This window comes from Ambystoma mexicanum, chromosome 9 (genome assembly GCF_040938575.1).
Source record: "Ambystoma mexicanum isolate Mex_15411 chromosome 9, UKY_AmexF1_1, whole genome shotgun sequence".
Classification (NCBI taxonomy): domain Eukaryota; kingdom Metazoa; phylum Chordata; class Amphibia; order Caudata; family Ambystomatidae; genus Ambystoma; species Ambystoma mexicanum.
In genome coordinates, this window is record NC_090931.1 from 695549678 (window position 1) to 696703110 (window position 1153433).

General features: G+C 45.0%; 1 protein-coding gene across 5 annotated transcripts; it reads right to left on the reverse strand.

The window, feature by feature from the left end:
* Positions 1-198406: 198406 nt before the first annotated feature.
* Positions 198407-941246, reverse strand: ADAM23 (ADAM metallopeptidase domain 23). 5 transcript variants are annotated; one of them, XM_069615576.1, is made up of 26 exons: positions 940468-941246; positions 883993-884219; positions 723885-723961; positions 553030-553093; positions 517264-517346; positions 510105-510168; positions 506630-506702; positions 454042-454124; positions 443992-444054; positions 423960-424031; positions 369508-369674; positions 358246-358330; positions 352223-352313; positions 351099-351147; positions 332691-332790; positions 326058-326129; positions 320942-321028; positions 319304-319384; positions 317784-317834; positions 315984-316047; positions 286205-286310; positions 279143-279262; positions 265465-265633; positions 265045-265156; positions 249199-249289; positions 207131-207312 (listed from the first exon to the last, which is right to left on the reverse strand). In XM_069615576.1, the coding sequence occupies exons 1-26, from the start codon at positions 940598-940600 to the stop codon at positions 207267-207269; spliced, it is 2430 nt and encodes an 809-aa protein (XP_069471677.1). In that variant the 5' UTR covers positions 940601-941246; the 3' UTR covers positions 207131-207266. The 5 variants fall into 5 exon arrangements, with proteins under 5 accessions (XP_069471675.1, XP_069471677.1, XP_069471676.1 ...); XM_069615575.1 differs by lacking the exon at positions 249199-249289 and adding an exon at positions 243542-243632 and having other exon boundaries at positions 940468-941066; XM_069615577.1 differs by lacking the exon at positions 249199-249289 and adding an exon at positions 250103-250137 and having other exon boundaries at positions 207261-207312; positions 940468-941245.
* Between the last annotated feature and the right edge of the window lie 212187 nt (positions 941247-1153433).

Sequence of the window (1153433 nt, forward strand, 5' to 3'; positions counted from 1 at the left end):
AGAAGAGATTAAAAGAATATGAGCAGAAAAGGAAAAGGAGGGAGTGACAAGAGCAGATATATCTGGAGGAGCAAAAGAAAAAAGAATGGTCAGAAGAACGATAGAAGAAAGAGACAGACAGGAAAGAGAGAGGAGGAAGAAACACAAAGATTAAGGGACAAAAGATTACACAGGCGAAGGGCAGAAAATGAAAGAAGGGAAGGAGTAAGGAGAGGAGAAGAATGAAGACAAGAGGAACAAAGAATTAGAAGGGACGTGAGAAAGCGAAGAGAAGTAGATGAAGAAATAGAACGGAAAAGGAGACAACAAGGTCTCGATGTCAGTCTCATCCGTAAAGAAAACAATAGACCGAGCACAGAAATATGATGGGACAGAGTGGAATAGATTCTTCCAATAAAGGAAGTAACACCACCAATATTTAGAATAGCATTGGAAAAAGAAAGATTTGATGCATAAAGTATTGGAGAAGGTCTGATAAGATCTGTCAACAGTTAAGGCGAGATAACGAGTATGGAACTCGAGGGAATAGTGATCAATCCCCAGTATTTCAATCACAAAGTGAGGAATAAGACCTGTTCAGTAACAAACGTCCTGCATTGTCTTTAAGTATACTGAATCTGGATAAGGGTGAAGGGGATGATAGTCACACTAGTTGGGGACAAGACATGTCAGATGAAGACAGAGAGTCTGGTTTTGGAGCAGAAGGAGGGAATGTGTGTGTCCCTGAAGGAAGCCTGCAAATGGATAAAGAAGTATGGTGGTCGGATCTGGAACAACCTAAAGATAGAACACCAGATCCTATAGCGTATCCTGAGTGTCCCCGAGGACGATCACATAGTGAGAAGGGAGAGTCATCACCATATGTGAGCAGCTTAAGGTTGTTACCCACAAGGACACAGACAGGGATGATTATCAGACATAACCGATGAAGATATGTTCAGCGAGGACCGATCAGATGACGAAGTGTTCTTCTTCATGAGCATTACATACTGGATAAGGATAGAGAAAAGGGAAGTCACACAGCGAATGGCAATAGTGCAGCAATGTCCAGCATTTTTTCAGGAAGATTTGGAAAATTACCAAGTGCCTTTTGAACCACAGGCCATTATGACATAGGTTTATTGAAGGGGATAGGAGAGGTTAAAATAAAGCTTAAGCCATGAGCTATTTTACCTTGAGCAAAACAGTACCGCATGTCTTGAGAAGCTGATGAGGGTATATTCCATACTATTGCAGCACTAACGAATCAGGGAATTCTGGTACCATCAGAATCATTGTGTAATACTGCAGTGTATCCGATAAAAAAATCTAAAGGAGGGTCATGGAGATTTATACAAGATATGTGACCGATTAACGAGATTGTAGATGCAGAGTTTCCTCTAGTTCCTACTCCGGCTGTTAGATATATTTTTTGAAGGAGTTAAACCTAATTCTGTGGAGCTTATCATGGTGGTAAATAGTGGTATTTATTATAGCATAGCACCTCTTGTGATAATCCCCTTTTATAATGTTGGCACTCTCCTCAGAATATATTGTAGAAAATGTCCTCTTTACCCCCGGTCTTTTACAATACTAGATACTGGAGTTATTACACTTAGTTTTGGCGGTAAATATACCCTTCAGCAACTTATCTATGATGCCGAAATATGCCCTGATGGCTGATCTGTACAGATGTAAACATGAACATTGAAATACTATACACTCGCTCACTTTCTAACTATAGAGTTCACAATAGATCATTCCCATGGAAGCATTTATTATTGTGCACTTGTCTGTGTGTGCAGATTAAACAGAATGACCAAATGCCACAGAAATCATCAAAACACAAAGTAATTTTTATAATGTGTCTTTATCGTGACAGATATACTTACCAATTACACATGGCAACAGGTATGCATGGAACAGATTTGTTAGTGCAAATGTGGAGAAAAGAAAACGATTGCAAAAGGCACATTTCAAAAATAGAATGAACTGTAACCAGCCCAGGCAACCCGACCTTGAAGTAAAGGACTTGGCAGGAGTTCTCCCTCGATCTGCGGCATTATTGTGCCTTTCAAATTGAGGGATGTGTTATTGGAATGGGGAGACTCTCCCCTTTCCAGCGACACCTTTATTGAAGCATTGCTGGGTGCGGATTGGCCGCAGATCACTCGATCCATACCCAGCAATGCCACTAGACCACCAGGGATCTGTTTGTGAAGTGGGGGGGGGGGCTGTTCTCTATGACAGTGGCCCATTACCGCCATGGCCTACAAAGCATGGGGCAGCACATTTTGCCGCCCTGGTGGTGAATGGGCACAGTAATGTGCCCATCTGCCCCTAGGCAAGGGGCAAAAAAAAGAAATTACAAAAAATAAAGACATTCATTCCGGCCCAGGCGCAAAGGCACCGGTGCCGGTAATCCCTTTGCGCCATATTCCGAGGTCCCCCAGCGGGACCGTTGGTCGGACCAAACGTACCTTACGGTTCCTGTTAGGGGACCTGGGCGCAAATAACGGCCTTGGCATGTGCCGGGCCGTTATTTGCGCCCTTCCCATTCTCATTTAGATCTATGGGGGCTCAAATGGGAATGAGGATTGCCATTTTCAATGGGGACTTACCGGTCCCGCAAAGGTTGGAATAGACCGGTAAGTCCCCATTGAACCAGGGCGGACTCGGTACTGTTATTGGAGGCAGTCATGGCGCTAATAGCGCCATGACTACTTCCAATCTCGGAATGAGGCCCATTCAGTTTTGGGTGGGGGTTGGAGGGCCACTAGACCACCAGGAATTTTATACAATGAAATGTGAGTGGCACCTCATGTAGCCCTCCCTATGGGGGCAGATTTCTGCCCCTAGGAAAGGGTACATGGGATGCCCCCCATCCATTTGGGGTGGGGGAGAGGCACCAGGAATATTTGCACAGGCCCCCCCAAGCCTGGGGCAGTAAGTTTTGCCCCCATCTGGGAGACGGGTGCCCAAGGCCAGGGACATCACCCCCAACCATCCTGAAGGTCTGGCTGGGATGCATTACAGAATTTACCTCCGGGAAGGGAGGGGGACCCTGCTGAGGCTCCCTGGGATTGCTTCTGAACTTGGTGATGGTCAACCCACAAGGGAGATGGGTGCCCAAAGCCAGGTACATGATCCCCAACCATCCTGGTATTCTGGCTGGCCTGCGTTACAGTTTCTCCCCCCGAGAAAGGACGGGGAATGTCCTGGGCCTCCCGGGAACCACCGCTGGGCTTGGGGGCATTCAACCCAAATGGGAGTCAACCGCCCAAGGCCAGGGATATGACCCCCTACCATCATAGAGCTTTGGCTGGGATGCATTACAGAATGTACCTCCGGGAAGGGAGGGGGACCCTGCCGGGGATCCCTGGGATTGCTGCTGAACTTGTGGATGGTCAACCCACATGGGAGATGGGTGCCCAAGGCCAGGTACATGATCCCCAACCATCCTGGTATTCTGGCTGGTCTGTGTTACAGCTTCTCCCCTCTGGGAAAGGACTGTGACCCTGCTGAGGCTCACTGGGACTGCCGCTGCACTTGGGGATGGTCAATCCACATGGGAGACTGCTGCCCAAGGCCAGGGACATTACTCCTGACAAATCCCGGGGCTCTGGCTGGGCTACATTACAGAATTTCCCCCTGGGCAGGGAAGAGGACCCTGCAAGGGGCTCCCTGGTGCTGCTGCTGTGCTTGGAGACCATACACTCACATGGGAAATGGATGCCCACGGCCGGGGACATCACCTCCAACTGTCCTGGTGTTCTTGCTGGCCTGTGTTACAACATTTCCCAACCAGGGTGTCCCAGCAGTGTGCCAATACCTCCCCGAAGGGAAAAGCTGTAACGCAGCCCAGCCAGAACTCCAGGACGTTTGGAGGTGTTGTCCCTGGCCTTGGACACCCATTTGCCATGTGGGTGTACTGTCCCCAAGCACAGCAACAGCTCCAGGGTGCCCTGGCAGGGTCCCATTCTCTCCCTGAAGGGAAATTCTGCAAAGCAGCACAACCAGCGCTCAGGATGTTGTTTGACCTTCCCCAAGCCCAGCAGCGGTTCTAGGGAGTCCCGGCAGGGTCCCCAACCTTTTACAGAGGGAGAAGCTGTAACGCAGGCCAGCTAGAGCTCCAGGATAGTCGGGGGTAGTGTCCCTGGCCTTTTTGGGCTGTCTCCCATATGGGGCGACCATCCCCAAGTACAGGGGCTGTCCCAGGGAGCCCAGGCAGGGGCCTCATCCCATCCATGAGGGAAATTCTGTAACACAGCCGAGCCAGAGCTCCAGGATTTGTCAGGGGTGATGTCCCCGGCCTTTGGTGGCTGTCTCCCATGTGGGTCGACTGTCCCAAAGTGCAGTGGCAGTACCAGCAGGTCCCCATTCTTCCCCGGAGGGGAAAGGCTGTAACGCAGCCCAGCCAGAGCTCCAGGCTGAGCTTGGGGATGGTCGACCCATATGGGCGACAGGTGCCCAAGGCCAGGGACATCACCCCCAACCATCCTGGAGGTCTGGCTGGAATGCGCTACAGAATTTACCTCTGGGAAGGGAGGGGGACCCTGCCGGGGCTCCTTGGGACTGCCGCTGTACTTGTGGATGGTCAACCCACATGAGAGACGGGTGTCCAAGGCCAGGTACATGATCCCCAACCATTCTGGTAAGGATGGAGAATGTCCGGGCCTCCCGGTAACCACTGCTGGGCTTGGTGACGTTCAACCCAAATGGGAGTCAGCCGCTCTAGGCCAGGGTTATGACCCCCTACCACACTGGAGCTCTGGCTGGGTTTAATTACAGCTTCTTACCTCTGGGAAAGGACGGTGACCCTGCTGAGACTCCCTGGGACTGCCACTGAAAACAAAAATCACTGCAGACATCTATGCAGCCAAATTAAGCCTCCTAGAAACTACATTGAAAGAGTTTAAAGACAATGGGCCTCATTCCGAGGTTGGAGGTAAGGTACAAACCATGCCGGTAATGATTTACCGGCATGGATTTCCGGTCCATGCCATTCCGACCCTTCAGACCGTAAATTACGGCACCGTAAACAAAAATGCCGTAATTTACGGTTTTGGGTCGCGCGCGCACACCACCATGGCGTAATCAACGGCATGGCGTAAACCGGAGCTGATCGCAAGTAAGGAGCACACGTAAATAACGGTCTCCTTAAGGCCATAAAGTACCTTACCGGCATGGAGTACATACAGGCATCTCAGAGAAGGAGTTAAGAACACTGAGCAGTGGTTTCCACGGCCACAGGTGCACACAATCAGCACAGGTGTAGCCAATGGAGTCTGGCACAGCCCAAAATGAGCATACCCACACACCACACCCTCTCCCACACCAAGATGATACCAATAGTAGTGGCACAACTGGAGCTGGAGGCCTTGCTTGCAAGGCAGTAACAACAACAACCACAGCCCCAACCACAGAGGACACACAGGAGGCGACGGAGGGTGAGACAGGCCCAGCATGCACCACCAGTGCATCCACCGTTACCACGCCGGCAGCCCCCAATCCCTCGCATCTGAGCCACCTCCTTCAACCTAACACCACATCAGATCCACACCCTGTACCGGCTTGACCATGACACCATCACCACCATAGTGGACCTGATACATGACGACATAGTGAGTTTCATAGAATAAAGCTCTGCCATCCCCCCTCCACCGAAGGTAGTGACTGTGCTCCACTTCCTTGCCACAGGCACCTACCGGCACACAGTGGGGCACATGCATGGTATATCACAACCCTTATTTACCCGGATACTGAACCAAGTGCTGGATGCCCTCCTCAAGCACACAAGGGACTACATATACCTACCACGGACTCCCCAGGATGCAAATGTTGCCTTCCATGCACTGTGAGACATCAAATGACACCTGCGCAATGATCAATGTCCACTCCGTTTTACATCATGAACAACCAGTGTATTGAATAATTGTCATGAAACGTGTACAACAAAACCTCCACCACCCTCCCCCTCCCCCCAACTCCCAAACACACCCTCACTTCCCTCCCCCTCACCCACAACAACCCCAGAATAGTGCCATAAGGCCAACATAGGCCACATGTGTGTGCCAGCATGTTCAAGGCGTGCCCCCAGAGCCAGGGGGATCCATGTTGGGCCGGCGCAATGTACGCAATGAGCGTCGGAGCGGGCTGGTCTGGGTGGAGGAGCACTGTGACGGTGTGTCCTCCCGCTGGGGCTGTCGTGTGGGAGGTGCAGCCTCCAGGGCATCCGTGATGCGTCCCAGGACCGCACACAACCTATTGCTGCTGTCAGTGACCGCCTGACGCATCTGCCTTAGCTCATCCACCCACTCCACCCTGCCCTGGCGGGTGTCCTCCATGAACACATTGATGAGGTCCGTCAGCTGATGTGCACGTGGTTCATCAATGTATGTAGGTACATTCCTGGCGGGTCTTGGGCCTACCTGCCCTGGCATGGCCTCAACTGGTGGAATTTGTCCAGGATCTGCCGGAGCACTACGGCCAGGTGTTTCCTGCTCCACAGAGTCACTGCTTGATGGCAGGGGGACATTGGTGGGCTCTGGGGTGTGGACTGTGGGGTAAAAGTCCTCCTCAGTGGCACCACAGATCGATAAGGGGCTGTCCACATTCTCCTGGGTGGCCGTAGCTGCCAACTCCCCAGCAATGCTTGATTCTGCCGACCTTGGGGTGTCTAATGTGGCAGGTGCCGAGGCAGGGAGGGATTGTGGTGGTGCATCCTCCACTGGCGTTTGTGGTGCCTGGGTGGTTTTCTTATTCCGTGCTGGAATGCTCCGGGACCGGCCTCTGCACGTGGAGGTGGATGGACGGGTCGTCTGGGTATCCCCGCTGTCATGATCGGTGCCTGTGGGGGTAGAGGAGAGGGACAACATGAGTGATTGTATGATGCGCTAATTGCATAGATCGCTGCATTCACATTTCTGTAATTTGGGGTTTGTGGCCCTCTGGGCGTTGCAACAGTACTAGTACATATGAATGTGAATTGAATGTACGCATGTGTACGCATGTGTCGGAGTGACTCATCCTGCCATAGTAATGTGCAGTCTGGCTCACACACTGCCGAACCTGATGCACAATGTGCATGATGGAATGTGCAAGTTACTGCACTATGGCTGATGTGTGTTATGTACTTGCACTTGGCCCTTGATTGCGTTGCAGTTGACTCTGCATTAGTTGGATGGGGGGGTGGCTACATGACAAGGTGCCTTTTATGGCCCTTGGGGGAGTCTACATCATGCAATTGCCATTGGCAGTGTTGACTTTGGACACTCACCTCCATCGGCAGACAACGTTGCCCCGCAGTCCATTTCACCAATGCCCTCTATGCATTCCGTGCCAATCATTGCGGCGCATGTCTCCTCCCATGGCTCTAGTCGCACAGGGGAACTTGGGCCCCCTCCAGTCTGCATGGCCTGACTCCTGTTGGCAGTGAGGAGTCCCCGCACCCGCAAGTCATCCCACCGCTTGCGGCAGTCCTTGGGGTGCGAGGGGTGGAGCCTACAGCGCTCACCCTTTGGGCGGTTTCTGCCCAGATGTTCTTTTTGCGGATAGTGGACTCCCTCCGCATGTCAGGGCTGAACACCACGTCAGCGTGTTCTGCCAGGTAGTCCACCATGACCTGGAGCTCATCAGGGCAGAATCGCTTCTTGCGGAGCCGGTCCGCAGACTTCTTAGGTGCTTTAGGCATAGTTCCTGGGTTCCTGATGCTTTCCCCAACTTCGGATTGCTCCCAAGGGTGCTGCCTGATGAGGATGGCAATGGATTGTGTTTTTAAAGATGGCCGCCGCGCTCCTTCCCGTTCCTGTGCGATGACGTAATTTCCGGTTCCGTTGTTTTGCGGTGACCGTAATTTACGTGATCCGTAAATTACGGTCCCCGTTATTTACTTTCGCTGCTGCTTCCATGGCGGTGTTGTAATGTACGTGTCGCAGCAGGCTGGTAGGGGTTTTTCGGGGGGTTTTGCGGCATGCCGCTAGGTACTTTTCCGGCATGGCGAAAAGCGCGTGTCCGCGAGGTCGGAATGGGACGCAATTAGCGGTCTGTCACCTTGCCGGAGTCGTACTTTCCGCCATGCCGGAAACGACCGGTACTTACCTCCAACCTCGGAATGAGGCCCAATGGCCCTCATTCCGAGTTAGGACTACACCATGGAGTAAATAGCTCCATGGTTGGCAACCATGGAGCTATTTACTCCATGGAATACCGGCATGGTGAATGGAGTAATTTACGGTCCATTCCAAGGTTGGATGGACCGGTAATTCCCCATTCACCATAGCCCTTCCCCATTTCTGCCCCCATAGGGCTCAATGGGAATGGGGAAGGAGGTAATTACGGCACCGTAAATTACGGTGCCGTAATTTACTCAAGGTCACTTTGCGGGTCCCGTAATTTACTCCTGCTAAAAGCAGGAGGCACAGAGGGACCTGCAAAGGGAACTCGGAATACGGAGGTAAGGGATTACTGCCATCCGTGCCCTTCCAGGCGCCGGTAATCCCTTACCTCCAACCTCGGAATGACCCCCAATAACTTGAATAGAAAGATCATTAAGCTGAAGAAAGACCTCTCAGCCTTCATCCATGTGAAAATCTACCCCTATGCAGGAGAGGAGTACTTTACAAAAGTAGCGAAACAAGCTCGACGCGACGCTGCCCAACTACGCTTCCAAAACCTCCAATGAGCCAGTTCCAATAGATCTTGGAATAGTTCTAGCAGCAACTCGAGCAACATCTCAAGCAACAACAAATGGCAGAACAGATGAGTACAGTTCAGCAGCACCAACAAGGGTACCCCTCCTGCAGTTCATTTTTTTAGGACAGCGCGGGAGAGGACATAATCGAGCCTGGTGGCAGAACCACCCACAATCAACGGTGGTCACACGCAGCCGGGGTCAAGGAGCAATACCATCGCTCCTCCCTCATTGATTGTTAACCAATCAGCACATACCCTAACCAGACCTGAACAAGAGATCTTGCAGAAAGGCCTATCCTTTATTCCTACAGCTCGATACGACCCGTTCCAAACCCGGGTCGAATGTACACAACTCATGCACAAGATAAGACTGAAGCAGTATTTTGCCAACCACACCTATGAAGATAAAGATGTGACTGGCCTACGACCCCCGTCACAGTTCTTTCCACCGCATTGTGCCAACACTGCGGAATCAGTCACCTTCGAGCAAGCCCTGCTCAAGAAGATCTCGGAATTTGAATCTAGTATTCCATTCATCAATGACAACTGCACTAAACCCCAACTACTAGCTTTGACAGACCTAGCCAACAACTCAGACATTATGATCAAACCAGCAGACAAAGGAGGTGTCATTGTCATCATGGATACCACCAATTACATTACAATGGTTAACACCCTCCTTAGCGACACCGATAGCTACCGCATTTTACCCAGAGATCCCACACCCTCTCTACAGGCTCTTATGGCACCAATCATTTACATGGCAGAGGCAGAGGGACATATCAGCGCCCGTGAGGCTGCTTTTCTGTCCCCACCCCACCTCCGGATTCCGGTCATGTTTGTACTACCCAAGATCCATAAAGGGATTGTTCCCCCACCAGGGCGACCTATTGTTTCTGGTATCAGTTCAGTCTTGGAACCCCTCTCACAATATGTAGATTTTTTCATCAAGGACCAAGTCCCCAAGATGGCCAGTTACGTCAAAGACTCTACCAACATGCTGACCCTTCTAGACACACTTACATTTAATCTGGAAACAGAATGGCTAGTAACCATTGACATAGAGTCACTCTACACCCGGATACCTCAACAGGAGACACTGCAAATGCTCAGTGGACTATTACACTCAGGTATGGAGCTCTATGGAGTTCCACCCAGTTTCAGCTCATCACTAGCGGAAATAGCATTGACCAGGAACTATTTTCTGTTCGAAGACACTTTCTATCAACAGATTTCAGGAACCGCGATGGGGGCCACCTTCGCTCCCAGACTCGCAAACCTATACGTGGACCTTTTTGAACGCCAACATATCTACCCTGAGACCAATCCTTACCTTGCCCAATTAACCGTGTGGCGGCAGTACATTGACGACATTTTTGTGATTTTTAAAGACTCTGAACAAGATGTAGAGTCTTTCCATACCTGGCTGAACTCTCTTAACCCCCACCTGAAGTTCACTATGGATAGAGATAGACACAACACCCATTGTCTTGACCTGGCCATTTCAGCCGACAACAGGAATCTCTCCTTGTGTGTTTACAAAAAAACCACAGACAGAAATTCATTGCTTTGCTATTCCAGATATCACGCCAAAGCACTCAGAGACAACCTTCCTTTTGGGCAATTTCTTCGCTACAGGAGGCTGTGCACACAGACCTCGGTCTACGCCTCACAATCTAAACAACTCCAATCACAATTGGCTGCAAGAGGTTACCCTAGGAGAATTATTAAGGACACCTACAAAAGAGCCAGGAACATACCACGGTCAAGCACCCTACAGCAACATGTTAAACCCATAGACTCCACAGGCTTCACAGCTGTCTTCAGCTATTCCCCCCTCCTAAACAAAATCAAATGGGAAGTGAAGAGACTATGGCCCATCCTGAACACGGGCACCACCAACATTCCCGTCCCGCGTTTCGCCCTCAAGAGACGATGTAACGTGAGAGAAAAGGTTGTTAAGACCCTGATACTCAGCACACTCAGGGCTGTGCCGAGCCAGGGTACACTATGGAACATCCCACCCATTATGGGCCATGCATCCTGCGGTAGTTGCTCCATGTGTGCCCAGACTTCCAGGACCACAGAGATAGAGATTGGATGGAAAACACCATGGAGACAGAACGCCTTCACCAACTGTAACACGAAGCGCGTGATCTATATGATCACTTGCCCGTGTAACCTCAGGTACATTGGCATGACCACAAGGCCTGCCCGAACACGCATGATCGAACATAGATCATGCATAAGAACGAACAGGCTGAGTGCGCCCTTAGTGTCTCACTTCTCAGCTGAAGGACACACTGTGGACCAATTCAAGTGGACCATCCTTGAGAAAATCGCACCACCCCGCAGAGGGGGGAACTACCATAACATGCTGTTCAGGAAAGAGCAGATGTGGATTCTTAGGTTAAAAACCTTCTCTGAAGGCCTTAACGAACAAATCCAGTGGCACGAACTAGCAGTGTTGACCTAGTCCGCATCCACTGGCACTATGAGTGTTCATCATGTAGCATTATCTAAGTGCTGGCCCCTCCACCCAGTTGCCCATTGTCCAACATTCTGTCACCCTACGGACTATCCCTCCGCTTAGGGCTTAGCACTTAACTGAACCCACTTCCTTTTCTGGTTCAAACCTGTGTCAAAATCTGGGTGCCCCAGTTGCCCGCTAGGACCCGCATCAACCATTGCTTGCCTTATTGGCGTTTGCCCCCTTACTCCTATCAGGGTTACTTAGTGTAGGACCAACAAGCCCTGTAGAGCTCTCAGTTCATTTTCAATAGGAGATTGGGCCCCCTTTTCAGAAGAAGCTCGCTTACTACTCCTTGGACAGCATCACTCACACGCCAGGCCCCTTTGGACTTGGGCTGGCGTGAGCGTGCCTCTTCCTTGTGTCTAGAAGCGATTGGGCCTCTATTCCCCAACTCATGAGGCATTACCTAGGCGCTCGCCGCGTCATTCTGACGCTAGCACGAGTGCGCTCATCCCCTTTTTTTAGGGGCGATTGGGCTTATCCCGTTACACATGCGAGTCCGGAGCTGTACACATCGTTACAGCACTCGGCGCGCACAGGGGCCAGCAGCTACAATCAACAGGTATGGTCTCCCCTCCAGTTTGGTCCACATTTCTTGGACCTTGAGATAGTCTCTGGCTATTAGCACCGATTGTTCATTCACTGGTTGCCTTTCTCCAACACAAACATTATGCTAATCAGCCAATCTGTGTTATTTACAGCTTGCCTATACGCGTGCATTGGTTGCTGCAGGTGCATTTGTTTTAAGTGATCTCTGACAATGGACTGCCTCCTTGCTCCCCATTTGGATGCCATTTAAGAGTTTCTACCACCCCTCCACCTGCACAGTGGGTATCTTCTGTCCCCCACATATAGGCACCTGCAGGATTGTACCTACTCTCCCCTATCACACTGGCTGCACATTTTTAGCTTTGGGGGCCTGTTGACCTTTCCACCCCGTAATTCCAGTCACTGGACCCTCACTCCCTTCACACTCCGGCTGTATTTAACCTGAAGCCTCACCCCCCCCCCCCCCTTATATGGCGGCGAGACACCTCACAGGTGCCCAGGCACCCCCACCACTCCTGAACTAACTGACCAATTAGTTTGGTTTTTCCACATGCTCACTCTAATGCATGAAGACCTCCACTCCCACGCTAGCAGTCATTTACTGTTGCCAGTGGTCCCCTTTAATTCCCCTTTTTCCCTTGTTTTTCCCTTCCATCCTTTTGTCTCCCCGCAGGAGACATCAGTACTCCCTCATGGTTCCTCCAGTACAGCACTCCTGAACTCCGACAATTCAGCTTGCACCTCGAATTACGGGCCTGATGAAGATGGCTCCACTCACCAACGCCATTGAAACCGGTCGACCCCTTTCGGTCATGAGGGCACTCATGACCAACTTTTGATCTCTCTCACATCAACGAAGAGACTTTGTTTTCTGAAGTTTTTGCTTTTGCACACTCATTACCATCGAGGGAGCTGGTTTTATAAGAGCCAACTTTTAGCCCTTCAGCCTTTTGGCTGTCTTTTTTACTGCATTACCCGCCAGTGGGTTCTCCAGCTGTACTGTTTGGCACTCCAACCACAGTGACCTACGGGCTATATTAAATGTGAACACTTTGGATGGAATACAATCAGTTAACCTGCCCCTCAGGTTGTACCCATGTTTAAGACCCAGCAGTCACATAATCTAATCCACAGTTCTGTTGAACACTGCTATACCATTCTGGAGAACACCATTTTAGATGTGTGACAATTGGATCACTTTGTTTGTCTACAGACACTGCCACTAGTATAGAAGGTTAGGGTCAGTCCTCTCCTCTATTACTTTTAGATAGGCGATACACTACGTGCCATCCAGGGACAGGCTCCCCCGCAAGGGACAGGGTGTTCTTCTCTAGGGTGAGATACGCTGAGCTGGGTGGCTCTTTTTTGTGTTAGAGCTTGAGCACTCCTTTGACTCTATTTTTGCATTTTTGACATTTTCTTTGAATGACTACCTTCCTAAAAAAAAGTTGTTTTTGTGCTACTGCATGCTTCCTTGTTAACGGTTAAAAGGACGCCAATGGCTAGTCCGTGCCCTTTAGCTTTTTTAAGCTTTCCCTGTTTGTTTCAAGACAATCCATATGGGAGACAGCCTCTCAAGGCCAGGGACATTACCCCCGACAAATCCTGGAGCTCTAGCTCAATTGCATTTCAGAATTCCCCTTGGAGAAAGGTTGGGGACACTGCCGGGGCTCTCTGAAACCGCTGCTAGGCTTGGGGATAGTCAAACCACATGGAAGACAGCTGCCCAAGGCCAGGGACATCACCCCCGAAGATCCTGGAGCGCTGGCTGGGCTGCGTTGCAGAATTTTCCTCAGGGTAGGGAAGGGGACCCTGCCAGGGCTTCCTGGGGCTGGTGCTGTGCTTGTGGACGGTACACTCACTTGGGAAATGGATGCCCAAGGCCAGGGACATCACCTCCATCCGTCCTAGAGTTCTGGCTGGGCTGCATTGCAGCTTTTCCCTTCAGGGAGGTATTGGCACACTGCCAGGTCTCCCTGGTGGGGAAAAGTTGTAACGCAGGCCAGCCAGAACACCGGGACGGTTGGAGGTGATGTCCCCGACCTTGGACCTCCATTTACCATGTGGGTGTACTGTCTCCAAGCACAGCAGCAACTGCAGGGAGCCCCAGTAGGGTCCCCTTCCCTCCCCCAAGGGAAATTCTGTAACACAGCCCAGCCAGTGCTTCAGGATGGTCGGGGGTGATGTCCCTGGCCTTGGGTGGCTGTCTCCCATGTGGTTTGACCGTTACGAAGCCCAGCGTTGGTTCCAGGGAGGCCCAGGACATTCCCCGTCCTTTCCCAGAGGAAGAAGCTGTAACGTAGGCCAGCCAGAGCTCCAGGAAAGTCGAGGGTAATGTCCCTGGCCTTGGGCGGCTGTCTCCCATGTGAGTTGACCATCCCCAAGTGCAGCGGCAGTCCCAGGGAGCCCCGGCAGGGTCCCCCTCCCTTCCTGTGGGTGAATTCTGTAACGTATCCCAGCCAGACCACCAGGATGGTCAGGGGTGTTGTCCCTGGCCTTGGACACCCGTATCCGATGTGGATCGACAATCCCCAAGCCTAGTAGCGATTCTAGGGAGCCCCGGAGGGAGAAGCTGTAACGCAGCCTGCCAGATCTCCAGGCTGGGAATGGGGATGGTCGACCCATATGGGTGACGGGTGGCCAAGGCCTTGGACATGACCCCGATCATTCTTGAGCTTTTGCTGGGTTGTGTTACACCTTCTCCCTCTGGGAAAGGACACGGAGACCGCTGAGGTGCCCTGAAACCGCTGTTGGAATCGTGGACTGTAAACCCACATGAGGGACAGCCACCCAAGGAATAGACATCACCCCCGACCATTCTGGAGCTCTGGCTAGGCAGCATTACAGAATTTCCGTCGGGGAACGGATGGGGACCCTCCTTTTGACTTGTGGACAGTTGACACTTTTTCTTTTCTGCCTAGGTAGGTGCATCCACACACGTGAGGTACAGTTTTCATCCGGACACCTGTGGGAATCTGGGAAGGTAGGACATGAGTTGTTGGCGGTGTGTTTCAGTAGTTTTCAGGTGGGAAATGTGTGAAAATTGTGTTTTTTTCCCTAAATTTGGGAATTTACTGGGGCTTGTGGGTAATAAATTCTGGGGCAATTTGCGCAGGTCAGACCTCTGTGGATGTCCACGGGTGTCTATTTTTCTGAAAAGCATGGGGTTCCCTGTTTTCCTTGCTGGCTGCGACACCCCAGGCCCAAATCTGTAGGTTGACTCCCCAAACCCTTTAGTGGATAGCAGTGGTTTAGCCGTTTCCCTTTGCGCCCAGGTAGGTGCACCCACACATGTGAGGTACCTTTTTCGTCGGAAAACCGGTGGGAACGCGTGAAGGTAGGACATGTGTTGTTGGCGGCATGTTTCGGTGGGTTGCCAGAGGGAAATGTCTGAAAATTGTTGTTTTTTTCGCTGAATTTCAAATTTTGACAGGGATTGTGGGCAATACATTCTTGGGTGATTCATGCAAGTCAGACCTCTGCTGATTCCCACGGGTGTCTTCCGTTCGGAGATGCATGGGGTTCCCTGTTGTCTTTGGTGGCTTCGACACCCTAGTCCCAAATCTGTAGGTTGTCCACAAGAGCAAAATCCCTCAAAATCTGCTCTGCCGAAAGACATGGGGTTAGCAGTGGTTTAGACTTTTCCTTTTGCACCCAGGTAGGTGAACCCACACATGTGAGGGACCGTTTCTGTTGGGACAGCACTGGGAACATGGGAAGGTAGGACATGTGTTGTTGGCAGTGTGTTTTGGTGGGTTGGCAGAGGGAAATGTATGAAAATCTATTTTTTTACCACCAAATTTCGGACTTTGCCTGGGATTGTAGGTAATAAATTCTGGGGTGATTCATGCAAGTCAGACCTGTGTGGATTCCCAGGGGTGTCTTACTCTTGGAAATGCATGGGGTTCCCTGTTGTCCTTGGTGGCTTCGACACCCTAGGCCCAAATCTGTAGGTTGTCCACAAGAGCTAAATCCTTCAAAATGTGCTCTGCCGCAAGACTTGGGGTTACCCATGGGTTTACCTTTTCCCTCTGCGCTCAGGTAGGTGCACCCACACATGTGAGGTACTGTTTCCGTCAGGACACCTGTGGGAACATAGGAAGGTAGGACATTGTGATGCTCGAGCTAAAACATGGCGCTGGTGCGCAGTGCATTCTGGGGGCACTCAGAGCCATAATGGATATTTATCCATGCCCCAGTGGAAAGCTGCACTTGCTTTGCAAAACAACATGTTTTCAACATTATTCGCTGCTGGGCCTGGAATGCAGGCCTTCTCAGCCAAGGACACGGCGCTGGGAAAGCTAAGATCCGCAGGTGCCGGCTGGTACCTGATAACAAAGTTTGTTGTGGTTTGCTATGCCCGCGCCAAGGTTTCGAGATGAGTTATAGAACTGTTTTCCAAAGCGTTTTTTAAGAGAGGGAAGCGCTTTGCTCCTTGAGGTTACTGTCGGTTGACCCAGCTGACAACCAACGGTCACTCATCAATGCGCAAGCGCCATTGCCAGAAGGTTCGAGAAATTGCCACCCCTTTTTGAGGAGTGCATATATGCGGAACCCCTCAACGGTCGGACGGGATAAGCACAAAGACCTCAGTCGGAGGGGGAATGCCTTGTTCCGACATACCTGTGGGCTGTTTTGCTCTTGGCCTGGCTGTTACTGGGGTCTTCCAGCCACTTCTGGCGAGATGAGGGATTCAGTTACGCCCATGGTGATGTATTCCTGCTAACCTGCTATCTTTTCTGTGATTTATCTGTGATTTATTCCTGTGTTATCACTTACTGCTAATGTATGTCTAATTATGAATAAATAGCCGTAAAAGTGCTACTTACTCTCTAAGTCTGCGTGTGGTTGTTAGTCATTGCGTCGTCTACCTGCGTTCAAAGTATTGGCTCTGCAACTGCACTGGTGATAAATGACTGTCCGTGCACTCTTGGCGAGCAATACAGACATGTTTTGTTGGCAGCGTGTTTCGGTGTGTTGGCAGAGGAAATGTTTAAAAATAGTTTTTTTTCCGTCAAATTTCGGACTTTGCCAGGGATTGTGGGTAATACATTTTGGGGCGATTCACGCAAGTCAGACCTCTCTGGATTCCCAAGGGCAACCTCTTTTCGGAAATGCATGGGATTCCCTGTTTACCTTGGTGGCTTTGACACCCTAGGCCCAAATATGTAGGTTGTCCACAAGAGCAAAGTGCTACAAAATCTACTCTGCCGAAAGACTTGCTGTTACCAGGGGTTTAGCCTTTTTCCTTTGCGCCCAGGTAGGTGCACCCACCTATGTGAGGTACCATTTTCGTCAGGACTCCTGTGGGAACGGGGAAAGGTTAGACATGTTTTTTTGGAGGTACGTTTCAGTGAGTTAGCAGAGGAAATGTCTGAAGATTGTGTTTTTTTTTGCCAAATTTCGGACTTTGTCAGGGATTGTGGGTAATGCATTCTGGGGCAATTCACACAAGTCAGACCTCTGTGGATTACCAAGTGTGTCCACTTTTTTTCAGAAATGCATGGGGTTCCATGTTTACCTTGGTGGCTGCGATACCTTAGGCTCAAATATTTAGGTTGTCCTCAAGAGAAAAATGATACAAAATCTGCTCTGCCGAAAGACTTGGCATTACCAGTTATTTAGCCTTTTCCCTTTGCACCCAGGTAGGTGCCACCACACATGTGAGGTACCATTTTCGTCGAGACACCGGTGGGAACGCGGGAAGGTAGGAAATGTGTTGTTGGCGGCGTGTTTCCGTGGGTTGGCAGATGGACATTTTAGAAAATTGTGTTTTTTTCGCCAAATTTCGGACTTTGCCACAGATTGTTGGTAATAAAGTCAGGGCGATTTGCACAAGTCAGAACTCTGTGGATTCCCACGGGTGTCTTCTTTTTGGAAATGCATGGGGTTCTCTTTTTTCTTTGGTGGCTGTGACACCCCAGGCCCAAATCTGTAGGTTGTCCACAAGAGCAAAATCAGCTCTGCCGAAAGAGTTGGGGTTACCAGTGGTTTAGCCTTTTCCATTTGCGCCCAGGTACATGCACCCACACATGTGAGATACCGTTTATGCCGGGACACCTGTGGGAATGTGGGAAGGTAGAACATTGTTTGTTGGCAGCGTGTTTGGTGGGTTGACAGTGGGAAATGTCTGAAAATTTTGTTTTTTTGGCCAAATTTTGAAATTTGCTGGGGATTGTGGGTAATACATTCTGGGGCGATTCAAGCAAGTCAGACCTCTGTGGATTCCCACGGATGTCTTCTTTTTGGAAATGAATGGGGTTCCCTGTTTTCCTTTGTGGTTGCAACATTCCAGTCCCAAACCTGCTGGTTGTCCACAAGACCAAATTCTCTCAAAATCTGATCTGCCAAAACACTTGGGGTTACCAGTGGTTTAGCCTTTTCCGTTTGTGCCCAGGTAGGTGCATCCACACATGTGAGGTACCGTTGTCGTCGGGACAACTGTGGGAACGTGGAAAAGCAGGACATTTGTTGTGTTCACTTGGTTTTCATAACATTTTCGTACATTTGCAGCTGCACTTTGTCACACAACCCTTTAATTTCCCAAATGTGACCTAAATTTAGTCGCTGCTTCATAGCACTATACACTCTTGTAACCTGCACAAGTCACCTACCCTTCAAAAGGTCTGCCTCTGCTCTTTCAAAAAATGTATGCTTGCCCTTCTTCACCAAATTTGTTTTCCTTATTTACACATGCTAAGTACATCTGTTTAGGCCATAAGCATAAAGGTCCTTGATACCATGGCTCAGTTTTTGACTTGTGGTATTGCTTGTTTTGTGAAACATTACGAATAATGTGTGATTTCCTATTTGGAAGAGTCGGGGGCATGTAGCAAAGCATTGCTTTTCTCAAAATTCACAGGAGCCATTGCCTTACCGGGCCAACCATGCCCACTACATACATTTTCTCTGTCTTTTTTCCCATTTTTCTCCAAACTATGGAATTTCCCCCTACATAGTGGTTTCCTGACTTGAGCAAATCACCCCTTCCTAAACTTGGAATTTTGTCTACTTCTCAGAAATGTATGCCTTTCTGTCTTCCCAATCAGCTTTCCTACCCTCCCTCTTCCATTCCGTCCACGCATGGCCTATTGGAAAAAAGTCCAAAATCACCTACCTCTCACAAAATGGCTTGCAATCATATCAAATATGTTTTTTGGTTTCCACGCAACCTGTTCTTGAAAGCCTGGAAAACTGTGAATTCTGCACAGCAAAGCATTTGTTCCTAGCTCTTACAAGTAAAAAACCACAGGCTTCTTTGTACATGCTTTTTATTGGCATTTTCTGAAGAAAAAAACAAATGTTCTCCCTTTTTGGTTATTTAATCTCACCCCATACAGCAAACTAGGATTCCTTGGTGACATTATGACCGCCTACATGTGTGAAGAAAAAGGGACAAATTTGGCCAAGATATCTCATGTAACAAAAAAGGAACAAGGGATTGAATGGCGACATACTGAAATCACCAAAAAAGACCTTGGCACTGGGGGAGGGGGAAACCCTTGGCCGTTAAGGGGGTTAAATGTATGTGTTGCTTCCAACTGAATTTACCATACCTGAAAATAAATATTATATACATTAAACTCCAGGCATCAGAATATTTTACACATAGCCCTTGCCTTGAACAAACAATTATTGTTCCCACTGGTAGAGACAACAGCAATATTTTAACTTCAATAAATAGTATATATTTTTAGAATTTTTATTTTTTATTCTTATTTTTTATCAGATCTCATAATTTTTTATCAGTGGTCTGATTTCAATTTCTTCTGATATGTATATATATATTTTTAATTATTAAGACCACCCTTTTTTTCTTTTTTTATTAGAGATCTTCATCTTTTTTTTTTTTCTGATCACCATCTTTGAATATATAGATTTTTTATTTTGGTTTTATTTACTGGTGATCCAATCATACATTATTTTTTTTTACCACAATCAAATCACTAACTTTTCCAGAAAATATTGACACATCTGTGTCATTTAATTGCATGTAAAATCAATAAAAATGAAAATAAACAACAAAATAAACTGCATGTGTCCTGTAGTAAGATGGTTCATGGTACTCTGCATCAGGTATGTCCTGTCCATTAACCGTTGTACTACAACCGCACATATGATATAACATGATATGGCATTTATAACGCGCCTATACACAAGTATATACACATAACGTTGTCGTTGGCAGAACTCCTCCAGTCCGGCACTCCATGGGACCTCCTCCAAAAGCGTCATCTCCATGGTGTTTCAAGCTCCTTATCTTCACCCTCTTTCTTCAGTCCAGGGATTTCCAGTGGCCTCCAATCCACTGCCATCGTCCAGGGGTCCAGTGCTCCCAGGATCCCACGCTGACAGGGTAATTAATACATTTTCTAGAGTAAAAAGAAAAAGACACATTAAGTACCAAGCACAATACATTTTTTATTCCCTCTTTCGCTGGAACATCTGAAATTAAATTGTATTGTAATTTAGCGCAACTATAGGCACCCGTCCGCCATGCTGGAACACCTGAGAATAAATGTATTATTATCGAAATCAGAGACATAACATGTCATGCAATCAAAACAATTTCAAAAATATACACCCCCTTCATTATACCTTTATACCAGAACCCTTAGCACTTCCCGTGTACCAGTACTATTTACATTTACCCACTGTCTATGGCAATCTTTCATTTTGCACTCATTATTATCATTTATTTTATTTTTTTAACTAGCCTCAACATGTTTAAGCCTCTTTACCTCATGTTTCAGGTGGAAAGGTTTTATTTGATTAACATGGACAAACTGCTCCACTGACAACTCACCCTCCTTTTTAGCTATCTCATATACTACGGGCAAGATCTTGTCTGTCATTTTATATGGCCCGTGCCACGCTGCAAGACATTTAGTGTTTTTATGTCTTCCCTTTTCAAAGTAAAATTTATACACCTGATCACCTACCTCATACTTTTTTGTAAATGTCTTCCTATCATAATATGTTTTTGCCGAATCAGCGGTCTTTTCCAAGTTCTGCTGCACAAATGCAAACACATGTTGTAAGTGCTTCCTCAACTCTTCCACAGATTTGTGAATTGTGGAAGCATTTACAAGGACCTGCTCATGTGTCTTGTAAAGTAAATGCTGTGGCAACACCATTTTTCTTCCTGTTAATATTTCATGAGGGCTGAAATTTGTTGATTTAGCAGGAGTCGACCTAATGGCCATTAATACCAATGGATGTCGAAGGTCCCAAATAGAACAAGCCTCAGCCACAACTTTCTTTAACATATCCACTATTGACCTGTTACACCGTTCTACTCCCCCTGAAGAGGAAGGCCGGTGCGAAATGTGTAGTTTTCTCTTCACACCCAAAATCTGCATATCTTTTTCATCAATGCACTAGTGAAATGTCTTCTCCGGTCCGACTCTATACTTTGGGGTAGACCAAATCTTGAAAAAATATGATTTACAAGTAATGTGGCTGCCGTTTGTGCAATGCAATTTGGGGCTGGAATGCACTCCACACATTTTGACATTAAACAAACTACCGTTGACATATACCGATATCCCCTTGCTTATCTTTTTACAGGCCTGATATAGTCGATTTGCTAATCAGACCATGGGACGGTCAAACCACTTTTCATTAATGGTGTTCTATGAATAGGTGAAGCAGGCTGAAATTGTGCATATACTAGACACCCTCTGGTGTATAGTTCAACATCTTGGGACATGTGTGGCCAATAAACATAATTTTTTAAAATGTCCAAAGTTTTCTGTGAACCCCTGTGTCCTGCAGGTATAGCATCATGGGAATAATGTAAGATCAATCCCCAAAATGAAAAGGGCACTACCCATTGTATTTGACCTGTCACAGATTCTCTAATCATCAGTCCATCTTCTAACCTAATTCTCTTTTTGTTTTTTAGCAACACCCTCAACTCCTCTCTCCCTTTACAATCTTCTTCAGTCAAAGGATGTTGCTTTGCATCTAAAAGATGATTATAGAATATGCCTAAAATCAGATCCTCCTTTTGTGCTTTGACCATGTCCTGGTCTGGAGTATCAAAACTCCATTCCACCACAGGCTGCTCAACTACTTTTGGAGATTTGGAGTGTGTTATCGCATCTACCTGTATTTCACCAAGCAGGTGTTCAATAGGAAACAACGTTCCCATCACAGCTCCAATTTTGGCTAACTGATCTGCTTTGTCATTCCCCTCTTTGTTCTCACCCAGCACCTTCAAATTGCCACAGATATTTCTCCAATGTATTACCAAATAATTTTCTGACACAAGTTTGTCTATGGCTTGAATCATCTTGCCATGTTTGACTGTTTTTTTGTTATAGGTGAGCACACCTTTTACCTTCCCGCCAGGTAAATATTCTACAAAACTATTTCGTGCATAATCAGAATCAGTTACTAACACTATCTCTTTAAGTTTGTTTTCTATTGCATTAGCGACTGCTTTGTAAATAGTGGCCAATTCTACTACCTGACTACTTCTGGGCCCAATCCTCAGGCTTACTCTTGGAATGTTGTCACATTTAAACCAGACATTTCCTCTTCCTGCCACAAGCTCTTTTTCTGTGTTATTTTCCACATGGTATGTGCAACCATCTACATATACAGTTAGTAAATCCCTACATACTTCCTCATTGAACACCTGGTGTGGGGATTGTTCAAACTCATTCAAAATTGATTCTATTTCTGTGCCCTCAGATACACATTTTGCTGCACAATCATGCAAATCTGCTAGCCCTTCAGGAACTGGGTTCTTCTTATTTTGTCCATATCTTACTTTCAAAGGAAATCCATGAAGTGCCAATATGCAGGACGTAATTCTGGACTGGGTCAAATTCCCTGATGTAATTCTCTTACTTTGCAGAAACTGCAGATGCTGATTATTTGTTTCAATAATTACCCTTTCCCCTTGAATTATAGGACGGAAATGTTGTAACGGCCAAACAGTGGTCAGGAGCACATTTTCACATTCACTGAACTTAGTTTCAACCTGTGACAAGGCCTTGCTAGCATATGCAATATTTGTGTTATTTACATCATGCTTTTGATATAATACTGCTGACATGCATTGATCAGTGAATCCTATCTCTGCAAAGCAATCATGGTTCTTTATGGAATATGCCAGACATGGCACCTTCCTGAGACATTCATTCAGCCTGACAACTCCCTCACATTGTTCCTTTCCCCATTTCCAGGGTACACCCTGCTTTAGCAATCTCATTAAAGGTTGTTTAATATTTGCATAATTCTCAATACATTTCCTGTTATAACCTGTCATCCCTAATAAACTTTGTAATCCTTTTAGATTGGTAGGATCTTTTAGTTTACGTATCGCCCCCACTTTCTCCTTTTGCAGGTTTAACCCATTTTCGGTCACCTCATGACCTAAGAATTTCACTTTCTTTTTACATCATTGTGCTTTCTGTAAAGATACCTTTACCACAACGTTTTGTAACTGGCCAAGTACATGTCTGATCTCATTGAAATGAGTTTTCAGATTCTCATTTTTAATTAGCACATCATCCACGTAAACTATTGTCCCTCTTTTGGCTGCATCTGGGAGCACCTTGCTCAGGAATATACCAAATTCACTCCCACTATTGACATATCCAAAAGGTGTCCGGGACCATGCATATTGTGATTTGTCAAAAGAAAATGCAAATACATTTTGGATATCTTCAGCTAATGCTACACACCAGTATCCAGCTGTAAGATCTAATGTAGGTGGGTTCATTCTTGCTCACTCTCATTAAATTGTTTCTCTCTGTAAGCCAATTGAGTAGCCATATTGCTGTCTTTAGCTTGCAATTCCGTGTCTAGCTCCCTCTGTTTTAATTCCACATTTAACTGCTCCATCTGATCACATTCATTGTCCAAACGGCTTTGTAAATTCCTAATAACTTTACTGTCATCCCTTGCGTCTTTATGGACTTGTTTAGCAGCAACCACTTTTTTTGCACATAGTCTGATAATGCAGTTTTTCTCCCCCTTGCGTTCTGATGCTCAGAATAGCCTAAAGACGCACACCTGCACAATGCTTCCTTCATAAAAAATGTTTTCAAATGCCTTCCGTTCCCGAAATTCTGTCTTTCCATATTGTCACATTTGAGGACCAAACTGCATGGGCATAAAGCTTTTCCTCGAGATAATTTGACAATTAAGAAAACTCAGCCTGGATCTAGGACATGGCGGCACTATTATGTGAGTGAAATGAGAACACAGTACTGCACTACCTCACAGCACTAAATCATCTAATGAGTGTACAATATGCAAGGCCACACCCAGTAATTGTGTTACCCAATGGCCAACACACCAAATATGTTGGATATATTTTGGGGTTATATCTATTACCTCGTGGTATTTTTTTATTATGGTGGCATTTGGTGGTATTTTATATAGTCCTTGGCAATATATTGTAGTAATATGTTGGGGAATTTTTATAGTGGTGAGACTGATTTCAGCATACTGCCTAATAATGATTTATCCCAGGGTCACTGACAGCAAACAAAATACTGGACTTAATACACTCTGGATGGACGGCCCATGTCCTCCTGTGGTACCTTATGTACAATACCACACTATGCCCTTTTGACTGAGTTTCAACAATTGTAAAGCATGCAAATAAAATACTACACATACATTTAAATGCTCTAGATAAACAGCTCATGGTGGCTACTTTACTTTGAGATATTCCTTACCACACCTCTGTCTCCTTATGCATGTCAAATTAAAGGGACTGAATGTGGAATAAATATCATGAGACTAGATTACCTTTTGACTTTCTTTTTTATCGTGAAATAGAAATATGCACATTACACAGAGTGACACTTATGCTCACATTGTAGTACACAGTGCAAGTACATTTCCTCTTGCAATAGCTTTCAGCGCTTTATCTGTGCAAAGCCCTGCCAACTGCCTTTGGCCTCGTGAGACTTGGCAAGAAAAATACACTTTAAAAAAACAAAGTAAGACTTTGAGAAATATAAACACAGTATTACATGCATGTTAAAAATAGAATCCCCAATACAGCACCTAAAATGAAGTGAACTACTGAACCTAAGCTACCTCGTATCATTCACATCAAAAGCCCCTCACTTAACCTCATATTTACCTAGATTTGTTGGCAGTATTCCTGACTCATTTTGGCATGGAAATCATCCCCAGTCTTTCTGCCTGCCTCGCACAGGGTCAACCCAGATAAGGACAGCTTCAGCATAAAACAGCTTGCCAGCACTGAACCCTGTCTGACCAGCCAGCCCTCTGCTCTTTCGTCTGCCAGCGCTCGAAGAGGAAATGCCCATTACTCTGTCTCAAAAACCCTTTTTATCAAACCCTTTTGTCAAACTAGAAAGACACCACCCCTTGACCAGACCATTTCAACGAAATGGCAAGTGATTTCATTGCTGACGAGAAAAAAGATGCATCTCTCTTGCGCTTCCTGCTCTAATACAATGATATATTATCAGTAGAAAGAAACTTCAATTATTTCTTTTAGTTTATCACCCAGCACAGATTCAGCCTGCACATTTAAATTCTCATTTTCAAAGCATCATGCATTTTTCTCAATCTGCACTCAGACTAATTTGCACTAAATGTTATTAAGGGATTCAGTTACATGTTAACTGGAGTTGGGTTAATTAGTATGTTAGATTATGTTAGTATTAGCTCAGTTCATTAAAACATCATCATGGATCAAAATGCAATTTCAAGCTAGTGCTCTGTGCATTAGCATCTATTTAATTCTGCCTGCAACTCACACTCTTGAGTCCGGTAATGAGTTTCACACCCTGGGCACCAGTTGCAGTTCAAACCCACTCTAAAATGTGCATGCTGAAATGATGAGTCTAACTGTTAAAATGTAGAGTCATAATGTTGGAATTAGAACCATTCTCCTACAATATTCTTTAACGGGAGCTCTCAAGCCGCATGTGACAGCCACACAAGGATTTGCAATTTTTAGAATTGCTCACGTCCATTAATAAGTCTCATGTTGTTTGCCTGTGCGCCCTTTTGCTTCTTGCCAGCCTTGCTTTATGTGAGCTATAGGCTCCACATTTCTCACCCAACCTACAAGCTTTTCCAAAGCTAGTTTCCTAAGGTGGTAATCCTCGTGAAACCAGGTTGTCGAGACCATTTATCCCTGTTTGTTTGGTTTCCCTTTGTTCACCCTTAACCCAATCTGTGGCAATTCCGCTAAATATTTATGCTCTAAAATAGCACTTGATTCGTCTTCTTTATCCTAGCTCAGAAGAGACTCTAAAAATGGTAGCATCATAAAATATATCAATGGGATGAGCACTTCTGCATCATAGCGAAATGACACGATCCAAGGGGTCATACCGCGCCTTTCCTCTTTGTCCTCTATCTCTCACCATTGACTGAGATCAAACGTGCCTTTGGATTCAGTAACTACATCTATGTCAATGACAACAAAATACTATTTCACAGCCCTCCGACCTCATTAGGTGAAGTCCTGTATGGGTGCAAAGTGTCTGAAACAGAACCCTTCCAAAACCTAAGTCATGCTCCTCTGGGAAGGATCTGCATCTCTTGAGTGAATGAGACTGGCCTTTGTCACCAGGCACATGTTGCACCCTTGACAAGCCAGCTGAAACTCTTGGATTCATAATAAAACACGCTCTCTCACAAACACATGTCCCAAGCAAGCACTATAATCAGTTCCCTCTTTTTCAAATTCTGGTTAAAGCATCCCACATTGCACACAAGCGATACCCGGACAGTGTCCCAAATTCCTCATCACCATACTCGCCTCCCAATGCCCATGCAAGTATAGTCTCTCTTCTATTCTCATGCTCACCTGTGTGCCAAAGATTAGGAAGAATGATGGAAGAGGCAGAGCATTTCCTATCATAGCGCTTAGCTTGGGAGCTCTGTCCTGGCAGTAAAGCATCATGGATCCAACCTCAAGTATTATAGAATATTCACTAGTGGTAGGGAGGGGGAAAGTCTGGTAGATAGTTGGGCCATGTGCAAGGAGAGATAAGATGATCAGGAAGTCATGAGAAGGTAAGGCAGGAACTATGTGTGCAAATGAATCGAATTTATCATGGGACTAAACTGTATTCAATGGGTCTCAGCGCTAAAGGAGAGATAGCTGGAGAAAGGTGCCCGCTGTGCCAGGGCGTACCTCTGGAATTTATTCACCTCATGGTGAGCCCAGGCATGTTGAAACCATATGCAAGAAAACACAGATGTCAAAGCCCTTCTCCGTACATCCATACACCCTCAACAGCATTTGGGAGGAGTTGTAAGTCAGAAATCCGCATTTGCCAACTTTGCCAAAGCTCCCTGCAAAGCAAGCCAGGCAACCTCGATTTGTTTCATATCCTCATTTATGTCATGGTTACCACAAGGTTGTTCGTTATATACCTGAGACAAACCCTAGGATTGCGCTTCTGGACAGAGTTCTTAAGGCCCCTAAGCCTGCCTTTGGCTCAGCAGTGGTAATACTTTGAGCCATCAGCAGTGTCATTGGGAGCCTTGCCATCTTAAATCAATACCAATAAAACACAGGCGGCAAGGCCCTTCCACCTACTTCCTCACGGGCCAACAACATATTTAACATATGTAAAAGAGCATTGGGAGAATTGCTCTGGTTACAAGCTTTCTATGCCATAAGTCTTCTAGCCAATGCCAGGGTCTCTACAGCATTTCATGTTTACTAATGAGCTTCCCTGACATGACCATAGGATGAATGCCATGAATTAAATCTTTCATACTACTATATGTGTTGTTTGATTAAAGTCCCCCATGCTCCAATGCCTAGTCAACCAGTAGTGGTATTCCTGTATCGCCAATGGCTCAACAGCTCATATGGCTTAGCTGGTACTGTGGAATGCCAGTCTGGGATGAATTCCCTGTTCCAAAAATGAAAAATACTTTAGATCATGAAAGCCAACTTGAACCTGCTTTGAGGTAACCAGTAAACACACAGCTAGCCAGATCAGTAGGCTGTTCTAGGGTGCCCCCTTTTTGCTAATTCCCATTCTTGTTGAAGGGTGATATCAAATTGTTTTGAAATTTAATAGCAGCTGTTTTTTTCTATATATAATCTGTTGAGGGTTTTCCATGGATATTCCATTCCTCTTTCTAAGGGAGATTTCCCATCCAATGTGATCCAAGGCTTTTTCAGCATCTAAACTTACCAGCACCTGGTGGCTCCATTTGTTTAGCACCAAATGTGTTGTGTCTAGTCCCAGTCTGATGTTTTGCGAGCCCTGGGGATGTCTTATGAAGCCACTTTGGTGATTAACTGTTATCGGTCTCATCAAATGCTTCAGTCCGTCTTCACAGTTTTCAGTTAAACATTTGGTGTTATTAGAAAATCAAAAATATAGATGTTAATTATGGATATGAGTCTGTCATTTGCTCACTCCTGGTAATCTCTTTTTGACTTTGGGACAGGGACAATTAAAAAGGAATACATACAGGGAGGAAATACATTGGATTGCAGAACTTTGTTAAAAGCCTGAAGCCGTTGATGTCCTATGATTGGTGTAAGGCATTTGTGGCAGTTTGATTTTAGCTGCTCAGGACCAGGTGATTTGACTAGCTTGTAATTTCCTGCAGAGTGAAATTTACATTAAACGATTCTTTACTAGACTCTTCTAGTCATGGACATTCAAGCTTTTTCAAGATATCTTGAATTTCTGAGATCTTTTCCTGTGGCTAATCATAGAGATTCTCATTAAAGTTGTGCAAAACCTCCATGAACTGAGATTTGTGGAGCAGGGTTTTACCACCCCAGTCTTTTATTGCATGGATTGCATTGGAGGCCAAACCACCGTAGTGTGTCACTTATGTTGCTTTCCTGGTTCTGAGAATTTAGCTCTTTCTAGTATAGTTGTTGATTTTATACTTTGCCCATTGAACTTTGTGGCACAGAGAATATGTGTCACCATTGGTGAGGGCGCCCAATTTCACATTTTTTAGCTCACCTTTTATTTCGTTAAGAATATCTCTATATCCTTGTTTGGTCTGTGAACTTTCTGCCATGAAAAGGCCTCAAAGTTAGGTCTTGAGGCTTTCCCACATCAGGGAAATTGGGGTGATTGTGGCCAAGTTTACTTCTAGGAATGTATTCATTTCTTTTCTGATTTTCTTCTCTGATGTTCTTAAGAGCAAAGGGTGGAGGCACCAGGAGAGGCTGTGGTCAGCATGAGGGAATAGTGTGAGGAACAGAAGCACCTGAGCGTCGCCTGTGAGAGTTATGGAGTCTAGGGAGCAGTTGATTATTGCATGGTTCACTTATTTGCTTCCTAACAAAAGGTTCAAAGTGGGAACAGGTCTTGTGGGTTGGGAAGAAAAAGAACAGTCTCTAATAGTGGGGGTCTTAAGGTGTCATGAGTCACTCATGCCAAGTGAGCCCTTGAATTGGTGCAGGGTTTTCTGCTTGGGAAGGTCCATGGGGGAGGACGCATGAGTCCAGTCAAGAAGGTGTTCAGGACTTTGGTTGAAGTTGCTGCCAATAACCAGATTGCCTGAGCCATCGGAGCAGATGGCTAATTGGATTTTTGCCAGAGTTTCCTCAGGGACCAAACTTGGAAGGTAAATGTAAGCCACTGTTAAAACTGAGGGAGCTACTTCGATTTTGACAATCTGCCATCTACCATTTAAATGTTCCCCTCTAAAGTTTTCAGTGCAGCCTTCAGACTTTCTTTATCAGGATGCTGACTGCTTTTGATTTGGAGTTGAAGTAGCTGTACTGTGCACAATCGATGCACCCTCTCCTTAGTTTGGGCACCTCACTTCCAGTCTGGTGGGTCTCTCATAGCAATGTGGTATTAGCGATTTGACTTTTCAAGAAAGTGAGGATCTTTTTAGCATTTATTTAGTTTGTTAGGTCTATGGACAATGTAAGTAACATACTTGTCGCTCTCCATTATTTTGTTCTGTTGGCAGTGTAGAGGTTTATTTTCTGTGTGATTATCAGGACGTGTTCCCAAAGTTGGGTGGGACATGAAGTAATGGGTTGGTTGGGAGGGTTGACCGGTAAAACATATTGGAAGTCACACTGTTCGGTGAGCTCAAGAGAAACCCCTTTGTGGTGTAATACGTATGAGCAATTCATTATTTGATCAGGTAAGAGTCCATCTGTAAGCATCGATTTTACCACTAAGGGACTCATTTAGAGATTAGCAGAAAATAATCCAGTAAAATTTGGAGATTACCATTCTGCGGTAATCTGCGTGGTAGTAAAATGAGACACATCAGCCAATTCAGGCCTTACCTCACCGCCATGCAAGAAGTGATGGTAAATTTTGCACGCGATGGCACGAAGACACTGCATGCCGTAATTATCAGCAATCGGAAAGCTTAGTACCAGAAATGCATCATCGTCTCCGAAAGGCATAGGAAAGCACTGCAGCTACCAGCCACTTCGAATCAGGACAACCATAGGCAATCCCCAAAAAATAAGGACTCTTTAGATGCTGCGGGTTGGAGGAATGCTGAGGAAGCCAATATTCAGCCCACAGGAGCTGACAGACCTGGCAGAGGAGTTGGCCAAGGAAGCACTCAGGGAGATAGGCATCCTCATGGCCAAAGCTACACCCAGCAAGCATGCCGAGCTATGGAACAGTGTCTGGGACCATGTGAGAGCTGTGTCCACGTACTACCGGAGTACAAATTACTCCCACAAGTGCTTGGTTGAGCAGGTAACACAAGTGCAAGACATTCTGGCAGAGCATCGCAAAGAATGCATGGCCTTGGTTAGTGGCTTTATACTTTAGTGGTAAAAGAAAGGGTGAGGTGGAGATGCGCTAGACACTACAGCAATAAGGCACACAAATAATACAGTTGATGTTTTAATTGTAGCAGGAGCAGCCGACACGTGTTTCGACATACAGGTCGTTCTCAAGGCGTATGCAAAACAAATATGTTGATAAGTCGTGGAGGGGTAATCCCACAAAAAGCAAAGCGATGTGAGAATCACTCTGGCATCGCATGCAGATAACAGTCCCTGCCGTAATGGCCGTGGCAAATATATTACTCGTACAATCGAGCGGTCAAATAGCAAGGATATCCCCGAAAGCAATACTTTAGTGGTACATGCATCCCTGGGAGCTGAAGGTTGCTTCGGTCGTGGACACCACAGGAGTGACCGGCTCAGGGGATGCAGAAGTCCGAGCCGGTTCCCATAAAGTGCCTGGTGTGTACTAATGAGGGCCGGCCTTAGCGGCAGCTGCGCCCTGGGTGAATTGGCCCCTCTCACCCTTCCCACGTGCCCCTCGTCAACAGGGAGAGCGGGGACAGTAGAGGGGGAGCAGGAGCACCACATTTTTTTTAAACTCCCTGATTTGGCGCCTTAGCAGGGGGTTAATCACTGGAATAGGGCACTCATGCTAATGCTAATGCACGAGCGTGGTATTCCAAGGCAAACCACTTCGCTCCTGCGTCGGATCGGGGAGGTAATCATGTGAATAGGGTGTTGATGCAAAGCATCAGCACCCTATTGTTATAAAATGCGCCCCGCCGCCACGGGCCAATTTAATAACAAAAGAGCCCCTGCCATGCCTTCTCCCACTATGCCAGCTCGGGTGAAGCCCTTGAAAGACTCCCCGAGCTGGCATGGCAGGGAGCTAATGGCGCCCTGGGGGGCATGGCGCCCCAGGCAGTCACCCAGCCCACCCTGCCCTAAGGCCGGCCCTTTTACTAATCCATCCATGCCACGGGTCCCTTAAGGTGGCAACACGTGAGTATTCACATGTGCCTGTTTCCTAGTAATTAGTTCATGTAACTAACACTGTAGTCCAAACAACAATGCCACCCTAAACCAGTAAATGGCAACCTCCTATGTGTGTCATGTCTGCGTATTACCCTGAGAGGGGAAAGCACTCTACAATCCACTTGAAAAGTCACTGAACATGGGCACACAAGGAATCAAATGCGTCACAAAGAACATACATGTACGAACGAGGAAAAAAAGAAAAGGAAACAGCTGTAATGGATGGCCAGACTCCATTAGGCAGCCCAGACATGCAGGATAGTGAGGTTACACGGCTGGTCACTGTCACACATGAATCTAGGGAATGTCTGCTTTGTCTCATCAATGTATTATAATGTGGTATTGTACAATTTTACCTAACCCCAAAAGTTCGACTCCCAAAAGTTCGACCCCCAGTTTCCCACATATACATATATGGGGGGGGGGGTAAAGTATATAAAAAAGGGGGGACTGTAGGGGGTCTCCCCCCACATATATATTTGCGGGTAAAAAAAAAAATCGAACTTTTGGGAAGTCGAACCTTTGGGTTCGGTAAAATGAACCCTGTCATTTATGTCATGCTATGTTAAACTACTTGGTATGCGCCCCTTCCACCAACAAGCCATCTTGCCGCTAGGGGAAAAAGAACCTAAGTGGAGACAGAGTGCCACCAGACCTAAAGGAAACATCAGCTTGACCTAGAAACAGGTGCGTTTTTAACGAGCGTCGCTAAAGTAAGTGATTTTCAGTAGCCCGAAGAGAGCGAGGAAGTTGTTTCCATGGAACCACTGCCGCCACAGAGAAAGCCCAGCCTCCAGTCCAAGATCGAATAAAACCGGGAACCTGACCAAGAAGAGCAGGGCAGAAGTCGAGGGTACACGTGGGATTTTCCAGAGGGTGGACCAGGGGTGTTGCTAGGTCTGGAAAAGACCCGGGGCTAAGCTGATGTCGGAACTATCGGTACTGGGGGCTAGCTAGTCTTTTGGCTGTAGCTCCTGAGATTCTATCCAGGGCTACAACCAAAAGATCAGGGGCTATAGCCCCCTTATACCCCCCTAGCAACGCCCCTGGGGTGGACTCAGTCCCCCCAGCTAAAATGAGAAACATTGAAAGTCTTTCTTGAATTTATGATTTAAAGGTGACCTCGAAACGCAGTTGTCAGGTTTGCAGGCTGGGCACTCCACCACTGCACTATGTAACCTGATGAAAGACAACAACCAACTAAAGGTGAAATTTCCCATTTTGGGACTGCAAGTTTCAGGGAAAATATTTGTTTTGGTCCTTGGGGTTTAAAACAGGCGCACCTTTTAACGTTTTCAAACACACTACTAGAAGAAAATATCCTCTCTTGGTTTTGTGTGTGTGTTGATCTTATGAAAGGCAAATGCCATTCGTCCTGTGCAATTTGGGTGGTTATGCAAATCCAATTTAATCATATGTTCATATTTCAACTTGATATGCTACATTCTGGCGACGTCATATCCCTTTGCGTTGGTTGATGAGTCGCCCCACTTTTTTTTTTTTAGGACTTGACCACTGAAGAAGAACATCTTGAGAGGGAAGCGCTCAACGAGGGGCATATGGAGAACATGTCAATTGAAGGTATTCAGTGCCATTACCATAGAAGGCGCAGTGTCCAATACACAGAGATTTCAAATGGATGCGGCTTTGTACAGTGAAGGGAGTGTCAGATAGGAGAGGACTGCCTAGCAACTCCCACAGCAGAATTCAGCAGGATTTGCAGGCGCTGAATTAGATATGCTGGCTGCCCTAAGAAAAGAGAGTTGCCTAAGACCATTGTACCTAAGACCAAAGAAGCTGCTACCGGAGCGTGCATACGAGCCCGCAAACAGGGAAGAACCTTCAGGAGAACCTTTAACTCGCAGTGGCCGGATTAGTAGATTGGTAGATAGCACTGACTTGGGCTTCTGCAGATAGTGACCCAAAGACGACTCCCCCAGAGATGACGAGGGAACATCTATCCCTCAAGAACAGCAACTGCAAGGCCCTCTAAAATGTGTCTTTTGAGATTTGTGTTACGTTCTTGTGGTTATTCTTGCTGTTCGACCAGCGCTTCCTCCAGTGTGCGGATGCTCAGAATGTGGGGTGTTGGATTAGAAGGTTCGGGGAAGAGTGCGTGAGTGTGAGAGACGGTTGGAAGTGTTGGGTGTTGGATTAGAAGGTTCGGGGAAGAGTGCGTGAGTGTGAGAGACGGTTGGAAGTGTTGGGTGTTGGATTCGAAGGTTCGGGGAAGAGTGCGTGAGTGTGAGAGACGGTTGGAAGTGGTGGGTGTTGGATTAGAAGGTTCGGGGAAGAGTGCGTGAGTGTGAGAGACGGTTGGAAGTGGTGGGTGTTGGATTAGAAGCTTCGTGGAAGAGTGCGTGAGTGTGAGAGACGGTTTGAAGTGGACGGTGGATGCGGAGGGAGCGCTGGGTCGTCTGTCAATAAAGACTTCCTACTTACCGTCAAGTCTTAGTTTGTTACTGATTGTTTACTACAATTTGCCTTCTCTCATTTAGTTTACCCCGATCCTCAGGGATTCTGCGTCCATCTCTGTGCCGCCTTTCCCTGGTGCATCTTGTTAACTACTGGTTTCTTTCCCATATCCTCTATCTACCATGACATCAGCCTGAGTCCTCCATCAAACGCTGCTCCTACAGTGCGTATGGGTCTATGTGATAGGTCAACTGGAATCATTTTGAAGGTGACGACGTAGGAAAAAATGGAGGAGGCACCCCGATAACCCGGCCAGGGTCCTCCTCCCCCCCCCACCTGGGTAAGGGGGAGGGTCGTGGCAAAGCGCCAAGGCGCTAGGAAAGCCCGCGAAGGGCAACAAAGGATGAGGGCGTGGCTTTTTATGTCAAAAAGAAGACATGTCTCATTCTGCACATTACTGGGTTGGGAGAGGAAAGGGGAAAAGAAGAATGAGCATGTATAACGTATTATGATACAAGGATGGACAAATGCCCAGGTTATGGCCTTTACACATTTCTAAGCCCCATGCGTTGTCTATCTGATGCATACATCATACAGTGTGCACTCGATTGCTCTAGCCTATGACTACCCGCGTCAAACAGACTGTATAGACGTCTAGGGAATGTGTGAACTGAACTGCTTTTTTTGTAAACATGTTTCATGGCAAAATAACCACACGATTAAAGTCTTTTACATCCGGTCCTACGTGATAAATACAATGGCATTCCTTTGGAAGCATTTCCCATGCAATCAGAAGAATGCCCGCAGACGTCCTCGTCATCATTCCAGGTGCTCTATGTCAAGGACGACTTTCTGTGGCTACCACTTCATGAATTCCATTCTTCCGCAGTGCACTGCGCTGCGCAGCCACGCTGCAAATGGCACTGCGCACTGACCTGAGTTATGCAGAGTGATGCTCTGCTGCCGATGCCAGAACTGTTTTTGTGTGAATCACTCGCTTTTAATGACCACTCGGTTTTTGGCCTGAAGCATGCATTAAGTAGTCTCGAACAATTTAATGTAATCTTCTCTCTCTTTGCTTAATAAGGGCAGCTCAAGTGACATAGCTGGGCTGTATTGTTCGCCCCCTCCTGTCCCTTGGTGCTCCCATACCCCTCTCGCCACGCTTACCACACCGCAGAGGAGGTTTGGAACTGCTCTTCTGCTCCTTCCTATCAAAGCCATACCACAATCTGCAGCTCGTGTGCATTCAGTTTAAAATAGAAGCCCCGTGTGCAGTAGGAGGAGAAAGCATCAGGCAACGCATTTGATGTTTTGAAATGCACTGCATGCGTACAGCGTTGCTTCAGAGTGCCAATGCCCAACGGACTGGCACACTAGAGAGGGCAGAACGCTCCACTGTGCCCAATTTCTAATTCCAACATTGGCAGCCAAATGCTATAATACACTTGCTCTCCCTCAAAGGTCCTCATTATGCGTATGATCTAATGCTAAAATGATGAGTTGAGATTGCATGGAGTATTTACCATTTAGTATTTATTTATTTATGTATTTATTTATTTTTATTTATTTATTTATTTGTATTTGTAAATCGCGCAAACAGCCCGCAGACATCGAGGCGCTGAATCAGAGCTTAAGGAGGCTTACTTAAGGGTTACAAAGAAGCCACCCCAGAAAGAACTTATTTACATTTAAGTAGTTACATGTTACAGTACATTGCAGGTTCTAACACATCAAACAGAAAGGTTGGTCTTGATGGCTTTATGGAAGACAGTGTGGGATTTAATGGCTCTGAGGTGGGGGCAACTGATGGGAAGCTGGAGCCGCCCGCACAAACTTTGTGAGTCCTGGGGACAGACAGGAGGTTTGAGTACTGTGATCTGGATGGTTTGTGAGTGGAGGGTTTGGTAATCCTACGTGTTAAGTGTTGCATTTTATGTTGTTATAAAGCTTCAGTACAGCGCCACCCACCAGTGTAGTGCTCTTAAAGCGCTAGCACCTAGTCCATGAATATGGTGTATTGTGCCCCATCCTAGGGTAACAAGACCGTTGTGATGTCAGGAAGAATAAGGGATAAGAGGGGAAAATGTAGGAGTGAGAGCAGGAATTGGATAAGGATACAAACAGCTAACACATTGCAGGGCTACCAGCTACTCAACAGGCCCCCCTGAAAGCGTCCCACCAGGCAGCGGCTCGGCGCATCACCAGCTCTAGGAAATGTGACCACAACAACCCCACTTTGTGCGAATTCCTGTGGCTGCCCATCACACACCCCCTACTAGGGTCTGCTTAAGGAATCTCCTCCATCACCACCAACGTAACTACCGCTTATACGGCGGCCCACATGACAGCCAAAATAAAAAGATATGACACCCAACAATAGCCTTGTGGTAAGACCATCACCAGACTGGAAACTAGACTTGCTGAGAAGCGGAAAACTAGGAAATCACCCTTTCCATGCATCTCTCCGTTCCTCTGGTACTCTATCCCGATGGCAATGCGCCATATCTACCCACATATTTGGTTAACAAAATGTCTCATTGTCAGCCAACTTGCGTTGTTTGCTTGGCCGATAAATACCTCTTGATTTTTCCATCCAACCCGTTGTGTATCTGTTTTGACCCTTGGCTATGGAATTCCCTCAGCGCGATCTGAATGTCACCTGACCTAGTAGGATCGTTGTCTGTCTTCCCTCTGTCCCCCCTCCCTTGCCTCGTCGCGCCTTGAAACACTTGTGTATAGGCACGTTATAAATGCCATATCATATCATATCATATTGCTGCAGAAGATGACCTCTCATCTGGCCTTGAGGAAGGCCCTGAACACCTTTCTTTTCCAGCAACAGGGGTAGTCTATTCTTGTGACGTGTTAACTTTGATCAGAGGCTGAACATTGTACAACCTGTGCCTGGATGAGATTTAGTCCGTTAAGTGCGCAAATATATCAAGTCAAATAAAGCCATCAGGACTATTCCAAATCTCCTTCAGTTTAGGAAAGAACTGAGTGCCTGGCTGTTTCAACAACACCTCGGTATAACCTAGACTCCACCTATCTCGCACACATCCCCATCCTTACATTGTACTATGATAATTATTGCAAAACAAAAGAGGTGATGGCTGCAAGGTTTAGAATTAATCTTAACCTCGGGCATTGCTATGGGCAACCCCCCACACCATCATTTTTTGCCTGCCAAGCCACTACAAAAGGTGAAAGACCATTTGCAAAGCAGGTTTGGTCCCACCCATGCGATAATTATTACCAATGTTTACTTGATGACCTGTTAAATTCTCACTACCAATGTTTTGCTCTTTTATCTTCCGAGCTAGGTTTATACAAAATCAAATCTAACTATAACAATAATAATAATATGATGGGATGGAGGTAGAGGGAATACGATTGTATACGCAGGTGTTTGTGTAGTGGTAGGCAGAGGATAAGACAGTGCTGATCTAGAAAGAGGGAACAATAGAAAATATGTGGTAGCATAGGTGCACAATGGTCCGGACATGTGCCAAGGAGGCCCTTGAAACATGGAGGCTAGAATAGTTAGGTAGTATTTATTAGGCATTCAATGCAAATCCTAAGTATATAGTCTGGGAATGCCAAGCCAACTGCCACGCGTGATAGAGCCGAGAATTGGATAATTATAATTATTATAATAATAATTGGTTATTTATAATGCACTTAATGCTAGAGGTTTCAAAGCATAGACCCGGGGACCGAACCTGTGTTGCTCTGCGTCGTCTTGCCCCTGAGCTATCCTTCCAAGATGTTGAACTAGATGATCTCCAAACAACCCTTTAAGATGAGTAGCAGCACACCCAAGATAGATGGGGATGCAGATTCATACATCAAATAACTAAGACAACTCAATAGTTTGGCGAAGTGAGTCCGTTTAATGACAAGTTCATAAAATGGGGAGTACAACAAACATCAGCAATCACTCAATCTTCTAGCTCTCTTTACTTTTAGAAAAAACACAATATTTATAGCAAAAATGTGTCATTGCTGATTGGTTATAGGAAGGTAACTTAACATAAGTACTATATCTGTACATGGTAACGGGGGGAGGGTATTGGATAATCAATATCAGGTGGGGCAACTAAGCCCTCCCTTCAAAATGGCCAATATGAACGTCACTAAAAGTACAATGTCCCATTGGCTCTACTCACTATAGGATCCTAGATTTCATGGTCCACTATAATTGGGTTGACATCAACCCCACTCATACCTACGTCTAGCAGCACGCAGAAAGAACATCCAGGTGCAGAGAAGCTCATCTGCACCCCAGCTTCCCACCAATTATGCTACAATCAATCATCATCTCAGTAGTCATGTGTCAATTACTTTGTATTTTGACCTTGAGTCTGCTCGGTGCTCTGAGAACTTTTAAGGAGTATAGGCATGGCGGGGATCCATGCGTAGGTGTGAGAGTATCACCCTCCCAGCCTGCCTTTGTCACGTGACTGGACACTGTGAAATCGGCTTTTCTCCGTGTCTTTTCATATATTTGATTTAATTCTAACAGTTATCTGACGTCTGTGGCTTTTCTTAACCTTTATGAACAGGATCCTCTGTTCTCTTCTCTCCTTAATTGTCTTCAATGTTGGCTTATTCCAGCCAGATAAGACCTTGGCTTCTTGCATGGTCATCCTTAGCCGAGTTTTGCTCTGTCTTGATTCTCGATTTTCTTGCTGCGACACACTCCATTTGAGGCCTTTTGTAACCTTTGTTCAATTCTGCTCATATGCGTAGTGGACTTGCATTCATACATAAAGTGCTTCTTGAGGTATATACTGGTAAACATTGGCACTTGCCGCAATCTATCGACTATTTAGCATAAGCAAGCTTCACGATTTCTTTGCCTCTTTTGGTTACTTGCATCTGTACACGTTTAAACTAACTAAATATCTTCATCATGTATGTGTCATAAGTGTGCTCATCTTGACATCAACTTTTCCGCCTTGGGCTCAAGATGTCACTTATCTATGTTATCTTCTCTATATTTCGTCTCTTGTCAGTATTCTCAGGTCATTATATCTTCTATATGTGCGCCAGTCCGATTTATTAGTTTAGGAAAGTCTAACTACTCTGTGCACCAGTACATAGGAGAATTCACCGAACTACCTTGGTCCAGTCACCCTTTTAGAATTGTGCCCACTAAATACACACCATCGGTCTCTGGTAGAATTGTTGTGACATTTACCAAGAACCTGTGGGTTTTTAAGAAAATCTGCCCTCCATAGGAACTGAATAAAAGAGGAACTAACGCTCTACTTGGAAGGCAGTCTTTATACTGCATAAAAGCAACAGAAAATAACCAGATACCATATAGGAGCTGCAAATGAGTAAATCCTCTAAGATGCCTACGGCGGACGAGTGATCCTGAAAAATGGAATTTCAAGATGGCAGCTATTCAAAAAAACATGACCATGCACGTAATGAAGTCATAGCGCTGCGCGGGGCTCATGTCACAGTGTGTGTCCATGTTATGGATGTCGCAAAACGAAGAAATTGTAAAAAAGCCACCTCTGAAAGATGCAAATCTAGCCACATTAAGATAAACGCTGTGCCAGGCTTTCAAACAAATAAAGTGTGTAAGAAATGAAAGAAATGACCGGCAAGGTGTGCTGATATATCTCCCTGGAGTCATTCAGATCTCTACTCCCTGTGGTGAGTCTTGGGGATTGTAATCATCGTTGCTCCCATCTACTTAGTCGTCATTTGCCAGATTTTCTTCCCTTGCAGTGTCTGGCTGCAGCATGCTTTTGTGTGGTCTTCTGGCCGGTTTGGCAACTGTTTAAAATGGGAGACATGCCTGGTGACTGACGCCGAACCTTTTTTCACCATGACCATGCATTCCTTTCTGGCGACTAACTTCATTGGAGATGGGTCAAATGGTAATGCACATTTTCTCTGTGTTCTACCATTCTTCACAATCACTACATCCCCTGCCTCCAGTGAGGGCACCACAGCCCCTCTCCATTTTCTCTCATCTTCATTCATCCATCGGCGGCTCCTGGCCAGGTATGCTTCATTGTCTAAGTGCACCAGTTGCCATTGCAGGACTGTCGGAATCAGTGTGTTTGGCGGTCTCCCCATCAAAACTGTTGCTGGAGTAACTCCTGTCGAGGCATGGGGCGATGACCAATACTTCCTCAAGAACTGGTAGATAGCTCTTTCGTTATCATTTTGCACCTCTCGGGCAATCTGCAGAGTCTTGTTCAGGGTCCTTATGAACCTCTCTGCGTCTCCGTTGGCTTGGGGTCAGCAGGGAGTAATTGTCCTGCATTGGACACCAATACACTCTAGGTACACTATTATATCAGACCCTTGAAACAGGGGCCTATTGTCTGGCTTTAGGACAGCTGGAACACCATGCTTTGCAAAAATCTTCTCCAGCCTTGGGATGACAGCCAACACTGCTGTTGACTCGACAATTTTCACCTCTGGGTAGTGAGAGTATTTGTCTATGACAATCGGGCTGTATCTTCCATCTGGGAGGGACACAAAGTCATCACTCAGCTGTTTCCCACAGGCTCATCCCTGGGCATAGACTGTATGGTGGCTGGTAGTTCAGCTGTGCCAGAAGACTAGCATGGGATGCATCTGGATACAAAAGTCTCCACAGCTGGTTTCAAACCCGGGAATCATACCTTCTCCCTCAGGTGAGATATTGTCTTCACACTACTTAATGCCTGGCGTGTGCCAGTCATACCACATTGTCTGTCAGTTTCGGCCAGGTTCACCAACCTCAAGCATCGGAACAGCAACCCCTCTGGAGAGAGACACAGTTTCTCACACCTCCTAAATAGACCCAGTAGCCTCTGATGGGCCGATGCCATCCTGTAACACTGCTCAGGTAAATATTTCTTCCAGCACCCAAACTTGAGAGCCTCCTTGATTGCGCCAAAGCATTCATCACAGGCATGTAATTCAATGCCACCGGGAGCACTTGTTCCTCCAGGCGGTCAACCAGTTTGGGCTCTCTCAAGGTGGCAGCTCTTAGGTGTCAAGACAGAAAGTCGGCTAGATTGCCTGTTCCCGGTCGATGCTCGATCACACAGTTGTATTCTTGTAGTTGGAGGTTCCATTTTTCAATCCGTGGAGGTGGGTGGGAGGAAGCGCCTGAGAAAATTGGGATCAGTGGCTTGCGGTATGTCAGCAACTTGAAGGACCATCCATGCAGGTAAAGATGGATGTGATGACATCACCAAAACATGGCAATCGGCTCTTTTTCAATTTCAGAGTATTAGGAGTCAGGTGGAGTCAGCGCCCTGCCGGTGTATGTAAGCGGCAGAACCTCCCCTTTTGGTGTATATTGAGTCAGCATGGCCCTGAGACTGTGGGTGCTTTATCCACTACCAGCTTGTTGGCAGAGCAGGGTGAAAGTAGAGCTTTGTAGCATTGTCCGCCAATGCGTCTTTAATCCCCTCGATTGCCACCTGATGTTCTCCACCTCATGCCTAGGGCTTCAAAGCTTTTGTCAAACGTCGTAATTGTTCAGATAAAGAAGCCAAATGAGGAATGAATCGACCGCAATAGTTTACCAGCCCTGGAAAGCCCTTCTCTGACAACTAGTCTTCAGGGGCTGTCATTGCTTTAATGTCCTTCACTTTATGCGGATCATCTTTCTGGAATACAAAATCCCAAAAATTCAAACGGTTCTTAATGAATTCACACTTTTTCCTATTCAGAGTGAGGCCATTTCTCTGATTCTCAGCAGGACTGCCCACAAACATGATACAAAATTCACTGAAAGTGGGTGTTTGTTTATTTATAATGCGCGCCTCACCCCTAGGTATCTAGGTGCAGTACAAGATAATGCAAATTCTTAGTTACAGGCAGAGATAATTTTAAACAATAAAAATAACTTAATTACAAATGCAGAGTAATCTACACAGTACAATATATAACAAGATGTCAAAAATGTTCACAACGGAGAGGCAAAGGAATTGAGGAATAGCATAGATAATTGCAAGCGGAGCATGAGAGGAAGAATATCTTATATATAAATAAAAATGTAAATGTTTGTTTGTTCAAAACCTTAAATCTCTGAAAGTTCTTCACTGATTGCTTTGAAATTTGGACACAACATTGCATTTGAATAGGCGCGTGTTTTTATATGCCTATTATACATAGATGTCACACCTGGGACAGGTAAAAACATGCTTTTTCTGAAAAACAGCGCCATCTGTTGGACGTAAAAGCAACACACGCTATAGTAAACATTTTACTGCAAACCAGCGCCATCTGTTGGACGTAAAAGCAACACACGCTGGCTCAAATATGTGCCGAGGAAGCAGCAGAGCGACGTGCAGCCAAACTTTACGATGCACGGTTGCGAGCACAGCGATCGCGTTCTGCAGCTTCAGATCTGCTTCAAACGCGACAGGCTGAGAGGTGCTGAGCAGATCAGCGTCAAACACGACTCCGTGCTCAGCAATCACGCGATTACAATCGCCTTGCATTCCGGTACAATCCAGCTGATGATTATAGTTTGAGCCGGCATGTTCTCATCAGCACCATGACTGAAGTGTGTCCTTATTGGAAGGCTCTGAAATTTGATGGAGGAACGAAAGGAATGTGTTGCGCCGCCGGGAAAATTAAACTGACTCAACCTAGAGATCCGCCAGAGCCATTAAAAACTACCCACACGCATTGTGAAATTAAACATATTACAACTGTGCGCTTTCTCTTTTCTTTCTTTTCCATTTGACCAGACTGAGCCACAGCTAGTTACATATATACAAAGTAAGACTGGTGCATTAGTGAGGGTCATTGTTGATGATGAGCCAGTTCTTCATGTTGTGTCTGAAGCTGGAGAGGGATTGGCTGGTTCTGAAGTTTGCGGGGAGAGAATTCCAAAGTTGGGCAGCCAGGACCGGGAAGCTATTGCCTCCTGCCTTTTGGAGTTTGTACCTGGGCACTTGTAGGAGTCCCAAACTGGATGATCTGGTGAGTCTGGTGTATTGTTTTGGAGCGAACTTGTCAGAAATATATTGGGGGGCTATCTTATTGAGGCATTTGTGGGTAAGAGATGCGGTTTTAAGTTGGATTCTTTCTTTAATAGAGAGCCAGTTGTGGTCTCTTCTTATGGAGGAAATATGTTGATTATGAGGAATGCTCAAGGCTGCCCTGACAGCATTGCTTTGCCGAATCTGCAGTTTTTTCATGATGTACTTGTTAGCCCCAAGATATAGGGCCTGATTCATGGAAGTTTTTAATAATGGCACAAACCCATAGGAAAACGTTCCATGAATCAGGCCCTTAGTCCGTTACAATAGTCAATTTTTGAAAGTATTAGGACTCTGGACAGAGTGATACAGCTTTTGGTGGAGAGGTAAGGTTTACATGCTCGGATGCGCTTGCAGGTGTAGGCACTTGCCGAAGCAGTGGCGCTGACCTGTTTTCTCAAATTTAAGGAAGAGTCTAGGTAAAAACCTAACGTTTTTACTTCACTGGCGACTTTTATAATGTTGCCATCGATATTAAACGATCGATATTGTTCGGCTAATTTGGTGATATTGGTGGGGGTGGCTAGGAGGATGAGTTCTGTTTTTTCATCATTCAGGCAGTGACCGTGTGTGGCCATCCATGCCTGAATGATGAGGTAGATTATGATAATCAAGGCTAAATCCATGGCATAGTCACCTGTCAGGGGAATGAGGATCTGGGTGTCATCTGCATAGATCGTGTAGGTGACACCCATGTCGTTCAGGTCATCAAACAGTGGTTTGGTAAAGGTGTTGTATATGGTTGGAGAGACACATGTACCTTGTGGGACTCCAAATGTAATAGCGATCGGTTCTGCAGCCGCAGATGCTGAGAACACTCTTATCGACCTGTTGCTTAGAAATAATGTGATCCAAGCTGTAGCTTCCGGTGATAAGTGTGATGTGGTAGAGAGGGGATTGCAAAGGATCATGTGGTCGACCAGGTCGAAGGCGGGCGATAGGTCTAGAAGGAGTAGAAGGGCTGAGTGTTCTTTTTCTTTGAAGTAATCTATTTGTGTTTTAAGGTCATTCAAGACTATTTCAGTGCCATGTTGTGGCCTGAAACCTGATTGTCAGAGACCTAGTAGTTTGTTTGACTCAAGGAAGTTTTTAATTTGATTATAGGCAGCTTTGTCTATATTCTTCAGCCGGAATGGGACAGTGGTGCTGGGTCTTAAGTTAGTGGGTATATTAGGGCCGAGAGTCGGTTTTATTAGCAAGGGCAACACCCAAGAATTCTTCAGGTTAGTTGGCACAGTGCAGGTGTGGAAGGGGGCATTGATGAGTGACATGATGAAAGGAGCGAGGATGTTCGCTGATTCCTTAATGACAGCAGCAGGGCATGCGTCTCCCTGGCAGTTGGATGGTTTGATGGACGCTATGATTTTTAACACCTCTTGGGGTGATAATGGTGTGAACTTGAAGCGTTGAATGGCGGCGGGGATCTTCGAGCGAGTTTTGTTGGAGTTGTTTTGCGGTGGTAGGGAGAGTTTTCTGTCAGAGATTTTCTTTTGGAGTAAAGTCATTTTGTTGGCCAATGCACCCTGAATTTTGGTGCACCAAGATTGGTCCTTGATGCAGAGGTCCGTTTGGGGGGTGGGTGATTCAAGTTCTCTAAGTATGATAAAGAGTTCAAGTGTGCTTGAACTGGGTTGAACCAGGTGTTCACGTGGGTTGTTGGTTTACTTTTGCACATTTTTAGGGGTGCAATAGAGTCTATGGCCGAATTTCTGGTATGATTGTACAGTCCTACTAGTTCCTCTGGGTTAGAGGTTAATGATGGTGCCTGTAGGGGTTCAAGAAAGGACATGAGGTTGTCAACAGTAATGTTTTTCTTGTTTCTGGTTAGAATAGGAGGAGCTATAGCTTTGGTAGTCACTGGCGGGATACAATTTAGGAGGTTGGAGGTGAGTAAACTATGGTCTGTCCAGGGTCATGGTTTGATGGCTGTTATGTTAGTTGGGCAATTGAGGTCTGCTAGCTAGTCCAGAGTTCGTCCTATGTCGTGTGTGGGTTGGTGAACTCTTTGGGTGAGGCCTCGTTCTGACAAGGAGTTGGCTAGGAGTAAGGCTGAGTGATCAGCAGGATCATTGAATCCCAAGTTGAAGTCACCAATGAGTATGATTTGGGATGAGGGTTTAGTACTGGTTGTGATGATGTTGTTGATATCATCTTCAAATCTCTCTAATGGACCTGGAGGTCGATAAATGAGTTTGGATGATCAGGGAGATACTCATGGTGTGGTGTGAAAATCAGGATATCATTGCTTACATTGACCACCCTCGGGACACCAGAAATAACTCCTCTGATGGTGCTTTGGAAGTCTTCAGCGGCCGACGAAACTCAGAAACTGAGTTGCTTGTACTTGTCTAGGCCTACATGCGACGAGAAGGTGGTAATGTAGGGTGACTCCTCGTGGAGCAGGGGCTTATAGTATCCTGTTTGCAGGTCAAGCTTAGAAAAGTATTGTGAACCTTGCATGTCGGCCTGCAGATCATCCTTGGTCACGGCGGGGTATCTCCCCCTCTTCACGGCTTTATTGGGAAGGTGAATGTTTATGCTGATACAGACTTCGTGTGGGCTTTTAGGCTTCCGAGCCACGACGATGCAAGACACTCATGGTGTGGGCCCAACTCCCTTCCTGATGTTACCTGCCTCTTCCAGGTTGCGCAGTTCTTTTTCTACCATTTGCCTTAGGTGTAAGGGTACAGAGCTGTGTTTGAGCACCCCTGGTTGGACAGTAGGATCGACGTGGAGGCGTATCTTATGGTATGATATGATATTGTCTTTATATTGCGCCCATACATAAGTGTTATGTGCTCAAAGGCAGCCTATCTCTTCGAATATGTTGGCGAACTCTGCCAGTAGGCCCTCAATGTCTTCAACGTGCACAGCAAATGCAAATTTGATGAGATTGAGTTCTTCGGTGGTGTCACAGCATAACAGAGTGGTAGTGCCCATGTCGGTGATGTAGACTTTTCCTTGAGTCATAGCGTCCACATGCTGTAACCTCATCTTTGCAACTCCCTGTAGTGGTATTGGCATGTCATTTCCATATGTGAAAATGTGTACTCTGTGAGGTTCAAGGGATGTTATGAATCTTGTAAAGCACAAACCTTCACCCCAAAGGGCATAATGGTGCTGAGGCAAGACAAAGAAGAAAAAAGAAAAAAAAAGCTACATTCAAGGTTAAGATGCGAACAAGATGGTTTTGATGGCATGCTTAAAGGACAAATGATCCTTAATGTAGTGCAACGGAAGCAGAAGCGAATTCCACAGGAGGCTCGCTGTGGCAGAAAAGGAGCATCACCCATATAGGAGCGCTTAACATGTGGCACAGCAATACATGCCGTGTTAGCAGATCAAAAAGGACGTGAGGGAACGTATCAGGTGAATTTTTCCTGTAAGTATTCCAGACCAATTTTATAGAAGGCCCAGTGCACAATGCATAGTGCCTTAAATTTGACCCGACTGGCCACTGGGAGCCAATGCAGAGATTGGAGAATAGCTGAGCCAGAAGCAAAGCGAGAGGCCCCAGTCGTTAGGCGAGCTGCAGAATTTTGGAGGAGCTGCAGACAGTGAACGAGATAACCAGGCTGAGCTAAATGAAGAGAGTTACAGTAGTCAAGAGAAACCCTTGATTAAAGAAGAAACCACCAGAGGAGGAAGTGCAGAGGGAAGAAAAGGGAGCACTTTCCGCAGGGTTTAGAGTTTCAAATGGATAGTTTGACAGACTGTGCTCACTTGAGGCAACATAAAGATGGAGGCTGAGAGCTTGACCCCAAGGATTTTCACCACCGCAGAAGGCTGTGGTAAGGGGCCAAGCTCAAGCGGCCAGAATGCAGAGGACCATGGTGAGACATCAGGAGGGGCCCCATTGATAAGAACCTCAGTCTTATCGGCATTCAGCCACAGGCAATTTTGGCCCATCCAGGCAGAGATCGCAGAAAAGCAAAGACAACAGTGTACGGCTGTAGATGGAAGAGCCAAGATGAATCACATGAGAATCTGGGTGTCGTCAGTGTAGGAATAAAACTGAAAACCAAAGGAGTGAATCAGAGTGCTTAGGGGCTGGATAGAAACATTGCAGAGAAGAGGGGATGGGTGATGTTTCATGCCTCTGAACTGATCTGCGCTCATGACATGGATCGAAGCCCCTGTGCCGTTGATGGTAGTCATAAGCTCCCCTTCGATCAAAATCCTGCAGTATGGCTGTCGTCTCTTGGTTTGTTTGCACCCAAACACCACAATGATGAAGACTTCATGATCGTCATCCTAGTCTTCTGGGTCGGGGTTGTCTTCTGGGTCTACTTGCCACACGTGCTGCAAGCATTGAGTCTGGTTTATGGATGGCATACTGAATGCACCTGCTTTGTATAGTTTGGCAAAATGTGCAATGTACCCACAATGGCTACACTCCACACCCCAGGCTGGGCACCCACTGTGACATGGCAATATACTTCCGCAATAGTCGCAAGACCTTGAGGTGGGAACAGTTGACTGTCGCTATCTCTCCCTTGGCCATGAGTCTGCGGTCGGCTGGTCATGGCTGAACTTCCTGGAGAAGTGTTTCGTGACAGCTTGCACCTCCTGGAAGTCAAGGGTCTGGAACGCTGCTTGCATCTTCCCAGCTCTTACTTCCGTCACTTCATGTGAGCGGCCCAACTCAAGGATGTGCTGCAGGGGAATCCTGGGTTCCCTCAGGATATGGCCCCAAAGTTTGATTGAGTGGAAACCTTGATTTATTGATGTGTGTCCTCACCTCATTGGTCTCATCTACCAGAGCACACGTGGATGCCATCTGTCGTAGTCATGCATGGAAGGCCTCAATCGGCTCCAGCGTCGCTTGCCGCACTTGTCGTAGCTGGAAATTCTCAAAATCTGAATTTGCTCGAGGTTTGAAATAACCCGCCGGAGCTCTCTTAGACCTGCCATAGGAATTGTCATTCATGGGAAGAATTTAGAAATATGTATGTACGCCTGAGCCTGCGTAGAAGAGTAGTGCAGAATTTTTCCATTTGTCATTGTCACCATCGTTACTCGTGTAATAGAGTTCCAATCTTTCGGTCCAGGTGGTCCATTTGGGGCCAAGCATGGACTGTGTCCCGTGAGCATCAAATTCATCAATAGGTAGTGATGTGCCACTATGTTTGTTGACCGCACGTGGCCTTGGGTGGCCAAGCGAGGGATGGTCTCATCATCTGATTCAGCCATCTTTGTTACCAGTTGTGGGGTCCACTCAGAGCAGGTTTGCTATAAAGGGAGGTAGAGTTCTGTGGACCCTGTGGTAACTTGTCTGCTGTGAATGGCCCCTCAGTAGGGGCCGTGGCTCTGCCCCCAGCACCAATGCACATACAGAGAGAAGACACACGCACACTGCCTGTGCGCTCCGGCCTGGCGTCACCACGTGAATTAGTATGCGTGCTAGTTGTTGCGCGGCTCTCGTTCTACTCACAGAGCTGCACTTACATCTGAAATGCTAACATGTGCTCTTACAGAAGGGTGCCCACCCATTTCTAGCCCCCCCTCAGTGAGCCCTTTCTCAACCTGCAGTCAAGCCCTGCAAGGTTGCAGGAAACCGCTACCGAATGGCGTCACTGTGCACCCCCACAAGCCCATCAGAGGAGGTGCTTCCATGGGTGCTGCCACAATACTGAAAATGACCACAGTCAGACCGAGATTGGGCAGCTCATGAATAAGAAGACAAAATGACAGACTGGGTGCTGTTTGTGCTCCTCCCTGACAATTAAGGTTGTGTTGGGGAAAGAGTTTTGCCCAGCACCTGGCTGTAATGTATGGAAGAAAGCTTTGGAAAGTTTTCTGGCAAGGAGTAAGACACTCCATTTAGTGATGACTGTGATGAGGAAGAGGAATGCAGGGCTAATGACTTCCAGGTTTCAACCTTGTTAAGGTGGTCCCAATCGATAATAGATAATCAATAACAAGACTAAATCAAGAAAATGGAGTAACTACAAGTGCACTAGAAGACTCTGTTTTACTCAAACATGATCGGCCGGGAAAACACATAAAAGCTTTCTCCATTGTTATAATACAAAACACAAGCTTTTAATTGAAAAACACATCATTAATGGCGTCATGGTTAATTATAAGAAAACACTTTTATTGACTCATCCTATTGGTAAGTAAAATATAACCCCTATATGTTCTATAGGCGAAGGTTACTAATATTGTATATTCTTTAACTGATAACTCTGCCTAAATTCATCCTACTAAACCATGTTACATTTCTTATTATTATTTCAATGGTTGGTACTATACTACGGTAGCAAACCTAGTGGACAGAATTGTAATTGGTTGAACATTTGCTCATTCAACCATGGTCACTTTAATATGATGCCAAGATGTGTAGTGAGGAAGCAGAGATGAACAGGTTGCTATAATCCAATTTGAAGAAGTTACTCCCTTCTCGCTCCCATGACCTTAAATCCCAAGACCTTATCTGTCGATTTGTTTATGGCCTTGGCGTGTCGTCCCTGTGGCTGGATGTACGAAGGGAGTAGCAGGTGCGCTATCTCATTCAGCCTGGAATAAATTACCACTGTTCCGATCAGGTGGTAAAGGACCACTGTCCAGAACTCATTTTCATCTTATTTATTGAGTTTCCCTATTGTTCTAACCCATGTGTGCCACGTTGTGTGTTTATTCATTAGGAGGCCACTTGGAACGGTAGCTATTTGCACCTGGAGATCAAGGCTATCTGTACTTTCTCATTGCTACCAATAGAAACTAATTAACTTCATGGTTGCATGCTTTGTGCTTCTGGAGAATGTTATCTAGTGTGCTTTCGATTCACTGTCGGGCCCCTTCCCTTACTGGCCTTGATGCCTGAGCATCTGTCTGAACATCGTGGGGCTTGGGATTGGCGCATAGCAGTTTTGATGATAGGATTCAGTATTTCAGAATAAAGGCCTTTCAAATTTCTGTTTAAATATGGCGATACATCATGTCTCGTGCATTGCATGTCTCCATACATTGTTCCCTGCCCATGTATTCTGCAACCTACCCCTAACTATGCCTATATCTATTCTACTTGTGTAACCCTAGCTATCTATTCTACAACCTTTCCCTAAACTTGTGAGGGCACTCTACTTCTCACCTTACTTGTGTGGCACAACCTATTTTACTCTTTATGGCTGTTGCATTATCAGTAATGTTTAAACTGCCTGTTTACAGTTTACTTGTGAGCTTGTACCTTGATTCGCCTCTATGAACATCTGGGGGCGGTACCAAACTTTGTGTTGATTTTATCTGCATCATGACACTCTCTGCTCTGGTCAATTTATTGACCGCATATCCTTTTGCTGTCCTCTTCTCAGGTCTACTTTTAGGGACCTACACCTTAGAGACCTCCCTCAAGCTACCTCCCTGTTCCACATGCTCCTCTCGACCACATGTAAAAAAACAGCATTCTCCATCTCCTTCACAGTCCACCCAATGCTGTGTATAATTGTGAGAATCTAACAGGGGTTCAAATTGTGTACCAGGTGGTTCAAATGTCCTTTCTATGACATGCATACATGGCTGCGTGTCTGTTTGAGTGTGAACATGCGTCACATTATCTCTGCCCAGCACTATCGTCAGCATGTGTTTCTCCACTATTTTCTTTCCTGGTCATTTACATTATTTCAGTATAATTTGCAGGACACAGAGACCAGTCAGTACTAGTACAATCACTGTGACCGATCAACCTGACTGCTGTGGCCAACCAGCCCATCAGCTTGCTATCCAGAAGATCAACCATTTGAAGCCATACAAAGGGCAACCATCGCATTTACCAAGCAAACTTGGCTATTCATATTTCCTTGATAAAGATTCCTGTGGCGTCAAAACATGTGTCGGCACCCTGAACACCAATGAAATCAGCTATTGGAACCAGCCACAAACAAGAGTATTCTTTCCTTTTTTGATATCTGACAAAGAACCAAAAGGTTTATTCATAACAACGATACGAAGTGCCGGTTTCAATTGATTCGCACCACCTTCCTATCTAGTACTAGTACTTCTATTGATATTTTAAATGTATCACCCAGCCAGACCGACACCCATGAGAATGAGTAATCAAATCATACCTCGTCTTCTGTTGTATCAGTCTACTGCACCATTTTGGTATACAAGTCATGCAGGGACGTTATTGCTTCTCTCAAATTCCCATTCTGCTCGTCATTGCTGGTGTGAACATACAGCAACTTGAGACGATCTTTGCACAAACTCCCCACTCCATGGCAGTGAGGAGGCCAAGGACATACCTGTTTTGGAGAGTCATCAGTCTGATATCTTGCAACTCCTCCTTAATTGCGCTATTGCCCTTTGTAGTGACATTGATTGTTTGCAGTAACTCCCATCTGGTTATATTCAACCACTTTGCATTTACTTCTGCTTGTAAGCCAGGGGCAAGGAGGGAATTAAAACGTATGGATGCCTTACTGAACATCCTATGTTCAGATGGTATGCCATCCATTGAAGCTGCACTTCTCTGTGAACAGTAATTCCCTCTTTTTGTGTCCGTAACATTAGGGATTGTTTATTCCTTTGTTTATTATCTGTCAAGGGGTATTCATCTATCTGCACCATGAAACTCTGGGGCACTACCAGTGCCAGTGCATGCAACACTGCCAGTGAGCATATACCACCCCAATTTGGTGGGAGCTGCATATAAGCCTTTGTACCACAGGCCCAATAGTGGTCCATCAATACAGCTGTGCCCCTTTTCATACCTGGCAAATCCATAATGTGACCACATCCTTTATTCTCTACTACCTTCGTAATACCATTCTTTCTGAAGCACAAGGAAGCATTTACCATCTTTATTATGTCTTTTGGCCCTCTTTCGTCCTCTATCCAAGTCAGCAAATTAACAGTTATTGTCCATTCCTCAAGATATATATTTATCCAAACTCCCTCCCATACCTTTATCATGGCTTCTACTCTACATCCCATAATTTCTTCTACCCATCTTTCAGGACTATACACTTCCCATATTATGTGCAACTGTGGTCTATCCCAACTGCCTTGAATTTGTCCTCTTGTTTTGCACATTGAAAGATGAGTTAGGCAGTGGGCTGTCCTTACTGCTATCTCCTTGGTCCTGAACACTGCAGAGGTACACAAAGCATGCAGAATTAAAGAGCAAACGCAGTAGGCTACAAAATAGGCACAGTGGGCTGCACAATAGGCACAGTGGGCTGCAAAATAGAGACAGCGGGCTACAAAATAGGCACAGCGGGCTACAAAATAGGCACAGTGGGCTGCAAAATAGGCACAGTGGGCTACAAAATAGGCACAAGGCACAGTGGGCTGCAAAATAGGCACAGTGGGCCGCGGAATAGACATAGTGGCTACAACAGGCTAGTTCAGTATAGACATCATGGGCTGGAATTGTCAGGCACAGTGGGCAGATTAATTGAGGATACAGTGGGCTAACACCGTGGTGACCTGAGGGTTTGGTACAATTTATGGCATGAAATGCGCAGGAAGCAACACGTGGAATACATGCATAAAGTCATATGGATAGAGCAGTGAACCATAATCATACATTTAAATAGAGTTGATGAAGATACTGTGATTTGGTGGGGGGTATCGGCGTAGTAATGTATATTACTTACAGTGTTTCTAAACTTGCAAGTAGGCGTGGATGCAGCCGATGGTCATGGAGGCAGATCGATAGTTTTTGCACGGTATGAAAAATGAATGAGCTGCTCACCGCGGCAAGCAGGGGCAAACAGGGCCTTAGAAGGCCTTTGAATAGGCCGGCTCTTCTGCCTGCCGGCGGATGTCACTAGAATTTCAAACGACGGTTGCTTAGCAACCAGTAGGATGCCCAGCCTGTTGTTTGGAAATGGGATGTCCGTGCAGATACAGGCTCGGGGCCCGGGCTGCATAGTGTGAAATGGGCAAGGTAAAGTGGTGATTTTCACCAAATGAGGGGCATGAACATCACAGACAGTGATGTCTGAAGGCAGGGGACATCCATAGTGATCGATGCTGGGGGAATGCTCGGTGGCACTCAGCGTTGCTGGAGGTGGCGAAGCACTGACCCTCCGGTGCAGTGGTGGGTGGGGTCTCCTGCCCTCGCCACCTGGATCCTGAATCTGCTGAAACGTTGCTGGTCAGCTCTCACTCTCGCCTTCGTCTGTGGTCTTGTTACCTGTTCTTCTTCTTCTGGTCTCTCTTCCTCTGACAGTGGGGCCATGCCTCTAAATAGTTTTACATCACCTATATGCACCCATGCTATTTTCCCTCGCACTTTTACTGATGAAGGGTTTGCATACTGGACAGAATATGGGCCCTCAAATCTTGGTTTATGCCACTTTCAGAGAAAGTTCTGCACATAAAAGAAATCCCTGGGGAAAAGCTGTAGGGTGGTATTACAGCATTCACATCTACAATGTCCTCTCTGTTGGAGGTGTTTGCTTCTTGGCCCCCTACCATACATGGATCTGTCGAGAAATGAATTTCAAACATTTAGTCATGGCAGTTAGATAATCATGCATCTCATTTCCCAAAACTGTTTTAGAACTCTCTGCGTCCAATTGAGCATGTGTGGGAGGAGCAATGGGGTTGTGAATCCTTTCTGCTAGGGTCTTGCAATTTTGCAATGTGTTCCTTCAAAAGGCCATAGATATGCTCCACGATGCCATTGGCCTGGGGGTGATAGGCAGAACAAAGCCTGTGATTAATGCCAAGCAAGGATGTTATTTCAGAAAATAGTAGCACTTCGCATACTCCCCATGGGGGAAACACCTCACACACAAGGAACTTAGCAGCCGACTTGACGTCTGCATGGGTACATGGTCCTTCTTCTATCCAGCATGAAAAGGGGCATGCCACCACAATCCTGTATCCACATCTATTACAAGTTTGGAGCATATAAGCATAGTCTATATGGAAATGTGAAAATGGGACTGTAGGGCTTGGTATTGCTCATCTCACTGTTCTGAAAGTATGTCCAGCGGTATATTTTTGGCATGCTGAGCAATTGATGATAACATTCACAATGTTTTCATGCAAGTTAGGAACAAACAATTCTTCAGAAAGGGTTGCTGCAAAATATTCCCTTGTGGTGTGTGCTGGATAGTTTAATTGCTCTAATGCTACTGTAAGTAACTCAAGAGGCATTACAGTCTTTCCTGTACTGTCTTGCCGCCACACCAGGTCAGTGGGGGACAATGAACACTGTCTCTTTGCCCACATGTTTAGTTTGTCTGGTGATGCCCATCCCTGTAGCTCTATTAATTGTGTCAACGGTAACACATTATAGCTCTCTCTTATCATCATGCTGTGCTCCGTTGTATGTTTAGTATATGTTATTTCTAGAATTTGTAAAACATATGCTGCCCTTTTTGCTTCTGCCTCTGCTGCTCTGTTGTCATGGGAAATCAAATTTATGCCATTTGTATGGGCTGCGCATTTCACCACGGCAGCCACTGTTGGATATGCCACCACCTCAACCAATCTCGCCAAGAATGCGGCATGCTATACTGGAATGCAATCTGCTCACTGAAAACCCATCCTTTTCCAGTGTGACAGTCCTGAATGTACTGTAGATCTCACATAGGCCAAATCTGGATATATATCATCATTACCTGGTCCTCGTGTTGTTTGAATGCAACCATTCTTGCCACTAACTCTGCCGCCTAATTTGAGAAATGTCCTGGTAACCTTGCACTTTGCACTACCTCAAAATCATCACCTTTCCTTTTTACCACCACTGCAGCCAAATGCCTCATTCCTGTGCTCTGATCTATCATTGATGACCTGCCAATGAAGACCACCTCTCTCCCCTCTAGTGCAATCTACTTTATCTGCGGGATGTCATCATATATGTCAAGGTATGTAGTAGAATCATGAACCCAATATCCTTCCTCCACTGGTTCTTCAATAAACATTGCAGGGTTCACTGTTTGGTGAGCATGGATTTTGACTTCTCAAGAATGGCAAAAATAGCATGTTCCACGTACATTGTAATGGAACATCCAATTGTGGTTGTGGAGCACTTTTCTATTGCAAATGCTCATTGAGAAATGTCCTGGTAACCTTGCACTTTGCACTACCTCAAAATCATCACCTTTCCTTTTTACCACCACTGCAGCAGAATGCCTCATTCCTGTGCTCTGATCTATCATTGATGACCTGTCAATGAAGACCACCTCTCTCCCCTCTAGTGCAATCTACTTAATCTGCGGGATGTCATCATATATGTCAAGGTATGTGGTAGAATCATGAACCCAATATCCTTCCTCCACTGGTTCAGCAATAAACATTGCAGGGTTCACTGTTTGGTGAGCATGGATTTTGGCTTCTCAAGAATGGCAAAAATAGCATGTTCCACGTACATTGTAATGGAACATCCAATTGTGGTTGTGGAGCACTTTTCTATTGCAAATGCGGCTGCAGCTAGCGCTTAATCACATGGCCGTCCTCTCATCACCAGATCCAGAATCCAAATGTAATATGCTAATGGTTTGCATCCCATTGTAGTCTTTTGTGTGAGGACAGCCGCCATCATGTAACCATTTGAATGCAAGAACAAGTAAACATCTTCTTTGTAATCTGGCATTCCCAAAACAGGAGCGGTACTTATTGCTTTTTTCAGTTTGTCAAATGCATCTATTCTCTCACCTGTCCACAATATGGTACTGTTTTCTTTCTGTTCTTCTTTTAGTCCTTCCACCAGAGGCCGAACCTATGTGCTGTAGTCAAAGACCCAAACATGGCAGTAATTGCATAGCCCCAAAAACTGTTGCAATTCTTACGCTGTCTCTGGTCGAGGCATATTACGCATTGCTTCTTCTCTTTCAGGAGTCACCTTTTTACCCTCATTTGTTATTACCTGGCCCAAATAAAGTACTTCCTCCTGACAATACTGCAATTTCTCCTTGCCCACTTTTATCCCTTTACGGCCAGCAGGGTCAATAACGTCACTGAGTCTGTCCTGCACTTGTCTTCTGTAGAGCTACACACTAACAGGTCATCTACATATTGAAAAATTGTCCTGGGGGTCTGCAAGTTAACTAAGTCCATTTGCAGCACCCTATGTAACACACTAGTGGATTCACAGATCCCCTGTGGGAGTCTTGTGTGTTGTAATCTGTTCGATCTATAGGTAAACACTGTCAAATACTGTGAGTCTTTGTGTAAGGGGATGGAAAAGAAATTATTCTTCAAATCAAGCACTGTAAAATGTGTGGCAGTGGGTGGTATCTTACACAAAATGGTAGCCAGATTGGCCACAGCTGGAAATTCTGCCTCCACAATGTTTTTTAAAGGGTGCAGATCCTGTATAAATATCCAAGACCCCATTTCAATTTTTTAACAGGGTACACAGATGTGTTAAATGGGAATTCAGACAGCACTATCAACCCCTGTTTCAACGGGACGGCAATGGTTTCATAAATGCCTTTGTCTGCCTGTCTAGACAAAGGGTATTGTTTTATTCAGGGCAAAATCGCTCCTTTCTTCAATTTTATTTTCACTGCTCCAATCCCTTTCAACACTCCTACATCATAGAAGTTGTTAGTCCATAATTCATTAGGTACTTTGGCCAAGTCTTCTTGTAGAAAGGATGGTACCTTTTTAACCAATTTTATTATCTGGGGCGTTTCCATGCATTGTACCTGCAACTGGCATGCAATGCAGGTGTAGAAAATAACATCATCATCTGCGTCATTGTTTTCAAATAAGTCATCATCTGTCACGTCACTTAGTCGCTGTGCTGAGTCAAGTGCTATCACTGTGTGCCAACTAACGCCTACATCATCCATCCCATGTAGCACTAGTATGTGCTCGCTGTCAGGGGTAAGACTGGCCTTGGGCCCAGTACTGTTGGGACTGTGGGGCCTGGGACCATGAAGAAACCCGGATCCAAAGGGTTTCCGTACTTTAAAGGGCTGTTGTGCCCTTTCTGCAGACAGATCCAGCGTTCTGCCCGCCGGAACTACAATTCCCAGCAGGCTTCGCGGGCCCGCGAGCCAATGGGAAGCCGCGCTGGGTGTGGCACGCGACGAATGCGCATGCGCAAGCCCCGAGGCACGGGGCATGTGCTCGAGACGCCGAGGAGAGAGGACGTGAGCCCAGCAGCTCCCCGGAATCCATACGCGAGGGGCCAAGAGCCACAGGAACCACGATCCGGCCCCTTGCATACACAAGATAAGTGCCGCTCACCCCAGGGAGAGTCGGGGATCCTAGGGGAAGCGCAGGGGGCATATCCCGACCCCTTCCAGAGCCCCTGCGGATCACGCAAAAGCTAAGTGGGCAGATTCACGGGAAGTCGTGTTTGTTAATGTGCATGGGTTCGAGTGCATCCATCTCTTGGGAAAAGCGCCGGAAGGGCGCGTGAGATTGAAGCACTAGCTTGGGGAACCCGGTCTGAGGAAAGACCGCGTTCTGACACCCGGTCTGAGGGAAGACCGTGTTTTTGGGCAAAAGATGAGCCACGTGCGGCAGCGCACCCTAAAATTCCTGGATTGTTTATTCTAAGAGCTGAACGCGTGTTGAGAGAGAGTGCATGAAAGTGTGAGATCAGCAGAACGTTTGACAACGCTAATGCTTGTCCTTTGTTTTCTTTTAGTTTGAACCCGATGCGAACCTGAATCTTGGACTGCAAGGACGTGGCACAGGACTTGACAGTCTTGCAGGACTGGACGTTAAGGACTAAAGCAAAGCTAAGTGTGCTGTACATGAGACTGTGTTCATGAAACTGTAATGGGCTAATGTCAACAATTGTTTGTTGCTACCTTGGTATGTTGTTGTAAGGCTCGAAAGAGCACCTTTCTGGTTGGTTCAAGGGGTCAGGTGAGGGTAGCGGCACCTTTACATGTAGAGGTGTTACGGCAGCTCCATCAGCCAGTTTGAGGAAAGTGTGCAGGCATCGTTTACCCTAAAATCCCCAGTCCTATCCATGACTTCTTCCCAACCCTCTATCCGGTAATCCTAAAATCCCTTTACCTATCCAACCATTGAGACCCTAACCCTCCTTCCCCGCTCTGGTTGAGGAGGCCTGTGTTAAGCTCTGTCTTGCAGGCACTGAAACCATTGAGGGGGTGGTTGGTACTGCGTCGCTCCTGCGCCTAGGACCTGAGCATCTCTGACACTCTCGCACCACTGCTGCTTCTAGCTGTATCATAATAACTTCTCCTTCTGCTACATCCGCCCTTAATAGAAACTCTGCAGGCAAGCACAACAATTTGTCTTTTATCCATGGGGCCATCCTATCAACACCTGTACTGTGTAAAAGAATACTTATGCGGTCAGTGGCGCTCCTCTCAGTTCCCTTTGGCCATAAAATGCCTGTATGAATTCCTTTGCATTTACATAATGAATACTTGGTGTCAAACATATTATTCCTACTCCACTGAAAGAAATCGTTATATTCAGTTTGCTCATTAATTCCCTCCCCAATATATTTACTGGTGTCATTCAGAAATATAACAACTGTGCAGCCAAGGCGTGCTGACCTACTGTTACGGGCACTTTTCTGTAAAGGTAACCATTGTCATAACCCCAGAGAATCCTTGCATCTCCATCACATTTTCTGACAGTGGAAACCTCCCTTCTTTGACACAAGATCTCGTTTCCCCAGTGTCTACTAAAAACCAAATTTTACTGTTTCATATATTCACCCCCACCCTGGGTTCCTCATCCGGTTCGGGGGTTAGTGATAGAAGTGGAGACATCAAGCCACTCTATGGGCTGTCCTATTGTGCATACATGCTCATCCCTGTCCCTGTAAAATGATTCCCTCCCACAACAGTTACTCTCCCTACTCTGGACACCTGCGTTTGCGGCAATATGTTCCTGTCCCACTGTCCAAACTGCTGTGTTTGCATTTGTGATGCGTTTGATGGCTGTTGTTGTGTTTGTGGTTGCTGTATCTAGGATATCGATACTTATGGCTATTGCTGTGATATCCGCTGTTGTAGCTGTGGTATGTATTGTTTTACTTGTTGTGCCTGTCGCTACTCATTTCCATTTGAAAATTATTGTTGTAGTGTGTAATCGAATGTGCTGTGTTCTTGCTGCAATTGTGGTGTGTCAGAAGCGCTGTATGCTGGGGGGGTATATAGGCCCCCTTCTTGGGCCAAACTGCTGCCATCCCTGCTGCACCGCCCCTCTGCTCCTGCATGTCCATGAATAATGCCCCATTCTTCCACATGTCTAACATTTCCCCCCAAATCCTCTGAGACCCCCAAATCTTGGTCTCATGCCATTAGATCCTCCTCCAAATCCAGTTCCAAGCCCATAACCTCCTCCTGTTTGCGCATACCACCTCCCCCAGGGGTAATAATTACTTTCCCCTCTACCTGCAAAATATCCGCTGGTACCTGGCTTAGACCCTTCTGTCCATGCTGCTCTCCCCGAACATTCGTAATCATTGCCGCCTCTACTGATTTCTTTGACAATTTCTTTGTACACATTTTGCTTTCTCCCTCTATCTCTCTTCAGTTTTATTCCTTTACTTCTCCTGTTTCCTTCAACAAAAACAAACTGGGCCTCATTCCGACCCAGGCGGTAAGGGGTTTACGGCAGCGTAAACAGCGCCGACCCTTACCGCCTGATTCCGAGGTCCCTTAGCGCCATGGAGGATTTAACACCTGCTTTTAGCAGGTGTTAAAATCCATGGCGCTAAGGGACCTTGTTGTTAATTACGCCACCGTAATTTACGGTGGCGTAATTAACGCCTTCCCCACTCCCATTATGCCCTATGGGGCAAAAATGGGAATGGGGAAGGGTAAATGGGGATTGGGGACTTACCGCCCCGCCAACCTCGGAATGGGACGGTAAGTCCGCCAACCACCATGGCGTAAACGTAGTTTACGCCATGGTGGTAAAGGTACGACCCAGGCGGTAACTTACCACCTGGGTCGGAATGAGGCCCACTATATTCAATCATATTTTGGGCCATGGTTTTACCTCAATCTCCACTATTTTCTTTAGTTGTTTTCGCACGTCTTCAGGGAGACCCTGACATAAGATGTGATAAAACACGGGTACATTTTTGTCCTAGTTGGCTATCATCTCCAGTCACCACTTCTCCTTTATCTTCTCTATATATGCGAATGGGTCCTCATTTATCCCCATTTTGCGTGTCATGATCGTGCTCATGTCTGTTTTGTTTGGGGATTGTACCCTCAATACCCTCCAAACCTCTGCTTGGCAATTGTAAAAGGGTGACCCATCATGTGTGGGGTTTTGCAATGTAACCCCAGGGTAGCCAGCCCTTTTCCATATGTCTTCTGATTGTTCCCTAGTATAGAAGCAAATAAACTCTTCATATCCCCTATTGCCAATGTCATCCCTGACGTTTGCTTTTCCAACTCATTAATCCACCTCCATGCTTCTGCTGTGAGTGATGGTAATTTAGTCATTAGGTTATCTTTGTCTGTCTGTGGCTATGGAAAATACTGAGCAAGCCCCCTCCATTTCTGGAGAAAGGGAAATTACATCATCCCCGCCTTACGTACGAGTGCAACCACACTCTTCTTTCCTTTTACTGTTATTGTTATGCGATTTGTTTGACAGCCTGGCAAGTTCCTTAATCTGTTTGCATATGATGTTTTCCTTCCTGAATTTACTGGGAGAAGCTCCAGGAGCAATTGACCTCCGTTATGTTGTAACCCACTATACCCCATATCTATAAGTGGATAATCATCAGGTTTTCCGGGCACACATACTTGAGGAGCTTGCGTCACCTATTCATCTCCCTCTTCTTCCTCTTCCAAATTTTCATGCTCTCCATTACTTTCTTCTTACTGCCGACACTTCCAAGACCTTTTCTTGTATACACTCAACCATCTATTTCCCCTATTATGTCTCTGTTAACACTGTCATAAACATCCCTTGTGCTTGTGTTCTCTTCTCTTTCCCAGTGCTCTGTCACCTTTCTCCTAATGCTAGCATTAATCTCCCTCCTGCCTGTACTCATCTCTCCTATTCTCTTGCTTGTCTCCTATTTCCATTCCCTTTACAGTGTCACTTTCAGTGTTTGCCCCATCTATTTTAAATGCTATTTGTCCTCCCATCCATTTGTCTGGTGTAATTACTTGCTCTTGCCCTCCTTTTCTCATACCTTGCACCCTTTTCAGTTCTTCTTTTGCTTCTGTCAACTGCGTTTCTACACTGTGCAGCGGATAACTTTCTGCTTGTAATGCTAACACGCTTCTTGTATCCCCCTTCATGTCTTGTATGCTAACATAATCTTGTTCCTCTGGGGGCGGAAATGTGGGATTTGTATAGCCTATGGCTGCTTGCAATAGGTATAACTGTGGCACAGTCAAAAACAAAATGCCTTGTTCATTAAAGGTAGGCACTGTTGGTTTTACACACCCGTTGTCGTGTGGGTTACCTGTATAATCGTTTTTTAACCTGTTCCTCTTCCTCAAACATTTTCCATAGCTTAATAATGCTTACTCTGTTTCGCAATCCTTCCCCTTGTATCTGACATGTATGTATAGTGTGCATGTGTTGCAGCAAGCTTTTCAAATGTGTCCCTTCTTGAGGCCAAAGCTGATACATTTTGCCAGCCATCTCTTTGACTCATTGCATATGGTATTTGACAATCTTCTCCTTATATTGGGGAAGCGACTTACAAGGTGAGCAATGGGGGTGTCTGCCATTATAACAATATAGACAAATCAATTTACCATAAAAAAATCGACAATTACGACAAGACACGGTCACACCTCTTTCTCTTTTGACATCCCTCTTCAGTTCTTTACAATGTCAACACAATGATGTGTCCCCTCTGAACCACGTCACAATACAACAATATCTTCTTATGCCACACCTTCAATGCACAATCTCAATCTACTCCAGGCATATCTTCAAACAAACCTAACTGCTACACTACCAACACAACAAAAACACCTCTACCATCCTATTACATACAAAAGCAATACTGGCAGATAATCAACATAAACCAAAAACCCTATTCAACACAGCTGTCTTCCCATTATATGGGGTATCTCCTCTTTATCTCTTTTTTCACTGTCCCCCAAAGAAGATTGGGCTTTATGACTTACCTCACAATCTGTTGGAAATATCTTCTCTTTCTATCTCCAATATTCTTTTTTCAACTTAAAACAACATCAACTCAACCACCCCCCCACAGGTATTTCTGTGCACAGGTATACTCACAATCCTAGCATCCCTGAGGTCAATTGGCATTGAGTTCCCTCTAACTGCCTGTTCTGCCCTCTGCACCCGGCTTGCCACCTGAGAGACCAGGGAGGGCTTTGCAGGAAAACGGGCTCCTGCCGACCTCCTTGTAGGTGTGCACTTGGACCGCTCCCTGCAGGCGGACCCTGCTGTCCAAGGGAAATGCAGCAAGGAGTCCTCGACCTTCCACCACACAATGGGAATCTCAGCAGGGCCCTCCAAGTGTTAAGGTGGTCCCAATCAATAATCAATAACAAGATAAACTCAATAAAATGGAGTTACTACAAGTGCACAAGAACACCCAGCTTTATTCAAACATGAATGGCCGGTAAAACACATAAAAGCATTCTCAATCAATATAAAACAAAACACAAGCTTTTAAATGATAAGCACATCATAAATGGCATCATGGTGAGTGATAAAAAAATACTTTTATTGAATTATCCTATTGGTTAGTAAAATATAATGCCTATATGTTCTATAGGCAAAGGCTACTACTCAAAGGATATTCTTTAACTGAAAACTCCTCCTACGTTTGTCCTACTAAACAATGTTACATTTCATACTATTGTTTCATTGGTTGGCTCGATACTACAGTAGCCAACCTAGCAGACAGAATTCTAATTGGTTGGTAGATGGCTTATCCAACCTTGGTTACTTTATTATGATGTCAAGTTGTGTGGTGAGGAAGGAAAGATGAAAAATATGCTATAATCCAATTTGAAGAAGTTACTCCTTTCTCGCACCCAAGCCTGAGACCTTATCTGTCAATTTGTTTGTGGCATTGGCGTGTCGTCCCTGTGTCGGGGTTCACCAAAGGAGTAGCAGGTACGCTATCTCATTGAGCCTGGAATAAATGATCACGGTTGCAATCACGTGGTAGAGGCCTACTGTCCAGAACTCATTTTCATCTTATTTACTACTATTCTAACAGGTGTGTGACCCGCTAGGTGTTTTTTCATTAGGAAGCATGCTTCGAACGGTATCTAGTTGCATCTGGAAATCAAGGCAATTTGTACTTTCCCATTGCTACCAATAGAAACAAATTAACTTTATGGTTGTATGCTGAATGCTTATGGAGAATGTTCAGTCTTTAGCTGGTCTCGTCCAATCCCATGGCCTCCGTTGCTACTCCTATGCTGATGACATGCAGATTATTGTAGAGCTTAATCTGTTGCAACCTAACACTGTGTCTCAGTTTAGGGGTTGCCTGGAGGCTGTGGGTCAGTGGATGAGCCACAACTGGCTAAAGTTGAATGGGGACAAGGCAGAAGTCCTGGGGGTTGGGCCTCCTTCTGCCACTTCTTTATGGACGTCTTCATTTTGGCCTTCTGTTTTAGGACTTCTTCCATCTCCTGTGTTTGTAGTCAAGGATCTTGATGTAAAATTCTCTTAGGCTTTATCTATGGAGGCCCAAGTCAGTGTGACGTGTCAGTCAGGGCCCTTTCAATTGAAGATCCTTCAGATGGTCCTGACGTTTCTTCCCTCTTCACTTCATGCCGCGGTGGTGGCTTTGTTGGTGCTGAGTCATATTGACTATTGTACTTCCCTGTACTTAGCCCAGTCTTAGCACCTTATTCGCTGTCTTCAACTCCTGCAAAATCTGGGGGCTACAGTAGCCACTGGTACCCCATATGGAGCCCATATTTCACCTGTTTTGCATGACCTACGCTGGCTTCTGGTGGTAAAGCGGGTTGAATTTAAAGCTCTGTGTTCACCAGGCTTTTTAGGTAAAAGGTGCAGAATATTTGCAAGCAAGTTCTGTTTCTACATTCCTGCTCTGCCCCTTCGATTTCTGGATGACAGTTTCATCCAGGTACCTCGGTATCGGCTGTGGTGGGCCTTTTCAGTTGCAGCTGCAAAGCTGTGGAATACTTTGCCATTATCTTTGAGGGCTACTGAGAATCACTTGACATTTAGACGTCTAGTGGAAGTTTTTTTATTATAGCTAAGTTAGGTTGTCTTCAGCTCCTGTTAGTTTTCTTAGCTCCAAGATGCCATTGGTGAACGGACGCTTTACAAATCTGTTAACATAACATAACATGCTATCAAGTGTGGTTTGAATTCCCTGTCTTTGTCTCCTTCATTAGTGTCCTCGATGGCAGAGTATCTGTCTGAACATTGTGGGGCATTGGGTTGTGTGAAAAGAAGTTTTGATGTCAGGATTCAGTATTTCAGAATGAAGGCCTTTCAAAGTTCTGCCTTAAAATGGCGCTACTCTGGTTTAATCTCAGCCATGCCGCCATACATTGTTTTCTGCCCATGTATTCTGCAACCTACCCTACCTATGTCCATCTCTATGCTACTTGTGTAAGCCTATCTATGCATTCTGCAACCTTTTCCTAAACTTATGAGTGCACTCTACTTCTCACGCTACTTGTGTGGCGGGACCTATTTTACTCTTTATGGCAGTTGCATTAACAGTAATGTTTAAACTGGCTGTTTACAGTTTACTTGTCAGCTTGCACCTTGGTTCAACTCTGTGAACATCGGGGGGGGGGGCGGGACTAAACCTTGTGCTGATTATATCTGCATCATCACAATTTCACACCTTTTCCTTGCATGACAAAACCCCAGAAGACATGCACTGTATGGAATTACCTAATCCCTGTGCAGAGTATGCCACTGCTAACAACTATTAGAAGTGGTCTGCTCTCAGTGCATAGTGACAATAATGAGTTCTGGGTGAGGAACTTTCTAATTGATAGTATCTAACTGATCAGGGCATCATTATTTGAGCCTCGCATATTTCTCTCAATCCAATCACATTGCTCGTATCTTCAGTACTTGGAGTAAGCTGTGAACTTTAGAAGGATGAAAGGACTGGCCTTGAGAAGCCTGACTTGCCATAGAGAGTTCACAGACTGATGACTGATTCGAGCCCCTTCTTGCAGCAATGTTAACATTTCCAATAATACGATTGTGTAGGGTTTCGAAAGAAAAAAAGAGGCAGTAAGCTAACACAGGATTGAAAGATAACACAAGATTCGGAGGCCGGTTAAAAAGTCCTTGCCTATGCTGGAAAATTGGAACTTTTGGGAACCTGAAAATGTGGCGAAGATAGAAGACTTTAGGGGTGCCCGTTCCCCCGTATCACCCTGATTGTTCTGGTGTGGTGCCATGCAACTGCAAGGCAAGCACGCATTTTTACACGCTGCAAACCTAAAATATGCCACGTCCTCCCCCCTAACTCAAGCCCATCATAGGCTTTTCCACATTAATTTCGTGCTGATCCTGGAAGAGGCACGTTAAGCTAAGGTGGTGGAATGAAGGTACCATTGGCAAAGCAGCTTTCCTTAATTGCTGACCTCTTCTTGCCCCCTGTCAAAAACCCTCTGCTCTCCCTATCCCTTGTAAGAATTCACTTCTTGGTCCCTTCAGTCGCCTCACACTCTCCTCCCAAGTCACCAGCTCCCTTCCTGCCTTCCTGCTGTGCTGCAAGGAGGCTCAGGCCCAGAGGAAGATAGGACACCATCACTGCATTTATAAGGAAGGGAAATAAAAATAAAGGTTGTGTGTACGTGTGCATACTTTTTATGAATGCAATGAATCTACCTGTGTATGAAAGAGGCTTTGAAAAAGTGCGTCTCCATTTGTGAGTGTACATGGGGGGTGTTTGGTGGAGCATGAGGTCACATGTTTGCATACATTTTTTTGGGTGTCCAGTCATAATGTGGAAACAATAATGTCGAATTACAAAAATGTCGAATCCAAAAAGTCAAAAACAAAAATGTCGAATTTTTTAATTTATATTTTTTTTTTGGGCTCCGAAGGTAAAAAAAAAGGGGTAAAAAAAAAAGGGGGGTGGGGGGGTTTGGGGTGGGGGGAGGGAACCCCGGGAACCCCCCCAGAGGGAACCCCCCCATTTCGAAAAACAAGCAACCAAAAAAAAAAATGTTGACATTTTTGTTTTCGACTTTTTGTTTTCGACTTTTTGACTTTCGACATTATTGGATTCAACTTTTTGACTATAAACCATTTTTTTGTACAGTGACATGCTGGCTTATATTGGGCAGAGGCAGCATGAGGAAGTTTACATAGTGAAATGCTGGCCAAATTTCACACAGGTATTGTGAACATGTTTTCATGAGAAATGTTGACATTAATTGGGCATAGCGAACTTGACAGTGGCCCTCATTACGAGGTTGGAGGTAACCATGGCGCAATTAGCGGCATGGTTGCCTTCTTACCGCATACCGGGCCCGGGTTCCTCAAATGAGGACTTACCGGGCCATCCCAACCTTGGAGGACCTTGTAATTCCTCGTCTGAGGAACCCGGGCCCGGTCCATCCCCATTCCCATTCGAGCCCCCATAGGGCTCAATGGGAATGGGGAAGGAGCTAACAACGGGCCCGTTAATAACGGGCCCGTTGTTAGCTCCTTGGTCTCCTCGCGGGACCTGGTAAGGACGCCTGGTTTTACCAGGTACCCTTTGCGGGTCCCGCGAGGAGACCTCATAATAGGGTGGAATGGGTTTACCGGCACCGGCACCATTCCGCCAACCTCGTAATGAGGGCCAGTGTGAAAATGCTCTTACATTGGCATGCTTGTATTGGGATGAACGTCCAACATCCCAAATGTGAGAGGAAATATAAACTGAGAACAACCATAAAACACAAGTCCTCCATCTCCCTACACACACACACACACACACACACACACACACACACACACACACACACACACACACACACACACACACACACACACACACACACACACACACACACACACACACACACACACACACACACACACACACACACACACACACACACACACACACTCTCTCTCTCTCTCTCTCTCTCAAATTTAGGTAAAGGGTTAATGGTCACCGGTAATGGTACCGGTGACCGTTAACCCTTACCGCCTGATTAGCAGGCGTTAAAAACCAACCCACAAAGGGACCAGGGTGCTAATTAGGGTACCGCAATTGGCGGTACCGTAATTAGAACCTTCCCCATTGCCATTATGCCCTATGGGGCAAAAATGCGAATGGGGAAGGGCAAGGGGGGAAGGGGGAATTACCGCCCCGCCAACCTTGGAATAGGGCGGTAATTCCCCTTTCCTCCAAGGCGGTGCCGGTATTTTACCGGCATCGACCAAGGTGCTAATAGCACCTTGGTCCACCGCCTACCGTGTAATGAGGCCCTTAGACTTTAGGTCACATAGAAAGATGGCAATGACACGTAATACATAGTCAGATATTAGGCGTAACCAGACATGCACACACAAGTAAGCAAGACCAAAGACACAAGGAGTGCTTCAAGTAGTCATATAAGCATTCAGTAGAAACACTGAAAGGTAGTAAAATGTTGTAAAATGTAAGACACAATATACATATATTTAGCATCTCTTAGGTGTGTGACACACAGAGTAGTCCTCAGAATAAAGACAGTTGTATGAACCATTTTGATGCACTAGGCTTTGGAAATCCAAAATGCATTTGGTTTCAGCCCACACAAAAGAGACATAAAGACAGGGTCAGTGGCCTTGATGCAGGGTGTAAAGGTGATCTGCGATTGGTCAGAAGTATGAGGTGGAGTTCTTTCCTAGGCACAGAGTAAGAAAAGATGATCTAATCAGATGTTTCAGCTATAAGCCAACCCGTGAGGGGAAGCTGTGAAAAGCTGCCTAGGGATTGCTTACGAATAGGAAGCTGTAGCAAGGTCCCACACATCTAACACATTAAATATCAAATCAAAGAAATTCCTGCCCATGTTCTTAGAGACTAACAAATGCAAGGTCACAGTTTAGACCGAATGAGGCAGTATGCAGAGGTGTTTATGAGAAGAAGTCACTGAGACGGAAGGCACACATTGCACCCTGCAGGAAAATATTCCCTAAGTAGTCAAGCAAAAGCATTAGGTGACATACGCACCTCTTACCAAGAACATACAGAGGTAGTTAATTAAGATTGTTGAAACCAAGAGATATATTAATTAATGAAGAAACATAACATGTAGAGTCTTCTGGCACATTTTAAATTAAACCTGTAATGAGATATAAAGACACATAAACACAAATTTATCGAATATACAATTCAGTCGTGCACATGGTCTCAGGGTAAGAGTTCAAAAAGTACGCCCCATGTAGTCATGAGAATGGAAATAGAAGGGAATCATGTTTCCAACCATAAGTCGCGACACTAACTACAGGTTGAGCCGTCACAAGGGGAAGAACAGTAAGTTGGTGCCAATCCTTTAGCTCTCATGAGAAAGCATGCAATGTATTATTTTTTGTTGCCACACTGTTCACACCTCACAATTCTATTGGTCACCAATGACTGAAGCGGTCCATCCCAGGATAACCAAAGGGGCAACACCAATCAGAAGTCAAGTTGTATATGAAACATTTTAACATGTCAAATGTCCAATTAAATTAGTGTGAAACTAGATGGTCCACCATGAGATCATTACCAGGAGGTAGTCATTAGAAAGGTCATGAGGGAGAGGATAGGCCAATAGGGCTAGGTATTGCATAGAATCACCTATGGAGCAACCAAGACTGTCCAGAATATGAATATGAATGTATTCTCAAACAATGTTTAAAATGTCACTCCATTTCTCATTGTGAATACAGCCAATGTGTGATCTTACTTCGAAAGATTCAGGGATTATTCCCAGCTGCGGTTGCATGTAATACACTTTTTGTTTTTCTTGCTCCCGTGCATTTTTTATTGGCTCATTGAATTACTTTTATTATATTGGTTCTTGGGCCTTATCCAACACTTATGCTTACCCTATATATCACCTTATGTTAAGCTCAGACTGCATGAAAATATATTCCTGTGGCAGTACTGGCATATATCGGGCACAGGGACCACACAAATGGCATCTGCAGGGCAATGCTTGTTGATATTATTGTTGACATTAGCAGCTGAGCAAGTATTTTACAGGGCAATGCTGGCAATCTATTGTGGAGACCGGTCTCATGTTTTTTCTCAGGACACATCCAGGGTGAAAATGGGTTAAAAATCCTTCTGTGTACTGTTGATGACCAGGCAGCCGATGACATTTTTTACGTGTCCTACTACAGAACAGATTGAAAATTGTATTGGCTGTTTTCCCACTTTTTAAAATATGTGCTGTATAAAGCATCATTTCAACACATTATTTAAATACATTAATTAATTTGAGACCCTTCCCGATCCTACCTAAATTATGGTTGTTTGCTGCACTCATGCAGATTTGGGGCAAATATTGATGTCCTTCTGCTCGTCCTTTTCTTTCTAACCACTCTACAAAAACTCTAATCTTCACTCTCGTGCTCAGCAAACTTGACTACTACTCGAGACTCCTGCTTGGCCTTCCTCTCTACACTTTCCTCCCCTAGGACAAAGTCCTCAACTTTGATACCTGCGCTCTCTACAACCTACAAAGATCTTCCCCCACTTTTACCTGCTGACAGCATGCTGATTGGCTCTCCATGCACAACCACTCAGTTTTCAAGTTCTGTCTCCTAGCCTACAAAGCTATCAATGGTTGTGCTCCTCAGTACCTGTCTGATTGTATCTCAGTTTACTCACCATCGTGTTCCCTCCGATACTCCTCTGCACTCAACTTCACTGTCCCATACCCTCACTGTGGCTCCTCTCTGTTCCACTATTTCTCCCTACTCGCCCCCCTTTACTGTAACTCACTGCCCATAACAATCAAAACCAGCCCAATTGTAGATCTCTTCAAAGCTCGGATTAAACTTCCCTTACCAAAAGCTGTCTCTTCCTCTGACCTACTGTCTTCAGAACAGGTGCACCGTGCAGTAGAAAGCACCACATGAATGTCTCAATGCACAGGTGTGATGAGCTCTTTATTTATGCCAGGTGAACACTCCAATTAGGGGTACTCCCAAGCGACGTCTCCCAGAAAAACATCGAGTTCTCTCATTTGCTTTTCAAGCTCTTGTTTTTCGAAAGAGACACCACAGCAACTTGAATTGTGTAACGAAAATCAAGAACAGCAGTGTCAAAACCTTACCCTCTGTAGTGTCAAGAGGAAAGGTGAGAGGGCAAATGATGCTGTGTCTGATAACGAGCTTTCGGTTGATGTCACTCATTGGCCAAATGTCTCAGAGAAAGCAAATGTAGCGACTGCGGCAGAATGACTCATACACCTCGCTCAGGCATTCGAGGAAATGGCCGTTTAATTGTCTACAGTACACGAGCAAATAATGAACAAGAAAGCAGATGTTTAGTATCTGCCATGAAAGGCTGCGGCGGCGCCCCGTCATCAGCGAGGCCACCCCTTCATCCGCACAATGACTGCGCGGCGAACACGCAAACTGCTTTCACAAATGCTCTGTACCTTCATTAAAATTAATTGTAAACGCTCTTTTAATCTCTTAAAAAAATAACATTTCTTCTGAATGGGAAACTCAGAAATGCGGTGACTTGCCTTCAGGGGGAAAAGCCTTATAATTGCCACTCAGTCTCACAGTCCTGAGATGAGACGCTTGCGTTTTCCTTAAAGAGGACGAAGCAGTTCAGTCGCTTGCTGTCCAGCTCTCAATGTCGTCACTATATCTTTAATAGACGAGAGAAAGTATGACTCAAAAAGGACAACACGTGTTACAAATACAATTCTGTGTATTCTGACGTGTTCAAATCCACTACATTTTCCGTTAAACAACGATATTATGATATCTACAGCTCAGACTCAACAGAAACACTTGTTGTCACACAGAAGTACAATCTTTAACTTGTCCTTTTATTGGGTAATTGCCCAACTGATACAATTTGCTACACTTTCAAATCAAGCATTTGCAAATCCAATAGTGTGGGCTTTTGATAAGGTCAGGGGTGGGTAATTTGTGGCTTTTTAGATGTGTTGGCCTACCTCTCCCAGGATCCCTCACCATTGACTATACTGCCTAAGGCTGGTGATATGGGCCAGAGGTCTGCAACCTTTGGCCCCCTAGATGTTTTGGACTACAATTCCCATCAATGCTAGCTAGCACAGTCAATAGGGAGCGATCATTGCAGTCCCAATCTAAAATGTCGGAGAGCCACATTTGTAGACCCCTGGTATAGGCATTGTATCAGTGTTATGAGACATTCACAGTTTCCCAGTTGTGGGCATCATGTGCTCATATGCTACCATCATTTTCTATGGTATCCAGGTTCCAGACACTGTTATCCTTTCAACCGGGAGGATGGCTCAAGCGCAACATGCTCGTCTCAGGAAGAGGATGATGCAGTGTACTCAGCACTTCAGCCCCTGGTACCAAGTTGATAAATTGTATACCACACTGTGGGTATTAATCATAGTTACAATAAGATTGGTTACCATGTGCTCTGGAACTGAATGCCCGGTGATAGCGGCCCTATAGAAAACCCCAAAATTATTATCATTTATCAGTTCAATGAAAATCCAGGTACCCACATCAGTGACAAGGTTTGCCATTGGAAGGTCATTTGATCACATCATCACCGGGGATTGGCATCAAATGTACAGGCTCCAACATCATTGAGCAGGTAATACAAGGCTTCGGTGGGGAAGTGAAAAAGATCCTTTCACAGCACCAACCCACCTCTGTCATTTTTGACTGTAAGGGAACACCCTGCTCTCTCCCTGCTTCCGGGAGCAGAGACTCCACAGCATTCATTCCTGTGATTCTCATTTTAAAATGCAGTACTTTGCATGCATAATTCTGTCTGCGGCTGTCCACGGCATGGAATGTTTGGAATGCAGCACTTAGTTCAATCGATTTCCTTTATTATTGTATTGCTTTATATTTTATTGCTTATAGCGCAAAACTCAAGAGCAGCAGAGCGCTTTACAGCAGGATTGTGGCAGAATTGGGCTTGGCATTTTATACAGTACCGCAGTACTGTTGGTGAAGGCAGAACATTTTTTTTTATACTTGTCCGGTAGGTATTGTTGAAAGAGCCACATTATTGGTGTTTGTGGAACTGGAGGATGATAGGGACATTTCGAGCCTCTACCGGGAGTGAGTTCTAGATGGTCGGGGCATGGCAGGAGAAGGACTGCAGGCTAGATTTGACTCCAACTTTTTGATGGTTTTGCTATGTGATTTGCAAGAGCCTCCAGAGGTGTTGGAGTATACCTGGCAAGTATGTTGATGTTCCGTTTGAGACGGCTTTGTAGGTGATTCATGATGTTTTGAATATGATTGTGGTGGAGAGGCGGAGCCAGTGAAGCGTACGCACTGTTGGAGAGATATGGTTGAATTTGCAGGCACCTGTAATGAGTCGGGGCTGCAGCATGGTGGGCCGCTTTGAGGGGGCCAGGTGTGTGGCTGGAATAAAGAGGGCATTTCCCCCATCAAAGTGTGAGATAATGGGGTGTTAACCCGCCATACGGAATTTGTTCGGGGGGATTTTGCAGAGTGCCTGGATCGGTAGCCATGCAGTGTGTGCCTATGGGCTTTTAGAAGGAAAGGCTACTGTCAACATTGAAGAATAGGGATTTGGCTGAGTTTAACAGCTGAGGGGTGAATCCTTTCAGGCACATGTAATCCAGCCATCATTGTACGAGTTGTTGTTTGGTGGGGGACCGATGAGGACAAATTCGATCTTCATCATGTTCAGTTTAAGGTAAGCATGTGACATCCAAGTTTGTTTAGTACCCTGGCATTTGCGGAGGTAGCGTACTGATGGATGGCTATGTTGGGGGCATTTATGAGAGAGTCTAAGGGTTCCATCTATATATTGGAGATGATTGGGGAGAGAATGGAACCTTGTGGACCCCACACAGGACTGGAGTCAGTTGGATCTGAATAAGCCCATCTGAACAACATGGTGCTTACCGGATAAGTAGGATGCAAACCCTTTTAGGACAGTTCCAGAGAAGCCCATCCTGTCGGCGAGGTGGGAGATGAGAATGTGGTGATCATCTGTGTCGAAGGCAGCTGAGAGAACTAGGAGCACTAGGAGACACGAGTCCCCAGTGTTGGTGATTCCAAGAGCATCGACCACCACATAGATGGTTATAGTATCAGCGCAGGGATGTCATTTGGGGGTTGCCAGGGATAGCAGTTGCTACCCCTGGCTCCCCCTCTGCTATCCCTAGACCTGTCCTTGCTAGACCCCTGGGCCACTGGACAAAGAGGCAGTGCCAAGAGCAAATATCTGTGCTGCACCTGAAAAAGGTTGTTGTAAATGCAGCTAAATGTTTCTTCACCTGGAATCTAGATCTTGTTAGCTGGAGAAAAAACAGGGATACAGGAAAAACCATGAATCCACCATCAGTAACAGGTTGACAGTCCATTAGTGAAGAATGCCTGAATGGTTTGGTTCAGAGGTGTTCTATCTGTGCAGCTCATGCCCAGTAATGTAGCAACATGAAGGGTAGGGGGCTAGGTCTAGCTAGGTGGGAATGGGTAAGAGCAGCCTGCAGTACTCAGTGACAGCACAGCATGAACACAATTCTCATCAGTGTTTCTCGTGTGCTTTGCACATCCAGTAAGCCACTGGGCCTGTGATGAGAGGGTTGTGTCCCAGTGGCTTCTGCCACCAGTCCTGTCTGGGCACTGTGTTAGCTAACCCAGATCACACGCACACTGTAGATCGACTCAAGGTTAAATAATTAATGTACATGAAGTTGAAATAAACCATCTGTTGCTTACTCAAGCAAAAAAACAAGATGTATTTGGAAGGATAGATCGGGGGCAATGCACATGCTTTGGAAACAAGAGGATGCAGTTCAACATGGGTTCAGTTCCTGTTCCAGTGCTTAGAAGCTGGAGGAGGCTGGCATTCAGCAAGATATAAAGGACCAAAGAAAATAATAACATTTGCCTTTTCTAGGTGTGATGTAATGGGGTTGCTACTGCTGTTTATAAAATAAAATAAATCCTGCAATTACTGTGACCTGCAGCACAACCTTCCCCTCTTTCTCCCATCTAATAAAAATAATATGTGTGTTACTTACCAAATAAGCAAAGCAGAAAGGTGATGGCTGGAAGGTTTCAAATCATTCATAACCACTGGCAAAGCTCTGGGAAACCCCCCAGATCATTGTTTTCTGGTTGGATTTCCATTGGTCAGTTGCTGTTTCCAGTCTGTGTCCAGACACTTGGCAGGCACTGGATGTCTGAGCTTTGGGGTTTAGGCCTCTTCGAGATGCACTGTCTGTTTACAGTTTTCCCCGGGTGATGTACAATAGTCCAGTTTGTTGTGTTGGACGCCTGCTTACATTCACAGTCATCTGGTAATATGGGCCTATATACACTGATATTAATGCTAAATATGGTGATCTATTCTTGTATGAATTGTGTATATTACAGTGATAGCGTAACCATATTTTTCTTAGTACACTAAGGAACAATACTATGTGATGCCAATTCCTGTTTTGTTAAGTGGTGAAAGTTTGTGTGCCATCACTTCCCGTGTTGTCACTTGGAGGGGGTGGGGTCAAATGACATCACATCCTGTGATGTCATCAGGTGCCAATGTTCATGTCATCTCACTTCTGTTCACCCAGGCATTTTGGTGAAATGACATCCCTGTATCAGTGCTGCATTTGGGGCAGAAGCCAGACTGGTAAACAAGGAGGAGGTAAAGCTGGTTGATTTTGGCACATAGTTGTGTTGCAACTACTTCCTCAATAAGCTTCCTGATGAACGCGAGGGTTGTGATGGGTCTATACTAGGCTAGGTCCTCTGGGTTAAGCAAGGTTTTTGAGAAGGGTTCCAGTGAGATTTGTCTTCAAAATGTTTCTCGTTCACAGACACCGATCCTAGTGTCAGATGGAACACACCAGTGCACTAAATCCACAAAACCCCAGCCAAACCACACACAAACATACTGAAACACACACCAACACAACTCTTTCATGCATGCAACAAACAACCATGACACTGGCCTCCACTTATCGATATGACAAACCAGTGCCCTCGATTATACTTCCACCCTAACCGCACATGATTTACACACCCAACATAAACACTAGTACACAACTGAGGCACTGAGTCTTACCCTTACGGTTACAACAAGCCAGACCACACAACCAACTTGGATGCAAGACAACATACACAGACGCCATTTTCTCCTGGTTGTGAATCCTATCATTCTATCCTCACTAACACATCCCACCCTCTTTTCTTACAGAGTCATGTGAGCAACTGGAGACCAACCCTGTGTTGTAGGGATGCGCGGTATAAATCAACATAACATGTCTGGGACTGCAACTTCACTGAGGGGGACATTCACAATACAGAGGAGCGCGTCACGTGCTGGGGCACCGATTTGTTTAATGAGGGAGGATGTCTTCCATGTAAGTAGTGGGTTTGATTGAAGCAAGTGTGTCCGAGAGATCATTAGGAGAGAGAAGGGTGAAGCCTGTCCGGTGAGTAGTGCCATGGGTGGGGGGGGGGGTGGGTAGATAGCAGGGCTCCATCTGGCTTTCCAGGCATCAATGTCATGTTCAAGACATCAGCTAACAGTGGCTGTGACACAAATCAGCTCAAATGAACCGAACAAGAAGTAACTAAATTAAAGTAAAATGTGACATTCTAGTTCCATTTTTAAATTTGACATTTGCACGATGGGTGGAAATACTGGTTATTGCTGAATAACAGTGCTAGGACGTGCCACATCTCCCCTCAACTTTAGCCTTACGCATCAATGCTGTGAGCGCAGAACAGTGACTGTGTTACTAAGCACTGAAACAGCCTCTCAGCCAGTACTCCCCATGCACCTTTCTCTTCTAAATTCTGAAATGCTCCATGTCCAGGCCATCCTCCAGGCCCCCTTGAGAACACCAAATACAACATTCCCAGTTATATGCACAGTCACCCTTCTCTTCCCCGAAGCGCAGTTACATGGGTTTCGACTCTCTTCTTGGGCACCTGTCTTTGCTCACGCCAACTGGATGGAATGAATCTCCTGACCCATTGTCTGATCGCACATTGTGCTCTGCCTAGCTGCCACTCGAGACTCACACCACATCGGGCACCAGTGACCACCTCGCTCTCCTCATCTGCCACAAGTCCCACCGCCTCACACCATCGACAAGGCGTGGGGGAGAATAATGCTATTACACCCTAATGAGGCAATCTGGACCTGCAGTAAGGCTCGCTGCTGAAATTAGCTGCAGTGTCTTGTCTTGTCGCAGCACCATTCCGAGGCTTCAAGCACTCTGCCTCATACTGCAGCAAGTTTCCTGAACTCTGTGCCTTTGAAGACTCAGTGTAAGTATTCGAAAGTATCATACTTCATGAGTATCATACTAAGTGTGCATTGTCTGCTCAGCAAGAACACACATTTAAATTACTATCACAAACATGTTTGATAAATTGTTTCATACTTATGTTCCCAAAATACACTTTGTTTTTATGCAAAGCAGGCACTGGCCTATATTAAGGGCACCCACATTATTTCACACCTAGCTCCGCCTCTCAGTCCCGCCCACACCACTGACTATACTCCCCAACACCTTATACCCCACCCCATCCCCTGGCAGTCGATTTCCAGCATTGGCCCTTGCAAAGGGAGGTTGTTTTAAAATGGGCAGCGTCGCAGTGATGCCTTCCCACGCAGGGTTCGGCCACCATTTGGGTGACTGTCGCCATTAGCACCCCCAAATTCAAAACGCGGGTGCTAAAGCCTTTTTACAACGAAGGAAAAATGTAAAAATAAATGTCCCTGCTGCATCGGCATTGGAGCGAGTCGTGACTGCTCTCCATATGCAGTATTAACAGAACAAAAAACGGACTATAGCCAAGAACGGAGGTATTGACGTTTTCATTTTCAAAGGGTAAAAAGGCTTAAGCACCCGTGTTTTGAAATGTCAGGCGCTGATAGAGGGGCAGGGGTGCCTGGTGCTGTGGTGGCTCCAGGATGGCGTGCGCAACTCACAAGCTCACTTGTCAGTGTGGTGTGTGACCCTCCCACGAGTGTTGCCCCTTTAAGGGGATGTATCCCTCCCCTTGTGTATTGCCCAAGCTAATAAAAGGAGCCTTTGCAGACAAGTCCGAACTAGGGTGGCCAACTGGCCCGGATTCCGCGGGATTGTCCCGCAATTGGAGGCTCTGTCCCGCCGTTTGTAGAGTGGCTGTGCGGGACGCAGGTTGTCCCGACTTTCGTCAGGACAACCTGCCTCCAGCACAGCCACTCTGCAAACTGAAGTGGCCATGTACACAGCACGGCGGCGCGGCCGCCTGCTGCTTTCTTTCTACGGGCGGCTCTGCAGCCCTGCAGCCCTGGCTCATTTTGAGCCTGCAGGTCGAGCTGTAACGCTCTGAAACCTGGCTTAATTGAAATGCTAATGCTTTGTTCTGGGGTCGTGATGGTCATGTTTGCAGTTAAAAAACGTGACCATCACCTCCCAAGGACAAACCATTTGCATTTCAATTAAGCCAGGAATTAAGAGCTATTAAAAAAATGTACATTAAAAAAGGGGTGGGCCAAATGTAAATTACGTGACGTCATCACCGCCTTGTGGGCAAGCATCCCGCGAAAGACTATCAAAGAGTTGGCCACCCTAGTTCGAACGGCTGCAAACTCCAGAAGAGGAACTCCTGAGTCAGTGTCTCATTTATGTAGGCCTGCAGGCCTACACGTGGAGGCACAGGCCTGCATGCCCTGATGCCGTGGTACCCTTGTGCCAGCACGGTGGCAGAGGCCTGCATGGTCAGGGGCATGGCTAGCTGTGCCCCCAGCCCCGATGGTCCTGATGCCATATAGCACAAGGGGACCTGCCGGATGTCGAGGGCAGGCCACCCACAACATTGGTGACGAGGATGGCTGGGGGATTCTTCCTGGCCGCGACCCTCTGATAAGGGTGCTCGTGTGGCCAGGGGAGGGTCGGCCCGCAGCCCCTCAGAAATCTGATGCTGGGTAGAGTGTGGCATCAAGCAGCCGCAGCCGCAAGAATAAATGGGGCGGCTGCAGCCCTAACAACAGAGGCACCTGCCGCCTGAAAAAAATGAAGCGGCTGCAGTTGCAGCAAGAAAGAGGGGACCACGATCTTGCTGGCAGACCGGCCCTGGTCGCGGCCCTCTGTGAAGAGGGTGCTCGTGCAGCCAGGAAGAGGTCAGCCAGCAGCAAAGCCCCTGTGGTGTTCGCAGGGCCCCGCTGCAAGCGGGATGAGCCTGGGCCGCCCGGCAGTGAAGATGCGGACAACTATGTGAGCCGGGCTAAGGTAGGAGTGGCCTCTTGAGCTGCCGAGCACCATGAACCCAGGCCACTGTGGCAGTGAGGCAACATGCTCTGTTTTGGGAGTTTTCACAGGCGATTTAGAGAAAGGAAGTGCTCCATGCAATTCAATCAACGGTGGATGGGTAACCCCACTGACAACTGTGCCATCCTGCGGTCCAACTGAAGTGCTACTTTACATGGACCATGTTCCTGGGCAGATATGCGGTGCTGTGTTTATGCCCCTGACTTTGGAGCGAATGGTGAGAAAGGAATTGCTTCATGTAGGCGCATGTGAAATACGAGAAGACATCATCTGCCTGCGCTGTGTGGCAACACAGGACAGCGCAGCCCTGCACAGTGCCGCGCTGGCAAAATCTTCTACAGTGTTCCTGGTGGCCGCAGGCGGTATGTGTGCTGGCTTTTCATTAACAAGTGAGGAGTGCGAAGGTGCATTTGGGGGTTCGGGACGGCCTCCATGTTTCTATGCTAGGTGAAATGTTTAAGGTTCGATTAAAAAACATACTTACATCTTTCATGTAGTGTAGTGTGCAGCGTGCCCCTGCAAAAGCACAGTCAGCATACACGTTGCGCGAGCATGGGGGTCCAAGCTGGCCTGTGAGTCTGTGGCGAAGTCTTTTCTTTATTGAGGAGCTGGGAGGGCTCAGCATGGCTTGCATGGGGGCCCCACATTTTGTGGGTCGCCGTTGATGTAGAGAACACTTTCCCCTCTTCAATCATCTTAAAATAAAAAATAAAGAAATAAAATACTTGCTTTGTTTTCACTCCTTCTTCACCGCTCCACCAGTTTACTTTTATGCCACCCATGAAATTGAAATGAGACACGGATTTTAGCTCCTTTTTATTTTTTTCCTGACAGCCATCTTTGATTCAAAGGCACCCATGAGCATCTTTCCATCAAAGTAAAACCTTTTAAAAAAGCGTTATCACCATGAGCCAGGTGCTAATGGCAATACATAACTAACTCCCTTTGCTCGGCTGTTACCTTAGCCCATCCAGATGTTTTCATCCTCAAATTTTAAGAAATAACCACAAAATGCCTGCATAGATTCCAGGAAGCATTTCTCCTTGCCATGTGTGTTCAGTACATTGACTACTTTAGAGCAAAAACAGTAATTAGTCACATTCTGTGTTTGACGTTTTCTTTTTGAAATTGATTAGGTCATGTGACAGTGTTTTCGTAGATCATTAGCTTGATGCTATACTGCCAATAATCTGTGAGCAATTAACATAACGATGAAAACAAGTAGTGTAACCCATCACGGGCATTTGTGACAATGCACCTGGGAATACAGTGGAGCGGCCATTGGCTTTCTTTGCTCTTGTGGGTTCTTTCTAGGAAGGACATTGGTTTGACACTCTCTGGCTACCATGCAAGCGTGTTTCTCACAGAATCCCATTAGGAAAATAGGAGTTGATAAGAATGACTATGGGTTGCGTCAAGTCTCCACTTCTAACCATCAAGGTACCAAATAAAAATATCATGGAAATTTTAATTAAATGTAATTATGGAGGATGCTGGCATATCCGAAGAAGAGCTACTTTGTCGTCCCCAACATGCTAAAAAGAAGCTAGCTGCATTGGACTGGATAACAACTTACAATAATCGCCTAGCACTCAAATCTACTTTGCCTACCACCAGAGGTTTGGTGAAATTACACCTGCAACCAAAATATCTTACGAACTGTCCATCTCGCCACCACAGGTCACAGTTCCTAAGACTCAGATTGAATGCCTTAAACACCAACGAAATGCTTTGGTTACGTAAGAACAAAGAGACAACAACCAACACCTGTCGATTCTGCAAATCAAACTAAGTCGAGTCCCTAAAAAGATCTGGTGACCGCATGCCCAACGTTGACTAACCTGCGTGAATTACATTTAAATGAATTTAAACCTCAACTTTATGTGCCTGATGACTGGTGGAAGCATGTTGTAGCAAGCCACAACATAAAGCTCTCCTGTGGTCTAATTAACTTTCTTGACACATCTTTACAGCTAGTTTCAATCTGAGCTACAAATACTATCCTATGAACCTGCTGAGGCTGTCTTTTTCCTTTGTCTGTTTTTCTCTTACAATCTGCTTTTGATCTTATTTCGTTTTCTTTCTTTCTTTCTTTCTTTCTTTTGTTCTTTCTTTCTTTCTTTCCTTCTTTCTTTCTTTCTTTCTTTCTTTCTTTCTTTCTTTCTTTCACCTCTTTTGATAACATCGATCTTGGTTTACAATTTATTGGAATGGAGTGGAGAGTTCATTTTCTTGAAACTAATGTAACAAAAGTTCGATAGAATATATTGAACTGAAGTTTTACAATAAAATAAAAAAAATGAAAAATAAAAAAAATATGAAGTTATGAATTGTACATGATGACATTAGGGAATGGATGATGCCAGTGAGAGAATGAGAGAGACAAATGCTTAATTCCAGAGGGAGGAGCAGATTATGGAATGGGACATTGCTATTGCCAGCTGACTACCCATTGCATACCAAGTTCACAAGGTTCAAGGTTGATAACCAGTACAGGAGTGTATGTTTATTGCAACTAGGCCATGTGTAGTGATTACCCGATAGTTTGGGGAGGCAGTGCAAGCCTCAGGTTTGCCAGCTCCCTGTGGGAGATTTTTCGGTGCACCCCTCCGGCCTTTATGAAGCCGCAGGGGGCTCAGTTGTATTGTTCGGCTGATACTTGTTCTTGATAGTATCAACCGAACAACAGAACTGAGCCCGCTGCTGTTCATGCAAAGTGTGTTTAAGGGCGTGGCTTGATTCTTTAATAGGCGCTGGGCCAGACCGATATTTAAGTTTACATGACACTGAGCCGGATGCTCCAGCTCAGTGTCATGTAAACTGGAGGCAAGGCGCCCTTTATTTGCTGCGCCGGGGCGGGCGGCCCTTGTGCTGCCGCACCTCCTGAGCTCACCATGAGCCATTGCTGTGTGGAGGATGTTTAATTGTGCTACTTTGTTGTTCTACTTTGCTGCATGTGCTGTATTTACAACACATGCAGCAAAGTAGAACAACAAAGTACCAATTCCACAAAAGGTGTTGTGTGATCTAAGCAAGGCTTGCTCAATGTGTTCAATGTTAGAACCTGCATAGAGGTCACTTCCCTAAGTATTATACAGCAATTCTGCATAAGGACAACATAATAATGCTCACTGAAGTTTCAAGAGTATACATTCTGTGGCGAAAATAGGTGATTTCTTGAAATGAATAAAATACTAACAACCCACCCCACTCAAACACATGTTCATTCTGTTCTCTCATGAACAGCTTCAATTCAAATCTAATGCATAATGCAGCGCTCCCATACTCCACTCCAACCAACAATTCTAATCCAACTGCTCATACTTCCACATGCCCGCAAGACCATATTATTTATTTATTTTTTACATATGTATAGCACACAAACAGCCCTTGAGCATCGTGGCACTGTTACTTGTGGGGAACTTGGTTACAGGGAAAGTACAAGTGAGTTATGCATTTACATGTTGTGTATGAATACATTTGAGCACAAGTTATAAGTACATTTTGCGGGTTAAACAGGCGGGTTAAACAGGCGATACAGTAAGGAGTCACATAAGGTGACTGTGGTGTTCATCAAGTGAAGAGAGTGGTTTTCATGGCCTTACAGAAGGCCATGAGTGATGCTTCAGATCCACGAGTTGTAGGAAGGGCATTCCAGTGTAAGGAGGCAAGGTAGGGGCAAGGTATTCACTGCTATCTGTGTCCAATGTATGTCAGCCTTGCCCTGTGAAAATATGCTGATGCTGCTGTAACCAATATATGCCAGCATGCCACTGTAAAACACATTTGCGCTGATTGTGCAACTCCTTCTCCCCACAAACACACAAACACACAACAAAGCACCGTCCACAGTTATGAAACATGCAATATCACATATACTGAAACCTGTTTTGAGTTTCATCTGAAGACACAGTTTAATATTCTGTGCCGTGAAATGCAAACTAATAGGCACAGCAAGAAAAAAACATAATGATCCAAGAGGCACTACAAGGGACCAACGGACACTGCAGCAGCAGCCACGCCATGCTGCAACTAATCACACACTCGAAGTTGGAAGAAGGAAAACTGATACATGTATCCATCAAGCCTCTGTGGTGATTTTGGCCAATCATGCGAGGAAAGATATATATTATCTGCAGGGCGGAGCTTTGACGCTGAGTGTGTTGAACTTGGTCCATCCTGCAATATAGGATGATGGTATGAGTGGGTGGGGATTGGGGGGTCAGTGGGGCTGAGGTGATGTTGGAGCTTTTTTTGTTTTTTTTTAAATTTGTTTTAGTTGTATTACAACTATTCAAATTTCATTAACATATAAATAACATTAATATACAAAACACAATAATTGTGCAATACCCGTTATCACATAATTAATAACAATTCATTTTATACAACTAAACACACTAATTCATACTATTTACAAAATTCCACTTAAATGCTACTTGACTCGACTTTTCCTCTTACAACCCACCAGTTACCTGATAGCCTTATAGATAATACATTACCCGTTTCACCCCTCTAACCCAGGGAGCACAATCTGAAAGAATTGCACTATGGCAATCTGGATTTTCGGGCGGGTACTAGAAAACAGCTCATGCCACCTTTCATCACTCTCCATCGGTCTTTGTACTACCTGCGTATGTGCAAACATCTGGTTCGTACATCACAAAGTGCTATACATTCCACGAGCAGATGTTGCAGAGTCTCTCTTTGTTCTTTCACAGAACAATATCTACAGTAATTTTGTGCTTGTTCCAACATTTTCCTTTTACAAAGGACATCCCTTGTATACCATAGATTTAACCGAAATCTTAAGTATCCCATTCTTACTTTAGGAGAGGGACTTTTTAACAAGTAGTCTGACATCAATCCACATCTTTTTATACCAAATAAGAGGATGTCAAAGTCCTTATATTGGGAACACCTTGTCATATTTGCTACCCAATCAGCCAGATGTACTTTTCCCTTTGCTCTAACAGGCTTTGATAATAATAACTCTACCGTGGTATCAGCCTGGGCTAATTCATTAAATACATGCTTCCTCCACTTTGCAGCGAAGGGATTTACAGATTTCAGCAGATAATGCACAATCACTTTCAAAATATGATTACTTCCGTTTTCTAGAAGGCATTTGCGTAACAAGGCACACTGTTTCCAGGATACTTGAGCATACATAGATGTCAATCCCAGCTCATAACGCAAAATAGCTATCGGTACAGAATTAGGCAGGCATAGAATCTGTTTCCAATAACTTTACTCTAGTTGATCCCAGTAACACTTTTCTCTTGGCAAAAACCCTTCGATGCCGTACAGCAATATTGGGAGAACCTTCATTTTATATAATAAAACAACATGCTTCATGGAGAACTTCCCATACTTCCCCATCAACAATCAGGATTGCGAAACAAGCTGTTGCATCTTATGCTTTCTTACGAGGTCTTCCATTTGTTTGCATATTACATTGTTGATAAACACCCCAAGATATTTATACTGGGTTGTAGTCTGTACGCTTTCATTTTGAATTCTCCACGAGAAGATGTTACTCCTAGTGATTTGCTGTTTTCCACACTTGAAGATTTGGGTCTTTGCGATGTTAATTTCCAACCGATTAGCTTGTACATAGAGGCCCAACTTGGTCAGCATATTTTGAAGGCCTTGTGGTGTTTGTGACAGTAATACAAGATCATCGGCATATAGCAAATAGGCAATATTTTGGCCTCCTAGTTTTGGTGGGTCACCAGTACAATTACTGAATTCGAGCCCTAGATCTAAAATGAAAAAATTGAATGGAAAGGCTGCGAGGGAACACCCTTGCTTTAAACCTCACTCTGTTTTAATTACAGGAGTGAATTTGCTGTCAAGAAAAATCCTAACTCTCACTGACGTATTTGAGTGAAGTAAAATTATCAATGAGAGTAGGGAGTCTGGGCAATCATGTTTCTTCAATTTTTCATACAGCAAATTTCTATCCACTGAATCAAATGCGGCTCGGAAATCTATAAACCCCAGATATAGTATTTATTTGTTGGGCTTGAATCATATTTATCGAGATAATATTTGGGATCGTACCTAGCCCAGCGATAAAACCTGCTTGAAAAAGGTCAATCAGCCCTTTTTCTTTCACCCAAGTCTGTAGCTGCTTAAGAATGATCTTAGCAAATAGTTTCCCTGGAATGTCTAAAAGGGAGATGGGTCTATAGCTCGAAGGTGACGCTTTCTCTCCCTTTTTAAATATCGGGACTATGATAGCTTGAGTCCAAGACTCGGGCAAGGACTGAGTCACATTCACTGTGGAGAAGATCTTAAACAGAATTGACGTCCAAATATCTTGATTCTCTTTTAGATGGAAGTTGGACAACCCATCAGCACCACTAGCTTTAGAGTTACTTGCAGATTTAATGAGGTTTCAAATTTCCGACCATTCAAATTCTAAACGGAAAGGAGGAAGTGATATCATGATCTCTATTGATATCTCTCCCTTTACCGGAGCATACAACATGCTAAAATGATCAACCCATAGTTCTGACGAAACCGCTGTCGATTGTCTAACTAGCTGTGGGGAAGAGATGGATTTATTTATCATATCCCACATCCTCCTGATATTCTTGCTGGCTAGCGTTTTTAACATACTAGATCCGTCCTCTTGTAACCTGGAAGCTTGGTGCGACTTTAGCCAATTTCTGTAGCACATTTTAAGAGTTTTCGTTAATTGCTGACATTGAGGGGAGAGCGCATTTCTCAAATGCCTAAGATCAGCTCTGAGTTGTGCTTTACGAACCTTGATTTCAGGGTCAAAGTAGTGTAGATGGACGCGCTTCGGGGCTACTTTAGCTCTATGCTGTTTTATAGCTTGAATAGTGTCGGTGTACACATATTTCGACTTCCCTGACCATGAGTTAGGCTGCTCAAACATATATTTCAACTTGCTGTCTAATTGCACCAACTCTGAATCTGACCATCAAAGGCGATTCCCCCTCATATTCACCACACTAGTACCCTGCAATAGATCTATTTTTGGTGATTCCGCTCTAATCATCCTCCATTCAGTAGTCAACATATTATGGTCACTTACATTTGTTCTTAATACAGAGAACCCTGTCATTAAAGGCAATAGTTCTCTGCTTACATATATGTAATCGATAATCGACTTACTGTCGCCCTTATGCCATGTCTCAACTGGTGGTAAATCTGGGGCTAACGCCCCATTAAGCATAAACAACCCCCTCGCTTTAACTAGGGTATCCCATCTCCAATATCTCATTTGATTTTTACTCTCAGGGTGGTCCATACATCTCAAATTTAGATCACCTGCCAATATTAAAGTACTAACGCTAGGGTCAGCTGCAACTAGATCTAACAAGGCATTTAGGTCAAGAAAAAATGTGTCATCAGACATGGCAATAGGGTTCCAGTAAATGTTTAGCACAGCCACCTCGGTTTTCTCAAATTCCACTTTTGCTAAAAGCATGTATTTATTCGGGTTGGCCCAAAATCGCGAGGTTTGACCTCTACCCATTTTTACTGCTATTAGTAGACCAGAACTCGGCCATCCACTAGATGAATTAATGGCAGCATTTGTATGAATTACATGATTTTCCCAAAGTGGTGTTTCCGAAAGCCACGTCTCCTGTAGAAGTACTATGTCCCAATTATTTAGATTACTTTGATCATTATTAATCAAATGTTTAAACCCGCGTGTGTTCCAACTCACAAGGGATATTTTTCCTTCTATTCTTTGTTAATTCTGCGTACAATGGTTATTACATACGCATTTAGTATTATTAGGGATATTTTTAGTACCAATCATAGTCTGAACAGGAGGTTGGCTTTCAAATCTTACACTTCGGTTTTTCATGGGTATGTCAGGTTTCTCCGATGTTTCCAACATTAAACTGAACCCCAATTTGGCAAGCTCTTCTTTATTCTGCCAAATTAAATTGTGGACAACTCTAGAGTTAATCCAAAGCCTTACCGAGTTCAGAGACCCTTCTTTTACAAACTCCACCAATGCAAAATCCGAAGACACAATATCCTCCAATTGTGGAATCTCTGAAAATATAGCCCCCACAGCTGTCCTATTTAGGTCATATTGTATGGACGGAGGGGGCTTGCAAGCTAAGACCAAGGAATACGGCGCAGGAAGTTTCCTAGTCGCCCTTTTTACCATCTTCTCAGTCCCATTGGGCAGGCTTGTATTGGGAGTTGATTGCTTTGATGGCAGGTTCATAGCTATCGCCTTACCTGCGGCATTTTCAATCAAAGCAATAATGGAGTTTGAGAAATTTTTCTGAGACCCTTCACAGATATCAGGTGGATTAGGGCCAGGTATGTTCAAGGCCTTAGGCAAAGCAACAGGAGGTAAGCCCAGCCATTGTTTCTTTCTTTCTACCCCAGCAGAACTGCTCGGTAACTCCCTGCTTCCACAACTTCTTTCCGGAGTAGCTTCCCCACCTAGCACCTTTTTTTTATTAACAATGGAGCATTCTGATTGAACAGGGTCAGCCACCTTTTCAGTGCTATCAGATGCAACCGGAGGGATCGCTACAGGGTTATAAGTCTCAGACATGTAAGCATCAACGGCTTTCCTTATTTCAGCTCTTTGAGCTAATAGTTGAGCATCATTTTTCACCTTACCCTGAGTGAGTGAGGGCTTATATGTTTCTTTGAAGCTTTGTTGCTCTTGACCAGGTTCATTCTCTCGCTCGACGTTCTCAACGTCCAGTATTTCTACCAGCTCATCTAATGGTGAATAGTCCATTGCCTGAACTGGGATAAACTTTAGAGTATCTAGTCTTTTGGACTGCGCAATGTAATGTCCGATCTTATTTATCTACTTTTTCCATGAAGAGTATGTTTATGGTGTTGCCTGCGATTGAGGAGTTTTTGTTTCTCATAAGAGTGTTGATGCATTGATTAATAGCCTTAAATTGGGCTACTCTTTTTTTAATGCAATGGCAACAGTAGTTGAGGAGAAACTGGCTTCAGCTGCAGTGATGGCTTTCCTGTATGCTGATTGACGGATGTTCAGTGCCCTGCGATTTGTTTGTTGTATGTTGTGATTTCTGCCAGATCGCTCCCGGGCTGGCAGAAGGTGCATTTGCTGTTGGTTAATTCTTGGCAGGATTAAGGTAGCCCTTGAGTGCCTTGGATGCATTTAAAAGTAATCAGTAGAGGTCGAGGTTAGTTGCTAGGGTTGTAAGGATATCTTATAATGCATATAGAGGGGCCTTCTTAAAGGAACACTTGGACTATTTCAGCAAACTGCGGAGGTTTTGTGTTGTGCAGCTGGTTAGAAATTGTAGCATGATGTGTATATAGTCCTGGGCCACAGGACAGATGCAGTGAATGTTTGGAGAAGCAGGGAGTATCATGTCAACAGTACTGTATTGGTTGTGAGTGAGTTAGTCTATGTGCTATTTTATGCTGATGGTATCCAGGTCAAAGAGTGCTTCCTTTGTTTTCTTGATGACTTAGATACCTTCTGAGAAAGATATTATTAAAGCGGTCGATGTTCGTTGTCATGACGAGTTCTATGATTTCATAAACAAAGGCCATGTTGATCTGGGGCGATCAATAGGTGGGGTGGACAGTGGCTGTCTTTAAGCACATAACCGGGGCACTCCATGGGGGTGAATGTAGAGAGGACTTGATGTTTCCAGATCCATGAGATTTTGTGGATGACTGCGAAAACACCTCCATTTTTGGTCGATGGGCTGCATGCTTCACCAGTGGTGAAGAGAACATCAGTGATGTGTGTCATGGTGGAGTTGAATCAAGAGTCTCTTATGAAGCATATATTGAGGTGGTGCATAGTGGGGACGTCTGAGATGTCTGCAGCATGGACTGCCACAGACAGTGCATTGATGAGGGTGAGCATGTGCACAAGGGGACATGATTGGTGGAATTTTGATGAGAATGTGTGGGTTGGATGTCTGGGTGTGCTCTCAGAGTGATGAGTGTTTTGGAGAGCGGATGAGTGTGGGGTGTGTGAGAGGTGTGTGTTAGGCAAAGCTTGTATGCAGTACCCTCTGGGACACTACAAACAACTCTGACTACAGGTATAGGAAACCCAACCTTTGGTATAAGCCTGTACTACACAGTTTTGGTAGCGTGTTGAGCAGCCAGGCTTATCTCAGGAGGGGTCAATGTGAGCTGTAGGGGAGTTACACAGAGGTTCACAGTGACAAGTATTCAAATAAACACTTACACTCAAGGTTTCTTGAATAAACAATTATTAAGTTATTTATCAGTCAGTTAGAATAAGCCTTCTTTAGAAGGGAGCAATATAATAGTAACACACAAATACACTTCGATACTGTTCACTGCCAGTTTCTAAAGCAGTAAAGACCCTTTTGGGATGGCCCACAGACACAACCTACACCCTCGGGTGACTTCAACAGCTAGGGTGCTTGGGACATTAATATCTTACTGTTTGTATTTAGAATACTGTTATAAGTTGGTAAAAGGAAAAGATTATTAGAACAAGAGACCACAAATATTCTTAAGCAGGCAAATACCTTTGGATCCCCACAGCAGAGTCATTCAGTATAACAGGCTAGGCCAAAGTCAATGGGCAAAGGTCTTATATAGGATGAAGCACTTCTGGCAGGTAAGTAGAAAAGTCGTTGCACAGTGTTTTGGAAGTCTTTGGAGAAAAGAATAATCAAATGTAGAGCCCAAGCCCTTAGACTTGTGAGGGGTAGAAGATGAAAGCAACTCTACATCAAGAGGTAAGTTCTCTCAGACTTTTTACAGTACCTTTGAATTGAAGAAAAAGTACAGCAGATGACTTCTGTTCCTGTGCATCTCTGCAGATCTCACTGTTCCTGGGTCTCAGTCGTGGTGACGAGAGGGAGGACTTCTGGGGACTCCTGCACTGCAATGGGACGATCACCGCTCGCAACCGGCAATCTGGCTGTTCAGTGTTTCAGCTCCTCGCGTCTACCGCCAATAGCAATACCACGGTTCCAGGCTATCAAGATGGACTTTCGTTGCTTCTGGGGTCCCCACACTCTGTTGAGGGGGCTCAGTCAGTCCTGCTTCCTGGCAGTCCAAAGGATCTTCCTAAAGCCCTAGGCCAGCTTAAAAGCAACACACACAATCTGGTGTTCCTCTCCCTGGCTATACGGTTTCCAGGAGCAACTCTGTGGGACTTCAACCAGCTCTGAGAAGGATGTCTATATGGCTTACTTTGGAGTTGATTCATCCAACCAACTCAAGGGGAGAAGTCAGCCTTGCAGGGGATTCTCTGTCTATACGAATTTGGGGTTTCAGCACAGCAGCAGGGCTTCCCTGGGCAAACCAATGGTCCAGGAGTTGCAGCAGGCGTCCTCTTCAAGTTCTTCTTCAGTTCCTTCATTCAGTGGTCGACTCTGCCTTAGAAGCCAAAAGCCTCAACTTTTATGCAGGTTTCTCCCATTCATTCCAGCCTGGCTGTTAGTCACCCAGCAGGGTGGCTGTCCTTGCTGGACAGTCAGCCAGCCAATCACCTAGGAGCTCATTTGGGTCATCTAGGAGACTAAGCACAGGGAGATTCGGGCACCTCCCTCAATTCCTGCCTACCCCAGACACCATGGAGCCAGAGGCGGCTTCACTCGTGAAGCCAGCCAAAGGTAAAGTGAACAATGGGACCAAACCTGGTTTGGCACGCAGAGTAAATCTCAAGAAGGACATTTACACAAAGAAATGGCGAAAAAAGAAGACCGGGGCCATTTTGACAAAAATGGCACCCTTGGGTGCTTTACTGCAGCTGCGAACGCAGCCTGCGGTAAATGCACACCACAGTAGTTAAAACAAAACCACTGCCACCAGCCATTCAGTGAGAAAAGGGTAACAGAAAATTGTTACAAGAGAAGCTAGACAAAGGGGATACTAGGTAACCCCTCCAGCCCCTATTGAAAGATAGTGTGTGCTGGGTCTAGAAAGTTACACATGTAAGCAAAGCCAATTTCACTTTACTGCTCTGGGAAACAGTAGTTTATCCCTGAGAAGGTATTTAAACCTTTGGTAAATCTGAAAGACTTCCCTTTGCCACTGCACTGAAGGTCTTGTGTGACAACATGTAAAAGATGATGCCTATGGAGTTTGTCAGACTCCATAACCAAAAGAAGCACAAAGCTCAGAAATCACATTAAAATACATGAGAGAGTGGAAAACAGAGTCTCACTCTATACAGGTCAAAAACATCGAGTCCTCAAAATCCAGCAAAGTTGCTGGGGGTCTCTAAGGGGGAGGGAATTAGCACATTTCCGAGAATTCTCCCTAACAGCGTGGGAGGTACTGTGCATATGATCTTACATAAACTAATCAACAGTTTGAGATAAAGTGGGGCCTGGATGTTGGCGTATGAATTAAGGATTGAGGAGTGTAGAAATGACCGAAAACAAAAGTGAGTGGCAATGGGAAACCTTATATAGCAGATTTCAGCGATTTGGCCATATCTAAGGGTAAGTTGGGCAAGCAGTACATCAAAATATCTTTATTAAAGAGATGTGCAATGATTGATATGCTATTAGCGAAATAGATGCAAAGGTCTGACATTGTGCTCATTAGGCACAACCTATCAAGTAGTACACAAATGCTTGCAGAATCACTGAGTTTCTAGGTCAATTGGGCTACAGGGTTGGTACACAGGAAATGACTGAGGTGATGCCACACTGTCATCATCCCTGCCAGCCTTCATAAACAGAGGTTCAGCCATCTTGCAATGCTCTCCTGGTGGTGATTCTGCCATGAAGCACATCACTTCCTTGCTTACTGCTAGATCATTGACAACCGTGGACCGCTATTCCATACTGAATGAATCTTAGCAAGTGCCTAATTGAAATTGGTTGCTGTATTCAACTAACTAATCTAACCCAAACCATATAGAACACACAGGCTTCATGCACGGATAGGCAATGGATTCAGGAAGCAGATGTGCTGTAATTGAGCCTGATTTCCGCACATCTGGAATCTAGGAAAACCAAAAGTCCATTCCCGAAGCACCAGGCAACTCTGCACCCAGAGTGAACAGATGTTACCAGCACAGAGACGAACACCTGCACTCTGCTCCATTGCTGCTGGAGCATTTTCATTTTGCATTTGACAACATTCAAGTGTGAATAAGGTTTAATGGCTGCAGGCACAGCAGCGAGTGGATAATGAAAAGCAACTATCGCCCTTTTTTGTGGTGTAAATGTGTCAAACTCCCCCCCCCCCCACAAAAAAAACAAATGCGAAAATGCTGAGGCCAAAAACGGCAAATGTTTCAAATCGAAAAAATATAGGATTTTTGCATCATTTTTAAATAGATGGGTGGGGGGTTGGGTAAAGGTACACAAAAGGCGGGGAATGTGCGGGAGGGTTGCTGGGGTCTCCCTCCTCATAAACAAAAACATTCAAAAAAAGAGAGAAACAAATGTGGCAATTCGATTTTTAAAAAAGAATTGTGTTTTCAGCTACTACGTTTTTAATTCGGTATTTCAACATAGAACCGTAATTGTTGGGTGATTACAAATAGGAGCAGTGCAAAAGGTGTAAAACAACTACAACAATTACATAACTGAAGTATGCATTTTCTTTCAGTGTGTTTAAGTCTTGGTAGTACGGTGTTAAACCTTGAGGAAATTGTTTTGTGCGCATTACTTTACAAGCTTACAATTATTGACTGCTATTCCATGGAAGTAGAAATCCTCGTTTTGCTCAACACGTCACTATAACAATTTAAATATGTTATGGTTCGTTAAACACATATGTCTGCACATTTCAAGTCATCTCTATAAAATGTAGTATTGGTTTAGCTGTGTGTTTGCGTTTATTTTTTACAAGCCTATTAATTGCCCAGAGAATGGGAGAGAAACACTAGAGACAAGGAAAGAGAAGTCAAAGGAGGGAGATGAGAGTGGAACAATGGAGCACAGGGAATACCTCAATTGTAAGGAGCACCAGAAAATAGGAGAATTCGGGGAGAAGAAATAGCCGGGGAAAGAGAGGAAGATGAGCAAAAGGGAGCACTGGATAAATGTCTTAGAGTAGGGTCTCAATCTAGGAGTAGGCGAAGCCTCGAGAGGGCCAGACATAGGCTAGTAAAAGAGGCTGACCACAAGCGACACTCAGCAGCATTGGGCCAGTTCTGTCACTAGGGCCCCGTGGGGATGGCAGATCTGGATGTCCGTGGCAAGAGCCATTAGTCTGTCCAAGAAGGGGTGGTGCCAGAAAACCCCTTCTCATCAATAGTGTTAGGCATTCAGGATGACACCCAATGACCAACACAAGAAGCAACTGTGTGACATCCTGGATGATAAGACATCTAACTCAGAAGCACACACTATCCAAGAAAGAAATGCCGGACACTTAAACACCAGGACTGTGAGTGACTTTTTTAACAGCCGCAAGCCAAGGTTGTGACTAAATGCCACGTGCAAGGGTATACACTTTCCACATATGCTCTGTTGATAAAACGATGTAACTAGCCAAACCAGAGCTGGGTTGAAGCTCTGTGACTAACATAATCACTGCCATTCGAATAATGGATAACTGTACACCTCTGTTGTGAACTGTCTACTCTACAGGCACACCAGCAGGTGAAAAGTGACATGTCTTTGTGCTGTGTTACAATTGTGTATAGTCATGTAAAACAAAATTCATGTAATTGCTATGGGTCCGCAATTTTGATTAACTTACATTGGTATACTGTTTTTGCTTGATAGCCTAGCTAGATGCAGTGTCTTAGCAGCTCTCAAAGTGGAGGCTACTCACCTGAACCCCCAAGGACGCTTGCCTCTAAAGGAAGGGGTCACAGTACACACAGAAACAAAGTTAGGACCCATTTTGCATGTTGCTTTTCTTGGAAATGTATACATGAATAATTGTAAACCCACCATAGTATCATTGTGATAATAGCACACTTTTTCCCTGTTAAAACGTAGCTCCCACTACCCTTTTATTATAATTTGTAATCGTTTTTTGCATCATTTTCTTTGGTTTATCTATGTGTAGCTTTTCTTTGATTTCTATGTATATTATGATTTGGGCATGGCAATCTTTCCAATTTTTTTAAATTTCTTTAATTTTTTAAATTTTATTAAGCATTTAATATAAACAAATACAAACTTTTTGCTTTTCCTTTTCCTTTCCCCTCCTCCATGTGCGAAGCATTAAGTTCTTTTTTGATTTTTTTGTTGCTTCCTAAGTGTCGGCCCCATGCCACTTTTGCCACTCCAATGTACCGATTGTTCTAACTATCAGGCACTGGGTATGCTTGGCTATGAGAAGTTATGGTGTTCTTTTCGTCACATTCTTTTTTCATTTTGTTCTATTTATCAACCACGCCTGCAATTTTTTTAGCATCATTTCGAGAAAAATCCCTAGGGCTCTGATCGTTCTTTGATTTAGGTCATCATATAATGCTTTCCACCAAAGGTCCGAATCCAGGCCACATGTGGGAGTTCGAATTTTTTGCAGGATATTTTCGCTTTCCAATTCCAGTTTCTTGCAGAACATTAACTTAAAGATTCTTCTCTTTGGTGACATAGGCGGCACATGTTGTTGGTTGTCAAACCATATTTCAGCAGATTTTGCTTAGTTCTCAAGATGTTAAGTTTGAAGCGTAAGATTAGGTCCCTGTGTTTAGGATTAGAACTTTTTCTTAGATATGTTGGCAAAATCTTGGGTCTGTTGTTTAATGTGGTTGACAATGTATGAAACTTTGATGCTGCACGAGCTGCTTCTGATTGTGTCCAGTCCGCTGAGATAAGCAACTTTTTTAATTCGAGTTGGATCATTTCGTAGTGTGTCTGTGCTTGCACTTAGTTGGTCCAGGATATCAGTGCATTTCTTTCTCCACATTGTTAGTGGCCAAAAAGGTAGTTTTTAATTTTCTGCTTTCAAGATCTCGTATTGTGGAGGACAGGCACAAAGCTCCACTTTTCTGAAGATGGATAATGCTTTCGAGATGATGTGTACATGTAGAGAATGTAAACCTGGTTCATGTTGCACAATTCCAATGGGCACAGTACTTGGTAGTCTTAAAATTCTTCACCAGAATCTTCCGTCAAGTTTATCCCATGTCTTCCATGGGATTCTTAAACCGGTATTGCCGGCGTACGTTATTGACGGTACAACCTTCAGGTTATAAAAATCCACATGTGGTTGAATTGAGAATTTTCCATATCTTTTTTAAGGATTAGGGCTTGTGCTGTTAGTTGATCCATTGTAAAATGTAAATGTTGGATCCAAGGTTTATCTCCCCAATCATCGCTGATGATACTTCCTAGATATTTTGTGCTTTTACTTATTGCAATTGGTTGGTTTCCAAGACACCATTTGAACGTTTTTTTATTTTTGTCTTTGTCTTCTTAATTATTCGAATTTCTGATTTTGTCGCATTTATTTTTTGTTTGTTCTCACTCACAAAGTCTTGAAGTGCGTCAAGCTTTCGCTGTAAACCAACTGCAGTTGTACCCAGCAGAATAAGGTAATCTGCATATAGTAGATGTCCTATGGAATTCCCCCCTAAGAGAGGAGTGCACGATATCGGTGTTCCATTCTGTCTTTAATATCCAAGATGAAAAAGTTGTATAGGATTGATGCCAAAGGACACCCTTGTTTTAGTACTCTTTTGATGTTAATGGCCTAGCTTAAAGTTCTTTTTTGATCTAGGCGCACTTGTAGAGTCGTGTCTGCATGCAAACTAATGATGGCTACCAAAAGATCTTGTGGGTAGCCTTTGTGTTTCAGTTTTTCCCATAGTATTTGACGATCAAGTCTATCGAACGCTGTGGCCATATCAATGCATGCTAGAAAAAGCCTTTGGTTTTCATTTATGGTTTTCATCTTTAATACATTGAGTAGTAGCAGATTTAATCCGCAATCTACCTTTTCAACAAATCCAGATTGCCTGCATTCAAGGTTTACACTTGATGTTATCCATTCCTTTAGGCGCTTTAAAAGAATGCCTGCATACAATTTTCCCAAAACATCAAATAATGAAATTGGTCGATAGTTTTTCCGGTCACGCTCTATCACCTTTCTTGAAAATGGGTATCACCACTGCTTTCTTCCAGGAATTTGGTATTTGCTTGTTTATGTTGATTCTAGTAAACAGGACGTAGCACATCTCGGCCCATAGTCTGGAGTTTGTTTTAATATATAATTCGTCAGACCATCTGGTCCTGGGGCACGAGATGTACTAATTAAGGTCAATATTTTCGTTTTTATCAAAATCTATTGACCATGGTTTGTCACTTTGCTGTTGCTTCAGGAGAATTTTGGTGATGTTATTTGGACTATAGATGTTTTCAAAGTGCTTGACCCATTCAGATTCGTGAATTGGATTTAGTAAGACCGGATTTCGAAGATTTTGTTCTTTGTTTATAAAGGTCCAAAAGAAGTTGGCATTCTTGTTTTCCATTGCCATTAACATCTGTTCGGAATCCTTTTGATATAGTGATGCTTGTGAGATTTAAACTATTGTCAATATGTTGTCTTCAGCTTTTTTCTTTTATGACTCGAAGCGTTGTTAATTTGCTTTTTCTTTTAAAGATCTTAGATATTTTGCTAGTTTCTTTTTCCGTTTATAAAGTTCAGGATTGAATTGATGTAGCCTTGTGACTTTGGAATTTTGATTTTGGATCTTTTTTTCGCAAAAGAGCGTCAAACAAGCTTCATATTCAACGTTATTGTTTTGTTCTTCTTGCTAGTTCTTAATCGCTGTTGGCAATTGCAGAACGGTTTTTGAGGATAGCCGCAGTTGATTTAATCCATTGTTTGCATTCACATTATGCAGCCAAATGTTTGTATCCTTTTTACCAGCTTCTTGCCAGATTTCTTCAAGGCAAGTTAGTATTAGTGGTTTATGATCACTTTTTGTAGTTTCCAGAATCCTTAGAGATATAATTTTTGCATAGGTTGTAGAATCGACGAAAAAGTAATCTAATGTAGCTTTGTTGTTGTAGGATGACCAGGTGGTCACTCCTTGTAGGTCACCCTCTACATTGCCATTTGCCATGTATACATTTCTTATGTGCATTGCGTTTAGCCATTTCTTCGTTCAAGACTCTTTTTGGTTATTTTGATGTAATTGTCCTTTCAAGCTTGCCATTTTATGACAATCTATATTCGAGTCACCACAAATGAAGAGAGTGGGATTTACAAATTCTACTCTTATGTCATCACTGTGTTCGGCGACCAAGGTAAAAAAAGATGCTCCATCTTTTGCTTTGCTATTCCAATAGAGGTCTATTTAGGTATTTGTTGATCATACTGCAATTTTGTTATTTGTATGAGAGGAGATGGATATGACACTCTCACCAATTTTCCATGCAGGCTGTTTTTAACGATGGTAAGTAGTCCTGCCGATGGTCTCCCTGTTTTTCCTTTAGAGGCTTTGCTCAAGTAACAAGTATGGCTGTCTAGAGTGGGATTTTCTTGCGGCCAACATTCTTGAAAACAAATAAAATATGCTATTAACAACTCTTGATTTAGATTTTCAAACAGATGTTTGAAGTCTTGGGAATTCCATGAGGTTATCCGAAATGTTTTTGATGCATTCTGTCATTCGATCTATTTTTGATTGGAAGATGTTAAAGTGGCAGCAAGCCAATCCCAAGACTTCTGTTTATCAGCTCTCATTTCCAAGGGAATATCATTTAATCCATCTTCTGCTGCGTTAACATCTGACTTGCCTTTTATCCTAATGTGCAAAGCATTCGGACCACACAGAACAGTTGGAGAAAATCTAATTGGTTTAGCCCCGGCTTTATCTTCCAAATGTTCTTTGGATAATTATCTTTTGTTCAAATGGAATTTTTTTTCCGAATCTGATTTTTTCAGGAATTCATCATCAACGTTGGAGATGGATCTTAAGTCAAAACCTAGAGTTCGCAAATCGTCTGTTGCTGTTAAAAGTAGATTTGAGATCGATTTGGTTGCAAGATGTAAGCAGATACAATCTGTTTCTGCTTCATGTGGGAAAGACACAATTTTAATGTCTTTTGGTTCCACAACTCGAAGTTGTGGAATAGTATGCAGTAGTCTCATAAGGTTCAACCTGTTCATTATTAGTCCATCTTTGGCGTTTAAGACTTGCTCTAGTGATAATTTGTGCATCTTGGTCACATCATTTTCAACTGCTCGAGCTGAGTGTTTGTGTTTCCAGTTTGGTTGATTTTGTGCCCCCGATACAGAACTCCGCATCTCTGGGCGTTTTGCCTTACTCAATCGTTCTTGGTTTGAATAATCGAACATTGAGTCAAGTATTTTACGTTGTTTACTTGTTTTTCTATCTTTTGCCTCACGGAGCGCTCGTTTTTGTTGAAGAGTTACAAAGTGGAATGTATCTACCCCTGGAATCTGTACTATTCGAATTTCCTCTTTGCTTTTCTGGCTTTCTATTTCAATATAGCTTTCGTCTTCATATACAGATAATGTTGACGGCCGCTCTTGTTCTCCTTCTGGGAAATCTTCTTTGTGGTCCTCAAGATGAATCACTTTTCGTATGAAGTGTCTGTGGGTTTCGGGTTGTTTTGCTTGTAATTCTATATTTACGTTCTTTTCTGCCTGTTTCATTTGGTGTTGCGTCGGGCCAGGTTCTCCAATTGGTTTTAGGTTTCAAATGAAATTCTGAGTGCCAGAATTTGTTGTTGATTTCGGTTTTGGTAAATTTTTTGTTTTTTTTAATTGAGCATCTAGATCTTTTTTTCTGGCCCCTAGCTCTTTTTCAATGGATCGATTTTGAAATTCTGGTTAAAAAATAGAGAAAATGCCTTTATTTTGTCTTGTAGATTGATGCTGGTCCTGTTCGACATTTGGTGGTGCCGCACAAGCTTCCATGGGAGCATTTGCCTTTGAGAAGATCTCTTTATTTTGTCTTATATGTTGTTGCTGGCACTGTTCAACATTTGATGGTACTGCGCAAGCTTCCATGAGGGCATTTGACTTTGAGATTTTATGAACAGGATTTGATGCCTGTTTTTGTTGAGTGGATGCATCGGGTTGCAAAAAAACTCTTATATCTGATGTTTGTGGAGCTCTAGGGATGACAAGATTTTCCACCGTTGATCTATCCTTTTGTAGATCATGGAAGTCATGATTTAACTCTGTGTTTGTCCATGTGTCCTCTATGGTTGGGACAACTCTGGTTGTTTGTGTTTTGAGAAGGTTTACTGCATCACTGAAGCAACTCAAGAAAGATCTCTTGTCGCCTTGAGCATCTTGCATCAAATCGATGAGTGTTTTAAAAATTTCATTTTCGGATTCCTTCTCTCTGGTTCTCCTTTCCTTTGTTGCCTCTATGTAGTCCTCAATGAATATTAATTTCGATTGCATTAAGGCCAGGTGGTCTGGTCTTTATAATTCTTGTGCAAAGCTTCATATAATTCGAGGAAAGGGGCCAGTGTTATAGTTGTCATTGAGCTGATGGTGGCTTATAGATTTGCACTTTGCTCTGACTCTGCCTGAACATATTCAGCCAATAAGATGTTTTGCACACGCCCACCACATTTTGAGGCTTTGTATTTCTTATTAAAATGTTTGGATCTTTGCTGGCTTTGTTTGATGGGCACTTCTTCACTTAGGGTTTCAGAGTCTTCAGTTGCAGATGAATTACTGTAGAATAAACCAAGTTGGATGGTACATTCTTCATTTTGTGTTGCCAAGCCTGTTTGGCCTGTTTGCAGTTGCTGTCTAATCCCATAAGACTGTGTTTCATAACAATGCCTTTCAGTGTGTGTTATAGATTTAGCTTTTTTCTCCAGAGCCATTTGTAATGTGATTTGCTCATTTCTACTTCTGTTATCACCCGTTTCACTCTCCTTGAGTGCGGGGTAGAGGTACTGGCTGGCATATGAGTCCTTATTGGGGATTCCTCTTCTGCAGAAATTAAGTCATGAGGCAACTATCTCGGATGCTGCTGTGATTGATTTTCCTCAAAATCTGATTTTTTTGCCAGATTCCTATGGGCTTGTGTTTGATTGTGTATCTCCATGTTTGAGAGGAGTTTATCATGCTCAAGACTCAGGCCTTCTTTTTTATTTCTCACTGGCTCTGTCAAGTTTGAAGCTATAATTGCATCCCATCGTCCTGAGGCCAACAATAAATTGTTGTCCCGTATTTCTTGCCAAGCAATCTTCTTTTCTTGCATGTTTACAGGATTTTCCTGCTCTTTTCCTATTTTTTTTTCGGTTCACTTATGATTGATTCTTTTACTTTAAAGTGCCATCTTATTGATTTTGTTTCTGATAGCGATTTAGCTCGATTTGTTGGTCTCAGTATATGTATATGTTTCCTTTGAGTCTCCAGTACATTGTTTGAGGCTTTATCCTGTAGGAAAGGTTGTGTCCATTGGTGAAATTGACGGATTTGTAATGGCAGCCATTTTTAACATCTGCATATGTGGCGCTTTTGCCTCTTGAATTTTTGCATTGGAGTTTGTCGCAGAATTTGTAGTTTCCTCATTTAATTTATTTGAGGGATTTGGGATGTTTAGAAAAGTTTGATTCAACTGCTGTATTACAGATTTTTCTAAAAAATCACCCTCGACATCAACATACAAGGGTGAATCATACTGGTTTCGCACGTGTCTTGTTGAAAGTTTTCATTTGGTTTTGTGTGATTTGAAACTTTGAAAGTTCCCTCTTCAAACGGGGCACAAAACACTTCTCCAGCATGTGCCTCGTTGCATTCCGTCAGATTTCCATCGCTCACTGCCCCCCCCTCACGGCAACCCAGCACGCCGTCCATCGATCGCTGGGATGCCGCGCACATATGTGAGCTCCTTGGCGAGCGGTGGCCCCAAGGCCTGCGAAGATCACGGAGACCCGAAGACTGCACACCATCCGCACCACCCTCTTGCAAGTCAGGTAAGGAAAAGTTTGTGTGTAAAGGGGGTGAGAGATTCAGTGAGGCATTCAATGAGGGGTTCAGACAGGGGTTCAGGTTTGACATACCTTGTTCAGTATTCAGTGCGGCATCGCTTCGGATTCCTTGTGCTGAGTTCCTCATTGCAGAGCAAGTATCTGCGAGTTCATGCGCATTCGAAACAGAAATAAAGGTAGAAACATGCATACTTGACACGTTGTTGCATCCAACTCCACAATGTCAGATAGAGGGCATTTCTCAGGTGCTCTGGTGTCATCTAGCTCATCAGGGTCGGTGCTGGGTTGCTTCATCCGGCTTTGTGTTCTCGGCGCCAGATTATTGGTAATTATCTCTCTGACACCCTTCGACATCCCCTTGGCAAACACTCTGCCAACACTCCGCGGACGCTCCGCGTTGGAGTGTAGGCTTTATGGGGAAAAAAAAAAACTGGAAAAAAATACTCAGAACAGGAGCGTGGTGAACAGCCTCTCCTCGCTGTATCAAGTCAGCCAACACTCTGCCAACACTCCGCGGACACTCCGCGTTGGAGTGTAGGCTTTATAGGGAAAAAATAAAACAGGGAAAAATACTCAGAACATGAGCGTGGTGAACAGCCTCTCCTCACTGTATCAAGTCAGCCAACACTCTGCCAACACTCCGCGGATGCTCCGCGTTGGAGTGTATGCTTTATGGGGAAAAAAATAAAGCTGGAAAAAATACTCAGAACAGGAGCATGGTGAACAGCCTCTCGTCACTGTATCACGTCAGCCAACACTCCGTATGTATATTACATTTGAATTAACATGTATTGCACATTACTGACAAACTGTCAGTATTATATCTTGAACTAACAAATCACAATCAGGAAGGGAATTCAAACTAATCACTAATATCAATGTAAAGCATTTAGAGCCCCGAAGAAGAGCTGTGCACGAAACACATGTAGGCTCACTTGAAATGAATCAAAGTGTTGCATGTCTTTAACAAAGGGGCCCAGGTAGTAGGGATTACATTCTTGTCCCCAAAGGGGTCCTAGAAATAAAGACACAGACACCAGGGTTAACAAAGGTATTTAAAATAGTGTGTGTGTGTGTGTGTGTGTGTGCGTGTGTGTGTGTGTGTGTGTGTGTGTGTGTGTGTGTGTGTGTGTGGTTTAAGTGTTTATATGTTGGATTAAACCACCCCTCCCACCACAAGTCTGGATGGAATGTTAAGAAACAAAGAAAAGAACAGAAAAGAAGAATGAAATAGAACTCCCCTGCCTAAGAATGGCTGGACAGGGGAGAAAAGAACTCCCAACATGATTTTTGAAAAGAGAGACAGTTAAGAGGGCAGTTGAAAAAAAGAGAAAGGAGGAAGAAATAAGAGCAAATAGAAGAAGGGAGAACAGAATGAAAATAAATCCCTGAAGGGGCTGCTGCCTTGAGTGGTCCCCCAGGACTCAAAGACATTTAGAGCACCAGGGGACCTGTGTGGCAGGAGCAGCCCAGGCTCCCACAGGTGCCGGCCCTCCTGGCAGCCAGACCGTACAGCCCCAGGAGTAATCAGCTTGTGTGGGGCTACCCTGGCTGACAAAAAGAACAGCCCAGTCAGGACCTTGTTAGGGAGGCGGCCAGAACCAGACTGCCTGGCCTGTCCAGTCGTCCCACCTAGTGGCCAGTGAGGTGGGCCCTTCTGAAAGTCCTCCCAGGCCATGCAAGCTAAGTGGTGGCCTTGGTTGTGAAGAGCAGTGAGTACCGCAAAAAGTCCCTGGTTGTCTGATTGGCCAGCCCAAGTGAAGAGCGCAAGGCGTGAAGTCCTGGGTTGCTCAGTTGGACAGCCCGGGTGAAGAAAGTTTCTAGGCATGTCGCAACGCAGTAGCCAGGGTGAAGCCCAGCAGCCTGCCCTCGTTGTCTCCATGATCCATAGCAGAGAGGGCGGGCCAAGAGGAGTACTGGTCCATGGGCACAGTGGTGACAACAGCAGTGAAAACATTGCTATGGGGACACTGCCAAACTCTAAAATTCCAGAGGAGTGCAGCGGTGAGAGTAGCGGCATTCCCAAACCAAAGGGATGCTGCCTGAAGTTAAGATGGTGGCCGCGGGTCTCAGCAGTGACGCGGGTGGACTATGCCAATAGGGCCGCCCAAAAGATTAAAAAGGGCAGCAGGAGCAGCGGTGAGAGCGGCTGGGCCCACCTGACTATGGAGCCCACCCTGAAGATGCACAGGAGCCACACAGTCACATCATTGATGGGCGTTGCCCATAGGCATTTTTCATAGTGCAGGCCAAGTGCAGTGAGATGGGTTGCCCCACATGCACGGGGCAACCCAGAAGCATGAATATGTGGTGCTAGGACCCCATACACCATCAAAGTAATTGAGACAGATAGGGTTACCAGAGACAACCCTAAGGGTACTGGAAAAGGGGCTGACTGACTGCAGCAGTTGCCCCGATCTAACAATATAATAAAAGGCCAGATGTATGTTTGCCCCTGTATGTTTGTCCAATGCAGTAGCTATGCCTGTTGTCACCACTAGCGGGAGCTGTTGCCTTAGGAAATATAGTGGTTTTACTGTGTTACTGTAAACCTGCACTTTGCCTGTGTACAAAGGCTTCTACACTAGTTGTGATGTAATGTATGATATGTGTTTTTCATATATTGTATGTGTCGTTAGTGTTTATGTGTAGTCAGGCATCTATATAATGAAGTGTGTTATGAATGTTAAGTAATGTAGTGAAAATATTTATATATTATTTTTAAGTGAAACTATAAAGTAGGGAGAGTGTAGAATTGTGGAAAGTATTAGGGGGAAAGTTATGTAGATTAAAAGTCAAGTAGGTGTAGGATGTTATTGCTACAGAAAAAGGGAGTAGAGGTGAGGTCTCCAGGTGTGAGGTAGTGGGCGGACATGGAGAGGACTCCATGTCCGCCCACTACCACAGGAGTCTGAAGCTGCTTAGGGAGATAGGACCATCCATAGAGACCATCCTCTGGCCTCACACTCCATGGGGGTGTATCTGAAGTTAGGGAAGGGATCTGTTGCATCACACTGACCCTAAGCACCCCCAGGATCCCTCCAAGGACGAGTGGGCTGATGTAACAGATCTCCATTTAGTTTGTACTCATGTCAGGGGAATATTAAGAAGGGATATCAGGGATTTAATCTTTTTTAAGCAAATACATGTTTTTATACATAAGGTTGGGTCCCCGTTTGGATCCCTAAAAAACCCACTCTGGTGTCTGTGTTCAGTCAATAAGGTAAGAGCTCAGGGTGTAGCCCATCTCCTGTTAACAGCAATTTCATTTTACAGGTGCAGCACCCCTCGCTATCCGGCTGGGATGGGGTGGTGGTTCCCATGGGGACTGTCCCTGCTCTGGGAAGTGAAGAGTACACCCTTGCACTGACCGGGGCTGTAAAAGAGGGATTACACTATGTCCACAGGTTTTTAAGGAATATATTTCGACTGATGCTGTCAAAATCAGCATATCCAGAAGGATAATTGCTCTTGGTGGGTATCTGTATTGTTTGTAAGTGTGTCTCATATGAATGTGGGAGTTGATTATGTTCCTCTGATTGGGATGAATCTGTATTGTGATTTGTGAATGTTTTTGGTCTCCATGTGATCCTGAATTTGTTGGTAAATTAATTCCTCAAGGATTTATGCTGTGAAGGAATTGTTGGAAACGGGGTGGTAGCTCGCAGTTGTAGGCTTGCCGCATGGTACCTTACTCTATTGGCAAGTGATTTTAAGAGTCGGAAAGCAAATGTTGAGTTGTGGCTTTGTAGATATTCAGAGGACACAGATCTTTGGATGTTCCTGTTGGGTTGCTAGCTGTAATGGAGTAGGTAGTCTAAGAACTCTCACAGAGTCAAGTTCAGAAAAAGAAAATCACTTTACCCTTCTTATTTGCAGCATGGTAAAGAAAGGTGTAGCTACAACCCCTTGGATGGACATATACACTGGCACATCCTCACCTAAGCTATCCACTGATTTACACCCACAGAACATTTTACGCATATCCACGTATATCCAGATCTTCACATGCATCACCCTTGCAGCCTTCCACTCACCAGCACCAGTCTTGACATCACTCAAGCATTTAGTAGTGCATACATCAATAGGAGACACACCACAAAGCAGCTCTCGCTTAACAGAATACAAATGAATAAAGTATAAAAAAAATGCAAACGTAAGTAAACTTAAGTAAAGGAGCAAAGGAAGAGCAAACACAGAAAACAGACACACACCCATGAAACATGACATAACACAGCTCCAACAACCGAGAGATGACACATATCCAGACGGCATTAGCATAATTGTTCGTTTTATTTTGATCGAATGATACATTTGACCGAATTTGGTCAGTACCATTCGATGGGAAAAAAAAGAACAATTAGACTAATACATACCGAACATGTGGAGCGGGGTTTGAGGGGGTATCCCCTGCCCCCCATGTTCGGCATGTATTAGCCTTGAAGGGTTGCAGGGGTTTCCCCTGCTTCCTCAATATTATAGGCGGGGGACAGAAAAAAAAGAAGAAAAAGGGACCCTGCGGCATCGGATCCTACCCGCGTTAGAGGGACGGATCCAACACTGCAGGGCTGAAGTGGACCAGGTGATGGGAATCAGTAAGTGGGGAAGGGGGATGTGAGGTGGGGGTTGGTGTGAGTGCGTTTCATCCACTGATAACTGATCGCATACAGGCTGTTTTTTTTTCGAACAGTTTGGTGCAATCAGTTCTCAGACGGTCAAACACACCCAAACCATCCAGACATCCCCCACAAGTGGTATACCTAAAACCACTACCACCAGGGGAAAAATGACTACCATACCCTGTATGTGTAATTCAAAGACAAATTGCTAACATCAGACAGTCCACACAGGTCTTTCAGTACCTATGCATACCTACTAAAAAACACACAAAACACAACACATGCATTCAGGACTGGTGACCTTTACTTGGCCACACCCAGCCTAAAGGATACCCATCAGGAACCTTCCAACTAGTAAGAAGTGTGCATACCTACCTACTAAACAGAACTCAGAATGTTTGCATGCCTGAAAAACCCATGATCCATACCCAAGCAGCTATCAAGACAGAACAAAGGCATTTTCCCACAAGGTGGCAGAATTCTGTTATCAGCCCTCTGCCACCTTGTGGGAAAATGTCAGTGATCACATGGTACACCACAAGCTGCAAAGATCACACTGGCCTAAAAAAAGAATAACCACCTTTGCCCACCCCAAGAATTTGCTAGAGAGTCGAGTCCAAAAACAGCTAACTATCATGACAAATAAGCATGAAAGTAGGAGGAGAAACCAGCCCAACATAACATGAAAGCACAACATATAGGAAGAAGACGACAGAAAATCAAAACAGCCAATGGTGCGGTGCTCAGATATAAACCAATCGCCTGCTGAAAAATGCTTAGCTGCTAACCTCCAGCAAATGCATTTGAAGAAGGACAGAAATCTCTGCCAAATATCCAGCTGGCTGTTTCTTCTATTTTGTGATTGGGCCTGATTTGTCCAGGTGGTCTTGAGTCTGTTCGTTTTTGTTTAAATGGGTGTAGCGTGAGACACAGAGTCGTGATCTGGTTGCTGTGGTATTAATGGCTGATGGGTAAAAGAAATCTTTGATGATTTGGACCATTCCATTCTGGGTGCCTCATGCAGATTCCCCACTGTGTGTCCAATTGCATTTCTTTGCTTTCACCATCTTTGCCGTGTATATTCCGTACCACTTCTTCTCAAAGTCACTCTTCTTCCAGATGTGCTCTATCCTTGTGGTCTCATTCCTGGTGTAGTTACATTTTGCACTATATCATCTGACGGCCTGCCTTGTTTTTAATTGATTGGAGGGATTCCTTTGGGCCAGCATGCAGAGGGTTTGTGAGATCCATTCATTGAATCATTACAGTGCATTGTCAGGTGTCCTGTGAGGTTTGGGAGGTGGTGTGAAATTTAGATGTTTTAGGTTTTGCAAGGAGCTCATCCTGCTTCATGTCCTTCCATGGGCTAATGGTAGCCAATTGGGCCTTGGAGCCTTTAGGCAGATGTGTGGCTGGAGTGAGAATGGTGAACAGAATGGCAAAGAGGTCACTTTAGGGCAGGGGAGAGGGATGTGCCACTGTGGGAAGTGCACAAGGGCTGGCCTTTTTTAGAACCCTTGCAACCGAATATGCTCTCAGCAAGGCATGCAGACAAGGGAGTGTTCCCAATACCATCTTTAAGGACTAAAGTCACAAAAGGACCCTCATCCCCAGGACCCAAGAGGCACATTGTATCTTTAAATAGCCCTTCCACTCATCCAAACCAACAATCAACAAGATCACATTGAGATCGCAGGTCCCTCAGGGCTCCTGTCTGTCGCCGCTGCTCTTCAACCTTTACATCCGGCCCCTTCTCAATCTTTTGAACAAACTAGGAGTGCAATATACGAATTACGCTGATGACACTCAGGTTGTTATTCAGTTGAGTGGCTCATACAGCAGCGATTCGGAAACCATTAACCGAATATATAAGGCCATACAAGATTGGATGGCTTGTAATTCTCTTGCTCTTAATGATAAAAAGACTGAACTCCTTATTGTGGCATCTAAAAACATCCAGGCAAAACTTGATCCTAAATGCGCCTCTTTCCATATTGCCAATAACACCATCATAGTTCAAAAGAAAGTCAAAACCTTAGAAGTAGTACTTGATGAAGAACTCTCCATGAAATCCCATATTTCTTGCATTAAATCTAGTTGTGGTGCTATAAACAAGAGAATTAGATATATTCGACCATTCATATAGGAAGAGAACTGTGCTCTATTGTCCACTGCATTGATAAATTCAAGATTGGACTATTGTAACAGCCTCCTGGCGGGCACCACAGCCTCTAACATCCAATCCTTACAAGTGGCACAGAACAATGCGGTGCGTAATATTTTCAATCAGTCACGTCGCACACACATCTCTACTTTTAGGAAAAAACTCCACTGGCTACCCGTCAAACACTGCATAACGCATAAGATGCTTACTACGACCCATAAATGCCTCAGTCTCAGTGGCCGAAACCTATCTGTCATCCCGTATAGGCATCAAACCTAACGTGAGGAACCTTGGCTCTTCTTCTGCGGTCACTCTCAATTATCCTAAATTTAGGACAGCCAAATTTGGAGGTATTACATTGGATGCTCAGGGTCACCTTTTATGGAACACACTTCCAGCTGGTATACGGCAGATCCAGAGCTATACAGGGTTCAAACGTGCCGTAAAGACTCACTTATTTAACCTGGAATAATCTCCTGACTTGCTTCTCCATCTGCCTCTTATGCTTGTTTGTCTTTGTCTTGTTCTTGTTCTTTGTGCGCCCTGAGGCCCACGGGCATGTTGGCGCGTTACAAAAATTAAAATAAATAAATAAATAAACATGATCCAGATTGAGGACACCACCAAACCTAGTAGCTAGTAGCGAATATGAACCAGTCCCAGAGACCAACCACCATGTCCATTGTGAAATGGTTTTGGTTTGATATTTTATTCTCAATATTCCTGCCCATCCCAAATTACTATGTCCTATTCTTTCATTCACAAATTGCTTTGCCCATGTTAAATTGTCTTATTTTGCCTGCCTAGGATTATGAGATGAGCAGTCCACCCTAGGGTTCTCCAGCACACTCCCATCAATGTTTTGAGCACAGTCACAGCATAATATATTGAAGGCACCACACGATTCAGCCAACCCAACTCTGCCAACACTCAATAAGATCAACGGGGATCTTAGGCAAACATGATCCTGAATGATGACGCCACCAGAACTATCAACCAGCAGCAACCAATCTTGTAGAAAATCAACCACCTGACAAAAGTAACCAAGCCCCAGACTGTAGGTATGCACCAAGCTGGGGCACCATAAAAAGTACCAACCGATAGAATGCAGTCATTTATTCACAATGAGATATCATTGCATGCCAACACTGAAAAACATGGCACACAAGGAAAACACAAGAGCATCCTACCATTCCAATATGACTCAAAAAGGTACTGCTTACATTAAGATGCAATGGCCCAACTGAGAGCTGCTGCATCACTTAGCAGCTGGTTGCGTTGGATTAGGATCTACATTGTTATACTCTTTATCCACACTATAATGCAGCACAAAAGGTCGAGGAAACATCAAGATAACAAGTAGAAGGGATAGAAAGCAGCACCGAAAAGCAACATCTAACAACAGTCTCCCCAACTTACACAGCTGAGCAAGCTTCTGCAAGATGGCTGTCACCATAACAGAGCTGCCACTTTTGCATCAGGCAGCAGCGGATGACACAAAGGCCCCTCTAGAAACTGCTGAAAGAGTTCTGGCAGATAGCTAACTCTACCTAGACCTCACTAGTAAAGTACAAGCTTAACCCCTTGCCAGCGACTAAACAGTGAATCAAGCTAATTGCAGGCAACCTCCAAGGAGTAGTACACGTTGTGCACTTATAAACCTTCCCTAACCTAGCATGAACTTGCACACCCAGATGCATGCCCCAAAATAAGGCCTTCATGTACACTGCAAAGCCCTTCCTAGCTCCCCTTTACTGCCTGACCCAGTTTACACGGGCGGCACACAGCTCTACTATTAGGTAGGTGGCTGTTTGAGGGACTCTGAAATTATTTCGGTGGCCTTACTTGACTTGATCCCAGACAGACTTCCAATTCAGCATTGATTGGCGTCATTTTGTTTGCGGCCAATGAACACATGATTGCAAAAGGAATAGTAACCTTTCTTCACTAGTCCTTACAGGTGCAGGGTGTAAGAAACATTGACAGAACAGTGGGAAAGAGTGCATTACCACTGACCGTTCTGTGCCTTGTTCATGCCTTCGAGCATGCGCCTGTGCACCAGTCTCTCATGTTAATGAAGGCGTCGAGAGAACATTCTATTCCATTTTATCACAGTCATCATTTCTTTTATATATAGATGGCAAATGTATTTATAAACATACTTCATTTGTTAAAATGGATGAATTAAATATTGAGGTATTTGTATACACCGGGCACGCCTGCCATATTGAAGACATTGGAAATCCTGTTAAAGTCTCCTGATTGTATTCCATTTATTTCTGGTATATTTTCACCAGTATTTATCCCCATGCATTTGTAATGGCCATTGCATCTCTTTTAATACACTTTCTTTTGTTCAGTGACAACATTAACTTGCTAGTAGTAGTTTTCATTCAAAATAAATAAAGGATGCCTTTAATGGACCGAGCAAAGCACTGGCAACCTCCACATCAAGACATGGTCCATCTTCAACTTCTGATCATTGCAGGGCTATCTGCCTAAAAGCCACACGGGAACCGCACAGGCGCCATTTTTCAGAAGGTCATGGCATGCTGTTTACACCTTTACTACAAAATTGTACTTTGTGTGCAAAGATATATTGGGCATGCATGACGACGGGATCCAACAGACCAAACACATCTGTATTGTGGTCCCCGAAGAAGGACATTTGTCCAACATGCACTGGACCCTTGCACTTGGCCTCTGTCTCCGGAATAAAATATTTGCATTTATGAGAAATTCATGGACAATGAACATTATCTTTTCATTTGGATCTTTTCGAATATTTGGCTTTCACTAATGTGAGACATTGAACTATAAGGAGTAGGTTCAGAATTCAGTGCAATTGCACATGAGGTCCTGCCACTCTACTTGGTCACTAAACCAAGACACTTTGGGGGTCATGTCAAGTTTCGCAGAGCGGTAAAAGTGGCAGTAAAAATGCTGGTAAATCCGTCACCAGTACTTTTACTGCTCCGCAAGACTACAGGTTTGCTGGTGGTGATCACATGAATTACCACCAGCCAATAGCTGGTGGTGGTCACGTGATTTACCTCCAGCCAAGAGTTGTAGGTAAATCAGGCTGCTATTGGTAAAGAAACTGCTGGAATTACCGGCACCGGTAATACCGGTGCCCATAATGCAGGTAATTCCTCCCATGGAGTCTGTCAGCATGAGGAGCAAAGCATGAGACCTACTTTCCTGTTTTTTCCGTTTTCACAGATAAATACAGGATAAAAACAAATTGACCAGAACCTTATTTACGTTTGTCTAATATTTTCACGCTTTGCAAATCAGGGGATGTTTGCCAAAGAGCATGGGTTTACAATAGCTAACGTGCCTGATTTTGGTTGTTGTACTTGCTGTCTTGTTGCCACCAGAACAACAGCCCCTGATTTCACTCTGAGTGTAACAATGACTGCTATTGATGTTGCAGATCCCTAAATAGGGAGCGTCACACCTGCTGATGCTGGATTGGCCAGTACCTGACAACTCAGGCAGTGGCCATTGCTGCAGGATGTATTATGCTAGCCTGCTTGTGCCTGGAGGACTTCTTGGAACCATTGGTTAGTTCAGCAGTGAACATCAAAATTGTTCCCATCGCTACCTGCAGTGGGATGTTAATCTTTATATCCAACCGCTTTTGAGTATAATTCATGCTTTTGACTTTTTGTCTTACTCCTATGCTAACGATACTCACATTATTGTGCGGTTGGATCTAACCCAATCTGAGACGGTGGATCGAGTGAAGAAGTGTCTATAGGCCATTGGTGACTGGATGGCCTCCAATTGGCTCAAGTTGAATGGAGAACAAAACTGAGTTGTTGGTGGTGGGCACGGCGCTGCCTACTCTGTTTTGAACCCCTGATTTTTGGCCTGAGAGTCTTGGCCCTTTTCCCCAGCCGGTCTCTTCTGTGAAATATCTGCGTATAAAAATCTTAGCCTCTCTGTCTATGGCCGACCAAGTTTCGTGGGTCTGCCAAAAAACTCATTTCAAACTTTGGGTTCTTCGCAAAGTTCTTCCTTTCATTCCTCAAAAATGTCATGCATCAGTGGTTTCTTCCTTGGTTATTACCAATATTGATTACTGCAATGTCTTGTAGCTTGCTCTTCCACGGTATCTGCATCACTGTCTACAGTTATTGCAGAACGCGGCAGCTAGAGCTGTTCTTCATCCTCGTTTTGGCTCCCGGATGACTCAGTTTTTGGTCAAATTCACTGGCATTCCATGGAGCAGCGTATTCAATTTAAATCGCTTCGCTTGGTGCACAAAGCTGTCCACAAATCAGGAGCTGAGTTTCTTCAGGCAATATTCAGCATCTATAAACCTGCCAGGCCACTTCGTTCGCAAGCATTGATAACTATTCAGCCCCCGAGGGTCAGGCTCGTTCGAGTGGGTGGCCGTGCTTTTTCAGTGGCAACAGCAAAGGTGTGGAATCTTCTCCCGCTTTCTTTACGCAAAATTGAGTCCAACTTGCCATTTCGTCAGGCACTGAAGACTTTCCTCTTTTAGGCTTACTGTTTCTCTGGTCGACCTCACTTCTTAGACTAGCGGCAAGATGCCTTCGGGCCTGTGGTGCGCTGGACAAATGCTATGAAGATAAGATAAGATGGGAGCAGTGTTGAGGTCCCCTGCCTGACTGTATGGACCATCAAGGGGGTGACTCAAGGGGCGGGGCCTCCCAGAGCTAGTGCAATGCCTAGCTACTGCATGTTCCAGGGTTGTTTAACTCCAGGCCTCGAGGGCCAGGATCCTGGCGGGTTTTCAGGATATCCCTCATTAATATTCATGAGGAAAAATGTGCATACATTTAGAATCATGCCTGGAGTTGGACATTCCTGCTTGGAATGTGATGATGACAGATATCTGCTGGTGCCAGAAGACACGTCTTTTTCATTGACTTGTTATACAGACCCCATCCATTTTGGGAAATGCTGTGAAAATTGCAGCATACCACTTAGAACTTCTTCACTCAAATTTTGTATTTAGCAACTCTAAAGGAGTGTTGGCTTTTTCAGATGTTATGACAATGCTTTTGAGTAAATCTTAGTGAATTGTAGGCGCTCAGTAGCAGTTTCTAGATGTGGCAGTGAGCTCCAGATTATCGGGCTCATTACGAGTTTGGCGGTAAGTGGTAAAGTTTTGGTAACTCTGTTACCGCCAACTTTACCACTACGCCAAATTACAAGTTTGGGTGTGGAGTGGAAGATTTGCCTCCAGGAAAAATCCACCAATTTACCACCGAAAAAACATGAGAATCGGTGGAATTACAGCGGCAGAAATTCTGCCGTGGTAATTCCGCCAAATAAGCCCCATTGAGTACAATGTACTCAAATTTAATGGGAATTACACCACCACTTGTAATCTGGCCCACATTTTGCTGGACCAAGTGGTGGTAACAGTAATTCATTTGGGTGGTATTCTAGCGGATTTACCGCCAGGATGCCGTCCAACTCGTGATGAGGCGCAATGTCCTAGGGAAATATTCGTTATTAAATGCTATGATCTCTTTAAATCACTTAGGTTTGTTCACTCTAATTGTTTAGAAAATGTTATTTTGTGAGTCTGGTCCCTAGCCACTTGGTGCATCTACAGGTGCGCTTGACAAAATACCTTTTGCACATGACGATCCACAAGGTGGTTTTACTCAAGAGCAAACGCATGTGGTCCAATGAGTAGTTACTATTCCAATGTACATTTTAGTCAATATGTGAGAAAGGCACTTGTGCTTAAAGGGCACAATACGGCCAATTAGCTGTGATCCACTGTTGTCATCGACAGATCTGCCTTGCTATCATTTTAATGAGGAGGCTGATTTCTTTGTCACTGAGTCACACTTATACCCCATCAATGAGTTGTCAGCTCGATGAAAATCCACCACCAAAGGCTGTCGACTAAAGAGCGGCTTGCTGCTCCATTCCGCCTGCTTTCCTGAAGGGCTATCCAATTGCTCACAAGATGGAGGTACACAAAAGTGCACGGCAGCCATGTCCGCATCTTGTGGGTGTTACAATTAAAATAGCGGACCACGTTTTGTGGGTGTCACAATTAAAATAACGTACGTGAGAATACACAGGTCTGTCAACCTGCCATTCGTGCATGTAGCCATGAACCACAAACTGGTAACTATTTTAAGTCCTCAATGGACTTAGAGAGCACTTGATCCTGCTTGGACATTGAAGCTTTGTTTTCATATGACAAGGGCTAATTTCCTCGATAAACTATTGCTGGCCTAGTTTCGTTTCAGTGTGTGCATAGGACGCATGACGAAGAGTAATATTGTTTGCCTTGAGCTTCTTTCATGTTGGATAACAGGAAGAAAGACTCAACTTCGTTCGTCAGCTTGAGGAGAATCAACATAGTAAACAGAACCATCCACTGCTAAATACCTGAAAAAAGCACCCTAAAAGGCAAGAAAACTGCAGCTAAACCTACTGTACCCGTGGGAAGCACCTCCCTCGGATTTTGCAGCAGCTAGCATAGAGTGTACTGTGAAAAGAGCGTTCCAGAAACACCTTTATACGAAAAAAATATATTGGGCTGAAGGCAACGGATCAAATCAATTATTGAAAGAAAACGAATTAGGAATGGCAATGGAGTACAAGGGCGAACGCACGCAAAATAATGGTTGGGCACATCTCCTGTCACAATAAAGGAAACAATCCATGACTTAACAGCAGTCTTCATTACTCCAAGTCCTGCTCTTCGTTGTCGAAGTATTTACTTATTTGGATCACATTTGGATTACTTAACAAAGAGTAGCATCCACCAACATCCCGAATATCTAACAGCCGCAACTTACCTGCACTATATGTAAATTGTTGTACTATGTAAATCTTTTGTACATTTATGTACTTGCAAATGTAAATGCATATCTTTTGCCTGTAACCGTGTCCTTAAGCGCCCTTCTATCCACGGGTCCGGAGCGCTCTACAAATAAACTAAACAAACAAAAACAAACAAACATGCTCCATGAGATGAACCCTTTTTGTATTTGTTAATTACCCCTGCCGCTACCCTATTTCTGGGGGTACAACACTTCTCTCATCCCCACATGCATTAGTTCCTTTATACTTCCAACTAAGATGCTGAGACCCAGTCCATCCCATATGGTAGGGAGAGGGGGTCGTAAGTACTCTGATGAGGAAGAGCAGGACTAGGAGCAATGATGATTACCAGGAAGTAATTAGGTCATTACCTCCATGTCACTCTTCCTTGTCCAGCACTTACTTCTGATGCATTCTAAAGTCCCCTTGGAATGGGGTGAGAAATCAGATCCCAACAAGCCGGATGCTGTGCGCCCACCCCATCACCATTTTATTAAACACATAGCCAAAAGTCTGCTTACAAAACCTCAGCACTTAGCAAGACCCTGCCAAATGAGCTTGCTTCTGTGCGCTAATTTAGATAATAATGTCTTTTGAAGGTATTGGGATCTGACAAGGTAGTAGCCCTACAAATGTCTTGCAAATCCACACCCTGACCTTCAGCCCAGGATTTCCGACATTCCTCTTGTGGGAGGACCCTGGAGACATTACAGAAGGGCCATGTCTGACCCCTCATAAGTCAACATGATCAGTTCCATTATCCAGTGACTGATAGTAGGCACAGAAAACGTCCTACCCTCAAAGCTGACGAATGAACTGTCAGCTCTGTTCACAGATGCGCTTTTGCCCAGATACTTGAGAATGACCCGCCTCACATCTGGAGCACACCACTGTATTTCCGCTGGAGACACAGGCTTCTGGAAGAAGGATGAAAGAAGAATCTCTTGAGCCATATGGAATTTGAGATCACCGCTGGCCAGAAGGCTGGATCACATCGCACATACAGTGCAACCGCCTGTATCTCTAAGAGAAGAGGCTTGCACAGAAGGGCCCCACTCTCTCCCACCCTCCTTGCCGAAATGATGGCCAATAGGAATACAGACTTAAGCGTCAGAAACTTCAGGTGAATAACCTGCATGGGCTCAAAGACTGCCTCCCTCAAAGCATTTAAGACCAACGGCAAGTTCCATTGTGGAAGACCTGACACTTGGCTTAGTTTGGAACTATCAAACTCCTTCACACATTTATTGACTAGATTTTCATCCTTGGCTGCACACCCCCAAACCTTTTGCACCCCCTTGATGGCTGTCCATTGTGCTCTTAAGGTTGAAACGTTCACGCCCATATCAAACCCCTCACTAAAAAACGGATGTGCTAGCAACCTAATTTTCATGCACTCTTTTAAGAAATACCCCGAGTGCCTGTCATACACATTTAAGGTTGCTGATCTCTTTGCACACTGGACCGTATGTGTGAAGAACGGGGTCAGACATAACCTCTGCAAGCCTTCCCTTTCAGCTTCTGTGTCCCCCAGCGCTGAACTTTGGACATCATGTCCCCTAGGTCCAGGATCAATGGACAAGGGTATGACAGGAGCTGAAACACTGGAGCAACCATCCGCTCCACTACCAAGATATCTTTGGGCAAGAGGGCAGCAAGAGAATCACCTCTACTGCTGAATCCCAGATATTCACCACACATTTTTGAATTAATGGGCGAGGCAAGAATGCATAAAACAGACCATCTAGCCATGAAATACTCATGACCGCTATCCCCCATGCCCCGTGAGATGGTTACCTGGAACAGAACCTCTTCACATTCTCATCGAGAAGAGATGCAAACAACTCCAGAAGCAGAGTCTAAAACTGAAGACAAATCCAGTGAAACATCTCCTGTTGCAGTTCCCACGCTGACAGCAGGAAAACCCTGCTCAACTAGTCCGCTAACTAATTCTTCTGCCCCTCGATATGGACTGCTTTTATCGCCAACAAGTCCATCTCTGCCTCTTCCCGCAGTGAATTTGCCAATCTTTCCGTACCTTTTGACTTGGTCTCCACTTGTCTGTTTGATAAATTGTATGGTCGAAGTATTGTCTGTCCTGAGATCTACAGCCTTCCACTAGAGAACTGACCTAAACACCTGCAGGGATCTGCCTGCCGCTGTCGATTCCCTCCAATTGGAGGAGTGGACAGCCCCCCAAACACCCCACTTCTCCTGATGTCAGAGGTCACATACTATAGCCCCTCACCCTATCTTGATGGTGTCTCCGGTAACTGTGATCATACAAGGCTGACACAGAGGAAGCCTCTTCAAGAGATGGCCAGCTGTAGCCACCAATGGAGCATACTCTTGAGTACCTCAGGGACCAGGATCAATTTCTCAAAGTCCTGTGACTCCACAACCCAGTGCCTGTATAGATTTGAGAGTATAGGTCTCATGTGCAGCCAGGCCCACTGATCCAAGAATACACAGGCTGCCATGTGACCTGGGATCTGTGAAAAGAACCTCGCCATTGCCCTCTGCAGGCTCAGCATGGAACGAATCAGACTCTCTAGTCTGACTGCTCTTTCTTCTAGCAACAGAAGCATACACGTGGCCATGCATTACATGGCACCAATAAACAGACAAGGATTCTGATTGGATTTTGCCATGTCCAGGATTAACTGCACACCTGCCAATGTCCTGCAAGTGACAGCCTGCAACAGTTCCTCCTAAAAGTATGCCCTGATAAGCCAGTCGTCTAGATAGAAGTAAGTCTGTATCCTGTATTAATGATATCAGGTAATAATATCCCCATATATATGGTCGCCGTAAATAATATCGCCGGGAAAATGTTGGGTGACCATATATATGGGGACAGGGGCAAAAAAAACTAATGTAGCTCGTTCACCACTGGACCCGGAACTTTTGTGAATATTGTTGGGGCGCCTTGCGACCAAATGGGAGAGCCTGGAAATAATTTTGACTGTCCAGCAAACACCCCAGAAACCATTGATGAGCCTTCCAGATCAGCACATGATAATAGGCTTCCTGCACATCCAGGGAAACTAAGAAACCCCCTTTCCAGATCAATGGAATGACCTTTTACAAACTCTTCATTTTGAATGTCTGAATGAACAGCTGCAGATTCAGTCCTTTTAGGTCCAGGATTAGTCTAATTTCCCTGATGGTCTTGGCACAAGAAATATGGTGCAATAAAAACCTACATCTTCTAGTAAATTTGGAACCCTATGGATCACCCGCTTGTCAAGCAGTTTCTGGATGCTGTCCATCATTGACATTCTTTGGTACCTGCCCCTGGGCGGTGGGGTGAAGATTGATTCTGACCATATAGGAGGGGATGAAAATTCCACTCTGTATCCCCTCTTCACTGCACATTTCAACCAAGCGTCTGAGGAAATGGCCTCCCGAGCAGTCAACAAGTGGAGTCTTGCACCAAAACGGCAAGAGCATGTTAGTGGCGAGTCAAATGCCAATGGTTGAGGCCACTAGTTTCAGTGTGAGCAGGACAGTGCTGGAGCAGACCCGCTGGATCACTTAGTCATATTTGTTGAAAAGCCATGTTTTTAAAAGTCTCTTGAATGATGAATAGGAAGGATCATTCCTAATGGCCAGTGAAAGTGAGTTCCGATGGGATGGGCGCTGTGACACTGAAACTTGTGCCACCCGCTCTGACAGGTTTGGATCATGGAGTGTAGAGTGAGATGCCACTAGAGGATTGCAGGAGAAGCTTCTGTTGTATCCTTGTGATGGTGGTGTTCAAATAGAGGGGGGGGGCGTCTTTTTAGATACACTAGTGAGTGATTAATAGGGTCTTGAAGTCAATCCGGGATTTGATGGGCAGCCAGTGGGAGTCACGGCAAGCTGCTGTGATGTGGTTGATGCGGCAAAGTCCAAAGGCTGCGTGCAATGCTTTATTCTGGAGGAGCTGAAGCTTGACGATAAAATCTAGGAACGCAGGGCCTCTGAGAGTCTTTCCATTCCCCCAAAACATCTTCCTTTTCCTCCGGTTAAAGCGGAAGGCTAGCCTTTAACCTTTGTTTAAATTGGAGATGAGGGGCTCTACCCAGCTGTTCTTCTTATGCTGCGAGCTCCTGCACCTGTAATCCCCATGTACTCTGGCCCCTGCAAAAGTACTATTGCCATCAACCCTTTATCCAGATACTTTCCTTTAGGATTCTCCTCGTCTGGATCTGTGACCTCAAAAAAGGATGAGGAAGAAGTCAAAGAAGAAGTGTATTGTTATTATTGTGATTAGTGTATTCATTGAGCATGGACCTAGCTTCGGGAATCAAAGGAACGGTTTACAAATCATAGCGAGGTGGACACAGCAAGGGAAGCAGAGATACAAGAGAGCGGGGAAGGGGAGGGTGGGCAGAGTACATTGATGGGGGAGAATAATCTCTTTAGACTTCCTCCTCATTTTACCTTCTTCTTTCAGGGCTTTTCCGAAAATCTACAAAACTCACTTTTCAGAATATCCTTTTGAGATCATTTTCTTTTAATGTTGTCTTCTACTATCAGGACAAGATGAACTGGAGGAGGAAGCATCCAACTCTGCATGCGTACGCTCCTCTTTCCTTTTTGCACTCATCTTGGATTCTCATGGCATGGAAAGCCAGATTTCAGTCAGCCCTTTCAATCATTGAAGACTACTTGAATGACACGTTGGGATTGCAAAAATGTGTCTGCACCTGGTGCATGTATCCTTGCAACGAGAATGCCCAAGTCATACTGTTGCCATTCCATGAGCCCAATGCAAGATGGCCGCCATGCACCCGATTTCAACAGGTTTGCTGAGTGCAGTTATTCTGTGCCTTGGAATAGAAACAGTTTGCAACCCTTCACCAGCAGCGGCCTGCACCCCTTTCAGGGCCTCCTCTCTAGCCAGTATATTCTGACTAGCAGGAGCCCCCTGGAGCATTACCTTTCGCCATTTGTAATCTTGCCCAGCAGCATATCTAGACTGCTAATTGCCTCTGAACTGTGGCCCCTCGCCCAGCAGGAAACCCGAGTGCTGCTTGACCGGAACCTCCGACGTGCCTGCTCAGCACCCAACCCTCATTCAGGGAGCCCAGAACGGTGCCCCTCTAAGCCTAGCCGAGAGAGGATTGAATAGTCTCACAGCGTCTCACCACAGTCCCTGCCTTTAGGTAGACATTTAAAAATACAAATGCATGCTGGCATGAGAGGAGTGTTACACTCAATGTAAATGGCCTGCTGCCAAATGAGCCTTTAATCGTGCTGAGGTTATTATATTGAGTACCATTATATTTGGTAGTATTTTAATAGAACTCAAAAGCTGGGGAAATAGGGTACAAAGTGATACGTATAAAAATGTAACGTAATTCCAACTATTGTAGCCGGATATGGAATACCCAGGCCACAGTGACATCAAAACATGCACTATTTTATCATGCACAAAATTACAGGCCACAAACACATAAAACAGTCAGGGTGACTCTAGGTAAGGTCTGGGGCCCCAATCTGCCTATTCTATATTGGCAAAACCTATTCTGCAACTTGTAAGGCAAGTCCCCAATTGATAATAAAATTCAATCCAATGAGCAAAAAAATAATGCACAAGATGTGAGAATACCAGAAATTTATTATAACACACACAGCCTAGGCTGGGAATTACCAAAAATACATTCAACTGTATAATGAGAAATGTCTGGTTATATAGCAAATTACAAAAGAGAAATAACAACAAATGGTACCGATAATTCACATTATTACGGCTTGTGACTGGACATTGAAATCTACATTATAGATGAATCCATCCACTTCCTAACTCTATTGGCCTATTCTAATCTCGTGACCGGATTAAGATGTCACTTTATTAAATAATGAATGTTGAGGTCATCTCTTTTCTCATGGTGCTGATTGGATGGTAGTCTTTTAATGTTGCATGGACTGAACTGGACATTTGATTCGCTATTTCAGAAGTAGTATGCATGGAGTGAGTGACTTAGTACATTTCAACCAATCCCTATGTGAGATGTGACAGTGTGACAATGAAATTATAACTTTTTAATCCTCCGGTTCAACTTTGCAACTCGTCTTTGGAAACATTACTTGTTTCTCCTTCCTTTCTTTCCTTTGAATTGCCTCTGATCTTATGACCTGGGGCTTAGTTGCGTGCAGACTTCATTCTCCCACAATGTCATGAATATAATATACATATATATACATATATATATATATATAGTTATGTAAATTGTTATATTATGAAATGTGCTTTTTGCTAATATTGTTTATGTGCTGTGAAAGTTGTTCATTAATGTCCATAAAACTCACTGATTCACAATTATTTCTATTCTTTGCGCAATGGTGTTTTGCACAGCTCTATCCTGAACAATTAATAATTGGTGTTCTTTCAGTGGAACTTTTCCAACAGAGGGCAGTGTTGTGCCTTGATCCTTTTGTCTCAACAGGCCTACTCTTCACTGCTCATTGTTCAGCTCTTACCAACCTGTGACCTTCATTATGATATGTTTTGATGTACTGCCTAGGAACATACATTGTTATATGTCTTTTGAACTTGGGCTTGGGAACTCAGCTAAATTGATGTGTTTTGTACAGTGTTTGTCCTTCAGCTCTGGGGTCTGATATTTTCTTTGTTACTTTGTTATGATCTCACTACCGTAACTAAGGCCTGGGAAGGAATTCCCTGCTTGCCTTGACAAATCACTATGCAGCATTTAGTCTTGCTGTGTGAAGTTTCAACTTGGTCTGTGTGCGCCTTTCTGCAAGGCCCTGGCTGATGTTTTCTGCTGAGGGGGTAATTGTAATTGTTTATTTGTGCAGCGCTTATACAAAAGTGAACTGTTCAAAGTGCTTCAAGGTGTGAAGAGAGCAAGGGAATTCAGTAGTCATTCTTAGGCCTTGAGGTTTCCATATCATCTAACAATAGTGTACTAGGCCTGATGGCATTTCTCGTACTGCAAGTGCATGAAATGTTTCAGGCGCAACCAATCTAGGGAGGGGAGACAAAGTGGGGGGGCACAGAACTTACTAGGCCTAGTAAATTCAGGTCATGCAAGTGCACAGACAGAAGTGTGAGGGAGGGGACAAGGGCGCCCGGTCCAGCATGGCCGTGGGTTAAGTGCAGAGAGGTTACTCCTCTTATAGAACGTATGCCGAAAGTGCAGTAGTGCTGAACATAGTGCAGAGGCACAGAGGCAAGTGCAAAGACTGGCGGGGGAGCCTGGGACATGTGAGGCTTGGGAGGTGAACCATGCGACCAGTCAGCAAAAGCTGGACAGAGTTAGGAAAGAGAAGGAGGAGTGAGGCAGGAGAGAAAAAGAGAGGAGGGGAGAGGGATAGAGAAAGAGGAAGAGAAGATGAAGGTATAGAGGAGTTTCTGGAACACAAGGAGCTCTGGCTCAAGGGTGAGGATTTTTCATGCTCTAAGATGACTAACTGGGTCTTGAGGCCTAAGTATTTTATTTATTCAATTAGTGCAAAGGATTGCTATCATTCACTATCATTATGAGTGCCCCTCAATGTTTTCCCTGATTAATGTTAGATGCTGCTGTATCTATTAAGGACACATGGCTATGTTTAACTAAAAGGTGTGTACATTATGGCTTGCTGAAGCATGGCTACTGGCATCTCGTTTGGCCTACATTTCATGCTCTCTTTGTGCTTTGTGCTTTCTTAGAATGACTTTCGAAAGCTTATATTTCTGTGCACGGTTGGGGCATTGGATGTATTGTCCAACTTTACTGTACTCCCCAACATTCCACCCTTTTATCCCATGAGAGACAAATCCCTCCATATATTCTCTTTCATAGTTGTACTCTTTTTGTTGCCAGTCATATATACTTATTTATTTGATTTGTTTTGGTATATTAAAACAACCTTGCATTACATTAAATTACCCAATTGCCAAGTAATATGATTTACACATAGAAACAGCTAAAAACTAAAAACAAGACATCCATATCAACACATTATTTAACTTCCCAGGGAATAATTGAACTTTATAAAATCCTTTAAAACACATTCCATACATGTTTTTAAAAACTTAGAAAAGTCAGGTCTAGAGGTACAGATCTGCTATGCATAATTTTTAACCAAAAAAGCTCCAGCAAGACCCAATTCACACAAGGCACATGCTTACTGAGGTATTCTATTCTCTTTGTTCTTATAGCTGGACAGTATAAGACCAAGTGCTGTAACGTTTAGTTCTCTCTCAAAATTCTACAAAACTGACAATGGGATAAGACACCAGAACCCCCTCCTCTAAAGACTAATATTTCACAAGTATGCAGAACATTTAGTCGGAAACACAAGTAATTATTTCTCAAAGTCTTATGTGGAAAACAAATCACATATGGTCCAGCCGTACCAACTCATTTTTGGCTTGACAAGTCGAAACATTGACACTGATTCCATCGTATCAGCCCAATCCCTGCCTTGCACAATATTTTTCACTTTTTGGGGATTAGTAATTAGAGTATCCAAAGCAATACCCAATTTGTCTAATAACGCCAAACAATCTTGGTGAAAGATGTAAACAAATCTCTCAAATATTCTCCCTTCCCTAACTGCTTTACTTATTTGATAATACAGGCTATGTTCCGGACTCACGTATAGTTTTCTACAAAGCGACAGCTTTCCCGATTGGACCGTACTCTGAATGGACCGAAGACCGAAATCATAGCATATAACTCTAAATGACACACATTTGGGTATCCAGTACAATGTTGCTCTCCACATCGTAGCTTCATATGCATTCAATTCCCATACCCATAACGGGAACAATAAAATACCATAACACACACAGGGAATAACTTTAGCTATACAGAATTTTAACATTGGAAGCATGGACATTTTCCCATATTTGATATCCATTTTCTTCATTTGAGCACCAAGCTTTAAATTATTTTCTTTGAGGAAGTTCCTATAGAAAGTCTTACTGCCTCATCACGAGTTTGGCGGTAACCTTTAAATGCTGGGTAATGCTATAACTGCTGCTTTTAAGGGTCCACCAAATCATGGGTCTGGCAGGATTTACCCCCAGCTCTGAGCTGGGTGCAAATCCGCTTCGATTTTGCTGATTTACGGTGCTATTACTGCCACCCTAATACCGCCGGTGGTGGTAGCACTGAGAATTCCCCATTGGGCCCAATGGGGAATGGGAAATTCCTGAATGGGCACAATGGGGAATGGAGACTTACCATTCTGCAAAACCTGTGATCCGGTGCTAATAGCGCCGGGAGGTTTGGTGGTAATGCTAATAGCCCCGGTGGTAATACCACCAGGGATACCACCCAACTCGTGATGAGGCCCTTAGTCTGAAACACAGTGATCAGGAAGTCTAAGTATGTCATCTCCCTTTTCTCTTGAATTTTTTTATGATTCATAAACCATGAGAATTTAGGTAATTTGTTTAGTTTGTTCAACGTCACAATCAGAGACTTTTGCGGGTTAATACACATATTGTTTGACTGAATATATAGGCTAAAGGCTTCAATTCGTTCGTTTTTTTCAGCCAATAGGGGTATGGTCAAACAATATGAAGTCGTCCGCGTATGCCGCCCACACAATTTTCAAGCTCCCTATTTTAGGGGGAACAAGCAATCCTTTCTCAAGGGATGGGCCCACATTCGCCACATAAAGATTAAATAAGCAGGGTGCTAAAATACAGCCTTGTCTAATGCCATTAAAGGTAGCAATAGGGCTGGATAAAGTAAATTCCTGATTTAGTCTTACTTGAATAGAAGACTCATCATGGAGGTAAATCAAAATGCTTAGTAGGCCCTCCGAAATACCTATCTTGCCAAGTTTATGCCAGAGCTTCCTGTGGTCCACCAAGTCAAACGCTAGTGAGAGATCCACAGAGGCAATATAAACTGGAGGGGAATTAACACTCCAGATACGTTGCTGCATGGAGCATAGCAATAGACCACCACAATCAGTCCCAATATTGTTTCTAAAACCAATTTGAAATGGGTGAAAAATCTTCTCCCATGTACTACATGATCGAACACTAAAGCTGAAAAAATGTTTGAGCCAGCGTCCATCAGTGCGATGGGACGATAATTTGCAGTGGCTAACTTGTCTCCTTATTTGTGGATAGGTAAACGTGTGAGATCTTCCAGGTGTGAGGAGTAGTGCTGGAAGTTAAAATATCCTTCAATAATACTGATAGTATCCTAGCCCACAACTCACTACTCTTTTTAAACATCAAGTTTGTAAGTTGGTTGGGTCCACCCGCCCTCGAAGAGCTTGCTTTCCTGATAGCTCTCTCAATGTCTTCTACACTAAAATACAAATTCCATGTTTTATCTTTGAGTGTCAATAAGTCCTCTACTGAATCTGTGTCAGGCCTATAAAGATCAGGGAAGTAACCCCTGCAGGTTGTTTCCGATATAGGGTTGGTTTGTACAACCCTTTGTTCTGATTCCCTAATGTTCATTAGAATCCAAAAATGTCCGGAGTTGGACTCCCTAAGCGCGGTCATCATGGCCTCCCCATGCCTTTGATACATTAGACAGGGATGGAATTTCAGCCAACTAGATTGAGTTTGCTTACTTTTTTTAATTGCGTCTCTTTTTCACAACCGTATCAGTATTTAATCTGCTGTCTGGATCATTTCTTCCTCTTCTGCACTTGTGGATCAAATTTATGTAGGTGAACTCTCTTATTAAAAGAACTTCTAACTCTGATCTTCAGGTTTTGGATCACTCCTTGGAGATGGGGATAGAAAGTACTAGGGGATTATCTGCATAGTTTGCTCCATATTGGGGATTCCTCAAATTCTCTCAATACAGCCATATTAAGTTTAAACATATTGCCTGGGTGTTAACCATCAGCGGGCCACTCACATGCTGAACTTCCTGGGTTTTTGAAATTCCACCCAAGGTCATCGTAATCATGGCATGGTCACGGAAAATGTTTGGGAGAACTTTAATGTAAGAGACCAAGTCCCAGGTACATTTGGAAGCGAAGCAAAGATATAATCTTTAGTCGATGAAACCCCTCTCCCAAACCAGACTCAAAGATCAACGGTCCTGAATATCATTTAACAGGGTTAGGTCCCAGCCTTCAAGATTTTGACGCCACAAATGACCATGTATACTTTTCCTCCTGCTCACCTTTACATTGTCTTTTTAGCCTGCTTCTTTATAAGTAGGCTTTCTAGGGCCGGACAGACTTTCTGAATGATAGAATTCCGGCTCGTTCCAGCTAATGTCGTTTCAGTCCGTGTTAAAGTAACCGGCCACAATGACATGGCTCCCTCGCCTCCTCACTTACCAATCTTCTATGGTACAATTAAGTTTAGAACGAGTGTGGGCCAGATTGTCAAGGGGCTTCCAAAATAGATTTATTAATAAAAGTGGTTCTTTGTAATTCCAACAATTCTACTTCAACAATCAGAATACCCTTGCTAACATTACGCTGGTCAATGAGTTTCAAAGCCTCTCCATGCAAATCCAGATAAGCAGCCCTCCCGCTGAGCAGCCCCTGGGTCCCTGTATTGCAAGTTCTTCAGTTAATATAAATTCATCAAGTAAGGCATGAGCAACTAACCAAGTTCACTGAAGAAATATGATGGGAAAGGAACAAAGATATTTACAGAGATCCGGTTCAGATGACAAGTAGGAAGAACCTCTCACGTTCCATGAGATAAATATAAGATCAATCTCCTTGCTAAAGAGATTCCTTTAGTTCCTTCAACTGTGAGGTGAATTGTTTTAGAGACGGAGCCAAGCCACTCAAGTTTGTTATCTCATCACAGTTCAAAGGCTCTTTAATATGAATGGCCAACTCAAGATTAGAATCCCTTTTGGAGGTACGTAGCTCTTTCTCTTCAACTGTTAAGAGGCTATGTCTTGAGGAACATATGAAAACCCATTTCCTGGAATTTCTGACAATCTTTGAGGAGAATGTCGTATACAATATGCAAGGGAATAACTACCCCACATAGTCATATCTATGGGGGTGAATGAAGTCTACGATTATATTTTGCATTTTTAAAGCGCTCACACAGCCCTCGGGCATCGAGGCGCTGTTACAGGAATTGTTTGTTTTTTAGTTGTGTAATTGTTTTTTTTAGCGTATTTATAATGCGCTTAAACCCCCAGAGATTTCTAAGCCCGGACCCGGGGATCGAACCATTGTTGCTTCGTGTCGTCTTGCTTCCTAGTCGTGCACGTTTCCGCTGAGCTATCCTCCCGGGACTTCACATCGCTATAAGTAATCAGTCTTAGGGTAGGAATTTAATGAACAATGCCAGAACTAGCTGTCTATTTAGAGAATGTGGGCCCCTGTAATTGAAGAATTAAACTAGCTTCCTCAGGGAACACTGGGTCTCTAAATCGAACTTCATTGACCAAATTATTCTCCCAATTAGAAGCTTCCTTGGAGGGAACTGGTAGGCAGGCTCTAGAGGTTATAGGTGGCAAATCCATATTAATCATGAGATTAGTCTATGACACAAGTGCCCGTTGTTCACCCCTCAAAGATAGTTCTCTCTCAGGCACCCTCCCGAATCTATGTGCCAAGATATTTTTTACAATTTTGGTAATATCCTCTTCAGTGAGGGGCGGGGAGCCCTTCCCCTATCCTCTGCATGATGTGATTGGGAATACAAGTGCATACAATTGGTCTGATCCCTCTGATCTTTCTTGATCATGAGGCCTTCACCCTCTCTCTCACTGTTTTGGATCTCCTCTTTTGGTGAAGTGAGCTCTGAGGGCAGGCCCTCCCTTCCCATGGGATTTTCTTCCAAGTTAACCTCTACCTCCTCAATCTCACACTGATTTTCCTTTGTCACTGTTTCCCTTCTGGAGGCTAGCTGTTTAAATGTTTTAAATATACCAAACACTTCCTCTCCCTTCATTGTTGCATAACATGAGGCACCTTTCTTACCTCTGTTTTTGGGAGCTTTATGTTTCATAGCCTCAGTGAGACTTAATTTCTCAATCCCCGGTCCATCCACACCGATAACTTCTCCATCAGGATGCCCTCCCTCCAGTTCTTTCCCACCTTCCTTTGAGGCCAGTGCACGATTTTTTCTTACCAATTTCCCTATGTCATGTAGGTACCTATTAACCTCCTCAAAAGAATCATCAAACAATTCATCCTGGTCTAGTTCACAAGCTTTTTCCTGAAGAAGCGATCTTAAGAATTTCCTAGAAGATGTATTAGTTTCCCCACAGATGTTAGAATTTTTGTTTTTTGTATTTTATTTTATTGGATTTCTTTCCTTTTTTTGGTTTTATGGAGGGTTCAATCACCCGTTCCTTAAGCAGACAAGAACGCCTTTCTTGGAGTCAAGCACTCTAGCCCACTCCACCCTATTAGAAACCGGGTCCTTGTCACCCAATACTGTAACACCAAGGCCTTTATCATTGGAACTTTCCTGGCAGTCCCCCGCAGATACACCAACGGGTGCGTCCAGGCTCACTACGCCTCTCCCAGCCTGTTAAGGGCCAGCATCTGGGTTCCCTTTAGAACACCCATGCATATACTTCTCCCAAGAGGCTTGGGGAGCACACATTTCTTTTATGTATTTTGTGTGTAGTCTTACTTCCCCTCCCACCATTTCATAAAACTCCAGCTTTGTATGGTCCACCTCAGAGACCCCAGTGTCTTCCTCTCTAGAAGTTTTTCACATCTACACCAACAACAATGATGTATCTTCCTCCAAATCTCCTGTCATTACATGTTCTGAGAGATCCAAAAGCGAGATTTGTCCAGTCGAGAAGATAGGGGGGGGGTGCAGGAAGAAGGTATTCAAACCTCAAGCTCACACCAGTTCTCCTTCTAGGATGTCATTACCTAAAATCTGATTTTCAATTTCCACTGGCAAGGAACTGTAAGAAACCCGAGGGTATTCTCTCAAAAAGACCTGGAGAATCCCTTATTGAGGTGGCCTGGGGAGGGCTGGAGCTCTCAGATCTCAACCCTGGGGGTGGACAAATGAGGGAGGATCACCTGGGTAGGAAAGCGCTGGGTTATGCTCAGGGGAATGCCCCAGGTGAGACGCAGTACTATGCTGATGAAGAAGGAGAGACAAACGAGATATCTGAGGCTTTTATAGGCTACAATACATCTGCCTCACCTCCTCCCATTAAATATTTCCTATTTCGATTCAATTACCCCTCCGTACAGAACCCAACCCCTAAGATTTCAAACCTGTATGCTCCCGGCCCTTCTTTTCTGCACCCTTCCAATCATCATTGTTTTCTACACTCCGAACAGGATCAAGTAAAATACTACAGTTCTCACAATCCCACTTGTTTATTTCATGATCCCAACTATTCCTGTTTACCACACAAACCCTACCAATCCTGTCCCTCTGATTTTCACTTTCGAAACTCAAAGTTGAAAGCGACCAACATTTACAATTCCCACCATCCCCTACGTTCTGTTCACAGTTCCGGTCATTCTCGTCCATTTCACAAACCACACCGATTTTGTTCTTCTCAATCTACCAACCGACCCCCTTCTTATAAAAGCACTTCTTCCCCCAACAAGACATCCTCCCCTGCATGCCCATGGTGTGGGAACGATAAAGCGGATATGATCCACATGTTTTGGACTTGCACTAGGGCGATGACACTATGGTCCAAAGCCAAACAGACTTGCATGGATGCCGGAATGACGAGGTACGAATGGACTCCCGGCGAGTGCCTTCTGGGAAAGTACCCCAGACCTAGCAGGTTCAAGCACGCGGTCAGGTTAATGGACATCTCATGCATCCTGGCTAAGGGAACAATTGCGATGGCTTGGAAGACGCCGTCAGGCCCCAGGCACGAACGATGGCTCAAAGAACTCGAGAGATGGACGGTAGCCGAAACCAGGGCCTGGCAAGAAGGAATCACGTCAAGGGGCGAAACTGAGAGCGGCACCTTAGAATCATGGAAGGCCCTCCTCAGAGACATACGCTTCAGTGCCGACCACAAGCCCCCCTGAAATCTCGTAGCATCACACTGGCACTAATCCCCTGCTCCCAGCCCGAAAGGACAGCCCCTGTATGCAACCCCTCCTGCTTCCTGAAACTCTGGGTTGCTGGCCTTGACCCATCCATCCACTGAAAAGTTCGCTACAACATGAAGACTGTTGTTGTTTTGTTTGTTCCTTCCCACTTCCCTGTTCCCCCTTCACCATTCCCTCCCTTGTTTGAATCACTGCTTAATTTATCGTTGTATTGCACCTTCTTTTTTTTCTTTTCAACAAAAACCAATAAAATACGTTTTTAAATAAAAAAAATAAAAGCACCTCTTCCCCATCATGTACCATAGGATACTTTGACACTTCAACCCTTTTCCTTTCAAACACAAACACATTTGCACCATACAATAGACAACAGACTAATGCTAAACCTGTGTACCTGACATGTCCCAACCCGAGGATCAGGCAAAGTCAGACAATTGACTCAAATCACACACACCTGACGGCCCTTAGGGATAAAAGGTGGAGCAAGAGAGCGCAGTACGAGCAAGGCGAGCATAGCAGATAGTACGACAAGACGGCGACCACGCGGCAGTTCAAGAGAAGGAGAAAGGTGTCAGAAATCGAGAGGGTGGCGAGGAAAGAAGTGACCTTGCTCTTTTTGTCGCAGACCCGCGGAACCTTCATGCAAGAGAGCCTGAAACCACGAACAATAGCACAAGTCAACGGTACACAGGGCAAGCCTATGCTGTTAAGCGGTAACGAGGGAAGCTCCCGCACCCATGGTAGCAGCCTTGACTCCAGAGAAGCCAAAAGCCAAGCGGTTCATCACAGCCAGTGAGTCAAGGGGAGAACCGATAACAACCAGGCTGTGTTGAAGGAGAACGAACTTTGAATGAACTGTAAAAAGTCTGAAGGGGAGACCAGCTGCAGAGGGAAACTTGTACCATGTGGAGGCTAACTCAAGAGACTCTGGCTGAGCCCCATATGAGAGAAACTACAGATACCAGAAGGCCGTAAGAGGGCCTGTGAAATAGGTCAAATTGGTCATATAGTGGGTCAAGCAAAATCCCCATACAATCAAAAGACTTTATGATATGATAGATTATTTATAACGTGCTCAATACCCAGAGGTTTCTAAGCACAGACCCGGGAAATCGAACCTGTGTTGCTCCGTGTTGTCTTGCTTCCAAGGTGAGCATGTTGCCTCTGAGCTATCCTCCCGAGACTTTGATCTACAAACTCTGTGAAAGAAAGGGAAGTGAATCCCAACGATATTGAACAATTGTAAATGTGTTGTAAAGAGGGGTCAAAGCCTGTCCGAGGGAGATCCAGGGGTGTAGCCATCACCCAAGAAAAAGACATTGAGAAATTGAGGGAGGAGAAATCCTGCAAAAGGCAAAATGGGTCAGGGCCCGACTGAGGAAGAAGCAGGGGTGAAGCCATCAAACAAAGTTGATTGATAAAGGATCTGTGATATAATTTGAAATACAATATATAAAGGGTCAGCGCCCAGAAGAGGTGGCCCCAGGGGTGAATCATTATCACCCTAACAAACTTTTATTTGGTTAAAGAACATTTGTTTTTGTTAATTGAACACATCAGGCCCCAGAGGCAAGAGACTTTCTAAGGAAACGAGACTTGGCCATCGACGGCCCTGAGACCTGCCATCAGAACTGTCATATCATGCTGGAGAGGCCCAAGATCGTACTGTGCTCCAAGTGTTGTGCTGGAGAGGCCCGAGACTGTACTGTGGTCCAAGCTCCCATCTTACCCTGTGTCCAAATTGTGGGGAAGGGAGACCCAGGCTACCACATCCTGACATATTATTTGAAAACACTTCTTTCTTTTCTTGAGAACTATCCGCACACCACTTTTTGTTTTAGTTGTGAGGTTTGGGGCTCAAATGGGAATGGGGAAGGGCCCTGGGGAATGGAGAATTACCGCCCCCGCCTACCTTGGAATGGGGCGGTAATAGCTCCATTCACCAGGGCGGAGTCGGGAAGTTTTGGAGGCAGCCATGGCGCTAATAGCACCATGGTTACCTCAAACCTCGTAATGACCCCCTATGTCTGATTTCTAGCAACCGAGTGACCTCCCCAAATTCAGTTTGCACCACGCTTCCCAAAGTTGCAGCAAATTGCTTTTCGATGGGCTGTCGTTTGCACAGCATAATTTACTCTCCTCTGTCTTAATTCTCTGATTGGTTGATGCCAGACTGATAATCTCTTCCTTTATGAATGCCTAAAGCACATCCCAGAACACGTAGTAATTAATGCCATTAGAATTAATATCAATACATTGTGCAAGCCCTTTTATAATTTTGTCACAAAAAGCCCTATCCATGACCGAAATGGCGATCTCCCCAATCCTTGCATCCAGGGCTGAATCCAGAGGGTTCTGAGACAGCAAAAAGTAGTCACTACATGAATGAGTGCTGCGCGGATTACAACGGAAAGGTGAACTACTAGCAAACAGGTTTAAAAACACGTGACCGATCAACAAGGTTCAATGCTATAAAATCGCTGGATTAACATCCCGGAGTGAAAATGAAGAGGTAATAATGAAGAGGTAAAATTACTAATTTCACATCAACAGTAATGTACGCAGTCAAAATAAAAAAAATTGAAATGAAGAAACAAAAAATAGCTACATATATTATTTTACATGTTTTCCTAAAGAAAACAAATTCAATGTAAATATATGCATGAGTTTTAAAAATGTGCTTTTGATTTCTTATTCATTTAGCAGTATCAGGGGAGTTACCTATATCAGCAGCAGCCAAGCCCATCACTCCTTTATTTGCATGTACCTTTTCACAGTCTTGAAGGTATACATTAAAAATAGGGGGAACCAGCCCAAAAGACCAAGCATCATTTTAACAATCCTCTGCTCTTCTCGCCTGCTCCGACCCATATTGATCTGAGAAATAACTATTTTCTTTTTTTCGTTTGGATCTTTTTTTTTATTTAATTAAATAATAATGCAGGGATGTTTTTGCTTTCTTCATTTTGACCCCTGTAATTTTCAGTAAAAGTTGCTTTTTATCTCTTCATTTTTCCAGGGTATTTTCACATTGCATTATTATCAATGTTCAGTGAGTTTTTAAAAGCCATTATATCAGTGCTTGCCTTCCCAATCACAAACAGATATGCAACCTGACTTATCAAGCGAAGGAATCGGATCCTGAACTATATTCATTTATGTAAGTACCAAACATACTCAGGAAGTCACCTCCACCAACATTTGGCCAATAGACATTCCCCAAAATGATGGTGTTACCCACAATACACCTTTCCACCAAGGTGAAGCATGCTTCAGTGTCCGCGATAGCACAACACACAGTATTCCTAGGTCTCCTATGAAACAGGCCAGCTAATAATCTAGATTAAAATGAGCTTGTGATCACGAAATTGCATTTCCTACTGAGAACGTATTCCCTATCTTTGTATCCTAAGTGTATTTCCTACAGGAAAAGCACATGCCCTCCCAACTTCATGATACAAGTTCACACTCCATCTGAGTCTTCATTCCCTTCATCTACCACAAAACCACATGTTTCACCTCACCCATCTTCCCAGAAATAAAACGTAAACTAAGGGTCTTCCAGTATCCGATTCTGACAAAGTGGATAATTACACAGAATGGCCCATCATGCGGTCTCACGTAGGTGACCGGACACCTTGGAGACAACTTGCAGATCTATTCACTAATAGAAGTGGACCAAAGAAGTAGTGGAACTGTGACGCTGGCGGGTGACAGAGTAAGAGGGAAAGGAGCAACGTTGCAGCCATGCTGGTTGACAGCCAATTGAATTGAAATAGATTTCAGTTTAGCTTTAACTGATATCCGGTGGAACATTGGAGAAGTGTGTTTTAACTTCATAAAGAACTGTTCCGGAATTGTGAAAATAGTTGCAAATAGTAGTGGAGCTGTTAACACTAAAAAATAAAAGTAGTGGAACACCGCTGCTGACCGTTCCTGCACGCTTCGACCACTGGTTTTAATTCCACTCATCTGGGACTCTGCTCACACCAAACGATAGGGAAGCCACACTTAGAAGGCACTAAAAAGACACCATTCAGTCCATAAAAAGCACAACAGACAAGTAAAAAATGCCTGCTCTATATCCACGGATCGTTGCATTTACATTATAGAAAAACTAACAATGACGACTGAGCCGCATAAGTAATGAGGCAACTGTGACATTGGCCCCCAGCTTACTAAGAAGCAGGACCAGGCTTGACAGCAGAAAGTCCCAAGAGTCTATGTCAGCAGGGCTAGTCCTTTCCAACTTTGAGTGCAAGCACAAGGTACACATCCTTGACCGGGAAGACAAAACATCAAACATAACACAGTCGCTCCAAATGTTCTATATTGTTCTGCGGAAGAGGCCATGAACCTATGTTCAAGGACAATTTACTGCAGCTCTAAGTATCCACAAGCACTCTGCACAGAGTGTCAACAACGCTCAACATTGAGAGATGGTTGAGCGCTACCTCCACAGGGATTACCTCCTTCTGGATAGGCGTCTTCTGGCTCTCATCAACTTCCTTCATTCTCCTGCCATTCCTCCTTCTGTCATCCCACTGGCCCCTTCGCCACCACCGATGGGTGTGCCATCTCTCTGTACCCCTCCTCGGAAACTTCAAAGTGGGCAACCTGCCTCACTTAGCCACTCTCAATGCTCGTTCTGCCATTAAATACTCTTCTGACATCTGTCTCCTTCTTGAAGACTTTGAACTTGACCTTCTTGCCCTCATTGAGATGTGGTTCAATACCAGCTCTGTCACTGCTCTCGACACTCTTCTTCCTGATGGCTACAAGATCCTCTCCCAGCCTAGGCCCAACTGGAGTGGACATGATCTTCCATGTCTGGGTCCCTGCCACCATCATACCCACTCAACCCTATTCCTCCTTTAGAATGCCTTGTCTGCAGGCTTGGTATTTTGCCTACCCTCTCGCTTACTCTTGCCACCTTCTATAGGACCTCTGGCCCGGTCTCCCTCTTCCTTTCTGAGTGGTACAACCTCACATCTTCTCTCCAGACCTCTACCTCCAAGTTTCCCCTCCTCAGAGACTTTAACATTCATCTTGACTCCTCTGATGTGGTACTGTACTCTTCTGTAACCTCTGTGACTCTCTTTCCCTCACCATTCCTCCCTCGGGTCTGACCAACTCATCCGGACACACCTTGGATGAACTCATCTCATGAGACATCCCTATCTCCAACCCTCTTATGACACCTCTCTCCTGGTCTGACCATGCTCTCCTCTCCTCTCACCTGGAGGTCTTGGGCTCCCTGGCTAAGCCTCTGCCAGCACTGCCAGTCTCCTCCGTCATTCGACCGATGAAGCGAGTGTCAGTTGCAGTTTTGCTGCCGCCTTCATCCCCCTTCCACTGCTGCTATTGAGTCTTCCACTGACACAGCCCTCGCTAACCTTCACCTCTCCGTTTCCAACACCCTTGACACCCTTGCCTCTGTCATGAGGATTTGTATGAAGCCTGCTTCCAAACGCACCATCTGTTTTGATAGCTTCTCTGAAACGCAGAGGTGTGTAACGGAAGTCGCAGGCTTCAAACACATCCACTGACAAACTGGCCTGTCTCCTGCTCCAAAGGTAATACTGTTTCAAAGCTTGCATTGCTGGGGCTTCCAACAATACTGCTGAACCTTTCAAAATCTGTAAGGAACTTGCCAATCCTTGGCATTTTAAACCTCTCCTTGTCTATCCCAGGCCCTCTGTACTTCACTGGCCTCCCATTTCACAACCAAACCCCAGGACATCGTGTCATCACTCTCCTCTACCCCCATCTTTACTCTCCCTCCTGCTCTCAGACCTCCCTTGACTCCCATCTCTCCCTCCTCTATGCTTTCCCATTGCCCCCCATAGCACCAGATAAAGTTTCTAATGCTGTTCGCTCTATGAAAGTTTCCTCCAAACAGGTGCTCCCCTGCTCCCCCAGAACTATCAAAGAGAGCATTTCCTCTCTCGCTCCTGCCTTGGCCAATTTCTGTAACTATTTCTTTGCCACTGGCTTCTTCCTACTATTCCTCAAACACTCCCTTGTGCAACCTCTCCTAAAAAAGCTGCCTGCCGTCCGCTTCTGCCTAGCTAACTACCACCCTATCGCCACTACCCCCTTCCTGGGCAAACCTTTGGAGGAGTTGGTCATGTCCCAACTGTCCCACCACACTGAATCTGTTGGATGTCTCCTTGACCACCAGTCTGGCCTCAGATCAACCAGAGGCAGGGAAACTGCTCTCCTGAACACCTGTGAAGACCTGCTCTCAAACCTTCACTCCCATTCCCCTTCTGTTCTCATCCTCCTTGATTCGTCCTCCACCTTCAACATGGTCAATCATGCCACCTCATAAAAGGGCTCACCGATACACTTGGTATTACTGACCTGACACTGAAATGGTTGACCTCCTTCCTAAATAATTTAACCTCCCCTTTCCTCTCTTCTATCTCACTCTCTAACAGCGGCATCCCTCAGGGCTCTAGCCTATCACTGTGGCTCTTCAACTTCTACAATGCCCCTCTCACTGACTTGATTTCTGCTTTCACTCCTCATTTCCAGTGTAATGCTGATGGCACTCAGCTCTCCTTCAAGCTTATCTCCACTACCTCCCCCTCCTCCTCTCTCATTCCTGACTGTCTGACTGCTATTCAGGCATGGTGCACGGTTAATGATCGCTGTCTTAATGCAAGTAAGACTGAGATCCTTCTTATTGTGACCCCTGCTCCCTACTTCCCTCCCACTCTCTGCCCCCCCTCCTTTGGCCCCTCTCACCATCTTGTGAGGCTAAAAAACTTGGTGTCATCTTTGATTCCTCTCTCTCCTTCTCCACCCACATTACAGACTTTGCCAAGAAGACTCGTTTGTATTTGTATATATATTGTATTGGTTTGGTATGTGTTGGTTTACTTGAGTTTTATTGTGATTTCTCGCTACGGTGAATGTTACAAAGGCCTTGTAATAAATGTGTATATATTTTTAATATAACATCTGCTTGGAGTAATTTGTAAGTGTCCTTGCTTTGTGTGCTCATTGCGGGCTTTCAGTCACCCGCACCTCTCTTGAGACCTAGTCTTGACCGTCGCGATCGCTACGCTGATTGGTCTGGCTTGTCCAGAGGTTACCCTGTTCCAAGAAACTAGGCTGGCCTTCTGAACCTCTGCCCCTCCAGGACAGAGTTCAGAAATCCGTCTTAACAAATTGGTGTACAGCGGTGGGATACGACTGAAGGTATCCAGTGTTGCGCACGAGTGAAGGCATTTCAAGTTATTCCTACCAGGACACGTAGTGAATTGTTGTAGTATAGCTTTTAAAAGGCCATAGTCCTATCGTACAGTATGTAAACAAATACCTTGTTAACTTTAAATGCTTCTAAATCCGAAACATTGAAAAAGATGTGTGCGGAGAGAGGTGTCTCCTCTCAAGGCACCAAATTGGATATGATCCAAAGAATCGTGGCGTGGCAAGAAGCGCAGCTTGACGCTATAACTTCTGATGACAGTGCGGAAGGAGGTGGGGCTGCTCTCACTGGTAGAACCGACGGTTCTGCCGCTGCACTGGTCCACCGCGACCACGAGGACAGGGAGGATGAGATGTCCAATGTTTCCTCTGCCAGTGTCGATGGGGAGGCCATGCTTGAATTCAAGAAGCAAGAACTGCTGTTTAGGCAGAACGAGCTTGAGTTCAATATGGCCAAACTACAGGACGAGCTTGAGTTCACTAGGGTCAAGATAAAAATCGAACAGGCAGAAAAACAGAAAGACAGGGATCGCCAGTTGGAACTGGCCAAGCATCAGGTTGCAAATGGATCAAAGGGTCCTGGACATGGGTCTGGAGCCTCCTCTCATCCGCGATTTCCGAAAGATCTGCTCAGTGTATATGAGGAAAAGAATGACATTATGGACTGGCTGAATACGTTTGAGTATGCATGCGAAGTTCAACAAGTTGACAATGCTGATAAAATTGCCTGGTTACTCAGCAGACTGCCCCATTCTGGCTGTAGTGCCATTATGGAAATGTCAAAGGCTGAGCGAGCGGATTTCGCAACGTTAAAGCAAACTCTCATTTTAAAGTTTGGAAAGACTCCTGCCCAATATTTAAAATGATTCCGAGAGTATAAGAAAAAAGAAGGTGGTACTTGGGTATCTTATGTAACCGAATCCTTAAAAAACTTGACTGGCTGGGTCGAAGGTTATAAGGTTTCTACCTTTGAAGACATGATAAGTCTTGTCATGCTGGAACATATTTTTGCATCTTCTTCCCCGGAGCTTAAGCAGCATTTGGTTGATTCGAAGGAGATAGATCCTAAGAAGCTTGCCATTGCAGCAGACTTATGGGTGTCACATCGAGTGTCCCATAAGGACAAACTCATCCTGGTAAGCAGGAGGAAGGGAAAAAGTCCAAAAATAAGGAGGGTGGAGAATCTGATAAATCTTCTTCTCAAAAGGGCCAAAAAAAGAAAAATAAGGGTAAGACACAAGAGAACTCACAGGGTAGTGGAGGTCAGCCTCCGAAACAGAACTCTGGTTACAATAAGCCTTCCTATGTAAACAGATCCAATGGATCTTGTTTTTCTTGTGGAGCAACTGACCATGTGAAGGGGGATCCCCAGTGTAAGGTTAAACCTTTGGGGGTCCACTCCACTAATCTGGTCTTCTCCTCCTGCGAGGAAGAAGAGATTACAGGAGCATCCTTCTCCTCAGACTCCTTCCCCAGCGGGATAGAAGCTGAGGTAGTTTTAGTTTCCCTGGGTTCCTGGGAGCCTAAAGTCGCAGAGGCTTATGCTAGGATTCCAGATAATACCAAGCCCTACTTTAAAGACAGTGTTCAATGGAGTGGATACTCCAGCTCTTAGGGATAGTGGGTGCAGTCGAACTGTAGTGGATTCTACCTTGGTAGACTCAGAGGAAGTTGCCAGAGCTACTCTGATGCCCACTGAGTTGGCTGACGGCCCACCTCGCATGTTTCCAGTAATACCTGTAAATCTTACTTTAAATGGTACAGCAGTCAGGATTCCAGTGAGCATTCAGAGAAACGTCCCAGGAAAGGTCTTGTTAGGCAATGATCTCAGAGCTTAAGGGCTCGTAGGAGACACTGCCGACAGACCCTGCACACGGTCTCAAAAATGGGCAGCATTGGCCAAGACCAATACGCCGCCCCAGCCGAAGGGGAAACCCAAGGCGAAAGGAGTTAGTAAGTCAAGACGAGGGAAAGAGAGCATTCCCCCAAGCTCGCCTATCGCTACGGTGGAGGAAGTTGGTCAATCGCCCGTGCCTGACGAGGAGGTGGCGATGCCTGAAGTATTTGACCCCAACGACCATCATGAACTAAAAGACTTGTTAGTAGAAGGTGGTCCTGACAGGGAAGAATTCAGTAAAGGCCAACGTGAATGCCCATCTCTGGAAGGCCTAAGGAGACAGGCCTGCTCCCAGCTTGAGGGAGAACCTCCTGGGACGCATCGGATTTATTGGGAAGGTGGACTCCTGTATAGTGAGCCCACAGAGTCTACAGAAGGAGACCATAGGAGGTTGGCGGTTCCCCTTGCTGTAAGACCCTTCCTCCTGCAGTTGGCGCATGAAGTGCCCCTTGCTGGTGACCTTGGTATTAAGAGGACCAAGCAAAGGTTATCCATGCACTTCTACTGGCCCAAGATGGGGTGCAAGTAGAACGTCACTCCAGGAGTTGTGCCTCCTGCCAGTTATCTGGTAAGAGTGGCTCAACAATCCAAGCTCCATTGGTACCACTCCCAGTTGTGGGAATACCATTCGAAAGTGTAGGGATCGACATCGTTGGTCCCCTTGACCCGCAGACATCCTCAGGCAATAGGTTTATCTTGGTGCTAGTCGACTATGCTACCAGATATCCTGAGGCCATCCCATTGAAAACTGTAACTGCCAAGTCAGTTGCAAAAGCGTTACTTGGCATCTTTACTAGGGTTGCCTTCCCTAAAGAGGTTGGGTCTGACAGAGGCAGCAACTTTATGTCAAAGTATATGCAGGCTATGTGGAAAGAATGTTGGGTCACCTACAAGTTCTCTTCTGCATACCACCCCCAGACCAATGGTCTTGTGGAACGTTTCAACAGAACGTTAAAAAGCATGATTGGGGCTCTGGAAGAACCTCAGAGAAAAAAATGGGATCTTCTTTTACCATGCTTACTGTTTGCCTACCGAGAGGTACCACAGGAGGGTGTTGGCTTCAGCCCCTTTGAACTTCTGTTCGGTCATCCTGTACGGGGACCCTTAGCCATCGTCAAGGAGGGATGGGAGATGCCCACTCCCCCTGTTACTACCAACATAGTAGATTATGTGCTGGGGCTCAGAAAACGGATGGTACTTCTGATGGGCTTGGCTAGTGATAAATTGAAGGCAGGACAAGCGCTGGTGAAACAATGGTACGACCAGAAAGCTTCCCTCATCAACTTTACACCTGGTCAGCAAGTCCTGATCATGAATCCCATAAGGCCTCGAGCTTTACAGGACAAATGGTCAGGCCCTTACACAGTGGTGGAGCCCCTGGGTGAGGTTAACTATTTAGTGGACCTTGGAAGGCCTGGACAGGCTCCAAAAATGTTCCACGTAAATAGGCTGAAGGCTTTCATCCCAAGAGTCGAAATCGCAGCACTGCTAGTGGCTTCAGATGTTGAGGAAGAGGAGTCTGAACCTCTCCCCGACCTGTTCCAAAGCGGTCCTTCAGATAGCTCCTTTGAGGGTGTCCGAGTGGCCCCTCACCTGACTTCTAATCAGCAGGCTGAGGTGAAAAGTTTGCTTCAGCAGTTTTCCCCCCTGTTTTCACAGTCGCCTGGTTTGACACCTTGGTGCAAACATAACATAGACACAGGAGACAGTGTACCTACCAAAGGTAGGGGATACAGGATTTCAGACAAAGTACGGTCTTATATTAAGACCGAGGTCAACAAGATGTTAGACCTTGGGATGATTGAACTGACGGTTCTGCCGCTGCACTGGTCCACCGCGACCACGAGGACAGGGAGGATGAGATGTCCAATGTTTCCTCTGCCAGTGTCGATGGGGAGGCCATGCTTGAATTCAAGAAGCAAGAACTGCTGTTTAGGCAGAACGAGCTTGAGTGCAATATGGCCAAACTACAGGACGAGCTTGAGTTCAATAGGGTCAAGATAAAAATCGAACAGGCAGAAAAACAGAAAGACAGGGATCACCAGTTGGAACTGGCCAAGCATCAGGTTGCAAATGGATCAAAGGGTCCTGGACATGGGTCTGGGGCCTCCTCTCATCCACGATTTCCGAAAGATCTGCTCAGTGTATATGAGGAAAAGAATGACATTATGGACTGGCTGAATACGTTTGAGTATGCATGCGAAGTTCAACAAGTTGACAATGCTGATATAATTGCCTGGTTACTCAGCAGACTGCCCCATTCTGGCTGTAGTGCCATTATGGAAATGTCGAAGGCTGAGCGAGCGGATTTCGCAACGTTAAAGCAAACTCTGATTTTAAAGTTTGGAAAGACTCCTGCCCAATATTTAAAACGATTCCGAGACTATAAGAAAAAAGAAGGTGGTACTTGGGTATCTTATGTAACCGAATCCTTAAAAACTTGACTGGCTGGGTCGAAGGTTATAAGGTTTCTACCTTTGAAGACATGATAAGTCTTGTCATGCTGGAACATATTTTTGCATCTTCTTCCCCGGAGCTTAAGGAGCATTTGGCTGATTCGAAGGAGATAGATCCTAAGAAGCTTGCCATTGCAGCAGACTTATGGGTGTCACATCGAGTGTCCCATAAGGACAAACTCATCCTGGTAAGCAGGAGGAAGGGAAAAAGTCCAAAGATAAGGAGGGTGGAGAATCTGATAAATCTTCTTCTCAAAAGGGCCACAAAAAGAAAAATAAGGGTAAGACACAAGAGAACTCACAGGGTAGTGGAGGTCAGCCTCCGAAACAGAACTCTGGTTACAATAAGCCTCCCTATGTAAACAGATCCAATGGATCTTGTTTTGCTTGTGGAGCAACTGACCACGTGAAGGGGGATCCCCAGTGTAAGGTTACACCTTTGGGGGTCAACTCCGCTAATCTGGTCTTCTCCTCCTGCGAGGAAGAAGAGATTACAGGAGCATCCTTCTCCTCAGACTCCTTCCCCAGCGGGATAGAAGCTGAGGTAGTTTTAGTTTCCCTGGGTTCCTGGGAACCTAAAGTCGCAGAGGCTTATGCTAGGATTCCAGATAATACCGTATCATCTTCAAAACAATGTGCATAACGCACAGGGCAATCAGCGGACAAGGAGCTGAATTCCTACAAAAAAAAATAACAATCTACAAGCCAACGAGACCACTCAGGTCAACCAACGAAATCCGACTGGAACAAAAACCTTACATCAAGAAGAAACTCGGAGGCACCGCTTTATACCACTTAGCCGCGAAAACCTGGAACAACATCCCAAAATTAATAAGGAACACCAAAGACCACCTTAAATTCAGAAAATTACTAAAAACCTACCTCTTCAACACCGGAGACTAAAACCGAAACAACAATAAGACAAACGAATCATCAAAAAAGGACAGTGACAAACCGCTAGAACCGACAGAAGTACCCTGGGCACCAGCAGGGCTGACGCTGGACACAGGGGTCCACCCGCGAGACCCAGAGAAACGGATACAACTACTCCAGCCAACCCTTACCATCCCCCACCGCCCTTACAGCCACAACTAGGTCCCACGAGGCTGTGGAACAGACAAGATACCACCAATCACCACACAACCGGGTGTATGGACACTAGCAGCGGCGCTAGTCATGTGGAGGGGGGGAAGAGCATGCAAGGTTTATTAAGGGAGCGGGCGGAGGGGACAGCTAGATCCTCAAACGGCCTCGAATGGAAAATCGGGCACGTACCTCCTGAGGCTCAGGGTGTACAAGCATCCCGTCGGGTAAGATTACACGAGCCCAACCGGTTCAGTCCAGGATAGAGATGACTAACGAATACCATTAACAATTTCCTTCTCTGCATACACCTCTCAAACTCCAAACCAAACACAACCACAAGCCTCTAGCGCAGCAAACCGCACGAACTTCACTACACTGCAACAACAAAACAAAAAAACACATAGACTCGCACACCAGCACACGACGACTACCGGCCGCATACACCCCAGGCCCAGCCGACGGAACCACCGGGCTGAGGCTGCCAACAGCACATCACTGCAATCTTGCACTTTTCCAGCCTCCACCCACTAACCCACCATCCCCCCCCTCTTTCAGAGCCGCCAGAGCGCCAGGGGACCACTCCGGTGGTGATAGTGCGCGGTACAAATGACCTTTAACATTAACATAACATTAACACTACTTTAAAGACAGTGTGCTGATCAATGGAGTGGATACTCCAGCTCTTAGGGATAGTGGGTGCAGTCGAACTGTAGTGGATTCTACCTTGGTAGACTCAGAGGAAGTTGCCAGAGCTAATCTGATGCCCACTAAGTTGGCTGACGGCCCACCTCGCATGTTTCCAGTAATACCTGTAAATCTTACTTTAAATGGTACAGCAGTCAGGATTCCAGTGAGCATTCAGAGAAACGTCCCAGGAAAGGTCTTGTTAGGCAATGATCTCAGAGCTTAAGGGCTCGTAGGAGACACTGCCGACAGACCCTGCACACGGTCTCAAACATGGGCAGCATTGGCCAAGACCAATACGCCGTCCCAGCCGAAGGGGAAACCCAAGGCGAAAGGAGTTAGTAAGTCAAGACGAGGGAAAGAGAGCATTCCCCCAAGCTCGCCTATCGCTACGGTGGAGGAAGTTGGTCAATCGCCTGTGCCTGACGAGGAGGTGGCGATGCCTGAAGTATTTGACCCCAACGACCATCATGAACTAAAAGACTTGTTAGTAGAAGGTGGTCCTGACAGGGAAGAATTCAGTAAGGGCCAACGTGAATGCCCATCTCTGGAAGGCCTAAGGAGACAGGCCTGCTCCCAGCTTGAGGGTGAACCTCCTGGGACGCATCGGATTTATTGGGAAGGTGGACTCCTGTATAGTGAGCCCACAGAGTCTACAGAAGGAGACCATAGGAGGTTGGCGGTTCCCCTTGCTGTAAGACCCTTCCTCCTGCAGTTGGCGCATGAAGTGCCCCTTGCTGGTGACCTTGGTATTAAGAGGACCAAGCAAAGGTTATCCATGCACTTCTACTGGCCCAAGATGGGGGTGCAAGTAGAACGTCACTCCAGGAGTTGTGCCTCCTGCCAGTTATCTGGTAAGAGTGGCTCAACAATCCAAGCTCCATTGTTCCACTCCCAGTTGTGGGAATACCATTCGAAAGTGTAGGGATCGACATCGTTGGTCCCCTTGACCCGCAGACATCCTCAGGCAATAGGTTTATCTTGGTGCTAGTCGACTATGCAACCAGATATCCTGAGGCCATCCCATTGAAAACTGTAACTGCCAAGTCAGTTGCAAAAGCGTTACTTGGCATCTTTACTAGGGTTGCCTTCCCTAAAGAGGTTGTGTCTGACAGAGGCAGCAACTTTATGTCAAAGTATATGCAGGCTATGTGGAAAGAATGTGGGGTCACCTACAAGTTCTCTTCTGCATACCACCCCCAGACCAATGGTCTTGTGGAACGTTTCAACAGAACGTTAAAAAGCATGAGTGGGGCTCTGGAGGAACCTCAGAGAAGAAAATGGGATCTTCTTTTACCATGCTTACTGTTTGCCTACCGAGAGGTACCACAGGAGGGTGTTGGCTTCAGCCCCTTTGAACTTCTGTTCGGTCATCCTGTACGGGGACCCTTAGCCATCGTCAAGGAGGGATGGGAGATGCCCACTCCCCCTGTTACTACCAACATAGTGGATTATGTGCTGGGGCTCAGAAAACAGATGGTACTTCTGATGGGCTTGGCTAGTGATAAATTGAAGGCAGGACAAGCGCTGGTGAAACATTGGTACGACCAGAAAGCTTCCCTCATCAACTTTACACCTGGTCAGCAAGTCCTGATCATGAATCCCATAAGGCCTCGAGCTTTACAGGAAAAATGGTCAGGCCCTTACACAGTGGTGGAGCCCCTGGGTGAGGTTAACTATTTAGTGGACCTTGGAAGGCCTGGACAGGCTCCAAAAGTGTTCCACGTAAATAGGCTGAAGGCTTTCGTCCCAAGAGTCGAAATCGCAGCACTGCTACTGGCTTCAGATGTTGAGGAAGAGGAGTCTGAACCTCTCCCCGACCTGTTCCAAAGCGGTCCTTCAGATAGCTCCTTTGAGGGTGTCCGAGTGGCCCCTCACCTGACTTCTAATCAGCAGGCTGAGGTGGAAAGTTTGCTTCAGCAGTTTTCCCCCCTGTTTTCACAGTCGCCTGGTTTGACACCTTGGTGCAAACATAACATAGACACAGGAGACAGTGTACCTACCAAAAGTAGGAGATACAGGATGTCAGACAAAGTACGGTCTTATATTAAGACCGAGGTCAACAAGATGTTAGACCTTGGGGTGATTGAACCCTCTAGTAGTCCTTGGTCCAGCCCTGTGGTTTTGGTTCCAAAGGCAGGCACTTTTGAATTGAGGTCCTGCATGGATTACAAGGCTCTGAATGCTGTCACCAAGACAGATGCACACCCCTTGCCTCGAACAGATGAGCTGGTGGATACTTTGGGTGCCTCCAAGTACCTCAGCACATTTGACCTCACTGCTGGCTATTGGCAAATAGCTTTAGCAGAACATGCCAAGGAGAAGACAGCGTTTTCTACTCCAGACGGCCTTTACCAATTCAGGGTAATGCCGTTCGGGTTGAAAAATGCACCTGCCACTTTTTAGAGGCTTGTGAATCATGTGTTGAATGGGTTGGACGAATTCTGTCTTGCATATCTGGATGATAAAGCAGTTTTCAGTGCCACCTGGGAAGACCATGTGAAACACCTCGGGATTGTGCTCCAGGGTCTTCAGAAAGCACACTTGACCATAAAGGCTAGTAAATGCCAGATTGGACAAGGCTCAGTGGTTTACCTTGGACATGAAGTAGGTGGAGGGAGGATACAGCCTCTTCCCAGCAAAGTACAAGCAGTACAAGACTGGCCTACCCCCACTACACAGACCCAAGTGAGAGCCTTCTTAGGACTCACGGGGTATTACCGCAACTTTGTGGCAGACTATGGCACCATAGCTGCCCCTCTGACTGCCCTCACTACTCCGAAGAAACCCAAGAAGGTAACTTGGACCGACGAGTGTGAGAAGGCCTTCAATGGCTTAAAAGAATCCTTGTGCCAGGCCCCTGATTATCAAAGACCTTTTATTGTGCAGACGGATGCCTCTGACACTGGGATAGGAGCCGTACTATCGCAAGTAGATGAGAAGGGTAAGGAACACCGTATTGGTTTTATTAGTTGCCAACTTAAGGACAGAGAGCTCAGATGGTCCACAGTGGAGAAAGAATGTTTCTCTGTTGTGTGGGCCCTACGGAAGCTGAGGCCCTACCTCTATGGGACCCACTTCACTGTGCAAACTGACCATAAGCCCTTAAAGTGGCTAATGAACATGAAGGGAGAGAATCTAAAGTTGCTTAGGTGGTCCATAAGTCTAAAAGGCTTCGACTTCACTATTGAGCATAGGCCAGGTGTCCAACATAGCAATGCTGATGGGTTGTCCAGAATGTTTAACCGACCTGAACAAGAGACTCATCCAGGGATGGATTAGTTCCCCCTGTCCATAGTCTGGGAGGGGCGAGTGTTAGGAAAGATTTCTTAATTGTGGGTAATTTTCCTTCCATGTGGCAACCCCTAAACTTTTTGCTGTTGTTTTCACCAGGATCTAGACTTTGCCAGAGAAGTGCAGCCTTCTGCCGCACTCCTCTGGGCTTTCGCTCCATTCTTACGGGGAAACTGACATGCCCTTAAGACAGTCAGTACCGGGAAATGTTGTTTTCCAAAGTTTCTTTATCATGTTGCAGCTTTCGCGCAACATGGCACAAGAGGGCACTGTAAGCTAAGTTACTGCTCTCTTGGGTCTCTAGTCTTCTACGGGCCCTAGATACTCTCTTTGGATTGAAAACGAACGGTGCAAGTGAATCACGGACGGGACAGGTGGCAGCGATCGTTTCTTTGTGTTTTTGAGCCCCTTTTGGCGTTTAAGCGTGTTTCTCGCGCTTAGCCCAAAATGGTGGCTTGGCTCCCAAAATGGCCAGACCACAAGGCTCGTTGTCCTGTCCGCTGACCGTCTTGCCCCCTTCACCTTCCCCAGGTCGAGCCGACCCGGGGCCTTCCTTATTTGGGCATGTACTTTCCCACGAAACACAAATGCTTTCGCAGGCTTCTACAGGTTTTGTGTGTGCTCCAGGATGTGGGCTGGGATGTCTGGTCCCAATACACATCCTGGGTGCCAGAGAGTCTAGTGTGTCATGAATGCCTGGGACCTCAGCGGTCCGTGATAGGTCCACGTATGGTGTGAGTGTTTTGTGAGCAGATCTCCCATTGGGTCCCCTCTGTTTTGGCGCAAAGGGAACTGTGGATAAGAGGGGGCTGGAAACACCACTACCATGTCCATCTCCTGAGTTCACACGAACAAAGGAATACAGGAGCCAAGTATCCTGCAACCATGAGGCTGAACCGAGGAATCGCTGGTGACCCCCTGAAGGACTGCTCCTCTGCACTGCTGTCACTTCGTGAAACCCTTTCTACCTCTGATCGAACGAGAAGGCATGTACTGGTACTTCGACCCCTTTGAATAGTGGGAACAACTATTCTCGGCATCTTCACCATCTCCTGCACGTAAGCCTTCAGAAGTGTCTCTGGGCCATCCAGCAGACTGACCAGCCTACCCAGGAGTCTTGCTCTGTAACCGCCGTCAGGTTGTGTTGTATTACGAGTCCTTGTCACTCTCACACGATTCGTACACTTGACATTCCCAGGTCTGAAGTGAGTAGTGTACATTTGGCTGAAATACACACGGCCGCTCCGTTGCCCTGCTGTGGTAACAAACTGTGCGGGTTCACTGCGTTTGGGACATCCTCAACTCAACTTCTGTTGCTGCAGAATCTACATGACGCTGAGATGTCCCCTGCTTGTATCTGAACCTGCCAGCACTGAATCTGACGCGGAGAAGCCTGGGTCTGCTTGCATCGGGGACCGGTGAGAAGCATCGCTAGGAACTGGTCGCCCTCCTGCAGGAGCCCATAGCTTTTCCCCGCTGTGTCTAACAGCACTCCTTTCCGTACTCACACTCTGCTTCTGCCCACAGTGGAGGCTGCGCTTGAGTCGCAGAACTCTGTTCATCTTCATTTGTTCACTGAACTAAACTGCCTGATTCCATCAAAGAGACTCTCGTTTTTGCCCGTTGTCACCAGCGCGTGCAGGTACTTTTGAGCACAAGGCTCCACTCTTCGTAGGGCTTGTACTTCCTTTTAGTTAGGTGCCTCTGACGGCCGGCTGGGTCTAATTATTATGCACACTGCCTGTTTTCCTCCCCATCTAGGTAGTCTACAAATTTTGTGCGTCTAACTCATTAGACTCGTTTGTATTTGTATTTATATTGTATTGGTTTGGTATGTGTTGGTTTACTTGAGTTTTATTGTGATTTCTCACTACGGTCAATGATACAAAGGCCTTGTAATAAATGTGTATATATTTTTAATATAACACCTGCTTGGAGTAATTTGTAAGTGTCCTTGCTTTGTGTGCTCATTGCAGGCTTTCAGTCACCCTCACCCCTCTTGAGACCTAGTCTTGACCGCCGTGATCGCTACCCTGATTGGTCTGGCTTGTCCAGAGGTTACCCTGTTCCAAGAAACTAGGCTGGCCTTCTGAACCTCGGCCCCTCCAGGACAGAGTTCAGAAATCTGTCTTAACAGACGGCACCTATGTTTGCATATACTTGCAGCAGAAACATAAGAGACAAATTGGTAAAAAACGATGTAAGGAAATCCAGTGAAAGACCTGGAAGACGGGGCACATATCCATGCTGAACTGCACCAACTGCAACATGGTACAAAAGGTGAAGTTATATTTCACTGTGACACCAGCAAAAAAACATGTTTTTAAAGAAATATGCAACATGCAATACCACCAATGTGATTTACAGCATCAAATGCCCATGCAGCAAATACTACATTGGGAAAACCAAAAGACAAGCAAAAACATGTTGGAATGAACTTCGTTCCAACATCCAGACCAGGAATATCTAATCTCCAGTGGCACAACACTTCAAAGAGGCTCATCACCACATCTCACAGATGAAATTCCAAATATTAGACAGCATAGAAAAGAGACATGAGACCAACATGGACATAACTGAACTTCTCAAGCAAAGAGAAACCTACTGGATAGAGAAACTGAACTCTTTATACCCATGGGGTATGAATGAAGAATGCAACTATGCATGCTTTTTATGAACTCAACTTGGTTTATAAAGCATTTCTACAACAGAGTGCACATTGGTTAACAATAGGGAAAATAACTCATCAGAATATGGAACCAGAAGTTTGACATCAGTAGAACTTAGTTTATACCATGCAACTAACTCTGAAGACTACAAGGATATTGCACTCTTCCCCCAAGAAGTACATTGGTAGAAGTGATATTTATGTTTTCTCTCCGCATCTTACGCTTTTTTCCTTTTGATTTCTCCAAATCTCTCTCTCTGCATCAATCAAACTAAACACAACACCACATCAATGGACTACAATTGATCTCAAAATCAATACTAGCTCTAATTAGGCATCTACCCATTGCAATGCAATACTTTCTTATTTCACATAGCAGGTGTAGTGGCCTACACAAACTTCTCATTGTAACATGAAATTCAACCAATTCAAAATGGCTGCCGGCACGCGATGCCATTAGCATGTTGATGACATTATCAGATCATGCATGGCGGCGACATTTTGGCTCATAAAAACTACCAGGACACACAGTCACTTCTCTGCAAATCTGGTGTCCTGCTGGCCAATGATATGAAAAATGAGGTAAGCCTTCATCCTCCTAACGATTAATACTGCAAATATTTGACTTTCGGACTCCTGAACACACTCACTATCAGACAATAAGGTATGATATTTGCTTTATATTTTACTATAATACTGTAACCACATTGTAAGAACTCTGGAGTTTCAAAGGAATTGGATCATTAGCAATTTACTAATGTATTGCAGAAATATTGATGGCACCTGATTGAAGGAAACTCAAACGTTGGCTAGTAAGAAGTGAAGATATCAGAAGCCTGGTAAATGTGAATAGAGAATTTGAATCTACCTCAACATGCAATGTAGTTGAAATTACCACAGCTCTAAAACAGGATTTTTTTGTGTATGCTTATTCCTATCTATCAAATGTCACTGAAGATGGTCATTAATGACCGAAATGCATTGAACGCAATTTGCAAAAGGCCTATTCCTTAACCCTTTTCTTACTTGGAATAAAGAACATTTTTTGTGAATATTTCTAAACTTTTTGATGGACTATTACTTTACTATATTCATAGAGACCACCATAACAGAAAGCGAAGAACTAACCAAGTGGATTTCCACACAGGTCCTTCCAGCGGTCTGGGACATCAAACCCGGACAAATACTTGGAAAATGTAACTCATCATCCCATTGTGAAAACGGGGTGGCATCTGGCGAAAGGACCAAATAACTAAAAAGAATACAAGAACCACCAGAAAGAAATCGAAACAAAGCTGTGCCCACTCAACCCACCAATTCATCGACATATAAAGATATGCTCCCATTAATGAAACCAGTGTTTGAATGTGAGACGTACATTAATAAGTTTCCATGACCGATTTGGAGGAATTCTTTTTTAAGATTACGATTATGGGGCCGATTCATGGAGCAAATGTGCGCTGAAAATCTCAGCGCAAGCTGGCGCAAGCGTGAAAAATCAAGTGCAAGCGCACGGGTGCGATTCAAGGAAGGGCCTGCGCGTGTTTTCCCCTGGATGTGCGCCAAATCTGTGCGTGGCGCACACAGGCGCACATGTCATTGCAACATCTCGAACGCCATGCGCAACACGCACAGGGAAAGCGCACAACGTTGGCGCACACACCAAAAAGGGGGCGGGACATGGGGCGTAACACAGAGAATGGGGAACAACACGTGAAAAAGAAGGCGTAACTGGGGAAGTACTGCAGGGAAATAGACGGAACGCCCACACGCACGCGAACAACACGAATTCATGGAATCGAATACAGGAAACACGTGCACACTAAAATATGTGCACAGGCGTCAACACATCCGCCACAGGAAGGCAGGCGTAAGCGTCCCCGCGCACCGTATAAAAGTGCGCGCAAACAACAAACACGTATATACAGCTCCGATGAATGCCCCATTTGTCGCAGCACTGATCGTGGGACACCGCAGGAGGAGGAGAATAGCCAGGGCCTGCATTTTCTCCCCCCCGACTAGCCTTTTTGGGATGCCTGACGACCAGGTCTATGGCAGGTATAGATTTCCACCTCATATCATCCTAGACCTGGTCAGGGAGTGGGAAGATGACCTTACATCCCCCACCCTGTGCTCCCAAGCATTGAGCCCCTTGGAGAAGGTGCTCAATGTCCTGCATTTTTTGGCCACTGGGTCATTTCAGCGGACTATTGCCATAGTGGGGGGGTCTCACAGGCCAGGCAGTCACGCTGCCTACACCAGGTGTTGGCAATCATGACTGCGCGCCCCACAGTCCGCAGGCACATATATATGCCCAGAACACCCGCAGTAAGGCAGGCCGTGGTCCAGGACTTTTACAGGGTAGCACACTTCCCCAAAGTGCTTGGTGCCATAGATTGCATCCATGTGGCCCTACGTCCACCTAGAGCCACCAAACACATCTATCGAAATCGCAAGCACTGGCATTCCATCAATTTGCAGGTTGTATGCGATGCAAAGGGAATCATCACCTCTGTCTGTGCAAACTACCCTGGTTCCACCCATGACAGTTTCATATACAGAATGTCCGCCCTGAGCTGGGCCCTGGAAGCTGGGCAGCATTGCGAGACATGGCTCCTAGGTGAGTACAAATGCCCGTGCACATGCATGCATGTCACACACAGACAAATACAGAAACCCTAATAATCACAACCATTATCACTTCCCCAGGGGACAGTGCCTACCCTCTGAGCAACCACATGATGACGCCAATCCAGAACCCACCACACCACCCCAGGTAAGATACAATGCTGCCCATATTGCAACCAAGGGCATAGTGGAGCACACATTTGGAGTGCTCAAGTCACGCTTCCGCTCCCTTGACCGCTCTGGCGGGCAGCTACTGTATGCATCCCCAGCAATGTGCAGGATCATTTTGGCAGCATGTGTCCTGCACAATGTTGCAACACAGAAGGGTGTACCGGTGGACATGGTGGTGGCCCCACATCCCCAACCACAAGCACAGGCGCTGCCCATGGGAGGGAATAGGGCACGTGGCGAGGCAGCCCGCACCCAGTTTGTGGCCACATTTTTCACCTAAACTCCCACCCCTGCGGAGTCGACACAGGCCTGGCACATACCAGGTGACAATCGATGAGGACAAAGAGACAGTCAACTGTCACAACCTTACCACCCTGAGAATGTTGCCATGGAACTGCTACATTGTGTGCATCCCTAGCTACTTAAACCTAACCAATCCTGTGTGACCAAAAGGAACACATGCAAGGTGTGTCTCACCTCCCCTCCCCCGCAAAACAGTCCATGACAATCCCTGATATGTCACCAAAACCCTCCCAACCCCCATCACCCTTGTCTGCCACACCATGACATGGCAAGCAATAGCAAAAGCCCAACACATGACCAATAAGATACGATGTGACATGTGATAAATGGAAAGTGGCTCCAGACAATGACGCCTGACATGGAATCAGATGAAATGACTGACCAACAACCTCCCACACATACCAAGTCATACACAAATGCATTCCACCAGTCGTAGCATGAACATAACTCTGAATGCGTGTTCACATGCACATTGGGCAAGGCAAAATTCCTACTCCTGAGCCCGTGTGCTGTGTGTGTCTCCTGCAACACACTGCTCAGCACACAGCACAGTAAGCAGCCATTGTGTTGGAGATACACCTTGAGCATCACATGAAAAGGACTAATCAAATAAATAACCGATTGAGGCATGTACAGGATCCCCAAATGGTCATAGATCATGTGCTGCAGGGACACAGCGGGACCCAGAAGGCAATCTGTGTGCACCTGTGGCCATGGAAGGGTGGTTGTACATGTGGTGGAACATTGTGCAACTGTGTGTCAGTAGGGACATGCACTCAATACATGCATGTGAAATCAAGTGACCCTCAGTGTCCTGTACACATCACATGTAAACATTGCCCATGTGTACACCCCAGCATGTCAAACCACACCAATCCCCTCACACCTGAAAAGTAAAGGCAACACAGGAACAGGCATTGACCAGCAGAACACATCATGTACATAGTGCCCCACAATTACAATGTCAGAGTGCCCAAAACACTGTAGCCGAAGCCAACTGTCCAACAACAAAAGGCCCTCCCTCATTCACACATCACCATGACCTTCTGAACAACTGTGTCTGGGGTATGTAGACTTCTTCCTTCAAGTATACCTGGCCACAGGATCACCCTACACCTTGGTCTCCATGTTCCACTTTGCGTGTAAATAGGGTCCAGCCCCCTCAGAGGCCACCTTGACTGGCAAAAATACCAAATCGCAGAGAACTCCAAGGAGCCAAACCCACAAACCAGGGAAAAAGCCTGTAGGCACCAAAAAACCCTGGAAGAGTCTCCAGTAGATGACTTGAAGTAGCAGAAAATGTCCAAACACAATGACAGGGGTTGTGCTACCTTGGTTGTTCAACCAAGGTAGCACAGTTCAACAATGATACAACAGGATGGGTACCATGTTCGGTACATAATATACAATGATGATGCACCAACTGATGGGTAGTGTCACAGCTCCGGTGTCCAGGCGCAGGAGTGGCACGAACCAACCACCTCCTCCGTGGTCTGGGCACCTGCAAGGTCAAACTTAAACAGGCCTCTGAGACCCCGGTGGGGAGGAGGGTCAGGGATATGTTGTTTGGATAGGCATTGGTATTCAGGATAACCGGAAAGAGGGGCAGGAGAGGGGAGTTGGATTGTCAAGGGAAAGTAGGGAAAATACAAAAAACAACTATTCACAATAACATATACTCAATCAGACAAAACATGTTCATCATGCACATTGTACCAAATGAGTCAAATGCAACCCAAAGAGAGACTTATCTCTGGGGTGAGTGCTGGCCTCCTGCCTGCGCACTCTCAGGTCCGGTAACAGGAGCAGTTCAATGCTGCAAAGAGAGTGTTAGTTACTGATCTGTGTGTGTCTACAACACACACACACAACACCATAAAAGCCCCAAAGTAAGTGACTCCTCCACAAACAAACACTCTTGTCTGCTGCTTTGTACCCATACGTTAGCTTGCCCCCCGTGATGGTTCATACACTGTTAAGGCAGTAAGGCAGGCGCACGTGGGTGCATGTCAAATGTAAGACCAATGCGTCAAGAATCACACATCATACAATGGTCCCTGGGTGAGCAGCTAGACGCGTATAGCGAGGTGTGACTTCAATACAAGTTGTGTTCTGGCATCCGCAGATTAAAATAGGTAGTGCACGTGTCAATTTGAACATGTAAATGATATGCGCTACACACGAGTCTGTGCCTCGCTGGGTGTCCCTGTGTGCTGCTTCAGTTTCTGGCTAGGAACGCTACTGTGCTAATAACTCTGCTTCTATGGAGTAGGGTGGATCGGAGGATATGTGCGACAGCCCCTGCGTGTGCCCCAGACAACTTGGAAAGCAACTTGCCATTTGTCCCCAACGCATCTTAGCTGTACTGTGGGCTTCAACAACAATATCTGCCCAAGCTCAGTGGCGCTACTTAGCATGCATGTGCAAGTGGCCTGGTGGAAGGTTGGCTGTGGTGTGGCCCGCTTGTGCTGCTCACCTTGCCTGGATCTCCTGGATACACGTCTGCTTCTGTTGGATATCTGAGCACAAGCCCTGTGGCACTGCTTGCGCAAACATGCGCATATCTGCCCCAACGAACGTGGCCAGCTGTCTGTCGTACAATGGCCCATGTTTTCTGGCAAAGGTGGTCTGGAGGCTCATTCTTCTGCAGAAAGGGCACAAAACATATAATTAATGCAGGAAAGTTCCCTGTTTGTGTCTCTTCATGCTGGTTGTGACTGGGCCATGTCAGAGACCTATATCTGAATCCCTCCCACCATCAGTGTGAATTTGACAGGCAAAGGGTGCCGGCCACTGTCTACAGCATGAAGTGCATCAAGCACATGTATAGGAAAGAAAATAAACATACAACACAATGTATATCAATTAATGGACACATCAATCATGAACCCACATAAATCTAATGCAGACATGCCGTGGATAAAACCCCCACAATTCCCACTAGGGGTGTTAACACAAGTAGTACAGCAGCAGACAGGCCACAGATATGACAGTCCAAAGCCCTTGTGTAAATGACTGCAACACCGAACCATCCTTGCGAGCCCATGTATAAGGGACGCAGGAGTGGCCTATGTGAGTCAGGACCCCAAGCTGCAAACACATACACATACACGAGACAAGCTTGAAGGGCCCAGCTGGAACAGACAGTGGATGCTTTCAAAAGCCACAAAGCACCACACCATCACATGAATGCACAATAGACAAGCAATTTTAAACTATATTAACTAAATAAACTAACTATGAAAAACCTACATTACCTAATTAAACTAACTATCAAAAACAATGTCAACTAACTAAACTAAAATGAAAAATCAAAAATGGCCACATACGACCCGGGGGGGGGGGCACTCAGGAGGGGGGAGGTACAGGGTGCAGCTCAACTCCCACATGCGATGAGGTTGAGACAAACAAAACCATCCATGGGCTCAACGCCTGCACAGCCCGACCTGTGTGGGAGATATCTTGTCATCCGCAAGTCTGCCGGACGGGTGAGCCTGGTTCTGTCCGGCGATGACACGTAGGTCAGCATGCAGAACCTCTCGTGATACGCGTGCTTCCTCTTGCAAGGTAGCACGTGTAACATGGAGTTCTTCCTGCGTGGCCTGGCTGGACAACTGATGCACCTCCCGGCAAGCACGTAGCTCAGCCGAGATGGTACGCTCAAGCTGCGCAAACCTCTCCTCTGACCACTCCCTCAGGGACATCAAGAGCACACCCAGAGTGGATCTGAGGGAATCATACTCAACCCTCAGGGCCTCCATGTGTGCCTCTGCGTGAGCAGCAATTGCTTGACGCAAAGACAACATTTCAGCCTGGCGTGCCCTGTCTGAGGCCGCCATGTCCAGCCTGAGCGAGCGGACCGTGGACTGTGCCGCCCACTGCTGGGGAAGCACCTGCCTAGCAGGGGTAAGCACGGATTGGGCCATACGCTCCATGCTCACAGCGATGTTTTCAATTGCTGCCCCCTGGCGTTCTGAATTGGCAGTCATGTCTTGCTCCCACTCAGTATAACTTGGTGGCACGCGGCCACCACGTTGCTGGGCTTGACACCTGTGGGGCTCAAGGCGCTGATGTCCTTGTTGGGTTGGCACCACCCGCGGCTGCAGGACTACATTCCCCGTCGACGTAATGCCCCAGGCCGATCAGCAACTGGTGTGGAGGGTGACCCTGCGTCCCGATCCACCACAGGCGGAGGTCCCTCCACCATCTGGCACCTCAGTGCAGGTGTCGCGGACAGAGGAACATCTGCATCAGAATCACTCACCCCAGACGAATGGACCTGATGCACATCCAACTCGACATTGTCGTCAGAGTGATCGTCTAGGCTTGACTCATTGCCAGCCACAGACAAGATGGTCTGTAACACATGTGGGTTCTCGTGGTCTACCACCCCACGACCCCCACTTGTGCCGGGTTGCTGGTGTAATAGCAAACCTGTGTCTGGTATGACAACACCATCCTCTGGCTCCATTGCGTCATCATCTGGAAAGTGGAGATAAATTTACATTAGTACACATGTCAGAAGCACATAACACACACACACATAGACATCAGACAGACGGCCAACACATGATTCACACATGTCACATACAAATGTCAACCTGGCATGCATGCAAGGTCACTTTTACACAGCATCAGGGACTAGGCATGTAGAACGGTGTAACACGGCTCAAAAGTGGGTTGATGCAGTGCAGGACATGTGTACATTATCCACTATCTACATGAACAAGTACATCATGATGTGTATCAATTAACTTTAAGGCAGTGCAAGGGCAAGTCCAGGCATCACGTGCAATGTGCATGCAATGTGTTTCATGGCTACAAGCAAACCCCCCCAAGTGAAAATTTAGGGATGCATGGCAGCGAAAGGGCAACCAGAGACCTTTGTATTGGCAGACAGTGGTGGCTAGCATCAATTGCATCATCTGAGTCAACTGACAACACAGAAGATGATGATGGGACGGAAAGCAGGACATATGATGACCCCCTCAGTAGTACAGCCATGTGTGCAGAAGCCGCTACACCAGTTGAGCAGAGTCAGTGGGCCTGAAACGGAGGCAGGCCTGTGCCCTGCACAGACTGTGAAACCCTAAACATGTGTGTGATGCAGGACTGAGCCAGAGTGGGCAAAGAAATGTAGGTCATACTGGACACATACTACAATGATTATCCAGTCAAGGACACACATGGGCATGCATGGAATACACATGGAGCATGAATGGGAACTCATGTCCCTGCGGAGCATCTGCCATCTGCACAGTCCAAGTGAGACAACCTGCATGAAGTGCAGAGGAAACATGCACGTCAGTCATGCAATGACATAGTCCCAGTGCTGAGAGGAAACACACCCCAGGCTACATGCAGAAGGGCCAATGAGCTGGAACATGGACTGTAGGGGCAGATGGGTGACTAGCATGTGATTAGGGTGCAAGTGTGGTGGTGAGGACAGTCCCCATCTGCTCTACATTTCCACTATCCTGCACAGCAGGCACGTATCATAGAAGCATTGCATTACTTGGACATGAGAACCATGTACACATGACATGCAGTGGCAGTCAAGCACAACACATCACACAAGCAAAACACACATGTCGTCGACCATTAGGCAACAACACTCACTGGACAGGGCATCAAAGTCCGGCATCTCTCCCACTCCTTCGACCATTCCTGTTGGTATGAACTCCGCAAAGAGTGCCTGGTGCGGAATGAGGTCTTCCTCTTCAGGTGGTGGCCCACCGCCAGTCACCAGAGTCATGTTGTAATTAGAGGCACGCTTTGCCTTAATGCTGCGTTTGAGGTCATTCCAACGCTTTTTACACTCTTGCGCTGTGCACACCTCATGGCCAAATGCACTCACATCATCTGCAACTTGCTTCCAGTGGGTATTACGATGGGCAGCCGTAGTTTGACAATTCGGCACCAATAGGATGTCACTGTTGTGTTCCCGCACGTAGTCCACGAGGAAGTCCAGTTCCTGATTGCAGAAAGGCTTCTTCCTCGATGTGCCGGAGGCTGTAGCTGTGTCTGGGGTCCCAGCCTCTACTGCTGGTGCAACCTTCCTCCTCTTGGATGCTCGTCCGGACCCTGGCTGGCAAATGCCGCCCTGATCAGTATGGGCAGTGGCGCTGGTGGAATGAGCCGAGGAAGAGGCAGGTGGAACATGGAGTGAAGCCCTGACTTGCATCAGTGGCTGCTGGGTGCCCTGGAATGGACCCTGCACAGCAACATCCGCTGCGCCAGGATCATTGGCTGGGACTGTCCTGGTTGTTAGACTCACAACCGGGGTGGTGTTGGCTGCATCTTCCCCTGCACTTGCCAACACCCGGCTGGTCGGGGCAGCAGATGACATTACTGCCCCAGGGACATGTGCCTCGGTCAGGGCAGCCCTGCGTGCACCTATGGTGTGCCTCCTGACCACCTGGAAATCTTCCATGGACTCTTCAAGTGCCAACGCAGCCTGCGCTGGCAGACCCTGAGCCTGGGTGGTGGTGTCCACAGCTGCACCTGCAGCTACCACTACCCTTGGGCCCGTGGCAGCCGATGAGACGGACTGCCGAGTCACATGGGCACCAGGGCCAGATGCAAGAACTGCATCTCCTTGAGCTGCAGGGGGTGGTGGCATGACTGCAACGACATGTGGCACAACATCGTGCCGAGCTGGCGCACCCCTGCCTCTTCCCCCTCTGCAGCCACCCTGGACACCCTCAAGTCCCCCTACTCCCTGGTCACCCCGGCCATGTCCCTGAGCACGCCCGCCACGTGGAGTACGCTCAGCTGAGGTGCCCCTCACCTTACGTGGCTTCCCAGCCATGGCACAGATGGAGTAGTGCCGGCACAGATGGAGTAGTGCCAATGGGAGGTGTACACAACAATTGTCCTGGGCAATTGGGGTGAAGGGGGTGGGATACAAGATGTTAACAGCACCCCTGCACCTGCAAGGCTGTATGTGACCCCAGTGATGAAGTGACGGGTCACGCAACGCTCAGGCAGCCCAAAACTGCTGTAAAACCGTGCACGCAACCCCCAGTAGCCAACGTGTGTGGAATTAACCTCCCGCAGTACGTGGTGGCACCCAGGGACACGAAAAAAACGTACACGTGGGACATGCAGGCTACTATGACCTCAAAAACGGGTATGCGATACACAGGGCACCCGCAGTGGGAAAAATAGCGTGTGCGACTCACCGTCAGACTAGCGTGATAATGAAAAACACACGTAGCCAATACCCCCGCCAAAAGAAGAGATACGTCCTTCATCCGCAGTGAAGTTGTGATGGCGCGTGAAACAACACGAAGTAGCAACACACACATAGGTCTCCACGAAAGGCATGTACAGCGAACTGCCGGGACCCGCTCAACTTTAACCTGTGCTAATGGACACGCCCGCGCGGACGTGTATTTTTTTCACATGCTGATTCACTACGCACCCGTCACGAGGGGAACTCCCGCGCACGTAACGTCCCAGACGCGCTTACGCGCTAAGGGCCTTTCCTCTAATTACACGCTGACGTGCAGTTTTTTCACGTGCCAAATCACTCCGTATCAAGCTGGCCACGCGACAACGCTCGGAAGACAACGCTCCTGCCCAGAAGGCCATTTTCCTGCGCTCCAGAGCCCCAAGCAGCCTCCCACGAGCCATCTGCTGCTGTCTGCCTGCCTGCTGCCACCGTGCCTGCCATTTGGTGCCTGCACATCTGCCATCTGCAGGGGTCCAGTTGCAGTGACCACCCCTGCTGGAACAGAAGACTCCCGACTGGTGTTCCATCACTCCAAAGCCCAGCCCCAGGACCCAGTTGCCCACCCACACCTGCCTCGGGGGGTTGCCATGTCCAACACAACACCTTCCGGCACCAGTGGCAACCCCCAGCCAGAGAGGCAGAGGGCTGCCAGCTTTACTTCCAAAGAAGTTGGCCTCCTGGTGGAGCAAGTCCTGGGGCAGTATGATGCCCTCTTCACACCATCACGCGCCGACAAGGAAGGACGGAGGAGGATCTGGACGGACATAGTGGGTGCCATAAATGCGGAGGGGGTGGCACCCTGTGACATGAAACAGAAGCGCTGGGAGGACTACAAGTCCAGGACCCTCAAGAAGGTCCGGCGCCTCTTAGAGGCAGAGGATGCATGGGGCGCCGGGGCCAGTTTACCAACCAGCAGAAGAGGGTTCTGGAGCGCATTTGCCCAGTGCTTCGCCACCAGATCCTCAGGATGCAGGCCCGTCTGGAGTCGAGCGGTAAGTGGCCATGCATTGCTGTGTGAAACATGGCATGTTGCAGTGTGCTGGTAGTCAGCTACTTGCCTTTATGTGTGACATTGGCCATTTATGAATGTGTGTGTGCAGGGACATCATCGTGCTGCATGTGAGACCAGTCATGTCTGAACCACATGGATGGTGCATGTGTTACAATGCAACATGCGGGGCAACATGCGGAATGCACACATGAATGCATGCCTGTCTCTGTTGTTGGACATGGATGGGGTGTGAGAGATGGGTGCTGCTGTCAAGGACATGTATGGTGTACATGTCTATTTGTCTGAGCAGCGTGTGTGTGACTTGTAAACGCCTTGGATGCATGACACATGTCTGTGACAATGTTCTGATTCACTGATGCAGCCTAGTCATCCTTGTCTCCACTGTGTCTGGGGTGTACGAGGCCAGATGGATGAAACTACGGTGATGTGTGTGCATGTGATCAGTATGACCCATGATGTATGTGATTTCAAACCACCATCGTATGTTTCAACAGTTCCTTGGACGTGTATGCAAATGTTCTTTGCATGCGCCATGCCTGTTTCTGCATGTGTGTTCTCTGCACTGACCCATTTGTTGTGGAGGTACATGATGGAAGTGACGTTTGACACTGCCACTCATGTGCTATTGCTTCCTGTCTAGGGGACTATTGTACAGTACCCTGATGCTTGTGTTCTATGTCTCCCTCTACACAGCGGCGAGTGAAGAAGAGGGCGGAGACGGCGCTGTGGAGCAAAGCAGCGGGGATGCCTCCACCGGCTGCCGACGCAAGGACCAGTCACCCTCCCAGGAATTACCATCATCCGGGAGCGAGGGGAATGGTGCCACGTCTGCCACTACGGCTGCAGCGGAAGGGGTGGGTGAGCCCCCACAGGGGCTTGCAACGGCAGAAGACGGTGTGGAGCCATCCAGGTTGGTGGTTTGCACAGAGGAGGAGGAGGCCGCTATTGAACCGCACATGGGTCCTGGGGTGGGGGTGGTCCCACTGGTGCAAGTGGTGCAGTCCAGGGGCAGGGGCAGGAGGCAGCAGAGGTCACCGTGGATGGGCCTGTGCATGTCACTGTCCCTGACACTGTGACTGCACTATCATGCACCAGCAGGAATGCCCCATCCCAGGCCTGTCCGCAGGTAGGGGGGAGGTCCACGTCATTTGACACTCCTCTACCTGCGGACGAGGGGACCCATGAACGTATGGAGACCGTCCTGATTGGTGTCGCGTTGGGCAGACGTGACATTCGTGATGACACGCATGCTTCCTGGGGGGAGCACGCCCGTCATCACGATGAGCTGTGTGCCAACGTGGCCCAGTTGGGAGGGGCCTTGGTCGGGGGGTTCGTACATGTGTCGGGCACTCTGGAGGCCCTCTCCTCCTCTGTGGAGACTATGCGCCAGAGGGGTGCGTGGGGAGTTTTACACGCAAATTCGCTAGCGCAAGAGGGGTCTGTGTATTCTGGGGGTGCGCGGGGAGTTTTACATGAAAATTCGCTAGTGCGAGAGGTATACGTTTATTCTGAGGGGTGCGCGGGGAGTTTTACACACGAAGTAGCTAGCGCGAGAGGGGTACATGTATTCTGAGGGGTGCGTGGGGAGTTTTCCCCGCGAATTCACTAGCGCGAGAGGGGTACGTGTATTCTGGGGGTGCGCAGGGAGTTTTACACGCGAATTCGCTAGCGCAAGAGGGGTACGTATATTCTGAGGGGTGCGCAGGGAGTTTTACATGCGTTTTCGTGGTTGGGGGGCTGTATATGGTCCACTGGCCTGTGCACCATGTACGGGATTTGTGCGCTGTTCATGGCGCACGGGGCGGGGTTGGGGGTGTAACTGGCGCTGCTGCAGGGTCGCTGCGCCACTCTGCACCACGGCTGGTTCTGGATGTTGAAATCCATGAATACGCTGTGTGCTGAAATGGGTTTTGGCGCCCGCGGCTGGCGCAGACTGTCGCACGCGCACACTGTTCGCCAGCCGCGTGCGCCACTTGTGCGCCGAAATCTATGAATTGCCCCCTAAATATTTTAGCCACCAAAGAGGCTAGATCGGGAGTGGTGTGATCATCAAGAATATGTACATTTTGTAAGACAGAGTGGTCTCTAGAGACTCTAAAACATCTTTTAACGGCCTGTTCTACAAGCTTTTTAACTAGGTAGAAATATTTTGATACATTCTTATCTGGTTTAAGGGTTTATAGTGCTGATGAGTTTTGGAGTGAGGTTTTAGCAGTTAAACATGTTTCCTTGATCTTGGCAGCAATTAAATGTAAAGAGGACATTCTTAAATAAGATTTGGTTTCTTTGTTATAAGTCTGTATGTGAAATTTTGTTATCGTTATAAATTGTATACATTGTGTATGTTTTTATAAGGTGTATGGTTTCTCGAAAAACCATGGACAAAATAAAAATAAAAAAAGTAAACTTTTACAATGCAGAAAAAGGGTCCAAATTATGGTAATTCATGATGATGTTAGTTTGTCGAGTGATTAACCTTTCGAGAATAGGGAGGATTATGGAATACTGATTGGGGGGATGTTAGCCTGGAGATAGGGCTCACACAGTGACCAGGACCCCTTCAATGAGGAAGAGGATGCCACCTTTAACGGCAGCGCACTTTGTAGTCTGACCTCAGGAGAGATGATGGCGAAGGAGTGAATGTCCCCGAGAGGGAAACAAAGATGGGTGGCTTATGGAAAACTAGCACTATATACTACTTCAAGCTATGATTAGAGAATTGGTAATTGGGTGGTAGATCACCCTGAAAGTGATCATAATCCTTTGGTTGTGCTGCTTGACCTTGGAATAAACTCAAACCCCAAAGGCACTCTGGGAAAAACAGCTCATACCCCGAGACCAGTAGTGAGGAATAGGCAAGCGTTAAAATTGTCAGCAATCTGCATCAATCCCAAATGGTCTCTGTTCAATAGCCTAAACCATTCAAAAGGTGAGACCTTGTTGCAGTTAAGGGATCCTAGTGAAATTTATCACAGTAATGAAACTTTTTTTGAACAGCTGACTTTTCAATAAGTCAGCTCACTGGATTTTTACTTAATTAATAATAATTTTCACCTAATGTGAACTCGCAAGGTGCCTGGACAGTGGGGTAAGGTAAGGATTACCCTGCTGCCCAGTCACCTTGCGAGTTTACAACAGTTTTAAAACAATTATAAAGTTGAGGTGTCTAAATTAAAATAAAAACAAGGGGAATCAAAAAGAAATATTTTTACAAGACTTGAGGCCCGAAACCTTTTGACCATTGGCTTTATTTTTTTATTTATTTGTATTTGTATAGTGCACTAACAGCCCTAAGGCGCTGTTTCAGGAAGGTTGCTTATGGTTACATTAGTTACATTGATATTCTTTGCTCAGGGTTACAACGAGCGTGTAGCATGGATGTGACAGGAGTACATTATCAACGATTTATAAGTTATATTGGTAGAAACAATAGCGTCATGGTACAGACCGTAGGAACCAACTGTATAGGCTAGCTATACAAACAGTAAAGTGTTTAGCGATTTCCTGAAGGCTAAGTGCAAGTTCAAGTTTCTGAGATGGGATGGGATGGGAGAGAGTTCCAGTGGGTAGCTGCCACGACTGGAAAGCTGGAGCCCACTACATGAGTCGTTAGGGTTGTGGGAATGGTGAGGCTATTGGAGTAAGCTGTCCTAGCGGGCCTGACTACACTGGGCTTAGAGAACCTCTGAGATAAGTATCGAGGGGCAGTGCTATGGACACACTTGTGCATGATGGAATTACGGATAAGTGACCTTGGGTCCTGAAGAAAATGCTGAAAGTAACCAAAATACCACTGAAACAGGTCGACCTTCCTTATGGGATGCTTATGTATTCACTGAGTGCTGTACAATTTGTTTTGATTTTTACATATTGAGCAGATGAGAAGGGAATATTAAATACTTGGGAAATGGCTCCCCTCTCTGCTCAAGTATTCGGGCACTATGCACTGAATTTTTGGTAAAACGTTCTTTCATTGTCAGGCATTGCAAAGCCTGCAGTTTAAACGTGTTTCGCAGTTCATCACATTTTTTTGGGGGGGTGGGAAAGGGCAGATAAGTGGTTTGGGGGGTTGGGTATAGGTAAAAATAGGTGCAGGATGCGGGGATTGGTGGGGGGGACCCCTAGGGGACCCCCCCAAAAAAACAACAATTTTATGAACTGTCAAACACGTTGAAATTGCAGGCTTTGAAATGCCTGACGATTAAATGACATAAACCGAATTTTTAACCAATGACAGGTACAAAAACATGTCTATTTTGAGTCAGAGTCAGTTTTTCTCTTTCCTATCGTTCACCCCAGATAGGCAGTTCACCAATGTACCATAGAGCTAAAAGAAACACCCAGGACTAGTTCGTACTGGTTGGAAGGATAGAATAGTGTGTAGAAAAATAGAAAAACATGTTAACATGAGCCATCTCGGATGATCTAGAGAAAAGAGAAATGGCACATAAAATTCAATGTCTAGTTTATGTGATAACACCTCTATGTTCGACAGTGGTCCATTTGGCCACCACTGGGACCTCTGTGACTCGCCAATTAATTGTCAAATCTCTTTTAGCTATCTATTGTCATAACCCTTTCCCAATAAGCTCGGATTTTCATGCAGCCCCACAGTAGGTGGAAGAATGTTTACACTTCGATGTTGCATTTCTAACAAATATCATCCTCTGCCCTACCCATTTTGTGAAGTCCTACCCTCGAGTAGTATACTGTTAGAAACCTGAAGGTGTCTCCCTGTCTAGTCCCCAGGAATCTGTCATCCAAGTGTCCAGGACACAGCCATCGCTTTTGGATCCTGTTCCTGGGGGTGCACCAGTGCGGGAGGATCACCTGAATGTGGGGTCCTTGGTGAGTGGGAGTAGGACACCAGTGGGTGAGATGCGGTATGCCCCTTCTTTCAACAACTTTTCCCCATCCAACTACGTAGGACATTCAATACCACTGCCCCCGCCCCTTTTCCGACACAAACCTTTTCGTACGAAACACCAGAGAACGGACGAACCCCACAGCCGTTTACCAGACATGTCCCAATACAAGGTTCAGGCAAAGTCAGGCATTTGATAAGAACCACATATACCTGACAGCCCTTTCCCTTCCCCACAGGGATAAAAGGTGGAGCGAGAGAGCACAGTGCGACCATGGCACACAGCACGACGGCCCAGCTAACCGGACACAGCGGTTCAAGAGAAGGAGAAAGGTGGTGGGAATCGAGAGGGTGGCGAGGAGAGAAGCAACCTTGCCCCTTTCGTCCCAAACCCACGGAACCTTTATGTAAGAGAACTTAAGACCACGAACAATAGCACAAGTGTCTTGCAGCAGATGTCAATGGTACATGGGACAACCCGACGCTGATAAGCAGGAAGGAGGAAGATTCCTGCTACCGTGGAACGGCTTTGACACCAGATAGAAGGAAAGCCCATTGGTTCATTACAGCCGGTGAGTCAGAGGGAGAAACGATAAGAACCAGGTTGTGTTGAATGAGAGTCACAAAGTGGCAAGTCGAAAGCAAAGCAAAGTGTAAAATTGTAAAAGGGGAGACCAGCTCCAGAGGGGACTGGCACCATGTGGGTGCTAGCTCAAGAAACTCTGGTCAACCAAATATTGAGTGAAACTACAGGTACCAAAAGGCCGTAGGAAGGCCGCCACGATAGGTCAAAGTAGTCATACAGGAGGTCGAGCAAAATCCCTGTACAATCGAAAGTCTATGATCTATAAATTGCTGAAAAGCAAGGGAAGCAAATTCCACAAGTATTGAACAGTGTATAAGAGAATTGAGAAAGAAAAGAGGGGGACCCAGAGGTGAAACCATCACCCAAAAGTATTCTATGGGGTCAGTGCCCAGAAGAGGAGGACATAGGGGTGGAACCATCAACCCAAACGTATTCTAAGGGGTCAGCATCCAGAAGAGGGGGAACCCGGGGTGAAGCCATACCCAAGGTGTTCGTAGAGCAGAACTTTGTGTTTGTTGGAAATATAGGGACCTTGAGGGCAAGAGACTTTTTATTGGAAAGAGACTTTTGGCCTATCGGAGAACCCGATAGCTGGAGCAGAATTGCTGGCTCGTGCTGAGGAAAGCTCGAGTGTGTGCTGTGCTCAAGAGACCTACCTTGTCCCACGCTGAACACATGGGGAAGGGGAACACCTGGCAATCACATCCTGACTTATGATTTGAGAACACTTCTTTCTTTATTGAAAACCCTATCCCACACTCTTTTGTATTTAGCGTAAGGAACTGGTAACAGGTTTTGTCACTGTAAGCCTTTTATTTTGTCACGACGCCACAAGGACTGCCTTGTTTTTCATTTGATTGTAGACGCTTGCTCCCATCTTAGATTTAGGTTTAGGTTAGGCGTTTTTCCACCCTGTATTTACTGTTCAATAAACACCCTTGAACTGTGATCACTTGTGTCTGTCTTTACTGTTGTCACCATGAGTTCCTTACAATACTCTGCATAGGATTTTGAGACGCACCAGCCTCAATCTCATGAACATGTTGGCGTCTCTCACAGTTATTTTTGCTTCTACCCATTCTTCCTCTTCTAGCATCCCCCGATCCTGTTTACATTTTGATTATTATGTATCCAATGTAGGAGACATAAAGCTATGCATTATGTGATAGAGTATTGTTATTGCTTTCAAGCGCTATATGTTTCGGAATATCAATCTCTCCCAAATTGGGTCTGGATGGCATGTTTTATGCCTGTGCATAGGAATCCCTCTGTCACCCCAAAGTGTTAACGCATTTCAGGAAATGTTGCTTATCCCTCCCCTTGCAGGTTGTCCTCCATTTTAACAATCCCTCTGCTTACCCATCTCTGCTGTTTCCCCGGTTTATACACTTCTGGGGTGTTTGGGTTCTCCCCCAATGGTGCTGATTTAGTAATTGTCCCTTTCCACCCTGTGGTATTCTTGACTTCTTTCCTAATCTTTATGATCCTCTGCCCCGCAGGAAGTAGTTCTTTCCCACCTGGCCTCTGATTCAGTATCTGTAAGGGCATGCCTCTCCCATTAGGGTTACCTCCAGCTTTGTTTGGGCTTCATTTTCCTCGCCAAACTCCCATTCTTTTGCCACGACCGATTGCAATGTCCAGTAGTATTTCTGCACATCTGGTATCCCCTTCCCAAACCGACTTTGTCAAGGTTCTTGGCCCTATCTTTGTATTGCTGTACCCCATAAAATACCTCAGAATATTGAGTTAATCCTGGTAAATATGGATTAGTTGGCGATAGTTGTATACTATTGTGTTCATCTTCTGTGACTTGAGATCCATTTACTGATCATGCAGTTAAATATTGGAGTGTGCTGATATTTCTTTAACATATTTCTAAATCCTCAACATATAAATGCAGGTGTGCTTACCTGGCTCTTAGTCATGTTAGCTGGCTGTTGGAACAGTAATGCCTTCTACGGTATAACCCCATTGCTCTTTAGTACATATGCATCCCAAATGAGTTAGCTTATCCAAAGGTGTATATCACGTGATGTGTGTCAACCAGCGAGCTGAAGCTTTAGGGTTACCCGTGTTTGTGATAGGCAAGGACCCCAAAAGGGAGAATATTATGATCGCAGTTTTATCCCTAATTCTCCCATCCCCTTTTTTTTGTTTAGCTTGGCGCATTTTATGAGCTGCTTTCTATCAGTAGAAACAAGCAAATCTCTTGTTCTAATTTTTGTGAAATCGCTGTGAGGACAAAGTAACACTTTGAAACAATGTCTGTCTAGCCACCATCTTTGTATCTGGCGGCAGATCCTCAATGGATCCTCAATGGATCCTTAATGGAGAATAAAGCAGTTGTGTGGGTTTTCTTTCATCGCATAAACTGGTTGAGTAGTTAAATGCCATGATGACCATAATATGTGTTGCTAGCAAACTGTGCGACGGTCTGGAATTAATGTCCAAGCACTGTCCAAATTTAGACAGATAGCTATTAACCAAAGGGATATGTTCTGGAAACTCAAGTAACTTGAAGGTGAAATATTGCTGCATAGTTGAATTCTACCTAGTTTATTTGGATACTAAGTTAACATGGAAGTCTATGGGCTTCATTACATGTGAGCTAGTCTGGAAATAAGGTGCCAGTCACATTTCACAGACCAGCTCACCCCGTGTCTGCCAGTAGGGGCTGTGAAAAACCAGAAGGCTTGACCTGCCGGTAGTTCAGGCCCCTACTGGCAGATAATTCATGGAAGCAGTGTCACCATTAACAACGGTGCCGGTGCTTCAGTGTTCCCATTCCCAGGGAGTACTCCATGGGAATGGGAACTTACCGTTCCCCCACCACCCATAAAATCCCGGTGTTACCGGGATATCGTGCGGCATATATGGCAAGCCAAGGTTGCCAGTAGGCCGCCGGTACTACCGGCAACCTCGCAATGAGGGCCATGTGTGATTTGGAGTGCAGCAAGTATCCTTATTGTTTGGGATACTGTACACAGGTTTTTCTGTTGGTGGCCACTACTAATTCTTCATTTCCCAAGCAACATATGTAGCAATATCAGGTAGTGGAATTGAAATTAGAGGGATAATGGATATAAATACCTTAATCCAGTGTGTGCCCACCCTACGAAGGGAACCAATCTCAATTTTTCTTGGGATGTGTCCCATTCCAATCAGTAAATGGGATGTGTAAATAAACTTCATATGGGCATATATATGCAACTTACACTGCTTAAGGGGTTATGGTTTTGCTTTGTGTCTTCTGCAATTGATGGAAGAAATAGTGATAGCCTTGCTTTGGTATGGTGATGTCATGGCTTGTCAGAAATACATTCTGACCCCCAAAACTGATACCCAACCTCACCCCCTGGATGAGTGAACTCGCCACTGACAGTGAAGTCCCTAGGCTTCACCATCTATCCCTGCCTATACAGTCAAAAATACATGCAACCTACAACATACACCTTCTGTGCAAAAAAACACACCCTGGCGTGAGGCTATTATCCTACCTACCTACAAGAAAGGTGACAAGAAACATCCTGGGAACTACAGGCCTATTTCTTTATTAGACGCTGTGGGCAAAGTTTAGGCAAGTTATTGCTGACGCGTCTCCATCATTGGGTAACAGAAGGAGGCCTCCTAAATCATCTACAGACTGGGTTCCGGCCAGGTGTAAGTACTGTGTGCAACAGTGCTGGTGCATCCGTCAAAGTCTGCGGTGGTGGGTGCTGTTCCACCCGCCAGGTCAGACCTTGCGGCCGGGATAGGCATCCCGCCCGCAAACTTGTACTCTGCCGGTCCGGAAACAACAGTGCTGGTAACTCACTGGTACCATTGTTACCGAGACCGGCAGGGTTATAATGAGGCCCAATGCCTTTCTTGGTATTACCATTGTATGGCCTGGACTTTATACTCGTGGGGGATCAAGTGAAATTTCAGACAGGCTAGGGTCAATAGACTTCACAACACAGTTGTTGTTTGTGGCATTAGCGACAGAGCCCCCGTTCCCACCAAATTGGGGGGGGGGGTTCCTGGGCTCAACAGCAGTATCAATAGCATCTATAGCCTCAATATCTCCCAGCAGGTCCTTTATCTCTGTAATCCGTACAATGACGATGTCGATCGGTTTAAACAGTTTAAAAGTTGTTTGTTGCCCTCCGCCAGGGAACACGGATTTACTGCTTTCCTCTTCACCATGTTTAGATAGCCAGTTAAAGTTTTCCACTTCCAACTGTCCAATTGACTTGTGTGACTTGTGTGACTATCAAAAAGAAAATTAAATTTGGAAACAAAGATGGAACAATAAAATATGAAAATATTAAAACAGAGTGAAGCCTATCCACTCTGCAGGTTACTCACTGGATTCATCCACTCAGGCCGCTGCCTGCTAGGCTCACAAAGTTCAAGGACATGAAGCGCTAAAACGCTGTTGGTCACTACGGGCACGTTGGGCGATTATCACATGTCAAAGAATTTCACCTTGCACCAAATCCTAGCTCGGACCGCTGTATTTAACGTTCCTTGAGATCCTGCGAATACACATTTTTAGGGGCCACTGGACACTTTCAGCCCAGCAAACAGCACCAGACAGCGGCGTCCTTCACCAGCGGGCTTATGCGACAAGGGTGACTCGCACAGGGTTTTATACCCCTCCTCTTCCTCTTCCCTGCTCCGGGAGGAGGCGTGGTTTAACAGCCTGGAGATTAGCGAGCCCAGGTGCACCAACAGCACCAGACAGCAGCGCCCTTCACCGGCGGGTTTACGCCGCAAGGACGGCCTACAGAGGTTGTGTACCCCTCCTCTTCCTCTTTGTTTGCTCCATGAGGGGGCATGGCTCAACAGCAGCAGCAGACAGTGGCGCCCTTCACCGGTGGGCAGAGAGAAATGTTGCAGACCCTTGGTCTAGACAGTAATGGGCATCATGTTTACAAGCACATGGGGATAGTTTGGTAAATGCCCATAGTACCCATCTGTTTATTTAGGGTGTGCTGTGAGACCGGAGGGTTTTATAGATCTCTGCAATTTGTGCTAAACCCACTGATGTCAAACTCATCTAATCTGAAAAATGTCAGATGGCTGCAATCTTACCATTTTCCGCCTAGCCTGCCCAGTTTTTGCCTGCTAGAATGCCATACACTATTCATAGTCTCTAGCTCTGTCTTTGCTCCTAAATAATGAATATATTATAGAAACACTTAGATAACTAGATGTCATACGTTCTACCAGTCTGCCCATACCTACTGCACCACATCCATTTTCAGATCTCTCTTACATTTAGTATTCAATAACACATTAACATTGGTATATCAATGGCAGGCAAGGGTTATTTGGCCCACCTGGTCTTGCCATTTAGCCTTCTTGCTGCAATGCCAATCTTCTTTTTCACCAGCTCTGACACTGTGAGCTTGCTGATTCATGACACTTTTTAACTTTTCTTCCTCACTCAGAACAGGCATGTGGGGCAGGCAGAAGCATGTGGTGACACAGCCCTTTACATACCTAGAACCTTTGTTATGTTAATAATGTGTGTTTTGTTGTACCCTGTAATGCAGCTGACCTTTTAATCTTACAAACACACACTCACCTCAATGCATTATTTCAGATGACCCAATCTGTCTTGTTGCACATTGTACATCCTTGGTACAAATAGCTTTGCGACATTAAACACATTAAACACCATTGCTGATCAACTAGGTATGCTTGCAAATGAAATATATTTTGATTACAAACTATGCTAATCAATTTTTGAAAAGTGATTTATGCCTCGCATTCCACGGAAAAGTGCATTCAAGGTATTCTGCCTCATGTACACACTCATGCACTTCAGAAGCCCATCCGACCTCCACAACAAACACCAGACAAGACATCCAAATTTCCTACACATTCCACACTGCAAGTTAACCTGGGCGCAAAGACAGGCTGTCACCCAATGGGCACCCGGACCCTGGAATGTCATTCCACTCAATATATGTGGTGCCCCTTCCATCACCGCCTTTCATTAAAATGTACGTATTTTCCACTTCAGCCCTTGAAGGCCCACATGCCTCCTCCCCCGCTATCATACAAGCCTCACAATGTGCACTTGCCACGAGCTAGTGATGATTGACTCTTGCAGAGTAAGAAATGGGTATTGCATGCATGTGGATAACGGGGGGGGGGCTCAGTGACGTGTCATGCCTAGTTAGTTTGCAATTGGACATTTTTGCCCCTACATTATCTATACTGATTTACCTGTCTTGAAAACATTGTAACTTCTTTTTCACCTCCCCCTTTTGAGCTTTGTTAAGTACTCTGAGATCCCCTGGGTAGGTCCAGTGCTAAGCACATAGGACTTTCAAATAAATGAAACGAGTATAAGCATTTCAAATACAGAGGGCCTCATTACAACAGTGGCAGTAAGGCAACAATGGTGCCGGTAGTGCTACAGGCGCCGTTGTTGCCATGCCACCACATTAGATGTTCTGCTCGCGGGGGCCGCTCTGCACGCCTGGTGAGACCAGGCATGCAGAGTGGCACCCGCGAGCAGAACGGGATGGCAGCAGCGGTACTGTTATGAACGGTACCGCTGCTACCATCCTCCCCATTGAGCCCTATGTGGGATCAAATGGGAATGGGGACGTACCAGCTCCGTGTCCCGCGCAAGGGGAATTACCGGTCCCGCAAAGGTCGGAATGGTCCAGTAATTCCCCTTTCGCGGGACCCGGTGCCGGACCCAAGTTTGGGGGTAGCCATGCCCTTATTAAGGGCATGGTTACCTCCAAACTTGTAATGAGGCCCAGAGTCTCTACCCCGAAGTGGAGTTTGTGTGTGACTGGGTGTGCCGCTATGACTGGATAGAGTTGTCTTACATGGAGCGAAAGACCTTACTGGAACAGCTCGAGTATTTTCTCAGGTGTCAACTGCGTCTTTGTTTGTGTTCAACACTGCAATTATCTACCTGCCCCTTAAGGCAGGAATCGCCACTGTCTCTATTAGGGAGAATTCTCCAGAATGGCCTATTTCCCTTACCTGTTGAGTCCCTCAGCAGCTTTGCTGGATTTCTAGGATTTTTCTTTTCACCATGTACGAGTGTGAGCCTTTTTTCCCACTCTTACATGTGTTTTTGCTGTGTATTGTACATTTTGTGCTCATGGAATATGGAGTCTCACCTACTCCATAGGTATCATCTTTTTACTGCGTGTCACACAGCACCGTTAGGGCAGTGACACAGTGTTGTCTTTTTAGACTTCCCACTGTTAAACTCCATTTTCTGGGACTGACTACTGTCTCCCAGAACATGTAAAGTTGCCATTGACTTTACTAGTCTTTTAAAATGTACAAACCCAGTACAAACTATCTTCCATAGAGTACTGGAAGGGTTAATAGTTATCCCTTTTTGCCTATTTCTCATGGGACATTATTTCGTTCCCCTTTCTCTAAGATTTGGCTGGTGGCAGTGGTATCTACCATTTTTATTCTACCGTGAGCTATGAAAATAGACTCAGTTCTGTTAGAGGCTATGGTGGTAGCCTCAAACTCTAATCCGCTGGACCCCTTTTAATTTGATTTGGTTCTGGTCGGGTTTATTCACCATTTCTTTTTGTAAATGTCTTTCTTGTGTTTTACTCTGCGTGCCAAACCAGGTTTGGTTCCTTTGTTCACAGAAGCCCTCCTTAGGTGCCTGAGTGGCTGGGTGGACAGGATGTGAGAGAGGCGTTTGAGGCCCCCTGCACAGGGTCTCTTTGGAGACCCAAGTCGCACTCTAGTTTGATTGACTAGGTGATTGTCCTGCCAGGACAGCCACCCTGCTCTGTGATTGACAGCCAGGCTGTGTGAATGGGAGAAAACTGCTTAAAAGCAGGTCTATGGAATTTGGAAAGAAGAGTCGCCACTGGAACAAGAGAATCAACGAGGAGCTGAAGGAAGACGACTGCTGCAACTACTGGACATCCCGGTGAAGCCCTGCTGCAGGTCTGAATCGCCCGAAACTCCGACGACAGAAAAGATCTGCAAGAAATCTTCTTCCCTTGAGCTTGATGGGACCAACCAGCTCACAAAACACCAAACACAAGCCTTCCTCTTCTGGTCGAATTTGCTTGCCTTGCTGCAGTGAACCGGATAGCCAGGAGGAACGGAACCTGTTTCGATTTTAAGGAGCGCACCTTTTATTCAACGCTTTGCTCTGCTGCCTGCTTCTTCCCTGAGCAGTGCAGGACCCTCCAGTCTTCCTCCTTGTCACCATGACAGTCACTTCAGGAACCGTGAGCCTGCAGGAACTGCCAGGAACAACCGCCTCAGCTACAGCATTCTTCTTCATTTAAGGTGCTGTTCAAATCCAGTCGTTCGTTCCGTCTGACCACGGTGAAAGTGTTTGAAATCTTTTGCCTCTCCGAAGGCTTGCCCTTCCCTTCTCTTTTGAATAACATTTCCACTACTCTGAACTGTGTGATCCTCTGCAAAGACTCTCAACCATTAACATTGGCCCAGGCCTATTGACTTGAATCCTAGTTGTAGTAAGCCTTTTGTAGATTGCCCTGCCTATCACTTGTTGGTGTTGTTGATTTTGCATAACCCTGTCTTCTCCTCCCTTTTGAATTGCTGGAGTGGCATTTTGCTCACACTTCATTTTGAGCCTAACTTGTCCAGAATTGATTGGGGGTTATTGTAGTGTATTAAGCTTGTGATTTTCTGCTGCTTTATATCAGTGAACTGTTTTATAACCAATGGTGTAAATAAATGTATATTCTTTAACTCAGAAACCTTGAATCAGTGTTTGTTTGAACCATAGTAATTGCTGTCCTTTGTGTAACTTCTGATACTGCTCACTTTACTCTTGAGATAAGTCTGGCTGCTCAGCCATCGCTACCACTTTACTGTGTAGTACGGGCTTGTACCAAAGGTGAATTTGTACTTACACTTGTAATCTTAATTGTGTGTGGTGTTCCCAAAGGGTATTGAATATGATTTTGCCTAACAGGCTCAATCTGCAGAAAGCCATCCATAATCTTCAGTAGCATATCTAGGAAGGTTCTTAGTGCCATGTTGCGCAGCTATGTGTCGGAAATTTAGTGGCTTGGTGAGGCAACTGTAAGGGTTCGGTTTGGAAGTTGTCCATGGTGTAATTGGTACAATCAAGCCATTAAGCAGCACTTCAGCATTTTGAGCATAGCCACTGTGTTAAAATGTAGCTGTGTTTTGAGTATAGCCACTGTGTTAAAAATTAGCTCTGTTTTAGTATAGCTATTGTTTGAAATTTAGCTGCACTTTAAATTTGGCCACTGTGTTCAATTTAGCTGTATTTTGGAACCATCCAGGACATATGGGTACGTATCACACTCGCTGCTTATGGAAGACAGCCAAAGGCACGGCCCGCTTGCATCTGCTATCATACGCTACTTTAAGACACATCCCACAACACCGCTGTCATAAGAATGCAGCTATCCCCTACGCCAAATTCAATCTAGCTGGACACATAATGAGCCTTCTGCTCTCGCATACTCTCCAGAGTACCTCTCAGCACCCACCCACATGCCGGCTCGACATGGGTAGCTAACAGGGACTTGGCCACCCCTACCTACCTTTGTATTGGCTAAAATGCACACATGCAGTCTAAACTCCTCTAACAAATTTCCTATACCTTGGACTTCGGTTCCCGAGGCCATTCACCTGCAGCGCTTTCCATACCAATGGGAAAAGACTCTATACATATGAAAAATTACATTACAATAGATATGTGCCTTTTATAAGACTGAATACAGAAATGTCTCATATCATTAGTGCAATACAATTAATATCATTAATTAATATCATTAAGTGAATGTAGGACCCGAAGTGAAGTAACAGGAACTGGGGAGGGGCAGAGAATAGCAGTTACGTAGATACATTCACTGGTGGCGTTGCCTTATTCAAAGTGCATTATAATTATCCTTTCATTGCACCCATAATAAATACATATACAAATATATCTAAACATGTTGATGAGGAGGAAAAGGGGTACAGCAAGACAAGAAATTCATTTGAAATCCGAAGAGCAAACAAATAACCATTGGAAGGCCCTTTTCAGCAGACAGTACTACGAGAAGAAGTAGTTACAACATGAAACTGGTTGGGAGAAGAGTCCCGGGTCTAACACTAGCATGGGTAGTTTGAAAAAGAACTGCAATAAATTCCTAGAACAACCTCCAAGCAAATATGGTGGAGCCAATGAAATAATGAAGGACTACAGAAGATACAGGGCCAATCAACATTGACTAAACAAGGGTGAAGCAGGAGCTCATATAGGGGGTCTGAAAGCCAAAAGATGGCCGGCGAAATGCCCTGAACTACTTTCCATGTCCTTAGGTTAACTCTATCAAGAATGTAGAATACTTTGTGGCAAGCATCCACACCACCGTATGGAGCTTATTAACTTGAATGAGACGTTCGGAATTAGTTATCTGCATAGGCAGCAGCAGAAGATGTGAGGGGAGCTGTTTTTCAGCGCACTCCTTACAGAATATGATTGTGCTGCTGCCCTGCTGGGAGGACTTAAATGTTGAGTGATTGGAAGAAGTACAGGCATGTGAATCGCATCGAAGAACCGCATGTCTTGCTCCTTCAGGTCCTACCCCATGCAGATATTATGAGGAGCGGCTCATCACGCAGCAATCTCTGACCACCACTTGGCCGTGGGCCTCACATGCTCCTCCTTGAGCACTTGTTCTTTTGTGATCAGACTTTCAATTGTTGAAAACATTCCAAGTGTTCTTTCCGAATATTTGCCAGAGCTGTGAATGCTGCTGCCAGTCTCAGTGATCTGTGAAGGTTGACTTTGCTGATGATCTGATTCTTGCCCAAGGAGGGGCACATAGTCATTGTAAATACATAGGTCCTCATTACGAGTCTGGCAGTAACCTGCCGGTGCTTTCAGTGGGTTGCAGCTGGACTTGTAACATTTTACCGGCACCTTGCTTCTCTGTGCCAGACAGGGAAGCTAGGTGCTGGAAAATGTTAGTCCCCATTACTGGGGAGTCACATAGGACTCCACAGGGATGGGTTCACGGAAGCACCAGAACCCTTAATAACGGTGCCGGTGCTTCCGTGATTAGTCTGCCTACGGGGATGGCTGCGCCCGGCAGGGTCAGACCATATCTGGTGCAGCAGCCCGGCGGGCAGGCTCAGAGTGTGATGGTTCAGAAACAAGGGTGCCAGTAAGCTTACTGGCACCCTTGTTTCCGGACCGCCACACTCATAATGAGACCCATAGACATGGGTGACAGCGATTCTATGGAATCGCTCATGGATTCTCTCCAAACATGGAACAGGAATGAAGGTGTGGGGGTTGATTGGTAAACCTGTTTGTACCTTCATTCAAAGGAACATTTGAATTTATCCATTTTAGGAAATAATCTCAGGAAGACTGGGCAAGAGTCTTGCTCAATTCTAGCCTGTTTGCCATTGCTTCCCCATACATATGCATATATTCCCAGGAATGGGACTAGAATCACTACATGAGTGCAATGAATCCCTTATCTGCGAGGGGCTAATGAACAGCAGGGTCCCTAGAAAATCCTTATTGGTTGTTGTAAGCAACTGAGGTATTCCCATCAGATCACCCCCTGCATGAGAGTGGGGCCATATGATTCAGAAGAGCGGGGTTGACCACATAACAGGAAACTGGAAAGTTTTGCATCATGAAGAATGACGTGCTGGCATCGGGAACTGGAATCAGCATTAACATGTAACCTGAAGTCTTCTGCAGTAGGTGCCAGACTCTCTGAAACGCAGACCAGTCTCAAGTGTACTCATCCCTAGGAAGTTGAGAAACTCAACAATTGTCAGAACTTACTTGAGTAATGTGCCCTTTACAGTGACCCTTAAACCAATCAAAGCGCTGGAGCAGACCTGTGTTCCTCACGGCTGCCATTTATGCTAAGGGCGATCCATCCTATCAACAGCATCTCTGTCAGCCTTTACTCCATGCCCATTGAGGAATGGTGGAAAGCGGTGAAAGTGGTTGGTTTGAAGTTACGGTGCTGTGGAAGCAGAAGCAGAGGAGGCAAATATGTGCTGTGGTAGTGCAACAGCGCGGCTTGTAGTTCCTGCGCCCAGTGTTTGCCATTGTGTGTGCTATTCCTGGACCACAGTTGATCAGTGGTTCTTGAGGGAAGTGGAAGCTCAGAAAAGTGGGCTAGGTTGTAACTGAAGTGTACAAGCATCCAAAGCATTTGCAGTGTGAGGCCAGCAAGGAGCACCCACTTTCTACTGCAGGCATTGCCGCCATTTCTCAGTAGAAGAGGTGCATTTACCCTGTGGATGATGGAGAAACCAGCAAGGATCTTACGGTAGATCTTGTTGCGTTATATTAGGTGGTCACACTAAACTCAGGGAGTTCCCCCCTCCCCCAAGCGAGGTGGTGTGCACCCAAAGCGCTTATACAGATTCAACTTTAGTGAGGCCTCCAACCCGTCTCGCACCACCCCAACAAACACCCTCTGTAGCCCCAATGAGCTGGGAACCAGGCCGGTGTACAGTAAGAATATATCTTTTCATTTAAGATTTGACAAAGAAGACTAGCAACCAACATCAACCACCAATGATGTGGCACTACACAATATCACAACTCCAAATTACTTTCCGTTATTATAACAACACAGGTAACATTTTGAAATATGCAGTCACAATTTATATCGGATTTAAATGCAAATCAACCAATAGAAAACATTCACAATACAATGGAAAAAGCGTTTTGGGTTTATTTTGAGAAAGGCAAAGTTTGAGAAAGAAACTCAATGGGAAAATCGTTTTTGGCCTTATATTTAGAAAGGCAACGTTTGGAGAAGGAACTCAAATGGGGAAATAGTTTTTAGGTTTTTATTTGACAGACAAGGTAGAGAAATGGAACTCAATGGGAAATCGTTTATCGGCTTTTATTTGAAAGGGAAGGTTGGGAAAAGGAATTCAAATGAGGAAATCGTATTTCAACACACATTCAAAGGACGTGCAGTGCTTTGGGGATTCTGGTTTGGGATGCTCGGGAATAAATAGGGATTTTTTTTTGCAACACACATACACATGAGATGTAATGCTCGGTAATTCTGAAATGGCCCTCCTCGACTTAAAAAATCAAATGGACATCAAAGACGCCAGCAAACCAGCGCTCCTTTTGCTCCTTGATCTGTCGGCCGCGTTTGACCTCGTGGACCACAATACTCTCTGCCACCACCTCTCCATGGCAGCCAACTTCTCCCCTAATGCATGTGCATGGATCACCTCGTTTCTACAGGATAGGGCCATGAAAGTCTTCTCCGACTCAGCATGCTCCTGCCTTAGTCACATCAAATGTGGGGTGCCTCAGGGCTCCTGCATTGCGCCCACCCTCTATAACCTATTTACTAGGTCCCTCTTCAACCTTCTCAGCGCCCTGGGTATCTCATATACCAACTACGCTGATGACAACCAGGTGCTTATCCCCCTCACAGGTGACTATGAGGCATATAGGATTACCCTTAACTCCATCTACTGCACCATCCAAGCCTGGATGGCTGAAAATTGGCTGTGCCTAAACAGTGACAAAACCGAGCTTCTGCTCATTGGGTCACCAACCATCCTGGGCAACCTCGACAAGAACTATCGCTCCTTCACCATCGACAATATACCCATCGCTGTGTCCCATACAGTTAAAATTCTGGGAGTCTACCTAGACTCTAATCTCACCATGAATAGACAGGTTAACGCCATTGCCTCCTCTTTGGCATACTACTTAAAACTGCTTAACGCAGTAAGACCCTTCTTAACCACACAGAACTGCCTTACCATTGCTAGAGCCACTATCGGCTCAAGACTGGACTACTGTAATGCTCTCCTCTTAAACACGTCCAACAAAAACATTACAAACTTCGAACTTGTCCAGAACAATGCCCTTAGGGCTGCCACTGGGTTCCCTAAAAAGGACAACATATCGGACCTAAGGAGACAGGTTCACTGGCTTCCCGTTAAACAGAGAATCATCACTCATAAATGCCTCCATGATCTGGCACCCTCTACCTCACCCAGCGCATCGCCTTGCCCACCTCTACAAGGCCTTCTAGGCTAGCCTACACCAAAATGCTCACCAAGCCCAAAACCTGGAGAGTGCGTGCAGGGGGCTCCAGCTTCCCGGCTATCGATGCCACCCACTGGAACGCACTACCCTCACACATTAGGGTAATCGACTCCCACCTGGCCTTCCGCAAAGCCTTCAAAACCAGCCTATTTGTATGAAATGTCAGTCCTTGTTTTTACTTTGTACATTCTTAAACCACCTCATATGCCCAGCTGTACTTGTATTCTGTAACCTAGAACCTATGTTATAACCAAGTAACCGCATGTCCTAAATGTACTCATGTCTGCTTACACTTTCATGAAAACAACACTTAAATGTCTTTGGGCTGTAGTGAGCTTTACAAATGTTAAAAATAAAAAATAAAATACATTCTGGTTTGGAATGCAAGGGAATAAATGAAAAATGTCGTTTTACCCCCTGCCCATTCACATGAAAGACTACCTCCAGCAATAAAGTGAAAAACCCGGTTCTGGTGCAAAATTGACCTCTTATATGGCTAATGACACACCTACATTATCATAATTGCCACGGTAAGGATTAACTAGCACTCTCCCTTCACCTCCCACCAAGACGCCCACTGGCTGGTGATAGGACCAGAAGTTGGGAGGTATGGGTTATGGAAGCCAAAGGAGGAGGAAAAATACATCATCCAAAAATGACAGGTGGGTTTTGCCTTTTTGGGTTCTGAAAATCTAACAACGTGGCAGCTACGCAAATTTTTTAGATAACTTCATAAATCCATATATTTTCTCATTCTACATTTTATGGCAAGTCAGAATATACTATTTTTATTTCGGGTGACCATTTTTTGCACTTAGTGGCTGCACCTTAATAGTTACAACTCCGACACTACATACTTCCAACATTAATTTCACCGTCTATCACTCTATCAATATTTCCAGTTCCTCAGATGTATGAAAATGCCAATCATAATTTTGATCATAACTTAAGCTGTGTAGATCACAAAAGGTTTGTACATGGTCCCGATAGGTACTTTTTACCCTTTAATATGAATCTGGGTTGTGCTCACAGGGACACACAATGCTCTTTTTATTTAGGAGAATGTGTTTAATGTTAAACATATAGTAATACATTATATGAGAGGTAGTTTATTTCTGGGCCACACCTTTCCTCCCTCTAAGTTTCAATTTCTCCTCAAACATGTGACCAGGCCATCTGCTTGGACCAATATTTATTCTACCCTCTTCTCCTGAGCTTCAAAGGGTCTTTGCTTGGGGCTAATGCACACTTTATGATGGACGTGACCTTTAAGGTCATTTCTGTTGGTCATGTTATCTGTATAACCGTAGTTCCAATCTTTCGCTCTGTATTTTTAACATTTGGACTGAAAACCAGACCTATTTCCTTGGTTGGCCCAGCCCCTAAGGTCTTGGGGTCAAGTTGCAGTTCACAATTCTGAAAGAATAGTATTTTAAATGGACAATGTGGGGACACATGCCCTTTTGTATTGCATCTGGGCCTGCTGGCAAGAAATAAACTATTTCTTTACATCATGTTTTAACAGAAATATGTTTCTTCTGGATATTATTCACAGAGATAGGCCATAGTTACACAAGAAACCAGTGTTCACTTTTACACAAAACAAAATAGGCCTTTCCCTATAAATGTTATCATGTTATGTGCTGAAATTAAGTCTCTTTATAGCTGAAAACATAGTCTGTCATTGGACTTTATTTCTTAAATGTAAGGCAACATTTACTCCTTTTTAGCTTCCAAATGCCCAGTGTTTAAAATATATCTTTTCTTCCATTGTGCACTGTTGCAGTTTTGAATCTGTCAAAGTGGCCATTTTCACTTTTTACATGAAGTCAGCATCTGCAATGCCACATGTCTTTTTGAAATCCATTGGACAATGTTAGTAATATTTCAACTCTGAGTTACACTTTTCTTCAGAGGAGTGCCTGTACATTCTAACAAAATGGAGGGAGTCCCATTCTCGCTCATTCACTAGGCCTTATGTCAAAATCAATGTTTTGTACTGGCTTTTATATTTCAATGGAACTCCACACGTAACCAGCCTCACTCTCACAATGGGGTCTAGCATGGCCTCTCCATCTCTGTTGCTCTGGGGTGGTCTTTTTACCCACAAGTCACCCCTCTGGGTCTATGACTCGGTTGACCTGCAGAAAAGAGCAAGGGAGAGTGGGGATTTTGTTTTCTTTTTGATTTGGCTCATTCCATGAATTTCCTCTTTGGAGCATGTCCGCTCTTTTCCTGTGGTGAGGGAGTGGCACTCTGGTCTGCACTCCACTCTTTTCATATTTTGAGGTTTGGCCCTGGAACTCCTCCCTTTCTAGGCACTTCTATCTCCAAGCTGTGAAGGTAAGGAGTTATTGAACCTGCCAAGTATAAAAGAGAGATTAAGTATTTTATACAGAAGATCCCCTGTAAATAGGCATAGAAATTGACAACAAACAACAGTTTATACATTGCAACCAAACGTTAACATTGATTTCACTTGACATACACACTTTGACCACATTATCTGTCTCTAAATTTGGTACATTCCTTAGAAGTATGAAATGTTTTACTCCCTGTAAATGTGTGATATTCTCCATCTGGGTTTTACTTATTTTCTTTCATTCTTCAGATTGTTCCTGGGCTCTACCCTCACGGGGTTCTTCAATCGGTCGTAGCACCTGTCTGGGTGCTCATCAACTGACTGATTGATTTTTCTCTTCCATTTGTTCTCCTTTAGGGATGCAGATGTTATAGGTTACAGATGAGATTTTATCGACAATTTCAAAGGTGCTTGACCAGGAGGGGAGGAGATTCTGTTCCTTGGTCTGATTCCTTTGGAAATTGTACAGGTAGATTCTGTCTCCTACTTCCTACTCCTTCTTGGTAGTTTTTAAGTCATAGTAGGCTTTCATTCCTTCTGCCGACTTTTCGAAATTGCGCTGACCATAAGCAAAAGCATGCTTAAGGTGTTTCTGTAAATTCTCAATGTACTCATGGGTAGTGGACGCGTTGAACAGGGTCTGCTCTTGAGTTCTGTAGAGCAGATGCTGAGGTAGCACCATTTTTGGTCCAGTCCTGAGCTCAAATGGAGACATTTTGGTTGCAGAAGATGGCATGGACCTAATGGCCATTAGGACAAGCGCTAACCAGATGTCTCAACTAGGTGCAGAGTCTGCCACAAAATTCTTCAAGATGCCCACAATTGTTTTATTGTATCTCTCAACTCCTCTACTTGAGGCGCAGCGGTAGGCAATGTGGAGTTTTTTCTTTACCCCTAGAATCTCCCACATCTTGGTCATCACCTTGCTGGTAAAATTACTTCCTCTGTCTGACTCAATTCTTTGGGGAAGGCCAAAATGAGAGAAGATGTGATTGATCATTAGTGCGCCAGCTGTCTCTGCCTTACAATTCGGGCCCAGAAGATATTCTACCCACTTGGTAAAGAAGCATGTTACCGTCAGCATGTACTTGTTTCCTCTAGAGGAGCAAATCACTGGCCCGATGAAATCCATTTGCAAATCCGACCAAGGCAGTGTCATTCCCTTTTTCTTTAAGGGAACTCTGTGTGTGAGAGAACTTGGCTGGCTGAAACTGAACACACACAAGACACTCCTATAAGTAGATGTCGAGGTCCTGGCCCATACGTGGCCAATATGCGACCTCGTGCAAGATTTCTAATGTGGTAGGAAACCCCCTATGACCGGCAATGGCTGTGTCATGGGCGTGACTTAACATCAGGCTTCGGAATGAGGTAGGTACCACCCGTTGGTCACATACGGATATGGATCTCCATACCAATAAACCGAACATTCAGAACATTTTGGAAAACTTCATCAAAACTCGGAGAGCCTCCTTCCCGTTACAATCGGATTCTGTCAGAGGAAAATTCACGGGGTCTTCAATATGTTGATACAATTTCCCAATAATGGGGTGCACTTTTTGCGCAGTAATCAAACCTGCATCTGGGGTGTCTTTACCCCACTCGGCAGTTGAGAGTTCATTATTAAGAGAGAGTAGTACAAAGCAAAGCACACACCCTAGTACAAGCACCGGTAAACAGAGTGCAAGGAGAAAACGACAAGTGCCTGAAAGAATGATATGCGAGCACCAAGTTACTCACTTAGGTAGACAATAATGCTAGACCAATGCCCATAATACCACTGAAGAAACCTGCATTATGCTACCAGAATGACGGTGCAGTAAAGGTTGGAGATAACACAGAGTGTAGGCACACAGAAAAGTATCCAGCAATGACGGTTGGTTGCGCTGTATTAATGGATCACTATTGGGCGTGCAGATCCAAGGCATACGAGAAGCTGCACCCAACTGGGGAGGAGTTGGCTCATTGGTGCATATCAAAATGCCAGCACTAGTAGTGCCACAAAAAGATGTGAAGATAGACGACTTCCTTAAAATGGACACTAACAAGAGAAAGAAGAGATGAATAGAAGTGGAAGGAAAGGGAAGAAAGAAATGGTCAGTAGAAGTGAGTAGAGGGAAAAGAGACAACTATTTCTCATCAGAATCAGAAGAATCACTAGACGATGTACCATCTGAGTATCGGTTGTTGGGACTAATGTGGGACTAGGTGTGGTCAAGATCTGCATTACACAATGTTGCAAGACCACTGAGAAGACAATAGGGATGAAGGTGCCGGTGGATGTGAACATGGAAGAATAAAAAGACAAGGTAGGAGAAGAAAGAACCTGAGAGCAAGGATAAAGGAGTTACCACTGTTCCTGACTGAGATGATAACATTCGACAATCCATTCAACAACAACAGATACTGGGGGAAATGGGTATCGTGCCACTCGGAAGGAGACTGTAACTATATGACCTGGAGTTGCGATGACCATGCAAATCACTATGGATATCTTGGAGGAGTAACAACGATATGGCTACCAAAAGCAAGAGTGACGAAGTATGGAGGTTTGGTTGACATGTTGACCAGAAGGGCAACTGAAGAGAGGGTACCTGAAATGCCCCTCCTCGCCCCCATGAGCATGATGGCCCAAAGAGTCAAGAACTCACAAAGTCACTTACTTTACAACAGGCCCCAGGAGGACCAGTGACTGACACATATGCAGAAATATATTATCTCATACAGCCATTCTAATCTTATCCATTGAATGTCTTTATGGATACAGGTGCTTCAAAATTGGTTATGGACCCAAATGCCTTGATGGACGACGTTGACTAATGCCAAGAAACCACTGTGCTGATGTTGTTAGTGACACCATGACATAGCTACATTAGTCATGAAGTACACTCATAACCATGCACAATGTTACACAAACACACACTTGTATACACCAAGAACATGCTTACACAGTTCTGTAGATAGAGGACAGATACATATACTGTCAAAGCTTTTATTCTTTTTCTTATTAGCGAAGTGCAGAAACGCTGAACGCAATGCAATGAAAAGATGCAGAGCAAGCTTGCAGATGCTTATGGCAACTAGCCCTATGGAACTACAAAATCACGTAAGGAGCATGGCCTGACCAAATACGACTAAACTACAGGAAACAAAGCACAATATAGTTGTGCAGAAATCGTAGTATACATATAACGAGGATCACATAAGGCCACAAGCCGCAGGATGAGAAACGACGGAAAGCAGAACCAGGCTGCACAGGACAGCAGGCAAAGGTTCACGGCCAGGGTCAGAGACAAGCAGCACCTTCCAAACCTAAAACGACATGGGGCCATCTGCAGAAAAACAGAATAAATCCTCAAATCGCAGACCAGAAGAGCTCAATTTTGTGGTCCTCAACCACGTGATGCAGCTGAGCTGGACAATGGTTATTCACCCGCAGTGGGAAGACGAACATTTCTCAAGGCCACAGATATGAAGAGAGACATGACCAAGTTAACAACGTTGGAACATGGAGAGGACTCTCACATGCAAAAGTGGTACTACTAACAGATACATTGGGAACACATAGTCATTCTAATCACCTTGAAGAGGTGCACAGAGTGCTGAGAACAGAGCTGTGTCCCAGACCTGGGGAGACAAGCTCCAACCAATCAAGGAACAGAAATCCATGGGTGGATGGCAAAGGGCAAAGGCCAGTTGTAATCCTGCGACCCTGTAACAATGTTATAGATAGTTTCTTGGGGAAGAGGCAGGCCAGCTACCTGACATGAGAGGGTCAATTAACTAAGATCCATAGGGGTAATCAATACTATATACCACTCCGATCAACCAACTAGAAAGTTGGATAGATTTGTCGGGGAAGGCCCCTGTTGTGATGACACTCTGCAACAAAAAGGCTTGACACAGCTCTGGCAGCGGTGACTCTTGAGATTTTTGAATGCCCTGTATGATCCCTGTTGGTTTTTGTAATAAATGACAGTCTAACTTGCCCTTGGCTGAGTCCTCCATTTGTTCTGGGGGGAGGGTTGTTGGACCCCTGAAAGCTGAATGTATGAGCTCGTAGTAACCCCCAGACCTCTGGCACACCAGACCTCATCAACACTGGACAGCTCCAGGTGGCCATGAACCAGACAGTAAGAGTGAACACTGAGTTGTCCAACCTAGCGAGACCTCTGTCTGATCTGGTATGAGGGATCCACATACCAATCAAGTTACTGACAACAAAGACACTGCCATTCTCTGGGACCCTGAAGATGAAGACAGTAAATTGGAACTACTGGGTCCCCATACACAGTCTGGAGGTGAAAAGATTCCCACAGGACAGAACCAAACACAACTATGCTCTCCAGTAATTGATCCTGCTGTGCTGTGTAACCCCACTTCGGAAATACGTCAAAAATGACTAGAGCAAGCTGATACATGTCCAAGATTTCCAAGCCCTCGGGCAGTGGCCACCAGCCTCCACCAAGATACAGGCTAGAAAAGTTATTCAAGGCTCAGGAGGACCCAGCATCAAAAGAGGAACCCCACTATTGGCCACAATCCTTGACAAGTTTGATTCTGGGCAGATAGTCCTCAAATATTTGCAGGTCAGAGGTCCAATACCACCTGTATTGCTCCTGCAAAAGTATGTAGAAGGGGAGGTCCTCAAGGCATTCTTCCAGAATTTTGAGAGGGTAGCTGAGGCTGTCGAATGGGAGCGTACAAGCTGGCCCCATTACATTGCCCCTCTCCACAGGGTGAACTCCAAGTGATATATCAAGTCCTCATTGTCAATGGATGGACTGACTATAACATCTTCAAATATTGTATTCCAGAGAGAATGGCATGATAGTCTAAGTACCATCATCAACATCTACTCGAGGTCCATATGCGACTTTAAAGGAGGTCCCAGTAAATGTTCCAGATTAGATTCATAGTCGAGAAGAGAATGGAGCAGAGGATGGCATAAGAAATTAATAACAAACTGGTCCTGAAAGAATTCCTGTTCCTCACTGCCAACCTCGCTGAAGAGACAGGAGAAACAGCTCCATAAGCCAACTCTGGAGTTGGACACACAAACAGCGAACATGGTGCAGCAAACACAACAGTGGAGACCCACCACACTAGATTCACTGTCCACAGGCTAGAATCAGTACCCATAAGACCTGGTTGAGGACCAAAACCACAGCTGGAGATCAGGCCAATGAACATTGCCCCACTAACCATTCCAAACAGTGACAGAAAAATCAGTGATATCCTGGAAATAACCTCTGTGAGGGTGCAGAGGAAGTCGTGAGCCAGCGCAGAACCCTGGAATGTGACTATGAATGCACCTGAATGTACTCCAATCGGGTGTCATGTCTTTTGGCAATTAGGACACATGGCTCGTGATTATCCACTCTAGCACTGTTAATCATTCACGCTTTCACAAAGCATTTAGTAGAGTTTTCAAAACCTGAAAGTGCGGGCTCTTAAAATGTGCAATCAAGTTCCTGAAAGTTCTAATGCTCGAGATAGTGGGTAATAATTCTGTTAAATGTTTCTTGTCAGGAACTGCATAGAAGAAGAAATCCAATCCCATATTTCAATATCGTCTGGCTTTTATATGCTTCTTTTTTGCTTGCCTACTTTTGGTCACTCTTCCTTTACTTTTGTCCTTCTTTAATTGGTATCTTTTTAATTATTCAAGTCCATATGGGTCAGAAGCATGTTAATCCTCCACTGTCCAGTGTTGCTTCATGGTCAGACACGATAGAAAGCACAGTTATTCGGTGCTGCTTCACAAGTACGCACATATCCAAATTACCTTGCCCCATTCACATTAAGGAGCACATTGGCAGTATTCGAGAGACTGGTTGTAAGTCTAAAGCACAAAGTGAGGCATTGTTTGTTCACCTTCCACCAAAGATCTGCCAACTGCTTATTGGCCTCTCGCTCTTCGCATTGGTATTTCTTTCGTTGATTGGTCAGACCCTTCTGCCAGAAGTGCAATATATAGGGCAATAATGATAGAGGAGGAAGTCCCTTCGCAGGGTGCCTTTGTGTTTTCATTGTCTGGCGAGCAGGAGTTTGTAGGGGTAATGCACTGATAAACAAAAAGGGGACATTCTGTGACATCGACACATGCCTACATATTGTTCTCATTGAGGCAAAGCACCAGTATTAACATGCATTTTTTTTGGTTTTCGCACATTTTGGTGGCATAGTCATCAAAATATCACCAACATCATTGCTACAGACAAGAACGGGATGCCAAGAAGCAGTCGTTGTAGTTGGCATGACAACTGGAAATGCTGGGGCATACAATTTCCAACGCATTAAGTGTTAATTCCTGTTTTACTATGTGGATGTAATCCAATAGTGGCTTGTTTAACGTATTTTCTCCCAACCAGGAGTACTGTCACATGTCTGTGTGATTTTCAACGCATGAGTCGTGACAGAGTGATCTCGTTTAAAGACGGAGACTAAGGCAGGCTTCCCTTTTCGCTGCCTTTGTGTGTTGCGCTTGGGCAAGGTACCAGCATTCACGAGAGTAAAGCACCAGTCACAAGAATGACCGTGGAGCAGGTCGCGGGCCCAGAACAGAGCAGCGACATCTGCTATGGGGAAGGTGTTTGCGGGGGAAGGTGGGGCCTCTTTTCTTTGTATCTTTGCCTTATTTGCTGCCATGGCCCTGTTTGAGCACTGGTGGGGCTGGCAGTGAATTTGTATTGTTAAGGCGCGTGGCATGTGTTATAGGGGTTTCGAGTTCCCTCTCTCCGCCTGCAAGACACGTGGATCCTGCACATGTGGCGGGGGTATTGCTGTCCAGGTCAGCGTGTCAGGCACGGGTCGCCCTCAGGTGTTTTCTTCTCTGTTGTAAATGTGCTGTGTCCCATCGTTTGAAGTCTGGTACATCTTACACAAACACTTTGCTTTATTTTCCTCCAACTCAAGCAACTTTTGCTTGAAAACCTACAGTTGCCACAAAAAGAATATTACCATAGTTCAGGAGAGACAGTATTTTCATTTGGTAATTTCTGTTCAGTATTCACGCTTGCCAAATATCGCATCAAATTGGTTTTGGTTTCCAGTGTTTAGGGAATGACAATGGCTATACGATTGCAAACGTTTGAGCTAAAAGGTGCAGTATATTTTATTCTATGGTCTTCGTGTTCCATAGTCGGTCGACAGCTCAGGAGGAACCTGGCCTGTTTTTCAGGCTCCTCTGAAACGTCAATCCATGGCATGATTGTGAATAGCTGTACGCACAAGTGAGAATGTAACAACGCTAATAATGGTAGCCTTTTGTGTGAGTCTGTGGTCTGGGTTAGTGAGCGCTTTTTTGTTCGTCTGGAAAAACGATAAAGAGATCAGGAATTTCGAAAATCCGACGTAACCTAATAACAATGACAAAACCAGGGGTGGACTGGCCTATAGGGAACTCTGGAGATTTCCCGGTGGGCCTCTGCACCCTGGGCCTCTTTTCTGTGGTACTTCCAAGTGTTCTCATAGGAAAAGCATTGGGCTTGCTGAAAATGTGTCATATGGGGCCACTTTGAACTTTATTTCCAGGGACTCTTTTGGTCCCCAGTAATTATTTCCAGGGCCTCTTTTAGTTCCCAGTCCACCCCTGGACAAAACGCACGCTCCACACGTTGCACGCCTTTTCGTCATTGGTTATTTCGGGGCATTCTTTCTTGAGTTCTCGGCTGCGTTTCCCGCAGCCTTCTTGCGGGAAGCGGCAACGCCTGGCAGGATGACCTCACAATAGCCGCCTGGAAAAATGGGCTAAACTGTTAGCCTGCTTTGATTTAGCAAGAAAGTGTACATCGAAAACTAGACAGTTTTATCCATGGTCATGTTTTATTTAAGCAGCCAACAACAGGATTACATGAGGAGCAACGGCTTTAACCCACAGCACGCTTCTGTATGAGCAGCATATTACTGCACTGGCCTGGTCTAAACATTAAAGTGTTACTGTGCCCACGCCATTTAAGAAAACCTGGTAGACACACATCATCAGGGTAGGATTGGCCCCTCGGCCTTTCGGCCCGGCCGAAATCGGCCCTGGGGTCTGGGGGCCGGTTTCTGGTCACACCTGGGCCAGTTTGAAGAAAAAAAAAAGGAAAAAAATATGTTTTGTTTTCCTTTATTTTTTTATTTTTTATTTTTTTCAAAAAGCCTTTTATCCTTCTTAGGTCAATAAATGAGTACCAACACAGGTTGGGTGATATTGTATGCATATTTGTTCTATAAAAAAGAGCTTAAGCGTAAGTGCCATACAATAACATATTATCATTTGGCCTTGGACATCTGCTTGGATTCACAGTAATTTGACAATATGGATCTATGCACACAGTTATTAATGATACATATGATGATCCATTCTTTTATGAAATGTATATCACGGTGTCCGGACATTTCATCGAAAACAATTGGTCGACAGGACATTTGGTCGACGTAATTTCGTCGAAAACCAAATGGTCGAATTTTTTTTAAATTTATATATATATGTTTTTAAGGTTGTAGTTTAGGGAAAAAAAGTTTTTTTAGAAAAAAAGGTGTTGGAGGGGGACCCCCCCCCAAAAAAAGGGGTAAAAAAAAAAAAAAAAAAAATTCGACCATTTGTCGACCATTTGTCCAGTCGACCAATTTTTTTCGATCAAATGTCTGGTAACCGTATATCACATTAGTGAAATCATAACCATAGTTTTCATAGTGTACTTAGGAACAATGCCATTTGATGCCACTTCCTGTTTTTTCAAGTGGTGAAAGGTCGTGTTTCATCGCTTCCCGGGATGTCACTTTGGGCTGGGGTCAAATGATATCACTTCCGATATTGTCATCAGAGGTCAAGGGTCGTGAGGCGTGGGATGGATGACTTTTTAGAGGTGAATGGTGGGCCACTGTTTTTTGGGTGACCGGGCCTATTTCTTGTCCGAGCCCGACCCTGCGCATCATTTGCTTTCAGGTCCTACTGCCCCCCGCCTCCCAACCCCCTGCAGCTTCTAGCCATTTTTTCCTCGCAACAGAATAGCTGCAATGTTTATTTTTTATTGCCCCAACCTAGAGACTCATTGAGATTAATCTGAAGTACTCATCCGTGTCCAATTTTGACATTTAGTGCTTAGAAGACCAGGTCACTCATGATATACTCAAGAACTGAATGAAGGTGCTGCATGAGTAACAATTTGGTTTCAGAAGACGGGGTACGCAAACACGCAAATTCTTTGTTTAATGTGCCCAGCATCCCCATTTCGGTGAAGCCTAATTGCTGCAATGTGCACTTTTGCACTGACATTTTTTTTTAGGGCCGGATGGGAGGCGCTGGGGAGGTGGGATCTCCTTTTGGCCTGATGAGCACCACTCCAGCACTATTAGATTTTGTGTTATCAGCATCCCTTGCCGACCGAGCAAGAGCAGACACGTATGTAAATGCGCACCCGTGCTTTTTAAACTATTTGGTGTACACAACAATATTAAAAACAAAAATCCATATTCATTATCCCATGCTCATGTACAGTGTCAAAATGAAGGGCACTCTCTTAGATGTTGCTGCTCCAAAGGCTTCTATTGCTGCTACCCAAGCTGCTCCTCAGTAATGAGGCCCAACAAGGCCGAAACTTCTTTGAGGTTGCTTGTGCTCTTGTGCAGAACGGATGTGACCAAACAGTTCAGACTGGCTGATCCTTTTCGGTGGTGACCAATTCTGATTTGCATATGGTCTTTCCCCTTCTGTAATGGCTTGGCAGGAAAAGAATGATGGTCTGGAGGGCTGCCCAGAGCAATGCCAGAGGTTAAGATTAATTCTAAACCTTCTAGCTATCACCTCTTTTGTTTTGTTCTATTTCTGCATCATCTATTTTTCCAACAATTGTGCTCTCTGTGCACATTGGCGGTCTCTCTCAGCATTGTCGCTCTCTCTGTATGCTGTCGCTCTCTCTGCACGCTGTTGCTCTCTCTCCCCGTGTGCGCTGTCGCTTCTCTCTCTCTTTCATCACATGCTGTCACTCTCTCTCTCTGTGCATACTGTCACTCTCCCTCTCACTCTCACTCTCTCTCTCCACGCATGCTGTAACTCTCTTTTTCTCTCTCTGCACGCACTGTCGCTCTCTCCTTGTGCATGCTGTCGTTTTCAGAAACTTGGAAAATTCGGATTTCTGACATACAACCAGTCACAAATGTTCTTCGGCATAGTTTCAACATTCCTAGGCTCACCATGAGGTGAGTACATTCCAGACACACCCCCTGGCACAGCAAACACCTATCTCCAGTTATCTCTTCTTTTGGTGCTACGACTCATGGAATAGAGTTGAGTCCCACGATACATTCAGTCCAATTGAACACATAGCTTCTCCACCTTTTCCTTCTCATGTTTTTCTGAGCATCCTATCTATCCTCGACCCTCATTCCAACTATCTACCCAACTTTTCTCCTCCCTACCAATACTGTATGTTCTATCATAAGCTGCCTTTGCCTCTCTGAAAGGCAAATTGCTTCAACACCATAACCTACATTAGGAGGCGCTGTAGAAATGCAAGATAAAGTAATATAACATCAAGAGAGTACTATACTCGAGGAGGAAGGTTGTCATTTTATTTATTTATTTTATTTATAGCATTTGTGTAATTCCCAAATCCAGGCGTATAACAGCATTTGTTATAGACAGTAAACATATATGCTGTGGAATATTGGACCAGCAACCGTTGGTTCCAACTGGTATCAATTGTATTTAACAAAGAGCCATGTTTTGACTTGTTTTTTATAAATTTGTTTTAAGAATTTTCATTTCTAATGGAGGGAGGTAGCGAATTCCAGAGGATGGGGACGGTGACCACAAAGTGGCCCTTCCCGCCCTTTTACTCTTGTATCAGGGAGTGACAAGAGAGAGGCTAACATTGGATCTTAGTGTGCGTCTAGGTATATTCCGATCGATACAGTCATTGAGCTATGGCAGAGCTTCTTCGTGTATGCATTTGTGAGTCCGGGGAAGTGTTTTGAAGTCAATCCATGCTTTAATGGGCAGTCAGTGACTATTGCGTCTGGTGGCAGAGATATGATCACTGCATTTCAGCCCAAGAGTGACACGTAAGGCTTTGTTCTCTAGAAGTTGAAATTTGATTATGTTAGTAGCTGTTGTGCCCAGGAACAGAGCATTACAATAGTCCAGTTTGGAGAGGATGTGTGCACGGGCGAGTGCCAGGCAGTTGTTAGGAGATAAGAGGTCATCAAGAGAGAACTGAAATGGCGGGGGGTTATGGTCAAGAGAGAACTGTATTGGAGGAGGAGAGGTACCATCTGGAGAGGAAGACAGTGGAGGAGGATAGTTAACATCCGGGAGAGAGAATTTGGGGGATGGAAGGAGAGAGAGATATTGGAGGAAGATGTTGATCATTGAGAGGATAGTACTGGGGAGGGTGGGAGGAGTGAGAAGTAAAGCTGTGTTGCTTGAGATGGGGGAGAAGAACAGGTACCCTAACTAGACAATAAGGCCAGAGAGGTGTCAGCAAACCAGGTCAGTCCAGTGCACAGTATAGGCGGGAGGAGGAACGGGACAGTGCAACCTCACTGAGGGGCATTAAGGCTCTGACAGGTGAAACAAGCAAAGGAGAGACCCGGGGATCTAGACCCTAAAGAAGGGATGTGGTCAGGTGGTAGAGGCCTACCTAAGTTCGCCCTTTTACTCCTTGGGAAACTGATCCATCATAGAGAAGATCCACCTCTGCCATAAACTGCTGGAGGAAAAGCTGAGACATTGTCAAATCTGTGTCAATTGCACCTCACAGAACATTTGCTAGGGACTATACAGAAGTGAGTCTGGGAACCCCCGAAAACCTGCAATCAAAAGACAAAGACCCGGGGTAACTAAGCATACATTGGAAGGAGACAAGCCCAAAGACTTTGTAAGATACTCTTTTTTTCTATCGCAAATTCCCATTGATGAGTTCAACACCTGTTTTGGTTTTTTAAATTAAATTGTCTGTTGCAAACTACATCCTATTGTGACAGACTCTTGGTGCTTCCCCCCTCAGGTCTCTGTGTCACCGCTTGTTGCTAATATTACTTACTAAGACAGAGCATGAAAACTTTGGATTCACTGTGCAGAAATTGTTTACCTCATATTTCATCTTGTCCTGCTTTTCATTCAACTGCACCTTATTAGCCTGAGTTGTATATTATTTTTCGTTTTCTTGCGTTATCTTTCCAGCTTCGCTAGTCCATCACCTGTTTACTCTTCTTTGGGGAACAACGGGAGATCATTTTCAGTCGGATGTAGGTTTTTAGCGCATGCCATAATGTGTCAATTTTACCAACTGATGGCTTCTTCAGCACCAGGAACTCAATTATCTTCTTCCAAACGTTCTCTACAAAAGTCTTATCGCTTAAGTGTAAGCCATTCATTCTCCAGAGGCCAGCACCCCTTGTTAAGCTTTGCAAATTCATGGCAAGCTGTATCGGCATCTGATCAGACAAGTGGCTGCTTCCAATCTTGCAAGAGGTGACACTCTTGATTATTCCCTTGAACACAGGAAATAGTATATTTGCAAAATAACTGTGGTTGATCCCTGACTAATAAGTGTAGCCTTTTTTCTGTGGCGTTCACCACTCTATATATATCTACCAATCCCATGTCACTCATGAATTTCTCTGGCATTTGTCAGTCTCTCTTCTCGTTAGTTCTGCCAATGTCCAGGACTGCATCTGGTGTGAGACTGAATTCTTCTTCTGCTACCACTCTTCTGTCTCTGTAGCGAGTGATCAGGATTTCATGTGGCATCTTTCATGAGTCCATAATTGGCAAGTAGACATTGACCAACACTAATTTGATGGACCTTTACTTGCCAAAAGGGATGATCATGTCTTTCATTTTCTTTTCTATTAGCAGATTACTTTTTCTTCTATTTGGATACTCAGTCCTCTGGAAAAGGAGCATAGCAGTCGCGAGACTCATTTCCAACACATTTGCAAGCCTCCTCACTCATACAGAGTTTCGTGTAACAGCACCATATTATTCCTGTTCTCCCTAAAAAAAATATAAATACATTTCTTTTGCTTGACTTATTGTTCAGGCATTTACATTCTAAGTGATGCACAGCCATGGTTCCAGCCTCTAATTTCTTAAGTTTCAGTTTGTGTCACGTGATTTGCAAGCCAGGTAGCTCCTTCGGCTTTGTTAGATAGTTTAGGGTGGTAGGTTTGTATCCTTGGCTGGAGACAGCAAGAAGGTGTAAGACGAGGAAGTATGAATGTTTTTAAAGCAGGATTGTGGAGTGAAGGGTCGTACCTCAATGGTAATGTCAGTCCAGAATGTATCTCTTTCTAAAACCCTAATCAGCATCCATTTTGTATAATGTACAATTGAGCTATCTATATGATTATTATGTAGCTGTACCTTGTCAGCCCCCTGATGTAAGGTGCGTATGGACTTATGCATATAGAGCCCTGCTGGGACTAGGTTAAAGTGAAAATGCATATAGAGCCCTGCTGGGTCTCGGTTAAAGTGAAGGCTGCGCTGCACACGTTCTAGCCTCCCAGAAATCATGCTAGCAATCTAGCGATGCACGAGAGAACCAAAAAGCAAGAACAACCCATGATTGTGAAATGCCAGAGTGGGGTAGCTATTAATATTTGTCAAAAGGTTTGACTGCGGTTATAACTAAACTATCTGAGGGTCTGTTGGAGGTGCAAGGGTGAAAGAATAGACCAGGGAAAGTGCGTTGAAGTGGGCATAGGAAAGCCTCCTAATTGAAGGATGCAGGGTTTAGCCTGACAGCAATCTCTTCTTGGGATTATCCTCCATTATCACTTGAATGGCTCCGTGAAGTGATCTGGCAATCCTCACTCCTTTTTTCAAAATATATTCAGTCCTAGTGGAGATCTAAGGGTACTCTATATGTTTTGATCCTGGGGCGAATGAAAGTTTGACTGATGGCTTTGCTCCTCTCTGCTTCTCCTTTCTCATAACCTTACAAAAAGAAGGCTTCATGTCCCTCCATTTTGAATCTTCCGCTCTTTGACGCTTCCTGTAGGACTATGGGCCTCATTACACGGATGGCGGTAATGGTTAACGGTCACCGTTAATGGTAACGGTGACCGTTAACCATTACCACCTTACTACGAGGTCCCTTAGCGGGTTGGTGCTTTAACGCCTGCTTTTTGCAGGCATTAAAAACCAACCTGCTAAGGGACCTTGGTGCTAATTACGGCACCGCAAAATTGCGGTGCCGTAATTAGCACCTTCCCCATTCCCATTATGCCCTATGGGGCAAAAATGGGAATGGGGAAGGGCAGTGGTGGAAGGGGGAATTACCGCCCCGCCAACCTTGGAATGGGGCGGTAATTCCCCCTTCCACCAAGGCGGTGCCGGTATTTTACCGCATGGACCAAGGTGCTAATAGCACCTTGGTCCATGTGCTAATACCGCCATCCGGGTAATGAGGCCCTATGTCTTTTGTCATCAAATCAACGTTTGACTGATGGCTGGCAGCTCACACTCATAGTATACTACTATCCCCTTTATTTTGTCCACCCTCACATTAAGAACCTTCATTTCCTTCCTAAGGTAAGCCATAGGGGCTCTCTTCTCAGCTCTATCCTTATCCTGTGCTGCAACCTCAGCACAGTCCATTTGCTAGCTCTGGCAAAGCCTCCATATCAGCGGCAGATACCCTGCTGTTGTTGCTAGGCTTCCAATTTTTTTTATTGGATCTGGGGACCTGCTGACCTATGTCTTCCTTTGGAGTTAGGCATTGTCTCTGCAACTGTACAAAGTAAAATGCGGGTGGTTCAGAGCTCTATGAAGTCCCCCAGAGGGTAACCCAAGCCCTATGTTAGGGAACTCAGCTCCTATACCGCCATATTCCACACAGCCAGGTAGATTTTCAATTCACATTTAATCTGCATTGAATACGTCTTGCAAAGAAAACCTCACTATAGGTTAGTTTCAGTGATCTACCCGGTACACAGTCAATTTGCCGAAAGCATTTCAGAATGGTACACTTCACCGAAAACCATTATACCGAAAAACACTGGAAATATTTAAAATATATATCTAAATCTATATCTATATCTATATATATATATACATATACATATATATATATATATATATATATATATGGTAGTGGGGTAAGAAGTTAAATTAGGTCAGAATGGCGCTGGGGTAGCATTATAAGGATACAAAATCGGGGTCTTGGGGGGTGACACCCCCAAATTAAAAACAAATACATTTGGTGGTTTTTGGTATTTTGGTCATGATTAAATTTACCACTCTGAATTATTTTCCATCTGTAAAATCACATATAACCGATCTAACCATGATAATGGATTGCATAAAAAGAGACCTGCTATTGAGGATCACTTTTGAAAGATCTTCTCAACTATAGTTCTTTCACAGTTAGATACTGCAATAAGGGGTAATGTTCTACTGCTTTCCCTGTTAGTCATGGGATACTCAGCTGTGCATTTGCACCAGCAATTTTTTATCTTTACATTAATTCCATAGGCTCAGTTTTAAATCAAGCCACTATAGACTTTCCACGAATAGACAGGCATCATCTTGCCATTTTACCTTAACCAGGCAGGTCAGCCTTGATGACAAGAACCCCCAGAGCCTTACAAGATCTTTCAGTGAATATCGAAAATTGTAGATAATCATTCTGGGGAAGAAAAACAGTGACTAATCTTTTTTTTTACTTGGAAAAGCTGGAATAGGAACATGTTTACACCTACATGAGGGTTTCAGGTTTCAGATTCTCTTAAGTGCAAACTGAACATTCAAAACTACGATTTCTAATGATTTAGGCATCTAGGGCTGTTCTAAATATGCTAGCCACTTTGGCAATCATTCTTTAGATCCCATAACCAAACTTTATAAAGCTTGAGCTAAATCTATAGTGTGACATATTGTGATATATGGAACAGCAGTTTGACAGCTCTCCTTTACAAATTGTGCATAACAAATGAAAATCTTCTCTGGGCAGCTGAACTCTTCTCAGTTCTTGAGGTGGCAGGTTTCGATTATTTAGAAGACACTATTTGAATACAACCCATTATCAATAGACAAGACAAACTTTATGGCCACTTCTACAGTCTTTACATCTTTGACAATGTAGAGCAGCTCTGCTTCACCTTCTGCTTGTCCCAGATGGGGCAGTATCCTATGGCCAAGGCCTGGTTGATTAGCACATTTCAGTCTCATCTTGAGCTGCAGCCAACGGAGAGAATGATGGACGTCTTTCTAAAAATAGTTTTAAGGATTACTATCGTATTGCTTTTTCGAATGTGGTTTGTGTGAATACCTTTTCATCGGTGTAACCCAGTTGGGAGTACTAGTTAAAGTTATGTAATATTTACAGTCTTTGTTTACTTGCTCCCAGTAATGCCCTCTATGTGAGAACAGTGCTGTTTTGGTTTTACAAAGATCGGTGTGCTTTTCTTGATCGCCTTGGGAAGCTTTTTATTGCTGTATCCAAACAATGTACAATGCAGTATGATTTGTCTTAACATTTTGCCCCTATCTGATGATCGTGCATTGATGCTTCTCTAATGTCCTACTTAATCAGTATGTTCATTAATCTGCTTACAGTCAAAGTAGCACATTATTTTACTAGGATTAGCTTAATAAATGATGAATTGTTTGTATATTGGTTTTATATGGACTCTACTGTCATAGGTTTCCATATTCAGAAAAAAAAGTTGGTTTCAAAGATGAATTGATTGATTGAATTACAACTTTCCATCATGACTTTAACAGGAAACATCGGTAGTGGTCCAATTTCTCACTGTTAGTTTGTCCAAGGCCAGGCGCAAAGATCTTCTAGTGAAATATAAAACAGATTGCTACATGGGTAAGGCCACTTTAAATCACATTACATAATGCTGGGGATTGAGAAATATCAGAACCCTTTCTTTTTGCAAACAACAAATGTTTGAAGGGACAGTCTCAGATTAATTAATCTCACAGGTAGGGCTCCTATTAAGTCACCATGACTAATTTTCCTATTATGCAATTGGCCTGTCAGCATCAATGAGTTTAATTAATGTTATTTATAGAACAGGCAATATTAGAGTCTAGACTCTAGAGCAATAATGAAATTGGACTGATGCTAATGTTGTCATCTGTGTTTACAAGCAATTATACTGTGGCATTGTTGCTTAAAATTGATGTGTGCTATGATTTGTTAAACCAGTAATCTCCTTTGTGTAATGTTTTTTGCTTCAAACAATAACATCTTAAATAAGTAAGCCTAAATGAAATGCACAGAGAGAATAGTCATGTTTCTTTTTTTATTTAAAGTCCATTTAACAGACATGAAACATCATCCGGGTAAGGAAATAGACCCATTTACAATCTAGTGGGTTAAAGGTGCTCTTTTATCTAAAACCCTGAAAGGGTCTACCTGGGGAGCCACTCTACTCTGTCGAGAAATCGTCTCCATTGCCTGCATGACAACATCAACATAATCCGGATTTGGAGTCCTTTTATTTGATAATGTCCGAGAGACAGAGGAACACTAAGGGCCTCATTACGAGTCCGGCGGTAACCGAGGCGGTAAAACCGCCTGGTTGCCACCGGACTCGTATTACCATTCCGCCTCCGTGATTCCCGGAGTTACCAGGGCATTACAACCCCGGTTTTCCAGGAATCACGGAGGCGGAATGGTGTTAATCCCCATTCCCATTGAGTCCTATGGGACTATGGGTCTCAATGGGAATGGGGATCATGGAAACACCGGCAGCATCTCGTAATGCTGCCGGTGTTTCCTCGTCCGCCTGCAGGCCGGGCGGTGTTAAACCCGCCACGTCAAACCTGGTGGGAACATCACCTCCTGCCTGCAGGAGTCGGGATCAGGCGGTCCGGAAATAACGGTGGCGGCGGGTTTACTGCATCGTTATTTCCGGACCGCCTGATTTGTAATGAGGCCCTAAGTTTCCAGAGTAGAGTGCTCCACTAGGTAAGTGGTTTAGGTGCAGTTCAACTGGCATTAGCAGCCACAAAAGGCGTACACTGCCTATTCTTAAATGGACGAATAGAGACACAGAAAATGCCAGCCTTCGAGCTAAATAGGCTCTACTTGCAAGATGAGTGATGATGTGAGCACAGTCATTTCATAACATAAAATTATAAACTACGAAGCAAGATCATCCGATTTAAAACATAAGCACATTCTCATATCTTTGAGGGTTCCTAAGCCCCCACCCCTGAACCTGTTAATCTAAAGCAGTGGTCTGCAACCTACTGGTGTCCAGATGCTATGGACTATTGAGCCTACAATCACTCACTAATCACAATGCTGGCTAGGGCTGATGGGAATTGTAGTCCAAAACAACTGGAGAGCCAAAGGTTGCAGACCCCTGATCAAAAGAGATGCGGGGTAAAGACTGTCAACATTCCCATTCACCGGCAGGCACTGGGATTCCAAATTGAATGGCAACACCAAACAAAACAAAAAAGATCAGAAACATCCAATAACGCTTAAAAAAATAATTACAAAGTATTGCAAAAGGGAAGATTAACAGTGGAAGCAACAATAATTATCAAACATGAGAGCCTTTAATTAAAAATAAATTCAAGTATCATTTTGTAAAGTTCCTCAGACATTTGTCTTTGAATTTTAACGTTGTGCAATACCCATCTTTGCATAGTAAAGAAAACATTTTAAAACTCCAGGTCTATGTTATAGTATTTCTTTTGTTTCTTAACATGCACGTGTTGGTGTATGCATTATATATAGATGTATATTTTGATATATACATATATATTCACACACACACACACACATTATATATATATATATATACGCATATAGTTGTTCATTATTTTCTAATAGAGTGCTCAGACAAAAGAATGACCTACATTTTGTGGGACACATGCAGCATAACAGTATGGCCCATATACTGACTTTACATTTTCCTGTCAAAGATTATCATACAATGCAGCAAAAGTATAGCGGCCGAGAGGGCATTGCAGTTAGTTAATGCTGAGCAATAATTCAGATAATCCCTTTTCATAGCCAGAAAGAAATTGAGCGAGTATACATGTGTTACGGGCTTGGCCAAACCGATTCCGGGTTGGAGTTCCACTATAGCGTGAGCTTTTGAAACTGTAACCAAGATCACGACAGCGCATTATTATGAGACTACGCAAGTCACGGCGTACGGCAGCCATTTTCTTGCAAGCAATGCATACAGCGTGATTACAAAGGCCTCGCCCTGAAGCAGAGCGCAGACTTATTCTGTAAAGCTGAGAATCCCAATCGGAGTGTGGGTGTAAAAAAAGTTTACACCGACACATGCAATTCTATGTACATAACATACTGTAAAGGGACCACTGTGGTCTGGTTGCTAACATTGTATCGCACGCGTACAATGGCGTTGTATGAAATGCAGCAAAGTGTATTTTACACAGGTAGTAATGACACAGCGAAAATCAATTGCAGACAAGCATTTGTCATGATCACATTGTTACTGTGCTCCAGTGCAAACCAAAATGTTCATAGAGTAGCTTAAAACGTAACTGAGAGAGAGTGTGAAGTATGCGATTACATTGGTTAATTTCCAAATGGCAATGCAATGCGAAACAAAACTTCATATTAGGGTATTGCTGCTTCAAATCTGAGATTGGAAGAACCCATCCTGTGGAATTTTACTTTATATAATTTGGAGCAGGTCAGTATTGTATTTTGTTTTTTTATTTACATTCCCTAGGGAAGAGAGGACTGTTTTTGAAAGCTACTACTCTTGAAATGTGGCACTGCATGTAATGAGACTTGGCCAGAAATACAGGATGGAAGCTGGTGAAAAAAACACAAATACAAGACCACACAAATAAAGCAATGTGACAAATGATGTACAAAACTAAACAGAAGACAAGGGAAGCAATGTACTCGAAGAGACATTTCCATCCAACCGAGCATTCAAATGTATAAAAGCATCTCACAAAAAAAAACGTTTATTTTCAACCCTCTTGCTGCTTTTAATTGGCTTATTCAAACTTCAAGTTGCCACGGACTTCCCTATTGCATACCTACTCCAATAATGCCATACAGATGTAGCACACATATATGTACTTGGAAATGACCCTATACTTTATTAGGTCATTGACAGAAGACTGGATTTAAACATGTTCATGTATTTCAGAGGTTTAGGGAATCCACATTAGACCACCTGGTCATTTCGCATCACTGAACTGTAAGAGCCATCCTTGTGCTGGGCGCATGGGACATGCCGAGCGGCATTTTTAAATCAAGATGTCAAAAATGCAGATCCACCCTAATTTAATTGGAAACATAAAGGGCCTGATTCACGGAAGCTTTTTATATTTCTGCAATACCATTGGAAAACGCTCTGTGAATCAGTCACACTGGTGTATTTGGCTCCCTATAGTGCCCTACAAGTGTCATATTGTCCCTAAGAAATGAAACAGTTATCAAAATTAAAATGAACATATGGCAGTAAACTGAATTGAGGATCTTGAGCCAGCAACATGCAGGACTCCATACCACCAAGCGGATCTCTTTGGAACCACATTTCTGCCTGCCGATAAGACACCATCAGGTCGGAAGGCGTGAGAATTTGCAGAATTCCATTCCTGAGAACCGAAAGTTAAATATACAGGTCTTGGGAAGCACCATCTAAAATGACTGTAGAATATGAAAAAGTGGTGATCAGCAATATGTTTGGAAGAGAGTAGAACTATAGGTCGCTGTTGAATGACAAGCCCAGTGAGAGTAGATGGTGAGCTAAGAAACTGTAACCTGGTTATATTCTGTGACTGGGAAAGATGGATCCAAGAAGGACAGTTCCTTTTGGTACTGAGGTCTGCAGGAACTGTTCAACCTTTATGCAGCACAGTATCTGAGAATGATTAGGGTGCTTCCTTCTTAAGAATTAGTATTTCCTGAACTGTAAGTACTCGTTGGGTAGCCTAAAAAAATAATCCAGAATCTCCCTTTGAATATATAGGGCTTGAACATCTTTAATATTTTTCTTGTTGTTTATCTTATTTTGGTCATTGTTAATTCTGTTAATAAATTCAAATTAAGGATCTTACATTATCCTTCTAGAAAGGCGCTACAACCATGGTTCCCTAGGGAGAGAGATACTGATTAGGGACATTGGAGTTCTTTCTGTGATGTGTTTTCTTGTGTCAAGATGAGTGAAAGCAAAAAGATGTGTTCCTTTTTTTGAGGAACATAGGCTTAAACTGAGAAAAGGGGTGTGCACATACTTGAAGGGATCCTCTGATGTGGGGGTCCATTAAGTATCATACAGACATTTTCAGCAGCCTTTCCTTGTATAATGTATGTTTTTTTAAAGTATACCTTACTACACCTTCAACTATGCCAGGTGTCACTTAGTGGGATGCCCCCCAAGATGAAGTGGAGACCACCTGCTGACATGCCAATTCACTTAATTTGAACTTTTTAATGCAAGTGATGCACATCTTTGTCCAACGTTGTGTACCAGAGTAGAAGGGTATTTCCAATTTCTCTTCACTGAATAGTATTTTTAAAGCAGTATGTCTGCAAATATTCTTTTACATTTTTACTAATTCTGGGCCCAAATAGTCAACATGCTAGTGGGTCCATGTCGTTTTTTAATTTAGTTAAATTGCATTTGAAAGTTTTTTTTCCTCAATAGTTACACTTGTTAGTATTCTTTTAGACAACTATGTGGTAAATCTTCTGCTGAGAATGAACACAAGCTCAAATATCTGGTATTGATTGCTGAATGAACTGTAAGTCACTCTGGAGGATCTTAATCAGGTTTTAGCTCTCTGTGCCGTACCAGAAGAAAACATTTGCAAATCAGTCTGAACTGTCTCAAAAGGGGAGTTCGCTGTCACACTCCCAGATTCCTCTCACCGCTGAGTGCTGCACCTATTTTGCCTTCATCTCACGTGTTTCCCTCCCGCAGTGCTTCTCTTCACCCACAATGAATATGCATATAGTTTTTACCCTTCCCCCTTTTTTTTGCTACTCTTCGGTCTCAGCACAAACCCAATGCTCGTGTCTTTCTAACCACTTCTCTTAACCCAAAACTTGTGTACGCTTCCCGCCCGCCTGTGGGGCAGCATGCAACCTCATGATGCCCCTCCTTTTCTCATCAGGCTAAGTTCCAACTAAGATAAAGATATAGGTATATAGACTTTTTTTTCGGTTTGTCTGTTTTATGGATTCAGCCTGTTCCGAATAATCTTATTAACACCAACACACATAAGGATATAGAGGGGACTCATTGCCTCTGGGAGATGATTTGTGTGCCAAAAGATGCAAACATGTGTCTCCTATGCCGAAGAATATTGTCAACGGATACTGTGTAAAATGAACTCATGGTTTTTTCTCTGAAGTAATGCTTTTCTATTTAAAATGTTTTTGTGCACAAACTCATTCCTAAAGATAATACTTAGGCAAACATGTATAAAGTGAGTACTAAGCAAAAGAAACAGAAGTTTTTATATCCCTTTGACCAACAAATGGACTGAGTGAATGATTGGACTGCTCTGGTTTTATTTGTCAGTTGTGGCCATTACCAGGATTATAGGTTTATACTGTGATAAAAACAACATTTACAAATGTTCATATCAGGGATTGGTGTATAATAGTGTGGACGTCTAACATCCAATTTGAGAGTCAGTCCTTCACAGTGCACAACAGGCTTGTTTTGGCCCCAGATTTTCCCAGTGACACACATAAATCGCTTGATCTTTGATCAAGTTTTGATAGACAAACAGGACATCTGATGTATAAATATGTTTACCCAAGGTAGCATATGATACTTTGCATACATTTAGCACTATCATTATATTTTATTTAGATTCTGCAAAAGGTGAGATCGGAGGCAATCATTGCTTCTTGTGTAAAAATAAGGGATGTCTCATGATTGATCAACCCGTTCAGTGTATGTTGTTGTTATTTGGAAGACGTCTAATCTCTCGACCTTGAATTCTTTTGCAAGGTCGTGAATTACAGGAGATGCTGGAGGAGAAACACTGAACCCTTAGCCAGGGGTGTTGCTAGGTCTAGAAAAGACCCGGGCTACGCTAATGTCAGGACTGTCGGGACTCAGGTCTAGCTAGCCTTTTGGTAGTAGCTCCTGAGATTCTATCCGGGGCTACAACCAAAAGACCAGGGCCTATGGCTCCCTTATCCCTCTCCCCCCTAGCAACGCCTCTGCCCTTAGCAATATTGACTCACATTCAGAGTTTGGGGTCCAAAACAGAACCTGAGAAAGGAGCACACCAGCAATACTGTTCGTCCCAGCAAGAAGGCAGTGAGTGTCCAACCAAAACACCTTCCCAGAGACGGACCGGCCATTGCTTTTGCTCCCGCCAAAACCAAACATGTTGAAAAGAAAAACTAATTTGATAATGCCAGCTGTGTTTGTCTTACCCATATTCCATACCTGCTGATAAAGCACACCAAGGGTTAAACCGTAAAATTAATACTTGGCTTGTTTGCAGAAATCCCTGTTCAATTTCTTACGTTTGGCTGCCAACCAACAGATGGCCCAGAATGCAAGGACTTTGCGTGTCCCAATGCAAACTAGGCCATACATTTATACATCCTTCATGAAAATGGGACCAGGTTTTGGGACATATGTATGCCCTGAGCGCAATCAATGAGTTACAATTGAAACAAATAAGTACATTCTGTGCTTGATTGTTTCAGCCGGTGTAGCTAGCAATGCATTATGGGCTCTGATCCTTTGAATTTCTCTATGGGCCAGGGTTATCTTTGGGACTCAAGTGGAGATACAGTAAATATAGAGTGTTATCAAAGCTATAAATATTTTTAATGTTTTCTGTTGAAGAATAATTGGATCACTAGCATTGAGACCCAAGTGAAGCTTGACCTAAATGTACAACCTCACATAAGACTTCCATTTGTCATGGGGGCAAAATGGTGATCGCATCTGAATGTCACATAACGGCATGTGGAAAAACTCCATTGGGGAAAGTATAAGTCAGTAGTATGAGTTGAGCTCCAACTGATGACAAGATGTTTGCACTGTGTCGAGATGAGTAACTATGCAATATACAAATACCTAGTGTGGCTCAACCAATTCCCCAAACAATTATGAAAATATGTGAGTCACTAAGGGTCTGATTTAAAAAGCCTTTTTCCGTGGGGATTTTCCCGTTCAAAAGTGCTTTTGTAAATCAAACACTAAGCAGGAAAATGGATTAAAAAAAGCATCTGCCCATTTCAAGCTTTCAGCATTTCTCTACAGAAAGTTTAAGGCTTACTTAAGCTTGTTTCTCATACATTTAAGAGACTCGGGAGGCAGGCAATGGGTAAATAACGCATAGGATATGTAGAAGAGAGTTATGCACATAGAATATAGCTAGGAAAAAGAAGGTGTGGAGTGCAAACAAGAAAGAATGAAGACAATACACAATGGATTAAAATGCAATAAATAAAGGTCACAAAAATGAGCACTACAGGGAAAATAACGCAAACAGATAAAAAAAATAGATAAAGAAATAGTGACTAATATTGACAGAAAGAAAGCTAGCTTGAAAGGATGAAAGGAAGAAAGAAAGAAAGACAGGAAGAAAGAAAGAAAGAAAGAAAGAAACAAAGAAAGAGAGAAAGGAAGAGAGAAAGAAAGAAAGAGAGAGAGAGAAACAGAGAAAGCGAGAAGGAGAGAGCGAGAGAGAGAGAAAGAGAGAAAGAGCGAAAGAGAGAAAGAAAGAAAGAGCAGCAAAAGTAAACAATGAAGAATGAAACAATGAAAGAAGAAAAGGTTAGAAGTGTGCAAGAAAAATGAGCAAGTGTATTTCCTTTTGTGTAATAAAATAAGGAAAAACGATTTTCAGAAAATTAACAAGCAACATATTAGAGCTTGGCACTTTAGTGATAATTTGCAGGTGTGTCTCAGTTCGTACATTATATACAGAGAGTCAGCATTAGCAGAGAACTAATTCAAAACATACCTATAATTACATACATATGCATTTACATTAATATGTATATATGTATATTTACATATATATATATATAATATTTATAAATGGGAAGGGGATTTTCTTTTGGTTTCAAGCATACACTTTGCAGCTCACACTTGCGTTGTGCCAGAACTCCCTGTAGACGCATGCTATACAGTCTCTGTGTGCAAGCCCAGAGCACCAGCTATACAACATGCGAGAAAATCAGTGGAGGCGGAGCCCCGATGACCAAATCGAAGTGCCGCGTGCATAACGTACAGTGCACATGGAATGTCTCAGCATGATATCCTTCCACCGGTAACAGTGATGTGTCAGAGTCTGAAGCTTGCGTGAGGACCACCCCATCGAACCTGTATTTCGCCAACACCACCCTCTTACTGAGACCCATAACAGCTGCAATGCAATAAGACGCTTTGTGCCTGAAGGTTCTCCGGGATAGGCAATGCAATTCTATTGGATGCTGGATCCTTGGTGGACTGGCTCACCCCCATAGGAGGTGGAAGAAGGGACAACGCCATATTGGAAGTAGAGTGCTTGTCACATCTGGGCAAAGTTTCTAGCTACCCGGCAGTATAAAACACTGTTGCAGCACCAACACAGTAGCCCAAGTTAAATCTTCTTCTTCATCTCGTGTGACTTTGTTGAGTGTTCTCAGGCTGTCATTGTGAGCTTTTTCATTATAATTTCTGCCATGCTGCTTAAACTCATGGGTTTATTTTCAAAAGTTGTTTTTCATGCCATTGATTTTTCTCAGTGAGAAAAAGTTGCCATGCGAATCCGTCTTGGAAGGTGTTGAGCCCCAAATGTATGGAAAAAACAGCTCCTGTTGTTTTAATGTTTATTTTAGTTGAATGGTTTATTGCGCGTGATTGCTTTTCTCCCTAGTTTAAAAATAAGTGTTTTAGGCTGAAACTGTACTATGCGTAACATTTGCATTATTTCAATATTTTGTTATTTTCATGAAGGTAGAGGGTGAGCACATATGAACCTATCTCCAAAAAGGACAGTGTTCTCTCGCCCTCCAGCCAACCTTGACACCCCAAGTAAAGGTCCATGGTCACCAGCACAGGTGTTGTTAATCTCAGCAGAGCCAGTGGTTCTTGTGCAGACTGCAGCGTCGAAGGCCTCCGACCTGGAATCCACAAAGGATAAGGACCACGTTGTTCCTGATCTGATGGCATCAAATTCCTGACTGGCTTGGGTCGTATCTTCTCTTTTTGACATTTCTTCCAGTGCGCGTCAAAAGCAGATCAAAAGAAGACAAAAACACAAAACATTAGTCATGCAATAATGGCATATATGTTGTGCCTAGCCCATAGTTAAGTAATCAGCTCACCTTGAGGCAGACTCTTACCACCCATTTTGGGAGGTCAAGAAAACTACAGCACTCATTTGATGTGGAATAGATTTGGGCATGAGATGGATTACAGTGTTGAGGTCTTTCATCACTGGGTCAAATACAGATGTAAAAATGTACTATGACGGAAACACGTACAAATCAATGTCAATGTGTATCCTAGAGTATATCATGGGTGTCCGGGACTACAAACTGATCAGTGAGGAACATTTAGGTGCACAGTGGCAACTTCTCAGTATGCTCCATTCCTACTCAGGAGGACACTGAGCAGAAGAGCAGCCGACATATTATGCAAAGGCACCAGCTGTATGCAACTTCTGCGACATTTAATGACCTTTAAATGGTCACAGGGACTTCTTTTTGCTCGTTTTGTTCTCCTATTGGGTCGCTCTAATCTCAACGATTGGCTCTTAAGATGAAACCCCTATTAGAAGATTGAATAAATATTTAAAGGTCAGAGACTTGCGAATACTGGCCTTGGGTTTCATTACCTGAAGGTAAAAAAAAAAACTGGACAAATGTGAAAAGGGTAAAACTATCAGACCATTCAGATTATCAGCAAAGGCCCTTAGGGTGTGAGGCCCAAGGATCAGAGTGTTTGTATAATTCGATTGTCAATGGACAAGATGCATATCTTTGGAAAATCATGATTGGTATTAGTTGTTTAAGGAAAACACTTGGTGGTAGAATGTCTGCCTCAGTTGCGCGCCCTTACCATACTATGGAACAGGGCACACCTCATTCTTAATAACTCTGTGATACACAGCATATACTGAGACAGTAACCTCCAAGAGGACTGGACAGAAATGTACTCTTCACACAATCAGTGGCGTTTAACAATGCTTACATGTAGCTTTAACAAAATGTATGTTTGTACTGGTCCAATAGGACAAATCAACTCTAGTCTACAATATGGAAGTCGAAATGGTGTAACACTGTCCAGTCGCCTTGCATGTTGTGAGCCTATACCAATATATAGCAAGACAGTACAAGGCAACAACAAGAGTTAAGTGCAACCTCCCCGAAATCTGGCCTTATGTGGGGCATCAAGCAAGGGGCTCATGCAGTTAATTGTAACACTGGGCATGTGCACCACTACTGCCACCAGGTTGGCATGCAAAAAAAAACACATAACAAGAATTTGAAAGTTCCCTGAAATATGCATTTAGTGAACAATAACCCTGTATGTGCTCCCCTCTTAAGACCGCGAAGGCCTTAGCCCGGTCTAATATATCATTCATGAGAACATGGCAATTGGCTGGAGTGACACAAGCTGACCAAGTAGCCACGTGCAAAATGACTTCACAGAATCACCTGGGAACATCTCTGATCCTGAGACAGTGCTACCATTGCCGTGGCCTCCTCGTGCCCTATCAGGATTTTGCCACGCGCACACCACCACTAATTAGAAAGCTGTGCGGATTGGAATCCACGGGTGTCATTTAGCTCAGCACCTGTTGCCTGACCTCAAGCTCCAGCAGACCACACCTCATTGATTAAGCCTACTACTGTATTGCGAATCCTAGGACTCCACTTGCAAAACCCTAGAATTCGAGCTTGGTATATCGAGATTGCCCCCAAAACGGAGGGGGGCGCCAGGGTAAGTGAAAATCATTATGGGGACACAGAGGTGGGCAATGGGGGTATAGGTTAAACAGGCGTATGGATGACCCCAAAACAACCACAAAAAGCGAGAAAATCACGATTCAGCAGGCCGGGAATTTGTGGGCAAATGAAACAACACAGATCGAATATTTGAGAACCCTGGATAGCAATATGCAAAAGTGTCAGTGTTTACTTATAGTCCATACAAGAACAAGACTGGACAGGTGTCTGGCTTTTTGATGAATGTAGTCTATGCTCCAAAAGTGCAGAACGAAGAAAACAGAGCGAGGCATCCCTCCAGGTCCTTGCAGAATACATGTGTTTTGTGCTGGAGGTGTGTCTCGCGCACACACCACAAAGCAAACTATTAATATTGGGGAAAATTCCTCTCTTACGTTGTATGATGCTATTATGTTTTAATACTGACTTGAAATGTGATGGATGGCTCCTGTTTTTATTGCAAAAAAAGGTTTGTAATAAATCAAATGTTGCAAAATAAAAAAATAAATAAAAACAAAAAAAATATTTTTGGGTAGGGGTGTGGGCACAATTCATATTTATTGACTTTCTGCGAAATGGTAAAATCCTGAATTTATTTTCAAAGTACACATCCGGTGAAATCGCTTGATATAAAACCGTTAACAACCAATTAATAGGATGTGTGTCAGTAAAGCACGAGATTTCACTGAGTTTGCAGATAAAAACAAAAGATTTTTTAGAAACAAATAAGATTTTTTACTTAAGGCCTGATTCATAGAAGTGTTTTATAATGGCACAATCCCATAGGAAACCGCTTTGTGAATCAGGCCCTTAGTTTGATGAGAGGAAATCCTGCAAAAATGTAACCTGCTGGATAATTTATCAACACAATAAAGTAAAAACTCCAGCGTTGAGACGGTCAGTTAACCTTTTATAAGGTGCTTAACACCGGAGACCAGTCTCTGAGTGCTGAACTGGGTTTTGAACCTGTGTTGCTCTGCATTTTCAAGACAAATACATGGCCTCTGAGCTATCCTCCCGGATAAATTGCAGCAGCCTAAAATAAATATTTTCACATAGGTTTGTGACGTGTTATGCAAGGCAAGTGGACTTCATTCTTCACGCTTGCCAACAGGACCGCATGGCCTCAATCACGACCGCTCTTCCCAATATTCCCAATATTATATCTTGAGATGATGGACAGCTTTAAGCCAATTGAATGATGCAATGTAACAGATATAAAACTGGATTTTTTCCCCAGATGGGAAGGCTATGGAAAGAATTATGGATGCCACCCAAGATTAAATAGTAGCCAATGACTATCTCCAAGTAGAAACAGCAAACTTTTTTTTTAATGAAAGTCAAATGTCATCTAACCAGCTGCTACTTTCCAAACATGTCATGTCAGACCGGCCCATCATACCTCCAAGAGAAGATTACACCCTACCACCCATCACGCACCCTGTGGTCAAGCACTGCCCTCTTACTAGTGATTCCAGCCTCCAATTCAGCCAGGATTGGACAGTCCGCCTACTCAACCTTGGCTCCAACTCTGTGGAACTCACACCCTCAGCACATTCGACACAACCATGACTACATGGCCTTCCGCAAAGCTCTACACCTAATAACCTGGCTCTTTCCGTGAACCTTGATTAGGACCATCTAAGGCCGTTGAAACCCACCACCACTATGGACCATGACTTCAATGACATCACATTGGAAAGTAATTGTAGCCTGCGGACAAATGTTTTGGAGATACCGAGCGAAGAGTCCACAGAAAGCAACCAATAAGCCACCAAGACAGAATTAGGAAATGGATACCACAGATGGCAACCTTAGCATCCTGCAGGCTCTAGGATATGTAACTGCTGACTCTCTGCTTCCCGAGTCTCCTACACAGCCTAGCAGCCTCTCGCGCCATCAAGTTGATAATACCCTTTAGCTCCATATCTTGCCCCAACAACATACCTAAGATACAATCCCACCTATGTGCCAAAACGCCCAGACTCTTCTGTCCAGCCTGTCCTTTAGTGTCACTGCCTCGATGTTACAAGGTTTGTGCGAGATACCTCCTGTAATACAACCAAATATCCTGCCTAGACCTACCCTGCAACCCACCATAAACCACAACCAGAGACTGGGAAAATGGGCTTGGTGTGACTACAATGGTGCGAAATACCTCCTGTCCTATTACCAAATATCCTGCTTAATCCTACCCTGCAACGCACATAAACCACAATCAGTGACTCAGAAAACAGGCTCCTGAGATGCATCGTGCTGAGCCTAAGAATAATGACCCTCTGACCGAGTAAACATATCTTTCTCCGCTCCAAGCTGTGAATCTACCTCAGAGTGCAGCTACCGCAAAACACAAAGATGTCCACTACGAGCTCATACAGATCCAGAATATAATCCTGGAACAGTGGGCTCATAAGAATAAACCATCCACTCCAGACACTCACCTCTCCTTCCACTATGCTTACTCTCTACTTTACACCAACACACAATAGAGTGCAGCTACACCCCTCGGCCTAGCTGCTCACATAGGAACAATACTCCATGAACACAGCAACATCCTGCTAGAACTCAGCTATACCCCACAAATAAATCGGCCTAGCTGCACACATGAACATCCTACACATGCCTAATGCCACCAGAATAGAGTCTCAGAGACCAACCACCTGACTGCACACATTCAACTGATCTCTCACTACCACTGCAACTAGTGTTAGGATGCAGCTACCATCAGGCAAATCACATTAGCTGCACAAATATTGAGCGCAACCAAGCACCCTATACTACCCTACTCTCTCGACTGGCCTGGACTACGGTCCCCAAAAGCGTTCAACGCACAACCCACAAGCTTTGAGATCATACCAATGATATATAGGGCGCTATATAAAAGCTAAATAACAATAACAACATGATGAAGGATCTGCGCATAGTGCAATAGCATAATAAAGGTTGAAGGAAATAGTCAGCCCAGCATAATAATCCTAAAACGATAGAGAGATGATAAAACAGGTGACCCTCTACGAGCGGTCATGCTCAAATCAAATTCCTAGCAAACATCTGCATCTGTCTCCTGGGGCCGCCGCACCTCCTCCAACATTCCCTTGGACTATGGTGTCCCCCAAGGCTCTGTACTCGGCCCTTTTCTTTTCTCACTGTATAAATCCCTTCTTGCCCCCGTTATCTCTTCTTTCGGCATCTCTCACCATTTCTACGCAGATGTCACCCAACTTTTACTGTCCTTCTCTTCCTTCACTCCCAACCTCCATCTTACTATATCTTCCTGCCCTATGGCTATCAAAAATTGGATGTCATCCCTCTTTCTCTCCCTCAACACCGACAAGACTGAAGTCCTTTTCTTTCCTTCTAACACACTTTCCTTCACCCCCCCTTTCATCCACTTTCCTCCTTCCAATCTCCCCATCTCTACTCATGCTCGCAATTTAGGTCCCCACTTTGACTCCTCCCTCTCCTTTTCCCACCATATTTCTCTCACCTCTCGAGCCTGTCGTCACCATCTCTTCAATATTTGCAAGATCCGCTCCTCCCTCACCTTCCTTGCCTCTAAACTCTTAATCTCCTCCCTCATCTTCTCCAGTATCTTCTAGTGCTCTTCTCTCCTTTTTGGACTCCCTGCCTCTCGCCTAGCCCCCTCAAATCCCTCTACCACTCCTCAATCCGTACTCTTTGTCTCCTTGGTCCTTGCGATTCCATTTCCTCCTCACTCTCTCACCTTGGCTGGCTTCCCTTTCACTCCCAACTTAAATTCCAATTCCCCCGTCTGGTTTTCAAATCTCTCCATGACCTTGCTCCCCCCTATCTCTCTTCTCTCCTTTTACTTTAAACTCCCTCCCGTTCTCTCCACTCTGCTGATCTCTTCTTACTCACCGTCCCCCCGTCCCCATGCGCCTCTTCACGCTTCCGTTCCTTCCAGCTCCTGGACCCCCTACATTGGAACTCTTTACCTCTCTCAATCCGCTCAATCCCCACCTACATTTCCTTCCGCACTTTCTTGAAATCTCTTCTTCTCCACTCCCCCCTGACCTCCTTCCCTACCATCACTCCTCCCCCACTTCCCTATTCTCCCTCCTATCTCTTCCTGCCCCCTTCCCTTTTTCCCTCCTCCTACCCCCTTGGAAATTTGAATCTGAAAATTGTTATTTCATCTTCACTTGATTACCTCCTCTCTCCCTTCCTCCTCACCCTTCCCCTCACCCTCTGCCATCTAGGTAAATTGTTCTACATATTGTTTCATTCGTTTGTTTCATGACTGTAAATATGCTTCTTTCATTATTCTTGTATCTTGTTGTTATATTGTAAAGCGCTTTGGATTAAAGCGCGATATAAACCTAATAAACATAAACGTAAACATTATTGGTCATCTTTACGATAGGTCAAAGTAAACCAAATTAGCACCCTTCCTCTAAGGATCACCTTTCTGCACAGCTAATCAGGATCAAGGATTCAGAGCAAATTCAGGGACTGTCAGACGGTATATGTTCAGACTCCCCTTTCCAGCCCGTCAACCCCATAGTGAGAACCCCAGCTGCCTTCACACTGGCTCCCAATACCCACCCCCACCTAACCATCCTGAGTCATCTTATACTCTGTGTGCTGGTCTGGCAGCTCCCCTGCTGCCGTTCACCTTTCGGAGGACTAGTACATCGGCCTTCCATTGCTCCTTGTGGGTAATGACCCTGCTTTTGCAGTCACTCACTCTGCTCAGCCGACGCAGTGTCACCCTGTGAGGTCAGGTTATCATAGCTGCTGCATGCCGTGGGAACGTTACAGTTATCCTTTTGGGCTACCATTCCCAGGTATTGGGTGCACCAGATCACCCTCCTGAACACAGTTGCTTTGCTTGGGATGTTTAGTCGGGTTTTCCATGCACCCTAAGCAGTTGATAAGGCACATGGGAGGCATTTTGTACTTCCTCTAAACCAATCAGAATGTTTGTAACGCAGTCAATGTTCAAGCAATATTGCTCTGAGCCATGGGGAATGTGAGATATTATGATCCTGCAAGCCCTAGGGTAATAAGGAGAGTGTTGGGTTCAAAATATCCCGTATTACCCAGTGGATCAGAGGCAATAATTCTATCAACACCCAGCGATGACAGCTGACGCTTTGGGCACAATGGAAATAAAAATAAACAAGACCATTTTATGTGGATTAGGGCAGAAAGCAGTTTTCAATTTCATCAGATGGAGAAGCTGGGTTCAGGAGCATCAGGGATCATGGGAGAAGTTAGCACCCAGGATCAAGGCAAGAACCTGAGTGGGGGTGCTAACCTGCTTTGAATACTGGGGCGGCTGAAGAAAGCATGCTACAAATGGCGAGACACTGGTCGTAGGAGAGAGAGAGGCAGAGGCGTTGCTAGGGGGGAGTCAGGGGGCTATAGCCCCAGGTCCTTTGGTTCTAGCCCCATATAGAAGCTCAGGGTCTACAATCAAAGGGCTAGCTAGCCCCGACACCGGCACCTCTCCTCTCCTTCTCTCTCAGTGTACTGCGGCTCATGCTGTGTCTCCATGGCAATGCAGCACCCAAAACTCAATAGAACCCTGCATTCTCCATCCCCTCAAATGGGTGCTAATGCCTTAGCAACTTCGCATGGAAATATTCCCAGTCAATAGGGACGTCAGCAATTTGTCCTTAATGCATTCGCTTCACTCAGGAAGTTAAGTCAAGCATTCCCGGACCCCTAATGACCTCCCCGTGCATGCGCTAAGCTTAAATTATTGAACTCATTCTGAAACTGAATACCCTGTGCTTTTTTTTTATATTACCGCCAAGGGTTGACAGCCTTGGACTGAAGACCTCAGGAGTGTTTATTATCCTTGGGAATAAGGCCTTTCTCCAACCTAGTACCCTGTTCTTCACATCAGACAATAACCCGTTGGCATGCCTCACGCAGGGATAATAATCAATCCCTCAGACTGAAATTTCTACCGATAGGCGGGTCAGACACATTGCTGGTATCATCTTTAAATAGAATTTCAAGTGAAACCTAATGTTGCCCTCACAATTGCGATGGCCGAAATGACCGACTTTTTTTTTTAAACGCCCCTTAACACCACATATATATGCGGGGGGGGAATTGTATATTATATAATTATGGGGTGCTGGCGGGGGTCCCCCCCTGCATAACTATGTGGTGTAAAGGGGGTTTAATTAAAAATAAATCATGTGGTCGCAGTGATCACATAGATCCAATTTTAGCTATTACAAGATGTCACTGCTCTTATATGAGCCCAGGAATGAAGTTGATCAATTGTTAGCTATTTAGGTTAACATAGCCATGAAGATTGTCTGGCCGTGCTGAATCAGCCTTTCAGCCTTCTGAGGTTCATAGATTGGGAACCATTAAAATGGGTATTTATGACACCTTCTATCACAGTGCTTAGAAGTGGGAGGAATCTGATTTTTTATGTTTATGTTTATTCACTTGTAGAACACTCACTGCATAACTTAATTTGTTCTTTGGTGCTTTTTTTTAGATTCCAGCGGTGGACCCACTTATGTGTCTTGTTGGAACAGATGGGTGTCCTGAGTTTTGTCCTGAAAGACCTCAGGTTGGGGGCGAGTCCTATTTCTTCTTGAAGATTATGCCAGAGAGAGGGAGTGATTGCAATAAACTGACCATCTCCTCAGGTCCTGCGTGCCACTACTGTGAATATCAGGCAGTTGCCCTTTGCGCTGAGTAGGGCTCTGCACGGCAAGTATCGAGAGCTCTTTTCTTGTTGGTTGGATGTTGCAGGGCCTTCCAAGCATTCACTTAAAATCTGAAATCCAATGTATGCTTCTGGGGTGGTTGGTTGCTGGGTGGCATTTCCTTAAGATGAAGATGAGCACACCTGCTGCATGCTGTAATTTGTGTAGCCTGTTAATATGATAGGTGTGCTGCCTGCAATGATGGATATCTACTTTTGGACAATTCGCCAGTGTGAATAGCAAGAGTTCTGTACTCCAGCTGCAAGAGTGAGGAGAAACTGTGGACTAAGGAGGTCCTTAACTACTGCTCACTCCTAATGCATTTAAAGCAGATGCATAGTGATCGATGTGCCCGATCGCTGCATTAGTGCCACATGATGCCTCTACTTGGCGGTGGTAGAGAAGCAGCGATGCAGTGCGTGAAACTGTGTGGGTGGAGTATTTTTTAGGGATTAGAGAAAAGTCAGAAGGGCTGAAGTCCAAAGAAGGGGACTTCTGAGCCAATGCCCATAGTAACATGAGAGTTAAATTCAGTCCTGCACTCCCTAAAGAAAAACTCACCTGCTAGTTACCCTGAAGGCAGGTGGCAACACGATAATGTCCTACTTATTCACACCACTTTACCCCCATCATTCATAATCCAGTGGTGATTCCGGCAGACTAAGTGGTGGTGACGGTAAATGATTTTATTAGAAATTGTACAGAATTACTGCAATATTACCACCAAACTAATAATGAGGCTCAAAGTGATGTTCAATTGCTCTGAGAGATAGCAAAAGAATACTTGACAGAATGGCTGCCATCATGCAAATATATGGCCCACACAGCTCCCTTCTCCTGAAAGCGTTGAATGGCTGAGAGCATGGGCGTAATATTAGGGGGGGGACAAGGGTGTTTGTCCCCCTCAACTTTAGTGACACACCATTGTGTCCCCATTCATTTGGCAGGGGCACCTTTCCTTTAGATGTCATGTCCCCCCAAACATTTTCAGCAAAGTTTCTCCACTGGCTGAGAGCAACTCTAATGAGATACACGTGTCCACATAGGAAGCTTTCATGAGGGGTTATCACTTGGACAAACAGGACCAGATTTATAGAGTTCTCTCAGTTTACCTGAAGGAAGGATTTCACGTATATGCAGCTAGTTAAAGGCATCACAGTGAAATGTGGCCACACACCTCAATGTAGCATGTGTGCCTCCGATGTCTGTGCCCTTTGTAGGTGCTAAATATTATTTTTGGGCATTTTGAGGTGCAGGCGTCAGCAAGAGTCAGCTGTTGCTTGAATAGTGGCATCAGTGAAAGTCCACTTTATGCACGAGGACAGATAAAAAGTACCCTTTTTACATACATGTGCGCACTCACTAACTCTTCTGGTTATGGCATTAGATATGATTTTAGATTCTCCCCTGAATCTGCTTCTCTAGCAGCTCAATCAACCAGCAGCACCAAGGCTGGCCCTATTTCTTTTGTCGAAAATCGCAGTCAGTTGTATCCCTTCTCCCTTCATTTGAAAATCAGCTCAGATAGATTCTCTGCTCTCATCCCATCATCCTGATGACATGTTGCTTAAGACTTTTCTGATTACTTAAATCTTCAAAATTGAAAGGCAAAACATGGTGGATGAGGGCAGTGCTTTTATAGGTAGTACCACATGAATATCAATTGTTGCCCTAGGGGACGTGATCCCCCCTGCGTTGAATTTGTCCTCGTGTCTTGACCCAATACATCCAGCTATTCATTTAGAACGAGTTTTTGTGCTGACCACAATCATGGGTTCCTAAAATGTCAATGTGAAACCATTAACCCCAGAAATCCTGGGGAATCATTAAGAATACATCTGGGTCTGCCTTGGATGTTTCACTGGAGATGCTATTAGTGGTATTGATGATAGGTGTGCTGCCTGCAAACCCAGTGCTGCCTCTCGAACTCTGCCCCACCCTACCTCTCTCAGAGAATCACCAAACACACGTCTTCCAGATCTGCCAGAGCAATCTATAGCCACCTTATGACCAGCCCACGATTCATGAGCACGAAAGCTGGGGGATCAAGCTTCCCTACCAATGCAGCCTGTCTCTGGGAGGTCTTGCCGCCAGACTTGCAGTCAGAAACATCATGCTGGCCATTCAGAAACAACTCAACACTGTTTCACTGAAACCATTCCTGTTTCCTATGTATCCAATGCTTTCCCTCACACCTGCGTGCCCCCTGCTCTCCTTATCCCTCCAGCCCTTTCCGTCACTAGAGCGGGTATTGCTCACTTTACAAATGCAAAAATAAATAAATAAATTGTCTTGAAGCTCTGTGCAAATAAAGTGAGTCATCAAGCATTGTACAGGGGACTCTATAAGCTGATGGGCATTACTCATTCAAAGACATGCCTACAACATTTCTAGTATAGTGAATGTGCCTTATGTAGTATTCTATGAATGGTTTTATTGCCTATCCTAGAACTCCCACTACACTCCTAATATCATCCGCTGGATTTAGCTCATGGTTAAGTGCTGACACTTGACACGTGAGCCAGGCTGTCTAGATTTGAAAAATATTGCAATCTCGGCTCTCTCATGCAGACTGATAAACTTGTCACTGACTCAGAATCACAGCCTCGTTGGGGCGTAGACAGGGTAGGGCCTGAGTGGGCAAGACCCACACAAAATCTGTAAATGCTCACTCAGCTGCGCTGTGTGGGTATTAACAGATGTTAATGTTACTGCGGTGGGGCCAACTACATTAGCTTCCGGCCCCACTTGTTAGACTATCCTTGCTATGCCATATCTCAACATGTTAATGTCATAAGCCATTCAGGAATTTTGCACTATCCCAATTGCTTTCTGGAGACTGCCATTGTGTGTAATTTGTCAAATATTTTAGCACAATATTTGAAAACAAGTTCTAAAAAAATATGTTTCGATCGGAAAGCATTTTGGTTCAGAAAATATCTTTATTTCACTGCATAAAACGTCTGGCACTTCAGGCCAGAGGCAACTCAGATACTGGCAATGCGGATGAGAGCATTAGGGAGCTCCTTCAAAAAAGGATGCTCTTCCTGTTACATACTTCTGGAACACGGGTGGACAAATGCACCCGATTGTAAATGTTGATCCTGAACCTACACCAAAGAAGCCCTTCTGTCCAAGCAAAGCTCTCTTTACTTGTTGTCCCTTACAAAACATGATTATGCCTAGCACCTAGCATCATACACCAGGACCTCGCCACCAAGAGGGGTGCGGGACCCACTGTTCAATGCTGTTTTTTTACGGTTGTGTAATGGCAACCTCAGATCTTTTAGGTGCACAAACAATACTAACCCACAGACGCGTGCATTTATTTAATAATAAATACAGAGGAATACATTACACCGAAATGCCAACAATACAACAACCAAATGTTGATACAATACACCTAAGAACATGTCCAGATAAACATCCTGCCAATATCGTAATATTAGGAAGAGTCTGCCCACGGTTAAATCAATCTACAGAAATGTCACACTTCAAGAAATATTGATTCTTGTTTCCTATCCAGGTGATAAAACGTAGGTCACTGATAAACCCGTAGCCATTGATGAACCCGTAAGAGTACTTATGGACAAGGTAGGCTATCAGAAATGTTTGTCCGAAAATATGAAATCTTGGTGCTTAATTGCATTCCATGTGAAGAATACATGTGTAGAGGAGCAGGTGGATGTTAGCCATTTTCCTAACTACTGCCCCTTCACCACCGTCATATTGGAACAGTAGGAGAAGAGTTCTATAGGAGGCTCCATGTGTTGTCCCTATACCACATTGAGAGTACAAGAGACAATATGCACTCAGACAACTGTATCAAATGTATCCTTGCACTGAAAGAATGGAAGGATGTCAGCACGCACCATTGGACATAATGGAGTGCTGAGTGAAATCTGATGAGGGCAGAGTGATGTCATGAAGTAGATGTGCAAATATGAAAATACTTAAGCGTGACAATGTAACTGAAAGCAATAAGAGAAACATGTACAAAATAAAAGAGTAATCATGTATGCAAAAGAAGATAAAGTAACTTGCTGATCAATAAGTGTAAATATGCAGTAACACAAGATAGATGAGACATAGATGCTTGCTATAGAGGAATATATAATGTGGCTAGAATGGCCATAATTGGAAGATGTACACTGGCTCATGTTAAGAGTCAATCAAGCTACCTCAGGTACAGATCAAGCCTGCAGAGTCAGGAGACACTGGAAAATAGCTTTGTGTGCAAAATGAAGAGGAGTCTGTGTTGACCTGGGATCAAGGATGTTATTATTAAGGAATAGCTACGAGGCACAAAGGGAGGCAGACGGATAAACCATGTGCAGGAGACATATTTCTTTTAGATTAAAGGAGAAGAAAACATCTGCAAGAGCCAAGTATTGGACAATTAAAAGTGCATAAAGTCTATGCACGATAGAGTGAGGAAGCATCTAGAGGCGAAGAGGAGCAATGACACCCAGCATAATTAATTCAAATAGCAGTAAATAAGAGTTGGCAATAACACATTTGTGGTCAATTCACATGTGATTCAGAAGTTGAAAACAAGGGCTATTCATTGAGCTCTGGATGAGATAGTGATGTGCTTACACTCCCTTGATTGTCCCAGAATAGAGTGCAGGCTACAAGGTCAACTACAGACGGGAAACGTTTGCTCATGGTCGGACTGATGAGAGATGATGGACTAATAGGTGAAGTGGGGAGTAATCTGACATGACTCAAGCACCTGGGTTTCTTTTCAGTTACGTGCTGCTTATTAGCCAAAAGTCCAAGGCTGGGTGAGAATACCAACCAATCAGTGGGTCTATAGGGTAAGCTGCTATGCAATGTTGCATAGACCAATCCACTGCCATTGTGTCCACTATAATCAGCATTCATATATTTAAAGGCAGTTTGAGGCGTGCCCTACAGGTAAGGGACAGCCAATGGTGTACTACCCCTATGTATTCTATACGTAGATATGTTCCCCTAAACAATGCCTCCAATCAAAAGGTTTTACAGTTTGCCACATAGGATGACATCATAGATGATGCATATTGGGTTATAAACCCTCTGTGTAATCAAGTTTGTGTGTGAGTGTGCAAGCATCAGTCTGATGTCTGCCAATTTGCCCTGCATTAATAAATTGAGAATTACGTAGTACCTTGCTATATGCTTTGAGTCCAGTTATTTGGTCTGCGATTTTTATTGGTAATTACATCTAGCACAGGAGACGCTTCAAGGTGCCAGAGCACACGTTCAAAATGAGCATAAAGTACATATAGGCCTATCTCATCCAAATACTGTTGTACTCCTGAAAAGGATCAAAAGACGAGATTGAAGCTTTGTGGATTTATTTGTGAAATCTTTCCAGTGTTGGGTGAAAATAACAAACAGAATCAGAGGTAACTCAACAAAAGTATGTGGTTCTGATAAGTGTTTGAGGCCAACTAACAAGCCCAACTCAACTAGAAGTTGCAAGGACTTTCCTTCAGTTGTGGATTGTCTCAGGGTGCCATTCCCATACAGCTGCTAACGCTCTGGGCTTGCACCTTTGTTAACAATTTTGGTTTTCAAGACTTCCCAGATTCTTTGTCTCGGTTGCCCTTAGTTACAGGGATAAAGGGGTTCTGCACAATTCTCTTCTCTCCCTATGTGTTCGCTAGTCCCTCTAGTTTCTCAGTGGCTGGGCCTACCTCTTTCTTGAGGTCTTGGAGACACTCATGTTATCCGACAGCTGTGCCCTGGTCAGAGGTCATGCCTACTTTCAGATTTCTTGACACGATGCAGATGATGTTGAAAAGATGAGAAGGTGGCCAACTATACTGTTCAAATCTCTCAAATGTGACAACCAAGCTCATAGGCCCAACCCCCTAATCCTTTTCCCATCTTCAGCAAACTCCTGCTTACGAGTCTCCTTCCTTGTCCTTGCCAACAAATTCTATGTTGATCTTTCAATTAATTCTCCCTCCTTCTCCACCTTATGTCAACTGCTCCACACGAGTTTTCCCTTTTTTCCTTCTAAACCCCTGTGGGGATCTGACACCTATCAAGAACCATCTTTGCTGATGTGGGTGCCTCCCATTTTAGTTCCTCTTATCTCCCCTCCTGGTGGTCAAGTCACTCCTCCTTGTATTCACCTCTGGTTGCCTTGTGATGTTCAATTTTGATCTTGCACTGAATTTCAATTTTTGCTACATCCTCGTAGCTACCTTCTGCCACCTCTTGATAATCAATTCCTGTCATCTATTGATGTTTGTAACTCCCCAACCTCCTCCTCTTCACCTTGTGCCTCCTCCTGATATTCACCTATATTCCCCTGATAATCAAATGCTGTCACCTAGTTGTGTTTGCAATTCCACTCCTCTTTGTGTTTTTATTCTACTCCTCCAGAAATTCATCCCTGTTCACCTCTTGACAATCGACTGCTGGTATACAACACTCTTCATCTATCTCCTAGGCCACCACTCTCAAACCACTTGCCTCCGAATTTAATTTGGCTTGCTCCTTCCGCCAACCTCCAGGGCCACTCATTAATTCTTTGGTCCTAGTTTTATCCTAGGCAGTTGGGGTCCTCCTCCTTGGGTTGTGTTTGGGTTATTAGTACATGGCGAGAGACAATCAGATTGTTAGACGCAATCTGATTGGCTCTCTCATGGTCCATACCCCACGCAGAATTCCTCAAATCTTCATCCCCGGTGGGGAGGGGGCTTTTGCAGCCCTTTAGCCAATGAGGAGGCTTGAAATGGGACAATCCCCACTACGAGCGTCCACACGGCTGGAGACTGCCATCCTCCCCGCCGGGGTAGGTGTTTTCTTTCTCCCTCCCCCATTCCTTGCAAACAATCCCCCACAACCTCCCAACCCCACTTACCGTCTTTTTTCCCTTTTTTTTGCTCCCAATGGCCTGTTTTCCCGTCCCTGGCGTGCATTTTTTTTTTTACATTTTTTAATTTTTTTTTTCTGTTTTGAAACGCTGCAGCGTTTTGGAAAAGAAAAAGAATGCTAGTAGTACCCCGGTCTTGCGGGCCGGGGTACTCATAGCAATAAGCCCCTTACCATGGTCAGGTAATGTCCCGGGGCCCTGTAAGGGGCATTACCTGACTCTTTAATGCCCCCGCGGCTCGGGGCTTATTGCTTAAGACTAGGCTTCTGATCCTCCTCCTTGCACCATCTGACTAAAAATGAGCTCAAAGCACTTACCTCCCAATGAAACCTGCCTTACTCAGTCACTGATCATATATAGCTATTTAAATTCTCCCTCTTGGTTGGCCTTTTTGTGACGGTCTGCACCTGTGGATGTGAATTGGTTAGGGGCTTTGACTGGATCTTTCTTATTGCTTCACCTGTATGTTATGTAAGTGTCAAAGCCTGGACCACCATTTTGGAAATCAGTCTCCCTGTCTGTGAAGTTGATGCAGGCTCATACGCTCTACAGTGTTCAGTGGGACTTTGCACTGCCGGTGAGCAAACTAAACGGCTTTTTGAACAGGATGCCGGTTCCCCATGGGAGCTCTCTATGTTCGTAGTGTTGTAATGCTTCGAAATGAAGGTGGCACCTGTCTATGATAGGTGTGCACGGCACTGGCCAGTCACGTATCCACTGTGCCTGTGATGTCTGTGTGACAAGCACATCACATTTCAGTTTCCCTGCGAGCTTGCTTTACGAGTAGCACACAGCATTTCAGTTTCCCTGCATGGTCCGCGTGAGCTTGCTTTACGAGTAGCACACAGCATTTCAGTTTCCCTGCATGGTCCGCGTGGGATTGCTTTACGAGTAGCACACAGCATTTCGGTTTCCCTGCATGGTCCGCGTGGGATTGCTTTACGAGTAGCACACAGCATTTCGGTTTCCCTGCATGGTCCGCGTGGGATTGCTTTACGAGTAGCACACACCATTTCGGTTTCCCTGCATGGTCCGCATGGGATTGCTTTACGAGTAGCACACACCATTTCGGTTTCCCAGCATGGTCCGCGTGAGCTTGCTTTACGAGTAGCACACAGCATTTCGGTTTCCCTGCATGGTCCGCGTGGGCTTGCTTTACGATTAGCACACAGCATTTCAGTTTCCCTGCATGGTCCGCGTGGGCTTGCTTTACGAGTAGCACACAGCATTTCAGTTTCCCTGCATGGTCCGCGTGGGATTGCTTTACGAGTAGCACACAGCATTTCAGTTTCCCTGCATGGGCCGCATGGGCTTGCTTTACGAGTAGCACACAGCATTTCAGTTTCCCTGCATGGTCCGCGTGGGATTGCTTTACGAGTAGCACACAGCATTTCAGTTTCCCTGCATGGTCCGCGTGGGATTGCTTTACGATTAGCACAAAGCATTTCAGTTTGGTGCTGATGATTCAGCAGCTCTGCACTCTCAAATTCGGAGAGATCTCATTATTTGGTTGGAGGTCCTCTTTCACTTCCAAAGATCCCCTCCCATAAAGGCACAATCTCAATTATTTTTTTAGCTTCCTGAAGAGAGGTGACACTTTTTGTTGTATAGAGTGAGACTTTAAATGACAGATTTCAATTGGTTTCACTTCCCCAAAGGTAACACCAAGTGATGTTCCTCTGCCATGGCACAGGGACCAATCTAGACCCATCCTGGGCCCATTATCCAGTAACTCGGGGAGGCATTCGGCCCATTTCGTCACCCTGCTAGGTGTCTGCAGACTTTGCCACAGTGCTAATATTCGCTTACAATGAGCTTCCCTCTCACCTGATGCCACAAAAAGTGCCTCGTTAATCCGATGTTCATTTACATTTTTTCAGAAAATGGCAGTGCTCTCATTCTACACTAAGCAAGTAAGAAGAATGCATGTGTAATTGAACAAGGGCGCCCCGCGACTTATTGGAGAGATGTTTCTGGGCTACCAAGGTTACAATTCATAAATGGAGCAGTGCCGTGTTCAATGTATGGATAGTTGAATATAGATTGCACCCCATTGCCAGTTATCACGATGGCTAGTTATCACACCATTGCCAGTGTCCAGCAAACTAGCGTAGCCCATTATTTCAAGTTTGCAGTATGCCCAGTTAATCACATAACTCCATGACCAATAGGAGGATAAGGGCCAGTTTCTATAACGTACAGTTAACACGGCATGGTCAGTTTCCAATATACCCACTTTGCCAACCATTGACAATTTATATTAGGCCAACTTTACATATAGTACAACATGCTTGTTCACCTGTAAAGCACCCCCGTCAGGTTTCACCTTCTGTTCCTGGTGCCAGATGGAATGGAGGCCAGTGCCCCTCATTGTGGTCTAGAGCTTTGCTGGGGACCGAGGCTTCAGCCAGTGGTAGAGACCGCCGTAAAGACACTACCCATCTGGCAATTTCTGCTAGTGACTTTCAGGCTGTGAAAACGTCTTGATGACACTGGTACAGTACTTGTTATTTTACTGGGCCAAGGCCCGAATTTGCACCAGTCTTAGTAATACCAGCGACCTGATCTTTTCAGTGTGAAGCGACAGTGAAATATGGATGTTTTGTAGTGGTGCAATCTCAGGATTTGCATCTGCACAATTACCATATACAGTATACATAATGTTTTTGCAAAGGAACTAACAGCAACGCAAATCTGGTCCTTTTGTTGGTTCTAACACCCACACAGTGCCTGTATTTGCGCCAGTGCTTAGACAGAATAAGTGGTAATGGAACCCGTTTTGCTAATTGCAGCCCCAGCAAGATGACCAATTATGACTGATCTTAGTACTGCTGCAATGACAACATTTGCACCAGTGTTAACACTGGAACGACCACCAGCACACGTGTGGTCATTGTGCCAGCCCCACAACTTGTGCAAATCCTGTCATTGCGGGAGCGCATAGACCGGCGTGCATTGCGGCTGCGCTGCCTTTAAAACAAGCAGTGCATGCCTCTGATAAATGCAGTTCCAGATGCAAACTTCTGATAATGCAATGAACATACAGTTTTCACAATCCTACTATGTTTAGACATGACATCATATCATCATAGTATTATATCATGGCATAGCACCATGACATGAAATGATATGACATTGTGACATGGCATGATGCCATGTCCTAGCATCATGACACATTTTATTTATTTATTTAATTATTTACATTGCGGTGCTATTTACATTGTGGTTTTACATGGCATAACTTGACATGCCAAAATGACTTAACAACATGACGACATGAAAACATGAAATGACATTACATGAGGTCATGATAACCTTTTCATGACATGACAGAATGACAGAACATCCTGAAATGATAAAAAAAGTATGTGATTTGACAGCATGACAAAATGCCAATGACATAATGACAGGACAGTGTGACAGGGCATCATGATTTAATAATGTGGCATGCCATTACATGGCATCATTGCATGGCATCAAAGCATGACATAATGACATGGCGCGAAGACATTATATGACATGACCTGACATCATAATGTGACATTGAGATACCCAGTAAACACGCAGTTTGGCAAACACAGTAAACTCTAATGTAAGGAATCCCAATTAAAATTCCGGTATAACCCCAGTCTGCACAATCTTAGTATACTCACAGTTTGCCATTCCCAATTTTGACAATTGTGGCTGACGTGCTCTAGTTGCCTACTACGGGCTGAGAAAGCCATGGTGTGGGTGGAGAGTGATACTTGACACACTCTCCACTTGACAATATTCTGGAACCCCTGGATGCTGTGAGTGTGGGTAGAGACTTTGTGCTCCTCCTACTTGTAACGACCACGGCTTGTTCCTTGACTAGGGGCAAGATTATTTACAGGTCATCCCTCTTCAGTTGAACATCAGACTCTTGATTGGACTTTGATTACATTTTTTGGAGCCGCTAGCCAGGACGGATCTTTGGCACTGACAGTCCTCACAGTTCATAGTGGGGCTGCCCTTTTTGACTGGGTGGCGGTGGCTTGTATTGTGATTTTTGTGGTACCGTTGAGATCATCGTCTTTTTGGAGGGGCCAGTGGCGCTTACATTCTGGCAAATACACTGTTCATTCCCTTGTATAATATACTGATATTAATGTAAAAAAGGGAAGGGCTACGAAGGAAGAAGAAATTGGTTAAATTGCTACCGCCTTGTGCATATTCTTTGCACAGCCCTGGGGATTGCCCCAGGCCTAACAGCAAAAGAAACCAGGTCATTTCCAAATCACGCCCTACGCAGGGGTTGACTGAACTAATCATAGATAGGATGAATATTAACAGCAATGAACAAATATCGTGTGAAGAAAGAGGTGATGGTCCCCTGAACTCACTAAAAAGCTAGAAAACCTGCAGTGTGCTAGGTTAACACAATCAGTGGATGGGCTGCCACGGGAGCAAGAGAAGATAACACATTTCTTTGCAACCAAGTGAGTTCACATAATTTGATGGCTAACATTGACAACAATACCTCTCTATGAAACATGTGTTTGAACTTAAGACGAGCATCCTTATCGGGAAATGTGCCCAACATTGAAATCCCGGCATTACTGCCTCCCACTCATTTGTTGATAACACCTGATCTCGAAAGAATAGTGAACATACACTTACCCACAGTGGTTAATACGATTTTGGATACTTCAAAAAGTATGATACAAGAAGATGATAATTTTAATGATTCTACTTTTATGCCAAACTTGAACACAATTGTTGTTACGATGGACGCCATTCTTGGCTTACGCGTCACATTGGCAAATGAATAAAGAGCAATAAAGAGGATCTTAGCCAGGGTAGTGGATGTGATTTTGACGAATAGTGTAGTGGACAGGGGATAGAAGCGAGAAATATTAGAGGTGGATTTTTAAGAAGAGGGGGGATGAAGAATCATCACGTGAGTCAAGTATGATAAACACCCTTCTTTCAATCTCTGACCACTCAATGTCATCTGTGGATATGAATCAAAAGAGGATCGCGCAGGACCAGCCAGTTATACAATCTCCGTCTGCCTGTAGCTCGTCACCCAATAATAATTTGCAAACAACACGGAAACGCAGGAAGAGAAATCAAACTAAACAACATTCTAAACATTAAAAACAAGTATCTGCGGAAGCAACAAATAATGCTTCAGCATTAGCAGCTATCCCAAAAGTAAACACAAATGTGACATCAATGAAGATCAAGAGAGCCAATTCAAGGAATATCGTTGTTGAAAATAAACAGCTAAAGCAACAATCCAGTACTTAAGATAAATGGCTACAATTTCCTGAAGAGAGTGTGACACCTAGGTCAGCAATTAAATATACCCACACAACGAGATAAAGCTCAAGTCATCAGGGTGCAACAGATACAATCTGATATGGGTACACAATGTAGCGTGCCTATGGCCAGTGAACTCTCTCAGATGACAACTGAGACTGTTGCCTCAAGGATACTGTCTAGGCCTATCTCTGATAATGGGATGATCCATGTATCTTCTTTTAATGAAAAAAAAATAGCCGAGGACCAACTAGGCGTAACACAAGTCTTGCAGGAAGATGGCCAATTTGCAGTCTCCCACCGCTATAATCAGCAGCATGACAAATCAGCATACTATCCGCAATGCATTTGCATTGAAGAAATTTTGCCTTCCAGCCATAGCCCATTTCTAAATCGATGAAACTGGATGACACTGTTGAAACAAGTTGAGGTGTTGTCTGTCTTGACGTCGCAAGATATTGAAAGGGTAGAACTATCCGGCTATCATAGCTAATTTAATTACGTGGTGGTAAAGTTTGTCAGCTGCATGGTGGTCGAAAGACTCATGCAATTTGTTAATGAATTGTATGCCATGGGTTACTGTATGCAACTACACTATGGCACACTGAGGAGGAACGCTTTAAGAGCTCTGTATATTCAATGGAGTGAAAATCAGTCACGAAACCTGCTTGATCAAAAAAGAGGTTGGGATACTGTACAGCAAACTTTACCCAATAAGGCTTGGGCTTCTTTGACTGAAGAGCAATGGTTTTGACCATCAGCCAGCTCTGAATTAGGACTCCACCTATCATAGAAAAGAAGGGGATTTAGATTGTCCACTACACAACCATTAGGCTAGTCTGCTTTTGCCACGACTGACATATTCATGTTACAAGAAACTTGTTTGACGTCGACCTACTCAATGGATGGTATTCTTTCAACCAGCAATTAAGAGCTCGGAAAGGGACACTTAGGGGTGGTTTATGCAGAGGCCTTAGACAAGGTTATCAGACAGTTAGGTATAATACTAGAACATCTTGTGATAATTGCTTAGCAGTTGAAACTAAGAACGTTTTTGATTGGAATGGAAGCACTTTAATATTCAATGTATATGATCCCCCTAATGGAACACATGTTGTCTCACTGCTGAAATGGGTGACAGAGTTGTTGTCACCATGGAAGTTAAAGAACCCCAAGGGGAGTATAATAATAGCTGGTGACTTCAATGCACAATGTAGTAATTTGCTATGTGATGACATAACAGATGACCAATGGAGTTTGCTTTCGGAGCATTCCAACCCATTGATACACACTGGTCGGAGGTTATCGGAAGTACTACTGGAATTCAACCTAGTACCATTGTTGCCTAGCAGGAATGAAAGCTTATTGGAGGTGATTATGTGGACTAATGGGCGCAGGATATGCCTTACGGACACTGTGCATTCTAAAGCATTAAAATATGAAATTGTATTTACCCTAGTTAGTGACCATGCTATGATGAAAGTTACCTTTCATTTGTATGCACAGAAGACCGGGAAGGCAGAACTAGGCAAGGTATCAGTTAACACCCAGGGAAATAGAGTTCTGTGGGCTGACGCTAATTTAAAAAGGGCCAATGAGCACATTGTGCAAACAGCTTGTTTCCCTGGATGAAATATTAAACCGCTGTAGAGGTGATTTCGTGGAATTATGCGCAATAATTAAGCCTTGCCTGTAAATGGCGGCCAAGATGACTGTGCAAGGCAAGGACAACCCTTGAATTTTTGATTATCGATTCATAATGAAAAACACTTGTTACATAAGATTGTGAGGCCTATTAAGAGAAATAAGAGCCTGAATTTCCAAGAACAAAAAATTAGGATTGGGGTTATATCTTCCAAACACAAGAATTGGCTGTGTGGCCATATAGCCAGTTTTGAATCAGCAAATTGGAAAATTATCTACGGACTGATTTGTACAAATGATTCTCATAGATTCTTATATCGCACTTACTTGGCCGCAGTGGCCCCTAAGGAAATATGCGTTATAGCTGAAGAATCCTGGAAGGCACATGTAAATGGACTCAATTGGGACCAAAACATGGCGAAATGTAAACCTTCCTATGTTTATTTGGGTGGCCCAGTCCTGAATAAAGAAATAAGTGACATTCTTGACATTCTGGCAATACTAAAAGAATCCAGGGCCCCAGGGCAAGATGAGTTAGCCAATGTTATACTGAACGTCCAGCCCTCAATTTTGGGCTAGGATACTGCATGAAACGTACATTTAAATATGCACAACAGGAGTGCTCCCTTGCTGTTGGTTAATTCAGTAATGATTCCGATACACACGTGTGGCTCTCACAGACCCTAACAACTACAGATCACTAGGCATGCTAGATACTAGCAGCAAAGCTTTTGCAATTATTCTGTTGTAATTACTGAACAAATGGTTTAGCGATAAACACCTGATAAAACCCCCAACAATTGGATTTAGGAACGGCTATTCCACCATACAGGCTATGTGGGCCCTATGCCATCTGGCTGCTGACGTATTGAGTGGGACTGATGGCGACCTTTACATGTGCTTTGTCGATTATTCCACAGCATTTGATTGTGTTGACTGTCATATCTCGTGGTCTAAGCTAGAAAGATGGGGTATTGACAAAAATCTGCTATATTTTGTCAGGGCACAGATACAGATACAATTGTTACATTCCGCCTTTCATAAAACAGAGATATCTCCTCCCCCATGCCTACTAATAAGGGTCTAAAACAGGGGTGCGTTCTTGCACCCCTGTTGTTTAACCTCCATGTGGCTGACATGGGGGAGAAACTAAGCATGACACTGACCTTTCTGCCACGTATTTGAGGGGTGGCGCTACCGTGGATTTCTTATGCAGATGACACGGTTTTACTTGATCGCACCCCTTTTGGCCTACTAAGAGCCATTAACAATCTGGTCCAGTTTGCAGATGAGAATAGATTGAAGATCAATCTTGCAAAGACCAAGGTTATGCACATATGAGTAAAGGTCGATACGCTACTAGGTTTAGCTGGTAAATTAATTATACAAAATTGGAGCAGGTTAAAACCTATGTCTACCTGGGGCTACCATGTTATAGTGCTCCTCCATCCTCACAATACTATATCTATGTCAAAGCTAAAGCTATGTGACAATGGCTGGTATTGAGGGGATTCATCAAGAGGGTTGGAGGAGAGTCAGTAGCGGGACATTTGGAAGTTTATACTAAAGCAATTGTTACCATGTATACTATATGGTTTAGAAGCTGTCCCTGAACATCACGTGGGTTGTTTAAACAAATTAGAAGGAAAAATACTTAGGTCACTGCTGAGCTGACCATTCCTGTGGCTGCTTTGAGAATTGAATTAGGCCCAACCTCCATATATACTATTAGGAAACTAGCCTGTAGTAAGTTACTATTACTAGTAAATTACTATTACATATAAATTAAGCTAGTATCACTATGGCGATCCTTGATATATTTACTATGTCCAAAGGACATGTAAATGAACGAATGGGTAATAAAGCACATCTTGAATTGGCGGATTCTGTGCAAGACCATGTGGAGAATATTGGTATGCCCATGATAGAGGCAGCACATATTGGTTTTTACCAGCATAAAGTAAAGATTAGGTTACAGGAAGGGGATCGAGTGAGCTCTATTGGCATCCTAGAGAACAAACAGTGTTATGAGGAGTATGGTAAACAAAGCATTTGGCAATATCAGCATACCCCAGTTTTGCAAAGCCACCATTCACCCAGATTGTATGTCCACGATGAAAGCCCCGGTAGACTCTGGTTTGTGCAATCTCATAGTATTCGCTGGTTGTGCAATTCCCGTGTATTCAAAGACTTTCAGTCCAGTTTGCAAAAACCAAGCATACCCTCAATGTATTGCAACACCTCCAGCATGTTCTGAGAAATTCCCAGCAGATATCCAGTCTGGACAATTGTAGAAAACAATCCAAGCATACACTCAGTTTGGAAAATCCCAATATACTCACACTTTGACAACCCCAGTGTGTACTCAGTTTTCATGATGGCAACTTATTCCCAGTTTTACAATCCCAATATGTTTCCATTTAATTAAGGATCCACAAATAAACAATTCCAGTGTACTCCCATTTTGCAATTACAAAATGTCAGTATGCTCTCTATATACCATTAGACCATTCCAGTTTGTTTCCAGTTAGCAAAATCTATTACATTCCTAGTTATTAAAACCTGGTATAATATTCCCAAATTAGCAGATGCCAGTTTAATCCAATTTTGACAATCTAATTTTCTCCCCAATTTGCACAACTGCACTGACCACCACGTTTGAAAAAACTAGGATACCTCACTGACAAATCTAAGATCATCGGCAACTATCACAGAGAGCAATTTGTCATTGGAAAAACATTGCTTGTGTAATTCTAACAGAAATGACAAAAAACTTGCCTACGTTCCAATACAATGGCAGACAGTGTGCTGAATCACAGGGTCATCACACTGCTTGGAAAAACCATTTCACCTGGAATGTGAAAGTGGATAATCCATTTGAGCCAAGTCACACATGCCAAAATGGTAGTTATTGCTTGAAGTTCACCTCCCGCTCGGAGCCACATCAGCAAGGCACTGTGGGCATGCAAATTAGCCCACAATGCAAACTTTTTGCTGCGGGCAGGGAACTGTCTTAGTCTTACAGGCCAGTGTTACTTTATACATAGTAGGTGAAGGTTTTTTTCCAGTCCTTTCGAAACCCACCATAACTTTATTGGTGATTTGCAAACATGCCATGTCTGTTTTGGGCTGATGAGGCTATGCATAAAGTAGCACGGCCCTATAAGACAAAGGACATTTCTTACATGGAGCAAAAGGCTTGCATTTGGGCTAATTTGCATACCCACAATGCTTTGCTGGTTTGGCTCTGAACTAGTGGTGAACTTCCAGTGATGGTTACTAGGCGGCATTGTAGCATATGTGACTTGGCTCAAATCGATTAACCGACTTTCACATTTCACTACCATAACTTCATTGGGGTGGAGGTATGCATGGCTTAAGGAGGAGGTATGAGGGCCAATAAAAGATACACAATTGAAAAATAGAACAACCAAAATATGTTGCACAAAATTTCCACAGACAAAAATATTTCCACAGAAACACATGCCTGGTGCTGCTGGTCATACTCTTATTCAGAGGAGAATTACCTGGTTTTACAGTGATGGTCTGGGTTTGGAAGGGTTAGACTGACAGGCATTTGGTCATACTTCCAGTGGTATAGGATGGAGATAAAAAAGTGATTGCAGATTAGATTCTGAAGTGAGTGTATCTTACTCCCTGGTCATTTAAATTGAGAGTAAATGATTTGTAGTGAGACCATCGCTTGGTAATCCATACTTCATTGCACCTATAAATTCATGCAAATTACAAGATGCATTTTATCTTAAAGTTCTTCTTAAGATCAGGTTGTAATATAAGTAGAACATCTTCCGGTGCCGCTGCTGTTACCACAGATCCAAGGAGGTTGAAGGAGCTGTGTATGTGGATTTTGTGGGGCTGCCTCCGAAGTGCAAATTTTGCTTCCATTTTTGCTGGGAAGTTTCAGGGAGTAAAAAAGACCAGGACACCTCTTATCTATTAGGTAGCACCATTCAAAGAACATATTATGTGGACCTGTTCTTTTGAAGTAGAGGGGTTTTCACATTTTTGGCACATTGGTTCTTGGTAGAGACAACAGGTGTCGTCTTTGGAAATGTATCCTAATTATATTTACTTTGTCCTAGTATTTTCCCAAAACTTGTTTCTCTTAGAGACTAGAAAACAAAGAGACAGCAACAATTACCCAGCATGCAGCTACATTGCAATTCATTGTACTATTTCTTGAGTTGACCGCCCAATAATGTTGCATCTTGTGAAGGAACGACCCAAGCAGTTCTGTACTGATTATAACCATACAGATCACATCAACATGTCCAAGCAGACACAGTTAATTGTCTTAAGCTGCAGACAGATCACTTTGGTGAAACACTGGGTGCTCTATAGGGCATAGAATGTTTTGTGATTTTATCTCGAGAGCCTGTGAAATCACTAGGACGCCCAACCTTCATACACAACCACTTCAGCTTGCCAGCCTCATCTTTTGAATGCAACGACAATCTACCCTATCTGCCAGCCTACATGCGTGTTGCAGTTAAGATGGAGCTGCCGCTGAGTTTACTATGCATATTATGATGCATCCAAGTGCTTTCTCGTAAAAATCACTATTCAAAAGAACAAAATTGTCCTCCAAAAAGCTTTAAGACTTTCCTGGCAAGATCCTTTCTTGCTTTCAAAGCAACCTGCAAGACGGATTGCCGATGATCAGTAACCTGCGATACCGATTGCTGATGATCATCAGTTTTGGAAACGAGAGTTGGTGCTCCTACTCTCTCCACCAGACCAAAAAGATGGAGATTCCTTGCTATCATAGTGGTTATTTCAGTGAAAATCAGAAAGTCAAAGATACTTATGTGCAACAAAGAATAATTGTCCAGATACTGGGTACACAACCCATGTTGTTTAATATTACAGCTATGTGCCACTGTCTCACGTTTCATACGTAGGCATTTTGACACAAAGCTCTATAAGGAGCACTCTGAACATCATTGACACATTTCAAGTATGCGTATGTTTGTGCAAAATATTTGGCGGCAAAATGCAGATGGAGAAATCACAGATGCCGGACCAAACCACAGTGCCCATGGCACGTGTTTCTTGCCGATGGCACGTGTTTATCCTCTTGCCTTGCTTCCTTGTAGACATCCATCATCACGCATGACTGCTCAAGGCCCTGTTTCACAAGAAGCTTTGAGGAACCCAGTTGTTAGCCTTGCACGATCAACAAACACATTCTCAGGCAGAGTGTCAGGATCACCGAGTGCTCATCCTTTTTCAGCATACAAGTGAAAGCACCTTCTCGAGTTCCTCACCCAAAAGAAACATGCACGTCAAGCTGTGAACTAGGCCGGGCCTTTGTTTTTGAGGTTCTGCTACAGAACGAGTGTCCCCGCATCCGATTCAGTATTTGCCGAACGGTTTGACACATATGTCCATTCTAATCCGAAGATTTAATCGATTCGTGAAACATAAATTTGCTTGCCAGAATGCCACCAAAGTGCAAAGTCCTTATCGTAACCATGTAGGTGTGTAAAATGAGAAAAGGAGGGGATCACACTGAATTATTTCAATTTCTGCTTGAACTCTAGATTATGTTCTGATTTTCCAAGAAGAACCCCCAAATAGTCTTCAACAATCAATCTAAAGTATGACCAAAAGTTTATCATCAAAATCAGCACCAGTGCATTACACTATTGAGTTACAATGTGGAAAGTGCCATTTTATTCTGCAGTGTCTGCGGTTCCTATGGTTGCCTTTTGGGCATAAACTGGCCTGAGAGGCAGCATTTAAAATGTTAAGACTTTTAATAAAGATACTTCCTCAACTGTGTCAACGTTGTGTAAAAGCAGTGGACAATGATCAGGTTATATGTATTATTAAGTGTGTATGTGTTTCATGCTGTGAGCAAGTTGGATGTCAATGCTTAATGCAAATTAAAGGTGCCTCTTCTTTATTGGCAATGTGAAGTAAGTGCTGACAATGATAGATTACAACTCTATGGGTAAATGCTCTCTGTATATGATGTCTGATACCCAGATTATATGTCTGATATCCCTTCGACAGTTCATAATTGGTAAAGTGTTTATTCACAAACAAGGCCCATACTGCTGTGTTAAAACGCATCGGGGCAAATTCACAAAGAAGTCACTATAATTATCTCCGATAGACTCCTGTCTGAAACCTGGACAGGGCTATTTGAGTCGCAAAGAAGCTACTATGTGTAACCCTTACTTACTCCTGTCTTGATAGGTCTACCTCAGGAGTAGGTTGGAGTTACTCTTAGTAACTTCTTTGTGATTCACACAGCCCCCTCCAGGTTTAAGTCAAGGGTATGTCATATTTGTGAATGAAGCCATAGTGTATAACATGCTTTTGACTATTTCTTTGTGCATCGACAACTCCTACAGTGAAAGAGCCATTGTGTTATGCATGTTCACATGTTTTGGCAAATCATGCATTCTTCTAACCAATTGCTTCTCCAAAGAACTTTATCATTAGGACTTTCCAGACTATTTCTCACGTGTTATGTTGATTAGAAAACACAAGGTTGTTGGTGTTGGTGCCTGGTCTCCCTGGATTTTGAATAAAGCATCTGTCTTCCCCATGATCTCCTATACCGAAAAAGTTCACAGTACCGTATCACTTCTGTCCTCTGCCCCAGGTACACACAATTGTTCCCACCAGCTATTCATCCCAGTTCTATAAGGGAAAGATTTGGGCAAAGCTCTTACGAAATATTTTAAATATCATCTCTCAACCTCTCTTCTTTCATACCACCAGACTTCTCTTCTTCATTCTCATCTTCAGTTTCCTTTCTTGGCTTTTATTCTGACCCAATGTATTCACTTTATTCTTAAAAAGATTCCAAGTTCTTCAGAACATGGATGTGTCATATGGTCTGCTCACATTTCACATACGGGTTATAAAAAAATGCCTTTTCTTTGTAAACCCTTCACATAGTATTTCCATCCATCTACTGCCTTGCTCTTATGATCACTGCCGTTGCCCTGCAACTATCTGCTATGTGTATTTGCAATGTACACTTGCCACCTTTGAAGTCTTTTCGTCCTTTCTCCAACTCATTCACGTAGCTATCGCTAAGCTCTACTTTCTACTGCCTCATCCCTCCTTGACGCAACATGTCCTGTTTCACCGGATATTTTCTATTTGTGCACCAAATGGCTCATAGGATTATTAAGATTGCCCCATCTAGGACTAAATATGGGCATGTCAATGTTCTCAAGTACGTTCAGCAGTAGCTCATCTAGGAAACAACTGAAAAACCACTAGGTATTTGTAGCCATTCTGAAACGTTATATTATAGGGTGGTGAGAGCCGTCCTGTAGTTAAGGTGAATTGGATTCTCATGGGAACCCCTTAAAATTCTGCTGTTAATACATTTTGATTGGAGTGACGGATTTGACTGAAATTTCAAAAGTGATTAGAGACTTGTGGGCACCCCCAGACTGCAAAGATTTGTAAAGACACAGTAAAAAATAAAAAAGATATTAAGAAGAGGAAGTTGCACCATACTTCCCATTCATTTTTCCATAGACAAACAAGGTACATTTTTGCCAAAGCGCACAGCCCAAACTGTGGGACAGATTTGGACCGGGTCCAAAACAACTTGGGCAGGAAGCATTGACTCGCGATCCATGTGTAGTTTGGGGTTATGCTGTGCAGTGGTTATTTAAATATTTGACAGAGAATGAGGTCCCCCCTTCTCAAAAATAGGCAGCCATAGCTCAGGGATTTACCCCAAACTGGGTGTTTTTAGAAATGAAACAGCCGCCATCTTGGGTGTGAGAGATATTCGAGGTTATAGCCGAGGATATGGGAAAATAAGACACAGGAAAAAAAGCTATTTGTGGGACAAATAACATGCAAATGCCATCATGCTAAAAGTGGGTGGCTAGATGGTACCAAATGAAATTTGGGAGTTGGAGGGGTCTAGGGACTGAGGTTGCAGCACAAAGCTTTCTGTAAGTCTCGGCTATAGTCGCAAATAGCTGACATCTCAATGCAAACTTTGTCACAGAAAAAGCCTGTGTTGTGGGCGAAAAGGGAGAGTGCAGGGGAGGTGAGGAAGCCCTCTAGGGGCCCGGGGAGCTTGCACAGATGAGGGGGGGCACTTGGTGAGGGCCCGAAAGCATTTTTTTGCCATTTTTCTGATAGTCACATCTATAAAGCAGTAAGGATAGCCAAGGGTATCTGTAGTTCAGTACCCGCAGTTACATTATTTTTCTCTTTTTTGGGATATTTTGAATATTTTTACCACTATAGTGATTTTTGGGGGTGAAAAATAACACGATTGCCATTCAGGTCTCACATCCATGCAGTAATCGGGACAAATCTTGCTTAGCTTCAAAGTGAGGAAGGAGCCACCCTCTTCAGGACATGTCACCCAATCATTACCCTCAAATTACAGACCATTTAGAGAAACAGGCTGACCCTTTCCTTATTTTGAAGCTAAGCAGGGTCAGTCCCGGTTACTGCATGGATAGGCTACCAAATGGGAATCTAAATTATAATTGTTTTTATAACTTGCTACTGTCAGTCTTTGAAGGTTTTGCACTCAGGGGCAATTGTTTGCCTTTTGCTGAATTGCATTCTGGTATTTGTAGTCAATAGATATTTTTACAGAAACAGTGGGTTTCCCATCCCTGCAGAAACTGGGACAAACCCTGCTTACCTTCACAGCAAAGAAGGAGTCAGCCCCATAAGGCCATGCTGCCTAATAAATGAGCCCACTTTACAAAACCACTTAGAGAAACATGGCCTAAAGGGGCTTGATGCTTCCTTGCTTTGAAACTAAGCAGGGTCGGTCACAGGAGGTGCTACTGTCAGTCATTGAAAGTTTTGCATTCAGAGACAATTTTCTTGCCTTTTCCTGAATTGCAGTTTGGTATTTGTAGTCTCACAGTCAAGATGGGGGAAATAATGCCACATCTTACACTTTTTGCCTAATATAGTTCTATGAGGATTTATTTATTTGAGTGACACTATGGTATGTGTACTTTTAAAGTTAGCTTTCTAAAGCACAGTATTGTTGAAAGCCAGCCATGGGGGTGAGGAGGGGAAATGATGCAAGGGCAAATAAGCCATGAGTATTTCCCACAATGTGGCAAGATAGTTTGCAATCCTGGACCCTGGTGCAGTTATATTTCCCTGATTGTGAGTGTTTTTCAGGGCACCAGTAAAGGATGCATGTGGGTGGACAGCGTCAGGGTGGATGCAACCCCTTGGGTTGTTTCGAGGTTGGCAAGCTTGATGAAGTATTTGGATACCAGGATTTTACTGAGGCTGTCATGTTCCCAGTGCAGACGCTTACCCACAAGACAAAGCACTTGTTTCATATTGGGATTTTGTTTTCCATGGAATATTTCACTACAAATTGCTGGGTTTAAACAGTGAGCAACTTTAATTCGTTGCCAGCATATTTATTGGAAGATTTCCTCTCTCAGGTTATTTTTCTGGTGTTCATTACTATTTTAAAAAATGTAATGCTATTTTGTCTCCCTGTCAAGATGGCGGGTATATTGCTACAATCATACACCTTTCGCCTAACAAAGTTCTATAAGGATTTATATATTTGAGTGACACTATGGTGTGTGTCATTTTCAAGTTATCTTTATAAAGCAGAGTATTGTTGAAAGCCAGATATGGGGGTGAGGAGGGGAAATGATAAGAGGGCAAATAAGCCATGAGTATTTGTCCACGATGTGGCAAGAGAGTTTGCAATCCTGGTCACTGGTACAGTTATTTTCCCCTAATTGTGACTGCTTTTTACAACACAAGTAAAGGACACATATGGGTTGACAGCATAAATTTTCTTCAGAGGGTGGACACAACCCCTTGGTTTCTTTCGGGGTTGGTAAACTTGCTCAAGTATTTGGCTACCAGAATTTTACTTAGGTTGTCCTGCTCCCAGTGCAAACGCTTTCTCACAAGACCACAAGCACATGTTTCGTGTTGGGATTTCATTTTCATGGGAATATTTCATGACAGACCGCTGGGTTTAAAAGGTGTGCATCTTTTATACTTTGCCAGCATATATATTGAAACATTTCCTCTCTCAGGTTATTTGTCTGGTGTTCCTTACCTTTTTTAAAAGGACAATGCTTTTTTGCCTTCCACACTTTTGTGCAGGTAGTTGGTCTATTGAACTACATTAGTATATTTCATTTTATGATATATGTCCGCTTACTGTGCATATCTTCATGGATGTCAGCTTTCGATTTTTGCTATGAGGCAAAAGTACCTGGGCATATGTTAATCTTGCAGCTAGTCATTTTATTTTTCCTTTTACATGCTGCTTAAATTTGGTTAGTTGGGGTTGTGCGATTTATCACAACAGTCACCAAGAGACCGGCCATAAAACAAGTGGCGTGTAGCACACTGCCTAAACAAAGTGTGTGATCCTTGACAAATCATTTAATCTGTTTGTGCATTGCCTAAAAACATTGTGAGTTCTCAAAGCCTGCAATATGTCATACTTAACAATACCACTGTCAAAACAGGACAGAATCAGTTTGTGATTGATGAACGTCTTTCAGCAATGGGAAGCAAGTGTTTTAAAATATGGAGTGGTCGTGTCCACCGGCCATGGCCAGAGGCCATGGCTAGTGGTCTGGAAGCGTTTTCAAATGGACAGTGGGCCTGGTCAGAGGTCGTTAAGGTGAGAACTTAATGCAACAAAACCCCTGAAATTCTGCTAAAGCCACCTTAGCTTTGCACCTCCTGTTTTGCAGCCTATGACCACATCACAAATCACATCACTGATGACAACACTAATTACATTGTATATAACTGATTACATCAATAATGGAATCAGACATAACATAATTTATAAGTTAGCGAATTAGAACTTTGATTACAATAATAACAATTTTCTACTGTGGACTTGGCCATGACAAAGGCTGGGATCCTTGGCCAGCACCAAAGGCCATAGCTAGTGGTCGGTTGGTGTTCATAAGCGGCAATGTGCATGGTTAAAAGCCATGCCTAGTAGCCCATCACCGTTTTAAAATATAAAGTGGCCAAATTTGCAAGCTGTAGTCATTGGCCATGGCTAAAGGCCATAGCTAGTGCTGAATAATATGTTAGAATATACAGTCTGCACAGCTGAAGACTGTGGCCACTGGCTAGTATTGTGTTGAAGACCATGGCTAGTGGCTGGATCGTCTATATAATATATAGTGGGCACAGCCAAAGACCACAGCTAGTGGCTGGTTAGTGTTGTATAAAACAGGGGGCACGGCCAAAGGCCATCGTTTATTGCATTGTATTATTTTAAAATATACAGTGGACATGGCCAAAAGATGCACACACTGCTCATGGTCAAAGGCCATGGCTAGTGAGGCCCATTTATATAGTAGAATATATAGTGGGCACAGACAAAGATTGTGGCGACTGTCCAGTATTGTGCTAAAGCCCATGGCTAGTGTCTGATCAGTGTATATAACATACAGTGGACACGGTTGAAGCTGTATCCACTGGTAAAGGCCACATTCTATGGTTGGACGCCTGTTAGTGATTTAAAATATTCAGTGCAAATGGGTGAAACTTGTGACCACTGTCCATAACTGAAGGACAGGACTAGTAGCCATTCATGTGTTAAAATATATTTGGTCATGCACACTGACCATGGCTCAAGGGCATGCTTGATGCCACTTACTGCTGTAATGTAATTAGTGATGTCATCAGTGATGTCATCTGTGATGTCATCATTATGGTCATAGGCTGTGCAACAGGGGGCGCGAAGATAAGGCGGCTTTAGCTGAATTTCAGGGGTTTTGTTGTCACAACTGTTGTTGTCCTTAAATACATCCAATATGTGGGTGGGCATGATGTGGATACATGACAGTAAACTCAGATTCACAGCGTTCCCAAGGCATAAACCTATCAACTTATTGTGATTAACTAAATAGCTTCTGTTCCAGACGTGGACCCCTTGCTCGTTGTGCCTTATAGATGCTCAGCTTCACCTCACTGAGGAGGCCCAACAAGGCCAAAGCACATGCCTGGCGTTGCTGATGGCACTCTTGTTCAGAGGAGATTTGCCTAGCATTTCAGTGATGGATTGCCCCAGTGGGTGGGATCAGACTAATATGCAAACGTATGTCTCCTCTGTGAAGGGTCATTGAGCTAAAACGTTTTTGTAGACCCTCCTGAGTAGAAGCAATTCCATAGAACTGGTTATTTAAACCATGTTCGTTCTCAGCAGATGGGCTCACACACTCTTGTTTAATTTGTCAAACTTCGGGTATCACCCTAAGCAACCAAAGGTAATCCAGACGTGCCCACTGTGCCATATAGAGGCATAGCTTCACCTCACTGAGGAAGCCCAACAAGGCTGAAACACGTGTCTGGGGTTGCTGATGGAACTCTTGTTCAGAGGAGAATTGTCTAGTATTTCGGTGACGGACTGCCCCGGTGGGGGGGGACTAGACTGATATGCAAATGGATATTTCTCCCCTGTGATGTGTCAGTGAGCTAAAACATGGTTATATACCCTCCTGAGTGGAAGACATTCCAAAGAATAGGCTATTTGAATCATGTTCGTTCTCAGTAGAGGGGATCCCACGCCCTTGTTGAAAAAGAAAAAAAGGTTTGCAGCATCAGAGGAAATAATCATTTGGAACTTCCACCCTGGTGGGTGTTACTGCTTGATTAATAGTACATGGAAAGCAGTGCTTGCACTTTCTATTTTATTTTTTCCCACATCTGCCAGCAATACAAATTTAAATTAGAACTCGCACCTTCTTCAATGGTTGTGTTATCATTGAAATTCGTACACCCTTAGTAAGGCACATGTACATATATTGCTATGGTTTTCTATTTTAAAATTGATTCGCCAAATTTGAATATCAATCTGATTCTTCAAATATGTCTTTGATAACTTCACAGAAAGCCTGTCTTTGTCCAAAGCAGTTTGCTTTCTTAAAAGCTTTACATTTCTGTACAGATTTAGCAAACCACTTTTTTGTTGAAGGTGTATTATTTTTTGTGACCCTCCTTGTGGTTTATTTAGTGGCAAAAAGAACAGTGCTGGAATGACAGCGCTGGAAAAATACTGCATCCATGTATCTCTGCTTATGCTACATAATAAGGAATTGTAGTTGCAGGTAACCCCAACGCCTGGTGAATGAGCTCTATACTGGCCATGAACAGCTCTTGGGCGCAAGAGTGTTGCTCGTCCTAAGCGGGTGTTCCAATCCACGACCAATCTATAGAACCTGCCAAAATGTCGGATAGTGGTCTTTAAGATTCCACGCTCAGCCCATTCGCAAGCTGACTAACACGCGGGTTCCCATAGCTAGTAACCAGATTCTAGACGGCCGGCCGTGTGGGCCATATCTGGGCTGGGTGCTGAGAGTCAAAAGGTGATTACGCTCGGTATGGAAAAGCAGAGCCATATAGTCCAAAGCAACACATGCCTTTGTATCAAGGTCAACAAAGAATGTGCATAGCCAATATTCCACCGCATAGAGCTTTAGCACGTGGAAGGGTTCAAAGCAATAGCGCTCACTAATGGCTAAGCTGCTCAGATTCTGAGATGTAAAACCTGTGTGAAGCCACTCAGCATAGACTATGCACAGGTTTGCAATGAGTGCATGGTTCTTTTACATGGTTATAGATTGTAACATATTTTCTTTCCATATGTCTTAATTTTGCATTTGTTTTTTTTCCACAGACTCTAGTCAACCTGTGGAGAGATGGGGTTTTGACACCGGAAATGAACAATGCTTTGTGTGCAGTTTTAAACATTAGAAACCCTGTCTTCAGAACAAGTGACTTTGCACCCAGGTGACATCTGTTGTTTTTTAAACCTCCCACTCCCCCCTTGTGTCCAGCGCCCCCATTCTTCAATGCATGCATAAACATTTATCATCTGCATATTTCATTAAATTTGACATAAGGTCTTGTAGCAGGAACTCAAAACGTGTGTGATGTAAGCAGTAAAGAGAAACGCCATAGCCACGGAAGATAAGACATGCGTCATTTCTTACTTAAAGCCCCATCCTGTACCCCCAAGCACAATAGCGGCTACCAGGATGGCTCCAGCGATGGAGCCTATTATAAGGTTGGTGGCACTAGGACCTGTGACAAAGGATCATGGGAAGAAATACGTCAGAACCATCCACTGCATTCACAAGGGAAACGTAGATAAGCGATTTCAGGACAACTCAAAATCCCCCCTCCCTCCACGATTGATGTGCCAAACATTTCTAGGAAGTTCACTTTTTGAAATTGGTCAGATTTATGTCGGCCTCTGAATGAGACAAACAACATATGGCTTGTTAACATTTGATACAGTTTTCTTCACCCTTCATAGAGACTTAAAACAGTACCATTGACTTCAATGTCGAAGTTTACTCATTGACATAGGAAACACTGTTAAACAATTCATTGGTTCAGGAATCAACATTATTTCCAACATTCAAATGCTTCGGGAGGACGAAATGCAGACATATTTGGTTAAAAAAAAGCCTCTTTAATGGGAAGTTACTCAAAATATTCAGGTGCACTTTCCCTGAAAAGTCTTTCCTTCCAAGGGCGGATCTTGTCCCAAATTGTTTCAAATCTTTGTATAATCTGTTCTGTTGGGCAAAGTCCATGTGTGGGCAGGGCGAGTGTCAGGTGGTGGGCGATGGAAGTTTAGAGAAATCATTGAACAGGAAGTAGGAGGAGGTGCTCGTCTGGCCACTGACAAGTGACATCTATCAAGTCATTTCTTCATCACGCTCAAGTGGCCAATCAAGAAGCACAGAGAACAGGGCAGGTGTTAAAGAATGTTGCGGAAAGTAAGTTAAGCATCTAAACTACTGGCCTCCAAGTCTGGTCCATTGAAACCCCATCAACACCAGGTTTTTAGGATAAATGTGCACTATGCAAAATGAATTCAATTTCCCTAGATATTTTCTTTATCTGGACAGTACAGATAAAACATGGACAATAGATATAGTGTAGTTGTAGTGAAAACCCATCATGGAACCAGAATGGAGGTAACAAGGACAGCTCCTACAGGGATCTTGCGATGGTCCTTCAGAAAACAAATAGGAAGTCTCTTCTGGATTCCGCTCCTTCTTCCTTCTTGCCCCAGTAGACTGGAACTCTAGTACTACATTCAAATCTGCACCTCATTAACCATGAAGGCGCTCTCTGTGCCTAGCCGCACATTACTCCTCCTCCCCTACCTTTCTGCCCTCTGCCACACTGCCCATGCTAACCTGTTCATTAGCTTGTTCTGTGCTATGGGTTTCGCCTAGCCCTGCTCTCTGTAACATTCCCCTGCCGTCATCCACTGGCCGGAAATCAGCTTGCTCCTTTTATTGTGTGGTACCTGACTCAGGATTGCCCTGCTGAATGGTAATTCCTTTTGAACAAGTTTCTGGTTGAAACACCTGCATCCTCAAATAATTAAATGTGCCTTGTCAGCAAGAGAGTTACGTCACAAAGCCAAAGCAAATATTGCCATAAACAAAGGTTCCTTTGAAACTACATTCTGTTTTCTCACTAGAGTCGAGCCCATTCTATGCATGTGGCCTGATTCTTATGTGAATAAGAAACATGAGTTCTATGCACTCGAGCAAGCTGCAATAGTGTATCACCAGGCTTGTCTGTTGAGCATATTAAACACAACCCACAGGAAAGAGAACTCCCTCTTTCCGCGTGTGTTACCTGCATGCTAGGGCAGAACCAAGATCGTTGCCACCCTCATATTTCACCACGTAGGACCTTTGCTTGGACACCTTCCAAGCTTTAGCAGGTGTAAGTGGATCTAGGTCACCTGGCCTAAGCCCCGCTCACCTGGTGCCTTCCTGCTTGCTGCTCTTTTCCCTACTCCTCCAGCCTCTTTTCCTTTGCAGCTGTGGAGCAGGTGTAAGTGTGTTACTACTGACTTCTGCAATTGTATTAGCTCTCCCCTCTTGCTTCTCAACTCTTTTTGACTGCTTACTCTCTGTTCTCTCCTCCCCTTCCCTCTCCCTTTTCCTATCTCCTCCCCTCCTCCCCTTACTTTCTTCTATGCACTCACTCTATCAGAATTGTCCCTGGACCTAGTATGATAGCAACCTTGTCTGTCACCCCCCCATCCCCTTACTGCTCCCCCCCACTCCAGCACTATCTGAAACGCTGTCAGGCCTAGTACGATAGTCGCTTGTTTTGTTCCTCCCCTCCCTTTCTGAACCCCTCTCCCTCACCTTTTGTTTTTCTCCGGATGTTGTCAGGCCTAGTATGGTAGTCGCCTGTCTGTTTCCATTTCCTTCCCACTCTCCCCCTCCCTTCCTTATCTATGTCTTAGCTATTGTCAGGCCGAGTACAATAGTTAATTTCACATCCTTACTGTTCATGGCCTGTAAGAATGTTGTTGTATTTTCCCTTGTTCCTTCCCTTGCCTTGAAGCGCTTTGAAACACATTGTGTATAGGTGCTATATAAATAAACTATCATATCATATCATAACTGTGCTGCCACACTTGGGAAAGAAATGGAGCTGGCTGTCCGCACCCTTGCCACGGAACATAGCACAGCCAAACGAGCTACACAGAATGTTCCTGGCTTGGTGTATTCTCCTGTGGCTGATGTCAGGAGTGGGGAAGGGGAAGATGCAGTTCCCCCCTAGACCCCATGGCATGGCTGTAGGTAGCAAAAAATGTAATGGCTAGGATTGCACATGCCAGACTGCAGTCTCGGTCAACGAGCAGGTGCGTGGTTCTGATAGGCAACATGTCTGCCAAGCACCCAAGCAGGATTGAGAACGGATGAAGATAGCAACCCTGGCTCCAGATAGCACTGGATGGAAGAAAGACAGTACTATCACTCCCAAAACCAGGCAGCGGCTGAGGGCCTAATGCAACGGAGCGGAATAATCACATACGGCTTCAGCTGGGGGAGGGAAACATGGACTAGCATGAGCTAAGGTGGCTTCAGGATGGATGGGAACCCTCAGCCTGCAGAGCATGGGTTCCTAACCAGTCATAATGAGTGCCATGCTTAGGAATCTAAAGTTTCTGGGAAAAGTGCATGAATACAAAAGGAGAACATAGAGATGCCCATTACTTGGGCATTGCACATCCCATTCTGTTTAATGTCAAAGGAGCCTCATTCCCTTCCTCAGACAAGGCCGATCCAATCTGATAGTAGGAAGGAGATAGAGGAACCCACTCAATGACAAACAATAGACCATTCGGAGTGGACCCTACAAGACAGGAGGTGCCACATGCCTGAGGTCTGGAGCTCCACGGCAGGATGCTACATGTCTGAGGTCTGGATGGCTTTTCAGCCTTCACCAACTGACCAAAGAACCCTCCCACCCAGCGAAGGACAATGGAGCCAATGAATGATTGTTCCAACATCCAGCCTCTGCTGATTGTCACTGTTCCAGGGGGCCGTCACCAGCTACCAGGTGGACCCCCAAGACTTGTATTGTTTGTTTTACGATCTGAGTTGGGAAGGAACACAAAATGTAGTTGGAACCCTTGAAGAAGCATTAGCCATTGGGACAGGCCACATGCCTTGAATTTAGAGAAGTTTGAACGTCTGTGCCATGGCAGAATTTTGTTTTGTGCCACAGCCACTTTTAAAATCAAGGCTGTTTGGTTGTGGCGGACCGTCATGTTTGTCCTTCGCATCTAGGGAGCTAATGGGAACAGAGGCCAATATAAGCATTCTTGTTAAATCAATAGTTTGGCTTCCTGCAGCATTTATTCTGAAGAAAAGACTTTCAAAGAAGGAAAGAACCGCACAGCAACTTTATTCTCCAATGTGTATCCTTAACTTGACTGAGATGTTGGCCTTTCTGTAACAGCTAATGGCAGCGTGTGTTGCCACGGCAGCCATTACTTCTTCTAAGCCATAACCTCTTCAGCTTTCCTTTCAGGCTTGACGGGCGATATGTTTTTCTATGTCAATGGTGCATGCCATCTGAGGGTGACTTGAGAGACTCCACAAACATCATTAATTGGCTGGAATCTTATTAACAGAAACCCTACGAGGGGCACCAACTGCATTATTGTAGAGTCTCGACACTGCAACCTCGTCTTCGGTTGGACGCTCGTGTCAAGTTCATCACAAGAACAACTCACTGCACTATGCCATCAATATTTGCCGTCGAGGTCAAAAACATCCGGGCAGGTAGTGCACTGTCAACAATGGCAACCGGTCCATAAAACGTGAGTTTTTAGGGGAGCCTGCTCACCTCCACTCTTGAGACACTAGCTTTGGCTCTGTGCGCATATGTGACAACCCCGCCTAACAATTTCTTTATTTTAAGGTATTGTGAACACATTTGCCAGGCTTCCACTTCTTTGTAGGTAATCCTCTTTCAGTGTGCTTGTTTTGTCCTCCTATCTCAGGCCCATCTGCAAGAGCTGGTATGGGATATGAACCCATTCCACTGAGAACACTTTTCACTTTCCATACACTACTGATGAACTGTAGTGACCTAATCTTCTTTGGGGGGTCACCTAGCCCCCACACCAGGGGCTTCTAAGGTGGAATCTTCCTTTAAAGGGAAAACAGTTGAACGTTAGAAAAACTACCCAGAATGCATATTCACACTTTTAATTATGACATTCAAAACAGAATCCAATTGTAATACTAATGAAGTGCAAAAGAAATGGCCTTCGTACACAAGCTTTTTAATTTTTGGAGCGGAGGAAATCTTCACCAGGGAAAATTAGGAAAAGCGGGATTGGTGGATGAAATAAGAAAAGGCCGAGGTATTTCATAACAGAGAGCACATTTTCAAAGTGTTCTTCCGTCCTTTACACTTGTGTTTTATTCTGCCCTTTATTGAAGTTTCAAGAAAATACGCTTTGTTTGTAATCATGTGGCTCCTGATATGATCCGTAGAGGTGCATGGAGGGATCTATCTGGCTTGCATGTGGGAGTGATATAAGCTCTGCAGCCTGCTTCCATTGCTTGGTCTGTTGTCGCAGAGTCCGGGCTGCGATCAATATAGCAATGGGGATGAACCAACACACACTCCATGCAGTTCTAAGGGGGAATTTAAAGCACTTGAGCATTTATATACAAACTCACCATTGCAATTAATTCGAAAAATGAAGTGACAACAAGTGAAGGGAATAACGTTTAATGTGGACATTAATTTGGTCTAACACTGGAGATTGTATTAGGTCTATTCTGCTCACTTTGGATGGAAGAACACTAGTAGACCTGATAAATGATGCATCGCAAGAGTGAAGACCGATTGGTTACCGCAATGCCCTCTCTGTGATTTACCCTATGTCGGATAGGTTATGTTCACTGTAACCAAACTCTGTGCCATAAAGCAGTGGGCACATTTTATTTGGTTGCCATTTTTGAACTGGACAAGTTGAGAGAAATGTAATGAAACAGCATGTATTCTATTAGTTGTAAAGGTGGAGAAAAATAGATATTCAGGAAGGGTGTTTTGTTTTATGCCCCACATTGTCCCAGACAGGAGAGGGTTCAACACTGCATGAGCAAAAACCACATGACATGGACACGTTCAAATCACATGACAAAATACAGTCACCACATGACACAAAGCCAATGGGACAGTACAGAGAGAAAGAGAGAGAGGGTGGGAGAGAGAGAAAGAGGACTCGGGTGCATACAGATACCTCACATACTAGGGCACCGGATAGCAAAGCTCTGGAACTGAGAAAGAAATTGCTTACTCTATGCCCCACCCTGTGCCTCCAAAAATCACCCCCAGTGCCAGAATGGTCCCTGCCACTGCACCTATGAGCCGGTTAGTGGCCATGCTCACTGTGTGGAGGGAAAGGGGAAATCGTTTTTTAGAGAGAACGATCACATGCTGAAGAATACAGTAGCTCTTCGAAGGGAAAATGCTCATACACCTTTTTTCATGAACGTACAATCGTTAACCTACCAATGATCCCGTTGGAAACAGCTTTAAAAAAAAAGTGTTTTTTTTTTTTTAGAAAAAGCCTGTCAAACAAACACGATGATTGACTTTAAATTGCCCTCATGTTATAAGGCTCTTCACACAAAAAAGAAGAGATAACATTAGGTCCCTTCACTATGTGGTTGTTCAACATTAAATCCATTTTCTCTCTTATTCTTATTTTTGATGCAAGTCTTAGTGTAGACAACGCGGTTGCATTCCATATCATGATATGACCCACTTTTTACAATGATGTGAGTAACCACACTCCAAATGGTATATGTTTATCTTTCATAAAATGTATTTTCGATATAGACACATCTTTGTTTTGAGTTGTAAATCTAATCACAAGAATATCAAATCAGTGAAACACTGTAGAGTTCAATGACACGCTAATTTGCTAGTAACCCTTTGTAACAGAAAAAGCGTATACTTTCTACTCTCATTAGAAAAAAAGAGGACAATGTTGAACATACCACTGGCTAGTTCCTGAATCTGTGTACCCAGCTATCATACTAGGCTCTCACTCAAATAGGCAGGATAGGGCTACTGGCGGAGTCTTGAATTGGGTTAGACTTTTCTTGTTTAACGAGAAGAAACATTACGCCTTGCACACCAACACATATAGATGTTTATCACAAATGGAATGTCCTCGTTCCATGCGGCATACCTACACATTGTTAATAGATGCTTATAGAATGGGCACCCACTGAAAAAAGCCATTGGTTAGGAGAGACATGAAAAAGATTAACCGTCAACAAACTCGGCAGTAAAACACAGGTACAAAGATAGACAGGTTATAGATTATTACAAAGCAACCAAATCCTTAACAATCATTTTTTAAACGTGAGTAGAAAAGTACTTTCTTAAAAAGGAGAGTTAGACATCAAACAAAATGGATAGTGTATCGAAGACCTGAATACGCAAGGAGTTGGAGGCATATTAGAACGGTTAGTGCTTGCGGTGGGTTTTTAGATGTTGCTGGGTTGAATGCTGTGGTTGGAGTGTGTGGAGTGTGAGGTGGGTTTTATGATGCTGCTAGGATGGAAGTTGCAGTTTGAGTTGGGGTGGTATTTACGATGCTTCTGGGTTCAGTGCTGTGGTTGGAGCACGGGGTAGCATTTAAGGAGCTACGGGGTTGGCTGTGGTGATTGGAGCATTGGATGGAATTTAAGATGCTTCTGGTTTGGAGATGTTGGTTGGAGCTTGGACTGAGATTTAAGATGCTGCTGAATTGGTTGCTGTGGTTGGGTCTTGGGATGGCATTTGAGATGCCGCTGGATTGAATGCTGTGGTTGGAGCGTGGGGTGGGTTTTAAGATGCTGCGCTGTGGTTGGAGTTGAGGCGTATTTCAAATGCTGCTAGGTCAGTTGCGGTTATTGAAGCATTGAGTGGAATGTAAAATGCTTCTGGGGTGGAGGCTGTGGTTGGAGCTTGGAGTGAGATTTTAGACGCTTCTGGATTGGTTGCTGTGGTTGGGATTTGGGATGGGATTTAAGATGCTGCTGGGTTGGATGTTGTGATTGGAGCTTAGGGTGCTATTTAAGATGCTTCTAGGCTGGATGCAGTGGCTGGAGCTTGGGGTAGTATTCATCATGCTGCTGGGTTTGAGTTGTGTTTGCAGCTTAATATGCGATATAAGATACTTCTGGGTCAGTTCCTGTGAGTGGAGCATGTGGTGAGACTTAAGATTTTTCTGGGTTCAATGCAGTTTTTGGAGTGTGGGTTGGGTTTTAAGATGCTTTTGGGTGGGTTGTTGTGGTTGGGGATTGGGCTAGGAATTAAGATGCTTGTGAGTCGGTTGCTCTGATAGGAGCATGGGGTGGGATTTCTTATGCTGCTGGGTTGGAGGCTGTGTTGCCTGGTTGGAAGCAGTGGCTGGAGTTGGGGTGGTATTGAAGATGCTACTGGGTTGGATGCTTTGGTTGCGGTGGTATTTAAGATGCTACTGGTGTGGTTGGAGTTTGGTGTAGCATTTAAAATCATGCTGGGTTGGATGCTGTTACTAGAATGCAGGTAAGTCGTAAGAATTTGAAAGACTGGGTGTTGTAATGGGGCATGTGGTGGGGTTTAAGATGCTGCTGGGTTCAATGCTGTGGTTGGAGTGTGGGTGGTTTTTAAGATGCGTTGGTTGTGGTGGTTGAGGATTGGACTAGGATTTAATATGCTTATGGGTCAGTTGCTGTGATTGGAGCATGGGGGGATTTAATATACTGCTGGGCTGGAGGCGGTTGTTTGACATCTGTTTGGGATTTGAGATGGTGCTGTGTTGGATGTTGTGGTTGGAGCCTCGCATAGTATTTGAGATGCTACTGGTTTGGATCATGTGATCGTGGTGGTATTTAAGATGTTACTGGCTTGGGTGTTATGGATGGAATATGGTGTAGTATTTAAGACAATGCTGTGTTGGTTTCTATGGTTGGAGCATGGACTGGATTATAAACTCTGATTGGGACATGAGCTGAGATTTCAGATGTTGCTAAGTTGGAGACTGTGGTTGGAGCTCGAGGCGAGATTCAAGATGCTGCTCGGTTGCTTGCTGTGGTTTGGGCTTGACCTGGGACTTAAGATTCTGCTGAGTTACCTACTGTGATTGGGGCATGGGATGGAATTTAATAAATATGCTTGTGATTTAGAGACTGTACTTGGAGCTGTTGTTACATTTAAGATACTGCTAGCTTGGATAGTGTGGTTGGAGCTTCTTTAAGATACTATGTGAATACTTGGAAATGTCCATTTAGAATATTTGTCTCATTCTATACATGGTTCTGGTATCATGTCTACCATGATGTTTTGGTAGAGTGCTCAGTTAATGCAATAAGGGCTGCAGTTGGGTGTTGCCAGTTCCCCGTGGTACCGGTGGGTTCAGAAAAAGTAGCATCATTTACTAAGAGAGTCAGGGTATCTGTCAGCTGGAGTTTTCTGCAGATGTGGTCATTAGGCATCCTCTGGCCCACTCAGTGTGTCCCACGCTCCTCTTCCTTTTCTGTAACTAAGTACCTCATGTCTTCTATGTATTCAAAATCTTGTCTGCGTACACTTTCATGTAATAGCGCCTCGATGCCTTTGGGCTGCAGTGCGCTCTACAAATGTAAAAAAATAAAATAAAAAATAAATTCCTGCAGCTTTTCCTGTGTGCTTCCACTGGTAGTCCCTACATTCAGTATTCATTGTCCCCAGATGGCTTAGCTGACTTTCAGTAACTATCCCTGTGCTGCCTCAGTAACTACATTCCAACTTGAATGACTTATTTATGAAAAACTCAGTCATCTCTGTTGTGCCATACATGATTTAGATGGTATGTTTGACTCCAACTTCCAAAGTCACATGCTATAACAGGGTCTGCAACGTGGGGATCTCCAGATGTTTTGGACAATGACTCCCATCATCACTTAGAATTGATTATGCAGGCTCGGGCGGATGCTCGTTATAGTTCAAAACATCTGGAGAGTGAAACGTTACAGACCCCATTACTATAACCATTCTTGATCTACATGGTTAGAGAGTGCAAGTTCTACTGGCTTTTACAGACACCAGTTATAATACTAAGAGGATAGAATACTACAGATGTTGTTCTTTTCTCTATTTCTAGGTCCCATCAACCTCTGCTATCTTTGCCATTGTCACTTTGTGTATACAATAAGATAGCTGCGCCAGTTGAGTGCTCATGGCTGAGGTATATTTATGATCTTAAGGTTCCAGTCTCAAATCCAAGAAAGGATGACTCAGTCTTGCATTCTTTCGAGGTCAGAAAATAATCACTAAATTGATTAGGTAAGAACGCATTTATGTAAAAATATTCTACGTAAAGCACATTGGTGAAAGTGCTATATAAATTGCAATTTGTGATGGAAAATGAGTTGGCAAAGGGCTGTCCCATGACTTTGATCGCTTAGATGCTCATGTGCGCAACAGACCTTCAGTGCTGGATGGCAAACGGTGTCCAGTTAAAGTTTCGAAAACAAAAGGATCGAATGCAAAAGGTGGGAGTGCATTCGACTGAAAACCAAAGGATCGAAAACAAATGTAAATGTATTTTTTTTTTGTTGCTCTAGTTTAGTTTTTAAAATTACACAAAAAAAATGTCAATCCTTTTTTTTCGGTCAAATTGACTCGACCCTTTTGTCATTCGATCCTTTTGATTCGGTACTATGACCTATAACCATGGCAAACAGATTGACACCCGTGGCCAGTGCTGCTCACTTCCTAATAGGAGAAGAGAGCTTGCAGAGAGATCATGGAGCATGGGAGTAGCAGTCTGAAGCTTGTTTTCGGGGGTCCACTACCTGTAGACTGAGGAGGGCAGCTGGGCCCCCAGTGACCACATGCATGTGAGGTACCTCACAGACACAGTAGCAATCTGTTAGGAGATAAGGGAAGAAGGACAAGGCAGCAGTGAGGATGAAATGATTGCATGAAAGCTAAAAGAGGGGGCGGGGAAAGGATGTACCGGACAAGCAGCAGGAAGGGAATGGAGCAGACCGAGGCTGAAGAAGGAGCCTTATTCCACAAGCCATAAGTGTGAGCATGAGTACCTCTTGTATTTTCAAGATGATGTATAGCATCAGTTGTGCCTATTACGGCCCTTAGGCCTTAGCCTTCTGGTGCCGTCACTATTCTAATTTCAATAAGTGCAAATTCCTCCAGATTTCCAACGTTTCTAGATTTGTATGAGTAGAAGTGGGGCATTACATATAGTTTGTGCCCCATGTACTTGATTGCTCCACCACCGGATCCCAGAAGGGTCAGTGGTAATGTAGGTATTACTGCCGCCAATGTTACTTTCTGGCAGTATCCTGCTTGCACCGTCTTTCAGTAAACCCCTGGTGGGATACTATTTATTTTGCGTTCAAGCCTGCTGCTGCTGGTCGTTTCAAGATGTACATGGCCAATATGATCCCATTACATTATTCAAGACTATTGAAACCAATCCCACATTTGTGGGCATAAAGGGCCAGTAAAGTCCACCCCACCCCCAGGCTGAGCTCTGCTTCGACCTTGGCAAGGTTTCTGCACCATTATGGCCATGTACACCCAGGACAAGAGGCTGATAGTTATTTTCAACCCCAGGCTTCCTTCAGGGTGAAAATAGTGTAAATATATTTTTGGGAGATGGGAGATGACGGATTGGACAAGCCCAATCTCCTTTAAAAAAACAAAGATGGCAACCACCATAGTAAATAGAAAAATTAGCAACTCCCTTTTCTATTTCTATTGCCAGACTGGCACAGAGGGGAAGGGATTGCAGGAGGTGGTGAAGGAAGCCCTGGGTCAGCAGGTAGGCCCATGGGAAAGGGAGGATGAAAGGGTGCAAGTTATTGCGATGCCCAGTGGAATGAAGAAGAGGACTGGGGGAGGTGACAGGAATTGGCCGAAAGGTCTGAGGGCCAAAGAGAGAAATGGAGGCAATCAGAGAGGGGTCACAGTTGGCTTTTAGAAAGCAAGCGGACACTGGCAGTGTCCTCCCATGTTTCTACCCACCTGATTCCTTAAACACATTTCCCTATGTGGGAATTGCTATTCTCCATGTATTTGTTCTTCACCATGAAGAGCACATTCAAGGACACATAGATGTGACCATTGGCCAGCCCGGAGATCATGCCCAGCCACTCACTCAATATGAAATCCACAGCCAAGTCAGCATAGTTTCTCAATTGCAGTCTATAGACCCTGAACCCCAAGGCACAAAAGGATGCACACAGAGAAGTGACGTGCTGTGCATCGGGTGCAGGGCCTGCAGGACACGACTGGGATCCGGAGCCCGCATCAGGTGAGTGGTGGGAAGGATTGGGTGACAGAGAGAGATCGCAGAACAAAGGGAGGATGCAGGAGGGACCCCAAAAAAAGGGAAAGGGAGTTTAAAAGCAGCCACATTTACAGATGGAGTCTTCTCAGTCAGGAATCTGCAAGGACAGCCCTTTGTAACTGGCACTCAGACATATATCCATGGGTACCATCTAAAGAAAGTGCAGAACCATTTACCACCGCCACTTACTCTACCAGAGGAGGGGTATCAGAAACAAGAGTACTGAGAAATATTGAACATATAGTGCCTCTGGCCAAAAACAATGAAGACATTGGTATTGGGATGATACTTGATAGTCATGTTGAGGTGTCAAACCCTCATTATATTTTTGTAACTTGTTGCTGATTTGCAACACACCCATATGTCGTTAGATACAAACATAACATTGCCCCCTTGAAAGAGTTTATGAAGTGGAGGGGAAATGTCAAACCTACATATTAACAAATTCAATTAAATGAAAACCCCAAAGTAACTCAACATTCAATATTTAACATTGAAAACTTTCTAGCAAAATGGTCTAACATGCCACAGTGAAAACACGTAGATGATAATTAGACACTTCAAAAGGGAGGGTTGAGGAGAATCAAAAAACTGCGCCCACACAAGAGTGGTTTTATGGGGGAAGAAATGCACAGTTAAAAAATTGAAAGATACAAATTCAATTCAACTCAGATATTTTGAACAAGGTGTCAATATGGCTTTCTCCTCTGCTGTGGGGGGGTGGCCATGGCTGGTAATGACTTGCCAGCCCGACCCAAGGTAGGCATGAGCGTAGCGAGTGCCTCAGTGAGGGCTGAGACCCGTTACCACCCATGGCTACCCACCACAGTAGGGATGAAATCCATTTGCACTCAGAGGTTTAAACCGGGGTGCAACGTCAATTTCCAGTGGAAGAAAAAAAGAAGAGAAACCAAGATGGCCACCATCATAGGGCAAAGGGACTAAGTCCCTTTTCCATTCCTATGGCGTCCAGAGCGTGAGGTGTGTGGGCCCAGAGTATAAATCTCCAGTCCTGCAGGTAAGTGGGGAGGGAGGCAGGGGGTGGGGAAGAGCTTTGGTATGGTTTGTGTCAACAGGGAGAGAAATATTGTTAAAAAGCAATTATGCTCAAAGTGAAAGATGAGAAACTATATCCGAGTGCTGATAAAACGACCAAGGAGTATTCTGAAGTCATAACATACACTGTATGACGTTGGGGGGTTGGCTTGGTGCTGAGCATAATGGCTAGCTAACTGTTTTGCTGCTTCTCCAACATTAATAAATAACGTTACCAGAGAAGATGTTAGTTAATCAACACCAGTGGCTGATCAGGTTGCATGCCATCTACTGTGGAGTGGAGTCTCGAACCGAATGTTGCCACAAAGCATGCCAGCTGAGCGGGATGGCGTAGTGCATCACAGAGGTTAATGTTATGGAGGTTGTTTTTCTTCTCAGCATGGTGAAAAACCAATATATCTCCCATACGAAGTGAAGAGGTACTTTTGTCTGTTATAATGATCAGTAGTTGTTGGTGAATTTTTAATGTCACCCTATATCTATGAGGTAGTGACTGACTGGACATTTTTAAATGATTTTTTAATCTTTTTTCCTTTTTATACATGGTGAATGAGAAAGCAGTGAAATTATATATACACGGGTTTTAGGAAAGTTAATCTGTGTCTCTGTTAGAGTGAAATAGAGGCATTTTTGAACTTGCTTCTCAAAAAAGCTCATCAAAAGGTCTTGTAAATAAGGAAGTTTGTCCCTCTGTACCTTTTAATCTCAAAAGACCAAAAAGTTACTCCCCTCCTCATTTTCAAGTTTTAATGGAAGCTAACATGGAAGCCATTTTATTGGAAATGTGAGCCCTTAACCCTTTCATTGAAGTTACAAATCATAAAATTCAGCATCCGGATGACAGATGGTCTAAATTTGAAGCCAGGTAGGGGAGGTGGAAAGAAGGATTGGAGAATCAGAAGATGTAACAAAATGAGGATTTAGAAAATAGAAAACATAGAAATAACCTGCTTATATTTTGTCTTCCAGAGGGAGCTGAAGGAGAAGATGCAGTACTCTTTTTGAAAAAAAAACATTCTAATCATCTCAAAATCCCCTCTTCTATTACTCTAAATATACAAAAAGCACATAGGATTGGTTTTAAAAATCAAGATCCTCATAACTAATCCACCCTCCTTTACTCCCGGAATACATACAACTACATGCAAATACAAATGATCATTAAGAATGCAAAGGAAATAAATCAACTAATATGGAATAATCTCAGAAATGTAATTTTCCAAGATGTATCTAACATGACTGCGCAGCAAAGGTAAGAACTATTATCAAATCAACCTGCTCTCAAGCAATTGAATGCTAGATTTGGATCGGTATATCATTTTACATTCACAGTAACTATCAAAGGCAAGACCTCTGTATTTGATAATCCAACAGATCTCACACATTTTATCAGACTCAAAAATAGAAGAAATGGATACTTCAAACTCATGATCAGCAACCATCCACCTAATGAACTAAATTGCAGTTTTACTGCTTATATAGAAATGAAGGTATATTTTGCCACGACTTATCCATCAAGAGAAAAATTAGTGGCCATGAGAAATGAGTGTCTGCTTTCCTGCTCCTTTTTTTCTGTTGGCCTCTGTTTTTTAAAATTTTGCCTGCATACTTGTTTATAGGTATTTTTTTTAGATGTTATAATTTTGGTTTATTCTCTTCCACTGGCTGTTTCTTCTCTTAATCTACAGGGCCAGCGGTAGAAGAATATTAATACTTTGGGGTTGAGTATTGCAGTTTTTCTCCTTTTTCTCCCTGATTTTCCCTGATTTGTCATGTCCTTTTTTGTTTAATTGTATATACACTTTTACAATGGTACAGGCTCTAAATGTATTTGAAGTGAATTCTTCATGAGAGATGTTTCATTACGATTTGCATTATTGGATCTATATCTAATGATACAACTAAACTCATACATTGCTGGGACAATGACATTTAAATGCATTAGTTTGAAAGTTAAAGGCGTCAATAATCCAGCTAGGAAGCAAACAGTTCTTGCACATCTGAATAGATTCAAACTACATTTGTCTTTACAGGAATTTGTCTTTACAGGAATCCATGATGTTGAGAACATTTTGGGTGGGGGAAGTAATTGTTAGTCAGGCTGAGGGGAAATGGAATGCTGTTGCAATATTGATTAAAAAAGGAATACATAACAAAATGCAATATAAAGAATCTGATATTAAAGGAAGATGGGCCTAAGTTAAATTACAAATGAAATCTCAGATTATTTCCATTGTTAATTTATATGGTCCCACAAATCCAGACCCTATATTTTGGACTAATATAAATAAAATTGTTATGCAGTCTAATTTGCTTAATTGTATGGTCTGTGGAGATTTTAAGAATATGATTTATCCGTTTTACGATTGACTATCGAAATGTCAATTTAAAAACAGAAAAACACATAAGCAGTTTCTACTTCAGAAGTTGGTTTGGTAGATTCTTGGAGACTAGCACATCAACAGATTTTGATTTCACATTTCATTCCATTCCTCATGATACACCTTCTCGTGTTCGCTAGATATGCCTCTCGAAATCCTTATCAAGTACGGCGGTAGACTCTAGGATTGAAAGTTCTGTAATATCAGAGCATGCTCCAGTGATCACAAATCTTGATTTGACTAGTGTTGAAAAAGGTTCCAACAGATGGAGATTAAATAATTCCTTATTGGAAGAACATAATTTTGAAAAGTCATATCTCAAATGTTATCAATTTCTCTTTGAAAACAATAAAGATACCAACACATTATGAAATAATAAAATAATATATATAAAGTCATTTTAAGGGGTCATATTATTTTGTTTGTGGGCAAGAAGAGAGAGACAAATGAAAAATAAAACATAGGGCCTGATTCACAGATGCATTTTATAATGGCGCAATCTCATAGGAAAATGCTCTGTGAATCAGGGCCTTAGTCTTTCTAACAAATTGAATACACTTCAAAAGAGATACAATTCCAATTACAATGATGGCTTGCTTAGGGACATTTTATCCTCAGACTTTACCATTAATAAAAAATCATCAGATCAAGCTTGTGCGGTTTTACGTAAACATAAATAAAAAATATATCAAACTTCTAATAAGTTGTAGTTGTTGCAAACATGCAAGCAATGTGCAAGTCAATTTCATTTGTGACTCTAAAAGGAACATTTTTAAGATGACATACCACAGTGTGAAAGTTCAGATCAGCAAGCATATTTTCTGTAAGATTGCAGCAGAATTCCATTTTGGCCGCAAAAAGACCTAGGGTCTAGGGTTTTATGCCATAATTGTGGCTGTCAGGTGAGTCGGTTTTATAATAATACTTGTTTTTGTTCTTTGGGGCATTAAGACTCTATAGGATATAATCGACTAGTAATCGACTAAGGGATTAGGTATCATAGAGACCAATTACATAATGATAAATTAACTCTCATGCAGGGATATCAATGTGTGCTGCTTTTGCAGATTGCTCACAGGTAAAGTGGCTCAATTAGTGATTTACTACCCACCCTTAAAGCTTTAAGAACTCTGTAGGATGCTTTACTAGTTATGGATTAACCTGAATGGCTGAACATGCATTTTACAAATTCTAATCCTGGCAGGGCTCTTTTAGACCTTTTTCCTTCCAAGGTCAATAAATTGAGTACCATTAAATAAACCTATTATTACAGCGCTCAGAAGGCCAAAGAATGTTGCATGAAATACTATAATACAATATATTATAATTATATTAATATTATCATTTTTGTTATTACAAGTATGAAGAGCATAGATATAGGAACAGGGAATGATTGGGGAACTAGGCATTCATGTAAAATGTCTTAGTCACAAATAGGTTATACACACAGACACACACACACACACACACACACACGGCTCTCATGGATATGGGAGACTGACAGATCTTGGGTATATTTAGAAAATGAAAAACTTGTGCACAATCCATTATTAGCTAAACAATCTAGGAGTAAAGTAACTACATATAGATTTGATGAGATGGGTCTGAACAGGAGAAAGGAACTAGAGAAAAACGTAAGAGATATTAACAAAATCAAATCTGCTAATGTCCATCAAGAGGGAAAGGAAATGACTTTACGTCAGAAAATTAATAATTGATTAAAAGGTTATTGTTCTACTTTACCAAGGGCAAGGCAAGAGAAGGGATTATTGAAATAGGATGGTTCTCGGTTGTTTGCAAAATGGTCTCTGGGCTACTTCTTGTCGGAGTGCCAAGGGGAGTCCATTCCAGGCTGTAGCAGCAAAGAATGGAAAAGATCTTACATTACCACAAACGCGTTTGGGCTTGGGACACACCAGTAACCAGTGGTTACTAGATCTAAGTGTTCTCTGGGGATGGTAGTTCTTTAACTTCTCTTTCAGGTTGGAGGGGGCTTTGCCATAGACACACTTATGTGCCAAGGTGAGAGTCTCAAAGTGTACTCTTAAGCTTACCAGGAGCCAATTGAACTTTTTCCTGTGTTCAGAGATCTGTTCCCCATGGCCTATGTTTTTCATGATGCAGACACACTTGTTCTGGATTTTCTGGAGCTAGGTAATATTACTTTTAGTTGCACCTTCTTAGAGAGCATTGCCATAATCAAGTCGTGAGAGGATAGTTGCTCTGGCTAAGACTTCAGTTTTATTTTCTGAAATTAAAGGCTTAACTTGTCTGAGCAGGTTCAGATGATAATATGTGGTTTTCCCTTAATTGTTTACTAGTGAGTTGGAGCTCAATGAAGAATCCAGGTAAGTGCCCAGAGTTTTAACTTTGCTCAGCCATCGATCTTGAAGTTGGCATAGCAAGGATCTAGTTTGGATCTAACTTGTTTTGGGCCAAAAGGTAGGAGCTCGGTATTGGGGTTGTTAAAACACACCACATGGATAGTCATCCACTGCTTTATCTCATGAAATATGTTATCGAGTTTGGAGGAATCAGTCATAGTTGCTGTTCGGGGTAAGGAAAAGTTGAGTTTCATTAGCGTAATTAGAGAATAGAATGTTAACCTCCTCCAATTTATCACACGGTGGCTTGATATGTACTTTAAAGACGGCTGGAGACAGACAAGCTCCCTGGGGAACTCCATAACAGATGGCAACAGGGTCTGTGCAATGGCCGTCCCAGTACACTGCAAAGGCCATACCAGATAAGAAACAATGCAACAATGATAAGGCTTGACAGGAGCATCAGCCGGTCCTTTGAAGTGTGGTAAGAAGGATGTCATGATCTAATAAATCAAACACTGTGCATAAACCCAACAGCATCAGGATACCACACTGATTTTTTGTCAACAATATCAAGCATGTTATTTTGACAATCCAACAGAGCACTCTTGGTGCTGTGGTGGATCCTAAAGCCGGATTGTCTAGGATGAAGAATGGAATGTTGCTCCAAAAAGTCTCGAAACTGCCTGATGGCAATTTTGTAAACTATCCTCAGCAGAAGAAAATAGTTGGTGATGGGTCTGAGGTTGGAGGGATCTTCTAGACTGATCCCAGTGTTCTTGGCCAGTGGTGTAACAGTCATTTTTTAATGCAATCAGGAACAATATTATGCCCGAAGGAAGAGTGAAAGGTGAAGGGCGACGGGTCGTTTATGATCCAAGATAATCTTAGAAGATATGACATCCCCAGGGCAGGAGGTCGGCTGCATGTTTACAATTGCCTCTGTAAGTTCAAGATTGGTGATGGCTTTAAAGGAACAGGCTAGATGTTCTGCTGCCTGGTCCAGTTAATCTAGCGTGGTGGAGGGCTGAACTGCGCCAACTCTGAATATTTTGGGGTCAATTCCAGCATAAGATTTAATTTTCTCCCATGCAATTATGATTTTATTAGAAAAAGAACATTGTACATTGGAGCTATCTTCTTAGTAGGCAAGAGGGTCTGAAGCTGATGTTTAGGCTTTTCTAGCATTTTCAGAATTTTTTAATTTTGTTTAGGGCAACCCTTGTCATTTACTATTTGTTCGTCTAGGACATTTTTCTTAGCGCCAAAGACAGCTATTTTATAGGATTTTGTCAGGAGCTTTCAAATTGCTTTTTGGTGATCTGATTTGGTTTTTGACCATACATGTTCAGCTTGTCTTTTCTTCTTTTTATGATCTTTGAGTGCAAGATAAGTTCCTTCTCTCACTGTGATTATTTTAATATGTGCAATCCTGTCAAGCATGCGAGTCATATGCAGTTTATATCAGGATTTTACCAAAAACACACTTACAAAATATGGTTACAACTGGAAAATATGGGATTCCCCATTATCAATCTCCAATAAAGTGATGGATTTGGCCTTTAAACTGAGATTGAGGCCCTCGAAAGACACACTGTTTATGGACCTCTTTTACAAGGCAAAACAAATCTATCTCAAATGAAGAACTAGCGCTACGGAAGATTCTCCATATCCCCCTTTGTTGATTTCTATAAGGGCTAAGTAATTCCCTATAATGCATGGATTAGAAATGAATTATCGTATTGGTGGTATAGACGTTAACAAAATCGAAGGACACATATGGCGACAAAAATAAAATGTGCCTAACTGAATTGGGACTGCAATCGTTGAGAGTTTGGCATCAGTGGAACATTCTTCAATTATAATCCAAAATTCCTGGTGCACCCGGAGAATTGTCTTTTTGTAGCATTTCAAACTCTAATAAAAATGGAAAATAGAGGTCTATTAGCTGCCTTCACATGAAACTGTGATAATATCCTTAATAAAATAAGTTGAAATGCTTATTGGAAATCCTAATGAGGTAAAGAAACTCCTTTTTAGAAATGATTGGTGACACTTGAGAATTACTGAGCTATGCATTTTATACAAATTTTCTTTGGGATACCAGAGGTCTTGACACAATCCCTAAATACTTAATTATGCTTTGCAATGCCTATTGGCACAGACAATTTCTTCATTTTGGATGGATAGCTTACCTAAAAGAGCTAAAAGAGAAACAGTTAGCATAAGGAATAAAGAAAATTGTGGTTTTGAGCCTGCAAATGTTATGGTGGGCCTTGTGAACCAGAATCGCTGCAACATCTGGTCACTAAATTTCCTTCTTTAAAAAAGCTAAGAACTATAATTTTCGCAAGGTTTGTTTATGATGCTGGTTGGTTTAATACCAAGAGCTGGTAATGAAACATCACTGCCAGTTGCACTTAACAGATCCCTACATATGATTCATTTAATTAAATTGAAATAAACAAGGCATCATGCATAAATATTAAAATTAAATCAGTTTTATTTTTGTACTTTGTAGATGAATTTTTAATCTGTAGAAAGTTATTCTTTTTTAACATTTCAGAAATGTGAGTGATATATTTATAATTTTTAAACTAAAATGGATGTTTATTTTATTACATTTTGTCTTTTGTATTGTTGATTGTGTGAAAAGTTGTTTGTAAACTCTATCACACTTAAATAAAAAATAAAAGAAATCCATTATTTAAAGCAATCACTACAATCAAGATGGTGGATATGTGTCATTAAATCATATGCCTGCTGTCGAGACATTGCTAACAAGTCCATGCAATAATTTGAAATCAGATGCTTCTTTAAACATTAATGATTGTAAAAAGTGGTGCCAGGCGTGCAGATGCAATTCTGAGCGGGAGGGGTAGAGAGTTCCAGAGTCGAGGAGTGATGCTTAAGAAGGTCTGCTGTCTATTTTTCATGGCTGGACTGTGGGGTCTTGAGTCTCACCAGGGGCCAAATCCAAAGCACAGCAATCATCCACCTGTGCCAACATCAAAAGGGGCAGTTTGGATCTGATGAGGGTGGCAAATCAGCGAGAAAGGCAGACATCTTGTTGAAAGGGATGCAGAAAAGATCAGAAGCTAGCAAGGAAAGGCTCTGACTAATGTCTAGCAAAAGTGGAAATATTTAAATGATTCATGCCTTGAAAAGCAACCTGAACTGAACATAACCCTACAAAAAAGGAAGTAAAAGAGACAGACGATTTGTTCAAATGATGCAGGAAAGACCAGAGGCTAGCAAGAAAAGTCCCTGACTAAAGCCTAGCAAAAAGTGGGAATATAAGCCGCAGGCAGCCATCTTTCATTTGTCCTATTTGCAAATGGCTTTTGTCCACAGTTTTGTCAATCAGGCGGACTGTTCAAATTTTTCTGTGAATGCATTCGCAAATAGTAAACATCTTTGTGAATTGGGCCCACTATTTCCAGTCTTGCGACTACCGCCACTTACGATACAGTGTTTACAGGTGGAGGCATCGCTATCCAGTTGTGTAGTTCGTTTTTTGGATTTGAGAGGCTGTGCAATTTTGTTTTTATTTTTAAACAAGAGGCTCCACTTAACACAGATGCCAGAGGAAAGTAAGCATCAGTATGTGTTTAGTGTTGAAAGTACAAATGACTTCAGGCCACAGGTGCCCCCAACTGGTCTCTAGAGGAGATATTGTGACAGACCATGCTTTATGTGGAAGGTACTGTTCTATCAGGTCTCAACTGTAGTCACTTCTTTATCACAGTTAAGGATACAAGACCAACACGTTTTGTATGCACAAAGTTACATTAAGTCCTGAGCTTCTCAGGCGTATTCGGGACAGTATTTTGAGAACAGGTGACGCAGCCCCTCTTTTTTTTCTTTACATTTTTCAAGTATAAATGTAGAACTAAAACTTGACAATAAACCATGCTAATAAAACAAATGTTCTGTGATTTGAGTTGCTAGGACTTTTTTCTATTTCCCTGGTTCACCATACTACTCTTTTATGGCAGATTAAAACTAAGTAAGCACAAGCAATATAGTATAAATGAAAGCACACAAACCCTTGGGTCCGTCCTCTTTCTTGTTGTTGCTTTCCTTCTTAGGGTCATAAATACTGCAGTCGGTCCCTGCCCAGGTGGAACTGCAAATGCATGTGGCTTCATTGCTGCATACCTTGGGACAGGGAATACATTATGAGAAGAGAAAGCTAACCGTAGAAGTATACCTGCAAGTAATGTCAGAGCAAAACCATGTCAATTAACACAAGAAACTGAAACAAACAGTATCACAGTAGTGAGTGACGCCTGACCATTTAGTCACTCATTGAGGATGTTGAGGGGGTGATCTATCGGTTTTTCCCCTGAGACTTCATTTACAGTATTGTCTGGTTGCGCTCTCAAAGAATGGGAAAAGGTACACACAACTGGCGAACAAGAATGTCACATGACATAATTCTGGATTGTGGATGAGTGAAAACGTACCCCATGGCCAGAGCAGACTTTTCCGTTTGAGCCCATGGGACAGCTGCTTATGTTCAAGGACTGAATCGGTAGGCACTTCCTGTCCAAGCACATCATGGACGGACCACAGGGCGTCCCATCCTCAACGTATCCTAAATCGGTCTCATCGTCCAAAAGTATGTGAGCCCCACTGAAAGGAATGAGAAATAGTAGAATTGATTTGCAAGCAAGCATTATGTATATCATTATTTGATTTGATTTTGAGGTATTTGTGTCCGGGCTAACGACTCATGGGGTAGCTAAGTGCTTGGGACTTTTCGGTTGGAACCATAAAAGTAAGAATCTGCAAGGCTATAAGGAGAAAAGTATGTTTAGGTCCTTTACAAATGTTTAGAAATTCCCACATTGCAGAATGTTCCAACGCTTCAGATTTTTTTTTAAAATGTCATTGTTGCAAGATTACATATAAACCATAATTCATGTACATAAAAATAAAGCAAATATTAACATATCACTTACTATAAACAATTTTACAACTGACATTTGAGAACAGGGGACATTTCAGTCCCTCAATTAAAAATGTCCTGGCAGTGGGGAGAGAGTGGGCATACCATGTAGCAATGGAAAATTTCTTTAGGGTGGTAAAAGAAAAACAAATCTATTTGGACGCGTGGTAAGAGAACTGTGCCTGGGAATGTGGATGCTAAATTGGGAAGTTATGTACATTTTATAAACATATGATCCAGCAAAGGTCGGTAAAAACAATCACTTTTGGGCCCACTGACAACGGTTCGGTCCATGAGTCTTTGCACATATGGCACATGACCTGGATTTCAAGTAATGCCCTACATCCTCTAATTTCAAATTTCAGGCAAAATGGGGTTTTCAGGCTTTTTAAAACTCACCACAATAGTGATGGTGTTTATTAAACCAAACCAAATGTGCCAACCACGAGGACATCACACTATACGACACTGATGAGCTTTAATAAAGTTGAAACTTGTGTGTGGGTGTCTGTATCCTTAAGAGCGACCTCACTTGAGTTGGGGTAGCTACGCTTCAAATTGCCATGCAGTATAGGACAAAGAACATTTTCTAGATCAAAACGTATGCTTTTGAGCTAATTTGCATATCCACACTGCATATACACAATGCATTGCTTAGTGTCTCTGACAAGGAGGTGAACCTCCAGGGTGCGTAACCGCATGGCGCTGTGACATGTGTGGCTTAGATGAAATAGCATCTTATACTTTCACGTTTCAAGTAGTGTGATTTTTTAAATGTTTTTTGCAAAGACACTACAACATTGATGGTGTTTACTATGCACATCCCAATTCCAATCAGGAGGATGTCAGACTGTACCATGGTGATGATCCCTAATGAAGGTGTATGTGGTGGTACCTTTGAGAGATATCTGGTAAAACTCCATATGAAATAGTGCTACCTACGAGACTCAGACAATATTCCAGAGCAAAAAGCTTGACTTTTCTATGCTAATATGCACACCCACAATGCATTGATCATTGATGTTGAACCTGAGGTGAAGCTCTGGAATGGTCACTGGGTGAAGCAGTGGAAGTGTGATACTAAGATGAAATGGACGGGGCGTGGGTCCCCAGTCACAGTGGCATTTTGGGTAATGAGTTGGTGGATCTGGCGGCGGGTGAAGGTATGAGGAGGGGAACTGTTGATGTGAGGTTGCCTTTGAGTGTGGATGAGGTGAAGGCTGTGGTGGTGAGACGGGTCATGGATGAGTGGCAGGAGAGGTGGGTGAGTGGGGTGAAGGGCAGGTGGATGTTTGGTGTCCGAGGGTTAAGTGCCAGTGAAGGTGGATGCAGGAAGTCTGGAATGGAGGAGGGGGGAGGAGGTGATGCTGAATCGGTTGAGGATAGGGCATGTGGGGCTGAATGACTGTCTGTATCGAGTGGGGAAGCGTGAGTCGAGGGACTGTGCAGTGTGTGGGGTGCCTGAGACTGTGGGACATTTTTTGCTTAGGTGGGGGAGACATGTTGTGGAGAGAGAATTGATGAGGGTTCGGTTGTCTGCGCTGGGTGTGGCTGAAATGAGTGGGAAGGCTTTGCTGGGAGGTGACGGGGTGAGAGGCAGGAGGAGGAACAGTGTGATGTTGGATTTTGTGAGGCAGACGGGGCGGTGGGAGGAGTTGTGAGTTTATGTGAGTCAAGTATTGATTGGTGGGTCTGGTGCACATCATCCTTTAGGATGGGGAAGCGCCTGCGTGGGTCCGCCCACGAACCCGATAATTAAGAAGAAGAAGAAGACGTTAGGTCAACTTTACTGTGGCACAGTTATTTAGATGTAGAAGCTCACAAAAACAGCAACTACATTCTCAAGCAGAGAGTTTGTAGGGATGATACTACAGTTTCCATAGATACCACTGACATATTAAATCTGTCAGAAACAAACTGTATTCCACACTGATGATCCCTGAAGACGGTGAAACACGTGTGTGGATGTCTACATCCTTGAGTGCTTTCTTGGGCTGATATAGCTAGCTATAAAACAATGATGCCCTATAGGACAAAGACACATTTCTTGAGCAAAAAGTATGTTTTTGAGTTAATGTGCATACCCACAATGCACTGTTCGTTGACTCTGTAATGGATGTGAATTTACAAGGATGTCTACTGGGTGGCCCTGTGTCCTTTGTGGATTAGCTCAAATGGCTGATTCTGCTCACACATTTAAAACAGAAGGTTTTTCATGTTTTTCTTAATCCACCATAACATTGATGTTGTTTGCTACAATACCTGCAATAATGCACCAAGTTGATGGATGAAACAAAGAAGGCTATGTTTATTGATATAACTCATAGGTTGTGCACGTTGTCAAACTTGATGGAAAGTGCATCTAAAAACACTAATGAAGTTGTAAAAGCAAAGCGAAATATCGAGGCTGAATACCCCAAAAGGAAATACACCAAACACGGGCTTATAAAGATTCACAGATCTTTATTCTATAACTGTACAGTTTTACAGAGAAACAAAGTATCAGATGGCTATCTGGCCCTCAGTACATCACAGCGATTACCATCCCTTTCGGTGTGAGAAGTGAGAGGTACTGGATGTCTAAATATTCACATCTTTTATACAGTTTCCAATCGTAATGTCCAGCCCCTCTGCAGGTTAATAATTCTTGGTCTAGAGTTCACTTCTAATTTAGTCCAACTATATGCATGCAGATTATTTCCAGTTTGTACAACAATAAGTCACAATGGCAACAGCGTATCTTTGAATTTAACATTAAGCCTTAGTACATGTCTTATACAATGTAGTTCAACACGTTTTCACGGTTAGTATTTAAACAACATTGTATTTGATGTGTGTCCGCGGATCGGACTTGTTGGCGCGGGTAATCCTTGATCTACAGGTCAAACGTAGGGCAAGGTCTCATTACACGACCCAAACATTTAGCCAACGGGCAGTTTAGACATTAACTTAAGTGCAAAGGTCAGGAAGGTTAAGTTACAAGCGAGAAACACTGTACACCATTTTAGAACACAGAGTTACTTTTGAAATGGGAATCAAAATGGCGGATGGACCTAAAATGGCAGCTAAGTCGATCTAAGGTCAAAACTTTGTGACGCGGATGACTTTGCAGAGCGACTGGGTTTAGGCCAATATATACAATAAAGGAGGCACAATATGATATCCCGTTTAACAAAGTGAAGAAGAAGAAGGGTGCTAGGCTATATTAACCTGATGATTCCTAATGAGGTTGAAGTATGTACATCATTGTGTGTGTCCTTGAGGGCTGTTTGTCTTGGATTGATAAAGCTATGTGAAAATATGACCATGCTGTCAGACAAATGCAGTGTTCAGGAATTAAATGCATGTGTTTGAGCTAGTTTGTAATAAACACAGTGTATTGCTTAGTGACTTTTATAGGTGAACTTCCAGGGATGGCTATCGGGCGATGCTGTGGCATGGGGGGATGAGTTGAAATGTCTTATTCTGCAGTACTTATTGCCAGGCGCCTTTTTGCGAACATTTGTATTCGTATTTCCCCATTACAATAAATACAAATTGACATGAATGAATGTATTTTATTTAAATGATCGCCAAACATTACATTTTGAAAATCCACCTTCATCATAAAAAAGGTTCCCCAGTGCAGAATATTTTTCCTTAGGGGAACATTTAAAATAAGGATCCATTATCGTCCCATCCACGCTCAGCTATTACAAGTATGTTCCCCTTAACTTCAGTGGCTTTTGCACAAAAGTGCTTTGTGTGGCCTGGCACATCTGTATATTCAGATCTCCGCTTTATGAAATTGGATATTGAAATTCTGCCCATGGGATTGCACACATTTCCTCTGTATAAATGCGCATCTAGAGCAAGACACAAAGACAAGGAGATCTCTTATTTACCCCTCACCTAGAAATTGCAATAAACATTAATCTTAGGGGCATTCCAATTCATCATCCTGTTCCCTAACTAGAGCACATTAAAACAAGCCGCAGTTTTGAGATTACCCAGTTCAGGAGACCGTACATCTTTTAAAAAGAACTGTGCTCAAGCGCTTTTTTGATCTGTGCATATAATGCCAATGAACTGAGAACACATACCCTTTCTATATACTGTGACCACCAGCAATTTTCTATTTTGAGTTCACTCTTAAATGTAACCCATAAAAGGTTGTCTTTTGTGGTTGTGAGAGTGGCGGCTAGCTTTCCCACCGCTGCATACCTGTTACCCCACTCGAGACGCCTTGCGATTGACGTCTCAGCAAGGATATCATGAATATTTTCCGCCCTGGGTAACATGCCAGAAGAGGCCTTCATTCTGTGGACTTCAAAGCTCTCAGTAAATATCTGGCCACTAGAGTTCAAACAGAATCTCACATGGGATGCAACTTTAGCTCGCAAAGTTTTTGCAATTTTAGTGTCGTGAAAATCCAGCAAAAACAGGGCAAACATCAGCAGGACCAGCGAACAACCTTGCATGATACTACTCATACCAAAAAAGGAGGATTTTCATTGATTACCACATCCCAACACTGCCATGTTCTACTGTAGTGTAGACTGGGTGGATTTATTTATAAATGCCTGCAGGTGGTCCCGAGGCATTTAACGCTGATCATAGCAGAGGCCTGTCTACCAAATAAAAGCCTGACTCAAATCGAGGATGGCCACATAGAAGTGCCCCGCCCCCCCACATGCTTATTAACCAAAGCAGACAAAGTCATGCAATGGTGAATTTTAGAAATCCCAGACAGAAGCCTGTGTGAAATGATGTTTTGTTGGCATCCGCCCAGCTTTGTGCCCTCATTGCCAGCAGTTTGATTATCCATTGCACCTTGATTAACACAGGGCGTAGCAATATGTCCCCGAAATGGCAAAACATAACAATTTGATCACAGGTCTCTAGTAGCCAGGTCTGCAGGTCCTGACAAATGGGGAAGAACAGTGATTAAATCCCCTCCTAAAAGAAAGAATGGCTGGATCCAGAAGATCACAGTAGTGGTTGCCGTGCCTCCCAAATTCCATTCAGGCTAAACAGCTTGGATGGGTGGGGATTGAACACATCTAAACGCATTGTGAATTGACTGATGTCTTAGACTCAGCCTAGATGGGCTTTAGACATGGAAGAAATACTGACTGAGCTACTACCACCATCCTCAATGCACCTTGAAGGAAGCTCGATGGTGGGGGCCCAGGTGCTTTGGTCCTATTAGATCTATCCGTTGCCTTTGGCATCATGAACCATCTGACTCTCCTGCCCAGCTGTCATCGATGGGATCCCAAAGAAAAGTAGTGGACTGGATCAGATATTTTCTCACTAACCGGATTCAAGAATTGGAGTTTGGTCGTCTTATTTCATCCCCTAAAGCTCGTACCTGGGGTATCCCCTAGTGCTCACCTTGTATTTATTAATCTGTGTATGTGTCCTTAGAGGCCTGTCAAGGTGTGCCTGCTGTTTTAAACTAATGGTGATAATACACAGATTAGGTTGCTCATTACATTTATAAAAAATGGTATGAATGCTCACTTTGGATTCAATTTTTTTTTTGTCTTCAGAACTGACTGTATATTTTCAAATCATTAATGAATATAATAAAGGAAGTACATCACCAGTTATCTAAATATCTTTACCACTTAACAATGTAACACCCATTAATGATATGTCTCATTACCAAAACTTATTTTTTTAAATTACAGTAAATAAAACATATTTACATTAAAAAGGGAGAGTATTTGTAACAAATAAGTAATTATTTGGTAAAATATGCAGAGAACATATGGGTGTTTATAATCCAGAGTTTGCAATAGTGACTCTGTAGTTTTGGACTCCCCATTAGTAGAGCACGTTTTCAGATGTGCATATGCTTGTCATCAATGGATGGACCTTCACAAAACTTTGCAAAATTCAGTCAACTCTACATTTTTCAGGAAACTTCTTTGACAGTCCATACAGGGGTGCAAAGTTTTATGCATTTTTATGCAATTTCTCATAGGCCATTATTTGATCACAACTACAGCTAAAACACTAGACGGACAAGTGGCAGACCTGTGCAATTAACGTGCGCCTGCTCTGACTGGCAATCCTTTGCGGATGTGATGAAAATTCACCACCCTTTTAAAAAAAAGGTATTAGAGATATCTTGGCACTGGGACCCAATTTGCATGCAGAGACTCCTGTTTGAACAATTTGTATTTACAGACCTGGGTCGGGTCCAAACATATTAGGAAGGGTAACCTTATTGGCTAGTTGAAAAAAAGCCAATCTGAATGCTTCGCTCCTGGAAATATTTTCCAAACAACTGCTATATGGCTTGTAGACATTTTGTGAGGTCTTTTGGTCCCAGAGCTGCAAACCTTTTAAAAAGGTGTACAGCAGTCTCCTTTTACACCCCCAACCCTAACAAAGATTGATGGGGGCCACAGTGGAGTGCAATATGCTCCAAAATGGCAAGAAACAACATTATTTGGGTGCCCCTAGTAGACAGGTCACGGGTTCATGAGAAGGACCTTTAGGTTTGAGACTGGCACTCAGGCTCAAACAGGATTTAAATCTGGTTGGAGGTCTTGGTAATGGCTGGACACCATTCCCCAAACAAATGTGCCACTGAGCATGTCCTGTGTCCACCTCAGGTGGCCTATCAGCTATGCAGGGCTACTATAGACCTGCCATGGCCACTGGGAGGCCTGGTGAACAGGGGAAAGAGATGTCCTCCGGAAAGTGAATACTGGGGATACCTGCAGGAAATGCAAAGTGGGCACTTTGTGTGGCATATCCGGATCATCGTGCAAGTGGTACCCTGAGTACCCACCATGGTCCCTGAGGAGGCCCGGGACATGCCATCTCGTCCTACCACAGGCAAAGAGGCTACTGAGAATGGCCGCAGGCTATGTCATGTTCCCATGGTGGCAGACTTGTGGGCTCCCAGGATATGGCTGCAGGTAAAGTGGCTTTTAGCCATGGCCACGGGCATGCCAATTGGCCACTTTGGGTGTCTTGGACTGCTTGATGTTTGGTCTAAGGTCATGCCAAGGACAAAGTGGACACTGGGCATGGCTCCAGGCTTTGCTTAATGACAAGAGCAGTTGGCTTGTGGGTGGCTCTGAACTGACCAAAAACCATGTCCCAGGAAAAGTCCATTGTTAATATCATTAAAAACCCTAATCCATCAGTTAACAAACTTGGTTAAAGGGATATTATGGTTAAGATTGCCTGAAAAGTAAACCAGTGACATTCTGCGAAGAAACGTAGTCACAAAGATGATATGGTTAGAGAGCAAAACAAGGAAACCCTTTCAATTTGGAAGTTATTGTTACCAGAGCAACCATAAATCGGTGAGTACCATGCACCAATCACAATGGCACATAAGTCAACACAAATGACATGCACCTACCAATAGTTCCCACAGGACGTAACGAACAAAAAATGCTAACCAGCAGTACCCCAAACTTGTTACGGTAATTATTTTGTTTTCATTTTCGGGTCAACACAAAACAAAGCCCAAATGAACTGTAGAGATTACTTTTAAGGTCCGATTGTCCATGCCAAGTGTATGGTGGTGGCTGTGTTATGGTTCCTTTAGGACACCGCTCGACAACATATGGTTGTTTTAGGAAGCAATGCTGGCAAATAAATGTATACAAAACCTGACATACATGGAACCCTAGGGTGATGCATACATTTTGCAAAAACAGGAGATGAACTCTGGGAAAGTTACCATTTTAGTTACGACATCCCAAGTCACAAATCGATCACACCAAAGGTTAATGTTAAAGGGTACTTGTACTGCCCAGTGGCACCACCAGAGTGGTGCCTTGGTGCTCTGGCGGATCTGAAAGGGAGGTTGTGAGGAAACACAAAGGGGGGTCTCTCATAGGGTTAGTAGGGTATAGCAGGAATAAGTAAAGTGAGAGTTGTGATGTCCTGTTGACAGCTTCAGTTCGGTTTGCACTGTTTGCTGAGCTTAGGTGTGATTTTCGGGTTGATGCAATTCCCATGTTCTGTTGTCCAAGGTTATGTGCTGTTTGTATGTTGTTGTACTGCGGTGAAGTGCGTGCGGATTGCTGTGCGGAGATGTGGTTGCGTGAGATTCTGTAGAAGTGTGTGCAGAAAATTGAGTTTTTAGGTTGGGTTAGCAAGTGCTTTTCTTACCTGTTTGCTTTGGGCTTCTGTGCTCGACAGCTTTGACCATCCTCTGTGTTGACTATTGTGTGGCAGCCTAATCGGCAGGCACTTCGTGGGTTGTTGGTTTTCCTATGCAGAATTCTGGTGGTATCTGGACATGAGTGGTAGGGGCGGGCTCTGCCCGTCCTTGGATAGAGATGATAAAGTTAGGGGATTATGGGTCCCCTCTGGGCCCTCTTGTGGGGGATCCCTATCTACCATGGTTTCCCTCTGTGGAATTGTAGCGGTGTGTGGACATGAGTGGTAGAGTGCACCAAAATTTACCCATTTACTAAACCTGGAAAAGTATTACAACTTTTGCCTTGGTATACCAAAATCCAAGCCACACTAGAACAAACTAAAATGCACGTCTGACACATGTTTCTTGTTTCTCTGCAGTACTCCTGAAATGCACAGAAGCAGAGGATACCATATACATTATAAAAAACACGAGAGGAACAATGAGAATGTTCCCTTTTTAGGTACAAAGCATCCCAATTGAGACACAGCAAACACACCAGAGAGATCCTACTTTGCCTGCTCACATCTGTACTTAGGCAAAGTCTATACACATTGGGTTAGTGAAATACTAATGCCGAAAATTAAAGTGATTTAACATTCCACCAAAAGTGTTAACAAGTTGGCTCTTACTAACACACTCAAGCACCCACACACGCATACAGATACTAACAAATGCACGCACAAAAACGCACTTTCAATCACAGTTTCACACTAATAACTCTCAAGTATACCAAGACATTATGGTAATTGGTTATTAGCGCTCAATTAGACATTGTAGAAAGCGGTAATGTAATCAAGGGTTGAAAGTGACCATTGGCCAATCAAGTTAGTAATGGCTAATCCTTCGCAAACATTTGCAACAGGCATGATCAGTTAACCTTAGTACCAATTTGTATCACTAGGCATTTAGGAACTTCTATAAAATGGGATATTATTGCTACGGGGACACATTTAACAGAATATAAAGCAAAGTTCTACCAATCATGGAGACTATGTTTTCAGATCCAGTCTGTGACCCAGGTGACAGCCTTCAGACACAAGCCGAAATAGTAATTCAAGTTACACCATATGTTAGCAAACCATATCGTTAGTTTGACATACGGGCCACGAAGAAGACTGTCTGCTTCGACAATGATAGCAGGACAGCCAAACAGGCTTGATATAATTGCCTAAAAAATCTTTAACGACCCCTGTCTGTGATCTTTTAATTCTAATGTCCAATTACAAGTCTATTATTGCAACAGACAAAAAAGCATAGTGCAGACAAATGGGATGAGCTAACTAACACTAACATTACTGTGAAATTCTGGAAAATGGCAACCATAGGTTTTACAGAAGACCGGAAGATACAACATGCTCATACTCCAGAACAAGTTTGGTATGGTCACTTTAGGGAGAAATATAAGGAAACCAGGACCTTTGAGCTAGATCTAAACCCCATAAATGCTTATACAGTTAATACCAACAAGTTCCTTATAATCACCATTGATGAGATTAAGTCTGTTTTGATTGGGCAGACTAGCAATAAGGCACCTGGCCTAGATCAAATGCCAGTCAGCCTATTTACATCTGAACCAATGATCTGGGGATCTTTTCTCCTTAGATTACTTAATGACATCATCACAACAGGTAGAACTCCTGACTCATGGAGGAAGGCGGAAATAATTCCTGTTTAAAAAAAGGGGGGGTGAAATGATCCTGGAAGCCTTTGTCCAATCTCCTTGTTAAATTCTGTGGGGAAGATCTTTGCTCAAATGCTCCTTGTCCATCTGAACAACTGGATAGATAGAAAAAACCAAATCAGCCACCTTCAAGCAGGTATTCAAAATGGTGTTAGTACTGTTGATCAGGTATTTAGATTAGACCTGTTAGCCCAACTAGTTGTCCATCTGAGGAAGATGTATCTTTATGTGGCCTTTGCAGACATCCAGAGAGTGTTTGACGATGTCCCTCGCTTCAAGTTATGGGAAGCGGTTGATCAAGCTTGGCATCCCATATCCCTTACTACATGCCACTATATCACTTTATTCCAGCAATGAGGCTGTAGTTAGATGGGGCCTAGTGGGGGGCATCCACATAAGAGTTTAAAGTGGAAAAAGGCATAAAACAGGGGTGTGTCCTAGCACTGACGTTCTTTAACATCTATATTATGGTGCTATTTGGGCGCTTTTAAGCGAGGTGACAGATGCTCCCACTCTAGGCAGGGATAACAATCGAGTTTTATTTTTCACTGATGACGCAGTATTGATTTCTTTTATCCCGGTTGGGCTCACAATACAAATGGAAATCTTTGCCTCATTTTGCACCACCACTGGTTTGATTGTCAATATAAGCAAAACCAAAACAATGGTCTTCAAGCAAGATCTGACTAAACGTCCGAATTTGAAACTAAACATTGGGAGAAGCCAAATTGGCAGAGTCTGTTCTTTTGACTTTCTAGGTATCAGACTTGCAAGAACAAGTGGACAAGTCTAATGTTATCTTGAGCAGGTATAGTGCTGCCACAGCAACATTTCTGAGAGATTGTGGTGGTTGTAGGCATTAAACCGGCTCTCAACATCTATAAACTCCAAGCACGCCAAGCTGCACTGTTTGGAGCTGAGATCTGTGGCAATTACCCTGTTACAAAATTAAAGGTTCCTGGCAAACGACTTTATCCAAAATATTCTGGGATTGCCTAAAAGTACACCCACAATATAACCTCATGAAGAGCTGGGCCTGAATTATATTGGTTGCAAAGTCGCAAACTAATTTTGTACTGGGTCCGTCTATGGAATTCATCTGTCCTTCAGAAATATAGAGATGCCCTTTACGATGTCCTGAGTCAAGTAGGTGGTCGTAGCTTACCATGGTGAAGCCATTTTAAATTACTATTGTCTAATTTAGGCATTGAAAATTACTGGACCTCCCGGGATTCTATAAACAATGGGCCTCATTACAAGTATGGCGGTAAGGCAACAACGGCGCTGGTATCGCTACCGGCACTGTTGATACCGTTGAAACTGCCGTACTACGAGCTCTGACCTGGTGGCCGTACCGGCACCCGCGAGCAGAACATGATGGTAGCACCGGTACCGTTATTAACGGTTCCGGTGCTACCACCCTCCCCATTCCCATTGAGCCCTATGGGGGCTCAAATAGGAATGGGGATGTACCGGGCCCGGCACCCACAAAAGGGAAATTACTGGGTCCGGCTGGGCCGGAAAAGCCCGGTAATTGCCCATTCGACCCGCATGCGAGTTTGGAGGTAGCTTTTCCGGTAAAACCGGCAAGGCTACCTCCAACCTCGTAATGAGGCCCAATCAGTCTAAAGTGCTAATTTTATCTGAAATTCGTAATAGAGCATTTGGGGATATTATTGTCAAGAGTATTAATTATTCGATTGCTAGCTCCTATTGGAACTACAAGCTATCAATGCTTTATGAAGCATACTTGGAATACGTTTAACCAAAAGCTGTGCATGCTCTTTTTAGAACTAAGATCGGGCATTTTTCCTCTGACCACCCGCACCATCAGATTCATGGCACCAGTGAAACTGAAATCCAGTGCGTATTGCTCTGACCTAACTACAAAAGGCTGCAAATACAATATTTAAAACCTGGGCTAAAGGCAGCCAGTATTTGCAATGTTAGTGTAGCAGTAGCTGTGCACAAAAGAAGGGATAACGTAGCATTTGTGCACGGCACGCAGTGGCAACATATGTATTTCGGGCATGGATCCTAAGAAATGAATCTAATAAATAGCCCTTCTAAAGAATTTTCTTTTTTGAATACATATCTTAACCGAATTTTTAACTGATTTTCTAAACGATTTTTTGCAAGTTACAATGCTTTTTCTGATTAATGTAGAAATAGTTATGGCATCATTTTCTATGATGAAATGTCTATTCCTATTTTGTTGTTTTAATATTTCTGACTGATAATGTCTTATTTGTTTTAACATGTTTTTGCAATTGTGTATTCGATTGAACCCATTGTAAGACTTGTATTGTTTGCTTACTTTATTGCCGAATAAAGTACAAAGAAGAATCAAGTATTGTGCCAAATCAAGACTGATATGTGGACTGTGATTTTAGGGAAATATTGGACACTGTAAACACTGAGAACAGACGCCATTTTCTGGCCTGAGTGATCTACTTCGTGCCATGTTGCAGCATACTGTGCCTTGTGTGTACCTTGCATATGAACTACACAGACTAGAGTCAAGGGTTGCTAACCATGTTTGCTGTATTTGAATGGTGCAAATAGTGAACCCATGCACAGAGCAATGCAAGAATTAGGATTACAAAATCATAGTTCCATACACATTCTTACAACTAAAACCGTCAATGGCATGCCGCATTTTTTACAAGGGTACACCAATATTTATGAAATAAGGCTCAATCATTTTCAATACAGGAATTTCAACAGGAGACGTGTATGAGGAACTTTGTGACACTCAATAAATGAACAGCATCACCAAATCTTCAAAGGATACTCAATATTTTCGTCCCTAACATTTGAGGAGTTAGACAGGCGTGATAAAATACTCAATTACTCAATACCCGGTGGATAATCATGTTGTTTATTAACAATGAATGATAGCATTACCACACCACAATACTAAGTTAATGTTTACACATTGTGTATATTGCCAAAGTGTATATATATATATATATATATATATATATATATATATATATATATATATATATATATTTATTTTTTTTACATGGTAGGCCCGTCTAAAAATACAAATGATCTTGATTACATTTGTTGGATTAAGAGAAATTTAATAATCAGAAGTTTATTGTAGTCACATATCTCTGCACTGGGCAAACAGCCCATTGCGTTATGTTTTAATGCAGGGGTCCGCGACCTTTGGCTCTCCAGATGTTTTTCACTATAGCTCCCATCTGCGCTAGACAGCATAGGCAGCAGTGAGGAAACATGGAGGTTGTAGTGCTAAACATCTGGAGAGCCAAAGGTTGGAGACCCATTCAATTTGCAGCTATAAAACAGATATTAAAATGTGCAAACAGAATGGTACTTTACCTGCAATCCACTACCCGTCCCTGGTGCTTGAACGATGTGGGTATTATGTCTCCCAGAATTTGTCCAATCCTTGGAATTCTGGTGACATTTGTACAGAGCAGAAAGCCGCAAAATACATCGCTGTGGGGCGAAAAAAGTCTGAATTAAGATACAGGATCACTTGCTTAACCAATTAAAACGTTTCCAACATGATACACAGGATGCAGAAATGGCTGTATCTAACAAACTTAACCCAGGTCACGAAAACACTTTAAAAGAAAACAGTTGCACCCAGTAACTAGAGCTTATTTCGGATAGCGTGAAGGCTTTAAAGCAGGGTTGTCCAACTCCAGGCCTGATGGGTTTTCAGGATATCTCTCATTAATATTCTTGAGAAAAAAAATGTGCAAAAATGCATTTAGAATCAATGTACGCAAATTTATCTCATGACAATTAATGAGGGGTATCCTGAAAACCCAACCTGTTTCCAGCCTTCGAGGCCTAGATTTGGGCAACCCTGCTTTAGGAAAACAACTGTAAAATGAAAGAAACGATCCTTGTATCCCTTTGATCAATCAATCCATTGATCATTCATAAAAACCTTGGAGAGGGTTTTCCTTTACAGAGTAAGCACTAGCTTGCCGATAATTGTCCATCACCACCGTGCAGCAGTCCTGCTAGTAAGTTGCTCTCAGTTCAAGGTAAAGGGTCTTTTGACAGAAGTTATTTTATCATCTTCCTTTATATGAGCTACGTGTGCTGTGGCAAATGCCCTTTAGTCAATCAATACAGTGCAGCCTTCTATGGATTTAGACTACTTTTGCTGTCACATACCATAAATATTTAGTAATTTATCTGGCATACTTAGGGCACAGGTTCTGACTTTAGAACCTGGGTAAATGGTAAACTGAATTTCTAAGGGATCTGGGTGATCTGGGATCCTCTTTTTAGCTAATCCCACAAACAAAATTCGCACACGAAAGACATAACGATGGATCCAAACATTTTGAACAAAGGTACAGAACTTACATTTTTCATCTGTACAAAAACAGTTAACTAGTACGCTCGGTGTGTCCTGCCCTTCTATGTAGCTGCAGGCTTGTGAGCCTGCCTCCCCTTTCCACCACTGGATGCTCCTCACTACTTCCAGTTTTTGACTCCTTGCTTTGGGGGCGTCTCAGCCTCGGGTAAACCAGCAAAGTGCAAACTGCTAGAACCAACAACCATCCTTTCCTCCAGCCTCTTTGCCTCTTAGCCTTTGATCTAACACTTTGCTGTGTCCTGCTTCTTGCTTGTGAGCACTAATTATGGCTTTGCTCAGCCTCACACTCACCATGCTCTTCTCTTACTATCTCTTCCTTTCATTTCTAGTTCTCTCTTCATTCTCCTCTGCTCAAAACCATTTCAACTATCTTCCTATCCCTATTATCTTTGCCTCAACGCCACCCCTCGTCTCGCTCATCTGCTCTCTCTAATCAAAAAACCTCCATCCCTAACTTTCATCACACTTCCTCTTCTTGCATCTACTCCCAGTGCCTCTCTACTTAGCAGACTCCACATCAGCATGCGTCTACATCTCACTCTCTTCATATTGCTCTTTGGAATGCACAATCTGGCTTTAACAAGACTTCCTGTACCTCTGATTTCTTTCTTTCCTATTCTCCCTATCTTGACCTTATTACTCTTACAGGAACCTGGATTTCTCCCTCATACTCTGCAAACCTTGTTGCCCTTGATGACCCTGCCTAGACCTTCACCTACTCTTGGCACCCAACTGTTAGGGGTTGTGGTGTAAGACTGTTTGCATCTTCCAAACTTCCTATCTCTCCTGCTCCCCTTTCTCCCGTTAGTTCACCCAATTTCAAATACATTGTCTCCACAATCACTGCTCCCAATGGCGTTCATATTATATCACTATATCGGCCCCCTTGTCCCACCGGTCAATATATTGACCAACTCTCCCAATTAATTGACTCCCTTCCGCCCCATCATGACCTCATTGTCAGTGGTGACATTAACCTCACCTTTCCCTCTCCACTCCTCTATCCACTGACTTCAGCCCCTACTCCTTAATCGCTCACTCTCCTCTGTCCACTTTCTGCTTGCCCATTCAAATAATAACTCCCTGGACTTAACTTTAATGCTGCTCTTAATGCTCCCTTATCCTCTCTCTTCCCTCTTAATACATTTACTCCTAATCCCTCCCTTCCACAGCCTTGAATTACACCTCCCATCGAGCACCCTGAAAACAATAATGGTAATAACTTGGCAAAGAACTAGACTATCTCGCTCTCATTTTGTGCCTATCCTCACAATCCAGGCACCTTCCAAAATCTCTCAAATAGATTCTCTCAACTCCTAAAACCTCCTCCATCTCCTCTACTCTCTCTGCTAACCATCTAGCGACTTTGCTTCAAAAAATGTGCAACATTCAAAATACCCTTACAAATTACCTTCTGTCCCCCACCTGCTCACCTTTCTCCACCACCTCAACCCTCCTCTCCTGTGACAATGCCTCATAACGACTGTGGCGGTCCAGTAACAACGGTGCCGTTAAGCCTACCGTCACCGTTGTTACCGAACCGACACAGTACGACTCTGCGGGCGGGTGCAGAACGGCACCTGCCTGCAGAGTTTCATGGAAGCACCAGCACTGTTATTAACAGTGCCGGTGCTTCTGTGGTCCCCATTCCCATTGAGTCCTGCAGGACTCAATGGGAATGGGAATTTAGAATTTACTGGCGCTTGACTTCCCAGAAATATTGCAAATCCGGTGGCAACCCGCCAGTAGCACCGGCAGGGTTACTGCTGTACTTGTAATGAGACACAATGTCTTTCTACTAACCCTGATGAGATTTTTGACCTTCTCCTTAGCGCTAATCCTTCGTGTGCCCTCATTGACCATCATTGACCCTCTATTCCCACACATAGTGAAACTCAAAGCTCCCAGTAATGCTCCCTATCTTACTTCCCTCTTCAACTCCTCTGTAGACAGTACCACTTTTCCATCATCCTACAAGTTGGCTACTGTAATCCCTCGCCTTACAAATCCTGGCCAAGATCATAACTGCCATGCCAAATTCCATTCTGTCTCTCTTCTAACTCACTATTCCAAAGTTGCTAGAGCATGTCGTTTTTAACTGACTCACTGAGTTCCTTGACACACACAACCTTTGTAATCCTCTTAAATCTGGCTTTAAACCTCTACATTCTATTGAGCCAACCCTCCTCAATGTCAGCAACTACACCTCTTCTGCTCATCATGCTAACTGTTCATCTATTCTTATTCTTCTCAATCTCTTTTCTGCCGTTGATACCGTCAACCGTCATTCTGACCTTCCTTAAACACTGTCGCTCCTAGGCACCAGGGACAAGTCCCTCGGCTGGTTTGCATCAAATTCCACCCTCAGACACTTCAAAGTGTCTTGGAATAGCCTTATCTCCTCACTAAGCCGCCTACTGTTGGAGTTTCCCAAGAGTAGGTCCTGCGTCCACTTCTCTGCACTCAATAAACCTCTGCTCTTGGCACCTTGATTGCCTCCTATGACTTCTTCTATCAACTCTTTGCTGATGACACTAAGATCATCTTCTCCTTTGCTCCTTATCTGATGAATTATGGTCAGAAATGTCTAACTATCTTTCTGCCATCAAATAATGGATAGTATCTCACTCGCTAATGTTCAGCTCCACTAAGACAGATGTTTTTCACTTCCCATTCAAACAGTATATAACTTCTTATCCCCTCCTCCATTCCTCTCTCCTGACTACATTCGCTACTCTGATTCTGCTTGCCACCTTGGTGTCATCTTGGACCTATCTCACAACTTCTTGCTCTTCAACTCCAAATCTGCCACTGCGGCCAGACTTAATCTCCACAATATCAGAAAAATAAAGTATCTTTTTCCCTTCAAAACTGCTAAGCACCTACTCTCCTTATTAGTACTCTCTAGATCTCACTGCTGTGCCAGGTCTGCTCTATGGCCTTCACAACTGTGCTTTTTCATCTCTTGACAAAGTCCTCAACTTTGCTCTCCTTACACTCCTCAACCTTCCCTGCTTCACCTCCACCTCCACAGCCCATTATAAATTAAGCTGGTTATCGAGGAGACATAGGACAACGTATAAACTCATTCCCATCCTCTTCAAAACTATACATGGACTTGCCCCACCCTACCTATCGGCCCATCTCACTGCCTATTCTCCCTCTCGCTCCTTCCGATCATTTTCTGCTCACCTCCTATCAATCTCTGTCGCCTCTTGCACTCCCTCTCCTTTATGCTCTTTTCATCTACTCGCTTCCTTAGTCTGAATGCTCTTACTCTCCCTCTCTGCAATACTCCCACTCTATCTCTATTTGAAGCCAACCTTCTAGATCTCCTTTTTTAAGAACCAATTGTATAGCATTGTACACCCACTACACCTTCCTGTCCACCCCTCCTCACTACGGCAACTCCACTGCGATTATCCCTCATCCCTTCATCCTAAAACTTAGCACTTCCTCCACTATCCTGTTGTCATATCATGCTCTACTGTCCTTGTCCCTCGTTCATGTTTCGACCTCCTCTGCATGGTCTTAAACCCACATCTTCTCATCCATTGTTAAGGACACTATTCCTCCACTCTGTAAATCAAAGTTAAAACATGTTGTAAGCATTTGTGTGCCAAACATGCATTGTCTTAACTGTAATTGTCCTTAAATAAATACATACATAAAAATACAAAAATAAATACTCATGCAGAAAAATATGAATTCTTTGTTCAAGATTGACAAAGAGGGGGTTGTTTTTCCTAATATACTTCTCGGTTAATTCTGACCAACTATAAGTTATCCTTTGTCTTTAAATAAAATTGCATTTCCCATCAAATGCATGTCTTGAATTATATATATCTATAGGATTATGCTGCACATTGGAGCCATGATACCTGATCTCAAATCCCTTTTTCCCCTTGACCTAAATGTGTGATCCTGGCCTAATGCATTTACCTCCAAGTAGACAATTAATTTCAAGTGCCAAAATTGGGATCTCCTAGAAGTGATTCGATCAGTTTCATTTCAAACACATTGAAACAATGACTAAAACACATCAATGCCATATAGAAGACCTAATATTCTGCCTTCTCCAATCCACGTCACTTGCCCACCGTACACACACCACTCAGCCGGTGCCCTTCATTATATCGCTCCTATTGAGCCCTTTGTCTTAAAGATTCGACTGCTAGAGAAGTGGAGTGGGCGGCAGGATAGGCACAGTGAAAATGCCCTTTGAGCATATACAAGAGACAGATGCCATTACATGGGGTAGCCAAGAAGCAGGAGGAATCTGGCAAAGATATCATAGGACGTTAGTATAGGTGTTAGCGAGTTCCTGCAATTTCGCTGAATTTGTTTCTGTCCTCCTGCCTCTCCTCTTGAATTGTACACCTGCTCTCCTCCTCACTGTCACTTAGTTGTTCCCATCCACGTGACCATGCTGCAGACTAAATCAGGTTGGCAGATTTTTGAAGAGGAAGCAAAAATAGGCTCATGCAGTAGGAACTGTGAAGTTCGATGGCAGAGTGGGCATTTAAAGGTAAGTACTGATTGGACGAGCCAGCGGAAGAGACCAACCTTGTTATTAGAGCCTAGAGGTTCCTACCTTATCTGTGATGGAGCTGTGCTGGGATAAAGGAAGCCACTTGACCAACAACTACAGGAGAACAACTTGCTGTGGTGCCTGGTCTCGGACCCTTAACAACAAACATGAATGTCTGTTCTAATAAAGCCCTTCAAGACAGATTCTTTCACTTTTAAGTGCTGTAGTAACAGGCAAACCTCTTACCCACTTTAATGGTAATCAATTTGCTTGAACATTTTGTAAAAGTACCAGCAGCCCTAACTCTGTGACAAGGATAGCATGCCATGTCCACCGCGCTTGGCCATGCAGATGGAAGCTCTATCCAGTTACTGGAGATGACGTTTGAAAGTCATTGTTAGATGGGAAATCATCGTATTCTTTGTGCGGCTGAAAGTTCACTCTCCCTCCCTATTTTTAAGATTTTCAGTGTTATTGTACTTAACCTATTTTTAAATTATGTATAATTATTTCTGAACTGATCTCTGAATAGGGCTAAATTGTCATGATTAGGTTTCAATAGATATTGAAATAGATGTCGTTTAGAATAATCAATGCCTGTTACAGAATTGCACTTTATGTATTGCACTTTTAAGTTTCCCCTGTTTAGAATGTGTACCAACTGGCAACATACGTGTTTTTAATTACATGTTATGATTATACTTGATTGTTTAAGAAATGTTTTTGTTATGAATTTGAAACGCCTTTATGGCTTTGTGCAAAAAATCAAGCAAATTGATTGGTTGATTGATTGATTGACTGGTAATAAATGTATTGACTTCCAAATGATGAAAGGCTGAGTTGACTCTGCCACAGTATTTGAACTCGCGAAATGCAAGCAAGCCTCATGTCACAGACCCAGCACTTAACTTTCGACATATTAACAATCAATTAGTCTGGTTTTGGAGAGGGTGACCACCTAATCAAAAAATCCAGACATATCAGGTTGGACAGGATATGACGAAAAGGGTTTCAGTCAAATCTGACGTTTGAGTGGAAGACCCTGGAAAAGGAAAATGATATATGCATCTGTATGCATGCACATTGAGTTATATATCTATTGCATTTGTGCAGCACTGCAAGCTGCCTGGCAGCAGCGACAGAATACTCAGGCGGGTAGAGGAACAATGAGTAGGATGAGGATCATGGGTGTGCCATTCATGGTACAGTGCGGAGGTTATCATCTCCGCTGATGTGGGAGATCCCCACGTGTGTATCAGCTCTTGAAGGCAAATTTGGTGCCACCTTATGTTGATCCAATCTGTGACATCATTGGCACAATTCGAGCAGAAGGCATTGCATTATGCACTAGAGATGTTCCTTTTGATGATGAATATTTAGAGCAAAAGCACAAACTACTTTAAAGCAATCTAGGTAGACTCTTTGTATCAAGAACGTTTTACACTAAGATGTTGGCACATATCCAATCAACGGAGGCCTTTCCAATAGTTGACTACAAGCCCAAACTTACTGTTTGCTGCACTGGACCCAACGATCTCCTTCCTTTCCACAATTGCCTTTTTCTGTGCCTTCTGTATTAAGCTTCTCATAGCAGAACTTCTCAGAGCCGGCAGCCTCTAAAGAAGGATGCAACAAAAGAGAGCATTTTGTGACCATGCACAATGTATTGGAAAATCCAGCACTGGTCCACTGTAAAATTAAACAGAAGTTACAGAAGGTGTCATAAAGAACTTTCTTATTGGCTAGGGGCTAATGAAATCAAAAGGTTAATTGGATTTATTTCATACTGTAGCATAACACAATACAAAGTATGGAGCAAAATACATCCAATCCAGGTAGTAAGTTCAAATTCATCTAAAGGCTGTCAATTTCCATTAGCTCTACTTAAGAAGATGGAAGATGAACAACTGGATCGATGCCGCTATCCCGCAGGCCGCTTTTTGAGGAAGCCCAGTTTCCTTTTGTGTGCCCGCTCGCCCTCGTTACCATCCAACAATGTGGGTGACCTCTTGTAAACTCCTTCGCTTCCCCAACCCTTATATCCCTTGTGTTCACTGTGGAATACCCCTCCAACAGGCTGTCTTCCAGCTGCCAAGCTCTCGTCCCATCCATCTCTCTGCTCCTTCCCCCTCACCCTGCTCCCACTTTCCCTGCAGGCCTCCTCATCCTTAACCTTTTCCCACCCCTGTGCCCCTTCTTTACCTGTTACCTTGAACCACTGCCACTTCCTGATCCCACCATGTCCATGTGTGATAAGTGCAAAGAAATCCTCTATGGATATTGGTTTTGCTCAAATTCGACGATTCCTGCACAACTAGAAACTAGTCTACATAACTCGTCACACACGTATTTCAATTAACATATTTTCACATAAAGTACTTTGACAATATTTTTATACAAAAATAATTGCTAGATTGTAAGTGTTTACAATAGAAAAAATATGTAGAAAATTGAATAATACCTTAAAAGATGAAACTACATATACATTTCCTATTTACATTTCAAAAAACCGTCTTACGGTAATAAAACAGAAAAAAATAAAGTATGAAACAGATTATTTCATTCGAAGGAATTCAAATTAATAAATTCATGCATGCAAAATCCTAGTCTTTTTTTTCTGCCACCATGAAAATGGAGAGATCGAAGGGATGGTAAACCTTGCCACCTTTGTTTTCTAGCAGATAAATCAATAGATACTGCGCTTTGACGAAGTTCAACATCGAACTAATTGGCGAAAGTCAAGTGATTTTGAAAGTTCATGGCAGTGCAATTGCATTAGGGAGCGCGCTAAATAACCTGGATAATCACAGTGACATTTCCTTTCCTAATAACATCAGGCACCGATGAGATTTTGTGGAGGTCATCAGTGATTGTGTCCATTGCTTACATTCTTCAGAAAACTGCAAAATGACTGATCAAAATCAGGAATTTCTCCTCTAGAGGTCTCAGACTTAGGACCCCATATCAGAGCAATTGCTTCCACTTGTGTGCAGGGAAATTGTATTCACCAGATGGAAAAACCAGGATGAGTAGGAATACACAATGCAAAACCCACTTTTTGTGATCCAAGTATCAGGAACAGTAAATTGGACCATCAGGCAGAAATGCATCTGCTGGCTCAAAGGGGGGCTTTGAGCTTTTTCTCCCCGGGCAGAGGCCGCTGAGGCCCTGACCCACAAGCTATGGGCCACACCAGGCAACCCCAAATGGATCCTTCCACTTTTAGACAAGTTTTCGAGATGGCGTAAAAGTTGGTAGATGTCAACATTGCAATGCAAGTAGGTGTTTCGCATCCCAATGTGCATTGTTCATCTAATTAGAGATTAGAGAAGCAACGTGTCAGTTAAGTTATGGCTAGCATATTTTTATACTCTGATTTGCATTGCTATTTTTTTTACATTTAGGGAATGTATGTCAGTCGGTACCCCATGATATGATATGTTATTTATAACGCGTTTATACCCAAAGGTTTCTAAGAGCGGACTCATGTCGTTTTGCTTCCAAGACGAGCACGTTGCCCCTGAGCTATCCATGCTGCTGTTATGACACCCCAAAATAGCTCAAGTCAACGTTTTTCTCCAATTAGACATTTTTCTTTGGATCAGCGCGAAGTCCGTTCGTGCAACGCATACTACATTATTTACACAGATTTCAGCATAGCTTTTAGCATAGCTTTACCAGCCATTGCCAATTCAGCTTGTAGTGTATGTAGAGGTTGGGCCCGGTTTATCATGGGGCGTACCTATATGATTACACTGCTCACTCAACTCCATTAGCAGTGTTGGGTGAAGACTACCACAAGTAGGCTTTTTCTTGACACCTGGAGTATCTGCCCCGCACTGCAGGGTTTAATGTTGGGCAGAATGGACTGTCCCATTTGGACTCCAGCCAATTCCCTAGCATTCCATATCGCACATATACGGAATGTGGGCCAATGTATGGTTACTGCTGGAAAACAGGTGATTACATTTTAATATAAACTTGGAGCTTTGTCAATGCTAATGCATAGATAGAATAATTATCAGCTGTCTATCAGTTCTTAAAGATGGTGTTCGCTATTAACATGTCAACCGTTAGGGTTCCCATAAAATAAGAACTGCAATCACCCATTGATCCACATTGGCATGTAATTATTGCCACATGTAGGAAAACAGAAGGATCTCTGCCATCCTCTCTAGCCTTTACCCATGTTCACAGCCTTCCGTCTGGCAACAGTGGCCTTAGGGCGATTTGGGGAATAAGCACCAGTCAACATGTATGTGATGCCAGTGACCTCCTGTTAGCTTTGTTGAGCCAGGAACCTTACTAAAGGTGGGAAGGGCCACAGTGACATCCAGGGCGCGGCGGGGTGCCAGTTGGCATGCCGATCACTTCTGAGGGCTACTACCACTTGGAAATGTCTGCCTTCTGATTCCTCAGATTGAGGCGCGCTCCCGAGGTGCTAAACACAGTGGTGGCTGCATGAAAACTATTACCCTCGCTAATCTAATCACTGAGTTTTCGCAATAAAATAGTCTCTGTTACAAAAGCCAGCAGAGCACAAGGGACCCAATGGAGGACAGATAATTGTGGCATGAAGATACTAAACACACAAATAATCAGTTAGTCATACACCTTTCACAAATGATCTTCTTTGATACCTTCTTAAATGAAATTTGCAATGGTCCCAAATACAAACTATTATTTTTTTCTGGGTGCTTCATATCACACAGTTATTGTACAAAATTGGAAGGGTGATCTCTATCAAGTTAATTATATATTTATTCCTTGCATGTGCACATGCAGTGCACAATGGGCCCACCTGAGCAGGATACATGCCATTATTTCGGTGATATATCTATCAGCAGAAAAAAAAGTAATACGAAGTGGCAAAAAGTATGTTTTACAATGTGTTTTGTTGTTGTTGCTGTGCCCACTTTCTTCTATATGTTTTATTCTCTGTTTGCATTTGCTTCGATAAAAAGACAAATGGGTGTGTTAGGCCAATATAGTGAATGTCAGCATTGAGCAAGGATATATTTTTTATGATAGTTGCCAAAGTCATTACCAAATTGGACAAGTAGCAAAAAGCAAATAAAATGTATGAATGGTTCTAACGCTCAGAATGAACAATTGGCAAAAAAGGGAAGCACTCTATTGTCAGATAAGGGCTTCCCCTTTATTTCACTTCACTGAGTGCATCGTAGCCTGCCGCCATTGGTGCAGCTTGATGGCTTTGGGTCCTGTATTCTAATCCCTGCAGCCAACACAGCACGGACGCTGCTCAGAGCTCTCTGTGAACCCGAGAAACTCCGGTAGACTGCTGGGTGATGAGACACGACTGAGACCCGATCAAAACGGTGGATGCCACTTGGGTCAATGGTCCCAGTCTAGGACGGATGATGCCAATCTAGAACCGATGCGGATACCACAAGAATCTTCGCAGCGTTTGGTGAGTCCTGACTGCTGTTGTTACACAATGTGGCCCAGGGAAAGGGATATTGAATGGGGCTTTCTGCGGCAAGCAGTACGTTGTACACACACGAGGCAGCACGTGTCTCTTGTGTGAAGCGTTTGGCAGAGAGGTGTCTATTTTTCCTTTTCAAGCTGTTGGTTTGGGACAAACCCTCTTCTGTCACTGCTGGTTAAATAATGAACCCCCCTCTAGAGGCTTTTTGCTGTCCCTGCCTCGTGATCTTATTTACCGTGCCCACTCGAATGCCTGTCACTAGAGCTGGAAAGCATACAACGACCTCAACATTAGTTGATATATGCTCCGCTCCTTATAACGCCACATATTCAGGAGTCATGGAAACTCCTGTAATGACAGTAATATAGTGGGTTCACCACCTCTGCCTCCACGGGCACAGGTGGATGTCCCGGTGTCACCAAGAGACGGTTGTATAATGAACTTTATGGCCAGAAGCACTCAAAGAAGATAGCGCCTACAAACGAGAAAAGGGAATTAACAGATTCTCCGACCACAAGCAGGATTGGAAAAATGACCGTATGACAACTCTGAGACAACACAATGATACTACAGGACCCTTCGAGACTCCCCAACTGGAGTACCCAAGTCAATCTAAAGAGGACATGATTGAATTTCAAACAGGGAAACCCGACTGCCTAACTCTAGCAGTGAGCATTGCAATGCAATCCCCTACTCAAAGTATAGCTAATGTTGTCAGTGAAGCCTTCTCCAACTATAACTTGGGGGAGAGGGCAACGATTGCCACCAGTAGTTGGCAAATTGTTAAGGAGAGAATTATCTCTGAGCTGGTTAAATGCGAGAACATAATGGACTTTCATGCCTGGGTAGATTCTTTTGACAAGATAATCCCTCATCTAGATAGTGTGGACAATGTCAAACAGACCAGTGTATAATACAGATAGTTCCCTGTTAGATGGAGGGAAGCTGCCAAACCGATTTGAAACCAGCTAGTAGTCCATTGGTTACTAATGAGGTACTTACTATAGGCACCACTAGGCTGCAGGTCTTAGCACTTAACATAACCCTGCCGAACTATTCTACTGCCCCAATCTACAACAAATGCCACACACTGTCCAAAGCTCCCGGTACTTGGAGGATTTGCAATTAACTTTACATGCCCTCCTTTAAGGAGAGATGTAAGTATAAAAAAAAAATCAATGCCAGGGATTATGGACCCATATTTAAAAGGACCGATTGCGCATCAAAGACATGTGGTGATTGTGAATGTTAATAAACCTGAAAGTCTGGAGCCGAGAGATGCCCTTTAGAAAAGTCTTGGCTTGGGTACGGTCTAAAGCTGGCGAAAGCTGTATTAGGACCCAGGTTTTTAGACTTTTGCAGATGGTTCTAATCCTTGATGAATAACTTGGACTGCATTGTCATCGGCTTTAGCCATTGTAATCTCCCATGTTTTCTGAGCCAATGTAACCAACTGGAAACATTTAGAGAAAGGGGGAGGTTCCCAAAACAAGCTACCTAATGGTGTCACACTGCTAGGCTGGTTATTATGAACTGAAATGGGGCAAAAGTGAATCACAATCTTGTGTCAAACAGATATCACAAGATATGCACCAAACTAGTATTGCAATAGAACAATTATTTGGTTTTATTTTTCTAATACATGTTAAAAATTGGAGCTTAATAGGTCCAAAATGTTAAAAAACATAGAACAAAACAAAGAGAAATCACAAACGTATAAGGCAAAAGTCATGTGCAAGCAATCACATAGAGCTGTTGGCTTTATTCAAGTTATACATCAAACCTATTGTATTTTCAAAGGTGATGTTAGTTGTGACAAGAGTGACTTCATCATATAGACATAGAATGGTAATACTTCTATATAAACCCCAGTCGGGACAGTATGTAAACATAAACCCGTGTGGGGGGTGTGTCGACAGGATGATTCTGTTTCCAGCCTTAAAAGAGTACAGTCTTCAGAGATATAACAAGTGACTGATGTCCATTAGATGAATATCGGACCAGATAAGGCTTTCGTCAGGACACGGAAAACCGACAGCTGAGGCCCAGGTGTCGTATTCTTCTTAGTGAGTATAGGATATCTAGGGATATCTCTCTAAGGACAAACAAAAATATATGTTAAAAACTAGCTGTGTTATGAATGGCAAAAGTGACACATGCCATAACAGTTCATGTGAAAAAACAGCAATTATATTTCATATATAGTGTGCAACCTGGGTATATTCATGGTTAATCATGTATATATCTCTGTATCTCTGTTATTTAAATCGCCATTGTTGTTGAGCTGTTGGGAGTATATTATTTATCTAATTGCATTTGCGTGTGGAAACACATAATTAGTGATTCCATCAGACAAAAAATGGAGATTAATATAATTGCCCCATTCTGTCCAACACAAAAATAATGTGGTTCCTTACGGTTGAACTTCACCGGAATGTTCTTTGTAAATCACACAATCTGTGTCAATATTTCGTGGGCGTCTCGAGGACCGAAGATGCCGATGGTAGCCATTCCTGGCTGTATGAAAGACACAAGAAGTGCAGGCAACCGCACATTAGTGCGTGATCAGAAGTATGTATGTTATTCTGTTCCATCTTGCATGAATGCATATATATGTTGCTTCATACCTTGGATAGATCACCGTGTAGATATAAATATAAACAGCGCAGAGAGGTTCAGAATAAGCGTTCCCGTGATGCTGCTCTTATGCGTACCAAATATAACGCGTGCAGTCCTGCCGTTCTGAAAAGACACGAACGGATGCAAAAGCTATTACATAGAAAATGCTAGTTTTGGTTGCCGTTGAAGAATCTAATCTATTCGTGGGTAAGGGAGAACATACTTGTGGGTTCAAGCCCTCGGTACCTCTACTGCAGTGACATCACCATTAGTGAGTTCGTCCAATAGGTCATATGCGTGCCAAATCTAAAGCGTGCAGTAATGCCGTTCTGAAAGACACGAGAGGATGCAAAGGCTATTGAATATGAAATGCTCGTTTTTGTTGCCGTGGAAGAATCTAATCTATTCGTGGGTGAGGGAGAACTTACTTGTGGGTTAGAGCCCTCGGTTCTTCTACTGCGGCAACATCACCAATACCGAGTTCGTCCAATAGGTCATGTGATATTTGTCACATGGTTAAATACTCACGTGTAGACGTGAGCAAGATGTAAAGGAAATCGGCCATCTTTAAGTGTCTAAAGGATGCCCTGCATCCATTGGCATAATGGCATTGAACCAGAAACAGTGTGAATCTAGTAAGGGGAAGAAAAGGAGTATAGTGTCTAGAATGACCCCTTTATTGATTTAAAGGTACAGTGACCGAAAAAATGGTACAATGTGGAAGGTTTATAGACACTTTGCCAAGTGTACACAGGTCCATAGGCAGAGTATGATACTTTAGCAAAGCTAGCTCGATGTCTAGCTTGTGCTTCATATCGGCCGTTTTGGAGTGTCTAATGCGAGCCATGTATGCGGTGGTGCTGTGATAGTTAACAAGGCTCGAAAACGCTGATGAGGCCGCATGTATGAAAAAAGAGAGGGGTGTGGCATATGTCTAATACTTATCTGTGGCAACAGACTTGATAAGAGATATTCATAGGGTAGCCGGGCCATTTAGGGGGGCTTCAAAGACTGAGATCCACTTGGTGATCTCTTTGAGCTAAATGAGATGGAAGGCTTTACTTATTACGTGTAGGTGGACCAAATTGGTGGATAGAGGCGGAAAACGTGTGTTACAGTTGTGCTTACATAGGCTTCTCTTGGACAAGGTTAATTGTGTGAGAAGAGGCCATGTGTAATTATGGCATAGGAAACGATTGCTACTGAGGCAATATATATCGGGGAACTATTTGTGTAGGAACAGGTTCCATTCGATATAAAGATTTAGACCACCCTTCACCGTATCTTGCTTGTAGATCCATTTCTGCTCCAATTTCTGCAGATTCAAGTCCCTATCACCTCCTCGGGGATGAGCGTCAAGAGTTTGCAGCACAAACCATGTCATATCATTGTGAGAATGTTTCATCTTGTTGAAATGATCTACTAATGGTTTGTCTTTAATATTATTCTTGATGCACGAACGGTGTTCTCCTATTCGGGTCCTAACAGTACGTTTTGTTTTGCCAATGTACATCAATTTGCATGGGCAAATGATGCAATAAATGGCCCATTTGGTTGCACAATTAGAGAATGATTTTAAAGTCCAAGTCCCGGTTTTTAGCTCGATACTTTTAACATTTTTTGTAAAATTACACATTAGACAATTTCCACATTTGAAGTGGCCTACCACCGGAGGTAAACTCCATAGTGTTTGTTTGTGTAGGTGTTTTTGTAGGCTGTCTGGGATATGCGTGTACTAGTCTGTCACCAAGATTTTGTAACCGTTTGAAAGCAAAACGGGGGGGTGGAACAGAAAAGGACTCTGTATTTATCATTTTCCAATTTTTTAGAATGGATCTTCTCAGAGCGTTGCTAACAGGAGTAAAAGTTGTCACACACGTGATTTTATCCAGTTTGGTTTGATCTTGTTTGGAGAGGCAATCCGCTCTTGGAGTATTTTTTGCCCTCTTAAAAGATCTCCTAATAGTGTGTGGAGGATATCCTCTGGCTGTTAGATTGTCTTTTAGTATTTGACTATGGACTTGAAAATCTTGTTTTTCGGAGCAGTTCCGGCTGATCCTCAGGAACTGCCCAAAGGGACGGTTTTCTTTCAGAGATTGAGGGTGGAAACTCCCAAAATGGAGCAACGTATTCTTCTGAGTAGGCTTTTTGTAAAGACTAGTACCAATAGTGTTGTTGGGTGTGCGGTATATGAGAAGGTCCAGAAAAGCTATTTCTCTGTTGTCCGCTTGCCAGGTAAAAAGAAGAGAAGGCTCACATTGGTTAAGCCAGATGTTGAAGCTAGTGAGTTCTTGCATAGTACCACGCCAGATCATGAATATGTCATCGATATAGCGATGCCATGTGTGGATGTTTTGGCCAAAAGGGTTGGTATCATTGAATATATGGAGGTTCTCAAAATGATCCATATATAAGTTGGCCAAATCTGGGGCGAAGGTTGCCCCCATACCCGTTCTGTTTAGTTGTTGGTAGAAAGAGCTATTATGCATAAAGAAGTTTTTTGTTAGAGCTAAATGAATGCATTCAGCAATGAATGCAGAGGGTGGTTGTTTGTCAGACCGTGTTTCCAATAATTGCAGCATAACCTCAATGCATTTCATCAGAGGTATATTAGTATACAATGACGTGATGTCGCGGGTGACGAAAAGGTAATCTGGCTGAATTGTGATGGAGTCCAAGATTTTTATCATTGAAGTCGAGTATTGGATGAATGATTTCATTTGGTTGACAAAAGGTCTAAGAAACACATTTGCATACGCTGATAAAGGTTCCAAAAGTGAACCAATAGCTGAAACTATGGGCCGTCCTGGCGGGCAGGTCAAATGTTTATGTATTTTTGGCAAGCAATAGAATGCCGGAGTCACTGGATGTTTATTGACCAAGAAGAGTTTTTCTTCATCGTTTATCAACCCTTGGTCAGCAGCATGTGCCAGCTGTATCAGATTGGCTAGTTCCTCCATGATTGTAGTAGTTGGATCAATCAGAATCGGTTTATACACTGATAGATTGGATAGTTGTTTGTTGATCTCTGTATTGTATAGGTCAGATCCCCACAATACTATGCCTCCGCCTTTATCGGTGGGTTTAATTACAAATAAAGGATTGGATTCCACATTTTTTAAAGCCAGTTGTTCGGCTTTTGAGAGATTATTTTTGTGTTTGTTTTTGTTAGTACACAAGAATTTCATTTCTCTAAGTATTTTGTTTTCAAAAGCTAGTATTTCGGGTGATACCATCGATTGTAGAGGAGTAAAGTTAGAGGGCGGTTTTTTGCCTGATTTATTGTCATTGTCTGGAGCAGGATCGTTTTTGTCATGGAAGAAATAGCGCAGTCTAATGACACAAAAAAAGTTCCGCATCTCAATTTCTGTTTGAAAAGAATCTGCTCGTGATGCAGGCACAAAGGAAAGTCCTTTGGACAGAACCTTTATTTCATCAGGCAGTAGTGTGTGTTTGCTTAAATTGAAAATCGGAGTTACCAAGTTGTTGGCGGGATCCATTGGCGAGTCCACATCCCGTGGTTGCCCCATTGTCTGTTTCTGCCCCGATTTCCCCGTCGTTGAAAAAACTGTTGTTGGCCCCTTTGTGGTTGGGTTAACTAATACAGCGCCACCACATACATGGCTCGCATTAGACACTCCAAAACGGCCGATATTAAGCACGAGCTAGACATCGAGCTAGCTTTGCTAAAGTATCATACTCTGTCTACACTTGGCAAAGTGTCTATAAACCTTCCACATTGTACCGTTTTTTCGGTCACTGTACCTTTAAATCAATAAAGGGGTCATTCTAGACACTAGACTCCTTTTCTTCCCCTTACTAGATTCACACTGTTTCTGGTCAATGCCATTATGCCAATGGATGCAGGGCATCCTTTAGACACTTAAAGATGGCCGATTTCCTTTACATCTTGCTCACGTCTACACGTGAGTATTTAACCATGTGACAAACATCACATGACCTATTGGACGAACTCGGTATTGGTGATGTCACTGCAGTAGAAGAACCGAGGGCTCTAACCTACAAGTAAGTTCTCCTTCACTCACGAATAGATTAGATTCTTCCACGGCAACAAAAACTAGCATTTCTTATTCAATAGCCTTTGCATCCTCTCGTGTCTTTCAGAACGGCATTACTGCACGCGTTAGATTTGGCACGCATATGACCTATTGGACGACCTCGCTAATGGTGATGTCACCGCAGTAGAGGTACCGAGGGCTTGAACCCACAAGTAAGTTCTCCCTTACCCACGAATAGATTAGATTCTTCAACAGCAACCAAAACTAGCATTTTCTATGTAATAGCTTTTGCATCCGTTCGTGTCTTTTCAGAACGGCAGGACTACACGCGTTATATTTGGTACGCATAAGAGCAGCATCACGGGAACCCTTATTCTGAATCTCTCTGCGCTGTTTATATTTATATCTATGCGATGATCTATCCAAGGTATGAAGCAACATATATATGCATTCATGCAAGATGGAACAGAATAACATACATACTTCTGATCACGCACTAATGTGCGGTTGCCTGCACTTCTTGTGTCTTTCATACAGCCAGGAATGGCTACCATCGGCATCTTCGGTCCTCGAGACGCCCACGAAATATTGACACAGATTGTGTGATTTACAAAGAACATTCCGGTGAAGTTCAACTGTAAGGAACCACATTATTTTTGTGTTGCACAGAATGGGGCAATTATATTAATCTCCATTTTTTGTCTGATGGAATCGCTAATTATGTGTGTTTCCACACGCAAATGCAATTAGATAAATAATATACTTCCAACAGCTCAACAACAATGGCGATTTAAATAACAGAGATATATACATGATTAACCATGAATATACCCAGGTTGCACACTATATATGAAATATAATTGCTGTTTTTTCACATGAACTGTTATGGCATGTGTCACTTTTGCCATTCATAACACAGCTAGTTTTTAACATATATTTTTGTTTGTCCTTAGAGAGATATCCCTAGTTATCCTATACTCACTAAGAAGAATACGACACCTGGGCCTCAGCTGTTGGTTTTCCGTGTCCTGACGAAAGCCTTATCTGGTCCTATATTCATCTAATGGACATCAGTCACTTGTTATATCTCTGAAGACTGTACTCTTTTAAGGCTGGAAACAGAATCATCCTGTCGACACCCCCCCCACACGGGTTTATGTGTACATACTGTCCCGACTGGGGTTTATATAGAAGTATTACCATTCTATGTCTATATGATGAAGTCACTCTTGTCACAACTAACATCACCTTTGAAAATACAATAGGTTTGATGTATAACTTGAACTAAGCCCACAGATCTATGTGATTGCTGGCACATGACTTTTGCCTTATAGGATTGTGATTTCTCTTTGTTTTGTTCTATGTTTTTTAACATTTTGGACCTATTAAGCTCCAATTTTTTAACATGTATTAGAAAAATAAAACCAAATAATTGTTCTATTGCAATACTAGCTTGGTGCATATCTTGTGATATCTGTTTGACACAAGATTGTGATTCACTTTTGCCCCATTTCATTTCATATTAACCAGCCTAGCAGTGTGACACCATTAGGAGCTTGTTTTGGGAACCCCCCCCCCCTTTCTCTATCTGTCTTTGACCACATCCCACAAGCCCCTATCCAAAAAAGTGGTCTCTCTCAGCTCATATAGCTATATTCACCAACTGGAAACATTGACATCTTGTAACTGACTTGACTTGGATGCCCATATTAATTGTTTAATATTTTTCTTATCCTGTATTTTTGTCTGTATTAATATTCGATTTTATATTGTTTGTTTTATTTGCTTTCTTTGTTGTAGCGCTCTGAGGCCTATGGGTGAGTTGTAATAAAAGGTAAACGAATAAGGTTTGAAACACCCACCCGTAGTAGGTGACTGGGATAATCAAACAAACGATTAAGTGGCCATTTTCGTGCAAACACTCATATCCTAATTATCTACTCTCCCTATAAGCAACACGCTTGGTGACATCATTTCCTCATTTCTTACCTTCCCCACTTTACAGACTTGTTCAAAGCTTGTATCCATCTACCCCTCTGCCAACCCACACTGGATGACCACAGGCTGCTTAATGCACAGCGGCTGGTGATTTTTTAAATGTATGGGTCGTAGACATTTCCTATAAACATGCAGGAGTGGCTGTGTGCAACATCACACATTCTATGAAAAATGTGTAACAACCCACACAGTTGACAATCAGCTTTGAAGTGTAAAATGAAAAGAAACAATGCATGTCAAGTCACAAATAGTGCACTGGAGCATTATACAATACTTTTCATGATGTCCTTGCCCACAATACATGACAGAATTCTGCCAGTGCAATATATTGTTCATGATGGATGTGCCCATACAAGCCCAAGCACCACCCTTTTCGCCTTCCAAGCCAGACTATAGGAAGCACCACCTCCCAGGTCTCCAGAAGACTCTTTCCAAATCTCTGTCTGTCAATAAGCATTCAACAGGATTTGCCACTGTGTAAAACAGTTCTCTCTAGGAGTATCTCATTACAGGCATCAAATCAGGAAGTGACATTGTTCTTCTTTACATCCCACTCACCTTCACCTTCTACATCCCAGACTACAACCTGTCATCAATATATCCATCATTGCTCATCACCCCTAACCAGCCCTGGGCTTCCTCAGTATTCAGGCATTTATTTGTCCATCCAGGTCCCTCCATTGGTTCTTTTTCTTCACACCAGGTCTATCAAAATTCAAAGCACACTTAACATGCCATGAAATGATCCCTCCTTGCCCCCGGTCGGACGGCTCATACACTGAGTATATCGCAAAACAGTCAACGTAATCCGGTGTGAATTGTTTGATGTGCAGTAACTGATACCATATAATTGTCTATGAATGCTTCATTTACCACTGTCTCTCCCAAACAATGCCTTTGTGTTGACATATATCACTAAATTCCTAACACAACTTAGAAAAATCGACACACATGCTAAAAACACAACAATTCTATATAAGGATGCCATCCGAAAACAAACCCCCTCTGTATCTAAGGTGCACAGATTTTAACATGCAAAAGAGTTGTCGGGCTAGATTGATTCCACACACAGGTATGGTCAGGTCACAGGGTAGCCAGGATTCCATAAGAACACTGTGAAGCTTTCAGTGGAAGTAGGTTTGGCAAATCTATAAGCAAATCTGTATGTAAGGATGGATCGACATGCCTGCATTAGCTAAATTCGGTCAACTAGAAGAACATGGTTCATTCTGGACAATGTGCAATGTTGATGGACCTACGGTGCTACTCAGTGTTGCGTAACACCTCAATAATATTTTATTCTATTCGCAGTGGAATTGCAAATTCCATTTAGTCGAAACAAAGCACATACAAACTGTGCAGGGTTTGATGTCATTTGCACTTGTGAGGTTTTCTTTAATACCATGTGGCACCTGTGAGTTCGCCACATTTCCATGGAATCACTCATCTGAAGTAAACAAGTGTACATTTTTCTTATTTCTCATGTATGCTTCTTATCAACAACATTAGTTTCTGAAAGACTTTCCAACATTCACACATAGTCGAGCAACACCTTCCCCAATGAAAAATCATAGAAACCTGTTTAGAAGCCACTTGTTTTATAATGTGGCATGGTCGCCCCGCCTTTCCTTTGAATTGGAACCAAGTACTTCTGATTACTGTTTTATGTAGCAGCACATTTGCTTACAAGATGGCGCCCTAAGGGCAAAGCACACACATTGCTACCTGCACGCGCATGTACTGCAATGCTGAACAGATCAAAGCAGGAGTATCTGGGTGGGTGCAACGCTAACCACAGATGGCTGGAACAATTACAGGAAATGATTGGTGCCCTCTTAAAAACCTCTTACAAAGCATGCTGCAAATCGTCAATCGTAAGCACTGAGGGCAGTCTGTGGACTCACTGTTCCATTGCTGTTCAAAGAATAAGTGGAAATTACGCCCAGCTGCGGGACATCAGAATTCAAACAGAAAAAAGAGAATATTGCATGCTCTGGGAGGATGAAAGAAGGAACAGGAAAAGTCCCGAGCTGAACAATGTAATGAGGACCCTTTTATTAATTTCCACAAATGGAGTATGGGGCCATCTTCCAGATAAAACTGCAATTTGAAATAAACTTGAATTGTTTTACAACGCTTGCTTGGTTGTGAATGCTGTTTGTCACCTGAACGACGCGGCAGCGTATTTTATAAAGCAAACATGCATAGGATTGATGGACAAACACAGGACAGGACATAGGGCCTCATTACACGGTAGGCGGTAGGGACATACCGTTACCGGTAAGGGATTACCGATATCGGTAAATCCCCTCCCCAATCACGAACCGGACATACCGCTATTAGCGGCACCGCAAAGTACGGTGGCACTATTAGCGGCAAGTCCGTGAGCGCGCGGCCCCTCAGACCGGAAATAGCGGCATAGCGCTAATATCACGGCATCACGAGCCATGCGTACATGGCAATACCGGCATGTACTAGACCCAAAGAACCCTTACCGGCAAGGCGCTAATACCGGCATCGCGAACCACACGTTAAAAGAGCACAGCAGAGTTCCAACCTGCCACAGGTGGACAAAATCAGCACAGGTGGAGGCAATGGAGACTGGCAGCACAAAAGAGCACACCACACCCCTCCCCACACCCATTCCCACACCAAGATGGATGCAATACTAGCAGCATTACATGGGCTAGAGGACATGATTGCTGTGCAGCAGCTACAACAACAGGCAGCACAGAGGAGACGCAGGAGGAGGAGGAGGAGGGCAAGACAGGCGCAGCAAGCACCACCAGTGCACCTAGTGATACCACAGAGGCAGCCACCAATTCCCAGGATCAGAGCCAGTCCAGTCAACCTAACCCCTGAGCAGATACACACCCTGTACCGTCTGGACTGGGATACCATCACCACCATAGTAGACATGATATACAACGACATTGTGAGTCTCATTGACATCCGTACTGCCATCCCCCCTCTACTGAAGGTAGTAACAGTGCTCCACTTCTTGGCCACAGGCACCTACCAGCATACGGTAGGTCAGATGCATGGCATATCACAACCAGTATTCTCACGCACACTGAACCAGGTGCTCGATGCCCTCCTGCAGCACACAAGTCAACACATATACATGCCACGGACTGCCCAGGAGATCTCCAACACCAAAGTAGGCTTCCATACACTGGCAGGCATCCCAAGTTGCATTGGGGCCATCGACTGTACCCATGTAGAACTGGTGGTCCCACATGCCAATGAGGTAGTGTACCGTAACAGAAAGCAATACCACTCCATCAACGTCCAAATGGTATGTGACTCCAATAAGATCATCACACATTGCTGTGCCCGATATCCCGGTTCAACCCATGATGCAATGGTCCTGCGGAACTCGACAATACCACGATACATGGAGCGACATGCTGGACAACGTTCGTGGCTACTTGGTGAGTAGCAGGCTGACCACATGTCAGTGTGATGTGGATTGTGAGTGGGGGGGGAGATGCATACTCCAACTGGGCGTGAATGGGGGGGGGGAGATGCATACTCCAACTGGGCGTGAATGGGGGGGGGGGAGATGCATACTCCAACTGTGCGTGAACTTGTGTCATGAGAAGAATGGACATACATATTTGCATCACTGTACAGTGAGGCAGCCCACAATGGACCAGAGACAAAACCACATGCCGGAAGTGAGTGCCACGGCAAACATATCAATCCATTACGCCAAACAGGCCATTCCAAACAACATGCACACCGCACAACACACCATTCCCCCATTACACAAATCAGCAACATGCATATCAAAATCACAACTGAAATGTACGCTGAACTACATCAGAAATGGTCCGCGCACATGAGTGCATACAAATGGATCCCCTGTAGCCATTGTGGTGAGGCACACCCGTACCCCACCACAGAATTGCCATCAAACAGCATGGGGACATCAACTAAGGAATGGCAGTGTACTAGCAGTCTGGCACTAACGTTGCCAGGGCCAGGAAACACAAATCACTTAAACTCTGGCGGGACATGGCAATCCCTGCTGTATGCATGCATGGTGCATGTCCACTTGCAAGGACCACCTCACCTTCCCACATTGCAGTTACCCTGATTGCCATGCGTGCTTGGATCAGTGGATGTCGTTGAATATGCAATGTTTGTTTGTGTGACATGTGCACGCTCCACATTATGTAGACACTTACACATACCCATTGTTGCACCCATGCAGGTGATGCAGGTTATCCCCTGAAGAGGTGGCTCCTTACCCCTGTGCGGAACCCACAGAACAGGCACGAAGAGGACTACAATCATGCACACACCCGTACCCGCGTGGTGATCGAGCAGACATTCGGCCTATTGAAGGAACGCTTCCGGTGCCTCAGCAGGTCGGGCGGGGCACTCCTGTACGGGCATGAGAAGGTGGCCAAGATCACCATGGCATGTGTCATGCTTCACAATATGTGTATCAGACGGAATGTGCCAATGCCCCCTGACATAGAACTGCGACCACCGTCTGAGGATGATGACGGGGATGAGGATGGAGGAGAGGGGGCTGCAGGTCATGCAGGTGGCGATGCCCATGAGGGACGTGCTGTGCGGCAGCACCTGATAGACCATTGTTTCTGATGCACATGGATTAGGAGGGTGCAATTGGTGTTCAGCTCAGGGCACGGGGTGTATGGAGGACATAATCACAGTGCACCCTTCAACAATAAAACACACATACACAATTATCAATGTCGAGTCATGTGATTATCCATGCCATTACGTCTGTATTGAGCATTATGACATTCAAACGTGCATGTACCCTCCACCCAAAACACCCTCACCCCCCTCCCCCCACAACTCCCCCAAACACCCTCACCCCCCTCCCCCCACAACTCCCCCAAACACCCTCACCCCCCTTCCCCCACAACTCCACCGAACATGGTGTGCACATCAGTGCTGCATTAGTTCCCAAGTGTCAACAGGGACAGGCTGGCCCTACTTCCCTCCTCCACTACCACCATTGGGGGGTTGTGAGTCTGACCGCCGCAAGGACCGGCTGGACCTGCGCAGGATGGTTGTCTGGTCGGAGCTAGTAGACGAGGGCGTGGCTGGTTGATCTGCTCCCTGTGAGTGACGCATGCTCTCCATCGCCTCAGCAATGCGCGTTAGGACCTGCCTCACAGCGGCCATCTCCTCACATAGGCGCGTCGTGTTGCTGTCCATGGCAGCTTTCATGTCCCTTGACAACCCCCGGATCTCCTCCCTGGTCGAGGCAGCCTCGCTCACTTGCCGGGCAACCAGGGCATTGAGCTCCTCCTGGCGCTGGCGTATCAGGCTCATGGTGTCGTCTGCGGCCCTGCCCCTGTTACTCCTCGGCGCAGCTTGCTGCATGTGGCCGACATCAGGTGAGCTCGCCACGGGACTGAATGACCCATCCATTGCATCTCCGGCATGCACCTCATGGATGTTGCCATTGGATGTGTTGCATGGGCTGTGGAGTGGGGACAGCTGGGGGCTGGGTGTACGCTGCCCTTCCGGTGTCGGACATGGGTCGTCCACATCACTCATAGGTGCCGTGGCTGCTGCTTCCCCAACGGAGCTATTGGCTGCGGACGGCGTGCCTTCTGGCACTGGCTCCTGAGTGGTGGGGGTGGGTGGTGGGGGTGCTGCCACAGTGTCGGATGGCATTTCGACCCTTGGTGTGGTCGTTGCGTGGGTGGCTTTTGTACGCTGGGCCACTCCAGATATCCCAGTGCCCCTCGATGTACTGGGCCTGGTGCCTGCATCCTTTCCCTTGGCCTGCTTTTTGGGTGGTGGGGCCTGCGTTGCAGCGTCCAGCTCCTCACTGTCAGATTGTGACCCTGTGGGGGAGCAAGACAGGGATAACATCAGTGATGGGTCAACGTGCATCATGCATATGTTGTTGTTGCTGCAGTTCTTTGGATTTGGACATCTACTTTGGGCCTGCAGGTTGTTGGCCAGATGGGTGGGTCATCCGGACATGTGTCAGGGTGACACGTGTGTGAGGTGCTGCATGCATGTGGTTGTGTGGGGATGTGCAGGGCATATATGCAGGGTTGTGTACATGTGTGTGTGATGACCCCATCCATTAGCTGATTCCCAATTCACATTTAGGGGAGGGACTCATGCTTGGCATTGCTGTGTCTTGCGTGGTCACTCACCTCCGTCTGACGTTGTTGCCACACCACACTCCATTCGGCCCACTCCCTCGATGGATTCTATGCCAATGGTGCTGGCACATGTCTCCTCCCACTCCTGCATCTTCATCGGGGATCCACCTCCGCCTCCTGTGCCCATGGCCAGATTCCTGTTGGCCGATAAAATGCTGCGTACACGGAGGCGCAGATCATCCCACCGCTTGCGCACGTCCTTTACGGTGCGGGGGGTGGAGCCCACCGCACTGACTTTCTGCGCCACCTCAGCCCAGATTTCCTTTTTTCTCAGGAGTGCCGGGCGCCGCATGTCGCTAGCGAACACTACATCTGCATTTGCAGCCAGGGTGTCTGCCAGCATTTTCAATTCCTCATTTGAGAAGCGTTCTTTGCGCTGGCGCGCATCGGCTTTCTTTAGGGCCTTGGGCATTGTTTGTTCTTCTGGGATGTGGTTTTGCCAGTCGTGGTGTTGCTGCAGGTCCTGAGTGCAGGGGATGGCAATGGATTGTGTTTTTAAAGATGGCCGCCGGGCTCTTTCCCGTTCCGGTGCGATGACGCTATTTCCGGTTCCGGTGTTTTACGGTGACCGCTAATAGCAGTGACCGCTAATAGCAGTGACCGCTAACAGCGGTGGCCGCTAATAGCGTGCAGCATGAGGGCGGAGGTGCTATCAGCACTTTGGTCGGAGCCGGTAAGGTGCTTTTCCGCCATGGCGGTGGGGTCATTTACCGTCATGGCCCTATGCGCGTGTCCGCTAACTCGTAATGTGACGCTATTAGCGGTCTCCTACGATGGCGGACACGCTAATGGCGCCATGACGGTAAATCACATTTTTTAGCGCCTACCGTGTAATGAGGCCCATAGACACAGAGCAGATAAAGACTGCCAAGGTCTTTGGCTAAACCTGTCTCCCACCCAGAGCCTAAAGGAGGCCCCGCATGGCAGTCGTTTGCTCAGCACTGCTGCTCCTCGTCCTTTCACAATTGGTGTGGAATCCAGACTAGAGTAGATATGTTGACAACCTTCAAAACGGTTTTCCTATCAGTTATCAGTCAGAGGTTATACGTTTATTGAGTAGACATCACCCATCAGAAGCTGATGATTCGAAGGTGGAAAATAGCAGAGAAGGCAGCTTCTGAGCGAAAGGCATGATGGGAAGAGTCTGACTAGTCGTGGAATTAGCTCAAGATCTACATGGTGATAGCCACTGCAGAAGACAGCTAGGTAGATCAAAATGAGGCAGACACTAACAAGTAATGTTAAGCAAAGCTTTATTGTGGATCTGTACGGGGCTGGGTCAAATTAAGAAAATGCAGCAGGAATCTAGCAATATCGGGATGGCTTCTCCGGACTCAACAGTTCCACCCTTTTTATTTAGTGAACCTCAATCAGGGTTGCCGCCCATAAATGAATACTCATTTAAAGGTTACTCACAGTATTGTAGGTTTCAAAATGTCCCCTCCCCGCACTTCTTTCTTGTCCCCTTGGATTGGAGACACTAGTCGTCTGATTCACACTTTTGGCTAGATGACTCTGCTTGTCTACTTGTCCTTGGCTCAGGGAGACTCCTTCCCTCGGACGTCGGGCTCCACATGCATGCAATGATACGCCTACACAGCGTTGGACGCTGCAGGTGACTAAGGGTGAGCAAAACCCAGAGCTTCTATCAGCAGACTGGTAGTTTACTTGCAGGTTTTGTTTCAGCTTCTTTGCTACCTCCCTGATTCAGGGTCTTCGTACTTTTCCGAACGGTCACATCCTTCCCTTCCTTCTTGACAGGTCCCAACAGTCTTGATTGTGCCTGAGGGTACATCTCTTGCATGTTCTGCCCTCTCCTCTCCAGGATTCTCCTTCTGTACCTCCTTACTGTTTCGCCACATTCTTGTGCCCGTCCCCATCCCAATATCTCCACCACCTGCATCTGGACCACTATCTACAACTTCCCCTTTGATATTTCTCTTGATTCCTCCTAGCATTTCCTTTCAACCCCCTGTCTCTCTTCTGTGTTTCCTCCATCCTTCTTCTTGTGCCTCCTGTCAGACTCCTATTGGTATCTCCTTTCAGCCTCCACTCCCTGCAACCAGTTACTGTGGAAAGCACTGCATTACCTCGGAACTCCCGTAAAGTGGAAGAACACACAGGACGGTTGAGATATTTCTGTTTATTCTTTTGCTGGTGTAATATTTTTTGTGTTCGTTTTCAAAAGCTGTGGAATAAACCATCTTTTTTGAGAAGTGAAGATTTTATCAGTCCTTCAAGTGGCGGGTATACCTTGTGGCTCTGCATTAACTACTTAGTAGCATAATCTCGTGGACTGTCGCTCTCTACAGGTACCCTAAGATATACTCATACCTTAGGAGGACTAAGGGCCTCATTACGACCCTGGCGGTGTGGGGTAAACGGCGCCATAAAAGGTGCCAGCGCCGTTTACCCCGTACCGCCTCATTACGAGGTGCTATTAGCGGCATGTCGTTATTTACGGGTTGGCGGGTCGCGCGCACGCGGACTGACCGCTATTAGTGGCACCATAATTAGCGGTGCCGCTAATGTCGGTGAGCCGGGTCGTAATCCGCATGGGCATTTAACGTTACCGGTATTCCATTACCGGTAACGTTAAATACCTACCGCCATCCGTGTAATGAGGCCCTAAGTATGATTGTTTAACACAAATATAATCAAATTATATACTGAGGGACCAGCGCCTCGCAAAGGTTCCCGAATAGAACTATTTTGTCAGTCCTTGTATACCCCTCTCGATCATTGTGAAAGGGGGCAGGAGAGGATGGAAGACGGAAACACCCGTTTAAAATAATTAGAAGCTGATTTTGATGGAGCTGCTCTCTCAGCTTCTGACACTGTAAATTTTAAAGACAGTGTTTAATGGTGATCTATTTTGATTACTAGCAAAAAAGTTTGTTTGTAACAGTGATGCAACACAGAAATGGCCTTCATGGTGCACATCCAAATTGCAAAGCAGCAAGCCCATATTGTCTCATGGTGAGCACGGGCCCCTTGTGTCTGCACCTTTTTGCTCAGCACCTGTATGTTACACCTGACTTGACCCCACTTAGCAAAGAACACTCACACCCATATCTTCACAGCTAACATGAAGAGCTGCCACTCCTGAGAAATAATATCTCAATGAAATATTATCCTTAACCATTATATCGAAGTCTGACTAGGAAATGGTTTCCCATACATGGAGCAATATAATCCACAGGAGACTACCACTCCTGGGGTATCCCACTGGCCTGTAGATCCCCTGTTAGATCACACTGGGCCAAGATCTAGGAAGTGAGCCACTCCTAACTCGACCCCTACCTCCCACCCCTCGCTTGCCACAACAAACTCCTTGCTACTAAAATCTTGTAACTTTACACTTCACTCCCTCCTTATCATATGACCCACCAGGGCTAGTGTACATAGCAGGCTCCTGCCTTACCATTTTCCTTCAACAGCCACAAGGGTGAATGCTTCGCAGCCAATGGGTTGTCCTTAAGGCTAACTTGCACCAGTGCGTACCCCTCTCCAAAGAATAGACAGGGCGTTTTTTTAAAATTGGCACACAACTAACAGGCATTTCAGCCTTGCACTCATCAACACCACAGCTCTTCGTGTTGGCCTTCCCAATCTCCAACCAACAGCCACGCTTCCCTATTCCCAGCCTTGCGCAGCAAAACCATCATTACTGGCAGAAGGGTGCTGTATATTAGCTTACCTTACATAAAAATGGGCACGGAAGAATAGATTTGTGGGGGACCTGATAGGTAGTGTGCAAGGCCTGAAGTTGCATATTTGTGATTTGATCCTGATTCCATCGTGCCTCATTACGAGTTGGCCCGCGTGGAATTGACGTGTCAGTATTAACGTTTACCGGCACGTTTCCGCACCGGCCAACTACAAGTTTGCAGCCATGCATTGAAGACATTTTCATAATTTGGACAGAAGGTGAAGATTCTCTTAAGCAATTCCATGAATCAGTCAGTAGCGTACACCACCACATTAAATTCACCATGATGAGCTTGCATTTTCTGGAACCGCTATATCTATTGGACGGAATGGAGAGCTGTATACAAGAAACCCACAGACTGGAAAAAGCACCTGCACAGAACAAGCTTCCTTCCAAGCCACACAAAACAATCTGTCACTTACAGCCGTGCAATCAGATAACAATGCATTGGCTACAACATGAGGAGAAGGGGCATACTACTCTCTACTCTCTACATATTCTTTCTGCAAAAGGGACATTCAGACAGGCAAATCGACAAGGTGTTTGACCAGGAATTGGACATTCCAAGAGATAACCTGCTACAATACAGCGAAAGCAGAACTATAGAACAGGTACCTCTAGTGGGTAGGAATTTTTGCAACCAATGTTCTACGGGACGAACAACTGAAAGATTTTCAGTGAACCACTAGACTGCAAATATACACCCAAACCTTCTTATCAAAGTCCTTGACCAGAAGTGCATTTCCAATAGATTAAGAAGAAATGAGACCTGGATCATATGTAAAACCTTCTAACACACCTGCACTGAATTTGCTAGAACAAGCCTACAGAACTCAACAATACAGATTCAAAGGATTCATATCTGCAAATCCTCCATCTTTGCATACCTCATCCAGTGCAAACATTCCAGCAAGGTAAGTGCATGGGCGAAACTCGCTAGGAACTGCACGAAAGATGAACTCACATAGACATACCATCTTGAATCATAAAACTGAAAGCACATTGGGCCTCATTACAAGTTTGCCAGTCCAGTAACTACGGTACCGTTAAGCTTGCCTGTACTGTAGTTACCGGACCGGCAAACTACGAGTTCTACTTGCGGGTGCCTTTTCGCCCGCCAGGTCTGACCTGGCGGGCGTCCCGGCACCCGCGAACTGAGCATGTCAGATGCACCGGCACCATTCACGAATGGTGCCGGTGTATCCGGCTTCCCCATCCTCATTGAGCCCTATGGGCTCAAATGGGAATGGGGAAGAATATTTTCCGGCGCCCAGGAATGGGCAAATACCGGGTCCGCCGGGGTTGTAATACCCCGGTAGTTGCCCATTCCTGGGTGCCAAAAAAATGTGCAGGTTTGGCGGCAGCCTGCTGGTTTTACCGGCAAGGCTACCGCCAAACTTGTAATGAGCACCTTAGCCTCTTAAAACCCTGCACTCCAAGACAATTTTGCCATTAATAGAAATACACGCATTTTCACATTCACTAAGGGCCTCATTACACGGACGGCGGTAAGGGTTAACGGTCACCGTTAATGGTACCGGTGACCGTTAACCCTTACCGCCTTACTACAAGGTGCCTTTGCGGGTTGGAGACTTTAACGCCTGCTTTTTGCAGGCATTAAAAACCAACCCGCAAAGGGACCAGGGAGCTAATTACGGTACTGCAATTTGCAGTGCCGTAATTAGCACCTTCCCCATTCCCATTATGCCCTATGGGGCAAAAATGGGAATGGGGAAGGGCAATGGGGGAAGGGGGAATTACCTCCCCACCAACCTTGGAATAGGGGGGTAATTCCCCTTTCCACCAAGGCGGTGCCGGTATTTTACCGGCATGGACCAAGGTGCTAATAGCACCTTGGTCCACCGCCGTCCGTGTAATGAGGCCCCAACACTAGCTTTAGAAAGTCTTTCCCACGCGTGAAGAAACACACGAAAGAATTGCTTGTCTGCAGGCTAATGGTTCTGCTGTGTAGATTTACAGATGTTAGAAAGATAATCACAGCACAGCATTCCTTGCATACAAGCCTTAGATGTTAAAAACACATTACTGTTTTATTCCCCTCACTTTTGTGTTTTACCATTAAATGAAGATCTCGGCTCATGAATCATTCCATCTGAGCATTAGGGCCTCATTACAAGGTTGGTGGTGGGGGAAAAGTGGCAGTCACTGTCAAATTACGGACGATTTTTGGAGAAAAAGTGGAGGATTTACCTCCAGGAACAAGCTGGAGGTAAATCCTCCACTTTTCCCCCAAAAATCCCATTGGGTCCTATAGATTCCATAGATGGGGACTAACACTGCTTTACTACCACTTGTAATCCGGTGGTAAACCCGTGGGACCAAGCGGTGATAATGGTAATTCCTTTTGGTGGTATCCCAGCAGATTTACTACCGGAATACCACCAAACTCCTAATGAGGCCCAAATGTTTTCAGTTAGTCCAATAAAACGTATGAAAACGTAAGGCCTCATTACAACTTTGGAGGTATTTCAGAGGTAAATCCTCTGAAATACCACTAAACAAATTGGGCCTCATTACGAGGCAGGCGGCCGCGGAATGAACGGTGCTGTTAAGGGACTGGCCCCGTTCATTCCGGGCTGCCCTACTCCGAGGTCTGCAGCGGATCCCGCTGTGGACGTCTGGTCAGACAGGCATCCTTAGCGGGACCCGCTAGCAGACGAGGATGCTATCAACAACACTGTCATTAACGGGCCCGTTGTTAGCATCCTTCCCATTCCCATTGAGCCCTATGGGGGCTCAAATGGGAATGGGGATGTACCAGGTCTGGGTCCCGCGAAAGGGATTTACTGGGCACTCCAAGGTCGGAATGGCCCGGTAAGTCCCCTTTTGCGGGTCCCGGACCCAATTTTGGAGGCAGCCATGCCCTTATTAAGGGCATGGCTACCTCCAAACTCGTAATTAGGCCCATTTACACTTACCACCACTTGCAAGTGGTGGTAGCGGTGTAAATCCCTATTTATTTTGGTCCATTGGACCCAATGTAGCTGTTTTTACGGCATTACCACGGCGGAATTACTGATTTTTTGCCGGTGAGTGGTAAGATTTACATCCAGGGTATTGCTGGCGGTAAATCTTCTGTTCAAAGCCAAAACTCATAATTTGGCATAGTGGTAAAATTGGAGGTAACCAAGTTACCTCCAATTTTACCACTTACCGCCATACTCATGATGAGGCCCTAAACTTTTGCAAATTTTCAATAAGAAAAGATTTTCAAATTCTGCATTTAATTCGAACTTAACATTCAATAATGCAGGAGTTTTGCAATGGCTCTTGTAATTAATCTGCGGGAATTGCTTGCAAGGCTGGATTACACGTTTCATGATTTAAGTAGGAGATAAAAAATTAGCCAAAACAAATTTATTTTTTTGCCTAAAGTGCTGAATCCCTGTGCAAACATAGTTCTACATCTGGAGAAAGAATATGGCCCCCAGGTAGGGCAAGAACAATTTAGTAAACAGGAAGTCAGGTTTTTATGCCTTTAAAACAGACAAAAATCTGGATACTCTTTAATGTACCCAATGCCGTGGGCAGCGAGTCCAATGCATGTAGTGCCAGGAAGGAGAAAGGAGAGGCCCCCCATCGACTTTTTAGAGAAGGTTAGCCCTCTGAAAGCTAAATATGAAGATGATTTTAGGTTTCTGCTATGGAGACATCATTTTAATTTTGATTGGAGAAATGCTGTCCCTGTCCCCTGAATGACTTCGAAAGTAATGCATAGTACTTTAAAAGCAATTCCTCGTCTGACTGGCAGGCCATAAAACAGCACCAGTGATATTCCCTGTGCCCTAGTCGCAAAAGCAGGGGGCGCAACATTTTGTCCTCTCTGATGTCTTGCGAGTAGGTGTGTTGGAACACCCAAGTATAAACTTTTAGCATTGCCCAGTTTGAAAAAAATAATGGCCATAGAGGCTGTGCATTTTGGGGAAATGTCAGGAAAGGAAAACTTATTTTCAGAGTTTTAAGGTGGGCAAATGTTTGTCTGGCCACCCCTGTGATCTGGAGTGTTTGCCAAATGCAGGGAAATCGGCCCTTTTCTTCAAGGAGGAACCACCCCCTTTGAGACTAGGGAGGGGAGCCTGCTCACTAGGAAATAAAATCTCTAGGAGATAGGGCATGCATGTAGAATCTCACTGGTGGTGACCCCTCCCCACCTTAGGAGACAACAAAGCCCCAAATAAGGTTGTGCCTACACCTACCTAAGAGACAGAATCACCACTGCCTGTTGGTTATATGGGTTACCATGCTATGATCTAGAGGGCCATTTAATTGTAAATGGCTTGGTTGCTGACCTCACTCTATAGAGTGATGTTCTGGAGATGCAGAACCAATCCTGTTTCCTCTGTCTATCCCAAGTGGACCGTAAAAGTAGCATAAGCTGTGCCTGTGTAGCGAGAGTTAGTCAGAGCCAGCCCGCGTACAGTGGATGCAAGCGCTGTACTGGTGGGCGGATCGATCCTGGAGGTAGGACCACATCAGATATGCGGTGGGAGGAGGAATCCCAGAAACACAGAATCCTACCACACCCAGGACGGCGGAGAGCACGAAGACCCCAGGTACCCTGAAGCAGGAGGCTGAGCTGCGGCAGACTTGACATGCCAATGCCAAGAAGCAACAACGCCAAAACGAGGAACCGCTGTGAGAGAGCAGGAGACCATGGAATAGCGGCTCTGCAGCCAGCGGAGCCACCACCTCCTCCGACGAGCAGCGTGCCTGAACCCAGGTACGTGGCTGAGCCAATGGAGAGGGAGGAGGTTCCTGAAGCACTTCAAAAGGGGATCAGGACATTGTGACGTGTATACGGGCAGTGAGCCCTAATAGCCCAAAGTGGCTGAGAAACCCGGTACCCCTGGAGGGGGTTAGAATACTGTAGCTTGGATAGAGCCACGGAGGCCGGATAACAATAAAAGGGTGAAACTGAAGCTGAGGACATAGAACTTAGCATACAACCAGTGAGGTCAGATAGTCTATGGCGGCTAACCAAGAGATAAGAACGCAAGAACCATCTGGGGGGAGGGGAAGAGTGAACCTGAAATCAAGACTATAGAATGGGGTAAGAGTTAAAATAGAGTCAGACGGTCTGAAGGACAGAGAATGCGACCAGGACTAAGAACCCAAACGACCTCTGTAGGGTTGAGAATCTTAACCATTCACACAGGATGATAGAAACAAAACGTGTGGGTTTGGAGAAGTGAGCAGGAGAGACCTGCTAAACAGAGGTTTTGGTCTTGGTGTTCCACACAAGTGACTAAACTGCAAGGACAAGTATCACAGCTGACATTTGAACTTTTTAAGTTGAACAAATATTGGTGAGGGGGTCAGGAGTCTCCATCTACTGAGAATCAAGCAAGACACTGAACTTGTTTTGAACAACACCAGTAGGCTGAGACCTGAGTTAAAAAGGCAAGAACTGGAGATACAATTGGGTAGGGGTCAAGCACCAGCCACCCCAAGCCAAGATGGGAGTTGAATACTTATATAGGTTAATTTACCTTTCTTTGTTATTAGTGGTAGGGTCAGACTTGTTCAATTATTTCTTCATTCCATTAGATATGCACACAGTTGAAGAAAGTGTTTTTTATATACTCCGAAAAGTCCATCACTAATTCATATAAATATATACAGTTTCTAATTGTACAACTTTCAAAATTGTTTACAGATATTTCCCCAATGAAGGATGTGCACATTCAAAATGAATTGGATTTACATTTATGCTAGTGTCATGATTAAACACTTGTAATGTTATGATGGTCTGATTACATGTTGTGAAGATTTGTGATGTATCTATACATTTCACTATATGTGTATAGGATATATACACATACTCAAAGCTTGTGTGAGGCTTTCACAACGGCTCATCCAGTTTCTGACAAGGAGTTGCCAGGCCAATGTTGAGATTTGATTACTTTCATGGTGCAAGAGGGTTGCTAGTGTGAACCAAGTCATCAATAATTGATTTAATATAAAGTAATATCAAGATTGGTAATGGTGGTGCCCACTTGCCAATATGTGAAGGGATTATTGCCACCTTTACACCACCACAAATCTAGAGTTTCAATACTAATCTTCTTCAAATCCATTTGGTTTTGTGTGGAGGAAATTCCCACCACGTAAACACATTGAGTCATGAAATAGTGCCACGATTTGAAAAGTAACAGATGCAGTAATCTGCCATCCCCAATGGATCTCTATAACTGGAGAATCCACATGACTCTGAATCATGTGGCCCTTTCTCATCACCACATGCGTTGGGACACTGTGTCCACCAAGCTTTTCAAACTGTTAGCTTGAAAGTTCTACATATTCTAACACTGAATTAATCTTCATCTGGTACAATATGGCACAATGAGACAATGGTGACAGGGAACAATACAACATTGATGAAGTAGTACACTAGTGTAATGGTGCAGTGGTGCCATGGCCCATTGGCACAATGGGACATTGGGCAATGCTGCAATTAAACAAACAGAAAAATGTTAAATTGTGCAACAGGGTCATTGTACAAAAGGCCAATTATGTAATAGGTTGCCATAGCTCACTGTGGCAGTGGTAGAACTGGACGCTATTAAGACTCTGGGGCAATGACACTGTGGTATACTGTAGAGCAATGGAACAGTGCCAACTTGGGTGATGGTACCTTGGGGAAATGGGACCAAGCTTACCGCAAGCATTAACAGTAATTCCGTTCAGATGTTTCACTGCCAAACTCCTAATCAGTCCCTTCCACCCAACATGTGACTCTTGAGGGGCTGTATTTCAAGTTTTTACTAAGGATTGGGAATGAAGAACTTGTGTGCTTGTCACGTGCGAACACTGTGCCCCGCAGCATGTGAACAACTTTTGCTTGAGAACTGCACATCTTCCAACAGTGAAATTAATCTCCATCTGATTCACTAAAAAGGGCGGCTGGAAGTTGTCTTATGAAAATCATTTATGGAAAGTTCGCCTCTTTTCTAAGAAGAGAGTATCAAGTCCACTATCCTCTGCAGAAATCAGGAGATGTCGGACGACACAGACGCTCGTGTAACGTCACTAGCACTGGGACTTAATCAGACACACTTTGTCCAAGTCTACCATGTGGCTGACCCCAATCCACCTCTACTAGCCCTTGCGTGGCACTTGCCTGTTGGGGAGTCAGGAGATTTCTCGATAGGCCCGTCGCCATGTGGATCTCACTCGTACTCTTAGGTTAACTAAAAGTGTACACTTAAAATCTGGCAGATGGGTATTCTCCTAGAAAATCAGGGTGGAGACTAAACAAACAGAGACCGTATACCACATGCAAATGAAAATACTGGACCTACTTGAGCCCCAGATGTAGCGGCATTGGTTGTCTCTCGTCTTGCATTCTCCATTGTAGCATCGTCCCTATATACAGAACACAACAGGTTAACGAACACCAATAACTGACCAGTGATAACTATTACTTTTATTTAAAATCACCATAGATTCATGTATAACATCTAATCAAGTATGCTGACTATAGGTTTAACGAGGAACCTCTTCTGATCTGGTCCCACTTGACCCAACCTGATTGACATGGTGATTGACATGATGATTGACATGGTGGGTTCATTAGACAGGATGCTAATAAATCTAAGCTCAATATATTGTAAAGTAGCAAAGTGCCCGCCACATCTCCAGCTTATCATTCACCCATTGGGGCTCATTACGAGTTTGCTGGGCCTCATTACACAGATGGCGGTAAGGGTTTACCGGTACCGGTATTTTACCGGTACCGGTAAATCCTTACCGCCTTACTACGAGGTCCCTTTGCGGGTTGGGGAATTTAACGCCTGCTTTTTGCAGGCGTTAAAAACCAACCCGCAAAGGGACCCACAGAGCTAATTACGGTACCGCAATTTGCGGTACCGTAATTAGCGCCTTCCCCATTCCCATTATGCCCTATGGGGCAAAAATGGGAATGGGGAAGGGCAATGGTGGAAGGGGGAATTACCGCCCCGCCAACCTTGGAATGGGGCGGTAATTCCCCTTTCCGCCAAGGCGGTGCCGGTATTTTACCAGCATGAACCATGGCGCTATTAGCGCCATGGTTCTCCGCCATCCGTGTAATGAGGCCCAGTAAATTCTCCAGAATACCGGCAAACTAAATTACTGATACCTCCACTTGGTCAGGCGGTATTACCCCCAGATTACAAGTGGGGGTTTGGGAGTGTAAACCCCAATTATATGGAACCCATGGGACTCCATTGGGGATTTTTGCCAGTAACACCTCCACTTCACCTTCAAAAATCAGCAGTGTTACCATCCGGTAATACACCACAGGTAATACCGGCAAACCTGCAGTTTGGCAGTGCAGGAAAAATGGAGGTAAACAGAATTACCACCAAACTCGTAATGAGCCCAATTCTGGATTATTATGAACACCACACTATTGAAGCTCCTATGGAAGACAAGTGCAATTTTGCCCATGTGGTGAATACGACAACCTAGCCTTTGAAGTGGTTATCAAGGGAAGCATAGGTTTTAGGACAGTACTGCAGCAGGTGGTAAAAAGTGCAGAATATTTCATTCTCACAAACATTTTGAACTGTTGCAAACAAACATGGCACAAAGAGGCAATGGTGACAAGGCACAATAGCACAACACAATGATGGCATGAAGGTGCAATGGTGTGATAGATTATTGGCACAATATGACATGGGTCATAGGACAATACAGCAATATCGGGAAATAGAATAATGTTAAATGATACAATGTAGCAATTGTGCAGTAAAACAATTATGCAACTGTAACAAAAGTACATGGTTGCAGTAGTAACAATGGAAAATATGGCAGTAGGCCATCGGGGCAATGGCAATCTAGGACAGTGGAACACTGGGGCAGTGTTATAGTAGATTATGGTACACTGTGGAAAGTGGACATTGGGAAACTAGCACACAGAGGCTTTGATGCATGGCACAATAGCAAAACGTGATACAGCACAAGGGTGAAATACCACATCAGCCTCCTCGGAAGTTGACACAATAGCACAGTGGTACAGTAGCACAAGAGTGCAATGCAAACAGGAGACAACACTGGACAGTTTTCATCGCTTTCCAGAAAGCCTTGCATGGCATGTAGACAAGGCACGTGGACAGTACCTGATTGGAGTCGCAGGCATATCCATCTTGCTTACGAAGATTTGGGGGACACTGCATGAAGGAAGTAAAGAGCAGTTATTAGTCACTTGCATTGTGGTGCACACAGAAGTGCATCACATGTACCCCAAAACATACTTCACTAGAGGCTTTAAAAGGTTATGATGTTACAGCTAAAGATAGGGAAGGTATACACATAACAGACAACTCAAAATGGAATGTCCCCATCTAAACAGTTGTGACTAGGCAAGCAATGATACATGCAAACTAAAAGGATCTCTGTTTTGCTTGCTGGGCCAAAGGCCACCCTGTGGTCCAAACGATCATTAAGGCCAACTTAATCTCTATGCCAATTTGAGCTATTCCGAGTTTAGCATTGCCCCAATTACACCACAGGTTTTTCCGAATTTGCTACGCACCAGGGGCCAGATTACGGAAACCTTGCACCAGTGCAAGTGCAAAATTGCACGGTATTAGCACTACGGCAAAGTTTGCCTTATTTCTAAAACCACTGGGACATATGTTGCATTGTGTTGACATGAGATGATGGGTTCGATACCCTGGCTGTGCCAGTCTGGCATGTCCACTTGCAGTGCTCGACATGTGAAGGGGCAATGTGATAAACAATGAAAAACAATTGTTTCTTAAAGTCGCAAAATAGGTCCCTGTTGTGGAAGGTTCGCATTTTGGGGTGTCCGAGCATAGACAGTCAGCGTGATATTTATTTGCCGGTTCACACACTATGTAGAGAACAGCCTCTTGGAGCCTGTTCTAGTGTTAATGAAAAGGGCAAGATTCATGGTGCTGAAGACTGGATTCCACTAAAGCAGTGCAAGCTTCACCACACTGTCCACTAATTAAGCAATAAGCCCTGAGCTGGGAGGGCATTAACGCTTCAGGTAATGCCTCGGGGCTCATAGTTGCAGGCCTGAGCGAAGGGAGTGGATGCACCGGGTACAGTAGTGTTCCCAACGTTTTCCCTCCCGATCAGGACCAGAATGAAGAAGTTATGCGGGCAGGTGGGGGAGAAATCTGAGGCAAAGTGGGGTGGGGAAGTGGGGCACTTACCTTGTACCCCGGCGAGGGAGATAGTGGTCTCCAGTTCTGAGGAGGCTCAGAGCGTCAGGAATACTATATGTACTATATGTTAATGCCCCCGCTCTGAGCCTCCCCATTGGCTGGGGGGACAAAGCCATGCCCCCACCAGGTACTAATGAGCATTAGATTTGCAGCAGTGGTTGAGAATGAAGCTATGGCATCTGACTCAATCAATCCTTGGCCTACATGCAGACGACTAACACTGAAAATTGTGCCATCTTGTGCCAGCCATAATTGGTGGGGTAGACATTTAGCTCTGTAACAAACTGTTCAGCCATCAAGCCCCTCCACATCCCAGACCCTTGTGCATTGGCTATGAACACTTCTCGGACTTTGCAAAGTGTGAGTCTTTGTGAGAATTTAGCTGTGAGATAAGAGTGCTATCTCCAATACCATGATAGAGAAGAAGAAGAGGTTCATACTACCTGAGCAGAATCTCCGGTACAGTGCTCTGGAATATCACACTCGTTCACAGCGTCTCGGCAGTCAAACTCGCGCGGTAGAAACTGGAAAGTGACAGACGACAAACTCTTTAACAGGCACATGTCAATGGCAAGTATGTCAGCCTATTATCAGCAGAGGAGGTATAGGAGATAGGAAAATATTCAGTAGCAATGAATACCGGCAATCTACGGAAATTCACAAAGCATCAGAGTGGTAGGCCAGGCCGCTGCTGCTTTACTGTCAAAGATTGGGACAATAATTTGGCAACACCCAGGGCACCTTGCTTGAGGCTCCTGTGCAGACTGCATTTGATAAAGGTGATCAGTGGAACTCCAAGTGTTTCCAAATTTCCTCTTAAAAACATCATTCAATAAAGTGCCTTGGGATTTTCCAAATATTTCCCTATAAGAATGGCAAATGTGCTCATTTCCACACACACCATTCTGTAGGATCTGTTGGATAATAGGTTGCCATAAGAGTGCACCGCTTCAGGCATAGAAGGCTGCACTGGAATTGCATCTTATAGCCAATCACTACAAGGTGACCCTCTACACCATTTAGTTGGGATGCATGCAAACTTCAAACAATGCGCACACTCAACCGTTGCACGTAGTGTTTTCAATAGAGGATTACATGATGAACACATTAGATACTCATGATATCTTTTGCAGGCAGCATTCTCTGACTTTTTTTCTGGTGTCTGGCCATAGATTGCATGTTTCATCTAGGACAGGGTTAGAAACCTGTCAGCCGCTAGATTCTGTGGCCAGCACCTCCCATGATCCCTCACCACTGACAATGCTGGGCAGTGACGATGGGAATCGTAGGACAGCATAGCTGGAGGGTGACATGTTGGCTATCCGAGTCTAGGATGAGAGACACTAAAAACTGGACACCTGTTCTAGAAATGCATTCTCACTCCAGCATATTGCAAAGAGGAGCATAGTTGTGTTAATATGCGAATAACTCTTCTACACTTAGGATGGCAAATGCCTCTAATGATTCATATTTAGAATGCAGCTTGAAAATTGGTTTGCCAAGAGGTGCCAGGCCAAAGTGGTGGCAGCAAGTCAGCATGCCACAGTTAAAACATCTACAGTGCCTACTCTACTCTTAGTGTTCCAAAATGCTATGCTATATTCATATTCTCTCTACAAGATAACTATGTGACACTGACACAATGACAAACCTGCCTTCCAGATGCAATGACCAGTTTGAAAATATCCTGATCTCCCATAGCAGCACCTCCAGCTTTTATTGATAAATGTGTGTGCAAGAAAAAATGTAAAACATGTAGTTTTGCTACACAAAATCCAAATATGCTTCTCAAACGGTACACAATTTAGCAGTTTGCCCAACTGGTGGTCATTTTAATTAGCTGGATGAACGCCTCGATGGTGCCAGTTCTTCGATGCAAACTGCTGCAGATTTTACAATGTTCTGCCCCAATTGTTCTTTCTCTTGCCAGGCATTGTTCTAATTTCATATCCTTGGAGTTGAATAGTCATTATTCTTGAATGCAATTAATTTAGTCAGGACGACATCTCAGTGGTGTAGGAACTGTGATTCAACCTGGGAGCTTTTCCTATGACATTCAGGGCAGCCACTGATGTACTCACCAAGCAGGACGTGTTGCAACAGGGCCCGTCGCTGCAGTGGGCGCCATTGGAGAGTGAGCATTTCTTGCAGCAGTCACCGGAACATTCCTAAAGGGAGAGGACATATGTGTCAGGACATCCTCACCTTTAGAACGGTCTACCCCAAAACCTAAACACAGCCGGCACCTCCTGGTAAGCAACAATTAACTGCATTGTGGCACTGTTTGGCCAAGCTTGAACCCATAACAAGGAACATCAGCTGTTAGATATAGAAGCACAAGACAATCCAATGGCTCATCCAGGCATCTGCATAAAGGGGAGCTCCAGCCAAAATAGTTTTCTTATTTATTTGAAATCCTCACTCTCCTACCAGACTGCCATGAGCCTTTTCTTTATTCTTCTATATACCAATATTATTATTATTATTATAATTATTATTATTATTATTATTATTATTATTATTATTATTGTATATATTGAGCACAGACCTACCTTGGGCAAACAACAGAGTGCTTTACAAGTCATTGGGGGAAGTGCACAGTGAGGAAATCAGATCGCAAGGGATCAGTACACGTAAGCGGGAGATAACAACAAGGACAGGGGTGGGCCAGGAATTTGGCAGCAAGGGATCTACAAGCAACCAGGGGAGGAGTAAGGGAGGAGCAGATCACCCAGTCTCAGGTTAAGTGGAGAGTGAGGAGTCTGGACCTAGTTTTAAGTAGGAGCCACTACGTGAAGAGGGTGGTCGTGAGCTCCTCCCTGGCATGTAGAAGACTGGTGTTTATTTATTTTTTATTGATTTTTTATAATGTGCCAAACACCATACCTGAGCTTGGTTTCTAAGTGCGGATCAGGTATTCAAACCTCTGTTGCTCTGCGTGGTCTTGCTTCCAAGACCAGCGCATGGCCCCTGTGCTATCCTCAGAGTACGGGAGAGTAAATAAAGAAGGCCTGTCTTCTGGTTACTCCCTTCCTACACTGGCAGAGCTCAACTCTGCAAATGTCCTTGCTTCTGGTGGATTCTAGCCCTCCAGAGATTCTGAGTTCCTCAATGAGGTAGCTTGGGGACTTTAGGGAGCCAGCATTGCAGATGATGGAAAAGGATCAGGATAGGGAATATTTACATTTTTTAAAGATTCTATTCTGAGGTACTTGTCCATAACGAATTCCAGGTGTTCCTGAACTATATGATGTGTTGAAATGCACTGAATAAACACCCAATACAAAGTATTCAACAACCAGACCACTGTCTGAATTACACCTATGCATTCAAAGGACAAACTTCTAGTTTTCACAACAGGGATTTCTTTGCGAACACATAAATCCTTATGGGTGTGATAAACAGTAGAGTGCAGGAGAATTGGGACCCACCCAGTACATGCCTCCCATGTACACATGTCCAAAGCTGCCAACATTCAAGCATGGAACTAGGTATCTCTACTATAGGATATGTACTAATTCAACCCTATTCTCTTTAGAAAGGACTACAAGTAAAGCCTCGTGTGTCCAAAAAAAGGGGAAGTTCCATTCTTCATCAAAATTCCCTTTGAGCATGTTCCGGTCAAGGATGGAATTAGTTAATGTTGAAATGTAAAGTAATTAAAACGGACCATGATTATCAAGACTACCCTCTGCGGTCTATAAGCGGAATCCATGGCAGACGTTAGTCCTTCTTCTAAGTCTACTTTGGGATGTGATTGTGTCTTGTTTTGTACATATAAATGTCACACCGTGCTGCCCTGTCTCCACTTTTCTTTTAAATTAAAAATACTGCACAGCCCGGCCTACCGTGATAAAACTTTGAAGAATGCACAGAGCTTAAATAGCGGTAGTTGGGTCACTGTCAAAGTTGCACTCCATATCACACACAAGTTAGAGTGATCAATCAAACCTTCTGCATTCCAATGCATAGGTTTGCTCAGGCCTAATAGCCAGCAAATGGCTGAGCAACGTGTTTGTTTCATTTATTGCGGTTTTGCCAAATTCTGATATCAGTTTTTTTGACAGTGCAGGGAGTGCAAGGTAGTACAAACGAATAACTGAAGTAAAAGCAGTTAAGTGCTTTGCTGTCTGAATGGCTGTGGGCTTTGGTGCTATATAAGCATATAAATAAGTACATACATACATAAATAAATAAATAAATAAATAAATAAATAAATAAATAAATAAATAAATAAATAAATAAATACAGGCATGGAAAAATGTAGGGGAACAGAAGTGCATTGCAGTCTATACAGACACGAGCCACCCGAGTTATATATTAGGTGTCTGGGAAAGCCAGTCTAAAGAGGGACTTTTTTAATACTAATTTTAAAGCGCATTAATTTTTATTTAATTCTCAGAGGTTTTGGTAGATCATTCAATAGGTTAGGAGGCTCACTGTTTGGACTAAGTCCAAAGTTCTCTTTGGAGTTAGTCATTTGAGAGCTTTCAAAAGTTCTAAAGAAAGTACCTCGTTCCAGGTTTTGCAGTGTGGGGAAAAAGTGGAGGTAATTCCATTGCAGACACTTTTTTTGGTGGTAATGGAATTGTCATTTTTAGTGAATTTACTCTGTGGTAAATCTGCTGATTTATGGAGGGAAAGTGTCAGATTCACCTCCTGCATGTTGCTGGAGGTAAATACTCCACTTTACCTCCAACAATCGGTGGATGTATCTTGCTGTATTTCCGCTGACGGATAATTCACCAAAAATTCCCATGCAGTCCTATGGACTCCAGAATTGAGGAATTACACCGCCCTACCACCCCTTGTAATCTCTTGGTAAACCCACAGGGCCCAGCGGTGGTAAAGGTAACCAACCGATTGTGGTGAAAATTCTGATGATTTACTACCAAATTACCGCCACACTCAGAATGGAGACCAGAGTCTGGCTCTGAAGGTGTCAGCAAATCTTTTCAAGTGACGCTGTCGAATGGGTTAAGCTGTTCATCTGGCTGGATGAATCCTGCAAACTGTTCAGGTCTTCTCCATTTTTGGAGTCTCATTGGACTCCACTGGGGAATGCCATATCACTGCATGCAGTTTGAACTCATGCAATCACATCACCTTTGGTGCTGCTTTTGTGGTGAGGGGATTTCCTGCACGTAAGTTCAGACAGCAAACAATAGTTTCGGCTTTGAAACTCAGAATATGACTAAGTAGAAAAACATGTGCTGTTGAGAAATACGACATGCTATATGGTGATCACCAACCGTGAATGTGGTTCTAAGCATTCATTCTTTCAGAGCATGTTTATTGCCAAGCCTTAGATACGGTAAGGTTGCCCTTTAGATTTATTCTCAGTGTGGATACATTGGGCCTCATTCCGAGTATGGCGGTAGGGGGTTAACGGCACCGGTAAGGATACCGGTGCCGTTAACCCCTACCATCACATTCCGAGGTCCCTTAGCGGGTCCCACCAGGAACGGCTGGTCTAACCCGTTAAGGGTCCTTGGAGCTAATATTGGGGCAGCAATTGCGGGCCCGATATTAGCTCCTTCCCCATTAACATTGAGCCCTACGGGGGCTCAAATGGGAATGGGGAATGGTTTTCTGAATGGGGACTTACCGGGTCCTCCAAGGGTGGAAGGACCCGGTAAGTCCCCATTCAGAGACACCGGACCCGGGTTTGGAGGCAGCCATGGTGCTAATAGCACCATGGCTGCCTCCAAAATCGGAATGACCCCCATTGTGCACGTTTGGCAGGCTTTGTCACTTCTCTCGTACTCTGTCTTGAGCAAGACACATGGGAAAAGATTGCTGCCTCCGACTCGGTGCCCGGCGATCAAGCCTTGAAAAATGTAAAGTATTAATACACATGGCAGGTATGAGTACTTTACAAGATCATTTTAAAGACTGTGACCAGAGGTAGGAAAAGAGGCAGAGGGTTGGCACACGAGTGGTAGCTTTGCCAAAGACTTCTATCCACTGCGGCAGGCACAGTCTGTTTTGCAAACCCTCAAAAGGGGCAGCACAGACTTCTTGCCATCACCAACTCTGGTCTGTAGAATAAGCAATATGTAGGGGGCTGCCTTTACTGTCATGACTCACACTCCTCCCGACGTTCTTTATCCCGCACGTGAACAGCTGGACACAAGACTTCATCACACAGTGGTAACCTTAAACCTCATAAATGAGATTTTCTTTGGACGAACAGCTCTTGCCCTGAAGTCTTCTTGGACCTGATAAGGACTACACATTAGTAGCCATCTGCAGGTCCCTGGCAGCGATCACAATGAAATCAACCTACGTACGGGCACCAGTGGGCTCAGAGAAACAGTTAACCAAAAACTAAAATAGATCCACTTCTCTTGCTTTGGCTCTGGTGGAGGAGTTCTGTGAAATGTTGTTCTGCCTTTTTAGTTCTGGCTGTGTCCATGGAGCAAAGATGTCCACACAGGGATGTACGATTTGACATAAATACACTTGCATTCAGGTTTGCCAGACAACTAGAGCTTTGGCCACCAGTTTTGGAAGCTGGAGGAGATCAAAGGCTGGGATTTGAAATGGGAGCTGAAAGGGACTCAATAAACTAAACTTGTTTAGGGTTACATTTACCTATTCCTGGGGTTATACCATTTTTGGCAAAAGCAGCATCTATGCCTACAAAATTGGAGCTACAGAACTCAGCATTAACTGAAGCCTTTTCAATGTAATTGCTTGACAGAAAGGTTAAGAAATGTCCACAACTGGGGACCACCAACAAGGAATCATAGCACCCTCAAGACATTGAAACACTCCTAGCTTAGATCGCTCAATGATATGTGGAAGGGAAACTGATCATGACGAAACGGTGTAAAGCATTCTGTCACTCCCTGCCCTGTACGACAAGGTGACAAACATATTCTTTCCATATCAGTTAATCGCCAAGTAAGACCCATGGCTGGAGTTTGCAAAACGCTCCAACAAGGAATTAGGTTGTACAGTGAGCACTCCCACAAAAAATCACCGCAATTCTGAAACACATGCTTTAATGGTAGACGTGCCACACAGTCTTCTGTTGTGTGGTGTCAGTCCTGGAAGCAGCAACCACATGTTTCCTAGAATGGAGCTCAACCATACTGTATCCTTTGCATAACTAACATCTGCTTCTCTGAGTTATACTTCCAACTGCTGTTTCAATTTAGAAAATTAATCAACATTGGTTTTTAGACTTACCGTACGCACACCACAGTCACACTCTTCTCCGGCCTCCACATAGCCGTTTCCACATTCTGTCATTTCAAATAACTGAAGCATAAGGGAAAGCACAAGAATCAATGATTTTTGACGTACAGTACAAGTGCGTAGTGGTAGGTTCAGCCAAGACAGGACCAACATGATGAAACTGTTACTGATTGCTCTGGTATCATAACATATGAAATCTCTTACATTAAGTTCTCTTTGTTTCCAGTCTGATGTGGTGGTCTTTAAACTGGGTCTAATGAAAAAGCTGTGCACTGACATAAAAGTAATGGAACAGCCTATTTTTTTATTAAAAAAACCATTTATTGAAAATTTGAGTTTATTACAAACTTTATTTTACATTTCCTTAAATTGTTTTCATTGCATTTGATTTCTTCCATCTCTCTCTATTCCAATTGTATCCGTTTAATAGCTTGTCAAGATAATCAACTACTGCACAAGTCAACATAAAATTCTCACCTGTCAATCGTGCACGCCAAGACTCTTCCATGTTTCCATTTAGGGGTGCACATTTCCCCAAAAACGAACTCCTTTGGGTTTTTAGGACTAAGCATTCGATGACCAAATGTTTTGAAGACTCAACTGTGATATTACAAAACCGTCAATGGTTATTTGGAGTGTTTCAAGAATAACGTCTCCTTAGTTGGAAGCAAGAACTGATCACAATGAAGTCTTGATGGAAACAGCCTATCCATTTGATTAATGACACTGTATACTAGTGCAGAATCAAATAAATCATATAAGTGCTTAGTGGAAATGCCTTCTTTACAACTGAGGGCAACACAAACAAACATAAAACCAACACTAATGCTTTGCTAGTGTGAATACCAGGGGCCAGATTACAGAAACGTTGCACCGGTGCAAGTGCAAAGTTGCACGGTATTAGAACTAGGGCAACGTTTGCTCTATTTATTAAAATACAGGGACATATTAGAAAACCACTGCACCATGACTAGTGCAGTTTGGCATGGTATAAGCACCAGGGAAACAATGCCCTAGTGAAAAAAGATACATTTACACTGCATTTTTGCACCAGGGCTAATACCTTTCTTTATTAGCACTAGGGCATGCTTTGCCCTGGTGCAAAAACACAGGGTAAATGTATCTTTTTTGCATTGGGACCATTTTTGCCCTGGTGCTTATACCATGCCAAACTGCACTTGCCATGGTGCAATGGTTTTCAAATATGTCCCAGTGTTTTTAAAAATAAGGCAAACTTTGCCCTAGTGCTAATACCATGTAACCTTGCACTTTCACTGGTGCAACGTTTCTGTAATCTGGCTCCAGGTGTCTTGTTGCAAAAAAAACATTAAAAGAATATGGCCAAAAAGGTATCAAAATAAATGGCAATAGACCAACAATAAAAGGCAACTCTGCAAAGGGATTGATTTCTGTGCATGCGCCTGTGTAGTGTGAAACATATTTATAAATGCCTAGTAAGAACGCCAGGTAACAGGTACATTGTATGGTGCTCAACATGAATTGGTTCTCTACTGTGAGACTTTCACCTCTACCCAAACAGTATAGAATTAACTCAATCTGCTTCTTCTCCAGTGCCCAAAGGCACCCCACATAAACGCAGCGCCATATTATTGCCACACTTCCCTAATCTGAAAGCTGGGATGATGAGTAGTACTCACCGGCATGATCTTCAAATAAATAGGCAACGACTGTACCTCTCCTACCCTCACAACACTTCTAGCTCTAACAAGGATGTCATTTTTTCGCTAGATACTTACAATGCTGAGTTGCATATTTTTCAAAGAAATGGATGCATGCTATCTGTTGCCATCCAGATTTTCTTTTTCTCATGTACATTTATTTTGCAACAAAATGATGTTGCCTTGGGAAAGCCAGATAGATGAGTGATTTTCCTGTGCACCAAATTGCTGAAAGACTGTTTTAACAATTCAATTCTCTTTCGTTCACCTGCGCGAAACCATGAGATGTAGAAGCCTTAAATGCAGGCAACCAAAGGAGAATTTGGGAACCTTAAACAGCCATGTGTTGCTCTGCTTTCCACAAGACACATTTTGGAAAACGCTTACACTTGTTGTGAAGGTTTTGAAATTAACTGGTGAGATCAACGGATTGGTAAGACGTTGATTCATCGCCAGTTTTATTTTCACTGTACTTTCTGCGAAATACATTTTTGCTGGACTGGAGAAACAGAAAAATATGGGGGGATATAAGGGTTAGGGCAGGGGTGGTGTATTGGAACAAATAAAAGGGGACGGGAGGATTCGGCAGGACCCCCAAAATAATAATAACAATAATTTGATGATTTATTTCGGCAATAAAACTTTGGCAAAAAGGGCAGGGTAAAAAACATGCAATAAATGAACATAGAACCAAAGGATTGACACAGTAGATCGCAATTACCACTTGTTTCTTAAGAAAGCCAACTTTATATTTGAAGCATTTCCGCAGTGTTCTATAAACAAACTTTGTACTTAAAATATCAGGCATATTCTGTGTTGTCTTGTGTGGAAATTAGTACGACTTTGAGAATTGAAGGAAACCATGAATTTAAAATAGTATTTTTCTGGCTAGAAATGATAGTTCAGATATTGGTGTGGTTAGCTAATGGATCATGCGTGAGTCACTTAAAACTGAAATCTCAAATTCAGTGAAGAAAATTCATAAAATCACAGATTGGAATAGCTAGGTTAATGGATTACTGATAATTGAAGATTCTAAGTGCAAGATTTGCAATTAAATGTAGTAGGAATTATAAGCCAATTCTTTACTACAAATTCTAATGACTGCAAATATTCCGAAGAAGCCAGAATTACACATGTAAATAGAATTCAGGATTATATGCTGCAGATGTGAGGAGGGCGCTGCCTCCTTTATACATAAGTGTTGTGCATTTTATGTGGATAAAGTATAGCGTGGAGATTTTAGGATCCGATTTGAACATTTCTAAAGGTATTGCTATGCTTTGATACCAAAGAATACTAGTTTTAGATACACCTTAAAATAAGATTAATTATTTGTATATGGTTTAATATTGGGGTCTCTGTTGAATCATGGCACAGTGAGCAACAGAGATTTAAAAAGTGCATTGGGCCTCATTACTACCCTGGCGCTAAGTGGTTAACGGCGCTGTAAAAGGCTGCCGCACCGTTAACTACTTAGCGCCTTACTACGAGGTCCCTTTGCGGGACCCGACCTGAACGGCAGGTCTGGACCAGCCGTTAAAGTAGGGACCCGCAAAGGGACCTCGCAGGCAATTACGGTACCGCAATTTGCGGTACCATAATTGCCGCCTCCCCCATTCCCATTGAGCCCTATGGGGCAAAAATGGGAATGGGGAAGGGTCATGGTGAAATGGGGAAATACCGCCCCGCCAACCTAGGAATGGGGCGGTATTTCCCCATTTCACCATGGTGGACTTGTTACAACACCGGCACCAACCATGGTGCTAATAGCGCCATGGTTTAGCGCAGGTGTTGTAATGAGGACCATTATGTATGTGCAGTGGAGGAAATATATAATTGGTCTAGTGTTAAGATTAAAATGTGTTATGAGACATAGTTAATATTAAAAGTATCTTGATTATCTTGTGGTTTAGAGGGTGATTACTAAATGTTGCTAGTATGGCAAAGGTAATTAGATGATAAGCCCCAATAGGGTGTGCTGCCCAGGTTAATGACGACTTGACTGCCTGAAATAAGGGCAGGAGCCCTGAGAGAGCTCTAACCATGGGTCCTGAGAAGGCTTTAACCACCGGGATATCCCACACAGGTGGGTGCATACAGACAATACCAAATGAGCTACACTAGGAAGATAGGGAGGATGATAATCATGGTATGCAACTAGGAGAAGAGAAATGAGGAACGAGGAAGATAAAATGGAGATTGAGATTGTGGGGCAGAAACAGAAAATGGACTATGTCATAGTTACAGAATGGTGCAACTCGGCAGCTATGATGAGTGAGACAAACTGCGTAAACTGAGCGTGGGACTGCAGCGTGGGACTCTGATCAGGGGTTTGGGAAAATAAGCTACTATACATATGGCAGAGAACAAAGAAGAGAAAGCTTGAGACGAACGTTGCTGCTATGGTGCTAGAGAAGCAACGCGTACATCAGCATCGGCGGGAAAGAGACAATGCGGTTCAATTAAAAAAATATAATAGGATAATGCGCTGTGATGTTAATTGTTTTATTTTATATCCGATGTACAGTTGTGTGCCTTTAGTTAGTTCTTTGGTGGCATATTAATAGGTTGGAAAAACATGGTATAATTGCAGTGAAAATGAAGTAAACACGGAATGAGTACGTGCTTAGGTTTCATCAGTAGCGCACTGGAGGTGCAGTGATTTACATATGTACACTTCATTAGCCTTGATTTTTTATTGCAGCTTCACAGCTCTGTTTTGAGCAATGTCACCTTAAAGGTATCACTTCAAAAATGCCTTTGCTTTCTTTTAACATATGTCTGTTCCCATATGACTATACCACCTTCCCTGAATCTTTAAAACCCAAAACAAATATTTGAATTAAAAGCAAATAAATAACAATATAAAAGTGATACCACATTTTCTTTGTTGTAAGAAAACAAAGAAGTATATACAAGCAATACTTATTGGTAGCTTGGTATTTATTGACAGATTTGACCCTATTGGAGACTGTGGTTGCCAGATGTTGAACTGTTGTTCGAAGTTTTAAGACGCTTCTCGATAGATTGCATGGTGACACCTATAAGGATCTATTGATGTTTGCTTGGCTATTTAAGATCTATAATTTTCTCAAATAAAGTAGCATTTTAAGTTAGAAGATAAAATATAAAATGCACATGGTCATCTGCGGTTTCCATCAAGGAGCTCTGTTGTCCCCACCCTCGCTCAACTTGAACATCCTTCGACTCATGGAATTACTAATGAACCTTGAATTATCGTACTCTGCTACGGTGATGAAACCAGGAGCTACATGTGGGTTAGGGGGTCCGTTTGATTTATTTGATGCTTTTATTTGATGCTGTAGAGCGCTATATAAATTCAATAAAATATCAATAAATGCATATCAAAATATGGTGTATATTGGAGGAATGGATGAGCAGTCTTGGCTTAAGCCGAACGGCTTCAAAATGGAAGCCATGATCGTAGCTATCCTCTACATGTTCAATTCTCTTAACTCCTTGCCTGCATCATCAGCATTCTTTTGGCACCTATTTCACTTTTCTAAGACAGTCACAATTGCTTGAATTTTCCTCTACCGCAATCTAATCAGAGACAGAAGTTCGTAATAAATGCTAACACCAAAGGTGACTTCTTCTTTCTCTGCAAACCCAAATCATACTGCATCATATCCCTCCCAATTTGCACCTTGTGACAGCTGCCCCTCTGGTAAACAACAATCCTGTTAGTCTTAAAACCTCTACCTTGATCTCCATTAATATGAGCTCAATTGCCTTTGCAGCAGGGGAGTTGCTAGGTCTGCAAAAGACCCGAGGCTACGCTGATGTCGGAACTGTTGGGACTGGGGGCTAGCTAGTCTTTTGGCTGTAGCTCCTGAGATTCTATCCGGGGCTACAACCAAAAGATCAGGGGCTATATCCCCCTTAGCCCCCCTAGCAACGCCCCTGCTTTACAGGGTGCAAAAGGCAGAGGATGTACTGATTGGTCAGGCAACAATAATACCATTTTCCCTTCATAAGAACCCTGTACTGTTTCCATTCAAAGGTTCAAGCCTTTTGACTTACCTAGAAATATTGGTCAGGCAAGGGATCCATATATCTTCCGCAGAGGTTAGTTGCTACACCCCGCAGACAAATGAGAGGTGCCACAATATCCTCTTTGGATCCATCGCCTCGTCCATGTGCATGAGCTGTGTGTATGTCTAGCGTTGTTTTGCAGCTGAAAACCACTGGCACCAGCTGCACATTCATGTTAGAATAGAGGGAAGGCTACCAACACACTTCACTCCTCTTCATTTAATTTGCACATGCTGTGATTAAATACAGCTAGTGTGACATAATTCCTGGAAGGACTTGTTCAACCGGTAAAGTTATCCCGGTCAACGGTTGGTGCAGAACTACTTGGCACACCGATTATATAAACCTGTGAAATGTTTGTCAGCTGGAGAGTGTCACTACTCGTACTGTGCACCGTGCCATGAATGTCAAGCAATAATTATGCATTCCACATAGTAAGTCGCCTATGAAGAAAAACCCAGGGTATCACTGTCCTTTGTCCCATAGAAAATAAAACTGTGGAGCAGACTTTGATTTGGGTGACAGATGACCATTTGCAGTGATCATGTACACCTCAGGGATTTGATCCTAAACACAAATGGTTTGTTTTGAATGCAATTTGACGTGCTTGAAGGTGGTGTGTAGATGAGACAGAAGAATGCCTTGAGTGAGAAACAATTAAATTAATTGAATGTGTTATCTGTAGCTGGCAGTCCATTCATGGTGCGAGATACAGTGGGAGAACGGAATCGGGTACGCAATGTTCCCATTAAGCTTCTGTTCTATGGCAAACCCTCCTCCCTTCAGCTCGCCTCCCCACAGAGGCTTTCTTCCCAGGACTGCTATATCTTCAGTCAAATGACAATAAACAAAGCCGGAGTCCACAATAGTCTCAGTGCTATCTTACCTTGGTTGGCCTGTTGAAAAGGCAGGATCCACCTCCTCGGTTTAGGAACTCTTTGTACTCTGCAATGCTGCACTTGGAGAATTTACGCGGATGGTAAATCCTGCAATTCACAGGAAACAAACGGATTAGGCATGACATAGAATGAATGACGAGCAGACGAATGTGTTACCATGAAAGCACAGAGCAGGAAAGGATGCAGCTCAATTTGGAAAAACAGCAAAATGGCTCATTGGAGAACAGTCTCTTGGGCTCGTCACTTTTGCAATATTAATATGTGACTTTAAAAGCCATAGGCAGACTTCCCACACACAAACTGGACCACTACAGCAGTGGACCCGCAACCTTGCACTGTGTCTCTCATGATTTATTGCCATTGGCCGTGCTAGCTGAGGGGAGAGGGGCGGAGCGATTGGGAAAATTCTAAATTTCTTTGACAAATTTCCCAATTCCTTGGACTTCGGAGCCCCAAGGGTGTTCACCTAGAGCGGCCATACCAATGGCAAAAGGCACTATACAAATGACAAACTACATTACTTTACGTAATGAAGGGGGTCAGTGATAGTGAGGAATCCTAAGGTATGCAACAGGTGGAAAACATTCAGGTTCAAATCCTGATCCGATCCCTGTGGTTTATAGTCATTGCATCGAATTCCTACCATCGACATACCATTCCATCGAGAAAAAGAAATGCATAAAAAAATTGCATTTAATGGGGGGTCCCCAAAACTCCCTTTTTTAACCTTTAAACCCCATTATAATTAAACTAAATCCTTTACCTTTAAAAAAATGCATTCAATGCTTTTTTTAATGCAATCTTTTCGATGGTTAGGCATTCAATGGTATTGCATACGATGCAATGACCAGATACCGATCCCCGTGTGTGGAGAGGATAGAAATCTGCTTCAGGGACATTTCTGAAACCGCTAGTTCTCAGGCTGCTTGAGAAAGAGCTTGTGGCCGGCTTCTTCTCTGAAATTAAGCAGGAACAATGAGTTCCTTGTTTGCGTCTGTGATCAAGATGATTCTTAGTTTAACCACTTAACTGCCAAGAAAAATGATCCTAATGGGATTCCCCATGCACCTATGACGAGCAATCTCGTCCTTGCGATTTAAGGGGACATTTGGTCACTTATTATGGGGTCTACCTCTGAGAATGATTTGAAATCATGGCCACGCCTGTAGATTTCCTTTAAATGTTTTATTGGACCTAAGCAATTCCTAAAAACCTTCTCACCAGGAGTGTTTAGTATCAAGAGGTAAGTTATCGTACAATATCAGAGGTATATTTGCTTCATAGCATAAATGTAGGCGATGCACTCTGCTATTCTGTCAATTTTCCTTGCACCCTTATACAAAGGGTGTGGCTGATTACTTAACTATTGTTCTTTATGCAGATTTATTAGCATGATGTACAGATAGCCCTATGTCCTACACTACCTATTCAGCATACCATAACACATAACAGTTTCACTTAGCTTCTGTATTTTATAGCCCTGTAAAATAAAATTCCCCATTAAACAAAATGTATATAACATCTGTGGGTTCCATGTGAGTACAATGCAAACAGGAATAACGCAAATCTTTTTCACGACCCTAAAATAATGAAAAAAATGATTTTTTAATTTTATTTGGGGAGGACCACCCTTAAACCCCCTGTTTTCCTAGGTCCATCACCCCACCCCAACGCCCTCGCAACCTGTTTTATTCCTTTAGCCACACCCATATATATTTTAAATAAAACATTTGTTATTTTTTGTTATTTTAGGGTCGTTCAAAAAGTTGTTAGTTATTCCTTATTCGTTATTTTCAGTGTAAACCCATCTGAGTCGATGTTTTTCATAAAAATGTGTTTTAAATGCAATGGGCTGGCTAGAAAATGGTTGAAATGGGAAACACTGTTTGCCATCAAGTGCAAATTGAGTCAATAGTCTATATCAATGTGGTCCAGTAGAGAACATGCTGTCCTGGCCCTTGGGGGCAGCCGAAGTTACTGTGATATTTTCGAATGCACGTGGATTACGTGTCTGACGACATTGTGACCTTCAGAACCTAAAGAGATACCTTTTTCAAAACAAATTGTTTGAAAAATGTATCACAGTGTAAGGTGACTAGGAAGTGAGACGACTACTGGCATCTCATCGCCTTTGAGATCCAACAGCAAATGAAAGGGTAATTACGAAAACAAAGAACGCCAAGTAAATCTCCACCTGGGACTAGCAATCCCATGTAATTGGAGACCACTCATCTGAAATTGCCAATGACTCACAATTGAAAGTAGCCTCTTGAAATCCTCGACGTGTTTATGATCATGTCCAGTAGCCAGCTAGGGCCAAATTCTCAAAACGTTTTTTAAACCGCGGCTGTCACCCTTGTATTTCCATCCCCCTACAGGGTCGGTCAAGGTTGCTGGCATCCAGTCATACATTTGTGACTGGGGAGTGGTCGCAACACTAATGTATGCAAGGGGGCTGGCTGGCCAGTGCATTTTTTTCACCACCATTCAGTACTTCCTGAAATGCGCAGGTCACCTTTCGGACTGAGGTGAACTGCGCGTTTTCTGAAAGTAGTGCAAATGAAACCAGCACATCCTCTCTGCTTCTTTCATTTGCGCTACTTTTTGAGAATGTGGCCCTTTGAGTTTATCTAGCTCCAGGATTTAAATGCCCGGTTTTCTAAATATATATCATAATTCTAGTGTTTACAGATTCCTCCAAAATATTGGAAATGAGGGACGAGGAGAAACAATGGTTTGCTTATGGTCATATGATGTAGTCAAGTGGGGAAGCCATGATCAGAACTCCAGCCTCCTGTATCCACAGTCAACAAACGAAAAACTAAGCACATGACCCTCAACCGAGAAAGGGTGACAGTAACTTTAGCTGATGCCAATTTTCATGCGACCATTTTCTGGTGAAAATGTTACCTATCCCATCTTCATGCTTGGGAGTTCTTTTTTTGCTTGGGAGTTCTTTTTTACAGAATGGCATATGACTTATTCTCTGACTGGAATGCTGCAAAAAAAACCAGCAACAGCTCTGACAGTTACAGTCATCTTTGCAAGAGTAGAAAGGCGGCTTGGGGTTTGCCTGGTAGATTCCTTAGACCCTTTGTGATACACACAAAAAGGTCCGGGAGCCCTTCTACCGAGAAAGAACTTGGCCAAATAACCTGTTCTACGGTAAGGTGCCCATAGAGCAGAGTTTTTGACCCATGTCCGTTCTCAGTAGAGGGGCTCTAAGGATGTCATTTGGGGTTCCCTGGCATGGCTGGCATGTTTGATGAGGCCTCTTAATAAAAACAGGGGTGTTCATCTAATGGTTCTCTATTTCATTTGGTGTGGACCTGTCCCAAAGCAGAGCTGTAATGTGGAAAGTAACAAAGCACATTAAAGCAAGCACCAAACTTGCGTTTGCATGGGATCCCGCAATCATACTCTTGGGGGATACAGTGGGAGGGGAATTTCCGCTATTGGGGTGAGCTTTTCGGTTCCGCACCCACCCCCTGCTGGCAGCAAAGGTAACAATGGCTCGGCTCTGGAAACACGCTGACAGCCCCTCGGTCCCACTGTGGTGGTCCAATTGATGGGAAATCGCAGTGGCGGAAAAAGTTACGGCCATTTGCACAGGAAACCTGAACTACTTCCTGAATTCCTGGGCTCCCTTTATGGACTATTCAAAACAATTCCTGGGCCTCACCAGATGACCTCCATTAACCAGTTGGCTACAAGGCTGACCTACGTGGAAGGGGGAGGGGAGTGTGGAGTGCACAACGACATATACCATGTGCCTTTCCTCCGGCCAGAATACAGTGAACGCTGTGCCACAAAATGCTGTGCTGTTGTCATTGTGGATTTGTTTTCTGAATACTCTAATAAAATATTAAATTGAAAAAAAAAACAGAGGTTTCCACAAGTGTAACACTTTGAGCAGTGACCCTAAATAAGAAAGAATAGGAATAACACATCATTTGTCTTTCTGGAATTCAATCCAATAATTGCTAGACTCATTAAAGGGGTGAAATGTGTGTTCTATCACTTCCTGTTATCAGAGGTCAAGGCTCATGTGATGTCGCGTCCGCTACCCCAGGCATTTTGGTGACGTCCCTGAGGGGCTCCCAGACTCCTTTGTAACTTTGTGATATGTACTGGGTCTCATAGAACCTATACAGCCTTGCCTTGAACGCCTGGGCCCTGCTCTCCCAACAGACGCTGATTTCATCATGCAATGAGTGCCTTTGTGATGACCCCTGCCGCTGTTCAGTTTCCTGATCCAGCATTCCTATTCGGTGCCTATTCAAGGCGTGGACATCCGACAGCTCGGACATGAGTCACACATTGGAGTGTCAACAGGTACTGGTGGCATCTTATTCACCTAAATAGGCTGGCACAGCCACTGAAGAGTTCAATGCCAGTGGGCATGTGATGGCCAGTCATGGATTCCCCTTTACAGAGAGGATATGTGTGCCCTTTTCTGAATATGCTGGGTTGTCCACAGTACACAATGTTGCATTCCTACAAGAGGAGCAACCATGACCCTTCTGTACGATAGGTTCTGTCAGAATTTACGCCAATACCTTTTCTCATGTGACCTTTTAACAAACGGAATGGCAAGGACACATATTGTCTTCTGATACACATGCTCATTTCTGCTTGAGGAATACTTGTAGAGTAGTTTTACCAGACTGAGCTGTTTTAAGTGGAGATGTTAATGTTGCAATTGACTACCTTTATATGTTCTCCCAAAATCTCGAATTGCTGGGGGATGTCCACAATGATCGTGCCAGACAGATTGTACTCATCATTTGTTCCTGTTGCTTCATGAATATTTGAAAAAGCAAGAAAAAGTGATTTGCAACAGAATGTTAAGCGCAGCAACACGCTGCTCTACACTAGGACGACAGCAATGGTGTCACGTTAGTAAATTCCCAAAATCATAGAGGTAGTGGATGAGGCCTCACAGGCCTGCTGTCAGTGATATCACAAAAAGTGACATTGCACAGCCTCAATTCCAGTGATGGGAATCTGAACTGTTTTTATATTAAAGCAATCTTCATTAAAAACTTAAGGCTGCATCATGTAAATGGGTTTTGATTGACAAGATACACAACGAATCAGCTAAGGAAAAATTGAACATGCTTTCTGTTCCCTCAGCCAGTGTATCCGGAGATGGGAATCTTCATGAGTATTTGATCCGCCCAGATCCTCCCATAACATGGCAGGTGTTGTCATCATTTGTCTCTGTACTACAAACACAAGGAAAATAGAATGGCCCTCATTAGGACCCTGGCGGTAAGGGGTTTCGCCAGCGTTAGCTGCGCCGACCCCTTACCGCCAACTACGAGTTCCCAAAGCGCCATGGTCACTTCTACGCCCGCTTTTTGCGGGCGTAAAAATCCATGGCGCTATGGGACCTTGGTGTTAATTACGCCACCGTAATGTACGGTGGCGTAATTAACGCCTTCCCCACTCCCATTGAGCCCTATGGGGCCGAAATGGGAATGGGGAAGGGTAAATGGGTCAATGGGGACTTACCGCCCCGCCAACCTCGGAATGGGGCGGTAAGTCCGCCATCCGCCATGGCGTAAACGGACTTTACGCCATGGCGGAAAAGTCCGTCGATGGCGGAAAAAATCCGCCAGGGTCATAATGAGGGCCAATGTGTTCATTCAGTGCAATATGTCAGCTGCATCGCTCAGCGCTAGGATTGAGTCAGGACTACGTGTGTTTGAATGCACCATGCCCCACTCTTTTCCTGCATCATCAGAGGCCTTCACTCTGCCTGACTCAGTATGGGTTCCTGGAGAAAACACTATGCGCCTCATTACGAGTATGGCGGTCTGAGAAAGAATGGTGGTAAAACAGTGGTAACCCCACTGCCAGTGCATTAGTGCCACGTGACAGTACCACACGTACTACAGGTTTGGTGGTGATCTGGAGGATTTCCTTCCAGCAAAAAAAGATGGAGGTAAAAATGCAACCTTACCAGCAAAATCGGCTGAATTACCATCAGCGGAATTACCGCCGGTGATAATTCTGCCGGAATCCACAGAGTCCTATGGACTCAAACAAATGGGGATTTACACAACCTACCAACACTTGTAATCCCATGATAAATCCGCAGAAGCAAGTGGCAGTAATTGTAAATTCCATTTGGCAGTAGTTTGGCAGATTTACCACCAAAATACCACCACACTGTTAATGATGCCCTATGTCCTGTTTCATTTTTGCATCGGCCTGAACCAATTCCACCATGTAGTGGATTACAGGTTCCAGATTAAACTCTGCGTAAGTACAGCTGTACCCACAAAGCTGCAGCTCCCAAAATGCCCCAAGTGCAGATAACGGCATCTATTTCTCCCAGAAGGTACTGCAATTAACTTAATAAAGTGCCACCCCAAGACTGTGCCCAACATACCATGTGGCCTCCCTAAATACAGACACCTGAAATGAGTCACAAGATCGGCACACTACCTCACCCAGTTCAGATGCCCCCCACCACACAAGAATGCCCAGTACTCAGTGTAGAGATGCCCAAATGGCTACACTTCAATGCATGCACTGCCCATCACATAGCACATGTGGCCCTATGGGGCTACATTACCCAGAATGCATTTTCCATCACTAAGTATAGGGGACAGCTTTGTGTGTGACATGAGAAGCGGGATTGAGTTGTGGTCGGTCCAGTCAAGAGGAAACAGGTTTGAGCACGAGAGGAGTGGGGAGGAGATGAGAAAGAGGTTGAGAGGGTAGCCTTTGACATGCATGGAGGAGAGTACAATCTGTTTGAGGTCCATGCAGCTATTAAGAGAGAATAGGGAGTCAAAAAGGTGTTTTGCTCGTTGGGACCCTGGGACGTTGGTGTCTCTGAGGAAGATGCTATTAGTGTAAGAGACTGTTGTTGAGCAGAGAAGTTGAAAGATTATTGATGAAGTTACCACGCCTTCGGGGTGGCCTGTAAATAAGGTGTATTGTAATTGTGACATTGCATGAGATGGGGAACTGGCATGAGAGGGATTCAAGGGATCTGTGTGTGTGGTTCGGGATTACCATCCAGGGCCACTGTTATGCATGACTGCCTCCCTTCCTCCAGTTTATCCTGTGCGGCTTGTAGACATAGCCCCCATGATGACGTTTCCAGTAATGCACTGGGCTCAACGTGGTGGGTCGTGAACATTAGGTGACACAGTGACTCCGGCAGCCCTTCCAAACCTGCACATCAGCCAACCCATGCAGAATCCCATTACTTGGGGTCTATGACATAGAGTTGCGGAATGGATGGCATGGCTAATGAACAGCTGATTCTTTTTACAGAATAGAAGGGGGTTTGCCAGCCAATAGAGAGTCGTTGATTAGCTTCCTCCTTCTGTCTTCCCATCCTGACACGGGGACCCTTCCATGAAAGGAGAAACAATGAACAATCAATGAAACTTGGGCACCTTCTGCTGGCATCATGTAATGGATTTTTGTCTTACCAGAGCCCATTGCAAGTATTTTTTGCCAATACAAAAGCTCTGGTGGACTTCAGCCAGACCTAAAAACTGAACAGCCCCAATCAGGTCCTAATAGTAGGGATGAGAAAAATGGCATCCTGCATGAATTTATCCTTGCTTTCCTTTACCCCTTATTATAATATAATCTACAAGTCACCAGGTGAGGAAACAGTGGGGTGCAGAACAACCAGTCTGAGGAGGGGTGTGGATTGGATGGTGTGCGGAGCTATGTTTTATGGAGGAACCATTCTCTGTGCGATCACGGAATCATGGCTGCATGATGCAGCCGGACCCTCACTTACTCTGGCGGTTCCCAATGGTTATAATATTGTAAGGTGTGACTGGGTAAACACCAGAGGAGGTGGGATTGCCTTAATCGATAATCAAGTCTTTAATATACGTAAAATTGATACTCCCGAGATCCCGGACTGTGAAGTGCTCTGGGCTAAGTATCAAGTCAATCCCAACACTGCGATTAATATTGTAATTGTTTACATACCACCACACAGAATCAAGGATTTCATCACAAACTTTAGTGATCTTCTAGCCCCCATGTTAAAGCCTAACACTAAAACTTTGATACTTGGGGATTTCAACTTTGACTTTTTTAATCTATTGGACGTGTCAGATATGCTATTGAAATCCATGTTACTCGACCATGGGTTTGTCCAGTATATTATGTCATCTACTCACAAAAAGGTAAAACCTTGGATAGGGTTCTATCTCATAATATCTGCATTGAGGATGTACATAATGGTCAATGCCCATGGTCGGATCATCATCTCCTGGTTTGAAATATGACTACCTCTCCAGTCCAAAAAATTCTCAGAGAGCGGTGCAGGGTTACTTATAGAAACACCCACAAACTTACTCCAGCAGGTATGGCCCCTTTCTTTGCACCCATGGTAAATGACTTGTCTAACCTTCACTCGGCGGAAGAACTATCCAATGTCTACTGTAAGACATTGGAATTAGCTGTTGAAATCTTAGCACCAGTGAAATCCTGCATACTTACAAAACCACCCGATAAAAAAATGGTTTATGCCAGAGATTCGTGTCCTCAGAAATAATGTCAGTTCGGCATTTAAACACTGTGATAAAAACAAGTCGAATGAGGATAAACTCCTCTATCTGCGTACAGCTAAGGCCTATAAATTGTCTATTACTTGTGCAAAAAGGATTTTTTTTACCTTCACATCTCTGGTTAACATAACATAACATAACAGTGAAAACTCTGTCCCAAGCAACATAAAACAAGCTTGGATCCCTCCACTTTAAAAAATGGCTTCTCTTGATTCCAACATAGCAGGCATTTATCGCCCCATTACGAACGTACCCTACCTATTGAAGAGTATTGACAAAGTAGCTCATCTTCAGATTGAAGCCTTTTTAACCACACATGACATTTTAGGGCCCAAGTAATCCGGCTTTAGAAAAGCCCACAGTACACAGAATCTACTCTCTTAGACCTCAAGACCAACATTTTGCAAACCATGGCAGGGGACAAAACCACCATGCTTATGCTTCTGGGTCTCTCTGCCACGTTTGATCTGGTAGATCACACTATCTTGGTGGAGAGGTTGTGAACATCGGTGAATTTCTCCGAACCAGTGATGGAGTGGGTGAAATCATTCCTTGCGGAGCGTAGAGCAAGGGTTTTTTCTGATGATGTCATGACTGAGGAGTTCACTGTCCTATGTGCGGTCCCACAAGGCTCATGTGTGGCACCCACCCTTTTTAACATCGTTATGATCCCATTATTTGAGAAACTAGATAAACTTGGTGTGGTGTACGCAAACTATGCGGATGATACACAGTACCTTGTGCCCATGACTGGTGATTACACGCATGACTCCGCCTTGTTAAACTCCACCTATGACATTTTCCAATCATGGATGCAAGTAAATAACCTGGCCCTAAATAGTTCAAAAACTGAACTCATGATGCTGGGAACTGCAACGCAATTGAAGAAGATTAATGCGCAATATGCATACTTGAAAATTTCAGACTGTCAAATCAATACTCAGAACAAGGTCAAGACACTTGGTGTGATCTTTGACCAAGAATTGACTATAAAAAAACAGATTAACTGTCTTGTCTCCAGCACATGTTATTATTTGAAGCTCCTACCTCAGTTACGGTCCTTCCTGTCATCAGCCAATTGTGCCATCATCAGAACCAAAATTGATTACTGCTCCAGTCTACTGCTAGGAATTTCTAAACAAGATATGACCGGGCTGCAGGTGATCCAGAATAACGTAGTGCATATTCTTGCAGGTCTGCAAAGGAGAGACCACGTCACAACGGCAAGTAGAGCATTACATTGGCTCCCCAATCCTAGCCGTATTACCTATCGCGTGATGTGTATTACGCACAATTGCATCTCAGGGCAAGCCCCCAAGTATTTGGTCAGGTGCATTTCGTGCCTATCGGCGCGCAGAGTGCTGAGATCAAATAACACTGGTCGTCTAGAAACTCCCAGAACGCATCTGTCCTATGTGGAGCATAGATCCTTTCTACATGCTGCTTCACGGATATGGAACTCCCTTCCTTCAGATCTTAGATCATGCACAAATTTGCAGTGCTTTAGGAGCAGGTTGAAAACCTATCTATTTGAGTAACCTCTGTCCAACAATTCTGACTCTGTATTTCTGCATGACTGCTTGACTGCTTCTTCCTTTCTCTATTCCCTTCAGATACTCTTTTTTATGTGTTGGTTGGTCATGTTGGCGCTACCATGCCTCCGGGCTCGTCTCCAAGTGCAGAATAAATGATAAAAATAAATAAAATAAATTGAAGAGGAGGGTCTTGAGCCCCTTCCCGAACTGTAGAAGCAACGTGGCAAGTCTGATGTTTACTGGGAAGAGGGTCCAAAATCATGAGGCATAGACAGAGAAGGCCTGTCTTCTGATTCTTTCCTTCCTGCACCAGTGAGTTCAAGTATGCACATGCCCTTACTTCTAGTAGATTGCTGGCCTCCGGGGATGCTGGGTTTGTCAGTGAGGTTGCTTCAGGACTTCAGGGTTAAAGCCTTGTAAATGATGCAGCAGGAGCCATTGCAGTTCGATGAGGGTCGGGGTGGTGTAGTTGAATTTGCAGAGTTCTTTGATGAGTTGTGCTGCAGCATGCAGGACCCATCTCAGGGTTTCCCGAGTAGATGCCGTAAGGCCTTCTAGAAGAGCATTGCCACCATCTATGTGGAAGAGCACCAGGGCTTGGACAGCAGGTTTGAAGTCGTTTTTTTGGGCTGAAGGGCTTGATTTTCTGCAAGAGAGAAAGTTGGTATCAAGCTCTTTGTGTCATCCTTGCTATGTTCTGTTTGAAAGAGAGGTGTCTGTCGGTGGTGAACCCAAAGGAAATGGTGCAGGTGGTCAGCTGGGGTGTGAAGCCTTCGAGGTTCATAGTACAGAGCCATGTCTAGATGCCAGGTGTTGTTGGCCAGCAGTAGGAAGTCAGTCTTGGAGGAGTTGAGCTTCATGAGAGCACTGGACCTCCATGACTGGATCATTGTGAGGCAGGCCCTGAGCCTGTGGGTGTCTTCATTGGAGGATATCCTGAGGTAGAGCTGCGTGTCATCTGCATATTGGTGGATGTGAATGTTGTGTGGAGCGAGGAGGGTATCCACGGCTAAACTACCCTCCTCCCTTCACTACAAGCAAGCTAAAACCTAAGTGAAAACAATAACCATGCACAACCACCCTACACCACAGGTTGAGTGAAAATAAAGATCTTCCCCTTTTGGGAGAGTCTCTGTTAAAATATCTAATCACAAATCAATTAATACAATTGCCAGGCTATTATGTAAGTATATGCAAAAAAGGACGAGCATACTCGTCCTTGGCACTGAAGGTAAATCAAAGTTGATTTTGTTAAATTATCACAAAATAACATTATTTGTCATAAGCACAAATATGAGGCAATGGCATCACTAAATAGGCAGAATGTGTAGCTAAACATCTTTGTTTACATGGACATTTTCTTTTTTTTATTTGGGTATGGACATATACTACATGTAGTGGTAGTGCTTGCGATTTTAAAGGCAACTTTCTGTAAGACACATAGGGGGTCATTACAAGCTGGGCGGTAAGGGGTTAACGCCGTTGGTAATGGTGCCAATGCCGCTAACCCCTTATCGCCCTATTACGAGTCTGCTCGCAGGACCCGCAGGACTCTACATTTTTGCACCAGGGCAAAGTTTACCCTAGAGCTAATACAGAATGGTGTTAGCACTAGGGCAAACTTTGCCCTGATGCAACAATGCATCAAAAATGTATGTTTCTAGCACAAGGGCAATGTTAGCCCTGGTGCTTTTAATATGCCAAACTGCGTTTGTCGAGGTGCAATGGTGTTTTAATGTGTCCCAGTGTTTTAAAAATAGGGCAAACTTGGCCCTATTGCTAATTCCGTGCAAACCTTGCACTTGCAACGGTGCAAAGTTTCTGTAATCTGGCCCATGATGTTTGAACATATTTATGTGAAAAGTACTTATTTGAACATAACGAGTGTTCATAACGAGTGTTCATAGAATGTATTTGAACATGACACACTCAATGTTACACGTTACCACTCAGTCCTGACTCATCCCAGTGCCCTCCAGAAAACAGCCTCCGTCGTCGTGAATTGTACTCAGCACGGCAGCTGGGATCTTCCTCCTCAATAACCTCCAAAGTATCCTGTAGTGACTCAGGGGTCATCTCCTTTGCCGACTCTACTCAATGGCTACACTGCTCCGAAGTAGCAGCTACCATAAGAATCCTATTCAGCTGCATAGCAAAAGAGGAAATACACCAGTAGACAGGCACCAAATCCTCAACTACCTCCCCCATGTACACCATTTTTTTGGAACAAAACACACACACACAGAATCACCTTTCCCCCTGAATTATAATTTATCAAAAGTTATAACCTGTGTATAAGAATTAACTCCACCGTTCCCTATTCCGAAGAATTCTCACATTCCAGACCATACCTTGACCGATTGCTATGCTTCTCCCTGAGCCATTTCCTGCATTGACGCAAGGCCGTCTATAGCCTGACACAAGTATGTCAAAGTTTCCAAGAGTACCAACTCATGCTGTCCCCCTTTTTCTGTGTCTAAACTGGCAAGACTACATATTGGCTACTCTGCACTCATTGAATTGGTTACTCATCAAAGAAGGCAGGGTATGTAAACCCTGTGGCTCACACAAAAAGCCACTCATGATATGATATGCTTAATACCCAGAGGTTTCGAAGCACGGACCCAGGGATCGAACCTGTGTTGCACCGTGTTGTCTTGCTTCCAAGGCGAGCATGTTGCCCCTGAGCTATCTTCCCAAGTTCCTCCCTGTCTTTCTCAGCAGAAGCTGAAGGTCAATATCCTAAAATAAACCATCTCTCCTCCCATTGAGGTGGAAAAGCTGCTGTTGAAGGACTCTAGATCCAAAGCTCAGGCCTTCATAACCGAAATATATCTATCTGTAGACACCTGTTTAAACAAGTGCACTTTGTTCATGCACATCTGATCAAAATCGACCAATTACATATACATTTATCTGTCTATGTAAATGTGTATGTGGGGGTAGGGAACTAGGGACATGGCGCTGGGGGTGTGGCCCAGTGGGGAGTATGGGGACCAATCATTTAAAAAAAACGGTTTGAAACTATATAGACGAAAAATGAACAAAGAAAGTGGTTTAAAAAGATGTCTACGGTATCTGGTCATTGCATCGAATGAAATAGCATTGAATGCAACACTGAAAGTGACTTCAATTCAGCAATCCAACTAAGTCAATGCCTAGTCTGGGATGCCCAATGGAAACCCTTATTTATATATTTTTATGTCAAGTTCTTAAATCTGGATGATGAACCCTTATATAACGCACCTCTCTTTGAATCCCCCTGACTTCACTGAGCCAAGAAGTAGGTTTGTTTTGGAAATTAAAAGGTTTATTGGAAAAATTAAACAATATATATAAATATATATCACACTTCTATGAATAAATTAATATTTGATAGCACACTTATGAGTATGAACAGTAATCAACAATGGATAATATTACAGGTGCACAATTCCTTAATTACTTAGGAGCTGGTATAGAAAGGATAAGGTAGCAGAGAATACTGTGTATGGTTTCAAGGAAAAGCAATGACGGAAATAATGCAACACAGAAATAAACTGGATATGGTTTCAACAAGAGATAATCTGATCACTTTTTCCTCACTCCCCCCTATGCAATATGAAGAGATGAAAATGAGGGGACACAGGTTTTCAGGAATACAATTAGAAGCTGTTCAGTTCCCGTTCCCCCAGCAAGCTTAGAGAAACAGGGATGATTTTAAAACACAGGCCAAATACTTTTAAATGTGGTTACAATGAAGTGAAAAATATGCTAAAAATGATTTTAATTCCCTATAGGAGATTCAGGGTAGGTGATAGTTACTTTGAAATAGTTCAGGTCAACACTAGCAATGATTCAGGAATGATTATCAGAGTGAAAACGAATTTCAGCAGTGGAAAGCAAGAAGCAGCCATTTTTACAAGTGGTGAAATTGAGTCAAATTACAATTCGCAGCACTTTTTCTGAGTGCGTCGATCGCGATTATGGAACAAATATAAGGAGTTGGAATGTTTGTTTAGGTTCTTAGCTTTAAAATGACAGTTAAATCTCGCTTCTAGGACATACGGTTCAAAAGATACGGACGTTTTTGTGGCGGTAGATTTTCAGAAATGAAGTCAAGATTTCAGAATGACAGATGACACTTTTGCAGCTTTGAAATCACAGAATGGACACATGATTTCTATGCAGTTCTAAATAAATTGAAATGGATGGGATGAGATTACTTTAGACTAAGATATGACTATGCACAGTTCTTGGCTGGATACTCACTCCTAGTTTTGGACTGGAATGGACCTCGTCACAGATCTGGTCAGGTGGGCTGCTGTTCTCTCGCCCGGGACGGTCTCTGGCACTGGTTCTGCTCACAGCAATCTGGTCTGTGTCTGCTACCGGCACTGCACAGCGGTCTTGTCCGGGTCTGGATACAGCTCTGCTTTCTGGGTCTGGATACAGCTCTGCTTTCTGGGTCTGGATATGGTTCTAGCCAGAATCAAACAGCTCTGCTTTCTGGGTCTGGATATGGTTCTAGCCAGAATCAAACAGCTGTTGGATAGTTTGGTTAGGTTGCTGGATTCTGTGGCCTGCTGAGAAGGATTCAGCTTTTGGTTCAGGCCTCTCTGCTTCAAGTTCTGGAGTCTAAGTTCTGGATATGGTCGGGCAGCGTGGTGCGCAGAAATCAATTAAAGAGTGGAAAATAAATGTTCCTATCTGGGTCACAGTGGTTCTTTTTATATCTTTTGAAAGTGGGTGGGAAGGCTGACTTTCTATGCCCAACCCTCTGAGGATGCTGATAGGTTAAAGGATTTACTGTGACCTGACTGGAGAAGGGAATTGTGAGTCAGGATGAGTCAGAGTGATGCTATGTTTATGGCTTGACTGAAGTCCCTCCCCTTAGCATTTACTTAGAAAACAATTTTTCATGACCAAACATGTTTCCAAGGTACACAAGTTGTTGAGAATATATGTAGACATCCCAGATTAATTTAAGACAGTTCTCTGTTGAACCCTGATCTTTCTAAGAGCTTGGGTTCAGAAATGACAACATTTTGCGCTTTTAGTGGGTTTCGCCATATTGGTTTTTCATCAAATCTTCCACGGAGGTACACCCCCTCAGTGCGTATATTACAGTAAGTTTTCATTTTTCTGATATAACCACAGTGTCTGCAATATTAATAAATCGCGGGGTTCGGTCTCAGAACATCACACAACGTCCAGTTTAGTCTCAAATTGTGAGTGAAATTGTCATTATAGGAATCTCCAAATTGTACATTTTTGTCCGCTTGGTATAATTAGTTATCAGTATTCTCACAAAACATATATTTGCTGGACTCTCTGAATGCACAGTCGTTTGTCTCCGCCCCTAGAAACTTGGCTTGACTCAGAGATCAGATGTCTTGCCTTCCCCCAGAGCAGTGTTGACAGTTCACACCCAAAATCAGCATACCCTATTCAGCTGAAAGCATCCTTTGTCTGGTTTTTCCTGCTAGCAGGGCATCAGTCCAGGGTGCCACTCTCCATTTGATTAACAGAAACTTGTGATTTCCTGCCTTCTTGTGTGAAGTTCTGAGGTGTGAAGGCTTTGCATGGACCGCAAACCTTTAGAAGTCTGAGCTGCATCAGGATACTGTTTAGCTTCTGAAATCCATGTCTCCTATCAGAATTTAGATCACCAGCGCTGGTCAGTGGCGGGCTCCGGTACTGCACCCATTTTTGGCAGCTGTCTTGAATTAATACATTTCAAAAAGGGGATTTTACTTGATAGCATATGATCCTTGCTAACATTGTATTGATATGGATTCTGCAGTAGAGTAATGTAGAACACCCAACCAGAAGTTGGATTTTTTGTTTGGTCATTTCGTGCCCATGATTTTAGCAATTTTTGACATCAATTAAAACGGATTTTGAACAGCACCATATTCCTTTGCACTGGTTTTGCTCTGTGTGCAGCCAAAGGATAGGGTCTGGCAATGGTCTCCTGTATTAACACTGACAGAGGCAAAAGAAAATGGTGGCCTATCTGTCAGGTTTTCACTGTGCATTTTTGGATGATTTCTGGCAAGCAGCATGCTTTCCGGTGGCCATTATGATGTTTCCGCTGCCAGTAATGCACAATGATGTTGTAGGGCTTGGATGCGTGGGTTGAAACATCCCACAACACCAGAGAAAAAAAGCATTGAAAAAAAAAATTGAATGCTTTTTTTAAAAGGTAAAGGTTTTAGTTTAATTAAAATGGGGTTTAAAGGCTAAAAAAAGGGAGTTAGGGGGGACCCCGCATTAAAAAACAAATGCATTTGATGCTTTTTTTTAATCCTTTTTTTTCTCTGGTATGGCATTCGATGCTATGGCATTCAATGCAATGACTATAAACCATATCTACGATCGCTTCTGCGCCTGTAGAATGACTTCCTTAAGCAGGGGTGAAGGGGTTTGCAAACTTTGGTTCTTCAGATGTTTTGGACAATAACTACCATCATCCCTGGCCAGCGTCATAGTCCCAAACATCTAGAGAGCCACAGGTTGCAAGCCCCTCTCCTAAACCCATTCTCATACAGCCTTGCCTCATTACACATCTCCAATGTTGACTTCTGCTCTCTTATCCCTTCGCATCATAGCCCTGTCTCTGAAGTGCACGGAAGCCGCGAAAAGAAGGTGTAGAGTCTGTAGAAAAAATCAAATATAATGTCCACTTTGCACATTATTAATTTGGAAATAAACCAATTCCACAGAATTTTTTCTGACAGAATCAGCTTGTACAGAAAGTATTTGTAGTTATACTCCATTGGTATCTTTTTAGGACAGGTCACGGTAGAATGGTGGTTATTCTGAAGTATGCAATTTCTACTTTATACATACACACACTGTGTTCAGTGGAGCTGTCTCTGGATTAAAAACAGAGACATGAAAATACAATATACTAATCCAAATGGAGTTTGGTACACAGCTATTTTTCCTAGATGTACCCTGGTTTTTCTTGAATTTGTTTTAGCTAGCATTTGTTGCCTATTAGGTATTCCTATGTTTGATATTGGTTGTTACGTTTTGTATTAAAAATGATGCTAACTTTTTAGATGTGTCTGGTCCTTCCCCTCCTTTTTAGAGGTTTAGACACTATCTCTGTCTTCTATTATATGTTGTTCGTACTTCATGCCACCCATGCATAAGTCAGTGCCCCACGTGGGCCACCCCAGTCAAAAGAGTCTGGACATGCCACTTGGCCAAACTCAGTACAAGCTTTCAAAACTGTCATGCAGACCCTCCAGAAATATGAGGCTGGCTCCTCCACAGCAACCATATCTTCGGTCTATCTCCTGAACCCTGGGCAGTTTGTGATTTGCCCCAGTCCACGCAACGCTTTGCAGCTCCGCCCCATCACCTCTCCCGCATCCACACCAGGTGTTTGTTCCTTCTTTCCATCTCACAGTACAGGGTAAGCTTCCCTGTCACTGAGACCCAGACCCACAGCTCTTCACCCCCCTTCGCTGCACTCCTGTCCTGACCAATTTGCCTGCCTTTTAATTCTTCCCTACCGCTATTCCCCTCGGCACACTAGGAGGAACACTAGCGTCACCAAGTGTTTATTGGGAAACCTCTGTGACTAGGTCGCCGGCACACTGAGCCCTTCACTTTGTACCCATGTTTCCGGGTACTAGGCATAAGCATAACCAGAAGAAGGTGAGTGGAAAAGGATGCATTTTCACTAGTTTACTGCTTCATCATGAAACCTCAGTGGAACTGCACAATGAAGGTGATTAAGTGAGTAGAGCTGTCGGTAAATACTACTGTAGTTGATGAAATGTGGCAGGATATATATATATATATATACATATATATATATATATATATTTATGTATCTAAATTATATTTTATATTTATTTATTTTATATACACATATCTATACCTGCTTATGTGTTTATTTGGACAAATGCCATTTGTCCAGTGTGCTGTATTTTTGGGAAACACACATCAGAATGTACCTTTTTGAAATATTGAAACTTTGAATAGTGTTAATATGGATATCCCGGCCCATGCAGTATCTATTTGGTTATACTACTCGTGTACAGAATTTTTAAGACATAAGCAATTTGCACAGAACTGATGTAGACATGTTTAGGTTGTGCAATATTTATTGGAATATTCTGTGTTTGCCCAGAGTTTATTTGGACATGGCCAGTTTGTACAGTATTAATTTGGATATACTCAGCGTGTGCAGTAATTGTCTGGACAAACTTGGTTTGTACAGTATTTATTTGGTCATACTCATATTGTTCATTATTTATTTCGAGATACCCACTTTGCTTATAAAGGAGTAATTTGGACCTACCCGGTTTCCTCCATGATGCAACCCGCCAAAGATTCCGTACAGTCGCACTCTTCAGCCACAAACCCCAAAGATCGAGAGGCAAAGGGTGGAAGAAGCATGAAAATAGACAGGGATAGAGAAAGAGAGAATGATTCATCAACATTTCATGAGTGCGCAGCCGTTTAAATGGGGGTGGTCTTATATCATTGGATCGGGTTTGCAGCATAATCCTTCTATACAATGCAATTCTCTAAAAGCATTTACAAACCAACTTTAACAATCTACAGTTTCCTGCTTAGAGACACATTATTATGTGCGTAAAAAAAGGAATTGAAGACCTGGCCAGTCTTCTCTGCAAGCCTTGGCTCAGCTACAGTTTATGCAGATATTTTGGAGTAGGGGTCGAGAACCTGTCACCCACCAGACGTATTGGCCTACAATTCCCATACACCCTAGCCAGCATTGTCAATGCTGAAGATCGTGGGCGTTGTAGGCCAAAGCATCTGGGGGGGGTGACAGGTTGGCTACCCATGTAGTAGAGTACAATATCAGCCATATTGATCCATAAGAAAACCGATACCATTGAGTGGACAATACCTTTTATCAAATCAACATAAGCATTAAACCTATGTCAGAAACATATACAAGACCTAGGAGGAGACTGCTTTATCAAAAACCAAAAACATTCTGAAGCAGGGCAAACGTGGTCTAGTGGCATACTAAACTTTGTGAATTATGGCATAATAGTGTATACATTGAATCAGAACAATAACATTGCAATATAGGAACACAACATGTTGTTGTGCATTATGTATTGTTAATACCACATGGTAAATTAAGGAATACATTGGCACTACTTGTTTATTCTTAGTGGGGAACAATACCTATATCAGATTAGCACATTGTAGGTAGATTCATACATGTTGTCATGTATTTTTAATTAAAAAGTGATTTAAAATGTTTTTCCTTAAAAATAATTAATTAGGTAATTGCCTGGGACACAGATAGCGTGAAGGCCCATTTGTTCCTTTTATAATATATCAATCTGTGTACAACAAACACAAAGAAAATCAGTATGGAACCTGTACATATTTAAAGGAGATGCCTGCTCATATGGTAAGGTATAACAGAGCTAAAGTACGTACTTGGTTTCCTAGACGCTGGCTCCCACTGAATTCCAAGGTTCTGCGCCAGACTCTGCGATAATTCCTGTGCCTTGGCCCACTGAAGTCCGTACTATGATCAAAGTTATACAACACAGAACACCAAGAAAGATAACAGAATTATAGAAAATGATGATTTTCCGGAGTGTATACAAATGTAGAATTTGTGGTGTTTCACTTTCAATTTTAGCAGAGCAATGGAAGTGCAGAAACAGTCAATTTGCATCTCTTACTTGCATGTGTCACATGTCCCTTATTATTCCAAAGAAACAAAACTCATTGAGCTTTGTTATTTGCACAAGTTTCATTTTGCTTGGTGTTTACGTGCGTGGACTAGATATTTATTTACCTTGTACTGGATTACTAATATCTAGAGGCAACAGGTGTGTGTTCAAAGCCTTATTTATTATAGAAGAAAGAACCATCATACCAGGGTGCATGAATGCCCAATGCGTGCGGGCTGCAACCTGAGGCTCTCCAGATGTGTTGGAGTATAACTCACATGATGCCTTACCAATGACTATGCCGGCTAGGACTGATGCGTGTTGTAGTCCAAAACATCTGGAGAGCCTTAAGCTGCTAGTGAAAACCATTTCATGGTGGTTAGACTTTGCTAAGGATCCAATCAAACATATGGACAGAACGTGATGCCAAATAGAGCGGCAAGAATTGTTAAACAAGCTGTTCGGGTACTGCAGACATTCACACTATTGGCTTCACATCCTCCTCCCACTGGAAGACGACATTCCAAGATTCCACACAGGGTTGAAAACTCACCTGTACATCTCAGCCTATGGCTTTTGAGCCTCTTGAAGATCTAATGATAATTCTCATCATCTGCCATTAAAGTTAGACTTAAGGCCTTTGATGGACATAGAGAAATCCATCACATGTTGCCACACTCACACAACCCCCCATGCCTTCAGTAAGGGGACTGTCACAGAGTCAATGGAGATTCAGCGGGATGATCACTCCCTGGCAAAGGAGGCCCTGGTGTGGGCACTGAATGTGTGCCACCTCTCCAGTGGCACCCAATCAACCCATTCTCTCAGGGCCGGTTTGCGCAGGTTTCAATAAGGTGAACATTTGTACACATAAATGGGATAAGGTAATTTTCATGGGGAAATGGCTAAATGCAAACGGGTGAATGCCCTCTTTTCAATTCATGACTGCAAAATCAGTGATTACGCATTCTGGGCTACATATAAGGTAGCATGCCCCAACTATTGCACCAAATTTTAGCTCATGCCAGGCAAACATGAACCAAGTGCCATTAGCCCAGTTCCCAGCATTGTAGTTAATACAAGAGTGCCAACCACCAAGACCCACAGAGCAGATTCTAACGTTGAGAGGATTTGAGAAGACAGTAGCAGAATTGGGACATGTCTTGTTTAGTTGGAAAAATAATTGGAGAGACCGTGAGGGTTCTAATCATCGCTAATATTATATTTTGAAAGGACTTCAGATAGCACCAAGGAGAAAAATGAAAATATTTGAGGATGATGTATAACCAGGTAAAAAGGGCAAGGATCTATAGCTGACACTAAGAAGTGGATTCCTGCTGGCACTGTAGCAGATGTGCAGTGCAGATATGCAGCATAGTACAGTGTAGTGTGTTAGTGATAACAATGTTAACATTACTAACTGCTAACAATACTAATTGTAACATTACTGACATTAGCAATTAGACTGGGGCCAGAGAAGGTTTGCTGAGGCCAAAGGCTGTGTTGTAGGCTGCAGGTGCATGGACATTCACACTACAATGTTAGTTTAGGAAGTAAAGGTACAATTGAAAAGCTGCACAGTGGTGTGTTTTGCAAATGCTGGATTCAGAGTGCAGTGAGACAGCAGAATGTGCTCTCGAAAGAACAATGGGCCTCATTACACGGTAGGAGGTAACAATGCGCTGTTAGCAGCATGGCTACTCCCTTACCGGGTACCGGGTACCGGGTCCGGGTAGGCGGTATGGGGACTTACCGGGTCATTCCGACCCTGGAAGACCCGGTAAGTCCCCATTCCAAATACCATTCCCCATTCCCATTTGAGCCCCCATAGGGCTCAATGGGAATGGGGAAGGAGCTAATAACGTTAACGGAATTTGCGGTACCGTTATTTGCTCTGAAGTCCCTCAGCGGGTCCCGTCCTTAACGCATGGTCAGACCAGACGTTAAGGACGGGACCCGCTGCGGGACCTCATAGTAGGGTGCTAAGGGATTACCGGCACCAGTGAGCTTGCCGGTGCCGGTAATCCCTTAGTGCATACCGTGTAATGATGCCCAATGTAATTGTTCAGGCTGGTGTAAGTCAGGAAGCAAAAGAGACATTTTGTTGCACATTCAGCAGGGTTCGGTAGCGTGTTGGGCAAATTTGCTGTGCAGAGGTCCTCATAGAAAAGACCAGAAAAGGTAGGAAAGTTACTGGGCGTGGTGTCTAAAAGGGAGGTGGTGATTATAGGTAATAAAAAAGATAATGAATTAAGGAACCTCCTACAGTATAATTAATGAAGTGTCAAATTGGAAACAAAAGGGCAAGAAGTAAATTGTCTTTGAGATACTGTAAGGCAACTGGGTTAGCCCAGGTTTAAATTGTGAATCGTTCGGAAAGGAGGAGTTTTGTTTTGTCATACAGGAGTGCTCAAAACTTTTGAAGTAGAGATCGAAGGTTGCTTATATGAAATGTATGTCATCCTGCCAATTTCACTAATGAATATCTGCTATGATCACTCTGGGGAATGAAACATCACTGTCCTGGGGTGGGGGTTGTGAATATGCGCTACGGAGGTTTGGACTTTAAAAGCTGTTGATATTAATACGCTGTGAAAACAAATGTAATTTCGAATCGTCCAAGCTGCCCTTGCATATTTCTTTTTCTCTTGTGCTAAATGAGAAATATTATTCTACATGTGTGCCCATGTGTGATAAGTAGTTTTTATGTGTTGCTGTTTTTGCTGAAAGATAATATAATAACAAAAGAAACAAACACAAAAGAGTGGTTATCATTGCCACTAAATTTATTTTGGTTTCTGAAAAATGTGTGCGTGTTTGTTTACTGCTTGGTATCATGCCACGATTTGCAGATGTGCTGCCTTGAATGGTACTACGCCTTGTTGACATTTAACCAAGGATCCCGGAATAAAAGTGTAGCAACAAAGAGGTGGCAATAAACACTTTCTTACAGCACCTAGCTGTTACCCAAAGCTGTCATTTAATAATTGCAGGCTAGCAAAGAAAGCAAAAGGGTACACTTTTGATAATATTGACAAATGTGTCACTCATAACCTTTTTCTTGACAGTTAACATAGGGTGCTATGTTACAGAATTACCAATATTATTCAAGGAAGATGGGAACAAAAAATGAATGAATTAATTATGTAAAGCTATGTATTAATAATTTTGAAGCGCAACAAATGGGGAACTTTTTAATGTTAATACACTGCTCTCTAGGTTAGAGCACACATTTTGGTAAACAGTTAAAAATGAGGGTGGACAAACACAAGTGTACAATGACCTTAGTTTAAAGTTAATATTGACACAGATGTATATTAGGAAATGGTTCAATGGGTACCATGATCTTGGAGAAATAAATTAGAGAAATTAACAGTAAGGAAAGAAAAATCAAAACATGTGTAATAACCTATTATTTTTTTGTTTCTTGTTTATTTTTTCCTTTTAACTAATTGTGTTCAATTATTGTATGTATGACATATTGATTTCATTTGATTTGTTTTCATCTAAAATTCTTTTGTGTTATGTTAGAAATGGTATGGCGTGTTGGTGTTCATTTTATTTTGAAGGATGCCCTTAAACTTTTACTAAAACTGATATTGCTGCCTTGATGAAACGCCAAGGGCTTGAAACACATTATGGCAGGAAGGCAAAAGGAGAATATGAATAAAATATGATATAGTATAATAAATGAAGAACTCATTGTTAGATTGATTACATAATGTATGGTGTAAAAGAAGCCATTTTAAGCTAACCTATCATTAAAAGGAGCACAGTTCTTAACATGCGATTTTCACTTCATGGAGACAAAGCGAGAAGTGTCTCTATCTTGAAGATAATTGTGATGTCATCACTAAATGTGGGAAGTCCAGCTCAAAAGGCAGTTATTTTCTTCTCCTAAATCGATATGTAGATTAGGAGAACATTGGTCAGAGGTTTCAAATGTGACCTGCGGAGTTCCTCGGGGCTCATCCCTCAGACCACTATTCTTCTGCGTCCACCTGATTGTTTTGGCTCTAGTTAATGGGGAATCAAGTTTTGTCTTTCACATGTATTTGTCTGTCTTGTTCAATTTAATCTTGTCCGTTCATCCTCTGGACAACATCACTGTAAACAGGGCACACCATAAACTTTATTTTGTTGTCAGAATATCCCTTCCTGGGCAATGATGTCCCACTCATTCATCATCCTTGCTTTGGCATGCTCAAGGCTCCAGATGCTTTAAAGACATCACATGGTTTTGAATAAAGACAACCACTTAACATTCAACTTGTGCCATCCAGAGCATGTCACTCCTTGTATATAGATTGGAATGGCACTAAGTGACCCAACAGGTAAGACACCTATGTTCCTTCTCATCTGGATGGCGATAACTTACCTGGGTCCTAAACACTTATTGATTAGCTTCATCCCAACCATAAAGTCTTGGCAGCCCTGGATTATCCGTATCTGGAAGTCAATTTGATGAGCCTTCGGCTCCTCACGTTTCTTTAAGGAGACACTTGGATGTTATCTTCACTTTCAGTTACTTACTCAGTTGTTAGACTGACGGGGCCTTCATAACAGTGTTACATGAATAAACTATTATCCATGTATTGTTCACTGTTTATACTGTACTATTATGTCCTGTTTTTAAGTAATCTCTGAAGCCACTTATCAGTGTGTATGGTTTATAAATGTAAAAAACCTAAGCTGATCACAGCTCGAAACAGATGAGTGGACGCTGGATTGAGTCAATGTCCTGGAGGGCTACTCTGCTTTGGATACGCTCAGTAAAAGCCCTCGATCAAAGCAGAAACTCTTCTGCTGGTGCAAGGCATTATCAGAGACTGAAACAGAATGCGAGACACAGACCCACAGTTACATTCGTTAGACAACTCTTTGTATCAATTTGTTGTGAAGCTCAGAATTCCACAGGCACTCTGCGACAGGTATGCTTTTGGTTCAGAATCTTGTTTGAGCAAACAATATCAAAGCAGGAGACACCTTCAATCAGCCAAACCAGGATATATGGATAACAAGTTCACTGGGAAAGTTCTTGTGGACACCACTTTAAAAATTATGTTTCCAATGCTTTAGATTTTTTCAGTGAGTGCTGGTCCCTGGCACTGGCCAGTAGAACCTCGACAAGGACTGAGTGAGCATGTGGATCTCTCTGTGATTACATCTTTGAAAGGCTATGAGCAGGAGGCAGAGAGAAGGCTTTGGCAGGTTGGACCTATTGATTCTTTGGATTGAAAAACCTGCAAAGGTGGGCTTTTGTGTGGATTTTCAAATGCACAAGTCCGGTACGACTATGTATAATTGAGAGTCACTCCTCCTTTTCCAGCTAGGAACGTGACCCTGCCTTTACAGCTCCTAGAACCAAGTTCTACCTGCTGGTAAAAAGACCATGTCACTGGGCCCACGAGTGTTCCTCTTTAGGTAAGTGTGCCACTGTTTCAGATAGGCTTTCTTTCGGCAAGCAGGAATTCTTTGACAACAGCCAAGGACAAAGAACCAAGGTCAATGCTGAGGCCACCGCCTCACTGGTCATAGAAGGTGGTTTGCATTTAGGAAATGATTTCTGTATAAAATAAATGGTTTTGAAAGTTACAAAATCGAATATATGTTTGTGGAATTGCTGTAGTATTTACCTCAAGGGTTCTCCCAACACCAGGAAGGCTTTCTTGGTTTTGGTTTCAGTTATCAATCAGATCTAAACAATCAGTGAAGTTAGTTGCTGGGGGTACCAGTGATTAAAGGAAAAGGAGTTTAACTGAACACAATTAGAAAAATTACCTCATTTACTCCAACCCCTCTGGTCAGGGAGCAGATGCCTCCAAAGTACCCCATGCTGCTCCTCTTATGATGGAAGGTCACATTCCTTTAATACAAGAAAGATAGAGAAATTAGTTGCAGCCATGAGGGGGAAACACATGCTCCGGCCAAAAACCATATCACTGAATCACTGCATTCTATAGTAGGCCTCTATTATTTAAACAATTAATCTGTATTACGCCTTCCTCACTAAAACAGTACTTACCATGGCCATTAGGAGACCCATACAAAAACCAGGATGGTGATTTCCCAAATATAAGCCTCTCCCTATTGGCTAGCCCTTCTATTTCATCTCTTGAACTCTCTTTCTGGTTCCCTTGGCAAGCAGCTGAGAACTGGGTAACTACAATGACCTGTAATCAGGGCTACCACCTTTGAACAGTGAATTTGTCTTCTGGGGACATTACCCTTATTCGTGGCATTCCTTCACCACAGCCTATTCTTCTTTTTGACACTAACTTCTGACCCACCTATTGGCAAATATCATAAATACATGTGCCCTCCAGTGTTGCTTTTGGGACATGCTCAAAATGCTTCAAACAAAACTCGATAGTCCTCTTTGTCAACAAGTTCCACCAAGTCAAAGCTTTTTAATTAAAAAAAAAACATTTTAGGGAGGTTTGAGCTGAAAAGGTTACAGCTAGTCTGATGATTGTAGTTGTTGTAACTAAAGGGTTAAAAGTTGAGAGTCACTCAGCAGTAACATTTGTTCTGTTCAGGAACTGTTTTAAGCAAGAACAAACATTAACCTTTCATGCACAGTTCTTGAAAGCCCGCTGAAAACTTAAATACATGCTTTCAAATATGGACATAAAGATTAGATCAATTGCCAAGTCTATCATTTGCTTATAATCAGCCTTGAAACTGGCACTTTTATTTTGCATTGTATATGTTAACACCCTGGCAGGGCCATCGCAATGAGAGAGATTTTGTAGAGCAAGCATTCCAAGAAAACCAGGTACCATATTACAGAAGCAATACTCTGCGCTTAATTCAACGCAACGCTTATTTAGTGCAAGCACAGACAAAAGCCTACATGCCGGCATGTCCAGTGTCCTGTTTTTTCTTTACATTCAGGAACTTGCAGTCTAGGATTTATAGTGGAAACGTCAAAGCCACACAAGCCCCAGAAAGCAAATGCTATACCAGGAATAGATGTGCGATTCATAAGTGGCATTGGGCATGCAAACAAAATATGCTCAAACGTGTGCATGATACGTTCAGCAGCGCAATAAAGATACACTCTCAGGGTCTGGTTAACAAAGCATTTTTCAATGGGATTGTGCCATTGTAAAAGGCATTTGTAAACCAATCTCTCTTTGTCCATGTTTACCCTCCCAGGAATACCCATTAAGCAGTTATTTTTAAATACAGCCACAAAGGGTGTTTTAGGGAGACCTGTGGCTGGTCTACTCTTTAAGTTCATAATAGTATAGGAATAGATGGAAAGGTATGGAGGCAGCTGAACCCATTTATCCAAGCATAAAAGTTGTCCTGGGACTCAAGCATATTCCCCGGCATGAACTCTATCTTAGCAATAAATATTTATTGGGATCCAGTGTGTATCTATACACAAGTGTTCCTTGACTCGATTGAGACACTAATGGATGATTGGTTGAACAAATCGATCTTAGGTGGTGTGAGAAACTTGAGGACATTTTCCCATGTAGACCTCGAGAATCCCTCATTCAGGTGGCATGGGAAGGGCTCGTCCTCTCAGATCCCAACCCTGGGAGCGGACAAGCAAGGGAGGACCACATGGGTAAGAGAGCCCGGGGTAGTGCTTGGGGGAATACCCCAGGTAAGGCGCAAAATTATACCGGGGAAGAAGGAGAGGGGGACGAAATCCATGAAGCTTTTGTAGGATGACCACATCTACCTCCCTTCCACCCAAAGAATCTCTCTTGCCCAAATCCAACGACCCCTTTGTATATAGTAAATCCCCTAGGAACCTAAACCCAGCTGCACTAGGAAACAACATCTCCCAGAATCGCTGTTTTCCTGTTGCGTACCCGAATACTCCCAGTTATTCTTCTCCACCTCCCTCTGATTATTATATCCCAAACTCCCAATCTGTTGTGATAAAACACTACCCTTCCCACAATCTCCCCTATTCAATTCACAAACACTACAAAGCTCACCTTTCCCAGTTAACCAACCACCCCGTTTCTTATGACATCTTTTCCCCATCCTCCCCGTAGGATACTTAGAAAATCTAACTCCCCCTTTTCCGACATGAACACTTTCTCACAATGTGACAGACAATGCACTAACAACAAAGCAATTTACCTGACATGTCCTAACACAGGGGTCAGGAAGAATCAGGCAATTGACAATAACTGCACATACCTGACGGCCCTTTCTCTTCCACACAGGGATAAAGGGCAGAGCACAAGAACACACTTTAAGCAAGGACAAGCGCATGAGGAAGCAGCTATTCCAGGACGGCAGTTCAAACGGAGAAGAAAGGATGGCGATACCGGAAAGAACAACAAAGAGGGAAGTGCCTGTGCCCTTTTTGACCCAAGCCCACAAAGCCTTTGTGAAAGGAATCATAAGACCGGGAACTACAGCTGAAGTGTGGTGTCCACAGTGCACATGACCTTCCTGCATTGATAACTTGCTACCTTGGTACTGTCCTTAACTCTAGAGACAAGAAATGACAAGGAGGTCAGCACAGCCGGTGAGTCAGAGGGAGAACCGATAGTAAACCCGAACGGTGTTGAGTGAAGGTTGCAAACAGCAACTTGTTATGAACAAAGAACTTGTGTAGTTCTGAACTTTTAAAACCCAGGCAAAGACCAGCTGTAGGGTGGTGTGGCACCACTTGGGCATCCATTTGAAAGACTCTGGCTGCTCCCCTTTTCTTGTGAATAATATAGCAACAAGAGGACGTAGGCAAGGCTGGCATACAGAGTTAAGGTGGTCATTCAAGGGTCAAGCCAAATTCTTTAACCAATTACCAAAGTTATGGCAGTGTGAAACAGGCGTTTGCACCCGGCTGAGGAAAAACACTGTATGAATGAAAAATGTGGAAAGCCTGACTGGGGGCTTGAGAGAAAGCCTGACTGGGGGCTAGAAAAAAACATGATACTCAAACTGCTTAGTTGGGCTATATCTTCAGATCAGAATCTCTTTTCAATTATTCAGAGAGTCTCCAGATTATTCCGACTATAGTGACCATGATATTGTAAAAATGGTTACAGAATTACAAGTTGTGTGCCTAACGAGAGATAAATATATTATGTGCCTGGAGGTTAATATGGGTAGGAATAGACTAAGGTGGAACATTTCAAACATAGAGAAAGGTAATCGTTTTTTAAATAAATTGGTTTTAGATCCGGTTGGTTTTGAAAAATTGACATCTCCCATGAATTATGCTTCAGTTTTAACATGCATATAAGAACTATGTCAACATCTGCAATAGATTTAATATAGACATAGACATGTTTTGATGTTGAAATTCTAATATGTAAAGAAAGGATGAGATTGGCCATAAGAGCTGTCTAGTATGAAGCTGTGAGAATTAGAATAGCTGAGACGAAAAAGATCACATTAAGCTATCAGAATTGTCTGAAGCATTATATAAAGAAAGATGCTGAAGTTATGTTAGATACTCTAACTACGAATAACACAGCAGCCTTTTGGAAGCTTATTAAGAATTCAACCAATTCAGAAGCGGGTATTCGAGTAAATCCTATCTCAGAATCTGAGTGCTTTCTACAAGTATACGATGGAGAGGTTACTAGGGTTGAGTATGGGAGAACAACAACATCTGGTCCTGGGCCACTTGAGTTTGAGAGAGAGGACATTTACAAACTAATCCTAAAAAGTAAAAACTCTCATGCACCGGGACCAGACGGATTGTCTAACATCACCCTGGAGAACTGTCCAGACTTTTGGGTTGCTACACTGATGTATTTTTTAACAAATATTGCATGACAAGAAAATTCCAGTTACCTGGAAATTATACATAATTCTACCAATTTTTTAAAAAGTAAATAGAATGGAGCCAAATAACTATCGACCAGTAACTCTACTTGATATTCCAGGTAAAATATTTGCATTTGTGTACATGCAGTACTAAGCAGATGGGTAATATCTACCAGTAGAGTGGATTTTCATTCTGATATAGGTATTCTGATATGTATAAACCAAGAGGGTCAGTTATCTAGGAAGATGCCAACAAATCATTGATTGAAGCAAGGATGTATGTTGGCTCCTTGTTTTTTATTTATTTATTTCAGCTATATCAGAAACCCTGTATTAAACTGGATGTTTGCCCTCTCAATTTGGTAAAGTATTGTGAGGAGTCAGAAATGAAAGCTGACACAAAGTTGTCATGTTTTTAGTTAAAGACATTTATAAATTAAAATGGGTAGGGAAATACCTCTCTGGCTCCATTCTAAACAGCAACTTCCCTAACTAGAAACCAAGACTAAGGATCTGTCTGTGTCAGCATGTCAGTAACTGAAAAGGCATCCTCATGTTCAAAACGTCCTATCCTGACCCTCACACTACAAACAAAACAACAAAGGGGTGCAAGGAAATGTCTTTAACTTGATGTTGGCAGAAGTGTTCAAAACGAAAAGTATAAAAATGACTCCAATGAAAATGTTCTACAAGGTAAAGACCCTTGGATCCAGGGGGTGCTCCCACTCCCCAGGATTTTTAAATAGGATGGAAAACATTTCTCTTTAGCTAACAGTTTATTTTTGTCTTAACTACACTCAGAAAGTTCTTGTTTAAGCAATCATTTCTGTAACAGTCTTTCTGTATTATTCTTGTAACTTTGCAGATCCCCCGCCAGGAATCTTTATACATTTTTCAGGTGCCTGGTGTACTCATTGGATTTCTATTATGGTTTTTCAGACTACCTGGTATACTCACCTGCCAGGACTCTTTATACAATTTCAGCTGCTTGGTGCCAAGACTTCTTAGGTGTTTCAGAGTTCTTTGGCTATACCACAATAGCATATACAGTGAGCTGCCTGGTATACCTGTCTATGGTAATATTTGCTCAAACATTTTCCCCACACTGGCATCTCATGCATTTGTACTTGATTGGGTTTGCCTTTGTACTTTGCCTTGTCTTCATTCAAACATTCGTCTTATTGGGTGTTGAATTTGTACTTTGCCTTGACTGCATTCAAACAAACTTCTGTTTTTTTCTGCATCAGCAATTTCATACCATTGAAACATTTGTTTGCATGCTGCTTGGAATGCACTGGGGTCCACACCTGGTTTGGGCAGACTCCCTGGTTCCTTCCAGCATCTCCAATTCTGCTTGTGCACTTCAGTGTGGTTCCTTCACCCGCTATTCACTTTGGGGTGTGCAAACGTCTTCCAGCACCCTGCGCAGCTCTTCAGTAGCACGCTGGCTTTCCTTTGTGGTCTGGACAGGAGAATGCTGTCTCTTCGAGTGGCCCACCATCCAGGAGTTCCTGCACATCTCCCAGTGTCTCCACAGCCCTGCTTGCCTGCATGTGTCATTTCTCCTCCTGTCCCTGCATCCTTCTCTGTTCCACCACACCTGTCTGTTTGCCTCATGTTCATGAACCTCAGCATGGGGTTCAATGTCTTCTCCTGCACTGCTCGATTCAGTAGTGTGGTTGCCATCTTTAAATGTCCCATACACTGAAAACTTGAAAAATAACTAGCCAGCATGTTGTACTTCGAGCTCCTGTCACTTTGCACAAAATGCCTCATCCTCCTCCTTGTCTCAGTACCTAGGTGGTGATGGGAGTTGGAGTCCATGGATGTCATTGGACTTTTAACTCTTAGATGTTTTTTCTCAGAAATCTTACATGAAGGCACATTAGAAACCAAATATGTTATGTGTAAATTGTGAGTGTTTAGGTCAAAGGTGGGGGCCTGACCAGAATGACAATAGGCCATTAAGAACTCAGATATTAGACGGTCTTTCTCATGGGAAAGGGGGGAATACTGAATTTTGTCCAAGGAAGTCAAAACATCTCCCCAGTAGTTATCTGCTCACATGTGATCCTCCCTCATGTAACCACCCCCAGGGTAAGGATCAGGTAGGTGCTGCTGTTCCTTGGTCACATGGGAGGAGGTCACCGCTGGGGAATCCGTGATGACTCCATTGAATTCATCACAGTACCTATTGCCCATTTGCTTTGGTTTTGATGGTCCACCACAATTGGACTGTTGCGTCAATTATCGGCTTCATCCACATATGCAGAAGATAACACATTTTCAATAAATGTATTGAAAACAAAAATGTTGATAATCAAACCATCTGCGAAGATTAAGGAGAAGAGGTATCAATGTTTTTTTAGATCATAATACCTTGGAAAAACCAGATTATTTTGTTTATCTTTTGTTTTGTATTACTGGGACAGCACATTTAACAACACTGATGAAGAAATGACAATCTAAAACTAAATGCTCGGTAGCACAAGCTACCATAATAAATATGAAATTTGGAAAATGTTCCCTGATCCAGGTTTTACAGTTTTATAAGTTAAAGGTCATCCCAGCCTTGACTTGTGTAGCAGAAATTCTAATTCTGGCAAATTTTGACCTCTGGCAACGTTTGGAAGGTATGTTTTGGAGGAAGGGTCTAATATCAGTTCGGGCTATGATAAAATGGAGGGTTATCTCTTTCTTTCGTAAATATTTAACTTTACATTTAGCATATTATTTGACTTTTATGAAAATGTTGTTTTGTTTCTTCTTGTTGTTGTGCATTTAATGTTTTGGGAAAGATTTGGTAATTCAAATCATACACAATTAATAAAACAAATATATAGAGATTTCACCTGATTGGCCATGCATGTGGGACAGTCGAACATCATTACCACTTATACTACAACTTCATGAGCCATTGACTTTGTCTGCATCACTAACTGTGTGTGGGTTCACCTCGTTATTCTTTGCATTTGGTCGCCTGTTGCCATATCATCTTTTCCACTTCTCTCAACCCCTTTGCCAGTCACATCCAGTACAAGAAGTAAATGATATGAAATATGATATGATTTGGTATTTATAATGTGCCTGTACACAAGTGTTTCTAAGCGCCACAAGACAAGGAAGGGGGCACAGAGTGAGAACAGGAAAAACGATCCGACTAGGCATTGTGTCATTCGGATCATGCAAGTGTGACAACAAAAAGTGCAGGTGAAAGGGAGGGGGAAGTGCAGGGGAGAGGAAAGCGCAGTCAGGGCACCACGGCTCTGAGTAAGTGCAACCAGGGCAGCATGCTTTGGGTAAGTGAATGGAAGGCAGTAGGAGTTACAGTTACAGCCCTTATGTGCGTGGTAGGCCTGGAGGTGGTGCAGGAAGACTGGTCTTGGACGGGACTGGTACCCTGTAAGACTCTGAGTGTACCTGACAACGAGTCAGGGCAGGCAGATAGGAAGGTTAGCAAGGAAGGGTGAGTGAGAAGACAGAGGAGAAAAGGAAGGTCTTCAGCAGCTTCCAGAACTTCTGGTGTTCCAGCAAGTTTGAGGGGGGCAGGGAGGCCGTTTCTAGAGTGAGGCACCTGCAGACGAAAGTGATGTACACCCCACTCTCAGCTTGGAGAAGCGTCTGACCCTCAGAGAGTTCGAGGTAGCTGAGTGAAGAGCTCTAGAAGGAAGGTATTTAGGCAGAGAGAGGTGGACATAGTAAGGGCCTGGGCTAAAATAAAAGTCTTGTGGACGATGCAAAAGGTCTTCAACTTAATCCTTGCAGCCACCAGGAGCCAGTGCAAAGATTTCAGGGCTGAAGAGATGCAGTCCCTGGGCTTGAGGCCAAGACTAAGTCTCGCAGTCCTGTTCTGAATTAGCTCCAGGGGGCGAAGAGGGTGAAGGGTGCAATCTAATGGGAAACTACAATCCATTGCTGTTTTGAAAAAAAGGACACACTACACATTTGATTCCTGCAATTGCCCTCATAATTGTGTCGCTGCGAAGGGGAGGTGCTCAGTGCCTTCTCAACAAACTTTTGTTATTATTTATTTTAATTAAATATATCATTTTTTATATACAACTATGACATATTGACATGTGTTCTTTACTGTTTTGTAAGAGTTATGATATATTTGGAATGAGTCTGTAATTAGTTCATATTTACAAATTCATAAGATACATACACATTTCAATACAATAAAAAAAGATTCTACTACACCTAAAATAGTTTTTGACTTAAAACCTTGCTTCCTATAATTCCTTGAAAAAACAGGTCAGTGGTTTAAAGACCTGTTGCAGACGTCCATGTGCAACACATAGACTAGAGCAGAAGTTTGAATGCAGACAGGGAGGAAGCATCCTTGCCCTCTTCTGAAGCCGATGAAATGAGTACCGCTAAGTTGAGAAATAGCTTTTATCATTGTTCCAGTAAACAATGACATGTGTGGTATGTTCTACATAGTAATACAGATTTCTTACCACTATTTACACAGGCAGCACTTAAATGAAAATAAATATTCCCAGTTCCTGTGGTAAGCTAAGCATTTCTTCTTCCTTACCAGTGCCTACTGTGCGCTAAGAACTCTCAGGGGCATTAAACCCCTCCCCCACCCTGCTATCTCTGCATTCCTTCCTGAGAACTTGCATCAACCCCTCCATGTCATCCCTTGACTGAGGGCCAGCATCTGTTGGAGAGAAAACCGGTATGCCAGAGGTATGGGGATGGCTAAGAGTTTACCCGTCCAGCTCTAAAGGGCCCAACAACCCTTTCCCAGATACAGCATGCTCCATCACACCGACCCATCTAAAGAATAATCTATGGCAGAGGCGTTGCTGGGGGGTGGGGGAGAGTGAGCTATAGCCCCGGGTCTTTTGGTTGTACCCCCGGATGGAAGTCCATGGGCTACAACCAAAAGGCCAGCTAGCCCAGTGTCCGGACAGTCCCGACATTGGTGTAGCCCGAGATCTCTTCCAGACCCAGCAACACCCCTAATCTAGAGCCAAGGCTTGTATAGTAAGTGATTTCTGAAAGGCGGCGGTAAAGGATTACACATTTTGAAAGATGAAGTCTTAAGAGATTTTGGTAATTTAGGTATGCAGTGTTTACATCGAAAATTTTAGAAAGAATGATTATCGAATATTTTATACCGTAATATTTTATGGAGAATGCACTTAGGTGTGGGTTAAAGGGTTACATCTTGTGGGGGAAGGATTGGGGCAGATTTTTAGGGGTGAGAAACAGGGTTTTGGGGGGTCCCCCAAAGAAAAGAATTTTAAAAAATGTGCATTCTCCATAAAAACTTTCGGTATGAAAGTTTTGTTATAAGTGCATTCTTAATGAAATGGTTTTGATATAAAGACATGTAACCATAATGTATTCCTATGACACGCCAACTACGCAGGTTTTTCTGGTGGCCTGCTTTGAGGACTTTTCCTCCCGAAGTAAGGCCATACATAGGGCAACTCATGACCTTATCCTACTGCTGCCCACCAGCGAAGTCGGCTTTTGTAACATATATTGTTCCATATACCCTGCGATTTTACTTCTGAGGTCATAGATAACGAGGGAGCAAGTAAAACAGAACCGCACTGTCGTTAGCAGTGGATTTAAGTGGCGGGAAATATTTCAGAATTACTACCCAACAGGCTCACTTGCTGGGCCACCTGCTGCTCAACTGCTTCAACTGCAATTGTGATTGCACTCACTTTTCATGTGTGTGTTTTACGCGCCCATGGTTGATTTTAAATCGCTGCTGCTGCCTCCATATCAGGTAATGTGTTCTCCATTGGAGTAGGCCGCTATGCCAAAGCAGTCTACCAGGTGCTTCAACTTCAATTGCAACCGCACTTAAGTTTACTATTTTCAAAGCAATGTACTTGGACTAAGTGCTATCATCTTTCACTGAGCAAGGACATTTATTTCGAACATTTCATGTGAATTTTTTGGATTGTATACAACTATGTTCAAAATTAAAAGTGGTCTTATTTTTTATGTTTGTCACTTTCAAATCAATTCACTTGGGAAAAATAGTAGAGATAAAAGTTCAACGATTACCTCAAATATATGTTTACACATTTACCATGCTATTTAAATATATGGAAAGGGCTTATAAATGTATCAAGGGGCTTGGTAACAAGTATGGTTGTAATTGTAATATTAATTAGTTATTTGTGACGCACTTAACACTCAGCGGTTTCTATGCGCGAACCCAGGGTTCGAACCTGTCTTGCTCCTTATCATTTTGCTTCCAAGGCAAGCACGTTGCCCCTGAGCTATCCACCCGAATGCCCAGAGATTTGACAACGTTTGCAAGATAACACACCAACAGCAATTGATGTTTTGGCATGTCTAATGACCTAGCCACAAGGCTACATAATCGTTTTACATTTTTCTATATAAAACAATAAAGCACTAAGGCACTGGGCTGAGTCTATGAGGGTGCAAAAAGGCATTTAAGCTTCCCAGACATTCTCCCAATCACTTCTGGAAAAACCCCTGCGTCTATTACCGCCCCTTATGTTTTTATTTTTAATCAAATAAATCTGTTTTCTTTGCTTTCATTCGTGTGGGCTAGAGAGATGTACTTGTTTCCCCTCTGGCTAAAAGCAGGTGTTAAATCCGCCATGGCGCTAAGGGACCTCGTACTCAGGCGGTAAGGGTCGGCGCTGTTTACGCCGTCGTAAAACCCTTACCGCCTGAGTCGTAATGAGGCCCATGGTAACCTGGAAGCAAACCTGAGCTCAGAGATCTTCCCATGTAATAGCAACATAACTGGTCAAATATCAGACTTGTAGATTTAAGCACCTGATTCATTAATGACCCATAAGGACGACGAAATATCATTAGGAAGATTGTGCGATTTCCCATATTGCTGTAACTCTACGCTGTGGCTCGATTGGTTTTATGGTAGGCTCACTTCTGAAAGTTAATTAGAGCTGTGTGAAATAAAAGTAGCACGCCAAATATACCTGGCATATGCCAAATGATACCACACACATAAGGGCTTTTCTGACATAGTTAACCATCTTAACTATTGATAAATGTACAAAGTATTTGCTTTGGAAAGCAGTGACTTCGGTAAAAACAAACAATACAATGACAACCATCACAAAGCTGTTGAATATTTTGGGCAAATACTAACAGCATATATACAGAGAGAAGGAATGCAACAGTGTGGATAAAGGATAACATCTTGAACTGTAGACAGAGAAAAATGGGAAGTTGGTGGAGACACAGAATAACACACAAGCATGAAAGCGGACCACTAGTACCACTTTCGAGCAGAAACAGTGAATGCAAGCTACATACGAGAGGAGGTGCACAGCGTCAGCATGCTGTTTGATGTAGTACTGGCGGTACTTGGAGAAGTCATGGAGCATCTGCATGGGGTCTGAGCTGATGGGAATGCGGTCCCTGTCTGTCCATGTTTCCACAGCGATCAAGACCACGCGAGTGTTCAGCTGCTCCTTGTAAATCTGGTAGAGAAGCAGAGACGGGGCAGGAGAAGGGAAAGAACATTGGGTGAAACATGCATACTTAGCCAGTTAGTCAACGGAGGGCAAGAGGGTTGATGCAGGTGAGAAACACAGGAATATACAGCAAAAAAGCTAAAATACAAGCTGATTAGTATAGATATCAGAATGCTGGAGGACATTTAAATACAATCAATGCTCATTTATCGAAAATGACCGACCATAAATCTACAAGCCCTGTCTAGTACCACCTATGGGATAACAGCATTCTCAATAAAACAGGAGTCGCTGGACGTCTACTGGCAATTTATTCAAGATCATTGCTCAGCTGTGTGTGAAATTTGATATTCATTATGTTGAGGTGACATCACATATCTGTTTGAAAATGTATCAGATGATGACATCTGCACATGGGCACACACACAAACACACACATACACACACACAACACACGTTTCCAGTGACACTGGATATCCAAATGTATGCATATCTTCAATAGAACTGTCTCTTAGTGTGTTGCTGAAATCCAGGTAGATCCTGAGGAATAGGTATAGATGCATATCCTTCAGGGTGGGTGTTCTTTCTTTCACTTTGATTGCATGTCTGTGTGGTATGTGCTTAGCTTGTAGGGCGATGCCTCTGCTTGTGAACCTAAAAGGAATCTAAAAAGGGATTTTGAGACAAACAAGGTCAGAGTGCTTTTAGGTGCGTAATTCTAATTACAATTGAGGTTTCTTTGCGATTGGTTGGATGGTGTTTCATATGATGACTCCTTTGATTGACGTCCCAACCACACTAGAGAAAGGGGCTTTTTGTAAAAGCACGTGGACAATCTGAATCAAAGCTCTATTCCAGGAAAAACAAATGCTCATACTGTATATTGCTCACAAGCAGGAACCCAATGCCACAGTTATGTACCAGGAAAATAACATTCTGCACAAGAAAAGTGGCATGATGGGTAGGCAAAGAATCGTTTTTTTGGCCCCATGATTTACTTAAAATGCAATGTATCATAGATTAAGATGAATGGCATAGTGTACTTTATTTTCCTCTGAGTTGTGTGTATATTTCACTGTAGGCTGTAGTAACCAATCACTGCAATGCTCTGAAAGTGACTGCTTCGATAACATTTAACAAATATGTTGCCACCTCTTTCGCATATACTACATTTTGATACATGGCATGTGCATTTTATTTCGCCTCAGCTAAGGAGCTTCAGGGAAGGAGTTTAAAGACAGTGATATGATGATAGGTTATTTCTAACACGCTTAATACCCAGAGGTTTCTAAGCGAGGACCCGGGGATCGAACCTGTGTTGCTCTGTGTCGTCTTGCTTCCAAGGCGAGCAGGTTGCCCCTGAGCTATCCTCCCGAGCTCATGGCATCATCCCAATGTGAATGCGGGCACACTAAGCACTCAACTCTCTCACATGTAGAGCAATGTCATTTCCTGACTCATACCCTACTATTACTCTACTGTGTGAATCTCCCACTAACACTATGCCAGCCTCCTAGCGTGCAAACATGCTGTGTTGCAGTGACAGCATGGAGCGTGTTGTGCACAGTGTGAAGTTCCTGAAGCAATGCAGATAATGGCAGGGCTGGGCTGCCAAACATAAAGGCAGAAAATCAGGGGTGAACAGTGGCACAGGTGAGGTGAAGAGAAGGTGAGGAATGTGAGTTTGGGAAGGCAGGAGGCAGAGGTGTGAGATGTATTGACCCACTCCGCTATGCTGTGCGGCATCACCCTGCTAGTTATGGGGAAAGAAACAGAAACAATGGCGGCAAAAACCTTGTGTGTGCCAAAAACCTACAAAAACTGCGTGCTTCAGCACACAAAAAGAGGGATGAACAACCTGCCACCCATGGTGCATGTGCAGTGGAATTGAGCACACCCTGCAGAAAATGTGCCAGTGGGTTCCATAACCAGCAAACAGAGTGCAGAGAGAAAAGCAATGCTTTGCAAGTGAAACCCCAAAATGTGCCTACAATTGCCATTTGCTTTGTTGCCCAAAAACTCCAAAATGCCTATAAAACAACACTTTTCAACATTCACAATCTTGCCTGGTGCGAAAATCCATGTATCAAATGAAACATTGTAAAACATACAAAGTCTGAAAACCGACAGCCTCTATGCCAAAATCTGGGTGCAGTACCCGGGGCTGCCTAAATGGCATCTGTAAGAGGAGACTGAGGCAGCTTTAAAATGACCTAAAACTCAAAAGCCTGCTAAATTAGCAAATATAAACAGTATTGTTGCCAAAAAGGAATACAGATTTTAGTTGTGTTTTTGATTCCACAGATTTTAAGGCCAAGCGAGAAATGTATTTGTATGTGATGCAACCAATGTGGGTTTTGTTAGGTTTAAGAAGTAATTAGCTTGGCTGAAGTTGCAAAAAAACTATGAAAGCAGACTTTTTTCCCAGAAGGAGGGCCTTCCCCTCAGCAGAAACTCACAGGGAGGTGTTATTGCAGGGCAGGACAGAATCTGGTCTACAGAGAGCAAAGGAACAATGACAAGCTGCAGCTCAGGAAACTAGAAGTGTGTAGAGGGTCGTAAATGGCCTCTGGAAGGAACAAAAAGGAGGAGCATGCTCCTGGACTGCAGGGAGAAAAAAAGAGGTGGAGCCAAGCAACCATCTGTTGCTAAACATGAACAAAGAACACTTGTTAAAAGATGTATAACTTGCTATTCAAAATGGTGAAAATATAAAAATGACAGAGTTGTTCATTGAATTTCTGGTTGCACGTGTGAAGAGGCGGCAGAACTGTGTGACATGTTCTGGACAGGCATGGCAAGATATATGGTTTTATGCAAAATGTATTACTGTTAGAATTGTGAAAATTTACATGCATATCCCTATGTTAAACATGCACATTTGTGGAAATTTGCATAAAAAATTTGGACATTGTGTACATAGCAAAAAGGACAATATTCTGTAGAAAGTTGATACTAGATCCTACAGCTGTGAGATTTTGATGAGCAGATGCTCCAAAAAATATGCAATCTGTGTATGTGAATTTTATAGAGGTTGCACATGTGTAAATATGTACTTTGCCAAAATTAGACTTTTTGTTCTAGTGGCTAGGGTTGGATTCTCAGCATCATAAAATGACACCGTAAAGATGACACTCTGTTTCTCTCCTCATATCAAGGCAGAGAGTAGACTCTGACCCAATCACCTTTCACAGGGGCAAGCTTAGCTAAGCCGGCCCATACACCCCTTTGTGATGTCATTTTTAAGGCATAAATAGAGACAGCTGAGAGCACATAGAGACTGACTGATCCAGCCACTTTCCTGATTCCAGCGAAGCACTCTGATCCAGCTTCCTGCACCCAGCTCTAAATATTCTTTCAGATCCAGATGCCAATCTCTTGCCAGAAATAGAGACTATTGATTTCCCGCAAGGCCCCGATCCTCAAATCTATTCTCCTCACTCACTAAAGCGCTGTGTGGTGTGAGAAGGCCATTTTGAACCAGTATCCAGAAATTCTCTGGCTTGCCACCACTAGGCTTGCCTGAGGAACCCACCATCCAGCTGATCCAAATACCCACACACTAGGAGAGTAGATGCTGTGCCAATCCGGCGACCGCCTAGACGATCCAATCCCGTGCCTGATGTGCTGTTTTTCCTAGACCAGACCAGGCCCAATCCATGACCAGAACTGACAGTCTCATTTAAAACATATCCAGTGAGTATAAATAGGAAAAACTGTGTCCCATAGCAGATGTACTTTGCATAGTCTTGTCCCTATTTCCAACCCATCCTATCTTTCACTTATAACAAGTATTCTTAGGAGTATCTTTGCCTTGTCTCATCCCTTCCAACCCATCCTACCTTTCCTTCAGAACCGGTGTTGTTAGAACTATCTTTGCGCTGACCCTTTTCTCATCTGGAGAAGTCGAGTTTCCTTATCAGGTGGGTCACCCTGATTCAGTGGCTGTAACATTCTTGTGTGGTATTCGCTTCTTCATAGTCATCCCCTAGTGTAAGCAAACCCATTTGTCATTTTCAAAAATGTATTTCTGTTTTCAATTCTCGCGCCTATTTTACAAAAACGACCTTTACTAAAACCTCAATGACTCCCTCAGTTTTTGTGATAGAAACGAAATGTCAACTCCTACTTGTTCCCAACATCCATAGGTATCCATAGAACCCAAAATCAGTGTGATTCTCTCGTTATGGCGAATATGGCGCAATGAAAAGTTTGCAGCGAATTTAAAAATCAGAACGTTTTACACGTGTAAAATAGCTTTAAACTGCTTCCGACTTGGACCTTGTAATTTCCATTGTTTTCTGATGACCAAATCATTGCTTGTGCTTGTGTGCAACTGTTCAAAGCAGCTCCCTAGGAATTTGTAACCATTTCAGTATTTTTGACCAGATTTGGTGTTTGCCCAGTCCATTCTAAAGACAATCTTAAAAGCCATTCTGACAGCTGGACAGTCAATTCCTTTTTCTCTTGTGTTTGAAAGGGGGAAAGTGGGACTGATATTCTGTTTGATTTGTGCCATTCCTGAATACCTGCTCTCTCCTCCTATCTTTTTACATTGCCTATTGGGGAGTTGAGGGGTGTTGCAAGGGGAACTGCTAACCCCAGTTCTATATGATCTGAGCCAACACAAAAGTATTATTTTCTGTGCTGCAATTGTTATATTATTCAGTGTTCTGTCACCCCATTGGTGATTGTTGTTTATCTATTAAAACATATTGTGATTAAATTTTAAATACATAAATAGATATTTACCTTTGAAAACCAGCCTGATTCCTGGTTCAGTGTGCCAGGGGGGGTTCCAGGAGAAGGGTGTGATATTAGTGGTATATCGTTCAGAATATTGAACTTTTAGACAAAAATAAATAAGGATTTCAGTTGTGCACTACATGCTGAGCTTTGACTTGGGTGTTTGCCGGATTGAAATCACTTACAGGTTGGGGGCTCGTTGTGAGATCCTGAATTAGACATACCACTTGTGACAGTCTAACACAGCGTGCTAGCTGACGGGGTACATACACCTTGTTGGGTCCCATACTGTGCTACACTGTATAAGCACCTTTCAATAGAAATACTCAAAGGAGTTGGCCCTGTTTGCAAATGTAATGTAACCCTGACATAAGTCAGAAGGAAATTAATATTTCCGGAATGGCGACCCCAGTGGAAATCAATATTGCAAGGGAACACCCAGTGCAGAAATTGTTTGTCAGGGGTGAATGGGTAGAACAGGACGAACAGGTATGGCTGCAGGGAATAAAACAAGAAGTCACTGGAACCAACCTTAATAACTGGCAGGACAAGGGGCCATTACATCAAGCACTCAGTGAGCTGTACATGACCCCTTAAATAAAAGAGTAGCAATGCAAAATTGCCAAAATAGCCTATCTGTACCTCCACATAGGAGTCATACAGGAAAAGTATGCAGACCATGTAGACTTCACAAAGAGGCAAGGGGAAGCAATGCAGAAAATCCAGACTAATCTGGACTCTGCAGAGCAAAGGCTCAAGAGTAGCCAAGAAGCTGTAACAGAGGCTAGTCAGCATGCCACCAAACTGCAAGAAGAACTGACGCTCTTACTGCAAAAGAATTCAGAGCAAGAGACCCAGATACAGACATTGCAAAAAGAGTGTCAAGAAAGATTGGACTCTTTAAAACAGAACCGACAAAAGCTGGATCAGCAATTGAATTATAATAGAGCCTGTGCAGAACAGATAGTCACCCTGCAAAACCGCCTATAATCCTTAAAAGAGGAAAATAATAAATTGATTATCAAAGACCTAGAATCCCAAACAGAGTTTGATGAGGAGCGCCAGAAAGCTGGTGCCCTTAAAAAACAGAGGGATGCCCTGGCTGCACAGAGGGGCACGCTAACTCAGGAATGGGATGCCTTACGCCAGGAAGTCAGTCATTTAAAAACAAAGTTAGAAGAAAATGACCTGGCCCTTCAGGAATTTGGTAAAATCAAAATGGATTGTGAAAAGCTGTTAGAGCACACCAGGCGGGTGAAGGATGCTCTGTCAAAGAATAATCAGGCCAGTAAGGACCAAACTCAGGAGGTGAGTCTCCTGCAGAAAGAATTGTCCCAATACTCCCCATTCAGGCAGGAAGCACAGAGAGACAATGAGGCTCTCTGTGAAAAGAATGACAGGCTCCATCGACAGATAGCCATGCAAGAACAACTCATAGAGACCAGTAAGGCCTTAATAGAGGAGCAAAAAGATCAGATCTTGGCATGTCATCAGGAAATAGGGGCTGAAAGAGATGAGGTAAGATGTGAGAAAGAAACCCCTGAGCATAACCTCAGGAACCCTGGCATCAGGGACTTTAATCCTTTCAACTGACTCAAATGAACCAAGGGACACGGGGATGGTAGACTTCAACATAATGGGAAATATGGGACTGACGGATCAACGCCTCCCAGAAATGGATGGGCAGACATCTATGTACAGATTCCCAAAAATTAGGGCCAGCCTCTCTGATCAGGGAGACTCAAGTAAGGGGAGAATCAGAAAACCTGATCCGCAGAAATATCACCTACCTAGAGATCATTCAGTCAAATTTGGTGTAAATTCCATGAGACTAGGCCCACTAAGAGCATACTAAAAACCTCTTCTCAGCTAGGACCGTGAGGCGGGGGAGGGGGGTACTCAGCCAATCCTGGGAGCAAGGGAGAGTCAGAAAACTCTTCTGTTCGCCACAGGTCCCAAGAGACCAGGCCCCCACATTCTGAAAGCTATTCCCAAGCTCGCAGAATCAGAGAGAGCCTAGAAGATCAGACAACCACCTCTGGTAGCAGTCAGAGGATGGGTGGACCAGGGTGACCAGAACTAAAAAGGCCAACAAAGTTAAGAGGGCTCTGCTGAAAGATCCCCTGAAGCAAATCAAAGCTATTAGGAGCGTCATCAAGCCCTACCACAAACATACCAAATATTCAGTTTGGGAGCACCTTGAATTGTTTGAGCAAAGGATGGAGATTTTCCACCTGAAGGACAGCCAAAGCTATATTAAGTATGTCAAGTGGACATTCTCACCTGAATACTCCAGCTTATTTGCGGGGCTGGAGGATCAGAACCATTCAAGATGGTCCACCTATAGGGCGGCCATCCTAAAGCACTTCTCAATACATAGAAACCCTCAAGAGGCCCACAAGGCGGACTACAATCTGCAATGTGGGGAAGACCTGGCCCCACAAGAATTTGTCCAAGAACTGAAATGTGCCTTTGCGCAGACCACCAGGAGGGTGTGCACTGACAGTAGGGATATTTGCCAATACCTTCTTTCATGCGCTCCCTAAATACATTCTGACCCAGCTAGTGAGGGACTTTCACGAGACAAGTTCACTAGACTGGGTCATTGAACAGGCAACTCACATCTACGAAGCGCAGAAGCCACTAGAAAGTAAAAATACTAACAAAAGCCCAAAACCAACCAACATCCCTGCTGCTGCTAAGGTGGCGGAGGTGAAGGTTGGCCCCATTTTAGATCTGGAGATGGGGGGGCCTTAAAACATTCCTGCAAAGAATCCTACCAACCCCATACCCAGAAGGCCCTCGGGCCAATCCCAAACTGGGAGTCAGGGAAGTAACACCACAAATGGGATCCCTAACTCCCCTGACTATATCAGACCACGCTGCAAGGGCAACAGGCCCATCCTGGGCTATGTGTGGACTCCTCCAACCCAGGGGGGTTCCAACCAGGCAGCTGTCAAACCAGCGAACTTCCCTCCTCACTTTCCCTAGGAGGGCAATAATCCTCCAAGTGCCGGGTTGAGTTTCTTTCCCCGGTACCCACCAAACCTCAACCCCCAAAACAACCCTTCCTTCTTTCCCCACTTTCCTGGGCCCAGATGCCCAATCCGGGTGGAGGGGAGGCCAAGGGTGGAGGGGTACCAAAACTATCCTAACCAGGAGTATTATGGAAGAAGGGATAGTTATCCTTCCCGTGATCAACCAAGGGTAGACCAGAGGACCCCGTACCAGCCAGAGCTGGTGTCCCAACTGGAGCGCCAGGTCCAGAACATGGCACAGGATCTGGGTCACATGTTGAGGGTGCAGCAAAACCCTCCAATGAACATGGTGACTCAGAACTCCTCAAATCAAGGGTCTGGTGCTCCAGAACAATGACGGAGAAGAACCCCGACAACCCACCGGTTCCCAGGGAGAAGGCACAAGTGGAAGGGGGGTGTAAAGCCTTAGAGGAAGCTTCCTTCCCCACTTGTGAAAAGCCACTGGAACCCCAGGAACCAGAACCAGAATCTCCTGCCACTGAAAGTCTGCAACCCCAGGAACAGAGGCTGGGTAGGAGAAATAAAGAGCCTAAAAGGGCCCATTTTGTGGAGGAGGTGCGAATATTCCAATTTGAAGGAGAGGGGTCCTCAGAGGAGTGTGGGAAAAGGATCTTCTCCTTCAGGGATGGGGGAACTCATCCCAAAGAAAAATGAGTCCCAGGAGATCCTGATCAAGACTGGGTAAATGTGGGGACCGAGTTAAAACCACTCATCACCAAACCCCAGAATGACCAGCAAGAAAATCACCTTGTGCAAAACAATTCTGGTGACTGTCTCCAAAAAGGAGGGGGGGTGGCAGCCCAGAATCAGAACCAGGGGAGCCCAAAACTCCCCCATATCCAATTGCCACCTTTTTCGTATAGGTTCCCAAGATCCCAAACAAAATCCTGCCCAAATCACCCCTTTGTCAGAATCCAAAGCAAATAAATGAACCCACTAATTGACCAAAAATGTGCAATGTCTTTGCCCTCTTGAGGAAAAGGAGGGAAGATTTTATGCCCCGGTCCAAATACAGGGGCAATGTACAATTATGGCACTAGTGTACACTGGATCCCAAGCCACCCTTCTGTCAAAAAGGGCCTTTGATCAGCTGAATTTGGGTAGGGGGAGAAATACCAAATCCCTATCACCCCTCTTCCGGGGCAACTTCAGAACTTCAATGGGAATGAAATTCTTGTCAAGGGGACTGCGGATTTAGACATTAAAATTGGGCGACACAAGGTGAAGCACCCGGACATAGTTGTGACTCCAGAGGGCACACCATGTTTACTAGGGAATGACATCCTGCGTAGATTGTCTCCCCTCATAGATTGTGTAAACAAGGTCCTCTGGACTCAGACCAACCAACCAATAAAATTGCAACATAGTGTCAACCATGTTAGTTTATATGGCACATGCCACATGGTTGAAGAGAAACCTGACCAAATTGAATTCCACTTCCAGAATAACCAAATCCAGACGTGACAGTAATTGCAGTAGGACAACAAACTGGTGATGGGGAGGCCTCTCTATTTCTGAAAATCAACCTTCCTTCCAGTCTAAGGTGGCATTCCACACTGGAAGGGAACACTCTGAAATTCTATACAAATTCACAATCAGAAAATCCTGCTCATATAGTCCAAAATGATGAGAAATCAGCTCAAAGCTTGGCTGATATTCAGAAAACTGAAGAGCAGTTGTTCATCCCTATTCAGTTAAATGAAGGGAAGGACTCTGTTCTCGCCCAAGTATGAGCTTCATCAGCGAGGCCATGTTCCGCGAACTCCCAAAAGATCCAGCCAATCCCACATTTAAACTGTTAGACGAATGGGAAATGGACCTGGAAACACCCAATTGCAAACATCTCCTGCCGAGCAGGTCTATGCTCAAAATGTTCATAGGTAACAAGAGCATAGCCCATAATTGTTGGGTCGTGCGAGATGTCCCTGCTGCATTTTATTTAGGCAGCGACATTCTCAATCTCTTTGCCATTAGTTTGGGCCTAATAAACTTCAACGCCTGATCCCGATTAGTGGGTAATCCCATAGACTTTGATGACCCAGAGAAAGCATTTCCGTCAGCTCAACTGCTGCCATATGCAGTTGAAATTCAGATTGGAGAGGAAGTCACCATCCCAGAACGGACCTGACAATTCTCACTGGAAGTAAAAATTAAAAGAGGACAGAAACTGAAAAATCCTGACGCCTATGTTCATCGCAATCCTCATTTCCAACAGCAAGGGTTGGGGGTAAACCCAACACCACTAGTCAACACAGAACACGACACCATTCCAATAGAGGTGGATAACAGCGATCTAAACAGTATCGCTCTGGGCACAGGCACCATTATTGGAATGGCGGTTGATGACCGACATTTTTCCATAGATTTAGGTAACAATCTGTTAGGACCCATCCCCAAGGACTGTTTTGACAGTGATAGCGACAATGACACTACGCCAGACAGGATCTTCACCCGGCATGGGGGAAATTTCCTGGTGTACTCCTCCTGCCCTTATGGCAAGGAAGATGTGACCTGTGACTTCAGGAGGGATGAGGTGATCTTTCAAGTCCACAAGGACTGCCTTCCCCACCTGAAGCCATCAGTCCAAATCAGTACCTTGACCAGGGATTTCTTCACCCAGCTGGAGGAGGCCGCTGAGATAGCCAAACCAGAAGTCTTTGCAGGCTTCAGGCAGATGGTTGAAGAGAGAGTCAACCTAGCTGATGCCTGTGAGACTCTGGAGCAATAGCAAAAATTGAAACAAGTTTTCTTAGATTTTCTAGATCTCTTTGTGGTGGACTCATATGGCTGTAATCGCACCAACATCCACACAACAACAATTCCCACGGACCCTGGCATGACTCAAGTGTTTGTGAAGCAATATCGCTTGCCTCTCGCATCAATGGAGTCCCTTACTGAAATAATTAAGAGCCTTGAGTCCCATGGGATAATTCGTCCAGTCCAAAGCACCTTCAATAATCAGGTGCGGGGGATTTTGAAACCAAACGGCCAGTGGAGATTCTGTGCTGACCTAAGGGATCTCAGCAAACGGGTCCATACTTCCTGATGGCCTCTTCCCTACATTGACCATGGGTTGGCCCAGATTCAGGGGTCTAAGGCATACACTGACATTGACCTGACCAATGGGTACTGGACTGTACCTGTCAGTAGGGAGGACCAATACAAGCTGGCCTTTACCTCCGGAGGGCAGCAGTACATTTGGACCCGGACTCCCTCTGGATACATCAACTCCGGCAATTAATTTAACATCTTCGTGCATAAGTCCATGCCCGACTTGGGTAAAAGGGGTAACCTGGACTATGTAGATGATGTTCTACTCGAAAGCTCAACTGTGGAGGAACACATAGCGGAGATCTGTTATGTTCTGACACAGTCGAGGGCTGCTGGAACAAAACTCTCTTTCCAAAAGGCACAGTGGTGCAGAACCCGTGTCAATTTCTTGGGGCACGAGATAACTCCTGAGGTTCTCTGTCCCCAGGAAAAGAAAGTAGAAGCACTCCAGAAAATAAAAGACCCCACAACGCTCCGGGAGCTAAGGAGCGTCCTTGGACAAACCAATTACAGCAGAAAGTTCATTGAGGACTATGCAGAGATCAAGAGACCCCTGATCCATCGGTTGAAGGGCTGGTCAAGTGGGAGTGGGGTCCAGAACAAGCCGAGGCAATAAGACAACTCAAAAGAAGCCTCTCACAAGTGCCTTGCCTATCTTACTCTGTCAAAAACAAGGAGTTCTTCTTGGAGACAGGGTTCTCAAATACATGCTTAACTGCAGTATTAAATCAACAGCATGAAAAGGTCTATAAAGTAATCTCCTATGCGAGTAAAACTTTATCCTCTGTGGAGGAAAAATTAAACGATTGTGAGAAGGCACTCCTGGCAACGGTGTGGACATTGAATAATTACTGGGCCGTTTATCCAGGGGGAACACATCATAGTGGAGACTTCACACCAACCTTTGAAATATCTTCAAAGTGACAGAAACCGGGCTGGAAATGTGAGTAATTCCCGAATTACTTCCTGGATTCTGTCAATGCAAGGCTTTCTTCTGGAGGTCAGATATGGCCAAAACAAGAAGAGTCCCCTTGCGCAATGTCTGCCTGACTTGCATGATTGTGCCAGAGAAAACTGTCTCGAGGACGAAAGTCTTAAAATCAAGGACAACATGGAGGCATACCTTAATTCCCAACACAAAGTCTATGAAGAAGAACAGTGTGAGGGAAAGCCCACGATCTATTTGGATGGGTGACCCTACCATGTTGACAACAACGGGGAAAAGGAACTTGTGGCTGGCGTAGGGAATGCATGGGTGAATGATTCCCCAGAACCCACCGCTGGGTACAAAATCAGTCCCCGAAGTAGTCCCCGAAGTAGTCAAGTGGCAGAGTTGATGGCTGTGCATCAAGCCATCCTCACTGCTGTCTACCTGGTTAACTGGAAAACCAGAGGCATGCTATGTGCTAATAATAAACCTTTAAAACACTGAAAGTTAATACAAAATATTGATGATCTGGTCACCTTGAATGGGAAGACCATCTACTGGAAAAAAATCAAGGGTCATTCTAAAGTAGAGGGACCAGACAAAACTGGAAATGACCTAGCTGATCAGCTGGCCAAAACCGGAGCCATCCAAGGGGATCTACTTGAGATTGAGTCCCTGTTGGGGGAAATCCAGGTCACTGCTATCACTAGGTCACAGACAAATGCTCACAATGAACTCTCAACTGCACAATGGAGTAAGGAGACCCCAGATGCTGATTTGATTACGGCTCAAAAAGGGGATCCCATAATTGGTAAATGTTATCAACACATTGAGGACCCTGAGAACTTTCCCCTGATGGATACCGATTACATTGGGAAAAAGGACCTCAGAGTTTTGATGAAATGTCCAAAAAATGTCCCAAATCCAAGACGGTTTGTTGGTGAGGAGATCCATAGCTGGCCATGACCAGTGGGCGGTCCCCACCTCATTCCGAAGCCTGATGCTAAGTCACACCCATGATGCAGACACAGCCGGTCATCGGGGGTTTCATACGACATTAGAAATCTTACGAGAGGTTGCATACTGACCACACATGGGGAAGGACCTTGACCAATACTTGAAGGGGTGTCTTGTCTGAACACAATTTCAGCCAACATCACTCACACACCGTGCTCTCTCCAAAAGAGGGGGATGACACTGCCTTGGTCAGATTTGCAAGTAATTTGTATCGGGCCCGTGATTCACTCCTGGCCCGATACAAATGACTTGCAAATCTGACCAAGTACATGTTGACCATAACATGATTGTTATTTAAATGGGTGGAATGTCTCCCGGCCCCAAATTGCAATTGGGAAACAGCAGCTGCCCACATGATCAATCACATCTTCTCACATTTTGGGCTACCCCAAAGGACTGAGTCAGACTGAGGTAGCCACTTCACTAGCAAAGTTATGACAAAGATGTGGGAGATACTCGGGTCAAAAGGAAACTACACATTGGCTACCGACTGTCCTCTAGTGGTGGAGTTGGGAGGTACAATAAAACTATTGTGAGCATATTAAAAAAGTTGGTGGCAGATTCTGGGCTAAATTGTGACATTCGATTATCCCTTGTCCTGATGGCCATCAGATCTACCCCTTCTTCTGCAACAAAAATGTCTCAGTTTGAGCTGATGACTGGACGAAGGATGGTGCTACCCCAGCATCTGTTCTACAGAACCCAAGAGCAGACCTTAATAAATGCCTCCACAACTCATGAGGATGTTGAGAATCTGGGAAAAACAGTTTCAACATGCTTTTGCCTATGCTAAGCGGAATCTAGAGAGATCTGCAGACAGTATGAAGACCCACTATGATCTCAAGACAACTAAAAAGGAATATCAAATAGGAGACCGGGTATACTTGTACAATTTCCAAAGGAACCAAGCCAAAAGGCGCAAATTCCTCCCAACTTGGCAGGGCCCTTTTGAAATTGTGGACAGAATCTCACCAGTCGCCTACAGAATCTGCATCCCCAAGGGCAGTTTGGCAGAAGGGGAAGATAAGTGGGTCCACATAAACCAGCTAAAGAGTTGCCATCCCAGGTATACTGTGCGGCAAATAGAGGAACCAACCGGAAACCGAGATGGGAAATAGTGACAAGTATTACCAATTCAAGTGTCCTTCCCACTGCTGACATCCCCAAATGACATGTGCACACAGTAGTGGGAAAATATCCATAACCATGCTCTATTCTATCTTCTAGCATCTGGACTAAGAATTATCCAAAAGAGTACCAAGGAGGACCACTCGGGGACCGGGAGGAAAGACCCAAGGTGCCCAGAGTGCTGCTCCATACTCCCGACCAGAACCAGCAATACTCATGACCAGACCGGTGAGGAGAGCGTGTCGCTCCAGCACTCACGGGAGAAGCAGCTGAATTTCTCCACATGGACAAAGGAAAAGAACATCCCAATCTCCCGACTTCCCCTTGACGAATGGTCAAATTCAAGTCAGGAGGGGGGCTCTGTGGGATGTATTGACCCACTCCGCTATGCTATACGGCATCACCCTGCCAGTTGTGGGGAAAGAAACAGCAACAATGTTGGCAAAACCCTTGTGTGTGCCAAAAATGTACAACAACCTACAAAAACCACGTGCTTCAGCACCCAAAAAGAGGAATGCACAACCTCCCACCCATGGTGCATGTGCAGTGAATGAAGCACATCCTGCAGAAAATTTGCCAGTGGGTTCCATAACCAGTAAACAGAATGCAGAGAGAAAAGCAACACTTTGCAAGTGAAACCCCAAAATGTGCCTACAATTGCCATTTGCTTTGTTGCCCAAAAACTCCAAAATGCCTATAACACAACACTTTTCAACATTCACAATCTTGCCTGGTGCGAAAATCCATGTATCAAATGAAACATTGTAAAACATACAAAGTCTGAAAACTGACAGCCTCTATGCCAAAATATGGGTACAGTACCTGGGGCTGCCTGAATGACAGCTGTCAGAGGAGACTGAGGCAGCTTTAAAATGACCTAAAACTCAAAAGCCTGCTGAATTAGCAAACATAAACAGGATTGTTGCCAAAAAGGAATACAGATTTTAGTTGTGCTTTTGATTCTACAGATTATAAGGCCAAGGAAGAAATGTGTTTGTATGTGATGCAACAAATGTGGTTTTGTTAGGTTTAAGAAGTAATTAGCTTGGCTGAACTTGAACAAAACTGGGAAAGCAGGTTTTTTTTCCCAGAAGGAGGGCCTTCCCCTCAGCAGAAACTCAAGGGGAAGTGTTACTTGCGGGGTAGAACAGAATCTGGTCTACAGAGAGCAAAGGAACAATGACAAGCTGCAGCTCAGGAAACTAGAGGTGTGAAGAGTGTCGTAAATGGCCTCTGGAAGGAACAACAAGGAGGAGCATGCTCCTGGACTGCAGGGAGACAAAAAGAGGCAGAGCCAAGAAACCATCTGTTGCTAAACATGAACAAAGAACACTTTTTAAAAGACTTACAACTTGCTATTCAAAATGCTGAAAAATATAAAAATGACAGAGTTGTTCATTGAATTTCTGGCTGCACATGTGAAGATGTGGCAGAACTGTGTGACATGTACTGGACAGGAATGGCAAGATATATGGTTTTATGCTAAATGTGTTACTGTTAGAATTGTGAAAATGTACACGCATATCCCTATGTTAAACACGCACATTTGTGGAAATTTGCATAAAATTTGGGCAGTGTGTACATAGGGAAAAGGACAACATTCTGTAGAAAGTTGATACCAGATCAACAGCTGCGAAATGTTGATAAGCAGATACTCCATGAAATATGCAATCTGTGTATGTGAATTTTATAGAGGTTGCACATGTGTAAATATGTATTTTGCCAAAATTAGACTTTGGATTCCAGTGGCTAGGGGTGGATTCTCAGCATCATAAAATTACACCATAAAGATGACACTCTGTTTCTCTCCTCCTATCAAGGCAGAGAGTAGACTCCGACCCAATCACCTTTCACGGGGGCAAGCTTAGCTAAGCTGCCCCACACACCCCTTTGTTATGTCATTTTTAAGGCATAAATAGAGAAAGCTGAGAGCACATAGAGACTGAGTGATCCAGCCATTTTCCCGATTCCAGCGAAGCACTCTGATCCAGCTTCCTACATCCAGCTTTAAATATTCTTCCAGATCCAGATGCCAATCTCTTGCCAGCAATAGAGACTATTGATTTCCAGCAAGGACTCCAATCCTCAAATGTATTTTCCCCACTCAGTAAAGCACTGTGTGGTGTGAGAAGGCCATTTTGAACCAGTATCCAGAAATTCTCTGGCTTGCCTGAGGAACCCGCCATCCAGCTGATCCAAATACTCACAGACTAAGAGAACAGATCCTGTGCCAATCCGGTGACCGGCCTAGAGGATCCAGTCCCGTGCCTGATGTGCTGTTTTTCCTAGACCAGACCCAATCTGTGACCAGAACTGACAGTCTCATTTAAAACTTATCCAGTGAGTATAAATAGAAAAAACTGTGTCCCATAGCAGATGTACTTTGCATAGTCTTGTCCCTATTTCCAACCCATCCTATCTTTCACTTATAACAAGTATTGTTAGGAGTATATTTCCCTTGTCTCAACCCTATCCAACCCATCCTACCTTTCCTTCAGAACCGGTGTTGTTAGAACTATCTTTGCGCTGACCCTTTTCTCATCTGGAGAAGCTTTCTTATCAGGTGGGCCACCCTGATCTAGTGGCTGTAACATTCCTGTGTGGTATTCGCTTCTTCATAGTCATCCCCTAGTGTAAGCAAACCCATTTGTCATTTTCAAAAGTGTATTTCTGTTTTCAATTGTCGCGCCTATTTTACAAAAACAACCTTTACTAAAACCTCCTTAACTCCCTCAGTTTTTGTGATAGAAACGAAATTTCAACTCCTACTCGTTCCCAACATCCATAGCTATCCATAAAACCACACTGCACTGCTCCCGTTATGGCGAATATCGTGCAATGAAAAGTTTGCTGCGATTTTAAAAATCTGAAAGTTTTACACGTGTAAAATAGCTCTAAACTGCTTCCGACTTGGACCTTGAGATTTCCATTGTTTTCTGCTGACCAAATCATTTCTTGTGCTTGTGTGCAACTGTTCAAAGCGGCTCCCTAAGAATTTATAACCATTTCAGTATTTTTGACCAGATTTGGTGTTTGCCCAGACTATTCTAAAGACAATCTTAAAAGCCATTCTGACAGCTGGACAGTCAATTCCGTTTTCTCTTGTGTTTGAAAGGGGGGGGAGTGGGACTGATATTCTGTTTGATTTGTGCCATTCCTGAATACCTGCTCTCTCCTCCTATCTCTTTACATTGCCTATTTGGGAGTTGAGGGGTGTTGCAGAGGGAACTGCTAACCACAGTGCTATCTGATGTGAACCAACACAAAAGTATTATTTTCTGTGCTGCAATTGTTTTGCTCATTACTTACTCCCCATGTATTAAAGATATTATTCAGTGTTCTGTCACCCCATTGGTGATGGTTGTTTATCTATTAAAACATATTGTGATTAAATTTTAAATACATAAATAAATATTTACCTTTGCAAACCAGCCTGATTCCTAGTTCAGTGTGACCGAGGGCTGGGGGGTTCCAGGAGAAGGGTGTGATATGAGTGGTATATCGTTCAGAATATTGAACTTTTAGACAAAAATAAATAAGGATTTCAGTTGTGCACTTCATGCTGAGCTTTGACTTGGGTGTGTGCCGGATTGAAATCACTTACAGAGGGGTGTGACAACCTTTGGTCATAGGCTACACGCCGGTATTCCGGCACCGGCATAAAGAGCAGTTGGCGTAAATTAGTTGGCACAAAAACAAAGAACCACTCTAGCTATGGTGGTATGCAACAAGGCGAAGACAACCAAGAGGATTGAAGATGTGGTCTCTGATCAACGGAATATGGACGACAGGAAGCTATCCACTCTTGGTCCCTGACCAAGGGAATATGGCCGACAGGATGCTATCCACCCATGACTGTGGCATAAGCCAGTGTAGTTCCACCTTCCATTGTAGTGGTTACATACTTTCCAAACAAGAGAGGCATGCCACAATACAAATCTATAATTCAAAGAATCTTTTTTCTTGATCAATAAAATAAAAGGCGTTAATCTAATTCAACCACAATGTATGTGTCTCGACATTAGACAACAGTGTATCTGTGGTCCAATTTAAACCACAATGTATTTAGCCTATATATGATACGGCAAGGCTCAGGTGCTATTGAGTCCAAGAACATGACAGCTTGTCTCGAAATTACTGTAGATTTCTGGTATGGCACTTTATACAATTGACTGTATCTGTTTTAAAAGATTGCTATATAGTCACTTCAATAAACTTTTTTGACAACAGAAGAAGTGAACTTGACAAACATGTTTACATGACATCTTGTGTGCAGGTCAGGTTCATTAGCACAAGAACAGACCCAATAAACATTGGCACGCGAAGATCTGCGTGCCTGCTTTAATCATCGCATTCTCAAGTGTCCTTTAATAGCATGAATTATTCGTAATAAGCTCTCATGACTGACGTGTTGCATCTGCTGTAGGATGGCCGAGAGACATGCGGCACACGCAAGCAGCACTGCGGGGTCATGATAAATATATAGAAAATGGGATTCGACACATCAAACAGCTGTTTTTGCACCTGGCTGACAAGAGGTTATGCCTCATGCTGCAGGCAGATGAAAGGCCTTTGAAGTGGCGCGAGCGGTGTGGAGCGCTTCGCCAACACCAGCGATAGAATGACGAGGCTATAGAGACATTGGGGCGCTTCCCCTGTGCAAGGACGGAAGGGCTGGGGTCCAGTCAAGCACAGCTCAGTCTTCTGATTCCCTTCTAGGCCAGTACGCCTCTGACACGGTGGGGATGGGCGAGCAACACATTCAAGTGGCACAGGACAGGTCACCCAGCGATGCTTGCCCATGCACCCGGCTATTTTGGCGGGCATTTCTCTTCGCATTGAGGCCAGATTCTGTGTTTTTGGGCCAATATGGCTGAGGCATTGCGTGAAAGGGTTCCCTCCTCCCTATGTTCCCAGGAAAAGGGAGACGGGCGTACAGCTAGGGGCAGAGATTCTGCAAGGTTCCCCAGGCTCACCAAGTGGTAGATCTGGGTGGCTGAGCAGTGCCAGGACTGCGATATAGGCAAAACGTGGGTAGAGCCAGCAGCAAGGAGCAGAGAGAAATGCGCTTCTTTACAGCCGCAGCAGAACGGACAGGGGCGCCAGCTGAATATCCCCATCTTGAGAAATTAACCACCCAACACAGATTCATCCGGGTTGATGTAGGATTGTTCACATTGGAAATCGTACATTAGACGGTACGATACATTTAATGTATTACATTTGAACGTTGCACCACCTTAGCGGAACAATCCCACACTCTGGGTGCTCAGCCAACAGCACCATATCTCCTGCCTCTTGTACAATTCCATGTTCACTATCATGCGGCGCAGTCGCGCACCCATGGTTGATCGCTCCACTGTATGAAATCAAGCGCTGCCTGTCGACTGATGCCCTATGCAGTCAGGCGCTGCCTGGCTACTGATGCCCTATGCAATCAGGCGCTGCCTGGCGACTGATGCCCTATGCAATCAGGCGCTGCCTGGCGACTGACGCCCTATGGAATCAGGCGCTGCCTGGCGACTGACGTCCTATGCAACGTCCCCTCTGGTTCTCACCAAGGCCGGTGCAAGGAATTCTGCCACCTTAGGCAAACTGTCAGATTGGCGCCCACCTCCCCCACTCCATTCCAGATCCTATCCATTCTCAACCAACCATCCTCATTTTGTGACAGATTGCTGCAAACCCATTACCTCCACCTAACACATTGCTCACGTCTTCTGCTGTGGATGGATCCCATTGCACTTTCCTCACCCCCATGTCCACTCACAGTGTTAGGTTGCAGAAGTCACATTAAAGCCACTGTGTTTCATAAATCCAGGTTTATTAAACAAGTCAATGATACTATAGCAATAACAAATGTAATGTGTAATGTGGATCTAATCCTTTCTGTAAATTATACATAAGCAATAAAGGCAGTAGGAAAACGATGTTGGTAATACATACTAGACACCTGTGCACAGTTAGGTCAGAGGGAGAATAAATTAGTTGTCCAGGATCACATATTTTGGGTAAATAGTGAAGAAGTGATTTTAACCCACTCTGCCTTTTAAGCACTTGACCACACACCTACAAAGATTTATTTGGAACAAATATTTTAAGTTTTCAATTTGTAGGTTCATATATTCCCAGAATGCAAAATAATACACACCTGAAACAACTCCTTTTAACACCAGTGTACTTTCCCCACTTCCAGACACACACTGAAAGAAGTTGTGTAATAAACTAAATTGGGTATGGAGATTGTGTCACAAACTTCCAGCTTCTTGTTATGCACTTTTGTTGCATATGTTAATGTTACAAGCATGTCACTATCTTCATAAAGATATGATATGGCATTTATAACGCGCCTATACACAAGTGTTTCAAGGCGCAACGAGGCAAGGGAGGGGGGAACAGAGGGAAGATAGACAACAATCCTACTAAGCCAGGTGTCATTCAGAAAGATAACCTTTTTATTGTGTGCTCTTCCACAGATTTCAAGTCTCAAAATATCTTCCTCCCCGGATCCCATCTCCTATATCTCCCCTCCCCATTACAATAGTTTCAGCTTATAGGTGGCCCTTTCAGTTCCACGTAATAGCCACAAATAATAATGAGATGGTTGAGGGCTAACCAGGATGAACCTGGAGGCCCACCACCCTCAAGCCCTCATTGTGAAGGATGTCCTCAGGTTGCCCTACTCTGCCCTCACACTGGAATCTGTGCATTTATGGCACCTTTTCAGGTCACCCTAATTATGTGTCATACAGCTTCAAGGATCCTTCCTTCTGTCAGGATTCATGTCTAGACATTTGCAGGACACTGGAATACCAGGGAATTGTCAGAATCGTTTACAGGCAAAGTTCCCAGAGGTGGCCTGTAATGGTGATGCCAGCATGAAGCACGCGATCACACATCGCTCTGTTGATATGGAGGCTGTCCTCCAAGGTAAAAGAGGAATAATGTGTTGTCGATGTCTGTGCTCAGTAGAACCAAGTCAGCTGCATAACTCTCTCATGGCAGATACAGTGAATTTGAGACCCACCACCTCATCTGCGTAGCATGCAGTGCCTCTGGTAAAAGCCAGAACTATCAAGAGGCGGGCATAATACCCACACTGTGAATAACAGCTGTTGCCACATCATCTGTGGGGTCAGCCACCCACAAGCCAAATTCACCCAAGGCAATTCTGTGGGAAACATTCCCACATGAGAGGCATGCCCACACTGAACCGCCCTGTCATAATACCCTTGATTCCCAAGCGCTGCAGTGAAGTCCAGAGCCTCGTGCCTGGCTATGGCATGGCCAATGAGTTCATAGTGGCCTGGCAAACAGGTAAGGCATTGGGTGCCAAAATCAGCCCAACAAATCATGACCCCTCCCCCACAGAGTGACATGTGAGGACTGAGGTCTTTCCCAGCACAGGGCACCACATTACCACTCTTCCCACCACATGCAAGGGCCAATACCCTCTATTACATCTCTCGGATACACCCAGAAAGGAAAAAGCGACAGGCACAAGGGGGCACAATATTTAATAAAAGATACAGGAAAGATCAAAATATAACACACTTAAACATTCTAGCAACCAGCACCTCATCACAACAGTGGCAGAGTGGGAGCTTGCTGGTCTTTAATGGGCCACCATATTTTGTATATCGGCAGCATGCATGTATTAAAGGTATGTGTGATCAAGAGTCATCTCTGCTCCTGCCATTACACTGGAAAACTGGCAGTGGAAAAATCAGGATTGCATTTATAATGTAGTTGATGGAAACAGCTGAAAAAGCACCACAGGGAATACTGTAATTGTGCAGTACACACCTCAGGTCTAGGTATGGACGGATGTTGAAGGTGGTTCTGGATCTTGTTCTTGCAAGCAGTGGCAGATCTAGAGGACAGGAAAATGGAGTGACATTCTCCCTAGAAGACCCTCTGCACTGATGCACCAAAGTGCAAAAACTGTCAAGTTAGTTTAAATTGAACTTATTTAGGCCACAGGGTTTGCTTATTGGTGTGCCAATAGAGAAGGCATAGGCATTTCTAGTTTTTCCTAATAGGTGATCGTAAGCACCACCTATACCCTGAAACTATTGCATTGGAGTACAGCTAGGAGGGTGATGGGATGTGTTGAGGGACACAAAACGTGTAGGTGCTGTTTTGTTATTTGTCCACCCATTCACTGCCCATGGCCATGCTAATCCCATGGCTATTCTACCCACTTTCTGCCTCTACCCGCTAAAAGCACATTCTCTTGGGATCTCTATGAGCTAGCTCTATCAAGAAGTAGCATTAACCTTTGGCTGAAATGCCCGTCAGTTATTTCAATGGAGGCTTCAGTGAATGAATGGCTTTATTGGATCTTTACATGCACTAGAGGTGTAATAGAAATATCTTAACCAAGTGTGCCTTCAGCCACTTGATTGATCTGCAGTGTGCATGTCCTTCACTGAAGTTCTGTTAAAAGCAAGCATTGCCAAAGCCAACAGGTTTACATTTTCCAGGCACTACTGTTCTATGCTCAGGTACTTGCATCATTGTACAGCAGCTGCCAATAATTGCCAGTTAGTACCATTACAGCAGCACCTGGCAAATCCCTATCCTACAGAAAAGACAAAAAAATTCACATTGCCAATGCTTGTTCAGAAGTTGTAGTGACTATTTTGGAAAAGTAGACACTTTCCATTTAGCAAATGCACTACTCACAAACTCATTTAGGAATTGCTACCAGACAAATCACCAGGTGATCGCGGACTTGTGATCACTGCCCACTCTGTAAATCACCACCAAATCACAGATCCTGGCAGTTCCCAACACTGCATTTATGGAAGGTTTGGCTCCTGGAAGTTATTTATGTCTTTATAGTTCTATTTTGATTTTGGGATGCTCCATAGGCAATTACATACCACTTCAAGGCCGCAAATGCAGACATTCTCAAATGACAGCTCTTTGACTGTAGCCAGACGTGCAGTGATTTCTTCACCTGTGGGTGATCTTGCCAGTTCCTGTGTTCTGTGTATACTAACTCACTGTGGACAATGCAAGCTGGGTACTTATTAATTGCCCAGAGACGAGCATCCCTGAACAGACCATCAACAAACCTTGTGAATATGCATTTATCCTTCAAAGTCAAAAAGCCATACTCATCTGTATTCTCAGCCAGACTCTTACCATCTCATGTATGTAAAATGTGTGATGTTTGATGGCCGGACTAGCAACGCTGCCCTTGCTGTTTCACCTATGGTCGCAGATATGATGGACTGTGATCCCTTCAGAGGATTTGGAATTTATCTGGTTAAGGATCAGCACTGGTGTTTCTAAACACAGTTTTAAGGTGCTTCATGAGCCCATGGATTCCAGAGTCCATGGGGTACTAATCCGCTGCACACAAAAGGCCTAAAATGCGATCATATCAGAGGAGCCATCCAAAGTACAGAGGTCAAGTCAACACCACGTGGGGACTGGGGCACCATCCAGAGGGGGGTAAAGATGCACACACTGATGGAGGGGCCGACGGGGGCGGGGAGATTTATTTTGATGGTCAGATAGAAGCATTATTACAAGTAACAGGTACGTACGTAAACTGCGGAAGCACTGTAGAGAGGGGTATCAACAGCAACAAGGACACAGAGCTGAGGGCAAAGGATCAGGTTGTCTCACCTGATTAATCTGCTCCTTCTGCCAAGGCACTTGCAGGAAATTCTTCTTGTTCAGCAGCTGCCTGCTCCGCTGTCTCTGCGACATCCCTTTGAACATTGTGGGATGCCTGGTACTTCTAACAATGCACAGGAGACAGACACAGCAGAGGGGCACATAGGATGCTCCGTTCCTAATGAGCAGGTGCCAACCAGCGCTGCCACACCCATGATGCCTCTCGTGAAACAGGCCTAACCCCACCCCAACCTTCACAGTGCAGCCTGGTCTCTGACTCTGCTGCTGCCACCAGCGCTAGCCAGCAGACAGTGTACAGGGGACAGGGACGGTGCTATCACAGACAAGGCAAGGCAGCACAAACGTAGTGTGAGTTAAAGCAGCATTTTGCCGCTCTAACATTTTGTACATATAGGCAAGCGCCTAACCTTGCCTAGTGATAGCACCGGCCCTGTGCTTGTATTGTTTCTCGTTTTCCCTTCCCTTTCGTCTCCCTTATTGTTACATGCACTTGTAGTATCTGTTATAATTTGATAGTTATTTTTCACATTCTGATTTGTTTCAAGGACCTGTAAGAATGTTATTGTATTTTCCCATGCTCCCTCCCTCCTTGAAGCGCTTTGAAGCACATTCTGCAGAGGCGCTATACAAATAAACAATCAATCAATCAATCAGTCCTTGGGCCTCATTACGAATCAGGCGTTAAGGGGTTAACGGCGCCGTAAACGGCGCCGACCCTTCACGCCTGATTCCGAGGTCCCTTTGCGCCATGGTGAGTTTAACGCCTGCTTTTTGCAGGCGTTAAAATCCATGGCGCTAAGGGACCATGGTGCTAATTACGCCACCGTAATTTACGGTGGCGTAATTAGCGCCTTCCCCACTCCCATTATGCCCTATGGGGCAAAAATGGGAATGGGGAAGGGTAAAATGGGAAATGGGGATTTACCGCCGCACTCACCTTGGAATGGGGCGGTAAATCCGCCATCCACCATGGTGTAAACGTAGTTTACACCATGGTGGTAAGGGTACGACCTAGGCGGTAACTTACCGCCTGGGTCGTAATGAGGCCCCTTGTCCACTACATGCGGAGCACGCACCAACGCCAGGAGAGACTCTCTCTAAGGTAAGTGAATAAGAAATGTAATCCAATCTTTGGGTTTACATCTTCACTTGTCGTTATGCTAAGAATGTCCCGTTCTGACGGACCTCTTCAGGCATGAGGTTTGCAGGCAGGGTTGCTATCTATTCAGCATTTCCCCCTGCTCTCACGGATGTCTGCACTGCACATTGACATACATGTTGCATAACCATTCAGGAAGTATGCAATTGTCCTAAAGAAATAACTCTCTTGTCTGGTTTGTACCATTAAGGAAACATGGATGGTAGAGGTACCACTGTGGCTACATTACCAGACTGTGAAATTGATGGTTGACATCGTACAATCTGCAAAAGCAGATGTGACCCAGGTCAGCACTTATCCTCATAAAATCTGCATGTTTTATATGCTACTCTGTATAGAACTGAATGTTTGCCTGAGACACACAGATTCTTCTTGTAGGAAGAGGAGAACCTGGTCCACCTATAGACACATTGGGCCTCATTACAAGGTTGGAGGTAGCCATGGTGCTATTAGCACCATGGCTACCCCCTTACTGCAGACCTGGTCCGGGTTGCTGAAATAGGGAATTACCGGGTCATTCCAACCCTGGAGGACCCGGTAAGTCCCCATTCTGGGACCCATTCCCCATTCCCATTCGAGCCCCCATAGGGCTCAATGGGAATGGAGATGGGGCTAATAACGGTACTGCAATTTGCGGTACCGTTATTAGCTCTGAAGTCCCTTAACGGGTCCCTTCCATAACGCCTGGTAAAACCAGGCGTTATGGAAGGGACCCGCTAAGGGACCTCAGAATAGGGTGGTAAGGGATTACCGGCACCAGTGTCCTTACCAGTGCCGGTAATCCCTTACCACCTACCTCGTAATGAGGCCCATTGAATTGTACTGTAGTTTGAAGGCACTGGGCCCCATTAGAAGTTTGGCGGTAGCCTTGCCGGTAAAATCTAAAATCTAAAATCTATGAAACAAGCTTAGTTAGTCTATAGGTAAATAAACTGTTTTGTATGCATAAATAGACTTCAGAATTATGCCATAGATATTCTCTATCTTTTTTACCTAACTGCGTTTGTGAATGCAAGAGAGTGATCCAAAAGGGAACAGTGAGAGCAAGAAACTTTTTTCAACATAGTGACTGGGCGAGCACATCACTGGCACCCTATTCATTTCCTTTTCTTTTCCTATCTTCTATTAGATGAGCAGGACAACAGCGCTTTCTAGAATTAAGGTCCATCAGGTAGATTTAGATAGAAAATGTGACTATCCTTGTGCCTCTTTTTAGTGAATACAGAGTCAGGTCCCTCCATTTACCGATGTATGAATGAGAATCCTGTTGCTCAGTACTAGTATATATATATTTGTGCTTTGCCATCTTTTGTGTTGCAAACCTTGTTGTTAAGGCAAGTCATGGTTATATAATAACCAGGCATACCCCCCATGTGAATCATTTACCACAGATCTCAGCAACAGTTACACAACCTGCAGATCTACCTAATACTTAACACAAGCGAAACTCACACTGAAAGAGCAGATTTGTGTACGGCAAAAGGTTTCAGCTCAAATCCTAGATGTGGCATTCACACAGGGCATTCAGTGTTACTTCAACCGATGTGCAGGTAGCGGCAGAGTTTTTTTCAGACAGGCTGTAGGGCTGTGCTCTCTCTCTTCTTCCCTGATGGGGTCAGCAAGGCTGCTTTTAAAATGTATACCTCCATAGACATGTGTGCCCCTGCTGCCTAGACATTTAAGTCTAATGACCGTTTTCCCTTTCTGCAAAAAGTATGTATGATAAGGATCTTTTTGATGCATCCCCTTCAGCTTCTTCTTTCTACACCCCCATGGATAAGGACTGGATTGCCAGGCACTGGTACCTGTAGGAAGGGCTATGTACTGAAGAATGGACTGCACCCCCTTATCTTGTGGGACCAGACAAGGATGCCTCCTATCCCCCTTGCTTTTTGCCCTAATTATGGAACTCTTGGCCCAGCGAATCCGTCTTAACCCCAGAATTAAAGGCCTCCAAGTAGGTCCTACTCAACATAAAATAGCGTTATACGCGGATGATGTGATGTTAACCATAACGGACGCCACCCAATCTCTAAGATCCTCCCTGGTGGAACTGCACTCCTTTGGTAAAGCGTCGGGATTTGCTATAAACTTTACGAAATCTTCCGCCCTAGGGGTGGGACTTAACTCTGAGGATAAAACGTCGTTTGAAGCCCTCTGCCTGATCCGACTATCGGAAAAGGCGATTCCCTATCTGGGAGTCCAGATCACAGCCCGCTCAGAGGACATCTATCGGGTGAATTTCCAACCACTATTTAAATCCCTAGAGGAGGACCTTGATCGTTGGCGCTCACAGGAGATCTCATTGCGGGGCCGGATAGCGACGTGCAAGATGAACCTCCTCCCACGACTCCTTTATACTTGCTCTGCGCTCCCTGTCCTGATCCCCAGGCCACCGCTTCAACATTTCCAGAGGAAGGTGTTACATTTCATCTGGAAGGGTAAAAAATCAAGAATCTCAATGAAACCGATGTTGACCAGTCCACACCTAGGAGGCCTGGGAGTCCCTGATCTCCAGAAATATCAGATCGCAGCACAATTAGCCCGCACTCAAGCCTGAATCATTAGCTCAAATCGACCAAGATGGACCGAGTTGGAACAATCCCGCTTGCCTCTCCCCCTCCGCTTCCTTTTACATCTATCTCCCACCTCCAGAAGAACATGGCCCACCATGCTATCCTCCACCAAGCATACCCTGAAAGCCTGGGAATGGACACGCAAATATAGGGGCATCCCAAGGGACCTAAGCCCATCGGCCCCAGTCATCCATAACCCGACATTTTCACCAGGAGCCCACCCTGCCAATTTTAATAACTGGATCGCAGGAGGTCTTGACTCCCTGGGCCAGCTCTTTGAAAGGGGCTGCCCGTTCACCTTTGACCAATGTAAGAGCACCTTTAACCTAAGGGAAACTGACGGATTCTCTTACGCACAGCTACGACATTGGTGCTCCCATCCATCAATTCGCGTGGCAGCTACTAGAGAATTGGACCCCATAGAGCTGACTCTAGCGGACCCCCCCACACCAAGGTCGGATCTCGACGATATACAAGCTAATGCAGACAAACTCTCTCACCACCAGAGCGACCTACATGTCTCAATAGGAAGCGGATCTAGATCATCCGATAGAGGACCAGACGTGGATAGACATTTGGGCTGATGCCCATTCCTCTTCCTATTGCATCATTAATCGAGAATGTGCCCATAAACTACTCTTACGATGGTACTATCCTCCACTCCGACTACACCACATCAACCAGTCTTTGGACCCCCGCTGTTGGCGCCAATGTGGCCTCCCAGGATCATTCATACATATGTGGTGGTCATGTCCAGTGGTTGCAAAGTTCTGGTCCCAATGCACGGTGCCGATAGCGGACATAACCAAGATCACGCTGCCCCTGGAGCCGGAATCAATCCTACTAGGAGCCCCGATCCCAGGCATATACCCAAGATCTGGCAGAACAGCAGCCCTCCTAACCCAGCTCCTCTTAGCAGCCAAGATCACGGTAGCGCTAACATGGAAATCTCCAGAGGGCCCCCTAATGATCCTGTGGTGGCTAAAACTATGGGACATTTTCATAGCGGAGAAAATCACAGCTGCAAGTAGAGGTCGACTTCACCGCTTCACAAACATCTGGTCGCAGTTAATAGACTACGAAGAGAGCTATCCGGCTCTAACATTTAAGCCACGTGCGGTGGCAAACGCCTTATCGGCGGAGGACACAGGCATGGAACGGAGAGCAGACGACCAAGAATTGGGTGAGGACTGAGGGTTGGCGGGATGAGGGGGGAAGGCTAGCGGAAAGAAAAGGGACTGATTGGGCTTAATCATTTGCAAAACCTTTGTTTGTTATGATGTATGCTCTCTTGTGTATCGAACAAAAAATAAACACGTTTAAAAAAAAGAATGGACTGCACATGCTATGTGCTGTGTAGTGTAATACATGGATTACTAACATGGTTTACTAGCATGGATCACTAACATGGGTACTAACATGTAGAATTAGGAACTGAAAAGGGGTCACTCTGGGGTACTAACAGCTAATATAGGGGTGTTTTGAGTGGGCTATATTTGTAGGCCACAGACTCTGTGTGCACTAACAAAGCACCTGGCGCACAAACAACAAACTGGTTGATCATTGCCAGTTTCAAAATAAAGTAAAATTGAGAGCTGACACCAGTCCTTGATTGATTTGATTGATAGTTTATTTGTATAGTGCCTACACACAATGGCCCCCATTACGAGTTCGGCGGTAGACATGCCGCTATTGGCGGCATGGTTGACGCCGAAATCGCGTCCGTCTGGGTCCTCGGAATGAGGACTTACCAGGCCATTCCGTGTTTGGATGGCCCGGTAATTCCTCCCTCCAAGGACCCGGACACGGTCCTTCCCCATTCCCATTTCAGCCCCCATAGGGCTGAATGGGAATGGGTTTTGTTGAGCAAACAACGGGCCATTACCAGATGGCCCGTTGTTTGCTCCCTCTTCCCCTCGCGGGACCCGGTAAGTACGCCTGGTTTTCCCAGGCGTGCTTACCGTGTCCCGCGAGGGGACCTCGTAATGTGGCGGAACGGGTTGAACGGCGCCGGCACCTTTTACGGCGCCGTTTAACCCGTTCCGACAGGGTCGTAATGAGGCCCAATGTGTTTCAAAATGCTTCAAGCCAAGGGAGGGAGCAAGGGAAAATACAGTGACATCTCATTGCGGGGCCGGATAGCGGCGTGCAAGATGAACCTCCTCCCACGATTCCTTTATACTTGCTCTGCGCTCCCTGTCCTGATCCCCAGGCCATCGCTTCAACGTTTCCAGAGGAAGGTGTTACATTTCATCTGGAAGGGTAAAAAATCAAGAATCCCAATGAAACCGATGTTGACCAGTCCACACCTAGGAGGCCTGGGAGTCCCTGATCTCCAGAAATATCAGATTGCAGCACAATTAGCCCGCACTCAAGCCTGGATCATTAGCTCAAATCGACCAAGATGGACCGAGTTGGAACAATCCCGCTTGCCTCTCCCCCTCCGCTTCCTTTTACATCTATCTCCCACCTCCAGAAGAACATGGCCCACCATGCTATCCTCCACCAAGCATACCCTGAAAGCCTGGGAATGGACACGCAAATATAGGGGCATCCCAAGGGACCTAAGCCCATCGGCCCCAGTCTTCCATAACCCGACATTTTCACCAGGAGCCCACCCTGCGAATTTTAATAACTGGTTCGCACGAGGTCTCGACTCCCTGGGCCAGCTCTTTGAAAGGGGCTGCCCGTTCACCTTTGACCAATGTAAGAGCACCTTTAACCTAAGGGAAACTGACGGATTCTCTTACGCACAGCTACGACATTGGTGCTCCCATCCATCAATTCGCGTGGCAGCTACTAGAGAATTGGACCCCATAGAGCTGACTCTAGCGGACCCCCCCACCCCAAGGTCGGATCTCGACGATATACAAGCTAATGCAGACAAATTCTCTCACCACCAGAGCGACCTACATGTCTCAATGGGAAGCGGATCTAGATCATCCGATAGAGGACCAGATGTGGATAGACATTTGGGCTCATGCCCATTCCTCTTCCTATTGCATCACTAATCGAGAATGTGCCCATAAACTACTCTTACGATGGTACTATCCTCCACTCCGACTACACCACATCAACCAGTCTTTGGACCGCCGCTGTTGGCGCCAATGTGGCCTCCCAGGATCATTCATACATATGTGGTGGTCATGTCCAGTGGTTGCAAAGTTCTGGTCCCAATACACGGCGCTGATAGCGGACATAACGAAGATCACGCTGCCCTTGGAGCCGGAATCAATCCTACTAGGAGCCCCGATCCCAGGCATATACCCAAGATCTGGCAGAACAGCAGCCCTCCTAACCCAGCTCCTCTTAGCAGCCAAGATCACGGTAGCGCTAACATGGAAATCTCCAGAGGGCCCCCTAATGATCCTGTGGTGGCTAAAACTATGGGACATTTTCATAGCAGAGAAAATCACAGCTGCAAGTAGAGGTCGACTTCACCGCTTCACAAACATCTGGTCGCAGTTAATAGACTACGAAGAGAGCTATCCGGCTCTAACATTTAAGCCACGTGCGGTGGCAAACGCCTTATCGGCGGAGGACACAGGCATGGAACGGCGAGCAGACGTCCAAGAATTGGGTGAGGACTGAGGGTTGGCGGGATGAGGGGGGAAGGCTAGCGGAAAGAAAAGGGACTGATTGGGCTTAATCATTTGCAAAACCTTTGTTTGTTATGATGTATGCTCTCTTGTGTATCGAACAAAAAATAAACACGTTTAAAAAAAAGAATGGACTGCACATGCTATGTGCTGTGTAGTGTAATACATGGATTACTAGCATGGTTTACTAGCATGGATCACTAACATGGGTACTAACATGTAGAATTAGGAACTGAAAAGGGGTCACTCTGGGGTACTAACAGCTAATATAGGGGTGTTTTGAGTGGGCTATATTTGTAGGCCACAGACTCTGTGTGCACTAACAAAGCACCTGGCGCACAAACAACAAACTGGCTGATCATTGCCAGTTTCAAAATAAAGTAAAATTGAGAGCTGACACCAGTCCTTGATTGATTTGATTGATAGTTTATTTGTATAGTGCCTACACACAATGGCCCCCATTACGAGTTCGGCGGTAGACATGCCGCTATTGGCGGCATGGCTGATGCCGAAATCGCGTCCGTGTCTGGGTCCTCGGAATGAGGACTTACCAGGCCATTCCGAGTTTGGATGGCCCGGTAATTCCTCCCTCCAAGGACCCGGACACGGTCCTTCCCCATTCCCATTTCAGCCCCCATAGGGCTGAATGGGAATGGGTTTTGTTGAGCAAACAACGGGCCATTACCAGATGGCCCGTTGTTTGCTCCCTCTTCCCCTCGCGGGACCCGGTAAGTATGCCTGGTTTTCCCAGGCGTGCTTACCGTGTCCCGCAAGGGGACCTTGTAATGTGGCGGAACGGGTTGAACGGCGCCGGCACCTTTTACGGCGCCATTTAACCCGTTCCGCCAGGGTCGTAATGAGGCCCAATGTGTTTCAAAATGCTTCAAGCCAAGGGAGGGAGCAAGGGAAAATACAGTGACATTCCTACAAGGACTTGAGACATTAAGAATGTGAAATTACTATCTTACTAGATCTGGCGACATTTCAGTTAGTGCAAGTGCTATGACAAAGATAAGGAGGAGAGGGGGGTAGGAGATGAGACAAGCAACTACTGTATCATGGCTGACAACATTTCTGGTGGAGCCAGAGAGTTGACATGAGGTGTAGGGAGGGGTGGGGGAGGATGGAGGAGGAGAGGAACAAAACAAGCGACTATCATACTAGGTCTGACGACATTTCAGGTAGTGCTGGTAGGGGATGAAACAAACAAGGACGAAGGGGGAGGAAGACAAACAGCTACTATCGTAATAGGTCATATGACATTTTGGATAGAGTAAGAGATATGACAGGGATAAGGTGGGGGTAGGAGACGGGGCAGACAAGCAACTATTGTACTAGGCCAGACAACATTTCTGGTAGAGCCGGAGAGTTGACATGAGGTGCAGGGAGAGGAAGGGGGAAGGAGGAGAGGAACAAAACAAGGCAGAATCCGTGCAGTCTAGCGAAAAGGGCCTTGGAAATTAATTTTCATTGTTCCAAGCAGAAAAGGGGAAGGAAGAATATGTTACATTATTGTGTGTGCCGAATACTGTTCAATCGTCATTCAGGCCTGGCCTGGAACATTACACGAGAGGGAGACAGAAAGGTTCTGCCACGTGATGAAAATGGAAGTGACTTCATGGAGGGGTGGTGAAAGCTGATGTCACAGAGGCTGGAAAATGATAAAGGGAATATCCGGGAATATAGCATAAGGGGCAGTGCCCATTGAAAGGCTTAAAAGGGAGGGAAAGACAGAAGCCGGAGTCTACTGCTTCTTTCTGGGAGCTGGTTTCCTGGGAACTGGCCTTGCCGGATCTGCTTTTGGAGTTTTCCTGAAGAGAAGGAGTGCTGTCGGGTGCTTGCTGGGTCTTGACAGGTGAATCCTGTGGAAAGACAGGTTGAGCTTGGAGGAAAGAGGGGGAACGCTGCAGGGCTGGTGTCTCTGGAGACCACAGCAGAGACTGGTGTAGCTTCCAAAGGGAGTTTGGAAGGCCATGTCAAGCTAAGGACAGTGCTGGCAGAGACAAGCTGATCACGCTTAGCAGCCAAAGGACCTAGCCTATTGTAAGAATAAACAGGCAAATATTCATTCAATCATTTAATTAATCAACTAGGATCCTTTCTGCAGGATATTGCAATATGGCTAGGTGTGAAACTGACACATAAAGGCGCTTCTTCATCTGTCTCTGCGGTACTGAGTGACTGATGAAGTAGCCTGTTTTATAAATTCTCTAACTATAGTATTGTTTATTCCATGCAGAAGGGGTCACCATTTCCAGTCTCCAGAATCTCACAATCTCACAGACTCTTAGTTTGACAACTAATGCAATGTTAGCTAAGGGCAGGTGAAGTAAAAGAGAATTGAAGCCATATCTATAATGGATCTGCTTTCATAACAAAGTGCTAGCTGGGGGGATCCTAGGGCTGTGTTGAACCAATATCAACTGTTTTTTCCATCATGTATTCATTGCCAAAGTTACTTTCAACATTTACATGCTCACCACTTTACCAGTCTGAATGTCTACATGTGCATTCTTCTTCTCTGATGAATGAACATGAAAGTGCCATAGTGTAAAATAGTGAAAATGTGTGGTGGGTGGCTATTATTGTGTCTGGTTTTATTGTGGGGGTTGTTCAATTCATGATTTCCAGTGTTACAAGAACATTGCATGTGTGTGGTGCAGTACAACGTCTGTAGATGTCTAGCCTGTGGTAAAAACTGTGGAAAAAAGGAAAGTGGTAGGAAATACCTAACATACCCAATGCTCACAAGGGGACATACATTATGTAGAGGGGCCATGGTCCCACATGGCACCACCCCATAGACAGCACTGTCTAGAGACCAAGAAACAATATAAGAACCAAGAATGGCAATTTGGATAAATAACTTGTGCAATATACATTGTCATTGGGCAGAATGTTTCAACACAAGGATGTTCTATAGACTGTGCTCTCTCCAGTCACTGTCAACTGAGTTTAGTTCCATTCTGATATGGACCAACCTGAATGTCCGCTGAGCTGCCACAGGGCTGCATCTAACTTCAATGTAGATATGGAAAAGAGAGGAAGTCTTCGGTGTAATGTCCTTAAACTGGATCACATGAACATCAGATCATTTCCCCTTGAGCGTGTGTAAGACATATACCCATCAATCCGCCTAGGACTGCCACGAATATAGGCATCCAATGTCCAGCAACGCCCCTTGGTTATCATTTAAAGGCTATACTCATCTGAACCTCATTAGTCAGCTGCTGCTTCATACTCCCTTAGCATTGATCCACTGCAAGCCTGCAACCCAGATCTTGCCTCCTGTACAGCTGCCTGACTCCTTCAATCAAGGGGCCATGATTATGTTCCTTGCAGGGGTGTGCCATAAGAAACCCAACCTCCTGACGCATAGCAGGTTGCATGAAGCCATTATTTTGGCATCTGTGTTGGTCAGTCCTGAAGAACACCTTAATGTTTTCAACATTGGCATTTGTAAAGCAGAGTGGTGCTTTGAAGGGTAACACAGTCAGGGCTTCAAGTGTGGGGGTGGGGTTTCTGAAAGTACTTGTTGTTGACAATTGGGAGGTTTACGCTTGCAGTTTGTGGCTATATGTTCGACGTAAGGTAAATACATATCAGATTTCTGCATTTGCCAAGCCTACTTACTCAGTTACTAAGAGAACGTCCGTCTATAAGTAATAAGCCAAGTGCATGCTGGTTTCCCCCGTATGTTAGCAACTTTGACTAGGAAGATGGAGACGCATCTTCATGCCCCATGATCTTTAGGGGCAGGACTCAAGTTTCTTTCCCGGTGAGCCAACTGGACATTTCCTGTTTGTATCATCCTCATAGAATAGTATCTGCAAATAGTAGAGATGGCACCTCCTCCGATTCACAAAATGTCCAGTAGTCCTATGGTGGTCTGGGACAAAGGTCATTAGGGCCACCAGAAGAATCATGTTCCCCAAAATGCAAATCTGCTGCAAACCATTAACACACACTTTGATTTGTGTTCTTTCCAATTTTTAGAACAGCCACCGGGCACTACTAATGTCCCCATTCGACTGCCATCTAAACAGGCACCTGAATGGGAGCCAATGGCCTTGCTTTAGTCATTATTATGATGGAGTTCTGAGAATGGTAGTAGAACATTATCGTTATGGGGAGCACATTTGTGAAAAAGCACAGCCAGGCAGAAGATTGAGGTCTTGGTCTGTGACTGTTTTTGCTCAGCTGCCACATGCACACATGGCTTTAGCCCTCTACTTCAAGCAGCCAGGTGCCATGAGTTCACTGACTTGCCAAAGCAAATCTTGGAATGTAAAGTGCATTGTTTGCAGATCTGTGGGGGCCAGTGAGCCAACGTTGGCCTGCCTGGTTTTGTTTCCTGATGGATCAGTGCATCATTGTTTGCGAGAATCCTTCTAAAATAATTCCATTTCCTGGGTGTCAGACGCACCTTTCAAATGTAGATTGAAGTGTGTAGCTGGTGCTTCTTCTAAGCTACAGCAATTGTTGACAACAGGGCTGAAAGTAGAGGTGTGTGAAATGTTTGCCAGCAGAGCAGTTTCAGCATATTCCACTACCTATCCCATTCCCCGTGGAGTGCAATTCATGGATGGAACAAAGCTTGGACTTTATTGGCTAGTATTGAAACATTCCAGCCAGTCAGAGTGGCTGGAGTCGTCTGGCTACAGATTGCCTGGAGTGCTCAGGATTCTGAATAATCTAGGTGAGCAGACAATTCTATAATTCACCAACATTTATTGGTTGGAATCATTGGCCTCCTAGATTGGACAGAATTCAGCTACATCTGAGAGCCCGATGTGACCCAAAACACATATTTTGCATCATGGGTGAAATGCCAGAGATGACAGATTGTGTGTCTAATCTACCATTCTGAACAGCAGTAAGAGACATGAGTTTTGCACCCTCCCTTAGTTCCCATTTACCAAAGGGAAAGTCCTACATCTGTCCACATAGCACCATAGTCAGGCATGTTATAGCACCCAATGTTATGATATGTGTATTTGTACTTCGCGCCGCTACCACCAGGGGCCGTCTGCAGGCGCTCGCATGGCTCTTCAAGAGAGGAGAGTGGGGAGATTAACGAGGATAGGGTGAGAAGATAGGTTTAGAACTAGAGGGAACTGCCATCTGTGAGTGTCGTTTTGCATGTCAGGGTTTGTGTTGGAGGCCCCGTGCGTTGTAACCGTATGGGTAAGATTCAGTGCCTCAGGTGTGTGGTAGTGTTTTGTGTTGGTGTTAGTGTTAGTGTGTTGTGTGGGTTTGGTTTTGTGCACTGGTTAGGTGGTGTGCATAAGGGAACCAGAGTCATGGGTGGCTGTAGTTGTGAGATTATCTGGTGTATTTTTGTCCAATTGCGTTATTAATGGTTTTATGGACTATGTGGGGTGGTTCACTTTAAATGTGCTTCAGCATCTAGAGATGCTGGATGACTCCCTCTTCCCTCCCGAAAATACTTGTACAATGCCCATCTGCCCATTTTAACCAAATTCACATGTCCATCCTGCAGTAAAATCCCAATCTCTCTTATCATCTAATCTGTCTTCACCATGTTTGCATAATACTTATGATGAACACTAAGTAACCTAAGACAATTTCTTGCTCTCACTTTCCACTGCCCCCAAAACCACCTGCTAGTCCAGCACTGGGATCCTATGCGCAGCTGTGACATAATTACATGAAGACACACAGAAATGAAAGCAGATGAATAGTGAGACAACAAGAACTACAGTCAGATTGAAACTGACAGAGACAAACAGACATTTATGGAAGGTGAGATAAACAGAGCAAGTACATTTATATGATGACATTTGGCAGCATAAGGGGCGTGGTTGGTAACTGTGTATTCTGCAGAAGATGACAAAGGGCAATGTTTGCAGGTCTATTTGAAAGACAGGCAAATGACTCCTGTCAATTCACGAGGATGAACATTTCAGAAACAAAGGCCAACTTCCAATGATTTTCTTTAGAAGGTGTATTAATCCTGAAAATGTATCATTGTTTCATCCAATGCAACCACAAAATCCTTTGCAAATTTGGTCAGCACACCAGAACTACCTTTGCGTAGAATCTGCAAGAGATATTCATATAGGGTGTGTTTAAAAGGATTTAAGCTCTTCTGAAATGCCATCACTTTTTTTTAAACAATGCACAATAATATATAGACTGTAGACCTAATTCCAGTCTAATTACAACAAGGGTTGTGATTTTGGTAGATCTAAGATCTTTTTCCAAAGACAGCCTTCCAATATATCCAGTGCTTTCTCATCGGAGTGTACATTACTTGTAATCCATAAATGAAAGATGGTAACATATTACCTTTGATTTTCTTCAGTTGAGCCATCAGAGAGCTAGTTTCTTAATCTAGGCATTATTTGTTAGGACTTCGGCTTATCAGAGAGTGGGAATCCTAAGTACATACGATGATGTGTTATAGACAAGCACCTATCATGAATATACTACTTATAATGTATGGCGTTTTGCCATGTTTAAATATCATAACAGCAGTTAGAATTAAAATGGGAATTAAGTAGGTTGTTCTTTGGGTAAGGCATTCCAACCTTGTTAGTGCACTTTGGAGACCAATTTGCATGTTGTGAAATATCATGATGTCATCAGGAAACGCCAATGCACTGATCTGTAAATGTCTGAATTTTGGGTGGAAAAAATTAAGCTTCATCTACCCCCTAAAATAAGTTGAAGAAGCAGTGAGTCAAAACACATCCCTGTCTCAGCCCTACGTGTGTTTTAATCTCATTGGAATATGTTCCACCAATATATATCCATACCACTATAGTCGTGTCACTGTGGGGTGCTACTAGAATTTTAAGAACACCCTTTGGTATTCCCCAGTTCCCTAGTTTGTTCCAAATCTTATCTACTCAGTTGAATGCAGCACTTAGATCTATATGTCTCGCATACACAGTGTGTCAGATGCATCTTTACCATTGGGTTATTTGGGTGGTAGCAATACCTCGTTTAAATCTGGTTTGGAATTTTGACAACATCTAAGATTTTACTGTCCAATCTTTGAGTTTGGACAGTATTAGTGAGGCAAATATTTTTCTGGTAGAATGTAAAAGGGCTATTGGGTGGTAGTTCTCTGGATTGGAGTAGTCTCCCTTTTTGAATATGGGTACGCGACCACCTTTATACCATGTAGCCGGAAGAAGGCTTTATGATCTTATTTGCATTAACATTGGATATAAAAAATTGGCCCACGATGCAGTGTCACCTTTTGAGATGAAAGTTGACAGATCATCCAGTCCCATCGCCCATTGACCTGAAACTCTTAGATTTCATTATATGCTGTTCAATGTCGTTTTTACTGCACATTCCAAATGGGCAGGGCCCTATGATCAAAATTCACTTTACCATACTTCTTGATTCCGACTTTCCCTTAAAATGCTCCACCCAAATTGCCCAGGATTTGGCTGAAGTTTAGTTTGGTTATTTACATAGATTATTAACATACTGCTATAACTGCCTGATGGTTTCAAGGTTTAAACTCACCAAAGTGGGAGGGTGCAGCTTCCCAGTTAAAGCTGCTCAGCTTTGGAACTCCTTACCCCCCTCTCTGAGAGCTAACCAAACTTACCTGCATTTTAGACAAAACATTATCAGATGGATTAAAGAAAAGGACTGCTAATACGTACACATCCTCGCTGGCACACCACTGCATTGTTTATAGCTCTGCTTATAACTTTTTATTGTTAGCCCACTCTACCTGTAAATAACACCTAACATCCTTACTTTTCGACTGTACTAAACATGCCTTTGCATTTTGTTGTCATTTTTCTTGTTGTATATACGTGTACAGATATGTAACCAAAGCTGAAAATGTTCTTGTTCTCCTGCGTCCTGATACCTTCGGGGCTAGCGCGCATTTTAAATAAATAAACAAACAAACACAACACGATTTTTGAGTTGTTTGTGAGTAATGTTTTTTGTATGTTCCTACTAGTCTTTATATTCAGAACAACCTTGTGATTGTTTAGCCAATTCTTGTATTTTTGCTTTAAAATGCATTTCAGTTATCTAATGTTCTGATAAGGTGTTATACTTCATTAAACTTCAGACATTCCTTCTGCTGTCTCTTTTCTATACCATATCTTCAATTACTTTATTTTTTATTTTTCATCAGTGCGTTACAGTTTACAGTGAACTTTTCACACAACATATACCAAATATTAAGAGACATAAAGACCTTAAACAATGCAATTATCTCACAAATTCATTTAAACACATAGGGCTGATTCATGGAATTATTTGCGCCAAAAAAACGGGGATTTGTGCGCGATTCTGCCCGCAAATCCCTGTTTAACAAATGTGGTTTTGCGGCCAGAATGGCGCACAAATCCCATTTTTTTCGGCGCAAATAATCCATGAATCAGGGCCATAATGCATATAAAACATATATTTCAGAGCAGTTCAAAAACATACTAATTCCGTTCAACAACTTTTCAATTTCCATCAACAATTTCGTAATGGCAATGATAAGAGACATTTAGGTACGGGCTAAATGACAAGTGCAAAATAGTTCTGTGCAATGACACCTACGTCAATGCCAAATTTCCCTAAGAATGTGCTATGAGTGCGTTTCAGTCTTTTACAAATAGTTAATACATGTCGTGCATCTTCGGGCATGTGCATAAGTTTACATATCATACAATATCTCTATTTGTCCTCACTGCCATACCAGGAACCCCACACCGCTAGTGTAGGTATTAGATGCATCCTTAGCAAGAGGAACATTCTCCTACATCTCGGTGAAGGAAATTGAATCAAATACTTCTGTGGCGTAAGATATTAAAGCCTAGTCTGGAAATAAACACCTGGTGACTTTAGGCCCGTTACATGCTGATGATCTTCGCACCAATCTCATGCCTTCGCTTTGTCTGGGAGCTCCTGCTTTAATAAAAGGAAACCTTTTATTGCAATCAGGAATCCATCCAATTTAAAAAAAGAACATTTGTTAAGGTTCTTCATCTCCTTTAGTGTTTTCTGGGAGCCCCGATTACTGCGGAGCCCAATATAGCCAACAATGGACATGCCAAGCTTTTAATAGCTTTTACATATAGCGGGCCTATAGATAGATGACAAAGTGTTTAGGGACATCAGGCCTAGTTCCAATAGTATAGCTTGAACAGGTGTTCCCTGCAGTAAACCCAGTAGCTTTCGTCAGAGCGTGCCCTCTAGTTTATTTAACCCTGATACACAACATTTGAGGCTCGCCTTATATCCATAAAAAATTGTTGTGATCAGACTTTTCTTATCGGCCAATAATATACCTTACAAGCTATGCCCAGCTGTTTCCATTGCTTAATTGTAGCCAATAGGGTCAGAGCTTTAGATTGTTTGCTGTCCCACAGTTCTCTATTTCTTATGTTGTCCACCATAGTGTATCCCAGTGACATGATGCCTACCCCCGGGGATCGAGATCAAATCCAGCAACCCCAGAAGCAGGCATCGAGTTATTCCAAGCAAGCCCAACAACCCCTGCTAGGGGCTATTTGGGTGCAGTCCTGGCGTCTATGGCGCCAGGCTCATATGGAGAGTCAGTCCTGGTGCCTTAGGCACCAGGCTCATAGAATAAAACTTACCTGATGCAGACCATGCTGCAAACTTACCTGATGCAGACCATGCTGCAAGAGCTCCAAGCCAAAAGAGGCTTGGAAGGGACTACTTAACCTAGGGTCTATTTTTTTTACTCGGGTGGGGTCGAGGAGGAATACTTACCTGGGACTACTTTGGAGGCTATTTAAACCACGCCCGAAGAGCAGCACACGCTTTGCGTTATTATGCATCCTGCAGCGTAACGCTCACCGTGCCTGCAAGTCTGCATCCAGTCTTCTGCCACGCCCGCCTCGAGTTTGGAGCTCCTAGAAAGAGGGAGAAAGAAGGAGAAAAGGTTAGAACAAGAGCAATACCTTTAATCCTTACCTGAATTCCCGATCCACCGCGCCTTCGAGCTGGAAGAAAGAAGTAATTTTATGCACGCCGCCTCGCCTGCTGCAGCGCCGCGCTGACCTCACCAGCCTTCGCAGCATCTTCGCTATCCACCGCATCCTTCTGCATGTTCCCGCCGCACTCCGGCACCTAAGGGGAACACAAGAACAGCAAGGTGAGCCAAGGGAATAAACAGAGGCAATATTAGTTAACCCCCATAGAGAGAAAGCAACAGGTTACATACTGACATTATTTTATCGAATTGTGTTGGATAATACAAATCCTTACCTGAATGTTACCGGTTGCCACGAGGAGCTCTTCGCTAGGGTCAAGCTGCAACCTGCAAGGAATCGGACAAGAGTGAAAGTCAGACATTTGAACTCTTACGAACTATATACTTACGGCGTCTCGCCGGAAATCTCAGAGTCAATATTGTTCTGGAACTCACCAATTCCTTTGAACCAGTGAAGCAACTGGTTATCTACGCGCCCCTGCGCTCAATGCAGGATGGAGAGCTCATCTTTCCAAACCATCAGGTGAGACTATAAGAGGGGACATTAAAGGTGATCAGTGGGGAGAACAGCGGGGGTGAGGGTTAACACTCAACTCCACGGGTGGTTAATTCCCTTTCTCCATTTGCAGAAGAATACTCCTACGGGCCAAGCAAACGAAGCTAGGCGGGCCAGTCCAGTCTGTCATCTTGGCACTACGCGTCACATTGGTGGAGACCGCAGCTGTCCAGTTCAGATCGACGTCCCTGTGGGAGCCAGGTGAGTGTAACACCCAGATATACATAGAAATTCATATGTTGCATTTCACCAATTTCAGTCGAAAAAGGTGTCAACTGAATCTCTTTGATCCAAAGCATATCATGTTGGTTTTCGTTATATTTATATGTACATTTATTTTGTTTTTATTATTTGTATAGCGCCAACACAACCAAGCCCCTAGGCATAAGTACGCAAACACTACAAATTACAGACAAATGCATACAATCTTAAATCATAAGCAACAGTAAGACCAACTTACGAGAAAAGGTTTGTTTGAATGTTTCCGACAAGACCATGCTTTTGTTTGGCCTATTAAAAAACAGCACTGGTACTTCTATTTAAGTTGACAGACATATGATCTAATATGATGTCCTCGGCATAAGCCAACCAGGGGATATACTCAGAACTTCAATTTAAAAGTCATGAGATCTAATAAAGTCAATTTGAATGGCTGTATGCGGCTTGCATATTGGTGTATTTATTAATGTTTCAATAAGCCTATTATAAGTAGCTATTGTGAGTAATCCCCTCACTGCCTGAATTTCTTCACCTACATAGCAAGCCAATACAGCAGTGAGCTTTTCTCAAGAGGCATTTGTCCATATCATTCTGTTCCCTTGATTATTTACTTCAAAGGTTACCAAGCCCTCAGGAATAGGTAGGAGAGATATTGGCTGGTACAGACCCAACATAAGGCATGGATGATCACTTTTACCTGTTTCCTTAATATGTAGGCATTTTATTAAACGTGTAATTTATTGAGAGGCAACAATATAGTCTATTGTGGAAACACTTTGCCCCTCCACCAAGTAGGTTTGCTTGGAACATCACCTATGATGTTACCATTGAGTGTTTGGAATTGCCAGCATTTCGTTAGCTCAAACCCTGATGATTGAGATTGTTACCTCTTTAGAACTTCATACCCCACTTGTCCATAGATTTAAAGTCAGGACAATTACAATTTAAGTCCCACACTACTACAATCCGATCCAAACCCGTAATATTAGTCCATTCCAATAGCAGATCTTTGATTACAGTAAATCGTTGTTCTCACTTTTTTTCTGGTTCCAGTGGATATTGATCTGCAATAGATAGTTATTTTCTCATGTGATATTCACAGACAAAACAGTGTCTGAATCCATCTTCCTCTCTCTGGAGCAAATTCATAATGAATTATCAATTCCTATTAATAAGGCCCTAGAAAGACAGCCCATTTAACCTCTAGTCGCCAAATAATTTGTATAGCCATCCAAGTAGGGCATGCCCATTTCAGATACTTAAGCAACAGACAGAAATGCTTTATTTGCTTAGTGTTAAAAACACATTCAGTGTCAATGACTATCTCTGGAAAGCATATCCATAAATAGTCAGGTGTGGGTGAGATGATACTAGAGATGAATTGATGATAAAAAATGATACTGATTACGTTCTTAAAAAAAGTGATCTGATTTAGGGAATATTAAACTGCCGGTTCGATGCTGATCTGATTCAGGGGATGTTTTGGACCTCCAGTTCCAGGCTGGTGTGCTTAAGGAAGAATCTTAGACTACTAGTTCATGACTGACCTGATTTGTGACATCTTCAATCATTCTTTTGAAAAATTGGCAGCTAAAAACAGTGAAAGGTGGGATTATTGCATACAATGATTAAATTGTAGAAATACTAAAAGACAAAAATAAATAATATCTAAAAAGATCTATGTTGTGTGCGCCCTGTTGGACAATTTACCATTAATACCTGTCATCTCTCTAGATAGAGAGAAGTACCACAGATATGGATAGCAAATGAGCTAACTTCTCAGTAATAAGTAATGTTATCTTCACTACAGGAATCTCATTGTATCGCCAACTAGCATAAATTACATGTCGGAACAATGATATACACACAAAGAGGGGCTCCAAATGAGGCAGCTTAAGGTGTAAAAACCTTTGCGAATAAGCTTTAAGAGTTTTTTCTAATAGCCCAAGCCTTAATAAAATTAGAATTCAAAGGCAACGACACTGCCTCTTCGATAGCTAATAAAAGGAATTAAAGAGCTAGTTGATACTGAGAAAGGTTTAGGATTTTTGTAATCGCAGTAATGGCTTAATCTGCACAAAAGAAAAGACATTGCATTAGTTGTTTTAATCCCCTTCGGGGGAAACAGCCAATGACAAACAGTAAAATCCAGTCTGGGCCATTTCCTGGAGTCAGTGGCAATTGGGAGTACATTAAAATGTAGTTTTGTTATATAAATATGTGATCTAGTGTCACAGACTAATTGATGTATTTTTCTACAAGGGACAAGAAGGACATGCAGACTGGATGTCAGAATTGACTGTCTTTTATGAAGAGTGTGTTACTAGGTTGGGCTACTAAAAATAAAACGTGGGATCTTCCCCACACAAAATAAGTGTCTAGATGTTTTTCTCCTTAATACGGGCGAATTCCTTCCTTCTGTGGAACCTATCTTTTTCTAATGTATTTTCCATAAGATGCAGATACCTAGCTCAATTCAGCCTCAGAAAAAAATCACTAATTAGAAGTGATCCAGAGGGGTTACTGCAGCTCTCACTGGCATTGCAGGCTTTAGTGTGAGCATAACCCTTGTTCTTGGTTGAACACAAATGCAGGTTTTCCTGGGGCCCGTACCGCATGCCTCAGTCTATTCTATAATCTTGTGAGCCGGTGATTTAGTGGACAAAGCCAGCAGGTTCAGCTAGATAGGGCTCTATGGGGTTTGCCTGGACTCCCTTCCGGTCTCTCTAAGCCCCAGGTCTCTAGACCCATGAGAAACTTAATCCCACTGCTTGGTCCTGCTTGCTCTCACTAGCTAGATGTTGCCTATCTCACTCACCTCCTAATTTCACTCACCTCTTGAGTCCATTCCTCTCCACCAATTTTCCTTTTCTGACTATAATCTCCTCCTAATGTTAAATCCAGTCTCCACTGTACCTCCTTTCATACCTTTGCCACCCCCTCTTATAACGCGCTTAATACCAGAGACCAGTTTTTAAGCATGAGCCTGTGATTTGAAACTGTGCTGCTATAATGCCCCTGAGCTATCCTCCCGTCCCGATGGGACTCTCTCTCCCGTGGCATCTCCTCCTGCTCTCTGGCTATTGAGACCTTCTTGTGACTGCTGCTTTGCCCTCCTGGTGTTAACCTTTTCTTCTGCTTTTGGCCTTCTCCTCATGTCAACACTTACTCTGCTATTCCCTTAATTCTGTCTGCCTCCTCCTTCTCCTGACTCCCTAGATTGTTACGACCTCTTCTCTGGTTTTCTCTTCCTTCTGTTCACTCTCACCTTCTGATGATGCAACCTCCTTCCTCACCTTATTAACTCCCACCACTTCCTTCTCTTCATTCACACCCTTTGATGTTACCGACTCCTCCCGATCCTCTTAGTTCTCACCACGTCTTCCTGCTCTCCACTGTTGCCACCTTTTCCATCCTCCTCTAGCTCTCCAGCCTCTTAGGCCTGCTCCTGTGGCTTGTAAATTGGCAAGGGCTGTGATTGACTGTCTTTCCTGCATGCATCTGAGGCTGCTTTGGTCTCAATCTGCCCGGCCAATTCTATAGCATGGATGTTACTCATCCTCCCTGTCCCTCCCCCCCCCCCCGGGTTCCTGGATGGGTACACACTGGATATGCTTGTGGAATACTTTATTTCACTGAGAGTGCCGCAAGTTAGGAACATTGTAACCACAGTGAGAGGATGTGTCGCCGGGGAACAATAAGAGTGACAACCTTCTTCCTTTTGGGGAGACAGTAATTCAAAATGCAGCAGGAATTCAAAGCAGCAAAGGGAACCAGACCTGTTGCTGCTAGATATAGGCCACTAAGCAGAGCTCATCCAATTCAATGGAATCACATGTATGGATGCTGCCGGTTTGGCTTCCACATTGTGACCTGGGGCTGTGAGTAGAGTTCCTAGATTACCCCTCTTGCCTGGCAGGGCTCTTGCTTTGTGAAACTCCTCTCCCCGGTTGTTTTGTGCTGTCTCCAGAGCTGCTGTGATGCTCTTGTAAACTCCTGCAAGATGAGGCCACTGACTCTCTCACCTAGTGTAGTTCTCTGGCTTCAGAAGCTGTGCCACGTTGGCGACCACAGAACCATTCTGGGATGGTTGCAAGCGATGTTTCCATGTAAGTGGTGATGCCAGAGCCGTCTTTCCATGCAGTGGCAACCATGTCTCTTTAGAGGTGTTCCCTGCGCTGCGTTAATCCATCCTGCCACAGGTGATTCTCCAACCAAACCCAGTCTCAGCAGTATTCCAACCCAATCTAAACAAAAAACAATTGATGCCAACAGCCTCAGACAAGCAAGCTGAGCAGTTATCATTGTCAGACGAGCTGTGTTCCTTTCCTTATGCACTGTGTTCTCTCTACTGTAAATGCGATTTAATATCTCAATCGATTTTATCGATTCTAATTTACATACCTATACCTAGCCTTGTCCATGTAAAATATTAACATTCCCAGCATCCTGTATGTGCATCAGGTGGACAGCAGGAGTGGAATGTGCTCGCCTTAGGAACTGGATAATGTTGTGTGATCTGGCTTTGATACCCTGGTAGGGCCAGTCCGGCCATTCATCCTCCCGATGCCGATAAACCAAGTACCGTGAGTGGGTACTCTAATACTACTAATAGTGAGACTGATTATTACAGCACTCAGAAGATGGAGGAGTCCGGCATGAAGACTAATGTAAATTACCAAACTATTATTGTTTATTTATTTGTATGTAAATTGCATTACATGGCACTTAACTATATACACAGTGATGTATCATACGCAGTGATGTATCACACACAGCCACTACAAAAATCCAATGCACATCTCATTACTAAAGCGAGACAAAGCTCTAAAAAGTTGGCCGTAGGTTAGTTTATTAAAGATGTAGAGACAGATCACCACAAGCCTCACCTGAACAAGTTGCATGAACTATATCTGCAGCAATGACGCATTCATTCCTACATATCTGCAACCTGTTTACACCTAATTACAACAGCACCCATTTCAGTATTTCTGTGTCTCACACCCTAAGTTGTTAGGCTGTAGTGCCAGTGGTTCTGAGTAGCAGTGCGTCCGCTTACTCAACCCACTTTTCTCCCAGTCTCAAAATAAAGTATGGCAAAGTATCAAAGACCACCATCCCGTATAGACTTCTTCACTTCTCTCCTCGGCTCCTGATGACTGGGTCTGTTCTGCAGACTAGGCAGTTCGACTGGAGGAAGGTTGACATCAAATTGACAAGATCTTCCACTGAGCCATAGTTCCCTTCATTTCTCTCATTCTTCCAAATGCCTCTACTTACAAAAGGTGTGACCTGTTCTGACCCTGCGAAGGTGCCACACTCAGACCCTGGTTGAATTTCACCTGTGTAAAGTTTAAAGCACAGTTTATAACCTGGGTATGCTAGGACTAGCATATTTTTGAGTTTGCTTTTTCGTTCGTCTAAGAAATGTTGATTCTCATCCTACATACTAGCCCAAGTAAGGGCATTTTAATTATTCCATGTGGGTGCTACCAGTTTGTGCCCTGAGGCTGCAACCTGGGGCTGTGAGTGAAGTTTCTGGAGGACCACTCTAGCCAGCCTGATTTCTGGTGGGCACGTCTTCTCTCTTGGTGGGGCACAAGAACAGAGGTTTGTTATACTGGATCCCCACTTTATGTACCATTCTTGGTTTGATATTGGTGTGGGCACTATAGCAGCTGCTGTGTTAGTAGCAAAACCTCAGAAAGGATGAGGTGTTTGACCACCTGATTATCTCATCTAATCTGACCTTACCCTGACCACATGGCTTCACCCGCAAAGTCTCAAGTCTGTTTGAAAACCATGTTCAACTGTGGTAGTCGGATCCAGTCTGCACCAGGTGACGACAATGTTGTGCCCAGATACTTTGTCAGATGCATTGTCCTTCCTATATAGGGGGGGGGTTGGTCCCCCCATACACATTTGCCTCTCAGACCCTCAGAAGATGAATCATGAACACCTGGAGTACAAAATGTGCACCCCTTTTAAACCCTAAAAAATAGCACATCAGCACATCAAGATTTCCTGAACAGTACAACATTGACATGGGATTTCAGAGCACTCCTGCTCAGACCCACATGTGGTCTTGTGGGGCAGTGTCTTGCCTCTCAACCTAGCGACCACGGTTCAAATCCTGGTCCTGACATGAACGCCCTGCAGCATTTGTAAAACGAATGTGAAATGCACATGGATTTCCCAGTATTGGCGAGGTGGAACCCAGATCCGGGGAGGCATGTTTTGCCGGATCTGTGACGATGCGGCCAATGACAGCACTGTGTAAATGTCATTACATATCATACTTCATGAAACCAAGCTTAGTTTTTCAATAATATGCTATCACACCTGCCTCTCTATAGCTTAGCAGTTATGTGCAGCATTGTGTATAACAATTTGAGACACTCCACTATACCAACGGTGGGATTATCAGAGAACCTTTAAACTTGTGTTTTTAAAAATATGTATTATTATTGGGATTATTATGCCCTACGCATGGAAGGAAGCCTCAAATAAAAGAGTACCATGAGATACAAAATAGGCCGGGCAACGGTAATAATGTCTGGCCCCCACCAAGAAAGCTTGCGAACTACTGCCTACAATTCACCTTTGCTGTAACTTCACACTCAACTCTTCAAATTAAACCCAACATGCTCATTGATCAACTTCCATCGAATCAACACACACTATATTTAACATAATCAACTCATTAAAACCCCAATTAAATGCATGAAATGTTACTGCAGTCAAAGTGCATTGAGCATCAATATATACTAATTGCGCACACGGAAATGCCAGCATTCACTGACAATGATTGAAAACGTATATTCCAAGAACTGCACAAATTGTCAAAGTTCTAATGTCAATCATGTGAAGGGCAGTAAACAAGGCCCCGCTAGGAATGCTCTGACGGTATCATACACAGACCTACCAATGTTTCTTTGCCTTTTCTTTGCAAATCCTTTGCAAATATACTTTATAACTCACTACAATGGATGGGGAGAACATCTTGGCAATTCAAAAACACTGCAGAACATGGTAGGACTGGGAAAAGAAATAAGCCGGGAAGCAAAATAAAAGTGGCCCACACAAAAAGTGTCTCAGATCCTCAAATTTCTATGAGTTATGACATTTTGCAATGCACTATTTGGGAAGATGGAGGAAGATCTGTGCTGCGCATCATGGGTTGAGCTTTTTACATTATTATGGCGCTGCAACCTGCAGCAGAACATCCAAGTGTAGCATAGCAAGGTAAACCTCCCTGCTACAGAATCATACATTGAGTGCAATATTGTGTTCCGCCGAACCCTCCGTACTAGTGGTAGCTACCAAGAGAAGGACTAGCTCCAACACCAAAACACACAAAATGCATGAACGATTATCATGATATCTGTCTGATGGGCAGAGTAGCTAAGGGCCTGGCAGTTGACTGCCGACAGTGCAATGCTAAGTGATTAGAGATGGCATGCATGTTGGTCACCTGCAAAAGGGATGTACTGCCACTCCTTTTGCATTATGGTCCACCATGCATTGATTAGGGCAAGGCGATATGGCGCATATTCATGTTTTAGGATATTCTGTGAGCGCCACACACTAACAATGTTGATTGTACATCTTTGAGAGGTTGTCCTTCCTGCAATACTGTGTATCTGAGACAATGAAAGGTCCATGTTATGAGTGAATTATACAGCAGTTGAGTGTATCATGTGCTCAAGGGTGCATGAGCGTCCCTTGAAATGTGACTTGCCGTACCTCACGTATGTCATGACTATGATCAGGGCTTGTTTGAGAGGGCCTCCTACATCAGCAGCATCCTTGAGTGTCCCCGTCTCCTGCTTGCTATCTGCTGCCCGACCCTTGCAGGCTTTTTCTGCGTTTGGAACACTTGTCCATGCGCATTCAGTTTGGCCACTGTTACGTTTGGCAATCTGGCTCTGTATCAGCAATCACAAGTGAGGAGACTTGTGCATAGCAGAGATTTCAACCACCCCAAAACACAAGGTAAAACACAATAGTCCAGCTCTTAAGTACTTACTAACAGCAGTTAGTTGTAGTTACTGTTTTAGGCACTCTTATTTTTGCATAACAATCGACCGAAACACAGAAGAAAATGATGATTTGACCAGGATGGCACAAATTTACTCATGTTCGGAAACCGGGATTGCTAGCCAGTCTTGTATACTCCAACCACAAGGAAGCATCAATCTCACAACTCACCAAACATTGTAATAGTCCATCATTTAGTTGAGTTTTCTTTGAGAAAACCATGGCTCACCAACACAGGTGAGGTTATCATAGAATGGGCTAAAAACCAATTCAGCCTGTGCGTTGTTATCTATAACTAGTAATTTATTTTCTTGAACAATACTGCAATGCATTAAACTTAATGAGTGAGGCTGTTTATATAGTGAACACCTAACCAGAATCACCTCAAGATGCTCACACATTTAGCAGTTAGTCAAAATAAAGCACAGTGCTCACAATTAGGTAAATGAGGTAAAATATTAGGACCAGGATCACATCATTTGGCAAAGTTGAGAAGCTGAGATTTGAGACCAGCTTTCCTGGTTGCACCCATTGCGATTTCACAGTAGATTACAACTCCTCCCATCTATCTTCTCATTTAAAGTAACATGTAATGGTTTTTGTGTGTTTGTCTTTTCAGGGCCTGTCTAGAAATAAGTGTTAAAAAAAAAGTAATTTACAAAACATAGCGCAAATCACACAACGTGTAAGAAATATCTAAGGAAACCTGTAATAAAACATGCGCGATGCACACTGAAAGGAGGATAGAGCACAAAAGAAAATACATGTACATAAAATGAATAAAAGACAACTCAGTAAAGTGGGTGAATGAAAAAAAAATCTGGTTCAGGTCCTTATCACATACATTTCTAAAGTGGACGTTTGGTAAATGGGAACTTTTGTGGCCACACTTTGTCTTAGAAGGTTCTGCAGCTTTTCAGGGACTGAATTAGCTAGGTGGTTCCTCATTCATAAAACGCCCAATTTACCTTTCAATGTGCCAAGGAGAACACTGGACTGATCTATAGAGAAGTTGATGGATCACTCAACAGACTAGAGGTACAGGGGCAGAGTCAATATTGTATCAAGCAACTCTTTTCACAAGTCTGATAGCCATTTAGGGCCACGAGTCAGTCAAGTAGTCTCCCACTCATCCTAGAGGCAGCACAGTGTGCCTGTCAGACTTGAACGTTGCCCACGTCCCCACCAATGGGGATCAGTGGTTCACACGGCATCCATAACTTTGGCAATGTGTACTTTCTACCACAGAGCGACATAGCTGGGTGTCAGTCTCTTGCTATTGAGCTCTGCATTCAATCTAAGCATCACGTGTAACCCTGAAATACCAAACCAGCCTTTAACCCTACTGATGCTATGACATACACAAGTACAATGTACTTCTCGCTGCTCAGTGAAAAACTAACAATCCATTTGTAGAACTGATAACACAACAACAAAATACCCAGTCCTAAATATTAAAATCAGTAACAAATCTGGCTGTTAAACATGTTGCAGGAATGTGTATGCCCCCGACATCGCACCACGAGCAGAGCATGCTGTTCGAGGGGCTTTCACCAATACATGTAAATGCTCTCCTATTTATGATGTTGGCGCCTTAGTTTATCGCCAGAAATTATGCAAAGGCACCATTTTATTTACTTTTTCTTCCTAGTATATCCCTCAACACCAAAAACAAGTGTGGAGCAAATCATGTGTTCTCCTGTTAGTTAGTGTGCGTGTTTGCTTGTGCGTTAAACTGTGCATTAAGAGAAAGTACAAGCCTCCTTCAGCCTGTTCCCCTGGGCACAGTCGTGCATGCACAAGCCTCTCCGATCAGTGACCGACTTTCAAGGTGCACAGCAAAGTGGCACACAGTGGGCCAGCCACTCCAGAGTCCTTAAGAGTCGGCCAGCCAACATAATAATACATGGACGCAAAAGCAAAATAAGTCACCAGGATGCATGCAAGTTGTAGTCCCCAACAATGCAAGCTGACCATGATCATATAGAGTACATTTCAGTGCAGAACAGACTACATGTCTTGCTTGGACTGTTAGTAAAAGGAATACGTGTAAGGCACTTAGTCTGTCACTCCCTCTCACACATATGTACAACATACAAATATTCATGCACCAGCACACAGAATCATCCACACACAGACTGCATACAAACTCAAAGCACATATAGTGTCAAACTAGAAATTATATTGTGCCTCCTATTGCTATGAATATATGTATATTGGCCTACGCCAAGCTGCTAACAAGCTGCTTATAAACTACATGTGAATAAACGCGCATTGCAAGGTCCTGACCTTATAAACCATGTAAACTGTCATTTTGGGTCAAGACGCCATTTTAGGTTTTCTTGCTCTATAAAGTCACCATGTGAGCTAAAATGGTAGCCTATGTTATTCAGAACAGAACTCGATTGTCATGACCTCTGTGCAGCCAATGTATAACTTGCCTGCAGGCCACTTGTTAGGGTCATGAGCTGAGACCTTGTCCTTCTGCTGACCTGTGTGCAATGGATTACCTGTATCACCGAAACTGATCTATAATTGAATGAGAACACCTGCTTAACTACATTGTATAAACTAAGTCCCGCATTGTAATGTTAGGCCTAGAGCATACATTATTACCATTTCTTCTTGTTAATGTATAAACCTAAGATGAACTAGATTCGACCTGGCAAGGGACCCTAGAGCAGTAACTTATTTATGGAATGGTTAACCTGCAGAAAGGCTGGACAACAGGCTGGAGAAATGTGTAAAAGCCTGACTGTTTCAATGAATATTTGCACTCACTGAGCACACCGAACCACGCCGGAGTTCGCTGTGTTGTACTGAGGGTCGATAGCTATCTGAATTTTGTTCTGTTCTTTTGTAACTGGATTCAGTATAAAATAAAGTACTTTGTATGTTCCTTTGTAACCTGTGTTTGGTGTGTTTCCTTTTTGGTTACCCTGCCTCATATTATTTACTTGTTTTCACAATAGAAACACATTATTTTCTAAACGCACATTTAGTTTCCACTTGATGGTCTGTGGCAGCCCAAAGAAGGGAATCTTGAGCCAGCAGCAGCCAAGTCTTGGACAGTCAGGGGCACATCTGGGGGCAGAGTCCATCCCTATTTCTAACTTACATCTTGCTGAGCCTTGATCCAAGGTCAGAGACTCTGAGCAAAGTGTCCCAGTAAAGTTTGGCAGGCACGAAAATGAACGTGTGCAGATGAGATGCCTAGGAGTTTCAGCTCTGCTCGGTTGCCAAGCAACGTGCTCTGCTTCAAAGAGCAAAGAGGTCACTACTTCCTGACATCTCTTAAGCATATACACACTGACACAGAATGGATTTGCAATGCCCATTTCTAAGGTGTTCAAACCTCACCATTGTAACTTGTTTTCAATTCGGTCCATGGCTGAATTGCTCGTTTGGCTTGTCCAGCCCTGTTGATCAAGCTCATGACACATTTTTAGAGCAGAATTTCAAGTTGCATTTTTGCTGCTCTTCATGGCCAACTAGACTAGCACCCTCACAGTTTGAAGGCAAAAACATGGCGGTGGATGACTTTGAGGCCCAGGGTGTACCCCAGATTGTCAAGAAGACAAGAGTTATGACCATGAGATACTTGGAATATCTGAAGGGTCTGATAATATCAGAAGTCTACTGTGATGGAGGCTGATTTCATCATGTTCCAAGACCAGTGGAAGTCAGCTTATTGATGTCAGTGCCAAGTGTAATGTAATGAGGTATGGTAGTGGGGAAAGCATGACCACCAGGGCACAGCAGGCAAAACCAGTGGGTAGGTGGCAAAAAGCATTGGAGCTTATTTAAAGAGGCCAGAGGCAAGGAAGAGATGGGTAGGCAGGACAGTAACAATGATGGACTCGGTAGAGACACTTGTAGAAACTGTGCTATTCTGCTGGCAGCTAGCACAGTCGCTAAAGGACTGTGGAAATCCACGTGCTTGGGCTCCAACCTCTAAGATGTTTGAAAGGTTCATTTGAAGTCCAATAATCAGAAGCTTAGAGGTTGCAACCTTTATAGGGTTGTGGTGCTCCCCGGGAGAGATCACCAGTGCAATGATCGCTTCAGTTCTTTTTGATGGTCAAGTTATACAAACAATGTTTTCAGGAGACGTAGATAGAAAAATAACAGCATTTCCACCTGTGTAATTTGGTAGGTCAGCATCAGTGAACACTGTTTTTCATTGTAGTAGTGGGTGCTGGCACTGCACAGTTGGATGCTCTTGGTTTACAAGGAGAACAGATGAAACAGAATCAGGGCAAACCCAGACATTGTGATCATCCAATGTGCCTCACCCATGGCACACATGGTGGCTTTTTAGTCACAACCACACTCTGAGATTGGCTCTTCAGATGGGAATAACATTAATGAGACCAATGGTGGCCATGTAGCAGAGTGTTGTGGCAACATTCAATTAAAGAAATGAACTCTCCAGGCAAGCCATTCTTCTGAACTTTGTAAAGAGTTGTGCTAATGACCTAAAGTTGGCTGGCTTTTAACTGTGCTCCGGATATCAGGAGCCGCTCGGTGCGATCTACACGTCACCGGGAAAGAGGCAGGGTTGCCATTACAGGCCCACATCATGCTGAATGCAGCAGTGAACAGGTACTATAGATTGTACTTACCGCATCCACCAGATTGACCACGGACTTTGCAAAGCTGTTGGTGTGAGCATGAGATGAGCGGTACTTCTTGAACTGAAATGAGAGAAAGGCACCCGTCATTCAGAAGCGCTCAAGACAAATTATTACAATGCAGCTCCAGCATTATCCCCATCACTGTGTAAGATCATGCACTAGTGTGGTGATGGCCTTACAAGTAATGGAAGCGCAGCAATGGAGAGTGGTGCCACACCGGGAAACCCAACATTGCCAAAAGAGGACGCCGTGCAGCTGGCAAACTCAATAAGGAAGAGTGTGGGGTATGCAGGTGTTGGAAGGGTAATGCATGAATGTATTAATTCAACAAACCAAAAACAACCACTGCAAACAAGAATTGGAACGATTGAAACTCATTGCATGTAAAACAGTATCGCCCTGCAGCCATGAAAAGCCCCCTCTCTCTCTGAACCGAAACTGCACTGTAGATCTGCTGAGTCCCAGCACCTTGTTCTCTTAACTTTGGCACACTTGCACATTGCCAGATGGGCACTTCAAGGGTGCATTACATTATTATTGCTATTATTCATATTATTATGAGTATTTTATTTTCTATGTAATGAACACAAAAATAATGTCGTTATTTTCTACCTTTCTTTTATATTCCAGCATTTGCAGGGAGAAACACTTTGCTTCCTTGCCTCTATTTTTGTTTGGTTTTGCTCTAAATATTGGGTCATTAACATTCGCTTAGTTGTATTTATTTTATTTTATTGTGCATTTGTAAGGCGCTGATACAACAAGTAAATTGTGTTTCAAAGCGCCCACGGGGCAACAGAGAGCGGATATGGGGATGAAGAACAAATACATCAATGAAAGAGAGAGGCCGACCTACTAGGCCCTGTGAGCATTCAGAAAGTGCAAGTGCAGAGAGAGAGAAGGGATGAGGGGTTGTGGGGATACACCTGCAGATACATTTGTGTTGTATCCCATAGTCACAGTCGTATTTGTCTGTTTTTTACTTAGTTTAGTTCACTTCAACATGCATGCAGGTAACTGTGTAGTTGAAGTGATTTGTGGGCATTTAAAAACCATAATTTAAAATGTATAACTGAGATATCTTCAGTGCAACAAAAAAAACAATATGCATTGTTCAGGCAACAAGCAATATTTACATAAAACACTGTTTAAAAAAAAAAAAACTCTCTCCCCCCGGTCACCCCATTTCTGAGAAGCACGAGTGGGTATGCTCTTATTTATTAATTTAAGTCCTTTTATAAAGCGCCCAGCAACCCAAGGGCATCGAGGCGCTGTTACAGTGCACCAGTTACTTGCAGGTGGGACATAAAAACATAAAAAGCATACAGCAGGTTCTTCAGCAGTCAACGGTGCACAACCGGTTAGACATACCTACTAACCCGCAAAGTCTATGACCTAATACTACAACATTCCTCCAAATTGCCAAAGCTTGATACTGCAGACGAACTTGAATAGCTCTATGTACAATAGATTTCAGGAGTTTTTTTTTTATATCTGCCTAATTCAGGATACAACCAGAAACCCCCAGCTGCTTGAATTCCTATTTCAGGGCCAACCTAGTTGGTTCATCCATAGGATCATCATGGGCATAAATGCCCTGATTACTTGCTGGCGATCTTCATTCCGCGGAGCCGAAATCTTCCCCGTCATAGCCCGAAGCTATAAGGGGGACCCATACCTCAAGACAGGCACCTCTTTGCTCTAATATTAAGCAAACCATCTACTTACCGCCATTTAGAGTTCGTCCTTGGTAGGTACAAATTCAATTTTTAAACTCTACTGTATGAACCTCAATGATTGTTTTAAGTCTGTTTTTTTATTTTAATTGTTTTTTAAATATTTCGTTTTTGTATATGCTTCTCTATGGATTTCAAAATTGTCTAAAAAGGAAAACGTTTTCCCTGATGAATGTATGGAATTTAATGATTGTTTCTATCGCTGTTTGCGTAAATTTTTATGGCTCTTGCCGAAATAAAACAAATAGTTTGAGACAAGCCCCTTTTTTTAACTCCTCTCTGTTCGGAGAGGGTGCAAATGGGTGTCTCCACAGAGATACATGTTTATGTAATTCCAAGCAGTGTGGGCGATCAAAGTCACGTATCTGGCCCAGAGGAAAGAGTGGGAGGCAGGGTTGGGATGAGTGTTGGACTCATTCAAGATTACAGGTAATTGGTTGCATGAAGTTTCCCAGAGAAAATGTGTTTGAGGCCCATTGACTCAATGTTTTCTTTTTTTTACACAGACCCCACAGGAAATCCCTAACGGCCCCCATAAATACCTTTATCCTTGCCCCCTCCGTCTATATTTGCATTAACTGCGTAAAAAAAAGTGAACAATGGGCTAGTAATATAATGTAATTGTTCATTTGTAAACCGCTAATACACAAGTGAAGTGCTTCAAAGCGCTTCAAGGTGGGATGGGAACAAGGTAATACAGTCGTCATTCTTAGGCCTTGAAGATTCTGCATGATCTAACAACAATAGCTAGCATACTAGGCCAGAGGCATATCTACTAGTGAAGTGCTTGACACAAAATGAGGGGAGAAGTGGGGGAGGCGGAGAGGGAGAGGAATATACAGATAAATAAACTACAGTACTGGCCTGGCAACATTTCAGATTGCTTCCTCGTTGGTCATCGAGTGCGCCTATGCATGAGTATGTCAAGCACGACCAAGGTGAGGGGGGGCAGAGGGAGGACTGAACAGACAGACATGCAAGACCTAGACATTCAGGTCAAGGTCATGCAAGTGCGCAGAACTGGAAGTGCGAGGGGGGGCAAGTAATTAGGGCACTATTGCACTGTCGCTCTTCCTCATCACAGTCCTTCTCGATAAGGATGCAGCAGTGAGATGGTGGCCCAGGACATGGCTCTCCACTGTTAGGCAGGGGGTGCAGGAGGCTTAGATGGCTCATCCCCTTTAAACCTACACCAGTGGAGGTCCGTACTAATAGACTTTCAAGAGCACTCGAGTGAACCACCGTTTTATCACCAGCCTGAGTCTCCGGAACAATCTCTGCTGACCAGTTGTTTATTACTCTGATTGCAGCAAATCTGAAGAGAGTGCCTGGACTGGTAGGAAGTCCCCATGTATATAATAGCATACCACGCAATGGGGTGTGAACGCATTGGGGGACAGAGCAACACGAATTCTATATCCCTTGTTTTCTTTGGTTTGGGGGTGCACGAAAGGCGTATTTGTCCTGGGCCCCAAGATTCCATTGGATGGCCCTGAATGGATGAATGGCTTATTGACCTACCTTACCTGCTCTCCGTGTGCAGGTTTCAAGAGCTATTCATAATACATAATTTGAAACAGTCCCCCCCCCCAGTCAAATCTTGGCTAGAAAAGCCTGGTCCATCACCATTCAGACTGCTTTAGCCACTACAATCAACTCTCTCCAAGACAAAATTGTACTAAAATTGTACTAAAATTGTACTAAAAAGAAAGCTACTGGAAAAGAAAGCTACTGGATAACAATGCCAACATCAACCCCATTGTCCCATTGGCAACATAAGCCTTAATATCCCAATTTGACTTTGCTATAGTCATCCAGGACCAAGTATCCAATACGAAAGCTTCACTCAAACAGTCATATTGTAAAGGTGATAGCTTTCCTGTCAAATTAGTTAAAGTGTACTCCCCTACTCTAATTCCCATTATCACCAGCTTCATTAATGCCTCTTTCAGCACCAACTTGGTCCCTTCAGACATTAAAGAAGCCTGGGTAACGCCACTACTAAAGAAACCCTCCCTAGACCCCACCATCCCCATTAGCTTCAGACCCGTCATAAGAGTTCCCTACCTCCTTAAAATAATTGATAAAATAGCTTACAACCAAGTACAATCCCACCTCGAAAACAACCATCTATTAGGTGAAAGACAATCCTGATTCCAGCCTAAACATAGTACTGAGACAGCACTTCTTGATTTAAAAAATCAGATGGACGCTTTCAGAGACAAAGGTAAACTCTGCATCCTGTTATTACTTGACCTGTCTGCAGCATAGGTCTTAGTGGACCACGATAAAGGATGCTTAGCCCTTTCCAAAAACGTTCACTTCTCACAAAATGCAACCGCCTGGATCAAATCTTTCTTATCAGAACGAACTTCCAGAGTAGCTATAGGTGAGGAGGCAGCTGATCCTATACATGTCCCCCTGGGCATACCACAAGGATCCTGCCTCTCCCCTACATTATACAATGCCTATACTGAGCTTCTGTTTGCAGCATTAGATGCCATGGGAGTAATATACACCAACTTTGTAGATGATATGCAGATACATATCCCAATCACAGGAAACAAAGATCATGATACCAGCACGATAAACAAAATATATTCCCTCATCCAGAACTGGATTGCAACTAATAGCCTTTGACTGAATGGCGAAAAGACGGAGATCCTTAAAGTTGGATCACTAGCTCAACTAAAAAAATTGCCTCAGGATTACACCTCTGTTGATATAGATGGCACTCCTATCTCCATCTCCAACCAAGTAAAACCCTTAGGAGTATATCTTGACTCTAGCCTCACCATGAGCAAACACATCAATTCGCTCGCTTCCACCAGAGCCTACACAGCCAAACTCTACTCTCTCAGTCATCAATTCCTCTCTACACAGAATTGTATCACACTCGCCAGAGCACTCATCCTGTCTAAGTTAGACTATTGTGATATACTCTTGCTAGGTACTACTAATAAAAAGCGATCCAAACTACAATTACTTCAAAACAAAGCACTGAGAGTAGCCCTAGGCATAAACAAAAGAGACCATGGGCCTCATTACGACCCAGGCAGAATGGGTTTAACAGCGCCGGTAAAGCTGCCGGTGCCGTTAAACCCATTCCGCCCTATTATGAGGTCCCCTTTCAGGACCCGCTCTAGACGTCTGGTCAGACCAGACATCCTTTGCGGGTCCCGCGAGGGGACCAGGGAGTTAACAACGGGCTTGTTATTAACAGGCCCATTGTTAGCTCCCTCCCCATTCCAATTGAGCGCTATGGGGGCTCAAATGGGAATGGGGATGGGTACATTGAATGAGGAATTACTGGGTCCTCCAAGGTTGGAATGGTCCGGTAATTCCTTATTCAAGAAACCCGGACCCGAGTTTGGAGGCAGCCATGCCCTTACTAAGGGCATGGCTGCCTCCAATCTCGTAATGAGGCCCCATATCTCACAAGTCAGGAAAAAAAGTTCACTGGCTCCCAATCCAAGCAAGAATCCTGCACAAACCTCTCACTACCACTCATAAATGCATTACCCAAAATGCCCCCACCTACCTCAACAAATGCCTCTTTAGTAAAACCCCTACCAGATTCCTCAGATCTAACACTAGCACTCCGCTACTCACTCCCCGTTTCAAGAATAAGAGAACCGGTGAAGCCAACTTCACAGTCGCTGCCCCCAGACTATGGAATTCTCTCCCATCAAACATCAGCAATGAAACCTCCCACACCCAATTTAAGAAACTGCTAAAAACCTGGATATTCAACAAATTCGATCTCCGATGCTGGGCCGATACATATAGTCAGGACTGTTTTTCTCCACTGTATAAACTCCTATCTCTTCAATTGTAACCTGTCGATTTATGCTTCTACATAGTGTGCCCATTTACGTTCTGCCAATTTGACTTGTTTCCCCCGTCGCTTGTCTTCTATTGTTATAAGTATGCTTCTATCTCTTTGTAACCAGCAAGTAACCTGTAACCTATGAGGTGATACCTCCGGGTTTTGGGCAAATTAACAAACACAGTAAATAAATAAAAATAGGGTACATGCACCCTTTCATCCATCCCTTTCACAGTGGTTAAAGGGGTAATAGCAACACATTGCATTTGCTGTGCTAGGATCGCATGGCTTTGCGGTACAACTACTATATACAAAAAAATAATGATGATGCTATTATTGCTGCGGGAGACACTCAATCCTTTTCCCACTGCTCATCGCCCATATATTCATAGTTATTTAGGGACGTGGGTATCTCTTCCCATGGATGCTGTGGGGATGGGGACGTGTGCACCATTTTGTTTCTGTTACAATATTGATGAATAGAGCATGGAGCTGGAGGTCTAAAATGGTTTAACATTTTTTATTAAGAGGTGGTCGTGAAGAAACTTAACACTAACACAAAGCAAGCGAGCAAAACGCAGTGTGGTTCTCCAGCAGCACTGCAGAAATGTACTGAAAGGGAATGCTGCCATCTCCTGGCTATCATGTGAGATGACAGACTGAGACAACTCAAGCAACAAAAGCCTTGCAGCCGAGACATGAAATGTACATCAATTATGAAATACGGTACATTCATTAAATGCCCAAGGACAAACACTGTATTCAGAAAGGGGGCACACGTCGAGGATATAGCAAGCACCGTGCACTTTGGCATTTTTATTATTCTTTGCATGAAGTTATGTTATCTTTGTATGAAGTAATACATTCATGGCTGAAGTCAATACTAATATAGCCTTGTTTGGTGTATATGTGGCTTACTTTTTTATTAAATTTATTTAAAGTGCATTTTGGTTAATTAAAACCTTATACACTACAAGAATATTATATCAGCAAAACAATTACATATTAATCATAAAAGAAACCATTTAGCAAACATATTAGTCAAATATTATTTCCAATCTAAAAACATATCAAAGATAGGAAAAGAAAGTAACACATATTTAAAAGACAATTACAAATAGTTTACTAACAAATTGCTCGCTTCCAAATATAAAAGGCTGCCCCAGTAAAAACCTTAATCTCTCCGTCATAAATAACTGACCAAAATTGGTCAGATTCAATCATTGTTTACTGTGCCTGTGGATTATGGTACGTTTTAACAATGTCAACAGTAGTACAATGGAAGACCATTCATTGATAATGAGGAATCGTGTGTGTTTGCCTAGAGGTACACACAAGGAATTGCGCTCACTGGTGTTCACAACTTTCCCATGCCTTCCTATCCCCAGGTGTCCAGTGCCTATTATTGCAGGTGGCATCACGCATAGGAGGCCCACCCCTGCAGCCCTGAGGGGACTGCCATGGTACAGTCAGTATCCGCTGGCATGAGCATGTTCTCCTCAATGAAGCACTTATGTCACAGAGATGGGGCGTGTCCAGCACGCATGCTGCCTCGGGTGCAATATCGCCCTACCATGTCGTCCCGTGATTCTCCAGCTGCCGCCCTCCGTGCCGCAAATGCATCATTTGGGCCAGGTGGCTGTAGCCGCAGATCAGGTTAGCCCCTGGTATGCAAGCCACGCCTGTGCGATGTGTTCTGTTATGTTGCATAAAGTCAGGGAATGGTCAAGGTGCCTGAAGAATGATTTGGGTATGCCACATGTTTGCTCAATGGGATTTCTGGTATGGATGTGTGCTGCACTCAACATTTGCTGGCCTCTGGTCACTGGGTTCTTGAAAGGGGTGAGAAAGTGTGTTCTTGGGGACTACCCACTGTCACCTGTGGATGGGAGAGGCATCATGTGATGTGCATTATCTACTGTCCAGATTAGGTGGTTGTGTGTCAGGAATTATCAAACAACCTTATCACCTCATGGCCGTGTTCGAAATGATGTGCTATTACAGAGTTGCAAGATATGTTGGGTTGATGTGTTCATCATTCAATCATGCAAGTTTGCATTGGCAATCAACATGATGTGGGGCATTGGCAATCAAGATGCATCACACAACATCTATGCATTCAAAGAATGCCACAGTACCCTGTTCATGTACAGGTGTCCAGTAGCTACTGTGGGTGTGAAGGCCTCATGGGTACAATCAACTGAGATACGCACCCATGGGAACCCAGCGGTCATACAAGTACCTCACAATTCCTGCCCTCCTGTGTGTATCAAGGGGCAGGGATATGTGTTGCATGGCAGCTGAAATGATCACACTGAGGACATGCTGTACAGCCCTGGATTGTGAAATTCGGGATATCCTGGTTATGAATCCACTGGTCCTCTGAAAGGAAGGGTTGTAAGCCTGTGACGGAAACGTTCGAGGGAGAAAAGACCGAAGATTTTTTTTCCGAAATAATCTTCAGTCTTTTCTCCCCTGAACATTACCAACTTGGCACCCCTGCCCCCACTTCCACCGCAACCCACACCCTCAGCCCCCTACTTACCTTGCGGCGGCACACTTCGCTGTGTGCCGCCGACTTGCTGTGTCCCTGCAACGCCTCTTCCCTTTCACTTCTGTGATCGGGAACTGGTGCCTCAGGGTCCTTTCATTTACCCCCAGAACCCCGACACTATAGTGAGCAAGAGTGCGTAGTACACCCTGCATCCCCTGCCACCAAATGGGGGGTTTGGTCAAACTTTACAGTATTTTCGAACGGACGAAATTTGTCCAAATATCCCATTCGGTCTTTTATTCTCAGTCTTTTTGGATGATTCTGAAAGGAACACATGGAAAGTAGCTTAACTAGTGATGGTAATACATGTTCTTACAGTCTCGGCGAGATTAGGCCTCCTTCCACTGTTTCAGCATTTCCAACATCACATGTTGTGGCAGTCGGTACTTCAGGGTGTCCTCTTCATCTATCAACTGGAATGAGCTAATCCTCCTCCTATTCATGCATGACCTCATCATCATCCTCCTCATCAGATGTCCTTGTAGCATCTTGGCCAGCGGATCCACCATTTCTGAGAATGTTACTGCGTGGACATGCTGAACCTTTATACGTGCTCCTTCAGACTATGGCTTTACCTGAGAACAGAGATGCTCTCTGCACTTAGCAGTGACTGTTGGGCCGGCGGTCCCTTTAAACCCATCTCCTCCCGAAGTCTACCCACTTCGTCTATATAAAGACCAGGAATCACTGAAGCAGAGTTTCTGCAACTATTGCTTTACCTGAGAAAGCAGAAGCTGTCTGCATTTAGTGGTGAATGTTGTGCTTGCAAGCCCTTTACGTGCTCTCCTCGCCATGTCCATACACTTCACCTATAGAAAGCACAGGACTTGCTGAAGAGGACTTCTGAGACTATTTCTTTAGCTGAGAATGTGGATGTTCTCTGCACTTAGACATGGCTGTTGAGCAGATGAGCTCTGTCCGTATAATTTATGAAAGCTACTTACTATGAACACCCATGCCGGGCATGGCTGCCAATCAGGTTGCTTGGAATGCATTCTGAACCTCACAGTATAAGCCTGAATTCTGAGCAAGGTCAGAGCTGCCAGCGGCCGCTTTACCACTTTCCCTCCCCCTCCCTGCCATCACTACTTCTCTCCTCTACTCACCCAACCCCTTCCCACAACACTTGCATAAAGAGGTTGTGGCACCGCAGCACCACAGTGCCGCTCCTCTCAAGATTGTGGAGCTACCATTGAAATGGAAGAGGGGCTCTGATTGAACCTCACTTTTATTTCCATTGCAGCCATGTTAGAAATACATGCCTACTAGCAACCCGGAATGTAAACCTGGGGTGCTAATAGCCATAATAATGAGTTCCTCAGGCCATACCGAGTAGTAACATCACAGGGCTATCTTTAAAGACCAGAACAAAGGGCGTTACCACCCGGTATGGCCCGGGTAACTCGTCATTATGGAGATAAGAAAGTTAAGCATACTAACACTCTACAGTTTGGTCAAGAATTGTTTTTCTAAAATAACCACGATCATGACACTTCCCCGGTAAGTAATTGGGATGCACACAAGGTGGCCTTGAGGGGTTATATTATTTCCCATGTAAGAAAAAAAAAAAAGAAAAGAGGTTTAGATTCTCTATACTAACAACTCTAACAACTCTCTAACTATGAGAATACATATTATCAAAACGCTAAACAGCAATTGTTTCTCACTGTCCTATTTGTATGCACTCAAATCAACAAAAAATTAACTGAAGAAGCTTCTGGAGTAATTGTAAAATACAAATCTAAAATATACCAAACCTCCAAAAAACCAAACAGAGCACATGCTTCCTACTTAAAAATTAAAAAAGATAAAGTGGCTATATCTCAAATAATCAGGTCATTATGGTATCAGATGATGAAGCAACACTTAATACCTTCAAAAATGTCTATGAAAAACTGTATTCCTCTGAACAAGACTGTTCTTCAATTCCTTCTTCGAAAATATAGGCAGTGACTCTTACCCGCATTCATGAGTGGCTTATATGATCAGATTAATATACACAACATCTCTAAAGCCATCAACGACTTATGAAAAGGAAAAGCCCCTGGACCTGACGGACTGCCCATAGAATTATTTAGTCACTTTACCACTAAACCTGGCCCCAAGTTGTAACCACTATTCTCATATTTATCTAATATGGGCAGATCATCTGGCACTCTCGCTGAGGCCTTTCTAAATCTCTTTCCCAAGATGGGCAAGGATTGTGAACATCCCAAGAATTATAGACCCATATGCCTCATTAACGTTAGCTGTCAAATGTCCCGGCAGCATAGTTCAGGGGCAACGTGCTCGCCTTCGAAACAAGACGACACGAAGCAACACAGGTTCGATCTCTGCGCTTAGAAACCTCTGGGTATTAAGCGCATTATAAATACGCAACAAAGACATATTCCCGTAACAACGCCTTGATGCCCACGGCCTGTGTGAGCGCTTTAAAAATGGAAATAAATAAATATGCAAACAGAATTGAATCTTTTCTCCCAAAAATGTTGAATCGTGATAAAGTAGGATTTGTTAAAGGAAGAAACAGTTAATCTAATACAAGATTACTGTTTGACATTATGCATATCGTTAACAGAGATTAAAAAAAAAGGATATGGATGGTCTTGCTGCAATCGCTCTTGATGCAGAAATGGCTCTTGACAGGGTTGAATGGAAGTACCTATTCCAAGAATTATGGTGGCATGGTTGTGGAGAAGGTTGTATATCTTTAGTTAAACCACTTTATTAAGACCCTAGAACATATATTTCCATAAATGGTCAATCCTCATTTGTCTCACTTAAAAGGGGGACAAGACAAGGCTGCCCTGCATCTCTTATTTTATATGCTTTATCCCTGAAACCCCTATTGGAGTATATGAGGAAAGATGTGTTGATTCCAGGGATTAAGGGTTGGAGACATGAAGTCAAACGTGCAGCCTATGCTGATAATGTACTTCTATTTTTTTTTGCAAAACATTTAACTCATTCCTCCCAAACATATTGCATACATTAGATCTCGTTTCCTCAGTATCTGGATACAGATTAAATACAGACAAATCAGAAGTATTACCTCTTAACTCATGCTGCTTAAAACATGAACTTGCTGCACATGGTCTTAAATGGTGTCAAACTCGATTAAATAGCTTGGTGTGAATATTTCATCATCAGTCACTAACACAATTAAACTTAACTTTGATGCCTTACTCAGGAGGCTTAGAAGCTTAGTTACAGTTTCGTCTTCACTGTATCTATTTCGGTGGTGACATCTGGAAGCCATGAAAATAATTTCACCAATAATCTTATATTTTTTGCAGATGCTACTCGTCCCCTTACCTGCTTCAATTTTCAAATTCATTAATTCGATTCTTTAGAACTTACCGTGGGGCAACGGGAAATGTAAAGGAATTGCTCTTAGTAAGTTGAAAACCCCACTTGAGAACAGTGGGGTTAGCTTTCCGAACGTCATGCTATCCTAAGGCTTTCATTTTGAAACACGCTCAAGTCTGGTTCTCAATGGAGGGCACTCAGGACTTTCCTACTCGGCCTGTAGTAGAAAATGAGATGGCCTATCCATTTACTACCAATGAATTATTCTACATATTTGGTACAAACATCTCCAGAATGTTCTGCCCTATCAAGGGGACTTCCTCTAAGCTTAAAGAATGTTTATTTTCTAATGTAATCCAAATAATAAGCTGATTAAAATTACATCAATTTCTGCAAAGAAACCCCTGCTAAAAGAACTGTGCATGTGCAATGCACAAAATCCTAATACAACACATAAGAAGACATTAAATATAAGGATACTGCTAGCTGTGGTCAGTACTAAGTCAATAAATGATACCAGGCCCACTAACATAGGCTTGCCGGTTTCTCAGACTGGTCCTACACAGACAATAAGAACAGGTGTGGCTGACAGGGGCATGGATAACAGGCAGCATAACAACAATGGAGAATCATTGATGTTGTATGATGACTTGTTGCTCTCTGACACTGTTCCACCTCATAATGTAGAACAAGATAATGCTAATGTCTTTAAAAACACGTTAAAACAAATTGGAAAGTAGGAATAATACTAATGTTGATGATCCTTGTAGGGCATTATATGACCTGACGGTGCACAGGAACGGTCACTTAGGGTGCAAAGCCTGTTCTGTTGTCCACAGGAACTTATTTTAAACAGCCTCCCTGCCTCCCTGAAACTTGAGGAGAACCATCTCTGGTTCCGGAAGCACCTCAAAACCTTTCTCTTTGCTTCTGCCTTTTCTCCTCCTCTCCCCTGCTGTCGTCCTGGCGGAATCTGGATCTGCATTGGTTACCTGGCCACCCTCTGATCTCGGGCCCAGGTCCCTCCCCCGCCAGCCACACACCCTGCACTGCCTTCCTGACAACCACCGCACATGGGGACTGTTTCTGTATCCCTACAGTCCAACTACCAGCACATGACACCTGATGTCTGCACTTACTTTTGCACTTGCCACCTGCTGGCCGTTACTTTTACTTATTGTTATTGCTCTACACCCACGTACTGCACTGTCCCTTCCCCCTCCCCCCAGATTCTCTCCTTCCCCCTTTCCATGCACTTGTGCGATCTGAATGACACCTGGCCTAGTAGGATGTTGTCTGTCCTCCCTCTGTTCCTCCTCCCTTGCCTCATTGTGCCTTGAAACACTTGTGTATAGGCGCGTTATAAATGCCATAACTTATCATATCAAGCATATTGCAGCTTCTACGCGTCATTCCTCAGTTATGATTAATATGTTTTGATGATATTGCTATCGTAGAAAATTGCACTGTGGGGTAATGAGCCGGTCTATAATTTACTTTAAAGCTGATGGTTGGGTATATATTTCCTTACTTTGATTCTGTGATTCCTTATTCAAACTGGGATATGACTGCCATATAGTGGGTGCTGATTGAAACCATGAAGCTACAGTTCCATTTTGTTAATGTTAATGTTAATGATAAAGGACATTTGTACCGCGCACTATCACCACCAGGGAGGTCCCCTGGTGCTCTGGCGGCTCTGAAAGAGGGAGGGAGGGTGAGTTAGTGGGAGGAGGCTGGAAAAGTGCAAGAGTGCAGTGATATGCTGTTGGCAGCCTCAGCCCGGTGGGTCCGTCGGCTGGGCCTGGGGTGTTTGTGGCCAGTAGTCGTTGTGTACTGTTGTGCGAGTCTATGTGTGTTTTCTTTGTTTTGTTGTTGCAGTGTAGTGAAGTTTGTGCGGTTTGTTGTGCTGGAGGTTTGTGGTTGTGTTTGGTTTGGAGTTTGAGAGGTGTATGCAGAGGAGGAAATTGTTAGTGGTATTGGTTAGTTGGCATCTCTATCCTGAATTGAGGAGTTGGGCTTGCGTAATCTCACCCGATGGGGTGCTTGGGCACCCTGTGCCTCTGGAAGGTCTGTGCCCGTTTTGCATTCGAGGCCCCTTTAACATCGCGCTGCCTCCTCTGCCCGCCCTTCCAACAACCCTGCATGTTCCTCACTCCCACTTATATGGCTAGTGCACCTGCCACTGTCCACACCTCAGTTTTCAGTAGATGACTCCAGAGGTTAAATGCCTACTGCACGGCTGACGAAGGGAATGCTGATGGCTTATCTGACAAGAGAATGCACGGTACCTGGCTTGTAACAAAGAATGTGGGCAGGTAAAATAACATCTAGCTATGGCTGTGACTGGCCGCCCACCACATTGGAGCCCATACTGTTAACGAGACCATATCCCTGACCGTCTTGTGAGTCTGCTCACATGGAATACCGTGGGCACACTCACTTATGGCCAAGGAAGGGTCACACGATTCTTGGAGCCACTAGTCATATTTGCCCTTGTGTAAACTTGATTGACTGAGAAAATTCCACATGATGGCTGGACAGGTCTTAGCTGTGAAATGTCACAACAGTAGGCCAATAGAGGGTTTCATAATTAGCTTTAAAAATCAATATATTATCAAACATTTGAATTTGGTTAACCATAGTACCTGTATCCTTTGTCGGTCTAGTTACACATGTTGAATTACCTTGAGCGCATGCTCAGTTATTGATTGTAAATACATACAATCCTGAAGGGACTAAACAATGACTGGAATTATAAAGGAGCTTGATGAATTGTTGAACTCAGTGATACATATTAGACCTTTTACTAAAGATATCATATCAGACGATTATAATGCTAAAGGTTCTGCTATGAATCTTACAGATCACAAATGCGACAACATGAGCCAGGTTTGGGAGATACGCGATTCGGGTGTGATACAGATTGGAGCAGCATGTTCACATCCCATGCTTTGTGTATACTCAATGGATGCGACATACCTGAGTAGTATACTTAGAGTAATGACCGCATGCCTACCATCATTGATAATAGCTTTGCTCTCGGACAAGACTATAAAGATATCGAGTCTATGCATGTGCTTCATTGTGAGGAGAGCGGCCATTTTAGGAATTTGGAATATCAGTGGCATTCCACTGAAACAGGACCAGATTGGCACAAGTCTTGTCAATACTGGACAGAACTGTTATCAGGTGGAATACCGTCAATCTAAATTGCATTCATGTAAACATTGTCCATTTAAAGACTGAAGAGCTTGGTTGGGCTAATCAGATTATACGAAGATGTTGCTATGAAGTTACTATAAGTGACAGGCTAATTGTTTGACAATTACTGGCCACTCCTGCCCACCATCTGCAGACATACTACAGAGAGATCACTGATGCTAAGAGGAAATTGAGAAGGGACCTATTATATTTATTGGGCAGTTATAGGATTAATCAAAATCTGCTTGCAAGCTGTAGAGAACATACATGTTTGTAAAACTTGGTTTCAAACTACATAACAAACAAAATCGTCTATGACCGTGGCAAGCTATAATCAGCCTTATTAAAAAGGACTCCAGACTATAATGGTAAAAAGTGTGTAGTGCTGTGTCCCAATGTTACATTCCTGAACCCTGCAGGAAAGGTTGTGCTAAATGATAAAATGTGTTACAGAAGCAGCTTTTCTCATATTGTTGCCATAATCAAGGCTTTAAAACCCCCTAGGTCTCCTGGCTCTGATGGCCTTTGTTAAACTGTACAGCTGCACGCTTGGGGTACATACAATAGTCTTCCTTCACGGCTATTAGTAACACTGACCTACCGTCTACCACTTGAACGTGTTATCATTATTATTATCATTAATTATTATTATTATTGTTGTTTATACGCACAGTTCCCGTACTGACCCCAAAATGTACAGATTTCTGGCAATGCTTGATGCTCCTACTAAAATCGATGCTCTCGCATTGCGAGCGGTAATAACAGAGTAGGCAGTCCAGTCCCACTTATTAACATCTAATCAAACAGGGTTTAGAAAGGATTTTTTCTGCCCAGTGAACACAGAATAGTGTTGGTTACCCGTCCCACGAGGTATACCGGGGAATAATGGCCCGGCAGCCCGACTCAAAGGCCAGAGCGAAGCAAGTGCATTTAACAAAGGAATGAGACGTTACCCCGGTATAGCCCATGGATCAGGTTATTAACACTATTAGCACCCTGGGTTACCAAAGCGGCAACCAGAGGTTTTAAAAAAAAAAAGTATTTTCATTCAAAGAATGAGACGCATGCGACATCCTGTTCATTGAATGAAAATACTGTGCAAAGATGGCCACCATGGTTGTGGAAGGTGGGGCTCCCTACTGAGTCCCTCTTTCATTTCCATGGCAGCTAGAAAAGCAAGATGTAGAGAAGCTGCTGCAGTGGGGGGCACTGCCGCCACAATTAGGTAATTGGGGCTGGGATTAGTAAAAAAAGAAGGGGAAAGAGTGGGTGAGTGTGGAGAAGGTGGCAGAGCAGGGCGGGGAAGCAGCCACTTGGTTCCATGGAACGTGGGCCTAGATCGGAAGCATAAGCCTGCAAACCAAGGAACCTGATTGGCTGCAGCCCTCACCCTGGGTGCTAATGGACATAATGACACTCACCCTGATTATTGAGCAGGCCAAGATGCGCTTATAATAGGCCTGTACATGCTGCAGAGTTTGACAAAGTTAATTGAGATTTGCTATGTTGAAAATTACAGACCTAGGGAATACCTGGTAGCCTTTTCAAAGATGACTATGGCGTGGCATGAATGCTGCAGTTCACTTGGTCAGTACGGGCTAGCATAGCAACATATGTCATGCTCATGTCAGTCTGAGTCAAGACAGTGTATTAGCCCCTATGCTTTTCATCTTGCACTTGGTAGATATTTCCAAAGTACTGGAGATGCAAGATGTATAGCCATCTCGCCTCTGTACCAGACAGCCGCAGTGGCTCGGATACGCAGACAATAATGTGCCGTTAGACAGCATTCTGGTCGGGCTTCGAAAATCATGAACTGCTCTTTTGCATTATTCAATCTACATAGTATAAGTAAAAATCTAACAAACACTTATATCATGATTTTTAATAAATTGACGAGTGCCAAACACAAAGGGTATTTCTATGGTACTCAAGTGGGGCTGGTGGCAAAGAACACCTATTTGGAGCCTTGTTTTTGGCATTAAGTTAAGATGGAATGGGCATATCTTATAATGCTGATGAATGCTATAAAGGGATTGCACCTAAGCATGGGCTCTCCTAAAACCCCTGACAGAGGTTTATAAGCTTAAACTGTCAGTACGTGTCTTGTCTGGCATTGAGATCTGGAGCTCCAGGCATATTGAAATCTTTAGACAAATTGGAAAGCTAGTGTCTGACGATGCGTTTTGGCATCCCAGAAAGTCTGCATGTTGAACATCTCTGAGTCGAGTGCTGTTTAATGCCAATGGGGACCAAAGCACAGTGCCACATGGGAAATGTTTTACATTTGTGCATTGAGAGCAACGCCTACAACCAGTCCGAATCTTATTAAAGAAATGGTAACTAATAATGACGCAGATGAAGATGACCATGGGTAGATATCACAAACAGTGTGATAATGCAATATCAACATTGAACATAAAGCTTAATGAAAGTGATACAGGCTATACAAAAACTAAGATTGCGTTAAAACTATCTAAAATGAATTACAAACAGAACTTGGTTCATTTGAGTACTAAGTCTTTGGCATCGGGCTATGTATACTGTGTTCCAATGTTAGGACAAATTGCGAAGTACCTTTTTGAATTTCCTTGTATTAGTACCAGGTGTGATAATATGCCCTTGAAATGTAACATTCTACCTACCATGGCCATTCCTGGTGCTTGAGCTAAACAACCCATGATCAAACAGCATATAGAATATGTAGGATTTAATCAGTGATGGGAACAATGAAACATCTATTATTATATTGTAAAGGTTTAACTAGCATGCAATTAAGATACCTGGGGCAGTTTGGTATTATGGATTGTGATTTGTTGGAAGATGTATGGAAGGATCTGATTCTAGAAGAGAATGTGTTCTTAATTATGTCTGGCATTAGAATGTGGTGGGTGATGCTAAATATAATTGATTTTTTACTGATGATGAACATAATATAACTAGTGTGCAGGCCCGAGTACAGAGGCAAAATTGCAGGTTTTCATTGACATGGTAGGACTACTATCAATCATAAGCCTACAACCCCCTCTAGTGGTGACAAAAGGCGAAGCTATGGAAATTGGTATTGTCTCTATGTATCCTAAGACAACAGCTCCCTCTAGCGGTGACAATAGCCAAAGCTACTGCATCAGACAAACATACATCTGGCCTTTTATTATATTTTTAGATTAGATAAATTAGATGTCTCTGTATGTCATTAGGTAGTATTTATTATTTATTTTTATATATTATGATACTTTTTGTATTTTTATGTTTGATGATATTGTGTAAAAGGTTATGTTCAATCATAATATACAAGCCAATGAAAATGTGTATTCTGTGGTTGGAGTGAGAGTGGCCCGGCTCACTTTTTAGGGTGGGCAAATCAGTCTTTTTGGGGCTTTTTCTCTGCTCTATAGTGGGCACAAATGTTGAAGGGCGTCCTTTTGAGCAAATCAATTGCTCCCTTTAGGAACCAGGTATTTGGAGCATTTTGCACACTTTTGGTGGCCACTGCCCACTTGCATGCTTCATTGTTCTTGATTTTCATGCTTTCCACCTGCATTGTTCATCATTTGCACACCTTTTTCTGGGAATAATGCTACTTCTTGTGCATTTGTTGCACTTCTCTGATTTGTGCTCAAATATGTTTTGATATTATTTTTGATATCACACTCTGTCCCTCCCGGAAGACCCGGGAACCTAAAATGTTGCATTCACAGTACATTAACAAAATGTTCACTTTAAGTAATTAGGCCTTCCTTTACTGAATCAATGAATCCAATTTCCTGTCCGATTAGCCTTCGACACTGGGGATGGTGTGCATTGTTTACTGGCCTCTCATCTTGCCCCCTCGGTTGTTTGGTCTTTATTTCAGCCTGGTGATTCCCTTATTGCCCTTGTTTGATTATAGATTTCTCCATCTGTACCAGTAATTGCAACACTGGGTCCCCTGTGGAATAAAAAATTCTAGCGGTTGAGTGATGTGTGATTCTCTTTATGTTTTGTACTTTATGGGGTAATAGCAGTTAGTATTTTTAAATGATCTCCTTCTTCTTGCCTTTGTCGCTGTACAATACCGGACTCGATCAGTCTGCCTGGGCAACAATTGGGAGTCTGCTAATTGTAATCGTCTTCCTGTTAGAGGAAGACACTCTTTTTTTGTCTTGTTTTTTAAATAAGGTTGCCCTGTTTGCCTCCCATGCCACAATTGACCACAGGGATGAGCTCAAGTGAGTCCTGAAATTGAAAGGGGCTAGACAGGCAGCTAGTCCCCTGTCCCTCTTCCACCACATACTGGACAGCTCTTCCACCCACTCTGCCAATATCCAGTGTGGCAGCGCCCCCCTCCCCCCCCCGCATCAGCTTGGGTTGGCGAAGTGCCTGGCCTTAAAATAGTTTTCTTTCGGGTCACTCAGATTCCCTTGGTGCAACAAATCAAACACACAACCAACTAGTTTCGTGAAGGAACACGAACTGAACTGAACTGAGAAATATAATTTTTAAACATGAATGAGTTATTTGTTCTTTCGGTTCAAGGGAAGGTGTGAATACATCTGGAAATGAGCATTGTTAACTTTTAAATGTGATTTCAAAGATAAGTGAAGAATTTATAGTTGTCGACCAGTACTTTATACCTGTGGGAATTAACAATGCTGATCTTGGTGTAGTTTCTTTTGCGCTTTAACACTTCTCTACCTACCTCACCACTCCCTCTCTCCCAACTTAAAGGCTCATTTTGTTAATGGAAAGACAATCTGATGTATCCAAGCCAGTTAATGGACCTCTTTGGAAGATTGCAACAGTGTGCACTATTTGTAAATGATTGTTCCACTAATTCCAGAAAGAAGACAAAACTGGCAGGGAGTTTCAGCTAATCAGGGCTAAGCCTACCTAAGACTGATTTTGGGGGTCATCGTTTATTACGGTGCAAATGTAGCTACATCTGGAGCTTTATTGGTCACTAGAAATCAGTATTGTTCAATCCCAGTCTGGCCTGTCAAAGATACCTTGGCACATGGGGTTTGGGTGATAGAAACACATTTACCAGTGCTGGCAATCGGTTCCATGTGATTTTAACGAACCAAAAAATAAAGAATGACATTTCAACTATCCCAAAATAACGAAAGAAATACCAAATATTGTTTTGTTATTTTGGGAGGGTAACCCTCAAACCTCCTGTTTCCCTCTGGTTAAACCCCCACCCCAACACCCTTCCCCCTAGATTTAACCCCTTACACCATCCCACCGCACATATATATTCTTTTTAAAATTCTGTCTTTTTTTGGGTGTTTTTTTATTCGTTATAATTTCATTCTTTATTTTGCATTAGGTATAATCACAGGATACAGGAGGGGTCGGGGAGCACCAACAAACAAGGAATGACGTGTACGAAGCACCTGTACTTACCATTTTATGGTCGTTGACAATCATGAGCTCCAGATATTTCATCTCTTCAAAAACACCCCGGTGCTGTCAATTAAAATACAGTGCAATGTTAGTGTGCAAAAAGAGGCAATGCGTGCACCTGCTGCATATTCCCCGCACTCCTCGCAGGATGTATGCATGCATGCGACAATGTCTCGCGGCAACATAAACCGCAAGCCCCTAAAGATAAATCTTTTTCAAAGAAATGTAGTTTTAAAAGTTGCTGTGCACTCATGTCCAATATGACTCTGCAGCATGGCAATAACCTTCATGTATGACATGTTCCTAAAGCTGGCAATCTTCATGGAGTATTATAGTCAAATACCACAGTGGATCATTGTCCCCTAACAAAAGCATGTGCTGTTCTTCAATGTCACAGATTCCTGGGATGTCTCTAAGCAAGAATTGAAGGAATGTTTTGGGGATAGAAATATATTCATTCAATTTTTAGATTTAACAGAGGGCATGTGAGCACACATTGTCCCAATGGAATTGTCGAGCATCACATGTCTTGTTGGCCTTTAGGTTGTTTGCTACAAAGATAACTGAACACAGGGTTGCCGCAAAAATATCCGGAGCTATCATACAGGCCTCCGAGATATGAGCTATTATGCTGGACCTGCTAGAACAGTTTTGGATAATATGCTCAAGCAGGGGAGTTGCTAGGTCTGGAAAAGATCCGGGGCTACACTGATTTTGGAACTGTTGGGACTGGGGGCTAGCTAGTCTTTTGGCTGTAGCTCCTGAGATTCTATCCGGGGCTACAACCAAAAGCTCAGGGGCTATAGCCCTCTTAGCCCCCCCTAGCAACACCCCTGTGCCCAAGTAAAGATAAACCGTGTAGGCAAAGGAAAAAAAAATAGCAACCTTCAGTGGCAACTAAGTACTGGGTGCACCGCAAGATGTAAGCAATCAGGCCTTGTGGCTAAATGTCAGCCTAGATTCCAGGCCTGGCATGCTCTTACTGAGATTCTGTGATTACAGTGGCAGATACAGAGCAGTCAAAGGAAGGGCAGTTTAGCACAATCCAAGAAACTCCAATAGAGCCCATTTTCTGGTAAACAGTGAGTTTCTTGCATATACATTTCTTTGTTTAACATTGAAGCAACATTCATGGACAGCAGGTGATGTAACTCTGGCTTCCTATAATTACCATTTTATAACTCGCTTAGTACCAGCGGGTTTCTAAGCCGAGGATTCACACCTGTGTTGCTATGTGTTATCTTGCTTCCTAAACACACACGTTGCCCCTGAGCTATTCTTCCGGCCTAAGGCTTCATAATGCTTAAAGTGAGTTTAAAAAAATAGTGGTGTAGGTCAAATTAAAGGTTACATTTGTAGAGTGATGCAATTTGTTTGCATGAAGGAAACATGACTCTTTTAGTGAAGGTTTGTAACTCAAAATTCCAATGTTCAATGTCTGAAGACTTTATTTCTGAGTTGTATTCTTAATCCCTTTTAAATAAACGTGTTCTATGGATTTTAAGCTTATGTGTGTGTGTGTTTAAGTGGGTGTTGTATATGTCCAAGAATAATTTCCATCCCTATTTACTATGGTACGGCAGAGAAATGAGCAACGTGATACTCTGTCTGGTTTACCAAAATCTATTTATTCAATATTGTCAAGGAAGGGGTTGGTCTAAAATGCCTATGGGAACAACTTGATATAAAAAGGGAGTAACTTGAAATAAGGATATTGGGACAGATACTAGTGTCAATAACATGACAAAAAAGTAAAGTAGTGAGGTTTCTTCAAAGTGGATGATCCTAAGAAAGACTTGTTTACCCAGCGTCACAAGTCCTTGTCCATGAAAAGACCCCCTAAGCAACACAATAATGTTGAATGCTGTGGCCAATAGAAAGGTTGCCACATCCTAGTCTTAGCTAGCCCTAAGCCTATGGCTGCCCTACACTATTGTAGTATTTAGGGTTCTTCATGTACGCAGGGACCCGACAGGAGGCAGGTATGTATATAAAGGACATTCCTTTATTTGGTTACAGTGTAAGCTATAGGAAGAGGGTGGGAGCACAAGGCATATACATCTTCACTGGTCTCTTTCCCATCCTGTGTGTCCTAACTGACTCCACTGGAACCTCAGTGTAGTGTAGGGTCGAGGCTACTAGGCTACGTTCTGATACTTGCATCTGTGCAGCAATACAAGCAGCATACTACAACTATAACACAAATGTCCAAAGTCTTGACCATCAAAGGTGTTCACTAAACATACTCTCAAATGACCAACCCTAATCTAACACCGCAGAACAGAAGTATTCCCTTTGGAAGGTTCTTGCAGGACTTACTCACAGTCTGCCCTCTCCTTCGTCTCTCTGCTTTCACCTTTTTCTTCGCAAGTCTCAAGCTTTCTCTTCTCATGCTTTTCCTCAGCCTTGCAACTTTCCCTTGTAGTTGTGTGCTTCTCAGCATTCACATCGCATTGGCCCCAAACTTTAGGTTCCCTCAGCATTTCACATCAGGTATCTCCCAGACCTTCAGGGAACATTTGTATTCCCCCACTCCCACCCTCTCCATCCATGGACTTTTTCAGGAAGAAGATATTATGAAACTCTCCTGTCAAGGGTAGTCCTTCTTAGTTCTTCAGAGAAGGGCCTACTCCGCATAGCTTCCACTAGAAATGCATTCTGCTATTGAGGACCTTTCAGTAGGTTCTTCGCTCAAAGTACCACTTTGTCCCGAGTTGAGGTTATTGTGGTTCTCTAACCACAGGATCCCTTTTGCAGCCTACAGAATCGTTCCCTGTCTATCCAGGATCACTCAGAAGCATGCCAGCTTCTTTCATGTCTTCTCTCTCCTCTTGGGTCTCCCTACCACTTGTATACCACTGGATTGGGGAGGGCTTTTGTGGGCCTCCCCGGGTTTGGTTTGTAAGATTCCTGTCTTCTCATTAGTTTATTGTTCATCATCCTTTTCTGGATTGGCTGGCTCATAATTGCTAAAACCTGGGACATAACCATCCTTTCTGAACCTTGAGGGGTGCTCCATTGTGATGGTGCTATCTTGAAATTTCATTCAGGCTCTGACATAACTCTATGACATTCCAAAGGGCTCCATGGGTGAAGAGACTCAGGAGTTTGCCACTGCCCTTAAACACAAGCTGTCTGCTCCCCCTGTGACAAGTGAGGCCTCTTTCTAATTTTCTTGCGCTTCATGCTGGGGTCGCGTTGGATGCACCATAGACTTTTGTGTGTGAGAGTTTCCCGGATTATTAATTCAGAAGAGAGCTTCTGCTCGATCCATGTGTCATGAGAGTGGGGTTTCCTCTGTTGGATGTTAGTGACCAGTGAAATATCAAAAAATGGAAATATTTGCCTTTTTATGCTCTAACAATATTAAGCATATGTTCTACTGATGCCTGTCGGGACTTGTAGATAGAGCGTATATGCTTGCTGTTGTTCACCAACTTGACTGGTCAAAGAATAAGCCCTTCCCTGGGGGACGGGGAGTGTGTTGGATACCCCCTAAAACAATGTCAATGAAGCACATTGTGTAGTGGCGAAACCAGACCAGTCCCAGGTGCCTCGCTTCTTCCACAAGCACTGATGGGGAGTTTAGACAAATCACCACAACACATTCTGAGCATAATCTTCCCCTGTCTGGCCCTCTGTTGCTGACATCAAGGCACACGATGGCCTCCAGGAATTGAGATCACACACCCCTGCAACGTGCCTGCTGTCTGAGGGGTCCATAGCCAAGATAAGCCCTTTTGGGCATTGTATTGTGTTCACTGAGTGCCCTTTCATCATGGCCGCCACCATGACGACAACTGCTACACTTTCAAAGTACCTTATCGAGTGTCCGCCTCCACCTGCAGCCAATTGGGTGGCCGCCAAATATTTGCTTCCTGCTCTAGGGAGATGGCAGGCGACGGATGCCCCCTACAAAGGTCTTGTACTCAGGTCTGCAACTTCTTCCCCTGTCTGGCCCTGTTCGGCTAACATCAAGGCACATGAGTGCCTTCAAGAATTGAGATCACACAGCCCTGCAGCGTGCCTGCTGTCCCAGGGGTCCATAGCCAAGGTAAGCCCTACTGGGCATTGTATTGCATTCACTGAGCACCCTTTAAATATGGCTGCCACCACACCCACAACTATTACACTTGCTTAGTGCCTGGCTGAATGTCTGTCTCCGCTTGCTGCTGATTGTATGGCCACCAAATATCTGCTTCCTGCTCTAGGGAGCAGGCAGGTGACACCGGCCCCCTACAAAGGCTTTCTACTAAGGCCTGCTGCCTCATACCCTGCCTCAGTGCCAGATTATCCATTAGGCCAAGTAGGCGCCAGCCTATGTGCCCCACTCCTGTCAGGGGCCCCCGCGACAACGGATCAAAATAAAGCAAGCTATGGCCCGACATCTATGACCTTTTATTTCCCAAAGCTGCTACCTCGTATGTTATTGCTGGGGTCCCGGCCATGCAAGATCAACCATACGTCTACCAATCTCAGTACGCATTTTGCATCCGCATCTAATTGCAGCACCGTGGACCCCTCATCCCTACAAACTGCATATCCAGGCACCGTTTCTGACTTTCTTATAGTACCAAATTCCCAAGCTGCTCCAGCTGTCATGAACAGCTGGCGTGAGGATGCCCTGCACCTCCGTCTACCATAAAGTAAGCCACAGCAGTGGACCCCTGGCTGCGCACTAACATTTCTCAATAATGCACACAACTTTCAACACCTACCACAGATGGTGTGAATATCCCAGCTTCCACTAAACCTGTTTCCTCCTCCCTGCTACCTGGCACCCACACTATGTCACCCCCCCTCCTATTACGCTTGGCTGCCATCCCACATTGCAAATTCCCTGGAGCACTGCTTGGGGAGCTCTGCTACCTGCTCTCAGCCTGACATTGTTATTCCTTTATTACCCAAATGGCTACATGAAACTATGCCTCGCACAGCCGAAGCAGCCATCAGCCCCACTGGCTGCAGATTTGCCGGTGTGCACTTTGCAGCCTTCCCTACAACTGCGCTCCTTCTATGCTTTGCTATGATCCTGCATGTCCATTGTGCTTTAATATGGACCCAGTAAGTGGGGCTTGCCTCACTGACTTTCCTGCAAACTCAAATCTCAATGACATTCACCTAACTGTAACTGTGTTGCAATTGTGTAACTTGTAATCGTCTAGCAATTGTGCAACACTTAACCGCCCTGTAACTTGTAACCATTGTTTAACCGTAACTAGCACCTAGATGCCCCTGGGCTTTGTGTGCTGCTATAAATGTAAAATAAAATAAATACAATAAAATAAATGTAAGCGTGCATTGTTTATTGTTCTTTGACTACAGATTCTGAGCATATTGTCTGTGCTCACTTCTATTTCATGGACTAAGGTGTGTGTATAGGTGGTGCGCTACCCTCCTAAGTCACAACCGATAAAAAGTAATGGTTCAGTGTTAACACTTGAGAGTAACATAGACCAAATCTAAGCCTAAGTAGACAAATTAATTCATGATACTTGTAAATGCAACGTAGGCCCGATCCGGGCTAACCATTTAATTCGACACAGTTTAGAAAATATAAAGGCCCAATTTTAGCCAACACGTGTTTCCACCGTCCTCAGTCTTTTTCAAGGCAGGGCCTGATTTGCAGCGTATGCCAGGAAGTCTGGTATGAAGCTCCAGTTTGTACTTAGAAGCTCTGTGTGAGTGTCATAATATGTATGACAATGTATCTCCGCAAGTGATGGTGCTGCGTATAATCTTACTCGCCCACGTTGTAAATGCTATTCTGAATCCAATAATTTTGGAGCCTATGTGACTCCAAAGTTCTCTGAATACATACGATGATGGGCTGTGCGTTCCAAAAAGGGTCTGCCACGTTATGTATGAAACAAATCCAAGGTATGCTCCCAACACCCAAAATATAATCTGTGTAAACGGAAGTAACGTAAATGTATGTCCAGGAACAGTGTTTCCTTGTTATTAGAATGTCTGTCGTAACAGGCTTTAATGCCTCTGGACGAATTCAGAGTCCCAGTACGATCGTGGCCCCACGGGACTCTGAATTACCGCTGGCGGTATTACCGCCAGCAGTAACAGCACTGAAAATTGGCAAAATCGCAGCGGATTTGCCCCCCGCTCAGAGCTGTGGAAAAGTCCGCCAAACCCGTGATTTGGCAGACCCTTAAATGTGGCGGTAATAGCGTTACCTCTGCATTTAAGGGTTAGTGCCAAACTCGTGATGAGGCCCTGTATGTCTTGGAACAGATTCAGGGGTTTCAAGTAATTATTAGTTGGGTTGTGATTTTGAGTGCCTTTCCTTTTTTGGCATTACTAAAGGGAATTTCGTGCACTCCCACCTTTGCATTTTTCATTCGCCCGCCGTTCATTTGTTTTGGCAAAAATAAAACAAAATGATCTTTTTACCCACACTCTGTACAGCCTACTCAGATCCTCCCCCACTTCTACCCACGGACAGCATGCTAGATGCTCTCCTTGCGCAATGGGAATGGGAATGGGGAGGTCGGATGCACATGCACTGTTTATAACGGTGCTCGTGCATCCGACATGCTGTGCTCACGGGTGCCACTCTGCCCACCAGGTCCGACCTGGCGGACAGAAAGGCACCTGCAAGCACAACCCATAGTTTGCCGGTCTGGGAACTATGGTACCGGCAAGCTTACCAGTACTGTACTTCCCGGATCGGCAAACTTATAATGAGGCCCTTTGTCTCTGGTCTCTAGTTTATGGGGGTCATTACGACCATAGAGGTAGCCAGGCATGGATACCCCCATTCCAGGTACCGGGTCCGGGTTGCCTGAATGGGGTAATACCGGGCCATTCCGACCTTGGAGGGCCCGGTATTTCCCCATTCAGAGAACCTGGACCCTGTACATCCCGATTCCCATTCGAGCCCCCATAGCGCTCAATGGGAATGGGGAGGATGCAAACAACGGGCCTGTTACTAACGTGCCCGTTGTTTGCATCCTGATCTGCTTGCGGGACCCTGGTTTTACCTGGTTTTACCAGGCGTCCTTACCGGGTCCCACGAGCAAACCTCGTAATGAGGCGTTAGGGGTTTAATGGGACCGGCAGCTCTACCGGCCCCGTTAAACCCCTACTGCCAGGGTCGTAATGACCCCCTGTATAACTACTTTCTTCACACTCTCATAAAGTGCACCAATGTTTGTTCTCATTGTATAAGCACCATCTGCCATCGTTAAATGTGCTTTTCTAAATAATTTTTAATCAAAATTGATATCCCTATTCCTAAAATAAATAATAAATACAAATACTTTAAAAACATAACTTTTTCGTTGATAAAAATGCACAAGTGTCTTTGATCTTCTATAACGACGTCACCATGAGACTCAATTTTATCTAAGTAATCTAAGTAATCAGATCCCAGTTCAGAGGTCACGAGGAAGACAAAGAATGCTAGCGAACTGTTAGTATCAGACCCACTATTTAAAAATAGCTTTAAAGGTTATTAGCTTTTATAGAGCTATTGGTCTCTTTAGGTTTTGCCAGTCTTCGTATTGTGCCTGCGTAAAAAGTAGAAATATAGGGGAGGTATATTTCGACTTTTTACGCAGGCAACCTTTTCTGCCATTGTTTAGCTACTACCCGAATCCTTTGCGACTCCGGGAAGCCTGACTTCCTCCGGAGCCTCTGGGGTCATTACTCTCTGTATTGGAACAGCTTGCAATTGACACCCCAGTGACATGCAGTTCGATGTTAGTAGAGTGCATGATTTGGGATAACGGAAAAGGGCCCAGGATGGGACCTCAAAAAAGGTAGTTTTGCATTGTGTTGTGCCCCACGCTTTGCTGCAGGAACCAGTGGTGTATCCAGACTCTGTTGACTGGGGTGGCCCAGGTGTGGCACTGACTTTTGCAGGTGTGCCATGAAGTATGATTGCACACACACACACACACACACACAATGATCAGAGTTTAGGAGAATGGGGTAGCACCTTTGGATGGCCAATCAGATTCAAGGGGTAGCACCTGCCACCCCAGGCCACTCCCTGGACATGCCACTAGCAGGAACGCAGGCCCTATTGGTCTCATTCTGTTAGTAATCCCTCTGCAGTTCTTGCAACTAGTCTCTCTCCCTCTTAAATTTGAGCAGCACATTGTTCATGAATGTTTTATGGAGTTACTCCGCACAAGTAGAAAGTAAAATAGGCTTTCAGAGTTCACTATGAGCGCCCAATGATTTTGAGGCAACTGGGGAGGCATTCACCTGGTGCACTGGAGGGTAGTTCTGATATGCCACCTATCATGGAACTAGCACAACCAATGTCTTCCCTATTCTAAGGCTTTGCACATCACCTTCATCTATGCTTGCACTATGGGAAAATAAACTGAAGAATAGCATACCTTCTATTACCAGTCATCAAAGATAGGACTTGCTTTGATAGTTAAACAAAGGCGGTCTACTAAAAGTGTTCTAGTTTGGAAATATTGGCACATGAATGATTAGCTTTAATATGATCACAAGGCAGCAAATGGAACGTAACACTCTGCTCTCCCATCCATTAGGATCCTCCATTCTGAGGTCATGCCGGGTCATTCCGTTACGGCACTCAGAGGGATGGCTCCTCCTCCCATCCAGTAGGATCTTCCATTCTGAGGTCATAAAGGGTCATTCCGTTAAGGCACTGAGAGGGATGGCTCCTCCTCCCATTCAGTAGGATCTTCCATTCTGAGGTCATAAAGGGTCATTCAGTTAAGGCACTCAGAAGGATGGCTCCTCCTCCCATCCAGTAGGATCCTCCATTCTGAGGTCATACAGGGTCATTCCGTTACGGCACTCAGAAGGATGGCTCCTCCACCCAACCCTCAATGTTTACCCTTACCATTTCCTACTACTTTCACCTTTAAAACACTCAACTCTTGACTCGGCTATCTCAGGCATTCACGCTTGGCCTTTCAAGAGTATTATCCTGAGGATTGTATGGGGATGGTAAAATGTAACCCCGGCAAATAAACCGCCATGCTTCAAGAGTCTGCTGACCCTCATTTCTTAGCAGAGCCTGAAGTCAAGCCATGAGCGCTGCAGTTCCACAGAGGTGAGTGGAACTCCTGGAATCAGTTCCCTGGTAATGCAAATACTGTGTAAAGCCTTCATAGATGCCTAGGTGCCATGCCTAATGTTTGAATAGGTCTAAATGTGTGTTTTTCTGCTTGTATTAATTTTACCATTGTGAGTTACCCGTGAACCTACATATTTGAATGGCTTTACATAGGAGGAGTCATCCCATATTCTATCCACCGGGTCTCTATGTTGCCAAGGTTACTTTACAGAGACCAGCTTCATTGAAACTTATCTAGTTTATGTTCATGATGCTCATCAGTCGTGCTGCTCATCCTTAGCTCATCAGTGATAAATGGGCAGGGTCGGACTGGGCCAAAAAACTGTCTCGGGCACCAATGAAAAAGTGGCCCACAGTTGCAATTGGATATTCATTCCTTTTGTGACGCTGTTTGAATAGTACACAAGGGGGGGGTAATTTTGATAAAATGTGATGCAAATTGTGCATGTTACAGAATATCTATCCGGCAAAACTGGTCAAAAGTATTAGCCACATTGTGAAGTAACTCATCAAACTGACCCACACTGGCCAAAAAAGTGGCCCACTTTGACCCCCCAAGAATGGCCCCACCCGCATTTTGTGTTTTTGGTTCGGCCATGGGCCTATTGCCCTGTAGGTCAGTCCGAGCCTGTACTGAGCACTTCCTATGTATTTATGTGCCACAAATGCATGTTCTGTATGACTTGCTCCTAGTGTTAAGGCCTACAATCCTCAGATAACTACATGGGGGAGGTTGTCTGGTTTAAAAAAACGACTAGGATCTAAAGGAGGCAACCTTTTATAATAGACAAAAGTACAGTAAATACCCAACAGAAAGAGAAATGTGGCATTAAATATAATTAGTGCAGAAGGGAAATTACCCATGCAATGACATTCTTGGCATTGTCAATAACTGTGTGCTGTGCCACAGGGAACATTCAGATGAATTACAGACAACTCAACGCTGGCTTGGTCCTCAAGGTCACACTTACCTTCACAGCTCTCCTCCTTCGCTTCCTCAGCCACTGTTCCTCTGAGTGAAAAGGCCACGTACCACTGAGATTTGCTTCTTCGTCTGTTCAAAAATTACAAGCAACACAACTCTTTAAGAAGGTTTTCAGGAGGATCTGACATTACATAACACAGGGTGACTACATCTATTATATATTATTTATAATCACACTTGCATCAGTTATAGCATGTTTTCTCCCACCCTTCTCACTGTCCCTTCACAAAATCCTATCAAGCTTCAGGACAACAATGTTGCATGAAAGAAACCTAAGCTCCCAGCTAGCACATGCTTGGGTAGCAGGATTCGGTGATAGACAATATGGCACGGTACCAGACCAGCAGCTTTCTTTACTAATGCAAATAATAATAACCAGATTCACGTGTATGAGCAAAGATGGCTGCGACACCTGCCATCGCCTGAGAGACGCATCTTTGAACACCTGCTATCTACTTCAGGAAAGCGGAAAGATAAGATAGACCTGTAGAACAGAGATATACCAGAAAGAACACAGAATGACCTCTAGCTTTGGTGAGACTAAATCCTGAAGCTTCAACAGGCACAATGGCTGCTCACAACAGAGAACAGTCTGGGCAGGAAACGTAGGCAGTCCATTGATGACTAACTCTGCCCATCACCCGGATGGCTTTGTTCATGAGAGAAAGAGCCTAAATAATAATAATAATTTAGCATTTATATAGCACTACAAACCCTCAGGTAGCTGAGCACTGCTTATTACCCACAGTGTGTGGTGTTCATTTATTGACCTTGGAAGGATGAAATGCTGAGTTTGGCCTTGCCAGGTTTCGAACCTGCGTCAGCAGGCTCTGCACAGATGTCAAAGCTAGCGCTCTACTCGCCTCTACTCGCTGTGCTAGTGGGCCGGCTAGATCTTGAAGATCCCACAGATACAATGTCTGCCGACAACAGAGAACAGTCTGGGCAGGAAAGGTAGGCAGTCCATTGTTGACTAACTCTGCTCATCTCCGGGGTGGCTTTGTGCATGACAGAAAGAGGCTGACAACAGAGAACAGTCTGGCCAGTACTTTTTAGATGGCCCTCTTATGGCTATCTCTGCCCATCTACCGGATGGTTTTTTGCCTAAAAGGAAGGCCCAGGAATTTAACTGAATTCTCATGTAACTACATTAGCGCAGGTATGTGTGACAGGCTCAGGGTCATGACTTTGTCGGGGGAAGGGAACCCCTCCCAGAATTGGGGTGACAGAGTTTGGGGGGTGTGGGGTACTAGTCCTTGAAACCTCCTAATGTGCCATGTATATTGATAATGGTACCACTGTCTGTCTCACAATACCTTCAAGCCAGTTATATGGTCAGTGTTCTCTCTTTTCCCTTTCAGGACAACAACTTTCAGAGTGGCCCAGGATGCAACTAAGAAAGCCCAGACCGGGGTTTGGGGAAACGGATTCAAGAGCAGGCAGGGCGTGGACTTGAGTTCCTCTTGTTAAACAGAGATGAGACACCAAACAACCAACCTGCCAACCTCCGGGGGACCCCATACGAATGGTGTGGCAGGAGAAAACGAACTGGTAGTGAGAAGAGACCGCACGGGAACAGGAGAGACGCTCCATACAAATTTGAAACCAAACTCAAACAGCACAAGTGGAAAATAACGAGAACAATGAAATGCCAGACTCCCAGCAAGCGGAGTGAGCATCAGAGGCTTCAAACCAAGTCGTGCTGGAAAAGGGGGAGGAGTTTAGGGTTTTATAAATCTTTTCACCAGTGTGACGCAGCCACTGGGGCAAAGGAAGCAAGAGATTTGCCATCAGAGTTAGGTCATACTGTGGAAACAGAAAAATTGATATGAGGCCGGGAAGCCCAAAAGGAAACACACCAACACAGGTTACAAAGGACATACAAAGCGCTTTATTTCAAAGTTACAAAGTTACCAAAGTCAATTGACATACGGATAGCTATTCGGCCCTCTGACTAACACGCGAACCTTCAACGTAAGGTTCGCACTGAAAGTGGGAGAGACCGATCATCGGGATGCTTGGGTTTTTATACGTTTTGTCCTGCATTGGCCAGCCCTCTCGCAAGTTAACCATTCTTGGAACCATGGCTAGGGTTCGTAGCCAGGTCGAACACACAATTTACCTAATTTGATCAGTTCCACTGATACAGTTACATATTTACACACAAGTTAAAGAGAGGACAAGGTCTTAGTTCGTGACCCTAACAAGTGGCCTGTGGACATATTGTTTATTCACGTGTGCGGAGGTCACCATGGCCGGAGTCTTACTCAAAATGTCATTCAGCCTCCATTTTGTGATTCAGGGTGACTTCCACACTGCAAGAGTACCTAAAATGGCGGCTAGATCCAAGATGGCGGCTTACACAATACATTAAGGTCAAGACCTTGCCGCGGAACCTATGTACATGGTATTCTTTAGACAGCTTGGCGTAGGCCAACATACATTTAAACAATGCGATTGGGGTCACAATATTATATCGATTTCCACAGACCCTCCTTTTTGGCCTATGCCAAGTGCTAATACATCATTTCCTAATACTTTCGAAAATAACTGAAGGCATTATCATCCATAGGTTCCGCGTCATTGTCCGAAATGTCAATAGCCATAAAGTTGTTCATAAGAACTTCTTGCAACATGAACTCTTTAGATGCTGTCTTCGGGGTGTATATCTTATGCCCTATTGCGCTCATTACCTGAGCACAACATCCCCCCATCATTCCACATATACTCGGGAGGCATTGAAAACAACAGCAAAGAAATAACAGAATCCCTAAAATACCTAAAATGACAGAAAGCACCTTCCACCCCCAAGATCGTAAAGAATCCCAAAACCAAGTACTAAGGTTCCAGTCTCCTACAGGGATATGGACTTCAGAACTGAGAGTGTGTAAATTCTGAATTGCTTTAAAAATTGTTGGCGAAGAATCTGGTACGAAAACACAACAAGCGGACCCCACTAATTTACATACTCCACCTCGTTCGGCTAAAATGACATCTAATGCCATTCGATTTTGAAGTGCTACCAATCTTATCGCCTTTTGCTCTAAGGTCATATTGTAAAGTATGTCCGTGGTCCGGTTGATCGTTTTCTCCAACACCCTCGCTAATCCCCTAATGTTTTCTGAATTGGCTATTTGTCCCCAAAAGGGCACTATTGATTTGGCTATATCCCCGAACACTTGTCCAGGGGTGTCTCCATTACTATCCCGTCGCGGGCGAGCCTTAGATACCTCTAAGGTACTGGCTATAAATACACCTGGTAACAATATCCCTAAATAACAAGTCCCCTGCCAATCCTTCGGCAACCAGGGAAAAGCTAAACTACCACAAACAAAATAAACGGGTCCCCCTACATACAAAGGCCTATTTTCCCCAGTCAAGTTTACAGTATTTACACAAGGCTCGAAGTCTCCCATTGGCCTAGTGCCATTTCTTTGTACACAGAAAGGAACTGAATCAGGACTATGATTCACAGAATAAGAAGGAGGCATGGCATCCTTATTGCCTATCGGAGCCATCTTAAAAGAAACTAGATTTTGGAAAGGAAAAGATATTTTATCAGACGGCCTAATAGAAGCGACGTTAGCTTTACTTCTATTTGCGAAAAGCGAGCATCCCAGGGGAGTCAATTCACGTTTTTCAAATTCATTCAAATTAGTCCCATCGAAGTTCCCTGAGATTCTATCATTCCATCGGCCAAAGAAGAGTGCTCTAAGAGAGGCATAGCAAGAAGTTGTTAAAGGTAAGGGATGTATATACCATCCCAGTCCCTTGTTCCCATGTTGTGGTAAGTGAGTGCAGATCCAACAATTACTCTTATTAAAAATAGCATGCGTAGCATTCATCACTATCATCAAAGTGTTATTATGATATTTCTGTCTATGCCGAGAGTCCCTAGGGGACAGAGTGTGAAGGTGTACAGAGGGAGTCAAAACAGTTGGTACGATTTTGGTCGGTAACAGAGGCTTCAAAGGATAAATTTCTTCAAAATACCAAAGTCCCACGGCAGCAGTTGCAAAAATAACAATATCAGAACAAGAACACAACAGTACGTTTTCGGGGCCCAGGCACATTGTTCATTATTCGATTTGGTCACCTCCTTATCTAATAGTTCAATACGGGGAGCAGCGGTGAAGGCGGCAGGCATCATGGTCATCCCGATCGACGGCCCCAATGTTCGTTGCTGGCGGCACTTCGGCCGCGCGATTTCTTAGTCCTTCCCAACCCTAGCCAACAGAACCCTCCTTTTCTTTGTTCGAAAAAAAGAAAGACAACAGTACTTCAATCACTCTCTTCCTTCCAGATGCACGACACTCGTGCGGTAATTCTATTTCCGTGGTCGAAGGTTGTACCTGATGGTACCCAAGTTTGTTGAATCCAAAAGCAAAGTATCGTCGCTCCCTGAGGGGAGCGTCGTGTCGGTGGCGACGGAAGTCGCAGAGCTCGAAACAAGATTTTCCGGAAGCGATTGATCAAGAGAGTGCGGAGACAAAATGGACGGCTCCCCGAGCTCCTCAGGCTCAGAGAACTTCTCCGACGCACTCACAACGCTGCCTGCTACTCCGAGATCAGAGATTGTAGCACCAGCGAGGGGTTCTGTTTCTTCTGTAGCGTGTGGCGTCGGGTGAGGGATCTTCTTAACATGCGTTGCATGTATCCAGTTCTTCTTTCCTGCCACCCGCACTGCCGTCCTGGTGACCAATAATACCTGGTAGGGTCCGCGCCAGCGAGGCGCAAGACAGGAAGACCTCTCATAGGCCTTCACCAGGATACAGCTACCGGGCAGTATATCGTGTCCTGGGCCCGTAAACCGTACAGGTAAGGCAGCATTCACCTGGTGGTAAATGAAATACAGATTTTTAGTCAATTGATTACAGTAATCTATGAGCAATACATTATCCACATCCCTCAGGGCTTTAAGTTTAGGGAGACCCCAGATATTAGCAGGCCTTCCCATTACCACCTCGAACGGAGAGAGCCCAGTTCTAGTCTGGGGTGTGGTGCGCATAGCTAACAACACAATAGGTAAAGCGTCGGGCCATTTTAGCTTAGTGTCGGCACATGTTTTTGCAAGTTTGTTTTTCAAAATACCGTTGTGTCTCTCTACCAACCCCGCACTTTGAGGGTGCCTAGCTGAATGAAAACGTTTCTCAATCCCTAGGGCAACACATATTTGCAACATTACGGCTGCGATGAAATGCGGGCCGTTGTCCGACCAAATTATCCTCGGGAGCCCAAATCGAGGGAAGTACTCTTTCACCAGGATCTTTGCGGTGGTCATGGCGGTAGCATCTTTGACAGGGAAAACCTCGACCCATTTGCTAAAAGCACAAATGATGACAAGAACATATTTCAAGTTATTACATCGCTCCATTTCAATAAAATCAAGGTGAATGGTTTCAAAGGGGACAGAGGGGGGCCCGAAACTTCCCCTTGGAGTCACTGTCCCTTTACCCACATTGTGCTGCAGGCAAATCATGCAATTCTGAACATGTCTCTTTGCAGTTTCCAAAATTTTATCATTCACCCAAACCTGCTGCAATATCTTCGTAATTTGCTGGGCACACACATGCGTTGGACCGTGTGCCATTGTAACCATTGCTAACACATAAGAATCAGGAAGCAACCATTTCCCGTCGGATGCGTCCACCCAACACCCTTCATCATCCAATTTTCCCATGCCTTCAGCCCACTTCCTAGACTCTTCAACTGAGGCATCAGTCTGCATATCTCGCACAGACCGAATGCCTTCATCTATTATACAAACATCTCTCACTTCCCTCGAGGTGTACATGTCTGTGCTAAGGTCTGTGGCTGTTTGTCTAGCTATCAAATCTGCAAAAGCATTTCCTCTGCCCACATTGTCTATGACCTTGCGATGTGCTGCACATTTCATGATCGCTAATTGTTCAGGGAGTGAGAGCGCTGAAAGAAGTTGTACTATTAAGGGACCATGCTGAATCTTGGTCCCATATGAGGTCAGAAACCCTCTTTCCGACCACAGTTTTCAGAAGTTGTGAGCCACCCCAAAGGCGTACTGGCTATCCGTATAAATATTGACTCTATGCCCTTGGGAGAGCTCACAAGCGCGGGTCAACGCTATAATCTCCGCGGCCTGCGCGGAGTTATGCGGAATCCTTTTAGTTTCAACAATCTTGTTCAAAGTAGTAACTGCATAAGCAGCTGTAGATGTGCCATTCGGAAGTTTGAAGCAGGAGCCATCACAAAACAGCTCTCCTTCCGCATTCTCCAAAGGAATATCTGAGAGGTCTATCCTGCCCTTTGTTTCTTGTTCGGTGGCATACAGGCAGTCATGTGATCCTTCATCACCGCAAACAATATTTTGCGGGAGAGGTAAGAGTTCAGCCGGATTGAGAACACAACACCTTTTAATTTGGATATGAGGAGCAAATAGGACTAATTCGTACCTTGTCAACCGGGCAGAGGTAAGGTGTTGCGTTTGAGTTTTATTCAATAGAATATCAACAGAGTGAGGTACCATCAAGATTAAATGTGGCCTAGGACCATCCCCTCACTCTGTTTTACAGACGCAGCGGCATCAGCAACAGAGCGCAGACATCGCGGCAAAGCGCATGCAACAGGATCGAGGGCGGAGGAATAATAGCCGCACGGCCTATTCTTCCCTCCATGTTCCTGTGTTAACACAGACAAAGCACATCCATCACATTCATGCACAAACAACACAAAGGCCTTATCGTAATTTGGTGTACCCAGAACCGGTGCTGAACATAGCACGGTTTTGAGAAGCTCAAATGATCGTTGATGTTCCGATTCCCATGGCAGTGGCAGAGAAATGCCCTTCTTCGTCAAAGCCAACATCGGTTTTACCACTAGTGCAAAGTTCGGGATCCACAGTCTACAGTAGGACGCCATCCCTATCAGGGCTCTGACTTCCTTCTGTGATTTTGGGACAGACATGCCAGAAATGTGTTTTATTCGTTCAGGTGCCAATCTTCTCCCCTCCTTTGACAGGAGGTAGCCTAAATAGGCAACCTCCTGGCAACAATATTGAAATTTTTTTAGCGAAGCTTTGTGACCATTTTCAGCTAGATGAACAAGCAACAATATAGTGCCTTCTTTACAAGCTTTCTCAGAGTCTGCAGCCAAGAGCAAATTGTCTACATATTGAAGCAGCGTGCAAGTAGGTGGCAATTCAAGGGTGTCGAGCTGCTCCTTTAAGGCTCTACTATAGATACTAGGACTTTCAGTATACCCTTGAGGTGCCCTTGTGAAAGTAAACGAGCGTCCCCCCAAGGTGAACGCGAACAAATACCTGCTCTCCTCATGTATCGGAATACTAAAGAAGGCGTTTTTCAAATCTACGACACTAAAGTGTGTAGCCGTAGCAGGGATCATTGTTACTATCGTAGTTACATCAGGGACAATTGGAAATTGTGGGGCTACCACTCGGTTAATAGCACGAAGATCTATTATAAACCGGTACGGAATTGCATTGTCGCCTTTCTTATATACTGGCAAGATCGGGCTATTACATAAGCTACCTGTTATCTCTTCGATCACTCCACGATGTACAAAATCGGAGACAATGCATTTCAGAGCATGCTCACCTTCAATTGAAATTTTATATTGCGGAATGCGCGGTAGCTTAACCCCATGTTTCAAGACTATCTTAACAGGCTCGATGTGCAATATCCCGACATCATTGTCGTCTATTGCCCACAAACATTCCGGGACAATGTCAAACTCGGGAGGTAGAGCTCGGGTCAAGTTCTGGGAGTTAAAGGATTGCTGTGGTGAAACTGTTAATCTTATTCCGTCAGGGGAACAATGAATCACTGCATTCAGTTTCTTTAACAAATTCAACCCTAGCAAATTTTCTCCGCAGTTTGAAGTAAGAAGAAAAGGGCACTGGTCTGTGAAAGGACCCAAAGAAACAGATACCGGCGCAGAAACCGGACACACAGTTGGTATACCAGAGAACCCTATAGAAACGTTTGTTTGCCCTGACAGTGGGATGTTTGGAACCCTAGAATGGTCAATGGAGCACTTTTGTGCTCCAGTGTCGATCAAGAACTGATGTTTCCTATTCCCCACCAATAATTCAACGTAGGGGCCCTTCTGAATAACGGGAATAGGTAAAGGTTCCAAACGCTGCTTCGGGCAATCCTAGTAAGGCAGAACTTCGTCAAAGGGAAGTTCTTCAGAAAGATAGGCAGCAGAAGGGTGATCAAATATATTTCTCGAGTCCATACTCGGAGTCTGATTTTCCCGTGAAAAAGGTTGCTGGGGATCTTGTAGAAGCTGACCCCTATCAGGGCCCCCTGCTCCGGGGCGGCCCCTTGGTCGCCTACCCATACCTCCAAATGTGCCTCCTGACCTCTGACGAAGGGCAGGGCACTGTGCTCGCCAGTGACCTTCCTGGCGGCAATAAGCACACTGATTAATATTTATAGAATTTGGAGGAGTATTTCCTCTTGGAATGTACTGACCTCTAGTCTGTGTCGTACCACCTCTGGGGTTTCTGACAATTTGCTGCAACAATACCTTAGTCTTTAAGTCACCCCTTCTTTTTTCGATTTTCTCTTTTTCATTATTAACCCGATTCTCATAATACTGAGCCATATGCAAAACCTCTGACTGAGATTTTGCCTGCCAAGCGCTCTCTGAGGACATAATTTGTGACTGGATGTCGGGCAACAATCCACGTACAAATTTGTCCACAAACAACCTCTTCCCCGACTCTATGCCTAAATCCTGTCCACTGAAGTCAGAGAACACCTGTTCAAATCTATTAAAGAATTCAGTAGTACCTTCAGTTTTCCCTTGGACGCAGGCCGTAAGCTTGTCCCAAATAATCCTTTTTTCTGGGATTATAGTTTTTAGTTTAGCAACTATTCTATCGGGTAAGGTAAGTATTACCTGGGGTGGTTTCTCACCAGCTGGTCGTTCCCCATCTATTCTAATCAGATTTACCCATGTATCCCCTAGCCCCGGCACATCATCTACTGTCCGTACCTGTTTCCATACATCAACTGGCAAAAGCACTGGAAACAATAAGTCCATGTCACTTAAGGTGAACACAGAAGACTGTAAGACGGATTCTATTTCTTTATAAAACCCTGTCGGGTTTTTCCTAATATCAGGGACTGATTGTCTAATCGTGTTCACTTCCTGTCGAGAGAACGGGACGTGAACAAACTGCGATACTTAATGTGCAGGGATATCCGTCGCGGGAGTACCAGTCGCCGCGTCAGCGGGGATTTCTACTTTTGGGACAAGGGTTGGAGGGACCTCTCTCATAGGCAACTGAGATATAGGGACCTCCGACCGCTTACTGAGCAATAGGGCCAAATCGAGCGCTAAAGCAGCTGTAGAAGTGTCGGGCGAAAAAGCTCTTTTACAAATACCCAATAACTCTATGGGGCAACCAACCTTCTTCCTTATATATTCCTCCTGTAAGTGCTGTACCATCACTTGGATTACCTTTCTTTGCATCTCTACAGTGTATTGACTATATGTGTCATACACCTCATCTGGCGGTATCGATGAATCCGAGACCCATCGAATCGCGTCTTTGGTACAAATTCGTACTTCCTCAGGTGCTGATCTTCGGCACGAAAGGAACCGTTTCTGTACATATATCCTATCGTCCTCATCATCCTCGTTTTGTAACCTTTCAAAATCCCTCCTAAACTCAAACAACCTATCAACATGTCCATATACTTTCTGCTCTGTATCCCTCGAAAGTGCCAAAGCATTCAGATCTCTCACCCCTTGTGGGAGATCCGAAGTCTGCAATCTACCCCACATTACACCTAAGTGAATCCCCAGTCCTTCAATAAAAACATTTTTCTCGGGAAAATCGTGCAAATTAGATAATGTTGAAAATACATCAGTTTGATCACCTTTTTCCATGCAATGCTTAGCCCAAGCAAATAGTTCCTGTTTCCTGGCCGCAGGAACAGTACTACGAGTCACAATTGTTGACCCTGCACCGGGATCTGTTTTAACGAACACGGAACTCCCCGGAATCGAAAGTGTAGGTGGACTTAACAAGGGTGCAGGGGAGAGAGGCAGTGTAATAGACAGAGGAGCGACAACCAAAGAACTAGGAGCAGTAGGCTGTGCAGGGGGAGTAGGGATAGCAACGGGAACAATAGCAGGAACGGGCAAGGTGCCCACAACAGGAGCATACGGAGGTGGCGCTGAAGAATCAGGCCTCCGTTCGTTCAATATTTTCTCAATAAACTCCTCGGAAACATGGAAATCTTTAGAGGGGTAAATTTTCTGGACCCCGAGCGAGAAAGCTCTATCCATTTTCTGGGCTTCTTCTAATCGTTTTTCCTTGTCATACAACAATGCCTTTTCGGCATTTGTTTTATGACGACGTGCATGTTTATCCCTACTTTTAAGCTGCTGCAATGCTTCCTTTTTCCAATTTTGCAACACATCAAAGGCTGCTGGCCTAGCCTTTTTCTTAAGCAAGATCGATTCTAAGTATTCAATACGGGGGATCTCAAAACTACCATTGATTGGCCACTGAAATTCGGAGGCATTTCTGGTCTGTCTGTGCCAAATGTCATTAAATACAATACTACCAATGCCATACTTACAGTACATAGTACCCGCCGGCGACCCCTCCTGTGGTGCCGGACGGCTAAATTCCAAAGATTGTCGATCGCTGCGGAACAGAGCCCTAAAGCAGCTAGACAATTTCCCAGGCATTTCTCAAAGAATTGGTGTTACCTGGTCCAATAATTGTGTCTGCAGATACAATACGCCAAATTCAAATTGTCAGGGTTAAATTAAGAGCCGGGTCACGACTGCACCTGACCAAACCTAAGGAGGACCGTACGGTTTACAAAGGACTTCAACTAACGAATTTTTACCTGCGTTCGGTGGTTTCGGCAAATCTGCCCGCCTCGGAATTGGACCCTCGTCAAGATGCCGTGTCAGACCGCACGACTATCGCCCAAGGATCGGATCGTGCAGCGCTGCCGAGGTATCGCGTCGCGATCGGTCGGGCCCGCAGAATCACACCGTCCGATCCCGATTCGATAGTCTGCGTCAACCTTCAATGATCCGGCATCAATCTTGAGGGTCCCTATTCGGGCGCCAACTGTGGAAACAGAAAAATTGATATGAGGCCGGGAAGCCCAAAAGGAAACACACCAACACAGGTTACAAAGGACATACAAAGCGCTTTATTTCAAAGTTACAAAGTTACCAAAGTCAATTGACATATGGATAGCTATTCGGCCCTCTGACTAACACGCGAACCTTCAACGTAAGGTTCGCACTGAAAGTGGGAGAGACCGATCATCGGGATGCTTGGGTTTTTATACGTTTTGTCCTGCATTGGCCAGCCCTCTCGCAAGTTAACCATTCTTGGAACCATGGCTAGGGTTCGTAGCCAGGTCGAACACACAATTTACCTAATTTGATCAGTTCCACTGATACAGTTACATATTTACACACAGGTTAAAGAGAGGACAAGGTCTTAGTTCATGACCCTAACAAGTGGCCTGCGGACATATTGTTTATTCACGTGTGCGGAGGTCACCATGGCCGGAGTCTTACTCAAAATGTCATTCGGCCTCCATTTTGTGATTCAGGGTGACTTCCACACTGCAAGAGTACCTAAAATGGCGGCTAGATCCAAGATGGCGGCTTACACAATACATTAAGGTCAAGACCTTGCCGCGGAACCTATGTACATGGTATTCTTTAGACAGCTTGGCGTAGGCCAACATACATTTAAACAATGCGATTGGGGTCACAATATTATATCGATTTCCACAATACAATGTTCAAAGTAAGTGAAAGAAGGGCATAGAGTGGGGTTTTAAGGGTTAGGTCGGAGGTGTAGAGGTGGACCGAGAGACCAGGCAGAGGATGGACAAAGGAGAAGAGTGCTGAAGAGTTGGTGGCAGAGTTGAGGCAGAGTGCAGGTGAGGTACTTGTGAGAGAGAGAGTGGTACTAGTGTGCAGTGCCATGTGAGGAGGGGTGTGTGTGTGAAAAAGGTGAGTGTGAGAGGAGAGTGAAGAGAGAGAGAGGGGAGAGAAGGTGTTGAGGGATTTACAGATAAAGGGAAAGTGAGAGACAGAGAGAGTGTTTGGCGAGAGGTGGTGTAGCACAAGGAGGTAGTTGGAGTGTCTCCAGTGAGAATGTCACCATGTGAAGAGCCAACAGTCTTAAAGAGCGATTTAGAAAGACCTCTCTGAGAACACTGAGAGTGGTCTTTCTAAATCTTAACTGTCACGCCCCGCCGCACACAAATTTGTGCAGGAGCTGACAGGCTGACGGAGATGGCAGGGGAAGGCAGGTTTCAGGTAATTTCTGGTTAGCATGCCTGTGTGTATGAAACGGGACAGGGGGCTGGGGAGAAGAAGTGTGTCTGCATGTGTGTGTTTGAGAGGGGGGGCTGGGGAAAATGTGTGTGTCGGATTGTGAGTATTTGTATGTGAGGAAGTATGGGGGTGGGGCAGAGGTTGAAGAGGTTTCAGGGGTGAAAACACTGATTCAAAGGGCAATGGCGGAGTAATTGATGTATTTCGAATATTAAACGCCGCACAAAATCTGCCAAAAAGAATCAGTCTTTTGTTTGTGCAGCCTTTAATATTCAAGATTATCACATAGAACGAGTGGGAGTAGTGGTGGGGCAGAGTGACACAGGAGGAGTGGGGGGAAGGTAGTTGCAGGAGACAGGCGGCGAGAGTGTGTTAACGTTAGTAGAGGAGGGTGAGTAGGCAACCATATCCCTCAGAGGATGAGCAGGGCACCATATCCCTCAGAGGATGAGCAGGGCACCATATCCCTCAGAGGATGAGTGGGAAACGATATCCCTTGGAGGATGAGCAGGGCACCATATTCCTCAGAGGATGAGCGTGGAACCATATCCCTCGGAGGATGAGCGGGGCACTATATGCATGGGAGGACGAGCAAGGAACCATATCCCTCGGAGGATGAGAAGGGATCCATATCCCTCGGAGGATGAGCGGGGAACCATATCCCTCGGAGGATGAGCAGAGCACCATATTCCTCAGAGGATGAGCGGGGAACCATATCCCTCAGAGGATGAGCTAGGAACCATATCCCTCAGAGGATGAGCGGGGAACCAAATCCCTCGGAGGATGAGCGGGGAACCCATATCACTGAGTACGGCAAGAACGTGATAGGAAAGGAATGAAGGAGGGCTGTGAGTAGGAGAGGGACGGAAGGATAGAGAAGAAGTGAGATCATGGAAAGGAGAGAGAGGGAATGTGTGGTGAGAGAACAGCTCAGGGTGTCTGTTACTGGCATGAGAAAATGGCCATACCTGCTGAGCAAACCTGGGGAGCATCAGGTTAAGGACCCCTTTAGAAGCAATCCAGAGCCAGCTAGATAGAGGATGCTTTTTTTCCTTTAGGCCCTCGCCTCTAGCTAGCATTATCTAGTAGGGGTCACAGATCGCTAGCTGGGAAATCTGATGGTTAGGAATACCTGGGTGATGGTGGAGGAAAGCCCAAGGGAAACGAGAGAGGGAAACCCATCAGTCTACCCTGCCGGCACCCGGACCAGAAGAAAGAAAAACCGTGATTTAAACAACTTGATAATAAAAACCCTTGAAACACCTTTCCGAATCTGGCGTATGTGACAGGTGATGGACGCAAAGGGTTTCAGGTCATGGCCCTGGCTGATTAGTCATTGCACTATGGTCACACATAAGCATGGATGCCTAAATAAGGCAAAACCATAGACCTGATCTTTGAGGCTTGATGCTGCATGTCCAAAATAAACCTAACTAAATCATTGCTGCTTTTCATTGTCTTCACCCAGGGACACATGAGCCAATACCCCAAGACTATTCATGGGAGCACATTGAAAGTAAGTTCATGTATTTGTCGTAACACTATATTTCTAACTGGGCGTGTCCAAGGCGCAAATGGCCAGAACATGGAAATGTATGGCCTGGTCGACACATAAGGCATGGGAAAGCTTTAGAAATGATTGTTTGGGAGACGGTAACCGGGTTACTTTTTGGCTTTCTTTTTGTATTGATTCTTTAGAAGTGATCAAAGTTATGCGACCTATTTGCAAAGATTCAGAGAATTGATGGATTTGGATTGCAGAACAAATGCTGCCCAATAGGTTGGGTGGTATTTAGGGCCTGATTCATGGAATTTTTAGTCCGGTGCACATTCACTTTGCACTGCCAAAAACACCATGTTTCACAGAGTGGTGCAAAGTGTATTTTTGCAGTGAAAAGTAACTTTGAATCATGGTGTATGTCGGCAGGGAAAAGTCACTTTGCACCGCGCTAAAAATTCCACGATTCAGGCCCTTAATCTTGCAAATCCAGAAAGGTTGGGAATTGTGTAAAGTAATTAGTCTCTGCCCAAGTGAAGGGTCAGATATTTGTCACACTTCCTACTCAGCAGTTTCAATGACACCCTTCTGGAATGACAAAAGGAAATGAAAGCACCAGTTAAAGGGGAAGTATGTGTCGCCACCACCCTTCATACAAAGGTCCACCTCTGGTGGTGCTCCTCCAAAACCTCTCAATAATAAAGCAGCTCAGTGTGGTCTTGTAAAGGAAGTCCCAGACATGGCCTGCACCCCTTCCCCTAATTTCGAAGTACAGGGAACGCGCTCGTCAAGGTATGTGACGTATGAAGAGCAAATTAACCTACAAAGAGCTGCAGTGCGACTCTGCCCAGTATACATCAGAAGATCCATACCAGTTGAAGCACCCATAACCAGACAACCCTGGGCAGCACGGTACCCTATCAGACAGCCATACCAGCCGCTGACAAGAAATGAGGAGTACGTACACACGGTCCACGAAGAGACCCCAAAAGCCTTAATGGAAGGCCAGTGGAAATGACACAAGGGCCTGTACAGATTCGAGAATGAACAAGAGGAGCTATCAAAGATAGCACGCCAGTGCGAGTAACTATGAAATTGAATGGAATAGGCACAGAGAGGAGACAATGTTACAACGCCAGGAAACAGTGTTACGAGACAAGATGGAAGCAACCGTCCAGTTAAACGTGTGTAAATAGGCTTGAAACGCAAGATGCTAAGAAATCGATATTGCTTGCAATGCTTAGTAAAAGATAAAGCGGCAAGCGCCAACCGTATATCTACCTCAATAAGGCACATTATACAAGTGTGACTCCATTTTGTAAAAGCAGAAAGGTACCCAGGCGGCCAGAGGCCTGCCAGGACAAGTTTTGAAACCCAGCCAAAGACAAGAGAAGGAGCCGAATCGAAACTCAACAAAGACCGGCTCATGCCTAGGAAATCGAGGTCAACCGGAGAAGGGGAGGAGAGCGTCAGCTCACAAGACTCCAACTTCAGAGCATACCAGCCTGCCTCATGAAGGTCAAGATAAGGGGGGCCCATGCAGGTGGCTAGGCCGACACAGAATTAAATCCACTAAAAGCTGGAAACTGAAGCAGATTCATGGTGAACTAACACATGACCCGCCAGGCGCGAAGAAGTACCATCGCCTGATGTCATCCAGGACCCGAGGATGCCATAACTTTTACCGATAAGAGACTACAGTTTCGAGGCCATCCTTAGCCAACTAATTGACACGTTGCCCTAAAACACTGATTGATGGAAGGGAGGCAGGGTGAAAGTTAGGACACCAGGCACAGGGGTGTCCATTCTGCATGCTGCTAATTAAAAGTGGAAATTTATGTCTAGGGGTGTAACCTGCCCAATCACAATGGACCAAGTTATCTTAAGTCCTATAGATATTGTAACCAATAGGACGTCATAGTTGTGGTGATGTCTATCACGCGTGATGTAGAGGGATGAGCGTATATGCCCACCCGATAAGCGTTATCCAATCAGTATGCCCTATTATGATATATAGATATAACACCTACACTTTAGTTACCTTTCCTAACCAATTATATTGCATGTCGTGTTTTGTAAAGTTAGACGTCAATGATGACGTACATTGCCAATAAGAATCTCTGTTCAATTGAAGTTCGAGGAAGTCAGAGCGAGACCGGTGATCGCACTACAGCTGATTCCGATTTGTTTCCCTGTTTGATGTATGTATCATTAAACAGTCTTCCCTGAGTCCTCGTTATTGGGTTGTGTCGGAGTAAGTGAATCCTGCACCCCCTGTCCTCACATGGTGCAGCTATCTTGTCTTACAAGTTCTAGAGGGTGAGTGCTGACCAATGGGGCCCGTCAGCGAATTCCTCTCCTCGTGAACACTTGGTAGCGTGAGGATGGTTTCGGCCATCGATTATAGATTATCGATTGATATAGTGTAAGACACCCCTAGACGGAAGGCACAAAGTAACTCTGGGCTTTCGGTAAGATCACGAGTCCTTTCGCCATTCCGGCTGAGGAGACTGAGAAGCTTCCCGTGGACAATGATAGAGTAAAATTTAAAAAATCTGCAGTGGGTCTGAAGGAACCCGCCTTTCCAAGCATATCCCTTCTCATTCCCACGGGCAGCGGATCGGACAAAAACCTTAAAAGCAGGAAGAGGAAGGGGCAGTGATCCCGAAGTTCCAGAGAGGAAACAATGCGATTGGTGAGGAAAGCAATAAAACTTGTTACTTTGCCAAATGTCGTGTAGGCATTAGAGCCATTAAGGGAAAGGTAACGGAGGGTGGTGGAGAAACAATAAAACAGTTAGAAGTAGAGAAGACTGCATATATATAGGGGGTAATGACTCAAGCATAACTAATAAAACATAAAGAATATAAGGGGGCCACCTGAAGTAAAAACGTAAAGAATATCGGAGGGGCACCGGAAGTAAAAATTTAAAGAATGTCAGGGGGGCACCTGAAGTAAAAACGTAAAGAATATAAGGGGGGCATATGAAGTAAAAATGTAAAGAATATCAGGGGGGCACATGAAGTAAAAACGTAAAGAATATCAGGGGGGCACCTGAAGTAAAAACGTAAAAGAATATCAGGGGGGCACCTGAAGTAAAAACGTAAGGAATACCAGGGGGCACCTGAGCAAAAACGTAAAGATTCGCCTTGTTCCTGCACTTTAAAGAGTGGTCAGAAGGAAGTGGAACCCAGAGCCCACAGTGGGGGGACAATTTAGGCTACGATGACGTTTAAAGACGTCATAAAGGGGGTTCGTTCAAATCCCATGACAGGGTATTAATTAGAAGGCAGGTATACGTATGACCAGCTGGTGTCAGTCTAGTCTGTCAAACGTCTGTCATATATGTTCTGTTGTATGTCGAATGTAAAATAATTGTATTGGTGATTGTTTAAAATGCATTTTGGATTTACGCGATTCTGTAACTGAGAGGGAATCGCCACTGAATTAATGAGTTTTGAGTAAATTGTTGGTATAAAATTTGGCGGGAGAAATTGGATTGGAGCTTGCGTATTTGGTGCTCGCTCATACTATTGAAAGATTTAAAGAGCTGTATAATTATTGTTGGTGACGGAATTAAGAATGGAGGAAGTTACCCCGCTTGCGCATTTATGCAAGCAACTGCCCAAGCATGCAACAAAGCTGAAGAAATATAGCCAGGAGTGGGTTAAGGGCATCGCAAATAAGATGCGTATGCCGTGGCCCCAGAACGGGTCACTCTCTAAGGCTGTTTTGCAGCACATGACCACCTTCCTACATGCCACATATACCGGCAAAAAGCTAGAGAAACGCCTTGCCATCCTCGAACTTTGGAAAATGTTCGAGCAGACGAAAGAGGAAGAACCACCCGCAGATTGGATATTAAATGTATGTAGGTAGGTGAGATGCCTACCGTGCCACCTGCCCCGCCTAAGCCAGTGATCGAAGGGAGTAAGTCAGAGGGTCTTTGCCCGCTAAGAGAATTTAGGGCAGCCACGGGGTACAGCAACTCGGCATATGAGAAAAGGAGCAGGAAAGTAATCTTGCCTCTGTAGTCCCGAGGGACAAGGAGAGACGCAGCGATGAAGGAAAGGATCAGATACAGAATAGAACATCTCTCGAGAAAGAAAGAGGGAAAAAAGCGGAAAGGGGATGATGAGATAAAATTCGCAAAGGACGATTGGATGGGAGGACATATACTATTGAAATTCGATGGAAAAGGAAGTGATGACGTAAGGCCGAGTGAACGGTCCGATGAGGCGCCGAGAAAGGAAAAAGAGAAAGGAAAGGACATGAGAGACGAGAGGGTAAGAAAGAAGGATAGGTTGAGGCGAGAACAACTATATCGCGAAGAGCAAGGAATACCGCTCAGTCGCACACAATACATAGCCTACGAAAGGTACAGGCAGAACATGCTAAAGTTAGAGGAAGAAAGGAGAGTGCAAGAAAGGAAAGTAAAGAAGCGAGAGGACGAGGAAAGTAGAAGGGAAAAGGAATGTAGAAATGAACAGATGAGGGAAGTAGATAAGGCTAGAGAAGAAGCAAAGAAGCGAAAGGAAATAGATGAGGAAGCAGAACGTAAGTATAGACAGAGGGCACGAGATCTAGAATATTTTCAACGGGAAGTTAAAAAACCCAATCCTGTTGTAGAATGGGAAGACATAGAAGAATTCTTTCCTGCAAGCAATGCGGTACCAGGTACAAGCGGGACAAATATTGAAGATGACTTTGACACCAGAAGCATCGGGGAAACGATTGACAAAATCTATGATGAGATGGGGCTGGAACTAATTTCCCAAGAAGGAAGGGAGGATGAGCGCTTAGAGAGCACTCAGCTATATGAGACTGAGGATGTCACCCGAAGTAGTGGGAGCAGGGGGCTGTCCCTAGACAGGCTAGAGATTGGGCAGAACAAAGAAGATGCAAGAAGTTGTGTAAACTGGGAGTATTCAGAGTCTGACTCCGGTGAGGAAACGGAGGAAGTGGCACATGACAAAGGGAGACATTACAGAAAACGGCTCCCAAGGTATCGAGAGATACGATGGCCGGATGCTAGAGGGTCCACAAGTAGGGCACTGAAGTCCGCTGGACAATCCAGCCGACATGAAGAAACACCCCACGGTCAGAGGGGGGAGTCGGCGCCTGCCTATGCGGACAGGTTAAGGGCATTGCCAGGTAGACAGCAAGGCGGGAACGCAACCCCGGCGATAGACCCGAGAACTATGGGGAAAGAGAAAGTGGACTGTGCATTCCATGGCCACATATGGACCGAGCAAATCTTAAAAATAAGCTTCCAATGCTGACATCGGGAGCCGGAAAGTGGATACATGAGTTAGAGAAAATGACGGGGTGTCACCTTAGCTATAGGAGACATAAAGGGCCTCCTAATCGCCATACTTGGTGAAAGAACCGATGATGTATGGAAACGGGCAGGCTACCCTAGGGTAACCCTAACTGATACCTCCCATGATGGAGCGCCATTTCCAGACACGTCTGATATGGGAGCTATAATGACTGGAAAAATGAAAGAGTCAGAGGATCTGTTGCTTTATATCCACAATTTTCAAGACGCTTGGGTGCTCGAAACGCATGAATCTTGGACGAAATCTATCCCTGTATTCTATCATATATTGTGCCAAGGGTTACCAGAACCGGTGCAAAAACAGCTCAAGAAATTGGTGGGAAAAGAAGCTAAACCGTGGGCCGAAATACAATTGACAATCGTGCACTATTGTAAATTGCTACAGGAAAAGAATCGGAAAAAAGAGGCAACGCGCAAGGGGAGGAGGCAAAGCTGGTGCAAAGGAAGCTCTCGAAGTATGCTCTCGAGGGAGCAATGCTCACCAGCCCGGCCGAACCAAGCATACAGAAAGCGACTAACCCCTCGTAGAATAATCAAGGTAGCACAGGATTTTACCCGAGGGGAAGAGGGTTTGGAAATAGAGGATGGCAGAGTAATCAGTGAGGGTTTCGAGGTAACCAAGGAGGGTTTCAGAATGTTCAAGGTGGCTTCCAGAACACACAGATGGGCAATCCAACTATGCCAGATGGACACATGGCCCGACCACCGCCAGTATGTTGGTTGTGTGGAATAACTGGACACGTGGCGCGCATGTGCACAAGTCATGGCATGTAGAAAATAACCAAGGGATGGGGGCAGGTATGGCAAATCAACCTGCCATCCCGCAACAGGGTGGTGCCCAAAATTACACAGCGCAGCAGCAGGCGGCAGGCTTGCAGCAAGGTGCACAGCAAGTGGTTCAACCACCGAACATGGGGAATATGCCACAAGGACAACCCCAGCAGGTACCCCAACTGAAACAAGGAGCAATTTTACCATGAGCGCGACAATATCCCATGTCCAGAGAGGCAGATGAAGGAATAGCGAAGACAATCTCCCCCATGATGGAGCAGGGTATCCTAGTGACATCAGAATCACCTTGCAACACAGTGATTTACCCTGTCAAAAAATCAAAAGGAGGGTCGTGGCGTTTAATCCAAGATTTACGAGCATTAAACGATATAGTTGAAGCCGAATTCCCTCTAGTCCCTAATCTATCCACAATTCTGTGCAACATACCCACTGAGGCAAAATATTTCACAGTGATCGATTTGAAAAATGCATTCTTCTCAGTCCCGTTGCACCGTGACTCTCAAGACCTGACGTCATTTACTTTCAGACAAATGCGCCTGAAAAGTACAAGGTTGCCACAGGGGTACTGTGAGTCTCCATCCATTTTCAACAGAGTCCTGCACCTAAGCAATATTGTGGTGGACAGTGTTGTTTTGCAGTATGTAGATGACATTCTGATCTGCAGCACCACTGAAGAGCAATGCAAGCATGACTCTGTACAGCTGTTGACTATATTGGCTGAGAGGGGATACAAGGTTGATAAGGAGAAGTTGCAGTACTGTCAGCCAGAAGTGTTATACATAGGCCAACTGATCTCTCATGAAGGGAAAAAGGTAACCCCAGAAAGGGCTGAAGCTATCATGAACACGGCCAAGCTGCGCACAATAAAACAGATCCAAAGCTTTTTAGGCCTGTGCAATTATGTCAGAGCGTGGATCTTTGACTACAGCTCTTACACCAAGCCCTTGCTTCAGGCACTAAAAAAGGCCCAGACAACAAGGGAAGATATTGAATGGAATGAAGCAATGGAGAAGGGGTTTACAGAACTCAAAGGGGCAATTTGTAAGGCGCCAGTTCTCGGGATTCCGAATTACGCAGAGGAATTCTACTTGTTCTCACATACCGATGGCAGTTTTATGACGGCAGTGCTCGCACAGCGAACCTCGCTGGGGTACAAGCCCCTAGCATATTACAGCGGGAATCTGGACCCAGTCATGAAGGGCCACTTCCCATGCGAACAATACCTAGCTGCTGCCACATTCGCTATCGAAAAGGCATCGTCCATTGTGATGGGATGCTCCAGGACATTGTATGTTGAGCACTTCCTGTTTGCCATACTAGAGAAGCCAAAGGGCACACTGACATCCGCCTATGAGATGATTATCCCCAACCCATCGATCAAAATAGTGCGGTGTAAAACTGTGAATCCTGCTACATTCATTGCTGAACCAGTCACAGAGGGAGAACCTATACACTGTGCAAACTATGAGGAAGTCTATGATGAGAGCCCCAGGGTAAAAGAGAATGCCCTGGCGAGTGGGGAGCTCGTCTTTATTGACGGGTCTTCAAGAATCGACCAAAAAGACGGACAAAGGTATACAGGCGTTGCCTTGATAAAACACCTAGCGAATTGGGAGTTTTGAGTACTCGTTAGTGCACGAATACCATCTCATTATTCGGCACAGGCTGCACAGATGTTGGCATTGATACTCGACATTGAGAATCATGCAGACCTGAAAGTGACGGTGTACAGTGACTCCGCCTATGTGACATACACAGTGCACGCAGGCTTAGCACGCTGGAAAAGGAGGGGCTACCTCCGAGCAGATGGCACACCAGTGCAACATGGAGCCTTATTGGACAGGCTATAAAAGCACTACAGATCCCAGTGGGCATAGCGGTCGTGAAATGCGCCGCACATACTAAGGGGACAGATTTCGTGTCACGCGGAAATCATGAAGCGGACACGGAAGCCAAGCGCATGGCATCCAAAACTGAAACAATCATGGACGTGGAGGTGGCACGTACCCATGAACAAATGATGGTATCGCGAGCCACACCGGAGGCCTATAGCAATATGGGGCAGACCCAGCTAATGGAGCTTCAAGGGGAGGCACCACAAGAGGAGAAGAATTTATGGAAGCGTCAAGGGTGTTCTTTAAACCCCTCTGACGGGCTGTGGAGGCAAGACAGCACTGGTAAACCAGTAATGCCTGTCGCCCTCCTGAAGGTAGCATTAGAAGAATTGCACTACCCCATCCACATGACAAAAGAAAATCTTGCTGCAACGCTCGCAGAAGACTGGTTCACGCCGAATTTAGCAGAGCATGTTGCATTTGGCTGTTATGTCCGCCGAGTTTGTGAAAGCCATAGTGGTAATGCGTTGTGATCTTCCCTTTACCTTCTGCCCCCCAATGTGTTGCAGAGGTGTCCTCACAAGCTTGTGGGGATAGAAGGTAAAGATGGAGATTTTAAAGGAGGGCATATTTTGTTCTGAAACTGAGCACCTGTTTTCTTGTTTAACCTTGTAACTTTTGAATACTTTTCTTATTTCCCTTATAATGTTTGCCTTTGCCCTGCTAGCCCTATGACCTCAGAGGGTGATAAGTGCAGCAGTGGAACTGGCTGTACTACCATATCATTATTCTGGATGGAGAGAGGAGGAAGCCAAAGCTATGGGGAGTTCCTGACTCATGCCCAGTTGCCTAAGATGGCTCTGAAGACAGTGTCTAGCTTTGGAATGCTTTTGACCATTAATTGGTAATCATATGGCTATAAAGAACTAGAGAATTGTTTATGGGGTGCAAAGAGCTGAATAAGGCATAGAAAGACCTCAGGAATTTTCTATAGGGTGTAAAACACTGAATAGGGCATGTAAAGACATAGGGCATTTTCTACGGGGTGTATTTGTAAGAGATCTTGGCCTCATCAGGAGTTGGGTGCGGTGGTAAAAATATGGCCGTGACGTGGTAGACTTTTTTTAACACAGAACTATTCTGCTAGCCAACAAGATGATTGCAATGCCTGGAAAACCTCGAGATGCCAGGTGGATGACTGGTTACTTTAACCCAGGGAAGTGTTACCTATGGAGAAACTGGTATACAAGAAGACAATGGGCCTCATTACCATCCTGGCGGTACGGTATGGACGGTGCCTGTATGGCACCGTCCATACCGTACCGTCTTATTACGAGATTCCCTCGCGGGTCCCTGACACCCCGCCAGGTCTGACCTGGCTGGCTGTGCGGCACCCATGAGGGAAACACATGGATGCACCACCACTGTTATAAATGGTGTTGGTGCATCCATGCTCCTCATCCCCACTCTGCCCTATGGGGCAGAATGGCGATGAGGAGCCCGGAATAACTGCCATCCGCGAATGGGCACTTACTGGCCAAGTGAGTGCCCATTCGCTGGTGTTGGTGCCAGATGCGGGTTCGGCGGTAGCAGGCAAGGCTATCGCCAAACTCGTAAAGAGGCCCAATGATCTTAAGTAAGCGTAACAGCATTTGAGGTGCCTTTATAGACATGTACAGTTAATGTTTGTTAATGTGTTGATACTTGGACAACATTGAGTGGGTGGGATGGTGTTGCCTCTTTCTTTCCACTTTGCCCGTCCCCTTGCACAATTATTGTTGTTGGCCCCTGTGTTTTTTGTCTGGTGTTTGTCAGGGAGGAGAAACGTGGATGGATGAGTATAAGACAATACTGTTCCACCTCTCGGTCTGCGCATGTATGTGTGTGTCTAATGGGCCTCATTACGAGTTTGGAGGTAGTCATGCCGTTTTTAGCGGCATGGATACCTCCAAACTCGGGTCCGGGCCCCGCTAAAGGGGACTAACTGGGCCATTCCGACCTTGGACGGCCCGGTAAACCCCTTTTGCGGGACCCGGACTCTGTACGTCCCCATTCCCATTTGAGCCCCCATAGGGCTCGATGGGAATGGGGAGGATGCTAACAACGGGCCCGTTAATGACAGGCCCGTTGTTAGCATCCTGGACTGCTAGCGGGTCCTGCTCTGCACGTCTGGTCTGGCCAGGCGTCCAGAGCCGGACCCGCTGCAGGACTCGAAATGTGGTGGCCTGGAATGAAAGGTGCTGGTCCCTTACCGGTACCGTTCATTCCGTGGCCGCCACACTCCTAATGAGGCCCAATATGTGTGTGCGAATTATTGAGTTGGAGCTTGGATGCATGAATTCATTTTATAAGAAATAATTCATGATGGGGTCTACATGCACTGTTTTTATGTCTATTCTTTTTGCTTCAACAGTTCAATATAGTTACTCTGGCTAACAAATGCCAATAAAAAGATGTTTAAAAAAAAAAATGATGCAAAGATGGAGAAAAACATGCATCTTCCCTGTAACACTTTTTCAGCAGTGCCAGTGCTGACATCTTAAATATGTCTCATGCATTTTGAAAGTCCATGCGTACCATGCTAACGCCATACATGGATGATCTCAGGCATGCTAAATCAGAAAGTCCCATCTCTCCTGCAGAAAATGTACACACCCCTACGTGTTTGATATCTTTCATGATGAGTGATGCTTTTAGCTTCTTTTCAGCATCAGGGGGACCGAAAGAGAAGTTCAAAGCCTATTGAATTAATTCATGGAGCTTCAGCTGTGGAGATCATGAAATATACATGTCTGTCTGCGGGTTCAGCCACGCGCTGAACTACAAGGCCCATTTCATATCCAGCGACTAGAACAGCAAATCCGGTGTGTTTTGTGTTCCCTGACATTAAAGACAATTAGAAGATTATGCGCTCGAATCAAAAAGAATAGGCACGTGAATAAGGTGCAGTGCAGGTGATTTTTGTTTTACTTTTGTGAGGGTGAGAAATGCTCAAATTACTATATTCACAAAGGTGACCTGAGAATTTCAGAGGGGCTGTGCCATTAACATGAAAAAAGTGCTGGCCGGAAACCTTGTATACGTTAGCATCAGGCGCGCAACCCAACAAAAATGTATCATGGGCTTCCAGCACCAATACGCGTGCTGGGACACCATTTCACTATGACCTGTCATTCGAGGGCCTTTCACCTGGTAGAGGAGAATGACTTCATTCATCGGTAGTATACCATAATGTCGCCCTCATTTCTGTGCCCCCGCAGTCACTGCGATTTTGGGGGGGCACAAAATACTGACTCCCATTACTGCCCCCAATCAGAGTGGCAGTTGCAGGGGTGTCCCCTGCTCTCCTTGGGGGGCACTAACGGGAGTTGGGGATTGCGGGGGACAAGAAAGTTAGAAAAATAAATAAAAATAAAGCACCTGCAGCGTCAGCTCTGACCCACGCAGGTGAGAGGAATCGAGGCCGCAGGGACAGCTTGGAGTCGGCGGCGCACACAGAAGTGTGCCGCCGTGAAGGTAAGTGGGGTGGGAGGGTCGGGTAGGGGTATACAGGATGCTAGATGTGGGTAAAGTGATCTATTTGATCACTGCGCCACGCTGTTATTGGCATCAACATTTTCGTCAGCGCAGTTACGGGCGGCAAAGTGATCACACAGATTCCATTCATCTATTTCTGGACGTACCACAGTGCTGAAGCTGCAGGTACAGATGTGAAAGGCCATCTCATTTTGTGTGCAGGAAACTAAATACACACATGCCTGCTGGAGACAGGCGGACAGGAAGGACTCCCCTCCGAGCCAAGCCGAACGGGGGTGGAGTCTCCCAAGGACACATGGAGAAGTTATAGCTGGCAAACACCAGACAGTGCGCAGATAGTGCTACCCACGAGGCAGCAGTGGGATGCTCCTGGCCAATCCCTAACCCCGTTGCACTCTTGCGGAATGCTGGCAGCCAGAGAGAGGCTAACGGTTAGAAGGACCGGATATTGCCCTATACAATGTATGAGGGAGAGACAACATGCAACCTGGACAGAGTGTCGCCCTTCCCTCTTAATCTTAACTATTGATGGCAAATTAGCAACGAGGCTCAGAAGCTGCACCCAGTACCCTACTTACCAACAATGCTCTTAATTGACTTTGCATTTGTCACCAGGAAAAGCCAAGTCTCGGGAGGATAGCTCACAGGTTCGATCCCCGGGTCCGTGCTTAGAAACCTCTGGGTATTAAGCGCATTATAAATAACCAATTATAATTACAGGTGTAAATGTTTTCCTGGTGTACAAGTTATTGTGAGGCTTGCTGGAGGGCAGCATGCTGTTTGAGTATGCCAGTGAGCACCGATATCTGCACCAACACTAAGGCAGCAGGGAGATGCTGGTGGCTCCCACCCTCAAAGGATGCAGGATACGCACCCTCAAACAAAGAGATGCAAAAAAATAGAGTTACTGGACAGTGTAGCCCATCACCTATTGACTATAGAAGTTTTGGGATATCTGTAATGGCCCAGGTACCCAGGCAGCAGAGAACAATCTATTCTAGGTCATGGAGAGTCAGGGATGAGTGGGCGCTTGAAATACCTGCATGGGAAGTGTTGTAAAGTGCTGTGCACTTCTGGAGTGATAAGTGGTAAGGAGGGAAGGAAAAGGCATGAGACATATGCATCCTTTTTTATGTTCTATTATAATCCATGGTGGATAAATGGAGACTCGGTGGCCAAAGAATCAAAGTATATTTAAGAATGAGGAGTAGAGGTTGGTTCCTTTCCAATCGACCCTCCCAGGTCCAACTTGGGTCCTTCCTCTCTGACATCTTTTTCTCCACCTGTGGTGTCCCCCAGGGATCTGATCTCTCTCCCTGGCTTTTCAACCAGTATCTGGCACTTCTTGCCCACCGCATCGCCGCCCTCTGCCCCAACTTTCAGTGCTATGCGGACGATACCCAGCTCATTTTCAGGCTACCCTCGGCCTCCTCCTCTCCTGCCCTCATCTCTGACTGTCTGTCTGCTATCCAGGAATGGTGTGCCGCCAACGACCTCCGCCTTAATGCTAGTAAGACTGAGATTCTACTCATCGGCACACCCACTCCCTCCTTCCCTGCAGCTCTCTGGCCAGCCTCTCTTGGGCCTCTTCCTGCTCCTACCTACGAGGCAAAAAACCTTGGGGTCATCTTTGACTCCACACTCTCCTTCTCTCCTCATATATCTGACGTCTCTAAGAAGTCACACTACCAGCTGCACCTCCTTAGAGGTATTCTTCCCTTCCTCTCCTTCCCACAGAAGCTCACTGTCTCCCGAGCCCTGGTTCTCTCGAAGCTGGACTACTGTAACAGTCTCTATCTTAATCTGCCTGCCTCCACTCTCCGCCCTCTGCAACTCATCCAGAACAGAACTGCGAGACTTGTCCTTGGCCTTAAGCCCAGGGACCGTATCTCTCCAGGACTGAAATCTCTACACTGGCTCCCAGTGGCTGCGAGGATTAAGTTCAAAACCCTCTGCATTGTCCACAAGGCCTTCTGGGGCCTGGGGCCTAAATACCTGCAACTCTCTCTTCCTAAATATCTTCCTTCCCGAGCCCTTAGCTCATCCGTCTCCATCACCCTCAGGGTCAGCCGCTTCTCGAAGCAACGAGCTGGGGGTAGATCTCTCTCCGCGGCAGGAGCCTCCCTCTGGAACAGCCTTCCTGCCTCCCTGAAACTTGAGGAGAACCATCTCCGGTTCCGGAAGCACCTCAAAACCTTCCTCTTTGCTTCTGCTTTCTCTCTCCCTCTCCCCTGCTAAATTCTTCACTAAATTCTGCACTGAATCTGAAACTTGGCCACTCTCACCGACCTCGGTCCTGGGCCCAGCCACTCTCCACTTGCACTGCCTCCCTGGCAACCCCTGCACTGCGGGACTGTCTCTGTATCCCTACAGCCCCCCCTTCCCAGCACTTGTCTGCACTTACCTTGCACTTGCCACCAGCTGGCCCTATTTATTTATTTATTTATTTATTTATTTCTATTCTACTTACCTTGTACTGCACTTTTCCCTTCCCCCTACCCCTGCACTTGCGCGGTCTGAATGACACCTGGCCTAGTAGGATCGTTGTCTGTCCTCCCCCTGTTCCCCCCTCCCTGCCTCGTCGCGCCTTGAAACACTTGTATAGGCACGTTACAAATGCCATATCATATCATATCATATCATACAGAGGTCGACAGATGTGGCCATACATTCACAGTGCACTTGTCCTTGTCTGTGTGAAGGTTGCACAGAGAGATCTGACTGATACTGGTACTCAGTCAATCAGTTTCTTCATATAAGCAGAATCGGCCATAAAAGATTCACATAATACATTAAAAAAACATACAGTAAAACAAACCAATATACTTAAATCAGAACAGCAATACAACCAGGGTAGTTAAAAATCACTGAATCAAGGATAACAATCAAATAAGAACATCATAACTGACAATTATATTCAAATGCATTATGTCTGATAGTAGATGCATCATTGCCAGGACTCAAATAACACGTTGCATAAATGTGGCATCCTAAAGAGGGATACATTATACTGTAGGGATGGAATGCATTCACCAAGCGGGATTTTCTGCAATCTTATAGAAAACGCCACATGCAGCACAAGAGGTCTGGACCAGTATGCAACTGCAAAGACGGTGCAATTTACTTCATATGGTATTGGTATGGTATTGTTTATTTATAAAGCGCCTATACATAGGCAAGTGTTTCAAAGCACTGAAGGAGGATGGGAACATGAGGAAAAAAACAACAGTCACTCAGAACCCTTGAAATTCTGAGACGATAATAGTCTGCACAGGCAGAATAAGTGCATAAAGTACATATAACGGTTGTGATACAGCAAAAAAGGCCTGACAGTGATTCTGCAGTTAAGGGGTGAAGACAAGGCAAGGGAGAAGAGACAGGCGATCTTCAGGCACAGTGCATACGGATCATGAAAGTGCACAGACAGTCACAGGGAGGGGGGAGGTCCAAGTGCACCCGGTCAGTGGCGACTGGGGTAAGTGCAGAGAGAGCCACTCTCTTTGGTTACTTCTCAAGTGAAGTGAGTGCGGGTGGGGTGTAGGGCATTGAGGCAAGTGCGAAAGAGGACTAGCGGGGGTGCCTGGGACCTGTGAGACTCTGAAGTACACCAAGCAGCCAGTCAGCAAGCTGTAAGGAAGAGGAGGGAGAGAGGGAAAGAGCAGGGCTAGGTTATCAGTGTAGAGGGAGAGAAAAGGAAGAGGAGAAGAGGAAGGTCTTGGGGAGTTTCCGGAATTTAAGAAGATCAGGCTCAAGATGGAGGGCGGCAGGGAGGCTATTCAGAGGGAGGCACCTGCTGAGGATAAGGATCTCCCTCCAAATCTCTGCTTGGAGAACCGGTGCACTCGCAGAAGGTTGGAGGTAGATGAGTGGAGGGTTCGTGAGGGACAGAATTTAGGTAGGCAGCGTTGCAGGTAGGTAGGTCCCAGGCCCCAGAAAGTCTTGTGGACAATGCAGAGGGTCTTGATCCTTGCAGCCACGGGGAGCCAGTGAAGGGAATTCAGTGCCAGAGAGATGTGGTCACTGGGCTTGAGGCCAAGGATAAGTCTTGGGGTTCTGTTCTGGATGAGCTGCAGAGGGCACAGGGCAGAAGCAGAAAGGTTGAGGAATAGGCATTGAAGTCATTGAAGCCTACGGGCACCCAAGCAAGGGCAGAAGGGCAGCCAGGCTAACCTGAGCCCAGTGCCTTACTCCAAGTTGGCAGTAATTGTCCAGGTTCTTCTTGACCATGGCCTTCTTAGACATGAATCCAGGGCAAAGGTAACTCTCACCTCTGAGCACAAATGTAGGAACGCAAGAGCGGGTCTGAAATGCCTCACCACGCTTTCCCTAAGGATACTCATCCACCAGCACTTCCTGAAAACTGCATAAATCGGAGAGAACAGAATGAAATGCACCAGATGTTCCATGGCACCACAGACACATCTTTGGTTGGCTCCACACTTCCAACTAGACGTACAAAACGCTGGAGGCAAGACATTTCGTCTTGTTCTAGTGAGCAGATTCTTGTGGTATTGGTTGGTCACGAAGGTTAGATACCCTGGCAATCCCTTCAGAGGTGCGAAAGGGAGATATGTTCTGACCTGTGTACTAGTTTCCATTTCATTTTCCCTATTTGTGAGCCTGAGACTGTGCAATATTAAACTTTAGGGTTGTTTTTTGGGTATCACATCCAGGAGCTTATGGTTGGTGAAGCAATGTCCCATGCATAGCGGAGATAGAGTGGACTTTACATAAGTAGCCAGCCCACGTTGCTCCAGCTGCTTAGTGACAGTAGATTAGTTACCAAGGTTTTAGGCTCTCCCCACTGTCCAACCAGAGACCATGCCATGATAGAATTGGTCTACCTCGGATTATATCTGTTATGCCTGTTGTTCTTGTCTCCAGATTGTGTAAACCACGGTGGACTGCGGGACAGACAGTAATCTTCCTAAGAACTCATTTTCAGCTGTCTGTAACCAGATTAAATTACCATAGCGCCATATTTCACAACCATATGTCCTGGCTGACATAGCCTTTCCTCTGAAAATGGTCAACATATGTTTGGTGGAGTGATGCCTTGTGTTAGTGTCAAATTTGACTATTCCCCCAGAAATCTGTCTAATTTTTGACACTGATATGTCTAGATGGTCCTCCCAAATCAATTTGGTGTTGAAGCTTAAACGCAGGTAGTCACATGGAATGCAAACCCCAAGTTTATACCCATTTAGGCAGATTTTTGGATGAATCTTCCTTGTCCCCGAAATATAGTGGCACTCACATTTTGCACTTTTCAGTCAAATTAGATACTTTGAATCAACACTTTAAGGTGCCTCGATTTGAAAATGTAAAGCATGGGCTGCTTTGCACCTGGCACTTCCCTGAGAGAGAGGAACCAGAATTGCATCCGAACTTTAAATCTAGAAACACTGTATGAACTGTTGCAGTTCATTGGCCATAAAGCAAGAGCGTGGAGTAAGGCATAACAAGCCATTAGAACATGTCTGCCTGCTTGAAGTGGGTGATCACGAGGAAAGCTGTCCTTCTAAGAATGACTGGAAAGGTTATCTGCATGGTGCACTTGTTTTATCTTCCACTGAGCACTTGTCATCAGCACTTCAAGGCGCTTTGCACGCAGCAGTATGAAAGCAGAAGAACTGAATCAGCATCTGAGCTCGAAAATATTTCTGGTCATCGCATTGCAATAATATCTTATGACAATAACAAGAGCACCTCCCTATTGTTTTCCTCATAATTCCTCATCAGAAATGGAGAAAAACATTTAGGAGAAAAGAGTGTCCCAAACAGAAGTAGGAATAGTTAAGAATCAACATAAGGGGCCCTATGAAATACCAGACAACAGCCAAGTGCAGGTTTGCTGAGATGTACAAGGTGATAATAGCCTATTGTCTTCATGACAGGGCTGACAATTTGCCAGTGGTCCAGTTACCTCCCGCTAAAGACAGCCAAACCTGTCACTTTTGCTTATATAGATATGTTCATTGTTTGGCAGTGGCAGGGTCTGCTTCCAATCCATAAGTGTTAACAATCAGGGTAGAAAGCGCCAGAAGGGAGTAGATCCTATGGAATCCTATGGAAGACTACAGCCGGTAGGAGGATCAAGCAGAGATCCAGGGAGATGCACAGGCTGAGGCAAATAAGACTGATGGAATGGCTTCAGCTGCATCTGATAATAGATCAGTGTATAGTCTGTGACAAAGCTGAGGACTGACAGTGGAGTGGTCAAAGGAGCCCGGGATCCATCCCGAGTTAGTGGATGTTGGACCCAGAGGAGGTATAGAGGGATCCCCAGACCACCCACTCTAAGGCAGGGGGCAGTCACAGGACTACACCCATCTGCACCTATGACAAGCAGGCACAGAGGGACAGGTCAAACCCCTATAGGGGTGCCTCTATTCCTAGTTTGGGCACTTGCAGAGAGCCATTCCATCTCCTTAGCCAGACTCAAGCACCCAGAATAACAATGACTTCCTTTCCATGCAACGGAGTGGTGCAGCATTCTGGATTAATCAGAGAGTGTGAACATATATTCTTTCTCTCACTGTTGGGGAAACATGGAACGCCTGAATCACACTAGCACATATAGTGTCTGTCCCAAGGATGCAAACCTGCATTTGACACGTGAGCGGAATGAAAGAAAACATGCAAGTGCTGTCCAGATGAGTTTCAAAACAAACAGTGTTCTCGCGCTAGCAGCGCAGAGATGACCAAGTTACCATTTCCCCATAATGAAAAGGCAACATTCACAATGAACAGCTTCTCTTGCTGACCAAATACATTTCTGACTTTGCACAATGGGAAAACAGAGGGACCAAGTTTCCAAACAGGGAATGTCAGCTGGACCCAGAAGAGGAGGGAAAGTTTAACATCCAAGATGATGGCAGGACTTGATATACGCTCTCTCCCACCCCATTTAGTCCAAAACACCACAGGCGCAAGGCCCAAACACAAACCAACCTAGCCCACACTGCACAGGTACAAGCGATAACCCCTACATACTTCCCAAAGGGAGAGACCTGACTGTAAAACCAGCTTCTCAATCCAAGTGTGTTGGGTGTTTTAGAAGCTGCTGGAGGAACGCATTTGGAGGAGAATGGCAAGCTAGAGGTTTATTGCGAGAAGAGAGGAGAGGGCTGTGGGTTTCAGGAAGGAAGTTACACTAGAGGAGAATGGTTACTATTCGGACAGAACAGTATCGTGGAGTTTGCACAGAGAATATTGAGGAGGCTGGTAGGAGAGTTGGTACTATCTAAGAAAGGAGTTATAGAAGAGGGTGTAGGGGTGTAGAGAGGAGTCAAGGAGGTTGAATAACGAGAGAACCAATACCATCTGGCGGAGGAAAGAAAACATCTAGAAGGGGAGATTGAGTTGCAAAACCTGAGGAGGTTGGAGGAGAGCAGGCAACCCCAAAGGCCAGAGAGACCCGGGAGGTTCGGTTTTAAAGGAACAAGTAAGTCCAGAGAGAACAGCATTTTAGCCATCGAGCCCCAAAACAATGTGTGCTTGCACTACCAACTAAAATTCCAACTGAGGAACTTCACTTAAAATTATGATGATGACTTCACTTAAAACTGTGGTTGAAGCGAGCGGGAGTGGTTCGCAGTGGTGCTCCTCTACTTTTTTAATTTATATTTTGACATTCCTATAGTTTTAATTTAAAAAGAAACAGTTCTGGAATGTTTTAGTTTTAAAATAAAAGTGTAGGAAGGAGTTGCAACTCGCACTTCAGTGCACTGCACTTAACGTTCCCTTAAACAGCAGGCACATTGGTTTTGGTGCTTGTATCGCGCGTGAGAGGGGGCGTGGCGATGGGGGTTTTGTGGTGGCGAGGGCAGGTCAGCAGGGAACATAGTTCCACTACTTCTTTTCGTACACTTTGACCTTTGAGTGTATCAGTTAATGTTGAAATTCGCTAAGTAACTTGAAAACAATTCTGAAGAAGTTCAGGACTAGGCAAGCCAATCTAGTTTTACTACAAGTCACACACTGAAAAAGCGACTACCAACATTGTATGAAATCAAAATGGTTTCTCACACAGCTTATCTTCGATGGGAAAAAGGAATTGAGGTGTGGCCGTTCTCATTGACAGTGAACCAGAAGTGCAATGGTGAGGATAACATGATGATCAGGGTTTGGCATTAGGTCTGAGGAGTTGCCATTTTAATAAAAAATGTACATTATTTTCAATCTATGGGTGCAATGATAATCACATTTTTGCAACCCTTTTTCCAAAATAGTGCAATTTCGCTGTAGGTAATTGATTATTTGTGGGGATTTCAACCTAGATATCGAGAGAACGAGGCTAACTACGACATCATGGATTGTCAGAGCCCTCTCTTTAAGTAAAGCAATAAAGGACAAGGATCTTGCTGTTGTTTTTTGACAACACTTTGATCTAACAAGCAAACGCTTCAACTTTCATTCTCAATTTCATAACTCACATTCCCGTGTGGATATGTCTGCAGCATCGCGAGCAATATTGCAGGATATATTCACATTCAGTTTTTCAAAATCAAGTTTTTTAAGAACATTGTATTCCAAAATCAAGAAAGATCCAGCAAGAACACCTGTGCTGGCTGGTCCAAGTAAGGCCAGCTTTTGCTACCACTGTAATAACACTTGTGTTGGCTGTGCCCAGTACTGCCAATATTGCCATGTTAAGCAGGTGTCTGTGGCCCGGGCCAGGCCTCCGACCCGCCAAACACATGATAAAAGAGGAGAGCCTACCACTCACCATGGAAACCTCCCCAGATACCCTGTGACAGAGTCAGTAATGCGACCTGTCAAGAGGGGCTCGGGACTCCTCTCAGACTGGGGTGGGAGGCCTACCAGGGTGGGAATCAGAGCCATTCCTGTCCCTCCCCTTTGTGCCCATATGATCGGTATTAGCACCACTCTTGAGTACCTCATACCTCTGTATGAAAATGCTGGCCAGTCTCTTTCTCTGATTTTCAGAAAACCACAGGTACCAGCATTCCTGGTAGGTCACCCACAAAAAACAGACATTCACAGTCTGAGAGAGAATGAACCACCACACAATACAGCATCAGCAAATACATCAAGGGTCGGAGCGGACTGCTGCACACAATTTGCAGGCACCGATTCACATACTTGTAAACCTGCTGCGGAGAGGCTTAATGTGGAAGGTTAGAGCTCTAACAGGAAGCTAGACATTTTGCAAAGTGGGCCACCATTCCTAAAAGCCAGCGGACCAGCTTGAGGAAAATGGGCAGGGGTTAGCCCCCTTTTCATGTATTCGCTTGAGTGTGACACCTCTTGGGGCGAGGAATGTAGGGACTGATTGGTCCAGGGCACCAAATGGGAAACACCAATGGGAGAGGGAAAGGATAAAAACAGGGACAGGAAACAGGAAGGCGTGGTTTGTTTGGATGAGGCCAGAGGAGGCAGAGGTGGCAGACATAGAGACCAGGAGAATGTTCCATGGTGTTCAGAAGCTTGGAGGCTAGCAAAGGTGAGGTATTGGTGGGTGAGAGAAATTAGGATTGTGTTCTAAACGTGCATGCAAGTGGTGTGATTAATGGTAGAGGGAAGGTAGGGAAAGGGTATAAAGATGACTGAGGGAATGTAAGGCGGATGACTGAGTAGTAGTGTGGAGGGAGGAGTGGAAGTAGTGTGGAGGGAAGAGTATTAGCCGTGGAGTCAAGAGGGGAGAGTATTAGTAATGGAGTAGAGAGGTGGAAAGTAGTCGCAAAGTGGAGAGGGCAAAGTGGTATTGGTGGAACGAAGAAGTAGAGGGTACGATTGAAGGGGGGATGTATCCTGTAGAGAGAGGACATCAGAGGGACAGATGTGGTGGGACAATAGAGTTAAATGGAGGGACATTGCTGTCTTTTTCCTGTAAATAATGTTGTAACGTCACACATGGTGTATTACAAAGAAGTTAAATGGAGGGATTGTAATATAAGAATTAACTCCCCTTACCTTTTTCAGAAGTGTGCTATATATAACCAGGAAGAGAGGAGAGAGAGCGAGTGGATTAGGAGGAAAGAGAGTAGGAGGAGACACAGAGAAAAAGGGAGAGAAAAGTCAGAACCAAGAAGCAACAAGGGGTGTGACGATCGGGTGTCTGGAAGGCACAATCCACAAACCATCTCTTGGGGAAATCTTGGATAGGAAGCCTATATTGTTCCCCGAGGGAGGCTAGACTGATAAGGCATTTGCCTTTAGGCCATTACAAGAAGACAGAGTTTGGGTAGTAGGGGTTACTGATCACTATAACCCATCCAGAGATTTAGGGAAGTCTGGGTATGGGTGGCATTGCCAATCACTAGGTTAGAGAGGGACGAACAGGCATTAGGCTAGTTGGAAATTAAATAATAAAACCACCCTTGAACCTCAATTGGGACTTTGTGTGTTGTTGATGGACTCATTACAAGTCTGCAACACCTACACAGACCCGTTACACACACACACACACACACCCCTTGCCCCCCCCCGCTCTCACTCACTCCCTCTCACACTAACACAGGCACTCAGACTAGCCTCATTCAAACAAACTCGCACATACACTCACTCACCCATTCATGCACATTTTTAAAAATCAAACTTAGCAGCCCACTTAAGGTCAGGACACTTTTACTGGATGTGCCCAGCAAGGATAATATTTGCCACTGTAACAATAATCATGCTGGCAATGCCCAGTGGGGCCAGTATTTACCAATGATATAAGTTTTCTTTTGGCTCTAAGGCCAGTATTTATCACAGTAAGGACACAACTGTTGGCGTTGCCAGTGAGTCCCAGAAAATGGAGGCCTGGCACCCAAGTGCTCCCTAATGATGAGCCATCACTGTGCCCACTTCCTAATGGCAGCCAAATTGCCAAGCTCCTTATTTGCTCTTTAGCCTACTTTGGGCCTGATTTACAAACATGTTTTAACATGGGAAATCTGCATGGTCTCATTTGCAAACCCATGTATCCCTTTTCTTCCTCCTTTACATCGTGTTGTATCTTCACATTACATAGAGGGACTGAAATATGAGGGTCAACTCACCTTACCCGACATTTTCACAAGCAGGTTATATATATATTCACTAACAAAAAAACGTTGTGGTTAAGTTGCACTAGCAATAACCTATGAAATTCATTGGAAAAACGTTGTTACAGGGATGTTATGGTTACAGGTAAAACTGAAAAAAAAAACGAAATTCGCCACAATGGTAAGCTAAGCAACCATAACTCGCGTCACAAGTGTGCACTGCAAGGACTAACTCATGACATCAAAGATGCCATCACAAATCCCATTGATGACATCACTGATGACATCACATGTGTGGCTTCCCCTTTTTTGTTCACTGACATAAGTAGGCCAGGTGCTTTTCTTCACTAACAGTCAGGAAGTAACAATTCAAAAGGTGCTATCTTTGTGTACGGCACCCTTCTCATATGTTCTTGCACTACTTTCCTCAGGGTTCACTCACATCATATCATACATATACAAATAGGGGAAGAAGAAAGCGTAAAACACAGCAATTATTTCTGTGCATGAAGATAATCAGTTATGTTATGAACAGTTTCTGGTAATACTGCTCCTTTTTTGCTTACTGTAATTTCTCTGTATATGCTCATATTTGTATGCATTGTGGTGTCTGTATGTTTTCTGTGCAGTAGTACAATTGTGTAGTAATTAAGGCAATGGTAGCTGCAGAGCGGTAGAGAGGTATGCTTCCATTTACTTATTATAACTTGCTGCTGGCTCGGGGTATGATGCACCAGTTCAAAGTGCCCACTTTGAAAACAGGTATGCCTGCCAATGACTCTCCGCTGGATCGAGCACTTACACAAAGGTCTCAATCGCTTGGGTCGCGCAAGCGAACTTTGAATCACTCGTCGTCTACTCCAACAGAGAAATTAGCATTTAAAGCTGCGAAAATCGTCCTCTATTGTTCTCCGTTGTCTGACATATGCACATTTTGCAAGGACCTGCAACCTCGTTCTGATCTCACACCAAATGTAGCAAATTTGAACATATCATTTATTGTGTCGTAATCATTGACTCGGTTGGCTATGGACAAAAGCCAGACTTCTATAAAATCTCCGGACATGTGCCCAAATGCTTTGCATCAAATATCCATGGAGGAAAACCTTGCATTGCCTACAGCCGCCCTGAGGGAAAAGGAGGCTGGTGCAGGAGAGGGTCTCAATTCCTCAATAACGGACAGTGTCTTATTGGAAAATACGCCCCCCCACTGCTGAAATGGGTAAAAATGTTACACCATGTATAAATGCGCCTCCAGATATTGCCATAATTGTTCTGGACTCAAGTGCCTCTCAATTTGTGGCTCACTGCCTGTCCCCAAACTTATCAGGCTCTCCTCTTCTGTTCGATGAAAATGATAAATCGAATTCAGAGCTAGTGGCCTCCTTTTATGCCCCCACGCCTCGGCGACAGCCTGGCCCCACTGTAGATCTCTCTATATCTCTGAAATTGGATTCTGCTACAAAACTAGTAGAAATAACACTAAACGCCATGAATATGACTATGCTCTTTCTGAGTAAATTATATGAGTCTTTCGATAAAAAACTTTCTTCTCAATCAAAACAAATTGAACAAATCAGTTTATGGCAAAAAGAACCAGGTAATTGGTTGAGCCGGAAGTCGGTAGAAGTGCAGTCCAAACCCAAAGTGACTATTTTGAGAGATAAAGGTTTCCTGCCAAACCTCATCATGTGAAAAAAATAAAAAATAATTGAACCAGATGATACCCCATCGCAAATACAACCTAAACTGGGCATGTCAGTTCCGTTTCATGAGGGAATTATTTATGAAATGGCCGGCCAACCCAAAGTTGTAGTTAACCAGTGGCCCTGGTACCCTCCAAAAATACATATACAATAATCGACTACTCATCCAAAAGGAAATCCCGAGCTCCTCCGCAGACAAAGTTGCTTAAAAATTCAAACAATTACATCTTGCCAATACAAATTGCATGTCGTCAAGTTGATGTATAGATGGCAGTATGATCCGATCCGGCTGGCTAAAATGTATCAAGGGGTAAGCCCACACTGCTGGAGGGGTTGTGGGAAGCGAGCAGACTATTGGCATATGTGGTGGGGATGTGAGGTGGTCCAAGCTTACTGGTCAGAGGTTCTCAGCTAGATCAAGGAAATAGATGATGATGTATGGGAGAAACAACCACTCCTGATTCTGTTCGGCCTGGTTGAAACGGAAGACACGACCTTGAAAGCACCCAAAATGATACAAGGCCTTCTCATGGCCGCAAGAGCCTGTCTCACCATTGCTTGGAAGAGACCCAAGCTCCCTAGCAAAACTGAGTGGTTGGGTGTTGCACTGAACATATACAGAATGGACAATCTGACTGCGGCCCTACATAGGGATCGCACCACAGTTGAGAATGCATGGTCTGAATTTCGTGCTAAATATGTCACATAAACAGAATGCGTGCAAAGCGTTACTACACTCAGAGACAATCTATGCGACGGTTCACATTGTCTGCTAGTCAAATTCACAGGTCATTTTGTGCTCATGTGTCCTATGTTATGTATATGAAAATGGTTCTAATGTAACATCTGGTTTCCTCTAGCCCGTAAGACGGCGATATGGGAATAGTGGGGAGGGGGGCAGGGTGTAGGCAATTGGTTTGGATGTTGCTATTGGAAATTTATGTGTTCTCCAAAGACTTTATATGTTCTATACACGGTTGCTCTTTTTGTAATAATTTTTATCTGTCTTGTTGATGGAACATGCTTGTAAATGATTGCCAAACTTCTACCTTTTGAAAACTAATAAAACTGAAATTTGAAAAAAAAAAATCAAAACGATTCGAAGATAAAGGTCTCAACAAACACGAAACGATTTTTCAAAGCCATTAAGTTACCTAATAAAAGCTCTGTAATAGCTTTGAATGCTGTTTCAAAAAAATACCAACTGCAATCTCATGCTAGAACTATTCACCAGCTGACCAATTCGAACAAGGAGGTAATGGCCTATGCCCCTTTGGATGAGCTAGTTGAAGCGGTATCTGCGCGAGAAGGAGCAAAAAGCTCTGATGCATATACACCTGCATCTAGAAAAAAACACCCTGTTAAACAGGCTGGTACACCTACTGTAAACCTAGATGCCACTGATGTCCATCGGCAGGAAATTAGGAGAGCTGCAAATGCCTACATGGCCGGCCACCTGCTACTACCAATTGTTGGGAAGCCAATTACACTTCAGAATCCCTCTATCAACTTAGGACAAGGCGGTAAGGAAAGGTATATAGATAGACATGTCCCGCCGCGGCAGATGGTGGTTGCCTGAAGGATGATCAGACATTTGGGAGTGCTTCTAAACCAGAGACGAAAATAGTACCTCCCAATGCTGAACACCCTACAATGCAAGGAAAGAATGGCACCTTGCTAGCGGACCTAGCACCGGATATAATTCAACTAATAAAATCGGTACTAGTTTCAATTAGGGAAACAAGTCTTACATCAAGCTTTGCCTGGACCAAACAAGAGGAACCAAAGATAAATAATAACAAAACTTTCTCATACCATCTAAAGCGGCCTGCAGCCCATTTTTTAAATCTGGAATGCAGACCAAGCCCATGTGAGCAGTATATTCTAAATCAATGGTCTTTTCTGGCTATATTCTCGGACATTCCTCAATTGGAGTCTATTATCTCCACTGATATTGCACTAGTTGAATTTCCAAATGTTTCTACGTTAAATTCTGTCAAGAATATGGATGAACTCTCAAGTCATTCAAAATACGATTTGGCTTTCCAAAAAACAACTATACGTGCTGGGCCTCAAAATCTCTACAGAAGCCTTAACATTAACTGTCCCTCACATTTTACAGCAGAAATTAGCAGTGAAGGGACAAGAGGCCCTTACTACATCTGACAGAAATGTGCCCATGAGAAATCAAAATGTGTGTGTTTGTAAATGCAATGGATCCTCTAAGTAACTAGACGTACCCACTAATGATTTAGAGGTCTCGTTGCTTAGCTGGAATACCGGAGCATTCAAGCATTTGCTAAATAATAATGAAAATTCTCTGGGTAGATTTAATATTATACTACTGCAAGAGACTTGGCTTACCAAAGTCCCGATATGGGACAAGTATAATATTTATCTGAATCCTGCAAATAAGACAAACCGAGGAAGACCTACCTCTGGTCTACTCACTGTAGTAAAAAGGGATTGTGATACAAAATCAGAGCATTGGGCTACGCCAAATATTTACATGCAAATGACACAGATCTACATTCAAACGTTTGGATTTTCTGTGATCAATTTGTATTGGAATCTTTTGGGACTATCTGACACCTGCTTCTTTAAAGACCTCACTGAATTGCTCATAATGATCACTCTTGAACCTACGTTAAACTATATAATAATCGCAGGTGATTTCAATATTAACTGTGAGAAAATGCCATCTAATAAGAGCAGATTGCTAAAATGGAATCTTTTCACAAAATCACATAATTTGTGTAGGCTTAACAGAGCATTTAAGTCAGATATTCCATCAAAGCCAACTTCGCGAAGGGGAGCGAGTCATTGTACAATAGATTACATTCATGTCAACGTCGCTCTTCTTCCAGCAATTTTGGATTTTTGTATTATTGAAACAAATACGAGTGATCACGATCAGTTGACAACTAAATGGATCATGTGAAACAGTAAATCATCTAGTGGGAGCCTTCAGCAACAGGGCTTTCTTACAGTGAACCCCTGTCTCAATAGACTAAGATGTTCGGAAGAATCACTAGTAGATTTCAATCAGTTGCTGTTGGAACAAAATTTGCGAGAGGTAGCCTGTCCAATGTTGTATACTGTGATATGATGCAACTGTTTCAAAAAAACCTTTGAAGCATAGTCGATGTAAACACAAACTTCCAAACCTTCACGTCTATAATCATGAGCTGGGAATGCAAAAAACCCTGTTTCGAGCTCAAAAACGAGAGGCCCTAAAACAACCGCTAGTATTGAGAGCAGCTATCTTAGCACGCCTGCGTACTAGGTACAAGAATTGGCTACGATCCAGACGGGCTCAGCTATATCAACAAAATGGAGTGACAATGCTAAGAATGCTCCAGTCTAAAAATACTGCTACAATTTGGTCCTTATTAAATCAAGCTGCACAAGGTCTCGGAGTATCTTTGGATTGATCATTTCTCAGGGCTCTACTCCATCCCAGAAGGTGCCTTGGAACTAAAGTCGGTGGTACAGGAGAATTTTTTGTTAAATTTGATCTGGATGATGTACGACTCTGTATTAAGAGTAGTTCGAGAGCATGTAGCCCTGATGGACTATCAAACCAAACATTGAAAATGCATCTGGAAATATGGGCTAATATATTGTTCAACATCTTTACTGCAATAAATAACACACAGTCTATTCCGCCTTCTTGGAGACATTCCATTATTGTCCCCATTTATAAAAAGGGCGATCGACAGCTTCCAGCGAAAATATTTTCCAGACTAATACTAAGGGACTTCAATGAATGGACCAAAAGAGCTCATTCAAGAGATCCGTTCCAAGCCGGTTTTGTGACTGGTCTAGGTAGATGTCACAGGTTTCCCCCTTTTCACCTATGTTGTTTGCTGGAGTTCTTTGAAGGAGTCTTCTTGCACACAGTTCGGGTCTTGTATAACCCGGTGCAAACGTCTTCGGGTTCCAGTGTGCGATCAGCGTTCCGATTCCTGGAACGCACAGAATGTCCGGGAAATCCTGGAAGCGAATAAGAATGTACTCGGAGATGGGTACACAGAGGTCCGGGATTCAGGATGTAACAAAGAGAAAGGGAATGAAGGAGGAAGGGAATTAGAGGCCAGGAACCAGGAAACAATAAAGTCGGCAAGGGTGAACTACGGCAGCACACGTCTAGCCACTGCAAGCGGTAGCGTTGAGACGCTGGGGGCCGTGGGGGCATGGTTTATTTATAGAACGTGTTACGTCCGACAAGGAAGCTGGTAAACAACGTTCCGTGTTTGACGGCCATGTTGGAAGTACTGCAGAGTGCAAGCCCCGATGTGTCAGGGACCAGGAAGTCCAAAAGGGACGCATCCGATGGTTCATGACACTACAGCTCCAAACATCATTACTATAAATATGATCAAATCTAATTATGCATCTCGAAATCAACCCTTATACTTAGCGTTTATTGATTTTCGGGTCGCTTTTGACTTCATCGACCGCTCCATCCTGTACCACAAATTGGTTTATTATAACTGTCCACAATCACTTTGTACGCTCATCCTGCTTTTACATAGAAGAACAACAATGTAAGTTAGATTGACCACTGATGGACTCCTCTCCTCAACATTTAAAACCCATCCTGGACTTAAGCAAAGATGCATTCTGGCTTCCACCATATTTAACATGTTTATATTGGATATGGGTGAATTATTTTTAAAAGTGGTGGGTGATCCACCTAGATTAGGTGAACAGAAAATCCACCACTTATTATATGCCGATGGTCTTGTGTTTTTTTCACAAACACCAGTTGGTTTACAGAATATGCTAAATGCACTTGATATCTATGTGAGAAAAAATAACCTGCTGATAAACACAGATAACACACAAGTCAGGTTCTGTAAATCAAATACTAGAGCTAAGCAAAGGCCCTACAAGTGGAAATTGCATAATGTGGAACTAGCCAAGGTCTCTCAATACAAGTACCTAGGTAATACAATAACTGATTCGATGAATTCCGAGACAAATAAGATAGAATTAAAATGTAAATTGCAGATCCTAATTTCTCAAGCAAAAATAATAACGTGGAAATTTGCTAAATTTTCAATCAAGCATATTGTGTTATTTTATCAACAAAAGGGGATCCCTACTCTGACCTATGGAATAGAAGCTAATATCCCCAAAGGCCAATTGTGGTGGGACAAAATTGAATCCCGCTTTTAGAAACAAACATGAAGTCTTCCAAACTGTACGCCTCTCCCATTGATAAGGTTCGAAGTAGGTTTGATTTCCCTTCAAGCACATGTATTGTGGAAACTGTCTGCCTTTCTAAGAAAGTCCCTGATGGGCCTTAATGCACCAAATATTTTGGGCATAGCTGCACAATATTTATTAACTGCAAAGCACATGTTTCCGGAAACATGGCTCCAGTTTTCTACAAATGCCTTAGCAGAATCAGCTGTCGATCTAGATCTATTGATACAAAACCCTGATCGGGCTAAATTAAAAATCTATCAGCATGATTGAATCATGATTCGAAACCGCTGTATGGCCTATAAAGATTTTAACACCTTATTATTTGGCCATAGAAAATGTAGTGTTATGGCCGATCATCTTACTAAGTGTCTGTCTCCATATATAAGAACACAATTTCTTTGATTTAGGCTGAATCTATGGCCAACTAGGGATGTGATGGCAAGAAGAAAATTAATACCAACTGAACAAAATTACTATCGATTTTGTAAAAATGTAGCAGAGCGTGGAACTCTGCAACACTGTATTGTAATGTGTCCTGAGCTAAAGGATGAGAGAAATATGCTATTCAAGAACCTTACTGTTAAATATTGCCACATGGAGGCAGACGAAATATGGTTTTGGCTTTTTGCAGTAATTCAATATTTGGATCTCATATTCCCCGAGTCACAGAAATAGCTCGATTAAGATCTTTAGTGATAATTACTTGGAATAACACTGTCATAAGCTTATGAGAGACTTAAATGTTTTATGTAAGAAATGAAATGTTTTGCTATTTTTCTATATTTTTTAGCATAATTGTAAACTCTCCGTATAATTGCAAACTGTCAAATTGTTAAATTCCGTATATATTAACTGTTTGTATATATTTGAAAGATCGATTTTTATCAACCAACCAAATAAAAAATAAAAAATGTAAAAAAAGTTTGTCTACTAACTGCATAGGTGCTGCAGTAAACAATAGTAGAAAAACATAGGGTCTCATTTATTACAGAGCAATGGCAAGCACCTTAGAGTGGCTGGAAGAAAATTCCCCTCATGATGCAATAACTTACACTACTAACCCCATTGGTACGCACAGTACTGTGAATCGTACATTATGTAATATATATTGCTATGTGTACAGCAAACACATTTTATTTTCTGTGAGAGAACATATTGGAAAGGAAAGCAAGGCAGCACAAGCGGCAACCCTTCCACAACAGAATACGGCCATAGCAAAGGAAAGAAAGTCTGTGCATAGCAAAAAGGACAGGCTGGAAGCCAAAGTGGAGAAATTGTTGAACAATTGTACCGGCTGAAAGGTTGCGTACAAGGGTGTATTATTTACAAACTGAAACAGCTCTAGCAGACCTGCATGTGTACCCCTTCCCCATGTCAAAGGGAACCATCGCCTCAAAATCTGTGTGATGGGAGACGTTAAGGTGATACCTCAATGTCTTCCTCCCCTCACAACCAACTTGAGGAAATCCCCAATTCCCCACAATAAGTATCCACTTATGCTACCCTTTCCATTCCTAATGGTGTGTATGAATGTGTACAAGTAAATGTTAATAAGTGAAAGGTTGTTGCGTGCATATGTAATATGATTTTTGTTGAAATGCTGTTCTTACTCAGCGCACACGGTCCTCATTGGAATGACCGCAATTAAGGAAAAGGTAGGTGTCCTACGGACACTGCAGTTGTCCGGCCTATCCACAATGACAATGGAGGTATCCGTAAGATGCCAGCACGCTCCGCATATCCGCATGTTCTCCTCCACCTACGATGACGCTTGGGAGGGGACATTTGGTCGTTGTGCAAGTACACACATGTGTATCTGTTCCTATGTGTCTTGGTAACACTGCCAATGTGCAGCATATGCAAACAAATGTTAATTAGGTTGCATCGCCCACCCATGGCCTACAGGTACCTATACAGATAAGCATACCACATCCGACCCTATAAACAGCCAGTGTCTCCCAAAATGCTCGGTACATGTATGGCGCCCTATTATTCAGTATAGAAGTGGCAAAGGTATGCACATGCGCACAACGTATTCCGGGACAAAACGCATCATGCGGACAGTAGTTAGAAAGGAGAGCAGTAGCGACATTACCATGCAACCGCACACATGCTGCGTGTGGGCTCTAATTTCGGTGACACGATCCGGACACATGGACAGTGGCAAAGTACAGTGTTGAGGAATGTAGGGAGTGTTTTTCGGAAAGTACACGCTTACAAACACACCACAATGGGCCATTGTACATGTATTTAGGTTTTTGAACAATGTAGGCCTGTTTTCCGGGGGCAAGTTCTCCACAGCAGCAATACAAAAGGCCACACCCCAGAGCTGCTCTGCAATCTGTTTGCAGCTTTTCAGAACACAGTAGCAGGCCACATAGGTTTGGCATGCAAGTGATTTTGGACCAAATGGGCTGTGCTACATTGCGTTTATAAGTAAATGCAACCATGTCAGTCCGGTTTACTGTGCACAGTAATGTAGAAAATTAAGAAAGGCCCTTCCTGTGACCCACGCCCGCAGGTGTCATAGTCCCCACTGTCCCAATGTCATGGGTAGTAAGCTGAAACCGGGATTATGTGCATGTGCGTTTCCCCAAGGACGGTGGGGCCATGCCCCAATAAAGCAGAAACATTCCTTCTTCCCTTTCTACTGTCTTCTTTCCAGCACGCTGTTATTGTGTACTGTTAAAAAGTTGCGCACACATCCACCATTAACATTGAAGAGCGCCCCATGTAACAGTATCAGTTATGTACAACAGTCCTCTGCGTACACACCACACCCAGAAACGTTATTGCGCAATCCCTCTGCCTCCACAGTCCCATTTCCATTACTGCCGTCCTGAAAGTTCCCGGATGTGGCTTTTGTGCTGTGTGCGAGCATGTGGTAATCAATTGTAACTAGGGTAGGGGGAGTTTGTTGTAAGGGGCTGCTCTCAAAAGAGCTTTTTTTTGTGGATGCTTCTAGAGAAAAATCTTTTTTTCAGTTTTTATTTGATTTTGTGTTTTTTGTGCTCACGTTATCATAGTAAACTCTTCAGCGCATCCTGTAGACAAGCAAAGAAAAACTGCATTACCAATGGACGACACCAAAATGCCATTTGCTTGGAACAACTCCGCATTTCCACAACTGATGGGGTCATTGTTGCAGAAGAACATCCCACGAACGGACAAAAAAGTATACATGCTTCTGTTGATGAGACCCCTTCCAACCGCTAGCTGGCGACAGCAATCATTGGAATAGGTGCATAGTAATATTGGTGGTACACCCACGCTCCCACCCAACCTATGTCATGTGCAATTCACTCCCCTTCTGAAAGTCACCTGCCACCACTCACCAAGGAAAGAGGTCGCCGCAAACAGGTTGCGTCACAAACAATCGGGCCGTTACAACAGCTGCCTCCAATCACTACTCAAAGTATTCACCTGTCTAACTTCACACTCTCCCAACCTTTCCCTCCCTCCTTGCCGCCAACACATGATGTACTGTATATTTTCCAGACACTTCCGCATCCGCACTGTCCTCTGATACACCATGGCCGTGTTAGACAAAAAAGGTTGACGCACAGCACACTTCCCTCCAGCCAACCACCGGCAGCGTCCAAAGTTCTCCGACAGCATGCTGTTCCGCAAGCCAATGACACTTCTGTCCGCGGAGCGAACAGGGAAATGGGTCCGCGCAGCGGACCCAGATATCACTCATTTTTAGAGACGTACGTTTTAGTTGTTTGCAACAAAAGTACCGATCGGATTCCCACCAAACACAAAAGCACGCTTTCTGACCCAAGCCCCCGATCCTGCCGCACATTTGGTGCAAATCCGTCCAGCCGTTCAGGCTGTAGCCATGCACAAAATTTTGGCCCATTCAGTCTATGTAAAACAAAATGTTGGCACCCCCTATAACTTTGCCCCCCTGCACGAAACCTCGCCCAACTTAGTGAAAAAATTCAGAGGCGGCCATATATTTTTTTTGCAAAGTTTGGTGAGGATTCCTCCAGGGGAGTAAAGTTATAAGCCGCCGAACAAGAGGTCTTCCTATGAGTTTAGCAACTTAACCATAACTACACGGGCGCTACCGCATGATGTGTAATATATACATATATATATATTTTGTACTTTGGAAGAGCTTGAACAGCACACAACTCAAACAAGAAATATCACAAGCTACTTTAACAAAGACGCTGTATGTGCCCAGGCCCCGGTACCCTTTCAGTAGCTTTGTAAACCTTCATGGAAACAATTACACTATATTACAAAAACCGTAATGCATAGGCTAAAGTTTCCATGACAATGTAAATGCCAAGATGAATTCACTATAGTGCATCATTACGTGTTGCCGTCCAAAGTTGTCACACTCAAGGACATAGAATAGAAACATTATCATGGAACACACAAACACAAAAATAGACAAGATCCTATTATACCATTCCAATATGGCTGACATGAAAGTACTGCTTTGGTTAAGATGCGATGGGCAGATGACAAGAAATCATCTCCGAAGCAGGGAGCAGATCATTGTTATGGATTATTTAACCACACTCTGAAGTAGCACAAAAGAGAAAAAAAACATCAATGTGCCAGGCAACAAGGAAACAGAAGAATCTCTTGATAGCAGCATTTACCAATTCTCATCGAAATGCACTAGCCAAGGGCGCCACCAAGGGATGGCCAGGGGGGGGCCATGGCCACCCTTATAAAAATGCTGGCCCCACCATCGGCAACCCTGCAAAAAAGCAAGCAAAAAAAAAAGAAAAATGTTTCATACTAAACTCCGCGGGCCCCGGTCTACCGCCCACCATGGTCTGGTGATGCGGGGCTATAAGAGGCAAGACATGCCATTTGAGGTAATTCCACTGGTTCTTACATTCCTCGTTGGTACTGAGGTGGTTGAAGATGGCACGGCAACGACTTTGCCCCAAGCGGCTTCTCAGATGCAAGTGCAGCGTCAATGGGGTTCAGGCTCAGAAGGTTGCCGCCTCCTCCACAAGTGCCTCAACTTTTGTTTATAAATGCTTACTAAGTGCCAATCTTGTCTGTTATCGGCCCAAATGGATCTACGTGCGGACTAGTTACTGCACTAGTCCAATTTTTAATGCATTGTGTTTTTCAAAGGGGCTGTTACACCACTTCCTGTTTCTCGTATACACAGTTATGGTATTTTCTCATGCAGTAAACATGTTTGTTCATTACTGCATGAGGATTGCTGATGTCTTCATGCAGAAAAGTACATACTGTATTTTACGATGCAGCATATAGAAATGTCAATTTCTGCATGTTGACCAGTAAGGGAATAATCACGCAGAGACCATCAGATCTACACACAGTAAATTATACAGGCCCTGATTCATGGATTATTTGTGCCGAAAAAAACGGGATTTTTGTGCCATTCTGCCCGCAAATCCCTGTTTAACAAATGGGGATTTGCAGGAAGAATGGCACACAAATCCCTTTTTTTCGGCGCAAATAACTCATGCAGTATTTATAATATGCAGTAATCCCAAAATACCACAGGACTCCATGATCAGGCGTACAGAACAGACAGGTGGCAAAGACTGCTTGTTTGCACCTTTAACACATGAGTAAATGGTCTGCAAAGAGTTATTTTTAAAATAATATTTATACAATTACAAGACTGAGACAATTTATGCTTAAATAATCACAACCTGCTGAAGAATCCAGCAATCACTTTGAAATAACATTTATGGATGAGATTTTTCTAGTCACAGTGGAACCCGAATGCATGTCAGGAACAGGCACATTATGTGGCTTCCAGCTGCAAATCCTTTAGAGGGAAGAACTGATATTATCAAATGCCATTTCAATCACATTGGGTCGACAGTGCATGCTGCACTGCTCTAGCAAAACAATGAATTTACACTCCATCGTCAGGATGGAATATTAAAAGGGACTGATATCCTCCGTATTTATTAGTAACCATGAGGAAATATAAAACACACAATGGGAGTGAGCGGCCGTCCGTTGAAGTTTGGTCTTCTGATTTTTGTATGCCATGGCATCTTCATGCCTTGCTTGTTTTTGTCACATACATCTTCTGCAGGTTAGAAAATATGTGGGTCCAGAAAGTCACACATGACTCTCCAGCGCTCATTATCAGTTTGGCAGATTAATGGGTGAAAAATGTACATGCTGCAATGCCAGGGCCTTAACGCGGGGCCCCAGTGCCATTACTGCCTGGGAAGCTCTTGGGCCCGGTGATTATTGCTATTAGCACCCAAGGCCTAAAAAGCAAGGGAGTGGTGGCTGATAGCAATGTAACAAATACTCACACAACATGGCCACTACGGAAATGGAAGAGGGGCTCTGAGTGGCACCATGAAACTGGCAGGTATGTGGGAGGGGTGAGCAATAGCAGATGGGAGGTGGATAGGGGAAAAAGTTTGGGGGGACTTGGGAGCGGGTGCGAAGATGGCGGGACAGTTGTTAGCAGCTCACACCTTGCCCCAAAACCTGACTAAGGACATTATATGCAGCCTGTTTTTGGAGATGTGCTGCCGCACCCACCTAGTGGAAAGTGCTGAGCAAGGGGTACAACAATACAAAAGGTAGTGCAGCCAGCAAGGTGGCAAGTGCAGGTTTTGAGCGCAGACAAGGAGTGTCTGGTAAGTGCAGGTAAAGGGGACTGTAGGGTAACAACTACAGACACAAGTGCAGGTGTTGCCAGGGGCAGTGCGGGTGAGTGGCTGGGTGGGCATAGACCTGGGCCCGAAAACAGTGGGAAAACCAGGTGCATTGTGCCAAAGCAGTCAGATCAGCAAAGGCGAGGGGGAGCGAAGGTAGACGCAAAGAGGAAGGTCTTGAGGTGCTTCTGAAACTGGAGATGGTTCTCCTCAAGTTTCAGAGTGGCAGGGAGGCTGTTCCAGAGGGAGGCCGCTGCTGAGGAAAGAGATCTATCATCAACTCTTTGCTTGGAGAAGCGACGGACCCTGAAGGAGTTGGAGGTGGAGGAGCGAAGAGCTTGAGTGGGAAGGTATTTACAGAGGGGAAGTTGAAGGTATTTTGGACCCAGGCCCCAGAAATTCAGTTATGTATTTGTTTTGGTGTGCCACCCCAAGATTTCCTGTGGCCTCATCAGGCCACCCCTATAAAAGATTTCTGTGGGCGCCACTGGCACTAGCTTGCACTAAGTGATCGGCAATATCACAGAGCTTTCATCATCATTCAATCTCATTGCCTCATGGAGCATTTGATCTGCAACCTCGGGCAAGAGCTTTGGATGGAAAAGGGGATGTTATTGTGAAATGTGAAAAAATATTTCTATCCCTGTTTCAGAGATAGAAATGCAAGCAGGACAACAGTGATTCATACTATGAATGTTTCAGATAAAAAAAAAATAATACTAAGAAACCCCCTTCTGTGCATTGCCGAGTCCCCCCGCCCCCTGAGCTTTTCCCCAAAAAGTGCAGCTGGAAGATTTTCATTTTCATGGCTTTCAAATTGCATCACATTTCTGAATCGAACATGCTTTTGAAATGCTTTTAAAGCCCACTTCGACCCCTTGGTTGCAAAATTGTACACAGGGTGGGGCGGAAAAGGGCATCTGAATGTGTGGATGTACGTATGACGCACGCAATTCTGATGCTCTTTGTCCTGAAGGTACCATTTTTGGTGATGCAATCAAAGAGGATCCATTGTGCATCCTTTCACCCGCTTCAAAACATGTTTGGTGAATCTCGCCAGTGTATCCGCTTCTCAAACACAGACAAGCATGGAGAACCCATACACAGGCAGATGCCACCTTCCTAGGAAGTTCAAAGCAGAAAGGTTTCAAATGGAATCGAACATGAAAGGAAAGCATAGGGTGAGCAGAGCAAGCGTAAGAGTCTGCAATCCGTGGGACGTTCCCTGGTCATTTTGGTAACCAGTGCCTTAGCACATTGGGATCAGCTTGAAGTATAGCTGCCTTGTTTGGTGAAACAGAAATGCAGCATTGAGTGTCTGCTTGTTGTTCTCAGCAAGGAAGCTCTGTCTTCTATGTGGTATTAGTTTAAGCCTTTCTGGCAGAATCAAACCAACATCTAAAGGGAATGTTCACTGTGTTAGGAAGGTTCCATGTAATAATGTCCCTGCAAAAGTATCTCCTGACTAAAAAGATGCAGTTTTTTGCAGAGACATTATTCCATTGAACATGCGGGGGACACCACCGCAACCTCTTAATGTTTTTTTTTTTTTTTACAAAGAGAGCAGAGGACATCCCTGCAACCCGTCCCCATATATAATTACATAATGTCACCAATGGCTTTTCCCAGCGACATTATGTATGGGGACACTATATATGGGGACGTTATTACCTGATTCCGTTAGGAAAAAGCCAAGCAAATGAAAGAGATTCAGAGATTATGAGTGTCCATGGCACCACAGCCTTTGTGGCAGTAGGAGGATATGGAATAAGATTACACAAAGTAGTCCAGGCAGAGCCCCACAAGCACTGGCACACAGTGCAGAAGTGCATGTGGCACGAAAAAAGCATGCAGTGACCTGCCCCCAACACACTGGCACCCAGCTGGACTTAGATTTATTTGCCAGGGTGCCCCTGCTTCTGCTAGATCTGTGATCTCGAAAAGGCAGCTGATGAGGGACTCTGGGATAGATAGTTGGACAATGTGCTTTCCATACAAATGTCCTCCTCTGGCAGTGCCCATAGAGGTGTCACACAGTGAATAAGGAGCCAAGGATGTTTGGTGGACCCAAGCCCCTATAGCTCACTTAAGTATGAGATGTGTGGGTCCCACCAGTAGTAGACGCCTATTCTCCCTGGCTATGTTCCTACTCCACTTATATATGAGGGCCTTGTTTCGCAAATGCACACAAAAAGGTGTGGCTTCTTTCCTGCAGAGAGTGATATCTTCTGTCACTGAAGTCAGGAGGTGGGTACATACGATCTGGATGTTAATGCAATTGTCATTGACTAGTCAGACAAATAAACGAATTAGACGATCAATAAGAATGGTTTGAAAGCATTTATGTCGATTACACACACATTAGCATTCCACCAAAGGCTCGATGAAGCTGGATCCAGCAGGTCCATAACAGAGCACACTCCTCTAGTGTCTGGTTTCTGGACTCTGAGAATGGAAATGTGTACTCATCAAGGAAAAGTGGGGGGAGGAAAAGAAGGCTAAACAACATACATCTTTGCAAACTCCCTTAAGGCACGTGGAGCTTTTTTTTTACAGTATATATGCCCTTTTCCAAACACCATCTTTTTATAACATCAATGGATCCAACAGTTGCAGGAGAATAGGTTTATAAATCAGGCCACTCAATGAACATGCCCCCATACCTTCAGGGTACCCCTCAACTTACCAAGGTCCGCAAGCTGACCGGAGGATTGTGTTCCTGAGGTTCTTTGGATGAAGTGTGGTCGACTTGTGCTTTTCTGGGGGCAAATAACATAGACTCACATCATTCAAAAGCAAGCCACGTATATTAGCATAACATATGTTAGCCCTCAATTCTGATGGTACCCTCTTGCCTTAATTCAGTGAAGTGCCGGGAGCATCGGCCCACCCAAGGGTAAAATCCACTCAGGTTTTCAGAGTTGCCACAATTAATATGCATTGGAAAAATGAGCATATAAAAATATAACAATGCTTACTATTTTCAGATTAATGTCAATATTCGAGTAAATAGCCCAGATGTAGCTTCATGGCCACTACGAGGAACAGGAGAGGTAGGTAGCCATGTCTGAATAAAGGGCGTGTTACAGGGCAGGAGCTCTGTACTGTGGACCAAAGACAGTGCTCTCTCTGGTATGGAGGGTCTTGGCATACAGATGAACCCTGCATTAGAGGATGCTTCCATGAATGAGAGTTTCTGTATACATTGCAAACATAAGATGGCTCCACAAGCTCTAAGGGTAACAGGGAACAAAGAATTGGAAGAAACGAAAGACCTCCTGCCCCTTCTTGTTTACCCTCAAACCTACAGAGTACATTATGCAATAGGTACGTAACCTGGCGTCGCGTATTACAAAATAAAGCATGCGTGCAGGGTTGAACTGGTCACCAAGGCAACATGGACATCAGGCAGTGAGATACGTTTTGGGCAACCCGAGCTACTTTACTCCATGTCATTTTTAAGAGGGAAATTCAACAATTAGTTGAAGGGTTGTCTTGGCTAGCCACAAGGGGTGAGCCACACACAACATTAAAATGCCCCCTCACGAAAAATTAAGATGTGCTCAAATGGCATCATTGTTCTTGCTCATACCCCTTTACCCGCCAAAAATAAATAAATAACTGAAAATATAAGCATTCAAAAGCAAGTGATTTATTAAGAATATGGACATTAACTGAACACACATTTGGGGTATGACTAGCAAACTGCACAAAGTGAACTTTCGAAATTGAAAAAAACCCAAAAGACCTGTACTAGTGTTAGGAAGCGGAGCGGGTTAGACAATTCATTTTGTAGACCACCTTACTCCTATGGACAATATTTCCAGTAGTGACTGGAACCGCAAAATGGTGCATACGGAGGCGTTACACTGCATGGTATGTTGAATACAGCTAGCTTTGTTCACCAAGAGACAGCAACAAAAGCACTCATCGACTATCACCGCTTGAATTGAATATCATTGCCTTCGCTTCGCTGCCTGCCGCAAGAAGTTCCGCTCCAGCCATAGCTGCTGATCCAAGCAAGGCCTCTGGATCCTAAACAGCCCACTGTGCAATTATGGATCTCTAGGGTGGGCCGCAAAGTGTTTCCAGATGCACGACACTGAGCAGCCGCTTCCGTCAGCGTGATGAATTACCAGGACCTTAATATCCTCCACCCCGTAGACCCCCACTGAAGTTGCATGCACCATTTTTGTAATGATGGCAAAAATCTAAAATGCCTATAGCGCAGTCTGATGACATCTTGGCATCCTTGCATTGCACTCTCACACCCGGTGTATTACTTCCTAAGGGGCGGGGGGGAGTTGTAAAACTTGTCATTGATTTTAATTTCAATGTGTTTGAATGCAACAAAATAGTCAAAAATACACACTATGTAGTTAAAAAAAAATCTACAACATCGGCTTTACACCAAGTAGCCACCTATGGAGCCCTTTAAGAAGGTGGTTCACTCTGGCATCCCGGGGCAAGAAGAAGGCTATGGTCCATAAAGCCCCCCTTCACACTGCATTCAAAGAGGAATGAACAGGCATTCTGCGCATAATGCAGGATGCAGACTGGTTTCAGGAAGGGACGGAAGCATGGCCATGGTTTTCTCAAAGAGCAAACTGTTGGCACACCACATTGACCAATCCGCATCTTTGGATGCTCGCATGCGCATTTCTCCTTACCAAATTGGCCTGCATTTCCGAGACAATGATAAGTTATTTGGCAGGTCAGAACCATGAGGTTTTCATGTCAATCCTGAGATTCATTACTAAACCCCATTGGCCAGAGTCGTCTCCCACACTTGCCAGCTAGGCTAACTGGGTAGTGTCATTTGCAGGGATGTGGCTATCGGTGTTTAGAGCTCATTTGGCTAGGACTGCGATGGCTTCCAAGATCTTTTCATGTGGCCCCAACTGGGGAGCATTTTCAGATATGCTGTTTGGTCTCAAGAACCCCTCTTTTAGAAGTTTTATTGCACACCAATTGCGCACGCTCCATCTGTTGCGTACCAGGACTAGACTATGAACATGCACAATAGGAAACCTATGTGCCATTCCATAGAATGTCAATGGCTCCCAGCAAGTTACAAAAGCGTGTCAGGATTCTATTAATAGCAGAGAGCTGGGCATTACCTCTCCCTGCTTACCTAACCTACCTCCGTAATACAGCTACGGAGACTTTCACAGGGCAGCAATTCTTTTAATTCAAGCACCGGAAGGGTGGGATTGTCGAAAGTGACAAGACGGATCATGGGAGAGATGGCATTTTCGATCTCCCTTCTGAGAGTGGGGTCGATGGAGGGAAATGTCAAAAAGAGTGTGGCAGAGAGGGTGGCACTGCATTCTATCAGGTGCACATTATTAATGACTCAAAATTCAAAAATTCAAACTCTGAATGGGAGGAGAAAAAGGCTTTAGAGGTTGCTGGACACTGTGAGACTGTGACAACGCGCTGGTCTTGGAAGCAAGACCATGCAGAGCAACAGAGGTTCGAATCCCGGATCAGCGTTTAGAAACCGAACTCGGATATTGGCTTAAGGGCGTTATAAAAAACAATTAAATGAAATATATAAAGAAGATTAGTGCTATTGAGAGAAATATTTGTTTTTTGTTTTACTCTCTTACTGTTAATGAAAGCAAATTGAAAATAGAAAAGAGAAAGCATAAGTCTTTACTCCTCCCTTCTCTCTTCCGTAATTTAGTAGGATTAATAATGATCGTGCTACAGGCTATATAACCAACACCATGTTTCTGTCAAATTCATACATTCCGCCGGATTAATATCATTATCCTGAATCTGGCCTAAAATGAGTAAATCCAGTTTTCAACAACAATCTCCATCACAAGAAGCACTGCATCTTTTTTGCAGCAACTAGATATAGAAGGTAAAGCACACACTTCCCAAAGATCTGTGGACCAGGGCAGACCTTTCATGAAAGTGCTGACTCTCTTGTTGCTATTTCAGACCAGCCCTCCCCAGTCACACCCCCATTCCTTCCTCTTAGAATCAACGCCTGACATTCTAGGGGGGTGGTGAAAGCACAGATTGGATGTTTGTGCCTCAGCATCTTTGTGTGTTTGTTAAGTAAAAGACTCCATATTCAATAAAACAAGCCATCCCTCCCAAATTCCTGATTTACATTCTCCAATGCAAACATCAGCACTTAAACTTACCAGGCTGTGAGCCATCTCCTGAGGCTCTATTAAGTAGGTGTGAGTGTTGTCGTCAAACATGCCGCTGCATGGGGGGGGGCAGAGGAATGAAAAGAGTGGAGGGTTAGGGCACTGCAAGCTAAAACCACTTATCACAATTTCACACCAGTGAAACATTCACAGAACACATTGATTCAACATAAAAACTATTTTGTATCTACTAATTTAGGTAATATTTTTTTTCAATTCAATATTGCTTTATTCCTGCTTTGCACCCTAACAGTATATCATTTTTAATTTTTAATTGGTTATTTATATCAAGCTTAATACCCAGAGAGGGTACTAAGCATGAACCTGTGTTGCTCCTCGTCTTGCTTCGAAGGTGAGCGTGTTGCCCCTGAGCTATCCTCCAAACATATAGGCACTAACATAATGAATAGTTAAAAAGTCACAAATTATCACAGTAACAAAACCACATTTCCGCAGCTTTCTTCGGAAAACATATAAAAACACAATGGACTTAAAAAGTGATATAAAAATGACCAGTGTAGGATCAGGATCTCGCACATAATGAATTGCCAGGAATGAGATTGAAATCCCCCATTCAACAGAGTAACTAGCGGCCGATCAAATGATACAAAATGTCATCACAAAGCTGCATAAGCTGTAGGCCACAGTCAACAAAGTGCAAGTGCGTTTAAAGTGCGGATAAAAAACCTTAAAACAGTGGAATGCAACTCAGTGCCCGGGGCAAATACCTACTTTCATTGAATGGTGTTCTTCTGTGCGATTTCATAGTCTCTTGTGAGCTTCAAAGCTAAACCTATTCCTAGAACATTCTAGTATTTATGTAATCTTGATCAATCTCCTTCTCCTCTGCGCTCTATGGAGATAGCTGGCCAGTGAGTGAAGGTCCCGGCTGTCATGTGACAGGCAGCATAGCCCCAGAGCTTCCTCAGCAGTTCTAATAGATCTGATTTGGAACGGCAGTTTCAGACAGCTTTTCCTCAGATCTAACTGCGCAGGACAAATCATCATAAAGTGGACGATGCTTTCGGCCTGATCGCCACAAAATGGGCACGCATCCGTTGTGCTGCTATTCCATTTGTTGTGCAGTTGTGCCACAGGTAAAATACCCATTCGCAATTTTGTATATAATAGTCTCATGGACGTGGGGCGTACACTGTCCAGGTACCCCTCATAACCGAGTTCTTGCTTCTGTTCTCAATACTGTCTTAGCATAGCTGTTTGATCCACTAGGTCATTTTATGAACACGAAAAATGTACACCAGTGCCACCCCTTTATATACACCTGAGTTTGACCGAAAGGCCAAACTTTAGCCAAAACAATGTGCAGAGCTAAAGCAAGCATAATGTTAAATGGTCACACACAAAATAAAGCTATGTTCCCAGTGTGGCAATAAAATAGCTGTTCCGTCGCTGTGTAGCTTATTATTGATATTCTGGTTGTATCCCTCTGATACAGTGGTGCAGGAAAGAGTGTGGGAGGTTGAAAGTGGCATTTACACGCCAGACTTGCAGGACTCAGCATGAAGGTTTTTCCAAAAAGGAGAGTCAGACACCACCATCTCCCGCTCTGCGTGAGTGGGTGCCTACTCTGCAATGCAAATTAGGATAGGTTCTCTCAGCAAGGCGGAGCATCAGCTGCTGCTCACCCAGACGCTGTTGCAGCAGGAAGCATGATCAAGAATGCAGCCTGGCCCGGCTATAAGCCACAGGGCAACATGCATTTTCTGCTGCTGCAGACTGCACTCCTTTAGCTCTGCCATCTCGGAATGGATTGTGAACAGTCACACTGCAATTCCTCCGTGGATGCTTCTCTTCTGTTTCATGATGAGCTCTTCAAAGACAGAAGTCATCTTTCTTCCGGCTTCCAATGCCATCCCTTGACTCCCCTCTCCCATCGCCTTCCAACCTCACTTTATTGCTCCCTCCCCCAAGACTTGCAATCTTGGGGCCCTCTTTGATAGCAACCTACCACTGCAACAATCAATTCATCACTACCACTATCTCTGCTGCATGTATTAACCTCCTAAACATTCACAAAATGTGCCCTTTTCTTACTAACCACTCTTCAGGAACTCTAATCTCCACTCTCATGCTTAGCAAACCTCACTACTTGATCAAGTGTACTCCTTGGCATTGCTATCCACTCTTTCATCCCTCTAGACAAAGGCCTCAACTTTGATACCTGCATTCTCTACAACCTACCCAGATCCTCCCCCACTTCTACCCACTGACAAGACACTGGTTGGCTCTCAATGCACAACGACTCCCTTCTCCTAGTCTACAAAGCTATAAATGGTCTTGCTCCTAGGTACCTGTCTGTATCTCAGTTTGCGCAACATCTCTTTCCCTCTGATCCTCCACTGTACTCAAACTCACCGTCCCATACCCTCACTGAGCTTCCTCTCACTTGCGCTCTTTCTCACTACTCGCCCGCTCCACTGAAACCCACTGCCGATAACAATCAAAGCCAGCCCAACTGTGGATGTCATCAAAGCTCAGCTTAAACTTCACTTACTTGCTAAAGAGGGAGTATGTGTATATATATATATATATATATATATATATATATATATATATATATATATATATATATATATATATATATATATATATATATATATGTATATATTTATTTATATTATAGGGTACCTGTCACCGCCCTATCGTTAAGTTGAGTCAGACTCCCATAGGAATCCCTCAAAATTCTATTGTTAACAACTTTGATTCGAGTAACAGATTTGACCGAAATTTCAAAAGTGATTAAGGACTCGCCGTACCCCCTCCACCCCCCGACTGCAAAGTTTCATAAAGATTCATTCAAGAATAATAAAGTTATTAAGAAGACAAGAAAAATGTTTTTTCAAAACGGGTGGCCTACTTCCCATTAATTTTCCTATAGAGAAGCAAGGTCGATTTTTATCAAAGTGCACAGCCGAAACCGCTGGACGGATTAGGACCAGGTCTGAACCAACTTGGGCACGAAGCGTTGACTCGCGATCCATGCCTGTTTGGGTTATTCTGTGCAGTCGATTTTTAAATATTTGACGCAGTAGGGGTTGTCCCCTACTCAAAAATAGGTAGCTATATCTCGGGGAATTACCCAAAACCAGGTGTTTTAAGAAATGAAACAGCTGCGATCGATGCAAGAGATAACTGCGGCTATAGCCGAGCAAATGGGAAAATCAAATGCAGGAAAAAAGCTATTTGCAGGTAAAAAAACATGCAAATGTCATCAGGCTAGAGGTGGACGTGGGTACGTGGCTAGAGGGCGCCAAGTAAAATTTAGGAGCTTGAGAGGGTCTAGGGACTGAGTTTGCAACACAAAGCTTTGTGTAGCCTCGAATAGCTGACATCTCAAAGCAAACTGTCTCACAGAAACAGCATGTGTTGTGGGGGGAAAGGGAGAGGGCGGGGGAGGAGGAGGTCATCTGGGTAGTGGGGGGAACTGGCACTTGGTGGCGACTGGGGTGGGTAGAAAAGCATTTTTTTTTCTGCCGTTTCTCCAATATTCGCCTCTATAAAGAACTACGGATAGCCAAGGGAATGTGTAGTTCAATACCCACGGTTACCGTTTTCTTTTGTTTTAAAGATATTTTTACGTGGTGTGAAAAATCAGTGACACAATTGCCATCCAGGTCTCTGATCCATGAAGTAACCAGGACAGACCCTGCTTAGCTTCAAAGGAAGGAAAGGGCCAGCCTCCTCAGGCCATGTTGCCTGATAAATTAGCCAACCCACTTTGAGAAACGGGCTGGCCCTTTCCTTGCTTTTGGAGCTAAGTAGGGTCAGTCGTGCTTTGAAGCTAAGCAGGGTCAGTACCAGTTACTGAATGGATGGGCGACCCAATGGGCATTCAAATTATTATTATTTTTTAAACTGTGCTACTGTCAGTCCTTGAAAGTTTTGCACTCAGAGACAATTTTCTGCCTTTTGCTAAATTTCATTCTGGTATTTGTAGTCTCCCAGTCAATAATAAAAAACATTGATATTTTTACAGCAACAGTGGGTTTTCCATCCCAGCAGTAACTATGACGAAACCGGCTTAGCTTCAAAGTGAGGAAGGAGTCTTCCCTGTAAGGCCATGTTGCCTAATAAATGAGCCCACCTTACAAGACTACTTGGAGAGAAACATGGTCTAAGGGGGCTGGATCCTTCTTCGCTTTAAAACTAAGCAGGGTCGGCCCCGTCTACTGCATGGATGGGAGACAGTCCTGTTTTTTTAGTTTTACATATCTCATAACACACGGCATCCACATTATTATTTTTTAAACCGTGCTACTGTGCTAAACACTGGCATAAAACCTCTTATAATATACAGAACATTGGCGTATCTCCACTGCAATGAAAAATCTTATACTGTCTTCCGCAAAATGCTAAAAACCAAATTGTTCAACTAAGCATGTCACTTTCTCTGTAACGTGTATCACTCTCACTGTCCTGTTATGCTGTTCCTTTGTAACCAGAGAACACGCACATCCTCTTCTGCTGTTTATATTGTCTGCATTGCTGATCCACCTATGTAAGTCTGTACTAAGCTAACATTTCTGTAACTGTGCCACGATGCCCCAGGGCCGCTGTGCGCTATATAAATTCAAATAAATAAAATAAAATAAATGAATAAATAAAAATAAATAAAATAAATAAAGTAAACAAGGGACAACATTTGTCAGCATACATCTTTGAAAACAGTTCATCATGGCACAATACTCTGATGGGTAATGAGGGCTGGCATAAACACGTTGCTGGATTACTGAACCCTTGTGTACTATAATTCCTGTTTTTATTGACCACAAGCATAAGTCCACTGCTTGGGTGGGTGTTCGTTGCGGAACAAAACGCTTTTCTAAATGAAATGATGACCATCATAAATGTATCCGTTCTTTACTCTTTTACTCTTTAACTCCACTCATATATCTTTAAAAAAGTATACATATATATATGGTATCATTACATTATTTTACGGTTTTGACCCTATCCTCCACATAACTGTGTTCTGTGAGCCTGTTGTATCAATCCACTCATTAGTTGCCGTGAAAATCCTGTACCATTAGTGTGTTTAATTATACATGTATATCTTACCAAAATAATGTTATGCTTTTAAATGTGTAGCTTTGATTTATTTAACTTTTTTCATGGTTCACCTTTTATTGTATTTTACTCCTTGTATTTTTCTTCTGCTCTCATCTTTCAGTTTAGTTGCACACCTTGTCTGAATGTCTGCGGTAAATCAATTATAAAATATCTATGTGTAAATACTTGATAGTTAAGTGCCAACTACTTCCAGTACAAGCAGCCATTTTGGCACCTACGGGCGATACTGATCTATTGATTCTATGTGAGAACATAACCCCTACCGTATGTTATAAGGACATTGCTGGTGAAGAAATAGAGGAACGAGGCTGAAACCTGAGTTCCCTTATAAGGTCACGGAACTCCGTGGTGACTTGCAATATCATTTTTACGTATGGTAGTGGATGTTTTATTCCTTATAATGCATGGCCATACACTCGCATCCCCTTTATTATCTGGGCTCTTGCTTATTGTGATCTAAGAGATCATCTACCTGCTGATCCATATGATCAATTTAGAATCTCTTTGGATTAAAAAACAAATGCAATATGCAGCTTCTAAGGTGTTGCAGAAAAATGGTGGTGTACAGTGTTTATATCGAAGAGTGTATAACGAATCCCACACATATCTAAACTTTTATATTGAAAACCTTTATATTGAATATATTTAGGTTGCGGTAAAGGTTCACTTTTTTTGGCAAACGTTTGGGATGGATTTTTAGTGGTGGGAAACGGGGGTTTGAAACAAAATGCATTCAATATTAAGGTTTTCAATATATATGTTTCGATATATGGGCATTCGATGTACAATATCTCGGTATAATGACATGTAACAATAAATGGTTTACACTGTGAGATAAATGCATTTTTAAAAAAAGTTTTAATTTTGTGTTTTAAAATACATAATAACCTGCAGATTCTTGCCTCGTGTGTTAAATCCCAGCTGTGCACTAAATACATGTACTACTATAAACAGTTTCTTATCTTTTAGTGGCTGCAAATTGTCACAGAAAGCTATTTTACAAGAGATAGATTTGCCAAGCTTGTCAGAGTATTGTTTCCTCAGTAGCAAATAAAATGTGAGTACTGGGTGGGTCTTAAGCAATTAACAGGAGCAGATAAGATGATCTTAGGATCTCTCCTGATATAGAGCACCTATTTTATTACATTGGGTAATAATCGGCTGAAACCAATTTGCAAGATGCTTAACATGGCTCCAGTTGAGAAAAATTAACAATCGTATATATCTGAATACAACCAAAAGATCCCTGATCGTGGCCGCTGGGCAAAATAGGAACTATTAATATCTCAAGGCATGTGTGTGAAGTCTATCTTCTAATAGTTTGGACCATGGAGGACAAGGACTTCACTTCGTAAATGGGTTTGCCTTACTTGACTTCTAATAATGGGAATTTATTTCACTAAGGAGAACTAGTCAACACTAACACCTGTTCTAGTTTCTATTATTGTTGTTGATGAAGGTGTGTGCAATACTCTTCTAATTAAGCCCCCATAACACAAGCAAATGCGGATTTGAAAGTAGAATATCACCCTGTCTAATGTTTGCAAAATTCCACCAAAAACATCATCTTGTGAGTACAGTCAACAGTGGTGAAAGTGCTGGGGGTCAAGCATTCACGGCTGCTGGGAAACATATGCTTTTGATTTGAAAATGCCACAGTTTTTAGAAGAATCGTTTGTCCAAACCAAATGGATTATTTGGTAAGGCCTATGAAGCGCACATGTGTGTATCTGTTATAATGTCAGTTTAAGACCACTACAAGGCTATGCCAGACTCACAATTCAGAAGTCACAGAACTCTGGTACTAAAGATTCTGAGAAACTAGACATCAATGTCATGACATGATGACACCTCCTTCCTTGAAGAATCCTCTCAGGCGGATATTGTAAAATGCGTAGGGGATACACATAGGACTTTCACATTTCACGAACAAATGGCAACCATGTTCCCTCACAATTCTTTTATAAGTGCCTCCACTCCTATTGTGAGCATCTGCAATCAAGAATATTGTATAAACAAAGACATCATTGAATGTGAAGTGAGGTTTTCCTGTGCTTACTGGAGTCCGTTGCATGTTGAGAGCGCCACTTTGGAAGTTTTCGCTCCTCTGACACTCCCATGATAGTAACAGTGTTCGCCACCCTAAAAACAGAAAACAAAGCATACACTTAATTTCAATGTGAAGCTGGTTCCGGCTTTTCATTGCAAACAAGATATATTGTTTGTCAATAGGTGTACAGATGCATGTCGAACAATCACAACCACTAACACACCAAGGCGTTGGCGCTCTAGGAAAACACACACATAAATACATATGTGTTTATGCATTCTCAAACCATAAAATAAAAACATATACATACAATATACCAAAATGGGGAACTATAAACATTTTTTTTTTTCCTATGGCATTTTATAGTGTGAGCATCACAAGTTTTGAAGCTCTGACACATTTATCAGGTTAGAAAGCTAAAGCAATTGTCACATTTGTCCAGGGTCGCACAAAGGAGCACCATATATATATATATATATATATATATATATATATATATATATATATATATATATATACATTCAACTAAAAAACTTTGTTAAAGGGACGTTATGGTTAAGTTGTACTAATAAAAACCTATGAAATTCAATGAAAAATATTTGTTAAAGGGACGTTATGGTTACAAGTAAAACCGAAAAACCCCAGAAATTCACCAGTTATGGTAAGCTAAGCAATCATAACTCGCGCCACCACCGTGCACTGGTAAGACTAACACCGAGGACATCATAAATGTCATTGATGACATCAATGATGACATCACATATCTGGGCCACATGTTTTTGTTCACTGACATATATAGGCCAAGTGGTTTTGTTCACTAACAGTCAGAATATTAAAATTGAAAAAGGTGCTGTATATCTAGATGTTAACCTTGTCATATGTTCTTTATATACTTTTCTTACGGTTTGGTCTCAGCTCATGGTGCACATACATGGGTAAATGAGCAGGCCTCCAACAAACAATTCATTTGTACACATGAAGATACACTTTACGTCATTAACTTTTTCTGATGATGCTGTCTCTTTCTTCCTTAGTTTAGTTTCCCTGCCTCTGATTTATATGCATTGTGGCTCTTCATATGTATTATTTGTACCAGCACAAGTGTTTTGTTAGTCTTGAATTGTTAGCTAGTTATTACATGTTTAACATTACTCAAAACTCTGATAAGGGAGCATTCATTATTGTACTATACAAAATTACAATATTATAAATAGTGTACTTCTATGGTGCATGCTGCAGTCATTGCCTATGTTTATATATGATTAGTTTTCTGTATTAACAACAACACTCCATTACAATGATTTTAGATGAGTACATTCTTTAATAGATTAAGTAGTTCATGATAGGTCTCCCGATCACCCCTGACATCTTGTTACAAACAATATAAACACAACTCCTTGTAGGGACTTTTCATCAAAATATATTTCACATGTGATGTCATCAGTGATGTCATCAATGACATTTGTGATGTCATCTTTGATGTCATGGGTGTTAGTCTTAGCAGCGCACAGTGGTGGCGCGAGTTATGGTTACTTAGCTTACTATAACTGGCGAATTTCTGGGGCTTTTCAGTTTCACTTGTAAACATAACGTCCCTTTAACAAAGTTTTTTCAGTGAATTTCATAGGTTTTTATCAGTGCAACTTAACCATAACGTCCCCTTAACAAAGTTTTTTCATTGAATTTCATAGGTTTTTATTAGTGCAACTTAACCATAACGTTTTTTCATTGAATTTCATAGGTTTTTATAAGTGCAACCTAACCATACCAAAGTTTCTCATTGAATTTCGTAGGTTTTTATTAGTCCAATTTAACCATAACATCCCTTTAACAAAGTTTTTTCAGTGAATTTCATGGGCTTTTATCAGTGCATGCTATTTTCCTACAACTTACTAATATCATACTTACCCCATATAGCAATATTTGTGTCCAATTTACAAAGTGTCACCTCAAAACTCTGCCATTTCCCACCTTCTAGAATCATTTTTAACACTTCTATACACTTTTTGCAACAATTTCAACTAGTTTTGCATCCGTCGACATCTACGAACATCTGACTTCATTGCGGACCTTCCGGACAGTGCCACATGACCATACGTTTGCGCGTGGCATGATGACGTGTCCGAGAACCCATCCGCACTTCACGATAAGATCTCTGCTTGGCGGACAGTTCAGAGCTGCATTTTCTACTGATCAAGGAACTTTCAACTTCAAAATGTCCATTGCACAGCTCCAATACCTATTCCTACACATTATCCATTAACAATCTAGTACACAGTACATACTTTTAGCAAAACTGCTATTTATCTTAAAATGCCATCAGCTAATGTCATTCCTACTCCCCAAGATCCACCACCACTGCTGTAATCCAAGAGCGTGGGAAACACTGCCCCCTACCTTAGAAATAACACACACGCAACATTTTCCCCAGTCCACCTACCCCTCCATATTAGTGTTTGGTGCCTCTTCCCTCATTTCGCTCCCAACCTTTCATTCTTAGCTCTCCTGCCAAAAATAAAAATACATCCAAAAACAATAAAAGAAATGTTCCTTTAGGAACCACCTTTCACAGTTAAAAAATAGAACTAACAAAAATGTATAGACTCCATCTACTTTATATTTCTCAGTAAAGTACATAGACGCAATAAGATTTTCCAACATTTCCATGTGCAGCGTCCCCAAGGGTTATATCCCCCTAGCTGTGGCTATTCAATATCTATCTCGTCCCTCAGGCTCACCTGATCTCCTTCTTGCCTCCTCATTTCCAGTGTTATGCTGATGGCAGACAGCTTTACTTGAAACTTTCCTCTACTACTTTCGCCTCCCCGTCTTTCATCCCTGATTGTTTGATCGCCATGCAGGCATTGTGTGCCACAAACAATCTCTGTCTCAATGCCAGTAAAGTGGAGATCCTTCTTATCAGGACACCTGTGTCCTGTTTCCCTCCTACCCCCTGGCCATCCTCCTTGGGCCCTCTACGTTCACCATGCTGTGAGTCCAAAAACCCTGCGGTCATCTGTGCTCCTCTAGCTCCTTCACTCCTTACATTTTGTACCTTGTAGCTTTACCTCCTTACAGACATCCTACCTTTACTCACCTTCCCACAGAAGCTCAACATCTCTAGAGCCCTGGTCCCGTCTAGGCTGCACTACTGCAACCATCTTTTTATCAACCTCACCCTTTGTTCTCTACGACCCCTTCAGCTAATCCAGAATAGGGCTGTAAGACTTATCCTTGGCCTCAAGCCCAAGGATCGTTTCTCTGCAGGCCTAAAATCTCTACATTGGCTCCTGGTGACTGCAAGGCTTTCTGTGACATGGGACCACGCTATCTCCACATTTGTTCCCTAAATAAGTCCTATGCTAGAGCCCTCTGCTTCTCTAACTCCAATTCCCTGCTTGTCAAACGCTTCTCCAAATAGAGAGCGGGTGCCAGGTCTCTCCCTTTGGCCCGTGCCTCTCTTTGGAACAGCCTCCCTGCCCTCTCAGACTTAAGCCGGATTCCTTAAGTCTTGTAAACTTCTCAAAACTCTGCTTTTCTCTTCCTCTTTCCCTCTATCCCTTCCCTGTTAACTCGGACCACTGTCACTGAGGCTAGTGGCCTTGTCACTCATAAACCTCACAGGTTTCAGGCCCTATATCTAGTCGACAATAGTACCTCCCCCCTTCAGCACTGCCCTCCGCCCCAGCATTTAGCCGGTGGCCTTCTACCTTGGAATCCCTTGGCACGTCCCTCCTGGGCTCCCATCAGCACTTTCCCACCCCTACTCCCCCTTCCATTCATGCATGCACTTCTTTCACTGCACAATGCATATCTGCATTTATGGCAGCCCTGTGTACAATATATTTGTATAAGTAATGGAAATGCAGATGCAAAAGATTTCTAAAACATTGTTTAGTGGCAGTTGCTGTGTGGAAGTTTAATATGTTGATAGGGTTTTATGTTACAGGTTGAGTTTTTGGAAGTGATTGGTGGATGGATGTATGACTGTTCAAAAGCAGGCAATGAGGGAGTGTTACAAACATAAAAGTAAAAAGGGAAGAAGGGCAGTCCTATGCGATGGTGAGCATTTGCTATCCAGGTCTTTTAACGATGCATTGCCTGGAAAGGGGACTGCAGAGACCACAGAGAGTCGTGAAGGTCCATGGATTATGGTCCTTATTGTATGCTAGAGAAAAGTATTTGGGACAGAAAATTGCTTCTGCCCTTTTATTTTTTTCTCTGTTATACGATTGCCCATTATTTCCATTAGCATAGTACAGAATGCTAATGGGAATGTTGAAGAATCTTATGGAGTCTAACTACTTTACTGAAAAATGTAAAGCAGATGGAGTCTATAAGATAATTTTTTTAGTTCTTTTTTTTACTTTGAAAGGTGGTTCCTAAAGGAACCTTTTTTTGCTGGTGTTTGATTTTGTATTTTTTTTGCAGGAGAGGGAAATGAGGGAAGCAGCACCACCCATAGATATGGAGGGGCAGGTGGACAGGGGAAGATGTTGGCCATTCTTTAAATCAAAGGTAGCGGGCAATGTTTCTCATGCTTCTTGATTACAGCCACGAAAGCACTTTGAAACTGTTCCCCCCTGCCCAATGGTGTGTTGTGGTATATAAAGAGTACTGTTGTCTTGGAAAGATATGGATAAACAGCCTGTTTTATGAGCGAGTGTGGCGGCGCATGGAGGTGGTGCCAAAAGAGTACTGCCCGTGTTTTCCACGACTCAATGCATTCAACACGGGTAGCCCGAGCCTTTGGTACCCCTGGTACAGTCTTAAAGAACAGCCACACTCATGATTCTCTCTGGGTGCTGGAGGTAGGCATTTACTCTATCTCATCTTCCTGGCCCTCTCAATCCTCCTCTGTATCACTGCACCTTTTCCTTTGTCCAGACCCTCCAGCCCACCAGGTGGTGTTGGTGTTGGTGGTGGTGGTCCCTGGGGAGGAGGGTTGGCCATGGCTGATGCCATTTCTGAGGTTAAATAGCATGTGTGCTAATACTCTTCCAATCAGGTGCTCTCTCCTAGATTGCAGATGGAAAATGAGTAAGAATGGGTCTAGGAGCTGAGGAAGGGTAAACTTTCAGGTTGAAACTTCCTAGATCAGTGGGAAATGCAGTTTCAAAATGTCTGCGACACATGGACCCATTCGCAGACACGTCATCACACTGTGTGCACGGTCATGTGACACTGTTCGGGATGTCAGTGGTGACGTCAGGCATAAAAAGTTGTAGAAAGTTGATAGAAGTGTTTAGAATGTTACTAGGAAGTGGGAAATGGCACAGTTTTTCTAAATCTGATGAAAATGCTGATATATTGGGGGGGTGTATGATATTAGGAGGTTTTAGCAAATTAGGGTGCACTGGTAAAAACCTATAAAATTCAGTAAAAACTCTTTGGCCCTCATTACGACCCTGGCGGATTTTTTCCGCCATCGGCGGACTTTTTTTCCGCCATGGCGCAAAGTCCCTTTACGCCATGGCGGATGGCGGACTTACCGCCCCATTCCGAGGTCGGCGGGGCGGTAAGTCCCCATTGACCCATTTACCCTTCCCCATTCCCATTTCGGCCCCATAGGGCTCAATGGGAGTGGGGAAGGTGTTAATTACGCCACCGTACACTACGGTGGCGTAATTAACACCGAGGTCCCATAGCGCCATGGATTTTTACGCCCGCAAAAAGCGGGCGGAAAAATGACCATGGCGCTATGGGAACTCGTAGTTGGCGGTAAGGGGTCGGCGCAGCTAACGCTGGCGCAAACCCCTTAGCGCCAGGGTCCTAATGAGGGCCTTTGTTAAAGGGACGTTATGGCTAAGATGCACTGACAAAAACCTATGAAATTCTGTGAAAACACGTTAAAGGGATGTTGTGGTTACAAGTAAAATCAAAAACCCACAGAAATTCGCTAGTTATGGTAAGCTAAGCAACCATAACTTGTGCCAACACTGTGCACTGCTAAGACTAACACCCAGGACATCAAAGAGCCAATCACAAATACATTGAGTGTATTAGAGATGTTATGCGCTCAGACAACCTTATTGAATGTACCCTCATGCTGAGGTGGTTGCAGGAGATTTTCAGACACCACTGAATATCGAGGAGGTATAAAGAAAACCTGACAAGTGCAACGTGATGTCATAAGGAGAAGATACACTGACGCACTGAAACAATATAATACTTAAAGAAAGAAGATGTAACTGAAGAAACAAAAGTAAAGATATATATATATACATACGAGTGAGAAGAAACCATATATACGAAGATGATAAGTAGCCAAATGACTAGTGAATGTAAATACGCAGAAACAAAAGGTAGATGAGCCATATATAAGCTTTCTGAGTAGACAACATAACACGGGTGAAACCGCCATGTTGAAAAGATGGTTGTTGGCGCTCAATGACAGTAAGCAAAGAGCTCGAAGGAGAGAGATCAGAGCTGCAGAGCTGACAGAGGCTGGAAATATAAATTTGTGCATGTACAAAGAATATCTGGTGGCCAGAGATCCAGAGTTACTGGGGATAAGCAACGTATGCGGGCCATATTTCTTTTAGATTAAGTAAATGAGTGAACATTTACAAGTGCCAAGTACTGACAATAAAGATGCAGATAAGCCTATGAGAGACAGAACAACCAAGTCTCCAGAGGACAAGAGAAGTATTGACACTCAGATTAATTGAATCAAATAGCACTAAATAAAAGGTTGAATTGGACATAATCGTGGTCTCCTCACACATGATTCAGAACTAAAAAGCCTATTCATTAGGCTCCAGACGAAGATAATGGTGTACCTACACTCCTTAAAAGTCCCAGAGAAGAGAACAATCTGCAAGGTCAACTACAAAGAAGAGGCCTTGGCTAAAGTCCTGGCTGATGAGAGATGATAGAACTAATTGTGCAAGTGGGCAGTAGTCTGACGTTGTTCTCTGCATCTGAGTTTCATTTTGCTTACATGCTGCTAGTGAGTGGAGTGTGCACGGTTGGGAGAGGATGCCAACCTATCATGAGGGCCTATGCAACGATGAGCATACAATGTTGCATGACCTAATCCATTACTGTTATACTGTTATAATCTGTATTATACGTAGTCAGAAGGAGGTTTGAGGCTTGCCTATTAGAGAGGAGCATCCAATAAAGTAACTAACACTTATAGGCTCTACAAAAAGACATGTTCCCCTTCCAATCCCCAAGTCTGATAGGTTTTATTATTTGCCACATAGGGTGACATCATAGCTGGCACACTTTGAGATATTAAGCCTTAGGGCCTCATTACACGGTATGCAGTAAGGGTTTACCGGTACCGGTAAGGACACCGGTACCGGTAAACCCTTACCGCCTTACTACGAGGTCCCTTTGCCGGACCCGACCTCAACGGCTGGTTTTACCAGCCGTGAAGGAACGGGCCCGCAAAGGGACCTTGGTGCTAATTACAGTACCGCAATTTGCAGTACCGTAATTACCTCCTTCCCCATTCCCATTGAGCCCTATGGGGGCAAAAATGGAAATGGGGAAGTGCCTTGGTGAATGGGGAATTACCGGCCCCGCTCACCTTGGAGTAGGCCGGTAATTCTGCCATCCACCAAAGCGGACACGGTAAAATACCGGCGGCAACCATGGCGCTAATAGCGCCATGGTTACCGCATACCGTGTAATGAGGCCCTTAGTGTTACTAATTTGCAGTGTGAGTGTGTGGACTACAAACTGTTGTTTGTCAGATTGTAATACTTTATTGAATTGATAATAATGTAGTAATTTTCCATATTCTTTGAGTCTTTCCATGTTATTTGGGTACACGGTTAATTGTTATGGTAATTCCTTTCTGTGCGTAGATATGCCCAAAAAGTGCCACTGCACAACATTAAGAGAAAGCTTGGCGTGGGTATCCAGCAGGTTGGTCAGAGATGTTGAGATGTAAGAAGGAGGAGATTGGTTAGAGGTGTGAGGCAGACTAGGTGTGAAAAACTAAGAAGGAAGTGGGTCAGAGATGTGAAAAGGAGAAGGTAAGACAAAATAAGGAGGAATTTGAAAAGGGAGTATATAGAAGGATGAGGGAGGAGGACAGTCAAATGAGCAAGGAAGAGGTAGGCAGAAGCCTTCATAAAGGAAGTGATTGGCGAGATAATGCAAATAGTGGTAAGAACACCAAAGAGAAGGTTGGAAGGGAAGATGTAGGGAGAAGCAGGAGGAGTTGTACAGAGAAAGCAATACAGAGTAACAACCACAAAGTGAGGAGGATGATGAGGAGGGAACTGGAGAGGAACAGATTGAAGAGGGTAGGGAAAACATCAGAGTAGAATGTCAGTGAAGTTGTAGAGAGGCATCAGAGATACAGCATAAGGTCAGGGCAGTAAGAAGCACAGGCAAGAGAATACAGTGCCTACCTTAGCAACAAGACCATTGCAATTCATTTAGGAGGTATATGAGGATGGGGTTGGATGAATAAATATACCCATTGGCTACGTCATAAGAAGGGCTAAGTATTATTCATATTCATATAACACATGCCAAATGGTTACCTGAGCCATCAAATTCCCAATAGGAAATTATTAAGATCAATTTGGCACATCAATCTCCTGTAGAATATCTCCTTACAGTCGATTCTAGGACTCTATCACCTTTAGGCTCAACTATACAACTAAGCCAAAGTCCACTGGATGAAGCGTGCCTCGATTCACAACCAACACCTATTCGAAATACATTACAGAAGCCTTTAATAATTCAGGATTGATGCGCTCCCCCTCCTTGTGCACTTTCAAATAAAACTGAGAAAGATGGATATTATAATTCATCTACGTTGTTAATGGTGAACCCATTATGAATCCTTTCATGGAAAGCGACGGGATTGGTAACAAGGACAACGATTTAGATTGGCATAGGTTTATTTGCAATGCCCTTATTAGATGTCTACAAGAGACATCGAAAGTAGAACCAATCTATAAATTGGGCTACCAAATCTTCTTTCAACTGAAAACCCAAGGATCCAGGGATCGCCTAAAGGGGCAAGGGGTTATTAATATGGTTCCATAAGAGCCTTGATGGCAATTGCAAGCACATGAAGTTAAGATCTGCTGACATGCTAGGCATTATTATCAAAAAGGTACTGCAGTGTTACACATTTTGAATATATATCTCACACCAGAATTGGAGGCTGTCAAAATCTTTGATTGTTATGGAGAAAATAGATCTTAAAAAACATGATCTTGTAATAGTGGTAGGTGATTTAAACTGTTCATTGAACCTAATATTTTGTAGCCCCTGCAATAGAAAATTAGATATGGGTAATCCCTAAATGTCAACTTAATGCCCCATTACGCTGCAACCTTTATGGTAAAAAGACAGCTGTATTATTGATTCATATAGGCTCACAGCAAGCAATGGTCAGGCAAAGGGTGATTGCCCGGCAAATACTACCTACACAATTGATGCAACCAAAGCATATATTGATTATATCAAGCTGCTCTCTGTTATCTCATTAGAAGTAACAGATATTGGAGGGTGACCATGACCCTGCTAGTGCTTATTTTTTCTCCAATGGCAAACACCCCAAATATTCCAACTACAGTTGTTAATTTGTACACACAGTTAGAAAAATCTAACCTGAGAAGCCTACAATGGCATTCATTATATATGGATACTATCCTTCCAGTTTGTGATAAAGAATTGTTACCGATGTAGACTGATTGTGACAAATCAACTTCCCGGGTACCAGTGGTCCAGGGATGAATATCTGTTTCTAAATTATCAATCCGTGCCACACCTCTAGTACACCAGAAGGGATCTGAACAGGTTGTAATACAAGTAAATTAAAAGACCTCCTTCTCCAATTTTGGTAAGCGTGGATAACGTCGTGGATCATTGGTTAGTTGCAACACAGCGAAAATACAATTATTACCCAATGATAAAAGGGACGGCCCAGTCAAGGTTGTATAAATATATCTACTTTATTATCACTACAACAGACAGTTCTAGCACACTACAATTACATGCCACACTGCAATGGAACACAGAGGACATACAGTTTCACAAAGGAAAGGGATGCACTCTGGATACTGACAGGAGGGTGGTTGGTAAAGCAATCAGTCTTACTGTTCAAGGTTATTTGGTTTCAACACCAAAGGGGCAAATTGTTGTAATTGTCTCTAGGGGCCTTCACCGAAGGACCAGGGGGGCATGACCACAATGTACCTGGTGCTGCAGATGTTATTGGAGCTCAACAGTGTTCAGGTGGTTCCAGGCCCTTTGCAGCCTGTGAGACAGAGTTAGTGGTGGGAGACAAATGCAGGTACCAGGTGGCAGGCAGTTTGGCAAGTGAGGCAGGACGGACATCTGCAGGCTGTCCAGCATGGTGGCTCAGGGCCAAGAATCGTTTTCTCTGTGCTGGTTGGTGTATCTGGAATGCTGATCGAGGCGTCTCGAATGGCTCTGGCGACTGCAGCATGACAGTCAGCGGTGCAGCCAGATGCAGTTAGAGGACTCGACTGTCTCGAAATTGTCCTTAAAAAGATGGACGCTGGATGATGCTTGTGTGGCACTCCTCTTACTTTCTTCACAGGGCTTGTGTCCTTTCAAGGTGGACAGCCCAAAACTCGGAAAAGTGTTAGCAGGCAACGGCCTTGTCCTTTGTCTAGAGACTCTCTGGCACTTCCCTCCTAGGAAGCTTGCTGTCAGAACCTAGCAGGTCACGCTGTGTGCTGACTGGGTTCCTGTTCTGAAACTGCTGGATGGGTCCTCTGAGTCCGGTATCTCCCTCTGTTCCCTGGGAGATGTTTAGGGAAGGGATATTGCTTCCCTCTTGGAACTCCTGGCCTTCCTTCACTGGCGGAAGATGAAAGGCAGACTGTACCTTCAGCTCAGGTCCAAATGAGTCCTTCTTCTTACTCATTGCAAAGTCTTCAGATGATCTGCTAAGTGAGGGGTTAGCCCTCTTCCTTTTAAAGCCACATGGGGCCATGGGATTGGTGTAGGCCAAGCCAATTTAAGATAGCCAATCCTGGGTCTCCACCAACAATCTTCAGTAATGTTTCAAGTCAGAACCAGGGTGCTTGGCAACAGAAAGGGAAAGGATGACAACATATACTTCTAAGTCCTGTCTGATGTATATCAAAGTGTCTCCCTAAATAACTGAGCCCTATGTGGTTCTTGATCACAACATAGGCCTCCTTTGAAGTAGGGGGTTGCAGGCAGACCTTCGTCTCCTACAATTTACATACTTCCCTGCTCTGAAAGGCGTGGTTTCAGACAGGACATTCACTGCCCTTTCCTACCAAGGAGGGGTGTTAATATCAAGTTGACACATTGCATTACAAAGAGGTGTTGGCATTTGGTCTCAATTGTCACTTCCTGCACCCATGCCTTCCCTGAAGCCTGCTATTTAACATTCTTCAGTATTCGCTGCCACTAGCAAGGTTTGATAATGGAGATGCAAAGCCTTGGTGCCTTGAAATTATAATCAGGCTGCCCACGGCCAAATGCCTTGGATGTTCCCACAGCTGTCAGTTGTCAGCTACACATGACAGGGGAGGGCGACGCTGGTAAGATTTGTCCTCCCAGAGTACATGACTATTTTTCTGCTGTACGTTTAGCATGGAAAATATGTGCGGGAATGGCCCCACATATTTTCGGAGGTTGTTCTCCCATCATTCATTCTTTTAAATGAACAAAACAAGCCCAGGCAAGTGCACTCTTCCCGTGTAGATAGTTGAATCCCTCACACTGATTATGCTGACATTTCGGCAACAGCACAGAAGAGTCCTGGTGGGAGAAATCCTCACACTGTAGCACAAAAAAGGTTGGAACAATGGAGCATGTCAATAATCATGACACAATCTAATAATCAGAGGGCATTTTGGAGGGTAGTTTCCTCAGCCGTACCACCAAATACCCTGGATACGCTGGTTACGGAATCATTGTGGTTTACATTCTCAAATGATCAAAGACATACAGAACAGAAGGATAATGGGGATATTGAGACAAGGGACACTGCCATTGGCGGTTGTAGTCAGCAAGCCTGTACTGCATGGAAAAAACTATCTGAAAGAATAGTTTTTAATTTGAATGAGGTACAAGTAGCACTAACGAAGCAAATATCCCCCCAAAACCCTTGCCCTGCACATTTACAAGTCGACTTTTTTAGGAATGAGCGAGGGATATGGATAGTTATTCAATGGCTTGAATGCAGCTAACGTAGCTCTACAAATTTGGCAGGGAGCAACTTATATCCCAGTTTATAATCACAGTGAACCAGCAAATGATCGATCTATATCGCTCCAGGACTCCGTCCTGAAGCTCTATGCCAGAATTATAACATCTAGACCAGGGGTGCACAACTGATTTTGACAGAGGGCCGAAAGTACCTTACATGATGGCTATAGTGGGCCAAAAAGTAAATGTGGGTGGGGCGGTAGGCGCGGTGGGGCGTTGTGTGGCAGGAGGCTTTTTCAACCCCCTATTTTTATTAAACACTATGCCCCATAGCCCCCACCCCTCAAGCAAACACTATGCCCCATGGCTCCCACCCCCAAACACTATGCCCCATGACACCCACCCCTCATGCAAACACTATGCCCCATGGCCCCACCCCTCATGCAAACACTATGCCCCAAGACACCCACCCCTCAAGCAAACACTATGCCCCATGGCTCCCACCCCTCAACCAAACACTATGCCCCATGACACCCACCCCTCATGCAAACACTATGCCCCATGGCCCCCACCCATCATGCAAACACTATGCCCCAAGACACCCACCCCTCAACCAAACACTATGCCCCATGACACCCACCCCTCATGCAAACACTATGTCCCATACTCATACAGACCCCAACCCCCCCACCCCTGCATACAAACTAACAAGTATACACCATGCACCCATACAGACCCGAACCCCCACCCCCCAACTCAGCACACAAACCCACAAGCATACACCATGCACCCATACAGACCCGAACCCCCCACCCCCAACTCAGCACACAAACCCACAAGCATACACCATGCACCCATACAAACTCGAGCCCCCCCAACTCAGCACACAAACTCGCAAGCATGCACGCATACAGACTCGGACCCCCCACATCTCAACATACACTGAACGTGCACACAACAACAACAAACATTCAGGCAGACCCGTCCCCACCCTCCCAGCCCCCCCACCCCCACCCTCCCAGCATCTCAACATACACTGCACTTGCACACAAACATATTCAGGCAGACCCGACCCAACCACCCCCCCACATCTCAACATACACTGCACTTGCCCACAAACACATTCAGGCAGACCCGACACACACCCCCCGTCCGCATCTCAACACACACTGCACTTGCACACAAACACATTCAGGCAGACCCGACACACACCCCCTCTCCGCATCTCAACATACACTGCACTTGCACACAAACACATTCAGGCAGACCCGACACACACCCCACCCCCGCATCTCAACATACACTGAACTTGCACACAAACACATTCAAGCAGACCTGACACACACCCCACCCCCGCATCTCAACATACACTGAACTTGCACACAAACACATTCAGGCAGACCCGACACACACCACACCCCCTCATCTCAACATACACTGCACTTGCACACAAACACATTCAGGCAGACCCGACACACCCCACCCCCGCATCTCAACATACACTGCACTTGCGCACAAACACATTCAGGCAGACCCGACACACACCCCACCCCCGCATCTCAACATACACTGAACTTGCACACAAACACATTCAAGCAGACCTGACACACACCCCACCCCCGCATCTCAACATACACTGCAGACATACAAATACAAACACACCCATAGACACCCGACACCCCCCCACCTCCGCATCTCAACAAACAATGCAGACATACAAATACAAACACACCCGACACACACCCCCACCTCCGCATCTCAACATACATACAAAAACAAAAAACACAGGACGGAGCCGAGACAGACACACACACAAACATACAGCCCCCCCACCATGTACTTACCCAGACGTCCTGGAACGCTGGCGAGGCTTCTGGCACTGCCCAAATCGTTTTGGGTTGGGTGTACCTCTACATCTGTGCACCCCGTGCACAGATGTAGAAGTATACCCAACCCAAAACGATTTTTAGAAATGGAGGGACAGATGCAAAACAAGAGCCTCTTGCTTTGCATCCGTCCCTCCATTTTTAAACATCTTTTTTCTCCGGCTTTTACCCGGGCCGCCAGAGAGAGACAGTATGGATGGAACAAAGGGCCATCCATACTGCCCCTCTTCTGTGCGGCCCGTGGGGGGGTGGGGATTGCTCAGCCCCGACTTCATTCTGCCGGGGGCGTGGGGGGGAGGAGGGCCCCGCAGCCCCCCCTACTCTGCACCCCTGCCAGGGCAGATTAGGTCACTGAGCCCCAGCTTCCCTGGCAGCATACAAACACACACTGCGTGACTCACGGCCCGGCAAGGAAAACAAAGACTTTCTTAATGGAGGGCGACCTTTGCTGCTTGCGGGCCGCCTTCCATTAGGAAAGTCTTCAACCCTGCCGGGCCGCATCCAGCAGCATCACGGGCCGCACTTGGCCCACGGGCCGTATGTTGTGCACCCATGATCTAGACTGTGGTGTGAGGAACGCAACGTCCTATCCCCAGCACATGCTGGATTTAGGAAATCTATTTAAACAATAGACCAGACCTTTAGACTGTCAATGTTGATATTGAATTATGTTATTCTGAGGATTGTTGACTTTTACGCTGTTAGTATAGATCTGCAAACAACCTTTGACTAAGTCCCCAGGCACCAACTTTGGGAAATATGGGCTGATAAGAATGTCCACAGCAAGTTAACACATGTAATTTGTCAACTGTATCTGACAACTTTGTTGTGGTGCAGGGGGGATGTGACAGATCCTGTATGAAACTATTTAATATCACTTAAGGTGACAGGCAGGGCTGTGTTATGGCCCCTCTGCTGTTCACGATATTCATTAATGACCTAAATGACATGGAAGATGATGCGCCGATTGTAGGAAAAAAGAAGTGGGCAGTCCACCTCTTTCCCAACTACGTGGTATTAGTATGAAAGAGCCCTACGAGACTTCAGTCCCTCTTAAATGCCTTTGCTTATATGTAAGGAAAATCATTAAAGATCATTATCTCAAAAGCCAAAATCATATTTCTTGTCCAAATAAAATGGCAACGTTTCGTAAATATAGTTTCTCCATACGCGAGGCAGTGTTAGAGGAGGTAGTGAGCTATAACTATCTAGGAGTGTGATCGAATAATTGAAAAATGCATAACTACACTGGCTAGGAGATGTATGACCATCACACCTTTTTTCAACCACTATGGAGGTTGGACTATTTCCCATGCAATGGAGGTCTACAAGATGCAGGTTCTCAGTAGGCACATTTGGTGCAGAATTGTTGGGGCATGCAGACACTATTTTGAAACGGCTCCTGATTCTGCCAAATTGTGCTCCAAATACACCAATACAATTGAGTTGGTGTGGCATTGATTACATGCTGAAACCAAAGCCCCTTCTTTACTGGCTGGAATTATAGAACGTGCATGAACATATTATATATGAAGAGGGGTGCAGGATGTTTTAAATCAACCAGGATCAATGAAACTTCGGTGGTTTTCTTCGTTAAAGAAATGTACAGGAAGCTGAATAAACCATTACTCTGCAGTAGCCCAAATGATCCTGGTTATCAATATAGAACTGAGCTGAGGAGAGTATTTGAACAATTGTATAAAGAAGACATCTGGGAATCCATTCAGGATAAGAAAATACTGCCTTGAAGAAAATTCTAACATTGTTTTTGAGACACATTTAAAAAACTGAGACTGATTTACCACAGCATTTTAAAATGCAGCAATCCCATTATAAAACACTCTGTAAATCAGGTCCACTGTGTTCTAAAACTGAAAAATTACTACTGGTTAAATTAAGATTAGGAATTTGACTGCTACTAAATTTGAAAGTGCAGTGGAAGGGATGACCTTCAGGAAACTGTACATACTGCAAATTATGGAAGGGGAACCTTTATCTCTTTATTTGTATCGGCCCTCTGTATTTCAGCTCAAGAAAACAGTTTTTGAGACATCTTTTTTATTAAGGATGGAGTGTGCCTGGTTAAAACAATATCAAGCAAAAGTGACACATTTTCAGTATTGAATTTCCTCGAGGACGCTTGGCACTCACTTACGAAATATATAAACCAGAATCTAGGAACTGTGTCACAACCGGGAGTGTAAAATAGTATATAAACATGAGATATCAATTGGAGAATGAATGTGATACTTTTTCAAACCCTTTCAGCCATATTTACGATTTTATTCAGCTTTTTATTTTTTAATGATAATGAACTGATGCAGTATTTCGAGTTTGTTGTTGTATTGTACGATTTCCTAACTTGGATGGTGTTGGTGAAATAAAGTTATAAATAATTAATATACAATGCATAAGTGACTGCCATCTTTGGCTATTCTTCCAGAGTTGAATTAATTTAGCGTGAGATTCCATCACGTTAGGCAATAGACCCAGAGATACATTTCAGTCACTCTAAGGCCAAAGCCACAACAACTTTGATCTATGTCTCCATATCATCCCTATCATTCAAGAGGTTTTTGCTCACAAGGCAGTTCAAAAACATGTGAACTGCTCCCCTCTGCACATGTCAGCATGGGAAAAAGAATAGAAATAACAGGGGTCCAAACATGTACTTTTTTCTGGATTATGGTGAAGTCTGTACAGGACACCTTTTTTTTCTCTCAATGTAATGTTTATTGATAGATACATCATACATATTTCTAAACAGCTGCTGCCTTTAACTCTTATCGACCATCAGTCCCATCTTCCTTGTCCACTCATTGGTGAAATCGATCCTCATAAACTATTACACCGTCCCCATATAGTTCTGCCCTCCTCCAACCTCCATGTTCATGCACAAACCACTCCAACTGAGTCATCTTGACTATATTTGCTGTTGTGCCATTTCTATTCTCTGAATTCTGAATTCTTAAAGGTGTGATGCTTTTTCCCTTCACCCTTGTGTTACGGATGCAAAACCATTTTTTACATACTTCACATGCAAAAAATAGCGCAAAACTTTAATCTCAGATAGCTCTCACAAACTCATCTTCTAAAGTCAATGGCAGGAGTGCAAAATGACCCTTATCAACCCTTCATTCCACCTAACACTGCATACCAGAGGGAGTGATATGCTTCACTCAGCAAATTTAGAATAAAATATGGAGGTGCAGGAACCAATTGGCACCGCCACCCATTAATTTTCTGCCCCTATCACTCATCACTACTATCATTTGCATAACAGGGCTTGAGATCATCCAATTTGATAGTTCCAAACACAATGATTCCTAGTTTCTATTCCTGATGCCCTGCCTCTGCCAGTGCTGTCTCTCTCTGAAGTGTCTCCTTTTGATCTAACCTCATTTACCAGTAGCATTTTCCAACAAAACATGTACACTTGTACCCGTGCTTAGCATGGTAATTCCTACAACAACAAAAAAATTAGACAAAAAATATATTTATATATTATACTTTTTACATTATCTTCACCATGGAACCTACCCGCATGCCAAATTTCAGGTTTGTAGCATGTTGGGAAGTATGATGAACATTTCAAAATAACACACACACATATCCAAGCATTGCAGAAGGCTTTAAAAATAGCTTTAAAAAACGAAATTAGCAAAAGTGTATTTTATATTTGTTGCATTGTCTACAGCATGGAACCTACCCGCATGCCACATTTCGGGCTTGTAGCATGTTGGGAAGTATGCTCCACATTTCGAACAGACACACACACACACACTTATCCAAGCATTGCAGAAATCTTTAAAGAAAAAGCTTTAAAAAACATAATGTGCAAAATGTGTATTTTATACTTTTTACATTGGGAAGCATGCTGCACATTTCGAACAGACACACACACCTATCCACAAATTCCACCGACCCCTCAAAGCATGAGACAGAGGTATATTTATATTTTATACTTTTTCCATTGTTTGCCCCATGGAACCTACCCACATGTCAAATTCCAGGTTGGTAGCATGCTGGGAGGTATGCTAAACATTTGGAACAGGCACACACACATATCCAAGCACTGCAGAATGCTTAAAATAAGACGATTACAAATTCAGGCATTCATTATCTTTAAACTCCTTCCTAAAATCCTATTTACTCTGTACACTAAAAATCTGCTTACACTCTGCTTCCCTGCACCCTTTCAGTTCCATCCACCTAATACTTTTTCTCCCAGTATGCACCCTTTTATGGACATGACTATGTCAATATTAATTTAGCCACATTCCCTGAAGGACCAGATGGTACCCCAGAACTCTCAATTCCCAAACAGGTGCCATATTAGCCCTCGGAAATTCTCGAGCACAGTATACCCTGCAATCTCTCCAGATCTGCCTGCACCCCCATATCACAGGCAATACGCCTATATATTTACTAATTGAAAAAAAAAACATGTTCGGGACGATAGCTCAGGAGCAATGTGCACACTTTGGAAGCAAAACGACACGGAGCACCACAGGTTTGATCCCCGGGTCTGCGCTTAGAAACCTCTGGGTATTAAGCGGGTTAAAAATAACCTATCATATCATACAGGAAATGACCATCTACTGCATTTTCAGGACATATGTTCATCCTTTAACTGGGAACGGAAAGCAAAGCTCTGCACTAAAGTTAAAGCATATTTGGTACTGCAGTTTGGTTGAGAGCAAATCTCTTAGCTCTGTATCTGTTCGGAAAGTACAGGACAGAAGGCACCCAGACCCAGTATCAAATGGGAGTAACAGAAAGCCCCTTGGCTGTGTTTCTGGAGTCGAAATCACAGTAACACATGCACACACACATATGCATACAAAAATACACAGATACACATAGAAAAGAAAAAGACACACACAAACACATGCTCACACTCTACTAATGGCTAATAATGGTCATGTGCACCAGACATTTCCCTCTGCCACGCCTAAACAGCCCTTATTGGCAGGGCAGTCACACTCTTTCAGATTAGTAGTTAGTATTCAGGCGATGAGGCTACTACAGAAGGGAAAACCTGAAGTCCATGCCCTCTAGGAGGTATCGAAAAATTAAGATAGTTAAGGGAGAGTGTAGTGCCGGTAAAATGTTTTCTGGTAATCTCAGAAACACAGGAATTTCTCCAGATTTTGTTAGTTTGAGCATTCCAGAACTTCATTCAGGACTTGGTGGGGTGGCTCATCTAGCGCTTACACCTACATGCTTAACATAGAACATACATACATACGCTATTATAATTGTTCTTTTATAACACTCTTAATACCAGAGAATGTTTTTTAAGCACAGGATCGGGTTTAGAACCTGTGTTCGCTGTGGTATCTTGCTTCCAAGACAAACGCGTTGCCCCATAGCTATCCCCCCTAGCAACCAAGCGGAGTTGGTTCTCAGTTCGTTGTCAGTTTTGTAGGCAGAGGCAGCGTTTTTTTGGTGGCTTGCTAGTGTAATTTCCAGGAAAGTACTTTTACTTTGATTTTTATTAGGATCATTGAAGGAGAGGTAGAGAATTGATATTGGATAGGGTGGTGATTCCCATGCATTGGTTGTAGCTAAATGTGTCATCATCTTTTTTGAGACTACTAGTGGTGGAGACAATACCAGTGACTACTGCACATGACATGTAAGCATTTCACATTTGTTGTCATTGACTAGAAGGTAGTGAGAAGTACATCCCAAAATTGATTGGAGGCCGGAAATGACATTCAGTGTCTGCAATAGAGTGTGATTTTCTTTGTGACAGCAAGGCAGGGGAAAAACACCAGATGTACTTGAGTGTCCAATACAGATGCCACATTTCTGTGACTGCTGGGGGCTGAATAACAGTTACTGTTACTATGGGTGCAGCGCATGTGCCAACGGTTTGTGGCTACTAGTGAGAAGAGTTTGGTTATGATTCAAGAGGGGGTTGAGGGTTGTAGCCTTTCAACAACTTTCAAATCTGAGTAAATCTGAATATTGTAATGAGTAGGACTTGTGAGTACGTGGAAGCAAATCTGTGCTCAGGCTTAGTAGAGAGAATCAAGGCAAAGGCAGGGCACAACAGTCTCACAACCCTGAGAGCTAAACTCTGTGGGTCTGATTCATGGAATTTTTTGCACGGCACAAAGGGTATCAGGTAATATTACCCTCACCAACAATATCAGCGTATACATGGTCGTGGTGTAAGGCAATAGGCAATATTATTAGTGGGGATAATTTATGGGGTTATTGGGACATAGGGTGGCAGGGGTGTCCCCGGCTCCATTAAAAAAATGATGGGAGTTGCGGGGGTGTCCCCCGCAGGTTCCATGGCTTAATATTGCTGCAAAAACATGCCGATAGCAGTGCAAAGTGACACCAACAAACATAGTATGTGTCATAATGCCTCATTAAAGGGTGTCCGGAAAAGCTGAGTCCTGGTGGCCCGCCATGTCAGGTGGCGGGAACTGTAAGTCCCCATTCCCGTGGAGTTCTGTTGGATTGTGCATTTTGCCCAATATGAGGATATGAAGGGGTGGCCAAGTCCCTGCTAGCCACCCGTGTTTAACTGGCATGTGGATGGGTGGTGAGAGGTAGTCTGAAGGGGGTATGCAAGAGTGGGATAGTCATTATGTGTTTACTTACCGATCGAATTTTGGTTGTGATGCGTAGCTGCATTCTTATGGCAGAGGTGTTGTGCAAAGTGGCTTAGAGAAGTGTATCATAGCAAATGCGTGCGGGACGGCAGCCGTGCCTTTGACTAAATTCCATAAGCATGGAGTGTGATAGGTTCCATGCATTGACTACGCTCTAAAATTGCCTACATTCACTGCATTCCCCAGAACTCTAGGATCGCCTAGATTTAATTCAATGGCTACATTCTACATGCACCCAGCTTCAATACAATGGCTACATTCTACATGCACCCAGCTTCAATACAATGGCTAATTCTGCATGCACCCAGCTTCAATACAATGGCTAATTCTGCATGCACCCAGCTTCAATACAATGGCTACAATCTACATGTACCTAGCATGAATACAATGGCTACATTGTGCATGCACCCATCTTCAATACAATGTCTACATTCTACATGCACCCAGCTTCAATGCAATGGCTACATTCTACATGCACCCAGCTTCAATGCAATGGGTACATTCTACATGCATGTAGCGAGAATGCAATGGCTACATTCTGTATTCACCGAGATTCAGTACATTGCCACATTCTACATTCGCCAGATTCGATACACTGGCCACAATTCTATACTTATCCAGATTCAACACACTGGCTACACTTCACATTCATCCAGATTCCACACAATGGCTGAACTTCACCGTCACCCAGGTTCAATACAAGGGCTGCACTCTACAATCACCTAGACTCAACACAACAACAACGCTCCATACTCACCCAGATTCAGAAAGGTTAATCAAAAAGTCAGCAAACTTAACCATTTTTTCAAAGAGTTCAAAGGGAATTGGAATTGTAGTCCATCTCAAGACTCCCAGATCATCCATATTGGTATGGATTTCACCAACATATTAAAATATGTTTTATGATTGGCTTCTTGAGTAAAATTGTACTTTGAAGTGATTGCATGCCGAACCTACACCCCTCCTTGATCAGTGCATTTTGCTCAGACAGTGGACTTCATTATAAGTTTGGAGGTAGCCTTGCCGGTAAAACCGGCAAGGCTACCTCCAAACCGCCATGAAAACCCGGCACCCGCGAATGGGCAATTACTGGGGTATTCCGGCCCACCGGACCCGGTAATTGCCATTTTGCGGGTGCCGGAGCCGGTATATCCCCATTCCCATTTCAGCCCAATAAGGCTCAATGGGAATGGGGATGCCCGTAGCACTGGTACCTTTCATTACGGTATTGGTTCTACAGGCTTGTTGTGCTCGCGGGTGCCTTTCATACCGCCAGGGCAGACGTGGTAGAATGAAAGGCACCTGCGGCACAACTCAGAGTTTGCTGGTCCGGATACAGCAGTACCAGTAAGCCTACCAGTACCGTTGTATCCGGACCGGGAACCTTGTAATGAGGCCCATCTTGTAAAATCAACTGCACAATGATCAGGGCACATGCAACCTTTTGAAGGTTAAAAGGCATTAGTAACTTGGTTCACATCTTTCTGCAGTGCTTGATCATGTGATTATTCGAGCCGCATCAGCTGTACGCTACTTGCTAACTGTGATGAGAGGCCAGGGAATGATGAATCAAGTTACAAATGATGCAAACGCAACATCTATTTTGCTGGGAGTAAAAGTTCCAATATAACCTCCAAATCAGACTCCTGATTCAGCATCCGCAGAGTCCGATGCTGTCGGTACTGCCGGTGATGGATGCTAGATGTAGAGTGCGTGCCAAATGGAAACGAATTCTGACTACATTTGTTGTTCCTGGATATCTCGTACTCCCCTGGTTATGTGGCCTTGCAAGTCAACACAACACCTGGCTCTAACATGTATTGCTCAACCTGTCTGTGTGCCAGCTGCCGTAGGGGTCCAGAGTGGCAGGACAAAAATAATCACTTTGCCATGAGTGGTGGGGAGGACACAGACGTGCCGGCACTCCACCACCCAATGAGAACCTACATATATGTCTTATGACAAAAAGATGCAATGGTTACAACCATTAATGCTTGTCAAGACGTCATGTGTAGCTTGACTGGATCTTGACACCTCCTGCCAGTTCCATATGATAATGTCCCTGCAAAAATGTTGCCATGCAATAAATTCCCTGAAAAATGTCTGGTTTTGCCGGAAACATTATTACATGGAACATACGGTGAACACCTGAGCAAACCCCAAACCTTTTTGTTTTTTTCAAGGGGACCGGGGGACACCACTGCAACCCGCTCCCCCCTGTCCCTATATATACGGTCACCTATATAATGTTGTTGGCACAAACTTATCCTGGCGCCATTATGTACGGCGACCATGTATATGGGGACATTATTACCTGATACACTTCTACCTGGTTCTTGACACCTTGATACCTTATTTCAGTATCTTTCAGTATCTTTAATGGCAATCCAATGTGCAAGAAGATACTTTTTTGTTAGTCCAGCCGGTGTTTCGTGAGCAATACCAGCTGCCTACCCAGGGCAGCACATATTACCTAATTTGTAAAGAAATCATTTCCAACGCCCAAATATTTGAGGTGCGCCATGTCAGGGAAGCAGTTTGCTGAACACTGCTGCCCAGCCCACTGTTGCTCCCCGCAATGTCAAAGTATTTGGGTTTGCAGTTGCAAATCCTACCAGTTCATTGGTTGTTAATGGGTGCCCTACCCAGAGTAGATGGGTGATTTAGAAACACCAATCAACATAACAAGGTGATAGACTCATTGTGTCTTGAAATGAGACACTAATTGCTTCCTTAAACATATCCTCTTGACTCTCATTTTCCTCCAATTCTATAGGTGGTAATTGGAATATCTTGACCACCTATCCACAGATCGTCTAGTGAAAGTACTTTCTCCCTGCAGTAAAGAGATGAAATGTGGGCTAAATCATTAATGAGCTGATTAGCATGCCTACTGAACACAACAGCAGCATCTACTATAGGCACTCAGCATATAGACTAACCTCTGCAATGGGCTTTTTCCTGGCCTTGTGTCTTTGGTGGTGTTTCTGGCTGTTCACTGTTCTGTATTTGTCTTCTGAGTTTAGGGCGTCCGTCTGTACCACTTAAAGCACTGGCGACTGTGCAGCGCTGATCGCAGTCACATGCCAGCGTTTATTTAAGCCATAGTGAATTGATGCCCTGGAACATGGGCTGCATATCAGGGAACCCTATGCTGGGTGTTGTGACAGGGTCAGCTACCTGACCCTGTCAAGAAGGGATGGGGACCCCTCTCAACTGGGAGTATTGCAAAAGGGATTCCAAGAACCAGTCCTGCCCCTTAGGCAGGGTGTGTGAATTGCAAGGATCCCCGTCCCGATCCATTTGTTTTGTGCCTGCATGTATAAGTACCAGCTTATCTTGCCCAATACCTACATTGCATGATGCTCGCTAGTCTGTCTCTGTTTTGCCCTAGGGAACCCACAGTTCTAGAAGATGGGGCGGGAGAAGAAAAAGGAACCGGCCCGATCAGGAGAGAAATAACCAAAGACCTCCAGGTGGCGGAAAACCTCAGCAAGCAGACTGGCAATCTAAACTGCCTACGCGATCAGAGCACCACCAATGACTAAACGCAAGAGCGGAGCATGGAGGGCTCTGTACCACAGGGAGCATGGACAACCACAAAGACTGGACTGTTGCCTGCTAACAGGCCCTCCCGTGTAAGCCCTCACACTGGTATGCTAAACACGCGGGATCCCCACATTAGAAAGTACTGGGGCTTAAGCCACCATTTATGCTTTCACTCACCTGTACCACCTCCCGGCAGTAAAGGAAGGAAGTAGTTGGCCTGAGGAACCAGGTGACGGAGGTCGAAAATGGAAGGGGAATAGGGAGGATAAAGGTAGGAACAGGAAACCTGAAGGTGTGGGTGATTTGGGTGAGGTCGAGGAAGGGTAATGAGGAGGACCAAGAGAATAAGCAGAGGAAGGGTAGTGTGGAGGAGAGGCGCTGAAAGAGTGTGCAGGGTGAGGTGTTGGTCGATTAGAGAAAGTGGTACTTGTTTGTGAGTAGGTGTTGAAGGTGCAAGAGTGAGTCTGGCAAGCACACCCACACATTAAGCCATGTTTCTACTAGAAATGGACAACAGCAGACTGGCAGTCCTCATAACTCCCTGTGCATTCTAAAGATTGCAACAAGTGCATACAAATCTGAAGTTATGGAAGCCCGGCGCACAGGCAAGCCCCGGAGTGCTCCCTGTTGCCCTTCTCAGCAAAGGTCCCTTTCCTGAATCAGGACCACTCAAACAGTCCAGCCCAGCACGAGTACATGAAAGGAATCATGTCCCTAGACCTTCTAACACTATACAGATGCATACTTGGTGGATAAAATGCATTTCATTCATAACATCTCAGGATGCCCTGAAGGGAGATGGGTCAATAAAGAAGAGCGGCAACAGTGTCCCTACAGATTTGAAAAAGTAACAAGAGGGCCATATTTGGCACTGAAGCAGGCAGTGTGATATCAGAAAACTGAAGAGAGTAGGAATTACTGACAGGTGATGGAAAGAAGAGACATAGAAAAGTAGAGACTTAAATGAGCCATATCTAAAGGGGACAGAAGCCAGGGATGTGAGGTCTACCAGAGTTAATGCCAGGGACAGTCCTGCATCTGAGCTGGACAGTGGCAGCAGAGAGGGTCCGAATTCCTGTCTCCCCCACCCCACATGGCAATCTGCATCGGTACAGAACCCTGCCTCGAGTCTTGCCTTCATGAGCATATGCTTGCCAGAATCCTTTTGTCTTTTCTGATACTGGCACATGAGGAAAAGAAGAGACCGGAAAGTGAGGAGAGCAGATAGAACAACAGAAGCAATCATCTGCCCAAACATAATTCCAGTGCCACAGAGACCCAATCACAGTGGTGGAGCGGTTACCCAGTGAGAGACGCCGTCTCTGGCCATGAGGCAATACAGAGAAGCCATATTACCACCCACAACAGCCTCGCAATGAACAGGACCAGCAAAGGCCACTGGCAGTCTTGCAATGGGAAAGCACCCACAGAATAGGTCAGCGAGACTTATCCTTGGCCTCAAGCCCAGGGACTGCATATCCCCTGCCCTCCAAAGCCTTCACTGACACCCGATCTCAACACAGATTAAATTCAAATCTATATTCAGCACTTCCTGCCAAAATACTCCCCTTCTAGACTCCCGCATTCCTCTGGCACCAAATCCCTGTGTGTGAAGTGGTTTGCTAAACAGCGAGTTGGTGGTCGATCACTTTCCTCAGCGGGCTCCCTCCTTTGAAACAGCCTCCGTCTACATCTTGAGCAGGACCTTCTTAAGTTCCGGAAAAGCCTCAAGACCATTCTCTTTACCTCTTCCTTCTCCTCCTCTCTCCCCTGCTAATCATACAGTAGCATGACTGATGTGCAGGGTCCTTATGTATCCACGGGGCCCTGACCCTCCCATATCTCTCATCCCAGCCACTGTCTTTCTACTGCACTTACTTGGCTCACCCTCCCCACGGGAGGTTGCACTAATGTTCTTCTCTTCTTAGCACTTCACAATGAGAACTTCTCCATCAGCACCACAGCACCGATCCCTTTCCCCCTGACCCGTGCACTTGCACGTTTTGAACACTCACAAGGCATAGTAGATCTGTCTCCCCTCCCTGTTAGACTCACTATTTGTTTGTACTATTAATTAAATTAATTATCTTTGTTGTAATTCATTGTCTACCTCCCTCTGTCCCCAACCTATCGCCAGAAACCTAAACAGTTTCGGTAATTTTATAAGCGCCTAACAAATGACTAATAAATAAATAAATACATAAATAAATAAAATAAATAGACCACCATGGATTTTCTACGGGAATGTTCAATGGACATACCCTAAGGGTCCCCGGTAATACATCCAAGGGGTTCCATGTAATAATGTCGCCACAAAAATATTGCCATACAAAAATATTTTTTTTTTCGTCCCTGTCGCCATATATATGGTCACCCAAATAATATCGCCACAACATTTTCCCGGCGATATTATTCACGGCGACCATATATGTGGATCTCTATGGTGGCAAGTCCATGCGGAGCCAGTGGGTGGGGCTAAGACCCACTTATTAGTATTTCATCACACTATACACACCCGAGGAGGAAGCCAGGAGATCGGCAAGGGGCAGCAGGTCAACCCTCAACAGGGGAGGGCTATAAAACCGTGGGTAAGGAAACAAGAAGTGTGGATGAATAGGTGAAGTCTGATTAGTATGATTGCATCATCCTCAATGTATTCACTGTTGTACTCCTATTGAAAGTACAAGGTATTCATATGTTGCCTTTAGAACTCATTAGTTGAAAACCTTATTATGAACTTACTATTAGTGATATTCTATTTTATTTCTCTCTCTGCAGAGGAAGAAACACATATCCAGTACTATCAATACTGTCATGTATTGTATTCCTTAATAACAAATACATTTAATATTTCATACCAGGTATTCTTTATTGATTTATAATACTGTTTACATCAAAATTATGTATTACTTTTTCATATATGTGTGGGAAACTGAAACTATTTCTTTCAATATTTTTATTCAACCTATTGTAATAAAAATGCTACTGATGAAGGGATCTGCTCATCCCGAAATGTGTTAAGCAATTAATTTAAAAAAATGTATTTGGTGAATAACTTGTATATATTATTCCAAAATTAATTCGTACTTGTATTGATATTTTCTTTACTAAAACATTCTCTAATTGTTTACAATTTTCTATTGGATTTGGATACCTTGTAAATACATAAATAATCGTTAGTTTTCTAAATTGTTCACAGTTGTCAGCCATTAGGTGGGGAGTGAGTGAGAGTATCCTCAATTCTAGGATACTGATCTGTTCATCTGTTGGACCAGGCCAGGAAATTTTTGGTTTTGCAGATGGAGAGTACGAATCTGGATTCCGTCACATTCATTCGGAAAGGAGGACTGTTATACTGAATTAGTTTTAAACCAAGAGACAATGATGTCAACTACCAATAATTGCTGGTACCCAAACTGTTCAGGAAGGCAGTACTGCAACTCAGCCACTCTAATCAAACTGGCAGACATTTGAGCCTCAAGAAAGCTCTGTTGATCAGATTCTATTAACCTGTGGTATATGCCGACGTGAAGCAATTCTGTGCCTGCTGCCCCATCTGCAGAATAGCTGCCCTGATGAGATACCCAGGGCACCGCAACATCCCTTCCATATCATTGAAATAACATTTTCACTGCATCGGCATGGACATAGTCGGACTTCTAAAACCCTTGAGGTAACGAAACAAATACATACTAGTGACTGTTGAATAGGTGACCTGATATTCAGAGACCTTCCCTTTGCAAAGCAATACCATGGAGGCCATCCAGTTTCATGTCACAGCTCACAGGTGAAATGAAAGAGCTAAAGAAAATACAGACTCAGCGTTCCTCAGTCTATCATCCTCAGACAGATGGCCTGGTGGAAAGTTTTAATGACACACTGAAACAAATGCTCTGGCAATTGATAGCTGAAGATGGAAGAAATTGGGATGAGTTAGTACACTGGGTTGTCTTCGCCATTAGGAAAACACCCAGTCTACTACCGGAGTCTCCCTGTTTGAGCTAGTGTATGAATGGAATCCGAGAGATGTACTGGACATCTGGAGAGAGGAGTGGGAAGGGCCCAACCATCGACCATGCATTGAGCTTCCTGTCATCCAAAACACAAGAGAGAATATGGAAAAGGTAGGACTTCTGGTAAGAATCTACATGGAAGAAGTCCCACACTGACAAGAAGCTACCTACAACAAGTGATGTCCCTGTTACGAACCACCCAAATTAAATAATTGCTGGCCCAGTGTCATGGACCGTACATTGTCACCAAAAGAGTGTTACTGATAAAATACAAGATAGAACAAGTCGGCAAAAGGATACAGTGCCAACTATACTGTGCTAATAAACTTAAAGTGTGGAAAAAAAAGTAACCCTGACTCCTAGTCTTATATGAAAGCCAGAATCTACTGCCCACCAACTGAACTGTAAGGGGTGGACATCTAGCAGGGCTCAGTATCCAAGCACTCCAGGACTTGACACAATGGATAGACGGACAGGTAGATGTCATTTTCACAAAACTGGGTGGGACAACCTATCACGCACAAGAACATCATGCTCCCAGGAACGGTCCCTTGACTGAAGGCTTACAGACTACAAGAAGCACTGAAGCCCATCATATGTGAAGAACTGAAGAAAATGCCTGATCTGATGGTGGTAGGGAAATCACACATCAATTGGTCCACCTCAGTGGTCCTAGTTCACAAGCCCGACCCAAGCTGGAGTTTTTGCATCTCTTTTCACCTAAAGGAAATATAACCATTTGATACTTAACCAATACTGCAAATCGATGAGCTGGCAGAGAGACTGGGCCCTGTAAAGTATTTTTCCACCTTGGATCTTACAAACGGTATTAGCAGGTGACACTTGACAAAGACGTCAAGCCTTAAATGGCCTTTTCCACTCCCAATGGGTTATATCAATTTAATGTATTACCTTTTGGACCTCATCGGGCTCCCGCCACCTTCCAGCGATTAATTGACAAGCCACTATCCCTGTGTCAAACATTCACAGGAGAATATGTAGAGAATATAGTTGTCTACAGCTCCAGCTGGGAGGAGCAGTTCCAACCTTTGACAGCCGTTTCTAACCAACACAGGAAGACTAACCTGGCAGTCAAGTCCTCCTAATGCTATCTGGCTCAACCAACCATAGAATACTTGGGATTTCAAGTAGGAAATATAAAGGTACTTCCTCAAAGTGTCAAGATGGAAAGCGAACAGTTAGTGCCACAACCAATCATGAACAAGGATGTTCAAGCCATCTGATTCTGTTGGGTTATTACCAATGCTTCATACCACAGTTTCCAGACATAACTACCCCACTGATCGGCAAACGAAAGAAGGACCACTTAACGTCATTAATTGGGACAGGTACGCACAAAGAGCCTCTGATCTCCTGAAGCAGATGTTATGCAGAAGTTCCATACTAAGCAAGCCAAGATTTTCAAAGGAGTGCATCCTAGAAACTGACACCTCTACTATCAGAGATTTCAGATGGAGTAGAGAAGACGTCATTTATATAAGTCCAAATAAGACACAAATACCTCTATGCTCTCTACACAGACCACCTAGAAGCAGACCTCACACACAGTACCCAGGTACTCCCGAACTGTACGCAGCAACAACAAAAAAGCTACTATGCATTTGTTTCCTCCCTCCCCACTAACCTAACCCAACCCTCTCTCTTTCAGATCCACCAGAGTGCCTTGAGAATGTGCAAGTTATGAATCCTACGAACGTACTGTAATATAACATAATGTGAACCATGGAACATATTAAATGATAAAATATAAATGTTTCAAGGAAGGAAAAACCAAGAAGGAAAATGATTGCTTAGACAAAAGATGGAAGAGTCGTCATTTTTATTTATATATCTTTATAAAGTGCTGACCAAGCCCCGGAGATATTAGAGAAAAAAACAATCACTGCATACATCAACGATAAACAAATTAAACAGGGGACAACATCAGTGCTGACAAAGATAAGCAAAGTGATTTGGGGGAATGATTCACTCGATCTTGAGGAAGATCAAAGGAAAAGTCCCGCAAACTCATGGCTAACCAGGTTAAAGAGTCGGTCAGGGCCAGACATTGGTGATAGAGGATGCTAATCCTTTACCAGTTTAACTTCTTGCTAAACGATCCATAACATACAGGGCTACCAGCATGCCTGCCGGTCCCTGGCCCCTAAGCCTCCATCTCCTTGGGGGGCATCTATCCATGAATCAGCCCCCTATGTTATAGCCTGGTGTGGCAGCAGTACTTGACTGTTTCTATCATCACCAATGGCCGCACCCCAATACATTTTACTAACATTGACCCTGTAACCTCCACTGCAACACCTTTCTTTGTCTGTTGATTTCTCTGCTAGCACCACCGAAGTAGCCTTCTCCCACCTGGTGAAGCTTTCCCAGCGTGTGCCCCATACCACTGTTATCTTTATTTGCTTGCTGTGCCCCGCTGTCCCAGCGTGTCGGGTCCAGTACACAGGGTATGCCATTCTTGCTGCAACTAACAAAGTGATTTGCTATTCTTGTGCTTTATTTGTAGTCTCACCTATCTGCAACCCACCGAACTTGACTTGGCTGCCTTGCAATGTCATTGTAACTATACCTATCTGGCTATTCCTGTTCCCTTTTGCCTGCTGGGTCCCTGCAACACCACTGTACCCTGACCTGGACCAGTAGGCATGGCTTGTCTTTCTTTGTCTTAGCGTATCTGTACACCTGATGTTGCCCCATGTAACTTAAGGCGTGACTTTTCCATACTGTGCACCTACACTATTTTGTCCATTGCATATTTGGATACCTGATGTAACCCCCTGTAACTTGAGGCGTGGCTTTTCCAGACAGTGCATCTACTCTATTTTGTCCTTTGCATATTTGTATAACTGATGTAGCCCCTGTAACATGAGGTGTGGCTTATCCAGTCTGTACACCTACTCAAATGTTGTCCTTTTGTGTATTTGTATACCTTACATAGCCCCCTGTACCATGAGGCACGGCTTATCCAGACTTTACACCTACTCTAATTTTTTCCTTTTGTCTATTTGTATACCTAATGTAGCCCCCTGTAACTTGAGGCGTGGCTTTTCCAGACAGTGCACCTACTCTAGTTTGTCCTTTGCATATGTGTATAACTCATGTACACCCCCGTAACATGAGGTGTGGCTTTTCCAGACTGTAGACATACTCTAATGTTGTCCTTTTGTGTATTTGTATACCTGATGAAGCACCCCCGTAACATGAGATATGTCAGATTATGCTTTCAAGAACCACCTGCATGATGTAACTCGTATGTGTGGTCTTGCACCCTGTAGAATATCACTTTGCACTTACTGTAACTAGCGCCTAGATGCCTGAGGGCTTTGTGCACTGCTATAAATACAACAAAAATAAAACAGACAATCGATTTCAATTTAATTATTTGGAAGACAAAACTATGAAGTCTTGAATAGTTCTAAATATTAATCAAGGATGTTCTTAAAATTCCAAGTAATGTAATTCATAAAGAACATTGGGATTGGTTGGCAAATTATAGGCATGTGGAGTCCTTACAGAGTTATGCCTGTATGACAAATGTTATGCATTAGTATCTGCAGCCTCAAGTCTACCATAGACAATGCCCTAATAGGGGTATGCAGGCATTTAGGCTAAGGCTGAGGATAAATCAGTTACAGATACTAACAGTAATTAGTCCACAGATGGGCCTCCCAAAAAATGATAGATATTGTCGGTTGTGTCATAATAAGTTATACCCAGAGACAGCCAAACATATTCTTATATTCGAATGTGGGACATTGGGCCCATAATATATGAAGTGGTTGGGACCATTTTTTTACAATTTGGTTTACATTAAGAGTGATCATTTCTGGTCCTATTGTCTCAACACCGATAGCCAAAAAGTTCATATTGTCATTTATCACTTGTGGTTAACTATTAAAAAACGTTTAGATAGAGTAAAGTTAATTAATGTATTGTCTGAATGAAATTGCTGGTAATGTACTTAGTTGTTTTTAATGCCCTGGCAAATGCATGATGGTTTTATTGTATCATACATTGTATATTGTATCTGTTGTAATGGCATAATGGATTTTATATATTGTGTTTTTACTTCTATTGTGTTTTTAGTGTTTTCTTTGTAAAGTTTCTCTGAAACTAAACAAATAAATAAATAAATATAAAGAACATAAGAGGTCACAGACCTGCATTGCAATATAACCCACCCATTTTCTATGGATGTTTGTTATATGCTCCCTGGGGTTTGGATTAAAAAGATATAGATTCAATGGGCCTGATTTGCAAAGCTTTTTCGAATAGAAATGTCCCCTTTCAAAAACACTTTTGTAAATCAGACCCAATACATGTGGTGCCTTTGAAAAGCAAGAGGATAAAGCCTGAGGTTGGCACTACCTGTGTCACGTTCCTTCTGAGGGCAATCTAGTGAAGGCTGTCACCGTTGGTTAAGATTAATTATGTAGAGATGCTAGGGTTTATATGGAAGGGATTGTTTCTCTCTAGCCCTGAAATCTCTCCAATGCCTCCCAGTGGTTGTAGAGATCAAATTCAAGACCTCTGCATTGTCCACAAGGCTTTCTGGGGCTGGGGCCCGCACTACATTCAACTCTCTCTCTTACTAAAGATCTTCCTTCTCGAGCCCTTAGCTGAGCTACCTCCAGCTCTCGGATGGTCAGATGCTTCTCTAGGCAGAGAGTGGGAGGTAGAGCTCTCTCCTCTGCAGGGGCCTCCCTCTGGAATGGCCTCCATGCCCCTCTCAAACTCGAGCAACACCACCTCAGGTTCCAGTTGCAGCTCGAGACCTTCCTTTTCACTTCTGCTCGCTCGCTTTCTCTCCCTTGCTGCCCACCTGTCTGCTGAGTTGACTGGTCACTTGGCTACCCTCAGAACCCTATGGGCACCTGGCTCCTCCACAACCTGTAAGCACCTGGACTGCCTCTGAACCGCTGTGTACTTAGGGGTTCTATATGTAACCTACAGTCCCCTGTCTCTTTGCACCACCCAGAGCCGGGTCCCCTGGCTGCACTTACTCAGAGCAATGCTGGCCTGATGGCGCTTTCCCCTTCCCCTCCCCCTGGCACTTCTCCTCTCCCCCCTGCACTTGCACGAACTGTATGACACAAGGCCTAGTAAGATCATTTGTTTTCTGCTCCCTATTGTCACACCTAGAAACACTTGTGTACAGGAGTGTTATACATGACTCATCATATCAAATCATATCATATCATAAAGAGTGTAAATGCAAAAACTGCTGATGGGTGAATGGTTGGTAGAGGTTGAAAGCGAGACACTGGTAACTACTATTGAGGCAATGGCAGGCATGTTAAATGTAGGGAATTAAGAAACTGTTCAACAGTAACATAGTGACAGGCAAACAGGGCACAGTCAGCAGTGGCTGTGGACAGGAGATAGTGGTGAAACAGTAGATATGCAACCAATGGGGGAAGCCTAGATGGGGTAAGAATGGGAAGGTAGATACTATAGGCCTGATTGACAGAAGCATTTTATAATGGCATAACCCCATTGCAAAATACTCTGCGAATCAGGCCCTATGACTCTTGGTGCCTGCAACAGAGATCCATAGCATCATGGTTAAACCTCACATTAGATCTTTAGAAACAAAGGGACCTGCCCTATTTGTGTGCAGCCGGTTGTGAAGTGACCCAGTATCAGAGTGGTCTGTGTTGTCCGTCTCTCTCACTTCTCCTCGCAGCGGCGTGCCAGCTTACTTCGCTGCACAGTCCAGCATTACACCATGCAACAACTGGTGATAATGGCGGGTGTCATCCGTCGGACTCATCAATCCCTCGGGTCACTCGTCTCCAACTCACTGTGGATGTTACAGCACCAATGTTTCCCTGTCAGCACACCAAGGAAGCGTGTGGCAGCACTTCAGGGACTCCCTGCCGTCCCCTTCCACTGCCCTCATCCACATGGATGAGGGGCTCATGCACATCTGCACTCCTTCCCACGGGGATGCCTCAGCCTGCAACACGCCCCACCTCTGGACCATATTCGGCTACAAACTCCAGGGCCTATACATGCACTAAGGTGAAGCGAGCCTCCACCCCCCTCAGTGGTTCAGCTGAGGCTCAGAGTCACCATAGACAGCAATGTCCACGACTCCTCAACCTCCTCATTTAAAAGGGCAAGCAAGCAGGGGTGCTGCCCTTCCACTTGGCCGTCTCGACCATAACCACAGAGGTCTACAGCAAAATCCTAGTGTCCACCTGACTCCCCCCCCCCCCACACCCCCGTCTGCTTTCCCCTGTCAGATCCTGTCATGCAGCATGTTCTCTGCTCTTTGGAGTGCCCGGGGAGATCACCAGAGCACAGGCATACAGAAACTTGATTGGCTGAGGAAGAGAGGCATCAATTGCCCCCTGTGTCTCCCCACCCCAGCCCAACAAAACGATTCCCAAAGGTTTATTCGTAACCTAACCGGGAAAAGGAAAGACACACATCGGTTTCTTCAAGCAGTAAAACAAGGGTTAAAAGAATTGAAACATTCTTAAATTTGAAACCGACATTTCGTTTCGGAATATACAATTTGAAAATACTGCTTTTTGCAAACACCATGAACATGGAATTGTAAGCTCGACACTGTCAGTTTGAAAACCTGTTAGTTTGTTTGTGATTTACGTTATTAAATATCTCTTTGCTGCCTTCTTTGCATACCTCTGTCTCATCATCCGATTCATCATCATTTTCCACACTCTCTACTTATTCATTTTCATTTGAACGTTCTATTGGGGTTCACTGTCTCCCACCATCTTATTCCATAACATTTTTAGCGTAGCTGTGTGCCCACTCCTGTTATTGTCTATGATACTAAATGCCACATTGTTCTGTTTTTTAAATGTCTTGTTTAAACATGTTCTATCAATTCTGACTTTTTATATTTCAGATGCAAGTATTCTAAAACATTACTCTTTCATTTGCCCTGTAAGACAAAGGCATTTTTCTGGTGCAGACGCCTTGCGTTTGGGCTACTTTGTAATCCCACAATGTTTTACTGGTGTGGCTCTGAACTGGAGGTGAACCTCCAGCGATGGTCACTAGGGGGTGTTGTGGCATGTGCGACTGGGCTCAACTGGATTATTCTATTTTCACATTGCCTGTTGAAGGTTTTTTTGTTCAAGCCTTTTTAACCCACCATAACGTTGCTGGCGTTTGCTAAACTGCCCCAATGCTGATGAATCCTAATAAGGGTGAAACCAGGTTTGTAGTTTTCTGCAGTCTTGAGAAATGTCTATCTTGGGTTGATTAGGCTATGCATAAGATAGAACTGCACTGCAAGACAACAGCAATGTTCTGGAGCAAAAGGCTTACATTTGGGCTAGTTTGCATACCCACAATGCCTTGGGGCTCTGAAATGGAGGTGAACCTCCGGCTGTGGCTACTAGGTAGCGTTGTGGGATGTGTGACATGGCTCGAATTGATTATTCGACTTTCAAACTTTGTCTTTCAAATGTAGCACCCGTTTCATGCTCTCTCTCTCTATCTCTCTCACTCTTCCCCCTCCCCTCTCTCTCTCTCCATTAGTTGATGTTTAGGGTACAGTACCTTGCTTAAGTGCTGCTTTCCATCTTCGTAATGAATCTCAACGTAATCTGATGCCAGCAGGTCACTGTTGAAAAGAGAGAAAAGACGTTGAGAAGTGGCAGGTCATGTCTTCACCATCACTTCAGTAGCACAATTTGGAGTCACTTCTTCTGAAGTACAATAGTTCCACCAAACTTATTGTAAGTACAGAGGAACTCTATTCGGGGCTGCTGTTCAGCATACGGACCATATTCAGGGCGCAGGGTCACAGTGCAAAGGTGGCACGTAAATGCATTACTGTTCCCACAGAGGAGAAGATGCACCATCGCTGAGGTTTAGGCTTGGCATCTTACCCTGGCACAGACGACCTCATGGTTCCTCACATATTTTCCTAGGTGCCCTGAACAGGCCTTGAGGAGCAAAACAAATCCACTTCATGGAAAGTATGTGAAATGTCCTGAAGATGGCAGGGCGGGAAAACATTGGCGGTAACAGAATTACTGCCAATGTTCCTGCTGTGCCATAGTATGAGTATACAACTCTCCACTGAAAAATCTGCAGAATTACCACAGCGGAATTATTGCTGCGGTAATTGTGCCAAAAAGCCACATAGAGTCCTATGGACTCATGAAAATTGGGGATTTACACTGCCATCAATACTTGTGGTATTAAGTGGTGGTAACGGTAATTCAGTTGGGCTGTATTCGGCAAATTTACTGCTGGAATATTGCCCAACACGTAATGTGGCCTCTAGTTCCTTAAACTTTAATATGGAACACAAAAGAAATATGTGGGTGTTTTTCATGTGCTTTTTTAACCCAAATGCATGCATTTTTTTAAAGATTTTATTTTTCTTTCATGCTTGCAATTCCATTCTTATTGGATTGCAGTACAGAACCGCTTTCGAGTCAATGTCGTCCCGGGAGGATAGCTCAGCAGCAATGTGCTCGCCTTGGAAACAAGACGACACGAAGCAACACAGGTTCCATCCCCGGGTCCGCGCTTAGAAACCTTGGGGTATCAAGCGCGTTATAAATACACAACTAAGAGACATATTCCTGTAACAGCGCCTCGATTTCCCTGGGCTGTGTGAGCGCTTTAAAAATAAAAATAAATAAATAATGTACAGGGTTCTCCGAAACAAGAATGGCAACACTATCATTTTCCTACAGGTGAGCCAGATTTATGAATGTGTCACAGAGGAAGAAAGGCTAAAGGATATCACTAACCTATAACTAGAAGCTCTTTCATACATTATGGGCCTCAATACACGGAAGGCGGTAAACCATGGTGCTATTAGCACCATGGTTGCCGCCGGTACCATACCAGAACCACCATGGAGAAAAGGGGAATTACAGCCCCATTCCAAGGTTGGCGGGGCAGTAATTCCCCCTTCCTCCATGGCCCTTCCCCATTCCCATTTTTGCCCCATAGTGCATAATGGGAATGGGGAAGGAGCTAATTACGGTACTGCAAATTGTGGTACCGTAATTAGCACCAAGGTCCCTTTGCGGGACCCAACTTTAACGGCTGGTCTACACCAGCCGTTAAGGTCGGGTCCCGCAAAGGGAACTCGTAGTAAGGCGGTAAGGGTTTACCGGTGCCGTTACCAGTACCGGTAAACCCTTACCGCCTACCGTGTAATGAGGCCCAATGTATTTATCTGGAGGAGGAAGAGGAGTGCAGGTTGGCAAGATCTGCAGGACCTGCAGCCGAAAGGGCCAAGGACTAAGCTGTGTGGGGCACAAGCTCAGGATGTCCACACGCTCCCACTTCTACAGTTTCTGTTTTAAATGAGAGGTTGGATCTATTCAGTAGTGTTTATGCCATGTTGTTTAAGTGTGACTCGAGTCTCCCACTAGACAGCTAATCAGTTTCTGTGGCAGTGCAGTATAACACTAAGGGAATTTCTCCATCTCTGGTGGTGACTGGAGAGGGTACAAAGCACAAACAAGAATGGTTCCCACCAGGAGTAATTACATGTATTAAATCAAATAGTTTCATATAATAATGAATCAGTCCCTGAGCAATAGTAATTTTGCTACTGTGTTACAACAAATAATTTTTATTATCATAATCATTCAGTGAATTACACACAATTGAAACATGACAAATTGTATTTCTTTTAAACAAACAAAAAAGAAAAAGATTGTAGCTGGAGGTAAATCCTACACTTCACCTCCAAAAATTTGGCAGATTTACCACACAGTATTTCCACCGGCGTTAAATCCACCAAAAATACCTGTAGAGTCCTGTAGTCTCCAAAAATGGGGAATTACCACCACTTGCAATCCCGTGGGAACTCCACAGGTCCAAGTGGTGGTAACAGTAATTGAAGATTGCTGGTATTTTGGCAGATTTGCCTCGAGAATACCGCCAAACTCATAATGAGCCCCATAGACAATTTTCTGGAGGGAAAAGCTTGCTTTTATTTATTTATTTTTTTTTATTGTGTTTATCCATCTTTCTGGATTTTAACAAATGCTTGATTTTGCTTTGATTAGACGGTGACTTTGGCAGACGCCCCTTGTAAGCACTGCGCTAAGGCGACTTGTAAGATTTTTGCCGCTGCAATAGACCAGTTTGTCTTCTGGCCGCTGATTAGACGAGCCCACCATATTTCCTCTTCACTCACAACGTGGGTTTCCAGGAGAGGGAGTAGATAGGCTTGACGGGCGTGTTCAGTCCCAGGGCATTGGAGTAGCAGATGTCTAATTGTTTCTGTGTCAGCTTTGCATAGGCGGCAGGTTTTGGAGGGAGACTGACCTCTCAAGAACAGGATTTCGTTGGTGTGTAGCAAGTTTAAGCGGGCTCTTAAGAGGAATTGCCGTAATGGTTTACTTGGGGATCTTCTGAGTAGTTGTGTTGTATGATTTAGCTTCTTTGGGGAATGAGGAAAAAGAGCCAGTGTTTTGTTTCCTTTGGCACGCTCTTGGGTGTCAATCCGGTCTGCTTCTTCCAATTTTTTTTTTATTTTATTTGGGTTCTTGATAAGGTCTTTGTTGGAGCAGCCAATTACGGTCAACTGCGATTGTATCTGCTCTGCCCATTTGACAATCAGCCTACAGGTGCCTGCTTTGATCTCCAGATCTATTAGGTTGTAGAGGTGGGGCGCGTCAGGAAGGATTGTTTTCCTATATAGGGATATGCTCGCTAGGTTCATTTTGGCACTCAGTGAAGAGAGGCCCAGTTCACGCCTGATTGCTTCGATCTGGGTGGAGTTCGGGAGATTCAGGACTGCTTTCCAAAAGAAGCCTTCAAGTTTTTTCCATATTGTCATTGGTATGGCTGGCATCGCCTCCGCTCCATACGTCAAGGCAGGTATCACCTTGGCTTTGTAGAACCTTATCATAGGTATCAGTGAGAAGCGACCGAACTTTTTATCCAGAAGACGGGCTTGGGAGGTCAGTAGTCTGGCTTTCCTCCAAAGGTCTTTTTGCATGGCTGAGTCTGTAGGAGTGCTGTCTATTATTATTCCCAGGTATCTGAAGTGTTGCACTGTTTTGACGTTGACTTTTTCCAGGCTCAAGTTGAAGCGCTTCAGTCTTCTGGTTTTTTTTTCAGTATGAGGACTTTTGTTTTTGCTTTGTTTATAAGAAGCTTTGCCTGCTTGATGTAGTCAGCCAGGTCCGTCATTTGTCTCTGGAGACCGATTTCTGTTCTGTCCAGTAAGGTGATGTCATCGGCATATAGCAAACGTGCTGTTGGTACGTTGCCTATTTTGGGGGGGAATGATCTGGAACTCTTGTTTATTTCTTTCAGGTCACCAATGAAGGCTATGAAGAGTTCTAGTGCCAACGGGCATCCCTGTTTCACACCTCGATTGGTCGGAATCTCTCTGGAGAGTAGGCCCTGCTGGTTTAGCTTGACCCTCATGGTGGTGGCCTTGTGGAGGGCTTTTATTGGGGCGAGGATGCTCGGGGGGCAATCCCATGCTGGTAACTTCTCCCATAGCTTTGTTCGATCCACCAGGTCAAATGCTTGCGATAGGTCTATAAACGAGAGAAAGACTCTCAATGTGGATTGAATGGTCTTGCTTTTGATAATGCTCAGTAGCATAATGTTTACCGTGGCGGATGAGTTTTTCTTAAAGCCTGCTTGAAATGGGTCTGCACACGGAGCTGCCCTCGCCCATTTTTGGAGTCGTTTTAGCAGCAGTGACCCGTATATCTTCCCGAATGTGTCCAGGAGTGCGATTGGCCGGTAGTTCTGTGGGTTTGACTTCGCTCCCTTTTTGTAGATAGGGACCACTGTGGCAGAAGTCCAGGACCTCGGGATGGCTCTAGTGGTTGAGCAGTTGCTGAACACCTGGCTGATGAAGGGGACCCAGTTTGAGTTTTCTGAGTGCGTCTTGGATGTCTTCTTTATCAGAAACGTTGACCCACTCTGATTCAGCCTCAGCTTGAATTGAGGACGATGCTGATGGTGGTTCCTGAAACAGATCGGTGAAGTAAGTTTTCCAGTTTTCTTTACTTACTTCGTTGCAAGGGCTTGTTTGGTATGCAGGGCCCGCTTGTTTTAACAGTTTCCAGAATTCTCTGGCGTCTTTTCCGACCCCCTTTTTCAACATGGCTTCTGAGTCGTTTTGATATAAGGTTATGCGGTAGTTTTTTATCCAGGCTTTGTATTTTTTCGTTTCCACTGTCAGTTCTTCTTGCATGGCTTCCGAGTAGTTAGTATTGATCCACCTTCTTAGTCTTCTCAATACTGCCCTTCTTTCCACCACCTGTTTGTCGAAGTTATGGGATTTGGTCACGACCATGGATTTTGTCCCTTTCGAGTTGACTTTGAAGGGGCTTAACAGTGGTTGGTAGTCTGGTGATGGACCGCCTGCTCTATATTTTGATGTTAAATGGGCGATGCGTTCTTCCGTTAGTCTGAGGAGGGTCCCTTGGTTGTTGCTTTCGACCGAGTAGCCCGTCGAGGTGTTTTTTCCTCTGAATGAGTACCAGGAGGCTTGAAGTAAGTTGTGGTCACTCGCTTCGGTTTCGATCACGTCGAAAGAGGACATCACCATCTGAGTTTCTGGGGATATGAAGATGTAGTCTATTGTAGCAGACTTATTCATTCTTTCCCATGTCGGGAGTCTGTTTGGGTTGGGAAATAGCTGGGCCAAATTGAGAAGCCCTCTTGACGCCATCAAGTCGTTCCATTGGGTTCCTCTGTCTTCAGATTTGCTCTTTCGGTTCGCTGCTCTTGGCCATGCCGTCCTTGGCTGGCAGGTTGCGTTTAAGTCTCCGCATATTATTATGTGGGCTGTATTTTCATCCACACGGAGGGAGTCGATTGCTGTTTCGATCAGTTTGAGGAACTTTCCGTCCAAAATTACTTGACGGTTCCAGTACACCACGATGATTCCAAGGATAACCATCAGACCCGCGTCTTTGTTTGGTTTATCTCGTGCTGGTTTATTGTCCCATGACAATGTGGCGACCAGGTGATGATTCGAGGTTACTAGAACTTTTGATATGCTGATTCCGCTGCCCGCTCGGGCCACCAGGAGAATTCCTGATGATGGTCTGCCAAGGCGGCTTTTCGCAGCCGGCGCGAGCACAATTTCAAAGCCATCAAGAGCTGGAACCTCCGTAAGCCAAGTTTCTTGTAGGGCCAAGATCTCAAACTGCCCTATATTGATTCCTCCTCTTTGCGTCAGATGTTTGAACCCACACGTGTTCCAAGATCCTAGTTTGAGGATGTTAGCTGCAGCCCCGGGGGATTCTTCTCCGTTCGCCCGGTCCGGCCCTGCTGCGGGGGCCTCGGGTTGCTATTTTTTTTTCGAGGATAGTGAAAAAACGTTCGGCAGAGAGGACCAGAACGAAGTCCTTGTGTTTTGATCCTCCTGTAACAGTGGGTGTTCTCTGATTCTGTTGTTGATTTGTTTTGAGGACTGTTGCACGTCCTGGGATTTGAAGTCTCGAGCTCTGACTTGGGTGTAGTGCTGCCGCTTTTGCTCTGTCGCCTTTGCTGTTACCACCCTTACTTCTTTGGCCCTGGCTTCCATGTGGGAGTTGTGATCTGAAACTCGTTCTCTCAAATCATTGTTCTCAAGGACGTTTTGGGGTGGGTTTCTCTCGAAAAGGTCCTGAGTTAGTATTCTCTTGGTTAGTTATGTGATGTTGACTTGCCAGAGAAACTGTTTTCTTTGCTCTCCATCGGGGGGTGCGTGAGTAGGAGTCTGAATGAGGTCTCCTCCGATTTGGAGTTAGTTGGCGTCTCGTTTGCGGAGTTCTGGACTTTTCTCTCCTCCGTGATACATCACCTCTGTTCTCCACCCAGTCCAGTATCCTGATTCCTTGCTTGTGCAGCTCTCTTTGGACCTCCTCAAAATCTTTTATCTGGAAGGACGATTTTAGGTGTATGTATGCTTTAGCTATTGCCTTTTTGTGGTACGGTTCTACCAGTGCCAGATCTTCTGAGCTCAGGTTTTTTAGCGAGTTTGTTTTACTGGAGATTCTAAGTATGGTGTTTCTGTTCAGAGTTTGAAAATCTTTATTCCAGGCTTTCTGTTCAAGCTTGTACGTCGTTGTTTGCGGTTCTGGTCTTTGTGCTGCTTTTAAACTAATTTGCTTTGCCACAATTGCTTGCGTATGTGACTCTGAACTGGAGGTGAACTTCTAATGAAGGCCACTGGGTGGCAGTGTGGCATGTGTGCTTAGCTGAAAGGGTTTCTTCAATGAAGCAGGAGGTTTCATTCAGCACGTCCGTTTACCTGCAGTGCGTTAAGCGCTGGTTCCCCGTTGGCACACCCTGTTGGCTGCAGCCAGCAGGCTGCACCAAAAAGGGACCTAACACCTCTCAGCCCTGTATCTTAAATATACTGGGCCTCATTATAAGTTTGCTGGTCCAGTAACAACGGTACCGGTAAGCTTGCCAGTACAGTTGACCGGCAAATTATTAGTTCTGCTTGCGGGTGCCGGGCGAACCGGCACCCCAAGCAGACCATGTCGGATGCGCCGGCACCATTATTGAATGCCCTATTGGGCTCGAATGAAAATGGGGAGCATTTTTTTCTCGCGCCCGGGAATGGGCAATTACGGTCTGCATGACAGTGGCCCTCATTACGAGGTTGGAGGTAACGATATTTTAAAAACAAAAATCCTTACAGAAACAGGTTGCGGAAGAGAAACATAATCGCAGCTTTATTTTCTCCATCATGAATGAAAGTCTAAAGGTACCAGTCCCCTAATTGATGTGAGCTTAACAAAATGTAATTTGGGATTTACTACTGTATTTTAAAAGAAAAGGTTCAGTACGTTGGTCTGCCGGTATACATGGTTTGCCACACAGACTAGACAATCGGTCTGTGCTATGCAAAGAACAAGAACAAGCAAAACAGTGTTTGGTTAAAAGAAGCAGTCCTGAGGATCAGCTTGTCAGAGGTCTGTGATATTTGGTCTGCTCTGTCCTGTCTTAGGCCCCTTCCAATGAAATGGCATCTTTGAAAAGATAAAGCAGCCAATTGGCTAAAGAATGGCTAAATATGTTTAGTATCCTAGACAGGGGTGGACTGGCCTATGGGGAACTCTGGAGTTTTCCCAGTGGGCCTCTGCACCCTGGGCCTCTTTTGTGTGGTATTTCCAAATTTTCTTATCGGAAAAGGATTAGGCTTGCTGAAAATGTGTCATATGGGGCCACTTTGAACATTATTTCTAGGGCCTCATTTGGTCCCCAGTAACTATTTCCAGGGCCTCTTTTAGTTCCCAGTCCACCCCTGATCCCGGCCACTGAGGAATGTGAGGGGCCTATGCACCCCCAACCTCCTCCCTCCCCGATACACCCACCCCAGCTCTTCATAATTCATACACGCGTGAGTGAGGACCTTTTAGATGGGTGGCAGCCCATTACCGTCCCGGTACATTCTGCCACAGTAAGGAGGTTTGCTAGTGGCAAGCATTTTCTTATATGAAGAAACACTTGTGTGTGACGGTTCTTCTACAAAAGAAATAAAGCATTGGTAATGCCAGCAGTTTGGGCTCCTTGTAAGCATGGGGAAGGCACTTGCTTAATACTTATACACAAACCAAAACTGTTGGATTTGCCAATGCTTGTTTTCAACAGGACTTAAGTAAAGAACGTATAGTGCTTATAGATCAAGTGGCTGAAGGAAGACCTGATTAAGAACTTTTTATTACACCAGGAGCGTGTTTACAACTCCAATTAAGTCATTACTCTCAGAAGGCTGCCTTGAAAGAACGCTGGCATGCACTTTGAGTGCAACGTTTGATGGTAAGGCTTGATTAAGGGGAGCGCAAAGAGTTCCCATGAGGAGCTGTTTTGACCGGAAAGGGAAAGGAACTGGGGGGAATGGCCATATGGAATAGCATTGCCATGGGCAGTCAAACAACACCTACAAGCTTTGTGCCCCTCCTCATATGCCATCTCTCCCTCTAATGGAATAGTTTCAGGTTATGGGAGGTGTTAAAGCACCATCTAATAGCCCAAACTAATAAAGGCTGAAACAGAGACGGCCACAGGGAAAATAAAAAAGAAGCTAAACATATGAGACCATTTTCGATTTCCATGGCAGGCAGGAGAAGTGCTCCAGGAGCAAAGCAGAGCCGACTGTGAGGATGAAAAGGGTAAGTGTAGTGGGTAGGGTTAATGCAGAGAGCATGGGAATTAATAGAGGTCACCGTACAACTTTGGGGCTGGGGGGAGCAGCCTGTTGCTTTGACAGAATCAGTTAAGAAACAAAGAACACGTGCTTAGAACGGTAAATAAAGCCGTGTGGAACGTTGAGGTAGCAGGCTCACACCAGCCAGCATACCTTCTTAAATTCCATTGTTTTCCATAGAACAAGCAGCATTCCGTTCGCACCTGGGGAAGGGTGCTCAGCCAATCAGGTGGCCGGAACAGCAGGCGAGAATAGACATTCTCCACCCGCTATCCCAGCCACCCGAGGTCTTTGCCCAGGTGGTGCCATTTTTTTTGTTTGTCAAGGGGCCACATTACAAGTTTGCCGGTACAGTAACAAAGGTACAGGTAAGCATGCGGTGTACCGTTGTTACCGTACAGTCAAACTATGAGTTCTGCTTGCGGGTGCCTTCCCGCTCGCCAGGACTGACCTGCCGGGCGGACCGGCACCCGCGAGCAGACCATGCCGGATGCACCAGCACCATTCTGAATGGTGCCGGTGCATTCTGCCTCCCCATTCCCATTGAGCCCCATGGGGCTTGAATGGGAATGGGGAGCATTTTTTACTAGCGCCCGGGAATGAGTAATGCTGGGTCCGGCAGGGCCGTAATGACCCGGTAATTGCCCATTCCCGGGCACCGGTAAAAAAAACGACTCTGGAGGCAGCCGGGCCAGTTTTACCGGCCTGGCTACCGCCGAAGTCGTAATGAGGCCCAATGCGTCTCCCTGTTGCTCCCCCCGCACCCCAGCCCAACAAAATTTCCCGATCTCCTTTTCCACCCCCTCCCTCCATCCCCACTTACCTGTGGGCCCAGAGCTCTTTGCTCCGGTCCTGGCGCTCCTCCCGTCTCCTGGTCACCACCATAGACATGAAAAAGGGACTTAGTCCTTTTTTCATATAGCAGCTGCCATGTTTTTTTAAATTATTTTTTTTCTTTTTTCCTCGGGAGAACGGCAGCACAAATCTCCCGAGGAAAAATAATGAAAGCCATTCGGCGACCCCCGGGGTGTGAATGGCTTTCATGCCCACTCAAGATGGCAGACATGCCCGTTAACAGCACACAGTCCGAGCTCGTACCTCCCTTAGCACCCCCTCCTGAGCAGGCATGAAAGCCACAATATTCTACCCACTATTTACATGACACACACTGCAAACTCAATTGTCGCTAAAACAACAATTATTATTTAAAAAACGACTGCAATGTGACGCCTGCAGGTGCCACAAGGCCACGGCCTCTACATCCTGCACAACAGAGAGAGCAGGCGCAGGAAGTGGACGGCCTTGGCCTGTGCAGCCAATTGGTTAAAAAATATCCAGGACCCACCCTTCGCCGCCTTCCGCCCGAATCACCGAGGAGTTATCGCAGAAACAAGAGATGCCAGCTAACGACCTTCCGTGAGAAGGCACAAGACAATTACAGGCATAATCCATCATCCAGACCGAACTTCTCCAATTATTATCACTCATACACAAGTTGTTGCCACTGTTTGTTTCACACATAATAGCCAGAAGCCATTTTTTTACTTCTCACTATTCAGGCAAACATAATGAACTCTTCGACGAATTCAGGCACCTTGGAGAACGTTTATCCGTCCTGATGGAGCCCCTGGGGGCACAGAGTAATGTTTGCATCGCGGATAGCTCGGAGTTAGGCAGTAAACACAACAGCACGCGGATGTGTTTCTCTTTACCAGGCGCAGTAGCACGTTCTTACATGGCCAAAAGCAAGGGAAGGCATGGGAGCCGTATGGGAGTGAAGGAAAGGTGTAAAAAGCGGAACAGAAGGGGGTTGCGTTATCATGTGTGATGGCAGCAGCTAGAGTATAATATTGTCCAGTCCTGCAGGCCTAGTCTCCAGAAGGATAACGAAAGATGACATCAGAGGTGGACTGGCCCATAGGGAACTCTGGAGATTTCCAGGCAAGCCTCTGTACCCTGGACCTCTTTTGTGTGGTATTTCCAAATGTTCCCATGGGAAAAGGCTTGGGCTTGCTGAAAATGTGCAATTGAGGCCACTTTGAACATTATTTCCAGGGCCTCTTTTGGTTCCCAGTCCAGCCCTGGATGACATGCAGCCAGGGTAGGGCAATCAAGGTGGCTTAGGATCTAAACTAGGCATTTTATGAAGCAATGGTTAAGGAAAGAAGAAAGAGGAGGGGTGGGGAAGGAGGGGGGTGGGGGGGGGGTGATTAAAAATACTGAGGTGGTAATATGGCAGAAGAAATGAGCATATGCCAACCAAGGTGCCACGAGATAGGACTTGCCAGAAGGGGTGCTCCGGGTAAAAATAAAAAGCAGACTTTTATTCAAAATAAATTTTGATGTATGCATTGGACTCACCAGCAATAGCGGTGACAGAATATATGTAAAGAAAAATAGAAATGGAAGAACGGAAACAAAGCTGGAGACGCTGATTACGAGTTTGGCGGCAGTGGAATAACATCCACTAATGACCATTACTCAGTGATTTACCACTCCACCAAATTCTGAATGTAATTTCCGAACCTCTTATTTCCAACTGATTTTCTGTGCCGGTAATTACTTACTTCGCTTGGAATCATGAGGGCCTTTCCATGCACCTGCCAGTTATGGCATGCTGTAATCGTAAATGAGTTTGGCGGTATTACCGCAGGTAATACCGCCAAACTCATAATCACGCCCTAAATAGGATATATTGGCCCTCATTACGACCCTGGCGTTAACCAATGGCGCTATTAGAGCCATGGTTAACGCCGGTAATTTACCGGATCCGCCATGGTGACATGGGGAATTACCGCCCCATTCCAAGGTTGGTGGGGCGGTAATTCCCCATTTACCATTGGTCCTTCCCCATTCCCATATTTGCCCTATAGGGCTCAATGGGAATGGGGAAGGCGGTAATTACGGTACCGCAAAATGCGGTACCTTAATCACCTTCAAGGTCCCTTTGCGGGTCCCTACCTTAACGGCTGGTACAGACCAGCCGTTAAGGTCGGGACCCGCAAAGGGACCTTGTAATCAGGCGTTAAGGGATTACCAGTACCGGTACACTTACCGGTACCGGTAATCCCTTAACGCCAGGGTCTTAATGAGGGCCATTGTCTTTGTAGCCGAGGGCACATCCTAGTGATTTGGCAAAGTGAGTGGGAAAGGAGGTGAAGCAATCCAGGGCCATATCTGAGAGCCAGGATTGGACCTGTTCTGGTGGAACTTTGTTCCATTATAAGCCTGTTTTTTTATTAGGTCAAGGCCTATTTTTACCAGGGACATGTCACTGTCTGCCCACACTGTGCTGCAGAGTTTGTGTTCCTGACACACTGGTTTTTGGAGATGTCTGAGTTGTCACCGGAAGATACATTTTAAATAACAAAATCGCGAGATGGGAAAATTGCCTACACAATCTAATTTGCTTCGGGATAGCAGCAAATTAGATTTTTGTGTGAGACCTTGTCATCGGGTGACTTATTAATTAAAAATAAATGTGGGTTTTAGTTATTTTTATTTTGCAATCAACTTATTTGTGTTCTCTTTTCGCTTTCATTGTATCAAGCCGATTGATTGAACTTCCCTGAAGAAGCGCCTTATGTGATGAGCGAAACATATGTTGGCCATATCCTGGTACATATAGGTATGCAGAATCGCTGGTAAAGCTATAGAATCTCATTAGTAAATCAACTTGGAGTCTTATGAACCTATTGAAATAGTTTGTAACTCAACTGAACAGGTGCTTTTGACCAATGCTTTATGTATCTGTTTAACAAAACCAGAAGGAAGCCCGCTACTGCGCATTTGTTCTATGACTTCACCTCCTATGCCTGTGTGGCTGAACATGGTTGCCAGTTCCCTTTCGTCTGCCATTTGGTAAAGACTGAGAAATGCTTGTTCCTTCTTCCAAAAACTTTGGAGCCTGGTCCGCTGTCATTCATTCTTTTTTGTTAGACTGCTTATTTTCTACTTCTTTCAGCTTCTTTTTCCTTCTTCTCGATCAAATAACCTTTTCTTCACTACACCGTATGCAAAACTGGACAACATGCTCACTGCAACACCTCTCTCGGAATCATCCCGAGTGCATGCCTGTGTTATTTCTGCGAGAACTGCACCAAGATCGTTCAACACTGATCAGTCATTGATGCAGTCGGAGGGGTGCTGTTCCACAGGCAGTGCTTGACTCTATCCAGCAGGGAGGGATTCAAAACCCAAAAGCTGGCCCATTCTTGAGGGCAGGGGTGTTGCTAGGTCTGGAAAAGATCGGGGGCTAAGCAAATGTCTGGACTGGTGGGATTCGGGGCTAGCTATAGCTTTTTGGTTGTAGTGCCTGAGCTTCTATCCAGGGCTACAATCAAAAGACCCAGAGCTATAGCCCCCTCAGCCCCCATAGCAAAGCCTCTGCTTCAGGGCCATAATATGACTGAGAGACACCCTACCCAAAGTCACTCGTTCATGAAATATGCAAATAATATGATTATTAATGACTGTGTGAAACTACTGGGTTGCATGGCCATCTTGTCCCGTGACCCTGGCAACCTCTTCAGGCTGGATCAAGTGCCCAAATTGCACAGAATTGAGCCAAATATAGGCTAAGAGATGTGAAGGATATGGAAGCTAAAATGGCGATAGCTGCCCCAGGATCAATTAGCATGCGGGGAAGAAGAACAGATCTATTTGCCAGATTCTATTTGCCCATCAAACGGGTTAAACACGGAAGTGGCCAACCAAAATAACCTGGGAAATGTATATTTAGTGACAAATGTAAATAAGACACTGGACACTTTTTTTGCAAAAAACTCCCAAGGGACTAAAAACAAACCCACACAAAGGGGATTATATTTATCATTATAATTGTTTATATATAACTCGCTTAATACCAAAGAGGTTTCTAAGCATGTACCGGGGATTTAAACCTGTGTTACGCTGAATTGTTTTGCTTCCAAGACGGGTGCATTGCCACTGAGCTATACTACCCATGCAAACCTGACCTGGTAAGCACCAATATGAATAAACAACATAAACCCACGCTGGTGCGTGGGTATACGTGTAAACAGAAATTAAGGCACAGCGCTGGGAGTGGGCAGGGTGACTCTACATACGCAGCAGAGAAAGCCCAATGACAATTCTATCTGTTCAGTGAATGTCCTGAGATGTGAGGGAAGATACAGTGAAGCACATTATTCACTTATCAATAAGGTCATTCACTGGATTAGAACACAGAGGTCACTGGATTAGAACAAGGAGGGGATGCAGTTCTATCGTACGTGACGATATGACGGGTTGCATCCGTTCCCTGGCACCCGATATCAGTGGCAAAGATTTTATACACGTGAAATAAACAAAATAAAACCTAAAAGAGGGCCTGCTATCAATAGACTCTAAAACATATCCACCTAATGACCTGAGCATAGTAATCAGACCCTTTCCACCAACAGGTAGATTGAACATGTCCAAACAAGTGGAGCAAGAGCAAGGGGTAAGACTTGATCCCCCAATTTCCAACAGGGGTAATTCTAGGGCAGAGAACACAGGTGAGTCCCACAATCGAATATTGCCAGCAGAAACTAGAGCACCATGCAAGAGTAATAACGTGAATGCCCAGATTGATAGATGCATGGATAGTAAAATATCCAATGCGAGTGAGTGGGACTGACCGAAGGCGCACCCCGTGTGTAGGGAGGCTACTCCAGATAACCCGTCAGCTTCATCTATGGAGGTGGCCCCTACTAACCCTGAAGTGCACTTGTTACTGTCAATAAATATTGCAGCCTTAAAAAAGAACCTACCCCACACGGATCGGTGCAGACTGATTAGGTTGCGCAACATCATACGTTTTCAGGAATCTTGGGTCACCTCGAAAATTGACATGCAAGGCTATGCAGCCTTGGAGATTCCAGCTAAGAAAGAGCATGGAGGGAGAGCAAGCGGAGAGTTGACAACGTGGGTGGAGCCATCTTTGGTGACACTTATAGACACTGTGGAAGGCAGGATATTCAGGAACTCCACTTAACACTTAGGGATGGTGAATTGGTACTATTAATAAATGTATACAACCGCCAACAAGCAGTGATAGGGCTAAAGAACATTTATCTGGCGGGGGTGGGGAGGTTCATATAGATTTGTGACAGAGGAAGCATCCTTAATGGTAGTGGGAGATCTAAATATTTGTTACGAACCCCTACATCTAATGACTAAGCTAACAGATAAGGAAGATGAGATCCAAGACATCCCAGAACTGATAACGCAGGAATCCAAAAAGGCAGCATAATAACGCAATACGGATGGGCTGAGTACGGCATCATTTACAGCTAAGAGCTCGCAATGGCAGAATAATGGGGAACACACCTGCAAAGGTCACATTTGTAAATGTAGCCCGCCTGAGTCATATTTGATAATATATTGATAAACTTTGAACAATGAGCACAGATCAAAAGATTTGAAGTTCTAACTATAACAGATAGTGATCACTGCCCTCTTATGTTATATACGAAACTAAAAGATGACATCTCGAACCCTAAAACAAATAGGAACAGAAATGTCTTAATACCGATAAGCGGGACAAGACAAAAATCAAATGGGCAGAAATGAGCAAACCAGGGATTTTATCTAATATTTACAAGGAGTGACTGCCTTCTCTGGAAGTAATATGCGGTGAGAATGAAATGTGTGTAGAAGGGATCATTGGGTCATAAATTGAAACAATGGTCAAAATATATTGTCTTGTTACAAAACCACAGAAAGCAATTAAGCAGGTGGCAGAAAATGTGTCCACGGATTGACAAAGATTGCAGAGCCGCGAAAAAGGCATTGATCTACTGCATTAAGACCCCAGACTCTCTAGATCGGGAAGTCCTTCAGAGTAATAAGAAGAGCGTATAAAAATACTCTAGGTATGGAAAAAAGGTTATTCAGCAAGAAACATATGGGACAATCTGCTAGAGGCAATTCATAACAAGGACAGCCGCAAATTATGCCAATTGGTTAGTTCCAACGCCTCGAAAGAGAATGTGATCCAGCATGGCAATATACCAGAAGACATGTGGGTAAATTATTTCCAAAAACTTTACAGCCTGGATTCCTCAAGAGATCATCAAATCTTTCCATGTTGGCATCATTACGGGCCTGGTGGTAAGCCTGCCGGCGATACCGGCGGCTTGCTGCCAAATGCAAAAGAAATTACGAGCACCTGACTTCCCGGTAACAGCAGGGTACTACAACCCTGGCAGCTGGGAAATCAGGCATCATTATTTATGTTACTCACCATTCCCATAGAGTCGCAAAAGACTCTATGTGAGTGGGGACCACGGAAGCATCAGCACCGTTAATAACAGTGCCGGTGCTTCCGTTGCGGTCTGCTTATCATGGTCGCTGTGCCCGGCAGGGTCAGACCTGCAGGGCACAGCGACTCCAGCAGGCAGACCCGTAGGGTGCCGGTCCGGTAACAATGGTGCTGGTAGGCTTACCGGCACCATTGTTACCGGACCGACAAACTTATAATGAGGCCTGTCTCACAGGCCCATGAATCACTGATCTTTACTGTAGATGAGGTACATTTGGCTATCTCTGCCTAAAAAAACAACAACATCCCGATCTTGACAATATCCCCATGGACGTGTACAAATCAGAACCTAGAGTCTGGGCACCATACCCGATGTCTGAGGTCGTTTAATGCCATCATAACAACGAATCGAATCCCAAAATCATGGACTGGCACAGAGATAGTCCCAATATGTAAAAAGGGGGGCCGTGAGGACCACAAGAACTTCCATCCAATGTCTTTATTGGACTAGGGGAAAAATCTTTGCAAAGGTTGTGCTGAGCCACGTGGAATCTTGTATTGCAGAGAAAGGGCTGATCAATCATCTACAAGCAGGATTCCAGACCAGAGTTAGCACAATCGACCAATGCTCGAAACTAGATTTACTCATAGAGAAATATGTAGTCTCCAGCAAAATGAATCTCTATTTGATGCTCTTTAACCTGAGAACTGTGTTTGACTGTGTCCCACAAGATAGGTTACGGAAACTACTGTGCTGCCTAGAAATACCATCATCAATACTCCCTGCTATGCTACTACGGCGTAGTGGTAACACAGGGTCTGTGAGATGGGGCCTGGACGGAGAAACCTCCTGGACGATTAAAATACAGAAAGGTGTGTGCCAAGGCTGCGTCTTGGCCACACAACTGTTTTGCCTCTTCATTGATCAGGTGATCGCAAAACTGTTGTCTCTCCAAACTGATGCTCCCACATTGGCCGGTGATCAAAACTGACCCTAATATTTGCATAATAATGCGGTCCTAGTCTTTCTGCCCCCCGGCAGGCCTAAAAAAGCAGTTTCTTGCATTTGAATAATCCTGCAAGGAAAACAGCTTGCAGGTTAATAGATCAAAGTTCAAGATCATGGCTATAACAAAGTAAAAGAAACTGATTATCTCCATGACCTTGGGCAGTGAAAGGACAGAACAAGTTGATTTTTACCATTATCATGAGAGTGTCATGAGAGTGTCAGTAAATGGGACTTGGCACAACCAAGTGGAGAAAGCCGGAGTTATCTTAGCAAGGCACAGTGGGGTCGTCACATGGTCCAAAACAGCCCACGGAGATGGTGCATCGAAGGTCTCCATTGAAGCATACCAACTACAGGCCCGACAAGCGGCTCTCCATGGGGCCGAATTATGGGGGCAGATGAATTGCAGAGCACTCACTGTGATAGAGAACAGCCCCAAGGGCTCCCACCATCAGCACTTACGATCCCCTGCTTTTAGAAGTTGATCTGCACAGTATAAAACGCATGGTTAATGTGAAACCGCTGCTAGACTGGATAAGAATATAGTGTACGCCTGCCCTTATCAGATATAGCGAAGCATTGAAGAATGTACTATGACAAGCTGGAGAGTTGAGTATGCCGAGTATGCCATGCTAATATTCACATACAAAAAAACTCCTCAATAGATTGGGTTATGATGGTTATTGGCAACGGTTACCAGACATTTGGTTGAAAAAAAGGTCGACAGGACAAATGGTCGACTTGGCAACACCCAGAATTGCTGAACTAGAATCCAAAACATTTAATTAAAAATAAATACCAGGCTTTCCGAGATGATTTATTATTTGAACAAATCCAAAGCACAGTATCTTTAAATTAATTCTGGAATAAAAAGCTAGAGAGAGGATATGAGAGATACCTGGGTGCCTTGAAGCCCACATTTGTGAGGCTGTTATGCATAAAACCTATGCTTGGTATACTACCCCTACCGGATCGCCGACATAAGTGGGACAGGAGTGTCTCCGACAAATGCTGTCACTGTAAAACAAAAAGGGAGAATGACATGAATTACTTGTTCATTTGTCCGCTTTACTTTGCCCTTAGGAAACTCTACTTGAAGCCCAGATGTATCTTTCATGCTATTAGAAGGGTAGATAAAGGCATGTTGATCTGTGGAAGAACATCAGGTGACGCAAAAACTTTTGCAGTGGCCAAGTGTTTGCACAGAGCCAGGATGAGAAGGTCAACATTCATTTGTATGGCTCCATGTTTACTTTATTTAATGTGTTTGTCCAATTTTAGACATTATTAGATAGTTGTGATCTGTTAGAGTATATAGTGACTTGGATTGTATGATTTTTAAATATTGTAAGGAACCATTAATAGTTGTTGTACCATGTATGTTTGTTTTATCTATGATACTCTGTCGATACGATAATAAACTGAACTGTTAATTTCAGGGCCTACACAACACTTGCTGATTGATGACTCAACCTTCCTGGGCAGTCCTTGAGGACCTGTGCCGTGGACCATCCCGGGCTCCGTACTAGATTCTTTTCACGCACCCGAGAATAATTTCCTAGATGCTGGGGATTGGCTCCCCCAGCATCTGTAGAGGCTGAGCTCATGGCAGCACTGATCTGTTGCATACTATTTCCAATATCATTAGACCGGGCCCTTGTAAGCAGCAGCGACCCCTAGTCGAGACACATCGTTCTGGAGTAATGTGGTAATGAACACCATACTGTTTATTATATTATGTTTCTTCCACCATTATAAATTTGAGAGAATCCATTTTATCCTCTCTGTGACAAAGAAAGGCATCTAAAATGGCTGCTGTCATCAATCCAAGAATTGATAACTGCAACACCTTATATGCTGAAATGTTGGCCAATACTCGCAGAAATTTATGAAGGCAAAAAAGTCCACAATGCAGCTAATCTGCGGACTAGAAAATCTGAATACATCCATAATACCTGGCCAGGATCCCATTACTTTGAAAGTGACCTGCCTTGTATTTGTCTCACTGCATCCCCTCCGGCTCCTCTCATTCACTGTCTAAAGTTTCAGCCTCTATTCCAAATAGATGCCTCAGATCCCAAGATCGCATTCCTACTTATTTTCCAGCCTTCATAAAAGCAGACCACTAGTCATTTAAGCCACAAACAACTTGGCCTTGATATTTCCCAGGCCACCTTTCTATGCCTTTTGTAGACATCGACCCCAGTACAAGGAGACTGCATCTCAGTAATGTGACTCATCCACTTACTGTTTAACCTACACAGGGCTCTTAGAACTTTCCCTAAACCTCTCGCTACTGTTACAAAGTCTCCTATCTAATTTTGTGGATTTTCATTGGGGTGATAAAGGGGTCGGGTGCCTTCTTAGGCAAGTTCATGATGGGGCCGGAGGCTGTATGGTGAGCGTCCTCTGGCCCCCCTAAATCCTCATCCTGTGGCATGGGACAGAAACATGGCGTCTACCAACCCTGAACCATGGAGACATACACAAATGGCCACAAAGAGAGGACGTCAAAACCATAGGTGGGGAATATGACCAGGCCCTGTCCAGAGGGAGGGCAGCGCTGTAATAGGACAATAGCTCCAGCTGAACCCTTTGTAGAAGCTGCTTCCGTAACACTGGCTTTGAGGAGACCGAGAGGTGCATGAAGGGGACTCAGTCAGGAGGTGACCTAACACAATGTTCGGGGACCCTTTAAAACCTGCAACATACACTTAGAAAGAAGAGGAGTGTGGGAAAGCCTAAATCCTGGAACTGAGACTGAACAAAGAAGGATTCAGGAACCCAAAGCGCACCCGGGCTAAACTGGCAGGAAGTCTTTATCACGCCTGACGTATATAGACTTTCTTTTTGTGTTATGCCTTTCCCTTTTTCATTCTAATTATCCTTGTTCTGTTGGGAAATAAAGTTCTGCCTTACCACTTTTGGGCTGGACATCTTTGTGGTCCCCACTCAGCTATATGACAGTAGCAAAAGTTCCATTCCCACTGGCAACATGTCCCGACTGCTGCGACGTATTCCTTCTGACCCACCCAGCTAGGCATGTGTCCGGCAACATGTCCCGACCGCTGCGACGTATTCCTTCTGACCCTCCCAGCTAGGCATGTGTCCCTGCAACATGTCCCGACCGCTGTGACGTATTTCTTCTGACCCTCCCAGCTAGGCATGTGTCCCGCAACATGTCCCGACCGCTGTGACGTATTTCTTCTGAGCCTCCCAGCTAGGCATGTGTCCCGCAACATGTCCCGACCGCTGCAACGTATTCCTTCTGACCCTCCCAGCTAGGCTTGTGTCCCGCAACATGTCCCGACCGCTGCAACGTATTCCTTCTGACCCTCCCAGCTCGGCTTGTGTCCCGCAACATGTCCCGACTGCTGTGACGTATTCCTTCTGACCCTCCCAGCTTGTCATGTGTCCGGCAACATGTCTCGACCGCTGCAATGTATTCCTTCTGACCCTCCCAGCTAGGCATGTGTCCCGCAACATGTCCCGACCGTTGCGACATATTCCTTCTGACCCTCCCAGCTAGACATGTGTCCGGCAACATGTCCCGACCGCTGCAACGTATTCCTTCTGACCCTCCCAGCTCGGCTTGTGTCCCGCAACATGTCCCGACTGCTGTGACGTATTCCTTCTGACCCTCCCAGCTTGTCATGTGTCCGGCAACATGTCTCGACCGCTGCAATGTATTCCTTCTGACCCTCCCAGCTAGGCATGTGTCCCGCAACATGTCCCGACCGTTGCGACGTATTCCTTCTGACCCTCCCAGCTAGACATGTGTCCGGCAACATGTCTCGACCGCTGCAATGTATTCCTTCTGACCCTCCCAGCTAGGCATGTGTCCCGCAACATGTCCCGACCGTTGCGACATATTCCTTCTGACCCTCCCAGCTAGACATGTGTCCGGCAACATGTCCCGACCGCTGCAACGTATTCCTTCTGACCCTCCCAGCTCGGCTTGTGTCCCGCAACATGTCCCGACTGCTGTGACGTATTCCTTCTGACCCTCCCAGCTTGTCATGTGTCCGGCAACATGTCTCGACCGCTGCAATGTATTCCTTCTGACCCTCCCAGCTAGGCATGTGTCCCGCAACATGTCCCGACCGTTGCGACATATTCCTTCTGACCCTCCCAGCTAGACATGTGTCCGGCAACATGTCCCGACCGCTGCAATGTATTCCTTCTGACCCTCCCAGCTAGGCATGTGTCCCGCTCTCTCTGTAACAATTAAAATATTGGGTGTCATCATAGATATGATCTCTCGCTAGCCCAGCAGATACTGAGACTGGTTTTGTTCACCTTAAAATGAACAACCACTCTATTCTTATCCAGTGCAGCCCTTTCAAATTCATGGAAACGTAGCCCTCCTCCAAGGGCTCACCACAGGGCAGCCAACAGTGATGTCTTGCGCTTCCACTCGATACGGAAATCCTGCAGGAACAATCATCCACCCTATCGAGTAACCTTCAATTCCTCCACCTTACCACACCCAAAGTCAAACTAGCCACCAGCACATGGCTTTTAAAAGACCCTCTACCCGAACTCCAAACAACACAACTCTACCTCTCTAACACCAACTGACACACCCAGCACTTGCCCTTCTCACACCCACACTGCAGGCGTAAAGTTGCCTCTCAGGACACAGAACTATGACTCCTCCCAACACAGCATACTTAGAAAGCTATCTCACATGCAGAACACAGGGTACTTGCAAACCGCATCATCAACGCAAAGCACCATAATCTTAATGTTTCCATCTCCTTCCAACTAACCAAACCAACACATTGGGCCTGATTATAAGTTTGCCGGTCCAGTAACAACGGTACCGGTAAGCTTGCCGGTACCGTTGTTACCTGACCAGCAAACTACGAGTTCTGCTCACGGCACGGCTGCCTTTTCACCCGCCGGATCGGACCTGGTGGGCAGACCGGCACCCGCGAGCAGACCATGTCGGATGCACCGGCACCATTCCTGAATGGCGCCGGTGCATCCAGCCTCCCCATTCCCGTTTCAGCCCTATTGGGCTCAAACGGGAATGGGGAGTAATTATTACCGGCACCCGGCAATGGGGAAATACACAGTCCGCCAGGGCTGTAATGCCGCTGTATTTCCCCATTGCCATGCGCCGGAATAATTTGCACGTTCGGCGGCAGCCTCCCGGTTGTACCGGCAAGGCTGCCGCCGAACTTGTAATGAGGCCCACTCTCTTCCAGATCAATCAGAGTATCTTGCAAATGGCAGAGGTCTGTGGTAAAATCCTAATAACATAACATAATATAAAATCCCATTGCACATGTCTTATAGTTAGATTACATAATTCCATCCTGAAATCCAGTCAATGGCTACCAGTGCAAATGCATAATTATTTTAAGGTACTTTAGCTCACCCAGCTTATTATAAGACTCTCCTCTCGTTTCTCATGTTAGACCTTAAAAAAGTAAATACCATCCAGACCTTTACAATCCACTTCAACACGACTTTATTTGTTCCATGGTTAAAAACAAATCAGTGCCTTGTTCTGTGCATGTTCTAATTAGCCATGACTTCCTGAAATGGATCACTGTATTGGATTAGCGCAAGTCAAGTCATCTTCTACAGAAACATGTACACACCTGTGTATTTCTACCCTGGACACATGACGCATAATTCCCAATACACTATGGCACACCAGTATCAGAAGGCTGCATGTTGCCATATGTCACACCGTAACAGCTGATGGTTTAAACATGCTAAATATCCCCCACCGATATGTTTTTTTTTATACTGCATCTCATGCAGCCTTGCCTTTTAGCCTATTCTCTCACCCTTACATATTCTCATCCTTCCTATCCCACACTTAAGGTGCCTAAAAGCAACCCCTACCTGTACCCTTTCAACCAGCTGCCATCCACCTCTACCATTCCTCTGCAGAACCTCAATGGAAATTCCAAACCCTGTCCCCCTGGTGACATGCCAGTAAGCCTTCCACTTAGAGCCAGGTGTCCTTTGTTTAAGAACACATGAACCAAGGATCCCTCCCTATATTTTACACGAGTGTAGATCAGTTCCTTTTAGATTGCATGGAATAAGCTGTTGGATGTTGCCCAGAACTCTCAAAAGGTTGAGATACTTTCTCATCAACCATATGAACTGTGTCCAACTAGGTCCCTCTGCATCTCCATTTAAGTGAATGTTCCATGAAGACCCTGTTAGTAAACCATGATAATTTTTTGTATTTAAAATGCAGAACTTCACACCTGTTACCAGTGATGACCTTCAACCTGGTCTTCTACGCCTACACCAATGACACTCTTACCTACCTGTATGGAAGGGGGGCAGGTAATTGTTTCATGCCACACTCACATGCCTTGCATCTTTTGAATGGATGGATGGATATGGGAAATCTGAAGATGGGTGGTTCTGAAACTGAAATCCTCTTATTGGGTCTTGCCCGCCAACTCATTCCCCAGATGTTGATCCCAACCCTTCTGCCATTTTTCATGGAATTCTGTGAATTTGACAACTTTCTAGCTGTTGGTCTTCCCAATCCCCAACTTCATCAACACTAGAGAATAGTTCGGATTTAAAGAAATATGTTTTTGTCTTCCTAGGTAGCTAGAATCAGGCTGAAACATCTTGTTAGTATACAGATGAGGCAATAAGTCGGAGTAGGAGTAGTAATAATAGTAGGATTAGTAGTATTAGTAGGAGGAGTAGGAGTAGGAATAGGAGGTGTGTAACAACTATGCATTGTGGGCTTCAGATCAATGTCCACCATAGGAGTTTGGATCTCATCAAGAGGTACTTAGGCAATATGACCCGAGAAGGGGGGGGGCATTATCAGTCGGATAATACCCCTGTGTCCATAATTAGAAGATTGAGCAAAGTGAGGGCTCTAACGGAGACCCAGGGGCATTGCCCGACCAGTACTGCCCCCTCTTAGGGTCATATTGCCATTAGTACCCCAGCACGTCGTACCGGGGTACTAATTGCAATTTTTCTTGAGTTGAGAAACGGCGCTGCAGCCATTTCTCGACTTGCGAAAAAAAAATCTAAGAAAATGGCCACCAGGGATCGGGGAGAAGGGACTACATGAAGTCCCTTTTCCCTTTCCATGGCAGCCATTAAAATCAAAGTGAAAGAAAAGTAAATACAAAAATGGCCGCCATGGAAAGGGCAAAGTGTCTACACGTATCCCCTTCTCCTTTTCCAAAGCGGCCAGTCATGGAAAGAACTCTGGATGCTGCAGAGGTCAGAGCCTTCTCGGGCAGGTAAGGCCTGGGCGAGGGCCAATGAGCTAGCGTTTACAAGCTCATTGACCCTGGCCGGGTATTAATCATATTAATTCCATGATCACAGTTTTACGTCAACACGTTGTTTGGATATTTACATTTTCAAGTTATTTATGAAGAGTAAGTGCTGGGTTCTGAGAAAGGAGTAGAGAATGTCCCAGAGTCTTAGACGCTGTTCTCTCAGGGTGCCTGCATTCTTTTTAATTTTAACTGATGTTGACGCATAGTTTATGCTTTGTTCAAATGAAAGGTCCTTGTTGGTAAGTACTGAAAGATTAACTTGCAAAGGCACCTTTATCTTTCGAGCCCAAAACATGCCCTGCCTAGTGCACAGGGTTTGGGATTTAACTCTGAATTCAGCTAGGAACAAATCAAAAACTTGAAGACTACAGACCTGCCTCCCGATTCTGCACAGTTTAAAACCTGCCAGCAAACCTTTTAGAGTGGCATGGGTAGATCACATTTCAGTATTCCAAGCAAGCCATGAATAGGCCTATGTTCAACGTCATTATGTGGCTCACTTATTGCATTGCTAAGATCTGGCAGTGCATGAATAACTAGATGGAAGCCATGTGAACAAATCAATTTCCACCAGTGGCTTTTTTTTAATTTACTGACTTTGCACAAACACAAATTGTTTTTCCAACAATATAATTTGACTGCAACATTCATTTTGAGAAGGAAATTACCTGCAAATCCTTGTTGCGGCTAAAAAGCACCATGCACCTGCACGTATGTGAAGATCACAAAAAGTACGGTTTTTCTGAGAAGTATAATCCCATTTGTAAAATGGGTGACTTACTAAAGCACATTTATAGGAAAATGACACCGCACACCACATTTGTTGACATTATTATTGGCTGCTCCATAACACCTAGGTCCACACACCCTGCACTCCCCACCCTACCTGAGGCGCAGTGATCTGCTCCCCCTGTCTTCCCCCATGCTGCCAATTGGCCACCCACCCCTGTTAGCTCGCTGTTCCTTTTTTCTCTGCTTTCCTCGCGGTGCTCTTCCCCCTATGATTGTAAAGTGCGCTGTTGCTTCCCGAAGCTAGATCCGAACTTCATAAATACCCCAATAAAAATCATAATAATTTAGTTGAAAACAAAAAAAAGATAACTACATTAGCAGAATTGAATTATTGATAACGTACATTTATTGGGAAACAAAACACCCACAACCACATTTGCATGGAATTGGTACATCGTTTCTCTTTAATATTTACATGTCCCCCGGCTCCCGACTGATCAAGGAGTTTGATCTGTAGTGTCAGATGCGCGAAGATCACTCACATTTTGCTTCATCCTCACGATGAGGCAAAGGAAAGCAGATCTATTGAGGCCTATCTGAGGCAGGTGCAGAGGTAGAGAAAAGCCACGTGACTCAGCCTTAATGGGCGCAAATATGAGAGAGTTCTGTCGGCCGCCCTAACGCTGTTATTTTGACCTCAAGAGCTTGGCAAAGCCCCATTCACCTGCTAAATCGTTATGCAATGTAGGTGTTGTCTTTCAATGACCAGGTTTAGGCTGTGGTGAAGCTATCTCACTTTCTTCTGTTATCCCAAATCTGTCCCTTGCTTAGTCCAGCCCAGAGGGACATCCTTCACTCTGTTCTCTACTAATTACTGCTCCGCAGTCTACCTTAAGTCGTCAAAATAAATTGCAGGCTCCACGGCGGAGAGTTCAAAACAGAGCCTGTTTATATTATTTTTGTTCTGAAAAAAATCATTGGATCATGTTTAGGAATTCTGAAAGAGTCTTGGATGGTGTCCTTATTTAGTCTTCTTTGAAGATGGTTCACCGCTTACCTTACTGACATTTTGATATTCCCTATACCTCCTCGAATGTGTTTATTTGAAGCTGACTCTAAATGAAAGTAGCCTGGATCCATAATTATGCCTGGGGAGGAAATGCTTGCAGATTGCTGGAATGGTCCTGTGGAATTCCATAACCAGATTTCTGGGAGATCTGGCCCATTTTGGTTCTTTCAATATGGAATAAATATTTTGTTTTTTTACCATTCACCTAATTTGATGTTTATTGTGCTTTGGCTGACTTAATAAGGAATTGGCTGCTTTGCTATTGTAGCTTTTGTGTTATGGCTTTGTATTTATTATATTTGCTAACATGAGTCATTAGCCCCTTGAAGCTGTATATAGGCACTGTTGCACTTTGCAAATAAATATATTTTTGTTTTATGTATTTAATATACTCGTAGCCGAACAGCTTTATATATACAAACATTAAAAACACAGGAAAAAGAAAAAAGAAATACACATTTCTATCGCACACAAAAAAGTAAAAAAGGCTCACCAAAAATGAGCCAATTAGTTTTAATATATGTGATCAGAAATTACCTGTGTTATTACCCATTTGAGGGTCATGCAGCAGGTACAAGGATGCACCCAGATTCTTCCAGTCAATCGGATGTAGTCAGTCATCACCCCAAGGACAGTCACAGGAGAACAACTGGGAAAATAAGTGGCATAGACTGTGTAGCCTGGTGCCTATATATAATGCATGGCTGATCAGCCTTTTTAAATTGAAGTAATTGGTTTGCAGGAAATAATGTCAGCAAATAGAGTTTTGCAGGAATATTTCCCTGCATCTCCTGCCTTTGTTCCATGTGTATAATTTAGCAGACTTTGGCCTCATTACACGGACGGCGGTGGACCAAGGTGCTATTAGCACCTTGGTCCATGCCGGTAAAATACCGGCACCGCCTTGGTGGAAAGGGGAATTACCGCCCTATTCCAAGGTTAGTGGGGCGGTAATTCCCCCTTCCCCCATTTGCCTTCCCCATTCCCATTTTTTCCCCATAGGGCATAATGGGAATGGGGAAGGTGCTAATTACGGCACCGCAAATTGCGGTACCGTAATTAGCTCCCTGGTCCCTTTGCGGGTTGGTTTTTAACGCCTGCAAAAAGCAGGCGTTAAATTCTCCAACCCACAAAGGGACCTCGTAGTAAGGCGGTAAGGGTTTACCGGTACCGGTAAACCCTTACCGCCTACCGTGTAATGAGGGCCTTTGTCTTTTGGTTGCAGCTGTCGGAGCAGGGAAAAACGCAGCGCCGCCAGAGCACCATGTACCACATGGGCAGTCCAGCACCGAAATGCTATGGCAATTTCTCTCTGAACAAGAGTACCAACAGCAACCCCAGACACGTGTTTCAGCCTTGTTGGGCATCATCAGTGAAGTGGAGCTGTGCCTCTCTGAGCACAGTGAGCAAGGGGTCCACGACTAGATGACCCTGGGAAACTTAGGGTGACTAGACACAAGGCCCTTCAACAAATCAAAAATGAGTCATGGGCGTGTATGGAAATTTCTCCTCTGTGAAAAGCATAGTGAGCTAAAGTGTGGTTGAGACCCTCCCGGGGGCCATCCACCCAAGAACAGGTCAATGGGCCATGTTCGTACCGGTAGAGGGTTTCCCAGACCTCTTTATGCAACCTTTGTAAAATGTTCGCAGCTTTGTGAAGTTTGCAAAGTTTTGTCAAAAATGGTACAAAGTGTGCAAAGGCAAAGTCCTGCAAATGTGCAGAGTTCTAGTTATAAGTTGACGCCTTTAAGCACTTCATGTATGTGGGGATCGAATGTCAAGCCTGGCTCATTGTGTAGACCGATTATCTTTAGTTTCCCACATAGGACTCATCTGGCAATGCCAACGTATCTAGATTTGGCACTAATAAGGCAGAGAATGCTCTCCCTTTGCAGTGGTAGGTTGGGTTCTGACAGAGCTTGCAAAGTTGGCTAAGATCCCTGGTTTACTTTCCAAGTGCAATGGTTCCAGTTGGCATCCACATACATGCAGCATCGCATGTGGTGTTGTTCGATTACCTAAAGCCAGTGGTTGCTATAAGACGATGAGTCAAGGTGACACCTTGAAAGAGTCTTGTTATACACTGAACAAACCACTTTACCTGGAAAGTTGGACACCTCCAATCACGAAGTGTTGTCTTTAATTGTGGACGGATATTTGTATCCAATACAGGTTATGACCCTGCATTTCCACCCACTCTCTCCGGCGATTTATGTAAAATTCCACGTTCTACCAAATCAAAGGCAGTGTGGAGGTCAAGGAGAATCGCAACTGCACTGTGGCCTTCTACAATGATAATGATTTGGACATCTTTGCGGTTTGCCATTGTGGTTTCAGTTCCTTTCATGGGTATATATTTTGGATGCCTATTATAGAGTAGGTAGTGTGTCCATAAACCTACTATAGTAGGTTTGTGACTTTCCTCTCCAAAAATGTACCGGTCCAAAGGAGGCTTAATGATCAGAAGCTGACGAGAACCTATGGCTCAGCTGAGGAGTCTGTCAGTTCTGGGGGTGAAAATGATCTGTTTCGTGATGTCGGGCCCCTCCCCTTCGGAAGGGACGGCTTAACAAATGTGTTAATGTAAGGAGGAGTCATGTTCTGTTAATTGTTTTTTTTACGGCGCACATCACCACCGTAGTGGTCTTAAAGCGCTGAAAAACCTTCTCCGCTTGTCCGTATGTGTGAACTGTGACCCCACCAAGAGTGTAAAATTAATAAAAGAAGTGTTAAAAACAAACACATTCATGATCTATTCACCTGTGAAGGTTCTACAGGTAGGTCTGCATTTGCAAACGTGTTTGCTAGCTTCATTGCCTGGTAGAACTGGAAAGGGTGGAAGCATGTACTTTAACGTCATCACTGGATATGACATCACCAGCTGTCGATGTAACCCAGTGTATGGGGTCTGACGCACTATCCTGCACTTCCCCCCACAAACAAGATAGTCTGAAACTGGACACCCGTCCCCCCACACCTGGATGGGCCCTCCATCTAGACTCATCTAATACCAAAACTTTTGCCTTCTCACCGCTCACTATTGCTGAGACAGAAAACATCATCTTGAGGATCAAACTATCTAATTACCAAGGTGATCCGTGCCCCGCTCCCATCATTAAAGAATCTGCCCACGATTTGGCCCCATTCATCAAGTCCTTTATCAACTCCTCCTTTAAAACAGGTATTGTCCCTGACAACCTCAAGGACGCACGGGTGATCCCACTGCTTAAAAAAACATCCTTAGACTCAAGCATACCCACTAACTTCAGACCCATAACCACCGTCCCGTTCCTGCTCAAAATCTTAGACCGTGCAGCTTACCTTCAGATCCAAGATTACTTGGAATCCAATCATCTTCTAGGTCTTCGTCAATCTGGATTCCGTCCCAGACACGGGACTGAAACGGCTTTGATAGATCTAAAAGCCCAAATTGAGGTCCTGAAGGACAAGGGCAAACTAGCAATGTTACTTCTCCTCGACCTCTCTGCGGCATTCGATCTGGTCAATCACCAAATCTTATGCAGGCACCTCCACTCTGCTGCCCACTTCCAACCCTCAGCCACGGCCTGGATCAATTCCTTTCTGAGTAATAGATCTATGAGGGTCTTTTCTCCGTCCGCAGCTGCAGATCCCTCTCCAATTCACTGTGGCGTTCCTCAGGGTTCTTGCGTGTGACCTACACTCTATAATGTCTTTACTAAACCGCTCTTTGATGTACTTGACCATCTGGGTGTCTCCTACACAAACTACGCTGACGACACCCAGATACTCATTCTCATCACCGGAGACTACTTAGTTGACACCAAGGCCCTTAATGATGTCTACCTGGTCATCCAAGCCTGGATGGCCCAACACCAGCTATGCCTCAATGACGACAAGACGGAGCTCCTCATCCTGGCCTCTTCGCAATGCCTTAGCAAACTAGAGCCGTCCTACCAGTAGTTTATCATAGATGGCAATACCATCCAAGTTTCAAAAGTCACAAAAAACTTAGGCTTTTACCTTGACGCCACTCTATCCTTATCTCGACAAACAAATGCAGTCAGATCAGCCTCTGCATACACTTGTAAACTCACAGCAGCTTGCAGACTGTTTCTGACTACTCCGAACAGTGTCACACTAGCCAGAACCCTCATTATGTCTAAATTTGACTATGGTAGCGCCCTCTATTTAGGAACTAGCCAAGAGAACCTGAATAAATTACAAATCACCCAGAACAACGCTATCAGAGCCACCTTAAGCATCCCTCGAAACCACCACATCTCTGAATCCAGAACCAATCTACAGTGGCTACCCGTCAAGCAGAGAATTTCACTGAAAACACTTGCCCTCATGCACAAATGCTTGGCTAACAAGGCCTCCCCATACCTCTGAAGTCGGCTTGCCCGCCATGCGCCTACCCGACCTCAAAGAACCGCCCAGACCTATTGTCTATCAATCCCTAGGTTCAAACTCCAAAAAGCATGGGGCACAAGCTTCCCTGTCCTTGCCTCCAAGTTATGGAATGCCCTCCCTGTCACCATTAGATCTGAAGACTCTTTTAACTCATTCAAGTCCAAAACAAAATCTTGGCTCTTCAATCAGTACTGAGACATGCTTTGTACACCACAGCCCTACAAGCAACGGCCCATTGATCACGCCTGTGGTACACTCTTGTCTCTATGTCTCATGTCAAACATCTGCTCTATAAATTATGTATATTGATATATTCACTGAGTATCCTTGGTTTATAATTATGTATGTATATATGCTCTGTATGCAACCCTGCACAAGTTGCACCCTGATGCCTCCGGCCTGATGGTGCACGTTACAAATAAAACAAATACAAATAAAAATATGCTAGGACTGGAGTTCCGATAGTAAATAATACCAGTCCTCGTATATGTGCGGAAGGCTATTTAGGTTGTTCCAATATTACATCAACAAGCAGGTAAAGTCATTCCTGGCAATGAAACAACATAGAAACAATGGCAGATGAGAAATGATGACTTTTTTGGTGTAGGATGGGATATGGCATTGGAGAGAATTTGGGGTTGTTAGCAACGGCCTTTAAAATGTTTACTTTTCTCTTTTGAAAGAATGTCAATAGAACAGGGTGTATTTGTGAAAAATAATCAATATGTTTGTGTGCTTGGGTGGCTGCTTTGGTGATACATTTGTTGTAGACCCCATTACATTAATAATAATATTGACCAGTCATAAGTGGATAAAGCGGAGGGAGGTGTGGAGGGGGGGGTTGTTTGTGTGATAAAGAGAAACTATTGTGCCATCATTACGTGCAGGTTTGAAGGGTGGAAACGTTTTAGCCGAAAATGACACTATATTCAGTAAAATCTGCCAATGAGATGATGTGGCTCCTAGCCTAAGAATCTGGCCTCTAAAACTTCCTGAATGGAAACTTAAATTAATACATTCAAATATGTATTCTAAAAAATACTATGGCCACACCTAAGGCCACCATGGAGAAAGGAGTTTTGAAGAGGCCCGGCCGTTGAATTGGTGGTGGTGGGGGTTGAGACCAGAAGATGGTGGTATGGTGAGTGGTGAGCTTTGCTGTGCCTGCAACTGATGACAGATTGAGAAATGAGTCTATTGGTGAACTTGACAACTGTTCATGAGCAAGGCCGAATACAAATGCCAATGTTTGAATTAAAAGGATAATAAATAAGCCAACACCCACATTTGCAGCAAGGCCTCCTGTCAGGTATTTAGAAGCATGGTCTGCCACCCAACAATGGGTTCCTCGGGGTATGCAGAATCATAAAATATACAGGGACATCGTCACAAAAGGGCATTATCCTCTTGCATTAGCACAGGGCACCTAACACCAGCATTCTGAGGTTGGAAAGAGTCACACAAGTGAATCTTCATATTCAAGTTGCTCTCTCTGTGCTGATGGGCCTCTGTAAAGCAGGCCAGCCACTAAGATGTGGACAGGTGATGTGCCACTGCAGGTGCTGGCGGAGCAAAAGGTGATTCACATGTTCACAAAGAGATGCACTTTGATCCGCTGCAGATCTGTCACTCTTTTCCTTGTATTTGGTCTCGACATCCAGAAATCAAGCGCGGTGGAAGGCATAAGTCCGCTGCCTGCATTTCAAAGTGGCAAATGCACGGGTTCATGCATTGCGTGAGCATTTCTATTTCCCTTACACGTGTCCAGCTGCCACATGCAAGTGGAAGGTACAACTGAACTTTCGGCGAGAGGTGCCTTATGTACAACGAGCATGCCTGAATACACTGCAAAACACAGGAACTACATGGTTACGAAAACGTGGAGAACGCGCCCACCTTGGATGTCTGCCTGTGACCTCCCCTCACGGGTTTGAATTCGAGCAGGGCTGACTCAGTCCTTAAACCTTCCGAGGCCAATAAGTTGAGGACCATTAAACAAGGGAACAACAACATCCGTTATTACAGCGCTTTGAACCAGTAGTAATCGTGGTTAAAGTGCAATAAAAAATACTAGTGTTGTTTTTTTGTTTTAATCAATTGATCCAGTTAATTCCCACTGCCATAGGAGTAGAAGGGAATCCCCCCTCAGACTCATACTAAAGGGGTCACAGAAAGGTAAGGTCTCTTGGGAAACAGACAACCACAAGTTGCCCTCATTTACTGAAGTGCAGTATCTGAAAGGCAAACTAATGTTATCACCTTTTCCTGCTCCAGAGTTAGTGAATTGCTGACCTCAGCATTAAAAAAATTGCAATGCAACTGAACCTGCGGCGGAAACAACCAACCAAATATATCATAACAAAGTCAGGACATGGAGCGTTTATTTCACGGCATCCGCTTCACTGCATCTGGAAATAGCGCCGGTGCTGTCAGCAGTGCAGCGGGTTGTTCTTGAAATTGGATTTCGAGGGTGGACAGTTCTTCATTATTTTAAAATATGGTATATGTTCTCACTGAGATGCAAAAAATGTTTCCCAGATGGTTCTTATTAATGCTCCAAGATAAAATGCTATATGCATATCATCAAAAGCAGCGGAGTATGTAAGGTAATTGAAAGCAATCCGATTGCAAAATTTGAAGAATTTTTCCGTGATTATATATTGAATTTGTCTGTTAAGCAGTAGAGCACGTAATCAGATGTAAGGGGACAATACAATTCAAAGTGGCAAGGAATAACCTATAATCGAGTGACCGTGTCAAGTCAAGCAGGTATCATCCATTGCATTACTTCCTAAGGGGAAGTACCTCAATCTTAGGAGTTTAAACATGCACCGTAGATCTTTCGGAAGATATCTTTGGCTATACAGGCTACACAGAGATCTTGCTCAAGTCCTTTAATATGAACCATAGCATCGAACCATTCCTGTTGATTAGACAAATATCTAGTCATCCAGCACATAGAACACGAATGCCACTCTCACGAATTTAGTATTGAGATCCTGATCTTCTATAAATAGTCCCAGGAAACATCAATCAATCGGTGCCATGGTCAATTTCCAACAATAATTAAACTAAATATATTAGTCACATCAACCCAACAAATGGTCCAAGCCACGTGGCAGAAATCGGCCTCTTGGATGCTACACTTAGGCCATCGATCACACTGGAAGTGGTCCATTTTGTCAACCTTTTTGGAGTATATAAACAGTGAATGTACCTGCAATTCATTAAATGGAATCTGGAGCCAATATATTGTGCGGAAGGGAGCCAATATCCTCCCACTGATCGTTTCCCAATTCATCCTATAAGTCTGATCTCAATCCACGCAAGACTGATTGTTCTAAAGCAGATTTACAATCTGGAAATAGAGAGTACCATCGAGAAATTAGATTCATGGTCATATTCGAAGTGACAACAGTCCAAACCAGCAAATTGGCGTCAGGTGTCTATGGAAATCAGGTCATTGTTGTTTCATGATCGCGTTCATCCTATCATATTGTAATGTGATCTTAGCATTGTTCGTGGCATAAGGCAATGAAGAGAAAGCCCCACCAGACTGAACATGCTCCTATTGTGTTATGCCATTCAATCACCAGAGTCCCAGCACATCATGGTAAAAAATAACCTACAAAGCCTTTGATCTCCAAAAGTGTAACTGGGGAGAAAAATGATGTGTAGCTTATATGATTTAACCCAAATACTGCTATGCCCAATGAATGCTTTCATCTGCACTGGTAACGCATGTTATATAATCTGGCCCCTAGTGCTGTGTGGGCACGTTAAGAGTGAGATTGCCATAGCATTAGGGCTAGCGGCCCAATGACCTGAGTTAATAACTTTAGGGGCACGAGGCAGCTCTGTTGTGTACCACTGCTCAATGTTATATGTCAAATAATATCCAGCTTGCTGAACACCTTTGCCTTCAGTGAGTCGTAAAGGTGTTTTAACCACTGTATACTACTCAGGCTCAGCTCAAAACGGTGTCACACTGCCCACATGCATTTCCACTCTACAGAATCAAAAGCCTTTTCAGCATCTAGTCAAGCAGCTATTATATTGTGAGTCAAGATGTGAAATGGTGCCAAACATCTCTCTGATGTTCAGTTGTATTGAGTGCCCTGGTATGAAACCAGATTTACCTGGATTTACTAATTTCAATGCATGTGGGAGAATGCAATTAGTGTTAATTTTTGCGAAGTTTTTTATTATTCCTGTTTAACATACATAAGGTGCGGTGTGGGCAAAAGGTGTCAAGTCATAAAGTCGCCTGGAAATTGGCTGCTAGGGTGCGACATTTCCCCAAAAATGCACCCTCATCAAAATCAAACACTATCCCCAAATATTCTATGATAGGAGTTTATAATATAAAATGATACCCCTCCTGGAATATTTGGCGGAAGTATTTTAGGGATCAGGAAAAATAATTGCGTACTTACCAAATTTTTCTAGGCAACATTATCACAAGGAACCAAGCTAAAGTTGTCAAACGGCTTGTCTGGTTTCAACAATAGGGTCTTTGATCGTATAATTACTCTGGCGGCATGACTGGATCTCCATTAAAGTAATTCTTTATTAACAAGATCAAGCCTCAAAGAGTTTATGCCCACGAACCTTGATCGGAACCCAACACCACTGAGTCGAGTGGATTCCCAGACCCACCGTGTTGAACAAGACACGAGCAACACAGGACCCTGCATTCAATGCTAAACTACCAAATTTCTTTCATCTGTCCTGATGAAGGCCACCCAATTCTTAGCACATTAGATCCCTTTTCTCAGTGTTCAATGTCAGCATTGTTGTAATTTCAGTTGTTTAGATCAACCTTTTTTGAATTAGATTGTATGGTCCCATAAGTCTGTGTGGGACCAATTTGTTGTATTGTTTTGAACAATATGTACTGACAACAATGTTTAGATTTTATGTACCACGTGTACAGTTGCTACACCTTTTGATATGCAGTTGCTACACCTTTTGTCCTGTGTGATTCTGATTTGTCATCACTTCATGTATCAAATTATCTTTATTTTTGATTGCTAAAATTAATTTGTGAAACTTTATGAGTGGTATTTATTATAGGATACTTTGAGTTAGGGCGTTTTGTGATTTCATTCAGACACCCTGATCAATTGTGTTTTGACCTACCTGGGTAGATCAGGGAACCACCAGGAGTCCTATTGAATATACTGGTTTCAACAATATAATTGTATTTGCTATAGTGAGAACGCAATGCTCTGATACTGTGGGCCTCATTACGACCCTGGCGGAAATCGCGGTGCAAAATGCACCATGGAGCACGGCGGAAAGCTGCCGATAGCGCCATGGGGGTTGGCGGATTTTCCGCCCCATTCCGACCTTGGCGGGGCGGTAAATCCCCATCCCCCATTTTACCCTTCCCCATTCCCATTTTTGCCCCATAGGGTATAATGGGAGTGGGGAAGGCGTTAATTACGCCACCGTAAAATACGGTGGCGTAATTAACAACAAGGTCCCGTAGCGCCATGGATTTCTCCGCCCGGAAAAACCAGGCGGAAAACGCTCCATGGCGCTACGGGAACTCGTAGTAGGGCGGACGGGTCCGCCGCGAATAACGCTGGCGTAAACCCACTCCACCAGGGTCGCAATGAGGCCCTGTGTGTTTATTTGAGCATTTCTGACAGGTGCAGTCCAAGTGTATCAATATATGCCTTGTAACACTCGGCTGTCGGGTGGTCTCGGCCAGGGGATTTACCACCAGTGAAACAAACAATGATGTTGTGCATTTCCGCTAGTGTAAATGTGTGGGTCTGTGGCATAAAACACGATGGCTGTGCATACATCTCCAGACAGAGTAATATCACTCTCATTGTCATTTACATTTTTAGGTTGCAAGAACGCAACACTTGAACACTGCACATGGCACAAGGATAGAAGGAAAAACATGTTTTGCCCAGTAGCCTATATAGCCAACCCCACTTGCTTCTCACTGTTTTGTTAAATGATTCGCATAATAAACATTGGTTGTTTTTAAAAGAAATGGTGTACTGTTGTATGGGGTAAAATAAGATACTCACTGTGCAGTCAACATGATTAGAGTACATTGAAAAAAGATATACTCATAGGGCTCGCTCGTTATGCTTACTGTGCAAATATAAACATTGTTTTCATGAAATATGATTTAAATAAATGATGTTGTAGTAATCAAGTTTGCCAATCAGGAGATTTTTGATGATGGGAGATATGTTTGGTTTAACATACAAAAAGTACCATGATTAGAATCTGTTTCCCTCAACCTGGTGATGACATTCCACTCTTAACGCGCGTATACTCCGTTGCATTATTATTATTACTATTATTATATATTTATATAGCCCAAATATAGCTCAGGTGTAACATAGAGCTGACCAGGCAAAGCACTAGTAGTGATAATTTAACAAGTCGTCAAGTAAAAATGGGCAATCATTTTAATAAAGTACCATGTCATCACTGAAGCTTACCCCACCACCAGCTTTAAGAAATTTGATTATAACACCCCCATCTTGCACACATTACATTGGCTCCCCATCCCTGCTAGGATGTGGTTCAACACCGATTTGCTTCACCTACAAGGCAACCATTGCCTGTATGTTGGTGTACCTGATGGTCAAACTAAAAGCACTGTGCTACTCACAGTCATCTCACACTAATACCATGTTCAGACTGGAAACTAGGCTGGCTATGCAGGAGAAAACTAGAAACAGTCTTTTAAAGATACGCTCTAGTCCTCTGGAACTCCATCCTGGTGGCAATCTGGACTGCTCTGAGTCGCCTTCAGTTTAGGAAAGAACTGACGATCTGGCCCTTCTGACAATACCTTGGTATAATCTAGATTCACATCCAGGGAAGGGCACTCAGCCAATCAGGTGGCTGGAACAGCGGGCGAGAACCGCAAGCTGCTTCCAGGCACCTGAAGCCCTAACCCAGGTGCTGCCATCTTGATTATGAGGAGGCAACAGAGAGTCTCTCCCTGTTGCCTCCCCATGACCCCAATCTCCCCGCACACCCAAAAAGAAACCTTAACCTTTGCCTACCACCCTCCTCCCTCTCCACTTACCTGCTGGACCTGAGCTTTGTGCTTGCTAGGATTTACACTCCTGCCACTAAACCTATGCCACATAGTTCACGTCTCTTCCTGAGAAGGCTCTGGCAACCCTACTGGAATAAGCTGTATGGTCTGTGCTAAGAGAAGTACTCCCTTCCAATATGGCAGATTCCTTAGCCAGAAGCACCATAGAGTGTATCGACCCGGAAAGAGTCCCGGAACTCTATTGCAAGGTAGTGCATCATAACACATGCGTCTTTCATCAAATCTAATATTCGTATACCCACGTCTGACTGCAATGGAAGAGCGTTAGGGATTTCCCAGACTTGCTACTTTCCTGCTGTGCCTAGAGGACGACCGGCACATCCACATCCTGTTTCTCCACTGTCTGCCTCGTGGTGAGTCCCGGAAGGCAATCGCAATTGTCTTTCGTAGTCTACCAACCCTGTGTAAATCCACACCGCCGCCCCACCATACGAGACAACCTTCCTGTAACGCTGCATGCAGTGTTGTTCTGAGATTCAAGAGCCCACACTGTGGAGCTATTATACAGAGAAGAGCTGCTGCAACAATAGGTATTTAGCAGTTTTTGATTCTATTCATTCTTCTTTTGTTCTGTAAACCCTGCGCTGAGTGTTCAGTGCTTAAGGATTTGAACCAAACATAGAACCACTACTACCTCTTAGGTTACAACATGAAGGGGTCCAAGTAATCCTTCCTTCAACTTCTTCTTGGACAAGAGTGCCTCATTTCCTAGACCTGATTAATTAACTTTTGAGTCATCTTTTCAGCATACTGCAGTTGCAGTATGGTGCAGTCTCCCCTACACCGTGGATTGATTATCCCAATCGGGTAACCCTAACCATCCAGTGGGATTCTCTGAGTAAGGGGAAACAACCTCAATGGTTTTCTTATTTCTCTTTTGTCTCTCCACCTTTGCTGCAGTGCTTCAACCTAGAAGACCTGCTCTTCCAATCTTCCAGCATTCTAGATCCCAATAACACCTTGGCGGGAGAAGGAGGGGGTTCTGATGCATATAAAGATCCGAGATTCCTCCCTATCTCGCCCTGGTGTCTGTTCTCCACGGTTTCCGAAGGCCAAGTCTGTATCCCGCACATGACAGTGCTCGAGTCCCAGCGCTCCTCCTGCATACCATAGCAATGGAAGAGGGACTTAATCACTTCTCCTACGGCGGCTGCCATCTTGTTTGTATTTATTTTTATAGGAGATTGGGCTTGCACAATACGCAGTCTGCCAAGCACCTGTAAAAATAAATAAAACCATTCGCACCCCAATGAACCCTAGGTTTCAAATGGCTACCACCCCCCTGTTGGGGGGTGGATATGGCCAGTAACAGCCCACAGCCCTCGCCCAGGTGTTGCTTTGATCAGGCCTGCCTAGGCTTCAGCTGGCGGGATGTTACCAGCCATGCCTCCCCCAAAACGGCAATGAGTGCCATATTCCAGCTATCTTGTGCACTCCCTACCCCTATATTTTACTGTGAACATTATTACAAATTGTTACTTGAAGACTTGCTATATGATCGCTGCCAGTGCTTTGTTACACCTGAGCTAAGTTTGCGCTACATAAATATATACTAATATTAATAATAATAATAAATATGGAGTATCCGTTAAGAGTGAAATGTCATCACCAAGTTGTTGGGAACATATTCGAATCATGCATGATGAAACGTCATAATTTGTACAGGCAAGCATAGGATTATATAATGTATCTACCAGAAATGTCATCAGGCGTAGTATGGTAGTCGCCTGTCTGTTTCCATTTCCTTCCCACCCTTCCCCCTCCCTTCCTTATCTATGTCTTAGCTCTTGCACTATCTGAAATGTCGTCAGGCTGAGTATGATAGTTAATTTCACATCCTTACTGTTCATGGCCTGTAAGAATGTCATTGTATTTTCCCTTGTTCCCTCCCTTGCCTTGAAGCACTTTGAAACACATTGTGTATAGGCGCTATATAAATAAACTATCATATCATATCATATCATACAACTGCTTAGATACCAGATTAATTTCTGATGTTATTACTCTATTACCTGCCTCAACAAAAACTGCTGAACAGTTGTTACTACACCTCTCTCTATTCACAAACCACTTCAGTGATCATCTACAAGACCTTTCTCCTTCACCATACTCACTGACAGCTCTGGCTCTGTATTTGTACACCATTTTAGTGTCTGGCGTTTCTGAAAAGTGTGCATGTTTGTCATGTGTGGTACTATATTGTGGTACAAGACAAGGGCCTCATTACGAGGTTGGAGGTAGCCCTGCCGGTTCTACCGGCAAGGCTACCTCCATACCGGCAAGAAAATCGAGCAGCCGCGAATGGGCAATTACCAGGGAATTCTGGTCCTGGCGGACCCGGTAATTGCCCGGTTCATTACCATGCCAGTGCTACAGGCTTGCTGTGCTCGCTGGTGCCTTTCATTCCGCCAGGTCACGCCTGGCGGAATGAAAGACACCCGCAAGCACAACTCAGAGTTTGCCGGTGCAGTAACAACGGTACCGGCAAGTTTACCGGTACCGTTGTATCTGGACAGGCAACCTCATAATGAGGTCCAATGAATAACTACTTCCAATGTGGACAGTTTGTTGTTAACAGCTTGAAGAATATCAGCCTCTTTAGAGAGGCAGATTCCATGTATGTGTGTTTTGGATGCCCCTCAAAGCATTGCTACTGAGTCAGTCGGACCAATATTGGCCCCCAAAGTATCCATAAATAGCATTTTGGGCTGTTTGTTTGTTTTATTTATTTATTTGTTTATTTATTAATAAAACATGTTTGAGTGCATCATCTGATAATGCACAGGGCTTGAGCTTCCATCCGCCATTTCTACAACCTGTCAATGGTCTACATCAGCATACACGCAAGAAGGCTGTGATCACAAAGTGTAAAGGCCATTGTTTCACAATTTTCCACCCAGCCAAGCACAGCGAAAAGTTACTCAAATGTAATTCTTGAGTGCCACAGTATCTTGCACACTAGAATGATGCATAAACTCCCTATCACCCGGATAACACAGCTCTAAGTCTCTAAGACCACAGAGGTGCAATAGATTCTTCATAGTATTAGCAGATCTCGGTGTGGTTCTCCAGTGCTCTCTAAAAGGATCCCACACATATTGAAGTGACCTACCCAAATAGTGAGAGTGCTCAGCAAATTAGTAAGGATGTTCCCAAAATTGTCAAAAAATGTTTTGCCGCATCTTATCACGACCTGCACACTAAATTATTTGAATATTTCACACCACATACCAACATCGACTATGAAAGACACGTTTTTCATACTACATGCCAGGACAATGGAGAATCCCTGGACAATTTTGTGATGAGACTGAGAATCAAACAAAAACACTGTGAATTCGATAGATATGTAACAAGGAAGTCCTACAGTCCCAGGTCATTGCTGGTTGTGACTCCCAGTCGTTCCAAAAGAAACTGCTGCAGAAACAGCGGTCGCTGGAAGATATTCTAGCTCTAGCACGCATGGAGGTGGCGGTTCAATCCCAATTCGACAGCCTATGCAAAGTTTTGCTACAGCCGAAAGACCCCTGAACCAGACGCCATAAACAAACTCTTCACCACAGCAAATCAACCGTGCAGATGCACGGAAGCCACATGCTACAGATGTGGGTATGAATGCCCTCACCCAGGTGACTGCCCTGCCCTTGGGCAGAAGTGTGCCGCATGTGGTGGCGACAACCACTTTAGAGTTGTGTGCAAAAATGTGCCCACTCACCCAGGCAGCCAGAGAAGTCCCAGGGAACAAAGGAGAACAGCACCGCCAAGCCCCCGTAAGGGTGGACTTGACACTGACCCAAGATGGCAGCGACGAGTGCGACCACAGAAAATCATACACACGAGAGGAATATAGGCCGTCCGAAGGTCTGAGGCACAGTGGCCGCAGATGCTACATCCACTACACACTATTCGCCCTCATCGAGCAAAGACCAGAGGAAAAATGGATACGTGTGGGCTTTAAACAATAGCACAGCAACCCAGCACAGTCCGGTCCTGACACTACAAGTTAACAACACGCCGTTAGAATTCCTAATAGACACCGGAGCCATGGTCAACATCATCAATGAAGAGGCATTCAACACCCACACGAAGGCACTGAAGCTCAAGAAGTCCACCGTCAATATCTACCCATAAGACTCCACCACGCTGCTGCCATGCAAAGGCGTCATCTCCACCATGTGCACGCATAAGGCCCACGCAGCAAAGATCCAACTGCATGTTCTCAAGATGGAAGTGTAGAGCGGCTGTATACTTAGTTTTAAAACTGCTGTGGAAATGGGCTTTGTACACATCCTATACCAACTGATGGCTTATAAATACTTTTCAAGGCCCAAAGACATTGAAGTAGCCTTTCCGAATCTGTTCAAAGGGCTGGGAAAACTGAAAAATCGTCCAGCTCCTCATCAACCCAGAGGTCAAATCGATCGCCCAGCACTATAGGGTCATACCCATCAATATCCAAAGGCAGGTGGAGGAGGAGATTAATAAACTCTTGAAGCAAGACATCATAGAGCCTGCGACTGGGCCACCCCATGGGTATCACCCATAGTACACATCTCGAAGAAATCCCTGGACGGCTCCATCAGACTATGTGTGGACATGGGGAGGGTAAAAAAAAGCGATAGAGAGAGAACGGCACCAGGCACCCCGGATAACGGACATGATACACCAATTGCATGGTGCTAAATTCTTTTCAAAGTTGGACCTCACAAAAGGCTACCACCAGATTGAGATTTGACCGGAGTCACGATATATTACCACCTTCGTCACCCACATGGGCTTATTCCAATACAAACGGTTCAGCTTCGGCATCTTGTCTGTGGCAGAGATCTTTCAGGTGGAGATTCATAAGGTCATCCGCCACGTCCCACATTGTCTGAATTACTCGGATGACATGCTTCTCTTTGACAAATTGAAAGAGGAACATGATGCGACCATACATAAAGTCTGCTCAGCATTGGAGGTGGCGGGACTGACACTCAACCAAGTGAAATGTGATTTCAGAAAAGGCTCACTCAGATTTTTCAGCCACATATTCTCGGAAAAAGGCATGAGGCTGGACCCCCAAAAGGTAGTGGCATTGAACACCACCCAGCCACCCCAAAACGTGTCTGAGTTGTAATCATTTCTGGGACCTGCGAGCTACTGCTCAAGGTACTTACAAGATTACGCTGCAGTCAGCAACCCCTTCCGCCTACTCACACAGAAGGACCAGCTCTTCAAGTGGTTGACAGACTGCCAACATGCCTTTGAAACCATTCGAAACAACATTTCCAAGGCAGAGGACATGGCCTACTTTGACGTGGATACTAAGGCTGAAGTCTTTGTCAACGCCAGCCCTGTTGGCCTTGGCGCCATCCTGATGCAGCCGCCCACATGAGCAGCAGCAATTAACACGGCCACTGAACAGGCATACTCCCAGGCAGAGAAAGAGAGCCTGGCAGTGGTGTGGGCCTGCAAGTACTTTCACCTCTTCCTGTACGGGAAGGCGTTCACAGTCATCATCGACCATCAGGCCCTCCTGATGATATTTGCGACCCCAAGGCGAGAATGCGCCCCAGAAGAGCCAGGTGGGGACTGTAGCTACAGGACTATACGTTTGGCATTGTGCATCACCTGGGTAAAGAAAGCAACCCCACAGGTTACCTTTCCAGACACCCTACGGGACCCCCACAAGCGTGCCATTCTATTGCCGATGCTTACATCAACTATGTCATCCACCACCTGCAACCCCTGCCTGTGGATTGGGCCACCCTACAGAAAGAATTGGCAAATGACCCGGCCCTCGTAATAGTGACTCACTGCATCAAAACGGGCAAAATGGCACACATCAAGCACCAGGCAAGACAAGAGTGAGAGTCTGTGAGAGACGACATAAGATCTCTGGAGCTTGTGAAAGACGAATTGATGGTGGTAGATGATCACATTGGGCCTCATTACGAGGTTGGAGGTAACCATGGCGCTATTAGCACCATGGCTGCCTCCAAAACCTTACTGACTCCGCCCTGGTGAATGGAGCTATTACCGGCCCATTCCAAGGTTGGCGGGACCGGTAATTCCCCATTCACCAGGGCCCTTCCCCATTCCCATTTGAGCCCCATAGGGCTCAATGGGAATGGAGAAGGCGCTAATAACGGTACTGCAAATTGTGGTACCATTATTAGCTCCAGAGTTCCTTTGCGGGTCCCGTCCTTAACGCCTGGAAAAACCAGGCGTTAAGGGAGGACCCACAAAGGGAACTCGTAGTAGGGTGTTAAGGGATTACCGCCACCGGTGCCCTTACCAGTGCCAGTAATCCCTTACCACCCACCTCGTAATGAGGCCCATTGTCATGAAGGGCTGCAAGGTCATCATTCCATCATCATTGCAAGAACAGATCATCACACTGGCGCACAAAGGCCATCGGGGGTGGTGTCCACAAAAGGCCTCCTACGTCAAATTGTGTGGTTCCCCAAACTGGACACCCTAGTAGAAGAGGTTGTTGGCAAGTGCAACATCTGTGCTATGGTGGCTCAATCGCCACACCCTAACCCACTGCAAATATCCTCGCTCTGTAAGTGATTTCAACCCAGCACTCCACCTAAGTCAATGCCTAGCGTGTGATGCACAGTTGGAACCCTTATTTATATATTTGTGTCTATAAGTTATTTTATTTCTGAATGATGTACCCTTATATAACGCCCCTCTCGTTGAATCCCCTTCGGTCTCACTGAACCAGGAAGCAGGTTGTTTTGCAAAGTTAAAAGATTTATTTTTATGAATTTGAACAATATCTAGATATCACACTATTAATATTTATACAATGATCAGCGTTGGGTGATATTACAATCAACAATCTCTTTAATCAGTAGGAGTATGGATGAGAAGAATAATGTAGCATAGAATAAAACTTTGTGTGGGTTCAATGAAATGCAATGATAGGAAATTAATGCAGCACAGAAATCATACTTTTGTGTGTTCAATCAAATGCAATGTAATCACTCTTTCCCCTTGATACTACTCAATTCCCCCCAATATGCAATATAAAGATGGAAGGGGAGAAAACAGGTTTCAGGAATATACAATCTCAACCAATACAGTTTCAGTCCCAATTCCCCTCAGCAAGCATAGAGAGAAACAGGAATGATTTTAAACAGGTCAAATGCTTTTGAATGTGGCTTGCAATGAATGGGAAAATCATTGAAGAATGGATTTAATTCTCTAAATTGGATTCAAAACTAGTGGGAGCCGCTTTGGATAGCTTCAGGTAAACACTAGCAATGATGGGTGAATGACTAGCAGATTGGAAACTGAATTCTGAGGTTGAATGCAAAAAATAGCTATTTTACATGTGATGAAATTGAGCCAAATGCAGATTCGCAGCAAACCTTTCAGCATGTGAGAAACGTGATTACAGAAAAAACTATTTTAGGTCTGTTTGAAAGCTGAGGATGTTAGCTTCAATTTCTCCACTAGCATGTACGGTTCAGAAGTTATGAAGGTTTTAGTAGACGTCGATTTTTCTCAAAAAGAGTCAAGATTTTCAAATGAAAGATGCGCTTTTGAATTACATACAAGAATTTTCCTTACACTATGGGAGGCTATGAAGATGCAAGATACCCAACGGGACAGCCACCAGAACAGCGGTGCCTCTGCTTTGACTTTTGCCCACCAAGACACTTGTCTTTCTTCAGCAAAAATATTAACGCAAAGATGATATTATCACTTACAATTAACAAAGGATTATATGGGTAAGGGAAAGATTCAAGAAAAACAAAAGAGATTCTTCAATGCAGTTCTGGATATGATAGAATGGGTTGGATAGGATTACTTAAGGATAAGAGATTGGCTAGGGACAATTCTATGCTAGATACTCACAACTATGGTTTGGAATAGGCCCTTCAAAGATCTGGTCAAAGGTTTTGGACTGGAATTCTGCTAGCCCACCGCACAGGATTCAGGCACCCAGTTCTGCACTCATCACAGCACTCTGGTCTCTGCACAGCCTCTGAATTGGATCCTATGGGTTGGTTCTGGGTTACAGCTATCTGGTTACAGCTCTGCTCTACTGGTTTGGATCTCTGGGTTCTGGCAAGAGTTATTGGCAAGAAAGCAGAAAACAGCACAGCCAGGCTGTTCAATTTTGGTGAGCCCCTTGGAAGTCTGGGGTTAAAATCAGGTTTCAAGATTTTAAAGTCCAAGCTGAGAAAGGTTCAGCTTTGGAATTGGGCCTTCTGCTTTCAGAGTTCTGGAGTCTTGGATCTGGGTTCCTCCTGCAGAGCGCTTCGCCAGTAAATCAGTTGATGGGTGGATGTATGTGTGTCTCAAGGTCCTAAACTGTCCCTATTTATGTATTTCCCAAAGGGGTGAGTATGCTGATTAGCCTAAGCCACCCTCTAGAAATCTGATTGGCCAGAGTATTTCCCCTCTCCTGATTTGAGAAGGAAATCTAGTGTCATAGTGATACTGCAATTTACAATCCAAGGAAAAACCTCGCCTTTGTTCCTACACAGAAAATCTATTTTTCATATAAAGCATATTTACAATATCACCAACTTGCTAATAATACATATTCACATCACATATTTAATAGAGCATGTATCCGTCTGAGTCCCATCTTCTTGAGAGTTTCGGTTCAAAATTGACAGTTTTTCACTCTTTTGGTTGGTTGCCCAGTGTAAGATCTGTACACATTTTTCCACATACATGCGCATGACATCTGGGCATAATCCTGTAAACTTTCATATTCCTAGCATTATCACAATTGCTACAACATCAACATTTTGGTAGTCCTGTCTCTGAACATCGCACAGAGTTCAGAGTAGTTTCAAACCTTGAGCAGCATTTTCATATTAACAACCTATAAATTACAGATTTTTAAAAATTTGGCACAGTATTCTATGAGTCTTTTTCCAAAAAGATATTTTCTATAGTTCCAGATACATGAATCCATCTAGCCACGCCTCCAAGGTTTGGCTGGGCCAAGAGCAACCTGGGCCTCTCTTCCTTTGGCAGTTGGTTTCTGTTGACACCCGAATTTGCATTTCCTTTCAGTCAAGGGAGTCTTTTGTCTCTACTCAGAGCAACAGGCCAAAATCTCCTCCCACCTCCATTAACAACTCAATGCCAGTTCCTGAGCAGAGGGCAGGAGGAAGATTTGTTTTTTTGGGAGAAGCTGTGGAATGTCCAGTGTAGCTGACATTAGTTCACTTTTAAAACATTGTTTTAAAATTGTCTTTTCTAAAATAAAAAATACATTTTCCACAGATATACACACAGATCTCTTCAGTCCAATCTTTTTAAAACATAGAAATTGAATTGTAGCAACCTATATTGCTTTTGATGGCAAGTCTCTTCTTTTCCACAATTTGATGTTAAGACACAAGTTTTAAACTGACAGTATAAGTAAATGACAGCTTGGACACAGGCGAGCGGTGGTACTGCGCCCATATCTGACATATTTTTCCCAGGCAAGCACCTTTTGAATGTGGATTTTTTTATGATGAAAGGTGCTTCTCCTGACATTTTGCTTATGGGGATTCCTTAAATAAGGTGATGGTGAACACCCCACAAGGATGTTGGATCTTCTCTGCTATTTGGGAACCATGATTTTGCGCTTTCAACAGCCAAGGAAAAATGGATTTTAAAGCACTTCTGGGTTTTCCTTGGAATGTAGCACTGCCTTTTCAAGTAGCTTCATTTCACTCTGCGGGCAGCCCAATGATAGGTTTTGGCAGTGTGGTCTCCTGTTTTACCTCTGACATAGGAAAAAATAGATTTGGCAGCCTATTTTTCAGGTTTCCCTGCGCACTTCTCGGAGATTTTTAGCGCATAGGGCTTTTTGGTGGCCATTTTGTTGTTTTTGATGAAAGCAGCACACAGTGATGTTGCGGGGCAGAGCCTAGTGGGTCAGAACATCCCACAGCTCCCAGAAGGCACCTGGGAAGAACTGGCTGTAATTTCTTCGAACCGCTACGCAATGGGACATATTTGGTGGTGATAATTGAGGAACATTCACGTTTCCCGGATGCACAACTGATCGAATCCACAGCGGCGACATGCGTCACCCCAGCACTAGACCGCATGCTGCCGACCTACGGGATACCGAAGGTAATAAGGTCTGACAATGGCCTACCGTTCATGAGCCACAACTTCAAGAACTTTGCACACTACATGGGGTTCCAACACCGAAAGATAACCCTGCGCTGGATCCAGGCCAATGGCATTGAGGAACGGTTCATGGCCAATGTTAAGAGAGCCCTGCAGACAGTTCACCTCATCAATAAGCCATTCGAGCAGGTGCTGTACCAACTCCTACGTGAATACCGCCACACGCCACAGAGCACCACAGGAGTCAACCCATCTGGCCTCATGTTTTGTCGAGCCATGAGAACGAGACTGCCTGAAGCCCTCAATCCACCAGAGGCCCTCTGGAACAACAAGTCAGGGTTCAAGACCAGGAACAGAAGGATAGAATGAAGGAAAGAGCTGACTCACGACGAGGGGGGAATGAGTGTAAAATAGAACCTGGAGATCACGTGGTGGTATGCCAGCCTAAAGCTTAATAAAGGAAGACATGACATTCATGTTCGAGTGGCTGGTAGTACCCCGCAAAAAGGGCACCATGATAACCACCAGTGGAGAACACCAACACTACATAACCCGGAAGTCCTTCCATTTCAAGAGACTTGCGGGCAGCATGCCCCAGAGGTAGGAACAATCGTACGACAGTGCAGATGGCCCACTCTTAGATGATCCGTATTAAGGAGATGGGGAACAGTCAGACGGAGAAGAAAGTATTGAAGGCAAGCTGCAACCCGCACAGGAACTCCTTCTCCCCACAGGGCCTCAGTGATGCGGCATGAAACCTCAAAGACTAATTGAAGAGATGGGGTGAGAGTGCAAGTGACGCAGCAAGTTAAAAAGGGAAGAGATGTCACATTGTGAAGTGGCAAGCCCCACGCCCTCCTGCATCATTATGTGGGTTGCCCATGTTTGGACCCAAAGGTTGAGGGAAGTGACGTTGGGCTAGGGAGGCAGCAGAATGAGGGAGGGGAACAGGGTTCAGTTCAGTTATGCGTAGTGTGTGAACCTTTACCCGAGGTATCCGTGTCGCAGTCATTTGAGTCTGCGTTTGCCAGGTAATTGGAGTCCTGCAGGGTACTGTGTGTGGTCCACTCAGGTTGACAATAGTGATATCACTTTCGGTGATGCCAACCCGGTTTTCAATGTTCCGAGTGCTTCCATTCACATCAGTAAGCTGAGCTTGTACATCATGCACGTGGGAGGCAATACCATCTATCCATGAAGAAAGTGACTGTGGGCTCAGGATCGTCTCCAGCTTCTGCCGTAGATGCCATATCAGTTGCATCCCCTTGAACCTTGAGAAAGGCAAACTGCTGCAAATGTGACCTTTAGTGTTGGGCTTTTTCTCTTTTATTGCACGGCAGATTAGGCTTTTCACATACAGATGATGCTTGTGAGCAGCTACACTAACAGAGAATCCAGACAGAGCAACCAACAGTCACAGATGATGCTTATACTAACTGTGCATTGTGTGCCACACCATTAGAATCAGCATATATGCATCAGCAATATATACAGTGGTAGGCACCCCAACAGTCATAAATTGTCAGCACAATACAGCAGAATCAATGTGGCATTAAACCCCAGTTCCAAGGGCTGGAACGGGGGGCAACGGCCCGGCAGCCCAAGTTAACGGCCCGAGAGAAGAGAGGGCCATTAACGAGAGCTCTGGGCTGTTACCTCCCATTCCAGCCCTTGGAACAGGGGCTTAAAAAAAAGCATTTTCAGTCTGAACAGGATGTCTCGCGAGTCCCATTCAATGACTGAAAATACTATCAAAAGATGGCCACCATGGAAAGTGATTCCCCTCTTCCCTTTCCATAACAGCCGTCAGCTGCAAAGTGAGGGCCGCCCGTCGGTGGGATGGAATGCAACTTTTACCGGCAGTTCAAGCCCACGTTCCTAGACACCTGATTGGCTGGCTCTTCCCGCCAGGGTGCTAATGGTATTTATGTTCATGTTCCAAGTAAGGAACAATGAGGCGGGGTGGGTTGGTGGGTTGGTGTTCACCCCGTCAACACTCCACGTATATCAATGCACAGCTACATAGAGCCAATCCACTGCACTTCAGGGGAATATAGAAAGTCATGTAATCCAAGCATAGGGTACATGTAAGTTGCATAGTGTCTGGCCATTCCAAAAGCCACACAATACCCATTGCCGAAGGAAATGTGTAGAACAGCAAGCCATGTCGAGATTTCAATTAAGGCAGTAGTTTGCCGGGCACATGAGCAATCATTGGTGCTAACATTTGAGATCACAATCCGCTTTACGGTCATACCCAGTGCTCACTATAGTGATGTCTCTGCACCACCCTGGCTCAGCCCCGCAGGTTGCGGAACTCAGGTGCCACCATCGGGCCAAGAGTGGCAATTGCGCACCACTCTACCACTGGTGCAAAAGTAGGGCCCGCCCAGTCGCAAGGAGCATGCTACGTCTGTCTCTCTCCATTCAGTAAGCACCCAAGCGAAGGGTCCGCTTGCACATCTAAGCCACGCCACGATGGCGGTAAAGCCGCTGCACCAGGCCCCATGCGACATCTTGCTGTAGTAACATGAGATCCATCATAGATTTCAGATAGTTAGAATCCCATGACACACTAGCGCTTAGGTCAAGCCTGTTGTTGAAAATCAATTATTATTTATACTTTAATTCTCTGAACAAGGGTACAGACAGCATACCAAGTCCTAGGGTACAATCATGACAACTGCTGTCATGCTTGTACCCTTGTTCAGACAATGAATTTCTCAAAATTATATAAATAATAAATGATTTTAAACACTAATTGTGCTTGTATTCTATCATTCAAAGACTACAGGCTTGACCTAAACGTTAGCGTGTAATGGGGTTCTTTCGTTTGTAAGCAATGTCAATGTACTAGTTGGATTGGGGCAATACCAGCTATAATCCCATGTGCAAGCAGCTTGGTCTATTGTGATATATTATGAGGCCAGGCGCAGTTTGAGAGTTGTTGGTGTTTGCCTTCAGTCCTTGTAGTATAGGCTTATTTACCTATTCAGAAGCAAGCCCCTGTTAAAATGTACATGTACGCAGTCAGCCCGGCCTCCTCAGCAACATTTTCCAGACTGTGGAATAGTATTAAGACTGTATAATATGCACAGCCTAAGTAGGAGCTTCAACACGCGCCCCCATGACAGTTCCTGCCCATAACGTGACCTCTCTACGTGACATGTAACTTAAAGGTAATGGATGAGTCAAATGAAGGCAGACAGCAGCTTTCTGCTTCACACACAAGTGCATACAATACCACCCTTCACTGGTGCTCAATAGATCAGTGTATGGCAACTTCCAAAAGGGCAGCGCCTCACTTCAGTGTTAGGAAGTGTTTTATCATAATGACAGGAATGGCTGGAGCCTGAGAAAATTAGCATGGAGACAGAATGAGCACAACCCTCATAAATAATGGCCTGCTGCTTCGGATATGAAAGAAGCATAGCTCTCAAGAGCAAGGCTGTATTGCCAATAGCTTTTATTTGCTTGACGCGGCTCCCTGGCTGCCGGTCCTGCAATTCCAGCGAGCGGCCATCTTGTTTTTCCTATAATTCTATTCCTGTCTTGAACAGGCAAAGGTCATCATTGTCACAATGGAGAATTGCCCGTTTAGATGGCCATGTACCATACATGCCAACATTCCGACATACCTGGGAGGGAGATTTTGTCAGAAAAATCGGGAGACATAGATCTTCCCATAGGAATGCATTGGGGCTAGAATTATTTTAGGTGGGAGAACGTGAAAAATAGTGATACTTTTCACTGAAAAATCGTGAGTCTGCCACATAAATCGGGAGGGTGGGCATGTATGATGCACTCCGAAAAAAACTACGACATGGTAAAATAATTTTCTGCGTTGTGCAACCACTGTAGAGGTCGCTGTGTTACCTGAAGGCCACATGTTTGAATCCCATCAGGGACGGATCAAACAACGTCATTTAGAGTTTTATAAAAAATGAGTGCGTAGCATGCTGATGAGTCTCGAAGTTCCACCCTAGCGGACTTATGTTACAGCTGACTATGGTGCTAAGCGCAGAGAGCATGAGAAGGAGGCAATGGGCAGGAAGAGGTGGGAGATCGAGTGAACTTAAGTGGGGAATTGAGCTCTTATGACAGATAGCAGGAGCCCTCTAGCGCATGCAGAATTTCATAATTAAGCTCATATGTCTTCGGTCGGCAATAACTTGGACTCTAAGTGCAGTCCGTGAGAAGAAGGTCAACACCGGAACTAACGAACCAGGCCAGCAATCAGAGTCCAGATATCTCAGACAGGCCAGGAAGAGACAAAGTGCCCATGATGCAGGATGTGGCGCCATCAGGCCCAGAGCAGCAGTGCAAGGGTAGCTTTGAAGTACAATTAAAAATCAAGGTACCTCAAGAAAAAGGAAAGCAGACTTGTTAGTGACTGAACTAGGAATGTAGGTGCAGTGTATATTTCAGACAGTGCCCCTGGGAAAAGATGCAGATAGCGCTGCGATTATGGGCGTGTACAAACAAGCCATAAGAATGCTGATCAAGCGGGTTGCCATCTTCAATGGAACAATTTGAAGCACTGGGCCTCATTACGAGTCTGGCGGTAACCTTGCTGTTGCTACCGGCGGGGTTGCCGCCGGATCTCATAATATTTTGCTGTGTCTGACTTCCTGGTGCCACCGGCTGATTACGAGTCCGACGGCCCGGGAAGTTCCCATTCCCCCAAAGGACTCTATGGGAGTGGGCACTCAGAAGCGCCTGCACCGTTGCTAACGGTACCACCGCTTCCGTGACCATTCTCCCTACAGTGGCCGCTGCACCCGGCAGGATCAGACCTGTCAGGCATAACGGCCACGGCAGGCAGAGTTTGCAGATCCGGAAACAAGGGTGCCTGTGAGCTTACCGGCACCCTTGTTTCTGGACCGGCAACCTGGTAATGAGGCCCAGTGTCCCTAATTTTACAGCAGATGGCAGCGCTATGCAAATGGCAGTTGCGTGTGGTATTAATCCCAATAACATAACATAAGATAACAATATAACATAACATCAATGGCTTGAGAAAAGCAACAGCACAACTCACAAGCAAATGCCAATTCGGGGAGACAACTGAACCCATAACACCAAAGTTAATAGCAGTAGGCTATCATGGAACAAAGCTACAGGCAAAGCCACGGCAGTGCGAGAAATCCACTCATAAAGAGCTTGGTTAACTAGGCAAGACCATGGAGGAATCATTCAAACACATAGTGCAAGTCACCACTGTCCATACAAAGCAAACCCCATGGTTACTAGGTCAGGAGAAACTCCATAACTGCTGAACCCATATGCATGCATTAGTAATGGCCAAACCCCGAACCCTCACCCGTAATGATAGGCTCACAACTTGTTACAAGTGTTGGCAATAAAAAGGCTGTAGGATTTTATTGTACAGATATGGGTTATGACAATAACAATATCACATATCATGATGGTATCATACTTTTGGGCACCGGGTCCTGAGGTTACCCCCTCGGACCCGTGCCGCCTTCTTGTGTCCCACGACTTGTTGAGGGCACCGTACAGTGCCTTGTACTTCTTTTTGTTCTTCTCCCCTTTTGTAGGGTGGGTGGGTTCTGTGGTAAAGAAGCAAGAAGATTTGGAAGACACTGAGTAAACAGTGAACCTCCTGTTTGCTTGGGTCCCCGTTCAGGGTCCACAAACAGATTGTGTTTACTCTGAGCATGATGATCTCATTTATAGGACCCAGGGAGGCCCTGTATGTGGTGGGTGCCACTGTTGTCGCAGCCCCCGGCAGGATAGCCGACTGCCTCACCCCCCTGTAGGGGCAGATCTTTGAACCTGGGCACTGCCTGATGGTTATTTCCTTATGGCGCTTAGCACCTTGCTGTTTGGAGGAAGGGTGCGATGACTGTTCGCACCTTACCCTTCCGTGGCTTTTGTGGCGCCGAGACTGCGTGTCTCCGTATCTGGGGGGGAAGGAGAGGAGCAGGCGCAGGAAGTTGGGGCTGCCCCTCTCTCAGCTGCCAATGGTAACAGCAGTTACCCTGCCTCGCTTGTGGGATGCCCATGCAGCATTGCCCATAACTGCTGAACCCATATGCATGCATTAGTAATGGCCGAACCCCGAACCCTCACCCGTAATGATAGGCTCACAACTTGTTACAAGTGTTGGCAATAAAAAGGCTGTAGGATTTTATTGTACAGATATGGGTTATGACAATAACAATATCACATATCATGATGGTATCATACTTTTGGGCACCGGGTCCTGAGGTTACCCCCATCGGACCTGTGCCGCCACACACGGGCAGGTTCCCGGCTGGCCGTGTTCCCCCAAGAGTATGCCCTAGTGACAGCCCCTGAGAGCAAGAGCTGTATTGATTTCCCGGTAAAAATGATCCATGCCCTGGCTAGACAGATGGGTGCCGTCGTCGAGAAAAAGGTCTGGGTTGCCTAGTGTAATGGCTGGGTGTTTTATGAAACCCAGTCCTCTAGTCATACAGAATCTCTCTATAGTCCTGTTCAGTTTTCTTCTGGATATGTCTATAGATTTGTAGCAGTTGGCCCCTAGCCATTTCTTTCTTGGTAAGATGGCTGAGAAATATATTTCGGTACCCCTCCAGTTGTGCGAAATGCCTGCTAGGGAGGAGCACATTTCTTCGCATAGGATGTGTCTAGCTGTGTTGACTAGGTCGTTGCCCCCTAGATGTATGATCAGGAATTCTGGTGGGTCCCTGTATGCCACCAGTTCCGCTAATGTTTCGTGGACGTCCGCCCAACGTAGGCCTCTGTAGCCCCACCATGACGTAATGGTGTTTTTGAAAGGTAGCCCATCTTTAGTCTCTTCTGCCCATCTGCCTGTCCTGAAAACGAATGAGTGGCCAACTATCCATGCTGATAGGAGTGTGGTCCTCACTTCGCCTGTTGTTTCTGTGGTGGTGGGAGGGAGGGAAAAGCAAGACAATATTATTAGGGCGGATGGCTATATCGGTTGCGGTCTGATATATCTTTTATAACAGTCTGACTTCCATCCCCCTATGTTTTTTAGTGGTTGCGGTGCTAAACCTCCTTGCCATGCAGCGGTGGCGGCACCTATCCTGAAGGAATGAGTGCCGAAATGTTTGGGATCCCACCCTGCTCTGCTGATTGCTTTCATCAGCACTCCTTTAAATTGATAGCGGCTTAGGGCCGATGCATCTTTGTGGATTCAAAAACTCCCCCCCACTTTAGGTCGTTGTGCGAAATAGAGGTTGGTGAGGCACACCGGACAGTTTGTTGCCTCATCGATGCAACAAATATTGATGGTTCTTTTTGCACCCGTTTTCGACTGCTTCATTTCTATATTAACACTCTCCTGTCTCACCCTGATTTCCATGACGCCCAGGCCGTTTGTGGCCTTGGTGCTGGGAGCGATGAGTTCCCCTACCCGGAAAGCCCCGAAGTAGGCTAGGGAAAAGGCTGTTTTAAATAACATTATCTCGTAAGGGTGCCAGCATATGGCTTCCAAATGGCTTGTTATCTGTACCAATTTGGTGAAATCAAGGGGTCGGCGGGTGTCCACTTGCGGCCCCTCCAGTCTGCCCCATCCCTTCATTGCATAAGAAATGAGTGTGTTCTGAGTTGGGTCTGAATCACCCTGGATTTTCGTAAAGTATGAGATTGCCACCAGGTGTCTTTTAGCCCAATCCCCTTTGAAACCTTGTTCCCGGGCCCATTTTAAAAATACTTCTATATCTTTAATCGTTATTAGTTCTACGTGGTTTAAACCTGTGGCTTGAATACTGTTTGCAAACACTTACTGTACTGTGTTGCTGTGGTGCTTGCCACCGCCCTCTCTGCCATCTCTGTTAGGAAGCCTGTGAGGTTGTTGGCACCCGTTGTTGTTGTGCCTGATTCTTGTTGGGCATCACGGCCTGAGCTCTCTGGCGCAGGCGTTGATGCCAATGTGTTGCTGGCACCCCTTTTAGAGGTGCCTGCTTTGTATTGGTCATCCCGGCCTGCACTCTCTGGTGCTGGCGTTGATGCCAATGTATTTTTGGCACTCGTTTTTGAGGTGTCTGGTTTTCGTTGGACATCCCGGCCTGGGCTCTCTGGTGCTGGAGTTGATGCCAAAGTGTTGCTGGCACCCCTTTTAGAGGTGCCTGCTTTGTATTGGTCATCCCGGCCTGCACTCTCTGGTGCTGGCGTTGATGCCAATGTGTTGTTGGCACCCGTTTTAGAGGTGCCTGGTTTTCGTTGGGCATCCCGGCCTGTGCTCTCTGGCGTTGGCGTTGATGCCATTATTCTTGTCTTCCCATTATTGCCCAGCATTCTGCTGGTATTTGCGTCATCTGTTCTTGGGCGTGCAGCGCTTGCTCTCGGAATCTTGTCCACTTGAAGCGAGATAAGGCATCAGCAATGTTATTATCTGCCCCTGAAATGTGCTTCGCTTTGAGTACAACGTTTACTTGTAGTGTGACTGTTGTAATGGCTGGTAATACTTTTAGTACTAAAGGGCATTTCGTAGACCTTCTGTTTATGGAGCCCACTACAGCCATGTTGTCGCACCAAATCAAAAGTTCCATATTCGCTAGTCGCCTGCCCCAGATGTGTAATGTTAGCCAGATGGGGAATATTTCTAGTAAGGTGATGTTTCTTGTCCACCCTGCTGTTTGCCATGACTTGGGCCAGTGTCCTTTCACCCATTCGGAGTCTAGTATGGCTCCAAACCCCTTGCTCCCAGCTGCGTCGGTGTATAGGACCCTGTTAGACCGGGTGTTACAAGGCATTCGCCAAAGTAAAGACCCGTTGAAATCTCTGGGGAATTTTCCCCATGTTTCCAGGTCCTGTTTCACCTCTCTGCCTAGCCGGATATGCAAGTGTGGTTTGGTGAGTGATTTGATTTTGAACTCCAGGCTTCTGGAAAATATCCTCCCTTGAGGTATTATTTTGGATGCGAAATTGAGGCTGCCTGCTAAGGATTGTATTTCCTTTACCTCTCCCCTTATCTCTCATTATCAGGTTTTGTATTTTAGCCCGGAGTTCTGTTATTTTTGTTTTTGGGATTCTGCAGAGCCCCTTTGCTGAGTCTATTTCGATGCCCAGGAAGATTATGTTTGTGTCTGATTTGGTGGTTTTTTCCCTCGCTAGGGGAATTCCCCACTGTGCAGCCATGTGCTCCAGGTTTGCTAAAGCCTGGCCGCATTCCTCGGATTTTGGTGACCATATGACCATGAAATCGTCTAGGTAATGTACTATTTTGTCCCTGGTCTCTGCTTTAGGAAAGCCCATTGAAAAAAGGAACTGAATTGCTCAAATAGTGCACAGGATACTGCGCACCCCATGGGAAGGCATCTATCTACGTAGAATGTGTTGTTTTTTTTTTTTTTTAAACTTTTATTTTTCGTTGCACACAGTCAGTACAGTTGCTTAGTTATATCATTGACACATTCACATAATGCACAGTTGCAATAACATTTTCTATTCATGATCAGGGCTAACTTGCTCGACCCTCTCGGCCAAGTATGCCTTGTATCTGCCCCATATATTCTTGGGCCTTGAGCTGGGAAGCACCGTGTCTATATACACCTCCTCCATATCGTTTGCCCACGCCATGTCCCTGATCCAATCGGCTTTAGTTGGGGGATTCGCACTTTTCCACTTGAGCAAAATCGCTCTCTTGGCCAATAGTAAACTTAAGTTCAGTAGTTTCCGCCATATCGGGTTCATTTTCTCACAAGTCCCCAGCAGGCACATTCGTGGAGTCCACTCAATGGGATGGTCGGCCATCTCATCTAGCACCTGGCATACTTCCTCCCAGTAACCCCGCAGTTTTACACAGGCCCACAACATGTGGTAAATGTCTGCGTTGTCGGCGTGGCACCTCGGGCATTTCCCTGTCATTGCAGGGTATATGTGTTTAAGTCTCATTGGGGTGTAGTGTGTTCTTTGTAGTATTTTAAAATGAATCAATCTGTATTTGGAGTTGCAGGAGATCTGTTTAACAAGTGCACAGTGTTGGGACCATTCAACATCTCCCATCTCCTCCCCCAGGTCTTGTTCCCATTTGGCCTTAGCTGTACGTTGCTCCGAAGGGCGTGTCTGGAGTATAATTCTGTACATACCCGATGCCGTTATCCTATGAGATCCCCCTGCGAACACGTATCCCAGTGCCATGTTAAGTGGAGGTTCATCAGGAAAGGCTGGGTACATGTTCTGGGAGGCTGCCTGCATACGGATGTACTGATGTCTGGTCCCAGGTGTGTTCCCCACCACGTCCCTGATGTCCTCCCATTGAATAAAGTGCCCACTGGTAAAAAGTTGACCCCATTGTGCTATGCCCCTAGCTGTCCATTGGTGGGCTGCCTCTCCCTCTAGGTTAAAGGGAGCCTGCGGGGCACCCCAAAGCGGCATACTTGGATGATATATCTTGTTAGTGCCGTATATCTCGACTATTTTGGCCCATGCCGTGATTGTCACTTTAGACGGTTTCAGTGAGTTATAATGTTTGCAGGTGGACCTCGTGAGTTGGTGAAGCGCTAGCATGGCCTCTTTCTCAGGTTGAGTTGGCGTAGGACCCACCGGATTATTAAATGTTGTAGCCCAAAGGGAAGCATATTGTGCCTGCGCAGCCAGATAGTAGAGTTCAAAGTCTGGTGCCATCAGACCGCCCCTGGAGTATTCATTGGTCAGTGCCCTCCAGCCCCAGACAAATGTAGCACACGCTCCCGTGATCTTAGTAAACAGCGCCCGACCTGGCCAGACCGGCACCGTGCTGAATAAGTAGAATAGCTTTGGGAGAATTATCATTTTCACTAGGGCGATCCTACCCATCATGGAGATAGGAAGAGCCCCCCAGCGCTTCAATTTCAGACATATTGAATCCCCCAGTTGGTTATAATTCAATGCCCGCGACAACTGTGCCGTCCTGGCTACACACACTCCCAAGTACCGTATATGCGTCGGGCACCACTGTAGGCCATACAGGTCTTGGGGTTTGACAGTGGCCTCAGTGATTGGGAACACTTCTGATTTGTTGGGGTTGAGTCGTAGGCCCGAGATTCTACCAAATTGTTCCACAATGGACAGGACCCTCCTCAATGTTCTGTCTGGTTCTCTCAGATACAGCAGGATATCGTCTGCGTATAGGTTTATAATGTGTAATGTGGTGCCCATTTTTAGCCCGCATGCAGCGGAGTGGAGCCTCAGAATATCCGCCAAAGGCTCAATTATTAATGCAAACAGTAATGGCGATAGTGGGCAACCCTGTCTAGTGCCCCCGCGCAACTTAAGTTTTTCTGTTAGTGAACCGTTGACTCTAACTCTGGCCTGAGGGGACGAGTATAATAACTTTATCCATTTCATGAATTTCGGCCCGAACCCGTAGTTGCGTAGCACCCCGAACATGAATGGCCAGGACACCGTATCAAAAGCTTTACGCATGTCTAATGATACAGCTATCGCCTGCTGGTCCGGCGGTGCCGTGGTCATGACCTCGTGGCATCTTCTGATGTTAGAGGCTGTGGACCTGCCGGGGATGAATCCAGCCTGATCCTCGTGGACCATGTATGGCATCCAAGGTGTTAACCTTGTGGCAAGTATTTTGGCTAATAGTTTTGCGTCCGTGTTAATTAACGATAGAGGTCTATATGAGCCACAGTCTTCCGGGGGTTTCCCTGCCTTGAGGAGCAACGTTATCACTGCCTCCCTTGTAGTCTCAGGGAGCTCTCCCCTTTCCAGCGCTTCGGTCCACATAGCTAGCAATCTAGGGGCTAGATGATTCTTAAACTCTTTGTAGAATTCTGCGCTAAGGCCATCGGTGCCTGGGGCCTTCCCATTAGGGAGAGCGTCAATTGCCTCAATAATTTCTGCCTCAGTTATCGGTGCCTCCAGTGCATCTCTTGTACTGTCAGCCAGAAGTGTTGTCGGGATGCGGGTGAGATATTGATCAATCTCCGCCTCCGTGGCTTTGGATTGGGGCGAATAAAGTTCCGCATAGAATGTATAGAAGGTGTTGCGAATCTTGGCCTGATCTGTGGTGACGGAGCCGTCTTGTGTGAGTATGCATGGGATATCCGTTGACCCCCTCTCTCCCCTGACAGCCCTGGCCAGCAACCTCCCCGGGCGTTCACTTTCACCATAGCGGCGTGCAGCTGCTGGTCTGTCGAAGTAGCGGATCTCCTGGTCCGCTGCTTCAGTGTATTCCTCCAGTTTATTTTTTACATCCAACGCGAGTTGTGGCGATGGATTAAGCTCATATTGGGATTGTGACACTGTTATTTGCGTCTCGAGCCGTTGCAGCCTGTTTCTGATATCTTTGAGGATACCACTCTCCTTAGATATGGATACACCTCTTATAAACACTTTGAAGGTCTGCCACAGTGTCGCAAGGGAGGGCACAGAGTTTTCATTAAATTCAAAAAACTCAAGTATATGTTGGTCTATTGCGTTCTTATAGATCAGATCGCGCAATGCGGCTGGCTTGAACCTCCATGGCGGCCTGCACTTTGCCACGTCGGGTATGTGGAGCTCCATCAGGATGGGGGAGTGGTCAGAGTAAGTCCTGGGTAGCATCCGAGTGTCGGTCACCCAGGCCAACACCGCGCTATCAGTCAGCCACATGTCTATCCTGGAGTGCATATCATGCACAGTGGAGTAATACGTATATCTCCTCTCGGCAGGATGTAGTGTCCGCCATACATCTTTCAGTCCCAGATCAGCCATATGAGCGATAATCGCCTGAGCGGCTCTAGACAGTGTCCTCGTTTGTGTCGAAGTGCGGTCTATGTCCACGTCGAGAATGGTATTAAAGTCCCCTCCACAAATCAGGTGAGCAGTAGGGTAGTGTGCCAGTTTCCCAAAGACCTCGGAGTAAAATGCCGGGTCATCCACATTGGGACCATACACGTTTAGGAGGACTACCTCTTTGTCCCGTAGAGTGCCGTGGACCAAGACATATCTGCCCCCGACGTCGCAGTCCACCTCACTGCAGGTAAATCGGAGAGTTCTGTGCACCAAAATTGCCGCACCTCTAGCCTTCTTCGAGTAGGTCGTGAAATATTGGTGAGTACCCCAATTTGGGACCAACTGTTCCCCATGTTGTGGATCAATGTGTGTTTCCTGTAGGAAAAGAATCTGTGGGTTATGTCTGTTGATATATGCTGTGATTTTCCGCTTCTTAACCCTAGAGCCCAGACCTCGAACATTCCAGCTCATTATCATAATATTGTCGGTGTTTGTGTCAGCCATTCCTATAAGGTGTTTGCGGGTTTGCGTCTGCAACAAATTGTTTCACAACGTTTTGACATTTGCTAACGTACCATAACTGTGTGCTTTTTATTTTCTCCCAATGCGTAACGTAACTCTTTCCCAACAGATCAAACTCCCCCCCTACCCCCACCCTCACAGTACCCCGAACATCTACTGTGCTTTTCGGATCCCACTCCCCACCCCCACTTTTCTGCATATGCACCTGCTACAGGGGGGCCTGTGGAGATGACCAGGGCAATGCTCTTAGAATCTTTACATACGAGTAGCCGGTTCCGGCGTTGCTCTCACACATGTGGTAGGCCACGGGTACTGTTTCCGGCAAGGCTCATCGTACAAATAAAATTCTGCCCACCCTCAGCCATTGTAGTCCCCCTACGGGGAAGTAAATCACATACAGCGAGTGACATTCAAACTAAGTAACTTCATACCAGTCAATCTTGACCGTTGGCTTCAGAGCTCCCCGGCAACGCGGGAATATGTGTTTCAACAAAATTGGCGGCTTCCTCAGGGAAGGTAAAGAAGTGAATTTTGTTTTTGTACTGAATCTTGAGTCTTGCCCGATAGAGCATGGCGTATTGGACTTGTCGGTCGCGGAGCAGTTTCTTGACACCGGTAAATTGTTTCCTCTCCTGCTGCACTGCAAGTGTGAAGTCGGGGTAGATCCGTATCACGCTAGTCTCCCATCGTAGCTCCTGCTTTTCCCTCGCCGTGCGTAATATCAGATCCCTGTCTCTATAGTTCAACACGCGTGCAATTATTGGTCTGGGGTATGCTCCCGGCTTCGGCTTCGGGGCCATGGATCTGTGAGCACGCTCGATAATGAACATGGGTGACCATCCGGGGTCCCCCAGCACCGTACGAAGGAGGGCCTCCACACCTTTCTCCATGGAGCCCTTCATCGCCTCCTCAGGTACCCCCAAAATGCGAACATTGTTTCGCCGTGACCTCGCCTCCAAGTCCTCGCACTTATTCTTGACCGTTCCCAGCTCAATCGCCAACGTGGATACCGTACTTTTCAGGGCCTCGAGTGCGTCCTCCGCGCCCGAAATTCTAGTTTCCGCCTCCGTAACACGTGCCGTTGTTTTGTCCATTTTCGACTTAATGGAGGCCACATCAGCGGTAATCCCATCAAGTTTGTCGTTCAGAGCTGAGAACCCTTGCTGCATAGCGAGGAAGACCGCTTGGGGGTCCATCAGAGTGGACGGTGGGCTCTGCTGCTCCATCTGTGTCGTTGGTTCCTCAATCCCGGCTGCCGAGTTCCTCCGGGTAGATGTGGTGAATTTGTCGATCGTCCCCTTGCTCTTCTTGGGTCCGTGATTCTTGGGCATTATCCCGTGGTTTCCCTACTATCGTGTCTGCCTGGGTCGTGCAGCGCTCCGTCCCCCTCCGGGCGTCTCACAGTGAGCCGTCGTGATGTGTGCGCTGCCCCCCTGGCCCAAGCAGCTCGGCCCGCGTTAGTCAGGCAGCTCCGACCCGACCGCCAAACCTCGCCCAACAGGTGGGCCAGCCGCAGAGCCTCCGCGAGCCTCTAGGCCCAAGCGTGAAGTATCTCGGGGGGGGGCGCGCTCCCCAGCGGATAGCAGGAACCGCCCACGCGGCTGTCCGATGTAGAGGCCCTCACCGCGAGCCGCTCCGGCGTCTTTCCCCAGCCGCTGCGCTTATCCGTGTTGTTTTGGCCGGCGTCCGCAGCCCCGTTGTCGTAGTTCGGATGGGCGGAGTTCCCCCGTTCAGCAGCCTCTGGCGGTGGGTGGCAGCGATGGACCGCGAGGAGGGAGATCTAGCAAGCGCCCGGCGCGGAACGGAGCGCCCAGAGCGGGCCCGAATGTCGGGATCAGAGCGCGGATTGTGCCTGTCGCACGCCGAGCTCCTCCCCCCTCTCAGCGCCGGCTCGACCCAGAGGCCGGCGTAATCTTCGTGCCGCTGTATTTTCGAAGTCCAGCCACCACTGACGCCCAGATTTCACGGTCGTGCTGACCCGTCGTTGCCACACATTTCCTGCATCGGATTTGTAAAACCGGATCCGTTTAACGGTGATATTTGCAGAGCGGCCCTGGTTCTCTCCGGAGCTCACACGGGAGCGGCCATCTTCTCCCGTGGGCAACAGCGCCCCTCTACGTAGAATGTGTTGTTAAAAGTGAAACCTAGCCACTGTTGTGACTCTGGGTGGACTGGCAAAAGTCTGAAAGCAGATTTGATGTCCAGCTTCGCCATCAAGGCGTTTCTGCCGCACTCTTGTATGAGCCTTACCACTTCTTGGAAATGCGTGTAAGTTACAGCGGATTCTGTGTGTGGGATGCCATCGTTTAAAGACTGGCCTTTGGAGTAGGATAGGTGATGGATTAGTCTCATTTTTCCGGGTTCTTTTTTGGGAACCAGGCCTAGTGGAGATATTAAATAGTCCTTCAGAAGAATGGCATCCCAAGGACCTGCTGCCCTGCCCAGTTGCAGTTCTTTCTTGATTTTGTTTTCTACTATCTGCGGGTTGTCCACGGCTGACTTTAGATTCATCGGGATGTATTGTGACCCATAGCCTTAAATGGGATAAAAAACCCTTTGGTGAAACTCTGCAATATTATTCTGCTCGTTTCTATGCCTGGGTAGCTGTTTAGGGCGTCCCTAAAATTGCCCGGGTTGATGGGCGTTCGTCCTGGTTCTAAAATTGGGATATCATTCTTTCTTGGCTGGGAGTCTGGTGCAGTTGCTTGTTGCATGGTCGCCGTTGCAGTTTGTGCAGGCGTGTTTGTACCAGCATTCTTTGCCCCACGTACACTGGTTTTTCCTAAAATTTTTGCATGGGATGTTGGATTTGCCAGCCTGCTGTTTGTTCTGTCTGTGGGCATTATTTTTGCCGCCCAAGGCTGGTTCCTCTGAAAGAACTGCTCCCCTTTTTTGGAATTATCATTGTCCTGGGATTTGCTTACTTGCAAATTTTTACTATTTTTATAAGAAGAATGCATGGTATCTTCTTCTTGGGGAGGTTCGGCGTTGAGGGTGTATAAATCGTTCTGGACTTCATCCCACTCAATGGCCGGTCTTTCTGACATGCTCCTCCTAAATCTGATGTCGTATGCAAGCCATGTCTTCCCCTTCTGTGTTACTTTTACTTCCCTTATTTTATCAACATATGACCAGATCTTCCTACCATCCATGGGAATTTTTTCTTCATATATTGTTGCTAGTATGGTAAAGGCCTGTAGCCAGTTGTCCCAGCTTTGCTCGACCTGAGCGTTCCTGGCAATGGCTTTCTCTTCTATTTTTTTGGGATCTCTAAAAGCATCTTTCCCTTTGCACTGTGCTTCTATTAGGGAAAAGATTTCTATAAACTCTTTGGCCCATATGGCTTCTTTGATTGTGGTATCAATGTTCCATGCCAGGCATCTTTTGTATCTATTTAATATCTCTGTTTGGAAAGATTTCATTTTTTGTTCTACTTGGGCATTACAGATTGATATAATGTCAGTTGTATTGCTGCCGGGTGTCCCTGTCGCGCCTGGGCTGTCTGCAGCTGGCATTGTCCATGCTATTAGGGCACCTGTTGGATCAGTTGCTGGAGTTGTGGAGGCTGTTGCATTTATGGCTGTGGCCGCTATTGGCAACTGCTGTACTTGTTGTGGCAGAGTTGTTATAGGTGGTGTTACGGGTGGATTGGCAACCGTTATAGTGGGTTCTATTGTGATGGGGGTTTGAGGCCCCAGGTTCCCTTGCGGGCGGCGTCTGTTTCCCCCTTATTTCTACCATTAGTTGCTGCAATTCCGCTATATTCTCGCATAATTTTGACAATTTTTTGGTACCTTTTCTGGCGTCTTTGGATATTTTTCTCTTTTTCGATGGTGCAGGAACCTCCTCCTGTCTGGGTGGGCTGGTAATTCCTTCCCTGGGTAGGCCGTACATGTTTTCTCTAACCCATGCCCATCCGTAGTGCTCTGCCGCTTCAATGGCTGCTAGAAATTGTGGTGATTTGGGCTTCTGCGCCGGTGTTGGCGGTGCCCGTGTTTCCCGTTTGGGGCCCATGTTTTTCTATGCATGCTATAGGAAAAAGAAAAAGGTTTTTATCACGGAGTTAAACCGTTGTTATCAGCGAGTTCTTTGCGCTTGTTCTATTTGTTGCCCGTGCTGGGTAACTGTTGACTGGTGCCTTCTTGCCCGGTTTTTTGAAAATTGGGCAGCCCCCAGGCTTGAATTACTGGATTGAAATAAATGGTTTCGCTGTGAGATCGCCTTGCAATATTACAGAAATGATTTTAAATCTGCAGTCTTTGGGCTTGCAGAGCTTGGCAATGTGTTTGCCAGCTCTGCGTGGCTGTCAAGCAAAGACGAGCTCCCAAGCTGGTTTGTGACTCTGCCAAGTTTAAAATTGGGTTGAGTTCTCCTGCCCCGTCTGCCTTATAACACGGGGGTTCTGATCCACTGTAACTACAATGTATTTCTACTGGACATAACTGTCTATTTTTCTTCCCTCGTAGCCCCACCGCGGTGGCTCACCTGTAAAATGTTGAATCGGAAAACCGTCCGCGCCGTGCTGTTCGAGTGTCGCTTCTCCTTCGTTCGCACTGGTTTTGTGGATAATTCCGCAGCACACGTCTTTGTTTGCTGTGGATTGGACATGCTCGCCGCTCGCTTTCCGATCTATGCCGAAAAATGTTGAAGCTGACAGCGTCCGTGCTGGCCGTTGGGTTGTCGTTTCTTCCTTCGTTAAAACTGCGTTGCAATTGGTTTGAACAGTACAATGTTGAGGAAGGAAAAATACACTGCGATGTACAGCGAACTTCAAGAATTGCTAAAGAAGCAAGAAGATTTGGAAGACACTGAGTAAACAGTGAACCTCCTGTTTGCTTGGGTCTCCGTTCAGGGTCCACAAACAGATTGTGTTTACTCTGAGCATGCTGCTCTCATTTATAGGACCCAGGGAGGACCTGGGTCTTTGTTGTGTATGTGGTGGGGGCCGCTGTTGTCACAGTCCCCGGCCGGATAGCCGACTGTCTGACCCCCCGGTGGGGGCAGATCTTTGAGCCTGGGCCCTGCCTGATGGTAGTTTCCTTATGGCGCTTAGCGCCTTGCTGTTTGGAGGAAGGGTGCGATGACTGTTCGCACCTTACCCTTCCGTGGCTTTTGTGCCGCCGAGACTGCGTGTCTCCGTAGCTGTGGGGGGAGAAGAGGGGCAGGCGCGGGGAGTTGGGGCTGCCCCTCTCCCAGCTGCCGATGGTAACAGCAGTTACCCTGCCTCGCTTGTGGGATGCCCATGCAGCATTGCCCAGAAAGTGCAAAAGGGCCTGGAAACCGGGCATGCGGATGATGGGAGCATGCCTCGCAGAGTATGCTACAGGCACATCAGTCAGCAATGCTCAGCAAACCCAGCACTCCAAAGATGGGCTGTTTCACCACTGTGTGCCATAGGTAGACCGTAAAACAGGTAAAATGAGCACCAGTTAATAAGAATAGTATGTTAAAACAACATACTAGTTTCTGTTTTTCAGCACCCCTCAACACAACCCCAGTCCTGATACCCCACCTTTCAAAAATTCAGATTCATTTTATCCAAACCGCAATGATTCCCATATCCCCTCCACCCCCTAAAAACGAGCTAATATGCATTCTTTTACTAGCAGAATCTGTGTGAAATGATCATGGTACCGAAACTGCATGCGGTGCAGGGGAGACCGGCAACCTCTACTACATGGATCGAGCACTGCATGTTCTGGGCCCTAGCGCTGATCCTATTTGCGTACCCACAATCCTTTAAAAATGTGCGTATTCCAGCATGAATAAATATCTGCCTACAATAATAGGTCATAGTGCACATATAAGTGTACATTCTGTCTTAAAATGTCACGATCTTTTAACTATGCAATTCATTTAAATTCATTTAAGTCACCCTGATATTGTAAAGGTCCCTAAAAAGTGGTGAACGGAACTAAATCTCCACTCGCTATTTCACAGAAAAATGTGATCGGTCATAAAAGGCTTGCTTACCATGTTTTTTCATGGTGCTTTCCCTCCCATTGGTTGTTTGTCTGAAAAGAATATTATTTCACTGCAGAGATGAATGCTTATTTCATGTCATTAGAACTGTGCGCTTCTTGGATGTCTATTACTACCCATAGTCGCCCATGGTCATCTATGTTTTTCATTCATTAAAACATAAACTGTCGATACTCCACGGCTTTAATGACCAAGGAATCAGCAGACACTGCATATCATCTAAATGTTCATGTGTGTCCAGGGTTATTCAAGGTCATCCAAACGCCTAAGGATCAGAGACAAGCATGTATGTCCATGGTAGCATGGGCACCGTTAGACTATGGCCAACCATGGTCTGTCCCTGAACCATTAACCAAATGGCAAGACATTGTGAAAATCATGGATAAAGCATGGGCGGTCATACACTTTGCATGTAGCTGATCTTGGTTATCTATGGTTTGTTCATGACATTAAAATGGGTCTGCGCTCCTCAACATGGAACTGAAGGCTATGATTACATTGGCCTTGAGTGCCCAACCTGGACGGGAATAACACATGTTCGCATTGTGAAAGTGATGCTAGCAGGAAAGTGAGCATACAGCACAATGTGATATGGCTACACCCTTCCAGTTTATGAGAAAACACTAAGTCATCACTATTCTGTTGCCCCTATGGCTGGTGGAAAAAAGCTTTGCTGAGATTAAAGAGGAAGCCATTCACGAGAAGGTCGGTGATTTGCAACACTGTTGGAAAGAAATACATGACATGAGACCATCCACCGCCCCTCTAAGATTCCAAGACGGTGATTGGGTGAAACTCAAATTGTCCTGCACGGGTCAACTCACAATGTCGAAATACACCTCTCCCAGAGTCATCGAATGAAACATAGAACATTTTGAGAGGGCCAATACTATGTATCAGAAACACTGTGAGTTAAAAGAGTACAACATGAGGAAGAGAGTACAGATGGTATCCCAGAAACAGAGTTGACTTCAGCCTGAACAATACAGTGAAATCATGCAAAGAAGCGCATGTGGTCTCAAGGAAACAACCTAATTAACAAGGTCTGAGAGACTGATAAGGAGAGACATTGGTATAAAACGGCACAACAATGTGTGTGCCAAGCTTTCTTTACTTATGAAAAGGAAAGATCTAGCACCGTGATGTGCCCAGCAGTACTACGCTTGTGGATTTTTGCTACACCTGAGCGTGGCACTTAAAGTGGCGAGCATAAGAGGGAGCTAAAGGGCAGGAAACAGGACACTCCCTGCAAATAACTGGATCACCAGCCCTCTGTGACAGCCGAATGATAAAGCTTATGTTCTGAGCACACTTACTCTCCTGATCTTCTGTCAAGGTCTCCCAGAGTGTTTTATAAATTGTCAATATTATTATCCTTTCATGGCCAATCATTCTGTCACCAGTTCAGATTGAAGCTATGCTGATAAGCGAGAATCATTTTTAGTGTTGACTCTTGGTGCTTTAGCGTCACTTAAAAGCTGAAATATTGCATTAGAGTAGAGCCAGGGAGAAATGGCATATGAGGAGGGACACAAAAGTAATAGATGTTGTTTGGTTGTTTACCCACCCATTGACTGCCCAAGGCCATGCTAATCCCTATTGCCATTCTCACCCACTTCCTGCCCTTCCCCACCCAAAACACATGCACCTGGGATTTTTGTGAGCTAGCTTTCTCAGGCCTTACCATCAAACATGTCAACCTGGTCCCCCTTACGCCACTCGATGTATAAGCAATATGCGGCTCCTTCACTGAAGTCCCGTTAAACACAAACATTGGCAAAGCCAACAGTTTTGGCTTGTGATTAAGTATTAGGCATTTGCCAGGAACTGCTATGATATCTCAGGCGCGTGCACCCTTTTGCAGCTGCTGCCATCGATGGCCAGTGAATACTGCTATGGCAGTGCCCGGCAAATGCTTTCCCATGACTAGAGAAAAGCCCAAACTGTTGGCATTGCCAATGCTTGTTATTTTTACATTGACGCCTTCAGTGAAAGCTTGCATTCGATACTGCCTCTTGCTTCCTACTGCATTATGCCTATGCTGGTAACATTACAAATATGTGGTATTTTAAGTGTCACTAGTTTCTAACATACCACTTAAATTTAAGTTGGGATCGCATGGTCTATTTATTGCATTATGTTACACAGTAGGAACAGCATGGGGGTAAACCTACATTTACCCCATGCAATACTTTCTGTGTACCCCATCGATTAAATGCGCCATGTGATCCCACAGTTATTTGATGGTATTTTAAAGAAAAGTGATGTCTAACGTGTCACCTGTTTTTACTGTTAATCATATATGCATAATGACATTTTTCAAGTCCATTCCTTTTACGAACAATACGAGTGACATGAATATATGAATTCAGAAGAAGTTGCCTCTTCCGAGTTCAACCTCGACTGAGGCATCATTTTTATCTCCTCATAAATTTTTAAGAACCGAAATCGACTGAAGATTTAGGGCCTCGATTATGAGTTTGGCGGTATTACGTTTACAAATATTGCCAAGCTGATATACTGTTAGTGCACGTGGTAAACATCTGTGGTAAGGGTCCGCATGATTCCAAGTCAGGGTAAGCCTACAGTTATTCCCAATTTTTAAGTCACATAGTATTCCATGGGGATGATTTACTACCGCATGCGGTAATGTTTTTATGTGGCGGTAAGCAGGCGTAAAAGAATTGCTCCAGTTATAGCAGGCAGAACGTGACTGAGTGTTAAAGCATACGTTATTCTAAAATAGCAGAGGTGTTACCACATCAACCAAATTAGTAATCTCGTAAAAGGCCTTAAATACAGATTAGAAGTGCCGTCTGCAGAGGAGTAAACCGAAATGCTGAAAAACCCAAATCGACTGAAGACTTAGGACCTTGATTATGAGTTTGGCGGTATTACCTTCAGCAGTACCTCTAAACTAATATACTGTTACTGCATGCGGTAAAAACCTGTGGTAAGAGTCCAAACAATTCCAAATCAGGTGAACCCTTCAATTATTCCCGATTTTTGAGTCCGATAGGATTCCATGGGAATGTTTTATTACTGCATGCGGTAATGCTTTTGTGTGGAGGTAATCAGTCGTGAAAGAATTGTTTCAGTTATGAAAGGCAGAATTTGGCAGAGTGGTAAAACATCTGGTGTTCTAAAATGGCAGACGTTCAACCACTTCTGCCAAATTAATATTCCCTTAAAGGGCCTTTAATACAGATTGGAAGCACTGTATCCAGCGGTGTAAAGTGAACATCTGCAGAGATAGGCTGGATGGGGCAAAGTGGAGGGCCATGGTAAAGTCTCAGAGTGCAATATGTGATCACTAGACTGCTCTCCTGGGACCAAGCGACGAGTCTGCTAACGCCGGAATTATGATGGGGGAGGAGAGGTGGGCAGCAGACAAATCAATGGCAAGGGCGCGTCCATGAAGACGGAAACATCCATTTCCCACAATTCCCGTGCGCACTGATGGGATCTCCTCTGGTGCATCATGGGAGGGCTGTGCATCAATGCGTCTTAACGCACAGACACAGTGGATCAAATTCAGGGCAGTTGTCTCAAAGCCAAGCAGGGGGGTGGGAACCGCTCAGGGTTGAGGCGATATACAAAGAACGGGCATCGGTTTTCCTTGCTCTGCTGAACCATCTGTGCACAGGCTCGGACTGGCCTGTAGGGAAATCGCTATTTGGGTGAAAGTGAGGCACTTTTTCGGTCAATGTCGGCCTGTTTGATGAGTTACTTCACTATGGGGTCAGTAGTTTTGACCGGTGTTGCTGAATAAATATTCTTAAAATTGCACAATTTGCATCACATTTTATCAAGGACCTCCCCTTGGGTACTACTCAAATGGACTGTCACAAAAGGAATGAATTTCATTTGCAACTGTGGGCCACTTTTTCATTGGTGCCCGAGACAATGTTATGCCGCGATTCGACCCTCTCTGTGCAGCATGCTAAATTAACATTGGCGTGTATTGGATTGTCTGTCCCCGGTATGTTCAGAATCTCTTGTTTGTCGTGATTCAGCAAGATTTAAGAATCCTGCAAAACTTAGCAAAGGCTTTATCAAGCGATCACAAGATCAAAGACACACACAGTCAGCCAGTGTACAAATGAAATCTTAGAGCATGCTTCAGAGGGCTCTACTGTATGGTATATGACCATTGCCCATTCGCACCTGGGGAAGGGCGCTCAGCCACTCAGGTGGATGGAACAGCGGGCGAGATTACACAATCACCGCCCGCTGTCCCAGCCACCTGATGCCCTTCCCCGGATGGGGTTTTCGTTTTCTTTTCCCCATTAAGGGGAGGCAACAGGGAGCTTTCTCCCTGTTGCCCCCCCCTCCACCCTGCTCCAAAATGTCTCACTTCCCCTCCCCAACCCCTCCACTTACCTGCGGGGCCAGAGCATGGCGCTCCGCTCCCAAGCTCCTCTGTCTGGCCACCACCATAAACATAGAAAAGGGACTTTTCCATACGGCGGCAACCAACTTTTTTTTCTTTTCATTTTCATCGGCAGATTGGCTGAGCAAGCAGCGTGGATCTCCCGATGCAAAGTTGTGAAAGCCATTTGGACCCCCCGGACAAACCCCTGGGTGTGAATGGCTTTCATGGCCTGCCTGTCCGGAGGACACTGCCTTTAACGGCCCACAGCCGGAGCTGAACGCCCTAGCTCCCTCTGGCTCGCCTTAGCTCAGGCTGGTGGGCCGTTAAAGGCCGTTTCTGCCCTCCATGCAGGGCCTGAAACCTACAACATAGTGGCCCCAAACTGAAGGCAAGGGTCTCTAACAAGGGCGAAGGTCTCCCAAGAATACAGTTTTGCATGAAAATAGCTCTAAAGCTGTTGTGCAGGGGGTAAAAGGATGCCTTACAGGGAACTCCCTGTAATGGAGATTGTCCATGTCTCCGTGCCCATGTTTACACATCGCAAAAGGAAGCTTGGAAGACAGCCCTTTGTATGCAGTTAGAGCCTCCATGCCAGTTACACTGATTTGTTAGAGAGATGAAAACAGAAATAAAACAAGGCAGAAGCGAAACATGGGATGCACGCTGCTATTGGTGGTTTGAGCCCGCACTTTACATTTTTCGGTTGGCTAGAGAGAAGAAAACAGGCTATAATGTCAGAATAACGAGATGTCCATTCGTACTTCATTGGAGAACAATTTGTTATTTGAATGCAAGGTTGTTGTGGTCATTGCATAGAAGACAGATCCGATCAACGCCAGACAAGTCATTGCAAGTGGTGTTAACCGCTATGGGACAAAATGTCGCCTGAACAGATACTTTTGATAATAACCACACTTATTTGATTCTATCCTTTATTCCCTCCCATCTCCCAGGGGATCTTGCATCGTTTTTAGGTTCTTAATAGCAATGTATACCCAATTCAGCTGCTGTCCAGGGTGGCTTCTGTTGCAGGACCCACAAGCCTGGTGTCCTGTGTCCCTTGTCCGCCTCATTACAAATCGTACACTGTGTAAATAGATTCAGAGCCCCCAGTGTGTTCGGGCATGTTCATGCCCTGCACACCATGGGAATGTGGGTCAGGAAGCAGGAGCAGACTTGATCGGATAGCTTCGTCTTGCTATCCATTGCGTATGACAGGCGCTCACATGCTAACACATTCTAAATCCTGTTAAACCACATGAGATTACGGGCAGCCAGTGATCGAGTCCCTAAGCTGGCAAGAGTGGTCTTAAAGCTGGCAAAATGGGTGGGAATTTACTGGTATCTTCAAACAGGAATTCCCATCTTCTTAGGAAAATAATAGGAATTTTCCTTGGCAATTTTCAATGGTATAACTCTGATTCTTAATAAGAGTGCTGACACAAATTAAGTTGAACAATGAGTATGAACCTTTGTCATGCGTGTGAGAAATCTTGTGTGTGTGCAGTGAAGACTGTGTAATATCTTTACGGATGGCAATCTATCCAAAATGTAGGTGAATTTTGGCACATTTTCTACAAACGGTAGCCCAATGCCCCCCACTCTTTAGGCATGTCCTGCCTATTACATATTCATTCTTATTATATGTTTAAAAAACTTTGAAGTTGCATTTTATACAAAACTAGTTGGGTACCCGGCGTTGCCCGTGTCCAGATTGAGTGGTGTCTCATGTGCTCTGGAGGATGTTGCTCCTGTCCTCATGTCAGCAAGTCTTGCTTCAGTTTGCTATGGCATCTCATTTGCCCTGGAGAAAGTTGCTTTTGTCCTCTGGTCGGCAGATGGTCGTGCTGCTGTTTGTTGTTCTGTTTCAGAAGCTCTTGCTATTGATTGTCGCTTTGCATCAGATGGAGCTTTTCCAAGTGATGTTCGTTTTTAGTGCGGCATGTTTCAGTCACTCAATTACTTCAGCATATTTGAGAAAATGTCCAACAAAAATTGATTGATTGTGCTCTCTTCTTGTGAATGAACTTAAGTAAACTGTAACCTTTCCTTTTCCCATATTTGGAGTGGAGTGATAAAATAAATGTTACATGTTTTTTTATTCCCTTTAGAAATGCTGTAATTAACATTTTTGAACTGTGTAGAGTAGTAATACATTTCAATGGAATAACCAACACAGCGAACATTTTGCTTCAGACACTTTTGCAAATATTGCCTCCTTCTAATACCTACTGTAGTGAATTGGGGTTAGCATTAGTAAATGAGGGTGTCTACGGAGTGAATTTTGTGTATCAAAACATAGACTACAAATTTTGCTCCAGGCAAAAGAGGAATCCATGCAAAATTTGGTAGACGTGGGTTCAACGGTGTGGATTTGTACAGCCGGACAAACATACACACATACATACATTCAACTGTATATATAAAGATATATTGGGCACAAACAGCAGTCAGAGTTTTCTATACAGATAAAAATCATCATACATCCATATAAGAAATCCCTACATACAGTAAATCAATACACACCCTTACTACTTAGGGAGCGAAATAGAGAAAAAGAGGGGTGGTGCAGGTACATTGGGAGCTAGTGAAATGGGACCAGTATGCAATAGGAAAGTGGTGAGAATGCTTTGCCTTCACTGCATGTTATTCAGTTTGCATGACTTCTGCTTGTAACATATCGCAGAGCCCTCACCTGTAGACAGTTGCCCTAGCGATTGATAGACTAAAACCCATAAAATACAGCTGAGTGCCATGAAAAATTGAGTCCGGCTGTCACCTAGTCACTGACAAAGCAGCTACTTCTGCGCCTGAACACGATGCACTGCATTTTATAATGTTTTAAAATAGCAATCTCTGGTAATAGTTGATGGTAATTGAATAGTACCCTAATTTTATATACTATTTGCATGTAACATAATACTGTTTTATTTCCATGCTTGCACATACTCTGCGGTCTTCAGAACGGCCTCCGCCCCACATCGCTTTGAAGCCATAACAATGGCAGTAGGCACAATACAAATATCAAATAAAATAACAAATAATGTAACATAACTTCGGCGCAACTTCTCGAAGGACAAAGTGCATACTCCTACAAATACAGGAATGTTCCAGGCATGTTGACTTCCAGACATGACATACATATTGCAATTTGATCATTACCTGTTACCTGGAGTATCGTTCAGATGCTAGAATACATGTTCATTAACCGTAATCCTCATCAACCATTCATTGACCTTGGCATTGGTCACTTCTCCATGCATACCACCCTTCCAATTGATACTTTTTTATTCCCAAAAACATTTGCCAGTCAATTTGGAATGGACATAACAGAGTTTAGATTTATTAGCTTCACGAGGACAATGTGTTTCAGAATGCTGAGGCCTTGCTCTGGATATTCTTGGGAAAAGAATTTCACGTCAACTTATTTAAATCTGTTTTTATATAAGCTACCATGGAAATATTAATTTACCGGGAGAACTGAAAGAGGTATTTAATCATATTTTGTGTTAATCGAGCTCTTACGTTTAGTCACAAACTGACTGGCAAGAATGTAGCTTGTTCCTTTTTGTAGGAAGCCATCATTTATAGGCCCAGTTCTAATACTGGAAATTCCAAGAACGTTCCCTGTGAAACAGAAAGAGTATTTCCTAAAATCTTGGTTTCTCCCTGTTTGAGCGCGCGTTGCATTCATATCCACCATTTGCTAACCATGGCCATACAATCAAGCACAATGCATTTCATGTTCCTTCAAAAAAGTATTCCTTACCGATTAGTCACCAAATGACGGTGCCCTAGATTCCAGGGGCTTGCTCTCATTGCTGACATATTCTGTGATAAGATGGCAGTAAATATAATGGTATGATTTACAGACATCTAACGAAGACAAGCATGACCTCCTGGTCATTGTAGATTTGTGTATTCTTACAACTGTACGTTAAATGTTTGTGTAGCTGACTGTACAAGTTAAAGCGCATGGGCCAATTCCCTAGAAACATAAGCGCGAGGGACACGTTGTTCCCTTCAACCAGTTCCTCCATTCATACAAAATAGTGTACTTGGGGGTTGGTAATGATGAAACACATTAATCTGTGAATCAGGCATGCACATCTTCCGGTTTATAGTCAAGGCATCGAAATCGATGCATCGACATACCAACGCATCAAAAAAGATGCATCGACTATAAAAGCGTAGACAGGCCATCTTTTACAAGTAAAAGTGCCTTTCCATCGAAACCAGTCCATCGAAAATATAAATGGACTGGTTTCAATTGAAATGCACTTTTACATGTAAAAGATAGCATTTTTTTGTAATGTTAAAACGTTACATGGAGCTGTCCAGTGGTGAAATTTCGGTACTGGCCAGCTCCGTGTAACGTTGTAATGTTTTTTTTCTATTTTGGGGGGTTCCACCCTCCCAGACCCTCTAACCCCCAAGCTCACCCCCCCTTACCCTAACCCAAATCCCAATCTAACCTTAGCCCTAACCCTAACAGTAACCCAAACCCTAACCCTAATGTAAACCTTAATCTAACCCTAGCACCAACACTAACCCCTAACTCTAACTCTAACACAAATCCAAACCCTAACCCTAACCCTAACCCTAACCTAACCTTAACCCTTAATCTAACACTAGCCCCAACCCTAATCTCAAACCCTAACCCTAACCATAATCTAACACTTAATCTAACCCTAGCCCCAACCCTAACCCCTAACCCAAACCATAACCCTAATCTAACCCTTAATCTAACCCTAGCCCCAACCCTAACCCTAATCCTAACCTTAACAGTAACCCAAACCCTAACCCTAATGTAAACCTTAATCTAACCCGAGCCCCAACCATAACCTCTAACCCTAACCCTAACCCTACCCTAAACCCTCACCCTAACTGTAATGTAACCCTTAATCAAACCCTAGCCCCAAAACTACCCTCAAACCCTAACCCTAATATAACACTTAATCTAATCCTAGCCCCAACCCTAACCTCTAACCCAAACCCTAACCCTAATCTAACCCTTAATATAACCGTAGCCCCAACCCTAACCCTAATCTAAACCACAGTTTTATATTACTAATTTCGATGGATCCATCATATTATATTCAACGAAATGGATATTCAATGGAATGGCATTTTGTTGCTTATAATTCAATGGTATGGTGTAAGATGCATTAGTATTCGATGGATTGACCAGATACCACATCTTCCAGCAACATTTTACATCAGCTTCAAAAGAATAAACACGCTGAAGAAGGATGTAACACCTGGGCATGGAAAATTGGCATTTATACACAGTGCAAAAGTTCCCTGAAGAGGATCCCTCAGTTGATAAATAGAAGGTCTGAAACCAGTTCAGTATAGCAAGAAGAGAGAATGCAGAGCATCAGGAAATTTAGCTCAATAAAAGATAAAATTATACGTAGAACATGCCTTGTTCTGTATAGAATTTGTAGCCACCTATATGAATAGGCAGTCAATATACCGACAATAGTAACCTGTGCTATATGGCAGGGGCGCTAAATACCGATTTATTTTTATTTATTTATTTATTCGAATTTTTGTTTAGCACCGGCCCAGCCCATGAGGTATTAAACACGATTACAATGTTCAAAGGTTGAAAAGATGGGAGGTGAAACAGAAGTTACAAACTGTTTTCACGATAGGATAGAAAGATAAAAAAAATGGTGGCAGCATTCATGGGAGGGCAGGGTTATGTATGGGCAAATAGGCATGTTTTGGGGCTTTTTCTGAAAGTGATGATGAAGGGTGTAGTGTAGATGGGAAGAGGTAGATGGTTCCTTGACCTAGGTGTCCAGCAGGTAAAAGCTTGTTTTGGTATGCATGTTAGTTGTCAGAGTAGAATTTGTAGGAGATGTTGGCTTGCTTGTCTGGTGTTTTTATGGGTGATGGGTTTGAGTTTCTCCTGAAGGTAAGAAGGGGTTTTGTGGTGGATGGCTTTGAAAATAATGAAGAGTCCTTTGAAGGCAACTATTTCAGATACAGGGAGCCAGTGGAGCTGTGCGAGAGCTAGGGTGATATGTGAATGTTCGGCTAGATAGAGGATGGGTCTGACTGCTCCGCTTTGTATGGCTTGGCAGGAGGCAAGGATGCAGCTGGGGAGTCCAGGGAGGAGAGCATTGCCGTTGTCTAGCTTGGTGAAAACTAATGCTTGGACTGTGGCGCAGAAGTCATCAGTAAATTGTAGTTGTAGTAATCTAGTAAATTGTAATCAAGTTGTAGATGAGAGGAATATTTGTGGGTTGTCCATAGCGAGTTCTTTGATCCAGAGGGTGACTTTGGGTTTGTGTCTGGGGGGCAGATGAGGAGGTATTCATTGTTGGAATTGTTGAGCATGAGTAAGTGGGTGGCCATCCAGGTGGTGATGGTGAACAGACAGCTTTTGGGAATGCAGAGTTGTGAGAGGGATGAGATTTGGAAATATATTTGTGAGTCGTCTACGCATTGTTAGAAATGGATGTTGTGTTTACTATGGATCTGTCCAAGGGATTCAACATACATGTTGAAGAAAAGTGGAGACAGTGAGGAGCCTTGTGGGACCCCATACTTGACCAGGGTGGCGTTGGATCGAAAAGGTGGCCTAGAGACAAAGGGCCTCATTACAAGTATGGAGGTAGCCATGCCGCTAAAAGCGGCATGGCTACCTCCATAACGGGTTCCAGGTCTGGGACCCACAAAAGGGGATTTACCGGGCTATTCCAACTTTGGAGGGCCTGGTAAATCCCTTTCACGGGACCCGGTACATCCCATTCCCATTTGAGCCCCCATAGGGCTCAATGGGAATGGGGAGGATGCTAACAACGAGCCCGTTAATGACAAGCCTGTTGTTAGCATCCTGGACTGCTAGCGGGACCCGCTAAGGACACCTGGTCTGACCAGGCGTTCCTTGGCGGGACCCGCAGCAGTCCACGTAATAGGGCAGCCCGTAATGAACGGTGCCGGTCCCGTACCAGCACCGTTCATTACAGGACCACCAGGGTCCTAATGAGGCCCAAAGTGTTCCCTGTCAGTAAGGCAGGTGGTGAACCAGTTGAGGATGATGCCTTGGGGTTTCATCTCGTGGGATAGGAGGTTGAGTAGAAGGGTGTGGGTGATGGTGTCGGAGGCTACCAAGAGTTCAAGGAGTAAGAGTAGTGCTGTGTGTCCTTTGTCTATGATGTTGTGGAGGTAATTGAAGATGTGAAGTCTAGCGGTATTAGTGCTGTGTCCAGGTCAAGAGCCAGATTGTAGGGGTTGTGGAAGTTATTTGTGGTGATGTATTGCTGCATTTGGGCAGTGACAAATCTTTCCATGATTCTGGCAAGGTATGCTAGGATAGTGATGGATTGATAATTTTAGGGGGTATGGATTCGAGAGAATGCGTTTGTGGAGGGGTGAAATGTGCCCTTTTGAGGACAGAGGGTATAGTACCATGTGAGAGAAAGGAGTTGATTATGTTGAGCCATTGGGGAGCGAGGGTGGTGATGCAGTAGGATGCTGCTTGAGGCAGGAATTCATCATCCAGGAAGTGTGTATGTTTTGTTTTGGTAGCAAGGGTGATGAGGGTGCCTGTGTTGATGGAGTGGAAGGTGTTCCATGTGTTGAAATGTTTGGGAGCGGGGGTTGGGAGTGGGAGAGCACAGGGGAGGCTCGCCTGATATTGTGTATTTTGGAGTTGAAGCAGTCCATTAAATTAGATGCATACTGCAGTGAATGGGGGTGTTGTTGATGTGTATGATGGTTTGGAGAAGGATTGCACAATTTGAATAGTTTATGTGTACGACTGGTGGTGGATTGGAGTTCTTGGAGGTGATGGGTGACTTTGGCTTGTGTATTGCTGATTTTATATTTGTTGTGGCAGTGTTTGAGGAATGTTCTGATGGTGGGGCATGGGTTCTTTTGCCTGGATATTTCTAGGCATCTGGCTTCCTGCTTGATATAGAGGAGGGTGTTGTTGAACCATGGTTTATGGTGGTGGCTGTGAGTTTTTGTGACTTGAGGCAAACAATTTTGTCAAGTGCCTGTGTGATGATGGTGTTGTAATTGTTGAGGAGAGTGGGTGGATGTGGATGTGTGTGTGGAGAGGATAGGGGCGGTATTAGTGGTGCTAAGGCTGTGTCTGTAATGTGTTTGGTTTGTCTGAAAGGAGTGAGGGGGCATGTGGTAGGTACAGGGATCTGTGTGGCAGAGTGAGTGTGAAGGGTATAGAAAAGTGGTCTGACCATTACACCCAGATTCGATTTTCCACAGAGACATGATTTTTACTTGAAATCAAAAGGTCCAAGTTGTTGCCAGCTGTCTATGGGGGGTAGTTGATGAGTTGTGTGAGGGGATCTACGAGATCCGACCACAGCTGATTTTCCCACAGCCGAAAATTTTGCATGTGAAATGTACGAAGAACAAAAGGTTTGTACATTTCCCATGCAAACACACGTTCAAAACCCCTACACGCCCACACCCCCACCCACACCCACAACACACCCATGACACCCCCCCACCCACACCTGCAACACACCCCCACCCACACCCCCAACATAAACAAACCCTACTTACCTTCTCTTCAGGCTGTGTCCTTGCGACGCCTGTTCCCTTTCACTTCTGTGATCGGGAACTGGCGCCACAGGGTCCTTTTTTTTTTGTTTTTTTGGGAGCTGCAGGGTTTTCCTCCGCAACCCCCGCTCACTATACTCTAAAGTATAGTGAGCAGGGTGTTGCGGGGGAACTCCACGCAGCCCGTGCATTCTTTTTATTATATACTTACCTACAATGCTACCACCAAATGTTCAAACTTTTGGTGTTGGAACCTTTGGTTTTAGCATTTTTCTGACTTTTTGTACGGTCTGACCATTTTTTCGGTCCAATCGTACAATTTCGTGTGAGGTCATAAGGGGTGAGTGGAGCGAGGATACTCTTTAGTGTGGGGTTGCTGTTTGGATGTGAAGTACCAGGGTTAAAGTCACCAAGTTAGATATTGATGGATAGATAACAGTGGATGTTAGTTGGGAAGTCAGTCCAGTCAGTTTGGAAGTAGGTATTCTGTGTTGGGGCCTGATAAATAAGTGGAGAATGGTGGGGTGTGTGTGTGTTAGAGGGCATCAAGTGAGAGAGTGTGCCTCAAAGGATATGTAGGGGGGTGTGTTGGTTGTTAAGTGTGAGTGACTTTTTATATATAATAGCAATACCACCACCTTGTTTGTGTGTGTGGTCTCTGTGGTGGATGAGATAATGTGGGGAAAGCATGTCACTGATAATAGGTTTGTGGTGGGGTTTGAGCCGTATTTCTGCAAGTAAGAGAATATCTGGTAAGTGTGTGCTAATGAGTTCATTGATTTCATGTGTGTGAACAGGTGCAGAGTGGCAGTTGAGAAGAATGCAGGTGAGAAGCTAAGTGGCCACAGAGGGGTTTCTCCATAACATGTCAGATTTGTCCCGCCATTAGCTACTCTGAAATTGAACTTTGAAGAAAGATCAACAAGGCGTGTGCCATGGTATTGATTTTCCACTTGGCAGAGGCTCTCTCCAGGATAGGCTGATACTATCCTTTGCTACACAATGATTCTCTGAATTAGTCTGCTTTCAATTTCAGCAGTAGAATGAACTCACTGCCACCACAAAGATACAACATTGCACAAAGATAAACTAGCCCCCCCTGCAGGACATGTTAAACTAATAAGTCTAGAACTTGTCATGTTGCCTACAGACATGTAGGAACGTATATTCTATACACTTTCGCTGTAACTTGAACAATGAACCTCATTGGATTCCTCTCTGACCCTGCATTGTCTCCCCTCAAACCTCTAATCCCCCAAAATGCAAAATCCACCCAAACCCACAGGAGCACGTAACCTTATCATCATCCACTTCCTTGACAGCCTCTAGGGTCACGTTCACTGTTAACCTCTCATTTGCTATATCGAAGGTTAGGTGACATGCCTTTTTGCATTGCTTGTTTGGACCCTTCCCCTTACGTTTCAACAATAACGACGATTCAAGCATGTGACCTTAACCCAGCCTCCTCATTAACAACTGTCTTTCTCCAATCCCCTGTGTCTCCACCCCCTTGCTAAGCATTCCCCTATTACGCATAACCTGTCCAGGTGCTCTTTGATTTGGTTAAATATGTATTATGTATTATTTTCACAGCATTCACTGTATCAGAAAAAATGTCAATTCATTGGCTTTCAACTCCATTCCACCAAATGGACAGCTAATGCTGCTTTTTGTTGCGAAGACATGAAAAGCATCACACTGTCTTGAGGGCCCCATGTTTCCTGTAGCCATATCAAATGTGAATTTATTAATAATGCCAACCAATGTAAGATACCTAGTCGGCAGCTAAATCCCCCATGTTCCAGCTGAATTCAACCTCAATCTTTGTATTCCATTTCCTACTTTACGTGAGCTCAGTTCTAAAACCTTTACCAACAGATACCCCCGCTCCCTCCGAGATGTCCCCTCCAAAGTTATACTTCATTAACGTGAACCCATACACAACCCATCAGCAAAGGACAATTGGAGAACAGGGAGTGTTGCACACGGCCTAAATGGAATCAACTCAACATGTTATGCAAGCATACCACAGATACAGACGCAACTCGTCAGTAAAGGACTATCGAAGAACACACTCATTTGGATAGCACTACCCATGACCTAAATAGAATCAAACCAACACCTCTGCAAATGTGCAACAGACCACTGTGATTAAATCCCTGGGTGGTGACTGCCTGGATCAGGGGCGACTCACCGCATGGCCATCTCAGCACATTTGTGACTGCATTTTTATGGAGGGCAAGCCCCCCATACCCCCCTCTTCTATGAACATCCACACTCCAGCCAGAATCTCATCAAAACCATCCCTTTACCCCACACCTGCCTGAAAATGTTGCAAGAAATGCATTCAAACAGCCTTCCACCAAATACGGTGAAAGGGCTGCAGTGAGTTGGGCAGGTACCATCTATCTCTCTCCTGGATGGAGCCCAAAGCCCCACGTGAACCCTTCATTTGTTTACTCCCATCATCTCCTGGCTAGCCAACTCACCTCTAAAATGTCCTACCAGCTTACACTACATGTACACATCCCCCTAACACAGCCACTGCCCGCCTGTCTTTACCCCATCAACATTAATGGTGCTCTCACAAAGCCTTTTTCTTTAGCTCTATCACACACACACATATCAGCGGTTAATCCACACTCATAGGGCCTCATTACAACCCAGGCGTTAAGGGGTTAATGGCGCTGTAAAAGGTGTCAGCGCCGTTAAACCTTTAACGCCTGATTACGAGGTCCCTTTGCGGGTTGCACTTTAACGCCTGCTTTTAGCAGACGTTAAAAAACCAACCCGCAAAGGGACCTAGGAGCTAATTACGGCACCGTAATTTACTGTGCCGTAATTAGCGCCTTCCCCATTCCCACTGAGCCCTATGAGCCAAAAATGGGAATGGGGAAGGGGCCATGGTGAATGGGGAATTACCGCCCCGCCAACCTTGGAATGGGGCGGTAATTCCGCCATTCACCATGGCGGAGTTGGTAATTTACCGGCGTTAACCATGGCGCTAAGGGTCGTAATGAGGCCCATAGTGTTGTAACTTATCAGATATTGGGCTCCCAACTCCAGACAAATGCACACATATGTGTCAGCACCAACCCACAGAACCAGCACATAACTCAGAATCTTCCAGCATGCATTCAACAGCATCTAAGATCGTGCACCTTCCCCTTTCTCTATCCCTTTAGCAACCCCACCACCCACATTTCTCAAAGGTACGCATACAGCGATGCCACCAAAAAGGCAGAGGTCACTATATTAGTCCACTTTGCATTACATTACCTGTGACCATTCTACGCTCGATTCCATGATCAAGTGATTTGGCGGGCCGATTCCATGATCAAGTGATTTGGCGGGCCGATTCCATGATCAAGTGATTTGGCGGGCTGATTCCATGAGCAAGTGATTTGGCGCCTCCCTGTCGCCAAATTTTGCCCATTTGCACGGCAGAGTGCAAATGTGCAGGTCAAAAGGCGTTGAACACACGTGTATGCTGCCTTTTGTCCTGCATATTTGCATAACTACAATTAAATAGTGCCTGCTATGCACGCATCGTAGGCAGTGTTTAATTGGAAATAGAGTCTGCCTACTTTAAGCTGGAGAATAAAGCCGACGGGCTCCACTGTGGTCCCCGGCATATGTGCTGGAATGAAAATGCATGCTGGAGCAAATGCTGGGGCCTTTGTATGCAGAGGGGAAGGGAGGCGGCGTAAATGCAGCTTGCGTTCCTCTCGGCCATACAAAGGATTGAAAATTAGCCGTGAAGTGACTCACATGCGTAAAAGTCTTATGCAAGATTATTGCGGCTGGGATTTACTTTGTGGTTAATTGAAAATGTGCTCCACGATGTTAGTAGATTGGACTGGTAGGCCCCCAATAGCAAACCAAGGAACAACATAACCAGGATTCTAAGCTGCAGTAGGATCCAATGTTTAGGTTACCTTTGTAGGTTGAGCACTCAAGTTAGGAGAATGCATGCGACTCTGTTTTACTCAGTGTAACCTCTGCTGTTGTTTCTGGGTGCACAACACAGCACGATTCCACATGTTGAATCTGCCATGTCTTGTTACTGATGAGTGGACGCTTGCTGAGTTTGAACCTCGCGGGAACACCGTCTCTTTTAATTTACTCGGCCTGTTTTATTCTGCGTTCGACTCGTTATTGCTTCCTGCCCTCTGTTGCCCCACCTGCGTGGCTGCCCCTCCTTTCCTTCTCAGAATCCCTAACCCGGCCCAGCCTCTGAGTCCCTTCCCATCTTACTCATGCTTTCTCGCTTTGTCCAGCGTGGCTTCACCCAGCTTCTGTATACCACCCTTTCACTACGCCATCTTGATTTCTGTTTCCGCCCATCACTCTGTCTTTTTACCACCTCTCTTTAGCTCTCCCTACTCTATACCGCGCCCTGCGCCCGGAGTGGGCAGATTTAGCCTTCCAGTCTTGGCCCTTTCCTGCCTTGGTCCCTCAACCATTGGGTGCCTGCCATCTTGTAATGGAGCAGAGAGGCAAGTTAAGCTCTTCAGTTTTGCCCACATTGAAAAGGTCCATCCCACTGACCTTAACACACATACTTTAGCTTCATGTGCACCTATTTTTTCAGCCTAATAATAAGTCTTTTACCATCAACACCCTGTGCTCAGTTGGGAAATAGTGAGTTTGCATGTCATGAAAGCCAACGATTCTCTTTATATTATTTATTTTTAGATTTATGAAGCGTCAAAAGCCTGCAGGCTTCGGGGCGCAAACATATACACAATCCGCACAACATGTAAAAACGATACAAGAAAGCTCATCCTAGGGGTCCCTTGTTTGACTAAAATTCCTCACCTCACTTAAAAAGGAACGTTTTCAGATTTTTTCTGAAACATAATGACCCACTACCAACACCACTAGGGAAACAGGAGCAGAAGCATCACTTAGTCCTCAGTCTTTAAGCGGAGAACACTACCTCTACTCATTCCTGCAGAGCAGATCAAGTCTCCTGGGGACTCCTGTGCACAGCTGGTAAAATGTGTCTTGCCTACAAAGGCCAGGATTCTGCTAAGACTTAAAAGAAGAACAGGGAGCAGGCCTTAAGTTGGAAACACTGAGGCACGTAGGCCCCAGTCATCAACTTAGTTTTGGAAGCTCTAGTCCACTGGACACCTGATCATTCCTCCTCAGGTGCCCACAGAAACAGTGGAAAGCGGGCCGATGTCTCATCCAATGCGAAAATAAGTGGGAGAGGGAGGCTGCACCAAACAGGTGCGCAAGTTCCTGATTCTTAAGGCAGTCTGCTGCTGAGGGCACTGGTCTCCTAGACAAAATATTAAATGTGTGAGTTTCATCAGAGCCCAAGCATCTCTATATTACTGCCAGCAACCCAGAAAATGTGCCTTCATTCATCTGTTGACTGCCAATAGACATAAGCAGAGCTTAACCAAGGTGCTCACCTTTTTCCGTCGCAACCAAGAAAAATGTTCATATTGTCTAAATAAGCGTACTATTAACGTCTCAGGGAGGAAATGTGGGCTGCTTATAAATGCACACAAAGGATTACCAGAATGGCACTTAGCAAGGAGGCCTTTCACACCCTGGCAAATAGTGGGTACCCTTCCGGAGAAAAAAGTGTGTGAGCTACAGTGCGGGGTGTGCACCTGGTCACTGACAAAGTAGTCCAACGTCATACCTTATTTCCCAAGCCTACATCTGAGAGAGAGAGAGAGAGAGAGAGAGAGAGAGAGCGAAAGAGAGAGAGAGAGAGGGAGATGGGGGAAAGAGAGAGAGGGGCAAAGTGAGAAATGGAAATGGCAGGTGCCTGCAGTGCAGGGAGGAAACTTGACTGATGTGCCATGTTAGGTCATTACATGCTTTGCTACGACTTCTAATGCTCTTCTAGGCCTTCTCGTGCCCTTGTCATGCCTCGGTAGGCCATCTTAAGCCTTGCTAATGGGGGCTTGATAGTTTGCACCCCTCGCTAACCTGTTAACCAATTTCCTGTCTACCCTATACTATACAGTTCCCAGTTGCCCGGCTGGTTTTCTGCATGGTGGTATTTGCTCTCATATTTCCCACTGTAATTTGCTCCTGCGTATCTGACTGTAATGTTGCCCCTCTGAGGATTTCGCCCTCCGGAGCACCAGTGCAATTACTGTGGTATCATTCTTTTACTCTCTGATGCTCCGTGTAGGTGCCCGGTTGCTAGACTGTGCATCTTGCCTTTGTAGCATAACGAGCCGTGGTGGCATCCCGAACATCTAGGGATGCCACAAGGACTCTGCGTTCACTTGAATCCCTACTCTGAACTCCCCTCGGCAACTATTCTCAACCGCTGTCTACTTGCTGCCCGCTGCTGCATACTCCCTGTGTCTTCCACTCCCCGATGTGCTCCTCCGCGCTCGTCCAGGATCAGCAGCTGCATGCTGGCCACTGCCAGAGACCGTGCCTACAAAAGGGTGCCAGGACATCTCCTCACAAGTGCCTTAAACAAAGGGCGCCATTACCAAGATGTCGCCATGGCCAAAGCGGATAGATGCTCTAAGTTGCCCCTAGGACCCTCCTCTAAACCTCTACGCTCAAACACATGATGCACATACCAACTAAGCTACTCGCGCGCGCAATTGAGTAATATTTAGTTATAGTAGATCTATAAGGCACCATGTGTGAATTGCATTCACTTTGAGGTGCTGGGATAACCTTCCCAGCAGGCATCACGTAGTAACAGAATGCTTCACCTTTATAATCAACATGCATATCACAGTCCCGGTCAATGAATCCAAGCACCACAGGCACACGAGGTGCCCCTCTGGCCAGAGAAGCCTCCATGCTCTTACCACACAACTCGAAACAGAGGCACATGCAGAACTCAGGGTGTTTCTATTCTGTATGTATCAACACAACAGCAAAGCCCTCTTGCAGTTTCCCTCTCTCTCCCCCGACCCCCCCCCACCGTCCTAACTCACTGCCCGATTCTTCAGATCCGCCATTGTGCCTGGAGACCAGACAAACGGCAGGAGTGTGCGGTGCGGTATAAATCCCAATAACATAACATGACTGTGTTGTGTGCTGTAGACGCCTATATGCATTCTAGCATAGATCATCAGCTGAGGGCATCAAAAGCAACCCTGCTTCTTTGGTTTAGGTCGAATTGACCGAAAACAAATGGTCGAAACGACCAAATGTCCTAAAAATGCTACCACCAAAGGATCGAACACCAAAAGTTCGATCCTTTGGTGGTAGCATTGGAAAAAAAATGGGGGCTGCGGGGGTATCCCCCACATTGCCCCGCTCACTATACTTTATGGTATAGTGAGCGGGGGCTGTGTGGGACACCCCTGCAGCCGTCCGTGGTAAAAAAAAAAATGAAACGGGGGCTGCGGGGGTGTCCCCCGCTTTGCCCCGGTCACTATACTTTATGGTATAGTGAGCGGGGGCTGCGCAGCCTTCCGTGTTAAAAAAAAAAAAAAAGAATAGGACGCTGCAGCGCCAGTTCCCTTTCACAGAAGTGAAGGGGAACTGGCGCTGCAGGAACCCAGCGTGAAGACAAGGTAAGTGGGGTTTGTTTATGTTGGTGGTGTGGGTGGGGGTGTGCTGAGGGTGTGGGTGGGGGGTTGTTATGGGTGTGTGTTGTGTGTGTGTGAATGTGTGTTTTTTGAAATTATGGGGCCTGAAATGACCGAAAACACAGTGTTCGAACTTTTGGTCATTCGAACACTTTGTTTTCGGTCATTTCATTTTCGATAATTTGACATTCGGTCAAATCACTCGGATTCGCTTCTTTCCGTGGATGGCAACCTGACTGGTGGAGAACTGGCATTGAACTCCAAAATGGCGAAAAGTAGTCACGGTTAATACGAAAAGAAACGTATCATTCCTTTCCAGATGTAAGTGAGAATGTAAGATTGACTTGATGTAGTGGCCAACTGTGAGGGGAAGAGAGAGAGAGAGCGAGAGGGTTAGAGAGAGAGAGAGAGGGGGAGAAAGAGAGATAACAATAGCGATACAGATATAGAGCCAGAACGACGGTGAGAGGGGGAGGAAGAGCGACAGAGACAGAAAAAGATAAAGATAGCGAGAGGAAGAGGGTGAAAGAGACGGAAAGTGAAATAGAGAATTGAGAGAGAAAGGAAGGGAGACAAAACCAAAAAACGCCAACCTTCGCCGAAGTCATCCAGATGCAGAGGGTAGTTAGAAACCTCATGACCAGAATGAATACATTATTACCAAGGAATTCATGGGAGAAAATTGGGTAAATACCTACGTTTTGAGCAACGTTTGTGCCAGGTACGGCAGTATAAAGGCAAGGCTACTGGTACTCAATGTTCTCCACTGTATCTACATCCACGCAGGGGGCACGGGTCTAGTTGGCACATTGCTCGGGTTTCTCTTCCTTTGAGAAGAAACGCGTCCGCCCCAGTTTTCCCTCCGCCAGGCAAAGGCGAGGTGCTTCCAGTGCTCAATGTTCTCTTTCGGTCACACCAGACCCCCGCGTCAGCAGGGAGAAGGCATGGCCTCGTGCAGCTGCAGGACACATTGTTTTGTTCCCAGCAGAAATATCGGCACGAGTGATGAGCTTGTTATCGTGCGCAGAGCGCGCATGGCCTGGTAATTTGGGTCGTAGTGTTCCTGTCTGGGGACAATGTCATCATGGTTTGCGTAGGCCTTGTCCCCTTCTGCAACGTGGTGAAATGATGCTTCGAGGGCACAAAAGCAAGGACCCAAATAAGTAAGAAGCGCCGGCTGTACAACTTCCACAACTGGGAGCAGTGGGCGGGTGGAAGCGCTGCTTCTATCAGCTTGCCAGTACCAAACTGCGCAGTGCACCCTCCTTTTTTGGAAAGAATAGAGGTACCAGTAGCAGTTACGTACCTGCACAAGTGAATCACGCCGCACAAGTACTGTATGCATTTATAGGGGAAGGAACTTACTTGTTTCGAACAGGAGCCCAGTACAAAAGGTTAAAGGCTGGTCACGTCAGCCTGCTTTCCGGGGGTTCTGCAGTAGTCGTGAGATAAGACAGTAATACATGGTACAACATGCATGTGGTGGGGGGCATTGAATGGAACATTAACGTGGGACATCAGAAACCGATGCAGGGCGCATACATTCAATGTAAAGATAATAATATTCAGTATTAATAGCAGGGGGCTGCAACCTTTGTCTCTTCAGGTGTTAAGGACTACAATTCCCATTAACCGTAGCCAGCACAGTCAATGGAGAAAGATCCTCTAAGTCGTAGTCCAGGTGGAGATCTAGAGAGATGCAGACCCCTGACCTACAGGAAGCAGCAGTTAGTGCAAAGGATCCTTCAGGTGGCGTGATGCCCATGTGCAGCTTGGGAGGTCCTTCTCCGGACAGAAGGAGGAGCTTTAGGGCAGTGTTGAGCTCAGTCGCGGTGGGGATGCACTTAACCACTTCATTGCGGGAGTGGGCGGAGTCTACAATGATTTCTTATGGGAATTCAGGACAAGCATAAACTTCATCAGGGGATTGGCAGTTCCAGTGGTAGGGGTCCAGGAGAGTGCAATATTGAAGGCCAGAGGGGGAGCATGGAGGGAGAGTAATGGTGAGGCTGAGGAGACTTTAGGATCGAAGTAAGCAGGGGGAGGAGTATTGGGACATGGCGGTTGCCAGGTTAGGGGATTGAGGGGCTAGCCCATGGATAGATTTGAAGACCAGAAGGAGGAGTTTGAACAGGAAATGATTTTGCGTTGAAAGCCAACCAGCTTGGAAACAGTGAGCAAGTGGCCAAGTTTAGTACTTTATTACGAGCGGCAACACAACAGAGGGGGAGTCCTGGAAGGGGCCGGAGTAGTCAGCCATACTAAGGTGAACATCACATCCTAGAAGCAAGACAGCAGATGTGGGGGTGAATTTTATGAATGTTGTGATAGGTGCAGACCCACACAGGAGTCTCATCGTGTTGGATTTCCCTGGGGTTCGCAAACTTCCTATCCCCTTCCCGCTTCCTGCATACAACGCACTCTATGTATGACATCAAAAGGCAAAGGACATTTGTTACAGCAGCCTGGATTGGACCCATAACAACGAGCTCTCTATAGACCAATTTGCTGTGACATTTTGACTATATGACGGGCTAGGTGGGACCACTTTCTTTGGTCATTTTAAACATGAATGGCAGTCCAGTCTACTCAAAAGTGCTCTGCCAGAGACGTGAAGACCAGGATCTCCAAGGAAGAGACAAGCACATCTCCCGAACCTTCCAAAAGGAATATTCCGGATGACTAGCTGGCTGGACAAGGCTTACTGCAACTGAGACACTGGTACCCAGGGCCAGGTTTACTAAAGGTGACAGAACTCTGCAAGTGCTCTCTGTAGTCTAACCTTATTTGGGAGGGCAGAAGAAAGGACTCACGTTGCCCCTTAGGCCTTGGATTGAGTCTCCCAGCAGCCATAGAACTAAGGAAACGGCGCCTGGCTCTCCCTTCATCTCCAGACCGCCTCCATGCCAGTTTGGGCACCTTCAGCGCCATCCAAACTGCTGAAAGGGAACCACTGGAGTCATTTTTTACCTTGAGGCTTGACTCCATGCACATCTCTAAGTTAGTTTCGCTTAACGGGAAAGTTCCATTGACTTCACATCTGAGATACCCTGAGGCCTCTAGCGTTCTCATCTTGAAGACATCTGCCTGGTTACCAGCACCTTGGAACGCCAAGCCAACTCTGCTGCAGTGCCACAATACTGTCTTGTGCCAGAGGAGCCCACTCCCCACCAAAGGGAATTCTCCATGTCTCTGCACCCAGGGCCATTGAGCCTTCCAATGCCACAGAGAGGACATCATCTGCTATTTTGCAGCATCTTTGACTGGCAACCTATCACAGAACCACACTGCGCCATTGGATCCACTTGACAACATTCCCTGACTCGACCATAGCTCAGAGTTGAAATCATAAAGAATCCTAGTTTGACACTGAAATGCCTAGAGATCTAGAATAAAGGTACAGTGAGTGGTCTGCCCCCCTGTCCAGCTCTAAATGACAATAGTGGAAATGAGGACACCCCTCCGTACCCTTTTATACAATATCTTGAACTTGCCCATTTGCTGGAGAAACTATTTGCCTGCTACCCCTGTCTTGAAAACCAGAGTTCCCCTTAATTCCAAAGTCTGCATTTTCTATGGCTTCTCTTACAGGGGTGGGTTATAAGTGTTTGTATTGCTTATGTGTATTTATGACTGTTTGATTAAAGATCTTATTTTCATAGAAGCTTGGTTGTCATTGTTTTATTTTGTTTACCCCATAGTATTATTGTGTTTGCATTGCTACTGTTCCAGCTCACATCCCTCCTGAAGATTATAGCCTTACCACGGTGTGCGCTACTCTAAGAGGCAAAGGAGGCACACCTGCCGGGCAGTGCCTGTTTCACCTTTCTGATTGGGATCACTGCTGGTTTAGTAGTAATTTGAGGGGGAATATGAGGGTTATTCATTTTCATCCCTATATTCATGCAGAGCACTAGTCATTTTCTCACCTCGATCCTGTGTGGGCATCCCTGAAATCACTGCCTTTGCAGCAGATCCTTTCAAGTTCAAGGTTGTTTTCTGTGGAACACCTTTCCAATACATCTCAGACACAATGGAGTCTTGCTAACGTTTGAAGAGGATTGAAGAGGATTGAAGACTTACTACCTCTACCTCTACTATGCTGGTGGCGCAGAGGTTTAAAAGCTCTATTGCCGGGCCAACAACTTTCCAAGCACAACTTTGCATCCCTCACTCACTTTGCTGCCCGCCATATGCAAGACTGGTCCTCGCTGCCTGCCATCAATACCACTGGTGTGTGGGTTCATGGGGGTCCCTTTTTTATGCTTATTTTAATCATCAGCATACACAGGGTGGACATGCACCCTCTGACGAATAATCAGAATGGAGGAACCACAGATTCTATGTTTTTTTAACAAAGACAGCACAAGCAATCAGGTGCACCATGTGTTCATACTCTAAGCTTGTGTTCACCTTGTCAGAGGCATGTACTACTTTATAATATCTATAGAGGCACACATTGGGGATCAAATGTGCAGTGGATCTGTGCCCTGCAGGAAGCCCTCCGTTGCCCCTTCTTTGAGTAACATGCAATAGATGGAAGCGGGAGCCTGTCAGGGAGGGGATTGGTTGAAGAGGTAGAGCATCTACAGATAACATGGTCTATTTCACAGTCACGCGACTGCCTGGACCAAGGGGCTGCAACCTGTGACACGCCAGATCTTTCTCACTAAACTCCCATTATCCCGCATCATTGACTATGCTGGCTACTGCTGAAGGGAGTCCTAGTCCAAAACATGCGTGGGGCGTAAGGCTGCCCACCCCTGCCCTGGGCGGAAGTCGGCCCGCTGTCTCCTCTTTTTTAAAAACCTCAGATCTCTGCTGAACCGATCTGGGACCTTTGCAGCACGTGCCCCACCTTTAGCTGCTATCGCTATCCAGCCAATAGGTCGTCTTCCATTGTTGGTTGATGTCATTTGAAATGTTCTTACGCAAAGGGACACATCAATGTACAGAGGCCACCTGGAGAGGAACATTTCTTCTGTACTCACTGAGGTGGCTATAACCAAAATTACAACATATATATATATTGTGACCCAAAAAATATGGTGGGAATGTGTCTTTTTTACACTGTATTGTTACCAGGGGCCGGATTTGCAGCAGTCCACTTTTGCACACAATTGCTGACAATGTTTGGTGTGACTATGTGGCAGAAAAGACGTACTGCGAGGGAGCTATGACTCACACCTGGAAGTATAGTTTGATGTATGTAAAAGTACATGGACCACGTCCTGCTGACACTATATAACTTCATGTGAATGCCAGCAAATGGCACAGAACGATGGCAATATGCCTTAAGTGACAATACGAGCAAGTACTGTGGTAAGTCCAGGCTAGTTGACATGGTAACTCCTGTGATTTAAGCAACACCCTACATAACACGTATATTGCTCCTCTTATCGTGAAGCCATGCCAACCAAACTACCTACACTGCTAGAAGACTAACCGCTGTGTACAGTGGCTGTATTCTGCGAATGGACACATTCCCACATGAACTCAGCCTCTGATGATGGTAGCCTGGCACATTTGTGGCTGTGTTATGCATGGTTTAAAGTAGAATGAGAGCAGCAACAACAGAGGCATCTCTCGAGGTGGAAACCGCCTGGTATTTGGGGACATGCATTATCACCTCGTGTGTCCTTCAGGAACATTGCCATCCATGACTATGAGAGAGATTTGTAGATAAGGCTTGAGCTGAGGAGTCTCTGGATAGATTCTGCGGGGGTGCTGTTGTTCTGACACAAAATGAAACATTGCCTTGTTGTCAGCCCAACAAACAGATCATTGCTGTTAATCTGACCGCAAACCTTTCCAAGAAGGAAGAATATTTACAAAGAGATGTTTGGATACATCGTCTGGACACAGTGCATCCTAGAGGTCTTAATGAGGAATTTTGTCTGAACTGTTTCATTTGAATGCACTCCAATGGTAATGATGAAAGTCTTGATATATCAGTAACCACTGATGGGCATTGTTCACCAATGGGCTTATGGAGACCAATTAGCTTGGAACTTAAGTATTAAAATTACTGAATAAACTGTATATGTGTTACTGTAATGTAGCGCGACTAACTGACATGCCTTATTGATATTCAGGTTCGTGATATAGTATCTATGGCTGTACCATTTAAAATTGTACATGTTTCTTTGAACTTTAACGCTTAGAGAATGTCGCTATCAATGTGGCTGTGATGAGCATCTTTTTTTATGAAAATTAGATATGTTGGATGATCAGCTAGTTGCCTTCTTGACATATGTAGACTGCTGTATGAAAACTGAATTTTCTAGAACATAATTTTTATTTTACTACTATGATGTTCTACATAATTTGGGAACAGTTCCATATTAATTGCTAGGATGTAATTTGGAGGTATGTCCGCATTGGGCCATTTTACACTTGTTGGTCACTCTAATGTTCATAGCGCATATGTGAAAATTCCAAAGAACCAATAAGGATGGGACCGGAGTCAGAGGGTTTACACGCTGTGGAGCAGGTGTCTAACCCGTTAGTGGGGAGGCTTGTTTTTGTTTCTTTTGATTATCTGTACTAATACAGTGAGAGTTCCTTTTTCACGGATAGCAGCCACCCTGCCAAGATGACAAGGTGTTAGCGCCTTGATGAATGGTCTGTCTTTTATCTTATTAGCAGTTATATTCAGACTCATTGTTGTCGCTGTATGGCTTCCCGGTCTATTAGAGAGAAGACTTTGTCCTAAGCAATTCTGCGCTTCATATTGCAAGAGGATTGCTCCCTAAAGGGTGAGTTTACTTTTCCGACAGTATGGAGGGGATTACTGTTGTAGCGGTAAATCCGATACATTTTCTCTGAAACGTTTCTATATTCATTTTAGAGAGAAGTGTTTCAAGACGTATCTATCACTGGGAGGTCCAGGGGGCAGGCATGGCATGGCATTTTTTACTGGGCATCTTACATAGATACCCAGAAAAAATGCCAAGCCTGCCCCTTGTTCCTCCCCCAGTGCCTCACATGCACACATAATTGATTGTCAATGTGTATGAGGCGTTGGGGGACACGGGAGCTGGCAAGCCATTTTTTACGGGGAATCTGTCCGAGATGTAGAGAAAGGCTGATTTTGGCCAGTGTGGGTTGGGGAGGTTGCAGTTATCCACAACACTCCCCCCCAATTCTCCCACCCCAAGTCAGCTCTCCGGTGGCCCTGCCTATACACATGTACACACACATGAAAATAACATTCACTCACTCATTTACTCACACCATTCACACAAGCAACCCATACACACTATACAGTCGCTCATTCACACAGGCACTCAGGCTCAGCCCTCCATACATCATACAATCACTCTTACTAACACACACACACTACACAATACATAACACATCCTTGCAGGCACGCATGCATATGTAGAGAGTGAGCCAAGTACCCCCACCTCAAGCATCGCACCTATATGCTGGGAACCAGAATGTGAAATACGTGCAGTGCCAGTGTCAGTGAAGATATCAATACCAAGGAGAATCCTGGAAGCACGGTTCCCATTAACAAAGCCATACCTGCATACACGACAATATGATGGCCATTTGAATGAATTACCAGAAGAAGTGTGAAAAGTGAGCAAAAGAGCAAATTGGTGACATCACACAAGGCAGGACTGACACACCCAGAACAGATGCAGAGACAAGAGAACATAGATATTCTATAGGGATCAAGAAAGTATCAAAGATAAGTAACATTTCGGAATCGAGATGAAGATGTTTATGTTACAAAAATGATGAAGATATCAAGTCATTTTACACGTGTACAGATGCAAAGAAACGCAAGCAGACAAAGTATTATTAAGGCTAGCTATGTAGGGGATAGATTGCGGCATTCGCCAATATATATATATGCTGGTGTATGTGGAAAAGTACTGACGGATGTAAGGGTGCCAACCAATCAGAGGGCCACGCAGTAAAGAGCCCTATAGTTTGTGTAACCAATGGGACGTTGTGTATTTGATGACGTTCATAGTGACCTGTTTGAGGGGAGGGCTTAGTTGCCCCCCACCAGTATGGAACTTACACCGATATGTTCCCTTAGACCCAATCACATTCTCCAATAGGTTTTTGTAGTTTGCCACGTAGGATGATATCAGCAATGACAAGTTTTTTACTGTATAAGATGCATTTTGATAAGATTTGTTGAGCGAGAAAATTGAACAAATTGTCGATATTCATTGTAACTCCCTGTTTTAGACAATTGCAAATAAAACAGCTTTGATTTACCAACTTCCTGAGTTAGTCTGATTATTGATGTTTGAGTATCTTCTGCATCCCATCCATCTATTGCTACCTCATCTTAATGGGCTGGGTCGATAACCCTGGTTCACATATATACAAACAAACATCATAAACATCCAACACCCACGCACGCACACACAATCAAAGAAATAATGTTGTTCTTTCCTGCTGCCAGAAACGTCTTCTCTGAGGAACTCCAATACTCCAACTCTCATGCTCCACCATGCAGAGCCAGGAGCCAGGAAGCAGGTCAGACTTTCTGGCTCCTGACCAACGCAGTGGAGGTGGAGCAGCAGCGCCTCGATCCCATGCTAGAAGCACAGCGTTTCTTTTTAAATTTAGAGTTGCAACTTCAAAAGGAAATGCTGACTTTTGAAAGAAATCATTTATTTCTGAAATCAGAGTGCACAGAACCCTTCGGCTTCAGAAAAGAATGGTTTCTTTTCTGACTCTGGGTGGTGCAGGTCCCAACCAATACCTCTCCCAGGCCATTGTGCAGCATGGCCTCCTTCACCACGAGGGCTGCAGGAGCCCCCGCTGTGCCAGAGATGGCTACATGGACGCATCCCTAAGTGTCAAAGAAGCACTCGTAATGAGAAGTGAATGAAGGCCAAGACAAGCACAAAATGGTTCTCTATGTGGAAAATGATAGGCACAAATATTAACGTAACAGTAAACTGAAACATGGGTGTGATGGAGAGGGCAGGCTCAGAACACTGCAAACGTGAACGCCGGTTTCTGCCTTATGGTTAAGGGCAGAAAAGTGTGCAAACCAGAGCACTTAGGACTGGTTGGAACTGATTGACACTACATCTGTACAGGAACAGGGTGGCTTCTATGAACAACGGGACTCTGTGAAATGAACCTATGGAAGCATCTCCCCGGGACAAGCATATGTGAGGCATTCGACGTGTGGTAGAGGCAGTCGGATACAGACAAAGCCTTTGGAAGAGCTTATTTGGGTGCTGTAGTCTAGAATGTGACTGGTAGGCAAATCTGGGGAAGACGACCAAGTTTAAGCCCAATAGGGGTGGGGAAAGAATCCCACACCAGTTTTCCCCCTACAGCCCTACCATGTTGGGGGCCATGGGGGAAGACATACGTAAGGGCTACGACAGGAACCACATGCATGAGTCATGGGCCCTAGCAAGTGTTGTGAGCACAGTTGAAGTCAGGATGTGATTACGGAGGTCATGTGAATGAAGAAAATTATCTGTCACTGCACTTCTCTCTATGGATGTCATGTTTCCTTTCCCAGGTTAGGAGTAACTTGCTGAGTTTGGAAGCTTTGCAAAATTTTAGAGGAAGAGAGTTTGCGTTTCTGGTTGAGGATGAGAGTACACATGCGCAGTCCCCAAAGCACAGATGCCAATAGAGAATTGTATATATAGTATATCATAACATGTTGGGCATGTTGGGTTAAGCTGTTGTTTCCATCCATGTCTGACCATGTCTTATCTTTCATTTTATTTTTCAGATCCTGCACATACTCTTTTTGATTTCTGCATGATTTATAAATCTTGTTGTCTCTTGTAAAATAACACAAAAACAGGTTTTGATATCTTTTATTGGATCATTGTAAATAGTATGCAGAGATGTAATGATGCATTTGCAAGAGGTCCCATAGTGCTCTTCATCAGGTGGTGCAGAGTGACATGATAAACAAAGAAACACCCTTCATCAAGTTCATCACCAAACCAAAGAGAATAAAAGGGCATTGTTAATAGAAATGTCATTGGTTAAAGGAATATTATGCATGGAATGCAGGTCTGATGTAGGAGGGAGTCTTATCTAAAGGCCCATAACACTCCTGGAAGCAGGGAACAAAATAACTGTTTTCATTAAAAACAGTTCACGTCTCTATCTGAGAGTTACATTTTAAGAAGAACACATCTTATTTCACTCATAACTGCAAAGATCGTCTCACACAAAACCTCATGGTTCACCCCTGACCTTCAAACCATTCGCTCCAAGAAATGAACAATTGTTTTGCGTCTCCAAAAAGTGCACAGATATTTATATATGTGTATATATATTGCTTATCTTTCTCCCCAGTACACTTGAATGAAAAGAACTTTGAAAGCTTGAAAGGCAATAATCAACATACAAAGCACACACTCAGATTATGACATCGATCTTTATAGCCGTTGTATAGTCAATTTGCATACATTACAAGATAAATTCAATAAAGAATGATTAGTAAATGGTTTAAGTATACTTCCCCGTTTAGGTAATTGCAGAACACCTTCTCATCTTTGCCAGCATCACTGATAAGCTCTAAAAACAAGCCAGGCACAACAAATTCTCCCCGCAACGGGAATGGAAAGTCATGCGTCCACGCTTCCCTGAAGCTTTTCTGTCTGACTGCCCTCAGGGCTTGAAATTTAAAACATTAGACAAATGCGTAATGGCATTTTCCAGAACTCTCTGGCTTTTCACCTGTTGCCAGTTCCCATGGATCATCGGTCGAATGACCCATGATCACTTGAGGAGGTAAACTCTTCCCTTTCTCAAAAAACAGCATAACTTTCCTTCGGCTTCTGCAACATTCATCAGGCGCCAGCCGGCACCTTTCTTCCACACAATCCTTGACGCAATGCAGAATGATATAAGCGGTGAGAATCGTTGAAAAACATGTTTGCCAGTGAAACAGTGTTCAGACTTCCATTAAATGCAGATCTCACTGAGGAAGAAAAATGTCCATTGCTCCTCTGGGCTCAACCAGAATGCATTTCATACAGACGCCATGTTTTTAGTCAAAAACATTACATTTCAAAAGCATTACAATGATTGCAGCTGAATGGTGAAAACCCCCTTTGGCTGCTTACAAAGCATGCTTCGTCCCCATCTCCAAAGAATGCAAGCAAGCCATTCACAACGCCAAAGCCTCTGTCTACAACGACTGAATCTCCAATGCTAAATCCGATTCACAACAGCTTTTCCCCATCCTGCGAGAGCTGGAAACCCCATCCACTCCATATGCCAACTTCATCAAAGACGATCTCTGGTGCGGCAAGGTCAAAGATGCCCTTATGAGCAAAATCGCTACTCTACCAGACAAAATCCAAAACAAACAAGTTGTCATACATAACAAATCCCAGCAACCCACTCACCCATAAACCCCTATCCCACCACCCTCATTCCCATCTTTCAACATCCTCCCCGTCTCCGAATCAGAAAAAACTGCAAAAGTGACATCTGCCTGGCCCCACTTATCAAAGAGTGTGCTGAAGCCCTAATACCAATCATCACCACTATCATGAACACATCCTTCGCATGCTGCTCTGTGCCCATCAGTTTCAAAGAAGCCTGGATTTCACCCCTTCTTAAAAAGCCCTCGCTCGATCCATCCATTCCCACCAACTACTGCCCTAGCTCCACCATGCCTTTACTCCTAAAAATCCTGGCCCGTGCACCCTATCTCCATATTCAAGACTATCCAGAACAACACAACATCCTCAGACCTCACCAGTTAGGTTTCTGTCCTGTATATGGAACTGGATCTGCCTTGTTACACTGGAAGAACCAACTCGCCAACGTCAGAGAAACAGGCAAATCTGCCCTTCTTCTATTTATTTATTTATTTATTCAGATTTGTAGGGCGCACGTCAGCCCGGGGGCATCGTGGCGCTTGTTACAGACATTTCTTGGTTACAAATAAAACAATACAATTAAAGCAATATTAACAAGGAATACAATTATTTACAGTGGAAAATATGGTATATGTACAGTAGTAATGCAGTATATTTACATGGATTTACAGGGGTCACCTTAATGTGCAAGGAAAGAGGTCTTCAGTTTCCTATGAAAGATCGGGAGGGAGATTTCCGCTCTAATGTCTGCAGGGAGAGCGTTCCAGGTCTTGGCGGCAATGTAGGGGAAGCTTAGGCCACCAGCTTTGGCTTTTTTGATGCGTGGGATGCAGAGTAGGTTGGTGTATTGCGTCCTAGTCGGATGATATTATCTTGAGCATGTGTTTGGGATCACAGGTAATGTGCAGGATTGTAGCTTCTTCTTGTACCTTGTGGTGTGAAGATGGCTACAGACAGGGACTCTTTTTATCGCACAATAAAGTGTATGTATTTACCATATTTCTTCCCCCCAATAGAGCATGCACTATATTAACTTGCATAATTTTCTGAAATGAGCAGGTCACCATATTCACAAAGGTGACCTGTGCATTTGGGGTCTCTGCCAGTTCAAATAGTGCACTGGTCATCACCACTTGCATGCACTAGTGTCGACAGCACGCCCTTCACGCTAATGTATGATTGGCTGCTAACACATTTGACGGTGATAGGCCCCTTAGAGGACCTTTCGTCGTGAAATACAGAAAATACATTTCTATCCTTATTGTGGGATAGAAATGCAAGTGGGGTAGCAGTTAAATTCTAAAATGCAAACATATCAGGCGCTCAAACCCGAGGGCATAAAAAGCTTAAATCTGGGACAGACAGGAGTCTTGAGAATTGCAGGGGGGGTGGGTTGACTGGAAGAATAAGAGGGCAGTCTGAGGGCCAGATTAGATGGCGCGTTACCATAAATACAGTAGTAGAGTTCAAGGTTATGCTGTGCAGTGTAGGTGTCTCAGAACTGCTGTGATGTGTGCACGGTCATCTGAATTATTCTAGCTGTATTGTTCGGTAAAATGGGTAGCATGTGGCAAAGCCATTTCGGAAGGTCCAAGTACAAATAAATTACAGTAATCTCACCTGCCACTAATGATAGCTTGTCCAATAATGGCCAGGTGGCCGGAAGTCATTTTAGCTCGGATGTGTTTAAAAAGTCCAAGGTAATGACTAGTTACTGTCAGATTTTTCTGAGCTGAAAGGTCCAGTGCTGAATTGAAATGAAAGCCTAACGATTTGACCTTGGGCAAGGTCTTAAGAGTATAGGTATCGAACTGAAAAGAAGCAGGTAAGAGAAGATAGGAGTATCTGTGTTGCTAGACAATGACCAATTACATTTTTTTAGTGTTGAAGCTAAGCTGCTGCAGCGATCAAAACAATTTGTGCATCGCGTCTGTGAATTTGGGGTTTGTTTTGAAATGCAGGAAACACCAGATTCAGCTCCCCTTTTCTTGCAAACATGCATGGTGCTGAAAGGGCACTTGAGTTTGCCATCTATAACGCCGTTTGTGAAATTGGCAAACCTTTGTTCACCTAAGCCACTATTTGCGTGAACATTTTTTGGGGGAGAATTAAACACGTATGGCCTAATTCATGGACCGTTTAGAGAGGAGGAAAGTGACCTTGCACTGCCAATAAACACGCTCCACCAGGCTGAATTCAGAGTGGTGCAAAGTGTATTTTTGTGGAGCAAAGTCACTTTTCACTGAAAAAGTACTCTTTGCACTGCACTAAATGGGCCTAATTCACAAAAGAAGCACTTCGTTTGCGCTACTTAGTGCTTTTTTTTTTAATTAGGCCAATTTAGCGCAGGTACAGGTTCCGTAATGCTGATAGACATCACCTGTTCCTTAATGCACGCATCCTTCACTCCCCCCCTGATGCAGGTAGCCATCACAAGCGCTTTAGTGTGCAACGCCGGTACAGGTTCCTTAATGTAAATAGGTCATGCTCCTTAATGCACATATCCTTTCCAAGCCCCTTAATGCAAGTACCCATTGCATGCTCCTTGGGTGTCATATATCATCTGTTCCTTAATGCACATTGGCCCTCATTACGACCCTGGCGGAAAGGGTTTTACGCCAGCGTAATGCATGGCGTACCTTTCCGTCTTACTACGAGTTCCCGTAGCGCCATGGTGGTTTTTTCGCCTGGTTTTTCCGGGCGGAAAAATCCATGGCGCTACGGGACCTGTTGTTAATTACGCCACCGTAATTTACGGTGGCGTAATTAACGCCTTCCCCACTCCCATTATACCCTATGGGGCAAAAATGGGAATGGGGAAGGGTAAATGGGGATTGGGGACTTACCGCCCCGCCAAGGTCGGAATGGGGCGGTAAATCCGCCAACCCCCATGGCGGAGTTGGCAGCTCTGCGCCATGGACCATGGTGCAAATTGCACCATGGTCCTCCGCCAGGGTCGTAATGAGGGCCATAGCCTTCACACGCCCCTTAATGCAATTGTCCATCGCATGCTCCTTAGTGCGCATGGCCAGTACATATTCCTTAATAGTAATATGTTAGTTTATTGGTTTGGTTTATATTAAACCTTTACAAAAGTCCAAAATAAAACAATCTTTCAGTAAAATAACAGATACAACATTATTGTTCAATTAACAAACTAATCGTAACTAATTTCACACACTTATAAGTTTACATTAGGATTTCGAATACAACTCATAATAAAAGTTGTGTCAACTAGACAACTAGACAATATTCCTTAATGCTCTTAGGCGTCATGTATCATATGTTCCTTGTTTCACGTCGCCTCCACAAGCCCATGATTGCAAGTGACGATCACAAGTTTCTTAATGAAGATAGCCATTACATGGTACGTGAAGTAGTAACCATCACGTGATCCTTAATACAAGAAGCCATCACATGCTCCCTAATGCAAGTGGTCATCATATGCGTGTTAACTAACATAGCCGTCCCATGTTGCTTACTGCAGATTGCCATTACTTGTTCTCTGATGCAGGCGGCTATTACATGTTCCTTAGTGTGTGAAGCCATCACATACTACTTAATGCAAATAGCCACCAATCTCTCGCTTAAGCAGGTGGCGCCCACTTGTTCCTTAATATATGGAATAAGGAAATGCACCTTAAGGCAAACAGACATGTTCCCTAGTGCAGGTGGCCACCATGTTTCGTAAGTACGTAATCACCTTATGCACCTTCATGCAAGTAGCCGTCACATGTTCCTAAATGCAGAGAGACATCACATGTTCGTTAATACCAGCAGATTTCACATGTTCCCTTACACAGATTGCACGCTGATGTTTCTAAACACTGGCATCCATCTATATGTTGCTTAGTAAAAGTAGCAATTACACGCTCCGCACTGCAAGCAGCTGTCACATGCTCCTTGATGCAGAGAGGCATTGGGGGTCATTCCGACCCTGGCGGTAGGGGGTTTACGGCACCGGTAAGGATGCCGGTGCCGTTAACCGCCTACCGCCCTATTACGAGGTCCCTTAGCGGGTCCCTCCAGGGCCTGCTGGTATTACCAGCCGGCCTTAGCGGGACCCGTTAAGGGACCATGGAGCTAATTGCGGGCCTGTTATTAGCTCCATCCCCATTCCCATTGAGCCCTATGGGGGCTCAAATGGGAATGGGGAATGGTTTCGAAATGGGGACTTACCGGGTCCGCATAGGGCAGAATGTCCCGGTAAGTCCCCATTCCGACACCACAGACCCGGACCCGAGTTTGGAGGCAGCCATGGTGCTAACAGGATCATGGCTGCCTCCAAACTCGGAATGACCCCCATTATGTGCTTTAAAAAGCTCATGGCCTTCACATGTTCCTTAAGTCATGTGGGCCTAATGTTCTTTAATGCAAGCAGCCACCACACACTCCTTACTGCAAGCAGCCACCACACGCTCCTTACTGCAAGCAGCCACCACACGCTCCTTACTGCAAGCAGCCACCACACGCTCCTTACTGCAAGCAGCCACCACACGCTCCTTACTGCAAGCAGCCACCACACGCTCCTTACTGCAAGCAGCCACCACACGCTCCTTACTGCAAGCAGCCACCACACGCTCCTTACTGCAAGCAGCACTCTTCCAGTAATAGTGTGAGCCTGAAAGCATCTTCTTAAGACATTGTGGCATGACAAGAGTGGCAGGGGATATGTCTGCATAACATTATCAGTGGCAGAACGGGATTCCAGATTACATTAATACTCAACCCAACAGGCCAATGGGAGGTCTGATGCTTTATTTTGAATAGTAAATGTGTACAGTGTCAAGTAAACTCACCTTGCACTTGACATCAATCAGGCCATATGGCAGTGGGTTGAATGTGTGAATGAGCATGTCTCCTCTTGAACTAGAGTAGTATTTTGATCATGTGAAATATACATTTTTCAGCATTCGGCTTCATTTTTCCTGATACCTCAATATGCTGTGTTCTGCCCAGTACCACTGTCCGCCCGGCACGAACGCAGGCTGAGGCTGCAAACCCATTTTTTTTAAACATAGTGGGCCTCATTCCGAGTCCGGCGCTAACCAATGGCGGTAGTAGCGCCTTGGTCGGCACCGGACCCGTACCGGCACCGCCCTGGTGGAATGAGAAATTACCGCCCTATTCCGAGTTGACCAGGGCGGTAATTTCCCATTCCCCAGGGCTCTTCCCCATTCCCAAATGAGCCCCCATAGGACTCAATGGGAATGGGGAAATTGCAAATAACGGTGACCGTACTTTATGGTCACCGTTATTGGCTAAAAAGCCCCTTTGCGCCTTCGTCCCTAACGCCTGCTAAAAGCAGGCGTTAGGGACGAGGGTGCAAAGGGAACTCGGAATGTGGCGGTAAGGGATTACCGGCACCGGTCTCGTTAACGGTCACCCATATCCCTTACCGCCATACTCGGAATGAGGCCCATTGTAGCGCAGGAGCTGCCACTTCTGTGACTCTCACCTTGGCCTACGGAGGGATAACGGGCACACTCACATAAAATGCCTGAGCAATCAATGATGTTGTATTCCCTGTGCTGTGTATCAGGGCTGGTGAAGGCCTATCCGCAATATGCTGATGCCAAGGTAGAGCTTTGGGAACTGCAGCGCTGCTAATAAATCGCTGCAGCATAGGGAGCACTCCCCATATTCATCGGGCCCTTAGACTGTGCTTGCTTCAATCCACCTAGGATCCAGAATGCTCATCTACAAGCAGTCAAAAGGGCCACAACTAGATTTGGCACTGACCTGAAACCTGCAGGTTGGCTTAGCCGTCCAGAGAAAATATAATGCCAGCATTCTCATGGGTGCCTACTGTTTATTTTCCTTCAGATTGCAAAGAACACTCCCCAAACCCCCCCCCAGCCCTCTGAATATGAGCAAGCAACCGAGCTTGCCCACTTCTCAGGTGGAAATTGAATTTTCTCAGCCACAGTCAACTTACCTGATGTGCTACCTTGAAGCTTTCTGCTTTGGGTGATGTCACTCAACGAATAAATCAACAACGCAGGTAGATCCCACATACTGCTGCAAGTCACTGGATTAGTAATAGTGTGGTACATGTACACGGTTTTAAAACGTTTGGCGTCTATTGGCAAAGGACGAAGGGTAAACAGTGCAGAATTTCTACCAGCATATATTCTCAAGGACGAAGGGTAAACAGTGCAGAATTTCTACCAGCATATATTCTCAAGGACGAAGGGTAAATAGTGCAGAAGTTCTACTATTTACAAGGACTAAGGGTAAATAACACAGAATTTATACTATTTGACAGGACAAAGGGTGTATAAAGTAACATGTGTACTGTTTGCAAGGACGAAGGGTAAAGAGTGCATAAGTCCTACTATTTTCCAGGACAAATTGTAAATAGTGCAACATGTGTTCTATTTGGGAGGAAGATGGGTAAATAGTGCAGAATTTATACTATTTACAAAAACAAAAGGTAAATAGTGTAAAATGTGTACTATTTGCCAGGATGAAGGGTAAATGGTGCAGAATTTCTACTAGTGTTTATTCGCGAGGACAAAGGGTAAATAGTGCAAAAGCTCTACTATTTTCAAGGGGGAAGAGTAACAAATTTAGAATCTATGCTCTTTTCAAGGACGAAGGACCGAAGACTAAATAGTGCAGAATTTCTACTAGCAACTATGCACAAGGACGAAGGGTAAATTGTGCAGAAGTTCTACTATTTTCAAGGACGAAGGGTAAATAATGCAAAATGTGTACTATTTGAGAGGACGAAGGGTAAATAATGCAGAGGTCTTACTATTTTCCAGGACACAGAGTAAGTAGAGCAACATGTGTACTATTTTGGAGGACGATGGATAAATAGGCCAAAATGTATACTATTTCCAAGGACAAAGTGTAAATAGTGTAAAATGTGTGCTATTTGCCAGGATGAAGATAAATAGTACAGCATTTCCATGAGCATCTATTTGTGAGGACAAAGGGTAAATAGTGCAGAGTTCTACTATTTTCAAGAAGGAAGGGTAAATATTGCAGAATGTACACTATTTTCAAGGACGAAGGGCCGAAGACTAAATCGTGCAGAATTTCTACTAGCATCTATTCGAAAGCATGAAGGGTAAATAGTGCAGAGTTCTATTTGCATGGACAAAGGTTAAACAATACACATTGCCTCCTCTACTCCTGGTGTAGAGTCTGCTTTAACCTCACTATCAATCCTAATTTGGAACATGGCAGGGGCAAATGAAGAATGTACATTTCCTGACGTTGTTATGTATTTGAATTTTTTTATATCATCCTTCTACAAGAGGCATGGACACGGAATGAACGTGTATTGGTTGTTGCTGCATTTTTCAAATGAAGGCACTTAAGAAAGCCTGCGGTAGACATTTTGGTGGAACAGCCATTTTTGTTAAGTCTACATTACATTGTACCCCTATCACCATTGGCCCACTAGTGAGTTGCTTGCAAGCTAACATATTAAGGTTGGGAACTGACGTGCCAATCACAACAGTTAATTTTCATAACAGCCCTCAAAAGTCAAAAGACTCTTGTTGTTTATTGAGCCTTAAGACTTTTTTGGATTAATTATTTTAATAAAATCACAAGAGCCAGTTTGGGGTAATCCTGGGCTAGGGGTCTAATTTAAAAAATGGTAAAGGTACCCCATCCAACCTTTTTGATCCATAACCTTGCATGATTCCTGTATTTGCTCTAATGGCCGTATGTTCTGTACTTGGCTAATTGAGTGTGTTTTGCAATCTTATCAATGGCCGAGTACCAAAACAACTCCTTTGTAAAATAAATGTACATAGCCACTTTACCTTTCCAAGCACTTTAGATCAGACTTCTTTAAGACATCTAAAGAAACAAATACTCTATGTCCAGGATCTCGGGGAGTCTAATGAATCACTGATACCTTTTAACGGCAAATATATGGCTCTAACTTCCAATGCTATGCAAAAGTACTTATCCTGGACAAATTACCAGTATGAGAGATGTATTATAACAAGAGCAAGATTAATGGTCTTTCTTTAAGATCTCAGGGCCTGTCCTTCTTTCGTCAATGATCTTGATGCATTCCTTTCCTCCCTCCTACCTTCAGCTCGGCTATTTCTTCTGGGTGACTTTAACCTGCAACTCTCTTTATCTCATTCTGCAGTGCTTCTGCTATCTATTCTTGACTCCTTTTTTTACTACAAATGTCTATTCCGCCTTCTCATATTTCTGGTTTCTCACTGGACTAAATCTTTTCCACCTTTCCTATTTCTTTGTCGGTCTCGGCTCTACCGCTTTATAACTCAGACCATTATCTTCTTTCCTTCTTCCTCCTTCCACTCTCACCCTCCCATCTTCTACCACCTTTCTCACTGTGATCCTTGATCATTCCAAGTCTCACCTTTTCTCCTCTACTTACACCTATTCCTCCCTCTACTGATACTTTAGCCTCTCTTTCTACAGATGGTGCTGTAGTTCTTCATTCTTCTAGCCATGTAGATACTCATGACCTTCTTTATCCTCCTTCTCCTTTCTCTCCCTCTCACAAACCTTCCCAGTCCTGGATAACACCCATTTCTCTACTTGGCCTGCTGTATCCTGCACCAAGCTAAGCAGTGTTGGTGTAAATTAAGGGTGATTTCTGATATGGATCACTTACAAACTCTTCATTATTCGTATAATTGTGTGCTCCTTTCTGCCAAACAACATTACCTTAATACTCTCCTTGCCTCTCTTCCCCCTTATTCACGCTGTCTATTGCAGAACCTAAATCCCAGCCCCTCCCCTTCTCCTCCTGACCCTGCTTCTCTTGCCTCTCTCCCTGCTTCTGAATTTGCTATTTTTCTTCTAAAATCTCTTTTCGCCACTCCGCTATTTCTCCCCCATCCTGCTTACCTTCTCTAGTTCCTTCTTTCTCGCCTTCCTCCCTAATGTCTTCCTTCTATCCACTTTCTGAGTCTGATATCTCTCTCTTTCCTTCTAAGGTGCATACCTCTGCTGCTCCTGGCAATCCTCTTCACTCTTCTTTAATACCTTTGGTTTATCCTACTCTCCTTCCCCATCTTGTCGCTCTGTTTAACTCCTCTCTTTGTACCCCTACTTTTCCTTCCTCTTTTAAATATGCTTCTATTCTTCCTATTGTTAAAAAGAACGCGCTTGACCCTTCCTTCTCCTTTAATTTTTGCCATATCTCACTTCTTCCCTTTCTTTCTCAACTAGTTGAACGGATTGTATACTCTCAGTGCTCTACCTTTGTGACTCAGAATTCACGTCTTCCTCCGTTCCAAGCTGGCTTTTGCACACGCCACTCAACTAAAACTGCCCTTATTGCTGTGTCTGACTCTCTTCTATCTTCTCGTTATTCAAAGTGATCCTCCCTTTTAGTTCTTATCGACTTGTTGGCCGCATTTGAAATGGTTGACCATTCAATTCTTCTTTCCTCTTGCTTCCAGCTGGGCTTTTGTAATTCTGTTCTCAACTGGTTACACTTCTATCTTTCTAATCACCCCGACCTCCAGACATACACCCAGACGGCCCATCCCTCCCTCCAGATCCAAGCTCAGATGCCCAATCCCTCCCACCAGATTCACACCCAAGTGCCCCCTCCCTTTATCCAGATTCCCACTAAGATGTGCCATCCATCCCTCCAGATGCACACGCAGAGGCCTACCAGATCCACACCCAGATGCCCCATCCCTCCCACCAGATTCACACCCAGATGCCACATTCCTCCCACTCGATCAACACCCAGTCACCCCATCCCTCCGTCCAGATGCACACCCAGAGGCCTACCAGATCAACACCCAGATGCCCCATCCCTTCCACCAGATTCACGCCCAAGTGCCCCATCCCTTCACCCAGATTCACACCTAGATGCCCCATCCCCCCCTCCAGATGCACACTCCGATGCCACATTCCTCCCACTCGATCAACACCCATCCCTCCCTTCAGATTCCCCATCCATACCTTCAGACCCACACCCAGATGGCCTATCCCTCCCACCAAATCACGTTTAAATGCCACACCCCTCCCACCAGATTCACACCCAAGTGCCGCATCCCTCCCTCCAGATGCACCCCCAGACGCTACATTCCTCCCACTCGATCAACACCCATCCCTCCCTTCAGATTCCCCATCCCTACCTTCAGACCCATACCCAGAGGCCCCATTCCTCCCACCAGATCCACAGCCAGCGGCCCCATTCCACCCATAGATGTCCCATCCCATCCACTAGATCCACATCCGGATGCCCCATCCCTCCCACTGCATCCAGATGCCCTGTCCCTTCCACCATATCCATGCCCAGATGCCCCATCCCTTCAACCAGATCCATGCCCAGATGCCTCATCCCCTCCCACCAAATCCACACCCAGATGTCCCATCCCTTCCAGCAGATCCACACCTACATGCCCCATGCCTCCCAGCAGATCGACACCCAGATGTCCCATCCCTTCCACCAGATCCACACCCAGATGCCCCATCCCTCCAACCAGATCCACACCCAGATGTCCCATCCCTTCCCCAGATCCAATCCCAGATATCCCATCCCTCCCTCCAAATGCCCCAACCTTCCCACCAGATCGACACCCAGATGCCCCATCCCTCTCGCAAGATTCAAACCCAGATACCCCTTCCCTCTCTCTAGACACACACAGATGCCCCCAACCCTACCTCCAGACATACACTCGGATGGCCAACCCCTCCCTCCAGGTCCACACCCAGGTGACCCGAGCAGACTGCCTCTAGTCATCACTTACTACCCACCTATTTATTAGCCTGCACCTTCATTACACTCCCATACCACCACCTCTTCACCAATCTGCATCAGATGCATTTGTATTTTGTAGCTATTTATTATTTATATAGCGACTAACACCAAGGAGCTGCACCGAACCAATTTAGAGTGAAGAAACAATTTAAACATAATCAAAGAGGTACAGAATAAATGAACAATTCAGTAACAAACATAATAAAGGGAAAATTGGAGTCGAATGTTTCTCAAAGCAGTACGAAAAGCAGAATAAGACTCAACAGAGCGAAGAGAGGGAGGCAAAGCATTCCAGTGCAGGTGAGTGAACAAGGAACAAAAGCATGACTGCGCACAAGGGGGACGAGTAACTGATAACAGACTGGGAGATTGAGAACGGAGAGCCCTAGGGGGAAGATAGAAAGGCACAAGAGATGCAAGATAAATTGGGGCGAGGCCATGAATAGATTTAAATACCATACAGAGAAAATTCAATTTAAGTCGCGAGTGAAAAGATAGCCATCCAAGAGAAGATAAGAAAGTAGAAATAGAGTCACAATGGGAAAGTAAATGGAGAAGCTGAATTGAAGATTTAAACATAGACTTTAAAGGGGCAAGACGGGAGACAGGAAGACCAGAGTAGTAGTGCAGAGTAGTGCAGCACAATAGAAGAGCCTAGAAAAAATTAGTGAAGATATCAAAAGTTTAGTGGCACTGAAAGTAAGAAAGGATCTAACCTTACGAATGTTAAACAGATGAAATCGACAAGAACGACAAGAAATAGAAACATGATGAGAAAAGGATAGATCTGTGTCCGGATGAAAGCCAAGATGATGGCAGTAAGGGGAATAGGGAAGCTTGAAGGCAGAAACAGAACAAAAGAAGGAGGAGATGGGAAAGGGATAGTATAGGCTGGAAAGAAACGAACTTCAGTATTATACACAATTAGAACAAGAAAGTAATCAGACATCTAAGTTTGACTAGCAGAAAGACCAGCAAAGAGATTTGTGTGAATAGTAGCATTAAAGGAAGAACAGGACAAGAAAGGTTGGCTATCAGCGTAGATGCGGTGCGATAACCCAAAGGAAGAAATAATAGAGGCTACAGAAGAAGTATAGATAGAAAAAAGAAAAGGACAGGGGACAGAACACTGTGGAACACCATGAGAAAGCAAAGACGCCTCAGAGCAAGTTCCAGCCCATGAGACCGAATATGTACTCTTAGATAGATAAGACTGAAACCAAGAAAATACAGAAACATAGGAAACAAAAGAAGAAAGAGCAGGAGAAGTAACAAATGGTAAACCATGTCAAAAGCAGCAGAACATCTTAAAGAATAAGAATAGAAGAGTGTTTACAGTAACAAGCTGAGAGCACTGAGTTGCAGACAGGGAGAAGAGCTGTTTCCATTGAGTGAAGAGGTCGGAATCCAGAATGGAAGCAGAGAAGAATAGAATTCAGTGAGACAAATGACAAAACCTGTTAATAGACAAAACGTTCTAATAGTTTAGAAAGATAAGGAAGAAGTAATTATGCATCTAAGGAAGATTTTTTCAGAATGGGAATAATAGCTTGTTTAAAGATCTGAGGAAAGGTAGAAGTAACAAGTGAGATATTAAAAATACTAGTGAGATAAGAGTTAATAGAAGAATAGATTTGTGAAATAATAGCCGAGGGATGAGGATCAGTGGGTGAAGCAATAAGATAAGCCTATGAAAGAAGGATGGAAATATCAGAATTAGAGGCAGGATGAAACGAGAATATAGTCATATATGATTAAAAAGAAGAAAATAAGTGAGAGGAAGAAGAGGGAGTAAAATCAGTAGCTGCATGAAGGGTATCTTGTTCGGAAGTAAAGTAGGTAGAAAAATCAGAAGCAGTCAGAGTAGACTGAAGAGAACGGTCAGGGGATGGAAGAGAAAGAAGACGAGAAAGCGTTTGACAGAGATGTCGCGGATGAGAGGATTGAGTTTGTAAGAGATCAGAGAAATATGAGCGCTTTGAAGAAAGAAGAGATTCATCATAGATAGTGTGATAAGAAAACAGTGCTTGATCAACATAAGAACAAGACTTACACCAGCACCTCTCAAGATGACAAAGGGCTTGTTGCATTGAGTGAAGCTGGGAAGTAAGCTTAGGCTGGGGACCTTCCAAGAAGGAAGGAAGTGGGAGGTAGAATATAGATTGTTAAGAGTTCAGGAGAGCGAAGGAGAGAAAATCAAGGAAGCCTCGTCTATGGGAAGAGCAAAAAATACTCAGTGAGAATGGAGACCAGAAATACAAGAAGATAAAAACAAGGGGACATTTAAAGCACAAAGGTCATGCCGGAAATAAGAGAAAGTAGAAATAGGGGAAGAAGAAAAGGTTTCAGGAATACAAGAAAATATAGAAAAGAGAAGCATATGATGATCAGACAAATAGACTGGGTAGACAGAAACTAACTAAGTAGACAACAATGAAGTAAAAATAAGATCCAGCAAAGAGCCAGAAATATGTGATGAAGGAGCAGAAAGAGCTGAAATAATTGCTAAAAATGGGACAGAAGCATGAATAGAGGATAGGTGAAGAATAAAATCACCAAGCAATATAAAAGAATTAGGAGAGGGGAAAACAGCACTGAGTAACATGTCAATATCATCACAAAAGATGGTAAGAGGACCAGGAGGACAATAAATTAAAAGAACGTTTGCTGTGTATATTAGGCCTTGTGTCCACCCATAATTTCTATCTTGCCCCCCCCTCCTCCCTAGCATATCATTAGCCTAGCATCATGCATGCCAGGATTCTACAGCACCCGAGAGGTAGATTATTTTGCAGAAACCAGGAAAATTGCATTTTCCCATTTGATTGAATTTGGGTTGGAAATATTTTAGGTGTGAGAAAAGGCCTAAATCGGGAGGGTTGGCATGCATGTAGCATGCATGATTCCCCCATAGTATTGCCTTCCCGCTCAAGATTTGAAAAAGGGACCAACCATTCTGCTCAACATCACATAACAAGGAGCAGGAAGAGAGCTGCTTTGGTCATTTTCTCTGAAGGAAACTGGACACTATGGTAGTTCCTACACCCCATCCCAGAAACGGACCATGGCATTACAACGCCTCCTCCTCCTCGCCAGATGACTTTGAGCATGTTCAGTATCAATAACATGCATTCTGCACAATTTACACAGACCATCTTCATCTGTGTAAACTATGTAGAATATATGCTATTTGCAAGGACACCGGGTTGTCTTCTAGACTTGTAAATGTCATACTTGGATTACATTGCAGTGTTCAGCCCCACTTTTGAAGAACACCTTCACCATCTAGGATATGTTTTGCAGGCTCTGGAACAGGCCCATTTGACCATAAAGGCTATAGTAAATGTCAAATTGATCAGAGTAAAGGTGTTTACCTTGGGAATTATTTGGGAGGAGGTGTCATTAGGCCATTGCCTAGCAAAGTACAAGCTGTACAAATCTGGGCCACCCCTACTACTCAGACCCAAGTAAGAGCCTTCCTAGGTCTCACTGGGTACTACAGGAATGTCATCGAAAACTATGGGACCATATCTTCTCCCTTAAATGTTATCTCCTCACCCAAATTCCCCAAGAAGGTCAGGTGGAATGAGGAGTGGAATAAGGTCTTTGAAGGACTGAAGAAAGCCCTTTGTCAAGCACCAGTCTCGAGAGTTGCTGCGTATACCCAATCCCTCATTGTACAGAAATATGCTACTAATACAGGGATAGGTGCAGTTTTGAGCCAACTGGAAGAGGAAAGCAGGGAACACCCCATCTGCTTCATCAGCAGAAAGCTGAAGGACCGTGAGACAAGGTGGGCAACTACAAAATTTGAATATTTTGCCATTGTGTTTTCACTGAATAGCTTTAGGCCATACTTGTATGGTCTACTCTCATTATTCAGACTGACCACCAACCCTTGAGATGGCAGATGAAGGGGGAACATCCAAAATTGTTGAGATGGTCAATCAGCCTCCAAGAGTTTGATTTCACTATAGGACATAGGTCAGGGTGTAATCAGCAAAATGCTGATGGTCTCTCCAGAAAGTATGACAGACTGGAATAAGAGATTTATCCAGGAGTGGATTAAATCCTCCTGTCCCTTAGTCTGGGGGAGACGAGTGTTAGGGAGAATTTTCATTTCTGTGCTAATTCCCTTCAACCTTAGAGATCCCCAGCTCTTTTGCTGGACTTGGGACTTTTTAATATGTACCCTGGAGTGAGTGAGACCTTTTTCTCACTCTCTCATGTGTTTTTACCTGATTTTGATTTTGTGTTTTCACTGTTTTTGGAGTCTGACAAACTCCATAGGCATCTGCTTTTTGAATGGTTACACACAACACCTCAGTGCAGTGTCACTAAGAAATACTTTGGATTTCTCTTAAGGTTTAAATACCCTTTCTTGGGTGAACTACAGTTCACAAGAATAGTAAAGTGAAATTGATTTTGGGAAGGATCAGTCAATAATATCAACCTAATTGGCGAGTCTGTGATTATATTTTTCGTCTATTTGAGTTGTCAGCAGGGAATGTACCAATTTTATGACTTTCCAATATTTTAAATGATCAATAGTTACTCCGGGTACCCTTCTCCAGGGTACCAAGAGAAACTATTCATAAAGTGAAATTGACTTTACTTACCTTTTCTCTTTGTAGGTCCAGCACACACCACATTATGTGGAGTGCTGGGAGGTTACTTAGTAGCCCCTTTATCCTACTGTCTCATGTAACATTTTGTGTTACCCTCACTGGCTGATGGCAGTGTTTTATTTGTTCCTACCATTGTGCTTTTCTACGGCAGGCTGAACCCTCAGCTGCAGTACAACCCCCATGGGGAACCATTGTGTCACCCATGGGGGCCCCTGTCTTCTTTTTTTGCCATTTTCTGTTTGTGTGGTCTTTCTTGGTTTTTTACTCGGTGTGTTGAGACAGGTTTGAGCCCTTTGTTTGTCTTGACTTTGACGGGCTTCAGCCTTGAAGCCTGCCCCTGGCTCCAGTGTGTCTGGAAGGACAGGATGTGAGGGAGGGGCCCGAAACTCCCCTGTCCTTTGTCTCTAGGAGTGCCTGAACGAAACTAGTCATGATTGGCTGGCTGACAGCCACCCTGCTGTGTGATTGACAGCCTAGGGTGTGCATGAATGGGAACACTTGCTTAAAAGGCGAGGTTCTTGGGACTACAGACAGAGTCAACCACTGGAAGAGGTTGACCGCTGCAACCTCCTGGACCTTGAATTGCCCGGTGAAGCCCTGCTGCTACGCTGACCTCCTTTTTCACCTTGACAGAGAAGCTCTGGACAGAATGACTTCCCCCCTTGGGTTAGTGGGACCAACTACCCCGAGACAAACTCCACTTTGGCACAATTCTGAGGTTGCTGTGCCTCTCAGTTGCTGCAGAAGCCCAATGTAAATAGCATACATTCTGCACAGTTTACATCGATCTTCTTCGTCCTTGTAAATTGTGCAAAATGTATGCTATTTACCCTTTGTCCCTGCGAATAGACACTTCCTAGACCTATTCTACTCATGGGCAACACCTAAAGCATTGTGTATAATCTATGAATCATTGTCCTCAATTCATCTGCAGTGTTTGGCACTGTCAACCACCACATTTCTTTTCCCGCCTCACCTGATTGGGTATGTAAGGCTCTGAGTTAGCTTGGGTCACCTCCTCATTCCTTAATAGAGAGGACTGCTATCGCACCATTATCCTTCCCCTTCCAGACTACACCCCAAACCCTAGTTTATCTGTTCCCCTTCCATTCTAATGCATACTTACTGCCCACTCAGCTTTAGTTTCTCATCATAAAACCTGTGACACCTAAATTCAGGTCAGAATGGACAGAAACCTGTGCTCTGCTTTCAGTACTAACATGAGTGACAGCTAGCCACCGATGGATGCACAACTGGATAAAACTCCACAGTGAAAAATAGGACTTATTCTCCAACTCCAGCCCTCAGAACTCTCCACCATTGTTGTGTTCAAACACCAATGGACCTCACTGCGCTCCTTTACCGTCAGTCAAAGGACTTGGCATCCACTTCAATTGTCACATCTGTTGGGCTTGGTGGTCAGATAATGCTTCTTCGACCTATAAACGCTCCAAACGTCCTTTGCTACTTCATCTGGGAAAATAACCTAGGGGCAACGTGCTTGCCTTGGAAGCAAGCTGACATGGAGCAACACAGGTTCGATCCCCGGGTCCGCGCTTAGAAACCTCTGGGTAATAAGCACATTATAAATAACCTATCATATCATATCATGCTCTCCCTCAGGTGACCACCAGATATGCTGTAGAGGAGGTCCCAGATACGACCTGCACCCCTGCCCCCCATTGCAAGTTGCCAGTAAGGTACTCGCCAAGGTATGTGACGTACGAGGAGCAGCTGAACCAACAAAGGGCTGCAATGGGCCTCTGCCCTGTGTACTTTAGAGGATCAATATCTGTTGAAATGCCCATAACCAGGCAACACTGAGCAGCATGGTACCCAATCAGACAACCGTATCTGCCATTGGTACGAAACGACCAATATTTACAGACTGCCTACAAGGAAACCCCAAAGGCCTTAATGGAAGGCCAATCGAAATAGACTAAGGGCCTGGGCAGCCCTGAGAACAACCAGAAGTGGCTACTGAAAGCTATGCATGCCAGTACCGACAACTGCAAGGATAATTGTAATGGACGAAGGGGAAAGACACTGTGAAAACCGTATGAGAATGGTGCCATGAGACAAGATGGAAGCAACCGCCTTATTGAACGTGTGTAAATAAGCTTGAAACGCAAGATGCTAAGTAATGGAGTCTGCTTGCAATGCTTAGTAGAAGTTAGAGCGGCAAGCGCCGACTGCATACATCTACCTCAATACAGCACAATGTACACGTGCAACTCCATTTTGTATAAACAGAAGTACTCCCAGGCGGCCAAGGCCTGACTGGCCAAGTTTCATATCCAGGCCTAAGCAGAGGAAAAGAGCGGGATCGAAACTTAACAAAGGATGGCTCTTGCCGGGGAAATCGAGGTCAACCAGAGAAGGGGAGGTGAGGTGAAGGTCAAGATAAGAGAGGCCCATGCAGGTGGCCAAGCGCATAGAGAATAAAATGCACAAAAGGTTGGAAACTGAAGCAGATTCGCAGTTGACCAACACTTGACCAGGCAGGTGCAAAGAAGCACCACCACCTGATGTCATCCAGAACCAGAGGGTGCCATAACTTTTCCTGATAAGAGACTACAGATCCGAGGCTATACCCAGCCAACTAATTGACACATAGCCCTAAACCACTGATTGATGGAAGGGAGGCAGGGTGAATCTTGGGACACCAGGCACCAGGGTGTCTATTCTGCATGCTGCTAATTAAAAGTGGAGATTTATGTTTAGGGGTGTAACTCGGCCAATCACAAGGGACCATGTAATCTAGGGTCCTATAGACATTGTAACCAATGAGACGTCGTACTTGTAGTGACGTCAATCACGTGTGGTGTAGAGGGATGGGCATAGACGCCCACCCGATAAGAGTTATCCAATCCGTATGCCTTATTTTTCATATACATATATAACACCTATACTTAAGTTACCTTTCCCAACCAATTATATTGCATGATGATTTTGATAGAAGTGTACGTCATTGATGACGAAGTTTGCCCATAAAAGAGGCTGTTGTACTGAAGTTCGAAGAAGTCGGGGCGAGACAGGTGTTCGCGATGCTGCTGATTTCCATAAGCTGATGTACGTATCATTAAACGGACTTCCCTTTGCCAACTTACTGAGTCCCTAGTATTGATTTGTGCTGCAGTATGTAAGTCCTCACACGGTGCAGCTATCTTGTATTACAAGTTTTCGAGGGTGAGTGCTGATCAATGGGCCTGTCAGTAATTACCTCTCCTCGTCAACAATGCTCTCATCTTCATCTTCTGTTATTATGAGAAAAGCGTGTCCTTCAGCCTCCACCATCGCCTCATTTACTGATACGCAAGAATTACAATGAAGCTGCCCTTCTGCTATTTGTTCCTACCAGGTCCAATAAGCACCCACTCGGTCCGATGAGCTCCCGCCAGGTCCAATAAGCTCCAACCAGGTCCAATGAGCTCCCGCCAGGTCCAATGAGCTCCCACCAGGTCCGATGACATCGCACCAGCTCTACTCACCATCCATTGACCGTCAGGACATTCATTCCAGATATCTCCGCTTCCATCACCTTCAACTTCCAACTTTACCTTCCTGCATGACACCCGCTGAGCTCCTCTAATAACCTCTACTTCTGCTAATCTAATCCCGGCAGGCCATCCTCCAGGGTCCTCATGGTTCGATCCTGGAATTGTAAACGGGTGTCCATTGACACCTCTGTTCCTAGACCAAACCTTAAGTCCCAAGCAGGGCCGTATGCTCATCAACTTGTCTCGCTACTCTGCCCCCACAGAGTAAGCGCTGTTCCAGAAAATACAGCAAGTTTGCTGCCCTTGGCTATGAGCTCAGGGGAATGCAAGCACCTGCTGGGGGTCTGTGAGGACATCCTCCTCGCCGTTATCTTCAGAATAAACTCACATACCATCAGGGGTGTTGCTTGGTCTGGAAAAGATCCGGGGCTATGCTAATTTTGGAACTGTCGGGACTGGGGGCTAGCTAGCCTTTTTGGTTGTAACCCATGAGCTTCTATTCGGGGCTACAACCAAAATACAAAGGGCTATAGTTCCGTGAGCCCCCCCTCACCCCCCCAGTAACGCCTCTGCATACCATACCCAATGCTTGTGCTCCTGCTCTTTGGCTTGGTTGAGAAAAAAACGACCAAATAGGATTTTAAAGAGGGCCTGTGTTTTCTAATATCCACTCAATATCCAAAAAGCATGTTCCTGCTGGATGCGTCGCAAGCATCATTCTGCAAGCGGGTCATGACGCAGGGAAAATGCAATCTAAGCATAGGAGCCTGAGAGGAAAGTGCACGCGCCGCACCAGCGTGAAGGACACGTTCTCTACGCGGCAGCAGCCTCCGCCGCTCTGCCTAATAGCCAGCAGCGAATGCGAGGAGTCACTGGGGGCCAGAGGCAGCTTCTGAATCACTAACTGAGGGTGACCGCGCGTGAGGAGGGAGGCAGAGCTGTGCCAGTCACACCAATGGCGACAGCAAAGCCTTTCATGCCCAGGAGGGCACTGCGGGGGGCATTAGAGGCACCTCGAGGCATGGGGCTCTTCAGTTGACAAAAAATGTAGTACGATTTAACTAACACAGAAAAGGGACTATAAAAGGCACTCTGACATTGGATGTGGGTTTCTGTATGCTGTCGGCCATCGCACACAATCTGTATTTTGAAAGCTCCCATATTCACATGATGATGTGCTCCATCTGCAGCTCCGTGCTCTAGCTCTGGCCTGCAGCGCTGCTGGGAAATGCACAAAGCAGGCAGCGCTATATTACAACACCGCTTTCACTGTCATCCCTAGAAAATAAACGTGCATATATTTCCACGCCGGAAATAGGCGTGGAAGTGTACAAACGGGCATTAAGGGTGGCAGGTCATTTATGTTCCTTCAACCTTTGGCTCTGCAGATGTTTGGTCTAAACTCTCATCAGCCCTAGCCAGCATTGTCAGTGGTGGAGGATCATGGGCGTCGTAGTCCAAAACATCTGCAGCGCAGCAGGTTTGCAGACGACTGATCCAGGTGAAGGGGGCGGGGGGCAACATCCATCTGGGTGTTGGCAGAGCATACAATGCAGAGATGTGCAAGTGTAATACAATGCATAGGTGTGTTGGGAGTGAACACAATGCATAGCCCTGCATAGAGCTGCAAAGTGCATGTGCCTGCTACTGCATGCACAGTGCATTGTTGAATCAGGCAATCTGTGTACTGGCCTTGTTGGTCCCCGGGTTAGTGAACCGGGCCCTTTGTGAAAATGTGTGCCCGAGGGAAGTTGCAGTCAGAGCAGTTAGGCCCATTGCAGGAAAGCGTGGCTGCCAGCATGGAGGCTGTTATGGGTCATGACTCTAAAACGCGAAGGGACATTATTGTCATTAGCTTTGCTCACATTCTTATGTGCACTTCAGGTTCTATTGTTAGTCTACCGTAGTCACAGAGAGCGATCTAGCTTGTTCCTCAACCGGTCTTACTTTCCATGAAGATGGCACAATGGGTTTATGTGCCTGCTGTAGAATTCTATGTGCAACCTGCAGGTGGCAGAACTAAATCTCAGCTGGACTGAATCAGCCAGTCGTTCTTGTGACATCAATAAATGAGTAACACTGACATGGGGAATAGCAACATTACATGGGGAATAGCAACATTACATGGGGAATAGCAACATTACATGGGGAATAGCAACATTACATGGGGAATAGCAACATTACATGGGGAATAGCAACATTACATGGGGAATAGCAACATTACATGGGGAATAGCAACATTACATGGGGAATAGCAACATTTCCTCTCATGGTGCTATGAAGCTTCAGGATGGTCAGGCCGGTAGTAGCAAAAGCTATACAAAAATAATAACTAGGTAAGATGTATTAATAAGTTATTTTTTTTAATCTCTTGTTTTTTTTAAATGTTCTACTATGTACTTCCTGACCCAGTCAGCACGGCAAGAAGCCCCATATTTACGATTGTTCCAGCACTTGGAACGGGGGCTTAACGCTGCACTGCCAAAGCAAACCCGGATTCATGGGACTGTGCAAAGTGTATACTTGCAGTGCACCATGAAAGAAAATTCCATGAATCGGATCCTATATGTATGCACACCGGGTTACCAAAGCGGTAACCCAGGGTGCTTAAAAAAAGAGTATTTTCAGTCATTGGACTGGACGCCTCACCCGTCCCATTCACTGATTGAAAATACTGTGTATGGAGCCCCCTCTTCCCTTTCCATAGCGCCCATAGAAGCTAGAAAGCTGCTGCGGTGGCCACAGCAGCCATGACACACCGGTAAAGGGAGATTGAGGGGACGAGGGGGGCTCAAATGGACCCAAAAAGGGGGGGGGAACGGATGGTGGGGGGAAGATGGCGGCCCGGTGAACCAGCCATCAGGCGGCTTAAAACGCAGGTTGAGATTGTAGGTTTCAGCCCGCGTTTCTAGCCACCAGATTGGCTGGTTCCCCCACTCCAATCTGCCTTCAGCAGGCAGCCTGCCAGTGCATATTGAATACACTATCATATTGTATTTGACCGGAAAGTGAAATTAGCCTTACAGACCTTGGAAAAAGCCATGATAATGACCTCTCCAAAAACAGACTTTTCTGAGCTTAATTAACAAAAAAGCAGACTTTGCTGAGCGCTGACGCTACACAGTAAAGACTACCTTCTCGCGTTTGAGTAACATGCTTTGGAGAAAAGTGCTGTTAGAAATGAATAAACCAAAAATGCAAAAATAACACACACAGATACAAATTTGACATATGTAAAAATATACACACACACACACCCACTCAATTAACCGAGGTTTACACTACACTCTGCTTCAAACAAATACACAAAAAGAATTTATGCTAGCCGTCACTATACGGGTGGGGACAAGCAAAGCACATAACCATAATTTGGTTTAAAATTGGTGAAACAAGTATGATAATTATCATTTTTCAAAATGGCCGCTGTTTATATTTCCATGTAGTCCTCGGACACTGTGGCGGCCATGTTCGGTTCAGGAACATGAAAATGGTTTTCCGCATTGACATGAGTCTCAGACTAAAACATTGCAGCTGTTCTAGGCATTGTCTTCTTTTGATGTGCTAATCTCAAAATGTCTAACCGGCTAGAAACTCTGTAAAGCTGACATGACTAGTAAAGTGTAAATCATGGACCAAGACACTTACACCGTCCATTGTCAACTGCCCAACATGAAGCACTAGTCTATTCAGACCTCACTAGATTTCTCTGTAACCCACGGCACCTCTAGTTTTTTTTTAAAACAAAGATTCATCACAGAGCTCATACAATTATTCTGTACATTTTTCTCGCAGGAAAAGACGAAGGTTGGACACCTCCCTTGACCTTACTGATGCACATATCAAATATATTAAACTCTGTTAGCCTAAATGTGATACCAGAGCCTCCGCAATAGGGAAAGAAATTAATTTCAGGTGAATCATGATGCTTAAAATGTGCTGATCACCGTGTCAGGCGTGGAAACGCTGACTGCGCAGTTTTTACATAGCTGCAGAATTGTGCATGCGCTGCATACTGAGAGGAACACCATTGCGTAGATGTGTGCCCTTGCTCATCCTCTCACATACAATGGGTCAATTTTTGCCATGCAGACAGGAAAGCATAATATTACTCCAAAACTCACTATCAATGCACAGTTATTTTTGTCCACTTAAAGCTTGTACATGTGTTTTCCATAATTTTAGTTAAGATTGTTTTAAGAAATGTACATTAATGTTAACTAAAACTGAGCAAATTGTTGTTTACATTTGTGAAGTTTGGTGAACACTGCTGCAAAATGTCATTAATTAGGACACATTTTGCTGAAATTTCATATATGCATTTGTAAGAGCTGCTGCAAGCTTCAAAAATTGAGGAAATTGCTGCATCCATTTTTGAGAAAAGGATGCACAACAGTTCAAGAGAAACGTATCTCTATTCTGTATCAATATATACCATTCGCCTTTCACACAGTCGACACTTGACTTGGCCACTCTTGGGCATCAGGCTTGCTAGTCTCAGAATAACTATTCTGCTGTTTGTTATATTGGATACATTACACATACACCCATGCAATGAAAGCTGACGTGCCTCAAGGATCCACTTTGTCACATCTTGTGTCCATCACACAGACATACACGACTTTTAGTAATATCTATTACTCTCTCTGTAACTGCCCCCTGGTAAACAACCCTTCTCCATTAGTCAATTTCTGAAATCCCAATCAATGATCTTCTTTGGTTGGATGGACATGCACCACTCAAGCTATCACAAACAATATCCTTCTCCCCTTCACTTTCCACTCCTCTGTTTAAGGTGGTGGGCAATGCTAACCTCCTTCCCCACCTCCCACTTCCTTCTCCCCTTAACCATCCACTCTTCTGTTTAAGGTGGTGGGCAATGCTAACCTCCTTCCCCACCCCCCACTTCCATCTCCCCTTAACCTTCCACTCCTCTGTTTAAGGTGGTGGGCAATGCTAACCTCCTTCCCCACCTCCCACTTCCTTCTCCCCTTAACCATCCACTCTTCTGTTTAAGGTGGTGGGCAATGCTAACCTCCTTCCCCACCTCCCACTTCCTTCTCCCCTTAACCTTCCACTCCTCTGTTTAAGGTGGTGGGCAATGCTAACCTCCTTCCCCACCCCCCACTTCCATCTCCCCTTAACCTTCCACTCCTCTGTTTAAGGTGGTGGGCAATGCTAACCTCCTTCCCAACCTCCCACTTCCATCTCCCCTTAACCTTCCACTCCTCTGTTTAAGGTGGTGGGGCTAACCTCCTTCCCCACCTCCCACTTCCTTCTCCCCTTCACTTTCCACTCCTCTGTTTAAGGTGGTGGGCAATGCTAACCTCCTTCCCCACCTCCCACTTCCATCTCCCCTTAACCTTCCACTCTTCTGTTTAAGGTGGTGGGCAATGCTAACCTCCTTCCCCACCCCCCACTTCCATCTCCCCTTAACCTCCCACTCCTCTGTTTGTTTTATCTGCACCCTCCCATCCCCATCACTCCACCTTTTCCCTTTTCCTTTCCTGTGCAGACTATGGTCTAGATATGCTGAGTGGGCCATCTTCCAAACAAACCTCAGCGCTTCGAGACCACCGTGGTGGTGATTTAGTGCAGTGCAAACGATTTTTAATATAATAAATTACGAAAGTGTTTTTTAAATGTTCTATTTGCTAACAGTGACATGTTAAGGCACCTTTTCACACATTTTTCCCCATCACTTTCTCTTTAATGTCTGTCCTAATTGCAATGCCCAGAACCAAACACGAAATGCTTCTTTCATGTTCCATTCAAATTCTGTATCAAGTGACACACACAGTAAAAAAAGGAATGTGTGTAGCCTTTTTATTTCAGTTTTTAATTGAAAAAATAAAATCAATGACTTATGCAGTACACAACTGAAACTTGCTTACACCTGATAATTACCATCTACTAGGGGGCAGAAAAGAAGGGTGGCTGCAGATTAAGATTGCATGCTTTGCCAGGCTTACATCTACGCTAAAGGATTGTAACCGAGAGAAGATTGATATGTATTCTAACCTCTGGTGATATATCACCCTCTTGCCCAAAAGAAAGGAACTTTCTTCAGAGCTAAAATACAAAGGCACTTATTTACCAGAGGGCTTTTCCATGTAATCATTCATCCTGTCTGACTCATCTCACAGCTGTGCTCAGAGAAAGGTCCCCAAGGATTGGATGTACAATTCTGCTAATCCGTCTGTCCAAAAAGTAGAACATGATTTCCGCGAGTCACTGATTTCAATAGTGAGTTTCTACTTCCTTTCTCTTATTGCAAGCGTGTAGGCTCTGCCTTCTGTGACTAGGAAGTGTTTTGTTTTTAAGACGGCCTGTTCATGAATAGTTTTACACGTGCACATCTATTGATAACAAAAGAGTACATCCATTTTACTTCAGACAATGGTCTTTTCTAAAAGCTTGGGAGGATATACATTGTGTGCATATTTGCAAAGTGTTCTTTAAAATCTGTTTTGTATGTGTTGTTCAACCATCACACTATAACAACGCATCCAGAATCTCTGTCTTATCAACAAAGATCTCAACCTTTAAAAACCCACCCTTTGCTTAAAAATCACCATGCATTAGCAATTCCTCTTGTACTGCTAATTATTTCAATTCATCTTAAAACCTATCTGATGTTTGCACATCATTTGCTTAAGGGTGCTGTTGTTATATGCTGTAATTCAACTAGCATGTGGCCTAACCAAACCACTTCTTCAAAAACGGGTTACTGACACGATGTTCAGACATGATTGAACTGACTAGTTAAATCCATGCTGCTAAAAAAACCTCCTCGACCTTATTCTCCGCACTAATTCAGTGTGCCGGGTAATCAAATTCAAACTGCAGGACACACTCTCTGCAACTCTCTGCACTCATTCAGTGCACCGGGATATCAATTAAAATTCCCCAATTGCTTATTTGTCTCTTGGCACTGATTTAGTCAACTGTGTAATAAAAAAAAAACCTCCAAATGTTTCTTTGTCTCTTTGAAAAATGTAAAAGCTATTTAGCACTACTGACTCTCATACCCATTTCATCTCATACTGAGCGGCGTCCTATCATCTGGCTGGAGTTCAGGTTCCTGCTTCCCTTCACTGCCCTGCTTACACTGGCTGAATGACTTGTCTGCCAGTACGCCAGGTATTACCCAAATTGACCTTTTACAATTGAACTTTTGTCCTTTTTGACCTAATAATAGCGGTCCTAGTTGACCTTCTGCACAATTGACCTTCACCTTTATTTTACCTTATATATATATATGTGTGTGGTGGGTTTGGGGTAATAAATAATATCCTGGGATTGGGTAGTGGGTTGCAGGGGTTTTTGGATTGAGTGGTGAGTTGCGGCAGGTTTCCCCCTGCATATATGTCCTAATTGACCTTCATTTCACAATCAATTGTGAAAAGGTCAATTCTTCTGCGATCAATTGTGAAAAGGTCAATTTGTATACATCCCTATGCCATGGGATTCTGAGCATTGGCTGAGCCTGTCCCAAGCCAGATTTGATGGTGATGTATATACATTTCTGTTGGCTACTTGATCTCACCTTAAGTGCAAGTTGCTGCATTGTTTTAAAAATGCATTAGCTCACCGGACGCCACTTTACTCTAATGTGTGGTCCATGCTGTTGCTTCCGGTTGCGGCCTGTGTTAATAAACTCATCCTAAATCGCCTTACACAATGCAAAATATCGCGAGAAACATTGGTTGGCAGACTTCGGTGGCGCCGGTGAGTGCATGCTGAACTGTGTCGTTGCCAAACGCTGGGCGGATTGCTATTTGTATCTCTATCAGGTTTCTCGAAAACAAGTTTGAAATTGTCGGCATTTCTTGATAGACTCGCGACCATTACTAAATTATTGTTGAAAAGGCGAACTGTGAAACCCATTTGAAATCATTATTTAAAGGCTCCCTTCGTCTAGGGAAGAAATCTGTGAACACTGCCAAGACCACTATTTGACAATCCAGGCTGTCGGCAATTAGGAAAACCAGGTGTGAGAGCCATATTATAGGACGTCTAAGCGTGTTAGCCATTCAGAGCTACTAGCAGGAGTCAAGTCCCAAAAAAAAAGTGGGGGGACTCATTAACATTCCAATGGGATGTGACGTCACCAGAAATTAGCATATCAAGGTGGAATATGCACATTTCATTCAATTGACTCTGTATAACCATACAAATTCCACAAGACAAATGGCATTTGCCTTTCATGAAATCAACACACACAAAAAACCAAGGGAGGATATTTTCTTCTAATAGTGTTTTGAAAACGTTAAAAGGTGTGCATGTTTTAAACTCCGGGAACCAATGCCAATGTTTTCCCTGGAACACGCAGTCCAGTCCCGAAATGTGATATTTCACCTTTAGTCGTGTGTTGCATTTTATCAGGTTATGGTGAAGGGCCTGGCCTGTGAACTTGGCGACTGCCAGTCAATGGTTCCCGTTTTACTCACTCATGTAAAATACTTGGGGGGGGCTCCGTCCACCCGCTGAAAAAGGTGGGGGGACTCGTCCACTAGCCTGTACCCTCGACTTGAGCCCTGATAAGAGCCAATAGGAGTGGCCGATCGGTGATTGTTGACTACTGAGCACCGGCACTTAAAATACTACAGCTGGTGACTGCAGGAAAATCATCTCCTCATTCAACACAGAGGGCAATTGTAACATGCCCACAGTAACGAGAAGCAATGCGGGTGCCCAGTCCGAGAACTTGGCAGCTAAGGTAACTAGCTTCAGCAATCTGAATGCCACTGGAGTCCAACGGGTTGATTTGGGTATGGGCTGGCCACAGGCACTGGCATCGCCTCTGTAGGTGGCTCTGCAAGCGGGCAGCAAATGGACCTGGGAGGGATAAATCAATCAACATCGGCAACCACAACTATTACACATGTGTGCAAATTAAGCCTGTGTGGCTGGCGGTTAATCAAGCAAAGCGGGGGTTTGAATGCCCCGACAAGGCTTCAACACCCAAGCCTCAATGGGCCCGTCAAATCTCAAATAAAAAATCTGTCCGAAGTAAGATTCTTGGTCAGTTAAAAGAAAGACAAATCTGTGACTGCTCAGCAGAAGTAATGGGAGGCACACCTCTAGGCAGGGTTCCACCTATTTGCAATAAACAAAGGACAGTCACAGATGTCTACCAGGTAAATGGCCTTAATTCGATCTCCCGGCAGTCAGAGTCATACTGTGGTGAGCTGGCAGTACAATGTATTGCAGACGGAAGGAAGTATCTTGGAGGCAGTGTCCCAACTTACTGAAGGAGGGGGAGTTGAAGAGAGGTTTCTGCATGAATCTGAGTGTAACTGAGTGGAGAAGCGAGCAGGAAACCAAGAAATAGAGGCGATCTCTGAAGGTGTGGCCTCTATTCTTACGAACACTTGTCCTTCAGCTCGATTGCCTCCCTCCCTGCAGGTAATCCAGGAGCGAGATGGGGGCAAGCATGAAAGACTCTGTGAGAAGGATGACAGGGTGACATGTATCACTCCAAGCATTTCAGCCCTCAACGTGGTGCTAAATTCTTTTGTAAGTTTATATGAACAAATAAAACTAAAGCTTGTTGCATATACTCTTCGACTTACTGAAATACAAATATCGCTTTTTTTGCTAAAAGACTCAATAGAGAACAAAGAAGTGATTATCAATCATATTTTAAGACCGAATGGCGAGTGTGTAGAAACTCATGACAGCTTTGAATAGCACTGCACCTGTCAAGTTAAAGGAAGTGAATGCATTACCCCGGGAGGGGGGTGTAGGGGATCAGAGATCATCAACAAGGGAGTGCTTGAATAAGGAATCTAGCCAGCAGTTAAAATCAAAGAGCACCATGAAGGAAATTACAGAAAATCCTATAGCGGAAAGTAAAACCAGTGGTCAAGAAGAGATGTCCCAAGTTTGTAATGGTGGAACCAAAGTGTGCAATCTGGGTGTGATTGACTAGGTGACTCAGGGTATGGAAGTGTTGACTGCCACAGAGGATGGAATATCAGAGGAAATAGGTGCCTGACACCCAGGAATGAAAATCTTAAAGGAAGTGGAGTTATAGGACAGGAAATAAAGAATAATCGCTGAGCCAAGAAGGGCAAAACAAACACAACCGGAATTATAGAAAGTATTTGAGAGACATTGATTTTGATGTAGAATTGCCAAATCCAGGTGTGACCTGACAGGGAAAAGAAAAAAAAGTGATGGCTCAGATAGGGGAAATTTCCTCATAAAACCGCGGTGGGTATGCCCGGGAAAGAAACATGGAAGACTCAAACGACTGCCACAGTAGAGAGGGAAGATAGTCGGAATATATAAAATTACTCTGCAGGGCAAGAGAGAGATCATATTTTCCCAGTAGTAATGATCAGTAGAACTTTGAATTACACCAATAAGAACTTGTCAAAAACAGAACATGGCGGCCAACAAACAGAGGACAATCAATCGGGGGTGGTGCAAATTCAGCAGCACAGCAAAGCACACAGCAACCTGCAATAAATAAAGGGGTGGTAAGTCTGAGTGGACCTCTAACTGGGTGTGCAATGGTCAATACGGTTAGAGCAAAGAGCACAGCAAGAGGGAAATGGGAGCCGATCTTTCTGCGAGGGAAAAATCAGTCAAAGCAGAAGGAGGGTCCAAAAACAATGGGCCTCATTACAAGTAGAGCGCAAAGGGGTACCGGGCACAGGTAATGACACCGGTGCCGGTAATCCCTTTCCGCCCTACTACGATTTCCCTTTGCGGGTCCTTCCTTAATGCCTGCTTTTAGCGGGCATTAAGGACGGCACCCGCAAAGGGACACCGGGGTCAATAACAGTACCGTAATTTACGGTACCGTTATTGCCTCCTTCCCCCTTCCCATTGAGCCCTATGGGGGCTCAAATGGGAATGGGGAATGGCCCTGGTGAATGGGGAATTACCGGCCCCTCCGACCTCGGAATGGACCGGTAATTACTCCATTCACCAGGCCGGAGTCGGAACGATTTTGGAGGCAGCCATGCCGCAAATAGCGGCGTTGTTACCTCCAAAGTCGGAATGAGGCCCAATGACTTCCACGCAAAGGCAAATGAATGATATTAGTGCGCCGGATTGTCGCTCCATAAACCAGATGATGAAAGCGAGGCTTGCTCCCTCACCAGTTACAGGAGTGTCCGTGCAATTAGAGGAAACCAAAATAAAAGATGTAAGATTCCAGGGGGATATGCATTTGAAGTCCAGAAAATTGTTGCTTAGCAGTAAAAAAGACCTTTGCCATCCCAAGAGTTTGGATCATACAGTTGAATATGGATGGCAGATGCGGGTTCCTGAATAGGAACGCAATATTGAAGATCACCAAGGAAATTCCAGATATATACCTCCTGTCATCCAAAGGAATTCACTATGTCCACTTCCCATTCGATAGCATTACTAACATTGTGGAAGTGGGTTTGAAGTCGAGGTTGGGTACTGAGGCGCTATTATACAGGAAACAATTTCTTGTGTTTGGGTTATGACATTGTAGACTCAAAGCCAGAGAGACAAGGATTGGGAGGGGGAGAAGCTGGGAAAAGTGCATGTGAAAGTAGTAAGGGTGGTAACAAGAACACTGTTATAGGAAAGCAGGAAGATCAGAAGTAAAACGAGAGAGCGAGGGATGGGAAATTGATTGGGGATTTAAATGATGGTAAGAACAAAGTGTGGTCACTCCTTTCTGAGATAATCACTCAGGCTTTTAATAAACTTGGGGGGAGTGAAATTATGCTTTAGTTTATAAAGATTTGAGGATATTGAGTTGAACCATGCAGGGTTACAGAAGTTTAATTAATACCACCAGCAGAAATGACATATTTGGCAATTAGGATTTGATATTGCTTCAAGAAACCTGATTAACCTCAAGCTTGTATATAGATGGGCTCACCATTTTGACTCAGAGCGATGTTAATAGCAAGGGTGGCCATCCAATGGTGGCCATCATGGTGGCTTATTAATAGCTATCCACAATTCCTGCTTTAATAACGCAGTATTGAGGTCAGAAAATAACTATGGAACCTTATCTGTAATTGTGAAGTATATGGTCCAAAGGGTGAAGATGTTTCTTCTGATTGTATATTGGGGCTATGAATAATCTGTCACTGTATGAAGATCTGAAAGTCACATTGTAGGGCGGTTCCAGTGCTTACTTGCAGAGGATAGAAACACTGTTTTAAGAATATTGGACTAGTGTCTGAAAACAGTGGATAACCTAATAACTAACCCTGTGAGTGTAAAGTATGCAATAATGAGAACTGATTGGAACCCAATGATTGATACCATGAGCTCTTATAAGGTCCATACCCCCTTTTCTTGTCTGGATAAACCTAGGGGATCCATCCCAACTTACTTGAAACAGTTTCCAAACACAAATTGGCAAATGGAATTCTTGGGATTTTGGTTAAATCTACTGATGACAGGCGACATTTTCTAGACTTAAAAAGCAACTTGACTCTATTGATGAAATGTGTTCCTTGTCTGGTGAAGCCTTGCAGCAGACAATGAGACATGTTGTGATATCCTGTAAGGCAGTTGAGCCAGACAGGGAGAAATACCTGAGACATTTTGTGGATAGCATGGGGTGGTTCAATAGGAAAGAATTTTAGCAGAGAATATCCTCGGGACACAAAATCATTTTAATGATAGAAGTACTAAAATTGCTGGACAGTTTAGGTTTCATAGTATTGTGGGGTAGTAAGATGACAGAAGTCCCGAGGGTTGGTTAGGACATGTAACACAAATGGAAAACATACAAAAAATGTTCTGATGAAATATTTGGTTTGATGAGTTTTGCATTTTATGTTTTTGCTTTGTTGTGTGATTGTCTTATTTTCTACTTTGTTGTAAATGTGATAGAAAATCATGATATTTTTGATTAAATCAAAATGTAAAAAAATAAAGAATGCCCCAGTAGTTAGGTGGGTTTTTCTATATCTAACTCGCTGGACAATGTTTAATATTTCTGACCTTGTTCTAATTGCTTCTCAGCTGAGAGAAGGGACTTTCCTGACTTCAATTCTACTTACACTGCATTCAGTTCACAATGTTCATGGCTAAATCCAATATATATGTCTCTAGCTAATACAGTCAATATGCAACCTGCTTCTAATTGTTATAGTAAAGTCATACATATTTCCAGTGAATGCATAGAGCTCCATGAACTGGCATTTATGCACTATAGTGAAGTTGTATTTGTTTGCAGTAAATGCAGACGTGTCATGGATGTGCTGCTAAGAGCTATGAAAGTGCTATGTATATTAACCGTACTGTTAAAAATGGGCCTTGCCAATATATTCATGTGAAAATGCATGTAAGGTGATTTACATGTGCTCAACTTAATTCTAACTACCCATGTATTCTGTATACCTCTTTCTGGTCAAATGAAGAATGCATAGGTCCCCATGCTTATTTTAACTGTAAAAATAAACTAACTTATGTTTAGATGTCCCACTTTTTATCATACAATGCCCCACAATATGTGGGTTCCTCAGGGCTCTGCACTCCCAAGCCCCTATCCAACATCTGTATGCACCCATTTGTTGAGATTATGACCCATCATGTTCAACTATAGGTTGATGACATCCAACAAGCGGTAAATTAGCCAGTTTTCCTCTCCACAGGAGTTAAATGACTGCGTGGAGATGGGCAGAGTCCAAAGCAGTGATACTGGCTGGAATTAAATAGCTTTAATACTGTAGTAGTGGGGGCTCAAACCTCCCTCTCTGAGCCAATCCTCAATGTCTTCCTTTCCCCATGGACAATTTCTATTTCCCTTCATCTAACGACAGTGACATTGGCTAAAAATCTGCCTATTCTTATTCACAAGATGTTATTTAGGGTCGAGTGACAGATTCATCAAAAGAAAGATTAGTCACCTGTATCTCTGCCTTTTGAGCTATATATGACTACCTATGTACATTGTTGAATCTTATGATTCTATTAAAGGATAGTTCCGGGACTTTTTTTTTATTGTTCCTACGGTTCGGCCATGTGTTTTTAAGCATAAATCGGTAGATCGTAGAAAACTTTCCTATGGACCTTACCCGACTTTTCGTCCATTAACGCACTCGAAAACATCCGCCATTTTATGATAATCCTATCATTTCCCCCCATCGCCCTGGCTCACCTGCTTTTGCGGCACTAAATCAAATCCCCCGCCCCTGAGCCTGACATCAGCAGACGCGTACCGCCCATTTCCCGTTTCGTGTCAACATTCGCTGCGCCTCAGCTAATGAAGTGTCGCCATGGAAATGGCAGGACGCCTCTTTCCTCAATAAGTATAAACACACCGTTTCACAACACACAGCAGCAGATTTTCGAATCCATTCCTCTCTCTGTGTTACTTTGAGTATTCTGTGACTCGTTTCTGTGCTCTGGTCAGCTACCTTCGTTGATTGTAGCCCTTGTGAACAGATACCAGTACCACCGCTATAAATTATTTTACTTTCTTTACCACACAATGGCTACAATAATGCCGCCGTATATGTACGAGCCCGAGTACACCGAGGAAGAACTACTGGAAAGGCAAGCACGCGAAAACGATGGGGATTCGGACGGCAGTTGGGAGGACCAGTCAACGGATGAAGAGCCTGGACCATGTCGCATGGACGGCGTCTCCACCTGGTGCACGTGCAATCGATGCGAGCTAATGCCAACTGAGGAGGAGAACTGTTGCTGCCGTGAAAATTCCGGGTGCTTGGCCTACATTTCGGAAGGCGAGCCAAGTCCGCAATGCATCACCGAGCTGCCAGAGTTCAGGGAAGCCTGCCTCTCACGGACCGTGTTGAGGATGATGATGGTGCTTATGCACGAACTTCGCGGCACTGTTCGTCCGCGTAATCCGAGTAACGAGTAAGTATACTCTGGTTGTGATGTCAGTGATGCCACTACTATGTCATGGTCGTCTCCCACATATAAAATTACATCTACATATCATTCGAATGCATGTAAATTGGTTCCATATTGTGCATTTTCTAGATAGAATTTTTTTCAAAGCAGAATGACATTTTTTACCTGAATCGACAGTGATAAGAAAGTTTTGTCATTTTAATACAGTTTGCATCTTTCATTTTCACAGGTGGTACAGGCTGGTGGCCTATCGTTGCTTCACTTGGTGGCTTCACGGGAGGCTCGGACACCGCGTTCGGAGAGTAATACCTGCCTGTGCGGTACTTGCCATTAGACAACATTTCCCCAGCGACAGTGGACAATACCGCGGATTTTCCCTGGATGTGCTGCAACCGCAACTTTACAATGTGTAATGTTTATTATTTATGTTCAATTGAAATTAAGATCTAAAATAAAACCCAACATATATTTTAACAATGGTTGTTTTGATTTTTAAATGAATCTAGTGTGTCTCCATTGAATAGTCTTCCTGTGCCTTGTCTTGTCACACCACATGTCTCCGGCCAGCATCCTCCCTCACGCTGGTTGATCATAATAAATCATCCTTTTGGGCACCGGGTACAGAGATGACCACCTCTGGCCCGTGCCGCCTTGCCACCACAGGCCAGCCTGCTGCTGACTAACTGCCTAGGCATCCAGGGTCTCCAGGGTGAACTGCACCCATATATTCTCTTGGGAGGGTGAGGTATTTATAAACTCACCCCCTGCCTTCCATGTACTAGATCCTGCAGCCAGCCTCTTACATGCAGTTAGATGGCCTCTCCTTGGTGAGGCCCTGCGGCAAACGAGTCTTGTCTGCACGACCACCGCCTCAATCCACCCCCCGCCCTATCAAAGGCAGTTCGCACCGGGGTACTTGTGCTGGCAACTGGAGCTGTCAGGGAGCGATAAAGGCCAAGAGGTGCCAAAGACCAAGTACACTTCAAAGTGGTCTATAGAGCATGGGTTGTTGTTCCCATGTCTACCTCCAGACCCCGTGTCTCCTGCCAAGCATCCCCCCTCACGCTGGACGCCCCCCTGCAATCCACATAAGTGTGTCTCCATTCACGAGTCTTCCTGTGTCTTGTCTGCACGACCACCGCCCCAATCCACCCCCCGCCCTATCAAAGGCAGTTCGCACCGGGGTACTTGTGCTGGCAACTGGAGCTGTCAGGGAGCGATAAAGGCCAAGAGGTGCCAAAGACCAAGTACACTTCAAAGTGGTCTATAGAGCATGGGTTGTTGTTCCCATGTCTACCTCCAGACCCCGTGTCTCCTGCCAAGCATCCCCCCTCACGCTGGACGCCCCCCTGCAATCCACATAAGTGTGTCTCCATTCACGAGTCTTCCTGTGTCTTGTCTGCACGACCACCGCCCCAATCCACCCCCCGCCCTATCAAAGGCAGTTCGCACCGGGGTACTTGTGCTGGCAACTGGAGCTGTCAGGGAGCGATAAAGGCCAAGAGGTGCCAAAGACCAAGTACACTTCAAAGTGGTCTATAGAGCATGGGTTGTTGTTCCCATGTCTACCTCCAGACCCCGTGTCTCCTGCCAAGTATCCCCCCTCACGCTGGACGGCCCCCTGCAAACCGCATAATGCCACGACTTATACACGTCATTCATTCACAAACACACCCCTGTTTCGAATTCTTTATAACCCACTTCATATTTCTAATGAGCACTTCTTTGCGCTTTGCTAGTCAACCCGTGAAGGTGCTGGCTATCTGCTCTTGGTCTCTGTGAAATTCTGTGACCACTTCGAGGAAACTCCTCAGTTTGCAACCTGTGAACTGCTCCCTGTTCTACGACAAGAAACTACTCTGATCCCTGCATCTAACTGTTTGTTCGTCAAGGTAAGGCCATGTACCATAATCATTTTGCGTCCAATTTCTTTTCGTTCAAGACAGTACATGCAAGGAACTAGTCACATGTTCTGAGTTTACATTGGTATTCATAGAGAATTGTTGATCTTTACTTTTCAGAACTTTCCACAATGCCTGCCTGTTCCATTGACGGTTGCCCTTCGAAGACCCATAATAAATCTGAAGGTACTATAATGCATGTTTTCCCTAAGACAATAGATCAGATAAGAGAATGGGTCCGATATTGCGGATATCCACCGTCTGAGCTTGAAAGTAGAGTCATGGAAGTCTTTGCGGACAAGAGGGGTGATCGATACCGCATCTGCAGCAGGCACTTTACCTCTGACATGTACTCCACATCATTGCTAATAAAGAAGAACACACCGCGAGCGAGGCGAAAATTGCTCTCAACCGCTATTCCCACTCTATTCGTCCACATCCCTCCACTGGTGAGTCAAGTTTACGTATTTATCTCTCGGCCTTGCGGTAGTGTGTAGCATTAGCTAACAATAATTTCCCCATTTATGTATCCACCCAATATGAAGGCGGAAGATTCTCCATCCGTGTCGTTATTGCAGTCATCAGCCACTTCAAGCGCCTATCGGGTAATCTTACTTGGCTTTTCTGCCACTGACTTGTTTTAGGCATGCAAATCAATAGTTTTAATTTACCTTGTACTCGTCCTCTAGTCTTTGTTTTCAGTTATAATTATTGTTATCCAAAATAATGCAAGTACTGTCTTCAGGGAGATGCTGAGGAGTCCAACGTATTGACGACTACCGTTGATGTCACTCAGATGCTCGAGGTACGTTTCAGGACAGTTCCGTCGCCCTCCTATGTGTCTTCTTTTTTCAATATTGTGTTCATTACTAATGAAAGTCCTATGTTTCAGGGAGTCGAGGGAGCATTAGTCCAAGAAGAAGGGGGAGCATGCAGTTACGGGTCGGCGCAACAGCTTGCAGAAGTGTGCACCGCAGTTACATCGTCCCTTGATGTTCTTATGCATTTCGAGGTATGGATACTGACAGTTCGATCAAGCGAAATCATATGACGTGATTACATCCGCTATACTTCCTTCTTTATTAACGCAAGTACTATGTTTCAGGGAGATGACGGAGCTTCTTCTACAAGAACATCACCCCTAGTAGTTGATGCAGATCTCTGGGTGGTGACACTTCCAACGATCAAGCAAATCGAATCATATTTACATATCCATTATTTATTTTAGACAACTGATCATTTGTGCAGGTCTATTTAGATGAGCCGTTCACGCCTGCACAAAGTTTCTGTTCTTTTTATCAAAATAGAAAACCATACTAATGCAATTACTGTGTTTCAGGGAGCCACTGAAGCATCATCTTCAATAATATCATCAATGGAAGTCTATGAGGAGCCCGAGGTATGGATCTTGACAGTTCCATCTAACTAGATCAACAATGCGTGAATAATTGTCGTTTGAATGTTCTACACAAAGCGTTCATTCGTGTTTTGCTATTGAGATGTACGTGGGTATTGGTCCCCAAGTACATTTTGTGTTTTCGATATTATTATACATACTAATGAAAGTTCTATGTTTCAGGGAGTCGATGGAGCGTCAGTGCGTGATGGATGTGCTTATCATGAAAATATAGTCGTTGCAGCGCAAGAGGAAGTGGAGACATGCACACACGAGTCGGAGCAACAGCGTCCTGATGTGGAAGTTCGAGGCAAGAAAGTTTCAAAGAAAAGAAAGCAAAAGAAGGTTAGTGTCCTGGTCACTATATTATGTTGTTTTTCACTGTTAATAGTTCAATACTGTAAGTTGTGTTTAAACTGAACATCCCTTTTCCAATCTGTCCTCTAGTTGCGAGTGGGTGTACGAACTAGATCTACACAGACAGTGAAGCGAACGAGAGATGTTGCTTGTCAAACCTTTTGGCAGGGACTTGAGACTGGAGATGCATCGTGCCAATGGGAAGAATATGAAGTGATTGACAACGGAGCTATACCACATCCAGCCATTGATAGTGAATGTCCTCCTGGTAGTTCGGATGCAGTCGGAGATAAATTCACAGAATCCACACCCGCAAAAACTATGACCGCGAGAAAGTTGAAGAAATTGTCCTATTCACCCATTGCCGGAGAAGGAACAGATGTTGCAATGGAAGAGAATGAAGTGGACTACAATGAAACACCTTCAATATCACTGAACATAGCGGAAGACGATATCAGAGATTCTACCTTTCATGTGAGTGACATGTCCTCAACGTTACAGGCCGAACCAGCTGGGATGCAGAGTGACAGTATAAGGAAAGAGGCCAAATTCATTGTATTCGATAGTTGTTTGATTGATATTATTATTCGGTTGAAATGTGGGCATTCATTAGGTGGGGAAGTATGTGGGGAGCCATTGATTAATGTGACTCGTGCAATTCGAGGCACTAACCTTAAAATACATGCCACCTGTACAAAATATCATCCTTTCTCATGGTCTGCACAACCCATGCTGGGACAACTGCCAGCAGGCAATCTACTTTGTGCAGCGGCTGCACTTTTTAGTGGTTCAAGTTTTAAAAAATTAGAGTCTTTCTTTCAGTTTGTGGGAATCCATTTCATTGCGAAAACTCAGTTCTACAAATACCAAACCGATTATCTATTTCCAGCCATTAGCGAAGCTTGGAGAATGGAAAAAATGTCTATTGATAGTACATTCGCGGGCAAACGGTTCAGGCTAGCCGGTGATGGACAGTGCGACAGCCCAGGATTTTCAGCCAAGTACTGCACCTACCACTTTCAGGACATGGAAAGTAAGAAAATTGTGAGTTCGGTGGTCGTGCAGGTGTCACAAAGTACATCCTCAGTGGCCATGGAGAAAGTTGGCTTTGTAGCATCATTGCAAGAACTACAATCGCGGGGAATGGTGATCGACCTGATAGCCACGGACAGACACGTTTCAATTGCCAAGACAATGAGAGAAGAGTACAAAAATATAAATCACCAATTTGACGTTTGGCATCTTGCAAAAACAATCAATAAAAAATTGTCGGCTGCAGGTAAAAAAAAAGATATGCAAGGTATTTCACAGTGGTCCAAGTCAATCAGCAACCATCTTTGGTGGAGCTCAAAAGCATGTGGAGGGTCGTTGGAAATTCTACTGGAAAAATGGCGGTCAGTAATGCTACACTGTACAAACGTGCACCGCTGGACCACGAACCAACATTTACACAATTGTGAACATGCACATTTGTCCACAGAGGAGGCACGGAAGAAGAAGTGGTTGATTCCTTCATCACCCACTCACAAAGCCATTGAAAAGATTGTATTTGATAAAACTATAACAAAAGCTTTGAGGGGACTCACGGAATTCTGCCACACAGGAGATTTGGAGGTGTTCCACAATATTTGCCTAAAGTACAGGCCAAAACGATTGCATTTTGGCATGGAGGGCATGATAAATCGGACTCTTTTAGCGGTCTTGGCACATAACCATAATGTTGGCCGTCAACAAAGTAGGACGACCGGAACTTTAGGGACGCTTCGCTACAATAAGGCCTTCACTAAAAGAAGTAAACAATGGGTGATCAAACCAGTGTTTGAGGATATGCAATATGAGTTTATTGAGAGACTTATTGTTGACGTCCTAGATAGGCACATAAATGGAGTTGTGAACGAACCTGTGCAGGGGACAACTGCATTGCCACCCAACATTGCCTCTGTTCCATGTCCACCTAAAGAAGAGCTCATTGAGAAATACACATCACGGTTTAAATGATTGTAATTTGATTGTCTGTTCTCTCGAGTCTCCTCATGTCGCAGGCCCCATGAATATGTTTATCTATCCAACCTTGTTCATTTGCGCATTAAATTAAACCAAACAGTAATATAAATAATTTTTCAAAAAATATAGAATGTCTCCGTATTTATGGTTCTGTGGGGCTGCAAAGCACGCAGACAAAATGCAAAGATGGAGTGTAAATTTCAAGTCCTGTGAGACGGCCTTACACTGAATGTAGCTAACTAGGAATGTGTGTTCGTTCAAAGTGAAGGTCAGCTGCTTTGATTTTTTCTCGGGTGCCAGAATGGCCCACGACTCAGTATAAGGTTCTATTGTTATTTGACCTTGACAGGCCGGGACCACGTAAGAAACGATAATGAATATAATTTCAGAAACAAAAGCCATTTCATGTTCGTTCATTAGAAGAAATAACGTCGGCATAGAAGGAGTGGTATTTCGGGGCTGCCCTACGCACAGACACAATGGAAAATGCAAATATAATGTAAGTAACTCTTTAGATGAGTTTATACCGCAATTTAATTACTATACAGTAGCTTTAAAGACGGGTTAAGTTGTACTTGTTCGTTCTATGTGGCATATTGTTTTGTACCGCGCACTATCTTGGGGAGAACCGTCTCCTTTTACGGAAGCACCTCAAAACCTTCCTCTTTGCTTCTGCTTTCTCTCTCCCTCTCCCCTGCTACAACTGGTCCACTGTCTGCGACCTCGGTCCTGGGCCCTTCCACTCTCCACCTGCACTCCCTGTCATCCCCTGCACTGGGGGACTGTCTCAGTATCCTACAGCCCCCCCTTGACGTATAAAACCCAGTTGCACTGTCCTAGCTATAAAATAATTTCCAGACCTAATATATAAAATGAATAATTTTAATAAAGATCTGATGGTGAGACTAATTTCATTTTTTATGTATTTCAAATAGATACATCATCCATTATTGTCTGTGTCACGAGTACCAGACACCGGCGGATGGCTCCTATAATCGCCAATTGCTTCTCCGCGTGAACAACGTTAGCACCCTGACCATTTTGTGGGACGATCGCCAAGTACAAGTATGCCCTTACGCGGTACTAACGGCTAGATGCAACATACAGACCGTTGTGGTGGCCTAGTGCCTCGTTGTTGGAACAGCCATACGATTATCAGTGCGAATGAAGAGCTTATTTTATCGTAAACCAACACCCTGTGTACTGCCCACGAACAGCGCTTGCCTCAAGACGAAATATTTTGGATCGAGAGCAAATAAAAATTCATTGATCTAAGACCCTATGGACAGCAAAGGAACATCGTGTGCCTCGAAACGAACTTTTTGGAACGTGAGCAAATAAAAATGCAAATCGCTGAATATTCTCAAAACATTTGATGTCAAATAAATGTACTTTACCAAATTTACAATCTTGCGGTTTAATTTAAAAGTACAGTTTCATATTCCCAATTGTGGCGCGCTGTGTTGTGTGAGCTCATCTGTGTTGATTTCCTGGTTCTGTGTGGAGTCGCGTAGAAGACGCCTGGGCGCGTTTGCCTACGCAGCTCAGTCACGTCACGGATAGAGGCGGGGAATATGAATGTTTTGATCAAGTCTGTTTCAGGGGCGGGGGATTTGATTTAGTGCCGCAAAAGCAGGTGAGCCAGGGCGATGGGGGGAAATGATAGGATTATCATAAAATGGCGGATGTTTTCGAGTGCGTTAATGGACGAAAAGTCGGGTAAGGTCCATAGGAAAGTTTTCTACGATCTACCGATTCATGCTTAAAAACACATGGCCGAACCGTAGGAACAATAAAAAAAAAGTCCCGGAACTATCCTTTAATCTACAAGGACTCTGATATCTCCGCTATGTGCCCACAAGATCCTGGCACTCTGCCTTTTCCAAACCTCTTTCCCAAAAGTGAGATTCAGTATCATATCTTATAAAATGCTGTAGTTATGTGCCCCATACAACCAACATTCGCTGGAATAATAACTGTAAAAATAAATTACATTTTCAAATGTATATACCCTATATCAAGGTGTTTGTTGTGCCTCAATCGAGAAATCAGAAGTTAAAGTTAAAGCACTACAATAGTGTTGTTTCCATAGAGCCCTACATGCTCCTCAGGGTCAAGTGGTGTTGTCATTACACACTAACCTAGAGCCATTTGTAAAGTACTCTATAGGTGTTCCTGGGACAAAAGTGTTGTTGTCATTTAAATGCCACACTAGCATCACTTCCACATTGCCCCAAAAATGCTACTGACAAAAAAGCAGTGCTGCCATTAGGTGCTACACAAGCACCACTTGCAGAGTGCTCTGCAGGATCTCCAGGCATGACATTCTTGTGTATGAAAGGTGGTGTTTAGGCATATACATTCTGCAAAGACTGTCTGTTGAGAAGATAACATCTGGAACCTTTGTACATTATAAACACAGGGATTACAAAGGCACTTACCTTAGAAAAGCAAAGAAAGAACCCCCTGCATTTGTTTATGGTTGACTCTCTTGGCTGTGCACCATGTTATCTTGAGCCGGCATGTTATCTTCATTGGCTGGCTTTCTGATAAAGGCCTTCTCCGCTGTAGCACACAGCCAAGAGATTTTTGATCTGTTAACTGAGCACCAACCTGACAATTTAGGAATAACCGAGACATGGTTTTCAGACTCCTCTTACCCTGACATAGTGCAGCTTCTACCTTCTAGCTATACACTGATTTGTGCAGATCAGCCTAGCACTAGGCCAGTGGGGGGAATCGGGGGGTAGGGAGGGGGGGAGTTTGGCCCTCATTCATTTAACATCACTGGAGTGCGTTGCTATCCCTCTGATCCATAATGTACCTTGTGAACTGTTGCTGGTGAGGCTACATGCTTCAATCAATGTGTCAGTGCACGCGCTGCTGGTATATCGCCCGCCTTCCTATTTGGCTATGGATTGTATCAATCGCTTTTCTCAGCTGATTGCTGACTTGTGGTGGCCCATCCTTACTCGCTCCTGCTAGGGGATTTTATCATTAGGATGGATGATCTGATGGATGTACACGCTGCTAGGTTCTCTGATTGCCATTTGTATTTACATAACCATTTGTCAACCCATATTAGAGGAAACACCCTTAATGTGGTCTGATCTTTTTCTATTGCCATTTCTTATCGCTCTTCCCACTTGCAGACAGTCTCATCCCAAAGTCCACACTAGCTGCCGGCAATGGGCTACAGTACCCATGGTGCTACTCGTGGGGACTTTGAAACTAAACACTCAGATGGCTCTTACGGAAGATCCAGCCAACCCATGTAGGGCTCTAAAACCTATAGTTCTGACAGCCAATTTTCTGACCCCTCCTAAGCAGAGTGTGTGCCGCCAAAAGCCCTCTGCTCCCTGGTTTTCACCGGACCTAAGGGTTTTGAAACGGGGATGTCATTGGGCAGAATACTCAGGAGGCAACGGACCTATACAAACAGATCCCATTTCCGTACAAATTGGCTGTGAAGGCAGCCAAGTTTCAGCATTATGTGGAGCGCGTACTTCTAGCACCATGTGCTTCTCGAGAGTTTTTTAGAATTATGAGGGAACTCTCTGCTATCGCCTCCGTTCAGCACAATTCCTCCCACTCCCAAGATACCTCTAACGCCATTCGTTTTTTCTTTGTAGATAAGACTGACAAGATCAGGAGGTCGATCATGGTGTCAGGGATGTGGACAGTGGCTGTTACCCTACGGGAGTTTTCTAGAGCAGCTGAAGCAGCAGCTTTTTCCAATTTTGAACCAGTCTCGATGAGATTGGTTTAGCTGCTCTCTGTAAGCTTAAAACAGCATCAGCTTTGGATCCAATTCCTCTGTCTCTTGTTCAGTCCCTTCCAACTGACTCCATTGCTCTCTTCACTGCCACTCTTCATCACTCTTTTCACGAGAGGCCCGATTCTGGGCTCACTGAAACACGCAATGGTGATGCCGCTTTTGAAGAAGCCGCAATTGGATCCTCTGACTCAGGCCAGTAATCGTCCTACCTCTCTCTTGCCTGCTATGATGAAACTGATGGAAAACTCTCAAGGTTTCTTGAAGAAAACGGGTGCCTGCACCTGTTTCAATCTGGGTTCAGACCACTGATAGGGACTGAATCGATAATTATATCAATTCTGGATGATCTGGTCTTACTTCAGGAACGCAGAAAGGTCAGAGTTTTGATTCTCCTGGATTTCTCCACGGCATTGGACCCCATTGATCATGTGATTCTTTTATTGCGACTACAAGAAGCAGGTTTGTTGAGCCAAGTCTTGGCTTGGTTTTCTTCATTCTTGTCGAACCGTATGCAGACTGTTTCACTGCCGCCTTTTTTCACTCCTTCTACTGCGGCAGTGTGTGGGGTTCCACAGGTGTCATCCTTATCCCCGTTACTTTTTACCTTATACTTGCGGCCATTGGCCAGCTTGATTGCTGCATCTGGTGTTTGGTTTTATACATACGCGGACGACACACAGTATAATTATTAGGCTTAATTCTCTGGCATCAGATTCTGCCACTAGGCTTACAGCCTGTCTGTCAGAGACTGGCCGGTGGATGACTTCAAATTGGTTGAGCTTAAATGGCGAGAAAAACGAGATTCTGGTTGTGGGTCAGCTGAATGCTGACTCCTTCTGGCTCTCTGACGTTTGGCCCAATGATCTGGGACCTTGTCCTTCCTCCAGCCTCTTCGTTAAAGGATTGGGGGTTAAGCTGCCCCCCTCAGGCTCTAGAGAAGGGCAGATTGTTGTGATCTGTAATGCAGGTTTCTTTAAACTGAGGCTTATGAAAAAAAAGTCTGACCGTTTGCCCCCATGAAACTCAGGGCAGCTGTAGTCACAGCCTCCATAATGGGAACATTGGAATGCTATAACTTGGGTCAACCAGACTTTCTGATCCAATGGCTTCAGCAGCTACAAAATTTGCATTGCACACCAGGCTTTTTCTCTCACTGGACCGATTTTTCTACAGGCAAAACGTATTGTTATACATCTGTGCGCCCCCTACGTCTCTGCTAATTTGTTGCAAGTACCAGGCTTTAGCAAAATCTCGAGCAGATGGACTCTGCTTTTCGGTTTTGGCCTCTGCTCTATAGAATTCTCTGCCTATGCACCAGCGAGAGATCCCAGACCATCTGCGCTTTCGGATAAGGCCCTGAAGGCCTTGTTTTGAGGAGGTCTGCTTTCCCTTTAGTTCCTCTCTGCTTCTGGTTGGTTTAGCGCCCAGATGCCTTTTTGGCCTTGGTCTTGCGCGGCTGCGCCACATACATTCTTTTACCTTGCATTCCATCAAATAAAACGAATGAACACAATGAAAATCAGCTTTGAGTTGTTTGTCACTGAGGGTTTTCATTACTGTGTTATGTTCAATTCATCTACAGAAGGGGTATCGCCCTTCCCCATATTCTGATGTAGAATGGAAGGTGGAGGCACGTTTTTGATATAATGCACTATGTAAATGTTAATAACATTTCTTCACAAGGCCAGCACGCTAAAATGGCAGCTTTGAGGAAGGGTTATGCTCGTATTGCTCTGTGATCCTCTTCTGTTATAGATTAGCATTTAGAAGCCTTTCATTCCCCTGAGAACGCTTCATGTATTTTGTGTCCTTATACTTCGACACAGTTATGTGCACTTGCATATAAAATACTCAGATTAATCATACATTTGCAATACTAAATAGGGCTGAACAACGTGTAGAAATGTACAAACCAAAAGCCCAATAGAATTCTGTGCATCAACCTGAAATAAAATAAAATGCATCCATTCATTTAGCATTGAGATTAGATTTATTTATTTATTTGTGTATTTATTTGTTACGCACCGTAGCCGCAGGCATCAGATTAAGTCCACGCAATCTTTGTTAGATGTATGAGGAAGTACAACAGATCTTCCATAGTTTTTCTACCACTGACCCACACAATCTACATAGTTGTGTAGCATGTAGAATATTTAGGTGAGATCTCGCGACCTCTATTATCCTCAATTGGTTTAGGCAAAAAGTTATGAACGTCCGTCTAATTTTCTTTTTTTTTATATCAGATATCTCGAACACATAACAGAATCTAAGCATAAAGGGTAAATCAAATATACTTGATCCGAATTAAAATGCTTTAGTGGTGATAAATGACTCGCAAAGAGTACCAACTTTTATTTTACACATTTTGTTCCAAGGACTAACATCTACTTCTAAGAGGTCGACGTGGAATCCAGAGCACACATCTCGATTCCATACACCAAGATAAGAAGGATTGCATATTTTCATTTGAGGCTTTGGTTCAGCGTGATTCTGCTATAGACAGGCATTAGGGATCTTCATTAAATGGTGCAGAAGGATAATACCAATAAATAATAATAATAATTTAGCATTTATATAGCACTACAAACCCTCAGGTATCTGAGCACTGCTTATTATTACCCAGAGTGTGTGGTGCTCATTTATTGACCTCTGAGGGATGAAAGGCTGAAGCTGGACCTATCAGGATTCGAACCTGGATCAGCAAGCTCTGCATAGATATCAAAGCGAGCACGCTACTCACTGTGCTATCGTACCAGCCATATAACATTGTGCAACAAGCTCCCCTTTCTCAGTGTCTAAATAGCAAATTACCTCCTATTTGTATATGAGGTACCATTGTGCTCAGGCGGCAATATCTACATACTTTATAACCCAGACCTCTGTCCTGTTTTTTCGCTCACAAATATCTCTCGAAAACAATAGCGTAAATGTAGGCTTTGTAACTTCAGTCTTCACTGCCTCGAATAAATTACTTTGTGCTTATTTGTATTACATTTGATCTGCCACTAGTTCAGATTTCTTTATTTCCTCGCTTGGCCACTCCTTGGCCACTCCTTGTATAGAACAGGGTCAACATTCTTGCAAAAAATGTAAAGATATTGACAAGAGGGTATCCAGTCTCTATAACGAAAGTTTTAGGAGGACATGCACATATAAAAATGTACGACGACAAACCATAACGAAAACGTATGTGGGGTTGGGGTAAAGGGTTAAATCTTGTGAGGAAACAGTTTGGGTGGATTTTTAGGGGTGGGACACAGGTGTTTGGGGGAACCCCATCAACAACAAAAAAGTTATGTTTATTGTTGCAAAATATTCGTTATAAGTGCATTCTACATAAAATGTGTCATTATAAAGACATGTAACCGACAAGAGCACACCAGGAAACTGTTGCTCTTCTCCTGCCACCATACAGGATGACCTGGTACTGCTTTCGACCATTGAAGATCGCTAACCTACCATTGTCTGTCGAGATGTGAAGGGCTGCAGAGTTACGATTTTCTAGTAGACCATAGTCTACATAACAATTGACAGTGCTGATCGTACAAATATGTGGTTGACGCGTTGGAGCAAAACAACATAATGGTGACAAAGTGAGCTAAGTGTGAATGAAACTTGTCAAGGCAGAGTGTAAAGTCAATTTTGTATGCTTAGATAACATCGACAATTGTACAACATTGCCGAGGATAAACCACATATTTGCTTCAGTTCCTAGGTCAGTCTCTTAACAGTACTTGACAGCAAAGTAAGGCTGGGGTGACGATGTGCCTCACATCAGCTTGTGTGAACTTTCTTGCCCACCGTACTTGGTAGTAACCACGATGGCTCTATTTCGGTCTGTCACGTGCAACTCTGTTCCTTGCCTTTGGTGAAGTTCAGATAGATTATGTCAATTTTTCCGCATGTACAAATTACATGATTCACCAGTCACTGATTTCAATCAAATTCATTTGACCCGCCCTTCCCAGATTTAATCTGCACAGCTTCTGAGCCTGTAATCAACTATGTTCGAGATTCTTGATCTGTGCCGTGCCATTGGCTTGATCAGAGGTGTTAACAGCACAATTAAGACTGCTGAGAGTAGTTTATTACAGATGTGGATACTGTTATTTTCTGTCAGTGGGGCTTGACCAAGTAAGCGGTCATCCCTTTGCTAAACTAAAATATGATGGAATATTCTAGAATGTTCTAGATCTGAGGATTTGGAGAGGGAACATGAGTCATCGGATTATATTACAGACTAAAGAACCATTGGATGAGTGTGGCTGAGAAGAGTAGTATTAGCTTGAATGAGAAAGTTGTACAGAATGAAGGCACGCCCCTGCATGCTCACACCAGAAAAAATATAGCCTGCTAGGGAAAAAAGCCAAGACACTCCGGCAAGGATATCAAGTGTTTATTTCCATACAAAAGGAAAAAGCACCAACAAAGAACTCTGCTGCTGCTGTGGAACGTTCTGCCTTCTGTTGGCATGTGCGGTACATTAAAAGCACAAACAGCATCACTACATGGTACAATTCTACAACACGGATTGGAGGAGCCCTATAAGTGTATGTCCAGCCCCATATGGGATGCCAAGCCGTTGGTCCGTCTTCATTCTTCATCTGTCCATCTCCCTTCACGTGTGCGCTGCTGAGCTCATCATCTGTGATGAAGCTGACCTAACAATGAATTGGCTACTCTGACAAACAATGTTATTATATTCCTGTAACAATGGTTGGTGGAGAGCAAAGGTCACACTAACTCACACACACTTCACTCACTCCCAGACAGATCAGCAACTCCCAAGGTACACCACCTTAGTTTTAGGCTATAATTCTTATGCCACCTTGCACCTCGCTGCACAAATCACGTGACCCATTCCTGAAGGCCGACAGCCTTGCCTTCTGATCTTAGTGATCGATCGAGGGGTGTACAAGTGTTTTAATTGGTGCTCTGTGTTTGGATGGTGCTGTGGCACTTGGGGTCATGGTATGAAAGCATGGCAAAGCTGTATTTCTCATGTAGGAATCGTTGGGGGCAGGAGGGCCTTGCTATCTGCTCCGTGGGATGGTACTGCCAAGAGACGCGTTGCTCCCTTCTCATGTCCTTGCATGTCATATTCTTCCCAGGGCGCAAGGGTCTGCAACTTTCTGAACAATGGCAGATGTTTTGGATCTCTCAGACCTGGCCAGGGTGGGGGTGGTGTTCAGGCTCATGCAAGGGGCCTAATACTAACACACAAAATGCTGTTCTCTGCACTTGGGCATATTTTCTAAGATGGGTGCGGTTTGCCAAGATGGAATTCACACCCGCATCTCCGATATAGCTTGTATTGCATGCACTATGGTGATTGCGCACCCACCCTCTATGTGCACCCCTGCTCCCTAGATGTGCTCTTTTAGTGTTTATTCCTCATACGGTATCGCCTAAAGGGGGTGGGAAGACCCTCTCTCCTTCCCAACAAGAATACCTGGCAACATCCCCTGAACTGAGCTATCAAATGCTCTCCAGTCATGGAGGCTCTCTCATTGAGGTGGCAGATGTGTTCTTATAATGTATTGAGCACATGTATCTGTTGTCTCCACCCCTAAATTAGAGGAGCCGGTGCACAGCCATGCAATTTCTGTATTATATTGCTATGTTTGATTATGCATCTAAACCCAGATAGTAGTTTTGTCCCAAGCTTTGATCTCTGACAGCTTTAATGATTCTTGTTATTGACGTATGTGGGTTTTGATCATTTTCCTTTTTTTAAAACATTAGGGCTTAGAAGCTAATTAATAAGAACTCCAGGGAGGTACTTTATAAGGCAATCCTTAATCTAAATTAGGCTACCAAGAATCCGGGTATCTAACCGCCAAGGAACGTCATACAGTAGGAACAGAACCTTGTTGCACATGTTATCATCAGACTGAACCCGGTAGCACTTTCTGTGAGCAAGTTAGACCTTAGTCTTTCGTGTTAGCCCTCAAGCTGCTGGTGACCTCACGGAAATCAGGCCTCTTTCTGAGCTTAGGATAAAAGAAGTGTAGAAAGCTAACATTCCCCCCTCTGGTTTCCAGCACCACCATTGTGAGGCAGATGGAAGGATTAGAATCAAGCTGTCATGCTTGCAGCAGCAAAAGCTGCTTAAATCTATTGAGGTGGAGACAGTGTGTGCACAAGGGTCACTATGAAGATTTCCAAAAAGACTGGCACTTTTCAGATTTGCGAAAGTCTCTTTGTGCTTTCAGTAAATCAGGAAATTGGTGCTGCTGTCTGGGAAATGTATTGATCACAAGAGGAATTGTGTTCAGTGCATGTTAATGGCACATCACAGATGCTGTATTTTAAGCGCCACCTATAGGCCGAAACTAATGCATTGGAGTACAGGAGATGGCATGTGAGTAGGGACACACAGCTTGTGGTTGTTGTTTGGGTATTTACCCACACATTGACTAGCCATGGCCAAACCAATGCCTATGGTCTTTCCCACTCAACCTGCCCCCAGTCCAAAACACATGCTACTTGCTTGCTCTGCCAAGCAGTAACATCAAACATTAGTCTACAAGGGTATTTTCTAAGCAGTCTACTGAGAGTTAATGGCTTAAATGTAGCTGTGAATGGCTACTAGTGTAAAACATGCCTTAACCAAGTGTGCCTTCAGACACTTGATGTTTATCTCTTCCATCCCCTGAAGTCCTTTTAAAAACTAGCTACGACAAAGCCAACAGTTTGGCTAGAGGTAGCAGATGGGCATTTTACAGGTGCTGCCAATATATGCCCACTTAATCACTTCCTCTTTCAGCTCTTGCCCTTTTATGGTGAGGTAGCACCATTATATCAGTGCCTAGCAAATGCCTATCCCATACCTACACAAAAGCTCAAACTGTTGGCTCTGCCCATGCTTGTTTAAAATGTCTTCATTTGGAAATGGTGTCCATCTTAAATAGTACCCGTCCCCCGCTCCCAAAAACATCTGCACATGCAGGGGTTCTCTCTTTCTTCTCGATAGCCCTCTACAACCTTGACTGCTCACTATATTTCCCTGTACTTTTCAAACTGTTTGTATTTATTTATGCTTCAAGTGTAAAAGCTTATGTCCTTACTTCTTTCCATCCTTTCCTTGACTTACAAAAGTAATAGTTTGGCAACCAAAATATGTGTTGACAGTTTGGGTGCTGAACTCGAGCTGTTGTATTATTTTACACAGAATATAAACATATTAAATCTACTTTCCGTATTTCTTTGCGGGTGGATTCCAGTAATAAGCTACTTAATTGGATACCATTTTCAACATCCCCAGGAATGGCCCTTCTTTTGTATTCCCAATCTATCCAATGTCCTCAAAGTCCCCTCTGCTCAATATCTCTTTGTACACCAAATTCCATCCCGCTAAAGGCACAACTTTGCAAATCTAATCACCTCATCCAAACATGATCTCCCATCTCCCAGCCATCTTCCCTCGAAGTTCAATCCTCTCCCATTCTGGTGATCTTCTAGAAACATCCACTCCCAAATTCATGGCCATCTAGCAGGCTTATTTGACTACATCCATGGAATCTGTCAGAAGGATCCAATCGCCTCTGCTTCCCTGGCCGGAGTCCATTGCTTTGGATTCTCCTGATCATCCTCACGGAGTGGCTGTGGGAAGTACCTGGTTATCCTTGCCTACATCCCCTCCATTATCTGACTGGATCACTAGCATTCACACCTGTGTGCACGGGGGCGAGTGGTAATGGCAGCCACAATTAAAACAAGCATTGCTGTTCTTTGCATTTTATAGGAACAAGGATGCAAGGAGGAGAGTGTAAAATTTCAAAGGAGGATGCGATAGGGGCTGCAGGTGTGCAAGAGAATGAGTAGAGGAATAGAATAATGGAGGAAGTGATAGGGAGAGGGTGCCATTAAAAAGAGTGAGGGTGAGAGGGTAAGAAATAAAGCATGAGTGTGACAGGAAGGATAGGATATGTGGGTGTGTTTAGAGAGAGTGGGACAAGTGTGGGCAGGAGTGGCTAGAGATAGTCTGGGTGTGGTGGGTGAGGTTAGAGAGAGTAGGGTGGGGAAAGAGAGTAGGGGTAGGGTGGGGTAGAGAGTGTGGGGATATGGTGGGTAGGTGGAGGTAGGATGGGTGGGTGGTGGTAGAGAGAGTGGAACTAGGGTGGGTGGGGGTAGAGAGAGTGAGTTGAGTGGGTGGGTGGTGATAGAGAGAAAGGAAGTAGGGTGGGTGGGTGTGGAGAGGATGGGGTGGGGGTAGGATAGGGTAGGGAGGCTATTGGTATGGTGTGTCGGTGGGCTTAGGGTGGTGGGGCTTTATGGTGGGTGAGCGTAGGATGGATGGGGGGATGCTTGGTTGGGGCAAGAAACAACAAAGTAGCCCAGAATAGCCCCCAAAAAAACCCAACCGGCAGACATAATGGGGGTGGGGTGGAAGTAGGGTTGTTTGTGGTAGAGAGAGTGGGGATGGGGTAGAGAGAGTAGGCATAGGGTGGGTGGGTGGTGGAAGAGAGGCAGCCTCAGGGGGACAAAAACAGAGATGCAGTCAAATGTAGCCCAGAAATAGCCCAATTGACAGCAATATAGGCCAAAATAGCCCAAAAAGAAATCATTTTGCAGCTCGGAAATGGAATGTCTGGCACCAGACGTGCTTCTTAGAGAACTGCTGATAGGAGCAAATATTGTTAGGAAACTTCTTGTTGGGTACTACGGCGGATGAGTTTGGAAAAGAGATTTAAGTGATTTGGTAGTTTCATGCTGTGGCATTGTCGGTTGCTATGCCAACCAGATATTCTCAGTTCAGAACCCCCTTCCCTCTCTCCCTTCTGTAACAATGGTTTTGGCAATTTTGTGGCAAGTGCCACAAAAATATGCCAAAGCCACAAAGAAATTGCTTTTGTTTGCAGCGGATTCCGAGAGACACTGCCTGCAATTTTCAAACACAAAAGAGTGAGCAGAATCCACAGGGATTCCAGCCTCTGTGCCCACTTTGGTTTAGGTGCATGCAGATTCCCTGCACAGGTGGATTCCCGCCCTGCGTCTTTCCCTAAATATGGAATCTAAAACAAATGGCATGGAGTTGGTGAAACACTGGCAGATGTTGTCTTTTCCTGTGTCTGTTCCATTTCCCGGGCCAATGAAAACAGGGGCCAAACTCTCATCCCGTATCAATTGGGTGGCTGTCCAGCTCTCATGGTCCTCAAATCCCTCCCTCTTCCCTACAATCCCCCAGGGCCTGCTTCACAGTAGTGTTTTATAATGGTGCAATCCCATAGGAAAAAGCTCTGTGCATTTTGCCACAGAATATCAGAGTATCTTTCCAAATGTATAATGGAAACGTTTTAAAAGTATTGTTTAAAAAAAAAAAATGAAAAAAAAACGAATAGCTGCAACTGCGTAGATGGGGAATAGAAAGAAATGCAGTGGGTTTGGGGTTTCCCCCATATTGTTACTGAACAAGTTTTAGAATACCGCTGATTCAAAGACCACCAGCAGTCTGGGCACCAATGGGAAGACACCATCCATGCACCACAGTCAAGAAAGACAAGAAACAAGGGGTATGGGGGTGTAGTCAATACCAGTTAGCACGTGTCATAGTATTTTTATCTAAGCTTTTACTTCCCATCTGTTCTCTGTAAGACTATGGCAATCAACATATGCTAATCGTGACACTCAAACACATCATTCTTTCATAAGCTCGAGCGGTTTAAGGAAAACTTCAGAAGGCGGCCATTTTATAGCTCAATAATAATAATTTCTCGTTTTCTCAAGAGCTTCATGCTGGATTTCTCCCGCTTCTAAGCGCTGTAGTAACAGGCCTTACTGTTACCCATTTTAATGGTTCTCAATGTATCCACTTCAGAAGGATAAAAGGCTGAGTCTCCCTTGCCACATGATCCAGCGATCACAAAGTCAGAGATCAGCACTTTACTCATGCGCTAGCCACCCGGATAAAATTCCTGTGAAGAAGAGGGGGGCAGCAAACGGGGGGCAACTCTGTAAAGGCGCATTGTGAAGATAAAAGTATTTGTTCAAAACAACTATACTCCCTGACATCTCATAGATTAATTGTGTGGGCAAAGAACTGCTCTGTAAGAACCACGCACCACTGACGATGAAAGAATTAGAAGCTAGGCATTATGGGGACGTTGTTTGCCTCAGCTGATTATAGAAATAATACCAGATTATCCAGCTTCAATTCAGAAATAATAGGATTGTAAAATGTACCCTTGGCAATCCTGTTATTATCTTGTAACGCCAGCCCGCTGCAGCACGCTCCCAGTAATAGCATTGCTAGAGTCTCAAAGTAGCTGCTTTGTAAAAAAACAAAGAACGATTTTAACTTCTCATTGTAAGACGAAATGGTCCTGGAGGTATGCATGTGAGTAAACATGCAGATGGTGTGTATATGAATATTATTGCCCCTAATAATATTATTGCCAGCATCAGCTGCTCACATATTGAGTGCACCCAAGCACCCTATAACACCCTACTCTCTCGAATGACTTGGACTGCGGCCCCCGAGGGCGTTTAACCCACAAGCGCTTTGAGATCACACCAATGAAATATAGAGCGCTATATAAATGCCAAATAACATAAGTGAGGTCAGTACAGCCTAAAGTGTATATGCAGCTCGAATTTGTAGGCTCGGTGCAATGCAGTACTGACCCCACCAACCACGAGGCAGATTCATATCCCATATCAACAAATTTTCGAAGCATATATGGTTTATGATAGATCTACATGCAGTGCTGGGAGAGGCTGTAATGCAAGGAAAATTCCTCAGACATTAGACCTTCAATATTGCACAGGAGAATTCAATATATACCTGTTTCGGGATCAATTAAAACCTTATGGAGTCATAACGTGAATGGAAGGCGTAAAACAGAACGCAACTTGCATTTCTGCCGCCCCCCTTCCTCTCTGCCATAAAAATGCTCCATCATCTACACCGGCAAGGATTTTCATGCTGGTGCAAATACTGGAGATCCCTATGGGGTGCGCCTGCTTTATTCAACAGCATAAAGCACGCGGCTCCCATAGAAATCCTTCAGTGCCTAAGTGCCACACTGTGTCGTCCACATGCAGACGCTCATATTGTTCCTTCAGCATCCTATGACCTTGTAGAGAGATTGGTATGCTGGGAATAGAGCATTCACTCCTAATGCAAAATGTAATATCCCTATTCCTTCCACTGTACCGCACCCCAGAAGGGTGTCTCTGACCTCAGACATTACGTAGAATGTGGCTAGGGTGGACTGTCTGTAATGTGTCACTTGATTGTAGTGTGCACCCTCTAGAGGGAGTGGGTGCGAGCCACCATAAATTAATAGGTGTATTTTTGAAGGTACCATCAATGGAATCTGCCAAAAATGTTGGAACTGTTGTAAATGCATGACACCGACTGATGCACCAGTATCTATTAGTACAGGCACTCGGTTAGAGGTTACTGTGACCACACTTTGGTGTTTTCTCCACTTTCTGGTGTTTCCTTGACAGATGACATATATGAAAAAGATATCTTTTATATCCTCTTCTGGTTCAATGTTGGGTAACGATAGTTGATCGTCTTTCAGGACTGTCGCCACCTGTCTCATCCTAGGCTTGTGGGGACTGTGGGTTGAGGCGGCTGTGATATCAATCACACTGCTGTACACATCTTGGCAAAGTGGTTTATTTGTCTGCACCTAGCACATGATTACCCAGCTACTGGACACCCTTAGGAGTATGGGACAACCCCTCTGAAGGATGTGTGCTGACCTGTGAGCATACCCCTCCTTGTAGAGTTTTGCATCAGTGCTCTTTCCCCATTTCTTCTCTGCTTATTTGTGGGTCTGACTAGAACCATGCATATTTCTTTGGTGTGAAGCGACTTAATTCCTTCCCCCATGTGAGAGGCACATGCCAATGCTAGATTGTTCGACTTTCCCACGTTTAAGATTCTTTGCATGCAAATGTGGGGCTCTCTTAAAAAGTGTTTTCTGATCTGGATAGAGTGGCAGTGTTGATTTATGAGAGCCCTCATCTCGTCTTCTTTGTCCACTTTTCATATTCTTTTATTTTCCTTAGAAACTACTGTTCTCAAGGATAGGATGGTGTTAGGGGAGTTTTCCTAAAGTCCCACTTGGAGGAAAGCTATCCCAGTGGTTTGTAGATCCTCAACTCTTAGTATCAGTCTGTACTACTCAGGAACCTTGATAGATTGGCAGAGCAGTCACGCTTATCATAAGATGGAAGATGTGAGCTGTATGTAAGTACACTGACCCTAGCTAGTAATGCAGAGTGCGCTCTGAGCCCCTCTCCGCCTCGACCCCTGTGTTGCTGCCTCCATCCCACCCTCAGAGTGCTGTGATTGGACCTTCTGCCCATGGTGCTCTGCAACCTGGGTCTTTGTCCCATGCCTGCCTCCGAGCCTTCTTTAGGTCGTGGCTTGAGGCTGAGGTGAGTGGTGGGTTTCCCGGGGTCCCTCCTTGTTGTTTACATTCTTTTTTATCTCTCCTCGTCGCTGCGCTACAGAGCGCTCTATGCCCCATCCCTATCCTGAACCCTGTGTTACCACCTCCATCCTGCCCCCAGAGTGCTGTGATTGGGCCATCTGCCTGTGGTGCTCCTGCAACCTGGGTCTGCATCCCATGCCTGCCTCTGAAGCCTCTTTAGGTCATGGCTCAAGGCTGAGATGAGTGATGGGTTTCCCAGGTTCCCCCCATTGTTGTTTACATTTTATTTTCTTCCCTCTCCTCGTCCCCACGCTACAGTGTACTGTGTGCCCTGTCCCCACCCCGTCCCCCATGTTGCTGCCCCATTCCAACACCACAGTGCTGTGATTGGGCCTTCTTCCCCATTTACTCCCAACACCCAGGGCCCTCTCCCTGGCAGCCACCTTCGGCTAAGAGCACCAAGGCAATGGGAAGCTCCCAAAGAAGCAGTTCTGGGAAGTGTCTGCAGGTTTCAGCAGGGGAAGCAGGCAGCCATCAACCAGCAGCAATTGACAAGGTAGTCGACAGTGAACACAGTTCCTCTTTGAAATCTATCCCAACTTCCACACTAGACCATAACCTGTAAATTACACTTATCGACCTCTCAACACCAAGACCCGGACTTCACAAGTCTTCACCACTTGAACCCATTCATAACTACACACTAGAGATATGTAGCAGAAACACTATTTTGTCTGTGTTCTCATTACCTGCTGTATCTTGAAACCAAGGTCTTTTCCTTCAATCCAGGTGACAAGAATCTAGGTGTGTTCCCATTACCTCATGTATCTAGAAACCTAGGCCTTTTCCCCACTATCCAGGTGACTCGAATCTAGGTGGTACTGTATTTTACTGTCTACTGTTGTATGCCACTTAGGCCTCTCTTCCTCTATGCAGGTGTCCCAATCTAGGTGTTCCAAACCAAGGTGCTACTATATTTTACTGTCTAGTGTTGTATCCCCATTTAGCTGCTATCCAGTTTTCCCAAAACGAGGAGCTACTGTATTTTACTGCCTACTATTTTATAACCATTTGGGAATTTCTCCCGCTATCCAGGTGCCCCAAATGCAAGTGCTACTGTACTTTACTGTCTAATTTGGTACCCCCTTTTAGACGCACCCTCCCTGTACCCAGGTGCACCAAAACCTGCTCCTAATATCCTGACCATTTGGCCATGGTGAGGTAAGTCCCCCATCCCCCACCCCGTCATCCTTGCAGGCCTCCCTCCCTCTGCTCAGACTTTCATTTCATGGAGAGCATGAATAGCGAGACCCGCCAAACACACTGGAGCAAGCAAAAGAACACTGCAGTCGAACCCCAGCCAAGCCTATGGTGCATATACCTTACACCACGTCTGTGGACACAGGCCACAATCCCGGCCACCCATCCATGCACTAAAATGCAGCTATGGCTATGCTATTCCAGTCCAGCAGCACACATAGCCTACACACTGAAACCCCTGACATACCTCAACACTGCTGCCACTAGTATACAGCGTCAACCAAAGAAAGCAAATTCAGTCTATCTGGACAAACATTGAATCTCCAGCACTAGAACTCTATCCTAAACCACCACCAACACCTACCCATGTGCCTGACCAGGGGACTGCTTACTGGAGCCTTTACAGCCCACCTAAGTCCTAACCCAGCAAAAATGCACACAAGCATCTTTAATTCAAACTCTTAGAACCTCCTGCACATGGACTGCGATCACTGAAGGAGTTCGAACCACAAAGCACCTTGAGGCCATACAAATGGGGAAAGGGTGCTATATAAATAACAAATGCAACACAATACAATCCTAACATGAATTACATTGCCAGTAGTTGCAGGCTGGCAACAAATGGCCTGCTTTGCGTAGCTTGAAACGTTCACATTATTTGTTTATGAGGGCTGAAGTAGTTGTAAAGTGCAGTTTTGGCATTATGGTATGACCTGTCATATCCTTGCAGAGTTCTGAAGGTTTTATTGACATCTGCAACTCGGCTGTGCACAATCTGAAGAATTAAAACACTATTGTGATTTATCACTGAAACAGAATTTTGGAGTGAGATTGAATTTGTAAAACCAACTTTGAGTGACATTGAACTTGTATCAGGAGATGCTATTGATTTCCAGTGGTTTGAGCGCGAGATATCTTCCCGAACCATAATCTTTCTGTCAATTTATTTCAAACTCTTTGGGACGTTTGAGGGAATGGTACTACTCAATGCCACCCCTTCCTTGAGTGATCTAGTTTGAAGATTTAACTCGAGTGTGGAAACTAGTGTGCACGTAATAGAACGATCCCACAACCCTAATCAATTTGCATGGAATACTAGCATGGAACGCTTTGCGGCGTCATTGTTTTTCCTAATGACCGTGAAGTACATCTCCAGCCTTTTTGTTCACAAGTCCCCCATGTGCCTGCCATGGCCAGGGAACCATGGACGTCAAGTACTTGGATTGGGCAGCCAAGAAAAGAGTAGCATGCTGGCAAGCTTCTTCTCTGCCCTACCTCCGCTTATTGTAACTGCCCCATGTCTGCGCTATATCGTGGCGTGGATGAGGTAGCCCTAGAGTTCTCTTCTATGTCACACATGGCCCCAACCAGGAATGGGGTGCATGTGCCTCTTTTTTCCCCATGGCAAGGCTTGTATGTTTGCTTTAAATCACTCTAAAGGTGATCCTACCAGACCACTTTTTTTATAGCTCTATGTCTTTTATAGTGACTTGTTCTTAATCCTCCTTTGATAAGAGCTTTTATTTTCTTCTTTTCTTCTGAGAATGGCACACAAGCACACAACGTTTGGGGCACTGGCCGCTCTCATCCATCACCTGGTCATTGTGGGGGAGGTTGTATCGCTATGTAGGAGCACTGCCAGTTGTCGGACACTCTTCGCTCTTAGTCGAGCCAGGGTTGGCTCTACGCTGGATCTGTGTGCATTCTGGGCTGCTGTGTAGGCGTTTGGGGGCGGGGCCACCAATGGAGGACTCTACTGCAGGCGTCAGGGTCCTGCTCTGTCACCAGTTGTTGAGTGTTGCAAAGGCGGCAGAGCCTGTGCAGCCTGAAATCAATACTCTGCATGCTCGTCGGGTTCTACTGGCTGAGTCCAATTGGGCGGTCCTCTTTTTTGTAAGATACGTAACATGGTGAACCAAATTTAGTAACTGGAGGGCATCCTGTGACCTCTGGGCGCCCTCCATCGCAAGACCACCTTGCCTCTTCTTTACACTGTTCACACAAGGAATGGGCAGGAAACCCTTACCCCTATTGTATTTCACAGGCATCAAAAACCCACAGTGCTCCCTTTCAAAAGAGACAGAGAAAACTAACAGTCCCTCAAAGCAACATCACCCATCCTTAGGGTATGGTGGTGGACCACCTGTCTATGATGGTAGCTCGAAAACGAAAGGGGAGGAGGACAAACATCTAATTATCCATATGTGCAAATGTTCCCGTTTTAAATGTGTTCATTGTTTTAAAAAAAATTACATTACTCGGAAAAACACAACAACCAAACAAGTGTGCAGCTCAAACTCCAACAGCAGGAAATCCACTTGGAGGTTTTTATTTTCCCTCATTTGTGGTTCCTGTACGGCTGTCACAATCCCATGCTATAAAGCAACAAAGGTCATTCATATTCTTAGAATGACCTATTAAATAAGGGTATCATTTTCATTTTAAATATCCCTTATTATGGGTTGACCAGTTTCGGCAAAACAGAACTAGTAATGGTCGCCTTCTTCAGGACCATATTGACAAAAAGCTTCAATTATTGTTGTGCATCCGACTTCCTGTTAACATAATTTGCAGATTTTTACTTTTAGCTGGACCATGTTAGCTGAATGCTTAAATCACAGCTAAGTCAATACTCCCTGATGACACAGCTCACGGCTGTCTGTTACCATGGCTCATGGCTGATATTACCAATCCCTAGCCTGGGGGGAGTTTTATGGGGCGTAATTAATTGCTTGTGGCAGCAGCGGAAAAGACACATATAAAGATGTCTCATTGACACAAGGTCCTTCTTCACAGATGGCAATACACATAATACAGTATTGCCATCTGTGAAGAAGGACCTTGTGTGAATAGTCCTTGGGTTATATCCAATTGGCGGGAGCGGTTGTGAGCTGTGCTCCTCTACTTAAAAAAAACAATTACTGTTTCAATACTTTAATTTTAAAAAGAAACCATTCCGTACTGGTTTAGTTTTAAAATAAAAGTGTACGAAGACGTTGACACTTGCCCTTCAGTGCTCTGCACAAAGCATTTCCTTAAACAGCAGGTGTGTTTGTTGTTTGGGAGTTGGGATTGTGTGTGGGAGGGGCATGGCGATGGGTTTTGTGAAAAGCGGGGGGTGAGGGGGCAGGCCAGCAGGGAACATAGTTCCACTGCTTCTTTTTGTACACTTTGACCACTGGTATATCAAAGCATATTTCCCTTCTTCTTCTTATAGAGCAAGAGCTCCATACACTGGGCCTCATTATGAGACTGGCGGCAACCGTGCGGGTAAAACCGGCATGGCTGCCGCCAGAATCATTTCTTTTTCTGGCGCCCAGGAATATACAATTACCAGGGCATTACGGCCCCGGCGGACCTGGTAATTGCCCTAATTGGACTCAATGGGAATGGGGAAGCCGGTCCACTAACAATGGCAAGCTTACCGGTAGCGTTGTTACTGGACTGGCAAACTTAACATGATGCTCACTGTCCCATGTGTACTTGCTGGGTCAGGGCACGGAATGAGTTCAAATTCACGCAAAGTACAAGTTTTGAGGACTGACAGGACTGGCAGAGACGTTGTCAACTGAAGGAAATGTATATGTTGGAAAACATGAAGGCAGTTAACATGGCTGGACATGTGCAGGAGAGCTGCATGTGAAATTGGGGTCAGTGGCACAGGACTACACGCAGGGCAATATGCCATATCGGAGGACGGCACGGATCGGTGTGTGCCCTTTACCATCAAAGAGAAGTTAGAATATGAGTTGAACAAAATGTGTTCCAAAGACGTTCACCAGCCAACTGAAGCCCCGTAGGAACTTTAACAATGCCCTATAAGACGAACACCGGCCGTGCAATTGAGCAGCAGATATTCAACCCGGTTCTTATCAGCTCGTGACCACTTCATGCCACACCCTGAAACCAGACCACTGACGTCACTGGCTTGGGTGCATACAGATTTAGATGCATGCCGTACAGACTGGCGTCCTCTAAGGCAGTATTTCAGCGGGCGCGGGAAATGTGGCCATCAGCCAAAGAAGTGACATGTCAACTCATACTGAAACATAGACGGGGGAGGGGGGATACCGTTTCATGATCACGATACATTGAAGACGCAAGGCTCGATTCATGGAATATTTGCCCGGTTCAAAGTGATTTTGCACTGCTGAAAAGTGACTTTGCACTGCCGACACAAACCCTGATTCATGGAACCGTGCAAAGTGTATTTTTCTAATGCAAAGTCCGGGCAAAGTCAGCACATAGTCGTTTTTGCAGTACAAAGTGACTTTGTCCGGACTTTGCCCGGCAAAAATACACTTTGCACGGTTCCATGAATCAGGGTTTGTGTCAGAAGTGCAAAGTCACTTTTCAGCAGTGCAAATTCACTTGGAAGTGGGCAAATATTCCATGAATGGGGCCCACATTGGGGATTATTGTAAGGAAAGATTGTTGTGTGTCTTATACAATGAAGTTGAGGAACCTTTACCTGTCCCTCGTCTTTGCAGTGGTCTACACATTACACAGCCTATGAATTAGGCTGCAATAATATCAAAGTGGGGCACCAAAAGATCAAACAAAATGGTTACCCAGAAGTGTGCAGCCGTCCCCTGTGGCTACTGTGTTTGAGGCATGATCTGTCAGGGCGCACTGCCACTCACCACAGCACCCACATGAGTAGGCAGCACCCTGAGGAAGGACACCAGGGGCACATTGAATGAAAGTGGCATTTGCCAGGGAGGTATGCTACCCTATTGGCTCAAGGCGAATAGAGCCAGGGCCTTCGTGGGCTCGGTAGTAAGCAGGCTGGTGGCTCTGTTGATGGGGCGATGCCAACCCAGCACCTGTACAATTGCCTAATGTGCGCTACGTTACCAACTTTGTTGGTTGCAAAAGATGTGAGGCCAGGACAGAGGCAGGCCTAGGAGTGCTTGAGCGCTGACTATCTGAAATACAGTAGACTTTGATGCATGGCGAGCCCTGTTCCTGCTTGTGTGCTGCTGGAGAAATGAATGGCCTTGGGGACCGAAGGACGAGCTTTGAGTTGTGTTCCAAGGGCCTTGGCCAGCACTAGCTGCATGGCCTATCTGGATCAAGGAGCCAGTGCTCCGTGGCCCTGGGTCTAGAGTACGGCATGATTGCCCAACATCTTTCTACTCCCCTTAGCTTTCTAGTGCCCTGCACTACCCACCAGGCTGGGTCCTCTTTCTGCTTCTCCATTGGGCCTTCCTGAGTGCCACATCCCCACAGGTGCATTGACGGCGCTGTCCTGGCGGCAGAACCAGCCAGTACAATCTGGTGCTTGGAGTTCCTGGGTCCACTAGCGTGGGCTTAGCCAAGCCCCTCCTGCCCCTGCTTGACCATACAATGAGACCAGACCCACCCATCACAGCACAGACACATCCGACTAACGCCAAAAGGCACAAAGCAACCAGTGCAGGTTGCATTTTGTATGCATTCAAGAAATGTGGATGTTTTCCCCTCCAAGTCCCCAGTTCCATATATCTCAACTTAACTCGGAGCATCACAAACACCTTGGACTCAATTTCACCCTCCCAACAACCACACTCCCTTCCATAGGCTTGAGTGGGATTGCCCTCCATGCACGCTTCAATCACCTACAAATAATTGTATATTATCACTTACTTTCAGCGGGATCACAATTCAAAATATGTAACTTTGGCTGGATTCGTGATTCAAGATGTTTAGCAGTGCACAGTCCCTACCACCTCGGTTATCCAACCTGCCATCCTCCAGGTGCTTTGTCCTACAGTTCTCCTTAGTCCCAGCTAGTCTTGTCAGTGGTACGGGATCATGGGAGTTGTAGGCTGACAGTTGGACTACCTCGGCCCTGCTTGAATGTCTGATTCACGACAACTTGAGCATGCTGGTTTACATGTATGACTTCCTCTGCCGTCAGATGCCTGTAAAGGGAAGCTGAGTGGGCAGCCCTCCTTTCTGGCATTCGTAGCACGAGCAAGATGCCCAAAGACATCACAGCTCTCAATTCACTCTGAATGGGAGGCTCTCACGCCGACACATGAAAGATTTAGTAAACATCCAATGTAGCCCTGCTGCCCTGCCACAGTCATCCGATGCAGTCTATGGGATTTGAAAAGCTAATGCACGATAACATATAACCATATCCTTTACTTCAAAAAAAGGCGTTAAAACCAGGATTCTGTGTAATGTTTCCTCCAAAATCAATCTCATGGTAGACCAGCAATTCCAGGTGAGCATGGCCCCCCCATTACAAGTTTCACAGGTTTAAACATTCTAAAATTGTAATTGCCAGGTGCAGTGACTGCAGATATTACTTAATAACATGTTGTTTGCATTTATTTAACTTTATGTTTGTTATTTATATAGCGCGCCTAACCCAGGGGCATCTGGGCGCCTTTCTTAAAGGTAACAAAGGTTTGCGTGGTTTCGTCTCTACAATATCATGAGCACATGCTAATACAGTTAATAAATATTACTTACATTTGTTACAAGGGGTCATCCATTGGGGACTTTTGATGTTGCAACATATACAGCTATATACATTGTAAACAGAGACATATTCTGAGTGATTGAATGAGTTAGTTATCCAGGCTTTGTGTAAAGAGATGGGTTTTCAGCTGTTTACGGAACATCCAGTATTAATCTTGGGCCCCAAGTTTGACTGGCAGGGTGTTCCAAGGTTTGCTGGCAATCAAAGGGGAGCTGCCGCCACGCGCTTTTTGCAGTTTGAATCTCGGCGTGGTGAGACGGTGCATGTAGGCAGCTCTAGCGGGCCTTTCACAATGGGGTTTTGATATTTTGTCAGACAAGTATGAAGGGGCCGACCAGTGAAGACGTGTATGTGTCAAGGTGAGTATTCTGAACGTTATCCGTTCTTGTACGGGTAGCCAGTGGACATTCTGTCTGTTTGAGGAGATGTGTGCAGTTCCAGGGATGTTTTGTGTGGCTCCTAGGGCATTGTTTTGCATTACTTGGAGTTTTCGCTGAGTTTTCGAGTGTTGCTGATCTTAGTGCCGGCAGAGAGGGCGTTACAACAGTCCAGTCTAGTAAGGACGAGGGCTCTAGCCAGAGTAATGCAGCTGCCGGGTGACAAGAATGGCCTGCATGCATTGATGAGTTTGCATGTTAAGCTTTAATTAGTTCTAACAATATGAAGTTTAAGTGTGACTTTTTTCAGTAGAAATGTGAAAACATCCCCAGTATTCATTGCCTTCAAATACTTAGACGAGGATTACATTCCTGTTCCCCCCATATAATGTACGTGTCAGAAATAAGGGGTTATTTAACTATTTATGTGACTTCATGAATCATACATTTGGGCGACCCAGATTCCAGAAAGGAATACTGGGAATGGTTCCATAGCCCCTCCACCCCCTTCCCCTGACGTGCAGCGACGCGACACGCCTGGATGACACAGTGAGTCCATACGAATATTTGCTCACATAGACATCCCGAGGGGTTCCCAGATGGAGTCTATGAACCAGAAAACATCAGTCAATCTTTAATTTATGAACCCCCTTTAATTATTAATTGTGGAGAAAGTGCAATGTTCTGTCTGTAAAATGGGTGTATACAAAAGGTGCACACGTAAGCAGCACACTGCATTGAGTGTTAATGGACGCAGCGCGTTCCTTTATTGCTGTGGTGACTGGTGATATGTCCCCAGTATCGTCGGTGCCACCTTCGTATTGGTGGCGATGGAGTATGATACCGGGACATATCAAGAATGTGTATCACTGCATACCTGCATGAATGGACCAATCACAGGCAGGCAATGAATCTAAGGGTAGCAGATAATTATACAGAAGGTCGCTGCACAACACAATGAATCTCGTTTTAGACAGCACTAGTTTTTAGATGTTGTCTTAGGACACAGAGCCAACGGCTGCTAAAGAAGCTTCGGCCTTGTATGACTGCAGTCCGACTATAGTGGCAACTATTTCCTACAGGAAAATGACATGCATGCGCATGACCGGGAACATGCAGTAAAGCATTATGCAACACACAACACACATTAATGCAACATGGTTTATTCCATTGACCTGGAAAATGTAATGGTCTTTTCTTTCTATTATCGTGTTAAGTATCAAGCAGGCAGAAGGCTCATTTTACAAATTAGAGGTCGTCATTTTCCAAAACATCACAAATTGCACAGAGGGCGCCTGCTGCAGTTGCGCTTAGGACAAAAGGGTGCCTTACATGCAATTGTCGACATTGCACTAAAAGTGCAAATAAAAGGAATAAAAGCATCAAAATCAGATAGGAGTTGATTTAGGAAGTCCTCCTAGCGTAAATGGAGGTGCTAATGCAGGTTACGCCTGTCTAAACGCCTCCATTCACAGGGATGTTTCATTATTATTTAAGGCACAGTTAAGTGTCTGCCTCCCGTTTGCCCTCTGCCTTAAAAAACAACTTGGTTTCACAACAGGATGAGATTTTTTCATTCAGGCTTGAAACCAATCAGTTCCTATGGAAACTGCCTGTCTTCAGGCGGTTTCCATAGGAAATCATTGAAAACTCTGACTGCCACAGGCAGCGTTTACAGTTACAAATCAACGCTGCTCGATATGCTGGCATATCAGACAGCATTTATTTGTCATTGTGGACACTGCTTACCATGCGCACATGGTAAGCAGTGTCCACAATGAACATTAAATGCAGTCCGAAATGCCAGCATGTCGGGCAGCGATTAATTGTAATTGTGAGCGCTGGTTGCCAAGCAGCGCTCACAATTCAAAGTACGTGCATGGCGTGCCAGCAGGAGGAGTGGATATGATATGATATGATATGATATGGTATTTGTAACGCGCCTATACACGAGTGTTTCAAGGCGCGACGAGGCAGGGAGGGGGGGAAACAAGGTGAAGACAGACAAACGATCCTACTAGGCCAGGTGTCATTCAGATCGCGCAAGTGCAGAGGTAAGGGGAAAAGGAGAAGTGCAGGGGGAGGAGGTGGGGGGGAAAGTGCAATACAAGGTAAGTAGCGTAATAAAATAATAAATAATAAATAAAAGGGCCAGCTGGTGGCAAGTGCGAGGTAAGTGCAGAGCAAGTGCTGGGAAGGGGGCTGTAGGGATGCAGTGACAGTCCCGCAGTGCAGGGGGAGCCAGGGAGGCAGTGCAAGTGGAGAGTGGCTGGGCCCTGGGCCGAGGTCACAGAGTGGCCCAGATGCAGGTTAAGTGCAGACTTCGGAGGGGAGTTAAGCAGGTTTAGCAGGGGAGAGGGAGAGAGAAGGCAGAAGCGAAGAGGAAGGTTTTGAGGTGCTTCCGGAACCGGAGATGGTTCTCCTCAAGTTTCAGGGAAGCAGGAAGGCTGTTCCAGAGGGAGGCCCCTGCTGCGGAGAGAGATCTGCCCCCAGCTCGTTGCTTCGAGAAGCGGCTGACCATGAGGGAGTTGGAGACGGATGAGCGAAGGGCTCGTGAAGGCAGATGTTTAGGAAGAGAGAGTTGAAGGTATTGTGGCCCCAGGCCCCAGAAGGCCTTGTGGACAATGCAGAGGGTTTTGAACTTAATCCTCGCAGCCACTGGGAGCCAGTGAAGAGATTTCAGTCCTGGAGAGATACGGTCCCTGGGCTTGAGGCCAAGGACAAGTCTCGCAGTTCTGTTCTGGATAAGTTGCAGAGGGCGGAGAGTGGAGGCAGGCAGATTAAGATAGAGGCTATTACAGTAGTCCAGCCTTGAGAGAACCAGGGCTCGGGAGACAGTGAGCTTCTGGGGGAAGGAGAGGAAGGGAAGAATACCTCTGAGGAGGTGCAGTTGGTAATGTGACTTCTTAGAGACGTCGGAAATATGAGGAGAGAAGGAGAGTGTGGAGTCGAAGATGACCCCGAGGTTTTTAGCTTTGCAGGTAGTGGCAGGAAGGGGGCCAAGGGAGGCCGGCCAGAGAGCTGCAGGAAAGGAGGGAGTGGGTGTGCCGATGAGTAGAATCTCAGTCTTACTGGCGTTAAGGCAGAGGTCATTGGCGGCACACCATTCCTGGATAGCAGACAGACAGTCGCAGATGAGGGAAGGAGAGGAGGAGGCCGAGGGTAGCCTGAAAATGAGCTGGGTATCGTCCGCATAGCACTGAAAGTGGGGGCAGAGAGCGGCGATGCGGTGGGCAAGGAGTGCCAGATACTGATTGAAAAGCCAGGGAGAGAGGTTGGATCCCTGGGGGACACCACAGGTGGAGAAAAAGATGTCAGAGAGGAAGGAGCCCATTTGGACCTGGGAGGGTCGACCAGAAAGGAAAGAGGTCAGCCATGCCAGAGCCTGACCAGTGATACCCAGGTTATCACGGAGACGGTTGAGCAGGATGGCATGGTTGACAGTGTCAAAGGCAGAGGAGAGATCGAGCAGAATGAGAACACAGGGAGTGTTGGAATCGAGGTTCAGGAGCAGGTCCTCACGGATGTTCAGGAGAGCAATTTCCGTGCTTCTGGCCGCTCTGAAGCCGGATTGATGGTCATGAAGATTACCAACATATTCAGCATGGAGGTTAAGCTGGGAGATGGCCAATTTCTCCAGGAGCTTGCCCAGGAAGGGAGTAATGGAGATTGGGCGATAGTTGGCCGGGCAGGAGGGGTCAGAAGAGGGTTTCTTGAGGAGGGGGTGCACAAGGGAGTGCTTGAGGGGGGATGGGAAGACTCCAGAGGCGAATGAGTGGTTGCAAAAGTCAGCCAGGGCAGGAGCCAGGGAGTCGATGTGGTCCTTGATGGTTTTGGAGGAACAGGGGTGAACCTGTTTAGACGAGGTTTTCATAGATCGGACTTGTCTGGAAACCTCATCAGCAGAAAAAGGTGGAAAAGCAGAGAAGGAGGGCGGAGGGGCGGCTGCAGGAGAGCAAGAGGAAGAGCAGGGAAGAGAGGGAGGGAGGAGAGAGGAGGAGAGCGAGGACAGGATGTCCTGAGTTTTTGAGATGAAGTGCGAGGCCAGTGCAGTGCAGAGGGCCTGGGAGGGGACAGGAGAGGTAGAGACTGCAGCAGGGTTGGCCAGCTCCTTGCAGATTTTAAAGAGTTCGGCCGAGTTGTTAGATGCCTCAGAGATGCGGGCTTGGATAAGGGCTCTCTTCTTGGTGAGAACGGAGAGCCGGTATTGCCTTTGGAGCAGGCGGCAGGCCAGTTTGTCAGAGGATAAACATGAAGCACGCCATTTCCTCTCTGCCACCCTGCACTTGCGTTTTAGGGTGACGAGATCCGAGTCATACCAGGAGTTGCATTTGGCTTTGGGCTTCAGGCGGATTCTCATGACGGGGGCAAGGATATCGAGAGTATCAGATATAGAGGAGTAGAGCATGGAGAGGGCTGCGTCAGGGTGGGAGTCAGCCGAGGGGGGAGAAGGGGCTGAGAAGGTAGCAGCGAGGGCCTCAGCTGACACGCGCTTCATGGGTCGGATGACCGAGAAGGTGGGTGGCAGTGAGGAGGGTGGCTTTGCCTGTGGGGTAGGGAGGGAGAGGTGGGATATCAGATATAGAGGAGTAGAGCATGGAGAGGGCTGCGTCAGGGTGGGAGTCAGCCGAGGGGGGAGAAGGGGCTGAGAAGGTAGCTGGATAATTTGTTGAAGCTTTTTATACGTTTCCAAATGTATATGCTTACACTCTGATTTGAAGGGCAGCATTACGTAAAGTTACGCCACTCTCATTGTGTTGTAAATAGGCAGTGTCCCAGCATGTGCTGCATTAAGCTGTACTCAGCTTTTACATTTGGTGCAGTGGTGCCTCCTACTGGGGATTCTGATTCGGGCGGTGCGCTGCGTTTCTGAAAGCGCTCCATTTCCAAGCACATTTGTGGTAGTGTCAAAAAGTACTGCTCAGATGTATACCTCGGCTAGGGGACTTCCAAAATTAGCTCCTATCTGATTTAGATGCTTCGATTCCTTTCATTTGCACTTTTAGAGGTTTGTAACGTAGGCATGCGTACAAACTTTCCACCTGGTTTTAAGTTACCAAGGCAGGGACACAAAGTGGAATGACTGCTTCTTCCCCCTCATCCTCTCGGCCATACAAATATGCCTGTACTATCGTTTCTATGGAGATCATTTTGCCTTTAGTCTTAATTTGACGGTGGGCACCTGGTACGTTTGCACTGTGGCATAAATGTTCGTCATTTGCACTGTGGGGTGCAGATGTAAAGGACAAACAGGCAGCGTACACGTGTGTACGTCGCATTTTGCCCTTCACATTTGCACTCTGCAGTGGAAATGGCCGCCCAATGCCACAGAGAGTTCCTGTATACTGAGAGGAAGGGACATGCCACAGGGGCCTGTTGTGCAGGCAGGAGAGAGAGAGGGTGGCTCCAGGGCCCTGGTTTGAGTCAGACACAACATGGAGTGCTGGCACATTCTTCAGGAAGACACATAGTTCATCAGGGTGAGGCATGGGGGGGGATAAGCATTACGCGAGTTGGGGCAGAAAATTGCACATCCAAGACATGACATTGCAATGGCAGGGCTGCCAGAACACAGCAATACTAGAGAAGCCTTGCAACACAGCGCACACGGCCCATTAACATTGAGTCACGAGTGGCAGTGTCATGGACCGTTCGGTGAGGTTTTGCCATGAGGGCCTACCAGGTTGCAGTTTCAAAGTTTAAACAGGTGCATTCAGAGGTCTAACTTCATCTACACATCTGAGGGTCCATAGGATCCTCCACAATGGCCAGGTGCAGCTGTGAGAGGGGCGCCCGCTACCTTTGTAAAACTATTTTTTAAGGAACCTGGGATTGGTAACCCTAGGTCTCCTGGGGGCAACCAGACGTGGTCTCCCTCTCACTGTGCTTAGAGAGGCATCAGCTTCACCTCACTGATGATCCCCAACAAGGGTGAAACACGTGTATGGGGTTGCTGGTGGTACTCTCGTTCAGATTGGAGTTGCCATTGTATTTCGGTGCTGGACTGCCCCTGGGCAGGACAACGACTGATATGCAAATGGATATTTCCCATCTGTGAAAGGCACAATGAGTAAAAGCAGTGGCTGCGAACTCTCAAGTGGTTAATAACCACTGAACAGGTTATCATGTCTGTTCTTGCGAGAGAGGGGCGCCCGCTACCTTTGTAAAACTATGTTTTAAGGAACCTGGGATTGGTAACCCTAGGTCTCCTGGGGGCAACCAGACGTGGTCTCCCTCTCACTGTGCTTAGAGAGGCATCAGCTTCACCTCACTGATGATCCCCAACAAGGGTGAAACACGTGTATGGGGTTGCTGGTGGTACTCTCGTTCAGATTGGAGTTGCCATTGTATTTCGGTGCTGGACTACCCCTGGGCAGGACAAAGACTGATATGCAAATGGATATTTCCCATCTGTGAAAGGCACAGTGAGCAAAAGCAGTGGCTGCGAACTCTCAAGTGGTTAATAACCACTGAACAGGTTATCATGTCTGTTCTTGCGAGAGAGGGGCGCCCGCTACCTTTGTAAAACTATTTTTTAAGGAACCTGGGATTGGTAACCCTAGGTCTCCTGGGGGCAACCAGACGTGGTCTCCCTCTCACTGTGCTTAGAGAGGCATCAGCTTCACCTCACTGATGATCCCCAACAAGGGTGAAACACGTGTATGGGGTTGCTGGTGGTACTCTCGTTCAGATTGGAGTTGCCATTGTATTTCGGTGCTGGACTGCCCCTGGGCAGGACAAAGACTGATATGCAAATGGATATTTTCCATCTGTGAAAGGCACAGTGAGTAAAAGCAGTGGCTGCGAACTCTCAAGTGGTTAATAACCACTGAACAGGTTATCATGTCTGTTCTTGCGAGAGAGGGGCGCCCGCTACCTTTGTAAAGCAGCTGTGCATTGATTTCAAAGGAGAAATCCAGACAACCAGTCAGTCAGCCCTGCCTGGCTCTGCGCTAGGGAGCCCACGTCCTACCACCGTCAGGGGTCTAGGACTCCTGCCAAAAGCCGGTTCAGTCCATGTTACCCTCCTTGCCACAGTGGCCCATGGGGATGGAGCAGGATGGCATCAACCTGGTGATCTGAGTTGAGCCGTTCCCGCGGATTTGTTCGCTGCAAACTCGCTGTCAATCAAGGCACTGGGTAATACTATACATCTAGTTTGCTCACAACAAAGAAACAGTCCTGAAACACGGAAGTGGGGGAAGACGGACAAAGAAGGTAAGGGTGGGGCTGGGGTAAGTTGTGTGTGTTTTGCTGTATGTGCTGATATGTATGCATGTGTGAGCGTGATAGTGGGAAGGAGAGTGGTGAGGAGAGAGAAAGGGATGGAGATCTGACTGAGAATGCTATGGAGAGCAGGCTAGGGGTGTCCCCCGCCAAACACAGGGGAAGTAGTAGGGGGAGGAGGTTTGGCCAGACTATGGGGGTTTTTGTGGGGGTGTCCCCCACATAGGGGAATAGTGGAAAGGGACGTGCAATGGAAGCAAGACAACGCAGCGCAACACAGGTACGAATCCTGATCCCGCGCTTAGAAACCAATCTCCAGTATTAAGCACGTTATAAAAGAACAATTATAATTTTAATAATTATAATGTGAAATGATGTTTCCCCGCAGTGCCAGGATCGGAACCGGTGAACCAGGATTCGATCAAATCAGCGTAGACGCAAACAACTTAGATCCGACTTGAGGACATGCACTTATTTTCATGGAGAGTGACCGCATGCCGGGGGGAGGTGAAAGCACTAGTTCAAAGTGCCGACAGAGGATCGACGATTGCGCGCTGAGTTCTCTAATACAAGTTTGCGTGAAAAGCACAGGAAGAGGAGTAAAGCATTAATTTAATACCAGAGAGACAGAGGGCCGGATTTCCCCATAAAAAAAGCTGTTTGAATCTGGCCCAGTGTTTCGTACACTGCGTCACTGCATGTCTGACAGAGGAGGGCTCAGCACAGTGCCTACCACCAACACTCTGGCGCCAGAGGGCGTAGCAACCTCACGACTCCCCTCCATGTCCCACCAACCAAGAATGGAGGCAGCATCACCAACAATACAAAAGGTGGGGGCTGGACCCGCTCACAGCCTGCCTAAAAAGTCAGTAGAGAAAGAGACTCGTCAGGTGTGGACTACCACCTGGTCCAGCCAGAGTCAAAATCAGGCCCTGAGTTCCTAAAGGATGCTCGGTGTCACTGCGTCAACTCTCCATCATCCCCTAGAATGTTCAGCAGAAGAGGAACAAAAGACGTTTCTACTTTCTTTCATAAAAAATATATCCCTCATTTTGGAACAGTTGTCCCTTAGAGGTGCTTCAATCGCTGTTTTGAAGGCCACTTTGGGAGCTTTCTGAAACCGAGATTGAATTAACATTGCATCGGTGGCTATTGCTCGGTCCTGGCTAGAAACATTAGTAAAGGCAGATCAATTCGAATTCAGATCATTCTATTTGGGGACAGTATATAACCTTTGCCTAACTTGTTTGGAACAAAGATGGCAAATCTTATAGTTAGTCCACGTATACATTACAGCCAGTCACCTCAAGATAACTGGCCAGAATCTGGAAGTTGGAAGAAGGTTGGATCCAGTACATCGTGTGTCTTTTCTTCAGTGTAATGTGAATTCTTAGGTAACATTTGTGATGGGAAAGATAGCAGAGTTTCATGAAATAACAAGGTTCAAGGTCATGCGCTTACTTATTTAATGTAAGATCCAGGATGAATCTTGAGCCAAAGGCCTCGATCTGGAAACTTGCCTGGGCAAGATGCACCGCCTGCGAACGAGAAAAGACACGAGATGAGTACCCAGTCTGCTGCGATTGGCTGTTACAAGGATGATCATGACAAAGTCTGCGAATAACAACACTGACCCCTCCCTTTTTTTTACCCCCGGTGTTATTCAGCTTTGTCCTTGGGCATACTGCCCTGTAATGAAATAGGAGATCAGCTGCCAGGCTGTGAAACAGTATTAGGGCTGGGGGAGAATCAGTGACATGTCAACCTGCCCAGAAATGTGACTGCCTAGAACTGCACGCCTTCCAGTACATCAACTAATGCCCTGAGTATCCTATATGGTATATAGTTTCATATTTTTGAGAATAATTTGCGATAATAAGGTCTCACATGGAACAGAGTTATTTAATAATCAAAAACCTTTAAAGAACACAGAAAAAGTGTTTTTCTTCTTTTTTGAATAATATATTGCAATGACAAGAGCTCCTATTCAGTTCGTTTTTTTGAACATTTATAGACACACGCTAATACCGCCAAACGTGGGGGCCCTTATGCATCTACAGATGGTGCCTGCAGCAGAAAGGTAAAGTCTCCTGTAATTAACTTTGCATCTCCAGGAAGGGAGCCACCCCAGGTAGGTTCATTTTAAAATTATTTGAAAGGATACTTGACCCACTAGCGAGTCCGACATGGCGTCTCAATTAAGTCGGAATTGTTTGCAAAAACTGTGAACAGTGTTCTATTTGGCTGCTCTCTGCATCTCAGTTAAGAGAATATTTCTCAGCAGGACAAGGGCCTTTTCACGAGCGTAGCAGGATGGCGCCTGGGGCAACTTAGTAAAGCCGTGTTGGATTTCTTTATGGCAGCTGGACACACGACGCAACCAAAGTCCATATGGTCTGCACTGAGACGGCTAAGCCTATATTGCCTAAACTATAGGGAATTAAGAACTGGTGAACTTTAAGGGTTTTTTCATATCAAAACATCTGCTACCTCTAATTAAAGCAGCGGCTCATGCTCTTTTAACAGATGCCTGCTCGGCAAGCCTCTGCTGGCATTCTAAACTCCAGGTAGATGTCAGAGACACGTGACTATGCCTCTGCCCGTGATTGGCCACTTACACAGCATTTCGACTCCCTTCAATAGAGAAAAGTACTATGTTTTGAGTTATCTGCCTGAAATAGTCCCTGAATTTGATACAATATTGTGCAAAAGAAGGACAAATCCAGAGTCATGTTCCAGCCTTTATTTGTGTTCCAAATGCACTTTGGGGAAACAAACCCCAGTGTAGATTCTACTCCAAAGTGTTAAACTCATGTTTGATGTCGCACATATATAGCCAGTCTTCAGAGAGTTGGGTGGACCCAAAAAGAAACCTTTTCGGTGGTCTTGTTGGTTTAGTCCACCATGAAAGAGAGGCTCCTGAATAGGAACCACCCTTTTCTGCACAGCTCCCCAATATTTGGTTTTAAATCTCAATCCTGTAAGGTAAGGGCATCAAATGGCTATTGGCATCCTCCATGTGGGGCGTTGGTGAGTTTGCCCTATAGCTACCCAGAGTCTCTGAATAGTACAGTTGGAATTATTACTGGAAAATACGTAGACCATCTGGCGGGAATTCACCAGTTCCTGGTCAATGACTCCCTGTTCCTCCTGATCCCTTACTCTGCAGTTTTGTCGCCACTGTCACCTGTCTGATTATTCTTTATCAATAATAAGTCACCTAACCCCCAGAGAACCTTTCACTAAGGAGGTCTTGAAGAACCATCACAAGTCTGATCTCCACATTCACCCCACCTTTAAGTACCTGAGAACTAAATTCCTACTACGGTCCACAAACACTCCTATTAACTGCGCTTTAACTAGGACAGTTGCCTGTGCAAAAGTATTCCATATTAAACCGCTCCATGGATTAATCAACAATTAAAGAAGGATAGGCAGATCCTCAGGCGTACTGATGACTCTTGCTGCAGATCGCTAGACCATTGCTTGTCTGTTCTGCTTTCATCTCTTTCGCACTCTTATGAAGTCACTGGGCACCCTGCTAAATCTAATTTTCTAGTAACCCAAGTTTCCGCTGCCTCCAATCGAACACGTGAATTATTTAAACTCATCAAGCATTGTATTGATTCCTCTCCTGGCTCCTAGTCTCTGGAGGATAGCTCAGGAGAAATGTGCTCACCTTGGAAACAAGACAACACAGAGCAACCCAGGTTCAATCCCCATGTCCGCGCTTAGAAAACTCTGGGTATTAAGGGTGTTATAAATAACCTATCATATCTGCAGAGTTTCCTTCTGTGCTGGCTAACGCCTTTCATTCTCATTTTGTGGAAACAATTTGAACAACTTCAATCCCATATTGGCTCCAAAATTCCCCATTCCACTTCTCCAACTCCCTGTATTTTTCAATATGATATGATATGATAGGTTATTTATAACGCGCTTAAAAACCGGAGGCTTCTAAGCGCGAACCCAGGGATCAAACCTGTGTTGCTCCGTCACGTCTTGCTTCCAAGGTGAGCACGTTGCTGCTGAGCTATCCTCCCGAGACGGTTCCTATTTGGGAATCCTGCCCCCTCGGTTTGGAACTATGATTTGTGTCAGGGTCTCTCCTCTCTTAACCCTACTTCCTACTCTGGTGATCCATCGCACCTTTTTTAACATATTCTTGATATTCATTCTCGTTTTTGTCTGTCCCTCATCAACACTTCTTTCAGCCAGGGATGTTTTAAGTGCTGATTTCTTACAAAATGGACAAACTCTGCCCCCCACCCCACTAAAGAAAATTGCTTCCACCCTGCGGACATTGGCCAACCTATTTCCTCGTGTTAACGTTCCATGCACCTTTGCCATCACTGTTTGGAGGGAGCCAGTCAGTCTGGACTGTAGTACAGAGAGTTATACCCTGCAGATGGTGGATGTTGCGCTGCACATATTGGGCACTGGTGGAGCGGCCTACTTGCTCATGCTTGAGGGTCTCTCAGCAGCACCTGACAAGGTTAACCATGAAGTATTGCTTCACATTCCACCGTCCCATATGTGACGGCAACATGGGAAGATACACTGGAGGGAACAACCTATCCATATTGCCTTGACAGCTGTGAACATTTGTTGTACTTTATGTTCTTTTGGCCAGCTTATCTGCAAGCGAGACCCAGAACATGGAACCTCTGAGATATCGGGTTTTCAGGTAGGGCCTCACGGACCGGTGCATCAGTATGCAGACAGAAACCCAGATCTATCCCAGGGTACTCTCTCTAAACCTTTCACTTGGTGTCACCCCCACCCTGGTGACCTCTGTGAAGTCTCTTGATTGTCCCGTTCTTGTCTCTTGCCGTTCATTCTTCTTTGGGAGGTCACGTCTTTTTTTTGCCAACAACAGGTTTTTGTTCCGGCCTCCATGGTCTTGTATTAACTCACCTGGTAATTGCCGGTTCACGGATCCGACAGTTTCATTTTTGGTTTGTCTAAAAACAGAATTACAGTCAGTGGTCCCTTTGATTTCTGGCACTGAAAAACTTGACCACATCGCCCCATTTTTATTTTCTCTAAACGGGCTCCCTATTCACGTTCGAGCCCTTTTACAGCTGTGCTGCATCTCAAACCAGGTGGACCTGATGGGCCAGTCAGCTTATTTAGCCTCTAATCTTTGTATTGCTGAAGGGTCGAGGGCCACTAGGAGCTCAGACATCCCAGGACTAGCCATACCATTCTCAAAACATGCGTGTTACTCTGCAGAGTCCCTTTTCTGTTTCTCACTCTGTGAACGGAACACCTTGCTTCCCTCCATGTGTTTACTCCCAACCGTACTGGCTTTCGTAAAGCCCCTAAAACCCATTTGTTTTCCCTTGCTTATCCCTTGTATACTTAAAATGGAGATCTTTATTTTCTACCACTTTTTGGGTATTTTTATGTTGGATATTTAGCTCCAATGTTTTATACTATTGCACTGTGACTGAATGTTTTAGTTATGGAACAATTTTGTATCTTTAATTCCTTGCACAGAACTGGGCTACCACGGGGTCAGGAGGCGCTTTTTACATTCTGTAAATAAAATAAATTAATTAAATCTGCCACCCTCCATGCCGCTCACCTTGATGGCTCCATCCGTTACCATAACTTAGACACCTTCATGAACACAGAAATCTCAGCTTCTCTCACTAAGAACAGACCGGAAGGATAGGATATGATAGGTTATTTAAAAGGCCCTTCCTACCCAGAGGTTTCTAAGCACAGACACGGGGATCATCAAACCTGTGGTGCTCCGTGGCATCTTGCTTCCAAGGCGAGCACGTTGCCCCTGAGCTATCCTCCAGAGACTGGGAGGATAGCTCAGGGATGTCACAAAGGTGTGTCTTTACGATCAGCAGCAGTTGCTACAAACTCATTACCATCCAACACACCATTAATTTCGACCTGCTAAAAACGGCTTACATGTTACTGACCCAAGGTCCCGCCATTTCGTTTCTGGTGCCGTTTCAGTCACCCCGAACACAACTCTTCATTACGTTGCACCATGTCTCATGAGATTTCAACCTGTGGCTCAAAGACCCACCGATTCCCTCAGTGAGGCAAATTCTGAACATCTCCCAGTGCTAGGAACTCAACATCATTTCCAGTACTCCTTTACACAAAAAGGCCATTGCTTCCCAAGGCCCTGTACCAACAAAAAGGTTCAATCTGTGTTATCTCCCCCGATGAGCTTCTACTAAAGTCAGAAATTCTGAAATGCCCTCTCACCATGCTTTGTTGGCAAAGTAGCAAACATCGAAGAGGGAATCAGCCAATCCCTCACCCATACCATGCCATGCCACCCCTTGTTGAACTGCTCTGGCCACCTCCAGTTCAATTTCAATTTTGTTACATGGACAATTCCAAAATCCTTTTCTGGCTCGTCTGTCCAAAGAAGCTGGCAAACCATTCCCCACTGTTGTAGCTGCTCCCCAGGAGACACCCTTTCCATCCTCCATGCTAAGTCATCAACTGCTACCCTAGCAATGGCAGAGTACCCAAACCACTTACACATTCCCTAATCTTCTGCTCTGAGCATTGTTACTAGACTCGCGAGGGATTGGGATCTATCGCTATATACCAGGTCTTCCCTGGATCTCAAAATCCCTTGAAAAAAGAAGTCTCCTGGCAGCTACAACTTCACATTGGAGGCCATGCCATTTGCAATCAGCGCCAGTCTGACTTAGGCCCTCCTGCTTGGCATGGAATCGTCCTTCTTCTCTCCCTGGGGTGATATGCTAAACTCAACCAATGATAGAGCTCTCTCTATGCAGGTTGTAGCCAACCTCTCACCACCCATTGATACAGTGGAGTGCAGGATCCATCTTCAGCCACTTCGAGCAGTGGCTAGAGTCCCTGATAGTGCTTTGAAGTGGCTCTCCTTGTTTCTCTCAGAAGCACATCAAGGAGACCTGCATCCCATCACCTCCTCCAGCCCAGAACTGATTCCTGTGGCCTTAAACAGGTTTCCATCTTATCCCTACTGCAGCTTGACATCTATATAAAGACTCTGATCACATGTTCAAGGCCCACAGTCAGCATGGCCAGTCCTGTGCAGACAACATGCAAATACACCTGCCCGTCCAAGGCTTCATGATCAATTCACAGAAGTGTTTTAAAGAACAGTTGCAAAACAACTTTCGTGAAGCTCAACTTCAGAAAGAGTGTGATACTGCTGCTTAGGCCTAAATGCCTCCTTATAAACAGAACACTCTAGGCCCGGCGCCTTTCTCTTAAGAAGCTGCCCCAATTAAAGAAAAGGAAGAAACCAAGTCTTAGTATCACAACATGCCTGATCCTGATTTCCTTCTCAACATGACCCATTGTTATGTCCTGTGTACGAGTGGACTGGAGCTGGTAAAGTCAGCAATCTCTTAAACAATATATGTTGCTTTTGTTTGCAATCGATCAGCACTTACTGCCCCCTGTAACTCTGACACATACCATATATAGTGTGAGATGTACCCCTAAAGATACCGAACACAACATCCAAGGGGAACCACGCAGGGAAGCAAAGAACCGCCCCATTTACAGCGCGTGCCCAGGAGCTGATATGATGTTCAGGAGATGGAGGGAGGGATTTAGCCACTCTGACAATTTTTCACTGGATAATACACCGTTGAATTCGGAGAGCAGATTTTCAAACGACCCAGCCACAAACAGTCCTTAACAACAGGGCTTCTCAACAGTGCTTCAGTATATTGATTGGTAAAATGTTGCACTCACACCAGAAGAGGGGTCCCGAATTCCATTAGTCTGTTGTTACTTTCATTAGCAAACACAGTGCTTCATTTGTAAAAAAAATAAAGAGGTGCCAGGGCCCACATATGTTCTAGCACTTCTGTTTGTTTGTTTGTTTATTATTTATAGAAGACACCACATCCTAAGGTATCTGGGCGCTTTACAAGACATTTTAGGATACAAAAATACATACAAGTGGAAATGGATACCGAGTAGAACGTCAAAAGGTAGTAAGAACATAGAAGCATAGCAGTTAAGTATAGTAGTCACAAAACAACTGCGCGTGCACGGATACATTTGTCAGTGAGAAGGGCGATACATACAAAGAGGTTGTCCGCAGACGTTGTCGTAGGTGCCAGCAGGAGGCCAGTGGAATCTAGTTTATAGAATCAAGGGTTGTGGTTGATGGGTGCAATGCCTATCACCACTTCATAATTAAAATGATTCTGAGGGCCCGATTCATAACTTGGCGCAGTGAACGTGCTAAAGAGCATGATTCACTGCACCAAACGAGGACGCCCAGGCGCCACCAGTATTCACAAGTGGGCCTGGGCGTCCTCGTAGTGCACGACAGTGCACCTTGAGCATTGCACCTGCTTTAGTTATAACGGGCGCAATCCTGAAATCTCGGCAGCATTTTTGTAACATAACAACATCAGTATTTTACAAAAATTCTGCCGGGAACACAGGTGTAAATGAACACTTTCCTATACACCCTTAGGTGTATAGGAAAGTGTGCATATACACCCGTGCGGTGTATATGCACACTTAGGTGTAAATGAAAGTGTTCATTCATTTACACCAAAGTAAGCAGACTAGTGAAGCTGCTTGCTTTGGTTTATATGAATGTGTTCATATACACGTGTTTATATGAACACTTTCATATGAATCAAACAAGGCTTCTTGTGGCACTCCGCCAGTATAACGGCACCAAAATGGTACTGTATATGTGCGCGATTTTAGCGCACATATAAAACTGGAGGAGTGCCACAAGAATACCCTTCCAAAAAGCCATGTATTCCGAAAGTGCCGCATTCATACCGACTTCGGAAGAATGCCCCACCTTCAGAATAGGTCTTAAATAACGAAAAGGTTGTTAACCCTTTTAACGAAATTTTCGGTACTTAAGACCAGGTTGAGAATCGGGCCCTGGCTCAAAAATGCCAGGGCTCAAAAATAAGAGCCAGGGCTGAGCCCTGACAAAAAAAAAAAAAACACAATATAAGACCAGTCCAAACAGTTTTCAGAATGTTTATGTTGTCATTAGATCGGGGTGCCTTTTCTAGATTTGCTTGAGCCTCAAAAGCCTAAGATTCAGAGGTCGAAGTGGGCGGGAGCGGGCGGGAGCAGTGTTCCCATACTTATTATTTTTAAGATTCACTGTTCCTATACTTTTATATTAAAAAGAAACCTTTCTAGAATGGTTTAGTTTTAAAATAAAAGTGTAGGAAGAAGTTGAAGCTTGCACTTCAGTGCAGAGCACTGCACATTGCCATAAAGAGCAGGTATGTTTGTTTGGGGTTTGGATTGTATGTGGTAGGGGGCATGGCGATGGGGTTTGTGGGGAGCAGGGCAGACCAGCAGGGAACATAGTTCCACTAATTCTTTTCGTACACTTGGTCCACTGCTTAGACTGTTTCACTGTGGGACAAGCTTTCTTATAGTTGTGGGCTTTTCTCATCGGAGAAGGGGCTTATTCAGGTTCTCCTCGTTAAGTAATGCCATTAGCTCACATTCAGGTACCTTCCGCTGTGAAATAAACCAGCCTACGTTCTCAGATGCATTTACCTTCTTAATGTCAGTGCATGGAATGATGAAAAAGAAGGCTAAGTGCCTCATTAATAGCCTGTCAGAAATGGTAAAGCATGTTTTTCGCCTCCTGCAGTTCATGCCTGAACTCCAGATGCGCACATACCAGGCAATAACAAGCAAAAGGTCCACAGTCGCTATTCATGAGATTCTGCATCCTTAAAACACTGAACCTCCGAAATCCTACTTAACGCGTCCAGTAAACAGAGGTATGATACCACCCAAAATAAGAACAAAAGCACCACCAGCTTCTAGCAAAACATTGCTGGTAAGGAGCGCCAGGTGCCTCCAATCTAGGGTGACCAGATTTTGAAAATAAAAAAACGGGACAGGCCACCAACATAGAAGTAGGACTACAGCTCCAGTGGTGAAACTGTAGTCCTACTTCTATGTGGGTGGCCTGTCCTGTGTCATGTTGCAGGAACAGACGCTTATTGGGACCCGGAGGAAAGTGGAAGGTATGTGGCAGGAGTGAAAATCGGGTGAGGAGAGCGCCCGGGGTCCCGAGACTATTTTAAGTTTAAAACCCCCGTCCGGGAATTGGGGATTGGGTGGATACCATTGTGGTTTTTGGCCAAACCGATGGAAAAATCATGATATCGGGCCAAACACTGGGATGGTATCCGCCTGATCCCCAAAAAACGCGGATCAGGGTTTTTAAACTTAAAACAGTCTCAGGACTCGGGGACGGAGGTGCAAATCCTCAGACAGTCCTGGCAGAACCGGGACGTCTGGTCACCCTACTCCAATCAAATCCAAAAGGGTTGAAGAAATCCACCGAGAGCATGTAGCACAAATACACCAACATGCTGGAGGGTTGAGCCCTGTGACACCCACTTAGGAGCACTTTACATTATATTTGAAAGCAGAATACATGATGCCACATAGCAACAGAGGGCACAACATACCAGGAGGAGAAGGCCACATAGCTCCAGAATAAGACTCTCACCCAGACACTCACAGAGTGGCAATTATTAACACGCTGCAGGCTGGCTACAAATATAATCATGCCATTAGTTCGCCTGACTGAGCAAGAGTTTGAAAATCACATCAGCATATGTACAGCCAACCCCTTCTGTTGAGGTTGGTGTGCAACACTCCCTGGGCATCTTGCATCAAATGTAGCAGCCAACTTTTACACAAGAGCTCATCCAGGTATGATGTGCCCTTTGTTTCAATGCCTCAGCATGCAAAGCAGCGCCTACGCCACGAACATGGAATGCATCAGTGCCATAAAAGGCTGCTTCTATGACACTGCACACATGCCCAAAATGATTGGAGCCCTGGACTGTGCACATGTCCCATTTTGCCATTTCAGGCCCATAAGAAGATCTTCAGGACTCACTAGATGCAACACCCTCAATGTGCAGATGACCTATGGCACTGATACCCACAATGTGTAGATGACCCATGGCACTGATACCCTCAATGTGCAGGTGACCTATGGCACCGATACCCGCAATGTGCAAATGACCTATGGCACTGATACCCTCAATGTGCAGATGACCAATGGCACTGATACCCTCAATGTGCAGATGACCTATGGCACTGATACCCGCAACGTGCAGATGACCTATGGCACCGATACCCTCAACGTGCAGATGACCAATGGCACTGATACTCTCAATGTGCAGATGACCAATGGCACCGATACCCACAATGTGTAGATGACCTATGGCACCGATACCCTCAACGTGCAGATGACCAATGGCACTGATACCCTCAATGTGCAGATGACCTATGGCACTGATAACCGCAATGTGCAGATGACCTATGGCACCGATACCCTCAATGTGCAGATGACCAATGGCACTGATACTCTCAATGTGCAGATGACCTATGGCACCGACCTAACCATCACACACTGCTGGGCATATTTCCCTGATTCGTCTCATTATGCCCTGATCTTCTGCAATAGTACCCTGCCAACCTGCAAGGCCACACATAGAGGACAACGGATATGGCTACTAGGCATATGCTGCCAACTGTGTGTGCAACCTCACAGGTATATGAGCTCATATGCAGCGGGAAATGCAAGTGCCCTGAAGAGTGTGGTGTGGGTATCTATCTGAGGAGTTTGGGTACACTGATCCACATTCATACTTTCATTCTCATATGCCTCGTGCCTTTTCAGGTTGTCCCAATGTTGTTTTGCAGTCTTAAGTGCTCCAGGGTTGTGATGGCACTTATTTCACTGTGTCGTACACCCTGGCCCACAGTTGGGCACACTTGCCAGGTGCTCTTTCGGCATGAGGTTGCCCACCAGCCTGCGGCTCTCCTTGGCCACTCACTCAGCCAGGACAGTCACCTCTTGTTCTATGAATTCGAGACTTCTCTAGTATCCCTTATGTCTTTGCCTCCTGCTGCATCTACTGATTCTAGTGACCCAATATTGTCCGATGAATGGCTGACTGCGGCTCTGTTGCTGGATTGAGATACAGTAATGGCCGACGGAGGCCGCGTCTGCGTAATCGGAGGCAGTGTTTTCAGTAATAGGATTTCCGCATTTGTGGACTCATTTCCTGTACGTTTTACCACATATGGTAATTACCACTTCTGCATGCCCTGTGGTAAATTCTATATTGCCTATCATGTCTCTTTTCCCTGTGTGAAGTATTAGTATTGTGCTTGCTGCCTTACCGCTGCTTTTCCGCTCTACTGTTAATAAGGCCCATAGTCTTTATTAGAAACTTGGTCCATGCGTTTATCAGAGGAGCTGATGGTGCGCTCAGCTCGTCTTCACTGTCCCAGCGACTCTGAGGTGCAGCCCCTTCCACGAAACTTTGTACATTTTATGTTACTATCATTAGAAATCTAGACTGCAGAGATAGAGAATCATGGGAAAATGAACACGTTTTTAATTCTAGGAGTGCTGATTCCATTCTATGGCCTGGGCGGAATCCAGACTGGCGTGCCCAAGGGGATTATTGGTTTTGAGGTACTTCTGTATTTGTAGGTATGCTGCACTGTCCAGTGTTTTAAGTGTAAAAAGGGGACTGTCATTATGGGGCGGTAGTTAGTTGGAATATTCGGGTCAAGGTTTGGCTTCTTAAGGAGTGGGACTACCCAGGCGTCTTTCAGGTTCACTGGCATGATCCAGGTAGAGAAGGAGTTGTTGATGAGGGATGTGAAGAATGGAGCCAGCTCTATCACTCAGTCTCTGATGACTGAAGCTAGGCAGATGTCCTGTTGACATGTCTCTTATGATTTTAATGACTTCTAGATTGGAGACTGTGGTGAACTCAAACCGTCGTGTATCTAGGGGGCGGGGGGGGGGTTGATGAGGCTGATGGGTCTGGTTGTGACTCTGTGGCTAATAATTTGTTTTTCTTGGCCAGAAGTTTGGATTGTAATATTGTCCAGTAGGGCAATTTGAATATTGGAGCACCAAGTGGTGCCTTTGAGACAATTGTCTGAGAGGGGAACTGGCGATTTAACTTCCCGCAGTATAGCAAAGAGATCTCGGGTACCTGAACTTGCTTTTTTTTCCGATTCGGCCATTGTATGATAGATTTTTGGCGTGGAGAATAGCCTGTTTGTATGTTTTAGACAAGGAGGCGAAAAGCTCTTCGTTGGAGACGAATGGGTGCTTTTTCCAGGTGGTCTTGTCTGCTCTCTTAGATGTGCGAAGGGCCTTGAGTCTGGGGGTAAATCATGTGTAAATGTGAGCTGGTGGTTTAGGTTTACGTTTGCTCAGGGGTGCCACCTTCTCAATAGAAGCTAGAAGCGAATGGTTGTATACTTCAACCATTGTGGCAGGGTCGTTTGGTGACTGTTGCTAGGCTGTGATGGGCTTCAGCATTGATTGCAGGCTGGCTGGAGTGATGCTCCGGGTATTTCTTGCAAGAGTGGCTGGTATTGGTAGTGATGTGGCTAAGGCATGGTTGTTCAGTGGAATGGAGTAGGATATGACATTGTGGTCTGACCAGGGGCATATAAAGGTATGAAATAGGGGGCTCCTAGCATGAACCAGAACTCTGTTGCTGCACACCCCTTTTTGGGATCATGAGTTGCCGATCAAGGCGCCTGGATAACGGATTGACAAACTGCTAACATTCCCCCTGCCATCAGATGGAAAGGCCTTGGTCCTTAGCATGGTAAAACTGCTCAGTGATTTAAGCTCTTGTCTCTTGCACGTATCGATGTCTTTTTCATGGGTGCAACCACTGAATGTGTTCTTTGCATTGATGCAAAATTGTCTTTTTTTTAGAAAACAGAAGGGATCCCTCCTATATCCACCCCTTTTATTTTTCTGTGCTCCTTCCCCATTGGTCAATATATTTGTTTTTTAGCTATGTTTGAAATACACAACACTTCGATAGCGAGGCCTTTACACCGATGCAAAGACATATTGTCAGTCTTGCAACGATGCACAGACAAGTCACCATGGAATCCACAAAATGAGCCTTCCATGATTTCTGGGGCGAGAAAGTGGTTCCTGTGCTGGAGACCCATTTTAATACTTTCAGTATATCTCTGACTGTGGCACTGGACACGCCGCTAACAAGACTCTTGGGAGGCCATAACAAGGATTACAAACTAGAGAGTCCCCAGTGGCAATCTCAGAAAAGGTTCTGCATTGTGCACGGTGCGGTATCGACCGAAAAGGTTGTATATAAAAGGTCATATATACCTTTTGGCCACATTCGGCATAGGTATAAAATACTGAATCCGAAAATACTGAGGTAGGTAAGCAGAGGTTCTGGGGGTGTCCTCCGCACTCCTGCTTCGGTATTTCCAGGGTTTGGGGGCTGCAGGAGTGTCCCCCGCTTACAAGAAACAATGCAGAGGAAAAAAAAAAAAAGAAAAGCCGAATTGCAAAATGCAGCAGAGTGGGCCTCAGTATTTTGCCATTCGAGCTTTTCGTCTACGATATTTTAACGTACATCCACTGGGTGCCCACCCATTCTTCTCCCACCGCTATTTCCAGAAGGGGAGAAAGGGTGGGTGTCAGCCCTCTAGATGGAGCAGTTTCTGCGCCGTCTCACCTATCTTATAGTTATAGTCTCGACACCCAGTCATTATTTTCCCCCTACTTATAAGCTCATCCGGTTGCAGGGCTAAGGATGGGATGGAGAATATCTGATTGGGACAGTATCACTTCCCGAGCCACAATATTATTTAATTAGGAAGTGGGACAGAGAGCCACAAACGTCACTATGCGTCTGCTTCTAAACACTCTGGTGTATGGATCCAGAACCAGAAATTAAATCTTTGAGAAAACCAGCATCTATTTGGATGGGGTAAGATTGCATAGTGGCAGTGCCGGAGGGGGTCAAGTTCTAAAAAAAAAAAAGGTGGGGGACTCATTAACATACCAATTGAATGTGGCGTCACCAGAAATGTGCATATCAAGGGGCCCTCTGAAAGAAGTGGGAGGACTCCTGAGAAAGGTGGGGGACTCCGTCCACCCGCGCGAACTCTCGACTTGAGCACTGTGAAGCGGCGTAATGGATGTGGATGGGTGCGGTAGGTTTCGCTTTGTCCTGCTCAGTTTCCAGTGCCTGGAATGGCCTCTTAGCAGGGTGCAGGGGAGGCAGCTGCAGGGCAGTGTCGGAGGTGCGGTGGATGTCAGTGGATCACTGTGCTTTGACTTTTGCCAGAGCCCGCCAAATGACTATTTCACTCGTCCGTCACTTCGTGTAGACGTTTTTACAGCAACCTCCTGCTCACAAGAATTCATGGTGCCACAACCCACTACCCTGCTGGTGAAATCACTCAAACCATAAATACACACGTAATTTCAATTTTATGAAAGGTTTGTAATAAACCAACCATAATAAAAAAAAGTACACACTGAGAGCAGATAGGTTGCCAGTAATTCTTCCACAGTACCACAGACGTCTAATCTCCCTAAGCGCATGTGCATCAATTCTACCGAGACTGGAGTTCTTCTGGGTCACGCGCGAGTCTTCCTGATGGGATTGTGTCATGGGGGTTTTCTTTTCGCTTGTTGCCTTATTTCGTTCCCAGGGATGATTTGTTGATCAGTTGACATCTGACACATCCGTCCACTGTGTCCTTTTGCTCAGATGAGAACAGAGGCCTTGGTCTGTCAAAATATAATTAAAATAAAAAGGTCTTGTGCCTGAATTCATAAGAGAGATGGTTCTTTTTTCATTTGCAGGTGAATTTAAAGCAGTGAGGCTACCGTCTCTCTCTCGCCCAATGGATCAATGGTAAGGTATAGCATGGGGAGTGGGCGGCACTGGACAGCTCCAGACAAAGTCCACTCGCTGTGCCTGAGCTTCCTGCATCACTCAAGGGGCCCAGAAAAGGCTACATGGGATTCAACGTTCAATGAAAGGGGCTGTCTGAGCAATGGCAACACGACTTGGCAAACCAATGGAAAGACCAAAGAGTCTTTCCATATGGCACCAGATGGCGAAGACCTTCAGCCAGCCTTCTGCTGGATAGAACACTCGGTTCCAGAGCGCATCCAGCCCATGCGGTGCTGTGCTGAATGGAAAACCTATAGCTTTGTGTAGGAATAGCAATCGATTTCTCTGGGGTTCTGCTTATGAACCCTGGGGAGTGCTTTGCTATCTCCGTGATTTTACCCCTCTGGCAACTGAAGCTTAAAAAGAAAGCATGCCTTTTGCTCCTTTCACTAGCTTGTTATAATTATAATTGTTCACTTATAAAACAAAGTACGCGTTGTCCCTGAGCTATCCTTCCTCCCCAGGAGGCCTACCGTTATTGGCTACTGCTTGGTATCATGCTTCAACCTCAAGTTTTCAATAATGATAGGTTAGAAAAGCGACGATGGCCCTTCATTGGGGTCAACGGCTATGTGATGTCACTGGCTTTCAACCCATGTGCAGGGAGCTTCAAAAGACACATCCTGTCCCCTTAGCGCTCCCTATAACTTTGGTGAAGCAGCACTACTGTTGCAGCAACCCACTCTTCGTACTTTGACCCAGCCATGCTGCCAGATCCTGTGGTGGTTGAGGAGTGAGTGTTCCTTTTTGATTGCCAGAGTGCTCCTTTAATGTGTCAAACCAGACCAAAAGAGCTTGTGTGGCTGTCAATCAACCCACCCTACAACCTTTGCAGGCGATAGGACGAAATGACGGTTCTATGAGCCTAATAATGGGCGATAGGGCGGTGCTCACCCATTATGCATGGTATGTTTCCACTACCATGCAGGGTGATCCCCCTCAATTAGAAGACCGGGGAACCCTCTGCATATCAGCACCACTATATGGTTGAAGGAAAAAATGACCCTGCAGGCTACCATGTGTGACAGGTTGCCTGTCCAACCATGGGGTCCTGAAGAGCTGCCCACTGGCACTGCAGGAGGATTCTGCCCCTTACGAGCCCAACCCGCAAACGTCCACACTGACATCTGATTTAGAGTCCCAGAAGGCACAGAACAGAGCATGTTCAGGCTCTGAATCTGAGTTTGCAATCCCTCCTATGGGCTCTATGTAGGTTGGACTCAGGGGGAAGTGCATGGAAACACCCTGCTTGGTGTTTCCATGCACAGAGCCAGGAGCCAAGAACCACCGAGAATGGAAGAGCAATGTATGTTAAACAAATGTGTGTGTCTGTGTGGGTGTGTGTGTTGTGTGGGTGTATGTGATGGAGTGACTTTTTACTAGGATGCAGAGGCCCGTCAAGGCATTTTTGGGGATCGGTGTAGTGATATGGGGCAGAAAATGGGCAGTGAGAGCCAACTGCATGAATAGTTCACACCCCTGCACCTCTACTGAAAGATCAGATCGCCTGCTAACTATTGTATAGCCATCTGTAGTTGGATGTAAATGTAATGTATGGTGAATATTACTGTCTCTATAACCAAGATGTCTGTAACTACGCTGTGACACCCCCGGGTTTGATCTGTGAGAGCAGTCTGGGTACGAGCGGGATAGTGAGAGTCCCATTAGGCATTACTGTATCAGTGCAAGTCACACGAGGCAGGGGATGGGCAGTGAGATAAACCGTGTGGTTTGTTTGTTTGTTTGTTTGTTTGTTTATTTATTTGGTAATGCGCTCCGAGCCCGTGGGCATCTGGGCGCAGCAGTACAAGAGGACTCGAGACTTAGTTACAGTGCCTGACTGCACTTGGGTAGTGAGAACAACACTGGAGAATAACGTTGCAAGTGAGATCCACACAGGGGACATACTTGGGGGACTGATGGCCACATGGAGAATAACCTTGCTGGTGAGAACCACACAGGGGGCAGAATTGGGGGAGTGAAGGCCACATGGGAAATATCTGGGGCAGTGAGTCACACACAGGGGAGACTTTAGCATGAGACGGACATTGGGGCAGAGTCTGTGCTGTGAGTGGGACAGCACAGAGCTTGTCCTTGACAACAACATTGGGGCAGACTTGAGGCATTGAGAATGACACTGGGCAGAACTGGTGGACACATGGGACAATGAAAGTGACATGGTGCGAAGTGAGAGCGGGGGTAGAAATGAGGCAGTGCAATACACAGCGAGAGGCTCTTTAGACAGAACTGGGACAGGGAGAGCAGAACTCAAGTAGTGAGAACCACATGGGCAAAACACACAGTAACCCATTAGTTCAAGGACCTTAAAAACAATTCTCTGGAAATGTATCTCTACTTTCCAAATACCATATTCCCACTGAAGAAAGTACTTCTTCACTACAGAACCCACATCTCCTTCATTCTCCCAGCCCAGAAGTCCCTGTAAGGTTGCTACAAGCATGAGACTAAGATCCACTCTACTGCATATGTCCTTTTAAAGTGCTCCTGTGTTGTTATAGGGCTATTATCTGGGCAGAAGTAGCATGCAGGGGGCCCCATAGTCCTTCCTGGCCAGGCTGCTTATGCCAGAAGCGCCCTGTACATTTAGTTGCAGTGTGGGAACTCCTGGGGGAGTCTTTGCAGGGTCATGTATAGCAGCAGTAGCCCACTAATTAAAGCAAGGGGCGGGCCACACCAAAGTCTCTTAGACCCGAGTCACGTATGGCCTAAGCAGCCTGCGAATTCAGGATGGGTCTACTGTGGCGGGCCCAGAAGCAGCCACAAGAGCTCCCCCTCCTCTCATGATGAGCACTGGATAATTATGAGGGAGTCCAAACCTTCCCTGTAATGGCCCACTTTAATGCCAGAAATTCTAACTCGTGGACTGGATAGTTCTCTGCATACAGACCTCTGCTGGTGAAAGCAGTTGGTCTTGTCTCATGTTCGGTCTCCTGGTAAAGGACAGCATCCATTCCCTCCAGACTGTATGTATGGCAAATGAGGATCTGCTTATGTGAGGGCCAATTGAGCTCCTCAAAGGCCTGTTGGCATCAGTTGTCCACCTCTCACTAAAGGGCTCCCGTGGATGGTACGAATGATCTGGGTGAACCGGTATTCTTCATTGTGGCCCACTAGTGGTCTGGCAATCATGGCATATCCCGCAAGGAACCTCCGGTAGTAGTTGCAGAATCCCAGAAAACTCTGCAACTCTTTCAGTGTTTGCGGTTATGGCCATGTGGGAAGGGCGTCAATCCTTGCTAGATCCCTGGAGAGGCCATCCATGGTGACTATGCGTCCGATGTACTTGCTGTGCATCCGGCAAAACGAGCACTTGTCCACACTTACCTTTAGCCCTTGCTTCCTTAGATGATTCAGCACCTTCATGAGCCTCCTGCTGTGTTCCTCAAGGGTCCTGCCAAACAAAATAACATCATCAGGGTGGACCACCAACTCCAGGAGGATCACGTCGCCAACGCTGATCTCCATAAGAGAGGCAGAGCAGCCAGGATGGAAGCTCCCAGGCTTGCACACGCTGGAACATTAGAAGGAACAGATGAGTTTTTTTCAGAGATGTGTCATTGATTGTTTTGTGAATTCTAGGAGAGAGTGGACTATTTTGGATGTTGTGAGTGTAATGTTGTTCCATAGTCTTGGTGGGCATCTGGTGCAGGCTAGTTAGCAAGTCTTTTAATTGTATGTGATTTCCAGTCAAGCAATCTCCTGGTTTCTGATTGTGCTGTATTGGCCTCCAGAGACTGAGTTTTCTGTCTGGGTCAGTAGATGTTGGTCGACCTTCCCCTGTAGGCGATGCAGGCTGTCTTGAAAAAGATGCATGCCTGGAGGGAAACCAGTGTAGGTTCTTTACAAAGGCAGTGATGTGGTGACATATCTATACTCTATTGATGAGTAAAGATCTGGGCGTGAGGATGCTCTTTACTCGAGTCAGCGACAGGCCCGGCATCGCCACTGTCCAGGTGGGAGGTGGCCAGCGCTTGATGTCGGATCTAAAAAAAAAATAAGGCAATAAGTACTTGCATTTTACAGAGATATTTTGGTCTCCACTGTATCAATGCTGGAACTCCCTGCAGCAATTTAGTCCCAGTGGAAGTTTAATTCTGTGCACACACTCTCCCGTTTACTGTGGAACATGTGTGCTCTGCTCCCCCTCCTATCACAGCCCACGCATTTACCCCCCTCCCCCTTCGCTCCATTGTCTCTGTTACTTAGGGCCGAGCTACCACAGGGGTGTATTATTCTATAAAAGCTTTTATGAATAGGTGCAAGCAGTGCACAGATTTGAATTCCACCAGAAGAGCCGCAGTATAAAAATACTGCAACTAATCGCTTTGTCGGAATGAAGCGCAGCACACAGCGCATTTCGGGGACGGCACAGATACCCCGAAGCATACGAGTTCCCCCATTCCTGCACTAACGCATACCAGCACTTGCTTTGGCGGCGCCCAGGGTTGTACGAGCCTGGAACGTAGGTCTGGGGGCCACTAAAACCTGGCCCTCAATTGTCATGTCTTACTTTTCATCACAAACGCAGTAGTACAGAACGGCACGTTTTATGTCAAAGGCGCATTTAAAAAGCACATTGGATCAGTAACATTGGTCAAAACTACCAGCTGTACAGTGTGCCAAGCCATCCAACTTGCCCACAGAACTGGCCCACACTCTGATGTTGAGCCTGCTCTTCGGCACGTCCTACTGACTTATGTATAGGCTAGTCCAAGCCTGGCAGGGCAGACTTTACCGCTGCACACACCTCCTTGAAAGGCTGATGGTTTTGTGCGCTGTAACAAATGCACAAATAAATAAATAAATACATATGGAGGAAATTTGGGGGCATATTTGACTCTGGTCCGACACACATTTAGAAAGGGAATGTCCTATCAGTTAAACATTTAAAACCAGGATCTCCACACCGGGCACCCAGAATAGTGGGAGGAACTTGGCAGATTGGTGGTGGTGGAAAAGCTGGACTAGTGCAAGATCTTATGCATTTGCCCACACCAGCAAGTATTAAAAGTACAGATTCAGAATCTGACCTTCAGATTATGGCTGGGCTCAACGCAGTCTCCTCCAACCTGCTAAGCAAAGTTACTATCTTTGCCGGTCAGCACATCAACACAAGTCAGGACCTGACCAGACTCGACCAAGAGTAATGCAATTAAGAAAGAACCAGGAAAAAAGCATGTAACCAAAGAAGTGATGGGTGGAAGGTTTTGAATAGATCTGTGCCACTGGCACTGCTCTGGGCAACTTTCCACACCACTGTCTTTTAGCCCATCTGCGCTATTGCTAAAGGGGTCCAGCCATATGCAAATCAGTCAGGTACCGCCACCAGTGGGAGCAGCTCAGCCCAAACTGCCAGGTGAGGTCCCTTCTGCACGAAAACACAAGCAACTCCAGATATGTTTTAGCCTTGTTGGACCTCATCAGTGAAGTGCAGCGTGGTTCCCTATGGTGCAGCGAGCAAGGGACCCTTATCTGGGAGTGGGACTGGTATGTCCAGACGTGGGTCCTGAGCCTGCTGGCCTAGAGATCCAAGCTACCCTTCACTGATGACGGCGAAAGAGGCCAAAACATGTCTGGTGATGTTTGTGGTCTTGTGCAGAAGGGCTGTCACCTAGCATTTCGGGCTGGACTGGCCCTTTTGGAGTGGACCAGGCCTGATTTGCATTGGGTCTTTCCCCTTCTGTAATGGCTTGGCTGGTTGAAAAACGATGGTCTGGAGGGTTGCCCAGAGCTGTGCCCATGATTAAGATTAATTCTAAACCTTCCAGCCATCACCTCTTGATTTTGTTTATGTCCCCCCGTTAGGGACGGGTATGCCCAGAGGTGGGCCCCAAGCCTGCTGGGCCTAGAGACCCAATCTAGTCCTCACTGATGACGCCCAATGAGGCTGAAAGATGTGTGGGGGTGCTTGTAGTCTCGTGCAGAAGGGATGTGACTTAGCAGTTTGGGCTGAACTGCCCCTTTTGGGGTGAGACCACGCCTGATTTGCCTATGGCCATTTCTCTTCTGTAATGGCCTGCCAGGTTGAATAACGATGGTCCGTAGGGTTGCCCAGAGCTGTGCCATGCCATTCAGGAAAGAAGTCAAGGCCCTCCATATCAATAGCCATCTTCTTGACATCCCGCTGGACATCCTCCCAGATGACTATTGTTTTCAGCCCAGTCCTGTTCCATCTCCATACCGTCTCTCACCACTTTTACATGCTCCCCACTAACTGTACATAAGAACTATTGCCTGATTCTCTAAATGGTATTCCTTTAGTAAATGTGATGTTTCAAGGATGGATTCCATAACCGTCTAGAGTACGTCCCTGCCAATGTTCTGAGATTTGTCGCTTACTGAACCTAGGTTCAGAAGTGCCCTGCACCTGAATGGAGAAATCCATCTAGATGAAAGGTGTCCACCCCTGAACACCCTAAAACCTTCACGAAGACCACAAGGAAGCCCTCTTTGCTCCAGGAAAGGTCTAAAATGGGTCTTATTAGGATCGTTGCTCAGTTCATCAGCAACGGTCATGCAAATACTCCCTCCCACACACATTCCCCCTCTCTCTCCGCAAACATACACACGCCCCTGCCCCTAAATTGCAATGTCAAGGCTCTGGCATCAGAAATGCATGTAACATCGTAGAGAGCACTCATCCGACTCACCAGAAGATGAGTGAGCATGATGCTCCAGCATCCTGGCATAGGCTGTGAAGGATAAGCCGGACCCCGACACTTGCTATCCTAACACCCACACCGATCGGCATAGACGATGAAAACAGTCAGGCTCACCACCCGTTCTGCATCGGCACTCTGGCGTGGTTGAATGGAGAGTTGAGCAATTAACAGAATAAATATCCCTACACATTTTAGACCCACCTTCACCGAATGAATGCTGATGAATCCTGACCTAAAGCTGCTTCCACCTCTAGCTGGATCTGCTCAGTCAACATGGAGTGGGTAAGGGTTGTGAACTCCTTTAATGTCACTGGGCGTTAGTGCCACAGTAAGGGTCAAAGTGGAAGCTTGAATTGCTGCTGCCAATTTAGTGCATAACATACGTTAGGCATTGGTAGGGGTGCCGGGGCTATATACCTGGGTCTTTTGGTTGCAGCCCCAGATAGAAGCTCAGGGTCTACAACTAAAAGGCTAGCTAGCCCCGAGTCCCAACAGTCTCGACATTAGCATAGCCCCAGATCTTTTCCAGACCTAGCAACATCACTACTTATGGAGGGTTAATGGTGTTTGTTGCATGTAATGTTTTGTGTATACAATTGAGAAAACAAGTGATTGCATTCCTTTTCCATGGCCCTGCATTTGATAATGATTTGTAATTTAAATAGCGTGTTTTCCAAAGTACTGTACATAGCACATATTTACATACAATCATTCCCAACTGAAGTAGTTGGTACACACTTATCAACCTATGATTAATGATAGGCTGAGTTGGCCTTGCCAGGATTTGAACCTGCTACCTGGAGATCATGTCTAGATCTCAGCAGCGCCAGCGAGTGGTCAACCTGCTGGTGTATATTAGTGGAGTAAGCTAGGAGGAGCAAGCGGTTCCTTCCTTCTTCCCTCCCATCATCCATAACTCCCTTATCCCTCCGCCCCTTGCTTCCTCTTGATTTTCTTCTTTCTTTTGTTCCTTCCTTTGTTCTTGCTTCGTCTTCCACTCTCTCCCCTTTCTTTCATGGGCATTTTTCCTCTCCTCCGTTCTTTCCTCTCTCACATTGTTTCCTTCCTGTCTCCCTTCCATCTTTCCTCTTAACTTCCCCCATCCTTCTACCCTCCTTGTTTTTGTCTCTTCTACCATTCCTCCTTATTTCTTTCCTTCATCAATCTCTGTAATTCCTACCCCATTGTTATATTGGAAAATAGCAGTTAAAGATAAAGCATTGTGCATGGGTCAACAGGCTAGGGTGCACTTGAGTTGAGTGCAATGTTGGGCTCTGCAGCATTCTTGAATCACAACTGATACCAAAGGGCAGCTGCATCACCAAGCCTTTAGTCGAGACAGCATGAGAGTGTGATAAATACATGTTCAGATAGAAGCATTTAATCTAAGCATGCATGAACCCCACATCTGGGTCTGTCTAGGTATAGATCTCTCACAGATTAGGGGCCAGGATTTACAATGCTTGTATGTGTTGTTGGTGCCAGGAAAGGGTGATGTCCGCAAGCATACAGTTTCAGCTACGACAGACAATCCCCAATGTAAAGCAATGCCACACTACTGTTACCACCTCCGCAATTCTGCACAATTCTACAGTGTGAGAACCATCCCTCAATAAATCAGGGTAATGCACCTAAACTACTGAGGTGCAATTGCAGGCTGGAAAATTAGGAAAACCTGTCCTCAGCGCACCACGTGATGCACATACAGTATGACACAGCATGCTGCAGAACTGGCACTAGCGATAACCTGGCTTTAGATCGCTGTATTTAGACTTTAGTGAAGTGGGAAGCTCTCACTTTCAACAACTTCCTGTTTTCTGTTCAAAACCCTGAGCAAACATGCCCTACAACAGGAAACACATATTAAAAGGAAACATTGTGCAATAAACCTTATGTCCCTGAGCCTCCCTCCAATGCACACAAATGGCCCATGACAACAGGCCTTGAAGCAACTTCAGAAAGGGTCCTCAATACAGCCACTGAATCTGAACCATACACAGCATTTGAGAGGTCCCTTACTGAGTGGCCTGTAACAAAACTCCCAATGCACAGGGAAGCACGAAGAAAACATTGTTTCATATAATTTTGTGTATTGGGGTTCATTTGTGTAAGTGCATAGGCACAATAAAAGGTAGGATGTGTACATTCAACCATACACCCAATATACATTAAAGCAGGCTGTTTGGAATAAGGGCCAGCGTTTAGATGCCAGAGACTGTGACTAACGTTGGAATAAACAAAACTGAGCTTTTAAGATAGAATAATGACCGTACGCCTCAGGTATCAGCAAATGCAACCGTCTGCCAGCACAAATGTTCTTTTTATTTCACCCACACTTGACCTGAAAAGGTAAGGGGGAAGCAATGTGCAAGACATTCTGAAAAATATATTTTTTTTAAATTAAATTAGTTTTGCTGTTTGCCTTAATCCCCATATTCCGAATATATAGTACATTCTGAAATACAATCCTAGGGCTTACAGAACGCGACAGCCGTATGCTGCAAAGTTTGGTAGCAAGGCCAAACACTAGGCTACAAAGCCAACAGTTTGCTCTGAGAGCGAAAGGACCACATTATGACCAATGATAGTGCACACTTGTCCTGTCAGACTGTATACCGAATGCAGAAGTACATTTGACTGGCTTTGTCTTATACTTGCCGGTCAAGTGGCACAGCAAGTAGAGCGCTCGGTTTGACATCAGTGCAGAGTTTGCTAACACAGGTTTGAATCCCGGCAGGGCCAAACTCCGCATTTCATCCTTCCGAGGTTGATAAATGCGTGGGTAATAATAAGCAGCGCTCAGATACCTGAGGGTTCGTAGTGCTATATAAATGCCAAATTATTATTATAATTGTACACTGGAACTTAGGAAATCAGCTCTTATAAGAAACACTGTGCATTGGACACTCCTAATCAACGGGCATGCACAAAATACACATACATGCAGCAATATTTACTACAGTTTAAGGGAAATTTCAATTTCTGTAAACTAAAATTATGAAGCTTTGTCCTGACCTGTATCGGTTTGTCCATGTCGAATTTCAGACATTTTTAGAACATAAGAGCTTTCAGTCATGGGTTAAAAAGAGAGATGTGGCGTGGATGCAGTTCATTTTTAGTCTTAGAGAGCTTTCAGAGAGGCATGATCATGACCTGAGAAGTGTACAATCTCACTGCATGAAGAAGCCAGCAGGTATGATAACATAGACTTCCTGCACATATTTATTGTGACACTGGAGCCACCTAAAAACTGTATCGTCACCACTCCCTCCCAGGCCCACCCAATTTAAACTTTTACAATTAACCACCTTCACTGTGCTTTTTTAACACTGACACACTGAGTAGCATCACATGCCTTTACCACTGGGCAGCACTGAGTGTTTTCCCCCACAGAACACCATCACCTTCACATGCCTTTAATACAAAGCAGCACTGACAGGAGCACAGCACCTTTGAAAGCAGCGTAAACATCTCTTTCGCTGAGTAGCATCACAGAGCAGCATTAATGTTTTATACATTAGGCTGCACATTTGGTAACTCCGTCCTGACTTTGCCGCAGCAGATAACCACTTCAGAACCAGTCCCGCTTGATTCGCATAAATTGTGGAGCCCTCCCACCGAGTAGCACCCCAAAGAAGTGAGGGCCCGGCCCGGGCTATCTTAAACTGGATAGACAAGCACAGACTGTCTCGGACTTGTGACCAGAAACCCAGTGTCCACTAGCAAGCATTGGTGGGGCTGCCTCCAACAAACCAACTGAGCTGCACCATAAACGCCTTATGCACAAATGATCAACATGGACAGCCAGGTCCCTAACACCCCAAGGGCCCACATTATGAGAAATCAGATTCAATTGAATACTAGGGGCCAGGCTTGATAGAATATGTCGGGTGGAGACAGGAAGATAAAGGTAAAAGGGGAATGGGAATTTGGAGCAGGTTGACGCTTCAATTAGTAGAATGATACTATTTCCAAAAACTTCACATCAACCAGGACACCTAGACCCTGCATGTGCCACCAGGACAGGACCTTTCACCTTTCCCTGCAGCCGGTCCATCTAGGGAAGCTCTTCCATGTGGGCCGAGTCCACACTACTTTAAGCGTGTTTTTCTGGCAATCATTCAAATTGGCATTCCTGCATGCACACATTTATGTACACACAAAAGGGTCCTTTTAGGATTCAGTGTTCCCCTCTCCCATGATGCACTTTTGTAATGACTAGTACTACTACAAAGGCCAGCCCTCCACCGCTGTCTAGCCCGAATTGAGCCAGGTGTTGCAAGCAAAGACCCACACAGACCTTGACATGGCTCCCTTCCGCACCAGCTGCGATACAGCGCAAGGAACAGCATAGAGTTTAAGTCATCTCATGCTCCCCACCATATGCCATGGATGGGAGGAATGCTGCTGCCTGCAACAGGTGTTTGAGAAAACCTGATCTTCATTCAAAAGACACTAATTTAGTCTGATTGGAAATGTGATTTTTTTTTGCATATTTGTTTTTGTCTGTGCTCAAATGTCCCCTTGTAGTTTGAGTTGCATGTGTTGTTAGTCATGCTGACACGATGATTGCACAGCCGTGGCACACACTGACTGAGTGGCAGTGCTATGGCCCTTTCTCGACTAACAGAGATAGTAACAATTAATTACAAACACTTCACTTGACTGTTCTCGTTCAGAGTGACTGCATTTTCTACGACTCCCGACCCCCGCTGGCCCATTCAATTTTATGTTTTTATTACTTACTGTTGTAACTCATGTGCACAAATTATGTCTCCAGAGACTCTCCATTGCAGTTTAAGGCTGGGCCAGGCAGCAGGAATAGGCCCCTCACCGTTGTCGGGTGTGCTTTGCTTGAGGCCTGCTCCCTCCTCTGTCATCAACACTTCCTTTCGAATATGTGCGCATTGTGCTGGGTGTGGCACCCAGGAACACACCAATGTGCATTACGGCCAACGTGCCTTGAGCATAATTGGCTGCCACTGCCAGCCTGCTACATATCAACAGACCCCCTGACCCTGCCCTGAGAGGGCGAGGCTCAAGAGTCCTCCCTGGGTCAACCCCCGTCCTGTCCCCCACCCAAGGCAGGCAATAGCAAACTTGATGTAGAGCCTACCCCCCTATGACAGGAATTGTTGGTGTTCTCAAAGAGAACGTGAAAGTGCCTGCCTGGCGCCAAGCCAGTGGATGGCTGTGGCACTAGCAGCCCCACGACTCATGCTATTGGTGCATCATAAAAGCAAAGTTAACACTTGCTAAGTGTTAACTTTTCTTTGATGATGTTCTCCGACTGACACTGTGCGCATTCTAATTATAAATACATCCGTTTGCTGCTTTGCGGCGAGCTGGCGGGAAGCTGTGTGAGACAACGTAACAAGTACAACTTCAGTTACAAAAATCCAGCCCAGCTCCATGGATATTAATGTGGCCGGCCCTATCACGAGGTGGGTGCTAAATGGGCTGTTTTACCTCAAGCTTTTTACCGGAGGTGAAAATCCCATTTAGCGCCCTGTTTTTGCCATAATTACCGACGGCTGTATTAGCATGCAGTATTTGCATCAAATTTTCCCCATTAAGTCCTATTGACCCATTGGTGAATAGGGATTTACCGTTAACTCCCAACCCGTGATCCTGCGGTAATGCCGCCCGACCGGTTGGCGCCAAAGCTATTTTGGGCGGTATTACTGCCAGGATACCACCCAACTCGTGATGAGGCCCAATGTCCAACCTTATGTTGTCATGACTCGACCACAACTAGCAGGGCACCCCTCAGCTGGCAGTGCTACAGGATACGCAACATCTGTCCTGCCCTACATGCACACACATGAACCTGTATGTCAGTGAAGCACATAACAGCATAGTCCAAGCAAGGCACGACCCCCACACTGACCATATGCATGCACATCAATCAATGCTGTTAACTGCCATTCTGTCAGTCACATGAAGTATGCCCCCCTGGAGGCCTAGCACCCTGTGACACCATAGTACAAATGACGCTACATGACAACACACCTAACACATTTCCATCAAGGTATTAACGCACACTTTCATATTTCCCAACAGGCACACAAGACAACCAGGAACCCTCGGAAGGTGTCAGTACCTCGGGCACACTGCACCAGCAAGCGCTACAAAGGACACAGGCCATCTATCAGGCAGGAAGGGGAGTGTGACAGAAACAAAGAAATCCAAGGGGACAGTACCATCCACCTCCATGGCCACTGGCACACCAGCGACAATTCAACCACCTACTCCAGCCATTAATGAGGCTGCTGCTCCACCCACAACAGGGGCACCGTCCGCCCACCATTGCTGGTGAACTCAGGAGTACAATACACTCAGCCAAGTGCAGATAGCATTCAGGCATGTGCCCAGCACACTGCACCCGCTGCCACCATAAAATCTGAGTTGGCCTCCTCCAACTCCAGTCCTGCACGTCTCACCGGAATCCTCCCCCCTGCGCAGCCTCTCACCCATGCGGTCCTCCCCCTCCCCCTTGTCATCTCCCATGCCCTCGACTTTGAGCACTCAGGGGACAAGATGACCATGCAGAGCAGGCAGGCTGGGCATCCGGCTGATGTACCGCTTAGTAGGGTATGGGCCCCAACCTTCTCCTGAGACATTGCACAGCCCCATATTGCCAGCCATTTGGGAGAGGCTGGACAGAGTAGAGAAACAGCAGGCAGAAATGCGTACCATTGCACAGGAGCAATTGTGCCATTCGCAGGCCACACGCAATGTAATTCAGGCCGGTGGTCGCATCCACTGACCGGCTATGCCGGAGCACAATGCACTCAAATGCAACCAACACCCAGGGGGTGAGGGAGCTTGCTAACAAATCTCAGCCCCACATGAGACCTTGGCCAGGAGCATCAATTTAACCATGCAACACCACCGGGGCAGTGAGCCAGTTAATTCCATGCGAGCCACCCCTGCGGAGGGATCAGTGGCCAGCACACCGCCTAGGCACTCCCAGTGCCAGACGTTTCTTGCTGCCCTGCCCGCGCAAAAAGGGGACAAGAGGAAGCGCTAGTGTTTAAGCACATGGGACAGACTCAAGGGGTGGAGTGGGTGATGGAGTTGGGGATCAGGGTGTGGGGTGGTGATGGAGTTGGGGATCAGGGTGTGCGGGGGGTGATGGTTTTAGGGATCCAGGTGTGGGTGATTAAATTGGGGATCAGGGTTTGTTGATATGAAAATAAATCAGTGTTGAATCTAGACAACATGTACTGTGTTTATTCTATGGTGGTGATACATGTGCATTCAGTGAATCAACAGTGACGTCAGAGGTGCATATGTGCTAAGTCAAAAAAAAGTTGTCCATGAGGTTCTGGCAGACCATTCGTCCTTCCCTCAGCTCCCCACGTATGTCCTGGGGTGCCCTGTATTCGCATGCAACGTCTTCCTCATCAGAGCCAGGGGGGGGTGGTCCTCATCTGGAGGCATTTCTACATTCCTTCATATGCACATGTTGTGCAGCATTGCGTCTATGACTACGAGTTTACCCACTTTCTCTGGGCTGTATATGAGTGCACCCCCTGCATAGTGGACGCACCTGAATCTAGCCTTCAGCAGTCCGAAGGTGTGCTCAATGCATGTCCTGGTCCTCCTGTGGGCCTCATTATAGGCAGCCTCCTATGGTGTACCAGGGTTCCTCACAGGTGTCATCAGCAAGGGTAACTGCAGATTGCCTGAATGTACAGTGTTAGACATGGCCGTTTGTCTGTCGAAGGTACATGTATATGGGCCTGTTGTGATGTAGACTTATGTGCGCTCATCTGTGGATGTGGGTGACACACATTGCATCAATTGTGGTGGAGGGGCATTGACCTGCAGCAGTGTGCACTTTCAGTCATTCATAGTGTATGCAACAACATGCATCATGTATTTCTCTATGCGCTGTCATTACCCATGCCGTTGACACTATGGAGAAGGCGGTAGGCCATGTACCACCCTATGATCTTGCATTGGCAGGGAATGGTTTTGAAAGGTGCCTTGCTTGATGTCCCTGATTGTGTTCTGCTATCTTGCATTGTAACACAACAAAGGAAGGCAACACACAACTGTGTATCATTAAAAAGGGGCAGCAGAGAGCCCCATTAGGTGTAGTACAAAAACACTGTGCATAAAAAGTGGCCAAAGGAGACACAAGGTTATCTTAGAAAGACAGTAAGACAGAAAGGAAAATACTGTCTATCCCTGTCCTCACCCTAGGGGTTTCGAAAAGCCTTTCCCTAGAGAGCGCTGATGTACCGCTTACAAAAAGGGGGAGACAGTAAAAGAGGTCAAAGAGAATCCATTTTTGAATAACAGAAACAACATGAAGGTTGTTAAACTCTTGTGTGTCCTTGGTCACCATAGGTAGAGTGTTAACGTAAAAGTGAAGTTTGCTCTGCTCTATATCGGAATGACCAGCAGAGCCATAAAAAAACGGATACAGGAACACATGTCCTGCATTAGAACGAGGCGGGAAAATGCACCTTTAGTATCCCATTTCCTGGCTCTCAAACACAAACCCAAGGATATAAGATGGAATATAATAGAAAAGATCAGGTGCCCACGAAGAGGAGGCGACGTTGCCAGCATGCTCCTTAAACGTGAGCAAAACTGGATTTTCCGCCTAAAAACAGACTCAAGGAGCCTGAATGAATCCATTCCCTGGCAAGCCCTTTCTGTCATTTTATGACCAGAAAGGTATTTATTTTCTTGCAAAAAAAACCGCCAATAATGGGGCTACACGCTGACTGTGTGTTGGTCACGTCCACTCCAATACACCCAATCTTAAAAATAAAAAAATTTAAAAAAATAAATAACAATAACTCAATAATAAGCTATTTGGGGTTTTGTATTTTGCAAGCCAAAGAACATCATACCTGCCAGAGTACATGCCATTTTTTTCCATTAATTGGCAAGGGCAGTTTATGCGTGACGGAGATGGCAGTCATTGGGCATCAATCTGGGAGGCTTTGCCATCCCTTTCAGGGTGTGCACATTGCGTGTCTCACCGCTTTCATATGCACTGCCTTCCTCTAGTCCAGCACGCGCACGGCCTCCAACTAGTTCATTACGCGCACGCGAAGGAGAAAACAGTGAACAGCTGTTTCCTCGCTTGGACGCTTATGTGAAAGGAAAACGCTCACGTGACTTAGGTCACGTGTAACTGGCGTAGTGTTTATTTTAGACCCGGCTGCGATCCTCCCGCAGCGTCGAGGTTTGCATGAGCGGTGCCGCGTTTCTGGATTAGAAGTAAGTGTATTTGGGTTTAGAAATGCTTTCGGCCAAGTAGGGATAGATGCTTCTTCTGTTTCTCGCCTCCGCCCATGAGCATCCATTGCTTGTAAGCCTAGGGAGCGTGCAATGTTGCCTCTCGAGGGATGACTTAAAGGGAAAGCATTAAGCATGTTGCCCGCTTCCTCCATGTGCGCGGGTGGAGGTTTTTGGGACATTAGGCTTTTGTTCAAAATACTGAGGATCAGTTATGAATAGCTAAGCTCGGAGCAGAGTTAAACAAATACATACTCTGAGTGGTGTTTGCTATTTTTCCATTTTCAGCTACCGTCACTCGGTTTACGTGTGTTTTCTGCCTATCAAAAACAACAAATCGATCCTTTGCAGGAGAGAAGGTTAGTTCACGTGGTACTTTTTACCTTCCTAACCAAATAATGAAAGGCTATAGATGTAATTGACTCAATCTTTCTAGTTTGGTCCTTTTGAAACAGAGGTGAGAGTGGGTTAAAAAACCGCCATAAAAACCACATATGTCATTGAGTTTTTCATTCTGATTGTGTCATCCTGATGTTTTCATCTCAACTGGTACGACATAAGGGAACCACAGACCTTGTTACTATACTGTCTGCTGGCTACCCTGTCTCTGCATGTATCTTGTTTGTGCATACCTGACCCTGTAGGTTTGTCTTTGGTTGTATGAAAGGCGACGCAGAGATTTTTCCTGCAGTCTCCTAGCATTTAGTGCGCATGGCAGCTTTTGGGAGTGACTTAGGCTTTGTTGTCTTTGTTTTTCCTTAGGTTTCCTTCGGGAACTTTTTCCTGCATTGACACTGGAAATTGGGGTAATGTATAAAGAACAAACCCCTTTGGCAGAAATATGGTGACAGAACACCATGCACCACCATAGATTCCTTCCCCCTTGTTTTTAGAAGACTGTCCTGAAGAAAGTGGTTACACCCAAAATACACCACTGAAACCGGTAGACAGCGGTTGTGACATGGCGGAGAACCTAAATACAGTCTACCAGGGCCATGAACAACCTTTATGCTTTTTAGCGTAGTCTTACGTCCCCTTCCACTACAAAAATACTTTTGAAGGGATCATGTAGCCTACATGTTTGTCTTCATCTGATCTACACCTGTTAACAGGCACATCCCCCCATAGAGGGTTCCTGCTGTATTCACAGATAGGGGTTTCAGCAGTAGAACAACATCGCTCTAAACCTGTTTTCAGTGTGGGTTTTTTAACTGTAGAGCCACCTTGGGAATTTCTGAGCTGTCTATGGGAAGGTAAAGGCATATAGTACCTGCAATAGACAGCTCAGATCTGTTACTTAGGATACGAATGTTTAGACCAAGGTGCAAACTTCACTTTTACGTTAACACTCTACCTATGGTGACCAAGGACACACAAGAGTTTAACAACCTTCATGTTGTTTCTGTTATTCAAAAATGGATTCTCTTTGACCTCTTTTACTGTCTCCCCCTTTTTGTAAGCGGTACATCAGCGCTCTCTAGGGAAAGGCTTTTCGAAACCCCTTGGGTGAGGACAGGGATAGACAGTATTTTCCTTTCTGTCCTACTGTCTTTCTAATATAACCTTGTGTCTCCTTTGGCCACTTTTTCTGCACAGTGTTTTTGTACTACACCTAATGGGTCTCTCTGCTGCCCCTTTTTAATGATGCACAGTTGTGTGTTGCCCTCCTTTGTTGTGTTACAATACTAGTCTGTTAGGGCTTCACCCTGCTTACTGCACTTGTAGTGCCCTGTATGGTTGATAACTACCCTGCTACCTTGCATGCCAAGATGTCCTGTGTAGCTACCTGAGGTCAGTATGTGTACTGGGGTAAGTCAGTCATGCTCATCGCCTGTTCATTGCTTTATTGGTGATGCATCATGGGACTTGTAGTTACCTCACATTACTTCTCATTCCATTCTGCATGTGTCACAGTGCTATTTCTTTGTCAGATTGACTACTGCTACCTACCCACAACCCAGGTATGCTGTCCTCTGTATGTCCATGTACGCTGGTAGAGTGCTGTTCCTCAGGATCATGGCATCATGTGTGGAAACAGAGTATTGTGCACAGCAGTGGCTGATTGTGAGGTCAACATCACATGTCATTTGGATAAGGTAAGACTGTGTAGGTTAGAGTCAATGATGGGTGCGCTCTGGCTCTCAAAAGCATAGATAAGGTATATGAGTTCTTGCCCGCTGCATCACCAGTAAAAGGAGACTCCACCCCAGGACTCCGAAAAGTGAAAGGTCAATCTGGATGGAGTTGGATAATCGCGCAGGGCCAGCAAAGTAACTATAGTTCAATATTAATTTGAGTGTTATCATCCACTAATGATACAGTTCAATTGTCTCATGAATTTTTAAAAGGAAATCAATTTCCCAGGAACAAGGTTTATTCAAGTTCTGGTGACAATTCCTGTTTGCAGACGACACGTGTTTCGACCATTGGTCGTCTTCAAGGCTGCCATTTTTAACATAAATGTTATACAGATTATATCATCAAAGATATTCATGTTCCAAATATTAATAAATAATAATTTGCTGCTACATACCATATTCGTAAATGTGTGGCCAGCAGGATTGGCAAAGTAATCAAACAGACAAAAAACATGGAACATAGATCAGGAATGCTTTACTTAAGCACATTTTTATTCATTAACAGTTTGACAGGTCTGTTATTCTCCTGTTGCATTTCTGCTGATGCTATGTAAATCTTGTTTTACACAAGGTTTTTATAAATGCGGTACCTGCAGCATGTGCAGGTATGCACATGTAGATTGTGACACATTTTTGAAGCAAGATGGCTTGGCCATTAAGATTAAAGACTTTATTAATTGTAAGACAACCTTCGTAGTATATGCACGAAATTGTATATAGGAGGCACAATAAGAAAAATTAGAATCAAAATCAGAGAACATTTGGCTAGTCTCAGTAGCCAAGACCCAAAGTTACCACTGGCAGCACACTGGCAGAAATGCCATCAAATTCAAGACAAGAAGGACCTTCCGTTTATAGGACTTATGAAGGATAAACATTGTAAAAGAGGAGGAGATCTAAAACTTAATCTAAGACGTATGGAATCAAAATACATATGCAATTTGCATTGCACCTCAGTGGGTCTCAACACGGAACACAAGATAAATGGGTTCTTGTGAAATACCACTGCTGTGATTGCCACATGTCTTATTTAATTATAATATCACAGTATGAATTCTGAATTTGAATAAACCTTGTTCATGAGAAATTGATCTTTCTTTGGATGAATCCATGAGACAATTAAACGGTATCATTAGGGGATGATAACACTCAAATTAATATTGAACTATAGTTACTTTGCTGGCCCTGCGCGATTCGCCAACTCAATCCAGATCAACATGTCATTTGGACATTCATGGAATGGAACTGTCTCCTGTTCTGGTATGCCTGCTCCATTGCCTGGAGGGACACTAATGCAACATGTGTGCAATCCACTGCCACTATGGTGTTGAGGAACTGGGCAATGGCACAGGTATGTGTCTTTGCTGTGTGCACCTGCGCCTGGGTGGTGTGCATGGCAGATGTGCTTGAACTGGATTGCCCAGCCCTTTAAGATGAGTAGCAATACCCTGGAGAAGGATGGGGATGCAGATTTTATTCATACATCAATAATCAAAATGACTCATGTAGTTTGGCAAAAGGGGAGTCCGTTTTATTAACAAGTATAAAAAACAGGGAGTACAACGAACATCAGCATTCGTTAGGTCCTCTTAATCAACGCATCTTAGTAGAAACTGAGGTTTTATCGCATAAAATCATCATCATTGACGTTGACCTGCGTTACTACCTACGTGGCAAACAACAAAAACCTATCAAGGAAAGTGATATGCTCTAAGTGAATAGCTAAGTATAAGTTCCATATCAGTATAGAACCTTGACAGAAAGTGATAGGGTGCTTAGCATCAGGTGGGGCAACTAAGCGTCCCCTCAAAATGGCCACTACGAGCGTCACTAAATGCACAATGTTCCATTGGTTACACAAACTGTAGGACCCATAATTACGTGATCCTCTATAATTACTTGGCTTCTAACCCCCATCAGTACTTTTCCACCTACGTTTTGCAGCACGCAGACTGAACATCCAGGTGTTAGTGGGCTCATCTAGAAACTAGCTTCCCACCAATTATTATATCAATCCATCATCACTTCAATGGTCCAGTGTCAATTAGTGCTTTGAAGTTTGGCCTTGAGTTTGTACTATGCTCTGAGAAATGTTAAGGAGTGAAGGCACAGCCTGCCCTCGTGCGTAGGTATGACCACCTCGATCGTCCAATTTCTTCCTTCTACGTGACTGGACACCATGAAATCGAGTCTTTCGTGTATTTGATATTTTTTAATGGTCCTCTGACATATTTTGTTTTGCTCAAGCCTTCTTAACAGGAGCCTCTTGTTCCTTCACACAATTTGTATCCAATGTCATCCAATTCCTGTTTGATAAGACCTTGGCTTCCTGGCTCATCCACCTCCGCCTGCTGAGATTCATTTTGTAATTAAAATTGCTTTTAACTGCGACACACTGAAGTGAGGCCTTTTTATTCATGTTCAGCACTGCTTTATAATGTGTAGTGGAAACATCCATCTTTTATTTGTCCATATGCATCTATATATATATATATATATATATATATATATATATATATATATATATATATATTGGCGCTTGCTGCAATCTATCTACTATAAAGCCTGAAGCGAGCTTTCAGGATTACTTTCCTGCTTGCGTTTCAATTGCATCTGTACACGTGTAAAATGACTAGATATCTTCATCTGTTTCTGTGGCATAAGCTTCTTCACCTTGAGCCCAAGATGCCACTTATCCATGGTACTTTCTTGATGCCTTATAGAATATCTGCATTCTCTGGTCCCTGCATCTCTTCTGTGTGCATCATCTCTTTCGGTGGGATGTCATTCATCCTTGCCTTTCATCTGCTCTGTTTCTTCAGGAATCTCATTCAAATGGCCATCATATTGTCTTACATGCAGGTACGGTTTTCTCAATGGGTACTTTGCCTCCCAGACTCTCTTAAGTACTGGTACTCTTATGGGTACTGCACAAAGTCCACACTCTGCTCTTTGTTGATTCAACTGCTCTGCATATGTCACATACTTTGTTTCCCATTCTGTAGGTAATAAGGGCGGGGCAGTTGGAGGGGGAGTACTTGGCTCCTCCTCTACATACTGATGGGCATGCCTCATGAGCGCTTCCAGGACTTCATTCAGCACCTTTGAGAAAGTCGACTGGGACACCCCATGCAGAGTCCCAACAGTGTGATGGAATCAACCCGTGGCACAGAAGTGTAGGACGGACACAGGTTTTACATGGGGTGGGTGGCAGTTATTATTGCGATGCTGCTCTAGATCAGCATGGATCTCCAGAGAACCTATGGCTCCTATTTCGGACCATTCTTGGTCTTGTTTTCCAACCTTTACTCCTGTTGACATAGTTGCTGCTACCAATAAGGTGAAGGTTGCTTCTTCCCTTGATCGTATCCCATAGCGATACTGAAAAGATAGTATTCCTTCTATCACACCGAGTGTTACTCAGGAGGTTAATCACTCTTGTCTATCTGGCTTCATGCCTTTGAGGTTGAGTCATGCATTGGTGATTCCCCTCCTAAAAAAAACTTAATTGGACCCCACCAGTCCTGCAAATTTCCGCCCTATATCTCTTTTACCTCCTTTAATGAAGCTCCTTGAATCATTAATCTCATCTCTGCTTACTACATTCCTTGAAGAATCCCATTTTTGTACCCATTTCAATCAGGGTTCTGCTCTGGTCACGACATGGAGGGCGTGTTGGTCTCGGTTGTGGATGACCACGCCCGTCTTTCGACTAGGGTGGGGTAGGTACACTGATTCTATTAGATCTATCAGTTAAATTTGATACCATTGACGACTCCATCCTGCTTGACTGCTTGGCCAGGGCAGGCCTTTCAGGATTGGTGCTGCCTTGGTTCAAATCGGTTTTGACTGATCAAGCTCAATCTCTCTCCCTCTCTTCTTTTTGTTCTGCTTCTGTTCCTTTGACATTCGGGGTTCCTCAGGGCTCTGCCCTGTCTCCCATTCTATTTAATGCATATGTCCAGCCTCTGGTCACACTCATCCACTCCCACTGCCTCCTCTGCTAGTCCAGTGATTGGTCCTTTTCCCACTTCGGCTTCGGTGGTTAGGGATTGAGGCTTTAAGATCGCTGCCTCTCTATCGACCAAAGCCAGATTAGTACCATGTATCAATCTGGTAGTTTCCAATAAAGGTGCTTTATTTTCTACCATCCCCATCCCATCTACATGCCCCTGTTGTGGCTTCTTTGGTCCTTAGCGTTATGGACTACTGCAGCTATTTTTAGCCAAACAATTGTACTTGGTTTGCTGTCTTCAAATCCTTCAGAATTTGGTGGCGAGAGTTACAACTCAATCTCTCTTTGAGATTCACATCTCTCCTGTTCTGCACTCCTTGCACTGGCTCCCTGTGTCAAAACGGATCCAGTTTAAATCTCTGTGCATAGTCCACCGGGCTTTCTATGGTAATGGTGCAGAATAACTCCCATCCAAACGTCAACACTACGTTCCCTGTCGATCACTTAGATCGCATGATACTTATCATATTCGAGTTTTGCACTTTAAATTCTCCCGTATTGGGGGCTGTGTCTTTTCAGTAGCCACAGCCAAGTTTTGGAATTCTGTTCTTTTTCGGCGTTCTTTAAACACCTTTCTTTTTTTAAGACTAGTATTACTCTGCTCCGGTAACCTTTTCTTGCTGGGGTTTAGCGCCAAGATGCCTTCGGGCGAATGTTGCACTATACAAATAAGGATAACATAACACAAGGGAGCAGGAAATCAGTAGTCCAGGGCAATCCAGGGAACAGGGAATCAGCAGATTTGGGACTACTAAAGAGCAGATCAGCATTGGAAGTACAGGGTGATGGATGGATGGGGAAACTGGCATGTAGTTCGCAGCTGGGTAAGGAATAAGAAACTAGTAGTTCCAGGTATAGAGATAACCAGAAATGATAAGCTGGGCTAGGCAAATGCAAATCATGTGATGGAGATAAGAAGGAAGACGCTGAGCGTGGAGAAGGCAAAGTAAATCCACTACTAAAAGTGGCAGAGAGAGCAGCAAATCAATAGATAAGGATGAGGTTGAGGAGGGTTAAGAAACTGACAGGGTGGTGGAATTAACATGAAACTGACAGTTGATGGTGACTGAAAGTACAGGTCATTGGCCAGTGGTGGGGGTTAACTCACAGGAAGTTACCTGTGGATGAATGAGTGTGAAAATCAAGATGTGGGTGGAGGCAGCAGAAATCTTGCAATTCATTATGAGGATGGTAACAGGAAGCCAACATCTTAGAATGGAAGCAATGGAGGAAGAGGACATCTCTGGTTAGAGATGGCGTGGTTTGGAACAGGAACTTAAAAGCCTTATGTGAAGCACATCATAAGCACTTTGAGCGGAACTGGATAGGCACTATATAAGCTGAAACGTCCTCTGAGTTCTTGTGAGTTAGGTAAGCATACAGTTGGGAGGTTAGCGATCTCAAACTTTCTCTGAGTTCTTGTGACTTAGGTAAGCACACACTCTGAGAGGTTAGTGGTCAGAAATGTCCTCAGAGTTTTTGTGACTCAGGTAACCGCACAGTCCGGAAGGGTAGTGATCTGAAGCTTCTTCCAAGTTCCTCTGACTCAGGTAAGCGCACAGTCTGGGAGGTTAGTGATCTGAAACTTCCTCCCAGTTCTTGTGATTCAGGTAAGCGCACAGTCTGAGAGGTTAGTGATCTGAAACTTTCTCAGAGTTATTGTGACTCAGGTAAGCGCACAGTTTGGGAGGTCAATGATCTGAAACTTCCTCCAAGTTCTTGTGACTCAGGTAAGCACACAGTCTGGGAGGATGAGACTCAGATAAGCGCACAGTCTGAGAGGTTAGTGATCTGAAACTTTCTCTAAATTCTTGTGACTGAGGTAAGCGCACAGTCTGGGAGGGTAGTGATCTGAAATGTATTCCAAGTTCTTGTGACCCAGGTAAGCACACAGTCTAGGAGGTTAGTGATCTGAAACTTCCCCCCAGTTCTTGTGAGTCAGGTAAGTGCACAGTCTGGGAGGATGTGACTCAGGTAAGCGCACAGTATGGGAGGTTAGTGATCTGTCTATGAAGAGGCACAGCTCAAATAATTCTCCAGTACTGAGATGCCACACCATGGACAAGGAACTTTAAAGATCTCTGCTTCCTAGCAAGCATACTCACTATCTCAGACACAAACATGTATTTGCCGCATTGGTGCTCAGTATGAATGCCAAGCTGATGCCTGCAACGGTGGGTGTGCACATGGCCTCGTCTAGGAACGGCCTTCGTTTTGCTTGCCTCAGACATGCAAGTGTGGGCCAATGCACAGTCGAGATTAGTGAGGTCACTCGTAAGGTGGCGGACTGCACATCACACAATGATAAACAAACTGCACTCGTAGCACCCCTGGCCAGTTCACCCTTGGTGCTTCTTACCACAGCCAATGAGATGATTCTCTACAGTGCCGCGGCATGCTCTTATAATTATCCTTTGGCTTTGGGAAAGAAAAGGCTGCTTCAGCACAGCCCGCAGCCGAGCAGTCATTTGTCAATGACAGCAGCAAGAGGAAGTAGCTATTATAGAACTGCCTTGTGCCTGTCTGTGTGCTTGGCCCCTTACTCACTCTGTCTTGGCTTGACACAGGGAGAATGGCAAAGTCTGCAAGAAATACATGCTATTTTTAGGAATCGCTATGGGATCCTGCCATGCATTAAGTAATGCATTGCCCTTTAAAGGGGCAGACAAGCAGGGAGTACTGGACGTCAGCTCACAGTGATTAGTAGCCTTTTGTAAGATTTCTGTCTGGTATGGAGGGCATGTTATATTGAACCTGTATATCTCACTTGGATGGATCTAACTTATTCTCTGCATACAATCATTCACAGTGCAGACATGTGACCAACTAGCACACCAAGCAGTGGGTTAATGAATGTACCTTTGAGGCACACAACTACATAACATGGAGATCAGAAGCTGTGAGCCAAGAGAGCAGAGATCTTTTAAAGCAGGGAGCCTCAATAGTGTATCTGTGATCACACTCCGCAAAAAGTTGTATGATGCCAAAATGGGTTGCCGTCTTCTCATTTGGAAAATATTTGAAGATACCAAAGAAAAACCTTTTTGGAGCATGGGCTGGATCGGGTTTTCACAAAATTGTTACAAGGGAAGGCTATACTACCAATCATGTGTGAAGATGATGCATGAAGTTGAATCAGAGAGGAAAAACACTGCTTCACAGAATTTGAAAATGGGTTGAGTTACTACAGCTATTTTGAAATATGTTGGTATGTGGAGATAACTGATGACAGATATAAAAAATGCATTCTTTAAGACAGCGTTTCAATGATTTACGTGTACAAATTATATATTATTAGGCTTCAGACTATGCTAGCTAATGAACAGTAATGGTTGTGAACTTTGGGGAAATGGGAAGGGGCCAGATAGAGCTAAGATCACTCAGAATACTTTTAAAGAATCTTAGAGCATATGCAGAAGTCAGCAAAATCAATTATGGGGACACAACCACTCACGATATTTGCATTAGAACTTCAGGTATTATACAGTGGTCAGCAATCGTAGCAGCCAAGAGAAGGCCAACAACAGCACTCGAAAGGAAGCCCTCAGAGGCATAGAGAGTTTACCAATCATGTTAATGAAAAGATCACTCAGAGTGCTTGGAATAGCGCTTTCGTACACATACAGAAGCCACCAATCCCGGTGAATAGAAGAAAATCACTTAGACCTCTTGGAATAGAATTTAGGACATATAACAGAGACTACCAATCCCGGGCATCAAGAGAAGACAAAGAAGCAAAAGCCCCCAATCCTAACAAACCTAATTAGGGAATGCTATTTTGAACATTCCACTATCTCAATCAGTGTCCACAACTTTCCATTCAGCCACCATGGTTACCATAAACCCACCAAACACTGATACCAATTCAATAATCCTCCAATGATGTGATAGAGGAAGACATCCTCACCATAGTAGCCACCTCTGGCCACAGCGCCAACCTGGAACAGCTCTTCTATTCGCTGAACTATACTACTATCAACAATGTAAGCAGTCATGCACCATTTCATCGGGAAACTGACGAAATCTTCTGCATTCTGGTTACACAATGGGCTCACAGACAGCAGATGGTACATGTACTGACAAGAAAAAACCTGACGCAAAATCCAACAACAAGCGGCACTCGAAACACTAAAAACCCTCCACTCCTCACACAGAAACTTCATGGCCTCACCCAAGGCACCTACAATAGGTTAATCAAAGCCGAAGTAACCCATAACAGCTGAGCCCTCTTTAAATCTGTACAACATTTTGTCAACCCACTGTCACCACCAGAATACTCATTACCTCATGTTATCAACCAATGAAACCGTATCAATCCATTTTTCACAGACAAGAATGAACTCCCCATTGACAATTCCATGGGCACCATTGTTGTGTGCCACAGCATTGTAACCTGTAGCACGTCTAGAGGGTCTTCCTTCAGGGCAATCACTTTAATGACTTGACCAACATACGTATGGCTCTCAAGACTATACCCTATGAATACAACATCATTGTAGCTGTCACCATGAAATCCCCCAACAATGACTTGCGCATTCCACTCCTTGACATCATCAATACCTCACTCAGCAAAGTTATCTTTCCTGACACACTCAAAAAGCGCAAATCCACTCACCGATGACTATTTTAGTTACCAACCACATTTTAAATTAGGTGCTGGCTTGGCATGCTCTAGATGCCCCCATCCTATCAAAGGGTAGAACCAACATAGGTCAGGGGCACTGCCATTCATATGCCACTAGAGTCTTGGCTTGCCAGTTACTGCCGGGCATGTGAGTTAGTTAGTTAGTTTATTTAGTTTATTATTTGTTTAGTGCCGCCTGGCCCTGGGGCAATGAGGTATTACATATGCTGGGTAAGGTGCCACATAGTCAGGTGCTCTCACAATGCAGTGTGCCAATTGTTTCCTCCTATAGGTAAACACTGCCACTCTATGTCTGTTATACCCACACACGTTGGGTATTATCACAATTTATAAGGAACAGCCTTAGATGTCTGTTTCTTTCCATCATGTGCCAATTGCAGCCTCAAATGCCCCAGCGTGCCACCCAATGTCAGTTCATGTTTCATAAAAAAGGCATATTCACCATATGTAGGAGACAACCTCACGTGACTCCTTTCTGCCAGCGTCTGCAGCACATGCAAAGTGTAGCCTTAAACACGGCCGTAATGCGATTCAATGCAGTGCATGCCTTTTATGCATGGTATATTAATGTCACATGTGTAATTGTTGCCATCACATGAGAAGTGCAGCCTCAAGAGACGCAGGAGTGCCATCAAGTTCACACAAGCGTTCATATGCATGGCTTGCGTCACTGTAGGTATTGTTCAGCCGTGTATGTCTACCTGCTTTCAACAAATGCCCCAATAATGAGATATGATGCCAGTTAACTCCTCATATACCATATGCAGTGTTCAAGCTCATGTGTGTTATTGCTGCCAGCATATGCCATTCAATCCAGTCCCCAAGAATCCTTTTGATGCATGCAGTTCCACAATTCTCGTCCCTCTAAATCGATGAGGTTCACATGAAAGACAGAGTCTGGCCATGGGACATTCACTATTTATACCAGCATCTGTGAACTAACCTTCAGAGGCCCAATTGCACACCTACTGAAAATCATGAGCTCTGCACTAAATGCGTAAAGTGTACAACAACTGGTTTGTTTGTTTATTTATTTTATTTATAGCGCGCGCCAGACCCGGAGGTATCCGGGCGCGTGTTCAAGAATACTTTAAGCTTACAGGTTACAGTTACACATTCCAAGTAGTTACATGATGCATTGACAGCAAAAGGAGGACAATATACATGGTTATATACAGGGAGGTGTATACACAGTATACATTGAAAGTTAAAAGAGCATGTCAGTATGCATTCAGTTGCAGGCTAACAGGTGGGTCAGGTGTGAGTAGTCCCAGTGTTGGTCTCGCAAACAATGTATTACATCTCTCTGGCTTTAATAAATTCAAGTCAAAGTAAGTGCCTTGGTGTTTTTAGTAAACAGTATCTTCAACATGTATATAGTAAAAATCCAAATCTAATGCAACGAGACCCCTCCGCCCAGTTAGAGAATAAGGATAGATCCCCAATAAACACTACGGGAAATGAGATGTGTGTAGTAATTAGAGTTAGCTTCAGAGTGTGAAGGCTCGCGGCTGTACCAGCTCGTGGCCTCCAGCTAGAATGTATGTGTTAGAATGTGGAGACGGGTGACGTGGGGGAGGACGGTTGCGAAAGGGATGTCGAGTGAGGCTGGAGGTTGCTGTACGGGGCGCCGGACAAATACTTATGAAGAAGTGCGTGTACAATTAAAGGAAGTTAAATAACATTTGTCCTGCGGTCAATTACTTCAAAAGGCGACGAGGATGCCGGCGCCCTGAGAACCCACGGGCCGAATCGGGTGAAAAAAAAAAAATAAAAACTACGAAAAGCGGACGATCCGAGCTGCTGCATCACGCTGTGCAGGCTTGTGCTGGAAAGGTGAACAGGATCACCTTACTACGCAAGAGCGGACGCTCCGAGCAGCTGTGCCACACGGCGCAGGCTTGTGCGGTGAAGGAGAGCAGACGCTCCGAATCAACGTGCTGGCATGACGTTGGTTTGTGCAAAACCTTTGTGATTGGCTATAATCAATTTGATTTCTCTGCTTCCTGCTTGGTTTAATCAGGATCTAGAAAGGACATGCCGCAGGAATCTAGGCCAGCAGCACATGCTGGCTACCTTTCCTTCTAAAGAGCACAATGCACCAATGTTTGTGAAAAATAATGATTAGCTGGAAGTGAATCTCAGATACAGCGTGGTCTAGGGTGGATCACAATTATTCAAATACAGCCTCTCAAGGCGATCCTGCCATGCTGCAAGTTTCACACTCCCCGTGTTTGACCACAGGATGGTGTTACATTAATGTTTTGCTAGACGGTTGGATTTTCTCCCAATAAAGTGTATCTTGTCCGCCCCAGAACTACCATCAGAAGACTGGCTGATGGTAGTTCCAGCTCCTGAGCTCAGCAGCCTTGACGCTAGGCCATGCCTTCACCTCCAGCCTTAAGGCACCGCCATCGAGATCTGCGCAAAGTCACGCACATCTTGCTGACATGGTGTGGGTGGGAACAGAAGTTCTCATCCCTTGTATCCCTAGTATCCCTCACCCCCAAATCCCACAGCAGCCTCCTATAGGCTGTAAGAGCGCAAAGGTGTGGGTACTGCTGCAGAAAGTTTACTTTCAGTTTGGCATTGCTTCTGCAAATCCTGACCTATTGATCGCAAAGGCAGCAAATGGAAAGCAGTCACCAAAGGTAGCAGATGCTACATCTTGTGAACACCAATTTAAGTCTCTGACAGGAGCATCCTTCACACATCTCAGGAGGAAAGGCCAGGGGCAACGTGCTCGCCTTGGAAGCAAGACAACATGGAGCAACACAGGTTCGATCCCCGGGTTTGCGATTAAAAACCTCTGGGTATTAAGTGCATCATAAATAACCTATCATATAATATCATGTAGCAGTCCAACCCATCAAAGGACTAAAAAACATATTACGACCTTGGTAAAGGTGCCAGAGCCATCAACCCCTTACCGCCCCATTACGAGTCTGCTTGTGGGAACCCGCTAAGGACGCCTGGTAAAACCAGCTTTACTTAGCAGGTCCCGCGAGCAGACCAGGATGCTAACAACTGTTGTTAGCATCCTCTCCATTCCCATTGAGCCCTGTGGGGGCTCAATGGGAATGGGGATGTACCGGGTCCGGGTTCCTTGAATGAGGAATTACTGGGCCCTCCAAGGTCAAAATGGCCCGGTAATTCCTCAGTCAAGGAACCCGGACCCGGTACCCGGTATGGGGATAGCCATGCCGCTAATAGCGGCATGGTTACCTCCATACTCGGAATGACCCCCATGGTCACATACCCCTACCCTGAAGGATTTACACCAGCTACCCATCCAGAATCTCATCAACTTCAAGACCTCTTGCATCAATGGTCACTTGAGCCGAGTAAGGTTGAAAAATCACCATATCGGCAGGCAATACAAGAAGCCACAACATTGTGACAGTGGTAGTCATGCAATGTTTATAGGAGAAGACTGGAAAACAAACCTTCCTCAACTTGACCCCCAGATTCTGGAACCATTATAACAGCCCTCGCCATATCAGACAAGCCCCCAGTCCCTTGAATTTAAGAAAATAACATATGTGCACTTCTTCAGAATTCACCATATTGACCCCATCTCTATCCCATAACTGTCTCTGTAGTCGAAATCCCCTAATACTAGTATTTTTATTTTATTTTTATTTTTGTTGCTATATCTGTTCCAAACAACAAAAAAACAAAAAGATAAATATACAATTTAAAATAACAGAGTTTTTTGATATTGAAGAATAATGCACAACCCATTATGTGATCACTACAGCGAAAATCCTAAATGTCATATTCTAATTAAGGAGACTTGACGGAGAAATTGCGAAATAATACGTCTACATTCAATGTCCATGTTTATGGAATTTAAATTGGCTGTGGGCATAACTGAATTCTCCTTAAAACCACCGCACATCTATGATCTTAGCCCTATGACAACTTTAAAAGTTTGTGAAACAAATCTGTATCCTTGCTCATTAGGGTCTGTCTGTGACTGTGGGATGAACAACGAAAGGTTAATTAGAAAGTAAATAATACAAGCGCTCTGGATGGAGGCAAAGGGGGCAAAAGCACACAAATTAACACAATTAGATTCAAGTTCTCAATGGTCTTCGTTTGCCTCTTTCCCACTCTGGGTGACATTCATAGGACATTGTCTAAATGTCCTACGGGCCTGCTATACTTTAATAACTCAAACTCAAACTAAATAATCCAGGATTCTAAAAAAGTTTAAAAGGATCTATACTCCCCCTGTAGCCCAGAGGACAAAGTCTGTTCTCAGTAGATTGCCTGAGATTAGTCTTAAAACACAAGTTCTCCTATTTAACAAAAGTTCCACTTCCTGGGGTAGTAATTGTCTTTCCAAGCGGTTTACAGTCTTTCTAGGGCTGCTACAACTTCCTTCAACTTTATCCCAAATGAGCACTGAGGGGAAAACTGCTCATCCTACCACCCGCCATCTTGTCAGCGCCAGTCCACCAAACGTTTGAAGCTTCATAGGATGAAATACCAGATGATCACCAAGCAGATGAACTGACCTAACATGATTATTGGCAATCTTATCCGGGGCCTGTCAGCATCCCTTTCCAGTGGTCCAACTCCTGGTGGCTCCCCGGACTTCCTTTTCCTCGATGCCATGACTTGTGCTTGTATCTATGCGTTTCTCCCTCTCTCTCTCTAGCTCGACCCCCTTGAAGCCCTGCTATAAACTCCGACATTTACTCCTTCTGAATGGATCCCAGTAAACATTGGCACTCCCATCCTAACTACGCCTTCTCCACTTTCCGCTTTGTGTAATCTGCTCTTTCTCCTCCTTCTCTCTCTTCTTCTCACTACTGACATTATTTCAGGCTCTCCACGCCAAATTTACCACACTTTCTTCCTCCCCCTCCTCACTCCTCTCAGGTCACTCTCTGCTTGAGTAGGTGCCATTCCTCTTTAAAACCACCTTCCTACTTTTCCATTCCCCACTTCCTTCTCTTAATTATACTTTGGCATCTGACCTCCTCCCAAATATCTTCTACCTCACCTCCACTTTTTACACCATCTCTTCATTCTCTCCATGCTCTTTCTCTTTACTTTCCCCACTCACTCTTGCTTTCCCATCTTTTTCAGCTTTAGCTCCTTCACCCCTTTGCAGATCTTGTCCCACTCCATCTTCCTCTACCCACTCTCCCCTTCAGCTCCTTTCTTGCTCAAAGTCACCTAGCTTTTGGTCCGCTGCTCTTCTCTCCTCCTTCATCTTCCTTCATCTCCAACAAGCCACACTCTCTTACTGCACACTGATTCATTTGTTTAGCTACCCCACCCTAAAGCCTAGGTTTAAGTAAGGGTCTGCAGCCGGGTGACTCAGTGTTTCTTATATGTTATTGGTGCCGGATACATTCTTGGTGGATTTGACCTATGCTGAAAGCAACAGCATAAAGAACTCATCTCTTCTGAACCATGGCTTGATAAACTGTGTCTGCCATCTTGGAATTACTACTGCGTGAGTCATTGCTCATACGTAAGAGCACAGAAGCTCTATGGAGAGACTGCACATCTTTCTCCCATTATGTTGAGTATTCCATAGTAAGGATTCCACAGTAAGGATTCCACAGTTACGATCACTGCTGGGGACTGTTTGCCTCCATATCAGGGATACTAGGAGGATGTCTGCTGTTCTTGGCAGATCATTGAATGGCACTGGAAGTTGCCAGATTACTTGTATACTTTAACGGGTTGACATTAAATAGGGAGCCATGCAGCGATCCCCAGACACCCCTATGAAAATGGAAGTGTGTAGCCAGGGAATCATCCTTATTCGGCCCACAGGTCCAGCATCACAATGGGAGGGTGGCCCCCGGCTCCTTCGGCTACACCTTTCTACACAATAAGGGTCAGGCTGCGCACTTTCATAAAAGACGCCATCCCTTTTCCCCTGATATGCATCCACCACATCATTTGGAAGTTCATTCAAATTGCAAATTAAAAGAAACTATATTTTCCCTGCATAAAAGAACTACAATCTCAAGGAGTGGATTATGAGAAAGCCTGAGATGTCACTCCATCAAACACATCATCACCACTGACCCCTAGTCTCCCACTACCCATTGGGGACCTGCCCACTTCCTAAGAGACTTGTTCATCCTGCATTAATAGTGTACTACTGCGTTAACTCTGAAGACCCTGTGTAATGTAATCTACTCGGGAGCCTAAGTGCTATACAAAGGGCCACACTTCTGGCATAGATATCCTTTGTACAGTGTCCATTGTTTATTTTTGTAACGACATTGGCTATTCACTGGCTTCACCCCTATTTTGTACATTGTGCATATCCTGTAATCATGTAAAAACTGTCTATCTCGCAACCATGTAAATACTGTATCCTGTGTATATTCGTAACCTTTGTAAGCTTTGCATTTCCATATTGTTGCGCCCTTTTATTCACGATTCTGGTGCGCCTAACAAATGAATAAACAAACAAACAAACAAACAAACTCCAGGCTAGCATCATTTCAGCATAAGTGTGTGTATTTTGTATGAATTTAAGAACAGTCTGGTAAATACTAGGGCATGTCTTGGACCCACACCTAGGAAAATGGAGTCCACGACATTGATGTGCTTATTATTGGCAGATTCTAACCTAGGCAAAACAAACATTTGAATATAGAAATTTCGAATCTAGGAGACTTACAGATTAAGCTGTTTATCTATGTATTTGTTTTTATAAATTCACAGAAAGTATTTCCGTACACTGTTTTTTGCACATTATCCTGTGTGGATATTTTATTTACTTCTATGCAATACTATGATTTTATTCAAAGCATTGTGCTAAAAAATCCCTGTATGGAAACTTACATTCTGTATATATACATTAACTGTTGATGATCTATAACTCTCTTGTTATAAGTTGTAAACCTCACATACTGTTACGCTCACCTGGCTCCCACAGAGGCGTCGATCTGGACTGGACTGCTGCGGTCTCCACCAATGTGACGCGTAGGGCCGAGATGACGGACTGGACTGGCCCACCTAGCTTTGTTTGCTTGGCCCGTAGGAATATTCTTCTGCAAGTGGAGAAAGGGAATTAACCACCCATGGAGTTGAGCGTAAATCCCCCCACCCTGCTTTTCTCCCCACTGATCACCTTGGATGTTCCCTCTTATCGTCTCACCTGATGATTTGAAAAGATGAGCTCTCCATCCTGCATTGAGCGCAGGGGTGCGTAGATAACCAGTTGCTTCACTGGCTCGAAGGAATTGGTGAGTTCCAGGACAATATTGACTCCGATATTCCCGGAAAGATGCCAGTATGTAGTTCGTAAGAGTTCAAAATGCCTGACTTTCACTCTTGTCCGATTCCTTGCAGGTTGCAGCTTGACCCTACTGAAGAGTTCCTCGTGGCAACCGGTAATGTTCTGGTAAGGATTTGTATTATCCAACACAGTTCGATAAAATAATGTCCATATGTAACCTGTTGCTTTCTCCCTTATTCAGGCGCTGACAGAAAGTATGAAGTCTCGGGGAATAATGCCTCCGGCGGATAAATCAGGTACGTCTTTTGTGGTGAGGAGGGTTCCCCTTGTTAGTCCCTTGTTTCACCTTGCTGTCCTCTTGTTTCCCCTTAGGGGCCGGGGTTCGGCTAGGATGCAGTGGAAGCTGCGCCGACCCGTGAAGAAGAATAGTAAAATCAGGTAAATCTATGGGGGGGTATTCCTCTGTGTATTCCGTTGGCTCACCTTGCTGTTCTTGTCTTCTCCTTATGTGCCGGAGTGCGGCGGTAACATGCAGGAGAATGCGGTGAAATGTGAAGATGCTGCGAAGGCTGGTGAGTTCAGCGCGGTGCTGCAGCAGGCGAGGCGACACGCATTAAATAACTTCTTTCTTCCAGCTCGAAGGCGCGATGGATCGGGAATTCAGGTAAGGATCAAAGGTATTGCTCTTGTTCTAACCTTTTCTCCTTCTTTCTCCTTTTTTCTAGGAGCTCCAAACTCGAGGCGGGCGTGGCAGTAGACTGGATGCAGACTTGCAGGCACGGTGAGCGTTACGCTGCTGGATGCAGAATAACGCAAAGCGTGTGCTGCTCTTCGGGCGTGGTTTAAATAGCCCCCAAAGTAGTCTCAGGTAAGTATTCCTCCCCAGCCCCACTTGAGTAAAAAAATAGTCCCTAGGTAAAATAGTCCCTTCCAAGCCTCGTTTGGAGCTCTTGCAGCATGGTCTGCATCAGGTAAGTTTGCAGCATGGTCTGCATCAGGTAAATTTTAATCTATGAGCCTGGCGCCTATGGCACCAGGACTGACTCTCCATATGAGCCTGGCACCATAGGCGCCAGGACTGCACCCAAATAGCCCCTAGCAGGGGTTGTTGGGCTTGCTTGGGGTAACTTGATGCCTGCTTCCGGGGTTTCTGGACTTGGTCTGGGTCCCCGGGGGTAGGCATCGTGACACATACCCCATTTGTTTTTTTTTTTTCTCTTTTTTGATTAAAATAAATAATGGTCTCTCTTTTACCTCTCTGAATTAATCAATTTCATCACGTTATCAGTTCGTTAGATCACCATACCTGGAGTACTTCAAGGGATATCCGGCAGCGACACCCATGAATTTTTATTCGTAAATGAGTTATTATAACTAAGGTCCCACAGTGGAACGAATATTTGGACAAACATCTCAAGCACTCAAATAATGCAAATTCTATATTTCTTTTTCCTGTTATTACTCTAAGAATCAGATCATGAACAACTGTCATTCTAATTTTCTATATTGTGCTTATTGCTAAACGGATCATTGTTAGCACCTAAATTAGCAATGTGTTACCAATGGTGGGGCGACAGCTTAAGGAGGATCATAAAGGCTTCGCTATAGAGTGGTGGCCAGCTGATACGCTAAAGAAAGAGGAGAGAAAGAGCAGGGATTATGCTATCTTCCCTTTGCACACGTTACGCCAAAAATCAATGCAAATTCAGGACAAAGTATTATTTATGGTCTGAGGAACATCCAACTGAAAGGTCTAGGAAGATGTCTAGGACATCAAATAGCATAATTGCTATGAGGACTTGTCAATGAAATCAAGATAAAGAGGTGCAATAGCTGACATCGGATTAAACAGCACCCAGCGGCTCACTCATGCTCAAGTTCACTCACAAATGAAGTGAGTATCAGTAAGGGAAAGGGGTGGACATTTCTGTGATTGACAACCCCTATATCAATAAACTGAGGGTAAAAAAACATAAAGCAAGCTTAGAAAAGCACAGTCAAGGGAAGGGACTTCCAGTAATCCAGTCCTGGTGGATGATCGAGTCCAACGGCAGAGTATTAGAGGGAGGTGCCTAGGAACCCTCACATGGAGGAAATAGTGAGGTCTGCTCATCTAACATGAAAAGGAGGTAGCCTCACTCTTGCTCGGACCGTGATTTTCTTTTCAGGAGAACTCACTGGAAAAAGCTGGAAAAGTGCATTTTTATCCTCAGACATGCAAATAAATTAGCAACAAAAAGGATCACCAATAACCTTCAATGTGGCGGGCAAGAAGACCCAGACTCAAGCCTTTTCACAAATGCTTCTATTAAAGAATGTGATCAAGACACTTCAAGGTGATAGTAAAACATGGGAGCTGGAGCAATGCATACGTGTTGCAAAATAACAGGTCTTTAGGTTTAAAAAAGAATGAATTGTTGTTCAAACTTAGAAACCAAACATGTTAATTGTTACATACTTTTGTCTGAGAGAAGCCGCCATACTGATTCCCAGAGTTAGTTACTCACCAGAACATCCCTAGTGGTTCAGGAAGTGGGCCAAACCATCAATTTGTTATACGCCAATATTGCAATTACCCTTACTTCACCTTAATTTAACCTATCTACATGTCTGTCTGGTGTTGTTCCTTCTCAGCTTCGTGACAAATGTTAACCCTGTAAGCAAATTCCAGTTTTGCGAGCATCCATTGGTGTCCTCTCCCATGTAATTAGGCCAAAGCAGCCTGCGGGCCTGTTCCTCATTTGCATACATCATTCTCAGGCCAGAACTCCCTGCTCCCTTTCAGTAGCTCTCTGGGAATCATAGTTTTTGAATACTGAAATCTTCCACTATTTCCAGAGGCAGAGCCAGATCAAAACAGTGCCATGTCTGCTAAACATGGAAGACACCTTATCAACAATGACTTTATGAATAATTAACAAAACCAAAACTGGTAAAAACACAATACTCAGGAAACAAATAGAAAATGGAAAGGAATGAAGGAACCGACTGGGAACATAGGACTGAACAAAAGGGGGAGGAGCGAGAAAGGAAGAACACAAACAAGGTGGATGTGGAAAGCAAACAAAAAAGGAAATGGGAAGGAAACATAACTAGAAAAAAGGAAAGGAAAAAGAAAATAGGTGAAGTGGGAGTGAAGGGAAAATGATGTAAGGGGCTGGAAGAGGAAAACATGTTGAAGTGCAGAAAAAACACATAAGAACGAAAATAATAAGCAGCTCAGCCAGAAACAGAATCCTTGTCGGTCTGTGATTTCCCAAAACCAAACGTGTTAACAAAACATAGAGAACAGTATCAGATCAATAACAGCGCCTGCCCCCAGGGGCAACCTTCATACATACCCACGTCCGCAAGACTAGTGTATCAATGATGTGCAAGTTAATACTTGCCAATTGGACACATTAGGATAAGACATATATGATAAATGAAAAAGAAAAAGCATGAGAGAATTGGGAAGGAAAGATACAAATGAAAAGGTTATCAAAATGGAAAGGCACTTGAATGACAAGGGCACTTCGAGCTTTCAATTATGTACTTATCTGCTGACTAACCTACCACAACCTAAGTAAAATACTGAGCTCATCTCTGTGTCTACAGTTGCTCCAAATCTATGCATCACATCAACCATTACAAACAAAACAGGCATTGGCAAAGCCGAGAGGTTTGGCTTTGTAAAGGTAAAGGGTACAATATTTTGGTAGAGCCGCCACATCGCATGAAAAAGGTCTACTAACTACATTTCCACAGCCAGATCTATTGGCATTTGCAATACTTGTTATTGGAGTTTCGCCATTCAAAGAATGCCCCAAACTAACATTTCATAATGTCTGCCAGATGGCCACACTCCCTCTCGCAGTGCAGACTTATTCTTATTTTAATTTCTCAGAGCAGGACCAATTGATTCATGCTTTAAAAATCAGCAAGGAGTACTCCTTGTTGTGTTGTTGGTTTCCTGTCGTTTTCTCTGTGACAGGAAATATCACGAGGTGCTTGAATTAATGCACACACAGCCCCTAACTTCAGGCAACTTTGTAAAAATGCACACAGTTACACTAACCTGCAAAAAAACACTAATCTGTAAGATACAATGTTCTGCAACATAATGCAGAAATACATTCTCTTAATACCTGGTTACATTACATTTTCTAGGTCAGATTTGTCATCCACAAGGTAAATGAACACTGAAAAGAAACATTATCATAGAGCTGGCACACACAAATAAGCAATCCTATGGTCGGGTGAATCCATTCCGAGATGACAACGTGAAAAGGCTGCTTTAGTGTTGATGCAATGGGGCGATAGACAAAGAAAAGGCAAGTTGTAATAACAACAATATCAAAAACAGAGATACACCCACCATGTTAGGAAACAACAATAGCTAATATATAATGCAGTAACAAATGGTTAAAACACGAATGTGCCAGGCAGTATGGAACAAAAGAAGCTCTTAAAAACAACATCAAACTCCTTTACCAACATGAATCAGCTTCTAAGAAATGTTGTCGATTATAACAGAGTTTTCACCATGATGCACTCTTTCTGGATCAGGGAGCAGCAGATTGGCTGGGAGCCCCTCTACATTCCACTGCAAGAGCTCTGGCAGAGCAAAAGCTTGCTCTAGCGAGACTTAAAAACCACTGAAATGCAATAACGGATTTAGGTAAAGGCAAGCGTGTTCTTCTGGAGCACAGATACATGTTACACATAGTTATCACCTCAAAGCACAAATGCATCAATGCCTAATACTGAGGATTGCCATTAGGCAAAGATGGCTGACAATGAGACGAAGCAACAAGCTTGATCTAAGCTTTGTGGGAAGTCGAATGGCTCAATTAGACAATTCAGGCAGACTGGCAGTGCACATTTCATTATGGTACCTGGTTTGCTAACTGACTGCTAAGTGAGGTTTACTCAGATTGACTCGTCTGTGAGATTATTTTAATAAAAAGTATTGTTGTGTCTGTGGGTGTGCTTGCATGCCATGTGAAGCTTCACCTCTCTGCTATGGCCACACTATTAGCAATCAGGAGAATATATATATGTGTCTATCTTCTCAAATACATGCTGTTGCATATGGGAAGCAGAAGCAAACTGTTTTTTAGGAGATCGCGTGAAAAAACTCAGAAAAAACATTTTTGTAAGTTACCCTGGCCATCCAATCAGAGAGGGCAAACATGTTCCACTCAGCAATAAATTGTGGTACTTGGAATCTGAAACTGTACCCTTCTGTAATGTTTCCTTTTAATCCCGGGGCTCGGATATGTCACCAATATAAGTATGCCCTGAAGTGGCTGTTCAAAGAGAGTTTGTCAAAATAAATATCTCTCCAGTACTGTGGATGTTTTAGCGCCTATCCTAACACAGTTTACTTGTCTGCTATCCTCACATTCAGGGTTGCAGAGTCGGGCTGTAGCAGCCATCTTTGTACTGTGACCCATGCCACCCCTTCTTTGGTTGAAATGCCACTGTGCTTCTGCTATTAGGTATAATGGTGCAGCACTGCCACCATGCCCGTGCCACGCCATGCCACGCCATCCATTGCTTATGCATATTATAGCACAGAGCATGTGATAAGGTCCATGGTTCCATGTGTAATGGGTGTCACAGTTCTGAAGGTTTTGCCCCCCTCGACCTCCCACCTAACCCCTGCCCCACCTTTCCCCTCCCCACTTCCCCCTTCCCCAATGACCTCAATTGATCACTGAAACCACGTAGGGCATTGGTGGTCACCAGATAACTCCACCTTCCCTTCCCCTTCCCCTTCCCCCTTCCTCCCACTCCCCTGACCTCAAAACAGACATTGTAACCCCCATTATCTACCCCTCTCCCCTCCCCTTCCCCCAGTCTCCCCCTCCTTTTAGTAAATTGTTCTACATATTGTTCTAACTACTTGTTTCATGCTTGTAAATATGCTTCTCTCACTATTGTACCTGTTGTTAAACTGTAAAGCGCTTTGGCTTAAAGCGCTATGTAAATTCAATAAACATAAACATAAACTGTCAAGTTTCAGCATGCTACATAAAGAGGAGAAAAACAGTGAGGAAGCATTCCTCCTCTATTTTCAGATGCTTGAAGGCAACTTAAGAAGGTGATTAAGTGGTTGGGTTCTTAGAGGCAGTGGTGGAGAAGAATTTGGACAAGATGATGTGGGGCACTCGAGCTAGTGGGTGCGAGTATGGGGGTGAATGTGTGGGAGAGCTGTTGGCCTTGTCTATAGGTTTCCTCACCATAATCTCCCCACTGCTCATGCTGGGTTATTTTTGGCTCACCTCTGTGAGAAGGTGTCTCACCCACTAATCCCTGGGGATCTGTCATGCAGATGGCCACAGACATCGCTTTTGGATCCAGTTCCTGGGGGTGGATCAGTGCGGGAGGATCACCTGGGTGGGGGGTCTTCAGAGAGTGGGAGTGGGACACCGGATGCTGAGACACCTTTAGCCCATCCTGCTAGGTAGGCTAGGTTGTACATCTACCCGCCACCCCTTTCCTACACAAACACATTCATATGGACAGCCCGCTCTGCGAGAAAACAGACTAACACCTGAGTAGTATACCTGACATGTCCCAATATAATGGTCAGGCAATTATTGACCGACACTCACACTTGACTTCCATTAAGCTTCCCCACACAGATAAAAGCCGGAGCACGAAAGCACACTCTGAGCGAGGCAAGGCATATGAGGAAACAGCAGTGTCGAGACGGAAGCTGAATGAGGGATGAAAACACAGCAAACTACTAGGGGTTTGCAAGGAGGGAAATTCCCGTGACCCTTCTGGAAAGAAACCGTTATCATCAAGAGATGCTGATATCGGACAGTTTAAGGCCCGGAGACAAGTCTGAAGAATCCTGCATTGTGTGTCGGAGGCACCTGAGCTCCTCCTACATGATCAATCAAATGTGGGAGAAGCAGCAGCCGTTGTGGTACCATCCTTGGCTCAAGAACAAAGTGGCGACAGAGAAATCAGAACAGGCGGTAAGTTGGGGAAACCGATACAAGACCGGTCTGTGCGGAAGCCAAGGCTGCAAGCAGCAACCGTGTATACCGAGTGCTGGAACAAACATTGTTAAAACGCGTGTGATGAAAGACACGAGATAAGTTGAATTTCTGATGAATGTTTGAACTTTGAAAGGATACAATAGTGTTCACAGAGTGGTCCGGCACTGCGTGCATGCTCAATCGAAGGTCTCTGTATGGTATCCAGCCAAGAGGTGGCAGAAGTGAAAGAAAAGAATGGTAAAGATAAAGATTTTGTGAATCGAAGTGGTCCTGCAGCGGGTCAAGCAAAATCCTGTGCACAATCAGAGTCTTCGATTTTTGATATGGAAAAGGAAACATTGGAAAATGAGATAAAATGATCTGAACGCAATCGAGTGAGATCAAGCAAGGACATTGTGTTAAAGTGGGTCTGAGCACGGTGGAGGGGAACCCGGGGTGAACAGTAAATCACTGGAGACATTGTGCATGTGTCCCAACTGGGGGATTCCGCCAGCTCCCGTTCCTCCCCACTCTCCTCACCTGATTCCAAGTCCTCCGGTTGCAGTTGCCTGTGAGAGAGATAGTCCTTCTCCTTTTTGTGTAGAACGTATCTGTCTCGAGAGGAAGCCACAGTGAGCCCTAAGGTGTAGCAAACCTGGGGCCCCCTTCCCGCGATCAGACAGTAGCGAAGGGAAAAAGCCTGTTCAGGCAGAAAAAACCCTCTGATGAGAGAAGCAGCTTGAGAAGGTCCGGAGCAAGCAGCTGAAGTGGCGTTCTTGAGGTAGGTAGCTGATGGGAGCAGGCGAAGCCGGATATCCAATGTAGAGAAGGAACCAGAGAGAGGGAGAGCCACCGGAAAGAGAACCAGCGGGAGAAAACTACTCCGGAGCAACTGAAACCGAGGCGGCTGGAAGACAGCGCAGCCGAAGGTAAGGCAATGAATGCGGGCGCGGAGGGGCCGCGCGCCACAGGGGAAAACAACCCGAGAGGAAAGGAGAAAGCGGGAAGGAGAGGCAAGACAGAGGTAGAAGGGGAGAGAGAAGGAAAGGTGGTCCAAAAGAGGCAGACCGAGGAAACAAGGAAGTGACCGGGGCGGTCGAGACTGGAAAACTAGCGTATAGACCCAAAGATGCGAGCTAGCGCAGTGAAGGGGGTTGCAACGCAGCGATCGCTGGGAGAGAAGGAAAGAAATACTTCCCAGCGGCGCCATGTTGGAAAACCACTAGACCGTAGGGTACGCTGAGGAGAAATCACGTAGCGGAACCTCCGCTCGCCCTTCCAGCGCGTAGCCGCCAACGCGGATACAAACGCCAAACAGGACGGCGGATGACGGTATGTGAAAATCTTGAGATAAGTGGGTCTGAGCCTGGGGAGGGGGGAACCGGTGTGAACATTAAATCACCTGAAAAATTGTGCATATGAAATCCTGTCACATAAGGCCCTCTGAAATAAGAGACTTTAAATGGGAAAGAGACTTTGGCACAGCTAAGGTTTTGAACCACCTCCTTGTGCCAGAGAAGCCAGAGTGTGTGTGCTAAGCTCGAGTGTGCCGCCTTGTCCCATGCTGAAAACGTGGGGAAGGGGAGCCAATGGCCCAAATATCCTGAGATATCATTTCTTGAACACTTTTCTTTTGCATTACATTGTTTCCCACATTATTTGTAGTTAGAAGTAAAGATTGGCAATAGGTTTATTAGTATAGGCCCTTTTATTTTGATAAGACTCTACTAGGAATGCATTAATATTATTTGATAGTTGTAGCTTGCTCCCATCTCTAGATTTAGAATTAGATAGGTATTTTACCAACCCATTTGAAAGTTCAATAAAGACCCTTGAACTGTGATCACTTGTGTCTGTCTTACTGTTTGATACCATGCCTTTCTTGCACCTCCCAGGGTTCTTTTCCCGACACACATGCTAAACACACACACAATCTAAAGCCCAAAGCCTCTAAGTTTCTTCACTGAAGCACCACAAAAGCAAACATTTCTTATTCACAGAAATTAGTGCCATAATCACATTAACCTGACCATTGGTGGGCCTCGCTGTGATCAAGGATAACCCACTTCCACACACTGTTTACAAACATACATTAATTTCATGTACGGTGTTGAGGCCTACCGTTGTGCTCCGCAAATTACAAATACTTTTGGATGCCATGCGTCAATTTGAGTTTGAAATCACCCCCATGTTTCCCACAGTTTGCTTTCATAAATCCAATGAATGTCAGATCGCTTTTGTTCTGCATCGAATCACATTCCTCCCAATGATGTGTTTTAAGAGAAGAACCTAGCATAGTTAATCAAATTAACCAGTAATTGTCAGGCAAGCTTTATCCACTGCACAATGGGCAAGTCCCTCTATGATATTTTTTTATATTGCATGAGGGATAGCAAACAGCTCATAAGGTATTAACTTGTATATCCCAATCTGGCCCACAGGCAACACCAACTTGCAGACATTGGTGAGAAACACGCCATATCTCACCACTTACACAATTGGGAATCTTTTCTTGGTACACCATAAAATCCTTCACTACCACTAACATTACTTAATCAAGATGTTACCTTTGACACCATGCATGGGTGTGTTATTGAATCACCAAACCACTAATTGTTGAACCAATAGTTAAGGATTTGCGGTGCTTCACCGACTCCACAACAGATTTAACAATTGTCTCCCAGTTGTCACCTAGAGTAAGGGACTATGTGGACAAAAAGATACACGTGCAACAGTCTTAACAACTAAAACAAGTAATGTGCTAATTGTTCGTATTTTTATCGAGTTTTCCCATGTTTTTTCTTTTTTTCTTTTCTCCTTCCTCCTCAAACTATGATCCTGGTATGTATATATGATTTTTCTGTATGCAAATGTTAAAACATACTGGTACAAGTAACATAATAATGTGTGAATAACAGCCTTCAAAAAGACCTTGCGTTGAATTGTCTTCCCTGATTTACTGATGGAGATGAATATCACGTAAAAACATTTTTGTATTCTCAACCACTATGAAACTTTTACCTGATTTTATATTACCAGATTTAAGGAATGCAGGAATTCCTTAAATCTTTAACTCCTTAACCAGAAATTCCTGGGGACTAGATCTGCATTTACATTCGAAACAAAATAAAATATTGAGAGATATGAACACATTTTTGGGGGAAAAAAGATCAGTATCCCTTCACAATTTGCAGCTATATCTGAGGGGTTGCAACAAAAAATGATGCTGGTTCAGGCAAGAAAAGTACTGTTAGGCTAGCACATTGGATTGCAATGATGAATGTTCATGTACATAAGGGAAATCATAATTTTATCAAGCAGGTGTCCGGCAAATACAAAAGATAAAATACCTACAACTAAATGAGATGCCATTGGATTCACCAACTAGTATTAACCAGATAACCTGATTTGATTTTGATATTGAAATTGATATCAGAAGAAGCACCACTACCCTAAAGGTTTTCGAAGAGCACGGGCCACTCAACAGCTAGGCAACCAAAACAAAAAAGAGTGAATGATAAAAGCTGGGAAGAGATACGTTTTCAACTTTCTATGAAATATAATATTAGAGCGTTCCTTAAATACGTACGCTTTCAGAAATCAAATTCTAGCATTCAGCAAAGCCAACTATAGGACAAAAGAAAAACAATAGCAAAAAATACACACTGTCGGGCCAATTCCCTTCGCAGTTCTCCCTGCGGGAGTCACGCAGAAGATTCTCCATTCAGTTACGAGCAGGGTGACCATGAGCAGGCGTGGAAGATAGGCAGTCAGGTTTTGGGAATTCCTTTTAAAGTGCAAGAAGAATAGGAATTCCTTCAGTAATACTGTCCGCAGTAAAGAAACCTCAAGTCTTTGGGACATGGAGACAGGAAACAACCTTTCTGCAAAAATCGATTTTCCGCAAGTGGAAGCAGACACCAAGGGAAAAAAGAGAGGAAATCTGGGAGGAGATAATCAAAGCCATAAAATAGATGCAAGCTGGAAAAACAATTAAACTGGATGGATTCCCAGTAAAATCTGACCACATTTGCAGACGATCCATTGACCCATAGCGGTAGATAATTACACAGAAGCATTATAAAGCTGGGGCCTCCTGTCATAATCCAATCACTGGAGTAGTGATAGCAGTAATAGCAAAGTTGCACAGACCAAAGGTCAGAATCTTTGAGCAATTCAGATTAGAAAATATTAGACAATGTTAGGTTCTTACTAACAGAGTGAAGGCAACTTTAGCAACTGAAGTCATGAATCCTCGGTAGTGCTAGGCAGGATTTACAAACACATGGCCTCATCACGAGTTGGGTGGTAACGCCGGCGCTAAAAGCGCTGGCGTTATTAGCCCTACCGTCAAACCCACGGCACTATTAGTGCCGGATCACGGGTTTGGCGGACCGGGTATTGCCCATTGCGCCCATTCGGGAATTCCCATTTTCCCCATTGGGCTCAATGGGGAAATTTTGCGCTTTTACCACCGGCGGATTTCCCCCCGGCGATAAAAGCGCTGAAAATCGGCAAAATCTCGGTGGATTTCCCCCCAGTTTACAGCTGGGGGGAAATCAGCCAAAGCCGTGATTTGGCTGACCCTTAAATCCGGCGGTAACAGCGCTACCGCCGGATTTAAGGGCTACCGCCAAATTCAGTCCCAAAATCACAGCCTACATGGGCACTCACTCTGTGTTAGGAGATCACTCTAAAAACAGGCCCTATTAGAAACAGAGTCGCTTTTGATGTCCACCTAATTATGCATCATGCAATATTTACCTCCCATGGTATCCATGGAATTCCATCCAAGGCAAATAAAACAAGGTTATAAGTTGCAAATCCACATGGTATTTCAAAAAATGAGTAGCTCTACACAAAAGGTGGAGCTTTTGTCTGAGACTATGAACAAATATTTTTTGTTAGTGCATCATATAAGGGGCAAAGTTAATCAGTGATGGAGTACAAATGTTGGCTTCTCTTGACCCTTTGCAATTCCATATATGGTCCATTGCTGTACCAAATGCATTTCCATCCCCAAAACTGTGATGGAAATGCATTTTCCTTTTGATTTGTAAAACATGGCATGCACCGTTAATGAAGGACTACATGCAGTATTTACACAAATGTGCATGTTTACTATGGGCCTCATTACACGGATGGCTGTAGGGATTTACCGGTACCGGTAAAATACCGGTACCGGTAAATCCCTACCGCCTTACTACGAGGTCCCTTTGCGGGTTGGGTGATTTAACGCCTGCTTTTTGCAGGCGTTAAAATCCAATCCGCTAAGGGACCTCGGAGCTAATTACGGCACCGCAAAATTGCGGTGCCGTAATTAGCGCCTTCCCCATTCCCATAGAGCCCTATGGGGCAGAAATGGGAATGGGGAAGGGTAATGGCAGAAGGGGGATTTACCGCCCCTCCAACCTTGGAATGGGGCAGTAAATCCCCTTTCCGCCAAGGCGGTGCCGGTATTTTACCGGCATGAGCCATGCCGCTAATAGCACCATGGCTCACCGCCTACCGTGTAATGAGGCCCTATGTGTTTACCCCTCAAGGGGCAGGGAACTCATTACCAAATGGAGAGTCTCAGATTTCTGCACACAGTAACGGTGTTACTGAGTGTTGCTCTCTAATTCGAACACTCACCTGACTCCTTGTGAGGCTCATAATGTATAATTTCAGGGATGCCCAATATACACGAAACTAGAGCCACTAGAGGTCTAGAGACTGATGACGCAGACTAATGATGTTATAATAAGTATTTATAGAGCACACACTACAAAATCAAACCACACTAGGCATGTGAGAACAGATGCTCAATGGTACTCATTTTGCCAACTCATAAAATGAATGACTGAGTCACCCAGCCAGAATCTGAACCGGTCAACCAGACGTCCTTGGGCAGAACTTTAAGCTTTTCCCAAGGAGATAACCTACAGGTATTTTTAATTGGCCTGCTCTTTCCAGCAGTTAAAGAAAACCTTTCATATTTGTATGAGTTAGTTTAAGGACTTAGAAGCTCTAACAGAATCAATCCCATCTTGTACATCCCCACTGGTTGCCTCTAGATTCATGCATAGGAATGCCACTTTCTCCACTTCTATTTCTTTATTTTGGCCTTAGAATTGACTGGACATAGGAACTAGGTTGCTTATGCATAGTTGGCATTGGCACCTAAGGCAGAAGGTAACTGGGCTAGGGGGTTGGGAGAAAGGGACGTAAGCAGCGACCAGAGGGAAGATGAGGGTGGGGGGGGGGTCGATGGCTGGGTGGGTGCGAGTAGCCTTCAGGTTGCTTGGAATGTGGATTTGGGTCATGGGATTCAGCCCACAATCCAAGCAGCCTGATTGGCTGGCTCCCCTGCCCCGGCTCCTAATTCTTTATTTTGACTTTAGAATTGTCATGACCTCAGGACATAGGATCTAGGTTGCCTCTAGATTCATGCATAGGAATGCCACTATCTGAACTTCTATTTCTTTATTGTGACCTTAGAATTGTCAGGACATAGGAACTAGGTTGCTTCTGCAGAGTTGTCGCTGCCGCCTAAGGCCGAAGGTAAGTGGGGTAGGAGTAGGGGAGAAAGGGAAGTAAGCACCGCCCAGAAGGAAGGTAAGGGTGGGGGAAAGATGGCTAGGTGTGAACAGCATTCAGGTTGCTTGGAAAGGGGACTTGGATCGTGGGATTCAGCCCACAATCTGAGCAACCTGATTGGCTGGCTCCCCTGCCCCGGGTGCTAATTCTTTATTTTGACTTTAGAATTGTCAGGACCTCAGGACATGAGATCTAGGTTGCCTCTAGATTCATGCATAGAAATGCCACTGTTTCCGCTACTGTTTATTTATTGTGATCTTATGATTGCCAGGACTTCGGATCATAAGATCTAGTTTGCTTCTAGATTCATACAAAGCAATTACACGGTTCCCACTTCTATTTCTTTATTTTGAAGTTGGAATTGTCAAAACCTCAGGACATAGCACCTAATTGAACTAAAAAACACTGGTTGGAAGCCTACCAATAGAGTTTAGGAACTAATCAAAAGGCCTCTTCCGACATTACTTGCACCCATGATCTTTGGGAAAACCTATCAGCCTTGTTAGCAAGCAATCAAGCAGGATTCCCCCACCTGGAGTTCCTGTAAACCCTGGCCCAAACGGGGCCCTTTCAGAAACGGGGTTATTTATAATCATAGGGCATAGGCAGTAGGCTGTTAAGGGAGATTATAGCATAGACGAAAGAAGACACAGAAACAGCAACGGGTGTTATACAAACTCTTTATTAAAGTATATGTGATTTGATTGTGTATACTGGACTTAACTGACCTTACCAAGGTATCTTCGGTTTGGGGGACACCTGGTACCTTTTAGACTAATGACAATCGAGAGGACTCCCATGCCAGGAACAATAGACTCACCTTTGGGAATATTCCAGGACAGGAAATGAGGGACGTTAAAATCAACCATTGAGGGAGAACAGGTGGGAGAAAAGAAAAAGGTAACAGGGGCAGCTGGTGTGCCCCATAGGGGGCTGTATCCTTGAGGCCCCCCCATGGATCAAGGGACTCCGCAAACCAGGTCACATATTTCAGTTGCAGCAAAGCGATATCCAGAGCCTGGGCGGCGTGTTAGGAAAAGCCTGCATGGCCTGGTGAGCTGTCGGCACTCTCAGGTGGGTGGGCCCAATGAAATTAGCAAGTCCTGGGCTGCACATAATGGCCGGAGGAAAGTATGAGCCCCAGTCTGGGGCCATGTGAATGGGGTGTCTCGAGACCTGGAGGCAGGACATGAGACCCAAACAGCCCACAAGTGCAGGTCAAATAAAAATAAAGCCTTGGACAGCGAACGCATGGTAGCCAGTGCGAAGATAGCAGCATCAGCGGGAAAGTCCACCGGCCTGGTCTAGACGGGGCAGGCAGTGAAGAACTGTCTACATTGCTGACCAGTGCCACAGGTGCAGGGCAACCCACACTAATGAGGGTCCTGAGAGACTTCCAACCACGCTGAGGACAACTAGGGCAGGCAGCAAACTAAATACTGGCCTGGAGTCCCTGGACGCAGTGTTCGATGGGGCCGGAGAGAGATGGAGGAGTTACGCGGCCTCGTTGCTAGCTTCGCTTATGTAGGCAGGGGCCTACGTGGGCCTATCAGAGAACTCACCTGCTGGGGCTCACCCACAGGGGGCAAGCCTGTTTAAGGTAGAGCACAGGAAGACCCAACTCTACCGTCACAGAGGAAAGTCACCAGGAAGGAGGTAAAGCATGGTCACTGAGGAAAATAGGCTGCTGTAGCAATGAGGACAATTAAAACAATGTAAGCACCGCTGCAGAAGAAAGAGGGGCTCTGGGATCAGAGAAATCCTGCCAAGGAGGGGCAAATAGGTACTCGTGGCTGCCACCCGTGGAAGAGCGGAGATTGACCACGTGGCTGACAACATTACCAGCTGATGAAGTTACTGAACTATGAAGAGATGTACATAGACCAGGACTGACACTTCAGACTTGGGGCCTCATTACGTGTGAGACGGCTCAATCCGTGTCTGCGGTAGGGGCTGTGAACTATCTGCAGGCCTGACCTGCCGGTAGTTAAGGCCCCTATCGTCAGATAAATCACTGTAGCACCAGCATTGTTAACAATGGTGCCAGTGCTTCAATGTTCCCATTCCCATGGAGTCATAGAGGACTCCATGGGAATGGGAACTTACCATTCCACCGCCACCCATAATATCCCAGTATATTGGGTGGCAGAAACAGTAAATCGAGGTTGCTGGTAGGCCACCGGTACTATCGGCAGCCTACTGGCAACCTCATGATGAGGGCCTTAGTCTGCAGCTGCCGAGGTCATTTCAAAAGGATTGTGTTGTCAGGAAAAAAGGGATGAATATCAAGGGGTAGACGAGCCCAGAGGGTGTATGCCATATCATATCATATGGTCAGGAGCCTATTCAGGGTTCACTAGGGTCAGGGGGCTGTTGGGGGGAGTTAATCTTTAACCCCACAAGGTGAAAGGGCAGCAAAGGTGATAGGGCATTAGAGGGTGGGCAGTATGCAGGATGATAAGTTGTGCTGGCTGGTTGTTGCTTTTTTAAATATTATTGCAGTTAAGGGCTAAAAACTCCCCCTCTGCGTACTATACCATATTTTTCCATCACAGATTTAGGTGTGCGGCCCACCTCCTGTGAGATTAACAACTTTATTGCATGTTGCTTAGCACCCCTTCCTTTCCAGCTGGTTTGGAGGGCGAAGGTGGGTCTAGTGGGTTGCATCCTGGTCTGGGGTAAGGAAGGTGCGCCCTTGCCTCAGACCAGGAACAGGAAACCTAGGGCTACATTCCTCACTGGCAATGTGGACCCTACGTGCCCAAACCAAATTCACTGAGAATCTTACTAGAACAGAGGAGAAACAAGTTTCCGATCACACCTCTAACTCTTCTCCATGACAACTCCAACTTTCCCTCTCTGTTACAGGACCTAGTGCCAATGGGACATCCAAATGGCAGAAGGTGTGCTGTTCAGAATCTAGGTGCATTACATTACTGAGTGGGAAATGGCAGGGAACTTGAAACATCAAGCTGCATTTTAAAAATAAATACATCACTGTAATCTGGATAATATTAAAGGAGCCTGAAGCCGGTTTCCAGAGTAGGTGCCTTCTCCTCTTTTCCTATAACGGCAATAAGGGAAAGTTCCGCCCCCCACCCCCTCCCCCCTGGTGTCCTTGCAATGCATGTAAAAGTAAAAGGCTGGATATCCCTTTGCAGTTGAAAAAATATAGGTTAGGAACCTATAAGATTTTCAATGCCCGTTTTAGTGGCACCTGCACCCATACACCCATAATGCCCTATGCAACTTCACAGCCCTACTGGCTGACAATAGAAGAACAGTGCAAGTAGGAGTAGTGCTAATTTGTTGGTTGAAAGAAAAAGGATGCACAGTTATCACTCCATCTCAAGTCCAAATCAAGCAGCCTGGGTTAGGGTTTACATACAAATAAGGTCTGCCTCCAATGTTGCAAGGCGCATCATTCCCATGGTATGATATGGATTGCAATAGGACAAGGAATAACCTTAGAAAGTCGTTTAAGACAAATGATAGGAAATAGCAAAGTTATCTTAGAGAAGAATACAAATCCAATATTTGCCAAAAGAAAAAAGAAGCAACGGATTGACTTTGGAAAGAAAGTATGCATGCTATTACCAATAAAAACCAAGAAGACGTTTGGAAAATGGTGACTAAGGGCACAGAGGAATTAAGTAGTCCTGAGGTATACCATCTATAATGGGGACTGCCTGGAATAACAATTTTAAGGATGTGTATTATTGTGTTGACACTGAGGAACATGAGGCGGATACATTATTTACATGCAATAGCTGTGATAGTTTTGTGTTGCAGTGCTTCAAAAGGCACTTTTGGTACATATTGGTGGTAAAGCATCTGGATCAGATGGCCTTCACACTTTTTTATTTAAAGAAGAACTAGAGATTCGGGTGCCAATATTGATAACATGTTTTAATTGTCTCAACCTTGAACATGTGATCTCAAATTCCTGGCATCAGGATATAATCATTCCTATTTTTAGGAAGGGGGTCCATACTAATCCTGCAAATTATAGACCAATTTTGTTAATTGGTTCGTTATGTAAGGTTTAAAGGTTTACTGTAAAACAAAAATCTGAACGCTTAAATATATGGCTTGAAGAAAATAATATATTAAACCATGTCAAGCAGGCTTTAAGAGGAGTTTGGGGACCATTGATCAAGCATTTAGTCTTTCTATGTTACTTGATAAGTTTGTGGTCCTGAACAGTACATTTTTGTATATTATTTTTGTGGATCTAAAATCAGCCTTCGATTGTGTTAACCGTAGGAATCTTTGGTTGATTGTGAAAGAATTATAGATACCCCTAGATATTTTAAGAGCCATCGTCCCCCTATATTAAAGGAATATTGCACATGTTAGATGGGACCTGAATTGGGAAAACACAGTTCCCTTTGAGGTTAATCAAGGAGCGCAACAAGGATGTGTGCTTTCTCCAGTACATTTTTCATTTTTTTGCAAAATATTTAGCAACAAAGCTTTCTACATGCTCCATCGATGCCCCTAATCTTGATGGTGGGAGGCTACTTGTTTTACTTTTTTGTTGATGATGTAGTCATAATCTCAAGAACTCCCATGGGATTAAAGAAAGCCTTTTCAATTTTTCAGCTATTTGTGAAGAAAAGGTTCTTTTCATCAAAAGCAATTAAACTAAAATTATGATCCGTCAGCGTTATAAAGTGAAGATTACTTTGTTTGTTTGTTTGTTTATTTTATTTATAAAGCGCACTTGACCCAGAGGTAATTGGGCGCTGTAAGGATAATTAAATGGTTACAAAGAGCAGTCATGTTAAGATTTACAACAGTAAAATATATAGAGATTATACAAAATAGTACATTTTTATACAGTCAGACGTTCGCGGTCATAACGAGAGTACAGGGCAACGTATGTGCAAAATGTGTAGTCTACAAAAGGTCACTAGTATTGCAGCTATGGCGATTATGTTTTGTTAAGAAGCCAATTGATGACATGGCTTCTGAATATGTTAAAAGCTTGAATCATTTGAATATTCTGGGGAAGGGAGTTCTATCATGCACAAGAGAGATGAGACAGACTGCATAGACTTTCATTGCCTGGCTGTACAGTTTAGCCCTAAGGATCATGTGGCCCACAGATTGATACAAAGAAGAATTACATCAAATAGATGGGCTGGGATTACTCTGGCTTTTTCAAAACTATATGGTGTTTGTGCCATAGAATGCCATCTAGGATTGGGGGCATGAAGAACATTACACCTCTGACTAATCGGGAAAATGTTTTATTTTTAAACTTCTTCCACTGCCGAACAGTACCCTTTATTTATCCTTAGAACTTGGTTTCAGAGGTACACAATATATGGAAAGGATAAAGCCAGTTTTACTATGGTTCTGTAACTTGGTAAAGCTGGGGTTGATTGCCTATAAAAGAGCCGTCTTTGGGATGCTACATTTGGTGAAAGGCGAATTATGGCCGTGGGAAAGACATGTTGGTTCCACTTTATGTGCTATAGGTTGGAAAGATCTCTGGGCTAAGCCGGAGACTATAAATCGTGTCCATATTTAGAGGATGAAAGATTCTTACCAACAATGGCTAATAGAGGATTTGCTCTCTAAAGTATGTGGCCGACCTTTGTATGATGATAATTTGTCAGTGAAACAAAAGTTTGGTTTACAACGTCACTTAGCCACTTTGGAATCCTTTCCAGAGACACTGCTTTATCTGAAATTGCTTTAGGTATTTTACTGCTCGATAAGTTTACAGAAAATTGGAGTTCTCATTATACACCCTCATGCCCACTGTGCCAATACCCCATTGAATATATGATGCATTTTTTTCTCTGGTGTCCTTCATTTGCTCATGTAAAACGAAAAAGGCTTTTTCCACTGTTTAAAAAGTGCAAAGTTCTTACTAAATGAGGAGCTGTGAAACACTGTCTAGATTCTACAAAATTAGATGTGACCGAAGCAGTTTCTGCATATTTACTATCGGCATTGAAGCTTAGGCTCATACATGTTAATCAAGTATCAAAAGCTGTGCTGGACCAATAATACCGTTATACCGTATTGAGTACTTAATTCAACTGACATTTTGGAAAGTAAGTAACATGACAAAATGATTTAATAGATAAGAAATGAAGTATAAATTGTGCAGTTACAGCCATATGAACTTCAGTAGATATGACATTTGTAGACTTTAAGTAGTTATTTGTAGTATTTGTGATGCTTCTGTGGAATTTTTCTGAAGAAAGATGTCTCTGAATCAATGTTGCATACACCCATGCACTCTCAGGGTAACAGAGTGGACATGGTTAGAGATTTGTTATGTACCGATAATGTAGAATGCTGCATTGATCCTTTTGACCAGGTGCCCCACACTTTACAAATAACATAGATAAAACATTGTTTTAAACTATTCAATGGCGTCCATTCATATAGACTGATCCTACTAATTTAGATAAAAGGTAAAACTGAAATGGGTGACATCTATCTACTCAACAAGCATGTAGTACATTTAGATGTTAAAATGATGAGTGGAAAACCTTAGTCACATTCTTCAGCATCTCTACACAGAAAGCTCCATGAGGAAGACTGCCTGAAGGTGGGTGAATGGTCTTAGGGGGATTACTGGGTTCCACACAAAATTGGAGATGGAGATTTTGACAACATGTCCCAAGAGACAACCTTATTTGAATGAACTATGGACAAGTTAGAAACTGTTGATCTATTAGCAATCCATAGGGAATCTTGTGCTGGGACTTGTCATGCCGCCCCTGGAGTAGTGCAGCAACTGTGCATGTGCTGCTGGAAATTCACGACATGCACTGAATATTTCAAAAGCGAATTGCTCTGCTATATACCCTCCTGCCACCCAAAGTCTGCTCCCCTCAACCTTATTAGTTCAACAGCTTGTCTCGCCTAGATGCACCTGCTCTCTGAGCACTAATGAAACCACTATGGAAGGGACATCCTGGAAGTGTGAGATCCACCACCAACAACCTGGCTGTAGTCAAACTCCCGAATACCCCCATGTTCACTAACGCCTTTTGATTTGCTTCGACTCTGGCTTTGCCTCTTCACAAGAGCTGTAGAGTTACCCCGGGTAGAATGTGTCATGCTCGACCCGCTGGCGCACGCATTGGCAACCATCATGGACTACTTGGTACTCATTGATCCTTCTAATACTCTTTGAACAACTCCTATTCACGCCTTGGTCTTTTATTTCCATTTGCTCGACTTTGGTTCTTTCTTATTGTATTCAATTAACTACATTTACCATAATGCACCTGGCTACAGTCCTCAATTCCTGGCTATTCTCATTCGTTGTTATTGAGACCACCATCCCCAGAAGCCCTAGCGGCCAGTGCTGCTTCCACCTGCCCAGGACCAGAGAGGAAGGAGGCAGATTGTCTTCAGGTGTGCTGCTCCAGGTGCTGTCAATTAGCCTGCCTCAGAACAGGGCAGGGCTGCATATAAGCAGCTGCCTGCAGGAGCACAGTGTCTTGCATCTTGAGATCTCCCCGCTCCTGTTTGCCTTGACCCTCTACTTTGTATGCTGTTCCTGATGCTGCATTATCCTGTTTTGATCCAGTGCCCTTTCCAGGCTCCCTGCCTTGCAGCCGATCTCGCTCCGCTGCCTTCTACCTACAGCCCTTGTCCTCTGGGCTTCCTGCCTTGCAGCCTACTACAGTCCTCTGCAGCCCTCTACAGTCAGCGGCCCTGCTCCTCTGGGCTCACTCCTTGCTGCCCTGCTCTTCTGGGCTCCTTGCCTTGCAGCCTGCCTCACTCCGGCTGCCTACAGTCCTTGTCCTCTGGGCTCCCTGCCCTGCAGCCTGCCTCACTGTGACTGCCTACAGTCCTTGTCCTCTGGAATCCCTGCCTACAGCCTGCCTCACTCCGGCTGCCTACAGCCCTTGTCCTCTGGGCTCCCTACCTTGCAGCTTGCAAACCTCTGCTGTCTCCAAGCCCTTGTCCTCTGGGCTCCCTACCTTGCAGCCTGCACCTCTTTGCTGCCTACAGCCCTTGTCCTCTGGGCTCCTTCCTTGCAGCCTGCTCCCTCCACTGCCTACAGCCTGTGTCCTCTGGGCTCCTTCCTTGCAGCCTGTCTCCCTCCGCTGCCTACAGCCCTTGTCCTCTGGGCTCCCTGCCTTGCGGCTTGCTACACTCCTCTACCTTACAACCTGTTTTACACTTAGCTGCCTACGGCCCTGCTCCTCTGGGCTCCCTACCTTGCGTCCCTATTCTTTTGGGCTCTCTGTCTGTCGCCTACTACTAATCTCTCTCTGTCCTGTTCTTCTGGACTCCCTGCCTTGCAGCCTACTACAGTCCTCCGCAGTCCACTACAGTTTGCCTGCACCTAGTGCCACTCTTGACTGCAGACCTGCTTCCTACTTTGCAGCCCTTCTGTTTTCCTGACTGCTGCTCCCTTGTTCTCTTCCTTGAGTCCTCTGTACTCCACCTTAGGTTATCTACTTCAGTCTAACTGCCTTTCCTTCATTTCCTTCTGCTAGATTGCTCATTGACTTCCTTTTCGCTGGATATATCTGTTCTTGTCTTCTCATGTGTCTTATGTAATCCCTTTGTACAGAGCTTGCCTGTTGGTTTCCGGCAGGCAACCTCTGCCCCTTCCCTTGTCGCGTTTTCAGTGTTACAGACACCCACTGCTGTTGTTCCCAGCCATGAGCATAGAGTGTGGGCCTCTGTTATAGCAATCTGTGCAGAAGGCTGGAGTTTCCTAAGGTTCGTGGAACACTCTTTCCCATTTCAGCATACACCCCAAGAGGGAATCCAGTTTGTTTGTACCTTTGTATCTTTTGCCCCTTTTGGCTCACAGCTACTGTTTCCTACTCTTCTTTCTTGTTGAAGTTCCTGCTGTGTGTGCTTATCTGCTACCTTACTTCAGCACAGCCACCCAAAACCTATCTGGGTACCCTGTGCCACTCTTGACAGAGTGCCATTCTTGACAGAATGCAAGACCAAAAAGATTCTTGTTCTATAGGCAGGAAAGGCACACACAGACCAAAGATGCTTTCTTTTCGGTAGAAGAAACCTCTACAAAAATCTAAAGTTTTCCTAAGGACAGCAAACAAAAACCCTAGTTTAAAAGACAGACTCGCCCTAGTAAATAAAGGTTTACAAGCACAGTACTACACTCAATGGCTCTCTGACCGTTCTATGTATAACTACTATGACTTTTGCAACTATGATCCACAGTCTCTATCTGTAGAAGAACTACAGCAAGATAACGAATTCTTGCAGATTTTGTTAGCCCAACCAGTGGAAAACACTCATGCGCTTTCTGGCATTACTTTTGACACTGCTTCAACCAAAGATGTTGCACTCATTGTGGCAAACTCTCAACCAGAGTACGTTATTGCCAAAGTGACATCCTCAAGATCAGCTTGGCAAGCTACACAACCTCCCCAGACTACCGATACCACTCATTTAACAGGACAAGACATTCAGTATCCTGAAGTTAGGGCAGCTGGTCCTGGGTACAAAGGACCAATACGGACCATCGGTTGTCTTAATGCTTCCCCTGTACCTACTAACCACGATAACTCTAAGGTCAGTCTTCAGATTGTAACACGTGGCTTTTCTGCTACACCAGATTCCGAAGTTATAGAACTGGCTAATGGAACATACCAGTTTCAAGAACAGCTCTTGCGCCTTAAAAGACAAACCCAAGACCTCTATGATGAATTTGTCTATCTGCATTATAAGAATCTAGCAAAGGGACACAATTTAACAGACCATCTGACACTATGTCCAACACCCGACATTCTGTCTTTAGAGTTTAACAGATTAAGGCCCGTACTGGTAACACAGAAGAGGATACAGACTTATACAGAGCAGTTGGAAGATCTGAACTTGGCATATACATACCAGTTAAAGCTTGACACCGCTCAATCACTTACTAGCCACAGTAACACAGGCTGTCGTTCAGATAGTGAAGAATGGACTCCTCCAGTGGGCCAGATCGCTCACACGGCCATTACACCAAAGATCAAGTGTAATCATCTGACTGGAGGTTCCGCTGAGTCAAAGGATTGTTCCATTCTTGCCCTTGATGTCGGTCCTTTACTCCCACTTACAACCTCTACTGAAGTGACCAGATCTGAAATGTACTCTGCTTCTATGATACTCCTGACAATGAGTCCGATCCTGAAACATACCCAGTACCTGTCTGGAATCCAACTTTGCCTACTGTCAATACCCCAGATCCATGTATCAACTTGGGCACACAAGACTTTGCAGGCCAGCCTTCGGAAAGCTTACCCTTGCCTGGTCCTACATCCACCATGCTACTTGTTACAAAATCTGCAAGCCCAATCTCTGCTGCTCCCCCTGCTAGTACTCCTGCATCTGCTACTGATGCTGCATCTCAAATCACTCCTACTGCAGTCGAAGCACCCCCTTCCTCTCGGCCTGCAAGGACAGTACCTGTTGCAAAGCCAGTTAAAAGTTCTCCTATTAAGGCTACAGCTCCAGTAGATCCTGTTGGTGCCATTGCTGCACCTAAACTACCAGTCACGACGCCATCAGTCTCAGTTGCGTCTATGTCTGTTGGTGCTCCAGTGACACCTATACTTCCAGCTGTTACATCATCTGAACTTCCTACTACCATTCCTGATCTCTCTGCAATTTATGGAGTTCCTGCAACATTTGTTACTCCTGAAGTCTCTGTCGCAAATCTTCATGTTGCCATTGCTGCTTCTGACTTTTTGGACGACCGTCCTAGAGCAACCAATTCAGCTGAATCTCTGGTTCCACCTTTCAGCACTGTATTGTTGCCAGTCCTAAGGAAGACCACTTCTTTCAAAGCAATATATGCCATGGAGCCTGCAGCACATCTCCACAGTTCCTCAGTTCATGAACGCACTGTTGGGTTTTGGGCCCCTAAGAAGTTGTCTTTTCTGAATTCTACCTCAAAGGTTCGAAACATTGGTAATGTCTCCCCCCTTTCAAGACTCTCACCTTGCAGCATTAAACAGTTTTTGGTGCTTCATGATGTGCCTTTTTGGTATAAGACTCTCGCGGTGTGACAGGCCTTGGACGTGCTCTTCTTGTTGGTCAGTCTTCAGGGGGCCTGGAGAGGGGCATACTGTCATGCCCACGCCGCTGGCGCACGCATTGGCAACCATCATGGACTACTTGGTACTCATTGATCCTTCTAATACTCTTTGAACAACTCCTATTCACGCCTTGGTCTTTTATTTCCATTTGTTCGACTTTGGTTCTTTCTTATTTTATTCAATTAACTACATTTACCATAATGCACCTGGCTACAGTCCTCAATTCCTGGCTATTCTCATTCATCGGTATTGGGACCACAATCCCCAGAAGCCCTAGCGGCCAGTGCTGCTTCCACCTGCCCAGGACCAGAGAGGAAGGAGGCAGATTGTCTTCAGGTGTGCTGCTCCAGGTGCTGTCAATTAGCCTGCCTCAGAACCGGGCAGGGCTGTATATAAGCAGCTGCCTGCAGGAGCACAGTGTCTTGCATCTTGAGATCTCCCCGCTCCTGTTTGCCTTGACCCTCTACTTTGTATGCTGTTCCTGATGCTGCATTATCCTGTTTTGATCCAGTGCCCTTTCCGGGCTCCCTGCCTTGCAGCCGATCTCGCTCCGCTGCCTTCTACCTACAGCCCTTGTCCTGTGGGCTTCCTGCCTTGCAGCCTACTACAGTCCTCTGCAGCCCTCTACAGTCAGCGGCCCTGCTCCTCTGGGCTCACTCCTTGCTGCCCTGCTCTTCTGGGCTCCTTGCCTGCCTCACTCCGGCTGCCCACAGTCCTTGTCCTCTGGGCACCCAGCCCCGCAGCCTGCCTCACTCCGGCTGCCTACAGTCCTTGTCCTCTGGGCTCCCTGCCCTGCAGCCTGCCTCACTCCGGCTGCCTACAGTCCTTGTCCTCTGGGCTCCCTGCCTACAGCCTGCCTCACTCCGGCTGCCTACAGCCCTTGTCCTCTGGGCTCCCTACCTTGCAGCTTGCAACCCTCTGCTGTCTCCAAGCCCTTGTCCTTTGGGCTCTCTACCTTTCAGCTTGCAACCCTCTGCTGTCTCCAAGCCCTTGTCCTCTGGGCTCCCTACCTTGCAGCCTGCACCTCTTTGCTGCCTACAGCCCTTGTCCTCTGGGCTCCTTCCTTGCAGCCTGCTCCCTCCACTGCCTACAGCCTGTGTCCTCTGGGCTCCTTCCTTGCAGCCTGTCTCCCTCCGCTGCCTACAGCCCTTGTCCTCTGGGCTCCCTGCCTTGCGGCTTGCTACACTCCTCTGCCTTACAGCCTGTTTTACACTTAGCTGCCTACGGCCCTGCTCCTCTGGGCTCCCTACCTTGCGTCCCTATTCTTTAGGGCTCTCTGTCTGTCGCCTACTACTAATCTCTCTCTGTCCTGTTCTTCTGGACTCCCTGCCTTGCAGCCTACTACAGTCCTCCGCAGTCCACTACAGTTTGCCTGCACCTAGTGCCACTCTTGACTTCAGACCTGCTTCCTACTTTGCAGCCCTTCTGTTTTCCTGACTGCTGCTCCCTTGTTCTCTTCCTTGAGTCCACTGTACTCCACCTTAGGTTATCTACTTCAGTCTAACTGCCTTTCCTTCATTTCCTTCTGCTAGATTGCTCATTGACTTCCTTTTCGCTGGATATTTCTGTTCTTGTCTTCTCATGTGTCTTATGTAATCCCTTTGTACAGAGCTTGCCTGTTGGTTTCCGGCAGGCAACCTCTGCCCCTTCCTTTGTCGCGTTTTCAGTGTTACAGACACCCACTGCTGTTGTTCCCAGCCATGAACATACAGCGTGGGCCTCTGTTATAGCAATCTGTGCAGAAGGCTGGAGTTTCCTAAGGTTCGTGGAACACTCTTTCCCATTTCAGCATACACCCCAAGAGGGAATCCAGTTTGTTTGTATCTTTTGCCCCTTTTGGCTCACAGCTACAGTTTCCTACTCTTCTTTCTTGTTGAACTTCCTGCTGTGTGTGCTTATCTGCTACCTTACTTCAGCACAGCCACCCAAAACTTATCTGGGTACCCTGTGCCACTCTTGACAGAGTGCCATTCTTGACAGTATGCTTCCACCACTCAACTGGAATAAATAAACAATAGACCCCCATGATACTAGGGTATGTGGCTATGTGATCTAAGAAATGTGTCTTGCTGAAATAAAAACAAAAATGAGTCAGGGAAAAGGGGCTAGATTTATTAATGAGCAGTGGAACAAGTCTTCAAGGTGATGTCCCACCTTTTCCCATTTACTTTAGCGCCAACCTGATCCTCAGAAGGATGATTAGTGTCATCTAGTTAGACCACACTGGAAAAGCAAGAGCAAACACAGTTGCCGTCCCAAAGCTGTTTCTTCAGCCCGTAATGAGGTCAGTAAGATGTGGGTGTAACACGCAGATAATTCCCTTCAAACTTTGTAGGTGGCAGAGTATGGCAGAATGTATTGTTGCCTAAAAAAAGGAGAGTGCAGTTTTAAGGTCACCACAGTCTCATTCACAATATTAAGAGCACAAAGTGGGTCTCCCGTCTTTCAGTGGGTCTCTGCGGACATCACATAACTTCCTTCTAGATGAGGAACCTGGCATTGGGCTTATCAGATCTGATATGTAACGGGCTGGCTCATCAATTAAGCCAACCTTAAGCAGTTTTGCAAAGTATTAGCCGTGACATCCACTGACAATGTTTTTATTGTTGTGAACTGTGGGTGGTGACGAAATGTGTCAATTGACACATCCATCTTACTGATGGTGACTAGTGACAATGAGCAGATTGTTTTTAGAAGGGCTCACAGTGTGAGCCGAACAGACAATCTTGGCAGGCAATCCTGGGACAGTCTATGCAGAAACGAGCACTGAGGATGGGCTTGGGTAATTTAGGAATGGAGGAGAACTCAAGTTCCCCATCTGTCCGTGCTCATAGAAGATGTTGCGGCGTTATGTCCATGAGATGGTCACGTAAAGTGTCACCGTCCCACTGCTAAAGCATATTGTAGGAGAAGGTGGACGGGGTGAATCAAGAGGCCAGGATGATGAGGAGCTTGGTGTCAGAGATGCACAAAGACTGTGCCTACCCTGCTTGACTGTGGAGATTGCAACACATCTGGATGCGTCAGAGGAGACTCTAAAAGACATTCCTTCATCATATACCTTTGACGGTGGCTAAGGAAACATTGCACAGGTTTAAACCAGGATCACAATAATTGGTTAGAGAGGTTTATTAAAAAACAGCATTATCTATATATTTCCACCGATGTAATTTTTATTTGTTTGAAAACAGTGTCTCAAATTTCACAATCGCATATGCATAACTTAACTGATTACAAAATCCCTTTACTTGCCCTAGTTTCGGCAGCACTAAAAACATCAACTTTTCAGAGTCTAAATGGGATGACTAAGAAACCTATCATTTGAATTTTTAATGAACAATAGCAGCGTTTCGTTAACAGTAATGACTTAAAATATCACTTCCAACCGCAGTCAGGCACAATGGCCCGGAACAGAGGAGGAGGACCCATTTGCTCTCATTCTGCGGCTTTATGCAGGCCTTCATTAACCGGTGTGTGATGATGACCTATTTATTACACTAGGAGATTTACACTCAACTAGTAAAAGATTAATTACTGCATCTAACACTTTATTCACAGATGGGAGCCAAAATCAACCCTCTTGCTCGTTCGTCACTCGGGAACATAACATATTATTGTTGTTCATGTGAAACTTAGCCATAGACAGGAGGGTGGGCTGCGGTTTGCCAAGATAGGTATCGATAAACTGAGTAATATGGAATTGTGTGATAATAACACCTACTATTTATCACTCAGAAGTGTGGAGAATGCTATATAAAATGTGACATTATTATGATTATTATATTATTATTGTTTAACTGTTTTGCTGTCCGTCCTGTGTCTGCGCTTCTATGCCTTTGGGCGTTGTACCAGCACCTTACACATAAATTAAATAAATATATTATTATTATTATTATTATTATTATTATTACTACTAGCTGTACTCGGTGTATCATACACCCAGCTAGTCCTCTCTCCCTCTCTTATGTTTTCTGTCTGTTACTTTCTCTCAAACTCGTTCTCTATCTTCTCTGTCTCTCTCCGCCCCTCTGTTCTCTGTCTGTCTCTGTCTCTTTATGTGTGGGTGAGAGTTCACAGTCAGGTGCATGTTTGCTAGAGCCAGCCCAGCCATTGCTGATAGTTGGTTGGCTTGTGAGATGGAAGCCAGTGGAATTCTACTTAATTCCACCGTTGTGCTATCCTGGGAAACATAGATCTTACTGCAGAAATTAGATGTCAAATGCTTTTTTAACGTTTCTCACATCTGAAATAGGGCCTCATTATATGTTTGGTGGTATCTATGCGGTAAATCTGACGCGATATCACCAAACAGAATTACTGGTACCGCCTCATTGTCTGGCGGTATCACCACAGATTACAAGTGGCAGTGGCAGTGTTAGTCCCCATTTAATTGGAGTCCATAGGACTCCATGAAGGATTTTGTAGGAATTACCGCAATGTTAATTCCGCCAGTGGTAATTGCACCAAAATCAGGCAGCTCTAACTGGAGGTGAATCTTCTCACTTTCCTCCCAACTCATGGTTGGGAGGTGCGGTAATGCAGCGGTATATGGTAATACTGCTGCAGTTAACCCACACCGCTCAACTCATCATGAGGCCCATAATCAACCCACAAGTAAGCCGTCTTTTAGAGACTGTAGGCAGTTTTAAAACACAAACTCAAAATTCACTCTCCCCTTTGCCCCTTATACAGAATAGATGAGTGTCAGGAAAGAGCCACTGGCAGCAGAGAAAACCAACCTCCATTGGAGGCGGCGGTGCCCGTGTCATCTGTGAGCTTATCCCAAATACACAACAGGACATACAGGATCGTGACTCACTGCATATGGTAGGTGTCAGGTGAGATGTAGAGCTGTAAGTCATGCTTTGAAAAAAGGGTTGTATGAAATTACATTGGTGGAAAAAACATCCTTGGGGTCAGCATTTGTTTCCAACTAATAAGCCTTCCCAACATATTCTAGGACCGGTGTACACACATAAACAAACTGCAGTCCCTGAATATGAGAGGAAAGTGCTTGAGAGTGGGAGAAAATTGCATGGTTTCATCAACAATGTTTTTTTTTACCACTGAGGTAATCACTTGATAGATTGAGAGCAAGAAAGGGAGGGAGTATCATCACTAAAGGCAACTATAAACTGTCACGCCACGGGACTCGAGACGGTTTTCAAGAAATCACCGATTCACCAAGAGTCTCGCTAAACCTAATGTAAGACGGAAATGCAGCAAAAGAATCCTGCATTTCCGACCTGATTCATGCAGAAGGGCTTGGAAGTTACCTTGGCAACGGTGGAAGCCGTTGTCAAGGGGAGGGAGTCGGCGTTCAGGAAGCAAACACTAGTCACATGACTTCCTCTTCTTAAACTCCGCCCTGTCCTAAGTTCAGTGCTTCTGATTGAGCTCTTTTTGGTTTACTGCTTCGATCCGTGCCTTGTTGTGATTCTGCTTACGTTTTCTCGGACCTGCTTTTTGGATTTCCCTAGTCTGTCTTGGTACCTGGAACTTCTGGTTTTTTCGACTTACGGCACTCGTCCCTGGACCCGCTACTTGTCTGCTCCCTGGTTCTGTAGCCGCCCGCTTGTGTTTTTGATTCGGACTGGATTTTGGCTTGCTGTTCTTGACCCCCTTGTTTTTGATGCCTTTACGGATTTCGGATTTTCCGTGTTTGAATTCCTTTCTGTACACTCACTTTTGTGACTCCCACATACTCTTGTAACAATAACTTTCTCAACCTCACTTCCTTGCGGGTTTGGAGTGGTTCAGCCGCTGCTGCACCGCGGGATAGTATCAGCCTCCGCTGCATCGTGGGATTAGGAGTTCTCAGCCTCAGCTGCACCGTGGGATCCTGCCAGCCTCCGCTGCTACGTGGGAGTGTTGTGTTTTCCATCCTAACCACCCCGTAGGATTCGTTGAAGACCTAGACCCGGACTCAGCCTCAGCTGCACCGTGGGAGAGATCTAGCGGAACTATTGTGGTACGGTAACTTGTGCTTCATTCTTATTTCCTTTTTGTTCAGGGAAGTGGGTCACCTCAATCCATACGGGTTAGATAGGAACTTTTCCCTCACGTTTGGCTATCGAAGGGTTATTCTTACCTACTCATACTGCTTATCTAACATAGAGGTTAGGCTATTGGTTGTATCATTGATCTCTCAGTTTATTCTGTTCTCACGCAGTGGTTTCTGTTACAGGAAATTTCCATGACTCCTGACTAGAGTTCTTATAGTTCTGGGTCTTGCCACTAACCTCACAGGTTAGCGTAGTAGTTATCTTGTTTGTAATTTCTGCTATAGAATTCACGTTATTAATTAATGTATCTTTCTTCACAGCCACGAGGTCTCCAAGGATTCCAGTCTTTCGATTAATCAATCTTTCTGGATGTTCCTTTGTACATTCAGAGAGCTATATTGATAGAAAGAATTCTTCCTCTACACTACGGGGTCCAGTTTGTGAGGAAGAATTCTGACATAAACTAACAAGGATTAGTAGGAGGTCATGATTTAGAAATTCAACTGGTACCTGGACAAAGAACCTATCAGGATTGTGATTGTGAAGAACACCACCTATCTGGGGATGAGAATCAGTGCCAGTAGAAATGACGCACCCTGGGTAGAGACAGCGAAGAGCAAATGCCGGCAGTTGGCATGCCAGGCGTCGCTGATCAACAAAAGATTTGGTAAATTCTCCCTAAACCCACGGTAACCTTTTTACAGCAAAAAGTGGTTCCATCCCTGATATATGGCGGAGAAAATGCATTTGGCTGTGGGCACGAGGTGTGGAACTCGCTTGAAAACATCTTTTGGTCCAAAGTTCTACACCTCCCTAAGGGGACTTCGTCAGCATGTGTAAGATACGAACTTGGCTACATCTCAATCCAAGCAACAGTTGCCTGGAATCTTTTAAGTTTTTTCAGGAAAACTATACAAATGAATCCGCCTTCACAAATTGCTATACTTCACAATCCAGACTCTGAAAAAGCCCAAACAATCTTGTATCAATGGAATGAGTTGTGTCGTGAGGTTCTTGACACATACGACATCACGACACAAACCCTGCTAGAAAATCCTGACTCTGCGAAATTGAAGCTGTGGAGAACAGATTGGATCAACTAAGATCGGAATCACTGAAGAGACGAGAGCTTACGGCCGTCTCCCAGAATACCTGGCCTGTTTCCCGGATCAGTGGTCTATAAACATATACTTACAGTTTAGGCTCAATGTACTGCCTACCAAGGAGCGACTATGCTTTTGGTCCCAGTCAAACGATTCCGATCTAGTGTGTCGATTCTGCAAAACCACAAATGAAAATCTCAAGCATCTGACAATGACGTGCTCTGGGCTAGAACAAGAAAGAAACATCATCTTTGGCCCAGTAACAGAGAGATTTCAGTTTGTGTCTCGGGAAGATTGGTGGAGAGCCATGTTTGACGGGTCAAACAGATCTGTGTTATATGCCTTGGTCTCCTTTCTTCGCGTCATAAAAGATCGTTTGGACACAAAGCCTGCCCTCTAATTGAGGGGGATGTTTAGAAGTGCGCCCTGCTGACAAAAGATGTGATTCATCTATGGTTCTGGATGCAAAACATGTATTCTCTTGCTGTGTGTATCACGTTTCTTGGTCGTTGTTTTTCTTCTTTTTTAAAAGGTTTGAAAAAACCATAATAAAAATAAAAAATAAAAATAAAAAAGATTTAGAAATTAGTATTTAGGTACATGAATGAATGACAGTTCTGAGAGTTATGGTGAAGACACCATAGGCTGGAGGGGGGTTAAGACCCAGTGGACCCAGGAGGAAATAATGTAGCCACCTCTTAGGTGGTCACTATGTGCGTTGGGAGCTTTATGTATATGGTTAAAATATGCATTCCACTGTGGAAGTCTGTGATTCTTTTTGGGGGTCAGGTCTGTTTGCAGGCCCAGTGTTAAGGGAGATCTTACCATGTTCTTCCCTAAACAAAAGATATGACATAATTTCCATGGCAACTGCTCAAAAGGCAGAGGGGCCCATTTAGAAATAGATCTAAGGGTTCATGAAGCTGGATGGGGGGATTTAGCACAAGGCAGGCCTATGGCATTGTGGGACATTACCTGGGAGGAAGCAGGCCTTATAAAAGAAAGACAACACATCGGACTGGACCAGTATATGGTAGGAGACAATGCACAACCATTGACTGGGGGTTCTGTGTAGATGTATCTACAGCACCTTCTCTTCTAGGTTCCCAGAGGATGCTCTTTCTGCAGTCCAATCCTGTGGTCCTGCATGAAAAACCTACAACATCCAGGCCCTGCCTGCATCCAGCCTGGAAGTCTGGGTGCCTTCATAAGCTTCCTGATTGGGTACCAGAATGTCGTGTGACCACAGAAAATGACTATATTATCTTTTGAAAGTACATTTCTGCCACATGAAGCATTTCCAGATGTTACTGTGCCCCATCTGAGAGTCCTGTATGAAATACAAAGCTTCCTGGGACGACACAACCCAGGAACCTGCCTGCATCTTTGCTGGAAGTCTGAGAGCTATCGTGTGACTCTGAACAGAATTTTTGTTTTACATTCATATTTTTGCCATATTTTCCATTCACAAGGGATCATGTAGTCCATCAGAGGATCCCACCTCCAAAATGAAGCTCCTTGGGCCTACAACGCCCATGATTCTACCAATGTAAGTCTACAAGTGATCTTGAGCACTCTGATTGGCTCCCATGTGTCATGTGACATGCTTTCCCCCTTGTTAATGAGTCAGCCCTGAGCTTCCAGAAAATCTGTTCTGCAGATAACGGACAAACGTAGCAAAAGGCAACTCCCTATTTTGGCTTAGTAGGGCCAAAAGATAGGCCTAGGACCAGAGCCCCTGATCATGCTTACCCATTGCCTGACTCCTCCTATCACATATAGGGATTCTTCGATCCTGTGAATTTCCATTTACTGTGGAGCTGCTGTTACCTCACAGTACCAAGGAACATCCCTGTTTTGGGACTGTTAACTATCTTTTGGTTACCCATAGCCCAATTCTAGTCCAACTCAGAACTTACAACTGTTGTATTCCAGCCAGCATTTCCAACGTTCCCTTTCCGCTAAACCCACCTTTCATCATCTCTTGGGGGTGCACCTTTCCTTCATTGTCTTCACTTGCCCATTTCTTTTGCGCTTCATCATGCACCATAACTTCACTACATTCCTCCTTGCACTAACTCTACACCTTCCTTTCTTTCATAGCCCTCAGCCACACCTCGGCCTAACTTCTATCTCATGCTCCCTCCATCTCCCTAATCTACTCCTGCACCCACGCCCCTCAAAGATGATGCTCCAATTCTTCCCGGAACTCCAACCTCATCTATCCCACTCACTTACTGCACAAAACCTGCTCATCTCCCCCATCAAACTCTCTTTCACTTGGCCTATGCAATACACAATCCTTCCACAACAAGACTTATGCCATCATTGGCCACTTTAACTCTTATCACCCTTATCCTTCACTTCTTGCTATTACAGAAACCTTGGTGTCTCCTCATGACTCTGCTACACTATCAGCTCTCCACATTGATGCTCATACCCTCTCCCATGCTCCCCGCCCTATTTGGAAGGCTTTTGGTGTGTGGTTCCTGGTCAATAAGGCCCTCATCTCTGCTCCCTGACTCCCTTGGACATCACCACTTCCTCTTTTGAATATGTCATTATTCACCTTCTCCCTCTTACTCCTCTCCTTCTTTATCTATTAATTTATTTGTCCATCTAAATAGCGCCGGAGCCCGCAGGCATCAGGGCACGGAAGAGAAAAGCCAAAAGGAGACGTCAAAAGCTTGGTCAGGTCACACAAAGGTCCAGAGTCATTTAAAAAGGAGCATTTTCAGATGCTTCATGAAGTTTCGCAGGTTAGATTTGGCATGTTCATCTTTTGGTAGCTTGTTCCAGGCTGTAACTACCTGCACAGGAAAGAATCTACCATATGCTCTTACCCGTTTGTTGTTAAGAACCATAATACATATTTCGTCACTAGATCTAGTGGCTCTTTTGGGAACAAGCACCTGCATGTGTTCTTTTAGGTATCGAGGGGCTTGCCCATAGCAACATTAATGCACAAAAGGTAGTGCCGTTAACTGGGATCTAGCCTTCACCGGGAGCCAGTGGAGGTGTCTCCTGTGCTCTGAGATAGGCTTTTACCGGCGCACATTTTTCACCAGGCGCACAGCATCATTTTGCAGGACATGCAAACACTCGAGGCTACCTTTACTGGCACAAGTATATAGGGTGTTGCAGTAATCAATCCTAGGCAAGATGAAGGCTAGGATCGCGCAGTTAGATTCTGACACATAAGGCCTGATTCATGGAACGTTTTCCTATGGGATTGCGCCATTATAAAACACTTCCATGAATTAGACCCATAGGGTTTCACAAGCCTCAGTAACATAAGATTGTACTGAGTTTTGTTAAACAAATATTGAGTGTGGGCTTCTAAGTCAAGGGATGCTTCCAGAGTGATGCCTAGAATCTTCACCTTAGAAACTATAGGGATGAAGTGTTCATCAATGATGAAGCCCATATAGGAGTCTTCTAACTTCTCTCTGGCCTTAGATGAACCAAAAAGCAATCGCTCAGTCTTCACGGAATTCAAACACATGCCATTACAAGTCATCCAGTTCAGGATGGCATTGTAAACAAGCAAAACTCTCTCAGCATCTGCCTTATAAACTGTACACAGCTCAAGAACGAGCTGTGAGTCGTCGGCATAATTAGTAAAGCAGGCAGCTAAATCTTCCAAGAGGTTACACAATGGTTGACAGAAAACATTAAACATTGATGGCGATAAACACGCCCCCTGAGGGACGCCACACTTCAGCACCTCAGTTGTCGAGCAGGCATCACCCCATAAGATTCTAGATGATCTAACATCTAGGAATGAGGGGATTCAGGAAGATGCTTCATCAGAGCATCCTCCTACTATACGCATCCTGCTCACAAGCTTTGTATATTTCACAAGTTTGAAGGCTGCCAACATATCTAGTAACTTCAGCCGCCCCGCCTTGCTTTTATCCATGAGCACGAGCATTTCTGTCTGTTGGTCCACCAGAGCACTTTAAGTGCCGTGGTGCGCTCTAAAGCCAGATTGCCTCCAATGCAAAACCTGTGCACTTTCCAGGTGTTCCTGTAGCTGAATCGTTGCTATCCTACCAATTATTTTCAGAAGAAAGGGGACATTAGAAATCGGCCCATAATTCGAGTACTTCTTAGGATCCAGGCCAGGTTTTTTTTAACAGCAGGGTCACCACTACTTTTTCAAGGGCTATGGGAACCTTACTTTCTCTAAACGTGGCATTAATTAAAGGTGTCAGAAAGACTATAAACAATTCTCTATTCTCCAAGTTGATTGTTGAGGGGAGCGTTTCTCCGACACAGGTCGATGGCCTCATGGATTTCAGGGCGTTTACCAATTCATTATCCTTGTTGAGTTTAAAGGAAAACTTGGGTTGCTCTAACATAGCTGCTTTCTTCTTATTCTCTGTACATGCCTCTATATCAACCGGTTCCTTATTGAGGGCGATATTAACATGAGCTTTTTCGATCTTGTCTGAAAAGGCTATCTGAATATTTTGACAGTCCATATTAGAGGGAATAATTTCATACATCGCAGCTTTACGTATTTCTAATTCTTTCAAAATCTCTAACAGGTCCTGGAATCATTTTTTAAACTAGCGATTTGACAATCAAAATAGTTTTTCTTAGCCAGGAAAATGTCTGCCCAATACGTTTTTTCTAGAGCTTTCCACTGATCTTTATTAGCTTTTGAAGGATTTTTACCCCAAAGCCTTTCTGCCCTTTGCTTCTCTTTCTTTTGATTGGACAATGATGTTGTATACCACTTCTGGTTATTAACTTTATCTCTAAAGATTCTGTTCTGGCTCTCTACTGAACCGCTGGTTCTCTTAAGTCCTTATTCCCTGATCTGAACCCTCTCCTTGAGCCCAACTAAACTACATTCCCATTGTCATGATAGAGGAATTTGATTTTTGCAAACCCTCTGTAGCCATACTGCATTGGGCTTAACTACCTCAAATCTGACCACTCCCTTCACTCCCTCCACAACCACCGTACCCATTCTTGTGGGAATTCTGTTTACTTTGTCTTTCTCTGTACTTCACTCACCTCTGGCATCTCTATTGGCCCACTCCCTCAGATTGTTCACTCTAAAATCTTGGTCCCTCCCATGTCTACTCCTCCTCTTCACTCTTTCATGATCAAGAGGAAATTCAAGCAAGACTTTCTGAGAACCCCTCTCCTGTCTATCTCTCCTATTCATGCCTCTTCCCTTGACTGTTCCTTGACTGACTTTGACTAAGCACTTATGTCTCCCGTTGACCAACAACATACTGCCTGCATATTCACACCTTCCATCCCCATATCAGCCCTTGATCATATCTGAGAACCAGAACCTAAAAAAAAAACATGTGTTGTGACGTAGAATTCTATCATAAATCAATAAATCACGGAACACCGCCATACTGCTAGCCTAAAAAACTCCCTTATTGCCCTCACCTCTGCTCTGGACTCTGATAAATCCTCCTGAATTCCAAAGCTAATTTCTTCCATTCACATTGACCCGCAAACCTTTGTCTACCCTTTAACAATTGCTCACATCTTCCATACCAACATCCACTGCCTCCTCCCTTTCTGCTAACGACTTTGCTCACTACTTTTCCTCTAAAACCTCGAAAAATGTATGAGGCTCTCTCAGCCCTCCTCCCCCTTCCTCCCCTCAACTCGTTCTGTTTGCCAGTTCGCCCCATACCGCTTCTACTCTCAACCACTTCTCCCCTACCTCTCCCACCAAATTAACACACATCCTTCACAGTGTCAACATATCTTGCACTCCTATCAGCTTATTTGCACCTTCAATGGTCAAAGACATACTCTCAATAACCTGCCCTTGTCTAGCTGAGCTCTTTAACCTCTCTCCCTGCTGGACTCTTACCTGACTCCTTCGAATCTGCATCTGTTCTACCCCTTTTGAGGAAACCGTATGCTGATCCAAACATCCTGGCAAACTATCACCCTGTTTCATTCCTTTCCATTATTCAAATGTACTTGAGTGGGTGGCCCTCAACTGGATCAATAAGTACCTTGAGAACGGCCTTGGTAATCCTCCTTAATCTGGTATACGTAGTAAACATTCCACCAAGACTGCAATCCTGTGTGTCTTCAACTTTCTCTCTGATACTCACCACTCCAAACTCTCTTCTATACTCAGCCTTTTTTACCTCTCTGCTGCTTTCAACACAGTCAACCGCAGTGTTCAATTTGTAAATAAATAGGTGTCAGGGCTCAAATATGTTTGGATCACTTGTGCTGGCCTTGTCCGTGTCTAGCCACGCCTACCAGCTACCATTCCCACCACCAGCCTCTCACACAGTATCAGCCTGGGTGGGGCTGCAGTCACCATGTTACAGTTTTTTCTGTGTGAATGGAGATACCGTAAAGCAGTCGTGTGATGATTTGCCTTCTGGCAAGGGTGGGAAAGTCCTGGATGTTTTTGATTTTTATTGATAATAAAGTAAATCTGCTGATCTGATTATGTGTATTCCTCTCAGACAAGGGCCGCCCAGTACTAACCTTGGGGGGGGGGTGGGGGGGCTTCTCTTTGTTCCTTTGTAAGGGCAGGTAACACTCTTCTCCTAGGGACAGCCACTGAACAGGAGGGTGGCCTGGGAACAGATACCAAGGGACACACCCATTCACAGAGAGCCAGGCCTCCCACAAGGGTGCGGCATTACTAAAGACCTTTGTTCTTAGAGAGAAGGGATGGGGGCAGGGTTAGAATAGTTAGGGTAACTATGTTCAAGGGCAGGAGACTTCCACCATCATGAATCTCTCTGCTTCCCTTTCTCTTTCCTGTCCTCTCCACTTCCCCTGGAGCAAAGCACTTTGGCTGTGATTTCAGAATGCCAAATCCCACTCGTTTCAAGCGCAGGGATTGGACACCTAGAGCAGGCTAGCTTTGGTCCAATCCCTGCTTTGGCCCAGTTACCTGTGGACCTGTACTTTTAAAAGAAGGAGTCTCACACCACTTCTTTGAATCATCACTTGAAAAGATTTCATTGGACCCTGCTGGGATTGCAGTCTTATACAGAGTCCTCCAGTTGTGAGATGAAGGCAGGTGGTCCAAGGCAGAGGCAAGCTCTGTCACCTAACCATCCCAAGGGACTATTGGGGGTGAACCTGATGCTGGACCTAGACCTCATCACTGCCAGCCACCCTCTTTCCTAGGACCTCACTGTGTTGCAGGATCCCTCAAGGTGTGTGCCAGACCCCCGCCCATGTTTGGGAACCTGTAAAAGAACCAATGTGGGCCCTTGTGACCTTTCAGTGGGACTTATAGCACCTGGAAGCCAGAACTGAGATTCCTGTTGTGCCGTCGACCTGTTGAGAACCGCGATTTGAGCCTGTTCGACACCAAGCAAACTATCAGGATCCTTTGACGCTGCCTTTGGCATTCCTTGTTATTTGAACTACCGTTCGACTTCATTCACCACTGCACCGTGACCGCCTCAGCTCGAACTAATGATGCACCGCTGCTGCCTTGCATTGCTCGAGGCTCCTTCCGAAGCACCAGCCTTGGCATTGCCGCTCCTGTAAGTCAATCAACCCGACTGTGGTGTATACCAAACTGCGACCTCCAAGACTCTGCATAGAATCGACTCGCCTGTGCATCCTGGTACCCGCTCATCGCTGCTGAACTTCGACCGCCGACTGAACCTGGTGACCACCCGATCCACACTGCATGAGTAAACAATTCGAGATGGCAGCCACCTTCTGTTCAACCCTGACTCAATGCCCGCTTGCCACTGGACCACTGCGACTGCCGCACCTTAAACCCATAGAGAACACACGATGAACACCAAGAAGCCTGGTTCACGCTGTCGAACCAACCAGAGATTTGTAGAGTTATTATTGACTGATAAAAAAGGATGGATGGCGAGGCACGCACTCCAGTTCCCAGTCATAATAGACCTGATACAAAAAGTAACTGGGTTAGATCCCAAAAACAATTTAACAATTATTAACAGGGTTGAATCCCAAAACATAGAAAAAAGTAATAACAGGGTTAGATCCCATCTGCTGTTCAATTGCATTGTTTTTCTTCTTTTCCTCCTAGCACTTTCCTGTCTCAAACATTCATCAAGGAGGCTGTGCTGATATTCAGGTGATTCCAATTAGAAGTTTTTATAGTCTCTAGGGATTCTGGTAGCTGTAGTGTTAACATGTTACCAAATCAGTTGACCAGGAACTGACACCCCTCCTAGTGCACAAGTCTTTCCCAATTTTGGGGGTGGGGAGAAAACCATCAGTGTGGTTCTCTAAAGTGGAGCACAGTAACCCCGGTGCTGCTGCCTCTGGAGCCCGGGACTCCAACATGGTGAGAAAAAAGGGTGGATGGCGAGGCACGCACTCCAGTTCCCAGTCAAAATAGACCTGATACAAAAAGTAACTGGGTTAGATCCCAAAAACAATTTAACAATTATTAACAGGGTTGCATCCCAAAACATAGAAAAAAGTAATAACAGGGTTAGATCCCATCTGCTGTCCAATTGCTCTGTTTTTCTTCTTTTCCTCCTACAACTTTCCTTTCTCAAGCATTCATCAGGGAGGCTGTGCTGATATTCAGGTGATTCCAATTAGCAGTTTTTATAGTCTCTAGGGATTCTGGTAGCTGTAGTGTTAACATGTTACCAAATCAGTTGACCAGGAACTGACACCCCTCCTAGTGCACAAGTCTTTCCAAATTTTGGGGGTGGGGAGAAAACCATCAGTGTGGTTCTCTAAAGTGGGGCACAGTAACCCCGGTGCTGCTGTCTCTGGAGCCCGGGACTCCAACATGGTGAGAAAAAAGGGTGGATGGCGAGGCGAGCACGCCAGTTCCCAGTCAAAATAGACCTGATACAAAAAGTAACTGGGTTAGATCCCAAAAACAATTTAACAATTATTAACAGGGTTGCATCCCAAAACATAGAAAAAAGTAATAACAGGGTTAGATCCCATCTGCTGTCCAATTGCTCTGTTTTTCTTCTTTTCCTCCTAGCACTTTCCTGTCTCAAACATTCATCAGGGAGGCTGTGCTTATATTCAGGTGATTCCAATTAGCAGTTTTTATAGTCTCTAGGGATTCTGGTAGCTGTAGTGTTAACATGTTACCAAATCAGGTGACCAGGAACTCACACCCCTCCTAGTGCACAAGTCTTTCCCAATTTTGGGGGAGGGGAGAAAACCGTCAGTGTGGTTCTCTAAAGTGGGGCACAGTAACCCCGGTGCTGCTGCCTCTGGAGCCCGGGATTCCAACATGGTAAGAAAAAAGGGTGGATGGCGAGGCGCGCACTCCAGTTCCCAGTCAAAATAGACCTGATAAAAAAAGTAACTGAGTTAGATCCCAAAAACAATTTTACCATTATTAACAGGGTTGAATCCCAAAACATAGAAAAAAGTAATAACAGGGTTGGATCCCATCTGCTGTTCAATTGCTCAGTTTTTCTTTTCCTCGCTGACCAGCGGATCCCTACAATTGATAGACCGCTTCTGTGGTCTTCTGTAATCACACTTACTGTGTACATCCTGATGCAATAAGGCACCCCCTCCTGTGGCAAAACAGAAAGGTGATGGCTGGAAGGTTTTGAATTAATCATAACCACGGGCAAAGCTCTGGGCAACCCTCCAGACCATCGTTTTTCAGCCTGCCAAGCCATTACAGAAGGGGAAAAACCATATGCAAATCAGGCTTGGTCCTACCCCAAAAGGGGCAGTCCAGCCCGAACTGCTAGGTCACATCCCTTCTGCACGAGACCACAAGCATCCCCAGACATGTTTCAGCCTTTTTGGGCGTCATCAGTGAGGAGTAGCTTGGGTCTCCAGGCCCGGCAGACTCGGGACCCACGTCTGGGCATACCCGTCCCACTCGGGGTGACTTTAGCAAAACAGAAAGGTGATGGCTGGAAGGTTTTGAATTAATCATAACCACGGGCAAAGCTCTGGGCAACCCTCCAGACCATCGTTTTTCAGCCTGCCAAGCCATTACAGAAGGGGAAAAACCATATGCAAATCAGGCTTGGTCCTACCCCAAAAGGGGCAGTCCAGCCCGAACTGCTAGGTCACATCCCTTCTGCACGAGACCACAAGCATCCCCAGACATGTTTCAGCCTTTTTGGGCGTCATCAGTGAGGAGTAGCTTGGGTCTCTAGGCCCGGCAGACTCGGGACCCACGTCTGGGCATACCCGTCCCACTCGGGGTGACTTTAGCAAAACAGAAAGGTGATGGCTGGAAGGTTTTGAATTAATCATAACCACGGGCAAAGCTCTGGGCAACCCTCCAGACCATCGTTTTTCAGCCTGCCAAGCCATTACAGAAGGGGAAAAACCATATGCAAATCAGGCTTGGTCCTACCCCAAAAGGGGCAGTCCAGCCCGAACTGCTAGGTCACATCCCTTCTGCACGAGACCACAAGCATCCCCAGACATGTTTCAGCCTTTTTGGGCGTCATCAGTGAGGAGTAGCTTGGGTCTCTAGGCCCGGCAGACTCGGGACCCACGTCTGGGCATACCCGTCCCACTCGGGGTGACTTTAGCAAAACAGAAAGGTGATGGCTGGAAGGTTTTGGGTATGCCCAGACGTGGGTCCCGAGTCTGCCGGGCCTAGAGACCCAAGCTACTCCTCACTGATGACGCCCAACAAGGCTGAAACATGTCTGGGGATGCTTGTGGTCTCGTGCAGAAGGGATGTGACCTAGTAGTTCGGGCTGGACTGCCCCTTTTGGGGTAGGACCATGCCTGATTTGCATATGGTTTTTCCCCTTCTGTAATGGCTTGGCAGACTGAAAAACGATGGTCTGGAGGGTTGCCCAGAGCTTTGCCCGTGGTTATGATTTATTCAAAACCTTCCAGCCATCACCTTTTCGTTTTGCTAAAGTCACCCCGAGTGGGACGGGTATGCCCAGACGTGGGTCCCGAGTCTGCCGGGCCTAGAGACCCAAGCTACTCCTCACTGATGACGCCCAACAAGGCTGAAACATGTCTGGGGATGCTTGTGGTCTCGTGCAGAAGGGATGTGACCTAGTAGTTCGGGCTGGACTGCCCCTTTTGGGGTAGGACCATGCCTGATTTGCATATGGTTTTTCCCCTTCTGTAATGGCTTGGCAGACTGAAAAACGATGGTCTGGAGGGTTGCCCAGAGCTTTGCCCGTGGTTATGATTTATTCAAAACCTTCCAGCCATCACCTTTTCGTTTTGCTAAAGTCACCCCCTCCTGTGGACCTATTCTACACACAGGCCAGTGACTGGTATGAACTCCATGCAGAAGAATTATTGATCTGCATCCATCGGTGTACATAGACACGCAGATGACTTGCCTCAAGATTACAATTACGTAGGATTCTTCACGCATAAGAATTGATCCGTCCTGATAAAGGCCTATTAAACCACAGCTTCTCAAGTTTAGCTCAATAGCCGAAACACTGTTGTGTTGACCTGTTCTTTGTTGTCTTTCAACCTTTATTGTTTCACATATATGTGCATTCGATCTGGCAACTACACCACTCACCTCTCATGTATCCCCCGCCGGGACACGTAGAGAATGTAATTGCAGAATTTTTAAATTCCAAATATTGCAGATTTGGACACTGTTATTCATATACTACACCATGTATGTTTCATGTATCATGTTGAATATCCCATGTTTCAATACTCATGTGTAATATAACACCTGCTGCACACATATTAAATAAGAATGGCAGTAGTATTCAATTTAATCAAATTTGATTTTATTGAAATTCAGGAGTGCGAGGGTCTAATCTCTAGTTGGACTCACATGTCCTTGCTCATTTGTGTTGTTATATTAGAATTGTATTGTCTACAAAAGTTGAACATTGATAAATTGTCAGCGAAATAAGCAACAGTCTCAGCTAGTTGGCGATGGCTGGTTAGTACAATGTAAATCTCATTACTCAATGTCGCAATCCTAGCATTAGATTCTCATGCTTTTAATCATGTGTTAGACCAGTGCACATTATTATTTTCCAGAAAAAACTATTTTATATGAGAGAAGCAGTTTTTTGTACACAAGTCTATTTGGCCAATGCATTTCGGGCAAGATGTCCGTTGTCAGGTCTAGACCCTTCATGTACCTATTTTCATAAACCAACTCCACTTCTCATATTTTGGCATAAAGTCAGTGGGTAATGCTCTGCCGTCCTTCCTTCGCAGCAAAGCTCTGAACAGGCTGGCGACCCGGAGTGGCAAAAGCAGCAAAAGTGGGAGCGGAAGATTATATATATATATATATATATATATATATATATATATATATATATATATATATGTCTGCAGTAGTTCATGATAGTTCTCCCAATCCCCCCTAACATCTCGTTTTCAAGATTATAAACTCAACCCTTTGTAGGGACTGTTTGTTAACAATAATTGAATATGTGATGTCATCAGTGATGTCATCAATGACATTTGTGATGCAATCTTTCATGCCCTGGGTGTTAGTCTTAGCAGTGCACAGTGGTGGCGCGAGTTTTGGTTGCTTAGCTTACCATAACTGGCAAATTTCTGAGATTTTTCGGTTTTAATTGCAACCATAACAGCCCTTCAACAAAGTTTTTTCATTGAATATATATATTATTATGCCTTATTTCATTTGGTTAGCACAATCTAAAATGGGACAATTATAATCTCTCGACCAAAATCTACTGCAAGTGCTGTGCTGCGTTTGATAACATGTTTGTGAGCCAGAATAGTATGCTGCCCTCAAGAGTAGTGTGACCAGAAGTTTAATATGCTCATCAGTGTGCTGTCAACAATTCAGGTGGACTCTCAGTCAACGTCATTTGGCAGCATGACACATGGCAAAAATAATCGAAAGAAATTCGAAAGTGCCGCATGGAATAATATACTGCTTCATCATGCTTCTAAAATCTATCAGTGTGTATGTAATGCACAGAGGCCCTAATGCCACTCAGCATTGCAGCACAAAGATGTATGTATTTGCTGAGAATCATTTTACAAATAGGTGTGTGCTGCCAAAGTGCCCAAGTTTGTTTGATTGCAAGGACTGTGCTGACAATGGCACTCATTACGACCCTGGCGTTAACCAATGGCACTATTAGCGCCATGGTTAACGCCAGTAATTTACCGGATCCGCCATGGTGACATGGGGAATTACCGCCCAATTCCAAGGTTGGCGGGGTGGTAATCCCCCATTTACCATTGTCCCTTCCACATTCCAATTTTTGCCCCATAGGGCTCAATGGGAATGGGGAAGGCAGTAATTACGGTACCGCAAAATGCGGTACCGTAATCACCTTCAAGGTCCCTTTGCGGATCCCTACCTTAACGGCTGGTACAGACAAGCCGTTAAGGTCGGGACCCGCAAAGGGACCTCGTAATCAGGCGTTAAGGGATTACCGGTACCGGTACCCTTACCGGTACCGGTAATCCCTTAACGCCAGGGTCGTAATGAGGGCCAATATGTGTTTACTGTCCTGCGGTGCAAGATTGGGAATCAAATTCTGTGAAAGTGTACTAAATCGGGGTGGACAGGCCTACAGTACACTCTGGCGTTTTACTGGTAGGCCTCTGCACCCTGGGCCTCTTGTGTTGGTATTTCCAAATGTTATCATAGGAAAAGGGTTGTGCTTGCTCAAAATGTGTAATGTGGGGCCCTTTGAAAATTGTTTCTAGGGCCTCTTTTGGGTCCCAGTCCATCCCTGGTACTAAAGATACATTTCTGTCTATGTTCACTGCTCCGAGATGTATTCAATGTCCAAAAGTCCACTGCCAAGGTGTATGGGTGGCTCAAAACTAAAGCACTAATTTGTGCTTCACGCTGAAAGTGAGAAATCACAAGAGGTGTCCATTGCCCGAGATTAGTATTCACTGAATGACTGCCTTGATGGATACTGTGCCTACAAAGGTTACTGTGCCATCTGCCAATAGGATCGTGACACTAACCTGCCACGTTTTCGGTAGCAAACACGATTGCTCAAAGAATTTAGATTGTTGCTGAAGCCAATGCTTCTCGAAGAGATTTGTGACATAAGTGGGAAAGTTCTTTCCCTGAAGCGTAGTTTTATAGTTGGAAAAAAACGTGTCCCATCAAGTCGACTCCTCTGCCAGGGTTAGACAGGCTTGAGTGCTTCCACAAGCACGGTTTAGAGTTTTCCCCAGCCAGTTCCTGCTCTTTCTCCTGTGTGCCCCTCTCTCTGTCTCTTTGTTCTCTCTGTCCTTGTTTGTCTTTCCTCGCTCTTCCGTTCTCTCTCCCTGCACAGTGCACACTCTATGGCAACATTATCAGGGCAGTGGTAGCATAGAGGCTGGAGATGCTGGGGCTGGGGTCGAAGGGGGAGCGGTGGATGATACTAGAGGCAATGTCAGGCACCCAATATGATTATTTTCCACAAAACGAAGGAACAGCTAGGGATGGATTATGGACAGAGGATTGATAAAGCAGTCAAGTGGAGTCACATCTCTTACACTATAATCACAGGCTCAAACAATTAACTCATATTGTACTTACTGGACAAAGACCAGCTTCCCGTGTGTCAAGTAAATAACGTATTGACTGATCGCATTTTGCAGCCGTCTGGACTGCGTATCTCGCGCCAACCTGACTCACTTGTTGTCTTGCTGATGCACTTCTTAGTCATCTTGTCTGGGGTCCCAAAACAGGGGTGCGTCATGCTTCAAAAAGGGAAGCAGAGCAGCCACGGCAGTCTTAGCAAAACTCTCTTGCCTTGTTGTCATTTTCAGTTATAGTTCCCATCCACATTGTTATGTGGAAGGCGGGTTTAGGGTGGGCACGGGGCCCAGGGGAAGGGAAGTGATGTGCAACGGGGAATGGAAAGCAGTTATTATTAAAGTTGGAGTTGAGACCGGTACAGCCGTTTGGGCCTCCTTATTGTTGTAACTGGTGAATGCTGACACAGCGCACTGCCGTATGAAGGTGAGCGCTGCTCCCTTTGACTTTGGCAATGAAGGAAGACAGACCCGGCGTGGTCCTCCCTGGTCTCATATCCCTGCTCGGAGCAGGAGTGGGAGGTGCAGCACGCCTCTACTGATCACACAGACACAAGGAAGCAGCAGTGAATATGCCTGCTGTGGTGTGGCCGCAAAGATACGCAGTCCACACAGCACATTCTCAGCCCGGGGCGTCACAGTGATTCCAAGGCATAACGCTGCCTGTGTGGCCCGTCTAGTGGCCACACGCCTGATATAAGGGTGGGCATGCCCGACGAATGGGCAATGAGAAGCACCTTGGCCTGTAACAACCTCCCCCCCCCCGGTGGCCACGCGTCTTAGAAAGGGGCAAGAAAGGGGGAAGAAGACCCAAAGGACACCCATCCCTTCTGGAGCAACTGGGTGAAGCACACCCACAAGTGTCACCAACACGGACCAGCACTCCAGACAGTAGGGGGAAGTGCATTGTGACTAACAATGTCGGAGGAAGACATCCCAGCCATTGTGCCTGCAAGACTTTCAGAGACTTTTCCCCATGGCCAAGGTGACCTTACTCCATGGCAGCTACCCCAGGCGTTTAACCTCAAAGACACAGTTAACCGGGGGCTTGGTGGGTTCAATGGATGAAGGACTTTAGGGCATATGTGGGGGCGATGGTCCCCATGGATGAAGAAAGAAAAAAATACATACCTTAGCTGGGGGATCCACTGTGAGAGACATCCTCTACAAATTGGTTGACGAAGAAAAGGCAAAATACCAGGAAATTCGAGAGGCACTTGACACCTTCTTTGCACCACACACCAACTTGGACTACGAGAGAAATATCTTTGATACAACCATGTAGTAGAGAGGGGAAACCATGGACAATTATGTTATGCAGCTCTGGATCCGCATGAAACATTGTGCCTTCCATCGTTACTCCAATAACAAAGCACTATGCTGCCAGATCAGTGGGGTGCAAATCTGCAGAATTCAAAAAGAAATTGCCCACGATGAAATTTTAGCGATGGCCCGCACCCACTCAGCAGTCACTCAGCAGGTGGTGGGCCTGGGACGAGTGAAGATCTCATTGGACACCAGAGATCAGGAGGTCATCAAGAAACTAACATCGGTTCTACCAGACAAACCCAACCAGTCATTGAAATCGTGCTACAGCTGCGGCCAAGAATTTCCCCATGAAGGCACGTGCCAGGCACTCGGCCAGAAGTGCACAGCATGCAGGGTGACAATCATTTCAGAGAGGTCTGCAGGAACGCTCCAGCACCAGCCACCCAGGCTACCTCCCCGAGGAGCAGCAGACACCACCCCAATCACGAATCATACGGCAGGAGATCGAACTATGAGCATAAAAGGTACCACCCTGTGGACAGCGAGAGCGGCCATCAACCGCCCAGAAGATGGATTCGATCTCCTGACAGGAGAACCACTCACAGACCCAGATGGAGCGTCCACTATGTGGAGATACGGTCGCCATCCGAGAGTGATTCCTCATCCTCGCACTACAGCCAAAGGGGGATATGTATGGGCACTTGCAAATGAGACGACGAAGGAACGCAGCCCATTTCTAACCCTCCAGGTGCACAACACACCGACATATTTTCTCATCGACACATGTTCAACTGTCAATGTTCGGAGTGAAGAGGCCTATAATCGACTCCCTCACCTGCCAAAAGTGCGGCCCTCGCAGGTCAACATTTTCCCTTATGGCTCAAACACATCGCTGCCGTGAAAGGGCACTTTTACCGTGGTCTGCGCATGCAAATCGTACACAACCCGCATACGTTTACATGACCTCTCCACAGAGGCCAACAGTGGATGCATTTTGAGCTTTAAAGCGGTATTGGCATGGGGCTCGTCCACATCTTGTAGCACATGATGGCCCATAAATATTTGGCCCCTGAAGGAGACATCACCAAAACATATCCGAACCTCTTCAACGGTATAGGCAAACTATGTAACTGCAAAGTGAGACTTCACATCGATCTGGAAGTCAAGCCAGTTGCCCAACACGACAGGAGTATCCCAATAAACATTAAAAACAGGTGGAGGAGGAACTGAGACGCTTACTAGACCTCCACATCACCAAGCCTGCAGTGGGGCCCACCCCAAAGGTCTCCCCAATTGTACTGGTTGCCAAGAAATCGGCAGAATGTTCCATCTGCATGTGCGTAGATATGGGCCGCCCCAACATGGCCATCCAATGAGGGCGACAGCAAGCCCCGAGAATAACGAACATGATACACCTCCTCAATGGTGCAACTGTGTTCTCGAAGCTCGACCTCAACAAGGGCTACCATCAGCTGGAGCTAGCCCGAGAGTCCAGGTATATCACCACGTTTGTGACTCACATGGGGCCATATCACTACAAGCGCCTGAATTTTGGGATATCTTCAGCTGCAGAGATTTTCCAGGAGGAGGTCCACCAGGTAATCAAACACAACCAGGGTGTCGGAACTACAGCGACAACATCCTGGTATTAGGCAAATCAACCCAGGAACACAAAGACAATCTACACAAGGTCTGGATGGCCCTAGAAGCAAGCAATGTGACTCTTAACAAGGACAAGTGTGAGTTTGGCAAACAAACCCTGAAATTCATCGGCCACATATTTTCGGACCAAGGCATGCATCCGGATCCAGAGAAGATCAAGGCACTACAAGAAGCACCTCGGCCAACAGATGTGTCGGACCTCAGGTAATTCGTGTGGCTCGCGCGCTACTGTTAATGCTACCTGGAAAACTTTGTGACAGTGAGCGCCCCATTCAGAGAACAGAACAAGAATGGTCAAGACATCATCTGGCCATCCTAATGTGAAGCTGCTTTTGCAGAAATCCACGCTCGCATTGCCTCGGCCTCTGACATGGCATACTTCAGCTCTGCCAAAGACACAGAAGTGACTGTGGACGCCAGTCCGGTGGGACTGGGCGTGATACTGGCGCAATGTGATGCCAGAACCCAGCACATTAAGAACATTGTGTAATACGCAAGCCACAGCCTCTCCGTCACCAACCAGAAATATTCACAGGCAGAAAAGGAAAGCCTGGCGTTCGTCTGGGCCTGTGAGAAGTTTCGTCTATTTCTATTTGGAAATCATTTACAGTGGTCACCAACCAGAAAGCTCTACTCACCATTTATGGCAACCCCCAAGCTCGTCAGATGCCCCCCATGGATAGAAAGATGGGGGCGTTGTCTCAAGGATTACACATCTTCCATTCACCACAGACCTGGCAAAGACAAGAGTCTGGCCAAGTATCTCTCACGCCACAGGCCATCATGCCCGAACATTCAATCGCTGAAGCATATCTGCAATACATCATCCACCAACTGAAACCTTTCCTGATAGCATGGAAGACGCTTCAGGAAGAGTCAGCAAGCGACCCAGTGCTGGCCATCCTAACCCAATGCATCCGTCAAGGCAAAAAGAGGCATGCAATGGACAGAGCTAAACAGTTAGAGGAGATGTTGCAGAGGGACATCAAAGCAATGTTGTTGGTCCAAGAGGAACTCCCCACCACCGAAGACCAAATAGTCATAAAGGGCTGCCGAATCGTTCTGCCCAAGTCACTGCACCAACAAGTGGTTGATCTGGCCCATGAGGAACACCAAGGTGTGGTCTCGACAAAGAATCTATTGAGGCCGAAAATCTGGTTCCCACGGCTAGACAAACAAGTCGAGGACACTCTAAAAAATTGTGCAATTTGCAGCGCCATAGCGCCAACCCCACACCCAAACCCACTGCTGATGTCCCCACTCCCCGATGGTGTATGGCAGGAGCTAGCGGTCAACTTTTTTGGACCCCTTGTAGACGGCACATATGCCTTGGTCGTGATCGATGAGTACCCATGGTATCCAGAGGTACAAATAGTGCAGTCTATAGCAACAACAGCGGTCATTCCAGTCCTGGACCACATACTCAAGGCCTATGGCATCCCTCAGACAATCAGATCTGAACGGCCCACCGTCTACCAGTTTGGACTTCGCAAATTTTGCCCAACACATGGGTTTCAAACACTGGAAAATGACACTGCTCTGGCCCCAAGCCAATGGCATGGCTGAGCACTTGATAGGAAACATTAAGAGAGTGGTGCAGTTGGTGCAACTGTCCCACAAACCATTCGAACAGACACTGTACCAGCTCCTACATGACTACCGCCATACTCCCCACAGCGCCACAGGCAAATGCCCAACGGACCTCCTATTTGGCCCCAAATTACAGCCATGACTGCTGCAAGGGCCCCTGGAGGGCAACACCATACCAGAGGATGAGGAGATCCGGATGAAGGACACCGAAGAAAAACAGAAAATGAAAATTGCAACAGATGAGAGGAGTCGAGCCCGAGAGCATAGCTTTGAGGAAGGTGACAGAGCACTGGTAGGCCAGACCCAGAGAAGTATGGGAGACTCCCGTTTCGCACCTAGCCCTCTCACAATCACAAAAGTGAAAGGCACCATGGTCACGGCTGTGGACGAAGAAATGTGTCACACTTCAAGGAATGCCACGGCGAAGTGCCACCCTGGGAAACCTCTGAGAAGGAACAGGAACAATGTGTGGACACAAGAGCTTGGGAAGATTCGGATGACCCATACTGGGGAGATGAGGACGTCTCAGGCGGTGAGGTCACAGATAACAATGCTTAGTGGACCACAGACAGACCCTCCTGTTATACAGCCTAGAACTGCCAAGGGCAAACCACCCCTGTGGGCAAAGACTAAACCCATAAGACTCATTGAAGAGATGGACTGATATAAGACTAAGTGTTCAAAAAGGGGGAAGGTTGTCATGTTCACTTACAGTTCCTATCCACATTGTTATGTGGAAGGCGGCGTTAGGGTGGGGCGGGACCCAGCGGAAGGGATGTGAAGGGGAACGAGGAACGGAAGGCAGTTATTATTAAAGTTGGAATTGAGGCAGGTACAGCTTTGTGGGCCTCCTTATTGTAAGTGGTGAATGCTGGCACGGCGCATTGTCATATGAAGATGAGCACTGCTCCCTTTGACACTAGTCCTTACAAAAAGTAAATTAATGGTTTACGCAGTGCTATGCTGCTCTGGCAAAAGTGAAATTGCCCAACACTCAGAGGCCTCGTGCTGCATCTGCATGAGAGGCACCTTCACAGATCCAATGGCTGTCAGAGGCGCACTCTACTCAGGGCAAACACACGCAAAGCAATGAACTGCTCATAAATATACAGCAGGGAGCAGCGATGCAGCATGAAGCTTTGTAAGATTCAGCCGGGGCTGAGGCCACATTGACAATGGCATTCTGGATGGTTTGGTGCACTGATAGCTGTGCACAGCCATCACCAGCCAGTGTGAACGAAACACGTGATCACGTAATTTAACTTTTTCAGTCATGACCTTCCACCCTTTGCCACACGCACACCACTGACTTGAAAGAGAAACTGCATATTGCTTTGGCAGCCAGTGAAGCAAGTGGACCATCAGCCAGAGACTCTATGAGTGCCTCCGAAATAGCAAACATTAAACTACAAGTCTGATGCACAATAAAATTGTCATCACTGCAATCAAAGTAAACTCACCCACTCTGGAACTGAAAGATAAGTGCCGGGGCTCAGCCCCGGCAAGCAGTGTCATGAATTAAGCACTGGTCAAGCGGTTCTCCTGAGTTCTGAGTCTACAGGAGCTTGGATTTTACAAGTCTGCTCTCGCCTGGGTGGCTTTCTACCTGGAAAGTCACTCCATTAAAATCTCCTGACAAGGCCCTGACACTGACCTGTCGGTGTCCCCAAGGATCAGTCCTTGAATGTTTGCTCATCACCCTCTATATCGCTGCCCTAGGAAGATGTATCTCATCCTTTGGCTTTCACTAGCACCTCTTTGATGACAACACTCAAACCGTTGTCACTTTTCTCTCCTTGAAGCAGCATGGATTACCTACTCTCTCACTGCAATTTGTCAGAGGATGGCTCTCCATTACCTCATGCTGAACTCTTCAAAAAAAGAAGTCATCTCTAGTCCCCCCCTCCCCTAATTCCTTCCTGCCTCACGTTCTTGATCTCTCTGTCAAAATCCTTCATTTCTGCCTCTGGATGACACTGTATGCAGGCCCGCTGGACATTTGAACCATCAACAGACATGAACCTGAATCATTGTTCAACACCTCCTAGCACAGATATATGTTTTCAGGAACAAGGACTACAATCTCCACAATGCACCTGCAAGATACCTGGAAAACCTGGTAGTCTATTCCTGAAAATCTCTTGGACTCAGAACTGCACACACAGTGTTTCCTTCAAGAACAGAAGAAGGAAATTACTTTTCTGTGGACTGCAACACAGCAATTACTGTGCTTTTATTTCTGTACAAAAGCTCCTGGATATTGTCAGCACTAGTTCCTCGCCCAAAGTCCATGCCAGGGTTTTCCATTAACCACACCTGTGACTCATTGTGTATAGCCCTTTCTTACAGCTCCACCTTGGATTTCCTACTTGTTGTACTGCTTATAAGCTGCCATGGCATAAAGGTTCCTGTTTGTGCATTGAGTTCTGAACCTCATGCAGCTGGATCCATTTGGAATCTCTCTGCTTTGCAGAACATTCTGCTTGTGCTTTTCCTGTTACCTATTCCTGCTACTGTGTTGCCTTGCTCCAGGCTCTGTCCTTCCCTCTCTACCTGCGGACACTTTGTTTTCTTCTTTTCTTTGTGATGATTTCCTGCAGGTCTCAGCCTCTGATTATTGTGATATGTCCCTGCTGCCTCCATCCCCTGTTACTTGTGCTGCTTCCCTTCGGTCTCCTTTCATGCTCTACCCTTCTCCTGTTATCTCATGCCTTTACAGTGTCAGGCTTTAACCTGTTGAGTCATACTGTTTTCTCTTGATTATTTTTGTATATTTCACCTTAATTCTAGCCGTGAGTCCCACGCTGCTGAATTCTACAGCTCATGTGTTCAAAATTCAATTTTACAGTATGCTTACATTACCTAGTTTCAGTCCCTGGCTAGAGTTGCCTTATTGAAGGCCCTTCCTTTAGCGTACTGTTTTAGTCTCAAGCTACAGTTACCTTGTTCTAGTACATTGCAACAGTTTCTTCCTGTTCGGAATTCTTGTTATCCATGTTATAGTGGCTAGTATGGGTTCTATAGTGTCCTCCCCCGTTCTTCTATGTTTTCCTTTGTACAGAGATTGACTCCTAAATCTAGGAAGCAATCATTGCCCCTCCCTTTGCCTCATTTCACCTGCAGCCTATAGTGTCTTTTATGTAACAGTGGGCATCCATAGATGTCATCCACTGTATGTTCCGGCCTTTTTTTAGTACTGTTGTAAAGCTGAGGTGTTCCTTTATTGTGCATATTTCCTTGGGGGAAGAGGGACAAGTTCAGGAGTCTTGTTAAGATGTATGAAAAGGCTGATCTGTCGTATTTTGTTTTCATGCATTGTTTGGGTTTCAGACTTACACCGTCGATGTATCTCAGGGTTCTTCTAGGTCTATATATTGAGATTCCTCGTGCAGGAATTCTGCTCTGTGTCCGTGAATTGCTCTTTGGGCAATGCAGAGTTATTGAAGTGGATCCTTTTCTTGACTAGTAGACAATGTATGTTTCTTAGTGCTGGGGTGATGTTTTCTCTCTTGCTGAGACTGAGAATAACTCTTGCTGCTGCGCTCTGTATCTGTTGCAGCTTTTAGGTGAGGCTGGGTGTATGCCCAGGTAGACGCTGTTAACTTAATCTATTCTTGACATGACGATGGAGGTGATTGCGAGTGTTCTGCAATGGAAGGTGAGAAAGGGCAATATTCGCTTGATGGTGCGTAGATGGAAGAAGTATTATTATTTCTTCTTGCGTTAACTTGTGGTTCAAGCTTTTGGTCATTGACCATCACAATTCCAAGATTTTTAACTACTTTGCATATTTCTGGTCTGTTTCCCATTTTTGTGGGCCATGGTATATGCTGTTGGATGTCTGGGTTATTTGGTGTGACCAATACGCATTATTCATGAATACAGTATTCAGAACCTTTAGTTTGAAAGACAGACATTGTACAGAGATTGGCTCCTAAACCTAGGAAGCAATCTCTCCCCCTTTTCTTTTCTTGTTTTACATGTAGTCTATGGGGTATTTCATTTAACAGTGGGTGATTGCTGTTCCCACAGAAGGCATCAACTGTGGACCCACATAGGTTTGCTCATGTAAACACACTCCTCGTTTGTGTCTGAAGGTCCACACAAAGAAACCACTTGTGATGCCCCTTTCCCATGGGCTTGCAGGGTGACTACCTGTTAGAGGAACTTGCAGAATGTCATTGAGCTTCCCTTGTATCTGTGGGCAGTCTCAAGTCCGACATATGTATACTGTGAGGAATCCTATGGATACATCACTGAAACCCAACCTATAGTATCTTCCCAGGAGGCCAATGAAAGGCAGACACTTCCTGCTTCTGACCTTGGGGGTGGTGTACTGAGGGAGGATCACCCGGGAGCAGAAAAGGGCCAGGAGAGTGGGGGATCCCTATGGAATGAGACACAGTATTTAACTTCTTTTCAAGAGGACATCCAACCATTACCACATTATGTAATGGCTTGTTGCCATCATAATTCTATTGTCCCCACTCGTTCCCAAATACCTAATAAGAGGAACTTGTATAAAAATGGAACTTTAAAAAGTAAAGAACCATGTTCCACTTCTCAAACCTGCCTTATGATTGACATTAGTAATAACCCTTTGTTAAATGTTGAAGAAAGTAGGAATCAAATTCACAATGTAAAAAAACTAAGGAAAATAAACTATTTTATTTGGGACTTAAAGTCCCATAATTCCCTCAGCACTGAGACGAGGAAGAGGGATACGGAGGCACAAAGATGTAGAAGGGGTCAGTGAATTCACAGCAATGACCTACACCTGAGTGAGAGTAGGAGGCGTAAAAGGCCCCCTCAGGTGCAGGAAGTAGAGAAAAAGAGAACAAGCAGAATCAGAAGCAGTTTATGAACCAGGAGAACAGCGGGCCGGGTATGCTGCAGAAGAGAGGAGTAGAGAAGGTGGAAGATGCCAGGACCCCTGTGAGTGTCTGTGCCTCTGTTATTCTAAACTGCAGAGGTCACGCAGAGGGAAGCGTGTGAAAGAAATGCTTTCCCCAGAAGGCTACGTAGTGCAGAGTTGTCACAGTGGAAAGCAGGTGTAGTGTGAGCAGTCGAGAGGTCTCAGGTGGCAGAGATTCACCTGAGATTCTCAGGAGTCAGGTTGACTCCAAACCAAAGTGGCTGAGCATCAGTGACCAAAGGGAGAAGGTACACCTGGTTCACGGCAGCCACAAGTGCAGCAGACCTGTGAACGCAGAACGTGACTTACCTGGTGAGTCAAAGTCACACAAATGACTCAGGGACGCTCCGGTGCAGGCTGCAAGTGCAGAGCAGACAGGATCTCTCGCAAGTGAGTCACAGGCAAACTAGGCAATGCTTCCAATACCGAACTGTGGTTAACATACCAAGAGAAACCAATAAGCATTACAAATACCGAACATTTACAAAGTCACAGAGGCAAGCTAATAATGCTTGCAAATACTGAACCATTGTAGCTTTCAGAAAGCAAAAAAATGCATAAACCTTACGAATACCGAACTGTTGCAGACTTGGGAAAAGGGCTGACCTTAAACCAAATAAGGTCCAGGACTGAAAGTGGGAGTTTGGGCAAATAGCCACAATCTGGTGGGAAGATTGTATTAGAAACTCCAAGATACCACCAATACCCAAGCAAAGAGACCTTGAGAACTCAGTCGAATAAAGATTGCCAAAAACAAGACAGGAATAGTAAGAAGCCCCAACATTGCAAAGGTTGCCATTCAGGTTCGGGAATAGCTATCATTGTGGTTGATGAAGACTCACATTGCTACAGCCAAGATAGAAGCAGGTGAAGGCTTAATCCTGAGCATTATTTTCGGTATTAATGCAGAAGGAATGTGAATGTTCTATCCCTTGGAAGCTGTTAATCTGCTTATGTTAAAGAAGGTTATTGAGGGTGTTATAATTCTGCAGAGAAAGTCACCATTGAAGCACTCATTTGTTTTGGTAGAAAAGCAGGCGAGTAGACCCATAGGGCAAGAGGTGATTGCCCTGAAGAGGCCTGGTAATGGGTTACGCAAGGTAGCAGAAGGAGCAAGTGCTAACAAGTGGTACTATTGGAAAAGCAACATATATTCTTGAAGCAAGCCATTTTGACCAAAGTGTTCATTTTTGTCAAATTTGAAGCAATCCATTCTGACCACACCATTTGTCGTTGCCTAAGATATGAAGGAGCTCTCAATCCAGGAGGTGGCAGAGCTTTTGACTTTTCTTTTCAAGTTACTTTGGCAGAACTGTCATTCCAGGAGGAACTTTGGCAAGTTACCTCATTGAAGTCAATGAACTTTGTGTTGAAGCTGGATTTCCTTGGTTTTCCTTTGAACTGTGAAACACACCCTTGTTTGGATCTGGTGAAGGGGAGTTTGCCCAGTCCATGGTAAGAGATATTAATTACACTGTGAACCAATTTAAATGTTGTCTACATTTGTGACATTAAGTTGCCATGTTATATCTTTTTATGTTGATTGTTGTATTCGTGTGAGGGGTAGAGATTAATTTGTTGGAGTGTTCCCTTTCAGTTAACAATAGGCAGGCAAATCCACATTAGTGTAGGGATAGTCAGGCGTTTATTTAACTTATTTGATTTAATACAATTGCGGAAGTTATAAACTCCTTACAAAATTGTCCGCCTCACATTTCTGACCCCTGGCAATACCCCTAGTGGGATTCCAAAATACATGGGTCAGATCTCTACTTGTTCACCATTGTGATCTGCATCTTCTTCCTGTTCCATTGTTTTCATGGTCCTCGGCTTTTCTTCCCTCTTGCTTGCCGTTCTGCTATATGCGCTTGCCTGTCCCTTTACATTATCCATTCCCAAATCTACACGTGGTGCCCTGTGAAAACCCGGACAGAAATCCTGAAACTTGCCCCAAAAGGCTGACAATCTTGGGCTCCCCTTTGATAGCAACCGTGACTACAAGAATGCATCACTATCACCTCTTCTGTTGCTTGTATTAACCTTCACAACACTCAGAAAATGTGTCTATTTCTTACTCACCATGCTATAGAAACGTTCATCTCCACCTTCATGGTCTCCAAAATCAACAACTGCTCAAACCTATGCCTTGGCCTTCCACTCTACTTTGTCTGCCCCTAGACAAAGCCCTTAGCTTCACTACCCGCACTCTCTATTATCAACCCAGACCTTCCCCCACTTCCATCTAGTGAGACCATGCTGTTTGGCTCCTCATGCACAACCACTCCCTTTCCTACATGTAGTCGGAAAAGCTATCAATGGTCTTGCTCCTCGATACCTGTCTGATTGTATCTCTTTCTACACATCCTCTCATTCCCTCCACTGTACACTCAACCTCATTCTCCCATGTCATCCTGCGTCTGACTTCACTTCCGTTCTTTTTCCCTAATCTCCCCACTTCACTGGATGACAAAGACCAACACAATCAAAGACAGCCCAACTGTGGATGTCTTAAACACTCTGCTTCAATTGCACTTACTTGCCAAAGAAGGAGCTCCCCTGCCCTTTCCCACACCCGCTACCTGACCCCACTAGTCTCTCCAGTCGTGCGTAATAATGTACTTTTATATAAGCGTACAGTACTCCTCTGTAGTTTGAAACAATAGGTCACTTTTGCCTTTGTAAGTCACCTGCTTCTTATACATATATGCACATTTGATATATTTGTTGTGTTTTGTTCCTTTCTTCACACTCTCACAAACTTGCTCACCACTTGTTCTCTTCTTTGTGCTATTCTACAGGCACCCTTCCGGGGAATGACTTCAACATCTGTAAATGTGTTATTGTAAGTCGCTTCGGGAAAAAAGGGACATCCCTGTTCTTCAACTAAATACAAATAACTGACCAGGGGTCCCCAAAATAAGCTTTGCATTTGATCATCAAAGCACAGTGAGAGAAGGAGAGAGAGAGAGAGAGAGAGAGAGAGAGAGAGAGAGAGAAAAAAAGAGAGAGAGAGAGAGAGACTATCAGGGGCTTTGCTTGGCAATGCCTCCCAAGTGAATCAGTCTTTCAGGAGTAGCAGATGATCAACAACATGTCTGAAGACTAATAGAGTTAACGTCCATAGCCTGAATAGGCCTCCAGCTTAATAGCACAAGCTAACAAGAGAATTGGGGAAGGGAGAAAGGAGATGGCGAGGCGGAAACAGAAGCAAATAATTCTTACATGTGTACCCAAGTCCAGTCTTTTCGACAGTCTCGGGAGGATAGCTCAGGGGCAACGTGCTCATCTTGGGAGCAAGAAGACACGGAGCAACAAAGGTTCGATCCCTGTGTCCGCACTTAAAAGCGTTGTAAATAATCAATTACAATTACATCAAACACTGTGATGTGAATTCCACTGATCATGTATCCCCTATGAACCAATGTAACCCAGTATGACATAACCTCTCTCAAGAGGGCCGTGTGCAGCTGGTTTCCCTTTCCTGTTGTGAAATCGTATCTCCCACACAGTTTGGAAGACTCCTGCAAGTTGGATAAATTCTTCCCTAGTTTGTAAATTGTGTAAATCTATCAATTTTAATGTAAGATCCAAACAGCTCTGTAAGTAACAGGAGAAAGCAAGAAATGTAAAGCATATCTTCTGTAGTGGATGTAATCTATAAAGTAAAAAGGGGAGGTGAACAAAATATACACTTTATGTGTGAGAGTTTCAATCACACATAGATGCCTGTCTCAATCTGCCCCCACCTATCTAGCGGAACTCACCAGAAGCCCTCGCACAACCCAAAAAGAGACCAATACACACACCAACTCACAGTCCCTGGCCTCATCAAAGCCAAAGCCGATGGCACCAGCTTCCAAGTGTTAGCACCAAAATCATGGAACGCCCGACCACTTAGACTCAGAAAGGAAAACTCCCTCATGGCATTCAGAAAAGCTCTAAAAACCAAGTTATTTAACTAAGACTGTTACCTTACTGTTGTTCCAATGTAACCGCAGAACTTTCCTATTGCATTCTTTACTGCTGGCTTTCTTATGTCATTTCCACCAACCTGTGCAAACTGTACCCAAGTGAATATTCTGTAACAGCGCCACAATGCCTCAGGACCGCTGTGCGCTTTATAAATGGAAATAAATAAATATTGTACATATCTACTTAAATTGGTTGCCGCCCTCGCCCAACAGGAAAGGTGGAGACAATAAATTACATAAGAGAAACGATTGCAAAAAATACATGTACAGGAAAGATAGGAAAGACAGCTCTGGGAATGGGCCAGGACGCAAAGAGAAGGTACAGAAACGCTCGAGGGCATTAACTGTGCAACATGCTTACTTTTGAACCTCAGGGGTACGAGAGCCACAAAAAACAGGTTTGCATTAGCCATATCATGTTCCTACGAAGACACTGAGCACCTCTTTTAGGGAAAGAGAGATAGAAAGAGCAAAGGAAGGGAGTTGGTCAGTTAGGAAATAAATGCTGGGGAACCAGGTCTCCAAACGTTGTAGCCCCAGTTAATAAGAGAGGGATATGCAAAAAGCTGCCCTGAACAAAAATCCTCCCAGACCTAGATGGTCATACTTACGGGCCATTTCCAACAAGAGATTTAACAATGAACAAAGAAATGGGTCTCTGGAATCAGAGTGTGATAGCAGGGCAATGTAAAGTCGCTTTCACATCGAGCACTGTCGCTTTCACACCGGGCACTGTCGCTTTCACACCGAGCACTGTCGCTTTCACACCGGGCACTGTCGCTTTCATATCGCTCTCTTGGATACTTCCCGTAGCCTTATGCAGCTTCTAGCGTGTAATCTACAAGTCACAAGCTAGAAACCTAGCAAAGCCAAAGTATTCATTTTAAAGTGTATTCTGTTATCAATTCTATATTATAGATACATTGGGCTGGTTAACAGTGAGAACGCTAACAACTATTATTGTAAGTGAGTGGAGCCCAAGATGGCTGCATTTAACCGGACCTTTGAAACGGTCTTCACGCCATCGCCTGTAGCGTTGACTCTGCGGCTCTGACATGCCCCAGAGATATTGTCAAACAAGATGGATTCCTTAAAGCAGCTGTCATCTGAAAGGCATGTTGTGAACCACCTAGTTGCTGAACAAGAAAAGGTTTCTCACCCTTGCCCACTTCCAGCAAAGCAGTGGTGAGCATACCATGGGACGCGTTTGGGTAGGGATGTGTGGGCAAATGTCAATCTGTGATTAGCCCTGGCGTACATATGTTTGTCCTATGCGGTGTCAGCCCTTCCAGTATGTAGTCATGAGTCGTTTCCTGTTGTTTAATTAGAACAGGGATATGCAACATTTGGTTCTCTGGATGTTTTGGACTGCATCTCCAGTCAACCCAGGCCAGAAGATTCAATGGTAAGGGAGCATGGGAATCAGCATCCAAAGCATCTGTAGAAACCCCGGAATTAGAGTAGCCCTTTGAGTCTTGTGGTAGTTGTCATAACCATTTTAGTTAATATTATGCAAATAAATGCACATCAGCATGGATCTATGGACATGTTTTCTACTTAGATATGATTGTAGATATTACTCTTATTAAATGTACAAACAGATGTCTAAAAGTGGCCTCGCCATCTTGTCGTCAAAATACAAGTCAATGGACTAAGTCAGGTCGTTCTTCCCTCAGCATCAAGGCTTATCCAACACACCATGAAGAGTCTAAAATGATTGGCCATTCATATCCCACCATTCACTCATGCACACACACAGGGTAGATGAACCACAGGTAAAAATCATTCTACCCTATGGATTCACTTCAAAACACTAGTTGCATCCTAGCAAATGCCATAGTTCACACAAGAGGCTAGCAATATTCAGCCTTTGATATCTATAGTGTGATTTATATAGACCCAGTGTTTTTTGTTAAATGTGAATCAAAAGCATTTACTGTAATGATCCAATGCTGTGGACAGTGTCATGTCATAAATTGCTTCCTACCATGACTAAAAGCACTGACATCAACAAATAACATATAAACAACTGAAGAACTCTGGATATCTGAACATTTTGGTTCCGATTTGAGATATACACAGACTGTATCTTAATGGACTTAAATGAATGTTGCATCTTGACTTGCTCTTGCTCTAAAGAGATGGGAACCATGTAATATTTAGTGAGACTGGTGAATATGTAGGTGATAATGGTGCTGTTGGTGGGGGATACCGTCTGGTAACATCCTGCTGGCCCAAAGTAATGGCCAAGCAAAGCAAGTGCATTATGCAGAGGGGGCGGGAGGCTGCGCACCATAACCATGACAGTCTAGACCACCAAAAAGCCTTTTATTATCATGCACTCCCATTGGATGCAGGGGAGCAGAGGGAAAAGGGAAAAGGCAAAAGGAAAGAGAGGAAGTGCACAGGGGAAGCATGCATGTCAGGACGGGACCTGATGGGGAATATAGGTGAGGTGGCAGGCCTCAGAGAGGGAGGGGGGGAAGAGACAAAATTACAGCCTGTCTGGCCTGTAGAGCAATAGAGCAATGTGTGAAGGGACCATTCAACTGGCCAGTGTCGAACAGATTATTGAAGTAAAGTGGGCTAAGTTAATGGGTATTTTCATTGTGCAGCGGGAGTAGAAATGATTGCTATCGCCTATGTAATTTAAAAGACACCATTTGTCACCAGTTGTCCCAAAAAGGTGCATATAGTTATGACTCAAGTTTGTTTAGAAAAGATGTTGAATTTCACTTTACAAATGTAGGCCACTTTTTATTTTGCTTGGAATATGCCCTAGACCAGGGGTCTGCAACCTTTGGCTCTCCCGATGTTTTGGACTACATTGCCCATCAACCCTAGCCTCAATAGTCAACGGTGAAGGATCATGGGAATTGTAGTAAAACATCTGGAGAGCCATAGGTTGCAGACCTACCCTAGACCAACCCTGCTAGGAAGAGGTCTTATATGCGTGGACGAATGTCATCCTGGGCTGTCTATTTGAAGGAGACTTGTTAACCTCTTGAGTTTCCAGTGTCCAACAAGAAGTCAAACCTGTGATCTCAGTTATTTGCAAATGCACCTGCTAGACTGCATTTCCAGACGATGATAGTCTCTTGAGAAGGCCACAAGTAAGTTATCAAGAGCTTTAGGTATTAGCAGACAATCCAACTGATTAATAGATTATTTGCGCCAAAAAAAACAGGATTTGTGTGCCATTCTGCCCGCAAATCCCTGTTTAATAAATGGGGATTTGCGGGCAGAACGGTGCACAAATCCTGTTTTATTCGGCGCAAATAATCCATGAATCAGGGCCAATGTGTCACATTCTGTGCAATACACAATGTGGCGTTAAGTAATTCTTCAGTACCACTACTACATTTTCAAATAATGAATGCTGCAATCAAGGTTTGTGTCAGACTTGGTACCAACACTAACACGAAGAAGAGGTATCAAAACCAATTTGCACAATGTGAGGGAGTGTTCCTGGTGTGGAGTACCAAGCTGTTTGTTGGAGAGACTACAGTGTTTCTTCACTGTCGTCTACTGAGCTGAGGAGGAGCTTCACCACCACCTCAAAACCCTCACAACTAATTAAACCCACTCCGGACGCGGAGTGTGAGGGAGTGTTCCTGGTGTGGAGTACCAAGCTGTTTGTTGGAGAGACTGAAGTGTTTCTTCACTGTCTAACGAGCTGAGGAGGAGCTTCACCACCACCTCAACACCCTGACAACTACTTAAACCCACACCGGACGCAGAGCATCGCGGAGTGTGAGGGAGTGTTCCTGGTGTGGAGTACCAAGCTGTTTGTTGGAGAGACTTCGGTGTTTCTTCACTGTCTACTGAGCTGAGGAGGAGCTTCACCACCACCTCAACACCCTCACAACTACTTAAACCCACTCCAGACACGGAGCGTCGCAGAGTGTGAGGGAGTGTTCCTGGTGTTCGTGATGGGCCGTGGCTGGCCGGCTGCGGTACAACAGTACCAGTCTGTTGCCCAATGGAGCAGATTTTATCAAGTTTGGAAACATTTGAAAAGGCATCAAGTGGTGTGAGGGAAATGGCTGCCGGAACAAGAACTCAGATGCGGTGTGGGAAAACTTTGGGTACAGATCCGGAGTTGTTGTAAGGAGCGAGTGGCGTGTGGACTCATCTCAAGTAAGTGGTCCTAGCTTAAAAACAAGCGAATGTGCCAATATAAACATCAAAAGAACATGGCACAAGGGTGGACAAAATGCCCCTGACTGTAATATGGGCGAATTTCTAAATGGGAGAAGGAGGGAGGCCGAAGGGGGTGCATCGCACAGACACTGCTATGCTCCGATACGTGGGGTGATGCCGAATGGAGAAGAGGATATTGGCGTTTCCCCCCGGGTGTGCACCCCGCTTCAGCAAGATGCCCCTGACTGTAATATGGGTGAATTTCTAAATGGGAGGAGGAGGGAGGCCGAAGGGGGTGCATCGCACAGACACTGCTATGCTCCGATATGTGGGGTGACGCCGAATGGAGAAGAGGATATTGGCGTTTCCCCCCGGTGTGGACCCCGCTTCGGCATGATGAGTTGGATCTGCGCCTTGCCGATGGTGATCACGTAGAGAGCAACGTGCATTCTCAGAAGGGTTACACTGCCCCGCTGCGATCACAAAATGAGGGGGAGGAGCTTATTACGGATGTAGAAATAAATAGCAAATACGGACTTGAGCTTTCCAAAAATAGCCTCAATGAAACCCCCAATGTAAAAGAAACTCCTACCTCGCTGTCATGTCCTCCCGCTGCAAGGTTTTACTCATGCAGCAAGATGCCCTGCTGCAACGAGAGCTCGACCGCAGATTGCTTGCAAGACGTACGGCTGCTAGGGGAGTGTAGCATGTATGGCGTGCATGGCGTGCCTAACAGCAGTGAGGGAGGGGCAGGGGAGGAGGCGGGAGAGCAGGAGGTGTGCGCTGGGAGCCACAGCCCTGGAAGGGTGTCCCTAGGGCATGATTATGTGCCACCATGTTGCCCCCCGCAATCAGATACGGTAGAAGGAAATAATATTGAAATACCAAAATCTACCGAAAATAAAGAAAATAATGACGATCAAACAATTCAGGAAGAGGAGGTCTTTGCTAACCCTGAGCACCGAAGTACAGTAACTCAGTTTAAAGAACCAATGGCATAGGTGAGCCGCAGAGATTCACTGGCAGTGGCGGACTAACTGCTAATGGACCTTATTACAATAAATGGCCAAATAAGTTGCTAAAAAGATGACACCGCATTGTGTGAGCACAGATTAGAAAAATCAAGATTGGAATTAAGTGGCAATACACGCTCAGTGCTCTCAATACGGGGAGAAATTACCCCTGCAAAACGAGAACATCCACTAAAAAGAAGGAGAGTAGAACTTAGCCCTTATTTAAGCGTAGCATGCTCACAGAAAAGAGACACTCAGAAGAAAAGGGCAAGGAGTATTCAGGATGGTTCCCTGTTGCATCTAGGAAAAGAAGCCCCTGGATCCTCTACCTCGGATGACTCCCGAGAGGAATCCTCTTCCAACTCCTCTTTCATTCAAAGGGACTTTCCGAAAGTGAGAAAGCTGAAACAAGAGAGGATCCTGAAAAGAACATGTCCTCAAAAAGAGGTGCACAAAGAAAACACAGTGAATATGATGCAAAGTACGGCTGAATGCATTGCAAATGATTTAAGGCCATATGACATGTCCGCAATTGGAATTTCTTTGGCCCCTTTAACAAAATTGTATGAACAATTCTATGAAACCATACAAGGATCAAAATACCTTACTGGCTTCTGATCACAAAAATGACTAAGATAGAAATGAATATGGCAATCCGGGATCAAGATTTAAAAAATGAGAAACAAAAATATGAAGATGCAAATAGATTGATTAAAGAGCAATTAAGGAATAATGCTGAGGAAAAGAGACTTTTTGCTGAATTGGCAAGAGAGGCAATGATAATACTGAAACAAAGGATATGAAAGGGGCAAGAAAAGCCGATCGAGGAGAACAGGTGGGAACTATAACAAAAGGAGACACATGCCCGCAAGGGGAAAGCTGTGAAAAAATAAAAGATAAATCACAGAATGACCCAGAACGGCCCGCGAGAATTAGAGAAGTCCAAGGGGTCGTAGATTTGATCTCTCCAAACTTGAAAGTACTGGATCAAGCAGATAAAATTGATAAGAAATTGGTAGATCTAACGATAGATCAGGACTAACAAACTACTCCCCAGGCACAAACTGTTTCAATAGACATGAGGGCAGAAGAGGTTGTAATCGCCTCAATGTCAAAAATGGCAGAAGGGGAAGTAACAGACCCCACCCAAGTCTCAAAAGAAGTGGTCAAGGAGACAAGCGTGTCTGGAGAAGTATATGGGATTTTTGAAAAAGGTAAGAAAAGTGACCCGATTGTCAAAGAAGGAATAAAGAATGGCAAGTGCAAAAAGAAAACAAAGAACATGGTGCAAAAGGGGGGCGTGGCTTGGAAGCCATGTGAAAGGACGTGTCTGTACGGGGGCTCCCGAAGATCCGCACATTATCCGACTGAAAACAGTGCAAGGACCGATGCAAGTTTGCTGAGACCGATATGACTGCGCGCATGAATCTCAGGTGAACGTGAGGTTATGTTTCGACACGGGCCTGCACCGTGAGAGCGCAACAAAAAGTTAAAAGAAGATCTGGAGGCGAGAGTGCGTTGAACGAGAAAATGGCCGCCGCCGCCGCCGAACGAAGGAACAAAGGGGTGCTTGATCTGGGCGCCTGTCGGTCGCACTGGAGCATGGTGATGGTGTAGGTGCATGACGCGGGTGCATCGAGGTCATTAAGGACACCCAGTCCTGCGAGGCCGACGGCGTGGACCTGGGAAGGGAGCAGGGCCTGATCGAAGATACTTTATACCCGGATCGTGCGGTGTGACCGGGAACTGTGCCCCGGGCCCTTTGTGGCCTAAAGTGGACCTCAGAGGGTGAGACGCGACCTGGCCTAGCTAGGTAAACAGACAAGATGGCCGGGGGTGCCGGAGGACAGAGGAACTTAGTGTCAGAGAAGTGGTGATAACAACGGGGCACCCGCAGGGCGCACTGTGAAACCCTGCCCCAGATCCGAGCGGGGATTGAAGGACGTGAGACATGTCTAACAAGCCCCTGAGAGCGAAGACCAAACAGCACACGCTCGACGAATACGCTAAAACGCCTCCCGGCCCAGACGGAGCCAAAAGCAAGGACAAAACGCAAGCCAAGGAAATGGCCGCCGGGGGTGCGAACCACGAGGTCCTCGCTGCGATCGCAGACCTGAAAGCGACCTGGGAGACCAAGCTCCAGCTCGCTGTGGCTGAACTGAAGACCGCAATGGAACTCCAGGTCGGGGCAGTACAGGAGGACGTGAACCTCCTAAGGCAGGATGTGCGTACCCTGGCAGAGCGTACAGAGACTTTGGAGAAAGAATTGGGCCCTACCGCGGCGGACTGCGCTGTGCATAAGCGTGAACTCCATGCCCTGGTGCAACGCGTGGGCAACTTGGAGAGTAGGGCGGAGGAGGCAGAAAGGCGCGCCCGGAGGAACAACATTCGCATCGTAGGCCTGCCGGAGGGAACTGAGGGCCACAATCCAACGGAATTTATTGAAAACATGCTACTGCAGGAGATCACGGGAGGCACCCTGTCGCAGGGTTTTGCGGTTGAGAGAGCGCACAGGGCCTTAACTAGGAAGCCACCACCGGGAAACCCGCCCAGGCCAGTGATAGCTAAGATCCTTAATTACCGGGACCGAGAAAGGATCCTTGAACACTTCCGCAAGGGAGGCACAATACAACGAGGAGCGGCGAATATAACGGCCTATCCCGACTACACCCTGCAGGTACAGCGCAGTCGTATGAACTTCGGAACGGTGAAGAGGAGATTGCGGGAAGCGGGGCTTAAATACATGTTGCTCTATCCGGCCAAACTGAAGGTCTTCTTTCAGAGCAAGCTACTGTTCTTTGTCACCCCGGAGGATGCTATGGAGTGGTTGGATGCACACAACTGCCCTCAGGAGTCAGATGTTCAGACGGCCGGTGGAAAATAAAGGACGAGATAAGTAACGCTGTGGGCCCGGTCGGGCCATGAACATTGGGACTAGATTATAGTCACTGAACTCGCTTGAGAACATGCGCGCGTCAGGGGTTATGAAACGTGGTCCTTGCGCGGACATGGTTGCGAAGTTGTGGAGCCGCCTGAAGCCACCCTTTACACCCCCTTTTTGTGTTTAGTTTAGTCACTGTTAGTAGGGTGACACTATTTGGGTTACCAAGGAGGACTGAACACAGGGATGCCTGAGATCCAGGGATGGAGCTGGGCAGTGGTTGGGGGTAGGGGTTTGGGGGGGAGTTTTAGTTTTTGTATGAGCCTGAGGGTGGAACCGGGAGTGGGGGTTCGCAAAGTGGGGAGGGATTGCCTTGGATGGGGGGAGGAAACTACTGATAGGCCATGGGAGACCTTAGGATACTAACGTGGAACGTTAGGGGGCTTAACAGCTACCTTAAGCGAAATAAAGTCATGTTGTATCTCAAGAGGCAGAAGATAGACGTAGCCCTGCTACAGGAGACACATCTAAAGCGAGAGAAACTGGAGCTGGTAGGGAGGAAGTGGAAGGGAACAGTGGTAGGATCAACGTACTCCGCCTATGCCAGAGGAGTGCTGGTGTGGGTGGCGCCACACGTCCCATTCAAGCTAATTGAGGAGGTTGTGGGGGGGGATGGGAGGTTGGTTATGGTGAGGGGGCTGGTAGAGAACAAAGTAGTGTGCATTGTAAATACATACGCGCCTAACCAGGAAACGGCGACATATTTTAGGACGCTGTGCACCAAGCTCAGTGTTGGGATGGGGGGCACGGTGATATGGGGTGGTGACTTTAATTGCGTGTTGAACCCCAAGGAGGATAGGTCGGATGACAAGATGGCTGGGCCCGGTCCGGCGGCTAGGGTATTGCAGACGCTGCTGGCGAATTTTGGCCTAGTTGATGTGTGGAGAGCGAAACACCCGAGCGCGAGACAATACTCGCACTATTCGGCTCCGCATCTACTGCACACAAGGCTTGACTACTTTTTCACCACGCCAGACATAGTCGCGGAGTGCGACCATATAGAATACAGGGCGAGGGTCCTCTCTGACCACTCACCCCTGGTCATGTGATGGCAACTGTATCCCCCACGAGCGCGTATACCAACATGGCGCCTAAGGGCGGAGGCGCTCAAAGACCCCGCCTTCAGAGAGGATATCAGGGAAGAGATAATTGCTTATTTTGAGGTGAATAAAGGGAGCGTTAAGTCAGCTGGCACCTTATGGGAGGCCTTTAAGGTTGTAATGCGGGGGATCGCCATTGCGAAGTCTAAGGGATTGATGGGGGGAGTCCTGGCGGATTTGCATAGAGCTGAGACCGCGCTGGAGGAGGAGTTGAAAGGTGGTGGGACAGATGCAGAGGCGGTCTCTAAATTGCAGCAAGAGTGTGCGGAACATTGGGACAGGCTCTGTAATTTGAATTATAGAAAGTATACTGAGAGACTGCATGCGGGGGGAGATAAAACGGGCCGACTCTTGGCTTGGCTGTACAAGAGTGAGACCCCACGATCCCCGATCAGAATGGTAACCAATGAAAAGGGGGAGGAGGTAGACACCCAAGAAGGCGTGAACAGGGCATTCGTGGAATACTATAAGGTCCTATACGAAGATTGCGAGGGGGGCAGCCAGGAGGAGATAGACGAAGTGCTGGAAGATGTAGGCTTGCCCAAGGTCAGCGATGAGGAGCGAGAGGAGCTGGATGCTCCGATCACCCTGGAAGAGCTGAAGGAGATTGTGAGACAGTTGCCCACTAGTAAGACCCCAGGGGCAGATGGGTTCCCCAGTGAATTTTATAAAGTTTATGCAGAGGAAGTGCTCCCGCCCATGTTGGAAATGCTCAACGAAGCGTACGAGATGGGATGGTTGCCGGAGTCACTTAGGGAGGCGATTATAACACCGCTCCCCAAGCCAAATAAACCGGGACATGATTGTGGCTCCTACAGGCCCCTGTCGATGTTGAACCAAGATAGTAAGATCCTGACAGCTGTCCTGGCTACTAGAATGCGTAGAGTGATCGGCAAGTTGATCCACCCTGACCAGACGGGCTATGTCCCTAATAGGAACATCACTCACAACCACAGGCGCCTCCACAGGGTGGTCGAGTGGGGTGGTGGTGAGGACGGCGAAATGGCGATAGTAGCATTGGACGCGGTTAAGGCGTTCGACTCTGTTCGATGGCCTTGGCTGCTAGCGGCTCTGAAAGGGTACGGGATGGGACCAGGTTATGTTAGGTGGGCCGAGATGTTATACAGTGCACCACTGGCCAGGGTCCGTACGGGCGCAGTGGTGTCAGAGAGATGGCAGTTGGGCAGAGGCACTAGACAAGGGTGTCCTTGGTCCCCTATGTTGTACATCCTGGCCCTAGAACCCTTGGCGATTTACCTCCGGCAGCAATATGACCCGGTCGGCATCGAGGTAGGAGGAGAGTGTCACCTTATATCCCTGTATGCGGATGATATGCTGTTATACCTAAGATACCCAGAAGAAAATTTGCAGTATGTCTTAGAGGTGATGGGGAGGTACGCCTGGTTGTCCGGTATAGCGGTGAACCCTCAGAAATCCACTCTATTTCCGCTGGGGGGCTATGTGGGGACTCCAGTGGAGAGGTTGCCAGTGTTGCAGATCCCGTGGGCGACGAGATCCTTTAGATACTTGGGGATTGATGTGTATCATACGACCGTGGAAGAGCACAAGTATAACACTGAACTTGCTGTGGGGAAGATCGAGAAATGTATGAGGTTCTGGGAAAGATTGCCACTAGCGATGATGGGCCGAGGAGCCATGCTTAAAATGGTGGTGCTGCCCAGGCTTCTGCATTATTTTAACAACATCCCCTACATGATTCCTAAGAAGTTTTTTGTGAGGCTACACAGTGTTTGCAGAGAATTCCTGTGGCACGGCATGCGCAACAGAGTCGCACTGTGGAAGCTGCAGAACTTCTATGAGAAGGGCGGAATCAAGCTGCCGAACTTTGAGGCATATTATGTAGCAGCGCAGCTACAATATGTGTCCAGGTGGCTCTCTGATGAAGAGACCCCTGAACACAGGCTGTTTGGGAGGGATTGCTCCCCTTTTTACTTGAGAGAGGTGATCTGGGTGGCTAATGCATGCATGAGGGAGCGGCCTAGTATGCTAGCTTTGGGACGGAACATGTGGAAACGGGCCTGCCGGATGATGGGCAACCCTCTGCCGTGTGTATTGCAGTTCCCATTGGTCGCACTGGCGAGGGGAGATGGGCAGCTCAGGGCAACCATTCGGATATACTGGGAGTCAGTGGGGTTGGTCACCATGGGAGATATTTGGCAGGATGGGATCATCTTGGAGTTCGAAGAATTAGAGGCAGGGTCGGGACTGCACAGGGGTCAATATATGACATATCACAGGATAGTGCAGGAGATCCGGAATAAGTGGCCCGAAACTACCCTGGCCGATGAACCGGATGCCCCGGTGGAGATACTATATGACACATCGGAGGGCGGGCACGAGGTCTCTAGGTTGTATGAGATGTTGATGATGAAGGCTGGGAGCGATTTAGGGCACTTGAGACTGGAATGGGAAACGGAGATGGGGGCCCCGATGACAGATGGGTTGTGGGAGCGAGCCCTTGGGTATCATAAAAAAGTATCGAGAAATGCCAGGTTCAAGCAAATACAGCTTTATATAACGCACAGAGCATACCTGACCCCTTTGAGAATATCCAAATTTCGGGGTGTTGGACGCCAGGCGTGCCCCAAGTGCGACGAGGAGAATGCAGACATGATACACATGTTTTGGGCGTGCCCAGTAATTGCAAGCTATTGGGGCGAAGTGGCGCAGAAGCTGGCAGGAAAGGGTGTCACACTCAAAGTGGATTCAGCTTGGGCCTGCTTACTGGGGGGATATCCCAGAGCGCGTAAACTTAGACATGTCGATAAATTGAAAGATCTGGCTTATGTGCTTGCTAAACGTAGGATTGCCATGGGTTGGAAGGAGTGTCATAAACCACGAACGGAGGTCTGGTGGAGGGATCTCCAAAAATGGGCGGAGGCCGAGACGGCTGTGTGGCGAGATGCCAGTATCGCAGGGGAGGACGAGGAAATGTGCTCTCTTGCGGCATGGAAACTGTTGATAGCTGAACTGTTTGGAACGGGGTCGGCTTCAATTGACTCTGAGAGTGCTGACGCCCCCTCGCCCACAGCGGATACCAATGGCGAACACCATACAGGCTCATAGGGGGGAGGGATGGGGATTGCAGTGTTGTTTGTTGTTAAATGTGTTTATCTATGTTCAAGTTGTAATGTTGTGTGGTTTATATATATAAAATAAAAATATATTTTAAAAAAAAGAGTAAAAAAAAAAAAACATGGTGCAAAATAAAAAATAAAAATAAGATGTCCAGAGGTTCTTGCAAGTTTTTGAGGAATTTAAAAGCCTTAAATGTAACAATTCGAATGGAACCACCTGTAAATAAAGAAGCCCTCAATCAATATGTAAAGAACAAAGTAATTAGCGAGATAAAGACATCCTTGACTCTCGAGGATCGCCGTGGATGTAAGGCTATTGAAGAGGAGAAAATAAATGCTGAGGAACTTCTGAATTTCTCAACATATTAGACCGAGAAAGGAGAAGACTCTGACCGGTGTGTCCACAAACTAGATATAAGATCCGTGATGCTGGTGGAATCAGATACCGAAGAAATTAGATCTCCTGAGACCATGATTGCAAAAAATAAGTAAAGACAACCCCAAAAAGAAGAAGTTGTGTCTTTGTTTCGCCTGTAAAGAACGACCCTAAGATGCAGACTCCAAAAATGGGTCGAGAAGAACAAAAAGAGCAGTTCATGACTATTGAGGAAAAAAGAAAACAAATGTTGAATCTGGGTCTGTTTCTCAAAACACAAGGTCTATCGAAACCCACACTTGCACAATATGAGAGTAAAACAAGGAGCCGTAAAGAGTGTGAAAAAGCAAATGGGCAAAAAGAAAGTAAATTTCTATAAGGAAAAGAGGCGCAAAAGAAGAAGATGAATGATCGCTCTAATATAAGTGGTATAAAATAGTATTGGAACGGTGTAGTTCAAGGAACGATGGCTCGTCCTGAATAGATACAATGTGATGCAATTGTTGCACCACATTCCCCATTTCAAGACAATTTCCTCAAACGATGTGAAAATAGTAGAATTTGTGGAGGAAGATATTCTGGACATGGTGCGGATCCATTTCTACTCAAAAATCATAAAAGAAATACTACTAGAAAGTAGGTCAGAGTTGAACACACTGGGTTTCGATATACGAGAGGAGAACGAGACCTTGAATAGAGAGAGACCGAAGAATAAAATGGAGGTTGACACCATGGAAGGTATAAGATAGAAGAAAGGAGGGAAGACTGTAAATGAAGAAACATATAACAGGGAGGTGGAGGACGTAGTCAACGAGGACAGGAGTCCAAAAAAACGCATCAGGATAACAGTTGCAGCTAACATACAAGACAGAGGAACATCTGGTGTAGCAAAAGCAGCAACTGAAGAGGTTGGAGATGATAAATACTGGTCTTGGATTCCAAGAGCCCTACTTCCCTCAAGTCAAAGCTAATGTCCGAAGGGAGACAGTCCAAGGATTGCGTGTAGGACCTGGAACACTAGGGGTCATGTTCAATTATTTGTAAATTCCCACAAGGTTCTTTTGAATTTAGACATTATATCTCTACAAGAGACCTGGTTGGTGAATTCTCTGTGTGTAGAAGGATATGATATCGCATTCAATCCAGCAATAACGAATAAAAAAGTCTTTCTGATGAAGGGCCGCCTAACCCTAGTGAAACGAAGCAATGGAATGCAGATCAAAAAGGCTATGAACATTAGTCCTCATCTCCAAATTACATCAATCATATGTGGGGAGGAAGGTGGAGACAGGAATCTGACGCTACACATATTTAATATATATTGGCATCACCAGCAAGCTGGAGACACAGAATTTGTAGACAAAATATGTGATAACCTTGATGACTTGAAAATACAGAATCCAGGAGATGAGGTAATAGTATGTGTAGACTTAAATATGGACTTGACACTCAAGAGACAAATGAAACTTTCAAGGAACTCTCAAACGAACAAAAAAAGTGAACTGAGGAAAATATGGTTAGAAGAAATGGAGATTAGACAGATGATGCTGTTTATCTTGAATTCCAGCAAGCGTAAGCAAGTTTTATGCATTGTGCAGTTTTAAGCTGGGACCTCTAACGTGAGGCCTAATGATTTAGCTTTGTGTGTTAAAGCAAGGAGGCCTAATCCTTTGAATGGTGTTTGTAATTGCCCCCTAGCAGATTATGTCTCCTTCAAGCAATATTGTTATGAACTGATTAACAGATAAAATTGACATTTCCACACATACTAAATGGATGCATACAAGGGGACATTCCTCCAAAAGTGACATGGGAAAGAGGAACCCAAAAATCCATATTGGACTATTTCTTCGCCAGTGAGCTTCTAGCAAGAAAAATGCTAAGTTTGGAAGTAATAAGAACTCGTGAAAGTGATCACAATCTTGTTAAAATAAGTTGGGAAACAAAAGTACAGGATAAGCCCAAAAATGGGCTAAAGGCATAGGGGTAGAACCGAGCCAAAATAGATTAAGGCTAAATAAAGTAAATATTGAAGACCTTACCAACAGATTGAAAATTCAAGTCCAGAACCATGAGCATCCGGTATATGACACACTTCTGCAGAAGCACTCAAAAATCAATAATAGCAGCAGAAGGAACAGCTACAAACTCCATGCTTTCAACCCACTGATAGAAATGAAAAAGAGAGAACTAAGGCAAAGAATAACAGCCCTAGGAAAGATGGTCTCAAAGGAAGTACGGGAGGTGAAGAGGAAATTAAAATTGCAATATAACAACTGGATCCGGAGCCATAGATATATAATGCAACAACAAGTTGCAGAAAAAATGATGTCAACATTGGCTAACAAAAAGTTGAGAGATTTCTGGACAATAATCAACAATGTAGGTGCAACTCAAGGGACGCTTATAACAAACATGGTCTCGGAACAGCAATGGATTGACCACTACTCAAAGCTCTTCAAAAAAACAAGATGATCAGACAAGAGAGGAAGTGAACTCTCCCTCTAGTTGAGATATTGAAATTTCCAAAGAGGATATTCTTGTAACGATAAAAAACATCAGCTCGTCGAGAGTGCCAGAGCCCGACGGCATAACAAATAAATTGCTGAAAGATCATCCAGAAGAATGGGTGGAATTATGTGATGTATTATTTGAAAAAATTACAAATGAAGGAAAGATTTGAAAGTCATGGAAGTCCGCAATCATTGTCCCAATCTTTAAAAAAGGGGAAAGATCAGACCCTAAAAACTACAGGCCTGTAGCCCTGCTTGATGTGATATGGAAAGTGTTTGCTCCTCAACTATTACATCGATAACATCTTGGATCAATAAAGCAGGAGCTTTCATTCAGAGGCAGACTGGCTTTGTAAGGGGTGTTGGCTGTGGGTTGAACCTCCTAATATTAAATTTATTAAAGATGGAATCTTTAAGGACTGGAAGAAAAATCTATGCGGCTTTCGTGGACTTAGCCCACGCATTTGACGGGGTGGACCAATAATTATTATGGGAGAAGATGGCCAATTTAAGATGCTCCCCAAGTCTGTTGCAAGCTATAAAAGATCTCCACACAGACACAAATGTTAGAATCCGCCTTGATCAAAGAGGAACTCTAACAAAACTGACTAATACCACAAGAGGTGTAAAACAAGGTTGCCCTCTAGGATCCACTCTATTCAAACTACTAATTGCAGACATGGGAGAAGCTCTAGAGGAAATCTCAGCATTTCCGCCAAAAATAAATGGGAACCATATAAACTGGCTAATATATGCTGTTGATATTGTTCTTCTTGATTTAACCCCAATAGGGTTCCAGAGGAAACTAACAGCACTTGCAAACTACCTCTAAAGTAGAATGGGCTAGAAATAAATGTTAAAAAAATGGAGATCTTACAACTATCGGATCTAAAAGGACAGAGACAATCAAAGAAAGGCCGTCCAAAATGGAAGTTGGAAAATGAGATAGTTCAGAGTGCGACCCAAGTGAACTATTTAGGGGTACAAATAAGTGCTAGTATTATGGATGAACCTATGGTAAGGAAAATAAAAACAAAATGTAAGGTGTTGTCAGTGCAAGGAGCAATGCTTCATAGGAAATATGTCAAATTTTCATATCAGCCCATCGTAAATGTCTATAAAGCTAAAGTAATTCCCGCACTAATCCATGGACAAGAGGCAATGTTTGGATGCCCCTACATTTTATGGTCACAGTGTGAAAACATGTTTTGGAGGATGATCCTTCAGGTGCCACAATGCACACCTAATGCATGTATAAAATACGAATTGGGGCTTCTTTCAATGAACGCGAGAGTTTTGTGGAATACTCTATCTATTTACAGGAAGATCATTGAATATGAAATACTGAGACCAGATAAAACAAACAATCCAAATGAAGTCTTTGAGACCTGGAAAAAGAACTGTGAAACTATTTTAGTACAACTGGCATCGACAAAAGAGACATTAGAAAAAATCCCAATGCAGTAAAGAAAAAACTATGGGAGGCTGACTGGATCGATACGATCGATCAGTGCGCAAAACATCTGTGCATGAAAGTATATGCATGGGAAAGTAAGGCACTAAACGAGTACCTAGAAAAGTTTCATTGCATTAGGAGAAGACAAATTATCCTAAAATTAAGGCTGAATCTATTCCACACATCTGAGATTAAAAACATGAGAAAAAGGAAAGGCGAAGTAATGGAAACTAAATGTCGATTCTGCAACCGCGAAACAGAGACATTAAAACACCTGTTAATCTCATGCCCAAAACTGAAATCCATGAGAACTAAACTGCTGGGAACGGAGCTTTCAAAATTCTCTACCTATAGTGAAGATGATTGGTGGAAAGAAATGCATGATGGAGAAGACGGAAAACTGCTGTTTGCATTAACTTTTGTTTGGGAGGAATTGGACTCACTATTGATGGAGTTTGAAAATCAAAATTAGTGGAGGAATTAAATGCTGTTTTTTTTTTCTCTTCTTCTTTTTTAAAAAGTTTGTAATAAGCTGATTTAAATAAAAAAAATGTGCACAGTTCCTTACCAGAACCAGGCCTTTTAATTTTCTTTATTTGCCCGTAAGTGAGAATGTACGTCAACGATGCTCAACTTTTCATGGAAACAATTGACAAAAAAAGGTAAATTGAAAGGCTGAAAGAAGGTGTGTGAAACCCTCATTGATACTCTTGCCTAGCAGGCCTCACATCCCATTCGCTACCCCTGTTGCAGGAGCCTTGTGCGGCTCACTGGTCATGGCGACCGTACAGTTCCGCCTCTGCTCCAGTTTTCATCACAAACCCAAAAAATAAATAATGTATACCTACAAAAGCTTAACAAGTGAGCAAGGCATGATTAATTTATGTCTTTTCAAATAGCTTCTGACGTATCCTCAGAATAAAAGAAATACACTGGAATAGGGGGAAGCCATTAAAACATTATCAGAACTGCATACTGTGTTCTATGTCGGTCAACCGAACATCACATTGGCGACTGAATTTTACTCTTATGAATGGCACCCAAGCCATTCATGCAGCATATGAAATGTTCCCCTAGATCTCACTCACAAAAATACAAGATCCAATCATCGCCCTCACCAATACAGGGGCCCGGATGTGGAACACGCTACACACAGGCAATGGAACTACAGAAGAAGCACTCCTTTCTAAGAAAATAAATATGACAAGGAAAACAAGCATTGGAAAAGTCCATCAGTTTGGCAATTGCAAGGTAAAACCATTCTTTCATGTTAGGGCCCTGATCAGGTAGTATCCTCAAAGGCTCCTATAGATTACACGGGCATCTCCCATATATTCTTATAGAATACAGCACATTATACCTACTGTATCTTATAGCATTCTTATTGTACTTAGAATAACCTTATGGTATGCTATTTGATGATATGATAGGTAATTTATAACGTGTAACACCTAGAGGTTTCTAAGCGCCCATGGCGAGCACGGTGCCCCTTGAGCTATCCTCCCGAGACAAGCTACAGCTAGTGTATACATCTTATCCGTGCCCCTACTATAGGCACTCCCATCAGGCAGCACCGGCAGGAGCCCATCTATGCCCAATGTTAGTTATTATCAGATTGACCTCCCTTCCCGTCAGTATAGAATGGCAATTCAAAATGTTGTCTACCATATTTCCACATCCTATATGAAGAAATAATCCACTCAGAACATCAATCCTTTTTATTGTGCTATATATATCTACTGACTTCCTAACAAATAATTCAATTTCTGTAAACCAATAGAGCAGAGGTCTTCAAACATTTTCATACTGAGCCCCCCTCACCCCCAAGCGCCCTAGGAAAAATATTGTTTCAGGGACCCCCGCCCCCTAGGAAAAATATTGTTTCAGGGATACACCCCCCACCCTACACTGAGTACTCCCCAAGTTGCAGCAAGAAGATGATGGAGTGCCCCTGGGCTGGCTTTAACTGAACTGTCAAGGAGAAACGCTGTTTCCCTTTCACAGGTCATTAGTGCCCTTGTGCCTTCCCAATAAGCCATGCAAGTCTGGGGTGTTTGTTGCCTTGCATGGTCCATTGGGGATGCAGGTTGGGGTACTGGTGGAGTGAATGTGTGAGGATGGTGCTCCTGCGCATCGCTGCATATTCAGGGCTTGAGGGGCGATGTGATTGGGCAATCTGTCTCCTCCTCACACATGCAGGAACCAGGAAGCACTCCCTGTTCCACATCCTATATGAAGAAATAATCCACTCAGAACATCAATCCTTTTTATTGTGCTATATATATCTACTGACTTCCTAACAAATAATTCAATTTCTGTAAACCAATAGAGCAGAGGTCTTCAAACATTTTCATACTGAGCCCCCCTCACCCCCAAGCGCCCTAGGAAAAATATTGTTTCAGGGACCCCCGCCCCCTAGGAAAAATATTGTTTCAGGGATACACCCCCCACCCTACACTGAGTACTCCCCAAGTTGCAGCAAGAAGATGATGGAGTGCCCCTGGGCTGGCTTTAACTGAACTGTCAAGGAGAAACGCTGTTTCCCTTTCACAGGTCATTAGTGCCCTTGTGCCTGCCCAATAAGCCATGCAAGTCTGGGGTGTTTGTTGCCTTGCATGGTCCATTGGGGATGCAGGTTGGGGTACTGGTGGAGTGAATGTGTGAGGATGGTGCTCCTGCGCATCGCTGCATATTCAGGGCTTGAGGGGCGATGTGATTGGGCAATCGGTCTCCTCCTCACACATGCAGGAACCAGGAAGCACTCCCTGCTTCCTAGTTTCTGATGTATGCTGCGCTGGTGCCAGCGAATTTTCATTACAGAAGAAAGCACAAGGGTGAGAAGACCGGAATCTGAAGTGGGGCTACAGGTAGGAAAATAAAAGCATGGATTTGTATGTGCATGTATGCGAGGGTTTATTTCTGTAAGTGGGTGTGTGCATGAGAGTGTGTATGTTGCTTGAGTACACTTGTTTATGTGAGAGCATACAAATGCTGTATGGTTGCAAGGGTGAATGTGAGAATGAATGAAGATTTAATTCCGTATGAATGCTGATGTGTGTGTGTGAGGTGTGTGTGTGAATGGGAGAGTGAATGAAGAGTGAATGGTGCCGTATGAATGCTGATGTATGGGTGTAAATGGGAGAGTCAATGATGAATGAATGTGGCCATATGAATTGTTGATAAGAGTGTGTGAATGGGAGAGTGCATGATGAATGAATGCTGTATGAAAGATCATTGACGAATCTGGATATGTGTGTGTAAGCTCGTCAGCCTGCCTCTTATTTTTTAGAAGGAGGGAGAGAAGGAGAAGGAGGAGGATGTGACGACAGTCAGAAGCACTTTCTTTTTTATTGTTTTTATTGGTGTGTCCAGTTTGGACAAATATTCACCATTGCATGGTATTCTTCTTACTGGACAACAAACGGGATGGCAGCATAATGAGAGTTCCTACTGGCACTGGCCCACATTTTTGGGTTTAGTCTGGACATGTTGCTTTACTATGGCACAGCATTTTTTACTGGACATCAGTGGTGAAGACAGCATGGGTGTTCCTACACAGTACTGGCCCACATTGGTGGGTACAGTCTGGACATATTGGGCCTCATTACGAGGTTGGAAGTAGTCATGGCGCTATTAGCCTGGTAAAACCAGCGTTAAGGAAGGGACCCGCTAAGGGACCTCGGAATAGGGCGCAAAGGGATTACCTGCACTGATGTCCTTAACGGTGCCCGGTATCCCTTTGCACCCACCTCGTAATGAGGCCCATTGTCTTACTGTGGCATGGCATTTGGTAGTGTTAAAGCCAACAGGAGTATGTTCTCATATGGTAATAGTGGGCGTATGGTACTGTTGGTGCATCCTCTACGGACATGTATGTGCACAGACAACATAAAAATGTTTTTATACTTGCACATATTGTGTGCAATGGTATCATGAAAATAAGACAGGAAATGCTTCTGTGCAATGCTGACGACTTCCACCTATTTGTTTCATGTATTCCTACAAAACCCAAAACTGTGACTTGTTACCCAATACTTCACATAAAGTCTGCTGAAAATAGAAGATTTTAACCCAAGAATGTAAAATATGTTTCAGTGCAAGAATCCCCCTGCAGATCCCACTTGCTTGGTTCAGGCTCACACGTTAAGATTGGTTACTATGGCATATTCGCCGGAAATATTTGAAATAGTTCAAAAATTCACCAGTCGCCACTGCCAGCCATGGCTTTATTGGAGGTAAATCCCATGGTGTGTAGCTTAGAAACAAACAGATAATACGGAACATAACATCTGTGAATGTATGAAAAGAAAAAACGCTATTACTAAAGGTGGTGTGAGATATAACATAAATTAACAAGGGGGGGGTGGGTCCTGGGAGTACCTCTGCCAGACATTATTCCTGGTACGAGATCCTTACCCAGATTTTTCAGATCGCTATATTTCACAGAGGAGAAATATCCAAAACATATCAGTCTTTGTACTGCCCTTGGGCATTCCAGCACCAAAATGCTAGGCAATTCTCCTCTGAACAAGAGTACCAACAGCGACCCCAGACACGTGCTTTGGTCTGGTTGGACTTCATCAGTAGGGTGGAGCTCTGCCTCTCTAAGAATGGTGAGCAAGGGGTCCACGCCTGGATACCCCTAGTAACTTAGGATAAGACCCAAAGTTACTTAAATATGCAAATTACCAAGAGGGTACCTGGGAGTCCCTCTGCCAGACATTAGTCCTGGTTACGAGATCCTTACCCAGACTATTTAGCTCACTATCTTCCACAGAGGAGAAATATCTAAAACATATCAGTCTTTGTCCTGCATTTCAATGCTGGACTGCTCCAGGGCAGAACAAAGACTGATATTTATTTATTTAATATGTGCATTTATAGAGCGCACAGGCGGCCCTGGGGCATCGTGGCACTGTTACAGTAAAGCTTACTTAGTTACAGTGATTAGAAAAGCATGATATCATGTAGACAGTGTTAGGTACAGTGAGCAGGATATAGTGATACAGTTATACTTACATACATTTACAGAGTGTGCCGTTGCAGAGCTGATCAGTTTCCAGGGTTACAGGGGAACCCGCTGCTCTGTATGTTTGGAGGGGCAGGACTAGTTAAAAAGCTTGGTTTTGAGTGCTCTGTGGAAGTCTGTAAAAGAGGACTCTCTCCTCAGAGCAGTGGGTAGGGTGTTGCAGTTTTTTGGAGCTAGGAAAGGAAAGCTTGCGCCTTCGTGTTTGGCTCTTTTAACGGTCGGGACAAGGAGCTGATTGGAATGCTGGGCTTGCTTGGGTCTATCAGAGGTAGCACAGTGCATTTCCTCTGACAGGTATGACGGTGATGTGAGGGAAAGGTACATGTGAGTGATGGCAAGGTTTTTAAAGAGTATACACTCTTTGACTGGGAGCCAGTGGGCATCACGCCTTGCCTGGGAAATGTGCTCCCTTTTGGGTACGCTCAGCACCACGCTAAGTGCATTATTTTGAGTGATATGTAGTTTGATAAGGTTTTTTACTGAGGTGCCTACAAAATAAAACATTAAATAGTCCAACTTGGCCCCAATGGTGGTTCTAGCTATGGTAAGGCAATTTTTGGAAGATAGGTACGGTTTGACTGCATTTATGATTTTGGTGGTGAGTGCTGATGGCGATGAGATGGCGTTCACTTGACGTATCATAGAGAGGGTGAAGTAGACTCCCAGTGTTTTGACTGCTGCAGAGGCAGTGATTATGGTATTCTGTATGCTGAATTATCTGTGTTGATTGTCAAGTTTGTTTAGAATTTCCTTTGGGCCTACCAGGAGGATTTCTGTTTTGTCCCCATTGAGACACAGTCCATTTGCCGCCAGGCCTGGATAAGGGCATATGTTTTGGTGAGTGTAGCAGAGACCTGTTCATAGGAGCCAGAGAGGGGGAGGAGAACTTGAGTATCATCGGCATATGGCTATGCCATGATGATCTAGGTCATTAAAAAGTGGTAGGGTAAAAATGTTGTACAATGTGGACGAAGTGCAGAAGCCCTGAGGGACTGCACAATGGATGGCTGCAGGAGCAGCACAAGCCTGATCTGAAAACACTCTCATAGGTCTTCCTTCAAGGAAGGAGGTGATGCAAGATGAAGCTTCCTGAGAGAATTGGACAGCATCCCTGAGATGTCTGCAGGGGGTTTTATGATCTACAAGATCAAAAGCTGCAGACCAATCAAGGAGCAGGAGTAGCGCTGGCTTGCCTTTGTCCATAATTTCCCCTAGTTGGTTCTTAAGATCAAGTAAGGCCGACTCTGCTCCGTGTCGAGGACAGGAGCCTGATTGCCACTTGCCCAGGATGTTATTGGTTTCCAAAAAGTGTTGAATTTGTAAATAAGCAGCTTTGATAGAAATGGCACAGCTGTTATGGGTCTGTAATTATTAGGTGAGTCCAGATCCAGGGACGTTTTTTTAGCAATGGGTGAACCCATGACTCTTAAAGGGAGGGGGGGATGATGCCGATGCAAATGAGGCCTTAATGAAAGCTGTAAGGCAAGGGGCTAGTGAGTCTGAGCAGTCTTTTATCAGGTTGGCAGGGCAGATGTCCCCCTTGCAGAAGGATGGATTGATTTATTTCATGATAGCTAATACTTCCGTCTCAATTACTTCTCTGAAGGCAAAGAGCTTTTTGTCTTTGTTGTCAGGATTGATGATTGGGGCAGTGGGAGAGCTGGTTTTGGGCAAGGCAATATAGTGCAAGTTGATTTTATCCTGGATGATGTTTGTTTTATTCAGCATGGCAGTTTGCACATTGGTGTACCAAGCTTCGTCTTTCACAGTTTCTTGGGTTTCAGTGGATGGTGCAGTCAATTTCTTAAATATTGCAAACAATTCTTTTGATTCGGATTTGGCATTTGAGATTCTGGCGTTATAGGCTAAGGATTTTGCTAGAGTGATGGCTTTTTTGTATTGTGTGGCCAGTGTTTTCTAAGCCTCTATTGTGGAATTGTGAGGGAAGGCTTGCCATTTGGGGAGCGCAGAGTGCTTCTAGGACCGTAGTTCTAGTTGCTCTTGAGTGAACCATGAGTTAGAGTGTTTTTTTGCTTTAGCTTTTTTTTCTCTCTAAAGGGGCAATGGTGTCTACTGCTGCTTTGATTGTGGTGTTGTAGATTTCTACCAGTGCCAGGGGGTCATTGGAAAAAGGGGGCATAAGGGATGAGGCCTCTAGGAGTGGGAGGGTCCTATCTTTGGTGAGGAGCCGTGAGGATCTAGGTAATGCCGGTGGGGCGGATATGTTAGGTTTTGGTATTCTTACAGATTGGGATATGGAAATGTGTGAGGTGATGGCCATTCCAGGGGTAGGGGGTGTTAGAACTGATATCTACAGCACAGTTATAGTCAGCTACACAGTCTAATATAAGTCTTTTCGTATGAGTAGGGTGAGTGATTCTTTGAAGGAAGCCCAGGTCCTGGAATGCTTTGGCTAGGGACTTGCCTTGTTTATATTTCGGATCATTGAAGCCGAGGTTAAGGTCGCCCAATCGGATGGTTTTTGGGGTATTTTTTAGGTTGTCTCCTAGCAGGTGGAGTAGATTTCCTTGAAATCGAGTAATGGGCCTGTGGGGCGGTAGATGATGTTGAGATTGATAGTGTTATTTGGTGAGAGGGAGAGTTTAACAGATAAGTATCTACGTTCTCACCTATTAGTGAGTTGATTTGTCTAATATCAAGAGATTCCTTAGTTATGAGGGCTACCCCTCCACCTTTGGCAGTTGTATTGTCCTCACGGAATATGGTGTAGCCTGGCGGGAGTGCTAGACAGATGGCTGGTCCCAATGCTTCATGGAGCCATGTTTCCGTAACGGCTAGCACATCAATGTCCAAACCAGTGAGGAAATTATGAATCTCAGTTGCATGTTGCATGTGCTGGGAGTGAGTGAGCATTAATAAGGGCACATTGTAAGGGAGTGGGCGCAGGTGTCAATATGATCTTCTTTTTGGAGGGGGCTGGTGTCCTGGTGTACTTGTTAGGGTTGGGTGAAACAGTGGGACTATGCTTAGGGGGAAGCTGTTGTTGTTAAGATCTTGCTTAGGTTGAATGGTGGCTGCTATGGCATGAGAGGTGTGTATTAATAGTTGGGTTTTTTTTATTTTTTTATTTTTTTTACTTTTTTATTTAACGTGCATTAGCCAAAAACAATTCAGACTTTTTACTCGAAAATACTCAAACAGAATATTTTCATTACATTTGGAACACGCATGAGATATTAAAATTCCAAAAACTAAATAAAATCATATAAAACGCCTCTTCCATCAGACCTTTGACTTGCATTCAATTATTGCACAACCAGTCTTATCCGTGAGTTTCAAAGACCTCAGAAGGTTTACCACTTCTGTTGTGAGGAAAACCTCATTACATGAGACTAGTCTCTCCCAAAACACGGGGAATCCAAGGAGTTAATATTGTGAACAAATCTACTCAATCGAGATGGGGTCCTGTTTCTCTCTGTCAAGGAATGAACAGAGATATATGTTTTAGAGTGTGTACTAGTTCAGGCACTGATTGGAATGAATTGAATAGGCATCAAATGCATGTCTTATTAAGAAAGAACAGATCTCCCTCGCATGGGAAGGAGATCATTGATTGTTGCTACTTCCCCCTAAGCATGAATAACCCAATGTCATGGCCTGTTTGAAATGGTACTCCTCTAGGGAGTTCAAATGGTCATTGGTAGTCAAGACTTACCCTGTGTGTGGATCATTAGGGTTATTCATTCTTTGCGGTAAGTAGAGACCCACCCTCAAAATCTATTTCTTCTCTACCTATAGGAACTTTGGTAAACAAGAAATACCAACAATTTTAGCCATCTTCCAGACCCGATCAGAAGTAATGATTTTTAGAATTACTCTGTGGAAATACTAAAACACGGTAAGATCAATGATCTCCTTCCCGTGAGACGGAGATCTGTCCTTTCTTAATAAGACATGCATTTGATGCCTATTCATTCCAATCAGTACCTGAACTAGTACACACTCTAAAACATATATCTCTGTTCATTCCTTGACAGAGAGAAACAGGGCCCCATCATCCTATTTTTCTTCCCATGCTGATGAACGCCATCCACAATTTGTCAGTTTTATTCAGATGTAGTTAGGGTGTGAATTTCTCAGCCCTGGATCCCCCATTTCCGGCCGCATATTCCTCTCAACTGTTTGCCTCCCTCGTTCATTTTTACTATGGCTTTCAACACAATCTCTTTTGCTTATATTCTTCTATCTTTATTTGATTGATTTTTGATTTTTTGTATTTATAGCGCGCACATGACAACTTAATCGTATTTAGGCGCAGATGACAAGAACAAAGGTAGAGTATGTAAGTCGAAACAGGTCCCCTAAAAAGTAGGGCTGTCTACCTAAGGAGAAAGGTTTTCAGTGCTCGACGAAATTGCAAAAGAGAGCTCATGGTCCTAAACTGCAGAGGAAGCGAGTTCCACAGCTTAGTTCCAAAGACAGAAAATCTTCTGTCACCTCTGGAAATATAGGCTGAGTGTGGGATGATCAGAAGATGACTGTCACTAGAGTGTAGTTGTCTTGCTGGGTGGTATGGCTGAATTAGCTCTCTCAGATACAGAGGGGCGATGCCATTTATGCATTTGAAAATAATGCAGGCTATCTTAAATTCAATACGGTCAGCAATTGAGAGCCAATGTAGCTCTCTCCGATAAGATGATACATGGGTAAATTTGCCCAATGTAAATATCAATCTAATGGCCGCAGTCTGGGCTCTCTGAAGTCGCTGAAGTTGTTTGGCAGGGATGCCCATCAATTGACTATTACAGTAGTCAAGGCGGGTGCTAGTTAGCGCCCCTACCACAGCGGCATGTGCTTCCTTGGGGATATAGGGAAGTGCTTGACGTAGCATTCTCAAGACAAAGTAGACTGCTTTGGTCTTTGGTCCTACCTGTGTTTTACTCCCCACGTCTTCTTGCCACATACATCCCAGATTTTTAACTTTAGAGACAAATTGTAGATTTTTACCCAGCAGTGTTGGGACAGGCAGTTTTTTTGCAGCTGTCAGCAAATGCTTAGGGCCAAATAATATAAGTTCGGTCTTAGCAGCGTTAAGCTGTAAATAGTTATTTGACATCCAGCTGCTTACCTCTGTCAAACATTGATCCAGTTAACTAAACGCTTCCTGGAAGTTGGTTATTCGTAATTCTTATGTAATTCTATATTCTTAATTTCATTTCAAACAGTTCAATGTGGACCAACCTCTGCCAGGTTCACTCTTGTCAACACACTGGGCCTCATTACGACCCAGGCGGTAAGTTACCGCCTGGGCCGTTACTTTACCACCATGGCGTAAACTATGTTTACGCCATGGTGGTTGGCGGACTTACCGCCCCATTCCGACCTTGGCGGGGCGGTAAGTCCCCAATCCCCATTTACCCTTCCCCATTCCCATTTTTGCCCCATAGGGCATAATGGGAGTGGGGAAGGCGTTAATTACGCCACCGTAAATTATGGTGGCGTAATTAACTCCATGGTCCCTTAGCGCCATGGATTTTAACACCTGCTAAGAGCAGGTGTTAAATCCGCCATGGCGCTAAGGGACCTCGTACTCAGGCGGTAAGGGTCGGCGCTGTTTACGCTGCCGTAAACCCCTTACCGCCTGGGTCGTAATGAGGCCCACTGTTCTTTGGGCCTTTAGACTTTGCCCCCTTCCATATCACAGTTCCTTTTACTTTCTTAAAATGTGGGATTCACATTACTTATTCACGATCATCTGCCGGTCAAAGACATTCGACTGTACAGAAGATTTTACTAGACCCCCATATTACCACTTTAACCCTCCTCTCACCTTTCCCAAGGCCTTCTGGTAATAGTAGTTTCAACAATTGGGTAATCACCCAGAGTTTCTCAAGTGAGTACCGACTTGGTGCCTGGCTCATATGCAGCTGACTTTCCCCTTTTACATCAACAGTTCTTTGTACATTTTGCAATCTGCCATTTGCTACTTTTGTTCAACACAGTTCGATTTCTTTATCGGCCCTCCCCTCGACTCACCGTCTGTGATGAACCGCTTTGCTTTCTTTGTATCGGGAGACAAGGCCGGTACCACAGTAGAAGGCATCTCCCTATGTCCTGCTTATCAGCGTAGGCACGCTCTGTGTACCGTTCACATTTGCTGCAACACACTTGGGCTATTGTTCGCGGTCTTACAATTCCTTCCAAGGAGGTCTCATGGGCCTTGGTTGGAAAGGGCAAGGTTGCTTATCTCCTTGTCACCCTCTCGGTTTGCGCCATCTTTCTCCTCCTCTTGAACTGCCATGCCTGGATAGCCATCTTGTCGTGCTGTCAGCCTTGCTCGTATTGTGCTCTTGTGCTCCACTTTTTATCCCTGTGGGGAAGAAAAGGGCTGTCAGGTGTGTGTGACTCCGGTCAATTGCCTGACTTTGCCTGATCCTGACATTGGGACATGTCAGGTAAATGGGTCAGGTAAATGGCTTTGGTGTTTGTCCGTTGTGCGAAAGTGTTCTTGTCAGAAGGGGGGTGGGGTGACATGAGGAATGTCCTTCTTAGTCCTAGGAGGCGAGGTGAATTCCGAAAAGGTGAGTTTGGTAGGCTTTGTGAAACAATCGAAAATTACCAGAGTTTTTATCGTGATCTGAACAGGGAGGGTTATGGGAATGGTAGTGTGTTGTCAGTGCACTATATTGGGGTTTCAAAGGGACATGAAGAAAAATGACTGGGAGTATTCAGGTAGGAAACAGGCAAACAGGGATTCTGGGGAATGTGGTTTCTAAGTGTAACTGGGTGTCTAATGGATTCCCCAGATGCAGATGGGATGGAGGATTCTTGAAAAGGAGGTTCATTAGGTGGAAGGGAGGTCAAGTTGATGCAGCCCATAAAAGCCTCGAGGACCTCATCTTCCTCGTCCCTTTCTCCAATATAGTACCGCGTCTCACCTGGGGCATTCCCCTGAGCTCCCCCTTCCAGGTGATCCTCTCTTGCTCGCCCATTCCTAGGGTTGGGGTCTGAGAGTGTCGGTCCTTCCCAGGCCACCTGAATAAGGGCTTCCTGAGGTCTGCTTGGGAGAATAGCCTCAGATTTATGACAGATAGCTCAGCGGGTTGAGCGCTCGCTGATGTGATCTGTGTGCGATCTAAAGGTCTCCGTTTTTAGTCCTGGCAAGGCCAACTCATCCTTCCAAGGTCGATAAATGAGTACCAACCTCCGTTTGGTTATATTGGATGTATATATGTTCTCTCTAAAGCACTGGCGTAACACAAAATTTGGGCAACAAATCACGGGTCACGCCACACTCTTGGCCGACTTAGATTACCATGCTTGCGCAACATGCACAAACGTGCTGTTGCAGGGGTACACCGCACACTGCACTAGGAGAAAGATATAAATATGTGTTTTAATGCATTATAAAGCACACTTTCTGGGAAAAATTGGTTAAAAGGCCAGAGCGTTTGTGATTTTTATGTAGGGTAACGCCAACCCAAACCTCCAATACATGCAAGTAACCAACAGTGCACGGGAACATTAATGCTTTAATTAATATCATGTTTTGCTATTATAAATGCCATGCAACAATGAAAGCATATCCAACTGGCTGCACAATGTAGATCAGTCTAGACATGTGAGAACATATTACAGTAATGCATGCCAGGCCACATTTAGACTGGTTTCACCAAAATGCCAGTCGAAGCAATAACACTTATCTTGGTTATTTTATCACAGATGCCCAGAAAAATATATAATGCTGCAGTACGAAATTGATAGAATGGCAGCACCCACCTACCGGTCTTGCCAGGAAATAACACTTAACAGAAATGCTTTATCAGAGATGCCCATTTAAAAAAGACTTCAAGACAAACTAAGAAATGACTAGACTGGCTGCACCAAAATGCCTTTCTAGCCATTAATACCACATATCATGCCTGCTGAGCCTGAACATGGACGACCATTATGATTTGTTGCTCAATACGTGCTGCACCCCTCCCCTCCACATATCCCATCTCCCTCCAAACCCCTACCCCAACCCCCAAAATCTTCTTGGCCCACATTTTCCTCCTCATCCTTTTTCCTTGTCCCAGTGTTTACATATGAGGTCCCTTGCCTCATAGGTAAGCACTTGGATGAGGAAGAGTGGGACTAGGAGTAATGAAGATTACAGGTAACTAAGCCAGGCATTACCTCTACGTCCCTCTACCATCCCAGTACTTGTGTATGAGGCAAAGTGCCTCATACACAAGTACTGGGACGAGGAAGAATAGGGCTATGAGGAATGAAGATTACCAATAAGTAACACAAGGGATTAAACACAAGTGTTGGTGCAACACCATTGAGCTGACTAGGCTTCAACCCTCACCCCACGCTTCCCCCCTGGAAAATGTGGGCTATGTTGACTCAACCTAGCTGACCTACAGAGCCGTTGCAGGACAGAACAGGACACAGATGTTAAACGGCACCTGGGTTTCACTGTTAACAAAGGCCCAGCATTTACTAACTTAAAGCATTTCACTGTTAGCACCTGCATTCAAGTGCTTAATTATTTAGGTAATTGAAATCATGATGTGGTTCAAGTACTTGCATGGCAGGGAAGTGATTGGGAAGGTAGAGAGGGGACAGGAGACCGCTCATTCTCAAAGAAGTCCATAAGTGGGTGCTTTCCGACTTAAAGGAGAGAGTGAACTGCTTGTAACATTGAAGTTGTACTAGAATAGTCACATTAGAATGCATAAAGAAGTTAGATACACCAGCACACACACCATTCACCATACAAACACACGCCCCCCAGCCACCCATACATTTAAGTGTGTACCCTTTCACCATACACTTGACACGCACACCCAGCCACCCATATTTTTAATTGCGCACCCTTTCACCATACACTCACACAGGCAGTTACCTATACATTTAAGTGTGCACCCTTTCACCACACACTCACACATGCACACGTCATAGGGTTGAGGGGAGCCCTATTACCTCAAAAAGAAATTATTTCCGTTAAGGACTGAACCATAATGGAAATAATGTCTATATGAGGGCAGAGTGACTTCAAAAAGAAACTATTTCTTTTTGAAGTCATAGAGCTCACCCCACCCTATAGCATGGAGGCCTCCAGCCTAGAGGCTTCCATGTCATGGGGTCGGTGGGGGGGGGAGCTCGGACTTCAAAAAGAATTAGTTTCTTTTTGGAGTCACTCTGACTTCTGTTACTCTGTAACAGAAATAATTTCTTTATGAAGTCAGAGTGACTACAACAAAAAAAAAATGTTTATTAATTTGAAAGGTTCAAGGGGGCCCCCCTCCCAGGACATGTGGTGGCAGGCCCCCTCACCGTGGAGGCTGTGGGGGCCCTCGTTACGCCAGTGCTGTAAAGTACCCTGGTGAAAGCGCAATATAAATAAGATATCATTTATAGTCCTACATAGTGTTCTCCTCAGTGCATTAGGGCCTCATTCATAGAAGCAGTTTATAATGGTGCAATCCCATTGGAAAACACACTGGGAATCAGGCCCTAAAATCTGATTCTAAAAATACATCTGTAATACTTTTGAAGTATTAATCGAGCTTGTGCGCCCGGTCTGCCCCTAATTGAGGGATGGCCATGCTTAAATCAATCTTATTTCAAGGAAAGGTTTCACCAGAAACCTATTGATGCAGTCTAGCAAGCAGAAATATTGATAATGTCTCTAAGATTTATACTGCATTATTGATAAGACAGAAGCTCTTTGCTCTTTTAAAAGCTTCCCCTATGAAGTCAGGCACACTATTATAACATGAAATAATCAATATTTCTATTGCTCGGTGTCACCCCAGCCATCCTCAGGGGTTACTGCTTCCCGATTTCAAGATTCTCTTTGTATTGAACTAAACTGGATGAACATGCAGCCATGTTGAAAGTACCAAGCAAACCTCGCATCAACATCCAAAGTGGGAGGACATTTTGGATTGCACTGGCTTTTGTGTAAAATTAAAGTGTACATATTGTATTACAAATGTTTACAGGTGCCGAACATACATCTGCAAAGGACTCCAGAGAACAAATGATTTGATTAAATTTAAGAACGTTAACTCAGGGGTCTACAAATGCCAATATGGATAGGGGCGCTTTTACAATCACACAAACCAAATGGTTTAATTTCAGGAACACGTAATTCTAACCCAACTGAAATAATCAATGTATATTTATGAATTTGTTTGGGATTTGCTGCACTTTGGTCACTTCAGAGGCATGACTAGGCGTAAAAGTAGAGCAGGCAGAATAAAAGAGCAAAACGGTCCAGAGTTACTGGGTGGGTTCGCCCTTTTGAGACCGACGCTGGATGATGCATTATTCAAGCATGGGTTGTCACTTAGGAGGATGGTGTCAAACGTGCACTATTATAAATTATATTATGAATGCCTATGATATTGAAATCACTACCTCATTAGAAATTGTCAACACAAAGGATATTTATAGCCTGGGCTACATAGCGTTTCAATCAAACAAATTAACTCCCTTTATCTGCGTGTAACCCCAATAAAATCGAAACAAGAATATGCTGTATAGTTTTACTGCCTCGCCCCTTCATGATCAGTCACATATCCATGTTTGACCTGCCATTCATTATCCCACCCTCACTAGAGTTCTTAGTAAAACATTATTGACCCCTTATTAGCCAATCCAAACGCTCAGAATGCAGTATGGCATTGGCTGTATTCCAGGCATTCTGACTTCAGAAAGAGACAGTGAGGCAAGAAAAACAATTATCAGATACATAAACTTAATTAGCACTGTGAAGACAAATTAAAAATACCTCTTGGCTGCACAACAAATTCCACTCAGGCAGAAACACTAGAAATTCTGTCATTAATGCCATATAAACTGCAAAACAGAGCCCAGATTATGCATCAGGGAAATGCGTCCACCATGATTGCAACTCTCCCGCCTGAAAAACACGATAGACTCTGAAGGGATTCTTTTTTTACTGCCCCTTCAACACGAGGGACAACATCCAATTTAACGTAAAAGGTAAAACATGGAAAAAACGCGTCCAGTTTCCTATACTGGATCGTCACTTTTTTTTAGGCTGTTCTAGTTCAAACAAGTTCATAATTAAAATCCTTTTCAAACACAACCTCGTTATTTAAATACTACGACAAAGAGATCACGTGATTGCTGGCAAATTTGGTAGGTTAACTGGTTAGCGCGTTTCCTGAGCTAACCAAAGACGGCTACAAAAATAACTGATGTGGTATCGAAAATCCTAAAAAACTGCTCCAGATTTTAGTGCACCTGTAGGCGTTGATCAAGGCAGTACCAAACTTAGCAGTTCTACTCCAGTTAAATAGAGCTTTGATCTGGATGGAATAGCATGTTGACTTCATGGGCCTGGTCAACCAATGTGGCAGACACCAAGTACCGAGAGTGACCGTTCTATGATAGCGGTGATCAGAATGGAGTCGGTGAAAATGGGGATCGGAGCATCCAGACTATGGACCGGTGAAGCCCCAGTGGGGGCCACCCCTCCTGCATAACATAGTGCAGATGGAACGTGTTGAGGAGCTGAGCAACGAGAAGGAGAGAGGAGAAGGAGAGAGAAGTTGAGGGCTGAGATTGCACTGCTGGACTGAAGGTAAGAGAGAGCGAGTATACAAGTGAGATATCCTGCATGGTATCAAGTGCTCTGGAAAATACAATGTGTTACAGAGGCAAAATAGTTCAGAAATGCATATGCCTGAATGTAACAGCCCTGTAGCCGACTGTGTGATATAACCCTCGAGACTAAAATATTGAGGAGAGAGTGAGAGGTTCAAGTAAAAAAAGAGGGCAATGCACACTCATACCTGCGTTTGACTTCAGATTCCAGGACAATCCAGCCTCTGCAGATGTTCCAATGAAGTAAGTGAGCAGCTGCTTGCAAAGTGCAGCGCAGCCGTAGGTTGGGTGCTGCTGCCCTGTGAAGTCGATCTATCAGTGGTTATCTCAGGAAGTGACGATTGAGGCCATATATTCAGCTGGAAGTATATAGACTCATCTGAGTAACAGGAGATGTTTTAATGGTTCAAGCAAAGAAAAATAAATCCAGAATAATATATCAGTCTGCAGTCGTTTGCATACCAAGCTGGACAAATGGAGAAGAACAAGGGAACAAGATTCACCACGGTGCAACAAGATGAAGACCAGCCGGTATTGTCCAATCTGACCTCATGCCAATTTGACCTACTCCCATTTGACTGCATCTTTTTGACCTAATTCGGTAGGTCAAATGGTACACTTTAATAAAAACATAGTTGTGGGGTGAGAAGAGGGAATAGGTTGAGGTGGTGGGAAGTTGGGGTAGTGGGTGCAGGGGGTCTCCCCCGCTCCTTAGAGGGAGCGGTGGGGTCTCCCTCCATAGGTTAAAAAAAATGAGGTAAAGAAAATGGGCAGTAGGTCAAGTTTTTTTAGGTCAAACAACCCATATCCGACCAGTCAGCTATCCTGAAAGAAATATTGCCAGAACTCATTGCAAGTCACAAGAAACTCTATAACCAAATACATGGTGTTGCATGTTGACGGCATCCAAGCCAAATTGTATGACATAAGAATGAGCAGACCATCGATAAAGGGCAGACTGGATCGGGCACAGTTTGAGGTATCTAAGCTGACCAATAGGAACAGAATCAACTTCAATATAAAGTATCTGCTAGCAAAGATACAGGATTTGGAAGGGCCCCCGCACCGATGGAATTTGCAAATACTCGGTACGAGAGGAGTCACTGAATGCCAGAAAATTGAGGATTCCTTAGAGAAAGGTATCCTGGCCCTATTTCCTGTGCACCCTTCCCCAATTAGTGTGTGACAGAACAAGCACACAGATCCTTAGGTCCTTGTTCAAAACTGAGAAAATCCTTAAGATCAGTGGTCCTCAAGTTCTTGAACTTCCACAATCGAGACAAGCTAGCAGAAAGAGGAAGTCAGGCATGAAAATATGTGATTACAGATTTTTCCAGATTTAATTCTGCCATCCATACGGCAAGGAAATCCTCTAAACTCCCGTATTCTAAAAATATAACACACTCAAAGCTGTATTCTCCAAAGCTATACCTAGTGTGTGTGGAAAATCAATCCTACACAGACCCAGAGGATGCTGCACTGTTTGCAGATATTTTAGCACTACAAAGGTCATCACCATCCAGGTCAATGCTGACAAAAGGAAGGAGAGCATCTTGAGATCCTCCCAGAGGTGCAATATTGTGCATTTGTTTGAAATGCTGATCAACAAATTGCGAAGGTGCAGTAAAACATATTGCTGTAATAGTTTTGTTAAGGCCGTTTTGAGCATTAGCAAGATGTAATACTTGTGTTGAAACAGCAATGGCAGTGTTAAAAAACTAGATGATTGGCATATTTTTTCAAACATTTCTTCAGCTTCATTTTGATGCAGAACTTTGACGTATCTTCCATATTTTAAGTTGAGTGTGCTTCTACTGTGTTAGCCAAGGGTAATATAAAAAACGTTTTTCAAAAAAGGTAGCAGGCGCTCCTCTCCAGAAAGAACATGGCATGATAACATGTTCTGAGATGAGAGTTTGCAGCACACGCTTTTTGCTCACTGTACCTTTCACAGATGGGACATATCCATTTCCATATCAGTCTGTGTCCTGCCCACATGGACATCCAGCAACGAAATGCTATGGCAATTCCTCTCTGAAGAAAAGTACCAACAGCAACCCCATACACGTGTTTCAGCCTTGTTGGGCCTCATCAGTGAGGTGAAGCTGTGCCTCTCTGAGCACGGTGCGCAGGGAGTCCATGCCTGGTTGCCCCTAGGTAACTCAGGGTGACCAACCCCAAGTTCCTTGCAAATATTTCAAAAAAGGTAGCAGGTGCTCCTCTCCCATCTGTGAAAGGTACAGTGAGCAAAAAGCATGTGTTGCAAACTCTCATCTCAGAGCAGGTTATCATGCCATGTTCTTTCTGGAGAGGAGCGCCTGCTACCTTTTTTGAAATATTTGCAAGGAACTTGGGTTTGGTCACCCTGAGTTACCTGGGGGCAACCAGACGTGGAATCCTCCTCACTGTGCTCAGATAGGCACAGCTTCACCTCACTGATGAGGCCCAACAAGGCTGAAACACGTGTTGAAAATTGAGCAAGCCATTTGTCAGGCTGATCCCTTAGAGGGACTGGTGATGGCACAGTAATCCATGTGTTGGGCTTGTGCTTCTAGGGGGCCTATAGGTAGGGGGAACAAGCAGTAATGTGTTGTACCTCTGACTTATGAAGGCTTCTGTGAAAAGGATGGTATCAAATTCCATATTGAGAGTGTATTACCCACACATCCGATAACCAGAAGGGCAGAATCGGACAGAATCGGACATGAAAAACGATTAATCACATGCCTCTGAGAAGCTTGTTGGGCAGGGCTTTCAAAGCACTGTAAGGGATTGGGTTGGAGAGGCGGGTGGGGCTGATGATGTGCCAGTCAGGAATCAGTTAAGAGCTACAGAAATATTATAGGAAAAAACAGGTCTATCTGTTGTGACTTCTGATTGTTTATGAGTTGAAAGAGTGGAGATTTGGTAATTGGGACAGTGATTCAAGAAACTGCAATGTCTGTTCAAACAATCTTTCAGTTTATCACAAAATCTGCATGCATTTGTATTCATACGGTTTTTGGACATTTTCTGTCCTAAAGTTACATTTCAGCAGTGCGATTGTAACATCATGAAAGGTGTAATTTGCATCCGAAAAGTGTTGACCAGTGGGTGTATCCTGCATCCATCCTCTGACAGTTAGCCTGTGGAAATTCATAAGCTTTAAATGCTGGCCAGTTACAGGAACAAAGTAGCCTTCCCTGCAGCATTTCATACACATAATGAGATAGACAACATTTCTGGATGTACATGTGAAACTTCCTGTAATTTTGTAATCCTGCCCACTGTGAGGTATCTTGAATGCTTCTGAACTGTACGCATGTGGGCAGGTTAGACATCATTTACTTTTGAATTACTGAGGTCAGTTTCCTGGGTGATGTGGCTGTAACTTGCTGGCTGTTTGAAATAAAGCAGGAGCATTTTAGGGTAAATCTCTTGCAGTCGTTCATCTTATTGCAGAGTTGGTTGTAGTTCCTGAGCAAACTTGTGGATGGATTCCAACTCTGCGTTGTATGTGTCAATCAGTAACACCCAATTTAGGGTCCCTTATACTCTATATTGCAGGAGGTTACTGCAGGGGATTATTGTTGACCTCTGGATCCAGCTGTCCTCAATTCTGCAGTTTATCTATGGTTTAGGAATTGCGATATCAAAGCCTGTATATTATTTTTAGCCCTGTCTTTTCTGTCTGAGCATATCCAGTTGTACCTTAATGCTTGGCTGAATATTGTGGCATGCTTTGTGTGCACTTGGTGGAAGCTGTCCCTCTTCAAATAGTTGTCCCCATCTGTTGGTTTGCAATAAACCGTGGTCTGTAGCAGTCCATCTATTTTTGTTAAGGTGATGTTGACAAAATGTACTTTATCAGGGGAGTAGGAGATTTCAATCTCGAGTATTCATCTGTGCTGGTTTCCGGAGTCATTCGAGGGAGGTGATGACACTGTTATCTGTATGGGTTATGAATGAGATATGTGGGATTAAATCCCACTCAAAATAATATAAAAAATCTTGAAGGAGGGAAACTGGAGTTTGACTATCATATGATGGCTTAGTGGTTCCATAATGTATGGTGGGGGTGGCTTAGAAGGACTAGGTAGTTGGTCCAGTCCAATGTGATGTTATCCAGGCACTGAGGGATAGCATTGCAGGGATGACGAGATCCTAAATCCTCCCCTTGTCCTGAGCGGTAGAAGTAACAGATGTATGGTGTTAATGGTTTGTCGAAGATTGAGGAGTGATTCTATAGCCTACTTGGTGGAGGGATCTCCAATGATTGTTTCAATAATTGAGGCTACTCAGATCTCTGAAGTACACTCAACTGATGTTAGGGTTTCTCAGTCCAGCACCCAATACCCATGCTTTGAGAGGGGTACACATGAGAGGGATACACATATCCTACCCTGGTTGACTGCCTTTGTGAAATAGAGATCAACACATCCAAGGAAGTTTCTTCCTCTAAGGAAAACATCAGCATGCAGTTGGAAAAACAGCTTTTTATGGACTCCAGAAGAGACTGCCTTTCATTAAATGAAATCCTTATTCACCACTGCCCTGGTTGGAAGACTTCTTGATCTGAGTATACCCTGTACAGTAGAAGTGGCTTCCTGCAAATATTCTATGGCGGGTTTATTGATCCAGTAGAATCCAGCCATGTCTAATTTTTATCCACTGGCCCAGTTCATGTGTACATTTGTCAATGCAGAGGAGAATTACAGCATGTTCCAGAAATAATTATTGGTCATCAAAGAAGCTTTACTAACATAGAGACACCTCTGCCTATCATCCACACAATGATGGATAATCTGAGAAGTCCAATCAGACCATCAGTCAGTATCTCAGATATTACACCAATGACCAAGAACAATACTGGGTTAAACTGTTACCATTTGCAAAATGTACTTGCAATGATTCCTATCATATAGCTATCTCTGATACAATCTGTCTTCTCTGAAATGGAATCAATTCATGTTCCCTTGCCCTCTCATCCAAGTATGACTCAATGGTGCCCATCTTATTTAATCTAGCCATAAACATTCGAGCGGCTTTAAATCAGCTAAAAGACCTTTATGTAATATTAAGGAAGAAGCCAAAGAATATGCAGCTAGGAAAATAGAATGTACCCCACACTATCAGATTCAGTATAAGGTTTGGTTATCTAGTGCATGCTTCCACTCGTTCATGTAGTCATACATTAAAACACTGATATGTAGGAGCATTTTCTATTTGATGGATTATCAATCATGTAGCTATTGTCACAGACCATCTCGAAAACACATCAACTCTCAGAGATGGTTCAAAGGTTCTTATTATCCTTTTGAAGGTGTTTCAACTAGGGACAGACCCTCTCTCTCTATCTTGTTTTCCTGTGGGTTTCCTCCATCCAATTCCAGACTTCCCTAACCCACAAGATGGTCACTACAGATCAGTAAACCCCCACTGTCAAGAATCTTACTGGCAAGGCATGAGAGCCGGCAGCAGCCTCATCTGTCTCACTCCCTCCAGGTTCTTCTAGGTGGATCCGAGCCTCGTCTTCCACAAGAATTATGATGGTCTTCAGAATAGCTAATGGTGCCTTCCAACCTCCTTGGTCTCACTCACTCTATACCCCTCTCACAAACTTGTGTTCCTTTCACTTCCTTCTGGTCTCACTATTCTCCTCCTCCCACCTTTTCTTCTCTCACTCTCTCTCCTGTCCCTCTGATAATATTCTCTCTCTTGTCTACTCCTTCCTTCTATCCTTCACTCTAATGTCAAATACTCTTCTCCCATCTCTACTCTGAACTGTTGTCTCCTCTCCACTCCATCGGTAGTCTATACTCCCCTCTACTCTCCACTACTCTCCACCCCCTCTACATCCTCTACATTACACACTGCCCCTCCTTCTCCCACACTCACCCTCCTTTCACTCTCCTAGTCATCTTTGTCTCTCACTTTCACTTACCCCCCTACTTTCCCACTTAGCCTCATGAACTCACCTTACTCACATACATGCAATCTCACACCAAAGCATCACTTTCTCTTACCAAACAATGCCTCCTCTTCAACAATTTCAGTTTCCTTCACCGTGCTTCCACCCCCTGGTTCCTTGGTAAACCTCCTTGACCCGTGACCTCACCTGAACAGCTCTACCGCAGCTCTTTCACCTTCTCCCCCGTCCCATTGGCTAAAGAGTTCCCCTGTCCCTGTTGGCCAATCCTTATCTGGGTTTCCTATGAGGGGGCGGAGTTATACAGGTGGGACAGCACAAATAGTCCCACTCATTTTCCAGCTTTCCTCTGCTGGCACCTCATGATGGCTGTTCCTTGCAAGTCTCTGCATTCCTGGCTGGCGAGGCGCTAGTGCCACAGGTGAGTGGTAAGCTCTTGTTTTGTTCTTCTCTACCAGCAGCTTTCTGCCAGAAATGTTGGATGGTTCCCCATTCACCGCAGGGAAGTCTAGTACTTGGAGTTCATAGAAGGAAATGCAGGGCACATCGTTTTCTTAAAGTGAACTGACAACAGGAACTATCTGAAAGAGCGAAAGAGGCACCCTTCACAAAATGATGCCTTCTGTTGGATTGAGCATCTTGCTCCTTGCCATGTTGAAAAAGGGTGCCCCTGTAAAATGCAAGGTGCAAATAACTGTGTGCACCCGAGAGTCAGATTGTACCCATTTCCAAGGCCTTGATGTGAATCCAGAGACTGGCCTGTCAATGCTAAAGACATGCCAAGAACTGTACTGATTTAAATGGGAATTTTCTACATGTAAATGTGCAAAAATGCCTGATTTTATGCTTTAAAGGCACAAATTAAAACAGTGTAATCATTCAACTATTACCTCTTAATATGTAAAGACATGTACAAGAAATTCACACATCCAAAAACAATCATCATGCCTCAGAATATTTGTTGGAGCATTATAAAAATAAAAGGAACAACTTTGATTAATTTGAATGTTTGGCAGAAGATGTACTTGTGGATTATAACCAAACATAATTGGAAGTTCCATTGTATTTTGCCATGTAATTCACTTAAGTTTGAATAACACTTTTTTTATTTAACTTGAAATGAGACATGAAATAAGTATTGAATTGGTTCACTTGTAAGATGGAAAGCTGAGTATTCATTTCTCTACCCCATGGTACATGTAGCTGTAGTTGACCTTGGATTCACCTCACTCCAGCAGCCAAATCAAAAGATATGAGGCCATGTTAAGGGCATGATTTATTGTGTTCAAATAGTTTTAAACCGAGGCCTCATAAGATATTGCCAGGTACTGGCTAATGGACAAAGTACAAGGAGACCGGTCACATATATCAAATCCAGGCTCCTCATAAAATCAATTTTCTTAAAGTCTTGGGATCTCGGGGAACATACAAAAGCCTAGCTTTGACATGTATTAATATCATAAAGGAGAACATTCATAGTCTGTATCAACAGTGACCTCTGTTGGACAAAGTCAGCATATCTTCACTTATAAATTGAATAGGAAAGTTCGATGTGTTACATTTGAACCCCAAAATGTTTTCTGCCTACCAAAATCATTTGTTGTAGCTTATGGAAATTGAATGGAGTTTACAGACTGTCCCTTCCCCCTCATCTGCCAACTCACAGATGCATGTTTTGTTGCACATGAGATACAATGTATTGATGAGAGAGAGTGTGTGTGTGTGTGTGTGTGTGTGAGAGAGAGAGAGAGAGAGAGAGGGGGAGAGAGGGAGAGAAGGGGGAGAGTGAGAGAGAGAGGGAGAGAGAGAGGGAGGGAAGGAGGGAGGAGGTATTGCCAGGGGCAGAGTGAGCTAGTGAAATGAGACCAATATGCAAGAGGCCAGTGGTGGGAGTGCAGGATTGCAGGTTGGTGTGCCTTGTAAGACCTACTGCTCATTTCCCTGGCTGACCATCTCCTCTCTAAGATCTCCTACCAACTTACACTACAAATTCAAACCCCATACAAACAGCCGTCACAGGCCTAGTTGTTAGCACATCAATGCTAGCCGAGTCATGACTAAGCTCTCTGCTGTAGTCTTTTAGATCTTGGACTATTCCCAATGGGTAACATTCTCCCAATGTCTCTGTCAAAGCAACAGAATGCAGATTGGCACTCAGGAAAGGCACACTTTCTACCTGCACCCATGAATACCCCAGGTTTTGCATCTGCCTTTCCCACTACGCTACTAATGAATGCCACCCCTTATTTTTCTTACAAAGCCAATTGCTGCAGGGCCATATATAGTGGCACGCGGGCTCTATACAAGACCACTTACATTACATTACATTAAAACAAATTGCATTTTATAGGTAAAAAAAACAATATACCTTGTAACCTACATAACATTTGCCTGGTGCATACTGAGAAAGAAATGTAAGGAATAGGAAAATAATTATCTCTGTGAATACATATCGCAGATGAACATTCAGCGTCTTGAATTCCTCCTTGTGTTCTACAGATTATATCAATCTTTACTTTAGTAAACTCACACATTCACTTCCAAAGTTACACGATTGAAAACGAATGCCTCTCCATAAATTTAGGAGTGACTTTCTCTCCCACCTTTGCAATTATGGGACCCAGAGCGAAGAGCCACACCAAGTCACAAGATGAGCGAAGGAGCCAAAGAGTAGGAAATAGCTGGCACACAGAGAGATGGGATTAATTGGGTGATTAATATTGAAGAAAACTACTGGATACAACTGAAAAGCAGGTAGCAGATTTGAAACCATTTGGATGACTGGTACCTAGGCAGGCTGGAGACATAAGCCCTTTCAGAGAGAGATGGTCAGCCCTTATTGGTGATTGGGTTCCAGAAAGCCAGCTGTAAAGGGCTTCACTGAGGAAGTAATTCCAGACTGATGGGTTCCCAATTGATTCTCCAAAACAAGAAGCCATATTTAAAATGTAAGCATAGAAACCCAAATGTATAACTCCAAATTGGCCATAGTCCTGTCCATTGTAAAATCTCAGAAATCAAAGGGGCTAGGTCCCAAGGGGTTGCTAATCTGACATAGACACATGTGTAATATTAAGTAAAACGTCCTGTGTCTTTTATTAGAAACTGAATGCAAGTGAGATTGAATGTCCTTAAAACCCAACACATTTTTGTATTTAGAGGCACAATTTAAAACTCATAGCATTTTGCACAAACTGAATGCAGACTGTTTTTCTTTAGCATTATACCAAAATAAAATATAATCCTGGCCACATGAGAGCATTGAATCACACAGGCCTTAGTGTCCTCATTAAATAATATTACCTAAAGTGATATCATGTAAATTGGCAGCCAGCGGGGAGTCTTGTCATAAATTAGATGCTTGTGCAACAGAAATTAGCACAGAAAATTCATCCTATGCACAGACAATCATGTAAAGTGTTAAACCACTGGCGTCCTTGTATTACAATGCATAGGCAGACCTATGCGGAATTTGAAAGAGAAAGGGTACATTAACATGGTATATTTTACTGGAGGAGATCTCATCTCCAGCTGAAACATGTGACACTGAAGGTAAATGGCAATGAATAGGAATAGATTGAAAGATGCACACACATATAGATTGGAACCTGGGCGCACATATGTGCAACTTTCAATCTACACACATGTTAATTGAAAGCTGCACACACATGTGTTCAGAGAAGAGTGCAAAATCCCTGAGGGTATTATTTGCCTAATCCAAACCTCTAGGAATCATAGGCAGTGTGTTCCTGCTACATTTAAAATTACCTGCACATAGCCTATACATTCATAACCCCACACTCATACAGGGGAGCCATGTAAAATTAATATGTTTTTATAAATGCAATTTGTTCAAGTATAGTTTCTCTGTTCCCGTGCTTGTTTTGATGCTGTAGAAAATCAAGTGTTTTTGAAGAACATGAAAATGTTTCTGCATAAATATGTGAACACACTGGCCATTAAGTTACAATGCTATCATTGAAGTATACTGTGTTGCTTAGGAAGAAGCAATCATAGAAGGAAAGTTTCTATGATTGCCTAGTATCTTTTAGAGCATAATAGATACCTAGAATTGATCACAGAAATGAATGCTTGTGTGAATTGATATTAGTAATATTCGAGTAGGCAGGAGAAATATCATGTTTGACTAAATGTTTATGTATAAAGCTGGAGACCACCATTGTTTTAAGTTGAATTTAATTCTTTAAATACATTTTGAGTTTTGAAAATCACACTCTTTTCTTCTGAAGCAGAACTGCGGGTTGGGACTGTACATCGCGGGACATGAAATGAGTCATTTCACCCTAATGTGAAGCTATAGTTTAATTGTAAAAAACAACTATTGCTACAAGTTTCAGTGGTTCACTCTCTCTCTCATGGGGTGGATTGTTGTCCAAGTGCCATATACATTTGAGCAATGTAAAAAAGAGTAGACTCGCCGAAACTTTCAACAGTAGGCATGGGGTGACCAAGAATGGTACTCTGCATTTTCAACCAAGCAGATGTGGGGTGAACAGAGACTGGTGTCCTCCTTATTCCTCCCCTTTCTCTGGAGCAGGAAGAGCTCTGGCCAACACTTGATTAGAATTCTGCCCCAGGTTGAGAGGGGTTGGCTTCACACCTCCCTTGTGACCCTGTCACACTAGTGTACTAATTCTCCCAAGTAAATACTGAAAATACCCATTCTTCCATGTCTCACTTTTGAAACTGGGTAAGTCTTCCAAACTCTAAACTGTATGTTCCAACTCTCACCCTCCCACAGTTGGTCCTTAAGAAGAACATCAAGATCAAAGGATCCTAGTCTGCAGACTACTTAGATCCTTGCAGTACTTGATGCATTGGAAGGGGTATGGACTGGCAGAATGGTCATAGGTGAATGAATTCTCCAACCATGCTCTTCACTGCCAGCATGGTTGTAGAATTCCACAGAAGATATCCCCATAAACCTGCTTCCCTCATTGTAGGTTCACAGATGGGGATAGAAGTCCTTGGAAGGGGACATGATACTAAGGTTTTGCAGCAAATAATTCCCCCTCTCAAGGGATACTCATCTTGTACACGGACACCTGTGGGGCGTGCCAGCCCTTTATGATGACAAGACCACAGAGGAGAGCCTGTCCAAAATGGAGAATTACATGCACAGCGGCTTCAAGGAGAAGGACATTTCTTTCTTCTAAGGAAAAACTTCGACAGCATTCTGTACTGTGCCAACGTATAACTTTACATGATGCTGGAAGCATAAAGACATGTCATAAACCGGCTGAGGTGCTCTCACAACAATTAGAATGTTAGATTGTTGCGAACCATCACGTTTGCTCACAGACCCACCCTTGATTACTTCAGGGGTGCAAATTTAGGCATTTAGTTGCTTTATGTTTTGTTTATGGTATTGCATTCACTAATGCTCACCCAGGGAAGTCACCAGAGCTATTGACCCTCGATGGATCAGGCATAACTCCTTATTAGGATCCCAAGACCATTGATAGCAATTGAAACCTGTATTAGAAGACTCAGGTAAAGCTCACTGCAGTGGCTGTTTCACTACATTTTTTGCAGCATTTCTAAGGGCGGGCAACCCCCCATAACCTCCTTTTAAACCCCTTCACTCATTAAACACTGCCCAGGAAACTAATTTAAAATTAACCCTAATCCAGCACCCCCCTACCAAATGCTGGGAAAGAAATTCAGTAAAAAGGCGTTCAAACCGCCATGGTGAGTTGGGCAAGTGCCTATTAAAACTCTACCTTCTCTCTCCCCTGCAGCTCAAGTCCAGAAGGGAAGCCATCCCAGGAGGGGCCATGTCTAGTAAAGCTCTGGCCTTGGAAGAACTGTTACCTTAGTGTATTACAACCACAGAGGAGACAGTACTTTCAGGGTTTGAGTATCCTTCATCCTATTCCCTGAGAGAGCCTCATCCATTCTACCCATCTAACAGACCGAGCTGACACTTGGGCTGGCGAGACAGAATCAATCACATACATTGACTGAGATGTGGGGGTGTCTGTGCCCCAGAGTGGGTAGACCAACCAGGGAGCGCAGGTGGAGGGGGGCTTGTGGAGGTGAGGTGTGCTCAGGAAACCATCCAGATTGCAGGGCAGAAATCAGTCAGACGACTTCCCTAACAATGCCACCTAACCTCAAGATGGCTACACAGGAAGTTGCAGTAACTGGCTGCAGAACCACAACTTAATGCTGGCTGCATCTATATGCACCCAAGCAAGGTTTTAACACATTGTGGGTGACCAATTCATCAACCTGAGTAACTGCTGGATGCAGGTGGGCCCAATTAAGGGAGGCCCCCAAAAGACCAAGAGGGGGGAGGTGCATTAAAGGTATATAAAATGGGGGAAAATATTCATGAGAGAAGACTACAAAGAATCGAAAATGCAAGCAGCCAGGTTGCCCCAAAGGTGGAAAGATATAAACACATCAGCCTACCACTCGGCACACTCCAATGAATTATGATTAAAAGGAAGATTTGCTTTAAAATGCTATACATCGCCTAATGTACTTTACATGGCGGGGATATTGAATCCATCACAAGGAAATTCACACAATATCTACCATTGAACGCTTTGAGCCATCAATGATGCACTAGTAATGAAGCTTCAAATACAAGTGGCACGGTGGATCTTCCTTCCCCCTCCTAGTAATCAAACTCTTGAACCCTATTCCTAAACTCCCGCGCACAAAAGAATGCCACCTGTCATTCAGGACACAACTCAAAACGTTTGATTTAACTTAGGCCAGAATGAGATGAGCTCTGAAGCCTACTCATTGAACCCAGTATGAGATTAGCATCAAAACCCCAACCAACAACAGCTCCACCCACAGCAATATCACTCAAAGAATGGCACTCCAAGAACCCACACCTCAGCGTTGAGTACAACTATTGAAAATCAAACCGATCCTGCTCAGATGCCCCAAACAGAAAGGCGCTCAAACAGCTATTACCAAAAACTTCTATCAAACCCCCAACTGATCTCCTAGGAATCCCCACACTTCAATCCTAAACAGTGTTTAAGCTATCATTCCATCTCTAAGTTCACATTGTTTTTTGCCTACCCCTCTTCTTCCCGACTAACGCCCCTCTAAAATCTCCTATAACCTAACATTACACACACACATTCCCCACACATGGCGACCGCCATCTCTATTTCATTACCACATTAAATTTAACTGAGCTATGATTTAACTCTCCTGTTTATCCCTAACTTAGTGCCCACATCAGCCAACCCAAACCTTTTGCTCACCCCTTCAGATAACATACTCCCAAGTGTTACCGCCAAATCCATAGAAGTAGAACTCAGGACTGCAGTACTTCCAATCTGCTCTGGTAAACACCACAGTTGTTGCATCTGCCTCTACCGCTACCCCTCTAACAATCCCTCCACCACTCCTCTCTTCTTAGAGCCACCCATAGCAAGGCCAACAAAACAGCAGAAAGGTGCTATAAAGGTCCACTTACATGTAAAGAGAGGAGAACCGAAGCAGAACAAGTAGAGGGGAGGTAGAAAAAAAGAAACAGGAGAATGGTGAGGAGAAGAAGAGGAAGAGAGAGAGAGAGATGGACATTGTGGCAGAGTAACAAGCATGTGAATAGGACCAAGAGGGCACACAAAGAGGAGGTAGTGAAGGGGGGAGAAGAGAGAGAAAGGAGAAGAGAGTGTGGGAGGAAAGAGAGAAGAGGGAGGCGAGGAGAGTGAAGGAGAGTGAGAGGAGGAAAGAGAAAATGTGTCAGTTCAGTGAGGAGATGGAGAAATGTAGAGTGAGTAGAAGAAGGAAGAACAGATGGAAGGAGAAGAAGCAGGACACCAACATGAGAGCAGGTCCGAAGAGCTGAGATCAAAGAGGAGAAAGGAGAAGCCCACTCCAAAGAAAAACATAGCATGAGTACAAGACTAAGAGAAAACTGAAGAGAATCCCAGAGAGAAAGGAGAAAAATTGTCAGTAGTCAACGAAGTGCACCCAAAAAAAGGAGTGGATGCAAGATCATGCAAAGACAAAACCAAGAAGTTAAACGGGAGGGAACTTCAGAAGGAAGAAGAAAAAAGCACCAAGGGATACGGACAGATGTGGTACAAAAAAGAGGCTAAAACAATCCATAAACAGAGAAGTAGGAAGAAAGGCCAAAGCGGGGTCGAGATGAAAAGCCTGATAAAGGAAAAGGGGTGAGTTCCAGAGGATTTGAAGAGCAGCCCCCAAGCGAGTAGAAGGTGTGGAAGTAGGAGGTGATGCAGAGCTAACCCCAGAGAGAGGGACAGGTGGGTAGGTCCCAGGGCAGTGGTAAATAACCCTGTTGGCAAGAAAGGAGATCCTCCAGAAAAAAATGCAGATTACTTGTGCTCTAGGTGCACTGTCATTAAAAGAACAGGCTGCCTCAATAGGCCTACCATTTGTTACACCCAAGGTGTGTAAGCACGTGGAGGTCTATGGACACCTGGACATCTGAGCCCTGGGACAGGGCTAAACATGACGGTACGCTGTCGTCCAGTAGTACCAAAAGAGTTTGATGCTTGACTCCCTTTAAGATGACCCAGTGCATCTGATGTAGTTAAGCTAGGTAAATGACATGGCCGGGGGAATACTAGGGAACCTTGACCACAACAGCAGAAACACAAGACACAGGGCAAGGACAAGAAACAAGCACAGGACACAATAAATCCCAGCGCTTTGTGGATGTTTGCTGCCAAGAGTATGCACCGGTTTTGGAACGGAAGAGGCAGACGTTGATACATAATAACGGCTGAGGGAATGGCTTTGCCCATTATTAATTTTGATTCCAACCTTGACTGCGGTTTAATTTGAAAACACTTTTGTCAGACTTTGACCTTATTCTCAAAGTCCCCCTTTGCTAAAAAAAAAAAAAAAAAAAATGATTTGCCCACACCTGATGTCATAGTTTTCCATAGTAACCTGAGCATCTGATCTGGTCACTGGCTCATTCAATTTAGTGACACGTAGATTACTTTTGTTAGACGAATTTCTTCAAAAAAGCTCTATTTGAAATAAACAAATGTCCTTATCGAGCATCACACCTGATATCTGCTACACGTTTCTTATCTGTTCTACACAATTCGATTCTTTCAGCATATGGCAATCGTCCTTGAAGATCCACAAAACACGTTAGTAGACCAGTGACGAATCTTTGGCAGATGAATCACAAAGAATGTCAAAGGAAAGCATGAACGTCCTGAACAGAATCAGGAGATTACTTTCAAAAATAGCTGTTCTTTGAAGCATAAATACACTAGAATAGCTCAACATATCAAGCTTAAAAACAGAGCTACTGAATGCCATGGAACAGATCCGGTGTCATTCTGTAGAATTAGAAGTGCCTATGGTCTTTTCAGAGAGATTAACCTCATGTATTTGGAAGAAATCCCTAAAATAAGACAAGTAATCTTTCTAACTGACAATTGCCTCGGATGCGTACAACAATACAGCTGCCCAGGGCTCCAGCTGACATTTATGCCACTCTGTTCACCCCTGATACGGTATCCTCCTGATTCTTTGCATGCAAAGAGAAAAGGCACTTGCGGTCATATCACATAATTTGAGGGTGGCCACAGGTTGCCACATTACTACATCGTATTGGTCACCTTCCCAGCCCACTGGAAACTGCCATCTTGTCTATCCGGACACCGACAGCGGATTCTCTGCCTCCAGGCACGCTCACCTTGCCATTTCCTCCCCACCAGAACCTACCTGTCTGGCTTCCATTTGATCCTACTCACCCACTTGCTTCCCCACTTCCATCCCTTCAGCAATGGCTGCCATGGAAATGGAGAAGGGACTAGAGGTAGCTCCCTTTTCCATGTTGCTTGGAGGCCATTTTCTTTTGCAGTGGTTTAACTTAGGAAACAGCCACCACACCATTTCTCAATATTCGAAAAACATCTATTAGCACCCAGGATATAATGCCGGGGTTCTAATAGCTACAACTATCGCCTTTCTGGCAGATAATGGCACCAAGGCCATCGTCAGGGTCCTCGTGAAACATGGGGCCTCTTGCCATTACCTGCCAGTAATGCCCCTCTATCTCGCGGGTTATTGCTTATAACACAGGCTTTATTACCAATAGTTCAAAACGGCGGCACGGGATACCGCACTCTGCAACTTGCTTATCAGTGACATTTCAATGGACATTAAATATTTGCAGGTATTGAGGGTTTCAAACTGTAGCTGCCACCGAAGTCTAAAAGTCTTTGAACAAGATGCGTCACAATGGATACTCAATAATCTATCAAGATGAGTGAAAACAACCTGGACGACAAATTGTTCTTTAACCAGAAATATTCGATATTCATTAGCAATTTAGAAGAAATTAATCTATCACTGGACAGCAGTGGTTTCCATTGTCCAAACTTGGAAATGTATCTTAAGGCAGCTATCCTACACCAAGTGAGATAATTGCCCAGAATGTTAAAGCTTCTTTACTGAAAACGGGCATGGCCACCTAGGCTGCTCTCTCGGATGGTGCCCACTGAGGAGGGTGTACCTTCATCTTTAGCTCACTGTTCTTTAGCAGAGAGGAAATATCGCTTTACATGCCAGCCTGTCAGTTCTCTGTGCCTAACCAGACAATGTGCCACACCAACTCTTCACTGATGATTCCCAGAAAGAGGAAACACATTTCTGGGTCTCTTGTTGGTACTATTAGATTGTCATTATGGGTGGGACCAGACTGGCATGCAAATGGATATGTCTCCTCTAGTAAAAAACAGTGAATTAAATGTGATTGTCGGCCCTCCTGAGTGGACACCATCCAAGAGAAGAGGTTATTTGGACGTGTTCATGTTCAGTAGAGAGTCACTCATATTGTTGAGCAATTGGGATATACTGGTAGACTAGAATAGGGCTCTCTGAATGGAAATGAACTACAAAAGTATGCTAAACAGACCAAGAATTAGTTCAACGTGCAATTACAACTCAAGCACAGCATTTCCTGAGCCATATAAAAGACTGGCATGAATTTTGAAATAGTTGTAAGATGCCAATATAGGTATGTAAATATTGTGCATACCTACTATCGCAGTACTTGACATATGACAATAGGTAGCACATTCGAAACTACTGTATTCAGATGTGTCTCCAGCTATGCACACTGTCACACCAAGCACTTAAACATATTTTATTTAAAGAATCTCCCAAGATCGGTACTCAAGTTGCAGAGAAAAATGATCTTTTGCACTCTGCCTCAGAGGGAATGAGACAGGCCAACAGTGGGAAAGAAGGATTAGATGCTTACATTGAAGTTCACTGCACCTGGAACCCTTTGTCGTTCAAAAATGTAGATGTTTAACAAGTACACAGAAAGAGATGTCAAGGTAGCCGAATCGCCCTAAAATGTAACTTTGCTTTGTTTTTCAACCTCTATATTATCCCGCCAAGTGATCTGTGCCTATTTACCTGATATGTTGATGCCCATTGCATAGAAGTATGCCTTGCAGTGTATTGAACCCAAAGTATGCTTTCTCTACAATGGCATTTACACACAACAGCAGAAAGGATCAGACAGAAAAGCAACAAAGATCAGATCTCAAGAATGATTAAGTGATCCACAAACAGGGGCAGATTCAGGCATTCTGTGGATCCTGGAGTCAAAGGACCCTTCGCAAATGGTTCACACAGGGGTTTTGGAATAGACTTGAGATTTCTGCAGTGCTTGACCGACTGTATAGGGCGTGTATCAAGCCACTGCACAGTAACTCGCAGGCCCTAGCTCACTATTTTCCATTAAGTACATATTTCTCCTGGCTTTCCTATTGGACGGTTTTAAATGGTCTCTAGCGTTGTAAACAAAGAGGGAGACAGCACAGTCAACCGCCTCGTCTAATAGATGGACGATACAACCGCCCATGGATACTACAACTCATATAGCGCCAAAACATTTCATCATCACTTGTTTTCCTGTACTTAACTTAGTGCATCTGGTACCTACAAAGAGGCCAAGGACAGGCCGGTGAAGGTGCATGATATATAAGCTATATAAAGTGCTATCAGACTCATGGTTTCATATGCCCCTTCATCAGACACTTTCTCCTGCAATAGATTACACCACACATTTACCCAGGAATGCAAAAGCCAGCGTGTAATACTCCTGGTCAAGTGTTTAGTTGGGAGGGTATTTTCTTCTTGGTATGTCAACTTCTTAAGCCCAGCGACTTCATTATTGATTGTATTTAGGTTATAATTAGATGCTACGTGTCACGCTGGTTGCAAGAGATCGGAGTAAAAACCCCACCTCCACTAAAAATAGGATGGTTGTCCCTCAAATGAGCTGCGCCACACTGAGTTTGGTATATACTTACAAAAGCGAATCATATAGCTTCGTCCCGTATCCGATACGAAAGCCGCCGACGCGCAGTGACGAAGTTTCTTCATTGCAATTCTACGACCGGAAGGTGAGGTCATTGTGGGATTATCCTGAAGAATGGCAACAACTAATGAACTGAATAAGGAAACACCCGCAGTGCGATGTATTTTCATTCAAACTAATGCCCAGATTTGAAAAAGGCACGAGGTGCCGAAACACGTGTTATCAAGAAGGGCTTGTCCACAGATGTGGAGCTATCTGATTACATTTTGTAAGTGAATACCAAACTCAGTGTGGCGCAGCTCATTTTGAGAGACAACCACGCTACTACGGGGCCATATCAATGGCAGATGTACGCTACTCAAATATATGTATTTCAAAACATCCTCAAGAGCAGGAATATGATGCTCGGAAAACCTACACCAATTTGGAATACCATCCACAAAAAAGAGACATGTTGGAGGCAAAACCTTCTGCTAGTAAGACATCATCATTTGAAATTCACACAACCACAATCTAGGAGGCGTGCCCACAGTACTACCATATTGTTCTTCCTCTAAGGGCTTTGCTGTGATTGCTAATAACCCAGCTGCATCATTCCTCTAAGACTCCAGCCCAGGATTGTCTTGAGGTCATAAGGCGGATTGCCGCATGCTAAGATCCCTATGCAAAATCTCAAGAAAATGCTCAGAAGGATACACGGGCACCTGGCACCAAAGTTTGCAGAAGTAGCACCATATTTCTTAGGAGGCTACAACCGCAGACCCCATTCCTCCGTACCTTGTTATGCTTCTGCTGGTCTCGTGCCCGTGTGTCCAAGTCATGGTAGGGGCTCTCGGCATCCATGTTGATGAAGTAGACCAGTCGCGACGGTAGGGTGATTTCTTTCTGGATGGCATCCTGGGGACTGCTGTTTGTGCTGTTTGTGTTGCTGTCATTTGGCAAGGGCCTCCCTCCTTCCCTTGGCGAACGGGGCACTGCCCATGATGTTTCATTCCAATGTAAAGCTGGGGAGAATAAAAAGAACACTGTAGTTCAAAGAAAATACTGGGCATCCTGCATCCTGCGTAAACATAGTTTGGAGTTCTCATATGCTGGACCAACAGAGTTCTCAAGTTTCCCGGGACCATGCATGAGAAGGCCATCCACTCCTGTTTTTGCTCGGAATTCTGGGAATTGTAGCTTCCCTAAATTTCGAATGAGAAAGGAAAAATTACAAGTCCCGGAATCAAAAGGGAAAACATCAGGACTGGATAGCCTTCTCACACATGGCCGCTGGAAACTTGAGTGCTCTTGACTAACACGCTTGCTCTCAACATTCACAATCATTTGTCCCTTATTTAATCATCATTCACTTGCACTTAGACATTTTCGACAACTATTGAATGACGCTAAGTAGCCGCCTGTTGATGCCCTATGTGGAGCCGCTTGGGCAGCACATTATTTAACATTATGCACCTTAGTAACGGATTTAGATGAGAACAATGTTAACTTTGAGGTCTGTGTGAAGAAAACAGTCTGCAACATATAGATTATAATAAGAAATTGTATATTCTATGTGATTCGGCTGGTGTAACAGTGCCGGCTAAACTTCGTGCCAGCTTCAGACCGCTGGTCTATTCCATCCCACGACCTTGGTCCAAACAGCAGTGTGTCTATGTGGCTCTGGTGATTTTATTTGCGCTGCACTTTTGTAGGGGCTCCTCACTGCAAACCCTCCATTCCTTTCCCCTGTGTTGGCCCTGTAGCCTCTGACCCGCTCAGTTTGGACCTCTGCTCCTCTGGTAGCTCCTCTCGTAGCCCAAGAGGAAGTTTACTGTCACAGCTTGTTCCAAGCTCACTCCAAGTGGCCTGCATCTCTATTGTTTGTATTTTACTTCCTGTGAGCTTTTGCCAACCTATAAGGTAGACAGTAGACCCTGTACAAAGAAGTATGCTCTTGTTGGACCAGTAGTTGATGGCAAGATGGTGCCTACTTGTTTTTCTTCCAATGTCAGTTTCATTCAGTTTGTGGTCCTTTTACGGGTCTCCTCGTTCTACTCCCTTATCCTTGGTTTTTCTGGACTTTCTCAGCAAACGTAAGCTATGACAGGGTGGGGCTTACCAAGTAGTACCAGAAACTGGTTCTTGACATTGCAAAACTTCCCCAGAAAGTTTAAAGAATGGGCCTTGCCCTTACACAATTTCCTTGGCTACTACAGCTACCCTCTCATATGAGTGAATTCTCACTAACTTGGCAAATATTTTCGCTACTACTCCAAGTAGTAACAACATCAAACTTCTTTTACTCACCAAAGAAATGGCCAGTTTCCTTCTGTAAATGCTTTTGACACAGCAGAAATGGAAGTATAATGATCAAATCCAGGGGGCTTCTCTGCATTATTAGGACAATGTGAGAAAAGAATATGGTATCTTGCATGTCAACTGTTCTCCTTTGCATAATGAACATATTCTTTTAACTTCAAAGTTACTGCAGTTAAAAAGCTCGTAGTTGGATCTTGGGATCGAGCTGGCGGTCTGCCGTGAGGCAAACTACCGCCTGTTGCAGCTCCTGCCTCTCGGTCCCCCCTTGATGCTCTTGACTGAGTGTTCTCGGGATCCGAAGTGTTTACTTTGAAAAAATTAGAGTGTTCAAAACAGGCCGGTCGCCTGAATACTTCAGCTAGGAATAATGGAATAGGTTCTATTTTGTTGGTTTTTGGAACTGGGACCATGATTAAGAGAGACGGCCGGGAGCATTCGTATTGTGCTGAGAGGTGAAATTTTGCGCAAGATGAACCAAAGCGAAAGCATTTGCCAAGAATGTTTTCATTAATCAAGAACAAAATTCGGAGGTTCGAAGACGATCAGATACCATTGTAGTCCCGACCATAAACGATGCAACTAGCTATCCGGTGGTGTTATTCCCATGACCCGCCGAGCAGCTTTCGGGAAACCAAAGTCTTTGGGTTCCAGGGGGGGTATGATTGCAAAGCTGAAACTTAAAGGAATTCATGGAAGGGCACCACCAGGAGTGGAGCCTGTGGCTTAATTTGACTCAACACAGGAAACCTCACCCGGCCCTGACAAGGAAAGGATTGACAGATTGATAGCTCTTTCTCGATTCTGTGGGTGGTGGTGCATGGCCGTTCTTAGTTGGTGGGGCAATTTGTCTGGTTAATTCCGGTAACAAACGAGACTTCTCCATGCTAACTAGTTAAGCGACCCCCAGCGGTCGGCGTTCAACTTCTTAGAGGGACAAGTGGTGTTCAGTGGTGTTCAGCCACACGAGATCGAGCAATAACAGGTCTGTGATGCACTTAGATTTGGTCTGTGATGCACTTAGATTTCCGGGGCTGCACGCGCGCTACACTGAATGGATCAGCGTGTGTCTACCCTTTGCCGACAGGTGCGGGTAACCCACTGAGCCCCGGTCGTGGTAGGGATTGGGGATTGCGATTATTTCCCATGAATGAGGAATTCCCAGTAAGTGCGGGTAACAAGCTTGCGTTGATTAAGAATGTCAGGTGTGATTTCTCTCCTAGACATCCTCCTATGCCTGGAGCCTTGCATAGGATCCCATATGTATTGGAGTTTCACATCCATTTATATTGATGCGTTGTACACATTATAAGTCAGAGAAGCTCTGTGATAACGGTCTATAAGGATAATTTGCAAACAGTTTCCACACCCTAATCAATATCACATGAGCAAATGAACATTGGACAATAGCCAGTCAATTCTCCTCTGAATGAAGCCTGTATTCAGGTGTATGTAAGAATGCATACATTATTTTTGTTGCAGATGAGATACCTTTGTGTACATATATATATATATATTGTGAACAAGCGGACGGAAGCCCGCAAAACGCGTTAACCCCATTTAGGATGCACCAGTCACTTTGGGAGAACCACAATGTGTGTGGTTTTTGATACTATTTTGCCATGAAAATGTGCGAGGATTTTATGGAATTGTAATAAAGTGGAAGATTTTGTGAACCTGGTTTTCTGAATTTCTGTTTGGATCGAGGAGTGCTCCTCCAACGACTGTTGAACTAACAGTAAAAAGGACATATATATATACATATATATTCACTAACAAAAAACATTGTTAAAGGGACGAGTAAGGTCTACAAACATAGTACCTTTTCCATTTTTACTAACTGACTGTCACTGAGGAAAACCACCTGCCTTAGATATGTTAGTGAACTACAAAGAAAGGGTAGCAAGCCATGTGATGTCATGAATGACATTTGTGATGTCATCTTTGATGCCATGGGTATTAGTCTTAGCAGTGCACCGTGGTGGCGCGAGTTATTGTTGCTTAACCTACCATGACTGGCGAATTTCAGGGCTTTTACTTGTAACCATAACGTCCCTTTAACAACGTTTTTTCATTGAATTTGATAGGTTTTTAGTAGCGCAACTTAACCATTTTAGTAGAATACAGTAACGGGAACATTGCTTTATCATCGTGTTGGCAGTAAAGGTAATATATTTGCAGTAGCGCACCTTCACCATAACGTCCCCCATAACGTCCCCTTAAGAATGTTTTGTCAGTGATAGCTTGTCTGCCGTCCTCATGAACTTGTGGAAAGCCCAAATTCCCCTGTGTATGTATCCATTTGTGCTACGCCTTCCCTTGCCTAATAGTGTTGAAGTATCTGACAAATGAAAGGTGTGCATGTTAAGTGTTGGTGAAACTGTGCGTGGTGTTTCTTTTTGTGTTAACATAGCATGGTGATTCCCTGTCGCAAATTAGTAGCCGAGATAGCTGCAGGTAAGCAACGTGGAGGTTTCCTATGCAGACTGCACCTGGCCGGCGTATCTGGAATCACAATGCACGTATCTGTAGGACTGCAGAACTGGCCGCATGGCCGCAAGTGTGGAAGCACTTTCAATTGTTTGTGCGAGCACACGTCTATCCGTTGTACAACTATGTCCATGCCTAGGGCATCTTCTGTGTGGTGGTAAGAACACCCCTGTCGGCAGCCCTACGGATTCATACGGTAGGCTACCGCATTTCAAGTACTCTGCACAACTACGTGGGTTGCTCAGCAAACCTACCAATTTGTCCCTGCATCACGCCTGCCTGTATGAGGCCCACTTGAAAACAAGTAACAGCAACCTCGAGTGTACGCTGGGCGTGCTAAATGTCACAATAGTTTGATTGATGTGCTGCTTGCCTTTCCATGACCCATGAAACAGATACACTGTGTCTGCACTGAGCACTGTGCCGAAGAGTGTGAAGGATTCACCTGCGGGTCCTACAGTTGGAGATAACGTTTAACTGCAGGTGTGACAGTTTGTATTGAGTCTGCAAAATGACAAAGCTGTTGCGCCTTGATCACCAACATAGTAGTGCATGTTTATAACAGAAGTACATAAACAGCACATTTTTCGGAGAGCAAACAATATTACTGTTGCTTAAAGCAGTAGTGTAGCTGCATGGGTCGCGCTTAAGAATTACCTTCCTCTAGCACGTATTGACGCTGCGTTTCTCCTTGTTGTAAGCATTCTTTTATTTCATAAATCAGTCATGTCCATGCATCCTAGTCCTACGGGATAAAGGCGTACCATGAAGTGTCCGTACCGCATGAGACAAGAACAGCAATGCAAGCATAAGGGACCAGTGGACAGGGTACGACCCTGCCAAAAATGCAGTAGGGCAATTTCATGTACATCATTCTCCACATAGGCTGTGGCCCACAACAGGGACACTCCTGTACGGCACCAGAGCTTTACAACACCCTTGTAGACCATATGCTGCGCTAAGGGCATGTACCCGCCAAAGGGCATTGTACTGTGATGTACTGCTACGCGGTACTCTACAGAGGGAAGTTATTTTGAAGTACTTTGGGGATACTCCATCCGGGAGCATGTCAATGAGTGAATTGAGGGCCACTCAACATTTTCCTCTCTGTGCACGTCCCCTATGTTATCCCTGTAGATGCAGGCCCTTCCATACCGGCCCTTGCCTTTCGTTCCTTCGGTGGTGTGTGTTACAAGACCAAAAGAAACAGAAATGCACTGGAAAAGGAAAAAAGGTAAGTAAACAAAGCTCCTTTCAGAGTTCAACAATGTAAGTGGCAATGAAGGGAGGCAGGGTGCCGTGCATCGTATACCCTCCACATATTGTGCACGAAATAAAAGGAGCCGGGGTACTGTGGAAAACACTGCAGTGGAATCTGGTACAAATGCCTCGCTGTTAAAAGAGATTGTTGTGCGTGTGACAGTGCATTTTCAAGACCTGAAGTGTGCAACACCTACCACAAACATTCTTCCTATACTTCCAAAAAGGACAGCAATGCAATTTATGTAGGGCGTGCAAAATCGGAAATGCAGTAATGTTAAGAGCAACATTTTTGTGGGGGAAAATCTTTGTACAGTGAAACATCAGATTCCCATTTGTAAAGTATGACATTGGCACAAGTTGTAAAACGCCACAAATACACTTCTTCGCAGTGTACTGTGCTTTCTCCATTTCCTGAGCAAATGAAAAATAACGCAGCGACATGGGCCATAAAAATGTATGCAGGAGATCGTAAACAGACGCATGACCTGGCCAAGAGCCTCCTTCAGCGTAAACAGCGCTGAAACTTGTGTTACATGTTCTGCAATTTTCCCTCAACAATGAAGAACAAAAATATGGTTGTAATCGCGCATCACCAAAGTGTCACACAGACAAACCAAAATCAATCACTTCATTGTAGATACTCCATACGAGCACAAATCCACATGATACATTCCACAATGACCTGCCACTACACATTGTCTTCCATTCACTGTCAATCAATGTATTTACAACTCCCCCACAAAGCATACGCTGTGTCTCGTGCAACACACAGCCATAAGCGCACCCTCTGCATTTCGCTCGACATATACACCTTGCACCACAGTCTGTGCGTGCCATCTACACCCAGAAACCTTATTGACCAATCACATGTCCTCCACAGGCCCAATGCTATGGCCCCCGTCTGCAAAAGGGGCGTATGTCACATGTACAACCCTGCAACTGCTGCGATGTCCGCAGAGTTTTTGAGCTGTGCACGTGAGGGAGTGTGGGAATACATTTCAACCAGGGTAGGGGACGTCGTCAGTGGTGACGGCTCTGAAAAGAGCCTTTTTTTGTGATTTCTTAAAGTATTTTTCTGTTTTGTACTTGAGCTCACATGCTTACAGTAAGGTCTTCAGTGCAGCCTTATATTAGAAAACAAAATATGATTGCCACTGGTCGACAAAGAAATACCATTAGCATTAAAAAGGTGTACATATCGAGAACCAATGTTGTCGTTATCACAGGAGAACATACCAGCAGCACTCAAGAAGTTGCACATGCTTCAGTTGATTAGAACACTTCCAACCTCTGGCTGGTGACAACAATCATTGGAATAGTCCCATACTATTTGTGGTGGGATACATGAGAAAAGCACCTAGGCAGTGGGAAAAATGTGCTTCACTGCTTTCATCAACTTCTTGAGTTGACGGTACACACGGGAACAAGGCATGGAACCCATATGGAATGCTCCATAATGCACGACCACAGCATACACAGTTGCAAAAGTGCCCACTCGTCGACATTCTCCAATGAGACTGCCAAAATTGTGCACATCGCCACAGCACCACAAAGCGTCCACTGCTTCCAAGTCGAAATCAGAATGAAAGCCTTTTTCGACAGCATACTGGAACATATCTTCCACAAATTCATCACTGACTACCAACACAATGCATCTGTCCATCTCTGCCTGCCACCCTCACTGCACAGATTAATGGAACAAAATGTTGACACCCTTTCCTGTGATGCACACCCCGAGCAATTCAATGGACAAATCCCACAGTCCTATTCCCATTGGACAGCTTGATGAGAAGAGCACAATGTTGCACGTGTTCTTTCCCAAAAACCATTCTGGCTGCACCCCAGCAAAGCAGGAGTAGTCCTCCTTCCCTTTCCACTACTGTTCCTCCACTACTACCTCATTGGCTACTATTCAATAGTGACACACGCATCCACCAATCACATCCAAGCCGCCATCATGCAACCGTGTCACTCCTGTACAACACTTTACTTGTACAGTTACACATTCACACTGCAAGTGTCGTGCCTTTCCAAAGCATGTCCCCTACAAATTTCAGTAAAAGTATGCACAATTTCTCCATCCGCATACATCCACATGCCCACCCACAATGTGGCAAGTGTAATCCTGACAGAACCGCGGAATCCGCTACCTTTTCTTGATATTTAGGGATGGGGGTTGGGGCCTCAACGCTTCTTTAAAAGAAAACAGCATTGCCAATCGCGCTCAAATAAATGCAATTTCTATGAAACCGCTGGATATTTTGCGACCTCATGATCTCATAGTGGGTGTCGAACATCTCAGCAGTCTGCATACATTCGCACATTCTTCTGTTTACTACACACCTTCTGACCTGTGGCTGTGGACAAATTACACTGGCATTGTTCCATACTACTAGTGGTGTTATGCATGAGTAGACGACCTTGGCAGTAGGAAAAATCTGCAGCACTGCGTTCAGGAACCTCTTCAGGTAACGGATTAAATGCCCACATGACATGTAACCCAAATATAGACTTCCATAGTGTACCACGACAAAATCAACGTTCGTGATGGAGGCCACATATCTGCAAAGGCCGGAAACTGCACTCATACTGACAGCCCCTGAGAGCATCCACTCCTTCCAACCTGAAATTACCAGCAATGTCACTTTGCACACAACCCCTGTGCAAATGGCGCACAAAGGTATCACTGACGATAAGCACTGTGCGTCTCCCCATCTCTACCGACCTCACGACACAGTAGTGCCCAACAAAGATACCGCCCCTTCCTATCAACCACACCCTAAACACCTGATTGCCTAATTCCCACAATTCCATTTCCATGCTCACCATGCTCATAATGGCAGGATGTGGCACGTGCGCTTTCCCAGCTACAGCGAGGGCCACGCCCCAGTAAATGAGACACAATACTTTTTCCCTTTCCACGTACATTTCAGTCCTTTGCAACAAAACTACAGGTCGGATTCCCACCAAACACACAAAAGCACGCTTTCTGACCCAAGCCCCCGCTCCTGCCACAAATTTGGTGGAAATCCATCCAGCCGTTCGGCCTGCAGCCGTGCGCAAAGTTTGGAGAGAAAAGAATGTTGGGACCCCCCCTATAACTTTGCCCACACCCGCACGAAAACTTACCCAACTTGGCGAAACAAATTCAGAGCCGGCCATATACTTTTTTTGAAAAAGTTGTTCACGATTCCTCCAGGGAGAGAGAAGTTATAAGCCACCGAAAAAGTGATCTTCCAATGGGTTTAGCAACTTAACCATTACTATATATATATATATATATATATATATATATATATATATATATATACATACAGTACACGAAGGAAGGGGTGCACTGTATTCCCTGCACAATTCACCTACTCAGCCACTGGTGTTCTCCTCCTACCAGTTTCAGTGCTCATTACATTATCAGGGAAGCAGTCTTTACTTGCAGCTCACAGCCAGTTCAGGTCTTGTCAAACAGTGTTGATTCTGCTGCAAGGACTTCTGGTAGCTGCAGTTTGGCAGGGAACCCGCTCACAACCAGATCGACAATGGGGAAAGGGGGGAGTAGCCCACAGTGTGGCACGCCAAAGCAGGGCATGCGTCACCCTGGTGCAGAACCCTATTGGAGTCTGAAGCTTCCACCACCCAGAGATCCAAGAATATTAACAGTACAGGACAGCTTTTGATTTTCGCTATGGGTGTAGAAAGTACCTGGGCATTTGTTATTCTTGCGGCCGGTCATTTTTTTCCCCATTTCCGTGCTGATTATTTGTGGTTAGTTGGGGTTGTACAATGTATCAGACAGTCACCAAAAGACCGGCCATAAAACAAGGGGCTTGGAGTACAGGACAAGACATTTCGGCAAAGCCAGTTAGGCGCACGCCGTTATGGCTTGACCGTTTCACCGCAGGTCCCGTTTGGGCATGCCCAGTTAGACGCAGCCAGTTGGGCACACAGACCTCTCGCCAAAAGGATGTTTTGGCCTGAGAGGTCGCAAATGGCGCGGCATGAACTTGTAGGCACTTTGCATTTTGTACCTCTCAGCGCAAGGATGTTTGGTTGCAAGAGGTTGCAATTGGCATCAACCTGCAGGCACTTTGCATTTGTAACATGGATTAAACGTGAAAAACATGTATTTACTGCAACATTATATAACAGGATGGGACATGTGTTACACCGTCGTTGCAGTATTGAACACGTATTAAACATGAAACACATTTTTTTCCTGCAACATTATAAAACAGAATGGAACATTTTTTACACCATCTCTGGGCAACATTATAACACTGAAAAAACAAAATAAAAACACATTTATGCTGAAAACTGCCTTCGCGATCAATGACCTGCAGGAGTTTGAGACACAGCACTTAACCATTATACTACAATGACTTTATTATTTGAATTCTCCCAAGTTTCATACTTAGCCTTTTACAATTGGACAAATTAAATTGTAAGCTTAGTATGTAATGTATGCACCTTGATGCACTAAGCCATTGTGGCGTAGTGGTTGAATGCTGGTCCTTGAACTCTGGCATGCCAGAGATCAAGACTTTTTTTACATTTTTTATTTAAAACAGTATGTTTTGGTAAACTCTCTGTACTCTGGACTATGTAGTCTAACAGGCATGCCTTTGATCAATGTGGCCTCCTTCATGGAAACGTTCACCCAATCACTGTATGATTTTAAGAAGGTCTTTTGAGCTAAGATACCAATTGGTTAATAATAGTTGCACATCTTCCATTGCACGTGAGCCAGCACAAACAAGACTTTCTTTGCAGCTCAAGGGAGGGGCTGGCCACACAGTCCCAATTTTAGAGTTGGAAAATGGCAGTGGCAAATCGACATCACTCCTCTCCAGTCCCTTATTCTGACTTTCCCCAGCTGAAAAAAACATATTATACTTTTTTTCCCCCTCCTCTGATGCTACTCTATGTACCTCCTCCTTCAATAACTTACAGATCCCCTATTGCCATTCAACCCAAACAAATAAAGGTGCAGGAGATATCATAAATATAGCCAAGTTACATGTCTTGTATATATTGTTATATGCCACTCGTCCCTTGTTTTTTGTAAGATGATCATTCAGATTTCCTTTTTACTTTTCCATTTTGGTATTTGCAGTAGAGAACAAATGCACACTACACAAACAATCCCTCACAACTTCTCACCATGTAAACACACACACACACACTCACATCAAACACACACACATTTCATGCAAACCCTCTAAGATGGCATGCACATCCTCAAACCACCCATTACCCCTTACACTGCACATATATTAAAAAAGAGGACTACACCGTCTCTGGGCAACATTATAAAACAGAAACATAACAAAAAATAAAAATCACATTCATGCAGAAACCAGAGTACCTTGGCCTGAAGGAGTTTGAAATGCAGCACCTAAACGTTATGCTACAATGATGTTATTGTTTGGATTCTTACAAGTTTCCTACCTTGCCTTTTATCATTGAACATATTAAATGATAGGTTAAGTATGAAATGTATGCCCCATGAAGAACCAAGCCATTATGGCCTAGTGGTTAAATGCAAGGTGTTAAACACTGACAGACCGGGGTTCAAGGCTGTATGTTTTATTTATGCAACTAAAGTTTTTTCCTTGAATTTTAAAGGTTGTGTTACAATGTATTGCTCACCTTAACGTCCCTGCAACTAACTTTATATGTATATATAAGCAGCAGAAAAGAAGCAGTAGAATAAAAGAAGCTTTATTTAGGCATATAAAAAGCATCAAGACGCATTTCGCCCTCCCCCTGGGAGCTTGTTCACAAACCCAATATATATATACTACTACTATGGTGGTAAGATTTAAAGCACACCTAGTGCTTCTTTTGTAATTTGTTCAGCCCCCAGAGCCTCAGTGCATGGGCACACAAAGGCTTCCCTTTGTCCTGCCTACCCTCCTCTCGCCCAGCCTGTTTGCGATTGGCTGGGGCCTCCCTGACATGACAAGGAAGGCCTCCCTTTTACGGCTCCCCAGGCCAGTGTGCCTGATCAGCAACCCGGCAAAGGGCCAGAGGCACAGGGCATCTCCCCTCTGGGCAGTTCCCATCCATGTTTTCCCCTGTTAGCCCATGGAAGCCCGAAATAGAGCCAACATTGACTGCCAGGTAAAGTGGCACAGGCAGGGAGCATAGCCATTACTTGGCTACAAAAAACCTCTCCACTAATATATTACATTACTACCACACTAATACTCTTGCACACAGTGTAAATATACATTAAATGCAGTGTATATCCTGAATCTAGGTGTACTTCACACACAGTTTATGTTTTGAATCTAGTTGTACTTCGTTCACAGTATATGTTTTGAATCTAGGTGTACCTTGCTCACAGTATATTCTGATTCTAGTTGTACTTCGTTCACAGTATATGTTTTGAATCTAGGCGCATTTTGCTCAAAGTATATTCTGACTCTAGCAGCATTTAAGCACTGTTCTCACATTCTAATTCTAACCTCAATTAAGGGCCTGCACTCTTTTGCATCCAGCCCCATTTTAAGTACTGTCTTGCCTTCTGAACATAGCTGCATTTTAGGCATGTTCTTCTTCTTGGGTACTGTTACACCTCTGAGACTAGCAACACTCCAATTTAAGCTACAGTTAAGGTTTCTGAACTCATTTACATCCAATACATCCTAATTAACATTTGCGTTGAACCTCACCTTACTTCCTAGTTAGCCACTGTGTTGTACCTTACTCGCCCCGAGTTAGCCATTGTGTTGAACTTGCTGTGCCTTCTAGTCAGCCAATGTGTTGAACCTTTCTGTGCTTTACAGATGGCCACTGTGTTGAACCTTGCTGTGCTCTCCACTTAGCCTTGAAGTTGGACCTTGATGTGCTTTAACAGATAGCTACTGTGTTAACCCTTGTTGTTCTTTCTGGTTAACCACTGTGTTAGATATTCTGCACTTTCCAGTTAGCCATTGTGTTGAACCTAGCCTCCCTTTGTAGCTAGTCACTGTGTTGAACCTCATTGCGCACCAGTTAACAATTGTGTTTTACTTTGCTGTTCCTTCTATTCAGCCAATGTGTTAAATAGAAGGTACAGCACTTTCCAGTTAGCCACTGTGTTGAACCATGCTTTACTTTCCAGTTAGCCATTGTGTTGAAACTTGCAGCGTTTTCCAGTTAGCCATTGTGTTAAACCCTGCTGTGCCTTACAAATAGCCACTGTGTTAATCCTTGCCACGCTTTCCAGATTGCCACTGTGCTGAACCTTGTTGTGCTATACAGGTAGCCATTTTGTTGAGCCTTACTGTGGTCTACAGATACCCACTGAGTTGAACCTTTCCACGCTTTCCAGCTAGACACTGTAACAAACCTTGCTGCGTGTTCCAGTCAGCCATAGTGTTGAGCCTTGCTATACTTTCCAGCTAAGCCATTGTGCTGTACCTTCTTGCGCCCCACACTCAATCACCATGTCAAACCTTGCCCTGCTCTTGAACCAGCCACATAGCTGAAGCCTACTGCGCTCCTAAATTGACCATTGTGTTGAGCCTGCAGTGCTCTTAGTCTCCCATCATGTTAAATCCTGCTACTATCACTACCTTGCCAACATATTGTTCTCACACTGCTTACACACCGCCAAACCCATACGGATTTGCAGTATAGCCCTTTCTGACCTAGGGGCAATGTCATAAAGCACACACTGCTGAACTGACACTGGCAGCAGTGGGGCAATCAGTGATATTCCAAAAGGTCCTTCCTCCCCATCTTCCCACAGAGCGGAAAAAAGAACAAAAAGAACCTGGCCACCACAGGTAGGCTGCAGCCTCTGTTAATCGGTTAACAGTACACTACAAAGAGAGTCACAAGGAGAAACAGTCACATGGGGTCCCATGAGGAAAACTTAGTACCTCGGGTTAACCAAGAAATAGATGCAACAATAACAAAAGTCATAAAGGGTAACGGGCATACAAGAACCCACAAGATCCCCCAATCCACATATCACCACAGGGAGGCTAACGCCTCTGTGAGCTGGACACAACAAGACCTAACCAAAAGAACCCACAAGGAGAGACAAAGAAACAGGATTCTACAGGAGAAAAATCTGACCACCGGAGGTGATCAAAGGAGGCACCTGCAACAATGAAGTCCTAAACAGGAACACCAAAAGACAACTTCAAACCTCTAATCACCACAGGGGAGTGCCTCTCCCCACTTCAAGTCCCCAACAACAACTATAAAAACTGCAGGTCTCAGCAAGGAAAGACAAAAACAAAGGAACCACAGGAATATTTTCGCAACTGTGTACCCTAATAACTACAACTACATAACCACAAGCCCCCACTAGGGAACGTCAAACCTAAGTACTCACAAAAAGGCTTTTGCAACTGAGAACCGATATGGACACAGGTCATCCCAGGGAAAACATCTCAACTGACAACATTTTACAGCTACCTCTATGCAATATCTGTCCAATGTGCCACACACCAGGAAAGACTGACGCACAAAAAACATCCAAAATAGAACGAATGAAATGGAGCAATATGAGAATACCACACCAGGAAATAGAAGCACACCATGGGACTACACATCAGCCTGCCCAACGGCAATAAGTCAATTTGTGGAAATTAGACCGAAATCGCTCTATCACACACCCTACCTGTCAACCCACCACCCACTCGAATAACCACTGACACTCAAGAACTACAAGCACAGCAGAAGATTAACAGAACTAGGGGAAAGAAGTGAACCACACAGAAACATAACAGAAGGAAGCAACACTACCACACCGTTCATCAGCAAAAACTGCTACAACTGAAGGCACCACCAACCACAACAAGTAAAAGACCACAAACAAGACAACCCAATTTGGAATCCAACCAAACTACTCAATGAAAAAATAGACTATGCAGATGAAAACAGGCAAACCAACAACATCACTGAACAGCAACATGAACACCAAAGGGCACAGCAAAATACCAAACAGACCACAACAGACAAAAAGATACACTGCAGCCTTATCAACGCCAGATCTATGTCAAAGCACACAACGGAAATCTGTGATCTGCTATGAGATGGAGGGATAGACATCCTATTCCTCACTGAAAGCTAGCTGACTGAAAACTACAAGGTCATAGTAAACAACTGCCTATGACACAACTTCAAAATAAAGCAAGCCAACAGCGAAGGAAAAAGAGGAGGCATACTCACTGTGGTTTACAAGGAACACCTAAAAATAAAAACAGCTCAACCATTAAACATCCAAACAACGAATCACTCATTGTAAACCTAGCCTCAGACCATTAAACAAATCTTATGCTTGCACTCATATACAGACCACCGACCTATGACGCTACATTTGTAGACACCTTCATGGAAGCAGTCACCAACATGGCAATTAAGCAAGATCAATTATTCATTCTTTGACATTTCAACATTTGGTTCGAAGAAGAGAACATCAACTCTCCCAAAACCATAACCAACCACCTAGTGACAATTAAACTACTGGTAAAGGGGGCAATGCACACAGCAGGGCACAATCTTCAGCAACAAAAACCTGGCTGCAACCACACCACCAATGCAAATCCTCAGGAGTGACCAACTTATTATACCCTTCATGGACCATTCTCCATTTAGAAACCCCCCGGCCAGCCTGCTAATAATCCTCCAACCTTGAAAAGAAATTGGAGAAGCACTAACAGGGTGGACCTAAATGCCAAACTAGTGGCCACAAAAGTGTCAGCCACCACCCTAGACACAACAGTCACAGAAGAAAGAACAGACACATTCCTAAAATGGATCACAGAAACAACTGATGAAATTGCACCGGAAAAACCCTTCATCCCTTCACGTAAAAAAACAATGGCAAGATGGTTCACACCCCACCTCATAGCAATGAAAAAAACAAACAGGAAATTGGAACAAGAAAGGAGAAAAACCTATGACCAACACAAAAACACACATATCAATGGCAGATAATACTGAAAGCAAAAAAAATACTACAACGAACGGATCGCAAGAGCAGGCAACGCCCCAAAACAATGTTAAGCATCATAAATGAGATCAGAAACCCATCCATGTGCAACAACTCACCGATACCTACACAAAAACAATGCAACAACCTCGCCAATCATTGTGAGAACAAAATTGCCAACATTCATCAAATCATACTAAGCATGCCAAATGACCCCAATTACCCACCCAGCGAGCCAACACAGGAACCAACGACCAGAGTAAACCACCTCCCCCCAATCACAACAGATACATTCAACAGCCTGGTGAAAGGAAGGCATGGTATCAAAGTAAGACAGACACAAGTGACCGCAGTTCAAGGGGGTGTATTGAACTTTATCAAGAGGGTGATAAATGCCTAACTAAACCTAAATCTTAGATGGGAGCAAGCTATGACCATCAAATAAGAATAATGCAGCCCTAGTGGGGTCATGTCAAAATAAAAAGGGCCTATACTAGAAAACCTATTGCCAATCCTTACCGCTAAGTTACATAGTGTGGGGTAATGTTCATGAAAAAGAAAGAAGTGTTCACAAAATGATGAGTCAGGATGTTCAGGCTGTTGCCTTCCATCCCCACATTTTTAGCACTGGACAAGGTGGTTCACTGGAGCATAGTACACTCTAGGGCTTCTTCGGCACAAGGAACAAGTTCCTTTACCAACATCAGGGCCTTCTGTGGCCAAATCTTATGTTCAAAGTCTCTTGATTCAGAGGGCCTAATGTACCAAAAACAATGAAAACGTTCCTTTCCAAATATTCAAGCCGGGCGATACACTCTTCACCCTGAATCCCCTTTATCCCCTGAGTCCTTTTTATACAGTTAGCCTCCCTCAGCCAGGCTCAGACCAATTTTAGTTCGTAGGCATCCCTCTTTCGGTTTCACATTTGCCACTGAAATATCTTCTCGGGTGACTCACGGTTCACCCCGGACCCCCCTCTTCCAGACTCAGACCAATTTCGGGTCATAGGCTATCGAAGACTTTTGAATGAGCATAGGATTTAACTTGACCCACTGCAGAACCACTTTGATTTCACAGTTCAACAGAGACATTTGAGTGAGCACCCATGTGGCTTCGGACCACTCTGTATCTGGTACCTTTTTTGATTTCATACGGTGCAATGACATACAAGCCATCTTTCCTCATACAATGTTGCCACTTGCAACCTTGAGCATAACACAGTCCAATCTGCTATCAGTCTCTCCGACTCAAGGGCTATGCTGACTTCACTGGCGCTTCTTTGTTGTCAGAGCCAAGGACAGTACCATGGCGGCAATCACTTCTCCCTGCTTTGGCTATCAAAGCGGGAAGGCCCTGTGCACCTTCCACATGCACTGCACCGTTCTTCAGCTGTCATTCCCAGTCTTATGTTTCTTTTGCACACAGCCTCTCTAAAGTCGCGGTTATTCTCCGAAAAGGTCACGGGTAGTTGCCTGCTTGCAGCCCTCTTTGGTGTCACCGGCTTTCAGAATGGCTGCTTCCTCGTGTGTTTTGCCTTGCTCTGAATGTGCTTTTGTGCTGCATCTTTTATCTGTGTGGGGAAGTGTGATGGAAGTTAGGTGTGTGTAATTATCAATAATTGCCTGACACTCCATGACCATTGTGTTGGGACATGTCAGGTATACGACTCTGGTGTTAGTCTGATGTCACTCACAATTAACTGTCCATGAGAAAGTGTTTGTGTCAGGAAAGGAGGGGGTTGAGCTTCTAGGTCTCCTACATGGTAGGATGGGGAAAGGTTGCAGTAGGGAAGGGGATACTGCATCTCACCCTCCAGTGTCCAACTTCCACTCCCCAAATCCAAGTGATCCTCCGCCACTGGAACTGGATCCAATAGTGATGGCCGTGTCCTGGCCACCTGGATGACAGATCCCCAGGGACCAGCGGGTGAGACACCTTCAGGTTTCTCACACTGGTTAGCAGAAGCAACAAAGCAGACCCCCAACTGATCACTGCCCACCACATGTCTACAAAGCCATCCTCTCCCAAATAAAACTGGCAGAATACTATCTCAGTCTCATCAACCTCTCACTAGAAACAGGAACAATGTCACAAGCCTTCAAATTGGCTTACATCAAACCACTCCTTAAAGACACCATGGGAAAAGTGTAAGACCTTACCAACTACTGACCAATTTCAAATATCCCCTACCCAGCAAAACTACTAGAAAGCTATGTCTACAAACAAATCCTGGAATACGTGGAAAACAGCCATCTGCTAGATCAGGAAATAGTAGGCTTCAGACCTATGAGAGGAACGGAAACTGCCCTACTAACAATCTGGGAGGATCTAAAGACCAATGTTGATTCCAACACAAACTTAGCACTAATACTACTGGATCTCTCAACAGCCTTCGACACGGTCAACCACAACACCCTCATCAAAAGGCAAGAAGATAATGGGATTGGCAACACAGCCCTCTTCTGGCTAAAATCATTTGTGACAGAAAGAACTGAAACAACGTGCCTAGCACTATTCAAATCAATACCTCCTGAAACAATTCACAGAGTCCCACAGGGCTTGTTGCTATCACCATTACTCTTTACTATCTATATGACACTGAATCAACTCCATCAAAAGACATGGCCTCAACTGCTAAAACTTTGCAGACGACACTCAAATCATCTACAAAATCAATGCCAGTGAGGAGGAAAATACAACACTAACCGACTGTCTCAAGGAACTAAACAATGGATGAGGACCAACAGCCTTAAACTCAATCAGGACAAAACTGAAATCATGATCACACCCAAGGACTTGGCAAAACCAGAATTTTCCATGGCTGTCGGAGCTGAGAAAACTGCCAGAGCCATCCAACGTGGTTAGAAACATTGGAATCCTGATGGACAAAGAACTAACACTAGAACCCCAAGTCAACGCGATAGTTAAGAAGTGCCTCTTCCACCTACACACAATCAAGAAGATACTTCCCTTCCTGTCCTGTTCTTCACACACAGAACACTTTCCCTCATCTCTATCATAATGTCAAGAATTGAATACGCCAACAGCATCTACCTGGGACTGCCAGATTACCTGCTGAGGAAGCTACAACAGATACAGAATGCAGTGGCCAGACTACTCCTTAAACTCACCAGAAGAGACCACAGAACACCGGCACTAAGTACGCTACATTGGCTGCCACTCAAAAAGAGAATCTTCTTCAAAACACTGTGCATAACACACACAGTGATCCACTGTCAAGGAGCGGAATTCATACTGGAAAAATTCACCATCTACAAACCACCACGAACACTAAGATCCAGCAACACCATGTGCCTTGAATCGAAACAATACTCAAAACAAAAATGTGGAGGATAAACATTCTTCTGCATAGCAGCAAAGCTCTGGACCTCACTTCCAAAGTAAATACAAATGACAGAGGATCCTCTAAACTTCACGAAGCTGCTAAAACATGGCTCTTTAACAATCCTAACTAAGAATACCCCTGAGCAACATATTTCCACCCACTACAAAACAAGAGAAATACACGTGAATAAAACTGCCTTAGAGATATACCTGGCCTCAGACAAACTCCTTCAATGGGCAATGTACTAAGCCTGGGTGTTTTTGAAGGTGGCCAGTGCTTTGGACCCTGATGTGTTAGAGGGTGTACAATGTTGAGTTTGGATATTGTTCTGGATGATCAATGCGGTATGCTTGGATATATTTCAAAGGCAACCTTTGTCCGAAATCTGCAAGTAACTGTGGAGGGCCATGGCAATGAATTTGGAGGTACCACGTGGGTAGCAAAAGCTTGAACCTGACTGCACGTGAGGGTGACACAACAGTCCTCGAACCAACTAACAACCCTCAAATCATTCTGCCTACTCACTCTAAAAACAAAACTATATATAACACACCCCTTCTGCAACACATAAGACCATCACATACCACAAAGAGCCACACACACTGCAAAACACCAAACAATAAAACAGGCCAAACACACAAACTGGGCGCACATCCACACACCTAGCACAATACAACCTCCAAACTTTGCAAATCAGCACAGAGTGATTGGTTTTCTGACTTGAAGTTATCAACAGCACATCAAAGCTATTGCGCTTTTCCCTCTATCCAATAACAAATCTCCACACGCATCCCTTTTTCCTCTTCAGACCTCTAGGGTCACCAAGAGATCACGCAAGTGGCAGCAGTATGTGGTACAAGATAGTGAGAGAGCGTCCTGCTGCTCTGTCCTGTCCCAGGTAAGTGCCCTTCTGTGCCCCCATCCATTTTCGTTTCTTTCCCGCTTTTTTCTTTCTGCCTCTGACGACCTGCTCTGCGTTGCCGGATTCGCTCCCAGACCACTCCCCTGTCCTCCGCCTGTTATCTTCCCGCTTCCCCTCCCAGTGAGCAGGTGGCCTACCTCGAAAGCTGACCTCTTAACAGAGGAACCACGGGCAGCCTTGCCCGGGCAGCCGGCTAAGGACCAGAAGCAAAGGGCAGCTCCTTTCTGGGCAGCTCATCGCCCAGGTTGCTCCTTTTTGCCCATGGATGACCGATGAAGCACCCTGCAGCTACAAATCACATAAGGTGGCAAAGGCGGTGATCACAGCCACTACTGTACTCAAAAGCCTACCACGTCTACATTCAAGATTACCACCATCATATTATAACACTGTGTAGATTATTCACCACCTAGATAGCCCAATAACATTATTGGAAGTTATCTATGTGTAGCACTTAGATGTATTTTGGGGGTAGGAAAAGAGTTTCACTTAGATGAATTTTGGGGGTAGGAAATCTGTCACACCCGGATGGAATTTTGGGCGTAGGAAATATGTTGCACTTAACTAACCATACTAAAAACTCAATATTCTGAACACTCATCTTCAAACTGCAAACTAAACATAACCCTACCTCTACCACACCATAAACCACACACACTTCATGAGACCCAGCATGAAACCATACACAAGCACACACAAAGCACCCATGCACAATCATAACCAACACCACATGACGACTACCAACCAAAAATGCACCAATGCTCAGTGACTGGTTTCCGGAACTGAAGCTGCCAACAGCACATCAAAGCTCTCTTGCTCTCCCCCCCTCAATCCCACTAACAAAACTGCCAGCAACAGTCCTTCCATCGTAGATCCGCCAGAGTGCCAAGAGACAATGCGAGTGGCAGCTGTGCACGGTACAAGACCACATGACATTATATATATATATATATATATATATATATATATATATATATATATATATATATATATATATATATATATATACCCCCCTCAAACCGCCCCTGTGCTGGTTACTGACATTATTTAACAAAAATGCATTGTATGAAGTAACTCTCCGCCACACTCTCAGTCTTCTTCAACATACGTTTACATTCACTCACCCCCACAGAGATGTATTTTCCATTTTAGCAGCCGAGGTTTTTATGTAGGCAATTATGCATATGTGGTGGGAGCATTAATGACGTTTAAATGCATAGATATCGTTTAATGGCAATGTAGGCACTTCACTAGATGTTAAATGGATTTTGAAGGCTATAAAAGGAGATAAGCAAACACATGGATTCCTAGGGGGGTGCTAGAGGCAGTTGGGTGGATTTACAGAGATAGATAGATAGATAGATAGATAGATAGATAGATAGATAGATAGATAGATAGATAGATAGATAGATAGAATATATACATAGAAAGACAGAGATAAAGGTCCATTAAAGATAGATAAATTGATAGACAGGTAGATACATAGATAAATAGATGGATAGGCACATGGGTAGATATGTAGAAAGAGAAATCTAGACTGATACACAGAGACACATTAACGGACTGACAGATATAAAGAAAGATTGATAGAAAGAGACAGAAAGATTGATAGACATAGATAGACCAAAATAGTTTGGTACTTTTCATGGACATCAGGGATTATATTTGTGCATGCTATGTTACATGTTGCATGGTCCTCTGTGTGCATGAGTTGGCTTACTTTTATCCACACTTGCTCTTTTTCCTCTATCATCTGTGGATAGTATCTTACAGCCTTCGTGTCATCTCTGTATGGTTTGGAGTAGGTTGTATGGTAACGCTCAGGGTTGTGCACAGTAGATGGGCCTCATGGTAAAGCCATAACAAATTAGGAGAGTGCAAGAGCCCCTAGCATGACCAAGGAGCCAGAAACCCTATGATTAAGATGGCATCAGAACCCCTCGGATGAGTGTCTCAGAATCAGAGCCTCACTGGCTACCAGGTTCTTAGACTTACAGTCCCTCAACCTTATGAGGGTGTATCAGAGTCAGGATCCTCCTCCTTGGCATATGATAAGAGCCAAAACAGTTCACAAGAGCCCCTCAGACTAAAAAGATCTCCTTTTGAGAGCTGTTCTTGTTAGGAGTGTCCTCAGAAAAGAGGATTGTCAGAATCCCTCTGATTAGCAGAGTGTTATGGTCACTCCGATTAATAGGACGTCAAAGCTCCTCAGACAAGGCCCAGTCAGAAAGAAATGGGGCACCCGGATAGGATGATCCCTGTAACTGTATTCTAAGACAGACTGACAATTTCTCAGTACTTCACAGATCTGAGAGAGCTGTTCTTCAGCAAGAACAATACCTAAAATGGTGCAAAGTATAAAAAAACACAACACATAATTTTGTAAATGATAAAGTGAAAGAATTAAGCACTGATACTCCATTCAAGGGCATTAGCACATAGTAACGGCCCTAGCTCCAAGGCCCAAGTTAACTTTACTCTGGTCTGTATTGAGGGCTAAGAGACGTAACCATCTCATAATGGTCTGAGAAGAGGCATTGTTGCTATTAGAGCATTCAACCCAAAAAAGGGTCGAATATTTTGCTCAAAACAAAGAAAGACAAAGGCAGAGCATTGGAATTGTGGGACAAGAGGAATTACACCAGCCATTAGTGTCTTCTGACACTGCATCACCTTCAATGCCCAATTCCAATGCTATAATTGTTATGTCATGTTAAGTTCACTTATACTGCGCACTGTTACCATTAGCATGGTCTCCTGGCTCTGTAACAAAGAGGGCGGGATGTGTTAGTGAGGGAAGAGGGAGAGGATAGAGGTTGTTTTCTCCCGTTGATGCTTGCAGAAGTAGGAGAAACTCGTGTCTGTGTGTGTCAGCGATCTATGTGAGTTTTGATTATGTGCACTGGCTTGTTGTATTCAGAGGGGTAAGGCCCAGTCTGGGATTGTTTGTTGTATGTGAATGTTTGTTATGTTGGATGTGTGTTTTGAGTGTTTTGCGTGTCGTTTGGCTGGCCCTTACGGTGTGTGTGGTAATTAGGAGGTATGCAGGAGGGGAGCAGGCGCAGGGGTAGTTAGTACTTTGGCTGTCCACAAAGTTCTTGTAAGGGTGACACATTGGCTACCCTCATAAATTTGTCCAAGTGCAATTCATTGGCTAACCTCGTAAGTTCATCTAAGTGCAATACATTGGCTACCCTCATGAATTCATCTAGATATAATACATTGGTTACATTCACAATTGATCTAAGTGCCATACACTGGCTACCTTTATGAATGTGTCTAAGTGCAATACAGTGGCTATCCTCATTGTAATATGTTCTTGGGTATTGTATTAGTGCTCCTTAATGCAGCCTGATGTGATCATAGCGCAGCCTGGCTCACCCATCACTGTAACATCCACTAAAGAGTCTTGAAACCATGGGGGGGCCAAGAAGCAGGTATGTAATGTTATTCAAAGTTTTGAATGAGGACTTTGTTGAAGAAGTTGGTAAGGAGGATAGTGAGAGGAGAAATGCTTGGTCCAGAGGGCACTGTGACTTACTTGCCTTTTCAAATAAAGTGATGCTTGGAACAAACGCGGAGCCCTCACCTATTTTGTTCATCTTCTATGTGGCAGGGGTCTCAACATATTTTACCTTTGTGATCAGATATCTTCATGATCCTTTGATTTAGAGGGTAGCAATTCATAACTTGAGTACACTGCTAAGGCTTCAACATAGCTTACAAAATACACCTTTTCAAACGCCCAGCTCATTTTGTAAGACTACATAGGGAGATGTTAATAGGACCCTTTGGAGGTATAGACCGCAAGAGCAGCAATCGGTACATTATACGGCCCATTATGTAGAGTGGATATGTGCTTCCCCATATGTTGAAAAACTGCTGGATTTCCAGCTCAAGATAGTAAAACACTGAACGCTCATTTCAAATAAGGATGCCTACAGGAGCTTAGAAATTGATGTGTTAGAAAAGGGTACTTTCAGACATGTTTCACTAACCAGCGGATCCCGGAAGTCTTTGATGAGGACAGCAGGTGTCTTGGTACAAAAAGTGGGACATCTTCAATAGGCCAGAAACATAGACTAACAAGGGAATACCGCCATCTTGGTCGGTAGTGTAGTGTGACGTAGACAGTCAACAAGATACGCTGTCTCAGAAGCTGAGATACATGAGGAGTAATGAAAATGAAAGAAGATATGGCTGCGGCTATGTGGTAATGGAAGGGAACATTGCAGTTAATTAGGAGGCATACCTACCTTGCCTCTTATTGTCCATCTTGACCTTGCATTGCTAACATGTTGTTGAGAAATTGCCTCTTGATGTTGACTACTGCACCTGAATCTGTTGAGTTTTAACCTATGCATTGTTTTCTTTCAGCTACATTTTAGTGCTTTGCAGGAAAGTGGAATTTAGATGCACCTTTAAAATGGGTATTGATTGTTTTCAGCTGCATTTTAGTGCTTTGCAGAAAAGTTGAATTTAGTTGTTCCTTTAACCAGGGCATTGATTGTTTTCAGCTGCATTTTAGTGCTTCGTAGGAAAGTTGAATTTAAATGTGCCTTTAACGAGAACATTGATTGTTTTCAGCTGCATGTTTTGATAACCCAGTGTGGGTGCCTAAAATTCTGCTACCTTGTGCACATCTTGTTCAAGCACTTCCTTCTGCGCCTGCTTGGCTGCAACGCCGCCTGGTGATTTTATTTGTGCACCTTGCAGCTGACCTGTCTGCCTCTCTACCTCCTGCACCCGCTACCACCCTCATGGCGCTTTCTATCTCCCCAATCTACTCTAACTGCTACTCTATCACCTATACCATCTCTCTCTCTCGAAGTCTCAAATAAAAAAGCTTAAAGAAGCTCTCCTGGCCTTTAAACCAGGCCTATCTACTGATGAAACTTACGTAAATGCAACTTCTAGGCAGACTATAACTGATCTCCTCTTTTCTGTCCCATCCCCGGACCTTTGGACTCCCCATTTGGTTAGCCACTCTCTTCCCTTACTCCTCCTTGCCCATTAATAGCGGCACTGGATGGGAAGTACTCCTGGCATACTTCTCAGCTTCTAGGTGCATCATTAATGTCTATCACATAAGCACTATCATGGTCCAAGGTTCTCAACCTACTTTTCTCCTTCTTGACCGGTGCCTGCCCTCTCTCATTAACTTCCTCCCTTCTCCTGCTCCACCTCCTTCCTCCTCTCTAACCTCTCCACCACCACTGATGGGAGTACCATGCCGCCCCTGTACCCCACTCCGAAAACCTTCAAAGGTGGTAATTAGCTTCATTTAGCTACCTTGAATGCTCATTCTGCTGTCAAACACTCTTCTTCCTTCTGTCTCCTTCTTGAAGACTTTGACCTCGACGTCCTCACCCTTATCGCGATGTGGTTCAATGCCAGCTCTGTCACTGCTCTTGACACTATCCTCTGTGAGGGCTACAAACTGTTCTCCAAGCCAAGGCCCAACAGGCCAAGAGGTGGAGTAGCCCTGATTTTCCCTGAGTGGGTCCCTGCTTCTATAATACCTACTCAATCCTATACCACTTTTGAATGCCTCATCTGTAGGCTCAGGCCTCTCCTACTCTCTCACTCACCCTCAACACCATCTTCAGGCCTCTTGAATGGGCTGACCTAATTTCCTCCCTCCTGACCTATACTTCTAAACTCATCTTCCTTGGTGACTTCAATATCCACCTCGACTCTCCTGAATCAGCCACCTCATGGTTCTGGGACCTCTGTGACTCCCTCTCTCCTACCAGTCTCCTTTCTGGTCCTGCCTACTCAGCCAGACACAATCTGCACTTGAGGCCCCTAAACCCTCTGTCCGAGCCACTGCCCGCACTGCCAGCTTCCTTCGCCATCATTCGACCGGTGAAATGAGTGTCAGTCACTGCTTTTGCCTCCACTTTCATCCCCCTACCCCTACTTCTGACTCTCCCTCTGACTCTGTTCTCGCTAACTTTCACCTCTATATCTCTAACACCATTGACATCCTCGTCCCTGTCATGAGGATCCGCCTGAAGCCTGCCCCCATGTGCAATGGCTGGTATGACTCTGATCTGGCTTCTCTGAAACGTAAGTGCAGAGTTGCTGAATGGAAGTGTCAGCCCCCTGGCTCATCCTCTGATAAACTGACCTGTCGCCTGCTACAAAGGCAATATCGTTTGAATATCCGCTGCAAGAAGACGGTGCACATCCAAGCCCACATTTCGTGAGCCACTAACAACAGGGCTGAAAATCTGCAAGGAACTTGCCAATCCAACTGCAGTCTCCACCTCTCTGCTTCCTTCACAGGTCCTCTGCACTGCTTTGGCCTCCCATTTCACTTCTTTTTTTTTTTAAACTTTTATTTTTGTTGGCAGAAGCAGATGGCATACACATACATCAAAGCTGCTAGACAAGACAAAATGCAAAATCAACAGAGTACAGTGGAGCAATCAAACGGTGAGGAGGGAGCGGGTAGGGAGCGGAGGGACACAGGGTGTCTAGGGCCATGGCGCACAACAGAGATGATCAGGGTGAATTGTCAGCAGAGGAGGGGGTGTCCCAGCCGTTAAGATAGCTGTTGAAGGCAGTCCAGATATTGCTGGGCCGGGAGCGGGCCGGGAGGGTACAGATGTATTCCTCCTCACAGTTTCGGGACCATGTTAACAAGTTCAGCCATTTCTGGAAGGTGGGAGGGGAAGAGCATTTCCAGTTCTGCAGCACACATTTCTAAGCAATTATACAGCCCACATTTAGGAATTTAGCTGCTCCTCTGGCTCCCTCAACCCCCCACGCCCCAAACAGGACCCCCATCGGATCAGGCTCTATAGTAGTGTCACAAATTTCTGACAGTGTTTTCAGGATCTCACCCCAAAATGCGGCTAGCCTCGGGCAATCCCAGAACATGTGCAAATGGCCCGCATCCTCTGCACCACAACGAGGGCAGAGCCGTGGATCAGAGCGGGCAAACCTGGAGATCCTGCGCGGGGTATAGTATAGCCTGTTCAATAGTTTATACTGGATAGTGCGGTACCGAAAGTTCAGGGAGACTCTATTAGTGTGGGAGCACATTTTCCTCCACAGTTGATCAGTGAGTTCTAACTCCAGTTCAGATGCCCAGGCGTCCCGAGCCCCAGAGGGCTGTGATGTGGAAACAGCAAAGAGGAGTTTGTACAATGAAGACACAACCCCGCGGGCCCCACCCGAATTGGCAATATAGGAAATCCCAGGGGAGTCAGGGGGCTCACTTGGAAACTCAGGCCAAGCGCTACGGAAGGCAGCGCGGAGTCTGTAGTATTGTAGAAGTTCCAACGGCGAGCCCGAGTGGCCTGGCTTCCAAGTCTGCGGTGTTATGAATTGGCTGTCTGGGTAAAAATCAGTTAGGGCCAGGTAGCCCAGGGACTGCCAGTGTCGTGACAAGGCCACGTCATTTGTGGGTTCCAGCACGGGGAACCGCCAGGCGGGAAGTCACTTGTAATATGGGTATTCCTCGGCCCCTGGAGCAAATATCCACCTCCAGGCCAGTAGGGTGGTATGCACTGGGTCCATGGCCGAGTCCGGCTCGTATCGACGGTGTAAAATTAAAGACATTATATTGGTGACAGATGCAGCGAGGAACTCCAGCTTGACATGTGGTCGAGCAGGGGATCCATGGTACCAGTAGGTTGCAAACTGTGCCTGAGCTGCGATCCAGTACCTCATCAAGTCAGGGGCAATAAACCCACCTTTTTCATAGGGGAGTGTCATAGCAAGCCATTTTTTACGCACTGCTCCCGAGTGCCACAAGAACTGAGCGCACAGCTTGTGAAGATCTGCAAAGTACTTCCTGCCAGGCCATATACGCACATTTGCAAATATGTATAGTAGCTTGGGGAGCAATATCATTTTCACCAGTGAAAGTCACCCCGCCAGCGATAGCGGGAGAGAGGGCCAGCGCTCTATCTTGGTTTTCGCATGTCTGCCACTGCCAGGTAGTTGTTAGTTAGGAGGGTGTTTTTGGTCAGTGACACCTGGATCCCCAAGTATTTAATCCCATCAGGGGACCAGCGGAGCGGGTATTCCGTGGCCGGTTGTGCTGTGGAACTAGTAAGAGGGAAAAGTTCAGATTTGGTGTAGTTGATGGTAAAACCAGATTACGTGCCAATAAGGGTGATGTCGCAGGATAGGGTCAAGGTGGGCATTTGGGTCTCTGATGAACAGTAGTACATCATCTGCGTAGAGTGAGATAATTTCTGGGGTACCATGTAGACGTATCCCTTTGCGTGAGTGGTGCTCCCTGACATAATCCGCCATGGGCTCAATAGCCAGGGCTAATAGGATCGCGGAGAACGGGCAACCCTGGTGGGTGCTCCTGAAGAGTGGGACCAAAGTGGATGTTTGCGAATTGACACGGACCCTGGCAACCGGGGAGGTGTACAGCAGCTTAATATATGAAATCATCTCGGGCCCGACCCCCATAGTCTCAAGAACAAACCACATGTACCTCCAGGACACCATGTCGAAGGCCTTCTGGGCATCCAGGGTGACCGCAAACGCGCTCACCCCCTGATCGATTCGTGACATGACATTGAGAAGCCTTCTGATATTGTGGGACGTGGATCTCCTGGGCACGAAGCCTGATTGGTCATTGTGTACCATATATGACATAACAGGTAAGAATCGATTAGCGATCACCTTAGCAAAAATGTTGGTATCTAAGTTCATTAATGAAAGGGGCTGGTATGATCCACAGTCATCACTAGGTTTATCAGGCTTGAGCAGGACCGTAATAACGGCCTCCCGCAACGTTGGGGGGAGGGATCCTAACTGGAGTGACTCATTCCAAACCCCGAGCAGTTCAGGGACCAATATAGCTACATGTTCCTGATAAAATTCAGATGTTAACCCATCGGGGCCTGGTGCCTTTCGGGAGACTAGATATAGACTCTACTATTTCATCTAATGTGATGGGGGAATCTAGTTGGTCTCTCGTTACATCAGAAATAATGGTGATGGGTATCTGCTCCAGAAGCTCCCGCATCTGAGAGTCACTGTGTTCGGGGGTTGAGAGTATAGTTCAGAGTAGAAGCTGGTGAAGACCTCAAGAATGTGTTGGTCGGACCACTGCATTACCCTCTGATTGTTCTTGACACAGGTAATTTGAGATTGGCCCCACTCGCCCCTCGCCAGAGCGGCCAATGTTTTGCCAGGTCTGTCAGCCTCACCGTATTTCCGCGCAGCCTGCAGCCAGCTGAAGAACTAGACCTCCCTAGTGGCTTGTTCCTTAAAGATTTTCAGCTCCTCACTGATCTGAGAGAGAACGCTCGGGTCAACCGAGTCCGGGTGAGCTCGTTCCAGGTCCCGAAGTTTACTTTTTCTGCGGGACAGAGCGGTTCTTATGGATTTGAGAACTCCCGATTCCCTAGAGATGAAGGCTTTAAATGCATCCCAACGGACCCCCGGGTGGTGCTCAAAATAGGACTGAATATCGGCAAGAATACCTGCCTTAAACACAATGTCCCGCAGAGCGGCCGATTTGAAACGCCATGTGTTGATGGTGGAAGTAGGTATTCCCAGTTCCAGGGCCATTAAAATCGGTGAATGATCGGACAATGTGTGCGCGAGTATCCGTGTTTCCATAACCCTACCCAGCATAGAGCCGGATAATAGGAACATGTCGATCCTAGAGGAACTGTCGTGCACTGAGGAGTAGTAGGTGAACTCCTGTATTTGTGGGTGTAGTGTCCTCCAAGCATCATGAATGTCGAGTGTCGCGCTATGGGTCAGTAATCTACGCGCCGCATTGGACAGGGCCCTAGGAGCCGTACCAGTCCTATCCATCGTCACATCGAGTATGAAATTCATATCTCCGCCCCAAATGATCTGCACCCCCACATAACCTAGCAATATGGACACCACCCGGTCAACAAATTCGGGAGAATCAACATTGGGGCCATAGGTATTCACGAGCAAATAATCCCTGTTGGCTATAGCACAATGCAACACAATATATCTCCCCTCGGGGTCTACATAGCTCTTGTGGAGAACAAACTTAAGCGATTTATGAATCAGCATCAAAACCCCTCTAGCACGTGTGGAATATGAGGTGAAATATCTGTGTGAGCCCCATGTTGGCGCTATACTGTTGGACAGTGGGCCCGTGGAATGTGTCTCCTGCAGGAGCAGTACTTTGCAGCCATGTCTGCTGGCGTACGCCACGATTTTGCGAGCCTTGCTGTAATTGCTCAGGCCCCGCACATTCCAGGAAATCACCGTCACTGGCATCTTAATGATCTAGGTAACATCCCACCACCGTTGTCGTAGAGTGTGTGCAGGGTGGGTGCCGACCTCGACGGGGTCCCCCCGTGAGCATCCCATGCCGGTGACATACCCTTAACCATGAGGCCCGAGGAGAGTGTTTCCAGCAAGAGTATTAATGTGTTACCCATGACTATATCCACGCACCAAGACTCCCCGAACCATGTCCCGGTCCTCCTATCCCAAACCCCTCCCGGACATGATATTTATAGGCATTCCAAGAGCCTAGTGTACATCCCACCACTGCTGACGTAGCCCCTCTGTAGGGCAGACTCCTCTCCAATGTGGGCTCCCCAATGTCATGCGGTCTGCCAACCCGCCTCTGCCTTTTACTGTAACATTTCCCCAAGCCCCAACATAACCATCCCCCACCCTCACTGCCCACCCCCAACTTGCAGTGGATTTCCCCCACCCCCCAATGTGGGTGTCACCACCCGAACCAACGCTCTCCAAGAAGTAGAGGTCGGAGGGACTAGCCCAACCGGTAGAGACCCATTAAATGCCCAACAGGGGCCAACAAGTAGTGACAACCAACATAACATAAGCGTTGCAATTGCAGTGAGGTGTGCTGTTGCCGTGTGGACAGCTCTTCAAGTGTCATATATGACAGCAAGGGCTGTCAGAGAAAAAGTTCTGCGGAAGACGGACCTTATGTCAGGCCCCCAAGGCCAGCCGTGCATTGCATGTGAGATAACACTATAGAAATAACTAGGGCACCCAACAAGTGCGACCCTCCATGCGAGCAAGGGGAATCAGTGTGCCCCGCACCGGTGTCAAGCCATGGTCCGGTCTAGTGCGGCGGGAGCCTGGGTAGTTAAACTTGCAGTACAATATTTGCCATCAACACATTCCAAAACCATGATCCACTGAGCAGGTGGAATTACGTCGGGCCATGTCACTCTTGATTAATCATCATTGGCGAGGTCCCCCGCTGGATTATGAAGTGGTATGTGCGCCTCGATGAATGTTACCGCCTCGTTGGGGCAGTGAAGCAGTACAGTTTGCCATTGTGGGTAATTTTGAGGCGTGCCGGGAAAAGAATGGCGTACAGGACATTGCGTTCCCTGAGCAGCTTCTTGACTCCGATAAACTGGCGCCTCTCCTGCTGGACCGCTATCGAGAAGTCTGGGAAGATCCTGATGGTGTGGGACTCAAGGCGTAGGTCTCCCTTCTCCCGTGATAGGCTTAGGATAAGGTCTCTGTCCCGGTAATTGAGGATCGTAGCTATGATGGGCCTCGGAATATCGCCCGGCTTGGGGCGGGGTGACAGAGCTCGGTGGGCGCGTTCAACTGTTCAAAGTACAGCGACAGAGCCGGGTTGCCAAGCAAGTGTTTGAGTAGGGCTTCGACCGCATCCTCCATTCGCCCCTTAAGGGCATTCTCAGGGACCCCTATAATACGCAGGTTATTTCTGCGAGAACGCGATTCGAGGTCATCGCACTTTGCTCGCACACTCTTCATGTCACGAGACAGGGAGGCAACAGTGTTCTGCAATACATGTATCTCATCCTCATTAGCTGATATCCTTGTCTCGGCATCGGTGATTCTGGTCCCTGCCTGATCCACCCGTGTTTTTAGGGAAGCGACATTGGCGTTGATGTCGTCCAGCTTCTCGTGGAAGGAGGCGAAATCTTTGGCCATAGACTCCATAAGTGTCGTCAGGTCAGGGGCTGCAGCGCTGGGATGTAGATCAGCCTCTGGCTCCTCCTGCAGAGACGATGCATGACCCAGCTCACCCCTTGGGACAGTTTTGGCGAACTTATCCATGGCCCCCCCCTTGGAGGTCCCCCTAGATCTATTCGACATTGCTGGACTACTTCCGGGAGTGGCGAGGGCCAAGTTGCGGCAACTGAAGAATGGTGAATGGTCCGGGGACAGGTGGGCTGGAGGACAGCTGGTGCTATTCTTGTGGTAGTAGAGAAGAAGGGCTCTGATAGCTGTGGGGGCAAGGTGGGCACCGTCAGGCAGAAGGCGCTGGGTCTCCACCGGGGCAGCAGAGGGAGGAAGATCGTCCATGAAGGTCAGCAGGTATCTGGCAGCTGCCAGAGTTATGATGTAGGGGCCTGATCCCCGGTTGGGCTGGAGGGCGCAGGGACTATTCGCCGGGTCACGCTCCACCAGGGGTCCAATTGCTGCAACTCAGGAATGAACTGGGGGCCGGGCACCATGCGCCCCAGTGGTCTCCCAGCTGTAGATGTTTAGCCACAATAAGGGCTGCGGTGTAGCCTGTGGCCCAGCGGCAGTAGTGGATGGAATGCCCGGGTCATGTCAGCAGGGTTCCTTGAGGTGCACTCTCCAGAGTGTACGGGCTGGCTGTGGTGGCCCAAGGAGATGGGGGAGGGAGCTCTGGAGCCCCCACTGGACAATCAGGCGGCGGGCTAAGTAGTGGCGGGGGGCACCACGATCCCCCCAGAGCAGGACTCCCCCTCCGCACCTCACCTCGATAGCGCGTGTCCTTGCGCTCGTTCGGGGTCTCCAGTTCCTGGGCGGCAGCTCCACGCCACTTAGTTCCGAGGGCGCCAGCTCCAGAGGAAGGCGTGTAGGCAGGGGTGCGCTCCCGCGCAGGCCCCAGCAACGGATCCCTCATTCGGCGGCGGTCCCAGGATGGGGGCTGCCGCAGCCGATGACAGTGTTCCAGCACCCCGGCCGGGCCGTCGACAATCCATCAGGGCCCCGGGGGGGAGGAGGCAGAGCCCCCGGGTGCCGAGTCCCGTAGCATGGTGCAGTCCAGGGGAGCCGGGTCACGGAAAAGGGAGGTTGGGGGGCGGGTACACGATGTGGCCCCAGAAAAACAGCAGGCCTCCGCGGGACGGAACCCGCTGATGGGCTCCCAATGTCTGAATCGGGACGAAACTTCACAGGGAGCAGCCCAGCGAGGAGGGGCAACACCTCAGCTGGGAAAGAAGTGTTGAAACCAAGGTGAACCGCAGATGCAGGCGGATATGTGCCAGAACCACACGGAGCTCAAAGGCTAAGCACCCCCTCCCATTTCAATTCTAAAACTCAGGACATCCTCTCCTCACTCTCCACCACTCCCATCTCCACACACACTCCCCCCCTGCCTTGCTTGGCTTCCCTCCTTCCACCCGGCACTCCCCTTCCTCCTGCCCATTGCACCTAATGAGGTCTCCAAAGTTGTCTGCTCTATGAAGGTCTCATCCAAACAGGTACACCCCTGTTCTTCTACAACCATTAAGAACAACATCTCCTCTCTTGCCGCGCTCTTGCAGACTTATGTAACCATTGCTTCTCCACTGGTTCTTTCCTCCTATCACTCAAGCACTCCCCTTTGCAGCCTCTCCTAAAAAGGCTGTCTGCTGATCCCTCCTGCCTGGTTAACTATAGCCCTATGTCCACCACCCCCTTCCTGGGTGAACTCTTGGATAAGTTGGTCCTCCCTCAATTGACCCTTCATAATGAAGTTGTTGGTTGCCTAAATGACCATCAATCTGGATTCCGGACATCCAGAGGCATGGAATCTGCTCTCCTGGACACCCGTGAAGACATGCTCACAAATTTTGACTCCAACTCTCCTGCTGTTCTTATTCTCCTCGATCGCTTGTCTGCCTTTGACACGGTCAACCACTCTATCCTCATAAAACGGCTGCCTGATACCCTCAGCATCGCGACTGGGTACTGGATTGGCTGACTTCCTTCCCAAGGCAACTGGGCCCTTTCTCCTCCACCTGCTCACTCTCTACCTGTGGCACCCCCAGGGCTCTATTCTATCACCATGGCTCTTCAATAACTATCTCACTCCTCTTGCTCATCTGATCTCCTCCTTCTCTCCTAATTTCCAATGTTATGCTGATACCACACAGCTTTCCTTCAAACGCCCCTCTACTACCTCCTTTTCCTCCTCTCCCATTCCCGATTGTCTGTCCGCCATCCAGGCATGGTGTGCGGTTAACGATCTCTGTCTTAATGCCAGTAAGATGGAGATCCTTCTCATTGGGATACCTTTGCCCCGTTTCTCTCCTACCCTCTGGCTGCCCTCCCTGAGCCTTCTTCACTCACCATCCGGTGTGGCCAAAAACCTTGGGGTCATCTTTGACTCCTCTCTCTCCTTCACTCCTCACATCTTGCACCTTGCCAAGAAGGCCCATTTCCAGCTTTACCTCCTTAGAAGCATTCTCCCTTTCATCACCTTCCCCCAGAAGCTCAATGTCAAAACAGCTCTGGTCCTCTCTAGGCTGGACTACTGAACAGACTCTTCCTCAATCTCCCCCTTTCCTCTCTACGCTCCCCTTAGCTAATCCACAAAAGGGCTGCAAGACTTACCCTTGGCCTCAAGCCCAGGGACCGTATATCTCCAACCCAAAAATCTCTCTACTGGCTCCCTGTGGCTGAGGATCAAATTCAAGATCCTCTGCATCAACCACAAGGCTTTCTGACACCTAGGACCACTCTATCTCCAGCTTTCTCTCCCTAAATACTTCTCTGCCAGAGCCCTCTGCTCCTCTAACTCCAACTCTCTGATTGTCAAAAGTTTCTCCAAGCAGAGCGTGGGAGGCAGGTCTCTCTACTCAGCTGGTGCCTCTCTTTGGAACAGCCTGCCTGCCCCTCTCAGACTTGTTCCGGACCTCCTTAAGCTCTGGAAACCTCTCAAAATTCTGCTTTTCTCTACCTCTTTCCCACTCTCCCTACGCTGCTAAACACCCCACTGCCGCTGAGACTGGTGGCCTGGTCTCACAGGTTACCAGGCCTTCTACCCAGTCAACACTAGCATCCCCCCGCCCCAGCACTGCCCTTGCGGGCCCTCTACCAAGTGGCTGTGTATCCCAGTCCTGGGATTACCCCACCCAAGTACTTAGCCAGTGGCCTCCCCCCTTGGCACCCCTTGGCACTCCCCTCCCGTGCTCCCACCAGCACTTGTCCATACCTTCTCCCCACCCCTCCTCCTGCCTTCCCTATCCCCATACTTCTCTTCACTTCACTTGCATGTCTGAATGTCACAAGGCCTAGTAGGACCATGATTGTATATTGTATATTTACTGTTGCCATTGTTATTTACTCCCCTTGTTCCCTCCCCACTTTGCCTTGTGATGCCTTGAAACAACATGTGTTGTATGGGTGCCTAACAAATGCTCAGTAAACAAATAAATACAAACGAACACAAAAAAACTGATTTATTTTGGCCAATGTGGTGTGGCTTTCTTGTATGACATTCTGCCCCCCCCCTTATCCCCATGCCCTGGCAAGGCGATCCCATCCTCACCCTCACCATCTCCGACACTGGTGGGATGGCTAGAAAACTGGGGGGATTTAACCCCCACAAACCCCCCTTTCATTGCCTGCCACACCCCCTCCCAGCCAGATTGATTTATGGTCTCCAAGGGGTGTTTCTTAATCGGTCTCTTTAAAATTTGACAATTTTCTTTTTACTGATATATATATATATATATATATATATATATATATACATATATATATATATATATATATGTATATATATATATATATATATATATATGTATATATATATATATATATATATATATACAATTTTTAAATAGAGGGATGATCGATATAATATAGGGTACAATAAACTCAGCCGATGGACACGTTATATCTTTCAGAGACATTTCACAAATGAAAAAAAGATTGGTGTGGCCCTAGTTGTTTAACTAATGATTATGTGAGAATAACATTGACCTGATGATGAAAAGATAAGGGTATGAGACAAAATGTTTAAAATATCGTATTTGTCTGTGTTACTTTCACTGTCTTTAAAACACACTCTGTGGCAAAACGCATTATCTGAGTGCTGCATGGGGGCTTTAGTGTTGGGTCTTTTGTACCAAAATAAATTACTCAGCGTTGCATATGATTTAGGTCCCTGAAGATTTAATGTGGGATGGTGTACAGCATTTTGGGACATATGTCTTCCTTGTGGTTTGCCGAATATACATATACATGCATATATTGGGAAAGCCATGGTAGCAATCTGGACAACATACAACCCACCTCCACCTCAAATGAACCTGAGCTTGGACCTACCTGAGAATTAAGGCCTTAGATCAATACTCGGGACTAACAAAATCACCTTCACCAATTACTCATTTATTTTCTTACCTCCATTAACAGGAGTTCTCTTTTTTACTTCATAATAACATAACCTCAGAAACTAGACCAGGCATTGCCTTAACTCAGATGTGCTCCAGGTCGGTTCACAAAGAATTTATTTTTATTTAAGTGCAGAAATGGTTGACTTTCATAAGCACGTTATTTTCCATGTGCACAACTAACAGGGTAAGCCACTTTGTGAGCATGCGTAGTCATTGCTAAAGAGAATTTGGAAGGGAATTTCTCCTTCCCAAATCAGTATAAAAGGTGCATCTTAAAGCATTTTTATATAATATACTCTAAAAAGAAAATATATTTTATGGGTGATTATAAACAACCAGTCAAAGATCATCCACAGTACATAGCAAAAGTCCTTGTGATGAATCCAATGAAGTCATCACAGATTCACCAGCAATAACCTCCTCCAATGTGGCCAGGGGGAGGCAGACGCTACCTTATCCTGACCCTGAGGGTGGTTATATGAGCGAGTATCACATGGGAGGAAGTAGTCACTGTGGAGATGTCATGGTTTCATTGGATGAGGAGCAGTATCCCCCATTTTGCCATGAGGAAGACCCCCTGTTACCCACCCTAATGGCCTATTGCCATGTGTCTGTTCCCCCTGTGAGAAACCTGAAGGTGTCTCCCTGACTAGTCCCCGGAGATCTGTCATCCAGGTGGCCAGGACACGGGCATCGCTATTGGATCCAGTTCCTGGGGGTGGAGCACTGAGGGAGGATAACCTGGATGGGGGTCCTCGGGGAGTGGAAGTGGGCCCACTGATTGGATGGTGAAAAAAAGCATGAGGTGCGTCAGATTTATGGAAACGCCCACCATGTTGGATTCGCTGACAGATGCAGTGTCCACGGACAGCGTGGTCAAAACATATTAAAAAACACAACATTGCACTTGTCAAACTAATGAAACAATCTCTGGAGAGGTGAGGGGTTTTGAGGATGGGATGTGATATTGACTTAAAAAGCCCAAAAAACGGGTGACTTTTCAACTCCAATGTCTGCGAACAGTCTGCAGTCGGGGCAGTCCTTTGGTGTTCGCGAACATCTGAGATGTTTAGTGGCATCTATGCCTATTTCTACATTACAGGGTTGGTGAAAAGCAGTTTTTGGATGGCTTATAACTTTGGTGCCACTCAATGAAACTGCATGAAATCTTGTATTTCCATTCTAGACCCGACTCTGAATGGTTCTGCAAAGTGTGGTGCTGTTTTGACAAGAGGAAACAAAATTAGAGGAGGTGGTCCCACAATATTTGACAGGCTAATAAATGTGGTGCCATTTGACAGATCTGCACAGACGTTTGCGGACTTAGATGTGAATGTGTTTGCAAAGTCTGGTGGGATTTCGTTAAGAGGGGACAAAATTAGAGGGGGGTCTCAACATGTTTAGATGGCTTATAACTATGTTGCCGTTTGACGAATGTGGACAAAAGCTTTCAGAAAGATTATAGACCCAGCCATGAATGTTTGAATGGATTTTGTCAAGTGGGGGCTATGTTAAATGACTATTTTATGGAAGTACTTTTTGACACTTTTTAACAAATAAAACATGGCGGATTTGCAGCAAACTTGTGGCAAAGACCTGAAAACATGGTTTTGCAAATGTGTTCTTGTTTTATTTTTTGAAAAGTGTCATAATGTAGGTGCAGAAAATAGTGATATACATTTGGTGACTGGGGTATAGCCTGTGACCATGGGCAGTGCGCCAGATTGTCCGGCCTAAGGCCATGACCCGGACATGACCACGAGAGACCAGCAATGGGGTTAAAGTGGGCATGGCCACCAGGGACCGGCTATGTGGTAAAGGTTTTCAAAATTGGGATAGGTTTGCATGGGAAAAAGAGATCTGCTCGTGGGTACAGATTGAAGTGCTAGATGGGATTGCAGCAAATATGCACGAGGAGAATCAGCAAGAACTTCAAAGCATGGTTTTGCAAATATGTCCTGTGCTTTCTTTTTTGAAAGTGTGAAAATGTAAGTACACAACACAGTGATATAACATTGGTGTCGGGGCAATGGGCCTGGCCGTCAGCAAGGAGAATTGTTTAATGTAATTTGCTTATTGGGGCATGCGGCTTGGCCGAAGTGGTAGGTTTGAATGGAAAAAAAAAATTCTGCTTGTGGTTACAGCCTGAAGTGGTGGACTATATTACAGCAAAAATGCGCGATGAGCATTAGCAAGGACCTGAAAGCATGTTTTTGGAAATATGTCTTGTGTTTTATTTTTTCAAAGTCTAAGAATGTAAGTAGAAAAACTAGTGATATACATTTGGTGTCTGGGTAGTGGGCCTGGTCCTCGGCAAATGCAAATGTACACTCTGATTGGTTTATTGGGGAATGCAGCATGGCCGAAGCCCATGCCCCATGGATTTGGAGACTGACCATGGCTGCAAGCCATGAGCACTGGCCATTAGTTACATTATTAGGGTATAGTGGGCACTGATCTAGGATGCAGGGTAGGTGCAGTGAAAAATAGGGGTGGTTTGGTTGGGCTGGTTTCATGGTTGAGCATTATGTCATAGGCAATTGAACGATGATTTGTATCCACAGCATGCACTGCTGATAACAACAGACATAAGTTAAAACTTGGTTAAAGGGATATTACGGTTAAGATGCATCTCACCCTTGGGATTCCTCTGCTACAGTAGTTAGCCAGTGGGATCCCACCTTGACATCGCTCATCATTTCCCGCCTGGGTTCTCATGAGCACCTGCCTATCCATACTGCCCCTTCTATTTATGCACTTCTCTCATTGCACAATGCATACGTGCATTTATAAGAGCACTGTGTACAATTTGTTTGTATAAGTAAGGGAAATGCAGATGCAAAATATTTGTAAAAGAATGTTAAGTGGCAGTTGGTGTGTGGACGCTTAATATGGTAATAAGGTTACATGTACAGTTTTTGGAAGTGATTGATGGATGGATGTGTGACTGTTTGAAAGCAGGCATTGAGGGAGTGTTACAGATATAAAATTAAAATGGGTAGAAGGGCTGCCCTGTGCGACAGTGTGCAAGTGCCATCCAGGTCTTTTAATGATCCATGGCCTGGAAAGGTGACTCTGGAGGCCGCGGATAGTTGTAAAGGTCCATCGATTATGGCTCTTATTGTATGCTAGAGAAAAGTATTTTGGACAGAAAATAGTTTATGTCCTGTTATATTTTTCTCTAGTATACAATTGTCAATTATTTCCATTAGCATAACACAAAATGCTAATGGAAATGTTGGAGAATCTTATTGAATCTAACTACACAAATATGGCAGGGCCGATGGACAGGGGAAGATGTTGCGTGTGTGTTACATCTAAAGTAGGAGGCAATGTTTCTCATGCTCCCTGATTAGAACTTTAAAAGCACTTTGAAAATTGCTCCCCCTGCAGAGTGGTGTGTTGCAATATATACAGAGTACTGTTGTCTTCGAAAAACATATGGATCAACACCCTCTTTTATCGCTTTCAAGGTAGCTGGTGGGATTTTGCATCCCACAGAAGTAGGCTGTGTGGTTACGGTATTGGTTGAGGAGGATGAGGTTGAGGAAGACAGCCTACTACTTACTAAGAAAGGGACAACCTTTCTGAGAGCATTGCAGTGGTTGGATTTGGTGTGACGGCGCATGGAGGAGGTCCTGTAGGAGTGCTGTCCAGGTAGTCTGCAACTGAGTACAACGTTGCACTCAATGCATTTGACTTTGGTAGCTTTAGCCTTTGGCAAATTCCAAACAGTGGTAAAGAACTGCCACACCCATGATTCTCTCTGGGTGCTAGAGGTAGGCACTTCCTGTACCTCATCTTCTTGGTCCTCTTTATTGTCTTTTGAAGTACTGCACTTTCTTTGTTGGGTAGATCCTCCAGCTGGTGGTGGTGGTTGTGGTGGCTCTTGGGGAGAAGGGATGGCAATAGCTGATGCCATTTTTAAGATAAATAGCTGTTTTACTGTGTGCTAGATTGTTAATGGATAATGAGTTAGAATAGGTGTAGGAGCTGTGCAAGGGTCAAATTTGAGCTTGAAAGTTCCTAGATCAGCAGAAAATACAGTTCTGAACTATTTGCGAAGCAGGGACTCATGTGAATACGTCATTATGCCGCACGTGCAGGGATGTTCACGTGACAATGTCAGGAAAGTCTGCAATGACGTCAGATGTTCACAAATGTCGAAGAACACAAAAACAATAGAAAAGGTTGCAAAAAGTGTATAGAAGTGTTACAAATGATGCTATAAGGTAGGGAATGGCAGGGTTTTAAGGTGAAACTTTGTAAATTGGACATACATTTTGCTATATTGGGGCAACTATGATATTAGTAAGTTGTAGGAAATTAGCATGCACTGGAAAAAACTCATGATTGTAATGTCATCTTTCATGTCCTGGGTGTTAGTCTTAGCAGTGCATGGCGGTTGCTTAGCTTACCATAACTGGTGAATTACTGGGGTTTTTCGGTTTTACTTTTAACCATAACATCCCGGTAACAAAGTTTTTTCATTGAATTTCATAGGTTTTTATTAATGTAACTAAACCATAACGTCCCTTTAACAATGTTTTTTCTATGAATTTCATAGGCTTTTATTAGTGCAACTTAACAATATCGTCCCTTTTAATGATGTTTCTTCAGTGAATATTTGATATGTTTAATAGGCTCCTGAACGATTTTGTACAATTTTAAGATGATCATTGACATAATAATGTATTATAATAATAATTTGTAATTTGTAATTGTGTAAAACTGTAACTAGGTCTTGTAATAATATGTGAAAAGTTCTCAGAACTAAAACACATTCAAATAAAATAAACAAATTACCAGTTGTATTTATTTTTTATCATGACCCAAGAACAGTGACTTTGTACATTTTCTGACTCAGAGCAAAACATTTGAGAGATAGCATTCATCAGGTTCCTATTATCAGAGCCATTTTAGCAATGGGGATAGATGGCTTCTTTTTCTATGGCAGTGCTCCTGATTGTATATTCATTCAGATTGTTGTTTGTGGAAGGAAATATTATTGTAAGATTTTCAAAAATGGGCTTCATTCTCATATTACCCATGCTGCTGTTAGGATACCAGTATGCCCATGACGGATCCTGTTTAGTTGTGGCTAGATTATTTAAGTTTTTCCATGGGCGGCACCCCAATATTGGCGTGGTGGGGCATTGCTCCCTTGCCTGAGTTGCTGCCATCACATTCCACTTGTGTGCTTCATTTGGACAGGGGACTGTGCTGCCTGCCTCTACACAGGGGCGCGTCCACTGCTATGCATTTTTGTTTGTTGCAGAGTCCTTTTGACTTTGTAACAAACATAGCGCATAGTAATGAGAGGAAGCGGGGCATCGGAAGACTGGCTCTTACGCCTCTCATTATAACGCTAACAGAGTAGGCACACTGACTGACAGGAGATACACTCTCTCCAGTCAGTCAGCATGTTTACGTTGCAAAGAGTAGGGGAGGGCCATCCAGTCCTCTGCACAGGCATGTGTTGAGGCTGGGTGCAGGTAAGGTAAGATTTTTATGTAATGTGCGTGTGTGTATCTATGTATGTGCGTATGTTAGTGTCTTTTTTATGTATGTGTGCAAACAATTCGTTTTTTAAATGTGTGAATTTGTGGATGAAATTGTTTATGTGAGTTTGTGTGTGTCAGCACCCACTCAGGGTTGCTAAATTTAGGGGTGGGTGTTGCTGGGGGCATGGCATTCGTTTTTCCTTTACCCTTGATCCACAGTAATGATACTTTACTGCGCAACAAGATTAAAAGGAATATTAGTGCTATTACATGGATAGACTGATCTACATTCAATGTAGGCCAGTCTATCCACATAACAAGACGTATCATGTTTGCTTTAACCTGTGCATCAATGGTAAAGCAAACACAATTATTATTACGTGGCTAGACTGGTCCACCTTCAATTTAGCCAATCTAGCCATGTAATAACACTTATCATATCATATAAAATCTCTGAGGTGATGTGGTCTAATGCCAAAGCTCTGGATTCTTCTCCACTGTGCCCCAGTTTCTCCCTCTTCTCATCAGGCCACCTGCCAAGGTAGGCCATGGGCTGATCAAAGCCATCTCAGCTGTAATGAGGTAGCTCCAATTCTAAACTTACAAGTGCCTGTATGGAATATGATTCCCTGCCCATAGTCGAGGTACTCTAGAATGGGGACACTGCACAAACCATTTTTCCAGCCTTGAAAAGCTGTTTGGTAGGCATAGGTCAGCTGACTGTCCAATGGTATCTGCATAGCCACAGGCATGAAATGTGGTTCCTGTCAGATATTACTTCAGGGGAGATCTCAACTGTGAATATTACCCTTTCCTCTCACAAGACCACCCAACCACAGGTAGTGGATTTAAGAGGGTCTCAGTCACCCTTCCTGACTTGACAGAACCTTGGCAAAAATTGAAGGAGTGCACTCATTCCTTCCTTTTTACACCCACCTGCAACCTGTACAAATGATCTGACTAGCTATCAGATGTCCCAGTCACCTCTAAGTAACCAGCCAGATTTTCAGGACCAAAATATGATAGTAACTCCTGGGGCCTGTGTGAACAACTAACCTCCGACTGCACCTGACCGTGGAATTCTTGGACTCATTGTTTTTTAATAGGCCAGGGCTCCCGCATGTATGTCTGAGCACTGTTTTGGACTCTGCTCCCCTGTCTGCTTCATTAGATTACCCAGAGTGGGACATTCCCACTGGCCGTAGCAAAATTCAACCTGACCTGGGTCTCCAGCTGAGGACAACAACGTGCTCATTTCCACAGGCCCTTGAGGTGTGAATCTATGCAGTCCACCATCTCAGGATTCTTTTCTACACCACTAGGCAACCCTAAGATCGCTGAATCCTGTACTACAACAATAGACATCTCAGTGGGCACTGACCCTCGCCTGCAGGAGCAGGAACCTCAAGGTACTTCAGGTATGGACTGAGTGCTACAGGTTAGACCAGTCTTTCATGCTTTCCAGCAGAAAAAGGAGCTGTATACCTAACACCTCAAGCGATTCTCCTGCCTCTTTTCCAAGAACTCTCTCTTGTGACAGCTGCGAATATGTCTGGATCAGAAAGTTCATTACCTAACAGACAATCTACTGAAATGGTGTCTTTGACTGCAACACAATGTATGAAGGTTTCCCCCTTCCATCTAAGCTCTACCATTGCCAAGGACCTGCAGCTAAGACCATCAAACTCCTTTAGCAGTTGGTCTGGACATGGGATATACTTCTCCTACTGCACCCTTTATGACCTGACTGCTGTGACACTAGCAACCATTTTATGCTAGGTGGGGGATTTGTACCAATGTATGAAGACATGCTCTAAAAATGAGTACTTGCAGGAACTCAGGTACATCTACAGACCCGGCACCGCTCTCACTCAAATGGGCTAGGACACATTCAATCACATACTGGCCTAGTGGGACATCATCTGCTCAGATGTCCACACTGACTATGGCCTCCTCCATGAGACCAGCATTCACTATGACTTATTTGGGTTTACCTGAGCAGGCTGAATCTCCCTTCCTATGTCTCATGTCACTACAGAAATAAACATCATTTGAGAGGGAGGTGAGGATGTGGGATCCCAAGTGTTACAGGCGCCATCCATCATGCTTCTTTTTTGCAGGTACTGATGAGCCACACGGCTGTGCTAAACATGGCATTTGGGCACCACAGTGGTGTCAGTTTTGAGCTTGAAGGACTTAGTGACCAGGTGGTGGCACCAATTTAGGGATGCTAGAATTCTCAGCAGGTCTCATATGCAAAGACGATGGAGCTTCTGCATCAATGTGGAGCGAACTCGGAGATGCATGGGTGGTTAATCTTTGAGATCAACGATAATGCCAGTGGTTCAAATACAGCAAATTGGAACGTGCTCAAGTTGCCCTAATTGGTGTTGAGACAGTTTTGAAATGCAGGGAGAGCTAGCAGTCACTTCCTTGGTTCTGCAGTTGCTATTATTCCCAAACCAGGGTCTCCAGGACAAGGTAATTCCTTCTGTTCAGCACTCCCAGTTCAAGGAGTTTGACTGGAACCTACATGGATCCTTCTTTTCCAGTGAACAGGTTCGTAGTTCGAGTGCAGTCAGGAGTGAGGCCTTGATCCAACAGCAGACAACCCCACAGTACCCTGGGGGGTGGCTAGGGGACAGATCTTGCCTCTGCTTTGGATGCCTTTTGTTCCCAGCTCTATGGCAGAAGACTTTGAAGAAGCCAGTACTTCCAACAGTGCTCCAGTGAATACTTCTTGTCCTTTTAACAGTACAAAGATAAATCAAAGGAGAGGAGTCCCTCTCCGTATAAAAGCAAACTGTTGCAGGGGATTGGCTCAAAACAAACCTGCTGAAAGAGATCCAATCCAGGTTAATGCAACAAGTGCTTTTTGCCTTATGACATCACACACAGAGGACCACGCATGCACGAAATGGAGGGGACAGGAAGAAAGTACTAACAGTAACCAGGACGCTTTAACCTTTCTCTCAGCCCACCTCTTCCTTCTTGCTACTCAAATTCCCCCCTTTTCAAAAGTTAATGCAATTAAAATGTACTTCTGAAGGTATTATACCTTTTACAATCAGTTCTTCTAAAGTTCGCGAAGAAGGTCCTAGGGCGTATTGACAAAGTCTTTCAAGAATTTTTGTGGGGTGTCGGGAAAAGAGCTAGGATTCCACGGTATATTATGGTTCAAAGTGTTCAAGAAAGTGGATTTGGTTATCCCATACTAGGGAATTATTGTAAGGGTTTCCTGTTAAAAAAATAATAATAATTTCAAATGGCGATTGGGACCTGATGCCTTGGTGGGTACAAATAGAAAAAAAACTGTTAGAACCATACCATGTAAAAAGTTTGTACTCCCTTCAGAAGCTACCAGGACAAGCTGTGAACCTAAAACCAATTGTTGTTACAAAGGATGCACTAGTTTTGCTGATAGTAGATAGTGATGAAGGGTTGCATATGTATAAAGATGCATCGCTCTGGTGTAACACGGGATTACAGGTGAATAATAAGATGTTGAATTGGAAGAGTTGGAGTAATAGAGGTATTCTAGTGATTGGTGACGTCTGGAATGATGATGAAATGGTTTCCTTCGAGAATCTGAGAGATAAATATGGGCTGAATGGGCGGGAATTAGGAAGGTATAAAATCTTGAAGGATTTGATTTCTGAAAGGCAACAGATATTAGACTAACGATTTGCGTACAAACCAGAGATTTGTGGGTTATTTTCTGCAGTGCAGCAGAAAGTGTCTAGTTTCATGAACTTTATGGGCCTCATTACGAGTCAGGCGTTAAGGGTTTTACGGCGCCGTAAACGGCGCCGACCCTTAACGCCTGATTACAAGTTCCCTTTGCGGGATGGTGATTTTAACGCCTGCTTTTTGCAGGCGTTAAAAACCATGCCGCAAAGGGACCTTGGTGCTAAGTACGGTGCCGCAATTTGCGGCACCGTACTTAGCGCCTTCCCCATTCCCATTATGCCCTATGGGGCAAAAATGGGAATGGGGAAGGGCCATGGCGGAAGGGGGAATTACCAATCCGCCAACCTCGGAATGGGGTGGTAATTCCCCATTCCGCCATGGCGGAGTCGGAGAGTTACCGGCATGGACCATGGTGCTATTAGCACCATGGTCCATCCGCCAGGGTCGTAATGAGGCCCTATGCCTTTGGAGAGTCATTGGTTAGCCTCAAGGGAGAAGCTAAGAATGACCTGGTCTGAGCAGTTGGTAAAGGATATCTCGGTGAAGGAATGGGAACAACTCTGGAAAGTCCCGGTTAAGGCAAAAATTGACTTAAACTTACGTTACATCCACCAAAGAATATTGGGTAGAGTTTATTGGACTCCTGTCCGTTTGAGTGACTTACGACTGGTGGAAAATAATTACTGCTGGGGTTGTCGGAAAGAAAAATGAACTCTGTTGCACATGCTATGGAACTGTGATAGGGTGATGGACTACTGGAAGGATGTGCTGGACAGAATTGACGCAATTTGGAACATCAATCTTCCGCGAAGCTCTTTGTCTGTGATTCTGCAATCTCCAAGATGCGGTAGAAATATTGACTGTGTTACAAGATCCTGTATTAACAGAGGCATACTGGTAGCAATTAAACAGATATTAAAGGTATGGAAAATGAGGAAAAAGCCTGTAGTTGAGGAATGGCTTTATGATATGAGGATTCTTTCAAAATACGAGAAATGTTTGTTATTTAAGCAGTACAAAGAAACAGTATATGAAGAACTTTGGGGACCTTTCAATGAATTTTATGGACATTGATAAATGAATATTGGAGTGTGAGTTACATATTTTTATTTAAAAAAAGGAAGGGGGGCTGGGGACATGGGTGTGTATTTGTTGTCCTTCGTCTTGTCTTATTATGTTGTTTACATGTTGTGTTGAATTGCGACTTTATAGAAACTGAGTTTGGTTTTTGGGTGATGGATATTCTGCTGCGATTTCATGGTTACATTGCTTGTATATAGAGAAGTATTGTAACTGTGCACAGTTGAAGCTCAGTATTTGGTTGTTACATGGTTTTAATAATATAATGACAATTAGAAATAGAGTTTTTTTTTTTAAATCCCCCCTTTTTCCAAGCCTGCTGTTTTCAATGGGATGCCAGTTGTCAGCATCCTGGTATCCTGGTATAAGAATGGCTTTGCTATGGCAGTGCTGCCTTTGAGGCACCAATTAAAAGGAGATCTCATGGAGAGTGATCCTTTACCCTAGACCATTCCTGAAGGAGAATCAAAAGGGCAGTATCCTTGCCATTGTTCCACATGGCTGTACTTGAGAAAGTCAGACCAGACACCAATATACATCAGTCCTGTCATAGCTAAGCCCTTTTCATGGAGCTGGCACTGTTGTGATATCAAATTACTGTGGCTGTATAATTGTGTGTTCTTAGTAGACACCATGCCCAACTAGGCATGCCTTATATTTAAAGATGTATTTTCCACTAGACTGACCAAGGCATTCAATTATTACGTTTGGAAAAAGAGGTGCAGAAGATTAAAATTCCAACTCTTCCAGCAGGAACTTTGTTTTCACAGTGGTCAGGAATGCACATGCAACCTTTGAATCTGCCCTTGCCACTACAAGGCTGGTACTGTAAACGTTTGGAGGCTGATACAGCAAAAGGCACATCATTGCACTATGCTTTTGGATAGGGGTTTGATTAGCAGACCTCCCTTTCGGAAACAGAATTACCTACATAATTTAGTTTTAAAAATCAAAAAAGCTTGGGCTATTCCACCTACATCAGATGAAATTTTCCAAGGGGTAGCAGTGGAAATCACAGCAACTCGTCCCCATACATAATGTCACCATATATAATGTCGCCAATGGCTTTTCCTGGCGACATTATGTATGGGGACATTATGTATGGGGACATTATTACCTGATACTAAAAATACTAGGTCCTCTCACTCCACAATGGACAGCATCCCGAAAAAGGGGAAAAAGTACATGCTCTCCTGTCACCCTCCCTCATCCTTCTTGTGTACTTCTCTCCCCAGTGCACAGCAGGACACTATATCCCTGGTGCCATGCCACCCTGCCCAACCTCCCTCCAGAGGTCTCTCCTCCCTCAGCCATCCTATAAAGGAAGAAGTAAATCTAAAGTCTTGCCACCCTACACCACCTCACTTAAATTTGTGGATCCCCATTGAAGGAAAAGAGTACTTGGCATCCTCCCATCCACCCCCATCTACCTAAACTTCTCCACCCTCGCCCTCCAAACATGGAAACCTGACAGTGTGTAAGCCGCAAGGATCTGCATGAGCCGCATGCACTGAATTTTGGCAATGCAGAAGCTTTGGCTCACTGAATCTCCCATGCTTGCATTTTCCACACTTTTAGGATGCAGTGCATAAATGTGGGTGTGGTATTGGGTTTTTTCAGTTTTCCTCCGGTCTGCGGAGATCCAGGGGTGCAGAGAAAATCTGGGTCCCCCTGCAGTGACATCATTAAAGCTGATAATGAATTCCATAATTCTCTGCTGTGACATCACAACAGGAGATACAGCATTGTGAAATGTAAGTAGTTGCTAATGGTTTTCCTATGAAACTCATATAGAACATGATAATAATAACACATTGTATAAAGTGATTAATGACATACTACTCCTTCTTCTAAGCATTACACTAATAGTTGTCAATGTCACCCAAATGAATGCTGCTCAATTTTGAGACTGCAAAAGGATGAAAGGCGGAGTTTGCACAGGATTTGGACATATGGCTGTAGTATGCGCACACATATTTCTTAGGTATATCTGAGATGAGTACTAACTTCGCTGAACTACATTTCCAAATTGAAGTAACAGATATAACTCTGTGTGTTGTATCTATATTTGTAGCAGCACAAAGCTCTTATCTATTTATAATAGTAATCTTGACTTTTCCATGGCGCAGCTTGTATTATCATTAGTTTAGGGTATTTATTGAGCGTTGACCTTGCTTTAAGAAGCAACAAAGCGCTTTACAAGTCAAAGGGGGAAGGGCATGGTGAGGGAAGCAGAGATAGACGGCAGGGAGAAGCTAACAACAGGGTAGGGGGAGAGCGGGCAAATTGGCAGCAAGGGATCTACAAGCAACCAGGGGAGGAAACAGGGGGGGTAGCAGATCACCCAGTCTCTTATTAGGTGAGGAGAGGAGGGTGTGTGGACCTAGCTGTTAGGGATGAACCATTCCTGGAAGAGGGGAGTCTTGAGCTCCTTCATGAAATGTTGACGCGAGGGTGTGAGCTTGGTGTTGATGGGAATGAGGTCCAGAGTCTGCAGGTGTAGAGAGAAAAGGCCTTTGTTCTGGTTCTATCCTTCCTGTACCGTGAGAGTTGAGGTTTCCACATGTCTTTACTTCTGGTCGATTGTAGGCCTCCGGAGATGTAGAGTTTTTCCGTGAGGTAGCTTGATGACTTCAGGCCGACAGCCTTGTAGATGATGCAGCAGGATTTGAAGATGATATATGCTTGCAGCCGGAGCCAGTGAAGTTCGATGAGGGTTAGGGGAGAATTTGTGGAGTCCTTCAATAGGTTGTGCTGCAGCATGCAAAACACATCTCATGGGTTCCACGGTAGTTGCCAGAAAGGCAATCGAGGTGGAAGCGGACTAATGCTTGGACACCAGATCTGAAGTTGTCTGGGATGAAGTTCTTGATTTTACGCAGAGGAGAAACTTGGTACGAAGCCATTTCTGTCTTCCTTGCTATGTGCTGCTTGAAGGAAAGTTGTCTGACGATGTCAAACCCAAAGAACATGGCAAATGTGGCCAGCTGGGGTATGAAGCCCTTGAGGGGCATATCCAAGATCCAGGCCTGGATATCAGGGTGTTCAGTGTTGTTGCCCAACAGAAGAATTTTGGCCTTGAGGGGTTGAGCTTCAGGTAAGCATTGGGCATCCAGGACTGAATCAATGTGAGGCAAGCTTGAGACTGTGGATGTCTTCGATTGAAGATATCTTGAGGTCAACCTGCATGTCATGTTTATTGGTGGATGTGGATGTTGTGTGGAGCCAGGAGGGTTTTGAGTGGTTCCATGTAGAGGTTGAAAATCAAGGGAGAAAGGATGGATCCTTGCGGGAATCTGCATGTGATGGGAAGACTTAGTGACCTGGAGGAATCCGTTTGGATGAATTAGTGGTGGTTAGCAAGGTAGGATCTGAACCAGCTGATGATGGCCAGGAGGCAAAGATGGCCATTATCAAGGATGCTAATGGTATCGTCGATCACGTTAATGGTAGCCATGTCCATGCTCTATCTGGCTCTAATTCCAGAATCATAAGACTGAAGGAGGTCATTGGCTTTAATGTGGTGAAGGAGTTGCGTGGATACTGCTTTCTCAAGGATCTTGCCTAGGAAAATAAAATGGATAATGGGGCAGTAGTTTCTGAGGTTGTCTGGGTCCAGTATTGGTTTCTTTAGAAGAGGGAGGATTTGTTCATCTTGAGGGTTAAGGAGAAGGTTCCTTGAGTGAGGGAGCTGTTGATGATTGTCTAGTAAGGGAAGGAGTACTTCACTCGGAAGTGTCTTGAGTACGGAGGCAGAAAGGATGTCGTCTGTGTATGATATGGCCTTGAGGGGTTCAAGGGTGGAAGTGAGATCTTCCATAGTGAGTGTCTTGAAAGTAGTGCATGGAGTGGTGGTTTTGCGAGATGGGATTTGTAGTTTGCTCTTAGTTGTGGTTTTGCTGTCTATGAGCTGGCAGATCATACAGATCTTGTGGAAAAAAGAGTTGATGTACATGGATTTTTTGTTGGCGTGCCATATGGGTGGGTTTAGCAGAGGGTTGATGCAATGCTTGATGGCTTAGAAGAAGACTCTGCTTTCATTGTTGGCCTTGGCAATTGTGTTTTGATAGTGGTCGGCCTTGGCAATGGAGGAAAGTTGGAGGTCACTGCAGGATTTACATCAAGTCTTTTCCTGTTTTCTGATGCTAGCTGATGATAATTCTTAAATATGCATGCAATGTATAACATTGAACAGTGCAATAATAAATCGAAGCTATACATCATAGAGAACTCATATACCTATGGAATAGGGCCTTTCCATATATGCACAGTCTAATTGTCACTTAGCATGGACAATCGCTTAAGAATTATATCACTCTTGTATGTGCCTATTAAGGTCCTGATCTATGCATGATACTGTACAACTCTAATCTATCCATGGTATAGCTGTCGTCTATGCATAGAATACTTTATTATGAGTATGATGCAGATTTTGCCTAAGTGTGTTATGGAATCATATTGCTATATAGATACCCAAGCACTCAGCCTTGCCTTCTTCCTAGACCCCACCTACCCTAAATCTGGAGGACTCAAGAGAAGTTATGAATCTCCCTCTGCAGCTGAAACTCTGCTGATTAAGACAGATTACCCCCCAGAAACTCAACGGACTGTGTAGGAAAAAAAGGTATATGGTTCTATCGCAACCTCTCCCGGGACAAAGTCCTGTGTTGTTCTATAGAACAGAAATGTCACGCTCCCGATAACTCCAAGGAAAACAGGCCTCTGAGCTCCCTCTAAGACTCTAGCAAAACACTAAGGAAGCACACGACATGGGAAGACGCCTGTCCACGCCATGCCCTCGTGAAGCGTGCTTCCGAATACGGATCCAGGAATTGAGAAAGACTGGTGCTTCTGGCAACATTTCCCAACCCTCTTAATCCAGATGGAGCCTACTCGTATCGAACTTCACTTTTAAAGTGAGGCAATCTAACTGGCAGTACGTGCCACAGGCTCTGCCTTTCCTATCCTCTTCCAACCTTCACTTTCAGGTTCCCTTATCATTATTGCCCACCATAAACGTCTTTACTCCCATTTCCCCTCCAATCCCTACTCCTAGCAAACGAAATGATAAAGCCTCCTTTTGGGCCGGTGCCCAGTCTCCCTATTTGAAGACCTGTCATTGCAACCCAGCATAGAGAATATCTCCCTACCCGTATTCCCTGGAACATGAGGAGAATTCAAGACTGCTGACGTGAAACTCCTCCTCAAGATATCCTTCCTGGACTTAGTGATATTACACACTAAAGACCCAACCCTGTCAAGGCCATGAAACGATTAGAATGCTCAAAGAACTAATGAACAATTTCAAGCCATCAATTTTGCTCACACACTTCTCACAGGTTGTTTTTCCACCAACCACGAAAACTAATTTACTACATATTTCCGCGTTGAATACTATTGGGGGTCGAAATTGACAAAAGAGGAGCAGGTGCGTAAATCCTTCTGGACTTCTCAGCAAACACTTGAAAATGGTCCGCCACAAACTCCTGATAACATTGGCTCTGCCTCTTAGGCACCAAGGGTCTGGTGTCTCTTCTGCGTTACTTGGTACGCCCACTTTGCCTGATCCCTGGCTCCCTGAATCCCTGGTGTTCGATTCGAGCTTGGAGATCACCTCATTGTGCTCAAAATGAGTGCCGGTGGCAGGAATTTCTGCCATTGCTTTTCACTGTGCGTGGTACTGATATCTGCGGCCTATGGCGCGCTAGAAATAAACACATTTTACAAAATACAGACAGGCTTGTTTCTGGGACGTCGCAATCCTAAAAGATGGTGAGCTGCTGGACTGACACGCCAAAGGTGTTTGTTTGTTTGTTTGTTTGTTTATTTATTTATATGACGCACCCACCTGAAGGTATCTGGGTGCCTTCAACAGAGTTGCAAGTATATTTTTAGCCTAGGTTACAATAGATACAGTTAAGAAGAAAGAACTAAGAAAGAAACAAAACAATAGGTTTGGCTTGTGTATTTGGATGAGGGAAAATTTGTTTATAAGCAAAAGTTTGTATTTTTTTACGCTGAAAGCTTTAAAAAAAAAATAGATACAGTTACTGTATACATAATAAGGCAGAGAGAAATATACATACAGTACAGAAGAAGAGTGTACACAATATACAGGTACAGAAGAATATACAAAATACCATTAACATTAAAAGGCAGAGGTTACAGTGCCAGTGAGTCATATAGTCATACATGTACAGGGCTTGGATAAGCCAGTTGTGTCAACAATCCTTAGCTACGAGCCAATTTATGGTGTTAGGCCTAAAATTGAAAAGGGGTTGGTTTGCTCTCAAGGACAGAGGGAGGGTGTTCCATGCCTGCGCTGCCATAACAGGGAAACTACTTCCCCCAGCTTTTTTAATGTGTTTAATATGAGGGGGTTTTCAAACGAATCCAGAGAATTTTGTTCCGATGTAAACAGCTCAAAATAAGTTAGTATGGGTGGGGGCTGGGGTAGTAAACTTGCACAGAGGGGGAGGGGTCGTGAATAAAGAAGGAATGGGGGACCCACCTGATGTGGTACAGCGTGAATTAGAGTGCTTGAAGCGGGCAAACTGGAAGACACTGCAATGACTCCAGAGAGTAGGGGCTGAGCAAGAAGGCCTTGCTGCATTAGTGAGCGCTTTCGGCTTAATGGGATGCGACTCCTGCAATTGCACAGTGTGCAGTGTATAGAAAGAGGGTCCGCTGAAATGCAAAGATTCTGATTACTCACTTCTGCACAGATAGGGCCCACATTATATCCATGCCCTCTTCGTTTCCACTGCTACCCCATTCCCTATTTGAGATTTGGAGGGAGATCCTTATCCTCAGCAGGTGCCTCCCTCTGGAATAGCCTCCCCGCCGCCCTCTGTCTTGAGCCAGATCTCCTTCAATTCCAGAAACTCCTCAATACTTTTTTCTATTCCTTTTCCATCTCTCTCCGTCTACCCTGCTAACGCAGTTCTCTGTTTTTTCCCTCTCTCTCTCCTCTTCCTTACATCATGCTGACTGGCCGCCGGGTGTATCTCAGAGTCTCACTGGACCCCGGCACCCCACCAGTCCTCTCTCGCACTTGCCTCAGGGCCCTACACCCCACCCACACTGAGAAATTAACCCAAGAGAGTGGCTCTCTCTGCACTTACCCCAGTCTCAACCGACGGGTGCACTTGATCCTCCCCCTCCCTGTGACCCTTTGTGCACTTGCTCGATCCGTATGCAACGTGCCTGAAGATCGTCTGTCTGTTCTCACTTGTCTTGTTTTCACCCCTTATTTGCACTGTTAAAACTGCAGAATCGCCGGCAGGCCTATTTGCTGTCTCCCAAACAGTTAAATGTATTTTTTATGCATATACTCTGCCTGTGCATACTATTATCGTCTCAGAATTTCAAGGGCTCTGAGCGACTGTTTGATTTTTCCCCATGTTCCCACCCTCCTTGAGCGCTTTGAAACACTTGCCTGTGTATAGGTGCTATATAAAAAACTATACCATACCTAGAAAGTCCCACAAAGTACTTCCTTCTCATGCTCACCTTCAGCACCTACCTCACCATCCCAACAACTATGATGGGTGATGGGGTTTGCCTTCTGTAGATGTGACGAGGGCATCCAAGTCATAGTCAAGATTACCACCCCAAATGGGGGACAATCCTTCCTACTCACCATCTGCTTCCAAGCGGTAGACCGCTGACCCAAAACCATTTAGAGCTCAACCGAGACAAGACCGGCATTGCTTTTCCTGGGCATCTCTCTAGTGCCACTGGCATTGTCCTGTGGACCCGTGCCCTCCAACGACTCCCCCACACTGTAAAAAACCTAGGAGTACACAGTGATGCAGGACTCTCCCTGTTACCCCAATAAATCCTGAGGTGAGATCCTGCTTCTCACGACTGCGGATTCTAAGGCATATATGGACCTACCTCACCAAACATGTGCAAGTCCTACTAGTCATGGGCATCTCATGCCTAAAACAAATGGATTATAGCAAGGCCAACTCTGTCAACCTCCTAGGATCCCTCCAATGAGTGAACAATGGCATTGGCTAGAACACAACTAAGCCTTTACCTCATCAATTACATCTCTCCTGCCACAAACCAGCACTCCGGGCTCTCAGTGGTTAAAAGAGTGGATTTAAAAGTTATCAGCATCCGGCACGGGGCTTAATATGGAGTTGGAGAAAACCTTCAAGATCGGATTCTGAAACTAGTCGCCCAATCAACGTCTGTGTTTCATTGTCTAGCTCCTCCTGAGCAGCCTCTGCTCCAACAAAATTTGCATCAGCACTAGATCCTTTCCCACCACTTACGGCCCACTCTGGAACGGGTTCCTCAGGCATATGTGTTCTATGGTTTATAGTAATTTGGTCGAAAACAAAAATGTCAAAAGTCATAATGTCGAAAAAAAAATGTCGAAAAAAAAGTCACATTTTTTTTTCAATACTTTTTTTTCGAAATGGGGGGGTTCCCCCCAAACCCCTTTTTTTTATACTTTACCCATTTTTTATACTTACCAAACCCAAAAAATACATATAAATAAAAAATATATTCGACTTTTTTTTTTCGACATTTGTTTTCGACATTTTTGTCATTCGAATTTTTTTTTCCGACATTATGACTGCACACCGTGTTCTATATCAGGCGACAGAGCCTTCAGGAAAGCACAGCAAACGTATGTTTTACACCGCAACTCAGTTGACAGACCTGCTGTTAAAACTAGTAGAGGGCGCTACCGCTAGGCCCGCGCAAACTCAGCGCTCGACCTTCCACCTCTTACTACCCATAAGATTGCCCAGCCAGTACCCAACTGATCTACAGCGTGCACATGGCATGTGGCGGTCAGCATGCCAATTCTCAAAACCCCTTCCGTCCAGCACCACCCCATAATCCAGGCATCCTGAAGAAGGCCACCTACGCAACTGAGACGGTGCGAAACACCAAAGGCATCAACAATTGGGACCCTTTTCTTTTAAAAAACAATGACTTACAGGGCATACTATGGGTTCTTTAGTTGCACGCTAGGGCCTAAAGCTCAAATCCCTACAGATTCTATAAGTTGTGTGCACCAAAGCTAAAATGTGTTGTTATCCGCCTATATGTGGAAGTTGTGGCTTCTATGGATGTATGCTATATCTACAGTTATGTGAATTCTATATTACTGGCGCGTGCTTCTATAAATGCATATGCTATAGATATCGCTTGCGCATGATCGCATGTTTATATGTGTACTCTGACTCCATATTGGTGTATCTGTGATACGGCGTGTACACGCTATGCATTCTCTATGTGCTTACTATTGCTCCTCACGCACTCTCGATTGTATTTTCATGCTAGGAAATATAGCTCCTAATTAATGACAAACTATAGCTTCTTCGTGTGCTTGCTATAGGCCTTTAATGTGCATGCTGGGAATTATGAATCTCCTTACAGCACCTGCTGTGAACGATAGGGACTGCCATGCGACATGGACACTATAGAACCAAACCAAATGAATAAACAAGCAATCAACAATATAGCTCCCACATAGCGCTATAGGTGCAGCTCGTGCATGGCACAGGGACCCCTGCTGTGGCTTCTATACTGATGCTATATGATCGTGCTGCATTTGCTATATGCCCAAGCTATAGAACATGGTACACCCTCTGTATGTCCATGCCACAAACGTATATGGTCAGCTCACTCCTCCCATATGTTCAAGTTGGTTTCTCTGAGCGGTGCAATACCTAGCTATATGAAATGACACTATATGCAGTGTCTATATATTCAGGCTGTGCACCCTATATGCCAGTGGTATATGCCCCTTCCGCTGCTTCCTGTATTTAGGTACAAAGCTTCTATGTACGAAGGCATCACACATTCAATATGTCCATGCTATATTGCTGATATGTGCGTGCTATATCCCTTGTGTGCACATTCTACAGCCACTGTATAATCATGCCCTATGTTTCATATGCCGAGTCTTTAGATTATGCATCTGAATAGGGCACACCTATGCAGGTACTCCTCCTTGTTATCCTTTTTGCGAGCTATGTAGACTCCATATCTACATGTTATGGATCCTAGTATAGATAGATGCATTCCAAGCTACGCGTGTTAATGCAAAGCGTATATACGCGCATGGTATGGCTATGGGGGCATCTATACGTGAATGCTATGGGCTGTGTGCATGTATATGCTCCTGGGCCCATGGTGCTGTGGGATGGCTCGTGTGCGTGCGTGCTAAAGATTACACATATTCACGCCCTATGCCGTAAAAGCACATGCTATACCGCCTGTGGGCACAGTCTAGTGGCGGACCCCTCTAGAGTCACACGAATCTCCCCCACACACACTCATGCGGCAGCCCGTGCACACCTCACACGCACGGATGGCTTGGCAGACGCCGCGACATAATCACAGGTACCCACCGGTGTACGGCTCGGAGGACCCCCAGGCCCGGGGCCCGCAGGTGAGCAGCAGGCTGCAGAGTAGGAAGGGATGCGGGCGAGGGCCAGGAGGGGGCCTAAGCTGCAGCAGGGGGGTGCTGACTGTCGGCCTCATGGCTCATCGCTCCCGGGCGGGGGGTGTGAGGGGGTGCGCTGTCTCTGCGGCAGGCTGCGGGCTGCGGTGGGCCGGGCTGGGTGCGGCTCAGCTGTCTTCACAGCTCCCGGGACTCCCGGGGCATACCGCGTCTGTGCCCACCTGCCGCAGGGGCTATCTCGATGCCATCGCAGTGCCCGCCGGCCCCCCTCACCGCCTGTCACAGCCCCGCCGCCTGCTGCATCTTCCGCCTTCGCTGCCTCCTCTCGGGGGTGATGCTGGTATGCCGCTATCGCTCCCCCGCTCCTATTGGTGGGCGCCCTCTCCACTGCTGGTGCTGAGGCGGTCCTGCCGCTCCTTCCGTGCCCCGCGCCGCTGCAGTCTACGCTGCTGAAGCTGCCCCGGCTCCTGCAATTCCGCCCACTGCTGCTGTTTATGGTGCTGAAACTACCATCCCAGCTGCCGTAGTGCCCGCCCACTTATTTCAGCCCCTCCCACTGCTGCTGTCCACGGTTCTAAGACTGCCCGCCACGCTACCGTAGACCCTCCCATTGTCACCCTCACCCTTGCCTCAATACTTCGCAGTGCTGCTGTCCAGGGTGCTTAAGGCTGCCACCCACCGCCCGTAATTGCACCACTGCTCCCGCCCCAGCTCTGTAAATACACTCCCACTGCCACTGTCCCGGTTCTGCCCTCCCAGCCCCTGAAATACTCCGACTGCTAATGCTGCCCTCCTGTTACGCTTCGCATTCCTGCTGTCTCTGCCTTACTCCTCCAATGCCTTTGCTTGCTGCCCTCTTTCCCGCTGGTCGCCTGCCTCCTGCAGTCTCTCACTGCTGCCCTTCCAACTCGATCAGTCCCCCACCGTCTGCTGGCGTCTCAGTGGATTCCCCTGTCCTGCCAGGTCCTGCACTTGATATGATATTATATGATATGATATGACATTTGTAACGCGCCTATACACAAGTGCCCTACTAAAGCTGTCTTCAGCTGTCTCTGTTGCTAGCACAAAGCCATCAACTCTCGGGACCTCCTTCCCAGTGCAGTTGTCTTTGATCTGATATTGTTAAACCCAGTAACCCACTTTCCTGCCCTCCCCTCGAGTGTCCAGCCAACTTTGACAACCCGGCTCCAGGCGCTGGTGTCTCCCAACCTTAGTCAGGCAGCTAGCCGCCTCAATTGCTGCTGTCCGCGGTGCTGCACCTCCCAATTTTGGTACCACCTCTCCCCACTGGCGCCGTCCAAGGCTGCACTAGCACACCTAGAAAACTAGGGCTGCCGTCTCCTACTCTGCCCTCCGAGTGCTGGATTCTATTCACTGCGGCTGTCTCTCAGGATGCCCCCGGGCAGCTCTAGTAACGCCCTCCTCGTGCCGTCGTCTCTGCTGCTGATGCTGCACTCTGGGCCCATTCAGTATGCTTCCTGGTGCTGATGCTGCTGTTGCTGAGAAAGAAAGGAGTTACGATGATTTGCGCATGCGGATGCTGATCAGCCGAGAACAGTTCCAATGATGGGTCATACTGTAAAGGCTCACTATAGGAGAAACACGCGCCTGCACGCGCAGAGGCACTTGCACATCAAGCCATGCCCTGTACATGGACCTGTTTACGATCCAATCCCAGCGCTGCTAACTCCAAGCACTACAAAGGCACACGCCCACACCTTTCTTGCTGTAAGGAGATTCCGTCCTAGTGGCACACTCTTCTTCTAAGGGGATCCCATCCTAGTGACACACACTCGCCATCTAAGGAGATCTGATCCTAGTGGTATGGCACCCTTCTTCTTCTAAGGAGATTCCATCATAGTGGCACACCCACTTCTTCTAAGGAGATCCCATCCTAGTGGCCCACACCTTTCTTGCTCTAAGTAGATTGCATCCTAGTGGCACACCCTTCTTCTAAAGGGACCCCATCATAGTGACACACACTCGCCATCTAAGGAGATCTGATCCTAGTAGTGCGCACCCGTCTTGTTCTAAGCAGTTTCCATCCTAGTGGCGCACACACACTTCTTCTTCTTCTAAGGAGATCCCATCGTAGTGGCCCACACCTTTCTTGCTCTAAGGAGATTGTATCCTAGTGGCACACCCTTCGTCTTCTATGGAGATCCCATTGCAGCGGCACCCACCCTTCCTCCGAAGAGCATCCTGTACTAGTGGCAAACACCATACGTCTTTCAAAGAGATCCCATCTTAGTGGCACTCACCCTTCTTCTAGAGAGATCCCATTGTAGTGGCACTCACCCTTCTTCTAAGGAGATCCAGTCCTACTGGCAAACACCCTCTTCTTCTAAGGAGATCTCATCCTACTGGCACTCACCCTTTTTATACGGAGATGCTGTCCTAGTGGCACACACACTCCTTCTTCTAAGGAGATCCCATCCTAGTGGCCCACACCTTTCTTGCTCTAAGGAGATCCCATCCTCTTAGAACACCCTTCTTCTAAGAAGAACCCATCCTACTAACACACACTCCCAATCTAAGGAGATCTGATCCTAATGGTATGCGCCCTTCCTCTTCTAAGTAGATCCCATTCAAGTGGCACGCACTTTTCTTGTTCTAAAAATATCCCATCCTACTGGTATGCAACCTTCTTCTAACGAGATCCCACCATAGTGGCACATACTTGTATTGTTCTATAGAGATCCCATCGTAGTGGCACACACACTCTTCTTCTTCTAAGGGAAACTCATCATAGTGGCCCACATCTGTCTTCGAAGGAAATTGTATCCCAGTGGCACACCCCCTTCTTCTTCTAAAGAGAACCCATTGTAGTGGTACACATCTTTCTTGGAAGGAGATTCTATCCAAGTGGCACACATCCTTCTTCTTCTAAGGAGAACCCATTCTAGTGGCACACATCGTTATTGGAAGGAGATTCTATCCCAGTGTCACACACCAGTCTTCTTATAAGGAGAACCCATCATAGTGGCACACATCTTCCTTGGAAGGAGATTCTATCCCAGTGGCACTCACCCTTCTTCTTATAAGGAGAACCCATCATAGTGGCACACATCTTTCTTGGAAGGAATTTCTATCCCAGTGGCACACACCCTTCTTCTAAGGAGAACCAATCGTAGTGTCCCACATCTTTCTTGGATGGAGATTCTATCCTTGCGGCACACACCATTCTTTTTCTAAAGAAATCCCATCAAAGTAACACACATTCTTGTTCTTCTAAGGAGTGCCGATCCTACTGGCACACACTCTTCTTCTTAGGTTCTTTGAATCAAATCCCCTATTTGAAGCTAGCAGTAATGTATTCAAGTAACATCTAGTAATCCGAGGGATGCCCAATTTACCCATAGCCCGGGTTAGTAATGGTTCAAGTCTAGGGTCTGCTTGAGGACAATATGGGCCCTAAAACAAAATGTCCCCAATTCTTCATCTTCCCTGTTGCAGGCCTCCCTATTTAGGGGCCTCTTGGTGAGAAGACATTTGGCACCCAGAGTTATCAGTAACGGGTTAGTAAACACATTTCCGAGTCCCAGGATCAAAAATGTCTTCCTGATAAATCCAAGCCACTTAAATTTAGATATGGCATCATGGGCTGTGAGGTCATTCAGTATGGAGAGATATAGTGATGGTGCCTTATTCCTCCATCTCTCCACTGAACACACAAAGGGACCCAGCCTTGGTGTGTATTAGTTCTGAGTTAACCCCCACTCCGGGGTCAAGATATGATGTGTACTCTTAGAGATATTTCTTGGCTGTAAGTTTTGGCAGTATTTTTGGTGGTATTTTTTGTAGTATGGTGGTGAGACTAGAATATAGGGAACTAGCTGGTGAATATGTTTATACCAGGGTCACTAATGGTAAGCCAAGACTGGACTTAGTACACTCTAGAACATGACTTCATCCTGTTGCAGTATTTTATTTAGCATATCACATTATGCCCTTTTGGCGGCATCTCAGAACACATTTACCAGGTAAACCAAATATGAACATTCCTTCAAAGCCTTTTAGAAGAACACAATTTACAGTGACCATCTTTGCTTTGCTTTTTACCAGATGTGATAGAGTGAAATACCACCTGCGGTAAAATGCCATTACCACTTGCCTCACCTCTGTATGATAGATAACACAAGACACCAGGGCACATAAATAAGTACCGGGGCTGACTTGTTCATTTTCCAAGCACTTTAAGTAATTGTGCCTCATGAATAAAACAAAACAAACAGAATGCAATGAAGAGATATGTGCCTTTCTTCACTTGCCCACGCTGACTTCACATCTGCTAAAATTATACAATGCATTTACAATTCCAGCAGCAATATTTAGCACATGTTTTGCTCGCTCTCGCCCCAGCCGATGATTACTCTAGAAGTTCAGAGAAGTACTGTAGCTCTCTCTCCCTCCTCTAAATTGGCAGAGATCACTATGCAACAACCTTGAGACACTTAGCCCTGACAGCGGTAACTTCTGTTCTTTGCAATTATTATTTTTGGCAACTGATTTCTCATTGGGAAATGCACTTCACTTTCGTAGAATGGGGAACAAACAGACTTTGCGATGCCTGATATGCAGAAACTCGTGCAAAATCGATATCTACATTTGTGGTTCTAAAACTATACACACCTCAATTATACCTTTATGCTCACCTAGAGGATGTCTAGTTCAGCGTGTGCCTTGACACAGCAAGGCTGGGATTTCCTCTCAGATTGGCTGTCGTGAAAAATCCCCACGACAGCCCTCTGGACAGCGCTCGCACCGGGTCTTCCTTTCTCTGCCTTCTTCCTTTCGTGCTTAGGAAAGCTCAGCACACACTCTTCTGAGAGAAAACCTGCACACCACCAGCAAGTGCCCCACGCTCCAAACGACAGCCCAGGAAGAACAGCCCCTTTGACATCACTACACATTCCTTTTAAACCAACCCCAGAGATCTGCGTCTTGATCTATGTTCCCTTAAAGAAAATGTATTAAAAGCCTGCCTCTGATAGTGGCATCGTGCTCATCAAGAACCATCTCCCGTTGGAAAGTTCCAAAGAAACAGATGTTCTGCCTGCCACCTTTGACCGTGATCCAGGCTGTAGCAACAGATGCAAACAGCTACTACATCTGTCTGCTGTTCATGCTCTGAAAGTCTTTTAAACAATAAGCTAGTTTTGAGCAAAACAGATTTCGCTTTCTAAAATTCTGACTGGTCTCGTTTTCATTCAAACACAGCGCAGCCTTAATTCTGCACATTTTATTTATTGCATTTCTAAGCTAACCTTGCACATCTCAAATGCCTTGCACATTCAGTTTATAAATCGGCATCAAGTTTATATAAAAGTCATGAACTGACTTGCTGTGAATATTAGTAGGGGATATTAGTGGATAGGGGATATTAGTATAACTTAGTGGATGTTAGTCTCGAGTTTTTCAGTGCAACTCAGCCCACAACTGTGGTGTAGTGGTGCAAAGTGATACCATCATGTTATGCAATGCCAAATTAATCTACTAGATTCAGACTGAGTCTCACACTTGAGTCTCCTCTCCCTCATTACACATAAGGACTCCATGCAAAGATAGCTAGAATATATTTTGAACAGTTTGGAGGCTGTCCATATTATCAAATATTTGACATCCATAATGTTCCAAGGAATTTGATTTGGACGCGTGGAACTTCAATAGGGGCTTGATCATAGTCCAACCTAAACTTTGGGCAATTTGAAGCCTGTGACACGAGGATAGATTCTTTAGCCCAGTGTGCTCTCCAGCCCAGGTTATCAGTGAATCTAACACCCCAATATGAATATGATTACTTTTTCCATTTTCACTAACTCAATGCACATGCCTGCTCAGCTCCGATGTAACCATCCGAAGTGTCATAGCATGAAGAACACATGCTTTGCTGCATTTGCCTTTTCAGTTTATACAGTCTGTTGGCCTGCATGCAATCATTTCTAGTTTTAATGTCCTGTGGTATAGGCACTTACTCTGAAATTGCTTAATTATAGGTCCCTATCATCTGTAGCCAGGGAACAGATTAGCCTATTTTCCAGGTGCCTCCAGTCAGCCGGAGGGAGCACACATGCTAGTATGGCATACAAATGCACACATAGAGCAATATGTTGATGCTTCAACACTGAACAGACTCACCCACTTGAAAACAATCAATACTGGGATTCAGCCTACTTATGAGCATGGACCCTTTTCTGAGATTAGGCAACTGAGCGATAGAGGGAAGGAGATGATTTTCTCAGGTTCACATAATTGGGACAGCGGTCCTTTGATAGCTCGATTCTGGCCGAAGAGGGTTTGGAGAGCCATTTTGCTTTTCTTTACCAATCAGAGCACCTGCTGGAACAAACTCCCCTCCGCCACCACCATAAATGAAAGGCCAGTACTAAGACACATCAGAGGAATGGGACAGAGGTGACTTGTGAACTAGATTTTCACCAAAGGGCTCTGTAGTCTTTGACACTTTGCTCTGCACTGTTCGAGGGGTGGGGGACAGCTCCGGGGCAACGCCTTTGTCTTGGAAGCAAGACATCGCAGGGCAACCAACACAGGTTCGAGACACCTAAATCCTTCACCGAAGAAACGGGTGTGGAAAAGGCCCAAGGCTCTTGGGCCAGCACTCAAGGGTTCAAAACAAGAAGAGGGTAGCCGTGCAAACCACCAACACCTCAGTTTTCTCACCGTTCAACTTGTGCCAATTCATGGCCATCCAACTATGGGCTGCCTTTAAGCAACTTCTTAGAAGACCAGCCATTTCAGGCTGAGTTAAATCAAGTCACACAATAATTTGTGTGTTGTCGGATTAGGGGTAGCACAAAAAGCTGTGTGCGTGGATTATGCCAAGCACTGGCTGAATATATAAGTTGAACAAAGTGGGAGACAGTGAGGAGCCCTGGGAGACTCCACACAGAAGTGGGACAGGGTGTGAGTGGAACGGTGGTAGAGACCCGGATTGTGAGTGCCCCGCAAAAAAGGAAGAGAACCTTAAAGTAATGGTTCGGTCAATATTTTGTATTGCCCCTACGGGTCGGCCATGTGTTTTTAAGCCTAAATCGCTCGATTTAGAAAAATTTCCAATGGAACTTACCCGAGTTTTCGTCCATTAAACGCACACGAAAACAGGCACGAGGGAGCTGCCATTTTGTGATAATCCTATCATTTCCCCCATCGCCCTGGCTGACCTGCTTTTGCGGCACTAAATCATATCCCCCGCCCCTGAGCCTGACATTATCAAAACATTCATATTCCCCACCTCTCTCTGTGACGTTTCTGTGCTGCATAGGCAAACGGGCCCAGTCGTCTTCTACGTGACTTCACACAGAACCCGGAAACCAACACAGATCAGCTCACAACACAGCGCGCCACAATTCGGAATATGAAACTGTACTTTAAAATCAAACAGCAACGCGGTAAATTTGGTAAAGTACATTTATTTGACATTAAATGTTTATAGAATATTCTGCAATTGCCATATGAACTCCGAAAGTCATTTATTTTCTTTTATCTCTATCCGCAAATACGTAAAAATGTTATCGTGAGTCACGCGCTGTTCCTTTATGGTACACAGGGTGTTGGTTTTCGTTCAAAGAAGCACTTTTGTCGCACATTGAACCGCAAGGCTGTTCCATCAAGTAGGCACTAGGTCAGCGTAAAGGTTGCTATGTTGCTTCTAGGCGCTAGTACCGCGTAAGGGCATATGGGCCCTTGGCGATCGTCCCATAAGATCATCAGAATGGTGCAGTTGTTTACATTAAGCTGCAGCTGGCGGCTGAAGAAACCATCTGCCGGTGCCTGAAACTGGTGGCAGGGGCAAAAGGGAAGGATATACCTATTTTGAAAACATAAAATTTATAATTAGTCTCGCCAGCCGATCTTTATTAATATTATTCATTTTATTTATTACGGTCGAGCTGAAACTATTTGCTTTCAAGGATAGTGCAATGGAGCATGTTTGGCTCTAAAATCAATGCGAAAACTAACGAAATAAATCGAGGTTAGTACACAATGAGAAACGACTTTTTGTCTACATGCGTGTGGAATGTGGACCTGCATGCCCATGTGCCCGCTACAAGGACGATCCCACAAACCTTTTCAAAGCTCTTCATTCATTCATTTATTCATGCATCCATTCATTAATTCTTCATTCCGGTATAAAAGCGTCTAAAGAGATACTTACATTATATTTGCAATTTCCATTGTGTCTCTGCATAATGCAGTCCGTAAATCCCACTGTGCTCTTGACAACGATTTTTCGTATACTGAACTAACATGAAACTTGGTCTAGTTCAAGAATTTTCTGCCTTATCGTCTCTTACGTTATTGCACCACCCAATCCCCCCTTCAAATGAAGTTCTTTCTGCATGGTCCCTGTCTCTCAAGGTCAAAAAACAATAGAACCTTATACTGCCAGTGCGAGTTGTGGGCCTCTTCAGGGCGCGAGCTGAAAATCAAAGCCGCCGACCTTCACTAGAAATGAGCATACATTCTTTCTTTGCAACATCCCGTGGTAAAGCCACCTGTGAGAACTTGAAGTTTCGAATCCATCTATGTAGTGCGCCTCAATGTGCAAATGCGAACTGGCTTCTCTCCCATCTGCAACGGCTCGCTTGGCGTGTTCTAAGGCCCCAATTTTGTCCTCGTTGTCTGCGAGCTTTGAAGCCCCAAAGAACCATAAATATTGAGACTTTTAATTTTTTGGGGAAGGTCAGGGAAAGTATAAGGTACCCGAGGAGTTGAGTTGAAAGTGAGATTTATTGTTTGTTTGTTTTATTATTTGCAATACGCAAGCCTCCCCTCGGTTAACAGTGCCCAGCATTTATAAGAGATTGCGAAAATTAGTTACATCAACAAAAATATATACATACACATATAGACAAGGTCAGCAATATGAGGTGAATAGAGAGAGAATTCAAAGATGACACCCAGGTAGTTCGGCACCCAGGATGGTGAAGGTAGGGGTTAGGGTTAGCGTACTTTGTATGCACACTGTACAATAAAATGTATTTACAAAAAGACAATCGTATTACAATTATTTAAACCGGGATTTGTACTTCACAACTAGCTCTCCTTTGGGTGGACATGGCACAGTGGCAATGTTGGGTGGCAATGGATCAGTGCTCTGCACAGAAACGTTCAAAATTCCATATCTGTGCTTCTCCATTACAGCAACAATAAGGCTTTTGACAAAGTCGAACTCCATTTCCTCATAGACTGGTTTGATCACCCATTGCTTACTTCTTTTTGAAAAGGCCTTAGTGTAGCGAGGCATCCTTACATTACCCTTAGTCCTAGATTGTTCATAGCCGAGATTCTCGTTATGGGCCAAGACAGCAAGTAGAGTCCTATGTCTCATGCCCTGTATGCTGAAATGCAAGCGCTTTGGCCTGTACTTTAGGCACATATTGTGGAACACCTTCAAACCTCCTGTGTGACAGAATTCTGTCAGTCCCCTCAAATCTCTTGATAGAGTTTTATCGAAAACAATCTTCTCAATGGATTTGTGTGTCGGTGAATATGGATTCAACCACTTCTTCTTCCGTGCCTCCACTGGGGATAAAGGGCCATGTTCACATTGGTGGAAATGTAGGTTTTCTGACCAGCGGTGCACGTTGGTACAGTGGTGCATCAGTGACTGCCATTTTTCAAGTAGTATTTCCACTGACCCTTCACAAGTTTTGGAGCTCCACCAAAGATGGCTGCTGATAGACTGGGACCACTCTGAAATACTTTCCAAACCTTTTTTTTCCCTGCAGCCGAGATTCTCTTATTGATTGATTTAGCAAGATGCCATACGTCAAATTGATGTTTAATATGTGGGAACTGCTCTCTCATTGTCTTGGCAATTGAAATGTGTCTGTCCGTGACTATGAGGTCGATGTGCATTCCCCTCGATTGTAGATATTCCACTGATTTTATAAATCCTAGTTTCTCCATGGCTACTAAGGATGTACATTGTGTTACCTGCACGACCACCAAACTCACAATTGTCTTACTATCCATGTCCTGAAAGTGGTAGGTGCAGTACTTGGCAGAAAATCCCGGGCTGTCGCACTGTCCATCGCCAGCTAGCCTGAATCGTTTGCCTTCGAATGTACTTGCTAGAGACAATTGTTCAATTTTCCAAGCATCACTAATGGCCGGAAACAGATAATCATGTTGGTATTTGTAGTACTGCGTTTTTTAAATGAAATGGAGTCCCACAAACTGAAAGAAAGACTAACTTTCTAAAACTGGAGCCACTAAAAAGTGATGCAGCTGCACACAGTAGATTGCCTGCTGGCAGTTTCCCCAGCATCGGTTGTGCAGACCATGAGAAAGTATGATGTAATCTACAGGCGGCATGTATTGTGACGTTACTGCCTTCTTTTTGACGAGTTACATGAATCAATGGCTACTTTCCCTCTGACGGAATGCCCACCTTTCAGCATACTTATAATATCCATCAAACAACTGTCGAATACTATGTATTTTCCCTCTTTCATTAGACTGTCATCCTGCATCAAAGTTGTTTCGGCCTGTGACGTTGAGGACATATCACCACATTTGAAAGAAATATCGCTGCTATCAAGTTCTGATGCGTCGGTGAATGCTGCTGCTGGTTCATTCTCTGTCATTTCAACATCTGCTACCTCAACATTGATGGGAGAACACAACAATGTCGACAGCTTTTTTGGTGGCAATTTTTTGGCGGGTGTAGATTGTGTGAATTGATCTGCGACTACTTCAGAGCTATCTTCAATACATCCAGTATCATGTTGTTGCAGCGGTGCGGTCGTACTGTAGCAATGGTCCAATACAACTTTGCTGGATTCTCCGGACACATTCATTTCATGTTCTGGCCATTGGACATGAGCATCCCGAGTCTCAACATGCCGCTTCTGAATTAATAGTTCCTCCATAGTGTAAATGGTCTGGCAAGCAACATCTCTCATTCGCTTCACTGTCTGTGTATGTATAGTTCGTAGACCCACAGGTAACTAGAGGACAGATTGGAAAAGGGATGTTCAGTTTAAACACAAGATAAAGTATAGTACAATTGACTGGAAAAAATCATAAAATAGTCCCCGGCACAAAGAAATTTCTAAAGTTGTGAACTGTTTGTAACTAACCTTATTTTTGTTTCTTTTCTTTGCAACTTTTTTGACTCGACCTTCAACATCTGCACACTGTTGCTCCGATACGTATCCGCATGTCTCCCCTTCCTCTTGCGCTGCAACGACTATATTTTCTGTATCCGCATAGACAGCACGGAATGAGGCTCCATCGACTCCCTGAAACATAGTATTTTCATCACTGTGTATCAAAATATTGTTAGCGTAAAACGCACTTGAGGATGACCACACATGTACATCTCAATAGCCAAACACGATTTAAACATTGTGTGGAACAATCAAACGACAAGTATTCGAGCTCTGATGACCTAGTTCGATGGAGATGTCAGTATCCATACCTCTGGCTCTACATGGACTGCCACAAATGATTGTATTGAAGAGGAGGCATCAGCAACTCCCTGAAACACAGTACTTGCGTTAGTATGGTTTTCAATATCGTAAACATAACACACACTTGGGGTTGACGGCACAGGTACATATAAAGAGATAACCACAAATGTTGCTTTGTCTAAAAGAATCAAGGAATATTTAAAAATGATCAGATTTAATCGACTTATTTCTCGAATTTCTTTACATCTGCATCATCTAAATGGGATCTTGTGATTGTAGTGGAAGCTCCATCATCTCCCTGAAACACAGTACTTGCGTTAATAGGGAAGAAAGTATAGCAAATGGAATCACGTTATATGATCACGCTCGATGGAGCTGTCAGTATCCATACCTCATGCTGCTGAAGAATATCTAGGGCTGTTGTCAATGTGGTGCGCACTTCCGAAAGATGTTGCGCCGATTCGTTTCCGCATGGTCCCGCTTCCACAGGAATTACTTGAATGTCAGGCTCCACATCAAGTGCGTGGGTTGACGATTCAACAACTGCCTGAAACATAGTATTTGCATTAGTAAGGATTACAATACTGAAAACACAATACACGCTTCGGGTCGACCGCACAGGTACATATCAAGGGCTAAGCACAAATGAAACATGGTGTAGAACAATCAAACGACAAGTGTTCCAGTCCTGATGATCACGGTCAGTTGAGCTGTCAGTATCCATACCTCGGGCTGCTGAAGAACATCTAGGACTGTTGTCAATGTGGTGGCCGCTTCAGCATCTCCCTGAAAGACAGTACTTGCATTAGTATGGATAACACTAATTATAACTGAAAACAAACACCAGGGGACGACAACTAAGGTGTATATCAATTGGAAAGCACTAACCAAACAATTGGTAAAATATTCACATGATACATACAAACTATTACTTGACATGCATAAAACAAGTCTGTAGCGGAATAGCCAAGTATGATTACCTGATACGCGTTAGAAGTGGTTGATAACTGCGAGCACATGACGGAAGTAGAATGTTCTTGCTTCAGATTCAAGGGATAGTCAAGAAGTTGTAAAGGTAAATTATTGTTTGATAATGAAATGCCAATATTTAAAATTGCCATGTAAGGAGACAGAATACTTGAGTAATGCGAAATATAGCACAGTTCCCTGTGCCTATATATAGATTTCGTTTGTGGGTTAAAAAATCTAAAAATAATATATTGATAAATGTCATTATTCAAAAAGGTATACACGCATATCAATGTCGAAAGTATTACAATTTGGAAACAACACCTAAAATATCAATGAATCCATTCGGCTACCTACACACTACCGCAAGGCCTAAAGCTAAAAACGGACACTTGACTCACCAGTGGCGGATTGTGGATGAATAGAGTGGGAATAGCGTTTGCGAGCAATTTTCGGGTCGATCGTCCTTTGTTCTTCTTTGTTACCCAAGATGTGGTGTACATGTTCGAGGGAAAGTGCCGGCTGCAGATGCGGTATCGATCACCCCTCTTGTCCTCAAAGACTTGTTGGACTCTACTTTCCAGCTCATCCAGTGGATATCCGCAATGTCTGACCCCTTCTCTTATTCGATCAACAGTTTTTGGGAATACATGCATTGTAGTGCCTTCAGATTTAGCATGGGTCTTCGAAGGGCAACCACTAATCGAACAGGCAGGCATTGTTGAAAATTCTGAAAAGTAAATATCAAGATTATTATAAAACCTTGATGAATAAAAATGTCATAAAAAAGTAAATGAACCATACCATGCTCAATGCAAGGTTTGTTTTGGTCGCCGGAACTATACAAGTTAATCATGTGCGGCTTAGTATTTGCATTAGTTACAGAAATTTCTTTTCTGTCTTGCACGAAAAGGAACCATGCTTACATTATAGACTGGACCCCCGAAGGATGCAATTCGATGACAATTGACACAGATGAAAATAAATAGATCTATTGATAGCATAACAATTGAAACTCATGTCAATAGCAATGAGACCAATGACCATAGCTCTATTGGGTACTGTAATAGCAAATAGATTGAAATGTAAAAATGACCGAAATATGACTAGGATACATGGCCTTACCTTGACCAACAAACAGTTGGATTCAGCAGGCCGAGCAGTATGTTGCAGGAGAACAGGTAGATGGCCACAGGTAGCACACTGACGAGTTTGCTCGAAGCGGTCACAGATAGCACGGCGATGAGCAGATTAGCATAGATCTCAGTGCTTCTCGGGTAGAAGGTTCAGGAGTTGACTTGCAAAGCACAAAGATGTTCTCATGAGACATATCAAGTGGTTTATAAAGTATTAGAAACAGGGGTGTGTTTGTGAATGAATGACGTGTGTATGTCGTGGTATTATGTTTATTGCAGGGGGGCGGCCTGCCTCAGAGGAGGCCTGCCTGTAGACACTGGGTCTGAGGAGGCCATGTGAGCGATGGCCCCTGGGCGTGGGATACCTTTTGAATTGTACATGCTGTTTGGCACCTTGGCCGTTTGCGCCCGTCACAGCCCCCCATGCCAGCGCTCATCCCCGGGTGTGAACCAGCTTTGATAGAGGGGGTGGGATGGATGGGCCTGGGGCGTGCAGATAAGGCACAGGAAGACTGCTGAATGGAGACACACTTATGTGGATTGCAGGGGGGAGGCCTGCCTCAGGGGAGGCCTGCCCGGAGACACGGGGTCTGAGGAGGCCATGTGAGCGATGGCCCCCGGGCGTGGGATACCTTTTGAAGTGTACATGCTGTTTGGCACCTTGGCCATTTGCGCCCGTCACAGCCCCCCATGCCAGTGCTCATCCCCGGGTGCGAACCGCCTTTGATAGAGGGGGAGGGATGGATGGGCCTGGGGCATGCAGATAAGGCACAGGAAGACTGCTTAATGGAGACACACAAAACTTTACACATTGTACAGTTCAGGTTGCAGCACAGCGAGAGAAAATCCCCTGTACTGACCGCTGTCACTCGGGAACGTTTCTCTTATGGCACGAACGGCACAGGCGGGTATCACTCTTCGAACGCAGTGTCCATGCCTCCTGTGAAGCCACCATGTAAAGGAACGACAGGCCACCAGCCTGTACCACCTGTGAAAAGGAATGAAACAAACTGTTTTTAAATGACCAAGATAAGTTTAATAAATGTTTGTTGTCAATGACAATTCTTGTAACTAATGGCATTCTGCTCGGACAAATGCTATCTAGACACTGCACACTATTGAATGACTTTCATGTGTTACAATGATATGTAGATGTAATTTTGGATATAGTAGAAGACCATGAAATAGGAGTGGCATGACAAGCAGAGTATACTTACTCGTTACTCGGATTACGAGGACGAAGAGTTGCGCGAAGTTCGTGCATAAGCACCATCATTATCCTCAACACGGACCGTGTGAGGCAGGCTTCCCTGAAGTCTGGCAGCTCGGTGATGCATTGCAGTCGTGGCTCGCCTTCCAAAATGTAGGCCACGCATCCCGAGTTTTCACAGCAGCAGCAGTTCTCGTCCTCGGTTGGCATTAGCTCGCACCGATTGCATGTGCACCAGGTGGAAACACCGTCCATGAGACAAGGTCCAGGCTCTTCAGCTGTTGAATCGTCCTCCCAACTGCCGTCCGAAGACCCATCGTTTTTGCGTGTTTCCCTTTCCAGTAGTTCGTCCTCGGTATACTCGGGCTCGTACATGTAGGGCATTATTGTATCCATTGGCCCTCATTACGACCCTTGCGGAAATTGACTGACCGGACCGCAACAGCGTAAATAGCGTTTCCGCCATTGCACGAAGGAGCAAAGTGCGGCTAATTACGACCCATCGGGCACGAGCATTACGCCATGGCGGAATCCGAAAGGCTGCGATGGCGGAAATGACCCCAAAACGGCCCTTACCGCCGCCGTACGCTGCACCAGGTGCAATACCGCCACCCATCTTAGCGGTCACCGTAATGAGCGGGCACCGTAATGAGCGGGCACCGCAAATTACGGGCACCGTAAATATACGGAAACGGAAGTAAAAGCATGTGGCCGGAACGGGAAACAGCACGCCGCACAACTATAAAATCCGAATCCCAACACAACCATTAAAAATCCGACCCTGACACACATCCCAACCCGTTAGCAACCCCAGTTCAAAAAATAAATATGGGAAAGGTAGCCAAGAAAGCGTGTGATCGCAAGCGGCAGGTCCACTTCTCCCGAGAGGAACTGACCGTGCTGACCGAGACCCTGCAGGAAAATGGCGCCGTCGTCTTCTCCAGTCAAATGACCAGGACGGCCCTTGCCAACAAGAAGGCCATATGGGCCCTTGTGGCACAGCGCGTAAGTGCGGTGGGGACAACACCCCGCACGCCACAGCAATGTCGCAAGCGGTGGGACGACCTGCGGATCCGCGTACGCAGCATACTTTCTGCGAACAGGAACATCGCCACAGCTACCGGGGGGGGATCAGAGTCGCCCATCAAGTTGACCCCCTGGGAGGAGATCTGCGCCTCCACCATAGGAATGGAGAGCATAGAGGGAGTCGGAGGGATGGAGAAAGGAGTGCCGACATCCGGAGAATCAGGTAGGTTTGCCAAGAGAAACAATGCGAAATCCACAAACCACGAACATGTGCAGTACCATGTGACCCCATAGTGCAATACATACTTTGCCCTGACAGCGCCCTCTAAAAGTCAGAATGAATAAACAAATTAATCAAGATGCCATAAACAACCCCTACATGTGCAGCATGCACCCCCTAACTGCAGGCAGCCAAATGAATGCATCCTCAATCCACACGAAAATGAGACCACCTCCAAGGCCCAGTCCCATATCAGCCTCATGTACCACCCCAATGCATTTGACACGTTGCCATTCCAAATCCGACAGACCCATAACTAACGCTCGCCCCTCTTTACTCCACCACAGGGTCCGATACCAACGACGAGCTGCAGGACACCCCTACCAGCACGCCTGCAAAGAGGGCCAGGACCAACGTCCCAAGAGCCTCCACCTCAGGTGCAAGGATCAAGACACGGCAGCAGCAGGAATCAAGTGCCAGCACACTGGAGGGGACTGCAACAGGCACCCCAGCAGCCAGCAAGTCCACAACCCCAGCACCACAGGTCCCCCCAAAGAACGTATCTGATGGCACTGCCTCTGGTGGTAGCAGCACCATAGGTGACACAGCTGTCATGCCAGCATGCTCCGACACGGAAAACAGTGCTGGCGACGTAGGTACCATCCATGACCTTTCCCAATCCCCCTGCATGTTCCATCCCCTACACCATGACGAAACCACGCAGGGGCACCCTGAAGACGACGACTGGCCAACCCCCACAAGTCCTGTGCCAAGGCAACATGTGTTGAGCAGCCCCCCTGTCACACCACCGCAAATGTCCATGGCCCAGCAGAGGCAACAGTCCCTCGACCTGCTGATCGAGCAACAGCAGGAAGCGTCCACGCTACTCAAGGACCATGCAAATGAATGCGGGGGTTCCAGGGCAGCCATGGAAACATCCACCGAGACACTCAGGGCACAAATAGAGAAAAGTAGTGAGAGCCTCAGGGGAGAAATGGAGAGAAGCACCGAGAGCCTGAGAGCACAAATGGAGAGAAGCACCGAGAGCCTGAGGGGGGAACTGCATGCGACGTCCAAAGACGTTTGTGCTGAACTTGCTGCTGTGCGCCGTGTGCTCTCGGAGCTCTCACAAACCCTCAGAGACATGCATGGACGCGAGCAGGCAGAGACGTCATCCGTGGCAAGTTCCGTCCAGGGCAGCCCCCAACGCAGATCTGGCAGGAACCTGCGCTCCACGGGCAGGGGTGCCCCTGATACCCGTAGAGGGGGCTTGCAATAGCGTCTACCCACGGGCAGCATGCATATCTGGACACTGGTGTTGGGGGGGGAGGAAGTAGGGTGGAGGGGGTGTGTTGGGCTTCACTGGGTGGCGGGTCCATAGGGTGTATGAATCAAATCACATTAACAATACAGCACTTCATTATCATCCAATGACATGTGTGGACATTGATATTTGCGTACGAGGCCTTCATAGGCGTACAGTCCACTATGTGCCTGTACTACACACACACAGTGCCACAGGTCCCCTTTCCGTGTAATAGGCACCATGCGTGGTTGCTAGAAGCATGCATCTATGATGCTCTGTCGGATTGCACGTGCATCCTGTGCCTCATGGACTCCCTGGCGTCCCTCCACATCCCCACCCTCATCATCATCATCTTCAGGTGCATGCAGTACAGCGTCAGGGGGCATGGGCACATTCCTACGTATGCACATGTTGTGCAGCATGACACATGCCATGACCATCTTAGAAACCCTCTCATGGCTGTACATGAGTGCCCCGCCAGACCTGCTGAGGCTGCGGAAACGAGCCTTCAGTAGGCCGAATGCCTGTTCAATGACCACACGGCTACGTGAGTGGGCATGGTTGTAGTCCTCCTCATGCTGGTTCTGTGGGTTCCGGATTGGTGTAAGGAGCCATCTCTTCAGTGGATACCCGGCATCACCTGTATGGGACGAATAAAGGGTGTCAGTGGAATGATAGTGCTAAGTAGCCCCCCCCCCCTCCTGCAAGGTCATTGACGCATCAAATGGGCCACGATGCCATGCATGGAATGAGACTCACCGAGTAGCCAGGATCTGTGCCCTGCGTGTCGCTCCATGTAGCGTGGTATTCTTGTGTTCCTCAGGACCATAGAATCATGGGTAGATCCTGGAAATCTGGCACAACAATGCGTAAAGATCTTGTTGGAGTCACACACCATTTGCACATTGATTGAATGAAATTGTTTCCGGTTGCGGTACTGGACCTCCATGGCATGTGGGACAACCAATTCAACATGGGTGCAGTCGATGGCACCAATGCAACCCGGGATGCCGCCAAGTGCATGGAATCCCACCTTTGCGTTGGTAATCTCCTGGTACGTGCGTGGTAGTGTGATGTGGTCGTCGGCGTGCTTCAGGAGGGCATCGTGCACTTGGGAGAGTGTCCGTGAGAACAGTGGCTGTGAAATGCCATGCAACTGTCCCACTGTGTGCTGGTAGGTGCCTGTGGCCAGGAAGTGGAGTACAGACACCACCTTCAGTAGGGGTGGGATGGCGGTTGGGCTATCTATCATGCTCACGAGGTCAGCATGTGTCATGTCCACAATGGCGATTATGGTGTCCCGGTCCAAACGGTAGAGGGTGTGGATCTGCTCAGCAGTGAGGTTGAACGGATCAGCTCGGAGGCGTGGGATTGCGGGCCGCCTGCGTGGTGGTAGTGGCAGTGCTTGTGGGCCTTGCTGACCCTGCCTTGCCCTCCTCCTCCTCCTTCTCCTCCGTCTCCCCTGTGCGCCCGGTTGTTGTACCTGTTGTTGTTCGTCGTCTTCTTGTAGTTGTAGCACTTGCAGTGCTATCTGGTGCCCCAGGCCCAACATCGCTAGTCCTGCCGGTAGCATTTTGGAGTGGGAGTGGTTGTGGGAGGGGTTTGGGTCTGCTATATATGTGCTGTCGGCCTGTATGGCCTCCACCTGTGCTGATTGAATGAATCTGTGGCAGATGCAATCCCTTCTGGCCGAGCACGTCCCGCACGTAAGGCTGCATTTGGCCGCATGGCATCTTGGGGTTGGAATCATGTATCAAATCCCGATGGCAGTGTGATGTACTTTGACTGATTTTCATGCTATGCTCCCATTGTTACACATGCTATGATTGCAGCCGCTTACATACCTGTGAAGAGTCAGTGGTATGTAGGGCTCGATCGATGGCCGACCCTCATGCAGCACAGTATCGTACTTCACCGACGGGCGTGGCGTCCCATTTGTGATTGCAGCCAGTTAGCATTATGACACACAGCCGCACTACATTGATGTAATTGTGAATGCAAGCGTTCACAGAAGCCTTTTCGACGTAATGTTGCAAGTGAGGAATTCGAAGGCCAGGATTTTTGGTTGCGAAGTAGCGGTGAGGAGACGCCCACAGGTCTGCCTGGAAATGTAACGTTCTATTGTTGAATGTCCTTGGGACAGGGCCCATAACGAGCAAGCAATGAATGACATGAATTGAATGGGATGCGCAATAGCGTAGTGGACGATAAGGCAGGACGTTCCCAAGTCCATCTAGCTTCACGACACTACAGATCCGGCCAGGAGCACAGTGGTTTTTGCAGACTGCATTACGCACAGACGCGATGGAAGTTTCACATATTATGTGAGTGAATGTTCATGCGTTTTCATTGCGGGATGAGGGAATGATGAATGGATGCATGGACAGATGATTCCATTTAGGGTCTGCCATGTACATGTGTTTTTTGATTCAATCCCCTTCCCCTGCGCTATGTGATGCAAGGCTGCCATAGTGGGACTTACGTCTATCTGCCCTTGTCGGATCCTCCCTGTCTCGACGCGCCTTCATACACTTGTGTCTAGGCACGTTACTAATCCCATGTCATGGGTTCTATCTTGACGGACGCATGCACAGTAACCGACGTTGCCAATGGTGTATTAACCTCGATTGGTTTCGTTATGTATCGATACTGATTTAGGGGTGTGTATATTCCTTTGGAGTGGCCTAGCATGCATATGGGTGTGGATTTGGTGTGTTGAATGAAGATAGTGATGCATCATGTGTCATGTAGTGCAATCGGTTAATTTGTGTTTCATTTTGGTGACAGGTATCTCCTGCCCTATTGCAGATGCCATCTGTACGCCACTCCTCCAGATGGTTTTTACTCTCGACACCTGCAGCTTCGGGTGAATCAGTGGAGCAGCATTACGATCTTATGGGACGATCGCCAATGGGCCACATGCCCTTACGCTGTTCTGGTGGCTAGGTGCAACATTTCGGCCTTTCAGCTGGACTAGTGCCTGCCTCATGGGACGGACCTGCGGTTCTTGCCGCTTCCATGTTGCCTTTTGGAACGTTGATGTTGGCCCTGTGTGCCATGATGGTACAGGGCGTCACACAAGTGGAAGCTGGTCAATTATTGCAGATGCAGCCCTCGGTGATGATGGATGTTTTGGTGTTATTTTACAAATTGCTGTGAGGCCTTTGTCATTTGGATGTGCATTTAAATTGTATTCCGATATTTGGCGTGTTGCGTTATTCTTTGCAGGTGATGTGGCGATTTTCGATTTGTGGCGGTATGTATTGCGAGATGATCTGCATTGTGTTCCGCCTTCTGAGTTGAGTTGTGTGGTACAGTACTGGCCGCTTTTGCCTACGTAGCACAGTGTGGTCACGGATAGGGGCTGCCATTGTGACTGTTTACATGATGTGCTGTTCAGGGGCGGGGGATTGGCTTTTGGCCGACTGGTGCCTGTCAGCCAGGTCGATTGATGGTATGATGGGATGTTCAGAATGTGGCTGGTCACAGGTGCCTGTGTTTGCGTGCGTTTGTTGGAGGGGGACTGGGGTCATGTCCATTGGAATAGCTTCTGTATTCATGCCATCTGTGCCCTGCAGCTCCCATCGGCCCCTCTTGGGATGTGCCTGGCTGCTCAGTCACTCTGCCAACTTGTGTGGTACATGCTTCTGCTGATGGTTGGTTTGTTTACTGGCAAGAGTACAGGTCTGGTGCAATCCCCCTCAGGATGCTGTTTTGGATGTTGCCTTGCGCTGGTGGCAAGCGATGGGGGACTACTGTTGTTTTGTGTCATGTGTTCTTGATTTCCATTTTGATGTCTTGTACCTTCACATGCCTGTGCTGCATCAGTACGGCTATGGTGAAATGCCGTACATGGATGCCCACTCACGGGGCGCTTCGAACACCTGCATGCATTTCTACGTTGGCATGCATGGGTGAATTGTAGATTTCACTGGTTGCATGGTGTGAGTACATTGCGCCTGCCAGGAGTTGTGCAATGTGGCCAGGGAGTGGAGTACAGGCACTCAGTGGGCCATTTACGGTTGGTTCACGATGCCGTATTTCTAGCCATGGCGGAATGGTCCATTCCGCCATGCCTGATGGCGTTAGGTACATGTCCGCTAGGGTCGGAATTGCCGTACCGTTGCACCATGGTGGTGTTTGCGGTTTGGCATGGTGCGCGCGCGCGTGCTTAGTGCAGTTAGCGTTGGCGTTCACTACGGTGTCGCTAATGGCTTCGTACTTTGCGGTGACGGGTCATAGTCGCACCGAGCGCTTTTCGATGGCGGTATTGCATTTCCGCCATCGTTTTCCCCTTTCCGCCAGGGTCGTAATGAGGGCCATTGTGTGTTGCACAAACTAAAATAATTGATAGCGGTGGTACTGGTATCTGTCCACACGGGCTACAAGCAACGAAGGTAGCTGACCAGAGCACAGAAACGAGTCACAGAATACTCAAAGTAACACAGAGAGAGGAATGGAATCGAAAATCTGCTGCTGTGTGTTGTGAAACGGTCTCTTTATACTTATTGAGGAAAGAGGCGTCCTGCCATTTCCATGGCGACACGTCATTAGCTGAAGCGCAGCGAATGTTGACACGAGACATGCTTTGGCGTTGTGAAATGGGCGGTACGCGTCTGCTGATGACAGGCTCAGGGGCGGGGGATATGATTTTGTGCCTCAAAAGCAGGTCAGCCAGGGCGATGGGGGAAATGATAGGATTATCCATTGTCCATTGTCTTTTGGTTTCAGAATGCCGCTTCGTCTGACGAGGGTGTTACATTCTCCCCCTTGCCCATTCATAGTTTCCAGGGGGTGGTCCACCTTGGGGAAGATGAGTCTGTTCCCAGGAAAGGCCGGGCCCTGTGACCTAGGGCCTGTCAAACCTGAAGCTGGCCTCACAGTAATTATATTTCTTTCTTTATTTTTCTTTCCTTAACCCGAAAGCGAATCTTTTAGAAATAAATATCATGTATGTGTCTACAGAAAACCCCCATCACATTTCTATGCAAGCACAAAGCCTTAGTTTAACATTTCACTTTTTAAAAGGCATTTTCTTGTTTGGCAAAAGCACCATTTTACATGTGGGTTAATATTTCTTGAATGCGTTTTTTTCTCGCATCTGTGTTCTGAGCATTTCCATGGCCCTAGTTAGTTTCTACCATACAGGAGTCTGTCCAAGGCAAGGGTCCATTGAAACTGACATAAGCAAAGAGAGAGAGGGCTTCTTGTGAAGGGTTTGTCTGGGTTATTTTGTTGCAAAAAGTAAAGCATTTTCCTTATGGCTTGGAGTGAAGTTCTCTGCTCTTTCACAGATTTTGCCTGACACAACATGCCATTCAGTGAGGAATGCCCCCAATTTCTGGTGTACACCCTGAATCGGGGTGTACATGAATGTGTCTTACTGGAACCAAACTGGGTAATGTTGAAAAGATGAAAAGAGCATCAGCGTGCAGTCATTTTAAATGCAAAACATTTTCTTTTTCATTAAGACGTTTTGAGCTGGCAGCATAGCAGTGCTGCCTTTGAATTCTTTTCTTTGGTGCACACAAGGAAAACACTGGCAACCATTCTCGGGGTGTTCCATGTTCCATCTCGCCCCATATGTGCCTGGTAAAGACAGCATAGCCATTATTTTGGTGACCGCAAAACGCAGTTTTGATGCAAGGCAATGGTGCTCAACGGAGCCAGCGGAGCCATTCTGCTGGTAACTGCTGAAAATGCAGGTTGGTATTGTAGGGGAGTTCTGCTGTGCGGATAAATGTATCCCACAATCCTGGAAGGGTTTTGAGCCTCTGCACATAAGAGGTAATTTCATCTTCAGTGTGTGGCCAGTCCCTAGGATGTTCCAGTCATCCCTCTGGGCCTCCCTCTTCTCTTCGCATATATTCCTCTTCTCCCCACAATCTGTCTCTGTCAGGGCTTGTTTCTCTGGAGCGGTGGCAAGGCATCTCCTACTCATCATCGTTGCTTTCCTATTGATCTTCACCTGACCCCATGGTCCCAATTCTGTTGTCACTGTCTTCTTCTCTTTCGTCATCGAAACTAAGCCCCCTTACATTGGTTTCTCCCATTGTTTCCCCTTTACTTGATCTGAAAAATTGTGTTCCCCTTCAACGAGGACCCTGTTGTACCCCTATTCGTCTTTGGGGCAACCAAACTGTCTCTCCTGCTCCTGTCAAGTTCCTCCTAGTTTTCTTCGCATCCCTTCCCCGTCATCGTCATTCAGACGTGTCAAGTCTGTTTTGATGTCCACTGCTTTCTTAGAATGTCTCTCCCTACTTTTGTCTCTTTCTCGCTCACGTTTCCTATCCTCCTCTTCTTCTTTTGCATCAGCGCTCTTTAACGAGTCAATCTTCTTTTCTCCCTCTCTATTTGCAATTGTCTCTCCTGTTCTCCTTCAGCCTTCCACCTTGTTGTCTCCTGTAGCTCTCTCTGCTTTTTTTCTCTCTCCTCTCTCTCCCTTTGTTCTGCTCACTCTCATTCTATTCTCAACCTGTCATATTCTTTCTTCTCTTCCCTTTCTCTTCTCTGTACTTCCTCCATTATTACTGCCTTTTCTTTTGCTTCTTCCACTGTATCTTTACGATGTGGAGCTTCCTCTCCTGTATAGCACATCTTCCCTTAACTTTTTCCCATCCGTTTTAAGCAATATCTGTCCACCTACCCATTCCTTTGTCGGGATTATTACCTCATGACCTTTGTCACCCCATATTCCCTCAGTTTCACTTGCAATTCGCTGCACTCCTTTTATTTGCCGCTGTTAACCTGCGCCTTAGCTGCTATACGCTGGAGGTGCAAAAATAAGATTGCTATATCCTCCTGCTGCTTTCAACTCCCTTAAAGGAATGGTTTGGTTAAAAAATGTTATTGCCCCTACGGGTCGGACATGTGTTTTTAAGCCTAAATCGCTCGATTTTAGAAAAAGTTTCTATGGACCTTACCCGAGTTTTCGTCCATTAAACGCACGCGGAAACAGGCACCAGGGAGCTGCCATTTTGTGATAATCCTATCCAAAAGACAATGGACTTCCAGGACACATAGGTGGGAAGTCCTGGTGACACCTTCCCACAACTCACCTGAAGGGCTTCAAAGGAGAATCCATGGCAACACTGGACTGAGGCCCGACATTTGGCTGTGGGTGAGAAGTAATGCCCATATTTGGAAGAGAAAGGCAGGCCACATGGGTCAAAAGCTTTTTCTTATTTATTAAACTTTAAGACTTTTATCTCTGCAACCTGAAAATGCATTATTGCGAAATTTTAACAGTTTGAATGTAATTATTTGAAAATGAATGAAAATATGCCCTGTGATAATCCGTATACATATATAAAACTGGAGAATTTTAGGTGAAACGATTGCCACCAAAAATTTTATTAGAAGGACTAAACAACATTGTACAAACTTGGGTGTTCGAATGCCATGTTCTGTGTCAAATATGGAATCTGCCTATGTGATTTTCAAAAGTGTAACAATTGTAAAAAGGTGCATTTTTGTGTCATAACTGATTTTGGCAAAATTAACTGTGGGATGGCCTGGTACCTCATAAAAACACACCCCATAAAACTGAGTCCCCTCCTTCAGTCCAATCTGCTTCCAGGGAAGAAGCGACATTACAGGCTGACCTATCCGATTCTTAGAGGTAGGTCTAGCTTAGTTCTGCCCATAGTAAAATCCTGTGATCTCATGCTTCTTATATAAAGGGGAGGCATGGGGAGCTCTGGACACACACTCTTCTGACTTTTCCAGCTCATGCGCATCCATAGATCCAGACATTCCAGATTCAACCTGCAAGATTCCAGATTCCACTGCCTGGCCAGAGCTAGCTGAGCCTATTCAGGCAGAACCACTGATCTAGAAAAACCCCACAAAAATCCCAATAATTCAGAGAGAAAGTCGGAAAAGCTGTGGTACCCTTTTGGGAGTATCCTGTGACCATACTAACATTTGCCCCACTACCTGCTTGCCCAGCTGATCCACACCACTGTGTGCAGTGACCAGACATTGCCTCGCTTTCCAGAAACCCAGTACACTGTCCAAGCTATCCCATTCAAGTGCTTGTTGTGAGTATTTCCCTTCTGCAGCAAACACAAACTGCATCCCTTGCTTTGTTACCTTGTATTAGGTCCAATCCTATAGCGATACTATAACTGCCCTAGCAAAAATCCTCAAAACTGTCAGAAACCTCTGTGTGCCTTGTTTTTAGGAAAATCTGTAGTGATCTCCATGTGTTAGCATCATTCTTTCCAACTCATTCAAGTCCTTGTGTAAGCCCTTAGTATTATTTTAAATTAATTAATGAATTCCCACATAAAGAGACACTGCGTGAGTGGGTTGAAACTGCAGCTTAACCCTTTTCACGGGTGGCGTTCCTCTTTTCTAGCCACTAAAATATAGTTTCAGCAAAACTTATCATTTCCTTTCCAAAACTGATTTTCCCTGTGCAACTGATCCCCATTTAAAAACTGAAATTCCTTTCCCATTAAGTATCTCATACTGTCAACCCTCCAGAGTTACCTTTTCAATTCCATATTATACCTGTGATGTGCCTTTGTCTATTAGCATCAAAACCGCATTCCGATTTTGTTCGTTTAACCCATTTTTCAAGCCGTTTTGCTATTTTTAACCCGTGAAACTAAGCAAATGCTATTTCTTCACGTTTGATTTGGCTGCACTGTGTTTTTCCTTCGAAAGCTGATTTTCCAAACTGTATGCCCGTTGTTAGTACATTGCCTTGTAGTTTCCTAGGGTGCTTACATCTTTGATACCGCTATACTCATATTTACATCATTCATTCAACCGCACATGCAAAACAAGTATTTAGTTATTCCGAGTGCTATTTTGCTCAATTTCAAAGGTTTTCAAATCCGATTTTGCCTTCCATTCAGAGGTGGAAGGTTGGATTTCGAATTTCAATTCTGTTTATTGCCTAGTATACCTGATACTCCTTTCCACCCACACAATTCTGTTAACAGGGGTTTGAGGGAGCGTTGCAGGGGGTAATACTAACTGTGGTGCTATCAGAAAACACCTCCCAAAATAATCTTGCCTGTATTCACCTGTGCATTATATATCTGATGTTAAAAGGTCAAATAAGTGTGATCTATCATTTTACAGTGTAATTATCACCACACTGGTGATTACTGCCCCATATTAAATTTGTGTGATTTTCATTGAAATTAAAAATAAATAAATATTGTATTATTACACACCAACCTCGTTCATAGTCCATTGTGACCCGGGGTGTTTGAAAAGGTGGGTGTGAGACGGGTTGGGTGCCTTCTCAAACTGAATTCATAATAAATCAAATAAAAGTATTTTGATTGTGCGCTGCATACCAGGCCAGTGGCAAGGGTCCTGGTCTGGATTGTGATGCCCCTTTAGAATCTTTAACAGGATGGCAATGAGCAGAGATGACAAGGGTGTTTATAGCCACTAAAGACACAGGGAGATGTGACGGAGGAATGAAACTGACACAGCTTCCATTACTAGATATATGATATATGATATGATATGATATGATATGATATACAAGTGTTTCAAGGCGCGACGAGGCAAGGGCGGGGGAACAAAAAAGGGACGACAGACAACGATCTTACTAGGCCAGGTGTCATTCAGATCGCGCAAGTGCATGGGAAGGGGGAAAGGGAAAAGTGCGAGGGGGGAATGCAGAGGGGAAAGTGCATTACATGGGATAGTAGAATAAATAAGATAAATAAAAACAGCCAGATGGTGGCAAGTGCAAGGTAAGTGCAGACATAAGTGCTGGTAGGGGGACTGTAGGAAGACAGAAAACAGTCCCCAGGTGCAGGGGTTGCCAGGGAGGCAGTGCAGGTGTGCAACTGGTGGGGCTTGGGCCCGAGATCAGACAGGGTGGCCAGGTAACCAGTGCAGTTTCAGCCAGGAATTCAGGAGGGGAGAGAGGGAGAGAAAGCAGAAGCAAAGAGGAAGGTTTTGAGGTGCTTCCGGCATCAAAGAGGGTTCTCCTCAAGTTTCAGGGAGGCAGGAAGGCTGTTCCAGAGGGAGGCCCCTGCCAAAGAGAGAGATCTATCACCAACTTGTTGCTTAGAAAAGCAACTGACCCTGAGGGAGTTGGAGGCGGATGAGCGAAGAGCTTGAGCAGGAAGATAGTTGGGAAGAGAGAGTTGAAGGTATTTTGGCCACAGGCCCCAGAAGGCCTTGTGGACAATGCAGAGGGTTTTGAATTTTATCATCGCAGCCACTGGGAGCCAGTGCAGAGATTTCAGTCCTGGAGAGATATGATCCCTGGGCTTGAGGCTAAGGACAAGTCTCGCAGTCTTGTTCTAGATAAGTTGCAGAGGGCGGAGGGTAGAGGCAGGCAGAGTCCAGCCTAGAGAGAACAAGTGCACTGGAGACAATGAGCTTCTGGGGGAAGGAGAGGAAAGGAAGAATACCTCTGAGGCGGTGCAGCTGGTAGTGTGACTTCTTAGAGACGTCAGAGATGTGAGGTGAGAAGGATAGTGTGGAGTCGAAGATGACCACAAGGTTTTTAGCCTTGCAGGTGGGAGAAGGAAGAGGGCCAAGAGAGGCTGGCCAGAGAGCTGCAGGGAAGGAGGGAGTGGGTGTGCCGATGAGTACAATCTCAGTCTTACTGGCATTAAGGCAGAGGTCATTGGTGGCACACCACTCCTGGATAGCAGACAGACAGTCAGAGATGAGGGAAGGAGAGGAGGAGGCCGAGGGTAACCTGAAAATGAGCTGGGATAGAGAAGGGTGGCAGACAATCCCAGTTTATACCATGGCAACAGGTGGATAAGGATAATTTAAGGTGCAAGCTACGTAGCGGACAATGTTTGGAAAAGAGCAGGATACCCCGGAGTGACAGAACATAACACAGTGCACATTGGTGCACTGTTCCACAACTGCCGAGCAGCCGTAGAGCTAGCTCTAAGAGTACAGTACCCAGACACATCTATCATAAGCACCACTATTGCACACAAAATGTGAGAGGTTGAAGACCCTCTTCAATATATTCAGGAGATTCAAGAACGTTGGCGTCTCGAGACGAGAGAGCTATGGGGAAAAAAAGTGGGATTATTTTATCAAATATTATGTAAAGGGTTGCCAGAACAGATACAGAAACAGCTGAAGAAGTTGATGGGGATGGAGGCTAAGTCATGGCCAGAAATCCAACTAACTATAGTGCACTATTGTCGGTTAATGCAAGATAATGTGAGGAATAAGCATGAGGAGATAAAGAAGGAAGAAGCGAAGTTAGTGCAGAAGAAGTTATCAAAGTACACAATGGAAGGGGCAATGCTGAAGATGCTGAAGAGTGGAGAGATAGTAGTTGCTCAGAATAGACAAAACTGACCACAGGCAATAGGAGGAGGTTTTTCAGGAAGGTGCAATGCAAACCACTGGCGAAAGGGATGGGGAGGAGTGCCCCGGGGAAGAGGGTTTGGATACCCAATGCAGCAGGGTGGAGATGGAATTAATGAGGGACAGCTGAGACCAATGGGGGGCCCTATACAATGCTAGCTATGTAGAAGGATATGTCACAAGGCTCGAATGTGCAGAAGCAGGGGCAAATGCAACCGACTGGGGGCATTCCGCATCAGCTGACATATCAGACAGAGAAATCTGACTATTATACCCAGGATCACATGCAAACGCAGGCATATGCTTCACAACCGGCGCACGCACAAAACATGCTAGTGCAGCCATATCAACCCATGACACATGCACCGCAAGCATACAAACACATGTGGCCACCTCAACCATCACAGCAAGCACCGACACAGAAGAACATTGCAGCAATGACACACATAGACGCCACGATGCAGATTCCCATATGAAAACTGGGAGGGGTGACTGTAGTGTGGGAAATCCATTTACAGGAACTGGAATATCATTATATCCGTAACAGGACAGCCCACAGACAAACCCGATGTGTTCAATCCTATCCGTTAAACCAAACCCAAATGAGGAACCACATGTAGGGGTGACAAAAGATGACAAGACTTCCTCCTTTCTCGTATATTCGGGGGCAACTCGATCCTGTATTAGGTAGGGAAGATACCCGATGTCAGGCATTGCCATGAATGTGCAAGGATTCTCTGGGGCTACAGATTTGGTTCCTTTCCCTGACAAACCTCCGTTTTCCATAGGAGAACACAACCTGACTATGTAATTTGGTATATCCCCGACAGACACCAGTAAACATAATGGGAAGGGACATGATGAGCTGACTCAACATGCCCATTTAATTCACTGACCAAGGGACCAAGGGATCATGTGCTCGACACCAGGAATTCACTACATGAACGTGAGGGAAACTAATACAGTCATGCTTTTCCAATATGGAGTGGAAGTTCTGATATAATGGCTTCCAGGGATACAAGGCAAATTGTTACACATACCCAATGAGATCTTGTTCAGACCAGAGGTTCCCCTAGATGAGAAGGAAAGACAGGTGATACCGATAGAACTAGAAGTGGTTATAGTAAAGTATGAGAGTGTAGTATTGCATGGGAGTGACGAGACAGGACGATCATGGAGAACAGTAATCACAGTAGGACAAGGGCACAGGCTGACTGACTTGACAGATGAGGAGATGATTTGCGATGACCGCTTATATCATGAGGCAGTGTTTTTCATGAGCATTACACATTGGGTGAGGATACATTACAGGGAAGTAGCACAGAGAATGCTTTTGCTGAAAAAGGCCCCACCACCATTTCTCAAGGAAGACTTGAGGCAAGTACCCAGTGTCCTATGAACTAGCAGTCCATATGACGTGGGCATGTTAAAGGGGATAGGAGCTGTTAAAATAAAGCTCAAGCCAGGGGGGTATTTTGCCTAGGACAAGGCAATATCCTCTACCCCCCTATCAAGAGAGGCAGACAAAGGAATTTATGAGGCGATCGCCGCTTTAGTAAAGCAAGGCATTTTAGTCCCTTTAGAGTCTGTGTACCCTGGTGAAGAAAGTGACAGGGGGATCATTGAGTTTTATTTAAGATGTATGTCATTTGAACCCAATTGTTGAGGTAGAATTTATGTTAGTTCCCAATCCATCGACAATCCTATGTAGTATCTCGTCAGGAGATACCCATTTCATGGTAATAGATTTGAAGAAGCCAACTTTTCTATACCACCCAACACAGAGACATAGGACTTGACTTCCTTCTGATATAGAAGCCGGAAGTGGATTCACACCAGATTGTCACAGGGGTACTGTGAGTCACCCTCTATCTTTAATAGAGTCATTTAAATGAACCCCAGTAAAATACAGATGCAGAGTACCGTCATTCAGTAGGTAGACAACATTTTGATTTTCAGAAAATCTGAAGAGCAGTGTTAGCAGAGAAAGGTTGCAAGGTAGACAAGGCAGAACTACAACATTGCCAGAAGGAAGTGTTGTACATTGGACAGCTGATATCGCAGGAAGGCCGAAAGGTAACTCCAGAAAGAGCGGTGGTGATCTTCAGAACACTGATTCCAAAGACAGGGAAAGAGATACTGCAGAGATGCAGCAATTCTTGGGCCTCTGCAATCATTGCAGAGCCTGGGTATTTGACTGCAGCACCTATACACGACCCCTATTAAGTAGGCTTTGTGAGGCACAGAGAGGGGACGGTAACCTCCTACCCCCATAAACTCACTGTCTCTAGAGCTCTGGTTCTCTCTAGGATGGACTACTGCAATAGCCTCTTTCTAAATCTGCCTGCTTCTACTCACCGCCCTCTGCAACTCATCCAGAACAGGACTGCGAGACATGTCATTGGCCTCAACCCCAGGGATCGCACTGAGATCTCTGCATTGGGTCCCAGTGGCTGTAAGGATGAAGTTCAAGACCCTATGCATTGTCCACAAGGCCTGCTGCAGCCTGAATCCTCAATACCTCCAACTCTCTCTTCGCAAATACCTTCCTACTCGAGCTCTTCGCTCCTCCACCTCCACCTCCAACTGCCTCAGGGTCAGTCGCTTCTTCAAGCAACAAGTTGGTGGTATACCTCTTTCTTCGGGTGGGGCCTCCCTCTGGAACAGCCACCCTGCCTCTCTGAAACTTAAGGAGACCATCTCCGGTTCTGGAAAAAACCTCAAGACTTTCCCCTTTGCTTCTGCCTTCTCTCTTCCTCTCCCTTGCTGATTTCCTCTCTGATACTGCACTGGTCACCTGGCTACCCTCTGATTCAGGCCCATGTCCCTGCCTGCCCAGTTGCACACCTGCACTGCTTCCCGGCAACCCTTGCACTTGGGTCTGTATCTGTAACCCTACAGTCCCCCTACCTGCACTTTTGGACACCTGCTGTCTGCACATACCCTTGCACCTCCCACCTGCTAGCTGCACTTCTTGTTATTGTTTTGATCCCATGTACAGCACTGCCCCCCGTCCCCTTTCTTGAGGCACTTTTCCCATCCCCTGCACTTACGCGATCTCAATGTCACTTGGCTTAGTAAGATCATTTATTTATTTATTTTGTTGCTTATATAGCGCACCAAGCTCTCAGGCATCTGGGCGCTGTCTTGCAGAAAGATGTTAAAATTGTTTCCTTAGTTACACATTTCCAAACATTTGAAAATGAAGTATACAGTGAGCAATACATTACAATATTAACATATTTTTTAAGAAGGAGTCTGCAGGAGACTGGTAAGTATTCAGTACGTACAGCATAACCTAAGTAGTGTGCATTATTTACCCAAGCTACGAGTAAAGAGGTGGTTCTTTAGTTCTTTACGGAATGTCCAGAAGGAATCTTGTGCTCTGAGTTGGACCGGTAATGTATTCCATTGTTTGCTAGCAATAGTGGGGAATCTGCTGCCATCCGCTTTTTGTAGGTTGAATCGTGGCGTGGTGAGGAGGTGCATGTAGACTTCTCTGGTAGGCCTTGCACACTGGGGGAGTTACTGGATATTTTGGATCTTGGTGCTAGAATATATGGAGTTAGAGTAGTCTAGTCGGGTCAGGACTAAGGCTCTGGCCAAGGTGATACAACTGTCAGGGGACAGAAATTCTCTCCATGCTTTAATAAGTTTACAGGTGTACATTGTGGCTGAAAGGGTGACATTACTTGTTTTGAGAGTGTTAGTGATAAGTCCAAGTAGAAGCCTAATGTTTTTACCTTATTTGAAACTTTGATGGTGTTACCATCAATGTTGAAAAATGTGAAAGAGTCATTTAGTTTGGCCAGCATGAGTTGAGATCCGATGATGAACAGCTCAATCTTGTCGTCTTTGAAACATAAACCATGGTGCACCATCCATGCTTGGATGGCTAGGTAGATGTCATTTAGTGTGGCGGTGTCAATGACATGGTCCCCAGTGATAGGTATGAGGATCTTGGTGTCATCTCCATAGTTAGTATAGGTAACACCCAGATCATCAAGGCGGTCAAATAGGGCTTAGTAAAGACATTGTATAATGTTGGAGATACACAGGATCCCTGGGGTACTCAACATGTGACAATAGTAGGTGGTGCTTCAGCCTTAGGGGAGAAGACTATCATAGTTCTGTCCGTTAAAAATGATTTGATCCGTTGGGTAGCGTTGGTGGAGAAGTGTGCTGCTGAAGCTAAGTGATTGCATAATATGTTGTGGTCCACGAGATCGAAGGCAGCCGACAGGTAGAGGAGAAGAAGTAGGGCTAGCTTCCCTTTATCTTTTAAGTCATCCATTTGGATCTTTAAATCCTAAAGTGCTGTTTCCGACCCATGTCTAGGGCAGAATCCTGACTGTCATAATGTGAGGATGTTATTGGCTTCGAGATATTTCTTAATTCGGAGGTAAGCTACCCTGTCTAGAATTTTCAAGAGAAAGGGTACAGTTGTTATCGGGTGGTAATTTGTGGGTATATTTGGGTCAGGGGTCAGTTTTTTAGCAGGGGTAATACCAATGCATTTTTGAGGTTGGTGGGGACACAGTTATTTTTGAATGAGGCATTGATGAAATTTATAATAAACAGTAAACTGTGTTAATTGGGTGGCGCAGTCCTTGATGTCTATTGTCGGACAAGGGTCACCTTGACACCTTTGTGGTTTTAGGCTAGTTATGATTTGGAGTATTTCTGTGTTTGTGACCTCTGTGAATACAAATTGAGGTGGTTCAATGGTAGTAGAAGAATTGGCGGAATGCCTAGAGGGATCAGGAGGTTTAACTAACGTTGATTTTACTTGGATTTTGGACTGAAGTCTTACAATTTTATCTTGGAGTGCATTTTCTTTTTCAGACACCAATTTATAGACTCATTGTCTCTGTCCTCCCTCTGTTCCCCCTTCATTGCCTTTTCGCGCCTTGAAACACTTGTGTATAGGTGTGTTACAAATGCCATATCCTATCATATCATTGTGGACACAAGAAATGACTAACGCAATTGAGGAGCTGAAGAAGGCCATATGTACAGCTCCAGTCTTAGGGATTCCCAATTACCATGACACATTCTAACTGTTCTCACACTCCAATGGGGTAGTGATGACTGCGGTGCTCATGCAAAAGACAACCTTAGGACATAAACCAATGGCTATTATAGTGGGCGTTTAGATCCAGTGATGAAAGGACATTTTCTGTGCGAACAAGCTTTGCCCACTGCTGCATTTGCAGTAGAAAAGTTGGTGAGTATCACAATGGGATGCAGCATCACACTTTACATGGAGCAGGCCCTATTTGGGATCCTCAAAAAACCTGAAAGCACGTTGACCACCCAGAGAGCATCTGGATACAAGGTAATCATCTATAATCCAGTGATTAAAGTAGTATGGTACAGAATTGTAAACCCATTTCAGCCAAATCAGTGGAAGAGTGACACTATGTGCACAACTGTACTTGCGCACATGGAAGATTATGGGGACATTTCTAAAGTGTGAGAGAATGCCCTTGAGGGGGGAGAAGTAATTTATATTGACACGTCTTCAATGATAGACCAGGTGACAGGAGAAAGACACACTTGGACGAAAGTGGTGAAATTGAAATTAGACTGGACATCAGAAGTAATCACAAGCTTGAGATTGCCTTCACATTTTTCAGCGCAAGAGGCAGAATTGGAGGCTCTCATAATGGCTTTAAAAGCAAGCAAGGACAAGGAGGTTGCAGCCTATTCTAATTCAGCCTACGTGACATCTACAGTACATCCTGGACTGTCATGTTGGCAGAGGAGGGGCTTCCGATGTGCTGATGGCACACCAGTGCAGCACATGCCCCTATTGGGCAGATTTGTAGAGGCTCTACAACTCCCATCAGCCAAAACAGTTGTGAAGTGCCATGGACACAAAAAGGGGTAGTACAGAGTATCCTTTCGCAATGAAGCCGCAGGCACAGAAGCAAAGCATGCGGCATATTTTGAAGAAATAAATGAGTTTGATATTCGATCGAACATACGTATCCATGTGCAGACTATGAGTTTGATGGAAGGGTATAGTACATTACCTGCCACGCAAATAATGGAGTTTCAAGGAAAAGCCTTGGTAGAAGAAAAGGAACTATGGATGAAGAGGGGTTGCTCAATATCCCCTACAGATGCATTATGGCGACAGGAGAGCACAGGCAAGCTAGTGATCCAAGTAGCATTTCTGGAGATTGGGCTCACGCAATTGCATCAGCCCACCCATCTAGGTAGGGACGTACTTGCCGGAAACATTGGGGAAAGAGTGGTTACATCCAAATATGGCTGAGCATATCCACATTTATGGAAAACTGTACTGTCTGTAAGAAGTTCAATGCGGGCCATACCTTATGCGTAGTGTGAGGAGCAATACCCTGCCCAATTGGGACTTTCCAACACCTCCATATAGACTATGTTGACATGATCCAAGTATGCCATGGCTACTGCTACATGATAACGGTTGTATGCCCATTTGAGCAATGAATCGAAGCTGGTCCCTGTTCACACCCATATGCTCTCAGAGCTGCACATTTTCTCATTTTTTTAGATTTGTTTTACATTTATATAGCGCACTGTGGACCCTAGGGCATAAAGGCGCTTACATACAGTGATGCTCTTTGCCTAGGGATTTATAGTTGCAGGGTCATTGAAGATAGACAAATAGAAGTGTTTTTAGATCTTTCTTAAAAGACTGCAAGGAACTTTGAAGTCTTAGTGAGAGACAAAGCTGATTCCAGAGTTTTGGGGCAACAAAGTGGAAGGCTCCTTGCTCTGCCTTTGAGGTTCTACTCCTGGGGATTATAAAAAGATTCTGCCCAGATGATCTGAAATCTCAGTGACACATTTTTTCATTAATGACATTCTGCAGGTAGGATGGCATGATACCCTGTCTGTATTTGAAGGTAATTGTCAGCATCCTATACTTAATACAGGCTTCAACAGGAAGCCAATGAAGTGATCACCTTGCTCTGTTACATGGCCTCTTCGGGTCAGGCCCAAAAGCACTCTGACCGCCCTATTCTGCATTATCTGTAATCTTTGGGCGTCTCCTTTTTTAAGGCGTACTAATAGAGTGCCACAATAATCTATTTTAGCCCCAATAATGACTCTGGCAATAGTTTTTGAATTTGAATGTGAGATGAGCGGTCTGAGGTGATGAATCAATTTGATGTAATATGCTCAGGCCGAGATTACGCTAGATGGCATGGTTTGTCATGGACAACGACTGATCTAATGTCACTCCCGGAATTTTAAGTTTTGGTACAGGAATAATATGGTCAGATCCAAGCCTGAAGGATTGGAATTTGCTTTCCAGCTTGCTGAGGGCAGTGGAACTTCCTATAATCATAGGTTTCATTTTGTTCTTATTTAGTGCTTGGTTGTTATTGAGCATCCAGGTTTCAATTATGTTAAAGACTCTGTTTAACTCCGCTTCATCTCATGGATCGCAACCTGAGAGCGGGACGACACATTGCGTGTCGTCTGTGTAATTAGAAAATACGATCCCCTCTGCCTCTAATTTGGCGAAGAACGGTACCATAAACAGATTATATAGACTACAGAGAGGCACAGCTTCACCTCACTGATGAAGCCCAACAAGGCTGAAACACGTGTATGGGGGTGCTGTTGGTACTCTTGTCCAGAGAGGAATTGCCATAGCATTTTGGTGCTGGACTGCCTATGTGGGCGGGACAAAGACTGATATGCAAACGTATATTTCCCATCTGTGAAAGGTACAGTGAGCAAAAAGCGTGTGCTGCAAACCCTCATCTCAGAACAGGTTATCATGCTATGTTCTTTCTGGAGAGGAGTGCCTGCTACCATTTTTGAAATACTAGGGGAAGTGCTAGCACCTTGTGGGACCCCAAAAAGAAGCTTCGGCAATGTCTGGGCACACTCTGCTGTGTCTGTTCTCGAGAATGACATTATCCATGAGACCGCTAAAGGTGACAAATGTGCTATCTCAGATAGTCTGGATTTAAGTATAAGGTGGTCGATCAAGTCGAAAGAAGCAGACTGGTCAAGAGATACTAAAAGAGAAAGAGAACTTTTATCCAAGCGATCTAGGAGCTTTGACTTAAGGTCAAGCAGTGAGGTCTCTGTTCCAAAGCTCCGCCTAAAGTTGGATTGGTGTGCATTCAAAATGGGATATTTATTAAGATGCTCTGAGATCTGTAAATACGTCACCTTATCCAGAATTTTTAGTATGTTAGAGAACGGACGGTAGTTCAAAGGGTTATCCCTTTCCAATCCTGCTTTTTTAACAATGGGTGTTACCATTGTGTGCTTTAGGTCATCTGCGACCTTACCATCTCATTAAAGAGGTTTTCCCACAATGGGAGGGTGCAAGGTCCTGCAGTCTGACAATGGACCTCACTTCTTAAATGAGACCTATGAGCATTTAACGGCTCTACTGAGGATCAAGCACAAGTTCTCCTGTGCTTATCACCTACAAGCGATTGGGATATGTGAGCATCTCAACAGCTTGTTAAAGGAGAAAATAGCCAAAAATTAAAGCCATGTTGAAAAAGATATGGTTTCATTGCCTAGCCCTAGCTTTGTTAGGATTGCGCAATCAGCCTGGATCTGACTTCCATGTAACCCCTCATGGGAAGGTGAAGGAACAACGCATGTGACTCCCACTTGCTTCTCCCACTACAGCACTGACAGATTCCCACGGTTCTGCTGTTGTCTTAAGAGATGAAACGCATGATTACATTGCTTCAATGATGTATGATGTCTCTTTTATCTCTCGACAGCTTCAATCCTGGCGGGAGAGGTCAAAGAAGAGTGAGGAAGACCGCACACCAGAAACTAACCAAGAACTTTTGAAACCACCACTACTTCATCCAGTCGATACTGTTCTTTTGTGAAGCTCTGTGAGGCACTGGTTCAAGCCAAGGTCTGAGGGACCCTGTCTTGTTGAGCAGGCTACTGATCATGTTGTTAAGCTGAGTGGTAAAAAGCCCTGGAATTATATTGGAGAAATCAAGCCCTGCTGAGGTGAGACCTTCTCCTGCCAGAAGAAAGATAATTTGATGAAAGAAGAAGAACAAGACAAAGAAGAAGAACTACAACAAAGACTTATTAGGTCTACGGCTAGAGTAAGGGAAGGGCACAACGCACAATTAGATTAGGCACCTATCTTTCCTTCACACTACGTATTCATTGTGAAAGTAAAAGACTGCTTTAAATACATGATTAGACGTCTAATTGAATCTGAGACTGTACAGATGATCCCGCCTAGGTTGTTCTTTCATGCTTTTCTGCTTTACTTGCACAAACCTATCCATGTCTGACCCGTGGAGACCCTTCTGTCATAATGTTACTGAGTAATACTAGGATCCATTTAGTGTGGGGGCAGTTGTTCTATGCAGTGCTCTCCTAATATTTTACACAAAGAGCTTAACCTAACACACTAAACAATAATCACATATTCTTTAGGCTGTTCAGGTAATTCTTATGGATCTTTGAAACAACACAAGAGAACATTCAGTATTACAAAATGGGAACCATAATTCGTACTGCTGCTTTGATGTTTTGTGTCTTCTGTTGTCTCTACCTCTTTAACCTCTTTGCACTACGAAGGATTTTATTTTTGCATGCCCACGCTTTGACCTCTACTAACGCAACCCCCATCCATGCTTCTATGGAAGCCATTTCTGGGCAGATGACAACCGCTGACAAAGAGGCAAAACAAGCCTTAAATGCAGTGCAGATGTAGATTTTGACCAGTTAAAATCATATCTAACTGATTTGCCCCATATCTCTAATTACATGTGGTACAATCACATGACCAAGATGGGGAAAGCAACTATGAAGGAGAGCTGTTTTATATGCTCTCTCATCCCCTTAGCCATGAGTAGATCCAGAGCATTCGTAGCAACTGAAATTCCAACTGCCAGAGCACAATGGCTCATGCATTTGCCGCTCTGCACTACCAGTGTCTGATTTCCAAGGAGATGGGCTACATTAAGATGGACGTCACGGAAGACGGTCCTGTTTGAAGATAGTTATATCAAAACTCAAGACATGACAGATGATTACTGGGGAACTGACAAGACAATAGAGTACAGCTCTGATTGCCCACACAAAGGAGAAGCAAAGATAGTGACACAAAAGGAATTAAAATGCTCCAAGGCAGGACAAAAGGAGATAGGGGGAATGCCACGATGCTGGGAAAAACCACAGCTATTAGTATATGAACAAATCTACACAGCAGAACGGTGGAAGGAGGGAATGGTTAGGAGCAAAGCACACAAGCTCCGAACTGTTCCAGTAGAAATAGTGCAAAAGGAAAATGACAACTGCCTCAAGGAATGCGAAGCAAGTGCAAATGTGCGCACAGGGGTGGAAAATGAAGCAGGTCCTATGCCAATTCTACCACTCGAGAGTGCTTCATTGTGTTTCCAGAACTATGGCTCAGTGAATTTTGGAGAGAATAAAGAATGCAAGCAAATCTCGAAGATACCAGGCATGAAGGTTCGTACTGCAGTACTAATGGGCTACTACTGGGCCAGCGGATCAAAGGCATATGTGCAATTGCCACCTAACTGGGGAGGGATATGTTCTCTCATACAGCTAAACACTAGTACTAACCCAGAAGGAAATACAAGTAGAGGGATTCCCTAAGATGGATGCTCATCAAAGGAAGAAGAGATCTACAGAGCTGATGAGAGCGTAGAGAGGGAACTATGTGTCATCAAAGATGGAAGATGCACTGGACCCGATACAGCCAAAACATAGGTTGTTCAGCAGCAGATGTTGTTTGCGTCCATCGTTCCGGCAATTCAAGCAAATAAAAATGCCAAATGGCTCAACATCACGCGATGGGAGCTGATGCAGACAAGAATTATGACCATTGAAGGGTTCAATGCTATCAAAGAAGAATTGAGAGCTGTCAGGTTAATGGGCCTACAGAACCGATATGTTCTGGACCTTCTCAGAGCAATGGAAGGAGGCGTTTGCACCAAGATCCGGCCTTCATACTGTACATTCAAACCTACACACGATGAAGAGAATGGGACCCTGACAAAGGCTATCACCCAACTATCAGAACTGCACACTAAAATGGAGTTAGAGACAAACGCCATAGGAAAGGATGACGACTGGTTGTCATACATCTTCTCTTGGATACCATTATGGATGGCAAACTGACTGAAAGTACTGGTAGCATCATTGGTACTAGTGTTACTTGCCTTCTGTACCATCAGAGTAGCAATTTCACAATGCAGGAAGGCCACTGAAAAGACTACAGGGATGAAAGTATTACTAGACATAGAGACCGACAAAGACGAGGAAACAAAGACACGTAATGCACTGAAATCACAGCTAATGCATTGCCCTCTGTTCCTGGCAGGAACAGTGTTCGAGTTTCCCTTCAACACACATGACTATTGGGGAAAACAGGCATGGTGCAACCCTGTTGGGGATTTGACCTGGAGTTTGTACAACCCTGCAAAGTATCATGGACAAATCAGAGAAATAACAAAGGTTTGACTCCCGAAACTGTAGGTGAATAGAGAGAGTCGTCTGGGCAGTGTGGTCAACTCATTGACCAGAGGGGGGATGGGAGATGGACATACAAGTGGGTGTCAGAATTATCAACAGTTTTGCTCCTGGGTCATGCGACGTGAGCTGGAAGTCGATGCAGGGGCAATCTGAGATGTTTTCTGAGTCCTGGAGTATCGAAGATATAGGCAAGCCTCTCTGGAAACCAGAATGTCTGCGGATTGTTAACAGCAAACTGAATGACCCAGAGAGCAACAGCCAATAGCAGGGAAAAACCCTTCAACAAGAAGTGAAAACACCTGTGTTTCCGCAGATGGAAGGTGCTGCCGGGGAACGAAGATGAATGGCCGGACTGGAAATTCAGACAAGTTCCAAACGGTAAGTAAACAAACCAATGAGAGACCGAAGGCACAATTTGACACGGGGAGGAATTAGGGGAAGGAGGAATGGAGAACAAGCAAGGAAGGAGGAAGACACAGGACGGGGAGGAGCTGCAGGAAGACAACAGGAAAATTACACACTGCTGAACTAGGATCTGTGTTTCCTAGTGTTGAGATGCAATGCAGGTGGTGGGAACAGCACCTATATTCTAGAAATGTCCAGAAGTACAAGAAAACAAAGATGATGGCCCAGAAACACTATAGCGCCAAGTGGTGCTTGCAGATGTCATGTTAGGAAGTTTTGCATAACAAACACCACAGGAAGCAACATGCCAAGAGGAAAACAGAGTCCAAGGACGGTGAAATCTGACAGCATACCTCTTCTGAAGAGCAGCAGCTCCTGGTTTGCCAGGATGCAGTAGTTGAAATCAATGGAGAAAGATACGGCCATGAATATTTGCCAAAGGTTCCCAAGTCCATTTGCTAGGCGGGTAGCCTTACCATGCCACCAGGTAATTTAAGCAACCGCTGAGATATCTAGAAATGCAAATCCATGAAACTTCATATTCCATTTCTTGATCCGATGTAAAGATTGGTGGAGGAGCTGGTGGAGCAGGGTTGCTAGCACAGTGACAAGGTTTGAGAAGAGAGGTATGAAATACAGGATATATCCTGTGCCAAGTTGGTGGAAGCTGCAGACGATAAGTGACAGGGATGATCACTCGCTGAATGAGTAAAGGCCTAAAGAAATGTGGAGACACTTTGGTGGGAGACAAATGCTTTGGCAGGTACTTGGATGAAATCCAGACCAAGGGCCTCATTACACGGATGGCGGTAAGGATTTACCGGTACCGGTAAAATACCAGTACCGGTAAATCCTTACCGCCTTACTACGAGGTCCCTTTGCGGGTTGGGGGATTTAACGCCTGCTTTTTGCAGGCGTTAAAAACCAACCCGCAAAGGGACCCAGGGAGCTAATTACGGTACCGCAATTTGCGGTACCGTAATTAGCGACTTCCCCATTCCCATTGAGCCCTATGGGGCAAAAATGGGAATGGGGAAGGGCAATGGTGGAAGGGGGAATTACCGCCCCGCCTACCTTGGAATGGGGCGGTAATTCCCCTTTCCGCCAAGGCGGTGCCGGTATTTTACCGGCATGAACCATGGCGCTAATAGCGCCATGGTTCTCCGCCATCCGTGTAATGAGGCCCCAAGTCTCCAACAGCATACGTTGGACCTAGAAGGCGCTTCTTATCAGCATGGCGTTTAGAATCATGTAAGGCTTTTTCAAGGTGAATCCTGGTGTTCTTTTGAACTGTTACAAGATCCAAAACCCACTGATCAACCGAGGGAACAGAGGAGGACTGATGGTGGACCGAAGGAAAAAACACTCAGTTGAAATCCTTATGAGCAGTAAAAAGGAGATGTTTTGAATGATGAATGATGAATGGACAGAATTGTTGTAAGCGAATTCTGCCGCTGGCAGAAGCACTGCCCAGTCATCATGAACTTGGGAAGAAAAACATTGTAAATATTGCTAAAGTGTTTGGTTTTACTCTAGAAGGAACTGGTAGAAGGAAGTCCATGCAGACGAAAAATGTCACAAAGAAAGATGTGTGCCATTTGAGTAGCTTTTGGAAGTATAGTCGGGAGAGAAAAATGATCCATTCTGGCAAACAAGTCTATTGTAGCCATTATTGTTGTGTATCCTCGTGTGGGAGGTAACTCCATAATAAAATCAGTGGCAATGACCTGCCAAGGGGTTGGTGTAACAATCGTCGCGGTTTTCCTGAAGAGGACTTATTTTGCACACATATTGTGCATGTTTTGATATCGTTTTTTACTGAACTTGATGTAGACGACCACCAAAAATGAAGTTGAAGGTTTTCCTGAGTTGTCCGGATGAATCTATGTCCTGCAGGGAGAGAAACATGACAAACATGTGTCGCTGTTTCTTGGGTATCCTTAGTAGGTAGATACAATTGAGCTCCACTAAATAGGTATTTGTCTTTTTTATAAAACCCCAAGGAGTGGAGTGAGATATAAGTCGACATGCAGATGAATTTTCAGTTTCATATTCCACTGATTCCATAAGCCGGTCTAAATGACTGCTGAACACACTTTGATGAAACATTTAAGACAATGGTTTATCCAGAGACTCACAAAGGTTTGGAGACCTGGAAAGGGCATCCTCAATGAGATTCTGTTGGCCTTGTATGAAGGTTAGATGAAACTAATACTGATCGAAGAAGTATGCCCACCTAGCTTGTCTGCTGTTCCAGCACTCCATGGACTGCAACGCTTGTAGATTACAGTGATCAGTTCTAATCAACAGAGGAAAAACAGCACCCAAAAGTAATTGTCTCCACTCAAGTAAGGCATTACGGATTGCAAGAATTTCTTTTTCAAGGACTGAATAGTTTAACTCAAAGCCAGTTAGGGTTCTCGAAACATATGCTAATGGGTGTTCCAGTCCGTCGGTATGCTGTTGTTTCAGTACTGCTCCAATGGTGGCTTCTGATGCATCAGTCTCCACAATAAATTGTGTATTGGTATCAGGTTGGATAAAAATTGGTGCTTCAGTGAAAAGATGTTTCAATTGTTGGAAGGCAGAGTCTTGCTTAATAGACCAAAGAAAGGGTACCCCTTGTTTAAGCAATTGTGTGATTAGCAGTACAATAGTGGGAAAATCAGGTATACATTTCCTGTAGAAATTAGCCAGACCTAAGAAGGACTGAACTTGTTTTATGGTAGAAGGCTGTGGCCAGTTCAGAATTACGGAAATCTTCAGAGGATCCATCGAAATGCCAGTTTTACTAATAACGAAGTCCAGATAGGGAATGATGGGAGAAATAATTAAACTGGTATTTTTCTGGTTTGGCCAATAAATTATGGGTACAAAGCCTGGTAAGCTCTTGTTTAACATGCTCTGAGTGTACTTGTTCAGTCCTGAGAAAAATCATATATCGTCCAGATAGACAATTATGAATTATGAAATGAAACAATGGGACTCATTACGGGTTTGGCGGTAGCCATGCTGCTTTTAGCGGCATGGCTACTCCCAAACCCGGTACCCGGGTCTGGGTCCCAAAAATAGGGAATTACCGGGCCATGCCGACTTTGGCGGGCCCAGTAATTTCCATTCACGGGACCGGGACCCGGCACATCCCCATTCCCATTGAGCCCACATAGGGCTAAATGGGAATGGGGAAGATGCTAACAACGGGGCCGTTAATAATGGGCCCATTGTTAGCATCCTGGTCTGTTCGCGGGTGCCTCTAAGGGCATCTGGTCTGACCAGACGTCCTTAGCGGCACCCGCGAGCAGACCTCGTAATGTGGCGGCCCGGAATGAACCGTGCCGGTCCCTTACCAGCACTGTTAATTCTTCGGCCGCCAGTGTCGTAATGACCCCCAATGACCCTGATTATGACTCCGGCGGTAGCCGTGCCAGTATAAACGGCACAGCTGCTGACAGAGTCATTTTTTTTCCCGGCGCACAGCAATGGGGACTTCCTGGGCCATTACAGCCTCGCCGCTCCCTGTAATTCCCCCTTGCCGGGTGCTGGGAAAAATTACTTCCCATTCCCATTAAAGTCCCATTGGACTCAATGGGAATGGGGAGGACGCATGCACTGGCACCATTCATCAATGGTGCCGGTGCATCCGTCAAGGTCTGTGACCGGGTGCCGTTCCGCCTTCCAGGTCAGACCTAGCGAGCTGAAAGGCACCAGCTCGCAGAACTCAGAGTATGCCGGTCCGGTAACAACGGTGCCAATAGCTTACTGGCACCGTTAATGAGGCCCAATATGTCCGAAATCCCCGATCCTTGAAACATTGGAAAACGTGGGGAGCATTTATGAGGCCAAAAGGCATAACAAGGTACTGAAAGTGCCTGAACGGTGTTCTGAACGCCATTTTCCACTCCTCCCCTGATCGGATCCACAGCAAATGGTATGGCCCCCTTAAATCGAACTTAGAAAAGATAATGGCTCCCTGGAGTATTTCCACAATATCAGAAATTAAGGGTAATGGATAATTGTCCTTCACAGTGACTTCATTTAATCCCCGGTAATCCAAACAAGGTCGAAGTTCGGATGTTTCTTTTTCAGGTACAAAAATAAGGATGCACCAGTGGGTGATTTTGATGGTCTAATCAAGACGTTCTTTAGATTAATGTCCAGGTACTCCCTTAGAGAATTTTTCTGAGAAGTAGACAGAATAAACATCCTTCCGAAAGGAATAATGGCATTAGGTCTTGTCTCAATCGCACAATCCTCTATTTATCATTAGTCGAAGAAAATATGTCCAGGGATGTTGCTCTTGTCCTCTTGTTGGAAAGTCTTGCTTCAGTTTGCTCTGGTGGCTCATGTGCCCTGAAAGATGTTGCTCTTGTCCTCATGTTAGCAAGCCTTGCTTCAGTTTGCTCTGGTAACTCCTTCGCCCTGGAGAAAGTTGCTGTTGTCCTCTGGTCGGCAAGTCATGTTGCTGTTTGTTGTTGCGTTTCAGAAGCTGTTGATGATGATGTTCGCTTTGCATCAGATGGAGCTTTTCCAAATGATACTTGTTTTTTGTGTGGCATGTTTCAGTCACTCAATGGCTTCACCAGATTTGAGAAAATGTCCAAGAAAGATTGATTGATTGTTCTCTCTTCTCGTGAATGAACTTAATTAAACTGTAACCTTGCCATTTCCATATTTCGAGTGGCGTGATAAAAAAATGACTTTTATAAAATGTTTGAATTCCCTTTAAAAATGCTTTAATAAACACTTTCAAACGGTATACAGTGGTAATACATTTCAAAGGAATACCCAAAACATTGAACATTTTGCTTCAGACACTTTTCCAAATGTTGCCTCCTTCTAGTACCTTCTGTAGTGAATCAGGGTGAGCATCAGTAAAGTAGGGTGTCTACGGAGTGAATTCTTTGCATCCAAACATAAACTACAACCTTTACCCAAACAAATGAGGAATCCATGCAAAATTTAATAGCAGTGGGTTCAAAGGTGTGGATTTCTATAGCCGTACAAACATACACACACATCCCAAAATTTGTTTTGCATATAAGATTTTTGCATCCAAGCATAGACTACAATATTTCCCCAGACAAAAGAGGAATCCATGCAAAATGTGTTAGATGTGGGTTCAATGGTGTGAATTGGTATAGCCGGACAAACATACACACATACATGCATTCAACTTTATATATAAAGATCAGCTTTCAGATTTTGCACCTCGACATTTAATTTCTGCATGCCTCACATTAATTCTTGTATAGACTCCATTTTGGTAGATTCTGTTTGGCGTCTCAAACTGTCAGAATTATCAACAGTTTTGCTCACCTGGATCTTGCGACGTGAACTGGAAGTCGATGCAGGGGAAATCTGAGACGTTTTGCAAGTTCTGGAGTCTCGAAGATACGGGCGAGACTCTCTAGAAGCTGATTGTTAACAGCAAACAGAATGGCCCAGGGAGCGACAGCCAATAGCAAGGAAAAAAAACCTTCATCAAGAAGGGAAAAAACCTGCATTCCGCAGATCGAAGGTGCTGCTGAGGAACGAAGATGAATGGGCGAGAGTGGAATTTCACACAAGTTCCAAACGGTAAGTAAACAAGCCAACGAGAGACCAAAGGCGCAATTTCAAGGAAGGGATTTAACACATGGAGGAATTAGGAAAAGGAGGAACGGAAAACAAGCAAGGAAGGCAGGAGACACAGGATGGGGAAGAGCTGCAGGAAGATAATGGGAAAATTACACAGCGCTGAACTACAATATGTGTTTCCTAGTCTTGAGATGCAATGGAGGTAGTGCGAACAGGACCTATATTCCGGATGTGTCTCGAAGCACAAGAAAACAAAGATGGCGGCCCAGAAACATTAGAGCCCAAGGTGGTGCTTGCAGATGCCATCTCAGGAAGGTTTGTATAACAAACACTACGGGAACAGGGTCCAAGGAAGGTGAAACCTGACAGTGTGGCCCTTGTGACCCTCACCCAACTCGCAGCTCGAAGACAGATAAATGATAGATGTACATCACTCTTGGGTCCTTCATCAACATCATCGATGTATTACAGATGTGAGAAATGTTACTCGCTTAGACAGCCATTCAAACCATACCCAACTGGCAATATGGAGGAGATAAAGTTGTAATCAATCAAACAAGTTGACTGACTATAATCATGAAAACTAATGATGTCATCACTAACATCACAACGTAGGTGCACGTGGCCATGAAGCATATAGGCATCCATGCACGAAGATACGCAAACATATATTAGTTTATGGCAGATCGGCACAAAACAAATGCTTATGACTCACACAGATAGATGACTGACACACATGTATATACCCTTTGCTAAAGCTGAAACAGCAAGATGCCAGGAATACATATATCCAGCTTGCACATGATTAATTACACTAACACGAAAAGCCATGAGAACAAAGATGGATGCTATAGGTACACTGAAGTGAATGAGAAAGGTGAGACAAGCTTTGAATTCAGATAAAGGTGGGCAGACAGAGCTTCCAGCGCAGATACAGTGCACATCCTAGCCTAGGACGAGCAGTGACAGAAAGTTTCCAGTTTACCACGATAATAACACACCTGCAAGGAATTTGGCTTAAAATCCGCATAATTACAAAAAAAGAGAGATCCATTTTGTGGTCTCTACACACGTGACCTGGAAGAACAGGACAATGCTTATTCACTCGAGGCAGATGGAGGAAAGCTGTTCCCATTGAACGAGAGCTGGAAAGATACAATTGCTAGACAGGTCCAAAACTGGATGTACTCTCTCAGGGCTTAGGCAATCAGAGATGGCACCATGATGGGGACACACAACACATTCATGATCATTCCCATCACCTTGAAAAGGTCCACTCAGGGAGATGTAGCTTTTATAGAAGCCATTCTGACATTTATTTTTGAAACACTATGTTCCTTTGCAAACATCCCTTTTCACATTTGTATAATGAGAGTGTGGGCAAGGTTAAGAATAGGCCCCTTTTTGTTTTGACAAGACTAACCAGGACTTTTCTCTTTTAGTTGATGGTCAAGATTACTCTCATCTTAGCTATAGGGCCAGGCAGGAACCCTCTATGAAGATATTAATAAAGGTTTTTGACACTTACATCACTTGGGTCTGTTTAACTGTTGATGCCATGCCTTCCTCACAGTGATCTTCTGTTGTTCGTATTTCCTTTGGGAGCGAGTTCCAAAGTCTCCCCGCTATGCAGGAGAATGTTGTTACCCCAGATTTCTGCTTTGAGTATTGTTTAGGTTCGAAGAGAACATCGTTGATGGACCATAGTATTCGGTTTGCTTTGAAGATGGACATTTTTCCCTGTATGAATTCTGCTCAAGCCGTGGATTTCTCTCTGTGTTATGCAGAGCATTTTGAAGGAAATGTGTTTCTTGACCATTAGCCACAGTAGAGTTGTCAGTGCTGGTGTGATCTGTTCCCTCTTATTGTGTCTGAGGAGTAGACTTGCTGCTGCGTTCTGTATTCATTGTTTTTGATAAGGTAGTCTAGCATTCCGAGATAGATGCCTGTTCGTGTAGTTTATTCTTGACATGACAAGAGAAATGACAGCCAGTGTTCTACATGGGAAGGTGAAAAGGGGAAGTATCAGTTTGGCTGTGTGCTATGTTCCCTTACATTATTTTTGGTTGTGTGCGCCAAAGAATAGATTTGCGTGTGCTGTTTTTCAGTCATGTGCGCAACTGAGTGAAGCGCTGCCAGACCGATGGTGGTTGGCGTATGAGTATGCCTGGTTCACCACCAGTGAACAAGTGCTTAGTGATCCGATTCCACAGTGTGCAAGTGAGGAATGCGAATTTGTGGCACAAGCTCTACTTCAAGGGACATATGGGTGCTTTATTCTCTTCCTAAGATTTTAGCTCATCTGAAATGGTGTCCTTTTACATCTTTAAACATTAGGAAGGTATTTTGTTTTATGATGGATTGGTACAAGAACAGAGTCTGGTTCTTCTATTGGGACACAGATTCTTTTTTTAAAAAAAACATTTATTTAATTTGCACAGGGTACAACATCATACATCATTATAGTCGAATAATGCATTGTACAGTCGTTACTTCACAGCCCCTAGTTGGGTAACCAATATCACAGAGCAGTACAACATCATATTCCCATAAATCTCCTTGTCCTCTCTATTTTTCGGGTAATGTCGGAATCCACCCCATATGTCCCTTGGCCTTTTGGTTAGGGGGAGCAGACTGGAATACAGCTCCTCCTTGTCATTTGCCCAGGTCATATCACTCACCCACTCTTCAACCGTAGGGAGCATTTTACTCTTCCATCGCATCAATATAGCCCATTTGGCTAGCAACAGTCCCATATTTACAAGTTTGCGCTTCAATAGGTTCATTTTAGATACATAACCGAATATGCATGATGTATGTTCCCAGCTAACAGGCTGGTCCACCATTTCTTCCAGAGCTTCACACACCTTACTCCAGTATGTAGAGAGTGCCCCACAAGACCAGAACATGTGCATCAGATAATCATTCTCATATCCATATCTCGAGCATCTCTCTTTGGCTGTCGCATACATTTTCTTCAGGCGGGCCGGTGTGAGATGAACTCTATTCAATATTTTAAAGTGAATCAGCTTGTACCTGGAATTGAATGATATTTGCTTTGTAAACCTACACAATTGCAGCCAATGTGTCTCAGTGAAAATAACACCCAGGTCCATCTCCCAGTCGCCATTGATATCTGGTGTTTGCACTTCTCTAGTCGATAATGCTAGTTTGTATAACGCTGAGGCAGTTTTCTTCATTGTACTAGAGGAGAGTACGTAGTTCAGACTCTGGTGAGTGGGCGGTTCCTGCACTAATCCTCCCCACACAGATGCCAACGCTGAGCGAAGTCTAAAATATTGCAGTTTCTGTAATGGAGTATCTCCTACATACATCTTAACGTCATCCCAAGATACAAATAGACTGTGCTGTCTTCTCCTTGGCATGTTCTGCAAGAGCTATTGCCAGTGAGGTCAAATGTGCTGAGATATTTGGAGGCAACCAAAGTATCCACCATATCATCTGTTCTAGGCAGGGGGTGTGCATCTGCCTTGGTGACAGCATTCAGAGCCCTGTAATCCACACAGAACCTCAACTCAGAAGTGCCTGCTTTTGGAACCAATACCACTGGGCTGGACCAAGGACTACTAGATGGTACAATCACCCCAAGATCCAACATTTTGTTGACCTCTGTCTTAATGTAAGACCTTACTTTGTCTGACATTCTGTATCCCCTACTTTTGGTAGGTACACTGTCTCCTGTGTCAATGCCATGTTTGCACCAAGGTGTCAAACCAGGGGACTGTGAGAACAAGGGGGAAAACTGCCTAAGCAAACATTTCACCTCTGTTTGCTTATTAGAAGTCAGGTGAGGAGTCACTTGGGCACCCTCAATGGAGCTGTCTTAAGGACTGCCTTGGAACAGGTAAGTCAGGGAGAGGTTCTGAGTCCTATTCTTCAACATCTGAAGCCAATAGCAGTGCAGCGATTTCAACTCTTGGGATGAAAGCCTTCAATCTATTCACATGGAACACTTTTGGAGCCTGTCCAGCCCTTCCAAGGCCCACTAAATAGTTGACCTCACCCAGTGACTCCACCACTGTGTAAGGGCCTGACCATGTGTCCTACAAAGCTCTAGGCCTTATAGGATACATGATCAGGACTTTCTGCCCAGGTGTGAAAGTGATGAGGGAAGCCTTCTGGTCATACCAATGTTTCACCAGTGCTTGCCCTGCTTCAGCTTCTCACTAGCCAAACCCATCAGGAGTACCATCATTTTTCTGACCCCTAGCACATAGTCCACTATGTTGGTAGTAATAGGGGGAGTGGGCATCTCCCATCCCTCCTTGACTATGGCCAAGGGCCCCCTTACAGGGTGATCAAACAGAAGTTCAAAGTGGCTGAAGCCAACACCGTCTTGTGGTACCTCTCTGTAGGCAAACAGTAAGCATGGTAACAGAAGATCCCATGTTCTTCTTTGGGGTTCTTGCAGAGCCCCAATCATACTTTTCAAGGTCCTGTTAAACCTTTCCACTAGACCATTAGTTTGTGGGTGGTATGCAGATGAAAATGTATAGGTGGCACCACATTCCTTCCATATGGCCTGCATATACTTTGACATAAAGTTGCTGCCCCTATCCGACACAACTACTTTAGGGAAGCCAACCCTAGTAAAGATGCCAAGTAAAGCTTTTGCAACTGACTTGGCAGTCACAGTTTTTAATCGGATGGCCTCAGGATACCTGGTTGAATGGTCGACCAGCACCAGGATAAACCTAAAGCCCAAGGATGTTTGGGGGTCAAGGGGACCAACAATGTCAATCCCTAACTTCTCAAATGGCACTCCCACTAATGGGAGTAGTACCAATGGAGATTGGATTGTTGAGCCACTCTTACCAGATAACTGGCAGGCGGCACAACTCTTGCAGTGACTTTGTACTTGCACCCCCATATTAGGCCAGTAGAAGTGCATGGATAACCTTTGCTTGGTTTTCTTTATTCCAAGGTGACCAGCAAGGGGCACTTCATGCGCCAGCTGCATGAGGAAGGGTCTTACAGCAAGGGGGAACCACCAACCTTCCATGGTCTCCTTCTGTAGACTCTGTAGGCTCACTGTCCAGGATCCCACCTTCCCAATAAATCCTAGGTGTCCCAGGAGGTTCACCCTCAAGCTGGGCACATGCCTATCTCCTTAGGCCTTCCAGAGATGGGCACTCACATTGGCCTTTACTGAATTCTTCTCTGTCAGGGCCACCTTCTACTAACAAATCTTTTAGTTCAGGATGGTCAAGACTTTTCCTGGGACATCTCTCTGAATGCTCACTGGAATCCTGACTACTGTACCATTATAGTAAGATTTACAGGTATTACTGGGAACTGGAAAGGTGGGCCATGAGCCAACTTAGTGGGCATCAGAGCAGCTCTGGCAACTTCCTCTGGGTCTACCAAGGTAGAGTCCACTACAGTTTGACTACACCCACTCTCCCTAAGAGCTGGAATATCTACTCCATTGATCAGAACACTGTCTTTAAAGTATTGCTTGGTATTGTCTGGAATCCTAGCATAAGCCTCTGAGACTTTAGGCTCCCAGGAACCCAGGGAATCTAAAACTACCTCAGCATCTATCCCACTGGGGAAGGAATCTGAGGAGAAGGATGCTCCTGTAATCTCTTCTTCCTCATAGGAGGAGAAGGCCAGATTAGCAGAGTGGACCCCCAAGATGTTGACCTTACATCTGGGATCCCCTTCACATGGTCACTTGCTCCACATGCCACACAAGATCCCCTGGGTCTGGTGACATAGGGAGGCTTACTGTAACCTGTGTTCTGTTTTGGAAGATAGCCTCCACTATCCTCTGCATTCTCTTGTGATTTACCCTTATTTTTCTTTTTGTGGCCCTTCTGGGAGGACGTTTTATCCAATCCCCACCCTCTTTATCTTTGAGCTTTTTCCCCTCCTCCTGCTTACCAGGATGAGTCTTGCCCTTATGGGACACTCTATGTGACACCCACAAATCTGCTGCTATGGCTAGCTTCTTAGGATCTATCTCCTTTGAATCTGCCAAATGCTGCTGAAGCTCAAGGGAACAAGATGCAAAAATATGTTCAAGCATGACAAGACATATCATACCCTCAAAAGTGGAGACCTTATAACCTTCGACCCAGCCAGTCAAGTTTTTTTTAAGGACTCAGTTACATAAAACACCCAAGTACCTACGTCTTTCTTTTTGTACTCTCTGAATCTCTTCAGGTATTGGGCAGGAGTCTTTCCAAACTTTAAGATAAGAGTTTGCTTCAACATTGCAAGATCTGCTCCCTCAGCTTTTGACATTTCCATAATGGCAATGCAGCCAGAATGAGTTAGTCTGCTAAGTAACCATGCAATTTTATCAGCATTGTCAACCTGTTGAACTTCACATGCATACTCAAAAGTATTCATCCAGTCCATAATGTCATTCTTTTCCTCATACGCACTGAGCAAATCTTTAGGAAACCATGGATGAGAGGAGGACTCAGACCAATGTCCAGGACCCTTAGATCCATTGGAAACTTGAAGCTTGGCCAGTTCCATCTGGTGATCCCTGTCCTTCTGTTTTTCTGCCTGCTCTATTTTCAGCTTAGCCATGTTAAATTCAAGCTCCTTCTGCCTAAACAGCCGTTCTTGTTTCTTGAATTCAAGCATGGCCTCAGCATCAGCACTGGCAGAGGAAACATTAGACATCACGTTATCTAAATCCTCATGGGTCCCATTGATAAGTGCAGCGACAGACTTGCCAGTTCTGCCAGTGAGAGCAGCCCCACCACCTTCTGCACTTTCCTCAGGAGCTATGGCACCGAGTTGTGACTCTTGCCATTACATGATTCTTTGACTCATTTCCATTTTTGTGCCTTGAGCAGGTAAATCCCTCTCAGCACACATCTTTCTTAATGTTTCAGATTTAGAAGCATTTAAGGTTAACAAGGCACTTGTTTCCATTTTTATTAGATAGGTCTATGGCCTTTTTCAGTTATGCTACAACAATCCACTGCGTGTCCTGGGTAGGAATAACTTGAAATGCCTTCACTAGTGTGCAACACTGGATACCTTCAGTCCTATCTCACCGCTGTACACCAAAGACAGATTTCTGAACTCTGACCTGGTGGGCAGAGGTTCAGAAGGCCAGCATAGTTTCCTGGAACAGGGTAACCTCTGGACAAGCCAGACCAATTAAAGTAGCTATGGCGCACGGTCAAGACTAAATCTCAGGAGGGGTGAGTGTGACTAAAAGACCTCAATGAGCACACAGAGCAAGGACACTTACAAATTACTCTCCGACAGGTGTATATATCAAGAAAATATGAACACATTTATTACAAGGCCTTTGTAACTCAACACACAGTAAAAGAATCACAGCAATACTATCAAACCAACACAACACAATCAATACAAGATATAAACAAGACCATTGGGGTCTAAAGGGTTAAAGGCACGAAATGTGTTCACAACCTAGAGGGGGAGGAAAATATGCATTGCAGATAGTCTTTAGTCCCCTTTAACATCCAACACACACCTAACTAAGAGGCAGTCCAAACCCTAAGAAGAGAGGAGCCTTATGCTCAATAGTACATGTAGTGCAGGCGCACATGGTTGTTCCAATGGGCAAAACGGGGTCTCTTCAGGGGTCTCTAGCAGCTCAGGAAGGTGGGTGAGGCGATGAAGAATAGATTCCCATTTTCTAGGTGGGCCTCCACTAGAAGGCAGAGGTGATTCCAAGGTTCGGGAATAGGTCGCTAGTTCGCACTAGCAGTGGAAAGGAGAGGGACCCCCAGGGGCCACTTGTGTGTAAAAAACAGATGGGGGCACTAGGGGCCATCGGTTAAGGTTAGGGTTACTCACCAGCCCCAGGCGCACTCCAGACCAAACTTCGCCAGTTGGGTACACTGCGGCTGCAGGTTGAAATGCGACAAAAACAAAGTCTCTGCGGCTTTCCGTGCCGGTGATACAGTGATGATTTCCAAATGGGACAGTGGCGATTTCTCCGCTCCTGGTGGATGGATCAGGCTGGTTTTACTGCAGCAGGCTTCAGGGGCAAGAGCGTCACAAATGCAGCACACCTGCAAAAATCGTTGCTGCGGCAGGGCAACACGGTAACTGTGTTTACTCCTGTCCTGGCGCACTTGTCTCACTTCAGCCCTGGGAATGCCAAGTGTTCAAAATTTGGTGTGAGGGTGCCAGGGACACGGAGCTAACAGTATACAAAGTTTCAAGGGCCTCCTCAAATTGACAGCGAAGACAGAGCAAAGGTCCTATGTAAGCTGGTAAGCCCACTGTTTGGCCCAGGGACACTTCCGAGAAAGCTTACTTGCAGGTTTTGTTGAAGGTGCCGAGAATAGTTGGACCCTATTCTAATGGGTCGAAGCATCTTCGCAGAATATCTAGGACAACCAGATGCAGAGGGACCCCACGGGATGACAGCGGGCTCAGGGTGCCAAACCTTGCAGCGGTTCATCAGCGGTTCCTCGACTCGGCTTCTTAGTTTCAGGATACTTGGATCCTATCCTTCGTTCAGTGAGAACTCCAGAAATTGACATGGTATGGGTGTTTTTGGCCTCCTCTTATCCAAAGTTCCCTTCGCACCAAAACAGAGAGGACCCAATGGGATATCTGCTCACAAACACACACTCCATACGTGGACCAATCACAGACCACGGTGGTCCCAGGCATTCACAGCACTCCAGACTCTCTGGCACCCAGGATGTGTATTGGGTACAGACACCCCAGCCCACATCCTGGAGGTGCACACACAAGGCATGCAGAAGCCCGCGAAAGCTTGGCGTTTCACAGGAAACTGCATGACCAAATAGGGACTGACCCGGTCGGCTCGACCTGGGGAAGGCAAAGGGGCAAGATGGCCAAAGGACAGGACAAAGAACCTTGTGGCATGGCCATTTTGGAGCCAGGCCACCTATTCATGCCAAACGCGTTAAGATAGGTTAAAATGGCAAGAAAGGGTTAAAATTACATGAAAAGATAAGCTGCCACCAGCCCTGTCTAAGACACATCTGTGCATCTCCCAAAACGTCCTACGAGTGTATCTAGGGTCTTTGGAAATGACTATGAGACCCAAGTGCACTGTAAGGTACATTGTGCACTTATTACATGTTGCAGAAAAGTTGCAACATTGGAAAAGGACTAAGGGGAACAAAGTCTCCCAGTACTGACTGTCTTAAGGGCATGACAGTTTCCCCATAAAAAGTGAGCGAAAGCCCAGAGGAGTGCAGAAGAAGGCTGTGCTCCCCTGGCAAAGTCAGACTAAGGTGTTTAAGCAGCAGCAAAATGTTTGGGGGTGTACAACTGAAGGGAAAATTACATACAAAATGAAATATTTCTTATCATAGACCATCACGATACAGATCCCCAAGATATAGTATTCCCCTTCCCCGCCAGTGCGCCACCATCCCAGATAGATATACCCGGACTATACAGAATAGTGCCCGGGGGATGATGAACCAACCTCGCCCATGCCTGTTGTGTGACTAGCACGGTCCAGCTGTTTGCCATTTCCCCATCTCCCCACAGCCACACCATGCAACAATAAGACCATAGCCTTGCCCTGCCTCTCTAGGTCCACGTATGATGTGGGCAGGTCACACTCTGTTCAGAACATCGCATAGTATGCTTGCGCTGCCAAATAATAAAATACGTAGTCTGGCGCCGCCAGCCCCCCGATCATATGGCAATTTCAAGGCCTTTCCAGCTGGCTCTTACCTGGCCTTTCCCCACAAACGCAGAGCATGCACTGGTTATCTTCGTGAAAAAGGACCTACCCGGCCACAATGGTATCGTGCTAAAGAGAGAAAATAACTTAGGGAGAATAATCATTTTCACTAGTGCAACGTACCCCATAAGTGAAAGAGGAAGCTGGTTCCAATGCTCAAGTATAGTAAATATTTCATTGACCAATGTGTCATAGTTAAGGGAGCGTACCAAGTTTGCCGTGCATGCCATCTCCACACCTAAGTATTTCTCCTGTTGAGGAGTCCATTGCAGTCCGAACGGATTGCTAGGTACACCCGTTCTATCCGTCAACGGAAATATTTCAGATTTGGTGCTATTCAGGCGGAGTCCCGAGTATTTCCCAAACTCTGTGACTGCAGCTAGTACCCTCTGTAGATATTTCCCGGGGTTCCACACATAGAGCAAGATGGCATCTGCATATAGCATTATTAACTTCACTCGCCCTGCTATGGGAATGCCTGCCCAAGCATGCAGAGCCCTCATAAGGTCTGCCAAGGGCTCTATTACCAATGAGAATAATAAAGGAGAAAGCGGGCATCCCTGTCTGGTGCCTCCAGCAAGCGTCAACAGTGAGGACAGCACCTCATTCAAGCACACCATAACATACGGTTGCGTATATAGAATGTGTACCCATCAAATGAAGTTTGGGCCGAATCCTAGTTATGTAGCTCTCTAAACAGGAATGGCCAATATACGGTGTCAAATGCCTTCCACATGTCTAGAGATATTGCGACGCCCCTCAGTATCCTTTGGGATCCTTGCCAATATATTGTAGAACCTCCGTATGTTTTATGCCGGCGATCTCCCCTGTACGAAACCCGATTGATCCTCATGCACCATGTAAGGCATTAATGGATTGTGTCAAGAGGCCAATATTTTTGTGAAAACCTTCGCATCTGTGTTTATAAGGGACTGCGGTCGGTATGTCCCGCAGTCTGCTTGCAGCTTCCCGGGCTTTAATAGCAGGGTTATATTTGCCTCCCACATAGTGTCCGGCAAGATGCCTGATTCCATTGACTCAGTCCACACTGATAGGAGGTGGGGCACCAGGGCATCCTTAAATTCCTTATAAAACTCTGTGCTCAACCCGTCTGAACCTGGGGCCTCCAGCCCCCGGTAGGCTCTTAATCGCCTTTGAGTACATTACTATCATCTGCCGACAGCAGTGTCGTAGGTATCTTTGCTAAATAGTCATCAATCTCGTTGTTAGTTGCAATACTTTAGGGGGGTGTAGAGATTTTCATAGAAACCATAAAACACCTCACAGACCTCTTCAACCTTGGTGACTACTATTCGATCCTACCTAGTAATACACGGAATGGTGGTTGTTAGGGATAATTCTCCAGAATGGCTAATTTCCCTTACCTACTGAGTCCCTCAGCAGCTTTGCTGGATTTCTGGGATTTTTTTTTTTACCTGGTAAGAGTGTGAGCCTTTTTTTCCCACTCTTACATGTGTTTTGCTGTGTGTGTTTAACATTTTTGTGTTCATAGACTGTGGAGCTTCACCTACTCCACAGGCATCATCTTTTTACTGTGTGTTACACAGCACATTCAGTGCAGTGACACAGGGTTGTCTTTTAGACTTCCCAACTCAGACTCCATTTTCTGGGACTGACTACTGTCTCCCAGAACATATAAAGTTGCCATTAACTTTATTAGCCTATGTAAAACCACAGACCCAGTACACCCTATCTTACATAGAGTACTGGAAAGGGTTAAAATGTATCCCTTTTTGTCTGTTTCTCTTGGAGCGTTGGTTCGCTGCCTTTTCATCAAGACTTGGCTGGTGGCAGTGGTAACTACCCTATTCTTCCTACCACGGTTATCTTAAATAACCTTGGTATTGTTTTAGGCTATCTTGGAAGCCTCAACCTTAACCCCGCTAGACCATATATGTTTGATTTTGGTTCTGGCTGGGTTTATTCGCCATTTCTTTTTGAAAATGTCTTTCTCGTGTTTTACTCTGTGCGCCAAACCAGGTATGGTTCCTTTTTTCACCGTCTTTTCGCGGGCTTCTACGCAGCAGAAGCCCTCCTTAGGCACCTGTATATCTGGGGGGACATGATGTGAGGGAGGGTTTTAGGACTCCCTGGACAGTGTCCCCTTGGAGATGCATGTCGCACTCTGTACTGATTGGCTAGGGTGACTGTCCCGGCGGGACAGCCACCCTGCTGTGTGATTGACAGCCAGGCTGCGTGAATGGGGGAAAACTGCATAAAAAGCAGGCCTCTTGGTCTGGAAAGGCAGAGTCGCCACTGGAATGAAAGAACCGACGAGGAGCTGACAGAAGACGACCCCTACCACGACTGAACCGCCCGGTGAAGCCCTGCTGCAGGTCCGAATCCTCGAACTCCAACGACAGAGAAGATCCTCCAGGAATCTTCTTCCCCTGAGCTGGTGGGACCAACCAGTTTGCTCAAACTGCAAGCCAGGACTCCCTCCTCTGGATCAATTCACTGTACAGAGCTACAGTGGGCCGGATAGCCAAGAAGGTCGGACCCTGCTTGGGTTTTAAGGAGCGCACCTTTTATTTGTTGCTTTGCTCTGCTGCTGGTTTCTTCCCTGGGCAGTGCAGGACCCTCCAGTCTTCCTTCTTCATGTTAGTCCGACAGTCGCTTCAGGAGCCTGCAGGAACTGCCAGGAATGTCCGCCTCAGCTACAGCTTCTTCTCCATTTAAAAGTACTGTGCAAATCAGGTTGTTTGTTTCGTTCAGCCGTGGTCAAAGTGTGTGAAATCTTTCTCCAATCTGAGGGCTTGTCCTTCTCTACTCTTTAAACTAACTTTTCTGCCAACCAACTTCGTCCGGAACTCTTGTCAAAGACTTAACCGCGAACTACCCTGAGCTGTGTGATCTTGAGCAAAAGACTTTTGTCCTATTGACTTTGGCCATAAGCCTTTTTGATTTGATTCTATCAATGTAGTTCCTCTTTCTAGATTGCCCTGCTTACTTACCTGTTGGTGCTGTTCAATTTCTGCCTAACTTTGTCTTTCCCTTCGCTTTTAAATTTCTGGAGTGCCATTTTGCTCCCACTTCATTTGTGAGCTTAACTTGTCTGGCACCTATTGGGAGTGGTGTGGTGTATTAAGAGTGTGATTTTTAAACTGCTTTACTTTAGTGAAATGTTATACAACTGATGTGTAAATAAATGTATATTCATTTACTCAGAAACCTTGAGTCAGTGTTTTTAAATCATAGTAATTGCTGTCCTTTGTGTAACTATTGATACTGCTCACTTGCTCTTGAGATAAGTCTGGCTGCTCAGCCATCGCTACCACTTTTACTGTGTAGTACGGGCTTGTACCAAAGGTGAATATGTACTGTCACTTGTAGTCTTAATTGTGTGTGGTGTTCCCAAAGGGTACTGCATATAATTCTGCCTAACACTGGTGGCAGCGATGGGATCAAGTATAGTAATTACACTTAGAGTGCTGCTATTACCTTGGATCAACTAACCACAAGGCTAACATCACTAAAAAGCAATATTAATCATGTCTGATATGGAAAGCTACAGTCAGGAGACCCTCCTTAGTTACACTGTGAATTATTTAAAAATTCTGTGTAGAGAAAGGAACCTCTCCGCCAAAGGCAAAAAGTCTGAATTGATTGAAAAGTTGTTGAAGAACCAAAGTCTGTGGAGTGGGTCTGAAATGCCTGACTCTCTAGCAAATGTGGAACATAATGAGGATGATAATGTGTCTATTATTGATGAGTTAGAGGAAGTAAATGTGTCTCCTAATGTAGGCCTCACTGCTCCCTTGTCTGCACAGCAACCTCAACCTTTGTCCCCTGGGACCCCATCAGGTCCTACATTCAGTCCTGAATTCATTGCTCTAGAAAAGATGAGGCTTGAATTGGAATTCAAACTTTTAAATGCTCAAACTGAACAAAAACACCAAGAACTTAAACTCAGAGAAATGGAGTTGAACCATGATCTAGAAATGAAAAGGTTATCTCTTGAAAATGCTTCTTTTCCAGAGTCTTCTAGGTCTTCTAGTCCTAAGAGACTCCGTATGCCTAAAGAAATTTTGGGTATGTATGAAGTTACGCTTGACATTTTGGATTGGTTGGCAATGGCTGAATACAACCATGGGATTCAAGGTCTTACAGGGAATCAATTGCTTCCCTGGCTCTTCTCTAGGCTACCCACTGTTGCAACTGATGTTGTGATGGAGTTGGGGGAGGTGGATAGGATGGACTATGAGTGTTTGAAGCTAGCTTTAATTGCTAGATTTGGGAAGACCCCTTCCCAGTACCTTAAGAGGTTTAGGACCCTCAAAAATCATGATGGTACCCCTTGGGCTACCTCGGTATGTGAATGTTTGAAAAACGTAGATGGTTAGGTTAAGGGTTACAGAGTGAACACTTACGAAGGTATGAGAAATCTTGTTGTGTTGGAGTCAATGTATGATGCCTGCTCTCCTGAGCTCAGACAGCACTTGGCTGATTCTAAGGAGATAGATCCCAGGAAGTTACCTAAAGCTGCTGACTTGTGGGTTTCCAACACGGCAACTCACAAGGATTCTGGGGCAACTCAGAAGAAGGATGAGGAAAAGCAGCCGAAGAAAGATAACAAGGAGAATTCAAATATCTCACATCCAGAAGAGGTCTCCAAACATAACCAGGGTAAGCCACATGGGAAACCAAATAGGGCTAGTGAACCCTCTGGTGCTCAACCAGAGGGAGGTCAGCAGAAGCCCCCATTCCAGAGAGCATTTGGTAAATGCTATGTTTGTGGGTCAACTGACCATGTCAAAGGAGATCCCAGATGCAAGGGTAAACCTGCAGGGATCAGCGCTGCCTCCTTAGCCTTTTCCTCAGAGGAAGAAGTACAAATGGCTAGTGCCCACTTTGAACTTTTTGCTGGAGCACCCTTGGGTTTTCAGGCAACTGTATCCTTAGAGTCCATGGGTCTGGGTAAGAAACAGAATATGGATGTGTACAACTCCATTCCAGAAAACTCTAGGGAATATTATATGGACAGTGTTCTTGCCAATGGCCAGGATACTCTGCCAGGAGAGACACTGGGACCAGCAGAAAAGTAGTGGATGAAAGCGATTTCAAGCCTGAGGATGTTGCTAAGGCACCCAAAGTTCCCACTAAATTTTCTGGAGGCCCTGTCCAGTTGGTTCCAGTTCTGCCAGCTCTCATCTAGTGTAATAATATGACAGTGAGGATTCCTGTCAGTGTCCAGAATGAGGTGCCTGGGAGAGTCCTGTTGGCAAATGATTTAAAAGCTCTAGGAGTAGTATCCAGTACCCCCAGGCCTCCCAGTGAGAGAAAACAGAACCAAACCAAATTGGCTAGAGAGGCAACCTTAAGAGACCACTCCGAGCCTGTGGGAATCTCTACAGAGAACCCCACTGCAAGCCCTGGTGTTAGTAAGTTGCCCACCTCTAACCCAGGCAAATCTGAAACTAGTATAGTAGGGAAATGGGAGCCCCAACCAAGCTCCATCATTGCCCCTCCAATTATAAAGTCTTTGACTCCCCCTGCTTTTGAGGAAGAGGTGGATAGACAAATTGGACCCCTCTCTAGGCCTGTGAGAACTGGTAATTCTCAGAGCTTCTACTGAAGACTCCAATGTAAATCCTAGTATTAGGAGGGAATCTTCTGAAATAGGTAAGGTCAAATCTCAGAGGAAGTGGAAGCATTTACCTTGCTTGACCACAGCCCCTCCAACCAAGATACCTGAGACCCAACCTGCTCTTGTGAGAGAGGTGGTGAGGAACCATTGAAGCCCCCCTAGATCTAAGGGATCCCTAGAAAAAAACGATTATAGGCTCAGAGGTTGTTACAACTTCGGTGGGACTGTTAGAACAGATGCCCTATACAGTTAAAAAGAGAGATGTGCCACAACAGTTTTGTAGGTCATATAGTCTACAAATTAAAATATTGGTAAAATATGTGCTTGCAAGGGTTACAAAAGGTTGCTGGTGTACTCAGCAGGCCATTTAACTGACTTACAACAGGAGATCCATCCTGGTGGGGATTAGATCCTCCTGTCCCTTAGTCTGGGGGGGGGGGGGCGAGTGTTAGGGAGAATTCTCCACAATGGCTAATTTCCCTTACCTACTGAGTCCCTCGGCAGCTTTGCTGGATTTCTGGGATTTCTTTTTTTCACATGGCAAGAGTGTGAGCCTTTTTTCCCACTCTTACATGTGTTTTGCTGTGTGTGTTTAACATTTTTGTGTTCATAGACTGTGGAGCCTCACCTACTTCAGTGCAGTGACACTGGGTTGTCTTTTAGACTTCCCAACTCCGACTCCATTTTCTGGGACTGACTACTGTCTCCCAGAACGTATAAAGTTGTCATTAACTTTATTAGCCTCTGTAAAACCACAGACCCAGTACACCCTATCTTACATAGAGTACGGGAAAGGGTTAATACTTATCCCTTTTTGTCTGTTTCTCTTGGAGCGTTGGTTTGCTCTCTTTTCATCAAGACTTGGCTGGTGGCAGTGGTAACTACCCTATTTTTTCCTACCGTGGTTATCTTAAATAACCTTGGTATTGTTTTAGGCTATCTTGGTAGCCTCAAACTTAAACCCGCTAGACCATATATGTTTTATTTCGGTTCAGCTGGGTTTATTCGCCATTTCTTTTTGAAAATGTCTTTCTCGTGTTTTACTCTGCGCGCCAAACCAGGTTTGGTTCCCTTGTTCACCATCATTTCGCAGGCTTCTACGCAGAAGCCCTCCTTAGGCACCTGTATGTCTGGGGGGGACAGGATGTGAGGGAGGGGTTTACGACTCCCTGCACAGGGTCTCCTTGGAGACCCATGTCGCACTCTGAACTGATTGGCAGTGGTGACATCGATTATTGTACTTAATGTTCTCTTTTATTGAAGCACTCAGATTCTCCAGATCGGGTGCACATAAGTACTCTGCCTCCCTGCTCTTTATATTTTGAAACCTCCTGGTTGCCCCCCGCTTTGCTTCCTTGTTCTGTCTACCAACTAATGGTGGCCTTGTTAGAGTCCCACACCAACCCTGGAGATAGGGCTACTGAATCATGATGCCTGAAAAAATCCTGCTCTTCTGAGGCTATAAATCTGGGCGAATGAAGGAGTTCTGTGTTAAGTCACCATCTAGTGCTTAGTCTATGTATCTCTTTCCAGTCAACGGTAGCTCCCAACGGAGCGTGGTCAGAAATTAAGATGAGGGTTATTTCAGCATAATTACGTTTGTCATCAGCTAATTCATACATAATTAATCTATTCTGGAGAAGGAAGAGTGCAGTGGGGAGTAAAAAGTTAACAGTGAGTTGGATTGCAGATTCTCCAAACATCAACAAAGTCATTATCCTTGACCAACCACTCCAATGCCTTATAAATACTCATTCTGTGGAATGAGAATTGTCATGTCCTGTCTATTAGAGAGTCAAGTTGCAGGTTACAGTCACCCCCTATAATCTTGGATGAAAATTTTAACTGTTGTAGTATCTCACTCCGGTTATCCCAAAACCCCTGGTCTACCATGTTAGGGCCGTATATGTTCACTATTGCCACAATGGTATTTCCCTTCTTGCATCTAGCTATTAACCATCTGCCCTTTTCTTTCGGATTCAGTCTCAATAATTTGGATTTGAATCAATGTGGCCAACTCGCCTTAACGTCCAACCGTGTCTGAGGTCACCACCTGCCCCAGCCATTGTTTCTTAAGCATGGTACATTCTTTGCTAGATAGGTGTGTTTCCTGGATAAGGACCACATGAGCTGCCAACCTCCACAGATGCGACAGAACCTTTTACCTCTTTATCAGGGACCCTGGGGGATAAATGCGGTGTAGTCAAGTCAACCCTAAAATTCACCCCCGCCGTGGATTGCACAGATCCGGGAAGACTGCGGGCTCCTAAGGGGGATGATGAAGCACCAGTTATGACTGAGCCCTCACTAACCGTCATATAAAAGTATTCAAAGTAGAATATAGCAGTAAGCTGGTTTAAATTTTCAAAATGTGACATCCTGGGACCCACAATGCCCTGCAGGCCTATAAGTTAACAGTTGCATGATCTTCAAGTGTTTGCACCAGAGAGAGAGACCTAGTTTGATTTCAAGGGGATTTGTCCCGCTCTGGGGGTTCTGTCTGTTCCAGTTTAAGCCGTGTCCAGGTAGCCCTAACTGGGTCCGGATGCTGATGGTGGAGTCCTCTGGAATCGGAAACGAGATAGGCTAGTCTCTGGTGCCATAGATTGAGCTTTAGGTTCTAGAGCCTTGTTTCCCATTGAGGATCGTGTTCCAGAATTTTGAGTGTTGCTCACCTCCACGTCAACTTCTGTAGTTTCCGTGGAACAGGATTGTAGGTATGACTGTTGCTGGATTGTCAAAGAATTTTATGAGGCCAGCAGCATTGAATACCTTCATTCTTGCTGGCGGATACAGGCCATCTCGTAGACCCTTTTGCCGATGATCTGGGCAAAGCTCTAAGAATCGCCTTCTCAGGAGCATTGTCTGCTTGGAGAAGTGTTCCGTGATGAAGATTGGGTGGCCCTGTAGGGACATCTTCTCAGCCGCTTTCTCTGCAACTTCAAGGATTTGGCCGACCTGGCTGTTATCTTATGTTATGTTATGGAGCATTTGTATAGTGCCTTTTTTACAATTGGTATGATCTCAAAGCGCTGTGGTTTGAACACCCTGTGGGAATGTGGTCTAGGTCAGTGGTGAGAGTAGGGTGGTAAGTAGTGCTAGGGTGCACTCTGTATGTGTATTGTCATGGTGGGTCACTGCATTCTAATGCTAGGAGTGGTGTGGAGGTTGTGTGAAATCAGTAGTGTGTGTGCAGCAAAGCCGACTTGACTTGAAAGTAATGCATTCTGTCAGAGCTTTTGCTTGTATATGAGATTATCTGTGCAGCTAGGCCAAATTAATAAAGGGGTATAGCTGCATTCTATTGTTTCCTGATGCAGAGGAGAGAGTCAGCATGTTGGTATCTGTGTATTTCGAGGAATTCCCCAGTTCCAGAATTAACTTCCAGTGCTGCTGAGGTAACTATTTCTTCCAATTTTATAGGTTCAGAGGTTGTGACGCAAGAGGCAGGTGATGACGGTTGTAGGAGGCGCTTTGTGGGTAGGCCTCAGGAGACGCACCCTGTGGGCTTGTTTTATCTCCAAATGCAGGGAAACAGTGATGCTTAAGAAGGGGGGGAGCCGTTGTTCCAGCCACATTGCAGGATTAGAGCCTTCAATGCACTCAGGAATACCAAACAATCTGATATTATTCCTCCAGTTCCTGCCTTTCAGTTGATAGACATTCAATTTGTGCTTGAATACGCTACACTGCAGGCATTCAAAGCCCCCACCTTGTCTTGAAGTATAAATATCTTTTCTTAAGCCTCAGTCAGCTGTCCGGTGAAATGGTGCATCTCTGTTTGCAAAGGTACATGTCCTATTACATCCTGGTGCAAATGCAAATGTTTTAATATATAAAAGCCTTTTACAAATTCTTTTGCCAATAACAAATCACCCGAAATGCATGGCTATCCAAAGTTAATACTTTGCAAATGGAGATATAAAATTAATGTACACAGTCTTTTGGCATAAATGAATACACTGAAGGTCCTCATGCGATCACAAGGTATGCAGTAATAAAACTGCGGCAACAATGTCACCTTTACAAAAAATTGCGGCAAAAATGCTGTGATTTGACCCGGTAGAGGTGTACCCCATTATACCATTCAAGGGGAGCGGGGTTGTGGGAGTGTCCCCCAGTCCCCTTAAATGGTATAATGGGTCTGTGGGTTGCGGGGGTGTCCCCTGCATCCTTTACATGGATTGTGGCAGCAAAACCAATGCCTTTTTGCTTCTTTTGTTGTGTAAACGGCCATTTTTGCATGATTTTGACACATGGAACCCAATCACAAGCCATTAAATGCTTACTGCCAAAAATACTTTAACAACAATTAGAGCATGCCGTATATGGACAAATATTGCGTTGCTTAAGCCACATTTTATTTTATGTGGGATTTCTCCCTCTCTTTGGATCTGCAAATGTGGTTTGCCAGTAATGCACGTTCACCATCTCAGGCCACCTATTTCCCAGAGTTTCAGTCTCAACCTCAAATCTATTCCGTGCTACAGAGTTTGACCGGGCGCTGCTTACTTTCAGTCACGCTACTAGTTAGCACTCTAATTTTACATGTTTTTATTTTAACTCTTCTGGTTTTTACTTGTGGGCATTATTTTCTTGTAAGCCGTCTAGCGGCAGAGGATTCCTGAACTCGTGCTCAGGTTGTGCAGTCTGTCTTTGTTTTTCGTACCTCACGCACCATCTAGGGCAGTCTGTCCTCACTGCCTGCTGGTAGGAGGACCGGATTGGCTCCGATAATATCCAGGGGTTGAAATGGAACCCTTCCGTAGACAGCACAGCGGTCATGTGCAGAGGGGACCTGCAGCGGGCAGGCACTAGTCACGCCAAAGTTGCACCAAGTTAAGTCTGTCTGGGCCCCCGTCCGGGTCACAGACGGGCTCGGAGGGGAGGCTTTACTATCTATGACTTACCCGCAGGATGCTCTCCTTGCCCTCTGCACTACAGGCCTGAGTTTGCCTAAGGGCATGTCAGAACTGAGACTATCTAGGGAGATGGCAAAGCCAATTGGGAAGACGCTTTTGGCTGCCATATTAATTAATGCTAGATCAATGGTGGTGCATGCCCAGATTTTATATTACATACTGGTGGAGACATTGCCGGATTTGATTTTCATGACGGAGACCTGGCTCATTGAGTTATCTACCCCGATATTTTCTCATGCCCCACCTGCTCAGTTTAAAGTTTTTCATTTGGATTGGCTCTCTGTTCATCCAGGGGGCGGGGTGGCATTGATATTTAAGCCCACTCTTCACATCTCTATGAATCCGTTAGCCCATGAGTTGCAAATGGAAGCACTGTTAGTATGCCTAACGACATCGGCCTCTTTCTGTTGGCATTTTCTCGTGGTTTATCATCCACCTGGTGCTTATAGGTCTTTTCTTCATCCTTTTTTAGAGTTAGTAGCAGACCTTCAGTTAAAATATGGGAACCTGATGGGGTTAGGAGATTTTAACATGAGATTTAATGCCCCCATGCCCCAGGGAGTATCTGAATTCCACGAGGCTATATTGGATCTGGAATTATCACAATTGGTTTGTGACTCTACTCACGCTCAGGGTGGTATTCAGTGACTAGTATTTCTAGCATTCCAGGGGAGCAGGTGCCGTGGTCAGACCACAGCCTTTTTTTGCCATCTTGGCTCCTAAAGCGCGAGCTAAAGGACCTGCAGCAACATCTTGGAGACGCAACTGGTCTACAGTTGACTCTTAGCTGCTCTCCGTTGAGATTGTGGCTCATTGCAGGGCGGCTGCGACTATCGATCTTTCCTCACTTTCTGGTATCCTAGTTGACGTCGCCAACCTTGTGGCCCTGCTCAAACTAATCCAAGCTCGGAAACGTCCGTCTGAGACATGGTTCACGGACACACTTAGGGCCTCTCGCCTGCAAGTTAGACAGCAGAGCGTAAGTGATCTGGCCAAAGTTTACCATCAAAATGTGATGACAGCTAAACGATCTTACTTTACTAATAAGGTAGAGGAAGCGCTTAAGCCATATAAAGAATTCTTTTCAGTGGTTAATTATTTCTCTTCAGACACCCGTTTCTCACATAAGGTGCCGGCTTCTCAAGAGCTCTGTGACTCTTTGTCAGATAATTTTTACACTAAGGTAGTGGACATCCGTAGGACTATCTCGGGCGGTCTGCAGCACTTAGCTGCAAGTTTGAACTCTGAAGAGGTGCCTACTGGGAGTATGGGATGGAATAACGTTCCTGAATTTTCAGCGAACAAAGTTTTGCAGGCAGTGGACCACCTTAAGTCAGCGCCTCTGTCTAACCCTATTCCATTGGACACTCAAAACCTTCATGCCGGCCATGATCCCTTCCGTTGTGGAGGCAGTTAATTCTGCCTGCCAGCGGCAGGGCTTGATCCCGCCGAGCTGAAGCGGGCGATTGTGATCCCACTTCTTAAAATAAATTCTCTTGATGCGTCGGTGTTGGCTAACTTTCGTCCCATTTCTCTTCTCCCTTTCTTTATGAAACTCTTAGAGTCTTTGATAACCCCCCTTCTCTCCTCTTTCTTGGAATCTTCCTTGGTGTTTGATCCCTGTCAGTCGGGGTTCTGACCGGGACAGGGCACTGAGAGTGTCCTGGTGTCTGTGGGCGATGATCTCACCATGGTGGTGGATCAGTGTGGAGTGGGGGCCTTGATCCTGTTAGATCTGCTGACTGCATTCCACACAATTGACCACGCTGTCCTGTTATCTCACCTACAGGCAGCAGGCCTCTCTGGTCCCGTTCTGGCATGGTTTGTATATTTCCTCACAAATAGGAGTCAGTCTCTCTCTCTCTCTCTCTCTGCCACCCACCCTTTCTATCCTCTTTGAGCACACTATTTTGTTGAGTTCCACATGAGTTGGCCTTGTCCCCCATGCTTTTTAATATCTATATTGAGCCGCTGATTTGCCTCATCTACTCTTATAGCTTCTGCTGTTATTCATATGCCGACACCACTCAGATCCTGGTCCGCCTTGATTGGGACCAGTTAACCGCAGCCCAGGAGTTGCGGGAGTGTTTGTCGGCTGTTGGGAATTGGATGAGTGCAAACTGGTTTAAGCTGAATGGGGACAAGACCGAAGTTATGGTGGTGGGGTCTTCTACTGCTCCGGCTGTGTGGTCTTGTCCCTTTTGGCCCCCCACACTAGGTGATCTCCCGGTGCCGGTGAAGGTGGTGAAGAATCTAGGGATTTTTCTGTCATCAGATTTATCCATGTCACGCCACAAATCAGCGCGGTCTGTAACACTGGACATTTTCTCCTTAGTGTGTTGCGCAGAGTCCTCTCTTTTTTGCCAGAGTGTCTGTGACCCCTGGTAGTTGCCTCGTTAATTACGAGTCGGATTGATTATTGTAATGCTCTTTATTTGGCACAAACCCTTGGGTTGATACATCGCCTTCAATTGCTGCAAAATTTAGCAGCTAGGGTGGCAACTAATGCCTCCTACGGTGCCCATATAAACCCTGTGCTGCGGGCTCTTCACTGGCTCCCGGTGGCCCAGAAGGTTCAGTTTAAATGTTTGTGCCTGGTGCACCGTGCCTTCTTTGGACAAGGGCCGGAATACCTTCAGGATAAATGTTGCCCCTATGTCCCAGGATGGTTACTTCGTTCTGGTAATGCCAACTTAGTGTTAATTCTGAAGGTCCGCCTGGCTCGCCTGGGTGGTCGAACCTTCTCATATGCTGCCAGCAAACTGTGGAATGGGCTGCCAGGGGCCATGAGAAGCATGGTGAACCACTTACAGTATAGACGGGCAGTGAAATCTTTCTTGTTTTAGGGCCATTGTAATGGTTTGATCCTGACTTTTCCTCGCGCCAGGATGCCCTTGGGTGAAAGTGCGTGTCCAATTCACAATGATATGGACCTACACATGTAATGTATGACATGCATTAGTTATGTCCACTTGTGGCCGTGAATCATGAATGGACATGGTGTTCACAAAGGACCCTACCAACATAAGCATTTGTCACACATCTCTAAACTCCATAGGTACATGTCTGGAGTCACTGTATGTGTCACGCTTACCAGGAGACCGGGGTTCACTGTTCGCGCTCCCCCTCTCTGGCGCCTCTACCCGCGCTTCCGCGTTTGGGGAGGCGCCGGCGGGAGAGCTCCAGGGACAGGGGCGGCAGCTCTGCGGCGCTTGCATCGGGGACCGCGATTACGGTCCCGCGCATGCGTCGTGGGGGCGGCCGCCGAGGCTTGGAGCAGCTTGCTGCTCAAGCCTCATTCTGGGGCCGCCGGCGCCTGGCAACCATCAGGCTTGCGCTCCAGGCCTCGCAGGCGCCGGCGGCCCATAAAGGGAGAGACGCGGTCGGGAGCAGATCGCGTCTCAACGCGTTCTGTTCCGGATCGTGTCCTCGCCTTCTCCCGCTCAACTAGTTAGTGCTTACCTTGTTCCCTGCTCCTCCTGACCCTACCTCTCGCCTACTGCCGGACTTGCCTCCTTTGGCCAGGTTCCTTCCTGGGATTATTCTCTGGTCCTGCTTCATTCCCTCCTGGTTCCCCTCCTTGTCAGCCCTGGTTCTCTGCCTGCATCCTTCCTCCCTTCTTTGGCCTGGCCAATTCCCTAAGTTTTCTCCTGTGCCATTTTGGATTCCCAACCTCCCAGCTCCCATTGCCAGCTACGGGTGTGGCCTCCCACACCTTTGGACACTACTTCTCAGCACCCATTGCCAGCTACGGGTGTGGCCTCCACACCTTTGGACTCTTACTCTTCTGCACCCATCGCCAGCTACGGGTGTGGCCTCCCACACCTTTGGACACTACTTCTCAGCACCCATTGCCAGCTACGGGTGTGGCCTCCACACCTTTGGACTCTTACTCTTCTGCACCCATCGCCAGCTACGGGTGTGGCCTCCCACACCTTTGGACTCTTACTCTTCTGCACCCATCGCCAGCTACTGGTGTGGCCTCCCACACCTTTGGACTCTACTTCTCAGCACCCATTGCCTGCTACAAGTGTGGCCTCCCACACCTTTGGACTCTCAACTCCTCTTCAAGGATTCCCTCCAACCACTTCTTCTGTCAACGCGGTGCAGAACTGTCATCTCTAGAACCTGGTTGTGGCATTGGGAATCGGTCCATCTTTCACCCAGTTCCCACTCAGGGTGGAGGAGAGGCTGGTTGCTTGTGTCACCAAGTCTTCTTGTCAGTCTGGCTGCCCCGTCGAGACCATCCAGAAGTACAGGTACGCAGCATTCCCGTGATTCTCACCTTAACAGATTGAGACGCCTTCCTTCCGATTTGGATATGGAGGACACGCAGGACCTGCAGAGTGAGTTTCAAGCCCTCAGGGCAGAGATGTCTGCCCTTCATCAAGAAAATCAAGTCCTACGACAGATGGTAACTCAGGGGACAGGAGGTGCTCCACAGGCCGAAAGTTCATTGGCCCATACTGCCCCAATCAGGTTCGATGGAGACCCGCGTCGAGTGGCGGAATTTTGCAACCACTGTCGTATCCATTTCCTTTTCAGGTCAACCTATTTCAATAATGATAAGGCCAAGATCGGTTATATCTTGGGAAACTTAACTGGAAACGCCCTAGCTTGGGCGACACCTTTTGTGGCTACCAACAGTCCCATTCTTGACGATTTTGCTGCTTTCGAGAAGGCATTTCTGGAGGTCTTTCAGACACCAAACTTGGCTGCCGCTGCGCAGAATCAGTTAATGGACATCAAACAGGGCAGCTCAGACATAATAACATATATCAGTCGCTTCCGCCTGCTGGCTACGGATTCGCAATGGCCCGAAGTTACGCAAAAGACCCTGTTTCGCCGGGGGCTGAGGGAGGAATACAAGGACGAACTACTTCACATCCCTGAACCTGAAAGTCTCCAACTCTTAGTTAACCAGGTGCTTCGCATAGACCAGAGACTAACCGAACGAAAGACCGAGAGACGTCGACTAGAGAGAGTCGCTCCCAGAACGGCCAGTCTTCCCGCCGGCGCCTTTGGTTCGACAGAATCTGGACCAGAACCTATGCAGTTGGGTGCCGTGAGAGGGCCATTATCGGAGGAAGAAAGAAGGAGGAGAAGAACATTACGATTATGTCTGTATTGTGGAGCCGCCGGACACTATTTGGGAATGTGTCCTTTACGGCCACAGAAGAAGAAGTCGGGAAACTAGAGGACCTGTCGTGTGGAGGAGAGGCAACGACAGGTCTCACCCCTTTTTCAGACCTTTCCGCCTTTTGCTCGATTCTTCTTCCCATGCAACCAGCTGTTCTACTAACCTTGAAGATTCAGATTCAACTGCCCAGCCGGACACTTGAAGTTTTTGGGTTGTTGGATAGTGGAGCATCGGGCAATTACATTGATGAGGATTTTGCTAGCACTCATAAGATCCCTCTTTTGCCCAGACACTCAGTCCTTCCTGTGGAGGTTATTGATGGTACTCCTTTATCCTCTGGACCAGTTCGTCTGCACACTGTCGGACTAAGACTTAGGATCGCCGATCACGTGGAGAGGCTTGCTTTGGACGTCATCAGGTCACCTACTTACAAGTTGGTCTTGGGGTTACCTTGGCTCCAGCATCACAATCCAGTTATTAATTGGAGGACTCATACCTTGACCTTCTCCTCCACCTCTTGTACCTCGAGATGCAGCTTGCCTGTCCAGACTCAGGTTTCTTCAACTAATCTGGAACTCCGAGATAAGGGGACTCACCTTTGTTCTGCATTGCTGATTCCTCCTGAGTACGCTGACTTCGAACAAGTGTTTGCTGAACCGAGTAATATACCTCTGCCGCCTCATTGGTCGTTCGATTGTGCCATAGAACTGTCTCCGGGAGTTGAGATTCCGCATGGCAGGCTGTACGCGTTGTCTCGGGAAGAGAGACGAGTATTACAGGATTACTTATCGGACTGCTTGAGTAAGGGGTACATCGTACCATCCAAGTCTCCCGCTGGGTTTCCTCTGTTTTTCGTAAAGAAGAAGGAAGGTTCCTTAAGACCCTGTGTGGATTACCGGCTCTTAAACGATATCACCATCAAGGATCAGTACCCACTACCGCTGATTCGAAGTATCCTAGAGACCTTACATCAGGCTCAGATTTTTACTAAGCTAGATCTTCGAGGGGCATATCATCTGGTCCGAATCAAGAGTGGAGACGAATGGAAGACGGCATTCAAGACTCCTTTTGGGCATTACGAATATAGGGTTATGCCTTTTGGTCTGTGCAATGCCCCTGCGATTTTCCAACGGCTCATGGATCATATCTTTGGGGACATAATTGGAATCTCTGTCTGGATCTATCTGGATGACATCTTAATCTTTTCCCGATCTAAGGAGGAACACATAAGTCATGTACGAGAGGTCCTCGATCGACTGCTCCATAATCACCTGTTTGTCAAGGCGGAGAAGTGTTCCTTCCATCAATCCAGGATCGAATTCCTAGGGTTTGTAATAAGTCAGTCCGGTATTGAGATGGATTCCAAGAAGGTAAAGGCAATTCAAGAATGGCAGCAGCCACATGACGTAAGGTCTCTGCAACGCTTTTTGGGATTTGCCAATTTTTACAGGCAATTCATTCCACGCTTCTCTGCAATCTCAGCACCTCTTACGAGATTGACAAGCAGCAAGATAACCTTTCTGTGGGATTATTCCACTTCGCAAGCCTTTAACGCCCTGAAATCTGCCTTTATGGCTGCCCCGATCTTACGCCACCCACAGGATGACTTGCCCTTCATCGTTGAAGCAGACGCTTCGGACTTTGCTGTTGGAGCTGTACTGTTACAAAAGGATCCTGCTACGTCAGTCGAACATCCCGTGGCTTACTTCTCTCGCAAACTGAATCCTAGTGAGAGGAACTATGCAGTTATTGAGAAGGAGCTATTGGCCATCAAGATAGCTTTCGAGGAATGGAGACACCATCTGTTGGGAGCCCGTTTCTCGGTTGAGGTCCGTACAGATCACCGTAACCTACAGTATTTACGCTCTTTACAATGTCGGACACCCAGACAGGCTCGGTGGGCCTTCTTCTTTTCTCCGTTTGTGTTCCATATAACTTACATCTCCGGATCCTCGAATGTAAGAGCAGATGCCTTGTCTCGGTCCTTGGAGAGAGAGAAGAACGAAGACAGCTCCAGTCAGATTCAGCCTCTGATTCCTTCTCATCGTTTTCTATCGACTGTATCGCCACTCTTAAAGTCGATATCAGATGCTACCCGGTCTGATTCTTGGAGGTCAGTCTTGCTCCAACGACCCTCAATATCTGAAAGTCATGGCCTTTTATTCTTTCGGAAGAGACTATAAATCCCTAAAGGGGATATTCACGATGGCATTCTGCATGGAGTTCACGATTCCCCCATTGGAGGTCATCGTGGGATTCGTGCAACACAAGAGTTACTATCACGACAGTTTTGGTGGCCTGGCTAGGCTGAGGAGGTTCAGAAGTATGTACAGGCCTGTCCCATCTGTGCCCAATCCAAGGTTCCCAGACAACATCCTTTAGGGCTGCTTTCTCCTACTGAATTGCCGCCATACCCTTGGCACTCAATTGCTACCGACTTTATTGTCGACCTTCCCCCTTCTGCAGGACATACTTGTATTATGGTCGTAGTGGACTGTTTTACAAAGTATGCCCATTTCATTCCCTTTATGAAGATACCCACTGCGGTCCAGATGGCCACTGCTTTTCTTCACGAAATCTACCGTTTACATGGTCTTCCTGAGAAGATCATTTCAGATCGAGGGTCTCAGTTTCTCTCTTCCTTTTGGGGTAAGGTTTGTGGTCATCTCGGTATTCATAGAGCGTTAAGCTCGGGTTATCATCCACAGTCCAATGGTCTCACGGAGAGAACGAATCAGACCTTGGAAGCCTATCTCCGTAGTTTTGCTAATGCCACACAAACCAATTGGAGTACCTATTTAGACCTAGCTGAGGTCTCCTACAATAATTCTTTTCATTCTTCCATCGGTACCAGCCCCTTTCATTGTTCTATGGGACAACATCCCAAGCTGTTCCCTTTCCACCCTGTACCAACCAGTACGGTTCCTTCCGCTGACGCCTTGGTCTCCACAATCCAACAGCAGCAGGAATTGGCACGTACCTCTTTGACGGCCGCTCGTGACCGCATGAAGGTTCAGGCTGACCGTGGGAGGCGGATGGAACCCGATTTCCAGGTTGGTGATAGGGTTTGGCTGTCCTCTAGGAATCTGCCTCTCCGCAACCTACCTGTTAAATTAGCTCCCCGATACTTTGGCCCATTTAGGATTGTCAAACGCCTATCCTCTGTAGCTTTTCGTCTCCAGCTACCTCGTTCATGGCACATTCATCCTGTTTTTCATGTCTCCCTCCTGAAACCCTATGTGGCAGATCCTTATGGACGTTCCAGTGTTTGTCCAGCCCCAGTTCTGGTACAGGGGGTTCCGGAATTCGAGGTTCAGGAGATCTGTGATGCCCGCTATCGCAGGGGGGTGCTCCATTTCCTGGTGGATTGGAAGGGGTACCCGGCCTGTGATCGCACTTGGGAACCCTCTCGGCATGTGCACGCTCCGCGCCTTGTGCGTGAGTTCTATCGGCGGTTTCCCTGGAAGCCTGGGGCTCCGGATCTTCCTAGGAGGGGGTATAGTGTCACGCTTACCAGGAGACCGGGGTTCACTGTTCGCGCTCCCCCTCCCTGGCGCCTCTACCCGCGCTTCCGCGTTTGGGGAGGCGCCGGGGGGAGAGCTCCAGGGACAGGGGCGGCAGCTCCGCGGCGCTTGCATCGGGGACCGCGATTACGGTCCCGCGCATGCGCCGTGGGGGCGGCCGCCGAGGCTTGGAGCAGCTTGCTGCTCAAGCCTCATTCTGGGGCCGCCGGCGCCTGGCAACCATCAGGCTTGCGCTCCAGGCCTCGCAGGCGCCGGCGGCCCATAAAGGGAGAGACGCGGTCGGGAGCAGATCGCGTCTCAACGCGTTCTGTTCCGGATCGTGTCCTCGCCTTCTCCCGCTCAACTAGTTAGTGCTTACCTTGTTCCCTGCTCCTCCTGACCCTACCTCTCGCCTACTGCCGGACTTGCCTCCTTTGGCCAGGTTCCTTCCTGGGATTATTCTCTGGTCCTGCTTCATTCCCTCCTGGTTCCCCTCCTTGTCAGCCCTGGTTCTCTGCCTGCATCCTTCCTCCCTTCTTTGGCCTGGCCAATTCCCTAAGTTTTCTCCTGTGCCATTTTGGATTCCCAACCTCCCAGCTCCCATTGCCAGCTACGGGTGTGGCCTCCCACACCTTTGGACACTACTTCTCAGCACCCATTGCCAGCTACGGGTGTGGCCTCCACACCTTTGGACTCTTACTCTTCTGCACCCATCGCCAGCTACGGGTGTGGCCTCCCACACCTTTGGACACTACTTCTCAGCACCCATTGCCAGCTACGGGTGTGGCCTCCACACCTTTGGACTCTTACTCTTCTGCACCCATCGCCAGCTACGGGTGTGGCCTCCCACACCTTTGGACTCTACTTCTCAGCACCCATTGCCAGCTACGGGTGTGGCCTCCCACACCTTCGGACTCTAACTCTTCTGCACCCATCGCCAGCTACTGGTGTGGCCTCCCACACCTTTGGACTCTACTTCTCAGCACCCATTGCCTGCTACAAGTGTGGCCTCCCACACCTTTGGACTCTCAACTCCTCTTCAAGGATTCCCTCCAACCACTTCTTCTGTCAACGCGGTGCAGAACTGTCATCTCTAGAACCTGGTTGTGGCATTGGGAATCGGTCCATCTTTCACCCAGTTCCCACTCAGGGTGGAGGAGAGGCTGGTTGCTTGTGTCACCAAGTCTTCTTGTCAGTCTGGCTGCCCCGTCGAGACCATCCAGAAGTACAGGTACGCAGCATTCCCGTGATTCTCACCTTAACAGTATGTCTGCTTCCTGCTGCCCCTCTGGTTTGCCAACACTCTCTTCCTTCTCCATATTTCCGCCACCGTTCACTTTCTGTTTTTTTTTTTTTGTTGGCCATATTTGCAGTTTATTGTCTGCCCAACTGGTCTATTGTCAGCACCCTTAGCATCCAAGACCTCATCATGTTAACTGGACTGTAAAAATGGCACCATGGAGGTTAGGCCAGGAGCTAAAAGTTTTATAAACCAGCAGATGCAGCCTTTACGAGCACTTACTGGCTTACCATTGTCTCTTAGCCATCAGTGACCACCCTTGCATCGCTCTGGGTGATTAAGTCAAGCTTCTGGGTCTTTAAAAACAATCATATCCCAAAGCTGAAAGTCAATCCATGGGATGCATGCAAATGGATTATAGTGGAGAGACGTGCTGGGTGGACTTTTTCAAGCAGGGGTCTGCAACCTTTGGCTCTCCAGATGTTGTGGACTACAATTCCCATCAGTCCTAGCCAGCATAGCTAATGGTGAGGGATCATGGGATGTGTAGTCCAAAACATCTGGAGAGCCAAAGGTTGGAGACCCCCAGACGCATGCCCCAATGGCTCCGAGCACGAAACTGCGCCGGAGACGTCAGTGACGCTCACGTGACCGCCAGGCTGTTTGGTGAAAGAAAAAGAAGCGAGCTATTAATGAATCATTCGGGCATGCGTTTAACCGTTAAAAGTCCACCCAGCACGTCTCTCCGCTGTAGCTATAATCTATTTGCATGCAGCTTTAAGCGCATGCGTGGCGTCCGCGGATCACTTTCTTGCAGTACGGAGACTTATCCATTTTATTTCTCTGTGTGGCTGCACGCATTCAGGCACGGTGAGTTGCTCATGCTTGGGCGGTTCTGTCGGGTGTAGCTTCTGCCCGCCCACCAGCATTGGTGCTTTGTAAATCTTTATGTCTTGTAGCCCTGTGCCTTTCGGACTAAACTACAGCCCAGTAGGTTCTTGCGTCTAGTGCCTAGCCACATCCTTTAGTTTTTGCTTTAATTTAGTGCACCTTGCTGTTTTCTTTCTCCCTTTTGCATGTCATGGCTAAACTATGTATGAGCCCCCTAAATGTTGGCTCTACTTGTTGCTGGCCCTTGTTTTCCATTTTCTGCGAGGGACTAGGGTCTGTAAGTGTATTGTTTCCTTTTTTTATTGGAGTTTTATGCTCATTGTATTTAACATCAGAAGTGCACCACGAACTGGCGCTTCCAGGGGGGGTGGGGGGGTTCTGATTTTTTCTTTTTTCTGATTTGTAGCTAACTGTTCCGGTTACCTTGATAGATTCTGCCTTGTCTACTTCTATCAAGCATTTGCTGCTTGGGACCTTTTCGGGTCTAATAGAGATTCCACAAGGTGAGGCCTCGTTTACTCGACTGTCACCTAATTGCTGTGGGGCCCCTGTAGGGGAGGTCTCTAACTTCATGTTTTGGTTCATTTATATTGTGTTACTGATCAGGGTACAGGTTGAAGACTTGCTGGGTGGCCGCCCCACTTCTTTAATCTGTTGCACACAGCAGTTGGTTGCATAACAGGTCAGTATGTCAACATTTCCCTAGCGGCTCTGGTACTGTTGCAGTTTCTCTCTGGTCGTGTCGGTCCACCACCACTCAGCACGGTTCTAGTTTGGGTGTCATTAACCCTATGCTCTGGGGTTCAACTCTGTTGTTTAGGGTTGCCATTATACTTACTCTCACTGTGGTATATCAGGCTTCCATTTATATTTTTTGGTAAAATTTTGGCTTTTTAGAAGCCTTATTAATTTCAGTCTGCAGGCAGTTTGCACTTGAATAGGTTTGTTATGTATTATTATATAGACATGTTCTTGTGTGTTTTTTTGCAGTATGGTTACATCTTCCTCCTGATGAAGACGTTGTTTAAACCAACACCCTACGTTGAAACCGGTTGAGAAAAACCTTAATGGGATGTGATCCTTGTACTCCTCTTTTGCGATCCACCTTTACAATAGATTGTGTTCTAATAAAATCTATTGTGTGCTTTATAAATACAAAAATAATGAATGTATTGGTGGGGAGTACATATGAATTTTTCTCCTCATATGTTTTCAGTATTGTCTTTTTGTCTTTTAGCAATTTGGATGAATGTCACTGAATGTTGAGTTGGGCTTGAATATTGCACCATGAGTGGAAAGTGTGTTTGATGACTTTTTAGCCTATTTTAGGCATATGATGCTGCTGTGTTTAGAATTTATTACAGTGTCTAATAATTTGTGATTGATTTACTATTTTCTCAATTTTTGTATCTTTCCAAATACATTTTGATACGTTATTATAAATATTTTCTCTAGACAATTTTTCTGGTTTTGGTGTTATAACAATACTCTGGTCCAGAGGCTACAGTTTTCCTGCATTTTTCAGTTTGAGTATTAAAAGAGAAATAGCCATTGGTGTCCCTTCTGAAATTTGACAGACCCGCTTGCATGATTGATATGGTTGTACCCTCTCGGGAGGATAGCCAAGGGGCAACGTGCTCGCCTTGGAAGCAAGACGACACGGAGCACCACAGGTTAGAAACTTCTGGGCATTAAGCGTGTTATAAATAACCTATCAAATCATATATGACCCCAATCGGTGCCTTATAAGAAATGTCATCTGGGCAGATTTGTTTGGCGGTGCCTCTTCAGAGGTGAGCCTTGTTCTGGGGAATGGAATCGCTGTATTGTTGGGGAAAAAAAGGCCTCGGAAAATCATATGCCTGCCCCAAAAACTCTTCTTGGACCACTGTTACAGAAAAGTTGCATCGCAGGTTTGCACAGCGTTGCCACAAGGGCAACAGGTGGACAGCTCACTCTCACCAGTGGCAAGCCATAAACTCACATTTTGCAAGGCCAAATTAATGGGAGGGACGACTCAGCCACGCGTGTTTCCGAGGTCCTTAAATTGTGTAACATTGCGTTAGATAATTATTACGGTAATTATTGCAGCACATAAAAGCGTCAGGAATCCGACATGGAGCGTTATATAAAAGCCTGCTTTTAATGTTATTTTATATTTTTTCCAGTGCATAGATGCCTCCGGGTTAAGTACGCTATACAAATGTCAAAATAAAAACATTAAATAAATAAATAAATAAATATGCTGTGTGTTGTTCTACATTATAGAACTGGACACCGTGCATTTCTGTTACACACCCTGATGACAGAGCAATCCCCATCTAAACCACACATGGTAATAGGGAGGGATCCAAACTACCCTACCCCATATTGCCCCCCCACACTTATTCATGGAGTATGGATAAAAGGAACTATTTTTAGTGGGGTTTTCTGCCACCCACATTCTTCTACGATTGCAATAAACAACTTGAACTAAAATAATAGACTAAGATGCAATGCAGAACCTTAGAGTGCAGCCTAGGTATGGGCTTTGCAATTGTTTCTAATTGTGCATAGATGTATTAACCCCTTAAGTGGCAGGGTATTATGCAAATCTATGCAAAAGGTACGAGTTCGTCCCTGGCATGTTCAAAGGTTTACAATTAAAAAAATAACTAGTCATAAACATTGGAAAAAAAAGCGCACACAGTGTTAGTTTGTGTGTCGCTACACCCTTGGGGTAATTTGTCTACCCATATTTTCTTACTTGGACATGTGGGTTCTATGTATACTTGTGAGAACACATTTTGACCTTTTTAATCAAAAACAATAAAAATAAAAGAAAGAAACCAATCACGACTGTGCTGCTTTGGGCAGAATTCTGTGGCATGCCTCCACAAACATGCACCCATTCTCCAAATGAACGTGTTTCTCATGTGAAACGTGTGGGTCTTGAATGCAGGGTCACAAACGAATGGATCCCCAAGATCCGGTCAAAGTTGTGCATCGTGTCCTCCCGCAAACAATGGCGAGATGCGGCTGTGCAGTTCCTCGCAGGACCCTGAGTGGATGTGAAGGGGATGGCTATGCGTGAGTCGCAATGCAGCGGAAAAGCCAGTTAATATGAGCACGCGCTGGAAATTCACGGCGAAGAGGGAACACGAATTACAATAACGCTGGAGGCAGATTGAAAGCAGGAAGAAACCATTAACACGCGCCTTTTCCCGTGACTAGAGGAATCCAATAGCGCTGATCCATCCAATTCTGGATAAAATAAATCTCGGGCCAGAGTGTATCCAACGGTCCTCGGTCACTGCGTAGGTGGAAAGCTGAGTCAGCGGGAGGAACGGTTACACGGCGCAAAGGCAGTGCAGTGTGGAGATGCAGTCCAAGACGAGCACATCTAACGACGGTTAAGTTGCATGCGAAATGCGTGTGTGCATACATCACGTTAGGCTGCATGGCAACAAGCCAAGACATGCTTCGCGGAAAGCATTTCTTCTTTTCGTTTTCTTTCTTTCTTCACCTCCTGTTGACCTTGTTCTGCATGAATGAAAAGTGTGAAATAAGCAAGGTCGGACTGGGCCATACAATCGTCTTGGGCACCAATGAAAAAGTGTCCCACCGATGCAAATGGCAATTCATTCCTTTTGTGACAGACTTTTAAGTAGTATCCAAGGGGGTGTTTTTTGATAAAATGTGATGCAAATTGTGCATTTTAATTTATTTATTTATTTATTATTTACTTGTCTGTAATCAAAATATATTGGATTTTTACAAGAAATCACGTCTCACATCTCACAAGTGAAAAAGAACAATGTTGCACGTGGAAAAATAGAATCGAAATGAGGAAGACACAATAAAACATAAAGAAAAACCAGACAGAATGGTAGAGCTTTGTTAATTGATACTGAGTAAACTATCACTTTCTGTTGCTAGTTTAAGTGCAGCCTCCAGCATCTTTACCGCCGCAGTAGACCATATAGAGAATATTTATTCAGTAACAATGGTCAAAACTACTAGCCGCATGGTGAAGTAACTCATCAAACTGTCCACATTGGCCAAAAAAGTGGCCCACTTTGACCAAGAAACTGGCCCACACCAGCATGTTGTGCTTTGGGTTCGACATTGCCCTATTGCCCTGCAGGCCAGTCCAAGCCTAGAAATGCGTGCATATCAGCCACAAGCTCCAGCATACATTGCAATGCGACCTCCGGCCATGCCCTGTAAATTGGGCACCTCGGGAATGCTGCGTGGCCCTATCCATGTGCACTGTCCCCTCCCAGGGGCCCCCAGAGCAGGATTGCATGATCCCAAAGTTGCCACAGTGCGCGTATATGGCCACGCTCTGTGGTTACTACACCTGAGGCCTGGCCAATTTCCATGGCCCAGGCATACTACTCATGCCCTCTGCACCCAATGGGCACGGCCTAAGGACATGCAGAATAGATTCTGCAATGCATTATCCACTTTTCTCCCAGGGTTTGCACACCTGGTGATATCATATGTGATGTCTATGATGTCCATGATGATGTCATTCGTAATATCACATGCGATACCATGAGCTGTCGTATTGGTATCCATAACTTATTTTCTTTGATTTTTGTGTTTTGAATTGTAAGAATTACTCCCCTCAACTGAAAATTTGTTCTGGGAATTTGCAATTTCCTTTCATTGTGGTATATTATATCATTTTACCAGAGAGGCCTAACTTTTCTTATCACTCTTTAGTGATTTTGGGGGATTTTTAATGATTCACCATACCCAACTGAGCATGCCCTGAAACTATGATCAGAAGCCGCTGGCCCGGACCATGCTCCGGGCGAAATGAATCTGCACTCAAAATCTACACTCAGAATCTGCACTCAAATACCACACATGGAATCACACCTGACATCTGCACCCAGGCTCTTCACCGTCAATCTACATTTGGAATCCGTGCCCAGAATCAGCACCAAAAATGTGCACCCAGAATATGGTCCCGCAATCCGCACTTAAAATTGCACTCAGAATCCCCAGTCCGAATCTGGACCCAGAATCCATGCCTGGAATCCAACCCCAGAATCCACTTTCCGAATGCCTAAAACAACACACTCTTGCTGAAAAACGTATGAACATGTAATTGCTCTTTGAAAAAAAAAATCGCATTCAACAATTATTCTGTTTATCCTGATATCCAAAGTGTACGTAGAAACCTGCTTTTGCAATTCTAAATTCAGTGCAAAAAAACACAGATATTTTTTAATTAAAGCACAAGTAAAACAGTGTTTCACAATAATATACTGTCATTTTAGCATACAATAGGCAAGAGCCGTTCACATTAAATATTTCATAATTCAAACTTGATTTCATAAATAAACTTTTACGTTGACAAAATCCACACTGCATGAAAAGGAGAAAACAGAGGAAAAAGTGACAGAAAAGTATTGATTTTCTTCTCTCCTTCTGTTTGATGTGCTTTCATATTGTGAAAGGCATGTGAAGGCATTACTAGGCGAAACCAGAATGATTTGTAGTATCTGCATATGGGCCTTTCCTTCTCCCGGAAGGCTGGCAAGGGCTGACAGGAAGGGGACAGTAGAGGCTTAGAGGAGAATGCAGAGCGATCGATTGTTAGCTGACTTTCATATTCTCAAACTTATTTATTTCATCCAGGACCTAGTGTACAGGTTTCAGTCTTCTCTCCTCCTCTTTTATTTGCTCTGCTCTCAATGACAGATGAAGGGCAATGGTATATTTTAGCTTACTTTCATATCCTCAAATATAATGTTTTCACTCAAGACCTACTGCGCAGGTGAATATTACAAATTTGGATGATATGATTTTTTGAACAAAATATGCATCGTGCACTCGTTCCAAGTGAATAACCGTGTAACAAAAATCACATCTTTCAAAGCAGTCAATTTCCACATATGTAGCTGAAAAGAATGTTTTTTCGGGCCTACATGGATAAGGCCGTCCTTCCTTTCTCCTTTCCTTCCTTTCTCTTTTCTTTCCTTCCCCTTGTCTTCCTTCCTCTTTTGCTTTCTTCCTCTCTTCTCCCTTTCCTTCCGTGCCCTTTTCCTTCCTTCTGTCCTCCCATCCTTCCTTCCTCACTCCGCCCTCTCTTCCTTCCTTTCTTCCTTCCTTCCTCCATTTTATTCCACCTCTCAATTTCTCCCCCTTTCTCACTATTGAACTCATTATTTTCCCATATCACATGTAGTTCTCTGTGCCTTATTTCACCACCTTGTTTTATATATGACTCTCTTTTAAGGGGATTCCAATGCTGTTAGTTTGAATCTCTCCAACACTCTGGTCAATACCTTGGGTGGTCCTTCACTATTCTGTGCAAGCATTGGTCCCCTTTAATGCTCTTCACTCATCTAAGGTCGCTGTGAATGGGAGGGCAATGCACCCCTCTTGGTAGGCTTGGTGGGGTGTCTGACATACAATATGACACTATAGCAAGAGCTTAGTTTAGCAAACACAGAATGCTTTATCCGCACAAGTGTAACTATGATCATTAACAAGAGCAGGTAAGGTTGCATGGTGATAAGAAGGTGTAAACACAGTCTATTGATCAGTGCAAGATAACACAGATTAAGTGGAAATACTGGCACAGATGCTAAGCATAATAAATACAAATATTTCTATTCAGACTTTAAATCAAACCTGCAAAGCATTCAGTTCTAGGCTAACCTTACGTTAACGTTGTGGTTATGCAGGTGTGTTATTTATTTCTGCAATGTTCACAGAGTAACAGCAGTCCTTTCCTGGTGTGACTGGTGGCCCCTTTGTTGGGCAACTTTTGCTTCACAAAGAGAAGCACCTGTAGCAGTAGTCCTTTGTTCATAGTTCTTTATGCTATAGTTCAGCTCGTGGAGCATTGAGTGACTAGCCTATTGTTACTCAAATCAACAGGCTTCTGCTATTTCAGTCAGCCGCGCGCGTCCCGTTGAACGAAGGACAATCCTTTCCCAAGATGGCCACCATGGAAAGGAAAGAGGGGCTCTGTACATACCTGCCTGGAGATTCTGGGTTTTTGCGCTCTTCTCCGGGTCTGCGGGGGAGTCTCTGGGTTTTCTTGGAGACTTCAAAGGGCCCACCGCAGTGCACTTCCGTCCTGACTGAAAGAAAAGCTGAGAAAGATGTGGCGGCCCGTCCAGCCTGCCTCTGCAATCTGAGCACAGTAAGGGAGGTGGGAGGCTGACACAGGCCCCGGTCTCCCAGGGAGGGGGCCAGGTGCTCACACAGCGCTGCCTCCAGTCACTCGTACTTTTGTAATGTTGATCGACTTCTGCCGCCCCCTCCAGCTCAAGGACATTTACCGCACTGTTATATTTCGCCTCAGCAAAAAGAAATGGTAAACATCTCGGGCTTCCTTCCACAGACTTAGACTTACGGTTTGCCCAACGTGTAACCACACCGTTGAGAAAGCAGTTCCACGCAGATTTCCTTTCAAGTAAACTCAATAAACATGGCAGACTTTACACAACAGGATACATGTTTAGCTCCAGTTGCACTTTGACCCCGATTTGTAGGGTTAGCTAAGCAATTCCAGAGGGTAGGCTCTACTGTAAAACCCACCCTTGATTTTATAACCAGTCACAACGTGTGCCATTTAACTGTTATTTTGCAGTCACCATTTTAAAAACCAAGTTAAGTTTAACGTATGGAAAAATTGACATTTGCATTTAATTTGGTAAGAACAAATTGGCAGAAAAAGTCACCATCCACAGCGCTTGTAAGTATAAATTAGACAAAGAGGGTAAAGGCTGCAGGTATCTGGGTAGTGTGGATATACTGCCAGTATAATTCCACTGAGGTGAGTACAATTGCAACACAAACAAGTCCCAGTGTCACTGCGCCAAGTATAGCAAAATAAAAATCGGGAGTCCAAGTGATTTGTATGAAAGAACAGATTTAAAGTCCAAGGTTTAGTACAAGCAACAGCCTAACACGTGTTTCGAGCCTTCCACGGCTCTTCATCAGAGGCTTAATAGGGATAGAGCCTGAAATTTAAGCTGAAGGGACAATGCCCAAAAAGTACTCTGAAGGCTTGCGCATTGATTTCTTCAGTCTGTCTAAACAGCCGACCAGCTTTAACCGCAATTGCAAAATATGGACTGTGAGATAGGGAATAACGAAAGGTGCCAGAGGTACAGGAGGTCCACGTCATGAACGAGGGGGAAACACATAGCCCGCAGGACACGAGAGGGGAGGAATCAACCTCCGGGCCCCTGCAAGCTCAGATGAACCGGAGATTTACTGTGCGGTGAAGACAGTCGCACAGCTGTGCAGGGGGGGAAGAGAGCCTGTAGGGTGAATGCAGCCAGCACCCAAAGAGCCTAAGGGCCATAGATGATCAGGTGACAGAGGCAACGAATGACGGCGAGCATCCAGAGTGGCGATGGCCTGTGGGTTATACCGTGGGGATATAAGTGGACCCAGGTGGCAACACGACCCCCGATACCATATGAGGATGCGCACCAGCAACGGAGTCTTATGTTGAAGCCCTGCCAACAGACACTGAGGGAAGCGGAGCGCAGAGGCAGTGGACAGCACTGTACACATCTGGAAATACCCCTCTGAGGGGAGAGATCAACATAGACACGCCCAGAGCAACTACTTGGAGAACAAGCTTAGGGGCATGCAGAGGCCGGTGTACCCTACAAGACCAATCAACCTGCAGTGACACAAGGCAGGATCCAGGAGGGCCTCCAGCCCGAAAGGCAAACTGGGAGGCCAGAGGCGTCTGCAAGGAACAAAATGGCGACAAAAACAGGGAAGTCAAAAGGGAAACAGACTTTATTGGACATTTTCTTGAAGCCCAGCTAAACCAAGGAAGGGGAATGCCCAGAGAGTCCGACCACGCCAATCAGAGGGGACTCATCCCGAGGAGACGAACAAATCTTAGAAGCTATCGCTGCGCTGCAACTGGCATGGGAATCGAAATTTGAAGCCACAATAGACGAACTGAAAAGCTCCTTCGAGGCAAAGATTGATGCGGTTATTATTGATGTCAACCTTCTCAGGCAGGATGTTAGAGCCATAGCCGAGCGGACAGGAAAGCTGGAGAAAGAAGTGAAAGTCAATGCCGACACTAGCAAAGCGAACAGTAAAACAATACACATACTGCAACAGAAGGTAGACAACCTGGAACATTGTGCCGAAGAGGCGGAAGGAAGGGGGAGAAGAAATAACGTCTGTATCATCGGACTACCGAAGGGGGAAGAGACCCCAGATCCAAATAATTACATTGAGAACATTATATTGCAGGAAATTGGAGGAGGGTCACTTTCCTAAGGATTCGTGGTAGAGAGGGCGAATAGAGCCCTAAGCAGGAAACCCCCACCAGGGGCTCCGCCTCGCCCAATAATAGCAAAGATACTCAGCTACAAAGACCGGGAAAAGATACTTGAGTACTTCTGGAAAGGAGGAACAATTACCAGGGCGTCAGCGATAATCACTGCATACCCAGACTATGCCTTCCTGGTACAAAAGCAGTGCTTAAGCTTTGTGACGGTCAAACGAAGACTACGAGAGGCCGGCCTGAGGTACAGGCTGCTTTACCCAGCGAAACTCAAGGTCATACGGGAAGACAAGGCTTTCTTTTTTGAAACTCCAGAAGACTCCATGGCGTGGATGGACAGGATGAGCTGCCCAGAGGACACAAACGGGCAGAGACCGGAGGAACAGGATAAGTGAATGGCTGTTTCCTCCTTATAGATAGACAGGACTGGGGGGGAGATCAGCTATGACCTAAGCATTTGTGAACAGATATAGGGGGATGTGTAGGGACAGAGCTTGGGGGACTCTATGGGTAAATATGGCTTGGAAGAAACCGAATAATAAGGTGACACGCACTGATATTGTAGTACAGGAGGGAAACCAGTAGCGCAGCCTCAACCCCAGTAGGTAGCTACAGTAGGATACAGTAGTATCCACCTGCTGCAACCTCTGCATAAGCGCAGCTGAGCGGAGGGTGAGATATGGGGGAGCCTGAGATCCAGGGATGGAGTTGGGCAACAGTTGGAAGAAGTTGGGGGGAGGGATGGCGAGTTGGGAAGGGTGTTGGGGGGAAACCGAGGGTTGGGAATGGGAAGGGGGAGGGGGGCAGAGCCGCTTTTTGGCAACAATAAGAGTCTAGCATCGCGATTAGGTCAGAACAGGAAGGAGAAAGTAATGGAAAAGGGTGAGGGAGTATGGTTAAAATGGGAGACTTAAGGATTGTGACATGGAATGTACGAGGGCTGAATAACTATATTAAACGGAACAAAATTATGATGTACCTGAGGCGACAGAAAATTGACATAGCTATGTTACAAGAGACCCACCTAACCAGAGACAAAATAAAGGTGATAGAGAGAAAATGGAAATGAACTACAGTTGGGGCCCCATACTCGGCCTATGCCAGAGGGGTCCTCACGTAGATACCACCCCCATGTACCATTCAAGCTGTTACACCACAAGGCGGAAGCAGACGGCGGACTAGTAATGCTGAAGGGATTGATAGGTAACAAAGAAGTCAATCTCATTAATGTGTATGCCCCAAACAACGATACCGCAATGTTCTTCAGGAATATGTATACCAAACTCAGCCCATATATAGTAGGATTGGTGATCATGGGGGGAGATTTTAATTGCACGATAGATCCCAGGCTGGAAAGATCAGATGATAAAATGTCCAGACCCAACCCGGCAGCGAAGGCCCTGGCCACGTTGACACAAGATGTTCAGCTAATTGATATATGGAGGGAACTGCACTCACAGCAGAGAGGCTACTCTCATTATTCAGCCCCGCATGACTTGCACACCAGGCTGGACTATGTGTTTGTGGCCAATTCACTGATGACAGATGTTAGTACGGCGGAATACAAGGCAGCGGTCCTTTGGGACCATGCTCCATTGGTAGTAACGTGGCAAACCACACCCCCCAGACCAAGGATACCGACATGGAGGCTGAGAGAGGAAGCACTCAAAGTTTCCATATTCAGGGAAGACCTAAGGGAGGCTATACAGAACTATTTCGAATGAAATACGGGCAGTGTTCAGTCAGCAGGGATGCTTTGGGAAGCATTTAAAGTAGTAATGAGAGGGGAGGTGATCTCGAAGTCAAAGGGACTACAAAGGGGCATCTTAATGGAATTGCAAGATACAGAGAGAGAGATCGAGGCTAAAATGAATGACGGAGGAAAATCTCCAGAAAAGACAGAGTTCATACTACAACTACAAGAGAAGTGCAGGGCCCACTCGGAAAGGCTGCGTAATCTAAATTATAGGAAATATATAGAAAGGCAGCCTGCAGAGGGAGATAAGCCTGGCAGACTACTGGCCTGGCTGTATAAGAATGAAACGCCCAGCCAGGCGATACGGGAAATACGTAAGTCAGATGGCACAGTGGCGGATACCCAAGAAGGAGCGAATGAATGTTTCTATGAATACTACCAAAACCTATACTCGAACAGGCCAGGTGACGAAGAGATAGACATAAGAGAAACATTAGAAGAGATTGCTCTACCTAAACTAGAAGCGCCAGACAGAGAGAGGGTAGATACACCACTCACGCTAGAAGAACTAGAAAATGTGATCCGAGCCCTACCTACGAATAAAGCTCCAGGTGCAGATGGGTTCCCCAGCAAATTTTACAGGACATACATGGTCGAACTACTCCCCCCGCTGCTGGCCATGCTTAATGAAGCGTTTGAAAGTGGCAGGTTACCAGAATCTCTGAGGGAAGCAATCATAGTCCCGCTTCTCAAGGCCGGTAAACCTGATACAGATTGTGGGTCCTACAGACTGCTCTCGATATTAAATCAGGATAGTAAGATCCTCACCGCAGTGATGGCAAATAGACTGAAGCCAATAATTAATACCCTGATACATCAGGACCAAACCGGGTATGTTCCCGGGAGGCGTATTTCCGACAACCTTCGCAGACTACACCCTATCATTGACCAAACGGCTGAGAGCTTGCAAGAAATAGCGGTTGTATCACTCGACGCAGTCAAGGCATTTGACTCAGTCAGGTGGCCATGGCTGCTTGGGGTCTTGGAAAATTATAGATGGGGCCGGTGTATCTGGGATGGATCACGTTACTATAGAGCGAACCTAAGGCCAGGGTCCGGACGGGACCGGTCATGTCGGACAGATGGACGTTAAATAGTGGTACGAGACAGGGATGCCCCTGGTCCCCAATGCTGTTCATTCTAGCGCTAGAACCGCTGGCAGCGTATCTCAGAGATCAATATGAGGAAGTGGGCATTGAAACGAATGGTGGGAAGCATTTGATCTTGTTGTATGCGGATGATATGTTGCTATACCTGCAATACCCAGAAGAAAACTTACAATACATCCTGGAGGTTCTGGAGCGCTACGCAATACTGTCGGGCATAACGATTAACCCCAAGAAATCCACCATATTCCCTCTGGGTATATACAAAGTGGTGCCCCTGGATGCATTGCCGGTGTTGCAGATTGGGTGGGCGATCAACACCTTCCAGTACTTCGTAGTTAAGATATACCACAAGGCGAAGGAAGAACATAAGTACAACACAGAGGGGGCAGTTAGAGGCCTTGAACGGAATATGGCATTTTTGACACGGCTGCCCCTGACCATGATGGGGAGGTTGGCATTGCTCAAGATGGTGGTACTCCTGAGGCTGTTGTACAACTTTGCAAATGTCCCATATAACATACCTAAATGTTTTTTCTGTAAATTACATAGCATATGCAGGGGGTTTATTTGGCATGATGCTAGAAATAGAGTGGCCCTATGGAAATTGCAGAATCAATACAACCAAGCTGGAATTAGGCTACCTAACTTTGAAGTGTATTATTTAGCAGCCCAATTCAATATGTAGCAAGATGGCTATCTGAGGAGGTCACGCCGGAGACCAGGCTATTGAGGACGGATTTCAGACCCTACTTTTTAAATGAGTGGATGTGGGTACCCGATCCCCCTAACGGGAAGAAACCAGCGTTGCTGGTCCTGGGCAGGGAGATTTGGCACAGAGCATGCAGAATGATAGGGTGCCCATTGCCATGCTCCCGGCAAGTCCCCTTGGTGACCCTGAAAGGGGTGGACGATCAGCTGAGAAGGGTGATCAGGGAACACTGGGAACCTGTAGGAGTGACAACCCTGGGGGATATGTGGAGGGAAGAGGGTAGGATAGAGTTTGAAACACTAATGGAAGAGACAGGCTTGTATGGGGGCCAATTTATTACGTACGCGCAACTGAGGAAACTAGTGGAGAGGACGTGGTCAGAGATAGACTTAGCCCAACAACGAGATGAAGCCATAGAAATGTTCCATACAGTCTCGGAGGGGGGCCATGAGATCTCCAGAATATACGAAATACTGATGTTTAAGGTGGGGAAGGAGCCGGCCCAACTGAGATGGGACTGGGAGGAGGAAAGCGGAGAGACCATTAGTGACGGATTATGGGAAAGGATGCAAAAATATCATAAGAAAGTTTCAACGAATGTCAGACTACAGCAAGTCCAGCTATACATTACCCATAGGGCGTACCTAACCCCCGTGAAAATCGCGAAGTTTACAAATGCAGCTACACAATATTGCCCAAAATGTCGGGAGGAGAATGCTGGGATGGTGCCAGAGGTCGAAGTGGGCGGGAGCGGTCAGGAGCGGTGCTCCTATACTTTTTATTTTTCAGTTTCACTGTTCCTATACTTTTATTTTAAAAAGAAACCGTTCTGGAACGGTTTCGTTTTTCAATAAAAGTGTAGGAAGAAGTTGAAGCTTGCACTTCAGTGCACTGCACTGAACATAATAGGTGTGTTTGTTTGAGGATTTGTATTGTGTGTGGGAGGGGGTGAGGTGATGGGGTTTGTGGAGAGTGGGTCAGACTGGCAGGGAACATAGCTCCACTACTTCTTTTCGTACACTTCGACCACTGGATATGTTTTGGGCCTGCCCCGAAATAGTTAGATATTGGGAAGAAATAGCAGACCAGTTGAATAGCAAAGGGATAAAGCTGAAAGTGGATTCCCTATGGGCATGTATGGTGGGGGGTTCCCGAGACCCCGTAAACTTAAGCATGTCAGCAAGCTCAAAGATCTGGAATATATATTAGCGAAGCGCAGAATAGCCAATGGGCTGGAAGGCACAGGCGAGACGGAGCGCAGAGGCATGGTGGAGGGACCTATTGAAATGGGCGGATGCTGAGACGGGCGCCTGGAGGGAAGCAGGTTGGAAGCAGGAGGGCACGCTGACGGATTGGCTACAACTGATCGCCTCCTTATCATGCCCAGAGTTTGTGGAACTGGAATCGGAAAACTCACAGGAAGAAAATGGAAATGGGACGACCGAGAACTAAGTATGATTGCAGATTGCGAGACTCTTGGGGTGGGTGGGCATTTGGGGGGGATTGTTTTTTGCATACAATGTTAAGTGCACTGTATTTTTGTTTGTTGGAAAATCAATAAAAACATTTTTTTTAAAAAACCTGTTACACCTATGCAGATGACAAATGATTTTCAAGATGACAGCAGACAACAACTCAACACCCTGACTTGCTGCCCCAATGAGATAAACATCTGGATGGCCAACAACAACATACAATTAAACCCAAGCAAAATGGAAATGATGGTTGCCCCACACAACCATGAACCGCAGGCCACACCCCCTGCCCCATAGAAATGGAACAAGACCAGACACGTCAACATTGATAATACATCTGGGAATCCTCATCAACAGTGTCTCAGACAAGAGCCAACACAATAGTACAGGAAATGCGTCTACCGCACAAGCTCAATTAGATGCATTTTTCCATATCTTAGGAGCCTCGCCAAAATTTCAATGATATGGTCAAGAATCGGCTGCACATACTACACTTAGGTACGCCTCTCTACCTCACCAAGAAATTACAACCTATCCCAAAAACATCTACTAAGCTTAAACAGGATGGGACACATAATCCCAGCCTGGCAAAGCCTCAACTGCTTACTGAAGAAGAAACAAATCTACTTTAAGGCACTCGGCATCGCACGCTGAGCCCTACATGGTAAGGGAGTGGAATTCCATCCATTGCAAATCACCCCTTACCAACCAAGAGGAACCCTGAGATCTAGCAACAACTTATCAAATCCAAGCTATATGACACAAATAAATACAGGTGCACTGCTTTCCCCAACCTCGTAGCAAAACTGTGGAACTCAATCCTGAAAGAAATCCAGACAGCAGAAGACCATTTAGCATCTAGAAAACTGTTAAAACCCAGCTTTTCAATAAACAGGGAGAGAGAGCTGTTCACAGCCCAGCGAGAGGCAGAAAGACTATGACACAACACCAAATGGCCATCTTCGCACAACCCGGTGCCCATACAGCAAATGTTGCACCACAAAGAACACAATGACCAAATATTAAGCAAGCAACAACGCAACAAAATTCCCAAAGTGCAGCAACCTAACCAGATCGCACTAGCATGCCAAACAGGTACAGTCCTTTCAGAGCCAGAGCCACCACCAGGGGACCCAGGAATCAAGCATGAATTGCGACAAGAAACAAGAATGAAATCTGCAAGAAAACACAAAACGCAACCACCCAAAATCATTGGACTAGTAGACTAGTCACAAACCAGAAAGAAAAAAAACACAAGCAACAAAGAAGGAAGCAACATTAGCAGCACACCATCACAAAACACCACGAAATTACCTGACACCTGCCCAAAAAAAGGCCCTGCGGGAACGAACATTAGGAACTAACACCAAAAACAGAACAATAAAATGCAAACTCCACTGGCTGTTCTCATCTTGGGCCAACATGGGATTATAATTATAATGTGTTATAATTATAATTGGTTATTTCCAACACGTGTAATACCCAGAGGTTTCTAAGAACGGACCCGGGGATCGAAGCTGTGTTGCTACACGTCGTCTTGTTTCCAAGACGTTGCCCCTGAGTGATCCACCCAAGACTCAGGCGCATCCCCCACCATCACTGTCATCGGAAAACCCGGCATCCAAGCAACATGAAAATCACACCAGGAAAATCACAAGGAACAAACTAAGTAACAGGAATGAATACTCTGCGAATAGTCAAATGGAACTGATCCAAAACATCACTGGACTAGGCCATCACTCCAACACAATCCTGCTCAAACTAAAACCAATCAACATACAATGTTTTAAACTTGACTCAAAGTCAGAAAATGTACCAACCTGAATTTTCACCCAAAAGTTTCCCGAACCACCAAGAAAAATCAGAAATCCAAGCACGTCAAACGAACCCCTCAAACAAACTAAGCACAAATAATATAACCAACTAATAACCCAGGTTTTTACCCACTCTCTCTCAACATATGCCTGCCAACACAAATGGTTAAACAAAACCATCCGCCCACATCAACATAGTGATGACACTACACCTCTGCAGTGAACTGGTAAACCCATCCACTGGACAAGACACGCAGATCTTCCCCAGACTCCTCAGGGTCTCCCGACTGGAATCAAAAGGCTTCTGGGGTACATCTAACATTATACCTATAAAACACAATGGGCTTCATTACACGGACGGCGGTAACCATGGCGCTATTAGCGCCATGGTTTCTGCCGGTATTTTACCAATTCCTCCTTGGTGAATGGTGGAATTCCAAGGATCAAATGTGATGCAAATTGTGCATTATTTAAAGAATAATTATTTAGCAACACTGGTGAAAACTACTTGTCGCAGAGTGAATTAACTCATCAAATAAGTGGCCCTCTTTGACCAAAAAAACGGGGCCACACCATCATTTTGGGCCTCATTACAAGTCAGGCGGAATGGGTTAATGGGCTCCGCTAATGGTGGCGGGCCCGTTAACACCATTCCGTCTGATTACGTGGTCCCCTCGCGGGACCCGGTAAGGACGCCTGGTAAACGTTACCTGATCCCGCGAGGGGAAGATGGAGCTAACAACGGGCCGGTCGTAATCGGCCCCTTGTTAGCTCCCTCTCCCATTCCCATTGAGCCCTATGGGGGGTCAAATGGGAATGGGGAAGGTCCAGGCCTGGGTTCCCTGAGGGAGGAATTACAGGGCCCTCCGAACTGGGAATGGCCCGGTAATTCCTCATTCAGGGAACCCGGTAAAGGAGCCCGCTTTGGCGGCAGCCATGGAGCTAATAGCACTATGGCTACCGCCAAAATCGTAATGAGGCCCTTTGTGTTTTTGGTTCGGCCATGGCCCTATTCGCTTATAGGCCAGTCCGAGCCTACCAGTGCCCCGCCATGAGAAGTTGGCAAATCACATTGCTGCAGAATGTCCTGAATGAGGCTTGTATGTTTAAGAGCATCAGTGTCAGGAGTAGGAGCTTAATGCGATTCCTAAACCACACATTTCTAATAAAGTACAGCACCGTCATTACATACCCTTGCAATGTTTCACCCCAGTTGCCCCAGGGTAAATATTCAAACAGGATCGCAAAAGGAATGAATTGCTATTTGCAACTGTGGGCCACTTTTTGATTGGTGCCTGAGACCATTGTAAGGCCCAGTCCGACCCTGGGCACTGGTCCTTAAGTTTATAGGATAATCCCCTCACTTTTAGGCCTATTGACAATGGAGTAAATGCAGAGATGCCTGGTAAATACAGAGATGTCTGTTGATATCTGTTTAATTGTAGTAGTCTTCATGTGCGCTCAGGCTGACCCAGTGTGAATCTCAGAGAACATGGACACATAGGTCTGGTGCATCACTCAGAAAGGGGATTGGGAACAGTTTAAGATACATAGGGCCTCATTATAACCCTGGCGCTCCCGTAATGAAGGGGGCCGGTACATGACCGGCCCCCTTTATTACGGTAGCGCCGATTAGGAGGTTCCCTTTGCAGGACCCGGATCAGACGTCTGGTAAAACGGTCTGGGTCCCGTGAGGGGAAGAGGGAGGTAATAACAGGCCACTTGTAATGTGCCGTTATTACCTCCCTCCCCATTCCCATTGAGCCCTATGGCGGCTCAAATGGGAATGGGGAATGGTTCCTGCAAGGAGGAATTACCGGGTCCTCCTATGTCGGAATGAACCGGTAAATCCCCATTGCAGGAACCCGGTAATGGAGCCCGGTTTGGAGGCAGCCATGGTGCTAATAGCTCCATGGCCACCTCCAAACTCGTAATGAGGCCCATATTCTTTAATCTGGGCTCATCGGGCAGAGACTAGTATAGCAACTCCCATAAAACACGCCCTTGACCACCAACACGAATCACAATCTGTACTTATTTTTTACCAGAAAGGGCACATCTCCAGTAAGAACTCTGCCTCTGAACATTTAATCACGGAAGAATCTACTTTCAAAGCATATCTTGAAATGTGTACTGCCCACAATGATACCCAGATAAACGTTTCGTATTTCAACACAGTTATTAACACCAATGAGCCGTTTTCTACATCTATGGAAAGCTTACCTTGACCTTAAATGTCCATATCTTACATTATAACTCTGGAATGTCGCAGGGCATCTGTAAACAGCGGGTCTGCAGAGAGCCTTAACCCCTGTAACCACCCTTAATAGAATGTTCTGTAGTACGGCTCTGCCAATCAGGAACAAGGATCACACGCAAATTCCGGGCACCATTCCCCGGTATTTAGTTGCAATCCAAAAAAGGTAGCATGCGCCCCTCTATCGAAAGAACATGGCATGATAACCTGTTCTGTGGTTTTTACCCAATTTTACTTGCCATCCACATTCACGAAGCAAGCCAAACGTCCTCGAGCCTCTGTCCCAGGTCCCATGCATCAGCGTCTCCTCCCGATACCTCACCTCCCTCCCGCGGCCCTACCTGCCTCACTGTCTTCCGTGTCAACTGCCCTTCTCCCCCATTCTCCCAACTTCCAGCTCATGTTAGCCTGGTCCACAACATAGCACACTCCGCGCTGCAGCGTCCCTCAATGTGGCCATGTTGCCATGGGTGCCGAGAGCTGAGGAGACCCTCCGGTCTGCGTTTATCAGCTTTCTGAGTTCAAGAGGATTATGGGTTCATAATTATTTTGAGCCCACCCCCCAAAAGTCTTACCTTCTAGGCATTAGGTGTCCTAAGTCCTCCTTAATGTCCTTTCCTCTGCAGGCGTGAAGTCAGGCTTCTGGGTACCAATACCCAGGAATTTCAACCCTCACCAAGGTGCTTGGGCTTAGTTACAAAGGTTGATGTTTCCCTCCCAGCATTCTGCCTCAATGCTCAGTGTCTCCCATACCCAACATTCCACCAGGACAATGCTTACTGCAAGCGCCTAAACACCTTCCCTGATAGTCTTGTTTCGAATCTGCTTTTAACCTATTTTGTGATTTAACCATATTATAAAGGCATTACAGCCCTAAGAGGGCATAACTCGGATGTGGGCCCATAACACCTGTTAGAGCCTTCTCTCAGGCTATAATGCCTCATTAGGGAGTGTAGAACAACAGTCAGTAGTAGAAAAGTACCAATGCATTCATATCTGGCACCATAAGCATAAAATGCTCCTAAGGGCCGGGAGGATAGCTCAGGGACCACGCATTTGTCTTGGAAGCAGAGCAACACAGCTTTGAATCATTGTCCCCCACTGAGACTGGTCTCTGGTATTTAGTGCGTAAGATTCAAGTACCAACCTGAATTTGCTTTATTATTTTACTTTTGCTTATCATGCATTTCATGAATTTATGAATGATGAACTGCTTGCATGCATGTAAGGGATTTTGAAATAAAAAAATGTGTATTAGCTTTTTATTTTGATCATGATTTTTATTTTCCTTTCTGTGTAAAGTCTTTTGACTGTAACACATTAAAGTATACAATAAAATTTAAAAAAAATAAAAGATGAATTAATGTAATTCATTAAGCAAGAAAAATGGGTGACAGGATGATGGAACGAATACCAGTCACTGAAAACCAATCCACCATTACAAGAATGTTCTCCCCATTCATTGCAGGCGTATTTGAATTTACAAATGATTTAATCTTAGAACTTTGTAAATCCTAAACATGAGACAAAGGCAACAACCTGACCAAAGCAAGATTGTGGGGAGGGGCGATGAAATAACCAAATACATGTAGATTGGCACTTTAGGGCTGGATGTACCTGTGATCCTGTCTGCTGAAAGAGCTCACAGGGGAAACATATTACAGATGCTCAGGCAGACCCCAGAGTTAGGTGAAGGCATTGAGAGAGCACTGAAAGTACGGATGGAAAAACAAATTGGTCTTAAGGGTCCTTCCGAAATGCTTTTATTTATTTATTTGTTGAGAATGTTATTGACCGCAATCATGTGCCCCGGGAGAGACATCAAAGCACTGCACAATTCATAAAATATGTACAAGGAGCTTGTGCATTAAGGACAGCATCACTCTCAGGTACCAGCGAGCTAATAATGACAATCATTAAGGATCTGATCGATAGCTTGATTAAAGTGACATAAAAGGTTTACATGCTCCCTCTCACTTTCATTTACCATGTCGGACCGCAGTTTGCAAAATGCTGCTCTCAGCAGGAACGTTTTCGGTGACTCTCTGAAACCAGGCAGACTAGTCAGTGGTCTGGAAAGCCCCAGTATTCAGACCGCAAACACATTTGTATGCCTGGTTTGTGGACTTCTGGCTCGCCCTGGAGTCTGTGAATCTGGGGGTTTAATGCTAGAAAGTGGTTGCTGACAGACAGTGTTGCATGGTTACATAATTATGCATGTTTCTAATGTGAGCAATGAAATGCTAACCCTACGAGCTCTGATGAATAGGCGAATGAAACAGGGGTGCACACTGAACCCATTAGTACAACCTATTTATCACCGAGCTCCCTCAATATTTGTGAGTGGCTCTCTCCACCATAACTAGAGGTCAGGTTTATTGATACACTGAGGGTGATATGATCAAAATGAAGATAAAAGGTATTTGACAAAGAAAGTAAAAACAGGAAAGTGAATAAATGATTACGTCATTGCAATGTTGACAGCATTTCCGGTGTAAATACTGCCAAACACATTTACTGTTGACACCACTCGGTCTGGTGGACTTACCACCAAATTGCAAGAAGGGGGTGACAGTGTTGATCCCCATTCTTAAAGTTCACCAGACTCCATAGGGGCTTTGAAGGAATTTTCGCGGGAGTGTTAACCCTTGATAATGCCTCCATTTTCTGGTGCTAGAGTAGATGAAACACCTCCAGGAAAATGATGGAAGTTACTCCCACTCTTCGCCCCCAAACTCAGGATTTGGCGGTGCAGTAAACTGCCGGTAATTCTGTTACCATCACTTTCCGGCCGCTTGGTTCCGGTACCGCCAGGCTCATTAGGATATCTCAGGGCCAACAGACAAAGGAACATAAACTATTAAAATGTCCAGGAGTCATATTTATAACTGTAGCACGCACAATGTTCTTTAAGGTCAAAATAAACTAATTGAGAGGGGGTCCTTTTAGAATGGCGGACCGTGTTTACGCTTCTTTTTTAAACGTTTTTGCACTTTACTTTTACGCACCAGCACATTTTGCTGCCTTTCCGAGGCATAGGAGGGTAGCAAAGTAGAGACAGCATCTCTGCTTTGCTTTTCTCCTCATCTAAGAACAGCATTCGGTTTTACGCCTGCATTGGAATTTCATGCAGGTGTAGAACAAATGGATTCCAATGGAATATGCCTCACATTAGCACCTGCTAAGGCACAGGAGGATTCCACTGGAAAGCATTACACATTTCTTTCTGGGTGGGGGATAATTATGGCTTCTTAATACCATTAGATGGTTCCATGTCTTAAAATCGCAGCAAAAAGGGCTGTGGATACAAAATATAGCGGCAAAAATGCTGTGGTTTTGCTGCCACAATCATGTAAAGGATGCAGGGGACACCCCCGCAACCCCTGCTCCCCTTAAATGGTATAATAGGGTACACCTTTACCTGGTCAGCCGCAATTTTTTTTACCAGCAGCATTTTTGCCGCGATTTTATTACCTGATGCCCATTAGATATGACAGGAACCACTTAACAAATATAAGATAACATCACATAACATAGGCGACAGAATCTTGTTTGTGGACAATACAAATGGTGGACTGATATCAGCAATACGGATACAATTAGATAGGTTGAATGCACCGCACGCCAACCTACGAACAGTCCTAGGTGCTGTGAAGCTTCTAGAGCCATGATTTGTCATAGTATCAAAAGTATATTAACATAACATAACAAGCACTAAACTGGTACTGAACATAGTGGAGACAATGACTGCATGCAGAGGGCTACAAATATGCCAAATACGGGTCATCTTGAACAAATTCAAAATGTGATGCAAAGATGGCTGAAGACATTCCCAGAGCTTGTGGTGAGGGTATGGTAAATGCAAAATGGGATTTGGAAACACCCTGGATGAACATAAACTGAGAACACGTGCAAATACAGCAAATATGATACTTAGGAAATCCCTGTAGAATTAATGGGAGATGCTTGATGAATAAGGACTAATCAGCTTTGCAAGGACATATAAGACCATGAAACTGTTTTAACTGCAAGAAAGCTTCAAGATCAAGAGAGGAACATGTTTTGTGTGTCATGGGTTGCTATTGTTTTATGCAGAAGGTTTGTGATTTTGCTGTTTCCTTTCTGGGTGAGACCAAGCCTGATTTGCATGTATGATCTTTACCCTTCTATAACGGCATGGCAGGGTGAAAAATTAAGGTCTGGCAAGTTCCCCTGAACAATTGCCAGTGGTTAAGATGAATTTGCGTCATCTAGAGAGAATCCATGCCGTGTCCTCGGCATTTCTCTTGTTCAGACTGAGGCTGATTCCTTGTGGATCTACTTAGACCACCAATTATTTTTTCCCTGTGACACCGCGCTACGCAGGTACTACCGGAGCGATCATTCAATACTTTACGGGACACCTCGGACCAAACAACAAGTACTCACCTCACTCTGGCAAGAGGTAGTTGTGATGTTTGGCCAAAGCCACAGTATCAACGTGGTGCCGCAATCTGAAGACAATGAACTTCATTGATTGAGGATTTACACTCCTTGGGACCATTAATCTCTGATAACTCTCCAACCTTAAAGTCATTCGCTTGAGAGGGGATGACCCCTTTTCGTTTGACAAGAACATGGAAATTGACACATTAACGACATTGATGTCTGTGTTTTTGCTGATGAATTTAACTTATCCACAACCTTGTATGGTGTAAGCTGTTTGCAGGTTAAACAGTGCAATGTTTTGTATTGACAACAAAACAGGCAAACCCCTGAAGAATTTCCACCAAATGAATCTAATTCTATCTTAGGAAAGAAACATGTTGGGTTAAACATAATATCACCTTATTCAAGATGATGTTAGGGTGTTTTCACACAGTATGAATGGAATGCACGAATGATTGAGATACTCTTTTGCACAGCACCTAGCACTTTCTCAGATAATTCAATTGTAGGTCTTATTACTATGATTGTTTTAAGAATTATCTGTTTTTTCTACACTGCTTTGTATACCTGCACATTGACATATGTGTTTTTAAATGAATATGCTTTTCATTAAAATTGAAAAAAATTATTTGTGCAAAATAACATTAAAATATGTATTGATTACAAAATCAACTGACTCAGACTGACCTTTGACTGATTTTGGTTGTGTTAGTCGCTCATTGTTAAGCAACAGAGTTACTTCATCCATAAGCATTGTTGTATATATCTTTTGAAGGTTGGCCACCTTTGTAGAGGGATTGCTTATGGGTTCTTTCCCCTCAAACCTCTTGATGTTTTTGTAAAATGAATTTACACCTCTAGCCATCAATCTTCAATTTTGTATTTGTCACCCCTAGTGGGATGGATATACTGAGACATGGGTACAGATCCTTCTGTTCCTAGAGAACCAAGCTACTCTTCATTGATGATGCCCTATGAGGCTGGAGCATGTCTGGGGATGCTTGTGAACTCCTGCAGAACAGATGTGGCCTACAGTTCAGCTGTACTGTCCCTTCTGCAGTGGGATCAAGCCTGATTTGAATATGATCTTTGCCTTTCTGTAAAGGTCCGGTAGTCAGAAAAACGATGGTGTAGAGGATTTCCCAGAGCAATGTTCGGTGGTTAACCTTAACTCAGAACCTTACAGCCCTTAAACTACAGTTTTGCTTTTGCCATAAATCTATGAAGAGAAGAACCGCTCTGTAGTAGACTGGACTTAAATCAGGAAATCTCTTGTATGGCGATCAACAACGAAGATACTGTCAGAAGCAAATATCTTCAGAGCACATGTTTAGGAAAATTATTAAGTGAAACTGATATATATATATATGATGTGATTTCATCAATGATTGTGATATGTATATTTTAGGGCCTCCTCAGTGATGTGAAGCTGAGCCTCTCTGAGGCACAGTGAGTAGTGTGTTGGTCTACATCTGAATTAACCAGGCCAAACAAGGCTGAACGCACATATTTTGGTTTGCCCATGGTAGCCTTCTTCAGAGAAGAATTGCCAATCATTTTGGTGCTGGACTGCCCTTGTGGGAGGAACCTGACTGATATACAAACGGATATTCCTCCTCTGTGAAGGGTTCAGTGAGCTAAATGTGCTTGTAGAACCTCTTGAATGGGATGCATCCCAGAGAACAGGTTACCTGAGGCATGTTCACTGTTCGTTCGGAATCAAGAGGCTCCCACACTTTTGTAAACATGAAAACATTGTCTGGTAATCTGGTACTCCTTTCCTGGAGTGCTGTTGAAGATTTCCTGTGGAAGCTCTTGAGGTTTATTGATTGAAGGAAAGCACACATTTCTTAACGCCTTTGGTGCTGTCTTAAAGGTACTAATTCCAGAAATGGACAAGTTAGGGGTTTTATTCACACATAAGCTTTGCGGCACTAGATCCCTGCCCCAATATGGTAGGAAAAGAGCAGGCGCCACAACCGCCCTAATAACCAGACGAAAGATGCAAGGCATGATGAGGTTCATGGGATCCTCATGAGATAATACAGGTACACTTCCCTGAATATAGTGAATGCATCAATCTATGCTAAAATAAACATGTCTTTCAGTGCTGAGATGCCTGTAAATTAATCTGCGGAAGTTGCCTCAGGGCTGACCCGTGCCGCTGCCTACTAGGACATTCCACTAATTGTTATAACTTGGTAGAAATAGCTGACTGGATTGTGAAGGTTTTTGTTTTATCAGCTTCTGTGCATGTTTTATCCATGACATTCAGGGTAGTAATCAAGCATTAAACAATTCTGATGTTACCCTGGAACAAACACAGCGTTCCTCAAAATCCAGCAATAAGATTTGAGCTCAACATTTAGCAAGATTAGCTAAAAAAAGGTTCTTCCTGTTTTCTCGATTTATTTGCTTGCTCTTCCCACTTTACAGTATAACCACATTGTGAAATGCACACCTTACTAATGTGTCCAATGGAACTAATACATCTAGAAAGCAAGCAGCATAAATATGCTTGCCATTCCCATGCATTCCTAGGTTTCTCAGATGTAACGTGAAGGTGTGAGAACGTAAATGGACGAACTTGGGCACTGACGAAACTATAGACGTTGAAGGAAATAGCATAAACAACGTTGCATTTCTACCCCTCAAACAAAAAAAGAGGATTATACTGTTCTAATTGGTTAGGTGCGGGACGATTCAATAGAGGAATTGTTGAAAACCAAAAGACCACTAAAGATTTCACCTCATAGGACCCATCAGACAAAAGCTCCGACGTGCTCTAATACAAGTGTGCAAGTAATAAGCACGCAGTCTTATGAATTACGAGAGTTTATTATTACCAATTATTTAAATCAAATTTCAGAAGTAAACCCAATTACTTTCTATAGGATCACATAACCAGCCAGCAGATTAAAAAGTGACACAATAGAAAATCTTTACTGGCTGTGTTTCTACTATTTGTATTTAATCCTACCTCAAATAAGATCAACTTGGTAAAGACTTTTATACTGCTCATCTATTCATGACCCTAAATAATCTCCTAACTAATCTGTCGATCACCCATCGCACAGGGAATCCAGTAATATAAACAGATGCAAGACCAACCGATCCAACCATGATAATGGCATGAATGCTATGACTACTGCAGAGCACTTCTGATATTCCATCTCTGGAAAGATTTTGCAAAGGGTTCCAGGCCACAAGTAAAGCAGCATATCAGCACAAAAAGGCAGTCTGTGATCTATTTAAAAGGTGAGTCAGAGTCAAATTGCTATTGCTAAATCAGGATGATTTCAATGCAGAATTCCTTTTGTTAGAGTGTCAGGTAATTAATCAGTAAAAACATTTGGTGAGTCTCTTTGACCACTTGTTGGCCCAGCAAATATCATCTGCTATAGTTTAGGAGTCTGGAATGGGCCAGCGTGCGGCAATGGCTTGTGTCATTTTTGAGGAATAATTAGACTATGCATCTTTCAATTAATAGGGCTACGGAAGATAATAATGAGATTATTATTAAAATAACGTATAAATGTTTTTAACCATAAATACAATTTAATAAAGAATATTACAAAAAAGAAATGACTGACTGCATGGACAGACCAGCAAAACCAAGAAAATGTGATTATTAGTCTGTTGTTCTAGTGATTCCACTGCTGGAGCTGTATTGCCAATAAGACAATTCAAGCATTAAATGATTGGTCACTGACTCACCTTAATTCTCCCAAAATGGAAATGTGATTCTTCTCTTGACCTTCTTCTCGTGCTTGTCCCCTTTATTAATTTTCCTCTTGATTCTCTCCCTCTTTCCTCTTTTGCTGGTAATGTAGGGGTTATTTTTGGTTTTTCACTCTTTCATTTCTGTCATCTCTTCACTTGCTCGTTCCTGTTGCAATCAATATCATAACATATGCAAACCTCATTATTTTCTCACCTTTTCTTCCACTAAACTAATTGTTCTGAAACGCATCCCATCACACCTTCACTATTTTCAAAACTTCCATTTGGCTCTTTGGCCGTCTCTGCCCGTTCCTCACTTCACTTTATTTTTAATTCTGGTTTTAACCTTTTTTATTTGCTCTCTCTCTGTTTCCATATATCTCCTTCTGTTGGCTTTCTTTCCCTGACCATCTTCAGTTTCACCCTTGGTGCATTTTCTTTAAATGTGTTCATGACCTTGCCTCTACTTATCGATCTTCCCTTATTTCTGGAGACACTCCCCCTCATTCTCTTCCCTCCTCATCCCTCTTCTTATAAGCTGCCCAATACGGTTTTTGCTCATCCTTACTTCTCTCATTTTAAATACTCTTCCTTATTCTGCATGTTCTAGGCACTTACTTCTGTCCAATTCCCTCTTCACAATCATCTTCCTGCTGCTCCCCGTTGTTAAGAGGGTAACAATATGTTGTTTTCCCTTTTTCTTTCTTGTACATATTTGCTACCATGTTTTAATTATGTGCAGCACTTTAACATAAGTCCTTAATCAATATAAATCAGTAAATAAAACACTGGTCCGAATCAGCAAAATAATGCAGGGATCCCCAGCTACCTAATAAAAGTGACATGTATTTCATATTACATACATCCTTCCATCACCCTGATCAACACAGACAGTCAGCTCCATGATCTATACCCAGGTTCAGAAAATCATCTTTAGTTCGATGGGGATTGTCATTAATTCGAGCTTCAAGATTGAATGTGTTCACCCTTTAACTAAAAAGGCTGAAGAGGCTCTACCAATCCAGAGACTAGTTCAAATAATGCTGTAGCTTCAAAGAGCTTCAACAGTAAGAATTGCATCAAGCAGGGGCTAGAATCTCTGCAGAGCTGAAGTGTTATTATGATGCCTCAGACATCGGATCAATTAGGGAATTGAAGGGAGTGATTCAGACAATGGACACACACACTCACGCACACCTGCATTATTTGTAGGGTGGTCTCCCTATAAATGTGGGTAATAATACAAGTCTTAAAACTCATTTAAAACGATCTTTCAAAGTTTGTAAGTACATGGGAAGAGCAATGGAAACAGCAAAGGTTTCCTCCAAAGTAAGCCGTGGAATATTTGGTTTAGTTATAAAATAGTGAAATAGCCATCCTTGCCTAATTTAGGAAAATCTCTCAACTAAACTTCGTAGGTTACACTGGTGAAACACAGTACTATATAAAATGAAATGCTGGGGTGAAATGAAACACAGGTTACTGCAATAAGGGCAAAACAGAAGAAATATGGCAAGTTGTGAGATGGGGCGTGGGATAAGGTCAACTCAAGAGAGGGACCTATGAATAAAGGGGACAATGTGGAAACTGCACTGGGAACCACTATAAGAGGAAATCTGGGCCCTTGAATAGCACATTTCAGCAACATGTTCTCATCTGGCCCTGAAATGTTTAATTGCAAACCGCAACAAATCAAAAGCTAAAGGCCCAATATATAGATGGTATATATTTAGAAACTAGCCCTATAATGAAGGATGGTGTGCTTGAATGCCCCATTGCATGAGTGTATTTTCCAATAGACCATCCCAGACACCTGGTGAAGAAGAACAACTTTCCGATTTATAAGTATGGCAAAGCCAAACGTTCTGGCTCTATGAAGGCACTACAACTGCCACAGCTGCCACAAGCAGACTGGGCAGTGGAGCAATAATAGGAGAATGGGGGGCAGGAAACAACATGTTGAGGAAGGCGGCTTGTTAAAAGCAACCCCTTTTGTACTCCCCCCCACTCAAGGAACTTGTTAGCATTACACTTGTTCTACAGGCAGGCCACCATGCAGAAGATGAAGCTGACCATCACAGTTCCCTTCAGCTATGCTTCCTGCTCCCAGCTGTCTCTGCTGCCAGGGCTTTGCTTCCTGTTGAATGCAGGTGAAACTGTTTACTACCTGAGTCTCCTGTCTCCACTCTGATTGAGCTGATGCTGGTGAAGGTGGAAGTGGGTGGATGATGACGGCACTGGTTAGTGGGCAAAGGCAGTCACACATGTGCGTTCATGGTGTCAGTTTGGGGATCGAGTTGCTCGTCTCCCACTCCCCGGTCTGGTGCAGTCAGGCAGAGTGCTGCACAAACAACATCAACCACTGCCTGACTGCACACTAGACAAGTTCAAAAACAACACTAAAGAAATGGCTGTGACTAGAATGGATCCTCACAGAGACATATGGCAGTGCTGTCCATCAACCACTAGGAACTAGATAAGCATGAGCAGGGTGGTTTTTGCAAAACTTGAACCCATAGAATTTCTATGGGTTTGAAGAGGTCAAACGTTATGGATTTTCCCCTCAGCTTCACAATATGAGGCTCTAATGTGTTTGACCTCACGTCTATATAAAGATGGGCGAGTAGAAACTCTGGAAAGTCGATGGTTGGCATTTGAAGAGACTGGAGTATTGTGCTTATTAGGAAAGGGGAGTGCGGCTAAGATAGCATAGGTTAGAGCAGAATTAAATCAATAATTGGGTCTAAGTAGAGATAGGGAATTAGAATGGAATTTATTTAGAGGTTGTGGAGGAACATGATTTGTGGATGGATGTGGGTTGTAAATTGTAGGCTTAGGGCCAGAACAACTCACATGCAATTTGTAGGCCTAAGAGAAGGGCAAAGCACAGAGAACCTCACATGCATTTACCAGAGCTAGGAGAAGACTAAAGAGCCAGAAATCCCACATTTATTTTGGAGGCAGAGAAAAAGGCCCAAGCACAGAGAACCCATGTGAAGGTACTAGGCATTGGAGCAGTCCAAATCACTAAGAGCCGTGTGTGCATTTACCAGGTATAGAAAAAGGCAGAAACACTGACAAACATGGTTGCATTTAATATTCGGGGCAGAAGGCCGAAGCACTGAGAATCCAATATGCATTTTGTAGGTAGCAGAGAAGGCCAAATCACTGAGAGGTGTCACATCTGGCTTCAGTAACATGAGAAACTGTATATAGAGTTTAGGTGTTTTTTTTACAAGCTCAAAAGCTTGATAGATGAATGTATTTAGGAAGGCCAAATGAAGAGTGTTCCTTGTCTCTCCCTCGTCCTCTTGTGGGTTCCCTCCACCCTAGCTAAGGTGTCCTACTCCCCAGCAGGGTAGTAAGAAAACTAGAGACAGGTAACCTCTAACGTCGGCTTCCTGGTTGTCCAACTCCAGGCCTGACAGGTTTTCAGGATATCCATCATTAATATTCATGAGTAAACATTTGCATTGTACCAAAGTATGCAAATCTATCATATGAATATTAATTAGGGGTTTCCTGAAAATCTGACATGGATCCGGCCCTCGAGGCCTGCAGTTGGACACTACCTTCTTTTTTCTGGAACTTTCTAAGGACCTTCAATTCTGATAGATTGCCACAGAGAGACTCATTCATGCGATGATGGTGCCTTCACCCTCTCATGCACATGTTCTCTGTCTCTCTCACTGCTCTGCCTAATCCTTGTCTCTCTCCCTTCCTCGGTTCTCCTCCCATCTTCTCCCCCTGCCTCTCTCCTCCTTCCTCCTCTTCCTGCCTCTTCGATCTTCCTGGGTTCTCTACTTCTCTCTTTTCCCTCTGCCTACTCTCTAGGGTCACTTCCTTCTCTCTTTTCTCTCCGAACTTTCTCTGACTGTTCTTTCTATAGCTTACCAATTTGGATCTCCTCCTCCATCCACCTCTCTCTCTGAATTTTCTCTCCCTTTTCTTTCGCTATCTTCCCACATTGGCTCCATCCTTCTCTCTCTCTCTCTCTCTCTCTCTCTCTCTCTCCCTCTCTCTCTCTATACCTCTCTCTCTCCTCCTGATGCCTTGATCTTCCTAGTTCTCTCCTTCAATCTCTTCCTTCTATCTACAATCTGTTACCTTACACTACCCTCTCCTCCTCCTTCTCCATTCTCCCTTCTTCCAACTACTCCCTCCTCTCTCTCTCACTCTGACCCTCTGGTCTTCACACACACCGGTCTCATTTTCCTAGTTTCAACTACTACTTCCTAACGCATGTACTCTAACCTCTCCCCCTACATCTACCTCCTGTTAGCCTCCAAACCTTTTCACACTCTTTCCCTCTCTCTTTCACTCCTCCCTCTCGCCCCTCCAAATGTCACCTTCCACTATCAATCTGCACCCTCTTCTGTAACACTCTCCTGTTCCCCACTCCCTTCTCTTCTTATACACACTCAGACTCACACACACACAGCCACTACAATTTTTCAAATGGGTACTACTCTTGCACACACACAATACCTCACCTGCACTCTCATGCAAGGCCTCCACAGACTGCTCAGCGCTCTGCTACCATTACCACTCTTTGCCTGGTCTCTCATTATACCACCTCTTCCCCTGACATCACTGGAACCCCTTTCAACATCTTGTGCAAGATCAGGGTTCTTAAACCGCTGTCGCTTCAGGTAACCTCCTCCTTCCAGATCCTATTGGTCTTTCCACCAACCTCAATCATTTTCAATCTATTCCTGTCCGATATTGGAGACACATTTGACGATATTGTCACTTTTGATCCAAAGATTCATGGAACTCACTTGAGTTGACTCCTCTATGCAGACCATCTCGTCTTGCTAGATTCCACACGTATTGGCCTGCAACGAAAATTACACGCTTTGGAACAATGTGTTGCAAAGAATGGGCTATATATTAAATCAAACAGATCTGAGATCTTAATCACACAAGATCTGAAAAAAAAGATCTCAGAAAGGAAAATAATGTAACTGGTTCCTGGAGAAACAACTGTTGAGAAGTGTTATGCACGTAAGATATCTAGGCTTGTGGTTTAGTTCGAACGTGAATGATAGTATTTGGGCGGAAAAAACAAAAGCGAAATGTCGTCAACTTGCAGTCCAAGCAGCAGGTGTCAACAAGAAGTACGGCCGATTCTCATTGAGGCCTGTCATCAATTTTTACAATAAAAAGGCAGTGCCTGCAATAATATTTGGAGCGGAAAATGCCTTAGGCTGCTCTGCTTCTCTCTGGGATACGCTTGAAAATATTTTCTGGTCCAAAGTTCTGAGCTTAAACAGAGGAACACCTGCACCAGTGATCCAATATGAACTGAGTCTGCTCTCGATTAATGCAAGAGTTACTTGGAATACATTGGCAACATATCGGAAAATGACCATGGCAATATAACATCTTGCAAAACCTGCTTAATGGAGAGTCAAACACTGCCATCCGCTTATGGGCTGAGCGATGTGAAAGAACACTCGACAATCTCAGCGCTGATAACACCACTCTGGAAAATTACCCGGATGCAGTAAAAAAAAAAAGCTGTGGGCTCAGGACTGAATTGATACAGGGGAAGAAAGAACTAATTACAAATTCATGAAAAATGTGCCACCAGAGGCAAAATCTCACAACAAGCTTTGCAAATAACTAGAAAAATTTCCAGAGAGATATAAGAGAAACCTGTTCATGAAATGTAGGTTGAATCAATTTAAAACCAAAGACGTTATAAGTCGCTGGCCTAAATATATAAGCATGAGCTTAAAATGTAGATTCTGTACAAAACAAGATGAGACTCTTAAGCACTTGACGTTGTTTTGTGATGCATTAAGGAATGAAAGAACTAAATATTTTTGGCCACTACTAACTAATAATCGCTCCATGAACTCAGAAGACTGGTGGCATAAATGTTTTAATTAAATTGATAATAAATTGACATTTCCGCTAACGTTTATGCTAGTCATAGTTAAGGAGCGTCTCTTTGCCACCAGAGTGGGAGAAAGTCAGCAGCTTAGACCAGGGAACATTTGAGACAAAAAAAAACAAAACTGCTGATTGAAATAAGGAAAATGCAAATACAAAGTATGAAATGTAGCCTGTGTGCTAAATTTTGTTACTCTGTAGATGAAACATTTTAAAGGTTTATATAAACCAATAAAATAAAAAAAATAAAAAATAAAAGAAAATGGGTCTTTACTATCACCTTTCTATGCAGGCCAATGTTTCCCTGCTCCATCCCCTGGGGCTGGACTTTCCGGACAAAATGTTCCCAAACAATCCCCACCTCTGATTTCTCTGAGAAAAGATTAACATAAAGAATATGTCAGAAGTTGTGCTCCATCCCCTCATTCGGGATCGCGACTCAGACATCTCTACTACGACAATACCACAGTTGGTGCGAGGAACAAAGAGGCAGTAGAAGAGGGGGCAGGCATTGACCAACACATGCAGTTTCCAAGTGCAAGCACCGTGCTCAGGGAGCAAGCTTCAGGCACTCCCTGATTGCCGCCAGTGTACAGACCTTTTCAAAAACGGTCCAAAAACAAATGCCAGTGGTAGTACAACTTTGAAGTTGGTCACATCAACACTGGCTTCTCAGTCAACAAAACCCACACAGCAGCTACTGCAAAATACAGTGAGCAAATCCAAAGATGGAGATGAGGTAAGGCACCATCTCAGCACTCCCAAAAAGCCGGGAGTGTGAGTACTTTTATGGCAGAAAAGCAACAAGCTCATCTTGCAACCTGCCACATATTCAGGAAATGTGTCTTAGAGGGAAACATTGTACACATTTGGGTACCTCCTCCCTTTATTTATTGAATGTATTTAATTGTTTTTTTTATAACTCCCCTAATACCATACCTGAGTTCGGTTGCTAGGAGTGGATACGGCATTCGCACCTCTGTTGCGCTTGCTTCCAAGACTAGCGCTTTGCCCCTGTGCTATCCTCCGCACGGGATGCATTGCTCACATCTGACAGCATCGTCTGCATTCATGGCAAGAGAAAAGGGTTTTGAGGAGTGCCTCCTACCCCTCAGCTGTAGCCAGTAGGCACCTTTGCATCACTATCCCGCGCTGCTACAGGCCCATCTCTTGGGAGATCACACAAAATATTCCACAGATGATGAAAATTTGTTTTTGAGCCAGCTAAAGTGCTACGTTAGAGTAGTGTTGAGAAAGCGATTGGAAACCGTGTCTTTGACAATAGTGGTGGAGTGTATTTTAAATCTTTAGTTCTTCTTTCAACTTCAATGTATTAGGCTCTAACAACCAGTGTAGGAACTCTCAGTTTCCTAGTGTCGGGCTCCCAATCTAGCGCCTCAGCCTCAATTTATTTGTCTTTACTAACCATCAGAGCCACTCTCACAGCCCTAGTACCACACTGACAAACCAGAGGTTCTTCCTCAAAGTATTTGGCTCTACAATCCAGTGGCGACACTAATACCTTTTCCTGTACACTCCAAGTGCACTATGTCCCCCTCCCTTTTACTGCCCTCTTGCCCAGACATCTTGAAGAGAGTAAAGTGAGGCAGACGCATGTGCTTCTGCATACTGCCCACCAGTGGCTCGTCTTCAGCTCACCAAGGTCAGGCAATGCACTCAGTATGTGCTTGCATTCCTAATTGCTCCACCTCGCCTGTCCTGCCCAAATGGAACCACAACATGAATTATATCACCACCAACAGAAGGGTGCGCTGCTACAAGAGGTGTTAGAGTGGCCCTGCTAGTCGATGGTGCGACTCAGTCAGGCTGTGCCGGGACAGATATTGGGGGGTCACTGAAATGGTTGGGATGCCCCAGAGTCAGGGGAATGGATGTTGCATGCTAGACCATGACCGGTGATGGGCTGGAGTGTCGCCTGGCACTCCCTTGCAGCCACCGTCACTGCATCTGGGGCACTTAATGTGCACTAAGTCTGTGTAAAGTAATTGCCCAAGGCACTCTTGCTTGGATTACCCCAATAAGCTGTCTTGTGATAGAGGTTGCATATTACATATTTCCATCCTGACAGTCACACCCTCCAACTAGCTGATGTAGCCACACACTCATGGCCAGATGTGCAGTGATGCCAAGTGGCAGGGATGCTTTCTGACCTGACTTCACTCTATTGAGGAAAGCCTTAGTCTACACTGCCCCTTCTCATAAGAAGGAAAGGTTTCAGTTCCCTCAGTCTCCTTCTCTTCAGAAATCTGTTGGGGGGGCATCTCTAGAGCCTATGCCTGGAACTCTTCAGCCACCTACAGTACAAATACCTCATCCTCCCCTCCCTTCTGTCACCTGAATCTCTGTGGCTGCCTCTCTCTGTACTCCTGGAAAACGTCCCATCCCCACCAACTCCAAGGTGAATGTACTACTCCCCCACATTTTGCAGGTACTCCTTGAGTGACTCTTACTCTACCATAATCTCTTACATATTGGGAGCCACCTCCTTCTTCCTGGCATGCTCCATCTGCCCCTATCCATGCTTTGTCAGCCACTCCTCAACCACCTTCTCTCCTCTGCAACTCCCGTCTGCCCCACCCCAACTACCCTCTCCCCATCCACAATGACTGCCTCCCTGTCCTCAACCACCATTGACCTCTGTCTGTCCCTCCTGAAACTGTATCTCCCGCTGGCTCACTTCCTCCACCTCTGACACAGATTTTGAGGACTAGTCCATCTCCTCATCTTCAGCCAACCCTAAGCACTCTCTCCAAATTACAAATAAAAGTTCATGTTGCCTAAGGCGTCAATGTGCAAAACAAAAAATAAGCGACAAAGACAAACAGAGCCTCACTTTCCCTAGAAGCCCCATGCCATCTATGACAGCAAGTTGGAAAAGTCTCAGAACTAACACAGAATCATCTTCACACAGTCCTACTATCTTGTCTAACTAGCCTGTTGTGTAATATCAGTACACATCCTCTTTGAAGTCTTGCATTTTTTGGATTCTAATGTATTGAGCTGCTGTGATATCCAGGAGGATAGTTCAAGGGCAATGTATTTGTCTTGGAAGCAAGAAAACGCACAGCAACACAGGCTCCAATCCTGGGCTCGCGTTTAGAAACTGCCCCCCCGGTATTAAGAGCATTATAAAAGAATAATTATAATATCAACATGGAATTCAGTCGTGATGTCATTCATTTCCCATATGTAGTCTCTCCACCACTCAAATACATATTGTTTGTATGAGGAGTGTCCTGTTGAGTGCTGTTTAGGTGCAGCGGCTGCTGTGCTGTGGAGAAAACGCTTTGTGAGGAAAATAACATTAGCAACAGAGCTAGAATATGTTTTTCTCTCATTGTGGATATTTAAGTTCAAATATTGACCGTGCCCCCTGCCAAGAAAATGCTGTAAAAACAACTTTGCACGCGCACTTGTGCACACGCACCTGAGGAGTGCCCTGTTGAGTGCTGTTTGGCTGCAGTGGCTGCCTTGCTGAGGAGGAAACACTTTGTGAAGAAAATAACATTTGCAACAGACAGATTAGGGGAGCAGAATCAGGAGACACCTCTATTTACTAGGCCTAAAAATGAACATTGAGACTTATGGTATTTATCTTTTGTCTTCTAGCGTTAGACTCTATTTTGCTCTTATTGTGGGAATTTAAGTTCTAATAGATAAGACTGTGATCGGACTACAAAGACGCATAGATGCTTTATGTAACTATTCAAGGAAGAATGGTCTGTTCATAAATCATCAGAAAACAAAAATAATGACAATTCAATCAGGAAGGAGAAAAGATCCTAAATGGAGGTGGAAGATGGGTAACGAGAACATTGAGGTAGTAAGATCATATATCTATTTAGAGATGTATATAAGGGATAGCCTGGAAATGAGTGAAATAAAAATAGACATAGCAGAGAAAATGGAAAGAAGGTCACTGGCAATACTGAACTTTAATAAGAACAAAGGTGGTTTTTCTATAGAAGGTTTCCTAAAATTGTCTAAGACATGTTTAATCATCAGCTTCTACTATAGATTGGAAATCTACTCCATGAAAGAGACTGAGTGGATCAAAAATAGTTGAGGGAAAACTGTCGATAAGAGTCTTGCACCTCCCAGAAAATGCTACACTTGAGGGCATTACTTGTGAATTAGGAATGATCTCGCTGAAGGGCCTATTTTTCATTCAAATGATAAGTGAGAGCATCTCACAAAATTCAATTCTTACAAAATACAAGAACATGGTTCAGAACTGCCAACCTGGAAACCTACTGTATGAGTGGGTTAGGGAAGTAGCAGGAGTTTTTAGGGAAATAGATTTTGTATACCAGAATACACTACCCATTTCAGACAATGAAAACAGGTTGGTCAAATGAGCTAATACATTCGATAGGGATGAGCGCTTGACCACATTGGGGAAGCGAAGAAAATATAAGTTGTACATTAAACAGGGTTTTCAAGTTGTAATCCTATGCAAGTATCTGACAAATCATTTTGATCACAGAGTACGAAGATCCATCCTATTACTTAGATTGGAGCTATTATCACACTATCCCATATTGGAGCAATGAAGGACACAGCCTATGACATGCACTGAAGCTGCTTATGTGGGGAGGAGATAGAGACACCTACACATCTCCTCACAAAATGCAATACATTAAAGGATGTACATGTTAAAGGTTTCCATAATCTAAGATACAAAATAGGGAACTACCAATCCGATCAAACATGGAGTTTTCTCTATTTGGGTGAAAGTATGATAGTGAATTTGACCTTTTATCATTTGTGGACTGTAATTGACAAAAGGTTAACTATGAGAAGTGAGGTATGATCTAAGATTCTCAGTGGACACACACCACAATAATGAAAAATAGGTACACATTTTAGACATTCATAGGAGCTATATGTGATTTTATTGATATATGAGGAATTGAGATCAATCATAGGAGGTTAGGTGTGTTTTATTGTGTAAATCAAATGTATTTTTACTAGGAAGTGTTCATTGTTTAATATATCGAAGTGTTGAAAGTATGTGAATTGAACTTTGAAAATTAACTGTTTTAAATATTTGTAATAACCAGGAAGTTGGTGTATTTTAAAGTCTTAAAAGGTTGAATTAACCAATAAAACATAGAAAGGAAAAACAAATGTGTTTTTTCTACCATCCATGACAGAAGATTGATTAAGGAAAGGGGCCAATTGTAGCTTACAGCGTTTTTCAAAAATGCAAATGTACAGTAAGAAAAGGTGGAGCATGATTCATTGTATTTATGCCATTTGAGGATTTTATGGCAGTGTATCAGCAACTTACATATGCAAATCGCAACCATGTGTGCAAACGTTTGGTCCATTCATTTTACTCCAGTTCAGATTATCTCCTGTATCTCCAGTTAACTCATATTTTCTTACTCCAGGCATCTTTCCGAGGCCTTCAAAACATCCCACGTCAAGCCCCTTCTTAAAAAGCCCTCCCTTGGCACCCTTCTTCCTTCAAACTACCGCCCTATCTCAAACAACCGCTTAACTGCCAAACTCATAGACCACACAGCATACTCGCACCTCTGCCGCTACACAAAATCCAACTGCCTTCTCGAGCCTGCCCAATCTGGATTCAGACCCCACCAAGGAACAGAATCCTCCCTCATCTCCATTTGTGATGACTTACAAAGAACAGCAGATTTGGAAGGATGTGCTGCAGGTATCCTCCTTGACCTATGTGCTGCCTTTGACACTATCGAAGACGCCATCCTCACGGACATACTCCTCTCTCTAGGCATCAGGGATGCCACTCTAAGATGGATCTCCTCATTCCGCTCCAACTGCTCTCAAATAATGCTCTTCCTGCCCTTTCTCCTCCCCCATCCCCAAAGGGTCACTCAGGGACCCTATCTATCCGCCTCCTCTTCAATCTCTACCTTAGCCCCATTCCTACACTTATCCAGTCTAATAACCTAACCTGTACAACTACACGGATGACACCCAGATCATTTTCAAGATTCCCAAGTCCCTTCCTCTCTCCCGTCCAGACCTTGCCTATTGCCTCTCTGAAATCGACCACTGGATGATGGATAACCACCTCCTCCTCAATCCTGGTAAACCTGAAATTCTAATCTTCAGCAAAACACCTCTCCTTCCCCAACCCACCCCTGGCCACCTTTCCTATAATCCCCACCCGCTGCACACCACCTCTGAAAAGTACCTGAGATGAACCTTGGACTCAGACTTTTCATTTCATTCTCTCATCACATCAACATTGTGTGCAGAACATGCCATTTCCACCTGCACATCCTCAGGTGAACCTTCCCTTATCTCTCCTACCCTTACAGAGTCTCAGCAATCCTCCCTATCATCTTTTCCTGCTTAGACTAGGCCAACTCTCTCTATCTGGGTGCTACTGCCCATCAGCTCAGAAAACTCTAGCAAATCTAAAACTATGCAGCTATACTGCCCCTTGCCCTTTCCCCCAGAGAACACATCACCCCGGCAGTTAGAGAACAGCACTGGCTCCCTATCAGCTGACGGGAAACTTTTAAGGCTATGTGCATCACACTGAGCCCTCCACAAGACTGACTGAGAATTCCGCCAAGACAATCTTACACGCCACTAACCCATCAGAAACCTTAGATCTGTCTCTACACTCCTCCTTGTGATCCACCTTTCAATTCCACCAGATTTCGAGGATCACCTTTCTCCGTCCATGCTCCCACCCTCTGGAACTCCCTTCCACTGAACATTTGCCACAATGAGGACTAACCCCCTTTCAAAAAGGTCCTCAAAACCTGGTCATTCCCTACAGTAACTTGAAGAACGTCCCTTTCTCACCTACCTCATGACTCATAGACTTGGTCACAGTCTATGCCTCCACAGTATATTCTACAGAGCAAAGTAGAGTACAAATCTCGGGGCAGACTGAATGACTCAGAACACACAGCCCCACCAAAGGCAAGCACCAATCTGAGCCTCAAGGTATGTAGTCAAGCACCACTTCATTGTGGCACCAAACTTAGGAACGGCTACCCAGTCGCAAGCATTCGCATCCATACACCAGATTAATACATGAAGCACAACATCTCTGCCATCAGAATGCAGCGACCACCAATGACCAAAAAATGTGGTCTTGCTGAATGCATATTGAGTCTCCTACATTAGAATGTAGCTACAACTTACGACAAAAGATTCAGTCTAGCTGGACACATAACGAGTCTCTTGCACTTGTGCACTCTCCTGACCCCCTCCCAGCACCCATCTACATGGATAGCTTACTGGGACACAGCCAGCGCACCCAACTCCCTATCTCTGTCTAATGAGCACACCCATTCTATTCTTTCTGAGTATGTTCATACATTGGACTCCGGTTCCCAGAGGGCATTCACCCCCACAAGCGCATTGAGGCCATACTAATGGGATAAAGGCGCTATATAAATGAAAAACTAATACTTCTACTACTATATCATTTTTTCACTTCCTTTTCAAGTCTTCAGACAATGGTGTAACACAACAGCTTCTGCAACTCTGCAACTCATTGAGACCCTCTCTCACACTTGCAGGGTTTCTCTTGCAATATTGGGGAACTATCAATCAGCCACTCAACCTACCATTTTCTGCCCTCTTGCCTAATGACCAGTCAGTCAGTCACCCAGAAGAGGGTAGAGTGGTGCCAGACCAGGTGCGCCTGCATGGAATCCTCCAATGGCTTGTGTTTAATTTCCCCCTGAGTTATCTGGCAAATGTCAGCATACCCAGAGGGCCATGAACAACAACAAGATGGAGTTGTGGTGGAAACAAGGCCCTGTTGGTGGATGGTGTCACTGGTGCAGTATGCTCTAAGGGCAGGCTGAGGGCAGGGGGCCGAGGGCTGCATCTCTGACCGTGTATCTGAGACGTCAATGGGCAGATGTGTCCTTCTATGAGGATACTCCCTCAAATCCACCCCTACCGCAGGATTGTGCTGTAGAAGATGATTCACTGGAATATGACCACTGCTCATTAGGATTAGTCAGGCCATGCTTCCATTATATACGCTTGTGCATTGCTTGGAACCATAGGAACAACCCTTCTTTCATAAAGACCACTTCTCTCGGGTGTTAGGGTGTTGCATAAGTACAATATCATATACATATTTTTATTTTTTTATTTTTATTGGTGCATTTATGGTACAAAAAATACCTTACACAACAGTTTCAATCACATTTATATATTTAACAAATCTTTAAAAATCAACTCATGAAAAATGCCTAAAATTAGAAACACCCCAGACAAGGTTCACACACCACTTTGTGAAAACAAAGACAGAACATCATCTAAAATATTTGTGACAAAGACTTTCGTAAATATAACCATAAGACCAGAAATGCCAATAAACTACATTAATACTGATCTACACTACTTCGCTTAAAAGAGATTCTCCTTGAGTCATAACAATTGATATTTGTTGGAATATTTGTTTTAACATTTTTACTAAAGCTAAAATTAAGGACATTTGTGTACTTGTCATAAGTCTGTTCCATAAAAATACACCATTAACATTTTCAGTTGAGTGAACATGGGATTTAAAATGTTTGATTCTGTATTTTGTTAGCCCCGTACAATCAATAACTAGCTGAAAAAGTGTCTCAGTGCAATTCTCTGTGCAAAGTCTGCAGGAGCTAAGTTGATGCGGAATGTCCAGTTGAGGTCCTACTATTTCAAGTATGGGCAGGCAGTTCAATCAAAATTTCATATACCATTGCCGGGACACGGCAGATGGCCATGTTCTTAAGTAAAGCCTTAACTTTCTGGCAGGGATATACAGTGTCCCCTGAATTTTCAATCTTTTCAGTCTCTGCAAATCGTCATTGTCCCAAATTTTATCCCATTTTGTAACTGCTCTTTTTAGAGCCAACTGAGTTGGAATTTCATCTATATCTATCAATGACATACAACTCTGGCACCTCTTTTTAAAGCCTTGATAAAATGATTTGTTCCACCATCCATCATTTGCTTCAAAGAGTGGGTTATGCCTAAATCCTCTTTTTTATCTATTTTGAGATATAGTGACAGACTCCTATACATGTATATGGACCACCATGATTGGAGTCGCAATACCAGTCTGATCAAACTGATGGTGACATATTTAGGTATACATAGGGCTTCTTTTAGGACTCGACCCTCCAGGATGTTGAGGGTTTTCCTATCCTTAAAAAAACATAAGCTCTATTCCATACAGGATCATTGGAGTCACCTTAAGACTAAAAAACTCAATGAAGGGGACTAAAGAATAAGCACAAAACTGCCTGTAGATGATTCTAATCATAGTTACAAGTTTTTACTTTTTCGTCTAGCCTCTTTCTCCTCTGTATGGATACATTTTTGGTTGCAAACAGAAATCCCAGATAATAGAATGTGTCTGTTTCTTGAATTCTAGTCTAGTTTACTTTCCATCCATAGCTCTTTTTAACCTTTTTGTTAGAGAATACTATTATCAGTGGTCAAAATGGGCGGGAGCAGTTGGGAGCGGTGCTCCTCTACTTTTTAAAATAAAGTTTTACTGTTCCTATACTTTTATTTTAAAAAGGAATCGTTCCTGAATGGCTCCATTTTAAAATAAGAGTGTATGATGCAGTTGAAGGTTGCCCTTCAGTGCACCGTACTAGATGTTCTCTTAATCAGCAGGCACACTTGTTTGTGGGTTTGTATTGTGCATGGAAGTGGGCGTGACAATGCGGTTTGTGGGGAGCATGGGCAGGCCAGCAGAGAACATAGTTCCACTATTTCTTTTCATACACTTTGACCACTGACTATTATCTTTGACTTAAGCGGATTGAGTGTTCATTTGTTCTCCTCCAGGTACTTAGCTACTCCGTCCAAAACACGCTGAAGACCTGCTGGTGTAAAATCAAGAAGGAGCAAATCGACCGCATATGCAATGCAACTGGTTCGTAACCCACCACATATAGGTTAAACAATGTGGGGGCTACCACACAACCTTGTCGTACTCCTTTGTTTATTGGAATGTTTCTAGAGAGATCCCCCTCCATATTTAGTCTTATTTTCACACTGTTGTCAGAATGGAGTGTCCGAAGCATATTTAGCAGATCCTGCTCCATTCCCTATTTTTCCAATTTTGCCCATATAATCTCTCGGTCTACATTATCAAATTCAGCTGAGCAGTCCAAAACTGCCACTTACAGTGTCCTCACAGTCGTCCTGCCTGAGCTAAACATGATGATAAGGTAATTTCACTGAGGATAGTGCTGTATCCCTTTCTGTAGCCCATCTGTAAGGGGCTTAAGATGTTCCTCGTTTCGATCCATTTAATAATTAACCTCAAGAGAATATTAGAAAATATCTTTGGGAATGCATCCATTAAAGATATTGGATGATAACTCAAAGGTTCCTTCCTGTCTCCCTTTTTAAAAATTAGGATTACAATTGCCGTCTTCCAGGATGAAGGAATTAGATCAGTCTTTACTATATGGGATAACAACAGGAGAAGGATTTCAGACCATAAAACAGAGTTTAATGAAAAAAAATATATGGATTACTCCATCTGGTCCACAGGCCCTACAGTTTTTTCAGTTTATTGATTGCCAGTGTTATTAGATCCGTGTCTAGAACATGCTTCCATAAGAACTTGTTATAATTAGAAACAATAGTACTCTTACTTTTAACGCTTTTAGTGTTATCCCAGAATGTATTGCTATAAAATTCTACCCAGTCATATAGTTAATATCATATTCCATTTCTGCCCATTCACAGTCCTTACCACCACCAAGCTAAGCCTCTCCCTGGCCATGGTGCACACTGTCTGGGATTTGGGTAGGGATGTCCCTGTACCACTGGAAACTTGACAAGGGATGTACATACCTGACTTTTCCCTCTGCAAGAGCAGCATGGCCTGAGGGCTCAGTCTCTTCCTCCTCATGAGATATTTATGGCAGATTGTGGCCTTACCTTGCCTCTCTGGGTGCAGCGAGAAGTGTAGGAGTAAGACTAACGCTGGTCGCGGATCACAGCCAGCTCAGGCCATAGATGAATAATAGATCAATAATCCGGAAGAGTGGAGTAGGTACGCATCGGTTAACACTAGACCGCTAAGGCACATAGACGTAAGTGTAACGGCCCAGAGCCTCCCCGCCGTACACGGCCCGCAAACCCCCATCAGTTCCACAACTGCAGGGTCCTGACAATCTGCTCAGAGACCAGATCTGTATTCCTGCTCCTGTTGCTATACTGTCTCCTCCTGCAACACCACCACCTGCACCCCTCTTTTTCTGTCTCAGGAAGCCCAAAAGCTCTGCTTCACCCTACGTAGGCATCATCTCCTCTCCAACTCCAAAGTTGGGTGAGACATTGTCCACCAACAACTCTACAGGATTCTCAATTGCAATGCCCATCTCCTACATTAAGTAAATAATATACTGCCAGTATTCCCCAGTTATATCCTCTAGCATGAATACCGCCTCCTCCAGCCCTCATTCCCAACTCACCACCACTGCCTCCTCCTGTGGCAGTGCCAAAGCCCCCATCAGCCCTGCTCCATCTCCACTTCTGGAGCCATCCCCCAATAACAGTCCCACTTCAGAGAGCAAAACCTGATCTGACTGTGGGCATCTGGCACCCACATGGTTCACAACCACAAGAGGCACAACATACTCCACCTGACAATCAGCATCCTCATCCAATGAAGAGTCAACCTCCTCTTCCCCCTAGAAAACACTGGCCTACTTTGAGAATTCAGCACCCTTCTTTGGATGGACTAACACTGGACAAAACCATACATACCATGGTGAAACGCTACCTGGTGGACTAACACTGGACCAAACCGTAAATAACATGGTGAAACGCTACCTGGAGAGCTTGTGCTGCTGAACTGCGTGTTGTGCTGTTGGTGACTGCGCCCCCAAAGATTTCTCAAAAGTGACGTTGCGCCGCTGAAGCGGCTTTGAAAGTGGGCGGCAAGTGAGAGGCAGTCTGCAGTCAGCGGAAGGAGATGGAGACTGAAATGCCCATCACTGAATACCGGGTGGCAGGTGAGTCCTATTCAATCGATTTATGGAAAGTGTGCCCCAAACCTGTGAAATCGCATCAAGAAAATCAAACATGAAGGGGAAAAACAAAAGGTATCCCCTAAAAAGCGGGACAAACCTGCACCCTGGGGTGGCCACAGTTAGTGAAGGTTCGGCGACAGAGGGGGGCTGTGCCTCGGGTCAAGGCAAAATCACGAAATTCTTCCCTCATTGCCAGACCAATAAAAAATACGGTGAAGTCATTGCCTTGGGAAACACTGTCATAGATTTGCTAAGTGGGCAACAGAGACAGCGGAAGAAACTGTACGTGAGATCTCTGGTCCAGTGCTCACAGAAGTTGAGCATAGACTGAGTTTCCGCAGCCTATTCATCTGGGCAGCCTTGAGAAAGCATTTGCAGAGCAAAATAAGTGTGTCTCCAGGTCTCTTTAACACCCAAGCCCCCGAGTTTTTCTGAGTACTCAGGAGACGGCAAGTTCAAAGTGGAAATGGAGGACTCAGTGAGGGATGAAGGCAATGACTCACCTGGCAAAGAACCTACTGAAGAAAGTCTGAGTTCATTGGCGGCTTTAAATATTGTCCTGCAGTCTTTTATTCGGATTTACGACACTGCGTTTGACGAAGTGAGAGCCAATTCACTGGTCCTTGCTGAATTAAAGGCTCTAATAATGCTTCAACCAGATAATTCTAATGGTTCACCCCAGATACTGGTTAAGAAGGATAGTGAAACTTATAAATAGCGTGACTGACTTGTCACACAAATGGACTCAGACAAGTTTCTTTGGCGTATCAAGGAAGGTTACTAAAACACGACAGATTCTCTGACTCACCAACAAATGGAAGCTTTATTGGTTTCACAAACTGGGACTAGAAAAAGGGAACAGTTTAAAAAAAAAACTTATTTTGAGGTTACGAGAAACACAAGAAAGATCTAATGCGCTCGCAGAAATGTCTCCAAAAGCCTCCAAAATCTACCTCTTATTGAGCTCCCGAACCACGCAGAGCACATAGAAATGAAGTGGCTATGATTGCCACTAAACAGAACCCCATCTGCTCAAACCCAGGGGACTGATTCGGTCAACATTATTGGCTGCCGGCGAGTCCCACGCGATGCCCATTGGAACAATGAACACCAAGCAGCCTACACGGTTTGAGCCATAAGCAAGTCTTACATATGAGGATAAATGTCCCATCTAGGCATGTAATAGTATACTAACTGCCCCCTTCCTAACAGCACCCCTTCTGTCTGACATTCTTCTGGAGCCTTTCCTTAGAGCTGTGGCCTTCACATCTAGCCTATGTTATGTTAGATGGCATTTGTATAGCGCCTGCTGCCATTGGTATGGCCTCGAAGCGCTGTGAGGATGAACGTCCTTCGGAAGACTGTAGTTTGTGTTAAAAGTAATGAAAAGAGTGGTCAAATGCCTGCGTGCATGTATAGCCAGATAGAAGGCAGGGAGAGAATATCTAGCTCTCTAAGAGCAGCACAAAATACAACGGCGTGAGGAACAGGTGCTGTGTCAAATTGTCCAAGAGCCAAGCTATGTGAATTTTGCATGGGACTCAGCTGTATTATACGGGTTGTAGCACGTGGGGACAAGGGTGATGTATGGTTAGGGCAAGGTATAGAAAATAGCGTATATCTCAAAGGTGTACTGCTATGTGAACAGCTGGAGCAAACTGGAAAGACAACCTATGTGAGGGAAGGTGGCTGATGGAGGGCGTGCTGAGGGGAGGGGTGTCTCGGCAGGAAGAGGGCATGGGTCTTTGCTTCTCATGAGTGCTAGGTTGGGAGGGGGTGGCGACATGTAAGGATGGCGTCTGACTAGTTGAATAGGGCCCTGGTTACTGTGTGCCCGGAAGTCTTTCCACAGTGTTTGCTGCAGTGAGGGCGGAATTTACCTTCAAACACCCTCTTCTCCCGCAGAGCGGCCGCAGAGCGGCTGCAGAGTGGCAGTCTCTCCAGTCTATGTCAGCGAAGGCGGCAAGAGCTACAAATAGAAAGGCCAGTGCTCCCCCCGCCCCTGCCAAAAAGACCCTGCTGCTTGATTCAACAAACGTTGCTTCTACCCAGCCTGAGGCGAAGGGTCCTCGTCTATGGAGTGCCAAAAAAGGTATGGCTTGTCCCCCCACGGACGAGAGGCGGACCTTTCCACGGTGCGGCAGGTGCCCCGCGCCACCATTGAACTTCAACTTTGCCTGCCGGACGACCCAGAGCCCTACCGCGACACTCACCACCCTACCTTGCCCGAGCCCCCCTCTCCCGCTTGCTGTCTCTCGCCGTGTGAGGCGGGTCCAGCGTCGCCCCTCAGAGGAGAGGAAACGCCGCCCATCAAAGGTGATGTGGTGCATGTGGGTGGGGAGAGGGTTAGAGGGGGTAGAGGTGACTCTGAACTGGCTGAACAGTCTGGCTTTCCGCCTTCTGTGTGCGCGGCTCTCGAGTCTGCGCTACAACCCCCTCCACCAGCTACTGCTTCCTCCGGAATGGTGGAGCTACAAGACCAAGACGGGGAGGGGGAATCCAGAACTCTGCCAAAAACGGATAACAGTATCGGAGGTTCTACAAACATCATAGTGGTCCCCACTCTAAACCACCCCCGCCCAGTTTTTTCAGAGGAAGCATTGGGGGGGGGGTCCAACCCTGTCAGATCAGGAGGAGGGGAGGGCGGAACAGCAAGGGGCACCCGAGGAGTCGGGGCAAATCAAGCCTGCTCAGTCCATGACCACCCCGAAAGACCACTCAAAGGCAAGCAACGCCAAACCCCAACACGTCTCTACGAATGTCCTCCACCAAAAGAAAAAGGGAGTGCCGGCGCGCAGAAAACGATGCGCCCACCAGCGACAAAAGCCTGGGCTAAAAACCCAGCCGACTACACGCATAAGGCCTCTACAATTGTCTGAAAAGACCCAGAAACCCCCCCAAAAGGGGGACACAACTCTGCTGGAGGCAAACAACAAGTTCTTCGCAAACTTCTTAAAAAAGAAACAAACTGTCTCAGAAGAACTCTCGGACGCCGAGATTTTGAAAGTCGTTTTTGGCCAAACATCTCTGTCTAAAAATCTTGGGGGGACCTCCAGCGAGGGCCCAGCCTTTTCGCTGGAACCAGCACGCTTCTCATTTACCAACTCGGTACATGACGCCAGAGTCAGATGGCACTTTGGTTCTCCGCGACCTGGCGCCTCCCCCCTGCCAAGACAACCCACCACCATTTCAAACTTCAAACGACAAGGAGGAGGACATAGACTTCCTCCTTCAAAGGCGCCCTGAGGCTTTATCGAAGATCTCTCCAAACCTAGGGCCACAAGCCGGGGGGTTAGCCGTCCCTCCTCTTGTATTTGTGGCCGCACTGCCCCCACCTACGCCTCCATCATGCAACACGGGTTGCAAGCAACATCTGGAGAATGCTGAAAATGGATCAAGTGGTTTCGAGTGCAACCCGCCTGGTTTGCCCTTGCCTGCACGGGAGCCCCAAATAGAAGAACTCAGTCGCGGCGACCTTACACGGGCCCCTTCTTCCCTAGGGGTGCCCGCTGGTGAACACCGAACAAGTTCTGAGGATTTTCCACGATCCTTGGCAGTTCAAGTCTCTGACATTAGAGAAACCTCAAGGCCGGGTGGGGGCTCCATGGCCCCTGCCCCCGCTAGCCCGGCTACCAACGGAGTCACAGTAGGGGCCCAAAACCTGAGCTCCCAAATTCAATCTAGCCCTATGAGAACACGACGCGCAAGTGAGCTACCAAGCAACCCACCTAAAGACTCCCCATCGAAGAAGACCGACTTAAGGCTAATCATGTCTACGGTAACATTGGCTATGGCTCCATTCTGTAAACTGTACGAGTCGATAAACGACTCGTTAAAAGACCATACTTCCATCATAGCAATGATGAACAGTCGCCTGATCTTCCTAGAGGGCTACATAAACGCACTCAACAACAAAATGGAAAAACGCACAATGGATGAGTTGCCTGCTCAAGTCCGAGATGGCGCAGAATTCGCCAGAAGCGTGACCCTGACGATACCAACACGAGTTTCACTTCTTGATTCCAGCTCTCAGAACCCCCACGCATGGCCGATCCCCTTGCCCAAGGGACAAACGGAAGCACCAGGGGCTGGTCCCCCCGAGAGGGTCACCACGGGGAAGGAAATCAAGATGCCAATTGCCAAAACAAATGGTGCTATCTACAATGAAAACATTCCCATCTTACCGGACCATGATTCGACTCACGATCCCAAGGGAAAAGTAAAAGCACCTGCAAACAAAGGATTTGCTATTTTCCAAAACCAGAAAGCAGTCCACTCAGCCTCCTCTAAATCAAATCGCAGTCGAGAGGCGTCTCCCACTAAGGAAGGGGGGCCCCATATCTGGACGGAGAAACCTCTGCACCCAGAACCATCGGCAACTCTTGCTCGGCAGGAAAATCTATATCGGAAGGGAGGGGAACCCGTCAGGGGCAGCCCCTCAACAATCAAGGTGAGTGACCCAGAAGTGGATGGGGACTTGCTAAACCTCAGCGTGTACAAGCTTTCTGATGACCAGGAGGACAGCAGTCAACCCCAGCACATCGACGAGGAGACTTCACCCTTTGAAACTCTAGAAAACCGCTGCAAGAAGCTTATAAAGAAGTCCAGTTGGGGGCCGGGATCCACCAAGAGCCAACCCCAGGATCACGCACAAAACTCAGACAAAAGAGCGAGTCAAGTCCACCCCACTCCCCTCCTAGACGAAGAACTGAGAGAACTGCCTCTTCACCCGTATCTGGAAACGTCCCAACATCCAGATGGGTACATGCCCCCGAGCTAAACGGCTATCTGGAACGCAAAAGTACCCAGAAACCTTCAACAAGGGAAACAAGACAAGGAACTGCTTTAATCCCAGCCCAAAGCAAGCCACCGGAGATCGGCTCGTCGTTCCAAAACAGAACGCAACTTCAGAATCGAGCAACTACCGGACAATAAAAAATATGTGGTACTGAACCGTGGTTTTGTGCTACAACTTTTTAAATGTGTCCCGTCGCTTAGACGAGTGGAAACTAAAGACCTTTCCCTGGTAGAACCTTTTCATGAAGGGAAAATCGCCAGTGCCTACCTTTATGTGCACACTAACTGGGCAAAAATCAGGATCTCAGAGGCTGCAGAACATCTATTGAAGCTGGGGTTCGATTTGTTTGAACTGGAAGAGAGTGCTGACCCCACCTTCCAATGAAAACCTTCTGAGAGGGCTTGGTCCAAAAAACCTCTTCTCTCTACGAACCCAAGTAGCAAATCACAATTGCCTTGGACAAACACAGAGCCGACGCGCCCGGAACAGCAAGTCCCAAACAAAGACCACACCATTCCGGATTACCACACATGGAGCACGCCTCCGAGTCCTTGTCTAGTAACAGATACTCTCCTTCCTACGAAAGACGTGCAAAGTAACCAAAGTGCATATAAAGACCCTCTGGGAATAGGCAGATTCCCGGCAGGCCCTATGGCAAAAATTCAACGTACCGTCATCCAATCTCCTAAATCAAAGGACTCAGGTCTTCAACAAACCCTCAAGCCAGCCCCCTTATCGCAATTATGGGCCTGGATTCCAAAGGCTCTGACGCTCAGCAAGAACAAATAACAATCCACTAAGTACCCCCTCCCTCCTCTCTCCGCCAGACTAATCGCGGGGAAAGAGGAGATGTCTTTGGGGTCATGGAACACGCGTGGATTTCTGCATCTGACCAAGAAAGGGGATTTAAACCTGGGGTGCTTCGACATAATCTGCATACAAGAGTCCTGGATGACAGCACAACCGGTCATGGATGGATATGATATTGCATGCGGTCCAGCGACTAAAGGGATTTTTTGCCGACCCTCTTCCGGCCTCATAACAGCCATTCGCTGTGGTTGCGGTCTACACCTTAAGAAAACATTGAGATCGACTACATATCTTCTCGCTACGGAGGTAAGCTGGGAGCAGCCAGTGGGGGAAATGGGGACACCCACACAGCTGCTCTTAACTGTCATCAATGTTTACTGGAACCCTGTAGCCTCGAGTGACTCCACTTTCATAGCCTTGATTGGAGAGACTATTGATGAAGCTCTTGTTAACTGTCCAGAGGCCCTTCTGATCCTTTGTGGTGACCTGAACGCCACCTGGCCCTCGCAGGAAGCTACCCGGCTCCCTGTACCTCCTTCATCGCCCAGAAACAGACGTGGATCAAAGTGGCTGTCTCTGATGTCCCCCAGAGACCTGCTCAGTACTGGTGACCTATTCTCTAGAGCAAATAGACCACCAACTTGGGAAAGAGGCACCTCTCACGCAGATATTGATCATATTTTTGTAAGCAGAAAACTTGCAATCTTAACCACCTCGTTCAAAGTTCTTAAGTCCTCAGGTAGCGACCACAATCTGTTGGCCCTAAAGTGGAAGACTCGTCCAAAGGAGAACCTACACATGATCGCACAAGTGGAGTCTAACAACCAACAAAACCGCCTAAAACTCTAGGCGGCCTCCATCCTTAAGATCAAGTACCATTACCAAAAAAAAGGAACCGAACTCCGTGAACAGCAAGTCCCATTACTACCAGATTTTCTACCGCTCCTGGTACCATTCATAATGCAACCTAACAGTTCTAGACGCAGAAGCAAACCCCACACGCATGAGTACAGCACAGAACTGGTCGTGAAAAGGCGCGTAGTGAGAAAAGCGAGAAGAAAACTGCGCACTTACCCTTCTTTAGAAAACCAAGCCAGCTTCAACAGGATCCAGCTAACCTACAAATCCTGGATCAGACAACATCGGGCACATTCCTACCAACAAGATGCGGAAGCTATGCTGAAGTTGGTCTGCGGCCACTACCCACAGGAGTTCTGCTCCCTGCTAAGATCCACATCTGCCCCCATGGAAGTATCACCAACAAACCCTATCAGTGAAGAAGAGTGGATAAACTTTTATAAAAACTTGTTCCAGTCACCGTCGGCTCTTACTCCTCTCGAGACCCGCATCAAACTGGAGCCCTGGGGAAACCTGAGCACAAAACAGAGATAACTAAGGTTCTCCAAAGGCTCAAACCATCGAGAGCACCTGGTCCAGATGGAATCACCAACCTTGACCTCAAACAAAACTCAAAAGAATGGTCTACGCTGATTAGCGTAATCTTTAAACGATGTAAACAATCTAGACAAATTCCGTCCTCATGGACCACATCTATCGTGGTGCCAATATTTTAAAAAGGGCACAAAGAAGAACCAAAAAACTATCGCCCTATAGCACTGCTGGACACTATCGGCAAAGTTTTTGGAGCACTGCTCTTACAACATTTCCAGCGATGGGCAAGGCACGCTGTGTGTGCCGACCCGTTTCAGACAGGGTTTACCAAAAACAATGGCACAGCGACAAACATCATGTGCCTCAGCGCTCTAAAAAGCAAAGTCCTCGGAGGAGCGCCACGAGTCTGCCTGGTGTTTGTAGACCTGGCGCAAGCCTTTGACCAGGTAAACAGAGCAAAATTGTGGCAAAAGTTGAGACTCTGGAACTGTCCTACAGAAATTCTTCAACCGATACAAGCGCTACACCAAGACACAAAGCTCTGGGTGAGGCTGAACCAAGCGGGTTTATTATCGGCAGAAATCCCTGTGGGAAGAGGAGTGAAACAGGGCTGCCCATTAGCCCCCGCCCTCTTTATTGCATACCTTGGTGATTTCAAGGACTCTGAATTACCCATTCGCTCTTTTCCCCCGTCCATGGGGAATCAGAAAACTACAAGGTTACAATATGCAGATGACTTGATCTTAATGGACATGACCCCGATTGGCCTCCAACGTCAGCTAGATAATCTGGCTGTCTACACCAGAGCAAACAACCTTACCATCAACGTATCCAAAACCAAGATACTGGTCCCGGAAAAAAGGAAACGACCACAAGAAAAAACGTCCTCGCATCTGGAGGGGGTCGCTCTAGAAAAAGTCAATAGCTTCAAATACTTGGGAATAACTTTTGACTGTTCAAGCATTAATTCAACCCTACAGACCTCCTTAATGGACAAAGTAAACAAACTGGCGGCACAAGCCTGCGCTCTGGACAAAAAATTTGGACGCTTCTCTCTGTTACCTACGATCCGATTTTACCACGCAAAGGTGGTTCCGTCCCTTACCTACGCAGCGGAAGCTCTGCCGCATACACCAGGACACCTGTGGCTGCAGTTAGAGGGTTACTTTTGGTGTACGGTATTAGGCCTTACAAAGTCAACATCTATGCCACTAATCAGAAGAGAGCTAGGCCTTCTCTCTCTGGGAGGGACTACGGAGATAAAAACAATGATGCTATACAGGAAGACGCTGCTCCCGGACTGCCCGCACCTACTAGCCACAATACGTGCAGAAACTCTAGTCGCACGATGCAACGTGCTAAATTCTTGGGCAGCAGCGTGCAAAATAAAACTGCTGGAAATCCAGTCCTCAGAGGTCGATCTCGTCCGGCATCCGGAAAAAATAAAAAGGAAAATGGGCGAGCTTGACTGGATTAAAACCCTGGACAACGCAGCAAAGGCGAAATCATTCAGTCGCCTGCCGCCTTACCAAAACAAATTGAACTCAGTTCCAAACTACCTGAGTAAGTTCCCCAGCAAACCAGCCAGAAACTTGTCCCTGAGAGCGCGCTTAAACCTGCTGAAAACAAATGAGATTCTAAAGCGTAGAGGGCAAAGCAACTCAGACTCATGTTGTTTCTGTAAGAACGAAGCAGAGGTGGAAACCATACGCCACTTGCTATTAATCTGTCCAGGAACAAAAGAAATAGGTGAGAAATTTCTTTTACCGCACCTCTCGGCATCATACACGAAGGAAGAGGAACTGTGGTGGGGCCGCTTAATGAGCGGAGAAAGGACAACTTGGACAATTGCCACAACACAAACCCTTAAACTTATCCTGTCCTCGCGACCCTCAAAGTCGGCTTCTTAATAACAACCTAAGCCATCACAGCAACATTTCAGGAACATTTCTTCGTTTTCTTCCTTTCGTCTTTTCTTCTACCCCTTCTTGGACTGCCTTGGTATATGCTTTTGTTGATCTACAGTTTCTTCTTCTCCTTCTTCTAGAATGTTTTGTAAAAATCATTAAATTGATTAAATCAACTAAATAAATAAATAAATAAATAGGGGCCTTTCTGGTGCACCAACTGAACCATCTAATTTTGGAGCTGTTAGCCATAGTGAGAGGTGGTGAGTGTGGGAGTGCTAGCTTAGTGGAAGGGTGGGCATACTTATTAGGAGTGTCAGGGGGTGGAGGAATGAGGTCAAGGCAGCTTTACCTGGTTCTGAACAGGTGACCGCAGAAACCCAGACCCTGCCGTGCCCCCACAAGACAAAATCAGAGTGCAGCAAAATATCACAGAGGAGAGATCAGATGTGGCAGACTTATGAAAGTAATATTCTGAGAGGCAAAATGGAAGTGTGGCAGTGTCGCAGTAGCAAGATTCAAAGTAGTAAACCTACATTTGGAACACTCTGGGAAGCAAAACGCAAGTGCAGCAAAACATAACAGTGGTGAGATTCAAAGTACGAAATCCAAATTTGGAACACTCCGGGAAGCAAAATGCAAGTGTGGCAAAATATAACCATGGTGCGAATCCGAAATTGGGAACATGCGGGAGGCGGAATGCAAGTGCGGCAACATACTGCAGTAGTGAGACCAAGGTAGCAAACCTACATTAGGAACACTCTGGGAAGCGAAATGCAAGTGTGGTAAGGTACAACTGTGGTGAGATTCAAAGATTCAAGTAACAAACCCAAATTGGGAATACTCTGGGAAGCAAAATACAAGTGTGGCAAAATATAACCGTGGCAGGGATCAAAGAAGCAAACCTAAACTGGGAACACTCGGTGTTGGGGTTCCGCTTCCTTCTGAAGCGTCCCCGGAGTAGGCCCTGCTTGCGCCGTAATAATACGCGGGAGCCGGGGTATGCTGCAAACCTCTTTATTCAAACACATCGGCGGAACTGCGGAAACCCTGCCCGTCCCTCCCCCTTCCCCTGACGTCACGTCCGGGACGTCATGTCCTTTGGGCCCCAACGGAGGCCCGCCCACACAACGATGGGGACAACCTGACACCTCCCCCCTTTTTAACATGCGAGTTCAGGGGCTCCCCTCTTACTCCATCTCCTCGATGAGTCTCATTGGCTTCATGCGGCTACTCTGCGGTCGTTTTGCCTTAATCGGGGTTGGTCCTTCCCTGGCGAGTGTGGGGAGGTGCGCCTCGCCTTCTGACTCTTCCCCGTCTCCTTGGTACCCTTCTTTGCGTGGTCTGTCCTCATCGCTGTCTCTGTCCCATGTCCATTGACCTTCTTGAGTCAGTCTGACTCGTTTGAAGTACGAGCTGTTCCTGGTCACCATTGAGCAGTCGTCCCTTTGTGCTGCGACCATGGAGCCCTTCTTGTGCGTTGTCCAGGGGTGTGGGTGCAAAGGTGGCTTCTTCTTTCCGATTCTTGGGTTGCCTGAGCCATACTTCGTCTCCTGGTTGCATAATGTTCTCGCAAGCTCTCCTTTTCCTGTCCGTGATCTCTTTTGTCTTTGCTTACCTCGCTGTGTCATTTGCTTTTGCTTCTTGTTCTAGTGGCGTCAGTTCTTGTGGCCTCGAGTCCTCCGGTAGTCTCGTGGTGATTGGTCTTCGGAACAGCAGGTCTGCTGGGCACACTCCCGTCGTGTTGTGGGGCGTGTGCCTGTATTCTCGTAGTAATTGGTTAAGGGCCTGCTCGAATGGCTTGTTTTGTACCTGGGCGATTTGAAGGGTCTTCTTTATGTTGGCCATGAACCTTTCGACCATGCCGTTGGCCTGAGGCCATCGGGGGGTTATACATCGATGTTGGAACCCCATGTACTTTGCGAATTGCTGGAAGTCTTGACTTATGAATGTGGGACCGTTGTCGGACTTTATGATCTTGGGGATGCCATAGGCAGAGAGCATCCTGTCGAGTGCCGGAATGACACTCGATGTGGCGCTGCTTTCTACTATCTGGGCGTCCGGGTATCTTGAGTGTTCGTCCATGAGTACGACCACGTGTGTCCCGTTGTTCAGTGGTCCGAATAGATCTACTGCTAGCTCCTCCCACACTTTGTTTGGCAGCGGTGATGACTGTAGTGGGTTTGGATGTGGTGGGGGCACCACTTGCGCACACACGTGGCAACTTCCCACGACGGTTTCTACCAAGCGGTCGAGTTGAGGGAACCAGACTTTCTGGTGAAGGAGGCGCTTCATGGTGACTACGCCTCTGTGTCCTTCATGCGCTAGGTGTACTATCCTCTCCCGGAGCGTTCTCGGGATGACGACCTTGCATCCCTTTAATATAATGTTGTCCTCTACCACAGTCAGCTCTTCCCAGACCTGGTCCAGCCACTTAACATCTTCCTTCGTAGTTTCCGATTCTCCTCTGGCCTGATGTTTCATGAGGGTCGTCTTGTCCGTCTGTAGGCAGTGTCGAACGATTTGCAGCGCTGGGTCCGCCTCTGACTGTATCGATAGTTCCTGCCACCCTACTGGGAGTGGTTGCAGGTGATGTATGATGTAATTTATGTACGCATCCGCTATGGACGGTTGAGATGCTGTTGTGGACATGGGATGCCGGGAGAGGTAATCTGCTGGGTTTTCCTCCTTCCCTGGATGGTGGTGTATTTGGAATCTGTAATCCTGTAGGCGTAGGCCCCATCTGGCTATTCTCGGCGGCATCCTTGCCTTCGGGCTCCCGTATATGGTGAGCAGTGCCTGGTGGTCGGTGATGATGGTGAATTCCTTGCCAAACAGGAAGAGATGAAAATATTCGCAGGCCCAGACGACCGCAAGGCTCTCTTTTTCTACCTGCGAGTATGCCTGTTCCGTGGTTGTCAGGCTCCGGCTGGCATATGCTACTACATGTGTGATGTGTGGCTCCCTGGGGTCTTTCTGGGTCAATATGGCGCCGAGTCCCACCGGGCTGGCATCCACTATTAGTTTGGTGTCGCGGCTGGCATCAAAGTATGCCATGTCTTCTGCCTGTGCGATGGCCTTCCTTATCGCCTCGAACGCTGCTTGACACTCTTTCGACCATATGAATGGCGTGTCCTTCCGGGTGAGTAAGCGTAGGGGGTTACTGACTGTGGCGTAGTCTTTCAGGTATCTGGAGCAGTAGCTGGCCAGTCCTAGAAACGACCTTAGGTCTGTGGTGTTCACGCGGGGCGTGGCTGAGTTGAAGGCCTCTACTTTTTCCGGATCGGGTCTCATGCCTTTATCCTAGAAGATGTGCCCGAAGAACCTCAAAGATCCTTTCGAGAACTCACACTTGGATTTGTTCAAGGTTAGCCCTGCGTCGTCCAGTGCTTGGCATACCCTGTGCAGTGCCAGGTCGTGTTCTTCCTGTGATTTACCGTAGACCAGGACGTCGTCCGAATAGTTCAGGCAGTTGGGGACGTGCCTGATCACCTTGTGAATTTCCTCCTGAACGATCTCAGCGGCAGAGGATATGCCGAAGCTGAGTCTTTTGTATTGAAACAGGCCGAGATGGGTGACGAATGTGGTGATGTAGCGGGATTGCGGTGCGATTTTGATGAGCTTGTCCAGCTCTTCTTCCACCTGTCTCTGGATATTGAATGGAATACCTCGATAATGTTGGGCCACTGGTTTGACCTGAGGATTAATGTGGAGGTGTACTTTCCTGTTTCGCAGTTTGCCTAGGCCAGTGAAGAGCTTTGGGAATGAGTTTTCGATTGCATCCGGTTTGGCAAAGTACTTGTGGGCCATCAGCTGGTATAAGATGTGCACTAGTCCCATGTCTACTGCTGTCCGGAAGCTCAATATGCATCCGCTGTTAGCTTCGGTGTCCAAAATGTATAGCGGGACCTTTGCGGAGTGCCCTTTATGTGTGCACCAGGCTGTGATCATGCCTTTGCATGGCAGGGGTGTCGTGGAGCCATAGGGATATATGTCTACTGTGGCTTTTCTAATTCTGGGCTGTGTGGTCAGGGACTGATATGCGCTTTCACTGATAATGTTGACCGTCGCTCCGGTATCTACGAGAAATTTCAGTGGGGTGTCGTTCACTTGAAGTGTCAATATGGGGCTGTGTTGGGTGGCCGCTGTGTTGTCCTGTAGGGCCCACACATATCCTTTCCTCCTTTGATCCTCCTCTGACGACGGGGTGTCGCTGCTAGTGGGGGACCTGGTCTCCACATACCTTACGAAATGCCGTCTGTGTGATCGTCTCGTGTCCTCTGACGAGCGTTTATCTTCGCGTGTGTATCGGCTTCTGCGGTCGCTGTCTTCTTTTCTGGCGCGCCTTCTTTCGTTGTCCACTGCGGGTCTGGGTGGACTCAGGCGGGTGTGCCGGCGCCTGTCTTGGTAGCGATGTTTAGGTGGTGTGTGGGTTGGGGCGTTTTTGCACATGGCCCTGTAGTGGTCCATTCCTCCACATGCGGCGCACTTTTGACCTACAGCGGGGCATTCCCCTGTGTGTGGGTATTCGTAACCGCATTTATAACATGTGGCTTCGAGGTGTTTGTTGCCTTGATTCTCATGGCCTGCGCGGCCTCACACCGCTCGTGGGAGGGGTCGTGCTTCACGACGTGGTGCGAGAAGACGGCCTCCTCCGCGTGCTGTCCCCCGTTCGCCGGACTCACAGGGCGTGCCTACGCTCCCTCGTGTGGCAGAGATGTGAGTACGGGGTGCCCGTGTGCTGTCTCCGGGCCCTTGTCACGCGGGAGGCGGGGCCGCACAGAATCACCTGCCGTGCCCGAGGCGCGCCGACGCGCTGTACTGCTCGACCGCAGACCTCGGCATGGCACCAGCGGGAGTCCGTGCCCGCTCGTCGCCAGTGTTGGGGTTCCGCTTCCCTCTGAAGCGTCCCCGGAGTAGGCCCTGCTTGCGCCGTAATAATACGCGGGAGCCGGGGTATGCTGCAAACCTCTTTATTCAAACACATCGGCGGAACTGCCGAAACCCTGCCCGTCCCTCCCCCTTCCCCTGACATCACATCCGGGACGTCATGTCCTTTGGGCCCCAACGGAGGCCCGCCCACACAACGATGGGGACAACCTGACACTCGGGAGGCAGAATTGAAGTGTAGCAAAATACTGCTGTGATGAGACCCGGGGTGTGAACCTACATCAGGAACACTCTGGGAAGTGAAATGCAAGTTTGGCAAAATACAACCTTGGTGGGACCAAGGTAACAAAGCTCCATCAGGAACACTCTGGGAAGAGAAATGCAAGTGGGGCAACATGCAACAGTGGAGAGATTTAAAATAACAAACCCAAATTGGGAATACTCTGGGAAGCCAAATGCAAGTGTGGAAAAATATAACAGAGTGCCATGTGCAACCAATGCAGTCAAAGGCAGAATGCATTAATGGTCTCACAGCGAGGTGGAAATCCAGGTTTCTGAAGGCTGTTTTAGCCAATAATGGCCTGCCAGAAACAGTTAATAGGTCTGAGCGAAGCAAGGGGCTTCTACAGGGCTAAGAACCATTGCTGGCTGATAGAGCCGTTAGAACTCTGAATTATAGGCCAATAGCACCTTGTTAAATAACTTAGTGTGCTTACAGGATTTTCTTTTTAAAGGAACAGCACATGTAAAGAGTGTGATCCATGTCCTGTGACAAAAAAACTACAACAGAAGATTACTGCTTTGCAAATGTAGACTGGAGCTTTGAGAGGAGTCGTGTCACTATGTCTTTGCCAGACCAAAGCTGAGAGGGAGTAGTGATGCAAGGCTTGGTAACAGGTAAGGCCTGTGTGAGCCGATGGAAGGGTCAAGGGTGGGCCGTTAGAGGAGAAGAAAGGAACAGTTGAGTGGGACAGTGTGTGCCGGCAGGAAGTTGCCCAGAATGCCGGCCATTACCGACAGTTTAAGGCTGAATTCTGTTCAACCTGATTGATCAGTGCACCTGTCACTAATGGTCACTAATGTAACGTGTTAGTTCTGGAATGATCATGAATGAAGCCCAAATACTGAAATAAAACCGGTAACTCAGCGGTTGAGCGCTCACTGCTGCAATCTGATGGCCACGGGCTTTGGCGCTTTAGAAATAAATGAATAAATAAATACATATGTGTGATCTGTAGGTTGCAGGTTCGAATCCCAGCAAGGGCAACTCATCCTTTCTTCCTTCTCAGGTCAATAAATGAGTACCGATTTCGGCTGGGAGGACGATGATATACGTAAATATGTTCTAGTTACAGCGCTTAGGTTTAAGTACTATATAGAACATCATTATCATAAAATGATTTATAATATTAATATGTTCTTATATAGCACTTCATGCCAAAATGTTCAAGCTTCTAAGCATTATAATATCTGGTGTATTTAGATTTATCAAAATCGGAAGGATGAAAGGCTAAGTCAGCCCTGCCTCGAGCTTCTAACTTGTTAAGTGCGCGTTGCCCTCATGTCAAAGACTAGGGCTTTACTCGTGCAGAGATTTGACAAAATGTCGCCCTTGTTATTCGCTCTCTGCTGAGAATGCATGTCCCTTTCAGGGATTACAAGATGCCCGTTTAAGTTCAGATGGATGCCACCTCCGCTGCCTTGATCTGCTGAGCCATCTAATCATGGAGGAGGATTACCCAGATGAACCTGTCATTTTTCCAGCAACCCAGGAAAAAAAATAAAGGCCTCGGAGCAGAAATGAGCTAAGATTACTGACTTGTCCAGAAGACATAAACGGTTCATCCAGTGCTGCGGAAAAAAAGCTTTAACAAAGATTACGCCTTAGTGATCCTCTTTCACTGAGAACAAGAGCCAGTTGAGGCCTGGCATCATTCGATGCTAGGAAAGGTTTCTTGTATACACGTCATGATGTGCTGGGAGTACAGAGTCAGCCCCACTCCATGCAGCGTGCTTAATAGACCACTCTTTGGGGAGGACAGTGACTGGGTAAAGAGAGATTTATGCCTGCACTTCGGGCACTGTGTGTGATGCAATATACAAAGTGGTGAAGAATCAGTGTTACACCTTGATCACTTGCACTATGACACCCAAGGACAACAGGACACGTCTTACTCTCACTTTCACTTTATTCTAACTAATGCCTCTTCCTCCCTGAGGCTCCTCCCTTTCCTCCTGCCGAAGTTCTGTCCGTTAACCCCTTGGGTTACTTTCATCTTCCCTCACAACACCTCCCCCTCACATATCTCCTTACGCCTCTGTCACATCTCCTCAATGAGTCTGCAAGGCCTTTTGATGATCCGCTTGGGCCACCCCTCTGGATCAGTCTCTTTTCCTCTATCTCCTGGTGTTGAGACATCGTCCTTGTGCTCTCCTCCTTCTACTTCTAGTGTTCTTGTTTCTTGTCCGGTATTTATTTCCATCTGGCATGAAGCGCTTAGAGAAGGATGCATTTCTCGTAACTGCCCGTTGGGTGTTGGGGGCTGTCACCATGGTCCCTTTTACCTCGGTCACCCAGAGGGGCATGCTATCATAATTTGCATCCGTCTTCCTCAGTATCTATTGTTTGACGAGCACCTCTTCTCCTTCCTTGAACCCCTTCACCCTCGCTTTCCGGGTCCAGTCCGTTCTTTCCTTTGTCGCTTCTTTTGCCTTTGCATCTCTGTCTCTCACCTCGTCCTCCAGCATGTCTTGGTCTTCAGCTTGTCTCAGGGGTCTTTGGGTCCCTTGAGGTAAACGTGTCTTGGCCTGGTATGCTCTCATTATGTCTCTGGTTGGTACTCCTGTCAGTGAATGTGGTGTGTTCCTGTAATTTGACAGCATGCGGCACAGGGTCTGCTGAACGGACATGCCCTCAATGGTCGCCATTTTGGATGGTCCTTTTCATCAATGACATGAAACGCTGTGCCATTCCGTTGGCTTGTGGCCATAGCAGTGTTACCCTCTGGTGGCTGAACCCATGTGTTTTGCAAATTTATAAACGTCCTGACCATTGAATGGCGGTCCATTGTCTGTCTTGACTGTGGCTGGAACGCCCCACTCGCTGAATACTTCGTCTATGACCCCGACAACCTGGGCGAACGATGTGGATGATGCATACTTGATGATGGGGAATCTAGAGAACTCATCTACTATTACCAGCACGTAGTCCCTGGACTCAAGTGGCCCGTAGAAATCCATTGAACTCCGTGCCACACCTTCTCAGTTATGCTCGTTGGTTACATGGGGAGTGGCGGGCCGTGTTTTATTGCACAATGACATGGTTGGCAGCTCCTTACTACGTCCTCCACCATTGCATCCATGAGTGGGAACCATGCCGACTGTTGTAGTAGTTTCTTGGTTGCCTCTACTCTCCGGTGACCGGGTGCCAACTTCACCAACCCCCTCAGGAGGGATGATGGAATGCCAATGCGGCAGCCTGTTAACAGTATTCCCTGTTCTGACACTGCCAGTTCCATGCTGATCATCAACATGCGTTCCAACTCTTGCCTGTTTACCCCTTCTCCATGGTGTGACAGTCTTTTGTAGTCTATCCCTTTGTTTAAGGGGGTGAGTTCCTTGGCCTTTCCGGTGGACGGGTTGGCCTGTGTCACTCTGGCCAGGTCTTCTGTGGTGATGGTGGGCGGTAAGGCCTGTTCTGTGACATAACACAAATATTCTGCATCCACGACCCATGGTGACATATAGCCTGTCGCTGGGTGCCTCGAGGTGTAGTCAGCCGGGTTCCTGTCTCCCCCTGGTGCGTGATGACGTAGTCATATTCTTGGAGACGAATGCCCCATCTCTCTATTCTGGGTGGCATGTTGGTCCTCAGATTTCTGAATAATGAAAGGAGAGCCTGGTGGTCCGTCACAATGGTAAATCTCTTCCCAATCACAAAATGGTGGAAATGTTCACAGGCCCACACTGCGACCAGGCTCTCTTTCTCCACCTGTGAGTATGCGCCCTCCGTCTGGGAAAGGGACCTGCTCGCATATGCTACACTGGAGCTTGCGGGGGTGTCCGGTCTCTCGCGCTGTGCCAGAATGGCCCCTACGCCCACAGGGCTGGCCTCGACCACCAGTTGCATATGCCATTGTGGATTGAAATATGCCATGTGCATAGCGATTGGCAGTTCCATTTTGATTGTTTCAAATTCCTTCTGGGAGTCTCGTGACCATCTGAATGGCTCATCCTTCCTTAACAGTTGTCTCCGCCGCTCGGTGGTGATGCTGTATCTCGGCAGGTAACAGGCGCAGTACCGGCCAACCCCAGGAAGTATCTGACTTCCCCCACGTGGGTGTGTTGCTGTATAAGGCACTCAACTCATCGATTGTCAGGGGCTTCTTCAGGAGCTGTTTCCGTAGCATCGACAATGTGCATCCATCAATGACATGGAGTTGAATAGCTTTGTGATCCGAAAAAGCAGAGAATTGGCAGTGGACTAACCTTTGGCAGAGTCATGTGATGAACTTTTCCACTGTCATATGGGATGCCTATTGGCATCGATTGAACATATACTGTTCATAGTCTATTTGGCTGTATTACGAGTTTCTTGTCTAAGGCTAACAGAAGGGCATCGTATTTATCACTCTCTTCTATTGGGGAGGGTCTTAATAATACCATTGACTTCCATCCCCACCAAATTTATGAAGATGTCCATCAGCTCTGGCGACTTCTCATCCCTTGCAGCCTTGATGAACCCGACGAAATCTTCTATCCACGTAGTCCATCTGGGTCCTCTGTCTGACTTCAGTTGCAGGCTGAACCGGCTGGGCTTTTTCAGAAATGCAATGCTGCTGGTGGCCTACTGTGCTGCACCCTCCTCCCCTGCTGGTTCCACCATGATGACAGATATGCTGGTCTTCTGGCTATGCTGGCCCTTGTGCTAGGCGTTGTACATCCGGTAGGTGTGTTAACTGTGAGTGTCTGTCACGCAGCCTGTTGTTGGTGGGATACTCTGTGGTTATGCTGGGCCACTGGGTAACCTCTGGGTCTTGTGCCCCCTGAGCACAGTAAGGAAGCTGTAATTATGTGGCTATGCAACTGTCAGTTTGTCATGTAGTAAGTGCTCATGGGAACTGCAATATTACACCTGTGTGAATGGCAGGCTGTTTCATATGGTAGTCACTTCATTTACTTATCTCCTCCATGTTACCTTCATGAAAGCGTGTGCCACCAGCTGTGCCTTCCACCAATGTGGTGTAGGTGGGCCTGGCGGGCGCATGCGGGTCTGGCCTTCCTTGAGACCTTAACGGTCTCTCTGCTGCTTGTCATTGAACGCGCAAGCTGCGCAGGCTGGGCCTCGGTATGCCGTGGATGGGCCCTGTACTATGTACCACTCCCAGTGCCAGGACACTGGCTTGGCTTACTGGAAGTACACGCAGATTGCATGGGCAGGCTTCGGTCTCACTGTGGGCGGGTCCCATGTTACGCACCCTCCAGCCGTAAGGACACTGGTAGTCTCTCTTGCACCAAGGACAGGCGGGGAAACCCAAAAGGATGTCGTGGCGGGTGGGTTACACCCTAATTACTTGCACTACGACACCCAAGGACGACAGGACATGTCTTACTCTCACTTTCACTTTATTCTAACTGATGCCTCTTCCTCCCTAAGGCTCCTCCCTATCCTCCTGCTGCAATTATGTGCGTTAACCCCTTGGGTTACTTTCATCTTCCATCACAACAATCAGGGTCTAAAAGGGGCATGTGCTGCCTCATTAAACCGGTCCGGAATTTCCTCTGCAACATCAGCGTTGCCAGATGCAAAGCTTCTGTCCTCAAGGACATGTCAAACTGTGCACCAAACATATCAGCAATATATTTTCTAACTCTTGAAGTGCATTTAAAATTATTAATGAGCTTAGTTTTTCTTTCAGGAACTTTTAGAGTGCTGTTACGCTCACCTGGTCTCTGCAGGGACGTTGGGCCACGCTTGCAGCCCTCCCTGGAAGTGGATCACCCTTGTCAGTCTTCTTCGCCTGCACATATGCTGTGGGCTGCGACAATTGGTGACACTGCTCCTGCTTAGATATGAGAGATCGTGAATGCTGCTATGTGACTGTTGTCTCTCTCAAACCTTTCTTCCCAAAGTGTGGTGAGCATGTGCCGACCCAAAAAGGCTCACCTGTTGATTAATGATGACAAGCTCTCCGTCCTGCTTCTCACTGCAGCTGTGCTTCTTGATGGACCGAGTTCCTTTACTGGCCCTTTGTATGTGGCAGCCAAGACCAGCTGTGGCTTAGCCACTCCTGATGTTAAGTGTCTTATGGCTTTAAAATATTGTAATGTTAGTTCCTGATTATTGTCCATGGGCCTGTCAGGAGGGTCTGTAATCTCTTCTTCCTCCTGAGATGCTCCAGACTCCCTTTCCTCCCCTTCCTCCTCACCTTGAAGTCTCCGGCGTTGAGTCAGCTTTGGATTGTCCTTTGTTCGAGTCTTCACCCCTTTTTTTTGAAGATAGGGACGACCAAGGTAGGACGCCACAGTGACACCCTTTGGGTGATCTGTGGCAACCCTTCTCGGTCGCTGGTCAATGGGGAAAAAGCCAGTGGCACAAAAAACCCAGAAGGTTTGGATCTTCAAACGCAGAGAGGTAGTAGTAAACACACTCCGGAGGCAGCAGCAGAGGGAGAGGAATCTGGTGAACACGATCCAGAAATAGAAGAAATTCCAATGAGAATCGGGTATGAGACCAGATAATGGGAAAAGTTCCAGTACAGATAGACAGTAGAGGGCTTGGCGAGGCAATCCACAAGACAGGCTGAGGTCGGTACACCGGGATATCAACAGGAAGTAGTTCCGATACAGGATAAACAGATGAGGGCTGGGCGAGGCAATCCACAAGACAGGCAATGGTCGGTACACGGAGATGTAAGCAGATTAGGAACAGAGGAGGGCAAAAGAAGAGGACCAAGAGAGGTAAGCACAATACAGGAAGGAAGCAAGAATCAACAGAATAAGTATAGAGAGAAAAGCACGAGACGGGAGGGAGGAAGGATAAGAGACGGGAACGGAACAGACAAGGGAGGAGGAGTCAAGAAGGCGAGGAGAAATACTGGCTAAAGGTACGGAGAGCAAGGAAAGGAAAGACAACGGAGGGGAAAAGGGAAACTCCACGAAAAAATAGCAGCACTGGAAACAGGACGAAAACACTGTACGTTGCAACGCACCTGACCCCGGAAGTGAAAGGATTAAATACCGGTGTCAGGAACGTCGCCACGACAGCTAGACCTGCACAGCGCGCTTCCCAAAAAACGTGATGGAACCCGCTATGGCGGGCGCAGCTTCCACTTCTTCCAAAGTCGCCAGGTTCCCTGAGGCGTGACAGTATGCCCCCTCCTAAGGTCCACCCCACCAGGTTTATTGGGGTGTCTGAAATGGAACCTACGCAACAGGAGGGGAGTATTTAAATGTGCTCTGGGTTCCCACGTGTCTTCAGACCTCGGGTATCCTTTCCAGTGGACTAAGTACTCTAAACGTCCCTTATGATATCGAGAGTCACATATTTGGGATACCTCATAGATGTCTTCAGCAGGATCTGGTGGGACCGGAGTGTTATTCCTTCTTCGGGACCACTTATCTTCCATGAAGGCCTTCAATTGAGAGGTGTGAAACACCGGATGTACACGACGTAATCGTGTAGGCAGCTGTAAGCGAAAGGCTACTGGGTTGACTACTTGTGTTATCTTGTATGGTCCAATAAATCTAGGGGACAGCTTAGATGGGCGTACCCAACGTGGTAAGAATTTAGTGGACAGAAGTACTTTGGAACCGACTCCCCAATCGGGCACCGGTCTCCTGTGTTTATTAGCTTGGGGTCTATTTCTCTCTTGAGCCTCTATGAGTCCCAGCCTAGCCTTGTTATGAGCCTCTCGGATAGTTGCTAACGAAGCTTCCACAAAGGGCACAGAGGACTCAATGTTGGTCAAGGGAAGAAAGGTACGGGGATGATAACCGTACGTACAAAAAAAAGGGCTAGTACCGAGGGCTGAGTGGCAAGTGTTGTTATAGGAGAATTCGGCCGTCGGGAGTAACTGGACTTAATCATCCTGTTGTTGGTTGACAAAACACCAGAGATACTGCTCTAAGGTTCCATTTAGACGTTCAGTTTGTCCATTTGATTGTGGATGGAACCCAGAGGTCAAGGCCCTTTCAATGCCTAATCTTTTGCATAAGGCAGACCAGAAATGAGAGGTGTACTGGCTACCACGGTCTGAGATGATCTTAGTAGGCATACCATGTAGCTTAAATATGTCTCTCAGGAAAACCTCAGCCATGCGAGATGCAGAAGGTACACCAGGTAGAGGTGAAAAATGCGCCATTTTAGTGAATGAATCGATGACCACCATTATACAGGTACAACCCTGAGACTCTGGCAACTCTACAATGAAGTCGGTCGATATAGTGGTCCATGGGCCTGTGGGAATAGCACCGGATTCCAACAATCCTAGAGGTTTTTGTGTGGAATACTTGTTACGAAGACAGGTAACACAAGACTGAACGTATTGTCTGGTCTCTTCCTTCATCTTTGGCCAAAATAAATACCTTGATAAGAGTTCTTGAGTATTACGAATGCCACGATGACCCGCAATCTTGGTATCATGGCACCAGGATAATGCTGTCTTCCTTAACGACGGAGTTGGCAGATACAACTTGTCGTTGACCATATATAACCCATCCTTGATTACATAATCGGTCTTGTCGCTACGTTTTTCTGCTTCAAATCTCCCTCCAGAATCGTCCTTGACCTGTTGCAGGAACGTGGACACCACTCCTATTCTCTGAGATCTTGCAAACATCAATTCTGTAGTAGCTTCTTGTTCAGACAGGTAGTCACTGCGTCGGGACAGGGAATCAGCCACTAAGTTTTGTTCACCCGGGATGTAAGTAATATTGAAATCAAATTGGGCGAAAAAATTAGCCCACCTTGCCTGTCTTGTGTTATAACATTCAAATTGACGCAATACCTGCAAATTTTTATGATCCGTTCGGAGGGTAAAAGGGTGTTCTCCACCTTGGAGGAGGTGTCGCCACTCTGTGCAAGCTCATTTCATAGCCAGCAATTCCCTCTCTATCACAGAGTAGTTACGTTGGCTGGGGTTCAGTGTTTTGGAATAATAGGACACCGGATGTTCCTTACCCTCATACTCTTGCAGTAATACTGCCCCGATAGCGGCAGAAGAAGTGTCAGCTTCCACTATAAAGGGACGGAGCTGGTCAGGTTGCCTTAATATAGGAGCTGAACAGAAAGTTTGTTTGAGTTGTTGGAAACTCTCCTCAGCTTGAGGAGACCATTGGAAAGGGGAGGAAGATTTCTTAAGAAGCTAGGTCATCGGGAGTACCCGTTGGGAGAAGTTTGGTATAAATTTCCGGTAGAAATTCGATAAACCCAGGAATCTCTGGATGTCTTTAACAGACTTGGGAGACGGCCAATCTAGAATAGAATTGACCTTCTGAGGGTCCATAGCAATTCCCTCTGAGGAAAGAATGTATCCTAAATATGATATGGACGTTGCCGAAAACACACACTTTTCCAATTTGACTGAGAGGTGGTTGTCTTTGAGTCTGTGAAAAACCTCCTTGACATGAGTGTTATGCTCAACTTGGGTGTGGGAAAAGACCAATATGTCATCAAGATAAATGATGATAGAGTGTCCCAGGAGATCTGAAAAAAGTCTGTCCATGAAACGTTGGAATATCGATGGAGCATTTACAAGGCCGAAGGGCATCACTTGATACTCATACAAACCAAAGGGGGTCCTAAAGGCAGTCTTCCACTCATCTCCGGTTTGTATACGAAGCAGATGGTAAGCGTTGCGTAAGTCTAGTTTAGTAAACACAGTGGCCGACTGCACGCATGAATGATTTCAGAGATGAGGGGCATAGGATATCTGTCCTTAATGGTTACTTTGTTTAATCCTCTGTAATCTATACAGGGGCATAGCTCTTGAGTGTCTTTCTTGGGAATGAAGAATAAAGAGGCACCAGCAGGAGATTTGGATGGTCTGATCAACTCATCGGCTAGGTTTTTGTCTAGGTAGTCTCTCAGATACTGCCTTTCTTGCATAGTCAAGGGATACATGCAACCAAATGGGACTAAGGCATCTGGGTGCAATTCAATACAGCAATCTTCGGGTCTGTGAGGAGGGAGCTCCAACGGGATTTTCTCTGTCACCACTTCAGTGTATCCACTCAAATAGGATGGTAAACAATGTATGGTCTTAGATTCCACCCCACAGGAAGTTTGAATCATAGAAAAGGTTGGTTTTGGCAAACAGCTTGCCTTGCAGAAGGTTGAATGAAAACTTAACAGGTTTCTGGACCAGTCAATGGTGGGATTATGCCGACGTAACCATCCAATGCCTAGAATCAAAGGGAAGTGAGCAGCTCTGATGATATCAAAGGAAAGGCGTTCTGTATGCTGCATGATACGCATGGTGAGAACTTCAGTAGAATGGGTAAAAAGGCCGGAGCTCAAAGGCTCGCCATCTACTCCCTCCACCGTCTGGTCCTCGGTCTTGGCTATCCGAGTGAGTCCTTGGCTCTCTGCCCAGTGGGTATCAATGAAATTTCCTGCGGCTCCACAATCCAGAAGGGCCTGAGTCTGTATTGAGGTCTGGCCGCTCAAAAGGGTGACAGTCAACACCATAAGTCGAGCATCGTCAGAACACTCCAAAGTGGTGACAGAGAGGGTAACAAAGGGACTGGAATCCTTCCCTCGGTAATACGTCCCTAAATTTACAGAGGGTGCTCGTTTCCCGAGCGTCTGGGAGGCACATCAGGACAATCTCGACGTAAGTGAGTCGAAGATCCACAGTACATGCATAGATTCCCTTCTCGCCTCCTCCTGCGTTCTTCAGCCGAGAGAGGGGAGTGGGTGATGCCGATCTGCATAGGCTCTTCACGAGAGAGACGAGTAGAGGGAGGTGGTGCCGAAGGAGAAGGAACTGGAGGCATCGGAATACCACTCTTTATCTTACGTCGCTCAGCTCGCCGTTCAGACAGCCGGAAATCAATCCGAAGTGTTGCAGTGATCAGGTCAGCAAAGGTTAAGGAGCGTTCGATACGTGCAAGTTCGTCTTTTAACTCTTCTCGCAGACCCCTCCGAAAGATGGCATACTGCGCCTGTTCTTGCCAACCTGCTTCCGCTGCGATCTGTTTAAATGAGGTGATATAGGACATTAAGTGAGAATTTCCTTGTCTGATGTCCAACAGATCCTCGCAGGCCAGATAGGTGCTCTCGGTTCGAAGGAAGGTTTGCTTCATCAAGGTCTTGAAAGCCTCATAATCCTGAAGCACAGGATCAGTTCTATTGACTAAAGGGGTGGCCCAAGCCAAGGCATTGCCTGACATGTGGGTTTTCATAAACCCAACCTTGGCATGACCAGAAGTAAAGGCCAGTGGACGAAATGAAAAATGCAAGTGACACGCATCCAAGAACTCCTTTAGTCTCTTGGGCATCCCATCAAACTTCCCAGAGACTAACGTTAGGGGAGGCAAGTCGGTAGTCGGTGGTTCCCGCTCTGCTATCCTCTGTTGTAGCACTGCATTCGCGCCCTTAAGATTCTGGACTTCCAGGCTCAGGTTTTGGACTGCAGCTACTAGCTCCTGAACCTGCTGTGGAGTGGCCATGTCGAATTTGTGGCGTTGCAAACTGTCAGGAAGGTCTGTAATCTCTTCTTCCTCCTGAGATGCTCCAGACTCCCTTTCCTCCCATTCCTCCTCACCTTGAAGTCTCCGGCGTTGAGTCAGCTTTGGATTGTCCTTTGTTCGAGTCTTCACTCCTTTTTTTTGAAGATAGGGACGACCAAGGTAGGACGCCACAGTGACACCCTTAGGGTGATCTGTGGCAACCCTCCTCGGTCGCTGGTCAATGGGGAAAAAGCCAGTGGCACAAAAAACCCCGGAAGGTTTGGATCTTCAAACGCAGAGAAGTAGTAGTAAACACACTCCGGAGGCAGCAGCAGAGGGAGAGGAATCTGGTGAACACGATCCAGAAATATAAGAAATTCCAATGAGAATCGGGTATGAGACCAGATAATGGGAAAAGTTCCAGTACAGATAGACAGTAGAGGGCTTGGCGAGGCAATCCACAAGACAGGCTGAGGTCGGTACACCGGGATATCAACAGGAAGTAGTTCCGATACAGGATAAACAGATGAGGGCTGGGCGAGGCAATCCACAAGACAGGCAATGGTCGGTACACGGAGATGTAAGCAGATTAGGAACAGAGGAGGGCAAAAGAAGAGGACCAAGAGAGGTAAGCACAATACAGGAAGGAAGCAAGAATCAACAGAATAAGTATAGAGAGAAAAGCACGAGACGGGAGGGAGGAAGGATAAGAGACAGGAACGGAACAGACAAGGGAGGAGGAGTCAAGAAGGCGAGGAGAAATACTGGCTAAAGGTACGGAGAGCAAGGAAAGGAAAGACAACGGAGGGGAAAAGGGAAACTCCACGAAAAAACAGCAGCGCTGGAAACAGGACGAAAACACTGTACGTTGCAACGCACCTGACCCCGGAAGTGAAAGGATTAAATACCGGTGTCAGGAACGTCGCCACGACAGCTAGACCTGCACAGCGCGCTTCCCAAAAAACGTGATGGAACCCGCTATGGCGGGCGCAGCTTCCACTTCTTCCAAAGTCGCCAGGTTCCCTGAGGCGTGACAGGGCCTCATTACACGGTATGCAGTAAGGGTTTACCAGTACTGGTAAGGGCACCGGTACCGGTAAACCCTTACCGCCTTACTACGAGGTCCCTTTGCCGGACCCGACCTCAACGGCTGGTTTTAGCAACCGTTGAGGAACGGGCCCGCAAAGGGACCTTGGTACTAATTACGGTACCGCAATTTGCGGTACCGTAATTACCTCCTTTCCCATTCCCATTGAGCCCTGTGGGGCAAAAATGGGAATGGGGAAGTGCCTTGGTGAATGGGGAATTACCGGCCCCGCTCACCTTGGAGTAGGCCTGTAATTCCGCCATCAACCAAAGAGGACACGGTAAAATACCGGCGGCAACCATGGCGCTAATAGCGCCATGGTTACCGCATACCGTGTAATGAGGCCCCATGTCTTTTAATGATGTCTCTCTTCTGCTTTCTCCCAACAGGTGAAATTGTGGTCCTGCAGTAGTTGCGGTGCATGAAGCAAGGCCAAAATGGAAGAGAACAGACCCCACGATGCTCCGACAGCAGGTGAGTGTTGGTTTAAGGTTGAGCGCAAAGATTTGTCAAAAGCACGACCTTAAACGTAATGTCTTTGTAATTTCTAACCTTGTCTTTATCTTTTTTTCTTGAAGGTGCCATCTTCGGAGGAACTGCTCGCAGTGCCGCGATGTCGGGGTTGAAGTGCTGCTTTCCGGAGGTCTGGAGATGGATGACGAATGCCAGAATCAGCTGTGATGTGTGCCGATGAGAACTGGTCCCAAGGTAAGTGCTGAGGCTGGTAGCTGGAATCAAAGGTAAGATGCGCTCAGGCAGCGATGAGCGTTACGTGGCCATCAGTGGAGACTAACGCAAAGCGCTTGCATGAAAGCTGGGCAGACTTATATGGTCTACCTCTGGCCACACCCATTACCCTTGCTTACCGGCCCCACCCTGCAACTCCTAAAGGATGCTGCACGTGCAATCCAGCTTTCCCCAGCAGCCACACCCGAATAAATGCACGTGGAAGTTCCTGCGGGTGAAATAAAGTACTTTTGCATCAGATAAAGTGTGTCAGCTTACATTTGTTCATGAGCCTGGCGCCAAAGGCACCAGGACTGAGTCCAGCTGGGCCCTCTATGCTTTAATATCCCAAAGGGACAATAAAAGTTGTGTTACCCCTTCCCCTCGTCCCCTGATGGTGCGGGGTCTGTGTTTTTGGGCCAGTGGCCATGACAAGTGCTGCTTGCCACTTATCCGGTCACTTCAGAGTATGTCATCCAGCGAGGGGGTGCAAGTGGAAAAGAGGATTTTGCAAGGCATTCTGGGTTTGGCTAGACAGGATCGAATGGCCCTTTCCAATCTCTACAGAGCTATAAAGCGTTACCGCATTCCCCATTTTCAAGTTCATAGTTCTCCAAAGTGGCGCTGCTCTGCCTCTTCACTTCTTTTTCTGTGACTTCCTCTCTAATACTTCTCTCACATCATTGCACGCAGTGCACCCCTGTGGTACTTTAGATTCACCCCAGAGTACGTTTCCAAACGTACCCACCTTGCAATGATGGACAAGTGTAGGGTTTATGTGTGTAACGCCACCCGTCCCCTTCCCCCTGTTCTCCCACTCCTCTCCCCAACCCCCCTAGAACCATGACGACTCTCCTGCATCCTCATCAACATCAGCACTGTCACCAAAAACAAACACGTTGTTTTAGACTTTGTCTCTGAATAAAATCCTGCCATACTCTTCATCACTGAAACCTCTTTCGCTGATGACTTTGGACCCGTTGCCCATGAAGCCCCCACAGATACTCCCTGATTGTACATAATAGATCCAGGAGAGCTGGTGGGCTGCCATCCTCTGCAAACAACACCTCCCACTCCTACACACCGAGCAAACAACCCTGCAAAAATGACTGTGAATCTTTTCTAGTGAAATGTATCTTACCCACTCCCACAGTTTCCTGCTAGTTTATAGACCTCCTGGCCTCAATGGACATTTTGCTGTTTACCTTAGGTACTCCCTTTCAGCCATCCTAATACCTTAACCCTCCCTTGCCATGCTAGGAGAATTCAACATCTTGTTTGATGTTCCCTCTAACCCTGTGACCCGTCCTCTCATAGACAACATGGAAGTTCTCAACATGACCCACAGATATCTGCCCCCACTCATGCAGCAGGACACACCCTTGATGCCATATTAATTTGTACTTACCTAATTCCTACCCTGCCTCCCATCCTCTAGTTTGGACTGATCACTCAGCCATATTCTTCTCTCTCACTACCTCGGCCTCCTCTCCCCGTCTTCCATCCACCCGATCCCTCCTTGTACCTCTCTGGAACAAAGTCATTATTAATCACGACATAGCAGACTCCCTGATACGTATCCTCCCTACCCCCGTTCTCCATGAAGGGTCATCCTCCATAAAACTTTTCGACTGGTAGCTCTCCAATGCCCTCATCCCCCTCACCACCACATGATCCATTTCACAGAGATCAGGCCCTAATCCCAAGTGGTATACTCCCACCCTTAAATCCCTTAAAGCTCTTATGCACCACCTGGTGCACAGATGGAGGGCCAACCCCCCACCCCTGATCAGAACCACTTATACCAGGCAGATTCAGGCCTAAAGGACTCAAATTAGGAATGCTAAAAGAAATCTATCATGGAAACCGAATACCCAACTCCTGTAACCCTAGCAGGGAACTATACAGCAACGTCGCTGAATTCAAGTTCCCAACTGTTCCACCCTCCCTTCCCCCAACTCCCAAACTTTCTGCAATGCTGTCTGACCACGTTTACTTGAGAGTGGCCTTGGGGGGGAGTTCTGTCATGATTCCTGCCCCTCATGTCCCAAGCCCTCCAAGATGTCAGGCTGGAGCCAGGCCACGATCACCTACATGGCCCTCAAGGGCCTCTCCATCCCTCCAAAGACCCACTTGGAGTCAGACTTGGCGCTTGTGGTACCAGACTCACTCACTCCCATAGGATAACATTGGGGATTGGACTTGTAGTGCATTGATGGGGACAAGATGGATGCCCCCACATATTTCGGTTCCTAGAACTGCATGTGCGGTCTAGTCTTTTGGGTGTGGTTCAGCCCAGAGACACCTGGGATATCCAGAGACTATTTAAGCCACACCCAGGCTGAGAAACATGCTTTGCGTTTTCTGCACCTGCAGCGTGACACTCACCGTGTTCGGATCGGTCTCCAGTAGGCCTGCATCTTTCTTCTGCGCTCAGCTCCTGCAAGAACAAGAACACTGTTAGGAACAGCCTTACCTTGCGGCGCTTCTGCCCATCATTCATCGCTCCTTCTGTTCTGCGGGCATTTTCGGCGGTGTCATTCCCATCCCGGCATGCCGCTTTCTAAGGAAAAGGGAAAAGAACAGAAAAAATGCATTAGTAAGCATTCTGCAAATCTTCCCTTATTTTTAAATACTGTACGAGCTTCAAACGCTTACCTGAATCCCAGCCGCTCTGGGGGAACTCTGTCTCCGGAACTTCTTATCCATCTACAAATTGGAAAAGACACTCCAGGTTAGCGTGAAAACATCTAGAGGCGCTGCATACCGCGCTTACCCACCGCATTTGTTCTTCATAACCAGCATCCACGCTGAAAACGTCACGACACCTAAAAGACACAGAAAAAGAACTCAGTTCAATGCAAATACAAAAGGGGTGCATCGCGCTCTCACTCACCTTCAGAGCTACTCATCTCAGCAGGACGTCGCCATCCCCGGACGCCGGCCATCATCTAAGGAAGGAAAGGAACGAAGTTGGAGAACTGTTCAAAAGACTCATTATACTTACCTGTCGGACTATTGCCAGTAAAGTAACTAGGCAGCAACGAGCCCGCATCAATCAACGCGCCCCTGTGCTGAAAGCAGGATGGAGAGCACACTTTCCAAGAAAACAAGGTGAGCTGTGGATCAAAGGGAAGGGTTGGATCCCGGGGAAGAAGGGGTTCAAGCACACAGAGACAGTAGGGAGTTAAACTCTACCAATCCTGCGTTTCAGGCCCAGTCTCCAGTCGAGTAGACTCCAGAGAAGGGTTAGAGGTCGTAACAGGTCAGAACAGGCTGAGTGACGTCCCCGTGGATACCGGGTGAGCATTACAGAACACAAAGCCTCACATCAAAATCCACCTGGGCGTCATGGAAACGTCAGAAACCTACCAGTTAGCCCACATGTTGGGGCAGCTACGTTCGAAGTACATGCAGCCAGGCAGGAGACCAACACCCTGAGGAGAGAGCTGATAGTAGCCAAAGAACACACTGATGATTTAAGCTGGCAACTTCTCCAGTCACAAGCAGGGCATGCACCATCAGCCAATCCCGTTCAGATAACTCTTCCTGGGGCAGTTCCCTTGGCCCCGCCTGAACGATTTACGGGGGATCCCAAGAGGTTTGCAACGTTCATGAAACAGTGCCGCCTGCACTTCCTTTGTAGACCAGGGGCCTTTCCGAATGACCCATCACGGGTCGCTTTTGTGCTATCCTACCTGAGTGATAGCACCGCGGACTGGTCTGTACCCTTTGTGGCCCAAGACGATCCTTTGCTGCATGACTTCAGGGGCTTTCAGCAGGTGATGGAAAAGCTGTTCGCCCGTCGTACTCAAGGGCAGGCATTAGACAACGAACTTCTGTCCCTACGCCAAGGGAATCAAGACCTATTAACATACATAGCCACGTTCAATAGACTCGTAGTTGAACGCACATACATAGGTTGAGGGTCCGGTCTGGTTCGATCTGCTCTTTGGTCCTGCAACCTATGATCCAGTTGAACAACAAGGTCAATGAATTCACAAAGGGTACAGACCAGTCCGCGGCGCTACCACTCGTTCGAGCGGGGCCAAGGGAACTGCCCCAGGAAGGGTTATCAGAACGGGATTGGCTGATGGCGCAGGCATCGAGGGCACGCTTCCTGGCAATGGTGCATGCCCTGCTTGTGACTGGAGAAGTTGCCGGCTTAAATCATAGGTGCGTTCTTTGGCTACTGTCAGCTCTCTCCTCAGGGTGTTGGTCTCCTGCCTGGCTGCATGTACTTCGGAACATAGCTGCCCCAACATGTGGGCTAACTGGTCGGTTTCGGACATTTCCATGACGCCCAGGTGGATTTTGATGTGAGGCTTTGCGTTCTGTAACGCTCACCTGGTATCCACGGGACATAACTGAGCCTGTTCTGACCTCTTACGACCTCAAACCCTTCCCTGGAGGCTATTTGACTGGAGACTGGGACTGAAACACAGGATTGGTAGAGTTTAACTCCCTATTGTCCCTGTGTGCTTGAACCTCTTCTTCCCCGGGGTCCAACCCTTTCCTTTGATCCACAGCTCACCTTGTTTTCTTGGATAGTGTGCTCTCCGTCCTGCTTTCAGCACAGGGGCGCGTTGATTGATGCGGGCTCGTTGCTGCCTAGTTACTTCACTGGCAAGAGTCCGACAGGTAAGTATAATGAGTCTGTTGAACAGTTCTCTAACTTCGTTCCTTTCATTCCTTAGATGATGGCCGGCATCCGGGGTTGGCGGCGTGCTACTGAGATGAGTAGCGCTGAAGGTGAGTCACAGCGCGATGCATGATGCACCCCTTTCGTATTTGCATTGAACTGAGTTCTTTTTCTGTGTCTTTTAGGTGCCGCAACGTTTTCAGCGTGGATGCCGGTTAAGAAGAACAAATGCAGTGGGTAAATGCGGTATGCAGCGCCTCTAGATGTTTCCACGCTAACCTGGAGTGTCTTTTCCCTCTTGCAGATGGATGAGAAGTTCCGAAGACAGAGTTCCCCCAGAGCGGCTGGGATTCAGGTAAGCATTTGAAGCTTGTACAGTCTTTAAAAATAAGCGAAGATTTGCTGAATGCTTACTAATGCCTTTTTTCTGTTCTTTTCCCTTTTCCTTAGGAAGTGGCGTGCCGGGATGGGAATGACACCGCCGAAGATGCCCGCAGAACAGAAGGAGCGATGAATGATGGGCAGAAGCACCGCAAGGTAAGGCTGTTCCTAACAGTGTTCTTGTTCTTGCAGGAGCTGAGCGCAGAAGAAAGATGCAGGCCTACTGGAGACCGATCCGAACACGGTGAGTGTCACGCTGCAGGTGCAGAAAACGCAAAGCATGTTTCTCAGCCTGGGTGTGGCTTAAATAGTCTCTGGATATTCCAGGTGTCTCTGGGCTGAACCACACCCAAAAGACTAGACCGCACATGCAGTTCTGGGAACCGAAATATGTGGGGGCATCCATCCTGTCCCCATCAATGCACTACAAGTCCAATCCCCAATGTTATCCTATGGGAGTGAGTGAGTCTGGTGCCACAAGCGCCGAGTCTGACTCCAAGTGGGTCTTTGGAGGGATGGAGAGGACCTTGAGGGCCATGTAGGTGATTTTGGCCAGGCTCCAGCCTGACACTTAGAGGGATGGGGACATGAGGGGCAGGAATCATGACAGCATCCTTAGACAAATCTTCCTGTATCTCTCCTAGCCCCACAGAGTCTCAGCAATCCTCTCTATCATCCTCTCCTGCCTAGACTACGCAAACTCCCTCAACCTGGGCCCCCTTCCTACTAGCTCAGGAAACTCCAGTAAATTCAAAACTCTGCAATCAGACTCCTCGCACTCTCACCAAGAGAACACATCACTCCTGCCATTAGAGTACTCCACTAGCTCCCTATAAGCCGACGCGCGACCTTCAAGGCCATGTGCATCACTAACGGTAGCATCCACAAGACATGCCCAGAATTCTTCCAACACAACCCTACCCACTACCAACCCACCCGACACCTTCGATCTGGCACTGCACTCCTCCTTGTGATCCCTCCCTTCAACTCCAACAGAATTGGAGGATCCCCCTTCTCCGTCCAAGCCCCCACCATTTGAAACTCTCTTCTCCTGGTCATCTGGAATGATGAGAATTATCTCTCCTTCAGGAAAGCCCTTAAATCCTGGTTATTCCCTCCAGAAACTTGAAGAGCCTTTCCCGCTCACACACTCAGCATGATACCTAGCCTGGAACAATCAGTGCATTCCAGCATACAGTACAATGCAAGGTATAGTACACTCCCGGAACCAATGAAATAATCTGACCACACTGTCGCAAGTCTCTCCCCTTCTCACTTGTCTGTATTGTTTACTCGTGATTTTCGGAGATGTCTTCTTTCGCACAGTTCGGGATTTATATAACCCTGTGCGTGGGTCCTCGGATTCCAGTGTGTGTTTCGTAACCCAACTCCAGGATACGTTCAGATTTGGGAGACCAGGAAATAACGAGGTTTGCACTCGGAGACCCGAATGCGATAGAAATCCAGGATATGCAAAGGTAAGGATAAGGGGAAGGAAGGAAGAACAGGAATGCAGGGAACCGGGAACCAGGAATCAAAGGTAAGTGCTGAACGAGCTCTGGCAACACACGTCTGGCTACTGCAAGCGGTAGCGTTGAGACACGCAGAGCCGCGGGGGCGTGTCTACTTTATAGAATGTAGAGCAGGGAACGCAGAGACTGGCAAACAGCGTTCCGCATTCAGTGGCCATGCTGGGAGGACTACAGAATTCAGTCCCCTATGGGTCAGGGACCACGAAGTCCAGAAGGGACGCAAACAGCGGTTCATGATAGCATGCCTCCTCTGAAACCCAGCTCCTCTTGGTTTGCCCAGATGTATAAGGTGGTATCTTCGAAGCAGCCTGGGGGCATTCATGTTTGAGACGTGTTCCCAAGTGCGTTCACTGGGAGGGTACCCTTTCCACTCGACCAGATACTGTAGCTGACCACGTCTGTACCTAGAGTCTCAAATTCTGGAAACTTCATATTCTAGCTGATCATTGACAATCACGGGGGTAGATCTTGGAGCAGTTCGAGAGGACTGAATGTACGGTTTCAACAGAGAAGTGTGAAAGACTGGGTGGATCCTTTTCCAAGATTCTGGTAGTCGGAGTCGAAAGGCCACTGGGTTAATGACGTCCTTTATGGAAAAAGGGCCGTAATACCTGGGAGCCAATTTATTTGGTGGTAGGTTTCGGGGAAGAAGTTTCGAGGACAGCCAGACCTTATCACCTATTGAGTAGGAAGGCCCTGGTCTTCTTTTGGAGTCAGCATGATGTTTAACGTCTTTTCGGGCATTTTCTAGGTGTTCCTTTGCTTCTTTGTGTATGTTGATAAGGGTTTTAATCCAGGAATCAACCATAGGAACTGGGGTAGGATGTGGGAGAATAGATGGTACAACCGAAGGGTGGAATCCTTGACTACAGAAGAAAGGGCTGGTTTTGATAGCTGAGTGATCCGAATTGTTGTAGGCGAATTCAGCCACAGGTATTAAGAGTGACCAATCGTCCTGGACCTTGGTGGCGAATTAGCAAAAATATTGTTCTAGAGTTTGGTTTACGCGTTCAGTAGCTCCATTGGTCTGTAGGTGATAACCTGAGCATAAGGCACGTTGGATTCCCAGTATACGACATAATTGTTTCCAGAACTGGGATATGTACGGGGGTCCTCTGTCAGAAATGATCTTGGAGGGTAGTCCGTGAAGTCGGAATATGTTTTTCCTGGAAGATTCCAGCAAGTTCAGAAGAAGATGGCAGTTTATATAAGGGTGTAAAATGAGCCATGTGAGTGAACAAATCAATGGTAACCATGATAGTTGTGTAGCCCCTGGAAGGCGGCAGTTCCACGATAAAATCTGTGGAGATGAATTCCCAAGGTCTTGCTGGTATCGCTGGTTGGAGTAGGAGACCTGCCGGTTTCTTGTTATCATGTTTGTTTTGATTGCAGACTGCACATGTTTGGATATAAATCTGGACATAATCCTTCATCTTCGGCCACCAAAACTGTCTTTGTATTAGATGGAGGCTGTTGGTGATGCCACGGTGTCCTGAATGAAGGGTATCATGACATAGGCTTGTGATCTTTTGTCGCAGTCTCGGAGTGGGAATGACCAAGCGATTGTCCTTGAACAAATATCCACCCTTCGTTTTGAGATTCCATCGATTATTACCATTAAACTCCCTCCAGGTCTCAGAGGACTGAGTTTGAATCCAAATATCCACCAGGAGGTTGATTGCTTGGGCAACAAATATTGTGTGGGGAAACATCTTTGGGAAGGATCGATCTTCAAGGATTTCGTAGTCAGGACGTTGGGATAAGGCATCGGCTATTTCGTTGTGTGTTCCAAGAACATGATGGATTTGAAATTGATATTAAGCAAAAAAGTAGGCCCAATGGGCTTGATGACTGTTTCTACATTCTAGGGATTGCAGGACTTGAAGATTCCGATGGTCCGTGCGGACCTGAACAGAGTGTTTAGCTCCCAGGAGTAGGTGACGCCAATCAGTGAAGGCTTGACGGATGGCTAGCAATTCTTTTTCTAGAAAGAAATAATGGGTTTCGCTAGGAGTCAAGGTGCGAGAAAGATAGGCGATGGGGTGCTCTAACTTGTCATCCAACTCCTGTTTCAGGACTGCCCCGATGGCGTAGTTGGAGGCATCAGTTTCCACAAGAAAGGGTCGATCAATGTCAGGTTGGGCTAAAATGGGGGCTTTTGTGAACTCCGACTTTAACCGTTGAAACACCTTATCTTGGGCTGCTGTCCAGTGAAAGGGAGTATCCTTTTTCAACAATGTAATGATCGGATGTACAATCTCCGAAAAGGAGGGTATACATTTCCGGTAGAAGTTAGCAAGCCCCAGAAAGGATTGAATTTGTTTTACTGTAGTTGGAACAGGCCAGGATAGAATGGAATCTACTTTCGAGGGGTCCATTCCAATACCTTTTGGGCTAAGGACGAATCCAAGATAGTGAACATTAGATACATGGAAAAGGCATTTCTCGGGTTTAGCCAGGAGTTTATGTTCACGTAGACGTTGTAAGACTGCCTTTACATGCTCTTCATGCTTCGGATGGTCCTTAGAGTATATCAGTATGTCGTCCAGATATACAATGACGAAGAGGAACAGCATATCAGAGAACACCCGGTCCATAAAACGTTGGAAGACCGCTTGGGCATTGGCAAGTCCGAAGGGCATAACCAAGTATTCAAAATTACCAAAGGGTGTTCTAAAGGCTGTTGTCCGTTCGTCACCTTCCTTTATACGGATAAGATGGTAGGCACCTCTGAGATCTAATTTTGTGAACACTACAGCTCCTCTTAATGCTTCCAAGATATCCGAGATGAGGGGCAGCGGGTAGCGGTCGTTGAGGGTGCATTGATTAAGGCCACGGTAATATAGACAGGGCCTAAGCTCCTTGGTATCTTTCTTGGGAACGAAAAACAACAAAGCTCCCGCCGGGGACTTGGATGGTCGTATGGTACCATTTTCCAAGTTAGTATCCAGGTATTCTCGGAGGGCTCTTTTCTCAGGTTCTGATAGAATGAACATCCTCCCAAAAGGAATCACCGGTGAGGGTTCAGTATTGATGGTGCAGTCCTCAGGTCTGTGAGGGGGAAGAGCTTGAACTATGGCGGTTGAAAATACATCTGTATAAGCCTGATAGGCCCTGGGAATCTGGATAATATTAGAGACAGTGAGTGGACCTTGCTGGTTTGCTTGCGAGTCTTCCGAGGATCTTGACAAGGAGTCTAGGGATAAACAGTGGGACATGCAATGTTCTGAACAAGAAACAAGGATCCTGCTGCCCAGTTGATGTAGGGGTTATGCTTCTGCACCAGGGCATGCCTAGAACCATTGGGTAATGGGCAGATCTTATGATGTCGAATTTGGTTCTCTCTTGATGGTGGTGTAAAGAAAGCAGGATCTCTTTAGTTTGAATGGTTATGGGTTCTGAAGAGAGGGGTCCCCCATCAATAGCCTCTACAGGTTGCATGATCTCTCGAGTTTCATATGGAATATTATGAGTAGTGACCCAATCATGATCTATGAATATCCCCATGGCCCCGCAATCCACTAATGCCAAAATGAGGTAAGATTCTTTCTTGATAAGCGATAGAAAGGCCTGCAAAATCACAAGGTTGTTTTGTCCAGGAGAGTTCAAGGATGGAATAGATGTGGAGCAAACATCTCTCTCCCAAAATTGTGCTCCATCTGGGATCGGGAGCTGGCGTTTCCTGAACGCCGTGGAGGAGCAATAGGACACTCTCTCACAAGATGTTTATCAGAGGCACAATACATGCACAGACCAGTGTGAATCCGTCGCATCCTCTCTTGCGGGGTTATGGGTCTGCGGAATGCCCCAAGTTGCATGGGTTCTGGGTCCGTGGTTGGAGAAGCTGAAGGCTCAGGTCTAGAAGGATGGTCAGCAGTGGCCTTTTGGAAGGGTGACTTAAATGTCTTCTTCTCCGCCTTTCTTTCCTGGATACGAAAGTCGAGTTGCAAGGAAAGATCCATGAGAGCCTGGAAGGAACTTGGGCGAGCTACCCTGGCTAGCTCGTCCTTTATCTCTTCATTCAATCCTCTTCGAAAGAGGGTGAAGCTGGCCTCTGGAGACCAGTCTGCTTCCTTGGCGAGTTCTTTAAAGCGGGTCACATAGGTAAGCATATCCTGGGATCCTTGTTGAAATTCTAGTAAACGTTCTTGAGCACTGTAAACCTGCTCTGGGCGATCAAACATGGCTTTTAGCACCTGCACGAAGCCATCATAATCATCCAGGCGGGCGTCGCCCGAATTAACTCAGGGAGTTGCCCAGGTCAAGGCATTACCAGTGAGGTGTGAGATCATAAACCCCACCTTTGCTCTGGGAGTGGAGAAGTAGTAGGGCTTAAAGGTGAAGTGCACTAAACATGAATCGAGGAAGGCACAAAGGGTCTTCGAAGAACCATCATATTTATCTACTACTCCTCCCAATAACACGCTTTCTTTAGTTGCGGTGGACGTGACAAGACCAGCTGTTTCAATGCAGCATTCTCAGCCTTAAGATTTTGGACTTCTGTTGTTAACTCCTGCATGCCTCGCATGTGGTCTTGAACTGCGGCCTCCATTTCAGTAACTGTATCAATTTGTTGGCGTCTCAATCTGTCACAAGTCTCTCCCCTTCTCACCTGTCTGTATTGTTTACTCGTGATCTTCGGAGATGTCTTCTTTCGCACAGTTTGGGATTTATATAACCCTGTGCGTGGGTACTTGGATTCCAGTGTGTGGTTCGTAACCCAACTCCAGGATACGTTCAGATTTCGGAGACAAGGAAATAACGAGGTTCGCACTCGCAGACCCGAATGCGATAGAAATCCAGGATATGCAAAGGTAAGGATAAGAGGAAGGAAGGAAGAACAGGAATTCAGGGAACCGGGAACCAGGAATCAAAGGTAGGCGCTGAACGAGCTCGGGCAACACACGTCCGACTACTGCAAGCGGTAGCGTTGAGACGCGTAGAGCAGCGGGGCGTGTCTGCTTTGTAGAACGTAGAGCGTGTAACGCAGAGACTGGCAAACAGCGTTCCGCGGTCAGTGGCCATGTTGGGAGGACTACTGAATTCAGTCCCCTATGGGTCAGGGACCACGAAGTCCAGAAGGGAAGCAAACGGCGGTTCATGACACACACAGCCATGGCAAAGGCAAAGCTACAACGGAGCCTCAAGGTACATAGTGCGGCATTCAGCAGCAGGCACGGCCACCTACCCGCACACACTTTCATCCATATGCCATACTAAAAGACTATACTCAACACCTCTGCCATCAGAATGCAGCTACAATCTATGACAAAAATGTTTTTATTGCTGGACACATAATAAGCCTCTTGCACTCGGCTCTCCTGACCACCTGTTAGCATCCATCCACATGCCTGCCCATCATGGGTAGCTAGCTAGGATTAGGCCAGCCCACCCAAGTACCAATCTTGGCCGAATGCACATACCCATTCTATTCGCTCTGACTTTTCTCATACCTTGGACTTCGGTGCCCCAAGGGTATTCCACCCGAAGCATGTTGAGGCCTTACTAATGGGATAAAGGTGGTATAAAGATGACAAACTACTACTACTACTAGTGCTACTACTAACTTCTTCTTTATTTATTTTTATTGTTATCAGGTTAAAAAAGAATTTAACCTATAACTAAACAAAAAATTCATAACAAAATACAGATAAAAATGTCTTAAAAGAAATCAAATCATTTTTAAATTCTTCTTTATACAACAAACTCTCGGGTCTCATCCACAATCAATTGTATGTCCTCCTTAAGGAGGCTATTGTAAACACTAATGATCCCTACACCACTGCACTGCTTCAATAAATGTTATCTACGTTGATAATGACAAATGCGAAATTAATAACACACATGTCTAAACTTCATAGCAGAAAATACCATAGTTCTTAAACCAAAGTGCCCCACAAAGAATATCTTTTTTTTATTTTTATTTAATAAATTATTTAGTTTCACATCAAACTTTACATTTTATCACAATTATATTTCCAAAAATAGAAAAGTTCTTATTTGTTAAAAGGAAAAAACAGAAGAAATAAAAACGGAAGGGTTCTTTAATCTCAAACTTGATTGCCGCGTTCTCATTAGTGGTTACAGAGTTTCTGTTTTCTATAGGTTTTCAACTTCTCTTTACTTTATCATGGTCCAACATTATTGAGTCCCAAAATTGGATGACTCTAAAGGTTAGTAATTTATTGTTTCCTATTATAAGGTTAATGTCCATTTTTCTCACGTTTTGAGGGAGCATATTAGTGTATCTTTTCCTTTTTTCAGATATTGCCGAGCATTCTATGATCAGGTGGAAGAGGGATTCCGTTTGTTCGATACAATTACAAAATCTACAAAAGTTCTCTTCCATCGGGAGTTGGTGAGTATATGCTAGATATTCACGTGTCGTTAGTACGTTCAGTCTTAGTTTTAGGAATGTCTCTCTCATGCGCCGATCCGGAAATAGTTCAAAATATTGCAGCAGTTGATTGAGGGCTCTTGATTCCACAGTGGTGTGTATATCCATTTTATATTCCTGTTTTTCTTTTTGCGTCTTTATCCAATCAACTGTTTGTATGTTTGTCTTTACTTTCTGTGGACCATTTTTTAACATCTCTTCAGTTACTTCTATAGTTTCCATTAGTTGTTTACATTAGGTTTTCCATACATTTGTTACCATTGAGTTTTTGCGAGTTTGGTTTGTCATGAAGGATATTGATTGGCGTAATAAAGTCGTCTACCAATGTTTTCCTGTAAAGGTCTAGATACTTCCAGGTGTCTATAGAATCCAGGGATTGTATCGCAAGCTCATATCTAATTCTTAGCATAGGATATGAGGCTAGTAGCAACAATACTTTCCTCCAGAAGATGGCTTCTAGTCCAGTCCAAATTTGTCTTGAAATGTTTATAACCGATTCACTTCCGTAGTTCAAAATAGCTATTACCTTTTGCCTATAGAATGTCCTCACCGGAATTAAAGAGTATTTTCCATACTCTCTGTGAATGGCCAAAGCTTGTTGTGCTAAGGACATTGATTTTATTTTTAAATGGTCCGTCCATCCAGATTCTGTTGTGGATTGATTGATCCTGACCCTTAAATACTTGACTGTTTTCACTGAGGACAATCTTTCTCCTTTAATGTAGATGCACAGCGGCTTCTTCTTTGGATTAGGTTGATTTGTCAGTGCCATCATTTCTATTTTTTATAATACGTTGTTTTGTTCTTTGTATTGCACTAGAGCTATTAACCTTTTTTGAAGTCCCATTTGTGTCTTATCAAATAAGACAATATTATCCGCAAAGAGTATATATGGAATTTTAGCGGAGTTCAAAATTGGTGGATCTCCTATCGATGGCACTTGTGTTGTTCTCATGTCTGCAATATATAGGACAAACAAAGTCGCTGCCAGGGGGCAGCCTTGTTTCAAGCCGTTCTTTGAAATAATGTGTTTTGAGATTGTTCCATCTAGGGATAACCAAATCTGTATGGATGTTTGCGTGTATAGCGCTTTAATCGTCTCTAAGTTGTTTTGAGGTCAATGCCACTTAGTTTTTCCTACAGTTTATGTTGATTTACTGTGTCAGATGCTAGTTTTAGATCTATGAATATCACATAGGTAGAGTTGTTTTTCTTACTGCTTCCTGTTTCAAGCAATTGAGAAGTAATGAGTTCAAGTTTGTGCCAATTTTCTTCATAAATCATGTTTGTCTTGCGTCGAAGTACCCATTGATTGATGCCCAAGTGTACAATTTCTTCTGTAGGAAAGCAGCAAAGATTTTGCCCAGGGGTCTTGTAATGTGATAGGGCGATAGTTTGAAGGCGTGTTCTTGCATCCTTGTTTATAGATTGGTATGCTTGTGGCTATTTTCCACGTCTTTGGGATCGAAGCACATGATCGAATATTATTGAATAACAGTAGACATATGCGAGACCAGTGTTCTGGGTGTTTTTTAAGGGTTGCATTGCTCAGGCCATCTGGGTCAGGCGCTCTTGAGCCATTTAAATGTTCAATGTGGTTCTAAATTTCGTCCTGGTCCCAATGAATATCCCAATCTACTGGAGGGGTTTTGATCTACTCTTTAGTTGTATCTGTCATGAGTCCCTTATGGAAACTGTGAGACTACTGGAGGAACCATTGATTGTTCCATTACAATTCTTGCCATTTCTGCTGTGCGGTCTAGTTGTGGACAGCAAGATGGCTGCCGCCTCTGTATACCGATTCCCTTTGCTGCAGATCGGTGTGTTGCACCTTTGGTCATTTGCTCGTAGGTTACGCTAGTGCCTTTCTAACTTGAGCAAATGCTCTGTGCCAATTCCCAGACTCTGTGGTTCCATCCTGTTCAGGCGTCCCTTCGCCTATTGCCATCCTGTTCCCTCGCGCCTGTGCGAGTGTTTCCTTCACCCTCTCCCTTGCTTCTGTGCGAGTGCTCAGGCTTTCTCTCCCCCCTCGGGTCTGTACGAGTTCTTGTGTTCTCTCTGTAGTCTCTCTGCCATTCTTACCTGTTACTTTCTCTTCCGGATTCCTTTTCCAGGTTTACCTGCATTTTGGTATTCTATGGTCGCAGGGCAGTGTCTTTTCTTTGTTGTCCTGCCTTCCGTATTACACTTGGATACTCACTTGAGTTCTACTACGCTGTCCTTCTGGTGTCCGCACTGCTCACCTTTGTCTGGATGTCAGTGGACTTGCTTAGCAGTCTATCCTATTCTGCTATCTTTTCCGCCCACGTTTTGAGAATACGTCCCTTCCAGGCACTGTTTGGGTGTTGATTTCTCTTGGAGGGCAAGACCGGAATCCCTAAGTGAAAGTGCTGCCATCATACTATTGGACATCATTTCGACAAAATTTCAACCAGGTTTTTTTCAGCCAGGAGGCTTTTTCCCTGTCTGGGGCTTGCTGCGGGGTTACCCCGTGTTCATGTGTGTCAGCCCACCAGAGAATGTGGCCACTAATGGAGGACATCCTTATTTACACGAGAATAAGACCAAGACCAAGAAGAAGCCCAGTGAAAAGAAGGAGATCCGATGAAGAAGGAAGACAGACACTCAGGAAAGCTCTTCTGCAGATCAAGGTAAGGAGGAAGGATGGAAGGTTTCCTTGAAGTTTGACAGTATCATTGGGTAAGCTATGTATAAGTTTGAAAAATGCGCCACCCATTCCTCTTCCAATACTCCTGATATCAATCTTACGGTTTGATCTTAGTTATCGTTAATTAACAACCGCAGCTCTCTAGTATTTCTTCGATTTAGAGCTTTTAACATCTCTGCGTCGTTTTTTGCGTGATCTGGGCTTGCTGGGTTCTAATCCATTTTCTATATTGCGCTTTAAGATGTTTTGTCACAGTTATTCGTTGTTCCAGGCTCAGGAGTCTTGTTTCTTTGATGTTTTTCCTGAGAATTTTTTTCATTTGAACAATTTTTAGGTTATATTCATGTGAATGCTTGTCTGTCTGGTTCTGTGGACCTCTGGTGTTTCTTTTGAAAGGTATCAGGAGCCCTGTATAATCTACTTTTACCTCTTCCCGCAACTTTGAATCTTCGAACAAAGCTGTTAATGTGTCCATTTTCTGATCATTTATTCGCAATCTATTACATCTTTTATTTAGTGGTAATGGTGACAGGGGTTGTAATTAAGTTTGTTCAGGAGTTTGAACCCGTTTCATCAGTAGTTTATGATAGTCGCTATAATCTGTTGGTATCACTTCTAACGATAGGATATTCTCTGTCAATGATTCAGATATATAAATATAATCCAGCAATGTAGTTAAGTGCGTTTTATTTTAGTGTCTTTTTTTAAAAGATCATTAACCATTGTCATGTTTCGTTTTGACATTTCCTTCTCCGAGACCTGAGCTTTCTGTTTTCGATAGGGAATTCTTGATCCATCGTGGTTATAAAGGTGTATATTCAGATCTCCACTTATATTTTAGTAATTTGTCGATCTGATTCAGAACCGTGTCGATGAATACATGTCTTGTATTCCCATTACACTCCAGTATACATTAATGATGGCGAAAGTTGTAGCACTGTTTTCTTGAGACCTCCTAATTTTGTGTTTTTCAGTTGTAGAGGTTGTTTCTAGGATTGTTATCTGTATAAACGGAATAGGATTACGTGATTCCAGTATTTTTATGTTTGATTCTACTTTAATACATGTTAGTAATCCTGAATTGCTGGGTTCATCTTGATTATGAATCCATCGCTTGTTGGTTGCTCGGTTTTCCACGTTTCTTGTAGACAAATCACGTCTGAGGCTTGAAAGTCTGTATTGGTCTTTTTAAACAGGTGACCGAAGCCCCTTGTATTCCATGTATTCCATGTGCACAGTATCAAACTATTGTTTTCTCTGAGTTTTGGTTGTTATTCTTCACACACTCTTCGAATCTTGTTAGGTCGTTCTCAGGTCATTGTGAGCCACTGTGATTATTTCTCGAACCATTTGTTGTTGTGAACATTCTACAGTAATAAAAAAATATTTTTATTGAAATTCATAGCATTAATTAAGTAAAGATACATTTGTAAAGTCACTAAAAGTGTTGTGTGTAAGTGATTAAAGTGACTTGTGCATAACAAGATTATTTTACACATACAAAAAGTCTAAAAAATACATCTTGAGGAGGAGACAGCATACTGCAAAGCGAAGCAAACCCCCATGCTCAGGCTTTCTCTCGTTGTTCTCTCAAGGGAAGTGGAAAGGTTTTTCTTTTGAGATTCTTTTCTAGTTCATCTATTGGTCAACTTGTTTTTTTCTATGCTCAAATACTTTATGAAAAAAGAAAAAAGGGAGCAGCCACCTGCTGGGTGTGTGACTGGCGATAACACATGTGGCGGCGCGCTAAGCTGGCTGCTAATGCAGCACCAGCCATTGTTAAATGCCCTCACTCGGTTTGAACCTATTAGACTGGGTGGCTGATGTTACCAACTAGTGCAGCATGCTGCAGTGGATGTTGTTGGCACAATGTGGTATACTCATGGCCTCACTGAAAATTTGGCAATTTGGGAAACACTCCCCTGCACACTCCTCCTACAGGGAGAGGAGGTGACCTACAGACATCGTGGCTTCTGTCAGATCGGACGGACACATAGACATGGACCCAATAAACCCATACTGTAGGAAACCGAAAGGGTGTACAAGTCTAAGGCGCCTGCCAGGACCAACCCCTCCCAAATCCTGACCAGAATGTGTTGGGAAAGGCTGTTATGTTCCCAACCCCCTGCCAGGACAATACTCTAACCTACCCCTTGATTAGGACCCCTTTTAAGACTCCGAAACTCACCTTTCAATCACATATGTATCAGAACACACAGACATGAAATGAGTAGTGCCATTGGTTACCTGCTCCTTCCCCCTGTCGCCATGATTATGCTCTGCTCCCACTGAAACACAATAGGATACTCCTGCGGTAGACAATGTAAGACTCCTACAGGCACAATAGTCCCCTGCCTGACACGATCCGACAGGAACCACACAAACACACAAGCACGTTAGTTCGTCAAGCCTAGACAGGAAGTTGATGGGGAGGGCCTCTAGATTTCTGATCTCCTGCCAGGCCCACCCCCTCACAAGTCCAGACTGGAAGGGGGCAGGAAGGGCTGTTAGGTGTCCAAGCCCCCTACAGGACTTTCCCTTCATACCCCCCACAACCCCTATACACCACTGCAGCTTAGAAATTCAGCAATGACACAAGCAGATCATCATCTTTACAAGGTTGCATAAATTAAAAATGTGCATTTAGTCCCACGTACATTACGCAACATAGCATAAAATAACACAACATAACAGAAGTGTGGATGGAACTATCAGTCTCACATACGCTAATATTAACATTGCTCCAGGGCTCTGTGGATATGATAAGAGTTCACAGATCTGCACAAAGCAAATGGAAATACATTGTTGTAAAAAATCTGGAAGGGTTTTGACGGAACCAAGAAAAGCATACAAGAAGGACAAGTTGTCACTTAATGGTCCAACTTTGGTGTCTCTCCGTCTGGCGGTATTTGAAGTAGGGGAAGGCAAAAGTGCCCTTTAAGAAGAGGAATGAAACGTTTTTTGGCGAAATCCTTTTCAACTTTTCAACCTTCACCATTCAAAAGATTGAACTTAAAATACTTCCCAAAATATATTCACAGTCGGATGAACCAAAATCGTCTTTTTTAACTAAATGTCCAACTTAATGTCAACTACAGAGGCATTATCAACACCTCTGTAGTAAGCCTTTATAAATATATTCACTGAAAAATCCTTACTTGAGAGGAATTATGGTTGCATCACAAAACTGGAAAACATTAAAACCACAGAAGATCGACAATTATGATTCCTAAAGCAACCATGCATGGCTACTGCAATGCACTGCTCATGACATCACTTGTTGTGTTTGTTGAAAATGATCTTTGTGTCTAGTCTTGGCCTTCAAAATAAAAGTAAAACGAACCAGTCTTAGTTACGGCTGTTTTTCATTTTCTCTTTTTGTTCCTCCAGTTTTGTAGGAATTGTCGGACGTTTCTTGTCATTTGTCATTTAGTATTGCGGCGGCCGATATGTTGTGTGCCCCTTTAAGGGCAGTTGTGATGTGGACATCACGTGTGCGGAGTCAATAAAGGTGGGTCCTTGAGGCGCACGAGTCAGTCAAGGCATGGGACCAGTAACTGACTGGTTGTGTTTGTGTGGATCTTTACAGCAGGGCGGCCTCACCTGGATGAGGACCGTTCCGTGCCAGACAACATTGGTGACGATGCGGCTGGATCCTGCATGTACGCCTGTGGCTTTCCCTGCTCACAGCAGGAACCTCTGTCTGTCGGCTCGCATCGCCCATTGGAGCGTTCTACCACATGCGCCCCTTCAACCCCGTAGACCAAGCGAAGCACAGCCCTCCTGCCACCCGGTGCTACTCTGCCTGTGAGGTCCTGGGGGCGGAAGAGTGCCCTACTCCAGTCTCCGAAGGAGAACAAAATAAAATAATAATATTATAAAGTTTGCGCAATGCAACGTCTCTGCAGGAGACACGCACACGACAATGTGAATGAGGGATGCCTCTCATCCCAACATAGCACCATGTGCTGCTGGACCTTCTGTCCCTCATCAAGGGCAATTCAATCAAGGGTTGTAGCTCCAAGTGGGAGTGCTTGTGCGCCCTAAGGCCCAGGCACTTTGAAGTTGCCTCAGAACGACTTTCTGCACCTACAGATCCTGAACACTACAAATCGTGCTGCGACACAGCAACCCCAACTATTGGCCACAGTAGCAGGAATATGGGGGAAGAAGAAGGTGCCCCAACAGGGGCTAGGGTGCCACCGGCGTCTACGCACCTCGCCCTGCTGCAGGAGTTTGCTGGGACCCCATCATCCCTGAGACCCAGATGATCGGCATGGGTGAAGAGACTGGACATGTTCCTAAAAGCCACAGGTGAGGATGATGACGAGACTATGAAGTCAATTATACTTTACTCGGCTGGCCCTGGTGTCCAGAATGTTTTTGAAACACTATGGCCTAAGGCCCAAGACAGCACTTCAGGACTACTTTGAGCCCATGGTGCATTTTGATAATGAGAGGTTTCTCATGATGACTGCCACACAAAAGGAGGGAGAATTCCTCGACGCTTTCCATAGCAGATTATGACGCATGTCAGTAGTGTGTGCCTGACCCGACGTGGAACACGAGATGCGCCAGCAACTCATACAAGACTGTTCATCTGTCATGATGAGGCGCAAGATATTGCGCAAGCCCGGTATCACACTTGCGCACATCCTGGAACTGGGGTGCACCCATGAACTTGCAGGTGTCAGGGTGAACAATGTGTGCTCGGCAATGAAGGCTGTCAACCTTGAGGATGCATGCGCGGTAGGAAGATGACAGTTTCAGAGAGGAGACAAACATCAGCCACGGAGCAGGAAGGAGGAGAGAGGTGGTGAGCTGACCCCATGCCCGAATTGCAGTTATGACGTGCCCCACGCCAAAGAATGCCCCGCGAACGGTCACGTGTGTGGCTGCTGTGGCATCATTAACAGGGTCGGATTCGGACAAGAAATAGGCCCTGTCACCCAAAAAGTGACGCACCCCTTGCCTCAAAAAAGTGGCCCACGCCTCACCTCACGACTCTTGACCTCTGATGACATCACCAGAAGTTATGTAATTTGACCCCACCCCAAAGAAAACACGACCTTTCACCCCTTTACAAAACAGGAAGTGGCATCAAATAGCATTGTTCTTAAATACACTAAATTACTGTGAATACAAGCAGACGTCCAAGGCCAAATGATAAAAATGATAATATGTTATTATTTAGCACTTACGCTTAAGCTCTTTTTTTTATAGAACAAATAGGCATACAATATCACCCAACCTGTGTTGGTACTCATTTATCGACCTAAGAAGGTTGAAAGGCTTTTCAAATTTTTTTTTTTTTTCCTATTGGAGAGACTAGGGAACGTCCTGAAGCGCATCCAATGCCTAGGACTCACTCTGCACCAGGATAAGTATGCGTTCATGCAGAAGAGGATCAAAATCTTTGGATTTGTGTTCCTGGTGGAAGGCAGTTCCCCCGATACAACAAAGGCAAAGGACATATGTGAGGCATGTGCCCCCGTGATTGTGTCAGAGGTGCGCAGCACCGTGGCAGATTCATAAGGAACTTGGCCATCTTATCGGCACCTATCCGCAGCCTTACGAAGAAGGAGTGTGCATGGAAGTAGACCGCACTGGAACAGAGCTTATTCAAGGAGATCAAAGGTGCTTTGACGGCCGGAGACACAATGGCATTTTTCAACCCCATAAAGAAGTCAGATATCACTCAGGACACCAACCCGTTCAGCCTTGGGGCAGTACTGATGCAGTTTGATGATAGTGGAGCCGACCGACCAGTGGCATTTGTGAGTAGGTTGCTCTCGGCAACGGAACAGCAATATTCACAAATCATACATGAGGCTCTAGCGGTGCTATGGGCCTGCAAACATGTCCACCTGTATATTTATGGCAAGCCTGTGACTGTCATCACCCATCAAAAGCCCCTGATACCTATCATGACAGGGTCTTCCTCCAAGCCTCCGGCCCAGATTGAAAAGTGGCTGCTCGCCCTGCAGGAATGTGACATCGAGCTAACCTTCCTCCGTGAACTCAAACACAATAGACTATCTGTTCCAATACCCCAGTCATAAAGAGGGGGATCCGGAGGAAAAGGGGATAGAAGAATATCTGCACACTTTAGCGGAGTCCGTGACCCCTGTCTCCATGTCCATCAATGACATTAGGAAGGCCTTGGCTGAGGACAAGTGTTTCAGGATACTCCACTATGTAGGGACCAGAGGAGAGTGGTGAAGGGTCCTTGAGAAACTGGACAAGCGCACGCTGGAGGCAAGGAAGGCTTTGCAGCAAATGTGGAGAGTCCGAAGGGAGCTTACATTTATGGAGGATGGGCTCATCCTGTGGGGCTCAAAGATGGTGATCCCAGCCAGCCTGGTACCAAGGGCACGGGAGCTGGCACACAAAGGCCATCAAAAGGTCCCCAAAAGCAAGCCACATCTTCGGTTGAAGGTGTGGTTTCCAGGCCTGGAAGAACAAGTGGAAGATTTCATCCGCAGCTGTGTGTGGTGCCACACCAATGGGAGCCGTGCATCGAATCAATGGACAGTAGAGGTGTGCCATAGGGGACTGTGCACATAGACTTTGGGTCAACTTGCAGAGACAGTAATTTCTTGGTTCTGGTTGACCAGTGGTCGAGATACCCTGAGGTGGAGTTCATCGAGTAATCAGCTCGCCACTTATGGCCTTCCAGAGGAAGTGTGCGCTGACAACAGGCCCCATTCCAATACATGGGATTAGCAGAATACCTATGTGACCTCGGCATCGCACATTAGAAAATCACAGGTTTTTTGGTCACGGCAAATGGAGAAGCAGAGAGACTGATGCTGACACTGAATAAGGTGTTCAGGATAGCACATGGACAAGTGTTATTGTTGAAAGAAGTTTTACTCTTCCATTGTTTTGATTGCCTTATGTCACCAGACCTGAGTCAGACCTACCTGACTGCTGGTGTGTGTTTGGCTAAAATTTGGCTTATACATTTTTGGCATCTAGCCACTAAAACTACGACCAAAGTTGGCTTCAAAGTCTGTGTATTTCCCTGATTGAACTACTTTTACAAATCTGTTATGGCAAAACTGTAGACCCAAATTTGCGCTTTCTTTATAAAACCATCTAGATTTAAAATTATAATCTGCCTCTGAATCCATTTTGATTTATTGTGCAGTTATTTTACCCATTTATGAGCTGTTTCTTGACTAAAACGAGCATATCCCTCTCAGCATGCACTGCAAGCTTCTGGTTACATGCTGCTACGCTGTAACCAGACTGCTGTGAGAAAACTGAAGGTGTCTCACCCGCTGGTTCCTGGGGATCTGTCATTCAGGTGGCCAGTACACTGCCATTGCTATTGCATCCAATTTCTGGGGGTGGACCAGTGGGAGAGGATCACCTGGTTGAGGGGTCCTCAGGGAGTGGAAGTGGAACAACAAAGGGTGAGATGCGGTATCCCTTTCCTTATGACACATTTTTCCCATCCTGCCCAGTAGGATACTCAGAAACTCTACCCCACCCCCTTTTCTGACACAAACACCTTCTCACAGCATGAGCGACAATGGACCAATACGCGAGCCATTTACCTAACATTTCCCAACACAAGGGTCAGGCAGAGTCAGGGAATTACTGACAACTACACACACCTGACTACCCTTTTCATTCCTCATTGGGATAAAAGGAGAAGCACACGAGCACACTCCAAGCAGGCCGAACGCACGAGGAAGCAGCCATTCGAGAACGGCAGTTCAAACGGAGGAGAAAGGCAGCGAGACCATAAAGGAACTCAAGGAGGGAGTTGCACTTGCCCTTTTCAACCCAGACCCACGAAGCCTTAGATGAAAGAAACATAAGACTGGGAATCGCAGCTGGCGAATGTGTAACGGATTTCAGCGGTACATCGCACCCTCCCGCACTGATAGCCAGGGCGGGGAGATGTGGTTGCCATCATGGTATCGTCCTTGACTCCAGCGGCAAAGGAACCGCCAACAAGTTCAGCACAGCCGCTGAGTCGGAAGAACCTGATAGTCAACTGGACTGTGTTAGGCTCAAGGTTGCAGTGGCAACATTAAGAAGATAAATAGACAAGAGGTCTTTGGTGAACAAAATTGGTACCAGAGATAGCGTAGTCCGGTGCTATGTGGGTGCTCAGTTGAAAGGTCGCTGGCTGGTACCCCCCTCCTGAACATAGAGACTGTGTTGTACATTGTGAGTAAAGAAACTACAAATACTAAGAGGCCATGGGGAAGGCCGTGCTGTACGGTGTTCAAGTGGTCATACAAAGGTCAAGTCAAATCCTGTGTACAATCGAAAATCCTTGACACATTGCAGATGTTTTTTTTGTTACAAATTGGCGTTTGTGCCTCGCTGACGGTAACGCTGTGCGAACTGTGACGGTAAAAAGCCTGCACTTGCCATCGTCTAACAGAGTGATCCAGCGAGAGGAGATCACCCATCGGAAGTCTCTGTTTGAAGTGCTCTGGTTGGTCTGAGACCGATGGAGGGAGACTAACGATTGAGAGAAGGATTGGAACCCGGCTGAGGAGCATCCAAGGGTGACAGTTATTCACCCCACGTATTAGGCCCTGAAGCAAGAGACTTTGCATGAGAAGAGACTTAAGCACAGAAGGCACTGATACTAGAAGAAGAACTGTAACCTTGTGCTGGAGAAGCTAAGGAGTGTTCTGTGATTGAGAGTCGCACCTTGTCCCATGCAAAAAACGTGGGGAAGGGAGACCCCGGCCATAACATCCTGACTTATCATTTTGTGAACACTTCTTTCTTTTCTTGTGAACATTATCCCACAATCTTTTGTAACGTAGCGGTAAGGATTGACAATCGTTTTTTAAGTATAAGCCTTTTTATTTGACTAGACGCCACTAGAACTGTATTATTATTATTTGAAGGTTGTAGCTTGCTCCCATTTTAGAGTTAGGTTTTGCTTAGGTGTTAATCTCACCCCTTTTTACAGTTTAGTAAACAACCTGGAACTATGATCACGTGTGTCTGTCTTACTTTGATACCATGCCTTCCTTACAGTGCGAAGTAGTCTTCGGGAACTCCATTTCCCAGCACTCAATAGGGTTCTTAAGACCCTCAGAGTAACGCTAGCACTGGCGCGTTGGAGTAGGGGCAGGTTACTGCCGGTTTGTGTTCGGAAGTTCGGGTCACGTTGCTTACAACATATCGGTTATGTAATAGTGTTTCCCTCTTCCCGCCATCTCTTGCTGTTCTCACGGGTGCATATCTTAGTTCGGCAACTACCACCATCCACCATGACTCATTTGAATTACCTGTTTGACGCACTTTGTGCCCCTCACACTTGCAACCCTTACAACACTGATCGCTTTGCCAACATAAAACAAGGTATTATGGCACAATATCTTAGTAATGATTACTTGGGTACTCTAAAATCATCAGCTGGCAGGTCCAAAAATGAAAGTATAGTGACTGCCGGCGGAGGCACGCAAGCTGTAGTAGATATGGACCATGAGTCGGCATCCTCAGCAATTACTGGCCGCCGACCAGATACAACTGACACTACTAACTCCTGCAAGAACACTTCTACACATGCTGTCCCCAAGCTAATTTAATTAATTCTGATGATCCCCACTCCACTACTTGCGCACGAATACAGGCAGCTTCTGCAGTGACTGGCAAACCTCAGTCGCCTGAATTCCTATCTTAGATCTCCCCTGAATCACTGGTGTTACAGGGAACAGGGACAACTAGTTCAGAGTCCTCCCACGGCACCAACATGACCCTTCTTAAAATGACCCTCCTGAAAACCTGCTCCCTCGTCAAATGTGGGGTCGAGGTAGAAGACTATTTCAATAGATCTGACATCAACGTGATGGGTACAACAAAGACATGACTGAATGACACCGCCAACAAGGCGGCATCCACCTCTGTCCCGCAGAATTTTAACATTCTACAGACTGATCGTATCAATCAAAGGAGTCAGGGGTTGCACTTCTTATCAGAAAACATCTTGACTGCCATGTAGTCTCGCATACATGTATAGATTGCTGCAAGAGCTTGATTGTTAAGTTAAAACCAGCTTCAATACCACTGTGGCAATTTTGACTATTTACAGACCTCCGAAGGATATGCCTTTATTTGAGGAGCAGTTCTTAGCCCTCATTAATAGCATTGCTAAACCTAAATCCACTATCGTCATCTTTTGTGACTTTAACTACTGGGCAGAAGATGAAAAACACAAACCTGCTAAATCTCTACTTACAGCCTTGAATGCCGTTGATTTCTCTTAGTGGATTAAAGAACCCTCACACAAGGAAGGCCATGTCATTGACTGGGTCCTTACGCATAAGCTGGAAGTTCTTAACACTGTCTGTTCTTCATGCCTGTGGTACAACCACCTGCTGGTCTGCTTTACAACCTATCTCACTGTGGCTCCCAATACGTTTGGACAAATTGCCTAGGACTACTAAAAAATCTTGTAATTGTAGAAATGTTTTGGCAGCTAAATTTACTGAACTGATCAAACCCAAACCTCTGCATCCCGACTCATTTGCGACTGTTAACACCCTGGCTGTTCATCTTTCATCAGCCATTGCTAAAGTTACTCAAGTGCTAGCCCCTGAGAAAACCAAAGTCATCAAAACTGAGAGGATAAACATATGGTTTAATAAAACCAGGCTAGAATCCAGGGCCATAAAAAGATCTTGTGAGAGAGAATGGTGCAAAAGCTCTACTCCTGAAACCCTCTTGAGATAAAAAAAAAACGCAGTGAACAGTTACAAAATAGTGATCATAGAGGAGAAATCTAAATATCTCAACACACAAATCCTTAATGCCAAGTCAAGATGTCAGGAACTTTTCAAAGTATTGAAAGAAGTAGAAGGGATAAAAACTACCACCCATGCCATTAAGCATGATTCCACTTGGTGTCAAATGATCCAAGTGGAATTTCGTAATACGATTCATGGCCATAAAACACAATCCAGTTGAAACAATGTCTTCCCCTGCAAAGCTCTGTAGCACCAGATCTCTCCCATGGGCTCGCAGACACCCGAGTTCAGTTTCAAACAGTGCACAGAAACTGAGATCCTCAGGATAGTGAACAATTTGAAACCAACCTACTTTAAGTGTGACATCTGTCCTGCCACTATTGTTAAAGAAGTCATTTTGTTTCTCATTCTACGGATTACAAGGATGGTCAATCTTTCATGTACGGAGAATGTTGGGTCAACCTCTCTCAATGAAGTCTGGATAACCCCCCTACAGAAAAAGAGCTCACTTGATCCCTCTTTAGCAAAGAACAATCGGCCTATCACAAACCTCCTGTTTTTGTCAAAATCTTGGGCAAAGTGCCCTAACTCTAATTTCAGGAATTCTTGGAGCAGAACAACATTCTGGGCATCTATCAGTCTGGCTTTCAGGATCAACAGAGGACTGAGACAGCTCTCCTGGACTTGAAATCCACATTGACCAGCATTGTGTACACAGGCCATTCAGCACTCTTGATGCTCCTAGACCTCTAAGCGGCCTTTGACCTTGTCGACCATTGCATTCTTGTTGACAGGTTGAAGGGCCTGGCAGACTGTTCCCAGGGGGCATCACAATGGATAGCATCCTTTCTTGGTTCTCATGTGTCAAGATTAGCAGTGGAAGATGCACAATCACTTCCTGACATTATAAATGCTGGAGTTCCACAGGGCTCGTGCATCTCCCCTTCACTATTTACTATATACATAAAACCACTTCTGGACCTACTGGACCACCTGGGTGTCTGCTATACCAACTATTCTGATGACACCCAGGTGGTCTTCAAATTATCAGGGAACTACACACAGGACTCTGAAGCTCTTAATCTAGTGTATTATGCTAATCAGTCCTTGATGATCTCCAACTCACTTGCTCTTAATGACACCAAAACGGAGCTTCTCATTGTGGCTCCTAGCCAACGACTGACTAAACTTGACCCCCTATACAAAAGCTTTGATATCACCAACAGTCAGATCCCAGTGTCCACCAATGTCAAGACACTTGGTGTTTATCTGGATTCAGAGTTAAACATGAAAACCCATGTATCCCACACTCGAGCATCATGCGGGTATGTGGTCAAACTCCGAAATCAAATCAGGCCTTATATATACATCGAACTTAGATCTTTTATTGCCTCAGCATTCGTGAAATCAAGGCTTCATTATTGAAATAGCCTTCTGTCTGGGACTGCTAAGGCTAACTTACAGGCCTTTCAGCTGGTTCAGAACAGCGCAGGTCGCGCCGTTTTTGGTCTCTGCAGACAAGATCCTGTATCTATCTCCAGGAGGGCTCTGCATTGGCTATCTGTAGCTCATAAGATCACCCATAAGATCCTAACCTTGGCCTACAAATGCTGGTCTTCTATTGCTCCTCCTTATCTAACGAAACAGTTGCTCCCTGACCACCATGCTCGCTCACTTCGCTCAAGGGACCATTATAAATTCAAGCAGCCCTGCTTCAAGCTTACCAAATTTGGTAGCCGCAGCTTTACTGCTCGGGCATCCATAGAGTGGAATGTTCTTCCACTGGCAATAACAACCTTTGACTCTCTAACAAGCTTCAAGAAAACGTATCTGTTCTGCTAGACTTCTGTTATTCTTCTGACTATCTGATTATCCGTTTGTGTACTGTAGTCCATTGTCCCGTTTTTCATGCGCCCTGACGCCCATGGTCATGTGGCTCATAATAAGAAATAAAATAAATAAATAACGGGAGTGCTAGAATTAACCTCTATATCAGTTTCTGTCAGAGTACCGAACAACCCCTCATTGTTCTACCGGGGTACCCCACCTCACATATGTGCTGTTTCAGCAGTGCCCCAAGGGGTCTGTTGCTGGATCACTCGCCTCAAGCCCTAGGGATCATAGATGATGATGATGCCGTACTGGAGGAGAGAAGGAGGGCCAATGAGAGAGTGAATAACCAGAGTAGCCTGCGACATCAGCGTCTGGAGGTAGGAGATAGTGTGCTGGTGAGAACGAGATACGTGGGAGGGAAACTGTCCCTTCCCCATGAGCCTACAGCACTCAGTGGATACAAAGGGGTCAGTGGTGACAGCATCGGATGGACACACAACAGTAACAAGGAATTCCTGTTTCTTCCGAAAGATGGGGCAGTCCCCAGAGTTGAGCCCCGAAAGGAACTGGAGGACAGAGACCCCACCGCAGTGGCCGGGCCTGGACAGTAATGAGTCCAGTCGAGAAGGGCCAGTGCCCAGCAGCGAAGAGGACAGCCCGACTGACCGAGGAGAGGGCCTGGACACTGGATATGAGGACCCGGTAGGGGAGAGGCGCTATCCTGTCTGATAGCACTGCAGGCAGCCCAAGTAGCTGCATGACTTCGAAGTAGATCACCCCTGATTCCCAACTGCACCCGTTTGGTGCAGTCATTTTTGATTTATTTCTTATATATATGTATAGCGCTACACACCCATAGGTCTCAGAGCGCTCAAATAACAGAAGACATTATTATCCCACACAGTGGTACTCAATGTATCGACCTCAGAAGGATGAAAGGCTGAGTTGACCCTGCCGGGAGTCAAATCTACCACAGTAGGCTGCACACAGATATATGGGGCGAGCGCTTAGTTCGCTGTGCTATCTTACCACCTAAAGTCAGTGGTCATGATGATATCGTTGAACCAGTTGGTTGTGTTATATTGTTATGCGTTGTGGTATTCGCATATACCCAGTATATGTTGTTGTTCGATTGAAATATGAAAAAGGAGCAGTATGGTGTGTGCCCCTTTTAAGTGGACGTCACGTGTGTGGAGTCAATAAAGTTGGGTCCCTGCCACGCACGAGTCAGTCGAGGCACGGGATCCCTAATGGACTGATTGTGTCTGTGTGGGTCTGTACAGCAGGGCGGCCTCACCTGGACGAGGCCCGCTCCGTGCCGCACAACAGCCGAGTTCCGGTTCCGGGTGAATGTTTGCATTTTTGATGTATCGCACTGAAAACCATAATGTTTTGTCTACAAAAGTGCCAAAAAAGTCAGGTTTACATATAGTTTTCAAAGTTACGTGCAGTTTTATGGAACAGCACCAAATGTACAAACATCTGGAAAAGTGGCTTCTTATCGGAATCCAACTTAACCATAACTACAGAGTCACTGTTGCTGACTCCGTAATACCAGCTTGGCAATATTGGCTCGGTTCACATACACTGCAACAGTGAAGGGCAATTCTGCCTGTTTCATGAGCAATTTAGCACTGGCATTTGCACTGACATACCAGGCGAACATGGCTTGTTACTGAATGACTAGTGCAGAAACAAAGGTACCACCGCACTCACTGTCGAGTGCAAGAATCACATCTTTCACTTTTTGGTCTGTGCAAACATTGGTGATATATATTGCCAGTCACCGGTGCAAAATTGACCGTCATCTGTGAATGTCATGTGAACTGATCCTTTAATATGAGACGAGTGTTTCACTACATAGCCAAAGTTCTCTGTGTCAACCTGGGAGAACGAGAGCAAAAGGGATTTGGGGTTTTCCACGTTCTCTCCCTCCCTTTTCAATTGAAGTACATATTTTTGCTACTCTGCAGACAAAGAAAACGAATATCTTGCAAAATCTCCCATTTGCCACGGCACTCTTCAAAGACAGATGGTGTTTTTTTTAAAAAAATTTCTCCCAGCGGAGAACATTTATATCCAGTAAAGGGAAAAAGCAGCCCGGCCACCTGCATTGCCTCATTCCCCACAGAGCTCTCTGCCGAAGCTGACATTTCCATATTCTATTTTCAGCAGTTATGATAATGCAAGGAAGGAAAGAATTCTTAGAATGGACCCACCTAAGACCCAGTTCTATTTTTACTGCCTCTAAAATAGCAACACTCCTATGGAAAGATGGAACCGCCTGCGCGCCTTAATCTTATAGGGCGACTACAACCTGTAATAATAAATTAGCTCCTCTTCTAATGTGTTTTTTCTCTATTGTGTAAGTGGTGCTTCTGGTTATAATATCATTCCCACAGCCAATTCAAGGGACTGAACAACTGCTGGCATTTAGGAGGCTCCTGAGAGGCTGGAAAACCCCAACCTCATGACAAGTCCACTTGAGGCTATGCCGCTCTCATGATGAACAATACCTTTATAAAGTTAAGAAAGGCAACGCCATTCTTAGTCTGCAAGACCAGGACATGATGAAGTACATCAGGCCCCGAGGCGACGAAAGCGAGGCCTTGTTGTGTGAACTTGACTCAATCGGAGGGTACAACCACCCCCGCCCCTCCCGATATACATGAGACTCTCTACCTGAGGTTACATCAGCCCAACACTCAGAGTGAACCATACCTCTTCTAAAGCCATAAAAGCCAACCCCAATCTGAGCCAACAACATCCAGACCTCCTGACAAACACTAGATTCCATCTGAATCTACAACACCAAAACATCATGTGCATGGGACTCCATCTAGGGCTACAACACCCAAACATCATGGTGTACAAGGCACTCCAACACTCTAACATCACATACATGGGACTTCATCTAGGGCTACAACACCCACACATCATGGTGTACAAGGCACTCCAACACTCTAACATCACATACATGGGACTTCATCTAGGGCTACAACACCCAAACATCATGGTGTACAAGGCACTCCAACACTCTAACATCATATACATGGGACTTCATCTAGGGCTACAACACCCAAACATCATGTTGTACATGGGACTCCATCTAGGGCTACAACACCCAAACATCATGTTGTACATGGGACTCGATCTAGGGCTACAACACCAAATCATCACGGTGTACAGTGGACTCCAACGCCCAAACATCATGTACATTTGACACCAACTAGGGCTACAACACCTAAACATCATGGTGTACATGGGACTCCATCTAGGGCTACAACACCCAAACATCATGTGTACATGGGACTCCATCTAGGGCTACAACACCCAAACATCATGATGTACATGGGACTCCATCTAGGGCTACAACACCAAATCATGGTGTACATTGTACTCCAGCGCCCAAGCATCATTTACATGGGACACCACCTAGGGCTACAACACCCAAACCTCATGGTGTACATGGGACTCCATCTAGGGCTACAACACCCAAACATCATGATGTACATGGGACTCCATCTAGGGCTACAATACCCAAACATCATGATGTACATGGGACTCCATCTAGGGCTACAACACCCAAACATCCTGTACTTGGGACACCAACTAGGGCTGCAACACCCAAACATCATGGTGTACATGGGACTCCATCTAGGGCTACAACACCCAAACATCATGTTGTACATGGGACTCCATCTAGGGCTACAACACCAAATCATCATGGTGAACAGTGGACTCCAACGCCCAAACATCATGTACATTTGACACCAACTAGGGCTACAACACCTAAACATCATGGTGTACATGGGACTCCATCTAGGGCTACAACACCCAAACATCATGTGTACATGGGACTCCATCTAGGGCTACAACACCCAAACATCATGATGTACATGGGACTCCATCTAGGGCTACAACACCAAATCATGGTGTACAGTGGACTCCAGCGCCCAAGCATCATTTACATGGGACACCACCTAGGGCTACAACACCCAAACCTCATGGTGTACATGGGACTCCATCTAGGGCTACAACACCCAAACATCATGATGTACATGGGACTCCATCTAGGGCTACAATACCCAAACATCATTTATTTATTTATTTATTCAGATTTATTTAAAGCGCACGTCAGCCCGGGGGCATCGTGGCGCTGTTACATGAATACATACATAGTCTGGTTACAATGGAAGGAAGATGGTTACAAAGCAATTTTCATTACAGGAAGCATTTCGTGTCGAACACTTTTCGTATCAGATGTGTGCGAGCTGAAGTGGGTGAAGGGAAGGTGGAGTTAGTTGAATAGCGTGGTTTTGAGGGATTTGCGAAAGAGATACAGAGATGGTTCTGCTCTGAGCGAGTTGGGGAGGGCATTCCAGAGCTTAGGTGCTATGTGAGGGAAGCCAATGCCGCCGGCTTTGGCTCTTTTTACAGTGGGTACTTAGAGTTGGTTGGCGTGATGACTTCTTCTGGGGCGGATGGAGGAGTTCTTGGTTATAGTTTCAGATAGGTAGGGGGGTGCTGTGTGGTTGATGCATTTGTGTGTGAGGGTGAGGATTTTAAAGTTGATCCTTTCCTTGACTGGGAGCCAGTGGACGCGTCTTCTGGCCTGTGAGATATGGTCAGTTTTGGGAATGTGTAGTGCAGCACGGAGGGCATTGTTTTGCACTATTTGGAGCCTGTTTAGGTTTTTTGACGAGGTGCCTGCTAGGAGGGCATTACAGTAGTCCAATCTGGCTCCTATAGTAGCTCTGGCTATGGAGAGGCAGTTGGGCGTGGTGAGGTAGGGTTTTATGGCGTAGATGAGTTTGGTAGTCAGAGCAGAAGCTGAGGCAATGGCGCTGGTTTGTCTTGTCATTGAGAGTGTCGCGTCAATGTAGACTCCTAAGGTCTTGACGGCAGAGGAGACAGGTATGCTAATACTGTCGATGATCATGTGCGAATAATCGGGGCTGAGTTTGGTTAGAGTTTCGTTAGGGGCTAGGATGATGATTTCGGTTTTGTCTCCGTTTAGGCAGAGACCATTGATAGCCATCCATGTTTGGATAGTCGAGTAGATTTTGAGGAGGGCTTCTCAATCAAGGTCGTAGTCTCCAGAGAGGGGGAGGAGGACCTGCGTGTCATCAGCGTAGTTGGTGTACGCCATGTTGAGGGAGTCCAGTAAGTCAAAGAGGGGTTTGGTGAATAGGTTGTAGAGGGTCGGTGCGGTGCAGGACCCTTGTGGGACTCCACAATTGATAGTGGTGGGGGGGCGCTATCCTGGTCAGAGTACACTTTCATGGCCCTGCCTTCAAGGAAGGATGTGATCCACGTGGTAGCCTTGTGAGAGAAGTGTGCAGCATTGGAGAGGTGCGATGTGAGAATGCTGTGGTCGACCAGATCGAATGCTGCAGAAAGGTCGAGTAGGAGGAGGAGGGCAGGTTTGCCTGTGTCCATTATTTTAGTAATTTGATTTTTTAAATCTAGAAGAGCAGATTCAGCCCCATGGCCTTTGCGGAAACCTGACTGTCTTTTGCCTAGGATGGTGTTGGTTTCCAGGTAGTGTTGGATTTGATTGTGTGCGGCTTTGTCTAGGATTTTAAGGAGAAAGGGGACGGTGGTGATGGGGCGATAGTTGTTAGGGGAGGAAGGAACGAGAGAGGGTTTTTTTAGGAGCGGGCGGACCCAGGCTTCTTTTAGGCATTGTGGTACACTACCAGATGCGAAAGAGGCATTGATAAAAGCCGTGATGATGGGGGTGAGGTATTCTGCGCACTCTTTGATTACGGAGGGTGGGCAGATATCCCCTTTGCATGTGGAGGGTCTGATTTTTTTAAGGAGGTCCTTGACTTCCGTCTCTGAGACTTCTCTGAAGGCAAAAAGGGGTGTTTGTGAAGGAGAGTTGTAGGTGAGAGGTATGGGCGGGCAGGTGGGGGTGTTGAGAGCTTTGCTTTGGGAGGCTATTTTGTCTTGGAGTAATTTAACTTTGTTGAGGAGAGCAGCCTGGATGCCTGTACACCATGCTTCATCCTTGATGATTTCGCCTGGGCTGGAGGCTGGTGTGGTGAGTTCTTTGAATATGGAGAAAATTTCTCTTGATTTGGAACTGGCATTAGTGATTCTCTGGTTGTAGGATTCGGATTTAGCAAGGAATACGGCTTTTTTGTAAGTCAGAGAGATCTCTTTAAAGTCATTAAGCGAGGATTGGTTAGGCGCTGCTTGCCACCTGGATAGGGCTTTGCGTTTCTTAGTGCGTAGGACGGATAGTTCTTCAGTGAACCAGGAATTGCAGTGTATTGATTTTTTCCCTTTTTTTTTTTCTAGCGGGGCAATGAAATCGATGGCTTGAGTGAGTGTGCTGGAGTAGATGTTGGCTAGAGATGTAGGGTCAAGGGGGAATGGATGCTTGAGTTGCGGGGTATCAAGGAGAGAGGCGAGGTTGGCAGCAGTGAGTTTTTTGGAGCTTCTTACTTTAGCGGGTGGGGCATGAGTTAAGGTTTTATGAGTGGGCGTGGTAGGAATGGTGAATTGGATGAGGTGATGGTCCGTCCAAGGAAGGGCTGAGATGGAGGTAATTGCAGATGAGCAGTTGTGATCAGCTAGCCAGTCAATGGATCTGCCTTTGCTGTGAGTGGGTGCAGTAATTTTGTGTTCAAACCCCATGTTAGATAATTATTTGGCTAAATTTGCGGCTGCTTTGTCCTTCGGGTCAGCTAAGCCAAGATTAATGTCCCCTAGAAGGATGCTTTTGGTGGTGCTTTTGAGGTTGTTGCCTATGTTTTGGAGGAGTTGCTTTTGGTAGTCAAGGGGAGATCCTGGTGGTCTGTAGGTGATAAAGAAGTTTATGGTGCAATTAGGTGAAAGGGCTAGTTTGGCAGTGAGGAGATCGGCGTTATTGTCCCATTGTTGATTACACATTCTTATGGAGAGGGTGTCCTTAAAGATGAGGGCGACGCCGCCACCAATTTTTAAGTTTTTACGGTCCTGTCTAAGGATGGTATAGTTTTCAGGGAGAGCGAGGTGAATGGAAGGACTGGAGGCTTCATGGAGCCAGGTTTCGGAAATGGCAAGTATGTCGAGATTGTGGGTGGTGATAAAGTCATTGATTTCAATGGCATGGGCATGGACAGAGCGCGCGTTGATGAGAGCGCATCTTAAGTTTGGATGTAGAGTGTGTGTGTTTGTGGTGCTGGGGGAGGGCGGTGTGAATTTGGGTGTGTGAGGCTTGGGCGTGGCACATGCAGTGTGATGCGAGCTAAGGTAGTGAGCATGGTCAGGGAAGGAAGTCTGGGCGGCTGAAGTATGGGTGCGAGAGCTGAGTCTGTAGTTCCTAAGGAGTGTGGAGTGTGGAATACTGCGGAGAGTAAGGAGGTGTTTGGTGCGAGTTCTTAGTTTACAGAGCCTGAGGTGGAGTGGGTGGTGTCCGACCGGATCGGTAAGGAGGTTGAATGTGGGATGGAGTGCATATGACGGTGTGTTGTGTATGAGATCAGATGGTGAGGTAGGGCAAAGGTGGGCATGTTGGTCTGGGTGCGCATGCAGCATGTTGCAGGTGGCCAGAAAGGAGAGGGATGTGAGAAAGATGGAAAAAGTGGAAGGGAGGTATGTAGGCACTTTGGGGTGTGGGCTAGGGGGCTGCATTGGTAAACAAGAGATGTACAGGTAGGTGGGCAAAAACACTGTTGGTCAGATCACAAAGTAAATCAGGGCAGTTTGGGGCAGTCAATATCACAAAAGAGCAATTTGACCAAGTGGCACAACACTACTGAAACGTGGTCTGTGGGCGACCATAGGGCACAATACAATTCTAAACTGGTCTGTAGGCGACCATGGGGCACAACACAACTGAAATGTGGTCTGTGGGCGACCATAGGGCACAATACAATTCTAAACTGGTCTGTAGGCGACCATGGGGCACAACACAACTGAAATGTGGTCTGTGGGCGACCATAGGGCACAATGCAATTCTAAACTGGTCTGTAGGCGACCATGGGGCACAACACAACTGAAATGTGGTCTGTGGGCGACCATAGGGCACAATACAATTCTAAACTGGTCTGTAGGCGACCATGGGGCACAATTCACTTGTGGGTTACCGTGAGGCACAACACCAGGCATAGCATGAACCATATAACGATCAAAAAGCACAATATAGGACAATGGGTGTCTGATCCAGGGCATGGGGCATAGCACGTGACAGGGGTAACAGGGGAGCACTACTGTAGCTAGTTATAGCATAGCAGTTTAACAGTAACAGTACTCACGTGGATTAATGTCCAGTATATATACGATAATCCACGTTCAGTGAATTAAAAACGTTTTTCCTTAATGCGGAGTTTGCCCGTGAACTTTGCGTGGGGAATCAGGGGTCTATCAGTAACAGTAGCTCCCCGGAGCGAACAGGGGCAAACAGGGCAGACGGCCTTATGTTGGCCTTGGGTGGCCGCCGGCTTCCGCCTGCCGGCGGATGTGTGGGCTTAAAAGCAGCCTACACACCGTTGCTAGGCAACGTGTAATGCCAAGCCTCGCTTTCGGGCCGCATCGCGCCCGACATTTTTCTTTTAAAAAATGTCGGCGCGCGTGTTTCTAGGGGCGCAGGAGGCGGTAGGGGCTTCTGTGCTGAGGTGCCCAGGGGGAGCAGATGGCCAGATGCAGGGTGGTACTCAGGGGGGGCAGATGGCAGAAATCTTCTGCGGATCCTGTGAGGGGAACACGCCGCCTCCGTCGAGTCGGGAGGTCTCCGCTGAGATCCTGGACGTCCTGCGGTCCTGGACGGTGGTGGGGGGCTCCTGCCCTCTCCACGTCGATGGGGGACTCCATCTAGGGCTACAACACCCAAACATCATGTGTACATGGGACTCCATCTAGGGCTACAACACCCAAACCTCATGTTGTACATGGGACTCCATCTAGGGCTACAACACCAAATCATCATGGTGTACAGTGGACTCCAACGCCCAAACATCATGTACATGGGACACCAACTAGGGCTACAACACCCAAACCTCATGGTGTACATGGGACTCCATCTAGGGCTACAACACTGAAACATCATGTTGTACATGGGACTCCATCTAGGGCTACAACACCAAATCATCATGGTGTACAGTGGACTCCAACGCCCAAACATCATGTACATGGGACACCAACTAGGGCTACAACACCTAAACATCATGGTGTACATGGGACTCCATCTAGGGCTACAACACCCAAACATCATGTTGTACATGGGACTCCATCTAGGGCTACAACACCAAATCATCATGGTGTACAGTGGACTCCAACGCCCAAACATCATTTACATGGGACACCACCTAGGGCTACAACACCCAAACATCATGGTGTACATGGGACTCCATCTAGGGCTACAACACCCAAACATCATGATGTATATGGGACTCCATCGAGGGCTACAACACCCAAACATCCTGTACATGGGACACCAACTAGGGCTACAACACCCAAACATCATGGTGTACATGGGACTCCATCTAGGGCTACAATATCCAAACATCATGATGTACATGAGACTCCATTTAGTGCTACAACACCCAAACATCCTGTACATGGGACACCAATAAGGGCAACAACACCCAAACATCATGTTGTACATGGGACTCCATCTAGGGCTACAACACCCAAACATCATGATGTGCATGGGACTCCATCTAGGGCTACAACACCCAAACATCATGTTGTACATGGGACTCCATCTAGGGCTACAACACCCAAACATCATGATGTACATGGGACTCCATCTATGGCTACAACACCCAAACATCATGATGTACAAGGGACTCCATCTAGGGCTACAACACCAAATCAACATGGTGTACAGTGGACTCCAACGCCCAAACATCATGTACATGGGACATCAACTAGTGCTACAACACCCAAACATCATGGTGTACATGGGACTCCATCTAGGGCTACAACACCAAATCAACATGGTGTACAGTGGACTCCAACGCCCAAACATCATGTACATGGGACATCAACTAGTGCTACAACACCCAAACATCATGGTGTACATGGGACTCCATCTAGGGCTACAACACCCAAACATCATGATGTACATGGGACTCCATCTAGGGCTACAACACCCAAACATCATGATGTACATGGGACTCCATCTAGGGCTACAACACCCAAACATCATGTGTACATGGGACTCCATCTAGGGATACAACACCCAAACATCATGTTGTAGATGGGACTCCATCTAGGGCTACAACACCCAAACATCATGATGTACATGGGACTCCATCTATGGCTACAACGCCCAAACATCATGATGTACATGGGACTCCATCTAGGGCTACAACACCCAAACATCATGTGTACATGGGACTCCATCTAGGGATACAACACCCAAACATCATGTTGTAGATGGGACTCCATCTAGGGCTACAACACCCAAACATCATGATGTACATGGGACTCCATCTATGGCTACAACGCCCAAACATCATGATGTACAAGAGACTCCATCACTCAAACATCATGTACATGTGACTCCAACTAGGGCTACAACACCCAAACATCATGGTGTACATGGGACTCCATCTAGGGCTACAACACCAAATCATCATGGTGTACAGTGGACTCCAACGCCCAAACATCATGTACATGGGACACCAACTAGTGCTACAACACCCAAACATCATGGTGTACATGGGACTCCATCTAGGGCTACAACACCCAAACATCATGATGTACATGGGACTCCATCTAGGGCTACAACACCCAAACATCATGTTGTAGATGGGACTCCATCTAGGGCTACAACACCCAAACATCATGATGCACATGGGACTCCGTCTAGGGCTACAACACCCAAACATCATGATGCACATGGGACTCCGTCTAGGGCTACAACACCCAAACATCATGTGTGCATGGGACTCCGTCTAGGGCTACAACACCCAAACATCATGTGTACATGGGACTCCATCTAGGGCTACAACACCCAAACATCATGATGTGCATGGGACTCCATCTAGGGCTACAACACCCAAACATCATGATGTGCATGGGACTCCATCTAGGGCTACAACACCCAAACATCATGTGTACATGGGACTCCATCTAGGGCTACAACACCCAAACATCATGTGTACATGGGACTCCATCTAGGGCTACAACACCCAAACATCATGATGTACATGGGACTCCATCACTAAAACATTATGTACATGCGACTCCAACTAGGGCTACAACACCCAAAAATCATGGTGAACATGGGACTCCATCTAGGCTACAACACCCAAACATCATGTGTACATGGGACTCCATCTAGGGCTACAACATCCAAACATCATGGTGTACATGGGACTCCATCTAGGGCTACAACACCCAAACATCATGGTGTACATGGGACTCCATCTAGGGCTACAACATCCAAACATCATGGTGTACATGGGACTCCATCTAGGGCTCCAATTCCTAGCCCTTGTGATGTACTTGAACCCCATCTGAGGCTGCAACAGCCACACCTTATGACATACATGAGACACATTCTGAGAGCGTTTGAAATATCTACTACATCAAAGAAGCTCTGGTCTTCCACCACCAACACAACTGAGCTTGGGAGAAGAGTGTTGTCTGTTCCAGGAGGCTCCAGCACTGGATTAATTTACCCCCGGTGCTGGGACACCAAGAAAGCTGATCAAATTCAGAAAGCCTTAAAAGCGTAGTGGGACACTAGATTGGCCCTTGAAATTGCTATTGACTCGTATACATGACTTGATGAATTTGCACTTAAGTGACAGGATGTATTTGCAACAAGTTACTTTTATGACGTGATTGAATGTAATATTTATCCTAATCCAGACAATCTATAAAGGATTGTATATGTACTGCCCTGCCTTGCTCTGGGAACGTCTAGTGGTGTGACCACGGGTGGAGTGCGCCTCCCCAAGCTAGCGGCTGAGGGGAAAGTCGCATCAGATCATTTAAGGAAATGGTCCCATTAAGCATGACAGCTCCAGACTCTGAGAACTGTAAACAAAAGGCTCTAGTAATAGAACCCTTTCCCCATGCCCATAAAGGAACGTTTTCTATAGTCCTACCATACGTGAATGCAGGGACACTGCCCCTTTAAGAGTTTAAAACTAGTACTAAACCATGAGTGAAAAAGAAAGTGCGAGCAAAGGGAAATGCTCTGATTACTTGCTGGTAATCTTCATTACTCTTAGTCCTACTCTTCCTCGTCACAGTACTTACTTCATGAGGCCCCTGCCTCCGACACAGGACCTTCTTCTATTTCTTTAAATTCCTATAACTCCTCCCCCACATCCACGTCACTCAGTTTCATATTACCAAGCCAGAGCATGGGACCTTCCCCGCAGGGAGGGTGAGGAGGGTCGTCAGTACTGTGAAGAGGAAGAGTAGGACTAGGAGTAATGAAGATTACCGGTAAGTAATCAGAGCATTACCTCCACGTCCACTCTTCCTCGTCCCAGTACTTACTTCATGAGGTATACCAAAGCAGCAACGGGGAAAAGGTCCCAATGACAAACAGAGCTAAAAACTGCAGCAAACACACCCACAATAACTCTTAATTCACATCCCCACAGATAAAACTCCAACCACGAAGGAACCAACCCCCCGAGTGGGAGAAACTCAACCCATAGCGGTTGATGGAAATCCCTAGACCAGCCAAGGCGGCAGCCATACAAATCTCTTGCAGAGAAAAAAAACCTCCTTGCATCGGCCCAGGAAGCCGCCAAACCCCTGGCGGACCGCCCCTGATCGTGCGCAGGCACAGGCAGGCCAAAAGCCATATAGGCACTGGGATCACAACCCGGAACCATCGGAAAATGGAAACCACAGATGCGTTTTGCCCAGCCCCAGCCGGACCACAAGCAATCAGAAGACTATCAGATTGGTGGGAAAAAGCAAACCTAGCCAAATACTCCAACACGTCCCGCCGGACATAATGTTAAGCCAAGCCACCTCCTCATGCATTCTCGGATCATGAAAGAAGTCAGGGAGAACCAGATCCTGAGAGGTATGAAAACCGAGAAACAACTTAAGGGAGGAACTTCGGACCACACCTCAGCAGCACCGAGTCTGGCAGCACCCTCAGGAAAGGAGGGAGACATAAGAGAGCCCCAATCTCCCCAAGCCTACGGGCAGAAGCGAAGGCAATAAGAAAAGCAGATTTCAGTGTAAGATGTTTGATATCAATCTCGGAAAAGGGCTCAAAAGGAGGCCCTTGAAGGAACCGTAATACAAGAGGGAGGTCCCAAGTGGGAAGCCCTTTATCAGAACACCTTCAGAGTGGAGGGTCTAAGAGCATCCATTATGTACTCAACTACAGGATCTGAGAACCCCTGAGATATCAACCTAGACTGAGCAATAGCCACACTGCCCATTGCATCCAGTGGAATTCCAACCGCAGATCCCCTTGAAGGGGACACGGCCACCTCGGAATCAGCCAAGGTTCCTAGGACCGAAGCTCCAACAGAGAGGGGAGCCAACTCCGGCTGGACCAGAACTGAGCTAACAACAACACAGTCACCCTGGACACTCTGATGCGCCAAACCACCCGGGGCAGAAGGGGAATAGGCGGAAAGGCATAAAGGAAAACCCCAAGGCCACTGTACAGAGAGGGCGTCCATTCCCCAATCCCCCCGGCCTGAAACCGAGAGCAGAAGAGGCAAACTTCTGCTGAGGCCGGGGATGCAAACAGGTCTAGAACCGGGGACCCTAATCTGACACAGGTCACTGCAAAGACCTGGGCCAACAGGACCAGTTCCGCCGAGGAGTGAAAACAGGCATCTGAGAAGATCCGCTTGAACATTGTCCACCCTTCTGATACGTGAGGCCACCAGAGACACCATATGAGATTTCGCCCAGGTGCCTATCAGCGCTGCCAGAGCATTCAAGGAACAGCCAGAACCCCTTTTGCAGTTGACATATGCCAAGGCCGTCGTATTGTCCGATCGGATCAAAACCGCCGACCGTCCAGCAACTCCTTGTAGTACATCAGAGCTTGGACAATGGCACAACTCTTGCCAATTGGATGATCGCCGGCTCTCCCCAGATCTCACAACCCTTGAGCTGAGAGGACCCCCAATGTAGACCCTTTCTGCTGGCGTCGGTAGTAAGAGAGGCCACAGGAGGATGGACCATGCACACCTCAGCCTGTAGACCTGAAACCCCCCGCCACCACAGCAGGGAGACTCGCAGCGCTGGGGACACCGAAAACACAACTACGAAAGCCGAGACGTCGGAAACCAGTGGGAGAGAGTATAAGACACCAGGGGACATAACCGAAGACGGGCTCAAGGAACCGAAAAACGCAAGACGCCACGTGCCCCGTAACTTCAGCAACAGGCGAGCCAAGACACACTGCCTTCTGAGAACCCAGCCCAGACCAGCCAGCAAGCGCCCCCCCCCTGCACAACATCCAGATACACTCTCCCCAGACGTCCGGACAAGCAGTGCAGGGTCTTGAGACCCATAAGCAGTTGACACATCCTAGAAGGCATAGGGACCAGGAACACCCGCAAGTAGAAAACTTGACCCTGAACAGGGAGAAGAACGGGCAAGACGGTAACCCACAACAATCCTTCCTAGAGAACGGATCCCATGGCCAACTACTTGGACCGTGAGCTGGGTACCAAAGTCCTAACCATGCAAACCTGGACAGGAGGAGACAGGAACTGCAACCGATACCCCCCTCCGGAAGGAGCCCATTACCCAGGAAGCCGAACCCCACCGTTCCCATACACCTCAGAGAAGATAGAGACGAGGAGCCAGGGAAAACCGCCAGTCACTGCACTTGCACCAGAGGAAAATCACAGGACGTTGAAGCATGCCTGCGCCACAATATAACAGCATGCTTGTCAGCCCACAAAAAGATCCGACTTATCAAAAGGAAGATACAGGACAGCCCAGAAGTCCAGCAGACCAGGGCCCCCCCAGCCGACAGAGGAGCCACCAGGCTGGCGTCAAAAGGGCAGAGTACTGTCACAAAGCAGGGCAAAGCAATCCATCCCGGATAACAGACATCAAAGGCAACCCCCCACCTGGGGTATTCCTACACTGGAAAAACCCACTGAAGTGACATCCCCCTCCACCGGCACCAGGGGCTCTGAGAACCCCTCTAAGCACAGACATGTGCCACCATGTGCCATATCACTTCCCACAAGTCTGAGAGGAGGCGTGAAAGCAACACGTCAGCACCTGAGGACCTAGGCCTTAAAAGAAGAGACACTGGGAACCCTCTGAATGGCCATTACTTCCATGATGCATTTTCTATAATTCCATGCCGGACAAGGGAAAAGAAAATCATCTCCTTTGACCCTCCCTCGTGCAGTTCAGAGGAAGAGGACAGGACAAAGAGTCTGCGTCCATAGCTAGCACAGACCCAAACACACCACTAACTCGCCACATTACTGAGAGGTGGCTTGAGCCCTGTATCCAGTAGCTGGTAGCCCCAAGCTCTAAATCGTTCCAATGTGTCGGTCTAGGAAGGATGAAATGCCGAGTCAGCACCGCAGAGACTCGAACCCGAAGTGTAGACTATGCCAAGCCGGCACCCTTCAGGCCGCTTACAGACGCGTCCAAATCTGCGTCGTTTTTACAGGCTGCACGCAAAGAATGCAGCCAACATCCGGTGCATCCTGGGCTGCGTGTGTCTGAGGAGCGGGTAGTATGTGACATGCCTGTGACAGAACAGAGCCCCAGCACTTTCAAAGACTCTCTGCCACTGTCACCCCACGACAAGAAGCAGAGAGGCCTCACAACAAAAAGGGAAGGCTAGGCCATACTGCCAAGTGCTTGCCATTATTTCCAATAAAGATGTGTATACAGAGCACGAGGAAACAGCATGTTGAAGGAGTCAAGATGGCCATACCAGCAGGAGAGGGGAAAAATATCAAGCACAGTCCTCCCCTCTCCTTACCTTCCCCCATAGAATGCAGCTAACATACGGTGCATCCTGTGCTGTGTGTGTCTGAGGAGCGGGTGGTATGTGACATGCCTGTGACAGAACAGAGCCCCCGCACTTTCAAAGACTCTCTGCCACTGTCACCCCACGAAAAGAAGCAGAGAGGCCACACAACAAAAGGGAAGGCTAGCCCATACTGCCAAGTGCTTGCCATCATTTCCAATAAAGATGTGTACACAGATCACGAGGAAAAGGCCTGTCGAATCAAGATGGCCAAAACAGGAGGAGAGGGGGAAAAACATCAAGCCCAGTCCTCCCCTCTCCTTACCTTCCCCCGGGCCATGCAGGACCCGGGACACAATGCTCACGCTGCGGTCCGGAGCCCAGCAAAGAACCGAGCGAGGCAATCCCGCTCAACTGTGACCCCAAGCCCCGCAGGTGGCCCAGGAGCAGCGCCGCACCTGAGGGAGCCGAGGGCCCCGCCACACAGCCCCCCCCCCCCAGGGGACCAGCAATCGGTGCTCCCCAGTGCCCCGCACCGGGAAGAAAAAGTCCAACCTGCCGGAGGCAGGAAAAATTAAACTGAGTGACGTAGATGTGGGGGAGGAGTTATAGGAATTTAAAGAAATAGAAGAAGGTCCTGTGTCGGAGGCAGGGGCCTCATGAAGTAAGTACTGGGACGAGGAAGAGTGGACGTGGAGGTAATGCAATTCTCCAAAATGGCTAGTGAGTATCCGGGCAGTCATCAAAGCCACATTGCAATCTCCTTCTGCCTTTGCTTTGCAGTGCACCCGAACAACAGAGACACACTAAAGTGTTTGTGTGGAACTGGCTTGTCAAGCCCACCTAAGCATTAGTGGCATGCCTCGACTTTTTGTAGCACTCTCATAACAAACGCACCAAGAAAAACAAAGCAGGCAATTCTTTTTTCCAGCTATTGCATAGCAAGACTCCTGCAGTAGTGATACGACATGTGTGTCCATGCGTCGTTAGACCAGAGAACATTCATATGGCAACAACACCAACAATACAAATAAATGCAATGCACTCGTTTTAAGGGCCGTAAAAGAACCCAATGCGAAAAGTGAAATCTAAGATAGCGGGTCAGCTATTTAAAGGCTCTGACTAGCCCCAAACCACTATACACAAGGCAAGTGAACTATGATATGATATGATATTTTATTCGTAGCGCGCTTGTGCAGAAGTGTTTCAGAGCGCGACAAGGCAAGGGAGGGAAACAATGGAGAACAAAAACAATGATCTTACTAGGCCCAGTGACATTGAGAACACGCAAGTGCATGGGAGAGGCAAAGGGGAAAACGTGCATGGAAGGGGGGAGAATTGGAAAGTGTGGAGCAAAGGAAAACAGATAAATAATAAAATAAATAAATAATAAAAGGCAACAAACGGTGGTAGTGCAGCCAGCAAGTGGCAAGTGCAGGGTTTGAGGCAGCAGAAAGTGCATGTCTGATAAGTGCAGCGAAAAAAAAAGAAGCAGAGTGGGGGGGGACTGTATGGTTTGAGACACAGACCCCTCTGCAAGGGATTGCCCGGAGGCAGCGCGTGTGGGTGGCAGGGTGAGCAGGTACCTGGGCCCGATAGACAAAGGATAGGCCAGGTGCATGGTGCTGAAAGAGAGAGAAGATCAGCAGGGGAGATGAGGGGAGAAGGCAGAGGCAAAGAGGAAGGTCTTGAGGTGCTTCTGGAACCAGAGATGGTTTTCCTCAAGTTTCAGGTGGCAGGGAGGCTGTTCCAGAGGGAGGCCCTGCTATCTAATGCTAACCAATAGCAACCTTCACTCATTCACGTCCAAAGCTGCAGATCCTCTCAGGGAGTTCAATCCCAGGGGATGGGTCTGAGACTAAATAAACCCAATCTTTCCTTCAGTGAGTGGGCATATTTGAAATAAGAGCTAACTGCAAGGGTTTGGAGAAAGATGAAGAGTGAAAAAAGATTGGAGGAAGATGAAAAGAAGGGATGGAAACAAGCGAGGAGAAGGTGGAAAGAGACTTGGACGAGGTGGTAAAGGATCATCGGGAGGTGGTGGAATCTGAGTTTGAGAAGGTAGCAAAGAAGCATCAGGAGATGGTCAGGTCAAGAGGATGTTGGGGGAGGTGGTTAAGGAACATCGGGAGAAGGTGGAGAGAGGCTTTCATGAGGTGGCATAGGAACACCAGGCAGAGGTGGAAAGATAATTGGAGGAGATGGTAAACAAACATCAGGTGGCTCGTGAGGTCCTATCAAATAAGATCACGAAGGAATGAGAGAGCACACTTGGCCCAAGGCAAGGCATATGTTTGAGGGCCCAATCTTAAAGGCCAAAACCACAACAGGTGGAGGAAGGACCATGCGCAGTGGTGCAGAGTAGGCGCAAGACCAGAGCAGGAGTAGAGAGGGGGAGAAGAGAAAGGCTGAGACCCTAGCAGCGTGGTAAGGCTACCCCTGTTGGCTCGGTCTGAACCTGGAAGATAAGCACATTTTCTACATACAAGTCTTGAAAGAGAACAAGATCTACAGGATGCCTCAGTGGTGAACATATTCAACTGAGAGTACCAACCTGTGAGTGATGGGAACACCCTGAATCTTGTGAACCTTCTTTTGAAGTCCGTATGATACTGTTGAAGCTTTCTGGGATGATAATGTACTACTACTTTAGTGTTCAATTTTTTTAGTTTGAGCCACGAGGAGAACGGTTGTGTGCTGAGTAAAATAAGTTTGGACTTTAGAAATTGTGTATAGATTCCTTGTGTACCTAATTAAGAATCCATCCTTTTACCACACCTATTTTTGTTAATCCAGCTTCACTTCCCTGCACCCCCTTCCGCACCTTGCACGCTGAGGTGATATGTTTGCATGCAGCATGCTAAACACCACAACATACATTTAAAAAGCCAATTTGTCTAAGAGTACCTTTCAATCAAGAGGGGCATTTAAATTATGGAGTGTTACCGATCTTTGAGATCTTTTTGTTTAACACCTTTGAATTCCCAACTGAATAGAAGGGGAGAAGGGGAGAAGTTTGTACATGGATGCTTTCTGACTGTTTGTCGATGATGTGGCTTGTATAGTCGTAATGTTGGGGGGGGGTTAGGAGTTAATAGAGAGTTACACCACCGTCGCCAGGCTCATGTTTTAAATTGGGTTGCCAGTTGAGTTGTGTAGATGGAGCTCTTTATAAATTAATACGTAGTGTGGTGAAGTCCCTTGCCAGAGCTTGGAGATGCACAAAAGGTGGTCAAAGGGGCTAGGTGCCACCTGAGTCTGGTGGATTCTGGGCCCAGAGGAGCTACACGGAAAATCAATAGACCACGCCAGTGGATCTCTAGACTAATAGTCGCAGGGAGATAAACCCCTTCCTCAACTCTATTGATGGGCCGCAGCTAGAAGAGCTCAATCACCAAGGCAGCCCTACTTGCTGCCTTTCCACCATCCTTATGAATATACTAGTCCGGGGACTAGGATGGGCCGATGTCACTGGAGGGAACCATTTCCCTAAGGCAATAGCTCCAGTGTGGAAGCCTCTCCCGAGACAGAATCAGCGTTGTCCTAGCTGGCAGTCCCTCTTTGCACCGCAGGGCCAAAGGACTCAAATCCTAAGATAATTCATGTGTGCATAGACTGCGAAAGCACTGCAGCTACACAATTTAACTGGAGGACACATGGTAGACAAGATAAAACCAAGAATTGTCCTAGTAACGTATGGGTGATAAACTTGCATGATGCGGAATTACACATTAAAAACTGATTTCTCTTCCTATCGAGAGGTTTCCCAACAACATGATCATAGGGTAGCAGAGCAGGGAGACTCCGACCCACAGAGGCATTGACAATAGTACTGACAGAGGAAGAATGGGAAACTCCAAACATGCCCACAACCCTAGGAGATGCAAGACAGTAGCAGGTCTTCATCTAACCCCAGGCAAGCCCCCATTCAAGACCTCCACTCTGGTAAACAATCCAATCCAAGCGCAACCACCAGTGCGCAGGTGTCCTCAATTACTAAGTCCAGCCACAGGTGAGGAGAGATCCTACCATTTTATGCAGCCTTCTTAGTATGGCAGTGCAGGGGTGTTCGAGTAGGCGGAGGGAGGAAAATGAAGAGTGTTGAGAGGGGCTTACTGAAGGGAGAGTAGAAGGAGCGAACTGGAGGTTGGAGGTAGAGTTTGGGACTAATGGGTCGAGAAAGAGATGGCATCAGGAGATGGATGGTTTTGGAGTTTGGCGGAGGTTGGAACAGGAGAAGGCGGCCATCAGTGAGAAGAGAACTACTGTAGAGTGGCAGAGCCGAAGAAAGGAGGAGGTGGCCTCAAGAAAGGGATTGTGGAAGAGCGGATAGGGTAAATTATCACAGAAAAAAAGAGAAAAAGAATAGAGGGAGAAATACCCCTACTTGGCTTTAGAGTAGGGGACATTCGCAGGTATCCATGATAAGCCGTTGGGTCCAATCCTACATACTCAAAAAATCAGGGTTTAGGAACCCTACACAACCTGCGGCCCGAAGACAAAGACAATGATTATCAAACAGGCTGGCCTACAAAGGTGGTAGGCATTGACCTCTGAATCTGTTGTAAGGGGCTTCCTTTGTGCTTTATGAACCTAGGAAGCCCCCTTTTCGTTACTTTATCATTAATAGAAACAAACCATGTGTACAGCAATCCAATCTGTTGCTAGCCTCTTTTCCACAACCTATTCGGCTGCCCTGTTACAGTAGTCATTTATCTTGTGTCTGCTACTATCATAGATATATACAGTCACTATTGCTTTTCTGGGTTATGGGGCCATGCCTGTTGAAATCAGACCTAGAACTCTTGGTCAAAGGGAAAATGGGGAGGAGGAGAAGCAGGGAATAAGATACTACTTAGCAATGTATAGTAACGTTCAGGTAAGTCAGAATGATGGGAGGAAATGCTAGTTTATGCTTCGGGGAGGCGGGATCATTCAAGGGGTGGATTGTGTTGGGTTTGGTATGTCTTTGCTTTATGATGGGGCAAAGCTAAAAGTCGCTCCTGATGATACGGTTCCCAGTGGCCGTGTTTGTTTAGATGCTGCTAAGTAAAATGGAAGGAAGTGTGGCATTGATAGACCAGAGAGAGAGATGGAAGAGGCAGGCAGAAAGGTATGATTGGGTGAGAAGGAAAGGCAGGATGCCATGCATAAGGAGATGGTCTCCGATCAATAAACCAAAGGGCTGGTAACATGAACAAGAGTCTTCAAATTCCATCTCATGCAGCACCAAACCAAGAAACCCATTATGTCAATTCTGGTGTCCTTATTACTTGATATTATTTACCTCCTGATAATACTCCATAACCAGCTTTTGAGGAAACAGGAACACTCTGCATTCTTTTCTTCGGGAGGGTAACATTTGATGAAATTGTATTGAGCAGCAATCAATGATGCGCATGAGGACACTGTTTAAAACAAAATCGAGCCAGTGCATAGCAGCCATTAGCTAAATGAATCAATCCATATTTAATAATGCAATTAATGTTCTGATTTCAAAATAAAAGAAAAGGAGTTTACGGGAAATGCAGAGAACAGGAGGGAAAGCACGGGAAGGAGTTAAACAGGTGGAGATGTACCTGGTGCCTTGCTTTTCGAGCAATGATGCTCGGCTATCAGTGCCTTATTTAGAATATGGCGGCGTCCTGGCAGAACATAGCAAAGACCACATTGCCACGGGTGGCGGTCTGTACTTGACCCTTTCCTGCCTCCCTGGGAGGAGAGAGCTGCTTCATCCATGGATATCATGCGAGTGACAGATTCAGGGCATGCAGAAGTCAGAGCAGGTTCCAAGACAGTGCCCGGTGAGTCCATCCATGCCACTTATCCCTAATGGTGGCCATATGGGAGGATAGACATGTGCATGTTCTGAGTAATGTGTAACATTGTAGTCCAAGTGACAACCGACCCTCAACCTGTCAATGGTAACCCCTCATGAGGGTCATGCCTGCAGATATCCATGAAAGGGTCAAGTATTTCATCACCCACCTGAAAGGTCACTGAACATGGGCACACAAGGAATCACATGTGTCACTAAGAACACACAAAGACATTCAAGGGCCAGTGCACAGGCAGCCAGTCATGACACATGGGCAGACTCTACCAGGCAGTCCAGAGATACAGCATAGTGAGGTTACATGGTTGGCCACTGTTACAGGGGGATCAAGTGAATACAAGCTTCCTCTCACCCATGTATTGTGATGTCACTGAACGCTGACATTTCCCCATTGAAGGCTCCACCACTTATCATGAAGGAATATCCACGCGTCAATAACCAGCAACTGCAAGGCCATCCGTCCGGGCTGCTGCCCCCAGAACCCTAACCACCTCTGCCAGAGCTACAACCACCACAACCTCAGCTGCAACGACAAGCAAGTCAGCTACGGAAAGGTCTGGTGAGTGGTGGCAAGGGGAAAGGGAAGTGAAAAGCCACTGTGCTGGATGCAAGGGCATCTAAGGAGGCACAATCTACACCCACTGGCGCTGCACCAATTGAGGTGCCCAAGGAAATACTCCAAACATTCCACTAGACAAAATGTCTCCAGTCTCTTTCCTGAACCAAGCCACAGCACAACACATGGCAACCCAAGCATTGCCTGCCACAACCGTCACAGAGGACGATGGTGGCCGAAACCCTTATTTTAAAAAACACACACTAACCTGTAGATTTGCACACTGACACAAGCATCGACCTGATTCCTGTGCAGCTATCTGGAAGAGCTTCTTACCCTTCCCAGCTGGTGTGATCACTGGGGCAGGTCAGGGAACTAATCTTGACATACCTAAGGGCTGCCATGAGGTCGTCCTTGTGCAACTGTGAGACATGGGGATAAGGCAGCAATGGCAGGAGGATCTTGCATCCTGCTAACTCACCACAGCCCTATGTGGTGTACAGCAGGCCATCTCTGGTCTTGTAAGGAATATGAGCCAATACAATGCCGCCGGTGTGCATCAAATGAGCTGGTTGCTAAGGCTATGACCTGGGAAAGCCAATGCATGAGGGAATTCACAGAGTCAATGGTGCATGGATCCTAGTTCAAGTCTGGAATACTGGAGAGGGTAAAGCAGTCACTGATACATTTGCAGACAGGTGAAGAGTGCAGCAGGAGCCAACACTTTGGAACTCTGCACCACCTACAGAGATAAACCATAGGGCAGTCCTCAATGTCGCTCTACCGAACAAACCCACCCTGAACCCTATTGCCCCCCTGGGTGTTGAGAAAGACCACGTCAGCAATAAAAAGCACATTGGAACCCCAGGGTTGGAGGATAGCTGGGTGAATGGATGTGTGAAAGGATAGGATAAGGGGGATGGGTTTGTGAAGAGATAGGATGTGGGGGTGGATGTGAATGTTAAGGGATAGGACAAGTGCAGTGGATGGCTGTTTGAAGGGATAGGAAATATAGGCGGGTTAGGTTTGTGCAGGTATAGGATAAGGGAGAGTGGATGGGTGTGTAAAGGGATAGAATAAGGGGATGTATGAAGGGATATGATAAGGGGTGGGTGAATTAACAGATAAAATAAGTGGATAGCTGACTGAAGGCATGGAATAAAGGTGAATGAGTGTGCGAAGGGATAGGATGGGGTGTGGCTGTACGAAGGAATAGAATACGGGGAATGGATGTGTGCAGGGATAGTCTACACGGATGGATGGGTGTGTTAAGGGATTCATTCATAAGGAGAAAGGATGACTGTGTGAAGGGATATGATAAGGGGGATAGGTGTGTGATGGGATAGGATAGAGTGGATGGCTGTGCAGAGGGATAGGTTAAGGGGGAATGGATGGCTGTGGAAAGGGATCTGATCCCCACTGTTTCTTCCCCTGGTTGCTTGTAAGTCCCTTGCTGAAAAATTGTCCACCTTCCCCCACCCCTATTGTTAGCTCACCACTCTCTTGTTTCTCTGCTCCCCTCATCGTGTTCTTCCTCCTATCATTGCAAAGTGCTCTGTTGCTCTCTAAGCTAGATCTGCACTCAATAAATCCAATAATAATAATAATAATGATAATAATAATAATAATGTTATGGGGTGGATGTGTATATGGAGGGACAGGATAAGAAGGAAGGGTGCATGCAGGGATCGGATAAGGGGGTGAATGGGTGTGTTGAGGGCCAGGATAAAGGGAAGTGGATAGCTCTGTTAAGAGATTAGATAAGGGGGAATGGGTGTGTGAAGGAGGACTGGGATAGTGGGTAGATCAGTATGTGCATAATTATAGCAACATGTTACATTTCTCTTAAACACTGTCAGTGATTCGGGAGTTTTTATAACAAGAGACAGGGCATTCCATTCACGTGGAGCATTGAATTCAAATCTGCAGTCACCAAATATTTTTAAACGTGATCGCGGCTGATTAAACTGAAGATTGTCAGAGGGGCGCAGTGTTCTTCCCGATTGTTTCTGCATATCCTCTTAGTGAGATAATCAGGGGCACTCTGATTCTGACATTTATAAGTGAGCAAGAGGATTTTGTGTCTAATCCTCTGCTTCACTGGAATCCAGTGCAATTTCTTCCTGAAAGTAGTAATGCACAAAAGGTTCCACAACACAGCTACCCACCTTCACACGCACAAGGTGTGAAAATCCACACTTGACACAGATAGGGAACTGTCTTATTTTATTTAGACAGAGGTACACTTCTATATAAAATAATACATATTTTAATCATTATATACAATATATTAATTGCTTCAACATACTAAAACACATAAAAATAAACACGCGATTTGACATTCACAAATACTGTTAATCACTGGAACAGCAACACACAATGGGCCTCATTAGGACCCTGGCGGTAAGGGGTTTGCGCCAGCGTTAGCTGCGCCGACCCCTTACCGCCAACTACGAGTTCCCATAGCGCCATGGTCATTTTTCCGCCCGCTTTTTGCGGGCGTAGAAATCCATGGCGCTATGGGACCTTGGTGTTAATTACGCCACCGTAATTTACGGTGGCGTAATTAACTCCTTCCCCACTCCCATTATACCCTATGGGGCCGAAATGGGAATGGGGAAGGGTAAATGGGTCAATGGGGACTTACCGCCCCGCCGACCTCGGAATGGGGCGGTAAGTCCACCATCCGCCATGGCGTAAACGGACTTTACGCCATGGCCGGAAAGTCCGTCGATGGCGGAAAAAATCCGCCAGGGTCGTAATGAGGGCCAATGTCTGAATTGGGTCTTATCATCACAATAATGAGTGAAATTAGTAGAGGAGTGAGGGATGTGATTTTAACAATATGTAAGCCCTCTTTGGAAAATATTGTGATTGTGATGGTAACACCCATTGTGTGTTGCTGTTCCAGTGATTAAGAGTATCTGTGAATGTCAAATCACGTGTTTTATTTTTATGTGTTTTAGTATGTTGAAGCAATTAATGTATTGTATATAATTATTAAAATATGTATTATTTTATATAGATGTGTACCTCTGTCTAAATAAAATAAGACAGTTCTCGATCTGGGTCAAGTGTAGATTTCCACACCTTGTGCATGTGAAGGTGGGTAGCTGGCTTGTGGAACCTTTTGTGTGTTACAAATATTTTGTCCTCCTCCAGTCAACCCCCGAAAAAAGAGGACAACCCAGCTCTGTAGAAGTATAGTTCCTGAAAGTAGTGACATGATCACGTCTGGATAGACCAAAAACAGCCCTAACGGCCCCATTCAGAGTGGTGTGAAGATGTTGGAGGTTACCTTGTGATGTACCAATCAGCAGACTATTGCAATAGTCTAAGCGTGAGTTTACAACAGATGATGCCATAAGAGACGTATTTTTTATGGAAAGATAGGGCCTAATTTGATGAAGCAGTTTAATCAGATGTCCGCATGATGAGCTGATCTGGGATACCTGCTTCTTCATTGATAAGTCGGCATCTAAAATAACTCCTAGTTTTTAACAGGTTTGCTCACAGTAATTGTGTTGCCCGCAATCACAAAGTGAGCATATTCAGGATTAAGTTTCTTCAGTTGAGGACCAGAGGCCATAATGAGCAGCTCAGTTTTTGTATCATTGAGCGCCAGCGAGTTATGTGCCATCCACGCTTGAATTATTTGTTAAACACCATTCACGGCTGCAGCATCCTCCTTGTAGTCACCAGACAACTCAAAAAGGATCTGGGTGTCATCTGCATAATTTGCTAATTGGACATCCAGACTGTCTGGAAGATCAAGGAAAGGTCTAATATAAATGTTAAAGAGCAGTGGAGACAGGTATGAACCCTGCGGAACGCCACATGTGAGAGAGGCGGGGTTAGCTTGAGCCTCTTAGCGGCCACTCTAGAGGTTCGAGGACCAAGAAAGAAGGCAATCCAATTGGCGGCCCTTTCTGAGCAGTTAGAGATGGTTAACAATCTACTGTATAGTAGATTGTGATCGATAATATCAAAAGCCGCTGAGAGATCTAACAGCAAAAATAATGCTGGGTGACTTCTTTCAATGATTCCCACAATATTACACTTGAGATCCAAAAGGGTATTTTCTGTTCCATGCTAGGAAGGAAAGCCGGACTGATAAGCGTTAAGAAGTTTATTTTCCTCGATATATTTCTGAAACTGTAAATAAGCCATCTGTCCAGAATATACAACAAATATGGGACGTTGGTAATTGGTAATTCTAAGGAGCTGCGGGATCAAGAGTGTCCATTTTCAGGAAGGGAGTGACCCAGACATCCTTCTGCGCGACCGGTACTGCACTTTTCGAGATGGATGAATTGATCATTTTGTTAATCCATGGAATCAGACCATCCAAGGAACCCTTTAGAATATCAGGGAGGCATGAAACACCTAGACAAGATGTCAATTTCATGTTGGTGACAATATCATTAACCTCCTTTTCAGAGCAACTATTAAATTTAAAGTTGGGAAGGGTTGCTAGGTTAGTCACATGCTTACTGTCAATATTGATGTAATCATTGTTGGAGTCCAGGCTGGCCAGTTGGTTGGATATGGCTGAGCGATGTCCTGTAAATTCGTTCGTAAATTGATCCTGGATTGATTAACACCAGGCAGAGTCTTTAGGGATAGAAGGGATAGTAGATGTATGACTTTCAAAGTCTTTGAGAGTTTTAAATAATTCTCTAGAGTCTGAATTTGCATTATCAATACAGACATTACATGTTTTATTTTTCTGCTTCAACTATGCTATGTTGTCAACGCTGTCAGGTTCATCACTTAAAACAGCTAGGAATTCCCGCTCATCACCGGATTCTTCTTGACTCGATGAAGACTCCTTATTCCATCTATTCTTCTTCTTCCTTGTGGATCTTTTCTGCTTGAAGAGATATGGCCTGCCTCGAAGGGAAGCCACTATGTCTGCCTAGATAACTGGCGGGCTAGTGGCCCCTTCCCCAAGGCAACCAGGTAGGGGAAAAGCCTGTGTAGGTGGAAAAACCCCTGGGAGTTATTGACTTAGGGAGAATCTAATCAGAGATCTGTGAGAGGTCTGGAGCTTGAAAGGCAGACCTCCATATGAATGAATCCAATAGCAAAGCTGGAGGGGGTAAAGAAGTAGCAGGGAGATTGAGAACCAGGAGACTCTGAAGGAATGGAAAATGCCCAGGAATATCAGAACCCTGGATAGGTCAGCGAACCCAAGAGAGGAGAGATAAGCAAAAGGGGAGACCAGAAGCTCAGAGTGTCGGCCGCGAGCCATGAGGTGAGTGGTGGAAGCAGGAGAGAAAGCTCTGCCCCCTTACTACCGAGGGAAAACAAAGGGGCAGCGAGCAGGAGAAAGCAGGCAAACTCAGTGGAGCAAAGGAAGGACCAGAGAGGACCTAAACAGCGTCTCACCCATAAGGCGAACTAAAGGGATTGCAACGTGCCGCCGCCTGAGATCAGAGTGTTCTTATCCAATACACCAGCAGCCATGTTGGAAAACATCTAGACCGGCAAATCACATTTTGGGGAACATGGTGTGCAATTTCAATGGCGTAGAGACCATCAGTTCCATAAGCGCCACGGCTTGCTGCACAAGACAGTATGCCACCTTCAAGGCTGGGTGGTTCCTGGTTTCCTTGGGTAGAGTCCATGAAATCTTTGCAGTAGTTAAGGAGCATGGATACAAGAGCTGGGTTCACATGAGTTTTCAGAGCTCCGGTAGCCCTTCCCACCAGGTATTCCAGTCTTCCACTTCAGGATCTTGAATCACAGATTTGTGATACTTCATATTCCTTGGGTTGGACTGTATTGGCTACTCAATGTTTAGTTTGTGGCCGTACATACAGATCAGAGATCCAAGGATGTAGAAGCGAGGCATGAAACACAGGGTGCAGACTACTGAAGGTCTTTGGTAACTTGAGCCTGAAGGCTACAGGGTTTATCTTGGCAGTGATCTCGCAGGGCCCAATGTAGCAAGGGGAACGTTTAGATGGGTGACCAATCTATACAGAGATCTGGTAGATAGCCAGACCTTGGACCCCATTTCCCAATCAGGAACCTTCCTTCGATGACTGTCGGCCTGGATCTGGTTTCTTTTCTTGCTGTCTTCAAGGCTCTGGAGGGAAATCTTGTGGGCCTCTGTAATTTCTGATAGTACAGAGTCTATAGAAGGTAGATTGGAAGAGAGAGACACTGAGGTTCGGCAGACTGCAGAGATGTAGTCCGTAGGTGCAATAGAAGGGGCTAAGTCTCGTGGCTGAGTGGATAGTGTTATTGTACGAGAACGCTGCTATAGATCCACCTAGTTATCCTGTTGTGAGTTGATAAAGCACCATAGGGATTGTCCCATGGTGCTGTTCAACCGTTCTGTCTGTTGGTTTGTGGATGGTAACCAGAAGATAAGGCTCTCTTGACGCCTAGGATCTTACATAAGGCACTCCAAAATCTGGAAGTGTACTGAGTTCTGCGATCTGATACAATGCTCTCTGATAGACTGTGCAAATGAAAAACCTTCTTAAGGAACACTTTGGCCATTTCTGAAGCTCTTGGTAAACCTGAGAGTGGGGTGAAGTGAGCTAATTTAGGAAAAGAGTCAATGGTTGCCATAATGGTGGTACATCCCGGGGAGAGGGGAAGGTCAACTACGAAATCAGTTGAGATGTGACTCCAGGGGCTTGAGGGTACTAGGCTCTGTTCCAACAGTCCTATAGGTTTTTGTGTGCTATATTTGCTTTGAGCACAAATCGGGCAAGACTGGGTGTAAGATCTTACATTTGTATGAAGCCCGGGCCACCAGAAGCTTTGTCAGATGAGCTCTATGGTGTTGGAGAAACCCCTATAACCTGCTAGTTTGCCGTCATGGCACCATGACAAAACCAGTCAACGTATTGATTCCTCTGGAACATACAGGCAGTGGTTGACGAAGATCAACCCATCCTTCCTCTCGACCTTGTACTTCTCTGAGTGTTTGACTTTGGGAGGCAACATGACGGAAGCTTCTTTCACCTCTTGAAGAAAGGAGGACACCAGGTTGATGAACTTGTTTCTAGAAAACATATACTTCGTTAGGCGGACTGAGGTGTGGCATCGAGATAAGGCATCTGCCACAGTTTTCTGACTTCCCGGAATGTAGGAAACTGTCAAGTCATACTGGCCGAAGAAATGTGCCCACCTAGCTTGATGAGAATTGAGACACTCCATCTGTTGCAGGACCTTCACGTTCCTGCAGTCAGTGCAGGTAACAAATGGATGTGGCCCTCTTTGTAGTAGGTCGCGCCATTCTTCACAGGCCAGTTTCATTTCTAGGAGTTCCTTCTCGATGACTGAATAATTATCCTGACTTGGAGTTAGGGTCCTGGACAAGTAGGCCCCTGGATTTTCGATCCCTTTGATTTCTTGTAGCATTGCTGCTCCTATTGTTGTTACTGAAGCATCAAACTCGATGACAAAGGGGAGTGTTTGATCTGGATGGTGTAACAGTGGAGCTGAACAGAACAATGTTTTGAGGTGGTTAAAGGTAGGGTCAGCAGAGTCGTTCCACTGAAAGGTGGTATCCTTCTTTAGAAGGCAGGTGATAGAGAGAACCACTCTTGAGAATTTGGGGATGAATTCTCGATAAAAGTTGGCGAGTGCAAGGAACTGCTGGATATCTTTTATCGAAGCCGGGGTAGGCCAACTGAGAATGGTGGTGACCTTGTTAGGGTCTATCTCGATTCCTTGACCTGAGAATAGATAACCTAGGTAAGGCACAGTGGTTACTTTGAAAAGGCGCTTCTCTGGTTTGACCAGTGGCTGATTCTTTCGGAGTCGCAACAGTACTTCTCGAAGATGTTTCTGGTGCTCCTTATGAGAGGGAGAGAACACACGAATGTCATCTAGGTAAACAATTACTGAATGGAACAGTAAATCCGAGAAAAGCGTGTGCATACATCATTGAAAGACTGCTGGAGCATTGACCAGTCCAAAAGGCATCACTCGATACTCGTAGTGGCCGAATGGTGTCCGGAAGGCCGTCTTCCATTCATCACCGGTTTTGATGCAAAGGAGATGATAAGCTCAGCGTAGGTCCAGTTTTCAAAACACCAGAGCTCCCTGTACGGCCTCGAGGATGTCTTTGATTAGGGGCAAGCGGCATGGGGTATCGGTGTCGACTCGTGACACTGATAAGTCCCTGGTAGTCTAAACATGGCCTGAGTTCCTTAGTATCCCTTTTTGGTATGAAGAACAGTGAAGCACCAGCAGGCAAAGAGGAAGGTTGGATTAGTCTGTTGTGCAAGTTGGAATCCAGATATTCCTTAAGGGCCTCTTCCATTCCTTCTCTTTTTTCTTCTCTCAGTCAGACGGTAAGTCTATCTGCAGCACAGTCGACCGCAGGTCAGCAAACATGTTGAATTGGGGAGTGCCGGCCAGCTCTTCCTTTACCTCCTCTCTCAGACCCCTCTGGAAAATGGTGTACTGTGCCGATTCTGGCCAACCTGGTTCTGCAGTGATTCGCTTGAACGTGGTGATGTAGGACAGGAGATCTGTGGACATCGGCTCTATGTCCAGTAATTCCTTGCATGCTGAATAGACGATTTCGGGTCTCTCAAAGGTCTGCTTCATGAGGTTCAGAAAAGAACCGTAATCTTGCAGGATGGGATTAGCGCTAGTAACCAGAGGTGTCACCCAAGCTAGAGCATTTCCCACCATATTGGAAATCATGAATCCAACCCAAGCATGGTCCGATGCATAGGTACCGGCCTGGAAGGTGAAATGGACTGTGCATGCTTTAATAAACTCTTTCAGTTTCTTAGGTGAGCTGTCACATTTCCCTGAGGTCAACCCCATTACAGGAAATTCTGTAGAATGAGGATCTCAGGTGGTGACTAACTGTCGTAGTACTGTGTTCTCTGTTTTGAGGTTCTGGAACTCCTATGTGAGACCCTGGACCACAGCAACTAACTCCTGCACATGTTCAGTGGTTGCCAACCTCTCCTCTTGGCATTGCAAACTGTCCACGCTGTCAGGTTCGTCACTTAAATCAGATAGGAATACCCGTTCCTCACCTGATTCATCTTGACTCGATGAAGACTCCTTATTCCTTCCCTTCTTTTTCTTCCTTGTGGATCTTACCTTCTTGAAGAGAAACGGCCTGCCTTGAAGGGAAGCCACTATGTCTGCCTGGATAACTGGCGGGCTAATGGCCCCTTCCCCGAGGCAGCCAGGGGAAAAGCCTGTGTAGGCGGAAAATCCCCTGGGAGTGCTTGACTTAGGGAGAATCCAATCAGAGATCTGTGAGAGATCTGGAGCGTGAAAAGTAGCCCTTGGTATAAATGAATAGCAAAACAGGAGGGGGTAAAGAAGTAGCGGGGAGAATGAGAACCTGGAGTCTCTGAAGGAATGGAAAATGCCCAGGAATATGAGAACTTTGGATGGGTCAGTGAACCCAGGAGGAGAGAGACAAGTAAAGGGGAGACCAGAAGCTCAGAGCGCCGGCCGAGAGCCATGAGGTGAGTGGTGGAAGCAGGAGAGAAAGCTCTGTCCCCTTACTAGCAAGGGAAAACAAAGGGTGAGCGAGCGGTAGAAAGCGAGAGAAAGCAAGCAAACTCAGTGGAGCAAAGGAAGGACCAGAGTGGACCAAACAGTGTCTCACACATAAAAGGCAAACTGAAGGGGTTGCAACGCATTGCCGCCTGAGATCGGAGTGTTCTTAACAGATAAAGCGGCAGCCATGTTGGAAAACCTCTAGACCGGTGCATCATGTTTCCGGGAACATGATGTGCAATTACAATGGCGGAGAGACCATCGGTTCCATAAGCGCCACGGCTTGCCGGGCATGACACATTTTTTAAATGTAAAACCAATTTCTTATTTTATTTTTCCAAGGTGTTCGAGCAAGGATCCTTTCTCCAATCTTGTCCGTGTGCTCTTTTTATTTTCCTAGCCTCCAAAATGGAATGATTCAAGCAGGTTTTATTAATGGTCTCGGCTTTCACTATCCTGTTTTTTTTTTCTGGAGGAAAGATATTGATAGTGTCATTAATAGCAGAGGATAGGTGACAAGCTAGATCAGAGAAATGCATCAATCTGGCCTAGCTTAGAAGAGGGAGGAGAAAGCAGTAGGTGTAACATTTTTAATTTCCTACAAGTGATCTTAGAACTAGCATTGGCATCAAATCTTGGAAGGGGGATAGGAAGTGTAATGGTGGTATTGATAAAAAAAAATGATCCGACCAAGGGCAGCATTGAGTACTAATAGCAGAGGTACGAACATTATGGGATAATATCCAGTCTAAAGTGTGTCCTTCTTGATGAGTTGGGACTTCAACCAATTGGGTACAACCTATCGCTTCCAAAGAGTGTAGGAGGGAGATGGCAGAGGTGTCTGATGGGTCATCAGCCCAAATATTGAAATCACCCATTAGAAGAACTGGTGAATTTACTTTAGTGATCCCATTCAGCAATCCTACGAGCTGTTCCTCAAAAAAAGGAACAGCCTGCAGAGGTTTATAGATAATCAGTAAGAAAAGAGAGGAGTTTGGATTGATTTTTATTTTTAGCCAAAGAAGTTTTCAGCCATCCAAGTGGTAGGCAGTGGAATCATGACAGTCAAAATAATCTTTGACAGCGACGGCTACACCCCCACCTCGTTGATCTTTTTTTGTATCTTGGGGGAAAGCATTGTTAACAGCAATCTGAGTTGTATCGGAAAGCCATGTTTCTGAAAGGGCCATAACATCAGGTTTGTGCATGCAAATGTAATCAGCGACTTCAAAGGCATGTTCAACCAAAGAGCCTGTATTCAGTAGAGATAAGGTTACTTGATTGGTAGCAGGTACATTGTTTTCACACTATGAGGATCCGGGGATGCAGTTATCACACAGAGACTGCTCCGACTTGTTTTAATCAGCTCCTTGATAGGAGTTGTGAGGTGAATCACAGTAGGGTCTGGGTCTATTATAGGTGGCAGCATATAATCAGGGGTAAGAGCCGAAGTTTTGGCACGTAACGTTTGGGAGCGAGTTCTTTGATCCATTCTTGGTAATTGAGAAAGTAAAACTAGTGTACTCGGCGCGGCGTCTACGCTTACTTTGATTTTCAGAGCTCAATATTTACAAAACATGCTACAGAGTGCTCCGACTGAGGGCTATTGCGGGAGTGATAGGCCCTCCCTTGCAGGCTTGCTCAGTCACCTTCATGATATCATGGAAACTTTGGAAAAGCAGCGGCAGTACACATTGGGTGGGACACACTAACATCACCCCTATGGCTGGATTCTGTTTCACTTGACTAGTGCAGTTTTATTAGCACTACTGCACCCTTAGTGGGCATCTGGCATTGCATGTCACAGTTAACCTTTTCAAGTGTACTCACACTGGTATGATATGATATGATATGATATGATATGATATGATATGATTGTTTATTTATATAGCGCCTATACACAATGTGTTTCAAAGCGTTTCAAGGCAAGGGAGGGAACAAGGGAAAATACAACCACATTCTTACAGGCCATGAACAGTAAGGATGTGAAATTAACTATCGTACTCGGCCTGACGACATTTCCGATAGTGCAAGAGCTAAGACATAGATAAGGAAGGGAGGGGGAGAGTCGGAAGGAAATGGAAACAGACAGGCGACTACCATACTAGGCCTGCCAACATTTCTTGTAGAGCCGGAGAAAAACAAAAGGTGAGGGAGAGGGGTGCAGAAAGGGAGGAGAGGAACAAAACAAGCGAATATCATACTAGGCCTGACCACATTTCAGATAGTGCTGGAGGGGTGTTGGGGAGAAAAAAAACAGTAATGGGAGGGTGGAGGAAACAGACGAGGTTGCTATCTTATTAGGCCCAGGGACAATTCTGATAGAGTAAGTGCATAGAAGAAAGTAAGGGGAGCAGATAGGAAAAGGGAGATGGGAAAGGAGGAGAGAAAAGAGAGTAAGCAGTCAAAAAGTGTGGAGAAGTCAGAAGTAACACATAATGTTGCAAGCCAGGATACAAGATGAAGATGGGAAGAGCATGATTCAGGGCCACCATGAGTACAAGATGCAAATGAAGTCCAGCATGAGAGTTGAGAAAGAGTGACGCACTGTGAATGAATGGAGTCGATAAAAGTCAAATCCAGCATTGGCCACAAGACGGTGATGGTGAAGGAAGGCACCAAGTGGGCGGGGCTTGCTAAGTGGTGTAAAAGTACACACTATATGCCCACTGGGATCATTCCTCAACCCATATTGCACTAACCAACACCATGAATGACTTAAATGACTTCTAGAGGTGGTTGTGCACCTATCATTCACTATTACATAGCATGATTAGAGACCTGACCTGTACAAATGTACCATTGGTGCTGTACAGTGCAGTGCGGCACTACCACTAGCATCCAAAAGCTCTCAGATAAACTATTGTAAGGAAGGCTTAAGTCACAATGTATTGACACAAGTCCCAACTATCTCAGTATTCAGAAGAAATAGGCTACTAATTCCTGCCGGGTGACACAACTATCATGCTCAAATACCAATTCTTCTGCTTCTTCATCATCAATGTCGTTCTGCATGCTGTCACGTGCTGGCCCACAGACATGTCTCCTGATGCAGAAGTTATGCAGCAGAGTTAATACTATAATGATGCCGCCCACCTTTTTGGGTGTGTACATTAGTGCTGCTCCGGTACGTAGCAGACAGTGGAATCTTGACTTGAGGAGGATGAAAGCCCTCCCAATTGTGCATCTGGTGTGGATTTGTGCATCTGTGACACGGTTAGAGTCATGACCCTGTCATGGAGGAGCAAGGAGCCCTCCCAACCTGGGGTAGGTGACCTACCAAGGGGTAAACCAGAAAAGGTCTTACCCCAGAAGCAGAGTGAGGGAGTTGGGGGCCCCAGTCCTTCCAGTTTACCCTTGAGTGTGCATTGTATATGCCTGATGGTACTGCTGTCGCATCCGCAATGTCTGTCACCCTCTCTTCTGGACAGCATTCTTTTCTATCTTTTTCAGAACCACAATTCTCTAAATACACCTGGGGCAACCAAGTAAACCTGAACTGGAACAAGGGAAATGTAATCGAGAACAGGAATGCAATGGATTAGACTTCAGGTATTTATTGTTTATTGCTTGAAAAAACTGCTTGAAATTGTTTTGCTATTTTTTTTGTTTGAATTCTTTTACAACAGAATGGGGTGGAGACCCCTCTGGTCCCCACACTATCTCTACCCACCCCCCCAAACCATCTCCACCAATATTGCCTGACCCCAACACATCATCTACATTTCTGTGGTAAAATATGAGTACAAATAATGATTTTTAAAAATGTGAGCAGTTTTTGGTTGAGCAATAGACCCACTATCTGGTCTTTCCTGCCAAACAGAGAGAAGACAGCCAACTCCTGACCTACCAAACCCAGATAAACCCCAGGGAAATGGAGGGTCAGCAGAAAAAGAACTGAAAGTGAGAGGGGACTAGAGAAGAGACACAGAAATCTGCTCCAACGCCAACTGGAAACCACCCTCATCAGCACATAAAGAAAGCCACCAGGAAAATAAGCACATGGCTGCCACCCTAGAAATGGAGATTGAGGGGGTAAGGTCTTCCCTTCAAAATGCATTCCAGA

What these genes read in the sequence shown, in the direction of transcription:
- ADAM23 (XM_069615574.1), bottom strand. Translation starts at nt 940,600, where the DNA reads ATGAGGCCGACAGTCAGCACCCCCCTGCTGCAGCTTAGGCCCCCTCCT. An exon ending in CTGGATCTTACATTAAATAA is followed by an intron (nt 553,094 to 723,884) that starts GTAAGCGCATGA and finishes TCTTTTCAACAG; the next exon opens with TGACCTGCTGGCATCAGATT. An exon ending in GAAGGAGGAGAGCTGTGAAG is followed by an intron (nt 444,055 to 454,041) that starts GTAAGTGTGACC and finishes TTTAATTGACAG; the next exon opens with CACCGGGGTGTTTTTGAAGA.